This window comes from Planococcus citri, chromosome 4 (assembly GCF_950023065.1).
Source record: "Planococcus citri chromosome 4, ihPlaCitr1.1, whole genome shotgun sequence".
NCBI lineage: Eukaryota > Metazoa > Arthropoda > Insecta > Hemiptera > Pseudococcidae > Planococcus > Planococcus citri.
Genome location: NC_088680.1, coordinates 18,802,328 through 19,773,288, shown reverse-complemented (window position 1 = coordinate 19,773,288; position 970,961 = coordinate 18,802,328). Strand labels below are relative to the sequence as shown.

The 970,961-nt window shown below is 34.6% G+C and overlaps 37 protein-coding genes and 3 long non-coding RNA genes across 92 annotated transcripts; 19 read left to right on the top strand and 21 right to left on the bottom strand.

Moving 5' to 3' along the window:
- Nucleotides 1-22,763: 22,763 nt before the first annotated feature.
- On the bottom strand, nt 22,764-29,230 carry MED24 (mediator complex subunit 24). The gene is made up of 20 exons (XM_065364516.1): nt 29,010-29,230; nt 28,816-28,937; nt 27,539-27,664; nt 27,364-27,465; nt 27,082-27,295; nt 26,904-27,006; nt 26,665-26,827; nt 26,420-26,591; nt 26,163-26,334; nt 25,945-26,083; nt 25,636-25,866; nt 25,279-25,451; nt 25,024-25,204; nt 24,797-24,936; nt 24,614-24,706; nt 24,392-24,542; nt 24,120-24,256; nt 23,916-24,042; nt 23,555-23,839; nt 22,764-23,482 (listed from the first exon to the last, which is right to left on the bottom strand). The coding sequence occupies exons 2-20, from the start codon at nt 28,921-28,923 to the stop codon at nt 23,345-23,347; spliced, it is 2,955 nt and encodes a 984-aa protein (XP_065220588.1). The 5' UTR covers nt 28,924-28,937; nt 29,010-29,230; the 3' UTR covers nt 22,764-23,344.
- Nucleotides 29,231-29,346: 116 nt separating this feature from the next.
- Nucleotides 29,347-32,672, top strand: LOC135845723 (uncharacterized). 2 transcript variants are annotated; one of them, XM_065364518.1, is made up of 2 exons: nt 29,347-29,503; nt 30,190-32,672. In XM_065364518.1, exon 2 carries the CDS (start codon nt 30,328-30,330, stop codon nt 32,488-32,490), a length of 2,163 nt encoding a protein of 720 aa, XP_065220590.1. In that variant the 5' UTR covers nt 29,347-29,503; nt 30,190-30,327; the 3' UTR covers nt 32,491-32,672. The 2 variants fall into 2 exon arrangements, with proteins under 2 accessions (XP_065220590.1, XP_065220591.1); XM_065364519.1 differs by lacking the exon at nt 29,347-29,503 and adding an exon at nt 29,587-30,003.
- A 2,603-nt stretch (nt 32,673-35,275) lies between these two features.
- Nucleotides 35,276-40,063, bottom strand: LOC135845658 (non-lysosomal glucosylceramidase-like). Of its 2 annotated transcripts, XM_065364412.1 has the most exons (17): nt 39,701-40,063; nt 39,543-39,631; nt 39,294-39,474; nt 39,039-39,204; nt 38,867-38,966; nt 38,666-38,784; nt 38,475-38,586; nt 38,370-38,384; nt 38,156-38,291; nt 37,922-38,047; nt 37,452-37,571; nt 37,123-37,367; nt 36,785-37,043; nt 36,557-36,699; nt 36,364-36,470; nt 36,100-36,291; nt 35,276-36,024 (listed from the first exon to the last, which is right to left on the bottom strand). In XM_065364412.1, the coding sequence occupies exons 1-17, from the start codon at nt 39,838-39,840 to the stop codon at nt 35,839-35,841; spliced, it is 2,436 nt and encodes an 811-aa protein (XP_065220484.1). In that variant the 5' UTR covers nt 39,841-40,063; the 3' UTR covers nt 35,276-35,838. The 2 variants fall into 2 exon arrangements, with proteins under 2 accessions (XP_065220484.1, XP_065220485.1); XM_065364413.1 differs by lacking the exon at nt 38,370-38,384 and having other exon boundaries at nt 39,701-40,062.
- A 389-nt stretch (nt 40,064-40,452) lies between these two features.
- On the bottom strand, nt 40,453-177,334 carry bent (projectin protein bent). 27 transcript variants are annotated; one of them, XM_065364383.1, is made up of 143 exons: nt 176,986-177,334; nt 116,015-116,367; nt 112,479-112,500; nt 111,270-111,432; nt 110,904-111,045; nt 110,358-110,493; nt 110,059-110,265; nt 105,945-106,246; nt 105,383-105,603; nt 104,987-105,298; nt 104,820-104,910; nt 104,579-104,748; nt 104,326-104,502; nt 104,175-104,254; nt 103,935-104,101; nt 102,688-102,725; nt 102,532-102,600; nt 102,198-102,269; nt 102,001-102,069; nt 101,850-101,903; nt 101,375-101,449; nt 101,168-101,239; nt 100,960-101,025; nt 100,340-100,894; nt 100,187-100,240; nt 99,986-100,060; nt 96,814-96,882; nt 96,642-96,701; nt 92,854-92,904; nt 92,704-92,772; nt 92,413-92,481; nt 92,262-92,327; nt 91,491-91,568; nt 91,316-91,393; nt 91,168-91,239; nt 91,009-91,083; nt 90,878-90,937; nt 90,731-90,790; nt 90,574-90,645; nt 90,411-90,476; nt 90,178-90,237; nt 89,998-90,060; nt 89,835-89,903; nt 86,339-86,410; nt 86,113-86,172; nt 85,786-85,983; nt 85,352-85,396; nt 85,055-85,093; nt 83,369-83,516; nt 83,225-83,289; nt 82,984-83,155; nt 82,650-82,912; nt 82,441-82,585; nt 82,225-82,364; nt 82,008-82,152; nt 81,793-81,934; nt 81,597-81,721; nt 81,387-81,525; nt 81,099-81,313; nt 80,829-81,035; nt 80,441-80,752; nt 80,058-80,363; nt 79,831-79,978; nt 79,265-79,707; nt 78,894-79,196; nt 78,537-78,818; nt 77,916-78,248; nt 77,687-77,816; nt 77,424-77,596; nt 77,213-77,340; nt 77,088-77,108; nt 76,481-76,634; nt 76,114-76,413; nt 75,872-76,038; nt 75,665-75,800; nt 75,313-75,594; nt 74,935-75,240; nt 74,567-74,869; nt 74,211-74,492; nt 73,836-74,135; nt 73,594-73,768; nt 73,393-73,520; nt 73,039-73,320; nt 72,781-72,965; nt 72,587-72,701; nt 72,377-72,512; nt 72,115-72,281; nt 71,761-72,042; nt 71,549-71,689; nt 71,323-71,481; nt 70,948-71,250; nt 70,700-70,883; nt 70,373-70,624; nt 70,138-70,301; nt 69,569-69,850; nt 69,199-69,498; nt 68,950-69,131; nt 68,595-68,715; nt 68,236-68,514; nt 68,018-68,123; nt 67,740-67,945; nt 67,497-67,669; nt 67,297-67,426; nt 67,064-67,221; nt 66,740-66,977; nt 66,366-66,662; nt 66,036-66,230; nt 65,756-65,943; nt 65,401-65,676; nt 65,055-65,330; nt 64,832-64,979; nt 62,469-62,658; nt 62,275-62,390; nt 61,916-62,203; nt 61,687-61,829; nt 61,326-61,609; nt 60,488-61,257; nt 60,124-60,402; nt 59,745-60,047; nt 59,362-59,664; nt 59,161-59,272; nt 58,912-59,084; nt 58,640-58,809; nt 58,422-58,539; nt 54,891-55,056; nt 54,637-54,797; nt 54,469-54,534; nt 54,074-54,371; nt 53,849-53,982; nt 53,528-53,735; nt 49,084-49,236; nt 48,777-49,003; nt 48,394-48,684; nt 45,281-45,474; nt 44,964-45,198; nt 44,709-44,875; nt 44,509-44,614; nt 44,192-44,334; nt 43,946-44,102; nt 43,666-43,791; nt 41,243-41,440; nt 41,035-41,148; nt 40,453-40,929 (listed from the first exon to the last, which is right to left on the bottom strand). In XM_065364383.1, the coding sequence occupies exons 2-143, from the start codon at nt 116,325-116,327 to the stop codon at nt 40,730-40,732; spliced, it is 24,789 nt and encodes an 8,262-aa protein (XP_065220455.1). In that variant the 5' UTR covers nt 116,328-116,367; nt 176,986-177,334; the 3' UTR covers nt 40,453-40,729. The 27 variants fall into 27 exon arrangements, with proteins under 27 accessions (XP_065220455.1, XP_065220456.1, XP_065220457.1 ...); XM_065364384.1 differs by having other exon boundaries at nt 91,491-91,565; XM_065364385.1 differs by lacking the exon at nt 77,088-77,108.
- LOC135845659 (uncharacterized) lies at nt 171,599-190,198 on the top strand. 4 transcript variants are annotated; one of them, XR_010558791.1, is made up of 3 exons: nt 171,606-171,821; nt 184,354-186,338; nt 189,244-190,198. XR_010558791.1 is itself a non-coding variant. In XM_065364416.1 (3 exons), the coding sequence occupies exons 1-2, from the start codon at nt 171,726-171,728 to the stop codon at nt 186,300-186,302; spliced, it is 801 nt and encodes a 266-aa protein (XP_065220488.1). In that variant the 5' UTR covers nt 171,611-171,725; the 3' UTR covers nt 186,303-186,338; nt 189,244-190,198. The 4 variants fall into 4 exon arrangements, 3 of the variants coding, with proteins under 3 accessions (XP_065220486.1, XP_065220487.1, XP_065220488.1); XM_065364416.1 differs by having other exon boundaries at nt 171,611-171,821; nt 185,598-186,338; XM_065364414.1 differs by lacking the exons at nt 184,354-186,338; nt 189,244-190,198 and adding an exon at nt 183,214-184,347 and having other exon boundaries at nt 171,599-171,821.
- On the bottom strand, nt 182,550-292,560 carry LOC135845663 (uncharacterized). Of its 2 annotated transcripts, none has more exons than XM_065364421.1 (6): nt 292,379-292,560; nt 291,960-292,074; nt 291,649-291,857; nt 291,459-291,557; nt 291,218-291,390; nt 182,550-182,749 (listed from the first exon to the last, which is right to left on the bottom strand). In XM_065364421.1, the coding sequence occupies exons 4-6, from the start codon at nt 291,536-291,538 to the stop codon at nt 182,706-182,708; spliced, it is 297 nt and encodes a 98-aa protein (XP_065220493.1). In that variant the 5' UTR covers nt 291,539-291,557; nt 291,649-291,857; nt 291,960-292,074; nt 292,379-292,560; the 3' UTR covers nt 182,550-182,705. The 2 variants fall into 2 exon arrangements, with proteins under 2 accessions (XP_065220493.1, XP_065220492.1); XM_065364420.1 differs by lacking the exon at nt 182,550-182,749 and adding an exon at nt 290,770-291,125.
- On the bottom strand, nt 252,425-263,640 carry LOC135843767 (homeobox protein SIX3-like). The gene is made up of 2 exons (XM_065361778.1): nt 262,270-263,640; nt 252,425-253,672 (listed from the first exon to the last, which is right to left on the bottom strand). Exons 1-2 carry the CDS (start codon nt 262,983-262,985, stop codon nt 253,102-253,104), a joined length of 1,287 nt encoding a protein of 428 aa, XP_065217850.1. The 5' UTR covers nt 262,986-263,640; the 3' UTR covers nt 252,425-253,101.
- Nucleotides 276,653-277,537, bottom strand: LOC135845664 (uncharacterized). Its single transcript, XR_010558792.1, has 2 exons — nt 277,107-277,537; nt 276,653-277,024 (listed from the first exon to the last, which is right to left on the bottom strand). It is a non-coding gene; the product is annotated as an uncharacterized LOC135845664 (long non-coding RNA).
- Nucleotides 277,527-290,622, top strand: LOC135845665 (uncharacterized). Its single transcript, XR_010558793.1, has 3 exons — nt 277,527-277,590; nt 277,666-277,746; nt 290,387-290,622. It is a non-coding gene; the product is annotated as an uncharacterized LOC135845665 (long non-coding RNA).
- Nucleotides 292,561-292,696: 136 nt separating the features above from the next.
- Nucleotides 292,697-294,034, top strand: LOC135845662 (BLOC-1-related complex subunit 8 homolog). The gene is made up of 4 exons (XM_065364418.1): nt 292,697-292,879; nt 293,135-293,312; nt 293,384-293,491; nt 293,750-294,034. Exons 1-4 carry the CDS (start codon nt 292,801-292,803, stop codon nt 293,892-293,894), a joined length of 510 nt encoding a protein of 169 aa, XP_065220490.1. The 5' UTR covers nt 292,697-292,800; the 3' UTR covers nt 293,895-294,034.
- Nucleotides 293,990-295,045, bottom strand: LOC135845661 (uncharacterized). Its single transcript, XM_065364417.1, has 3 exons — nt 294,764-295,045; nt 294,554-294,687; nt 293,990-294,481 (listed from the first exon to the last, which is right to left on the bottom strand). Exons 1-3 carry the CDS (start codon nt 294,950-294,952, stop codon nt 294,097-294,099), a joined length of 708 nt encoding a protein of 235 aa, XP_065220489.1. The 5' UTR covers nt 294,953-295,045; the 3' UTR covers nt 293,990-294,096.
- Nucleotides 295,046-298,621: 3,576 nt separating this feature from the next.
- On the bottom strand, nt 298,622-299,696 carry LOC135844937 (uncharacterized). Its single transcript, XM_065363341.1, has 3 exons — nt 299,415-299,696; nt 299,142-299,275; nt 298,622-299,055 (listed from the first exon to the last, which is right to left on the bottom strand). The coding sequence occupies exons 1-3, from the start codon at nt 299,616-299,618 to the stop codon at nt 298,743-298,745; spliced, it is 651 nt and encodes a 216-aa protein (XP_065219413.1). The 5' UTR covers nt 299,619-299,696; the 3' UTR covers nt 298,622-298,742.
- Nucleotides 299,697-300,178: 482 nt separating this feature from the next.
- Nucleotides 300,179-301,204, bottom strand: LOC135844408 (uncharacterized). Its single transcript, XM_065362610.1, has 3 exons — nt 300,927-301,204; nt 300,671-300,804; nt 300,179-300,566 (listed from the first exon to the last, which is right to left on the bottom strand). The coding sequence occupies exons 1-3, from the start codon at nt 301,125-301,127 to the stop codon at nt 300,293-300,295; spliced, it is 609 nt and encodes a 202-aa protein (XP_065218682.1). The 5' UTR covers nt 301,128-301,204; the 3' UTR covers nt 300,179-300,292.
- A 1,651-nt stretch (nt 301,205-302,855) lies between these two features.
- On the bottom strand, nt 302,856-304,184 carry LOC135844678 (uncharacterized). Its single transcript, XM_065362990.1, has 3 exons — nt 303,826-304,184; nt 303,617-303,750; nt 302,856-303,526 (listed from the first exon to the last, which is right to left on the bottom strand). The coding sequence occupies exons 1-3, from the start codon at nt 304,093-304,095 to the stop codon at nt 303,067-303,069; spliced, it is 864 nt and encodes a 287-aa protein (XP_065219062.1). The 5' UTR covers nt 304,096-304,184; the 3' UTR covers nt 302,856-303,066.
- Nucleotides 304,185-306,303: 2,119 nt separating this feature from the next.
- Nucleotides 306,304-310,360, bottom strand: LOC135842597 (mucin-2-like). Its single transcript, XM_065360133.1, has 3 exons — nt 310,056-310,360; nt 309,856-309,983; nt 306,304-309,776 (listed from the first exon to the last, which is right to left on the bottom strand). Exons 1-3 carry the CDS (start codon nt 310,251-310,253, stop codon nt 306,416-306,418), a joined length of 3,687 nt encoding a protein of 1,228 aa, XP_065216205.1. The 5' UTR covers nt 310,254-310,360; the 3' UTR covers nt 306,304-306,415.
- Nucleotides 310,361-310,612: 252 nt separating this feature from the next.
- On the bottom strand, nt 310,613-313,206 carry mst (misato mitochondrial distribution and morphology regulator). Its single transcript, XM_065360134.1, has 9 exons — nt 313,045-313,206; nt 312,817-312,921; nt 312,663-312,743; nt 312,358-312,583; nt 312,047-312,288; nt 311,685-311,972; nt 311,289-311,605; nt 311,000-311,223; nt 310,613-310,918 (listed from the first exon to the last, which is right to left on the bottom strand). Exons 2-9 carry the CDS (start codon nt 312,892-312,894, stop codon nt 310,722-310,724), a joined length of 1,653 nt encoding a protein of 550 aa, XP_065216206.1. The 5' UTR covers nt 312,895-312,921; nt 313,045-313,206; the 3' UTR covers nt 310,613-310,721.
- A 106-nt stretch (nt 313,207-313,312) lies between these two features.
- LOC135844969 (uncharacterized) lies at nt 313,313-314,492 on the bottom strand. Its single transcript, XR_010558682.1, has 3 exons — nt 314,237-314,492; nt 313,749-314,153; nt 313,313-313,640 (listed from the first exon to the last, which is right to left on the bottom strand). It is a non-coding gene; the product is annotated as an uncharacterized LOC135844969 (long non-coding RNA).
- A 2,596-nt stretch (nt 314,493-317,088) lies between these two features.
- Rpt3 (26S proteasome regulatory subunit Rpt3) lies at nt 317,089-319,255 on the top strand. The gene is made up of 8 exons (XM_065359992.1): nt 317,089-317,311; nt 317,506-317,601; nt 317,669-317,855; nt 317,929-318,075; nt 318,151-318,354; nt 318,427-318,671; nt 318,748-318,972; nt 319,054-319,255. Exons 1-8 carry the CDS (start codon nt 317,282-317,284, stop codon nt 319,165-319,167), a joined length of 1,248 nt encoding a protein of 415 aa, XP_065216064.1. The 5' UTR covers nt 317,089-317,281; the 3' UTR covers nt 319,168-319,255.
- A 134-nt stretch (nt 319,256-319,389) lies between these two features.
- LOC135842501 (uncharacterized) lies at nt 319,390-320,447 on the top strand. Its single transcript, XM_065359993.1, has 4 exons — nt 319,390-319,645; nt 319,712-319,870; nt 319,937-320,101; nt 320,196-320,447. Exons 1-4 carry the CDS (start codon nt 319,469-319,471, stop codon nt 320,388-320,390), a joined length of 696 nt encoding a protein of 231 aa, XP_065216065.1. The 5' UTR covers nt 319,390-319,468; the 3' UTR covers nt 320,391-320,447.
- Nucleotides 320,448-320,691: 244 nt separating this feature from the next.
- On the top strand, nt 320,692-327,735 carry LOC135842503 (uncharacterized). The gene is made up of 4 exons (XM_065359994.1): nt 320,692-320,837; nt 320,944-321,102; nt 321,193-321,357; nt 327,375-327,735. Exons 1-4 carry the CDS (start codon nt 320,742-320,744, stop codon nt 327,576-327,578), a joined length of 624 nt encoding a protein of 207 aa, XP_065216066.1. The 5' UTR covers nt 320,692-320,741; the 3' UTR covers nt 327,579-327,735.
- Nucleotides 327,736-327,779: 44 nt separating this feature from the next.
- LOC135842505 (uncharacterized) lies at nt 327,780-329,245 on the top strand. Its single transcript, XM_065359996.1, has 4 exons — nt 327,780-328,234; nt 328,352-328,510; nt 328,600-328,764; nt 328,950-329,245. Exons 1-4 carry the CDS (start codon nt 328,157-328,159, stop codon nt 329,142-329,144), a joined length of 597 nt encoding a protein of 198 aa, XP_065216068.1. The 5' UTR covers nt 327,780-328,156; the 3' UTR covers nt 329,145-329,245.
- A 30-nt stretch (nt 329,246-329,275) lies between these two features.
- On the top strand, nt 329,276-330,859 carry LOC135842504 (uncharacterized). 4 transcript variants are annotated; one of them, XR_010558130.1, is made up of 4 exons: nt 329,276-329,461; nt 329,759-329,917; nt 330,049-330,216; nt 330,330-330,859. XR_010558130.1 is itself a non-coding variant. In XM_065359995.1 (4 exons), exons 1-4 carry the CDS (start codon nt 329,573-329,575, stop codon nt 330,531-330,533), a joined length of 606 nt encoding a protein of 201 aa, XP_065216067.1. In that variant the 5' UTR covers nt 329,476-329,572; the 3' UTR covers nt 330,534-330,859. The 4 variants fall into 4 exon arrangements, 1 of the variants encoding a protein (XP_065216067.1); XR_010558131.1 differs by having other exon boundaries at nt 330,285-330,859; XR_010558132.1 differs by having other exon boundaries at nt 330,049-330,231.
- Nucleotides 330,860-330,940: 81 nt separating this feature from the next.
- LOC135843828 (uncharacterized) lies at nt 330,941-332,477 on the top strand. Its single transcript, XM_065361851.1, has 4 exons — nt 330,941-331,529; nt 331,624-331,785; nt 331,865-332,029; nt 332,119-332,477. The coding sequence occupies exons 1-4, from the start codon at nt 331,293-331,295 to the stop codon at nt 332,314-332,316; spliced, it is 762 nt and encodes a 253-aa protein (XP_065217923.1). The 5' UTR covers nt 330,941-331,292; the 3' UTR covers nt 332,317-332,477.
- A 75-nt stretch (nt 332,478-332,552) lies between these two features.
- LOC135843827 (speckle-type POZ protein-like) lies at nt 332,553-334,147 on the bottom strand. Its single transcript, XM_065361850.1, has 2 exons — nt 333,987-334,147; nt 332,553-333,874 (listed from the first exon to the last, which is right to left on the bottom strand). The coding sequence occupies exon 2, from the start codon at nt 333,870-333,872 to the stop codon at nt 332,781-332,783; it is 1,092 nt and encodes a 363-aa protein (XP_065217922.1). The 5' UTR covers nt 333,873-333,874; nt 333,987-334,147; the 3' UTR covers nt 332,553-332,780.
- A 327-nt stretch (nt 334,148-334,474) lies between these two features.
- LOC135845710 (elongation factor Tu-like) lies at nt 334,475-336,201 on the bottom strand. Its single transcript, XM_065364496.1, has one exon. The coding sequence runs from the start codon at nt 336,077-336,079 to the stop codon at nt 334,697-334,699; it is 1,383 nt and encodes a 460-aa protein (XP_065220568.1). The 5' UTR covers nt 336,080-336,201; the 3' UTR covers nt 334,475-334,696.
- A 219-nt stretch (nt 336,202-336,420) lies between these two features.
- LOC135845709 (pyruvate dehydrogenase phosphatase regulatory subunit, mitochondrial-like) lies at nt 336,421-340,740 on the top strand. 2 transcript variants are annotated; one of them, XM_065364494.1, is made up of 18 exons: nt 336,421-336,579; nt 336,687-336,907; nt 336,981-337,108; nt 337,175-337,278; nt 337,343-337,484; nt 337,552-337,673; nt 337,749-338,019; nt 338,086-338,210; nt 338,292-338,488; nt 338,558-338,712; nt 338,789-338,925; nt 339,035-339,058; nt 339,129-339,277; nt 339,355-339,553; nt 339,620-339,742; nt 339,808-339,954; nt 340,033-340,205; nt 340,295-340,740. In XM_065364494.1, exons 2-18 carry the CDS (start codon nt 336,687-336,689, stop codon nt 340,557-340,559), a joined length of 2,682 nt encoding a protein of 893 aa, XP_065220566.1. In that variant the 5' UTR covers nt 336,421-336,579; the 3' UTR covers nt 340,560-340,740. The 2 variants fall into 2 exon arrangements, with proteins under 2 accessions (XP_065220566.1, XP_065220567.1); XM_065364495.1 differs by lacking the exon at nt 339,035-339,058.
- Nucleotides 340,741-341,046: 306 nt separating this feature from the next.
- Nucleotides 341,047-342,529, top strand: LOC135845712 (U1 small nuclear ribonucleoprotein 70 kDa-like). Its single transcript, XM_065364498.1, has one exon. The coding sequence runs from the start codon at nt 341,188-341,190 to the stop codon at nt 342,283-342,285; it is 1,098 nt and encodes a 365-aa protein (XP_065220570.1). The 5' UTR covers nt 341,047-341,187; the 3' UTR covers nt 342,286-342,529.
- Nucleotides 342,530-342,697: 168 nt separating this feature from the next.
- Nucleotides 342,698-344,537, bottom strand: LOC135845714 (uncharacterized). 3 transcript variants are annotated; one of them, XM_065364501.1, is made up of 5 exons: nt 344,264-344,537; nt 343,691-343,797; nt 343,314-343,621; nt 343,095-343,234; nt 342,698-343,026 (listed from the first exon to the last, which is right to left on the bottom strand). In XM_065364501.1, the coding sequence occupies exons 2-5, from the start codon at nt 343,782-343,784 to the stop codon at nt 342,954-342,956; spliced, it is 615 nt and encodes a 204-aa protein (XP_065220573.1). In that variant the 5' UTR covers nt 343,785-343,797; nt 344,264-344,537; the 3' UTR covers nt 342,698-342,953. The 3 variants fall into 3 exon arrangements, with proteins under 3 accessions (XP_065220573.1, XP_065220574.1, XP_065220572.1); XM_065364502.1 differs by lacking the exon at nt 344,264-344,537 and adding an exon at nt 343,889-344,201; XM_065364500.1 differs by lacking the exon at nt 344,264-344,537 and having other exon boundaries at nt 343,691-343,881.
- Nucleotides 344,538-344,672: 135 nt separating this feature from the next.
- On the bottom strand, nt 344,673-346,543 carry LOC135845711 (uncharacterized). The gene is made up of 4 exons (XM_065364497.1): nt 346,296-346,543; nt 345,978-346,169; nt 345,695-345,902; nt 344,673-345,612 (listed from the first exon to the last, which is right to left on the bottom strand). The coding sequence occupies exons 2-4, from the start codon at nt 346,146-346,148 to the stop codon at nt 344,867-344,869; spliced, it is 1,125 nt and encodes a 374-aa protein (XP_065220569.1). The 5' UTR covers nt 346,149-346,169; nt 346,296-346,543; the 3' UTR covers nt 344,673-344,866.
- Nucleotides 346,544-346,968: 425 nt separating this feature from the next.
- Nucleotides 346,969-348,047, top strand: LOC135845713 (probable U3 small nucleolar RNA-associated protein 11). The gene is made up of 2 exons (XM_065364499.1): nt 346,969-347,136; nt 347,218-348,047. Exon 2 carries the CDS (start codon nt 347,227-347,229, stop codon nt 347,986-347,988), a length of 762 nt encoding a protein of 253 aa, XP_065220571.1. The 5' UTR covers nt 346,969-347,136; nt 347,218-347,226; the 3' UTR covers nt 347,989-348,047.
- Nucleotides 348,048-352,360: 4,313 nt separating this feature from the next.
- Nucleotides 352,361-413,017, top strand: LOC135843656 (photoreceptor-specific nuclear receptor-like). 4 transcript variants are annotated; one of them, XM_065361611.1, is made up of 14 exons: nt 352,361-352,688; nt 352,778-352,874; nt 352,963-353,185; nt 353,265-353,611; nt 354,229-354,309; nt 354,665-354,820; nt 354,937-355,010; nt 377,007-377,298; nt 387,436-387,539; nt 392,436-392,550; nt 407,873-407,997; nt 408,345-408,562; nt 411,476-411,719; nt 411,812-413,016. In XM_065361611.1, exons 7-14 carry the CDS (start codon nt 354,989-354,991, stop codon nt 412,048-412,050), a joined length of 1,359 nt encoding a protein of 452 aa, XP_065217683.1. In that variant the 5' UTR covers nt 352,361-352,688; nt 352,778-352,874; nt 352,963-353,185; nt 353,265-353,611; nt 354,229-354,309; nt 354,665-354,820; nt 354,937-354,988; the 3' UTR covers nt 412,051-413,016. The 4 variants fall into 4 exon arrangements, with proteins under 4 accessions (XP_065217683.1, XP_065217681.1, XP_065217682.1 ...); XM_065361609.1 differs by having other exon boundaries at nt 352,361-352,692; XM_065361610.1 differs by having other exon boundaries at nt 352,361-352,692; nt 353,250-353,611.
- Nucleotides 413,018-416,302: 3,285 nt separating this feature from the next.
- LOC135842457 (armadillo repeat-containing protein 6 homolog) lies at nt 416,303-418,581 on the top strand. The gene is made up of 8 exons (XM_065359928.1): nt 416,303-416,569; nt 416,638-416,929; nt 417,004-417,140; nt 417,215-417,422; nt 417,488-417,633; nt 417,708-417,827; nt 417,902-418,051; nt 418,123-418,581. Exons 1-8 carry the CDS (start codon nt 416,453-416,455, stop codon nt 418,333-418,335), a joined length of 1,383 nt encoding a protein of 460 aa, XP_065216000.1. The 5' UTR covers nt 416,303-416,452; the 3' UTR covers nt 418,336-418,581.
- On the bottom strand, nt 418,447-419,420 carry RpII15 (RNA polymerase II subunit RpII15). Its single transcript, XM_065359932.1, has 5 exons — nt 419,222-419,420; nt 419,085-419,139; nt 418,938-419,011; nt 418,737-418,863; nt 418,447-418,657 (listed from the first exon to the last, which is right to left on the bottom strand). The coding sequence occupies exons 1-5, from the start codon at nt 419,296-419,298 to the stop codon at nt 418,595-418,597; spliced, it is 396 nt and encodes a 131-aa protein (XP_065216004.1). The 5' UTR covers nt 419,299-419,420; the 3' UTR covers nt 418,447-418,594.
- Nucleotides 419,421-419,536: 116 nt separating this feature from the next.
- On the top strand, nt 419,537-421,908 carry exu (exuperantia). Its single transcript, XM_065359929.1, has 7 exons — nt 419,537-419,678; nt 419,773-419,886; nt 420,022-420,317; nt 420,399-420,550; nt 420,622-420,805; nt 420,881-421,174; nt 421,253-421,908. Exons 3-7 carry the CDS (start codon nt 420,024-420,026, stop codon nt 421,574-421,576), a joined length of 1,248 nt encoding a protein of 415 aa, XP_065216001.1. The 5' UTR covers nt 419,537-419,678; nt 419,773-419,886; nt 420,022-420,023; the 3' UTR covers nt 421,577-421,908.
- A 53-nt stretch (nt 421,909-421,961) lies between these two features.
- LOC135842459 (deoxyuridine 5'-triphosphate nucleotidohydrolase-like) lies at nt 421,962-422,935 on the bottom strand. Its single transcript, XM_065359931.1, has 4 exons — nt 422,625-422,935; nt 422,420-422,556; nt 422,199-422,344; nt 421,962-422,123 (listed from the first exon to the last, which is right to left on the bottom strand). The coding sequence occupies exons 1-4, from the start codon at nt 422,735-422,737 to the stop codon at nt 422,067-422,069; spliced, it is 453 nt and encodes a 150-aa protein (XP_065216003.1). The 5' UTR covers nt 422,738-422,935; the 3' UTR covers nt 421,962-422,066.
- A 3,154-nt stretch (nt 422,936-426,089) lies between these two features.
- RpL13 (ribosomal protein L13) lies at nt 426,090-427,640 on the bottom strand. Its single transcript, XM_065359979.1, has 5 exons — nt 427,482-427,640; nt 426,963-427,227; nt 426,718-426,894; nt 426,518-426,649; nt 426,090-426,293 (listed from the first exon to the last, which is right to left on the bottom strand). The coding sequence occupies exons 2-5, from the start codon at nt 427,206-427,208 to the stop codon at nt 426,168-426,170; spliced, it is 681 nt and encodes a 226-aa protein (XP_065216051.1). The 5' UTR covers nt 427,209-427,227; nt 427,482-427,640; the 3' UTR covers nt 426,090-426,167.
- A 90-nt stretch (nt 427,641-427,730) lies between these two features.
- Nucleotides 427,731-431,526, top strand: LOC135842495 (protein starmaker-like). Of its 2 annotated transcripts, none has more exons than XM_065359978.1 (8): nt 427,731-427,946; nt 428,364-428,443; nt 428,519-428,692; nt 428,760-428,844; nt 428,917-428,979; nt 429,069-429,111; nt 429,182-429,255; nt 429,363-431,526. In XM_065359978.1, exons 2-8 carry the CDS (start codon nt 428,378-428,380, stop codon nt 431,063-431,065), a joined length of 2,208 nt encoding a protein of 735 aa, XP_065216050.1. In that variant the 5' UTR covers nt 427,731-427,946; nt 428,364-428,377; the 3' UTR covers nt 431,066-431,526. The 2 variants fall into 2 exon arrangements, with proteins under 2 accessions (XP_065216050.1, XP_065216049.1); XM_065359977.1 differs by having other exon boundaries at nt 427,731-427,950.
- A 1,229-nt stretch (nt 431,527-432,755) lies between these two features.
- Nucleotides 432,756-686,492, top strand: LOC135843936 (SLIT-ROBO Rho GTPase-activating protein 1-like). 4 transcript variants are annotated; one of them, XM_065361993.1, is made up of 12 exons: nt 432,756-433,108; nt 654,362-654,545; nt 664,649-664,814; nt 668,078-668,299; nt 668,604-668,951; nt 669,566-669,841; nt 673,564-673,948; nt 674,036-674,579; nt 674,663-674,733; nt 679,528-679,708; nt 680,254-680,461; nt 685,061-686,492. In XM_065361993.1, the coding sequence occupies exons 1-12, from the start codon at nt 433,024-433,026 to the stop codon at nt 685,757-685,759; spliced, it is 3,369 nt and encodes a 1,122-aa protein (XP_065218065.1). In that variant the 5' UTR covers nt 432,756-433,023; the 3' UTR covers nt 685,760-686,492. The 4 variants fall into 4 exon arrangements, with proteins under 4 accessions (XP_065218065.1, XP_065218068.1, XP_065218066.1 ...); XM_065361996.1 differs by lacking the exon at nt 685,061-686,492 and adding an exon at nt 684,477-685,002; XM_065361994.1 differs by lacking the exon at nt 432,756-433,108 and adding an exon at nt 498,479-499,028.
- LOC135842532 (transcription factor 12-like) lies at nt 583,179-588,290 on the top strand. Its single transcript, XM_065360031.1, has one exon. The coding sequence runs from the start codon at nt 584,087-584,089 to the stop codon at nt 586,379-586,381; it is 2,295 nt and encodes a 764-aa protein (XP_065216103.1). The 5' UTR covers nt 583,179-584,086; the 3' UTR covers nt 586,382-588,290.
- A 13,280-nt stretch (nt 686,493-699,772) lies between the features above and the next one.
- grh (grainy head) lies at nt 699,773-970,391 on the bottom strand. Of its 8 annotated transcripts, XM_065361999.1 has the most exons (19): nt 970,131-970,391; nt 969,705-969,798; nt 967,158-967,183; nt 887,542-888,265; nt 804,733-805,050; nt 781,045-781,924; nt 776,834-777,012; nt 770,266-770,428; nt 750,653-750,764; nt 734,182-734,276; nt 727,223-727,279; nt 726,841-726,939; nt 715,233-715,412; nt 714,957-715,009; nt 712,316-712,444; nt 712,030-712,222; nt 710,481-710,545; nt 705,357-707,026; nt 699,773-700,495 (listed from the first exon to the last, which is right to left on the bottom strand). In XM_065361999.1, exons 4-18 carry the CDS (start codon nt 888,003-888,005, stop codon nt 706,900-706,902), a joined length of 3,114 nt encoding a protein of 1,037 aa, XP_065218071.1. In that variant the 5' UTR covers nt 888,006-888,265; nt 967,158-967,183; nt 969,705-969,798; nt 970,131-970,391; the 3' UTR covers nt 699,773-700,495; nt 705,357-706,899. The 8 variants fall into 8 exon arrangements, with proteins under 8 accessions (XP_065218071.1, XP_065218073.1, XP_065218072.1 ...); XM_065362001.1 differs by lacking the exons at nt 710,481-710,545; nt 967,158-967,183; nt 969,705-969,798; nt 970,131-970,391 and adding exons at nt 711,397-711,537; nt 906,798-907,470; XM_065362000.1 differs by lacking the exons at nt 967,158-967,183; nt 969,705-969,798; nt 970,131-970,391 and adding an exon at nt 906,798-907,469 and having other exon boundaries at nt 705,250-707,026.
- Nucleotides 970,392-970,961: the final 570 nt, after the last annotated feature.

Genomic DNA, 970,961 nt, shown 5'->3' with positions numbered 1-970,961 from the left:
TACATTGTCATAAAAAGAAATTAGCACTTTCATTTGCAGACAACTACATCTACCTTAAAACAGTACCTAACCCAGGTTTTGGTTATCTTACTCATCAAATTACACTTTCTCGATTACTATGTAAAATTCACAAAACCTCCACTTGGATATTTTCTACATTAAAACACTCTTCATGCACATTACTTTGTACCTTATTTTCTAGGTATAGCTTATCGATAAATCGACATTATTTTAAAACAATAGATAAAGTACGAGTACATCAACGACAATTAACTTATTAACCTAGTCACTTTGATAGATGTGGATAAAACGACAGTTGAATTGGTTTGTCGTAGGTATATATCGATAGGAGTAATTAACAAAGTGGCAAAATCTATGTCAAGGGCGACATTTCTCCAGAGCTCGCAGTTAGCGGTATGTATAGATACGAGTCGAGTACCTTTATAAAACAAATTTTTAATATTTTCCAAGCAATTGTCACCACCGCTGAGAAATTTAACTGTGTCAAGCTTTTGCCGGCACGGTACGAGTACCTATGCTACAATACGTGCAATTCCCCGTAGAATATAGCCGTTATCGAGTTTTCAAATTTAGTGATAGATGGCGAAAGTGGTAATTTTTCATGCCGTTGATTTGGAAACGTGATAGGTTCGAATGGTTCGACCATATCCAATGGTCATTTGCGGTCTCGTTTATATGCAAACGTATTCGCCAACTTTGTTACCTACTTTGCGAGTCTCCTCTCCATATGCTACCTTTTGTTATTATAATGCATATAAAACGATATTATATCATGTATCTCCTGCGTGATCCTTTCCCGGCCGTTGGTGGCATGGTATTGAAGAATGATCATTTGGATGCTGGCCAGTGTAGGTAATTTCATTTTAGGATGTATTCATTCGAGTATTTTAGATATGGGATAACTTTCCCGAGGGTGTTTGGAGTGTGAAATGAATTTTGAACGAATTGAGATTTGATGTTTCGGTTGACATTTTATATGAAATAGTAAATTAAATCGCATATGTATGAATCATTGAGTCGATCTAAATTAGAGCCCTGCGCCGCCGCGCCGCGCCGCCGCCGCCACCGATTTTTCAAACATTTTTCAAGCCGCCGCCGCCGTTTCAAAAATTACTTCAGCCGCCGCAGCCGCCGCCGAGTAATCTGCTCAACTGAGCCGGCTCAACTCACTCAATCAGCAAATTTCAGGAGGATTTTTCGAATATTTTAACTTTTTCAAAAACAAAAATCAAAACTTTTCGTCATTAAAAACAGCCAATCTTTTCAGCTCGGAAAAAATTGGTATTTTCATTTGAGAAGTTGAATTTGATTTTGCTTTCCAATTTTTATTTTGGGGTAATTTTAAAATTTACAAAAAATTACCCCAAAATTTCAACTTTGTAGCCGGCTGAGCCGCCGCCGAGCAAAATTTTGGCAGCCGCCAAGACCTTCGGCTGGAATCGGCTCCGCCGCCAGCCACAGTGCTGCGCGTACTGTAGCCGCCGTCGATCATTTCGCTGTCGGCGCAGGGCTCTAATCTAAATAAATTTAGAAATAAATTAAACATTGATTTTTTGTTTACAATAAATTTCAGTTCCCATATTCTGTGAAACTGTGACATAGTGTAGGTGGCCCGCATCGTTATAAGTGGTCATTCTATTAAGGACCACTTAAAGGGATGCTTATTTTAGCTACCCCTTATACCGATAGGTATCGGAAACGTGTAGGTATCTTTTAAATAGAAAGAAATGTACAAATACCAGTGTATTTGTACATTTGACGTCACGAACGGCTGGATCCCCTTTACGAAGTAAAGACTATATCAATTACAGGGTTGACAGCCGCGATGACATTTTACACCCCGAGATAGGAAAACAAGGCGATTAATTAAACAAATTTATTAGTAAGAATGCTCGCTTATTGACAGATAGCGGCATTTCTTTGATAATTAGCGCCTTAAGCCTTTTCCACACCTCTTTTTGACCATATTATCTCGGGGGAGGGACCAAAAATACCCTGTTTCTTACATATACTGAGATTCAAAGAAGTTCAATATGAGAATAGGCATCGGATAGTGCACAATCTCGGTTCCTCGTCTCGAAAATAAGTGTTACGCGTTTTTACTTTAATATCATAGAAATTCTTATCATGGGATGAAGGAATAAAACTATGAGAACGAGTTCGCGTTCGAAGGTTTTTGCTTTTTCCCATCCCTTGATGGCTAATACTACTGTGATTTCCGCGATCTTCAGTCCGTTGATCTGCACCCCAATTAATAATGTGTACCTTTTTGGGTGGTTTGCCATTGTGCCGGTAATGAGCAAATCAAGCCAAGTCAAAGTGATACCTCGTTTAGTTAAGTGTCATCATTGCCTACAGTATTGGACAGGCCCAGACAAGCGATGACAAACGTGTACAGTTTTGGTGAGTAAGTTCGAATTAACTTACTTCAGCTGGCGACTTTAACTACAGCTACTCGCCAGTGGTGATAGAATAATTTGTAATCTTGAGGGATTTTGGGTTATTCTAATTTATCTATTTATTTCATGGCAATGGAGTGTAGACAAAATTACATCTTGTTTCTTTCGATTAATGTAAATGTATCTTTTCTAATCGTAGCTATATTTTGATATTTATGGATACGATTACAACAAGTGTTTAATTTATTGTAACATGACGTGAAAATGTATATACTCTTCCTTGAGGGGGCTCATAGGGAAATATTGATGTTTGTATGAGGATCATGTATTTTTCTATGTAAATTACCCATCAATAAAATGTTTTTAATTTGTACTGAGAGTCTGAATAAGTTCTTTCCTCACTACATAATGATTGATCATAGTTAATCTCCATACTACGTAACAGCCTCTGAATGAGCTAGTCCAGGCAACTAACAACAACCTTCACTTTCTTCCCTTAGAGAAAGTGAATAAAATTCTAAATAGGTATGCAAGGAGTTATTACCAAGTTCACCTATGTCAGTATGGCGCTTTTTAACTATGTCAACTGCCTTCTGAATTTTTCTTCTCAAAATAATTTAGATTTATATTTTTAAAAAAAATCCATAACATTAATTTTTATTATAAGCATAATGCTTACTCTCATAATACTGGAACAAATCTGCCCCTTCAAATCGAACCTCGGCATTCTCTATGCACCGGAATCATTTATTTTGCAGCAACCAGAGATTTTAGGAACAGGAACAGGGAACAACATGTTTTTTTTTGTTTTTTTAATCTGAAAAATAATTCAAAATTGAAGAAAACAAAAAATGGATGCTCACATTGCTCACGCTCGTAAAAAAATGTAAATATTTTACCAGTGACTATTTTTTTATGATTTTCCTGTACCTATTGCTTCGTTTCTTGGAAAGTTTCGAGTACATATTATGTGGCAAAAGTTTACATTCAAGCCACATTTATTAAAAAATGTTTACTTTGTATTATTTTTTTCTTTTTCAATCTTGAGAATTAGTCGCTGCTATAATTTCAGCATTAATCAATCAAATTTTTTTGAATATGATGCATGATGCTCGTATTCGTTCATCGTATCATCAGCTCAAATATTAAAGAAACCAAAATTATAAAAAAAAATCCAACAATTTTTTTTTTTTTTTTGAAATAGGTAAATCATAATTTGTGTAACACTCCGTGGAAAAATTGCTAGTTGCGCAATAAGGAAATGGGAGCATTTTTTTTTTTTTTTTTTGGAAGGGATGTAGTTGAAGCAAGCTTCAAAGCATCCCCCCTCCGAACATTGAGCACAAGATTGAGTCATGATTTTTGAAAATTTTTAAAATGTTCCTCGCGACCTTTCAGGGAATTCCTGAATAAAAATGTCATACAACCAATCAAAATGGGCCTAAAAATTCGACAAAAAATCAAAAATTTCAGTCAGCATTTTTTTGGAGCATTTTTGAAGAATTTTGAGCCCAAACATAGGTTACAATTTTTGGAATTTTCAACTGCCTTGTGACCTATCAAAATAGATTAGAATTTCTCATAAAAATCGAATATTTCCACGAAAATGTTTTTTTTTTTTTTTGAGCAATTCTGAGTCCAAAATTGGGCCATAATTTCAGAGATTTCTGAAAAAAGTGTCATACAATCAATCAAATGAGCCTAAATTTCGACAGAAAATCAAAAATTTTAGGCAGAATTTTTTTTGAGCACTTTTGAAGAATTCTGAGTCCAAACTTATAGGTTACGACAGGACATTTTTTAAGATATAAGTGCTTGGCCAAATGGCCACCCAGTGACCAAGTTTTGGCCACGAAAGTTCTTACATTTCAAAACCAATGTAAATTCGATTTTCCTTGGAAAATTTTTGATTTGCACTCAAAATCACCAATCTATCCTCAAAATCCTTATTTTTTTCAAAAGCTTTTGGCCTCGCTTCGCTCGGGCTAACTTGTTATTTTCTGTTTCTCAAATTATTCATTCCTGTGATTGGAAAGCATTTTTGTTTGAGCTTTTAAAAATGTCTGTGGTAAAAAAACTGATTTTTTACTTTAAAATTATTGCTGTTTTACTCTTGAAACTATAAATTTTGAAACGGTTTTGTCCTCGCTTTGTTCGGGCCAAAAAACGATTAATGAAATTTAGAAAAAGTTGAAATCAGAAAAATTGAATTCTTCCTTCAAAATTGATGTTGTTCTATTTATCAAACTACGAATTTTCCGAAGCTTTTGCCCTCGCTTCGCTCGGGCCAATTTGGTTCTCTTCTGCAAAATTAGAATTTGATAAAATTACTGCTCGAGTAGAGTGAGAGCGACAATTTTTTGAAAAAATGGGTCCCAACAACGAAAAAAAAGGTCATTTTTGCATGTTTTATTTCAAATTTTTACTCGCGAGTGGGGGCAATGACCCCCCCCCGCCCCTTTCCCTGGCTATGGCACTGTCTTTTGGCCACCACGTGAAAATTTCTTAAAAAATGGCCTGGGTTACGATTTTTTAAATATTTGAAAATGTACCTCGTGACGTATCAAAATAGGTTAGAATTTCACTAGAAAACCAAATATTTCCACAAACATGTTTTTGAATATTTTTTAAGAGTTTTGAGCTCAAAATTGGGTCATGATTTCCAGGATTTCTGAAAGAGATGTCACGCGACTTATCAAAATAGGTCTTTATTTGGCCAGAAAATCAAAGTCGGAATTTTTTTTGAGCACTTTTGAAGACTTTTAAGCCCAAAATTGAGTTTATCACTTTCGAAATTGTTGAAAAATATGCTTCGCAACCAATCAAAGTTAGGTTACAATTTCGCAAGAAATTCGAATATTTTCACGAAAATGTTTTTTGAGCATTTTTAAAACACTTTGATCTCAAAATGGATACTTAATTTCCTGGACTTTCTGAAGAAAGTTTCATGCAACCAAACAAAATGGATCTAAATTTCAGTAAAAAATCAAAAATTTCTCTCAGAACTATTTTGTGCAAATTGTGAAGGATTTTTGGGTCATCATTTTTGGAATTTTTGAAGCAGTGCCTTGCAAATTATTAAAATAATTACATTTTCAAAAAAAAAATCGAAGATTTCTATTAGTACCGAAAATTATTTCTTGGGCATTTTTGTGGACTGTAGAAGGAGGTACTTATTCGTAGTTTAGGGTCAATAAAATGCAAGTCGAATTCAATTTCTGTGGCGATTTTTGCAAGTTGGACTGTGTAAACTATACCTCCCCGCCATAAAAAAATATGTAAATTAAATATAATTTTATAATTGAATTTCATTTAAAAAATTTATTATTTTGTTAGCAAAAAAGCTTGACTTTATTTTATTTTTTTCATTTAATTTAAAGTAATTCTTTTTAAATAAAATATACCATCACTTAATGATCATTTTTCTTAGTTTTTTTCTGCCAGATAGGAGCCACTTGAATCACCACATACGCACATCCGACTAATTTCCCGAACCTTGAATATTCGCTTATGACTTTATACTGTCCATAAATGAACTCCTTCGGAAATACACTGTCTCGTATCATGTGATTCATGTCAAAGCCTTTCAGTTCATAAGCCCCCTGTTTAATTAAATACAAATACCGTAGGTAATAAAATAACCTATTACTACGAAGATAAAATTATATTATGTACTAGTGAAATAAACGCATCGAATATACTTCTGGAATAGGGCATTTGGGAATAATGCCCATATTTTTCAGATACTCTCTCCAACCATCTCGTAAAAGGTTCATCAAAGATGTACAGGCTTTTGGTAGCTGTAGATGATAAGCATTTGGTAACCACCTTGAATTTGAACCAAGGATATTGAAATTCAAATTGACCTGTGATCAATTTCACAAAAAAATGTGCCTTCTTCAGTAGGTAAGGAATGTATTCAGTAATGCAACTTACAGTAATGTTATCATCAAACGGTACAAGAAATATTGTTTTGCCAACAAGTTCCGTTACTCCTTGGCGTTTTTTTGTTAAATGAACATCAGGAAAAATTTCATTGGTTCCTCTATTCTCCAGCGGACAAGCGCCGTATTCTTTCCATTGTACGTAGTAATCCCCCTGTATGGTAAAAAATGCCAAAAATAATATGAAAAATTTCAATTAAGCTGTTTATGTTCACTTAAATGCGAAAATTATTTCAAATTCATACCGTAAGAGAATGATGAATATTAAGTTCGGCTGCGGTTGATGAGTAAATGAGCATTGATATTAAACTGATGACGATGAAAAACATTCTTCTGGAGTTGGTGGAACTGCAATCGAGACCTATAAGCAATTTGGCAAAAGAAAAACAAGCCATATCTACTAATCTATACGTAGAACAATTTGACTTTATGAAGGCCTACTCGACATTTCTGGCTAAATATGGGGCACAAATTGCATTTCTAATTTTCTAGCACCAAAATTGAAGAGGAATTTTAAAATTTGTTACCTACCTACATTTCAAATCTAATCTTGATGTATGATTTCCGGTAGGTAGGTACTCTCGAGGTCCAAATTAAGTACATATCTCGTTAAAACTGACACTGATTTCGAATTACCTGTGATCATTGATGACATCTAATTAATACCTATGAATTATATTTTTAATAAAAATGCGTCTATTATTCTTCAAATACGTGATCGTGTTGTAATAAAACGAATTCTGTGCAAGGATGTGGTCCTACATTTCAGCATTGCTGTTTTCACTCCAAATTCTCATATCAGCTCAACCTTATCGTCATTCTACAGCGGTACCTATAAATTTCAATTTTGAAAATAATTTTTCAATTTTTTATAAGTTTTAATTTAATGATACGATTCCACAGGGCGAATATTACGTCGAATGGAAAGAAATAGGACCTTGTCCTCCGGAAAAACGTGGAACTAATGACATTTTCATCAATATCCATCTCACTAGAAGACATCGTAGACCGGAAGCCGTCGGTAATGTTACAGTTAATGTGACTTTCGACGATACAACTCCTGTAAGTGAACATTGCTCTAAAATCACCATTACAGTAGTTTATGAGAAGTTGCGAATAGAGTAAAATTTGTTGTGAATTTTACAGCTTAGAATGAATTTTGCTATTCTGGGATCAAATTCGGCTTGGCTTCCCAACGCGTATAGTATAAAATTCGATAAAGGGTGCTCGGAAGGTTTAGTAGGTATGCTAAGGGATGGTTGGCTCGATTACATGAAGAGTTTCAACATGACCCCTGGATGCCCTATGCCTAAGGTAGATATTCTCATTTTTGTTATGCTAAAAATTATGTATTACAATTTGCATTACCTATACAGTTTATGTTTTTAATGCGGGTTTTCTCACATGCTTCTCAGGGTTATTTTGAAACAAACGGTTACTACGTAGACAACTTTCTGAAAAATTCTTTACTTCCGAAAACATTTTTCTACGGACGTTACAAAGTATCCATGGACTTCTTTAATAAACACGATGATCTTATAGGATGCGTTTATTTTATCATCGACGTATTACCAATTTGGCAGAAGAAAAAAGGCGGTGGTAGGAATACTTAAGTGGAATATACTTTTTGTGTGATTACGTTAAAAATTTAAATGACAAATAATATGTTTTGAATATATTCCTCACCTTGTTTAATTTTTATTTAAAACGATATGATGATGTCAGTATTTGTTGTAGGAATAATAGAAGTTTATGGTAGGTAAGTTTTAATCGACTTTCACAGGTGACCAGCAATGAAACGTTCAAAAAAAACAAAAAAAAATGTCAGAAAATCTACCCAATCTGTTTTGAGAAAAATGGCTTAGTCCCAAAAGATAATAATAGTCGGGGGGCGCATAAGGATCACCTGCACCCCCCTGCCGATTCTCCGGGACAACTTTTTTCTTAAAGGGGAAGTCCTAAGGAACATTTCTAGCCCTTGTCCTCAAAAAAAAAGTGGCCCTACTTACAAAATGGCGGGGCCATTTTGATTGACAGGTCAGCCGAAATCGCAGGTTTTGCGTTCCAACATAGGACTTTCTCGGAATTTTTTAAACTGTACAAAGGTAGATCGAAAGAGCAGGCAAAAATTCATCATCCTGTCAAAATTTCAAGTGCTAAAGTGCCTTTTTCGATTTTTGGTGAATTTTCAAAAATCAAATTTTGGCCAAAATGTGAGAAAAAAATCAAAATTTTACCAAATTGACCAAGAAATCTGAAATTTGGGATATATCCTATTTTCGACCTGCCAAATCGATTGAAAACTGTTTCAAACCATTTTGAGCAGTTCTGGAGCCTCTAGCAGATTTTTGAAACTCGAAATTTTCATCAAATAATGGAGTTGGAAAGCCGAAATTCATTCTGCAAACTAATTTCAATACGCTATGAAGTCGGCTGCAGGTGATTTTTAAGTTGTTTTAGAGCCTCCAGCAATTTTTTGAAAATTACTGGAGCCTCCAGCAGATTTTTGAAAGTTGAAATTCTCACAAAATTTCAACAAATGGAGTTGGAAAGCCGAAATTCATTCTGCAAACTAATTTCAATACACTATGAAGTCGACTGCAGGTGATTTTCATATCGTTTTGGAGCCTCCAGCGATTTTTTGAAAAAAACTGGAGCCTCCAGCAGATTTTTGAAACTCGAAATTCTCACAAAATTTCATCAAATGGAGTTGGAAAGCCGAAATTCATTCTGCAAACTAATTTCAATACGCTATGAAGTCGACTGCAGGTGATTTTCATATCGTTTTGGAGCCTCCAGCGATTTTTTGAAAATCACTGGAGCCTCCGGCAGATTTTTGAAACTCGAAGTTCTCACAAAATTTCATCAAATGGAGTTGGAAAGCCAAAATTCATTCTGCAAACTAATTTCAATACGCTATGAAGTCGACTGCATGTGATTTTCATATCGTTTTGGAGCCTCCAGCGATTTTTTGAAAATTACTGTAGTCTCCAGCAGATTTTTGAAACTTGAAATTTCCCCAAAATTTCATCAAATGGGGTTAGCAAGCCGAAATTTACTCTGCAAACTAATTTCAATACAATATGAAGTCGACTGCATGGTGGTTTCAAATGATTTTGAAACTTCCAGCTACTTTTTCGAAATTTCATGAAACTTGTCAAAAAGGCACTGGAGGCTCCAAAATTACTTGAACTCGCCTGAAGTCGTCTTCAGAAGGTGTTAATTGATGTGCAGAGTTAATTTCAGCTTGCTAACCCCATTTGATGAAATTTTGGGAAAATTTCAAGTTTCAAAAATCTGCTGGAGGCTACAGTAATTTTGAAAAAATCGCTGGAGGCTCCAAAACGACTTGAAAATCACCTGTAGTCGACTTCATAGCGTATTGAAATTAGTTTGCAGAATGAATTTCGGCTTTCCAACTCCATTTGATGAAATTTTGTGAGAATTTCGAGTTTAAAAAATCTGCTGGAGGCTCCAGAACTGCTCAAAATGGTTTGAAACAGTTTCCAATCGATTTGGCAGGTCGAAAATAGGATATATCCCAAATTTCAGATTTCTTGGTCAATTTGGTAAAATTTTGATTTTTTTCTCACATTTTGGCCAAAATTTGATTTTTGAAAATTCACCAAAAATCGAAAAAGGCACTTTAGCACTTGAAATTTTGACAGGATGATGAATTTTTGCCTGCTCTTTCGATCTACCTTTGTACAGCTTAAAAAATTCCGAGAAAGTCCTATGTTGGAACGCAAAACCTGCGATTTCGGCTGACCTGTCAATCAAAATGGCCCCGCCATTTTGTAAGTAGGGCCACTTTTTTTTTGAGGACAAGGGCTAGAAATGTTCCTTAGGACTTCCCCTTTAAGAAAAAAGTTGTCCCGGAGAATCGATAGGGGGTGCAGGTGATCCTTATGCGGGCCCCCCGACTATTGTTATTGCCAATTTTTTTTAAAAATCAAGAAAAATAACCAAATAGGTACTTTTACTATGCTTTTACTTTACCAAATTTTAATTTTTTTTAAACTGGCAACATCTGCTCTTTTTTTCCTTTTTTTTTTTTTTTTTTTTTTTTTTTAGGGGTAAATGGGCTCAAGAAAATTATATTGAAAAATTGAAATCAAAACACAAAATTTGTCTAAAAAAAAAGTACAGGAAGAAAAATAAAAAATCTACAAATACAGATTTAAATTCCATTTTTTTTCTACGAAAAACTGAAAAAAGCGTGTTTTTTTTAGAAAATTGAAGTTGAAAAAAAACTTGTTTAAAACGGTGTTTTTTCCCATTTGTTTTAAAATTGTTTTGAACATAAATGTAAAACATTTTTGTTTTAAACATGTAGGTACAGTACAACCCTGGTAAATGCCTTAAAATGATTCTTATTTTTGCTCAAACAGGCTACAATTTTGTGTTTTTTTATCCTTTGCGCTTTTGTGGGTGAAAAATTGGTAAAATTGCAGCAATTGGTTCTAAAAATCCAAAAATTCATAAACTTTTTGCACATTTTTGAATAAAAAGATGTTCAAAAAAAAGTATTAAAAAGCAGGGCTAAAAAAACTTGAAAAATAAAAGTTTTAGTTTTCATTTTTCAATTTTTTTCAAGTTTCAGTTTTAGTTTTTTCCATTTAAAAAAAAAAAAAATTGTCTCTTTTAAAAACATTAACCCCACAAACGGTTTGTGACAAACCAAATCTAAAACCCTCATCCTACGGGTGTAATAATCTTGTAACTTAATCATAACACCCTTTAAAAAAATCATTTTGGTCCAAGTTACGCAGGGTTGTACAAAAACATGTTTTTTAAAATAAAACAAGACAAAACAAACGTTTTTTTGTTTTAAAATAGTTTTTTCTTTGATTAAAACTAGTTACTCGTTTGTGATTGAAGAGGCGACAGATGATTTTTAATGTCAAAATATCGCGAAAATAAACGAATTTTGCTATGATCATTTTCTTTCTTACTCTAAAATTTAAAAAGTTTTTGAATTTCAACAATTTTCGATTTGCTAAAAATTTTATTAAGTTTACAATTTTCGAACTCCAAAAACTATTTAAATTTTATAGTAAGAAAATAACAAAATTCGTTTATTTTTTGACGTAGTATTCATTTCCGCATTCATTTTTTTCATTGCGATTTTTTGAAATTAAAAATCATTTGTAGCCCCTTCAATTTTCAAATTAGGCAAAAAGTCATAATACATGTAATTTTGCTTATTCTTCAAAGTACTACCGACCCCCATGGTCAAAATTGAATTTTCACTCTCAGATTTTCAGATTTTGAAAACGTATTTTGCCCCTTCAATTTTCAAAATAGGTAACTTGTTTATCTCGCGTGTTTTTTTTTACTCCTACTCTGTTATATCCGAATCTGAAGTTTGTACCGCCACTTCCCGGACACCTTGTATAGTCTTTGAAACAATAATTCGGACAGGATAGCTAATGGATGAAATGACATCAGTCATGGTCCAGCACCTTAACGTCGACACATATACAAAAAATTTAAATTTGGAAGATGAAATTAGGTATTCAGAATATCAGTTCCGCTAATGAAACTGAAAATTATGCGGATCAATATCACCGGATGAAGCCAGAACTATTATTTGATGATAGGTAAATGATAGGTATAAGCAGCATTTTATGAGATACCAAATTGGCAATGCATAGTCAGTGTCAGAGATAGCTACATCAAAACCAACACTGCAGTAAAGTTTCTTTTTTTTGGCACAATATTAAAGAATGATTTTCATCAATGGTTTAGTAAGCTTATCAATACTCATTTACTCTTCAACAACCACAACCGTAGCCGAACCTTTTCATCATTCGTCTACAGTATGAATTTAAACTTTGAAGACAGATCGTCGTACTATAATCGTGAGTACCTAGCTATGCTTAAAATTTAATTCAATTGGAATTTAATTCACAGGGTGATTATCACGTACAATGGAAAGAATTGGCACCATGTCCGCCGGAGAAAAGAGGAACTAATGAAATTTTCCCTGATATTCATTTAAGTAGAAAGCAACACGGTGTAACCGAAATTGTAGGTAAAACCGTACTTCTGGTACCATTCGATGATAATATTACTGTAAGTTGAATTTCTAATTTTTAGTACAATAATCAAGATCCTTGATAACGCACATTGAAGTTTTTTTTGTTCTGTTTTTTATGAATTTAAAACCGTATTAACCACAGATCAATGTCAATTTCAATATCCTTGGTTCAAATTCAGCATGGCTGCCAAATGCTTATCATTTACCACTGCCAAAAGCTTGTACCTCGATGATAAATCTTTTACGAGACGGTTGGGTAGGATATATAAAAAATATGGGCATGATCCCTAAATGCCCAATTGCAAAAGTAAAGTAATCCATACATTCATGTAATTTATTTTTCGAATTAATTTACCAAGGTACATATCTGCTTTTGTATTCAAATTAAACAGGGAGTTTACGAACTGAAAGGCTACGATGTAAGTGACATGATGCGCGATAGTTTACTCCCAAAAGAGTTCATTTTTGGTAAATATAAAATCATATGCGAGTATTCGAGATTTGGAAAAACAATCGGATGTGCTCATGTGGTTATCCAAGTGGTTCCTGCTTGGCATCAAAGGAAAACTAAAAAGAACGATCATTGAGGAACGAATTATTACATTTAATTATCTGAGTGGTCATTTATCAATAAAAATTGTTCTAGCTGTAATCAATAAAGGAAAAAAATCATAATCAAAATTTTTCGATGAATTTGAAGTTTTTTTTCCACGTGCTATAAAAATAGATATTTGTTCGTGATCTCGTCTGAAATTTCAGTATATTGATAGAGCGCTGAGCTGAAATCAATACTTACGAACTTAAAAAGAAAACTTGAAACACAATCCACATTATTTTGGAAGAATTAAATTGTACCGGGTACTTTGTGAGCATTTTATTACCATTTAAGAAGTATTTTGTAATAAAAACTACGAGACATCTTTTCTCAGGGCGTATAATAACATATTCGTTGACATGACAGAAAGGTAATAATACATATATTCAATACGAAACCGTTACTTTGAAAAGATACATACATAAAGCAACGTTGCCAGTTATAACAAGTACATCACAATCTAACTTTGAACTTTTACTTCTAGCTATATTGGCGTAATTATGGCGGAGGAGGTGCCGTTTCACTGCCCCAACTGTCTCGGCGCGAGGCACGAGAAGAGGGACAGTTCCACAGACACCCCCTGCCCCGACTCGACTAGTAAAAAACACTCGAATAGAAAAATAAGTAAAAAAAAAAAAAAATATCACAAATTAACTTATAAGAAGTAGTCTTGATTTCTATTCATACAACTCTTTTTATAATACGTCGAGTCGCAAAAAAAAAACAATAACAAAATACTGAACAATAATTAAGGTAGTTTGCCTCGATTATCCTAGAGGTATCACATTAGAAAAATAAAAAAAATAATAGTAAGAAACAACATATCACTTGTAGAACACAAAAACAATTTCGTTCAGTCGAACTTATGATTAATAAAGAGAAACAAAACAACGATAGTAATAGAAATAATAACTATAAAAAGATGAAAGAACACATAATAAAAGAAAACCACAGCTGAAGACTTCGATATAGCTGTGTGAATTCGTAAGTAACACAATAATAAAGATACCATATTTTGAGAGAGGAGAGTCACCGATGACCGAATTAATCGTCAAGAAGAGCCCTTGGTTCATCTATTAGCTTCAGTCGAGTTGCATTTGTATATTCATTATGGAAGAATATTTTTGTTGAATTGGGTTTTACGTAGAACTTATACCCAACGAAGTTTTGATCGATGTTTTCGATGTCTCGTATGATGATTGAGCAGGTCTCGTCTGATATATCTCGCGCTGCATTGATCAGCGTAGTATTAAAGAAGGTTAGCCGTTCGTCATTCCGTTGAACGATCGACTGAAACTCATATGGCTGTGCGTATTGGATGTTTAAGACGTTTTCGATATGCGGAAGTAAAATAAGTCGGACGATTTCGTATTTCGATTTCAGTTTTCTCAGGATCGCGTAGATTTCTTTTTTCAGGTTATCGTCGGTCATTCTACCGTCTTGAATATCAAGCCAACCGAAGCTAGTCGTACATGTCCTGTCTGTTCTGTTGTTTATTTCTAAGTATTCACGGAAGTGTTTCATATTATAGCGAATATTAACTCCTTCGACCATTTCTAGAATACATTTTTCGCCATTCTCCATAAGGGCATCACGAATTAGATACGCAACAAAACTATCACCGAGCATCCTGCTATTGTTAAAATGGGCATACAGTTTGTCGTTCATTTGTTTGATTGATAACAGCCCTGTGACGATATATTCTGAGTGGTATTTACCGGTAAGATATTTGGAGATGCGTCGTAACTGCCTCGATAACACCGTTGACTGTTGCACCGATTCATCTCTCTCGTTTTGAAGACAAGTCTGCTGCCGTATTAAATCTAGATTTCGCTTTCGGGATTCCTGTAATTGACGTCGAACTCGTTCAGTTTCTTCATTCTGACGATCTTTTTCTTCTTGCAGCATCCTTTGGTATTGCTTCCGTTCATCCCGTTCCATATCGATTATGTTGGACGACTCTATATTCTCCTCTTTGAGACATCGGATAGTGTAGTCTCGGTCACGTATTTTTATTTCTAAAAGACGAACTTGCTCCGACAGGTTGGCAATAATCTTTTCGTTTCGGTATTCAGATAGAGGAACTCTGTTGGACTGAAGGTTTTTTGTTTTCTTCTCCAGTTCGTCGATGCGTTTTTGTAGATCTTCCGCTCTCCGGTTGGCGGATTTATTTTGTTCTTTTAATTCTCCGATTATATCGGATTTTTGTCTCAGTTTGGTCTTCAGGTCGTTGATTGACCGCTCGCTGTAGGAGTTACGGTCATCGTGATACCGGTAGCTCCGAACTATTCGACCGTCTGCCACTCGAGAGATTGATGAAACGGGACGCATCGTAATGAATAAAGTAGTAATTTATTTCTAAAACACCACCGTAAAGCAACGCAGATCGACACTCATAGAACTGAATTTGCAATTATTACATCAATCAGCTTTTATCGAATAAAGAACGCACGTAATGAAATTACTAGAGAATAGCCATTAAACACATCAAACACATTAACGAGAGAATGAATTTACGACGCACTTCCTTTAGAATTCTAGAATCGGTGATTTTATCTTTTTCTTATCAGATGATTTTTGGCTTTTTGATGTTTTTGCGTTTTAGGCAGTTACTTTCGGATGAGTGACGTTTTGGTTAATTCCAACCTCTGACTACTCGATGGTAGTCTTCCTTGGACATTTCTTCGTGTAGCTTGTTTCTCAGAAGTTGGCGGATTGAATTTGAAATATTTTGCTCGTGTTTAATTTTTCTAACTTCGGTGGCCTTTTTGAATAATTCGTCTTCGCCAATTTCTTTTTCGATTCGCATTAATTCTTGAGTGTAGCTGTTTTCGATCGGTATCGGCGTATTAGAAACAATCATGTTGATAGTAAGTACATTTTTCGTTGGTTTTTCTTTCGGTGGACGACCTCTCTTTTTCTTCGTTTGGATAATATTTTTTAATTGTTTCAGTTTAGATGGATTTGTCTGCTCATCATTCCAACCGAGATAATCGCTTTCAGACTCCGCATCCTGCTGTACCAATTCGAGTTTTCTCCGATCGTCTATCCGCTGCTGAAAAGTTCTTTTATCAAATGGTGAGGTATATTTGACGTTATCTTCGAGCAGTTGAACCTGTTCTTTTTTCGCATAAATAGTCGTTTGGCGTAAGTTAACAAATTTTATATCGTCGTTTTCTTCTGTTTTGTAATTTCTAACTAGATAGCAATTGACATCAACTTGTTCTTCTACTATAAATGGTCCAATGCGTTTCGGATAGAATTTACCGGCTAAAAATCTGTCAGCGTTACTATGTAGATGAGTAGAAATCATTACTAGATCTCCTTCTTGGAGTCTCTTCTCTGGATCGTCGTTCTCGTTGAATTTTTGTTCTTGAATGATCCATAGTTCTAGCTGTTTCAATCGAATGAGTTTATGGATTTTTTCACGCTTAGTTTCCTGAGGTAAGTTCAAGATTTCTTCGCGATCATCGCCATAGACAGCTTGCTTCGCTAATTTATCCGCTACTACGTTCGTAAAGTCATATTTATGACCTTTTGTATGAATTATTTCTACATAACGCATTCTGCTTTTTAGTTCTTTTATTTGTAAAAGAAGGTCTTTATGAGCCACTAATTTCCTTGATGCATTTTTCCATTCATTTAGCTCGTACTCGAGTGTTTTATCGATAGTTTGTTTGGCGTATAACGAATCAGTCAAGATCTTTAATTTTCGGTGATCGGTTTTCCATAACACAGCTAATATGGTCTCTTTTATCGCGTAGAGTTCGGCCAAATTATTCGTGGGTTTTTGCTTATTTAATCGTTGAGAAATATTATATCGGCTGGTTGGTTTAAAACAAACGCCAATTCCAGCGATAGCATCGTCGCTTCCGTTGGCTTTACATGCCCCATCAGTAGCTGCCCATAGAAATCCACTTTTATCAATATACAACTCGCCATCGTGCATAATATCTGGTAGATTATCGAATGTAGTATATTTTTTCTCGTAGGTACTGATTTTTTCTATTGCTTTTTTTAATAGTTTATTGATGTCATGACGAAATGTTTCTATAATTTCCGGCTTCGGTGCATCCTGTGGAATGCCCCATATTTCAAATGGACTAAGACCATAATCCGAAGGAGCCATATTGAGATTTTTTTCTACTGCTGAAACGTAATAATGCCAGTTTTCGTGAGTATAGTCTTCACTGTTACTATTTTCATTTAAATAGATTCTCAATTGAGTGCCAATTTCACGCATGCTTCTTTCCACCGTAGATGACTGAGGATTATACGGCGATACGTATGTACATTCCACCTTCAATCGCTTACACTCGTCTTTCCACTGATTCGATATAAACTGTGGTCCGTTGTCAGTCGTGATTCGCTTCAATTTGTGACCATGGGCTCGCATATCATCGTTGATTCGTGTTAGAATAGGTAAGACCGATTCTGTTTTCGTATCTTTAAGCGCCATTAGATATACTTTCTTGCTAAATACATCTTTAGCGACGACGATAGCACGAGGAAGACCCAGTGGATTTGGCAATTGACCATAAAGATCCACACTAACATTTTCTCCGATATCATTTGCTGTAACTTTAGCAAACTCCGGATATTTTTTTAATCCGTAAACTTTGTTTTGTTTGCAGACAATACAGACACTCACGATAAAAGCAATATGTTTCTCAGCCGACGGATGGTAATAAGTTCTATTAAAGATGTCAATCAATTTATTTTTCCCGAGATGACCGTACCATTCGTGCAAATATTCAACAGTTTCTCTCAGCAGCGCACTTGGAAGATAAGGTAATGGATATTCTCCAGTTGTCCGATATAGTATGCCGTAATCAGTTGTATATTTCTCTTTGATATTTTCAACGTATTTTGCTACAGCTTTCTTTCCTCTAAACTTGATTTTATCTGCAATTTGACCGTTTAATGTGTTAATAATAGCTTTTAATTTTGGATCATCATTTTGCCATGTTGATAGATGAAAAAGCGCTTGTTCGAGATCCTGTTTTATTTGGACTCTTATTTCTAAAATATCCATTATTTCTTCGGTCCTGATCAATTCTAACGGAGGTGAGTTGAATAATTTATGGTCAGGTTTAGATATAGTATATTGGATGTTGAGGTGTTTCGTCCAAAGATACCAGCCGGCTGCTTTAACATGGAATTCAGATGCGTCTTTTATTTTTGATACTGCTGTTTTTAAACTGATTGGAACATGAATTTCTCTACCGATGAGCCACATTCTGTTCTTTTTTAACGCATTAACGAGCGCAAATACTCGTTTTTCGATGATGGAATAATTTTTTTCGTGTGATTTCAGCGCTGATGACACGAACATAACAACATGCTTTTCTCCTTCGAGTATTTGATACAAGACTGCATTCACAGTGGATGGTTCGACGCTAATTTCTATGTAGAATGGTTCTTCGTTATCTGGCATTTTTAACTCGAACTTTTGCTGATAAGCTTCATAAAGTTGATCGAACGCATCGGACTGTTCTTTTCCCCATACAAATGGAACATCTTTCTTGGTAAGTTTCGTGATTGGCTCTAATATTGTCTGATAATTTTCGATGAATTTTCTATATAAGTTTGTCAGACCGGTGAATTGTTTGATATTTGTGACGGTTGGTAGAATAACTCTGTTTTGGCGTTTATTGAAGAATTTATTTCTAAAACGTAGTAATTTTTCCATTTTTTGATCTTGTTTTTTCACCGAGTCTTCTCCGATAACGTGGCCAAGGAAATCGACGTTTTTCTGAAATAGTTTAGTTTTGCTCGGGTTTAGCGTCATATTCGCCTCGTTGATTCGCCGAAATACTTCTTCGAGCAGTTGGACGTGCTCTTCGAATGTCTCAGTTTCAATCAAGAATTCATCAACGAACATTTTCACTGGAAGGCCGTAAAACATTCTTCGTCTGCGATCAATGAATTCGCCCATAGCGACGACAGTACCAAATGGATCTACATTCCATTCCCAGATTTCACCGTCCATCTTAAATCCGGTGTACTTTTTCGAGTTTTCGTCGAGTGGATCTTGCCAGAATCCAGAGCTAAAATCGCCCGTTGATCGATAGACTTTCTTTTTACCATCATGAACCAAACGTTCCGAATTTGGTGGTTCATTGTAGTTTGGAATTAGATATTTGTTCAGTTCTTCTGGATCTAGACAGATACGAAGCGAGCCGTTGGATTTGGTACGTATTATAGTATTATTAACGTGAGTTGTATTCGATGGTCTGATAATATCGTTAATAATTAACCGGTGCATTTCAGCTTTCACTTTTTCGCGCATATGAACGCTTGGGATATAATTTCTACCATTAAAGTTGGGGACTTTATCAACGTTGAACTTGAATACCACTGGATCACCATTGTAACGACCAATTTCGTCACGAAATATACGAGAGTGCGGATTTAAACGTTGGAAAGCGATTTGTTGTTGTTCGTTTGATAGCTGAATATTTCTATCATTTCGTAGGAGCTTTTTACGAAGAATTTCACCGGTATCTTTCGCAGGTTCGATTGGTTTAATTATTTTATCGATTAAACGTATATGAATTTTACGGATGTTGATGTACTTATCTAGAATTACGAAATCAATGTATTCTATCACGCCACCACGTTCACATTTTGCTCTCATTGGACCAAACTCAGTATCTATATTGTTGTCTTTCATAGCATGGCGACCGATAAGAATTTTGCCTGGTAGGTTTCTCATTACATGGAATTTTACGTTGATTTTATAGTCTTTAAATTTAAACTGTACGACGCCCATAAGGTCAAGGCATTCTTCTTCGTTACCATTGGCTACTTTAACAATGGCAATTTGTTTTGCAGGTTCGAAAGCAACGTGATTTGGATGATTTCTATGCAGCATGAAAAGTGTGCCCTGATCAATGACGTTTGCGTCAGCACCGGAATCAAGTAAAACGACGCAGTCTTCAGTCTCAATTTTCAACGGAATAGCACTTGTATTTTGCGGATGTTTAGGTTGTTCATTCGCTTCGATTGTTTTTATTTTATTAATTTCTATAACTTCATCAGTAATTTCTTCGATAGTTAATGCTTGTTCTTCTGCAGGATGTTGATAGAGTACTAGCTGTTGGTTGGAGTGAACATTATATAGATCGTATGTCAACTCCATTTCATCTTCGATACTCAGATTAGCTGGTGAGTTGCAAGTGGCTACTGTTTTCATTGATGCCGAAGAGTCAAGCGATTCCTCCGATGAGATGCTATCGTCGGCATTATTATGATTTATAATGCAGTTAACGTTAATATGTTCGTGTTTTTCTATCTCAGGTTCACCGTTCGGATGCTGCTCAGTGATTGGTTCGCAGATTTCGATTTTTTCGTCGTTGTTTTCGCATGTTTGGATAATTTTTGGTTTTCTTATTGGTGAAAGTTTTTTCTTTGATGGCGAGAATACTTTTCTACGTAATATTGGCGGTGATTTTACACGAATTGGCGATTTTTTGAGAGTAATTCGCGCTACGGATTCAGGTACGATTTCTTCTTCTTCGGGTATTGACATAGTAGGTAGTTTATTTATTTCTATCGATGATTTTTCCTTTTCAGGTTCAGACTGGATCATATTGTATTTCTGCAATATTTCTTCGAACTGGCATCGTAATATTTTACTGTTATCATCTCTAGGTAAGAAATCATGTAATTTATTACTATAGAAGAATTTCCCTTTTATAACATTAATAACTCCAGATCTATTTGTTCTCATTCGATGCCCAGTTGTTACGATAAAATGCTTCGATAGTTCAGTGATTAGCCTGGTGTTTTTCATACGATAGATATTTTTCTTGTAAATAGATAGAATACGTAAATATCTCCGAATATGACCACGAGGTTTTTTATTGGTCGCCGGATGCAGAATCGGAAACAGAACCAAGGTTGATGAGGGTTTTTGATATTTTATTTGGTTACAGATTTTTTGAACCCAATATGCGATATAGTTTAACGGAATTCGATCATCGTTTAACTCTCCTTCTCCGAATGAAATTACCAGCTTTTGATTGGATAGATTAAAATTTTTCAGCGTCATAAAAATATTTGCCAAGGTTGGCATACGTATACTCCCGTTACCAAGTAATAATTGAGCGATGTTATCACCAAAATAATTTATTTTACAATTTTTTATTTCTAGTTTACATAGGTTTATTCTTGGACGGGAATACGAGTCAGGACTTAGTTTAAAGAATTCTGTTGAGCAGCTCCGGTTTGACTGCCAAATAGACCATTAGCAAACGAATTACCGGATGTTGAAGCATTTGCTTGAGGCTGTCGTTGAAATAGAGATTGGCTTGGCGGAGGATTCGAAGTAGTATTTTGTGCTTGTTGTTCCGTAGCATTTTGGCCACCATTTTGACCAGTTTGTTGTTCGGATAATGGACGTGAATCTTCGCCGTATTTGTCACCATATGGTCTGTTATCATAGTTGTCATAATTTCTATATCCGCCACGGTAGCCACCTCGATAGCCACGGCTTCTTCCACGATAACCACCTCGATATTCTCCATTATTCCATCGACCACGATAACCACCGCGATCATCACTCGTTTTGCCATTCTCGTCTTGCATAATACCGCTACTATAATCGCGAAACGTGCGATCGTCATTTCGCTGGTGAGTCGTTCGCTGAGGGATTTCCAATTGTTTAGCCCAGCTGGTCACGTTACAGATTTTTGAGGCAGCCAGCTGTTTCAGCGAGTTTAATTTGGCAATCAGTTGTTCGAAAGAGTTTACGTCTTCACTCGAGATTTTATATTGAAACTCCGGTGGTATTTTATCGTAAAGACTGCTTATTGCTTCACTAGGTGATACTTTCTTCATACTCGTCAGCGTTGGGTACCATAATTCGACTCTTTCTATTACTTTCGTAATAGAGTAGTCGGTCGGCGCAGCTTCATTACTAAACGCTTCTAGAGCTGCCTTTTGACAGGCTTCATCCCAGAATACTGAGAGAAATATTCTTCGGCTATCCTGGTAGGTTCTCGCATTTTTACTACGACTGCTCCACGAATCATTGTTTACTTTTACAGCTGTGTTAAACATAATAATTTTAGTCATTTCGTTGGTAAGCTGCACTTGCGACATGTAGTTTTCGAATTGATCAAGGAAACGATTCGGGTGGTGTTTATTTTGCTCATCGAAGACTATACCGGAGTTCGGAAATAAGGTAATGAAGTTCTGTTCATTAGGTAACGTGACTTGGATATGCTGAGGTGGAACTTCGAACTCGGCCATTTCAGCATCCATTCTGTTATTTATCGCCGTCGTCATAGCTGTAGAAATTTGTTGGAACAAATCTTTCGTCGCATCGGTAATCGTTTTAGTAACATGATTATTAATTCGAGCTTCAGCTGCGGCGATTTTATCATCGATCTTAGTATTTATTTGTTCTTCAGTCAGAGCCATTTCCGACAAGTTTTCACGTACTGACTCGGCTAGGTTTGAAAACGGGAGGTTTTCAAACAATGCTCGGATTTGATTCGTATAAAAATCTTCAAAAACTTCAACACTAGGATTGATTATTTCTATTGGAACATTCTTTGTTTTACGAACACTTTTCTTAATTATTTCTACACGTTGAACTTCGCGTTTCCGTAGCTTGAGGATTGGAGATTGATTCGGCGTGATTGGTCTTGAAAGCGACTTATCTGATACAATATTGCGCGGAATTTTGACGGGTACTTTGTGAGCATTTTATTACCATTTAAGAAGTATTTTGTAATAAAAACTACGAGACATCTTTTCTCAGGGCGTATAATAACATATTCGTTGACATGACAGAAAGGTAATAATACATATATTCAATACGAAACCGTTACTTTGAAAAGATACATACATAAAGCAACGTTGCCAGTTATAACAAGTACATCACAATCTAACTTTGAACTTTTACTTCTAGCTATATTGGCGTAATTATGGCGGAGGAGGTGCCGTTTCAAAATAACCAAAAATAATATGGTTTTATTCGATCAAATATTCGCATATAAACCGATCATAAGATTTAGATCACCAAAATATGAAATGAACAATAAATATAAATACCAACTAACTCGACTTACAGCGGTGATCCATTGCAGAGAATCGTATAAATTCTGCAACGTAAAAAATACAAATAACCTGACTAAACATATTCAACACCACCAAAAATACAAAAACACACGATGAAAGCTACTTTAGCGATATTCATAACAAAACATGATTTAATTGATAATTGAGTACTTCCAGAGTACGAAGAAAAATATTTTACACGATGAGCAAACAAATTATGTACATATAAATCATCGATTGGTAAATTTCAAAAATTACCATCTCCCTAAACCTATCTCATAGTTAGATTACGTAATAAACATAAATCTCTGATCGCTGTTCTCCGTCCGGCAGCTGTATCTAAGTAGTAAAGCTGCAGAATTAACTCCATCGTAAACAGATCCGGTACCGAACGCATTAAATTTGGTATCTGGACAAATCAAAAATACATTCGAGTTATAAAATATAATGTAATAAGTATTTTATAACGATGTTTTCTTACCAGTGAATTCGACAAATTAGCTAATATAGGTTTAGCTGTATCTTTTCCGCAGTTGACTATTTCTCTGATAACGTTGAAAACGAAATAAGTATCCGAAGTAACGACTCCGGTTCGATCGGCAATATTATCAAAAGCACGGAACAAGATGGTTAAAGCTTTTAGTAAAGGTCCATCGGCGATGGTTGGCTGTTGAGATGATGATCCGCAGCCTATGCTTTCGTATACCAGTCGAGTATTACCCGATTGTAGATCACTCATGCGCATTATTTTGCTGCCTTCTAGTTCCTGTGAAAAATTAACCCAAAGTTTGAGTAGGTAATTTAATACATGTTTATCGTGAATAAGAACGGTATTTAGTTACTTGTTCAACATCCATGGTTTTAGCGGATTCTCCTTTCTTTTGAGGGCATTTCATTTGAACAGCAGCACAGACTGAGAAAGCTGTCAGTCTAGCGATGGCTGTAGATTGAGGTTCTACTAACTCAACCCTGAAAACAAATTGAAATAAATTAATTAGATGAACGAATCATTAATATAATGATTATTTAAATCTAACAATACTCACTTATCAGTTTTGAATAGCAAATGAGGCAAATAATTCAACAACGCTACCGTCGAATCGTGCAAGTTGAAATGAAACAACGCGAATAATAAATCGGTCGCTTTATTCAACTCGTCTTCAAATCTCAGCTTGATTATTTCCTAAACCAAACCAAAAAAAAATCAAATCATTTTCTAAAAATAATTCAAAATTCGATACTGATTACTTCTGAGAATTTTTTCATCTATTTTTACACAAAAATCATGATTCAAAATCACTTTTCGTTTTCAACTCACATGTAACATGAATTTCATAAACTGGCGAGGTTCACTGACACACAAAACTCGTTTAAAAACGTAAAAAGCCTTCGTAGTGAGACATCCTTTTTTCAAAACGATTTCCCAAGTAGGTAATAATTGTTTATAAGCTGCATCTTTGGAAATAATACTGTAACACGAGCAATACAAAATTAAAAACTGGAAACTGCTTTCGCTACTAATTTAGAAACCTAAACTCACCTTCGGTAAGGAGGAAAAACTTCAGTATACGCTGAAGACGGACCGATCACTTCGTTCAACATGAGCCGCATAATACAAGCTGATATTCTGCACCTGAGGAGTGAAGAAAAAAACAGTCATCATGAACCAAATTATACAAGATAACGTTTTCAAAAACATTAATGAAACTATCTCCGATCTTACTTATCGTAATAATAATCCGGCTGTTGCTGTATGGCAATCGGTACGGTTCTAAATTCATACTGGCCATCTTCCTTGACCATTAAATTAATAAAATGTTTAACCATCTTGGTCGGTTTTGATGATTCGGTGGTTGGAAGTATCTGGAATAAACAGAGATCACGAAGAATGAATTTCCGACCAAACCAATCTCAATTTTACAAATTATAATGGGAGAAGAATGAACGAACCTGCATATAAGAGCACATCCATGAAACCGAGCAAATAGATAAACAGCACATTTGCGAAGCTATCGTATTCAACATTCGTTGAACGTCGTTATCGTCGTATTTTCCATTCGCTCGCCATTCATCTTGAATCTTCTTCATGACTCCAGGCATTGCGAAACAGATTTCGTTCAAAGGTATATTGCTAAACGAGAACCAAGATGTTATGAAAAATTGAGATCAAGGTACGTTTCGTAGAATAAATTGAACTACGCTTACGTTTTCCTGATATCGAACTCTCCCGATTCGAAGTACCCGATCAGTGTATCGATTCTACCAGTTTCTTCTGCTTTTTTCAACGCTGTGATAGCTTTATTGCAGTCCTGTTCTTCCATACAATCCCGAACCCATGTTTCGAAAAACGTGTTTCCATCGTTGTTCGGAAGTACCTTCTGCAAAACGTGATGTTGTTAAAATGAGCAAATCTCGATACTAGAATCGTAACGGTAAAGTGTTGCAGCTCTTCCTCTCTTCGGTCAAATTTTTCGAAGGTTTTAAGTGGAGATTTTATTTCCATTTCGTGGAACTGAAGAGAGAAAAAATGCAAAGCTCGTCTAAGATTATTTTAAATCTTACATCAGAACCGTATCTTTGGATAATCGAGCATAAAATCACGAACGTTAAATCGAAAAGTACTTTAACGTAAGGAGTAATGCTATCGTCTTGATTAACTTGTCTGCTCAATTCGTTGTATTTGATGAGTTTATGAACGAAAGCTCGCAAATCGCCTTTTACCGAAGCACATGTTAGGATCAATTCGTATGTTTTACCACAAAGGAACGAACTCAATACACTAATCAGATGTTCCTATAAAAAAAAAGATGATTTCAATTTTTAAGGAATCCAATTTCAAAGCTAAATTCCATAGATATTACTAAAACCAACCTGAAGCTTATCGGAATGCAAAGATTTCTTCAATTTATCCCAAGTAGGCGCTATATCCGAAATAATAGATGAGAACATCGAAGATACTTCTTCACTCACGAACATTGCGATCTTCGTTGTATCGATACTATTTTCTTTTCTGCAGGGGGAAAAACAGACACCAATAAAAAAATCTAATTAAGGAATAAAAACACCAAGAATACGAAGCAAACATTTACCTAATTTCTAAAATTTTATTTTTATCGTTTTCTGAGATGATTTGCAAAAGCACCATCTCCTTTAGTAAAGTTTCTACGTTATTATTCTGCGTATGAGTATCGATGTTGTTGAGAAGTGGGCAAAATTCCATCAATAATATAAATCCATCTACTACTTCTTTGCTAACTTGTTCTGCGAATAAAATAAAATTAATCAGCAATGTTCTTCAGTTTGAGGCTGACTCGTTAAAATATTTCATAATGGAACCTGCACCAACCTGACGATAAATCATTAACATTTTTATAATGACAGGTTAATAATTGTATAATCTGTGGTAACTTGATGAACGTAAAAGCACCCCAATACAGAGCGTTATTTTCCAAAGCGTCGTATACGTTTATAAACGAAGCTCTGACAAGTTCCATGTACAATCTGCAGTTCTTATAGCCCTGAAAAATAATCCAATTTTTAGAGACATGCAGCTTTTTTTTTACAAATTACGAATCTGCAACTGACACTCACTTTTAGCTGCTGTATGATTAATAAATTATCTACGATGGATTGCGAATCTATGGTCGGATTAAGTAAAGCTATCACTTTCATTAGAGCTTGAACCGAGTAATCTATGAAGTCTTGCTTTTTCGTTGGCGTTTTAAAAACACTCAGGTCCAGTTTCATGATATTTCTGCGTTGAAAATAAACATTACGATTAGAATCTAGCTACGAATACGAAGAAACTGAAAGCTTTCTGATTATTTTACTTTATTAACAACGCTACATCGACGCCGAAATCATTTTGAGCTGGTTTTTTGCCAATAACTGCTTCTATTTCTCGACATTTTTTCACTGTGATATCGTACATATCTGCAGGAAATTAGATATTTTAAAACATCTTTGATTCAACAACCCCTCGACGTAGGTAATCAATACGATACTTACTTTTATTCTCATGTTTGGCTAAATACAACAATGCTAAAGTGAACGGATTTTTAATGATTTTATCCAAAATAACGACTGGTTTTTTCATTAGATCCGGAAACTGGCAAGGATGAGTTAAATAATAATGGTAACAGAATAATAACCAGTTCACCAATGATATAATCGATCCAGCTAATGATCCTTCTTCCTGCTTAGTCCTACATGTGATTCCATCCTGAGGGAAAATTCCAACTTTAGGCAAACGAAGGCTAAAATTTACATCTATTTTGGTCATCAAAATACCTGTATGTTTTCTAAAAATTTCAATAATGAAATCACGCAATACGGTTTATGGAATCCATTGAATTTTGAAATACGAAGTACGACAGCTGAATACGAAACGAGCTGCGAAGTAAATCATTCCGTTAGTACGCCATCGATCAGGAAATAATTCAGTCGTTCGAATTTTCAAAATTACCTGCGAGCTTAAGGAATGCTTTAGGTAGGACAATATAAGCTCGTTGGGTCCAGGTCCGACAAGAGCTTGTTGAAAAATAATATCTGCCAGATTGTATACATCTCCGCTAACTCCTCTTGGTAAAATCTAGATGAGAAAAGAGTCATCGTTATAATCGAGTTTTTATTTTAAAAAAAATTGCTCGTCGTGTTTAATAATTCGATGGGGAAGATACGAGAATTTAGAAAAAAAGTAAATAAAAACCATTTCGTACGTAAACTAACCCATATAATTTTTCAAATTACATTGTAAAAATACATCTATAAGATACACGAATTAACATAATACAGTAATATAATTTAATAACGTTACTTTCCAGGATAAATAATATCAGTGGTTACAAATTTAACGGGCAAAAGATCGAGATACTCAGAAGGATCATTCAACACGCCAACATTCGGATGTTGTATCTCGTGAAATTTAGCTTCTCTATAAGATCTCTCTCGTAATAAATACTTCTTCTCCGCTTCGAAATAATACCTCGTATCAATTACTCGCACTATCATACCATCGACTCGTAAAAAAAATCTGTACAACAGGAAGTATCCGCTAGGCATAGCCCGAAACTTGACCACACTAATAGCGATGCCGTTATCATGTAGTTCGTCTTCAAACAAAATGAGTTCTTTGAAAAAAAGTATCTCTTCTTGTACTTTTAATTTCTCGATATCGATAGTTTCTTCGACATCGCTCAATACGCGATAACACCCGATACACGTACCGCTATACTCGGTCGTAAACGTCCAGTCGAACGGATGGACGGTGTTATTGGTATACCCGGTACCCATTCTGGATAGCTTCCAATCGTCGGAGCATGCAACTTTAATAGGCATTTCACCGACCATTACGCCTTTCAGGGCGTCCAGAGCGTTAAATTCTAACACAAAACCACCTTCGTGTTGTAATCTGAAGATGTTACGAGGAAACACCATTTCCGGGAAATGCGGTAAATCAAGAGTAGTCATGAAAATACAATAATCGCAAAGAATGCCCGACTGGCAACTCGTTTTCGAGGTACATTGAGACGGCAATATGTGACTTTTCGACACAGATATAAGCCACGGCGGGTAATTGAACGATTCGTAAGCCGTATCCATTTTACATCTGCGAATATTCAACACAACAATTTTGGGTACTTTGATCGAAATAATAACCAGTTTATAACCACTGATACTATAAATATTACGTTTAATAAGAGAAGAACGCTGATAAGCACTACGAAGCTAGATAATACTTACATTTTTTATGTGAATTCCCCACTGTAAATCACTCCAACGTTCGGACCAAGCTTTAAGTAGAAGAGCTTTTAAGCTGCTCGTTTTACTCGTCACTTTGCCAGTTTCCATTATTCGAATGTGAACTGAAAATCCAAGTTTTTTACAGATAATTTACCATTGTGCTACTTTACAAGATGAAGTTGATCTAGACTTACCATTGTTGGTGGAATTGATACGAAGTCGACTTGCGAGGAATTTTCTATTAGGATATTATATCGAGTAGTTGAATGGAATCCGAGAGTATCTGAAAACTAAAAACAACTAATCTAATTTTCCTCGATAATAATCGATTTCCAAAAAATAAAACTTTCGAAGAAAAGAAGAAAGGAAAACAACAAACCGGCCAACTTGAAAAGAAAAACGCGTATGGATGTTTGAACAAAAAACTGGATCGCGTATCAAAACTGAATGAGAAAAGAGTCTCGCTCTAGCGAACATGAACCGAAACACAAACTTGTTGAATTTTCTTATCAATCTGAAAAATTTTGATAAGAACTCTGAAATTTTTTTGAAACCGCCAGAAATTTTTGAAAAATTTGATCGTTTTTATGAAATAATTCCGTAAAATTTGTAATTTTATGAAGTTAGAAAGTTGGTAACGTTTATACTGAGTAATTGAGATAACTTGTCATGTCACGATGAGTTGAAGGTAAATTTATTCGACTGTGATTCGATTCCATTGGCATTTTCGTCCTTTTGTTTTCCTTTTCATGTCCTTTTCCTCGTATTCAATCAAAATTTCAAATATTTTATTGGTTATTTAAAAAAACGTTTATTCGTGAAAATTTTGCAGATTGCAAAGAAAGTTTAGTTTATCTAAAGATTTTACAGTCAAGTGTTGAGACTTACCTATTCCTATAGTATGATGTAATACAGTAAAATATGACATCTCATAACTAATGAATTCGAACTCCAAAGGACAAAATGCAAAAATAGGCACCGGTAAAAGTTTCTCTACAATTCTACATTAAAAGACAATCACTGAGTCAAGTTTTTTCATGTTAAAAATGACAGTTCGTCAGATGATGCTTGCTTGTTTGTTGAAATTCTAAACACGGTTTATTCAATTAGGTATATTTATATCATTCGACGGCTAAATCGTTTCATTTTCGGTTCAACTCGTTAAACTGGAAGCTAAACATTTTCGTGGTATGTAAACGCAACACCTTTAGTGAAAAGAATGAGAATTGCTTAGTCTAGCTTGTTGTATTTTAATCTCTGCAAAACAGTATGTAAACCTCTCGTCTTCCTTGTAAACAGCGTTAAATTCATCACAACACATTTTCATGATTTTTATTAGAAAAATCAACTCAAACTTCTCGTTTTTATTTGCAGGTATCTGAAGGCGGACACTCCTGCTTCCACTTCCTATTGTACTACCAACGTATTCGATCAATTGGAGGGATATGGGATTGAATTAGAGAAACAACTCTGATTTGACTGAGAATAAATTGCCATTTGAATTATTGTATAATGGAGGCGTCTGCTGTTGCAGCGAACCTATCGAGAGCATTGAACCTGGAAAACGACAAATTCGAAGCTATCACAAAACCTAATGCTTGTGAGTTTTACGAGGCTGTACCTACTCTGCAGAAAATAGCTCCTTTTAAGGTAGCAGTTGATATATGGCGATATGCAATAGGCCTCGAGAATCCCTCAGCTCCATTACCATACAATGCTGAAACAGATAGTTACGTTTTATTCTCCGAAAAAGATACATTGGAGATCGTCGATAAATTGCAACAGAATTTTCCCGAGTATCCCTTCATTCGAGAAGTCTTGGTGGATTGTCTCGACGTGGTGAAAAATGAAATGATCAGATGGGCTAATTATTACAGAAAAAATATTTTCATCGAAAAAGGCAAAAAAACTTGGGCATTGGTTAAATTATCAGATTTACTGTTTTGCGAATGGTTACCATGTGGAAAAATTGACGACAGAAAGACCGCCTTGAAGATGTTATCTAATGCCAGACTAACTGAGGTGGATACGTTCAAAATAATGTGTAAATATTGTTTGGAAGATAGTATAAAAGAATTGAAACCCGGTTCGCTTCCCAAACGTTCTCTCAAAAAAATAAGATTCGATAAAAATCCTCTAATGTACTATTGGCTTTGTCACATCAACGATGAATTGCATAAAATACCAAAAAAAGAAGACGAATCGATCGAATCTTTCTTGATTACTGCAGATGACGTAGATAACTGGCCGGCCATCGAGTTCTTCTGGGATCGTTTGAGCGCAGAAGAACAACTCACCAAAGCTGAAGAATTACTCGATCGAAGACCAGAATTTCAAAAGGAGTTATTTTTCAAAATGAACGAATTTCAAAGAGATACAATCTTGTCGAAGAAACCGTTGGAAATCATGCGTAATTTTTTCTTCCTACCTTCATGCGAACGATATGTTTTCTCAATTTGGACCAGTTTGGTGCGAACGATAACGTACGAAAAATTCGCCCAAGTTTTCTTAGATCTTTTGAACGCCAGTCTTCCAGATCACGTTGAGAGATTACGATGCCTTGTCGAAATGTGGCACAGCTCTCCTCTCAATTTGAAAACTCTCGCATTGGAATCCATAGCTGAAAATGTTGTCTTGTCGCATATCAAAGATTATTGTCCAGAAGGGCAACAAGCACGTACTCTGTTGCCTTGTTATCCTGATTTCTTACTAGCATTCCTATCTAGCGCCAGTATCGAGTTCAGAAAAAATATCTTGTTTAAGCACGGAGATAAATTAATCACTCATAATGATTCGCATATGATTGATCAACTAATGGAACTCTGTCTCGCTGACGACAACGACATCGCCGAGTTCAGAAAATACTTATCAGATTCCGAGATTGTTCAGAAGTATTGTTGCATGATGCTAGTTGAATATTCCGAATATTACGACCACGATCGATTATCAGGTTTCGTTAATTATTATCTTCCTGATCCGCAAATCAAAGCTAATTTAATGGTTAATCTCGTCCCACGTGCGGGAAGTTTGATTAATTTCTTCAATTGTGCGATCGGATTCATCAACGATCGTTTGAATATTTCATCCGAGGAAACAATAGAACTAAAGAAACGTATGATTTGGTTGTATGCAACCCATCATCATCAATTCAGATGGGTCAGTTATTACGCTCGCGAATTCGTCACCGATATAGTTACCAAAGTCCTTGACGCTGAAGAGTTGAAGAAGTATAAAAGTACAGCTCTAGAAACATTTCGATCGAGTTATAAATGGTGCAACTTCGACGAAGAAAGTATTCGAGGATTTCTTCAGTGGTGTTTTGATCAAGATACCGAGAAAATATCCAAGTTCAAAAAATCACTCTCGATGGATAGCGTGTTCGATTATTTCTTCAGTTCCGAGCGTGATCGTCGTTTTCCTAGTACTGATTCTGAAGATGAAGGCGTGGCATGGGATGGTGAGGCACATTTCGATCTTTTGCATCGAATATTACTTTGGTATTACGAAGATCCAGTAAAAGTAAAAAAGTATAAACAGGTTAAAGCAATCGAATTACATTTGAAGCGACGAAATCAAGTTCATGGGTTTCTATTATGGTGTTTGGAATATGATCAAGCGGAAATTAATAACTTCATACAGTTTGCTAGTTTTCGTCGAAGGCAGTTATACGAGTAGTTTCGATAATAGTACTTATATTACTTATACGTAGATTGTTTAATAATCGTCTTTTCTATTACTTTATTACTTATTGTTTCAATATTTTCGTAAAACAAATGTATGTGTATTTTACTTTTTTTTTAATGTTTAATTTAAAATGTAGGCGATTCTTTTGAAATATTAAAAGAAATTCAAGGTGATGTATTTTATTCTATCAAATGATCCTAGTCTGTTGAGTGTCATTGATCGGAATATACATTCGTGAATGAAAAATTATTAATTAGGTAAATGATAAGCTCTTGACTCCTACAATTCGAAATAATTTTTGAATGAAGATGGGAGATTTAGCAATATTGTAATTTCACTTATAGACGACCTGATCCCGTCTTTGAACTTGTAGATACTTGTCTATTGTTGACTTCATTCATCATTCATCACCCTTATGACTTTTAATTTATTACAGGGTGTCCAAGAATGGAATAGGTACGGGGTTTTGAGGTTTTGATAAGCCAAAATGTGAAAACAATTTCCCTCAGTCTCAGTCAAAATCGAAAAAATTCGTTTGAGTTTAGTGTTTAGTAATAAATGGTTAAGCTACTTTCGTGTTTCATCGAAGCAATTACTCAAACGCCCATTTATCTAATGATTTTAGTTTACTTTTCAATTTTCAAGAAGGAAATTTTCTCTCCTTTTTGATAAAATCAAAATTATTCATTCTTGGGCAATGGAAACCTTACAAGGGAACCTCTTGAGGTATGACACTCCGATTTGAACGGGACCACGATTTTTGGAAAGAGCATAGTCTAAAACCCCAAAACCAAATTTTCAGCTGCCCAAGTTCATTTTTCGATTTTTGGCGAATTTTTGAAAATTCATAATTGACTGTTTTTGGCGATTTAAAATGCTTTTTTTTAAAAAGTACGTACTTGATCAATAAAAATGGCCAAAATAAGTCCCAAAACTAATATTAATTACCCAAAACCAAATTTCACCATTTCCAGCCATTTTGGAGCCTCCAGCGCAATTTTTCAATTTCTCCAGAATTTTGAATTTGCTCCAGAAGGCGAGAATATGAAGTTGGGCCGCTAAAAATCGAGTTGCATATTACACTCGACCTGTTTAACGAGTTTATCCACATTTGAGCCGATTTTGAGAGTGAAACCTCAAAAGTGATTTTTTGACCAGCCTTTTCAAAATTAAAAAATCAAAAGTTTCCCGTTTGTGTGGAAATTTTTGGAATTGAACCGAATTGCTGTATTTTGTCCAAAACTAACCCCCAAATCCAAATTTCACAATTTCCAGCCATTCTGGAGCCTCCAGCGCGATTTTTCATTTCTCCAGAATTTTGAATTTGCTCCAGAAGGCGTGAATATGCAGTTGGGCAGCTAAAAATCGAGTTGTATATTACACTCGACCTGTTTAACGAGTTTATCCACATTTTAGCCGATTTTGGGAGTGAAACCTCAAAAGTGATTTTTTTACCAGCTTTTTCAGAATCAAAAAATCAAAAAAATCAGAAGTTTCCCGTTTGTGTGGAAATTTTCGGAATTGAACCGAATTGCTGTATTTTGTCCAATACTAACCCCCAAATCCAAATTTCACAATTTTTAGCCATTCTGGAGCCTCCAGCGCGACTTTTCAATTCTCCAGAATTTTTGAATTTGCTCCAGAAGGCGTGAATATGAAGTTGGGCAGATAAAAATCGAGTTGTATATTACACTCGACCTGTTTAACGAGTTTATCCACATTTTAGCCGATTTTGGGAGTGATACCTCAAGAGTGGTTTTTTGACCAGCTTTTTTCAAAGTTAAAAAATCCAAAAAATCTAAAATTTCTCGTTTGTGTGGAAATTTTTGTATTTTGTCCGTAACTAACCCCCCGAATCAAATTTTCTCAATTTCCGGCCCTTCTGGAGCCTCCAGCGCGATTTTTCAAATTTCTCCAGAATTTTGAATTCGCTCCAGAAGGCGTGAATATGAAGTTGGGCACCTAAAAATCGAGTTGTATATTATACTCGACCTGTTTAACGAGTTTATCTACATTTGAGCCGATTTTGAGAGTGAAACCTCAAAAGTGATTTTTTGACCAGCTTTTTCAAAATTAAAAAAATCCAAAAAATCAAAAGTTTCTCGTTTGTGTGGAAATTTTTGAAATTCACGCGAATCGCTGTATTTTGTCCAAAACTAACCCCCAAATCCAAATTTCACCATTTCCAGCCGTTCTGGAGCCTCCAGTGCGATTTTTCATTTTCTCCAGAATTTTGAATTTGCTCCAGAAGACGTGAATATGAAGTTGGGCAGCTAAAAATCGAGTTGTATATTATACTTGACCTGTTTAACGAGTTTATCTACATTTGAGCCGATTTTGAGAGTGAAACCTCAAAAGTGATTTTTTGACCAGCTTTTTCAAAATTGAAAAATCAAAAAAATCAAAAGTTTCTCGTTTGTGTGGAAATTTTTGAAATTCATGCGAATCACTGTATTTTGTCCAAAACTAACTTAACCCCCAAATCCAAATTTCACAATTTCCAGCCATTCAGCGCGATTTTTGAATTTCTCCAGAATTTTGAATTTGCTCCAGAAGGCGTAAATATGAAGTTGGGCAGCTAAAAATCGAGTTGTGTATTATACTCGACCTGTTTAACAAGTTTAATTTCTTCACAAACGGTTATTTTTTGATTTTTTGGATTTATTAATTTTGAAAAAAGCTGGTCAATTGTCATTTGCAGTTGGTTCTGCCCTCGAGATGATTTGGAAACTGTCGCCAGCGTTTAAAAAATATCAAGTTCAATGACTCATTCAGTATTTTTTGGTTCGTATAATCAGTATAATCATAATAAAACTACATTTTTCATCACAATTGACATTGAAAATCTCTCACTTAAATGCTTAAAATCAAGGAAAAAATAAATATAACATTCGAATAAAATAAAAAGGAATAGAAATTAACGTAGGATAATAAAATAAACGATATGCAAATTCTACGATAAAAAAACAAACAATTTAACTACTCCGATCGATATTATAGATTCAAAGTACGAGAAACGAATGGTAAATTACACTCAAACACACACGATTGCTGTGATCAATCACTTATAAACACTTGAACACCAACATTACAATATCGATTCGTAGGTATATATTCCTAATAACAAATACTGAACATACTTCAAAATTGATGACGATAACAAAACATGTAAAAATAAAAACAAAAGAAACAAAAATATCACTACGAAAGCGTAAACGTGAAATCAAAAATAAAATCGCAACAACAAAACCGATTAGGTACTTTCTCGTTAAAAAAAAAGAATCATAATTCACTATACACAATCCGAGCATTAGAAGAGATCATCCGTTGAGTAATTATCTACTCGTTTTTCTCTTTTTGTAATGCTTTCTGAATAGACCAGATACTCAAAGGTCTCATGTAGCCGACCGATCGAATGTATCTGTTTTCATATAACGCTTCCGGCGTTTCGAACGCCATTCCTATTTTATTGTACACAGTTTCATATACTCCTTTGGCTGTATGTAATCCTTCTTCTTTCATACCCTGTGCATTTAAGAATCATTGTTAGCCAACCAGTCAAAACCAGAATAATTCGTAACGAAAATTACAAAATTTTACCATGAAAATTAAATGCGAAGCTAGACCGTATGTTACTCCAGTCCATACTTCTTGACTTTGAACCGAGCTTTTATCGACGTGACCATTCGGTAGCATTCCGTTTACAGCTCCACTTTCGCCATTTTTGAATCGTTTCACGTTGTTTTCGTAGATGGTGTGGAGAGCTTTACGAACATTCTCCGTCGGTAATATCTGCAATCAGAGGAATGAGTTATTCGAAGGATGGCGATTTTATTCGAGTATTTTGGAAGCTGATTTACTTACCGGTTCCGTGATTCCACTCGCTTGTAAGTACCACATTCCGCATAATTGATCGGCCATTATTGCTTTGGCGTCTTCTGCCTGGCTCGAATCGAAATCGTAGTAATTTCCTGGTTAGATGATAAGAAAATATATATATCATAGAGACGATGATTTAGTTTTTTTTTTAAAAATAATTCATCGATTAAAAACTCACCATTCCATAATTTTTTATTGTACACAGATTTAGCTTGCGTCAATACCGGTGTGAATTTCTCCTTGGTACCTTTATCGTCAAGAGTCGCAGCCATTTCAACTGTAACACGTAACGCTGCAAGCCATAAACCTCCGCAATATGCACTGCACAATCATCAAATATACTAGATTAGATCAGGATCGAAGAAAAAAAAACTAGCGACGAATCAATCAATTCAGATTCACTCACCTAACACCACTCATTGTCCAAGCATCATACGTCTGATCTGGGAATCCGCCGTTTTCGATCATACCATCGTTATCTGCATCCCATTTGAGGCAACAGTTCATAATAAGTTTCACCTGAGGCCACATATCCTTCAGGTAAATATCGTCTTTGGTATAAACGTAGTCTCGATAACATTGCAAAACGAATTTCAAATTCAAATCTTTCCAGTCGGTGACGTCGTGCACTGGGTACGAGTTGATTCGTATGAATGGTTCTTCCTCTGCGAATGAATTTCAACAATTCGTTAATTTTTTACAGATCCATTTCAAGTTAGCATTTACGAAGACCTCGCTTCTCACCAGGATCGCCGATATCGTGAGGAATACAATTAGCTTCCTTCCTATGTCCAATGTGTCCATTGAACAAAAACCACTGCCAGGAATCATCCACAACGGTGACAGCATCGCGAAAATCGTACTGGACTCCGAGTTGTAATTTAGGCCATAAATCTGCCAAAGCGAACGAAGCGTAGAAATGTACGTCGTACGTGTTGTACATACGATATTCGTGACCTTCGAGGTAAGCAAATCTTCCAAATTCCTTTCTGTAAACAATTCGAATTAGTAATCGTTCGATCAGATGACGAAACATTGTTGGTTTAAATCTCCGGCGAGATGAGATGAATTACCTCACGTCTGTGACCTGTAATTTATTTTCGTCTGTGTCTGCGTTAACCCAAATCGTGCCACCGTCTGATATGAAATACAGTTCGTTGAATATGGCGCTTTTATACCAATCTGGTAGTGCACTGGAAGCAAACAGAAAAGAAGAATGAATTGAAATTTCCATTTTTGGAGAAATTATTATTAATCGTACGAACACTATGTATCGAAATTTCCTTCGTGTTCAGAAAAAAATCGCCCCCCCCCCCCAAAAAAAAACCATTATGAGTACCCTCAGTTTTCATCCAAGACCAAAATATTCCACTCTTCCAAAAATAACCAACTGAACCGCAGCATAAATCGATTCGTCATTAAAATATTCATTTTCAACTCGTCGACAGCAGCTTACTCGTAGCTTCGTCGTCAATCGATATCCTCAATAGTAAAATTTTAAACACTCTGCTAATTTTTTTCGTCGATACACTCGAATACGTACCTCTCGTTTAGAACAGGATTCTGCCAATTATCGATGTCTTTTTCCCATTGCGGATAATGCGTTAATGCGTAATGACACATTATTATTCCGGCCGCGTCGTCGTTGCCGAAATACTTGGTGTAATATCTGCAATCGAAAACGAACGTTCCAAACGGAAGAATTAATTTCGCACGCTACGAATGGATAATTGTAATCTACTACGTCACACCAGCTTATCAAATTTAATCGTATTACCGTTCGTAAGTGGCCAGCTTATTACGAAATTGTACAAAAGGCATGTGCCATATTAAAGCAAATTCCAAGTTTCTCTCTGTATCGACGGGGACATTTATTTGAGCACATACGGCGCCGGCAATATCACCGAAGTATTCTAGATTAAAAAACGAAATAATAGAAAGAGTTAGATTCGACGTATTTACTTCGTTTTTAGAACTGATTTATCGAATACCTTTTTGTCCTTCTTCTGAAGGCGAAAAATATCAAAAACAAATATCGAATTAATACCGATCCTACGAGTAATACGACTTGGATTAATTCTGAAATAAATACTCACGTACATGAGAAGCTAGTTTTCCAGAAAACCCGCCTTTTTCTCTCAACTTATCCCATAACGTTACACCGGATCCTTTGGGATTGAAACACGAACTGGTAACGTTGACATCAGGCTGTAAAAATAATCAAGCGTCGATATGGTAAACTGAATTTAATAATGAAAGAAAGACTTGGCCAATTTCACATTCTTACATCTTCTTTAACACCAATAACGTAGGTACATTTAGACGAGTTTATTTTATTAAAGATTTCGACTCCGGTTACTTTGCTGTCATCGCTGTCGTACGTAAAACTACCACATTCGTTGGCTCCTGTGATTTATAAACAAAGTATTTCAAAATTAGTATCTACGAATTGAAAATTTCAATCAGCTAATGTGTTTTTGTCGTTTACCTTTGTACCCTTTCATACAAAATGTTATCGATACTTTGAGATCTTCAGAATTGAAATTTCGAACCGTCCAGATCAATACTCCTCCTGGTAAGCAGCTATCCTATAAAGTGACCGATTCGAGTTTAGTTTACTTATCAAAGAATTTGTTATCATTGTAAAACAATCTGCTAACTTTATAATTATGAGGTATCACAGGTGAGACTTGTCTACAAATAAGTTCAATTTTACATTCGGGAATGTAGTATTTAGTCCAAGAACGCGGATAGAGAGCTGTGTATTCGGCATTCTCACCAGGAAAATTCCATTTCCAATAACTCAAGTTACCCGATTGAGGACCACTGTGAAATAAAATATACTCGGTGAATATTGAATATTGATAATGAATTTAAATACGAAATAATGAAACTATCTTGACGATATGAAGTACCTGCTGGTTGATAAGACGTTCTGATAGATGGTAACCTCTTTCGAATCACGTACAGTGACGATGAACTGATCGGCGTCTATAATATCGTATTCGTATATACCAGGTTTCATTTGTAGTCTACAAAATTCTCCTTTGAATCCACGTCCTATAGTGCCACCACCTATACCTCCTAACGGTACACCTGTTGAAAGAATTTACCTCGATTAAATACACGATCTGGGTGCTACAGGGAGATGAGTTTCATCTTACCGTAAATCTGCTTAGGAACGATAGTAAATATGTAATCCATGACCGGTTTCCGACGATGAAAATAACACCAGAATTGATACAGAAGATACCTGCAAATAATGGAATTTTACTCAACTGTACGTGGTGACCGGAGACGATAAGAAATCATTAAAACGTACCTGATTATTAGACGAATCAAAGAGAATACGATTCTAAACGATGGAGTGAAATTCTGATCCCTTTTTTCGGGAAAAACATGGTTCAGTTTCACTTTCCAGCCGAATGCAGGAATGGAATTTGATGATTTTGAAGTATTCATCGCTGACTAATTCGCTGATTTTATCATATTCTGTAGGGATAAAATTTGGCGAAAGAATAGAATTCTTTACCTAACGCATAACACCTCACGAACACGAATACTACAATTAGAAATTTAGAAAAGATAACTGCAAAAGTGCAAATATTTTTATCAGCTTCTACTTTTTCTTCACTACAGTGGGAACAGGTGGGAACATCAAATTCTCACGTTAAATTTTGCATTTAAAGTGGGACAGAAACAGAACAAAGTTTCCATTTTGTTCCAATAGATGGCGCGGTGTGGCCGTTTAGAATCATTATATGTATTTTAAAATCTTCAGTCGTTGTCAGAATAGTTGCCTATCGTGATTTCTGCAGGTGTTTCAATTTAATTTAATTATTTATTTTTAAACGATTTATGATGGGAATTTGACCCAACAAAAGCCCAAAATGAGGGTTTCTTAGCACGTGGAATCCAACGGTATGATTATTTTCACGATACGATGAATATTTCTTGGAGAAATCGACGTTTTAAATTCAAATTCGTTGTTTTTTTTCGATATTTTCATTTTTCATGACCTTTGAAATTAATTACTTTATGATTACCCTATTAAAACGGAAAATAACAAATAAATTATTTAAATAATTGAAATAATTTATTTACAATGTATTATAAAATGACAATGGCCAACGGCATAATGTTAAATATTATTAAATTGAACGCGGTTTCATCTTGCAAGGAACTCTATTCGTTTCGTTTTTTTTTTAAATTTATTATACACATAGCGACGAGCAAAATAAATTAGTTTATCAGTAAAATAGAAAAGAGAAAACAAACACCAATTTTTTTAAAAATTAAACAACTGAGCTTTGGCAATAGGCCGCGAGCGTAAACACATTTTTTTTTATTTTTACAAATCAGCATTTAAGAAAACATTCAGCGAAAATGCGGCGCTGGTTTCGCCAGTTTCGTGAGTCGCGCAAACGGTGTATTGAGCTGTATCGTCGTGCATAACGTTAGAAATAGTTAATTGGAACTTTTGATTCGATTGTGTGAATTGGTATCGAACATCGTCGTCTTTGATCTGCTGTAAATCTTTCATCCAAACGACTGGAAAAAGAGAAAAAATAATTAAAGACGATGATTATAGAATTGGTGGTAATAATAATAATAATAATAATAATGGGAGTATTAATATTGAAATGGAAATCTCACCTTTGTTAGGTACACTTTCGGTTTCGCATTCGAATTTTACTGTTTCGCCTTCAGAGAGTGTTGCAGAACGTGGGAATGTTTTGAACACAGGGCCACTAGGTTTTACATTCGGTTCTGTAAAAATTTTACGTATTAAATTAGATACCCTTATCCATGTATTTGATACAAATCGACGATTATTTTAGAAAAATAAATAAAACCTTCGTACCTAATACGAAAATCGTACAACTACTAAATGATTCTCCAGCGTCGTTAAATGCCTCGCAAGTATAAACACCCGAATCTTCGGGGAATATTTCAGCTATATTTAATTTATATATGTTGGCCACATTACTATATTCGAAGTCTTTGCTAGGTTTAATTTCTTTATTGTTGTGCAGCCAAATAACGTCGAACTTCTCAGCACCTGAAAAAAGACCAAAAAGGAGATTTTAGTCATAAATTCCAGCTGTGATCTTTTTGATAGAAAAGCAACAGTTGAATAACAGGGTGTTTAATAAATAGGACAACATGCTGAAGTAGGATAAAAGCTGACAAAATTATATTCAAAAGGGAACAAATTTATGAAAAATTACAATTACAAACATATACGAAGTTTTATTTAAAAAATCAAAAAAAAAACATATTTTCAATAATAATTTTGGCAAAAAAACTTGGGACTAAAAAGTGAACCCGCCAAATTCCATTTTATTTTTATCGAAGATTATGATTTAAAAAAAAATTAATAAAATATAAATTTAAATAAATAAAAAAAATAAAATTATTATTCATTTTTTTTATAGTAAAAATTTTATTCAATAATTTTAACTTTTTTCATTAACATTCAATTATGTACTTATTAAAAAAATAAAAAGTTCACTTTTTCATTTCCAACTTCCTGGATATTTTGGCAAGCAACCTGGACTTTTTTCTTGCAATTATGGCAAAAACAAAAAATTTTGGCAAAAGAAAGACTTTCACAATTTTGACCAAAAAAAAAATTCTAACAATTTTTCAGAAATTTTGACAAAAAATAAAACTGTTACATGTTTTTGACAACAAATCGAACTATTCAAAAAGAAAACTACTTAGGATAATTTTGCCCAAAATTAGAATTTCTTGGAAATATTTTTTAAAAAAATGATAAGCACTTTCTGACAATTTTGAATAAAACAGAACTTTTTTGACAGCTTTGAAAAAATTATAACCTCTAAACGATTTTGGCAAAAAACGGAACTTTTTACATTTTTTGGGTAAAAAATAAGATTCTGTTTTGTAATTTTAACGAAAAACGGTGCCAAAAATTGGACTTTACTTTTTTGCCAATTTTGAAAAGAAGCAGGACTTTCAAATGACTTGAAAAGAGTTTTGACAAAAATAAAACCTTCCATTTTCATTAAATTAGTCAAAAAATGTGCTTTTTTTTGAAATTAGAAAAAAAATAGAATCCACAGCAACAATTTTAGAGAAAAATGAGACTTTTTGACAACTTTTGGCAAAACGCAGAACTTTTTAAAAAATTTAGACAAAAAATTGGATTTCTGGCAGTTTTGATTTGAAAGGAAATATGATCATACCGGAAATTTTGGCAAAAAATAGGAACCTGGTCGTGAATTTTGAAGAAAAAAAAGAACGTTTTGGGCGATTAAGGCAGAAATAAGCACTTTTCAAATATTTAGGGAAATATGTAGCAGGAATTTTTTGAAAAGTTTTATAAAAAATTGGAGCTTTCGTTTTCTTGACAACTTTGTAAAAAAATATAATCTGAAAATTTTAGCAAAAAAGACTTACTAACAATTTTGGCAAAAAAATAACTTTTTTGGTAATTTTTTGAGTATTTTAAAAAAATGTATGCCAAAAACGAGTATGTTTTAAGCAATTTCGACAAATATTGGAACTTTTTTAACAATTTTGGCAAAAAAACAGGACTTTTTTGAAAGTTTTGAAAAAATTTGAAATTTTTAACAATTTTGGCAAGAAATGAAACTAAGATGATATAATTTATCGCAAAACAACGCTTTTTTTTTAGAAATTTAGGCAAAAAACTGCATTTTTTCGAAATTTTTTATCAAAAATAAGACTGTTTTTTAGTAATTTTGAAAAAGTTGAGGATTTTTCAACAATTGCAAAAAACTAGTATTTTTTAAGCAATTTTTAACCATTCTGGCAAAAAACAGTACACTTTTTTGGAAGTTTTAAAAAAATTAGAACTTTTCAATAAAAATGAAACTATTTGATAGTTGACAAAAATGACCCACCTTTTTAAATGTTCTGGTATCAAAGCAAAACTTTTCAACAAATTTTTCAGAAAAATATACTTTTTAGCAATTTTGTTTGACAGAACAATGGATTTTTTTGGAAATATATACCAAAAAATGGCATTATTGTTGGAAAAACAATACTTTTTTGGGGAGAAATTTAAATCAAAAACAAAACTGAATCATTCAGTCAATTTTAGCGAAAAAAACAAAACTTATTTGTCACTTTTTTTTAAATTAGACTTTTTGGTCAATTAAGGGAAAAATTAGCAATTTCTGAATGTTTCAGCAAAATAAGCTGGATTTTTCTCAGTAATTTATTTTGTCAGAAACAGGATAACACAACACACGAGCAAAAAACAGCGGACACTCTGAATACGAGTCAATTACTTACCAATGATTCGACACTGTAACGTCACAGGCTCGCCGTCTTTAACGTACATCGATGTTAAATGGCTGACTATTTTTGGTACACCGTCTCCACATGCGCTGGGTTCGTTCGTATCTGATTTCTCATTCACTGCAATTAAAATATTTCACAAAAAAAATTAAAATTAGAATTAAAAAATTAATCAATTGATTGATGACTTTAACAAAAAAAATTGTATTTCATTGGAAGTTACGAGACCCTTCTATAGACCCTCTCTTCCTCCGGTACTTTTAGATCTACTTACATTTTACAGTCAATTTACAACGAGTTTCTACAGATCCCAGAGAGCTGGTTGCTTTACAAACGTATTCTCCTTCATCTTCGGGGAATATTTCGCCTATCCTTAGTGTGGCTATACCATTTTTGTACTTCAAGTCTACAGCTTCAGATGAGGTTAAAGTCTGCAGAGAAAAAAAATAATTAAAATTGACAATTTTACCGAGAACTTGGAAGATTAGAGCCAGTCTATAATATGGATAATTATAATTACCTTTCCATTCTTGGTCCAAGTTACTCTAGGTTCTGGGTCACCTTTCACCGTGCAACTGATTTCGCAGCTTTCGCCATCTTGAACGGTCTTATCGGATAATTTACGAGTGAAATCTGGTGGGCTCATCGTGTCATCTGAAACTTCTACAAAAACATGATTTAAAATAAAACTGCCACTAGTAAGTTCCCTCATTCATTCTACAATCTCCTCATTTCAATCAAGTCTACGAGAACTCTATAAGTCTAGGTATATGCATTCTACCCAGCCCCATTTGTCTTTTTTTCATCAATCACCTGCCCATAATCCGCACCACTTACTCGCTAATTCGGTAGTATGACTTCTGGACCTCGATGGACTGCTTCCAGTATCTAATTTCATACCATATTTTTTATCGCGAGATGAACTAAAACTGGACGATGATTTCTAAATTGAAAATGAGATAAAAAATTTTGCAATTACCTATTGGATATTAAAAAATTACAAGTGCGAAAAAAAATATTGAAGTTCCTTAGCAAACCTGTTCAGAGGACGAGTATTTGGACGAGGAAATTTTAGTACCATCGGCAGATTTACTATACGAGCTGGATTCTTCTTTTGTCGACGAGTACGAATTGCTAATAATTGGCGTTCTAGTCGTAATTATAAGTGGAGGTGGTCTCAAAGGCTGTTCGATATATTTTCGGTCTGTAAAACACAATCATCGCACATGATTACCCTCATCTCATCGTCAATTGTTCAGTAAATTCATCCAGATGGCAAACTTCCAACTCACCTCCCGAATACATGAGATTATGAACCATTCGAGCCTGTTCAGCGCTTTCCTGTTCGCCTTCAACGATAACAACGCAGGATGTTTCATCGGTACCGTGCTTATTGGTGGCAATACATTTGTATTCTCCGCTATCTTCGGGTTTACAGTCGACAAGTTCAACGGTCATGACACCGTCTGTATGAGTCATCGGGTATTCGTGTTTGGATAGTTCTTTGTGTCCCTTGTACCATTTCACCTGTGCAAACAAAAATTAATTATATTTGTAGGTATATACGTAGTAATTTATGTGATTTTCAGGGAGATTTTGAGTGACTTACCGTTGGCGGAGGTTTACCACTAACGCAGCACAGCAATTTGCAAGTTTGGTGTTCTTGGATAACACGAGGACGTAATAAGAATGTGAAACTGGGAGACGATTCTTGATCTTCTTGCCAATAATTGTAGAGCAGAGGTTCTCTTCGGCGGACTTGTGGTTTTTCTGGTCGGTATTGTGGGATTTCGCGAGGTACAGCTGTGAGAGAAAAAAACAAAAAACGTAATAAGAATTCATTCATATCGTCGATCTTTGTTTTGATTCATTTAATTGTAAGGAGCTAGGACCCTAAATTCGGGAAAATGCGATCAAATTTTAATTTTGGGAACGAAAGGATTTCAAAATTAGAATCAGAACTTTCAGTTACATTTTACAAAATTGTAGAACACGAAAGAGAGGTCGAACTGGTTTCAAAATCGAGTTCAATGCCTTCTAAAACTAATTTTGTTAGATAGGTACCATGCGAAAAAAAGACCTTCCTGCTAATTCTTTTTTTCATTCAGGTACTTGAAGACCTTCTCTTTCACATGATGTGATCATTTTACATTTTTTTTAGAATTTCAATCATTATTCAGGACGGAAAGAGGGAAGGGAGAGGGTACCAGAGGAATTAAATCGAAATTAAATGGTTTTTCGAACTCAGAAAACCCTCAATAGGTATTTTAATTTTGACAATATTTGAGATAGGCAAGTGGGAGATGGGGCTTCAAAAGAATCAGATCGAAAAAATAAGCGAATATCTGAACTCAGCACATTCAAATTAAGAAAAATCGATGCGTCGTCCATAATTTAAAACTTTCCTCAGGGCCCAGAGAGAAGACTTTGACATCATTTTTCTATTCATTTTAAATTAATTTTAGTTTTACGTATTTAATTTAACTCAAATTCAATTTAATATAAGTAGACTAAGTATGTATTTTTAATTCAGCTCATTCCACTTTTATTTCATTTACTTATGTTCAATTTAATTTATTCTACGAATTTTTCAAATTGAATTATTTACAGTTGCCTAAATTTAAATCAGATTTATTCCGAGCATTTTTTTAAACGTAGGTACCTAAGTCCAGTTTCAATCTTATGCAAAAGTTGATTTTTATTCAATTCAATTCATATTTCACAATTATGTAATTTATTTTTTGTGTGATCAACTTTTGTTCATTTTTATTTAATTTAATTCAAGTTGAACATTTTAAATTCAGTTTATTTTCAATTTAATCTATTTTCAATTCAATTTCAATCCATTTTAAATTATTTACATTCATTTTGAACATTTTCTAAAAAACATTGTTCGATTATTTCACGTAAAAATGAACTTTTATTTAATTTCTTTTACTTCAATTCACATTAATTTATTTTTTGTGTCATTATTTTTATTCATACTTATTTATTTTCAATTTAATTAAATTCATTTCAACTTCAATTCGTTTCTAGCTCAACTAAAACTAATTTTAATTCAATATTAGGTACCAGCACATTATATTTTTAATTTTAACCAGATTAAAATTTATAATTTCAACTCATTTTTAGCTTTTAATTTCATCCAACTCAATTTATTCATTTATACTTAGGTATTTCATTTTATTTCATTCATTTTGATTTATTTTTACATATATTTGATTTTGTTATTTATTCAACTTGATTGTCATTCATTTTTATTTATTATAATTATTTATTTTCAATTCATTTTAATTTCAATTTTCAACTCATTTTTAGCTTATCAGCTTATCCATCTAGCATTAACTCAATTTTTGATTTATTTCTATAATTTAGTATTATTTCATTCATTTTGATTTATTTCTAGATTAATTTGATTTGACTATTTATTTTAATTTAAGTTACTTAAGTAATTTGTTTGAATTCATTTTCATTAATTTATTTTTTGTGTCATTAATTTTTATCCATAAGGAATTTATTTTCAATTCATTTTAATTTAAACTCATTTTTTGCTCATCTTATTCAATTTATTTTTTTTTTTTCATTTAAATTCTATTTCATTTTATTTCATTTCCTTCATTTTGATTTATTTTTACATTAATTTCATTTTATTATTTTGAGTTATTTTTGGTTTTTTTAATTCATTAATTCAATTTATTCAATTTTAATCCATTTTTTCAGCTTATCTTACTCAATTTATTCATTTTGATTCAAATTCTATTTCATTTTATTTCATTTCATTCGTTTTGATTTATTTTTATATTCATTTGATTTTACTATTTTGAGTTACTTTTTGTTAAATTTTTTCCATCAATTCATTGTTTGTGTCATTAGTTCAATTTCAACTCATTTTTACTTTAGTTTATCCAACTCAATTTGTTCTTTTTTTAAATAATTTCATTTCATTTATTTTGATTCATTTCTAGATAAATTTGATTTGACTATTCATTGAGTAAATTTTTTAAAATTCATTTTCATCAATTTATTTTTTTGTGCCATTAATTTTTATCCATAAAGAATTTATTTTCAATTTATTTTAATTTAAAGGAACTCATTTTCAACTTACCTATCTTATTCAATTTATTTCATTTCATTCGTTTTAATTTATTTTTACATTAATTTGATTGGAATTTTTTTGTAACAGGGTTCAAGAAGTAACGGAGGGGAGGGATCTCAAAAAATCTCTAGATCGTTTAAATGCACTTTTCTCAGTAATTTGGACTCATTCCCATCTGTTCAAACCCGATTTATTTTTGAATTTGAAGATTACGGAGATTTAAAAAACCGAAAATTTGCCAAAATGCATTTTCACCCTTCGAACCCCTTTTGAAACTCTTAGGGCTGTCCTCTGTGGATTTACAAGCGATTAAATTTCCAATCATTTTTCTCAAATAATGCAATTTATTCAATTTGCACCAAGTTTCTTCATCCCTAAGTGCAACAATGATATTGAATTCCATAAAAAGACTGACTCCTGGCGCAAAACCCGCTTGGTCATTTTGGGCACCAAAAACTTCAAAACCTCGTTCCTTTTTTTTGAAAAAGCAAACAATCCATTTCACAGCACTAGGTATCTTGAAAATTGAAACAAAAATGAAGGCTAATCCCCACCTCGCCAATAAAATCACAGGAAAATCAGACAGGGAAGCAAAAAAATACACAAGAACGTGTAAAATAACTTACGTTGGACATTCAAGAAGACTACTTCCTCTCTGAATCCGTAATGATTTTCGGCTTTAATAATATACTCTCCTCTGTCTTCTAATTTCACTCGGTTTATAATGAAAGTATAGTCATCGCCGGCGTATCTCTTCATGAATTTCACACTCTGTCTTAATTCTTCGTTATTATGATACCAGGTGACAGTCGGTTGGGCGACGGCGATCACGCGACAGTAGAACTTGACGCTTTGACCTTCGTAGGCGAACGCGCTCTGTGGTTTGATGACGAATCTTGGCGCAGCTTGGCGACGATCTAATGTATCGAAAAAAAAATGCATTAATGATATTGCTTTTTGCAACAACAACAAAAAAACGGATTATAGGAATATTAATAATTATATTTACCGAATGAGGTATCTTGAATGCGGTATTTCTCAACCATGAGTTTCCTCAAAGAGCTGTATTCGGATAGGCGACCAATAGGTAACGCGAACGAGTCCCAGTTATCGTATTTATTGCGTAATTTGTCTCTCAAATTGATATATCTCGACGAGTCGATGGTAGTTTTGTGTTTCGAGTGTTCTCCTTGTAACCACGGATGAAGTAAGCATTCGTGAGCTGTCATTCTCTTCCTACAATCAAATTGCACAGTTAATTCAAAAATATCACTTCAAAAAAAATGTTGAAAAATAAAACTAATTCAAAAACTTACTCTTTGCTCTTGATCAATAACCTCCTAATGAAGTCTTTACCTTCATCGGAAATCTTGGCGAAAGCATTCTCATCGAAATTCCAATCACAAGCTTTAACATTCTTCAACGTTTCAATATCATTTTCTCCAGCAAAAGGTGACAATCCGCTCAACCTGTAAAAAACACCAACAAACACATTATAACAACATCACTCGTCCAACACGTCCACCAAACAACTAAATTAGTAGGCCTATATAGATCTATAGCAGATACGAACGAGTCGACCTTTTGGACGCATGACACACGTGTGGCTTATGGGCTAAAGGAGACCAGGCGTTTTGAAAAAGGAAACGTGTATTCTCTGATTACATAAATATGGTGCCAAAATATTTCCCAATAGTTGTAATTACCGCGTTAAAATATTGCCAAATAATATCACCGCCGCCGGCCGATGAAATATCTAGGTATATTTTAGAAACGAGAAAAACGTGTGATTTGGGAACAAATGCACAAATACATACATAAGTACAAATGTGGCCTATTCGAGCAGAAAAAAAGACCGGTGACCGAGGTGTCCTGAAGCGAGCTCGTTAGTTGTCGGCGGATTACAATTTTTTAATTATTGGTGCCAGGTTTATCGAGATGAGAGATAAATTTGGCATAGACCGCAATGATAGTGATGTGAATGAATATTTCTTCGGATTGGGTTGAAGTAGGTAAATTATACAAAATTGTTGTATTATATGTATGAGTTGATTATGGTGACACTTTTTTTTTTTAAATTTAATTATTAAAAAAAGTGGTCGATTTTTAAAACTTGTTCACCAACAAGACAGAGACAAACATTTTTTAATCGGAGAAAAGGGCCGAAATACACCATCAGAGCATATTTCAGCAGCCAAAATTGATTTATCGATTTTTGGCGAATTTTTATAATTTCAAACTGGGCTTATTTCAAATTAGAAAAAAAAAAATCAAAAATTGAGAAAATTAATAACGAGTTGAAGAGTAAGAATTTTTCCAGAAAGTTGGAATAATTCAATTAAAACCATATTTTGTACTTTGGGATTGAAAGAAATCTTCCTCATTTTTTCCAAAATTAATTATCTACCTACTGAAGAAAAATGAGCATACGCAAATAATCTGAGTGGATTCTGAAGAATTTAGGTCAAATGGATGAAATTATGAACGAAGGGCGGGGGCGAGGCGGGAGGCGAGGGGGTAGGAATACGATTAATCCGAATTTGCAAGAGCTGAATTCCTCAAGCTCAAGGACCTTTTTAATTAATTTTTCCTAGAATTGAAAGATTTAAAAATTCAGCAAAGACTCCAGAATTATTAAAACAAACGATGCTATTCAAATTTTTTCAGCAGAGAAGGGGGAGAGTTCAGGGGCGCATTTCGATTGAATCAAATTTTTATATAATTTGTAGGAGAAATTTGAATTCTCAAAAATTAGGCACCCTATAAATTTGAAAAATTATACGCTGAATTTCATTTTTTTTTTTTGAAATTTAACATTGCTTGAGAAAAAAAGAGAAGTAAGATGACCTCAGAAAAAAAACGTAAAAATTATTTTCAATTTTTTATCAATATTACCCCCTCCCCTCTTTCCTCATCACAGCAAAACCTCAAAGTTTCAGAACATCTGAATGACCTTGAGCACCAGTTTTTCTTCAAATTCATCCACTTCCCGTTCAAAAAATGTACTTTTACGATTTGAAAATAATATAAGTATACTTTTCAGATTTCATTTCATCTCCCTCTACCTACCTCAAAAAAGCCAATACATACGTATTAAAATTTTGAAAAAGAAAAAATCCACTAAAAATGAATCTTTCAGGATTTCTAACAAGATCTCCAAATCAACGAGGAATTTTGCAAGACTTTCAAAATGCCTCATATCAGCACAGGAACTTGAGCTTAAGCAAAGTGTTTTTGAGATTTTACCCCCCTTTCCTCCTTCTCGAAAAATGCACCTTCATAATTCGAAACTTGGCTGGAAAAAATAAAAACTAAACGTTCCATTTTTTAAAAAAATGTTTCAATTTTCAGTTTTTGTTTTAGTTTTTATCCCCTTTATTCAAAAAGAAAAAATCAATTTCAGTTTTTTCTTTCTTTATTATGTGAAAAAAAAATAAACACAAAGACACATATTTTTCCATTTTTTAAAATTATTTTTCAATTTTTGTTTTAGTTTTTACCCCCTTTATTCGAAAAAAAAATTACTTCCAATTTTGCCATTCTTTGTTATGTTGAAAAAAAAAATTAAACACACAGAAACATTATTTTTCCATTTTTCATTCATTTTTTTTGTAAAAAAAAAGAAACATAGAAAGTTGTATTTCTTTGCCAATTCCGGTATTTGACAATTTGTATTTGAGCCTTGAGAGTTGAAAGATGAAATTTGAAGAATAAATCTTCAAAAAAAGAGAAAAAAATTCCCAAAAAAATAGAATGAAGATTGATAAAAAATGTCAGTTTTCAGTTTTTGCATTTCAGTTTCAGTTTTCCAGCCTCATTTTGATTTTTCCACCTCTTAATCTCCCTCCTCCGAAAAAATGTCCATCAATCGGGTTGGTAAGGAAAGTGAAGATTTTTTCATTTTCCTTCAAGTCAAAAAAAAAAGTCTCCTCCACTTCAAGTTGTACAATACTTGTATGATTTTTAAAAAATGAAAAAAATTCACTTCATCCAAAATTTTTTATTTCTACGTCAAAATTCTTTTAAATAATCCACTATCTAACGAAAAACCAAACCAACTTCGGTCCATGAAACTGTATTGGTCTCCTTGTACAAAGCCCCCTTCCCTTTTCAAGATTCATAGAGAATTCCTCGGTCCCTCAAACAATGTTGATCCAAAGTTGAAAAAAATCAGACAAAAATCAAAAATTGGAATCTATAAAAAAAAATGCAAAAACTTTCTATATCAAGTCAAATCTTTTTTGAATAACTTTCTTTTTCAAGGGAAGACCTTCCTCGGCCCCTCAAACGATGTTCATCCAAAGTTGATCCAAAGTTGGAAAAAATCAAGCAAAAATCAAAAATTGGAATCTATAAAAAATTTTTAAAAACCTTCTATTTCAAGGCAAACCTCTTTTGAATAACCTACTTTTTCAAGGAGAAGACCTCCCTCAGTCTCTCAAACAATGTTGATCCAAAGTTGATCCAAAGTTGAAAAAAATCAAACAAAAATCAAACATTGGAATCTTTAAAAAAAGTTTTAAAATTTCCATTTCAAGTCGAACCTCTTTTGAATAACGTCCCTTTTCAATAGAAGAACTTCCTCGGCCATTCAAACAATCCTAGCCCTCTAAATGGTCAAAGTTCCCAAAGTTGAGAAAAACCAATTAAATACGCGTACAATCAAATTATCCAATTTTTTTCAAAAATTTCAATCTTTGTGGCAGATACATATACTCAAAATAAACCTTTTTCCAAAACCCTTCTATGGCCTCCAATAATGTTGGTCCCCTTTTAGCAGCCCTAAAAGTTGAAAAAAATGAATAAAAATAAAACATGCAAATTAAAGTCGACAATTTTTTTTTAATATTCAATTTCTGGGTCAGAACTAAAATTAAGGTGGTACCAAAGTTCACGTTTTCATCATTGGGGGGGGGGAGGGGAAGGGAGCAAAACTATCAAATACAGTGCTTTTCTGATGAAAATGGCCCAAATCCGCCGATTAAAATGTACCTAAAAAAACGACAATTTCAACTTTTTAGATTATCTATTCTATTTTTTTAAAGATCTAAGTTTCACTTTTTCGTTCAGGTGGTGGGAGGGGGAGATCCAAACCATTAAATAGTGCTTTTTGGATAAAATTGACGAAATTCAAGGATCTCAGCGTGTAAAAAAACGCAAAAATTGCAATTTATTAAATTTTACTAATATTTGTTAAAAACTGGGGGGGGGAGTCCCAAAATGATTCAATTTAATCAAGAGCACAAAATTAATTTCAATCAGAGAGTTATCAGAAAAGATGTTCTCCTCACCCAAACTTCCTTTTCATGAAGATTTTTCCATATGTAAGCATTTTTTCACTTTTTCAAAATTAACGCGTACATAGACCGAAAAATTTCGATTAAATTCACACATCGACAAAACAACCACATACTAATAAATCAAAACGACTACTGACGACACATTTTTACCCATTTTTTTAAGTTTTGTAGTTTATTACAAGCGAGTTCGATCCGGCATAAGGCATAATCGATAAGAAAGAAGGAAGAAAAGCAATGAGTCACTGAACTGAACTTGACGAACTTGACACAATCATCCCGAAGATTCGTCTTTTGTTATCTATTTTGAATGAATTTCGCATGACGTCATCAAGGCAGACTTTTTATCTCACTCTCATTACAATAAAAATTATTCCTCCGTTTTTATCGAATGTTAACTTGACCTTTTTTAGTAAATTTTTTTACGAAAAATATGCACCAAAAACACCACCACAATACTTACAAAACATAAGCCAGTACTCCGCAAGCCCACATATCGGTGTAGAATCCAACTGGTTCTCTTTCGACAATCTCCGGAGCAGCGAATTCGGCCGTACCGGTGGAAATTTTGACAACTTCGTTAGGATCTAATTTAGTGGCTAATCCGAAATCGATTAATTTCACATCTGTGCTGTATTTCGTCTGGCACATGATATTTTCAGGTTTGATATCTATTCAGAAAAAAAGAGAAACGACCACATAAATATTAATTTATACCTTATCCCAAAACCGAAGAAATCAATAGGTAGGTATTCCATAAAGTACCAATTCATGTGCAACTCACCTAAATGTATAATATTCCTTTCGTGCATATGTTTAATAGCTTCGCAAATTTGTCTCATGTAATTGATAACTTCAGCTTCAGACATGACATATCCTTCGGTCGTAATTCTTTCAAATAATTCACCTCCGGATAAGCTGAAAAAATACACAACAAATCATTAGATAGGTATTCAATTCCCATACATTGTACGTGGACTATTTTATAATACATATTTTGTACACTTACAACTCGAAAATCAAAACCATCTCATCTTCATCTTCAAAAGCATCGTGTAAATTGATGAGTTTGGGATGATGAAGCTGGTTCATGATATCGATTTCTTTCCTAATCAAATCTCTTTCTAAATTATGCGCCACTGGGATGAATTTAGCCGCGAATATGTTGCCAGTTTTCTTCTCGCGACATCTGTGCACAACGCCAAATGCTCCTGTACCGATTTCTTCCAAAATATCGTAATAATCGTAAACCGATTCGCGTTTGATATCGACCGGCTGCGGGACGTATTTTGAATAGATGTCGAAAACTGATGGAAAATACACGAAACGATAAGTTCAATCATATAGGTATTAGGTAATAAGGATCGAAAATCAATGATCAGAGAACATCGTCTCTCAACGTACCATATTGATCGTAATCTTTAATCTTGCCTTCAGTCCTGCCACGTATTTTCTTACCACTTTCGTCAACTATGAACATATAAAACCGAGTATTAATATTTTCACCAAATTAACAAATATGTATGTAGGTAACTCGAGAGAAATAAATATTCGAAACGGTTTCATTCTTACTTTCGTATTCTTTGGTTTTAGGAACTTTTTTAATGGCGTCTTTAGTCTTATACAATCCAGATGGCTCGCTCGGATCACTTCTACCGTATACATTCTCGGCATAGACTCTGAATTCGTATTGATGTCCAGGGTTCAAATTGTTCACCGCCATTGTCGTAAATCTACAGACAAATGAAAATGCCGAGGATAAAATTAGGGTATTTCTGCGAATACCAGAAAAGCGATAGAGCGATACAACACATCCTTGATCCTACCTTGTATTTCCAACTCTTATCCAGCTGGTGAGAGGATGCTCTCTGCGTTCCACCAAGTAATTGGTGATATTTGATCCGCCATCCCAGACTGGAGAACGCCACGATACTATTAATGAGTTCGATGTGATGTCTTCTACCGTTAATAAGCATGGTGGGTCTGGTCGGTCTGCAAAAAACATAAACAAAATTGTGAAAATAGCTCGAAAAAGTCCGATGTCAAAAATTGGACATCTTCTCTTCTCTGCAATCGTGAAAATTTGAATGGTTTGGGGAAAAAAATTAAGGCAATCGATAAGGAACTTGATTGGTCAAAAAATCATAAATTCGAGAAAAAAATCGAAAATCGAATTAAAAATTACACATGAAGGTGTTTGAAAAACCTATCGTCATGTTTGAAAATTTTATATCTTTACAAATCAATCAAGAATGAATCTGAATGAAGAAAGTGCGGAGTAAGACTCGTGAGAATCTATTCAAAATAAAATCAACGAGAACAAAATCAAACATCAAAGATTTTCAAACACGAAAAATCATATTTTCGGGGCTTGTACTCAATTTTTTCCAAAAGTTTACTAACCAAAAAAGTTTGAAAAAGTACCCAAAAAATTTACAAAACGTATGGAAAACATTTTGAATACCAATAAAAAAAATAAAAAAATTTCCACTGAATTTGATGTAAAAAAATTTTCACAACTTTTCGGAAGAAAAGCGAGACTTTTTTGGCAATTTTTGAGAAACAAGTCAAATTTTTTGGAATTTTCTGCGAAAAATCAAAAGTTTATTAAGTGAATTTTCACCAAAAAAATTCTGTATGGCAATTTTGACAAACGGCACAATTTCTCGATATTCTTGGCTGAACGAAAGATGAGGAAAGACGATGACAATTTCATAGAAATTTTTGACAAAATGGCGAAACTTTTTAGCAATTTTCAACAAAAAAGTGAGACTTCAACAAATAATTGAAGAAAATAATTTTTTTTCGTAATTTTATGCTAAAAGGCAAGACTTTTCAACAATTCTGGAAAAAGCGGATTTTTTTTAAATTTTTGGGCAAAAAGCAAGTACAAAATTTTTTAAAATTGTTGACAAAAAGTGATGCTTTTTAGTGTTTAGAAAATTTTTTTCCCAGAAACGAGACTTTTCAACAACTTTCCGAGAAAAAAGCGCAATTTGTAGACATTTTTTTACAGCAAATTTGCATTTTCAATTTTTTTTTTTTTTTTGGTAATTTTTGGCAAGAAACGAAACTTTTTGGCAAAATTCAACAAACAACGATGGATTTTTCAATTTTTGGCAGAGAGCAAGCTCTCAACAATTCAAAATTTTGCAAATTTGAAAAGAAGTACTTAACCGTAACCAAAGTTTTGAAAAACTATCTTTTAAAACTCAACTTTGATAAGTACGAGCCCTGTTTTTATAAAACTTGATCAAAAAATTCTTCAATTGTTTTGTGGGGAGGAGGGAAAAGAGGAGATGGTTTCCAAAAAATAAGTGCAAAATATAAAAAATTGACGTGCGAGAAGTCATTTTTTGATTTTTTTAAAATTTGTATTATGTTTAGAAAATATGTACACAAGAGGAGGAAGAGGGGGGAGGTGCCTAAGGGACCCAATGAAAAAGTACGCAGATATTCGATTTCAGTGCCTTCAAATTCGTGAAATCAATTCACCTTTTTAGGAATTTTCGGTACTCCTGAAAAAAAATTTTTCACCATTTTTTCCGGATCAGCTCCCAAAAAGTTGTTAGTTTTTATGAAAAGAAAATCTTTGTAAAATTTTAGGTCTCCAACTTGAAATTGAATGGTTCCATCAGAAAAGGGCCTAACTTCAGTTAGGCCCTTTCATAATAAATCGCAAAAATGGATTCTACAGTGGAAATTACACCTACCACACTTCGTTACATAGCGCAACCTATAGTCAGGCCGCCACAACTGAATGCCAAAGTCGAACACCTCCGCCGATTTCTCACCAAATTGTCTCTAGGAGTCTGGTGGTTTGCGATATTACTATTTTTTGCGCTTGGTTTTCATAACTTATCAGTGATACGCCATTTTTTACAGAAAAAAGTAACTGTTTCGTAATTTTTCAGTGATGCGGAATTTCTTAAGGAAAAAATAAATTTCTACAAAATAGTTGTTGAGAACGTTTAAATGACCTATTTTAACCCAACTTCGTTATAATGTTATAAAATATTGCCTTTTACATAATAAAATTACGCGATTCAGCACATTTTTTCATCGAAAAAGTAGGTTCACAAGAAAGGGCCTAATTGTCCACTTTGTATTTTCAGTGTTTTCTTTGTATTTTATTGCAGAAAAGTAAAAGTAAAGAATGATTTTGAATCTTCAATGTATGCGGAATGGAAAAAAATAATCAGTTGCATGTTGTTCTAATATTTTCTATATGATATTCATATTCAAATGTTTAAAATGCGTTTTTCTCGAATCGCCATCTTTTCAGTTAGGCCCTTTTCTGGTGGAACCATTCAATTAAGTCGTATGTCATGTCAGACCCCCCCCCCCATCCCAATTAAAAACAAAATAATCTCATTTTCAAGAACCTCTTCATGGAGCCTTTACATGAGTAGAGACATTTTTTTTTTAATTGGATAAATCAAAGTCAGTAAACATGTTTTCAAAATTTTTCATTTCAGCGCCAGAATTCTCCTAGAAACATTTTTTCCAACAAACAACCTTTTTCCAACGCCCTTGCATAAAGCTTTCCAAAATTGCAAAGCATTTTTCAAAAAATTACAAAATTTAAGCCCAATAAATTTTTTTTGGAAAATTTTCATTTTCAGCGAAAATACATCTTTAAAAAACATCTTTCACAGTAAAAATGTCTATGGAACGGTCAACAATACTTCCCCCTCTCCCAGAACATCCTTTCGAGGCTGAGAGAGGGGTTTCCTTATAAAAAAGGTTACTTAGAAGGATTTTGATCAGAAATTTATTTTAAAAAATTTCAATAACTTTGATTTGGATATTTCATTTGAAAAAAGTTTTTTAACCAGGGGAAACTCCATACAAGGGTGCCTAAAATTTCTCAAAGGAAAGAGAATGAGGGGGGGGGGGTTCTAGAAAAAAGAATCATTTGGATTTTGGAAGAATTCTGACGCAGAAAAAAGAAATTACATTTTTTTGGATACCCAAACAGTAAGTACGAGTATGTTTTTATTTTTTCGGTTGGAGGAGGGAAGGGGGGTTTTGATACAATTTTTTTATGACTTGGAGGCAACTAAAAAATAGGAAATTATTTTCTCATAAAATTCAGCAACTTTAGAGGGTGGAGCGCAAAAAGGAAAAAATTCAAAATAAGAGCCACCATAACGATTATCAAAATTTTTTATACCTACGTCAAAAAGAATTTACAAAATTAATTTTTCTTTTCTCTATAACGAAAAATCGAATTTCAAAATATTTCTAGGCTTCATAAAAGTCTTTACACACTCGTCAGTTGTCATTATCCAATCTACCAACTCAAAATTTCCCTATCAGGGAAAAGGAAAACAGAGAGAAATCAGCTTCCTTACCGCTTATCTGTATTTTAATAATGGCCGAATCGGTTCCGAGATCATTATCAGCGACGACTCTGTATTGCGCGCTGTCATCTTTATTGACATCTCTAATGGTAAGAATAGCGTGTCTCTCCTAGAAGATAAAATATCACCGTCAATGAGAAGATAAATAATTCATTAACCGATGCTGAGTAAAACTGTTTAAAGAGCAAAGTGGATCACTATCATCTTACCGTGACTTCAACATGATAATGTCCACCGGATTCGATAACTTCGTTACCCCGGTACCATGTGATCTTCGGTTTGGGATGTCCAGTGAAAGGAATCTTGAGCACTGCGTTTTCTCCTTTGTCGAAGAATGCGGTGTCTCTGAATCTTGGCGGTACGTTGAATTTGGGAGGAGCTAGAAAAGGGGTGAGCATTTCGTTATCATAACATAGTTCTAACCTTATAATTATATGTAGATGGATTAAAAATGTCCAAAAAAAAATATGTATAATCGTACTCATTATAATAAGTTCAGCTTTGGTGGATTTAGATCCTCCTTTATTACTAGCTCTGCATGTGTATTCGTCGGCATCAACGCCATAGACATTATTTATAATCAACGTGTACGTGTCACCTTCCACGTACATGTAATGTCGAGCACTTGGGGTAATCTCTCGAGTACCTTTGTACCTGTAATTCAGTTTAAAATTAATTATTATTCATCGTAGAGTACTTTTCGATTTAAAAAAGCGATCACCCAACTAACCATGTAATATTAGGTTTCGGTACACCGGTGATTGTGCATTGGAATTGAGCATTATGATTCTGGATAACGTTAACGTTTCTGAGTTGTTTAACGATAGTCGGCGGAGTGGCAGCTGAACCATGAAAAAAAAACGTAGCATTATTTAATCTCACTTTTAGAGCAAAAATTTCGCAATTAGGATCTTATTGAAATTGAACTTACCCAACGGATCCTTAATCTTGACCGGTTTAGCAGCCTGAGCCGGTAAACTGATACCGGCCTCGTTTTGAGCAAATACTCTGAACTCGTATTGACGATCTTCGATCAAATTACCGATATTGATTTGAGTTGGAATGCATAAAGTAGGACTGACACGCTGCCATGTTTCCGAGCCAACTTCACGTTTCTCAACCCAATATCCTTGGATTCTCGATCCTCCGTCGTTTTCTGGTTTCTCCCACTGTAGATTGACGAAATCGCCTCCCACTTCGGTAACGCTAGGAATTCCAGGAGGTGATGGTTTACCTTTTAAAAAAAAGAAACAATGTAACAATACGTCTACTTGATCGAATCAATTTGAAAAAAATAATCATAGGGGTACTTACTGAAGGGTGACTTGGCCACAATAGGATTAGCGCCTTCGAGCGGCGGTCCCATTCCGTTTTCGTTCACAGCCATCACTCTGAACACATACTCGTTTCCCTCGGTTAATCCTTGTACCAAGAAATTGGTTTCTTTGCACGTAGTTGAGATACAAATCCAATGATTTGATTTCACGTCTCTTCTTTCAACTACATAATGAGTGATTTTCAGACCACCGTCGTAACGAGGAGGATGCCAGCTCAAAGAGCAGGTATGTTTGGTGATCTCTGATACTCCGAGAGGACCGATTGGTGGGCCAGGTAATCCTGAAAATTCATTATTCCACGTTTCAATTATCGAGTCCACTCAAACATGATTTTTGGCTAAGGATCGAGCTCTTACCAGTAACGTTGAGGGTAAATGTACCGGAAACAGAGCCACTGGGGTTCTTGAGCGTTAAATTATAAATACCCTCGTCGTTTTTACCAACTTCTTTCATTAATATAATGATATAGTCGTCGAAAACGGTGTAACGGACGTGGTCGCTGGCTGGAATGTCTTTTTCACCCTTCGAAAGTGATACCTCCATTGGTTGGTCACCGCCGTAGAATACCTTGATCTTCGTGTTGTCACCTTCTGGTACATAGATGGCGGCTGGCATTCGGTCGATTCTCGGTGGAGCTGAAATAATCGAGAAAAATCATTAATTCAAAAACTCGAATGAATCTTTGGAACGATACCGTCAAAAAACACTTAAAAAACTCACTTCCAATCTTAATCCTAGCCGAAGTCGTAACAAATCCGACAGGATTAATAGCCTCGCAAGTATACTCTCCCTCATCGATATCGGTAACATCGTTGAAATGTAGTCTGAAAATTCCACCATCTTGTTCACACCTGTATCTACCCCCAGGAGTGATTTCTTTACCGTTTCTGAGCCATTTAGCATTCGGCATAGGTTTGCCAACAGCCTCGCATTGTAATACGAGTCGTTTACCCAACGGCACCAGCTGATCTTTGAGCAACGATATGAATTCGGGCTTTTCACCTCCTTCAATTTCGCATATCTTGACCGGAGTCGTACAGGCGCTCGGTTCACTGCGTCCTACTGCATTCACAGCGAACACTCTGAACTCGTAGATGGCCTGATCGACCAAATTCAACGCCGTGTACGTACACTCGGGTATCTGGTAATCGCTACATTTGCTCCAGATCGCTCCACTCGTTTCTTTCTTTTCGACAACGTATCCGGTGATCTTGCTACCGCCGTCGGATACCGGAGGTTCCCATTTCAAATCGGCGTAGTATCTGCCAACCTTGGTTACGGCTGGTTTTTGAGGCGGCGAAGGTACCTTGGATTTACCCTTCAGTTTCAGCTTATTGCTGGCTGCTGATGGTTTACTCAGACCTGCGGCGTTTTGGGCTCGGACTCGGAATTCGTATTCGTGATCGTTGCATAGGTTATGGATGACGTAGTTCAGCTCACGGACGAGGTAGTCGTTGGCTACTCTCCACGATGGATCATCCGTGATATCCCTGCACAAAAAATATAATTATTCCAACTCTTAAGACTTCACAGGATCCAAAATGGCGACTAGACGTACCTGTATTCGATCTTATATCCTTGTATTTTAGATCCACCATCGTGAACTGGTCTCTCCCACGTGAGAGTGACGTTACTGGAATCCCAATCGGAGATTTGAGGTCTACCCGGAGGATCTGGTACGGTGAATGGGAATTTAGCCGTGATCAAGTTATCCAATTCGATCGGTTCGGATACTCCGTATTGATTTTCAGCTCTTACTCTAAAGTTGTATTTTCTATTCGGTTCTAAACCAAATACATCGTAATGGCAAGATCTAACAAAACTGCTAAGCTTGGTCCAGATCTGAAAACCCCAATTTTTAAATTAGTACCCGAATTTCAATCGTATGTAGATTTTTACAAAACACACGAAATACGTACTCCGCTCGAAGCTTCGAATTTCTCCACAATATAATTAGTGATCGGAGACCCACCATCGTCTAGAGGAGGTTTCCACGCCAATGAGCAAGTTTCAGGTGTCATATCGGTAATTTCCAACGGACCTTCAGGAGGCGATGGTTTATCTACAAATAAAAATGCAAAATGCAAAATAAATCATCGAGAAAACTCTCTTAATCGGTAACAGATCGCGAAAACAATGAAAACTCACCAACAACGAGCACTCTACAAGAAGCTGTATCAGATCCAACGCTATTGATCAGGTTGATCTGATAAGTACCAGTATCTGTAGCTCTGACAGCTGATTTATTAGTGAAAACAGTCTTATCGGGGAAGGTTTCGAACTTGATGCGAGAACTGGGCAGGATTTCTTCTCCATTCATGACCCATACGGGTTTAGGAGTCGGGTTACCGGTGAATGGCACAGTGATGGTGAATTCTTCGCCGGCGATCACAGTCATGTCTCGAATACTCAAATCGCTGGTTATTTTTGGTACACCTGAAATCGAAAAAATTGTGTCAAGATATCGTCCAAAACATAAAATACCATTTTAGGAACTGAATACTCACTAGGAGGAGCACAGCATCTGATCATATCCGAAGATGCACTCCATGGTCCTTGGCCAGCTGCATTTACAGCTGCTACTCTGAACTCGTAATCGTGATTATCGATTAAATTGGTAACCCTGAAAAAATATTCAAAATTTAAAATACTGGAATATCAACTGATTTATTTCCAATATTCCATAAAACGATGAACTTACTTCAATGTAATATCAGGAACATGAGCGTGAGTAGCCTTTGTCCATTTCTCTTCATGGATAAGCCTTTTCTCAACAACGTATCCGGTAATAGGTGCACCACCATCGTGTCTGGGTTTCGTCCAGGTAATAGTGATAGCTCCTTCTTCGGTTGGTTCGACTTTCTTTGGTATTCCAGGAGCTCCGGGTACATCTGAACAAAGATCAATCATCCAGTTATTTTTTAAAAAATGTACTTAGTTAGCAGTCAAGCCAAATTTTCACTGTAGAGAAGCTGCAGGCTGGTCCAAAAGTAAAAAATGCGAAAATTGGCTAAAAATAGACTTTTTCTGACTTCGGAGAAAGGTCCAATAGGGCTGAAAGGTCAAAAGCTCTGTTAGGGACATCTGTACCTCCTAGGTCAACTCAAGGGGTGCCAGAGGGCTAAAAATGAACAAAAATTAGTTTTTTTTCGCCTCAATGGGGTGGGGATGACCTAGGATGCTGATTTGCTGAAGCTGAAAATATGGACATGTTGGTCATAGTAATGCGCAATGCTCCTAAACAATTTTTTCCAAAAAAAAAGTAACCTTAGTGAGCAAAAAGCTCCAAAAAGTAACCAAAAACGTGAAAAACTTGAAAAAAAACGTTTTAGTGCAGAAAAAATTACCAAAAAAAAACAGGTTTTGAAAATTTTTGATAAAAAAAAGCTAGACTTTTGAATAATTTTTGACAACAAAATGAGAATTTTTGCAATTTCTGGTAAAAAGGCCACTTTTTGACAATTCTACAAAAAGAACGACTTTTCGGCAATTTCTGTAAAAAAGCAAAAGCAGACCTTTTGGACAATTTTTGAAAAAAATAATTTCTGTAAAAAGCAAAACATTTGGACAATTTTTGAAAAAAGTGAGTTTTTGGAATTTTTCCAAAAAAAAGAACGATTTTCAGCTACTCTGTTAAAAATGAACATTTTTTGCCAATCTTTTTGGAAAAATCAAAAATTTTTGCAAAAAACTAGGTTTTGGCAATTTTAGAATGAAGCAATACTTTGTAGGGATTTCTAGAAAAAAACAAAATTTTTGGGTAATTTTTGAAAAAGAAGTTGAATTTTTTGAGAATTTTTGCAATTTCTGGTAAAAAGGCCAATCATTGACAATTCTAAAAAAAGAATGACTTTTGGCAATTTCTGTAAAAAGCAAAACTTTTGGAAAATTTTTGAAAAAAGTGAGATTTTTTGGAATTTTTTTCAAAAAAAAAACAACAATTACTCTGCTAAAAATCAACATTTTTTGCCAAAAGCCAGATTTTGGCAATATGTAGCATGAAGCAACACTTTTTAGGAATTTCTAGAAAAAAAACGTTTTTGGGTAATTTTTGAAAAAGAAGTTGAACTTTTCAGCAATTTTATTTTTCTATAAAGCGAGAATTGTTGTCAAGTTTGTGTCAAAAAAGAGAGAATTGAAAAATTGTTGAAAAAAATGTGAGCCTTTTCTGTAAAAAAAAAAAAACACAAATTTTTTAAATCCATTTTGCAGAAATGCAAGAATTTTTATCATTTTTGAAAAAGCGAGAATTTACGACAATTTTCTGGCAAAAAGCAAGACTTTGACAATTTTAGCAAAAGGAAGAGCTTTTTGCCAATTTTTGGCATTTTGGCACACAAGCTAGTTAAGTATGAAAAAAAAGTATGCCTTTTGAGATTTTGGGAAAAAAGTGAAATTTTTAGCCTTTGGCAATTTTAGCAAAAATGGGGCTTTTCTGTAATTTTTGGCAAAAAAGGTGGACTTTTAGACAATTTTGAGGGGGAGGGAAAAAGCGGAGATTTTTGGTATTTTCTGCCAGAAAAAATGAATTTTTCCTAATAGCAAAATTTTTAAGCCAAGATTTTCAATGATCTTTTGAAAAAAGAAAGATTTCAATTTTGGGGAAAACCATAAATTTTTAGCCATGCAAACAAGACTTTTTCAGCTTTCAAGTAAAATGGCCAGACTTTTTGGCAATTTTTGACAAAAAAGCAATATCAAGTAATATTGTTGAAAAATTGAAACTTTTTGGAATTTTTCACGAAAAATTGGTAATTTACATGATTTTATTTTAGATCATTTTCATCAACTTGGGTCATTTTTACGTCCTTCCAAAAACATGCCTTTTATGCAATTTTCAACTTCGACTCTGACTCTTCCACTAGTTCCACTACAAAGGTTAAATCAAATGTGGTTACCAAAATAACCTCATTCACCAACTTTGACCTTATTTGACCCATCAGAACAAGACTAACGATGTTAAGTTTGAAAATTTCAATAGATTGATTCGAATTTCGGACCCATCAACAGCCATAATTTTCTACAGTAAATTGACTAATAAATTTCCAATAAATCCATACTGACCGAATGGATGTCTAGCCTTGATCGGATCTTCGGTCATGGCAGGATCTGAGACACCATACTTATTTTCAGCCATCACCCGGAAGTGATATGTTTTGCCAATGATCAAATTACGAATTCTATAGAAGTGTGTGGTAACATAATTGCTGACCTGTTGAAAAAAAAACATCACGTAAAATACCATTTCAATCGATTATGCACCACAAAAAGATCCAAAAAAACTCACTTTAGACCAAGTAGGAGCATTTTCTTCTTTCCTTTCTACGATATAGTTGGTGATTTCAGAACCACCGTTGTCTTTCGGAGGATTCCAATACAAAGTAAGGGAATCTCCGGCGAACTCGTCAGCGTGAAGGTTTTCGGGAGGACGAGGTTTATCCAAAACACGAACTGTCAGAGTAGCTGTGTCAAATCCAGCTTGATTCTTCAACTGCAATCTGTACTGTCCAGCGTCTGATCTCTTTGAATTCTTGATTACGATACTGGCTGACGTATCAGTCAACTAGAAATGAAAAAATCACTCGTTAAACGATAATCCAGTATATCTAGGCAGCTATTTGAATTGTACCTACTTGTTGGAATATTCTAGAGTCAGTTTCGGGCAGAGTGTTATCGTTATTGTACCACGTAGCTGTAGGTTTGGGGAATGCGGTGAATGGAACGTGGATGGAGAAATCTTCTCCGGCGCGAACGGTGATATCGCGAACAGCGCTCAAATCCATGCAAGGTTTATTGGGCTGTTCTTCGACAACAATTCCGGCGCTAGGTCTGCTCGGTGGAGATTTTCCGATATCGTTAACAGCGATGACTCGGAACGTGTATTCTTCACCTGGTTCCAGGTTATTGACCTGCGAATAAAACATACATTTTTTGGAAAACCGATCGTCGTTCAAGAAGCAGTACAAAATGGGAAGAAATTCATCTTACAGTGTGGACTGGATTATTTCCAGGACATTCTCCGGCAGGGCTCCAGTCTTTGTCGTTCTTCTTTTTCTTTTCAACGATGTACTGTTTGACTTTTTTACCTCCGTCTGATCTTGGTGGTCTCCATGATAATGTGACGCTGTCTTTGGTGATACGATCAGCCTTTGGAGGTTCGGGAGCATCGGGAGATTCTATAACAACGAAACAGATTCAAATTAAACCATGTTCTTCAATTTTTGTAGGGAGGAGTAAGGGGAGGGGGGTTACGTTTTTGATAACTTACTCAGCTGTTCCCTGGCAGTGATGGTATCAGTTGGTAAACTGGGTTTACCAGGTCCAGCATCGTTCACAGCGATGACTCTGAATTCGTATTTACCTCCTTCTCGTAAATCGTGAACTGTGTAGTTAGGATTCGATGTAGGGAAATTATTCACCTTCACCCAATCAGAACCACGTTCTTTCTTTTGCACAATGTATCCTGAAAATTGATCGAAAGATTTTTTTTCAAATAAACGTTCAAGTACAAATTGACTCTCCAGAGACAATTTGATCTTTGGTCAGATCCAATCATTTCCCCCTGGAGATTATCAGAAATGCAAAGAAATTAACCAACCAGTGATTGGTTTTCCTCCAGAGTTAAGCGGAGGAGTCCATTCCAAACTGCAACTGTTCTTGCTGTAATTGGTAATATCTGGTTTGCCCGGAGCGCTGGGTGGATCAAATGGACTCTTGGCAGTGACACTGTCTCCATTCAGAGGTTCCGATACACCGTACATGTTTTCAGCTCGAACCCGGAAGACGTATTTTTTACCTTCTGTCAAACCTTTCACTGTGAACTGAGGAGTAGCACAATATCCAGGACATGTTTTCCAGCTGTCAGTTCCATATTCAGACATTTCAACGACGTAACCTTAAAAAAATAAGTAGAATAGGTATTAACAATTATTGACTACTGGGAGATTTTTACGACCATTTAGAAAATCTTACCGATTATTTCACTACCACCATCATCTTTAGGTGGGCTCCAAAGCAACGTAATCGTTTCTGGAGTGACTTCAGCGTATCTAATTGGTCCCTCGGGAGCATTCGGGCAACTGACGACCATAACCTCAATATCAGCGCTGTCTTTGCCGTATGGATTCGATGCTGTGATCGTATAATTGCCTGTATCTTTCCTAGTTGTGTTTTCTATTCTCAGTGTAGTCTGATTATTGCCAGTGTTGGTCTGGAAAATGGAAAAAATCAAGTTACTCGAGTCGAGTGAAAAATGAAGTGAAATTTTTGAAATAAATCATTCAGAATTCAACTCACCAATACACGTTTAGTTTCTACTAATTTCTTATCGTTGACAGACCATTCGCAAGTTGGAGTTGGAGCACCGGAAATTGGAATGCTCACGTTGATTGGTTCACCAGCACGTACTTTGATCTTTTTGCCGACCAAGTCGTCCAAGTATATTTTCGGTTTTTCTACAAAACACATTGAAAATGAATTTCTCAAGAATTTTGATATTTACGACAGACAAATCATCAGATGACACCTACCTCTGGTTTGTTTAGCGGTAATAATATCGGTAACATCGCTAGGAGCTCCAGATCCGGCAGCATTAACGGCAGATACACGATATTCGTATTGTTTACCTTCATGTACATGAGTATCGTCGAATTCCAAGTCCTATCAGATTAAATTCGTATTAAAATCTGCCCAAATTACTCTCCACTCCATCAGTCAACTTGAAACTTACTCTGATCGGAGCTTTGGTCAACTTGATCCATCTGCCAGAAAGGACTTCGCGTCTTTCAACATCGTAACCAATAATAGGAGATCCTCCATTGGTAATCGGTGACATCCATTTCAATTTAATATGATCTTTGTCAACTTCAACAGCGTCCGGTTTCGATGGCTTGCCAGGAACATCTGCAAAAGACCGAAAAATTTGAATAAATCTTCTCCAGAATTTATTTTCATCTTTGTAACGTCAACTTACCAAATTGGCTCTTGGCTACGACCGGTTTAGAGGTGGCAATCGGTTCAGATAATCCCTGCAGATTCTCAGCCATCACACGGAATTCGTATTGAGTACCTTCGATCAGTCTAGGCACAGCTGCGTGAGTAAACGCTGGATTAACGTAGTTCACAGCGGGTACCCAACCTCCTCCATGGGTCAAGTCTCGTTTTTCGATGACGTAAGCTCTATGAAAAATCATTGGAGTGTTACCATGTGTTTTGAAGGAGATCCAAATCGGTTTATCAATGAGTACTTACGTCAATTCGCTGCCTCCATTGTCCTTTGGAGGTTTCCAAGATAATGTAACGCTGGAGGCGGTGATTTCTTCGTAATTAACTGGACCTTCGGGAGGTGCAGGACGATCTACAGACAAAAAATATTTCAAGATGTATTTTTACAGCTCTCGAACACCCAAATTCGGAATTTGAAACCTTCCAAAAGTGAAACCATCTTCAACCAAGCCAATAATACCAACCTAAAACGGTGACATTGAATGTTCCTTCATCAGTACCCGAAGAATTCTTCAACGTCAACGTATAAGCTCCAGAATCGAGTCTTTGAGCATCTACTCTATTCACAATAGTATGATATCCAACCGAAGTAATGGTAGATCTCTTATCAGTCTTCAATGGTTCGCCATTCACGGTCCATATAACCTCAGGAACAGGTTCGCCGACGAAATCGATCACCACGTGTAAAATAGTGCCAGCTTTTACGACAACATCCTTCAAAGGCGTCACGATTTTCGGTTTCACTACAAAAACAATACCAAAATCAACACAACAGAATACTCGGCAAGCAAACGGAATTATGTACTGGTCGGACAAAACTTACAAAATCTACTTCTAGCTATAACAGTATCAGTTGCTTCACTGGGCTCACTAGGACCAGCTTTATTTACAGCTATAACTCTGAATTCATATTCGTGATCTTTTTCTAAGTCAGGCACAGTTCCCTACATAATGTTATAGGTTTGATTACATTACAGAAGCATAATCTATTGGTAAAGAAGAAAGAGAAGAAAAAATTCGACTATATTCTAAGTACACGATAACGAACGATCGACGTGCATCTACGTTATTGGAAACTCAACACATACATTTTTTGGCCAATACGCACGTTTCCATCGGACAAGGGTTATGGTAAAATAAACTACGAGTTAATCTAAATCTAATTATATGACGCTTACTTTAGTCTGATTTCCAGGCACTGTGGCCGCATTAACCCAGTACAAATTGCCCTTTTCTTTTTTCTGTATTATATACTCTTTAATAGGAGATCCGCCATCCGATTTAGGTTTCTCCCATTCCAAATCAACGTGATCTTCGTCCCAATCAGTAACACTTGGTTTTTCAGGTGCATCTGGTTCATCTGCAATATTCTGCGTTAATCTGGGCAGCTCTATCATCACGTATTAAAACATAAACTGAGCACTTACCAAATTCATTTCTAGCAATGGTCGTTTTGGCAGTCTCTAGGTAATCGGAATCTCCTATCGTATTCACAGCTTTCACTCTGAATAGATATTCTTTATTGAAAATCAGTCTAGGAACGTCGTAATAAAGAGACGTGGTCATTCCAGCGTCACTCCAAGTACCGCGAGAAATATCCATCTTTTCGATGACGTAATGTAAAATGGGAGATCCGCCATCGTCGACTGGAGTTTTCCATACGAGACGACAGCTTTCCTTGGTAACATTGCTGACATCTAGAGGACCTTCAGGAGGTGATGGACGGTCTGAAAAAAGCACAATGATGAAAAATCTCATCCATGAAAGTTTCAACAAGGTGTAAAAAACGATAATTACCGAGAACGGTGACGTGGGCAGAATCTGAGCAGATTCCTAGATCGTTTTCCAGCGTCAATGTGTAACGACCTGTGTCTGATCGGACCGAGAAAGGTATCTCGAATAAGATCTTGTTGTTGTACACTTGTATATCAGCTCGACCGCCATTTTCAATTGGAACTCCGTTGATACTCCATTTGGCGGTTGGTTTGGGAGATGCTTCGATCGGTACTGAGTAATTGATCTTTTGTCCGGCTCGAACGATCAAGTCTTGCAAGCACGACTTGTCGATTTGAGGAGCCACTGCAATGATGGAACAATAAAATTCAGTTCATGAAAAGAATTGTTGGCGGGGAGGGGGGCAGATCAGGGAAATTATCACAGTTGAGAAGATCTGATCAGTTCTTTGCTTGTCTAAAGATTACAGCCAGAAACAGGCGATGGAATTTGATCAGAACAGTTTGATCTGATAGGATCGCATCTGCACATTCTCTGTATTCAATTTTTTAGTCAGGCCAGACCTCATATTAGATCAGGTCAGTTCAACTGCGAGTGGCAGGGGAGATGAATTCGAGAGAAAAAATACTCACAGAATCTTGGTTTAGTGATAACGATCTCAGAAGGATCACTGGGTTTGCCAGGACCTCCTTTATTGACAGCGACAACTCTGAATTCATATTCTTCGCCTTCTTTCAGGTCGGGCACAGTTGCTTTTGTGCTATTACCAGGAACAGTAGCTGCTTTCTCCCAAGGACTGTGGCCAGAAAAATTATCATAAGTAAAGAAGTCATGATCTCAGCTGAAAGCGAATTACGAATAACTTACCCAAGTTTGGTTCGTTTTTCAATGACGTATTCCGTAATCGGAGATCCGCCATCTTTTTTAGGTGCTTGCCATTCCAAATCGACATGATTTTTATCCCAATCTGTAGCTTTGGGTTGACCTGGTTGGCCAGGTTTACCGAATGGATCTTTTGCAGTGACAGGATAGTCTCCTTTCAGTGGCTGAGATTCGCCTTCCTTGTTCACAGCCTTAACTCGGAAGTTGTAATCGTGACCTTCGATGAGGTTTTCAACTCTGAAACAAACAGATTCAAATTAGTTAAAGTTAGCACAATAAAAAACTGACAGATAAAATGAACGCTAGACGAACCTAATGGTGGTATCCAGAGATTCACCAGCTGGTACCCATTTGAGTGTCTCTGTGTCCATTTTCTCAACAACGTAACTGGTGATTGGCGATCCTCCGTTGTCTTTGGGCGGTCTCCAGTTCAATACACATGATGATTTGGTAACAGAAGATGGCTCGAGTGGTCCTTGAGGAGGTCCAGGAGCATCTAAAAGAATCTCACGTTTATTTTATGCCACATACAAAATTGAAAGCAGGCCTCGTCTACTTACACTTCCTCGGTTTCGTTACAACAGACTGGCTCGCTTGACTTGGTTCACCTGGGCCACCTTCGTTCACAGCTCTGACTCTGAATTCGTATTCTACGCCTTCTTCTAAATTATCAGCTGTGCCTTTGCAGTATGGACTCTTCAATTCAGCAGCTTTGGTCCAGTTTGGTCTACCTTTCTCTCTCTTTTCAATGACGTATCCCATGATTGGCGATCCACCATCGTTCTTGGGCGGTGTCCATTTCAAATCAACGTGGTCTTTATCCCAATCGACGACTTCTGGAGTACCAGGAGCATCTGGTTGGTCTGTAAGAAACAATCATAACATGAGCCACCAATTCTTTGAAAAAGATCATTTCCAAAAAAAAATCAAATTACCAAATTCGTTCTTTGCTACTATGCTATGTTCAGCTTCTAGTGGTTCAGAAGCACCTTCAGCATTGACAGCCATAACTCTGAATTTGTATTCTTTGCCTGGTGTGAGATTCTCAACATCTAATTTTGGCTCAGTCGACGTTCCAGCAGGTATCCAGCGTCCTAATTAGATTGCCAAATTTGTACATCGTGCGCAAACCTCAAAATATGGCAGTGAATATGAACTTACCAGTATCCATATCCATTTTTTCAACTTCATAATGGTCGATGGGAACACCTCCGTCATCTTCGGGAGCTTTCCATTTCAACGAACATCCTTCTTTATGAACATTGCTAATATTCAAAGGACCTTCGGGTTTGCCTGGTTTGTCTGCAAAGAAACAAAAATCAAAAAAAGCTCCACAGAAATGCAGAATTTTAGAAAATCATTTTATTCCTTACCTAGTACAGTTACTTGGAACGTAGCTGTGTCAGATCCGTAATCATTCTCAGCCTTGATTGTGTAAGTTCCGGTATACTGTCTAGATGCGGGAACAATTAGAAGCTTAGTCTTGTAATCTTCAGACTCGATGGTCAGATTGTTCTTAGATTCGAGTCTAGTTTTATTCTGGAGCCAGGTTTTGACTGGAGGAGGCTCGCCACTGATTTTAACATCGACCTTGATCGTTTGTCCACCGTGGACTGTGATATCTTTAATTGTGCTGCGATCGATCTTTGGAGGAACTGTGGAAACAAAACAAAAGTGTAAGATATGGATTTAAAAATGGTACAGAATATTGTTGTGAGATGGGTTACCTTTCCTATCTTTGGCAATAATTGGATCGCTGGGTTCACTAGGTTTACTGAGACCTCCTTTGTTAACGGCGATCACTCGGAATGTATATTTCATTCCTTCGACTAAATCTGGCACTCTACCTTCACACTTATTACCAATAAGTTCGGCAGCTCTTTGCCATTTGGAACTGTAAATTTAATTAAAGAGCAGGTTAGACGAAAGCTATTCATGCTGAGGAAAATTGAATCTGAGCTGCGCATGAGATGTTATTTGAATATTTACCTGTATTGATCTTTCTTTTCGAGGATATACGAAGTTACTGGAGCTCCATGCTCATCAGCTGGTGGAGCCCATTTCAACAGAGCGCTATGTTTATCGAAATCTTTAACCACTGGTTTACCTGGTCTGTCAGGTTCGCCTGAAAAACAACGAAAATGTAAATAGAGGTATTCAAAATTGAAAAAATTTCTCATAAATTGAAAATATACTCACTAAATGGATTTTTAGCAACTACACCGAGCTCGGTTTCCAGAGGTTCTGATTCACCTTCACTGTTCACGGCTTTCACACGGAATAAGTATTCCTTACCTTCGTGTAAACCGGTTACCTGCTCAAAAAAATAACGTATAAGCACAAGAAATAAGCAAATTCGAAAGAATAGAAGGAGGGTAGGATAAAATAATCACATCAGTTTGTGGTGTTTTGGTAGTAGCGACTGGAATCCAGTGTCCGGATTCGACATCCATTCTTTCAACTTGATAATAATCAACTGGAGTGCCGCCGTCGTCTTCAGGAGGTTCCCATTTCAATTTGCAACCTTCAGCGTTAACATCGGATACTTGCAATGGTCCCTTTGGTTTATTTGGTACACCTGATCAGATAATAAAATCATGAAAAAAACGATCTCATGAAAAATGACACAGATCTCTTAGGGAAAAACATACTCAGAACGATGATTTCCAATTCGGCTTCATCAGTTCCAGAGGTATTTTTGGCAGTGATTTTGTAAATTCCGGTGTCGCCTCGTTTGGCTTTTTTGAGGATAAACGTGGTTTTGTATTCTTCGTTTTCGATAACAATTCTGTCTGGTTGATTGAGTGGTTTTCCATCATAAGTCCACGTTATGGTAGGTGCAGGTTCACCTTTTACATCAGCTTCTACTTTCAAGAAATGACCAACACGAACCTTCTTCTGTTTAAGGTTCTTGCGATCGATATGTGGAGCCACTGGAAATAATTCATCGATTAATTAATCAAGTTCGCAGTTTAACAACATTATTCGAGAGAAGGAAAACTTACAAAATCTAGGTTTGGCAACAATCGACCTTGAAGGATCACTGGGCTGACTAGGGCCAGCTTTGTTCTTGGCTACAACTCGGAATTCGTATTCATGACCTTCTTCTACACCAGTAACGCGACCATCAGTTCTGAAATTTGAAACAAGTTGTAAGTAAAGCACAACTCTGGTTGTGATTTTCGATCAACACGTGCACAACTTACCTATCACCAGGAACAGTCAAAGCATCGACCCAATTGCGACCTTCTTTGTCGCGCATCTGGATGACATATTTCTCAATCGGAGCACCGCCATCGTTTTCAGGTGGTGACCATTTCAAATCAATGAAATCTTTATCCCAATTAGTAGGTTCTGGTCTGCCTGGTTTACTTGGCTCATCTGCACAAAATTCCCAAATCAGTACCAGTTGAATTTAAATTAAAACCCATTAAAAATTCAAACATACCGAATGGATTTTTAGCAACAATCGATTTCTCAGTTTCAAGAGGTTCTGATTCGCCTTCTTTGTTGACAGCTTTTACTCTGAATTTGTATTTTTTGCCTTCTTGGAGACCCTGGATGTTGGCTTCTGGTTCGGTTGATTTACCACAAGGGATCCATTGGCCAGTATGTGGGTCTAATTTTTCAATTTCGTAGCATTGTATGGGAGATCCTCCATCGTCTTCTGGTTTCTTCCATTTCAATTTGCAGCCATTCTTGGTAACTTCGCTGACTTCCAAAGGACCTTCAGGAGTACCTGGTTTGCCTATTTGAAAGAAAAAGTAGGTAGAAGAGTAGGTTCAACACATGAAAGACGAGTCACACAGAAAGGTACACTTACTCAGGATAGTCAGATCTAATTCAGCTTCGTCTTCGCCTACGGAATTCTTCGCTTTGATTTTATAAATTCCGCTAACTTTTCTGGTAGCTTTGGTAACTAATAATTTGGTATTATAATCGATGGTGTCGATTTTCAAGACTAGATCACTTTCAACTGGTTGGTCCTTGAAGTACCAAGTAATGGTTGGAGGAGGTTCACCAATCACATCGATATCTATCAACGCTGTATGACCAGCTTTCACGACCCATTGATGGACATTGGTGCGATCAATTCTTGGTTTCACTGCAAGAAATACAAACGATAATAAAATCCAAGCCAAAGTAATGGTTCGTTTTATTGAGACGAATCACACTTACAGAATCTTGCTTTAGCTGTATGAGGCAGTGTGGGTTCACTGGGTTCACCAGGACCAGCTTTATTCACAGCACGAACTCTGAACTGATATTGCTGACCTTTTTCCAATTTAGGTACCTTGGCTTGGCATTGGTTACCTTTGACTTCGACAGCTTGAACGAAATTAGGATCATGTTTGGATTTCATTTCAATAATGTATCCGGTAACAGGAGCACCGCCATCTCTGATCGGAGGATCCCATTTCAAATCAACCATGTGCTCGTCATAATCGACAATTTCTGGTAATCCAGGAGCTCCGGGAGTATCTGCAATATGCCTTAATTAGCACCACTTCATTCTATTTCTCTCAAAAAGGTATAAAATTATTTACCAAATGGATTTTTAGCCAAAATAGAATGATCAGTTTCCAAAGGAGTCGATTCTCCTTCTTCATTAACAGCCTTGACCCTGAAGTGATATTTTTTATTGGGTTCCAAACCGTTAACTTTAAGATCAGTCTTGGAAGGATCGACGAAACTGACTGGTACCCAAACGCCAGTAGCAGTATCCATTTTTTCAACTACATATCCGGTCAATGGAAGATCTCCATCGTCTTTGGGCTTTTTCCAGTGCAATTTGCAGCCTTCTTTATGAACATCGGTTACTTCCAATGGTCCTTCAGGAGGTCCTGGTTTATCTGTAAAAATCCATACGTCAGCATTATCAACTCTGTACAAAAGCTATACCTTTTATAGGCATCGATACCTACCTAAGATGACAACATCAACGGTAGCTTCATCGAATCCATTGACGTTTTCAGCTCTAAGCGTATAAGTCCCCTTATTTTTACGAGTAGTGTCAGTAATCGTGAGTTTAGTGTTGTATTCTTGATTATCAAGCTTGATACGGAGACCGGGTTGTAATTCGGCTCCAGCCAAAAGCCATGTGAGAGTTGGAGCAGGTTCACCTTTGACATCGACGTCGAATTTAACGCTCTGTCCGGCACGAACTGTGACCTTCTGCATTTTATCACGATTGATCCATGGTTTCACTATAAAATACAGTCGTGTTTAGCAACAGAAGAAACTACGAGGGGAAGAGACGATGAAGAGGATACTAACGATTTCTAGCTTTGGCAGTATGTGGTTTAGTCGAGTCGCTAGGCTCAGAAGGACCAGCTTTATTGACAGCTCGTACACGGAATTGGTATTGGCTGCCTTCTTTTAGACCTGGAACTTTAGCTTCGCAAGCAGGGCCCTGAAAATAATCACGTTGAGCTTCTGATCTCATAAAATAGGTCAATTTATGATTGATTATGAATAACTTACAGTAGTAGTGAGAACTTCATTCCAAGCAGGTGAGAATTTCTCTTTCTTTTCAATAATATAACCAGTAATAGGCGCACCTCCGGTAGAATCTGGTTCTTTCCATTTCAAATCAACTCGATCAACATCCCAATCAACAATCTCAGGTGTACCAGATTTACCTGGGATGTCTACAAAGAAAAAAACATCACATCAGCCCATCCATCAGAAAAACCTCACCAATCACCTCCAAAAAAAAAACCAACCATATGGATTCTTGGCAATGATAGTGCTATCAGTTTCCAAAGGTTCTGATTCTCCTTCGTCGTTGACAGCTTTCACACGGAAATTATATTCGTGGCCTTCGACCAATCCCTTAACTTCCATTTCTGGTTTTTGAGACCGACCAACAGGTACCCAGCGTCCGGTTTTAGCGTCTAGTTTTTCAACTACGTAGGCAGTAACAGGAGTACCACCATCATCTTTTGGTTTCTCCCATTGTAATTTGGCGCTATTTTTGGTGACGTCTTTGACTTTCAGAGGTCCCTCGGGTTTAGAAGGAGCACCTATAGGAAGACATGGGTTAGTTTATTGGATACTGGAAGATTTTGGGAGTGAAAATTGATTGCTTACTTAATATTGTCACTTCTACGGTGGCTTCGTCTTTTCCAGAGGGATTTTCAGCCAAGATTTTATAGACTCCGGAATCTTTCCTGACGGCGTCGTTGATGGTGATCTTCGTATTGTATGGAACATTGATGATTTCCACGTTACCTTCGGATTTTACCTGAAAATTAATAATTTTGAATGAGTGACGATTTCTATGTAGGTATTTTTGTTTGAAAATCAAACTATTCAACTACCACAAGACTAAAATCACATTTCTACAGAACAATATACAAATTTATGACGAAATTTTGAATCAATCGTCACCAGACTACTCGAAGCGCTACTACAACTACTCAATAAGCGTGTTCAAAGCACAATTTCTAAATAAATACAATACTATGAGAAACTACAGAAACAGATACTACAAAAACTCTCAATACATCGTCAATTTCTACTCAACAACACCACAATCTACAGTGATCCTCACACTAAACAAATCTATACTACTGAAAGAAATTAGAATTGTACTAATTGTGTGTCAACTGTCTACAGAAATCTACTCTCTGTACTATGTTTAATTGTGTAACAGATACACCAAACAACTTTACACTTTCACTCATCATCGACTTACTTCCTTGATAACTTCTTCGGTCTGAAATCGAATAAATTAGGTTAAACTTGGAGGCTTAAATATCCAAAATCCGAATAGTCCTTGCATTTTGACACAGGAAATTCAACTTTAAAAATGAAACTTACCACACGGTCGACCAAGAACCAAGTCACAGTTGGAGGAGGTTCACCTCGAATGTTGACATCATATTTGACAGATTTGCCCGCTCTGATGACAATATTCTTCAAATTGGTACGATCGATTCTTGGTTTCACTGGGGGGAAAAAAATTATTTGAGCCTGATGGGATCTAATCTTTGGGAAAATGTTGCCAATTTATTGAAAAAATGGCACTTACAATTCTTGTGCTTGACAATATGGATTTTGGTTGGCTCCGAACCAGGAGATGGGCCAGCTTTGTTGACAGCAACGATACGGAATTGCAGTTCTTCTTTTTCTTTGAGATTTGGTATCTTACCAGTGGTCATGTTACCAGGTACTTCTGCTGCTGGTTCCCAGTCTTGTTTGAATCTGAGAAAATTGATTTAAAAAAAAATTGTTATTCAAAAACAAGAGTCAAGAGGATGAATTCTCCATTAGATCTTTTCAAATTTTACCAACCTATCTTTCTTTTCCAAAATATACTTCTCAATAGGTGCACCGCCATCATATTCGGGAGGAGTCCAAGCCAATGTGACGCTTTCATTATCATAATCGGTAATCTCCGGCGTACCAGGTTTAGTAGGTTCATCTACGAAATACCACATTAAATTAATCAATCACCCATAAACAATAATCCATCTCAAAACATATTCCACAAAAGGGTAACATCATACACAGGTTCACATACCATAAGGATTCTTGGCAGTTACGGATTTAAGGGTAGTTAAAGGTTCGGAATCTCCTTCATCATTGACAGCCTTAACTCTGAACTTATAATCGCTATTGGGATTAAGACCAGTGACCAGAGCTTCCGGATGATCACCGTATCCTGGAGCTCCAGGTACGTCTGCGGGGATTTTACCCACACGTACCCATTTACCAGTTTCAATGTCCATTTTTTCGATTTCGTATTCTTTAATAGGAAGACCACCATCGTCAGCTGGTTTCTTCCAGGCTAATTTGCAGGTAGTTTTGGTAACGTCTTTGACCTCGAGAGGTCCTTCAGGAGTGCCCGGTTTACCTATCGGATTTAATAGGATGAGCGATTGGTTCACGACGAGAATTTAGTCCAGAAGCTGAAGCGTTGGTTTTGATTTAGTGGCAGTTGGCGAATTTCTTCAGAGGCATTTTTAGGAAGTGGACAGTTAGTGAGAAGGTAAAAGCTACAAAAGAGTTAGTGCAAAGGATGAACAAGTTGTTAATGGCGGACGAATCGAGAGATTGGTCAAAATTTACAATTTTTGGACACATAAATCTCCCTAGATATTGACCAATCTCTCAAATATCATCTAATTTGCTAATTACTCACCTAAAACAGTAAACTCTAGAGCAGCTTCGTCTTTTCCTGAAGCATTCTTGGCTATAAGCGTATATTTTCCGGTATCCTTTCTTTGAGCATTTATCACAGTAATATTGGTTTGATAATCGATGTTTTCAATTTTGAATCTATCAGAATTGACAACTTCGTTATCTTTAAATATCCAAGTCAAAGTTGGAGGAGGTTCACCGGTGACGTCGACCGTCCATTTATGGGTTCTACCAGCTTTCAACGTGATGCTCTTCATACCATCACGATCGATACGAGGTTTCACTGTTTGAAAAAAAATTCAATATCAATTAATGTCCAAACCAAATCACACCACAAAATGACCCTTTAGACACATACAATTCTTATGTTTGCAAACATGAGTATTGGTAGGTTCACTGGGCACACTAGGACCAGCCTTGTTGACAGCAACGACTCTGAATTGATAAGTCATCTTCTCTCTCAAGTTGCCAACTTCGACTTCAGGTGTTGCATCTGATGTCTTGGCACATTCGGTCCAATCAGTGGAGAATTTATCTTTCATTTCGACGAGATAATGAGTAATAGGACGACCTCCGTCGCTATCTGGAGCCTTCCACTTCAATTTAACACTCTTATTGTCATAATCGATGATCTCAGGGGTGCCAGGTTTACCAGGTTCGTCTGTAAAAAGAACAAAAATATAAAATAAACATTTCAAAATGATCAGATTAAAATCAAAATCAACTCACCATAAGGATTTTTGGCCACAATAGGTTCTTCTGTTTCAAGAGGTTCGGATTCTCCTTCCTTGTTCTTGGCTTTGACTCTGATTTTATACTTCTTTTTAGGTATGAGCCCTTTAACGGTGAAATCAGTCTGATCAGGAGATACTTCTCCGGCAGGAATCCATTGGCCGGAATCCAAATCCATTTTTTCAACAACATATCCGGTGATTTCCGAACCACCATTGTCTTTTGGCTTTTTCCACGAGACTTTAATATGGTCAGCTCGTACTTCTTCGGCTTTCAGAGGTCCTAGAGGTTTGGTTGGTTTGTCCAATACGACGACGTCGGCTTTACCTTCGGCTTTACCGGAGGAATTTTCCAAAGTCAGGGTGTATTTGCCACTGTCAGCTCGGACAGAACGTCTTATGGTAAGCACGGTGTTACGTTCGTATTTATCGATTGTTATTCTGCAATAAAAACACAGCTAATTAGAACCAGGAAAAGATCATCTTATTTATTGATTGCTATTCTGCAATAAAACACAGCTAATTAGAACCAGGAAACTGTCATCTAGGTGTTCAAAATCTCACCTGTCGCCATCTGGTTTGATTTCTTCGCCGTTTATTTTCCATACAGCGGTTGGTTCGGGTTCACCTCCATATTTGGTATCGTACTTAACGACTTGTCCCTTTTTCACAACGAGATTGTTCAAATCGTCGCCGATAATCCAGGGTTTGACTGAAGAGGAAAACATTAAAGAAAATTAGGCATTATTTTCTAGCATTAGGCTTACGTTAAAATGATCGTGAATACTTACCAAATCTGCATTTAGCCACAATCGGTTTCGTGGCATCGCTCGGTTCACCAGGACCAGCCTTGTTGACAGCTCTGACTCTGAATTCGTACTGAGTTCCTTCTTTTAATCCTGGGATCGTGGCGGATGTGATGTCACCTCCTTCAATAATTTTACCTTTGACCCAATCTTTGCCGAATTTTTCCTTATATTCGATTATATATCCGGTGATAGGAGCACCTCCGTCCTTTTCTGGTTTGGTCCATTTCAAGTCAGCGTGATCTTTATCCCAGTCAGTTACTTCGACATTGTTGGGTTTACTCGGTTCATCTAGAAAATTAAAAATAAAATTGTGAATTTGCGCAAATCACGTACGTCGAATGCGTCGAGTCAAATGCTATACATACCCCAAGGATCTTTGGCTAAGACAACTTTAGCCAAAGGTGTAGGTTCTGAAGATCCTACTTTGTTCACAGCTCGTACTCGGAATTTATACTCTTTGTTCGGAGTTAGGCCCATGATATCGCAAGTCATATTATCATCATCTGGTTTACATTCGCTGACCAACTGCCAGCCTCCTTTCAAGCTCAAGTCTTGTTTTTCAACAACGTAATGTAAAATTGGAGCTCCTCCGGTGCTTTCAGATTTCTTCCATGAAAGTTTACAGCTCGTTTTGAAGATATCGGAGACGGTGACGTCTCTGGGAGGTGTAGGAGCGTCTGAAAAGCATCACAGGTCAGATAAAACCTCGTTTCAAATGAAATAGTGACCATATGAGAAGTGTGTTTGACATACCTTGCATATTGATGTTAATTTCTTTGGTATCTTCTCCTTGTTCGTTGGATAACTTAATTTGGTATTTGCCAGATTGAGCGTTGGTAGGCTTCTTGAACGTGAACGTGACTTTATCGTCGCTAACATTGATATCGACATCTTTCGAGGTCAATGGTTTGCCATCCTTGAATATTTTACCAATTACAGGCGATTGTCTCGTACCTTCGACTGTAACAACGAATCAAATTTAGTAATTTGAAATTTTCAAAGAAAAGTAAGCTCGTGATTTACCTTTATACGGTACGCTGAAGGATATAGGACGAGTAACTGGAGCTTCGACGTCATCGATATCACGAATAATGGGTTTTTCTTCACCCTTTTTCACGTCCAAGAAACAAGAAGAAGTCAGATCACCAGATTTGCAAGTGATTTCACCAGCATCGCCGAGTTCCAAACGGTTAAATATCAGCTGGTGCTTTCCACCTCCTATATTCTTGATAACGATTCTGCAAAATGGCGTTGGATTAGTTATTTTACATTTAGGATTGATTTCAGAATTGATATACAAAAAATACGAACCTGTCGTTGCCTTTGATAGGTTCTCCATTGAAGAACCAATCGACAGGAGCAGTCTGATCTTCGAGTTCTACATCGAGGACTAATTTCTCTCTTTCGACGGCAGTGGTATCTTTTAACTTCTTGTTGAATTTGTTGAGGTCTGAAATACACGTCTGGTTAGGATTTTCAAAAAATAAATAAATATGAGAGGAATGTGCCTATGCTGCTTACATTTAACGACGACTTCAGCTTCGGTTTCATCAGCATTGCTGGTACATTTGTAGTCACCAGCGTCAGTGATTTTCACATCGCTAATGATGACCTTTCGTTTACGTCCTTCTTTCACAATACGAGTTCTGTAAAATATCAGCAAATATTAAAGAAAATTCCAAAATCTGGCGAATTTTTCTCACAGAACCATATTCACCTCTTATCAGCTTTCAATTCATTTCCATTCTTGGTCCATTTGACGTCACCAGCGGCATCATCAAGTTCGCAGAGCAGAGTCAAAGTATCTTTTTCAATTAGCGTCTGGTGTTTGAGCACCTTGACGAATTTATACGGATATTCTGCGAAATAAAATAGAAATTTATACGAGTGGAAATGATTTTACATCCTCAAGGTGATTAGAATTCAACATACCGACAATTTTCGTAGTCGTGGTTGTCTTTTCGGTTTGTTTTTCCAATTTACAAGAGTATTCTCCGTTATCTTCCATTTCGCAATTTTTAATAGCCAATCGACAAACACCATTCATGTCTTTTGAAATGCTATATTTATCGCCATCCTGCACAAATCATACAGAATTAAAATCGTACTTGAACAAAGCTAGAAACATTTTAAAAAAATTCGTACTAACAGCCAATTTGGTGGTTCCTTTGTACCATCCAACGATAGCCAAGCTGTTGCTGACGGTACATTCGAAGATCGTCTCGTGTCTGGTGAATCCTTCCACGACATTTGGTAAAGGTTTAATGAAATAATAAGATGGAGCCGGTTCTGGAAACAAAATAGTCGCATTTAATCTCCAATTAAGTCAACCAAAAGATCTCAAAAAACAAAAAAAAAAAATTACCATCAACATTTAAGAAAGCAGTTGATTGAATTCCGGCAATTTCAATCGTGTATTTTCCGGTATCTTCGACTTTCGGTCCAACAATCATCATTTGATATAAATCATTATCGACTTTGAATTTATATTTCGATCCTTGGAAGCATTCCTGAAACCGAATCACGTTAAGAAACTCAACTCGAAGGCCACTAATCTAAATCCAAACCACTTACATCTTTCCTAAAGAACCATTTAGGTTTACAGTTCGGTTTAGAGAAGACAGCTTCGAAGACGACCTTCTTGTCTTTGCCTTCTTTGGCATATTGATCGACTAAAGGCTTCAAGAAAGACTCTTGTTTCCTTTCGACTTTTTTCAAAGCCGGCATAGGTTTCTCGGTTTCTTTCAACTCGCCCCAGTTCGGATCATTCGGATCTTTACCCCAACTAGCGTACTTTCTACGACGTAACATCGCTCTGAAGTCCATACCGCTGGAATCTGCGACGAAAAAAAAATCATTATTGATCATCTACATCTTTCCGAAGCTTTCCACGATTTTTAAAACGTACCGGAAACGTAGAGCATAGTTTCAGCCGAGTCTTCGCCATGGATATTACTAATGGTGACTTGATATTTGCCTTCATCGGTTGGTTTGATTTTACGCACACATAATGTAATGCTATTTGAGTCTTCGTCAGTAATGAATTTGAATCTGCCACCTTCGATGAGTTCGGTGATACCCTAAAAGACAAACAAAATATCTTGTAGCATTTTCTCAATACCTAGCTGATTTAAAATGAGTCAACCAACCTTGTAGAACTTGAAGGTAGGTGCAGGATTACCTTCAACTTGGATATCAATGTAACCAGTCTGATCTGTAATTCAAACCCCTCTCTTTTTAATACCATTTCACCTAATTATCATTTTATTCCACTCGCAAACTCTCAAAATTACCTTCAATGGCCGAATAATTTTCTTCAATTCTGACTATAACCGGAGGACCAGGCTCGCCAACGGGTCTCAATGGAGTCGATTCTTTCTCGATCAAAGCTTCGAGTTCAGCTACGCTCGGTCTTCTCAATTCGACACTAGGTCTTCGGCGCTGCTCCGAAAAAAAATCATAATCAGACTCGTGCCACTTTCAAACCATCAAACAGACATAAGCAACGAGGGTACGATCACAAATAAGCCGAACAATAAGCACAATAAGCAACATTCACAACACGAAACACGAACACAAACATAAAACATGGAATACTCCGATACAATCTTAATTCTAGGAATAATTACAAGAAAAATCCATCTATTTGAATCTTCTTCTAGATAAAGCCAAAAAAAACCACGATAAAAAATCGCTAACGAAGCGTTATTTCACTCTAACAACACGTAATTTGGGTGAAATTTCGTAATAATGGGATGATTAGCGAATCACGAACATATTTAGACGACTGTATGAGAAAAAACAGACAACTATCGATAATCTAAGAAGAGACTAGAAAACTAAAATAAATTTCTAATGATATTCTACGATGATCTCTACACAAGAAAAAAGTTTTACTACTAAAACTAAGCCTACTGCTACTTCATGAATCTACAGATCAATGATTCTATACTCGTCAGTAATCTAAAAATGAATTAAACCAAAGACAGATAAATTCAAATTAAAAAAATTACCACTACAATCTACTAATAAAACAAAAATCATTCTTCTTCCTGATCCTCGCCAAGTACATCACAAAAGCTATAAAAATTCCAGCCTTTAATTTTGTTTACCTTCGAACGTTCTATTTCTGGTCATCGTCCATAAAAATAAATTTTAAAAAACATCAGAGACCTTCATCGAATCGTACAACTATTTTTCAAATATCATCGCCAATCTAGTGCCTTGATTTCTCCCAAGTTTGCTCTAATCTACTACTAAGATATTTCTACGTTAATAAAATTGCATAACCGGTTCGCCGTAAATACGAAACTGTTCCTATCAACGTTACATAAACAGATTACTTGAATGTCAACGATGTTGCCTATCTGAAGAAGTATTAGGAGCTCAACGCTAATCTGATTCGTAAAAATACGATAATTTTGGCTAACTACGCGAATATTTTTCATCATTTGGTCCGATACAGAAGTCTTCCGAGTCCTTGAGCATCATTAGATCGATGGTGAAAGCTTCAGGCGAAAAACATGAATTGGAAATCCCGAAGAATGAAGTTCCCAGAGCTTGAGGATACTGAATTTGATTGAATTTCGGATCCAAATAAACTGACACATCGACGATCCTTGGAAAAGCTCCATCTTGACGAATATTTCCAAAACGACTGTCGAAAATCACGTTTTCTCAGACAGATCTTCAGTTTATTTCTCCTTTCCATGGAATTTTCAAAAAACATCCAATCCAATCGATCCACCAGCGTTGATTTTTCTTCGATATACGATACGATTATTATAAACTAATACAATCTTATTTACTACCGATAACAATCAAACATCGAAACCAGGACGAACACAACAAAATGGGAAGAACACATTTACACGCCACAATAAGAATAATGATGAAAATATGATGTCAAAAAAAAAAAAGTTTCAAAACTCAAAACACAAAAAAAATATTATTGCGGAATCTCACGTCACGAATCTCACCTTTGGATCTAAAACCTCACCAGGACGCAATCTTCCAGCCTGTACAAAATTATTTCGATGAGAACACAATTTTAAACTAGGTATTCTACGGGAATTTACGGGGGCACAAGAAGACAAGGTGTGTCAAGACGATACGACATATCAAGACGAATTTCACAATAGACAATAAGTATAAAATTAATAGTGTAAAGAAAAAAAAATCGACGAAAGACGTATTTCGAGCAGACATCACAAAACAAAGAGCGTGACAATTTTTACGTAGGTATTTATAAATTTCGTTTTGTCTCGATTTCTCACCTTCCGGTCATCCAGTACCTCTCCAGGACGTAATTTTCTATTTTCCTAGAATACGTACGTAATAAAATGTATAATTATTCGTTCAACATAATGGTAAAGATTTTCGTTCTACTATGTACTATGTGTAAGTGGGTGTGAGATGTATGTACAAAATAAAAGATTTGTCCATGATGAAGAAGAGAATAAGAAAAGAGCGAAAAACCATGATGAAGTTATACACGTGAAATTCTAAGAGAAAAAAAATTTCTACTCATGCAAACGCGCAGCAATCTACCCGCCTACGCAACTACTAGAGTTCTGAAATACTTGTATAGTAAGATAATGATTCAATATACAGAGAGAAGGTGGATGAACATATGAAGCCGGATTCTGGGTATTGCTTCTAATAAGGTACCTAGAGAAAATGATTACCTAAACCGTAAATAAAATCTTACTTCGTCGCTGATGAGTAAACTGGGACGTCTACTTCTCATGTCGTCGGGTATGATTAGCGAGCCTCGTCGACTCGATCCGGCTGATCCGGGCACCGACGTTTTACGAGGTTGTTCCGGTGTTCGTTCGCGGATTACTTCGATTTTAGGCGTATCTGGGGCTTTGATTTCGGGCTGTTTGATTTCTGGCGGTGCTCCTTTCTGTAAAGAATAAAATTTTAGTATCCTTTCGATCGTAAAAGTGAACAAAAAATTTAATACATATTTTAAATTATGCAAATGCTGAAATAAATTATCAAAAAGGTCAGGCAGGAGAAAACGTCTACTTACCTCGTAAATCGGAGTCAATTTTTCCTTAGGTTTCACTACATCGTCGCTTTTGCTATCTTCCTGTACATGCACAAAAATATTTACACAATAAACACATCATATTAAACGGGTCAATAACATGGAGATTGGAAACAGGTATATGGGTAGGTACAATGAACTTCGAAGGTATAACGCATAAAATAAATCAGGTAAAATTACAATTGTATGATCACGTTTGTATACTTACATTGGGCAAAGATCGCCTTTTATCTTTTAGTACCTCCTCGGTAGGTGCTTCAAGGGATGCTTTGCGAGTGTCCTTTGAATTAGTAAAGTGGATATTATACAAATGGTAATGAGTATTTACATTTATACTACGATATGTACAAAATCTAAGGTGATTTTATGAGTGTATAGGTGTGTGGTATGAAAGGGTGTTTTTTTGTGTGTTTTTTGGTCATTGTGGAAGGGGATGGTTCAAGGTTTTCATGCAATAATAGGTTGAGTAGGTATTGGCAATTATTTAACGAGATCATAGTAATATTTACAACATAGGTACTTGTAGGTACATATACTTTCAACATGGATAAAAATTTAAACGAGAAAAAAAAAGTTGAAAAAAAAACAAAAACAAACTAAAAGAATCCTAAATGCTAAAAAAAAAACAAAATTCAAAAAAAAGCTCAAACCTCTCACCTCCCCACAAAACTCTTATCAGCTGACCTTGATTTACAAGAAAAAATTCAGAAATTCCACTCAAAATGATCAGTAATTCATGGAATGAAAATCCGGATGGGGAAGTCTAGAAAAAAATTCAATTTCATCACAAATATTCAGGAATTTTTTTGAATACTTGCTCGCTAACTTCGTGAATTTTTCTTGAACGAGTTTGAAACTTTCATCCAAAATGTTTCAAAATCTGTGAATTTTTCGATAAATCAGAAATATAATACAGGAATTCCATAATTTAAAATTTGTATAGGTCTGTTTCTCTTGAATAAAGAATAAAGCACCCTATAAAGGTTTCAAACTTCAATAACTAGATGAGAAATAATTGAATCTAAAAATTTCACTATATTCAAAAATCCAGAAATAAAGAATTTCAGGAATTCAGTTGAGTTTAATGGATAAATCAGGAATTAAATTCCAGAATAGTGCCAAAAATGAGAAGTTTTTCAATCATTCATAATAAAATTCAAGCACTAAAACTCAGAAAAAAATTTTAAACACAAAACTTGATAATTCCTTCCAAAAGGCTCAGGAATTCCAGTATTTCTTTAGGATGAAACACAAGTAACCACTAACCAAAGTTGGATATTCTAAATAGCTGAGCGAGAATTTTGGAAATTTTTTCATAAAAAGCGAGACTTTTGGACACTGTTTGAAAAAATTGGGACTTTTTGGATTTTTTCCGTAAAAACGATAATTTTTAGCAATTTTGCTAAAGAAGGAAAATTTTTGTCACTTTCTGAAAAAACAAGAATTTTTCACAAATTTTGCAAAAGGAACTGATTTTTGATCATTTCTGGCGAAAAAGGCGAAACTTTTGGATACTGTTTGAAAAAGGTGAGATTTTTGGAATTTTTTTCCTCGAAACCTAGAATTTTTAGCAATTTTGTTTGAGATGGAGCATTTTTGTTAGTTTTTAAAAAAGAGAAAATTTTTGCCAATTTTTGTCAAGAAACAAGACTTTGAAAAATTTTACCAAAAAATAAGACTTTAGAGTTAGAATGACGAAAAAGCGAGACTTTTGGGTAATTTCTGGAGTTAACCAATAAAAGTACTTATTAACAACTACGAGTCAAAAAACTATACTTTTTCGCAATTTTTTTCAAAAAAGCAAGACTTTTTTCCACTTTGAGCTGAGAAAGTGAGAAAACGATACTTTTCGGCAATTTCTGGCAAAAAAGCGAAACCTTGAACAATTTTTCCTAAAAAAAAACTACAAAAAAAAACAATTTTGGACAAAAAGTGAAACTTTGACAATTTTTTTAAAAAAAAGAACTATCAGGCAATTTTCTGATAAAAAAGCGAGACTTCTGAAAACTGTTTGAACAAAGTGAGACTTTTTGGGATTTTTTCCATAAACATAACAATTTTTAGCAATTCTGCTAAAGAAGGAAAATTTCTGTCAGTTTTTGAAAAAGCGAGAATTTTTGACAATTTTTGCAAAAAGAACCAGTTTTTTGCCCATTTCTAGCAAAAAACGAGACACCCGGGCACTGTTTCACAAAAGTGAAATTTTTGGATTTTTTTTCACAAAACTGACAGTTTTAAGCAATTTTGCCAGAAAAGGAGAATTTTTAATAGTTTTTAAAAAAAGGGAATTTCTGACAATTTTTATCAAGAAACAACACTTTGACAATTTCACTAAGAAATAAGACTTAAAGGGAAAAAATGGGAAAAAAGCGAGACATTTGGGTAATTTTTGGAGGAAAAAAGTAAAAATCTTTAAACCAGCAAAAATCTGACAATTTTAGCAAAAAAAATAATAATTTTTACTAAAAAATAAGCCTTCAAGGAAAAAAATGGAAAAAAGCGATATTTTTGGGTAATTTACAATTCTTGGAGGAAAAAAATAAAAATCCTTAAACTGGAAAAAATCTGATAATTTTAGCAAAAAAATCAATTTTTGGGAATTATTGGCGTCGAATTTTTCGCAAATTTTCGAGTAATTTTTGGGGAAAAGTTACATTTTAACACGAGATTTTGCTCAGTGTTTAGCAAAAGCACGACTTTGACAATATTTTTGATAAATTTAACAAAAAAAAGTATATTTTGACAATTTAGAGGCAAAAAAACTATACTTTTTCGCATTTTTTTTCAAAAAAGCAAGACTTTATTCACTTTGAGCTGAGAAAGCGATACTTTTTGGAACATTTCTGGCAAAAAAGCGAAACCTTGAGCAATTTTTTAAAAAAAGAACTGCATGGAATTTTTTGCAGAAAAAAACAACTTTTAGCAATTTGGCAAAAAACAAGAATTTTTGACAATTTTTAGCAAAACAGCAAGACCAACGGTTTTTGCAAAAAGTACAAATTTTTGGAAATTATTGGGAAAAAACTGATCCTTTTTGGCAATTTTTGGCACGAAAAATAGGTACAAAAAAAAACTCTCGGCTGAAAAGTGAGGATTTTTGATAATAAATTTTTCAGCACAAATCAAGACAAGGAGTTTTTGCAAAAAGCAAAACTTTTTGAAAATTATAGGGAAAAAATGAAGCTCTCTGACTTCTGACAACTTCTGGCAAAAAAAGTAAAACTTATAATTAATTTTTGGAAAAAATACGACTCTTGGATAATTTTATCTAAAATTCGAGAATAGATTTACTTACTTAATTATTTTCTGCTTGGATTTTTCATGAATGCCATATTCAATGGATTTGATAATTCGGAATTAAATTCAAACTCCATCAAGAAAGTTCAGAAATTTAGGTGTTTGTTATTAATAAATTAAAACGAAGCAGAAATATGTTTTGAGCTCCACTTTGATAATTCTGAGATTTTCCACGAATGTATCAAAAAAGCAATAATTTTAATAAACTGGTAATTAAATTGAGAAATTCTATCACAGAAGTGTTCAGAAATTCAATAATTTTTTCGGGTACCCTACAGGTGATCAGTTTATAAAATTGAGAATTCCTGATATGTAAATACCTAATAATGTTCAAGAATTTTTGACACACGAACTACCTTTCACCATCCCCTATAAAATAAAGATATCGATCAAACTACATGGCTTACTTTAATCGAGCTCGACCTTAATTCTTTTTTCTCCTCAGTGGGGGCAGTTAATGAGGATTTTCTGCTACCCTATTTCACATACATATAAAAACAATTTATAACAATCTCTCTCATCAAAGCCTACATTTTCCTCATTTACGTAGCAAGGTAATAATTGACATACCGGTGGGCTTAAACCTTTAGGTTTCGGTTCAGTGGGTACTTCTAAGGAAGATTTGCGCTCATCCTACAAAAGCATCACAATTTCACAATTACATAAACACAAAGGGTAAAACGTTCTTCATTATACTACATAAATATGTACAATATTTACAGAATGGATTAGTCTATATACAATACTTACTTTATTGGTGACTGGTTTATTCTCATTTGGAATTTCCGTAGTAGAAGGATTTTTCTCTTCCTATATACAAAGCAACGTTTATATACAGCTTTAAACTACATACTATCTACATTTTCTATTCTACTATTCAAAAATTTAGTTAGTCCTACAAGCATTTAGGGAAATATGTGGGACTGGGATCATAGCAGACTTTGTAGGTATACTCGTAGGTAAGGTAGGGTATAAAAAATTACCTTTTTAACGGAAGGTTTCTTTTCCGTTACTTTTTCTTCGGTTGTGAGCGTAGTTTTAGATTCATCCTATGTACATGAAATAGGTATACACGTTTTAATGAATAATGAAATTCATAATGAAAATCTATGAAGTAGATCGAGGGCAATGTCTTATTGTGTTTACCTTCTTAACAGATGGTCTTTTGGGTTTGATTTCTTCGGTCGGGGCATCGAGACTATTTTTAGTAGGCTCGTCCTGAACAAGTGAAAAATATTCAGAGATATATTCAAGTTGTGGACAAAATTACGTAATGGATCGTTTAAGGAGAAAACTCCTTTACCTTCTTAACAGATGGTCTTTTGGGTTTGATTTTATCTCCATTAGGGACATCTAGTTTATCCTAAATGTGAAAAAAATAAACAAGGGAGGTTAAAAAAAAGTGCAATGAAAATGTCTGTTGGAAATTCATCAACAATTGACACTTTACCTTATCAACAGAAGGACTTCTACTCAGACACGGAGGTTCGAGGTTAATTTTAAGTTCATCCTAAGCGAGTAAAATAAGCGATAGAAATGTGCAATGAAAATTTCAGGGGCAATAGGGAAACTATCAATTACCTTTTTGACAGATAATCGTCTTTCACCTACATGTTCTAAGGCTGGGATCTCGAGATTGCTTTTGGGAGGTTCTTCCTGAGTAAATATGAAACAAGGGGGGTCGATTAGAATCAATCATACGACAGGGTTCTGATACTTAATGAATCGGGAAAAGGTTACCTTTTTAACAGAGAACCTTTTTAGTCTGGATTTTACCTCGTTAAGTAACTCAGGACTAGTAACGTCCTCATCCTAAAGCATGTAAATTCTGGGTAAGTAAAGCGTGCTAGGGGCAGAAGGGGGAACGAAGAAGAAAACATGGATTTACCTTAGTGATAGATAACCTTTTAGGTTTTAGTTTATCAACAGAAGGTACCTCGAGAGTATTCGGGGACTTGGATCTTTCCTAAGTGGTAACATTTGGATAGAAATGGTTTCCAATGAGTTAAAAAAATGGGGGCATATAGTTGATGTTAAACTAACTACGACAACAAGATACTTACTTTCGAAGTAGTTACACGATCAACAGTGTCTACACTTTGACTAGAAGAGCTATCTGTTAGAGTGCTGTCTGTGTCCTGCTACAAAACAAATCTACAAGCTACACTATTTGCACGGATTAAACTAACTACTACATACTTAAAACGATCAATAAAATTAAACTACTGTGTGTGTGTGCAGTTTCTAACTACGATGAAAGCAGTGTAGGTACGTACACAACGAAAGTGCGATTTTTTTTTTGGCTACAACACGTTAATTAACTAACTACTTTAAGCTCGATATGATGATGATTTTTCAATGAATGATAGATGGTGATACGTCTTTTCACGTGTTGGGGGGTAATTCTGGGTATTCCATGATGAATGTTGAATAATTCATCTGGTCGTAGGCAAACTCAATCTGCACAAGTGTCAATTCGTTTGCCTATTCCAGAAAATGAAGGGGAAGGAGTATCAGATTGATTATCCAAAGAAAATGGAACAGAAAAGATCCTTTTCAATTTTAATCCACCTTCAAAATTGAAGGAGCTGCAATTGATTAATACTTTTGAAATTCTCTGGTGCCTTCAATTTTGAAAACAGGCAAAAAATGAACTTTGAAAAACACCACTCAAAACCTCAACTGTGCTTGTGCCCCTTCAGCTTCTCAGATCGGCAAACTAATTTACACTCGTGCAGTTTAGGTTGCAGCATTACCAGACAAATTAATCAACACTCGTAACGGGACACCCTGTATATTTGGTCATAGATTTCTAATGATTTTATGAATCTTACTTTAATCGAGGGTTTCCTTTCGGCTGTCTTTTCCTCAGCTGTTGAATCTATCGATTTTCTTATCGTCTGATATTAAAATAAGATGAAAAAGATCAATATTTTGAACACTAAACAGAATTATGAACCTAAATGTGGCCATTTCTGATCATACCTTTTTCACCGATGGCCTCCTTTCGATATTATTCTCAACGGGGGTATCCAAAGAATTACGTTTTTCCTCCTAATACCACAAAGAGATCATTAAACAGATTTTTCACGTCCTTACCCACCTAATGAGAATGCCCTCACAACCCAACTTGAGCATTTAAATTATACAAATCCAAACCATCACCTTCTCCCTGAAGTTCAATTTTAATCCCAATTCCCAAATCATAAAACCATGCTCAAGTTATTCTCATCAACCCTTCAAATACTCAAAAAAGCTATATCCTTTCATACGAACCGGCTTAATAGAAGGACGTTTCGTCTTTGAGGTCTCTTCTGACGTGGCCACAGAAGATTTTCGTTCTTCCTAATGACACGTGAAAATAAAATGACGCGATAAGAGTCTACAATTTACAAATTTCTACCATATTTACATTCGGGTACTTACTTTCTTCACTGATCGTACCGATTCCTCTTCCGATTCTTCGGGAGAAGATTCCTATTTGTACAGTATAAGGTTAGTTACTAATCAACTCTACGAGTACTTACTAATATTCTGTACACTAAGATATTAAATTACTACTACCAAACTACATTCTCTACGTATTTACAATTTACATTTTCTAATCATTTTTACTAACAAATTTTCGCGCTTTTTACACCGGCAACACTGATTTTTCACATAGCACAAATACAAAAGCAGAAGAAATTGATCTCAAAAATAGATTTTTTAGTTAAATTACCCCAAGACATTACAGCCATAGGCGCCGCAACCAGGGGGGCCGGGTGGGCCGTGGCCCCCCCAAACTCAAAATTGGCCCCCCAAGCAGGATTCATATTTATGTAAAAAACAGCAGACTTTTTAAATAACACTACCATCATCATATGCTTGAAAAAAAATGGTCTGGCTTTTTAGGAAAATGCAAATCAGTTCAATATTTGAGTGACTTCTAAAAATGACTTTTTCAAAGAAAACATCAACAGTGATGAAATTTTGACCACACTAAAAAAACCATCGTGTACCTCTTGAAAGAAGGACTGATTTTTGAAAGTTTTGCCCTCGCTTCGCTCGGGCCGTTTGCTTTTCTATTTTTCTTCTTAGATTAAAAAAAAAATCATCATTCAAATTCCATCGTTTCATGCTTCTTGCTTCTCAAAATACTAATTTTCAAGAACGTTTGGGCTCATTTTTTTCGCTTTTCAATTTTTCAAAAAAAAATCATCATTTGAATTTTAAAAGGGTATAGGAGGATTAGGTACGGTTTTGGGCCCAGAAATGGATTTCGACGAAATTCACACCAAAGGTTACCCATGATGAGAAGATACGCTCAAAAAATTTTCAGACCCCCAGACCTTTTTTTCAGGGGGGGAGGGGCCAAAATGTGTTTTTTAAACTTTATTTTCCAGTGTTTCGCCAAAAGTAGATAAAAATTTCGCGTTTTTTTGTATCGATTCTTAAGGGTGAGGGGAAGCCCCTGAAATTTTTTCAAAATTTTTCGGACCATTTTTCACCAAACTGTGGCGTTTTGAAAATTTTGAGCGGCCATTTTGTAAAGAAGTTGCGGAGGTACAGTCACCATTTTTTTTTCCTAAAATACGTTATTTAGTCAAGATTATACCATAAAAGTTTCAACGAGTTTGAGTTGGTGCAACACTGTCAAAAAAAATAAAAACTGACCACGCGTCATATTTGCCGGGGGTTGGGCATGATAGTCCACGGCGCTATCGTGGGAAGTTACGTAGCGTTCGCGCGCGTTACTGTCGTTCGTGGTTGTCTCATAGTCCAGTCAAATAGGGGGGAAAAATGGGTGAACCACATACTCTTTATTCCGATCAAATATTTTTTGGTGAATATTGTCAAGAGTAGTGTGGTGAACAACATATTAAAATCCCCCCGACCCCTCCCACAGTGGATCACACCCCTTCAAAATCAGATTTTCGTTAAAAACTTCTAAAATATCAACTTTCGAGTAGAATGAGCTTTGTGATCATTTTATGTCCTCTCAAATACCTATCGAATGATCTATCAAACAACTCCCTAGCCCCAAGGGGGTGACGCTACGATCCCTCGAAGTGACGTAATTTTTAGAAATGGGCTCCGTGAGCTTTTGGATTGATATTTGCATGTTAGGTAGGTAGGTACTAGGTAGGTAAAGGTACTTAACGAGGAACTTCCGCATTGGAAGTTTCAGATCCCCAGACCCCCTCATCCCATTTTTGAAAAACACCCTTTTTCTGGAATGGAATAAAAATTATTTTCTCAGCCCCATGTGAACCGATTTTTCTCATTTTTAAGTACGTTGTAAACATTTGTAAGGGGTGTACCCATAAGAAATTTCAACCCCCTCCCTTCATATTTACCCCCTCATAATGACGTTATGATACTGGTGTCGTTCGAACCTCCCAAGCGCAAATGTTGCGTCAGATTTTGTTTTACACTTACCCGGCCCCTGTAGAAGCTCCGGAGGGGCTGGGTGCGAGTAAAACGAAATCTGACGTTTGTATTTCCATTCAGGTAGTTCGGTTCACTTGAAAACTACACAAATATTATAAAAGTAGTTCCGTTTAAAAAACAGTAGAAATTGAGGAGGGGACTGAGGCCCTGGAGAGGCCAGGTAGGTGCAAAACAAAATCTGACATAAAATTTGTGCTCCGTAGGTTTGAAACATATGAAAACACCAATATCATCAAAATAACTATATTTTAAAAATATTAAAAATTGAGGAGGAGGCTGAAGGAGTGAAGACACTTGGGGGGGGGGCTTGATGAGTGCAGCAGAAAATCTGACGTCATATTCGTGCTTAGTGGTATCGAATCATGCGGAAAAGACACCTCACTCATTAATAGTTAATTCTTCCAAAATACTCATTTTACCCCCTCTATGACTCGTTTTTTCAAATTTTCACCATGACGGACCTGCCAAAACAAAAATTTCGAAAAAATATATGATATTGAGGGGTCGTAAATACATCCAAAAAACATGTTTAGAAAATTGTTCCTCGCAATTTTCATTGTTAAAAAACATGAAATAAGACGAAAAAACGCCATTTCGAGGGGTATATATGAAGGGAGGGGGTTGACATTTCTGACAATATTCACCAAAAAATATTTGATTGGAATAACGAGTATGTGGTTCACCCATTTTTCCCCCCTATTTGACTGGACTATGAGACAACCACGAACGACAGTAACGCGCGCGAACGCTACGTAACTTCCCACGATAGCGCCGTGGACTATCATGCCCAACCCCCGGCAAATATGACGCGTGGTCAGTTTTTATTTTTTTTGACAGTGTTGCACCAACTCAAACTCGTTGAAACTTTTATGGTATAATCTTGACTAAATAACGTATTTTAGGAAAAAAAAATGGTGACTGTACCTCCGCAACTTCTTTACAAAATGGCCGCTCAAAATTTTCAAAACGCCACAGTTTGGTGAAAAATGGTCCGAAAAATTTTGAAAAAATTTCAGGGGCTTCCCCTCACCCTTAAGAATCGATACAAAAAAACGCGAAATTTTTATCTACTTTTGGCGAAACACTGGAAAATAAAGTTTAAAAAACACATTTTGGCCCCTCCCCCCCTGAAAAAAAGGTCTGGGGGTCTGAAAATTTTTTGAGCGTATCTTCTCATCATGGGTAACCTTTGGTGTGAATTTCGTCGAAATCCATTTCTGGGCCCAAAACCGTACCTAATCCTCCTATACCCTTTTGAAGTAAAATGTAAATGATGAACTTAGAAGTAACTCATCATTGTGCAGCTCCAAAATTTCCTTTGGATGAGCTCTGGATTCTAAAATTTTCATTTTTTTTCTTTTTTCAAGTTTTTATTTGCACCAAAAATGAATATGTATTTTGAAACACTGTTTTTAACGCAAACAAACGAATATAGGCACTCAGGTACCCTACTAAAATCATATGTTACGTTTACGTAAAAAAAATATGTATATGCTGCTGGTAATTTGCCTTCATAGCTTGGCCCCCCCAGAAATTTGACCTCAGCGGCGCCTATGATTACAGCAAGACGAAGGGGGGAGGATACTTTCCCATAAAATTCGCCCAGGGTGGTTTTAAAAATTATCTATACAGTGTTACCATTACATTGTGAACTAAAAGTGATGATAATGAAACTACCAATTTACACAGCTAAGTCATACTGTACCTTGAACTTCGCATACAATAAGAAAATTTTAAAGATTTTAATTAGGTAGGTACCTATTTTGTCGTATTATACAAACCTTTTTCAAAGGAGCTTTTTTCACTTCGATCTTCTCTAATTTTACTTCTTCCTTTTCACCCTGCAAAAGGAGTTTGAGAAAAAAAGAGGTCACCATATTATAAAACCGGTATCGAGAAGCGTTGAATTTCACATTCAGGTTCATCAGTTGATGTTGAATTACGAATACTTACGATTTTATCGAGACCCTTTTTAGCGGCAATGGAATTTTCAACGGTTTCAGCCTCTTTTTCTTTTTTCTCCTGAGAATAAACACATAAAGGAATTAGGCTCATGCGAGGATATGGATTGAAACATCAAGTAGGTGGGGTGATAAATAACAAGGGGTAATTTACAGTATGTACAAAAAAAAATGTGTAAATTGTCGATTGTGGAGAGAATGATCTCTCGAATATTTTGAAGATAAATATAATGGGTAAATGAAAAATTATGAATTATGATGAAACGATCTGATGAAATATTAGGTAATTTGAAAATGATGAAAAAAGAAAAAGATATGGATATTTTACATTGTAGATAATATAGGTAAAAGTATACATCATGTGTAAGATTTGTTGAAACGATTCTTGGACCAGAGGGGAAAATTATGATCTGTGTGTGTGTGCATATTTTGGTGGGCAAATAATGGTGAATATTGTTACACAAGAGCGAAACTGAAGACAATGGAAGGCAGGGAGAGGGGAGGGGGGAGAAGCACAGAACAGCACAATATCAACAGCACATTGTTATTTATTTACAAATCCTCTGCCAGTGTGCATGATCAATATTTCGAATGTGTGTGAACTGTGGGTAACGTGGCACAGCTTTGGCAAGAGGTAGAGATGGGGGATGTTGGGGACGGGGAGGGAGAAGGGGGTTAAAAGCGTAATACAGCACAATATTGAAAACACGTTGTCACTTGTCACGTATTCGTAAAAATGTAATAATTATTTACAACAAAGACAACACCACAATGATCAAATATGTCCATCAATATGCGAAACTGATAATCTGGCACTTGGCAGTTACTTTATTTTGAAATGTTTTCGAAAAAATTGTGAAAGAAATTAAAAGTTGAAAATTCAAAATAATTTTGAAGGGTGGAAAAATTGAAAATTGAAACACATCAAAAACTGCCTAAAAGTTAATAAAAAGTTGAGCAAAATCAAGTCATGATCACAAAAAGTTACAAAAAAATGGAAAATTGCTTAAAGTTTGAAAAAATGGGTTAAAAATTAATAATTAAAATGACGAAATTTTTGAAAAAGTTTTTCAACATGATTAGAAACTTATAAAACTTCTGCAAAGCTCATTCAAGTTATTAAAAACAATGCTTTTGTAGAAGCAAAAGAAAATTCAAAAAATTGGTTGAAAAATTATCAAAAACTTCTTAAAAACAACAAAATTACATAATATTTAAAAAATTTGCAAATATTTTCGAAAAAATCACAAAACTTGGTAATGTGTCCGCAAAACTATTCAAAAATGATAAAAATCATGAAAAATGTTGTTAAAAATTGAAAAAAAAATTATTAAAAATCATATTTTTGAAAATTGACAAAGGCTGAAAAGAATTGCAAATATCATTAAAAGTTGATAAAACTTTAGAAAACGCAGGCAAAACACCTTAAAATTGATAAAAACTAGTAGGAAATTATTGAAAGTTTGTAAAATTATTCGAAAAATTATGAAAAACAATTTTTTAAAAAAGAAAAAATTTTGCAAAGATTGTTAAAAATGCATAAAATTGTACAAAACATATGCAAAGCTTGTTAAAATTGATAAAAAATATGAAAATATTGTTGAAAGTTTCAGAAAATTGTTTAAAAAATTAAGAAAATCACCTTAAAAATAACGAAAACTATGAAAAAATGCAACTATTGTTAAAATTTGTAAAATTCTACGAATCTTGAGTGTTGCAATTGATGAAAACTATGAGAAGTTGTTAAAAGCTCGAAAAAAATTCTTAAAAAATGCTGCAAATTTCGCATTTTAAAAAATTCACAAAACTCTCTAAAATCATGCAATGTTTGTTAAATTTTGAAAAAACGTATGAAAGTCGTCATAAGTTTGTAAAATCGGTTTAAAACATCACGAAACCCCTTTAGAAAGTGATATGTCGGTATATCGTGAAAACACCTTGAAAATACATTGTTAAAAACTAATAAAGCAACATAAAAATTGCGTGTAAATCTTGTTAAATTTGTTAAAACTTGATAAAAATATTTTTCAAATTTATAAAAAAACGTATATCTTTTGCTCATGTTTTTAAACAGACAATCGAAGCAGCAAAAAAATCATTAGAGTATTCTAAAAATTCTTCAAAGCATTATAAAAAATACAAAAGATATGAAAAATTGCTTATAACTTTAAGAAAAGACATCAGATGTTACAAAACACAAAAACATTTTAAAATCTTTAAAAAAAGGTGAAAATTGGATCAAAGCATCAAGTGAAAGTTTCATATTGCAATGTTTTATGATATTTTCAAGAAGTTGTTTTGAGCATTTTTGAACAACCTGTATTCATAAAATATGATACCCCAGATACGATTCAATTCCATAATTTTCTTCGAATTTGATTCAATTCAAAATTTTTCATTGGATTGCAGCATTTTCGAAACATTTAATCAAAAATTCATACTTTTAGTGATTTTCTAAAACCTTTTGCTAAATTTACATCTGTAAGAAATTTTTATTGACTTTTAAAATACCTGTTTACATTTTTTAATTTCATTACCCATTTTCATAAAAAAATTTTAAACGTCTACACATTGAAAAAAAGGGATAATTTCTGAAAAAATGGTAAAATTAATTAGGTAATTATGACTTGAGATATTGAAACTTTTATTTAATTGCTTCAGACTTCGCATATTGACAACAGCATAGTCCATCACATGGCACTTGACAATGGTAAAATGGCACAGGGAAAAATGTGTACAAGGTCATTGACTCCATGGAAAAAATTAATCACAGAAATATACATCGGATTGAGAAAAATTCAAAACGCCACAGAACTCGAATTGGACATTCGCTTCGTATTAAAATGACAATAGACAAAATGGACGTAATTATGAAAAAATGACTATCACGTTTCTCGACACGATGAACTTAAACACAAAAAAAACACTTTTTACAACGTCAGTCAGACGACATAATAACATAGGTACGTATTTACACTTTACAAAACATGTATCAGACGTAAAAAAAACACGACCAAAAAAGCCTATACAATTGGCTCAAAAGTCAAAAAAACTTCACTTCACATACACCTTTTTACACGATCATATCACATAAGCAATATACAGTGTGGCATTTCGCCTATATACACGCTCAAGTACCTCTAGGGCACGTATATGCATGCTACCTTTTTCTTCGCAAATCCTTTCAATCTAGCCTTAGCATCTTTCAAATCATCAACAGCAGTCTCCGGTTTAATTTGCTAAATTGTTCGACGAATGAAAAAAAACAAAAATCAAAACATCAAAATGTTTTCATCGATGTGAGAAAAAAATACGTATGATGATGACTCGTAAAAAAAAAATCGTGTCTTTGTAGACATTCTCACCTTAATAAACCGTTTAGGTTTTATTTCCGGTGGAGGAGGTTCTTGTGGCTCTTCCTATAAATATTGTCAATAGAGAATATGTAGTGAAATAAGAAATCTCAGGGTAAAATAAGGTATAAAAATTTGATAGAAGATGAATGAATAAAATGCTACCTTCAGCAATGGGTTCTTTTTCAAGACTGGTTTATCTGCAGCTGGCTGAGATTTGCCATCTTGAGGTTGAGTCGATGATGCTGGAGTGATACTCTCTGATCGTTGGGTTTTCAGAGTTGATTGGGCGGGTTTGGTTTCAGAGGGTTCAGATGAAGTCTGAGTAATACTCTCTGATCTTTGGGTTTTCAAAATAGATTGGGTGGGTTCAGGAGTCTGAGTGATACTTTCTGATCGTTGGGTTTTCAAAGTTGATTGGGTAGGTTTAGTTTCAGAGGGTTGGGATGTTGTCGATTTCGAGGCAGTGGTCTCGATCGACTTTTGACTAGGTTCGTCAGGGTTGGGTTCTGTCGAATGAGCGACTCGAGATGATTTTGTCGTTGTATTTTCAACAGATTGAGTAGTGGTTTGAGTAGGGGACGGTTTCTCAGATGGTACAGATCGTTGGGCTGGTTTTGAGACACCGTTCTCAGCAGGCTGAGGCTGAGGGGTTTCTGTATTCTCAGAAATGGAAGTTTTAACCGTTTCGGTGGTTTTTTTCACGTTACGAGATTCGTCCTATTTATCAAATTATCGTTTTAATATTCACGTTTGGTTAGAAGATCGTAGTATACAACGCTTACCTTTTTCAGCGATGGTCTGCGAGTCTTTTGGGAAGTTTCTTCTTCGGTAACCGCGCTCGAAGATTCCTAAACAAATAAACGGACATGATAGGAAAAAGGTAATAGGTTTGAAATCATGCACAAGTAGGACAATTTACATGAGAAACGCTACAAATGACATAACAACCACAAAGACAAACACATTTCGTTAAGCTTTTCAAAAGCTCACTTTTTTAATCGAAGATCTACGTTTCACCGAGGGTGTCTCTTCTTCGGAAATTATCGAAGATTTTTCTTCTTGCTAAAATTTAATGACATCAATTTTTTTCTTTTCAAATTTTAACGAAAAAGTCCAAAAAATAGATTTTAAATATGGCAAGTGAGACGATTCTTTAGACGTCTCAATTTCACCTCTCGATTAAAGAGTAAAACCTACCTTGATGATTGAGGATCGTCGTGATCCTACTGGTGTCTCTTCGCTGAACGAATATTCCGATTTACTTTCTTCTTTCTACGATCAAGCGGCAAACAAAAGGGATACAAGATTATCTAACTACCAAGCTGTGTTAATGAGGAACTAATTAAGCTTATCTACATATACGCATCAACGCGAAGATGAAATATAATTCGCTAAAAAGTTCATTCTTTAGTAAAGTCTAATGCTAGGCAAATTTCTAATTTTTTTTTTTTTTTTTTTTTTTTTTTTTTTTTTTAAAATACATGAAGGTAAAAGATATGAGAGCACACAAATGGTTTTTACAATAAATAAGCCCGTTTCAAGGGTATTTCGATCATGCAATTTCTTTTGTAATGTACAAAAATTATCAAGGTTCAAAGGTTCAAATAGCAAAACTATAAACTATCAATAATTTCTACTCATTAAATAGGTAGGTATCTAAACAAATTTTTACCTTCTTTAATATAGAGGATCTTCTCTTTTCTGTGGTCTTTTCTGCATCATCCTTCTACACAAATTAAAAATCAAAAAGATAGGTATTCATGCAATAAGGATCTTGGGAAAGTATTCAAACAGGTCATTTTAACACATGAAATCATACAAACCTTTTCAACTGTAGCTTTTTTCGTTTTAACTTCAGTTTCTTCTGATACAGATTTTCTTTTTTTTTCGTCCTAGAATCGAGATTTGGGGTTATTTGGGTTGAAAAAGGGAAGTTGTTTAGTGGCAGAAAGTGCAACGTTGAATGATTCGAATGAAATAATGACAAAATGTGCGATTTATGTGAGCAATGTGAATGTACCTTGGTTAATGGTAAGTCATCAACTTCCATCAACGTATCATCTTCGTCGTCGATGTCCATCGATGTGTCGTCCTATCGTGTACATTGTTAGTGTAAAAAAAAATGGATTTAAAGGAAACGAAAACTACATAAAATCTAAATACGATGATCTAACTACAGAATAAGTACAGGGAGATGAATAAAATACTATAATGAGCCATGAGGTTCTCCTCAGGAAAATATTTCTACGAAACTACATACTACGAGAAAATGAAACAATAACTACGAGGTTTTTTTTAGGTTAAAATACAAATTCTGAGAGTTCTAAGAGGTAATTATTACCATAAATACGTACTTTTTCAGAGACCACAGATGTGGATTTTTCCTCTTCTGTTTTTTTGGTAGTTTTAATTTTCTTCTCTTCCTGATATCGAGAAAAAATAAAATAACTGATTAATATAATCGAAGTACAAACGAAATAATTTTTTTTTATTTGTGAACATTTCTATACCTTTTTCTCTTCTTCTTCTTCCTCGAGTTTGCGTTTTTCTGGAATTTCAAAAATTGTTATATTAAAGTGATTGGAAAATTTCATAAAAATTATACAAAAAAAAAAATAAAACTAACAAAAACAAAAAAAATGCCTACATAAAGAAAAAGAAACAAATTTTGGAAAAATTCGAAAATAATCATTAAAATTATTTTCTTCAAAATAAAGTAGGTACAAATTAAAAAAGAATTGAATCGAAAAATTTGAAAATCTGGGGAAAACTTTGCTGGAAAATTGTAAAAAAAAAAACAAGGATCTTGAAGCATGAAAAATAGCAACAGGGAGAGAGGAAAAAGTTCACAGAATATTGCAAAAACTCAAAAAAATTGTAAAAAATGACAAGATTGAAAATTTTTAAAAAATTTTAAAAAACAAGTCAAATCAACTATGCAGAACATAAAAAATGAAGAATAACTCAACTTGAAAAATCTGGGGAAAATCTAATAAAGGAGGGGAGAGGTTCTCGTAACACAATATTAGGGTCACTAAAATTTTACCATTGAAAAAAAAACATCTCTTACAAGTCCTGGAAAAATGCTCAAATAAAATCTGCCAGCAAATTTCTTCAGATTTTTGTATCACCCTCCCCCCTCCTACGTTCTAAATATGTACTTCAGAAATTTCTTATTTGTAGATATAAGTACCAGGTGATCAAAAAATTATGAAGTATCAAGTACTTTTCCGTTAAAATTTTTCAATTCTTTGCCACTTTAAATGAAAAGTTGAGAAAAAAAGGAACAGTTCTTTTTTTGAAAGAAAGGTTGAAAATGTATTTTTTGGCTAAAAAAAAAGTTCTGCAGTTCTGTTTATCTACTAATTTTTTCAAAATTCTGTAAAAGAATTTGAGAAAAAAAGTTCAGAAATGATTTTTTTACTCCCTTCTCTCTTCCCTCCAAAAAGTGATCGTAAAAATGAACCAGAAAAATTATTTTGAGTGTAAAATATAAAATATCCAGACTACTGACTAAATTAATTTCTTATTCTTTTATTTCAAAATTTCAGAATCAAGCATTTGTCAGAGGAGAAGGAGGAGGAGGAAATCGAGAATTGATGGAGAAAAAAAGAAAGGCTACAAGGACATGAAATACGAGAGAGGAGAAGGAAAAACGAGTTACATCGACTCGAAGAGATCACATTTTCATAAGACCAGCCACCAACTTCGAAATCTGCTAATTTCAAATTCAACTACATCATTTTTATCAACTCACCTTTCACTACCACTTCAGCGGATGATTCACTGCTGCCAGCTGAATTGGTAAATTTGACTTTATAAGTTCCAGTGTGTTTAATAGTCGCCGAGGGCACTAATAATTTGGCCGATTTGCCATCGAATGTTATTCTAGTCTCTCTCGAGTCGACAATTATCGTAGTATTTCTGCAAAAAAATTCCAAAAAATCAGAAACTATTCTCTCCTTTCGAAAAAATTACCAATTAAATCGATACTTACTTGTACCAGGTGACTTTAACAGTCTTATCTATGATCGTCAAAGTGGACTCTAATTCGATAGTGCCACCTTCGTTGACATTCTACAACAGAAAAAAGGTCAAAATCTGCGCAGAAATTCGTCGCATATTGCCTAAAATCCTCCACCACTCACCACTGATTTCAATTTTTGACCAATGGTGGGCGCTTTAGCCGCATCTTCTTCCGGTACTTCGGTAAGTTCGATATTGGTCGAGGTAACTTCGCCTTTTTCGTTTTTCACAGTCAATTTGTACGAACCTTTGTCTGCAGTCGTGCATGGTTCGAGTTCCAATTTAATTAAATATTCACCCTGAAGATATTTTTACACAATTAGAATCCATACTGCTCTATGAAAAGGCATAAAAGTCGAGATGGCGGGTACTTACATCAGAAACGCGTTCAATTTTCACTTTCTTGTTGGTGGTTTCTCTAATTACTACATTATCTTTACTAAATATACATTGTGGTTCGAAGACAGACTGAACGCGACATTCAATAACGGCGCATTTCCTTTTAATGGTAACTACTTTGGGTACTTCTTTAATCACAGGTTTAACTGTACAAAAAATATATATTGATGAGTATCATTGGCAAAGTAATTTTAATCAGACTTGAAAATTGACTCACTTTCAATATTTAGGGTCAAGTTCGCGTTCAGTTCACCATTGACGTTTTTTATATTACATTTATACAGTCCTTGGTCTTCTTTGCCAGGATTCTGCATCAAACAAACACATAATTAATCCAGACCAATTCAAATACCATCTGAATAAAATGCTACGGAAACTGCTTACTTTTAATTCTAATCTTATATAATAATGGTCTTCTTTTTCTTCCATTCTCCACGTAATTTTTGAGCTCTGCGTCAGCGTTTTGCCATTATGATACCATACAACTTCTGGTTTCGGATTAGCTTTAACTCGGCAGTCCATGATGACCAACTGGCCTCCATTTTCCGACCGAATACGTGGTTTTTCGAAGAATGTAGGCGGGTCTCCTTCTGGTTCTGGTTCAGCTTCTATGTTCAAATTAAGGTTAGCGTTGCTTTCGCCGAATTCGTTTTTTACGTGACATCTGTAAGTGCCACTGTCTGGTCCGACAGGATCCTAAACGAAGAAAAAAAAACATCAAAAATTAGAACTTTGTCTCAAGAGATGAATTGAGGAAATAAATTCGACAACTCGACGTACTTGAATTTCTAATATAATTTCGTAATTGTTTTCTTGCTCGTTGACTTTCATTTTAATTTTAGACGTTTCGTTGACTACTTTGTTGCCTTTATACCAAGTAACCACTGGTTTCGGATTGGCGGTACATTTGCATCGTAATAAAATAAGCGTACCTTCGTCATTAGGTATAATACGTGGTTTTTCGATAAACGAGGGAGCAAATCCGGCACCATCTTCGCCACCTGAAACAAGAAAACCGCAATTTCCAGACTTTAATATCATTTCCAGATCGCCAACAAAAAACCAGACGATATAAAAAATGAATAATTAAGACACCTATACCATGATGAAAAATGTACAGCACAAAAACTAACCAATGAACTATATCAAATAAATGGAGTTAGTACATGAGATGCATCAGGCAAGCGATTAAAGCGATTCGAGATATAATTCGAATAACATTCATTCGAAATAATAATATGAAAGAAGAGAATCTCTGGGTGTAGGTATATGTGTGAAATTACAAGTAGGTTTCTGCGTATAGGTAGTATTATTACACGGGTAGGAGCTATTATTGAGGTACCTTGAAAGTTCAACGCGATATTCGCGTTACTTTCGCCGTATATATTACAAGCGTTACATCGATAACTTCCGCCGTCTTCTGGTATCGGATTATTTATCTCTAATCTCAATAAATAGCTATCTTTTCCTGTCGCTTTTTTCGTCATACGTATTCGACCCGAGTCTAGTATGATTTTCGAGCCTTGATACCAGACGATCTCCGGTACAGGGTTCGCTTCGAGTTCGCATTCCATCACCAACGTATCGCCGTCTTGGTGGATGGTCGGTTTGCGCGGAAATCTGGGCTGTTTTCCGTCTGGTAATCTGCGAAAAATTGCAACAAAAAAAAATTGAGTGAAAATAGAAACATTTATAGTTTAGATAGGAAGGGAGGGGGGACGAAGTCGTCAGAAAAACTACTTAAAATTAAGCTTAAATTTTAGGGTTGGAATTAAGAATAAACATTGAGATTTATTTTTATTACATTGGGGTTAAAAACATCCTTTTTGAGCACTTTGGACTTAAATTTTGAAAAAGAATTCAAAAAATGAAAAAAGTTTCAAAATTTATGTAACAGAGGGACAAACAGAAATTTTGGTCAGAGATGGTTTTATAACAAAAACAAAGTAGTTTTTGAGGCCTGATGAGTGTCAAAAGGCCATATTTTTTTAAAGAACCTCAATCACCAAGTACCCTTTTTTGAACACAAAAGTCCATTTTCATAATTTTTTGGTGAGTTTGACACCCTCTCTCCCAATACTTTTGAAAATTTCGGACTGAATTAACTACTTCAACAGAATGAGATCAAATTCAGTATTCTGTTCTAGTGGAGTGGGGGCGAGGGAGGGAGGGAGGGAGGGAGGGAGGGAGGGTGGGAGGGAGGGAGGGAAAGGTTTTTAGTGCCAATAGCTTTAATCAAAAGTCATCCATAAACCAGCACTAGAAACACGAGTTTTCGTTTTTTCCACCTTGAAAACCTTTGTGAACGCCCTCCTCTTAATTGAACCTAGAGTGAGGAACCGAAATTTGGAATTCAAAAAGTACTCCAGATGCACCACATTTGGAAATTTCGATTTTCACAAATCTCTACTCAATGCTCATACATTTCTAGCTTCAAGAAGATGCATTTTTCCGTATTTTTTTAGTCAATTTTCAATGTTGGTTTCATTACTGAAACTCTTTTCAATTGACCTAAGGAGCTTGAACGTAAAATGAACATTTGACAAGAACCCTAGATGTGCCTTTTTTCCTAAAAATTTTGACATTCCAAACTCTCCTTACATTTTACATATAATCTTGAAAAAGCGAATTTTTACATTTGTTTCAATGGTTTTCGATTCTGTGTCATTGCTAGCCCCCCCTCTCCTTCCCTCACCCATACCTACAAAGCTAAAATTTAATTTTATAGTACATGTAAATGTGCTCTGACTGTTCTGGAAAAGTTTCGATCTCCTCTCCCCACTTTTCTTCTACGAAAATCGAAAAAATATGCCCACAGTTCTTTAAAACTTGGAAGGAAGCAAAACGTTTTCCAGCAGGCCTTATAATGTACTAATAAATGTACGAGGATTGTAAATTCTATAGTTTTGTGATGCAGTGAGAAGCACAAGAGGTTACAAATTTTAATTCCCAAAAAGGCAAATTTTGCCATTTCTAGATTCACAAGAAAAATGACCTTATCTGCAGCCAATTTGGCCAAGTTCTGACACTGAAACAACATTTGACTTAAAATAAATTTCAAAAATACCCGAAATATTATAGATTTTTTGCATCAGAAGAGGAGGGTTAGGGTGAAACATATTTTTATTGTACGTACCTAAATTAAAATCTGAAAGTTGAAGGATTTTTTTGGACAACTTCAGATGGACTGTGGCATAATACTCAATTTTGCAATGTTGAAAAAGGTCCTTTTGGTTTTGAAAAACTTTGTATTGAATATGCCACAGAATATTTCATATTTCCTATCAAGTACGTAGCTTTGGTTTCATTACTTTTTTAATGAGGTTTTAATCGACCTCCCACTCTTTTCCTCCTGGAATATTTAACCCCCAGCTCAAAAAAAATTGGTCAAACATCGTCCATTTTTTTTACATCCTTAATGCACTATCATGGAAGTAAGTGTGCACAAAGGTGGGTTGTTCAGCATTTTTTTTTCAATTTTGAAAATTTAGGGGTTTCAATGGTGGTTAAAAAGGCTCAAATGAACTTGTCGAAAATATCCAATAGATCATCTTTATACTTTTTCAATTTTTACATCATTTTTGGGTTTGAAATGAGAAAGAACAGCTACATCCTCTAGCTTCAAAAAAGCAGAAAAGGTCCAAAAACATTCAAAAAACTGATTTAGTGGTTCCAAAAATACGAGTGACATTTTTAGTGATTTTCGACTCTTTTGGTTACCGTCTCTCCCCCTCCGCTTCCAAAAAATCATCACGTTACCTATCGAAAACCAGATAAAAACATGCTCAAAAATGAACTCGTTTTAGAACTTTAAAAAGATAAGAAAAGGTTAAAAAATTCAGACAACTGAAGACAAAAATAATAAGACACAAATAAAATCTACATACCAAATCATTGACTCCTTGGCCAAATTTGAAAAAAGAAAAAATCTAAAATCACTTCTCAGGATGCACAAAGGAGACGACTTGAAGAATCACCATACTTGTCCAAAAATTCACATCAAGACTTTTTCGATTAAAATTTCTATTAAAATAATTTTTTTCTTCTGAACATTTTTCAAAAAAATTCAAAAAATTACACTCTCCATACTCCCAAAAACGGAGAGGGGTGGGGGGGAGGATGATGAAAATTTGATACAAATTGCCTTTATGAGTAAAAACATCTACAACTACCTACATCTATTTCCAAAAAAATTTCAGTCAATTTTTTTTTACTTTTTGAGCATTTTTTTATTTTTTTTTATCAAAAAGAGAGATGAAAGCCAAAAATTACCAACGATATTCATATTATTTGGATTAGAACATCCTGCTAAAACCATTTTTTTTCAATTTTTCGTGATTTTTCAATATCGAAAAAAATAAAATTTCAAATCCAATTGGAAAAGGGTAGAAGTTGAGCCAGGAGAGTAGCATTTCAACCGAAAGGTTTTGAGGTATGGACAACGATTTTGTGTTACCACTCTCCCAATCCCACTTAAAAAAAACACAACTTTACTCCCCCTCCTCCTTCTTTTCATAAATAAAAATAACCACAATAAAAATATTATAAATCTGAATACGTGAGACTTTTTGAAGCAATTTGAGCCCATCATCAAGAAGAACCTAGAGGATGAATTTCTTGTTTTTAATTAGAATTGAAAATGGTTTTGAATTTCATGAACCACCAAATATCAAGCAGCCATCACTCACCAATACAGGCATTAATTGAATCTCAAAAAAGTTGACACCCCGCTTAGGATTGGAGCAGTTCAATAGGACATTTGCACCCAATTCAAAAATTTCTTCGAACCAACACGTCTGAACAGGAAAGTCTCTTTTCTGACAACACGACACAGTGAGCTCAGAAAATGATTCTTTATTATTACGAGTAATTACAGTTCTCGGACTCCCAGCGTCCCAGCTTACGTAAACTTTTCACAGATATGTCAAAGAAGTTGCCTATTCCTCATCACAGGTGGACATCGTCCCTCTCTCACCTCCCACATATTCGAAAAGTATTTTTTCTTGTGTACCTAGTACCTACCCATTTGAAAGAAATGTGCGGCGTTTTGTAACCAGGTACGGAACATGTTAAAATTCAATGCATTCCATTCTCAGTTGCTCCTAATTGAGATCGCGATTTTTAAAAGGAACTTTAAAGGAAAATCAAAGCCATTTTTTGAAGCTTTTCACTTCATTTTTCAAAGTTCTTCTACACTAAAGCTAGTCAAAGGTTCATTTACACTGCTCCTCAAAAATTTTAAGCGCTCTCTCCTTTGATCCAAAATACAAAATAGATAAATAATCCAAAAAAGATCACCAGAGAATCAGGGGCGGTTCTATTCTTGACCAAAAATCAGAAAAATTCCCAAAAACTAAATAAAGGGCACAGTTGCACACTTTACAAAAAATTCTCAATTTTTTTTTTGGGTGTTTATAATTACTACTAGATTATTACACCCCCCAAATAAAACTCACTTTGGATGACCATGATCATCTTGTAGATTAAGCTGCACGTGTGCTTTGGCATCGCCGAGCGGATTCTTGGCTGTAATTCGGTATTCTCCGTTATCTGTTGCTTGGACGTCTTTAATTTCCAGTCTTGCCAAATAATATAATTTCTGATCGACTTCTAACGATATTAAATATTTATCGCTACTTTTCAAAGCTTTCTTATTATGTTGCCTGTCGGTGAAACGAGTAAAATTAGAGCCAATTTACTTTAAAATCTACACTTCATTGATTCTATCTACATAATTATAGAAAATGCCACTTACCATATCACAGTTGGTTTAGGATCGCCTACTAATCGGCATTCGATGACGACACTCGTACCATCGTCGGACTGCTGAGTAATAGGTCGTTCGGTGAATGTAGGTTTAATTCCATCCTCAGGAACTGGCGCTTCATCACCTGAATTTTATAAAAACCCTCAAACCCAAGCTGATCGGGAAACGGTTCCTTTGACATTGTACAATAAAATAAAGGTGTCGTTTCCATAAATCTGCTCGGTATAAACACCTATCCCTACAATTCCCTTCTCCTACCAAATAGCTTCGCAAGCATTTTGTAGCTGCATTTTTTTGTTTCTCAAAAACGTTAACACGTGTTGCCATAAGCTATAGTGCAAGAGAGTAGGAGGGGGTACAAAGAGACCTCGAAGACCTATCGAAATTCCGTTCGAGCGAAGCTTACAGAGCAAAGCTACTAGTCTACGTACGTTATTATATTGAAGATATAAAAAAAAAAGTAAGCGAATGGACGTAAGAATTTACAAAGAAGACGGATCTTTTTTCTATACATAACCATAGAGTAATACTTACTGTCGAAATTTAAACTAATTGTGGCGTTCGATTCGCCTAATTCGTTTTTCGCGGTCACCTTATATTTGCCGGCATCTTCGACGGTGACGTTGCTAATTTGTAATGTCGCAAAATAGGAATGGCCATCTTTATCGACAAATATCTGTAAACACATTGGCACCAATTAAACTATAAAATCGCCCCGCCGACTCGCCGGCTGCTAGGCTCGCCGGTCTCGTTTTTCATTTAGGTAGCCAAAAGAGAGAAATTTCAAATACGTTATAGTTCATTTACTTTATGCATATTTTTGGCATATTTTTACACGCCGCCGGTCGCGACGCGCAGAATATTTTACATACTCTCGTAGCTCGTGTAATTCTCTCTTACCTTATGTCGGTTCGAAGGAGAGACTTGGTTGCCGCCGTGAAACCACGTGATCGTTGGTTTCGGATCGGCTTGTATTCTGCATTCGAATAATAATCGTTTGCCATCGTCTTCTTGTCGTATCGATGGTTTTTTCGAAAATGTCGGAGCTAAGCCGTCGATTTGTCTGTAAAGCAGAAATCAAGTCTCAGATAATCGTAAGCCTACCTATACAAAACTAAAGCTTTATAGTTTATAGTATACAATATGTCTAAGCCGTCAACAAACGCCTAGCATTGTTTTAATTGGCAGCCATTTACCCATTAAAGCGTGATTTCCCTACTTGACCTAAAAACGTGCTACAGCAACGACCTTGACTCATCTCGAACCGGTGATTTTATACATATTTAACGGACGTAGAAAAAAATTAAGCCGGAGAGCTTTTAGAATATGTATTTTTATTTTTTTGCATTTCCTGTCAACAAAACTCCCATTATATAATTTGCTTTTTTTCATTTTTGAATCATCGATCAATTTTTTTGGCAAATGGGTGGATTTTTTTCGAGATGAATTAAAGCGAGCGTGAAATGTTAATTTGTGAATCGTCGATGTTTGGATCGATGACGAATTCTTCATTTTACACGCTACATCGAAATTATCTGCTCGTGTCGCAACAATTTTTATGCAATGTTTTGAAACATTATTTTTCTAAATGAGGATTACAAACATTCACTACAAATGGCTGTTGAAAAAATTCATTCTGGACATATTTTTCGCTATAAAAATACTAAATAGCACACCAATTCTGTCAAGATGAGTTTTTGTCCAAAAAGGGCTCACAATCAGTTCAAAAAAAAAGAATTTCAGGATATCTATTTTTTTTTTTTTTTGAAAAATCTTTGCTTTTTACTGCCTTTTTACCGAATTTTCAAAAATCATTCAATTCCCAGGTATTTAATGCAGAAAGCACTCAAAATTTTAAATTTTCGATTTCCAATAGTGCTGTAAATTCATTAAAAATCGACAGCTCTTTTTCAAAAATGAGCAAATTTTGTCATTTATATTCAAAAACATTCCACGTCTTTGGATTTTCAAAATGTTTTTCCTAAATTTTTCTGAAAATTCCGATCAAATTCACTAAATTAAAGCTAGCCTTTAGTCTGTGGATGCGAGGCAACGATACTTAAAATGACATATATGTACATAAATATAAAAATTGAAGTTTTAACTCACTTTTCGTGGGGTTCATCGACAGCTGAAAATGTAAACAGAGAGAAAAATTTGATTAAAAAATTTATAATACACGAAACAAACAAATACCTCTCAAAAATATAGTCAGCGCGGGCAAACCAACACTGAATTTCACAGCTATAACGATTCCAACTATTGTTTTAAAAAATGTGCAATCCGTAACATTAAACATAAAGTTAAAAAATTTCGACCTTCCCTATAGCTTCTCTTCAACTTCAAAAAAGAAATTATTGTACAAAAGTTGCAGAAAAATTGAAAAAAAAAAATTGTAAAATTGCATCAAATAACATTGAAAATTACCAAAAAATGGTAAAATTTCAGTAAAATTTGACGAACTCTAGCAAAAGTTGCATAAAACATCATAAAAAGTTGTAAAAGTGATCTGGTAAAATTTATACAATTACTTTAACACGGCTAAAAACTGACAAAACATCAAAAAATTTCAGTAAAACCAAGCAAATAATATCATACATTTTCAAACATTGAAAAAATTGATCATATATCGATAATTAACATAACAATGATCGAAAATTGCCAAAAATCGATGAAATTTGAGCAAAATAAGGCAAATTTGTAAAAAATTGTTTGAAAAATTATTTACATAAATTTGTTTTAAAAAGCTTTGAAAACGACTAGTATAAGTGACTCGTTCGCGAACGAATCGATTCTTATAGGTGACTCGTTCGCGAACGAATCGATTCATATAAGTGATTCGTTCACGAACGAATCGATTCTTATAGGTGACTCGTTCGCGAACGAATCGATTCATATAAGTGATTCGTTCGCGAACGAATTGATTCGCACAAGTGACTCGTTCACGAACGAATCGATTCGCACAAGTGACTCGTTCGCGAACGAATCGATTCATTTACTCAATTTTTGGTGAATCATTCACGAACGAATTGAATCATTTTTTTGTGAATCATTCGCGAACGAATTGACTTTTGTTTATGAATAATTCGCGAACGAATTGATTCGTATTAGTGACTCATTCGCGAACGAATTGGTTCATAAATTAATTAGCAAAAATTGCCTAAATCATGAGAAAATGACCGAATCATGTGAAAATTGAATGAAATGATTATTAAAATGGCATCAAATGTCTAAAAAAATTAAAAATCTTTAAAGTCATAATCTATGTAATAAAAAAAATCAGTAAAAATAAGCAAAACTTTGGAAAATTGTGCAAAAAAAGTTTGAAATAAATATAATTGATAGGTTGATGCAACGTTGAAAATTTTTTGAGCAAAATTAATCGTAGGAAAACACGTCGAAAAAAAAAAATGTAGAAAATTATGAAAAATTGATCAAAACACCATGAAAATAGAATGAAATTGATCAACAATCATAAAAGTGACATATAAAAAAAATTTTAAAAAGGAAAATTGAGATCAAAATTTGTAAAAGTTACGTAATGTTGATAAAATTTTATGCACATTGAACAAAATTAGGCAAAAACTGGTCAACATTTTTGTTAAACTTCTTCAAAATACCATGAAAACAATTCACGTGTCACAAAATGATAAAATACGTTGATATTAAAAAATTGGATAAGATTTAGTTAAAATTTCTCGAAGACTAGAAAATTTGCTGAATTCATATGAAAGGCACAAATTATTGAAAATTGCTTGAACTACCCAAAAATGTCATTAAAACAGTTCAAAATTTCTAAAAGTTGATACATCGAAAAATATCAAAAAATTATTGAAAATTACATCAACTTGATTGAAGTTTGAATATTTTCAAAATTTAATAGGTACAATTTTTTGAAAACTGTATCAATTAGTAGTACAGAAAAACTGTGAATTGATATAAAAATTGTTGAAAATTAGCTATAAGATTAAATAAATTAGAATAAAATTAGCAAAAATTTCTTAAAACAGCGTCAAAACTTATTAAAATGAGTTTGAAACGATTACAAAAAAAAAATTGATGAAATGTCTTGTGGGCAACATTTTCAAAAAATTGCATGGATCATTAAAAATGATTAAAAATTAAGCAAATGTTACATAAATTCTAAGACAATTTCGTTGAAATTGCATCAAAGTATCATAATTGTAAACTGTTGAAGTTGAAGTTGTAAGTACTAAGTACGTTAGTCACTAAAAGTCTCCATAATTTGAAAATGAATCGAAATTGGGGAAAAATTGATTTAAAAATTTTCAAAACGTCATAAAAACTGTTCTAAATCATCAAACTTTGTGTAATATCGAAATCAAAGCAAAACATTCTAAAAAAACGCTTGAAAATGACATAAAAAATATCGAAAATTACGAAAAAAAAAAGGATGAAATTTCAGTAGCTTTGAACAAAAAACTGCATAAAACAATCATGTTGAACGCTGATTAAAATGAAACAGAAACAAACAACTGAAAACGACTGAAAGTTGATAAAATATCTCAAAATTTGAGTGAAGTCTTGAAAAATTTCCCACTTTACATTATCAAAAATAACTAAAAATCGATCAAGTTATTTAAGAAAATGAAAAAAAAAGTGCAAAAAATTCATAAAATATCCTGACATTTTTTAAAATTGACACGTTTGTTGCTCAACGCATCTTCATAAATTGACAAAAAAAAAAAACCAGAAAAATTTGGTTTAAAATTTTTTCCTTATGCAATTAAAATAGTTACCTATTTGTAAATTGGGAATTGACAATATAAAAATCACGAAATTTAAGCAAAATCTCGTTTAAAAAATTCTAAAATATCAAAGAAATTATCAAAAGCTAGGAAAACTTGGGAGAAAATCTTCAGCAAAAACTGCAAAAAACATCGTAAAAACTCATAAAAAATGAAATAAAAAAATTAAAACTAAAGGTTGATTATGTTGATACCTCAAAATCTGAGATAAATCTCGCAAATCTTGCAAAAACTGCATAAATTGGTGAGAATTGACAACATTTGAGCAAACATTATTCAAACGGAAAAACAGAATGAAATCCAGCAAAAATTACAAAAAGTAATACAAAAAAGTGTAGGATATAAAATCACTGAAAATAGGCAAAAATTGATGGAATATCAGTAAAATTTAGCAAAATTTAGCAGAAACTGCATAAAATTGCATAAAATATCATTGTTTGTTAAAAAAAAATGGTAAAATAATGTAAGTAAAAATGATTAAAAATTTAAAAAAGCACAAAAAATAATATTCTGAATTCGATTTTAATAATAATAAGAGAGTAACGATTTCATTATTAGCATCTCAAAGTTGATACAGGGATCTGCCAATATTAGAATTCTGTTTTTCGAAAAAAATAAATAAAAAATCATAAATTTTTAAACAAAAAGACAACGACAAACAGAATTTTCAGGCAACAAGAAAAAATTTATGAAAAACTCTCTGAAATAGGGTAAAAGCTAAAAACGTCATCAAGTTCTTCAAGATGAACTGCAATAAACGCTGCCATCATCAACGTATATCGATTTGCTGTCATTTGCCCGCGCTAAGGTTCATTTTTTTCATTTCAACCATAGTATCAAATATTTAGTAAATTCAAAATAAAAAAATCTACTCACGACTAAAATTAAGATTAATGGATGCGGCCACCTCTCCCATTTTATTCTTGGCGACGACTTTATAAAGTCCGGCATCGGATTCGATAACATCGTCGATTTCTAAAACAGCTACGAACGAATTGGTGCCAATGCTCTGCAACTTGACCACCGTCCTGTGATCCTCGATCAGTTTGACATCGCTTCTATACCAGGTGGTTTCTGGTTTCGGGCAAGCCAACAGTTTGCACTCAAAAACCAGCCGATTGCCTTCATCTTCCTGCCTTAGTTGCGGCTTTTGAGTGAAACTAGGTGCGAAATCTTCGGCTACACCCATGCTTCGAGTTCGCCCCGAAGTGAATGTTGACCGGATTCACCTGCAGCGTGCAACAATATTACTCATTAGAGAAAACACCAACACGCAGGAAATTTAATCGATGCAGCGCGACATCGACATCGACAACGCCGCATATAAAAATCGTAAACAATAATTTACTAGATATATTAACCAACACAACAAAACAGTCTACTCTACACGAACAGCTGTTTCGTATAAAAATGTTCTAATTACTCAGCCCATAAAAATTGCCATCGAGCCAAATTCTTAAGATGCGATTTCGTGGGCGAGGCGAACGGCCGCGGCCACCGTGTGCCAAACAAATCGAGAAGGCGGATTTTCTACACAGAAATTTTCTACTCGTCCTACCATCATAAGCACCTACAGCTACATCGAAACGTGAAAAATGTTGATTTTTCGCGCCCACCGAAAAATTAGCCAGCATCGTTTTCGTCTTGGTCATCGTTGCTGTCGCGAATTTCTCGGGAAATATATATTTTTTTCGCGAAAATTAAAATGTTTACTTGTCAATTAATGTCAACTCGAGTAACCGGCACCGGTTATAATGAACTCTTTTGGTGGACAAAAATGTGTACCAATACGAGTACATACCTCGTACATCGTGTCATCGTATTCGTATTTTTATTTTGCTCGATAAAAAATAAACCTTTCGAGTGCCTCGAGAATCATTCCTCGCTGTATTTATTTAAAACTGTTATAATAATATTGATTTTCCTTTTTTTTTTCTCATCTCCTTTTCACTTCTCTTCGCTGAAGAAGTAGATTACAACAAAATAATTTACAACCTTCGTAACGTTCAAGGTTCCTTGTTTCATTCATCTAAATTCGCAATGACGCTGACGTGTTTTTGGCCTATTTGGGCGGAAATCGTGGCTTTCTATGAGTCATTTTTGGTGTTTTCGTACGCGTACGTTACACGCCCTAAACAAGTGGAACATTACGAAGAGCTTTCAAATGTGTTACAAACTGCTACATATTTTGAACGAATTTTCCCATTCATTCAGAAGAATTTGGAATACTGACCCTGAAGTAGTTTCTAAAAATTGCTAGGTAAACTTCAGAGGTCAAGAGGTCAAAAATTCACAACCTATGATTGCAAATTATCAAATTTTCTAGGTTCATTCACTTCAATTTGGTGATTCCAAATGTAGGGTTTTTTAGTTAATTTTTGGTTTTTTAAATTATATACTTTATATCAGAAGCAAAATTCAAAACCACGATTTTTGATTTTTCAAAATAATTTAAATTCGGGCAATCACGTTTCTTTTTGTCTACTTCAAAGATTACAATCTTACCAACTTTGGTAAATTAAAAAATAATAACTTCAGTCGATTTCAAAACCGTCGTTTTCCAATTTTTTAAAAAATTGAGGACACGCTGGATTTTTGTCTATGAGCTTTCTATATTCGCCATTTTCATCAATTTTTTTCAATTTTCTTTTTAGTAGCTGAAAAATTAAGTACCCATTGAAATTAATTTTAATCATCAATGAATTCTTCTATGAGCCTTAGTAAAAACTTGATTAAAAATGCTTTTTGATCATACAGATAGAGATCGTTTACGAACCATTTGATGGCAATTTCCTTCATGTGTTCTTCCAGCTCTGTACGTAAATTTAAAAGTAGAGTAGGATCATCTTTGAATTTTTTTATTGGGGGGGGGGGAGTGGAATTAAAACATGGTTTCAAAAAAATATGAGAGATGATGTCAAAAATTTTGAAAAAATAACTTTTTTTGATTTTTATAATTAATTTTAAAATAGACAAATAGAGGTAAAAAACTCAAATACAACCTAACGCATCAGCAAATCACTATTTTTTTTACTATTTTTCTTAGAGAAACAGCCTTGAAAGTGCTTCGTACACCCCCCCACCCCCCTCCCTAAAAAAAACATTCAGGTCATCTTCATTTTTTCAACTGCATTACAATCAGATAATAATATTGTCTGAGGCTTTTAAAAAGGTAAAAAATAGTGATTTTCTAATTTCAAACTTTATTACCAAACTCAAAAAAAAATCAAAATTTTTGACATAATTTATCAAATTATTTTTTCGAAACCTCATTCGAATTTCTCCCTCCACCCCTGCCCAAAAAAAAGTGAAAGATGGTCTTACTTTACTTTCAAATGAGTTTTAACCCACCATATCCTCTTCCCCTCAAAAAAATGATGGTAAAACAAAGTTGCACCATTTTCCCAGAAGTACAGTAAAATGGAAAACTAAAAATTAAAATTGAAATATTGAGAGTCCATCTTTAATTTTCAAGAGTAAATAACATGATCATTTGAAAATTTGGAAAAAATCTTTTCACATTATGTAAATTGATTTAAATATGTACTTATGTTCAGTTTTAAAGGATTTCGGCGCTTTAAGAGAGACCTCTCCACCTCAAATTTGGTCAAATCTTGAAGGAAAAAAAATGTGAAATTAAAAAGCACGTAACACGTCGTTTGTTATTGATTTCACTTTCAATCAAGGTACTTTTTTTCTGATAGAAGCCTGCAAAGCTCCCAAATAAGCTCTCAAATCTCAAAAAAAAGTTGAAAATTGAGGTAACTCTTGATTTGTTGCATTTTTTTACAATGTGAGATTTTCAACTTATAAAAAGTCATATTGGGTTTTCGATGCACCTGCATCAATTGATTCGAAATGTTGAATTTATGGCCAGACTACATTTTCAACTGCCAAGTTGATTACAACGTCTTCTTAAACGATTTTAAATAGCTGGAGAAAAATCATATTTCGCTGGAGGCTCCAGATTAGCTCTAAAATAATGACAATTGATTCAGTAGGGGGGGGGGGCTATTTTAGGCAGCAGAAGAAGTTTTGAGTAATTTTGTGAAAAAATTGAAGATTTAGGAACTTTTTAAAATTTGTAAAAAAAATACACGTTTTGATTCGTCACCTTGGATTTGCAATTAACCTGCCCTAGTCGATAACTTATGACAGAATTGAATTTTCAATTCCCAAAATTGATTACAACGCCTTTAACAACGGTCTGAAATTGCTGGAGAAAATGGAACTTTTGCTGGAGGCTCCAGATCAGCTAAAAAATGATGGCAATCAATTCGGGCAGTCAACTTTAGCGTATAAACGAACATTCAGATGTTTATTTCAGTATTTTTTACCCTTTTTCGTAAAAAATTAATTTTGAAAATTCGCCACAAATCGAAAAATCAATTTTGACAGCTCAAAATTCGGTTCTGAAGTCTGGATGTTATAACCCTCTAGTGACTCAAATTTCATTTCAATCAAATTAGACACAATTTCAAGAAAAAACGCACTTCACTATTAGCTGCATTATTTGAAGATTTTAAATATCATCCAATCTTTTTTTTAAAAATCTCTAATAAATTTCAATTTCTCACACGCCCACATTTTAGTTGTTTTTCAAAAGAAAATGGAAAATTCCGTCAATTTTAAAGTTTTTCAACTTGAGCTATCGACAGTTCAAAAAAATCAGAATTTTTAAAATGAATTTTTTCCATTTTTTTTTCAAAGTTGAATTTTTTCACACACATAGGTAATCAATTCAACTCTTAATCGATCAATCATATCAATCAATTTTCAATATACGAGTATATATTCTTTTTTCAAAATTGAACAAATCATGTCGTTCATCTAGATCAGATTCGAAATGACACCATTCCCCACGTTTTGGAACCCCTATCACCCAAACCAACTCCAACAACGTTCATTTTTGATAACCACTGCTAGTTTCATAAAATTTGGCACACTCTCACCTCGCAATGTACACATGATAAAATACTCATCACACTCTTTAAAGCATTTTCAACTCGTACACATCTACGAGTACATACATCACTCGAATAAGTTTAATATTCATAACAGTCAGTAGTCACATTCTCATCAAGTAAACCACTGAACCAACTCGCGATGAACTTTGAACTACGCTTACTTAACCATACCTTGCACACAAGACCATTTCGCCCTCAACTCCCAAGTTGTGCTTGTGCATCGCATCGTGTTGAAAAATTACGAGTACGCTCGATTTTAGCCTGCACTCGAAGCCAAGAAATTTTTATTAGAAAAACATTAGACGCCTCTGCTCCATCGTAGAGCCACACGTACTCGTATTTGCAAAAGAAAAATAATACGATTCTAATAAACATTTTACGAGTAACATTAAAAAAAATATTACTTTTAAATCGTCGGCGGCGTGTATGGAACTGTTTACTCGAAGCGCGAATCTAGAGCCGAATAACGCCACATTTAGCGACGATTAAGCGACCCCAGCGTACACGAATTAGGTAATTAAAACTCGATTTTACAATAATTATTATTTATTGTTAACTTTCGATTCTGTAAGAGGAGGTGGAGGTGGGAAGAAGGCGAAGATTTACGAGAATACAACGACCTCAATTTTCTTGATATTTTTTTAATTTTTGAATTATGTAATACATATAGAAACGAAAGGATAGAGTGAAATATCTAGTGGTTAGAGAGGGGGGTTGCGTCGTGGTCAATATGTTCTGATTAGTATATAATTGGTTGAACAAAGGAGGGGAAAGGGTGACCGAAGAATCGATTCCAAAAAAGAAACTGATAGGTGTTTGAAATCAGCGACCTCAAAATCAGTGAGAATACATAAAAATATCACACCTTATTTTCATAACTTTTCAACAAATGTTTCAACCTGGGGGAGGGGGCGAGGACAAGGAGAAAAAGGAGGAGTATTGAGAGGCCACCAACAAAAAACGAATGAATATTTGAATTCAGTCTTTGCTAAATCCAACATAATTTATGAGAAGTCAAGCGATATTTTCCATTTTTGGTGTTTTTATTATGCTTATAAGATAAAGGGAGGGGAGGGGGGAGGTTTCAGAAAGGTAGGATCCAGATCGCGATAGGAAACGGAGTATCAGTCCATACCACACCGCTTATTCGGATATTGGAAATAGAGCAATCGGACTGTACCCCTGGGGCCCATTCAAATCTAAAACGATGAATGAAAATACTTATCTTATCCATCTGTACCGCAAGGCCTGTTTGTGTTTGGATATTGGAAAGAGAGCGATTCGTCCATACCCTTTGGGCCTGTTAAAATTATAAGTCCATCTAGAATACCTATCTATCTTGGTGAGGAGGTACAGGGTGACCAACAAGTAGTTTAAGTAGAAAAATGCTTGCCAAAAATTCCCTAATTAAGTTATCCAAAAAATTCAAATTGCTATGTCACCCTTGGTCCATTACTGTTCAAACACCTACCATCTTAAAAAATTTCTGTTGTTTTAAAATTTATAGTGAGACAATAATTTACTCATTAATTTGAACATTGAAATCCGAATCATTGCCCCTTCAAATTTCAAGTTAGGCAAAAACTTTACATGCGGTTTTTGTTTCTTTTGTTAACCTCTACCAGTTCCATGGACTACTCCTGAAGTATTTTATTATTTTAAAATTCCGCGAAATTCGCTAAATTATCAAGTTTTCAAGTTGGCAGCACTGCGTTCCCAAAACAAGCCTTGCTTCGGAGAAACCAAAGACGTTGCTTGTGTAGCTCCTAAACGTACTGCATTTATGCAACCCTCCGAGCTTCTCACAGTGCTTATTACTCTCAGAAATGAAAATGCTGATTTTTACTTTAACTATTTGTTGGTCACCCTGTATTTTTGACCACTATGTTCTGGAAAATGCCCTACAACGATGTCGATGTGAATTCTTTCAAATTTTTCAGAAGGTGGGAATGCCTAGTTACTGAATCAAGTGTGTTTTGTGATTTTGGCTTTTTGGCAAAGGACGCACAGCCTCAAGCCCAGTTGTAAATTTGTTTTCTCATTCCTGGCCAAATGTATCTCTGTAGAATTAGGAGTAATGTTGCATTTGGACCAGGGTGAGATACGTTATGATTATGAAGTTGTTTGAATACATTGAATTGAAGATTTGCTGGAATACATGGGTGGGCAAAAGTCAGTCTGCAAATTTGCAAAAATTGAAAAATGAAATTTTCAAATTTCAAAAATTTTTAGTTTTTTATCAATAATTGATGAAAAACTAAGGGCTAGTAGCACAATGCAGGTTTAAACCAGAGTTGTAGGTTAACTCTGGTTTAACTAAAATACAGTGTAGCGCAATGGATGATTAAACTTTTTTTACAGCTTAAACCAGGTTTTACATTTACTCAAGTCGACAATTTTTGGAGGTTAACCTAGGATTAACAAATCGGAGTGTGTTCATTGGTTATTTCATGTTGTGTGATTACTGATTATTTTGCAAATGGAAACCAATAACTTCAAATAATATCAACTTTTGCCAAAGACAAAGTATATAATTACTTACATTGAATGACAAAAAACAAGAATATTGTTGAATGTAAAATTTTAAATCACATCACCACCACCATACTGAAAAATTTGATGACTATTGTTCAAAATTGGACATTTTACCTCAAACAAATTAATTTCCTGCAGCAAAAAATTAAATCTAGTCAACTATTCATTCAAGAATATTTATTTTTTTTAAATTCAAAAATCAGAACTTTGTTTCCAATCATAAGATATTTCTAATCATTAAATATGTAATCAAAAATCACTCCAAAACATTGATATCACAGACATAACCATTGATGTTATACCTCTTGATATGGACGGCTAATGTAAATTGCCAGATTTGAGGCAAGCTTCTCTGGAAACATGTGACAGGACGCATGCGCAGTTGTTATTTACACCACATTTATTCTCTTATCAAGGTCATTGGTACATGTAACTACAATGTTGTGATGCAAACATGCATAAAAATTACCCCTGAATACTGCACAGCGCATGAGTCCTGTCTGGTGTCTCCAGAGATTCTCGCTTCACTTTTATAAAATTTTCAACGTTGCTGCTAGCGGTCCATATCAAGAGGTATAACGTCAATGGACATAACCAACAATAATTGCGACAAAATTTGGTTAAATGACGCGTTATTGATCGATCAGTTGATCTAAACCTGAACCAATGTTGTGCAATGCTACAGAAGTTGAACCTGGTTCAAGATTTAAACTAAGTTCAGCTAAACCAAAATTTAAACCTGCATTGTGCTACTGGCTCCAAGCATCCTACAAAAAACCTATTGTGATTATGTCAATTGGAAATTTAATTCTCTACAATTTTCCTCCACCTCATTTTTTTGCAGAACGCTTCCTTCTGAGCCCAGGAGTGGTAAAGAGACGCATTCATGATTTTCGAGGATGCAAGCTGACTTTTGCCCACCCCTGTATATCATTAGCTTAAAGCTGAAACCTGGGTATGTCCATAAAAAAATTGTCTCTTTCTTGCATCACATCGCTCAATCACTAATAAGACTCCAGGATGTCTGAGATGCCCTGAAATGGGAAATTTGCGACTGGGTACAGTAAAAATGCACCATGGAAGATGCATGAAGCTAACCAATGTAATGTTCAATTGAGACTCAACGAACTCATCCAAGCATATCCAAACCTTATCAGTGATGTCTAAAATCATGCTTACTTTTTTTTAACTGACATTCTCAGTTTCAGCTTTAAGTTAATGAATGATATAGCCTTGGATCATTGTGCTCATTTTTGTCACACTGTAGATCAGAGTTGTCAGATAGCAGGTATGGAGTTAAGGTGAATGGACATTTTTCAGTGCCATCAACATCTAGCAATTTTTTCAGTTGAGAGCAATTTTTCAGCAAATTTGCAATTCCTGATTGGTTGATAGATGCAGAAATTTCATGAACTTGGCTCAACATGTCTGCCACTTGGTTACTTTTTCCAGATGTGTTTGATGTTGGAGGTGATTTGAGCAATTTCATCAAGGTGAGCTGCACGCCTTGCGTTATATTGTTTATCACTGACTGGTTTCTTGGTGAAAGCGTAAGTAAATGGTAGCTGGTAGGTGATCAGTAAAAATTGTGAAATTTGGATGACCTTCAATTAAATGATGAATTGAAGCTTATGTTTCCAAAACGCATCAAGTCCATTTTCAAAGATTCTGAGGTTGCAAGGCCATCTAGTATAAAGTTGCGGCCCAAAATGGCTGATTTTTCGATATGTTGTGCTCAAGGGTCTTGGCTACAACATATAAAAAAATCAGCCAATTTGGGCCATTTCTTCGTTTCCAAATTGTACCAAGTACCATGAATTTCTTATCAATATTTTTTTGGACTTAGTGCATTTTGGAAATATATGCTTCAATTGTTAGAAAGAAGATGAAAATGTGTTTTTTATTATAATTTTTTCCAATTTTCAGATGATAGCTTTCAACTTGCGTCTTCAACAACACAATACAATTTTCAAAATGGAAACATCATTAGTGAAAAGGGCATCCTTTCAGACTAATTATGGGGGGGGGGAGCAAATATCAAAAAAATGTCGAAGTCATGCAGTATATAGAAAAGTATGTTTTTAAAGGTGCTGAATTTGAATATGACTTTATTTTTTCGAATTGACCTTCCCCATGACCCCCTCCCCCTTTAGAAGGTTAAAAACCCAGGTTTTCAAAGATGCTGAACACGATTTTGATCTTATTTTCACAGTTCCATCCTTTTCACACCCCTAAATGAAATTGGCAAACTCATCTATTTCTATATGTACAACGTACCTACGAGTATTGTACATTTTCTCATCCGAGGGTACTAAACACAAAAATCGCCTAAAATCTAGTTGTATCCAAATCTTAAATACATTAATCACGTTTCTCCGGACACCCTGTATAAATACAGGTGCTTTTACACGTACACACGAAGGTAAAATTCACGTATCTAGTCGACCATCTGATGTACGTACAATGAGTTGACCTTTACAAAGGTATATTTTTAGCCAACTGTCCATTTCGAATCCACGAGCGCGTATGCCAAATACCGATGTAAATACTGGAAAGTACTAGAGAGAAAATTTTCGAAAAATAATTTTTCACTATGATAATTTAAACGAATGATTAAGCGTGAAACAATGCGCGACCGTGTCATAAATTCGCTCTCGTAAGTAATATTTTTAAAGTGTTACAACACATTAAAAAGTCTCTCTCTCTTCCAATTTCGCATGTGACCCAGTTAATTTCGAGCTTGTCAACCAATTTCTAAAATCTTATTAACCGTTGTCATTCTTGTCACCGACCCATCGTCTTCTAACAATGTTTCAAATTTATCACATCTACGATATAGCACCCCCTCTCTCCTCTCAGAGTGTTGTAATATTTACAAATTTCCGTTCGTATCGAAATCATCCCTTCTCTTTCTCCTCCTCACATTCGCCTTCACATTCAGATACTGTTTCCCTTTTTCTTATATACCTATACCTCCCCCTCGTCTTATACTCGCACGCATTTTATTAATTAACAATACGATCAACTCGTACAAGTACATCGAATTTTTGGCAGTGCGAAAATTTATTAGTTACAATTCCACGTTCATCACAATAACACGAACGCAAAACGCAACATCAACATCGCACTTACATTGCACAGAACACACTTACGAGCTCTTGTTTTCTCGTAATTAAACCGTTTAATTGCTGTAAAAAAATGCAGATATAAATAGCCCGTAATAAAAAATCAACTTTTCGCAAAAATTCAGCCAGAATATTAAAAATAAGTTGTTAGAAATTTTATTAATTAAATTTAACGCTTTTTATCACTCTCGTATTATAAGTATGCTTAATACACCGAGTTGATTTATATCCAAGGACGTCAAACAAATCATACAGTCTTTTTTTTCGAAATGGATTTACTCCTCCCTTCTTCTCTTAATAGTTGAGCATTCATCGAGGTGTTAAAAAATAACGTGTACTACGAACACCGATATGAATTTTCATTACTTTTTTCACCGCGATACTCTCGCGACCTGATAGAAATTTTCTCATACCGCGTGAAAGGTCGTTCAAAAGGAGAAATATTTTTAGTAAGTACTCGTATAATATCTTTTCTCAGAAAGTACGTTTGAATATGACATTTGTCAGCCATTAAAGAGCGAATAATCCATTCGAAAAATAGATAAATTATGATTACAAAGTAGAAAGGTGAGGATAGAGAAGGGGGAGGTGGATTTGATCTTCGAAAAAAATCTCGAAATGTCATTTCAAGGGTGAGATTAAGTATCTAATGTGAAAATTTTTTAATTGTTGCAGAAGAAAAATGTTTTGAACGTGAGTTTTAATTTGAAATGAACAATTTGGCTAAATGTCTTATTGAAATGTTAAATTTATAACATTTTTATTATCTGAAAAATTTATTTTAAGCATTTTATACGCTCCCTCCTCTCCTACGAGCACCAAAAATAGCTACTGAATTGTTCAAAATAAAGCTGAAATCGAATTTCCGACAGAATTGGCCAAGGTAACGCTTTTAATAAGAAACTAAAATTAAAATAAGCACTTCTGTTTAATTTTTCACAAAATTTCACAAATTCTTGTCAAAATTGAGGTCTATTTTTTTCAAAAAAATTTTTCTCACAAGAGAGCTCAACTGACAAAAAAAATTTTGGACCAGACAACGCAAAATTGAAAGAACATAAATACATCACCAACCCAAATTTCAAGAGCTGAATTGCATTTTTCGATTTTTGATGAATTTTTCAAAATCAAAGATGCAAAAATGCGAAAAAAATCAAAATTTTACCAAACTGACTTGGAAAGCTGAAATTTGGTGCGTTTGCTATTTTTGACCCTCTGAATCGAATGGAAATGGTTTTGAACCATTTGGAGCAAATTTGGAGCCTCCAGCAGATTTTTGAAGGTGGAAACTTCCACAAAATTATTCTCAATAACATTGGAGAGCTAAAATTTACTTTATACTCGTACCCTAATTTCAACGTGTCGTTTAAACGATTCTGAAGCCTCTCACCGAAAATCAAAAAATGTACTTTAGTATGTACTGAAAGGCTATAGGTGGATAAGTATGGTGAATTTGCCCCCGAGAGCTTCAGGGTTGATATTTGCATGGAAGGTTGGTACCCTTGAGCACCTTCCGTCACGAAAGTTTCAGACCCCCAGACCCCCCCCCCGTTTTTGAGAAACCCCCCCTTTTATAAAATTACAATAAAAATTTTTTTCTCAGCCCCATGTGAACCGATTTTTTTAATTTTTTGGTATGTTGTGAACATCCATAAGAGGCATCCCCACAAAAAATTTCAACCCCCTCCCCTCATATTTTCCTCTCAAAATGGCGTTTTTTAGTTTTGTTTGCCCGTTTTAGCAATGATCATGATTCGGCACAAAAATGCGAATAGCATTTTTAAATATATTTTTGACTCCTACAAAACATATATTTTTTTCAAAAAAAAATTTTTGGTGGGCCGTGGTCAAAAATTGAAAAAACCAACAGAGGGGGTTAAAAATGGATTCTGGTGTAAATCATTGTTTTTGATAAACAAGGTGTCGTTTCCATATGAATCGAACCCCCTGAACACGAATATGACGCCCAATCTTATGCTACCCTCATCCACACCCCTCCAGCGCCTCTGCCCCCTTCTCAATTTTTACTATATCAAAAGTTGAGCTATTTTCGTAATATTGGTGTCGTTTCCAAATGAATCGAACCCCCTGAACACGAATATGACGGCCAATTTTATGCTACCCTCATCCACACCCCTCCAGCGCCTCTGCCCCTTTCTCAATTTTTGCTATACGAGTATTAAAAGTTGAGCTATTATCGTAATGTTGGTATTGTTTCCATATGGATCGAACCCCCCGAACACGAATATGACGTCCAATTTTACGCTACCCTCATCCACACCCCTCCAGTGCCTTAGCCCCACCTCAATTCCTACTATATTAAATATTGAGCTATTTTCATAAGGTTGGTATCGTTTCCATATGAATCGAACCCTCCGAACACGAATATGAATTCCAATTTTTTGCTACCCTCATCCACGCCCCTCCCCAGTGCGTCTGCCCCCAACTCAATTTTCACTATATATTGAAAGTTCAGATATTTTCATAATGTTGGTGTCGGTTCTATATGAGTCGAACACCCCGAACACGAATATGAAGTTCAATTTAGCTCTACTCTCATCCATCGCCTTTCAGGCTACAGTCAGCTCGACAATTTTTATTATTTGAAATGCTAAACCTATTTTCATAACGCTGGGTATCATTTTGGCATGAATGGAAACCTCGAAACTTGAATGTTAAAGTTTGAACCTTGCGATGGTCATTGTTTTACGAGTTTTCAACCTTCGCGAAACATACTTTTAAAAGTATTAATAACAACCCGAGTAATTATTTGTAGAAGATTGATCAGAGTTGGTGAAAAGATTTATGGTTTAGGTGGTGGCGGAGGCACTGTATAGGGTTGTGGTTGAGGTTAGCATAAAATTGGACTTCATATTCGTATTCGGGGGGTTAGATTCATATGGAAACGACACCAACATTTTGAAAATATCTGAACTTTCAATATAATAGTGAAAATTGAGTTGGGGGCAGACGCACTGGGGAGGGGTGTGGATGAGGGTAGCAAAAAATTGGAATTCATATTCGTGTTCGGAGGGTTCGATCCATATGGAAAAGTAGTATACAAAACAACGGAACCAAGGACATGAATCGGAGAAAGGTACTTTTTGGGTATAACGATTGAAGCTAGCTCCGTTTCAATGTATTTTTGAGCTATGTCCGATTGAAGAGAGATTTATTTAAAATTAAAAACTGTGTCATGACGTCACGGACGCTCACTCCATCCATCCAACCAACAACCAACCAGTTCTGTTTGTACTGTTGCTACTGAGGTGCTTCATCATGATGTACCTACCAAGCAGCTTCATTACCTACAAAAATATTAGTGGGAGTACCTCCGTATTAATTACTTTCTCCCAGCCATCAATATTTCAAAACAAGACAGAAGAAACATTGTCAACTGCTGGTAGTACAGTTAGTTATAGTATTTACAAACAAGAAGCACAGTTTAACTCGCCTATATACTTATACCATAAGACACCGACGTATTTGCTCATACAACTTACTCGCTCACAACTCTTCTTCATTCCACCAACAAGTGATTTATCGAACATATTTTCTCCATCTCTTGTAACCATACTCGATTAAAAAAAAATGAAGGAACACGTCGAGCCAATTTCACTCCTTCTGCCTGGCAATATTTTCAAACGCAAAAACGCAAAAAAAAATTAACCATTATAAACGTTCGGTACCCTTTACCTGAATTCATCGAATGTTATAAATTTCCATTCGTTGGATCGCCCATTGAGAGTTCGCGTTTCGAATTCGGTATTTTTGAAAAATATTTATTATTTTTTAATTCGTGTTTTGATGTTTTTTCACGGTAGAGGATGTCATTATTATATTTTAGACTTTGACAAAATATTCACTGTCAGTTTGGACCATGTGATCAATTTTTTTTTGAAAGAGTGGAATTATTTTTTTGCGTGTGCACTGTAAAATTCCTACGTGTTTTTATAGTTTCAAATTCAAACGAAATCGACGCATAGTTCGCATTTTTTTTTTCACGTGGAATACAACGATGAGAAATCACTGTTGATATTTTTCTTCTCACGCCCCCTCCTGTTTTATGGTCAATATTGATATACTTTTCAATTGAAATGCTTCAGTGTTGCACGAGTATTTTCTGTAATGTCCGAGTTTTCTGTCAAAACATCTTCAAAGTATTGAATTACCATGATTTTTGTATGTGATGAGTAGATGAATATGAGAGAAAAAAAATACAAACCATACGTTTATGTTTTTTTTTTTCAAGCACAATTTCAATAGAATTCAAATTCAACAATCAGCTTCTTTACTTTTGTCATTTCAAAGCTTGTTGATACTTTGATTGGTGAACTTTTATCTCACCCCATGAAGATAAAGAAGCGTTGTTTCTTCATTCATTATTATTTTTTTTACTACAGCTGAGCTGAGTTTAGAATCTTACCTTGTCCAATGATTTCATATGTACTTCATTAAAAGAAAGTAAGGTAAATAAACATTAAATTCTACTAGACTCTGCAATGATAAGAAATCTCCTACAATCGAGTCGGACTAACAAAAAATATGTATTGTGTTTTGTGTGAACGGAATTTCAGCTTTTTTCCTCAATTGGCAGGGGAAATTATCGTAAGATAAAAAAGGAACAATTTTCAAACTTGAAGCTTTCCCAAACTACGTATTTGAATAAGTTTTTAAAACTTTAGATCTAAACATATCATTTTGAACCCACATTTTGGAAATTGCTCCCAAGAGAGAGAAAAAAAATCATACGTGACATGTAGATATTTCAAGTTAAAAAGTACCTACTCGTAATATCAAAGTTGAAACTGCAACTCTTATATTTTTGAATCCAATGAATGTTGAAAGATGACATTCACACTTAACTATGCAGGTGCAGGGTCAACTTTTTTATCTTGTTTTGTAACCTACAGTCATGTTGATATGTATTTCAATATCTCAAGAAACACCATAAACTCTGTTCAAATATAATTTTTTTTTTAGTAGTGGAAATCTTGAGGGGTTAGAAAGACAGACAGACAGATTGACAATTAATCTTGGGAAGCTAGATAGATATAGGCATACAAACAAGTTTGAGAGGATGGACAGGTCTTAGATCAATGACTTTAGGAAGGCTGTTTGAAAATTAAATTCTCAGCAGAATTTTCAATTCTTTACTTTTTTTTTCAATGAAGTATGAAGTTGCTGAACAAGGTTTGGGTCTAAACTAGTTGAAATGTAATGTAATGAATGATGAACATAATTATGTGAAAGAGGAGATCTTCAACCACCAAAATCACCAAAAAGAACATGAAAAAAATTATTCTTGGCAATAAACACCTTTTCCCCATATCCTTATACATGTTAACATGTACTGATTAGGCTATGTTCTCATTTGAAAATTGAGTCAAAAGTGAAAGTGTATGTACAGCAATCCCACGTTCCTGTTCAAACTTTGTCAGTAGACTTCTCCACACCTTGTAGATTCATATACCATCTCATAGCAAAGTCACATCCTAAAAAGGTTACAAGTTTATCAAAACGTTATGAGTTTGCTGGTACCTATATCAAGAAAAAAAGGTTACAAGATTGCTTCAACTTTGAAAACTGTCTTGAACAATTTGAGTTGTAGGTATTGCCTCTCAAACTTATTTGTGTACCATGTAAGATATGAAAAGTGAATGGTTGTAATCGTTCCAGTTACTCAGTACGTGAAAATAAACTGTACAGTACATCAATAAGACAGAGAAAAGTACCACAAAAAGTACTAGTGTGGTAGGATTTGTGCAACTGTGATGGTGACAGCCTGCACTGTCTGATATGTGTAATTAATTGTGTTATGCGTTTTGCATATGTAATGTAATCAGTAATGTAAGTACTTGTTCTCATAGATGTATTGCATCAACCTGTAGTCTACCAGTCGCTTTGTATTGTTAGTCGAGGGTTTTCATTACCACCATAAAAGGGCATTCAAAATACTGCTGACAGATAGGCATGGTTCTCAGTGTTAACACTGTGTAGGGTAAAAACTGATGGTTGAAATTCTCTTAATGTTTTTTCAGCTCAGGGAGAACAAAGCAAAGTTGCAGGGAGCGATGTCCAGACTACAGGGAGAATGTGGGAAACACTTTGATGCTGTATTTCTCCAGAATCGTAGAGGTAGTAGTGCTAACTCTTTTGACAAAAATGGGTATTCATTTTGAGCACACTTGTTTTCAACTTGAAATCAGTTGTTCAAAGTGTATGAACATACGGATAAATGCACTATGTTACCTGTATGCGACTATAGATAGCTACTTAGTGTTTACTTAACGCGTGTGATTTTTATCTCCGAATTTTACCATGGCTGACCAGAACGCAACAGATTTTTGCATTTGTTTGGGAAAAACTGCTCCTGAAACTAACAAAATGATGAAAGAGGTTTACAAGGAGGAGTGTACAAGTGAAAGAACAATTTTTTGTTTCCATAAAAGCTTCTCAGATGGTTGGAAATCAACTAAGCTTATTCCATATGGAGATGGATCTTCAACTGCGTGAATGGAGATTAATTTATGGGCTATAGTTCGATAAAATTTGTCTGTGATGTTAAACAACTCGCCAACATAATGCATTTATCCGTATGTTCATACACTTTTAACGACTAATTTCAAGTTGAAAACAAGTGTGTTGGAAATGAATACCCATTTTTTTGTCAAAACAGTTAGCGTTACCTCTACAATTCTGGAGAAATATGGCATCAAAGTGTTCCCATTTCTCCCTGTAGTCTGAACATCGCTCCATGCGACTTTACTTCAACCATCAGTTTTTACCCTACGCAGTGTTAACACAAGAAAAGATGCCTATCTGTCAGCAGTATTTTGAATGCCCTTTTGTGGTGGTAATGAAAACCCTCGACTAACAATACAAAGCGACTGGTAGACTACAGGTTGATGCAATACATCTATGAGAACAAGTACCTACTTACATTACTTATTACATATGCAAAACGCATAACACAATTAATTACACATATCAGACAGTGCAGGCTGTCACCATCGCAGTCGCACAAATCCTACCACACTAGTACTTTTTGTGGTACTTTTCTCTGTCTTGTTCATGTACTGTACAGTTTATTTTCACATACTGGATGACTGGAAAAGATTGCAATCATTCACTTCTACAACTTGAGCTGATTGTATAATATGCTGCTGTATTTACACTTCAAAATTGTTTGAAACAGTTTTCTTAGTTGAAGCAATCTTGAGAGGTATTTAATTTATCACTGAAATGCAAAAAAATCGCCTTGAGATCGTGAAACATGAATCATTAAATTGAGAAAGGAAAAGCAAAGGTGTAGTGTCAAGTAATCGAAAACTCTCTTTTATCAATTTTTGACTGCTTTTTCTACTAAATGTGAGAAGTGATACTTCCAGAAAGTGAAGGTTGAAATTTTTAGGAATATTTTATGTCTTTCTTAGCTAACAAAGCTATAACCAAACGTACCATGCCTGAAAAATGTATCATTGTACAGTAAAGTCAGCATATTCCACGTTTCAATTAATTGATGATTTGATTTGGTTTCATTCACAGAAAACAATATGATAAAAGACTTGAGAGAAAAGACAATATCCCATATTTCATCTCCTCTTATATATAAGGTACACGTATACACGCTCACATCTTCAATTCTTCATCTTTATCTATGTGGCAATCAGCTGTAACAGTAAAATCTGGCAGTGGTCTCACTTTTGATCACTTGACTCATGTCGTTGTCGTTCAAGTCACCCAGTATGTGGAAAGATGTACAATAAGTTGATAAGATGGAGAAAGGTAGAGAGGGATGTACCTGCTTTGATAATTGAAAACGCTTGCTTCATGCTGGTTACTGGTAAAAATAGAAATTCTCATATCACTCATACTGGGTGTTTGTTTAGCTGCGGATCCTCCTTAAATTTATTATAATTGGATTTGAATTTGCAACAAAAAAAAGATTGAAAATGTACACCCATCTGATTGTCCAAGGAGTAATTTTCATCATTTTTACTTGGGATTTTTTTAAAAAATCACCAAAAATTGAAAATCAAGTGAAGTTTTGTTCAAGGTGGATTCAGATCATACCATACTCTTTTCAAAAATCATGGTCCTAATTGAATCAGTGACAAACACCTTGGGAAGTCTCTTCATTATTACAGTTGTTCTAAACCAATAACTCGAAAATGAAGCTTGTGATGGAGTGAAGAGTTTATCTATTGAAGGAATGTTGTTGTATTGCTGCTTTTTCTAGTACAGAACACTTACATAAGGTGAATTAATGTTTTTTAGGCGCATCGCAATGAAATTTGTAGTTAAGGTATAATAATAATCACTTGTAGGTGAAACTCCTTCTCACCTACACTAAAACTTAATAATGTGATGCTTTGATACTTTGAGTTGTATGTATCTAACCTCTCAAACTTATTTGTGTACCTTAACTACTTTCCCAAGATCAACTGTAGGTATGCCTGTCTATCTTTATAACCTCTTATACAGATCTGTTTTTAATAACTATTCCGAGAGATATGTTTATTGGGCGAAATGAAAAATTAGTCGAATGTTATAAATTTCCATTCGTTGGATCGCCCATCGCGAGTTTGCGTTTCAAATTCGGTGTTTTTGAAAAATATTTATCATTTTTCAATTCCTGTTTTGATGTTTTTCACGGTAGAGGATATTCAAATTGGTTTTATAACTCCTAGTGATGTTTTTTTTTAAAAAGACATATTTTTGAGATATTGACTTTGAGAATTGGAAAATACATAAATTTTTGACCCTATGAACTTTTGACAAGAACCAGCTAATGTGAAACTAATGTTGTAAAAAAAAAAAATATGAATAAATCATTTGTATACAATTTTTGAATACTTACTTGATAAATCAAAAATAATACTTTTTTCAACACCAATGAATAACTTATCTTCTTCATGTTTGTAGAACTCTTCTAGAAAAATCCAATATCTATGTTGAATGAAGAAAAAACTACTTTTTTTAATTAATTTATTTTTTTTCTTACAAAAAACTTTCTTATACAGAGTGGGCCAAAAGTCAGTATCCCGATTTTCACATTTTAGTTTTTCTTTAAAAAATCAAAAACTAAGCATCCTAGAAAAAAACTAACGACATTATGTCGATTGGAAATTTAATTCTCTACAACTTTGTTGTCATGAAATTTTTTTTAAAAGCTTCCTTCCGCCTCCAGATTGATTTTTGTAACTTGATCGATGATTTTTATGAAAATTTTTTCAAAAGTTCATTTCTAAGAGTTTTAGTTTTTCGTAAAAATATCAAAAACTAAGCGTCCTAGAAAAAAACTAAGGACATTATGTCGATTGGAAATTTAATTCTCTGCAATTTTCCTCGACGTAATTTTTTCGTAGGACGCTTCTTTTCATCTCCAGATCAATTTTTGTGAAGCTCAGTTGGCAAATTTTTCAAAAAAATTTATTTTTTTGTAAAGAAAAATCAAAATCTAAGCGTCCTAGAAGAAAACTAACAACATCATGTCGATTGGGAATTTAATTCTCTACAATTTCCCTCGCTGTAATTTTTTCGTAGGACGCTTCTTTTCGTCTCCAGATCGATTTTAATGAAACTCAGTTTGCAAAACTTTTCAAAAATTTACAAACTGAGATTCATTAAAATTGATCTGGAGACGAAAGAAAGCGTCCTACAAAAAAATTATACTGAAGAAAATTGTAGAGAATTAAATTTCCAATCGACATAATGTCATTAGTTTTTTTTTAGGATGCTTAGTTTTTGATTTTTTTTTACAAAAAACTAAAACTCTTGGAAATAGACTTTTGAAAAATTTTTCATAAAAATCAAGTCACAAAAATCGATCTGGAGACGAAAGGAAGCGTCCAAAAAAATTTCATGATAACAAAGTTGTAGAGAACTAAATTTCCAATCGACATAATGTCGTTAGTTTTTTTCTAGGATGCTTAGTTTTTGATTTTTTAAAGAAAAACTAAAACGTGAAAATCGGGATACTGACTTTTGGCCCACTCTGTATTTAGATATGTAAATTTCTTACATTCTTAATATATAATATACATATATTTTTCCCATGTCCCCAATAAAAATAATAATGAAAATGGCATTTAAAAAATAATTACAAGATCTTTTTGATATCTAATCAGCAGAAATTTCAAAGTGACCATATGCTCGACTATTCAAATTATTGTAAAAATCACGTTTGTCACAAAAATTTGTCAATGCCCTTTTATTTAGCTCTACTGTAAAAATTTCATGTTTTTGAGATAGAAAATGTAATTGTTTTTTGTCTAGGTTTTTATTTTCAAATAAACATGCATAAAAGTCACTGAAATGCATTTCCTTTTTTACTATTTCAGATTTCACCCCCTTCACCTTTTTGATTTCTTTAGATTTGATTTCTTTAAGGTCATTTAACAAATCTAAAGCATAAACTTTCGGACACAGGGAAATATATCGTACAATTTGATTAGGGTAAACAATTTCATCTTTGAAAAATCTAGGTGTTTTTTTATTTGAATCAGAAAAACAAAAATGATCTTCAGGATAATTACTAGTATCAAAATATTTCCAATTATTTTGAATATAGGGGTGAATATCATACGTTTTCAAACTTAAAATGAATGAATCTGTATCCATATACAACAATTCTGGAAATTCCAAATCGTGAAAATTTTTTTTAAATCATCATAATAGAATTGATACATAAAATTTCGCGATAATTCTAGTACTGTAACACCAGCATAAATTGGCTTATTTAGTTTAATTACATTTTTGTAAAAATGAATACCTACCAAATTTTCCGAAAAAATTACACAATTTTTGTATGATGGTTTGGAAATGGATTTCATTAAAGATTTTTCATTGCAAACTAATTTGAAATTCATATAATTTCTTTGATTTTCTATCATTTTCCCGAATGTACTATTATTACATAATTTATAAAAGTCTGTTTCAAAATTTGATTTTGCTTTTTTCCTCATTGATGTGTTGAGATTTATAAATGATTCCATAAAATTTTCTTGGTGGAATTGGATAATCTTGTGAATTTTTTTCAAAACTAAACCGTGTCTAAGACATAATTTTAAATTTCTATAATGCAAAACGTAATTTGTTTTGTTTTCCAACGTACATAAAAGTTTCGGAGTATTTGAATTGGGTGGAATTTTCTTTTCAGGAGCAAAAGGAAACGCATTATGAAAGGTATGTAGATGTGTTGGATAATCTAGATCGACTTCAAGATAGTACCCTACATCACTATCATCATCTATATTCAAAATATAATCAGGCGTAAATTTAAATAATTCAACTTCTGGAACCCACTTGAAATTTTTTAAAGGAAGTTTATTATAACCCATACTGTGTCCATACAAATTATTGCAGTCTGTATAAAAAAGACTGCATGGAGGTTTTTTTGGGTCATATTGTGGTATATGAACATTATTTGCTTCAGCATACTTGGTTATTGTATTTGTAATCCCTCCTCTCAATGCCCTTTCAAAAAATAAATACATATTTACATCAGTAAACAGCTCAAATTCAACCCCTGTTACTTTAAGCATTGCTTGAAAAGCATATCCAGGCAATGAATAGAAGTAACATGGATCTAATTTGTATGTTTGCAGGCTAATTTTTCTAAAAGACATGAACACATCTGCTAATAATAGTGTGTCTGAAATGACATAAGTAACCAAATAATCTTCTAAATTACGACATTTAAATGTATTCCAAACCTTCTTCACAAATTCATAAGACTCATCACCCATTTTTTCCATAGTTAATGCATTATCAAAATCTGATTTTGAGGGTATTTTTGTCTGTTTCAATTTTTCTATGTTATCTAAATAATCATAACAGAAGTACCCTTTCTTGCAAATTAAATCAAATTTTTCTGGTTCATGAAAATAGGCATTTGTATGAAATAATTCACTTTTAGGTAGTGTATCTACCAATTTACTTAGACTTGAAGATAAAAATCTATAAGAATCAATAAAACGAATCCAAAAATTACTTGCAATTTTTTTTGAGAAACTTATATAAGTTTCTTCGCTATTTGCTATAACCCTAATTTCTCTAGCAGTGTCTTTTTTATATCCATGAAGAATCAAGTGTGAATCATATTTCGAAAGATTATGAACAAACACTGGTAAAAAATTAGGGACTTTTGCATATAGGTTGCATTTTGAATGGGCTCTCCCTATAACTTTATTTGTCAAATGACAGTGATGAATGACAGATTTTTCATCAGCTTTAAATTTATGAAGACAAAGACAACATTTTGGATCTTTTTTAAATTGTTCAATTTGTGCTTGGGTTTCAAATTCAAATCTATTCAGATGCTCGTATTTTTTATATTTTCTCTCACATTCATATCCAACTGCTTTAATCATTTTAAAGAAAATAGTAGCTGCATTTTTGCCCACATAACAAACCGGATCTTTTGGTTTTTTCACCTTCCCACATAACTGTGTTTCAAACACTTTGGAATTTACTAAATAGTAGCAAAATGCAATTGCTTCATGTCTTTGAACCTTCCTAGTTTTTCTATCATCATCATCAATCTTGACATCAGTCACTACAGGTACTAACATAGTTTCAAAATCGGCAAAAACAAGATAGGTAAGTGGGATCTCACACTTAAGGTTTCGAAATTTCAAAATGTTGTCTTCATTCTCACCAGTTGGTAATTCTATTTTAGAAGGAGTTTTGACACTTTTATCAGAACAATATTTTTTATGTTCAATCAATTTTTGTAATCTATTTTTTCCTCTGTAATGAACTAAACATCTTTTACAGACCTCTACTGCATGCTGTTCACTTGATAATTGAGCAGAGACTAATCTACTGAAATTTTTTATCCAAACATAATGAAAATGTTCATCATTTTTTTTCAACATCAAAAGATCATAGTGCAAGTTTTTTTCCATCTCACAAACCTTGATTGGGGAGATTTTTTTCCTTTCATAAATATATACATTAATTGAGACATTTGAATTGTTTTTTTCAAATTTTTTTAAATCAACCAAAGTTGCTGGAAAATTTATATCTGTAAAATCAAATTTTATATTTTCTTTTTTCATTTTTTGTTCAATATATTTGTATGATTTGACATTACTAGGACGAGATTTAACAAAACGAGAAAAAATACAGTAGTAGAAACATTTTTGATCATCATTTTTAATATTAATTAAAGCAGTTTTATGCTTCAAGAAATTTGGTGTAGGAATAAATGCACCCCCCTTTTTCATATCATCAATCTTACAAATTTGCACTTCCATTTCAGAAGTGGAATTATAAACCCATCCTGTTCCCCCTCGATTGAATTTATCATTCTGAATATCAAATTGAGGAAATATTTCATCTTCAATTTTTTTAAAAATATCTTCATTTTTATAAAAAGTGACACTGTTGGTATTAAGATTAAACATTTGTTCCTCCCCAGAAATTTTTTTATAATATGCAAATAAATTGCAATTCACCTTAATTGACATTACTTTTTCCAAAGAAATTATCAAATATTCTGTGAAAGGTTTTTTAATTTTATTCAAAAATTCATTAATTGTAAACTCAGAATCTCTATTCACAAAAATTATACTTGATATTCGATTTTTAAATGCCGTTTTCCCATTTAAAATATAATACCCAAAATTTTTATAGTCTTCGCAATTTTTGATGGTATTCAAAAGGTGTGATCTTTCAAGTTGATGAACTTTCAAATCCCAAAGGTTATCAATGTGTTGATTACAAGGATTGCACTGATAATAAAATAAAAAAAAAAATTGATTAGAAAAATTAAAAAAAAAAAACTGAAAATGAAAAAAAAAATCAAGTACTAACCATGAATGCACCTTCATCCGAATCACCAGCTACATCCTCATTATTACAAGTACGATGCTTGATAAGCAATTTCTTGTTTGTAGTTGAAATACCATCATCTTTGTAATCTCCATCTTTAGTAATTTTCAACATGTTTATTGGGAACTCAGCTTTTTTGTGTGTGATCATACTAGCCACTTTTTCCACATCGATCATAAAAGGAAATTCAAGAACCACAGTTTTAGCATCATGATTCTAAAAAAAAAAAATAAGAACAACATTTTGTTTTAAAGAAAAAAAAATCTGATGTTAAAGTAGCCAGTAGGTACTTGAAATCTCATACTTGAAATCTCAAATTTTATTTAAAATCAGAAATTAATTAATCTTTTTCAAAATCAAATTAATGCAAATTTGTACTTACCAATTCTTCAACTTTTACTCCAGCATATTCACAAAATATGGTAAGATCTAGTATTTCATCTAAATCTTCCATGCTCAACCGAGAATCAATAATTTTAATTTGAATAAAACCAGAAGTGAACTTTTCTGAATTACAAGAAGCCATATTAGATAATTTTAATTTTGTACTTAAACAAAAATCGAAAAATTGAAATTGTTAGTAAGTAGTTTTACAAAAGAATAAAAACTGCAACGAACACAAAAATGTGATATTAAACAAGTGAAAACTGTACAATGTATGGCGAGCAACATTATATACAGGTTTATTATACGTATATCAGAGTATATTTTCATCTCCTACCTTCTTTTTTAATTTCCACTTCCTTATTGTACATACAATAATTAGCAACCTTTAATGTCAATCTGTATGTAGGTACATCATGATAAAGCACCTCAGCAGCAGCAGTACAAACAGAACTGGTTGGTTGTTGGTTGGATGGAGTGAGCGTGACGTCATGACACAGTTTTTAATTTTAAATCTTCAATCGGACATAGCTCAAAAATACATTGAAACGGAGCTAGCTTCAATCGTTATACCCAAAAAATACCTTTCTCCGATCATTGAAAAAAAAAAGTAAAGAATTGAAAATTCTGCTGAGAATTTAATTTTCAAACAGCCTTCCTAAAGTCATTGATCTAAGACCTGTCCATCCTCTCAAACTTGTTTGTATGCCTATATCTATCTAGCTTCCCAAGATTAATTGTCAATCTGTCTGTCTGTCTTTCTAACCCCTCAAGATTTCCACTACTAAAAAAAAATTATATTTGAACAGAGTTTATGGTGTTTCTTGAGATATTGAAATACATATCAACATGACTGTAGGTTACAAAACAAGATAAAAAAGTTGACCCTGCACCTGCATAGTTAAGTGTGAATGTCATCTTTCAACATTCATTGGATTCAAAAATATAAGAGTTGCAGTTTCAACTTTGATATTACGAGTAGGTACTTTTTAACTTGAAATATCTACACGTCACGTATGATTTTTTTCTCTCTCTTGGGAGCAATTTCCAAAATGTGGGTTCAAAATGATATGTTTAGATCTAAAGTTTTAAAAACTTATTCAAATACGTAGTTTGGGAAAGCTTCAAGTTTGAAAATTGTTCCTTTTTTATCTTACGATAATTTCCCCTGCCAATTGAGGAAAAAAGCTGAAATTCCGTTCACACAAAACACAATACATATTTTTTGTTAGTCCGACTCGATTGTAGGAGATTTCTTATCATTGCAGAGTCTAGTAGAATTTAATGTTTATTTACCTTACTTTCTTTTAATGAAGTACATATGAAATCATTGGACAAGGTAAGATTCTAAACTCAGCTCAGCTGTAGTAAAAAAAATAATAATGAATGAAGAAACAACGCTTCTTTATCTTCATGGGGTGAGATAAAAGTTCACCAATCAAAGTATCAACAAGCTTTGAAATGACAAAAGTAAAGAAGCTGATTGTTGAATTTGAATTCTATTGAAATTGTGCTTGGAAAAAAAACATAAACGTATGGTTTGTATTTTTTTTCTCTCATATTCATCTACTCATCACATACAAAAATCATGGTAATTCAATACTTTGAAGATGTTTTGACAGAAAACTCGGACATTACAGAAAATACTCGTGCAACACTGAAGCATTTCAATTGAAAAGTATATCAATATTGACCATAAAACAGGAGGGGGCGTGAGAAGAAAAATATCAACAGTGATTTCTCATCGTTGTATTCCACGTGAAAAAAAAAATGCGAACTATGCGTCGATTTCGTTTGAATTTGAAACTATAAAAACACGTAGGAATTTTACAGTGCACACGCAAAAAAATAATTCCACTCTTTCAAAAAAAAATTGATCACATGGTCCAAACTGACAGTGAATATTTTGTCAAAGTCTAAAATATAATAATGACATCCTCTACCGTGAAAAAACATCAAAACACGAATTAAAAAATAATAAATATTTTTCAAAAATACCGAATTCGAAACGCGAACTCGCGATGGGCGATCCAACGAATGGCAATTTATAACATTCGACAAATTTTTTCATTTCGCCCAATAAACATATTTCTCAGAATAGTAGTTATTAAAAACAGAGCTGTATAGCAGGATTATAACTTTTTTCAGTTTTATTCGTTCGGATGAAATTGAGTGAAAATTACCGGAAAATGTTCATGGCTACATCAACCTTTTTGACATTTTTCAATAAAATCCCTATAAAGCTGCAGAAATTAATGGTTCAGGTAAAGGGTACCGAACGTTTATAATGGTTAATTTTTTTGGGTTTTTGCGTTTGAAAATATTGCCAGGCAGAAGGAGTGAAATTGGTTCGACGTGTCCTTCATTTTTTTTTTAATCGAGTATGGTTACAAGAGATGGAGAAAATATGTTCGATAAATCACTTGTTGGTGGAATGAAGAAGAGTTGTGAGCGAGTAAGTTGTATGAGCAAATACGTCGGTGTCTTATGGTATAAGTATATAGGCGAGTTAAACTGTGCTTCTTATTTTTGTAAATATAAGTAACTGTACTACCAGCAGTTGACAATGTTTCTTCTGTCTTGTTTTGAAATATTGACGGCTGGGAGAAAGTAATTAATACGGAGGTACTCCCACTAATATTTTTGTAGGTAATGAAACTGCTTGGTAGGTACATCATGATGAAGCACCTCAGTAGCAACAGTACAAACAGAACTGGTTGGTTGTTGGTTGGATGGATGGAGTGAGCGTCCGTGACGTCATGACACAGTTTTTAATTTTAAATAAATCTCTCTTCAATCGGACATAGCTCAAAAATACATTGAAACGGAGCTAGCTTCAATCGTTATACCCAAAAAGTACCTTTCTCCGATTCATGTCCTTGGTTCCGTTGTTTTGTATACTACTTGGAAACAATACCAACATTACGATAATAGCTCAACTTTTAATACTCGTATAGCAAAAATTGAGAAGGGGGCAGAGGCGCTGGAGGGGTGTGGATGAGGGTAGCATAAAATTGGCCGTCATATTCGTGTTCAGGGGGTTCGATTCATTTGGAAACGACACCAATATTACGTACGAAAATAGCTCAACTTTTGATATAGTAAAAATTGAGAAGGGGGCAGAGGCGCTGGAGGGGTGTGGATGAGGGTAGCATAAGATTGGGCGTCATATTCGTGTTCGGGGGGTTCGATTCATATGGAAACGACACCTTGTTTACCAAAAACAATGATTTACACCAGAATCCATTTTTAACCCCCTTTGTTGGTTTTTTCAATTTTTGACCACGGCCCACCAAAAATTTTTTTTTGAAAAAAATATATGTTTTGTAGGAGTCAAAAATATATTTAAAAATGCTATTCGCATTTTTGTGCCGAATCATGATCATTGCTAAAACGGGCAAACAAAACTAAAAAACGCCATTTTGAGGGGAAAATATGAGGGGAGGGGGTTGAAATTTTTTGTGGGGATGCCTCTTATGGATGTTCACAACATACCAAAAAATTAAAAAAATTGGTTCACATGGGGCTGAGAAAAAAATTTTTATTGTAATTTTATAAAAGGGGGGGTTTCTCAAAAACGGGGGGGTCTGGGGGTCTGAAACTTTCGTGACGGAAGGTGCTCAAGGGTACCAACCTTCCATGCAAATATCAACCCTGAAGCTCTCGGGGGCAAATTCACCATACTTATTCACCTATAGCCTTTTGGCTGAAGATGTAGGTATTTTTACATCCTCTTTCGATTCAATCTTGTACCTACGAATCAAAAAATTTGCTGCCAGTTAAGAACCTTCTTTGTTATGAAGAACTGCTTAAAATTATCATATAATGCAAAAGCCAAGAAAACCTCTAAAGCTTTTGCTATCCTAAAATCAATAAACATTTAAGCAATTTTCCTTCGAATTTCAATAAATTTTTCAATAATTATTTGAAACGATCTTGATGTAAGCAAGCTAATATAATTATTGTATTTTCAATCGTTTTTAGAACATTATAAGAAGTTTGAGTAGACAAAATTGTAGAAAAATCGATCGCTAAAAATGATGATTATGTGATTATGAATCATCAAATGAGCTACCAAAGAAACTTTCAAACCTACCAAGGTATTTAACGTAGCACGAAAAAATTTAAAATGTAATCCTAATTTCGATTCTCATTTGCGTTTCTTAAGACGATTCGAAAAACAAATTATAGGCACATCATAAAATTGAAAGAAAAACAGTTAAGACAACTTTTCTAATGTTGAGTTTTCAGTAAAACAGACGTGTTTTCGTTACGAAATCGTTCCGCGAATTGTGTAAAGTGCGATACAAAAACCATGCAATTTTTCTCCAAAGCTTTGGAAAAAATCAAGAAATGGATTTTCGTCGACGAATTCGACGAAATATACACAAATTCGACGACCAGGACAATCTTCGTTCTTTATTGCTGTTGCGGAGGATTCTGTTTCCATAACGATGTTCGGACAACATTCAGGAAAGTTTGGATTATTTTCAACATCTTCAATTTTCTTTTCATTTACTCATCGTGTTTATTTTACTTATTCAACGTAGTGACCAATGATTTCTACGTGTGGCTAATACCTGCACTTTCAATGTGTGCAATTTTGGGTAAAATTTCACTCTATGCGTGGATTTACTTAGGTAAAGATATGTTTTCAAAATTGATCGATTTTTTCAACAATATCGACGATGATGACGATAAAACCTTCGCTTCATTCTGTACCACATCCACATATTTGAAGAAACCTTCAGCAAAAATTATCACGGGAGTATGCTGTTCTTTGTTTCTACTTTCAATGACCAGGAATTTCGAAAATTACGTCAGTTACGAAAATTATTTTATTCCTCAATACCCTATCTATTTCCCATACGATAAAACAATCACATCACACATCGCCATTCGATTCATACAATGTGTTACTTTTATACCTGAGTTGATTGCATTTGTAACATTCCCAACATTAATTATCACGATTACGATTAACATTTACAATAGATTCGAGCTTCTAAGTTTATTTCTACGACAAACTTCGTATTCTGTTTTGTTGCAAACTGACGAAGCCATCAACTTGGAGGTGGCAATGGACGAAAAACCAACATTGCGCAGTTTAACAAAAATTCATCACGTGAAGATCAAAAAAGCCTTGGCGTTGGACGAACTGGGGAAGAAAATTATCATCGTCATTGAACGACATCAAGAATTATACTCGTAAGTATGCACTGTAAAAGCTTTCAAATAAATAGTAATGATCCAAAGTACATAGTCGTAGGTACGAATATTATTAGCCAAGCGTTAATTTAAAATAAAGTCGAATAATGTCATGAAGATAGAAGAAAATTCATAAAAATTACGACAATTAGGCCTATGATTTATAACATTATCGTCAAATGTTCATCAAAAATTTAATAAACGATTTTCAAAAAACTTTTTGATACATTAGTTTCTTCTTCAAATCAAATCAAATCAAAATCAAAAAACTTTTATTGGCACGTAATATACAGGTAAGCAATTACATATGCAAATGTTCATCTCCGATGCCAAGCCCCCTGTCGAGCAAAAGTCTCCTTCAACCGAGCCCATTCGACCCGATTATCCGCTACTCTTTCGAAAAATTTATGTTTTAGAAGATCAGTGATATCATCCGTCCACCTCGCCTTCTGCCTTCCAGGCCTTCTTATTCCAGTCTGGAACCAGTGTAGCAATTTGTACCCCCATCTCTCATCCTTTACCCTACTAATATGGCCTGCCCATTCCCACTTTTTTCTTTTACAATCAAACACTATATCAGTTAGACCCCTAATTTTATTATAAATTTCTGATGTTCTAATTCTTTCCCTTCTCGACACCCCTAGCATTGACCTGACCATGGCATTCTGTGTTGTCTTTAGTTTTGAAATTAGACTATTTGTGAGTGTCCAAGTCTGAGATCCGTAGGTTATAGTTGGTACAACACAGCTGTTAAAAATTTCTTTTTTATTTTTTGTAGAAAATTGACCCTTCAGAATATGTTTTAAGGACCAAAATTTAACCCAACCCCTTGCTATTCTATTGTTGATTTCTTTTTCCATACTGTTTTCTAATGATATGACTTGGCCAAGGTAAACAATTTCATCAACTTTTTCAATATGTTGTCCCTCAATTTTAACTTCTTCCAGGGAAGTACATTTGGACATGATTTTTGTTTTTCCCAAGTTAATCATCAACCCTGCCTCCCTACTTGTCTTTGCTAGGTCCGATAGCATTATAATCAACTCTTCAGGCTTTTCAGAAACTAAGACTATATCATCCGCAAATCGTAAATTATTTAGAAATACCCCATTAATTTTGACCCCCATACCTTCCCAAGATAAATTCCTAAAGATTTGTTCCAGAGCTGCACTGAATAGAATGGGAGATAGAGGGTCCCCCTGTTTTACTCCTTTTTTAATGTCAAATAAATCACCCATTATATCAGTCTTAATTTTTGCTTTCAATTGTGTGTACATTTCTTGAATTAATTTAACATAGATAGGATGTATACCTTGAATTTTAATGGCATTTATCAAAAACTGGTGTTCCAAGGAGTCAAAGGCTTTTCTGAAGTCAATAAAGGCGAGGTGGAGGTTTGTTTGATATTCTGCACTTTTTTCAATCAGTTGGTTGATCGTGAAAAGATGATCTGACGTTGAGAAGCCCTTCCGAAAGCCCGCTTGTTCACAGGGTTGTTGCTGTAGAAGAGCCTCTCTGATGCGATTCTCCAGTAATTTTGAGAAAACTTTGGCCAAAGTGGGGCTCAAACTTATTGGTCGATAATTGTCAATTTTGTGCTTATCCCCTTTTTTGTAAATTAAGATAATCTCTGATTCTTTCCATTTTTTTGGAATTGTTTGAGTATAAAGAATTTTATTAAAGAATTTTGTCAAAAAGTCTATCAATATGGGTCCCTTCCCAAATTTTAGATGTTCATTTGAAATATTATCAATTCCAGAGGCCTTGTTATTTTTCAAATTTTTTAGTACTTCCTCCACCTCTGAGCTGAGGAAAGGAGCTGGTGCCTCCAGATGGTCAGTTTTTAGCACTGTTATATTATTGTTTGTTGAATTGTAAATTTCTTTGTAGAATTCGGTTGCCACTTTATTTATTTCTTTCCTGGAGTATTTTCTATTACCATCCTGATCACACATATATGTGATCCACTGGGTACCAAGTGATCTCACTTTGTTTATTTTTTTTGTGCTTTTTGAAGAATCTAGAATTTTCGAAATTATATTTTGTTCTTTTTCTTTATTTTTTTCCCTCAAGAGTCTCCTAACTAGTTTGCACAGTACATTCAGCTCTACTTTGTCAATTCCCGTTTTTTCTTTTTTATACCTCAGTTTATCCCTTTTTTTAATCAAAGTTTTGAGTTCAGTTCCCATTTCCGATACCTCTCTTTCCTCCCCAATGCCTCGGAGATTTCTAACCATTAAACCAGAGTTTACTAGTTTATCCTCCACCCAGTTATCAATCTCATCGACTGAACCCTCTGCTAAGAGCCTCTCAACGTCAGTATCTTTAATCATTTTATTAAGCTCCATAAGGTACTTTTTTTGATCAGTGGTTTCTAGTTTTGTTTTAGACTCTGTTAGTTTCTTTTTGTGTCCGTGGCGCCAATTTGTAGCAATTTCACATTGTATTGGTCTATGATCAGAGAGAAAGCTAAACTTTTTGATTACATCGAAGTTTTTGATGTATTTTTCGTTCTGGGGGGTTAAAAAATAGTCAATTTGGTTTTTTGTTTTCAAGTTTGGGGAGATCCAGGTCCACTTCTTGTCTTTCCTCTTTTTAAACCAGGTGTTTGTTATTTTTAGTTGATGTTCATGGCAAAATTGGACCAACCTCTCCCCCTTTCATTTCTTATACCATAATTGTAGGGACCAACAACTTTTTCCTCCCCTATTTCCCTCTGCCCAATCTTACTATTAAAATCACCCATGACTATTGTTAGATTCTTGGTGTTATTTTTATAGCTATCTAGACAATCTGAGAGTAAATTATAGAATTCATCAACTTCTTCTACTTCCGCTGCTGTTGTAGGGGCATAGACCTGGATCAGAGCAAGAGTGGAATTCCCTTTCCCTCCTATGTCAAATTCGGCTATGGCTATTCTATCTGAAAGTGTTTTGAATTTTTTCAGTTTTTTGCTCCACTCTGGGTTAATTAAAAAGCCCACCCCCCTCTGACCTGGGATGTCCCCTCTGTAGCAAAATAAGTACCCATTTTTTGTTTTGATAATTTTTTCCCCCATTCTTCTAACCTCAGCAACCCCTAAGATTTCAATTTTATTACCAAGCTGTGTTTTAACCAATTCTTGTACTTTTTGATCATCCCTTAGTGATCTTGCATTGAAACTGGCGACACAGACACAATCAATAAACTTTTTCCTTTTCGATTTACTTTTTTGGCGGATTTTTCTTGGTCTACCCTGCCCTAGTTGACCAGACTTTCCTGGGCATTCGGAGTCTGGAGACTATCTGCCCGACCTATTACTAGAATTACCCCTCCCCTTTCTGCTTGACTTATTCTGACCCAGCTGCGACAACGTTTTTACTGCTCTTTTTGGTTGTGTCTTTGCGGAGATTGGCTGGTTGTTTTGAGATGATTCTCCTGATTTTTCTGAATGGGCATCTGGGTCTTGAATATCATATTTTAATTCCGATTCATCATTGATCCTGAGGGCTGCACCTTCCTCTTCCTCCCGGATGTACACTTTTCCCTCGACGACCCATGTCTGAGCAATAATACCTTCTTTTTTCAGGTTGAGCGTTTTACGAAACAATGACATTGTAGCCGTGGTGAGATGTTCATTGATAAATACTGGTACCGCTGGCTCAAGGTTCAATGCTGAACTATTTAATCGCATACGTTTCGAATTGCTTATCAGCAACGATTTTTTCGAACGGTTATTCAGTCTAGCTATAATCGGAGGTATTTTTCCCTGTTTGCAAGGCAGGCGATGTGCAACGCTGATATCGTATTCATGCAATGGCACGTTCAACGCCTCTGCCACCTCTTTAACTACGTTAGTGACGTTTTCTTCCTTGGTAAATGGTATCCCATTGATTATGACGTTTTCTTTGCGACTATACTGTTCCAAGTCCATAACCCGCCTTTGTAGATCCAGGTTTTCTGATTGGAGTGATTCCATCTTAGTTTTAATTGTCTTATTTTCCTCTTTAATCTCGGCTACCTGGGCCAGCACTGAATCCATTTTAGTGTCCGAATTTGACTCTGTAGATTTTATTGAATTGACCGTCTCTATCAGGTCGCTAAATTTTTGCTTGAATTCTTCATCCATGAGCATGCTTGGATTGAGTTTTAAACACGAATATATAAGAATAAGAACACGAATGAATACAGACTCGAGCGCAAAATTCACACTTGATTCAAGATTTTACCCACAGTAGATAACACACACAACACTAGTGTAGAACTGACTAGTAACTTTATCGCTAGAGAGCACAAAACACGTCCGCTTACGAGCAGATACTTCACAGAACTCAGTTTCTTCTTATACCTACTTAATTTCAAGTTCGAAAATTTTCAAAGGCTGTGTTGTTTTTTCAATTTTTACCTTTAATGGAAAATTTTTCATCATTAATACATAACTTATTACGTTATCTATAGTATTGCAACATCCTACGCTAAACACATGGAATACATGTGCACTCTAGCTCATTTAAACCTGTTTGTGCCGTCGGCAACTCTGGCATTTTTCGTCTCCTCGGTACGTCAAGTTGATAATGCTTAACTTACACCCAATTAATATTAATGTATGTACATATGTATTTAAAACAAAACTCCATTTTATTCAAACAGATCCTCGAAATGAAACTTTTTTACCAATTATGGTTTGCTGTAGCAGCCCTTGGCAGAATATCATTGATTTGGTTCGTATTCTGTTCTATTGGAGAAATGTTCCAAAAAATGGTAAAAAATTGACTTGAGTATTATAAAAATTAAAAATATCTACTTACATTATAAAAATGAAGAGTGATATTCCAAAACTCGCTTTGTCCATTTTTGGCGAAGTGCGTTTTTTTGCGCCATCTGGTGGATGACATAGTAACTCACGATCCTACATCATTTACCTACCGAAATAAGATGTGAAACACGCCGAAAACGTCATTTCACCAAAAACTCAAAAAAAAAATGTTCTTCCATAACTGGCTTTATCCAGTAAAAATTTTAAAATTTCATACTCGTGGTTTAATAGTTTCTTATGATTGGCGAGTATACGATTATAAAACGCTGGCTGAAACATCCCTGAAGTCAACAGCTCAGTTACAGATGCAACAAAATCGATACAGAACCTTACAAAGAGTTCTCCATGTTGAAACCTGCTATAACCAAACTGTTTCTTCGTAAACCGGAACTTGTAACCAACCCAAAAGGAATTTCCATGAGTAAACGAGATGATGTTCGAAAACTTATCGCTCTCATGGATTTGTCAGAAATGAAAAAGCAGTATTACGAAACCGAATTGAGCAAACCATGTTCTACGAAGAAAGATGTTTTGAAGCGTGCAAAAGAAAAGCCGGCAAAATCCAGAACTTCAAGAAAACGTAAAATCGATTCTGATGATGATAATTTGCGAGAAAATATTTTCCCAAAACCGAGGAGGGGAAGGCCGAAAAAAATGCTGTAGTTGAAAACGTAATGAGTGGACCATCAACATCAGCTGAAATTGAAAAACCAAAACGAGGAAGGCCCAAGAAAGATGCTACTGTTGAAATCGTAAACAGTGGATCGTCAAAAGAAGATTTAATTGAAAAACCTTTTTTTTCATTTTTTTTTTATTCTTATAATTTCTAATTTTCGTTGTACTATTGTAATTTTTTGCAAAATGTAGTTCAATTTTGTATGTGTTACTCTCAAATTAAAACTAGGAAGGCCAAAAATTGTTATTTTTCTTAATTTTCGTTGTACTAAGTACTTCTTTGTGAAAGTTATTTTTTCATATTTTTTTTATTCTTATAATTTCTAATTTTCGTTGTACTATTGTAATTTTTTGCAAAATGTAGTTCGATTTTGTGTGTGTTACTCGTTAATCAAAATTAGGAAAGCCAAAAAATTGTGATTTCTAAGATAATTTTTGTTTTACTTCTTGTTTGCGAAATTCATTTTTAATTTTTTTAATAATTTTCTCATAATTTCTAATTTTTATCTTACTATTGTAATTTTTTGCAAAATGCAGTTTGATTTTGTAATTTGTATGTGTTACTCGTTAATCAAAACTAGGAAAGCCAAAAAATTGTGATTTTTAAGATAAGATAATTTTTGTTTTACTTCTTGTTTGCGAAATTCATTTTTAATTTTTTTAATAATTTTCTCATAATTTTTAATTTTTATCCTACTATTGTAATTTTTTGCAAAATGCAGTTTGATTTTGTAATTTGTATGTGTTACTCGCATATTTATTAAAGTGTTCCAAAACAGACTTTGTGCAGTATTATTCATCATGATAAAGCTTGAAAACGGACTTGCGTAAATTATACATCGTGAAAATGACGTGTTCCAAAACGCGCTTTATCCAGGTACTCCTGTTTGCAGCTATGTTTCACACCGAATACGTATGGTAAAAAATTTTTTTATGAAGGGGTTCCTTCCAGAGAATGGTGTACTAGAGAAGTACACCATCGCCGATTTCTCACATTCAACACGTTAGAAGGGGAAATGTTTTTAGTCCCTCCTGAAAAGTTGCGAAAATGGACAAAGCGAGTTTTGGAATATCACTCTTCAAATAAATAAGCATCGTAATTATTGGCTTTATACAGGGTTGCGCGAAGGAACCTGACACATTTTGTTTTCCAATTGAACTGGAACCAAATGAGGGAGGGGGAAACCAAACACGGCATTGGAAAGTAGAAGAGTGGAAGTTTAGTTTTGTATAATAGTTTTCTATAATGGAGCACTGGAGTGTCGCACAGGGCGTTTTTAAAATAATGCGATTTTGAGGAAAGAGTCAGCCATATAGGTTACAATTATTCACAATTTTAAATTAAATCCGGAAATGCCGGTGCTTTTGGGTAATACCGTGAATCCGTGGGTGAAAAATTTTGTAAAGATAATCAAAATAAAACCTCTAGGCCAGGTCCGGACTGTCCATACCCCAAAAAACCATGAATGAGTTCGATTCGCTCTTATCCAACCTTGTTTTTTGCTTCCGTAAAGTTAATTCTGCGCGCTATACACGCATGTGCAAACGATTTTTGCACCCAAATTGAGACGCGGATATCGTCTCAGGCCTATTGTCCGTCTAACATAGCTTGAGCTGAATTGTGTCATTTGCATAAGCCGAATTCCAACAAATTTTTCATGAATTTTTCCAAATTTTTTTGGTTCCCAAAATTTTTTAGAGAGTAAAAATTATTGGCTATGTTTATTTTGCATGTTTATTTATGGCTGATTGGCTGGAAAAAGATTTATTGAAATAAATCAAGATAAAAGCTAATCAATTTGGGAAACCCTTCTGTTATTCCTTTTTGGCTTCCATAAAATGCAACTGACACAATTCAGCTCAAGCTATGTTGGACGGACAATACATGGTTACAGTAAGATGGCACCACATGCCATACTTCGCGAGAAAAGTTGGCATTATTGGAAAAAAAAACTTTCCCATGTGAATTGTCTCCAGAAACACTGATTTTCCTTGTTCACTGCAATTGTCTGATTTATTGAGCTGTGATTTCTGTTTATGGGACTATCTAAAAAGGTAAAGGTTACATCAACAAGCCCCCAGACCTTGGACGAGCTGCAGGCCAAAATTCTCCGCGAAATCGCCGAAATTGATACCGATACGTTGAAAAAAGTGGCCAATAATTTCTTAAAACGGCTCGAAAATTGTGTATCAAGTATGGGCATCAATTATCAAATATTGTTTGAAACAAATACATGGTTATAAACTTCCACTCTTCTACTTTTTATTGCTGGTTAGTTTTTTCGTCTAGGACTTCGGAGCTTTTGTCAATTTACATAATAAAACTGTCAGGTTCCTTTGCACAACCCTGTACCTACATATATATTTGTAATCTCGAATCGTACATTTTACTCGTATTTGGATTTTCAGAATGAAATCATAACCTTGGAACTTTACAAAAGCCCTTGGTATCTCTTGAAACCAAAAGATCGTCGACTTGTTCACACATTTTTGACCATCATCCGACGACCAATCTCCATCACTATTTACAGATTATATCCCGTGAATCTGGAATTCTTTCCTGATATATTGAATACGACTTATTCTAGAATGCAAAAACTACAAGCTCTTCAACTTAACAAGTAGAAACTTTTATAACTGTTGCATTGAGAATTGGCTCTATACTTATATCATTTCGTACACCTCTGCACCTTTTTAGAAGTTTATTTTTCGCAATCAAATCACGTGAAAGTTATTCTATTAATACCTATACCTAGTTATTAACTTAGTCTTAGAAACAAATTTTATCCTTAAGTAGATTGAAAAAAATCACTTTAGTTTGATACTACGAGTACCTAGGTAAATAATTATTCGTCGACTTTGTGTGAATTTATATTAGGTAAGTATTTTATAATTATCATAATTTAAGTAAATTTTTTTATTCTTTAAGCTTTTTAAATAAATGTATTTTTTAATTGGAATTTTTCATAGATTTAATTATTATGTTAGACGGATATGCCTTAATGGTAACACGTATGTGTAAGACAGGTAACTTAACCCTTCTAGCACCGTTCGGTGATGTGGTTGGTAACAATGAGTGGTCAAGGTGTCAAATGAGCCTTCCAGCTTCTTTGGCAACTGGACCAACTTGTAGTTCGAATCCGCGAGTATACGAGTTGCCAAGTTAATATGTCCTTAATTCTTTAGAGCTCCGGCCCTAGGTTTAAAGTGTTTTTCTATATTTAATAATTTAGTAATAATTCAGTAGTGTTAACGTAATTTGTAATTCCCCCCGAATAATCGTTGTATTGAACCCATTTAATTACTCCGAGTCGGTTTAAGTATTGTGTCATTTCTGACAATAATACATTCGTTTACACGAACTTTGCGTATGATAATTTATTGTGTTCGGTAGTGTACTGTAAAACCCATAGCCGAGGTAAGTGATAGCTTTAAACAGTTATTTCATTACAGTAGTGCATTTCCGTATCATATTACCTGCTCATCTAGTAGGTAATTCGTTAGTAGGTATCGAATATACACACGTATATTAACTCGTTACCCACGACACAATATTATTTTATTAATAACATATATACCCATTGTTTCAATTTGTTGGTATGTTGAAAGTACAAAAAGTTGCACCGTAAGCTAAAAAGAGCTCAATAAATTCACTAACATTCAAAATTGAGAATGTTTTTATGTGTACGCCTACATCGACAGGGCCCACTTTGTCAATATGAAGTTAGGGCCAGAAGGTGATGGTTGGGTAAATTTCTGTCAGAATGAAACCTTCCCAGACTTTCTAATTTTTCGAAATGGATTTTCTCTTCCCTACTTCTTAATACGAGTATGTAGTTGAGTATTCATCGAGGTGTTGAAAAAAACATGTACTACGAGTACGAATGCTGATATGAATTATTACTAACAAGGGAGGTGCCCCAGGTGACATGCACCGATTTGAATGATTCTTGCACCATTGGATAGAGGACATCGAACATAGTCTACCACGAAATTTTCAGCTGCTGAAGTTAATATTTCGATTTTTCAGAGCAATTTTTCGATTTTCACATAGCAATTTTGAAAAATTGGCCAAAAATAGTCGGCGGAGGTCGCATACCGAAACCATTAATATTATTTGGGTATCTCAATACATATGATGAGACTAGCCCAGGGTGAAAATTTCAGCTGCTGAAGTTCATATTTGAGCCCTCCAGGGCGATTTTTCTATTTTCGCATCGCAATTTTGAGAAATTGGTCAAAAATAGTCGGCGGAGGTCGCATACTGAAACCTTCAATATTATTTGGTCATTTCAATACATATGATGAGACTAGCCCACGGTGAAATTTTCAGCTGCTGAAGTTAATATTTGAGCCCTCCAGGGCGATTTTTTGATTTTCACATTGCAATTTTGACAAATTGGCCAAAAATAGTCGGCGGAGGTCGCATACCGAAACCTTCAATATTATTTGGGCATTTCAATACATATGATGAGACTAGCCCACGGTGAAAATTTCAGCTGCTGAAGTTCATATTTGAGCCCTCCAGGGCGATTTTTCTATTTTTGCATGGCAATTTTGAGAAATTGGTCAAAAATAGTCGGCGGAGGTCGCATACTGAAACCTTCAATATTATTTGGTCATTTCAATACATATGATGAGACTAGCCCACGGTGAAATTTTCAGCTGCTGAAGTTGATATTTGAGCCCTCCAGGGCGATTTTTTGATTTTCACATTGCAATTTTGACAAATTGGCCAAAAATAGTCGGCGGAGGTCGCATACTGAAACCTTCAATATTATTTGGTCATTTCAATACATATGATGAGACTAGCCCACGGTGAAATTTTCAGCTGCTGAAGTTGATATTTGAGTCCTCCAGGGCGATTTTTTGATTTTCACATTGCAATTTTGACAAATTGGCCAAAAATAGTCGGCGGAGGTCGCATACTGAAACCTTCAATATTATTTGGTCATTTCAATACATATGATGAGACTAGCCCACGGTGAAATTTTCAGCTGCTGAAGTTAATATTTGAGCCCTCCAGGGCGATTTTTTGATTTTCACATTGCAATTTTGACAAATTGGCCAAAAATAGTCGGCGGAGGTCGCATACCGAAACCTTCAATATTATTTGGGCATTTCAATACATATGATGAGACTAGCCCACGGTGAAAATTTCAGCTGCTGAAGTTCATATTTGAGCCCTCCAGGGCGATTTTTCTATTTTTGCATGGCAATTTTGAGAAATTGGTCAAAAATAGTCGGCGGAGGTCGCATACTGAAACCTTCAATATTATTTGGTCATTTCAATACATATGATGAGACTAGCCCACGGTGAAATTTTCAGCTGCTGAAGTTGATATTTGAGCCCTCCAGGGCGATTTTTTGATTTTCACATTGCAATTTTGACAAATTGGCCAAAAATAGTCGGCGGAGGTCGCATACTGAAACCTTCAATATTATTTGGTCATTTCAATACATATGATGAGACTAGCCCACGGTGAAATTTTCAGCTGCTGAAGTTAATATTTGAGCCCTCCAGGGCGATTTTTTGATTTTCACATTGCAATTTTGACAAATTGGTCAAAAATAGTCGGCGGAGGTCGCATACCGAAACCTTCAATATTATTTGGGCATTTCAATACATATGATGAGACTAGCCCACGGTGAAAATTTCAGCTGCTGAAGTTCATATTTGAGCCCTCCAGGGCGATTTTTCTATTTTTGCATGGCAATTTTGACAAATTGGCCAAAAATAGTCGGCGGAGGTCGCATACTGAAACCTTCAATATTATTTGGTCATTTCAATACATATGATGAGACTAGCCCATGGTGAAATTTTCAGCTGCTGAAGTTGATATTTGAGTCCTCCAGGGCGATTTTTTGATTTTCACATTGCAATTTTGACAAATTGGCCAAAAATAAGCGGCGGAGGTCGCATACCAAAACCTTCAATATTATTTGGGTATCTCAATACATATGATGAGACTAGCCCACGGTGAAAATTTCAGCTGCTGAAGTTGATATTTGACCCTTCCAGGGCGATTTTTATATTTTCGCAAAGCAAATTTGAGAAATTGGGTAAAAATAAGCGGCGGAGGTCGCATACCGAAACCATCAATATTATTTGGGCATTTCAATACATATGATGACACTAGCCCACGGTGAAATTTTCAGCTGCTGAAGTTGATATTTCAGCCCTCCTGGGCAATTTTTCTACTTCTCAAAATTGCCATGCGAAAATAGAAAAATGCCCTGGAAGGCTCAAATATGAACTTCAGCAGCTGAAATTTTCACCGTGGGCTAGTCTCATCATATGTATTGAAATGCCCAAATAATATTGAAGGTTTCGGTATGCGACCTCCGCCGACTATTTTTGACCAATTTGTCAAAATTGCAATGTGAAAATCAAAAAATCGCCCTGGAGGGCTCAAATATTAACTTCAGCAGCTGAAAATTTCACCGTGGGCTAGTCTCATCATATGTATTGAAATGACCAAATAATATTGAAGGTTTCGGTATGCGACCTCTGCCGCTTATTTTTGGCCAATTTGTCAAAATTGCAATGTGAAAATCAAAAAATCGCCCTGGATGGCTCAAATATCAACTTCAGCAGCTGAAAATTTCACCGTGGGCTAGTGTCATCATATGTATTGAAATGTCCAAATAATATTGAAGGTTTCGGTATGCGACCTCCGCCGCTTATTCTTGGCCAATTTGTCAAAATTGCAACGTGAAAATCAAATAATCGCCCTGGAGGGCTCAAATATTAACTTCAGCAGCTGAAAATTTCACCGTGGGCTAGTCTCATCATATGTATTGAGATACCCAAATAATATTAAAGGTTTCGGTATGCGACCTCCGCCGACTATTTTTGGCCAATTTTTCAAAATTGCTATGTGAAAATCGAAAAATTGCTCTGAAAAATCGAAATATTAACTTCAGCAGCTGAAAATTTCGTGGTAGACTATGTTCGATGTCCTCTATCCAATGGTGCAAGAATCATTCAAATCGGTGCATGTTACCTGGGGCACCTCCCTTGTAAGTACTTTTTTCACCCGAGATACATATTTACGCGACCTGATAGAAATTTTCTTACCACACGTATCTTTTCTTAGAAAGTACATATGAAGACATTTGTCAGCCATTAAGGAACGAATAATTCATTCGAAAAATAGATAAATTATGATTACAACGTAGAAATTTGAGGAGAGGGAAGGAGAGATGGATTTGATCTTTGAAAGAAATCTCGAAATGTCATTTCAAGGGTAAGATTAAATACCTAATGTGAAAATTTTTCAACTGTTCCAGAAGAAAACTTTTTTGAACGTGAGTTTTAACTTGAAATGAACAATTTGGCTAAATGTCCTATTGAAATTATTTTCTGGAAAATTTATTTCAAGTGTTTCATACACTCCCTGCTCTCCTATCGCCGCCAAAAATAGCTAATGAATTGTACAACATAAAGGTGAAATCCAATTTCCGACAGAATTAGCCAAGGTAACGCCATTAAATGAAAATTAAAATCAAAATGAGCATTTTTGTTTAATTTTTCAAACAATTCTACAAATTTATGTCAAACTGGAGGGGTTTTTAAAAAAGATTTTTTCCCATATTTTAAGAGCTGAAGTGCATTTTTCGATTTTTGATGAATTTTTCAAAATCAAAGATGCAAAAATGCGAAAAAATCAAAATTTTACCAAATTGACTTGAAAAGCTGAAATTTGGTGTGTTTGCTATTTTTGACCCTCTAGATCGATTAGAAATGGTTTTGAACCATTTAGAGCAAATTTGGAGCCTCCAGTAGATTTTTGAAGGTGGAAACTTCCACAAAATTATTCTCAATAACATTGAAGAGCTAAAATTTACATTATAGCCTAATTTCAACGTGTCGTTTAAGCCCTGGATCCTCACGCCAATAATCAAAAAATGTATTTTGGTACCTGAAATTTTGGCTGAAGATGTAGGTATTTTTACATTTTCTTACGATTCAGTTTTGTCCGAATCAAAAAATTTGCTGCCAGTTAAGAACCTTCTTCGTTGTAAAGAACTGCCTAGAATTATCAATAGTGCAAAAAACCATTAAAACCTCTGAAACTTTTATTGCTATCCCAAAATCAATAAACATTTTTTAAGCAATTTTCGTTCGAATTTCAATTTTTCAATAATTATTTGAAACGATCTTGCCGTAAGCACGCTCATTTAATTATTGTATTTTCAATCGTTTTTAGAACATTATAAGAAGTTTAACTAGACAAAATTGTGGAAAAATCGATCGCTAAAAATGATGATTTTGTGATTATGAATTATCAAATGAGCTACCAAAGAAACTTTCAAGCCTACCAAGGTATTTAACGTATTACCTATGAAAAAATTTCGACTCTCATTTGCGTTTCTTAAGACGATTCAAAAAACAATCTACAAGTACATCAGAACCTTTCTTGTCATAAAGAACTGATTCAAATTACCAATAATGCAAGAAATCGTGAAAACTTCTGAAACATTTTCTATCCCAGAATCTATACACATTATTAAGCAATTTTCGTTCAAATTTCAATAAATTTTTCAATGATGATTTGAAACGAACTTGATGTATAAGTAAGCTCACTCAGGTAATTATTGTATTTCCAGTTGTTTTTAGAGCGTTATAAGAAGTTCAACTAGACAAAATTGTGGAAAAATCGATCGCAAAAATTATGATTATTTTTCTATCCCAAAATCTATGAGCATTTTATGCAATTTTCGTTCAAATTTCAATAAATTTTTCAATGACGATTTGAAACGAACCTAATGTACCAAGTAGGCTTACTTAATTATTGTGTGGAAAAATCGATCGCAAAAATGATGATTATATGATTATGAATTATCAAATGAGCTACCAAAGAAACTTTCAAACCTACCAAGGTATTTAACGTAGCAAGAAAAACTTTAAAATTTAATCCTAATTTCGATTCTCATTTGCGTTTCTCAAGACGATTCGAAAAACAAATTATAGGCACAATTGAAAGAAAAACCAAGTAAAACAATTTTTCTAATGTTGAGTTTTCAGTAAAACAGACGTGTTTTCGTTACAAAATCGTTGCGCGAATTGTGCAAAGTGCGATACAAAAACCATGAAATTTTTCTCCAAAGCTTTGGAAAAAATCAAGAAATGGATTTTCGTCGACGAATTCGACGAAATATACACAAATTCGACGACCAGGGCAATCTTCGTTCTTTATTGCTGTTGCGGAGGATTCTGTTTCCACAACGATGTTCGGACAACATTCAGGAAAGTTTGGATTATTTTCAACGTCTTTAGTTTTCTTTTCATATTCTCATCATGTTCATTTTACTTAATCAACATACCCGCCAAAGATTACTACGTTTGGCTAATACCTGCACTTGTACTGTCGGGAATTTTGGGTAGAATTTCACTCTATGTGTGGATTTACTCGAGTAAAGACGTGTTTTCAAAATTGATCGATTTTTTCAACAATACTGACAATGGTGATGATGAAACCTTCGCTTCATTCTGTACCACATTCACATATCTGAAGAAACCTCGAGCAAAACTTATCACAGGAATATGCTGTTTTTTGTTTCTATTTTCAATGACCAGCAATTACGAAAATTACGTCAATTATGAAAATTACTTCATTCTTCTTTACCCTACCTATTTCCCATATGATAAAACTATCGCATCACACATCGCCATTCGATTCATACAAAGTGTTACTTTTATACCCGAGTGGATTTTATTTGTGACGTTCCCAACATTGATTATCACGATTACGATTAACATTTACAATAGATTCGAGCTTCTAGGTTTATTTCTACGACAAACTTCGTATTCTGTTTTATTGCAAACTGATGAAGCCTTCAACTTGGAGGTGGCAATGGACAAAAAACGTACACTGCGTAGTTTAGCAAACATTCATCACGTGAAGATCAAAAGGGCCTTGGCGTTGGACGAATTGGTCAGGAAAATTATCATCGTTATTGAACGACATCAAGAATTATACTCGTAAGTAGATCTGTAAATGCTCGTCTACTTAAATATGTAGTAATGATGATGAGACAAAGTAGGTACGAACATTCTTAGTCAAATGTTAATTTACTAAAATAAAGTTGAAAAAATGTCATCAAGAGAGAATAAAATTCACGAAAATGACGAAAATTGTGACAGTATCGTCAAATTTTCATTGAAAATTCAATAAACGATTTTTTAAAAAGTTTTTTTGAAACATTAGTAGTTCTTTCTGATATGTATGTACTTAATTTCAAGTTCGAATATTTTTATAGGCAACATTGTTTTTTCAATCTTTACCTTTAATGGAAAATTTTTCATCATTATCTAATACATATTTTATCCCGTCATCTATAGTATTGCAACATCGTATGCTGAACACATGGAATACATATGCACCACAATTCATGTGAACATGTTTGTGCCATTGGTAACTCTAGCATTTTTCACCTTCTCGGTACGTCAATGTTGACTTTACCTAGGCTAATTACCTACACCCAATTATTATAAATGTATTTGAAATCAAACTCGATATTTATTCAAATAGATCTCCGAAATAACATTTTTTCACCAATGGTTTACTGCAGCAGCCCTTGGCGGATTATCATTGATTTGGTTGGTGTTATGTTCTGTTGGAGAAATGTTTCACAAAATGGTAAAAAATTAACTTACCTACTTATAAAATTTAAAAATACCCATATTAAGAGTATAAATATAAATAAGCATCTTAATTTCGCTTTATACCTACACGTTTGTGATCTCGAATATTTATGTGGATTTTCAGAATGAAATCATAACCTTGGAAATTTACGAAAGCCCTTGGTATCTCTTGAAACCAAAAGATCGTCGACTTGTTCACACATTTTTGACCATCATTCAACGACCAATATCCATCACTATTTACGGATTATATCCCGTGAATCTGAAATTCTTTCCCAGTTTATTGAACACGATTTATTCTAAAATGCAAACACTTCGAACTCTTCAACTTGAAAGGCAGAAGCGCTAATAACTGTTGGATTGAAAATTGACTCTGTACTTATGATATAATTTTGTACACCTCAGCACTTTTTTAGACGTTTATTCTTCGTAATCAAAATCACCTGAAAGTTATTCTATTGATACCTAGTTATTAATCTAGTTATAGAAAAAAAAATTATTCGTAGGTAAACTGAAAGAAATTATTTTAGTTTGATACTACGAGTAGGTAAGTATAAATATGTACTTAATCGTGGACTTTGTGTGAATTTATAATTATTTAAGAAAATTTTTTCTTTCTTCAAGCTTTTCACGTAAATGCATTTTTTGATTGGAATTTTTCATAGATTTAATTATTATTTACTTAGGTAATGTTTTAATTTATTTTTATTGGTATCCACTTCATATATTTACTCGTATTTACTTACGATATTTTGAATTGTATGTACGTATTTTAGTTATTTTTTAAATTTATTTTGCAGTTCTTGGAAAATATCAATTTGTTTTTTCACCTATCAGGAATTTTAATTAATTTAAAACCCAAATAAATAGTGTTATGAATTAATCACATTTTGTCGGTTCTGCTCCAAAAACTGGGAGGGGCGAAGCTGATTTTCAATCAACAAGTCTATTTGAAAATACATTTTTCAAGCATATTTTTTTTTTTCAAATTAGGGGCTGAAAACACACCTGAGGAGTTATTCACTAAAAATAAGTGAATCTTTGAACTCAATAAACCACGAGTCATGCATGATTTTCAATTTTGTGGTATTTCGATCATGTTAAAACGTACCGGTGGAGCTCAACGCGATCGGAACTAGAAAATTAGTCAATATTCGAATGCAAAGCCTTCAAAATTAATATTTTGAAATTGTTTTCGATTTTGACCGAAATTGGGAGTCCGTGTGCCTCGGGAGGAGGGGGCATTGGGAATCCATTTTGAAAACTAGCTGCTGCGAAGAAGATAAAAATATATTATCACTGTAATTTTTCAAATTTTTAAATGGTAGCTTTCAACTTCTGTACTCATCATAAAAAGTTGAGCTTTCATCTGAACAGTTCGAATTCGAGCTTTTCAAACTGAATAATTCCAGATCATCTAGAGAGAAGTCAACTTTCGTTAAAAGGCTTCAGGTTGTTTAAAAAGTGGCCGCCATCGATTCGAGATTAATTTTCAGGTTTCAAATTCAATATTTAGGTACAATTTTTACAGAAAATAACAGCAAAAAACTAAAAAAGGACTTCCGTTTTTAAAAATTCACCAAAAATTAAAAAATCAATTTCGGCAGTTCAAATTTTGCTTCTTAGTTCTAAGTGACATACTCTTTCAGTGAGCTAAATTTCAGCCCAATTGACGCTTTGAGGTGAATTTCCGCTTAAGCCTGCATCATGGAGTCGCCTTCAGTAATGACATTCCCTTCCCCTTTCCCAGCAGCACCTAATTACTAAAAAAATATCTACGAATTAATAGGGGCCCCACAGACAAATGGCCTCCAAGTTCCAAAAAAATGTCAGCATTCCAGACAGAAATTAAGGTCTTTCCCACAAAGTTTAAATTTTTCAAAATTGCCTGAAAATTGCTTCGAAGTAATGGAAAATTGCACGGCCAGTTCTTATCCAGAAAAATCTCAATTCTGATCATTGCAGTTTTGAAAAATTCGTCAAAAAACAAAACAAGAGAATTTTACCTTCTCAAATTTTCGTTTTCAGGTAGATTAAGTGATATATATGTTGTAAACTAAATTTCAGTCCAATCAGAAAAGACCAGTCGTAGTAGTTCTCTAAGCTCTCGATGATGTGGCATGTGCCAGGGTAACTACAGGAATTGTTGGCCGAAAATCACTACCCTTTCAAAAAAATCATCATTTTCCAAAATATTTTCAACCCCCTCCTCCCCTTCCCCACCACCAAGATCGATTTTTCCTCCTCTTTTTTTCAGGGGTGTCTACACCAAAATTTCAGAATAAAAAAAATCAAGACTTCAGCAGGACATTTTTTAAACACTTGGAATTTTTTAAGTGGGGGAGGGGGATGGGCGAGAAAAAATTTTATATTCATTTTAGTCTGGAATTTTTTAATTATGGAAAAGAGAAACAAACTGGCCTTGGCAAAGCGAGTGCAAGAGCTCTCAAAAATTAGTACTTCAAGAGCCATAAAAATTATGTTTTTTTGTGTGATGAGTTACTTATAAGAAGTTCATTATTTTGCTTCAAAGTTTTAAAATTCGAATGATGATTTTTTTTTGTTTTGAAAAATTCGAAATTGAAAAAAAAAAACAAACGAGACTGAGTGAAGCGAGGCCAAAAGGGTTCAAAAATTCATGTTTTGAGAAGTAAAAAAAAAAGGTTTCTTAATGCAGGGAGGGGTTTACTTTTCTGATTTAACCTTTGAACATTTCTTGAATTTGAAGAATAAGTTCATCATTTGAAAAAAGAAGAGCAAGTTCTAACAAAGACCATGTAAATGAGCCCTTTTCTACAAAATATTTTTCATGTGTGGAAAATCCTTTTTTTTTTCATTTTTCACTACCTTCTAAGCAAAATTGCTGAAAATCACTACTTTCACTACCCTGTAGACACCCTGTGTCTGAATTCAGCGTCAAGAGCTCCAATTTTGAATATTTCTATACCATCTGATGATAGGCGGATTCTGCGCCAGGAGCGCCAATTCTGAGCTAAATAGTTGATTCAATTAACCTGAAAAATAAATTTTTTCCCACCAAAGTGGAAAGTGGCCCTCAAACTGCGTTGGTAGTTGGAATATGACCTGGAAAAAAGCTGACCTACTGCACATTTCAAGGTTACAGGACATTTGCCTGAAATAATGTTCACCTAAAAGGTGTTTTTTATCGACTCATGAGGTAAAAAGTAACCCTCAAAATCGATTGGTAGTTCGAATATGACCTTAACCTATAAACAGATCGTCATCCCTACTCATGTCAAAATTACAAAAAAGATTGGAATTCAAAATCTGACCCAGAAATGTGGTTTTCCAGGATGACAACGAGTCATTCAAGTAAATACACATACATTCAAATCGTCGTAGAACTCTCAATTTTTCGTTTGGGCAGCTAGATTTTTTTGGACGAGTTGCTCTAAACGTCTCCATGCTATGATAAAATTAAAACCAGAAAAATCCATTACCGAGTGGTTTAATAGTTCGCTTGTAAGCGATAAAGCATTCATTCGCACACTCCAAAAACCACAATCCACCAACATTCATTACATCTGTTTCACTATGCTCTGCTGGAACATTGCCTGGACGAAACACCAGCAATACTCATTCATCTTACTCCGAGACATTTAAAAAAAACCATAGGTGTTTGTCTACAAGTTACACATCTGAACCAGCATTTAAGAAAAAATTACATCTGCCTACTTGACCGTATAACACACGAAAACCACATGCACATAAGTACTACTACAAAATGAAACCTCATTCAAAAGAAGAGAGAAAAAAATAAATCTCGTACGAAAACGAAGAAACTAAGTAGCTGGAGCAGAGCAGAGCATAGCAGCAGACATTATGCACGGGGCTATGTAACTAGGTCACGTGTAGCCGAGTCAGAGGCAAAGGCAAAGTCAGACACATACTATGGAAAATTCACAAATCACGTACCACACGTTTCGTCGTCGGTCGCCAACAAACCGCCTCAAAATTCAAATCCACACACATCAAAGTGCTGTAGGTCTACTTCGCGGAATATTGAAATATTGTTGACAGGACGGTTTTAAATTTCAAAACATCATCGCATACATCAGGATACAAAAATTAGGGTGGGGCAAGGTGCACATGCACCTCTAGCAAAATTTATACAGGTTCAGTACTCGTACTCGTATTACGCACAATCGGCCAGAGATATTAAACGAGCAATTAAAAATCGATTAGAATCGCGATTAACAATTTGGCGAATACCGACGGTTATCTCGTTAAATTATAAATAGAGAAATAAAACTCCTCAAAAACCGAGAAAATTGTTCGCGTTTGGCGGCAATACAGAAAATTCACTTTTTCTGGCAACAGCGTTCGAAACGCACGGCGAATACGGTGGATGCGGTTTTCATCATTGTTTTCTCCCTCCCCCCACCACAACACTATACGTACATACATACACGTCGACGAGAATACATAAGAGAGTAAGTAAGTACGAATGCACACACAGCAAAGAGAACGGGGGGTAAAAATGAAGAGATAAAATTGCTATTAATGAGCTCTCATTTAAATTAATATTCGAATAATTTACCGGTATTAAAAAAATTTTTCTAGCTCGACGATTGCGCTGGCGCACACCGCCGTGAGAGCGAACGAGCAAAGGTAAAAAGCTCTAGGTAACCTATTTGACACGCAGCCAATCCGTACATCATATTTTTCAGATAAACGTAACGATAGAGAGAAACAACGAACGGTTATCTCTTTTGTGTCAAAGCCAAATGTTTTACATCCGAGACACAAATTCATTGCGCTTATAAGAGAACGCGCCATTGTTTTTGCTCACTTCTTCGCCTATTTTAAAACAAATTAGTCACTTTAACAAATTGTTTTCTGTTATTAGCGACGTTCGAGGAGTTGCTGCGACCGACGCTGGTGCCGAGAACAAAAACACACTACATTGGCTAAGGTATGTCATTAACAAAAAAAAAAAAAACACGTTGTTACGTGTTTGAAAAAATAAATTCGCGATCGAAACATAAAATTGGTAAAAATAACCTTTTATTTTTTCCAAAGCAAATAATCTCAAAAGGTAGAGCCCATTTCCTTGACGAGTCTGATGCCAAAATATTCGATATTTTCCATTAGTATAGCTCGTCCGCCTTGAAAGTCCCTTATCAGTTCACGACACGTACAGGGTGTCAAAGGTTTGATATGTTTTGATAAGCCAAGATGGAAAAAAGTTTTCCCCAATCAAAATTGAAAAATTGAATAATAATTGAAACAATCACTCAAACGTTCATTTTTCCAATTATTAATGGGTCATTCCATGCCAAATCGGCGGATTTTTGCACGAGGGGTCTTTAATTTTTTTCAAAATCAGAACATGTGTACGTGTAGGGCCATCAAACGATGGCGAATGACGCAAACCGGACATTTTTTTTTGTTTTTTTTTTTTGGCTAAGTTATGGGGCTTCAAAGTTCTCCAAAATGGTCGAAAATGGATAATTTTACTTGCAAATAGCTCCGGTTGCACGTGGTATAGAATTTTGAACTTTTTTTCAAATTGTAGTACTTTAAAAGGGTAATTGACGAATGATGTCAAAATCAGTGTTGCCTCGTTTAATAACCTAAAAAAATCGATTTAAAAACTTATAATTTAAATATAACCACGATCTCGACGAGTAAAAATTCTGAAAAATTCTCAGTTCTAGTCCTTTTTATGTAGAATAACATATCAAAAAATTGTACAGGAATTTTTTTTCATTTTCGAGAAAAAAAATTACAAGTTTTACACCGATTGCAAAAATACCATCAGAAACCTAAAAAATGAAAAATTTTGCATTTTTGAGATATTTTACCAATGTGTAGACAAACACGTGAAAAATCCCCCCCCCCCCGCAATTTGTCAACGAATTGACGAGAAACATCATTTTTATGCTATAAACAGGAACCTAAAAAATGAATATTTTTGCATTTTTGAAATATTTCACCAATATGTAAACGGACGTGTAAAAAAATCTCCCCTCCTCTCCCCCCTCCCCACTTTAGACTACAACACTTGACTTTTTCTCTATCAATTATGGGCTAAAAATTCTTCAAAAATGATCAAAAAATCAATCGAAATTTTGACCCATTTTGAAAAATTACATTACATCGTCAAAACTCCCGAAAATAATGACTCAATTTTGTGCTCAAAATTCTTGAAAAACGATCAAAAAATTGTTGATAGAAATTTTTGTATTTCTGTCGGAATTTGGACATATTTTGATACGTGGCATGACATATTTTTCAAAAATACCGAAAATTGGGTCTCAATTTTGAGCTCAAAATTTATCAAAAAAGCTGAAAAACCATTTTCGTCGAACTATTTGAATTTTTCCAAAATTTTGACACATTTTAATCGGTCGCACGACACTCTTTCAATTCAAAAATTGCAAAAATCATGACCCAAGTTTGGGCTCAAAATTCTTCAAAAAAAACGTTTCCTCTGGCCAATTTGGATTTCTCTGGAAATTTTAACCCATAGGCCATATCGATAGGTCGCATGACACCATTTCACAAACTTCGAAAATCATGATACAAGTTTGAGCTCAAAATTCTCCAAAAATATTTATCAAACAAATTTTTGATGACAATTTTTGATTTTTATCGAAATTTTGACCTACTTATTTTGAAAAACTGCACCACATCGTCAAAAATACCGAGAATATAATGACTCCATTTTATAGTCAAAATTATTCAAAAGTGATCAAAAAATTTTAGCAGAAATTTTTGATTTTTTGTCAGATTTAGACATCTTTTGATAGGTTGCATGACATATTTTTCAAAAATACCAAAAATCATATTCCAATTTTGAGCTTAAAATTTATCAAAAAAGCTCAAAACACATTTTTGTCGGACTATTTGAATTTTTTCCGAAATTTTGACCCATTTCAATCGGATGCATGACTTTCTTTTCAAAAATGGCGAAAATCATGACCCAAGTTTGGGCTCAAAATTCTACAAAAATGCTCAAAAAGAATTTCCGTCGACCTATTTGGATTTCTCGGTAAATTTTAACCCATATCTATAGGTCGCATAGTACCCTTTCACAAATCTTGAAAATCATGATACAAGTTTGAGCTCAAAATTCTTCAAAACTGATCAAAAAAATATATTGATAGAAATTTTTCTTCTTTTGTAAGAATTTTGACGTATTTTATTCAAAAATACCGAAAATCATGACCTAATTTTGGATTCAAAATTTTCCAAAAATACTCAAAACACATTTTTGTTGACCTACCTACCTTGAATTACTCGCGAAATTTCAACCCCAATCGATAGGTCGCAGGCACCCTCTCCCAAATCTCAAAAATCATGACCCAAGTTCAAACCCAAAATTCTTCAAAAGCACTCCAAAAAAGTTCAGAAAATTTTGATTTTTTGCCGAAATTTTGACTCAGGTATTTTGAAATTGCACAATATTGTCAAAAATCCCGAAAATAGTGACTCAATTATGTGCTTAAGACTCTACAAAAAACGCTCGAAAACTTTTATGTCGAACTACCTTGAATTTTTCGAAAAATTTCTACTCATTGTGACAGGTCCCTTGTTACTTTTTCAAAAATTTCAAAAATCATAACCCAAAGGGCTCAAAATTCTTCAAAAACGCTCAAAAAAGTTTTGATGGGAATTTTCGATTTTCTACCAAAATTTTGACCCATTGAACAGGTTCCATGACATCGTCAAAAATCCCGAAAATAATGACTCAATTTTGGGCTCAAAATTCAGCCAAAAGTGCTCAAAAATCATTTTCGTCGAACTAAGTATTCGAATTACTCGCGAAATTTTAACCCATTTTCATAGGTCGAAAGGTCACTCATGAATAATTTCAGGACAGTTCAAATTTACTGGAAATTGGACGGAGACACTATTTTAAAATTCGACTGCGTCGTAATGTGCAATCCGTTTGTATGAATTTTGATGAGATATTCGAAGATGAACAGAAGAAGTTGTTTTAAAAAATGGTCCATCTTCAGACTGGAATTTTCAACTGAGCTACCAGTTCAATCGCTTTAATTACTTCAGTTTCTTCAAATTATGGTAATAGGCAATATTGTTTTCATCTTCTTTCCTTCGAATGCAAGTCACCCCCCCCCCTCCACCAAAAAAACATCGAAATAAACTTTATTTAAGAAAAAATTTCAAATTCCAACAAAGCTGAAAATTCACAATTTTTCAAATTATTTCAAAAGCATTTCGTGTTTTTGGTTTTCAAAACATCAACAATTTTTTCAATCCTTTCAAAAGTACATATTTCGTGTTTTTGGCTTTTCAGACCGTTTCATCATTAGTCCAATCACAATACAAATGTTTATAGGTTAAGGTCACGTTGAAAAAAAAATTCTTCCAGTTTTTCTGAGAACCGCCCACCCCACTCAACATTCGTATGTAATTTCAGCAATCATAACTTCATCATCATCTCCCCCACACATTCGTGCGAACCGATGGCAAATCTCATCATGCAACGGACATCAGGAGCAGCAACAGCATTAGCAGAATAAAACAACTAATTATAACAACTGGCGCATTAGTAAACAACGACAGCATCGTGATAAGATCCTAGCACAGTGCAAACTGTTAAAAAATTCGAATTATGGCAGCTTCCCAAAACACGACGTTTTATAAGCCATTCCAGAGTCGATACAACAAATCACAGCACAGTTGAAACGACGAGTCGAGTTCACAAATTCAATGCTGAGGTGCTACATACTCGATCGTAGATTGAAACTTCTCCATTCTTAACCTCGAAAAGATGCGAAAAAGTTACATTCACAAAAGACACTTATACGAATGGTAGGAAAAAAATTGCTATACAGGAAGATGGTGAACAGACTCGAGCCAATAATTTTCTTCGTAGGATAGCAGGTTTATTTATTTAAAGGCAGCGGAGGCAGGGTACCTAATAATCGATGAATTGAAAGTAAACCAGGCAACAAACGATGCTGTTCATTTTCATTCGAATCGAATAGTCTGCTTGGCCATTCAAATTGTGTTAATAGGAAAGTGAATTTATAAATATGGGTAAATTAACCTTCGTAGTTCGTACGGTCAATAGTGCATGTACACGATTGATAAAATTATCAAGATCGAGGTTATATAATCGATGACATCCCGATGTAAGAAAATCAAGTATGTACATAGCTTTGATGGCTCAATTCGACTTCGAAGGTCGCCTTTTAATTCAACAACAAATTTTCAAACGATGAAAAACAAGTAGAAGGAGAGATCTGCTCGAATTTTCGGTTGCATTTTTAACGACAATTTATCGAATCGGTTCACTTGATTTATCACGCTCGAATTCGTAAATCATTTCGAACCATTTTCAAGTTCACACGTTGCGTTAAATGCGGATGAGGAATTTGGCTCGAAAAAGACGATTAATTTTGGTCCGATTCGTTACCATACCTACGTTCAAATTTTATGTTCTTAAAATTTGAAAATTTTTCACGGTTTAGTTTCGAAATTGAGATCGTTAAGATTGGATTTAATCTTAGTTTGACCTTTTGCTCGGCAGAAGTATGAGTTTTTAATTTCGAATTATGTAATTACCTACATGAAGAATTGAAGATAATCGTACAACCATTGATTTTCCTCCTTTGATAGAAAATTACTCAGAGATTGGGGAATGTTTTTCAAAAAGTACAGAATATTTTACTCTCCATTCCCCTTTTCAAACCGTCTCTAGAACTTTATGCTTACTCCAATTATTATTGAGCCAAAAAAATTGGGGGCAGAAAAGGTGGAGAAGAATGAAGAGGGGGCGGAGGAGGAGAAAAATATCATTAAAATTTGACATAATTTTCAGAAAATCTCAAAAAAAAGCTGCATGTTTTCAAAAAAATATACATACAAAATTACAAAACTGGTTTGTAATGGTGATAGAAGGAGGGAAGGTGATAGCAGAAATTCTTAAGGAATGAATCTTCATGACCTGAAAACCTAAAAATTAAAAGTAGCCAATCACTTTCAACCATAAATTGATCAGATTCAAAAAAAACTCAACGACCTCTTCTCCGCTATAAAAACATACTTCAAAACATCTACTACTGTATTAAAAAATCCAAATTCGAAATTTTCCTCAAATGTTGTATCATTACTTACAAATTCTCATAGCCCAAAAGAAATGAGCCGACGTACCCAGAGATGAGATTTCACTATAGCCTGATTAAACGCGGAAAAATGTGCTCTAATGAAAAGTCTGATATCTTCTACTCGTACATCAAAATGGACCACCGAATGAAAATTTTTTCCGGAGTAGTGATAACAAGATGAAAAGATAATCCCTTTCCTTAATACTTTTCCGAGCCTGTATTAGTCTTCACCAATGTTTCGGTAACAGTAGTTGTTGAATTCCGTTCGAAAAGCTTTTTTATAGACTTATTTTACCTCAAAAATGTATTATTTTGTAGTCAATAATCTTTTTTTATGTTTCGTTATCATAAGCACGTTGCATATTAGTGGTACAATATGTCAAGACGAAAATATTCCTGTAAGTATATTTTTACAGATTACTTTCATTGCATATCAATATTTTTTTTTCTCTCACAAATCAATACGAGAAGCAGTAACTATATAAATTAACGACGCTCATCACAAAATTATTTATCGCTTTATCGAAATTTACTCTTAATACTGAATCACCTCCTATGCCTATTTCATGTTTTTCTATTCCTCGCCAAATCCCAAATCCTAAACGAAAACCTATTCCTGCTCGATTTGAAATCTCTGTGTGTGTGATATCGACTTATATACGAACGAATACCACAAAATACAAAATACATGGCTGCCAATCAAGGATACCAGTCTATCTCCCAAGACAAGCTGGAGATCACCTACATCCTCAGTACACGTTTCACTCTCATCAAATCGAAGAAACCAAAAAGGAATTTCCACATTTACAGAGCTACTTCAGCGAATTTCAGCCCAGGCTCTTATCTAATCGTACACACGTAACCTACATGCAGATTATCTCGATCGCTGTCGAAAGCTCGCCGTCGTGAGCTTTTCTAATCTACACAGACGAAAGAACCCGGAAGAAAATCGTTGAAATACTTTCGGCAAATCAAACGGTTATTTTTGAACCACTGAACCAATTCGTCGTGTAGCAGCCGTTGAACTCGAATCACGAGGAGTTTCATGTTCCAGATTTCTCCTCTAGTTTTCTTATACTTTAACATCGAAAATATGCAATTGCATATGTGATGATTGTATTCTGGCATCCCCCCTCCCCATTCAAATTTTTCTAATTTGTTTCAAGGTCAATTTTAAAGCTCGACAGATAAAATTTAAATCTCCTTCAAATAAAAGCTAATTGATATAAATTTATGAACAATTTAAATTTTTTATTCAACTCAGTTTTCAATTATGCTTTTGGAATAAACAGAGCTTCGAGTTTAAAAAAAATAAATGAATAAGTGAATATAAAATTCCAGAGGAAAAATCGTAATGAACTTTTCTATGTAGGTACAACATTTTTTAAAAAAATTAAAATTTTACTGATATTATTATCAACACACATCATGCATCCGAGATATTATGGAGAAAGTAGTTACAGGGTGTTCTGTGTGGAAGATCTCTTCCTCTATCCCTCAAAAATTCTTGAAATAAGTTTTCAAAAATTGAAAAAAAAAAGATTTTTCAAAATGAAAAATTGTACTGAAATTGATATTTATAATGAAAAAAAATCCACCAGTGCCACCTCTCTCCTTCCCCATCCTTATCCTGCAAAAATGCCTGAAATAATTTTTGTGGGGGGGGGAGGGAGTGATTGTTTCAAACATGTTTTGAGGACTACACAGTGACAAAATACTTGAGAATTTTCATATTTTCTCTGGAAAAATTCTCCAAAAAATCAACTTAGGTTTTCGAAGGTGCTCACTTCATTTTTTGGACATTTTGGCCCCAAACTGAAAAAATAACTGCGGTTAAAAAAAAAAAAAAAAAAACATTGAAATTTTTCAAGTTTTTCATGCCGGATGTCAAAATGCATGTGATTTGACATTCCAAATACGATTCTGTGATCAATTCGTTTGAAAATTTCAAAATCCTTCACTACTTCTCTCTCCCCAAAAAACACCAAAGTCAACTTTATTGAAGAAAAATTTCAAATTCCTTCTCAAATTCTAACAGAGCTGCCAATTCATAAAAAATGTGTCTTTTTTCAAAGACAACAGTTTTCAACAGTTTTTTAAATTTTTTCAAAAGTGTTTCGTGTTTTTGGTTTTTAAAACAATCCTCTCTACTAGGTACCTACTTTTTCTTGAAATTTTTACTGAATTTACTGCTTTCAATACCTAATGGATATCCTGCAAAGGGGCTATTTTGGAGGGAATTTCCCTATTGATTTTATACTACGGAAAATAAAGCGTGTTACATAAGCCCTGAAACATGTAAGAAAAGCGAAAATGCTTTTTTGGGGTTCAATATTATTAACGTTATTTTTTACTGGATTGAAAAATAAAAACATTAAATTTGAAAAAAGCAGTCCATTAATATGAAATGAAGGGGAAATAATTTGAAAATAGTCTTCTCAAAAAGAACGACTGCACTGAAATCATACCTTACTGATTTTTTTTAAATTTTTTTTTGAAATGTAATTTGAAAAAAACAAAGTGCAATCCCCCCCCCCCCCCCCACAAACTAAACAGAAATGTAAGTGAATTGAAAATTTTTGGAGGTAAATTTGGCCATATCAAGTATTTAAGTAAATACACTATGACTAAAATTTTCCAGAAAATTATTCTTTCAAATTTTTATTATTTTTGTCATCATTTTGAACTCAAGGTTCATTAGAAGGAAAGTGAATATGAACTTTCAAAATGGAAATTCTGTCTACACCATTCTAAAATTATCTACGAGAGATTTTTGCTAAATTCCAACAAATTCTCGAGAAAAAAATAAAACAATTCTATCATACTTTTCTACCTATTTACGTTGAACTGGACACCACAGATATTAGAGAGGAAGAGGTGGGGGGGGGGGTCAATCACGAAATTTGTACTTTATCCTCGCCCTTTTTGTATTCGATGCTTGAGAGATCGTTGATCAGTCACCAATAATATCAAAAGAATTTCAAGAAACTCCAGTAATTTTCAAAAAATCGCTGGAAGCTCCAAAAACAACTTGAAATCCACCTGCAATCGACTTCGTGGCGTATTGAAATTAGTTTGCAGAATGAATTTCGACTTTCCATCTCCATTTGATGAAATTTAGGGAAATTTCAAGTATCAAAAATCTACCGGAGGCTCCAATAATTTTCAAAAAGTCGCTGGAGGCTCCAAAACTACTTGAAATCCACCTGGAGTCGACTTCGTAGCGTATTAAAATTAGTTTGCAGAATGAATTTCGCCTTTCCAACTCCATTTGATGAAATTTTGTGGGAATTTCGAGTTTCAAAAATCTGCTAGAAGCTCCAGAACGGCTAAAAACGGATTGAAACAGTTTCCAATCGATTCGGCATGTCGAAAATAGTGTATATCCCGAATTTCAGCTCTCTTGGTCAATTTGGTAAAATTTTGATTTTTCCCTCATTTTAGGGCTAAATTTGATTTTCAAAAATTCACCAAAAATCGAAAAAGCACTTTAGCACTTGAAATTTTGACAGGTGATGAATTTCTGCCTGATCTGTCGATCTACCCTTGTACGGTTTAAAATATTGTACGAGTCCTTTGTTGGAACGCAAAATCTGCGATTTCGACTGACCTGTCAATCAAAAGGACCGCCATTTTGAAAGTAGGGCCACATTTTTATGAGAACAAGGGCTAGAAATGTTCCTTAGGACTCCCCCTTTGAGAAAAAAGTTGTCCTGGAGGATCGACCGGGGGGGGGGGTGCAATAGATCGGAGATCCTTATGACTAAATTAGAACAAGTTTAGAATGTAATGGCTCCTTTTTAAAAATTCACGATTTTATAAGAATACCTCATTTGCCAATAAAATAATATTTTTTTTAATAAAATTTTTTCAATGATTTGCTCATCTGTGGGTACCTTTATTTATAAAAAATAAATAAATAGGAAATGAAGAAATAAATGCACAAAAAGATAGTTACATTTTAAATTACAAAAGAGAAAAGACCTTGCACGACTACTCTGCAATGAATAGTAGGCAAAAAGGACACCCATGACCTTTCCTCAAGTTATTGGACCAACTTTCAATTGGCACTTTCGGATATTTCATTGAAATTTCGCAAGAAAGTGCATCATAGCACGTGGCCTTTTCAATTTTTTAAGGTGACTGACTAAAAATCATTACTTAGTTGAAGAGAAGAGCTCTAGCTTCTGATTGAAAAATTAAAATTTCATATTTAAAAAAATTCAACAAATCTCTTCCCCCCTCCCCATAATTTATTTTAAAAAACATCAATACTTTAATTTACAAAATCTTCAGAATTCTCTTACAGCCATTTTCAACTATTCAACAACTGATCTTTAGTTTTCCCTTCCTTTTCTCTAATCTCTCCTCTCCTACTATTTTCCTTATCCCTCTCTTCATCCCCCTCCTTCATTTTGTACGTTAATTGAATTTATTAAATTACCAGCTCTCCTACTCACAATACGAGTATACCGAAGCAATTGAACCCAATCCTTAATCCACAGCTCTCTTACTGCACAATAAATACTTCATTCAAATTCTTATACAGCCTTCTCACTTTCACTTTCACCCTGTGAGATTTTTCACAAGAATACTCGAAACATATACAGTAAAAAAAATCACACCGTAACATAAATATTACATCATTCTAAAACTTCCCACCTGAAAGAAAAAAATCTCGTCAATCGCTCGTGAAAATTATTCATTTCACATCTCGAAACCTCGCAAAAGGAGGGGATCAGAAACGCTCGTGATTAAATCAGCGCATCATCAAAAAAAAGCTCATGTCCATATAGACGATCCGACGTGGAACATGATCCTCGTCGGCTAAAAAGAGCGAAAAAAAAAATAAAAGAAGAAAAAAATTCGCAACGAATTAGCACACATGCAAATGAACCACGCTATGCCAAGACTAATCGAGGTCATTAAAAAAAGCGTTGCTCAATTTAAAAAATATTTTTACACGAGTAAAAAAAAGACGACGACGAGGAGGAAAAAAACCTCTCATGTACAACATTGTGTAAAGAGAAGATGACCAAGACTAAGTATAAAGTTTGTAGGCGTTCAACATTTCTCACAGAGAAGACTAATTAAGGCTTGGAGCGCGCTGGTTATCTCATCTGGCATCAAATTTTCGTACCAATACGAAAAAATTTTTCGAGGAAGAAAAAAATTTACACCGGACGTTAAAATATGTACCAGTAGGAAATCTAATGTACATTTATATTATCGATCGATATTCGATATCGTAGTGATTTAATTACTCGATAAATTAACAAATCAACGTAGTAAAAAAAGAAAAATATATCAACACAAAATAATACCGCCTGCAGCGTTTTGAGAAGTACGTGTAGAGCTCCTCTTGAGTCGAGACAATTTTTATGGGCACAGAAACACGTCGCACAAAGGCAACATATGAATAAAAAAATGATCAAAAAAAAAGCACACAATTATACACAAGTTGATCGCGATCGGCGAATCGATCATCGAAAAAAATTCAATCAACGCGTCAAGATGAAAAAAACTACAGTTCGTTTTTGATTGTGAGTATTGAAAACCTACCTCAACAAAAATACTCAAAATTCGATCGCGCAAAAGGCAGAAATATTCACCATAACAAAATATTCGATATCACAACATTCGCGTCGGCAAAAAAACACCTTTGAATCGTTCGCTTCGCAACTTTAGGCGAATAGTTTACGCGGTTCAACGAATGTTTAAGGACGATAGTCGAATCTCGCGCGCGCCCAAGCTACCGAGAGTGAAAAAGGGGGTGAGATTACACACACACACACGCGCAGCCCGTATAGACACGACCAGCAGCCGCAGCGGAGAGGGAGAGGCCAAGGAGGTAACAATCATTCGTCGATGAACGAAGAAAGAAGAAGCGCGCGAGAAAAACGGTAATTTTCAAAAAACTTTTTCTCTGCCTGTGCAAACAGTTCGGGTTCGGCTTCGCCTGCGCCTTCCTCGCGGTATAAAGGGGTCCGGGTCGGTGCAACGGGCTATTTTAAAACTCTGACGACGGTGGCCCAAAGTATTAACGGTATGATCTGCGCTACGCCAAAAGCCATCGCCATTTATTTTTAGAGCGTTTCGTAAAACGAAACGCGATGCTATGCGTCACCTCATTTATAGCGATAGAAGAGAAGAAATGGAATTTAAAAATAACCACTCAAGTAGGAGGAAAGGGTGCGAGGGCGGAATCATCATCGCCTTTTCCACACTCTACCTCGACACGACGATTAACAAGTCATAATACACGCTTGCTACACCACCGTCGTCCATCCAAAGGCTCTCTCGCCTCGCAAAAATATGATACCGCAGCCTTGAAAATTTCTACATCTGTTCCCCCCTCCTCCCTGCCTACGTCCTCCCGGTAGGTTTTCTTTTCGTCGCTCTCGACTTAGGTAACGTGTCGAACTGGTTCGATTTTCTTCTCGCTACTGCATCGATCCTGCAGTACCTAGTGGCTCATTCGCGAAAATTTTCCCTCATTTAGATCGTTCTACTCTTGGTAGTTATACGAGAAAACTGACACGATACACGGCGTCGTCGTCGTCGCTCGACGCTATATTAATGAAAACACATTCGTATTTTTCAAGCTAAATTTGTCTCAGTTATTTTTCAATGTCTGTAAATAACTTTGTTATTATTACTCGTTCTCTCGTGCATTTCTTCTATCTTATAATATCTCTTCGTACATCCACGCGGCGATGTTATGACATAACTCGTATCATCATCGTCGTCGTCGTCGTCTGAGTGTATTAATTTTCATCTCGCGTTCGTTCACATTTCACTCGGTAGAGGAAAAAAACCACGAAATTCACCCAGTTGCGAAAATTACCAGCCAATCTAATACGTGATCTAAACCAAATTTTCATCACATTACAGGGAAAATTGTCCTTAGGGGGGGGGGAGTGGGGAGAGAGGGAATCAACTCATCAAATTCCCACCATCGAATACCCAACAATGTTTCGTAACTTCAATACCAAAATCACACCATTTTTTAGAGATTTCAATGAAAAAACATTTTAAAGAGCTGATGATCTTGACCGAATTTCCATCACATTGTGAGGAAAAAAATATCCCTCGAGGGAAAGTGTAAAGAGAAAGTGGGGAAGGGGGAGTCAACCCATTAAATTCTCATCACGAATGCCAAACGGTAGATATGTCGAAGCTCTTCGATGGCAAAAATCACAACACGTTTTGACTTTTCAACGAGAAAAACAATTTCAGAATTGTTCGTAGGTTTTTTCCACTTCTCGAATTTCCATCTCGAATACGAAATTCCTCCTAAAAATACCTTCTCATCGGTCGAGTAATTTTAATATTTATTTTTAAACGTGTATTATTATGTAAACAGCCGTTCAGCTAAACGCTTGCTATCGTTTTGGGCACAGATGCTGTATGAGTTGCCAGCTCGCGAGTTCTTAGGAAAAAGAAGTGATGACAGAGAGGGGTAAAGGGAGGTTAAAATTAAGAAAATAGTGCTCGAATTTTCAAATATCGTATCAACGAATGGGAAAGAGGCGAGATCAAATTAAAATCTGAGATTTCAATCAAGTCCACATTTTTTAAAAAAAGAAGTCTAAAATCTGGATATATGCGAGTAGGCGGCTACAATTCTGGGGATTTTTTCTCCAAGACATATTCTAACCATCAACAGGTTTTGGAGACCACTTTCGAAACGAGTGAGGAGAAAACAAACGTATTTTTCAGCTCAATCGAATCAATAATTTGACTCAAAATTGCCAAAATCAGAGCTCCTGGCGCAGAACTCACCCATCATCATGTGGTATGGAAATAATTGAAAAAAAATTAGCTCCTGGCGCACAACTCGCCTATATTCAAAAATACAAAAATTGATCAAAATTGAAGCTCCTGGCGCAGAATCCGCTCATCGAGGACCAGAATATTTAATATTGATGCTCCTGGCGCAGAACTCACTCATCATTAAATGACTCAAACATACATGTTTTAACCTATGATTTATAATTCTGTGGTTCTAAGAATTTAAATACATTCGTTTCAAGCTATAGCAAAGCTCAGAAACTTTCAAAGTTTGAAAAAATATAGATCTCAAAAGATTAATGGATAGTGGAAGGTGGAGGGATGTAAATTAAAATTTTTGATGCCTCATTTTTCACCTAAAAATATGGCAACCTAGTCAGTTGATCTTGTAGAATGCTTGTAAACACAATTTCGTTATTAAAAAACATTAACAGGAAGATTATTCGCAAATTTTTCCTTCGTTGAAAGGAATTAGGCAACTTGTACGCTATTTGGGAAGTAAAAGAGGAACAATACGCCCTTGAAAAAGCTACACCAACATTTTTTTTTTGCATAATTTTCTCTTCATTCACTAAAAAGATTCTTTTATCATTTCATCAGTGACTCGAGTGATGAGTCCTTACTAGTTTTTGACTCATCAGTTGAGAATTTCGAATCTCCAGAAATGATAAATTTCTACAAAATGGCATTTCTTGTGGAATTATTCAATTTGAAAATGAGCTAATTACAAAGTTATCCGTACTGAAGGGGGAGGGATTCTGGGTTAAAACAGAAATGGATCAAAGGAGCACTCAAAAATACCTCTTCAGCCAGAATTTCAAGAGTGAACGTTTATTTTTTGTATTTTTAGGAATTTTTAAAAATCCAACTTGGGCTTGAAAAGTTTGAGAAAATCAAATTAAAAGACTGCAGATGTACTCGTAGGTATCCTATTTTTGACCTCTCAAATTAACAAATTAACGAGGAAAAGTTTCAAATCGTTGTGAGCAATTTTGGAGCTACGAACAGAATTTTTAAAAATTATAATTCCCAAAAATTTTCATACTTACTTAAAACACAGATCTTTGGAGCTTTTTTTTTCGGCGAGTTGGAATTACTAAAAATGGATTGATGACGTCAGAGTGACTCAAAATATTTCAGCTTTTTAGCTTGCTGGTGTATTTAAAATTACGTTGAATGAATTGCAATTCTTAAAAATTTTCAAGAAACTTGAGAATTATCCAAAATGACTCGAAATTGCTTCGAATCAATTTGGAAGCTCAAAAATGCAGTAATAGTCGGGGAGCCCGCATAAGGATCTATTGCACCCCCCCCCGGCCGATCGTCCGGGACAACTTTTTTCTTAAAGGGGGAGTCCTAAGGAACATTTCTAGCCCTTATCCTAAAAAAAATGGCCCTTCTTACAAAATGGCCGAAATTGTGGGAGTTTCAAGTTTCAAAAATCTGATGGAGACTCCAGTAATTCTCAAAAAGTCGCTGGAGGCTCCAAAATCACCTCAAGTCGTCTTCAAAGGGTGTTAAAATTGGCTTTCTATCTCCGTTTGATGAAATTTTAAGATTCACAAATCTACTGGAGGCTCCAGTAATTTTCAAAAATTCGCTGGAGGCTCCCAAACTACTTAAAATTCACCTGCAGTTGACTTCGTAGCGTATTGAAATTAGTTTGCAGAATAAATTTCCCCTTTCCAACTCCATTTGATGAAATTTAGTGGAAATTTCGAGTTTCAAAAATCTGCTGGAGGCTCCAGAACGGCTAAAAACGGTTTGAAACAGTTTCCAATCGATTTGGCAGGCCGAAAATAGGGTATATTCTAAATTTCAGCTTTCTTGGTCAATTTAGTAACATTTTGATTTTCCTCCTCATTTTTGGCCTAGATTTGATCTTCAAACATTCACAAAAAATCGAAAAAAGCACTTTAGCACTTGAAATTTTGACAGGTGATAGATTTTTGTCTGATCTATCGATCTACCTTTGTACGGTTTAAAAAATTTCGAGCGAGTCCTACTCGTATGTTGAAACGCAAAATCTGCGATTTCGGCTGACCTGTCAATGAAAGTGGCCGCCTTTTTGTAAGTAGGGCCACCTTTTTTTTTAGGACAATGGCTATAAATGTTCCTTAGGACTCCCCCTTTAAGAAAAAAGTTGTCCCGGAGAATCTACCGGAGGGGGGGGTGCAATAGATCCTTATGCGGGCTCCCTCACTATCAATGCTAAATTCAAGCTTTTCAGCTCAATTGGGTAGAACTTCGATTTTTTTCCAACTTAAGCCTTTTGCTTTTTAAAAGATTTTTCAAATTTGAGGAAATATACTTCAGCATCAGAAATGCCCAGCAAGGTACATATTTTCGGATGCTCTTTCGATCTAGATTTGTTTAATCCCAAAATGTTTCTGCCAGCTCAAAAAAAATTCTTGAAAGTATCAAATAAATTACATTTTTTTGCACAAAAAATGCTCAGAGATGAATTTTTAGGGTTCTACATCTCAAAAATATGTCAAAATGAAATTTTCGACTACCATGATCAGTTTGCACGTTTTCGATAGAATTTTAAAAATTTACGGAGAGAATAAAATTTGCGTTGGAAGCTCCAAATAATTTGAGAGTAAGAATCGACCACTTCACTGTTTCAAGAATTTTAATGATACCAATCGATTGAAAAATTCATGAATTTCAGGCTCTTCATGAAACGTTTTAGCGGATGAAATTTTACAATATCACTTTTTTCCCTCAATTTTGTGGGCAGTGAGTTCCTCTCTAGTCTTTTGGACCAAAAAAGCATTAAGTATCAAATTTGTGAAACATTTTCAACTTTACATTGTTTTGTAACATTGACTTCACTTCAATTTGAAAGGGGAAAGGGGGAGTTTTTCAACAGAGAATGAAGGTTTTTTGCCATTTCAGCGTGGATCAACTTCAGCCTACCTCACAATCTTTCAAGCATTTTTGTACTCCACAGAAATCCTCTCCATTTTCAACAGTTTCAACATAAAAATATAACTCACTTTATAGCTAAAAATTAGCTAAATGTTGAATAAAAATTTTGGAAACGAAACCCCCCTCCCCCCAAAAACCAACAACAGTGAAACCGAAAACTCTGACGCTTTGCTGATGACCAATGGGATACTTGCTTTAACAGCTATATAGCTTAAGGGGATGAATTAATCGAATAAGCAGGGTAAAACCTCCTCGTCAACTTTGGGTTTGGCACAACGAACAACATAATTCAGATTTTATTCGAACACAGCGTTGTTTTGGGTTAGTTCATCTTCAGAATGGAAACAAAAACCATGGATCGAGCTTGTCAACAATCGAATAAATTAAAACACTCACCATTAAATTCTCAGCCTGGAACTGATCTTGAACGAGCATATTTCAACGAATTCAACATCGAGTCATCAAAGAAGCATATCTTCAACATCTTCAAGCTGCCGGGAATATTTTTTCGATGAATCAGGCAGCAACAAATGAACAATGAAGAAAAATCACTCTTATAGTAACAGTTTTCCATTCTTAACGGACATCTTTGGGAAATCTGCAACATTCAAAACCAAAATGTTAATAAATATACCATCTTGAAATAATATAGACACATGAAATATGGGATTAGTGGTCTTGAAAAAAAATAGTAGGTACCTAATTTGTTTTCTTAGGTTTTTGAAAAATACCTAATTCATTTCACAAAAAAAAATAGTTACCCTATTCTGCATAAATTTTCGTCAAAATTAAATCCGTTCAGCCATTATGATACCCATAATGCTTCCTAATCCCCCCCCCAACCAAAAAACCCATCGTAGAGAGGTAGAACAGGTCATCATCCAAAATCATCCTCTCAAGTCAAAATTATGCAACCTCTAACTCTCACTCTATTCCTCCATATTGACTTTCTCCTATTCCAACCTGCAACGAGACACTGTGAACTGGACGCTAATTTACAATAGTAATTTAACTTGTTAGTAATCAGCTGGTATGGTTTGAACGTTAATACCTTTTTTCCAGGACCAACCTGTCGAGCCTCAAGACGAACTTAAGAATTTACGCGAAGAATACAAAGCTTTAAAAACCGATAACGAATTTTTGAAACAAGAAAGTAACGATTTAATGAAACGAGCTCAAGACTTGCAACAACGTCTAGAAGCACTGGAACGCCTGAACGAAGAGACAGCTCGCGCAAATCGACGCAACAACGTCGTCATCTACGGCGTCCCGAATAATGCTCTAGCACCCGGCGAACGAGCCGCCGATCTAGTTAAGAAAATCGGCGACGCTATCAATTTCCCCATTACCGACAAGGATATCATCGATTGCTACAGACTGCAGGTGAACGAACGAGCCAGCAGACACGGAGATCCGATGCTGATCAAATTCGCCAGTCCGGATATCAAAGACTTATTCATGAAGAAGTTGAAAATGCAAGATGTAACAGCCGCCATTTTCGGAGGCGACCGTATGGTGAAAATTTTCGTCAACGAGCATCTCACCAAAACAGCTTCGATGATATTCCGCGAAGCTTTAGGATTGAAACATTACGGATACCCGTTCGTGTGGACGAAGAATGGTTACGTTTATGTTAAAAAAGGCGGCGAAGATCAGCCAGCTGTAAGAGTAGAAACACTCGAACAAGTATCTAAATTACTAGACGCGGCTAAAAAGCCCGAATCGCCAGCTGGAGTAGCAGCAGGATCTGGAACTAACGATTCTACAACCAGTCCAGCTACTGCTGAATCTGTTACCGAACCAGCAGCAGAATTTACGACGCCTCCGGCAGTAGAATCTGCCATAAATCCGGTTGCAAATTCCACAGCGCAACAAGACGTAGAATCAACAGCCCAGGAAGCTGCAGAATCAACGTCAGAAGCAGTTGCAGAACCGGAAACAGAAGCCACAGCAGCTGCGGCTTAATACCCTTGATGAAAATCGATTACATTAATGTATTATTAGTCTGTTTTAACGGCATTTTTGGGGCAATGGGCGAACGCATTTTGGGGCAAATAGGTTGCAGAGGGATCCCCGTACTCGTATATTTTCCTTCAATAATTCCTTTCCACGAATAGAGAATTTTAATAAACCTAAGTTTATAGGGATATTACATAGGTAATTGCAATCTCAGCATTTTAAAGTGGAAAAAATTTCTTTCAGGATAAAACGAGTGACGTAAAAGATGAAATAGAACGTCAACGAGACTTAAATAAACAACTCGAAGGGGAAAATTACCGCCTTGAACGAGACAACGTTATGCTCGAGAATAAAATAAAAGTACTCCAGCAACGTTTAACAGCCATGGAAGCGAACAGGGAAGAAATCGAGCGTACGAATCGTCTAAATAACGTCGTCGTGCACGGAATCCCCATCCGTGCCAAGAATGGTCCAGAACCCCCCTCTGAAATCATGCGACTCATCCAAACTGGTTTCAACGTAGACCTAGAAGGAAAAATTAACACGTGTTACAGACTCAGACCAGGTCCGCGACAAGACCAAATCGGTGTAGCGATCCTTTTGAAATTCACTCACCCTGTATTCAAAGCCGAGTTCTTGAACCACGTTATGAACAATCCTAGAACAATGATGGATTTCGGAGGTGTCTCCAGACACCCTGTAACCGCTTCTGAGCATTTGACACCTCATCGAGCTATTTTACTCAGGGAAGCTTCGGCTTTCAGCAGAAAAGGAAGATTACAAGTGTGGGTTTTGAATGGTCGCTTGTATGTTCGCAAAGGCAACGACTCGATCGGATTTGAACCTCGGACCGTTCAAGAAATTCGAGATTTGGCTAATCAAGAAGGTCCTGGCATTCCTACGACTACTCTGATACCAGATGATGGCGCTCCAATCGATCTTTACGACTAGTCTTAGTATTTTTTTTCACCTATCTTTCTTGGCTCCCCTCTTCCTTATTTTATCAACTCCACGACGGAACGATAAATCTATAGCGGACTAATTACCATAATTAATTCATTTACTGGGCATTGATCGAAGCTTCGCTGATACATTTAACAATTCGGTATATTTTTCTATACTTTGAGGATATTTTTTCATCATAACTATTTTAGCAACCATCTCTCTCAGTACTTCTCTCAAATTTCAGACTATTTACTCGGAATTTAGAATCTTATATTCATATTTTTCGGTCACTACTTTGATAAAATTTTCAATTTTTGTTCACTTCAAACATCCTCCACGAATCCTTTTCTTTTTCGATCTAACAATTTTGACAATTCAGTCATGAAAAATCATTCAATCAATTAAAACCCTTTGGAAAAGTTTTAAAATAAAATACAAGACCTCGACAACATACTCTGCTACCTCAATACCTAAATAAAACTCTATAGACGATGCGAGATATATGGTGTAATCAGCTGGCTAAAGCTTATGAATGTTTTCAGGACGACGAAATTTGGAATAACGTTGAAAAATTAAAAAAACATTGCAAACGATTCCATCACTCGAATCGTGATTTGGAAATACAAATTTCTGGCCTACGAACGAAAATCGAAAGGATGGAAAAACGAATGAATTTCGTAACATATCTACAAGACGACACGATACGAACAGAGAGACGTTGCAATGTCATTTTACGCAATGTCCCACCTCCCAGACCCGGAGAAACCGAAGACACAGCCAGTCTGGTGACAAAATTCGAGACAACTTTCGATTATCGACTACAACCCATCGTTTTCTCGTGCTACAGGATGAATAATAAGAAAAAACAATACCTCAGCACGACGGTTATCATGAGATTTATTAATTTCGAATCCAAAATGGCGTTTTACGAGCAATGTGGACAGAGGAGATTTAGTGATTCGGCTTTCGGTGGAACGGGCTGGAAAGTGATCAAAGTTAATCATCATTTGTCTCCTAGATCGGCTAATATTTTAGCATTGGCTAATAATATGAGGGAAGTTGGATTTAAACTGGTTTACGATGAAGATAATGATGTATACATCAAACGCAACGAAACAGAGAGTCCTATCCGGGTCATTTCACCTCGTCATTTGATCAACTTGTATAAATATTTTAACGGCACCAAACAATTACAAGAATTCCAATATCAGCAAACTTGGCACAGACGATTTATGTCTGATAACTAACCTAGTACCTATTCATAATCTCAATAATTTTGGCAGGTTGGTTCTTTGGTCGGTGTATGCTTTTTAAGGGACAGGAACTTGAGGGATTATTTTTACACAATATTTTATCAGAACTGTGAGGAGGTTTTGGTGGAATTTCAATTAAAGATAATTCATGTTAGGCAATAATGACCAAAAAACAGATAAATTTGCAACGTTGGTTTCAGATTATGCTTAAATTTTGAAAAAAATTCCTTGCGAACAATTTTGCATAAGCTACAGTTACATACATTCTTTGTGAATGTTCAAAGCTCAATTAATTCATCTGATTCTGAAACCGTTGTCAGTTATTGGTCTCATATGAGCCCCGACTCTCAAAAAATAGAGATACCCCATTAAGAAAACATTTTAAGCCGGACAAAGCTAAATCGAAAGAGCATGCAAAAATACATCTCCAGCCAAAATTTTGAGCATTTAACAAGAACATTTTTTGATTTTTCGTGAATTTTTAAAAATTATTGGACCCAAAATGGTAAAAAATCAAAATGTTAGATACCAAATTAATCTAGAAAACTAAAATTTGATATGTACCTATACCCTATTTTTGGTCTCCCAAAATGATTGGAAACGGTTTCGAACTATTTTGAGCAGTTCAGGAGTCTCCAGCAGATTTCTAAAAATTGAGATTTCCAAAAAAAATTTTACTAAATAAAATTAGAAAGCTGAAATTCACTTCACATTATAATTTCAACATGCTGGCATAATTGAAGGTGGTTTCAAGCCGATCTGGAGCCTTTAGCCATATTTTTGGAAATTCTAGATTTTCAAAAAATGCCTTAAAAACTGCCCAGATTCACCATTTAATGAATTACCTTACCAATTTACTAAGATTTACTTTCGTTGGTTCAGAAAAATATTTGTCAAATTTTCAATTATGAAATTTCTAAAAAAACATGGTATATTCTAACGGTTTTTTTTGTTGAAAAAATCACTACTTTTTTCACTACCCTTTTTCAACCAAATTTTCAGAAAGCTTTCCACTCGACCCCCCCCCCTTCCCATACACAAAAAAATTAACAAACTCAAATTTTTCACAAAAAAATTTTCAAAAAAAAATCAAATTGGAAGAAAAGTACACAAAATATTTTTGTCAATTTCATAAAAAATAAACTTTTTAAAAAATAACTTGAAAGTTTTTGTTGAGAGTTTGAATTTTTACATTTTTCACTACTACCTTTTTGACTAAATTCACTACTTTTTCACTACTTTCACTATCTGTTAGATACCCTGAAATGTATGCTGTCGAATCGACAGGAACCAACTTCAGAGCTCTCCCCCTTCCCTCCCCCAAAAAAGTAACTCTAGTAACCAAAAAAAAAAGGTTCAAAAAAAGTGACTAATCAATAAAACGTAAGCGAAAAAAAAATCACTTGAAAAAACAGAACATTTCGGGTTTTTAATTTTAAAAACTTTTGACTATTTTGGAACTTTTTGGCAAAAAACTGAGACTGTTGAATTTTTTGGGGGAAAAAGTCGAACATTAAGGGTAATTTTTGAAGAAAGAGTGATATTTCTCGACAGTTTCCCCAAAAAGTAAGCATTTTTGTCAATTTTGGCAAAAAAAAACAAGATTTTAGTAATTATAAGAAAAAAGTAGTTTTTTTTTGGAAATTATGAATAAAAAAATTGTATTTTTTCGCAATTCTTCTCAGAAAAAAAATATCTTTTAGTAACTTTTTCACCAAAAAAAAAAAACAAAAAAACAAAAACAAAAAAACATAAAAATTTCAAATTGAGACTTTTTGGAATTTTTTGCGTAAAAACGACAATTTTAGGCAACTTTTAGCAAAAAACGAGGTCTTTTTGAAATTTTGACAGACAAATAGCTTTTTTGCTGTTTTTAGCAAAAATCAGGATTTTTTCAACTTTTTGATCCAGTTTTTTTCTTCAAAAATTGGGACTTCCAGAACATTGCTGGAGGCTCCAGGACGGCTTGAAATCGCCTCTAATCGACTCAGCGTGTTGAAATTAAGTTTTAGAGTGAATTTTAGGTTCCCAACAGAACTTCATTGAGTAAAATTTAGTGAAAATTTCAACTTTCAAAAATCTGCTGGAATGCTGGAGGCTCCAGAACTGCTCAAAACCGTTTCAAATCGATTTTTGGTGGTTGAAAGTAAGCTACATACTCAGATTTCCAGATTAATTTGATAAAATTTTGATTCTTTTTCTCAATTATTTTTTTGGCCCAAATTTGATTTTTTAAAATTCACCAAAAATCAAAAAATGTGTTTTAGCGCCAAAAATTTTAGCAGGCGATGTATTTTTGCATGTTCTTTCGATTTAGCTTTACCCGGTTCAAAAAGGTAAAAACTTTGCGAGTGCGACTTTTGAGTCTTTTTCTCCCCCCCCCCTCCTCACTTGAGCACCCATAAATTCTCAATTATTTTCGACTACTCGGTCTAAAAATATACATCCAATTTATTGTAGGAAAAAAAATACAAATTTTAAAAATCCTGGTCTTATTGTCGCTAGAATTAAATGAGCCAGATAAGGGCTAATTCAGGGAAATCTTTTCAGAATGACTCATTTCATAGCTTTTCGTTCTGAATATTTTCTGCTGAAAGCTAAAACTTCAAAAATCCTATTTCCTATTTTTAGATAAAAACAAATTCATGATGAAAATATGATTAATTTAAAATTCTCAAGATCCAAAATTCGAGACAAACTGCCCAAAAATATTCGAAATCATCCCAAAACCTTATTACAAACTTCCACCACAACCTAACACATACAAGACATCTTCAAAAACTTCCTTCGTCACTCCTCCTTCCTTCCTGCCCACCCAATCTCCTTCCACCACCAACTCATACAGCGATAATATTCTAATAAAAATAATCTACTGCAAACTAATCTTGTCTTGATTATAACAACAAAATGAGTCATGGCTCTATATATTTTTCAGGCAACAAATTCGACAGATACAGAAATACCGTATTTACGAGAACAAATCGAGTTCTACCGCAAAGAGAACTCGAGACTAAGAAAAAATATGATCACTTATAACAATCGGATTACTCAATTAGACAAAGTCATTAACAACATTAGAGACGACCAGCAAGAAGAATCACGAGTGAAACGCGAAAACGACGTAGTCTTGCACGGTATCCCATTCAACGGTACAATCGAACCACCCACCGAATTCCTGGAAATGCTTTCGAAAGCTTTCGATTACCCTCTAACGCACAGCAATGTTTACTCCGTATCCAGGCTACGTGCAAAAGACATGAATAATATGCCGGTGTTGCTTAAATTTTACGAATACGATGAAAAAGACAAGTTCTTGAAACACGCCGAAAAGAAACCGATATTCGCGAGTAATTTCGGCGGACCTAGGTGGAAGAAGATCTTCGTTAACGAGCACTTGACCAAGAAAGCCGCCGATTTATTCCGTTTGTGTTTGAAACTTCGGGATTCAGGAATGGCCAAAGTTTGGACTTACAGAGGAAAAGTGTACTTGAAACGACGAGCTCTGGGAGCTAAATCGATGGAGATATTTGATAGAGCTCAGATCGATATGATTAAAAGAGTCACCGGAAGTATTGAACGTAGCCAAGAACTCGATCACATAAGAGAAAATTATAAAACTCATAGCCCAGATATATAATAGTCAAATCTCTCCTTAAATAAATTCTTTACCAATTACAAAAAGTATCCTCTAAAATACGAGTAGCTAAATTTTCAAAATATTTGTGATGAGAGTCGATTAAATCGTAATAATTAAGTCATCTGCCTATCTGTCTGACACATTCGTCTGTAAAGCTGCTTTCACTTTTTTTTTTTTTTTCGTTTCTGTTCGTCATGTTCACAGGACGATTACGATTTCCAAGAACCCGACGAAGCGAACCCACCTCCCGAAGACACATTCAACGTAGATAAATTTTTCTCTTTCGAAGTACCCATTTTAGACGCCGAAGATGACCAGGAAATCGTGCAAAGACGTATGAACAACGTGATTCTTTACGGTATACCGGAAGATCCCAGCCATTCCGAGAACATGCACAGTTTAGTGGCCAGATTAGAGAGAGGATTCAATGTATCGTTGGTCAACGACGTATACGCCTGTTACAGGTTACCAGTCAGAGAACCGCTACCTTCCGGTATACCCTTGTTGGTGAAATTCTTCGACAATAGCCACAAAGTGAACTTTATCCAAAGAGTGAAAAAAGTACGAGCAACAGCTGCCGATTTTGGAGGATCTGCTGAGGTCAGAGTTTACGCCAACGAGCATCTGTCTAAATACATGTCGTCTATTTATCGCGAAGCTTTACGTTTGAGGCAGCCGGCCAAAGTACGATTTGTATGGAGCAGAGATGGTTGCGTATTCGTCAGACAGGATATAGGTAGACCTCCTATTCAAATTAAAACGCTCAGACAGCTTTACGAAGTTTTCAAAGTACCTCCGTCTCAATTCATGGTTAATTTATTGAAAAATAATAAATTCCAAACGTATAGACCTCAACGAACCAACGAACCAGATTATTGATAGATTAGCTCTGTTTTTTTCAGTTCAGCTCGTCATCGTGAATTATTAAAAAAAATTCTTCTGCTTGGGTATTATCGTTCCGTCATTATTGCGATCAGCGATCCTCCCCCCCCCTCCACCAGATTAGATTTCGAGAATCCCAAAATAATGTATAAATTTTTGTCTCTTTGCCCACCCCTGAACCTGTAATTTGATTTATGAACTCCTTCATTTTTTGGTAACACAGATGTTTAAAATCTCCACCTCTCCCATTTTCCTGGCCTGCAAATTCACAGGACTGATGTTAGTTTAGAGTGTCCCCTGTCCATTCCCCTGAGCCGTTATCTATAATTTATTGTAAAAAGTTTTTGTGAAATATTTTTAAAAGTATTTTTATATAATTTACATTTCTTGTTTTTATTCTATACCAAATGCAATAGCTGTAAATATTTGTCTCAATTTTTCGTCTCATTTATTTTGAAAGCCAATCGGTTATCTTATACCTACTCACTATGCCTACTTCCATTTAGTGAATTTCCAGAAATAGTTTTATAGCTGACATGGATTTCAAGTCTGAATAGTCACACTCATTGCAAAAAAATTGAGAGGTGGAACCACCTTTCGAAAAATGGAAGCAGTTGTCTTTCTCAAAATCCAAAATTGGAAGTTGTTTTTGAAAAAATGTAATGTTTACGAATAAAGTTCGAAAGACGATCAAAATATATGACTAAAAGTACTTTCATAATAGGTACTTGAGCCAAAAAAATCTATCTGGGCTACGGTACATCAGGGTGTCAACCAAAATTTGATATTCAAAAATCGCGACTTTTCGCAACCTTTCTTCACGACTTTTTTTCAGTAACCCCTCATTTTTAAACAAAAAAAAAAAAGAGTTTCCAATAAAGTTCACACTTTTTTTGGGGAGTTTTTGGTCAACTTTTACAAAATACATGCTCTGTGTACAAAAGAAATATGAAAAAAATTGAAATTTTCATTTATAATTCAATGAAATGAATATTAGGTACATAGATAGATATTACAAGGAAGTATAGGTACTTTAATAAAAAAAAAATGAATTTAAAGTCGGGACGATTTTTAGCGACTTTTCGGTAATTTTTGGTAATACTCGTAATCGCGACTTTTTCGCCACTTTCGCGACCTATTTTCAAAATCGCGACTTTTTCGAGACTTTTACGACCTGATAGACATCCTGAAATCATTTATGTTTATTCAAAAAAGTTTCATCATTGATTTTTGAATCATGAAAAAAAAATCTGGTTAAAGATTGATAAATTAATGAGAGCTTTTTTTGATCGTAACATGTAGGAGAATTATGACGAAAAAACCGGTCCTTTTGGGATTTTGGCAAAAAAAAAACACAGACTTACCAGTGCTTTCGACAAAACAAGTTTTTTTTGGAAAATTTTGACAAAAGATAATCTTTTTTACAATTTTGGAAAAAAGTAGGATTTTTTGCAGTTTTGGCAAGATACTTGAGTACCTAAGATTTTTTTAGGTAATTTTGATTAAAAAAAAAACAGATTTTTGTTGCAATTTTTACAAATGAAAAGCAGATTCTCCTGAGGTTGAGAAAAGAAAACTTTCTAGAAATTTTCACACAAAAGGTGTGTCTTTTGCACAATTTTGGCAAGAAATAAGATTCACTTAGGTCAGTGTTACTGTTTTTTTTTTGCTATTTTAACAAGAAAGCAAATTTTCTATCTAAAAAAACAGCAACACTTTCACGAAATTTTTGATCCAAAAAAAGTTTTTTCTGTAGGTAATTTTTAGCAAAAAAACACAACTTTTTGACAGTTTTGAAAAAAATAGTTTTTTTTTGACAATTTTGACAGAAAATGAGCCTTTTGGCAATTTTGGGGAGAAAGTATTATTTTTTGCAATTCGATTTTTCATTTAAATTTTAATATAGAACAAAATTGACTTTTTTGCAATTTTGACAAAAAGTAAGACTTTTTTCAACGGCAATAAAAGCAAAAATTCCAAAAAAAATTGCCCCAAAAGAAGGGTTTCTCAGAGATTTTGGGAACAAAAAAAAATTTTAAACAATTTTTCATAAGAACAGACTATTTGACAAATAATAAATCTTTTCCACAGTTTAGAATTTTTCTCAATTTTGGCTGATCAAAATCTAACAAAACCTTTTATTCTTGAACATCCTGAATGAGCTGATGAGATCCATTCCGAACGAAAAAAAAAAATTTAAGATTTGATCCAAGCATCGATAGCCAATTCTCTCCTATTTCCTCTCCCCCCCCCTCCCCGAAGTCATCGTAATGAACCAGCTGTAGAAAATTGGGGCACATTTCATATCGGGATTTTTCGTAATTTTTCGAATTTGAAAAAAATTATCAACACCACCAAAATTCAACTGATTCTGTTTTAATCTGATCTATGATTATTTTTCTTCTGAATTTCGTATGCTAAGTTGTATCTGCTCGTAGACTAACCTATTAGATAAAGTTGAACAATTTAAATACTGCGAGACCTCCTAATAGGTAAGTAATACATATTTGACTATACTCGAATATTCAATATTCGTGTTCATCCTAATACGATACCAATTTGATGATGAAATCTGCCCTATAATGAAATTACAAATATCACCAGATAATCGCCATCAATGTTGATATGTTTGATATGTTATCTTTTTTCATTAGAAATAGATATTATGATGAAAATTCTTCTGCTGGTTAATCTCGAAACTACATTCTAACTAGGTATTCAATTGCGGCGAAATGTTCAATGAATTTAGACTTGCCCATCGTGAAAAATGTATTCGTTCTCGAGATGAAAAATCCTAAAAAATGTTGAAATAATATAGTTTTTCTTGTTTTTTCAAAATCTGCACTCGTATCAGAAATAAGGATAAAAGGTAAAGGAAATAGTTTATGATATTTTCAATAAAAATTAGTGGTATTTAAATTTTCTTTTGTGCGATTTTTAATTCATTTGTATGTACTATAGTTTCCAAATAATGTACCTGAATAAAGGTTGAAAAGTTCGAAATACCAATTCAAGAACATGATAACTTCAATTATTAACAACATGAAGATGGAATCAGATACCAAGATTTGGAGGAAAATGACCTATTTTGATGGACCTTTACCATTTTGATACTCCAGTATGTGACCGCAGAGTGTACGTAGTTTTCAAAAAAATGAACGAATTAAAATATGAAATTACAGAAGATGGTAAGATCGAATTCGAATCAGTGTTTTAAAGAAACAATATTATTATAGCTCATAAGTATTAAGTAGACTTACTTTTCTCCCGCACCTGATATCCCTCCCGTCTCAATTCCGGAAAATTTGACAATTGCATCGCTCAAAAACCAAAACCTTTTTGCAAATGAAATTGGCAGCCAATATTTAACCCTTTGAAGGTTCTCTAGGTTTTCGGGTTAGAAAATTGAAGTGCCTTAATGAGTGTGATAGAGTACCTCGCCCAATTGGCCAAACCACAAAAAAGTCGAGCTTTTGATGAAAAGTTTTATAGGAAAATGAAAGTTTCCAAAAAACACAAATGTGACATTTCCTAAAAAAAAATTGAATGTATGCAGAATTTTTTTTGAAAAAATGAACCAAAAACATGTGTCAAAAACATTGAACAAAAGCACTCTTTCAAAAAATGAAATAAAAATTGAATTGGAAAAAAATTAAAAAACAAGGTTGAAAAAAAGTCATCTGGCAGTTCACAAATTCAGCGAGAATCAAATCTTGTTGGCAAAAATGCCTTTGTTTAAAGCATGAAGAGAAGAAAAATCTATGTCGCTAAGAGAGGATTTTTTATCAAGTCATAAAATCTTTTCGGAAATCGAGCCGAAATATGGGACAAAATTTAGCGAAATTGCGAGCTTTCTGGCAGGAGGTAACTAATTATAAAAACATTTTCGCCTTTATTCACGAGATGTAGCATAGAATTTTCTTTCATTTTGGGAAAAAATGAGTATTTTATCACTTATTGGAGTATAGGAATATGAAGATGAAGATGAAGAGAAATAGTGAACAAAAACACAAATCCACAGCGTAAACGAAATGAAAGACTGAACTCGTAGATGAATTTGGATTTTTATTTACTATTTTTACTATTTCTCTTCATCTTCATCTTCATATTCCTATTCTCCAATAAGTGATAAAATACTCATTTTTTCCCAAAATGAAAGAAAATTCTATGCTACATCTCGTGAATAAAGGCGAAAATGTTTTTATAATTAGTTACCTCCTGCCAGAAAGCTCGCAATTTCGCTAAATTTTGTCCCATATTTCGGCTCGATTTCCGAAAAGATTTTATGACTTGATAAAAAATCCTCTCTTAGCGACATAGATTTTTCTTCTCTTCATGCTTTAAACAAAGGCATTTTTGCCAACAAGATTTGATTCTCGCTGAATTTGTGAACTGCCAGATGACTTTTTTTCAACCTTGTTTTTTAATTTTTTTCCAATTCAATTTTTATTTCATTTTTTGAAAGAGTGCTTTTGTTCAATGTTTTTGACACATGTTTTTGGTTCATTTTTTCAAAAAAAATTCTGCATACATTCAATTTTTTTTTTAGGAAATGTCACATTTGTGTTTTTTGGAAACTTTCATTTTCCTATAAAACTTTTCATCAAAAGCTCGACTTTTTTGTGGTTTGGCCAATTGGGCGAGGTACCCTATCACACTCATTAAGGCACTTCAATTTTCTAACCCGAAAACCTAGAGAACCTCCAAAGGGTTAACCATTTTGTTGTACGCACTGCAATCTACATAGACAACCAAATCTTGAGAGTTTTTTTTGCAATGTTTCTTCGTAAAATTTTCATTATATTACAGTAAAACACTAAAGTGACACATTTTTATTCCAATTTCTACGGATGGACGTTTCACTTTGAATCTCAAAAGTTGAAGTAGACTGTGTTGGAATACAAATCGATTTTTAAAGAAAAAAAAACAAATAAAAGAGACTCGCACAGGTTTCAGAATAAAAATGAATGATTAAGAACGTAATAATTTTTTGATTAGTCGTTCGGAAAATTAATCAACAAAGCAATTATCAGGGAAATCGCGAAAATTAGGTATATTTTAATGTACTTGAGAAAAAGTAATCGATTTTTCATATTGAAAATGATAATTCAATAGTAAGGAATTAAATTCATACAATTCGGAATTAAATCGATATGCTTACACTAAAAATTAAATCTTTTTAGAAGAGAGCAAAAATATGAATGCCTTCACGAATGGATTCTCAATGCCAATATAAGTTTTGAACATAGATATGGATATTAAACTGGATCGGACACTTGACATTTAAAATGTACAGGAAAAAGTGAAGCAAAAAAATCAACCAATCTCGAATCGCGTAGACCACGTGTTTCTCCGGGGGTGAAGGCTCTGATTGGTCAGTTGCCCGGAGGTGAAAACTCTGATTGGTCGAATTTCTCCGGAGGTGAAGAATTTTTGCTTCACGAGTTTCCGATCCTGTTTATATTCATATCTATGGTTTTGAATCTTGAATGAATGAATAAATTTTTTATTTAAAGACGCCCAGCAGCTTCTTCTTTCCAAGTTGCTGCGTTTGTTCTAACTACAGCACGCAATACGTACATTGTAGACTCTCTCCAGTGTTATTGCGGAGTGCAGACCAATTAAGCCCATTGTAATACCTTACTTCTTCTTCTTTTTTTGGTCCACTTATTCAAAAATATCAAAACACAGAGGAAAAAATTAAATTTGGTTAATAGAAATATTTTTATAAATATTAGTTTGGATAAAAAATCATTATAATAACACGCAGCAAAGCAATTCTAATTTCTAAAATGGTAACTTAAATAGGTACCTACATTACGAATAAAAGTTTTAACAAGGTCCTAGGTATAACTACATACCACACTTAATTCAAGAATTTCTTTAAGTGCATTTTTTTTCTAATAATAAAAATTTTCTACTCGCATTTATTTAAAAAATAACTAACTACTCGTACTTATAAAAAATTCGAATTGATTGAAATGTAATGAAGATTTTCATTCTTCACAAATACGATTGATGTCATGCCTCCTCTTCAATCAATTATTGGGTACTGACTAATTAGATAGTGCATGCCATCAAAATACAGGTAATAATTTTTTCTGACGATGAGATGAGATGCGATTACAGGTAATAGAAAAAAAATGAGCAAATAAAAATTGATACGAGAAAGATTTTCATGATGAGAAATGAGATGACGTCATCTGACATTTCATTTTGATTTTCGATCATTCTGTTCTGTTGAGACAAAATTTGTAATTATTCCAACACTGTAATTACTTTCAAGCTTGAAGGCATAAAAAAACCAGTTTTTCATTGTCCTATTCCAACTTTAATACATTAGGACAGTAATACAATAATTATTAATATTTCTGTGAATTCACAACGTTTTGAGTACGACATTCCGATTGGAAAAAACCAACTTATCAGGAGAATAGTAAGATAGATAATAAAATACGTATGTGGTTATGGACATTTTCGAAATCTCTCGTTTGGCATACTTGACTATTCAGATTAAACAAAGGTTTTCTTCAAAATTCTTTTAATAGGTATATAAGGAAGCCATCAACCTGAATTTGAGAATAATCTAAACTGTAGACTGTCATTCAAATTTTAATTAATCGATGTTTCCGTAAATTCACAACGTTTTGAGATTCACATTCCGTCCATAAAAACTATTAATCAAATACAGGATCGAATCGATCAAACGCTGAAATAGATATGTTTATAAATACCCTTTTGAAAAAAGAAACTTATCAAGGAAAAAATTTGAGATAAGAGTGTATATGTAATGTACATATAACAACAATTTATTTTTTCGGACATATTTTTATAAAAGAAATTAGGGCGGACAGGCGAAGTTTTTTGTACCCGGAAAAATTACTTAAATATAAGCCCACTGCTTGCTATGAATTTATGGACGTGGCAGTGTACCGGTAGGGGATGCGCCCGCAGCTTCCACCTAGAGGGAAGTTGTGGTCCTGTCGGAGTGGCAGCACTGCTTACGAGTAGTGCACTCTATCGAACTAGTTCGAGATGCGCCACTCCGAGCTTCGAGCTTTGAAAGCTCGTTAGGTATATTTTCACTGGTGCTAGCGTAAGGTAGCAAGTTCAGAGCTTCCGCTTGTAGTCGATACTACAAGTGTATTTTATTTAATAATGTGTAGTGTGTTTTATTATAATTCTTCGCGTGTGTTATACCAGAGAAGTGAATAAAACATTACGAACATTTAGCGGTCTTATGATCATTTATGAGGTGTCTCAACATCACTGCAATTTGATATCTTTCGCAAGGATATCGGGCAAGTTTTAGGTTCCCTGGGCTTACTATATGCACGCTGGTCTTGCGGAGGTCTCCCTCAAAGTAAAGACCTCCCAAACCACCACATATTTGGCGCCCAAGCGTGGTTCTCTAACCCAGGGCTTTTCAAAATTGCATTTATTGCAATATTTAGGCGCAAGCAGAGACGTTTTAGTCGAAAACGAGGCACACCGCGTGTTCTCAGGCCTAGCCTACAATTGCGCTCGTAAGACGCAAATTGCAATTTATTGCATTGGAAACTAGTTTTCCATTTGAGGTTTCACCTCACAGAGACGATTCGAAGAAATCGCGAATTTTTTTTTATCGTTTATTCGGAAAAATTTCGGTCCAATTTGGTCAACGAGGCGACCAACCAGTCAACCAGGCGACTGCAACAATCAACCAACGGTCAACTTGGCGACCGCAACGTTCATCAGAACAGGTACGTGAGTTTTTATTCTCGAAAAAATCGCGAAAAAGTGTCGAAAATCGCGTAATAAATAGAGCTTTTATACCAAGTTCGACAAGCTTTGGTTTGGAAAAACCGAGCACAGTTGAACAAGCTTGACACGAAAGCTCAAGGTCAAGCGCCGAACGTTGTAAAAGCTTGTACCACGTACCTGAAACAGAGAAGTTACAAAGTTCGATAATGGCTACGAATAATTTGGAATATTTATCGGATGAATTTCTTGAATTATTACCTGAACGGATGCGACGATTATATGAGATGACGGCTGAAAATAATTCTCCAAATCCTGGAATTGACAATTCGCGACGATCCAGTTTTCCATCGATTAATCTGGATACACGTGTGACACAATTGCGACCTGGAATCAGAGAATACGACAGTGACGGCGTAAATCAGAGATGTGTAAATGAAAATCAGAGATGTTTAAATGAAAATCAGAATAACGGTAAAAAGCAGCTGAGACGTTCGACCAGAAATGCTGCGAAAGATGCTGATTTTCGACGCCGTGAACAATTAGGAATTCAAAAAACACCCAAATCGAAGCCACCTAAAATTAGAGATCGAAAATTATTGCGCAGCTTGCACGAGAACATTTTGGATCAGAGAAGGGAATGGCGGAGTGCTGAAATTCGGATCGATTCCCAGGAATATCAGGAAGCACTCGAAGATGGTGATTTGGATTTTTTAAAAACTGACTTAGACGAAATAGATGCGAATGGTGCCGACGAAGCTATAGCTGGAAGCAGTGCACTGATGTCAGGATTCGAAAATCCTGATGCATCGATAAACCAAATTGAACTGGAGTATGAACTCGAAGATGAAATAAATCGATCAGAGAGATGTTTAAAAAATATTGCTGAATCCAAAATGGCCCAAATTTGCAGTTTCGATCCTGTGAATTTTGAGAAGAAAATTGATTTGAAAATTGAGAAAAAGCCTGATGAGCAATATCCAGCACCATTATCTCAGGACGAGTTAATTTTTCGAAAATGGGCCTATGCTGCATCTGATAATCATGATAAAAATGAAGACACTATTAGTAGTCGAGCAGTTGACTCTGAAAAGGCGATTTCAAGAACCAGAGAGGATGTAGGTCACTTATATCTAGAGCTACGTGCTCAAATGGCCAGAATGAAATCAGATCTCAAAAAAGATCATGAGAAAAAGATCAATGATCTAAGATCAGAGATGAGAACAACCTTCAGAGCCTACAGGGAAACTACTGATCGAGTACTCACCTCTCACGTGATCATTATAAACAAAATGAAAGAGAGAAATATGTACATGAGTAATTTAATGCATCAGATTCAAATGCAGTACTTAGAAGATCAAGAAAATATGCAGATCGAAAGAGCCGGGTATTTATCATGGAAAGATCACGTTGACGGTTTCATAGCAGAGCTTCATGATCCAGAAGAACCACCCTACCAGCCCCCTGTTGTGCCGACAGTTGTGCACAACGTAAACAGTAGCAATGCCGATAACACTGCCAGTCGCAGCAGTGTAAATCCAGGCAAAGGCGCAGATCTTTTCCGAGGAAGGAGAGGATCTAGAGACCGATCAAGGTCCCCCGCCCCCTACAGGGGCAACACTGATAATGACAGCCGCAGTAACGAGAGATGTGGCAATAACGGTAGCAGCAACAACGGCTATCGTACAAATGATAACAGACATAATCGCGATAGATCATCTTCAAGAGAATCACGATCAAACAGAGATGATAGAAACAACGATCGAGATTATCGAAATGATCGAGATAGCAGAGATTACCGAAACAACAATCGTAACAGCTTCGACGGCAGCAGTAATAGCAGTAACTATAATCGCGATAACAGAGATGATCGACGAAATGATCGACGCGATGATCGAGCGAATGATCGACACGGAAACGACGATGATCAAGAAGTGCAGATTGATCCTAGATGGATTCAGGCTGAAAATGAGCAACAAAACAACCCCCCAGAACGTAAACTGAATTATAGAATCAGATTTGGGAATTCAAATTTCAACATAAGACCAGACAGATTGCGTGAATTTGGGGTAAGATATTCGGAAGATAATAAGTACCAAGTTTACAACTTCTTGCACCGATTTGAAAGACGTATGCAGCCATACCAAGTATCCCAAAGCCAGTATTGCGATGCCCTAATGGTCCTGATTGATGATAAGCTGATTCATATGGCACCTTGGAAAGATTTGCAAGAAAATAATACTGATTATTACCAATTGAGAAAAGATTTCATCGATTGTGCTTGGGGTCCTCAGAGACAAAATGAGGCTAGAAATCACTTCAGAAATATGCCAGTGTGCAAAACATCTTCGACCACACAATGCTCAGAATTGATGATATGGCTGAAAGTGCTCAAAACAACGAATTCACCATTCGAGGATATCATTATGATGATATACTACAAAATGACACCCAGTCTCAGACCACGTTTTACTGAGATTGAATTGCAAGATATCAACATTTTCGAGAAAAGACTGAATGGAATGACTCGTGTTGAAGAGTTTGCTCAGAGACCACCTGAACCAGAAAGGCCTGCTACTCAGACTCGAAATGTGCAACAAAGGTCAGAGAATCGCCGATCCAGTTTTGGCGGCACTGATAGGCGTTCCAATTCACAAACAGTGCGGAATAATATCAATGAAAACAAAGGCGAGCGCACAACTGACAAGTATAAAAAGCATAGCTACGATAAAAACAAAAGTCAGACCAAATCAGAGACTGCCAAAACTTACCAAAAAGACAGAAAAGATGAGTCTAAGTATAAAAAACTGAAGGAAAAGACACATGGTGTTAATCAAATAAACAAGGAAGAAACACCATCAGAGAATGAAAGCTCAGAGGAGCAACAGTCCCCCCCTACCTCACCTGAGGGATCAATTGATTCAGCAGGATTGCCGTCGGGAAACGAGTAGCTGACGCGTGCAAATTAGCACAAGTGGAGCAATTCCATGAGCTACCACAAGAAGAGTTTGAACTCATTGGAGATTCACTCGATGTATTTTTAGCAAATATAATACCACGACGAAGGCCTGAAATCACTCAGCCTTATCTCAAAGAACAGATCAACATCAGCGATCTGAAAACAGCCATCAGAGCAGCCACCTTTACGAAGAAAAAAGCCATTCTATCACTGGCTCAATATGAACTGAACTACTCAGACATGGCTTCGAGTGTTGTGAAAAATTATGCAAAGCAAATTGTGGAGAATTTAAAGCAGAAAGGATTTGAGAAAATTGTTTTGCTGTTTCCACTGGTAAAGCCAAAAACTTCTGCAAGTAATCCAGTATCAATGGACAAGTACTTTGCATACAGAAGAGCGCTAGAGTCACTGGAAGATGATGTTGTGTCATTTTGGTGGTCTCCTGCTGCCTTATTTTTGGACTTGAAAAGAGACTCACAAGATCAGTCTAAACGTCAATTTCGAGTTGATAAAGATTACAACATGATGCCAGTGATGCATAAATTCCATTTAAGCAGAAAAAATGGTAGATATTATCCAAGATTTGCACGCAAAACAGAGTTATTCCAAGAGATGGATAAAATGTACAATTATGATTGGCATCAGAAGAAATCTCCTGAGAATGGCACTGAACAACATGGCACTCAGATTGAAGAGAGTAGAGAAGTGATAACTGAGGAAGATGGCTTGCAATATGAAGTAGTAAAGAAGAAAACCCTGATCGAAAAGAAAAACTCAGACATTCCTAAAAACATCGAAAAGGAAGTCGCTGATGCTGTAAAGAAAATAGAGAAGTTAAAAAAGTTCATGAAACCTCAAGCGCTCCAAAAGCTACTCAACAAGATAGGAATCCCCTCCCCCCATGAGGAGGAACGAAACTTATCAGAGACGTTGCAAACACCTGTTAAATCCGCTGGGGCATTAGAGAAGTTAAAAATAACAGTCAATCACGTGACTGGGGCAACGCCTAAGCCCCCCAACACAACATGTATATCTCAAAATTCAACACATGTGCCTCAAGACACAACTCAGAGTGCACAACCGACAGCAGGAACTTCAATGAATTCAATCCAGCAACCTCTTACACCTAAACCACCGCTACGCAGAGAGGAAATTGAGGCTCGAGTTAGAGAGCAAATCCTCAGAGAAAAAGATAAATTTGACACGTGTGTAGTGCCACTTACGATGGATGGCACCACCTACCCAGCGCAGCTCGATACCGGGGCAACCCCTAATGTAATATCAGAAGAAACTGCGAACATCCTGCTCAGAGATCACTATGACAGCGTTCAGTATATCATGCTGAAAAAACCTATTGTGTGCTGTTTGGCTGACGATTCAAAGGTAGAGACATACAGATATGTGATTGTGCCAAAACTCAAATTTGGAGAATGCGAGCTCAAAATTCCATTCTACATTATGAAAGGGTGTAACCAGACTTTTATAATTGGTACTAAAACCATGAAGGTACTTGGAATTAAGACTGATGTGGAAAATAAAAGAGCCACATGCTGCCCTCCAGGCCAAGAGAAGATTGAAACACTCAACTTTATGACTGAGGAGGAGTACAAAAAGAAGATTACACTCAGACGAATCAGAGTAAAGAAAAAGAGCGTTGAGCAAATTGATCACATATCCAAAAGAGCAAACACGGCTGATAAGTACCAGGAAATGGAGCCTGAAGATGTGGACGATGGTCCAGAAGTATTTTTGGAAACACTGAGATCGGATTTGGAGCAAGCTGTAAATGAAGAAACCATTACGAAGAAACAGGCTAAAAAAGCATTTGACATACTCAAAGAATTTGCCTGTGTGTTCAGCAAGTATCCGGGAAAATGGACAGGACCGCCGATGAAATTGAGATTCAAGGATCCCAAGAATATCAAAAGATTCCATGGTCCGAAGTATACTCCATCTAACAAACAGATGCCACTCGTGAGAGAAGCTCTCAGAGTGATGATAGCCAAAAAGATCGTTGAACCTTCGACCTCACCTTACATCAATGCGCTGGTAGCAAATATCAAGAAAAATGGCGAGGTGAGATTATGCTTGAATCCTATGGAATTGAACCCTATACTCGAAAATGACTACAATGAAGCTCCATTGCTTGATAGAATTATAACAACAGACGGACGTGCCAAAATGTACTGTTGCCTCGATTTTGTGGCAGGATTTTGGCAGATGGTACTACATGAAGCATATAGGAAGTATTGTGCTTTCATAGTAGATGGAGAAGTCCACCAGTTTATAAGGGTGCCATATGGATTGAAAGTGTCATCTGCGTTATTTGTGAAAATGATAAATACTATCATGAAAGCAAAAAAAGGCAGAACGAAGTACGTAGACGATGTGCTACTCAAGGCAATGACTTTCGAAGAGATGATGGAATTACTAGTTGATACACTGAAAATAATCAGAGACAATGGACTTAGGCTCAATCCAAGAAAATCAAAGTTTTTCAAGAAAAGTATCAACCATCTTGGTTTTCAACTCCAGCCTGGGGCAATTTTGAAGCAAAATAAAAAGCTCCAAAAGCTTGATGAATTCAAAAAGAAGCACACCAACAAGAAAGGCGAATTCAAACTCAAAAATGAAAAAGAAGTTATGGCATTTTTGGGAATTGTTGGATTCTACAAGCGCTTCATCGCAGATTATCAGCAGCTAGCAGTGCCACTTTATGAAGTGACTCGAAAAGAAAACTTCAAGTGGGGTGAAGAGCAGCAAAATGCATTAGAGATGTTGGAAAACGAGTATCGTAAAGAATTCAAATTAGCCACTCCCATTGATGGTGCAGATTTCTACCTAGAAACGAGTTTCACCCAAGATGCCATGAATGCGGTGGCATACCAGAAAGACAAAGATGGCGTAGATCACGTTGTGCTGTTTGTGAGCAACACATTTAAAGAGCACCAAAAGAAGTACACAATGATAGAGAAAGAGATGTACTCACTCGCGAATGCATTAAAAAAACTCGAAATGTGGCTTCATGGATATACTGTGCATGTCAGAAAGGACATAATGTCAGTTGTGCACCGATTTAACACATTGGCTCAAATACATCGCAAAGCAGCGGCGTGGATAACGCATTTTAACTGCCACGACCTTGTTTATGACCTGCCAAAAAGAGTTGGAAAATGGTGGGATAGACAAGCACCTGAATTGACCCTATACAGCACGAATTGGACTCATATGGTGCCACTTGGCGTTGTTTACAAAGATTTGGTCAAGGAGCAGTTGATTGATTGTCTTAAGAGGCTGGACTTGTACCAAAACAGAGATGAAAATTGGTCAAAAGTCATTCGGAGACTTCAAGCAGACGAGATTGACATGACTTCCAAGCAGAGAAAAGCGAAGAAACAGCTCGAGAAAAAATATGTCATTTTGGAAGAAGAAGAAGGTGTCAAAATACTGTATCGAATCAGAGAAGATGGATCTAAAGTGCCATGCATGCCTGATGAATTGTACAAAGATACCATAATGTACTTACATGAAGAATATGGTCATGTGGGAGCTGCCAAAATTGACTCGATATTTCGACGCATGTATTATTCGCCAAATGTGCCAAAATCTGCAAAATTGGCCACAAGCGAATGCCTCGATTGCAAGCATAATAAGAACTTTGGGCAGAAAAAGAAGCTAGAGTATGCTCAAATTGAGTCTTATGGCATAGCAGATGTCTTGTCAGCTGATTTAATTGGCCAAATCGCCAACAAAGCCAAGGACCCAAAATACATGCTAGTAGTAAAGTGTGTATTCACTGCCAAAGTGTGGCTCAAAACCCTGATTGTGGCTACTAAAGAAGAGGTCTCAAAAGCGATGAAAGAGATACTCGAAGAGATAAAGAAACTGGGGCACAAGGTGCGCAAAGTGATCACTGATAATGGTACTCAGTTTGTGAGTGATACCTGGAATGATTTGCTCAAATCCTATGGTGTAAAAATTGGCCACACCACCAAGTACAATCCACAATCAAGCTTAGTGGAAAGAACAATGAGAATAATTGGCGATAGGCTGAGAGTAAAAATCAACCAATCAGCAGAGGACTTCGATTATACTCATCATGGTTGGCACAAATATGCCAAGCAGGTGGAAAATGAAATAAATAATACACCTACTGAATTCGGAGTGAAGCCAAATGAAGTTTGGGGAATTCCTGATAACTTGGCTCAAGATTTGCCAGTACCTAACATTGGAATAAATGCCAAATTCGAATTGAGTAAATTACGAGAAGAGCAACGTGCCAATAATGTTCCGTCTATAACGTCAGAAGAAGCTCTAAAACTCAAAATGGATCAAAAAAAGCTCATTGTTGATAAAAAAGGATTTGTCTGGGTAGCTGTAGATGGAGCTTGTTCCCAAAATGGCACAGATGAAGCAATAGCGGGTATCGGAATCAGTTGGACACCTAGTGGAGACTTCAACGTTTCGGAAAGAGTTGTGCACCCAGAATACAAAAATTCGAATAATTTGGCAGAAATCATTGCGTTGATAAAAGCGATGGAAATTGCCCTAAAAAACCAGATAGAGAAGCTCAAAGTATTTTCGGATTCTAACTACTTGGTCACTGCAGTAAATCACAATTCAAAGAGATGGGTAGAAAATAACTGGAAAAACACCAACAAAAAACCAGTTCATCACAAAGCAGCATTCCAGCAGGTCATTGAACTCTCTAAAAAATTCAAGGAGTTCGAGTTGAGACATGTAAGGGCGAGAAAATACGATCATAATAATTTCGTAGCTGACAAATTGGCCAGAAAGGCTGTATATACCCAAGAAGTGGTTGATGAGAACATTGAAAATATGACCCAGCAGCAGGCTTTAGTGAATTTCATTCGCGAAAAAAGAATGCAGCAGAGAATAAATAATGAGGTCGCTTTCAATAAATTACATGGGCCCCCTACCATTTTTGAAAATGGTGAGTTGGTCATGTTAACTTCTCATCGTCTGTCATCATATGAAAAAGGACTTTCAAAAAAGCTATTTCAAAAACGCTATGGTCCATATACAGTCGAACAGCATGTAGGTAGCAATTGTTACATGGTCAAAAATGTAGCTGACCCTACCGACGAGCAGATTGTTAACACGCGCCAAATGACGTCATACCTCAATAAAAACCAGTTGGAAGAGCTCAAAAATGACCTAAAGCAGAGATCAAAATTCGACAACAGAGATTTGGTGGAAAAAATCAGAGATTTTTCGAAGAAAAAAACCACAAGTCAAAATGCTGAAATGGAAGAAGAAAATACTGATGAGGAGGAGGTCAATGACCCCAGAGATCCGGAATATTTACCAAGAGGTTCGCGAAAGCAGCCTGAAAAAACCCTGGAAAAAATTCGCCAAAATTGCGAAGCAGAGAGACCTAAAAGAGATGTTACAAAACACGATGCAGAGTTCCGCCAGATAAAAAAGAGATTACGAAAAAAGCTCCCCCCCCTCCTAGAGAAAAAGCTCGAAGATTGTCTCAAACAAACGTTTCCGGACGAAGAGGAGTACAAAGAGAAGAGGGAAGCGGCGCGGGAGAGATATGAAACACGTTCGAGAACGAAGCAGGTACCTACCAACGCTGAAAGTTCGAACTTACGAGATAAAAATGCACCGGATGGCCGCGATAATCCTCGTAACAAAAAGAAGCGAAAAAAGACCTTGAATTTTATTCACTTAGAGATGTTGGAAAGTTTTGAACTTGCATATTTTGTGAAAGCTTTCACGAAATATCAATCCAAGGCCAAACTAAGTGAGAAATGAGCTTTTGTTACGTTCATGGCCAACTACTTTTAGCATACACGTAGCGTTAATATACTTTCATCTCCGAGTGCAACATTTTTGATGAGATTAAAAGTAAGATAATTTTAGCTATGTGAAAGTTTATCTTTAAAATCGCCATTTTGAAAAACTCATCTATTGTTATGGAATTTCCGATACACAACTGTAGCATTAGAGCTTTCATTCGTTGATTTGATGTGCTCAGATCAAGTAGTACTGTGTATTTTTCGCGATAGTTTGGGAATTAGTGCTAATTTAGGCGTTGTTATTTATTTTGTTATTAGAATTTTTTTTCTTTTTTCAAAGTTGCACTTCGGATAAAATTTAGTCTTGTTTAATTTATGACTAGTTTTATTTTAATTTATTTTGACTAATCGTAACTATTAGTTCACATAGGTTTAGAATTTTTTGTAAATAATTGTAAATTTTTTTCTTTCCAAGAGAAGTTGAAAAATCGCGTGAGCATGTGTTGGGGAATTTTGAACGAGTAATTTTTCACAAAAAATAGAGATGTTCAAAATCCAGGTTCGATCACAGGTCGAGAAAGGCGCAAGAAGGTTTTCAATTGCGAAAAAATGAGAGAAAATCGCAATTTTTGAACTTGGAAAAATCGCAACTGGCCAGCTGTCAGTGAATAGAGCGCGATGTTCCTAGCTGTCCGTGGGAATAGCCCAATATTCCCAGCTGTGTGTGGACATAGCAATGAGCGACTAGCTGTCTGTGACGATAACGCGGCACTGAATCAACACAACACGAGAGAAAACAAACGCGACGCGATCTAAAGCTAACAAGATCACTTTGTACGCGTAAATAGAGATGTGTAAATAGGGTACTTACTGCAGCAGAGATGATAAAAAAGGATTCCGGTTCCAGCTCCGAAAACTTCCAATTTGGAAAAATGTCAGCTTGCTGATAACAGAGAGGTTGAAAAATATCGCCAACATGTTAGAGAAAATAAAATGAATCGTAACCAAGATTCAACGTACCTGTAATTTCTCTGATGCTTTTCCGGTTATCGGAGTATTTTTCCGGCATCTCTGATCAATTGGAATTACCAATGAACTTTGGATCGTTTGCCCTTGGTGAAAACAGTCATCCCCGTTTGGCTCCAGTGAGCTTATTTCGATGCTGATTGAATCCGGGAAAGTTGCTGTAGAAAGAGAAGAAAGTCCCTGTTTAGTTTAACATCAAGAAATACGATTCGGAACGCGTAATTAATTAAAAAAGTACCTGTTAATTGCTCCAGCAGAAGAGTTCATCGATCTCGTGTTGGCAAAGCTTTTGGCGCAGTTTTGGCCTTACTTCGAACCAGTTGATACTCAGCTCAGCGCGTGTTTTTTGCACAATTGTAGATTTTGATTCATTTTTTATTTATTTTGAATTTGTACATTTCTCTGCTTTTTATGTAAATATTTTGTGTTTGTGAATTTTGTAGCACTTTAGCGACTAAGATGTAACCTGTTTTAATATTTATATGACAAATTGTTTGCATCTAAGGTAATTTTAAGTCGCTAGTGCCGTGAAAAAACAGCAGAGATGTTTAAAAAAATTGAAAATTCGACTTGTTGGAAGCCATGGATGGATGCCGAAGAACCTAGCTATTCAACATCTTGGAAGCTGCGGGTTCATAGAAGCGGGGCAGAGGGGCCCTACCGTCCGTTGTCCGATTGGCCAAGTTTTGGCTTCAATGATCCAGCATCTCCGATGTCCACGCTGTTCAATGGAAGCGGGGCATATGTACCGGTAGGGGATGCGCCCGCAGCTTCCACCTAGAGGGAAGTTGTGGTCCTGTCGGAGTGGCAGCACTGCTTACGAGTAGTGCACTCTATCGAACTAGTTCGAGATGCGCCACTCCGAGCTTCGAGCTTTGAAAGCTCGTTAGGTATATTTTCACTGGTGCTAGCGTAAGGTAGCAAGTTCAGAGCTTCCGCTTGTAGTCGATACTACAAGTGTATTTTATTTAATAATGTGTAGTGTGTTTTATTATAATTCTTCGCGTGTGTTATACCAGAGAAGTGAATAAAACATTACGAACATTTAGCGGTCTTATGATCATTTATGAGGTGTCTCAACATCACTGCAATTTGATATCTTTCGCAAGGATATCGGGCAAGTTTTAGGTTCCCTGGGCTTACTATATGCACGCTGGTCTTGCGGAGGTCTCCCTCAAAGTAAAGACCTCCCAAACCACCACAGCAGTTTGAGCGATCTTCGGGGGGGGGGGGGAGGGGAGGTGATCATTGGTAATTCGCAAAAACGCCCAATAAATCAGGTTTTTCTTCTTCATATTGCATTCCCTTGTTGATTCATCCAAAAATCTGTCATTAAAAATTAGGTTCTGATAATTTTAGAATTAATTAATTTAATAATAATTATGTATTTAGTCTTTTTTAAAAAAAGAAAGTACTAGGAGCATAATTATAGATTTTTAAATTTTAAAAAAAATATGTACCAAAAAATGCAATTATTTCCAAAAAATAAAAACATTAAAAACACGTCTTCTAAAATGATCAATGAATAAACATTCTAGGAGAGTTTTAGTTATAGGTTACTATGCCCTACCTACCTTAATTCAAAACTTTTCCACGTTTTTCTTGTAATAAAATCTTCATGAACATTTTTTATTCAAAATTGACGCATTCTTGTTTCAACTTTTAAGAATGTTTTACTTTTGCATCTCAAAAGTTGAAGCACGTTGTCGTTGAAATAGTTTCACGAAGAAAAAAAACGAAAGCTATTTACTAATTTTTTATTCATTTTTTCCCCTAAATTTTCGACTGCAAAAAACGACAAACACACCTCCACCTAAATTTTTTCACAGGTACTAACATTTCACCTGCACATAATCACCACCGATCACGTCCGATGACGACGACGCAATTATAAAATAGAAATAGCCTAATTATCTCGCGTATTTTACATAGAAAATTTGACAATTGCATCGCTTAAACAAAAATCGTTTTGCAAATTAAATTGGTATGGCCAATAAATTTGACCATTTTGTTGTACGCGCTGCAATCTACAAGATGAACAACCAAATTTTGAAAGATTTCTTTTGCAATTTTTTTTCGCAAAATTTTTATTAAAATTCACTCACAGGTGTCGGTGAGTAGGTACCTATTCGCGAATTCACGCAAAGTGGCTGACATCTGGCGGATTTTCGCATAACTTCTGAAAAGGGGGAACCGTGCAAAATTGTGATAAGACATTTTTATATTGTGAATATTTTTCAACTCAAGTTTGCAACTAAATGCTTCGAATTTGAGTAATTGAAGAAATTTATGGTGCCAGAACTCATTTGCAAACGTATTTTAAACAAAAATGAGAAAATCGTGTATGAGCAAAAAGAGTCGTTTTGATGTCTCAAGTAAAGAAAAAAATTGTTGGCCAATAAATTATTAATTTTTGCGTTGTGAATTGTAATCTGATTGGTCAATGGTCTCCAGTTCCCCCTTTTCAGACAATAACAACAGCGATCCAAGCGATTCGTGAATTCGCGAATAGTAAAACATCAAAGTGATACCTCTTTATTGCAACGTCTACGGACGTTCCACATGAGTGATCGCATACGTGAATGATAAAGAACGAAATAATTTTTTTGATTAGTCGTCCAGAAAATTAATCAACAAAGCAATTATAGGCCTATCTGAGAAATTGCGATAGTTACTTAATTTATATCATACTTGGGGAAAAAAATAATCGCTTTTTCATATTGAAAATGATAATACAATAGTAAGGAATTAAATTGTCAAATTCGGGATTGAATCGATATGCTTACAGTTGGTGTGTTTAGTGCTAAATGAGATAAAATAACAGATTTTCCCACTACGTTATTTAATTTATATTCTGTTCTGCTTTGTTCACGGGTTTTTATAAATTTTCGTAATTTTGATATATTACCTCGTGACTGTTGCCATATGTTATTATTTCCACTATTTTTTAGCCAGTGAATGTTATTATTGTTGTATGAGTAGATATTACAGCACTTCATGAAGTCTTCCTTGGTATCGGCTATTACTTAATAACACGCAGCAAAGCATTTCTAACATGTTGGGGGCGGGAAATGGTAACTCAAATAGGTACCAAAATACTGAATAAAAGTTTTAAAAATGTCCTATAAAAAATAATTATACATACCACCCTAATTTAGGAACTTCTTTTAGGTACATTTCTTTTCTATTTATAAAAATGATTATTTTTAATTCAAAATTGACACATTCTTGTTTCAACTTTATTACGAATGTTTTACTTTTGCATCTCAAAAGTTTGAAATATGTAATAAAGATTTTCATGTTTAACAAAATACGATTGACGTCATTTCTCCTCTTCAATCAATTGTTGGGTACCGACTAATTAGCGCATGCCACCAAAATAGAGGCAGTAATTTTTTCTGACGATGAGATGAGATCCATGTGTACCTAATAGAAAGAAAATGATCAATTAACAATTATTAAGTAGGTATGAGAAACATTTTTATGATGAGAATGAGATGACGAAATTCCATTTTGAATTTCGAGTATTCTGTTCTGTCGACACAAAATTTGTTATTACTTTTAAACTATTACCATCAAGCTTGAAAGCATTTTTTTTTTTAAAGTACTAGTTTTTTATTGTCCTATTCCACATTTAACGCATCAGGACAAATAAAACATGTATAGTGTAAATTGTCATTCAAATTTTAATTAATTAATGTTTCTGTAAATTCACAACGTTTTGAGATTGGCATTCAGTCTACAAATTGAAAAAAATCAAGTTACATCGTTCTTTCCCTGTGCTCCTCAAATAATAATTCAATAGTAAGGAATTAAATCGTCAAATTCGGAATTGAATCGATATGCTTACACTAAAAATTAAATCTAATTGTATGATCATAGTTTTGATCTATAGCTCCTTTCGTTGTGTACGGTATTTCTCAAGAACAAATTTCTGATACAAAAAATAAGACTCTAACTTTTTATCAAGTGTTTCTTGGTCTTCTTCAGAAAGTTCTAAATTCCCAGATACATGAAATTCTTTGAATGCAACTGAGAAAATCTCAGCAACCATGTATCATTGCAAAGGTACCTACATTTACAAAATGTATCCGTAAGCCATTTGTACAAGATGAGAACTTTCATAACAGCTCGTTAATATAAACTCTGGAACATCGTTCATTCAATTTAACAGGTTTCAATTTTTCTCTCCAAAATTCCATTAAAAATCGCTTTTGCTCGTCCAGAGTGAATGATGTTAGTTGGTATTATGAAAACGTACTGAAACTGAACGTATCTTCTACTTCATCTAGAATATGAATGGGACGAGTTGTGACCCATATTTTTGCTATGTGACTTATCAAATTGTCAATCACTTTAATAACTTGATACTTATAATTTGGAACAATTTCATCAATCCATACAATGATGGATTAACTATGTTGCCTTGATTATAAAACACAGTAAACAATTCTACCTTAAATAGCGCTAATGATGACACGTCATTTTTAATTTGTTTCAATTGATTGCTTTTAAAATGAACTTCGCCATTATCTGAGGTTTCCAAAAAATTACCCAATATTTTTGTTCTTCCTCAACATTCTTGCATTCTTCAAATAATTGAAGTTTTGTGACTTTATAAAGAAACTTCACAGCTTCGTTCACACTGATCTGTTTAGAAGATTTCACCCATTATGCAAACATTGAATGAATACTCAATTAAATTACACCTCACAATCCATACAGGAAATGGAATAGTGGATGTGTTTAGTGCTAAATGAGATAAAATAACAGAAGATATTCCCATACCTTCCTCAGCAGCAATTAGGATAACATTGCCAGGTATATACAACACGTTATTTAATTATTATTCTGTTCTGCTTTATTCACTGGTTTTTATAAATTTTCGTAATTTTGATATATTACCTCGAAACGGTTGCCATATGTAATCATTTCCACTATTTTTTAGCCAGTGAATGTTATTATTGTTGTATGAGTAGATATTACAGCACTTCATGAAGTCTTCCTTGGTATCGGCTATTACTCAATAACACGCAGCAAAGCATTTCTAACATGTTGGGGGCGGGAAATGGTAACTCAAATAGGTAACAAAATACTGAATAAAAGTTTTAAAAAGGTCCTATAAAAAATAATTATACATACCACCCTAATTTAAGAACTTCTTTTAGGTACATTTCTTTTCTATTTATAAAAAGGAATATTTTTAATTCAAAATTGACCCATTCTTGTTTCAACTTTTACGAATGTTTTACTTTTGTATCTCAAAAGTTGAAGCACGTTGAAATAGTTTCATGAAAAAAAAAAGGAAAGCTACTAACTTTACTTATGGTGACAACATTAAAAAATTCGTAACTTAAATTGATATGCTTACACACTCAAAAACAATCACATTATTTTTGATTTTTGAAAATCGTTTTTTGTCGAATATAAAGTTTAGATGAACTGTTTAATACTTCCGTTCGAGTAATGAATTAAATTTTAATAAATTAATGTTTCTGGGTAATTCTCAAAAAAAAGGTCAATTTTGATGTGCATAATTTTGAAAAACAAAACTCATTTTTTTAGAAAATTTCAAGTGGGAATCATTTGTATAGGTGTCCCAGATCCCTTTTTTAGTGTTAGCCTCAATTCAATCCCCCCACTGTGGGCCCTGGCCCCCCTAAAACGGAGATAATTAGGATTCGACCCTCATCGATGTATAATATGTCAATTGATATGTTTTCGAGGTCGTAGAATTCGAATCTGGAGTTATATTTTTTTTTGTAGAGACGGGGGGGAGGCGTGGGGAGGGAGGAAATGTCAACTTTTGCTTATATTATCGTGTATATGTCGATTAATGTTTTTGAGGCCGCAGAGTTCGAATATGGACTTATTTTTTTGGTAGGGGTGGTGGTGAGGCGTGGGGAGGAGTAAAATGTCAAATTTTGTTAATACATATTATCGTGTAATATGTGGACTAGCACGATAAAAGTGCAGCTGTCTGAAATTTGGCCAAGTCGAAGGACAAATGAATGCTGCAAAACCCGAAGGACAATCTCAACGTTTTTTCGTTTCTAGCCTTACTTACTGGACATTATTTGATTTTAAACACGTAATAAATGTTTACTTATCATGTAGAATAACTTCTCTTTAATTATCGTTTTTGGCGGGTTCATTAGGGTGAATAAAAACGCAAGCCGAAGGACACAGATTTTGCGAAATATCAAAACTTCACAGATAAGTACGATCAGAACGAGCTGTAATGTAGTTTTTTAAAAAAACGGGGCGGGTAACATGAACAGTGCAGCCACTCACCAGAAAAAAATGTTGGATTGGGAAGCTACCAAAAATAATTGAAAATTACTCTAAAGCGAAAAAAGTGTGTGACAGTTTTCAAATGTGAAATGTGAGCTTCCTATGGACTTATTGCAATTGCAATTTGCGCAATAATGGACCTTCCTGTTCTATGATAATGAGAATGTGTCAATTTTTCCAAAAAAAAAAAAGAAGTTCATGACACTTTATAACATTCATTTTCAAAAACATGGCGTGTGACAGCCGAGTCGAAGGACATTTGGGGCATAAAATCGAATGTACACCAATCGAAGGAGGGGCTAAAAATCTCAATACCATATGTGAAATGTTTGGGGGATGATCCTTGAATCGACCAAAAAAAACAAAAAAAATTTCATGCTAAAACCTTAGAGAAATTTGCCATGTACACGATTTTTACCTTTTTTTGAGAATTACCCTTACTTTCTGGGTATTTTTAATTTTTAAATTTTATACTGGCACTCTTTTTTAAATGTAGGTATTAATTGAATTGAATTTTTTTTTAAATTATTAAATAAATTTTTAATTGAAAAAAAAAATAAAATAATTATACTTAGATTTTTTTAAATCTACGTATTCAAATTTATATACGTTACCTACTAATTTTTTTAAAAGAAAAATCATAATTTTTGAAGAAAAGATTTGAATTTTGATAAACTAAAAATTAAATCTTTATAGAAAGCAAAAATATTGTGCGCGGACTATTCCCAAGATAAGGCCGTAGGTACATACTCGTATGAGCTTTTGAAGCCGAAAATAAAAGCTTTTTGAGTACACTACCTTTTGGATAATGGAATTAATTAAATATTCAACGCGGCTGTCAAATTGTCAAATTTTTAAATTCAGAAAGCCTCAAGGGTATGAGTCTCCAAATTCACTTGATAGGTAAATGGATGAATCTTATCGTAAAATTCTCTAACGTTGCGATGAGTGGATTCTTCTCGCGTTTAAGAATACCAGTTACGAAGCAAAAGACGTTTCCTTGAGATCGCTTAAGTAAATATTAGCTAACTTACCTACTTCACATTTTCCGAGGTTGAAATAATTATGATTTCTATAATCGCCAGCACAATACATTGTAGACTCTTTTTAGTATTATTGCGGAGTGCAGACCAATTAAGTCCATTGTAATACCTACAAAAAATTAAAATTACAATACCTAAGTATTCATCACTTGGTTGATAAAGATATTTTTATAAATATTAGTATAAATAAGAAATCATTAATAACACGCAACAAAACATTTCTAAAATGTCGGAGGCGGGAAATTATGAATAAAAGTTTTAAAAAAGTCCTAAACATACGACCACCCCAATTTAAGAATTTGTTTTAGGTACATTTCTTTTCTAATTATAAAAATTTTTCAATCATTTATTAAAAAATAAATAACTACTTATAAAAAATTCGCGAATTGATTGAAATATGTAATAAAGATTTTCATGTTTAACAAAATACGATTGACGTCATTTCTCCTCTTCAATCAATTGTTGGGTACTGACTAATTAGCGCATGCCACCAAAATAGAGGCAGTAATTTTTTCTGACGATGAGATGAGATCCATGTGTACCTAATAGAAAGAAAATGATCAATTAAAAATTATTAAGTAGGTATGAGAAACATTTTTATGATGAGAATGAGATGACGAAATTCCATTTTGAATTTCGAGTATTCTGTTCTGTCGACACAAAATTTGTTATTACTTACTTTTAAACTATTACCATCAAGCTTGAAAGCATTTTTTTTTAAGTACTAGTTTTTTATTGTCCTATTCCACATTTAACGCATCAGGACAAATAAAACATGTATAGTGTAAATTGTCATTCAAATTTTAATTAATTAATGTTTCTGTAAATTCACAACGTTTTGAGATTGGCATTCAGTCTACAAGTGGGTCATTCCACGTCAATTGGACCAAGAAGTGGTAGGTGGGTGCGGCGATTTTTTTGAAATTTTTCCTGTGGAAAGACCTTTGGAAGGGATGACCAATGGCGCAAATCGCAGCCCTCTAGCCCATTTTTAACGGCAGCCAGGGGTTGTCAAAGTTTTCAGTGAACCTGAAATATCATCCATTTCAGCAGTGGATTGCTCGATAACCGCGATACCTACCAAAATGGAACTTTTTCCCATAGTTAGAGGTTTTGAAAGGCTTTTAGGTGATATCATAAAAATCAGTGTTGCCACTTTTTTTTGTACAAAAAATTAGCTCAAAAAGTTTCAAAACGTAGTTTTCATATCGTTCCGACTCTCAAAAATTCTAAAAAAAATTTATTATGGACAACTTTTCATGTTGAACAACATATGAAGAGTGATATTCCAAAACTCGCTTTGTCCATTTTTATCAAAGTTGGGTTTTCAGTGGTACCTGGTAGATGAAGTATTAACTCACATTCCTACATCATCAACCTACCAAAATGAGGTTTTAAACTCACCTAAATAGCCAATTCACTAAAAATTTTTAAAAAAATAATGCTCCAAAACGCGCTTTGTCCATTTTTATTGAAATTTTTTTCAGCAGTATTTAGTGGATGAAATGTATACCTACACTCCTACATCATAAATCCACCCAAATAAAGTGCTAAACTCGCCTAAAAAGCCAATTTACCCGTTTAAAGAGAAACTGTTTTTCCTCTCTCCTGAAAAGTTGTGAAAATGGACAATTACATATCTGTTGAAAAAGTTGAAAAAACCCCTTTCACTCAATAAAATGAACTCATCACAAAAAAAATCAAAATTCGAAAAAATTCAATTTTCAATTTCAAACATCAAAAAAAGTTTAAATTTATTCAGATGTCTTATTTTGACCACTTTCTGACGTATTTCATGAAAAAGTTGATAAAAATCTCACTCACAATAAAAAAAATGAAATTGGCTTTTTTTTGAATTTTTTTGAATTTTGATTTTTTTGTGATTAGAAAATTTCACCGAGTGAAGGGGTTTTTTCAACTTTTTCAACAGATACGTAAAAATAGGGGTCAAATGGGTCAACGTTACCAATCAAAACTTTTTTTCATGTTTTAAATCAAAAAATCGCATTTTTTCGCAAAGCTTAAATTTTTTTAAATCGACTTTGTTACAAGTTACTATCCCAATTTTTCAATATGTTGTTCAGCATGAAAAGTTGTCCATAATAAATTTTTTTTAGAATTTTTGAGAGTCGGAACGATATGAAAACTACGTTTTGAAACTTTTTGAGCTAATTTTTTGTACAAAAAAAAGTGGCAACACTGATTTTTATGATATCACCTAAAAGCCTTTCAAAACCTCTAACTATAAGAAAAAGTTCCATTTTGGTAGGTATCGCGGTTATCGAGCAATCCACTGCTGAAATGGATGATATTTCAGGTTCACTGAAAACTTTGACAACCCCTGGCTGCCGTTAAAAATGGGCTAGAGGGCTGCGATTTGCGCCATTGGTCATCCCTTCGAAAGGTCTTTCCACAGGAAAAATTTCAAAAAAATCGCCGCACCCACCTACCACTTCTTGGTCCAATTGACGTGGAATGACCCAAATTGAAAAAAATCAAGTTACATCGTTCTTTCCCTGTGCTCCTCAAATAATAATTCAATAGTAAGGAATTAAATCGTCAAATTCGGAATTGAATCGATATGCTTACACTAAAAATTAAATCTAATTGTATGATCGTAATTTGCATCTATCTCCCTTCGTTGTATACGGTATTTCTCATGAACAAATTTCTGATACAAAAAATAAGACTCAAACTTTTTATCAAGTGTTTCTTGGTCTTCTTCAGAAAGTTCTAAATTCCCAGATACATGAAATTCTTTGAATGCAACTGAGAAAATCTCAGCAACCATGTATAATTGCAAAGGTACATTTACAAAATGTATCCGTAAGCCATTTGTACAAGATGAGAACTTCCATAACAGCTCGTTAATATAAACTCTGGAACATCGTTCATTCAATTTAACAGGTTTCAATTTTTCTCTCCAAAATTCCATTAAAAATCGCTTTTGCTCGTCCAGAGTGAATGATGTTAGTTGGTATGAAAACGTACTGAACGTATCTTCTACTTCATCTAGAATATGAATGGGACGAGTTGTGACCCATATTTTTGCCATGTGACTTATCAAATTGTCAATCACTTTAATAACTTGATACTTATAATTTGGAACAATTTCATCAAATCCATCCAATAATAGAACTATGTTGGCTTGATTATAAAACACAGTAAACAATATTCTATACCTTAAATAGCGCTAATGATGACACGTCATTTTTAATTTGTTTCAATTGATTGTTTTTTTTAAAATGAACTTCGCCATTATCTGAGGTTTCCAAAAAATTACTTACTTATCCAATATTTGTTCTTCCTCAACATAAAGAAACTTCACAGCTTCGTTCGCACTGATCTGTTTAGAAGATTTTACCCATTCTGCAAACATTGAATGAATACTCAATTAAATTACACCTCACAATCCATACAGGAAATGGAATAGTGGGACTCAAAAACAATCACATTATTTTCGAATTAGTAAATCGTTTTTTGTCGACTATAAAGTTTAAATGAACTGGTTAATACTTCCGTTCGAGTAATGAATTAAATTTTAATAAATTAATGTTTCTATAAATTCACAACGTTTTGAGATTGACATTCTGTCACTCATAATACCAATAATTACATATAAAAACGGGATCGAATCGATCAAACGCGGAAGCAATAAATTAAACGCTGAAAGCGATATGTACCAAATTGAAAAAAAAAACAAACTTATCGGAGAAAAAATTTCTGAGATGAGGGTATCGAGAATATTATCAAACTCCTCTTTTGGCCTGTATTTTCTGAGTTGGCATACCTGACTCTCAAGATCAAATAACCGTGATCCGAATTTGATGTTATTTTTCTAACGAGGTTTCATTGTTTTACAGTTGAAACATACCTATTTTTATAGAGGAAATTATTAGGGCGGTTAGTCGATGTTTTTGGTACTCGGAAAAATTACTTCAATAGAAGCCTACTGGTTGCTATGAATTTATGGAAGCAACAATGGTCATTCGTGGAAACGCCCAATAGACCATGGTTTTGATGTTTATATTCCATTTCCTTCCTCATTCGCCTAAAAATCTTGAAAAATGGAAGTGTTTGAGTCAGAAATGTACTGATTTTCGAAAAAAAGTGTTATAGAAAATTACTTAGGTTCTGATACCTCAGTTTAGAATGAAGGTAATTATATTTTCCCTTATTCGTTTCAAAAACGTTTCAGAAATAAAATTACTCGTGCACTATAGGCAACTGCATATTTATGTTCGGATTGAAAATGGGCTTAATCGATACTTAAGACCCTAAAACAAAATACAGAGTGGGGTTTTTTAATTTGAGTTGTTTTTGTAGTCAAGAGAGATTATCAAAGTTGCAAAAATGACGGTTTTTGCCCTACTACAAGAGTTCGTAGCGACATCCGTATTTTTATGCGAAAAAAACCAAGGTCATTTTCGGATTCTATTCACTTTTTTAAGACGTAAACTACTTTCCCCGATTTTTGACTTCTGAAGTTTAAAGCGCATACGGAAGATTTTTATTTGAACAGTAAAACTCGGAGCGTGCGACGCGACGCTGGTGTTACTCCACCACATAATCGTGAGGCGGAACTGTATTCACGCAAAATTTTTCGTTTAAAAAAAAATAGTTTTATGCGCTTGAAACTTCGAAATTCAAAAATCGGGGAAATTCGTTTGCTTAAAAAAGTGCGTAGAATCTGAAAATGACCTTGGTTTTTTTCGCAAAATACGTAATACGGATGTCGCTAAGAATCAAACCAAAAAAACAACTCAAATTGAAAAACCCTACTCTGTTTTTTATTTAAAGGTCTAAACTATCGATTAAGCCCATTTTCAACCCAAACACAAAAAAAATGGTCAAAAAAATTGCCTACTTTTATCTCATTTGAAAAAAATAATTGATTTTTCATATTAGTCCAGTCATTTCAAGTTTTTTATTCGGACTAATTCCTACAAAAGGTTTTTTGCGGGATACTGTAGTGGAAGGGGTCCTATTCAACATACTAAAAGTCTCACCCCGTACTCCACGTGCGTCGCGTGCTAGAGCGTGAAAAGTGTCCCGCCGCGGCGTTTTTTGCGATTTTCTCGCGAGGAGTTGATTTTACGTCGAAAATAACTTCATTTTTGTGTTCTACGTCAAATTTCCGATCTAGTGATATATCAACTGTCTTTCTACCCCCAAGGGGGGTGGAGCTAGAATCATTCAAAAAAGGGGGTTTTCCTGAAAAATACATAAAGGCTATAGGCGCCTAAGAGGGGTGAAATGGTCCCCGAAAGCGTTCGAGTTGATATTATCATGAAAGATGGATACCATTGAGAAACTTCCGCGTGAAGTATTAGGCTCTCCACTAGAGCGCAAAGTTCACTGGTCTACCCAGAATGACTGGAAAATTATCATTTGGTCAGTTTGAATCGCTCCAAAAATTTTTCTATGGGTCACACAGAGAAACTAAGCATACCATTGTGTTCCTGAGATTTCAGGCTACAAAATGACCACAAACAAGGCTTGATTCAAGAATTAGGCTCGCCGCTAGAGCGCTCATTGCATTGCACTATGTATGTCATTTGGTTTGTCTCACTGACCAAATAAAAATCACCTGACGCTTCGGATTCGTTTAAAATTTTTTCTATTAGTCATATCAAAAAACTGAATACACCATTGTGTTCCTAGGACTGCAGGCTACAAAATGAGCACTCACTCAGTTCAATTTTTTGAATTAGGCTCTCCACCAGAGTGCCGTGTGCGTTACATATCAGCCTACCCTCGTATCTTTAGGTCTACTTTCTATAGAAATCATCACTCTGTTATTTGGAGTAGTGGGTCAAACTCAAAAGCTAAAAAAACTCTCAAAAACCCACGTTTTTTTACAAAAGCATTAGAATTTCACACTCAACACGAATATGCCACTTATTTTTCCATATTTCAACGTTGCGTCCAAATTTAAGAGGCTCAGGTGTTTAACAAATGTCACTTTTTAACATTCTGCGCAGAATTTAACAATTTTAACGTAATTTTAAATAAAAAACGACTTTATTTACGCACCTACAAAAAATAGTCCGTAGAAATTATTTATACCTTATACCTAATCAGACTTCTAGTAAAATCCCAAGGTACTTGAACGTCTAGCTCAAGCGGCCTCACTCTCAGTATGGAAAAATGTGTTTATGCGCAGAGTAGCATTAAGTTTCTCAGATAAGATATTGACATTGACTCAGCTGGAATTTGAGATCGAGGTTAATGCACAACCTGTACTGGTATCAGTGGACCGCCTAAAGCCAGTGTATTTAGCCCCTGCTTCAGATGATACCAAACCAACGAGTCAATACCAAAATAAATTATACTTGCCTATGTGAAAAAAACTTGCACTATAGTCTATTAAATATTGCAAATTTTGGTTTCTGGTGGTGAAAAAGTTGAGACATTAATTTTATCGAGATCCACCTGGAAGAGAATAAAATTTACTTCCCCGCTATTAATTTTCACACGATGAATTTCGCGCTACGAATTTTCCCGTCACCAAAAAAAAGTCAACTAAAAAAATACCAACAACTGCAACTTTTTAAAAAAATCAAAACATTAAAATTGCGTGAAAAAGTCAGTAGGTACATATAACGAACTACGAAAAATAAAAAGGAATGATCCAATCATACTTGAATATTTCAAACACATCTTCTAAAATTCTCAATGAATAAACATTGTAGGAGAGTTCTAGTGGTAGGTTACCTACTGTTAATTCAAAACTTTTTCCCATTTTTCTTGCAATAAAATCTTCGTGAATTTTTCTTATTCAAAACTGCAGACACATTCTTGTTTCAACTTTTACAAATGTTTTACTTTTGTATCTCGAAAGTTGAAGCACGTTGAAATAGTTTCACGAAGAAAAAAAAACAAAAGCTACCTACTTACTTTAGTGACATGCACTCACACATTATTAGGAAAGCGAGATTTTTTTTACTGTTTTTAGTCTTTTTTTTTTAGAAAGTAATAGGAGTCTAATTTCAGATTTTTAAATCAAAAAAAGGTCAAACTAAAAAAATAGCAATAAATGCGACTTTACAAAAAAAAATTATAACATTAAAATTGCGTGAAAAAGTAGATTATAATAAACTATGAAAAATAAAAAGGAATGAGTCATACTTGAATATTTCAAACACATCTTCTAAAAATGATGAATGAATAAACATTTTAGGAGATTTTTAGTGGTAGGTTACCTACTCTAATTTAAAACTTTTATTACATTTTTCTTGCAATAAAATCTTCATGAATATTTTTTATTCAAAATTGGGACATTCTTGTTTCAACTTTTACGAATGTTTTACTTTTGTAGCTCAAAAGTTGAAGCATGTTGAAATAGTTTCACGAAGAAAAAAAACGGAAGCTACTCACTTTATAGTGACATACACTAACACATTTACATACATGCGAATAGTAAATTAAGAAGGAAATTTTGTTATTAATCAATAATCAATAATCATTCAGAAAATTGATCAACAAAGCAATTAGGAATCTGGAAAATTGCGATAGGTAGGAAAGTGATTAATTATGTTACCTTGAAAAAAGAAATTGATTTTTCATTGTAGAAAATGATAAACACTAAGAAATTAAATTCATCAAATTCGGAATTTAAATTGATATACTTACACTAAAAAAAAAAAAAGTTCGGACACTTAGAGATCCAATTATGTGGCATTTTTTGTACTTGAAACAAGTCGGATTGATTGAAATAATAAAGATTTTCATGCTTCACAAATAAGATTGATGTCATGTCTTCTCTTCAATCAAATTGTTGGGTACTGACTAATCAGTGCATGCCATTAAAATACTGGTAATAATTTTTTTATGACGATGAGATGAAATAACATGTACATAATATAGAAAGAAAATGAGTAGATAGTTAAAAATTATTATGAGAAAGATTTTTATGATGAGAAATGAGATGACGTCATCTGAAATTTCATTTTGAATTTCGATTAAGTATTCTGTTTCATTGAGACAAATTTGTAATTATTTTAAAACTATTACCATCAAGCTTGAAAGCATTTTTTTTTAACACCAGTTTTTTATTGTTCTATTCCACCTTTAATGCATCAGGACAATTAAAACTGTAGATTTTCATTCAAATTTTTATTAATTAATGTTTCTGTAAATTCACAACGTTTTGAGATTGGCATTCCGTCTACGAAAACGAATACCTAAGTATAATCAAATACGGGATGGAATCGATCAAACGCGGAAAGAAATGAAATACTGAAATAGATACAGTCTATGTACCATTTTTAAAAAACAAACTTATCGGGAAAAATTTCTGAGATGAACGTATTTTTACACATGTGTGTATTCAGTGACTTCCAAGATTAAATGACATCAACTTGAATTCGATGTTCTTTTTTCAATGAAGGTGTCATTGTTTGGCACTTCGTATACATATATTGTATTCTTAACAAGAAATAAAGGTGAATAAGCGAGGTTTTTGGTACAAGGAAAACTGGTTGCTACGAATTTATGGACATCACAAAACGCTGAAATAGATACCTACAGTCATAATTATGTATGTTCCATTTCGAAAAAACAAACTTATCGGGAAAAAGTTTCTGAGATGAACGTATAATGGCATCCACAGGAACTACTCGGCTTTCAGGATTAAATGATATCAACCTGAATTCGATGTTTTTTTCCAATGAAGGTGTAATTGTTTGGCACTTCGTACATACATTGTATTATTAACAAGAAATAAAGGCGGATAAGCGAGCTTTTTGGTGCAAGGAAAAATTACTCCAATATGTAGAAGCCTACTGGTTGCTATGAATTTATGGAAATCACAGTTTGCGCGATGCGGGAGGAGGAAGTGGTCATGGTCATTTGTGGAAACGCCCAATAAATCAGGGTTTTCTTCTTGATATTCCATTTCCTTCCTCGCTCCTACAAAAATCTTGAAAAATGGAAATGTTTGAGTGAAAAATGTACTGCTTTTCGAAAAAATTGTAATAAAAAGTTAGGTTCTGATAATTTTACGAGGTAGTATTTTACCTCATTCGTTTCAAGAAAATGTATCAGAAATGACAAAGACGACATTTTTTACAATATTTCTTTTTTTTTCAGAGAGTAAGTACTAAGAGTTTCAATTTAGATTTTCCATTCATAAAAAAAGTTCCACCAACTGCAACTTTCCAAAAAAATTAAATTAAATTAAAATTGCGTGAAAAATAGGTTTGATTAACTAAGAAAAATGAAAAGGAATGAGTCATACTTGAATATTTCAAACACATCTTCTAAAATGATCAATGAATAAACATTTTAGGAGGGTTTTAGTGGTAGGTGACCTACCATAATTCAAAACTTTTTCCCCCATTTTTTTAGCAATAAAATTGTCATGAATATTTTTTACTCAAAATTGACACATTCTTGTTTCAACTTTTACTAATATTTTACTTTTGTATCTCGAAAGTTGAAGCACACTTCATAGTGACATTCACTGTTGGACTCACACATTTTACGAATGGTACATAATAAAATTAAAAAAGGATTTTTTTTTATTAATCGTTCAGAAAATTAATCAACAAAGCAATTACTTATCTGGAAAATTGCGATAGGTTAAGTACGTAATTAATTATGTTACTTACTTAGGAGAAAAAAATTGATTTTTCATATTAAATATGATAATTCAACACTAAGGAATTGAATCCATCAAATTCGGAATTTAAATTGATATGCTTACACTAAAAATGTACTACTTTTCGAAATAATAATAATTGTATAACGTCAGGGTAATATTTTCCTTATGGTACACTTGCGAGAGTGAAAATATCAACTCCAGATCGGATATTTTCATACATGTAATGGTGCATCTTCGGGTTGCAAAGTTTCACCGCACTCAGATGCTGAGATGCAAGACGTATTGTTTCAACAGAACTTTCCAATTTCATGAAATTGTGAACGTTACGATTGGTCTCTCTTAACTTTCGAAAAATATTTAAATCCGAGCACAGGAAGTTCTTTTCGCCATTACGGACGAATATTTTGTATAATCGAAGACATTTTTATCGGTGAACTATTGGTTTGAATAAAAAATAATCTATTATATCATTTCTAAAAGGTTGGTGGCCGGGGAGATAAGGAATCTATACACATAGGCAAAGTATTGAGGATGGACTATAGGTACTGAATTCAAAGGTAACCTTAAACCTAACCCTAGAAGTTAAACAAAGGAAACTTTTATGTTGACCTACGTTAAGTTCTGTATAAACCAGTCTTATTCTTAAGTTATGGGAATAAGTTTATGGTTAAGTTCTGAAATCTACTTATGACAAAATATCTTCTTTATTAAATAAATTTTCTTACGGAGATCCAAGTAAAATAAACATTTTAAAAAGGTTCTAAAATCACTTCAATTCATCAGGGATTTCTCAATGATTTGTGATCCGTGATTCGGACCAAATTTCCGTGATCTGCACAACCCTGAGATAGAGGGTCTCATAGAACCTCTTTCATTTCTCGGTAAATCTAATTTCTTTGATCAATGAATAAACATTTTAGGAGAGTTTTAGTGGTAGGTTACCTACCCTGATTCAAAACTTTTTTTCCATTTTTCTTGCAATAAAATTTTCGTGAATTTTTCTCATTCGAAAGTGACACATTCTTGTTTCAACTTTAAAATTAATCATCAAAGCATATCTGGAAAATTGCGAATTGAACATCAAGGAATTAAATCCATCAAATTCGGAATTTAAATTGATATACTTACACTAAAAAAAAAAAGTTCGAGACACCTAAGGATCCGACGTTAATTTTTTTGTAGTATAACAAGTAGGATTGATTGAAATAATAAAGATTTTCATGCTTCACAAATAAGATTGATGTCATGTTTTCTCTTAAATCAATTGTTGGGTATTGACTAATCAGTGCATGCCAATACAGGTAATAATTTTTTTATGACGATGAGATGAAATAACATGTACAATGTACATAATAGAAAAAAAATGAGTAGATAGTTAAAAATTATTATGAGAAAGATTTTAATGATGAGAATGAGATGACGTCATCTGAAATTTCATTTTGAATTTCGATTGTTCTGTTCCGTTGAGACAAAACTTGTAATTATTTCAAAACTATTACCATTAAGCCTGAAAGCATTTTTTAAATATTGCCCTAATTCACGATTAATGCATCAGGACAATTAAAAATGTAGAATGTCATTCAAATTTCACTTTAATTAATGTTTCTGTGAATTCACAACGTTTTGAGATTGGCATTTAGTCTACAAAAATGAATAATGAGATACGGGATCGAATCGATCAAATACGAAACGAATTAAAACGCTGAAATAGATACCTACAGTCATAATTATGTATGTTCCATTTCGAAAAAACAAACTTATCGGGAAAAAGTTTCTGAGATGAACGTATAATGGCATCCACAGGAACTACTCGGCTTTCAGGATTAAATGATATCAACCTGAATTCGATGTTTTTTTCCAATGAAGGTGTAATTGTTTGGCACTTCGTACATACATTGTATTATTAACAAGAAATAAAGGCGGATAAGCGAGCTTTTTGGTGCAAGGAAAAATTACTCCAATATGTAGAAGCCTACTGGTTGCTATGAATTTATGGAAATCACAGTTTGCGCGATGCGGGAGGAGGAAGTGGTCATGGTCATTTGTGGAAACGCCCAATAAATCAGGGTTTTCTTCTTGATATTCCATTTCCTTCCTCGCTCCTACAAAAATCTTGAAAAATGGAAATGTTTGAGTGAAAAATGTACTGCTTTTCGAAAAAATTGTAATAAAAAGTTAGGTTCTGATAATTTTACGAGGTAGTATTTTACCTCATTCGTTTCAAGAAAATGTATCAGAAATGACAAAGACGACATTTTTTACAATATTTCTTTTTTTTTCAGAGAGTAAGTACTAAGAGTTTCAATTTAGATTTTCCATTCATAAAAAAAGTTCCACTAAAAAAAATTCCAACAACTGCAACTTTCCCAAAAAAATTAAATTAAATTAAAATTGCGTGAAAAATAGGTTTAATTAACTAAGAAAAATGAAAAGGAATGCGTCATACTTGAATATTTCAAACACATCTTCTAAAATGATCAATAAATAAACGATTTAGGAGAGTTTCAGTGGTAGGTAACCTACTTTAATTCAAAACTTTCCCTCCATTTTTCTTGCAATAAAATCTTCATGAATATTATTTATTAAAAATTGACACTTTCTTGTTTAACTTTTACGAATGTTATACTTTTGTATCTTGAAAGTGAAGCACGTTGAAATAGTTTCACGAAGAAAAAAAACGAAAACTACCTACTTACTTTATAGTGACATGCACTCACACATTTACGAATAGTAAATTAAAAAAGGATTTTTTTTATTAATCGTTCAGAAAATTAATCAACAAAGCAATTACCTTACCTATCTTGAAAATTGTGATAAGTAGGTAATTGGTCATTTTAGAGTCTGAATTCAGATTGTCAATTCAAAAAAAAAAGTTGAACTAAAAAAATTCCAACCAGAGCAACTTTCCATAAAAAATTAAATTAAATTAAATTAAAATTGCGTGAAAAAATAGGTAGGTAATTAACTATGAAAAATAAAAATAAATTAGTCATACTTGAATATTTCAAACACATCTTCTAAAATGATCAATGAATATTATATAAACATTTTAGGAGTGTTTTACTGGTTGGTTACCCCAATTCAAAACTTATTTTTCCATTTTCCTTACACTAAAATCTTAATGAATATTTTTTATTCAAAATTGACACATTTTTGTTTCAATTTTTACGAATGTTTTACTTTTAAATTTGAAAAGTTGAAGCACGTTGAAATACTTTCACGAAGAAAAAAAACAAAAGCTACTCACTTATTGTGGCACGTTCACATATTAGTAGTTTTTGATGAGAGATACGAGCAGTGGCGAAGCGTCCATGGAAGCAATGGAAGCATTGCTTCCCTTTAAAGTTTCCTAGTTGTAGAAAATTAAATTAATTAAAAAATATCAGTACAAATTGACAATAAAATATGAAAAAATATTTTAAAACAATCGAGAATACTATCTTGTTCAAATGTCATCCGATGCACCTTTTCTATTACCCACAAAAATCATAAATCTGTGTGTTGGAACTTGGAAGCAAACTGTACATTGCTTCCAAAAAACCATCGAAAACTTCACACTTAATTTTTTAATTTTCGCAGATCATTCATAGTAGGTATGGCAACGCAATTTTAATAATGAAATATTAGCATGAAAATAACGAACAAATTGACTTCATAATTATTTCGAACGTTTTCGTTGGGATACAGAATAATAACTTACTTAAGAATCACACAAATTGAATAAATTCTGAATGAAATCTATATTCTTTACACGATATTATCTAATTCTTTTAAAGTTGATCGTTTACATTTTCTAACGAAATACCCATATTAATTTTTCATATCAAAATAGAACCATTTAGTCGAATTTTTTCACCACGTCTTCAAAAAAAAATCTTGATAGGATGGTAAAAAATTCACAATTTTCCAAAATGATTCTATTTTTTTATTTTTTTTCATTTTGATTCTTAAATGCGGATTGTTTTTAAGATAAAGCACTACAGATAACAGTCAAGGTCTCATGAAAGCTGTTTAAGCCCTTTACTTTTTGAATAAGTGAATCAATTTAAATATCCAACGAAGCTGTCAGTTGATAAATTTTTTAATTTTCGCATGATTATTTCCTTCGAACGGCCACCTCTCAGGAAAAAACCACACCAAAAGTTGTTGTCTACTTCGAAAAATTCTCGAACAACGTGATAAATGGATTTTTCTCATGTATAACAATATCATATTTTGTGAAGAAAAAGACGTTACGTAAAGATCGCTTAAGTAAATGTATTAACTAACTTACTTCACACTTTCCAAGGTTATTTGGTATATGTCTAGTAGATTGCGTCATTATCCTTTTTTCCTCGTGCATTAGCGGTACTAGTTGTTTTAGAGGTTTTTGTTGCGGGTTTGAATTTTTTAATTTTGTCACTACCTTTTTAATTAAATCCACTTTCTCCATTATTCTCACTACCCATTTTTACAATCACTACTTCTTCACTACTTTCACTACCTGTTAGATACCTTGTACTTTGAAAAAAAATGACGCTGAAGTTAATTTAGACGGTTTTAGACCACTTTTTAGAAAATCTAAAATTTCCAAAACATACCTACCGAAGGCTCCGAAATAGCCTGAAACCCCCTCCAATCGACTCAGCATATTAAAAATGGGGTACCTACTCAAGTACCTACTAAGTAAATTTCATTTCAACAACTCAATTGGGTAAAATGTTGTGGAAATTTCAATTTTAAAAAATTTGCTAGGAAGCTCCAGGACTACTATTCAAAATGGTTCGAAACCGTTTATAATCAATGAGGAGGGTCGAAAACAGAGCACACGCCAAATTTCAACTTTCTTGGTCTATTTGGTAAAATTTTGATTTTTCTCCACTTCTAACCCAAGTTTAATTTTTTTTTAATTCATTAAAAATCAAAATCGTTTGTGAACTCAAAAAGTTAATCTACTGTTTCCAAATTCGTATTCGGAAAATCAGATCACCTTAATTCGAACCTGATGTAGGTAGGTACTACAATATTTTTTCAGCTGATTTTCAAATTCCGTGATTTTAGAATTTTTTTTGATTTGTCATTAAAAATAAAAGGACACATGGTGTAGAAGTGACTTACGTACTTATAACTTTTCTCATAAAGATTATAAAATTACTTACTTATTCTCATATGCGACAACGCGAGTTCACTTAAAAATTCAGTATTGTTTGATGGAAAATGTGTAATTCCTGAAACAAAGAAAAACTAGACAGCTAAGCAAAGCTTAGCTGCAAAGTGTGCGTAGCTAGCTGCCTTTTCTACAGCTGCTATAACCGCTATTACATAGCTAAGTAGTGCATGCCTCTAATTTTTCAGAATTCTCATTATCTTCATATAGGTATATTACATACAATAATTGAAGAGCTCTATTCCAAAGTGGGGTGGATTTTTCAAAGTAAATTTTTCTACAAGTGATTGTTCTATGTCCAAAGAAAGGAAAGGTGCACCGACCTTTGGAAACAGAACAAATTTCAGTATCAAAAACTTTAAAACTCATTTTTTGGAGGAAAAAATGACTTAACCCACTTTGGAATAGAGCTCTTCAATTATTCATATCATTTTCAAGTTCACATTATCTACAACTCATAGAACTTTTAATCAATTTTTGGAATTCTCAGTGTCTCTAAATGACAAATTTTCATATTTTTTTTAGAATTTCCATTGTCTTCAAATTTATAAGATTTCAAACCAATTTTCAGAATTTGCCTTTGATTCTAAAATTATTAAATCATATAAAATATGTTAAGAATTCGCATTGCCTCTAAATAACACAAAAAAAATATGGGTAATTTTTACAAAAAAATGTTGACTACGTATTTAGCACAATAACCAGATCCCATACAAAAATACATAATATAAGTACATATGATAAAATTTGTTTTGAAAATCAGCAATTTTCAACTGTTCAGTTACAATAATAATTTTTACTGTAATCTTATAGTAAAAATCATCATTTTAATAAATTTTGCTATAACATTAGTAAAAATCATTTTGTTTTAATAATTTTTACTAAAGCATGATAATAAAAATTACATTAACCAAGTTGTGTAAAAATTACTCATTTTAAAGTAATTTTTATATCATAAAAAGTAAAAATTACTCATCTCAAGGTAATTTTTACTGTACTTACGGCGCTATAGGTATAGTAAAAAGTATTTGAATAAGTGAAATGAAAATTCATTTAGCAAAATGATATCATCATATTTCATAACTTTGTTTTTATAAATCAAAATGAGGGGGCTACAGGGTTCAAAATTCGTTTATTTTTGCACCAGCATCATGTACTCACTCCACAGCATTTACCTATCCAATATTTCCAACGAAAAATCCATCACCTATACCTACCTACCTGATGGGGATTCGAACCTGGGACCCTACAATTCCTATTCCTACCTACATGCCCTAACCATTCGACTACGAGTTTACATGGTGGGTTAGGGCATTAAAAGAATATATTTGTTGGGTAAACGCCCCACCAAACCACTCCCACTTGGAACATACAGCTAACAGATGAGGGGTGTAACAGGGTACAATGAGACAGCTGATTTGAAAAGCGGAGATGGAATAGACTGGGGGTATAGCAGGGTACAATGAGCGGCAGGTGTTTTGCAAGTCCCCTTTTCCCTTTTTTAGGATTTAATGCATTAAAATAATGAACTAAAATTGCAATTACTCAGTAATTACCCATCCGAATTGAATGAAAAATAATCTATTCCCTCCGCCTTAATGATTCTCAAATGGTGTCCAATAGGTACAAAAAACGGTTGGATAGTTTAAGAGAACATTCATGTATAATGAAATTTCATTTCTCAAAGCGAAACCAATAGTGTGCTACGCACACTAATTAAGGTGGATTAGTTGCGGTTATAGAATTATTGATCAATCAACCGGTACGAGTACGTGAAATAATAATGGTCGAAGGTCAAAGTAAAAATTCCGACGATTTCGACGTTTAATAAAGAGCTAGAAATGAATATTCACAGAGAAAGTATCATAAAAATTGTAAAATTGATTGTGAAAATTACTCAAAAATATCAAAAATTGATGCACCATCAGAAAACGACCAAAATTTGAGAAAATGTCTCATATACTTGGAAATGCTCAGATTATCGAAGAATACCGAGAATTAATCGGAAATTCTCAACATTGAATGATGATTTATCAAAACTGCAGAGAGTGTCATAATGTTTGTCAAATTGACCCCCCCCCCCCCTTCAATAATTGAAAATTACCATAAGTTGATGATCATAAGCTAGTAACAAATTTTTTTTTGTTGATAAAATCACTAGGTACTTTTGTTCATCACAGCTCTTTTCAACCGAATTTTGAGGAACACATGCACACTAAATTAATTAACGAAGTCAAATTTTTCACAAAAAAAATAGAAAGAAAACTTTTACATGAAGTATTTTTTAATTTCAATCAAAATTATTTTTAAAAAACAATACAAATAAGTAAACGCATTAGTGAATTTTTTCATTTTTATCACTACCTTTTTGACTATATAAATTCACTACTTTCACTGCCTGTTAGATACCATTGTATCTCAAAAGTTAAAGCACGTTGAAATAGTTTCACGAAGAAAAAAAACGAAAACGAAAGCTCACAACAATTCGACTTGAAAAAAAAATTATCAAACATAATGATATGTACCTTTACCTAATAATTGTGCCACTCTGATACCCACCACCACACCTCCTGCCATTCCGTTATTTTTAATTGTCACATTAACAGAAAATACGTATCGAAAGGGAAAACGAACAGAAATGCTTCTTGGTATACTGAAATCAAAAATTCGTACCCTTTTTCGTCATTTTTGTGATTTATTCAGCTTTTGAACTTTGAAAATTGAATCTAAGACGGGAAGAGAAGGGCGAAGATTTTAACAATTTAGAGCAGTAAAATCATTTTAAGAAGAAGTTTCAACGCTAAAATTTCGTGGTTTTTGATGTTTTTGAAAGAAATTTCCCACCTCTTTTCGCTATTTTTGTGCTGCATTTTTGCGTTTTTTGAGGTACAACCCTGAAATTTTATAACTTCCGATTTCAAAGCGAAGCGAGGGCAAAAGCTTTTGAAAATTGAAATTCAAGAAGTATAAGACTATTGTTTTATATTTAAGTGTTTTTTTTTCAATTTTCACTTGTTTAATTAAAGATTTGCCAAACAAAATGATTTAGGAAAAATAAAACAATTCAGCCCGAGCGAAGCGAGTGCGAAAACTTTCGTTAATTTATCATTCAAAAAGTAGAAAAAAACAATTTTTAATCAGAAAAATTACGAGAAAAAAAATGTAAAATGCATTATGAAATTGAAAATTCAAGAGGATTTTTTTTTGAAAAATCCTTGCTATTACACAGGAGTTGTCAAAATCCCTGCTATTTTCCTGCTTCCTTGCTACCTCGAGTCAAATCCTTGCCATTTCCTTGTTTTCCTTGCCAGTGGACACTCTGTACTAGTCCAGTAAAATTATCCGAAAAAATGGGGTCATTTGAAAAACTTTGATGGGAAGCTGAACTTTGGTATACTGGTCCAGTTTTATGTCCTATAATCAAGGATCTGAGGTGTCCGGTCGCGTCCAGCGAGTGAGCGTTCCCCTAAGTTAATGATCCTAGCCCCCCCGCGAATTTAATTTTTGGCATTTTTTTCCACAAATATTGATTCTAGCTTCAAAAAGTGAAGTTCATTGTAATCCACAGAAAATTTTCTGCAAAATGACTATCTGATGGTTGCCGTAACCCCAAGGGGGTGGAGCTATAATGTAATGAGGACTGGTATATAAGAACATTCAGACCGCCAGATGTCGAGTGGCCTTCCCCCTTAATGGACCCCCTCCCCGCAATAACTTTCGCACTACATCTCCCTCCGTACCGCTCTTTCAGAAAAAGTACATCATATCAATGTTGTCGCGCGTAAAATTTTTCCAAGATGAGCTACAAAACAGAGCATGGCTCACCTCTCCAAGTGAAGGGAGGGGGGGGGGTGAATCTGCAATTTCCATAAAGTAGTCGTTTCAGTTATGTTTCAAATTGTTCAGATATGAAATGCTAATGTGTGGGTAAAATTTTCCAAAAATCATCTACGAAGCATGGCTTAATTTACGTTTGCATTTAATATCTGAAAAATTTGAAACATAACTGAAATGACTGCGTTATGAAAATTGCAGGTCCACCACCCTCACTCGGGTAGGGGAGCCATGCTACGTTTTGCCGTGGCTTTGCAGATCATCTTTGAAAAGTTTTACGCGTGACAACATTGATATGATGTACGTACTTTTTCTGAAAGAGGGGTACTGAGGGAGATGTAGTGCGAAAGTTATTAGGGGGAGGGGGTTCACTAAGGGGGAAGGCCACTCGACATCTGGTGGTTTGAATGTTCTGAGTAAAAAATGTACTGCTGTTTGAAAAAATTGAAATAAAAAATTAGGTTCTGATAATTTTAGAATAAAGATAATAATATTTACCTCATTCGTTTTTTCAAGAATTTAGGAGAAATAAGACTATTAAATGCCCAAATGAAACAAAAACGACATTTTTTACAATATTTCTTTTTTTTTTAGAAAGTATAAGTACAAATACTAGGAGTCTAAATTCAGATTTTCAATTTAAAAAAGAGTTCAACTAAAAAAATTCCAACAACTGCAACTTTCCAAAAAAAAATAAAAAAATATTAAATTAAATTGAAATTGCGTGAAAAGGTGGGTAATTTATTTATGAAAAATAAAAAGGAATTAATCATACTTGAATACTTCAAACACATCTTCTAAAATGACCAATAAATTAAACATTTTAAAAGGGCTTTAGTGATTGTGATTAGTAACGCAAATTCAATACCTTTTTCCTCATTTTCCCTACAATAAAATCTTCATGAATATTTTTTATTCAAGATTGAGACATTTTTATTTCAACTTTCACGAATGTTTTACTTTTGAATCTCAAAAGTTGAAGGACGTTGAAATAGTTTCACGTAGAAAAAAAATAAAAGCAACTCACTTATAGTGACATACACTTTACATACTCGTATTTTTGAAGGCCTGTTGGTGGACACATGCTCATAATAGGAGACTTTACAACCAATTTTTCAATTTTCGCCAACCCTTCTGAAATCCAAAAATTCATAACCCTACTAAAAAAAAACCAACCTAATAAATCAAATCTAAACCCCTCTCTACACGGGTGTAATAATCTTGCAATTATAAACAGTTAAACACCCAAAAAAAAAATCAATAGTATGGATACTTACGCATTTTTAATAATGAAATATTAGCATGAAAATGACAAACAAATCGACTTCATAATTACTCGTATTTCAAAGGTTTTCGTTGGGATACAGAATAAAACTTAATTAAGAATCACACAAATTGAATAAATTCTGAATGAAATCTACAAGTACATAATACATATATTCTTTACACGATATATTATCTAATTCTTTAAGAGTTGATCTTTGAACGGCCGTCTCTCAAGAAACAATCACACCAAAAGTTGTCGTCTCCGTCGCAAAATTCTCGAACAACGTGATAAATGGATTTTTCTCATGTTTAAGAATACCATTTGTGAAGCAAAAAAGTCGTTGAGTAAAAATCGCCCAAGTAAATATCAACTATGTATCTCACTTCACACTTTCAAGGTCAGAGGTTTCCAAAACCGGTGTTCAAAGTCGTTCTACTATATCTAGTGTCCTGACGTCTTATTAGGGCTTCTAATTTTCCTCAGACTTCAACATTTGTACCTACATTCTATACACAGTACCAAATTATGCATATTGATTGCTTCAACAGAACGTTCAATTCCAGTGTGTCCAAAAATTGTGGAATTGTGAACGATGTGATTGTTCTTTCTTTACTGCATTATGCATTTCAAATTCCCATGAGCATTCCTATAAAGAATGTGTTCAAGTTAGGTATCGTCTTCTATGCAAATTGCTAAGTTTTTTCAGATTGCAGGAAATTTTATGTAGAGACACCTTCCAGTGTTATTATAAACAGACCAATCAGGCCTATTTTATAATGCCTATCTGAAATGAACATTGAAGATATGAAGTTTCCCGGTTTCATTCTTTTATTCAAAAATATTATTTAAATCCGAACACAGGAAGTTTTTTTTTGCTATTACGGACGACTATTTTGTATAATCGGAGATATATTGGTTTGAATAAAGAATACTTAATTTATAACATAAATAGTGTTTCTAAAACGTTGGGTGGGAGAGATAATGAATCTATAGATAGACAAAGTAAAAGTATTACCTAAAGTCTACCTATGTCAAAATATCTTCTTTATTAAATACATACATAGATTTTGTAACGGAGATCCAAGTAAAATAAACATTTCAAAAAGGTTTTAAAATCACTTTAATTCAGAAAATTCTCTTCATTATTAAAATCTCGCACTCATTTATTTAAAGAAATAAAATTACCTACTAAAATCCGAATTGACTGAAATATGTATATGATATTCCAGATGTAATTAATATCCGAATTGACTGAAATATGTGTTCCAGATGTAGAAGAGGGCAGTGCGGTTCTAGGAAAATTCTTAGAGCAAAATTCATAGCATCTACGCAATCACGCAATCATTTTACCTAATCTGGACAAGGTTGAATGGAAGAAGCGTGAAAAATACATTACTACATAGTTAAAATTTCACGAGCCGAAGTTCATTTTTCGACTTTAGATTGAATTTCAAAAAATCAAATTTGGGCCAAACATGCAAAAAATCGAAATTTTACCGAACTGACCCAGAAATCCGAAATTTAATGCCTGTGTAGGTCGTAGGTTCCCATATTTTCGATACCTCAATTCGATTATTAACGTCTTCGAACCATTTTGAGCAGTTTCATGCATAATTTAAAAACACAATCTGGCTAATCCGATATAAATTCTCACACGACGGGTGTAATACTGTAATCACAAACACTTCTCTCCCCCCAAAAAAAAAATTCATTAATTCAGAATTTTGTTTCCAAACATCAAAATACATAGAAACAATTTGTGAGAAATTGGAAAATAATCAAGTCGAAACCTTTTTACGATGAAAAGTGAAATATAATCATCTTTATTATTTTTGAGACTATAAGGTTATAGGTATTTTTAATTTACCATCAAACTTTAAAGCATTTTTTAAAAAAACACACGCAGCATGTTATATGTATGTTCCGATAGGTATCACCATTTCATTTAACTTAAATAAGGGTTTTTGAAACAAAAACCCAACACAAATCAAATCTGTCGAGTCCATGATCTTCTGAGCATTAGGAAAGGGTAAAACGATTGGTAAAAATTTACGCTCTTTAATTTTATTTACATACTTGCAAGTTAATCAAAATGCATAGTTTTCTTGAAAAATGATTGCTTACAATTAGCTGAGTTTTCAAAAATTAATTTAACATCTGTAAATCGTGTATTAAAAACATGACTTGAAAATTCTTCTAGACATTTATATTTTAAAATGACTTTAAAATAGTAATTTTAAGACAGTTTTCGACACGAAAAGCTATTTACTGCTCGTAAAAACATGTTTGAAATTTTTAATAAATTTTTAAAAAATTACAAAATATCCTCTCATAAAACAGCTGATTTAATAAAAACTAATTGACTAATGATTCTCTTTACAGTAAAGGAATTGATGACTTTTGGAAATTCAAAAGACTAATGAAGGATCAATATCACGCGACGGAAGAATTTTTTAAAATAAGCAATATTTCTTGTTCACAATAAAATTATCCCCTGTTTACAATTCACAAAGATCTTAATAAGTGAGAAAAATTACTATATTAGTATTTTTGATCTTGCGAGGCTATGATGCTAAAACCTTAAGAGCTCCCTCTACGAGGCATTTGACAGCTCCCATGGATTTCAACTAAGTATCCAAACCACTGGTTCTTCAATCAAATAAATGTTTGAATAAGTAAAGCGTAGGGAACATAAATACTAAATGTGTTTGAAAATTAATTCTTTTGTCATAAGTAATAATTCAAGAGTACCTGTACTTACATCTGCATTACCTATAATTATTTAAAATTCACGAATAACGGTGAATAATACCACATCTGTGAGGTTCTTGTTTTCATTTTTATAGCAATTTATTTTCAGGTAATATTTTTTTAGAGATAATTTTATGATTTTAATCAATGTACATTGAGCTTTTCATCGCTTCCTTAGCATTTGAGTGTAAGAAAAAATCTCATTTGTTTTTATAATCGCTAAATTACATTCCCTTGGATTTTTCTAATTCGGACTAAAGGACCTTTCGCTTCGAATTCTCAAAAGTTGGGATGGCGTTCTCTTACCTTTCTTGAAATAGCACCATACTTATTTAAAATAAGCAATATTTCTTGAGTTGTTTACAGTTACACCCTGTTTATACAATTCACAAAAACCTCAATACTCGTAAGTGAGAAAAATTACTACATTTTTGGTCTTGTGAGGCAGTGAGCTCCCTCTATGCTCTCTAAATTTGAAACAGTCAAATTTAGAGAGTGAGGCATTTCACAGCTCTTATGGATTTTAACTATCCAAGCCACAGGCTCTTCAATGAAGTAAATGTTCGAATAAGTAAAGCGTAGGGCACATAAATTCCAAATGTGTTTGAAAATTAATTCTTTTGTCATAATTAAAGAGTACATCTGCATTACCTACCTAACTATTTAAAAATGCGAACTATGAGGGAAAATACTTACCACATCTCTTGTTTTCATTTTTAAGAATTCATATTTTTCTGGTATTGTTTCTCAGAGATAATTTTATATATGATTATAATCAATGTACCTACCTACATTGAGTTTTTTTCCCTTCCTTAGCATTTGAGTGTACGTAAGAAAAAATCTCGTTTGTTTTTATAAGCGCTAAAATATACATAACTACATCCCCTTGGATTTTTCTAATTCGGACTGAAGGACCTTTCGCTTCGAATTCTCAAAAGTTAGGATGGCGTTCTCTTACCTTTCGTACAGAATTATTTTGAAATAGTAACGTATAACAGCATAGAAATGTCAGGATTAACTACCCAAAATGAGTAGTTTTATGATGCATGTTTCATTGTTTTTCACTTTCGACATGATTATTTTTATAGAAAAAATTAGGTCGGATATAGGAGATCTTTTTTGGTACCCGGGAAAATTATTACAATACAAACCTACTGGTGGCTATGAATTTATAGAAAAGACAGTTAGAGCGATGGCTGGGGAAGAGATGGTCATAGTCATTCGTAGAAACGCTCAATAAATCAGGGTTTTCTTCTCAATTTTCCATTTCCTTGCTCATTCTCGCAATATTTTACCTCATTCGTTTCAAGAAAATGTATCAGAAATAAAACTATTAAATGCCCAAACAAAACAAAGACGACATTTTTTACAATATTTCTTTTTTTTTAGAGAATAAACTGCAACTTTCCAAAAAAAAATTAAATTACCTAAATTTAATTAAAATTGCGTGGAAAAATAAATAATCAACTATGAACAAAAAACCGAATGAGTCAAATTAGAATATTTCAACACATCTTCTACCCTAATTCAAAACGTTTTTTTCCATTTTTCTTGCAATAAAATCTTCATGAATATTTTTTATTCAAAATTGACACTTTATTGTTCAACTTTTACGAATGTTTTACTTTTGTATCTCGAAAGTTGAAGCACGTTGAAATAGTTTCACGAAGAAAAAAAAACGAAAACTAACTACCTACTTACTTTTTAGTGACACGCACACACATGTACGAATCGTAAATTAGAAAGGGATTTTTTAAATTAATTGTAGAGAAACTAAATCAACAAAGCAATTACCTACATATCTGGAAAAGTGCGATAGGTTAGAATATGATAATTCAGCACTAAGGAATTAAATCCATCAAATTCGGAATTCAAATTGATATGCTTACACTAAAAATGTACTGCTTTTCGAAAAAATTGCAATGTGTAGAATATTATGTAGGTATATAGGTCATATCATGTCAACTCTTTTTTTACAGTATCTACCCACTCAATAAGTAAGAAACCCGCAATCAGTTTGGTCCCAGCCCCCTCAGGGGGCGGGCGAGGGAGGGGGCTTCCATTATTTTCACATTGTCTCGAGGTACTCAACTTCAGCAGCGAATTCCTCCAAAGCTATGAAACTTTGATCAAAACTGATTTCACAGTTCGAAAGGGCATTACATTCTGAACTTTTTAAGCATTTTTAAATTTTAAAAAGTTGAAAGTTGAACTTTCAAATCGAAAGTTCAAATTTTAAAATGGTGCTTGAATCTACACTCAATCCAATTGATAGGCAAGGTATTAACTGAAGTTTATAGACACCTTTGACAAAATACATATCTTCTTTAAGTATTAAATAGATTTTGTTATACGAGATCCAAGTAAAATAAACATTTTAATTGGGAAATTGCTCGTCATTATTGAAATCACGCATTCATTTACTTGAAAAAAATAAAATTACCTACTAAAATCCGAATTGACTGAAATACGTGTATTGAAAATTGTTTGTAGTATTGACTTTTCTGAGTAGTTCGGAAATTTCAATTCAAGTAGGTAATATATTTCGATTTTTTTATAAGGTTTTAAAAATTTACAAAATGTCCTCTCTCTCATAAAACAGCTGATATGTACAATAAAAACTAATTGACTATGATTCTCTTCATAGTAAAGTAGTCGAAGGCTTGGAAGTTCAAAAGGATCAATATCATGCGGTGGAACAATTTTTTAAAATAAGCAATACTTCTTGTTCACAATTACTTCCTTGTTTACACTTCACAAAGATCTTAATAAGTGAGAAAAATTACTACATTTTACCGACTTTGCCGTGAAACGGAAAAGTAAGGTATTGTATTTGTCATGATGGTTGAGGATTTGGGTGGGGGTGGGTTTTCTTGACGTTTTGGAGTGTGCTGATCACGATAAGACGTATGGCCCAAAACGAGAGAAGTTTATATAGATATATATATATAGGTATATATATCAATTTATGTATAAATTTGTGTCACGCTGAACTCAAAAGCTCCGAACTTCAAGTCGAAACTGATGATGGCAAAATATTGCTTTGATACTGAACTAGAGAAATTTTTAATTTGGTCGAAATCGGTTCAGCCGTTTACGAGATATGAACGTTTAAGTGTGTTTCAACGTTATGGATAAGCAGAAATTTGTGTCAACCCTTATATCTCGCAAACGGCTCACCCCCAAGAAACAGATGTGGTGGTTAGGGTGTGTAGGTTGCAGATTGGTGCGCCGGAGGTCGGGTGTTCGAATCCCGCGCGAGTCAGGAGGAGAAAATTTTTTGTTGATTTTTTTGTTAATTTTTTGTTAATTTTATCCGTCCAAAATTTTTTTGCCATAAAAAATCAAAATTTTTCAAAAATTTCTAGTGTAATTTTTGTTTTAACAAAAAACGTTAAGTTTTTGGTAAATAGCCAGTAAATGGTGATAATTTTTTTTTTTGGTGAATTAATAGTAATTTTTAGTAAATAAAATGATTAGTTATTTTTGGTGAATTACTCGTAATTAAAGTTGTTTGAAAATTTTGGTAAATTGCTTGGGTAATTTTTGGTAAATTGGTAAAAACGTTTGGCAGTAAATTACTGGGTTAATTAAAATTCGGTAAAAAATTGGTAAATTAGTGAGGAAATGTCTGGTAAATTACTGAGGCGAATGTTGGTAAATTGCTAAGGTAATTTTTGGTAAAATGGAAAAAGTCGGTAAAATTGGTAAATTAGTGGGTAATGTCTGGTAAATTACTGAGGTAAATGTTAGTACATTGCTGGGGTAATTTTCGGTAAATTCGTGAATTTTGGTAAATTGGTAAATGTTGGTAAATTGTTAAATTTTGGTAAATTTTGGTAAATTGATAAAGTTTGGTAAATCGGTAAAGTTTGGTAAATCGGTAAATTTGGGTAAATTGGTGAATTTTGGTAAATTGATAAATTTTGGTAAATTGTTTAATTTTGGTAAATTGATAAAATTTGGTAAATTGGTAAATTTTGGTAAATTGGTAAATTTTGGTAAATTGGTAAATTTTGATAAATCCGTAAATTTCGGTAAATAGCTAAATTTTGGTAAATCCATAAATTTCGGTAAATCCGTAAATTTTCGGTAAATTTGTTTATTTTCCTGTATAACAGAGCAAAGTCGGTTAATCTTGCCTACTGCGCAAGATGTTTTTTAGTTTTGCGAGGCTGTGATGCTATACGAGTATAAACCTTGAGAGCTCTCTCTTGAGGCATTTTACAGCTTCCAAGGATCTCAACTATCTAAGCTCCAAACGCTTCAATAAATATAAACGTTTGAATAAGTAAAATGTAGGACACATAAATTCTAAATGGGTGTGTTTAAAAATTAATTTTATTCCATTGTCATAATTCAAGAGTACCTACATCTGCATTACCTACCTAATTATTTAAAAATGCGAAAAACGAGAAAAAATACCACATCTGCAGTGAGGTTCTTGTTTTCATTTTTAGTAATTTATTTTCAGGTACATAATATTTTTTCAGAGATAATTTTATGATTTTAATCAATGTATATTGAGTTTTTCTTCGCTTCCTTAAGCATTCGAGTGTAAGAAAAAATCTCGTTTGTTTATAATCGTTAAAATACATTTGCTTAGATTTTTCTAATTCGGACTAAAAGACCTTTCGATTCGAATTATCAAAAGTTAGAATGGCGTTCTCTTACCTTTCGTATAGAATATTTTGAAATACTTAGTATCTTAGTATGATTGTTTCTATACTGAAATTCAGGCTCCTTTATAATTGTAATTAAAAATTGGCAAAAGTTGTAAGTAATTGAGAAGTGTAAATATTCCAACTTTCCCAAGAAAAATCACAGAAATTTCAATTACTGATTATAAACGATTTCATAGAAAAACGACAGATGAACTTTTCGATTATTTTATTTCATGTGTTTTTTCAATTACCATTATAAATGAGGCTAAAATGAGTAAGTAATTGAAAAGATAAATATTCGGCTGTAAAGTACAAGTTGGATTCTTGGCAGATAAGAAATAGGTATTCGATATCATTACTTTTTGATTTCATAATTGAGTGAACAATAATTTCGTATAATTAGACAATTACAGAAAATGATCATAATTTAATTTAATCAAGGCTACAGCAATAAATACAGCTTATACATAAAGCTGACATTTTTAAATATAAAATATACTTTGAGCATAGGAATAGGGCCTTTTGCTATTTTCAACTCCGTTTCAATTACTTGTAAATTTTACAAATTTTCAAATCAATCTCCTCCATGCTGGTTATAATTAACCTAATAAGCGGATTTTTTTTGTATAAACAAGGGTCTAAAGTATAAAACCATTTTTTAATGTTTTAGCCCGACTTTGAAAATTTTTGGGGCCCCAAAAGAGGGACTGAAAGGGTACAATTCAAAACTTTCAAAATTTCTCAACGAAATTGTCTGCGTTGGAACGAAACGAAACTATCGTACGTACATTTCAAATTTTGTCGAAATCCATTTAGTAGTTTTTCTATAAATGGCGCCAAAACAAATTTTTTAAATCATTATGCTAAAACAAAAAACAGGGATTTTGAATATTGAAATCTATTAAACATACAAATTTGGTTCTGGTCTACGTAGATAGAACTCGTCAAAAAAAAACTTCATTACTCTTGCATTTTTTCGATTAAATGCTTAGTTAACGAGGGACATGACTTAGAAGTAAAAAAAGCAAATCATCACAGAAATATAAGCAGTGCTAGGTCGGACGTTTTCGTTCATTCTCGTGGCGGGAGGGCGGGTGGCACGACCGTGCCGGTTAGATTGAACTCAATATTGTGAACAGAGAAACAATATTGACTGCGAAACCAATTACATACTCATCTTTCTTGATTAATATCGATTCTTTCACCGTGGTAAAAAATAAAATAAAAACTATGCAAATACCTTACACATAGTACATGCGGGAAACGCAAATACCTTCAATGATACTGTTTCTTGTTTTCAAAAAGAAAATCATAACATGTACATACATAATGTAGTACTTATCATAATGATGTATTGGCATGAAAATAACGAACAAATCAACTTCATATTTCGAACATTTTTGTCGGGATAAAGAATAACTTAAACACTCAAGAATCACACACATCGAACAAATTCAGATTTTAATTTATTTACATGTGTTTTTTTATTTATTTATTTTTTTCATTTTGACTCTTGAATGTCATTTATTTTTAAGATAAACCACTACATAAAAGTTATGGTATCAAGAGAACTTTTTAAACCCTATACTTTTGAATAAGTAAATCAATTGAAATATCCAACGAAGCTCGAGTTGATAAATTTTCAAATTGTCACATAATTACCTATTTCCTTTGAACGTCCAGCTAATCCTTATCAAGTTATAAGCTCCCTGCACTGGGGCATTTTACACAGACATCGTAACCAAATTTTTCTTTAAAAAAAGTACCTTAACTTTAGTGACTTTCAGCACTGCAAAAAGTGACAAAAAAGTGACCAATTTTTCTCTATTCCAGCGTTCAGGAAGGCAAAAAATCGAAAAACAAAAGTAAAAAACGTTTAATAAGAAATCGGTATTATTCGATTAAATCACGAACCGACATAATAAAATTATTTTATAACACAAAATAAACGAGCACTTCAAAAAATTGATGAATATCACATCACGTTCACTTATTTAAAATGAAATTTTAATTGGATTTTTCAATTTCAACGAGCAATTTAACTCGAACTTACAATTAAATTTTCAAACTGGGTTAATTTCACGCTGCCTTCTGAATTCTGATTAAATTTTAAAAGAAAAAAAAACAAAACTTGAACTTATTGACGATAAATTTTCAATAATAATCGATCAATTTTAAAAATTGATGAATATCACATCATGTTCGCTAAAAATCAAATTTTACTCGAATTCCTTACTTTCGATTGTAAATATTTCGTATTACTTACTAATTAAATGATGTACAATTTGCTTCAGAACTTTCAAATTCAAATTGTTATTTTTTGTTGAAAAATTGAAAATGGGGAAAAAAGGAAAATAGGGCCCGAGCAAAGCAAGGGCAAAAGCTCTCGAACATTAGTATTCCAGGAGGCATATAAAAACCATAGAATTCGAATGATTTTTTTTTGAAAAATCCAAAATTAAAAAAGAAAAGCAAAGGACCCGAGCGAAGCGATGAGGGCAAAAGCTCTCGAAAATCAGTATTCCGAGAGGTATAGAAAACGATGTTTTTTGAGTGATGACTTACTTTTTAAAAAAAATCAAACTTGAAAAAGAAAAGCAAACAAGCCCGAGAGAAGGCACCAAAAGCTTTCAAAAATTCAATAATGTTTTGAGAAGTAAAAAGAAACAGTTTCTTTACGCAGGGAGGAGTTTATTTTTCTGATTCAAACTTCGAACATTTCTTGAATTTGAACAATCAGTTTTGTATGTAGGAAAAGAAGAAGCAAATTAATAGCTCGAGCAAAGCGAGGGCAAAAGCTCTCAAAAATGAGTAATTCAAAATCTAAAAAAGTCGACAAATGAGCCCTTTTCTACAAAACAGACCCAGATGTCGAGGCATTTTAATACATAATTGCAATATTATCTTAAAAAAAAAAAAAATCAAAAATAAAGTGACTTTTTTGAAGAAAAGTAATCAATAATAGAGACCTTTTGATGAAAAAAGTAACCAAAACTGACGTTTCGTGAAAAAAGTGATAAAGTTACTTTAAAAATGACCCTCTACAATGCCTGTTTACAGTTCCCATGGATATCAACTATCCAAGCCCCAGGCTCTTCAATAAGTATACCTACCTACATGTTTCAATAAGTAAAACGTAGAACACACAAATTCTAAATGTGTTTAAAAAGTAATCTTTTGTCAGGATTCAAGAGTATCTAAAAATGCAAGCAATGAGAAAAAATACCACATCTGTGAGGTTCTTGTTTCCAGTACCTATAATTTTAATCAAACGTACATCGAGTTTTTTTTTCTTCGCTTCCTCAGCGTTTGATTGTAAGAAAAAACTCGTTTGTTTTTATTGATAAAATACATCCCATCAAATGTTTCCAATTTGGATTAAAGGACCTTACACTTCGAATTCTCAGAAATTACGATGAATGGCGTTCTCTTACCTATCGTATCGAATATTTTGGAAAAGTCTTGGTACTTTGGATACAGTACTACTTAGCTAGTAATTAAAATAACTATACAGAAATAGATTTGAAAACCAAAAAGTAACGCGATTCGTGATTCGAATCATTTTTAAAGCGATTTTAGGATCCAATGATTCGAACTGATTCGAATCGTCAAGAAGAAGTGACGATTCGGGGAAAAAAACCTCAATAAGATGATCCTCGTAAAAGAAGTGCTAAGGGACTCTACAATTTTTCAAAATGATGTTTGAAGTAGTGGGTATTAAAATTTAAAAAAAGTACATAGCAAATCACTTTAATCATTTACTATTTTAAGGTAGGTAGGTACATATTTGGTTGCGATCGTGTGTAGGGTAGGTAAGGCGAAGTATTTCACTTTGAACCCAATTGTGAATAGAGAAACAAATGCTTATTAACTGCGAAACCACTTACATATTTATCTTTTTTGACTAATGTCGATTTATTCACTGTGATGAAAAATAAAATAAAAACTACGCAAATACTTTACCAATACATTGCGAGGAAAGAAGCCATTGGCTTCCTAGGGGTACAGAGATTATCCCGGGGAAAAAAGTTCAAACTTGGCCATACATGATCATACTAAAAAATTGTCCCCCACATGCTCATGTATGGATCATTTGTATGAAATTGCATGTTTTATATCATACATTTTATTCTATAATCTAGAAAAGTGTCTATAATCTGGAAAAATGTCTGAAATTCATTTATCCACATTTGTCTTGCATTCTTAGCACATCTTATGTACTTATACCATTCAGCAAATTATCCCATATATTTTATACTGACAATATTTTTATTATAAAAATTCATACATTCTCGAATTTTAAGTATGATCATACATGTTCATGTTTTAAAAAATCCCCGCATTTACACATGATCATGGTTACACTAAATCATACTTGATCATACATGATCATATATGACATGTATGATCATGTGGGGGACAATTTTGTAACATGAGCATGTATGGAAACTTCGGTTTATGTATGATCATGTATGCTCGAGTTCATCCACCATACATGATCATGTACGGCCAAGTTTGAACTTTTTTCCCCGGGTATATTGGATTGGCAAACAGCTGAAATACAGGAGAAAACTATATTTGATGAAAGAAGCTTTTATAAAAGTTGTTTTTTCAAGAAGAAAATCGTAACAATAGGTACGTATAAGGTAGTACTGTAGGTAAATGTAACCAAGTAAAACAAACTACAGATAAAATAAAATCCACCTACAATCCCTAACGAACCCTCTGAAATACAAAAATTCATCTCCCTAACAAAAAACATCAACCTCACAAACCAAATCTACCCCCCCCCCCTTTACAGGTGTAATAATCTTGTAATTATAAACACCTAAAAAAAAAAAACGTACCTATCTATATACATACTAAAATTATAAAATGTTCATCATGCGAAAAACTTTCAGGAGTCGATGCCCCCCCCCCTCGAAAAATCTAAACTCAAATGTTATTCAAACGCTACCTCGCGTAATAAAAAAAATAAGTGTTAAAAAAAAAAAGACAAACATCACACGAAACGTAATTAATTACCTTTGCGAAAAGTTTTCCACGGCAATCCGCACGCGTCTTTGCCTTTCATACTATAAACGCGCTAAAGGATATCGTATTACCTCAAATTAGCTTCTATACTCGACGGAGTAATCCGATGCTACTTCCTCTTCGTTACCATGGTTACTTTAAGGTGGAATTTTTGGCTTTTAAAGCTTCGATTTTAAGATAAACAGAGAGGTGAGAGAATAGAGGTATAACGTACATGAGGAGTAGATGAGAGTTTTACCAAAAAAAATAAATAAAAACGAGGAGTAAGTGGACATAAATACATTATTAAAATGGTAGACACGGGATCGAAGAAATATTTAATTAAAACAAGAGGATTTTTCTCGGATTTGAGTACCTACGTATACTTCTTTTTAACTCGTGTTAAGTATTTTCCACAGTAAATATTTTAACGCCTTCGAATACAACGAGTGGGCAAATTAATCAACACGATAGAAATACGACGATGATGTTTCATCCTACACAATCAGTCCACCCTCACTAACAGGAAAATGATCTATTAGGCATATTTTCTTTTTACAAAGCAATGATTATTAGTTATTACAAATAGGAGAAAAATGATAAAATATTTTCTATAAATTTAATTTGAGTTAGGTTACCAAGTTCATTTTTAAAATTTCTGTCAGAAATTCTTCTCGAGAATGTAAATTTTATAGATAGTATTCTTCTTTTAAAAAAATAATAAAATTGACAAAAATTTCTGCGCTCGATGATGAATTAAGAATACTTCTAGACACAATAATATGATACAATTTTTCAGAATAGTATTACTGTTGGTAAAATTTTAGTAAAAAAGTTATCCAAGCATTCTTTCTGAAAACTTGAATAATACCCTACCAACCCTACCATTTGAAAAAAATCCTTGTCTTTCGTACCGTTCTTCTTGTCTCTTACTGTTCACCGCTTATAATCAGCAGAGATGTGCAAATTCTAAAACAAGAGAACCCCTTTTTTTGGAGAGAGGGGGCTAATAGGACTAGCACGTCGGCACGTCCATCAGCTCATTTTACATTAATTCTACATTATTAAAATCTTATCAAAGCTGAGAGGATTTCACACATTTCATCGAATCATTCTCTAAGCTGAAATGTTACGGAATCCTTGAGAATAAAAACACTTTTTAAAATACATATTAACGTTTAAAAAAAAACTTACCAAAAGAAATTTGAAGAAATTCCATATTCAATACTGCACTCACTCACATCATATCAAAAATTCATGAATTCTGTACTAACCTCTCGTACTAGCACAATATTATTTTATCAATTTTTTTCTCAGTTTTGAGAACAAAACTGCGGTGTACAATTGTCAAATTTTCAACGGATATGTAGGTACACCTCATTTATATAATATCTTCCCCTTTAATAATTTAAGACATTTGTAAACATGACAATAATCGTATTTATATTTTCAAATAAATATACCATATTTTTACAACTTTAGTTTTTCTAGTTCATTTCTGGTCTCCCCAGAATTTCCTGCGTTTATTTTCAAACTCAAAAATGAGGAAAATTTTCAAATTTCGTATTCAACAAGACTACATTCAAATTCAAACGTGGCAGTAAGATAAACTTCAATTTTTCAAAACTGTATAGACATTTCAAAGTCATGAAGAGTTCCGCGATTTAATTTTTTTTTAAAATTGGTTTTCGAACTATCCTATAGGAAATCTTACAAAATTTGCGAAGTTTCAGCATGGTACGCTAATCAAATAAAATCGAGCATAATTTGAAAATTTCAACATTCAGATTTGTCTTTTAAATTTGTTTCAACAATCTTAAATTATTTTGAAAAGAACTTTTTAGCTCGATTTTGGAATTTCAAGAAGTTGAACGTTTTTCCTTAAGATTTTGGTAAATCGAAAGAGCAAAAGTCGCAAAATTAAAAGAATTTACGGTAAGTTGCAGGCAATTCTTCAATTTTGAGAAAAATCTCAAATTTTTTGAACGAATGAAGAATTTATGAAATGAAAATGAAAAATGACAAAATAATTTCAATACAAGAATAAAGGTACCTAAGTAAGTAAGTAAATAAATTTATTTTTTCTCTTCTTTTTCACTTCATTTCAAATTCGCATTCACTTTTTGTTTCAAAGAAGCAGCATTTTGTCTGATAGCATAAAACGAGCGACATCTTTCAACTCAGCTCGAGGCATAAATCGGGGGATTTAGTGGTTTGTATGGTAAGATAACAAAGATGGTCAAACATTTTTCAAAATTGCCTAAAACTGAAAGAAAATCCATAATGATTTGGTTCTTTCAATTAATAGCTGTGCTTAAGTAACTTTCATCCCTCAAAGTTGTCGGTTTTTATTTATTTTTTAATCTCTGAAAATTTCTTTCGGCTTTTAAAAACACACAAACAAATGACATGAAGGAAGTTTTACAACTTTTTTTTTTTGGGAGGGCGGTATTTAATAAAGGAATCCAGATGCAGCAATTGAGCATTTGAGCAATAAAAAATAGGTACTTAAAAATGTTCGACGATTTTTTTTCTTTCATGATTTTTCATATTTTGCAAAACTCTGCTCAGAGGAACCAATTCGGACACAAAAATTGATTTTCTGATTGATTTGAGGGGAGGGGAAGGTGGCTCAGTACAAGCAGCACAAGAAGACCAACAATGCTAGGAAGGTCGGAGGAGATCCTTTCTTGAAAAAAGGTTATGTAAAAGAGTATTCTACCACGGAAATCAAAAATTGTCAGTTTAATTGATTTTACATATTACCTTTTTTTCACCTGTAGGGGAGAGAGAAGGGCTTCAGCGCCATTTTTTCGACCTTGGGAAAAAATCAAACACTCCTGGCGCAAAAAACTTGTCCATGTCAAAAATAGAGGTCTTTTCACTCATCTTTTTCAAAATGATAAAGTCGAAGGTAGATTTGACTTGAGATTATTCATTCATTTTAAATCTCTCCACATAATTATTCTGTTTTTTGTTTCGTTTTTTTTTTTTTTTTTAAATAGACCAACTAAAAATCATGAATGCGTTTGAAGGTGTGATTTTTTTTCCTAAATGGAACGAAAGAAGGTAAGTACCCAAACAATTTTATGGTAAATTAATGGCATGAATCGTTTTACGAGTAATTTCTAAATTTGATAAAAAAGATACTCGTATTTGAACTAACGTAGCTTGATTTTCGATTATCAAAAATTAAAACAAAAAATAATAATAATAATAATAATAATAATAATAATAACTTGAATGAATTTTGGTACCTGGTAAATCTTTAGTCTCTACAAACCGAGTACTGGAAACATTTTGAAATTTCAAGAAAAATTATGTAACCCAAAAAATGTCTCAACATAGGTACCAAGATACTTATTATCTAATCTAGGGTGCTCAAAAAATGAAGTAACCAGATTGCAAAATTCAAGTGCAACAAGATATGAATGTTACAAATGAGGTACCACTTACTAACCAACTGCAATTTCAACGAAAATCAAGCTTAATCAAAAGAGTAGGTATGTTTTAAAGCATCCATTACCAAAATTTTAGCCCCTGGAGTTCAGTTTTGAATGTTCAGCAGTTTTTAGTATCATTTTTAAAAAATATGTTTCCTGAAAAAATCAAAAATCTGCCTTTATAGCAGATTTTTTCAATTTTCAAAATTCAGAAAAAAAGTAGGCCAACGCTATTTTTTTTGCAAAGTTTTTAAAGATTAATTGATGTATAACAGTCCAAAATCAAAAATATGAATTTCTTTCAAGCTCTTAAAAGCCAAACAAAATACCAGGAATTCCAAGTTCTTACAAAATCAGACAAAATTCGGAAAATCTCAAATAAATCTGCCCTGACATGATATAAAAAATTCATAAGAATTTTTTCCAAGTTTTCAAGACTATGAGGATACCCAATGTTAAGAATTCATCGTGATTTTCTGAAAAATCAGACAACATTTCAGAAAATCAATCAACTTTTTTCTTGAATTTCAAAAAAAATCAATCGATTTTCTCCAAAGTTTTTAAAATCCTAATATAATGTCAGAAAGTCAACGCAATTTTTTTCCAAGTTTTTAAAGGTCAGCGTTGATAAGTTGATAACTTCCTAAATTTTAGTTCTAGGCAAAAAGTTGTAACAAAATCTAACACGTATTTCCAACCTTCAACATTTTTTAAAATTAATTTTTTTTCAAAATCTAGCAGAACTTTCTTCAATTTGCAAGTTGGGATAAATACTTCGCCCAATTATTCAATCAGACACTCATTTTTTGACGAACTACTCGCCTATTCTGCCCTTCGCCCACATAAAAATTCATTTCAACTGTTTTTTTTCTCAACAACGTTTGCTCCTTGAAATTTCGAGATAGGCAACACATCCATCTGAAGTGTTTTCCTCATCATAACTTTCTATTATGTACATCCATTTTCAGTCCGATCACTCGTTATTTGAACACCCAGTCTGCTCACCTTCAAATTTATTCAATAAAATTCAACCCTTGCAAAAAAAGATATTAAAAAAATATATTTCTGTACATTTATATACCTTAAAGTATAAAGAAGAGTTCAAAATAAGACTACTAAACACAACGAAAATATAACCTAATTTTGGTATTTATTATAAAACTACAACATTCGCTAATTATCTTAATTAAACACGGAAAAACGACGAACAAAGATGAGTATAGCAGTAGAGAATAAGAAAGGGAAAGAGAATTAATGAGTACAGGGGAGAAAAAATGCAACATAATATCACCCAACGTATACACAATTACTACTTTAAAGTGACTAGTACAATTGTAGTACGAAATGCAAAACATTTGTATATAATCGGTTAAAACAAAACAAAAAAAAAGAAAAATCTACTTACACACGATTATATTACATAGAAAAATTTTTTTTTACACAATCATGTAAATAATACGTAACACAGTAAAGTAAAATAAACAACAAATATATTTCTAAGCTAAATGCATTGGTCAAACAAAAAAATGAGTAGGTAGCCATAAAAATAGAGAACTGGAACATTTAAGACTACAAATTTTTGAAAACGGAATAAAGATCGGTGGAGGTATAGGAAACTAGATTGAAGAAAAAGCTAAAATAAACTTCGAGACTATTTAGGTTAAGTTAATATTGCACCTTGGAAGAAGAATAGCACGTCATCGTGGACTGTGGGTGAGTTCAATTATCACCGCAATTTTTCAAAAACCCGGACGGCGCGTAATACGAACCAGGAGCGACCGAAGAATTAGTATTATGCAAATAAGCCTGCTCTGGTAACTGATAAGAAGAGCTATTATTCGTATAATAATTAGGCGGTGGGTAATTCATTTCATCGTACAAGCTGTCCAATATGGCGTTATCTTCTTTCTTGATGACCTGATTATCGAGCATATTGCAATTATTGTTTAAATTATTATTATTGCAGCTGATGTTGCTGAAACTGCTACAGCTGCTGTTGGTACTGGTACTGCTGCAATTGCGATTATACGACTGAGCATCTTCGATCGAGTTCGAATTGACATTTGGGAAGAGGTAATTCGAAGCTGTAGGCGAAGCCGCGACCGGAGGCACGATTTTCATGTTCAGGTTGATGGTATTCAGATGGTGATGATGGTTGTGGTGGTAGTGGTGATGATGATGATGGTGATGGTGCGGAGGCTGGGATCCTGGGTAAAGGTACATTGACGACGTTGAAGGAGATATGCTCGGGTGTACGAATTGCGATGTGTTTTCGCACGACATTATTTCGCTGTAACACGTATCAAAGAAAAAAAAAAGACAAGATGAGAAAAAAAACGCTTATTTAATACATCAACGCCTTTTTCATCAATAGCGTATTACGAATTACGATTAGGGTAACATCCCAAAACACCCTATATATTATCCGGATCCGCCCTTTTTTTAATTCTGGGGTTGCTATTAGTGGTTTTCGACGCAGCGAGGGTAGATTGTGTTACGAATGAGGCGAGCTACTATATTGCTTATGGCATCTAGACCTATGTAGTACATAATAAGTAATATGGTGTAAGTCTGGGGTTTTTATACGCGTCGTAATATCCCTGTATATATTTAATTATCGCCTTTCGGAGCTCGAAATGGCTGCGGTAATTATTTTTAGAAAATATCAACGTGTAAAGATAAAAAATTATGTCTACTTTTTAATTTATATACGAGGTGTATGCGCCATGAATGCAGATACATGGTTTGAGATAGAGTTGGGGGACAATTCTCTTGGTACATGGGGAATGCTTGGTACCTATGAGAGGATCTGTTTCTCGAGGCAGTCGTACTCGTATGTAGGTAATTGCTCATACTTATCTTTAGCAGACAGGGATATTTTTCGTTTCGAGTCTGATTGTATCGAAAGGAAGTAGGGGAGAAGAATTTATGATTGTTATCGGTGCTCCGAATGTATACGAGTCTGGAAAATTTAAAAATAATCAGAAGAATGGTACTCTGGAGGATTCATAAAGTTATGATTTTTTTTTTCAAGTGACATGGTTATCAAAAAGTAACGCGTTTTTCGAGTTTTTCAGTAAATGATATTGAAAACTGGAAATTTGATATATAATTTTATTCAATCGGAGAGACAAAAGCGTAAAATTCACTGACTAAAAACTGCAATTTTCATGTTTAATATCCACACATTTTTCATAAATTTCCAAACTAACCCATTCATGCCCAATTTGATCGAATTCCTACTAAAAAAATTTGTAACTTGAAGATGAATTTCAAAAAAAAGAAGGAACCATCTCCTGCCTCCTCTTTCTTGAGTTACAGAAACATGGGCAAAATTTTAAATTTGAAGGCACGGAAAATATGTTTGAAAATTGCAGAAGGAATAATTTCCCAAAAAGTCCTGATAAGTCCTTACCTTTTCAAGGCGAACTAAAAAATTTCAAAAACAAAATGACACATTTTCAAAAATAAAGGATCCGTAGACCAATAAATTTAAATTTAAAAAAGCAACGATTTAGAAAAATTAACCGCAGAAAGTATTCTATTTTTTAGCAAAACAATTATTGTATAACAAGAATATGTTTAATTTTTGAACTGAAATTATACAGGTGGCTTTAAAATTCGATCACGCAGAGAAAATTTTCAACCCACTTCGAACAGGCTTGAGTGGATTGAAAAAATGGAGAAAGTATGGTGTATAAGGCCAACAAAAAATATTTCCATTTTCATAAATTGATTGTTAAAATCAATCCACAGACGAGAAGGGGGAGATGAGGACGTGGGTAAACAAAAATAGGTATTGTAATTTAAAAATATTGCTTGAAAATGTTTTAAAAATCTACGTAAAACTTGATTTAAGAATAATTTTTATTCAAACAAAGATGAAATTTGCTCATGACAATTTGAATCCAGTACTTTTTTATGCTCACAATTGTTCTTTTTTCCAATTTTTCTTCACTCTTCAGAACGCTTCCTCTGCCATCTTCTGAGAGATGTACACAAATCCACCCCCCCCCCCAAAGATGATTAGGCAGTTCCAAAATTTAAAGATCTAACAACGCATTGCATAAAACGTTAAGCCTACAAGTGAAAGAGGGAATATCTCAGCTACGCGATAGAGACATTTTCAAACCAGGAATTGGAATAGAAAATCAAAAAATTTAACAATAAAACATAACCAAACCAAATTTGAAGCGCTTAGGGCTCGTACTCAATCCCCCCCCCCCCAAAAAAACCCTTCAAAACATTCCAATCAAAATCTGAAAATGGAACTTGATCGAGACTTGGGCAATTTCAGGAAGAAGCAAGACTATCACTGCCAAAAAAGTGATATATTTTTACAATTTCTGTTAAAAAATGTAAGACCATTCATTTCGTCAAAGAAACGAGACTTTTTGGCAATTTTTGAGAAAAAGTCAAACATTATGGAATTTTTTGAAGAAAAGCAACAATTTTTAGCAGAAAACAAGGCATTTAACAATTCTGGAAACATTTGGCCAAAAAAATACTTTTTTACAACTTTTTGTGAATCATGAGATTTTTAGGCAGATTTGGCAATTTTTGTCAAGAAACGAGACTTTCAGGCAAAGAAGAAACTTTTTGAAATTTTTGGTAGAAAACAAGAATTGGGAAATTTTAATTTTGGAAATTTTTTTTCGAAAAAAGTAACTTAGTACATATTAAACCAAACTTCAGCTTTCTACGTCAATTAGATAAAATTTTCATTTTATTCGAAGAAAATAAACATAAAAAAATTGAAAAAATGTCATGAAAATTGAAAAATGAAATTCAGTGCCTAAAATGTGGCCTAGTAGTGTACTTTTTACATTTTTAGATAGAATTTTCTGTTGTTTTTTTTTTGCAAAAAGTAATACATTATAAAATTATTAAGACTTCAAAATATAGCAGACAAGAATCGGTTTAATTTCTCCACATTTCAGCATACTTATACAAAAATTGCATGAATCAATTATTTTCATTTATGAGTCAGTTTAAAGAATTTAAAAAAATCAATTTGTTTAATTTAGAATTTACTTTGCTGTAGCTATTGTTTTTCTATGTTTTCAAAGAAATTGATTTTTTGAAAGATCTCTTTCAAATCTATAATCAAATTTGTTTCTTTTCAATCCAGTTTCCAATAGATCGCCATTTTTCTCCTATTTGATCGATTTTTTGGGGCTCAGATGAAATCTGAGAGATGTTTGAAGATGAAATTTTCATCGTACTTCGAATAATATTATCCTTCTGACAAGGGAACCATCCCACATGCGATAATCTTCGATTTGAATGAAACGTAGACTGGTGGAAAGAGGACTTCAAAAAACCCCCATCCCCCAATTTTCATCTGCTGAAGTTGATTTTTTGATTTTTGAGGAACGTTTGAAGTTTTGTGTAGTGTGTACACAGGTAGAGTTGTTCTGTAAATTCGAAAAATGGCCGTTTCTCTCCACCACATCCTGATCTGGAATTATCATCAGAAATCGAATTTTTTGTCCATCTGGTGGTTTATAAATTGACATTCAAAAATTTGAAAAACTAGTAAATTAAGCTCATCTAATAAACTTCAAGGGCTCAAATTTTAATCAAACAGTCTGTGCCGAATACCAAATCGACTCATACCATCATTGACCGGATCCGGCTGTCCGTTCAGAAAACAGAGTTTTTTACTGTTTTTTCTCATGTTATGTGTGAATTTGAAAAATGACTGTTTCTCCCAACCACATGAACTTCAGCAGCTGAAATTTTGGCCAAAGGGTCTATGCTTGATACCTAATCGATAAGTTCTATCGTCGGTCAAATCTGGAATTATCATCAGAAATCGAATTTTTTCACATATGTACCTAACATGAGAAAAAGTAGGTACCTATAAAAAATACACGAAACTTCAAACGCTCGCCAAAAATCGAAAAATCAACTTCAGCAGCTGAAAATTGGGGGATGGGGGCTTTTTGATGTCCTCTTTCCACCAGTCCAAGTTTCATTCAAATCGGAGATTATCATGTGAGAGGGTTCCCTTGTGAAGTAGCTTACAGGGTGAAATTTGTTTTTTTCTTCGAAAGTTTTCACCAAATTTTCCTGCTTGAAAAAAATTGAGTTAGTTCATTTTTTTCAACCTAACCAATTTCTTTGCTATAAAATTCTGAAAAATGTTTTATTAAAACATGATAGTTTTCAATTTTGACCAGTTTTAAATCTTTGAAAATATTTACATTTCGAACCCAACCCAAAGTTACAACCTATCAATTTTCAAATTGGAATAATCAAAAGTTGGGGCTACGAGAAAATTCAGATTTTTTCACCTGTACATACTTCTCAATTAAAGATGAGTAGGTTAGGTTTCCGGGACTTCTTTCTTCAATTAATGGAAAGAATTAGGAGTTGAGTTTCTATATTACTCGAGATGAACTTGTGCACCAATTTCAATCAAATCAAGTCATCAGATTCCATCCCATCAAATCTTCCCAGATCACGTAAAGCTAAAGGGTGAACTTATTGTTAAATCCGAAATCCTAATGCAATATTTCACGGTGTTGAAAAATATAGTGATGAGGCAGACATACCTTAGCATATTTTAAAGAAAATTACCCACAAGTTTGTCATCGCTCCTTTACAAACATATCTATCGAAATTTCGTCTACTTGTCGTAAAATAGTCGTTAGGGCTCGAATGATCCTCTCGTTCAACGCATAGAAATAAAATTAATTTCAGCTCGTAAATTCTCTCCGCGACCTTTTTCGGTTCGAGTTGTTATTTTGTCAACACAACGGCACATTACATAAAGACCAGTAGTAGTAAACTATGCCAGAGAGAGAGAGAGAACCTGAGCATATACGAAGGAAAAAAGGTACCTACGCGTATAGTACTAGATAACGACTCGAACCCAAAAGGGAAAAAAATGCACAAAAATATTCCTTTGATTAAGGCGCGCAGCTTTAAAATCAGTAGCGACCGCCTGGCAAAGTAGCAATATAAACAGCAGTAGGTGTGTCGAAGTAATTTGTCAATGAGCTGAAAAGAACAGGAGTTGTACGCTATGCTAACAGGGATGATTGCTGATTATCGAAACACGTGTTCGTACTTGAGAGCGCGGCCCTATATATCTCTGCAACAGGTCTATAGCATTCGCCTTCGTTTAACTAGTAACGTCGATGTCGATGGTCAACCTTCATTAGACGTTTAATTAAAGGCCTCGAGAGATGCTGCTTGTTTTACAAAAAGGGTCTGACACCCTTCTCTTCTTCTCTCTATCATCCCTGCGCTACGAGTAGTTCCTTCTTCGTCGTTTTGTAGTATTTGGATGTACCATGATGTACTAGGTTTAAACCATTATAAATCATCGATAAGGATACGCTTCGTCGAGAAGAATTTTTTCGCTGCTTTTTGTGTAAATGCTATAAATTCCGAATATTTATGTACGAGTAAGTAGGTATGTATGTTTTTAGCTGTGTAGTGTGTACCGGTTTTTAGGATGGGCTAGTTTTTTTTTGTTTTCTTATCGTATTCTTTTTCTTGTTTTCGGAGGTTATTTTAGACTCATTTCTGGCTATTTAGGTGCGTGGATTATGTCACTTAGGCGGTCTGTTCCCTTTTTCTTTACTCTAACACGTTTATCTTCGAGATCCCGAGTCCGAGGGTTAATCTCGCGCCTTGTATTGAAATTTCATTCAGTAGCAAAGTGCTCTCTGGGTAGTGTCGGATTATTCGTCGTTGAGATGTGAAATCGAATTAGATTTGAAACGTATTATTGTACACGAGACAATGGGAACCAAGAAGCAGATGGGCAGAAAAGTGCTACCGAAAAAAAAAACAACAACCACGAATTGAATTAATTCTCGATTAGCTTTGAATCTTTTTATTAGTTTTTTCAGGCAAGAGTGAGTTTAAGGAGTTTGTTTTTTTTGGGGGGTAGAAAAGTAAGTGGAAAGATCAATTTTTATGCTTGAATGATTGTCTTAACATTAATACATTTCTGATTTGGAATAATTTTAGAAAAAAGGTCAAAGGAGCTCAAAAAAATTAGGATTTGGCATATTTTCTGAACCTGGATACCCCCCTCCACTTTGAAACTACCCTTTCAAGTCATATTCTAGAACTTTCAGCGAGTTTTCAATATTCTTTGGAAATTAGCAAAAATGAATTTCAGCACTTCGCCTAAAAAATATTAAAAATTTTTGTACATTCAAACTCCAAGTTAAACAGACACCAGTAGTCTAGGAAATGCGAGGAGGGGGGGGGGGGGTTAGTCGTCTCCGTCGGAGTGCGAATTTCAGGATGTACAATTTCAAAATACGTGCAGGCTCGTATGCAAGGTTTCGACAGGTCAATAAAATTGAGATTCTTAATTTCGACTCAAAATATCTCAAAAACGAAGCCTTTCAGAAGAAAATGATTACACTTGACTCTGCAAATGAAAAACTTGATGCTCTACACGATTTCATTTCACCTCACTTTTTTCGCAGGACCCTTCATTTTTCTTAAGAAAAAAAAAATTCGAAACATGCGAAAATTTTTTAAACTTTGAGCTCTCGTCAGGAGTTGAATGATAATTGAAATTTTTCTATGGCTTGTCGAGGTAATTTATACCTACATGATTTTTTGTTGGGCTCCATCAAATTGAAGGGGTAAAAAATATGAAAAATTTGACATCCTGCTCATGGAGGATTTTTTGCCTCACATACTAATAGAGTTAACTACAGTCAGAAGTAAAGCTATAGCAGACATTTGATGAGACACCTGACATATTTTCTTTTTTCCAAAAAATCGAAGAATTAGTTTCGATATTTTGATAAGAGTTAAAGCACTAAGTCGAAGACATAAATTATCTAAGCCTGTTGCCTGATTCACTCAGCTGTTTCAAAAAAATCAAAATCGATGCAAGCTGAGTTCAATTTTTGAGCATTAAGTAAATAAAAGCAAATTCGTGTCCAAGAAAACTCGAAAATGAATACCTTGACAATTGGGCAAAAAATGATTCCGTGATCTTTTCTTAGGCGACTTCAAATTATTTTTCGTTTGAAATCAATTTTTTCACAATCCCTTCAACTTCAAAGATATACGAAGAACTTCTTGATTTGAAAAATATCTACAATTTTACCAAATCGGGGACTAGTACTCAATTTTTTCCAAAAAAAAAAAAAAAAAAAAAAAAAAAAAACTTTAGCAACCAAAAAAGTCCGAAAAAGTACCCATCGAGCTACCAAAAATTGACCAAAAAACTTATAAAAACTGAGCAAAACATTTCAATGGAGAAAAAATGAAAAATATATTTACCTACATATATTTTGATTAAATTCATGTTTTTTCCAATTTTGGCGAAAAACTGGACTTTTTGACAATAGCAGAAAAGTGATGCTTCAGCTTCTTCACAACTTTGGTCAAGAAAGCGAGACTGTTTCACAACTTTTTGCAAACAAACGAGATTTTTAAGAAGTTTTTGACAGAAAATGAGAATTTTACGAATAAATAAGATTCCAAGAAACTTGAACTAAGATTACTAATTTTTCATTTGAATTCTCACAAACTTTGGTTTAAAAATCCAATTTCGAAATTGAACAATGAACATTTCACTTTCTTCTAATACGAAGTCACCCATTTCTAAACCTGAAGTGGCTCAAGAACGAGAGTTTTTAAAGCAGAAGTGAAAAGTACATAATTATGTATCTATTTCAGAAGGATGTACTGAATTTCCACTGCTCGAATTGATCAAATTTTTTGCTCATTATTAATTTTCTTCTGCATGAAAATGAACTTGTTCAAGTAAGAAAATAGATAATAAAATAATGAGTTATTCTTTAGAAACTGAGGAAAATGAGTAGAAAAATTACTAAAAATCAGTAGATAACTGCTGAAATGAAGTAAAAGTTGACAAATTCATTTTCCTCTTTCCCTCAATAGGCGATGACTCCATTATAATTATTCAAATCTCAAAGAAATTAAAATCGACGTTGAAAAAATCAATCAAATCAAGACTCTTCAGAAGACAGAATTTGGTTCTCTAAATTCAAATTTGCATTCATGGGAAAGAAGCTGTCAAAATCTTGTTCCAATTCATTCCTCACATGTTTTGCATCGATTTTTCAAATTGTTTATTGCAAGTTATTTCTCAAAATTCCACGTTAAAACTCAAAAAAATTCATAACTTTGAGGTGGGGAGAGGGGAAATGTCAAAAAAACCTCCAAAAATTATTTTTCAAACATTGAAAATTAGCACACTACATTGAGTAAGTTTTCAATTGAAAAAATAAAAATCCTAAACAACGTCTAGACCTCAATTTCGTTTTTCCAAAATCTCTATGTACTCTTCGAAGCAACTTTCAAACAAGACTTCAACACACACAACGTAATAAATCACAACAACCTACATCTTTATCACTTCAAGTACACGCACAATAACGAAGCCATATGCGCCATCAGACATCCCTAAGGTTTTAATATCAAGCGCAACATTGAAAATATTTCTCGATTATCCGGTCTTTTCTTCGTCGCTTTTTTTATCAATCCATCCCCAGAGTAAAATCCTTCAGATATAAGGGATTCTTCGACACTAACACCATCGAAATACAATAATAACCGTATATTCTCACTTCGAGACACGCCTTCTACACCCTGTTCCCTTCTCTTTCCTGTAATTTGCAAACACACACCGCAAACACCTCGATCGTAACACAATCGTCGTACGAATGAAAAATTTCTATTATACCAGATCCCAAAATTGTATCGAGGGACACAATAAAAATGTGTTATATTCCCTCCCTCAGCTGGCTCACCTAAAAGTACCACTAAAGCAACCCCCAGACATCTCGATATACACAGAAGTAGGTATTATTCTATAGGCTATTAAAAATACCAAACACCTATGAATTTGAAATAATAAACAAATTAACTCACCTCCTCTGCTGCGGCGTCCTATCCCTTTGTCTACGATTTTTAAACCAGTTGCTGACTTGAGTGAGCGTCAATCCGGTCTTCTTGGAGAGATTCTTTTTTTCATCCGGCGTCGGGTATCGATTCCTTTCGTACGAATCCTTGAGGGCGTTTCTGGATTTCTCTTTGAAACAATACACGGTTTCTTCTCCATCCCAAATGGTCTTCGGTAACGGGTATTTTTTTCTTAATCTGTACTTGTCGACGGCGCCCAAGCTACGTCCTCGTATTTTGGCCGCTTCGTTGTAGTGCGCTTGGAACCACATATGTTGCAGCTCGGCATGATGCTTGACGTCGAAATTATGGCTTTCTAGGATATTGTAAAGTTCACGATAGGTGCCACGATAGAAAGCTACGACTGCTTTGGCTCGCAGTACGGCCTCGTGCCCGTTCAAGACGTCGTTTTCGGGCAACGACCACAAGAATCTGCCCAACTTGTCGATGTCTCCGGATTGCTGGAGGGTTTCGCATATACACGTGATCTGCTCGGGTGAAAACGATAGCGATTTTTTGGCCAGAAAATCCGAAACGGTTGGTTCTTTGAGGGACGACAACGATTTATCTTTGTATCCGGTCGACGACGTTCGAATATCCGACGATGAGATTTTATCGATATACGTATCTAAAGGTAGTGCAGAAGGCACGTTCATATTCATGTTTGAGAAATTTTGCACGTACATTAAATACCGAATTAATGTGAAAATTCAACGCACACGTCACCGAACTCGCGATGAAAAAAAGAAAAGAAAATCGTATCACGAAATTAGGTATTCACGAAGTTATGAAAAGCGACACCAGAAAATCAATAGCCATATTCGTAGGTGTAATTGCACACAAATCGAGATATTTGCTTTTACTCAATTAATAAAGATTATGAAATATCAAATTATTACAGGGCTGCTGCGAGAAAGACGCCACCGTAATGTTTCGCTTTCGCGAGAGAACCCGCAGACCCCATAAAAACACACGCAACACCGCCCTCTTCGTATCTTCCTCGAAGAATCTCCCCTTGGCCCAAACACTTGGGTTCTCATTGGCTTTCATAGCAGCCTTTAGCTCGCTCTTATTGGTGCTTTACGTCATCGTTTGTATACAGTGACAACCCCTTCCACAAGAAGAATAGGTGCATCGAAGTTGTTTGTATCCTACCGCCAGGTGTTTCGATGACGTGAGTATTACGCCGTCGTCGTCGTCGTCGCCACCGCCGACGCAACGGTAACACCCGCGATACCCACGATCGCAGTTTTCGAATACAGTTTATTGGGCTATATTCGATGAAAGACATCAGACTTTGGTGCCATTCGTGTTCTTTATTATACATTTCATCGTTTTTCTAAGCTCACAAGAGATTGTTGGAAATTTAAAAATTTTTGGTGACCTCTCCTTTCTTCAGGTTCACCTGAAGGGATGAAATCAACTCGGTGGACCTGGCATATTTTTTTTTCAAAAAAGTGACGAGGGTACCGGATCATTTATCTTTAATGATTCAATAGAGCGATTTCTATGACTACGTAGCATGATTTTTTGGACCAGGTTCACAAGAGAATTACTCAGTCGCCGGTTTGGATCGTTTTATTACTAGAGCATAAGAACTCATGGAAGTCATGGGGTATAGTTCCTAGAAAAAAAATCAGCTGCCCAAGCCAAAAATTGATCCTACGCGGTTGTGAAATTTTCAAAACAATCAAAAAAATGTCATATTGATAGAAAAATCCAAATATAACCAGTTAATATCCCAGAAAATACAATTTTTAGACACATTTGAATACCTAATATCAATCACGTTTAGGGTACAGGGCCAACTTTAACATAGGTAAAGATCATGGCATTTTTTGAATGCCTATAATTTTTCCAATGCCATTATTTCAATTACGCGTAAGAGACGCAATCTGAGGGACACTCTTGACAGAATGAGAAAAATATGTTCTTTGGATCAAAATTTTTTCAAAAAGAAATATGTATTTCAAAATTTTCAAAACATGTGATAGAGCAGCTACAACTTTGGGAATTTTTTTTTTGCATCATACTCTAACTATACGAACGTATTTTGAAGGCCACACTTTCAAAACAAATGATGAAATGTCTGCTTTTTGGGACCAAATTTTTTCAAAAAATGCCTCACAAACCTTTTACTACTGTCCAGCTTGGAAGCCATTTTCGACATGGGCAAAAACGCACATTTTTCAACATGATGTTTTAAAAAATTTTTGATTTCCAAAAACACAATTTTTTCATCAATGTTAAAACTAGGCCTCTGAACGTAATTGGAATTTTAAATGCAACTAGTTTTTGACGATTTTGGAAAATTCAAAACCCTGCAGGGACCTCGATTTTTCATTGGGAAAGTTAGCTGCCGAATGAGCCTCAATTTTCCGGTAGAAAGGGGACAAATTCAATGACTTAACACAGCACGTACTCAATTTTTTCCAAAAAAAAGAGTAATTCTAGTACATATATGACCAAAAAGGTAAAAAAAAGTAACCAAAAAGTCGGAAGACTGTGACAAAACATTTTTACACACCTAAAAAAAAATCACAAAGAAGCCAGAAGAATTTATAAAAAATTTTAAAAAAGGGCTTTTTGGCAATTATGTATTGGTAAAAAAATAATACCTACCCAGTTTCTCGAAATTTTTGGTATTAAGGCAAGATTTTTTGACAATAGTAAGATTTTGACAATTTTAGAGAAAGGCAGATCTTTTTAGTAAAAAGCCAAACTTTGAGCAATTTTTGGAAAAAGTTGAAACTTTCAGTAATTTTAGGCAAAAATGTGAAATTTTGACAATTTTTAGCATTTTTAAGTAAAAAAAAAAGATTTGTTAGCAGTTCGCTAACTTTGAAAACTAAGAACAAAAAGTAGTACTTTTTTTTTGCAATTTTTTGCAAAAAATGAGACTTTTAGCTGATTTCCGGCATTTTTATGTAAAAAGCGAGAATTTTTGTGAATTTTCTGCAAAAAGCAAAACTTATTGTGAATTAGGTGCTCTGGCAAAAAAGTAATGGGTAGTTCTATCAATTTTACACAATTTTGCAGTATGTCTCCTCGCCAAAAAAAAATTGTTTTGAGAATTTTTTTTTGGTTGGAATGGTTAATATATACACTCGAGACTTCATTGACAGTGTTGTGCCCAATTCATATCACTCAGGGGAGGGGGGAGAGCCATTTGAAAATGTGGGACTTTTCTGCAGATTTCGAATCAAAACTGGTCTTTTTTGAGAGAACCAATCACCTACAAAATTAAGAAAAGTGTTTCAGTAATTTAAATAATTTTAAAATCGATAATATACCACGAATTTTAAGGATTTTTAGGTGAAAATTTCTCCGGCTTGGTCAAAAAAGTATAAATTCCATGGCGAAGGAAAAAACGTCATTCCCCATGACGTTGGATAAAACTTTATTAAGTAGGGATAATATAAGTGTAAAATTGTTTAAATTCGTGTTTTTTCGTGTAATTAGTATCAGTACTCACCACATAATAATTTTTCAACATTTCTCAGTTTTTCTCTGTTTGTGTACCGCGGAGCTGAGAAACCATGACGAAAGAAGTGGCAAAAGATGAATAACCATATTTTCATGAAATCACGTTTATATACTGCATTAGCGGTGTTCGGATTCTGTATTTTATCAGTGGACAAGATTTGGTGAACTGCCTAAATAGGTTTGCCATTTTCAAACACCAAATTTTGTAAATAGTGAGCCGTTGGGAATGCATTGAAAATTAACCACGCCGAAGGAACAAAAACTCGAAGACAGAGGTTTGAGGTCACTCCACAGCATATAGGTGTCACTAAAGTGAATTGTGTTCATACTGTAATTTGCGTGTAGTTTTCAGGAATAAAAAAACGAATGTCAAAATTGCAGAACATCACCACTCTTTGCTAACCAGCTATGTAATTATTTAAAAACGAGATGTGAGACAGCCATGACGATGGAACTTTTGATCATATAAGGGGGTCTGTGGCCTGGGGGGAGGGGGTTAAATTCATTGTAGTGCCTAAAAATGTTAGATGGGGACAACTTTTATTGACAAAACCATTCACCATTACTTTTCATGTGCATACTGTAAGTGAAATTTTACACGGACGCAAAAAGTGTAAAATTGGTAGAACTACCCTAATACTTGTAATATTTCTGTCCAAAAAGCAAGACTTTTTTGGAATTTTTTGGTAATAAAGTGGTTTTTTTAAAAAAAATATTGACAATAAGTTGGATTTCAACAACTTTAGCCTTTGTAATGTTTGGCAACAAAGAGAGACAATCAAGACAATTTTTTGGGAGAAAAGTGAAACATTTGAATTTCTTTTTTTTTTCTTCAAAAAGTAAATTGAAGATTTGAAAAAATAGAATTTTTGATTTCCTTTTAATGTACATAGTAACTTTAGAATCAAAAATTTTGAAAAAGTAACAAATTTAGCAACTTAGTTAGGTACTTAAAAAGTGACCGAGTACGAGCCTTGAACTGAGCAACCGAAAGGTACCCTTATGTGAGAAAAAAAGAAAGAGCATTTTGATAATATAACGCTAGATAAACTTTGGACACTAAAATACCTACTTTTCATCGATTTTTTGTGATTTTTTTTTTTTTTAAGTCATCATTATAATTCATTTTATATTTAAAAATTGATAAAATTGAAATCAAAAACTGAAATTTGGTTCAAACCTTGATTTGGACCTCCTGAATCGATAAGTGTTGGCAGTGTTGGTTTAGAAACCCTTCAGGAACTCCATAATTAATTATCAACAAAAAAATCTTAAAATAAAAAGGGTCCAAATAAAATCCAGTTCTTGCAAATTCGATTTAATCATATTCTAAAAATTTATTTAAAAAATTCCAGAGATTCTACAACAAATGAAAACTGCTGCCAAGCGATTTGGAAGGTCAAAAATACGATATATAAACTTTAATTTCAGCTTTCCATCCCAATTAGAACAAATTTGATTTTTTTGTGGGAAATACATGCCTACAAACATAATTAAACTCTTCAAAAAAGGTTTCAACAATCCAAAAATGTTACAAGCAAAAATTATTTGTATTTTAAATTTTTTGTGACGATGGGTAATGGGTATTCAAATGAATACCAGTGGCCTCATGAAATCGTCGCCATCAAGATCCAAATTTATATGAATACAGTTTTATGTGATTCCATGATCCCTTCACGTTTCAAGAGCCAGACCGTACACTACCATGCTCAAATAAACACCAATTCGAGAATCTCTAACGAGTGCACATACTAATCAAGTTATCAACCAACGAAAAAGGACAATTCAATAGCTGTTCTCTCCCACACATGCTGAAAATCGTGCCATAATTTGACGAATGAATGAATGATTAAATTTCAATACTCAAAATAATGATCAAACTTTGCATAAATCATAAAAATAATTTGACTCACTTGACATCAAATTTTCTTACATTTCAAAGACAAAAATGTAACTATTAGGAAATCAGCACTTACCTGGAACAAAAAATGAAAAATAAATGTCGATTAGTCGATGAGGAATCATTTTGATCATAGTACACATAACATAATATAATTCAAAAGGCAAAGAGCATGAAACAATTTTAAGAATAACGAAATTCTCCAGTTTAAACTCATTTCATTGATATAGAAAGCGGAATGGAGAGCTCAACACAGACTCAAAATTGTGATCATTGACGATTTGAGATTTTACCACTTTCAGTTTGTTCTCTTGTATTAAAAAATAAATAAATTCTCTGAATTTTTGTCACCCTTTGTCTCGCTACTTGACCTCCTGTCGCTTTCATTCCACTCTTACATAACGCGACACGATTGGCTCAGCTCAGAGATCTACGATAAGATAATCTCACTTATTCCACTTCATTATCTACACATCAATCAATCACTCGAACATTCCTCCTTACTCCGCAACAAACATCTACCCACAGTCCCACACCTTCGAATTCGATTCATTTCACAACAATAGGGTACAAACCATCCGAATTTCCACACCTTGCCACCTCTCTTACACACCGACACTTCTTATGTGTACCTATATTACGAATTCATCACCTAATACACATCACACACGTAAAATACCACCGCCATCCACAGGCATAAGTACACAATGTAAAATTCTCTTCTTTGATCTGCAGTCACCACCCACAAATTCGCACATCTTCGCCATGTTTTCCTCTTAACGTTCTGCTAACACCGATTGTTATATGTAGGTATAAGTACATACGTAAACGTATAAAAAGCTGATCTGTACGAGAAAAATGCACAACCACGTGTAGGCTACCTCGATCGGTCGTCGGTCTTTCAACGATCGCGATTCACACGGACAATTTTTCAACATTGCAATAAAAATCGCACATTTACGCATCGACACAATGCTATTATTGTACTATTTATCGCCACCAACGTACGCGAACGTGCATGTCAATAGGTAGCCCAAGTCTTTGGTTGTTTAATACATTGCACTTCATAATCCCAGCACCCATCATTCTTATTGTAGGTATTGTGTATATTGTTCCAAGACATTTGTATGTATAACACGACATTTTCTGCTTTCTTATCATCGCACATCATCAGATAATACTTGACAACATAGGTAAAGGTATTTGAAAAAAGGTGCGAATACATCGGAGAGAGTTGAAGAATGAATCAAAATCGATGGGAATTTACAAGGTGTCTTATAGGGAGCTATCAAAATCTAGTTTTTGTGTAACTTGAAAGCATGGTAGATACAAAAAATTGCAGAAAAAGAGCCTAAAACAATTGTATGATTGATAAAATTTGAGATCTTTTGGACGATAGTAAGTTCTTCCCCTTTGGAAGAGTTTTGAAGTCTTGAATTTTTTATAGGTACTTGAGAGGAATACTTTGGACGAACAAGTGAAATTGAAAATGAATCGGAAAATCACTATTTTAGACAAAAATATCGAGACCGACATTACATTTATTATTTAGGTACCCATTTTTTTTAAATTGCCAGTTTTCTTTTTTTCAGGTGTAGTGTAGCCAAAAGGGAAAAGGAAGTAAGTGAAAAAAGGGTTAAATAATTAAAGATTTATCAAAAATGTCCAACTTGATAGCAGGGTAAGAAAACGAATTATTGGCCTTAGGTCTTTTTTTGAAAACCTTTTACAGCACGAACTTTTAATGTAAAAATTAATTGAGACGCGTTTTGCTGTATTCATTTTTACATTGAAAGTTCGTGCAGTAAAAGGTGTTTTTTAAGACCCATCGTGACAATCATACCATTTTCAAAGAGTTAGAAAAGGGGGAGAGAAGCGACCTCAAAATACACGATTTTTAGACAAAAATAGTTTCATCTTGGACATTTTTTTGTCCAAACGGTACGAACTTCGGCATAAAATGAAGATTTCCAGTACAAATGTTGACAAATTGTAGAAAATTTTTTAAAACTTCTTTGGTATTTAAAATTTGAATTTAACATTTTGAAAATGGACAATTTTTTTGCAAATATTTCCCAATGCGTTCCTGATTTTGAAATCGAGTTTCATTACTTTTCAAGTGATGAAATCAGCGTAAATGGTCGAAAAATTTCGAAGTTTGCATGTCCTCAAAAATACAAAATTTCAATTTCATTTTTGAAGGTTGCACAATATTTGAAGTTTGAATGACTTCCAAATGACAAAATTTCTTATCAATTTTTGGAGTTGCCATGGCCTTCTAACTATGTACACAAAATCAAATCAATTTTTGTTGTTTGCACGTCCTCCAAATTAAAAAATTTCAAAACCATTTTTGGAATTTGCATGACCTCCAAACCACAAAATTTCAGCAGTTTGCGTTTTGGAGCTTTGGGAAGCCAGCAAGCGAACAGACGACCTTCAGAAGCTGAACAGACGAGTCAATGACCTTTAAAAGGTCGTATAGGAAAACGACCTTGGTAACCCATATTGACGGGTCAATGACCTTAAGAGAGATGACAGGCGGGCAGACGATCTTGGGACGCCATACTGACGGGGCAATGACCTTTGGAGTCCTGACAGACAGCCAGACATACAGACGGGTCAATCGCCTTATGAGGCTAGACAGACAGATAAACAAACAACCTTGAGAGGCTGGACGGGTAGGTCAGTGGCCTTAAGCAGCTCGACGGGCAGACAGACAACCTTGGGAAGTCAGACAGTCGGGTCAACGACCTTAGGAGGAAGACAAGCACGCAGGCAAACGACCTTGGAAAGCCAGACAGACAGACAGACGACCTTGGGACGCCATTCTGGTGGTTTAATAATTTTAAGAGACCAGACAGACAGATGAACGACCTCGGAAGCTTAGACAAGTAGGTCAAAGACCTTAAGAGGCCAGACAGAGGGTAAATGACCTTTAAAAACCAGACAGACGGTTCAGTGACTTTAAAAAGCTCGACAAACAGACAGACAAACAGTCAGTCAGTGAGTTAGTCAGTCAATCAGTCAGACAGACGACCTTGTAAAAGCCAGACAGGCACGCGATTTTTGAAAATTGAAATTTGACAACAATATACCAATGAAGCTGGGAACAGGAAAGCTAAAATTTTGAGTCGATTAGAGGTGGCTTCAACTGCTTCAAGCCATTGTAGAGCCTCCAGCTGTATTTGGGAAATTCAAGGTTTTCAAAAAGTGGTGCAAATTCTTCATCTCGTATAAATGTGAAATTGTAAGGGCAGAAATCATTTGTAATCGATAAAGCAGGTCAATAAAAATCCCAAAACATGTTCATACGTGCTACAGTTAATTTGGACCGATGTGTTTGTTTGTTTGTTTTTTTTTGTTAAATCTAAAATTCCCAAAATTACAAGATAAAGGCCCCAAAACGGCTTGATTTTTTTTAAATTTTTGTCAAAAAAATCAAAAAACTGTTTATGAGCGTCGCCTACGTCACAATATTAACTACTAAAAAACCGTCTTTGATACAAGAAAGAGAGATTAATTTTTTCTCATTGCTGGTTTCAAATGAAACTAGAATAGAAATTCAAAAACTTTTCTTGAAAGAAGTCGAGTTGCGATAAGACCATTTTTTGGTCCCACCTAGTTTTCGACTCGATCACTCTAAAAATGTTGTAATAAATGTCCGAAATACGAATCCGTGGTTAGTTAACCCAAAATCACAATTTTTTGGGCTCCAGGGATTCCCAAAGTTGCGAATAAGAGAATGATTCTAGGAACCACTGAGTATTATTTTCAAAAACTTTTTCAGCGTAAAATATCTGTTTAAAGCCGATAAACGTTATGAGAGGAGATTTTTTATTTTCGACCCTCGGAGGCAGAAATGGGGGGGGGAGTTTGATTTTTGGAAAATTTTTGAACTCCCATTTGGATCTTACCCCGTTGAACCTCGCTAAAAAGCTTTTCATAGTTTATTAGTATCTGAGAGACCTCCTTCCTACCAAATTTTGAGCTCAATAAAAATTTTTGCTGGTACTCAAAAATCCAATTTTCCAGTTTTTTGTAATTTCGATATTTTGGGAACCCCTGGAAAGCTAGAAACCTTCGATTTGCGCCAAACGTAACGTTTTAAGGTATATAATCGATTATCTAGATGAAAAAGTTGAATTAAGCTCCTCGTATATTCGTAATTTTTAACCATTTTTTTAGAGCCCCCCATTTTAGGCACCCCTAAAAAAGGCGTTTATGCATATTTTTTGAAATAAATTGAAGAATTTACATTTGAAATGCACTAGCAAGTACTCGATAATTTTTCATATGGATTTTCCTGTAACTTTCAAAATTGAGCTATTTTGGGTGAAATTCTGAGATTCAACTCTTTGAAAAGATGTTAAAATCACGTTTTCACGATTTCATCAAAGTAAAATTAATCTCCTTATCGCAACTCCTCCTTTGTAATTGAGTATATTCGTAAAATACTCAACTTTTAACGCGATGAAAATGTTCAGGGTACCATTTGAAAATCTTAAAAAATTCAACAAATACATCTATTCTATGGGTCATTATCGAGAATGTTTTTTTCTAGGGATGAAGGGGGATGGGTTGAGATTCGAATATCTTTCTAGTCCGTTCTCCAGCAACCTCATTTTGGAAATTTGGATGTTGGAAACTTCGTAATTTTCCACGTTTCGTTGTCCTAATGATTCTTCTATGAAGATATTATACCCATTAGCTACCTATCGCAAATCAGTTCTCCCTCTCCTCGCTATTCTTCTCCTTTTTTATCTTCCCACGAAAAAAAAACCTCATTCATGAGAAAACACTTATTAATCCTTCCTCTTTTTTTGCAACTGCTACAATTTGTACATCGCTTGACGATTTTCATGCACTCGAGCGACGATTCGAATCTGTACAGCAATTATTATTTCCCTTCCTCTTCGCGAAACCTGCGAAACATCGAACAATGAAATTCGCGGAAAATCTATACACCGACATTAGTACATATCATCAGTTTCAGTATTATACCTACTCGTAAGTCGTAAATCACACGATTCTAACCTAAACGACGGCACGTCGATTCACTCGTATGTTCGACCCGGGTATTTGTATAAGCGTATTTTTCAATTATTTTTTATTTTTCCACCAAATACATACGACGCGGTTGGGAAAAATGCCGAGTATCGCGTAATTTTTAATTTAATTAATTATTTAAAAAGCAAAAAAAAAACGTCTAGCCGAAATTCCTGTACATTAATTTACCCATCTTGGTGTTGTTGTTTTTTTCAAATTAATAATTTTTGCGTTCGAAGCGTCTGGATAGGTAGACATTGTATGAGCCTACCTAGGCATAGTGTATTTGGTTTCAAGTGGCGTTCGGGATATAGAAATTTGACTCGGTTTATGCCAAATGCTTCAAGATACAATTACAAATGAGAAAGTCTGGGTTTATGTCATTGCTACGGCGCGAAGACGCGACTCGACGTATCGTATTTAATATTTATTTACGCGTTTTTTTCTCTCACTCGATGCGTTATTCGTAATACGTTTATGAGTCGAGAAGACACAAAAAGAGCAAGAAGGGCGAAAAAAATACACACTAAATTACCTAGAACAACATTACGCGTATTGCGTAGGTAATTAACATCCGCCAAAGTTCAGAGTGCTGCGGTGTTTGGTGTTTACATTTGCAATATGATACTTGGACAATGTTATTATAATAAATACAGCGACAAGGACGCTCGCAATTGATGCATTGCGTGCGGTTTTTTTTTCACCCCCTTGTATACGTATATAGGCGGTGGTGCGGCGAGGCGTCAATTATAAAAGTAAATTATAGGTTTTCTTTATAATTCATTTAGTATGAAATATACGACGTGTTTGTGTCACTTTTTACGTATTAAGATAATTACACCAGAATAGGCGGAGGGTGATGAAGCTCACGCAGCATAAGTGTCGGTCCGAACAAACGAAAAAAAAAGTCAAACTAAAAGACACTTGATTGATTTACGCATCTACGTGAAGGATTTCAATTAAGAGTTTGTTTTTAGGGTAGGAGAGTGCGAGATACCGAGACGTATAATGGAAGATGTACTATATGAGGCGTGAAAGGCCCAAGTACGTACCGTATAGTTTGGTATGTTGTCGTATGAATGAGACCTTATCTGGAGAATTTTTTTCATTTTTTTTATATGTATTACCGAATTAAAGATTAACTGGATATTGTTTCAATGGCGAAAAAAATAAGAAATTATCGACGTCGCGAACCACAGGAAATAGCTTGTCGTGTGCTAAAGCGCTTATCATCGCGTTTACATAGTATTTTTTTTTACAGCGACCCGATGTAATACGATAAGTCAGCAGATTATTGAAACAATAAAATATTTCTGGTCGTCTGGCTCGATTATAATTGTTTATTTCCTGACGTGTATACGTATAGTGTATGGTAGTGTACCGAGTAATTTAATTCATGTACTCGGTGCACTCGTTGACTCGAGTTCCCCGGCCTGAAAACTGTGATCAAGTGTCAAGTGTAAACAATCCATCGTCGAAATTCTTTCATTCATGAAAATTTTCACCTTTGATAGGCTGCTCTGTGAAACGTATTTACCGTTGTGGTATTTCTAGGTTACGATAAACAGGCCAATTGCTGCATTATTTAGGCTGCTGTTTTATCAGAAAATGTATACAGGATGTTCTATTGAACGCGTGCAGTATGTACTTTGCGAACGTTCAAATGTAAACGAATTTGAAATCTCGAAAAGAGTGTTTGTGTCGTCATTTTAAGAGGATGCAACTCTAAAAATTTTAAACGAATTTAGAGCTATTGATATTGATACGTATTCCAATGCTGAATTTAAGAGGTGTATAATAATTCAACTCTGAATGCTTAAAAAAGTTTTGTGATAAAATTGCAAATCTTTGAAGTTGAACGAGCTACCAAAAATGAATTTTTAATGAAATGAGTTAAATTTCCGTCCTTCTACCCTTTGAAAGTAGTTGATTTTTCAGGGAAAAAATTTCCAGAAAATTTTAGCCCTCTGACTGAAAATTAAGTAAGTCGTTTAAGGAAAGTCTCTCAGGCTTTCAAAATCAAAGAAATGAAAAAATTCCCATTTTTGAACAAAAATTTTAAATTATCCCTTTTTTGAGAAAAAATCTTTCGGTTCTCTTGCATCAGGCTCCCAAAGGATAAAAATGAAAAAAAAATAATAAAAAATTGAGGTGCCAGGCATGAAATTCACTATTTAATCTTTTTTAGTGACTCAAGTGACTGAAAAATAGCAAAAAAGTGACCAAAATTTTGAAAGATGAAAGCAAAGTATATATTATGTTAGTCGGGGAGCCCACATAAGGATCTATTGCACCCCCCTGTCGATCCTCCGGGTCAACTTTTTTCTTAAAGGGGCAGTCTTAAGGAATATTTCTAGCCTTTGTCCTCAAAAAAAAGTGCCCCTACTCACAAAATGGCGGCCATTTTGATTGACAGGTCAGCAGAAATCGCAGATTTTGCGTTCCAACATGGGACTTGCACGAAATTTTTTAAACCGTACAAAGGTAGATCGAAAGATCAGGCAAAAATTTCACCTGTCAAAATTTCAAGTGCTAAAGTGCCTTTTTCGATTTTTGGTGAATTTTTAAAAATCAAATTTAGGCCAAAAATGAGAGAAAAATCAAAATTTTACCAAATTGACCAAGAAAGCTGAAATTTGGGATATATCCTATTTTCGACACGCTAAATCGATTGGAAGCTGTTTCAATCCGTTTTGAGCAGTTTTGGAGCCTCCAGCAGATTTTTGAAATTCGAAATTGCCACAAAATTTCATCAAATGGAAATGGTAAGCCGGAATTCATTCTGCAAACTAATTTCAATACGCTACAAAGTCGACTGCAGGTGGATTTCAAGTCGTTTTGGAGCCTACAGCGACTTTTTGAAAAGGAAAAAAACTGACTCGAGCCAAGCAGGGGTGAAAGTTTTTGAAAAACTGATTTCAAAAGACTTGAAAACGAGCCTTTAAAAAAAAAACAGGAAAGTCTCGTGCGAGGCGAGGCCGAAAACTTTGGAAAATTCGTATTTCGAGAGAATTAAAAAAAAAAACTATGTTTTTGAATGCAAGGAACTCGTTTTTTGGTTATTAAAATTTTAGAATTGAAAATATGTTTTTAGGACGTTAATAATTTTGATTTTAAAAAAACAGAACAGGCCCAAGTGAAGGCGAAAACTCTTGAAAAATTGTACTTCGAGAGGTATGCGAGAATTTTATTTTTTCAATGAAATTTTAAAAATGGAATAGTTGAGGAATATTTTTTTAAAGGAATTTCAATTTTGAAAAATAAAAGAAAAGAATCCCAAGCGAAGCGAGAGCAACAGCTTTAGAAAATTTGTAGTTCGAAAAGTAGAACAACAACAATTTTAATGTAAAAATTTGGTTTTTCTGAACTCAATTCTTTTCAATTCTATCAATGATGTTTTGAAATTGTAAGCGGAAAAAAAGAACAAAAGCTTTATTTCTAAATTTTGTAGTTTCAAGAAGCAAAACAGTAGTAATTTTGATGGGAAAAGAAAACCAATTTCTTTCTTCATACGGGAGCAGAGGTAGTTTTTTTCTTGAAAATGGAGTTTTTTTTTTAGAAAAATTCTGACACAGCAATGTCGAAATTTTTGCTACAACTTCGATTTATATCAACTAGAGGAGGGAAGCTTTACACAAGGGTATCAAAACATAATTGGAAAATGGGAGAGGGATTTTCTTTTTAAAAAAAAGAAATTATTCAGGAGAATTTTGATGCTTGAATTAAACATTTTTAGATAAATTAGATTTTTTTGCATTTTTAAAAAACTTGATGGGACTTCTAGCACTTTTTTTGGGTTTGAGGGAAAGTAATAAAATCCAACAATTTCAGAATGTTGGGAGTGCAAAAAATAAAAATCAAAGTCACCCCGTTAAATACATGCACACAATGGTAAAATTTAAAAAATAAAAAACAAAGTTTCGTATCCGCATATTGAATTAATTAATAATCAAAGACATCGTGTTTACAAATAATGAAAATACAATGAATAGAAAAATATAAAATATAACAAAGTATAAAAAATAAAAGCAATAAAATTTACACACGGAGGCAATCATTTTAAAATAAAATCTCTGAATAAATTATTCGAAATTAAACATTCGCTTCACTTCAGTAGAATCGCGGTCACAAAGCTATAAAAGGAAAATCAGGACTACCAACAATAATTGGAGGTTCAGGGCATAGGATTCCGGATTCCTTAAGAGAGTTCAGCTGGTAAGGTGGATTGCAAACCAATCCACCTATCATTGACGTAAAACAAATAAATAAAATTGTCAGCGGAAAAATCACCTGTAGGAAACATTGATACCAGTTAAAATCATATTCTACGCATTTTACGATGAAATAAGTTTTGAAAACAATCAATATTTACTTTCTGCAATAACGATTCATTCATTCTATTCAGATCGAATCAAACGACTGTCGATGTCAAACACTACAAACGTACAAACTTTACAATCAAAACTAAGCAACCGCAGAATCGAAACATAATATTACTTATTTATTATTCACCAAACACATCGAAACAACTTTTAAACCAATAATGCAGTTTTAACTTTTAAAAAATCAAAGATATTTTGCAAACACACGATTTGGTTTACACCGAGTATAGGTAAGTAAAGGTATACTTATGTACAAAAATAAGTAATTTTCAACTTTTCAAGTCGAATACGTGATTAAATTATCACTTATGTCACATGGTTGACCGTTGGAACGTACTTTTCGAAAATGATAAGAATTTCTTCTGAATGTGAAAAAAAAATGATAAACGAGTAGGTACTTTAGCTTTTATCAACAAGCAAAAACGTTTTACTTGAGTTATTTCTATTCATCATATGTACATATTATTGTAATTTGTAAGTCACTCGGTCAGTATTATACATTTTTTACATCTATGCATAAGTATACCTATGTATGTATATTTTTTTCAGGTAGATTATATTGAAAATAAAATCTATAATTTTAAATCAAGATTCAAGATATGTGAAATTGTTTTCATTGTTGAGCATTCGGTGAGTATTTCGTAATACGCCAATAAGAAGGTAGTGAACCGTAAATAGGTATTAGATAATATGCATTATCATATTCAATACGCATCTACATAGATCTGGCTATCCATTTATCGTACTTGAGAGATCACTGCAGAAATTTCAGTCCCAAAATCGTAATCGAAATTGTGATAAGTTTTATCAAAAATTACTGACATAGATGTCGTTAAAAAATCCTCTCAGAATAATGAAAAATGGCACCGAAATTATGAAAATCCAATCGTAGGTAATTGTAGGTAATTGCGAAAAAATACTTGAAAAATGCGCCAAAAATAAGGTAAAAATTCTCTCGAAATTGGAAAATTGTTCCAGAATTGTCAAAAAATCCATTAAAATTGTTAAAAAATGAAAATTTAGCAACATTCTAAAAAAAAAATGATTAAAATTTTCCATGAAATCCCAATAAGATTGTGATGAAATCGTTTGAAAATTAAGTAAGCGTAAAAAAAATTACCATACCAAAGCTAAAATACTGTATAAAAATTATTCCGATGGAAATCTGCCTCAAAATTATAAACATATTTAACAAAATCGTTTTAAAATGCTCCGAAAGCAAGAAAATTATACAGAGAAAATTCTGAAAATCATCAAGAAATCAAACTGAAATCAACTCAAAATTGAAAAATTGTTTTGGAATCATCATGAGATTAACATAAATTTAAGTTAAGTATTATGTTTTATGACTTTTTTCTAAAAAAAAAAAATTAGTTTTACAACCTTATTCAAAGGTGTTTAATTTTTTTTAGCATATTGTCATAAATTTTGATTTAGTTTTACATTATAATGTTCTTTAAAAATTTTCTAAAGTGCCAACTTTGCATTTTTTTTCTTCCTGTAAAATCTGCTTGCCTATGATTCACCTTCTCCGACCCTAAATTACCCTAAACAGTACAATGAGTATTATGAGTAAGCTAATTCCACGTATCATTCACGTCCCTGGCTGGTTTCCCTCTTCAACATCCACAACTATATGTATATAATTCATCGAAAGACTCGATCACTAATTAGGACATCATTTCATACAGTTTTTTTCCGTACCATAGAACCCAACACTGTACTTATAATTAGGTACCTTAACACTTCGTATCTACGTATGTACAATGTATCCGCATTATCTAAGAGCAAATCAATTAACCACAATGATACGGTGATATGGGTTGAAAAAACTCGCGCCATAAACAACCATATCATCAATAATCTACACCACTAGGAGCCGAAATCCCGGGACTCCAGCGAGCAACAACAATACCCCTATTTACTGTGTAGCAAATCGACGAGACATTAACTCAACCAAAGCTTACTCGTAGTTCTTCGCACTCAAACGCGAAGCTCTGTTAACGTTAAAAGTACCTACCTCTTTATAAGTGTAGTCGACAAATCTGAGGGAGAGAGGGTTAACAAGTAGTATGTTTTTGCACCCTCGGGACTATACTTTCTTCTCGCCAAAGTACGTGGAAAAAAAAGAAGGGGGTGAGGGTTCGTTCGGACGTGTAATTTAATAAGCAAAACGTGTTACTGCGTATCAAATAATTGGTCCCTTTGTGACATTTTATCCGTTCGCTGGCTTTATTATAATGCGCTAAAATATTCGTAATCCGTGTCTTATTGATGTTGCTTGCGTTCATTTGGTGGGCAGGGCTGTTTGTAATTTTTTAATTACTTGGACGGGAGGAATAAAATGTGTTTTTCTTTGAAGGGGTGGGTTTGAAGAGTTAGGAGCGTGTTTTATAGATTTATTCGAGGAATCGAATTTTTAAATAATAGTCAACAATCGAACTGGCAAAAAGGGCTCTAAAAATCGAATTTGGCTTACTTTTCGGCGACCCAAAAAATTCGGCTGGTTTTTGCAGATATGGGTCTAACAAGTTGAAAAATGTGCATTTTGGATTTTCACAATTAAGCAGTAGGAAAAGACAGTGGCGTAGCCAAGGGGGGGCGAAGGGGGCCATGCCCCCCCTCGAGAGCGAAAATTTGTAAGAAAACATGCAAATATGGACGTTTTTTCGTTGTTTGGACCCATTTTTTCCAAAAATTTTCGCTCTCGCTTCGCTCGAGCAGTAATGTTGCCTTCATTTTCATGAAATCACCACACGTTACAATAGATTTCCAGAAAATTACCCCTCATTTCGATTTTTCATGCCTAAAAATCTGGTTATGCCCCCTCCTTGAGAAAATCTTGGCTACGCCACTGGGAAAAGAACCCTAAAAATCCCACAATTTTCAAAATGGCTCAGGCTCAAAAAATTTTTTTATAGGTTAAAATACTGGGCGCTCCCCTTACTCTAAATCTACGTTTACTTTCGCTTGTGAGTTGCGCAATGGGAGGCTAGTGCTCTTTCAGGGTGTCCACTCATTTCTGGAAATGATTTTCCCTGACTTTTCCAGGTTTTCCAGACCAATTTTTCCATTTTTCCAGACCATTTTTCTCAATTTTCTAGGCAAGGCTCACCCCATACTTTAATTAAAGAAGTTTTGGGGGGGGGGGTAATTCTTTTTCAGAAGCTTCTCTTCGAACTGGATACTTCTTCGGGTATAAAAAACAGCTTAACTTTGATTATTAACTTTTCTATGTAATTAAAAATAAATAAAACATGCATCAAGTTTGGCCAATTGATAAAATACATAGGTATGTATTCATATAACTTATGGAAATTTTTCTCTTTTTTTTTTTGATTTTTGAAGGCCTCAAAATGTGAAATTTGTTCATTTTAAAATGAGAGACAAATTGGCCCGAGCGAAGCGAGGGCGAGAACTTTCGAAAATTTTCATTTCAATATGCCTGAAAACGAGTTTTTTTTTTGAATGCGAAGAGTGTTTATTTTTTTGTTTTTTAAATTTTAATATTGAAATGGATGTTTTTTTGAAGGAAGTTTACTCTTGAAAAAGAAAAGAGAACAGGCTCGAGCGAAGCGAGGGCGGAAGCTTCTGAGGATTTGAGTTTCGAGAGACATAAAAACGAGGTTCTTTTATGTGAGGACGAGTAGCTTTTTTTTGGCTTTTAAAATTTTAGAATATTTGAATTATGTTTTTTTTTTTTTGAAGGAAGTTGATTTTGAAAAAGAAAACAGAACAGGCCCAAACGAGGGCGAAAGCTCTTGTAAATTTGTATGTATTTTGAGATGCTTAAAAACGATGTTTTCTTTGTGAGGAGTTCATTTTTTGGCATAAAAACTTGATTTTTATAATCTAGAAATTTTCATGTTGCCTCTGAAAAAGAAAAGAAAACAAGCCCGAGCGAAGCGAGGGCAAAAGCTTTTGAAAATTTACGTTTCGAGAAGTAAAAAACATTGTTTTCCTCTCATCACAGGTCCTTATTCAAAATTTTCAATTGATCGTTTTTTCAAAATTCCAGGCATTTTGCGTGAAAATAACGAAATTCCCTGACTTTTCCAGACCGACCAAATTACCTGACTTTTCCATATTTTCCAGGTTTTCCAGACCTGTGGACACCCTGTAGACTTTAAGTGTGATATCTGGGCAATTTTAACACAAAAACGATTACACAGACGTCACTAAGTCGGCGGTCCAAAAAAATTCATATCCATAATTACAGCATAAAGGAGTTCGTTCCACGTCCGCTAAAGTTTGCAAAAAACGGCTGGCACAATACGACGTAGTCGAATTTTTAAAATCACGCCCACTCCTCTCCCCTATTTCGAGTGAAAATGAGCCGTCGTAGAAATTATTCTGAAGTGACCGTGCGACCTATCAAAATAAGTTGAAATTTCCCGAGAAATTCAAATATTTCTGTGAAAATGTTTTTTTGAGCGTTTTTGAACAATTCTGAGGTCAAAATTGGGTCGTAATTTTTTAGGTTTTTGAAAAAGCGTCAAGCGACCTATAAAAATGTGTAAAAATTTTGCCAGAAATTCAAATATCTCGACGAAAATGCATTTTGAGACTTCTTGAAGAATTCTGAGGCCCAAAATTGAGTCATGATTTTTGAAATTTTCGATAAAGTATCATTAAAACTATCAAAATGTGTTGAAATTTTGCCTAAAATTCAAATATATCGTCGAAAATGCATTTTGAGATTTTCTGAAGAATTTTAAGCCCCAAAGTTGGGTAATAATTTTTGGGATTTTTGAAAAAGTGTCATGCGATCTATCAAAATGCGTTGAAATTTCGCCATAAATAAAATTCAAATATGTATCTCGACGAAAATGCATTTTGAGATTTTCTGAAAAATTTTAAGCACCAAAATTGGGTTATAATTTTTGGGATTTTTTAAAAAGCGTCATGCGACCTATGAAAATGCGCCGAAATTTCGCCAGAAATTCAAATATTTCGACAAAAATGCATTTTGAAATTTTCTGAAGAATTTTGAGCCCCAAAATTGGGTCATGATTTCTGAGATTATTGAAAAAGTGTCATGCGACCAATCAAAATTCGATGAAATTTCGCCAGAAATTTAAATATCTCGACAAGAATGCATTTTGAAATTTTCTGAAGAATTTTGAGCCCCAAAATCGGATCATGATTTTTGGGATTTTTTGAAAAAGCATCATGCGACCTATCAAAATGCGATGAAATTTCGCCAGAAATTCAAATATCTCGACAAGAATGCATTTTGAAATTTTCTGAAGAATTTTGAGCCTTTAAAATGGGTCATAATTTTTGGGCCTTTAAAAAACTATCGAGAACTTTTTCCTCCTCATTCACCTGCGAATGTGGGGTGAGGAGTGAAGTGATGGTAGTCGTCAAACCTACCCAGCAGGAGGAGGAACGTCAATGGATTAAAATTCTATTGAGCAAAATGGGGAGATTATAAGGTCTTATTGTGGATGAACATGCACTCGTAACATCGAAAGATATAAACAACTAAACAAAATTTCAATTACGAGTATTTTCATATGAATTTATTTTTAAACGATTGGTGCGAACGAATTAAAGTTTTAGCATCGCAGTAGGCAAATTGAAAATTCTGATGCATTTCAGTTGAACATTTTTTTCGAGCGCGTCAATTTTAAATAGTTGGTCAACATTAAAAAACCATACGTAGAATCCATACCTACAAACACCCAAAGACGAAAGTGAAAAAATATCCCTCCCACTCCGCCATTTTACAGCTCTCGAGACTCTCGAGAGTAAATTAATTGCGACGACGACAAATGATCGCGATTGTCATTGACTCATCTTTCCAAATATCTACAACCAATATGACTAATTAACAACAGTCTAGGTCTACTTTCAACATACGACAACGTAACCTACGAAACAGACGTTTTATTCGAATCTATAATTTGACACCTTGTGCCACGAGAATCCTCTCCCTCAGCAACGACACCTACTGTGACACATTGTACACGCTTCACACAATGTATATTAAACCAATACAAAACTGTGTGTACAATATACAAGTATGTACTTAGACTAGACCTACGCGTATAAATATTTGGCAACAATTTAAAAACCACCATTTGTTCGAAATGCATCTCGAAAAGTCAAGTAAAAAAAAACTTGGAAATAAACTCGTCATCATCGAAGATGGGGGATAAGAGGGTCACGCTACAAAAAATCATATACGATAAACACTTGAAGTCTGACAAGCCAGAGCAATAAAAAATCGCTAAATGATGAGTGATAACCAAAGATCTAGCTGCCGGTAAACGAAACCTTGTATACGTTTACAAGAAATATGTCAATTTTCATTTTCGTGCCAGCTTCGGTGCCCTTTTTTTTTTTTTTTTACTCGTTCCTCACACCTTACGCCCTACAATAGAGTGAAAAAAACAATAAGGTGCACGCAGCAACGCCGGAAATGATTTATAATTACCTTTCTATCGTGTTTCAAATTCCTATGAAAAAATCTAACTGCGAAATGGCGCATGTACCTACGAGAGTAAGATTTTTTTCCCACAGTCGCGAGATGCAAACGAGGCGATTTCTGATGCTAGTCCTTGGCTTGGAGCACTAGGACAATGCATCTGGTAAAGGTAGTCCCGCAAATGAGATGTGTAGATATTGCACAAGTCTGAATACGTCTTCGAAAATTGCTGACCAAGACGGGAAAATTTTCTTATGCAAAGAAGGCAAATTTGCACATACAATGTAGCATAGGAAATAATCCAAGTACATACTCGTACATCGTATACGTACGAGTTAATGCGCTATGGACGAATAGCGCTGATTCGATGGAAACTGCGCGCACTGAGCGACAACTGCGACGACAAGACCGATGTAATTTAGATCATTTCTGCGTATTAATTCTCGGTATTAAGAATTCAGCTTAGAAAAGCTTTTAATAAATTAATGTACTGGGTCTGTAGGTGTTTGATGGCGTGAATAGTGACGTAAATCTGAATATGCATCGCATCTACGTTTGCAAAAAATTTTTGCCTTATCTTTTTAGGCTGAGAATCTACGTATCACTAAATTCACAACCGCCCGAATTACAATTGCAGAAACCGTCCGCGTCATACAGAAAGCAAGGTTTCATTTTTTTAACCGATAAAAATTACCTATAGTGTTCAGTCCAAACCGTATAAGAAGTGTCGAGTTTGCACATCAGTTGGCTTTTTATACGTAGATACTGGATATGGGTCTAACTATAGTAGAAAAGATGTTCCTTATGTTGGTGTTTAGGATTTTCGCAGTTGCACAATTGAGGATAATCCGAAAAAAAAAACTTTTTTCAAAATCAAATGGTTCGAACCCAACAATTTTGTTTACGTCAGCTCGCTAGTAGCATTAATGAGGCATTAGTGCCCCTCAAGTGTGGTTTTTGGTACAAAAATGGTTACGCAGGCGCTACGAGGTTGGGGAGGGGGGTCTACAAAAATTCATATCCATAGCGTAAAGGTGTTCGCTCCATGTCCATTAACCAAAGTTAGCGAAAAATGGCTTGCACAATAAGGCGTAGTCGAATTTTAAAGTCGCCCCCCCCCCATTTCCAGTAAAAATGAATCACCATAAAATTATTCTAAAGTGACAGTGCGACCTATCAAAATAGATTGAAATTTCGCGAGAAATTCAAATAATTGAGTAAAAATGTTTTTTGAGCAATTTTGGGCCCAAAATCGGGTCATGATTTCGAGATTTTTGAAAAAGCGTCAAGCGACCTATCAAAATGTGTTAAAATTTCGCCATAAATTCAAATATCTCGATGAAAATGCATATTTTTGAGACTGCTCGAAGAATTTTGAGTCGCAAAATTGAATCACGAATGTCATGATTTTTGAAAAAGTGCCATACAACCCATCGAAATGTGTTGAAATTTCGCCAGAAATTCAAATCTTTCAACGAAAATGCATTTTGAAATTTTCTGAAAAATTTTGAGCCCCAAAATTGGGTCATGATTTTTAGGACTTTTGAAAATGGGTAGCGTGACTTATCAAGATGGGTTGAAATTTTAGCATCAAAACTTTTTTTGAGCCGCTTTGAAGAATATACGAGACCAAAAATCATAATCTCTCATTATGGCCTTAAACTTTTTCAAAACTTCTCAAAAAAAGCACCGATAGAAGATTTTGAATTTTTTTAGAAATTTTAATCCATTTTGATAGGTTGCATTGCACTTTCAAAATTCATGACTCAATATTTTGGAGCTCGCAATTTTTCAAAAAGTCTCAAAATTCATTTTTGTCGTAAGACTTATTTGAATTCCTGGTGACATTTCAACACATTTTGATAGGTTGCATGACTGTTTTTTAAAAATCCCAAAAATTATTACCCGATTTTGTGGCTCAAAATTTTTTAGGAAATCTTAAACTGCATTTTCGTCTCAATACTTGAATTCCTGGAAAAATCTTAACGTATTTCGAGATCGCACGACATTTTTTCAAAAATTAAAAAAAATCGTGACCCAATTTTGGGGCTTAAAATTCTTCAGAAAATTTCAAAATGCATTTTCGTTGTGATATTTGAATTTATGGCGAGTTTCAACACATTTTGATAGGTCGCATGACGCTTTTTAAAAAATCCCAAAAATCATGACCCAATTTTGGGGCTTAAAATTCTTCAGAAAATCTCAAAATGCATTTTCGTCGAGATATGTGAATTTATGGCGAAATTTTAACGCATTTTGAATCATCACATGACACTTTTTCAAAAATCACAAAAATTTTGATTCAATTTTGGAGCTCAAAGTTCGTCAGAAAATCTCAAAATGCATTTTCATCGAGATATTTGAATTTCTGGAGAAATTTCTACACATTTTGATAGGTCGCATGACACTTTTTCAAAAATCCCAAAAATGATGATCCAATTTTGGGGCTCAAAATTCTTCAGAAAATTTCAAAACGCATTCTCGTCGAAATATTTGAATTTCTGGTAAAATTTCGGCACATTTTCATAGGTCGCGACGCTTTTTCAAAAAATCCCAAAGATCATGATCCAATAATGGCGCTCAAAATTCTTCAAAAAATTTCAAAATGCATTCTCGTCGGAATATTTGAATTTCTGGCGAAATTTCGGCGCATTTTCATAGGTCGCATGACGCTTTTTAAAAAATCCCAAAAATTATGACCCAATTTTGGTGCTTAAAATTTTTCAGAAAATCTCAAAAATGCATTTTTGACGAAATATTTGAATTTTAGGCAAAATTTCAACACATTTTGATAGTTTTAATGACACTTTTTCAAAAATCCTAAAAATCACGACTCAATTCTGTGCCTCAGAATTCTTCAAGAAGTCTCAAAATGCATTTTCGTTGAGATATTTGAATTTATGGCGAAACTTTTACACATTTTTATATAAGTCACTTGACGCTTTTTCAAAAATCTCAAAAATTATGACCCAATGTCAAAATTGTTCAAAAACGCTCAAAAAACATTTTCACAGAAATACATGTATGTATTGAATTTCACGGTTTCTTTAAAAATTCCAACTGTTGACATTTCTTTTTAAAAAAGAACTTTTTATTGAGATATTTTAAAATTTTTTGGTGTAAGTGGGAAACTTTTTCGATGGATTCAAAATTTCCTGATTTCGGAATGGCATTTTCAAAGATTGAAATTCCTGCAATTTTTCTGTAAACGACTCCATTTTAATAAAGAGAGTAGAGCCTCTTGTGATAAAATCACAACTTTCTTTCATCGTGACTCGTTCACAATAAAAAATTCGAAAAAATTCCTATGTTACATTGGAGTGATGGAGCACTACCACTAGAAGAGCACTGTTTTACACTCAAGATTTTTTTTTTCGTGGTCAAGGGAGAGAAGGAAGGCTATAAAATGATCATCGTCCATGAAAACTAAACTCTATATCTGTGTCCCACGAACTGAAAAAGGTAATGTGCAATCATATTCAATTTTTCTAAATTGAAGGAATCAAGTTGAAATTTTTTACTCAAAAATTGGAATTTCAAATACATATTAAACCTGGCATGATTTTCAAAAATGAAAAAAAGTAATTTTGTTCAAAAATAGTCTATCTTTGAAATTGAAGGAGTTATGAACTAAATAGTGGGAAAAAGTTGCAAGAATTCAAAATTAGATAATTTTAAATCACCCGTCTTCAAAATTAAAAAAGCTACAGACGATTCAGGCAATAAACTTTAGGAAACCCATAGGCTTGGGCTTACTTGAAAATTCGAGCTTAATACATGAGGGTTAGATAATAGGTAAATGGCCCTTCCAACTCCAGCGAATACATAAGTTACCTAAATTAAATTTACTCACAATTTTTTCCTTCACTAAATACCAACAATAAAAACCACCCTCTCCCCTTTCCAACCATTTAATCATAATAATCTAGAAACACAACACCAGCTAATTTCAATCATCCCATTCATACACTTACATCTCAATTCTAATAAATTTCACCCGAACGACAAATTTATCTCAAACAATGAATTTTATCGATTACGTACAAATACAACATAAATCGACCTACGAACACGTAATTTCGGTACTTTTCGTATACAATAATAAAAGATCACAGATCCGTTTTATACGCTCGCGTTCTTCGGATTATTAACGAGACCAAAGAACGGCAGCTAGACAGAGATGGAAAACAAATCAAAGATTTGATATGTAGTGTCGACAAAAGGCTCAGGTTACCATCCCTGTTCGCCTCGTCCCCGGCACCTGGTAACCCGGCAACAATACCGCACCGCTAAAAGACTACAACTTGTCAAGTAGAACGTCGAGTGTACCGGGAGATGACAAAAACCCCTGGTCCTGGTCCTACTCCTGCTCCTGCTCCTGGTACGAGAATAGGTTAAAATAGCGTGACAAAACAACACAATAGGATTTACTCGCATTATTACGTTGTTGACGCCTCGTAATCGCTCGTCTATTGTGTGATATGCGCCGTTTTTCGGATTCGCCTTCGTCGACGTAACCCCGATGTCGATTCACGACGAGCAAACCTTACGTTAAAATTATGAAATACCCAAAGTACAGAGTACAGACACAGCAGAGAGAGTAAGCCGCTTAAAAGACACATCTACAACATACGTGTGTTCTATGTGTACTCCATTATGCGATCGTGTTTTCTCTCCAGCCTTTCATAAGCTTGTAAACCTTTTCATTATACACTTTGCATTTGTTATTTCATCATTTTGACCGTATCAATTGTGTGGAAAATTTTCACAATGTGGTAACAGGTCTAATGCAAATATTTCGCGGGGGTGTTTTTGACCTACGAGTAGCTTGTAATATTCTTCGATTTCTTTACACAGGGTGTATAGTATGAGTGAATGTCAATCTGCCAGATTCAAACACAGGTAACACGCCGAACATCGAAAAAGGTGGATGAATATGTCGTCTATTTGTCAAAATGAAGGGGCAAGGGGCTAATTCGGGTCAAGTGTTTGAAAAACACGAATGTAAATAAATTCTAAAAACAGTGCAAATTGCGATGACAGACGAACCACATATTCACCCAACTTTCATTATCAATGGTGCTGTTGACCTATTCCTTACTAACTCGAACCAAAAACAAAACAAAGGGGGACACGAAGATTTCCAAGTAGGTCAAAATTTTGAAAAATTTAAAAGTAGAGAGGTAAGAGTATATTGATTGCTACAAATTCCAATGCAATGATTTTTTGATTCATTTTTTTCCACCCAATCCTTTTGAACCTCCTCTCCACTCTAATCATAATCAGTGTCTCTTTGCATGATCAAAATGCAAAAAAAATTGAACATGACGTGTGACTCGTTGTTTGTAATGTTTTCGAGGGCAATGAAACAGAAAACGTGCTTATTTTTGGAACACGCATTTTCAAAATCCCACCAGCCACCCCCTCCCACAAGAAAACAATCGAAAAATTACGAAAATATAGTGTGACATAGGAGTCAAAATAGCAAATCGATATGCCCCTGAATAAACCGTTGAAATGAACTGCTAAAGCGAAATCGAAAACCTCAACTTCATTTTTGGTTCGAGTCAATCGTAGAATCTTGAGACTTGATATTCACTTCTGGACACTTAATCATCATCTTCTTAATAAAATTTAATTACCGACCGACGACAGATCTAGACAACGCGATACGACGAATCGACTAAATTTTTCTTCAAGAACACAACGTCGAAGTTTCACTTACCTAAATTAACAAAAAGAAAAACATACATACGCGTTAAATCATTGTATTTTAAAATTTTTTGTATTCAAGATTAAAATATAAGTTACAACTTTATAATAATGTACACTAAATGGTAAATAAAAGCGAAAAAAATAAAAAAATTAATAAATGTCATCCCCCCCCCAAACTTGACTAGCTGGTAAAATCAAGAACATAGACTTAAATAGGGAACAGGTTTACTAAACAATATTGACTAGTTTATCATTTTGGTAAAATTCGATATTTGGTATATTTCTACGAGTACCTTAAACCTTTGATGAATTTTGTTCGATATGAAAAAAAAATATATTACCTATGTACCTATTTTGGATATTTCACGTAATCAACATTAAGGATAAAAAAATTAATAATAATAAAATAAAATAAAAATTTGATTATAGTGATTTTTAAGAATTTGTTTTAAAGTTTGTCCATATTTGGAACCAAAAATTATAGATTATTTTCTCCTTCAAAAACCAAATAACAGATAGAATAATTTGATATTACCCACAAAATCGATTAAAAAATTTATTATGCAGCACTAACGTGACTATTCATCGTAAACAATAATTATAATTATTGTGATACTAAAAACTTACATAATTTCTTTGCCAATGATACTGACAGGCTACTAATAAAAGATCAATTTTTCTCAATTTTATTCAGATCTTTTTTGTGAATCTTATTTTTCTCATTTTTCAACACAATTCAACTATTTTTTAAAGCAAAAATCATTCACCAAAAATTGTTTTCAATTTACAAAAAAAAAGCATAAATTATGCAGGTGCATATTTTGTGCATCAAAAATCCATTGAAAAACACAAGAATTATGTAATAATTAGTCAATTTTACCATCAATGCCAAAATAATCAAGACCAGTCGTGATTAGAATGAAAGTTATAAGTTGAGAAACAGGACATTTGACGTTTTGAAAAAACTAAAACTTTTTCCGAAAAAAAGACATAAATATGTATGTAATTAAAATAAATCATGTTGTAAGCTACAGGATATTTAATTTTTTTCTTCCATAAAAATAATACATAATTATTTTAGCATCATTTTGACTTATGAGATCTTGATTGATTTATTTAAAGGTTGAAGATGGGACGAACAATGTGATAACCATACGAGTCTTCTTAGAAGACCAACAAATAAACGACTCAACAACCAAACACAACCATAATAAAACCAAAGCAACACTCGAGGAAAAAAAATTGAAATAAAGAAGCAAATAAAAATACGGGCAAGTTAAATAAGCGGAATAGGTAAGGTAAAAAAAAAAAAAAAAACATCCTAAACAATAATAAACCCTCGGGATAGCGAATAGTAGAAAATGAAATGAAAATTGAAAGCAAACTGAATGAGTCAGAAGCTACCCAAATGCAAATCGTACGTAATGTCGATCAATTTAAAAACCATACGAAGCAACAAAGACTAGAAAAGCACAAGACTCATCATAATTTTTTGTTGAAACGCAAAAATAAAGCAATAAATTGGAGATCATTAAAATCAGGGGAAAAGCAAATGAAATGCTGTAACTACGGATAATTTTAAAAAAAGAAAAAAAATTGAAATGAAAACCAACGAAACGAAAAAATAATTCAACCCGTAAAAGTAGTTTTTAAAAAAATAATCCCAATCAACACATCTGAAAGTCGAACCTGCTTATTCCATCGTATCGTAAGGTTACTGAACTTTATTCATTTTCAATAACGATAGATGGAATAACCTGCGACGGCAAATAATGCAGAGACAGGCAGTAAAATTCCAAATACAAATGGTGCTGTTTCGCTGTGCGTAATGAACCAGCTCCTCCTTCAGCACAGAGGTATTCTATGCAAAGTTTTATGTAAATTAAATATATTTTGTATTGAGAACTTTGTGTGAATAAAAATCACTAATTTACGTTTTTTATGAGTACATACCTGGTACGAAATCGTTGTTCTTAAAGATGAAAGGTTCGACGATTAATTCTTTCAGGAGAAGCTTAACATTAAGATCTTGAAACGTTGGATCGAATAAATTAATGTCTATTCCACGATGGTATTTGAATGATCTACCGACTGGCGTTCGCGAGTTTGAACACTTATCACAGCGTCTAAAGGAAAGAAAAATGATTAGTACGGTGTCTATTTTGCTGACTCGAAAAGCGAACTACGTACTTACCTACTAGGATGGTTAGTCTGCTTGAATACGGATTCTTTCGTATTGAAATTCAATCGAACACGATTATAACGAACCATCATGAATGAAACCAACTTCTTCCTACAAAAATGAAAAAAAGCTCGATGAACCTGCGTGCTGGCATTCGAAAATTCGAAATACTGATTTTGACGTTGAATATAATATAACGCACCAGATACCGCATAAGGCGTTCGCGAAATGAATACGTAGCAGCTTCGACTAAATCGACTTCATTGATAGGTAATAAGTAGACGATTATTTGCGTCCCATCAGCAAATACTCCTTGACCATTGAAATGGGATTCGATAACGTAAATCCGAAAAATTTAACAACGGCGTTTGAAGTAACCAAAGCCCAACGATTGGTTGACGAAAAGAATTCCTATTAGATACAAACACAAATACGTTCTTAAAAAACCATAAAAGCAATAGGATAACATTCTTCGAAGAAATTCTATCTACTTGTGAATATTCATCTTTATACCGAATATGTAGCTCTCCCGTAATACTTTCATGGCGACGTTTTTTCGTTCTTAAACTTTCGGTAAATCTGCCTGGGAAACTGGTTACGTAGGATTCCATATTTGATTTGATTGAACCTGAAATCATGAGCGTATGAGTCGATGTCTGGTACACGATTTACATAAGTATGTCAGGATCAGGAACAGTGAACCGGACACGAAATTCAAAATCTTTGTACCGCACTCCTTTGACGTTCGCGTTCATTGAGGTAGCATTGATATTGATACATAGAGCTAAAGCTCTCGTAGAGCGAATAATTAATATCGAGCCACGGGACCGATTTTAAAATTTTTACATGTTTCTATGATCAAATTTTCGACTGATGTTTTCTGATCAGTGATCAGTGTTCCTGTTCATGAACGAATGTGTTTCAATGCTTACCCAGTTCATGGCGGCGGACAGAGCGGAAATTGAACCTTTTCATTGTTATAAAACGATAGCTAACGATGCAATAATTATCGCGAAAAACTTTTCAGCTAATCATATAAAAAAAGTACGTAAAATCATAAATCAATCACTGATGAAATGATCAAATGAAAATCAAATCACATGGCGATGCAAACCTGATCATGAAAGAATAAAACGCGTCAGAGATAAAATTAATAAGAATGGTACGGTGAATCATAAGCGACACTAACGCTACTTGTGGTGAAAACAGCAACTATCTGTAATTTTTATTTGTGGTTTTATTTTTGTTTATTTTTATTGTGATGATAAAAATGATAAGAGAAAACTTACAATTTTTAGGAAATTGAAAATTTAATTATTTCTTGCGTTAATTAATTAAATCTGTAATTATCAGAATGTCTAAAGGTGGTAAAGGTAATAAAGGACTCGATACAATCATCATTGATCCGGTGCTCGAAGAAAAAGTTCGTAAAGGTGAGCCTTTCTATCGATTTTCCCCTGCATATTTGTTTCGAATTATGAAGAATACAATTGAAGTTTATTTCATTTAAAAGATGCTTTATTTCCGAATCATCTTGGTCAGTTAACATTCTATATACAGAGACAGATAGATTGAAAAAAATTGCTGTAAGAATTGGGCGTAATTTTCACCTGATGCTGATGAAATCTTCATGCATTTATTCAACTTTCTATTCCACGAATTTATTAAAAATACGTTCATGTTTCTAGCTAAAGAACGAATATCAGAAAATATGCATATCCTCGCCAATGAGCCATCGCTAGCTTACTACAGATTGCAAGAAAACATTAGGAAATCATTACCACACATGGTTGATAAACGAATAGAAGCTGAGAAATTACAAAAAGACCTACAAGGCAACATATACGACTTGGAATACGCTATCAAGTAAGTGACATACCCTCGTACATCTTCAATAGCGACTGAAATCATCTCATAACTTCATCTTATTTTTATAGCGAGCTGACAGCTATGGGAAAAACGCAAGAAACCTTTAAAAATATTTTGGAGCTTTCGAAAACTGCATTATTCATGAAACAGCAAGTAAAATATCTGAAAACAAAAAGGTAATTTCATTAGTCGTAGGATTACGTAGATACGATGCTTTTCTTCGATTATCTGATCATTTTGTATTTCATCCAATTTAGATCGAATTTTCCCGTATAGTTGCATGATTTGTGATTGCTTTTTTTTGTTCACGTATGCTGGTAGTCGAGTAGACAGTTGTGTTCATTTGGGCATCGAGTATTTTGGATTTTAGTAAAGTTGAGTTTAGTGTTTCGTGATTGAAACCAGGAAGGCTAATTTGACTATTTTATGCGTAGGAATAAGAAAGATCCTTCGTCCGTCTATAAAAGGTTTTCAGCTCATATCACCCTTGATCTACCAGACCTGCCGGATGCTTTGAAAGAAACAGCGAATAAAGTTGAGTCGATGATGGGCAATTCGAGGCATTCGACGATGTACTGATTTTTAACGCAGTTTTGATCGTTTTATGGACGATGAAAATGCAGTATTATTTTGACTTTAATTTTTTTTTACGATTAACGAAATGACGAGAATAATTAATGTGCAATATATTTTTTTATTAAATTTTATCATGAATTGAATATCACCTTATCATTTTAACATTATGTATTAATCATTCGTAAACAGGTAAATGTTTGAATTATCAATCATCATCGTCATTTTTCGACGCATCCTTATTTTGTGCAACAACAGTAGATCCTGGAGCTACCACCAATGAATCTGGCGCCACAACAATCGGAGTATGTGGCAAAGAACCCAAATTATTGTCTGTTGTAGGAATCATGGAAATTTCCTGGATGTATTTTTTCGGTAAACCAGCATCCGTATACGCGTCAATCATCCTATCAAGTGTACCTCGCGAAGGCCTTCGTTCTTTCGGGAAAGGAAGACCGTAAATGAATTTCTCAGGTAAATCGATTTGTTGGAACGCGTTACATTTCAAATAAATAAGATTTCCGTTGCTGTAGGTTTCGATGATCTTTTGTACAAAACCGAATACTCTCTGGTTTCCAGCCATGGTGCCCTTCCTGTAGTAAAAAAATCAAAATTAAATATCTTCTAGATGTGTTTGTTTTTCCAAGAATAAAAATTATACTTACGATAATACTAATTCTAAATCGTTAATCGGTATCGTGTAAATTGCTCCCCATACTTCGTATCCGCAATCAGGAACTATCGTTGGGATACTTCCTTTGACTTCTTCGAGGTAGTAGTTAAAATCAAGTCTGTGGTACTATATTTAAATTAAATTTAGTAATTATTCAAAAATTAACAGGCTCTTACATTGATTAAATTATTATCATGCTTACTGGTAATCGAGCAACACCAACTCTTTCTGCGTTCGGATAAATTTGTTGAATGGTGGAAACTTTGGTACGTGTGCTGTATGCGAAAAAACAGAATCTGTCTTGTCCTAATTTAGCTAAATCATTTTCATTGAAACTGAAAGCCTTAATAAAAGGCAATATACTGCAAATTAGGAAAATTTTGGCAATCATTTTCGAACCGATTTTGATTACAAACCAGCAAGGTACGTATAGTCTTGACAATTACAATGATCGTGAGGGTTCGCAAATGATTTGAATTGCCATGTTTTACGTTTCTGGTGCCCTGCTGATGTATGTGAGTAAATAAATTGAGAGATTTATTAAATTTTCTATTGCAAACAAAATTTATTAATTGTTTTTCCAACGTTTGTTCGTTTAGATCAGGTAGGTATCTCGTGACCTTATAGCAATCTGTTGTTTAATGATTCAGCAACTAGGTATTTAGGTATTCAACGTCATACATCGTCTCGATTTTCTGCTTCTGTTGGTTGGTAGGTGTAATGAGATTTGCCAGAACTCAATTTAATATTTCATTGAATGAACTTTATTGAAAATTCATATTTGTTGATATATAATAGGTATAGATGAAGGAAAGAGAACAGAAGTAATTTTATGCAACAAAAAAATTCTAATTAACAAAATGAATTTACAAGAATTTTATTCGATCCATCTGCTGCAAACATTTGAATTATTCACTTGCGATTCTATTGATCATCCGATCTTGAAGGCAACTGTGACACTTCCTCAATATACTTCTGAGGTAAACCAGCGTCAGTAAATGCCTCCGCCATTTCCTCAATAACTTTCTTCGAAGGTCTTTGATTTTCGGGTAAAGGAAGTCCATAAATCAACTTCTCCGGCTGCTCTATTAGTTGAAACGAGCTACATTTTAAATTCACGAAGGTATCTGTGTTTCCATCAAGATAGGCTTCGACAGGATTCTGAACAAATTCATAGATCCGTTTGTTGTTTATTACGTCACCCTTTCTGAAAATCAAAATAAATCAATCGATTGGTTGAGTTTTTTGAAATTCTTACATATTTAGGATTAATTTTGGAACTTACGAAGAAACAAAATTGTAATCGTCAATTGGTACGTAGTAAATGGCTCCCCAAACTTCGTATCCACAATCTGGAACTATGGTTGATAAACTTCCTTTTGCTTCTTCAGTATAATGATTGAAATCGAGTCTGTGATACTGAAATCAAAATTCTACAATTAGTAGGCCATACCTACATACATATGATTTGGGAGTATCATAAGCTCGCCCCAGGGCAGTGAATTTCATCTTTTTATGAACCTGTTCAAGTTAGTAACTTACTGGTAATCGAGCTACACCGACTCTTTTAGCACTAGGGAACTTCTTGTTCAAGTACAAAGGTTTTGCTCCTCTGCTGTAGGCAAAAAGACAAAAGACATCTGCACCCCACGGTGCCTTTATTACTTCAACTGGAGGAACGTCATCATTATCAGCTTTCACAAAAAATGTTAATGTGCAGATAATAAAAAAACTAAAATGCATTTTGGAAATTTTATAAAGACAGGTTAGGAAGGCACTACCTACCTACTTTTTTTCAAAATGGTATCAGGTAGTGATGAGTTGAATATTTTTATATATAGGTAGGTAGGTAGAATTTTATTTGCATTTTCACAAAGCTCTGAAAGTGTTTTCGAAGCTAGGTATTATTAATAGATAAATATTGTGTATTTACAAAATCTGTGCCCCAGAAGAGGGCAAATAGGACATCAACCAGCTACACAAATGAAAAATTTGACTGAAAATGAGTTTTACAAGGTTTAAAATAGATATTTCTGTGTTTTTTATTGGGAAAGCAATAAATCATGATACTATACAAACAGGTACCTACCGAATCAATAAAACTGAAAAACAGGTTTTTTTGGCAATAATGGGGAAAATAATTAAGGGAAGCGGTGGATTCTGGTGAATCTGTAACCAAAAAGTCACCAAAATTCACCAAGGAGTCAAAACCCATTCAAAAAAATGTTCAAGAGTCGTTAGAACATTCAGGTGATTTTTTCATAAAAAAAATTCGCCATAAAAAAACAAATAACCCTCCTGGTGACTTCTGGTGAATCTGTAACAAAAAATCACCAAAATTCACCAGGGAGTCAAAACCCATTCAAAAATATTTTCAAGAGTCGTGAGAACATTCAGGTGATTTTTTCATAAAAAAAATTCGCCATAAAAAAACAAATAACCCTCCTGGTGACTTCTGGTGAATCTGTAACAAAAAATCACCAAAATTCACCAGGGAGTCAAAACCCATTCAAAAATATTTTCAAGAGTCGTGAGAACATTCTTGTGATTTTTTCATCAAAAATTCGTCATAAAAAAGCAAAAAACCCCTCCTGGTGACTTCTGGTGAATCTGTAACAAAAAGTCACAAGAATTCACCAGGGAGTCAAAACCCATTCAAAAAAATGGTCAAGGGTCGTGAGGACATTCTGGTGGTTTTTTCATCAAAAATTCGTCATAAAAAAACAAAAAACTCTCTTGGTGACTTCTGGTGAATCTGTTACAAAAAGTCACCAGAATTCACGAGGGAGTCAAAACCCATTCAAAAATATTTTCAAGAGTTGTGAGAACATTCTGTTGATTTTTTTTCATCAAAAATTCGCCATAAAAAAACAAAAAACCCTCCTGGTGACTTTTGATGATTCTGTAACAAAAAGCCACCAGAATTCACCAGGGAGTCAAAACCCATTCAAAACAATTTTCAGGGGTCTTGATTACATTCTTGTGATTTTTTCATCAAAAATTCGGCATAAAAAAAAACAAAAAACCCTACTGGTGACTTTTGGTGAATCTGTTACAAAAAGACACCAGAATTCACGAAGGAGTCAAACCCCATTCAAAACAATTTTCGGGGGTCTTGAGGACATTCTTGTGATTTTTTCATCAAAAATTCGCCATAAAAAAGCAAAAAACCCTCCTGGTGACTTTTGGTGAACCTGTAACAAAAAGTCACCAGAATTCACCAGGGAGTCAAAACCCATTCAAAACAATTTTCAGGGGTCTTGAGGACATTCTTGTGATTTTTTCACCAAAAATTCGCCATAAAAAAAAAACAAAAACCCTTCTGGTGATTTCTGGTGAATCTGTAACAAAAAGTCACCAGAATTCACCAGGGTGTCAAAACACATTCAAAAACATTTTCAAGGGTTGTGAAAACATTCTGGTGATTTTTTCATCGATAATTCGCCATAAAAAAACAAAGAACCCTCCTGGTGACTTCTGGTGAATCTGTAACAAAAAGTCACCAGAATTCACTGGGGGGTCGAAACACATTCAAAAATATTTTCAAGAGTCGTGAGAACATTCTGGTGATTTTTTTTATCAAAAATTCGCCATAAGAAGCAAAAAATCCTCCTGGTGACTTCTGGTGAACCTGTAACAAGAAGTCGCCAGAATTTACGAGGGAGTCAAAACACATTCAAAAAATTTTTCAAGTGTCGTGAGGACATCTGGTCACAAAAGGTCTCTTTGTCAGCAAAATCGGAAAAAAATGTTCATGTGAGCCCAAACTTGCCCCCTTCAAATCACTGGATAGGCAAACACATACTTGCACTTAGAATGAATTGTCTACTCGCCAGGTTGAAGGAGGCACACTCGTTACAGCACACTCTGTACACTTTTTTAGAAGATCCTATGTAAATAATAATTTATAAAAATCATAGGAATAGGAGACAGAATACTGATAACTGATTGGTTGCACGATTATGATCTACCTTTGGAGTAGTTGCGCTTCAATATTGATAAAATGAATGTATATTGCACCTATAACTACCTAATCTACCTACTTTTTAAAAAAATGAAATGTGCTATGCATAAGGTTTATTAATTTTTTTTGTTACTATGATACATGAATACATGATTATGAAGTGAAGTGTAGTGATTTGTGGCAATTTTTCAAGACTGTTAACAGTATTTCACCGAATTCAATTCTGTTTCGATTGATTAACGGATGAAGAGTCATCTGTGCTTCGAATAGGCAACTGCGATATTTCTTCAATATATTTTTCTGGTAAACCAGCATCAATAAATGCGTCAACCATTCTATCGAGTACCAGCTTCGAAGGTCTTCGATTTTCAGGTAATGGAAGACCATAAATCAACTTCTCCGGTAGATATAGTTGTTCGAATGAGACGCATTTCATGTTCACATAAGTTTCAGTATTTCCATCGATGTATGCTTCGATAGTTTTTGGAACTAATATGAATGCTCGTTCGTTATTCACTATGCCACCTACTCTACGATTGTAAATTCAGTATAGATAAGATGGAGCATGAAGTAGGGATCGTGATCATAATATCGAGCATTGTAGAAAGGAGCTTACTTGTCAACAAGATCATAATCTTGAATTGGTATGTGGTAAATGGCTCCCCAAACTTCATACCCACAATCTGGAAGGGGGGTTGATAAACTACCCTTCGCTTCTTTGGAATAGTAATTGAAATCCAGTCTATGATGCTGAAATAAAAATTTGATTGTTAGTATTTCACACAGACCTCAAAATACCCAGTCTCACTGAGGCAGATATGATATAAAAAGCTCCAATTTCCCACTTTTAATTCTTTAGTAAATACGTAAGGTACCCAAGTATACTTACTGGTAATCGAGCTACACCAATTCTTTTAGCATTTGGTACCAATTTGGTGAAGGTTGAACTTTTAGAAAATCGACTGAAGGAGAACAGGCAGAAAACATCGACTCCGGATGGGTCATGTATCACTTCAACTTGAGGAAGTCCACTGTCATCGGCTTGACTCACGAAAAATGTCAATGAGAAAATTACTATAAAACTCAAACACATTTTCAAGCTCAAATTCAAATAGGTGCAGTATTTTTTTCAAAATGATCTAGAATTCTCGAGTAGGTAGGTAGTGATGTGTTTAATATGTACCTATAGATATCAAATTTCATTGAAATTTTTGCGAAGCTAAACGTGTCGTATTATTGACGAATGCTTCAGCCACCTGCATAAATGAAATATTTCGCTGTAAATAAGTTTTACGACGTTTGCAACAGAAATGTTTGTTCGCATTTTATTGGAAAAACAACAATTCAACCGATTTGAAAATGCAAAACAAGTACTTATAGCAGATGAAAATTTCATTTTTTTGTGCAGATGAATGAAAATCAAAAAATTTTAGAGGTGACGATTGCACTCTCTGAAACTCATGTGCGGGCGTTCACGCTTTTTGAGTTCATTTTTCAACTCTTAAAAGTTTGGGAATTTCGTAAAATAATGTCCTTTAAATCTCAGGATGGGCAAACACGCATTCCTGTACTCAAGATGGGTTGCCTATGTCACTCGTGAAAGGAGATTATTCTCAAGTAGGACACCCTGTACAATAAACAAACAAAAAAGGGGGACAGCGCTTACAATAATTTATTAATTATCTATGGGAATTTTATATGTATAATTCTGTGAGATCTATTAAATTCAATATTCTGATTCGATTGACTGGCAAGCATAGACTCATCTCAACTTCTGATAGGCAACCACGATACCTCTTCAATATATTTTTCTGGCAATCCAGCATCGATAAATGCATCCAGCATTCCATCGAGTACCAGCTTCGAAGGTCTACGATTTTCAGGCAAAGGAAGACCATAAATCGACTTCTCTGGCAGGACTAATTGTTGGAACGAGTTACATTTCAAGTTCACAAAGGTATCAATGTTTCCATCTAGGTATGCTTCGACAGGATTTTGAACAAATTGAAATATTCGTTTGTTATTCAACCTGCCACCTTTCCTGTGACATCAAATTTAGTGGATAGGATTACTAGATAGGTAGATGGGTAGGTACCTACCTAATTTTTTTTGAAATTATTACATATTCAGGTTCAAAGAACTCACGTGGCAACTAGATCATAATCTTGAACTGGTATGTAGTAAATGGCTCCCCAAACTTCGTACCCACAATCTGGAACTGTAGTTGGTAGACTGCCTTTCACTTCTTCAGAATAGTAATTAAAATCCAATCTGTGATACTATAAAACGAATCTTATGGTTATTTCATGCAAGCTCCATTCTTACGTGTATAGATTAAAAAAAAATTGTAATCTACCCCCCCCCCCTCCTCCTCCTCTCAATCCAATTCAAATGCACTTACCGGTAATCGAGCTACACCAACTCTCTTAGCACTTGGGAACATTTGATTTATATTCGAACTCTTGGCCCATCTGCTGTAGGTAAACAGGCAGAACACGTCAGCACCCCATGGATCCTGTATTACTTCAACTGGAGGAATATCTTCGTTATCAGCTTTTACAAAAAAAGAAAATGCGCAAATTACGAAAAAACTTAAATGCATTTTCTATGTTTTACTGTTTTACGTAGTGTTTTTTTTTTCGAAATGATTTCAACTGCCTACGAGTTCAATATCATGAACTTATCGAATTTCATTGGCAATTTCACACAGTAGGTAGCTATATAAACGTTGTGTGCAGGTAAATTTGAAGGTGGAGAGGAGCTGCATAAATTACAAAATTGACTGAAAATGGTTTTTACTACGCTTGCGGCAGATATTATTGTTCACATTTTATTTGAAAAAGCAATTAAGTAATTTCAACATTCTAGGAGGAGGGAGAGGGGTCATGTACATAGGTATATGAGGCAATGTCGCACTTACCTACATAGGAACCTATTTTTTTTCAAAATTGAACCTATGAGGAGAGGAGGGGCCACAGGAGGTTTCAGAATATTTGAATCCTCTCTCATATTACACAATATGATCTTTTTTCCCATCCTTTTGCATTTTCAAAGTGGTAAGAAAAAAAGTCCAGGTTACAAGTTAACTGCAAATATGAAAGCACAAACGCCTTTCAAAAACACTTTTTAGATCAAGGCAACTCATTCGATAATTTGAATAATTTTCAATCTTGTACGAGAATTTTTTGAATTCGAAAGTTGAAAAAAAATTATTTACATGCCTAACTAGGAGAGTATCCCAAACAGCACAAAAATATTTAAAACAGAGAGGAATCGAAAGAGGGTCCCTAAATACACCACCAACAAAAACTCCAGACGCTGAAATACATTTTTTCAATTTTTGGCAAATTTTTGAAAATTTAAATTTGTCTTATGAGAAACCGAAAATTTGCTTAAGGTTCCATAAACGGTTCGAAACCATCATCAATCGACTAAGGAAGTCAAAAATGGGATATAAACCAAATTTCAGGTTTTTTGATTCGAGCACTCGCAAATTAGGAATTTATCATTTTTTAAAAAAAGTAGTCGCTGGAAAACTTTTTGATTTGAACCAGCACAAAAATTTTCTTGAAAATGGGCCTAAAACGATCGAAAAAGTCACTAAGACAGTCAATCCGAGTTCATAGGTGCTGAATTTCATATTCAACTTACTTACAGTGTTTCTTCGAAAATTTAAAAATTGGAAAATCAGCTGGAGGCTCCAAAACGGTTCGAAACCATCACCAATCGATTAGCAAGGTCGGAAATAGGATACAAACCAAATTTCAGCTTTCTATGTCAATTTGATAAAATCTTGATTTTTTTCACAATGGGCCAATTTTGAATTTTTAAATATTCGCCAAAAATCAGAATAAGAATTCCAGTTCCTGAAATATCTCCATTTCCCTTTGTCCGGTTTACAGATTTTTGTGCCGATTAGGATATCCCTCTAGTAAGCATTGGAGGCTAGAAAAACCAAAATTGCATCATGTTGTATGAGCCTCATTTTTCCTGCTAATGAGTATTGCAATTACTCAAGAACTAAATTAATATTTTTCGACAAATACATAATATGTACCTAAAAATGATCTAATTTTTGTCAACTGTGTGAAGAAACTGTTCCAGAGCTCCTTGCCAAGTGTGTTTAGTTCAGCTTGGCCTCTCTCTCTCAATATTATTATCTCATAAAAAAATTTAAAACTTTTGCCATCAAGCTGTAATTTTAAATACCCATCTACGTGCAAAGGTATGTAAGTACTTTTTCAACCATTTCAACATAAATAGATAGGTACTTCAAACACTTGTAGGTAAAGTAGGTAAGGTACCTACTTAAATGATCGATAACATAATATTACGTGCAATATTTTATTTTAATTGAAATTTTTAATTTCTCAATAAAATGTAGGTATAATCTTGTAAAATTTTTCATTGTGATAGGTATCTAAAATTTATGCTTTAATACGAAAATTATTATTTTTTTAAAAAAAATAATGACTCATTACAATCTAAAGTGAAGAACGTAATAAATTTTAAGCTTTTCGTTATAGAAAATTGCTTAGTTATTACGGCTGGTTATGTGGCATTGGTGGCACTCCATAAGGGGGGGTAACTTGAACTTGCTGATCTTGGTTTTGATCAACAACCACCGAATCAGGTGCCACGACAACGGAATCAGGAGCCACGACAACAGAATCAGGAGCCACAACGACTGTTGGGTTTTGTTGAGGCTGCTGGACCTGGTTTGTTTCAATGTAACCCTGTTCTAAGGTTGGAATTTGGGAAACTTCGTCTATGTATTTTTGAGGTAAACCGCCATCTTGGTAGGATTCGACCAACATGTCGATAATTTGCTGAGATGGTCTTCTGTCTTGAGGCAGGGGAAGTCCATAGATTACTTTATCGGGTAGGCTGGTTTGTTGGAAAGCGTTACATTTTACATTGATGACGTTTCCGTTGGAATAAGCTTCGACGACGGTTTGCACGAAATGGAATACTTTCTTGCCATCTACTATGCCTCCTTTTCTGTAAATCGATAAATTAAAAATATTAGTATGAAGATGCATTCAACAAATTTGAAATTTTTCCCAAAGGATGAAAAATGGACAGACGTACAATAAAACAGTATCTAAATCTGTAACCGGAATCAAATAAATAGATCCCCAGACTTCGTATCCGCAATCAGGAACAATAGTCGGGAAACTTCCTTGTAAATCTTGCGAGTAGTAGTTGAAATCAAGCCTGTGATACTGTAATTAAAAAAAAATTCATTAATCAACTTTTCCCAGATAATGAGGCAGATTAGATCCATGTTGAATACTTACTGGTAATCGTGCAACTCCAGAATAAATGGCATTAGGAACATCCTGCTGCATCGTGGCAGGCATTACCCAATTACCATAGGTGAACAGACAGAATACATTGTCTGTTCCAAGAGGTTCCACTTGCTCGTCAATCGATGGCACATTATCATCGTCTACTTTATCGACAAATTCGGTAGGTCCATTGTTAACAACTTGGACTTGAGGTGCACCCAAATCAGCGTTGACAAAAGCTGCGGATACGATAAACAAAAAGACAGGGGTGAAATACATCTTCACTTCTTCAGCTCAACTACCAGTTTGAAAGAGATTTTAAAATGGTTATTCTACGTGTAATTTTTTACATTTTATGTCACCTTGTAGGTCGAATTTTCAAACGCTCAAAACAAATAAGTTAACCGAGGACTTGTTGAGTATTGTGATTAATTGAATATTTCCATCGAACAGATACCACGGTTGGAGTTGATTTTATGGCTCGAACGTCTAATTGTTCAAATAATACGTAAACCATTAATGTGTTTTTCATGCAGCCTGCGATCGCAGCATCATTAAAAATCGGCGTGGAATGACTGCGGGATTGAAATTCGAATGTACCTTTTGCTATTGAAATGTTCCTATAAAATTTTAATTTCCATTAAAGGGGTAGATGAATGAGAATTAATGAGAGGTGGGGGGGAGGGGGCAAATAAATATTGCCAATAGCTGCAGCCATCAATTTTCATACAAAATATGCAATTTTTCAAACTCAGAAATTAATTTTCTTTTCTTTTAAGGCCTACGCAATTTTTGTAAACTGTCCTGGACAAAAGTTATCACTTCTGCACGTTTTTTCCAGATGGCACATATGTAAATTTTTAACGCCGAAAGTCAAGTTTGCTCATATTGATGGGGTGAAATGCCTTCTTTGCCCTTCTTCATTGACCTAAACCTGAGCTATTGATGATGTGATGAGGTTCCATGTTTTTTCGACACCCAGAAATTCGTGTTGGAATCACACTTTAACTTTTCAAGTTTTTAAACAGGCATTCCCCTTCAAAGTTCAATTTTAGGCTTTTTAAATTTTCATCAATTATTTGGAATAATTAACAAATCTTTTCTCTCCAAAAATCTGCCAAAAGTGTGAAAAACTTCTAAAATGTGATGAGACATGTCGATTCCAACCAGTTTCGAGGTGTCATGTCGTGTCATGTTCCAAGATAGGCGTCGTGTGAGAATAAACAAATATCCGAACGATAAGTAACACGTCATTTTGGATTTTAACCATATTTGAGAGGGAGAGGATGAAGGTAGGAGGGGGTTCGGAGGGGTCAGATCGAAAAAATAAGTGAATATTCGAACTCAGCGCCTTTAAATTAGCAACAATCAATATGCCACTTCACTTTCATGTTTCATTTTTTAAATTTTTTGTGAACATATGTACCTAAGTAGGTATCTACCTACTCCTGATAAGTTGTGGAGATCACATTTTGAAAATTACCACATTTTGCAGTAAATAAAATGAAGAAGAGTTTTACTGCAATTTTTCACATTTCTAATTGGCAGCCTTAAATTTTATATTCATCATCAATAACTCAATAAGTTGAGCTTTCACAATAAAAGTTCAACTTTGAGCTTTTTAAGTTTTGATTATTGAACGGAGGGAGCCTATAAAATAATCCGAGTGAAAGCAAGGGACCAGACCAGATTCATTATTTTTTTGTTTGCCTTGATGAATAAGCCACTGCCACTAACGTGAAAATGATGAAATTCACCCCTTCGCTCTTAGGAGGGCTAGGGTGGAAATTATGATGGGTATTTTGCTAGGTCATTGGAGGAAAGGAAAGGGAGGTAGTGAAAAATGTTGGAGCCCGGAAATGCTTTATCCCCCAGTAAGCTTTTAAACAATAGAAATCTGCAACTTGCACCAAGCAACTGCCATCACAGTTGACCTTCCCAAATTCAAATTCACCATTCACTATTGAAGTTCTGCGTCATTCGTGCAATGTCGATCGTCAGCAGTTGCACGATGCTTGAATTATGGTGACCTTCACAGCATAGTTTTGTAGGTTAATGGTGTCTACAATTTTATTTTCAATTTAAGCAAACAAATCATCATCAACAACACCATCATCATCATCATCATCACTCCCAAACATGGTTGCTTTCATTGTCAGGATATTGTGGGTAGATGGGAAATCCGTTCAGATATCGGAATTTATTAATCATTTATGAATGGAATTTCCACATCGTGGTAATTTTTTTGACGCTTCAAAATGAACTAATTCATAGGTACCTCCTGACTACTAATCCTACTCATCTTCTTATGGAATTCTAGTGATCATGATTTAGAACAGAATAAAATATATGGTAATGAATGTTCAAAAAAAGCACATGCTAGCTTCTTCAATCTCCACAAGATGAATAAGTACTGACTAGAAGATTCATTTCAGAAACTGGACAAAAATTTATGATAAAACTCATCGAAAAACCAAGACATTGTAATTTAAATTCATAAAATTTTATTTCGAATTAGGAATTATGCTTTGCAATACAACTTTGAAATAATTTCACTTAGGTAGCTAATAATATCTATTAATCTTAATTACATTGCGACTTAATATAATTGAATGTGACTTCCAAAAGTAAATCCAGGAATCAATTCGTCTGGTTGATAGTAGCAGTTTGGTGGTTTGTAATTGGAGTTATGAATGTATTGTGGATACCGATAAGCAAATGTGTATCCTAGAGCTGGAGAGACAGGTGTATAATTAGGTGCCATAAATGTGGATGGGGTATATGCAGGAGGAGATACTTGATGAATAGGCTGGGAAGGAACTGTAGGAGCTTGAACTGGACTAGCAATATTGGTAGGTTGAGAAGAGATATTGTGAGGTTGTTGGGAAATGAGCTGATCAGGATGATCATTTTGAGTAATAGTTGGATGGGATGCGATTGTTGGAGATGCAGTTGGTGTAATGGCTACATTGTCTGGTTTGGTGACCAATGTGGCTGGATTACCATTCGTAACAACATGATTTGGTGCTTGGAGCGTGGATGTTGGTGGAATAACAGTTGCACTTGGTCCATTCTCAACGATTTGATTGGGAACGTGAACTATATGATCATCTGGGGTGGTGGCTGTGAGCGGGGCGTTGTCTATTTGGTGAACCACTGGAGCTGGATTGCCATCATTCACAACAGTTGGTTGAGAAGTCAACAGAACTGGATGACTGTTGTCAACGATATGATTAGGGACCTGAACAGTATGTGAATCTGGGGTTGTAGGGGTAAGTGCGACATTGGGTGGTGGAGAAACCAATTGATCTGGATGGCTGGTCAAGAGTCCAGTAGAATGGGGCTGATCAACAGGTTGTACGGGAATTGTGCTAGTGGATGGAGGTATATTCAAATCATCATCAATGTGCTTAGGTGTCCATGTTGAAGGGGAACGACCTAAAGAAAACATAGGCTTATCTTGCACCACAGGGGGTTGACTAGAAATACCAAAAGTAGCTGGAATTGCACTAGGAGGATAGTTGTTATGATTGAATCCAAACATCGGCTTTTCAGGTATAACAGGGATAGGTTTTGATACATCGGGTGAAGTTGGGATTGAGTGAACTGTATGATCACCATGGGGTTGAATTTGCATATGATTAGGTGCCGTGTTGGTGTTCAATAAATCTGGGTTATTGACTTCAAGGGATTTTGGAATGATTTGAGAGTTGGGGCTAGTAGGTTGAAGTTGTAAATGATTTGGTGCTGTGTTGGTGTTCAAGACATCAGGATGGTTGACATCCAGAGTATGAGGAGTTAGTTGTTGAGAGCTGGGGGTTTGAATGATGGTATGATCAGTATCAGGGCGGAGTTGTACATGATTTGGTGCTGTGTTGGTATTCAAAAGATCAGGATTATTGTTGACCTCGAGGGTATGTGGGTTGATTTGATAATAATCAGGGGATTGATGGTCAACACAATTTGGTTGATTCAATGTAAACATTGGTTTATCAGAAACAACAGGAGATGGTTTTGGTACAGCGAATGATTCAGGGATTTGGTGAAGAGTCTGATCACCAGTGGGATGAACTTGCAGGTGATCTGGTCCAGTGTTGGTTAGCAAAACATCGGGGCTATTGCCTGGATTGACAACGTTTGCAGTGGGTTGATGAGATACAAGAAGTGGTTGGTTGTCAACAGGTGTTGTGCAAGGAGCATCATGAGTAATAACATGATTGGGTTGAGTTTGTTCAAATCCAAACATAGGGTTCTTTGGTAAGATAGGAGCTGGTTTTGATACACTAAAGGAATCTGGGAGACGATAAATGGGGTGATCAACTGCCGTATGAGGTTGTACATTATCTGGTATAGTGTTGGTTTGCAAATGATTAGGGTTGTTGTGCAGAACAACGGGATTTACAGACTTTTGATGAGGAATGACTGTTGGATTGCTGTTCTGTGGTTGGCCCACCAAGAGAGATGGATTACCAACTTGTTGAGTGGGGAAAGAATTTGTGGTTGATGGCGCATCATTTAGTGTAAGTAAAGGAGAATCATTTTGATAATTTGGGGTCAAATTGGAATCTGGTGAAAGAGTCAACAGGCCAGAATCTGAACCAGGAATGCCATTATCACATGGAATATCATATGAAGTAGGTAACGTTGGGACCGGTTCATTTCCTATTTGATAAGACGGATTATTTAGAAGACCAGGAGCTTGAACTGGAAGCCTAGGAGGAGAAACAGTATCAGGACTCAAAAGTAAGTGGTTTTGAGGTTGTTGCTGAGTGACAGTGGGCTGACCAGTGGTTGCGTAATCTGGTATAACTTGAGTTTGTTGTTTTGGTCCACCTAGCAGCATTGGAGGCACATCTTCTGGTCTTGAGAATGATGGTTGAACTTCATTTGGTTGAAGACTTGTTGGAGTTTGTACTTTGTAATCTTGTCCAACTGGAACCGAGTTAAGATTTTTATTTGGGGATATGTTTAGAGGAGTGATGACCACATATGATTGATCATCTGAAGGTGTTTGTGGTGTTCCCGATATTGTAGGAGTCAATGAAGTAGGTTGACCCACACCAGTTACTTGGGTAGGAATAGCGTTGTCAATTCCCCTGACAACATGACCATTTGGTGGAACCACTACGTTAGAATCAACATTCTTTCCAGGTACTATAACAGGTGATGAATGTTGCACATTAGTGGCTGGTTGTGCCATCACAGGTTGAGCAGTTGTACTTCCAGGTAACTTCAATGGCGTAATAAGGACAACTGGTTGACCATCAGGAGTATGAGTAACACCAGAATCAATCTCTTTAGGAACAGCTATTTGAACATCATTTGGGCCAGATTGGACGTTTGAACTTCCTGGTAATTTCATTGGTGTAATCGCAACAACTGGTTGTCCATCTGGAGTTTGCGCAACGCCGGCGTCGATATCTTTAGGTACAACTACTTGAACATCATGAGAGCCAGGTTGTACATTGGTTAGTGGGACTTGCCCTTGAACGTATCCAGGTGTATTCGATATTACCGAAGGTGGACTATTTGGATTCGGAACTCCGGGAAGCAACTTACGCGTATTCGGTTGAATGTTTACAGAAGGAACACCTGTTGTAGGTTGAACGTTGTTGTACTGATGAGCTGGAACAACGGGTAGCTGATCATAAGTGCGTTTGGGTTGTTGATTATCTTGTCTAGGATGGTAATCTTGTGGAATGATTGGATGATATTGAGGTTTTATAGAAGAATTTCTCAATCCTTTGATATATTCTTGAGGTACTCCTATTTGAGCCAGACGATTGTAGTAGGCGTCGTCTTCAATAGTGTTGGGTATTTTCATATTGAAATGTCTCCACGGAGGATGATCTCCTGGTTGGATACCGAGATCAACGACTAGACAATTCATTTCGTTGTATTTGACTACAAAAACGTCTTCGTTTGATTCAAATGGTACTGAGTATTCGCTTCGGGACTGTCTATAAAATCGTCAGGAAAATTAACAAACACGAAATGAAACAAGTTAAAGTTAAATCCCTTAATTGTTTCCCGACTTACTTGAGCACAGCGTCATATTCGGTTTTATCAATGGAATACACAGCTCCCCAAACTTTTTGGTATTGGAGAGGAGCATCATTGTTGCCTTGTGTATTACAATCGTCACTTGAAAAACCAATCTTGTGTTTCTGAAAGAAAAAATAAATAGAATCAACTCATTTCTACATTAGGAAAACGTCAAAAGACTTCATTCAACTTACGCTCAAGTATCCAGGACCCAATAAATCGGCTGAAGGTGCAAATTGCAGAACCTTTTCTTTGAAGATCCATTCGCTACATGTAAACAGACAAATCTTCCCATCGGGGAGTTGACTTTGCTGTACATTATCGTCAGCCAAAGCTCCGCTCAAGACGATTTTAAGGAATAATAAAAGTAACGGTATCATCTCTCGTAACATTTCACCAACTTAATACCGTCGGAGGTTCGATTTTTCATCGATTAAATGAGTTGTAGGATGGTGATGTTACTCGAAATCGGGTATTTACTTATCCTCTGACGCATAAGCGATTTTATTTATCACGATTTTGAAAATCGTTTGAACAAATAAAAGAGAACTGCAATTGCTTCAGCGTCCCATTATTTAAACAATTTATGGAGGTCACGCTGGTGACTTTCAAACTACCTACACGTATCCCATTGACTTTGAAAAATTCAAAATGCAAATATAAAAACACATTTTAAATGGTTGGAAAACTACAAAACCTATCAATTACGACGAGTGCATCTGCGTTGAAATTCATTGCAATAAAACACCCATAACGATGTATCTGTGTTTATTTTTTCTTTTAAAAAATATGATTTTTAAAGAAAACAAGCTCATATCTGAATGAAATTACATCTTCGACAAAAAGAACTCTCCAAAAAATTAATCCTCATAATTGTCTCTCAGAGTTAACAATTTTTCAAGCGATTCGTTGTACTCTAATTGTTCCAAACCTGCTGCAGAAAACTGATGTATTTGCTTTAGTTTGATTTTGGCAGCTTTTTCATGTAGATCAGTAAGTAGAGATGCCGAATTTGAGGTATTATGCAGTCCAGTCAGCATAGGAGCTTCGATAACAGCTATAAAAAAAATTAAAAATCAAAACTAGTACTGTCTCGAGTTCGTCAGAATTTCATCAATGATCACGAAATTCGACTTACAGAACGACATAGGAAACGTATCAGTTGAAACGTAACCAGTCCTGGTGACATATTCGTCGAATATATTGGGAAAAGATACGGGTACTTTGAGAGGTAATTCGAAGGAATTAATCACAGCTGATTTTCTTATACCCGGATCTGAACAATACTCGAAATATGAGATCAACATTTCATCGACATTTTGACATTTGTACGCCGGATTTGAGCAGTTTCTCTTCTCCAAGCTGTAAAAATATTAAATTAGATCGATTTTACACAAAGTCACGATACCAATGACGATAATACGTACTCTGGCAATAATCTAAATTTGTTCAGTCCTCTGATAGTGATATCGTGTAGATCAGACGAATCTACGGTAACATTGACATGAGGCGTCACAGGGGTCCAAATAGGATCGGATAATTTTTCAAAACACTCCAAAATACTCGTTTCTGGATAAACAGGAAAAGGTAACCGCATCGTTCCATTTAACAATTTTCTTCCAGAAGGCACCAATCTCGACAGAAAACTCGACAATCGAATCGGATTTGTTCGTTTTCGATAAATAAGGCTCATTGAATCTAGATACGAAGCTAATAAGGCGCTGCTATGGTACCATAAATTGTGCTGGAATTCAAACAGATATAAATTTCCAACATTCAAACGTCATTTTCGTTTCAAATCGATCAAATTGATGAATTCTTACTTTGTAATTTATATTATTAAATTTTCTCGGTGAAGCTGGTTCGTACCAGAATTCGGTAGCAGTACTAAGTGGCACAAATGGCACCGAAAAGTCGGATAATTCAGCGAAACTCAAAGCACCGTTGATAGTTCTGATCAAACTTTGATTAACAGTGGAATTTTCGTAGAAAGAGGCGATGTTAGGGATACCAAAAATAGACTTAGAGGAGTATTCGTCTTGAAGATATTCAATGGCAGAAATCGTTAATCCTGAAAATCCATCGACGCAGTCGAATAATACTTGGAAACCCTGTAATCGAATTTTCAATAAAATATAACTCGAAAAAAAGACAAACATAAATAATAATGTTCCGATCGACTTGCCTGCAGATAATTACACTCTTCTGCATAAATTCTACATTTATCAGCCCATTCGTCCGAAAAAAGCTCACTTTTCCAGAGCTCAGTGCCTTGAGCATATGTGTCGAATAACTGCTCCTGATTACCGTGCTGATATTCATTGATAAGGTTAATGGTCCTAGGATGGAATCTAGTTCCCAGATAATCAGACCAGACAGTAACGTCGTCATCTAAATGATACATTTTGATGGCATTTTCAACGCTACCTGAATAAACATAATCTTTTTTAAAGAAACAGTTCAGAAAGAGGTATTAGAAGTAATTTCAAAATGTACCAGGTTCACTGATTTCTTCTTCTTGTCGTTCCAAGTCTTCCAAAAACTGATTCTTCTTTCTCTTCGGTTCTTCTTTAACTTCAGTGTCGTTTTCTGACCACAGAACAACATCTTCTGATATTTCAGGTACTACAGGATCTTCGTACAAGTCACTACGTTCCGGAAAACATCCTAGACTACCTTTAACGTCCACTAATAAGAGACGTGGAGTGAAAGTGACTTCTTTCTGGAGAAAATACGAACGATAAGAGAAACGGTACCATGAATCACTAGCATAGAAATAGAAATAAATTTCAGTAGCTTACTTTGAGGTTTTCACCTTCTCGAAATAAAACATCGTAGTTTATTTCCGGTGCAACATCGGCATTATAGATGAAAGAAGCTTCCTAAAATTATAACAAGATTATCCTGGATGAGTGAATTTTTCGGTAGTATGATGAAACCGACAGAAGATATTACCTGAATGTTCCACCAATGAGAACCGATGAAATTCGAATAGTGTCCGAATTGTAGTGTAATTAATTCATTAGTTGACATTATCACGGAATCATTAATTCGACTGAGCTGAAATTTAATTCGAAAAATTACAGTGGAAGTATTGATAAGAACCAAGAACAGATGTTATGTATTCATATCTTATATGGTTAAAAAATTACTTTAGATGAGAGGAAGTTCTCATATACTGACCTGTGATACTTGAAACTGAATAAAAATTACTTTTGCTTTAAATTCTAATAATTCTTCGAACTTTTGAACAAAAAAACGTCAAAAGAAAAGAACTTTTAACTTTCAAATTTCAAAAATTCAAAATCACATGTGATTTGCTTTGTTTATTTCCGAACAATGTTACCAACTTATAAAACAAAAATTGTACAAAAATGAAAATTGAAATGTAAAACAAGTTGCATAGTTCAACAGTTTGAGGCATAGAATTAATAATAAAAATATGGGAAAATGGAACAATTTTATTGAGTAATGAAGATACATACCTATGTATGTATAATTATTAAATTAATACATCGATATAATTTTCTACACAAATTTAAATGAAATCCTACCACAAATTGAGCTACAAAAATTCAGTTTTCCTTGTTGTGTTTTTGCCAAGCTCGTGGTTTACATTCAACGATCTCCACATGACACCCAATAAGTTCTTTATTTTTTTCAAAAATCATGTTCAGTTTATATTTTCCATAAAAAAAAGATTTCGGTAATGTAGCCATAGCTCCTCCTTTCTGATCAAATAACAAATTAACATCGTATTCATTCACGAAATATGTTCCCTGGAAGAAGTAAAGAATTGACATTTATTTTTTGAAATATTTTTCCAAACAATCTTACCTACGAGTACATTAAAATTTGTAATTCAATTAGGTATCTATTCTTCTTACTCGAGGAATTGGGCAACCAATTGGCATGTTATTAATGCGCTGGAAAGTTTTCCAAAGCTCTCCCATGTAGCGATAGGTATCTGAACAAATACGATTCAAAGTGATTCGAAAATAGTTCGCTGTGAATCTGCCAGTAGATGGGGAGAATTTTTCTAACTGAAACACTCCCTAAACAAAAATACACATTAGTACATACATATTTGGTTCTATTATTTCTACAGCATATTGAAAAATGTTATCTACCTCTATGCTATCGTCAAATGGTATAAGGTAGGTGATATTTCCACTCAGGTATTTTCCACCATTGGCATTTCGAACTGATTTCAAATTATATTGAATTAAATTCTTCCCTGACTCGTTCGCAGGGCATGGACTTGCGTACTTTAACTCGGTGAAAAAGTCTCCCTAAAAAACGTTTGAAAATTGAAAATCCGTGTTTTGATTTTCATTTGAAATTAGGTAAACTGATTCAGGATAATTAATCTTACCGATGAACTTGAAGCTGAAACGTACTGCTGCCAAATTGAACATAATATAGCACTCGAAACGAAATAGACTTTATAGCGTTCCATATTCTATGTGAAATTGCTTTTTAAATCCGCACACAATTCAAAATAACACCAATACTCATTTTTAAAACAATAAACAATTGAAATCTACGAAATGGAGGAAGCTGAGATAAGCTGGAGGAATTTACTATACGCCTCATTAAGTAATTGTTCTCGAACCTTGAATTTCGATAAAATCAAACGTATGCGTAGGGTCGTAGGTGTGTGTTTTTGAGCAGAAAATTGGACAAAAGTGATTATAATTCTGCGTCCTATTTAACTTTTAAACTTGCTATGTAGCTAGGTACCTATGTCAACTAGCACAGCTACCTATTCCTAATTGTTTTTTAATAACATTCGCCTAAACGTTGTTAATATCTGGTAGAATATTGAATAAAATAAAATATACCATAAAATATGATGCGTTCATTCGCTCAGATAATCATTTGGGTAATAGTTTTTGGTACCTATGCTTTTGATTCAATTCATCCATTACAGAAATGTTACCCAATATTCTTCGGATTTATGTTGTAATCTTTCAACTACTAGTGATCTTACAAACAGGAGCCTTCCAGAAAGAAGTCTACCAACATCCCAATTCTGTAAGTTACCTAGTACGAGTACGAATCGTAATTTTGTACCTATATTTTATTGTGTATTCGACCGAATATTATTATTTTTTTCAGGGCGAATATGTCCTCGATTGGAAATACATTGGACCGTGTGAAAATGGCAGAGGGTCCAATGAAATACAAATGAACGTTAAATTGACGAAAAAAAATAAACGACCTCAAATGTTTGGAAATTACACGTTCTTAATACCATGGGATGAAAGCATACACGTAATTAATTTACGAAATTTGTTCTCTACCAGCTTCCAAAATGATTTAGATCAACGATAATCATACCTATTTATTTTTAGATGCATTTGCATTACATGAAAATGGGATTCCGTTCTGATTCTGCTTGGAGTCCAAAAGTTTATCTATGGACACTAACAGGCTGCACTCAATACAGACTTATTTTGGCTGGTTTTGGATTTTTAAGTCACATGGGCATGCCGAACAGATGCCCCATACCCAAAGTAAGATATTCTCTGCTGGAAGAATGATAGTCATTCGTATTAAAATATTGATACACGTCTGTATGTTTAGGGGGCTTATGTGATGAAGGAGTACGACGTGGATAAAATTATAGGAGACGTAGGTCCGTTGATACCGAAGACGTTTCTTTACGGAAGTTATAAAATATTTTGTGAGCTGAAGAAAACCGATAGAACGGTAGGATGTGCTAGAATCGCAATAGATGTTATACCAAAATGGCAAAGAAGAAATAAAACACGATTTGAACAAGAATAATGGAAGGTTTTTTTCTTTTGCTCGTGGTATTTTTAATTGTTAAATATGAGGAGCTTGGTGACAAAGTTAGACAAACGCCACGGAGGGCGCATACGGAAAGGGACCTAACGACCAAAAAAAAAAAAAAAAAAAAGTTCTCCGAAATTGTTGTAGGAACTCTGTAAAGGTTCCTACAACAATTTCGGAGAACTTTTTTTTTTTTGGTCGTTAGGTCCCTTTCCGTATGCGCCCTCCGTGGCGTTTGTCTAACTTTGTCACCAAGCTCCTCATATTATGGCATAATAAAGAGAAATTTTTGAACTTGAATTTATTATTATTTCTTGTTCGATGGCTCGATGCACATTTTCGAAATTAAAAAATATGATGAATGAAATGAATGCAATCATTACTTAAATCATGATGATATTCCTAAAAAAAAGTCCCAAATTGATTTGAAAAGAAATTTTGTTTTCAAATTTGAATTTCAAACAAAAAACTTGCCGGGAAAAACACAAATGATAAAACTAAAATAAATATAAAATAAAACAATAAAACATTTAAATTTTAATTTTTTATTTTTATTTAAAATAAAAAATAAAATTTAATTGTCTCAAAATTTTCTCGTAATTACCACGAATTACTAATTACTAGAGACTAAGGGTACTTTTCGGCATCGTGCACTGTCGAGTGCTTTCGGCTACGCTCGTTTGACTTCAATGATTCAAGTTCCCTGTTCCATGTTGATGAGATTTTTAATTTTAATTATAAATTTATAATATTCGAATATAATATTAACTTTTACTTATTCTTCATTGTCTTTCTTGTAGAATACAAATTTTGTTGCTTACTTAATAGGTAATATACTTTGAGTTACGAGTAAATGCCTGGTGAGCAGTTGGAAATCTGATTCGATTTTTTCGACTTTGACTTTTTGACTGATGTGATGTCATATCAATCTTCTTTTGAAAAACATAAAACATCCCAAATTCCAAATGTTTGTACAATTGTACAACAACGTCACTTCTGTTAAGAGTTTTACATTTCTTCAAATTGATTTCAAAAGACTAGTATCATCACAGCTGTTTTTCCTTTATATTTGGTAATGTTTGGATCGGAAACCAAGTTGTCTAACAAGAGTACAAGATTGTTGACGAAATTATGAAACAGATCAACATTCAAAAGAAACAGGACTAACACAAGTTTTATTGTTAAAATACGTATAATATTCGTATGAAATAATATGATTATAAAGGAAGATTTGAACGAAAAGGAAACAGGGGTTTCATCTCTGATTCTTTGATAAGGAAAATATTTCACTTTCATGGAGACAAGTCAAACGAGTGTAGCCGAAAGCACTCGACAGTGCACGATGCCGAAAAGTATCCTTAGTCTCTAGTAATTAGTCCACGAATTTACCTTACAGATACCGGATGTTATTACAATGTACAAAGTCAAAAAATAATCACAAAGTGACAAGCGAATTCCGAATTTTTTTGCAACTTGTAAAATAAAATAATTTGTTTTTTGTCACAAATTTATCTCAAATTATTGTTAATTAATTAACGGAATTATCGAATAATTGTAAAATACAGTCCGCAGCTTATAAAACAATCGGTGTGTTTTGTGTTTGTCAACTCCCTGCAGTAATATGGAAGAAATCGGTATCGTCTTAGATAAGGTAAACTCATCATACAGATTACTTCTCATTAATAAATTCTTCATCTTTCAATTAAAATACTGTCCAAAGAAATACATAAACGGAACGATCAATTTCCATGAACTCCTCCGTTGTCATTTCATTCACTGAAACACATTAGTATGTCTATCATCTCGAACTAAACCCTCCTTTGTCATGTTGTTTATTCTTCACAGGATGATGGAATCGATAAAACTCAGTCAGCTACCCGTGCTTTAAATAGTCAGCAATTCGACGAACTCGACGAAAATGATTTATACAAGGAGTACAAAGTATGTACTGGTTATTCATCGTGAATTTCTTCCATTCTTCGTTTGTAATAATTGTTGTTTTATTTAGAAACTGCAACGGCAGTTGGAATTTTTGGAAGTTCAAGAAGAATACATCAAAGACGAACAGCGTAATCTGAAAAAAGAATATCTACATGCTCAAGAAGAAGTAAAACGTATTCAAAGTGTTCCTTTGGTTATTGGCCAATTTTTAGAAGCCGTCGATCAAAACACCGGAATCGTTGGAAGCACTACTGGTAACCATTTTGATACATTTTGCGATCGATTGTTGAGATTTTGTTTGTTTAATATCTGAGTTATTGATTCTAGGCTCTAATTATTATGTTCGAATTTTATCGACGATCGATCGTGAATTATTGAAACCATCGGCCAGTGTTGCCCTACATAAACACAGTAATGCTCTAGTTGACGTTTTACCTCCTGAAGCCGATTCTTCCATTTCTATGTTACAAGCTGGTAAATATCTCGATCAAAAGTCAGTATCTTGATCTTTACGACGATTCGTTGACGTTGTACGTTTTTGAATTGCAGATGAAAAACCGGATGTGCAATATTCCGATATCGGTGGTATGGATATGCAGAAGCAAGAAATTCGAGAAGCTGTAGAATTACCTTTAACGCATTTCGAATTATATAAACAGATTGGTATCGATCCTCCGCGAGGTGTGCTTATGTTCGGACCTCCAGGCTGTGGTAAAACTATGTTAGCTAAAGCTGTAGCTCATCACACGACAGGTTAATAAAATCGAATTATATTTTCTCTATTTTTCCGACGTGTTTGTACTAAAGTTGATGATTATTTTACAGCTGCTTTTATTCGCGTCGTTGGTTCTGAATTCGTGCAAAAGTATTTGGGTGAAGGTCCACGTATGGTTCGAGACGTATTTCGTTTAGCCAAAGAGAACGCTCCCGCTATTATTTTTATCGATGAAATCGATGCCATTGCTACGAAACGATTCGATGCTCAAACCGGTGCCGATCGAGAAGTTCAAAGAATCTTGTTAGAATTGCTGAATCAAATGGACGGATTTGATCAGACCACGAATGTCAAGGTAAAATTTACCAACTTCATTTCGAATTCGGTATCGTATGAAAATTTTCCAACTAACGACATTTTGTAATGCGCAGGTTATTATGGCGACTAATCGTGCCGATACTTTGGATCCTGCTTTATTGAGACCTGGTCGTCTTGATCGTAAAATCGAATTCCCTCTGCCTGACAGAAGGCAAAAACGTCTCATATTTGCTACGATTACATCAAAAATGAATCTAAGCGAAGAAGTCGATTTAGAAGACTACGTTGCTCGACCAGATAGAATTTCCGGCGCTGATATCAACGCTATTTGCCAAGAGGTGAGTTTTTCTTCAACCAATTATGGGTTTCTTCGGTTTTCATTTTATTTACCTCTCGTCTTTCTCGATATTTTATTTTAGGCCGGAATGCACGCTGTCAGAGAAAATCGTTATATTGTTCTCGCTAAAGATTTCGAGAAAGGGTATAAAAATAATGTCAAGAAGAGTGAACTTGAACACGAATTTTATAAATAATCTTTTTTTCTTTTGTATCATAACTTAATTGTAAGCGAGCTGAATTTTGTTAATGTGTAATAATATTAGATAAACGATTTTTTATCAACTTTTTCGCTCGTTTTTTGTTGAATGTATTTGACCATGTTTTTCCCTAGTCCTCGATTCGTTAATTAGATAGGCTTTAATTTTGAAACCATTTCCGGTATTTACGATCAGTCACCTGTTCATTATATTCGTGTTGTTCGTTTCATTAGCAGGTAATTTAAACAGCAAACTAACAATACCGACTTCATAATCAACAACGAATCACCATTCATTAATGTTGGTGAGAAAATTCGCACTAATTTTCAAAACGAGTGTTAGACAGACTGAATACGAGTGTATCATGGATGGTTCAACGTTGAATAGAATCTCATATGTTGTAATATGCTACATTCTTGTCGAGTTCTTGTTCTTAATTTTTGCTGAAAAGCAAATGTATCATCATTCGAGTGCGGTAAGCGTTTAGTCAGTAGCTTATTTAAGATCTTTTAAATACGTAGTGAGTTTCTGTTTTATTCAGGGTGATTATTACGTCGAATGGAAAGCCATAGGAGCTTGCCCTGCGGATAAAAGGGGTACTAATGAAATTTGGTCAGATATTCATCTTACTAAAAAACATCGAAAAACAGAACTCGTCGGTAATCTTACATTTTTAGTGCCTTTGGATGATAATACTCCTGTAAGTTTTCAGAGTTATTCGTCGTCGGTATTAATCAGATACTCTTATCGTGGTTTTTTTCTATAGATGAAGCTTGATTTTGCCATACTCGGTTCAAATGCAGCTTGGTTGCCTAACGCTTACAGCATGACATTACCGAAAGGCTGCTCTGGTTTCATGAGTCTTTTAAGAGAAGGTCTGGTCGAATACTTGAAAAGTTTTGGAATGCCTCCGAAGTGTCCCATGCAAAAAGTAAGCAATTTGAATGAGTGGTAATCGTGGGGTTTATGTACCTATCTGTGTTCTAGCATTAATATTTATGAGTGCTGCGATTATTTAATTTCAGGGTTTCTATCAAACGAAAGGATTCGATCCTGATAAGCTCTTGTTGAATCCGTTAATTCCGAAGCAGTTCATTTATGGTCGTTACAAATTAACTGTAGAATATTTTAATAGGAAAAATAGTCTTGTAGGATGTACTTATTTTGTCCTCGATATTCTTCCACTTTGGCAGAAGAATGAGAAGACAAAATCGCGATGAAAATGAGAATAGGTGGAACCATTTTGTGATTTTCGTAAATAAAAAAAGTTTCAGAAATTTTTTTATCTTTTTAAAAATTTTATTCATCTTAAACTCAAGGTTGTTGATACGTATTTTGAACAATGCTAGTCAAGGTCAAAGGCCTTAATTCCTTTCACGGTTACGAAATTAATGGAATTGATCCTTTATCGAGTTGAGCATCATTATATCATGCTACCTATATCCCTTTACCATTAAATGTTATCCGCAATATCAGTTCATTAAGGATAATGGAAATTTTATGCTGAATAACGATTTAAAACCCGAAAACTGTGTTCATTCAGTAATCATCATTTAGGTACCTACCTACCTATGTTGAACATCAGAATGTTGTGGTTTTATATTTCAAGTTTACTTTTACATTTCGTTGTATTAATTTCAACCGAGTCTTATCATCATTCATCTGTGGTGAGTAATATACTGAATCAATTAGGTTTTAATTTACTCGTAAACTCAAGTTCAATTTAAAAAACTTGAAAATAGAATACAATTGATCACACGACACTTCTTACAGGGCGAATATTACGTTGAATGGAGAGAGGTAGGACCATGCGCACCGGAAAAAAGAGGTACAAATGAAATTTCCGCCAATGTACGTCTTACTAAACGGAATCGGAAACCTGAGATGGTTGGTAATACAACATTACTGATAGATTTCGATGAAAGTATCGGTGTAAGTATGATTTAATTGACTTAAAAAGTTGAAATGAAAACATCTTCATTAAAACTACGAAGAGTACCTACTATTGAAATGTTTCAACAGGCGAAATTAAACTTCTATATTCTCGGTTCTAATCTAGCCTGGCTACCGAACGCTTACAGCATGACGTTTCCAATAGGATGCTCTGGTATATTAAGTTTACTGGGAGAAGGTTGGATTGAATTCATGAAGAATATGAATATGCCCCCTAGATGTCCTATGAGGAAGGTAAGTTATAATGTGTAGTGCGGTATAATATGAGAGTATAGGAGTATCTGCACTGCATCCCCCTTTCCAACCGGTGGACCTCTGGGACACATTTTTTTTCTTAAAGTGAACATCCTAAGGAACATTATAAAGCAAACTCGTCCAAAAAATGGTCTTACCAACAAAATGGTGGCCATTTTGATTGACAGGTAAGCCGAAATTGCAGATTTTGATTTCCAACTCGGAACTAACACAAAAATTTTTGAACGGGACAAACCTGGATTGAAAGAGCATGCAAATGTTCGCCGAGAATAAAACTAAGAGAAAGTAAGACGAATAAAAATACATGTACGTCATACGATGAACGTTAACAGATTAAAATTTATTTGGTACAGAATTAGAATAAAATAGGAGGAGAAAAACAGTAACAACAAATCAGTGTTGCCAATTGGATAACAAACACCTCCGCAATTGGACAACAAAATAAACAGCAACAAATGCATTAATACAAAATTATCGATACATCAAAAATAAAATTCGAAAAATGTAGATGAGAACAAATCGACAATAAATGCAAAAACAATTTAGATAATTAAAATTTGAAAATCAAAATCATATCTCAAAGTACAAGTAATCAAATAGAATGCAGAAGCATACAAAACATTCTAAACTACAAAATGATTACAGAGATATACGAATAAAATAATTCCATAAAACATTTCACATAATAAGTAGAAAATATCAATTAATAATGTATCAAAATAAATAATAGAATAAACAAATTCGAAACTAGCGAATAAATACATCAGAAATAAAACAAGATCGAGAATAATAGACTAGATAGGTAAGTTAGGTAGGCGAACTCAAAATTCAAGTTTTAAAAACCTGAGAAAATCGACAAATCGAGAGCCTACTAGACTTTTCGTTAACCCATCAGCCTGCTGATCAATTGAGCTAACATGAGACAAAGAAATATGACCAGTTTCCACAAACTGATTCACGAAATGATACCTAACGTCAAGGTGCTTAATCCTTCGATTATTCTTAAAATTCTTCACCACGTGAATCGCACTTTGATTATCTATGTGAATGGGTATCGGATAATCGAGACGAAAACGAATATCATTGAACAAATTATTTAACCAAACCACTTCGCTCACAAGAGCGGACAAAGAGACATACTCTGCTTCGGTTGATGATAACGTGACAATCGGCTGTTTTCTTGAAGACCACAAAACGGGATTTCCGAACACTTTAATTAAATTACCTGATATCGACTTTCTACCCTCTTCATTCGCGAAATCCGCATCACAAAATGCTTCGATCGGAGATAAGCTATCTAAGCTGAATTTCAATCTCATCGTAGACGTGTATTTCAAATATCGAAGCACATTTAATAGGTAATTATAATGACCTTCAGTAGCTTTATCTTGAAATCTACTGAATAGAGAGATAGCATAGCACAAGTCTGGCCGACTACCGAGCATAATGTACATCAGACTACCGAGAAGCGACTTATACGAATTATCATCAATTATAGGTCCGTCAAGATTCTCCAAAACAACGTACAAACGGTTCTCAACCGGTTGCTTGATAGGATAACATTCAAGCATACCGTATTCACTCAATACTTTGTTTATCAGAACACGTTGGTCAATAAACAGTACCTTTTCAACACGATCATATTCGATGCTCAAATTCAAAAAGTTAGTCAATTGCCCAAGATCTTTTAGGCTGAATTTAGACAACAAACGAGATACAAAATTATCAATCACTTCAATAGAGCGACCCGCTATAAATAAATCATCTACAAACACAACGAGTATGATATCAAGATTAAAATACAAACAATAATCAGCACTCGAATGGGTCAAACCCAACGACTCCAAATACTCTCGTAACTCTTCGTACCATTCCCTAGAAGATTGACGCAAACCGTAAATGGTTTTCAATAAGCGTAAACATAAACCTTCCGCCTGAGGAGTACCATGTAATGGATGACCACGAGGTATATTCACATAAATTGTTTCTTTCAAATAACCGTAAAGAAAAGCAGTATCAATATCAACGTGACGAGTAAACCAGCCTAGTTTCAAGACAAGCGCTAATAAAACTCTAATCGTGATTAAACGAGCAACAGGTGAGTAGATATCGTGAAAATCAACACCTGGCCGTTGTAGAAAACCTCTAGCAACAAGACGAGCTCTATACACATCATCACTTTTCTTCTTGAATACCCACGTAGTATCAAGCATATGAGCATCGCTAGGTTTCTCAATCACTTCCCACACGTGAAGTTTTTCCATCGAATCAATCTCTTTATCAATGGCTAATTGCCACTCATTAGCATCATCCGCCTGTATAGCCTCATCATACGACAAACCTTCAGAAGACAAAGCACAGAGATTGAGTTCGTAATCATTTAAATAGGAGGGAGTTTTCACGTTGCGTTTAGGACGTTCAGACAACGTAGACGTGGTAGGTTGAGGAGGCGCGAGGGAATTGGTAGTAACACCGGAGCGAGAAGGAGCAGGTTCAACGGGCAGTTCATTCACAATAGGTGAATCTTTCATGTACATACGAGACTCATCAAAATCAACATCTTTCGTTATCTCTTCTTTATTCTCGTTGAAATCATACATGTAAAAACCGTTAGAAGTGTAACCAATGAAACAGCACTTCTTTCCCTTGTCATCTAACTTGCCATCTCTCTTCACCTCCGGAATACGAACAAAACCGACACAACCAAACGGTTTTAACTTGGAATAATTCGGAAACTTTCCATACCAAATCCTAGCAGGAATTTTACTGTCTCTAGGTATTCTATTTAAAGAATAAACAACGTAACGAATAGCGTATGGCCAAAATCTTTTATCAAGACCTGAACTTTTCAACACAGCACGAGTACGCTCGCACAAAGTACGATTGCATCTCTCACTTTTACCATTACTTTCAGGTGAATACGCAGTTGTATATTCGTGAAAAATTCCTTTTTCCTTACAAAAGTCTCGAAATTCCTGCGAAGTGTACTCACCTCCGTTATCACTCCTCAACCTCTTGAGTTTCACATTCAATGTATTCTCAGACAATGCAACAAACTCCTTAAATTTAGAGAAAGTCTCAGACTTATTCTTCATCGTATAAATACAAATAAAATTACTAAATTCGTCTATGAAAGTTACAAAATATCTCTCGGCTATTGTAGAACCTGTAATCTCACATACATCCGAATGTACCCTAAACAAAAGACTGTTAGCAGGTGCGTGCCACGACTTCGGCAATTCAGACCTATTCAAAGAGGAGCGAGGTTTGCGAGTTTGTTTTGAAATTTTACACTCGTCACACATAGATAACGACTTCAAAAGGTTCTCATCGAATACACCCTGCTTCGAAATTGACGCCATTTCATTGTCACCGGGGTGACCAAAACGTAGATGCCACAAATCCGCAGTAGGCGGCATAACAAATAACGCATTACCGGAAGGCTGAATTAATTCAAATTCGATGATATATAAGTCGTTTATCAACGAGCCAGTCGCTAAAATCTTCGAATCCTTCATAATGAAAGGTTTACCATTATTGAACGAAACATTAAAACCTGCTTTTTCAATACAATGAACAGAAAATAGCGTGTGCATTAATTTAGGTACATAAAAAACGTTCTTAATATCACATACAAAACCCTTGTCCGTTTTAACACGTAAAGACCCTACTTTTGTCGCTTTCAAAGTTCTACCGGCCTCAGCTATCTTAACTTCCATCGGTGTTCGAAGAACAATAGCATTTTGCAAAATATCACAATTTATCATATGGCGCGTAGCGCCACTGTCAAGTGCACCTACAACTTTTCCACAAGACGTACCAATATCAGAATTATGGCCTACAGACAGAAAAGCAAACTCATCAGCCCTATCATTTTCAATTTGACCAATATTTGCACTACCCTTTTTGTTTTTCAGCTTATAGCAGTCATTTTTAATATGACCGTATTTCTTACAATAATTACAACGGATATTTTTACGATAATTACCAGAAGCATTACTATTACTATTACTAGTGCCATAATTATTACCATTATGATTGTTATTCGAACTATGAGAATTACCTCTAAGATTACCTCTACCACGTCCTCGACCTCGATAATTACCTCGAGATGAACTTTGATTAGTGAAAAAGGCGGCCGAAGCAGGAGTTTCCTCTTTTGGCTTGTCAATAGGTTCGATTGGAGACTCTGTAATTGATGAGGCATGACGAATAGTGGCTTCAAAATCACTAATGGTGGATGTTGCTTTATCCCAATCATAATCCGATATACCAGTTTCAATAGTCGTGCGAATAGGTAGGAATCTTACCGGTAACGAGCGAACAAGTTGAAGAATAAATTGACTATCTGGAGTCGGATCGTTGAATTCGCGTAACTTATTCGCCATAGACCTGAATCTCATCGCATATGACCGAACATCTTCACCATTTCCAGGTTTATAGCGATAAGCATATAATTCGTCACGAACGGCGGCCATACGAACGCTAGATTTACTTTGAAAATTTTTCTCCAAAGCATCCCATAATAACTTGGCGTGATTTTTACCGTGAACGATATGAACCATAGTTTCGGCGAGGTGCGACGTGATAATATGAAGACAGGTATCGTCTCTGTCAATCCAATCCTGCGTACGATTTCGGACACCAGGCATAGGCTGAAGAACTATATCCAGTAATTTTTCTTTCTTGAGTAGGATAGTCATCCTTGTTTTCCAGGTTTCATAATTGTTACCATCGAATTGTTTTATTCCAGTAAAAACTGGATTGGCAGAATTTTCCATAATGACAAATTGGTAACACAATCGCGACACAACAAGAGGAAATTAAAATCAGATTAAAAGTTCCATAAAACAGATTGAAATTCGATGAAACGTTTAAAAAATTCGAATAGAACGAAGTTAAAATAATTGACTAGAACACACGATTAAAATTCAAAATTGGACAGGAATGAAACGTTATCCCTGGGCCCATAACCTTTGTTCGCCGAGAATAAAACTAAGAGAAAGTAAGACGAATAAAAATACATGTACGTCATACGATGAACGTTAACAGATTAAAATTTATTTGGTACAGAATAAAATAGGAGGAGAAAAACAGTAACAACAAATCAGTGTTGCCAATTGGATAACAGCAAATACCTATAACCAGCCAAAATTTCAGATGGTAAAGTAAATTTTTAAATTTTTGGTAAATTTTTGTCAAAAATGAGGGGGAAAAAATCAAAATTTTATCAAATTGAAGGAGAAAGCTGAAATTATTCAATAATTTCATTTGATAAATTTTGTTGAAATGTCATGTTTCTAAAACGTCGGCTAAGTGCGGAAGGGTGCCTCGTGCAAATCGTTACTTGATACCTGTGTAAAACTGCCTTTCCACACTGAGCGCCATCTATCAGTCCAAGTTCAAATCTAAAGGTATCTTCCGCGATGGGAAGGGTGCCTTGAGGTAACATAACTTTTGGTTTGAACATTTGGACTGATAGATGGTGCTCAGAGTGGAAAGACCGTTTTACACAGGTATCAAGTAACGAGTTGCACGAGGCACCCTTCCGCACTTAGCCGACGAAAATATCCCAAATTTCAGCTTTCCAGGCCAATTTGGTTAAATTTTGATTCCCCACCCCCTTAGTTTTGATCCAAATTTAAGTTTCAAAAATTTACCAAAAATCAAAAATAGCATTTCAGCTAATGAAATTTTGGCATTGTGATATATTTTTGCATGCTCTTTCAATCTAGGCGGTCTAGCTTTGTCCGGTTCAAAATTTTTTGTGTGAGTTGGGATACCTACTTCCTATATTAGAAATCAAGATCTGCGATTTCGACTATCCTAACAATCAAAATGGCTGCCATTTTCTGGGGGAAGGGCGCAGATGCCCCTATTGTCAACTACCAAACTATTACGCACACTCTATAAATAGAAGTAGGTACAACGGAAAATGACATTCTTTAGCAGTAATAAGTTTATTTGTTCCATTTTTTTTTTTTTTTTAATTACAGGGTGTTTATGAAGTGAGAAATTTCGATGTAAATAAATTATTGCAGAATTCAGCATTTCCGAAAACGTTTATTTATGGTCGTTACAAAATAACAGTTGAGACGATCAGAAAAAATGTGGTCGTAGGATGTTCATATTTTAGTGCCGATGTACTTCCACTTTGGCAAAAGGACAGAATGAAGAAAAAACAGTCAAAGAATGATTGAGTCAAGTCAGATGTTTCGAAAAAATAAACCTTTCGGTTCTAATAATGATTAAATTTTAATAATTTACTCGAGTTTATTATTTTTTGATATTAATTTTCAATTTTTACCTCAAAAAAGTATACCTACCTATGAATGTAAACGTGACGACTTTGAACTATTTTAGCAGATAATCTTTTTTTTTTTTTTTTTTTTTTTTGTGAAAAATTTCATAAATTATAAACTCATTAGTTGTTATTATGATTTACAGAACAGTGAACACCAATGAATGATTGAGTTACCTACCTATATAGTTAACTGTTGTCAAACATTTTATTTTTAATTTTGTAGCAGATTTCAAATCCTGAAGTAAACATTTTTGCAATTTACATTATGAGGTTTTAATGAAGCTCAATGCAGGTAAATAGGTACTTATATATTATGTATGTTCTTTTCGATTATCAATTATCTATTTGCAAAATCACATCAAGCGCAAGAGGAAATTTCCATTCACGTTGTGAAGCATCGAAATAGTTTTGTGTTTAAATTTCAACCAATCCAGTTTGTCATCTTACGTTGAACATTATTTTTGATCCTTCAAAATGATACGGTTTTATATTCTAAGTTTTCTACTGGAGTTTGTTTTGATCTCAGCTCAATCTTATCATCGTGCGACTATGGTAATATTGTAAACTATACATACATAAGCTCATAGTATAGGTATTTTTTATGGAAAGAATTTCCTATACTTAGTCGAGAGATTTCGGGTTTAATTCAATATTTTGCATTTGCATCAGGGTGAATATTTCATTGATTGGAAAGTCATTGGGGCATGCCCACAAGAAAAAAGAGGCACTGATGAGATTCTCACCGACGTTCGTGTTACTAAACGGAACCGTAAAGCTGAGGTCATTGGCAATGTCACGTATAAGATACCCTTCGACGATACCATTTCGGTAGGTACAGAAAATGCAGATAATTATTTTCAAAAAAAAGTAATTTGTTTGAATAATGAAGTAGGTACTTCGATTGATTATTTTTACAGGCGAAATTTAACTTCGCTGTTCTGGGTTCCAATTTAGCCTGGCTACCGAACGCTTACAGTTTGACATTTCCAAAAGCATGTTCTGGTTTTTCAAATATGATGGGACCGATTTGGATCGATTTGCTGAAGCATATGAAAATGTCTACAAAATGCCCTACGCCCAAAGTAGGTACTCATATGCGAACAGACGTTTCTGTTGCAATACATTTTTGCAATCATTTAATTTTTTGAGCTAGGTAATTTTTTTTTGTTTTTTTTTTTCAATTCAACGTGAAATAATTCAACAAACAGGTGTACGTTAATCAAAAACTATAGGTAATCTAATACGTATGTTTTCATTGTTATTTTAGGGTGTTTATATAATGAGTGGTTACGACGTTGACAGCTTATTGCGAAATTCAGCTTTTCCAAAACAGTTCATTTATGGTCGTTACAAAATAACAATTGAATTTTTAAACAACAAGAATGCATTGCTAGGGTGTTCTTATTTCATTGTCGATGTTCTTCCACTTTGGCAAAAGAAGAAACACTCAGGAACCGAGTAATCAAAAATATCCTCCTGCAGTCTGAAAGCATGCAACCTATAAAACTTGTTTCCACTAATTGCTGTATCAGCTGTTTCATCGTTAATCACCGGAAAACGAAAACCCCATTAGCATCGTGTAATTTTGTAAATTATAAATTTCCTCTTTAATCTATTTTCTGATGTTCAGTAATATTTGATGTTGTTTTCTTCGTTCGGAATATCTTTAATAGTCCAGATTTACAAATCATTCCGGTGATCCAGGGATTCAACAATCATAATAATTATCGAGAGTTGAAATTGATTTGACATCAACCACCAGTGATAGGTATAGTTCAGGTGAGTACCTAATACCTAATTATATTGTATCAAGTCTATCGAAATTAGATCTGTTTCAATGAACATTTAAAACAAGTAGATTTATCTTAATTACATGGAATAATCGACACAATGTGGTTCTTTATTTTCGCGTTATCACTTCGAATACTTTTCTGTTCATCACAAATGATCCGTCATTCTGCTTTGGTAATCCTTTGACATAAATTAAGTAGAATTCAGAAATTTTTATTAATATAAAAATAAATTATTATTGATGTGATCTCGCAGATTTTTACAAACCTCATCCTGTATGTGTAGGGTGAATACCATGTGGAGTGGAGGGAATTCGGCCCATGTCCTTTGGAAAGAAGAGGTACCGGTGAAGTTTTTTCCGATGTTCATCTCACCCGGAAGAATAAAAAACCTGAACTCTATGGCAATCTCACACTTGCTGTTCCTTTTGATGATACCACACCGGTAAGAAGTTTTACTTTTACTTCCATATTATTACTTAACAGAAGTAGGCCTACCTACTTAGGTATCAAAAAAATAAAATATACATGCATAAGAATGAATTTATTGGCGAATATTTTTGTTCATTTCAACAGATGAAAGTGAACTTTGCTATTCTAGGAATGAATTCCGCATGGATTCCAAATTTTTACTCGATGACTTTTCTGAGAGGATGCTCAGATGGCTACTTAGCAATGTTCAACGAAGGCTGGGTTAATTACATGTTGAGTTTCGGTATATCTCCTGCGTGTCCTGTGCCAAAGGTACATATCATTTAGGTAATGGTACCTATTAAACATTCAACATATTGGAAAATTTCTGTTACATATAGGATAGGTACGAGTTGTATTTAAATTCACATTGTCATTCATGCTAGGGATTTCATCGAACCCGAGGCTATGATCCTGATAACTTTTTGAAGAATTCAATGCTGCCGAAACAGTTCGTCTACGGTCGTTACAAAATGGAAATGGAGTACTACACTAAGCGAAATACCCTTATGGGATGTTCTTATCTCACCATTGATGTCGTGCCAATTTGGCAAAAGAAAAAAAGCAATAGAACAAATTCAACTTCATGAATAGCATATTTTAACGACTCACACCTCATTGAAAATAATCGATTACATGTGTGTACTGAAACAATAAATGAATGATTGATTGATTAGTTGATAACATTTCTCATTCCAAAAATTAAGTGGAAATTTTGAAATTATTGTTAGGCATATTTTAACCTTGACGTGTGACGATTTCCGGTGCTATCGAGGTCCATGTTTAGTAGATAGATAAGCATCTCGTTTGAAAGTGGCATCTGTTTCAAAATATGCTCATTATTGATGACACCTTATTATTAATATGCAATTACCCTTACGGAAAAAAATAGTACTTTCTGAGTAGTAGTTTTTTAACGGAGTTAAAAAACTACTACTCAGAAAGTACTATTTTTTTTCCGTGAGGGTACACTTTTTAACGGAAAATGTGTCAATTATTTTTCAAAAAATATGTATCTACACAGCTAAACAAATGTCTCAAAAGTAATGAGTAAGAATAACTTTCACTAGAAGAAGAATCAAAAATTTTTAAATGGTCTAGATTTTTGATATTTCTGAAAAAATTGTAAGCTTTAGGTTCCTAAGAAAAAAAAAAAAAAAAAAATAGTCAGACTTGAAACAAATTTGATAAAGATGAGAGAAATCATTTGGATTGAATCATCATATATATATGATGCTGACGAGACACAATTTAATGATTTCAGTCATGGTCCAGCACTTCAATGTTGACACCTGCAAAATTTGAATTCAGGAGTAAAATGATTCAGAACATTAGTTACGCATAATGAAATGCAAATTAATCTAACTAATATCACCGGAATTGATTATCTGATGGTAAGCAAGTTGTTTATTCCTACACACATATGTGCCCAAATTGTGAAGAATTACATTGAAAACAAGTTCCATCACTGTATAATCAAATCCTTTTTCTACCCGAAGTTCCAAAAAATGATTTTCATTGCTGGTTTTATATCAACGCTCATTTATTCTTTAACTGTAGCTGATAATTTTCAACATTCATCCACGGTATGAATTTGAAGATATTGATTCTTGTACAATCGTAAGTATATATGTACCTAGCCCAATTAATCGGTATACAGCCTATATATCTTATTTATAGGGTGATTATCGCGTAGAATGGAAAGAATTCGCACCTTGTCCACCTGAGAAAAGAGGAACCAATGAAGTTTTCACCGATATTCATTTGACTAAAAGGCATCAAGGTTTGACAGAAATTGTTGGAAAAACAATACTTCTTATACCTTTTGATGATAACATAACCGTACGTTGAATCAAACTTAATTTTGGTTGCTGATATATTTTATACCTACTTATCACATTTATAAGAAACTTAACTACAGGTCAATGTGAATTTCAATATCCTTGGTTCCAATTCAGCATGGTTACCAAATGCATATCATTTACCAGTGCCAAAAGCCTGTTCTTCGATGATACGTCTTCTAGGAGAAGGTTGGGTAGGATACATGAAAAATATGGGCATGGTCCCGAAATGTCCTGTTCCAAAAGTAATCGATGTTTTCATTTTATTAATTACTTACCCAATTTGATCTTCTTATTAATAGGTTTTTGCATTATTTTGTATTTTAATAAACAGGGTGTTTACGAACTCAAAGGTTACGATGTGAATAACATGATACGAGGCAATGTACTTCCAAAGGAGTTCATTTATGGCCGATATAAAATCATAATCGAGTACGTAAGGTCTGGGAAATTAGTTGGATGTGTTTATACCATCATACAAGCTGTTCCTGCTTGGCAAAGAAAAACCAAGAAAAATGATCATTCGGGATAAAATTAGAGATGATCATTTTATTGCTTGGCATAGCAAATCAGCAATCAGTTGTCATATTCGAATCATCTTCAAAAAGAAATTGTTCGAGCGAATCAATAAAGAATAAAAAGCACCATCATCTTGATTATTCAAACTATGCAACCCAAATAGCTGCTGTGTTGTTCTCCAACTTTCAAATTATTCTGTTTGAAATGTAATATATGTAACCTTTTAAATAAAATCCAGTCAGTTGTAGGTAACATGGTTTAATGATGTAATTTCTCCTCTTCCTGATTTAAAAAGAAAAAAAAAATACAATTTTTAGAGAAATACTGCGATAAAAAAAAGATTGAAATTAAAAAATATGTATGCAATACAAAAAACAAGTTTAAAAAAACGATTACTCGCATTGCACGTCAGTCAAAAACACATCACATTTAAAAAAAAAACACGACAGATAATATCGGAAACCACAGCAGCTGCATCTATTTCTTCACATTGAAAAGAGAACGAATACGTGAATTCGTCAATAAATGTGGTCTAGACATCAGTTCTTTCTTATCTTCAGTATTAGTAGCCTTTGCCACATCTTTCGAATGTAATTTAATAAACTCTGCAGTCCGAATCTTCAATTCTGTCGCATTGCACATATCCGACAATATTAATATACTCACAGCCGTTTCGTTAGAGAGCTTACCGAGTAATACATTTCCACATAAGATTTTTAGTTTCTCAAGATCGTATCTATCAGCTACAGGTAACAGTTGCGAGGCTAAATTGTTTAAATTCTGAGCTTTACCGGTATAAATGTAACGTAGAACTTGTAAAAAAACTTCTTCGTCGATATCGTTAACTTCTATACGACTTGACTGATTCTCTTTCATGCCGTGTTTAAACATTGCTTCGAATACTTTGCTTCGAGATGACAGTATAACTTTATGACCGGGGTATTCTTTACCTTTGACACATATCGTAACATCGCTAAGCTCCGGATTGAGGAATGCGTTCTCAAAACCGTCTAGAGGGTTGTGAGTTTCGATCGAATTCAAGTTGCACTGATTGACTAAACCGACTATACTATTTGCTTGGAAATAATGAACTTGGCACATAAGGGTCAGGCTTTCTTCCGGTAGTGATAAGTCATCTAAAAGTTTACCGTCGTCTGTCATGATTAAAATATCGTCGTCTTCGGTGATACAACCCAAATTCTGTCGACTAATTGTATCCTTAGTTAATAAGAAATTATGTCGGTGAACGTCTGATTTTACGCCTTCTGCGTTGATTACTGATATCGTGAATTCTCCGGCTATAGGACCATGTGTTCTGATTTCATCTTCGCTATCGTAGAAGACATTGATTAAGGGTCTGTACATATTCACGACTGCTGGACAAAACATGAGCTGCCATTTAATAGAATTGCTTTCGGCTGAGAAAGTCGGTGACCATTTGGATTCCGGATGAGAATCAAAATCTTCGTAAACGTGATCATCGTACAGTTGTACCGTCCATGATATGTTGCACGTTTTGACATTGTCAATCTTCGCGTAGAATACACCAGTATTCTGCGTGTTTGACATGGCTAGCGTAAAACAAAAGAACAATAGCATCAAAATATTGCAAGAATTGAAAATGTACGTACGTCTATCAAAAACAAAACTTATGTCTACATGAATCAATAATAACCGGCTTACTTCGTTGATTATTGTACAATTCTCCAGCGATTATTCTTCGTTATTTCAAAATAATTAGTTCAATCAAGCACTAAAATTGTAATCTGAATAAGTGAACAGTGGACAAAAATCGACGAGAATGGATTCGATTCGAAAACAGTGATAACTGATAACAAAATAAGTGTTACCATCACCATATGATCAGAAAAACCCGCAGAAGCTGAGCATCCTTTCGGCCCCTGGGGATCTCGAAATCGGCAAATCTTTCAACATTTATTTAGCATTGGTTGCAAGTTGCAAAATAATACCATGGACTTCTACTAGAACTCCGCTTGTACTTGGCTGATTGAATTTTCGACACTACAATGATCGGCTGATCAAGAATGTCCTTTGACGAATAAAGAAAGTCCTACTCTTGTTGTTCTAGCTAGGCTCACTTTTCCATAAAAAATTAGGTTTGTTTCTGTAAAATCAGGAAATCAAGTCTTTCATTTTTCGTATTAATTAAGTAACATCGTAACAACAAATTTATTCGAATTACATGATATAAAATTTAAAATACAATGATATTACATCCTGACAACGAAATTGATTATACAACGTACAACTTCTTTCAATTCTTAATAAAATGATGGTACATATCGTGTACGTTGGTGAGAATTCAAATGTACTGAGTTCACAGCTCAGCTTGTACATTTCTCAGATGACGCAACATTCCAATTATTTACGGATTAATTACTCGACTTGAACTTCGGTGCTACTTTAAATTCAGGTAAAGTCATCGTAGCCATATTTGGACCTTTCAATTTCGGCGTAGCACCGATTACTCGTGTAATAACACCGGAAGCAACAGTTTGCTTGTTATTTTCTCGTATAGTGAATTTCTGTCCTACTAGAAAAGGCATTTTAAATAAGAATAACACCGTGACGGTGGCATGTTCCCCTGGCATAAGCATATCAATTTCTTTAGGTAAATCAATTCTGCAATACGAAGTCCACGTTTCACTGTAAGCCATTTGTAGATATTTAGCTGCGATGGGTCTCGCACGACCGCCTTCATTTTCAGATAGTAAATATAGATGAGCTTCGCAGAAATTCGCTAGTTTGAAGCTTCTTTCAGCGCAAAAAACCTGCCCTCTTTGAACATCGCCGGTCTTGACACCTTTCACGAGTAATCCTACGTTATCACCTGCTACGGCTTCGTTGACAGATTGATGAAATACTTGAATATCGTTTACGGCAGTTTTCCTTTCTACGTCAAAACCCATAATCACGCCGGGCGTTTTTTTCTGAATTTTACCTTGCTTGATGGTGCCAACGATAACCGTACCTCGTCCGCTGACTGGTAAAAAGTTATCTATGGGCATATAAAATGGAGATGTAACATCTCGAACCGGTACTTCGAAATGCGTGTCTAAAGCATCCAATAACTGCTGAATAGCTGGTTCTCCGAAAGGTGAAGTATCTTCCTCTAATGCCAACAAAGCTGACCCTATTATGACAGGTGTTTCGGATTCGTTAAAACCGTAGCTCGCGATCAAGTCTCTCATCTCCATTTCGACCAGCTCGAGAACATCTTTATCTACCAAATCTGCTTTATTAATAAAAACAACTAGTTTCTTGACGCCGATTTGTTTGGCGAGTAGTAAATGCTCGCGAGTTTGTGGCATTTCACCATCTGTAGCAGCGACGACAACGATTACACCATCCATTTGCGTAGTTCCGGATATCATATTCTTGACAAAATCAGCATGACCTGGACAATCTGTATGAGAATAACGACGTTTGTCTGTTTTGTATCCGACATGGCAGATGTTTATCGTGATACCTCGAGCTTTTTCTTGAGGTGCTTGATCTATCTGGTCGTAAGAAACGTACTTGGCACCGCCTTTTTTCGCAGCGTATCTCGTAATGGCTGCAGTCAACGTTGTCTTTCCGTGATCTATGTGTCCGATTGTGCCCACATTGCAGTTTGGAAGCGAATCAACTGTGCTGTAATTGCATTTGAAGAGTTTGTAGTTGAAAACGTACCTCGCATAGGTGTTTTGGTATGCTTTGGTGGAAGCTATGGAGCATGATCTGCTGTACAGCAGTCTGAAGAACGTTCCGGTCATGATGAAGAGTTGGAAATGGATTTAAAATTCTATGTGAATGTGTGCATGATTAAAGCACCAACAATTTAAAAATTTCAATTTTTTTCGAAATCGGCGAAATTTTTTGATAATGCGATTTTGATAAAAAAAAACGATTTTTTTGGCTTTCAAAATACAATTTTCTGACAACGACTAGAAACAAATTTTTATTTTTTTTGATCAAAAAACAAGCTGTTTAGAAATTTTAGCATAATTAATTATTTATTTTTGAATATTAATTGAATATTTAATCATTAAAATCCATTTTTTCAATTAAAATAAATAAAAATTTACTTTTTCATTCACGTTGGACATACACATTCCTTGACTGACCTTTGCGTGCAAAACAACAACAACATTGATAACTGATAAGAAACCGCTGAAAATGATAAAAAAAATGATTTTTCCGAATTTTTTCTAATTTCTTATTCATTTTACTAGTCCGCTGTTTTCCCAATAATGCCTTGAATTCTAAAAGCACTGTACGTATAAATCTAGAAAGCTTCATATACATATATTGCCAACACTCAACACTGTTGCTTAAACTTGGAACGCTTCTCATTCATCCTCACCGTTAAATATTTTACAGATGCTCTCAATTAATAAATTCAAACTTCTCTCATCTTCGTTAAAGACATCTCCGGTGATAATTTCCAAAGCTAATGACAGCTGTTATTCGTTCAATAAATCAAACATTATACCCACTCAAGCTCAAGTCATCATATGCGGTGCCGGAGCAGTAGCGAATTCTGTAGCTTACCATCTAGTTGAAAATGGCTGGACTGATGTTTTACTGATTGATAAAGGACAGTTAGTATCTTCCTAAATGACGTATCTGCTTCGATGTGATGAGGAATTGTATAATTTTCAATGTTCTTTTCAGAGTATGTGGAGGAACATCACATTTTGGATCAGGAACTTTAGGATTATTTAAACCCATACCAGAAAGAAGTATTATATCCTACAGTATTAAATTGTATAGACAATTGCAAGCCAAAGGATTTAATATTGGTGAGTTATTTTGTTGCAGACTTGTAACTTTGTCACGTTAATAAAAATTTTGTTTCGTTACACAAGGTTTGAAACAATGTGGCAGCATAAATTTAGCTCAGACAAACGACCGAGTCATTGATTTGAAACGAAGAATAGCTTATAATTCTCCAACTGGTCTACACTGCGAGGTAAATTATTTTTGATAATTCTTTTACGAATTGTATCTCAAATTCTAACCTTTGCAAATTACAGTTCATCGATAAAAATCAAATTAGCAACTTACATCCGTTCCTCAACACAGATGGTATTACAGGAGGTGTTTGGATCCCTGAAGATGCAGTAGCAAATCCTCAAGTGATTTGTCAAGCTCTAGCAAAACTATCTGTCGAAGGAGGTGTGGTACGAAGACTTACAATGTTCCTCAACAATACTTTCTGCCAACTTAAATTTGTTTATTTTAGGTGCCCAATATTTGGAAAATTGTTCGGTGGATTTTGTCATTACTGAAAATGGAACTGTCAAAGGAGTTCAGACCGATAAAGGGTTCATTTCATGCGAATATTTTGTAAATTGCGCTGGAATGGTAATTTCTCAGTTATTGTAATTTTTTTTCGTGATAGGTGGAATCATGATTGTGATTTTCGTTATGGATTTTCAGTGGGCAAGGGAATTAGGCTGGTTATGTACGACCAAAGTCAGAGTACCAGTTTATCCCGCCGAGCACTTTTATGTTACCACTAGCCCACTTCCTGGGGTAGCTCACGATTTACCTTATATCAGAGACTGTGATTCTTCCTTATACATTAGAGAATATAATGGTGGTTTTATGGTTGGCGGATTTGAACCTGAAGCCAAACCAGCGTTTACTGATTACCGATTAATACCAGAAAGCTGGAAAAGCACTTTACCTGCTGATTGGGATCACTTCAGTGAGTCAAAAAGTTCATAAAATCAAACGTATTTGTATTTGGTTTGTCACTGTTGTTGTTTTATAGTGCCAGTTTGGGAGAATGCGAATTTAAGGATGCCCATTTTGAAAGAAGCTGTTTACCCTTCGCTGACCAATTCTCCGGATACTTTTACTCCGGATGGGAAATGGATTATTGGGGAAACTCCGGAAGTAAATTAATTCTTTACTGGTGTAAACCTGTTCGAATGTTCACGTGTTTTTATGATTTTGATATCAACTTTTTCTGTATAGGTAAATAATTATTTCGTTGCTGTTGGCATGAATGGAAACCCTTTACAAGGAGCTGGAGGTATTGGGAGAGCTTTAGCTGAATGGATCATTGAAGGAGAACCGACTCAAGATCTATTATCATTCAATGTACAGCGTTTTCTCGACCTTCATAACAATAGGCAATATTTACAAGAACGAATTAAAGAAGTAGTTGGAAGGTACTCGATCTGGTTTCATATTTTTCCAACATTTTTCTATCGGATAATTTTTTAATCTTTATTATTTAGACACTACGCCATCCAGTATCCTAAACAAAACGAATACAAATACTCGAGAAAATTACGGTGTTCTCCTTTGTACAGTTTATTAGAAAAACGAGGAGCCATATTCGAAACACGAATGGGATACGAAAGACCTTTATATTTCGATACTAATGAAACAGGTACATTTGATGATTCTTCAAGATTTTAGGGTACGTAATCGTATGAAATGGGTAATGAATTCAAATATTTTTACAGACTGTTTTGGTCGTCGAATGCCCGCACCTACGTTTTATAGACCGAAATTCTTGGATTTCATGATAGAAGAGTATTATGCTTGTCGCGAGGGTATTGGGATTATCGATATGTCATCACTTTCCAAAATAAGAATCACGGTAAGCTACGTAAATAAAATTACACCTTCTCCTGTTACCATATTTTTATTATTTGATCAATATTTTAAGAAGTAGTTTGATATACCTGTAATTTTAATGCATTCGGTAGAGAGGATACCATGCAACAACTCCGGTAAAAAAAACATTAAATTTTATTCATGCTTCGTTACAAAAGTACTCATCTATTCATTTCTTAAAAACAGGGTCAGAACAACGTAGTCGTAGACTGGTTACAAAAGCTCTGCTCAAATGACGTAAATACTCCAGTAGGAGGTATTGTTCACTCAGGAATGCAAAATGAACGCGGTGGTTATGAAAACGACTGCATTCTTGTACGAGAATCCGACTGCAAGTCTGTATTTTTGGTAGTATTGTATTTAATGTAGTTATGTAAAATATTATCTAATCGAGTTATTTTTTTTTTTTTAGTTATCTTCTGATCTCACCAACTAGTCAACAAACTAGAAGCTTTCACTGGATGCGACGTCATCTACCAAGCGACGGAAGCATAGATATGAAAGATGTTACCTCTATGTATAGTGTTATTAACGTAGTAGGTCCTAAAGCTAAACAAATCCTGTCCGAATTGAGTCAATCCGACGTCAATTTACAACCGTTCACTTGTAAAGTAAGATAGGTTATTGGAATTACACTAAATATTCGATGCAGATTTCAATGTATTATGGTATTTCAGGAAGTGAATGTAGGATATGCCTCAGGTGTGATGGTGATGTCATTTACTCACACAGGAGAGCAGGGCTTCACTTTGTATATACCTTCCGAGTACACTATCCACGTTTACGATCGATTAGTTACGGTAATTTTACTTTCATTGGCGATTGATCGAAATATCATTAGAAATTATCAATTGAATCGTTTCAGGTTGGTCATGATTATGGTGCCGGAGATGTTGGGTCTTTAACTCAAAGATTCATGAGGATAGAAAAGTTTATACCATTTTGGGCCGAAGATTTGACTAGCTACACGACCCCTATAGAAGCCGGAAATACGTATAGAGTGAAATTTGATGTTAGTTTTCGTTTTGAAGAATTCTCTTCTTTCAAAATACGTATCAGTTGATTTTGAACTTTTTTCCCGTGTTTGCAGAAAGAATATTTTATCGGTAAATTCGCATTACAAAAACAAAAGGATCATGGAGTTACCAAGAGACTCGTTATGTTCATATTAGAGGATTTAGATCCCGATAAAGATATCTGGGCTTGGGGAATGGAACCAATATTTCGAAATAATCAATTTGTCGGGACTGTTACTTCAACAGGGTATGCTGCATATTGTACAGGAGATGTTTCTCATCGTGTAATTCAATTATGTTGGGACAGTATTGTCTAAATCTGATGCTTATTTCCAGGTATGGATTCACTCTGGGAAAATTAGTCTGCTTAGGTTACGTGAGTAGGCCTGGCTATCACAGGAATTCAAATCAAGATAATTTGATCGTCGATAATAATTTCATAATGGATCCATCTGCCAGATATGAAATAGATGTAGCTGGCAGAAGAGTGTTAGCTTTACCTAATTTATACCCACCTGCCAAAACCTCTTCTTCCAGTGATTCGACTAATAAACAGTATAAACCTAAAGTTCTTCCAATGGTGATGCAAACCACGAAATAAATGTGAGTCATGGAACAAATCTGTTGTACGTAATTAATCACCGTTTTAGTTGTCGATCTGATGAAAAATTATCGATATAAGTTCAGCATTTTAAAATTTTTAGTCATCTACTTACCTGTGTACCTGATAAATTTGTAAGGATTGTCCAAGTTTTAAGTAAATGTTACGTTTTCCTTGTTTATGCATTTGTTGAGTTTTGTTTAGAAATGATTCAGAGCTTTCTTTTTTTACAAGTTTTCAAAAGTTTCAAAGAAGCCGGCGAGGAGCAAACATGATTTTACGTGTTGAAAAAATTGCACCACTTCATCATTTTCGGCACCTCAGAATGCAAAATAGCCTTTCACCAGGAATCACGAATATGAAAAAATCAGCAAATTTCACCTTAAATTACACGCTTTTCGGTTCACCTTAAGGTACATATATTTCGATCATTTTTTCGCGTTATCGGTCAAATTTGAAGTACGAAAAGCCAAAAAGAAAAATGCAGTCGGAAATTTTGTTTACAAAAATATTTTCGTGAAAATCGCGTTGGCTTCGGTCTACGATAAAAATAAATTATTTATTGATAAAAATGAAGTGATTAAATATTTCTCGCGGTAAATCAACACTGGGTTAGTTACATTTCACCATGACTCAGTACCTGCCTCCTAATCTATTGGCATTATTCAATCCGCGAGATCCGATCCGGTACCTTCCGCCAATCAACAAACTACCATACGAGAAGAAAAATCGAGGCTATGTTGGAGTCTTCGAATTCATCAAGTATTTTGAAGATCCAAAAGACACACCGCCACCGGTCAAAGTCGAAACACGCGAAGAACGCAAAGAACGACGCAAAAAAGAACGAGCCGAACAGGTAGCCTATAAGTTGGAACAAGAAATAGCTTTATGGAACCCGCATAACCTACGAGACGCTACAACAGACGCTTTCAAAACCCTATTCGTCGCTAGGATCAACTACGACACATCAGAATCGAAACTCCGTCGTGAATTCGAAGTTTACGGCCCGATTCGTAAAATAGTGTTAGCGCTAGATGAAAACACAGGTAAACCTAAAGGTTACGCTTTTATCGAATACGAACACGAACGCGATATGCATACCGCCTATAAACACGCGGACGGTAAAAAAATCGACGGAAAACGAGTGCTCGTTGACGTCGAACGTGGTCGCACAGTCAAAGGTTGGCTACCTCGAAGGCTCGGTGGAGGTTTAGGAGGTACCAGACGAGGCGGCGCTGATGTAAACCTCAAACACTCCGGACGCGAAGATAACGAAAGAGAACGAGAACGATATCGATTAGAACGCGAAGAATCTACACCTACAGTACGTGAAAGAAGAAGACCCGCCGGTGACGCAGACCGAGATCGTAGAAGAGCCCATCGTAGTCGAAGCAGAGAGCGAGAGAAACGTAGAAGATCTAGAAGTCGTTCTCGCGAACACAGAAGACGCGACGATAGTGAAAGAGACAGAAAACGCAGTAAAAGAAGTAGATCTCGCGAAAGAGATCGTAGAGATAAAGAAAACAGAGATCGTAAAGACAGAGATAGAGATTCGAAGAAAGGAATCATCGATTCTAAAGAGAAAATTCGCGTTAAAACAGAACCTCCGGATGATTATCCTGATTATTCTAATTATTCTTATAATTACCAAGGTACTAATGTTAAAGAGGAAAAAGATGAAAAAAAAGAAAAAGGTGGGGGTGGCAACTCAGAAAATTGGACGTAATTTTGAAACAGTGGTTGTATATAATTTACGAATACACATTGCAACAAATTTCCTCGCCCTGGGGCGATTTTTGACTGCATAATTTTTAGATTTCATATTTAATTGAACCGATTTCATGTTTTCTTTTCTTTGTCTTTTATTAATGCCATTTCATTTTAATGTCTTGCTCAAAGATTAAATGTTTATGATTATTGTGAGTAACGAATTTATCGTTACCTCTGAAAATATATAAATGTACAGATCAGATGATTAGATTCTTTGTGATTTAAAATAAGGTATATTTTTCATCTTGTTATAAATATGTCCGTGACCAAAACATGTCCTTTATTCTCATTTCAAGGTGTTTCTACGTCGTAGAATTACTCCTCTTGAGTCGATATTTCAACTGTCAATGTATGTTGAACAAAATACAATTAAATCGATAACTTTTTTTTGACTAAACAAGACTTGAACAAATTTTTATAAATTTAAAAAAATAGCATGGTTAATCTTATGATACAGAGGTAAGAAACAGGCAATATACCAACAATATTCGGCGGGAGCACAGCCGCAATAATTGTTTTTTATTCGATTGATTCTTACAACAAAAAACAATTATTGAGGCGGTGCTCCTGCCGGATGTAAACCGGCAGGGGCTGTGGCTGCTAGGGCTGAGGCTGAGGAAGAGGTTAGTGCCCCACTGGTAGATAAAAACCTCCACGAGAACCATCCGGCGACTCATTCCTGAGAGCTTTGTCAATCCTGCAAAACAACAACCACTAGAGAAATCATTTTTAAAACTAATTATTAATTCAATTTGATGTACGAACGCTTCCTGGAATCCGTGTTTCAGCGCGTGGAAAAAAATGCTAGCATAAGCGTATTGCAATTGCATATTCTCGTTGTAAAAACCATTAACCAGCGCTACGTCTAATGGATCTGAAGTAAACACGCTCCCATTTGCGATGTGCTGAAATTAACATTCTATTAATCATATGTTTATTATCTACTAAGTAAATGAAATTTGAAATTTAATCATATTAGCTAACCTGTAAATTTACATTGATCAAATCTCCAGTTCGTACCAATGAAAGCTTGAATGTTTGATCCATGAACCGCGTAAGGTATTCTGCGCATTGTATTTCAGGGAGAGGTGATAGGATTATTTTTTCACCATCCCAGCCATTTGGTAACTGGCACGTTTGGTGATGTGCGATCGTAAACAGGGTAGCGTCGATGGCTACGTGAAAATGATAGCTCATAAAAAAATGGAGTGTGCCGGCCACGGCCGTTTTAAATTCAGTATTAGCTCCAGAGTTACGTACGCCTTGCAAAATATAATCTATATTTTCGTTTCCTGCAAACGTAAATAAATCCTATTTAATATTAGATAGGTCACGAGAGTAAAATTACTCTTCTTACTTACGAGGTGTGGAATTGACAGAAAATAGGATCGCCGCTCGCAAAGTTTCAATAGTTTCGTCCTCGGATCGATCTTGGTTTAAGTGAGGACTTTCCATTTCATTCGATAATCTGTTTTGATACAAAATGAACGATGACTTTTAATACACGTCGTGAAATACGATCACTAGAACCCAAATGGCGGAAATGGCAACGAACTTACAAAACATGCCACAGTGAGAAATGTGAGAATAGGTAAGGGAAAAAAATATCCGAAATAATCACGTGATCCTTCTAAAACACTCGGTATTCGATAAAAATTCGGAACAATAACTTGATCGAGAAATAGAAGAAAAATACTGCAATAATATTGTGATTCTGATTTCTGAGAAACGATGTCAAAAAAGTGAGGAAATGAGCTAGCAGAGAGACTCAGAAGAATCACTAATCAGAGCCACTGGCAGTATAGGTACTATAATCTAATCTCGTATTGGCATTCTTTGTCACACATACATGTATGATAATTTAAAATTAAAATTAGGCAGGACCCCACAAACAATTACGAAGCAGAAATCTGTAAATTACGAGATGAACTTACCTATTCAACAATATTATACTTAAGTAAAATTATTTTTATTTAGTCGAATTACAAGTGAAATTTCAATTTTCATGTTACCACGTCGAATGCTCGTTATCGAATTGCGTACGTAGAACATAATAATAAACATAATTGAACGCTTGGGTTTCAAAGTATACTATAAGTAGGTAAGCAAATAGTGTAATTTTTCAGAAATAAAAAAAAATTGATGAAAATCTTATAAGGCTCTACGGACATGGAGGTACATATTTTCATCTTGTTATAAATACTTAATATGTCCGTGACCAAAACATGTCCTTTATTCACATTTCAGGGTGTTTCTATGACGTAGAATTACTCCTCTCGAGTCAATCATAATCATAAGCAGTTCAAATAAATAATATCGACTGTCAATGTATGTTGAACAAAATACAATCAAAACGATAATTTTTTTTTACTAAAGAACGATAATACAAAAGCTTAGAATACAACAATATTTTACGATTAGGAAAACGAGTAACTCACGTAAAAAAAAATGGAACTTAAAAACCATTACTTATTCAAAAATTTAAAATACGACTAATTTTTAAATCGATTAAGTATATCTTTGGAAGAGTAAAATAGTTATGAAATAGATTTGACGACCTTTTTACGCATTAAAATATCGAAGGCGTTCAATTTCCTTAGTAACGAATTATTTATGCCATTATTGGAAACAGCAATGTCCTTTTGTAACTTCATTATTTTGTCATCAGAGTTAGGTGGCTTGAGAATTACACAAGATTCAGCTGGTCTTTTACAGGCTTTCGAAGGCATGACATTGATTATATCATTCAATGTTGATGATCTTGCATCAGCAGCCTTTACCGGAGAGTCCGAAATTGTAACAACACCAGGTTGTATGGTTTCTTTCGGTAAAATGAAAGTGATTTTTTTCGGCTCGTGGATGACTCTAGATATAGGCGACGAGTTACATTTGGTGAGTGGAATTTGTGTAAGATTACGGATAGCGTTCGGTGTAGCTGGACTTTTGATCAGTGGAATTTGCGTAGTAAGATTACGAATACCATTAGGTGTAGTTGGTTTACTGTTTATTTTGAATGGAACGGAAATGGACGTAGATTTTGAATCGCTGCTGATACGAACTACTGTCTTGCAGTCTTGCGTCGATAGAGCAGGCAAATTACTCAAAACGTCCACTTTCATCGCTTTCAAACTAGATAAATGTTCTTCCAATTTGGTACCGTAATCGTTGCAAGAATTCATAATCTCAGTGAATAATCCTCTGAATGTGAATTTTCTCGGGAAACGAGCCATCGATATACGTAAACTATTCTTCAACATATTCAACTTGTCTAATGTAGGGAGCACTGAAATGATACAATTCTATGAAAGAACCTGAACCAACATTGAGGCAAATCTAATACTTTGAATCGAATTTTGAAATCTTACCAGAAAACGGCATCTTGTGAAACATAGCTTTCCACTCGCTCGATAATTTGACGAAAAATGATTCGTAAAATCTGTCTTTCTTTTCAGCGATAAACGTACCGTAGAAATCGGTATTGTTATAGGCACAACTGACATAATCGGTGACCATCATCAGACACAAGTAATGCTCTTTTGTAGGAGTAGATCCGAACCAGTCACGTATACGACACTATAGGACAAATTATCGGTTCATATTAGTTTCTAGGATATCAGTGAATTAAAGTATGATAAAACTGATACTAACCAAAACGTAATAACATCTTTGAGACCTGATATCTCGTAAAGCACCGCAAATAGGAATTTCTATCGAACGTACGGTGTCCAATGCTAAATTCTCTGCCTCAATACAATTTTTATCGCAGTCGTCAATAAGTTCCGAGATATCTTCGGGTATTTCGATGTCAGAATCAGCCATTTCGAACGATTTCTTCACATACTGTAACGAATACATATGAGAGAATTAGTGAATATGACAAAGAGCTCCTTGGCACATTTTCAATACACCATAAACCAATGTGAAGTACTGACTACTGAAATTGACAAAACATCTATGTATACTTACTGATTGAAACTGAAAGCCGATCCGAATAAAACTGCCAGAATATGTTATTTGTGCAGAAAACAATACTTGTGTGGAATAAATCTGTCAAATTGTCAATTTCTTTTCTCAACTAAAAATAAAGACTGACTAGTTTGCGCGAAAACTGCGAAAAGTAAGAAATTGAGATTGATTACCAGATGAGAAATGAGAAAATCCATAATGTTTTGGCGGCAAGCGGAAATCGAAAATTCATGTTTGCTTCAGTGCGAGAAAAAAATTCTTTTGAATTGTAAAAAATTGAAAAAGATGAAAATTGATTATTTGTACGATTTTCAATTTGATTTTACGAATTTCCAGTAAAAATGTGTTTAATTAAACAATTAATTTTGAAGCGGAAAACAGTAAATTTGAAGAAAAAATTTTGCCCATTAAAAAAGAGAAAGGAAAGAGATGTTTTTCATTTGTTGTTTGGTAACATTGTATCTTCTATTTTTTCTGTTTTTCTTTTTTTTTCAAAAGTTTTTCCAAAAATTGAAGAATTTACTCAGTTAAATTAATTATTTGTATAAAATTTCAACTTTCAAGTCATAATACAAAATAAAACTGTAAAATTCTAAAATTCGATAAATTTGAAAAAAAAAGATAAATTTCTGAAATACAACGTGATTTGTATAGCTTTTGCGCTTCTTCCCAAAGCCTATAAAATTAATTGAAATGAAAACATTGATAAAAAAATTTTGAATTTTTTAAAAACCTGAGAAAATGAAAATGAAAATTGATGGCGTAAATTGTACGAATTATTGAAAATTTAATCAGTTTCTCAGTGAATCGAAGATCCTAAAAGTGTTCCTCCCATCATCAGGTACGTAATCACATTAATTTCCTTCCCATTCAAAATCTCGATCGACGTTATCACTATCACACATTTTTCATTCTCAACCAGATTATCAACATGTCTACTTGGAATAAAGCATCGAAAATCAATCAAAAAACTCACCGAGAACGTCAACAACTCCATAACAGAAGTCACCTCGGCTTACTTGAAAAAAAGAAAGATTACAAAGCTCGAGCTCATCATGATAATCAAAAGAAACAAATCATCAAATCACTGAAGAAAAAAGCACTGAATCGTAACCCCGATGAGTTTTATTTTCATATGGTCAATTCCAAAGTGATCGACGATGTTCATAAAGATATTAAAGAGAAAGAAGAACACACTCCGGATCAGATAAAATTGATGCAAGGCAGAGATCTAAAGTACATCAGAACTAGGCGTATCATGGAGAAGAAAAAAATCGAAAAGCTAAAATCTCAATTACATTTCATCGATAAAACAAACGAGGCACCAAATAGTCATATATTTTTCTTAGATTCCGATAAAGAAGCTGAGACTTTTGATTTAGCCAAACGTCTCAATACGCATCCTAGTTTGGTAAACAGACGTAGTAATAGACCACGTCTCGAAGACTTGGATAAGTTAGATGTTCCCGATTTAGACGAAGAAACTGTTAGGAAATTGAACCAAAAGAAAAATAAAAACTACGCCGAGTTGGATAAACGAATCAATCGAGAGAAAGAATTGAGCATCGTCGAACGAAAATTAGAATTGAAAAGATGTTTAGTCGAAAATAAAGGAATGCCGCCGAAAAGACAGAAAAAAGGTTCTGCTACGTCAGCTCCGGTTTATAAATGGAAACAAGAAAGGAAAAAATAATACCGAACTTGTATAATTTCTGTGATTATATTTAATAAATGTTTACTTAAGAGTTGAAATTCGTGTTCACTTTTTATTGGGATACTTATGTTTCCTCTATGAGAGTTATTTACTTTTAACGAAATTGCATTAAAATATGATTTATCCATCCGGCTGAATTATTGCGGGCAAATTTTCAGAATGTAAATGAGTCTAAGCTACCTATCTAACATTTCACTTAAATTGGCTCCAACTTGACGTCAGCGTGATTTATGTCGAAGAAATTTACATTTCCTAAATCATATTCCGTTGCAAATATTTAGTCAAGAGTTTTCGGTTCGCAGTTGAAAAATTTATCAACATTGGTTCAATAATACGACCTCAGCGTAGCGTTTCATTTGAATAATGCAATAATCGTGTTTTCAAGCAGCTTAATTTGTCGTCAGTTTTTTAATACGATGATTTAGCCTAGTTTTTGATTTATAGAAGGACGTTTCATGATGCAAAATATTCGTGAAACCAACGTTGATTTACTTAATAGTTGCAGTGTGGAATTGTTCATTTTATTTAATAATCTTATCAGCGAAAAAATGCATTAAACATCAATAAAACGTCTCGAAAACAGCGAATCGTATAATTATCTCGAATATAGGTATCCTCCGTTAAGAAAACCCCAGTTTACACCAGAATTTATTTAAAATATTCTTCGCTAAAGAAAGGGTTGACATAATGAAACAAAGGGTTGATTCGATGAAGCGTTGAAGAAATGCAATTACTTCGGGAAATAACATCCTTTCAAAAACCTTTTTTGGTTCGTTTAAACCAACTGTTACTGCAGATTTCAACAGCAGGAAATTGAAAGTTTCAAGATGAAAGAAAATTTTATTTTTAATGAGTTTTGTTGTCTTCTTTCAATTATGTTGTGTATTCTTTCTCCTTGTTTATCTGTTTTGATAATTTAGCAATTCAAAAAGTTGATTGGTTTAATTTAATTTGATTTAATGATACAATTGAATAAATTTTAATAGTATGTGAATTAGCTATTGAATGATATTTTCCTGGATTATCGATTTAAAAGGATTTCTTTTTTATTAGTTCATTTATTCGATCCGAATAGGAAAAATATCATTTTGAGAATAATATTACCACAACATAGGTACCTAGGGATACCTATTACGAGTAACTACAAAATTTAAAATATCGAATTTATTAAATATGCATAATTTATTATAGGTAGGTTAGTTTTGCGAAGCTTTTGCTATATTACTTTCGCATTTATTTACGTCTGTTGTGTTTATTTAACGCTAATGACAACGAATAATTTAAAACATCTAATTACCGTTTTATTTAGGTTTTAGGTACCTATACCTATACTAATTAAACCGGTAAAAACATATTGAAAAAATTTCACACCACAGCTCCGACACGCGGCCAAGAAGCGTGTAAAGCTTAAATTGGCAATCATTACAACATTTGATCATTTCAAAACGAATTAATCAGTACATTTATATTAATCCTTTTTGCGAGTAATTATGAATATTATTTCCTTAATTAATTCCCATGTTGTGCTTTTGAAAATGCAAACATTAGTCGTACCTCGTACCTACTCGAGAAGCGGCGTCGAGGATAAAATGCTGTCCCTTTCACACGTAATAGTAACTTTAAAACGTACGTGTTATTAAAACTAATGCCAGCGATTTTAGAGGAAATCATTTAAAAACAATTAGCCTCAACGGTAAAACGACTACAGATTTCTGTATAATATGGTGCTTCGCGGATAGAAAACGCTCGACTTGCGAAAGTCCAAGGGGACGCAGAGGGATATCATTTTCAGAGGATTAAGCGACACTGGGGGAATTATATCGAGAGTCATTTAATTTAAAATTCCAGCATGGGTCGCGTTAAACGAGAGGGGAAATGTTAGCGTAAAACGTTACAAGGATTTAGATGGAAATTTTAAATAGCTAAGAGTAAAGCTCTACGCCGTGAAGATTGTCTTTCAAGATAATTCTCGAGAAATTCCGCCGGATCCGGCTCGGTTTTCTTCTTGATACTGTGACTTCGGCTGCTCTTCCGGTGGATGGAATTTAAAACGCGGGATTAGGTACGACGGATGAAAGTGGATGCTGCAAAAAATGGCCTAGTTTTTTGCTGCTGTGAGTTGTACGTAGGATGCTGGTGTGGTGTACAGTAGGAACTTAGTAAAGATTGGAGCCTGGAAATACTGAGAGCATGCAGTGAACGATGAATTTGCTTGGTTTTTTCTTTTCCTCGGTTCAATTGTAATGAAGGAGTTCAGGAGTGAAGTTTTGACCTACCACCTACCTATCTGAATAACAAGTCATTCAGAAAAAAAATCATAAAACTGCTGTGAGCCATGGAGACTAACGTTAATCAATTAAAAAAAACAGTAAAATTTTAAAAATTGAAAATTAAAAAAAATAAAAAAAAATAAAAATTTGTAAAGTAAATAAAAAATAAAATAAAAAAAAATTATAAATTTTTTGCCATGTTGCCATTCGAAAAACAAAATTTCAAACTATAGACACTGTACCTGTGCCCTCCGGGTAAGACACCGAACTGCAGGTAACGGGGAAAAGGGACGGTAGTAAAATCTTGTGTCATGCCAATTTCTCCTGCTGGGTGATTTTGGCTGCGCTGTACGTCAGTTTGCAGGCAACGGGGAAGAGGGATGGTAGTGATGCTCTTGGCTGCGCGCGCTGTACTTCGCAGTTCGCATGGTACTTCGTTCAAGAATTCGACACCAGCGCAGCCAAAAGCACCCAGCGGGATAAATTGGCATGACACACGTAATTCAGCCAAGATGGCTGCCAGTTCGTTGTCTTCCCGCAGGTACAGTGTCTATATTTCAAACTTAAAAAATTATTCAATTGAGGCTGCAACCCCTGGTGCAGCGCTAGTGTCGATATTAGTGATAACAGTTGAAATAGGGGTCTGATGTATTGGATTATATAGCAAAATTTTGAATTATTGCATTATTTTATAACTGAAAGAAGTAAAGACTTATTTAAATGTAAGCATCTTTAGTAGAATTTCACGCCCTTTCATAAAATGTCAACAGAAAAATTCTACGTGCAATATTTTCAGAGATATTGAATTTCAAAGAATGTTGAAATTCTATTTCTTCGTCATCTTTTCTATATTTTAGTAATAATATTTTAAAATAGTTGATACCCAACCTGTGAAAATGAGTTTTATATTTCAGTGTGAAACAGGAGTACATAATTTTGAATAGATATTTGATATTCGTTGTTTTGTAAGAGAGATAACAGCTCTAAAAGCATTCACTATCACTTTCACTAACATCAATTTCTTTCATCATTAAAGATTTTGTAAAGTTTAAACTGAAATTTAACTAACAATCAAATTAAAAATCATGAAAATACACGAATAATACGAATATAGAAATAAAAAAGCGCTAAATCAATTAAACTGATCATAGTGATTACTCAGTAATCACTGAATCACAAACTTTGAAATTCAATATCTCCGAAATTATTTCACGTGGAATTTTTCTGTTGACATCTTATGAAAGAGCGTGAAATTCTACTAAAGGTACTTACATTTAAAAAAGTCTTTACTTCTTTCAGTTATAAAAAAATGCAATAATTCGGCATTCTCCCATATAACCCAATGCATTAGACCCCTATTTCAGTTGTTATCACTCTTATCAGTATTTTTAGTTCCAAAAGTTGCAACCTCAATTCAATTCAAATCAAAAAACTGAAAAAACTAAAAACAAAAACCTGAAAAACCATGTAAAAAGTAAAAACAAAAACAACTCAATCAAATCAAAAATCAAAAAATGCCAACAATATGTACATTTGGCAACAATGTTTTTTCAAAATGGTGGAAAACTGGAACTACTGGAGTCTGGAAGTGGAAATCAGCGTTGCCAACTTAGCATAATCGATGCTAGATTTGGCATAATTTGATTTCATACGATGCTAAAAAATTGCATCTAGCATCTAGCATAATCTTTTGGCATAATAATTTTCCAATCTGGCATCTTAATTCATTTTAGCATTGTCATTTTTAACGTAAATTTGGGGAAAATTTTTGAAATTTTCGTAATTTTGGTTAAATTTTCATACTTTTGACCCTTTTTTTAACAATATTCCATGAAAATTCCAAAGTTGAAACTGTTGAAAGCCTTCATTTTTGGAAAATACGCCAAAAATCACCAAAAAAATTTAGCATCTTACATAGCATCCGATTTTAGCATCCTTTTTACATTTAGCATCTGCTTAACCTTGAAATTTTGATGTAGTTTTTTACCAAATTCTGAAAAAAAGGGAGGAAAAACAAAAATTTTGTCTGGCATCAAAATTTGGCATAATTTTTTCGTGATTTAGCATCCAAACGGCATAATTTTTGAGTGGTTCTAGCATCAAGTCTGGAAAAAAGTTGGCAACGCTGGTGGAAATCTGTGAACGGAATTGAGAAATTCATTAATGTTGAAGTTGATTTGATTCCAAGACTTTTGAATGAGATGAGTGTTGAACTTTTGAAATGGTTTGGCATTTCTGAAACTAAAGATAATGATTTTGAATTTTAACAGCTGAGAACCACCAAACAACAGTAGTATTTTTGCAACCGGTTATGGATGATTATCAAACCAAGAAGGTCCATGAAGTTCTAAACTAATCAGTAATCACAGAATTTGATGATCCTTCGGTTGAGTTGCTGTTGCTGAAAAAGTAGGTAAGCAATTTTATTAATTTAAAATATATGAGTATGAATTGATGATTTTTTTCATTCTTTGGTGTATTTTTCATTTTTCAAATAGAAAAGATGTGTCTTGCGCCTCTGAAGTCAACATGAACGCAAATGTTTACGCTACGTTGCATTCTTCTGTGCACTTTTCCGTTTTCGTTATGTAATAGGTAAACGTAAAATTAAATATTAAGTTACAGAATATTGAATCAGTTGTTGAAATATGTACTTAGTTACTTTCGGTGTGCTCATTTGCAGGCCTACATTGTAGTTATCTGCTTGGATAACTTATGCTGCGGATGTGTTCGTCTTCTACACCGATTCCAGTTGTCATGAGCATACCTATTGCAAATATTATACGACTGAATTGTTTTCGTGAAATGAAGCGAAAAACTTCAAACAGACGAGAATGAAGAACAAAAAACTGGTCTACGTTGACGAATCCAAAATTTTCATCACTCGTTTAAGCAATTAGGATAAGGTAAACCAACTATATACGTAACAGATTATTTGATTCATATTTTGAAAATTACCGATTTGATTAGGTATATTTCTCGTAGTGCACTTTTCGTCGGAGTAACTTCAGGCTGTAGATTCGTCGGCGCAAAAAATAACATCAAATTCCTCCGCTTCTCCGGTACCATTCGCTGAAAAGTTTTCCGAAGAAAGGACGCTGAGCGGGGAGATCGATGTTAACGAAACTCAACTGTATGCTGCGTTATACTTGCTTCTCGGATACGATGTTTAACGATCAGCTTTTATACAAAGTTAATTCCACGAAAGTGTGCACATGGGGCACACTCTGTGACCTCGCTTCTTCGTTGGTGATTTCATTTAATCGTTTCGATTTCACTCGATTACCCCAACGCGAAGATTTTATTTCATCGAATATGGATTTGTTTTACCGGTGAGTAGTCAGCCAGAATGTCAAAGCTATCACTGACAGATATACTTATTATTACAGACCTAACATGAATATAATCGACCAATAAGTCTGCGATAAAAACGAATGATTTTAAATGTTGAATATTATAACCTGTCGTTGAAAGTATTAGGCCAATTCTTTCACGATTGAATTAATTTCCATTCTGGTGATCATCGATAAGCCTACGTGGGAAATTTTCTCTCTTTTTTTCGCAATACGTTAGTCTGTTATCGTACGTTAACTTTACCTTTCACTCGATCGTACCTGTTACGTTCCAGTATAGCGATATGCCAAACGCAGAAAAGCTGCGAAAAAATTTCCGTTTTCAAGAAAGACTGTTTTGAATTAGGTATTTTTTAAATTTACTCGAGCATTCATGAAATGTGTACCCATCTAAGCCTAGTTCATTGGAATTAGATTACATAAGGTAACCGAAAAGTAGAATTAAGTGTACCTGACAGTTAGGTCCAAGCGGTGGTTACAGCCCTTGTCAAATGTAATCGACAAAAACGAACTCAACGCAGCGGGAGATATTCGTCTGCGTCAAAAACAATTGCATCAACTCCCTGTTTCTAATCTGACCGTTGTGATTTGTGTAGAAATAACTTACGTACCAGTCGTGTGCCGATGTAATAGAAAATATCCTACAGACCGATGAACGATGAAGCCCAAGAATTAAGGTAAACGTCGTTTAAGGGGCGTGGTAAGCTGTTGCATGTTTATAGTGATTTTTCTTCCACTTTTTCATATTTGTTTGAAGGGTTAAACGATGGTCGTCGTTCGTTGTTTATTTTGCGGCTTATTATTGCAGTAACGTGTGTGCTTTTCAGAGTCAATTGTTGGGATTACTCGATGCGTTTAGAATTTAAATCGAGAGTGAGGGTGGAGTGAGTGGTGAGTGGAAGGGTATAGCTTCGAGATTTTGATGTGATCAGGTTACCTGTTTTGGAGGAATGAATTTTCTTTTATGAGCCTCCGAAGAAAAATGTTTAATATTACCTAAAAAATTTTTTGTTTTGGATGCTCTATTTACAGATTTTAAGAAAAGATTCAGATACATTCTTCTGTTCTGAGGAATAAGATCGATATTTATTTTCATCGAAGTCCAAGAAAATGAAGATGAAAATATTCCTGGAAGTACCTACGAAGAGTATGAACTTTCTGACTGCTGGAATATCGAATACGAATCTGGTACCTATCTTTAATGTACCTACCTACCTACCTACCTACCTACCTACCTACCTACCTACATATTAAGCAGTGAAAAATGAAAATTTGTTATATTCTCAATGCCATTGAAATTTCAGAAGAAAAAACGACGAAGACTATATATCGAATAAAAAAGACACGCCGCGAAATATGAAACGCCTACGAGAAAAATGTAAGTATTCAAAAAGGCAATACGCTATGAAAATTTATTTTTAAAAGATTACTCGTGAGCCTAGATACGAGAAAGATAGAGGAGCCGAGAACGAAGAGCGACGTGGCGCGGCACTTCTCACGACGACGAAATATAGGTACGTACAGGCTTTAAAACGATTTAGGAATTTTAAAGGATAACGTTAACAACTGACTGTAAATAATGGATTCGTCGTTAACATAGCTAAAATTGAGTAATAGAAGGTATGATGGAGAATTCATCGTGGAAAGTACCGGAATATGCGGTATTTCGCGCCCCCAAATACCAGGGGGAGGAATCGACGAAGCGCGCTCATTAAAATTCAACTCTCGTAAAGCAAAAGCACATAAAAGAGGAAAACGTATAGAGAGAACGGTGACGGTACACAGCCGAAGCGAAAAAGGGGAACACCGCTGCGTGTTAATATGGTTCATCTTATAATTGAATCGGGAGCATCCCTGATTTGTTCCCCCGTATAACCTATTTACGTGTCAATCCTTATGAGTCTTAAAACGACCCTTCTGGTAGCAGCGTGAACTGGAAAAGGCTCTTTAGCGTAACGTACTTTGCGCCGCCGTCGTACAATTCCTTATTAAAGGTTCGAAAAGCAGTCAAGCTGCAATTTAATTTGACAGAATGTATAACTTTAACGTTAGCTTTTAACTATTTAGTTAACGAGTATGGTTTTAAACTTTCGCCCGTGTAGTTTCCTTATTCTATCGGTTTACTATTTTTTGGTTTTTATTACCTGAGATTTTTTTTTTTGCATGTACCTATCTTCAGGTGAACTTGGGCGATCGTGTTGGAAAAAATTACATTCGCACTATTGTATTTTTTTCTATATTACATATTTCATTTTTCATTTTTTTTCCTAATCGCGATATTTCGAGTATAGCTGTTTCGTATTACTTCTACTTACTGGTTGGAAATTTTTTTCCACTGGGTTAGATTCACAAATATCTTGGATTCTCATGTGATGGGATGTTTGTTTGTTTTTTTGTATAAGGAAGACAAGTTCATCCATTCGCTTGAAATTGCAACAGGACTTGGACATTTTCTGTATTACAATTGACTGGGTCGTATCTGTTTATGATTTAAAGTCTACCTTTACCGTCTACCTATTTGCGAATCTGGTTCAGTGAATGGTGTAACTCGACGCAGACTGAAATCGCTTCGATGTAATTATTTCTAATCTATTTATTCGCATATTCGAAGTCGATAAGATGGAGTGGAAATGAAATAAGTACAAACGATGAAATAGATGCCAGAACCAGAAGGCCTTGGATACAAATGACCCGAAACGCGGAACTTATGGAAAGAATCTGGCTGCAGAGCCCAAAATACTAGTGCTTTGAATCTGGTACTTGAATGAGAACGAGTCTGGCTGCAGAATTAACAACTGTGCAGAACTGGGTGAAATTCTCATACAAATCTCCACCTTTTTCGGTCCAGAAATAACCGCAGCTACCATTATTATTCATATTTGACTGTTTTTGATCGAATTCTGGACCATTTTTACATACGTATTTATTTATTTACTTATTTTCCTTTTCTTTCCTTCTATTTTTTTCCTTCTGAAGATTTTTGAGCTGGATACCTGCCTCAACTTCCAAATTTTTCTTAATCACTAAGAGAGAGTAGGTCCATTTATGGGAAATGCCAAAGAAAAGATTGTCATGAAAATTTGAAAAACCTGCTTCGAATGGTTTTTCCAAGAGGGAGTCGAAGGGATTTGAACCACTGCTGGGATCATAATTCATGTCGAAAGGAAAATGATAACTCGTAAGTTAGCCGATGCAGTCAAGAGCGAGCTCAATATCGTCCCTTATTAGGTAATAGGTAGGTCTAGGTACCTATCGAATTGATTTTTTTTGTCGAAAAACAAGATCAAAATGACAAAAATTCAAAATTTTGTCAAATTGATCGGTATGAAAGCTGAAATTTGGGACGTGGGTATACTCTTTTTTTACCCCCCCCCGCCCCACCAATTAATAATTTTTTCCCTTTACAATCCACGAATGAAATATTGCGCTGGTTCTGCGCCAGGAAGAATCTCATTCGGTCTTTTTCAATCAGTTGATGAATATTGAACGGGTTCTGCGCCAGGAAGAATTAGAAATCCTCTTTTGAGCAGTCCTGGAGCGAACAGCAGATTTTTTAAAGTTGAAATTTTCGCAAAATTTTGCTAAATGAAGTTGGAAATCCGGATCTTACTGTGTAGGTACCTTAATTTCAGCATTCTGAGTGGACTGGAGCTGATTTAAAGCTATCCTGAAGCCTTCAGCGACATTTCAAAGATTCCAGTTTTCCAAAAAAAACGCCACATTAGCATACATGTATAATGATCGATTGATCGCGATTGGTAACCAACACTGGTTGGCTCAGCTTGCTGAGATTGAGGGGTCATTCCATGTCAATTCGACCCAAAAAAGATGACAATTTTGAATTGAAAGTCATGTCTTTCGATTTCACTCAACATTTTTTTACAGTGTGTACCCACCCAATGAGTAAGAATCCCGCAATCAGTTTTGTCTCAGCCCCCTCAGAGGGCGGGTGGGGGCAGGGGGTTTCAATTATTTTCACATTGTATCGAGGTACTCAACCTTAGCAGCGCACACCTCAAAAGCTATGATACTTTGATTAAAACTGATTTCACAGTTCGAAGGTCATTGCATTTTCAACTTTTTAAGCATTTTGAAATTTTCAAAAGTTGAAAGTTGATCTTTAAAATTGAAAGTTCAAATTTCATAATGGCGCTGTAAGTGGGAGCTACCATTTAAAATTATGAAAAAATGTCCATGGATGTACTTTTGGATGCTTTTTTGAAATAATATTTAATTTTTGAAATGGGATCTTTTAATGGAGAGGGAGCACCCCCTCCCCCAAATTCGGGCAAAACTTTCAAAAAAATGTGGGGCATGTGATATATCGAATTCTATGTTTTTGGTGACGCTGAACACGAATATGACGTCAGATTTTTGATTGTACCCCATCCACGGCCCCCAGCACCTTCCCAAAGGGGGTAAAAGTCCAAAAAATGGTTTCGTTCGTGTGACACATAAAATATGGTATGTTTTCGACATCGCTGAACACGAATATAGCGTTAGTTTTTCAAAATGCCCTCACCCATGGCCTCCAGAACCTCTCCCAATGAGTAAAAGTCAAAAACATTATTTTGTTTCATTGGTGTGACACATGAAATAATATGTTTTCGATAATGCTGAATACGAATATAGCCTTATAGTTGGGAAGACCGCAAGAGGATTTATTGCACCCCCCCTCCGGTCGATCCTCCGGGACAACTTTTTTCTTAAAGGGGGAGTCCTAAAGAACATTTCTAGTCCTTGTTCTCAAAAAAAAAAGTGGCCCACTTACAAAATGGCAGCCATTTTGATTGAGAGGTCAGCCGAAATCGCAGATGTTGCATTCCAGCATAGGACTTGCACGAAATTTGTTGAACCGTACAAAAGTAGATCGAAAGAGCAGGCAAAAGTTTATCACCTGTCAAAATTTCAAGTGCTAAAGTGCCTTCTTCGATTTTTGGTGAATTTTTGAAAATCAAATTTAGGTCAAAAATGAGAGAAAAAATCAAAATTTTACCAAATTGACTAAGAAAGCTGGAATTTGCGATATATCCTATTTTCGACTTGTCAAATCGATTGGAAACGGTTTCAAACCGTTTTGAGCAGTTCTGGAGCCTCCAGCAGATTTTTGAAATTCGAAATTCCCACAAAATTTCACCAAATGGAATTGGAAAGTCGTAATTCATTCTGCAAACTAATTTCAATACGCTACGAAGTCAACTGCAGGTGGATTTCAAGTCGTTTTGGAGCCTCCAGAAACTTTTTAAAAATTACTGGAGCCTCCAGTAGATTTTTGAAACTTGAAATTTCCCAAAATTTCATCAAATCAAGATGGAAAGCCGAAATTTACTCTGCAACTAATGTCTTTTGGAGCCTCCAGCAACTTTTTGAAACTTACTGGAGCCTCCAGTAGATTTAGTAGATTTTTGAAACTATCAAACCGAAATGGAAAGCCGAAATTTACTTTGCACTCCAATTTTAACACCCTCTGAGGACGTCTTCAGATGGGTTCAAGTCATTTTGGAGCCTCCAACGACTTTTTGAAAATTACTGGAGTCTCCGCCAGATTTTTGAAACTTGAAATTCCCACAACATTGCATCAAATGGAGTTAGCAAGCTGAAATTTACTTCGCAAACTAATTTCAATACGATATGAAGTCGACTGCATGGTGGTTTCAAATGGTTTTGAAGCTTCCAGCTACTTTGTGCGTCGTGCAACCTTTCAAAAAATTGCTGGAGGCTCCAAAATGACTTGAAATCCACTTGCAATCGACTTCGTAGCGTACTGAAACTAGTTTGCAGAATGAATTTCAACTTTCCAACTCCATTTGATGAAATTTTGTGGGAATTTCAAGTTTCAAAAGTCTGCTGGAGGCTCCAAAACTGCTCAAAACGGTTTGAAACCGTTTCCAATCGATTTGGCATGTCGAAAATAGTGTATATCCAAAATTACGGCTTTCTTGGTCAATTTGGTAAAATTTTGATTTTTTCCCTCATTTTTGACCTAAATTTGATTTTTAAAAATTCACCAAAAATCGAAAAAAGCACTTTAGCACTTGAAATTTTTCAGGTGATGAATTTTTGCCTGTTCTTTTGATTTTAAATTAAATTTTAGCGTTAATTACACAACTTCATTTAGTAAAATTTTGTGAAAAATTTCAACTTTCAGAAATCTTCTGGAGACTCCAAAACTGCTTGAAACAGTTCGAAAGTTTATAGTCGATTCGAAATGGTTTGGAAAATAAGATCCACGCCAAATTCCAGGTTTTTGGGTCGATTTGGTGCTTGGTCGTATTATCAAATTTCAAATTTTGATCCAAAATGTCTTCATCAACGCTTCCTTGCTAGGCATTACAACATATCAATTGCTCACATTTACATTTTCATAGCACGCCACTGAAAAAACAACGAAACCAGACAAAAGATCCCTCTAATACCACATATAAAATTCCCCTTCAGAATATTGCATCTCACATCAGTATAAGTATACGTATAGGATTCCGTTGCGTTAGAAACAACTCAGATGCTTCACGCTTTTAAAAAAAACTACCCCAATTAAAAGCCCACCACCGCGTGTCTCGAATTAATCCGATATTTCGCGTAGAGGAAAATAAAAATTAATTCATACGTACCTTTTCCTTCTTTGCTTTTCTGTGCATAGATATACAGGATGCTCGAACGAGCCAGAAGCCAGGAGACAAGGAGAGTCGGCGGTTCGCGGCGACAACAAAACTAGCGCACCCCGGTAAAGAAAATAGGAGCGGAAGAAAAACCTTTGGAAGGGATGAACAGATTATGGAGTCATAGAATCATGCGTCCGCCTTAGCGCGAAATCATAGGATTCGAATCGAGCTGCCGTTAATCCCATTGGTTGCGACTGTTGTCGTGATCCCCAACTGTTACCGCCCAGTTCTCAGTCACAAGTACATCGTGTTCGCGACTCTTCCCTTTACTCCGGCGCCTATTCGAGCGAAAGTTCAACTTTACGTTTTGATCGTATACTACAGCCTGCCACCGCGACGTCGAATTTGTGTACTTTCGGCGTACACTTCGCGCATTCGTTTCTGTAAGTATTTTAAACGTATACGGCGATTACGTATACCTACTTACTATCTTATGTATGCTCTGGTCGTGTTGAGCAATTTTCGCAGTAAATTTCTATATAGCGGTTAGCGGCGGTACAATTCGCTGTAATCGAGTTTAGTTCAGTTGATGAACTTTCATATGCCCAAGTACCTGTACTTACCTACATACCTAGTAACCTTAATTGTTCTGTTTCAACTTTCAAGTTCTATATTGGACGAGAAAAGTATCCCAATTGCCAGAAAAGTTTTTGAATCAGGCACAGTAAATCGAAACTATACGAGTACATCAAAAACACATCACTAGCCATAATATTTCAAACGCTATAATGCATTTTTGTCGATTTCTGGTGAATTGTTGGAATTAAAATTTGGGTCAAAAATGGAGAAAAAAATCTAAATTTCATCAAATTGACATATTAAGCTGAAATTTGACGTGTTTCCAATTTTTGACTCTCTATGAACTAACTAATCGGAAATGGTTGAGTTGAAATTCTCATGAAATTTTAAGCTGCAATGAAGTAGAAAATTCGCATAAAATTTACTCTACAAAATTACCTTAATTTCAATGTGCTGAGTCGATAGAAAAATATGGTTTTAAGCCATTCTGAAGCCTCAGGGGACCTTTTTGGAAATTCAAGTTGTTAAAAAAAACGACTTGAAATCTGTCCAATTTATCCTATCAATGGTGGGGGGGGGGGGGGGTCGAAAATAGAGTTCAAACCAAATTTCAGCAGGTCAATTAGGTGAAATTTTGATTTTTTCCCCGAATCTGATTTTCCTAAATTCGTGGAAAATTGAAAAAAACGTGTACTTACCTTACATAGACTTGAAATTTTGAGTGGTGATGTATTTTTTCATGCTATTTAGATTTAGCTTTGTTCATAAAAAAAATAATAATATATCTACCTAGCTGCAATTAGAATAATTCCCTTGTGAAAAATATTCACGTACTTATTTGTTGTTTTTTTTTTTTTTAAGAAGAGTGAAAGACCTCTAATTGTGAGTATTTCGAATTTTAGCCTCGGACTCTTTGATGCTGCTACACATTACTTTTTCTTGGCTCATGGCATTTTACACTACTTGGAAAACTTTGATGATTTTTCCCTCAGCTAACTGCATAAAAGGCTTCCTTTTTTTTCTAAGTACAGTTTTCACCACATTTCAAAGTTGTGGAGAAAAGGGGAAAAATGGCGTATTTACCAAGAGCCTCAATTTTGGGATTAGAAAAATTGAGGAGTTTCTCTGTCAAGTGAATCGAAGAGGTGTTATTTCTCTTGGCCTTGGAGAGAAGGGAGGGTGCAAATCGTGCTCTTGCACTGGTTCCCGGCACTTTCTGTGGGGCCTCAACAAGCTGGCGTGCTCAGAGGAGCCTTTAAAAAGCCTACTGCGAGCGAACGTAACGTTAGAGAGGTTATAGAAAGAAATTTCAGTAAAATTTTTCGTTGATGAAACCCAAAATTTTGTTCGATATGGAACTTGGAACCCCTCAGGAATTATGGAGGTTCAGTTCAATTTTAAAATATCGGAGAAAGGGGTAAAAATGTATCGAAAACCCAACCCTTTTCAAAAATTATTGAAAATTTTCAATTTCCATGCATTGATGAAAATTTTATAATTTTTCAATAAGGTTCATTTCTTATTGAGAGAGTCGAAATGATATTCGCAGGGCTCGTGTACCTACTCGATTCTTTTTTGAGTAACCAAAGGTACCTACTTACTAAAATCATCTTTTGGTTACTTTTTCAAAGCTTTGGTTACTATAAAGTTACTTTTTTTTACTTTTCCAAACTTTCAATTTTGTTAAATCTTGGCCTCAGATCGCCTTGTTTTCAGTTTCTGCCAAAAATAGCAAAAATTCTCGGTTTTTGTCAAAATTTTAAAAAAAGTGTAGTTTTTTACCAAATACCTTACTGCTTAAAATTGTCGTTTGTTTGCTAAAAAATTCTAAGAATCTGACTTTTTTCTGAACATTGTCCAGAAAAGTCTCGTTTTGTTACGAAAAACTGCAAAAAAGCCTTGCTTTTTCGTTATAATTGTCAAAGACCTCACTTTTGTCCCCACTTTCCAACAAAAAAAATCACTTTTTCACTAAAAAAGTTGCAAAAAAAGTCTGACCTGCGCTTTTTCAAAGAAAGTTTCAAACATATCACCATTTTGCCAGTAGGTAATTTTCAAAAAGCCTTGCTTTTTTTGCAAAAAAGAAAAAAATGACAAAAAATTCTCGCTTTTCACCAAATTGCAAACGATCTCGCTGTTTTATATTTAGATAACAAAAAATGTGAAAAATTTCCAAAAAAAGCTGGGTATTTTCTATTATAAAATTATCAAAATTTTGCTGTTTTGCCTGAAATTGCCCAAAAGTCTTGATTTATTGCCAAAGGTTTGAATATAGGCTCACTTTTCCGACAAAAATTTGAAAATAAGTATCATTATTTTGCCACCAACTGTTTCCAAAAAGTCTGGCTCAGTTACCGAAAAAATTGTTTGGAAAAAATCCAGGCTCAAGACCGAAATCTAAAGCACTAGACAAAGACGAGAACCCTGAACTCTGGGACTCAAACACCTAAGATTCAGAACTTCGAGTCCCGGTTTGAAAAGGGTATTCCCGGGTAAAATAGGAGAAATGCCCCTGTCCTCGGATTTTTGAAATTTTGATGAAACATTGTTGGATGCTTTTCAAAAAAAAATGTTGGGGCGAAAATAATTCTGCAATTTGACATGAGGGCCTCCAAAAACAATAGAAAATCAAACAATTTCTGGAAAACCAAATTTTGGGGTCATAGGCACCCCCCTCCCCGCCAATTTTTGGGCATCCCCTCCCCCAATGTGACCCTTGGGAGGGTCCAACTGCAAATCTCACTTCATATTCGTGTTCAGCGAGCTCGATTCATTTGATAACGATACCCATATTATCAAGCTTCTTTCGCCTCAAAATTGGGGAGGAGGTGCTTATGACTCTAAAATTCGGTTTTTCAGAAGTCGTTTGATTTTCTATTGTTTTTGGCAGATATATTTTTGAAAGGAAAAGAATTTTGTGCACCGGAATTGGGTTCGGAGATACGGCGTTTTCAAATTTTTTTTGTCAATAGCTCTCCTCGCCCCCCCCCCCGGGTCCAAAAAATGTTGAAAAAAATTCACATTGCTAGACTCATGTCTCCTCAATATATTTTTGGTGAATTCAAAATTTTTTATTCAAAACTTGTTGAAATATGATTCCCCCCACCAAAAAAAAAGTTTCTTCACCATTGTGAGCAAGGGGGTGGGGTTGGGGGAATTTTTTCACTCTAACATTTTTTTTAAAGGCACCCAACAATGTTTCATCAAAATTTCAAAAATCCGAACACAGGGCCATTTCACCTATTTTACCCGGGAATACCATTTCAGCCGGAGGTCGCTGGAATTTAAAATGAAATTTCCAAGTGTCCACCCCTGTTTTAAAGTTATTAGTTTTTTTTTTACATTAAACTCTTCCTACTTTCACAGAGCCCTCCTGAAATTTCCAAAACTGAAAGGCTTGGAGAAGTATGGGTTGGTGAAAATAGGTTCAGTTTGAACTTGACATACGTAAGGTACCTATAATCTCAAAGCCTAAGCTATGCAGACACTTGGTTTACTTATTATTTTTTGAGAGGATTTTTGGAGGTACTGAGAGAGGAGTAGTAGGTAGCATTTGAAAAAACAAAATTTTTTGGGTTTCGGTTTTGCTTTGAGACTTGAGAAAATTTCGTTTTGTTTTCGTTTTCAGAACTTGTGATGGAGGGGGGTAGGAAAAAATTTGAAATATTCTTCCAAAAATCATACGAACGTCTTGTCATTTAAAATGTTAAGTAACTGGGTTTGAAAGAAAATTACCAAAAACAAAAAATGTTGCTTTTTGATTTTGTAAAAAAAACTATTTTGAAAATCACGATTTTCCATTTCCTTTTTTTTCTTTTCGTAGAAAATGTAGTTTTATTTGGAATGTGGCCCCAAATTTGATCACAACATTTAAAAAATACCTATGCCACACAATTTTCTTTGTTTTTTGTACATATTTTGCCTGAATCAAAATACCTGTGAAGGGTTGAAAAAGTCGTGAAAATTCTCTCTAAACGTAAAATCAATCAAGTAATTTGAGCACCTACTCATTCAATTTAAATGTTTTCTTCATTTTTTTTTTTCAAAAAATTGTCATGAAATTGGGACTTTGGTCTAAATACACTAACTTGTACATGTACACAGCCATTCAAGTTCAGGTTCAGTACTTTTCTGTTCGCTAAAATCATCGCTAAAATAAATTAAAAGTAACAAAAATTAATTACCCACCCGCTTTCGTGCATTTCACGGGATGACCTAAATGAATGAAATTGATTTATTGCCTCCGAGAAAAAAATTCCATCGAAAGAGAAGCGAATTTGAAAACGAATTAATAAACGAAGTAATTTTCTCGATACCTATTTTTTCCATCGGTGATTTACGCCTTAATGAATCTGTTTCGAGAACCTTTACCAGCAGTTTACCTACTTACAAGTGTGGAAAAAGAAAATTTATACCGGAATGAAATTCGAATTAAACTCTTAATTAAATTTGGACCGATTGCGAAATTTTTTATTAGAGCTGTACTCGTAAGTCGTAAACGTTGTAATTCGAATGTTGATTGTTTTTTCTTTCGAATTTATATTTTCCAATTATCGATTCTTTCTTTCTCAATGTGAGATTATAGTTATAGGTATACCTATTTGCGTGAGAGGGTTCTCATTAATTGATGAAGACGTGTCAATTTGGGTCAAAGTCCTCGCCATTGTGCAATTTTCGAATCTATTGGATATTTTTTCGAATTATATTTTATTGTTTTTTTTTTTCAAGTTAAGGGTAGATTTTTAAGTTATATTTTAGATGATAGAAAATAGGTAATGTGAATTGTGAAAGATTACAATGAAATTTGGTTGTAACCGTAAAAGAATTCGTAAGGGAAACCCTCCGAAAACCTCGTCGAAAAAGCGTCTATCTATAGTCGTAGTCTTCATCGTCTCGATAAACAATCTAAATTCTCTGGTTTTTACCGCGCTGCAGGTACCTGGTATACTGGTACTTTCGACGTATTACTTTTTGAAATAGCAATTTTGCCGCGATAATCTGAGTCGGGGAACAGTAAAGATGGCGGCGGATGCGTTGAAAAAAATATACGACGAGAGACGAGCGAGGGTTTGGGGTGCGAGCACGACGACGAAGGGGAAAAGCCTTTAGGTATTTTTTTTTGCCCCCTTGTGTTCGAGTTACATTTCGACGCTTACGCTTTTCTTTCATTTATAAGGTGAAATGTTGGCGGCGATGGGTGAACGGCGCATGGCGCATGCGTTTTTTTGTTTGTTGTTTCACTTCTAACAGGAGGGTTTGGCTTGGTTTCGCTTTAAAGATAACATCCTCCAGTAAGGGGTACGGTAAACGCTATCAGGTCAAAGCTTACTTCTTACCGAAGAGAAAAGGGGAAACATTTTCCATTTCTGACATTTACCAGTAGCATAATCGTTGCATGAGCCGATGATTCGTCGTCGACTAGCGTATAAGCTCGCGTTCGCTCGATGCTGAAATTTTACCACCGATTTATTCTAGTCAGAAATTTTCATTTTTTCATTCTAGTCATATGTGGTATACAATTTGAAATTGGTCTAGGTTGCCGGAGACCTACCTGTGATAAGAAACGCGTTATCTACCTACCGATACGTATTCGAAAATCCGCTGATATTTTTTTTTTAGTGATTTATTGGACGATGAGAGTGCAGGATTGTTGAATTATATGTACTGTTTTGGTGAACTCTATTGAGATGAATTTGAGTTGTGACAGTAGTGCCGATCAGCCTTCTTTTCATCATGTTTACCAACATCATTATCAAAGGCCTGAGACCGTCCCGACGTCTTCTGGACAAGCCACGTCGTCCGGAATCGCTGATATAGATAATAATCACGGTATGTCGATCATATCTGCGATACATATTCGTCTGTATGTCGATTGTTTGGAAATGCTTTGATTTTTACTTACTTGAAAAGTCGTAAATTGAAAGTTTTCTTTGAAGTAGGCTTGTTTGTTTAGTTTTATCGCATTTGCTTTTTGATTTTTTTTTCATTGCTGTTTGTTATGGATTTGCTTTTAAAATGCCTGGTTCTTTGCCTAAGTTTATTTATGCTTTCAGAACAGAATTTTTATCAAATAGCCTCAAATTGTACAGAAAAGTTGAAGAGTGAAGTTTTAGAAAGTTGAGAGAAACCTGTTTAAAGTGAAGAAAATTGAGAAATATTTCAATATCTGACTTATTTTTGCATGAATAATTGTTAAACTGACTAAATTTGTCTTTCCACGTGAAAAATGAATTTTCAAAATTTCTAGGGACTGAACAGAAAAGTGAAATGGGAAAATTTTTTGCTCATCATCTGTTTTCAGAAAGATGAGTTTTTTTGTTAGGTATTAAACCCTTTACCTTCAAGTTGAGAATTTTCTCTCACCATGTCATTTTCTGTTTGAACAAAACTTCGATACTTGAATGATAAAATCGTGTCCAAAAACCACTTTTAAAATTTCGTAAAACTTCAATTTATTACCGACGAACAAGTCTGAACCAAAAACCAAATCAAATCCTCTTTTTCTGGAAGTGCAGATGAAATTTAGGTTCGCACCTGATTTTAATCTGCTGTTGAATTCACTTTTTACTTTTTTAAGTCGTTCCGAGCACATGATTAAATTTACCTATAGATTCCAAAAGTGATTAGGGCACATTTTGAGAATATTTGAAGAGTTTCAAACTTTTTCTGGAGGGTTTGAAAATGACAAAATGTTACCTGTTAAATTTTGGTCGAACTGCTTCATTGATTTCGTGAAATTTTAAAAATTCATTTGCCTAAATTGAAACATGAAATTTGGTAGGTAGCTGAAAATTTGATTTTAGAGTCCTTCAAATCCACGATGATGAAATAATAATTATTAGTTCCTTCGTTAGTGTCTGTTTCATTTAGGTATATTTTTAACTGCAAGTGTGAATGAAATTGAAAAAATATCAAATTTACAAAATATTGCCTGTTCAACGTGGTTTTGTTTTTTTGAAAATATTGACCTTAGTCCAGTTTTGGAAATTCGAGTTCATAGTTTTTTCAAATGGGCGAAGCCTACATTTTTCAATTTTTTTAACCAATTCATACAGAGAGAAACATGATTTATTGATGTAGTCGATTCGTAAAATGTGAAATCCCATAATAATAAATGTTGAGACCGATGAAGATGGGGAGGGGGATGGTACTGGTTAAACTTGGTTTTATATAATCAAGCTCATCGTATCAAAATTTGGAGACTTAATTTATTCTCTCTCTTTTTTTTTTTTGGAAAAACTAAAGGTGTAAGTTCTTTTTGAAAGTGGGCCTATACCTATACAACTTGGTCTATTTTTCAAACATTTTTTTCCTGAAAAAAAAATACTATAACTTGTAACCTTTATTGGCCTCCTTAATTCAAGAGGAATTAAGTTTGATTAAAAATTAGACATCTTGAAAATTGGGCAACATTTTACTAAAAAATTTCAAAAATTGATGATGAAATTTTGTAAAATATTTAATAGGCTATCATTGCGTTTATCAATTATCTCGAAACAATCTCAAATGCAAATTTAAATTTATGTTCTGAATTTCATTTTTTGATTTTTGGTGAATTTTTGTGAATTTAAAATGGTTTATTTCCCCAAAAAGATCAAAAATTGAGGCCTTTCCTTTGCCTTACGTATTTTTAATTTCTCGATCGATTTGTGAGACTTTTGAGCCCCCTCTAGCTAATTGTGAGATTGTACTGCAGATTTGGAAAAAAAGTCGTAAAAAACAATTAATTTCAACTTCTCTTTAATACTTGTACAGAAAAATATTAAAATCAGTTGAAGGCTCTCAGTGGGCTCAAAACCACTTCAAATCTATTTGAAACGTGAAAAATCAGATAAAAGAGTATAAGTTGAACAAAATCGCAGCTTTCTAACTCGATTTTATCAAGTTTTGATCTTTGATAATTCTATAAAAATTTAGGCAAAAGCCACCTATAGGTGCCTATTTAAATTTTTAAAAATTCATAAAAAACTAAACAACGAAATTCAACGACTGAAATTTGGCTTGCTGATGTATTTTTGTTTCAGTTTTTTTTTTTTTTTTTTTGATTCAAAAATTGTCTGCTTTTTGGAAAAATTTTTGTGTGTGGGGGGAAAGGTTGTAAAAATGATTTAGGGACAATCTTCCGAATCCATTTTCCCTATAACTTTAATCACCATAAATGACCACTTCGCCGAATGAAATTTCCCGAACGTTTTTTCTTGACTTCTGAATTCTCGGATCTGATCTCCCGAATTGATATTTCCTGAGTGAATTTTCCCCAAAAACTTAATATGACAAATGTAAGAATTTTTCGTAAATCCAGCTACGTACAAAGTAGACGTTTTAGGCAATTTTCATAAAGAAAGGTGATTTTTTTCCAATTTTAGCAAACAAAAAATGAGACTTTTGGGCAAATTATACGAGAATAAAACAGGTGTTTTTGAGATTTTGGCAAAAAAACCTAGATTTTTTGACAATTTTGGTCAAACTTTTTTTTTGTCAATTGTAACTGGAGAGAAGCCTTTTTTACTGCTCTTACAAAAAATTAGGATTTTTCGAAATTAAAGCCCAATGAAACCAAGAGCTTTGGTAATTTGATAAAAAAATGTCAAGTGTTTTTTTGTAGTTTTCTTAAACAATTTTTTTATCAATTTTTACTGGAGAAGGATCTTTTTTACTGATGTTACAAAAAATTAGGATTTTTCAAAATTTTGGCTCAAGAAACAAGAGTTTTCGTACTTTTGATTGTGATAATTTTGATAAAAAAATGTTGTTTTTTTTGTAATTTGACCAAAAAAAAGAAACTTTTTTGTGACAAAAAAAGCAAGACTTCCGGAAATTTTTGCCAAAAAAAGTCGATTCTGCAATTTTGACAAGAAACATGACTTTTTGACAATTTTGATTTTTAAAAAGTCATTTTTGATAATTCTGAAAGCAAATCGATTTTTCTTGACAATTTTCCTTTTAAAAAATAATTTTTTTTTCAATTTCGGCATAAAGTGAAATTTTTTGGAAAGTTATGACCAAAAAAATACCGCTTTTGTAATTTTGGCAAAAATTGAACGTTTTCTCACTTTTCTGCATTCGATAGGATGGGTTTAGGAGGAAGTGGATTCGGGAAATTGGTCATTCGGAAAAACGACAATTCTAGGATTTTCCATAAAAATTTATAAAATGTAACATTTACTTGAAAAAGGGTAAAAGATGATTTAGAATAGAAAATTTGCGTAATTTAAATATGAAATTTCTTTGAGTAAAATTTTTGTATTCTCAAGAATTTTAGAAAAAAAAAAACTTTTTGAATAAAGTGATGATTGGTTCTTATCACAAAAATAAAAGCTGATCTCACTCGAATACTTAATGTATTGTTGAGTTTATTCAAATGTAGATTTCTGATCTAAAAATCTGATACCTACCCTATTTTTTTAGACCTTTATTTTCTCATTTTTCATGAGTAAAATTTCAATCAATTTTAAAAGGGCTCCATTTATTTACCTGCAGTGTAGGTCAGTGGTCCAAGGTTTTAGAATATTTTTTCTCTCATATATTTTTTGTTGATGTCTTCATTTTTTTCTAACTTTTCGTCCCAATTTATTCGTTCTTTAAGTACACTTGAAATCTTCTCCAAACTGTTTTCTATCTTTAGGCCTACCAGTTATCTTCCATTCTAATCATCTCCTGTTCTATTCTGTGGGCCTATAATAAAATATTTGAATTTGAATATGAAGCATCACCAAGCCTCGCAAGCCATTTTCTATGACTTCTGTGCTCGAATTATTCTTGTACCTATAATTTCTTTTGAATCCGACAAAATGTGGCGTTTCTACTCCACTCAAATATTGCAAAAATCATGCTTATTTCAAGTACCTCTACCTACCTATATATTTGATTTTTTACCTCTCATTTCTAAAAAATTTCAAACTACAGATCCTTTCCCAGTGGATCATTTTTATTACAAACTTATGTAAAACGTGCGGTATTCAGAAAAATCAAAGGGGTCCTCAAAGTATAAAACATTTCTCGACCAGCCTCTTTTTAATTCTCTCAACCCTCAAACATCTCACCTATTACTCCACTTTATACCTACTTTATAGGCACTACGTATACAAATAATATATCTACACTTGCCATAAATACCTACTTATCTCAAACCCTACTTCTTCCAAAATAAGCCACCTCGATTCAGGGTCTCTTCGCAGTCTTCAACCTTCACGATGACCAACAGTTAAAAACACATCGACTCGATGTATACCTACCCAGTATCCAAGATCCCGATGGAATTGCTGTTCATTTTATGCTAAAGACAAAACAAAATCGTAAACCCTCTTACACATATCGCCATCCCAAGTCGTATATGTGTATACGTAGGAAAACCGACTCGAATCACTTTTCTAAATCACATTTCGCCATTAATAAAAGATTTACGCCGACGTGCTCAGTTGCTCGGTGCTTTTACATTTGCATAAATCGTTTTAAATTCGTATATTATTATCGACGCGTCGAGCAACGAGCTTTCCTCCGTGGTTCAACTTCACGCGATGGGCTTGGGTTAAAAGTGAAAAATACGAGTACGAGACAAATGGTACTGATACAGAGCGTTGTATAAAATATCGACTGTATAATGTTGCATTTTTATCGAATGATATAAAAATTCAATTTATTATCGCCTTCGTCTATATAGTGGTACGGTTTGTTTCTGGGCTGGGGCGTGGTTTGAGTAAATCCTACGTTTTGTTGGGATAAATAACTCAGGGATCGCCGATGCTGAAATATCAAAGAGTGTACAGGGTGTCCCGGCATGTAGAGTAACTTTCTTTCACGGCAGTAACATAGGCAATTCACCTTGAGTACAAATAAGCATGTTTGCCTACATTGGAATTTAAAGGGGATGAATTTTATTTCATGAAATTTTTTTTTTTTAAGGATTGTTTGTAATCAAAAATTGGATACAATTTATAAAAGCTGTTGTAGGTAAACGTTTTACTCATATTGAGTTGTTTTACCCCGTTTGACTAATTATTTAAGGCAACAATTTTTTTTTGAATTTTTTCGAGTGTTTTTCAAAATTCAACACCTTATTTTTTTTTCAAGTAATCAAAATAGAGGAGAGGAGGTTGCGCCATTAGAAAAAGCACTTTTTTTTCTTCAAGAAACATTAATAAATAATGATAGGTAGGTAAAGAGGTCATTTTTTTGACATTTTCATTTTAAAGAAAAATAGTTTTAAAAAAAGTATATATAGTCCTTCCTAATCAGTGATCATTGATCACCTAGCATAAAAATCGACCACATGGAAAAATTCTAGACAAAACCAGCTCCTTCAAATCCTAAGATAGGCAAACATGCACATTTGTACTCAGGATGGGTTGCCTATGTTACTGATGAAAGAGCGTTATTCTATACCGGGACACCCTGTATATGGCAATAAAAATGATGCGAATTGGATGTCATTGTCATCATAAATTTATGAAGTTTCATTTACAATATAAATGTATGTATTTCAAATCAAACCTATCTAAAGAGCCCTACTACCTACTTCCAAAAATATCATTCAATCGCGAAATGGTCAAATAGTGAACCATTCACTCATAAAGTCGTAAATATGTAAGAAGCCTGCCACTTGCAGCTAACTTAATGTTTAAGGAGGATAAAATTTGAAAGAGTTGGGATAAGTACTTAAATCTGGGCTATATTTTGAAAGCCCGAGTGTAAAAACTATCTCCTTAATATGAATATAAAACACCTACGTTAATATTTTCGGTCAGTTATTCGCCTATTTTTCCATTTTATTTGAGGGTGAATGAACTTTTTCAAGGATAATTCAAGCCATGTGAAAATATAAATATTATAGGACGCAGATCCATTCAACCTATATACGAAATCAGTAGGGATGCAAAACACAATTGTTAAAATTACTTTTCACGAGATAGGTCTTAGGTACCTACCTAGCTAGACCTACTTATTTTTGATGAAAAGTTTTTCTCATCGGTGCATCAGCAGAGTCGTCACAGGTGGCTTGAAAATTTCATAGCTTCTATCTCCAAAATCCATACCATCCCCCCCACCTCCCTCTTGACTATTCTTGGGGCATTTTATACCCAATTTGATTATTTGAAGATGAGAGATGACTTTTCTCTCCATTTCTTGAATAAGTCATCGATTTTTTGGTTGACCAGTGTTTTTAAAGTTTATTTTATTTTATCCAGTTGAATTAATTTTCGTTTTTTTTTTTTTGGAGGGAAAGGTGGAGGACACCACTCTGGATTCCAGTGCTGAGTGACATGACGAGAGCTAGTCCTCAAAATTTCTGACCAAAAGTCTACAAAAATTGTTGCAAATCATTTATAAATATATGGATAATTCTTATTGTAGAGAATTTACAAAAAATGTTAGAAATTGATACCACCAAAAAAATCGTTGAAAAAGAATTCCTACCCCCCTCCCCACCCACTTCAGGAATATTCATCCATTAAGGAAATAAAAAAAATTAAATACTTAAACTTAAATATCAAAACATATTTGAAAAAAAAAAATTGATATAGAGAGAATGTGACCTCGCCATTACAAATTTATTTCATTACGAAATTACTAATAATGTAATTCAGCAAATAACAACTACATAAATGATGGATAGACTATAAAAAAAAACCAAATGAATTTTATATTTTGATTGATTGTGGGAGGGCCCCCGAGGGGGCTTTACCGCGTCGGCGTCGCCTGGTAAAAAAATGGCAGTTTTCATAAGAATTAACCGGTATTTACTTTTAAATTCAGGTTCAACTTGAATAATATGTACTTATTGTTTCCAACATACTTGTTAGGATGGATCGTGAAAAAAGAATACCCTTGGAGGGGAGATTTGAACTCTCAAAGAGGGGGCATTTCCGAAAAAATCGTGTTTTTTTTTGCGTTTGTGGCAAATATTTTGGAACGCAGTGGTGCCAATTTTTTTGATAATTAAGCCAATTTCGAAAAATTAAAAAAAATATACCTATAGCCAAAAAATTTTGATTTTTTGAAATTGGAAAAAAGTGTTTAAAAAATTGACATCACCGTGTCTCAAAATATTTCCCCAGTTTCAGAAATGATATATTTTCTGTATTTTAGCATAACTAGTGCGAAATATTTGCCAAGAAAAAATTTTCAATACCTACACGAATTTATCGAATTTGCTAATTTTCAACCTCTCAGTAGAATCCAAAATATGGTCTTGGATTTTGACGGCAATAGCATAAATCGACGCAGAATCTCAAATACGAGTACTTTTATTTGATACTGGGTCATTGTTCCCAAAACAGGTTGTGTAATGACTGGAGCGAAAAAACCACGAATTTTCGAAAATACTTACTTTTTGAGGGATCAAATCTCTCCTTCAGGCACACCTCCAGAGCTAAACATTTTTGTGGGTAAATTTCAACTCATAAACGAAGGTCTCTGCTGAATTTGGTCAAAATCCGCAGATTTTTTTTCGACAATCCGCCGTAATGATTGTGTTTTTAGGCTAATGGTGGATCTAAAATTTGAAAAATTTGAAAATGAATTACCTATGTTTATGTCTTACAATTTTTTTCACATTTTTAATTAAAATGTTCTGGCTTTTTTAGTGATTTTTTTCTGAAATGAATTGCTTTGCTTGCATCTTTTGTAGGTAATTTTTTAAGTTACTTTTTGGTCACTTTTTTGAACTTTTTTGCTTGCTAAAGTTATACTTTTTTTTGAAAAAATTGTGTTTGAGCTGTGAAAATATTAAATTTATAACAGGATTAAACTTTCATTTCTCAAAAATTATTACAATGACTTCTAGAAGTAGAACTATTTTAAATCACTGGAGAAGAGTCAACTTTTGCTGGAGGCTCTAGATCGACTCGATAATACTGTCACAATTATCGATTCATGAGGCGGACCAATTTCAGTTTATATACCAATTTTCAGATTTTTGTTTCTAGATTTACTTTTTTTGCAGAAACCCATTTTTAAAAATTCGCTAAAATCAAAAAATAAACTTCGATAGCTCAAAATTTTGTTTTGAGGTGTGGGTGAGGGTGACACGCTGTTCCAGTGAGCTTAGGTTTCTTTGTGAGCAATGGAGGACTGGCCTATGATGTTACCTGGCGATCGCCAGGGGCCCCAAGGACCCATGTTTAAATCAAACAAAATATGTTATTTTCACTTCCTCTGAACATAAATTTTTGCAAGCTTTGTTTGCTTTTCTTTTATTTAAAATCCAAATTTTTAATTAAGTAAGGTACGTTTAAATCCTAAAATTGAGTTGTTAAAAATATAAACTCATCACAAAAAATATTGTTTTTAGCCTCTCAAAATGTGCATTTAAAAAATTTTTTGCCTTCGCTTCGTTTGGGCCTCTGGTTTTTTTTTCGAATTGAGACTGAACGTTTATAAAAATCTAGTAGGTAGGTACCTATTCAAATTTTAATAAATTTTCAAACCAAAACAACACACTTTTCACCTGAAAAAAAAAATTGTTTTTCTGTTTCTCGAAAGTAGCGTTTGCTCTCACTTGGCTTGGGCCTGTTCGCTTTTCATTTTCAAAATTTGGTATTTTTAAAAGCCCAACGACGTTAAAATTCAAAAATTTTGAGCTAAAAAATTACACAAATTTTTTGAAAGCATTATTTTTTTACAACTCGAAATATGCACAAAATTTTTAAAAGCTTTTGCCCTCGCTTTGCTCGGATCAATAATTTCTATCTCTTTTCTAATCTAAAAAAAATCCATTTTTGAAACTTCCGTAAAATTCAAAACGGAAAATGAACAATTTTTTATAAGCTCCAATGCGAATTATATCAATTGATGAACTTGTCATTTTCTTCTGAAAAATGGGCATTTTCTTCTCATAGCGAATTTTCCGTCCCCTCCCCCACCATCACTCCTAAAAAAATAGACTAATTTTTGTCAAATTAAATTAGAAGACAGAAATAAAAATTAATGATTGCACAACTTGTATTCAAATATCCGAACCTGAGAAAAAACTGGCAAGCGAAAGGTTCTAAGGGAGAGGGGATGAAATTTTGAGGGCCTCATTCGGTGCATCTGCCACGAGCCCCCAACCGACCTAGTGCGCCTCTGTTTGTAAGTGTAAATTAAGTAGGTACCTCAGGAGCCTACTTTGAGTTGAAATAATTTTACAATTTGGGATTGAGGATTTCCAAAATGTTTATGTATAGGGAAGGAAGTTTAAAATCCTCACAGGGCATTTTCAAATCCAAATTTGATTTCAATGTATTTTTTCAAATGATATTAATGTATATGTACTTGTCAGACAGTTCTCTCTTATCACTCTCTCCCTCTTTTTCTTCACCCAATTCAATTCAATTCAATTCAATTCCATTCAAAAGATCGCAATTCCTCAAATTTGTCGTATAAGGGCAAAATAACTCCGAAAAAGTATAGGCCTATTTAACTCATCAAAATCCACAATCCTCACGCTCGAACGCCTCATATATGTACCTCGAGGGTTTCTCAAACCACTGACTCCTGCACCTATTCCGTCGAATACTCTTTGAACTATGAAACACTTGCCGAGCTGATAATGCACTTTACCATAATCGAATCACACACCTCGAGCCAAAAACTGCATGAATGAAGATTCGTATAGTCGGACGATTGTTGCAGGATTAATTTACAAAAATCGACTAATACGATCGACGGCGCAGATCTGACCTATAGAAAACAATGCGCAAATATGAAAATTAGACCGATAGGCTCATTATTATTCGCACTCGGCGACGGATTTGTCCCAGGAGGAGGCTTGTGTGCGGCGTATCCTCGCGTATATATCGTGTATACGAAGGGCAATCAATTTACTTGATTTCATTACAATTCGTCGTACATATTTATTCCGGTGGCCCCCGTCAATATAACAAAAGGATTTACCATAGGGATGTGTGCGCTGTGTATGTATTGTATGTAGTACACACAAGCAACAGGCCTACTACATACACTAAAAGCACTGCGACTGGTGTACTATGCGCCTTATAGTCTTTTATATTATGGTAATAGACGCGTACACATTCACATTTACTATTAGTATAATTAATGCGGTACCACGCCCGCCGACGTTAACTCGATACATTATCAAAATGGGATTTAGACTTATGCAGATTTAATATGCGTTTTCTACATTTCTACTGCGCGTATATCTGACATCGTAGATTTTCCATTTCTTATACATTTTGTTTTCGTTTTATTTTCAGATACTATCCATGGTGCCAATTCGGATAAATGTTCGCCAACTTGTAGCCCTGTCCATCCATTGGCCTTGTGCCTCGGTGGTCCTGTATGTGCGAATCAACAAACTGTTGTGCGAGCTACCAGAACACCTCCTCACAATCAGTACCACGGTACGACGAATGGTAAAAGCAAATGTTTAGGATTGACTTGTGTCGTATGCGGAGATACCAGCTCGGGCAAACATTACGGCATTTTGGCCTGCAACGGATGCAGTGGGTTTTTCAAACGCAGTGTTAGGCGTAAATTGATCTATAGGTGAGTGTTTGTTCATTTGTTGCGTATTTGTGTTGAGCTTACTCTCAATAGACCTAGAAGTGCTCATGATGAAAAAAAAAACGTTCATTGCATGAAATCTGTAGTAGGTGTGAGAAAATTTGAGGCGGTCAGAGGGAAGAAATGAAAATCAAATTAGGTACTCGTAGATGAAGAAATTATGAACTTTAGAGATAGTTGGAAAGAACATCGTCCGAAACACCCTCGATCAAAACTTCAGCTGCCCAAATTAATTTTAGGAAAATTTTTAAAAATCAAAAAAAATTCTGAACACGTTTTTTTATTTTTTTAAATGTCATGAAAATAACTGAAATACGTAATTTTTGATCCTATAAAAAATGGCAACCCTGTTTGGTTAAGTAAATAGACTACAACCTATTTACTGGGTAAAACTGTGAAAAATAGGTCATGAAAAATTGATGTTTTTTTTATCTGGGAGTTCTGTTAAACACCATAATGATGCTTAGAAGAGATTTTTATCGAGATGTCCATCCTCTGATTTGAACGGTACTGCGATTTTTGGAAAGAGCATAATGTGAAAACACTTTCAAAATGTCCATCTGGAAATCGGCTCAAATATGGATAAATATTTGAAACAGGTTGAGGATAAGCCATCACTCAATTTTTAGTTGCTCAAATTGATTTTCAGGTTTTCTTGTTTCTGGAGAAATTTTTGTGCTTATCCTGAAGAAATCGAAAATCACGCTCGCTCCATAATTGCTTGAAATTGCAAAGTTCGAATTTGGAGCCTGGAGGGTTAGTTTCAGATCTTCTTCTTCATCTTTTCATGTCCAGGACACTCCGACCTCCTTAAATTCTCCCCTTCCATCTCTGAACCAGGTCTTCCATGTGTTTGTTCATTTCACCCTACAGCTCATCTCTAGTGTATGCAGTGGCCCGTGCTACATGCAAGGAGGTGGTCGTCATTCTGTCTTTGCCCATAATCCGGATACTTCGCATCATCCTGAATGTCCCATCTAGTAAGGTTTACTGCTATCTGGGTGCATCCAGCTCAGATCAGGTTCAGTGTGAGCCACTCTACATACTGCAGTTTGTGTCCATTTGCCAAGATCTCGTTACATCTGGTACTGGATCCACTTCCATCACATGAGTCTCCCTCATAAAACTCCTCCTGGACTTCAGCCTTGGGGTGACCTCTTTCTGGTTGAACATAACATAGCGGGGATCTTGTTTTTTCTTTGTCCTCTCTACATCCACCTCTACACACTATCTTATCCCAGGAGGTGCAATGCCGCATATTCTTGGTAGGTGTTTAACACTGGTTGGTCTGAGGCAGCCAGACACAGTTCTCATGGTGTTGTTGAGAGCAACGTCAATCTTCTTAACATGTGCTGATCAGCCCCAGGTGGCACATCAATCGTACTCTGCTGTAGAGTAGCACGAGTGCAATGGCTGTTGTCCTCAGTGTCTTTAGCTTTGATCCCCATCTAGTTGATACCAGTTTCTGCAGCAAGTTGTTTCTTGCTTCCACCCAGCTGCATTCCTCCCCATACCAGCTTCAATGTGCACTTCACCTTTGTATTCTTCTGGTGGAAGCTACAGCTACACCAGGGCTGTAAGGTAATTGAAGGGCTAATTGTGAAAGTCGCCTTAGTCAGCAGTGATTTTTGTACATAATCAATGAAAACATTGTTGTCCTGCTTCAGTGATAATGTAAAAACTTCATGGTCAAGTATTAAAAAAGCATCTTCAACTATCCCAGAATGCATTACAATACTCATTTTTCCCTTTAAAATTGATGAAATATGAAAAAAAAAAATGTTTAAAGTTGTGTGAACAAAAAAATGACTAAGGCGACTTTCACAATTAGCCCTTCAATTTAATTTCATATGATCGGAAAATGAGTAGTTTCCTAGACAGTTTTGTGATTGGAAAGTATGTCTTTAACTCAGCTATCAAAACAAGTGTGGAAAGTAGTTACTTTCCTCCCTAGGGACGAAAGTAGAGAGGAAAGTAACTGTTTTCCGCATATGTTTACAAATTCAAAATTAACAATTTTTTAAGATTTCAGCATTTATTTTCCTCTCATATGAAATTAAAATAGTATACGCGACAGGATTGGACAGTAACGTGATTAACTTGTTTGATTTAAGTCGCTCGGCTTTGCCTCGCTCCTTAAACTTCATACTAGTTAATTGCATACTTTCTGCTCCTGTCACGTAATATACCATTATGTTGAAAAATTACGGCAGTACTTTACAGTATTTTACCAAAAGTTTATGGGGAATATATATTGGCATGAGGCATGACAGAAAAAGTGTTCGAACGACAGGACATTCAAACGACAAAATAAGGCATTCCAACGACAATTTTCAACAATTTTCAACGACAGTCCAGCACAACAACTTAAGTGATACAAACGACAATTCGATCTCATACAAACAACAACAGAAATGTAATCCACATCCAAATAAATTATTCCCCACCAAAAGAAGAATTGCCCGGAAAAATAAATTATTCCCCGCCAAAAAAACAAAATGCCCGGCAAAATAAATTATTTCCCACCGAAAAATTTTTTTCAGAGGAATAACTCATTTTGTGATTATGCAAGAAGTTCATTTTTGAGTTTCTTGATTTCATATGGCTGAACTAATTGCTGAGCAAGGTCAAAAAACTCATATATTTTGAGTAATAAACCTCAATTAAAAACACTATTTTCTCTTTCTTTAATCAGATACTGCAATTTTGATTTTGCTCAATTTCCTCATGTTAAACAATTTTTTAACTTCAAAATCACTCTGGAGGAAGGTGAACTGTCTCCTGCCTCTTGCTCAGTTCAGCTCAGACTTTAATTCATTTGGAGATGTTCCAATTTTTTATTTGGGTTTGCTGCCTGGTGATCCGCATAAGTCGAGCACGTCAATTTGTTCCTGCCGCTACAACACTAAATCAGCACTGTGCAAGCATACTTTAGGTAGGTACCAATGCACATTCGTCTCAAGCTCATTGAAGTTCCTGCTGAAGGGAAGTCAATTCCTTTGGGACAGAAACGGAAGAGAGGCAGATCCTCATACTAGATGAACTGTGTGTTTTTTTTTTACTGTCATGCTTTTTATAAATTTTTGGATGTGCAATTCGTATTATTTAAGTCGTTCACTATTTTATTTCTTTGCCATGCACGATTTGTCGTTAAATGTATTGTATAGACGTGCATTAAATTATTCTGTCGGGCAATACCTTATAGTGTCGTTGACATTCATTTACTGTCGTTCAAAAACTTTTTTTGTTGAAATAATTCTTTTCCCGTGCAATGCCTTTTTCTGTCGTTAAAATGCCCTTTTTTCGTTGTTAAAACGCCTTTTTCTGTCGTGCCGATAAATCACACCCAAAATTTATTACCATATTTTACCATAATTTACCAAAAAGCCAAATTAACACTTTTTTTCCATCTTTCCTTCATAAATTTCCAAATTTCCTTGGAAATTTATGATTTAAAAGTTACCAAAAATTTTCTCCATGAATTTCCAAAAAATCAAAAAAATGTCCACAAAAAATTTTCTATAATCTTTAATAACACCTAAAACAGATGAAAGTTTACTACAGAGGCAGGTCAGAAGTTCAGAACTTTGAAGTCAACTACAAAAAATAACTCTTCATATTCAAATTAGTAAAATACCATAAATACCATAAAATACAGTATTTTACCGTATTTTACCGCCGTATTTTACCAACGAATAAATTACGGTAATTTAAAAGCCCTGAGCTACACATTTGAGTTGTGGATGGATTTGGTCTGAGGGAATTATCCACGTAATAGGTCTCTAGTTTATTCAGGGTTTCCTGCAACATTTCTTGCACTTCTATGTGTGTATCCCCCTGAGCAGTTGCTGCCAGGTCATCTGCATACAGGAAGTGTCTGGTCTGGTCTCTGATTGGCTGTTCATTCGTGTATATGTTGAATAGAATTGGAGCTAGAACACTCCCCTGTGGCAGGCCATTTTTTTGCCTTCTCCATCTACTGCACTTCTCCTTGTGGGTGACATAGAACATCCTATTACTGAGCATAGATTTAATGACGGTGGTGACATTTTTCAGATAAGATACAGTCATTTGTGCGAATTTTAAAAATTAAGTGCTTGCCTGGAAATTGTCTCAAAAAGTAAAACCAATGTGGGTGAAGTACATAATAGACACTGCACTTGGGGGAAGACATCCAACTAGCCGCCCTATTGGCTAAATTACACGTGTCATGCCAAATTCATCCGCTGGGTGCTCTTGGCTGCGCTGTTGTCAAATTCTTGAACAAAATACAGTGCAACCAAGAGCACCCAGCGGGAGAAATTAGCACTACACAAAATATCACTACCTTCCCTTTTCCCCGTTGCCTGCAGATTGAAGTACAGCACAGTCAAGGTCAAGAGCACCCAGTGGGAGAAATCGGCATGACACAAAATATCATTACCGTCCCTTTTCCCCCGTAGTCTGCAGTTCGATGTCTTCCCGGAGGGCCCAGGTGCAGTGTTTATGAAGGCGAAGCTACAAATTAACAGGTCAAGGATAAGCAATAATTTGGTTTTTAGCCGCACGAATTAATTTTCATGCCTTCTGGAAAAATTTTTAAATTTTGGAGATGTCGAAAATCGTGCTGTCCAATCTTCAGAATGACCAGAATTCTAAAAAGGTCAATGATGTTCAATTCAGCATTGGGTAACATTTTGAGAAAATTTCAAATTTCAAAAATCTGCTGGAATCTCCAGAACTACTCAAACCCGTTTCAAATCGATTCGAGGGATCGAAATTAGAGTACATATCAAATTTAAACTTTCTTGGTTAATTTGGTGAAATTTCAAGTATTTTTCAGCATTTTTGGCTCAAATTTGATCTTCAAACATCTATTTTTCCAGCCTACAATAAACGTAGGTAGGCCTAGGTGTAAGTTTACAACTCTCAATTCACCTTTTCTTTTTTTCAATCTTTTTTCCATCGTTTCTATGTACATGCACCACTTTTATTTAAACCCCTACGCAGACACATCTCACCTCTTTTATCTTCCGCTTTCAGCGATCAAATTATATCCTCGTTTACAATCCGACCGCTTCATCACAATGCAGACACCCAACTGTATCAATCTACTCCAAAGGGACTATAACCTCCCCTAACCATACACCAGGAACACCAAACTGACCATTATTATTCACTTTTGAAACTCGTTTACGAATATGAAAGGGAAAAGACGATTCCGTCACAAGAGTATATTCTTCATCCTTTTGTAGCCTAAAACTTTCCACATGCAGCAAAATATCGTACTCCGCGAATATAGAGCACAAATAACATCATATACAAGAAAGAATGCCAAAGTGCACGAGTATACAGAGAGAAGCTCGTATGGTATATTGTGGTTAAAATAATTAATAACCCATTTCGAACGTATATATACTTATAGTTAGTATAGTACTCTAACAACCATATAGTAATTTCGTGCCTAGTGATTTAAAACGGTAAAAGGGCTTACAATAAACAAGTTTAAGTTGTTGCTTTTCAATATAGAGATTGTAATCCGTTTACGCATCAACCAATACAATCATAGGATATTAATTCAACCCCTCGACAGCATTAGCGTATAATGTTTCCCCTTTTAGCGGTATAATTTCCATCCCTTTTTTTCACGTTTCTCAATGAGGTTATTAGCGACAAATGTAATTTCGATAAATCGTCGTCGCTCGTCTCTCTCTCTCTCTCTCTCTCTGGTCTTCTCTACTATCCTTGCTTCCTGCGCCCTTCTTACATACTGCTACTACATACTTTAAAGGCCTCCTGGTGGCAGGAATTATTTCAACATAGGTGTTGAGATGATGCGTCGAATGATTTTGTTGCAATTTCTAAACCTTTTATTTTTCGCTTTTATTATGATTCCTCTTTTCTACACCCATTCGAGAAATTGAATCATTCTTATTTCACAGAACAAAATATTAGAATCAAATTAGGTACTTAGGTGGGGGACTGCTGAGTCAATTGGAGATGGTTACAGACCGTTCTGGAGCCTGTAGCTTGATTTTGGAAATTCCAGATTTTTAAAAAGTGCCATTAAAACGGTCAAAATTAACGTAACTTGGGGTCATTGCTATCTGTAGAAAGTGACTTTTTTCCTTCTGGGAGGCTCTATTTCGATACATTTTGAATTGAAATGCTTAGGAAAAGTTTGATTTTTTTCGTAGTTTTTTCAATCATAAAAAAAGTATTTTTGAGAACATTTGAAGGTCCTACGCAAAAAAATGAAAAAAAAACACAAAATTTTGGACCATAAAATTTCTTTGAAGTATGGGTATTTAATTTGAAGTGATTGCTTATAATGAATTTGATTTTTTTCTCCCATAGGTTTTTAACCTGCCATGGGTGACATGGCAGATTTATACGGGAGTAGTACCATTTTGTAGCTCTCGTCGAGGCGAACAAAGGGCACTACCTACAAGCCCCTCTATCTAGTCATGGGAAGAAACTACGGGCGTCTAAAGTCTAGAAAATGAGCAAAACCAAAAAATGAAAATTTATCCAAATGAAAAATTTGACCTAGGGAACTTGTAGAACATTTTTTTAGATGAAAATTGCAATTTTTGGGATTAGCCTACCTTCATTTTTGAAGGATCCATGCAATTTTGAAGTTTTGAAACAGATCAATTTGAGTGAATTTGAAATTTTTCAGAAATTGATTTGTTTCAAAACTTCAAAATTGCATGGATCCTTCAAAAATGAAGGTAGGCTAATCCCAAAAATTGCAATTTTCATCTAAAAAAATGTTCTACAAGTTCCCTAGGTCAAATTTTTCATTTTGGCAAATTTTCATTTTTTGGTTTTCTAGACTTTAGACGCCCGTAGTTTCTTCCCATGAATAGATAGGGGGGCTTGTAGGTGCGCGCTGTGTTCGCCTCGACGAGAGCTACAAAATGGTACTACTCCCGTATAAATCTGCCATGTCACCCATGGCAGGTTATATCACAAAAATTGTTCATTTTTAGAAAAATTCCCCTCTGTAGAATGTAATTTTTTCTCGGGAGGGGAGGGGAGGGGAGGGGAAGGGAAGGCTTGGGTTTCCAAATATTTTGAGCTGAAATGGAGTGTTCAGCTTGAATCGATTGCTTCTGGTGAAAAATTCTAATTTTTTTTACTTCAATTTTCTGATGAAAAAATTGATTTTTTTCAAAAAAAATTATTCATTGTAAAAAATGAATTTTTGGGAAAAATTGAAGAGAAATAAAATTTTAGGCCATTAGCTTCTCCATCATTAGAAAATTTGATCTATTTTTCTGTGTGGCTTTAAATTGAAATATTTTGAGTTGAAGCGAATTTAAATCGACAAATTTGATTTTTTCTGGATTTCCCATTACAAGAAATACTTAGTTTTTTTGAACAATTTGTTTTCAGATGGTTTTGTATTGAAATATATTTAGCTAAAGTCAATTATTGAAAGATGAAAGATTTCATTTTTTTTTGTCAGTTTTTCTATCACAAAAAATTGATTTTTTAGAAAAACTTATCTAGAAAAATGCTCATCCGTAGAATGCGATTTTTTTCTGGGAGCCATTTATTTTGAGCTGAAATTGAATGTTCAGCTTGAATCGATTGCTTTGGTGAAAAATTTTGATTTGTTTTCTTCAGTTTTCTGATTAACAAAAAAACTGATTTCTTTCAAAAAAAGTTCCATCATCATAAAAAATTAATTTTTGGGAAAAACCGAAGATGAAATATTTTTAGGCCAATTAGCTTCCCTATGATTATTTATTTTTTCTGGGTGGCTTTAAATTGCAAATATTTTAAGTTGAAATCCATTTTCATCGACAAATTTGATTTTTTTTCTGGCTTTCTCATCACTAGATTTTTTTTCAATATCTTTTTGGATGGTTTTGTATTAAAATATTTTTAGCAGAAGTCAATTCAAATCTATTATTTGTGATGAAAAATTAATTTTTTTGTCAATTTTATTCATAAAAAAATTGATTTTTGAGAAAAACTTACCCAGAAAAATGTCCATCCGTGGATCTGATTCATTTTTCTTCTGAGAGGCTTTATTCGGAGAAATTTCAAGCTAAAATTGAATGTTCAATCAAAAATCGTTGTTTGTGATGAAAAATTTGATGTTTTTTCTTCAAAAAATCAATTTTTGAAAAGAACTAAAAAACCTACCAGAAAAATGAAAAAAAAAATAATAATAAATTTCAGGCATGAAATTTTCAATTGGAAGGAATAAAAAGATATTTAAGACATTTGAAGGATTCCGTGGAAAAGGGGCCTTGGTCAATTTTTTTGGGTTTTTTGGTTTTTGCAATTCTGAGTAGGTATATTTAAAATTATTTTTTTGTTAATTATTCCACCATATTCAGTGATATTGAAGTGTTCTTCCATGAAAAAAAAAACGAATTGGAAAATGTTTGCGTATATATAGAAAAAAATTTTAAGTCCATTTGAACTTGTAAAAATCGTGAAAAAAATTGACCAAGGCCCCTTTTCCACGAAGCTCCTTATTTGAAGCCGAAGTTGGACGTTCAATTTTAATCGATTATATTTGTGATAAAAAAATCAGATTTTTTCATTAAGATTCTCTCTGAATGAGAACATGACAAGAGATTCGATGGATTTCGGGGATTCCCTTGAAAATCAGATTATCAAGTAGAGGCCTTCTCATAGAATCATACCCATTTTCGACATCTTCTATTATCAGTTTCAGCTCTCATTCCAATCTTAATGCAGGTACTCACAGCTATAGTAAAATTGCGGATGTAAACACGTGCTGAGGAATTTTCTACAAAATCGTACAGACTGTTTGTCATTATGCCTAATAAATTCGCCATTTTCGCCAACTGATATTTGAAACGAGCAGTTTTACACGTGAAAACTCATTCGGATATAAATTTCATTTCATAGTATACGAGTATAGGTACCTATAACAGAAATTACGGCCTCGAATCGAAAAACACACGATAAAAATATCAATTAAAGCCGAATTAATCCGACTCACCTCGTTAGATATTTATTCGAAAGACCCCCTATATTTGGGATAATTTTAACGCCATTATTGATTATACCTAGCGCGCGGAATTTAATCGCGAGCTTGAGCCGTATGACCGTATACTATAAAAAGGTACAATAGGAGATATAAAAAATCATATCGTAAAAAGTATAAAATCAGACAAATGAAAAAGCCATTTAACCGGGTTGAAATTTTGCATTCGACATCTGCGATACTGACGCTATTTATAACCAGGCCAGGATTACCGTCGCCGTCGGTTGTTGGCAAAGCGAGAAAGAGAGCGAAAAAAAGGATCAAGCGTATCTTTTCGGTTCGTATCGTATACTGGGTACTCGATATAGCAGGACGTAGGACGACGTAGGACGCAGGACGTAAAAACAGGATGAATTTCAAGGATTAAAAGAAAATTGAACTACGCTTCGAACGAAACGAAAGTTAAAGTAGAACTATCAATTGAAAGAAGATATACGAAAAGGGTGACGAGAGAGGTAAGAGGGGCGAATGAAAAAGGAAAAAGGGGAAGCCGAAACGGATGAACTTTTGAAATAAGGAGGATCAGTTTTTCCTTTAAAATGAAATGGAAAGATTTAAATGGTTGGAGGGACGACGCCATTGCTGCTTGTTATACTGTTTGATTTGAAAGAATCGGTCCCTTGAGTCGCGTCATGTAAGTCTTATACAACTTCCTATACTCTCGTACAACTTTTCAATACGAAAACCAACCGAATTCTAGTAATAAAAAGACCCGATTTTCCAAAGATTTTTTTCTTCCTTTCTTACCGCGCTGCGCTTCTTTTTCTTATCATTTAAGCTCTGTTTTCAGACGTATTTTTGATTGATTTGTGTTTTTATTTTGGCGAAATACCTACCTATTCGTCGCTCGTTCGCGACGAAGCTTCAAGCTTCGTCGTGTTTTGAAGTTACACGCTTTTGCTTATGGTATACTTAAATCTTTTCCTCGAATCGATTTCGATACAGCGAGTGAACGTTTTTTGAGCTTTGTATAAACCCATATATCTGCGTGTAAATAAGAGAGAAAGCCGAAAGGCGGAGGCAAATGAACGAAAACCAAGCGAAGTTTTCGCTTTTCTAAACGGTTACGTTTTATATAAAGTATTTATTTTGTATCTTTTCAGATGTCAAGCCGGTACAGGTCGGTGTGTCGTCGATAAAGCCCATAGGAATCAATGCCAAGCGTGTAGATTAAAAAAATGCCTTAGTATGGGAATGAATAAGGATGGTACGTATACTTACTATCTGAAAATTTTGTTTTACAATTTGTATTTCCGGATGGTGTGAAAATGTTTCCACCTTTTATGCCTATACTAATTATAAGATCACACTGATCTGATTGAATTTCTGTAATTATCACCCTGAATAGATCAAAGTGGTATCATACAGGGTGATTCAGTTTAATATGGTTTTGTATGCACGGTTGTTGTGTGTTCAATTAAAAAAATTCACGTTTCCTCCTAGCTCTATTTGAGGTAGAAAGATAACATTCATTTGACACCCTATTTTTGGCGTTACATATTCCGAAATGGATTTCTGGCAGTTTCAATCCATTTTGGAGCCTCATGCACCTTTTTGAAAACTTCAGTTTTTTGAAAAATGGTCCAAAATCTGTTCTAATTAACTTTTGCACGTGCTGTGCAGAGTAAATTTCGGTTTTCCAATTTCATTTCATGAAGTTTTGTAGAAATTCAAAGTTTCGAAAATCTACCGGAGGCTCCAGTACTTTCTAAAAAGTCGCTGGAAGCTCCAAAACTACGCAGTCCACTTCATAGGGTATTGAAATTAGTTTTCAGAATGAAGTTCGGCCTTCCAAAGCATTTGATAAAATTTCGTGGAAATTCAAGTTTTTAAAATCTGCCGGAGACTGCAGAAAGTTTCAAAAAGTCGCTGGAGGCTCCAGAATAACTTGAACCTATGTACCAGAAGTAGTCTTCAGAGGGTGTTAAAATTCGAGTGTAGAGTAAATTTCAGCTTTCCATCTCCATTTGATGAAATTTTGTGAAAGTTCAAAGTTTCATAAATCTGCTGGAGGCTCCAGGAATTTTCAAAAAGTCGCTGGAGGCTCCAAAACGACTTGAAATCCACCTGCAGTTGACTTCGTAGTGTATTGAAATTAGTTTTCAGAATAAATTTCGGCTTTCCTACTCCATTTGATGAAATTTTGGGAATTTCAAGTTTCAAAAATCTGCTGGAGGCTCCAGAACTACTCAAAACGGTTTGCAACAGTTTCCAATCGATTTGGCAGTTCAAAAATAGGGTATATCCAACATTTCAGCTTTCTAGGTCAATTTGGTAAAATTTTGATTTTTTCCCTCATTTTTGGCCGAAATTTGATTTTCAAAAATTCACCAAAAATTGAAAAAGGCACTTTAGTACTGTTGCCCCAGGGGATCGACGTAGGGAGAGGGGTGCAATAGATCCTTATGCGGGCCCCTCGACTATTTGCAAAGGAGGACTTCACAAACTGGCACCTTCGATCTTGCTGAAATTTAGCTCATTTAAAGAACACGTTGTTCATGCCTCAAAATCAAAATTTGAGCTACAAGAGCTGATTTTTCGATTTTTGGAGAGTTTTTGAAAACTGGCGGTGAAAGTAGACCCTCGATTTTGATGAAAATTCAAAAATGAACTTTTTTCTATTCAACTCCTACTGTACCGTTTGGTGCCCAAAATATGAAAACATGGGAAATGAAGTGTTTTTGGTTTTGGAGTAAAATAGATTTAAGAATCCGAATCAGCGCTCTTAAAAACCTACGTTTTAATTGTCTTTATCGTATGTATTTTTCAAAATTTTGGACTCAAACTTCCTCTATGTGCAGCTCTGTGGAGGGCTCAGTCATTTTCGGGGTGAAATTGATTCAAAAATTAGAATCAGTTGCTTTCAAAAACTTATAATTCGATACTCACGTTTTATTTTTCAAAATTTGGGACCCCAAACTCTCCTCTAGGAAGCTCTATCTTCATTTTGGGATCAAACTAGCTACAGAATTGGAATCCGCGCACTCAAAAACCTATGTATACATATATTCAGATACCACATTACCACATAGCATTTAAAAAAAAGTCCTTCTAACCGCTTTTGAGTTTTCAAAGCGGTGAGGGATGGACTCAATTTTCATTTTGAGGCCAAACTGATTTTAGAATTAGAATCAGCACCCTCGATAACCTTCGTTTCGATATGTTCTCATATTACATCTTTCAAAATTTAGGTCTTATGCCCCCCCCCTCCGAAGCTCTTGAGGAGGGTTCGATTTTGATTTTGGTGTTAAACTGACTTTGAAATCAGAACCAGAGCTTCCAAAAACCTTTTATTGGATATTCAAGTTGGATTTTTTCAAAATTTTAAACCCTTAAGTTCTCCTCTAGAAAGCTCAATTTTGATTTTGGAATCAAGCGGATACATAATCGGAATTAGTGCTCTCAAAAACCTATATTATTCAAAAATTTGCCCAAAAGTCCTCTTCTAAGACTGTGAGGGAGATGCTTAATTTTGATTTTGTGACCAAACTGATTTTAGAATCCAAATCAATGCTATAAAAAATCCACGTTTCGTTACCTACTCATATTGAATTTTTCAATATTTTGACCAAGAGTCCCCTTTTGTGGCTCACTTTTAGATTTTGAGCTCAAACCGATTTTAAAATCAGAATCAGTGCCTTTGAAAATTTATAATTCAACTCTCACGTTGTTGCATTTTTCAAAACTTTAGACCCCATGCTCCTCTCTAGGGGGTTCAATTTTGTTTTTATTTGTAGGATCAAACTGATCTTGAGATGAAAATCAGTGCTTTTGGAAGCCTATAGTAAGTCGATCCCACGTTGCATTTTTCGACGCTTCAAGTCCCACTTTAAAGCTCTGGGAGGCTCAGTTTTGATTTTAAAATTAAACTAATTTCAGAATCAGAAACATCGCCTTCGAAAACTTATTTTGTATTTTTCAGTACTCATAATCAGTTGTTTTGATAGTTTGAAATTTTTTTCATCCCTCTCCCTCTTCTTAGAGATTAATATTCCAAAATTAGGTACTAAAAAAACTGCGAAATTGAGAAGAACGCCCAGAAGTACACTGCATTCATGATCAGCATACATTTTTTTTCTAGCAATTATTGGCATTTTGAGTCATGAGAGCCACTTTGTCGCACTCCCCCCCCCTCGGTCCCTCATTTCAAATATTTTATTCAACAACACAAAGCTTCAATATCATTATTCATAAGTAATTTTACAGGCTTTTCAAGTGAAAAAAAAATACAAAATAGTTCATTATTTCAATATTTTTGAACTTTTCAAAATCGTGTACATCGCATTCCCCTTCGAATGGGTCAAAAAGGTTCACATTTTTTTTTGTTTTTATGTTATAAATTTTCAAATTACACAAATCTGAAAAAAATGTTCAAAAATAAGCTTTGCAGCATCAAAAGTACATCTTCGATAAAAATGTATAAAATTAATCCTAATTTACGCAAAAAAAAACTCATAACTTTCGTTCCTGATCATTGTGTAGGTGTGGAGGGGGGGGGGGGGGGTTATTTGGAAAATTGTTGGTTTTGTCCAGTCGTAACACTCCAACGAGAATAGAACATAGATATGAAAAAAACGATACAGTTCACCAAAAGTGGCACAGTTTTCATTTTCGGATTCTTCTTTCGAGTAGTCGTGTATGGGAGGGGGGGTAAGGGGAGTTATTGCTCACTGAAAAAGGATGTCTTTAGGAAATTTCATTCGTTTTTTGTACGGGACATAAAATCAATTTAATTCGAGCATTAGGTATACCAAGCATTATATGTATAGAAATTCCGGAAATTGAAAAAATGGGATACCTGAAGTAATTAGCCACTTTTTCGAAAAGGGAGAGGGAGGGAATTTCGATTACAGCTGAAAATAAGTTAACAGATACCTACATAATTTTGTTATCGTATGACGTATCGTTTGTTTGGTTTTTAGGTGTATCAAATCCAAATATCGACTTGATTTTGCGATCTGACCCTTCCGATCCCCACCACAAGCATCCCATTTGATCCTAAGATGATGAAAAAAAGTGATAAGCCGTGTAACATATCTTTTTCTAGGTTTTTTGAAACCTTAAGTCCGAATATGGACCCAGTTTTTTGATATGACCCCCGGAACCCCTCCGCATATCCTCCAACGTCCTAATTTGAATCAAAAATGAAAGAAATTTCCAAGTACATAATATGTTGTGTGCTTTATTTTTTCCATTTTGTCCTTGTCGTGTGCCGAAAGTGTGAAGACTATAAAGCAGTTCGCATCTTCATTCATTTTGGATGGATGATACCTACTCAGGAAAAATTCAGTTTCAACCCCCCTCCCCCTTCAACGCTCTTTATCTCTCAACAACCCGTATACATGATGAAAAAAGAAAAAGAAAGTGTAAAAAGCTTCGTTTGGAAACCCCACCGTGTAGGTTCATTAAACGAAAATCGTTTTGCACAATTTGCGTTTAACCACAATCAGGCGAATGACAAGTTCGAATTCGTCGTTAAAAGCGAGCTGCTCGCGGTACGATGAGGAGGCGAGACGAAAAAGTATATCGATGGGGGCAGGGGCAAAGGGCGGATGGCGCGAACGAACGCGATTTTAACAAGTGCGAGAAGATAAACGTGGTATTTCCCGAAGCGTTTTGTTTAAATGAGAGACTTGATGCAGTGGCTCGTGTTTGTTTGACACAAAATATAGCATGCATGAACGCCTTTTCAAATGTTCCCATTTAAAAAGTATACCGCGCGCTTGACGATGTGTAATGGAGATGAGAAAAAAAAAGAAAACGAAAGAAGGTATAATGAGCGAACCGGCGATGTGGCGATGTGGCGCAGCGATGACACGTGGATGAATGTCGTTTTTGCTGCTTTGCATGCTGATATAGACTTTAGCCTTTATTCCCTACCCTGTCCCCTCTTCCATGTAACCCTTGAGCCATCCGGATGGCTAATGACCGTTTAATATGCAAACAAAAACGTACGGTGCGGTACACGTATGTTTAACGAGCACCTCGCACGGTCATTATCGTCTATATGCATCGTCAATACTTGCATAAATATTGGTGTACTGTACTTACTTATCCTAAAAGCTGTTTTTTTGCTCATATGATTTTCTTTTTGGTTTTTTAGCTGTTCAAAATGAAAGACAACCCAGGAATACAGCCACAATTCGACCGGAAAGTTTGGTTGATATGGATCACGAAAGAGCCATCAGGGAAGCTGCTGTTGCTGTAGGAGTTTTTGGGTAAGTTCGATTCATCTCATTCGAAGAAAAATTAGTTCTATTCGTGCTGTAATTGGAAATTTCAGATTCTCAAGGTTGAAAACTGTCATTCTGGGAGATTCTTGGAGTTTTGATTGCAAATCTCCAGCTCCATGATCGGAATTTGGGTTTTTTGTAACTACATTATATTAAGTACAAAATGGTAGAAAATATTTATGGAATTGGATGTTACGAGTAAATTCGTATCGTACATCTCATCCTTAGAAAAATTCCTTCAAGCAGCTCTTGGAAATTTCGACGCTCAAAGGTTTTTCATGTCGAAAATTCCTTCATATTCGTTAACTCGTTCATGAGCTTGTGCCTTGTGGTAGGCACGTTGAGTACTTGTAAACCTCCTATCGCCAATAGGTTGATTTTGACGGCCTTTGGAAACGTAAAGGCGTGAAATCGCAGCAGGAGGTCTTTCATCTTTCAGTACTCGTACATTTAGATGGTGCTTTTATACTGTACGAGTAGGGTGATGCTGGTTTAATTAATGCGCTTTCGTTGAATGAAATCAAAATCTGCCTCAGGTGGTTGTTATAATTGAAAAGAGCAGATTTGCAGCAGATCTCATCACCGCAGTATTTCCTCTGTTCACCCTAATTGTTGAAGCATCTTCGGTTTTTTCAATTTGTCTTGTTTTCTTTGTATACATTTGTAATTTTTTTTTCAAAGTTTGGGTGTTTGGGTGTCCTCGAACGAAAATTTCTTTTTTTTATGGTTCTTGATTATCTTGATTAGATTATAAATTGCAGAAAATTTGGATGATTCTATCATACGAGTTCTTGCCTCAATATTGAGTCTATTACCCCGCCCCCGGCCAAAAAACCTAGAAAACGCTAAACATGAGCCCTTAAAGTTGATTAGGGAGTGTATGTACTTATGTTTATTGAAGTTGAATGATTTTGCTTTTTATTTTGAGAAATAATGTCCTCACCTGGATAAATAGCATAGCCCAAATCTTCAAAATTTTTAGATATTAAAAAAAATTGAAAAAATGTTCATGAAAATATTTATGAATTTATTGCTAACAATTTTTGATCCATTTTCATTTTTTCTTCCCTTTTTTTTGAAAGATTTCTGTCTAAGGCAACACTTTTATCATTTATGAAAAAATTGAAAGGGAGTCAAGATGAATACCCAGATATTTAGCATGGCTGGCAGCTGGAATTTTGCTCTGTTTAAGGCTATTCTCTACCCCCTGTTATCAGTAGCGATTTTTGATGAAAACTACAAACTTTGGTCAGGGATTGTGTGAAAACTATTGGATGGATTTTCGTGGGGTTTGGTTTATTTTACTCAGAAAACATTCAAAAGCGAGGGTATGTCGAGATATTTTTGATTTATGTCATTTTGTGGCCATCATTGGGAATTGAATGGAGGTATTATTGATGCTCAGATCTCCATTGGAAAAGCTAAATTAGAAAATATGGCTACATACCCTCGCTTTCAATGATAAAATATTAGCATTGGTGAAAAAAAATTGAAAGAATTTTGAAAATTCACGGAGAAATCCACATCTGAAGTTTAGATGGGAGTGGGTTGTGGGACACAAGTAGGACTAAATTCATTCACTCCATTACACGCAATCTTATGAACGAATGATGAATATAATGAACAAATCGGCTTCATATTTCGAACGTTTTCACAGAGGTAGAGAATACCCTTAGGCCTTAAGTTTAATGTAGACTGAGTATTGAACATCACATTTTCTCTTAGCAAATGTGACATGACTGAGTTGACTTCATAGATCTGCCCATCTTGAGATTCCATCAAGGGCTTTTTGTAGATGAACTGATAAAATTGCAGTGTCATCAGCAAATGTTGCAGTTTCAGTTTCTTCTGTTGTTGGTATATCAGCTGTGTAGATTAAATACAGGATTGGTCCCAGAACACTACCCGGAGGGACTCCAGCATTAATTGGATGTTGAGTTGATATGGCATCTCCGTGAAACACCCTGAACAGAGATGGAATCGATTATAATCGATGCTACATCGATGATTTTCTTCAAAATAATCGGAAATAATCGATTAATCGACGGCGATTAATATCGGTCGATTAAATCGATGGCCAAACACAGCAAAACATGACGTCATGAGGAACGATCGGTACCTTGGCCCATTGCAACTTAACCATTGACCAATGAAAAAGCCTGAAATATTAGTACAATATAGGTAGCGCCAAGATTCGATTAATCGATGCTGTCCGATTATTTTAATCGGCCGATTATAATCGACTATAATCGATTATAATCGGTAATCGTTCCATCTCTGACCCTGAATGCTCTTCCTGTGATTTTCTGCAAGTTTTGATTTGGTGTTGACATCTCATGGCGGCGCCACCATCGACTTGCTGAAAGGGGGACATTTCATTGAGAATCACATCTTGACAAGTCGAGTGTGCGCGTGTGTAAGCGTGCGTGAGTATGAAATGTCCCCCTTTTAGCATAATAACATGTATTTCATGCATTTCACCGCCAGAATGCAGCATTTGTTCGTCAACTCCAAATTGGAGACCTTGGCGCCATACTTGGTCATATGCTTGCTCTACATCAAGAAATGCTGCAGAACACTATTTCTTTTCCTGAAATGCTTTTTCAATGATGGCTGCAATCCTGTGGATCTGTATGACCTGATCTATCATTGAGTGTTGATTACAAAACCCAAACTGAGGATCTGGTATTTTAGCTAGACGTTTGAGGCGTTTCAGAAGTAACTTTTCAAATAATTATGATATTGCAGGCAATATTGAAATTGGCCTAAGTATATGATTCCACTTTTGCTCGTCTGGTTTTTTTCAGCATGATGATTTTTGCAATTTTGAAGCACTTTGGCACATACTCCAGCCAAAAGCATGCATTTTTAAAAAAAAGTAACTCTTATCAACATTTTTTTGATCAAAAAATGTCTAGATTCTAGAACGACCCTCCCATGTTTCCAAAAGACTGAAGAGCATGACTTATATCAAGAGGGGGAAAATGTACTTAGTTTGGGAAAAAGTTGGCAAGAAGCAATTTTTTCGCAGCTTTAGCAAAAATCCACTTTTTTGTTGTAAAAAAAACGAGATTTTTGCAATCCCGACTTTTTTCACCAGATTTTCTCAACTTTTTACCCTACTTTCATCACCCCCCCCCCTTCTGGTACTTTTTCATCCTACCTGATTAGGTAGATCCGTTCAAACAAAATTTGGAAGGGTAGTTGGAAATAAAAATTTTGAATGTTCAAAAACAATGCTTTTATACTTGACTAACTTGACAAAAAATTTGAATCGTTTTATTGCAAGATTGGTACCTACTGAAATCCAAAATCCAAAATTTGCAATTTCTTTGTGTTATTTTTTGTGTTTTTTTTTAGCATTTTGACCTTTGAACATCAAATTTAAAAAAAGAATAAAATATTTTCGATTTTGTCCAAACGAAGCTAAAGCTTCAGAAAGCTTACAATTTGTGAGGTACAATTTTTTTTTACAATATTAGAAGTTTCAACGCCAGAATTTCATGCTTTTTGATATTTTTGAATGAAATTTTGCACCTTCTTTCGTTGTATTAATTTGGTAATGTTCCTTAAATTTCTTAAGTTAATTTTTTATTCTTGAAAATGTTTGAAAAAATGTACAGCAGAAATAAAATTGGTCCTAGAAGCGTAGAGAGAGCAAAAGCTTTGAAGAAATTGATAATTCGAATAGTAAACCAACTGATACAAAAAGTTGATAGGAAATTATAATATTTTCAAAAGGGAAATATATAATCGCACGACAGAAAAGGGTGTTTGAACGACACCAGCAAACAACAATAAATGCTGTGGTAGCTACAAGTTAGGTCTTTACAACGACAGGTTTTCAACAACAAAATAATGAGTCAGAGGGACTATTTTTAATTATTAATCACGACAAGTCCTCCCGACAAAAAAGGATGTCTGAGCGACAGAATAAAATTTTAAACGACAGAACAATTTATCCAATTGCAAATCTGAAAATACACGAAAAAGCAATAAATAAAATGTTGGATTGGGAAGCTAGCAAAAATATACTTACTTAAAAATTGCCCTGAAATTGGTGCAAAAACTGTGCGACAATTTTCAAATGTAAAATGTGAGGTTCCTATGGACTTATTGAGATTGCAATTTGCAGAATAATACAGTACCTTTGCGTTCTATGATAATGAGAATTCGTCAATTTTTTCAACGAAAAAAATGAAGATCATTACACTTTATATAAATCATTCATTTTCAAAAACATGGCGCGGAAGTCGAAGGACATTTGGGGTATAAAACCGAATGTACACGAATGAAAGGAGGGCTAAAAATCTCAATACCAAATGTAAAATGTGATGCTTGCATAGATAAAAAAAAAATAAAATAAAAATTATGCCAAAACTGTTGAGAAATTTGCTATGTACACAAAATTTACCACTTTTTGAGAATTACCCTCCTATCATTTTAAGAAAATTTCTAATTTTTTTTTTCATTTTATTCGATTTGTAACTTTTTTGGTAAAAATAGGCGTGTTGATGGATTAAAAAAAAATTAAAAATAGACGTGTTAATGGATATTTCTGTCGTTATTTTTTTTTACCATTGTCGTTCAATTTTTTATTTGTCGTGGACATTTTTTATCTGTCGTGCAAACATATGATTGTCGTTCAACTTTTTTTTCTGTCGTTCAATGTTCAATTTCTTTTTTGGTCGGGCATATCTTTTATTTGTCGGGCCTGTCGTTTAGACCACCTTTTCTGTCGTGCGATTCACCTATTCTGTCGTAACGATAAATCATACCCTAAATTTTCTAGCCCTAGCAAAAGCTCTCGAACATTCACAATTGTTAATTTTTTTCAAGACATAATTTTTATAATTTTCAAAAACAACCAATTTGGCAAAAATTAGAAATATTGTTTCTAAATTTTTGTCGAAAAATGGGGTATTTTTTGATATTTAAGCAGAAGTTGGGACTTTCTGGCCGTTTTGACTGGAATGCATTGGTGAGAAAGGATAAAGAAAATGATCTGGCCCAAGCGTAACGAGGGCGAAAACTTGAAAATTTATACGAATAATTCAAGAAGTTAAAACCCATGGTGTTTGGTTATATTTTGATTTTCCCTCCTTACACAATTTCTTCCCTATTTTTCCAACCTTTTCCAAATCACCCAATCCCCCCCCCCAATTCCTAACTTTTCGCATAAATTTTTCTGTCTGAGGGAGGGGGAGGCATACATCCCCACATTCCCCGTCGTTCAGCACGCCTCTGATCCCATTAAAAGTACAGACACTCCCATCGCAGATCAAACCATGCCCTATTTTTTTTAAAAAATGTCACCCACATGGCTACAGCTAACAATCAAATTCGAATACGTAAGCTCATATTTGTGTATTCATAATATCGTTTACGCAGTATGTAGGTATGTATGTATGTGTATGTACATTGTACATTTCAGTATTTAAAAAAATAAATACCTCGCTTACTTAGTATTTGCACTAAAAAAAAACAACAAAAAACCCACCATGACACGATTAGCGTAGCAGTGAAGAGGAACCCTTTGCAAGGCGACAATAATACGCCGGTAATTATACATCAGACGTGGCATGGCATGGCGTAGGTACTTGGAGACTTACTCGTACGTATTTGGCAAATACCCTAGTCGATAATTACTTCATCCATGTGCGATGTGCGAGGTATTTGCGCGTATTAGGTACCGCGTATACCCATCATAGGATAATGTATAGATAGTAGATGGTCTACCCTCTTCATCGTTAAACACCTTATTACACGTTACACGTATTACATATTATGTATACATACAGAATTAACTGTTTTGGACCATACGATATAGTATATGGTATAATACAGGCGTCATATTTTAATACGGCTATGTTAATTCTCTGTGTACGATAATACACGCGTAAATGGCAGAATGGAAAACGTCAAATACTCTCGTATGTAATATGACACTGACGGGATGAGTTAGTTGTCAAAATGTTAAAATTGATACCACTATTACACTTGTGCAAAGATGAGTCTTTTCTACATATAAAGTATCGTCATTTGTATAAATAAACTCTTTGCTATTTTCCACCAACTGAAATTGCGGTTCTGCCGCCATAATACCTACCTATCTCTGGTGGTTGTTTCGTATAGCAGTAAGTTAGGTAGGTGCCTATAAGTGGATGTGCATTATTAATAATCTGTCAGAATTCGATTCGCGTATTGAGGCTGCCCTCGTCAGAACAGCTGCAGATTGGGAAAATTTTTTTAAAATATGTCTTGCTTTTCAGATTTAATACCTCACTTGACCTACCCTCGGTACCTAATCGTTACACAGATAAATCCATCTGATCATAATAATTATTGTTGCGCTTTGTGTAGGTATACACTTATCTATAGGTACATATTTTGCTCATTCAAATCATTGACCACTTGAAAAAATACCTACCTATATGCATAAGAACATTTTTCAAGCTGTTATGAAGTATAAATTAACATCCTTACATATAGGTAGGTAATCATAATGCTGATTATCTCAGAGTTGGAATACTTCATTGTGTTTCATGGAGTGATTTCCAAAATATTCGCCGAAATAGTATTCAAAAATTCAAAGTTGAGCTGTAACCTTTTCGGAAATTGAATTTTCAAAAGTTTGAAAAATTTCGGAGCTAGGATTTAAAAAAAAAAAAAAAAAAATACAACTGTGAACTTTTTGTGATGGATTTTGCACCCATTGAGGGAGGGAAACGAAGTCCCAAAATTTTGGACAGAATATCGATTCATATGTATTTTTGAGAACGTCGAATGCGAGTATCCAGAGATGTTGAGAGGGGGACAAAGGGGGCAGTTTGCCCAGGACGCGGCAAAATAAGGGTCTGTGATGAAAGAAAAACCAGTTTTTTTTACTTCTCAAAACACAAATTTTCGAAATCTTTTGCCTTATCTTTTCTCGGGCTTGTTTTCCGTATTCTTTTTACAAAAATTGAGATTTCTAAAAAAATATATCATTCAAGTTTTGAGTTTTAAAGTGAAAAAATGAACTTTTCTAATAAAAATTATCGTTTTTATGACTCTCAAAATACAAATTTTCTAGAGCTCTCGCCTTCACTTGGGCCTGTTCTCTCATCTTTTTCAAAATTATCGCCCTAAAAAAAAACTTTCAAATTCTAAAATTTTCAAAGCCCAAAAATAAACTTTTTGCATTTGAAAAAAAAAACAATTTTTTTAGTTCTCTTGAAGTACAAATTTTCAAAAGTTGTCGCCCTTATTGCTTCGCTCAGGCCTGTCCTCTTTTTTTGTTTTCCAGCACAATCAACTTCCTACCAAAACATTATTTTTATGCATTTCAAAATCAAATTTTCGAAAACTTTCGCTGTTAGTTCGCTCGGACCTACTTGTTTCTTTTGCTTTAAAATAAAAAAATACACGTTTAGGCCCTCAAAAATTCAAAACAGAAAATGAAAATTTCTATATCATATGAATACGTATGATTATCAATCGGCAAAAGTGGTAGTTTTTCCATACATCGTCAGTCTACAAATTTTCAGTCGAATCTCCTAATTCGACCACTTCAACGAGAGAACAATTTCTTCCCTTTCATTCATCTTGTACCTAGTTGTGTTTTTTTGCAGCTGTTAAGGGATGAGGAGGGGGTTAAAAAGTCGAAACCTCCATAAGGCACATCTGGATCGGCATCCCCCTGGGTGTTTAAGTCAATTTGGAGGAGTAGGAACGTAACACAAGATCTTCAAAGGTCAAAAAAACTTGAAAACCCTGACTTTCTCCCCTCCAAATTGTAATAGGAGGCTGGTCCAGTTTTAGATATGTTTTAACTTTTGATTTCCTATCAATTGGTTCCCAAGTTTGACTTTTTTTTTGGCCTTTTTCACTCCTTTCTAACTTCTCATAAAAATTTGGATGTCGGTGAATTTTGACCCAAGGTCATCCCCACTCAGACCTCTTCAATCCAATGCCAAACCAAGCCTAAATACCGAATTTGAGCGAATTTTGTTGCTCAGAAATAATTGAAAAAATAAATGAATAAATAAATAAATATTTATAATATTTGTACTTACTTAAATGAATAAATAAACAAACAGACAAACAAACAATCAAATAAATAAACACATAAATAAGGAAGTAAATAAGTAAGCAAGCAAGTAAATAAATAAATAATTAATAAATGAATGAATGAATGAATGAATGAATGAATGAATGAATGAATGAATGAATGAATGAATAAATGAATAAATGAATAAATGAATAAATAAACAAACAAACAAACAAATTTATAAATAAATAAATGAATAAATAATTAAAAATAGATAAATGAATAAACAAATCAATAAAAAGATCAGACATGCGGGAAAAAATACATAGAAATAGATTCCTGGGGGTCCCAAAACGGATTTCGTGAGTAGTCCCATCCCCCCTTTCCCGGAATCATGATTGGCTGTATAAAATAGATCCTATTTTTCTTTTGTTTTATGGAAAATCAGGCTAACAATCTCCTAACTTATTTATTTAATTATTTAAAAAAAACAATAACTAGGTTTGATACATATTATAATTAGGTTGGGCAGATCGAAATGTATCTTTTTTGAATGTAAAAAATATAGCAATAATAATTCCTTCCAGAACAAAGCCGAGTTCTAGTACTGCTAAGAATTTATTCTTAGTACGTAAGGTCTCGCTTATAACTTTCCAGTTGGTCAGGTTTTCGTTTTCAAAGTCAACTGAAAAAACTCCATGAGCGCTGATTGCTATATAAATCTGTATCACGCTGAATAAGGAAGCTAAACCACCAAGCATTATGAGAAGACGTACATGTAGAGAAAACCTGCACCATAAATCACTTTTATCTTTGCTGGCTAATTGTATATACCAAAATGCACCAAAGATTGGAATTAAACGAGCAACTCGAATAATGGACAATATTGCCCACTCATAATACTGGTTTTTTATAATATTGTGTAAAGTATCATCGTTTGAATAACAAACTCTGCATAAAGTGCAGAGTAAAGGAATGCCTATTCCTGATAGGCAATAAAAATAAAATTTTCTGTTTTGATTAACCGAGATGGGGCGTTCCAAATATAAAGCAATTTTTCGAAAACACAAGCATATATCTAAAGCTATTATTAGTTTGAAAATCACTATCGACAACTCTAGTGTTGCCTCTGAGTATTGTAAAAAATCACTTATAAAAATAGAGTATTGATATATTTTTTGCCATATATCCATTAGTTTTGGAATAATAGAAACGATGTACAATAAAAGAAGAAAGCAGTAGAAAGTAAGATTTTTTGTCGCCAAGCTTTGAGTTGATATCTTACCACTGTGAAAAAATTTGTACAAATGAATCACTAAGCAAATAATTGATGGTATGACTGCGATTCTGCTCATAAACATCATTGCATTTTCCAAATCCCATGTGTCATTCATTATTGCGCTTGGTTATAATTTTTTATACTCTGTAAGGTTCACTCCTACTGTGTCTATTTGGAATGGGAATACGTTTTTGAAATCTAAAAAATAAATAAATGAATAAATACATAAAATAAAACGACACAAAAGGTTTTGTGTGAGACTACGTAAATCATAAAAATACGATAAAAAGTCATCATTTTAGTACTTACATGCGTGGTTTTGCTGATAGATATTTATCTACATCTACAAACCTATAGGTAGTTAATTTTTCAATTTACCAATTAGGTAGGTAGGTATACTGCCTCTCGGTAGGAATTAAATTTTCATATAAAATCGACAATATCAAAATCATCTTGTGAACTACGCAACCCGATGGAATGATAAAAATGTAACATTTTCATGATTAAGTAGTTGGTGTTGTTCTACCCTTACTTCGTATTTTTAGTGTTTTAATCTCTGATTAATCATAAAGTAACCGACGACGGGAAATGCCTTCTGTACATATGAATTTGACCATCCTCCAATGTACGTGACGTAGATAAATTATTATATCAGAAAACTATTTCCTAGAATAATTCAACGATAATGTGATTTTAAAAATGTAAAATTAATTCATTCACATACTTTTTTCTGGCATCAGACTTTTACGTAAGTATGTGTCACTCAGTCACAGTAAAATTTTCAAAATGACAAATTTTCAAAATTTTCGTCACCCTTTAATTCAGCTGTTTTCTCCTCAGGGCTGTGTTCAAATACATATTTTACCATTACACAAACTTTGTTGGTGTCTTTAGAGGGGATGGTCCAAAAATGTTGTAACTTTAACTGAAAATACGTAGTCATCAAATAGGAACAAAAATAACTTAGATACGTGGTATTTTTTTCTTTCAAAAAATCAAAATTTTTGAACCCGGCAAAGGGATGTTAGTAGAGAACTTACAAATGCACCCCCAGTCAAAATTTTAAGTGCTGAAATTCATTAAAAAAATTTTACATTCATAGGGCCAAAATTTTTTAAAAAAATCAAAATTTCACCAAATTGACCAATAAAGCTGAAATTTGGTTGGTAACCTACTTTCGACCTCTGGAGTTGATTGGTGATGGTTTCCAACCGTTCTGGTGCCTCCAGAAAATGTTGGATTTTCCAGTATTTGAAAAAAGTGCTGTAATGTAGCAGGTAGAAGGAAATTTAATTCAGCACCTATTAGTTCGGTTTTACTATCTTGTGACCCATTCGACCAATTTAGGAAATATTTTCAAAATCTTTTTGTACGGGTTCAAATCTAACTTTTCTACAGTGATTAAATTTGGAAATAGGTCTAATGAAAAAAATCAAAATCCGCTGGAGGCTCCAGAATGGTTCGAAATTATCATCAACCCACTCGCCGGATCGAAAATATGGTACAACCTAAATTTCAGCTTTTTTCTTGGGCACGTTCGCGAATGATGAATTAATTATTTTTTTTTTCAAACGCGATCACTGGAGAAAATTTTGAATTTGAATTCGCACGGAAAGATTTTGAAAATAATGTGCCTTAACTGACCGAAAGGATTGCAAAAGTGATAAACCCAGGTTTATAGATGCTGGATTTCATTTTCACCCTATTTATACAGCGTTTTTTTCAAAAACTGGAGAATTGGAGAATTTGAAAATTCGCCGGAGGCCCCATCGTGAACGATTCGAAACTATAATCAATCGACTCCGGATGTCAAAAATAGAGTACTAATCAATTTTCACGTTTTTTTAGGTCAATTTGATAAAATTTTGATTTTTTCCCATTTTTGGCCAGAATTTACATTTTTTTTAAAATCGTCAAAAGCAAAAAAAATGAATTTCATCTTCTGAAATTTTGGCTTGTGGTGCGTTTTGTGGCCTTCTAGTTCTAACGATTCCTCACTGTCCAGTTCGAAAATATGCGTACCAGTTCGAATACTTTCCCAGTTGTTTTATGGTGTGGGAGGGGGGAGAGAGGTTAAAATGTGGTCCATGCTGAAACTTGAAAATGATATAATATTTTTTTTGGCTCTCATAAGTCGATGCAACATGTTTTAAAAAAAAATAAAACTTGAAAATTTTTTGAAAACATGTTGTTTTTGAAAAAGCAGTTTCATCATCATTTTTCGCCGCGATTTTTTTTCAAAAATGATGTATTACCTAATTGAAAAAAAATTGAAAACTTTGACATTATTTTTGAATTTTGGAACACCTGGAATTTCACAGTTACCACTTCCAGCGGTCGAAGGTGTGCTCGATAAATACCAAACAAAGTTATAGGCAGGTGCTAAAATTCATGTTTGCCCCTTTTCGAAGCATTTTGAAATTTCTGGAGAAAATTTAACTCGCTGGAGGCTCCAGAATAGCCTAAATCTTATCATTTTAGAAGTGGGTGGAGGAGTTGAAAGGAAGTACGAGTAATTATTAACTATAGGATGCATTGCAAAAAACATATCGATGGATTTTGACAAAATTCAGTGGGAGACATTCATTTTGAGCTGAAAGTTTCTCAAGGTCATTCCATGTCAACTCAACCAAAAAAAGGCAATTTTGAAAGTCGCATGTCTTTCGATTTCGCTCAAATTTTTTCTACAGTATGTACCCATTCAGCAAGTAAGAACCCCGCAATTAGTTTGGTCCCAGCCCCCTTGGGGGCGCGTGGGGGGCTTCCATCATTTTTACATTGTCTTGAGGTACTCAACTTCAGTTCAGCAGCCCATTCCTCCAAAAGTATGATACTTTGATCAAAACTGATTTCACAGTTCGAATGGGCATTGCATTTAGAACTTTTTAAGCATTTTGAAATTTTCAAAAGTTGAAAGTTGAACTTTCAAATTGAAAGTTCGAATTTCGAAATGGCGCTGTAAGTGGGAGTTACCATTTGAAATTTTGAAAAAATTTCCATAGATGTACCTTTTGATGCTTTTTCGAAATATTCAAGTTTCGAGATGGGGTCTCTTGATGGGGGGAAGCACCTTCACCCCCCCCCCCAATTTCGGGCGAATCTTTCGAAAGAAATTTGGGGCATGTAATATATCGAATTATATGTTTTTGGCGACGCTGAACACGAACATGACGTCAGATTTTGGATTTGACCCGTCCACGGCCCCCAGCACTTCCCCAAAGGGGATGACCCCCCCCCCCCCAAAAAAATGGTCACATTCGTGTGAAATATGAAATAGTATGTTTTCGATATCGCTAAACACGAATATAGCCATAGTTTTTTAAATTGACTTCACCCATGGCCCCCAGAACCTCCTCCAATAGGTAAAAGTCCAAAAAAATTCTTGGAAGCCGTGGATGGGGTCCAATCAAAAATCTGACGTCATATTCGTGTTCAGCGTCATCAAAAACATACTATTCCATGTGTCCCACGAACAAAACACTTTTTTAAACTTTTACCCCCTTTGGGGAGGTGCTGGGGGCCATGGATGGGGTCCTATCAAAAATCTGACGTCATATTCGTGTTCAGCGTCACCAAAAACATATAATTCGATGTATCACATGCCCCAGATTTCTTTCGAATGTTTCGCCCAAAATTGAGGATGGGGGTGCTCTCCCCTCATCAAGAGATCCCATCTCGAAACTTGAATATTTCGAAAAAGCATCAAAAGGTACATGTATGGAAATTTTTTCAAAATTTCAAATGGTAACTCCCACTTACAGCACCATTTTGAAATTTGAACTTTCATTTCAACTTTTGAAAATTTCAAAATGCTTAAAAAGTTCTAAATGCAATGCCCATTCGAACTGTGAAATCAGTTTTGATCAAAGTATCCTAGTTTTGGAGGAATGGACTGCTGAACTGAAGTTGAGTACCTCAAGACAATGTAAAAAATAATGGAAGCCCCCAACCCGCCCCCTGAGGGGGCTGGGACCAAACTAATTGCGGGGTTCTTACTTACTGGGTGACTATTGTAAAAAAAATTTGAGCAAAATCGAAAGACATGACAAAAAAACGTTGGTTGAGTTGACACAATGACATAGCATGACCCTCAAAAGAAATTGTAGCTCCGAAGGTACGTACCCCTGCCCTGGTGGGAAGAATTATGGATTTTCAAAAAGAAGAGTTGTTTGTGTGCTGTGAGCCATCTAATATTTTTAGTATGCGGTCTTTTTTTGTTTTTTTGTTTTGTTTAGTTTTTTGTTTTTTGTTATTGTTTTTTTTTTCAGTTTTTCTTTCTCCATTTATTGATGTTTCTTTTTTGTTTTTTTTGCTTCACTTTTTTCTTTTTTTTTTTGTATTTTTGTATTTTTTTTCAGCAGATTTTTAAACAAATTTTAGTTTTAATCCCTTCTTAATTATATGCGGTATCTCATTGGCTTTTAGCTGTTGGAGAGACTTAAATTGTAAAATAAAATAAAAATAAAATTTGAAAAACAAAAATTGTATTTTTTTTTTTGCTTCAGTGAAAAATTGTGTTTTTTTTTGCTTCAGTGGGAAAAATGGCCCTATTCAAAAGATAGTATGTGTGATTTTACGTTGATTTAAGGCATTGCCATCACAGTTCAAGACCACTGTCGCGGGGTTCTCCTGAGCGGTTGAAAATTTTCCAATTGCTTATTTTCAGGTGAATTCGTGTTGTGAAAATTTTTTCTTGGAAAATATTTCGCAATAATTATGCCAAAATATCGAAAGATATCATTTCTGGAGCTGGGGAAATATGTTGGAACGCTGTGGTTCAAATTTTTTGGTCATTACTGCTATGATTTCAAAAATTGAAAAAATTTGTCAAGTTTGTATAGCAATTTTCCTCAATCTAGTACAGCTGCAACTTGACCCTGGCTTGACCTCTGACTATAGGTTGTACTCATCTCAAGCTCGGTTCTAGCTTAGCTTAAGCTTGGGTTTTGATTAGTTTCCCTCTCTTTTTCCGAAACATCCCTCTCCTTTTTTACTTACCACAAATTTCACGAATTGTGTGCTTGAAAAATGAAGGAAGTCAGAATTTTCTAATGTTCTGCCATCCAAATTTTTCTCAAGTTGGATGAAGAGGATTTAAAATCACTTCCAAAATCTTGCGAAGATAAAATTAAACGTTTCAAGAAAAAGAAAAGATATTGAATTTAATTAAGCTACGTGAAACATCCTTTGAGAAAGATGGGGACACAACTCGAGATTGATTAGATATATTTTCGAATTTAAAATATTAAAATATTTATTTCAATTTTATTATAATCTTTCTAAAAATTCCATTAGCACAAGTATTACGAATTTATGAGCAGGTAAGTCTATAAAAAAAGACCATCTTCTAGGCAGATTGTACTCGTATGCGCTCCTTTTTTTTTTTATCCAGAGATAAATTCATTTCGAATACACCGTACAATGGCCGACTACGACGAGTATATGGTATATCTACGTAGACGAATTGCCGGATATTTGTCGAAAGTACACGAGTAAAAAGGGATGAGAATCGTTGAATCATTTAGTTATTCTGACTTTTGATTAATAGTCGTGGTCGGGATTTATTTTGACACGAGGTGCAGGTGGCATGTTACCGAACTATCCCCTATACGAGAGTAAAATTCAATTTGCACGCCGAGCACATACACCCCAATGAAGTGTACAATACGCACTATATAACGCCACTGACCTGTCAAATAAACATCCCTCGGGAAATATTCAAAATATAACAGATTTATCCTCTCCGCCGATCCTTCTCCCTTCTTCGCCGCCCCGTTATATATATGTAGGTTATACGTAGATTACGCGTATAATCTGCGCCTCAATGGATCAATGGTACGGTCTATTTAACCAATGATAGGTTTTTTTTGTGTCGTTTTATTATTTAACTTTTGTATTGTACTGTTTTTTTTTTTTTATAGTTATGTTCGTCTTTGTAAGTGGCGATTAATAATCTATATAATATTACTTATGATTTCTTATTTTGGATTTTGTAGGCCTCCGATTTCGGTCGCTTTGGGGTTATCTCCGTTACGGTATGCTCAGACTACCACTACAGCTTTGGGTAATCCGCCTACGCCTCCTGAAACTGATTCGAGAAATAACGACGTACCGGAAGATGGTAAGCATGGCGTACTTTTCAGTGCTGGCTATGTTTTTTTGATGAAATTAAATCGTAGAAGAGATAGTATAGGTAGTACTTGTGGAGATCAGGATCACAAGTTGTAGATGTCTAGCCATCTTATTAAATGTCCACTTGAGGTGGTTATAGGTATATGTAGTGAAGCTTAGAATTCCCCTTTGAATCTACATAAATACATATTATGTAGTAGGTATAATTTGTATTCATTAATAATGTTTTCTTGTGATTTTTAATATTCTGATTGCGAGTTCCTTATTTACAGGTACTCATTTAGGTATAGTATGTATTTGTTTTTTAATTCGTGTTTTATATTTGCCTATATATAGAGGATAGTATAGATGTGACCAACGAAGACCCACCACAGCCTTCGGAAGGTATCACGCCAACTACGACGAGTTCGCAGTCGCTGCCTTTTGAGCCTTTGCCTCCGTTTTATAATCCGGTTCACGAGAATATTTACGAAACTTCGGCTAGATTGTTATTTATGGCGGTCAAATGGGCTAAGAATTTACCCTCTTTTGCTGCTCTCCCATTTCGGGACCAGGTGAGCTCAGAGTCAACGATGTCTTAGACTAAATTTTCCTTTAAAAGGAAAAGTTTTTCATTAATTTTGTAGATTTTGTCCTATGTATTTTTGAAGTTTGAATTTTCAGTTCCATTTCATTGTTTTGTTTTGTTTTGTTTTGTTTGTTTTTTTTTTTTTTTGGTTCAAATTATTCACTCGTGTGAATTTCTGCTCAATTTTATATAGAAATAAATCCTTCAATGATTCGTTTTTGTAATAATTTCGACGCTTTTTCAAAATTTTTCTTTGACAATTTTTGTGTGTTTTCGCCCATTTTCAGAATATTTTGACAAATTTTACTCTAATGTGCATGTTTAAAATTTTGCTCTTTATTTTTCTGTTTTTAATATTTTTTTTCCGAACTTGGAATTTTTTTCGTTTCAATTTTTATGATATTTTCTACAAATTTGGGTAATTTTCAAGTAATTTTTACGACATGATGATATAATTTTTCAAAATTTTCTCGCTATGTTTGTTTCAAATTTTTACTGGCCCTGAATGAAAAATGATCAGCTTTTCGTTTTTATAATATTGGATTTTTTTTCAACGTCATCTTTTCTTGTTTTATTTCTAAAACGATTTCGTCTCCCCCTTGGCCCTTTCCCTTTTTTGACTCGAAATCCCATTTATTTCAAGACTAATTTTAAATAAAATGATGATGTCAAATCACATATTTAGAAACTTTTTTGACTGTTTGTTTGTTGTTTTTTTTTCAAATTTCATTTTATTTTGATTTTTAAAAAAAGAAAAGTTCTGCAATTTTCGACTTTCAACGTCGAAAATAAGTCATTTTTTGAATTGAAACAATTTTGATTTTGAGCATTTTTTTTGTTTTCAATTTTCCAGTGAAATATCTCTAAAATTTTAGTAATTTTTATTTCCAAAATGAGTACATATTACAGTTTTTTTTTAAAACATCTTTTTCCTGTTTTATTTCTAAAATGATCTCTACTCCCCCTTTCCCCTCTCCACTCAAAATCCCATTTATTTCATGACCAATTTTTTAGAAAAATGATGATGTAAAATCACAGATTACTATACATTTCTTTTTTGACTGTTTGTTTATTTGTTGTTTTTTTTCTTCATATTATTTCATTCTATTTTAATATTTAATTTTTTTTCAAAGGAAGAATTCTGAAATTTTTGACTTCAAAATCGAGATGAAGTTATTTTTTGAAATGAAACAATTTTGATTAAAAGCACTTTTTTGTTTTTTTCTTCTTTACAGTTTTCAATATTTCAACAAAATATTAAAGTATCGCGATGAGTTATTTTTTCTCCTCATTTTTTTCTGATTTCCGATGTCTCAATTTTCTGATTGAGACCCTTCCCCCTCCTATTCGAAAACAAAATTGCTTTCAAGACCATAACTTTCAAACAAAAGCATAAATATTTGTTTTTTGTGATTTTTTCAAAAAAATTTTGTTGAAAAAATTAACAATTTTTGACAAATTAACGAAATATTAAAATCATTTAATTCATCTACATAATTATTTGGTTTAATTCAAAGCCGATCAGCATTTCTTCAAATTTCCAATTTTTTCGTATAATTTTTTACTCAATTTGAGGAAAATGCTGTTATTTTAAAAATAATATCAAAATACGAATAAAAAATGTCAATTTTTCAATGTTTTGTTTTGAAAAAAAATTTAACTTGTAGGTATTGATCTTTGAAATAAAATGCTTGATAATTTTCTTATTATTTCAACAAAATACGAGGAATAATTTTGAAATGATGTATACATTACTTAAAATTTTCAAGTTTTAATAATTTTATTTTTCATATTCAAAAATTTAATTTGTCAATGTTTTATATTTTAAAAACATTTTTCAAACTAGTGTTGATCTTTAAGCAAAATAAAATGGAATAAATTTTTAAATCATTTTTTAATAATTTTTTTACATTTTCAAACATTTGTACAATTTTGTCGTTTGATGTTTGAATATTTAACAATTTTTGAAATTCAATCAAAGTTTCAAAAATTTTCCCAAGTTCAATTTTTTTTACTTTTTTTTTTCGTATCATCATTTTCAATTCGGTTTGTTTTGTACTTTCTCAAAAAGTTTTTAGCTAAATTTTTCAATTTGTTGGGGGGGGGGTGGGGGAATAAACTTTTTCAAAATTGAAAACATGTTTGAAGAAATTTTAAAAACTTTTCCGATAGTCATACTTTTTTTAATTTTGTGGGACTAGAAATTTTTCAAGCAGAATTTTTTCAATTTCTATCTACTTAATATATTTTTCAGTGTCATTTTTTATTTGTGTGTTTTAATTGAATTTTATCCATTTTAAAACTATTTTTGAATTTTTTTATTAGCACTTATTTTTGAGTTTTTTAAAATGTTACTTAGTCGTATCTCTAGTTTTTTTTAATTTATTTTTTTTTAAATTTTTATCGATGTTAAAATTTATATTTCACGAGATGAAACAATTTTAAGGTATGTATCTGTTACGTTTATTCTTCTGATTTTTCATCTTTGATTTTTTTTTTTTTTAAATTAATTTTATTCGGAAATATTATTTGAAGTATAAGCATATGTCCACATTTACTGCTTCTGTAGCTGTACAATATGTTCAAGCTGTCTCCGCTCCCCCTCCCCCTCCCCCTCCCCCTCCAAAAATCATTAAAAAGTCCATGAAAAATTAAGAAAAATTGTATTTTTAATTTAGGCAATCTATACTGAGCACTCGTAGATATGTTTGTCTACCTTTTGAGTTGAAGGGACCAGGACCAAGTCATTCTTATATGTACGAAAAAATTAAATAATTTTTTTCTGACTTCTCGAAAGAAATTGCTCAACTATTTTGTCTAGAATTTTTCCACGTGGATTTTTCAAATGAAATAATTTACCTAGTTGAAAATTCGCCTAAAAGTTGCTCTCTCTTTACAGGTAATCCTATTGGAAGAGTGTTGGTCAGAATTGTTCTTATTGAACGCGATACAATGGTGTATTCCACTGGAAACCAATCCATTATTCAATACCTCCGATCATTTGGCAGCCATTCCAAATGGTAAAGCTAGTCAAGTCGCAGCTGATATTAGAATTTTGAACGAAATCCTCCATAGATTTAGACTAATCGCCGTCGATCCGGCTGAATTCGCTTGTATGAAAGCTATCGTTTTATTTAGAGCTGGTAAGTGACTGAAAAAATCGTATCACGAAATACTCTACCAAAGTAATTAACATTGAAAAAAATGGTAATTTATTTTAATACGCATTTTACAGAAACTAGAGGTCTAAAAGATCCCTTACAAGTTGAAAATCTACAAGATCAGGCGCAAGTTATGCTTTGTCAGCATGCTCGAGGTCAGCATCCGGCTCAAGCTACGCGTTTCGGTAGATTACTATTGATGTTACCATTACTCAGACACGTTCCCACGGTTCGAATTGAGAATATTTTTTTCCAAAGAACAATCGGTAATATACCAATGGAGAAAGTACTTTGTGATATGTACAAAAATTGATTAATATTTTCCAATGTGACATGAACTTGAATACGTTGGCGATGTATTATGTATAAAAAAAAAATCTCAGTGTTTTTCCTCTTCTTATATTATTAAATAAGTATTTATTTTTTTTTGGCTCGTTTGTTAAAATACCTATTATTGTTTATGATTTGTTAATTTTTTTTTTTGGTTGTTGTTTTAAGCATGAATTATGTATCTACCTATTAGTATTAACCTAAGAGAAGTGAAATTCAGGGCATTAAATTATAACTTATTTCGAGTAACTTAGATAGAGATACATACCCAAATAATTACGATGGTACTCGTCGTAATTAACCTACCTTGAATGTTCAATGGATATTCTATTCAATATGGGTATTTTGTATCGAAGCTAGATCTTGACATAAAAGGCCTCTTTGAGGCCTTGTAGGTCCTTCTGTTGAAATTTCGTCTCAAATTTATGGATAATGGAAGATGAACGAGTCAAATGAAGAAACTATATCAAACTGAACCATTAACATGAGTCATTTATTTATTTAGACCTAAAATAGGTTCTAAAATTTGGGTTCTTTTTGAAAAATTTACGATTACACGTTGCGTTGGCTTTATATTGAAGCTTCAGTTTTGTAAAGCCGAAAGATATTTGTCGGCGAATTGGCAAAGCCTCAGAATAGGGATTTAAATTGGAAACACGTTCATTGAACCAGTTGTGCTACTTAGGCTATGTGAAGTGGCAAAGAGAAATCTGAATTACTGCTGAATTTCTATTATTTCAGATTTCTCAGTGTTTCCCATAGAATTTTTAGTTTCAGCATGGCTGTTTTTAGTGTACATATATTATATTTTTAAAATCATTGAAGCTGATTTTGATTTTATATTTATAGACCATTTGTTGAACTTGAAGTTCTAATTTTTCTTGTTTTCGAACTCGTCATTTACTACAAGTAGTGTAACGAAAAAATTATATGATTTGTTTTTTAATGCGTTAATTTTTCATGGAAGTTTGTATGCAATAATAAAAATGCAGATGAATTGAAATCCAAAATAAACGACTAACTTTTAGAGATGATTTTTTTCTCGAAAACTAGGCTCTACCAATTTCCAGGAATGAAAATTCTTGTAATTTACTAAAAACAACATTATTTCAGCATAAGATAGCAATATTTCGACATTATTAGCGAAAAAGTTGGTCTCGAAACCGAACAATAGCTTCAATAAATTTCGAATCTCAATTTTGAATGAGCGTGTGGCGCTATCTATCGAAATATCAACGTACTTCATTCGTTCTGTGTAAATTTGGATCTAGGCTGTCTAGGCTGTCGAGTTCGAGCTCTTTGATGTTTTATAGGTTGCATAATGAGTATTTTTGCAGGAGAATCGTATTCGATACATTTGAATTTGAAAAATGAAAAATACATATAGAAATTTGATGAGTTGAGTTGACTCCACAATAAAAAAATACAAAAAATCACAAGGAAAAGTTAGTTTTTTCTTCTAAAAACGACCGAATATTTGCTTCAAAATTTTTTCTAATCTTGTGAAATGTGGAAAAAATTCAGTAAAAAATAGAAAAAAATCTTGAGTGTGCAATTGTGCATGAGTAATTCAATTTTATTTTTTCAGGGTAAATCAGAAGCGTTGAGAAAAACAGTAAATCTCACTAATCGACTAATGAAAAAAAGACAGGTGAAGCAAGATAGAATAGAAATCATCATCTATAATACATTTTAAATTTGCATAAATACCTACATAAATGATAAAAGGTAGAAATATATAGTGAAAAGTGGAAAATTCAAAATTTAGAAAATCTGATACAAAAATGAAAATTACACGACTTGGGCTCACAAAAATATTGAGAAAAGTTTTGTCCTTATGTCCCACCTATTTTCTTATAAAAATGGAAACTGGAAAGAATCTCAATATGAAACTCGAGTAATTTTTAGGATTGTTGAAACTTGAAAGAGATGAAAATTGAATGAAAAAGTGAGAAATTGTTCACACATACATATGCAATTATTGTACTCTACTACCAACCAAGCACTAACGAAGATCTTATAACAAAGATTCATTCAACGGACCAACGCTATGTGATATAATATATTGTTTGCTTGGGATTAGTTTCATTTTTTCACGAGATTCAGAAAAAATAATACAGAGCTGAATGACGACTTGATTACAAAATAGCCCTTGTCAATTTGAAAAAACTTGGGGAGGTGCTTTTCTCCAGTCTCCACTGCATTGTTTGGATACTTGCATCTATATTTTTAATTTTTTATAGCCTACCAAAGTTTCCAAAAGTTTTTCTGAGAGCAACAGGAACTACTCTACTCAGAGTTCTGATTCTGACTACTCAATTGATGAATAATACGAATAAGTCTCAGCCTCTTAGGACTTTAGTCTTTACTAGTTTACAGTGGTTTTTTCATTTTTTGTCTTGCTTGTTTTTCATTTTCATTTTCATCGCTGCCAAGGGCTATTTTTGTAATCAAGTCATCAATTTCTACCCTTGTCCCTTACCTTACCCTTAATCAAAACTCAAAAGCTTAGTGGATATATTTTTTCAAAATAATAAAATTTGAAAATTGAAATGAAACTGGAGATGATTTTTTGATTAGTTGAAAATCAGGGATTTCCAGCCAATCATCGATTAGCTTTTGGCTATCAGCTTTTAGCTTGATTTTCATTAGCTTAAATAAAGCTGGCTATTGGCTGGCAAAATTTCATTGTCGACGCTGACGATTGGCTGGCTTTTGGCTTACGAAAACAAAAATACATGTGACCCCTCAAAATACTCGTTATGACGTGTAGACGATTATTAAAAGGACAATTTTCATTTCTGTGGTGTCAGTGAGTGTAAGACGTGAGTCACGAGTGATGGTGTCAGTGAGTGTAAGACGTGAGTCACGAGTGAAAAAAAATTAAATCAGTGTTGGCCATAACGATATTTTTTTTCGTTCCGTTATTTCGTTACGTTACAAAATTGATATTTTTTTAGTTACGTTTTTCATTATGGTATTTTGTAACAAAAAAATTGCTGTAACAGTATTTTTCGTTACACCGGTATTTACATTTTTTCGTTACGTTATTTTCGTTATTTCCGTTACACTTTTTTCGTTACAGAAATGTTTTTTCAACGTATATTTTGATGTAAAATGCATTTGTGGCGGAAAAAATGTGACAAAAATAACGAAAATAACGAAACAAGAAGGTTCAAATACCAGTGTAACGAAAAATATAACGTTACCGCACTCAAAATCAGACAAATGAAAACACTGAAAATTCATTTTTTTGACTTCACTTCAAATTTTCATAGCTACAGCTAAAATTACTCACAAATTAGAGTTTTTTTAAGGGTTTCTTTTGTAATTTGTAACTAAAAAAATAACAAAAAAGGTAACGAAATTTTTCTGTTTTTTGTTACGTTACTTTCAGAAAAATATCGTTACGTTACGTTTCAGTTACACAACATCACATGATCAAAATAACGTTTTCGTTACAGTTCCGTTACCTGTAACGGAAAAAATTTCGTTATTTTCATTTTTCGTTACAGTTACCGTTACGGGACGCCAACACTGAATTAAATCTGAGAAAAAATTTTTAAAAAATTGAAAAATTTGAAAATCACTCCCAAGTTCATTAGCTTTTGGCTATTAGCTATTGGCTGGCAATTTTTCATTAAGCCAGCTTTTGGCTATTGGCTTAAATACCATTAGCTTGCATCAGCTATTAGCTTTTGGCTTTTAGCTGTTGGCTGGCCAGAGGTGTAACGATTATAATCGATGCTGCATCGATCATTTCGTCCCAAAATAATCGGACTAATCGGAGGATAATCGATTAATCGGCGATTATTCGGCCGAAAAAATTTGCTGTTCCATGATTGGTTGGAATTGAGTGACGTCAGTCATCGCCATAAATGTTTTCTGAACCATTATCTGAACAATTTTCATTTTCATTTTTTTACTCAAAAAGTAATTGTAATGAAAGGATTAAAGAGAAAATGGAAATATGAAACATCAAATAACAAATTAAAACCAAAAGGAAGACATAAAATCAAGATTTGGATTAATTTAAAAAAATTACCCAAAGGTCCGATTAATCGGCGATTAATCGATTACGGCCGATTATAAATAATCGGCGATTATTAATCGGAGATAATCGATTATAATCGTAATCGTTACACCTCTGTGGCTGGCTGGAAATCCCTGTGAAAATCGAAATAATCAGTGTGACGTCATCTTCACATTGATAATATAATTGTAACCTTGCAATCTTTGATGTTGACATCTGAGGTTTTTGAACTCCAATTTTTTTAAATAAAAAAAAAAATCCATCACAAATTGTAATTTTTCACCATAAATTCGATCAATTGTAGCGGTTATTCGGCCAGTTCAGTGTTATAATCTGATTTTCAAATCGTAAAATGTCTAAAAAAATCTCTCAACAAACCTTCGACGATGCTGTCAAAGAAAACATCGAAGAATTTTCCATGTCCACTTCGGAGGCAGTAGAAAGTGCCATTCAGGAATTCGAATCTCAGGTAATTTCCTGCTTCCTTGTTCGTAGTACTTACAGAAGATTGTCTTATAAACGAAGTATTTTTCGTAGGGTGTCAGCTTACAGAACATAATTACGAATTCCTTGCTGACCAACGAAGTAGAGATAATCAAAGAAAAAATCAACAAATTGAAGAAAGTTATCGAAGAAAATCCCAGCGATCCTGAGTTACTTCCGTTGCTTAAAGATATCAAGGAAGAATTAGATAGCGGTATTGCAAAACGAGTCCTAGGTGGTCAGTGTGGCTTGTACGACACCCTAGTTGACCATATAATTAAACACGAGACTTTGGAGAAATCGATTAAGGTTGCTTTTTTCGAAGCTCTAGTTTCGTTGATGACTGGTAAATAAAAACTTGACTGAATTGGTAAAATTGTATACCTCGATAGTCGTCTAATTGATGAATTTTACGAACAGGATATCCAGATTTATTGGATGATAAGGGATTCAGCATAGTTGCGAATACTTTGAAAAATCCGTCTGACGATGATATACTCTATTTAGTCCTGAGATGGTCTGTCGAATGCTGCATCAAACATGAACGAAATAGAGAGGTAAATTATCCAACCATATTCTCAATTCTGTAACTAGAATTATGATTGATTCGGTTCTATTGTATCTGTTGCAGAGATTTCTGAACAACGAAACCGTTATTCTATCAATTAAAAATGTCATAGAGAAGGATACCATCTCTGCCGATGTATTACGATCGTTATGTAGATTATTCCAAACCTTCGTAGTAAACGATGATATCAGAGCGGAGATTCCTAATGCTCACAAACACGCTTGTCTAATATCGATAGAGTTTTTACAACCTTTGATAGTTCGTTTAAAAAGTACGCTTTTTGAGTTTTTTTATTCGTCTGGAAAATAGAAAGTATTCTGACTTGATGCTTTTTAGATTTCAGATCGGATAAACGTGTTTTGGTGTCTGTATTACAAGCCCTTGTTGCTATCATCGTTCGAAATGAATTTTGTCAAAGTTTTGCCGACGCTGGTGGCCTGGAATTGCTTCGAGATATCATTTTAGATTACTTAGAAGATGAAGTAACGAATTTTTCACATACTATGTTTCTACGTCGACAGACCTCTCTTTAATTTAGGTGTTTACTTTTTTGCAGAATGTTTGCAGATCGTGTTTAGGTTTGATTAAGGTAGTAGCAGGAAATGATCAAGTAAAAGCTAAAGTAATGCAGGTCATAGATCCTTCCATTTTAGTTTCCACTATTAAGAAATTCTCTGTGAGTATTCTGCGAATTTTTGCCTGAATATTTCAATGTACTTGGTGATCATATTGATCAATTTTTCCTTTCAGAATTCTCAAAAAATGTGCGGCCAAGGGTTGACTACTTTGTCAATGTTGAGTTTAAGAAACGCTAATAATTGTCAACTACTACGTGATAACAATGTTACTGAATTAGTCGTACAGTGTTTAAAAGTACACCCTCAGAATAAAAAAATAGCTGTAAGTATTAATTTAATATAGACACTCGTACTTGTGGTATTCACCTAACTCTTACTCGTTATAATTTTCAGAAAAATGCCTGTTGGTTGATCAAGAACCTATCCCAAGGTAATGAAAAATTCGGCGCAGATTTCTTAAACTTAGGCGTCGAAGATTGTCTCAGAAGTATTTTGAAAAATCACGAAGATTGTGTTTTCGAAGCAAACACAGCCCTGAGAGTATTAGGATTTGAGGTTGAATCCAAAGATATATGGACTGGCGAAGGCAAAGGAATAGAAAATTGAAAAATTAGCACAATGAAACACAGTACGGTGAGATACGACCGAAATTATCGTACTTTAATACCAACTACTTACATTTTGAGCCTTGTGATATTTTAAAATTAATTCCTAACGTTTCAACTAGCTTCAAACGTTTATTTTTTTTACAATCGTTTTTTTCACTTGATTTAATATATAATCACAATTTTTTTTATGTATGTGTTGTAATAATAATAATCTTAATCATAATTAAAAAGCTTAACAAATAAATCGAATATATTATTCACTCCGTCCAGCGATGGCAGCAGAAGCTGCTGGTGCATACATAATACAATCTCATTTCCTCCTATAAAGTGAATTAAATTGAAGTACATATTAGTGAAAATAGATCGAAGAAAACAGAGGTAAGGTGATCGATAACTTACTTCAGCTCGTCTAGTCTGGGCTTGGAAAAATACCGCTTCTCGGTGACCACATTTTGGGCAAGGATGTTGTTCAGTTCTGGGTAGAGTCGGATCGGAGATTACGTCAGCTACGATATGGGTCAATTCACTAAAGAAAAAAAGGTTGTATTAGGAGTAAATCATGTTTTCGATCAATAATATAGGAGGAATTGAGTAACTTACTCGATTTCGTGCATAATTTTGTTGACGTAAATACAGTTGCTGTCAGCGTCTTGTTTGTGGTCACAATTTCTACACTGTAATTTATAATGTGAGATGAACAACAGAGCAATAAAAAAGGAAACATTCGTGAGTAATATGGATACTTACAGCGTACAAAAGTTTCTTGTTTTCTTTGTCTTCTTTCGGATATAACATATTGTTGCTGAAAAATCAACGATAAGATGTAATTTTTATGAGAAAGTAATCGTCTCATAGCCTACATGAAAACTTGAAATGAGTCTCACCATTCTTGACAGAAACGAATTCCGACGAAAGCTGGCCCTTCACCGTGAGATTCGTAAGAGGTTACTGTAAGCACCATTTTGAATGATTAATCGCCGAAATAGGAAATAAATGTCGAAAATTAAAAATTAATCACTCATTAATTTTTTTTATCAGAAATCTGAAATCAAAAAAAAGAAAAACGAAAACAACTTTTCCCATTCCCAGCAACTTTCCAAATACGTAAGGTATGTCAAACGATATTCGTAAAAATGCGCATGCGCGAAAACAATGACGTCATGAAAATCAAGATAGGTAAAGAAAAAAACGTCGAATAGGTATTCAAAAGTAATATTTGGCAACGTAGCAAATAGAAATTCCAGAATGTTGAATTTTTTCTTGTAATCTGCGAACCTGCGATTTTTTTTATGGTTCTGGTTGTCGAAACTTGAAGTTGTTGTATTATGCTGAGTTTTTGTAGTAAGTTCAAGTTCTAGGTTATAACTGTAGTCATATTCCACATTCATGTAGCTTTTCAATCGATTACTGATTATTTATTCTGGTTTGTATTTAGGGCACGCATAGTGCAATTAACGAATCGTTACGAGGAATTCTTGACTGAATTAAATTCATACACGTGTATTTGTACTGCGTCGTTTTTAAGTTAATTACGTGAATTTAGCTACAAGTACGTATTAGTTCTGTATATTTGTACATTTAACGTTCGCAAATAGTTATCCACATATTGATCGCTATTTCACCGAAGCCGGTTTGTCCGGTCATTCGAATCGTTGTGTTTTCAAAGAGTGTGATTTTGTTGCAGAAATGGTCGAATCAAACTTGGATAATGGTGCATCGCCTCAGAAAACCGAAGAGTCGGTTAACGTTGTCGGTGACGTTCCACTTGACGAGTACTGCTTGGTCGGATGGGATTTAGACACGACAGGACGTAAATTACTCGACGAAATTTGCCATATTGCCGGATACACGCCGAATAGTGATTTCTCGCTTTATATCATGCCGCACGGTGATTTGACCAGTGTGGCTAAGAAAAGGCATATGATTCGTATCGTTACTGTTGGCTTTTATAGGATTATCAAAGATACCACTAGTAATAAGGTATTCGCTTATCGTGCAATTTCCATTGTGTGCTAATCATTTCTTAGAATTCGTATTAATCATTTCTGCTTATTTGCACAGATGTTGAAAACCAAAAGCGAAGTGTCAGCGTTAATTGAGTTCCTCGATTGGCTCGAACATGTGAACGAGGAAAGCGCCAAGAAAGGAGTACTTTTGATTTGCCACGAAAGTTATAAATTTAATCCTCATTTACTGATTAAGTCCTTACTGAAGTGAGTGCATTTAAGTATTTGAGTATTTTACATTTCGAGATAATTAACCTACGTGTTTTTCATTTTCGCAGGTATGATCTGTTAGATCGATTCTCGAAAATCGTCAAAGGTTTCGTCGATTGTCACACGTTTGCCAAGGAAAAATGTAAACAAACCATGGTTTCGTTTTCGATTAGAATTCTATCCAAAGTACTCCTAGATAAGGATAACGTTGAAATACACAGAGCTAGCGATCGCGCACATCTGGCATATGACGTATGCACCTCACCCTCTCTTACTACCGCATCCCTAACAACACATTTTTTTTTTCAACTCCGTGTGTGTTTCTAGATCGTTCAACATTTATGTGCCGGTGCTTCCGAAATAGGCAGTGGTGCTGCTTCTCCTAATTTAGAAATCGTCAAAACTGTACTGCCTTTTACCACCGGAGTCGAATCGGAATTGAAAGTTTTGCAAGAACTTCAAGTCGTGTTACGTCGCCAACATACGTTGAAACCTATTTTCGCTCAATTCCTCGGCTTTAATTCGACTACTTACCAGGAAAGACGAAATGCCTTGCAGTTGCGTAAATGTTTAGTCGACGCATACGTAGATTACGATATGTTACAGACTGCTTGGTCTAAAGTAAGATGCACTATAATACACCCTATCCATTTTATTTAAACTCGCAGTATTCCTAATTTTGTGTTTTTTTTTTGTCAGGGACGAGAAGCTTTAGAAGAACTAATCAATGATAAATTGACCGGCGACGAAATGACCGACAAAAATAAATCCGAGTTAGTCAAATTACTCGTCGACCATTTCGAAAAACCTGACGAACCTAAGAAGAAAAGCCGTTTCGGTCGCCGAAGCTCTTCCAAAGTTTCGCCCAAGAGTAACGAGAGTAACGAAAGCGAATCTAAGGTCGGGGTCGCTGAATGCGAGAATAATCCGACAGACGTTGATTCCGAGTTGTCCAAATTGACGATTAATAACGATATAATCACGCCGGTGCATAGTGAAACTAACGCTGTGAAAGTGAATTAGTAATCGCGGTATTTTTTTTTTTCATCGTATTTTACAGACTTATTGTTAATGTTTAAATTACCATTTGTTTTTTTACATTCTCTAATTTTTTTTCAACTAACGCGAAGTGTTCTTTTTATTTTCCTTTTTTTTTCCTTGTTTGTAAATTTATAGTTTTTATTTCTCGATTATTTTCCAATTGAGGTTGTTGAAATTTTCATTTTGAAATATTCTACTATTCTTCAAGAAACTTTAATTTTTTGATTCAAGTTACTCTTAATTTTTTTATATATTATAAATCTCTTTATAAAAAGTTACTTTTTTGTTGACTATATTAAAATTTGATAAATTTAGTGTTGTGTTTTTTTTACTTCATGTTCGAAGAATATAATAATTAGTAGCGAAAGATGAACGAATAGTTTTATTGAAGCAGTGGCACATGAAAAAATGAAAAGAAATCGAAAAATATACAGTAACTTATTGATAAACGCGATGATATCGTGTTTCAATCTTAATTGACACCAGTCGAGCCGAATCCTCCTGCACCTCGATCAGTTTCACTCAAATTCTGAAATCAACGTAATTTATTATAAAACCACCGAACTGGAGGTGAGAAAGTTTCGACGAAAAGTGATCAATTTACTTGTATTTCTTTCAATTTCGGATGGAATATTCTCTCGCAAATGAGCTGAGCTACTCGATCGCCTTTCTTGACTAGAAAATCACTATCTGAATGGTTGAATAACAGAACACCTACATTTCCTCTGTAATCTTCGTCGATCACGCCGGCTACGAAGAAATGTATGAATTTAGAGAAGCAGTTGAGCAAAAGAATTGTTAATTAATCGTATAGATCATCGTTACCTCCCACGTCGATGAAATTTTTCCAAGCTAATCCTGATCGAGGAGCAATCCGTCCATAGCATCCGGATGGCAGCTCGATTTGCAAATCAGTCTTGATCAATTCTTTACCTCGAGCAGGGACACAGTAATCGTAAGCACTGCGAGTGAAGATCAGAGAGAATTATGAACGATGCAATGAGGCAGAAAATTATTAACAAAGTATTACCTTTTCAAGTCGTATCCGGCAGCTTTATCGGATCCTTTGGTCGGTGTGAGAGCATTCTTACTCAAACGAGCGAATTGCAGAGTAGATTGAGAGTCTTCTTGGTTTTCCAACATCGTGAAACTATGTTTGAAAGTTTTAACAGACTTGAATCAACGGGGACACTAATGAGAAATGAAATTTTGAAGGTTCATTTAATGAAAACTGTTCTCATGCTACTTTACGCGGGAGTTTTTAGTATTTTTTTGGTAGATTTTCGTCTTTGTGGAGTGGGTAAATCAATTCCGGTGATAAAAGATTAGATGAACAGATGATTAAGCTGTGTTGGAATTTTGGAAAGCGTTAATTTAGTTTATCTTTTCAAGAGATCAATATGCAGGGGGAGAGTGATTTTTGAAAATGGTCAACTTGTGGAAAATGATTCGTAGAAATTCTTTTCTCACAAAAATAGAAGTTTTCGAAAAAATTGTATTTGAAATTGAAACGTTTCGATTTCGAAGTTCGACTTGGCAACACAGTTTGTCCTAACCACGTTCTCTTCTATGAATTTATTAGTATTTTCCTTATTTTGCTATTGCGTAGATCAAAAATTTTCAACTTTCTTCAATCTAAATTTTCAAATTCGACCTCTACTCTGATTAAATTATTAATCAATTCAATTAGGACCCATTCGCAATTTTCCTAAAACCTAATGATTCGCACAATCTATTCACTATTCCATCCGATCTCTTCAATCACGCAGTAACTTCGTTACTCATATTTTATTTCGTAATTTGGAACGAATTCAATCTACATAATATTGAAATTAAAATTCATCGATGAAAATTTTCACGATTTTCCCATCAAATTATCCTTACGATATATTCATCATGTCAACGAAATCGCATCAAATCAAATCGTATCAATCAAAATCAGAATAAAATCAAACACATTTAATCAAATCAAAAATCAAATCAAAAAACTTTTATTGGCACGTAATATACAGGTAAGCAATTACATATACAAATGTTCATCTCCGATGCCAAGCCCCCTGTCGAGCAAAAGTCTCCTTCAACCGAGCCCATTCGACCCGATTATCCGCTACTCTCTCGAAAAATTTATGTTTTAGAAGATCAGTGATATCATCCGTCCACCTCGCCTTCTGCCTTCCAGGCCTTCTTATTCCAGTCTGGAACCAGTGTAGCAATTTATACCCCCATCTCTCATCTTTTACCCTACTAATATGGCCTGCCCATTCCCACTTTTTTCTTTTACAATCAAACACTATATCAGTTAGACCCCTAATTTTATTATAAATTTCTGATGTTCTAATTCTTTCCCTTCTCGACACCCCTAGCATTGACCTGACCATGGCATTCTGTGTTGTCTTTAGTTTTGAGATTAGACTATTTGTGAGTGTCCAAGTCTGAGATCCGTAGGTTATAGTTGGTACAACACAGCTGTTAAAAATTTCTTTTTTATTTTTTGTAGAAAATTGACCCTTCAGAATATGTTTTAAGGACCAAAATTTACCCCAACCCCTTGCTATTCTATTGTTGATTTCTTTTTCCATACTGTTTTCTAGTGATATGACTTGGCCAAGGTAAACAATTTCATCAACTTTTTCAATATGTTGTCCCTCAATTTTGACTTCTTCCAGGGAAGTACATTTGGACATAATTTTTGTTTTTCCCAAGTTAATCATCAACCCTGCCTCCCTACTTGTCTTTGCTAGGTCCGATAGCATTATAATCAACTCTTCAGGCTTTTCAGAAACTAAGACTATATCATCCGCAAATCGTAAATTATTTAGAAATACCCCATTAATTTTGACCCCCATACCTTCCCAAGATAAATTCCTAAAGATTTGTTCCAGAGCTGCACTGAATAGAATGGGAGATAGAGGGTCCCCCTGTTTTACTCCTTTTTTAATGTCAAATAAATCACCCATTATATCAGTCTTAATTTTTGCTTTCAATTGTGTGTACATTTCTTGAATTAATTTAACATAGATAGGATGTATACCTTGAATTTTAATGGCATTTATCAAAAACTGGTGTTCCAAGGAGTCAAAGGCTTTTCTGAAGTCAATAAAGGCGAGGTGGAGGTTTGTTTGATATTCTGCACTTTTTTCAATCAGTTGGTTGATCGTGAAAAGATGATCTGACGTTGAGAAGCCCTTCCGAAAGCCCGCTTGTTCACAGGGTTGTTGCTGTAGAAGAGCCTCCCTGATGCGATTCTCCAGTAATTTTGAGAAAACTTTGGCCAAAGTGGGGCTCAAACTTATTGGTCGATAATTGTCAATTTTGTGCTTATCCCCTTTTTTGTAAATTAAGATAATCTCTGATTCTTTCCATTTTTTTGGAATTGTTTGAGTATAAAGAATTTTATTAAAGAATTTTGTCAAAAAGTCTATCAATATGGGTCCCTTCCCAAATTTTAGATGTTCATTTGAAATATTATCAATTCCGGAGGCCTTGTTATTTTTCAAATTTTTTAGTACTTCCTCCACCTCTGAGCTGAGGAAAGGAGCTGGTGCCTCCAGATGGTCAGTTTTTAGCACTGTTATATTATTGTTTGTTGAATTGTAAATTTCTTTGTAGAATTCGGTTGCCACTTTATTTATTTCTTTCCTGGAGTATTTTCTATTACCATCCTGATCACACATATATGTGATCCACTGGGTACCAAGTGATCTCACTTTGTTTATTTTTTTTGTGCTTTTTGAAGAATCTAGAATTTTCGAAATTATATTTTGTTCTTTTTCTTTATTTTTTTCCCTCAAGAGTCTCCTAACTAGTTTGCACAGTACATTCAGCTCTACTTTGTCAATTCCCGTTTTTTCTTTTTTATACCTCAGCTTATCCCTTTTTTTAATCAAAGTTTTGAGTTCAGTTCCCATTTCCGATACCTCTCTTTCCTCCCCAATGCCTCGGAGATTTCTAACCATTAAACCAGAGTTTACTAGTTTATCCTCCACCCAGTTATCAATCTCATCGACTGAACCCTCTGCTAAGAGCCTCTCAACGTCAGTATCTTTAATCATTTTATTAAGCTCCATAAGGTACTTTTTTTGATCAGTGGTTTCTAGTTTTGTCTTTAGACTCGGTTAGTTTCTTTTTGTGTCTGTGGCGCCAATTTGTAGCAATTTCACATTGTATTGGTCTATGATCAGAGAGAAAGCTAAACTTTTTGATTACATCGACCTGATTAAATTATTAATCAATTCAATTAGGACCCATTCGCAATTTTCCTAAAACCTAATGATTCGCACAATCTATTCACTATTCCATCCGATCTCTTCAATCACGCAGTAACTTCGTTACTCATATTTTATTTCGTAATTTGGAACGAATTCAATCTACATAATATTGAAATTAAAATTCATCGATGAAAATTTTCACGATTTTCCCATCAAATTATCCTTACGATATATTCATCATGTCAACGAAATCGCATCAAATCAAATCGTATCAATCAAAATCAGAATAAAATCAAACACATTTAATATTTTTTCTTATTAATCAGTTTAATTAAAATATAAAAAACGAAGGTTCACATCAATGTTTATTTCTTCTTTCCTTTCTTCTTGGAAGCTTTTTCAGCAGCCAGTTTCTTGGCGTATTCGGGGTTTTCAGCAGCTTCTTTCGCCTTTTTCTCTCGGATACCGAATAATTTAGCGTCATCACGAGCCTACAACGAATAACAACCATTAAAATCAAATCAAGATAATCAAAACAGAAGATAAAATGTAGAACGAAATTGCTATCGTGGTTAAATCATATAACCAAAACAACACGAATTTCGATCAGTTTATGTAGCACACCTATGACACTACGATTCGAACCACTGCCATAAGAGAATGACAATCGAAGGTAGTTTTTAAATGTGCGAAATAAAATAATTGCAAACGGTACCTGTTTCACTACAGAGAAAGCATTGAATCGTTTTTCGCCAGCAGTAATAGCTCTGGGTTTGTCAAGTTTCTTCAGTTGGATAATTGGTAATACTTCTCCCTTCAATTGAGTGGCTACTTTCCTTTCTTCTTCCTACGGACGAAAATAAACAATCAATTTCCGATCGAAAGTTAGATTAGAATGTATAGATGCACACTTACGGTAGCTTCGTCTTTCCTTAATTTCTTGTTAGCGTGTTTCGGGAAGATGATCAATTTCGATTTGTATTCCTTCAATCTTTGAACGTTAACTTGTAATGATTCGACTGACTTGTTGCGGCGACGATGGTCAACAGCGATACCGACCGAACGAGCGAATCCTGGATTTAAACCTGCGGCCTGAAAATGACCTCAATTTAGGATACTTGATCCTACAAAAGAGTGTTTTGAATTACAGGAATACTTACTTTGATTTCTTCTAATGTGAATCCACGTCCTGGTCGAATTTTAGCGTGATAACGTACAGTTGGGCAATGGACAATTGGTCTCAAAGGTCCAGCTGCGGGTTTCGGAGCGATGGATCTGGCTTTTTGTACACGAGCCTTGTGCCTACGGAATTTTCTGGCAGGTTGGTTGAACCAAGTCTTGATATATTTCTGCCAGTCTTTATGGAAATGGCCATTAGGAATCTGGTTATTCCCCTTAGGCGCCATTCTTAGATTTTAGTATGATCTGTAAAGTAACACGAAGTAATTAGTAATGCCACAGAGATGAAAAATGGATACCGAAATAAGGATAGAGAAGCTCGTAATTGATTTCAACGATAGCTACGAGCCGGTCATAGGTAATCAGCTCAATGCACGTTTTTGGTGTTTTGATGACGAAAAAACACGAAATGGAAGAATACACGACGATAATATCGCGAGGTAATTAGTTCATAGTAAAGCTTAGATGTGAAATTATGTAGATACATAAATTTTACTTACGTATTTTCCGATAAAATAATTAAACTGAGGTAAAATTTGAGAAAATTTTTACATGGCCGTGGCACTTCAAAACTCAAAGCGTGATTGTGTGTGGAATTTTATCAATCAGGCTTTATCTTTTTGGCTTTCTTACGAAAGTAGGAAACAGGCAGCATTGAAAGTAGATAAACTGGCTGAAAAATTTAGACGAAAAGCCAAAAAAATAAAATTTTTTCCACTCAAACTTTTTTGAAAAACTTTTGAGAACTTTTTGTTTCAAAAGTTCAAAACTCCAACTTTTTCTGATTTTTATCATCACATTGAAGATGTTTTAATCATGAAATTACAAAAAACTATCGAAAAATGATTCGTGAAGACTTCTATCAAAGTTTCAACTTTGGATTTCTTGCCGAAGCTTTCCCTTCACGAGCGCATTGGAGGAGTGATGATTGAATCGGTTTCATCTTCATCGTGGTGTCTTCTCCGGTGTGTAAGTCTCTTCACATGCTTTTCTTTTCATTTTTGCACATCCGTTAAAACCGTTTTCTATTGATTGAAAATGATTGAGTCAGGTGTGCTACATTAAATCTCTACAGATGAGCAAATTTGACGAATTTGGTTCTGTCAGAAGCGAGTCTGTTGGACAATGAAAAACTTATGGAACGATTTGCACACCAGTTAAAACCGTTTTCTTTTGATTGAAAATGATTGAGTCAGGTGTGCTACAGTAAATTACTACAGATGAGCAAATTTGACGAATTCGGTTCCGGGTTCTGTCCGAAGCGAGTCTGTTGGACAATAACCTATAGAACGATCAGTTTATGTGTTTATTTTAAAGCGATAGTTTATTTAAATGCTCCAATCATGCTACTTCTCCAACTAAACGTTCGTTCTTTATTTCAGATGAACCAGTAAAAATGGCAAGCAGTGATAGATTCAGGCAAAAGAAAATATCTCATCTGAAGCGATCTCTACAGAAAGAGGTGACTGTCACCTTCTATAAAATATATTGAATAAACCGAAAAATCAATTATACAATAAGTTTTCATTTTTTTTAGGAAACGGAACGTAAACTCGATGATCTCAGTGGTTCGGATAACGAAGATATTGACTTTTCCAAAGAAATCCGCCCGATTGGTTATTACATCAACGATCGAGAAAAAATGATCGAAGAAATGTTTTCTGTGATAAAAAACGAAAAATTGAGGAAAATGCTTCCTCCTACTTTAAAAGTAATTGAAAAAGTGCAGAATATGGTGCTTTAAATAGTGCTCCATTTTAATGTTTTTCTCGTTGTAGGGTTATAGCTTGGAAGAAATCAAAGCAGATTGTTTAGTTCACTTGTTGGGAATGTCAAAGAAACGGATTTACGCTACTCTACAAGGTTTTAAAAGTTTTCGCTGATCGTTGAAAAATGCATTAGACATTTCCTAATGATCTTTATGATTTGTATCAGGTCGTGATTTGAATAGTTCTTCGGATTCGGAAAGTGATACTACGAATTCAGTTCTTGGTTCAGGTACAATATTGTTTTTATCTTTAAAAACTTTCGATACTTTTCAGTGTTGCATATATCAATATTGTTTATTTGTTTGTTTTTTTCAACAGATTCATCTGAAGAACCTCAAATAACTAGTAGTACTCAAATTAAGTAAGAATTTCGTACACCTTCGATAGTTGTATCACGTTACGAAAATTATATTATGTACGTTTTATTTTAGATCCGATATCGAAGAAATCGATGACACTTTGGATATCACAATTTCTAAAAACGATCTCGATGCATTAATACCAGGTAAATCAACAATATTTCATTCTATCAATCAATAGATCAACTCACATCGACAATTTAATTTACATTTTGATTCTCTCTAATCCTGTGAATTTTTAATTCTGCTATAGATAAAAAAACTCACCCGAACACGTCGAAAAAACGCGCTGATAAATCCAAACTGCATGGAAAACCTAGCAAGAAAATCAAAGTCGAACGATCACCCAGTCTCATCGAAATTTCCGACGACGAAATAATCGTCAAAAAGAAGAAGAAAAAAGATGAAAAACGCTCGAAAAAGAAACCAGAAACGAAAGCAAAACCTAAACATAAACATTCTAAAGAGAAATCGAAAAAAGCCAAAAACGATTCGAGCAGCGAAAGCTCCGATAAAGAAGACACGACCGAAGAAGGCAGTGTTCTCGTTGACTCGAAAAAAGGCAAAAGTCTATTAGAAATTTTAGAATTAGAAATGCGAGCTCGAGCCATCCGAGCTCTTTTAGAAGCCAACACCAGTGCTCTCGAGTCAACCTCTAAAAACGCTCCCGAAGCTGCCACCGAGGTCGCCATCGAATCAACTTCCAAAGCGAAGCAGACCCTCGAATCGACCTCCGAGGTGAAACAGGATCCTGAATCGAAAGAAAACCAAAGTTCTGAAAAAGCCAACACTTCGACTGAAGATCCTGTTGACGAATCAGATTCCTTTGACGTTGAAGTAATCGACGACGATGTTGCTATTATTATTCTCGATGATGCTGATGATCAGATCGACTTGGAATCGGATAATGTTTCCAAATCGAACGAAAACGAATCTTCTAAGAAGAACTCTGCTGAAAAAGAACAACGCAAAAACAGTTCTTCTGACAAAGAATCGTCTAAGAAAAAATCTGAAAAAGAAACGTCCAAGAAGAGCCCTCCTGAGAAGGAATCATCTAAGGATACCTCTTCTGAGAAAGAACCATCGAAAAAAAATTCTCGTGAGAAAGATCCACCTAAAAATACCTCCCCTGAGAAAGAATCATCCAACAAGAGTCCTCCTTCGAAGGAACCACCTAAAAGCAACTCAACTAGTGATCTTTCCACGAAAGAACCGCCCAAGAAAAGCCCTCCTTCCACAGAATCAACTAAAAACAACTCAGTTAGTGATCTTTCTACCGAAGAAACTCCTAATAATGACTCCACCTCGAAAGAACCTGCTCAAAAAGACACCACCGAAAACGAAATCGCTCAAATTGACCTCACATCTGAACCTAGTACCTCCGAAGGTGATTTGACTTGGCCCGAACGATGGGCCGAAAGTAAAGGCGTCAAGGAGATAATTCAAAACAGTAAACTATGCGCTAATATACGTAAACGAATGAGATTCGCTAGAATGTTGAAGCAAAAACAAGAAGAACAACAGCAGCAGCAACAACAACAACAACCACAACCACCTCAACAAGATTCCCAACCAGAGAACCCTTTGATTTCCGAATTGAAACGAGTAGAAGAAGGTAGCGTTGATCAATTACAGTTGTTGAAGTTATTAGATGAAACTAAACAGAAAAGCGATCAACTTAGCAAAAAAATAGCCGAACCTGAGCCTAAGAAAGTGACACAATCTCAGCCTAAGACATTAGCACAATCCCAGCCTAAAATAACCAGTAAACCTAAAAAAACGAGCGATTCTCCAGCTAGCGATAAGGAAGAAGGTGAAATAGATGACGATGACGATGATGATGAACCCAGCGACCAAGTTCATCAGTCGAATGATCACACATCCGTATCACTTTTGGATATCGGAGTACCAGATGAAAATGTTTCGTGTCTTATCGATATAACTGACGATGATTGATGGTAATATTATTGTTGACGTAATCGAGGAAAAAATTGTCAACTTTTGCCGAACTGAACTGATCACATTTATAGAATGGTGATCTTGTTTCAAGACTGAATGTAGTCGAAGTTAATGCGGGTGATGAGGGGATAATGAAGCCAGGCTGAGGTTATCAAGTTTGTAGTTGAATTGTGAGATGCTTATTTTACTCTCACCTCCTTTTGTTACTCAAAGTTGAAGATTGAAATTGTTCTGCGTTTTGTTAAAAGTTGAAAAAAAAATTATTTGAGGATCCTAGTTGATATTTTGTAACGAACGAGACACTGTATTTATTCCATTCAACGACTATTTTGCGATACATGTGGCGACAAATTTCGTATACGTGATATTAATATTTTACCATCTGCTTTATGTGTACTCAAGTTGTAAACAGAGTTCATTTTGTTCGCTACTGTTCTCGATTAAACATCTTTATTTGATTTGTGTGCATTTTTATAACTTGATTTGTTATATTTCATCGTGCTTATGATGCGTTGTTCGAGTAACTTCTCCTTTTTGAAAACCACGAGACGGAAAATTAGTGCGATTACGAACGATCGAACATTTTCGACGAATTTTTATGTCTTTTACAACGAACTGTGTTGAAATTTCAGGATTAATGATTAGTCATCTTTCGATTCCGGTTCGGAGTGATTAACCTGTTCTGTTGTGAAAAGTGTTAATTGATATTTGTTGAAAAAAAGTGTTCGATTGAAACCAATAATATTAGTTCCATGAAGCTAATGCGGTAATGTTTGGTTATCATGAATCATGCAACGAAGCGAACGTGTTCGTTCTGAAAAGAGTTCTTCAAAGTGTTTGTAATGCATTTCTTATTATTTCGAACAAATAATAGAGACTAGAGACAGGAGAAATCCCTTCAAAGTTCAAAGACTCAAGTAGAATCCAAATAATTTCATCAAGTTCGTTGATTTTGATTTTTCGTTATCAAGTTTCAAATTGGTTAGCAGTCTGTGATTAGGGTTCGGAGTGATTAACCTGTTCTGTTCTGAAAAGTGTTAATTGATATTATTTGTTGAGAAAAAATGTTCGATTGAATTTGAAATCAATAATAAGATCAGTTCCATGAGGCTATTGTTTTGCGATGATGTTTGGTAATCATGAATCATGCAACAAAACGAACGTGTTCGTTCTGAAAAGAGTTCTTCAAAGTGTTTGTAATGCATTTCTTATCATTTCGAACAAATAAAAGAGACTAGAAACAGCCGAAACAGGAGAAATCTCTTCAAAGTTCAAAGACTCGAAGTAGAATCCAAATAATTAATAATTCCATCAAGTTCGTTGATTTTGATTTTTCGTTATCTAGTTTCAAATTGGTTTGGTTAGCAGTCTGTAATTATTGTAAAGTTGTTACTATTTGAGAATCATTGTGCATTGAAGATGTTTCTGACGATAAATGTGGTAAAAAGACCATCATTTTCGATTCCATATTCCATAAATTCATACAGCAGCTAAAAAAAATGAAAAAATTCAGCAATTCAGCATTCAATCTTTGTCTGCAAGCAGCACATTCCACATTTTCCCTCCGAATAGGTACCTACCTATTTGATTGATTCGCGAGATTCCCAACAGAGAGCGTTTCACAAGACGCATTAATCATCCCCTCTCCTCGTTGTTGTAGCGGATTTGTGAAAGCGGCAACTTGTATGTTTATGTTCGAGTATCATGTTTATGGGATGTCTGCTGGGAATAGTAGTGTGTGGCGGCAACGTAATGCGAAATTATTAATTTTTTAAATAGAACCTTTGTTTTCGTAATTGTGTATTAACTAATTCAACTTATATTTAATTACCTTTTTCGCATCAATGTGAATTCGTCGTTCGGTGCAAATCGCGTTCGTGTTCGAAAAGTTTCCGGTGAGTTGGGGTTTTTTTCATTCTCTTCGGTTGTGTTTTGTGCTTTTACACGGATTTCAAATGGATGAAGAAGAACCGATCAGTTTGGGAGTTAAATCACCTATTAAAAGATTAGGATCGACGAGGAAGCTGATTTATTTTAACAGTAAGTGTTCGCAGATCATTCTGACTCCATTTTGATTTACGATCGTAGTCGTATCGCGCCAATATGAATGAGTAATACTCAATTTGTAGAATCTAATCTCTGGTTGCGGTTTCTTCTAACATCTTATATAGTACGTAGTTATTATAGAAGAACCGAACTCGTATTATTGATGTGTAATTAATAACGAGTAAATAAAACCGAAGACAAATACTGATAAGAGTACTGTACTGTAGACGATACCGAAATGTCTTTATTTTTAACTCGACTGTCGATCGGTGTGGTTAATTTCACACCAACGAGTACCATCTTAAAAGCATTTTATTACGTGTTTTTATTCTTCCTGTCACCGTAGGTAGTGTTCTCTTTTGAAAACTATTTGCATATGAGCGTTAACACATGTGCGTATATCCATATCCGATTTGAACTAAATTTAGATTTACGAAGTACGAACATCGTCGTGAAAATTCGCATACGTGAAACTAACTCTCAACTGTTCCAAAGTTGCAGCAATTTCGTTCAGTTTGCAGATTCAACGTTGAATTTTGAACCGGTTCCGATCTAAGGGTGACCACCACTGACCGGTGAAAGTCTGAAAGTTCACAGAGGTGAACGATTACCAAAGTTTGACGTAAACTTTGATCGAATCACCGGGTAATAAATTTCATAACTGGTAGCATTGTACTGTACGAGCATTTGAACTACTGAAGGCTGAAGCTACCCTGCTGCGTGTACTACGAAAAAATGCCATATGTTTTTCGATGATGATAATAATAATAGAAAGAATGTAGTCTCCGAAAAGAGTATTCTATACACCGAGGTGGTTTCGCCTTTCTGTACACACACTCGTCGTCGTCTCGAAGAAGGGTAAATTCTGGCGCTCTTTTATACACATCCCTCTTCCTCTACTCTAATCCCTTTCACCATTCCAAGTACCCACGTGAACGTCTCGAACACCCGGACTTCGACTTGGAAGTTGGAAGTGTTGCAAGAGCTATTTTTCACCCGAAATTTTTTTTCCTCTTCTTTTTTACTTGTATTATTTTAGTTGATACGTTTTTTATAGAAAACTTCCGTTCGATGAACGAAGAACGATGATTTAACTAAATGAATTTATCCTATTATTTGCCTTTTCCTGTTTAAAGTGGTATGGTTGTACGTACGAGACATGCATGTGTTTGATTAATGTCACTTCGTGTAATAAGCTCGTAGTATGAAAGAATAATTGATGCGTTCTGATTCACATCTCTGCTCTTTTGATTGTCCATTAAACTCTCGACTTGACTGTATGAGCTGAAGTTTTGAGTTTATCTCGGAGCAGTTCACATCATTTCTGTGGTGGTGAAGGTACGGAAACTAAATTCGATTACTGTAGGTCTTTTGAAAAAGCAATCTGACTTGTGGGTATTTTTCTTTTTCTTTTTTTTTTGTGTTAGAGATCAGGTTAAAAGGATTTTCATTTTGGTTTCTTTCCTTTGAGGTTGGATTCGGAAGTTAATTTTATCGAAGGTACTCGATACCTCGTTTAAACGTAGGTAGGCTTTCTCGATATATTTAGTAATGTTTCGGTATTGATTTTTTAAAGCATTTTTCACCCTATCGTCTATCGTGATGGGTATTTTATTATTGAATAGATTATGTGCCAGTTGCGACGATTCCGACAGTTCTGGATGAGTTGAGGGGTGATAGAAGGTTAATACTTTGATGGGGAAAGTATGAAAATGAAGGTGTTTACTTTTAGTATTTGGAACTATGAATAAATTTAGTTTGAAAAGTGAGACGAAGTGAGGGAATTGAGTGGTGGAATTTGAGGAGGATTACGAATTTTGGTTTGAAAGTGTCATAGAATTGATAAGTTTTCAGTGGGCTGAGTTGTGAATTGCGATTTTGTTACTGGGTCGAATTTTCTTCTGGATTGGTTGATTGATTGATTGAGAATTTTCCAAGAATTATTCCTGATTCTGAATTGACCATCAATGATAGTAGGTTAAATTTTGCCTTGCTCGTGATCTTGCAATTTTTTCGGCTACGTTTCTTCTTACACCTCGCCTTTGAATGAATTGGCAATAAAATGTCATCAATCTGACATCAGAATTGATTTTTGAAAAAATATTCATCACTTTTTTTCCATTGAAATTTCTGGTATGCGATTCGAAAATGCAAAGGGGTCATTTTCATCATTTTTCGATGTTTATTGCCATCGATATTTTCACTGAAATGTTACGTTGCATAATTCTTTGCACGTGACTCAGCTAAAATACCTACTAGATTTTTTCATATTTTTATAATTCAAGATTACTTACGTTTTGAATCTGTATAATTTTGTTGCAAATTGATGTATTTTTCTGAATTTGAAATAGGGTTTCTACTTGAATTGTAGAAATGATATAACTTTCCTTCTTTCGAATGCCAAATTGAAAGGCTGGTTTCATTTAGTTTGATATCTGATCATTCAAGGTTGATATAAGTGGACTTGTGTCAGAAATTTTGAACTTACGACGAGGGTATCTCTCAGTCCCTCAATCTAATCATTCCATGTCAATGCGACCAAAGTTTCGAAGCACATGTGATGTTTATTGATTTTGTTACGTATTTTCCCATCTACATTGTATACAAGTTCATTTACCAATAAATAATCAAGAGAATCATCATTAGAGTGTCTCTAGTTCTTATGGGTGGAGGGGAAAGGGAGCTTTGTTTACTTTTGCAATATTCAAGGCTCGTACTCAGTTACTTTTACAAAGTTTTGGTTAATACTTAGTTGAATTTTCAAAAATTAAGTCGGGGAGCCCGCATAAGGATCTATTGTACCCCTCCCCCTCGATCCTCCAGGACAATTTCTTTCTTAAAGGAGGAGTCCCAGGGAACATCTGTAGCATTCTAGCCTTTGTCCTAAAAAAAAAGGGGCCCTACTTACAAGATGGCGGCCATTTTGATTAACAAGTCAGCCGAAATCGCAGATTTTGCGTTCCAACATAGGACTTGCACGAATTTTTTTAAACCGTACAAAGGCAGATCGAAAGATCAGGCAAAAGTTCATCACCTGTCAGAATTTCAAGTGCTAAAGTGCCTTTTCCGATTTTTGGTGAATTTTTGAAAATCAAATTTAGGCCAAAAATGAGGGGAAAAATCAAAATTTTACTTAATTGATCAAGAAAGCTGAAATTCGAGCTATATACCCTATTTTCAACATGCCAAATCGATTGGAAACTGTTTCAAACCGTTTTGAGCAGTTCTGAAGCCTCCAGCAGATTTTTAGAACTCGAAATTCCCACAAAATGTCATCAAAATGAAGTTGGAAAGCCGAAATTCATTCTGCAAAATAATTTCAATACGTTACGAAGTCAGCTTCAGGTGGATTTTGAGTCGTTTTGGAGCCTCCAGCGACTTTTTGAAAATTACTGGAGCCTCCAGCAGATTTTTGAAACTCGAAATTTCCCCAAAATTTCAACGAACGGAGATGGAAAGCCGAAGTTTACTCTGCACTTCAATTTTAAGACTCTCTAAAGACGACTTCAGTTGATTCGAATCATTTTGGAGTCTCCAGCTACTTTTTGGAAATTTTAATTTTCCAAAAAACGCCATACAACTTTTCAAAATGTCGCTGGAGGCTCCAAAACGACTTGAAATCCACTTGAAGTCGTCTTCAGATGATGTTATCTCCGTTTGATAAAATTCTGGGGAAATTTCTAGTTTTAAAAATTTGCTGGAGGTTCCAAAAAGACTTAAAATCCACCTGCAGTTCACTTCGTAGCGTATTGAAATTATTTTGCAGCACGAATTTTGGCTTTCCAACTCCATTTGATAGATTTTGTGAGGATTTCGAGTTTCAAAACTCTGCTGGAGGCTCCAAAACTACTCAAAACGATTTGAAACAGTTTCCAATCGATTTGGCATGTCGAAAATAGGGTATATCTCAAATTTCAGCTTTCTTGGTCAATTTGGTGAAATTTTGATTTTTTCAGCCTTATGCCGATGAAGCCCTGCCTTTGGCCAGAATCGTCAAAGTCTTACTTTCTGCCAAAAATAGCAAGAAATATCGTTGCTCGTTTGCAAAAAATTCCAATCATCTCTTTTTTTCCAAACATTGCCCAAAAGTTTCATTTTCACCAAATTGCTGTAAAGAAATCTTGATTTTTTACTCAATCATGACATAATTTGCTTCAATCTTTTATCCCAAAAAATTTTCAAAATTAAGTTGTGATTTCTTGCTAAAATTTGTGAAAATCTTGTTTTTTTGCCAAAAATTGTCAAAAAGCCTTGCTTTATTATCAAAAAGTGACGAATTAGTCTCACATTTTTGAAAAAAACATTCATTGAATTTTTTTTCAATTTAAAGTTGAAAGTTGAACTTTTCAAATCAAAGCTTAAATTTCATAATAGCACTGTAAGTAAGTGCGAGCTATAATTTCAGATGTTTTATATTTTTTAAATTGAAGTCTCTCAATGAAAATAGGCTTCCTCTCCTTCCCCAAATTTGTGGAAATTTCGGGGGAAAAAAGTCGAAATCGTGCTACACATTGAAGTATGGTAAGAAGGTTGAAACCTGGCACATCAATTACTCCTTCTTATTGTACGTTGCAAATTTGGACTCCTCAGGTGGATTTGGAGGGACTGTAAGCTTTGCTAAAGGTCTAAAAAAAAAAAAAAAAAAATCGAATTTTTTGATTTTAAAAGAAGGTGAGATAAGATTAGAAAATGTAGAACCTTTAATAGATACATTTGTGGGAACTTCTCATTAGTTGTGCCAAATTTTAGACCACCTGGGACAATTTTGGGTGGCTGGAGGGAGGTCTAAAATGACAAAAAAATCAAATTCTATCCACGTATAGTGAGAGGGTAGGGGAAATGACCTGGAACCCTGAAATTTTGATTTTTAACGTGTTGATCGCAGTAAAAGTACTTATCCATGGTTTCATTTTTGACCATTTTTCATTAATTTGGGTCATGATTTTGGTCCTATGAAAAAAAGAGCTTTTTTGTAATTTTCAACTTTGACTCTTCTCTCTTCAAGGATGAAATCTAGACCCCCAAAAAAAAAACATTTCCCAAGTTTGTCCTGTTTTGACTCATTAGAACAGGCATCAGATCGTGAAATTCAGTAATCTAGAGTTGATTTTCTCTTCCTTCGTTTTTTTTTTTTTTTTTTTTTTTTTACAAATTTTGGTATGTCTGAATTTGAAAAAGGCGAGGAGAGTGGTCAACATTTTTCAGAATCCTGTTTTATGGCATTTCCTCAGGACTTGGCTAGGTACAGTGTTGATTGATGAAAAAAACACAATCTGACATCTACCTTGGATTTTGACCAAATTCAAGAAGGTAAACTCATTAGACGATCATTAAATTTTCTAATTTTTTTTTAAATTATCATTTTTCAATTTACTCTTGAAAATTTAAAATTTACATTTTTTTTTTTCAAAAAAAAAGATCATTAATTCGAATTATTCACTGAAAAAATGATTAAAATCGTTCCGGCTTTGAATTGGAATTATTTCAGTCATTTTTACAAAATAATGATTTTTTTCTCGTTTTTAAAATGGTTTCTTTTTTTGAGAGGGGGGGGGGAGTATTTTAAACGTTTGTACAGCCTCGAATAAATTTTATAATTGTTTTCTAAACTTTCAAACTGCAGATATGTTTGAATGAATTTTCGTTTCGAATCGAACGATTATTTTTCCTAATTATCCGGAATAAATGTCGAGCAAGTGCTTCTCGAGTTCCTTTTGGTACATTGACACAATTATTCTTTACAGAACACCTGCTCAAATTCTTGTTGTCACGTACTAACGTTTGTTTACATGTTTCGAATTTAATTGTGACAAAAGGGGGAGTTTCTTAAAAGGCCAATATGAGGTTAATTTGATCTACGCACAAAGGTCAGCCCTTCGGTTCACTCGTGTGTGTAGCTGTGTATACATAAACAAACACCATGCTGGTGCCCACGTGTACTCTAATACCAAGCATGGTCAATATTATCTACATTACCACCAGATGTTGGCTGGCGATGACATTATAATACCATATGTTCTATATGCTGCTACGAGTACATCCAAGTTTAGTGACTTTCAACCACAGTTAAGGATACGTACCTTTTTAAGGCTGAGAAAAGTGGCCAAAATTCCTCCAATTCGGTACGTTAGACGATGAGATGCGATGGAGAAGATCTGCGTAAGATCATCTTGCTGGTTAGCGGCGGTTATATAAGTTTAATGTTGAGCTGTGTGACCAGTGGGCTCTTAGTCTGTGTCCGCACTGATCGGTTCACGAATTGGAATTTCTCACGCTACATTTACGAAGTTACTCGTACACAGCCAGGCATACCAGCTACAAGTATACCTAGATAGATTAATGGTACATTGTGTGCAGCGTCGCGAATACGTCCACCGAACCTTTCTCTACCAAGGTCGATGACTATATTTGAGAAGCAGAACGGTGGATTTGAAAAAAAAAAAAGGTCAACGAATGATTGGTTTAAAGAAAAAACTATAACGTTTCCAAAGACCGTCGAGGTTTTTTCCCTCCTATTGGTGTTGGTGTTCTTGCATCGAGATATTCTGATTCTCGGGTGCATGATTGCGACAAAGCGATGAAGATGGAATAAAATCCGCGCACCCTCGAACCACCCAAGCTCATTAACCTCGATATACACCGGTATTCTCGAACACCTGTGTATGTTTTTTTCTTTTCTGTGTAGGATAGAGAGAAAGAGAGGCCGTTTCGAGCAGTAGAATCCGACTATATCTAAACCAAACGCGGGACCTCGGCGTGATTTAATAGAAAAAAAAAAGGAAAGAAAGAAAAAAACTAGAAACAACAACGATGCTGCGTTATATAGTTAGGTACTCGTAAGAGAAACAATACTATGAATTCTTCGTGTGTTCTTTTTCATCTTCTGCTGTGTATGTAGGTACTTGGTGTTTGTGTGTGTGGATATAGTGTACGAGTTTGCTTTATCTTTCGATCGTCGGATAATTAGAATTACGGGACTGCGAAGTTGAAAGATCGATGACTGGTAAACTACCAGCAAGACGGCGCTGCCCGAGAGATCTACTATCGGACAGGTATGCGGTTACCAGTGACATAAAAAAGATATCATTTTCCTCCAATATCCGCTATATTATATTATATCTGCTCGAATGTGATTTTCTTCGTCTTTATAGATTATTGGCGAGATGGTGAGGTAATTTGGAATCTCCTGACGTTGAAACGTACTTACGTACAATGGAACTGAAATCTGTTACGAGAATTACATAAGTAGTTGTTGAAATGTTGTAAGGTGATTTTTTTCTGAGATTTGGTGATTTGGTAACGTTGCAATGTATGAATCTTATTTTGTTTAGGTCGCGATGTGTGTCTATTCTCTATTCATCAATTTTTTTTTAGAGAACTGTGATTTTTGCCTTCAAAATGTATTACTGGCAACGTTACAGTGGATCACTAGTTGTATTTGACAACGAAGTTTATTACACTATTTTACTAATTTTATTTCTCAATCTTATGTTCAGCATTGAAAATGTTCAAAAATTCTCTGCTGGGTACTTTTTCTATTGAAATTGTATATTTGGCAACATTGTAGTAAGGCAATTGCTGTAATTCGATGTATTTTCTACTGAAACCATAATGTTTGACAACGTTGTAATGTGAATGAGGATTCATTGGATCACCAAATTTTTTGTTAAAAATCTTGAGTCATTTTTATGTTGAAATTGTACATTTGGCAACACTGTTGAGGGCCATTTGTCGTAATTTCAATGTATTTCCTTAATGAAACAGGGTCAGAAGTATGAGGAAGATGATGTGGTTGGACTTTTCTGTTCAATTTCTTCAAGTTCAAAGTAGACCAATTTGAAGCAACTCATTGAGAACTGGTATTGTCCTGCTGCAAAACCATTTCACGAGTAAGGAAAATGGAAATCTCACCTTTTTTGGCGCGAATAGTCCATTTTATGTGAGATTTCAATGAAGGGATACTTTTGGGAAATTTTATTGTGTATGGGTTATTCATATTTTTCAATTGAAACTGCACATTTGGCAACGTTGCAACACTGGAAACTCGAATTATTAGACAATTTTTCATGTAAGCCACTTGTTTGGGTAATGCTGTGATGTAAAAATCCTTGGCTTTTCGGCTCTTATCGAATAATTTGTATATTCCATGGTAAATTTGGCAATCATATTATCTTTAGATTGATAATTCATATTTTATTCATTCTTTTCTTTGTACATTTGGCATCATCACTGTGTCAATATCCAAATGTTGTTATAAATTTTCTTATCAAAACATCATCTGGTAACATCAAAGCTGTTGTATATTTGGCAACGTTTTAATTGGAATATTGCATTGACTGATTGGTTTTTTCTTCCAAATTCTTTACATTTGGCAACATTGCAATGCGATTTTTGAATCTTTTGATGCTATTTCAAGACATTTTCTTTTGAAATAGTACAATTGACAACGTTGTAAAATGGATATTAAGCATTTTCTCATCAAATAATTTATAATTTTATCATAGTGCTGTGCAAGAAATTCTAACCGGGTCGTTTTTCTATTGAAAATGTAGGTACGTTTGGCAACGTCGCAATTTGGAATTTCAATTATTTGACAAATTTTTCATATAAACACTGATCATGGGCTACGTTGTTTAGTAAAATCTTCATCATTGAGTAATTTTGATCTATTCCGCTGTAAATTTGGCAACGTTTCTTGAGAGAATGGTATGATCATTTATTTGCTTATATTCTTTTAATGGTTTTTTGCATTTTGTATTGTACTTGTTAGCAATTCAATATTGTGATTATGTGCTCTGAAACTACCGATGATGTAGGCTGTTTAATAATTGGAAATATTTGGCAACGCTGCGTTTCAAACAATCAAAAATTTGCTCATTTTTTCACATAGATTATCTGTTTCTCAGCTTTTTCTTCCTACTGAAGTTGGTAGGTTTTCATCGATCGATCAGCAGGGTTATTTACTGATTCAATTTTGCTATTTCGGTAAATTCACTATCAAAATTGTATTCTTGGCATCCCTGCAAAAATTACCTTTATCGATTTTGTCGTCTATCTTTGTTCTGTTTTTGTTGTATTCCCTATTCAGTGATTAAAATGACGCGAAAAATGTCCTGTTTATAAAGAGCATAAGTTTGGCAACGTTGCAATGTAAAATGAGCATATATTTTCATGTCAACAAAATGAATAATTCAGTATTTTGTATTCTTTGGTTTGAAAGTTCGAATCTCTTTAGAATTTTAAGTGTTTAATTCGATTAAATCGAAATCAAAAATGTTTATTCTGGATTGTTTTCTTCCTTCAAGAGAGTTTGGATATTTTTTCGGTGTATGATGCAGTTGATGTTCAATTCAAGTTGAGAATTTTTTTTCAGTGAAATTCCCATCGATTGAGTTATACATATGTAATTTCTATTAGAAGTATCATCGTAACTACATTATCTGTAGGTGAATTCTTTGAAATGCATTGAAACGAAATCTTATCAGTCGAATGGCTGAATCCCTCATGTAAAAAACCAATTACTTATCAGAAATACATTTCTATTCAAAGGAAATGCGATTAGGTAATACAATTTTTTTGTTCTTCTTTAAAATTGAAACACAATGTCGATGAATCATCATCTTTATTGCTTGATTTCAGTCGATGTTACAGCTACAGGATCTGTTACTCTTGTTCATTATCAAGCTTATTGGAATTATTTTTTTTTTAATTTTGAAGTGGGGAGCACAGTAGATCAATTATATTTTCCAATCCTTATCACAAAAAGTTGATTCTACGAATGGAATGTTTTTACATGTTGTTCATCTCATAAATCGTTCGAAAAACAATCTTTCTGTGCTTACTCAAATGAAAAAGTTGAAAAAAACTGACCATTAATTCACCTACTCAGTTCGTATCCATTTCTAGAGTAAATTACCAAGGTGATTACCTCACTTTCTCCCCCTCACCTTCACCACCTCATCAAAAAATTAGACTTATGACTCGCCATTTTCATCTGTATAGAACGCCAAAAATAATCCAAAATGTTCTCATACCTATTAACAGTGAGGCGATACCTTGTTTAAAAATTACCTACCTTGTTACTCGTAAATCGACTAAATTCTACTCCAGTAGAGAAATTAGATATAAGTGTTCGCGACCTCTTCAGACGCGTATAGAGACCTTTTTACGAGTAACAACATTTGGGAAAAGTAAAATCTCATCTCGTCTAATGGACATTGCCCTTCCTAATGTAGTATACAATGGGTAACGAATGTATGTAAATTAATGGTAATTACCGAATATTCGCCGATTGAGAAGCTAGCAGCGAGAATGTACGTACAAATACAAATATCATGTATCATGGCTTAGGGTGTGAGGGTCATGACCAATTGGTTAACTACGTGTTGGTGCGTCTGCGTAATTTTGTAAGTCATACACGTAACGAATGTTGAATTATGTTTAATCGATGGCAGGTGGGTTTTGATTTAGAATACGTTTGGTTGTTGAATTCGCGTAATTGGATTTGATTTTGCGATGGGAAATGTTTAATTGAAACAAAAAATGTAAATTTTGTGTGAGAGTTGACGAGGGGAGAGTGGAAGGAAGTGGAGAAATCAAGTTGCTGGATCATGGGAAACAAGGAGGAAAATTTTGGCCTATCTTATGAACTATCTTTTTGTTGAGAATTTTTAAAGAAATGGTTATGATTTTGATTATTATTTATGTATTGCCAGTTGGTCTCTCCTCCCCCCTCTCCATCCACATTTAATCACTAAAAATGATCATCGATTTCCCTAGGTTCAATTATTTTCTCTTGATTGAAAGCTTTTGAGAGAAAGATCAGACCAAATGGGGAGAGGGAGCAAGTTTGAAGCTTCGCAGATTTTTCGAAAATTAATTTCCGAGGAAAAAGGTGAGATGTATTTTTGTAGGATTTTTTCGGAATTTTGATTCAAAATTAATTGTGGACTTGAAAAGATCAACTTGAGAAATGAATTCTTTGAAAAACTGTATAGAGAAAAGTTCAAATTTGTGAATTTTTCTGAAATTCATTTTTGAAAAAGTGAAGAAGTGAAATTTATGTGGTTTTTGAGACTCTCTTTTCCCTCCGTTACCTCTGTTTTGAATTTTATCACGCTAATTACTTTTTAAAGGAAATAAATGTCCATATCTGAAAATTAAATTCACTGAAAAATCTGATTTTCCATTTTTTTTAATCATTTCAAGTGGATTTTCTCTCAATTTTGAGGCAGTATTCAAATTTGTGACAGATACGTATCTGATTTTTGGTGGATTTTTGATGCATTTCCACTAGATTTTTGGGTAATTTTTCATTTTTTGAATTTTTGAAAAAATTATTTTCATTTTGATGGATTTTCCTCAATTATTTTGGGTACATTTCTAATCAAAATAATATGAGGATTTTTGACACTTTTTAAAAAGATATCTATGTTTTATTTTTTAGATGAATTTTTGTGTATTTTTTTTTTTACGATTTTTCAATTTTGAAGACAGGGTGTCTTGTCTACAGGTAGTGAAAGTAGTGAAAAGGTAGTGATTTTGAAAGTCTGTACTGAAAGTAGTGAAAATGTAGTGATTTTCAGCAATTTTGCTTAAAAGGTAGTGAAAAATGAAAAAAAAATGGAAAATCCACTTGATTGATAATTTAAAAAACCAAGTGCCAAAGTTCATTTGAACAAATTTTATGGAAAACTGGAATTTTCTACAAAATTTCTGGAGGCTTCAAAACGGCTTAAAACCATTTCTAGTCGACTCTTGTTCCTGAAAATTTCCCTAAATGCACTTTTCCGGATGAAAAAATCTCAAATTGCCATTTTTCCAAATGATGAATTTTACGAATGAAAAAATGCTCAAAAAATCGACGACTCTTCCCTCTCTTCCTCCCTCCGAAAAGCCTGTCTGCCAAAACGAACGAGAAAATCTTGTTTTTTTGGAGAAAATTAACGTCTACTTGTTTGTCAAAAAAAAATTTCTGTTTTGTTGGTCAAAATTTCTGAACGTTCTGATTTTCTACCAAAACTTTAAAAAATTTTGTTTTTTTTTGCCAAAATTGCCCTTAGCTTCACTTTTTTGGTCAAAATCGTCAAAAAATCTTCCCTTTTTTTTGACAATTTGTCATTTCATTTTTGAAATTGTTTCATTTTTAATTTGTTTATTTTTCGAGTTAGTTTATCTTGTATTTTTAATACGTACATATGAGAAATGGTAACAGTTTGAATGAATGTAGCGATGGTTTTATAATCATTGAATCAATTTCAATCGCAAACCATAAAAAAAATGAAAAAATTAATTTTTTTTTGGGGGGGGGCTTAAAAAAATTTGGGAAGTTGGTGATTGTTTTTGAAACGCAGTGAAAAAACAGTGATTTTCGGTCAACAAATTCCTGTAGACACTTTGAAAGAGAATACATTTTTTTTTTTTGATTTTAATTGGATTTTCAAATTAGTAAAGATTAATTACCCCCCTCTTCCCCCTCCCCCAAAATAGATTATTGTTGGTGTGAAAACGTTATTTCAAAAATTTCCAACTTTTGACTACTTTGAGAAAAACTCGTTCAACTCAAATCGATTGTTTGTGTATCAATTTTTTAATTTAAAAAAAAAAATCTTTCCAAAAAATTGAAGCACTGACGAAGAAAATGAAAAGAAATAAGAAATCGGATTTCATTTTTCCTTATTGAAACTCGATCATTTTTTTCCATGAAATTTCATTTTTGAAGCATTTTAAGCTAAAAATTTCTTGTCATCGTAGAATTCAAAGTTATCCTACCTGCGAATTGAGATTGTGTTTTTTTTTCAAGCTACTTTATTGTTTTGATATCTTGAGCAAGGACAAGATATTACATACATGGCTCAACTTCATTGATCATTTTGATTAGAGCCTTTCATATGGGTCACCTTCTATGTGCTTACTGCTCGAAAACATTCATTCGTAACAAATAGTTACCTCTAATAAATTTAGCATTTGGAGCCTCAACAGTAGGAGGAGACCGTTCGATTAAAATTGATTAAACTCGATTGATCAAAATAACAACATCTCAACTATATGTGGGTCGACTATCTACATACACTCTCGAGTATTTTTTCGCACAACTTGAAATACCCCAGCCCAGTCCAGTGCAGCTTCGTCGCCTTGAGCTTGAGCCCGCCACCCCGCACCACGAATACTTGACTGCCACCGGAAACAGGCGCTAGAGAAGAAATTGATGCGTACAATGCTTGGCGAGATTACGATTATACGAAGGAATACGGGTACGATAAGAGGGTATTTTTCCCATATAAACATATAAACCTGTTCGAGTAAAACGCTGCGTGCTACGCCTCGTAACCGTAGCCAGTCTCACTTTACGTACTCATAGTACTCTAGGCGCATAAGCAGGCGACCAAACGTAATAAATGGGAATAATTGTAACAATTGATATCAGCGTCAAGGTTACGTGCAAGTGAAATAGTCGCGGAGGAGGTGGTGGTGGCGACGTTGAACTCGATGGACGAGTTTGATCTTGCAGTACCATGGCTTATACACGACCACGACTATACGGATGGGCTCATCCAGCGACCAACCATCAACAAACGATTGCCAATGCAGCGCAGAGTCGATAACGGGATCCTGCAGAACGAGCTCGAGCTCGCGAGAGCCGACAACCGTTTCCGTACTTCCTTCTTGCGAAAAGTTGTTTTCGGTATATAACCGTGATTTTAGCAGTCTTCGAGAGGATTATGTTGCTACGTACATTGTATCTACGTTGTGTTTGCGTATTCCTATTCTCTATTCATTTCCATGCTTCTAAAAATTCTATTGGGCTTTACGTTAGATTAAGGTTTGTCCTCCTCGTAGCATACAGCGTGTTCGACGAGCTTCTCGTTGATTCACGATGGTCGTTGAATTTTCGATTTTTCTCAAACGTGAACCGGATTCGGTCCGAGCAAATATTTATAATTGGTTCGAACGGTTCGAAACACACGTGATTCGGTAAACAAGCGTAGAAGGAAAAACAGTACCGACGATAAATCGATTTACCCGAAGGATTTTTTTTTTCGCCTAATTTATCGAGTCAATGAAACCAGTTTCGACCGGTTGTTTATAAATATTGGAAATGTTACCTACTGAAATTCTGCGAGCCAACATATTTTTCTTATTTGAGATGAATATTGTTTATTTATTTATTTATTTTTTTGGTTAAAGTCTTGACATTTTCTCAGTTTAGTTTTTCTCTTCTCTCTATGCTGATGTTCGAAATCGAGTGTTGGAGTATCAGTTTTCAACTTTTAGGAAAATGAAGGGGAACTAAATTCATCTTACGTTGAGAGAGGGCCAATTCGCAATTTTGTTTGTGTGAGGTCTTTGGCCTTTTCGAAATCATATTTTGAAATCTGAGTCATGCTTTTTGCCCAAAAGTCCCTCTTTATTGTTAAAAATCGACTTTTTTGTTATAAATTACTGAGAAATTGTTCAAATCTTGCTTTTTTACAAACATTTTCAAAAAGAAGCTCTCCCTTTCGCTGAAATTGTCAAAATCTTGCTTTTTTGCTAAAATTGTCAAAGTCTCACCTTTTGCCAACATTTTCCAAAAAAGTCACATTTTTGGCAAAAAAATTTTCACTTTTTGTCCAGTAATTTCCATAGTCTTGCTTTTTGCCTAAAATCGACAAAAACTACTCATTTTTTGGTTAGAAATTGTTGAAAAATTACTTTTTTACCCATAGTAAGTATGCACTTACTGGCAAATTGTTGCTTTTTTTTACAAAAAATCACGATTTTTTTCTTAAATTGCTCAAGTCTTGTTTTTTTTGCTGAAATTCTCAGTCTCCCTTTTTGCTAACATTTCCCCCCCAAAAAAAACGAAAAAAGTCTCACTTTTTTCCAGGTATTTCCAATGTTTTGCTTTTTGCCTAAAATTGACGAAAACGACTCATTTTTGGCCAGAAATTGCTGAAAAATTTACTTTTTTGACAATGTGTAAGTACTGGAAAAATTGTCGCTTTTTTTTTTACAAAAATCACAATTTTTTCCAAAAATTGCTCAAGTCTTGCTGTTTTGCCAAAAATTTCTAAAAAAAAACGCTCTCATTTTCGCTGAAACTGTCAAAATTTTGCTTTTCAGTTGAAATTCTCAAAATCTTACTTTTTGCCAACATTTCCCAAAAAAAAGTCATTATTTTTACCAAAAATTGCTAAACAAAGTCTCAATTTGTTTCCAATAATATTTTCAAAGGATTGCTTTTTGCCTAAAATTGACAAAGAATCTCATTTTTTTGCTAGAAATTTCAAAAAAAATTTACTTTTTTTCCAGAATAAAAAATTGTCGTTTAAAAAAAAATCACGATTTTTTCCTGAAGTATGTTGCTCAGTCTTACTTTTTGCCAACATTTTCCAAAAAAAGTCATATTTGTTTTTTTCGGAAATTTTTGACAAAGAAGCAAGACTTGAGCAATTTTAGGGAAGAAATATGATTTTTTGTAAAAAAAAAAACAAAAATTTTTCAGTAATGTAAAAAATTAAACTTCTTGGCAATTTCTAGCCAAAAAATGTAATTTTTTGTCAATTTTGAGCAAAAAGCAAGGCTTGGAAATTATCGCCAAAAAAGTGAGAATAATTTTAAAAGTCTTGCTTTTTGCCTAAAATTGACAAAAAGTCTCAAATTTACTTTTTTGCCAATACAGGGTATCTTAAGTTACAGGTAGTGAAAGTAGTGACCATTGTGAAAAATTAGTGATTTTAATCATGAATAGTGAAAGTAATAAAAAATTAGAAGATGATGAAAAAATGAAAAAATCCAAACGCGCAGCAAATACCTTCAGTTCATTGAAAAAAAAAACTTTTTTTTATGAAATTAAAATCTAACCCCTCCCCCTCTACGGGTGTAATAATCTTGTAATTAATAATTATAAACACCAAAAAAAAAAAAAAAAAAATACTTTGCATGCAAATTTTTATCCAATGTTAATTTTTTGAAAATTTTCCTGTGAAAAATTTGATTTTGTTGTTTTTTGTGTGTGTATGAAAGGAGGGGGGGGGGTCGAATGAAGAGCTTTTTGAAAATTTATTTGAAAAAAAAGTGGTAAAAAAGGTAGTTATTTAAAAAAAAAAAAAAAAAAAAAAACGTTAAATACCATGCAATACTTACAATTATTAGTATTGAAAAATTGTCGTTTTTTTCACAAAATATCGCAATTTTATTTCTAAAGTCTTGCTTTTTGCCTAAAATTGACTAGAAGTCTCATTTTTTGGCTAGAAATTTCTGAAAAAAAAACTTACTTTTTTGCCAGAATTAAAAACGTCGCTTTTTTACAAAAAAAAATCACAATTTTTTCAAAAAATTTCCAAAAAAGCTCTGCATTTTGCTTAAATTGTTGAAATCTTGCTGTTGGCCAGAAATTGCCATAAAATCTTTCTTCATTAGATCATTACCAACAAGTTACAAAATAGCTTCTCTTTTATGACAAAAATTTGCAAGAAGTATCGTTTTTTGCCCCTGTAACATTTGAAAATCTTTGTATATGTAGTTAGTATAAAAAAAAGTTGGAATCCGAACTTTGTTCACTTGTAATAATATTCGACGAGTACAACAGGTGTGCTGGCTCATATATTTTCTTTGCTATATGTACACTTCGAAAGAGCGAAAGGAATGACGAGTAGGTAATTTAGGTTCGATGAGACGCCTTGTACGAAGTGAGTTTTATCGACTACCATAATAGGACGGTAATGAACGTTTATACTCATTTACTTCGTACTTTTTTTTTCAATACAAGTACACATAGTAAGTACGTATTTGTGTCCATCAGTGTTGTTCAGTCTACAGCCCAGAAGCATAATATTGTTAATAAAGAGCAGCTTAAGTTCATAGACTTTTTTTTTATCTCGATGATAAGAAAACGATCTGTGTTTGGTACTTTGTGGTTACCAATTCACTCGTTCTCGTACGTGTTGTATTAATGAATCATACAGTTTTATCTGGCGATCGGTCGAGTACCTACTTTTGAGACTTACGTATACCGAAATAATGGCGTAAGCAGGGCAACAACAGGAGCTATACAGAGTACATACATATAATGACGAAATGGCCCATTGGTGGATACCGGACCGGACGGTGGCAATACGCGAGTACGTTGGACGATGAACGATAACAATGAAAATATACGCTCGTGTTTACAAATACAAGCACGAAAATAGACCAAATTCTCACGAGCTATGGTTTAAAATAAACCAGCTAAATTGTCAAGTCGTAAAGATAAACGAACGTCAGTGCACTGGTGCCTTTACTTTTTTCGTTTTGCGAAATTGGTAATCATGGCCAAAGAGATTTCCTCGCAAGTTTTCCGTCCATCTTCGTCGTACTTATATACTCGTCGCGTGTAATCAATTAAATTAAACTGTACGGTTGTGCAAATTCAATTTTAGATATTAACGACTCCATCCATAGTACATACTCGAACATGCACGTAACATACACGAATATTTCGAGGATGATGATGGCGACGACCGACGACCTACACGTCTGCATTGCGTCGGAATCGAATCAAATAACTAGCGAAATCGAGCACATGAGAATTGGGAAAGTGATGGAAATTGAGAAAATAACCGCACGAAACCGAATCGATTATCACGATGGGAATAAAATATGTGTATGCAGATATACAGATACACACGTTCGAGTAATTACCGCATCGTATTTGGATCTGGATCTGGGAAATTGACTCATCTTGCTGTGTTCGAAAAGTTACCACATTTGGATCTCGCGATTATAGCTGTATTATAAGATCAGAGCGAGAAAATGGCTCGCAGGTGTTGGTGTCAAATGATTATCGTGATGAAAATTAGATGAATAGAAAGTGTGAAGATGAAATATTTCCTGTTCGTGAGATTTATTTTTTTTTTAGCGAGCAAACCAGATCTGTGATTGAAAAACTTGATGAGTGGCCATTTTTCATGAAAATTCATTAAATTAATCAGAAAATCAGATACATTTTAGTTTAAAATCCAAGGTTTCCTGATTTTTTAAAATTTTCCTCAAAAATCAAAACGTATGCGAGCAAAATTCGAATACCTTGGAAAAAATCAAACATAGGAAATTAAAAATTCGTGAAAAGACCAATAATAATCTCACACATCACGTTCACTGAAACGCTTCACCTCATAGAGAATAAAAACCACCCCTTCACCCTCTCAGACCGTTCTGAAAACCCAACTTTCGAATCACCTTCGGCCATAAAAGGGTTTAAAAACTTTTCTCATCCTATCAGCGTAATTCTATCGTCAACGCCGTCGTCGTCCGGCATCAAAAATCCACATTTACAACACGAAAGCTCGCCCGCCGCCTTCCACCTCTCCACCTTGACCAAAGCATTACAAGAGTCACGCAAATTTTCACCCTTGTTATTTGGCAGGCATTCTAATTCCGTATTGTCGCTTCGAGTGTCCCATTTGTACGCATATACCATCCCTCGTACGAATAGTGTATTTTAATATAGGTACCTACTCGTACAATATACATGCTGATGGTGGTATTAGATTAAAAATTTACGCTTCAGATAGGTAGATATCTATGCGAAGGCTCGATCGATTGGCCATTGTTGAAGGCGGCGATCGTTGTATAGTCAACAGCTCTAACCAGAGAGGGTTCAATGGCAGGTTAATTTAAAAGCGAGAGGTACTTATTCGTCGACGAAAAAATTACTACATTGTTTTTGTACACGAGCTACGAATAGCTACTTGTGTAAAAAAAAATACATGTTGGGAATCTGGAAATATTTCTGCGCACATTTCGCTCGTATAGATTATTTTTGTCGATTCATTTCGGACTCGAAAGGCGTGAAAATCAATTTGCGAAAAAAATAATCCAGTTTACTCGAAGTTTTTACAATTTTTTTTTAGACAACTAACAAGACAAAATCATTGGAAATGAAGAGTGATATTCCAAAACTCACTTTGTCCATTTTTGTCGAAGTTGGGTTTTCAGTGGTACCTGGTAGATGAAGTATTAACTCACATTCCTACATCATCAACCTACCAAAATGAGATGTTAAAGTCACCTAAATAGCCAATTAACTAAAAATTTAAAAACAAATAATGTTCCAAAACGCGCTTTGTCCATTTTTATTGAAATTTTTTTCAGCAGTATTTAGTGGATGAAGTGTATACCTACACTCCTGCATCATAAATCCACCCAAATAAAGTGCTTAACTCGCTTAAAAATCCAATTTACCTGTTTAAAGGGAAACTGTTTTTCCTCTCTCCTGAAAAGTTGTGAAAATGGACAAAGCGAGTTTTGGAATATCACTCTTCAAATGATATATGTAAGAAGTGAAAAGGTGAGTGGTTTAGTTGGTTTTGAAGAATGGGGGGTTTTTGATCCTAAAACTTGAAGTTTGTGATAGGTAAATGTGGGGAAATAACTTTGTTATCGTCGAAACCCATTCCCATAGGACGTCAAGTGCCCCCAAAACTTTTGAAAACAGCGAACACTTTTCTAATTAGGGAGTTTTTTTTTTGGCTAAAATTGAAGTAAATGTACGAGCATTTTGGAAGGCTGAAAAAATGCCCGGGGGAATAACCGTCCCCGTAAGTTTTGAAATTCAGTATTTTCTCCAAAAATTGATCCTATTCAAAAAAATTTTGATTGAATTGTAACAGTGCTCTGATTTGTAGCATGAATGACTTGGAATTAAGTAGCTGAGGAGGGTTTTGAATGCTCCAAAATTGTTTTCAACTCTTCTGAGACACCACACAAGCTGTTTTAAAATGAATAAAGGGCCTACTGATTTTTCAAATTTTAGAACAATGGTTTTCATTTTAGAATCTTAGCATTCGAGAATAGGATGACAGACCCCTTCCCCTCCCTCCAATGTTTGGAAAATTAATCAGAAAATTACGAGTAGACAAAAAAATGGCTAAAATGTGTGATAGCTCAAATTGAATGAAGTGAACTTTTCTGTAAAAGTAAAAGCTTGGTGAATATTTAGAAAATAATTTTCTCGATGAAATAAACTGCTACCGGTTTTGTTTTTTCAAATAAATTTTCAGTCGGGTCATTCCACCTCAATTCGACCAACGTTTTCGAGTCATGTCCTTCGATTTCGCTTAAACTTTTTTTTACAATGTCTACCCACCCAATAAGTAAGAAACCCGCAATCAGTTTGGTCCCAGCATCCTCAGGTGGCGGGTAGAGGGCTTCAATTATTTTCACATTGTCTCGAGATACTCAACTTCAGCAGCGCATACCTCCAAAGCTATGATACTTTGATCAAAAGTGATTTCACAGTTCGAAAGGGCATTGCATTTTGAACTTTTAAAGTGCATATTTTGAAATTTTCAAAAGTTGAGAGTTGAACTTTCATCATCATTGAACTTTGACCTGGTGAGCTATTCAGTCTGTGTGGGAAACTGTAGAAGAATTGCTCACCGATGTGTCATCAAGTCTTTTCTTTGGTCTTCCTCTGCCCCTCCTGCTAATAAATTGGAGTGTATTCTTTCACTTATCAAGGGGACATTCTATCAACATGTCTTTGCCATTTCTTTCTGTAATCTTTCACCTATCCAATGATTGGCTCTGCTCCTAGCTCCTTCAGGATGTCTTCATTCCTTTTCCCATCATGTCTCATATATCCTGCTGTGAGTGCTGTGGCTTGCATGAATCTCATTACTCTGCTTTTTATATCCTTTCTCATCTGAGTCCATATTTTGCTTCCATACAGCAGCATTGGTCTTGCCAGCATATTGTAGATTCTTATTCGAATTTTGGCTCTGACTTTTCTTAGAGGGATGGCTCGGTTTATTGCCTCACTTACTCTGAGGAATTTGTTGATCTTAAGTTGTGCATCAACCTCTCCTTCATAAGATAGCTCACACCCGAGATATTTAAAGCTTCTGACTTGTTCTACTGGCAGTCCATTTAGGTACAAACCAGAGCTGAAAACAGTTACGCTACCCACTAACCGGTATCTGGTGAAAATACCAGCTAAACCCGCTAGTGGCTGGTATTGAGTTGATTCGGGTATAGATAGTAGCGTATAGCAAGCACAACCAGATTGATTTTGAACTTAGTCTGGGCACGCACCCCAAAACTTGATAATGTGTAAGTGGGAGGAGTTACACTTTGACACCTGTTGTTAGTATGTGTGATTGATGTTTGACAGTGTTTGATGACAATGATGATGTCATGCCGGGACACCAGCAACGCATTCAACTCGCTACAAGTTATAATGTGAACCGGTGTGAAATTTTTACAACTCGCTACGAGCTACTAGCAAGAAGCAAGAATTTACAGTACGGGTGTCTGGTACAGTAGTTATCGGCTGTCAGCGAGTACCATTTTCAGCTATAGTACATACCTCAATTATTTTACTGCATATTGGCTCTCCTATATTGCAAAGATGCTGCATTTTGGGTTCATCTTGTCGATGGTATTTTGGAACTGTTTGTTGAAGTTGTCAGTTTCCTCCTCTTTGTCTTCCTCTGGAGCATTCACACCGATTACTGAAATATCTTGGTTCCCAAATTTCAGATATATCTCGATTTATCTTTCACTCCGTATTCTGTGTGTCTGGATGTTGTCTCTGAGTCTGTTCCATGTATAAATCATAATCCCTTCTCTGGCATATTCAGCTTTTCCTACTCTAGCATATACTCGAGTGAATTCTCCTCGTTCGTCGGTGCTGCCATTTATTCCTCGTATGTTCCAGGCAGCGATCTTCAGCCTGTTTCGTTTCTTCCATAGCGTGGGCTTTTTTGCCTGCTGCCCAACAGGGTTCCTTAATTTTCCTGTCAGTTTCTTTATTTTGTTGCTTTCTCGAGAAGTTGTTTTTTTTCCTGCTTCTATGGGTTTCTAGCCCAAGGAAGTATAGCTTAAACTTTCAAATTTTAAAATAGCGCTGTAAGTGAAAGCTACCATTTAAAATTCTGAAAAAATTTCCATAGATGTACCTGTTGATACTTTTTCGAAGTACACACATATTCAATTTTTGAGATGGGAGCACCCCCTCCCCCAAATTTGGGCAAAACTTTCAAAAAAAGTGTGAGGCATGTGATATATCGAATTGTATGTTTTAGGTGACGCTGAACACGAATATGACGTCAGATTTTTGATTGGACCCCATCCACGGTCCCCAGCACCTCCCCAAAGGTGGTAAAAGTCAAAAAAATGGTTTCATTTGTGAAACACATAGACTGCAGTATTTCATGGCTTTTTTGATCGATGTTATAGCTGCATTGACCTGAAAGACTAGCCGAGTCTCAATAGTTAATTCTCAAGGACTAGCTTCATTTCTGCCTATAGAAGAAACCCCACTCATACCATCTGCCCCTTCCTCTTCATAGAAATCCTCTCATTACGACACCCATCTCGATCAATAATCACATCCTCTCGGAGAAAATTCGCCTAAAAATCCAGCTCACATTACGATACCTACACGAGTATAGGTACAAACAAAGCCAAGTCGAGCAATCGTAGCGAGAAAATTGACGATAACTACACCATTTCCAAGTCTTTTAGAGTATAGAGGGTCATCGTTGACGCGTGAAGTTATCATCAAAAGATGCACATTTTACACTTGGGGTGCGGGGGCTGGAGCGGGCGGGTGCCACGGCATCGTCATCGCAAAACAGGGAAGATCTAGTTTCCATAATATTACGCGCATCATTCATTCAGTATACACTTGCTGAAAAGATTTCGCTCTGGTGTTTCCTGTGTCTCTCAGTCTCATCTCTCCGAGTATCATTTTATCGTCTAAATAGAGCGTAAACTTATATTCTATTAAAGCAGAGACAATACAAGCGAGAAAAATAAATGAAAAACAAGATCGCGCGATGCCGAGGATGTCGGAGTCGGTGAAAAACACAGCATTGAACGATGAATGGGCTGTGCTATCACCGCATCGTATTCATCATCGTCGATACACTTATGTGTTAAGCGGCGTATACATTTGTATAATTGCCCGAATGTAAAATTCTTATTCAATTACGAAACGTGTTAATTTATTAATAACGCCGCAGCCGCCAAAAAATCACCACCTTCTGCGTCAAGATAGCCGGCGACCGACGCCACCGCAGTACATGCTCGTAAGAATTATGAAGATGTTTACGTCTTCTTCGTCGTACGTGAACATTATTTTAAAATGTGTATGGACTACGAGAATACAGACACGAATGGCCCACCAGACGCCTTCATCCTCCGTCATTCCCAAGAGTACTTTTCCACGTCTTTCTTCTCTCGATATTGCTCTTCTTTTTTTTTCTTCCTTCATTCGAGAACACTCATTCATAAAGAGAGTTCGCATCGCGTATCGGTATACTAAATTAATTATAGCAATTATCGTCGCCTCGCGTTACCGACATCGTCCTCTCCTCGTCCCGCCAACCACCACCAACGCTACTCGAAAATTCAAAATAAACAATCCTTCGTGTTGCGGATTTCCCCTCCTTTGACTCGTCTTCTTCTTGTTGTGGTCTTTTTTTTTTTTTGTTGGAAAAATCGACAAAAAATCAAGACTATTACGATATTGCGAAACAATAGAAGAGAAATTTAAAACTCCGAAGGTATTTACACGTTTGATAAAAATAACGGCAACCTTAAGTACCGGCTCGATTATTTACTTATAATTAATTCTCTCGATATAAATTACAACGAGTGGGTAGTCGAATTTAAAAATAGTATGGATGAGAAAATGACAAATAGGTACAGAGCGTTCCATCAAATATATGTACATCTGCAATACGAAGACATTATTACGCCATTTTAGTAACGTTTTGAATTATCTAGCTGATGAAAAAGTTTAATTAAGCTCCCACTATATTCGTAATTTTGAAGCTTTTTTTTAGAGCTCCCCACCCCACTTTATGCACCCCTAAAATAGGCGTTTATGCATATTTTTTGAAATAAATTGAAGAATTTACATTTGAAACACACTACAGCAAGTGCTCGATAATTTTTTATTCAATTTTTCCCGTAACTTTCATAATTTAGCTTTTTTGGGTCAAATTCAGAGATTATACTTCGTCGTCGAAATCGTGATTTTGACGTTTTTTCGAGCACGCTGTCTCCGGATTGCTAATTTAAACCGATCGATTTTGAAACTTGGTGTGGAGGTCAAAATACTTGAGGGTAATGACCCCGAATTTTTTTCCAATTTTGTTGACTTCTACAACGACACTATAAAATCCAATTTGAAAACTTCGAATCGATGTGAAAAAGAGTCCAAAATGTGGAAAAAGCCCAAAAAAATATTTTTGCTCTTTTTTAGGGTATTTTTTATCACTGGTAATTTTTTTTGAAAATTTTTCAAGTGATAGTCGCTGCTCCATGACCATAAAACCATTTGAAAACGCGGTTTTCCCGCTTGAAGTGGTCAATTTTGGTTGAATTTTTTTTTTTGCAATATTATAAGTAGGTATTTTTGAAGATGCTGAAATGAACCATCAACCTGCATTTGGACCAAATTCGTCAATTTTTTTCTATAATTTTCATTTACAAAATTGGCAGCTGAAAATACTTGAGGGTAATGAGCCCGAATTTTCTCAATCCCCCCCCCCCCCCCCGCATGACCCTAGAATCCAATTTGAAAAGTTCGAATCGATGTGAAAAAGAGTCCAAAATGTGGAAAAATGCCCAAAAAATTATTTATGTATTTTTTAGGGTATTTTCTGTCGCAGGTGATTTTTTGAGAATTTTTAAAAGTGTAGTCTCTGTTTCATGGCCATAAAACCATTTGGAAACGCGATTTTATTATCAAATACGCCAAACTAGACCATCAACCTGAATTTGGACCAAATGTCAATTTTTTCTACGTTTTTAAATTATTTACAATATTGGGTTGCACCTTTTTGGTAACCCCTGACATTTCTTCCGGATGACCTGTATGTTTGAAATTGATGTTTAGACTAATACGTATGTATCATTTGTATCAACTCAAACTACTCGTGCATCATGGTAGGTACATATATTGCAATTAAATTTTCGATTTTTGTCTACTTATAATGAGTACATTTTTCGAAATTGGAAAATAATCACCATCTAATGAAAATAAAATGGAAAAAATCGAAGGTTTCTGATTTTTTTGAAATTGCAATCTGTATCTACACAGTCTTGGAGCATATTTTAACTAACCATTCACATGTTAGACCATTCCAGGTTTTTTAAAGTTGATTTTCTGTGAATCGTGTGCCATTTTTATTTACTTTTTTATCTCTTTAGTCTTGTATGCTATTTTGAATGGTTTTATTTCAACTTATTATACTTATTGGACGAGAAATTTAGCCAAAAAACTCCCATCTTGACTCGATGCTTTTTTTTACCCCTCATATTGTACTCGCTAATGTACATATATTTATTGTATACGAAGCTGCAACAACAATAACGATGGTTACTCATACGATGCAGTATAAATGGCCACCGCTACCGGAAGTTCTGTATGAATGAAAAAAGAACACATAGAGTAGGGGGTCCGGGCCATTGCCGCTGTGAATGAAGAAGTCGAAAATAAACTACCTATGTATAAATTATTATAACTAATGCGAAGCGTCTATTATACATTCGTATACTTATAAATAGTATTCTCACTCACTCACACATACCTTTATCATGGTACCTAATGCGTGTAAAAATGGTACCTAAAGCCTAAAGCAGTCGTGTTGGTGGTGACAACGAGGAGGGCGAACAATAGGTAGTTTATTATTTTTTTTTAGACTTGTGAAGGAGTTGAACCGAGAATATGAAATGGGGGTCTTTTTCTTTATTATTATTAGATACTACTTAACATTTGATTTGATTCTTATTCTTACGATTAATTCGTTTTTTTTTGTTTCTTGTGTTTGCAGGTGAGTTGGAAATTTTTCATGTTTTTTCTCAAGCTTATCGGATTAATTAAATTTACCTACCTATAAATGAGAAATCACATCTGTGGAAATTGAAATACGTAAGTACGTACCGTTTTACGTCATAACGAGCTACTCTGCTGTAGATATTCGAAGCGCCACCGATGTTACAAAATGCCACCGGAACTGAATCGATTAAAATTATATGTGCCCTGCTGTCTTCCGATTCTGACTAGTGAGACGTGTCGTTGTATCGAGTAATCTGCTAAGTTAAATTAAGGGATGACGACAGATCGTTACATGTTTTAAGCTCGTGTATTAACACAATATCTGCCGCCATTATTATACTCGTATTACGAATGATTAACCGCGCAGCTGCGCTGATCCGCGGTTACACATTCGTACTACCTAGCTATATGTTTCGGGGAAATATTCTCGTGTGATTGAAGCCCTTGCTTGGAATAATGGCTCAGATGGTCGAGACTCGAGAGCTCATGAGCCAGACTGGATTTTTAAATTTTCAGTATGAATGATTGGTTTTACGTATACAGGGTGTCTCGAGACGAAAGTGGTCTGTCAGATAATAGAGAACATAAAATAGGAGAGTCATCATATGGCCTCATTGAATTATTCATGCGATTGAAAAAGTCAATTTTTTATCGATCGATTTTTTATTCCATTTGTTCCTATATTAATCGATTAATTACTTGAAAAAGCACAGATGGCAGCATAACAGATTTTTGGCAACATTATAGGGTAACGAACTCACAAAATACAATATTGATTCGGGGAGTTTCGTCGTCAAACGTTTTTTGTTTGCCCATTTTCAAACTTGAAAACTATACAGAATTTTGAAACTGATGCTAATGAGAGTTTCTCACCATCAGCATGGCATGCTGGGAGACAGAAACTGAGACGGAAATCTGCCTCGTTCGTCACGAGTAATTAGCGAATTAGTTGGAAAATTTTGATATCTAATATTCGATAGCGGATTTCTCATAATATAATTAGATCTTGTTTCGTTCGTGACAAGCAACGTGAAAAGTCTTCGCCTATATTTTGAGAATTAAAGCCGTTCTACTAAAGCTTTGCCATGAGATATACCATACCATCTTTAATCAAATCGGGATTATGTACGGATTCAACGCTAGGTTAATAACCTTCTTCTGTTTGTTCCTTAATTATTGCACTGTACTGTACGACTCAAATCCATTCCTTAGGGTGTAAAAACCTTCGTTTTTCGAATTATATTACCTATTAGAGCGTTTCGTACTACTCGTGAAAGAATTTCGGTGAAATGTCGCTCTCGCTTCTAAGACCTTTGTGAGAAATTGGGTAATTGAATAAGGCGGGTCAAGGACCTCGGATTTCTTATATTTTCAACACTAGTGGGGTTTTTGAACTAATTTTTGTCAAGTTTTCGGTGTTAAAGTTGATTGGTGGAATTATTTTGTAATTATTGTGCCGTACGGAATTTGAAAAAAATGAACTTTTTCGCTCCTATAAGTGAAGAATTTTTGTTACTTTTATTCGATTGAAAATTTCACTTTTTTTTCCAAAATTTCGAATTTGAGTTGTTTCTACCTGAGGACGAACCTGGAGGAAAGAGGGGATAGGAATCTTGAATCTCTTTCATCTCCTCCCCCCAGGAACGTTGATGATAAATGTTAATCATACTCGTAGATACCCCTGTGGTTGAGAAAAAATGATGTCTTTAAAGATATCTGCACGAAATAATAATAATAATTATTTTTTTTTGGGGGGGGGGAAAGAGGGGAGGTTCAATTTACGTTTCTTCTTGATTGTTTTTTCAGGAGAAAAAGTCATGCAAAAGTTATGATTTGGATTTTGAAAATTTGTTAGACACCTTGTAAAATTTGACAAATTTTGGCAAAAATTGTTTGCAAAATTTACCTATTGAAGTGGTTCAAAAATTTGAAAAAGGTCTTGAAACCACTGTAAATTACCAAAAATTGACGACACTTCAATAAAATTTGACAAAAATTTGATGCAAAGTGTTATAAACATGGTATAATTACATAAAAATTATTTTAAAAATCAACAAAAATTGCAAGAATCATAAATTGATGAAATTTTAGTAAAATTTGGCAAAAATGATATGAAATAAAATAGTGTTTAAAACATGTTGAAATGTTGTCAAATCATATTTGTAGTCCATCTATACAATATTTTGTGCTGCTTTTGCTAAATTTTGTTCAACTTTATTATTTCAAACATGTATTTTTGTGTAATTTCAGCCAAATTTTACAGAAAATTGAACAGTTTTTGGTAATTTTCGTCGATTTCAATGTGTCTTTCCTTGTTTTTATATCATTTTAACATGTTTTCAACACTGTATTAAGTAATTTTTGTCAAATTTTATTAAACTCCAAATTTTTGCCACATTTTGTGCAATTTTACAAAAGTTTTCATCATCCTTATATATTAAAAGATGTTTGAAGGAAAACCTTGATAGAGTCCGCCAGCCTTTTCTACTGAACCGATTTCAACAAATTTTTTTTTAAAACGTTCCTTTTGACGTGTAGATATGTCATCAAGAAAAAAAAATCGAAAATTTTGAAATTAAGGGCCGAAAAAATTGAAAAAACACGTTTTCTATTGTGTTTAAACAATAGAATTTCGAGTAGAAACCTTGATAGAGTTCGCCAGCCTTTTCTATCGAACCGATTTCGACAATTTTTTTTTTCAAACGTTCCTTTCGACGTGTAGATATGTCATCAAGAAAAAAAAATCGGAATTTTTCAAATTAAGGGTCGAAAAAATTGAAAAAACACTTTCTCTATTGTGTAGAAATGCACGTATTACAATGCACACCGACAACAATACACTCTGACAACAATACACTCAGAACGTTGCTATGTGGGCGTGTTTACAGCGTAGGGGTGTTGAGGAGGGAATGATGTTGTTGTGTTGCGAGTTACATTCATTGCTATAGTATTTTATTTTTTTAAAACTGGAATATTGTGGTGTCTGTTAAAATAATAAGGAGAGGAGGTTCTACACTTGAGATCATTTTTGGGTTAGGATTTTAGTGGAACATTGTTTGTAAAAAAGTTAATGTGAAGATGGAGAAGGGTTCAGTACAGTGTAGCCAGAATTTTCTCAAAGAGAGGGCAAAACCAGATTTTTGGGTATGAAAAATCGAAATTAGAGGTAGGTAATGTAATGGAAACCCTTCGTAATGTATGATAATTTGTATGAACATGAAGGTGCAATTACTGCTCAAGTGAATTGAGAGCGAAAATTTGTTGAAAAAAATGGGTCGAAAAACGAAAAAAACGGTTCATTATTGCGTGCATTTTTTTCTAATTTTCACTCTCGGGGGGGTGGGTGGCTCAAGTCACGTCCCTCCCTTAGCTAAGCTACCACTGGTAAGGTTTCTATACTTGGGATACAAATTTGACTATCCTACTTCAGATTTTCATTTAATAGAATTGAATTACTCCAGCATACTCACTACCTACTCATTTTATGCCATCATTTTACAAAAATTTCAAACATTTTTTTTTTACCAATTTTACATATGTAGAATTTCAGAAAATTTACTCCTAAAAAATGATGATAATTATCAAGTCAGTAAGTATACCGGAGTAATTCAACACCTCAAGGTATAAATCTGAAGTGAATAGATGTAAGTTTTTTGAGAAAAAAAAATGTCCTTAATTCATTGTATAGAAATTGATAAAAATATTGTTCAAACTTGAATTTTTTAAACATTGTACTTTAGAACCAGAGTAGAATTTGCTATTGACACATTTCAACTGATTTGCATTTAGGAGCAGGGGCATGAGTTGAGTTGTCAAAAAAGCGAGCCCCGAAGGGGCGAGAGGCCTGAGCGAAGCGAGGTCCAGGGCGAGCAGCACGAGCGAAGCGAGTGCGCGAGCTGGGGGTCGAGGTCGCGGAGCGACCTAGGGGGCGAAGCCCCCTAGTTATTGGGTAATTTTCGGTAAATTTATTGTTTTTTTTTTCGGATTTTATATCATTTGGCCATGTGCACTTTTTGTCAAATTTTACTGGAATTTGATTATTTTTCTTTTTTTCTTGTTTTTGAATCATTTTTTGTATACAATGTTCAATTTGACGGAAATTTTATCAGGTTTTGGCGATTTAAAGTGGCTTTATTGTTTTTTTTTATGGCTTGATAGTTTATACGTTTTCAACACTTTTTTATGGAGTTTCAGTCAAATTTTACCAATACTTCATCTGCATTTTTTTCCAAAGGCTTTACCAAGGTAATACAGGGTGTCTAACAGTCATAAAAGTCAAGAAAAAGTCATGAATTTCAGTAGGTGGTCATAAAAAGTCATGACTTTTGCTCGGAACGTGCTTGGAAATTTTCTAAGAAGTCCATAAAATAAAATAAAAAAATAAAAAAATACTAGGGGGCTTCGCCCCCTAGGTCGCTCCGCGACCTCCGCCTCCATAGCTCGCGCACTCGCTTCGCTCGTGCTGCTCGCCCTGGCCCTCGCTTCGCTCAGGCCTCTCGCCCCTCCGGGGCTCACTTTTTTAACAACTCAACTCATGCCCCTGCTCCTAAATGCAAATCAGCTGAAATGTGTCAATAGCAAATTCTACTCTGGTTCTAAAGTACAATGTTTAAAAAATTCAAGTTTGAACAATATTTCTATCAATTTCTACAATGAATTAACGACATTTTTTTTCTCAAAAAACTTACATCTATTCACTTCAGATTTATACTTGGCGTATTGAATTACTCTGGTATACTTACTGACTTGATAATTAGCTATCATCATTTTTTAGGAGTAAAATTTCTGAAATTCTATATGTAAAATTGGGTAGAAAAATGTTTAAAATTTTTGTAAAATGATGGCATAAAATGAGTAGGTAGTGAGTATGCTGCAGTAATTCAATCCTATTAAATGAAAATCTGAGGTAGGATAGTCAAATTTGTATCCCAAGTGTAGAAACCCTACCAGTGGTGGCTTAGCTAAGAGAGGAACGTGACTTGAGCCCCCCCCCCCCGCGAGTGAAAATTAGAAATAATGCACGCAATAATGAACCGTTTTTTCGACCCATTTTTTTCAACAAATTTTTCGCTCTCACTTCACTTGAGCAGTAATTGCACCTTCATTTCCATACAAATTATCATATGTACATTACGAAGGGTTTCCATTACATTACCTCTAATTTCGATTTTTCATACCTAAATATCTGGTTTTGCCCTCTCTTTGAGAAAATTCTGGCTACACTGTACTGAACCCTTCTTCATCTTCACTTTAACTTTTTTACAAACAATGTTCCACTAAACATTTAAATTTGTGCTGTTGAAATAAAATCCTAACCCAAATGATCTCAAGTGTAGAACCTCCTCTCCTTATTATTTTAACAGACACCACATTCCAGTTTTGAAAAAAATAAAATACTATAGCAATGAATGTAACTCGCAACACAACAAACAACAACATCATTCCCTCCTCAACACCCCTACGCTGTAAACACGCCCACATAGCAACGTTCTGAGTGTATTGTTGTCGGTGTGCATTGTAATACGTGCATTTATAAACAATAGAGAAAGTGTTTTTTCAATTTTTTCGGCCTTTAATTTGAAAAATTCCGATTTTTTTTCTTGATGACATATCTACACGTCAAAAGGAACGTTTGAAAAAAAAATTGTCGAAATCGGTTCGATAGAAAAGGCTGGCGAACTCTATCAAGGTTTCTACTCGAAATTCTATTGTTTAAACACAATAGAAAACGTGTTTTTTCAATTTTTTCGGCCCTTAATTTCAAAATTTCCGATTTTTTTTTCTTGATGACATATCTACACGTTAAAAGGAACGTTTAAAAAAAAAATTTGTTGAAATCGGTTCAGTAGAAAAGGCTGGCGGACTCTATCAAGGTTTTCCTTCAAACATCTTTTAATATATAAGGATAAAATTTGTTCAAAAAATCAGAAAAAATAAAAAATTGAAATACCTACTTGCCCAGGGTATCTCACAGGTAGTAAAAGTAGTGATATAAAAAATGGAATCATTGAAAAAAAAATTATAATTTTGATTGAAATTAAAAATGTGTTCAATCTTCCAATTTCATTAAAAAAAAAATTCCTGTTAAAAATTTGACTTTTAAATTTTTTGTGTGTGTGTGAGGTGGAGGGGGGTGGAGTGGAGAGCTTTTTGAAAATTTTGTTGAAAAAAGTAGTAATTTAAAAAAAAATCCGTTAAATACCATGTTGCCTAAAAATTAAAAAAATTTCCTCACAGTTTCGAGTAACCTAGGTATTTAATTTTTTTTGGTAGGGGGGGGGGTCATTTTCTTGTGGTAAAAATGTGAAAAATCAGGGTGTGTAACGGTCATGAAAGTCATGAATTTTAGTAGGTGGTTATGAAAGTCATGAATTTTGCTCAAAACACTATTAAAAAAAATCAAAATTTGTTCAAAAAATCAGAAAAATGAAAAAATTGAAATATCTACTTGCTTACAAATTGAAAAAAAAAATTCCTCACAGGTTCAAGTCATATTTTTGTGGGCGGGGGGGGGGTATTTTCATGTGGTAAAAAAGTGGGAAAATGGGTCATGAGAAAGTCTTGATTTTTTGTCTGAGAGTTTCGTTAGACACCCTGTAAAAAGGGTAAATTCAAATTCACCTCTTTACTCTCTCCTTCCCTCCCTCCCCCTCCTCCTTTTTCTACAAATTCTTCATTTTTTTAGCTTTCAAACAATGCATTTAATAGTCTTAAACAGAAATGATTTTCCAGCCAACTTTTCCCTGTTTTCCAGACTAATTTTTCAAATTTTAATTAGATCGTTAAAAAACAAAAAAAATGGATTTTTCGAAGTCCAGGGGCACTCTTGTGTAAATGAGCGTCCAACTAATACCGATTTTTTTTCACATTTTTGGCTAGAAAATTAAAATGATGCTTCATTTTTCAACTCAAAATCTTCCTTCGTGTGTCACAGACTCGCAAGTGAGCAACTAGATCTATTCTGACTTTCCCCTTTCCACTCACACCGCCTTGAGGCCAAAAATTGAATTTTCGATCAAAAATCATATCCACAACGAGCGATTTTCATCTCACCTATAGTCTCCAACTTCCTATACTTCGTTGTAGTGGTTCTCTTTTCATCATCCCCTCCCAAAACCACTCAAATATATACAAACATTCCGCAATCCGAAAATCAAATCTTGGTTCATCTCGTAAACCACCACAAATAAATTACCCTTCTCCAAGCCCAAGGTATACATACTCGTAAAACAGGGGCAACATATCTTCATTATTTACATCATCGTCGTCGGCAGCTTATCAGCTGAAATCCGGGTACCACACGGCGTTTGAAATGCCATTTATAAGACCGAAATCCATTCTAATCGTAATTAAACCGTTCAAGGTGGCTTTATGTTCGCATTAAGATAGACTATTTATATGGCATTTGTAAACGCATCCCTGCACAAAGTGTAAATCTTCAGAGTCGACTCTGCAGCTCGCGTTTGTTGTTAATTAAGTTTCCGCTTACACGCGTCGCTATCTCGGCCACCTTTTTGCGAAGCCTATGGCGAAAAGAATGTCGCAATGAAAACGAACCTTTTTTACCTACCATAGCGAAGTAAAACCTGCATCAAAAGGACTATATACGTATACAATATACGCAAATGTACACATAGAAAGGTAGCATGAGTATATTACGAGAAGAAGGGATCAAAAGAAACTAGATAACCTTTACCTTTATACGGTAAGATGGGTATTGGTAGAGCTGTTGTGAAACACAAGCTACAATCGTCGTATGCTATATACTGAGACTGACACACACACTGCACCTGCACAAGATCCTTTACTGCATAAACCGACAGACAATATGTAAAGATTCCTAGTTCCCAAGACCCAGGGTCGTAGCTCATGGCTCATTTTTCTCCCTGTAGCTTCTTGTGTGCTGTTTTACGTATTTCGACAACACTAAAATGGTACCATATTATATGTTTAACACGTTCGCGTTATAATTTACGATACAGACAATACATTAGCACGTGTTTTTTTTCATTAATACTCAACACACCGTGTCGTGGTCGTCGTCGTCGTCGAATCTTGTAGGCGGTATATGTGTATACTGTATACTCGTCAGTTAAAACCTTGAAGCGGTCAATTACATTTTTTTCATCTTTCCTCTTATTTTATTCATTTAACGTAACGAGCGTTAATCGTTTATAAACGGCGTTTAATGATCAAAATTTCGCGTTAATACCGGACGAAGGTGGACACAGAGTCGCACGCTAAATCAGGGTCAATAAAATGCATCGCGAGTTCTCTCTCTACTTCTAGGTACTCTCACGTATCATCTTTCTAAAAACTCCCTTATGGGTACTTTTTTTTTTTTTTAAAGTAGGAGCCTAAAGCCTAACCAACGTCATAACACCATTATTAACCAATTACGAAATATGTTATAACGTCGGCCTTAATATTATACGTTTCCTTTTCTTTAATTCTTTTCTTCGACTTCTGTATGAATTGTTCACCGTTTATGTACGCTTTTCCAAACACGTCTGGACCACAGTAGGTATTTATTATATCTATGATGTAACCATCGAAAGAAAAACACCATTTGTCGATATCCGTTCTATTCTCAATACCCTGCCTGTGCCTATGGTAGTTGATGTGTTATACGTATACAATGTACAATATTTCTCTCTCTCATTCCATCTTTGTCTTACTGGTTTCTTGTATTTTGAACATATCTCTCAACTCAACGTGATTATATCGCAATATGTCATAATGTCTGACACGTGTCAACGTTTTCTGCCAACAATCTCGTACAAACAGCATGTTGAGAAAAATTCCTATAGCCGAATGAAAAATTCGTATACACTGTATTAATTCGAGTTTTATGATGTAGTAAGCATTGTGTTTTATTAACACCTCTTTTCTGATGCAGCGAACTTGTACATAGATTTTCTAAATTAAAGATAATAAATTACTAGATAACCCGTTTTTCGCGCATACTGCGCTCCTCTTCTAGACGTGAATTGTTCATTTTGAAAATTTTGAAAGTATCTTTTTTCGCCTATAATTCCCAAAAAGTCTTGCTTTTTGCTAACATTGTTATTGTTGCTTTTTGCCGGAAATTGTGAAAGTTTATGGCTGTTTTAATAATTGACAGAAAAAAAAATTGTTTCAAAGCAAAAATTCTAATAATTCTTACTTTTTCATCAAAAATAACCCAAAGCGTAAATTGTTCTCTAAAATATCCTGAAAAGCATCACTCTGTCATCGCTTTATCATTCATTAAAATAATGTCCTACTTTTCTACAAAAATTGAAAAAAAGTATCAGCTTTCTTATAACAATTGCCTGAAAAGTCATGGTTTCATTTAAAGTTGGCAAAAATTTCAAGTTTTAGGCAAAATTGCGAATTAGGCTACCTACTTATCACTTTTTTAGCAGAATTTGCTGAAAAATTCCAAAAATACTTGTTTTTTTTCTACAGTTGAAATGAAACTAACACATTGGATTGGATCTAATACCACATAACTGAAAATTTCAAAGTTTCACTTAACTTTGACCTGGAACTTTTTTAAGCTTTCTTCAAAACTGCGAATGTGTCAAAATGTATTTTATGGCAAGCTTTTTCTAAGCAGACTATGAGTACTCTAAATATTGGTTCGGTACTGGAGAATACTTCGATAAAATACTTACTTAACACAATTTTAGAAATATTCCAAGATTTCCGAGTCAAAAATGCAATTAGGAATTTCCTTAAAACGTGATTCTAATTTTGTCAAGGACTCACAAAAAAAATTCAACCCCTCAGTTGAAAAATCTAAACTCCTACATATAACAGTAGAGATTTTCCCAAATAGTCCAAAACTTGCATAAGTTGATGAAAAAGTGAGATGCTACATAGATATAACCACTCCAGAACTCAAAAAAATGAAACCATGGTTCCAGGATTAATTTTGATACCCAATGTGCTAAAAATAGCACTTTTTCATGTGTACATCAACACCGTTGTTTTTCTGTTTTGAGCTATTTAAAAACTTTTTAAAGCTCCCTTCAGAAACTTTTCAATTTTTGATAAAAACCATCACCACTAAAGTTTAAAAGCTATTTTCAAATTAAAATATTATTGAATAGTAGAGAATACTGATTGTATGAAGCTTTTTCATGTTTTTTAAGCTTTAGGATTTCATTTAAGCTTTCTTCAAAACTGCGAATGTGTCAAAATGTATTTTATGGCAAGCTTTTTCTAAGTAGACTATGAGTACTCTAAATTGGTTCGGTACTGGAGAATACTAATTTTTTATGTCATATCTGAAGCTTTCTAAAAAATTTTCAGCTTTAAGCTTTCTTCAAAATTTCACGAATATGGTCAAAAAGTATTTTTTGGCAAGCTCGATATAGGTAGACTATACATACTTTAAAATATTCATTGGGCACTGGAGTATTCTAATTTTTACATCATATCTGAAGTTTTTTGAACTTTTTTCAGCTTTAAGCTTCTTCAGAATTTTGCGAATATGGTCAAAAAGTATTTTTTGGGGAGCTCTTTTTAGGGAGACTATACATACTTAAAATATTCATTGGACACTGGAGAATTTTAATTGTTCCTTATGAAGTATGACGCTTTTTGAACTTTTTAAAGCTTTAAGCTCCTCCATGACTTACCCCACAACCTCACCAAAAAAATAACTCCAGACTACGACCTCGAAAACATATCAATCGACATATCACACAATAATATAAGAAACATTTGACATTTGAGCTTTTTTGAACTTTAAGCTTTTTTCAAAACTTTACGAATATGGTCAAAAAGTATTTTTGGCAAGCACATTCTAGGTAGGCCATACATACATACATTAAAATAGTTATTGGGTACTGAAAAATTCTAATTGTTTATGTCATGTATAACGTTTTTTGAACTTTTTCGAGCTTTGAATTTTTTCCAAAATTCTACAAATATGGTCAAAAAACATTTTTTGGCAAGCTCTTTCTAGGTACACTATACGTACTTGCGCGTATACATCGACACAGTCATTTATACTGCCTTGAACTTTTTGAGCTTTTTGAAGCTTTTCAAAGCTTTAATCAGAACATTCCAAAGTTTTGATACCACAACCCCACCAAAAAACTGACTCCAGATTCGAACTCTACGACCTCGAAAACATATCAATTGACATATTACACATTATAATATAAGGAAAATTTGACATTTGAGCTTTTTTGAGCTTTAAGCTTTTTTCAAAACTTTACGAATATGGCCAAAAAGTAGTTTTTAGCAAGCACTTTCTGGGTGGACCTCTTACGTAATTTAAAATGTTTATGGGGTATTGAAGAATTCTAATTGTTTACGTCATGTACAAAGCTTTTTCAACTTTTTCGAGCTTTAAGCTTTTTATAAAACTTAACAAATATGGTCAAAAAGTATTTTTTGGCAAGCTCTTTCTAGGTGGACCATACGTACTTTCGCGTATACATCGTCACGCTTGTTTATACTGTATCAATTTTTGAGCTTTTTGAATCTTTTGAAAGCTTTTTTCAAAACTTTTTGAACTTTTGACCAAAACCTGCACATCTACGGGTCAAAAGCTTTTTTTTGAGACATCGTTGAACAAAATCGGTTCGGCAGTTCTTTCAAACGAACGATCACAAAAAAAAACACCTTGCTATTAATATATAGATTGAGCTTTTTTTGAGTTTTAAAGCACACACTTTTTGTGAACTTTTTTCTTCAACATTTGACTTTTTTAGATGCTCTTTCAAGGTATAATATACGTACTACTGTGAATACGTGACATATGCTACATATAGGCTAAAATCAATTATTGAGCTTTTTTGAGCTTTATGGCACAACTTTTTTGTAAACTTTTTTTTTGACATTGGACTTCTTTCGATGCTCTTTCAAGGTGTAATATACATATTTCTCTATATGTCGAATGTATGTACTACGTATAGGCTAAAATCAATTATTGAGCTTTTTTGAGCTTTAAGGCACAACTTTTTTGTGAACTTTTTTCTTCAACATTTGACTTTTTTAGATGCTCTTTCAAGGTATAATATACGTACTACTGTGTATACGTCGAATGCGCTACGTATGGACAAAAATCAATTATTGAGCTTTTTTGAGCATTACGGCGCAACTTTTTGAACTTTTGATTAAAACCTGCACATCTACGGGTTAAAAGCTTTTTTTTGAGACTTCGTCGATCAAAATATAATATACATATTTCTCTATATATGTCGAATGCACTACGTATAGGCTAAAATCAATTATTGAGCTTTTTTGAGTTTTATGGCGCAACTTTTTTGTGAACTTTTTTCTTCGACATTTGACTTCTTTTGATGCTCTTTCAAGGTATAATATATGTACTTCTCTGTATACCTCAAGTTGGCTACGTATAGACAAAAATCAATTATTGAGCTTTTTTGAGCTTTAAGGCACAACTTTTTTGTGAACTTTTTTCTTCAACATTTGACTTTTTTAGATGCTCTTTCAAGGTATAATATACGTACTACTGTGTATACGTCGAATGCGCTACGTATGGACAAAAATCAATTATTGAGCTTTTTTGAGCTTCACGGCGCAACTTTTTGAACTTTTGATTAAAACCTGCACATCTACGGGTCAAAAGCTTTTTTTTGAGACTTCGTCGATCAAAATCGGTTCAGCCGTTCCTGAGATCTCGCTGTCACAAGAATCCGGTCATAATTTTAATATATAGATTTTCCATGTTACTTTGTGAAGGAATTTTTCATCTACTTTTTCTGGTTTTCTGTACCAAGTTTCTAGATCTTTTAAGTATTTTTCTCAAACGTCATCACTTTATCAGCGACAAACTTCATCAATTAGACACAAATTGTTAGGGAACACGAGGTTAAGGTGACTGTTATTTTGAAAGTTCGAATTTTATCCTTCATTAATAACTTGATCATTAATTCATCGTTATTTCTTGCCCAAAATTGCTAAAAATCGTCGCTTGGTCAAAAAATTTCCAATATCTCACTTCTTTTTCAAAAATAATTTTCTAAAAGTCTCGCTTATTTGTTTTTAAAAATTGTTCAAAAGCTTTGCTTTTTCGCTTAAATAGTCAAAGTCTTGCCCTTTGTCATTATTTTTGAAAAAAGTCAATTTTTTACCAAAAAGTTACAAAAAAAGTCCAACTTTTTTGATAAAAAAGTTCAAAAAAATCTTCTTTTGACATTAATTTTCAAAGAGGCTTAGTTTTTGCCAGAATTTCACAAAAATTCTCGCTTTTTACCGAATTGCTAAAAAAATCTTGCATTTTTTACCTCAAAAAGCCAAAAAATGACCAATTTTTTGCTAAAAATTTCTAAGAAATTTCACTTTTTACAGATCACTGATAATTATTAATTTTTGGCAAATAATTCCACAAAGTCTAAATTTTGTTCCAAAAATTGCTTAAAAGCCTCACTTTTACCCCAAAAGTTTTCTAAAAAGTTCTGTCTTTTGCTAAAATTGTCAAAATGTTGCTTTTTTCAGAAATTTCCAAAAATGCTCACGTTTATGTTAGAAATTGCCAAAAGGTCTTGCTTTTTACTATCAAAAATTTGCAAAATGGTCGGTCTCACTTTGCTAACAAAAATTTTGAAAAATTAGAATTTTTTGCCAGTAAGTAATTGCCAAAAAGTCCTTTTTTTACATTTTTTTCAAACAAAATGTGCTAACTTTTTTTTGATTTTTTTGAAACTTTTTTGTTAGCTTTTTGGTTACTTTTTTTGAATTTTATGATTACTTAAGTTACGTTTTTTTGTTGAAAAAACCAAGTTCAAACTCGGGAATTAATTCGAAATGGTTTCAAACCGTGTAGAATAATTCTGGAGCCTCCAGAAAATTTTTGAAAGTTGAAATTTTGAAGTTATTGACTTGCAAAAAATTCAAAATTTTGGAAAATTGATCTAAGACGCTAAAATTTGGTATGTTCCATTTTTTCGATCGCCCAAATGAATTGGGAATGATTTTGAGGCGTTTTGAAAAGTTATGGAGCCTCCAGCAGATTTTTAATACCCAACTATTTCCACAAAATTTTACCAAATTAAGTTGGGAAGCTAAAATTTATTTTACGCCCTAATTTAAACATACTGAGTTGACTGAAGGTGGTTTTTGCACGTTCTGGAGCCTCCAGTCATATTTTGTAAATTCCGGATTTGTCAAAAAGTGCCATAAAAACTCTACTAATTAACTCAAGTCCTTAGTGATTCTTTTGACGGATCACACATTATTTTTCCAGTAGGTATCAGTTTCTGTTGATTCAAAATCGTAATTTCTTGAGCGATTTCATTATTTTTGAAAATTTGAAAAATATACGATTCGGAATCAGCTGAAAACGGGTTTGGAAAATTCGTGTGTAATCGATCAGTTAAGTAAGTCACTAACAATAGCCATATGACTCTTTTTTTTTGAAAATCTGTAATTTCTAATAAAATACAGCTGGAGGCTTCAGATTGACTTGAAAGCGTCTCCAATCTACTCAGCATGTTGAAATTGGGGTTTAAAGTAAATTTTATAGCTTTTTTAACTTCATGCGGTAAAATTTTATAAAAATTTCAAATTCCAAAAATTTGCTGGAGGGTCCAGGACTGCTCGAAATGGTCGTGATCGTTTTTAATCGATTTGAGTTGTAGAAAATAGGGTACAAAACAAATTTCAGCTTTCTAGGTCAATTTGGTGACATTTTGATTTTTCTCTTCTGTTTCGAAGATTTTAAAATCAAAAATTTACCAAAACATCCTTGAAAAAATTAAATAAACTTCACCATACCACCAAGTAAATCTCCTCCTCCCCTCTTTCCAACAGAGATTTTCATTCTGGAAAAATAACCCGAAAACCCCCTTTTCTAACTCTTAAGTATATTGATTGGATAATGGATATTTCCGCATTTTCGTTATTCTATGTACCTGCAGCAGTTTACTCACCAGAAGAGAGTTTATTCATTGAGAGCTCTCGCATGGCATTGAATTTTCAGCGAAGTTTCCTCTCAAATGAACATCCCACTTTATTATTCTCGGTTGAAGAAATTTTCTCTATATCTGTGATAATCTCGACTTTCCATACATAGGTACACAACTACACATAAAGAACTCTCAGCAGAATAAACTTGAACGTATAGCTAAACGTTGACGGTTTTTCTCTTTTACGAGTAAAAAGGTCAGTTTTTCTATACTCATTCTGTATGGGTGTAAATCATCTCACGAATAGTTGAATTTGAAAAGAGAAGCTTTATAGCTTCGTTTCATGTAGATTGTAGTAGATATTTCGAAAGAGAATGAAAGGAGAGATTTTAATATTGATGAATGATGATTCAAGGTCAATGGAAACTTAGATATTCCAGTGGTACGTAGTCACGCATATGTTTGTATTAAGCATCTTGACTGGTCACTTTTTTGACGTTGAAAACCATTTTTAACCCTTAAGGTAACTATGAAAAGTGGTCTCTAAAGTGGGTTTTTTCAAAATTCAATCGAGTTGCTTGTATTTGGAAAATTCGTCTGATATTCCTTTGACAAAAAATTGTAGTCTTGGAGAGGGGGAAGGGTGAGAGGAAAATGGGAGCATCTTAATTTTCACCTGTTTACAATTTAACACGAAATTGCTGAACTTTTCAAAGTTCATATCTCGAGACTGGTAAGAAATTTATTCACAGGGTTTCCAAAAAACAAACAAAAAAAAATGATTAGGAAATTCAAACTTGGAAAAAAATTGATTGACTTTTAGAGACGTTGAGTTTTGAAAACTTGGAACAAAAAATATTAGTGGCTTTCTGACATTTAGGTATGCCAGACTTCAAAAAACGAAAGAAACCCGATTAATCGATGTGAGGTTGACTTTCAAAAACTTGGTGAAAAACCTGTTGACTTTCTAAATTTTGTCAGATTTTTAAAAAATTGGGGGACATTTTTGTAAATGATTTTCCAATTGTATGTCAGACTTGGTGGGGGGATCAATGAATTGCAAAAATGACACCTACCAATATATCAAACTTTCAAAAATGACTTTCTGATATTGTGTCAGACTTTATGGAATTCAGAACATAGAGCTAACTTGAACGAAAAACATATCCATGACTTGAAATATTCCTGAGACTTTACACCTATTTTTTTTAAAAATTGAAATATTCCTGAGACTTTACACCCACTTTTTAAACATTAGTTTACCCAAAAATTTCATCAAAGCAGATTTCACAATTTTCTACGTCCAACAATTTTCAAGGGAAGTAAAAGTTCAACACGGAAATCTGGACCTGATTACATCAATTCTCTCGTGAGAATTTCTGTGGGACGTGTGTTTTCCTCCTTCTAAATAATCCATTAATACCCCACAAGTAATTTCATCCGAAAGGGTCGTTGATCTTGATACACTTCTCATAGACACAAAAAAAAAATCATCCGATCACCTCCGCATTTCATTACATCGAAAAACAAAAACAAAGCCTAATAATACCACGTATGCGATCGTAGGAGTCCACTTATTTATCCTTATATATGCATCGTGTGGATTTAGGTATATGTATGTTGTAGACGACGACCGACGACGCCCATGCAACCAAAATACTCGTACTTCTCGTAAGTCGAATACCAATACAAATACAGGAAAGTAAGTCAAGAGGTAATAACATAATGCTATAGAGTTGTTGTTAGTCTGTGTCTGGTCTACCGGGCTTCTTATTTAGCATATAAGGTAGTATAGGGTTATAGATGGACCGTTTTTTTCTTTCGGGTCTTATGTACCTTGTGATAGATGTGGATAAAATTTGACTATGGCTTCTTGTAGAGTAGATTTTCAGCTACATTTTCCATTATTGACATGTGAAAAATCATCAGTCCTGTTAGTTATTACGTGCAAGGTACTGTGTACCTATCTATTCGTACCTATTCATGTACGTATTCTCGTATGTGTTATCTTTATCTTGTTGAAATATATTTTACTCGTTTGTTGGCCATGCCACGGTGTGGTTCTATTCTTCTTTCTCTCGTACGTATATATCTACGTTGGTCTCTCTCTCGCATATTCTAACATGGTAGCGAGCGTTAACTTGTTTTAAAGTGCAACTTTTTGAACTTTTCGCGGTTTTGGCGAGTATTTTGTGAATTTTTGCAGTTTTAATATGAGCTTTTTGTAAGTTTGAACTCGTTTTACGCGATTTACGTATTGGTATTACTGTGTGTCGCGATATGTCTCAGTCAAACGACAGATCACCGGTTCCTCTTTTCGATGGCATTGGATATTCTGCCTGGCGTTTTCGTTTGGAGCTGTTTCTTGAGGAAAAAGAGTTGCAAAAATGGCTCACTGAGGCTCCTACTTCGGCGGACGATAAGAAGGCGGACTTAAAGGCGAGAAATTTTATCGTAAGGTTTTTGTCAGATAATCTACTAGAGCTAATTTCGAACGAGTCAACTGCGTTTGGTATGATAACCAGATTAGATGAAGTTTATCAGCAGCAAAATGATGCTCTTCAGATCCTAGCTGTCCATGAGCTAAATATGTTACAATTTTGCCCGGAAAAAGAAACTCCCAACGATTTCGTTGCCAAGTTCAATACGGCTGTAAATAAAATCCGAGATGCTGGTAAACCTATGGACGAAAAGTCAAAGCTCCATAGCTTTATATTAAAGTTACCAGATTCGATGGGCCATATTTCGGATATCGTTGATGTTTTACCAGAGGGAAAATCGAAGTTGTCATATGTCCAATCCAAGTTTATCACGCACGGCGCAAAGTTACTTACCAATGAGCCAAAAGAAAAATCAAGTACACCAGTGTCGTCTATATCTGCGGCCAAATCAGAAGTTGAAGAAAGAGTAGAAGGTGCCGAGGTGTTTAAAGCTCAAAGAGGCAGATCTCATCAATCGAATCACTCTAGTCAATCCGGTAATCGTGTTTGTTATTATTGTCATAAACCTGGTCATTTAAAGAAAGATTGTTGGCAGAGGAGTAATTCTAATCGAGGTAACAATCGGAGGGGTAGAAGTAATAATTATCGTGGTAGAAATTTTGATAATAGTAATAATGGTAGAAATTATGATAATGGTAGAAATAATGATAATAGTAGGAATAATTACGATAATAATGGTGGAAATAATCGTAGAAGGGAACCTAGAACGTTTTTGGTTGAGGTAGGGCCTCATGATGTGTCTAATAATTCTTGTGTCGTAAATTCTAGTTCAACTGGCCAAATGAAATGGCTCTTGGATAGTGGGTGTACGGATCACCTTGTTAATGATAAAAAGTACTTTTCAAAATACATTGAATTAAAAACACCTATCAATGTAAAAATGGGTGACGAATATCCGTTGAGTGCCAAAATGATAGGCACAATTAATGTCGAATTTAGAGTAGGTTCCGAAGTAGTGCCATGCACAGTGAAAAATGTTCTGCTTGTTGAAGAAGTGCCTTATAATCTCCTTAGTTCTGGTAAACTCGATGATGCTGGGTATTTTTGTTTGACTGGTCAAGGAAAAGTGGAAATTACGGATGAGAATGGCGAGATGGTTGCTATTGGTCGGAAATCAGGGAAACTTTACGAAATCGAGTGTGATTATTTTTCTGATTTGGATAGTTGTGTAAATGTTGCGTCTGTGGAAAAAGATAGGAAATTTTGGCATAGAGCACTTGGGCATGTTAATTTCTTTGATTTACGAACTTTGTGTAGGGAGCAAGCTGGTGATGGTCTTCCTGATGAAATTCCTAGCAATTACGTAAACTGTGATATCTGTGACAGAAATAAATTGAAAAAATTGCCTTTTAAAAAAAATTGTAGGTTTCGAGCTCGTCAAGTTATGGAAATTGTTCACACAGATGTCAGTGGTCCTCACAGCACCCTCGGATACTTAGGTCAGAGATATTTCGTTACATTTATAGATGATTTCAGCAAGTATGTTGCTGTGTATACGATTAAGTCGAAAGATGAAGTTTTACAGTGTTTTCAGCATTATTATAATGCTATGTGTACTCTGACTGGAAAGAAAATCAAGTATCTGAGGTGTGATAACGGTAGGGAATATATCAACAAGCATTTCTATTATTTTGCGAAGGAGAAAGGTTTCAAAATTCAGAAGGTACCTCCATATACTCAAGCTTTGAATGGTGTAGCTGAGAGATATAATCAGATTATTATGAATCGATCTATGTGCCTGTTTGATGAGTCAAATTTGGATAGAAAATATTGGCCTGAGGTTGTCAAAACGTCTGTTTATTTGGGTAATCGAATAATGGCAAATTCTCAATTGAGTGTGACTCCTTATGAGATAATACATGGTCGGAGGCCAGATCTCAGCAATGTTGTATTGTATGGTTCGTCTTGTTTTGTCCGTGTACCTGACCAGAAAAGAGTTGATAAATTTTCGAAAAAAGGTGTACAAGGTACAGTTGTTGGGTATGGTGATACTGGGTATAGAGTTTTAATTGCTGGTGAAATTGTAATAAGTCGTCATGTGAAAATAATCGATAGTAGTAAAAGTAGGATCGTCTATCTTGATACTGATGATGAGGAGGAAGAAAGTGTACCTAAATTGTCTGTTTCTGGGGAAAAAACGCCAAAAAAAAGATCAGAGAGTGAGAATTCCGAGCTGAGAAGGTCTCAACGAGAAAAGAGAAAACCAGATTGGTATGGAGAGCCTGTTGCCTATTTCATTGAAGTAGGGGCACCTCAGACCTATTCACAGGCTGTTGGTGATGAAAATTCGGAAAAGTGGCAAGAAGCCATGGAGAGAGAGTTGGAAAATATAGAGAAAAATGAGACTTGGTCGTTGGTTGATTTACCTGAGGGAAAGAAAGCTTTAGGAGTGAAGTGGGTTTACAGTCGTAAGTGGAATGGTAAGTACAAGGCAAGGTTGGTGGTATTGGGATATCAGCAAGAGGAAAACGGAGAAGAGAGTGTGTATTCGCCTGTGGCTAGTATGACAGCAGTGAAAAGTGTACTGGTGCTTGCTCAAATAAATGGCTGGGAAATTGAGCAGTTAGATGTTGATAGTGCATTTCTCAATGGTACTGTAAAAAGTGAAGTTTACGTTGAACAGCCTAAAGGTTTCAAAAAACGAGAAGGAAAAAAAGTGTATAGGCTATGGAAGGCATTGTATGGTCTTAGAGAGAGTCCTAGGTGTTGGTTTCAACATTTAGATGAATATCTCAAGTCATTGGGCTTTCGTAATTTTGAAACGGAAAAATGCGTGTATATTTTGGTAAAGGATGGAAAGGTGGTTTTTCTTGTCATTTTCGTTGATGATTTTCTGGTAACTGGTGATAGTGACGAATTTATTGAATACGTAAAGTCAAAGTTGTGTGCTAAATTCTCGATGAAAGTAATGGGCAAAGTTAAAAATTATCTTGGTATTGAGATAACAAGAGATTCAAATAGTATGAAATTGAGCCAACGTGCATACATCGAAGAGTTGGCAGAAAAGTACAGGGTTAATGGTTCTTTATTTGGTCGTTTCAATACTCCGATGGAAACAGGTTTAAAATTGGTTGCTCAGGTTGATTCGGATTGTGATTTGCCCTATAGAAATCTAATTGGTGCATTATTGTACATCTCTGCAGCAACAAGACCTGACATCGCTTTTTGTACTGCTTATCTTAGTCGAATGCAAGCAGGTTATACCAAAGAGCACTTTGAATACGCTCTACGTGTACTTTCATATCTGTATCATACTCGAGCGTTATCTTTGAATTATTCACGTCGACAAGATGAGGTACTTGATGTCTTTGTAGACTCGGACTTCGCCGGAGATATAGGCGATCGAAAGTCCACCACAGGGTTTGTTATTCGCCTATTTGGGAATCCTATCTCTTGGAAATCGTTGAAGCAGGGAGCAGTGACACGTGCTTCAACTCATGCCGAGTATTACGCACTTGCGGATGCAGTGCAGGAGGTGGTATGGGTCAAGTGGCTGATTAGCGAATTTGGTCTTGGTGATAGGATAGGAAAAATCAAAGTCTACGAAGATAATCTAGGTGCAAGACAACTAGGTAACAATGGTAATTTTACGGGTAAAAGTAAGCATATTGATATTGCTAAGAGATTCGTTGTAGATTACGTTGAAAAAAAGGAAATTGTAATTAGCGAGGTGGCGTCTATTGATAATATCGCTGATACTTTTACGAAACCCTTAGATAAGAATAAATTTGTTAAATTTAGATCCGATTTAGGTGTATATTGAAATATCTTATCTGATGTACTGATTCGTTGATTTGTTACCAATTTATTTATCTCGTTGTAATTTTATCTTGTCGTATGTACCTATTTGTGTAAATTTTATCCCGAATTGTGTTATTATTTTATCATGTTTTAACTGGTTTTAAATTGTTTCAAATATGTTGTAATGTATTATTTTATTGAAGTATTTTAGCATAAAAGTTCATAAGCCACAAACTCGAGGTGGCGTGTTAGTTATTACGTGCAAGGTACTGTGTACCTATCTATTCGTACCTATTCATGTACGTATTCTCGTATGTGTTATCTTTATCTTGTTGAAATATATTTTACTCGTTTGTTGGCCATGCCACGGTGTGGTTCTATTCTTCTTTCTCTCGTACGTATATATCTACGTTGGTCTCTCTCTCGCATATTCTAACAAGTCCTACCACATTAAAAAAAATTGAAAAAACGTCTAAAATATCTACTTTTGAGTAGGATGAGCTCAGTGATCATTTCATCTCCTCTCCAATACCTATCAAATGAGCTATCGACTAACTCCCTAGCCCCAAGGTAGTGGTGCTATGACCATGACCCCTCAAAGTGACGTGATTTTAATAATTTTACATTTTATAACTTGGCACTTGGAACCTGTTCTAATTGATCAGATGAAGTCAAACTTGGGGAATGGGATTCTTTTAGGAGCTTAAGTTGACCTTTGGAGTGAGGAGGGTCAAAGTTGAAAATTACAGAAAGGTTATTTTTTTGGAGGGGCATAATATGGCCCCAAATGGAAGACAAGACTCCGAAATCATGCCATTGGTCAGTACCCCCATTGTGATCAACATATCCAAATTTTAGCTTCCTAGGTCATCCCAACCCCATTTAAGGCGGAATTAAGCTGGGAACCCCCTTATGTTATCCCTATATTCGGAGGTTTTCACCCTAAAAGGAGCGAGGATGACCTAGGAAGCTAAACTTTGGATATGGTGAATAGAAAAATTAAATTAAAATCAGGTTAGGTAATCAATAAATTGATGCTAAGCAATAACCGACCACGCGAGCGCAGTGTTACCACGCATAGCGACGTCACAACGCTGTTTGGTCCAGTTAACCTGTCGAACCATCTTACCCCCCTCCGACCTCACTCATCGGCTAATTCATTATACGTACATAGAAAAATGTAGAGTACCTAATACCTATTACCTAGTCTATAGTGATGATGACGATGGTGGTGGATGGCGGCACACGTGGTATAAAGAAAGAAAGCCACTGGAAGGCAAGAGTGATGAAAATAAAAAGAGTAAACAAGAATGGTTATTTTTTTTCATCCATCTTTCTTCTCGATGAAGCGTATATTACGCTTTAAAATATAATAATAAAGAACGAGTGTAGGTAAATCGATCGTAACGGCGATAGAAACCAGTTCATAAAGAGAGTTTATTACAAATACATAAACGGTGCTTGCAGATAAAAAGCCATAGATATACACGATGAAAGATGGCACTGGTATCATCGTCTTCGTCTTCGTCGTCTGCAGTGACTGTAATAAACGTCAAAAATCTTTTTGTTCAAAAGACAACTATACAACGACGACGACGACGCTACTTCGGCGGATGTACAGCTAAAGCCAGGTGGCGTCCATATCGTCATCCTATGGATATGGTAGTAAAAATTACGCCGGCTCGTTGACCACCCGGCCACCTTGGCGTCTATTTCCGCAAAACGGTGGGTACACAGAGAGCTACAAGGCGAATGAACTGTGTAGCGATGGGCGATGGTGTTTTTTTTTTCGATCTTTTCTTCGCGAACGTACAGTATACACAACAAAAGCGAGATGAAAATGGAAATGGAAAATTCGCGTACCATCTCGTACTCGTGTCAACGGCAAAGCGCCGCCAACTTTCTCCTCTTTGCTGCGGAATGAAATTTAAATAATAATTCGTAATTCGGAAATGAATCGATGCGCCGCGTCGCCTCTCGCTCCTCGCTCTCGACGACAAAGAATTCAAACAATCGATTCATTTCCGTTCACGCTTTATATTTTTAGTTGTACTACATGCGGATTGCGGATGGTGGAAAGCCGGTGGCTTGCGGCGGCGAGCAGGGCTGTCGACAAAGCATCGTGTACTATCGTCGGGATGTTAATTGGATGGTATTGGCGTGTAAAAGCTGCCGAAGCCGACGGCAGGCAAAGTCATCTCGTCATCGGTGAATTGTGTACTATACGAGTACAATTCGTAGATTGAGCCAATTTTATATGTATGTGCATAGAATGGCATCAGAGTAGATTGGTCTACATATCTGTATATCGCATCGTGTCGTTGAATTGGGAAATTGAATTGGCCGCCTAATTCGAACAATTGATGGTAATAAGCGAGCCAACGACGATGCGCATAATGGTAATTAATTTAAACGCAAGGTGGATGTTTTTTATGTCCGCGTTGTTCGCTATGGGATGAAATTTGCGTATTTCGGGAAGTCGTCGTCGTAAAAACATATGCGCGATTGAAATCATAGTGTACTTGGAGACCTGTAGTAATACGTTCGGTCGCGTCCTCTTCTATACATACGTACAAAAGACACTAATTAAAATAATTAAAAATATGCAAATCTAATAATGGAAAAATTTTCACGACCGTTGTATGGCTGGTTGAATATGGGTCGAGTCGACCAGTATTTACGAAGGCCGTGCTTTGAAATACTACATTTGTAATGTATATTACGTACATTATGAATGGTATAAATATGACGAATATTATGCGTGTACGAAAGTGACTGTGTAATGTGTGTATGGAATAAATGGATATGCCTACATAAGTCTATAGGAAATTTGTCATCAGGGGCTGCGTTATCGGCAGCAAGGTACAAAGCTTACGTTTTAAACGATAACACGAGGTGATTCAACTTATTGTTTAGCCTCCTCTCACGTTGCAAGTTTATTAACACGAACAATAATATGTACTCGTAAACGCTGAATTCGACTCATGAGCCGATTGTATTAAATTTGACGATTTGTAAAATTCGATTAGTTTTAAGAAAAAAAATTTGGCCGAAAAGTGTTTTGGTACTTTCAGGATGACGACGAAGAGCTTTTCTTTCATTGAGAAGATGATTTTCTCCTCATTTAGATCGGTAGGGGTCATAGATATAAATATAAACAGGATCGGAAACTCGTGAAGCAAAAATTCTTCACCTCCGGAGAAATTCGACCAATCAGAGTTTTCACCTCCAGGCAACTGACCAATCAGAGCCTTCACCCCCGGAGAAACACGTGGTCTACGCGATTCGGGATTGGTTGATTTTTTTGCTTCACTTTTTCCTGTACATTTTAAATGTAAGTGTCCGATCCAGTTTAATATCCATATCTATGGTAGGGCTTGAGAGGACACTTTTTCTAAGACTGTGGAATATTTGAAAAAAATCGATCAGAATTATTCTCGACCAAAAAGCTGCTCAAGGAAGAGGGGTGGAAATCCTTTTTTTTTGGGATTTTGAAACTACCCCGTGAAAATTGATTCCTATGATGAAAAACTCGGTGCTAGTGAAATCTTCATTTCAGCTCCTTACCTCACTCCTTACCCCTTTCATAAAGAATAAAATTGTAACTTTTACTAAAAATTTCAATTTTTGGCAGTTTTTAGCCAAATTTTTCCAAACTTTTGGAATGCTGGACAGCATCAATATTGATTTCGGCGAGTTTCTTTGGAGGTGCAATCATGAAAGAAATACATGATGTGTATCTCATCTTGATATTTGACGAGTAGATATGTACTTTTTCCAGAATTTACCAGAATTTACCAGAATTTTTTATATGAGTGGAAGACTTTAAAAAATCCATAATAAATTGGACTTTTTCACGATTATTCTCACTTGAAGTGGTCGGTTTTTACCGAAAAAAATTTTTTTTTCAATCATCTGAACCTGATGTGTAGATTAAAGGCTGTTTTTTCTACTGTTTGTAATTTCCTTCAAAAAAATTATGTATCACATCGTTTTAAGAACCCCTGTCTTTAGGTGATCTACTGGGTGAAAATCCACTTGTTACACAAGTTACCAATTATTTCAAAACAAATTAAATGTGATAGGTAAATTCAGTGAAATTGAAAATTTTTTATTTAAAAAAAAAAACATTTTCATCAGATGTAAGTAATATGTAAGTATTGTCATGTTTGGAAAAACGGGGAAAAAAATTTGAAAATTTTCAATTTCACTGACATTGAGATTCACGCTCTATTTTGAATTTGTACTTTAATAGTGAGGCAGAAAGTTGAGAATTTTACCTTAGAGGTTTTAGACCATGAGGATTCATTTCCAATAATAAGTAAATTTATAAAATGACCAACATTTTTACCCAATTTTTTGAAGGAAAATTTCAAGCCCTACAATTATTTTTTTCACTATTTTTTTCCAGAACACCTGCAGTGTTGTGAATTCAATTTTTTTCAATTTTTTCATCTCATAAAAGCTTATTTCTCAGGAATGTGTTGTGTCTTATGAAAAGAAAGGAATCTGACATTTTTAAGCATGAAATTTCTCTCCAGGAAAGCGTGATTTTTATTTTACTATGAAGCAGGCATTTTTGAGATATGTTAAGAAAAAACATGTAGATCCTATGTGATTATAAGTATATATGTAACATTACCTCTGTTTTACTAATCATTGCTTATTTTGTTTGTTTGTTTGTTTGTTTTAGGTGAGTACCAAATTTTCATTCTAGTTACAAGAAAATGTTGCGTTGAGTAAGTACGTTATGTATCATACCATACTTGATTCACTCAGGGTAGATTCTTTGGTTTAAATTTTGCAAGAATTTTGACCTGGGGTCATTGTCATTTTTATGGAAAAGCTCTTCAGAAATTTTCGACGGTTACAATACCTGCATTAGGCTAAAATTGTTGAAGTCTCGCCTTTAATTGACAAAAGAAAGTTGTTTCTTGCCGAACATTGGTGAAAATTGTTGCTTGTTTGTAATGTATTTGAAATTTCCAACTTTTTTTCACAAAATGTATCGAAAGACCTTGATTTTTTGCTACAATTGCCAGACTTCTGCTTTTTGCAAATAATTTTCAAAGATTTGCAAAAAAAAGTCTCACTTTTTCGTCAAAATTGCAAAAAAAAAATCATTTTTTGCTATTAATTTCCAAAAATATTGATTTTTGGAAGAAATTCACAAAAATGTTCATATTTTTCATATTGTAAAACAATCTTGATTTTTTATTTAAAAATGTCAGAATTGCCAAAAAGCTTCCTTTTTTGCTGAAAATTGTTATATGAATGAATAAATTTTTATTTAGAGATGCCCAGCAACTTAGGCTTTTTTGCGTCTGCTGTTTTTGACACAGATTACAAATATTAATTCATTGCACATACAATTACAAATACATTCAACAATATAACAACAAATATAACATGAAAAAATAAATAGGAAATATATAACATGCAAAAGAAAAATAACATTGAAAAAATTTGAGAAAAAGCACTAAGGAAAAAATAATGTGTTTAAATATCATTGAATAAGTTAGACTCTTTTAGAAAAATGAACAATTTCTGGCACAGATTTTCATCATCAGCTTTCAGATGAGCATATTTAAAGTCACTGCCTAGTATATTTTCTACTTTTGATTTGTATAGTATGCATGAGTCCAGTATATGTTGAATGGTTAGGTTTACTTTTTCGTTAAAAATTACTAAAAATTGTTGCTTTTTTTGCAAAAAATTCCAAAAAGTAAACTTTTTCAAAAAATGCTAAAATTGTCAAAATTTTGTTTTTTACCAGAAATTGTCAATAAATTTCATTTTTATGTCAGAAATTGCCAAAAAGTCTTACTTTATTACCAAGAACTCAAAGAAGTTGCGAAACAGTTTCACTTTCCTGACAAAAAATTTGAAAAAGTACCATTTTTCTGTCAGTAAGTGCCAAAAAGCCCTTTTTTTACATTTTTGAATAAAATGTTCTGGATTCTTTTGTGTTTTTTTTCTGAATTAAAGTGTTTTTCTCGTGTCTTGTTAGTTTTTTGGCCACTTTTTTGAACTACTTTTTTTTTTAAATAATTGAATTCGATCCTGGCACGATGAAATTGAACGCGTTTTATTGCATGATGAATATTTACTCTAATAATGATTAGACGACACTCGGGAATAAGTCCAAATTTTCAAATCCAGTATTTTCTTGAACTAAAACAATCAGAGAAAAAAAACTCAGAATTTCTCTTACCACAAAAAATATAAATTCTTGTAAAAATGAAAGAAAGAATGAACATTTAGATGAACGAAAATTTAATTGAGGAGCTCATTGCAAAAATAGCCCTTGTCTATAATGAAAATAAAAAACAAGCAAGCTGAAAAACCACTGTAAAGTCTTGATGAACTGGTATATTGTGTTCAAAGTGTTTTTTTTTTCAACTTGAGTAGTTCCTGTTACTCTCGGAAAAACTTTTGGAGGGCCATATGCTAATGCATCCGTGCAATGCAGTAGAGAAAAATACCTCCCCATTTTTTTTTTCAAATGGACAAGGGCTATTTTTGCAATGAGCTCCTCAATTTAAATGAAGAATTTAAAAAAATATATATTTCATTTTACACAATACTAGAGCGCGTTGTGGTTGTTTTATCGAAATAAAATTGAAAGTTGGATCGAATTCATTCTCTCTTCTCTTTGCCTCCTGTTCCCTCGTAGAAGACTCAACTTTCTGGAACAAATTGACGAAAAAATAAGGTTTTTATTGCTTGAAAAACGTATGTGGTCTATGGAAGGGAGGCAAATGAGAAATCTAAAAAATTGATATTCATGTCTCTGTACAAGATTTCCATCTACCAAAGTTGATAAAATCAAGAAAAAAATCATGATTTTTGAATGAATCGAGAAATGAGAAAATTTGAGAAATTGTGAAGATTTCCATTTCCAAGAAATACAGATATTTTTTGTTTGAGTTTTCCATCATTGCATTTGACGCTCAAATTGAAAAAATTTTCAAACGAAAATTGGTAGCTCGGAAAACTGAACTTTTTTGGTCATTAAATTTCCGATCATCGCATTGGTTACTTTCAATTTTACAAATTATATTCTGTTTTTATCAATACCTAATAAATTATTATTTTTTTCACATCATAATGATGCGAATTTCCTCGCTGAATGTCGAAGGATAATCTCTTGTGAAAAGATCAGTCGTCATCATTCAGTAAAAAATTGAGTATTGTCTTCGAATTTGAAACGAGGTCGAGGATTAAATATAAACATCGTAAAACGAGTGTGTTTAATCGTAAATTCCTTGATATTTCATTTGAAATGACCCTAATATCACATCTAATCTGTGTCCAAGTTCAATTTTGAGAAAACTTCGTGTCATTGTACCTAATGCTTTTAAAATTTCCTTTAAAGTTATCTCAAACTCGACTACCTACTTAGTTGTTTCCAATTTGTGTCAAGATTCTACTAGTCGAAGTTTGGGTTCATGTTCTGTAAACATGCCCTGTATTGCATTTTGGATCATTGATCCAAGTTTTTGACCCCCCCCCCCCCCCAAAAAAAAAAGAACAGAAACGCTTCCACGTTCGAGGGATCTTCTGAAAGAAAGTCAGCTCCTCTCCCCCCTCTCACCATTTCCACCAACCCAAAACTTTTTGTTTTATTTTATGTGCTGGCGCATATGTATAGATTTTAAGCTTATTGTTAGCCAGAGTGTTTCCAGATGTCATCGAAGATTGCTCTTCTACACCTACCTGTATTTGTACTTAATATATGTACTAGTATGACTGTACATCGTAGGTATCTATTGTACGCATTATACGACAAATTATAATAATGTTTCGATCAATCCATACGGTATAATTTACGAGCTCGATCGTATTATATTGTACTAAATTATCATATTAATAGAAATTTCCATTCGTCCGTGTACAGATGGACTGATCCCATCAACCGATTAAGTGCTCACTCACTCTTCATCGGTCTTCACTCAGCACACAGTTGCATCATGTAAACCTTACCTCGCCTGTTCCGATCCACAGTGGTGCTCTAAACTTTACCCACGCCATTAAAAAAACATTATACCTATGTAAAAAGAGATTTTAATGCGATTTTTTTTTTTTTTTTTTGCAAACACCAAACAGCATCCTTATGACCATAAATGTTTTATTCGTAACTCGTTTAACGACCAAAGGTTTTTTTCCCTCTCTGTTACCTGCAGATAAGACTCCAGTATGTACGTATATTTTCACCTAGTATGAGTATACTAGTATACTATCTTCGTCGAACTTATCGTAGATACTCGTCGTATATTATGTACGAAGTGATTTAGAAGTCTGCTATGGCTTTTAAATGAGATACGTACGATAGGTTTGCAAAACGTCCCCATTCGGAAGCCATTTAATGGATTTTTATAGATGTTTTATTCCGCCAGTTTCAAATCGAATGAATAGATTGTTGACGGGTTTCGTTCGTCGAGTTCGTCGTCGATGGAATGATTCAGTTCAAAGAGGATGCTGAGTGTTGAGTATATTGACTGTGATGAATTTTTAAAGAAAGAGATGTAAATTGTGCGAAATTGTGCTTTTGAAATAGGTTGAGAGCGATTTTTGGGATTTTCCACTCACAAAATGAGATGGGGAATAATGTTGAGTCATGTTGAAGAGTGAAGGGTAGGGGTATTTTGAATTGAGAGTAAATGAGTGATTAATTCGTTAGATTTCTCTTCGCCAAAATTTGCTGTTTGTGAGATTTTTTGGAAGTGATCGATTGTTCAAGAGTCAATGAGTCGTAATTTGCATTTTTTTTGTCTGGTGTGCCCCTCTCCTCCCCCCCTCCCCAGCTGTCCAGACTGTTCTCACATTTTTAATATTTTTTTCATTTTTTGATGCAATTTTTCAGAGAAGAATAATCGTGAGGAGGGGGTATTTCAGCATGTCTTCGTAAGTTTTCAAAATTCCATGTTTTTCTATATGTTGAATATTTTGAAATGCGAGTTCAATTTCCTCTTTCATTTTTATCGTTCTCTGTGGAGGAGGAAAAGAGGGGGTGGATTTGGTCTTTTTGAAAAAAAAACTCGCACTGCAATGAAAATCTTTTTCAATTTTTATGCAAAGAAATAATTTGTTCTAGTGTGAAATTCAACATTTTTGAAAAAAAATTCGGGTGTCTCCATATTGCATATTTAACATTTTCGACTCAAAAATGCATATTTTTGGACTCAGAAAATGCATTATTTAGTCATATCGAGTTGTTTTCAGCTATTTTGATTCCTCGTCCTCATTATCATTAGAATTATTTTTGAAAATTTAGAATTATTCCGAGTAATAAATTCAATCAGAATTTTTCGGCCATTTTTGTGCAAATTGGATTAACCTTCAATTACCAAAATGTAAAACAAGGTAATCATTTCTTATTCAAAAAAGTTTCATTTAATAAAATTATAATACCTACATGGCGAATTTTTATTTTATGCACTCCTAACTACCTATTCCTATTTACCCATAATTACCATAATTGAACCCCTCTCTCGGCGCAAAACCAACCCAACTTTTCACTCGAGCGCCATCAATTCATAATGATCGCGTCATTCAAAGCGCTGTTTTTTTTTGTTCGGTGTAATATGATACTTTTCGAGATAAATTGTAAACGATAGATGACTTTAAACATTGTATCCGAGGTCAGTCGTTGCGTTTATCTCTACTTCTCTCTTCTTGTCGCTGTGTAATCGTATATCATGTGGAGTATCGATTCTTCCCTATTCGAGATGAGGTGCTGATTTCAAATTTTTTTCTTCTTTCGACGAATTTGAAATAAAACTCGTTTCAACAATTCGGGCAAGAGACGGTTTCAATTTTTGTATAATTTTTTTATGGAAATTCGTATTTTGTGGAGTAGATAAAATACATAATATGACAGTCGTATTTTTTAATTACGTATCTGTTTGAAATAAAAAATGAAATCATCGCGATAAGCAGACGATAATGATAAATAATGTGTCATTTTGTCGGTCATTTTAGATATAATTTTGAATACATAAAAATACGTTCTGCACCTGTATAACTATAGAATGATAATTTTAGAGAAAAAACATCAGTTGTTGTGGGTTATTTGTCACATAAAATAGCTCGATTGAAAATTATTTTCGACGGAATGTTCAACATATTGAATCGTTGTGTTATCTCAAACAAGTTTTCTGCAGACGAAGAAAAATCGGGTAAATATTCTATCTGTATAGTTTTTCATTTCGGTGGTCAAAATATTTATCTCGAGGTAATGGGAATTTGGCAAAAAAGTAAACAAACCTGGGATCATGTAGATAAACTGAGATGGAGAAGAGACGCTGCATATTTGCTGATATTCGAATCACAAACCTCCTTGGCTTCATTCGATCCGGTTTTCACGATCGTCTCTAACACTGCTGAGGATATTTTCCTCTCCATCTCGAAATCTCTCCAATATCTATAGGTCAACTGTACACATTTCCCCAATGCTTTGCAAACCATGTTCAGAAAATTATTCTAGCAGAGATGGTAGAAGGTGAAATCGCGATGCGTGATTTGCCACACGTACCGGTACCTCTCTGCTCTATCCTAAAGTATGTATTTTTGCAATCTCTCTCGTCTTCTCGGCATATTCGTTCGTGTGTTTGTGAAAATTGAAGCTAATTATTCGATGTTATCGCTTTTTTAATACACGCAGATTAGATGGGTAATTTTTTTCGCTCGTTTACACGTCGACTTAGGTTAGTATATAAAAACCAGCCGAAGCATTCGTATAGTTGTATGTACATAGACTTCCTTTGGAACGACTTAATAACGGTGTAGATGAACAACGTGTATCTGCACTTGGCTAGATTAATCGACTTAGCTTGTTGTATCATTGTTGCTGGTTCATAACTTTGATAAACTAAGTAGGTAATTACCTAGACTTTCAAAGCCAAGGTATTTCTGGTGAGAAAAGTCTACGAACGGTGGCTGACCGGAGGGGAGGGGAGGGGTTTGTTATTATAACGACAAACCGCACCAAGCAGTGCTAATAAGTGAATTTTTGTCTCTACAGGGAATTCTTGTGGCGTTCGCGACGCCAAACCGGTTACTTCGACGAACGAATTATTTAAAAAAATTAAAACGAAGATTGGTTTATTTAGAGCCATTTAAGTATCTTTTTTTTCGCTTTATACTACATATATCGAGTTAAGAGAGGAAAAAAAACGTGTTCGACAAGTTATCATTATATACGTGTGTTCTGGATTCGTAATTGTCGGATTCGAAAAAAAACCTATAGAGGGGGAGGAGGTGAGGAGATAGAGAGAAAATGTTGCATAACGTGTATAGAATCACGGCTCTATGGTATAGGCCAATTGGACGCAGCTATCTGCTCGCAAACTCTGTTATGTTTCAAGGTACTTAGTACTTACTTATAGGAAAAATCGTGCTGTAGTTATTAATATCAAAATATACGCATAAATATTTATAAAACAACAACAACAGTAGGTAACCTGAGAAAGGGTCGGAAGCGAGGGGGCAATGTAAATTGATACAGCCTGGCGGGTATTTACGATATTTTACCAAGTAGCGATCGCGTCAAGGGTGTGGATATGAAATATGAATTTTTTTTCACCATTGTTTAACAAGGGCTGCGGATAATGACGCTTTACGAGTAATTACACCGCGCGGTAACGCGAAACCACCCTTTTGGCGGGTTTGTCGATATATAGAAATGCCGAGTTGAAGGTTTTTGGCAAAGGGGGAAGGCAGGTTGAGAGGATAGGAAATCGATGTACTCGTATACGTGATTTCGATGTAAATTAATATGCCGGAGAAATGGTTCGAAAAATCATCGTCGAAGATGCTGGGAAGGGAATTTTCGAAACACCCGATACCGCGAGATTAAATTAGTTTAACGAGCGAATTGAAATACCGTTAAAATCCACGCTACTAATAACGTATAACGACGTTATTAAAACGCTTCGTGATAAAGATTTTTTCCCCCTCTTGTACACCTCTCTTACTGCCTGGTTAAGTTTCTTCTTCATTTTTTTTGTGGTGTCTTGGTTGGAGATTTTCTTATAAGTTTATTTATTTATTTAATATAAAACACGAGTCGAGTCGAGCTCGCGAACCCGAAACGAAAACATACGGTATTGATTTTAAAATCTGTTTTAATTATCGTGTTCCCTTAATGAGTCCGCATAAGATTCGGCAACGAATTTTGTACACGGAAAAAAAAATTATGGATAATTTTTACTATTTCATACAGTAACCGGATCCCATTCAAAAATATTGCGATTTTTACTATGAGATTTAGTAAATTTTACTATGAGATTAGTAAATTTTACTATGAGAGTAATAAATTTTACCTAATTCTATAGTAAAATGTATTTTTTGGCTGAGTAAAAATCACTATTATTTTTGGATTGGATCCGGTTACTATACTGAAATAGTAATTTTTATTGTTTTTTTTTTTTCAGTGTAGCTACAATGTTACAAAGCGAGATTCGTCATTCGCCAGCAGTCGCAAAGGGCTCTAAATTCGCTCCATTCTCTTGAGAAATCACTGCAAATACAAGTAGCGAAGTAATGGCGACTCTAATGCAACTAGTTTCGACGATTTTTCGCCTCCTGGTTCGTATAATATAAAAGATACAGGACACAGTGTCGAATTGTAGTGGAAAAATTATACCGTAGAGTCTCTAGGGGTATTGGAAATATTACTGGTGTGATTTGAGAGTTCTTTTAATTTCAAGATGATGGATTTGATTACGGTGCGGTTTGTTTGGGGCAGTTTGTGGCTATAGAATCGTATGAGATGGTTGGATTATTTATACCCACTTTGAGAAAATAGAAAAGTACGTGTATGATTTATCACGAGAATTTTGGAGGTGAAGTTTTTTTTTGTGAGGTAGGGGGGGGGGGAGTGAATAAGCATAATTTTGCCTGCAGCCCAGGTTGCAAAATCCTCGGTTTTCTTTTAAAATTATTTCGATTTCACTTGGATTTGCGAAGCATAATAATCTCGATTTACTAGAGTTGGGTAGTTGTTGAATTGAAGGAGGAGACAGTTTGTATTGTATCGATCTCGTGATTTCATTTTGTTTCTTTCTGTTTCGTGCTCTTAAGTGTACGATCAGTCCTGATTTTTCTCGTGTTTTGATTAGCCTTTCGACATACTTTGATTAAGAGCTTATTGATAGGATAGACTTACTTATTCAGAATGTATCGGAATTACTCGTTTAATGAATTAAAAGTAATGCGAGTTTGTTTGTTTGTATTTGTAACGCCAGGTTGATGGAAAAGGAGAAAGGTGATGGGAGGGGGGAGGGAGGGAGGATGCTGCAATGTTGTCATTAAAGTATCGAAGTTTAGTTTGTAAATTTCGCACTAATAAAATTCTACACCGGGTTGAAATTTGTGAAAATCGAGCTGAATTTTTTCGCCTTATTTTGAACGGTTCTTACGTTAGTTTTACGCTATTTAAAGAATTTTTGCAATGTTTCGTGTGATTTTTACAATATTTTTCGAGATTTTAATGTATTTTTCGTTGTTTGAAATTTTTTTTATAAGTATTTGAACCGCGGAGAAAACATTTTTATATAATGCTAAAAAAATGAGTTCTGATTTTTTCGTTCCAATTTTTGACCTTTTTATTTTTTTGACTAGTTTTTAAGATTTAAAAATTGTTTTTTATGGATTTTATTTTATTTAAAACGTTTTATTCAAGTACATACTCATAATTTAATAAACATTTGGTTTTGTTTTGATTCATCAAAAATTTATGTGGATTTCTCTGCGAATTTTTCAAACCAATAGGGTAATTTATTTCCAAATTATCAGCGTTCTAGAAAACAAAATTATGCATTTTCTACGCATGAGAATTTAGGATTGAAGTAATTTCATACATTCGCGGGATAAATTACAATTTTTTTTATCGAGTCTTCATTAGGTACTTAAACTAATATCTCATTAGTGATAATTATATAACCGCTCGCATTTAAAATAAATTACCATTAAATTTCTCGGTCAATTACCACAAGTCGTATTATGCAGTATTTTGCAAGAAAAAAATTTGAATTGAAGGACTTTTGAAATTGCAATGAAATTCTTTCAGTTTTTGTCGTTCATTGAAAATTAAACTGCAATAATTTCAGTGAGAATTTCGAAATGTCATGCAGTCAGCTCAAAATTGACTTCATCATGTATGAAAATTTGTGGAAAAAATTGAGAATTCCCATAGTATGCGAATATACATTTTATGATCGGGGGAGTGAAAGAGGAGGAGGGAGTAGTTGCGTATGGGAGATGTTAATCTTAAATGTTTATTCGAGTTACAAGAAAAATGAGGAACAATGTTTTTCAAGCCTGATTTTTCTCCGGTCGTAGTTTTTTTTATTGGTGAAATTCAAAAAAAGAAAACCTCCATAATGCATTATTGTAAAAAATATCAGCCTCCTTGACCTTGACCAATCAGAATAAACTATTGAGAAAAAAATAGCAGGCATTTTATACTTGGTTACTTTTTAAATATTTTTACGTTTCTAGGGAGATAATCCGCTACATTATCTCCCGCTCGCTAATCGCTCGGTGGACAAACTAGCGATTTTCTCCCTTAAAAACGTAAAATATATTATGGAACAAGGGAAATAAGGTGATCTTCAACCATTTTGAGTTACTTCCCTCGCTTCGCTCGGGAAATAAACCTCAAAATTTGTTGAAAATCACATTATCTCCCTAGTTGCATAATCTACTATTATTTTAGTTACTACTCGTAAAAATTACTTTTTCTAAGTTTATTTTATATCGTGAATTTTTGTGAGTTTTTTTTTTGTGATGGGGTTTTCTTCAATTTTAGTGCTTTTTAAGTGCTCTAATTTTCTCGCGGGAGGAGTTTTTCTTTTCCTATAATTGAATTTTTATTCGGGAATTATCGTGATTTTTTCAACTTTTTTGTTAGCAGAATTTCTTAAATTTTTGGAGATGTTTTTTCATTATTTGAATTTCGCTTATGAGTTATATTCTTGGGGACTTATGATTTTGATTTTAAAATAACATCATGTAGGGAGATTTTTCAACGTTAATTCTTTGACTAATTTTTTTTCTTTCCGAATCTTGATCTTTCCTTTGCTTCCTGTGATGGTCATTTTCTTTCAATTTCAATAATTTTACGTTACATTTTTTCCATTTTTATTTTTTGAAATGTGTGTCAATTTTTGCCAGATTTTGATGTATTTTTCTCGTGAATTTGAGGATTTTTTTTCTTTTTGAAGCACATTTGAATTTCTAAAATGATGTTGACAAATCACTATTTTTCCAAATTTTGATTACAATTTCCCCCTCCCCCCTCTGAACAGTTTTTTTCATCAAATGCTCGTTCATGTCAAAATTTCTGCAATCATTTTGCAATTTGTATTTTTATGTTTAATTTTTCAAATTATTTTGGATAAAAAATTAAATTTTGTTTCTCCCTATTTCGATGAACCCTCCCACTCTCTGTTTTGAGCTTTCGCTATAGTTTCTTTTAAATGGTTTTTATTTCAATTTTAATGATTTTTTCTGTTTTTTTTTTTTGAAAAAACTGCTACTTATTTAGATTTTTGTCACTTACGTTTTGTTCTTTTTTGTTCATCTAAAATAAAATGTAATGTTTTGTTTGGATTGAAGTTTTTTTGTCATCTCATTTTTTTTGCAGTATAATTTTTTTGGTCACTTTTTGATTACTTTTTCCAGTTTTTTTGGTCTAAAGTTATTTTTTTTTCGATAAAAATTTGAGTACAATCCCTGAAATATGTAGTTGAAAAACGCACAGAAATACAATTTTACAAGATCACCCCCCCCCCCTAACAACAAAATAACTCCCTTGGTAACTTGAATACTTTTTTCATCATTTTTTAAATTGAACATTACTTTATTTTTATCAGAAAAGTTACTCGAAGTATCTTTTGGTCTCTTTTTTCATCATTTTGTGGAAGAATTCGGAGAGGAGGATGAGGTGTAAAACACCATTTTTTTAGTCAAAAAACGTGGGGAAAAAACACTTTTCATCCTTACTTACTAATTTATCTGTTGTACAACTTCTGCTTTCTTTTCGATCGTGACTCTTATTTGAACTTTTTGAAATGAATTCGACAGACCGACCCCTTCTCACTCCCCCTCTTTAATAAAAATTTGGACATAATTACTCGTTCTCATGCTTCCTCATCCTCAGGTATCTACGGGCAAACTAGCTGAATAAAAATATACAAATTTGAAGAAAATTTTCAACAGTGATGTTTCTAGCCAAAGGGGGGGGGGAGAACAGAAAATATTAGAGAAGCAGTGTCACAACATTGAAAATTACTGCAGAAAGGTGTCAAAATAAATTTTTTCTAAAGAACTGATCTAACATTTTGTATTTTTTTTTTTTTAGAATTTTTGAGAAAAAATTGAACTTTAAAAGGGGAGGAGGCTGAAAAAATGTCAAACTATTGAAAAAAGTGTTACATTGGGAGTTTTCGAAAAGCGCTGAATTTCGACACTGAAAGCTATTCGAGCCCTCCAATGCGAGTGAAAGGAATTGGGGCCGCGCCTGAGCCCATAACATTTTAAAAATGCAATTGGTGTCAAATTCTAAATTTTTAGGGGCGTTGATTCTCAATCTTCAGATTTCAGAATTAGGATCAATGTCTTGTACGATACAGTCATGAAAGTAATGAAAGTCATGAAAAGGTCATGAATTTTGGTAGATGGTTATGAAAGTCGTAAAAAGTCATGAACTTTTCTCGAAACACACTAAAAATTTTTTTAAAAAACCCTATAAAATGAAAAAAAATCAGAAAAATGAAAAAACTGAAATACCTATTTGCCTACAAATTTAAAAAAATTCCTAACAGTTTCAAGTTATTTAATTTTTTTGGAGAGGGGGGGGGGTTCATGCGGAAAAATGTGAAAAATAGGTCATGAAAAAGTCATGATTTTTTTTGTTTGGGGAGTTTTGTTCGACACATTGTTGTATAACTTTTTTCGATAGTTTGCCCTTTTTTTGCTCTAACTCTTCCTCCTTTGAGGGCAATTTTTCTAAAATACTTACTCCAAAAATGTAAAATTTGATGAAACTTCCCTAAAAGTAAACAATTTGGATTATTTCTTCCCTAATTTCAATTTGGTTCACCAGGTTCACTGTGCATAACCCCCTCCCATTCTCTGAATATTATATCAATAAGTTTGATAATTTTAATTTTTTCATCCCTTATCCCTTATCAAAAAAGTCAACTCCAACTGTAAGTCTAAAAGTAAGTCAGCAAAACCGCAAATTCTATCGACATTCAGTTCATTCCATTCGAATTGAACCTCCTTGGCCTTTCCTTGAAAAAAAAAAAGACCAGCTGAAAAAGATAAAAAAAACTGGGCCAAAAAATATAGGTTCGCATATTATCTATATTATCGTTGCAAACATAGTGAAACACATTGGCCATAAACCGTTCATACCGTATGTATCTCGGATCGCCCACGTTAAAATAAAAATTCAACTCCAGATGGTCGCAAGGTGTTCGACAGAAACAGAGAAAAAAGAAAAGAAAAAAAGCCAGCTTCAAGCAGGCGACCAAATAAGACGTCAGGCAGCGCACATCGCATATTACGAATTATTGGAAACGCAACAACAACAACAAGAACAACAGCAGCGGTACCAAAAAATTAAAATAAAAACACCCGTTTGATAGTACCTATACCTACAGTGAATTTTTCCCAGCTTCGATGTACTCGTACATATGATAAGGGGACCAGGAGGTGTGATGTGAGGAGACGTTACACAGTACACAATGGGGCGGAATTAGCAATCACGGTGTCTGTCTGTTGTGGTATGAGGTCTGCTGTGCGGATATGGTAAGAAAAAGGGAAATGGTCGTCGTTGGTTGAAATTTCACGGTCATTGCGAGATAAATCGCAACACGACGAGGAAAATACACGATGCGGGGGCGTTTGGGTATCTATATACTTTTTTCCTTTCGAATTTCGATGTTTATGGGGCGAAGGGCGAAGACAGCGTAGAGGGAAAGCATCAGGAGGACGCGTATACTAGACACGTTGGAATAGTGTAGACGAGTTGGCGGTGATCTTGCACCCTCTTCCTCCCTCCCACCCTCATCGTCGTGTTGCTGGCGATATCAAATGCTGCGGGGGTACAAATCGCACCCAAAAGTTGAGCTTTTTTTGCGCCGTAGCAGGCTTTTGCGATTGCGAGTGAGGGAGTGAGTGAAATTTACGACGTATATGTGCGGTTAGGAAGGCGGTGGGGGAGGCGGGTTCGGGTTCGTGTAAAAAAGCAACACGGTGCGGCGGTGCGGCGAGCGGCTTGGCCGCGACTTGGACGCGCGCGATTGCGGCGCAAATCATACGGAGAGCGAGCGAAGCAGAGATAACGTAACGTAGACGATGAGATGGGCGAGAGAGAAGAGGCGACAGCAGAAAACGAGATAGACAGATGGTGAGACGGTGTGCGACTGCGAGTCCTCTACTCGCGAGTCGACTGTGTTTTTTTCCACGTATGTGTGTGCCGGTGTGTTTCGGGCTTTCGGCGTGTCGAGGGTGAACGCCGCCGCGCCGCGCCGCGAAGCTGGCGAACAAGATCCTGCGCACTGTTTTGCTTACATACCGTCCGGACAAACACTCCCCCGCGCTCGACTCGCAACGCCAGATAAGACCCCGCGTACTATAGCTGCTGGTGAGCCCCGGTGTTTCAGCATCCCTTACATTGCTTCTCTCTTCGCTCGTACGAATGATCGTGGTTCGCGGCGCGAATTTTCTTCTCTTCTCTTATCGTATCGAAGAAGACGACGAGTGTTTATTAAAATTCATCGACTTGTTCGCGCGTTCGTAGTGTACCATTCGGTTATCGCGTTTTGTTAATAACTCGAAGTGTCCGAAGACTAATTGGTTCCTACTTTAGTGGTGTATGTGATCGACAGATGTACCAGTCATGTTTAATTGCATCGGTCAACCTAAAGCTTGGTCGAAAAGCACGTTAGATTTGAGAGACGGTGGTCCAGGTAATGTGTTTATTTTGCATACATCTCTCTCTAGCTTCTTCCTCGCCGAAAAGGCGAAATTCGCGACTCGCGACTCCCCCGCAGGCATTCTCGCTTCGAAATTCATCGTCTCGAACCGGCGGCCAAGTCGAGTATCGATTTATTATTCGCGACCATCGCGTCTGTGTTTACTTCCTTCGCGATATTCATTCCTATACGAAATTCCTACATAATTTACCCCTTAAATTGACTCCTTCCCCCCACACACTCCAACCGAGTATTTCGCCAAAGGTAAATTTTCCCATCGAGCACACATCGGGTTATTTTAGCCTTCGTCGGTGCCCATGCCCCTCACACCCTCTCCCACTCGACGCAGCCGTCTAATATGGTATTTTTGGTTAAATATCGCTGGAGCTGATGCACAAGGGCCGAGTGGTTTGTGTTTTTGACACCGGTGCAACATGAAGGATAGAGTTGTTGGTTATATACGTGTCTCTGCCATTGCCAGTGATGCCAGCCCAAGCACAGACCCGATCGTATACAGGGTGTTGGTGTTTTCAGTCTATTTTCAGATATCCCGTGTACTTTACCTACTATACCAGTATGTACAATTTATGTACTATATGGCAGCGAAAATGTAAATTATCGTTTATGTACATAATATTGTACATACGTCTGCGTGTTGTGCTGCAGTTGTGGAGAGCTGGAACACACGTTGAAGAATTTATTTCGCGTCTGTGTCATGTCGCGTCATATACACTACACCTACCTACCAGCTGAGGAGAAAAGAAAAACAAAAATAATAGTGGAATTACCCCCTCACCCCCCCAGCCCCAGCCACAGCCCTTCAAACCGATCTATGCTCGATGCTGACGATATATACTCGGTAATGTTACGATGAGAATGAACGAGGTGTTACGTGATAGCGAGAGGAATTTCCTCTCTGGGAGGTGTTTTCGGAAGTGAAAAGTGATCCTGCAACAGCGTGTAACGCATGTTTAATAAACCGTCTCGTGAAAAAAAAAACATCATTATCACGTGTACGTATATCTCTCTATCGCAAGAGGCAAGAGTGTCCGGTGGGCGCGAACCCAAAAGCAGTTATTACAAATTCAGTTCGAATTTAATTTCGGTGTTTTTTTTGGGATTGGAATTGGAATTTTTCATGTGTGAGGATGAGGTGTGGAGTGAGGGGAGGGGAGGTGTCGAATGACTCGTGTTATATTATTTTTTTGGGTTTTCACTACGTTTTGTGTGGATATTAAATATGAAGAAATGATTGCGAAAGGGAATGTGGGTGAGATAAAAAATTTGAAGACGCGTTTTGACAATGACTGCATCGGTATCATCAAGGGTAAAATTCAGTTTATTGCGCAGTGAACCCTGTTTTGACTGTAGTCGGCCAAAAATCGATTTTCTTCGCTTATTTTTTATTCAACGTTATCAAGATTTGCCAAAATTCGCCAGTTTCGATGTAATACGACGATTCGTGTGAATAATGAATGTATAAATGTACGAGACGAGAAAATGATTTTCGAAACTTCATGGAGCGGATTTGTATTTAAAAAAACATTATTTTCATCATTGATTTATTTTGGACTGAAATTAATGCTTTCTAAAATCAAGTTTTTCGAACTTTCTCAATGATGCAGCCTTGTTTTTGGCCTATTTTGACTCGAGAAGCCACAAATTCCAAGGAAAAAAAATGAAATTTAACACTTTGACAACTGTTGTGCTGAGTATTTATGTTGTAATTTAGTTTTTAAATCACTTTTGAAAGGTTTATTTTGACTCTAATCACTAAATTGGTATCAATCAGCTCTTTGAAAATCTATTCTAGAGTTTTCTAGTTGATATTTTTGAAAATTTTCAATTTCCAAGTGCCCCCCCCCCACCGTTTAAAAAGTCATTTTAGGTTAAAGTTTGCTTATAAAATGACCATCCAGAAATTCAAATTTTATCTACATTTTCATAATTCTTTTTTTTTCATTTTTGTTGCCAATTTTTAATCACGAGAGCGAAACTTTTACGAAAATTTAGATGAATTGTCGTGAAAACCAATCTTTGACACTTCTGTGATAATTTTGTGATTTTTAGAGCCAGCTAAGCTCTTTTGGAGATCAGTGTGGGTTTGATGTCACCCATGAATACCTACTCAAAGCCCACATTCTTCTATCTATGAATTCCATGCAATTTCACAAATTCAATTTTATAATGAAATTTGTAACATTTTTGAGTTTTTCCTCCCTTTTTCAATGTTTATTTGGTTGCAAATCCTCGAGTGCCTCGAAAATCAGAAAAAACTGACGCAAAGAAATGTTCTCGTTTACTCCTGTGCATTTCAAAATCTCTGAATTTTTTGAAGGCTGCACCTCTAATTTTTTTTGGCTTGTTTTGTGTTTGGAAATTGAATTTTTGGAACACTTGAAATCAATATCTTCAAAATCTGTGGATACAGATTCAATCCAAATTTTCACGAATCCAATTTTTTACTCGTATTAGCTAATAATTGAAATATTAAATATCCAATTCAATAATTAATTAGATTGAAAAAATGAGTCAAAAATCCTCAAACTGTGCGAAAATGCATTTTATAGTCATCCAGCTTGAGAGGTGGTGTTTATTGGAAGGATGGATTTTTATATTTTCTCGAAAGGAGAAGTTTGGCCAAAAATTGTTGTGAAGTGAGCTCCACAAAAGTTGTAAAAAAGTGGATATTTTATGGTCAATATACCTCTTCCTCATTTCCCCTCCTTCCCTCCCGTTTTCCTCTCCCTTCTCCTCTTCCTCAATCATGGTTTTGAAATTGTGATTTTTTTAAAATTCTAAACAAAATCGAAAAAAAAGTAGATATGAAAATGAATTTAATGAATATTTCTATCCATTTTTGATTCAATTCACTTTCTGATGCTTTGTTTGAGAATGCTTTTGAAAATTGTGTGTTTTTTAGAATTTTTTTTTCTTCAAATTTCAAAAATGGTATTCGAAAAATTGTTTTCAGAAAATATCTCAATCAACGTTGCAGTACATGCATGTCATTTTCATTCAATTTTTGGCGAATTTCCCCTCTCTCTCCTCTTCTTATCGGAGTTCTTGAAATTTAGAGAGGATTGTTTTTTTCATGATACCTTTGGAAAGACGATGAGATTTTTTACATTAGAGTTTCGAAATCGAGTTTTGAGGTGGAGAGGAGGAGTAGGAGGTCTCAATATTGATAACGATTTCATCAAATTCTGAAATCAAGTTTTTAATGGAAAGGGGGAGGGATTTTTTTAGTAAGATACTGATGAAAAAAAATCAAATTCAGCATTTCTTACTTGGTTACGTCAAATTTCGAAATAACTTGGAAATGAATCATCTTAAATTTTATGATGAATTACCAATAATAAATTTAGTTTTTTGGTGGATTATTGAATTTTATCTGTTTCCTTAATTTTTCCTGCTGATATGCAGTACATTTTAGCTTTCTTATACTCAAGATATCTGATCATCTGGGAACTGGATTTTTATTTTATTCAACTTGAAAGTCAGTTTTGTCAAAATCAGATGGACTGGCTGTTCTCTCCAACCTTCTTCCGACCACGCCTGATTTTGATGATCAATCAAAAAAATGCAGAAAATGATTTGGCAGAGTAAAATAACGTCTTGAAAATTGAAATTTATCACTTCTTTGCCTCCTCTCTTCCTACATCCCAATTCATTAGGGTAGTATTACTTTTTCCCGTAGGAAAATTCGTTTTAAAAAAACCGTCGCTACGAGTATCAGCAATTTGCATTCATTCCGGAAAATTCTATAAAAATAATTCGCCAGATATTCTCTCGATATGAAAAAAAAATCCCAACGATACGACGTCGTCGTCGTCGTCGTCAATGGTATATAGCAAAATTACATGTAGTTTTATCGACAATAATGACATACTGGTCCAAGGGATTCGAGTTCGACCGTCAGTAATTTAATAAAATATCCCATCGGAGACCGCCTGCACGCCTGACCCCGTCAATATCCGATAGGGATGGAAAAAAACCGACGTGAGTCACGTCCATGTTATTGGTCGTCGTTCGTCTTGTCGACGAAATTCTTGAAATTTTCAACCTTTATAGCAAGACGAACGAGACGGTTAATTACTACAAATGATAGGAATATTTTTCGTAGCCCTCTTTGCATTTTATTGAAGGGTACTTCATGTGCCTGAAAAGCTGCCTATACATCGAAGATCGTGGTCGAGACGACAGACGAGGAGTATCCTATCCTTAATTGGCTAGTTTTCGTATTAAAAACCAGGCATATGCCTCTGTAATCGTCGTTAACGCTCTTGTACGTATATAAGGCTAATTTCACTTATATTGCTTTTAATTTCTCTCAACACCCTATTTTCAGACGGATAACCTTTCCTGTGACATAATTTAATCAAGTAACCCTATCGGGTAAATATTGACGTCGCAGATGTACACGAAAATGTGTACCTGGTAAATATGTATTAAAGGTGATAATGGCTTTCGTAGGAGTGTTTTATGTGATATGAAATGAAATGGATGGTCAGAACAAGTGGATGGATGATGGGGGTGCCGAGGGTGAAAGGAGGAGGAGGGTTGGTTCGGAAACACTGTTGCGTGGGAAAATAAAAGAAAAAAGTTGAAAAGTGTTGGAGAAAAAAATTGAAAAACAATACTTTTGGCTGTGAGATCAAAGTAATGAGATTTAAAAATCAAGAATTTTGTAATTGATGGACACTCGTCATACTCTTTAAACTATAATTTAAACTTTTTCAATTCCTCTTTCGTTGGATTTTGAGGGAAAAAGTCTCGTGTTAATTGATTTATATTTCTTACCCTTCGTGTTCATCTTATTTCTCAAAGAATTTTTAGTGTACTTCGCTAATCCTCCTTCACTCTTTTTCAATTCACCCCAAAAAGTGATGCAAGAAGGACCTACCCTCGCTTCGTTCAAGTTTTGTAACAAAAAAACTTTACTTTCGAGTGTATTTTTTCTTCATTTCGAAACATCATTGTATTTTTTAATGAATAATTTGAAATTAAATTAATGCTTTTATCAGCCCCTCCTCTCATGGCATTATTTTGAGAACGCGTTTTGATTTCGTTTAATTTAAATGGAGCGAATAAACATTTCTCGAGTGTTTAAATAGCTTTTTTTTCGATTCATTGTTTCTTTCTTAAATCAGAAATTGAAGTCTGCTTTCCCTCGTTTTATCGACTTTTGTTAGCAAATTCAGGAGCTAAGCAAATATAGTTGAATTTGACGTAATTTTGGTTCATGGAGTTTTTCGAAAGGAAGACGAGGTATCGAATGAAAAAGGTGTTCCCAAAATAAGGCTTTGATTTTTCATCAAGACGTTCGCAGAATTTTGGCGAAGGTGAGCTTTATTGACCTATTGAGCTAAATAAAGGTGATTTTTGATTTTTTCAGGGATTCCAAAATTATTTTACTTTGAATGATTTTGATCCTTCATAAATGGAGTAATTGGTCTTCAAAAATGGCTCATTGAGATGGGCTAAAATTGTTCTTTCATTATTATTTTTTGGTTCCAATTCTTACAAAAAAAAATCATCCACACGTTTTTTAAAAAAAAATCATATTTTTTGTGCTCTTCAAATACAAATGAAAATTGAATAAATGGGAAGTAAATCTTTTCAAAATGGTCTTCTGGACAAAAAAATGCCAATTTTAGACCCATTTTTATTCAAATTTGACTATGATTTTGACAATTTTTCAACTTGAAGCCAAGATAGAAAAACAAAAGGGCTCCAAACTCAAGTTCAAACCGTGAAATTTTTACCACGATTTCGTGAAATCACCCTATTACTTTTTGGACCCCTTCCTCTCTCCATAACTCTTCGAAACTTCCAAAAAATACGCTCACACAACTTGATGCATCTGACTTGATATTGCGCCACTCATACTCGTATTCACTTCAATCTTTACTTCCACCAATGTGTACATTTAATTTCTAATGTAAGTACATGTATGTCTATGTACGTAATTTATTATTTTAGTACTGAATTTATCAGTGAATTCTATCCAAAGGTCTATAATTATCAGATTAGTTAGTCTAGCAATAGTCACTTCTCTATTCATGAACTTTCTTCGAAATTTCTAGAATCACAAGGTGTTCGAAATAGTAATTTTACTCGCACAAATACGCACAAGATGTCCCATCCACGTAAAAAAAAAGATCAACTGTGTGGGTCTGGCTAATTCCTTGTTGAAAAATACCAGAAAAAATGTGTATTAGTTTAAATAACAAACTATTTAATTTTTACAGTTGTGTTTACCAGATGTTGACGTCTGTTTCTGAACGTTGCCTGAGAAAATTTCCCATCGCAGGGTGTTCTGAAAATGACAACGTCGACTTGTTGGTGAAATTATCGCAAGAACGGTCTTTTTTTATCGGTTTTATCTGCTTTGAAAATAATGAAAGAACTCGTATATTGATTGATGAGATGGTTTTCTACAGGGTGTTTAGAAATTTTTACTTCTTTTTTTTTTTCGTTGGGTGAAAACGGGTTCTCTCGCAATATTTCAATAATTTTCGAGTTGGAAATTGAAGGCAAGGATCGAGCAGGGTGCTTTGAAATGTTGGGAAGGCTTACTACAGGGTGCTCAAAAATTCCACCTGTTTTTTCAGTTACAATTTTTCTGGAATTTTTGCTGGTAAGTGTTTTTGATGGGAAGACAAAGTGATGGTGAAAATTTGTTGATATCAAAAAATGTTTTTCTACAGGGTGTTTAGAAATTTTCACTTCTTTTTTTTGTCTGGTGAAAATTGTTTCTATCGTAATATTTCATTAATTATCGAGCTAAAAATGGCAAGGATCGAGCAGGATGCCTTGAAATGTTCGGAAGGCTTTCTACAGGGTGCTCAAAAATTCCACCTGTTTTTTCAGTCACAATTTTTGTGGAATTTTTACAGGAAAGTGTTCTTGATGGGAGGACGAAGTGATGGTGAACGTTTTCTGATGATGTGAAAAAATGTTTTTCTACAGGGTGTTCATAAAATTTCCGTTTGTTTTCAAGTTTATCAAAAATGGGCGAACTGACGGATGGTTTTTTTGGATAGATGGATGGGAAGGTTGTGTTTGAGGATGAAAAATCATCAAAAGGAAATCTATGATCAAAATCCCAAGATATCCAGTGTGAAGTCATCTGGGATTTCTTTGATGAAAAAAGTAAACAACCCTTCAAACCCATCAAATAACTCGAGATTTACGTACGATCGAGTCAAATTAGAGCAACTGCGGTAACCTGCTACGTGAATTCGATTCTAATTACTTTCTTATGGTGTCGTATCGTGTACGTTTAATTGCTTATGCGGATATGCGGCAGCTTTGGAATGGCGACATATGCACGTGGTATGTGCAATATAAGGCGAAGCAGCAAAACGCATGCACACAGATGCTCGCAAATGGGACTTGGTCGCCTGGTTGCGAACAGAGAAAAATAAGCAGAGAGAGAAAGAGTGAGTCGAATACACGGGGAGGGTTGCAAAATATTATGCACGCTGCGCGGCGGGTAGCATTTGGCCCAAGTTTAGTGAAATTTTTCCATTCTTTGGTCGTATACCGAGGAATAAATTCGCTAGTGAAAAAGGGCTGAGAGCGTTTGCGTTAATTGTGCGAACTATAGTCGCGCGAGTAAACTATTTACTATAGACAGTGGCGTGAACAGATGGTACGATATGAAATTGGCATTGGCGACCGCGAACGCCTTAAGAACGAAAGCTTCAATTCGCTAGCCCATTTTATCTCAGATGAAGCGAGTAAGTTTGTCTCTTTTCTCTTTCTGCATTACCTATGCTATATTAACGCGAGTCTCTTTTATAATATAACGGTCGCGTTATTGATTTATTATCGTTTGCTATGCTTATACGTGTATACGAAAGCGTGTTTGTTTTCACGTTACGATGATAATGGATTCGTGAAAGGGTAAAGAGCCGAGGGCCAGGGGAGGTTCGTCGATGTGAGGAGAAAATTACATGTAGAATGGCTCGAGTCTTTGAGGTGTGCACTGTGCAGATAAGTATACGAATGGAAATTCGTTAAAGAGCTTGAGCAGGATAATGAGGCAAGTGCGGAGTTTCGATCCGCGAAGAGGTTGCAGAAATTGAAAACGTCGTTCGGTTGGATGGGTCTTATTACGACGATGGTACAGTATTGGCATTGGCGCGAGCAACTCTTTGATGTATTCGTCGTCATTAATGACTATCAATGTAATGTGCACATTCTGTGGGTGTATAGAATGTTAATTTATCGATTCTTTTGAAAAAATCGAGTCGTGCGACGACATAAGCTATACGACAAGAGAGAGATATAAAGATGCTGGTAAGACTAAATATGGAAATCATTGACACACGAGCGCAGAGATTTAGTAAAAATGTAGGTATGTGTATCTGTCGCGTGTACTTATTACTCTTACATGAGTGTGTTATGCTTTGTAAGGTCGCTGAGAAGGTGTACTAGATTCCATAGAATAAAGTTTTTCATCAATTTTTTCACACATGTACTCATTATTTGTATAGATTTGCGTGTTACTGCTATTTTTATCAAACTTTACTAATATATCAATGTGTTTTTTTTGTCTGTTTTCTAGGTAAGTGTCTGACCAAATTCAATATACTACTTGTAGCCTTTTTTTGTGCGAGTGCGAGTACCTAAGTCAAGTCTGCTGTCGCATTTCCCATTCCTCACCCCGATCCCGAAAGAAACAAAACGACGATGAGCAGACTTGGAACGGATACTACGAGTACGGCGCGGATATGAGGCGCTACCAAGGCCCACGGCCACGCGTGAGTCGGTTAATTAATTAATGTGCCTGGTTGTGTTCGATCAATGGTTGAACTGAACCGAACGTATCAATGTAGCACCTTTTGGCGTGCATCGATGGAAATCTTTATTTTTAAAACAACCGCATGACGTACACTTTCACACGCGGATACTCTTCGTACTCGTGTACTCGATCATCGAATGGCAGCTGATCGAAACGCGCGTACAGCTGGTGTGAGCCGGTACACGTGTATGGCTTACATAGTGTATGTTGGATGTACTAATTGGGTATTTTTTTTTCGGTCTCGTATATTATTTTTTTACGTTACAATGTCTCATCTTGGGATGGTGATCTTGTGTTCTGGATGGCCGACCAAGGTGTAGCGAAATGTGGTACAGTTGGAGGCTGGAGGCTGTTGCGGACTGTTGGATGTGTGTGGAGTGGAGGTTGACACGTGGTATGTGGATGGTGGATACTGGATGTTGGGATTGGGAAGATGGTTGAGGGGTTTGGGAGAGTATAGGGTTGTTGTTTGAATTTCGTGAGATTTTTTTTTTAGGGAAGCTGTTCAGAAATTTTTTGAACATGGTGTGTTGATGTTTAAGCTGGGAGGAGCTGAAAAGGACGAAGAGAAAACAAATTTCTGAGACATTAATTACGAATTCCTGAAGCTTTTAGTTAATAGGTAGGTATTCTGAACGACGGTCTTTGTTGAATCATTGGACGTACTTTCGAAGAGACAAAAATGTTGATAATATCAAATAATTTACAAAGCACTTACTTTTTATTTTTTTTTTCAACTGGTTATCCTGCCTTTCCAGTATTAAAGAGTACAAACCCAGGAAAAAAAGTTTTATAAACTTGTGTAGAATTCTATAAAAATTGCATAAAATTTTATAGAATTTCATCAAAATTGAATTAGCTTTTTATAAAGGTGTATCAAATGCATATAATTGTATACAGTTTTATACATTCATATAGATTTTGATAAAAAGAAGAGTAATTGCTTTGATAAAATTGGATAACATTTTTTTCAGTAGAATGGATATTTTGCATTAATTGTATAAACGTTTATAAAATTGTTTAAAACTGTATACATTTGTATAGAATTTGATTTAGCTGTATAAAATTTGATAAAAGTGATCAAATATGGTGTTAGTTTTTAATTTTTTTTTTTTATCAAAATTTATGTAATTTTATCAAATAGACAATATTGTATACATTTTTATATAAGTTTATCAAAAATGATACAATTGTATCAAATGAAATGGTATAGTTAGTACTCTTAGATAAAGTACTGCATCATTCTCTATATATTGATTTTATTGGTCTCTTCTAATTATTCCACTCAAAGTGTCATGTGTAGTGAAGTGACAAGCGTGGGATTTAATTTTTGATAAAAAGTGGATGCTTTGGAAGCCCACAATCCACAAAATGATCTTGCATTAATTCATGAATAATTTTGAATCAATGTTAAAATTTGTCTTCATAGCAACCACATATAAAATTTTATAAAAAATACCCAATTATTTTTTATACAAAATTTGTCTCTATCAAACTGTATACAACTGCATAAAATTTTATACAATTGTATACAGTTTGATAGAGACAAATTTTGTATAGAAAATAAGTGGGTATTTTTTATAAAATTCTATAAAACTTTTTTTCCCGGGAAGCCCCTCATTTTGGAAAAAATTGTTAAATTTTCTTTTTCTACTAAAAATAGCAAAAAATTTCGCCTTTGTAAAAATCGCCTGTTGGCAAAAAAAATCTGAATGACTCACTTTTTTGTGTACTTTGCCAAGAAAAGTCACTGTTTCTCCAAAAACTTGCAAAAAAGTATCACTTTTTCGACAAAAATTGTCAAAAAAAAGTATCTCTATACGGCCAACAATTTCCAAAATTTTGTTTCTTGCTAAAAATTGACAACAAATTTTCGCTTTATGCTAGATTGCTAGAAATTTTCCAGTTATACCTAAAAATTTCAAAAATTGTCAAAAAATCACCCTTTTTTGTTTAAAAAAATGTTGAAAAGTTTCGTGTTTTTCCAAAAATTGCTAAAAAAAAGTGTTCACTTTTTTGGCAAAAATTCCATAAAGTACATATCAATTTTTTCCTAAATTTTTTTCAAAAGTCTCGATTTTTGCCAGAAATTACCAAAAATACGCTAGATTGCTAAAAATGTTTCAGGTGTACCTAAAAATTCCAAAAATTGTCAAAAAATCACCCTTTTTTATTAAAAATGGTTGTAAAGTTTTGTGTTTTTGCCAAAAGTTGCTAAAAATTGGCGATTTTTTGGCAAAAATTCTGAAAAGTACATATCAATTTTTTCCTCAATTTTTTTTCGTAAGTCTCGATTTTTTGCCAGAAATTACCAAAAAAAAGCTCACCTCCTGCTTTTTATTAAAATGGTCAGCAACCTGCTTTTTCACCGAAAATAGCCAGAAATTTTCTCTTTCATGATGGAAATTGCCCATGAATCTTGCTTTATTTGCCAGAAAGTTGCGAAATAATTTCACCATTTCAATAAAAATTTGGAAATGGCACCATTTTTCCCCCGGGCTGTAATTGTCATGAAGTCCTGCTTTTTACCAAAATTGTCAAGTCATCAATAGAATTAAATTACTCATACATAGTATTAGATTTTAATTTGGAATGCTTATGGGTTCGTAATTTTTTATTACGTAAAATGTTCTGTTTTTTTTATGATTTATTTTTATCTGCATTCAAATGCTTTGCTCACGTCTTGTAACTTTTTTGGTTACTAAAGTACATTTTTTTTTTTTTTGGAAAAAATTAAATACGAGCTCCGAGGTTGAAATATCTTTGAATTATTTTTCATTTTTGGTGAAGTTTAATTTGAAAAATGGCGAAAATAACCTATTGGAATATTAATTTTTCGTAAAAAGAGGAATTTATGAAATGAAAAAATTTGTAAATGAGTATTTAGGTCTATGTCGATCTTCTTAATCGATTTTTGAACTGATTCGAAGCCTCTGGCATTAGTCGATTTCTCACAAACGTATTAAAATTTCCGCAGATGAAGCAGTAATGAACTTGGGCTGCTGAAAATTTAATCTTGTCATGGAACAAATGTTTCAAAATTGGAGAATTCAAGAATTAAGGGTCACAATCGAAGTTTATGGTGCTACATTTGCAATTTTTTCCAAAGTGCAAATTCCAATAAATTTTTGGAGGCTTCAGAAAGGCTCGAAACCTTTAGAGAGCAAAACTGAGCTATAGATGAACTTCTAGCTTTCTACTCGTAGGTCAATATGATCAAAAATTTTTTTTTAAATTGAAAAATGAGCAAAATTTACTGAAATTTGAAAAGTGAAATTTAGCTCTTGAAATTTTGTTGCTCTGATGGATTTTTGGATACTCTTTCAATTTGGCTCTACCATTGTGAATCGATTACAGTAGGTCAATCACTGATCCGAAAAGACGGTCTGAGTCGGGTTGAAAAATGTGTTCTTTTTTTTACTGGATGAAAATCTTCTATTTCTGTAATTGAATCACTCGAAACTTCCTTCGTCTTTGAAATTTACTCCTTGAATTGATCGCGATCGCTGTTGAGCTGTTCCGAAGTCTCTAGCAAGAGTTCGTAGACGAAAAAATTGGTGTAATTTTCAAAACCTCACTAATAATCGAAAGATCCAGTTCACCAGCTCAAAATTCATCTGCGAAGTGCTACTGACATGCTCTTTCAATGTGCTAAATTTCAGCTCAATCAGAATTTTTGAATTCTTAGCTTGAAACGATCATTATTATTTATGGAAAATTCGAATTTTTGCAGCCACTTAATCGAATCCTATTTCGATGAATTCTGATAAGTGTCTATCTAATAGATCCTGCAAATATACTGGAAACAATTCTGCATTTGAGTAAGAAGTTTTTAAAATTTCTTATCAAAATTTTGTTTTGAAAATTTTTCATCGAAAATTTATCTTTCAATACTTATTACTAAGGTATTGCTCAAAATAGAAAAACTGGATGTTTTGTAAAAAAAAACAAAACAAAAAAAACTAAATAAACACTGAAAAGTTGAGTTTTTTCATCTTCAAATATTGCTAGAGAAAAAAAAGGAGGGGGTTATCAAATTCATCCCTAAATGTTGTGAGCATGTGGGGGGGGGGGGGGGTCAAGTGGAATCATGCATGGAAAGTAAATTCTCAATTCTTGAAGAGTACATTTTTGTAAGCGAATGCGGTAACAAATTTGAGAAACTTTCTGCTCAAAATCACGCTGAAATTTTGAAAAGATCCTGTGAAAGTTCCGAATTTTGATTTGGAGATTTTTGGAAATATCTTGTAGAACTGCTTATTGAAAATAATCGAAGTTCAACATTTTGACTAAGTATTGGAAAAAAACTATGTTTTTTATTATTTTTGGAGCCAAAAATAAAATTTGGTTATTTTTGTAGCGACTGTGAAATGGCTTTACTTTAGTGATTATGAATTTTGACTTTGAATTTTTTTTGACAATCAATTTTTAAATGATACACAATTCTTTGAAATTTCAGCTGAAGACGAACAGACAATTGTGCAGCCTAATAATTTTTTTAAAAAAATGACCAACGCTTACGGTTAACGAAAAATGATAAATTTTTTTGTTAGAAAAAAAAGCAAGCTTCGAAGTTTAAAAATATATTCGAATGCTTATTTTTAGACGAGGAAGTTTTCAATGAATGAAAGAAAAAAACCTAAAGAATGTTAAACGTAGTCTAAATTTATAAAATTCGCTGCATTTTTGAAATTTTGTACGTTTATGTTGCGGAAAAAGCGTCAGAAATGAGGCGTGAAAGATAGACTTGAATTTATGTAGAAGATACGAAACAGAAGCACTGAAGGTAGGGGTTCTCAAAACGTTGAAAAAAAATTGGAATTTGTGTCATTTCCAACGTTGTAATTTTTTTATCGAGCTCGTCAAATTTTAGCTTTTTTGTAAGCATTCCCAAATCAATTATTAAAATCTGACCAGTGTCCAGTGATAACTAAAATCGCTGTAATTTTTTTTTAATTTGCCAATTTTATTTGCTGAAAAATTGATCAACTTTTGAATCAATGAAGTTCGGGATGGATGGATGGGCGGAAAATTGGTCTATGGTTTTCGAAAGTTTTTGTAGTAATTGCAGCACGATTTTTTCACACTGAATCCCTCCTCCCTCCCTACCTCATCATTCCCTTCAGTTTCCTCTTCTACCTCAATATCAAAATGTACGATCACGTTTGCTGTTTCATTTCATTCGATGGCTGAACAATGCTCGTGTAAGAACTACATAGGAAGGGTCTTGTAATCTTATGTTAGCTTCAGTTTCTCTCCCTGCACGTACCAGTATGTAGCTATGTACTGTGCATAAGAATCCCCAAGAATTTCATCCCTCGTTACCCTTACGACTTCACAAGCGGGTATGAATCATCGCCATGCATTTCCCAAACGAAAGACTCTAGTTTGACTTTTCATTGGCATATTGTACCGATCAAAGTAATTGTAAATATACATAATAGAGAAACACGCAATAAGCAATCCAATTATAAACTTCGATAGAGACAATAAGAAACAATTCACTGTAACGCGTTTTATTTTATCATTATTCGGTACACATTATAGGACAGACAACATCCTATCAGCGGGTCTTTTTTTAGTACTCTAATAACAGAAAACTGATACACCATCGCATAATGCGGTTAATATGAAGCCGATAAATAAAATTTTTCTCTTTCGTATATTAAAATTAAACGGAACGACGCAATTATCTAGCATTACTCTTATCATTCGGTTTGCACGCGAAGAAAAAGGGGCCCCTAAGTAGAAAAACCTATAAATACTCGATTTGATTTGATGCGATTTTTTCTTCTTTCGAATATTTCGATTATAATAATTATATTACTCGTTTATTGCTCATATAGAAGTAGCGTAATTCGAGTTACCTCAGAGGCTGATTTTCTAACAAGAAACGCCGCTATGCGAATAAAATGGTAATCGGATTCGATGTGTGATAAAGGCAGGCGGTATCATGGTACATTTGTTACAGTGGTGCTAAAGTTTACACAGATGAGAATGGTTCTCATTTCTCATGCACAGTTTCTCATTCTCAAGGTGGACTATACCCATAGAACGGTCCTCGTTTAGCGTAGATAGATTCGTATATGGTAGATTTACATCTTGCATTTATGTAAACGATCCGGTGTGTTTTTCTTTAGATATGTATCAAATTTTAACACCGGTCGTTACTGACAGCAGGGCAGACGAAAATACGAAGGAAAAAATTTAAATTCAAGGTTCGAGTGTCTGAAGAGAGTGAAGACTGAAGAGGTCGTCGTGTGCAGAGTGGTGCTGAAGGAAGAAAAATTATGGTGCTGGTGTTTTTGGTGTTGACGAAAAAACACCGGTTAGAATACCTATTCGTTCTTTGATTGGGAAATTTCAGTAGATGGGTTCATTGATTAAATACATACATTTATACGACCGTGTATATTTACGTATACGTGAGAGTGAAATTGTCACATATATCCTTGAATGGAGTGTGTATACGAAGTAAATACTCTCGAATAGGATAAATACTCGTATACTGTTTCTATGTACGTACGATATATACACCGACTAATGTGTAATAATTTACGGCCGACGATAAGTTTTCCATTTTGGAAGCGTTTCCGTAACATATTGAAGGTAATAAATCATTATTTGTTTTATTGCCATAAATCAAGGCGCGCGCGACACGACGCTTCGGTACTTTTATTGGTCGTAACGAATGGTGCATATTTACTCCTCGACTGGCATAGATTTGAATTTTGTCTCGAGCTCGACGACGCTACTGGTGTCGATGTCGCACTCACACCCCCTCACTTTGGCAGCTTTCTCGTATCGCGATAAATTTCACCAAAGCTCGATAAAAAGCTCGACGCTTAGTTAAAGAATGAAAAATTATCCTTTTCTTATGCCTGCTCGAATTTGTTTTGTTTTGTTTTGGTAAACCCTGCATGAGTTGTATAGGTACTTTTTATGTACGTATACGAGTATGAACGATTGAACGTACCTAGTCGTGGATTTAAAACGAGTTGTTTTAACTTTGCTATCTCATGTGTATCGAAGAAATAATCACAACAATAATAATCATCATCTCATCGTAATGTTTCATATTTTAAGCTTCAATAATTCTCTCTGCTTTTATTTACCGCGAGTTTTTCAAAGCGCGTATTTCCGTTCCGCGTACAGACTTGGAATCGGTGGCTGGCTCGCCTCGCGGCAGCTACACAGTAAAATTTCTCCGATACCTGTAATTAACGTGTTTTTATTCTCTTAGGTTGCTTTTAGACGTTTGCGAAATATACCTACCTACTTGTACGTTGAAACGCGCGTATTTTTATTGAAACGGAAGTTATTTATGGATGGGATGAGTTTGGGGAGGAGAGTGATGATATCGATGAATGGATGTTATTTCTCAATGAGTTTTGATGGATTTTATCGATAGTAGATTTGCATTGTTTGAATGATGAAAAATGCATAGATTATGGATTTATTTATGTGTACAAACTGGGGAACGACTCGAGGTGTCCGTCTACGATTTGAATGGGATCCCGATTTTCGGAAGTAGCATGGTCTGAAACCCCCATAACCGAAATTTCAGCTACTCAAATTCATTTTTCGATTTTTGGTGAATTTTTGAAAATCCAAAACTGCATTTTTAGTGAATTATACTTTTTTTTGTTGAATTGAAAAATTGAGTACTTAATCGGTAAAAATGATTAAAATTAGGCTTAAATTTGATATCAGCACCCCCTCCCCCTCCAAAATCCAAATTTCGCCATTTCGTGCCATTCTGGAGTCTGCAGCGCGATTTTTGATTTCTTCAGAACATCAAAAAACGAAAAAATTTTACTAAAGTTGCAAAAAAATGCACGAAAAAGTATTGAAAACGCTTCAAAACGATTTAAATCACTTCAAATTACTTACAAAATCACGAGAATCCGGTAAAAGTTGCCAAAAATGCGTAGAAAACCTTTGAAAATGCCTTAAAACAAAGTGAAAACTGTTGAAAATGCTCATAAATTAAGTTTGAAAATTACAAAAAAGCGATGAATTTTTAGTAGGTATAATTGTCCAAAAATGCACGAAAAGTTTTAAAAACGCGTTTAAATGATGTAAAAGCACTCAAAAAAGCAGTTAAATTACTGAAAATAATTAACAAATAGTGAAGAAACTTCAGTAAGATTTGTTCGAAATTCATTAAAAGGGGAAATATATTATATTGGCACGACAGAAAAAGTGATTTGAACGACACGACAGGACATTCGAAGGACAAAATAGGATATTTTAACATGTAATCCACGTCCAAATAGAATTTTGACCGCCAAAAAAATAATTGCCCGGGAAAATAAATGATTCCCCACCAAAAAAAATTTCCAGAACAGAGTGTCTACTGGAAAGAAAATAGCAAGAAAGCAAGAGAAAGGCGAGAAATTGACGTAGGTGGCAAGAAAACAAGAAAATAGTATAGAAATTTCTTTTGAAAAGCAAGAAAATTTCCAAAAAAATTGACATAAAAAATCTCTGAAAAATTGATGTTATCCCTCCAATTTTGAAAAATGTGGAGACCTGAATAGTTGAATCCTTTCATTAAAATTAATGTCATTCTGCTTTTCGAATTACAAATTTTCCAAAGCTTTTGCCCTCGCTTCGCTCGGGCTATTTCAGATTATCTTTCTACGACTTTTAAAAATTCAAAAATTATATTAAAAAATTCCAGAAAATACTCGTAATACCCAAACCACTGAAAAATGCGAATTTTTCATTTTTTTTTTTTGAACAAAACCACTAATTTTTCAAAAATTTTCGTGAAAGTGTGAAATAACACATATTTTGTACAAAATGGTCGTTTTTTTCGTTTTCTGAACCAATTTTTTCGAAAAATTTTCGCTCTCGCTTCGCTTGAGCAGTAATTTTACATTCATTTCAATAAAATATTCATTCAAAGGGTTTTCGGAAAATTACCTAAAATGTCGATATTTTGTTTTCTTACTTCAACGAATAAATTTTTCAGAGAAACCTGAGGGGAGAAGGGTGGCAGCGACGATTATTTTTGGGTAAGTATGAGGGGAGGAGGTACAAAATTTCATGTTTGAAAGCAAGAAAACAGCACGAAGTAGGCAAGAAAAAGGCAAAAAAAGCAAGAAATTTGCTTTTTTGGTTTCAGTAGACACTCTTGTCAGAAAAATTGCTCATTTTGTAGGTAATAAAAAAATTTGTTGTAAAAATAAACATAGGTAGGTATAAATTTTAGAATGGGAAGTCCTTCATTTTGTGAAAAAATTCATTTTGTAAGTTTAATTCGAAAAAGTTTTGCTTTCCCAAACAATTTGATTTCTTGCAGAAATATTGCTAAAAATGGTGAAGAAGTTATAGTTTTTTTTAGTTGCTAAAATTGTGAAAAAGTTTTGTTTTTTTGTCAAAATTTTCAAGAACTTATCAAGAAGTCTTTCTTTTTACCAGAATTACCAAATAGGCTATGTAAATTTTGTTTTTTACAAAACTGCCAAAAATCTTGCTTTTTTTCAAAAATTGCCATAAGTTTTCTATTTTATGAAAAATTTTCCCTTCATGTTTTTTTTGAGAAATTCCAAAAAAAAAACTAGCCCAAATCGCTGAAAATTTATTATAAAGTTCTACTGTTTGTTTTTGTTTTGTTTTTTTTTTTTGCTGAAATTGAAAACAAGTTTTGCTTTTTTGGTCAAAACCACCAAAAAGATCTTGCTTTTCATCAAAACTATCAAAAAATCTTACTTTTGGTGAAACCTGCTCAAAAGTGCGTTTAAAAACTCTCTGGTGACATTTTTGATCCTCCAAACTGATGCCCAAAAAAGCAAAAAAAGCACTATATTTGTGCAGTAGGTTGATGAACTGTTTAAAATGCCTTTTTTTCGTCGTGGAAGCGCCTATTTCTGTCGTGCCGATAAATCACACCCATTAAAAAGTGTTGAAAATCGAAAATATACCAAAAAAATGTAAAAACTCCGTCAAAAGCAAATAGCCCATAGAAAATTATTTTAAAGAGTGATTCAATTTTGATAAAATTTACTTAAAATGCATGAAAAAGTGTTGAAAATATACCAAAATGTTGTAAAAACTCCTTTAAAAGCAAGCTCCAAAAAAGCAATTTTATACATTTTAAAATTATTTTCATCGTATTTTGCTCGAAAAGTCAAAAAATCTCCCCCTCCCCCTCCCCCTCCCCACCTTTTCAAGTAATAATGTACATCAATATTATGATCTTCAGCACAGTTAACGGTGATAGCAAAATTTCGTGAAATAACAGAATTTTCAGTACATTTGTGCTCGATTAAGTGGTGGGGATTCTTTTTTTGTAATTTTCCAGCAAAATACGATGAAAATATTTTTAAAATATGTGAAAATCATTTTTTTGAATTTTAATGATATTTTAGCTAAAAATAGCAATGTTTAAAAAAAATTTTCTCGAAAAAAACAAAAAACGCCATTGCAATTTTTTGATATGTTATTCCATTTTATGAGGGGCCATGACTGAGAATTTTTTCAAAATTTCAACTCGCTAGCGTCATTCATTATGTTTTTTTAATTCAATTGATTTTTATAAGACTTTAAAAGTGGTAACACTAATTTCGACATACGTGGATAGCCCTTTTATGGTTGACTTGGTTGACTAACTTGAAAAAAACAGGGATGCGATGATACCGTATCGATACGGTATCGATACTTCTGAAAATATCATGATACGTATCGATAAATATCATGATACTTTTGTTTGTTTATTTAGCTTAAAAAGTTGGCTGAAATGCCAAAACTTTCACAGATAAAAAAAAGCCAAAAACAAACAAAATTCAAAAGCTCGGTATCAAGTTTGGATCGATACGTATCGATACACTACTGATCTGATACGTATCGATAAATATCATGATATATCGGGTATCATCGCATCCCTGGAAAAAAATCATTTTTCCGCCTACAGCATGTTGGAACGAAGGCCAGCCGCATTTGAAATTTTCAAACGGTGTCATTTCGTCAAATTTCAAATGCTCGTTTCTCAATAAATTCCTTGGTCAAATAAATCAGTTCTCTGATTGTGAAATTAGCTTTTCATTTAATCTTCTGATTTTGGGGTCAAAACGGGTCAATGCCTTGACAAAATGTGCAAAAATGGCTTGAAATCAATTTAAACATTTTGAGGTCATTCAACTTCCCCTTCTAGCCCCCACCAAGACCCTCGAATACCAAATACGATCGAGTATCAGTTCAAGTTCACATAATCAAAAGATTCTTGAATCATGCAAATTTTCATACTTCGAGTACCTATTCAACATTTTTGGGCCGCATTATCTTTCCACCCACCCCCCTCGTCGTTAATCATATTAAGCAAATTTTCAATTTCTGAACTAAAAAAAAAATCAACGAGGCCCTAATTTATGCATAAATATACGGTTTTCTACTTTCGTCTCGTTTTTTTTGGAGGGGGGGGGGTCACACAGGATGTTGATGAAAAATTTACCAGAATAAATTCACGAGTTGTATACGTACCATAATAATTCAACGTTCGATTTGGAGAGGAGGGAGAGGATTGATTTGATTTTTGATGACCATTTTATTTTACCCCTAAACCCAAAATGGTACAATGAAATATTCTTCTTGTTTTTGCGATAATTTTTTGGTTCATCAATTTGTTGATTTATGGGTTAACTACTGTTGAATGTGTATTTTTTTAATTTTATGCATTGCTTTAGCTTCGATATTCGATCTTCAATAATATGATTTAAAATGTGAATTGAAACTTTAAAGATCCAAAAAACGGCTCGAATTCACCACAAAATTACCACTTTCGATGAAATTATTTCAAATTGTTTCTATCACATGCCGACAATTCTACTCACCTAGTAGAGAGCTCTCTTTATGCGACTTTAAGTGTTCTCTCCTCTTTATATGCTGGTACTTGCGATAAAGCAAACGAGAAGGGTTATTAGAACATGAAAAAGAAAAAAAGCTCGAGCTGTATAAGGGTGAAATATGAAATTACGACGTATCAACGCGCAAATGAAAACGCCCCAGAATACGAAAATGAGAAAAGTATACGCTATACAGCGTCTCGTTCTGTGTTTCGTCTCTGGTATTCGCGCATAGCGATGAGGATAGACGTCGAAATTAAGAATTCATGATGCGAATAAAGGAAAAATCTACGTCATAACGCGTTTACTTCACTCCGGCGTACTCGTAATACGCCGGAGAATATGGGGTACGTGTACATTGTCTGTATAGATCGTGTACTTTGTATAGTACGAGTATAAATACGCTGAAGAACGATTCATAATTTAAATTTCAGCCCGAAATGAACATAGAATGGTTGTTTTTTATATTCTTAGCGAGGTTTTTTTTCTTCAAGTTGTTAGATGTGCTGTTTTCACTCCCGCGAGTCGAGTATTGTATACAAAGTAGAAGCTAATTGGACGAAACGTCTACTCCTCTCGGTACGATGTTAGAGAAATGGTGCAAAATATAACGCAATATGAGTATCTTTAGACGTGGAGACTGGAAACAATGATACTTTTGAGATGACTGCGAGAGTGGGTATTATTTCACTGGTACCATAAGGACCACTTTGAAGAATGTACGTGTAAGCTTACTGGTTTTTCTTGCTTTTTATACCACTCTTCGCGTGCGTTATTCACAAGTTGAGCATGTGACCTTTGAACTGCTGCTGTAATGTAACAGATTAGCCATTACGAGGTTGTACAAAAAGGTGAAATTACAGTCTGGTAATATTTATTAGTCTTTGTTTTACGTATACTATAAGAACATTGCGCTTTGATGTGTAATTTTTTGCCATTTTAACCGGTTCCCTAGTCGATGTTATCTTTTTAATCGGTATATGAGGAATATTAAAATTTATCGCTTCGAGTATTTGTTCGCCAGCTACAATATTGGAAATTTTGGTATCCCCTGAGTCGGACGGTTGTCGTATTATTTTCAAAATGAACGGCGGACGATGCAGAAGACAGAGAAGGAAATGTTTGGCTGGAAAACGAATCAATATAGTTACCCTATTCGAAAACCTCTCTGTTGCCTTAGGAAGGATATAAGAAACGCTCCTTTCGTCTTTCCTGTCGTCTTGTACACACAATGTACATCTAAAGCAAGTGTTTCGCCCGTCTGCGTTTCTCAGACCACAGCCACAAACAAAAGAACAGCTCCGCCGAGTTTTTCCTGTTTTTCGCGAGCGAAAAAGCTCCGGTTGGCGGGGAGCAAAGTGTATAAGAATTTTCACCATCACGTCGTCGAGAATGTGTCAATTCATCGTTTTTATCGTGTCGCTATTGACATGTTGGTAGGTATTTCTTGTGTAGTTGTGCGTTCTGTGTACCCTTTCGCAGGGTCTCCCTGTCTGTCCAACTCCAATCCACAATGTTCGTGTTTTCTCTCGATTTTATTGTTGTTTCCATGTTAGAATGCGGCTCGACGGCTACGACGACGATGGTTTTGATGAATTACAAACACCAAGTGTATCGTACACATTTTATACGAGACAAGACTTACTATTGTACGAACGTACCTAAATACACTACTATTTGACCAAAACTTAACGTACGGCTGTGTGATTAATTCCAGCGGGGTTTCATCGTCATTCGAGGGTTGCTGCTTGGCTATAATATTAATGCATACGTCCGCATTTCCTTCTCGATTTGTGAACGCAGAACGAAACACGTGCGGGTGCTGCATTTTTCTCTCTTTTTCCTCTTTCGCGGCCTGGCGGCAGTGGCGGCGGCGACATCGCGTGGTTTAACGTATTGATTTTTTAGCGTAGGTTCGAAATTGTGGTATTTCCGAAACCATATGATAGGGGTAATGATGAATGCTGCGATGAGCGAAGGTTGAACTGACTCTGACTGAGAAGTACAAGAAGCAGAAGAGAAGACAGGAAGACGTATTAATTCGATTTTACGCGTTCGATGTGTGTTTTTTTTCTCCCATCGTGTTTTGCATTCGATTCGATGTACAGTCTGCGATTATTTACCAAGTTGGTGGTCTGTTTTGTTAATTTAGATGTTGAATTTTGTATTTATATTATGACGTATGAGGAAGCAGCTGCATTGAGTTATTGTATTAGAGTGATAATTAAACGATCGATGATTACGATTGACGATTTCGGACGTTTTCTGTACCTCCTAGGTATTCGTAAATCCTGATGAAGGGAATGTCATATGAATAGATTTCATATTTGGGTTGAATTTATGGTAAATTAGCTGGTAATAGTCATAAATCAAGCGTAATTACTTATTTACGCTAAATTTCAAAACAGGCATGGTAATTACCGAGCAGTTTACCGGTATTTTTCCTAATTACAGTAAATTACGATGTATTTACGGTAAATTACCATGTAATATCCGGAAATGTAAAACTCCCACTCTTTTCCTATAATAGCTCTAATGTGTCGTTTTTTCGCCAGAAATTGCTTAAAAAAACATTCTGTTTTGCGGAAATTGTCAAAGGTCTCGTATTCATTGCCAGAAATCGCCAAAATTCTCAATTTTTGATCTGAAATTACCAAAAAAAAACGCCTTTTTTCAAACAAAAAGTTGCCAAATATTTTGTAGTTCAATTTTTTCGGCAAAAATTGGAAAAGGGAACTGCCAAAATGTCCTGTTTTTTGCTGAAATTAAAAAAGTTTCTATCGGGCTTCATTTTTAGATTTTAATTAAAAACGAAAAGTTCTGTTTTTTTGCATTGAAAATGTATTGCTTATATTTTGTCACTTTTTTGGTTACTTTGTTGAGCGTTTAGGGTTACTGAAGTCACTTTTTTTGAAAAAAAAAAAAAAATGTATGAGCCTGGGAATTTCAAAAAACTACCTATTGATTAAATTTGAGTAATGTTGACATTAAAAAAATATAATAGGGTAAGGTTGCCAAGATTGTACTAAGGTGTTGGAGCCCTGATAGGATTAATCAAGTGGAAATTTTTCCAATGGATGACTTGAAACACATGTTTATACTTATTTCATCGTGCACAGATGTCAGTTAAAAGTATATTTTATGACAGTGCTGCCAATTATTCAAAAAAGGCCCAAGTTGCCCAAATCATACCACCATGAGGTTTCCTAAATCTTACCATTACATTTTGCATTACATCCAATGAGTTCCCTGAATCATACCAGGTAAAAACTACATGAAAACTGAATAAAAAGCTTTAAGACAAACATGTAGGTAGTATTTTTTTAATTTTACAAATCAAAATATGTGTTATAATGGATACTAATGAAAATTTTATGCTTTTTCTTGAATTTCTTACCTCATTTTATCTACTTCCTTCAAAATACGACTAAAATGACTGGGTAGTACAACTTGGGGAACTAGTAGTGGTACACTTTAGGAGACTAGTTTCCCAAATTGTACCGTTTGAAGCAGGGTTGCATAAAAAAAACAGACATGTTTAAAACAAAAAAAAAATTGAAGTGTTTAAAACAAGGAAAGTGTTTAAAACGTTTTAAACACTGTTTTTTTTTGAAATGGAAAAAAAACATGTTTTTTTTCATTTTTCTCATGAAATTCTCAATTTTTTACAATCACAGTCACATTTAAAAATCATTTGATAACCAATATAAAAATGATAAACAGAAATTTAAATCGTTGGCAGAAAGAACACTACATGATGAATAAAATTTAAACAACAAAAGTAAGACTTTTGAGATTTGAGTTTTGACTACCTACTCATTTTGCTTATTTATTCAAAATTTTAAACATGTTTCAAACACTGTTTTAAACAACGAATCGATGGAACTGTTTTTAACATTTGTTTAAAACAAAAACTGTTTTAAAACAAAAAAAAAAGTTTTTTTTGTTTTTTTTTTTTTCAAAAAAAAAACGTTTTTTATGCAACTCTGGTTTGAAGACCTTAGAGGGAACTGGAATATCTCCACTCGTTGAAGAATAAATTACTACTCAATTGATACATCATTTGATAGACAAGGTTTCAAACTACAAATTTTAAAAAAATCAGTCAAAAAGAATGAAAATTGGGCTCTCTAGGTCCTAATAATAACCGAGAAGTGGTTCAATTTAGGCAACCTTACCCTATTTCTTTAATAAGTCCTCCTTTCTTTGGAATTGTAAATTTTGCAGAGCTTTTGCCCTCGCTTTGCTTGGGCAATTTTCCATCAAAAAGACAAAAATACAAAATGATAAAAAGACAAAAAGACGCCAAAACGATGAAAAAAAAGACGACTCTAAACAATGAAAAGACAAAACAAGAAAAAGACAATGAAGCAAAGAAAAGATGATGAAACAAAGAAAAGACGACAAAACCATGAAAAGACAAAAAGACAAAACGACGACGAAAAGATGATGAAAAGATGATGAGACGACAAAACGACAAAAAGACAACGAATAGGTGAAAAGACGACAACATGATGAAAAGACGACAAGACAACAAAATGACAAAAAGACAAAAAGACAGACAGATGGAAAGACAGAAAGATAGAGAGACAGAAAAGACTGGATGAAAGAATGAATTAATAAAAACATAAAATAAAATAAAATTTCAGTATTCAGATCAGTATTTAGTTCAGTATTCAGTTCAGTATTCTGTCCAGTTCATCATTCGTTTCAAGTTCCAATGAAAGATGTTTGAGGGTTCAAATGAAAAATTTGAAAAGTTTTTGAAAAATGATGTTCTTTCATAGTGTCTATCGTTGCCTTAGTTGCAAAGTAGCGTATGTCCATCTGTTCACTTGATACTTCGTGTAAAAGTGCTTTCAATCTGGAGCGCCATCCATTGGGTTTTAGTGGTAGCCAATGGGTAGATATGCTGGTGGGACATGTCTCCGACATACATACCAGGGTTGGGTATCTACGCGTAGAATAACCTATTCTACATTTTGGTGTAGAATGCGTAAAATTTGATGTAGAATGTGTAAAATGCGTAGAATAGACGTAGAATGTGTAGAATGCGTAAAATACGATGTAAAATGCGTAGAATGCGACAAAATCACCCATCTAAAAGCCAAAAATATTGTTTATTTATCAAAAATGTGATTTGAAAAATGAAAGTTCAACTATTTTGTTGAGCAAATTAAATTGGAAATGTGAATCTTCTTTTTGATTATGTAACCTGATTATAAAATAAATGATGGAAAAAATGAAAAAATTAAGTTTTTTGAAAAAAATTGTCTGCACATTTACCTATTCTACACATATTCTACGCATTCTACACATTCTACGCATTTTACATGATTTCCAGGCTATTCTACATGTGCTATTCTACGCGTAGAATGTCCATGTATTCTACATGGTGTATTCTACGGCACAACCCTGATACATACCCATTGACTACCACTAAAACCCAATAGATGGCGCTCCAGATTGAAAGCACTTTTACACGAAGTATCAAGTTAACAGATGGACATACACTACTTTGCAACTAAGGCAACGCTATGCTGGAATGCAAATTATTAATACAATTTTTGTTCTTTTAACAGGATGTCTCTCTTTTTAAAAATTTTGATACCATATATAGAGCTCAGCACGTTAAATTCTTGATTTTTTCCACTAAAACCCCCCCAAAAAAATTTCCTTTCAAGCTTAAATAAAGCTTCATTTATAGTGGCCGTGGCATTTTTCTACTGAAAAGTCAAATGTGTATATGTGACCGTCCGCGATAAAACCGACCATCCGTCGCAAAAAAATCGAAAATTTTTTTTCGCGAATTTTTGTTCCCTAAACCATTTGAGGCCCAAAAATAGGCGAAAAAACGTTTTCGATTTTTTGCGACGGATGGTCGGTTTTATCGCGGACGGTCACATATTCAAATCGAAGCATTTATACTGGCTGTGGAATTTTAATCAATTTTCTGTGGAAAAATGATGAATGAGAATGAGATGAAGATTGAAAACTATTTATCAAAGTGAATAATCATCAGAATTTAGAAATGTTGTTATTTTACAAGTTTATAGGTTCAAAAGTACATAAAATTGAGTTTGAAAAAAGTCCACGATTTTCTGTGGAAATTTTCTATTTCCAGCTTGTTGCCACTATAGAATAGACGAAGCTCAAGGGCCACCCTATTGAGCACATAGTCATACTTGGAAAAAGGGTACAACTGTAGATTTATTAACAATATTTGGAGCGCATGATGTTCAAACAATTTGACACCCCCCTCCCCCGATCACATGCGTACCTAATCAATTTTTCAAGAATCTGGAAAATTGGAGAAATTGGTCTGGAAAACCTGAAAAAGTCGCGCGGGGAAAATCATTTTCATTCCAGAAATGAGTGGACACCCTGTAGTAATTATGGGAAATCATTCCGTAATTACAGTAAATTACACGGTAATTAGTAATTACGGTAAATTACATGGTAATATGTACTTGCCAATTACGTTGTAATTACTGTAAATTGCTCGGTAATAATTACAGTAAAATGTTGATTTATTTTTATTTTTTTCAAAGTACATGGTTTTTGGAAAATTTTGAAGCAAAAATTACACTCCTGGACCGGGTTGTGACTGGTTAATTTTTCATTGATGAGCTATCCTATATGCAATATGCATTTCATTCGATGTTTCTCAAATATGCTTGTTAAACTGCCGTAAGCACGTAATTTTGGCGCCATAATCTTATCTAATCTTTTGAAACGTCGAAAATCAAAGCAATGAACAAGTAATTGCAGTCTAATTACTTACATTCCCATCACAAATGTCTGTAAAAATCTTTTCAACCTAAATACAAAATTACAAATCATTATACTCGTTGTTCGACATTATCTCCATTCGATGAATGGCGTGAACTCATTAAATAAACCTTCGTCAATCTTCTGGCGATAACTCTACAATGTATTCCAGCCCCATTTCGTTTAAACTGGAAACTTTTTCTCTACTGTGCTGCATCTATGGTCTGAATTTTTCGCTCTTTTTCCCTAAATTTTTTCTCGTCTCGTCGAACGTGAAACTCACACTTTGAAGGCTGACGCGTCGATAATGTTCTCCAAAATCCGAGTAATTTTGTTATCTCGTCGAAACGAGCGACGACGACGCCAGCAGAAAGAGAACCAAAATCTAGCAAAGAGAGAGAAAAAACTAGCAAAATCTCATTACCGTTTTTCTGAACGGATACGATAGTACGTATTTTAGGTTTCTTTTTTACTTTTTTTTTTTTTTTGTTGTTTCGTGTACTTTAGAGAGTAGGGTTTTTTTTTTTTTTTATCTAGAACGGGTATCAAAACGTCATCGAGCGGACTATGAGGGTAATGTTATCAAACAAGAGAGCTTTGCGCGCTTTAATGTGTATTCTAAACAAAACCACGACCCGTTAAACTTGGTCGCTGTGTTTACACAGACTGCGAGTTCTGCGAGTCGAGCAGAATAAGATGGGGAAAAAACACGAACCGAGTACTCGATATAACAATGCGCGTACTCGTACTCCAAGTTGTGGAAAAAAATACCATCGAGCTTCGAGGGGATTCTTATAGGAAAAGTACCTATACGCGATGTTGACGAATCAAAGGCAAAGGCTACGTTTATAATGAGATACTCGACCTCCACGTACATACAACTTTACAAAAGGATGAAAATCTGCTCTCTCGTTAGCTGAACTTATCGATGAAAAATTGACGTTTCGCGGGATCAAATTCGAGTGGTTTGATGGGTTCGAGTGTTTTAGAAAGAATTTTTCTAATACGAATGACGAGTGTAGAGTGTGACTTTCTCAAAGGAAAATACTTACGATTGAAGGAAGGAAGGCGATCGAGCGAATCGTATGTGCTATATGCGAGCTGTAAGTGTAAGCTGTGTGCTGTGTGCTGACAGATAGATCAACGCGCAGATACAGTCGAATTGATAAATTTGAGCGATTAATTAGCGTAATTACGGTACACGGATTGGGTGATGGTGTGTTGTGGCTGCTTGTTTGTAAATTACGAAACGATGTGGCGTGAAAAAAATGCATTATGCACGCTTTCACGTGTTACTTCTATATATACCTGTCTGTGGTACAATGAATGCAAAATGTGTAACGTTTCGACGCCTTCGTTTTTATTCGACGACATGATAAACGTCCTGGTACTCATTCGTGTGTCTGCGTGTAGAACAGAAAATGTAGCGGAGGAGACGAGAAAACTACTTGTGTAGAGATGTGGAAAGCATATCATTAGATGAGTTAATATGTATAAAAATGATTTGGTGGGGTTTCACAATGCTTCATCGGTTAGCGTAACTGGCCGAGGGAAATAAAAAAGTTTGAGGTAGCTTCTTCTCATAGGAAGGTACCAGAGATGCTGAGAATTAACGAGGGTTGCAGGGCTCACATTTTTCCTTTTCATTGTGAAATGTATAAAAATGTATTCGAATTATTCGTGGAATATTGCCCCCTCCTTTCCCCTTTGTATGAGAAGAAATCTTCGTGTTCAAGGGGGTTGATTTGAAATGTCTCAGAAATGTGCTCCCAACCCCAAAATTGGGGTTTTATGAGTTGGTCACTCCTTCAAAGTCCAATTTGAACACGACCACGACTTTTGGAAAAAATGGCCTGAAATTCCCATAAAAAAAATTTTCAGCTGCTCAAATTGATTTTTCAATTTTTGGCGAATTTTTGATAATTCAAAATCTATTATTTTCGACGATTTGTTTTTTTTTTTTTTTTTTTTATTAAAGTGTTTATTCAGCAAAAATTAAAATTTTAAAATTTCTCCAGAAGGCGTAAAAATTAATTTGGGCAGCTGAAAATCAAATTGTGGCTTACTTTTGACCTATTTTACAGAGTTTATTAAAATACCTCGAGGGTGTTTTTTTACCAGCATTCTCCAAACATAATTGAAAATACGCTTGTCAAAAAAAACACTCCATGGGTCCGCCTAGAAACCAGGTCAAATGTGGATTAACTCGTTTAATAGGTAGATACTGAGCTAAGACTGGATTTTTAGTTGACCAAATTCATTTCATACTTTCTGGATAAATTTTGAAATTCTGGAGAAATCGAAAATCGCATTGGAGGCTTCGGAATGGTTTGAAATGGATGAATTCGGATTTGTGTTGTTGGTCCAAATTGATTGCTCATAATTAGATTAATTTTTTTATCCTTTCTTTTTGAATAAAATATTTGTAATTGGAAATTTGTGAGGTAACATGTCCAAATCTTGATGAATTTTTGAAGAAAAAAAAATGAAGTCCTAAATTGATGTTACTGATTGAAAATTCAATATTTTTAAAGGGGGGGAGGGGGTTACAAAATTTTTTGAAGAGTAAACATTTTTCAAAGTTGAATTTGAGTTTTTTTTAGTGAAAGCTCTCTTAAAATTCTTCTGAAAAGTTGAAAAAAGTAGTGAGTTTTGTTGCCATTATTTAAATTTTTTTCTCAAGTGACGTGAGAAAACATGCAAAAATGTCGTCTAGAAAATTAAAATTATTTCGAAATAGTTCAACAAGTCAAAATTTATACTTTCCTGGTAATTTGATGAAAAAGTCTCAATAAATCTAGATTGTTGACTCAAAAGCAACCTTTGGATAATTGATGCATACTGCTCATGATATTGTGTTTTGTCTCAAACAAATCCAAAGACAAAACTGAGGGGGATTCATCCTCCCTCTCTCTCTCCCCTTGTTAAATATTGAAAAAGGAGGCAATTTTGCCCAGCACGTATGTACTCAAATTATTAAATTTCGAACACTTTAGTTCTCGCTTCGCTCAGGCCTGTTGGTTTCTCTTTTTCAAAATCAAACTTTCTAAAAATCTGTTGTTCAAACTCAAAAAAATATTTGAATTCGAAAATACACTCCTCACAAAGAAAAAATGTGTTTTTTTTACTTTTCGAGATACGAAGTTTTCAGAGCTTTTGACCTCATCGGGTCTTTTTGCTTTTCTTTTTCAAAACTGAAATTTCTAAAAAAAAAAATCATTCAAACCCTGAAATTTTGAAGGCATAAAATTATTTTTTTTGCATAAAAAAACATTATTCTTTCACTTATAAGAATTTCCAAGTTTTTTTTTTTTTACAAATGAATGGTGCTATTCAAGAAGGTCCTATCGCCAAAAAACTGGTTTTGAGAAAAACACATTTTTATATTTCAGTGTTTTGCTATTTTTGTTTACAATAATATAGTGAGCTCCGGTTTTTTTTGTTGAACAGAAGCATCTTTCCACTATTTATTTCCTACGTAGTATTTTTTTTTCCATCACCAATATTTCCATGGGAGCGCTTTACAAAAGAGACCTTGATAGGACCTTCTTGAAACGACAGGACCTTCTTGCGGTTATTCCACCTAAAAATCGATTTTATTCCTTCTCAAACCCACCAAAAACATGAAATAGTTCAGACAACTTGTTAGATACGTAATTTACAAGTTTAAAACACCAACTCTTGAGGAAAAAATTAAATTCAGAATCACTCGATTTTTTTCATTTTTACAAAATTTGATTTCCATCGCACCCACTCCCCCTCCCCCAAGAGGTCGGGCAAAAAAAAGGACATCGGATTCGAATTTCTCGTTGAAAATTACTATGAAATCACTACTTCCAACTCTTGAGTTTTGTTGTAAAACCCCATGCGCCCTTTTTTTTTGCCATCCAAGTCACTATGGTGGGCCGGCCTCACCAACTTCATATGGCTGCTGTTTGTGAAAAACACCACATAGTGCGCTGCGGTTTGCACCATTGTGTGCAGAAAATGTCAGAGATTCAAATTTCATGAACTCCTCAAAAAGGTCCTATCGGTCGATGGGACCTTCTTGAATAGCACCATTCAAATGAAAAAAGTCTATGTTTGAGACTTCTAAAAATGTTAAAACGAAAACGAAAATTTTATAAGTCATAATCGGCTATGAATATATGTAAATATGTAATATCCCAATTACCTTGGCAAAATTGTCTTCTCGTCTTTTACTTATTTTACATTAAACATTAAACAACTCGCCTTTTTATTTGGCAAAATTGGTATTTTTTTCCTCGTGTCGGCAATTTTTTGGTTAACCAACCCCCCACCCCCTCCTCCCTCCAGAGAATGCTTAGTTTCTTCCCTGAACAGATCCTGCATGTGCCTAATTATTGATGTTAATTTGAAATAATTTACATTTTACTAATTTGTTGTGTTTTTCTCGTTTGTTTTTAGGTGAGTACCAAATTTTAACTTCGAAGACAAAAAATGTAGCCTTGCTTTAAGTAAGTCTTTTTGTAAATGATTCGTTTGTGTGGAAGAAAAAGTGGTCAAATGGACGAATATTGAAGCCATGATAGTTCTGTTTTTTTCGATCCTCTTCCTTCTGTTTGGGGCATGAAAGTTTCCCAAGTTAAGAACCAGTATTCTCAAAAACAGATTCTCTGCTTCGACTCAGATTTTCTATTCATGATTTTGAAATAGAATTGCATAGTCAACAGCATCGTCGTCCAGTTGAGGGACAATGAATGGATGAAAACTTTGGTCTAGGGGAGTCTCAAAACAGAGACAGGATGGAATGGACAGAGGGCACATAATATGTAGATGAAGAGACGATGTACAGTATATTATTCCTGTTCAATCAACCGATAGAATCTCGCAATATTCTATAATTATTGAATTTTTTTTGAAAATAAATACGTGCTCTGCTACCATGTTGCAAATTTTAAACCATGGATAAATTAACATTGAGTAACTAGTGATTTGCTTGGGGGGGGGGATCAACGTATGCTTTTAAGTGTGATGTTTCATCATTAGACATTTTAGATGTATTTTCTTAAAGTGCGTCTTTGGATGTTTGTCCCTGAAAAGTTGAACCACCCTTTGCAATTTTTGGCAAGCCTCATCAACCAGTAAAATAAATGTATTTTGAGAACATATCGAATCGCCAAATTTATGTATAGTAAATGACGACAAGATCGACGAGCTCGTCAGTCGAGTGCAAATGAGCCGCGAAACGTACGTGTCTAATTTTTCTTTGATGAAGCACCAACAGTACCTACCTACAACAGGCTGTGACGACAAAATGCCATCTGTGTTGAAATTCCACCGCACCGCGAGTCGAATTTGATCAATATTCATCGCAACATCGTCGTCGAATATCAAACTCGGAGCCTATACCAATGCATCATAAAAAAAAAAATTGGCGTCTTATACTCGTACATGCCAAACAGAGTAGATCTAAACGTAGGTAAAGTGACCGCCTGTGTCGAAAATTGTAATGTAATTACATTTTGCAGCATCCGCCATGTGCTACCGAGCAGACTGTGAAGGCAACAGATGAAACAATCGAGCCATAAATTTACTCCTAAAAGACGAGTATATTCCTTTACGATAAACCATTCTGCCTGACGGTTACAGGGTATGCAACTTAATTCACGTTGTACGGTAGGATATAGCGATAGGCAATATGTGATACACTGGTGTAATCTTGGTTATCGCGTCGTAAATTTAAGGCGTTAATGAATCGTAGCGTTAACGCTATTAAATAGCGAGGTTTTATCGTCGTATGAAGGAAAGACCTGCGGTGGAAATTGTAGGTAAATGTATCGAAGTTGGGATTTTTAAAACCCTGTTTAAAAAGGGTCCGGTGATTTGTTTTACCAAAAATGTTTACTGTATCATCATCATTTTTGTATGTGGTTTAGTTAATGACACGTTAGATGTTGATTTAAAAAAAAAAATAAAATCAACCCGCTGAGTACGAGAATAAGGCAGTAAAAATAATACATATTTAGTTTGGAATAGACCTCCTGGAACGAATATGGAGTTCCATGTGTGGATAAAATAGACAAAGTAGTATTTTTTTTACTTTTATTTTTTTTCTATACGAGGAGAATAAGCAGCACATACCGCATTATAGGTACATCGAGAGAGGGTTTTATTATAATTTCAAAGCTGGATTTCCACACTGTAAAGGATCAGATGCACGATTTTCTCCGAGACCGTGAGGGTAGTACTGTACGACGATGTTAAGTAGGATTTAGATAGATGTTCAATGGTACGTGCATGAAGTTCATAAATATTGAGAGAGCCAAGTGCTGGGATAGGTAACGATAGGTGGGACTATACTAGAAAGGTTCATGTGTAGTGTACTGTCGACGTTGAAAAAGAAATTTCTGCTGAGTGGAAAATGCTGTCGACAGGAGTCGAGTGTTGAGTGAAAGAGGTCGAAATGGAAATGAAAATTTGAATTTTGCCCAGAGAAATGTTGAATGAATTTCGATGTGTTGAAGCATCGAAGTGTTTTTGTTTTATTTGTTGTGAATGTAGTAAGGGCTGGATGATTGTTGAGGTGTTGTTTCATTTTGAAAGTTGATAGTTGGAAGAAGATTGATTGTACCTGTGAATTTTTAATTAAATGGATATGAGGCAATTTTTCGTTGAAAGTTTGATTTAGAAATAATTAAAAGGTATTAAAAAAACGAAAATGTTGTGAAATTTTTGTCGAAAAAGTGTTCAAAATGTTGAAAAAATTTTTTTAAACAACTTACATTAATTTCTACATACAGAATTGAAATTGTCCAACAAGGTGTTGTAATGGTTTGAAATATTGCAAAAAAAATCCTAAAAAATATTGAAATTGTTGCTATAATTATTTAAAGTGATGTTGAAGATTTTCAAAATATCATAAAAAATTGCCAACATTTTTACAAACTGAAAAAATTGTCCAAAGTTTCTTAAAAGTTGAAAATTGGTCAAAATGGTGTTGAAATTCTTCAAAATACAAATATTTCAAAAATGGTTTAAAAAGTGCAAAAAAATCAATCAATCAAGCTATATCGAAACATTGAAAGGTATAATAAATGTAAACTTTTTTATAATTATGTAAAATATTCTAGAAACTGTCTGTGAGTATTTTCGTGTAAATATCTTGTTAAATTAAACAAGAAACTTCAAAATCATGTTCTGAATTTAAAATGAATTTATGTAAAAATTGTTTGCAGTTTCTTTGTAAGCGTTTGTTGTGAAATTATAATTATGTAAGATATCGCAAAATTGATAGTAAACATTTTTTTAAATATTGAAAAATTCGATCAAGTATGAAAAAAATTCTAGAAATGTTCTAGAAAAGTGATTGCAATACTATAAAAATTGTAGAAAACTGCATAAAGTTGTTGAAATATGTTCAAAAAAGATTAAAATATTGCTCAAAATGGTTGAAAATGGAGTAAAATTGATCTAAAAATCGAAAAACTGTTTGAAACACTGAAAAATGATGGACAAATCATTGACACATTGTAAAAATTGTAGATAATTAGGTAAGTATATAAAATCAATCAAAAAATTGAAAAACTGCTTAAAACCCCGAAAAATTCTTGAAAATTTTAGAAAAATTATAAAAATGTAAAAAGTGAAGAAAATAATATTAAATTGTTTGAAATGCAGAAAAACTTTGGAAAATAGGCAAAAATACTATAAATTCGGTAAAATCATAAATTTTTTCATTTTTTGTATGGTTTTTTCATCATTTTTATTTTTTATAATTGTAACCGATTTTAACAATTTTTGTACAATTTTTTCATAGTTTTCATTTTTTATAATTCTTTAGTTGATTTTAACAATTTTTTACTTTTATAGGAATTTTTTTTGCTTTTTGTACGATTTTTTCATCATTTTCATTTTTTATAATTATTCAGTCGTTTTAACAATTTTTTAATTTTTTATGGTGTTTGTATAATTTTTTCATCATTAATATTCATTTTTTATAATTATTTAGTCGATTTTAACATTAAAAAAAAATGTTGTAGACATTCAGTGTGATTTTTAAGGAAAGCAGTACAATTGTTGACCTGATTTAAAATATTTTTCGCGAAGTTTTAGTCGATTTTTTTTTTGAATTTGATGCATGTTGGCTTTTCAAAGATTTTCGTGCTACTTCGATCATTTTTGGCCAAAATTATTTTTTTAAATGTTCGTTTCTTATATTGTGTTAACTAATGTGACAAAATGTGTAAAAACGATTGAAAATGCTGATTTTCAAAATCAAACGTAATTTCACCCTTCTCACCTCCCTCCCCTTCAAACAGTCTGCCACAACATCCGCACGTCCCAAATACAATCGAAATATTAATCTCTTTAATTTTTTTATTTAGCAAAAACTTCCTGAATCTGGCAAATTTTCACCTTTTAAAAAATTTTGGGACACACTGATCTTGCCGAGTGGGTCTCTGTGTGTTCAAAATTATTCCCCAGTGTTTTCCATCATAAACCATTTTGTGTTTGAATAAAAACATCACAAGGGATCAATCAAGTGCACGAATGTTGAGATTGTTGAGGTTTATTTTATGAATTATTTCATGCAGGTATAAAAACTATTTTTGTGTGCTCCTTTGTGTCAATTTCCATAAAGGGGAAGGGGGGTTGGGCCATCATTCATTATTCATTTTTTTGAACAATTTGAACTGAAACTTTTATAGGATCTCATTTCAGCCATAATGAACCGAAATCTCAAAATAAGGACTACTCTAAAGTATATGTACAGTCCAATGATGAAACTTGATTATGATTAACTTAGTTTTATTCGCTAAAAAACGAAAAAAATTGAATGTCTGTCATTTATTCCAATTTCGTGAATGCATTTATCAAAAATAGTCGAAAACTTGCAAAAATGAGATAAATTTTTCATTCCAGCGAAAACTTTAAAATCAGTAAATAGTGCAACTGTAAATATTGAATAATCTTCTCATTTAATATTCCATGCTTTCCATCCTACGATCACGCACGTTTCTTTACTCGTATCCAGCTGATTTTCTGCAGCAAAAAAAAACCTAGAAAAAAATATATGAAAAAAATGCAGTTCGATAATCCGATAATGATCTTCTTACGTAACATCCACGAACGTGCAATAATTCAAGGTTAAAGTAGTCGAAGATTTTTCCCTTTTTATTTTTTATTTTATTTTATTTTTTTCATAAATAAGTGAAATGTACTATAACACGAAGCTGAACGTAGCAGCAGTGAGTTAACACACCTTTATCGAGTCCATATATAAGAAATCATATTATTCCTTCATTTTTTCTCTAGATTTTTCAAATTTTTATACGTTCGAATTGAACCTTGTTAAGTTGTGACTTTATAGTACTGTAGCGAGAGAAGGAGGGAGTCAGGGACGACGATGACGACGACGACGTCGACGTGGTCGACATTTGAAAACGTACTGCTAAATAAAATAGTAAATGTGTAAAAACAGACGAGATGCTGAAGAGGGATGAGATGATGGTGGGAGGGGGTGATTTAAATACTATTGTATTTGTATATACTATTAGGTCATAAAAAAAAGTTGGATGTAAACGATGAAAGAAAAGTACAAAGAGATGGAAATAAATAGAATAGTTGCAAGACGAATGGTAAATAAAAGAAGGCGATTGATGGTATAATTGCATTTTATGTAGAAGCGGGGTGTACAAATAAATGCGTATGTCCGTGTCTTTGGTTATTTTTAAACAAACCGTAATAATAATGATTTTTTGTACACGAGACTGGCTCAATTGTCCAGCAATATGTGCGGAGGCTTGTTCGCTATTTCGTGAAAGGAAGGTTATAATTATTATAGGTACACCTTAGCTGCTGGTGGGCTTTGCTTGAGTATACTGTACTCGCGTATCTCGTATCGTATTGTGTAATTAACGAGAATTTTAATGCTTTTTTCATCGGCTATTTTACCATAAATAGATTTGTACCCGTATGTTGGATTATAATACTCGTAAAAGGCGCATGTCGATGACTCTCGAGTCTCGACTCTGGGTACCTACTCGTATGTACTTCTCTAAGTAGGTATTTTTTTCACGTGATTAATTTCATCAACCGGTTTATATTTTTGATTTTTCTTTTAGTTGCGTGTCGTGAATCCGAATGTGGGCTTAGTTCAGCTGTCATTAAAATATCGCCACTGAGAGAGAGTCCGTGTATAGACAGAGAGAGAGAGAGCCATAGAACAGAACAGAGATAGGAGATCGAGAGCGCGAGCGAGGTGGTAAAAAAAAACTAAAGGGTACTTGATCGTTATAGTAATAAATTTGTTGAGTGAACAGGAAAGAGAACATTATTTACAGCCTTCTTCCGTTTCTAAAAATACTCCTATATTATGCTGGATGAATTGAGTTTTCATTATGTGTACACGAATATTTATGTATTAGTAAGTATAGTCGAGTCGTATTCGTACGTACGTTTAATATACGTATTACGTATATAGAGTCGTTGCTAGTTCACGTATGTACTATGTACGGTGTACGGTGTAAATGTAGATGTACATATATTACGAAAGATAGTGGACTACCCGAGCTGTGGGATTAACCCCTCGTACTCGCCTGTAGCCATCATGTTACCTTATAGTTTTTATAGTCGTGGATTAGAATATTTAATGCGGTACGTTAGCGATTACCGGGGTTGTACACGAGAAAGCACTGGAATTAATGCGAGCTCAGAGGGATCTGGATTCTTTTTTTTATAAGTCCATGTTGCCCTCTTTTCCTCCTCCACCTCCTACTTTACCTTTGTCGCTCTTCTCTCTCGATAATGGTAATTTGGTAATTTGCTTTACATTTGCATCTCGTGACCTTTGAGAAGTAATTTATAAAATGCTAATTATCGAACACCTGAAATGTGTATGTGGGATGTGATTAGAATCGACTGCAGCTGGTAGTGGTGGAGGTATTTTTATGGGTTCAAGATGGGGTCAGTTGGGGTAGTTGAATGTTACTCGTAGTAAGATGTGTATGGAGTGTTTTGATGATGAAATTTGACTTTGATGTGTGAAGGTCTTTTTTTTAGGTATTTGAGCGATGTTTGGGTAAAAAAGGATGAGATTTTTGGTTTTGTATTGGAAAAACTTTTGAATTTTTGGAAAATTAATGGTGGGGTTTCAGTGATTTTTTTTTGTATTTTTTGGCAAATTTTATCGAACTTTTATCGTTTGTTTTTTTTTTTTTTTGATTTTTACTTTATTATGCATTTTTGACAATTTTTACAGAAATTCTGTCGCGTTTTATCAAACGATCCTCTTGAAACAATTTTTATGAAATTGTATGGATATTCAAAGAAGCATAAGGTTTTGGGAGATCTACTGCAAAATTTTTCATTTTATTCTGAAATAATCTGAAAGCTTGAAAAAATGTTGTTTGTGTTTGTAAATTTTTTCATCGTTTTTTCATTTCTCAAACTTTGTATCAATTGACAATTTTCATAGTAATATTATTTTTCAAAATTTATATCGATTTCATCCCCGTACTGTTCTTGTTGCTTTTGTCTGGATTTCCATTCAAAATTGCCCAAAAGTTTTACTATTTTCCATGCTTTGATTAAACTTGAAAATTTGACAGTCATGCTCCTCTATTTAAAATTTAGGTCTAAAATTTTTTTTGGTGTGATGAAGAATTGGTAGAAAAAAATCTACAAAAATATTTTCGTTTAAAAAGTTGACAATATGAGAGAATTTCATCTCGTTTTCCTTTTTTCCGGTTTGAGGGGCCGGGGGGGGGGAAGAGGGAGAGACCATAAAAATGTATATATAGATATCGAAAAATTTACTTTTAAAGATATAAAATGTACTTTTTAATTTTTTTTTCAAATTTTGAATTTTTGAGACCTGTGATTCTTACTGCTTTTTGTGTAATTGAAGTCATTTTACAACTTCTGTTGTTCATAAAAATATCATAAAAATTATAAACTTCATCTCAAGTTCCTCCCCCCCCCTCCCCACGAAAAAATTGAAGGAATTTCACGTCACATTTTTGAAAAATAAATCTCTTCAATATTCAAGTTTTTTGTGTGTATTTTTTTCAAATTTTAAAAAAGGTGGTTTGAACGTTTAGTAAGAATAGCAGCACAAAGAAAAATCAGTGTAGAAATTACCCTGAAGTTGATATTGGTGACCAAAGTCTTTGAGAAATGAGTAAAAAGTCACCGAGATATTATTAAAAATACTTTCTTTTTTGAAATTGTCAAAGTCTCGCTTTCTAGCATAAACAGTAAAAAATCTCACCTTTTGTCAAAATTGCCAAATGGCCCCGTTTCTTGCTAAAAATCAACGTTTTATCTGAAAATAACCCAAAAATCTTGTTTTTTTTTTGCCAAAAAATACCAAAAAGTCTGGTGTTTGCCAAAAATTCTCAAAATGTTTTCCTTTTCAAAAATTGACAAAAACTCCAAAAAATCTTACGTTTTTCACAACATTGCTCAAAAATTAGCAATACTTAAAAAATGTAAAAAAGTCTCACTTTTTGAAAAAAAATTGCAAAAAAATGTAATTTATTATTGCTAAAAGTTTTCAAATTTTTGTTTTTTGAAAAATTCCTGTTTCTTACAAGGGAACCTCTTAAGGTGTCACACTCCGATTTCAACGGGACCGCGATTTTTGGAAAGAGCATAGTCTAAAACCCCCAGAACCAAATTTTCAGCTGCCCAAGTTCATTTCTCGATTTTTGGCGAATTCTTGAAAATTCAAAATTGACTGGTTTTGGCGATTTATGCTTTTTTTTAAAAAAGTACGTACTTGATCAGTAAGAATGGTCAAAATAAGTCCCAAAACTAGATAATATTAATTACCCAAATCTAAATTTTACCATTTCCAGCCATTCTGGAGCCTCCAGCGCGATTTTTCAATTTCTCCAGAATTTTGATAATAATGAAGTTGGGCAGCTAAAAATCGAGTTGTGTATTATACTCGACCTGTTTAACGAGTTTATCCACATTTGAGCCGATTTTGAGAGTGACACCTCAAAAGTGGCTTTTTGACCAGCTTTTTTCAAAATTGAAAAATCCAAAAAATCTAAAGTTTTGTGGATCGAAATTCACGCGAATCGCTGTATTTGGTCCAAAACTAACCCCCTAAATCCAAATTTCACAATTTCCAGCCATTCTGGAGCCTCCAGCGCGATTTTTCAATTTCTCCAGAATTTAGAATTTGCTCCAGAAGGCGTGAATAAGCAGTTGGGAAGCTAAATATCGAGTTTTGTATTATACTGGACCTCTTTAACGAGTTTATGTACATTTGAGCCGATTTTGGGAGTGACACCTCAAGAGTGGTTTTTTGACCAGCTTTTTTCAAAATTAAAAAAAAATCAAAAAAATCAAAAGATAACCGTTTGTGAGGAAATTTTTGAAATTTGTGCGAATCGCTGTATTTCTTCAAGAACTAACCCCCCGAGCGCAAATTCTACCATTTCCAGCCGTTTTGGAGCGAGACTGACACCTCAAAAAACCACTCTTGAGTTGTCACTCTCAAAATCGGCTCAAATGTACAGGTCGAGTGTGATATTCAACTCGATTTTTAGCTGCCCAACTTCATATTCACGCCTTCTGGAGCAAATTCAAAATTCTGGAGAAATAGAAAAATCGCGCTGGAGGCTCCAGAATGTCTGGAAATTGTAAAATTCGGATTTGGGTGAATAATATGTTATTTTGACCATTTTTATTGATCAAGTACGTACATACTCGAAAAAAAAGCATAAATCGCCAAAAACAGTCAATTTTGAATTTTCAAAAATTCGCCAAAAATCTAAAAAATTGAACTTGGGCAGCTGAAAATTTGGTTTTGGGATTTTTTGGACTCTATGCTCTTTCCAAAAATCGCGGTCCCGTTCAAATCGGAGTGTGACACCTCAAGAGGTTCCCTTGTTAGTCAAATTCCTGAAATAATTTTCATGATCCAAAACTCTCGCTTTTTTGCTAACAACTGTGAAAAAGTCTCGCTTTTTAGCAAAATTGTTTAAAGTTGTCGGTTTTTGCCAAAAATTGCCATTAAGTCCTTTCTTTCGTTCAGATTGTCAAAGTCTCGCTTCAATTTGCCAAAAATTGTCAAAAAGTTTCAAAATAGTTCAACTTTTTCAAAATTAAAAACTGGAACATTTCAATTTGTAATGTTGCGTTTGTTTGTTTTTTTTTGTAATTTTTTTCTGCATTAAAATATTATTTAGCGCACATTTTGTCGTTTTTTTGGTAACTTTTTGGTTACTTTTTGAAGCTCTCTTGTTCATTTGAGTTTTTTTTTTTGAAAAAAGTATAAGCTTGTATTTGTGATTGCAAATTTCAGACTGAGAATTTTTTTGACTCGAAATACTGAAATTTGGAGCATTTCTTAAAATTGTTGATTGTTGTTATGTATTTGTGGGAGGAGGAGGAGGGGGGGGTGAAGCAATTTGATTTTTTCTACGCGATCTGAAAAATTGAGGTATTTAGATAAACAATAAAAACATACCTACGAGATGAAAAAATAATTATCAGAATTCATCAGAAATTTTATATTTTTGTATTTCTTGAAAGAAGGTTTTCTTTCGGCTTACGATGGCCCTCGAAACTTCTAGTTATTACTTATTTCCTCTATACGAATAGATTGTCAATTTTCATTAATAAGAGGGGGCGGGAGGGGCATACGTTCTGAAAACAAATCTTTCTCTTACCATAAAAAATAAAGGACAGGAAAAGGAAATAATAAAGGATCGCCAGTTTTAGAGCTCTCGAAAGTTCAGCAAAAATGAATTCAATCTCATGGGAAAGGACTAATTGTTAGCGTCTTTTCAAGCGACCAAAATAATACTCGATGTATTATCTAGTTACCCAAATTACCCTCGAGTACGGCTCGGTTCATTTTTAGATGATTTTAAATACCTAATAATCTCTTTAGGGCATCTTAAGTGTATTCAAAAAAAAAAAACCTCGTCATTGTCACAATCTGTGATACGAATTCAAAACACGTACGTTTTCGTCTATACGTACCGCCAACCAATGAAAACCCTAGTACGATACGAGATTTAAATACAGTACAATTTCGTCAACATTCGGCTCTTGTTTACATCTCGAGTTCTACGAATCGTGCACAGATAGCGCCTCACGAGGAAAACGCCGAACGGAAGGAAAATTGGTCACGTGAAACGCCTCGTGTAAACTGCGAAATTGTAATCGGTGGTGAAAAACATTCGCCTACGCTACGCCAGCCAGTAACAGATACATATCCGGAAAGTCTCTCACTGGAGGGTGGAAAATTACCCGCCGCGCGCCTCCCCCTCTCCCCCTCCCCACCGTCGTCCTAATGTATAAAATAATAGCGGAATTACGAGGGTTGAAGAATGTTAAATTAAGGATAATCGCGGTTGGAAAGAATATTTAGAGCAAATTGAATTACGAGATTCGATTCGAACTCCGACGAGGGAGTAGAATTATCGCGGTTATTTTTTTGTTTTCTTTTACGTACGCATTTGTTTACGAAATGATTTACGATCCTGGGGCGCGCGAATAACCGCCCTTATGGGACGTTTTTAATTGCTTCTTTTAGTAAAAAGTACTCTCGATGTAAGTGCACTCGGGTTAATTTAGGGTTGTTTTAATAGCTCTTTTTGCCGGTTAGGTTTACGTAAACAACGCGACGGCGACGTCGTCATCGTGTCAATGAAATACTCGTACCTACTTTTAGCTACGTGTTGGAAAAATACGATCGTATGACTGGAAAATTCTGGTTAAAAGTTGCAAAATTATAGCACGTGTTCGGAAGACTGACCTGTCATATATTCTCGGTATAACAAATACCTACTTGAGAATGCGAGACGACTCATTTGACAAATATATTATACGCTCCGGTATCGCGTTCAGCTCCACAGAGAAGAGAATTTTCCGCTCCTCTACCCCCTTCTCATCATGCTGTTTTATTATCTCGCTACATAGTTGTCAGTTTATAATTATTTATTATTGTTCGACGCGTTCGCGTTGTAATTCGCAATTACGTAAATACGCCGCATCGTCGTCGTCGTAGCAGCCATTAATATAACAATGTTAACGGAATTCCGCTGCGTTTGATGGTTTCGACGTGTGTAATGTAATGTGCATCGATACTCGAGAGCGGCGTGCGGCGGATACCGAAGGCTTCAAGTCGCAGCCTCTCTCGACATAGCCGACGACCGACGAGACTCGATGAACGCCGAACGGGTTAACTAAATTGTCTACGCGCGAGGGTGTTATCGATATTAATGAACCGGCGTGAATTTTCCTCAATCTATGGTGGAATTTTCAATGACAGCGAAGCGTAGGAGAAGAAGGGTAACGCGGAGATGATTTATTAATTTTATACCATATTCGTAGTCGCGTTGCTTGTAAGGGTGCGAGAGGGTAAATGGTGCAAGATGTCGGACCGTATGGATCAGCTCGCCTGAAATTATTTCATAAGTGTCGATTAAAATGATAGCACGGTACGCGGAAGGGCGAAATTCGTAGTTTGGCGAGAACGATAAGGGTTGAAGTTGAAAGAGGGAAGAAATCAACGCTGTTTGGCCTGGTGAATTGTTGCGGTAATTTAGTTTTCTTATTATCTTCTCGTCTATACCGAGTGAATGAGTATTTTCGTAGGAGGTTTGAAAAAATACCGTGTCACGTACGATGAACGCGTTGTTTTATGAGAGCTGATTTGCGAGTGAGTGAGTCAATTTTCGGTGTGGATGGTGTGGAATGGGGGGGAGGGGGTTGTTAATTTAGTTAGCTGATAAGAGGCTTAGAAGCTTAGCAGAGTGAGTGAATAAGTACATTAGATGAGATTGCGCTTTCGAGAGTATTTTTCGGAAGGAAATAAGGATTAAGAGGAATGCAGGGAAACAATTTTCATTTTTTCTCATCTTTGTACTAATAGGTAGCGTATGTGAAGGGGAGGGGGTGTCAGATCGAAAAATTATAAGTTATATAAGTTAATTTTTGAAGTCAATGACTCCGAAAATTCAGAGCAAATTCTAACTGTTTTCAGAAAATTAGGGCGATACTGATTTCCTCTCTCAAAATGTGCTCCATGGTGTCAAAATTATTCTCCGAAGCTCATTTTTCATTCATTTTTTTGGATCAAAAAAGCTCATGCTACAGTAACTTTGAAATTTTCTTATTTGTTCTCGCTCGAATGAATTTTGATTATTTTTTCACTTTTTCTGATTCTTATTGAAAAAATATAAATTTTACTGATTCTAGGAAATTGAAAAAATACAAAAATTTCAACTCGAATAAATTTTGCAATTTTCCTCTCCTTCGAAAATTGAAACTAAACGTATCCTTTTTCAGTCAATTATTGTCAAAAATTCCTGCTTTGTGCTAAAATTGTCTGTCTTTGTTGGCAAAATTGGAATCGTAACCGTAACGAACTATGTTCGGTAACTTTTAAGTTTTTATTTTTTATTAAAAATGAATTTCGGTTTCGCGATATATATATTGTTGGTTACGTATAAAATGGTTTTTTGTTCTTTTCGTAAAATCGCGTAAACTGTTGGCTGTTAAATTATCGTTGTTTTTTCGTTGTTTTCGTTAGTTACTAAGTTAGTTCGCGTTAATATTATTCTTGTCGTCGTAAAGTAAAGTCATCGAGCTTTTTGCTCAGTCTCATTTGTCTGGTTTATTGATCGTTAGGTCAATGACCGTTAACAATAAATATTTATTTATTTTTGTTGAAGTTTGTTTTCGTTTTGTCGAATGTTAGGCAAGTTTAATATTGTTGTGAGTCAGATTTATCGATTTTGATCGATTTATCGTTCATGGTAGTGTGAGCGTAGTTGGTGAAACGCTCTGTAGTTCGACGACGTTTTGGTATCCTGTGTGGATTTGCTCGTTCAAGTATCCGGCTTGTGTAGCTGTTGAATTTTTGGTTCGTGGTGTTCGACGAAGTAAATGTCGACAGTCCTGTCCTATTTGCGGTCAGGAAAATCGGTCAACGTAGACGACGACGATAGTAGTTCAGATAAGCGTAAATCGAGCGCCGAGTTTCGTGGTTTTTCTGAAAAAGAAAAATCAGAACAAAGTATACCGAAGTCGAAAGGTAAAAGTAAAGTAAACGTAGACGTATCTGAGTCAGCAGGTGATACCGAAGCTGGTACGAGCTCCGCGGGTTCCGGTGATATTTCCAACGATCCGTCGATCCCTGTTGATCCCGTTCCTCCTCCGTCTAATCCGTCATCCGGTCCTCCACCTCCTCCACCTCCTGGTCCATCCGACGACGAGTCCGAAGGTAGTGAAAGTAGCGACGACGAGTCCGACGACGTAGCTGTAGAATCCGATTCGAGTAGTTCGTCTGGTAGTATGTTCGGTGCCGGTGATAATTGTGCAATGGAGTCGATGGTCTTTCGCGGTACGGGCTTCGTGTCCTGGAAAAGAAAAATCAAGGTTATTCTTGCGGCCAAAGGACTTCAAACCGCGATTCTCGAAGTAAATACGTTATCGGCGCGTAAAAAAGCGAAAGCTCTCGAAATTTTAATTAGGCACGTAGCTGAGAACGTTTTCTGACTGGTCAAGGAGACAGAGGACCCGTACGTATTCTGGACGGAGCTCAACTCCTTGTACCAGGCGGAAAACCAAGCAGCAATTATCGACTGTCGAACTCGTATTTCGAAGATTGTCATCGATATGTACAAAGGTCCGAAAGAGTTCTTGGAGGCATTTTATACGTTAGTCAACGATATGGAGAGTTTGGACGTGAAATTGACTCCATCGGAAATCTATACGTATCTGATCAATGCGTTAGGAAATTCGCCGAAGTATGAATCAGTGCGTATGACTGCTCGAGGACTGGTTCACGTCACAGCTGGAGACCCAAATCCAAAGTTAATTTCATCGTTGCTTTTGAGTTTGGAAGATGCCTCGAAGAACTCCTCGACTTCGAAGAGTTCGACAAGTACCGGTTCAGCGATGGCCGCATCCAATCAATCCGGTAATAAAAATAATCGTAATCGTAATCGTAATAAGTCGCGTAATCGTAGTTCGAACTCGTCCGGTAATTCGTCGAACGGTAACGGTGATCGTAGTAGTAATAATGGCTTCGTACAAGCCAAAGATCGTACCTGCTATAAGTGTCATAAACGGGGCCACATGGCCAAGTCTTGTCGATCCGCCGGAGGGAATTATAGAAACGATACCAACCCTCGGGGAAGTATCGTTTGCTATCAATGCAATCTAACCGGGCATATAGGTCGTAATTGTCCTCAGAACGGTGATTCGTCGCGTAATAATGGTGGTAACGGTTCGTCGAGTGGTACGTCGGGTACGTCTGGTACTGCAGGTTCGTCCGGTTCGTCAGGTCCTCGTCCGGTTCGTCAGGTCCTCGTCCGGTTCGTCAGGTCCTCGTCCGTCTATCGCGTTAGGTCTTTTTCCGTCGACATCTGGAAAAAAAGAAAATTTCTCGTTAGATGAAGGTCGTAGTCGTAATATCGTAGATGAATTCGTTAAAAATAGTGTCGGTCGTAGTAGTTTCGGTGACAGTGTTGCGATTTCTAATTTCGGAAATTCGCGTAACGTAAATATCGGGTCGAACTATTTTTTAGGTGACTCGACTGCTTTGAATCTCAGTGAAGAAAATGCATACGTCGAGACAAACGACGACGACGGCGTCGATTTTATCACGTTTGTCGTCGACAGTGGTGCGACTTCGCATTTTCTGAAACATCGAGGAGTCTTACACGATGAGAGGAAAATAAATGAGAGTTTACAATCCGCTCATTGTGAGGTCTCTTTAATTAAAGAAGGAGTAGGTCGATTGAGAGTTCTAGCCGATGACGGAAACGTCTATTGGTTGAACGAGGTATATTATGTACCTAGTCTTTCGTTTAGTCTTCTGTCCGTGTCGAAAATTGTAGCGAATGGTTATCGTTTCTTCTTCGATGAAGATCCTCGTTTGGTCGATCCTGCGGGAAATTTAGTGTCAAAATTAGTACTTAATGATAATGGATTGTATACGATTCAATTTATGATAAATATACCTCCTATGTTGTACTCATGTTCCAATTATTCATCTGCGTTGGTTTCTAGTGATGTTAGCGACTCGAAAAATGTAGGTAATGGTTCGACGACGATAGGTAATACTTCTAGTAGTGTAAACTCGAACGTTTCAAGTGTAGGTATAGGAAATACCAGTACGTGCAGTGACAGTGATGTAAATCTGAAAAATAAAAAGAAAGTAAATAGGTTAAAAGGTGAAGGTGACATCTGGCATCGTAGGTTGGCTCATACGAGCAAAACGGTACTAGATAAGATTCCTGAGTTACGTGGATGTGATTGCCCACCTTTCAATCAGTGTCAAATTTGCTGTAAAGCAAAACAAAAGAAACATACCTACGATTCAAGTAGGTATAGGTATCCAAATCCGCTCGATCTCGTTCATATTGACGTAATGGGTCCTATTACAGAAGGACTAGAAGGCGAGCGATATTTGATTGGCTTCGTAGATGACTGTACGAGATGGGGAGTAACGTTCGGAATGAGAAGTAAAGCCGAAGTAGGTACCTACCTAAAAAAATTTGTAAATATTAGTGAAACGTTATGGAGTACGAAAGTGAAGCGTATCAGGTGCGATAACGCTAGTGAATTTATCGGAGGTACCTTTAAAGAGTTTGTCGACGAAAAAGGCATATCTATGCAGAACAGTGAGCCGTATGAGAAGCAGCATAATGGCACCGTCGAGCGTTTTTTCCGAACCATCCAAGAAAAAATGCGAGCTCTGTTATACGAAGGCGGTTTAACGAATAAATTCTGGCTTTACGCTGCATACACGGCGAACTACGTGTACAATCGTTTACCGCATTCTGCCTTGAACGATCTGTCACCGTACGAGCTGTGGAATCGCCGAAAGCCGGATTTATCGAGAGTGAGATTGTTTGGAAGCGTTGCACGAGTTCTAGTACCGCCTGAAAAGAGAAAGAAAACTGATGAGAAGTCGATCGATATGGTTTTACTCGGTTTTACAGAGACAGGTTATGTATTGTACGATGTTTTACGAAATAAATTTACGAATTCGAGTTGCGTAGAAGTAGACGAAACGCGTAAGATACACGATGTTATTAACGATCATTTGTTAAAAACATCGGTATCAGTGAGTGTAAGCGATGTGAATATCGTACCTACGGTTACACCAGTAAGTAACGTTGATTCAGCTCCTGGTTGCTCCAATTGGATAAACCCAGATGAGCTGACTGAAGCCGAACGTAGCGGTGATAATTTAGTAGATCGTAGTTTAATCGATACATCATCTTCGGATGAACGTAGCGACGATTTTGCTTGCTTTGCACTCGCTGGGGTCGATGACCTTACGTATGAAGAAGTGTTAAACGGTCCTGAGTCGAAATTTTGGCGTGTAGCGATAGATGAAGGGTTAAAGGCGATGGAGATCAAAGACGTTTGGTATTCAGCATCTGAAAAAAGCGTAAATAAAGAGAATTATTCGAAAGTAGATAGTAAGTGGGTTCTAAAGAAAAAAATCAACTCGAATGGTGGGGTGAAATTTAAGGCTAGATTGGTGTTGCGTGGTTTCAAAGACAACCATTTTTATGAGTTGGATGAAATATATGCTCCAACACCTAATCAACCGATAATACGCTCGATGCTCAATCTAGCTATGGTCAACAAGTGGCAGTTGAGACAGCTAGATGTGAGTACTGCATTTCTCAATGGAGATATAAACCGAGGTATTATGTTCAACCCACCGAAAGGGACTAACGAAGAAAAAGGTGTCGTATATATTCTCAAACGTTCGTTATATGGGTTAAAAACGAGTCCCAAGTCGTGGAACGCAAAATTGAATGAGTATTTACTTTCGCTCGGTTTCGTAAGGAGCAAAGTTGATCTGTGTGTCTACTTCGATGCCGAAAATCCTCTACGTTGCGTGTTTGTCGTTTACGTAGACGATTTTCTAATTACAGGTTGCGATGATTGTCTAATTGAGTGGTTGGTCAAGCGATTGAATGAGCGTTTTGGAATCAGAGACCTGGAACAATGCAAGAAGTTCATTGGAATGGAAATTAATCGTAGTAAAGAAAAGTTAGAAATACATCAAAATTCATATATCGAGCAGTTAGTTAATGATTACGGTTTATCTAATTCGAATAGTATCTCAACTCCAATCAAACCGGGCTTGAAGATTACCAATCTCAAGCTCGATAAAAGTTATGAAACCAAAGTGCGTGGTCTCTTAGGAAGTTTAAGTTACATAGCAAGGGGAACACGTCCCGATATCGCTTTTGCTGTAAACTTTCTAAGCAGATACCAGCACTTGGCAAACAAGGAGCTATTCGAATATAGTAAGCGTATTCTCAGGTATTTACGTAGTACGTTGAACGTGAAACTTACCTACGTAATACCTGAAGTCTTTGATAAATACTCTGTAAGAGTATACGTAGATTCGGACTTCGCTGGTGATTGTTTAGACAGAAAATCAACGTCTGGAATTTTTGTATTGCACTATGGCAACGTAATTGACTGGGTAGTCAAGAAACAAAATTGTGTAAGTCTTTCGTCGTGTGAAGCTGAATACGTTGCGTTAAGTACGTCTGGAAAGGAAGTCTTGGCTTGGCGAAATCTGTTTGTCGAATTAGAAGTTCGTATTGACACCGTACCGGTGTATTGCGATTCTAATGCAGCGATTGCCGTTGCGAATACGGTCGAATCGAAACGTACCAGACATATAGATGTCTGTTATCATCATATACGCGATTTAGTCACAAAACAGATCATTTACTTGCAAAAGATATCTTCGGCGGATCAACTTGCCGATATTTTAACCAAAGCCACGACACGTACCGTTTTCGATAGACTCTGTGAGTCATTGTTTAATGCTTAAATTAAGTTTTCGAGTTGTTTTTTATGTAATTTAAGTATAATTTAACTGAAATTTTGCTGTAAAAATATTTTGTTTCAAAGTGTTTACTAACACCGGTATTGATAAGAAGCAACAAGTTTTACGTTTATTTAAGTGGTACGCGTGTTAGGGAAAATATTTTTATGGTGGGGTGTTGGCAAAATTGGAATCGTAACCGTAACGAACTATGTTCGGTAACTTTTAAGTTTTTATTTTTTATTAAAAATGAATTTCGGTTTCGCGATATATATATTGTTGGTTACGTATAAAATGGTTTTTTGTTCTTTTCGTAAAATCGCGTAAACTGTTGGCTGTTAAATTATCGTTGTTTTTTCGTTGTTTTCGTTAGTTTGTTACTAAGTTAGTTCGCGTTAATATTATTCTTGTCGTCGTAAAGTAAAGTCATCGAGCTTTTTGCTCAGTCTCATTTGTCTGGTTTATTGATCGTTAGGTCAATGACCGTTAACAATAAATATTTATTTATTTTTGTTGAAGTTTGTTTTCGTTTTGTCGAATGTTAGGCAAGTTTAATATTGTTGTGAGTCAGATTTATCGATTTTGATCGATTTATCGTTCAGTCTTGCTTTTTGCTAAAAATTTCCTTTTTCAAAAAATCATCCAATTATAGTCTTGTTTTTTGCCAAAAATTGCCAAAATGTTTAGCTTTTCCTTTTTACCTAAAATTGTCAAAAAATTTTATAGAAGTGTCGTTCTGCAAAAAAAAAACGAGCCACTTTGCGAAAAAAGTTGCAAAAAATGTAATTTCTTTGCCAATAATGATATCAAGAATTTACTAATTTCTGTTAAAATTGTCAATCTGGTTTTTTGGAATTTTTTTTGCAATTGCTTAAGATTTTTCTTTTTTTCAAAAATTATCCAAAATTCTTGATTTTTGCCAAAAATTGCCAAAAATTTCAACTTTTTAGCATTCTTGAAAAAAATTGCTAAATATTGCTGAAATTATCAAAATTTTTGCTTTCAGAATAAATTCTTGCAATTACTTAAAATTTTGGTTTCTCGCAAATAGTTTTAAAAAGTCTAATTTTATTCCAAAAAAATCCCTAAAGTCTCGCTTTTTTGTCAGAAATTGTCAAAAAATATCACTTTTCCCCAATGATTCCCAAAACATCTTGTTTTCTGATAAAACTGTCAACCTCTTGCTATTTGCGGAAAATCGTAAAATTTCTCGATTTTCAGTCTCACGTTTTTTGTCTGAAATTGTAAAAAAAAAACTTTTTTGTTAAAATTGACAATTTCGCTTTATTCAACCAAAAATTCTCATTTTGTTGCTACAAATTGACGAAAAGTCTTGCTCTTTCATCAAAAAGATTCAAAATGGTTCAACTTTCTAAAATTGCAAACCAGAACATTTCAAGGATGTTTTGTATTTTTGCGGTATTTTTCTTCATTTAACTGTTTTGCTCGTGTTTTGTCACTTTTTTGGTTAATTTTTCAAGCTTTTTGTTTATTAAAACTATTTTTTTCTGGAAAAAATTTGTGGTTCTGTTTTTTTTTTTGCCAAAATTGCAAAAAAATAGAATCTTGTTGTTTTGCATTCTTGAAATAGAACATTGAAATTTTCAACCCATTTCTCTTCATTTTTCAGAATTTTGGATTTTTTTCATGGAGAAATTTTGATCTAGCTGACCCTCCCCCTTCCCCTCCAAATTGCCACATTTGGAAAAATTTCCTCATCAATTGCTACGAACTTCGGTTTCCGTTTGTTTGTTTTTTTCTTCATTTTTCTATCTAATCACACTTCACTAATCTTTTTTGGAAATTTTCCTGTGAAAAATTGGGTCTAGTAGAGAGCTTTTTGAAAATTTGATTGAAAAAAGTAGCGATTTTTTTCAAAAAAAGAAACGATCCGTTATCATGATCAACTTCTGGTAATTTTCAATTATTGTGGCGTTGGTGAGAGTGAGGGGGAGGTGGAGTCAATTTGATATATTTTATGACATTTTCTGCAATCTTGACAAATCATAATTCAATTTTGAGAATTTCTGATCAATTCTTGGTATTTTTCAATAATCTAAGCACTTAGGCAGTCTGTGCAAAATTTTACCTAAATGAGACATTTCCTCAAATTTTGGTCGTTTTCTGATGGTCCTTCAATTTTTGATATTTTTGAGTGATTTTCACAATCAATTGTACAATTTTTGTGGGTACTTACTTTCTTTGTGAATATTCAGTTCTGGCTTTTTATTAAACGTCGAGATCGTCAGAATTTTTACTCTGGCCTATACGACCATTATTATTTTGTATACCTGTTGATTGATCAATAATTTTATAAATAACTAATCCACCTTAATTTTCTTTTGTTTCAGGTGAGTACAAATTTCTTTTCAAAAATGATACATTATGTAGAATATGAACTCGCGTATAAGAATAAGTAAGTAAGTAATTTTATAATCCTTATGAGAAAAGTTATGTAAGTAACACACCTGTGTCCTTTTATTTTCAATCGCAAATCAAAAAAAAATCGAAAATCACGGAATTCGAAAATCAGCTGAAATAATTGTCCATCAGGTTTGAATTGAGGTGATCTGATTTTCCGAACACGAATTTGAAAACAGTGGATAAAATTTGTAAGTTAACAATCGATTTCGATTTTTAATGAATTTTTGAAAAATTAAACTTGGGTCAGAAATCTAAAAACGTCAAGATTTCTGTATTTGACCTTCCAAATCGATTGGAAACGGTTTCGAACCATTTTGAGCGTTAGTTTCGGTGCACCCTAGCAGATTTTTGAAATTTGAAATTTCCACAACATTTTACCCAATTGAGTTGTTAGAATGAAATTTACTCAGTACCCCATTTTTAATATGCTTAGTCGATTGAAGGTGGTTTCAGGCTTAGGCAGCTTGTTCTTTCAGTTTTTCTACTCCTCCTATATTTCACCTCCTTCCACACCCCTTCCCTTCAAAAAATCATAACTCTGGCTTTAAAAAAATTCAAGACCTACAGTAACATTGTCGCTATGTTGACTAAAAAAAAAAAATCAACATTCTCTTTTCGTAATTTCCAAAATCGATGAATCGATATATGTACTACGAACGACGAACGTACGATCATTGCTGCTTCTACACGAAAAATCGCAGCATTTAACAATACCGATTTTATTTTTAGATCGACGATTCACCGTTGCCATTCTCCCGCCGATCCCAGCGGAAGAAGGCGTGCAAAAGGGCAAGGGAAAAAAATCGTCGACTAATATAAGCAATCCATAAAGTGAACAAAAAATCGTACGTGGGTGAACTCCACATCTCGCGCATATTTACTTCGATTTTACCCGCTTATTAACTCGTTATAAAGAAGAAAAATAATAAAAAAAGAAAGAAAAAAAAAACGTAACTGTAAGTAATCGGCGATAGAAAGAGTAAGAAAAAAAAATATTACCAAATCATTGGCACATATCGCCTTAGCACGTTTATAATACACTGGTACACCAACGAGTTGGAATCGAGTGGAAGGAAATCGTACTCATACATCTTGTGGCTTTCGGAGCCAATGACGAATTATTAAAGGAGAGAAGAAGAAAAATTACGCGTTTAATATCCGAAAGGCGTTAATGTAATGCATAAATTAACGCTTCTCCCACGCGTGGGAATTATTAGTAATACGTACTCGAACTCGACAACGATTCACGATTCAGCTCAATTCCAAGACTTTCGTACCTACTTCTAGTCAGGTCTCAATTGGTCATCCGCTCGCTAATTCTGTCGAAAGCAATTTTATGATTGATTATTGTTCTATAGGTCAATACGAAAAAATTTAGCCCAGATGCCCTTTTTTTACCCTCCCCCTTTTCCGAGGGTCCACCCCCCTAACTTGAAAATCCGTCTATCTCTTCACCTATGGGTCGTACAGAAAAAAAGTTTAGATGAAAATTGTTCCTTAACATCTCCTCTACAACGTGGCCATCTTCAATTTTTGTTTGGAACAACCGTTGAGCTTAAAAGCTCAAAAAAGCTCTTTCAAAATCAGTTTTTTTTATTTTCTGCCGAAATTTACAGAGATACATTAAGAAGTATAATAACAAAAAGTGTTTAGAATTGAATTTACTTTCTAAAGACCCGTATAACAACCGATTTCCTCACCTCCCCCTCGATTCCATAGGACCCACCCCCCTTCCCAAGATTCCAATATTTGATTTCAGGGACAATTGAAAATAACCTTGATAAAAATTGTTTGTTTTCATTCAATAATGCTGAAATACGCAGTTTTTGATTAATATAAGACATAAAAATAGTCAAAACTGTAGGCTTATAATTGTTCTGTGAAAATGAAAAGTTGATTAGCAAATTACATATAATACGTATTAGGAAAGAAGTGGTCAATTGGTAAGTTTCAAAACATGGAGTAAAGTTCAAATTACAATAGGCAGATACGTATCAACAGTTCAACACCTAGGTAACTAACATTTCATTTTCAGTCATTTTTTTCATTTTACTTATATGAGTACATACGTTGCAGTGTCTAGCACATTTTCCATTCCATGATTAAAAAAATCACTGGAGAAAATTTCAGTCTGAAGATATGAATCTGCACAAATAAATTTTAAGAATTTGCATAAAAAATCGATCAAAATTTCCATCATAATATCTTTTGATTTTTACAGAATAGACCTATATGTAAGTATGTAGTTTCGACTATTTTTATGCTTGAATATACAAATCAAAAACAACTGTGCATTTCAGCATTATTGAATGAAAACATAGATAGGTGCAACTACGTATTGCAATTATAATCGATTAATAATCACCGATTATTTACAATCGTCCATAATCGATTAATCAGACCTTTGCATAATTTTTAAATCAATTCATATGTTTTGGTTTTATGTAGATTAGATACCTACTTAATTTGTTATGTGGAGTTTCATATTTTCTTTTTCACTTCAACCCTTTCATTAGAATGACTTTTTCATTAAAAATTGGAATGGAAAACTATTTAGGTACATAATGGCTCTGAGAATATTGATGGCATATTGATGGCATGATGGCGATGATTGACGTCACTCAATTCTAACCGATCACGGAACAGCAGATTTTTTGACCGATCAATCGATTATATCCTATTCTTTGGGACAAAATAATCGATGTAGCATCGATTATAATCGCTGCTTCTCTGAGTGCAGGCATGTAAATGAAAAAGGTGAAATTCGGTTTATACCCCATTTTCAACCTTTCGAGTAGTACAGATCAATTCTTTATTTTTGTAATAAAAACTTTTTGATGAACATTTTTTAATTTTTTCATGCAAATTAACACCCTGAGGCCAAAATTTTCTCCATGTGATTACTTTTGAATGAACAGAAAATGTGTTAAACACTGCCATATAAAATTAAAAAATGATTTTAAAAAGTCTTTTAAAAAAAATTGCTTTTGAAAACATGTGTCTGAATTGAATTACATTTTGTCCCTATTTATGGCATACTTACCTACTTACTTATCTTTTAGAAAACCAGAGTCTAAAAATTGCTAGAGAAAATCAAAAATGGTTCAAAATCATGACTAATCGACAGGAAAGATCTAGAGTAGAGTACAATTAAATTTAATCTTTCTCTGGTTAATCTTATGACACTTACGATATTTTTTCATAGAAAACGAGCCAAATTTGAAATTTTGAAAATCCATCAAAAATTGAGAAATGCGCAGGCATGTAAATGAGAATGGTGAGATTCAGTTTATACCCAATTTTCAACCTTTCGAGTAAAAAAATTCAAAATTGAGTAGTGGATATGGTAATAGGGAGGATTGGCCACTTCTCTCCTAATAAGTATTAGGTATATGTAATTTGCTAATCAACTAATTATAAGCCTACAGTTTTGACTATTTTTATGTCTTATATTAATCAAAAACTGCGTATTTCAGCATTATTGAATGAAAACAAACAATTTTTATCAAGGTTATTTTCAATTGTCCCTGAAATCAAATATTGGAATCTTGGGAAGGGGGGTGGGTCCTATGGAATCGAGGGGGAGGTGAGGAAATCGGTTGTTATACGGGTCTTTAGAAAGTAAATTCAATTCTAAACACTTTTTGTTATTATACTTCTTAATGTATCTCTGTAAATTTCGGCAGAAAATAAAAAAAACTGATTTTGAAAGAGCTTTTTTGAGCTTTTAAGCTCAACGGTTGTTCCAAACAAAAATTGAAGATGACCACGTTGTAGAGGAGATGTTAAGGAACAATTTTCATCGAAACTTTTTTTCTGTACGACCCATAGGTGAAGAGATAGACGGATTTTCAAGTTAGGGGGGTGGACCCTCGGAAAAGGGGGAGGGTAAAAAAAGGGCATCTGGGCTAAATTTTTTCGTATTGACCTATAGAACAATAATCAATCATAAAATTGCTTTCGACAGAATACGCGAGCGGACGTCATTTTTTGTCAAATTGAGACCTGACTATTCTCTCGTTCGCTGTGCGTGGTGATTTTTCTTTCCATTCGTTAACTTCCTCTCGTGTCGTTGTTGTAGGAATATATGAGCCTAAGCTCCGGTTATTTGTACGCCACCGCCATCGCCGGAGGGATGCTGTGTACGCTGCAGTTTGCTATTGCTGGTAACAAGGGTGTTGAAATAGTTGCATAATTGGCGTATTTACGGCGCAGCGACGGCGTCGAGTGCGGCAACTGTGACACTTTGTAGTATTTAGAGCGGCACGAGCATCTCGACGTAGGGGTAGTTTCGCAGTAATGGACTCGCTAGGGTGAAGATAAGTTTATGGTGTACTTGAATTACCCCTCCAGTCGGCTCCCTCCTGTGTGTTGGTGTGTTTGTGCTTCCCTTTGAAACGATTTTCTCGTTACCTTTAACGACGACGATGACGATGACGACGACGTATAAGATGTTTCTCTTATACACTTGAGCTACTTCGTGTAGGGTTGCGAAATTTTTTAGACCGTTAAGATGATGACGTTTGACGGTGATGGAGAGGTACTCGTAGCAGGGGAGGTTTGCTGTGCACAAGCGCGCTCTTCTGCACCAGATACCAGGTTCATTGGAAGTAGAGAGAAGGTAAAATGGGGATGCAACGAATGCTCTCTTCGTCGTCGTGGCCGCGTCGGTGTATCAATTGACTGATTGCAATTGCAGTGTGTTCGTTGGAGCAATATGGAGTTGGGTACTCTTGTAGCTTTGTTAATTTACGTTATGGCTAAAAACTATCTGGCAAGAAAACATTTCTTGAAAAAAATTTCTGGAAACTATTTTATTGCATTGAAAATGTTGAAAACGATGTCTTAAGACGTATGATGAATGAAAATTTGAACTCACCACTCTTCCACCACCGTGAGTTCATTTTAGAGATCGAAAATCGCAAATGTATTATTTTTAAATTTTGTTTTCTATTTTTGTAAAATTGAAAGAAACATCTAAAGATTGTTTTCAACTGAAGTAAACCTTAAGAAATGAAGCTTCTCTTTTCAAAACTTGAAAGAAAATCAGCGAATTGCTAAAATTATTGTGTCAAACTCTCGAAATGACTTTCTGGCATTTTGCCTCACTTATAAACTTGAAAATGTTCATTTCAGTTCATGTTTGGTAAAACTTTGGTAAATTACTGAAAAAATGCAGCAAATTACTGATAATTTGGTAATTATTTTGGTGAATTGAAGTAGTAATTTTTGGTACATCATTGAACTAGTCATTTCTGATAAATTATTGGTTCTGGGAATTTTTTATAAATTACTGAACTGATAATTTGATCATTTTTAGTAAATTTGTCCAAATTTACCTAAAATTACCAGATTTGTAATTTACTAAAATTACCAGATTTGTAATTTACCAAAAATTACCAAATTTGTAATTTACCAAAAATCACCAGATTTGTAATTTACCAAAAATTAGGATCAATTACAAGTCTGGTAATTTTTCGTAAATTGGTCCTAATTTTTGGTAAATTAAAATCTGGTAATTTTTTGGTAAATTACTGGTAATTTTTAATAAATTACAAATCTGGTAATTTTTGGTAAATTACTGGTAATTTTTGGTAAATTACTGGTAATTTTTGGTAAATTACTGGTAATTTTTGGTAAATTACTGGTAATTTTTGGTAAATTACAAATCTAGTGATTTTTGGTAAAGTCATGGTAATTTTTGGTGAATTACTGGTATTTTTTTTGGTAAATTACTGGTAAATTACTGGTTTTTTTTTTGGTAAATTACTGGTAATTTTTAATAAATTACAAATCTGGTAATTTTTGGTAAATTACTGGTAATTTTTTGGTAAGTTACTGGTAATTTTTGGTAATTTACAAACTTGGTAATTTTTATTGAATTACAAATCTGGTAATTTTTGATGAATCACTGATAATTTTTGGTAAATTACAAATCTGGTAATTTCTGGTGAACTACTGGTAATTTTTGATAATTTACAAACCTGGTAATTTTTGGCGAATTACAAATCTGGTAACTTTTGATGAATTACTGGTAATTTTTGGTAAATTACAAATCTGGTAATTTTTGGTAAATTACAAATCTGGTAATTTTTGGTAAATTACAAATCTGGTAATTTTTGGTAAATTACAAATCTGGTAATTTTTGGTAAATTACAAATCTGGTAATTTTTGGTATTACGCTCAGTAAGTTTGATCACGTGACTCCCACGTTTCGGAGCTATTCTTGTGATAATGATTGCAAGGAAACGGGAATTGCCCGTTTCCCTGCAAATGACCAAGTTTCGACTTCAATTATGAACGATCTACGGTGAATTTTTTTAGTTCGAAGTTTCAAATTGTTATTTGTGTCGTCCTGAAGAACAATGAACTGAATTGAACAAGCTAAGTACTTACGGACGGATTTTACGATCGTTTTAGTGTCTCTGAGAGGTCGAAATTCGGTAAAAACTCACCTAATAACAGCGCAAATGCTTCCATTTCTTGTGATATTGAATCCTTTCGTTTCAGAAAACATAATTTTAAAACACGAGTTCACAAAAGTCGATCAATTTCAAAAATTAAGCTCAAATTCACTCGTAAAATACGAGTTCCCGTTTGCCTGTTATCATTATCACGAGAATAGCTCCAAAACCTGGGAGTCACGTGATCAAACTTACTGAACGTATTACTGCCAATTCTTGGCAAATTACTAATAATTATGGACATTTTTGGTAAATTTTTACTAATGATTTTTGTAAGGTACTTATACAGGTAATTTTGGCTACATTCTTGGTAATTTTATTACTGATACTTTGGTTAAAAAGTTATTTATTTATTTATTTTATTTTATTTAATGAGCCATCAAAAAAAACTCCATGGTTTAAAACTTTTCTTGCAGTAGAGTCTTTACTTTCAATTTTCTCTATGAACCAAATAATTATAAACATTATAAACTTTTAACCAAATACGTATCATATGCGGTGATCAGTTTTTTTCATCTTCGTGAGCTGATTTCCATCTTCTAAAAACAATTTCCCTCCATTTTTGTCTGAAGGGGTGAAGGGGGTTGATAAAAAAATAATTGTTATGAAGGCAGTTTTTCCCTAACTTTTCATTTTCTATTAATATTCCAAAAATTCGTCATTTTTTAACGTTTCCAAGTTATTAATGTGTTAATTGCTATTTTTGTATTTTTAAAGTTTACAATTTACCTTCTTGAAATAGAAATTTGGGACAACGAAAATATCTTCCTCAATTTTTTGATTTTTTTAAAAATTAATTTTTTCGTTTTTTTATGTTTGTTATTTTTTATTTTTTCATTTTTTCAATAATATTTGTTTTTGTGTTTTTTGATTGTTTTTCACTGTTAAATTTTTTTTAATGTTTCAATTTTTGTTTTAAAAATTTTTTTTTCATTTTTAAAATTTCTTTTCTATTCATTTACTGTCCTATATTTTCAAAAATTTATTTATCCATAATAATACTTCAGCAATTTTTCAACGCATCAATGTTACATTTTTGTTAGATCTTCTTTTTTTCCTCATTTTTCTAATCTTTTTCAAACTTTTTTTGAAAATCCTCTTTCTTCCCATCAAACATAGGACTCGAGCCAAGAAAAGATTATTGAAATCACAAAAAAATTATATTTTTCTTCTCCAAGTCTACTAATTATTTCCATCGAATGTTCATTTTTCAACTTTTATCAATCTCAAAATCGAATTTTCACAATTTTTTTTATAGTCACTCCCAGAGCTGTGCAGATGGGAAGGGGAGAAAATGAGGAAATGCATCGTAACCTGATATTTTCAAGAACTTGAAATACCTATGTAAAAAACGAATTTTATTTTTCAACGAATTAATTTGTTTTTGGGGAAGGAAGAGATGGTGGGGGGGGGGGTGAAAAGACAGTTGCTCGAAGTCCATAATTTTTTTATCTTGACGACTCCAGTCCGTGGCTATTCGACTAGCTTTATAACAAATCACTTCACATGTACAATTTTTACGAGAAAAAAAATTATTACAGAGTACATTTTTATAAAATTGTGTTGTATTTTGAAAATTTTTGAAAAATATTCCAATTTTTGATGTCTTTTTGCTCAATAACTTAGCAATGGACACCTTCCTTCGATTTCAATAGAACTGAGCCTCCATGAAGACTTAAAGATCCATTTTTCTTCAAAATTGTACTCTTATGGGGCAACCATGTACCATGTGCATTATACCTCTACCTACGTATTATAGAGATACAAACAAAATACATCATACGTAATAGCTGTATTACTCTTCCCCCTTAGGGCACCTAGGGAACGTCGAAGCAAGTATATTATACTCTCGTCGACTACGACTATGACTACGACAACGACAACGGTAATTTAAAACGTACTTTTCGACGTTGTCGTCGTTAACGATGTACGCGTATGTGGCGTATATTTTTTCACGTAATAAACGAAGAGATAATGGCGGCGTTGCCAGATCTGACGTATATGCTATGGTCGGATTTTATTTTTGGTTCACTTTGACGCAATTTACCGCCGATTAATTTGCAATTAAGCGACGATGCTCATTGCTGACGAAAAATAAAACACGAATAATTACTGTTGACCTAGAAAAAATGCACCGCGAACAAAGCCTTAGCCCGGTCCAGTCGTCCGGTCCGGTCTTGGTCGTCGAGTCTTTGAAGAATTTATTTTTATAATTGAAGGAAGAAAAAAATTTCACCGCGATTAGTCATTCTGGAAGCGTGTGTTACTGTTATTATTACTCCCTGCTTCTTCGTCTAATGTAATCCCCGGATGTAGGAAAAAAATTTCCGACGTGCGCGAAATGATTCGTCGACTGGCAGAGGGCGATGAATCATTTGTTGAATGTTGCTTTGTTGATTGACCCTTTGGTCTTTTGGTGTTCTGTTGCGGACACCTCACAACCACGTCGACGACTCACCGTCGTCTCTAGGCTATTGAGTAACACACGTATATATTTTTTTTTCGCCTTATTGATTCGCATTCGCATTCACGCTTGGTGAACCAATTTGGAAAATTTTTATTCGAAATTAATTCTTTCTTCGTACCATTGTTATAATCTGTACTGTGTACGAGTACGGTGTGTAGGGCAAGTTACGCGTATAACATCAAAGGGGTAATTCGCCCCTTTTGCAAAAGTTTATACCCGGACTGATTGAATAATAACCCTTCGCTAGGGGTTTTTAATTTTAACCCGATCACGGTCTAGTTTTCTGCCTCAGCCGCCGTCGCTGGTTTAACTTGATTTTTTTTTCTATTTTATTTATTCGCCACCGCCGCTCGATTCTTTTGATAACGTGACCAGGGTTAGTGTTCGAAATGGCGAAATAATCGAGTTTTTTTCTACTCTAGTGGAGCTCTATGGTATACATATAATGTACGTTCAGACGTATGTGTAGAATGTACCTACTCGTAGATGTACAGTGCACTGCACATTTCAGTATTTACTTCGTCGATTAAGGTGAACGAATGCCAGCGTGTTGGTAAAGTGCAAGTACACAGAACGAGGCCGAGGGGGAATTATTATAGGTACACCTTCGTCAGAATTTTTTTTTATTATATCGATTGTTCCGGCACGATACGATACGATATACACAGCGTTGGTGTAAATTTTATTTTATAGGTGAGCGTTTTTCGAGTACAATATACGAGTATACGAGTACGTTGAACTTGTGGAGAAATTTTCTACCCTTCTGCCATACACCTTCCCTGTATCAGTGTATCTGTAGAGTGTAGGTTCGATTTCGACGACCGTCGTCGTTGTCGGAGGTAAATGAGCTGGGTAACTGGAAATTGGAAATGTTGCAGAAAGTTGATAAATCGTCGTTATGTACGTATTTTTATTTTAGTATATGCTCGCCTATCGTACATTTGTCCGAAATTTTTTCTACTTGGAAGCGTTCGTAAATGGGATTTAGTTTTGTTCAAATGGAAATGAATTATTACTCGATATTATATGCTTGTATGCGTACTGCCGCCGAATCGAATGAATTATTTTGCTCGGGTTTATCGAGTTATGGGAGGTGGTGATGTGGAAAAATGGTAAAGGAGAGGGAGAAGTTTTATGGAATAGGTCGAGGTAGAGGTGGAGAAGGTTGTGAATTTGAAGGCGAATTTTCAATTTTGGTAATTCGTCATTTTTTTGAACAATTTTTTTTCTGTCATTCCTTTCTTAGCAGCTTACTTTTTCAAAGGATTTAATATGCTGATTGGGAGATGGTATAGAGGGGGGGGGGGGTATAGAAATACGAGTAGTGCAGCGTAATTGTTTTTGAACTTCAGGTGATTCGGAAAAAATTTAACGAAGAAGAAAAGCTGCATGGTGATTGGGCATGTTGCATTGAAATTCGAGAGGTCTTTAAAATTTTAAATATCAACATTTTCAAATTCATCTCAAATGCATCCACCAACCCTTCCCATCCACTCCAAAACTCAATTAACCCACCCAACCCCCAACATTTTGATCATATAGAAGGACCCATTTCTAATTTCATCACAATGTTGAATGATCTTCAAATCAATCCCAAAACTCTCATCCAAAAATCAATATTATACCCCCCTTGGCTTCTAAAACCTCCTCAAGTCAACCTACAGCTTATTAACTACCCAAAAAATAGCCACTCTCCATTAGTAATAAAACAGAACTATCTTGAACTTTTATCAGAATACAAAAAATTCAATCTTTGCTTTACAGATGGATCAAAAATACCAACACTTCACACAGGATATGCATACTCTATAAATGATAGAATTTCAAATTTTAAAATCCATAACTGTTCTTCAATCTACACTGCCGAACTCACAGCTATTTTCCATTGTCTCTGTGACATACTCACTTATGAATCAGAAAACAGGTCCTTCTTAATTCAAAGTGATTCCCTCAGCTCACTAACTGCTATCCAAAATCTTTTTTCCGATCACCTTCTAATTCAAAATATTCATAAAACTCTATTTGACTTACAAAATTCAAACTTCTTCATACAGTTTATGTATGTACCCAGCCACGTTGGAATCTTAGGAAATGAAATTGTAGATATTAATGCAAAATCTGCCACCATCCTTTCTCCCCTTATATTTATCACAGCTGACGACCTCAAATCTATCTTCACCCAAAGCACACTTAAGAAATGGCAAAACTTTTGGTCCCTCCAAACCACAAACAAGCTCTTTCAACATAAAAAATTAGTCCATCCTTGGAAAAACCTCTCCCACTTAAACAGACTTGAAGAAATCATTATAACCAGACTGAGAATTGGCCACACAAAAATCACACATAATCACCTCTATGAAAAGGCCCCAAAACCCACATGTCAATTCTGCCTCTCAGAACTTATATCTGTCCAACACTTACTATTTCAATGCCCCTCCTTACATCAGCACAGACTGTCCCTACAAATAGATGAAAGATCCTTATTCATACCAGACGACCCTTCCGAAATTAAAAAATTCTTAGACCTAATTAAAAAACTTGACCTTACCAACTCGATTTAAATCTCATACGACGGGTGTAATAATCAAGTAATTACAAACACCCAAAAAAAAAAAAAAAAAAAAAAGGATAAATTGAAAGAATCAAAACTTATCATCAAAAATTTAAGAAAATTAAAAATATAATTCTCAATCATTTTCAAAAAATAAAATAAAAATGCTGAAAAAGTATTCTTCTGAGTTGAAAACGTAAGAATAAAGTAAAAAATTTTATTACAAAATGAAATTTTCAAAATTTAGAAAAAAAAATTTTTAACAAAAATAAAACGAACGCTTTCTAAAGAATGAAAGAGTGAAGATATTGAGAAAAATGAAACAATTTTCGACAAAAGAAAAATGTATAAATTTTAAAACAATGAAATCGAAATATTGGGGAATGAAAAAAAATAAAAATGAGAAAACTTAAGGTAATTGAGTACTTGATTACAACATTGACACAGCTCAGAAATCGTGCTGAAAAAATATTTTAAAAAAAAATTGAGTAGGTACCTGTAAAAATGAAATGATGGAGTGTCCCTTGTTTGTATATAATTAATGAAATTTTCTTTCTAGAATTTTTGTTGATTTTAAAATAGCTGAATTGATTTGTTTTTGGCTAAAAAAAAAATGAGGTAAGTATTATCAAAAAGTTTAGCCCAAAACATCAACTTTCAACTGTTTTTATTTTGTAAACCTTAAAAATTATATGATCTTTTTCTCAGAGTGTTTAATAGATCATCCGAGTTATACAAAAGCCATACTTGTGTCCCAAAATCAGAATTTTCTCTTTATTTCGTTATTTCTCTTTAAAAGGGCCCGCAGATCTTACAATTTTGTGTACCTACAATAAAACAAAATGCAAAATCAACAGTCATACTTGAGCTTAGGTATTTAAATGATTTGAAATTATCAATTTTTTGCAGGTCAATTCAGAATCATAGAGAAGGGGGAAGGGGATGAGAACGCTCAAAAACTGAGGTTAAATAACGTGAGGAAAAAAATTCACTCAATTTTTGCCTAAATTCTGATCTTGCATGTCGATGTTTTTACTTTAAAATTTGAAAAAGTTCGTGTGTGGTGAAAAGCAGAAAATTAATTTTTACTTCATTCAAAGAAATTCATGGGGGGAGGAGGGGGGCGAATTCTCAAAAATTTTGAGAGTCGCAAAAATTCGCTGAATTGAATACTTACATAATTTTTTTTGACTGGAAAAATTGAAAAATAGAAAATAATTGAAGAGGAGAAAGGGGAGCTAAATTCTCAAATGACTCATTTGATTTGATCTCAAAACCAGAAAATTAGTTTCAGTTTATAAGTGTAACATTTTGGATGTTTTTTTTTCATTTTGTGTTGCCAGAAGCAGATTTTTTTTGATGTGACGATCACTAATAATAAACCTTAGATCTGAAGGCATTATAGATAATGTGAAAAATCATTTTTGTATTCATACACTTTCAGGGATCGTTTTGTTACATGATGAAATTTTATAAGAGAAAGAGAAGGAAAAGTTGATTGAATTTATTTTTTTGATGAAAGAAAGGAGGAAATTTTATTGCCTCGAAATAAAGTAGAAAAAATGGAAAAATTTGCTCATAAGTATGATAAAACGTTGAAATGTGACACAAAATTGTACTATAATGCATGTAATTACCTGTAAAATAATAGGTTTTATAGAGGAAAATTGAAAATGAAAAAAATAAGTATCAAAACGCGAAGAAACGTTATACTTACATACATAAAGCATAAATAAATGACACGATCATTTTGACACATTGTCTTTGATGTATTTACAGGAGTCATTCCCCCCTCTGCCCCTCTCTCTTTGAAAAAAAAAACTCGGAACCAAGAGGAACTAGGTTAGAATGAGTGTTTTAATTTTCCAATTAAGTACTCGCTGAAAATTTAATGTAAAATATTTCCAATTCTACGTATTTATATAGTCGAAAAAAAAACGCGTAAATCGCAATCAAGCTAGAAAAATGTATTGAAATTGGCCTAATTATAAATTTAGATAAACCAATTAGACTAAATGACTGAAAAACAACGAAACTGAATCATGCAGTTGAAAAAAAAACAGCTAGAAAACCTTGACACCAATAATTCAAAATAATACTCAAAATAATCGTCGAAGTAAACGAATGATGAATTTCACTCGACGTGTAGAGGAAATGACATTTTTCAAAATTTGTCCATTTTCTTTTCACGTATGTATTTCTGAGTGAATCGTATAAGAAGGTACTTAATCTATTTCGAGAAATCGAGACTATTTTTTTTACTAGGCTGGGCTTATTTTTAAATCAATACGAATCGATTGAGAATGGTGTAGGAAAAAGAAAACAATGTGCTGAAAATAATGTTCATTACACATTCGTAGGTATTTTTATGCGTAAATATGCGAGTGAGTAGTTTATAGATACGCACATTGGCGAATACGAGTATAAGAAAACAAACATTCGTAAGAAGAATTTTTGGCGTAAAACTATCAAAAGTTGTGTATCTCAATCACACTTTGAAAATTTTTCGTCTATTAGTGATTTTTCGTGAGACATTTTTTTGTGATTTTTATTGAGGAAGAAAAGGATTATAAATAAATGTTCTTATGACGAGGTCACTGTTGAAAATAATTTTTGTATTATCGAATTTTAATTGATATCATTTCATGGAATGATTCACGGCTATTTTTATGAATGATCTAGTCATCTTACAGGAAGTTGAAATTTTCTAACTGGCTTCCTCTACTCGTTGGCCAATTCGTAGTAAAAAAATATTGGACCACGGTGCTAACGAATTCAAAATTTTATTCAGTATTTTAAAATGCATATCTCCTGATACGAGAAATTATCCAATCTGATGGGTAAAAGCAACACCTCTACGAATTTATTCATTTTGGACAAAAAAAATTGAGAAAAAAATTGGTCGGAAGTGTGGTCATCTGTGCTATTACTTTACCCAAGAGAAAGTATTTCCCATTGACTGAAAATTTTTTGGGCTGGAGAAAGAAAAATCGACATTGGAAAAACAATTTGATCAGATTTTCCGCGACGCAGGTTTTCGCAACGATGGTCACCTCGTCACGTTACTTGAGCATGAGGCAAGGGCAAGGGGTTTACCACCGTTCCAAAATCCATTTTGCAAAAAAAAATAAATAAAAGACCGAAATATCCCGACGTTATTCGGGGCCGGTTTTATATATTAGGAAAAATACTGTCGTCGGATGAGGATGGCTGCAGGGGGCGTCTAAACGTTGGGAAAATTATCGCGCTTTAAAAAACTCAACGCGTTTCGGAGTCGGAGCTGCGCCGCTCGGCGAAATGGGCGCGATCGCGATGGCAAGTAGCAGTTTATAAGCTCCGAGTCGTGTGTACAGAGGAGTTTACAAGCGCGCGTAAAAATACACCGGTGGGAGTTGTGTAAAGTTGCGAAGGGACGTGGGGCGCAAGAGCCCGAGGGGGCGGGCAGGGAAATGGATAGAGAACAACGGCAACGGCAAAAAAAATGAGAAAAAAACAACATAACGTTATATGAGCGTACTAAAACCGAAAAGAGAAAGAAGAAAAAATTATAGTACCAGAGTACCCCATAAAGTACACAGGATAGAGGGAGAGAAAAGAGTGAAAAATAGAGCGAACCCGCCGCCGTCGTCGTTATCGTTTAGTATGGCCGCGTTTTTTTTTTTCCTCTCTACATGTTTCACGTACTGTATGCTATAGTCTTTTATACTCCTGTCTCTCTCACTCATTCTGTATATATACTGTGTACGCGTATATTATACCATATTAAACCCACGTATTGGTAGGTACTTGTGAGCGAAAAGTACATAAAAAATAACGCAGCATCGCGGTTTTTCATTTTATTTCATTTTTCTACTTCGCTCGTTTGGAAAAAATTGAACCCGCGAGGAAATTTTCCACGTTGCGGCGTTGTGAGATGTTGAAGAGGGCAGAAAGGTTGCTGTAGGCGGATCAAATGGGATAGAACAATGACTGAGATACGCGGGAAGTGAGTAATTGTAAATGAATCGTATGGTCAAGACTGAAATTCTGTGAATGGAGAAAGAATGTGATAGAGTGAAGAGATCTTCAAAACTTTCTCAAAACAGTTGAACTGTTTTCAAATCGATTAATTGCTTTACTAAAAGTAATTGTCTGAGGAGCACTGAATCCCAATTTTGACATTTTTGACATGCTTTGTGTAGTAGATTATGAAAAAGCATTTGATCGTGTCAACTGTGAGAAAATGTTGAGAATCCTGAAGAAATACAATGTTAATGGCGAAGGCTTGTATTATAATCAAAAGCTTGTGCTGGAATCAAAGCCCAAATACATTTCAAGATTGGGAGTAATCTAAGAACAAGTACCTACAATATAAAGAGGAGAGTGAAGGAGGGATGTCCTCGTTGTCCTCTATCACCAAGACTATTCAAAATATATGTAGAATAGATCACCAAGGAAAGCTCAAATTGAAAACATGGAGCTGAAAATTTATGGCAAAATAATAAATGAGATAGGTAAGCTATACAGACAACAAGGTATTAATAGCCAAGACAAAAGTGCAGCAGATGCAGAAAAGATTGACTAAATTATCAGAGCAGTACTTGAATGCGGAATGAGAAATAAATGCAGACAAATCTAAAGCCATGAAGCTCACCAAGAACAATGATAAATCAGGGAGAATCAAGATCAGATCACTAGAAATTGAAAGCAAGTACAAATTTTTGTATTTAGGAGCTCTAATAAAATAATAACAATGATCTTGAAGAAATCAGGACACAAATCAGCATGACCTGGAACTGCATTCAACAGCTTATGCAGAACCTGAACCTCTGAAAAAGAATTAAGTGGGCACGGCTATGTATGAACAGTTCTAATATATTTTTGCCAGGGCTTCGAACCCAAACGTTTTTTGGGTATGGGTATTGGGCATCAGTTACCTATTGGTATATATTTTCTTCTCAGAGAATAGGGTATGGATATTAGGTACTTGGTATTCCAAAATTTTTTGAGTATGGGTACCGGTATTGGATTTTCTTTATTTTTTGCTGTTTTGGCAGAGCTGTGGGTACAAAACAATTTGGGGATTGGGTTTTGGTTTTGGAATTGAAAAAATTCGTTCAGGTTAAGGGATGATTAATTGGTTCTGGTTTCTGGATTTTCATTTCAACCAATTTTTAGCCCAAATTGACTAATGGACACTGCTAGTGGTCTAATAAATGAGAGGTTTTGACATGGGGAATCCAATGGTGTAATTGATTTAATGTTTTAAATGCATATCTGCTCAATTCATCGAGTAATTTCTATTATAATCTGAATGGATGCTGATAAATGATGTAAAATGACAATTTCAGTGTCAAATCGGGGAAAAGTCAAAAATTTGAAATCCCAAAACTGAAATGATTTTGTTCGAGTTCCAGGATTGTTTTTGGGATCAAGAAAAATAATAATTTTGGTTTTGAGATAAGTTTTGGATTGGATTTGAATCAGGATTCAATCGGTTCCAGTCCGAGTCTTGTTTTGAACCCACAACTCTGTGTTTTGGATACAGTAACAATATTGGTGGAATACCCGCATCTAGTAGCCAATCTATTGGGTATTTGGGATTGAAGTAGTTTTATATTGCACTAACTGTAGTTTTTCTTGACTAATTATAGGTTATGTTGAGATATTCCTTTATTGTGTATAGCATATCAAATAAGTTTGTTTTGAGTTGAGTAATTATTTTAGAAACCTTAGTGTAAAATATAATTACACTCTTGTGTTCCTATCAACTTGCCCCACCCACAGTACATTGGGACTGGGATCCTCTTGGAAAAAACCCAGGTATGGGTTCGGGTTCGGGTTCGGGTTCGGGTTCGGGTTCGGGTTCGGGTTCGGGTTCATTTTTAGGTAATGGTTCAAAGCCCTGATTTTTGTAAAATGTGGACCATAGGTGCAGAATGTGTGAAGAAAATCCCTGCCTTTGTAGTGTTACCAAGGGCTACAATTAATGTGCACCAATATTGAATCAATGAACCCATTTCTCATCAGCACTGAGGCTTAGCAACAGCATGCACCAAATTCCAGTGGAGTGGATGAAACATTTTGTCAGATAAACCCATAGTTTTGCATGTAAGAAAGAGAAAGCTTGTTAGGAGGGTTTTGAGAGCGTGAATTTCATTTTAATGACTATTTTGGCCTGAAATCTAAAAGTGTAAAACGGACTTCAAATGGAGGGATTTGAAAATTTTCAAACAATTCATCGTGGATACCAAAATTTGGGATTACAAGCGTGCAGAATTAATTTTTGATCATTTCACACTGATATGAGCTCAGTGTGTTGAAATTTGAATTTTCAGCGGCGGTGGGTGGGTGGAAATTGGTGGCACACACATCTACCAAAGGCTACTAAGGATCTATGGAAAGACTTAGTTGTCAAAAAAAAAGTCTTGACAAGAATAGGAGAAGAAACAGGAAATCTTAGTTGAGGAAATTCAAAGGACAATGAAATATAGATCTCACAAGATTTGAGGAAGCTGTAAATATTTTCATGCTATGGTGTAGGGAAAAATGCAATGGAAAACATCAAAAGGAAGAAAACGTTTGTGGCTGATAATAACAAACTTTCCAGCAAACTCACTTTGTAAAACCTGAAACACACCATTATACATATGCTAGGAACCAAGTAATGCATAATAGATTGAAATGTTGCGCAGAACCTCCTGTGAAGGAGAAGCAACACCGACTATGGCAACTAAGGGTTTGGAAATGAGGTAACGTTCAACTTTCTAGGCCAAGTTGGTAAAAATTTGACTAGGTCACATTTTTGACCCAACTATGATTTTTTATAAAATTGACCAAAAATTTAAGAATTCATTGTAGCACCTGAAATGCTGACTTGAGATGAAAATGAAACCATACAGTTGATTTACAGAAGTCTCAAAAACACCAAGCATGGCCAATGAAAAAGTCTGTAAAGGACTGGATAGCAAAGGTCTGGGTGGAATTCACCATAAGAAAAAACTGTAGTGATCCTGACATAAGGTCTAGTCAGAAGAAATAATAGTGAACTTTGAATTGATCTACTTATCACAAGAAAAAATCAAAATCTGAACAACTGAAAATTTCAAGTTTCCAAAACAGAATTGATCAAAATTTTTCTGGTGTTGATAATCAATTCCAGTGTAATTTAAAGAAGAACAAAGAAAGTTCTGCAACGAAATGACTGATCTGCAGAATGGAAGAAGCCAAGGTTGAAGCTCACTTGATATTTTGAATCTTTATAACTCTTCCAGCATTGAAGATGGGCTATTTTGTTGCAGAACTTTTTATAGAAGTCAATCCTGTGTACACGAGTGATGAAAAAGTTCAATTCCAATATTAATGGTCATCATTTCTGACTTTTCCTCGGAAATACATGTGCCAATGACACTGAAAAGAAATGTCAAACTTAATTGAAATAATCACCAGCTGTTATCATAAACAGTGACTGAACACTGAATCTGTGACTCTCAGTCTCTCATTGTCAGCAATCTCAACTATCGACAGTGCCTGAAATTGTCATTGAGTTAGTAGGTGTAGGTACCCAAGATCATTGACTTCAGACTTCACCCAGTGAACCTTCAGTTACATAGGTACTGACATCACAAAGGAAATCTCTGGGTTGCATCCTAGAAATTTCTTCAGCTCATGCTATCCTGAAAGTATCGAAGTCTTCGATACTACGTATTTCGCAAGCTTATTGAATACATACATGGACTTGATAACTGCAACAATAATTGCTGAAATACATTGTAGTACAGTGTGACTGATATTCTTTTCACTTGACACCCCTGCTATCACCTTTGCAAAAGTATATCCCGCGAGGGTAAGGCAGGGACTCGATGATTCATATTTTGCTCGCGTGCACCGCAGATGATGATCGTTCTTAAAGTACACTATATTCTACGCGATGATGATGCTGTAGAAGGGAAACGAAGAAAGGGGTCGGGTACGATAATCTTAAATCCATTTTGGGATCCCCTAAGCGCGAGTTAACATTGAAAAAAGACTGTTGATTTGGGTTCTATTCTATACGCGTACATGTAATGTACAAGTTGCCGGCTCTCGTTTGTGCGGCTTTCGAGCAAGAGGAAAAAAGAGCGAGGGAGACAGAGTAAAAAGAGGGATCACTGGAATAGTGGAATCCGTTTTTATTACGAAGTGGTCGCGGACAAGTTGTGGAAGAGCGGGAAAAAAAGGCTGAGTTGCCACTTCGAACTGTTATATTTCGCGTCGTTTTTACCATAGAGAAGGCAACGATGGATTAGCTTGCTTGCTTGCTCTTTTTTTCCCTCTCGGTCTCGATATGTCTGTCTTTGTCTTTCACGTTGTATAGACAATATGGTCGTATTATTTCTTTTGTTTTACGCGCGTATTCGCTTCGGGACGTCTCTCTGCTGTATTGCTCTGTTGCATGTTTATATTGTCGTCGTAGTCGTATAGTCGACGTAGTGTTCTATCTGTCTCTCTCACTCTCGTTTTTTTTTTATTTTCTTTATTACGCGTGATATTAATCACATCACTGTATATTACGTCATGAACGTAAAACTCTCTTTGTTTACATTGGTTTTATAGTCGTAATATGTACTCGATGTACAGAGAGACGCAACATCGCATTTGAATCAACTGAACTGGAGATACACGATCGATCCCAATTGTTTTTCAAAAAGATGCGGAGCAATTTTTTCGAATAAAATTTTGGTTCAAATCCTCCTGACACAGCTCTTTTCAGTATTCCCGGTGTATTTCGATTAAATTAAACGTTGCTAGCGCTGGTCGCACGCTTCGAAAGTGTTCATCCCATAGTCATAGAGAAGACACTCGCTATAGATCAAGGTTAAAGTGAAATGCCCTCGCCTCGGTGCGCGGAATTGACCGTTAGAGAGAGATGCGATGGATCGGGAAACAAGACTCGTGCTCCGGTCGTAGCGAACTCGAACCCGGTTTTTTTCCTCGACCGAAGGACATTACCGACTTTCTTGTTTTTCCCTCTGCACTTCTTATAACTACTCTTATGGGTTCAATTTGACGGTAATTAATTGACAACGACGACGTTGGTTTTTTTCTACTCTTCTTCATCGTTCGGGTCCCTTCGCCCTTCTCTCCTCTGCTTCCCAATCGTCGTGACATATAGAGTATCATTTTCACAACGTTTCATTGGGAAAAATACTGGTACTATCGTATGTTTTTTTTATTCCCCCTGCGGAGTTGATAATCTATGATGGTTGTGCGCCCGCCCGCGTTTTTATCTACACCGATGAACTGGTTCGGGCTATTTTTGGATCAGTGAAAGTGTAAGTTTCGCACATGGCGGCGGTTTATTTCATATATATCTGTTGATAGTTTGTACACTGTGGTTGTTTTTTTTTTCATTTTTTATTAAGTGACAACTGCGTCTACGATGTTGAGAAATAGAGCTTTTTATGAACGATTTATTTATTTTTTTCACATTGTGTGAGGGGCTTTGCACAAGTCGTTAGTGATGAAATTGTCAAAGGTTCTCAGAGATTTCGATCCTGGTATTGGGCAATCGAGAGGGTTTCGTGGGAATACACGAGTTTTAATGACGCAGTAGCCTATGGAAAAGGATCGTGTAGAGTAATTATAGGGTAATATACAAGTGACAGATAATCAATTTTTAGCGATGGAATGAATGTGGGTTGTGTTAGTTTACATGCTGCAGTATGGACTTATTGCCCAATTTATTCCATTCTTATCAGTAATATCGGCTGTTATGGTGAAGATGCGATGGAATTATCGCCGTTGAATGGAGTTCATCTCCATGTTGAGTAAAATTTAAAGCACATGGGATTAATTAGTGAGGGTAGTGGGGTATTTCCAGAGAATTCAACAGTTTTCCAGCGAATATTTTGGTTTAGATGATGAAAGATTGAGTTGAACTCAAATGTTGTGAGAAAGGTTTTGAGAGTTTAAATTTTGTGCATTGAAGTTGAAATTTTGGCCCAAAAAACAGGCCAACTGATTTATAAGTTGATGACCAGATTGTTCCCTTTGCCCCTTTCTCTGTGGCCCTGCAATTGAAAGTTTGGGTTTTGGAGACTTTCTGATACTTACTCTGTGTTAATGAACCTCTTAAGAGAAAATCACCTCATTCGGTAGGGGGGGGGATTCAAAAAACTGAAGAATTTTTGAACAACACTAAATCGAAAGAGCACCAGCCCACATTTCAAGAGCTAAAGTGATTTTTTTGATTTTTGGTGAATTTTTAAATAAGGGCCAAAAATTTGAAAAAATTTTAAAATCTTACCAAATTGAGCTGACTTTCTGAAATTTGATATGTTTCCTATTTACTCCCATTCGAATCGATTGTTCACCATTCTGGCCGGTTTTAAGCAGTTTTTGAGCCTCCAGTACATCTTTGAAAGTTTAAATTTCATAAAATGTCACTCGAAGGAGCTGAAAAGCTCAAATTTACATTATGTACCACAAGTTCAATAGGCTGAGTCCCTTGAAAGATGGTTTCAAGCTGTTTTGGTGCCTCCAGTTATGTTTTGCAAATCTCAGATTGTCAAAAAATGCATTGTAACCTATCTGAATTAATCATTCAGCTCGTTTAAACACGTGATTTGTGCTTGTTTGGGACCCCAAAATCGGTTCCTGTCGGTTTGAAACTGTGTACTACTTCTCTAGCGATTTCTGTTTTGAAAATTCTAAAAAATTATTGAAGGTTTAGAAACAGCTCAAAGCTGAATCGACTGGAGATGATTTTGAGCCTCAGAGTCATCTCCAGTCGATTCAGCTTGTTAAAAATGGAACGCAAACTGAATTTCAGAGTTTTTTTTTTCATCAAGCTGGAAAAATGGGGGGAGTACTAATCGTTCAAGGACAGATTTTGGAACTTTTTTAAAAACTGAAATTTCCAAAAAATTTCTGGAGTGTTCAAAACGATGTGAATCCACTTTCAATCAACTCAGCATGTTGAAATTAGGGTGTAAAATAAATTCTAGCTTCTCAACTCTTTTATGGAAATTTTAACTTTCAAAATCCTGTCGGTACTGAAGGCTTCAGAAATGCTAAACTCGTTCAAAAGTGTTTCCAATCAGTTCGAGCAGTCGAAAATTGGGCACATACCAAATTTCAATATTTGAGGTGAATTTGGTAAAATTTTGATTTTTTGCATTTTTAGCCAATAATTCACCAAAAATCGAAAGTTGCTGAGATAACGAAATTATACCCAAGTCACGGAGCACTGATCTCTCCCTCTGGTCCTATTCTAAAATCCAATATTCTGACACTAATTCTCTGAATTTGCTCAATAAAATTTAAGAATTTCCGCAATCGAAGATCTAATAAGGTAGCTGAACTGTGAACTTAAAAATTCAAACTTTTCTCGATGTTTTCATTCAGTTCATTGATCTTTGAAAAATATAGGATACAGCGGAGTACCCAGAGTAGAACAACAAAACAACCATTCTGTAATACAATAAGGTGACTGAAAAAAAAAGAGTAAAATATATTCAAAGTCACGAGTTTGAAATACGTTATACTCGTATTATGGTCGCGTATAACACGCATCAGCTAGTTCATAAATGTATTTGTAGTACTATGCGTTATTCCCTTGTATTAGTAATTTTATTTACGTTGTTTATTATTTTTTTTTTGTTCGCAGGTAAGTGAAATAATTCGATACACATATATGCGTCCGTATATTACTGTGAAAGTGAAATTACTGACCGAATATGGCTGCTCGAATACCGGTTATATATATTTTCGATGGTAGCTGCGGCATGTGTAATGGGGTGTTTGGGGACTCTGACACTGTATGGTTCGTACCTCTACCTATGTATGCAATAATAATCATAATAATAATAAAACATGAAAAACCTATCTATCAGTCGGTATGAGCTAAAGTGTTTGTATTTGCCAGGCTTCATACTTCATACTTTAGGAGAGTAGGTACTACACATTACTTAACAAATCAATTAGATAGAAAAAAAATCTAGATACGTATCACCATTACCATATTGGTTATCGATAAAAGGGAAATTACAAGCGACGGCCGCGGGTCTGACGACCGACCGACATACGTATAGAGTGCGGCAAATAGCCGCCAGATCACGGCGATTACGTTACTCGGTACATTTATCTGGTTAATGGTCCGCGAAAGATCAACTAACACAACGCCGATGCTGATCCGACCCATTGTAATGATAAAAGTGGCCACAGTATCCAATATAAGAAGACCAGCCGTTAGTTTGCCCTAATTACTTGACGATGACTGAGCCGAAATCTACAGGGTGACTTCTTTGTTCTGCTATGAGCGCGTAGGGGTAGCACCTTTGGTGAAATTGTACCAAAATTAGACAAAAGGTTCGATGATTAATTACTCTGGTTCGCTGAGCCGCGATATTTCGCTTTTCGGTATCGCGTCTGGAAACAGAAAAACTAAAAGGAGCTCTTGAGGGATTTGGTCGGAGGAAAAGATCGGTGTAGTGTGATGCTTAGTTGTACTGTTAGTTGGGTGATTCGATTATTAGATCGTTCATTTTGTGAAATGCAGAAAGTCATTAGGTGCAGAATTGCAGAAAACATCGTCAGTGTTTTGCTTTTTGCTTTACGGTTGAGTGGAGAGTAGGGACTGATTAGTGGGGATCTTTCATCTACAAAAAAAATCAATTCTTGAGAATTGCAGATAGTGAACTCCAAAAATTCATGGAAATATGTAAATGAAAAGGTGATGGTTATTTTTGTTTAGGAAGAAGTGAGAGAGGTGAAGGGAAAATTGGCTCATTTGGGTATTTTTTTATTTTACACCAATGAAGACCCGTTACTTTTTTGTATGTCAGTAAAGAAAGATTTCAAACCTTATGACTAATGTCTTGTGACTAACAATAGATATGTATTCATTATGAATGATTTTTTAATTTTTGTTTGGAATTTCCATCATAACTAGTATGCATTTTCCGCTCCTGGTGAACTTTTTTTTGACCGCCCTTCTCACCCCCCCCCCCCCACCACCACCACCACCACCACCACCACCACCACCCTTACCACCACCACCACCACCACCACCACCACCACAAAAGAGTATTCCAAACAGCAGACAATTTTTGGATCAAACAAAAAAAGATCGGAAGAGATTCTTAGTACAATAAAAAACCACCAGAGAGATGAGAGATTCCAATGGCTGAATTTCAAGTTTTAAATTTTTGGTGAATTTTCCAAATTCTCATGAGAAAATTGAAATTTGATAACATTGGAGTAGAAAGCTGGACTATGGTTCATACTTTTTTTTACCCTTCGAATAGAATGATAGAGTCCTTTTCAGAGCCTCCAGCAGATTTTTCTATTCTCTTCGGTTGAAAAGACGAAGGATTTAATTTTAGTTCTTCTTACTACAATTTTTCCAAAACTGGACGATCTAAAAGTCTGCTGGATGAGGAGGCTATAAATGGGCTTGAATCTATCTATCATCAAGTGGTTCTGAAGATTAAAAAATTGAAAACGAAACATGAATCAAATTTTATCTTTTGATCTTTACGAAGGCCATTTCAAATATCGAAAATTGAGGATTTATGTACTTATGTACTTTGATTTTTCAGTCAAAAAATCCTCGAATTCGGCAAATTTTTGTGATTAAAAAAAATTGTTGGGCACATGAACCCCCCTCCCCCTCAAGGGTCCCACAGGGTCAAAATTATTCTGACAGATGTTCCAGGTTTATGATTTTAAAAAAGTCAACTAGACCAAAATTCACTCATTTGATTTTTTCATGTTTTGGCCTCAATTTTAGAGGGCCTCAGCTCCCCCTAATAACTCTCTCGGTTCAAAATGCATAGTAATGAAAACATATTTTTTGAGATTTAAGTAAAATTTTTTTTTTTGAATTATAATTTCGTAGAACAAAAAAATAGAAAAAACGATGTTTCCCTGTATTAATTCCCATAAGAAAAAAGGGGAGACCAGTATTCAGTATATTAAATGAAAAAAAAGATCTTTACGTGTGTACTCGGATGGCGTTTACGCGTTGAAATTTCCGGCTTTTGGGATAATATTCAATTGAGCTCCGGCGAGAGCGGAGAGCGACTACGACTGCGGAGTAGTGCAGGAGCAGCGAGTGGCGGTGAGCAGGATCGACGTAGTCGACACTGGCGAAGTAGTCGTTACGCCGATTGCTAACTTTTCCCCTTCTTAACAGCCCTTTTTGCCCACCTCCTCCTCCCAGTCGGTGTATATCTCGGGTATCCGTACTTTAGCCCAACGTCTATAGACTGAAAGAGGTTATACCAAAAAGAACGTAGGTAGTTAGTTTTGAACTCGCACGTCGGTTTATGTGACGTCATCTGAAGGAAGCTAGATAGTCTGCAACATTTTTTGTATGACAGAAATTGCGTTTTTCAATATTTTTTTGGTGAAAGGAAGGGGGTTGGCTGAAATTTTAGGTATGAGAACATAATTTTAAAATATTGAATTTTACTATCGATTGGTATACATTTCATTGAATTTTATGCAATAATAACGACTTATGACCTAAGATTATTTTTATTGCCAGATTTTTACTGTACGCAAAGTTCAAATTGAAATCACTCGAAATTTTCAGTGAGCACGTAGGTATTTTGAAAAATCAAAATGTTCAGAATTTTATGCTCTTTTATTTGTTTTTTTTTATTTGAAGCCTTAGCTTTTATCGTTCAGAAGTAATGAAAGTTCAAAGTTGTGAAAACGTGCCGTATCCACGTGCTTATTAAACATTTGAGTAATTTCAATTTGAAGTTGAATTTCACTGCGCAGATAATATTTTTACAACTTTGAAAGAGCTAGCGCTTTGAATAAAAAACTATATTGAAGTGCACAAAATCTTGAACATTTTGGTATCTTGAAACACCTATCACCTATTTATTCACTGAAAATGTTTAGTAATTTCAATTTAAACTTCGTATACAGTAGATAAGAATCCGGAAATGATTATTTGAAGCCGGGATTCAGGAAGCATGCTAAGTGCCCTGAAAATGAAAATTGAGTTAAGACCGCTACGATGTTCTACATCAAAATCAGCACCTTTTTACCTACTTACGATACCCAATACCTACTTTTAGTACTTTAAAATCAGGCCGAAAGATAGCGCACTCTGTAAGTGCCATACCTGAAAACGTAAGGAAGTATGCTAAGTGCCGTTTGAGCCAGCCTATCGAATAATTGTTTTCTGTACAAGTTATGAGTTGAACCTGCTTCTATTTGTTAATACGGAAATTACTCGAAATTTTGATCGAGGACATAGGTATTTGAGGTGAGGAAAATGATCTACGTAAAAAACTCTACAAGATGGAGTTGGTTTGAAAGTTTTCCGCGCAATAGAAAAAAAAATATAAAAGCTCAAAGTAGTAAAACTTTTAAAAAAATATTATTTTTTCGAATTTTTTTGTAGTTAAATGCAATTTACTCGAAATTTTGATCGAGGACATAGGTATTTGAGGTAAGGAAAATGATCTACGTAAAAAACTCTACAAGATGGAGTTGGTTTGAAAGTTTTCCGCGCGATAGGAAACAAAATATAAAAGCTCAAAGTTGTGAAACTCTTGATAAAATATTATTTTTTCGTGTTTTTTTGTAGTTAAATGCAATTTACTCGAAATTTTGATCGAGGACATAAGTATTTGAGGTAAGGAAAATGATCTATCTTAAATTCTGAACAAGATGGAGGTTGTTTGAAAGTTTGCCGCGCCATAGAAAAAAACTTATAAAAGCTCAAAGTTGCAAAACTCTTGAAAAAATATGGTTTTTTCATGTTTTTTTTGTAGTTAATTACAATTTACATATGTACTTGAAATTTTGATCGAGGACATACTGGTTTTCATGTTTTTTTTGTATTGTCGAATTTCGAGCTTTTAAAATTAAAACCAACTCCCTCACCTCAAATACCTATGTCCTCGATCAAAATTTCGAGTAAATTGTATTTAACTACAAAACAACACGAAAAAACCACATTTTTTCAAGAGTCTTTCAACTTTGAGCTTTTATAAGTTTTTTTCTGTGGCGCGACAAACTTTCAAACCAACTCCATCTTGTAGAGTTTTTTACGTAGATCATTTTCCTTACCTCAAATACCTATGTCCTCGATCAAAATTTCGAGTAAATTGTATTTAACTACGAAAAAATACAAAAAAACCATATTTTTTCAAGAGTCTTTCAACTTTGAGCTTTTATAAGTTTTTTTCTATGGCGCGGCAAACTTTCAAACCAACTCCATCTTGTAGAGTTTTTTACGTAGATCATTTTCCTTACCTCAAATACCTATGTCCTCGATCAAAATTTCGAGTAAATTGCATTTTCCTTACCTCAAATACCTAAAAATGCAAAAAAGGGTATTTTTCTATACGTGAATTGTTCAGTTTAAAAAATCGAAAATCTGGCTAATTTTTTCATAGGTTGGCGAAAAATAGGTGATAGTATGCTATGTGCCTTGGTGTTCATAGCCACACACCAATATGACGTCACAATCACGGTTACCGCCCTTTAAACGCGAATATCTCGAAAACAGGTTTAGGGCACTTAGCATGCTTCCTGAATCCCTGCTTCATTTGTAAAATCAGGATGTCTGCCAGGTCGCGAGGGCAAATACAAATTCGGCACATTCTCACTTCTTGCATACAAACTCGGCACAATGCTAGAAATCGCTCCCTAATGACACATACAAATTCGGCACATACAAACTCGGCACACAAGAAAAAAAAGAACGAAATTAACACATACAAACTCGGCACATAGGAAAGAATGAACCTCGCATTTAAAACATGAATGTAAAAAACTTGTCGCACCTAACCTACGCATAAATACGCAAGTAGATAGGTACCTAGTTTAGGTACGTACTCAAATACGGATAATAGGGATAATTCTATGTAGGTACTAGCCTACTAGGTACCTAACAAGGGAGGTGCCCCAGGTGACTTCAACGATTCTTGCACCATTAGATAGAGGACATCGAATATAGCCTAACCACAAATTTTAAGCTGCTGAAGTTGATATTTCAGCCGTCCTGGGCGATTTTTCGATTTTCACATAAGTATCATACCTACGTAGCAATTATGAAAAATTGTCCAAAAATAGTTGGCCCAGGTCGCATACCAAATCCTCTCATATTATTTTGGCATTTTAATAGTACGTATGATGAGACTAACCCACAGTGAAATTTTCTACTGCTGAAGTTGATATTTCGGCCGTGCAGGACAATTTTTCGATTTTCACATTGCAATTTTGAAATAAAAATTGGTCAAAAATCGAAAAATCGCCCTAGACCGCTGAAATATCATCTTTGGCACCTGAAAATTTGGGGTAAGTATGTTCGGTGTCCTCTATCCAATATGGTGCAAGAATCGTTGAAATCGTTGAAATCGGTGAATGTCACCTGAGGCACCTCCCTTGCCAGTATTGTAAGTACATGAATTAACAGAGTAGGTAGTAGGTACCTACTTTTTTGATAAGTATGTATGTACGTATCTGCCTTGGATGAAATCTATTGAGAACATAATGAGTGGATACATGTTCTATCTATTTTACCTATTTTACTATTTTCTAGCGTGTCGAATTAGTATGTAGGTATGTTCTTTTTTCGGTTTCGTTCATTTTTTCCAATGTGCCGAATTTGTATGTGTTCTTTTCGATTTCGTTCGCTCATTCTAATGTGCCGAATTTGTATGTGTTACTTTCGTTCTTTTTTTCTCATGTGCCGAGTTTGTATGCGTCATTACTGACCCCCTGGTGTGCTTACTTATCTTGTGCCGAAATTGTATATGCCCGGTCGCGAAACCCCCTCGAAAAAGGTCGCAATTTTGAAAATAAGTCGCGAAAGTCGTGAAAAAATTGCGATTTTTACCAAAAATCACTAAAAAGTCGCTGTAAAATAAAAATCATCCCGACTCTGAATTCAATTTTTTTATTGAAGTACTTCCTGTTAATACTTAATATTCATTTCATTGAATTGAGGGGTTCCATGGAAAAAGAGCCTAGGTCATTTTTTTTGTTTTACAATTTTGAATGTGTTAAACAATTTTTTAAAAATAATTTCACCATATTCAGTGATATTGAAGTGATCTTCCATGAAAAAAAAAACAAATTGGAAAATGTTTGCTTGTAGAAAAATTTTTTAAACTCATTTTTGAACTTGTAAAAATCAGGGGAAAAATTGACTTAGGCCCTTTTTCCATGAAACCCCTCAATTATAATGAAGTTTTCAATTTTTTTCATATGTAATTCTTTAGTGGAGAGTATATTGTATTTCTTTCATTTCATACGTTTTCTAATGCAGCGTGTCTACTGGCAATAAAATAGCAAGAAAGCAAGAAAAAGGCGATAAATTGACTTAGGTGGCAAGAAAGTTAGAAAATTTCCAAAAAATTCACATTAAAAATCTCTAAAAAATTGAAACTATCTCACCAATTTTGAAAAATGTTGAGATTGGACAATTCTAGAAATACTTGTAATACCCAAACCATTTGAAAAGTGCGAATTTTTTATTTTTTCTGAACAGAACCAATAACTTTTCAAAATTTTTGATACTATTATGCTCCAGTTAAAATGTGAAATAAAACATACCAAATTGTCGTTTTTTCGTTTTTTGGAACAATTTTTTCGAAAAATTTTCGCTCCTGCTTCGCTCGAGCAATACCTAATTTTGCCTTCGTTTCAATAAATTAATCATAATGAAGGATTTTTGGAAAATTACCTAAAATGTCGATTTTTCATGTCTAATAAAAATTTGATTTTGCTTCCCTCCCCCCAATCACAAATAAAAATATGAATTCCCTCTACGATTTCATCCTGTAAAAATATCACTTATGTCAGCATGTTGAATTGGGGGGAGGTGGGTAACGAAGATTATCAATCCGTAAATATGAGAAGGGGTACGAAATTTCATGTTTGAAAGCAAGAAAACAGCATGAAGAAGGCAAGAAAAAGCAAGAAATTTGCATTTTTGGTTTCAGTAGAAACTCTGTTATGTCATGTCACATGGAAACAGGGCTTGCAAACCGGATAGATATCACTCTCGGTTTTGGTTTTATGTTTTTTGAAAAAGTGTAAAGGTTTTGGTTTCAGTTTTAGTTTCGGTTTTGGTTTTTCACATATACAGGGTGCCCAGAAATATCGAGTACTCCTAAAGAAGTTTTCTACTAAAATACTTTGGTTGGCCACAGTGAATGATAATAATGATTGGTTGTTGGACTGGAGAGATAACATTCCACCAATCATATGCAATATGCATCTATTTCACGTTACCAACCTATATTTTTAATGAAAAACTTTCTTTGGGGTACTTGATATTTCTGGGCACCCTGTATCGCTCTTCACTTCCGGTTTTGGTTAAGGGTTTTGATTTCAAAGGAATCGGTTTTTGGTTTCGGTTTTTTCCTTTTTTTCTTCATTTTTTTTAGAGGAAAGAAGGTCAAATTTGTCAACTTTTCCAAATGCAGTATTAATTAGGATAATTACCTGAAAAATTCCAAAACCAAAACCAATTCAGTTTTCAATCGTTCAAGGTTTCGGTTTTGGACTTTGAATTTGAGAAATAACACTCTCGGTTTTGGTTTTGTTGAGGGAAAATAACGCTCCTGGTTTTGGTTTTGGTTTCGGTTTTGAGAAATTTTAATCGGTTTTTGGGGGTTTCGATTTCAATTTTGGTTTCGGTTTGCAAGCCCTGCATGGATGTGAACTTCATTAGAAATCCGTTTTTTTTTTTTGTTGAAAAATGTGGGGGTACTGAAAAAAAAGTCGCGATTTTTGAATATCAAATTTTGATAGACATTAGTCACCCTGAGAATCGTCACTATCGCACAAAATCAGATGAAATTCACACCAATCGATAGTAAATGTTAATATCTTTAAATCATGTTCTCATAAAGTTTCACCCAAACCCCTTGGTTTCGTCAAAAAAATCGAAAAACCACAAAATATCACTTTGTTGTCATTTTACCAAGGCAAGATCTCCTTCAAGTGACGTCACATGCCTGGTTCACGTAAAACGGTTTTGGTATAAACCTCTTTCAGCGTATAAACGTTGGCTTTAGCCTAGTCTACGTCCCTCTCTCCTATTTTTATTCGCCCCCCCTCGCCCCACTATACCCTTAGTCGTCTCCTATCTATTGTAGAACGTAGCGCTCTCCGCCCCGTTCCGCTCCCTTCGGCTGATGCGTTCCCTTCTTCTATAGTAGCTCCGCGGTCTCTCCGCTCCGCTCCTCGCTCTTCGCGTCTCCGTACCTTACTCGTTGACGGTGAGATGAACATGATCCGATGAGCGAACAAAGCGATTCTACACAACGCTGTGTTCTAAACTTCTCCGAACCGAGCCGAGCCGACCAGCCACCAGTTACGATGGTGCGGATTTACCGTGAAGTTGACGCTTTATTTTCGTCGTGGTAGATATTCTCTCTAGTTTCTGTACTGTGTACGTCGTCGATTCTCTCGTTCTTTTCGGAGTGATTTTCATCAATTTTTTGTTGATTTGTTAGCGAAGAAAAATTTTTGCGCGATTTTTAATATTCAATAATTTTTAATTTTAAAAAAATTTTTACGACGAATTTTGGAAATTTTTTTGAAAATTGTTTCGGTAGCAACGAACTCCAGTGTTTGAAGTGTGTTTCGCTGGTCGCGAGTGTGATACTCTTTTTTTCCCCTCAAAATAATACTAGTGTATTCTTGTGACGCGAAGTTGTGTATTTTCTCAATAATAATTGATCACGATATCGGATAATTTTGTCGTTCTAAAAGTGTTAAATAACGCATGATGCAGGATTCGAGCTGCAGTGATAATAAAGTGAAATACGTCGGTTATGTTTCGCGAATGTGTTTGAAATCAGTGGTAGCTGCTACATCATTGGCCAGTATTGGATTTTCACTCGATAGGACGAGGACGACCATCTGTATTTGCTCGCCGAACGGCGACGACGTTTGAAAATGAACCATTTGCGAACCTCCAGAGAAATGTTGGAGCACAGACAGCGTTCTTTTGTGATCGATCCTCCTTCTGTAGGAGATGTTGCCTCTTTGCCCGAGGATGGGGAATCTGAGCAGGATACGTATAATTTGTATTTACGATACGCGGCCAATGCTTCTGCTCTGGATAGCAAACCGCGTCTGGATATAGCTGGTTCGCCTCCTATGCAGCGTATCAAGTCTGATACGCCGAATAGCATCACCAAGCTGGAAGTAAGCTCGCCGACATCGACGGCCATGGCTCTGGATAACAATAACGTGGTGGTGAAAAATGGCTCGATTATGATGAATGGTCGGCCAACATCGTCCGATATGCTGCCATCGATGGATAGCATAGGGCTAACTTACGAGACGGATCCGATCATGCGTCGGACGCCGACCACATTGTCGGAAGCCGCCGGTATCATCAGATCGACGATGCCGAGCTTGGTGGAAGCTGCGATGTTAGTCAATGATCATCACCATGGTGGTGGAGGAGGAGGCGGTGGCGACGAGAATGGGCCAAATGTAGGAGCCGCCAGCTACACTCCGATGTCCGTGCCATCGGTAATCAGTTACCCGCCGCCGCCGGCCATTACCAGCTACGTGCCGACTCCGTCGTCGCCTGCGGCCGCCGCAGACGTTACCATTAACCAGCAACCGTACAATTCAGCTATACCGTCCGAATACTCGCAGGATACCGGTAGATATCCGGTTGATATGAAACCTCCGTCGGCCTTATTCGCAGACTCGTACTATCTGGACGCCAACGGCACACCCCAAGTACCGGATCCGTGGAGTGGCAGCGCGACCGGCCCGGTGTCCAAGTTGGAGTACGGCAGCGGGGGCCAAAATTCGCCCTACGGCGCGTACACGTCTCCTAGTAAAATGCTAAACTCGCCTTCGACCCATCCGTCGTATCATTCCGGTATGGCTCACGAGTCGCTGAATTATAACGGATTACCTTTGAGCAGCTCGGCCAACGATGTGGGTCAGGGTGCCGGCGACGTTGTATCGCCTTTGCCACCGGTATCCAGTCTGCGTGTATCTTCGTCGTCCATGTCACATGCGACGGCCGTAGTCAACTCGACGATGAGCCCGTCCCCCGTATCCACCTCGCTGCTGTACCAAAACTACCACACGCAGACGACCGGCAGCGATACGCTGGTGGGTAAAGCTCTAGCTTCCATTTATCCTACCGATCAAAGCGCCAGCAGCTTTAGCTCAAGCCCGTCCACACCCATCAACTCGCCTCCTCTGGCCAACAGCAGAAACGGACCGTGGTCCACGGTCATACCTCAATCGCATCCGTCAGCTTCGCATTTCCCGATCGATCCGAAAAACCTGCAGCATCTGCGAACGGACGCCGACGCGGCCGGTATCGATGAAGCTATCGGTTACCTCAGACATCACGCCGCCGAAGGTACCCACGTCGAAGAAACCCTCGACGACGCCATCAACGTCCTGCGCAACCATGCCGAAAACCAATCTCTAGTTTTGCCACCGATGCACGGTAATTCCTCTTTGCCCATGTACCAGCATCTGCAAAATGCCACCATCGGTATTCCGCATCCCACCAATACCACATATCAACCTATGCCATTACCAGACGACGGTCTCAAAAGTGATAAACTCGGCGGTGGCCCAGGTACGGTGCCTAAAAAACGCAAAGATCTGGACCTAGATGCCAAACTATCCTCCAGCGACTTGCTCAACACCATAGGTAGCAGCGCAGCGATCACCTCCACCAAAGGAGGCTCCAAAAGGTCTCGTAAATATTGCTCCAGCGCCGACGAAGATGGCGACGAACCTCTGGGCAAAGGCAAAGATCGCAGACAACCCCTCACCGACGACGATATGGACGCCGATCCCGAAGTCAAAGCTCAAAGGGAACGCGAAAGAAGGCAGGCCAATAACGCCCGCGAACGTATACGTATCCGTGATATCAACGAGGCTCTCAAAGAACTCGGACGCATGTGTCAAACACACCTGAAAACCGATAAACCGCAGACCAAGCTGGGGATCTTGAACATGGCCGTAGAGGTAATCATGTCCCTCGAACAGCAAGTCCGCGAACGTAATCTCAACCCAAAGGCTGCCTGCTTGAAGAGAAGAGAAGAAGAAAAGGCCGAAGATAACATCGCTCATCATCTATCTTCGGTTGTTGCCCCTCAGCATGGGTTACTCGTACAGGGGCCTCCGAGCTTCAACAGTCTGACCGGTGCCGCTAATGATTTGCCTCCGCATATTAGACAGCATGCCGAAGCACCTCAATAACCCTTCGTGATGGTTGCATCTGCCCGTGCCCGTGCCCGTAGTGCCTGTACTTTCCAGTCTCTCAACTTTTGTATTGTACTATTTGTTTTTTTTTTATCTCATATGGCTTGTGTAAGTATTGGATTTCCATATTGGAATCCGAGGGGTTTATTTTACGTGGTTTTTTTTCCTTGGTCATTTTGCATTATTTTAATATTATTCGAGTACGTCGAATGAATTGATCGCAGAATTGCGATGCCAGAGGTGTTGAGGGGTTTCTTTTCTGACTGATTTATTTTTTGAAGCGATAGAAACGTGTCTGTTTTTGAAGACCACGAGCATCGAAGTCTTACCGAGGAAATCCCAAATTGAGATTAGAAAATTTGATCAATTTTTTTTGAAAATTAAAACGAACAATTTTTTATACCGTGGTTGCGCGAATGATCCATGTCAGGTGGTTAAAAATGACGCTCTCCTCTTCAATTTCTTTTTCTCAAACTACCACGCAATTTTGTTAAGTGACCTGTTTTAGCGTCGTGAAAAATTGCCATAATTTGCTTCTAGGGCAACGAAGAAATGTATTTTCGTCACCTTTCAGTTAATGTGTCCATCGAGGATGTTCGTACTCTTGTGTTGGGTTAAAATTTTAAGTGGAAATTACTTTTTTTTGTCAAGAACTGGCAAGTCAGTTGAAATAGGTCTGAATTTTTTAGCTTGACAATTTTGTCAAGTCACCCAAGTATAATGCTTTTAGGTCTTGGACGGTGACGTAGACAAGACAGGAGAGACAACCAAGGGCGATTGCATTCTTTTGCAACCAAAATTCTTTTTTCAACCAATTTTTTAAGAAATTTTTGCTCGAGCTGTAATTTTGTCTTCATTTTCTGAAAATAATCATTCATCATGAAGGACGTTCAAAAAATTACCACAAATTTCGATTTTTTTTATGCCTAAAAACGTGGTTTTCTCCCCTCCTTGGGAAAATCTTGGCGGGGTAACTGATCTGAGATGTTTCTGCTCAAAAGACCACGTTGACTGAAAAAAAGAGAGAAATTGATTCAAAATTATAAAAAGGATCCAAGCAAGTCATTTTTTTAGTTCGAGAGATTTCAAAATTGCCAAAATCTTGTTTTGAGTAGGTCTCAAAATATTTATAAATTTTCCCAGAAATTATTTTTCAGCTCGGAAGTGCAAATCATACCTCTCCCCCCCCCCACCCTTCCAATATTTCCCAAGTCGCTTTCTGGAATCGCACTGGTTGAAACTTTGAAAAATCCCCCGAAAATTTATGTTTTCCTCTCTTTGGTGTGAAAAGACTCCTTTAACAACTTTCGGAATCCCCAAATTATCCTAAATTGTGCTAAACTGTGGTTCAGAATTTTTGAAAACCGTTGATGAAAATTGTGAATCTGATACGAACTCAATTCTGCTTCATTTTTGACCAAAAGAAAATATAAATTCTTGATTTCTTTAGGAATATTCCAAATTCAAAATCTAGTTCAAAGGAGAAGATCTGTAACATTTTTATTTTAGATTTTTGATGGTTTCTGACTCCATTGATGTCTGTGAAGTCGTTTTTGTAATTGAAGCTCTGGATCAGTCTCATTATGAAAAAAATTTGAATTACTTAAAAATTGTATCGTTCGATTGGCGAAAATTTTCATTGATGATGTTTTCTTTCTCGACGAAATCGTCTCCCTTTTTGTGTACAAGATGCAATTTTCACCCTACAGACAAGATACTCAAAATCTCACTATGTCTGCTTCTGATACCCGTTCAAAGCCTCCAACTTATAAAAAAAAATACCATCGCGAAGTTCCAAAACAATGTAGTAAGATGAGAAAACAAGAAGAGGAAAACAATTAACGATGAAAAAAAAAAAAGGAAGAATCTTACTTAGATAAACTAAGAAATCAATAATGAAGTACCGTACGTAGGTTTATTTCGCCTGCTGCTTTCATGTAACAGAACACACAGCACAACACCGAGAAAATAACAGAGAGAAAGAGAGAGAGAGAGCGAGCGCAAAATAGACGTTGCCATGGTTACGGGCCCAAATTTGGATGGTCTGGGGTCTTCTTCACATTTACGGATTTCTGATCTTTAATACAGATAAAATGTAAGACAGCATTTGTACTACTTCGTTCCAATTAATCCGTTTTCTACGCAGGGAGCAGGCGAAGACGAAATTTTTATGGGTCGAACAGGCGCTGGGTGCGAGCCCGGAGCGGGGGAGGGGTGAGGGGAGGGGGGGTGAGACGCGCATATACGAGCTGAAATTGATTTTACTGTGGCGCGAAAATTTTCGCACCATTGTGTGCAATTGCGAACAAACGTGGCGAATGTTTTAAGTGTCAGTCGAATCGGCGGTGGTGGGCTTCTCTTGTGTGTGTTGTTGTGGCGGCGGCCAAAAGCGAAATATGAAATGAAAAAAACCTCGCACACAAATGTGCAAAAAAATAACAGGGATGAAAAGTCTAACGCCTATTCCGCGCCCTCCTCCCAACCCGTGTCTGTTGGTCTTTTTTTCTTTTATACCCGCCAATCTCAGGGGTTCGCAATTGTTTTTTTTTTCAACGGCGGGGGTGTTCCAAGTCTTCCAATATTTTTAAGGTTGCGAGAGTTCGCAATGTTACCACGATGCCATGAACGAATTTTCCCGAGTGCCATTTTTTTTTCATTTTCTTTTTCAAAGATGTGGAGAATTTCCCTGGCAAGATCTAATATTCGGCGTACTCGCGTGTGTCCTTTTTCCTTCAATTTTTTTGTCACCGTTATCTCATAAGAAGTGATGTAAACCAGTGGTATTATTTTATCCTGTGGGCTTAGCCGTTATTTTATATATTCATCGATACGAGCTTATATAAAATTTTATCGAATATTTTTATACATTATATAGTGGTAAATCGTATGTACGATAAGTTTTGTATTTTTGAGGATTTTCGTCTCTATATTTTTTGTGTGCATCGTTTCTTCCTTCCCAAGTGATTTCCAAGTCATGATTTTAGTATACCTATGAAACGAAGAAGAGGAATGGAATTCACATTGTCTTCCTCGTACATGTACCACGTTGAGATGTGCAGATTTGCACGATGCTCTTTTTTTTACCTTCCTCTTAAAAAATCTTCCAACGTCTTCCCGAAGGTCTCCTGTTATTGAGAGCCTTCGATTTTGTAAACTTTTGATTCGAAAATGAATCCAGATTAGCCAAAATGGAATCTGGAACAGGGTTGTAAAATCGCTGGGAATTTGAAAGTTTTTTTTCACGTGGAAAGTTTCCTTTTCAAGGTTGTTTTTTTTGTCTCATTTTTACCTCTCTCGACATATTATTATGTAGAATTTTTACGTATGTGGTCAAAATGACTTGCCCTTAGGTGTCTTTTCACTTTACGTATTTTTCGTAATATTCCTAAAATGCATTTTTTTTCTCTTACTATTTATTATTATGATAATACGTATTTTATACGTACAAAGTCTTGTGAATAAGGATAATTTTTGTTCCCATTGTGGAATTTTTTTTCTCTTTTTTTTTTCTTGTTGAATATATAATTGTTTTCTGTACCCAAGATATGTATATGTGTGCCCTCTACCCCCCTCCCCCTTCTATCTCATTATTTTATGTCTCCCTTCTTGCCATAATGTTTTATATGTACGGATGATTAGTATATCGATGTATTGTTGTGTACAGTTTGTATTTAGTATTTTTAATTTTATTGTTACAGTATTTTTTTTTATTGAAGAGTTTTTTTTTCTTTTTACTATATTTTTTTTGCCATTTGATATACGGAAATTGTGCATTTTTTTGTCGATTTAGATTATTTTTTTCCAGTTTTATACGCAATTTTTAGCATTTTAAGTTTTTTTCCCTCTTTTTATTTTTCGTTTGTTGAATTTAACGATAAATACGTTTTATCGGTTATTTATTTTATTTATTTTTTTTTCGTTATTTTTATTATTTTTTATTTGATCAAAAAACAAAAAAAACTTACGGTCGCGGTGGCGTTGAAAGTAGTAGTCGGTCTATAAGTGAAATTTTCTATGCTCTTTGGTTACTATACTTACTTTACAATGTTGATGAAATGATGAATCTCGGATGATCAACATTTGAACAATTTTTCTGTGGAAATTATCAACGAATTGAAGGGTTTTTTGATGTATGTTGCAGAGTTGTTGATTGGAGTGTTGCGTATATTGAAGGTCACTTTTGATGAAATTTTTGTGCCATAAGCGATGAATTTGGGAGTTTTTTACGTATTTTGTGAAATTGCACGTTTGTTGATTGCAATGTTGCGTGTTGACGGTCAACTTATGTGACATTTTTAGTTTTAGAATTTTTAAGGAAATTTTTTTTTAATTTTTCAATTTTGAGTTTGAAAGTGTTGAATGTTGCGTGTTTGTTGATCAACTGATTTTGTTGATTGATTGTTGATCAACAAATTCGAGAAATATTTTTTTCTTGCATTTTTTGTAAATTTGCAGTTTTTTTGGTTTATGAAATTTTCAAGTGTTGCAAAATTGTTGAATAAGATTGGATGTGTTGATCAACTGTTGAATTTTCAACATCTCACTACAAAATTCATATGGTAGTAATTTTTTTTGCCAATTTTTAGTCATTTTCTTCTACTTTAAGCATTCTAGTATGAGATATTGTTCATTTGTTGATCAACATTTTGAGCTACAGGAAATATCGTTGAATGAATTTTCTTCTAAAAGTTGTCCCGAAATTGGTTGATTCGTATCCTACGTATTTTTGTTGAAAAAAAGGGCTACTTAAAGATGCGGGCTAATGATTCAGCAGTTTGTTCTCGGTCTCATGTGGAGAATGATCATCGAACGATATTTTATCCAGTGTTTTTTTTAGGTCAGTTCCGATTGATTCTTTTCCATAGGTATACTTTTGTCGCCTTCGTACGTGTCTCAGAGACTTGTGAAAATATTTAGGTAATATACCTGCTTTGATCGTCACCGCGACCTAATCCAGTGTTGTCGATATGTTTTGTGGAATTTTATCGTTGAAAATTTGCTCGAAGACGTTATAATTAATTTAGTTAATTCATATAGATTAAAAAAAAGTCGAGTAAAGAGACGGTATATAATATGGATACTCGTCGAGTGAAATTTTTTTAGGTCTTAGAGAATTTATACGTTATAGAGATGTTTTTTTTTTTTTCGAATACCGTCTTTAATAGCCAACGAATTAGCATATCAAGCAGTCTGATTAAATTTCCTACGTGTATATACAGTGGTATGATATGCCATCTACTATACCTATGTATATGGTTAATTGTATTAATTTAAAAAAATAACGTTTGCTAGTCGATCGGCTCCCTTCGAAAGATACGTCCGCCGATGTTATAATTAGATGAAGAAAAAAACCCTAAACTAGCATATAATAGAAAATATTTTTTTTCTTTACAAGACTGCGTAAATAATAGAAAAATGTATGAAGAAAGACAATAGTACGTACGTATCTTTACGGATATTTTTAACGAGTTAATTTTTGCTGTTATAATCATTATTAATTATTATTGTTTATTCCTCGGAAGGAAAAAAAAAATTAGTCGGTTCGTTGTCGTTATTATCGTATAAGATGCAATCACCAATAACGAAGTTTCGAAGGTTCAGACCAAAGACTGTTTATATGGTTGGTTAGAAGAAAAATAAATAATACCTTAAATAAAATGAAAATTTTACCCATGTGTTAATGAAACAAAAAAAAATATTTTCACGATATGTAAACAATCATTGAAATAGTTTCCATTTTGTATCGTGTCATGGTTTTACATATGTGTTTTCTTTCTTTCTTTCTCTTTTTTTTTAAATTTTTAATTTTTAAATATTTTTTTTTGTACGTTTTAATCATTGTATAGAATTATTCGCGTTTTAATTGTATTATTTATTTGTAAGTTATTGATCTTAATTTTATTCAGACGATGTTTTGTCATTTACCAAGATCTGTGATGAATATAGAATGTATTAATTTGTATCTTTGGAAGTATTTATTTCAATTTTCAATTGGGTTCTCTGATAATACTCTTACGTATTCTTCCGAGTTGCAACATTTTGGAAAAAGTGTATCGATGGATAGATCACCCGGTGAGCTCGATAGGAGAGTCTTATCGACCTTGTATTTTTCGAGGTTCTGTGTATAAGGCGTTGGACGTTGGGTGGGACAAAAAAATATATATAGTTTAAGAAAGTGTTGCGTAATATGTTCAACGTGTATTGTTTGCGGTCAACGTGAATTAAACGACTATACGGTAACAATCGAAGTTACTCTAAGAGGTCGTTGGATAGTTGACAAGAAGTATCTACTTGAGAAACGATGTGATGTGTACGAAGAATAGACTCGGTTGAATAATGTTTAGGATATGGTGAAAGAATTTGCAGGGGGTTGCTCCAGGGATAGGAATTTTTTCCTTTACACCCTGGAGACTGGACTCTCGCTGAGGGGTTCCAGATAACGTGAAACTAGGCTGGACTTAGTTTATCGAGTCTTCGAGTTGGAAGAAGGAAATCGAGAGGATTTTTATTGGTTTGTTATCAGGGTTGGTTGTATAGTGATAAGAAAGTACCGTTTGGGCATTTTTTACGTTGTGTGTATGTGTAAATTGAAACAATGGTGTATGAATGTGACGTTTTGGAATCGCACAAGATTAGCAATACGAGCTGCAAGTGATGATTCGAGTGTTATTGTATTGTTATGGTATGGTCATTTTTATCTGAATGTATACCTAGATAAGGTAGGTACAGTTCTCCTTTTCTCGTTGAATTTCTTCAGTAGTTTTTTCTGTTCGTTGTATCGTAACTGATTCACCAAACTGATGATAACGTGAGTTTTTTCTTACCAAGAAGGTATTCCTACTGGCAGAATAGGAAATTCCAGGTACTGAAATGCATTTTTTGATTCTTGTTTTAACATTTTTTGGACTGAAAATGAGAAAGAATTATAATTTTGACAAATCGATCTACAAAACTAATATTTGGTATGTAGGTAAAGGTAAGTATCCTATTTTCGACCCCTCGAATCGATTGAGAACACTCTTGAACTATTTTGAGCAGTTTTGGAGACTTTACTAGTCGTATGAAATCAGAGTTGCATAAAAAACGTTTTTTTTGAAAAAAAACAAAAAAACGTTTTTTTTTTGTTTTAAACAGTTTTTGTTTTAAACAAATGTTAAAAACAGTTCCATCGATTCGTTGTTTAAAACAGTGTTTAAAACATGTTTAAAACACGTTTTAAACAAAATTTTGAATAAATAAGCAAAATGAGTAGGTAGTCAAAATTCAAATCTCAAAAGTCTTACTTTTGTTGTTTAAATTTTATTCATCATGTAGTGTTCTTTCTGCCAACAATTGAAATTTCTGTTTATCATTTTTATATTGGCTATCAAATGATTTTTAAATGTGACTGTGATTGTAAAAAATTGAGAATTTCATAAGAAAAATAGAAAAAAAACAGTGTTTAATTTTTTGGGCTGTTTAAAACACTGTTTTAAACACTGTTTTAAACATGCCTGTTTTTTTTATGCAACCCTGTATGAAATTCTGGAGGTCACGATCATATTTATAAAAAACACTCACGCATGCATTAAGCGTGAGAAGACCGACTTTTCTTCAAATACGAATCTTTTACAAACAAATTGAATCACTTTTTTTGAAACATTTGTATAGCAATTGATCTGTTTACAATCGAATCGAATCATTCACAACCGATTGGCGATTGGACAAGACAAATTGAATAACTTCTAGGCGAATCACTCGCGAACGAATTGATTAATAGTTGGTGAATCATTAGCGAACGAATCGAATGTTTTAGCGAATCATTCGCGAACGAATTGAATAGTTTTTGGCTGAATCATTCGCGAACGAATTGAATTTTCAATTGAATCATTCGCGAACAAATTGAATGATTTTTGGTGAATCATTCGCGAACGAATTAAATAATTTTTGTTGAATCATTCGCGAACGAATTGAATCATTTTTAGGGAATCATTCGCGAACGAATTGAATCATTTATTGAAAATTTTTCGGTAAATCATTCGCGAACAAAGTGAATAATTAGTTTTTGGCTGAATCATTCGCGAACGAATTGAATTTTTAAGTGAATCATTCGCGAACGAATTGAATAATTTTTGTTGAATCATTCGCGAACGATTTGAATAATTTTTGGTGAATCATTCGCGAACGAATTGAATCTGAAGTTGGAGAATTGATTAATTCGTTCGCGATGGTTCTTTCAAAAAAAATTAATCAATTCGTTCATGAATGATTCCCTTAAATGAATCTCACGAACAGTTCACTCAGAATTGAATCAATTTATATGTAAACAATTCGTTTGAAAACAGATCCACTTGTTAATAATTTGAAAGCTGCGAACTTTTGGACAGTGGTGATTGTGTTCCCTTGTAGGAATGGTGGAGCCCTAGTGATCGAGATTTCAAGTTTCATCGAAATCAGTTAGGTAGGTAATGATTTTTAAAAAATGTCGGAAAAGAATTCCAGTCGCTCAATGAACTTGGAAGCTTTGAGCTTTTCGAACTTGATGAAGATATCAAAAGACAAAAAATCGAATGTGAAATTGTTTAATGGTGAGGGGGGGGGTTGCAATTACGTATACTATTGAATTTTGCATTTTTTTTGAAGGTCATAAAAAGCACATAGAAGGTGAAAATTTTGGATTTTGGATTTCAGTAAGTACCACCCTTGAAATGCAAATATTTTTACTTCAATCAGTAAATCAAGAGACAAAAATGAATTTTCAAAGAAAAATGCGAATGTTTGATTCAAATGCCGGACTTTTACAGCACTTGTACGATTTTCAGTACAATTTTGCTCATTGCTCGACTTTTCTATCAATTTTTGGATATATAGCTGCAATATACTTATAATATGTATTTACTGCAGTATTGGAGTAAAATTATAGGTTTTGTTTCAAATAGATAAGTTGTGTATTATTTACCCATTTTCACGAACAAAAAAAATGAACTCTTTGACTTTTTTGTTCATTTACTCCAAATAAAATGCAGTTTTACAATTTTCTTTGGAAAATTTCATAATTTTGATGTCTTGAAATTGATTCCAGGGGATGAACAGGGGAACTTATTGTGGAATATACGGGTCTGTTTAGAATTATTTTTTTAAAGATTTTGAATTTTGGAGCTTATAATATTTTATCGTGCAAATCCTGCAGAAATGGGTTTTCGATCTGATCTGTTCTGAATAGGTCTGATCTTATGAAATAACTGATCAAAATTTTAATATAGGCAGATCCGTTAAAATCAGACTGGGTCCAGGGAATGTCCGGATCTGACCAAATCTTATCAGTATTACTTATTGATGGTTGTGGAAACCTTTCTCTTGTTATCACTCGAAGATTCTTGGAGCTAGAAGATGATTGAATTTGATCAGATCTTTTAGACATTCCATGGATTCAATTTATCCTGACTAATCGGATTAGAGACATTTCCTGGATCCAGTTGGATCTGACTAGATCAAATCAGAGTTTTGATCGGATTAGATCTGATTCAGACCTGATCCAATCACTTTCCCATGAGTGCTTTTCTGCTCCTCTCATCATCAGCCTCTGTTCTCGAAAAAGAATAGTTTTTGGAAAGTGTTTTCAACTTCATGTGAGCTGATTCAAAAAGGGATTCAAGGATCCTCCTCACGAGAGATGATACCATTGACTGAACGTTCGTATTTCACACTGTCTAATAGTCTAATAAAGCCCAAAGTTGGGTAGATCTGAAATAATGGATCGAAAGTTACGTTCCACGAAAACATATTACGGAGTTATCGTCTCTTCCCGCAGAAATCATTCAAATTTTGAATGATTTTTTGAGGTTCATTTTCCCAAAGTGGTATTAGAAGTCTGAAATTCAGAGTCTCAGAAATGGAGAATGGGTCCCTTCTCAGATTTCAATTTCCATTGGGCATTGGTCCCTGTTTCATCCAGTCCCAAATGTTCTTTCTTCTTTATCAACTGCAATGAAAACAGCAATGATCACGGTATAATTTAATCATCCCAGCATCCTCCTTGTCTCGTTTGTTTTCAAACAAATCGACTCGTAGATTTGCCATGACATAATCGCAGAAGAATAAACCAACATGAGGATACTTCTTCGTGTCAAGATTGACCCTTTAACGTATGTAGTTGTAATAATTTCAGTTAATGACGACGGCGGCGTGAAGCTGAAACGACGCGACGCGATGTTGCCGCAGCTTCGAGGAGGCAAGAAGAACTAGAGAAGGTTGGTGCACTGTATACTGAATGATGAAGAGAGTCGAGATGCGAGTTGAGAAGAAATGCAATATTGCGTTTGTATAATGCAGCAGCATTCACCATACCATTCAGCTGTCGGTTATAGGAGTATTAGGTGTTATGGGCTCTGCCTAGTAGATCTACGTATACGGGGAGTTTTTGGTGATGGTGCAGGTCTCTCTCGCTCTGTCTCTCTTTCCATTGCACCGTCGTCTCTCGTAGTCGTAGTACATATCGTCGCAGCAACCAACAACGTACCATTTATCCTCCTGGCAGACCCTTCTATTTCTTTAGATGCGAGAGCGTATAGAGTGTGTTTGCCTGCGTATTATGTCGTGGGTTCACGTACACGTATCGCCAAGATCCCCTTTAATTCTACTCGTAGCTCTCCAGCTCTCTCTCAACGTTTCCTCTCCGGTCTTCCGTCTTTTTTTCAAAACTTTATTGTGTATCCTGCCGAGCAGACACTTTTGTCAGTTATGATTCATTACTCCCTCGACTAAACGAAACGTAAGGCAGCGAACAGCCAAGTTGATTTTCCTCTCTTATTTGCCGATTATACCCGCCCACACCACCGTTCCACCCTCATCCCCAAAAACGCGAACCTGAAACGAACCGTACTTCCATACTATGAATTTACTTACTATACCTACTAACCATTCGACACGTAGAAAATTACACCATGTACGTGAAAATTGGTGAAAAAAAACCTTCGCCGGTAATTTCTCTCTCTCCTTCGTAATTATGCTGTAAATTATTTGAGTCGCGAGTTGAGCGTAGAAACAAAAGCTTTTGTTAATACGGCACACTTGTCAATTACCAAATTGCACCGTCGTCGTTGTTGCTGCGGGGTCCTCATCATCGTTACACTGGGCATACATTTTACACCATCGATATATGTATACCAACGAACGAACGAACGTGGAATATATGCGACTGTATTGCTGTGTATCTAGTCTACCTACAAAATTTTACCTAATTTTACTCATTTATGCACCGCTAGGGTACCACACAAAATCACCATTTCGCCATTTTTCTTCATTTTTTTTTTCTGATACCACAACACGTCGACGTAGCGTTATCGCGCGCTTTAGCTGTCATTTAATTTAGAATTTGTCGTCGTCGTTGTTGCTGTAATTATTGTTTCGTGGTTCGATTCTACGAACTTGTCTGTCTCATACTCATGTACCTAGCTAGTAGCTACCTATATATAAATCATAAGCTCGTATTTCCGCGCCAAACGCCAAGCATCGATCATATTCATATGCATAGGGTTCACCTAGATCTACGAATGTGTGACGTTGATGAGCTCACGTTGAAAGATGCGTACGGACGAATTATCACGTCTTTGTGATTGTTTTTATCTAGTCACGTCGCTGAAATGTTCACAATTTGTCTACCACTTTCGTCGACCTGTTCGAAAGAATGATATGGTTTTGTGGGAAGCTAGAATACTCGTAAATGCTGAAATTTGAACATTTCAACGTTCTTTTCGCATGGTGAGCCGAAAAACGAGCTCTTGTATACCTAATCAGTAATCATCTTCTATCGGAGATCAGAGGAGTTGGTGAGGGGGGGGGGCTAAAGTTACGAGAAATGAAGTTTATATATTTTTTTAACGAGAATCCTTCAAAGAGTGCATTTTTTGAATGGTGGAGGGGGGTTGGTGCCAAAATCAAGGTATCAACATTTTGAAAAACGTTTTTTCGACATCAATTTTTAACCCAAATCCAAAATTTGTATCTTTTTGGTCTTATGAGCCAAAATTTTTCTACAAGTTTTTGGGTTTTTAGTATTGACTCGTACCTCTACGACTTATCTCATGTTCCTATACCTAATTAGTAAAAATTATGAAGTACATAATCGATAAAAATATATACTAATTCACGTTGTATTTGTTTTTTGTTACAGGTGAGTTCAAATTTTTGCTGTGAGAGTTATAAAATACAGTATACCTAAGTACGAAGTTGAAAGTAAGTTATTTTATGAATAATTATGGAGTAATCTCGTCTTGAAGGATTTTTACCTGTAAAATATTGAAGAGAACGATCAGATTAGTTGTGCAAAAATCGAGGAGAGGGGCACTTTTGGGGACCATTATTAACATTCTAAAGAGTCTCAACTCTCAAGTATACATTCAAATCGATCAATGAAAAAGAAGAGCTTTCGATCGAGTAGGTAAAATATGAAAAACTGATCATGACTGAAATTCTGAAGAAGAACATATTATTTTCAGTGATTCGCCCCTAAAGTTTCAGTGATTTTTACTGATTTTTTGTATTGTTATTTAAATACTTTTTCACTCAGGTTTCACTGATTTTGCATGATTTTTCCTCGAAGAAATATTTGCGAGTTCTCGGAAATATTTCAGTGATTTTCCACTGATGCATCACTGAACATTCTTCAATGATTTTCAGTGATTTGTTCCTATGAAGTTTCTGCGATTTTCACGGATTTTTTTTTTTGTTGCCATTTTGGTGATTTTTTATTGTCACTGATCTCGCATGATTTTTCCTCAATGAAATTTTTGCGAGTTTCTCAGAAATATTTCAGTGATATTCCACTGATGCATCACTGAACATTCTTCAATGATTTTCAGTGATTTGTTCCTGAAGTTTCTGCGATTTTCACGGATTTTTTTTTTGTTGGCATTTTGGTGATTTTTTATTGTCACTGATTTTGCATGATTTTTCCTCAATGAAATTTTTGCGAGTTTCTCAGAAATATTTCAGTGATTTTCCACTGATGCATCACTGAACATTCTTCAATGATTCATCAGTGATTTGTTCCTATGGAGTTTCTGCGATTTTCACGGATTTTTTTTTGTTGCTATTTTTGTAATTTTTTATTTTCGCTGATCTTGCATGATTTTTCCTCAATGAAATTTTTGCGAGTTTTTCAGAAATATTTCAGTGATTTTCCACTGATGCATCACTGAACATTCTTCAATGATTTTCAGTGATTTGTTCCTGAAGTTTCTGCGATTTTCACGGATTTTTTTTTGTCGCCATTTTGGTGATTTTTCATTGTCACTGATTTTGCATGATTTTTCCTCAATGAAATTTTTGCGAGTTTCTCAGAAATATTTCAGTGATTTTCCACTGATGCATCACTGAACATTCTTCAATGATTTTCAGTGATTTGTTCCTGAAGTTTCTGCGATTTTCGTGGATTTTTTTTTGTTGCCATAAATGGTGATTTTTTATTGATGTATCCTGAACGTTTCTTATGTGATTTTTAGTAGGTAGTTGGATACTAAAGTTTCAGCAATTTTCGCTATTTTTTTTTTCATCAATAGTTCTGTGATTTTCCAGCGATTTTGAAAGGGATTTTTGATTCTCATTTCAGTCGTCACTGATGCATCACCGAACATGTTTCGTATGATTTTCAGTAATTTGTTCAATATTATTGTTCCTAAAGTTTTAATAATTTCCAAGTTTTTTTGTTGCTATTTTAGTGATTTTTTACTTGAAATATCTCTTAACAGAACGTTTTATTTGTGATTTTTTGAAATTTGTTACTAAAGTTTCAATAATTTTCATGGATTTTTTTTTTATTAATACATAATATGTAGGTATGTAGTTTATTGATTTTTCAACGATATGTAATTTTTTTCAGTATGGTAGGGTAGTCTCAGTTTTTTTCACTGGTGTATTACTGAAATTCTATGTTTTTTTTAGTGATTGTTAGTGAAATTTCAGTGATTTTTCTGATGCATCGCTGAACTTCCGTGATTTTAGTGATTCATCTTTGAAGTTTCAGTGATTTTTACAAGGTTTTTTCACACCAAAGACATCATTTTTCCGGTGATTTTTCACTCAAGTTTCACTGATTTTACATGATCTTTTCCGCAATAAACTTTTAGTGAGTTTCACTGATTATGACTCTATTTCAGTGATTTTCCACTGATGCTTTACCACACATTCTTGTATGATTTTCAACAATTCTCGTTGAAGTTTCAATTTTTTTTTCATCAGTATTTTAGTGATTTTCCTCCAATGTTTCGATAATTTTTTTTTCACATTTTAGTGATTTTGTACTGATGCATCACTGAACATTCTTCTAGAATTTTCAATGATTTGCTGTTACAGTTTCATCAACAATTTTCATCGATTTTTTTAAAACCAATATTTCTGTGATTTTCCACGATACTTCAATGCTCAAATAATTTTTGGCTTATGTTGCAAAGATTTTTTTCTGATTTTTTTCAATCAGGTTTCACTGGTTCCAGTGAGTTTTATTTATTCTACTTGACTAAAATTTCAGTGATTTTTCCACTGATGGTCCCTGCTCTTTTGGGATTTTCAGTGATTTCCTACTAAAGTTTGTAATAATTTTCACTGATTTTTCTTCGTAAATATTTCAGTGATTTTACTCCGACATTTGAAAATTGATTTTTTTTTCGTTGCAAGTTCAGTGATTTTTACTAATTTTCATTAATTTGCTAGTGAAATTTCAACAATTCTAACATATTTTATCTGTTATTTTTCGCTCATGTTTTTCTGATTTTCCATGTTTTTTTTTCTCAAATCAGGTTTCAGTGAACCTTCCTAAATTTTTTTTTCACTAATTGATTCTTTCATGATTTTCAGTGATTGTTATTCAGGCGATTCGTCACTGCTTTTGCCCTTTCCAAGAGTACCTAATTACATTTTGGTCTTTTTTTTTACAGGAAATCTCTCGAAAATTAAGCACTTTTCTCTTACTGACGAGTACAGAAAAATAAAAATACAAAAATACAAAAAAAAAAGAAAGAAAATTAAAGGTGTGTTACAAAATTTCAAAATGAAAAAGCTGGACTTCAGCAAAACATTTTTCAAACACTTTACGACCCCTAGGGGGAGGGGGGTCGACATTTTACACGTCAATTTTTCGCTTTTCCAATATCATTGGGCATTCCAAGATTTTTTTCTAAGGAAGTGTGTCAAAAATACCTTTTCCATTCGAATTTTTTATAGGCGAGGGTTGCTCCAAATAAAATTATGGGAACACGATTACAATTACTCCCTTTGCAGCAGAATATCAAAAAGATGCAATTATCGCAATCTGATCGGAAATCGGCACTCAGACTAGAAAAACAGTGTACGTTGCGTGGGTCTGGATAGGTAGGTACTGGAGAGCGAGAAATACTCGAGTGTCCTTTTAAAGTCGCCGCCGTCCACTGTCACCCCATCACGACCGTATCGAATTCGGCCTTATACGCGAAATACTCGCCAAGTACTTGGATAAAAAAAAACACTCGAGATAGAGAGAAAAAAAAAGGATCCTAGAATGCTTTTCTATATATTTTTTCTATCTTTTTGTCTCACTCGTTCTGTCCAACAAAGTAAAACTATCGTATAGCGGCGTGGTGCGACGAGCATTTAAGTAGCCACCATTTTCTAAAAGGTCCCCAGTCGGTTTACAAATTATAATTTGTATACGGTCGCTTTTGCTTCTTTTTCTGTGCAGTAGCACAATACCCTTCTGCAGCTACCGAGTCTCCTTTTCTGGCGTACGAGTATAACGAATCGCCACAACAGAGCGCAAATCGATTTAGGTACTTTTTTCTCCATACCCTCTTGTTCGCCGCCTGCCCTCCTACACACATACTCCTTGTAAAGGAGCAAACGGACCGATTTCACGAACAAAAGATCACCGATTTGGTACACAGGACGAGGACGATGAGGTGCACGTAAAGAGAGCATCTCACTCTTCAAAGGCTGTGAGAAAATTCACCCAGGGTTGTCGATCAGTTTTTCAACAAACGTAGCCTGTAGCACCACTTTCTTTTGATATTTGTTATCATTCGCTCGAGTGGTGCTGATTATTGAAGCCGTGTGCGCGTAAAGTACGTCCAAAGGGGGCGGACCGAATATCGTCGTAAATTATCGAGTCGATAATTGAAATGATTTGATAACACGATGCACGTCATGTCACTCTAGAGTATCCAACATTTTTTTATCGCTGTATAAATGAAAGAAATTATCGATTTTATCAAATTTTCGCGTATTTTTTTTTCTTATGGAAACGGGACGATAAGCGATATCGCAGTTGTTTTATTCATTTAGAAAAAAAATATCAACGAGGATATCGAGTATCAATAATATCAATTTTGAAGTTTGTCAAGATTAACTTCCGTTAGTCCAGTTTCCTCGTAGATTATGGAAAGATCAACTCGATTACTCTTAATTTTTCTCGCGTATTTCATTTCAACAGTGACGATAATTTGTCAAGATGCGTCAATTTGACCAATTTTCCATAATTTGGCGACTAAATTTTGATAATAAAGATCATAAGGAGATAGCAGAGAATAGAAAACCCAACACATTTTGACCCACCATTACTTATGGCCAATCAAACTTGACAAACTTTCAACACATAAGAGTATTATAGATAATAAGTATCTTAGCACAACTCAGGCTGTATACTAGCTATAGGATCCGAATCGGCGGATTAAATTAATTTCCAACGCCTACTTGTTATATTAAGAGCTTCTGGAAACCAGAATGTAGATCGCGATGATCATGGCACCGACACGAGCCACCGAGCCTACAGGCCTCGAGCTTTATCTATAAATTCGAACGACGACCTGTTTACCTGCCCACCTAACTACACCACATACTCGTAATCCGGCCATAGCCAAACTTATCTACGGGTTTATGACCGCGTCGTGATAAGAAATCCCTAAACCTGACACGGACTCGAAGTCGAAGAGTCGCCGAAGCGACCGTTCTCGGTTTAATAATACATAATGGAATCGCGCTGACATTGAGAATAAATCATGATGACGTCGAAATCGAACTACAAGCCTTAGCAATATCATGGACGATGAGGAATACGATGCGATGCATGCGTGTAAAAATAAAATAACGCTCGCTTATGCAGAAATCTAATGTAAAAGAAAGAAAGAATGGAAAAAATAACGAAGAAATGGTGCGCGCGTTCGCGTATCCCGTCGAGTTGACTGAAGTTGCGGCTATCAAGACTATAAATTAAACGAACAATGAGTAATTCGCATGCTAGTAATTGTCTATGCTCGTAATTGCATAATGTGTAGAAGACTGCTCTTCGTGTATGCGTTAAAGTGCCTTTTTGTTGAAGCTTGATCTCTCGAATGTGTTGCTTTGACAATGAGATTACTCTACTGACCAGTACAATTTGCAGCATTACGAAAAATCAATGGAAAATTCCCTACAATCGAAAACCACAGAAATGAGAACGAAAAAATATACATATTAAAATTAATGGAAAATTGAAGAAACACTATTGAAAAAAAAAATTAGTGAAGAACGCTGAAAATCACTTCACTGAAGAAAATTTAATGTAATACCTCCATAACTAAAATTCTGGTTCCTGAAGTTCATTTTGGCATTTTTTACCCCCATTCTCAAAATTCTGGTCTCTCAAGTTCATTCTGGGATTTTTGGTACATTTTTTAAAATCTTAAAAAATCAAATTGAAAACTCAGTTTTTAAGGCAATATTTTCATTTTCTCATAAGAATAATTTTTTCAAACGAAATGACGCAGCTTAAATATGTAATCACCTTATTTCAACCGTCCATTTCTGAAAATGCCAATTTTAGGTCATTCTGGAGTCTCCAGCGAATTTTCAATGTCCTGCAGAAATTTTAAAATTGCTCTGGAAGCGTCAAAAATGAACTTCGATTAGAAATTATGGAGCACTTTCTCAACTTCTTCAAGTGATTACTGTGGAATTCCAGGAACATAATTTCAAAAGTAAATTTTTGATCAATTTTTCATTGGGGGATATATATTGGCACGACAGAAAAAGTGATTTGAACGACAATTTATTGTTAACGATGATTCAGTGCGACAATTTTAGTAATGCGAACGACAATTCGATTTCATATAACGACGAAAGAAATGTAATCCACGTGCAAATAAAATTTTGACCGTCAAAAAAAAATTATTGCCTCCCAAAAGATGATTCCCCGCCAAAAATTGTTTTTTTTTTTCAAAAAAGTAGGTAACTCATTTTGTAATAAAAAAATTATTGCATAAAAATAAACAAATAAACTTTACGAATGGGAAGTCCTTTATTTTTTGAAAAGTCTGTTTTTTCAAGTTTAATTATTCGAAAAAGTTTTGCTCTCCAAAAAAATTTAATTTCATGCAGAAATTCCTAAAAATTATGAAAAAGTTTTGGCTTTTTTAGTTAGTTTGATTTTTTTTGGTTAAAATTTTCAAAAATTTTCTAACAGCTTTTCATTTTTTCAGAATATTATCAAATAAATTTTGCTTTGTACAAAACTTCCTGAAATACTTACTGGTTTTTTTTTTCAAAAACTTTCATAAGTTTTCTATTTTTTAGAAATTTTTATTTCATTTTTTTTGTGAAATTCCAAAAAAATAGTCCAAATCGCTAATTGATAGAAAGTTTTACTGTTTTTTTTTTTTTTTTTTTTTTTTGCTGAAATTGTGAAAAGAACTGTCAAAAAATCTTACTTTTCGTTAAAACTGCCCAAAAGTGTGTTTAAAATCTCTCTGGTGAAATTTTTAATTTTCCAAATTACCCCCATCTCCTCCTGTTGCCCATAAAAGCAAAAAAGCACAACTTGTGCTGTACATGAACTGTTTGTTTTTGTTTTTTTAACGATTCTTATTTTTTATGTCGTCTATTATTTTATTTCTTTGACGTGCACAATTTGCCATTAACCCTTTGGAGGTTCTCTAGGTTTTCGGGTTAGAAAATTGAAGTGCCTTAATGAGTGTGATAGGGTACCTCGCCCAATTGGCCAAACCACAAAAAAGTCGAGCTTTTGATGAAAAGTTTTATAGGAAAATGAAAGTTTCCAAAAAACACAAATGTGACATTTCCTAAAAAAAAATTGAATGTATGCAGATTTTTTTTTGAAAAAATGAATCAAAAACATGTGTTAAAAACATTGAACAAAAGCACTCTTTCAAAAAATGAAATAAAAATTGAATTGGAAAAAAATAAAAAAACAAGGTTGAAAAAAAGTCATCTGGCAGTTCACAAATTCAGCGAGAATCAAATCTTGTTGGCAAAAATGCCTTTGTTTAAAGCATGAAGAGAAGAAAACTCTATGTCGCTAAGAGAGGATTTTTTATCAAGTCATAAAATCTTTTCGGAAATCGAGCCGAAATATGGGACAAAATGTAGCAAAATTGCGAGCTTTCTGGTAGGGGGTAACTAATTATAAAAACATTTTCGCCTTTATTCACGAGATGTAGCATAGAATTTTCTTTCATTTTGGGAAAAAATTAGTATTTTATCACTTATTGGAGTATAGGAATATGAAGATGAAGATGAAGAGAAATAGTAAAAATAGTAAATAAAAATACAAATTCATCTACGAGTTCAGTCTTTCATTTCGTTTACGCTGTGGATTTGTGTTTTTGTTCACTATTTCTCTTCATCTTCATCTTCATATTCCTATACTCCAATAAGTGATAAAATACTAATTTTTTCCCAAAATGAAAGAAAATTCTATGCTACATCTCGTGAATAAAGGCGAAAATGTTTTTATAATTAGTTACCCCCTACCAGAAAGCTCGCAATTTTGCTACATTTTGTCCCATATTTCGGCTCGATTTCCGAAAAGATTTTATGACTTGATAAAAAATCCTCTCTTAGCGACATAGAGTTTTCTTCTCTTCATGCTTTAAACAAAGGCATTTTTGCCAACAAGATTTGATTCTCGCTGAATTTGTGAACTGCCAGATGACTTTTTTTCAACCTTGTTTTTTTATTTTTTTCCAATTCAATTTTTATTTCATTTTTTGAAAGAGTGCTTTTGTTCAATGTTTTTGACACATGTTTTTGGTTCATTTTTTCAAAAAAAATTCTGCATACATTCAATTTTTTTTAGGAAATGTCACATTTGTGTTTTTTGGAAACTTTCATTTTCCTATAAAACTTTTCATCAAAAGCTCGACTTTTTTGTGGTTTGGCCAATTGGGCGAGGTACCCTATCACACTCATTAAGGCACTTCAATTTTCTAACCCGAAAACCTAGAGAACCTCCAAAGGGTTAAATGTATTTTATAAACGTCGTCGTCGTCGTGGTTCCTTGTCCTTTACAGGACATTGGAAATCGCATTTTTGTGGTACCCTAACGGGGTGAGGCGAATGCCTATTGCCACTGCGATTATTCTGGGGAATCGGCGTTGTTTCGAGCTTCCACTAGTAGTTTCCCGTTGCTTTCTAGTGACATCTACACAAGCACCTTGGAGCTAGCCGGGTAGTTTAGAGACCCTGAGCTCCTCAGTGCATTAAATTATTTTGTCGGGTACTACCTTAAATCGTCGTCCAAAAACTTTTTTCGTCCAGGTATCGTAGCGGGTCACTTTTTAAGTGACTTGGTCACTTTTTTCGCGATAAGTCACTTTTTTCGCGAAAAGTCACTTTTGGTTACTTTTTTTGCAAAAAGCCACTTTTTTGATTTTTTTTTTGGAAAAAATAGTTTCTTTTATACAAATTATCTTTTTTTAAAACTCATTTCAAAGGATTTTATGCGGATTTTCTCAACTAAACAATTTCAGAATTTTAAAAACATCAATTTTCAAAAGCTTTTTCCCTCGTGAAATGAACTCCTCACAAAAAAAATCGTTTTTATGCCTCTCGAGGTACAAATTTTCAAGAGCTTTCGCCCTCGCTTAGGCCTGTCCTTTTTTCATTTTCAAAATCAACTTCCTTCAAAAAAACATCATTCAAATTCTATAACTTTAAAAGTATAAAAATGAACTACATACTCGTTCTCACATTTAAAAAAAAAAAAAAAAGGATTTTCCTTTTGTTTTTTGATTTTTTGCTCTCCTGAACGCTGGAATTGAAAAAAATTGGTCACTTTTGATCACTTTTTTCACTGCTGAAAGTCACTAAAGTCACTTCTTTCTAGAAAAATTTGGCTACGATGCCTGTTTTTGTCGTGAAAACGCCTTTTTCTGTCGTGCCAATAAATCACACCCTTTTTCATTTCCTGATAGAAAAAATCAAATTTTTAAAAAATGCCATTCCAAAAGGACAGTTTTTTTTGTCAAAATATCATCATGATGTGTGCACACGAGAGCCCCTCTCCCCTCTCCAACCACTTGAAATCAACTGTATTTTAAAACAGCTTGGAACGTCCTGCTTAATTTTAGTTTTCTGCTGACATTTCAAATTGGTGGATTTTTTTGTGGTTTCAAAAATTCGCCAAGAATCCAAAAATCAACTTCAGCTGACGAAGTTTTGATTACGAATAATTTTCAAGTTCTGATGTTTCAATCTAGCTTTGTTCCCTTCAAATTTGAGAGTACCAGCTCAAAAGGGTTCCTTTGTGAGAGTGAATTTTCATAATTTGAGAGGGTGGGGTTGATTTGAAAGGCACGTTGAGTTGCAACTTGCATGGATATGGAATGATTGGATGAGAAAAACTATAAAGGCAATGTTTCAAGTCAACAAGCAAAATAGGTTCAAAGATGATGGGTGGTGTCCGAAGGGTGAAGGGTAGGAAAAGGAGTGACAAAGGTATCGTATGAGATGACGATGAATATTTTCATGGCACCTTGAATTTTAAGCTATGAATGAAACTTCTCATTGTAAAGCCGGGGATTGTCTGATTGTGATTATTTATGTTCTTTTCTGAAGACTTTTTGCAAATTTGAAACATCAGGATTGCCCCAAATGGAATTTTTGTGATAATCAAAACCAAATATGAACTTTCAATGAACAACTTTCTTTTGGAGAATTTTCTTCGAGACGCCATGGCAGAAAAGATAGGACTATTTTGAAAAGAAAAAGAGAGAAAGAGAGAGTATAATTGGCGTGCTTCTATCGTGCTTTCCTGCTCTCTTCTCTACTTGTCACAGCAAGTACGCTATTTATTCAATTGACAAGATAACGCAGACTCGACAACGTCCTATGACACTCGTATCTCGAGGAGCTCGACTTTCGTGGGTCGACGAATTAGTGAAATTAATTTGAGGAAGTGTTTTTTAATCTAGTTCAATTGTCGCTGACGCGATCTCGTCATCGTCTGCGGAGCAATGTATCAATGCACTACTCGGCGAAAAATTAAACACAAACTTCATATTATAGCGGTGCATTCATATTATGTGTATGTACTATGTACTTATACACAGTACAATACGTCAGCTCAGCTACTACTACATATAATACAACGTTGCCAAACACCGCCATTTTTTTTTTTTTTTTGGCGAAATAATATCTACTCGTAATTTCTACGTCGATGTCGGCGAAACGAGCAATGAGCTGTTGCATTCGCGAGACCGTCTAGCCGCTGCGCTGGTTGGTATCAGATGGCTGAATTTCGCTGCTTTTTTTTTAGATTACGTTAGCTGTTGGCTTTTCCCCATCGAGACGCTGCTTAGGCGCCTTTTGAGTAACTTTATCGATAATTACAAGGTCAATGTTATCCGATATTAATTCCAGGTACGGGTCTGGAGTGAAACGGAGATAGAGTATAAAAAAAAAGAAACATGTGGCACGTGGACAGGTGTTGTGACTGTGACCTGAGCCCAGATGATATCCAGATTGCGTCTACGTGCGTGTGTAGTCGTCGTGTATAGACAATATATAACCTATTCAGTAATATAACATCTGTACATTTTGTTGATAATTAAGCATTTTTTCCCCCTCGAAAATCCAATCTCTTCGCTTACATAGGAGTCATTTTTTTCACTATGAACCGTGGTCGTTGACCGAGCAACCTTTCTCTACAGATACGTGCTGTTGGTTTTTTTCCTCTTCTTATTTTTGTGGCTTGGAAAAATACTTACTTACGTACGTACGTTGGTTGGATGCTGGAAAAACGTATAAAAATAAACGTTTTGAGGAATAGGTGTTTTTTCTACTGGAATTAATTTACTTTTTCGAAGTTTTGATCGAATGAGCTTACAAAATTATTCTATTCGTGCGAAAATCCTTCCTCTTCTCCGCTTTTCAACTCTCTTGTCACTTGTTGATATTGGAACTGTGTGGTGTGTTTGACAAGACAATAGGTTTTTTTTTAAAACATCGATGTAGGCGTACTGTTGATGAAATTGGCCGTAAAATTAAATCAACAAATGCTTCGATAAGTTCTAAATTGCGATAAGTAACTAGTTGACAGCCCCATGTTTCATTGTGAAAAATAAGAAGAGTGGAAAAAACAATCTTGACCAATTGAAGCTTGAATTGATACTCGAATTATTCTAATACAGGTATTTTCCATAGCTTTGCACGTGCTCTAACACGTCAGATTTTCAATCGTATTGTCCAAAATTTTCCACGATTACTTGGATGGATTTTGTATTGCTGTAGTTTTATTTTGAGTTTTGTTTTTTCAGAGTTGAGCTAATTGTTGAAAAGGGCACGAGTGAGTGGAAAAAACAATCTTGACCAATTGAAGCTTTTCAATCGTATTGTCCAAAATTTTCCACGATTACTTGGATGGATTTTGTATTGCTGTAGTTTTATTTTGAGTTTTGTTTTTTCAGAGTTGAGCTAATTGTTGAAAATGGCACGAGTGTGAGTGTGTAATGCGACAAGTGAGTCGACTAATGACTCGATGAGGGTACATTTTTCACCCAGAATTGATTCCATTTCAACAGACAACGATACCGGTGTGTTCGATTCTCCTAATCTAGGTCACAAGGTGTCTTGAAATTGCATCGATATTTAAATTCAACAGGTTATGTGGTCTTTAGTGGCGAACAGCCGACTCCATAGCCTCCCTATTAAATGGCCTTAAGTACGTGTTGTTGGTGTTAATTTAGGAAATCTGCGAGACATGTGCAGTTTCCTGGTGTTTTTTTTTTGCCAATACGAGCACGTTTTTTTTATATGTTCGTCTATTTCGTATATGGATGCTCGAAATTAGGTTTTGAAATTGATTTGGTTGTTGCGAAGAAGAAGAAAGGAGGACTGTGGATTTGTTGTGTAATATTACTCTGCCTGCTGTTGGATCCTTTGTGTTGATTTTGATCTATTTTTTGAAATATTTCGTTGATCTTGTATTTCGAATTTCGCGTTGAAAGGTCTCTCATTTCTGGCTAATAAGTGTCCTGCTTATTCCTTCTGATGGATTTATTGGCTTCGAATCTCGATTCCGAACAATACCCTAATCGATCGATTATCTTTTTGAAGGTCTATGCCCTGTCCACCTTTCTATATCTTTCTCTCTCACTCTCAGCACCCACCATCTCTTGTAGTTCGCTGCGGTAGCTCTATAGCTCGTTAATTAAAAACCACAATGCTGAAATTCTACTTCCTATATTAATATGTCTTGTAACCATCGAGAGTGGTATTTCTATTTACAAACACGTGTCCGTGTCACTACATCTTATTCACATTCACAGACTCCCGCAGACCTAAACAGGAGCCGGTATACGAAGACCGTATAACGTTATCTTGATCTCTAGATCAATCGATATCTATTTCCAAGATCAGTCTTCTCAATTAGAGAGTAAAGACGTGACATCGGTCAACAGATATCACCCATTTAATGTCATTAGATTTTTAGGTTTACGTGGGACTGGGTTTTGTCTGTTCACTCTGGTCAAGTGGTCAGGTCTGGTGTTTGTAAATGTACTGGACGAGGAAATAATTTACAACAGATTTTTGAAATACAGTGATACACGTACTACGAGTGTGAGACGATTGTATTTGTTCTAGCTTTAGATACGCGATTATAGAGACTAGAAAGAGTAATCAGTTCGGTGACGTCATTGTGCATTTATGTATGTATTATATACCTTGGTGGAACGTGTTAGATTAGGAATATGGTTTAAAATACGAATTTTTTCGCTATCGATTTTAAAATGGGTGTTCATTCTACGTCCCCCAACCATGGAACCAACGCATTGTGTGATCTATTATTGTTGAATGACGTATAACGTACTTGCTGCGCGTACTATTTTTTGTGGTGGCCGGATTTAATAATATTTGTTCAGTTCAACGCGTGATTTTTGATGCGATTGGGTGAATCGAAGGGACAAAGACCCACCATCCATCATCGTGTATCGTAGACTATCGAAAAAACTTAACGATTAGAGTAAGTTGTGCATAAATTTGTCGTGATGTAGTTTGATTCATTATCGATTAAGTACGAGCTAATTTTAAAATTTTGTCAAGAGTCCTGTTTTTTGTCAAAATTGTTGAAAAGTCTTGCTTTTTTTTTACCACCAAATTTGCAAAAAAGTTCTATTTTATTGCTATAATTCCAAAATGGTTCAATTTTATTGATAATTTAGCGACAAAATTCTTGTTTTTTTACATTTGCCAGAATTGCAAAAATTACTGTTTTATTTATTTTTTTGGTGAGCTATACCAAACAAAGCATTTTGTTTGGCATAATTGTTAAAAAATCGTGCTTTTTTGCCAAATTTGCCCAAAAAGTGTGACTAAATTGTCAAACTAGTAAAAAATGATGGTTTTTTTTTTGCTAAAAAAAAATAAACTAAAAATGATGTTTTTTTTTCAAAATTGCTGAAAACAGACTTGAAAAAATCCTGCATTAATACTGAAATTGCAAAAAAATTCTCTTTCATTGACAATTTAGCAGAAAAGTCACATTTCTTGAAATTTTGACACAATTTACTTACTGTTTATTCATTAATGTGCCCTTACTGCAACGTTCAATTTTTCTACTTATGTTGGGTAAATATTGAAATTTTCACTTGGATTAATTCTAATCCGCTTCCTTTTACCCTTCATTGAAATATTTGAGGGAATTTTCTTATTAAAAAGTCCAGTTTTTTTTCTGAAAGATGCCTGAAGATTCCACATTTTTTTGTTGTTTTCAATCAAATTTTGAAAATTCTTCATGCACTGTATTCCCTTTTTTATTCAGAATTTTATATTTTTCATTTTTTTTTGTTTTATGAAAAATTTGACTGAGGTAAATTTTGGTAAATTTTGAAAAACTATCAGATGGATTCCTCGTGACATTTTATCATACTTGTACAAGTTTGGAAAAAAAAATCAAAAATTTTGAAAAAAGATGCAGTAGGCACCATAGTAAATTTTTGTCCAGACTATCCCATGGTAATTGAAAACAACAACAACAACAACTAAAATGAAAACAATAAACTCAAAAGGGTCTTTGAAATAGGTAAGTAGTTTAATGTATTTTTTGACCTTTTGATTTTTTTTAAACAAAAAAAAAAAAAAAAAAAAAATAGAAAATTAAAGAATTGGGCTATAATAAACTAAAACAAAGAAGACTAATCTTAAAGCAAAGAAACTAAAACAGAAGGTCTCGCAAAAAAAAATGAACATATTCCTGTTGTGTTTTTTTTTTGTGTGGGTGGGGTTGGGATGAAAACAACCAACTGTACTTAAACTGAAGAAGACTAATACCCAAATGACCAAGTAATCAATTAAAATAAATACTCAAGTCTAAAAGGAAGAAAGATAATGATTATGAAACGATTGCAGATGACTAAAATAATCAAAGGTGTCATCTAAAATGAACAACAGCCTTTGATTTTCCGTGGAAGAAATCAGAGATCTCAATCCCACAATTTTTCTAAAAATGAACCATCACAAAATAAAGCAAAAACATTTTTTCAGGGCATCTAAGCGTCAAGAAATAGTCACAAATTTTGGTAGGTGGTCATAAAAATCATAAAAAGTCATGAAAAAATGAAAAAGTCATGAATTTTACTTGAAACACCCTTGAACATTTTTTAAAAAGCTCATAAAATTGAAAAAAAAAATGAATGAAAAAGCTGAAATATTTACTTACCTACAAATTAAAAAAATCTCCTCACAGTTTCAAGTTATTTTATTTTTTCTATTTTTTTTTTGGGGGGGGGGGATATTTTTACGCAGGAAAAATAGGTCATGAAAAGGTCATGGTTTTTTGTCTGGGAGTTTTGTCTTCTTCTTATCGTATCCAGGACAGTCACACTTCATCATATTCTTCCCTTCCATCTGTGCACCAGACCTTTGGTGTGGTTGTTCATTTTTCCCCACAGCTCCTCTCTAGTGTATGCAGTGCTAGTGCCACATAGTAGGAAGTGGTTGTCATTTTGTGTATGCCTGCAATCTGGACACTTCACATTGTTGTCCTGGACCAGGGATGTTGCGGATGCTATTGATTGCTAATCGAATAATTTTCCCCTATTATCACGATACCAACAACTTGCGATCTTTCCTGTAAGGATCGCGAGTGTGCAACAAGAAATTTATGCTAAAAACTGGAGGGAGGTGTTCACTTTTAGAAGTAAACTCCACCCACAGTTTTGACATGCGCAGTGTCTGATTTTTCACATTCACTTTAGCGATTCTAGCGGAAAAGATCGCAAGTTGTTAGTACGTATTGTGATATCTCAATAATTACGATAGCTCATTTATTCAATCAATCAAATTTAATTATTGTGATATTTAATGTCGGTGGCATCCCTGTCCTGGACGCCCCATCTGGTAACGTTTACTGCAGTTGGGGCGCATCCAGCTTCCAGCTCAGATCCAGTTTAGTGTGAGCCACTCTACATTTATGGCAATTTGTGTCCATTCGCCAAGTTCTCACTACAGTGGCCCCCTGAAGGTCTGACCATCTTGTCTCTCTCCCCTCCACAGGGTCTACATCCATTATGTGCATCTCCCTCATGAAATTCTTCCTGGACTTCAGTCTTGGGGTCACCTCTTTTTGGCTGAACATGACATGACAGGCATTGACTTTTTAGAAGTGGATTGCTAGAGGTCCATAAGCCTTATGCACAGCCATTGTCTTGAACATAATAAGCTGTGGTTTGCAATCTGCGCATGTGTCAGCTCTGTTATGACATACCTCCATGGTATGGTTCCGCAGAGGTATAACGTCATCTGGTACGACATCTTATTTGGACTGGGCATTCATGAAGAGGGCGCTATTGTGCCCATTGTTCCAGCTTCTTCAGACGGGGCTTTTCTTATCAATCGTATTTTACCAAAACGTTGGTTTTACAATGTGATTCGGTTATGATTAATATGCAATAATAATCGTAAAAATAATGTTCATGGAATTATTTTTTCAGTTTTAACCCTTGAAATTAATGCTTTTGTAAACGCTGATAAGAAAAGCCCCATCTGCGCACTAGCGCTCTCTATATGAGAGACCAGTCCGAATCCTATAAACATTTTTCAGATTTGGGCATGCGCAGAAGCCAAACCTCGACCAATTCATGAACTATGTTCAATTGACCGTTGGCTTATGGACTACTAGCAGTCCATATCTAAATAGTCAATGGACGGGGTCTCATTCTTTCTTTGCCCTCTCTACATGAGCTGCTACACTCCACCTTATCCCAGGAGGTGCGATGCCACATATTCTTGCAGGTAGCTTGTTAAACACCCTCTTTTTCAATCCACTATGATTTCTGAAAAAGAGCCAAAAATTGAAAATTACATTTTGGAAAATGTTGATAACTGGTGCCAAGCATACTTTATCATCTGATGTGTCACTGCAGAGAATCTATCTTGAATTTCCAATGCCTCATACCAGGGAAGATGTCTGATTTGTCCACACTATCCATACCACCTGTCCAGACTATGCATCCACCCTTTTCCCTACATAATTAATTGTGAAAAAATTGATCAATTCTCGACATTTTGAGTATGCTTGATTGTAAACTTTTGGTCATATAAAGTCTGATTTTCAAAAGACTGGAAATATTTGTACTCCACTTTTAAACCAAAAACTTAATTCATGGCTTGAAATTTTATTTTCAAAGGAGACTTGACGCTAATTTTTTTTATGGGATCTAAAAAAAGAATTGACCCATGCCCATATACTTAAATGTATAATTGTATAGGGTTGATTTAGGGGAACATTACACGAGAAAAAAGTTGCCCAAAAATCACGTTTTCCCTTATGCACTCAGTCGGTGTATGTACATATTTCCCATTAAACGAATTGTGCTGTTCTCAGAGATCTCTTGATTTTACTTGGATAGGTAATGATAAAAATACATTACACATTGTCTCGTGTTATCGAAACCGTTTGGTTCACGCTTTGTGCTTGCAAATTTTACGACTTTTTCACGATTTTCATGACTTCGACGACCGCGTAGAGTTGGACTTTATACGCTTATATGGGCAGTATGGAATAGAATAGCGTAATGACCTTTTGATTCAAGCGCACCTATTGCACGACTGACGACATTTACGTAGGTACTGCTGGAGTTCTCATTACCTGTTGGATACCCCTGTGCACTCGGTACCCTGCATTTCTACCCTACTCTGTGTCTATGCAACAACAAAACAATGCATGTACATGGTATCACGTCAGCATAACCCCTATGTATGTAGATGTACCTATAACCCTCTATTCGTGCCTGATTGCCACACTGTGTTACTTTGCAACACTATTTTGTAAGACGTCTGCGAGTGCGACTTGTTGCTTGCTTATTCCATATTCCATAGAGACGTTTGTGGTACGAGATTCTTCGCAGCATAGAGTATAAACCTTAATTTTCTCGTTCTAGTTGTACACACATCGTGCGGTATAAAGTATTCGATATTTATAAGGAGTAAATATTTGTGGATAGATTTGGATTAGGTATACTATATGGTGATGGTGGCGATGGTTCAAAAGCAGACTTGCGATGAGAGAGGGTCAAAAGAGGAAGGTAGACGGTATGATACGGTACGGTACGGTAAAGTTGCCTGGAATTGGAACCTTACTTACACATAGTGCATAGTACACCGTGAGCTGGTGGACTTAGGTAGAGGTACGCGAACCGGAAACGAATATAGCGAGGGTTGCGTGCTCTCTTATGCATGTATCTTTATCTACCCTTCGTCCTTCTAGTAGAGGGTGTAGGTAGTACAGGGTGTAACGTATCATATTTTCGAGGGAGAAGGTTGTTGCAGTGTATCTAAAGCAACAACTGTGTGTACACTATACAGTGCAGAATATTTATACCTGCGATCTGCGAATCATCGAATGTAGTATGGTGAATTTTTTATTTCGGTAACGTCGTCTTGGGAGGTGAAGGGGGGTTTGAAAATATAGGTATGTAGAAAAGCGACTCGACTCGACTCAACTCGAGCTGTGGATGTGTAGTTTAGTGGTTTTTATTCAAGTATTTAAAAAAATTATTAACATATTTATACAACATTTAGAAGAAGAAGAACCGGACAAAATGATAATTTTACGTGTTGTTTTTTTTTTCTTATTCCGGCGGCAATAAACGAGCTGATGAGGAACGTGGTTGGTTGGTTGATGGTATAACCGGTATAAAAACACTCTTATTCCTCTCTCGGTTTATGTATGCGTTGTTAATGGCGGCATCGTTGCAACTTGTAAAAATGGATGTATTTATACGACGTAAGGCATAGATACGATATATGTAGAGGATAGGACAGCACAGGACAGCAGAACTTGATTACTCATACACGCGAACGCGCGCCATATTAAATAGGAGTTTGTGGCCTGACAGAGAGAGGTTGTAGGTTGGAGGGGCTATTGTACCATTTCGAAATGGCAACTACGCCCGAGAGGATGAGGTCGCTCGCCGGGGCCGGGTTCGCTTCGGTTTTTGTGTATTGTAGCCGAGCTGAGCTGAGGCAGGGCGCACAACGACAGCTGCGTTTGTTGGGTTTCTTTTGAACAAGAAGCACATAGTACAAGAAGAAGCAGAATGATGAAGAAGTAGAGAGGCAGAGGCTAGACAGAGAAAGAGAATGGTTGTGTTTGGTGTTGCTACGTATAGTAGGGTCTCTCAGCTCACAGTGTGGATCTGCTGCTTTGCTCGCGTCTCTTTACTTACCTATACGAGTACCTACGAGGAGGATAGTGGTACCTCTCTGTACAGCAACGCTAGGTATATATGATGCACTGGATCAAGTTTTCGTGCTGGGGATAGAAATGGAAAGTGGCTTTAGCCTGCAGGACCAGTTGCCACATGTTTAATAACCGCCCGTTACCTTTTCCCCCGCGCCAGTCTATCTTTCTCGGGCTGTGCGAGTGAGTCCCGGGTCTTTATCCGTTTATAAGCACCCTCTTCTGTGTAGTAAAGGTAAAGGTACACTATTATAACGTCTCGCCGCCGACTTCTCCGGCACAACTTGATGGTTTAACCCATTTCACCCAAAACCAAACCTTCTCGGATGAGGTGAGGGACGAGTGACGACCGAAACGAATGGAAAATTCGCCTTCATCGCCATTTCAATTGCTCTCTCGCTCGTCGTCTTCGTACCGCGAACCTCGAGACTCGACAGTCGACAGCACGACCAACAGATGTTTTGCATTTCTCGCAGCAGCCAATTTACTCGTATACTCGACCTTTTCCGCATCTTTCTCGCATATATATAAAGGTGGTTCTTCTCAATTCTCTTATCTATCCTATACACCTATCTTAATTGCGAGATAGGGTTTATAGCCTGTACACCCGACTCCAGACAAGGCACAGATTCACCTCATCATCATCATCGTCGTCGTCGTCGTAGTCGTAGTCCAGGTGCAAATGTATATGTGGCCCTATTATGTATGGTAGAAAGTTGCAACTTGTATGTGCATATAATTTCGCCAGAGAGTCTTGTGCCAGCCGTCACCCTGCTCACCCTCTCTTCGCCCACCCTTTTTTCGAATACCTGCATGTATCGCCTGTTTACCTCATCCTGCGACCATATCTGGATCCTTGACACCGTCGTCGAATTGAATTCAATATGCAAGCCTGATTCTTATACACATGCAAATTTCAACTCGATTTACCCCGAAAAAGGTTTAGTTAGAGCACCGTGTGTACCTTTTGCTATCCCGCAGTTTCGATGAAAAACGACCCAAAAGGGTTGCGCGAAAGGTGGCGTTGTTTTGTAATGTTGATGATGAAGACTTTTTTCTGCGACTAGAGATGGCATATTTTTGGCAGAATTAATTAACAACGCGATGTGCTCGTATGCAGGTAAAGGTATTAAAGGTTTGATTTATCTTTCAATTATGCTAGGTACCTTCTTTTTGGTGCTGGAGTTCGGAGACGCATTTCTTTTCTCACTCAAAGGGTTTTTATAAGAGGTTTGCGGTGTTTGAATAGGTTACACAAGAGCAAGACTATACATACTTATATTCTTGATTCCTTTGGTTTGACATTATGTATGAGAGACGACGACGACGTGGAAACGAGGCCAAATTTTTCTTTATGTGCCCAGTACCTAACCTACGTGAGAAAGCCAAGAAATACGATGCATTTGAGAAGAGATGGATATGAGCACACACAGGGGTTCGCTATGATGTACTCGTACGAGTATAGGCTTTAATGTACGAGAGTATAAGTTCGTGAGAGTATACTGTGAAGTGTACAGTACAGTGGATAGATATATGTGCCTTATCGGACTATTTTAAAGAAGGCTATACAGGATACAGTGTACAGGCCACCGGAGAGTATCGTGATGCCGGCATTACACGATATATCTGTATATACGATGAGGAGGGCGATGTACTGTATACGAGAGAGTACTCAAATGTGTAGTATTTGTATGTACGATACTTGTAGATGCGTATCTACTATAGAAAGAGGTGTCGAATTTCATGCCGTTGATTATATTACGAGATCGAGTTGTCTAATGTGTTTTATGACGAAGAAGAAGAGCAGAAGAATGCTTTGAAGCATGAAAGTGGAAGCAGAAGTGGCTGAAAGGAGGAATTTCGGTACGATATGGGCTCTGCAGTGAAGGTAAAGGGGTGTAGTGGAGATGGTTGGGAAGTTTTGGAGAGTTTTCTAGGACAGAAGTGAAGAAAAAAGTGTTTTGAAGAAGGTGAGGGGAATTAGGAGTGTTTTTGGAGTTGGAGGAGGCTAAACGTGGTACAAATTAATCGATGGGAAGACCCTTGAAAATCATTTGGTTTCCTTGATATTATTTGTATTTTAGTACAATGGAAAAACAATGGTTTAATTTTTTTTAGAAAAGGGAGCAAAATAATTTTCCTTTGGGAAAAAGTGAATCTCATGTTTGGACATGTTTAATTAAAACATGAGTCGCAAGCTCACCTATTGTCAAAAAATACCGAATAGTCTTCTCGCATTTAACCAAAAAATGGAAAAAAGCTCCTCTTTTTGACAAGGATTGTGAAAAGTATAATTTTTTGCCAATTCTCACTTTCTTAAAGATTGAAAAAAATTCCAAAAAGACATAGCCTACTTTTTTCCAAAGTTGTATAGAAGCCTTGCTTTTTGTCAACAAGTGTCAATAGTTCTAGATTTTTGATTCAAAAATCTCGCTTTTCAACTTAATGACGAAAGAAATTGCGAAAAAATGTCAAAAAGTATCGCGTTAAACCAAAAAATTTAAAAAAGCTCCTCTTTTTACGTATTAAAAATTTCGAAAAACATCATTTTTTTGTCCATATAATTGCCAAAAAATCGATTTGATTTTTGCTAAAACTGTCAATTTTACTTTCTGCCAAAAGTTGTCAAAAATTCTCACTTTCTTAAAGATTGACAAAAATTTAAAAAGACTTATCTACCATTTCCCAAAATTGTACAGAAGCCTTGTGTATTGTCAACAATTGTCCATAGTGCTAGATTTTTGATTTAAAAATCTCGCTTTTCAACCTAAAACCTAATGAAAAAAATTGCGAAAAAATGTACCCAATTTCTGTGCCAAAAACTCTCAAAAATCGCTGCTTTTTGCTAAAATTGTCAAATTTTGGTTTTTTGATAAAAATTTTTGCTTTTTACTAAAATTGTAAAAAAACTTTTTTTTTCAAAAATTATCCAAAACTCTCAATTTTTTGTCAATAATTCCCAAAAAGTCTTGAATAATAAAAAAGTCTCGATTTTTTCCCTAAAATTGTCAAAAAAATTATGAAGAAGTGTCTTTCCCCCCTCCCCAAAAAGAGAAATAAAGCAGTCTCTCTTTACAAAAAAAAAAAAATGAAAAAATTGAAAAATGCGAAGAAATGTATTTTTTTTGCTTATCATTTCCAAAAATTGCTACTTTTTGCTAAGATTGTCAAATTTCTGCTTTTTGAAAAAAATTCTCGCTTTTTACTAAAATTGTAAAAAAACTTTTTTTTTTCAAAAATCATCCAAAAATTCTCAATTTTTTGCCAGTACTCAATTCCGAAAAAGTTTTGCTTTGCTGAAATTGTCAGTCTTACTCTTTTCCAAAAATTTCCAAGAATGCTAGCTTTTTAACGGAAAAATCTCGCTTCTGTTCCTAAAATTTTTCACCCCCCACCCTGCATGAAAAGTAAAGCACTCTCTCTACAAAAAAAAAATTAAAAATTAAAAATTCGAAGAAATATATTTTGTTGCCAATAATTTTCAAAAATTGCTACTTATTGCTGAGATTGTCAAATTTCCACTTCTTGAAAAAAATTCTCTTGTCTTGACGTATTCAGTTGCTGAAGATTTTTACTACGTTTTCCAAAAATCCAAAACCTTCAATTTTTCTCCAGAAATTGTCAGAAAGTAAATTTGCAAATAGGTAATTCCAAGAAGTTCTGCGTTTTGCTAAAATTATCAAAGCCTCGCTCTCTGCCAAAAACAACTGAAGAGCTCGACTTTTGCTAATACATAATAATTGCCAAAAAGTCCTGCTTTTTGCTAATATTGTCAAATTTTTCTTTTCGTTCAAAATTGAGGAAAATTTTTACTGTTTTTTACCAAAAATTGTCGTTCTTGCCTAAGAATGCCAAAAATGGCCAAAAAGTCCTGCTTTTCGCTAAAATTGTCAATGTTTTGCTTTTTGTTTGAAATTGACAAAAATTTTCACTTTTTTACCAAAAATTCTCGATTTTTTCTTAAGAATACCTAAAGTTGTCAAAAAGTTGCCAAAAAGTCTCATTTTTTGCTAATAATTGCTAAAAAGTTTCTCTTTATATTCAAAGAAGTAGTTAAAAGTCTCGCTTTTTTTTGGCAAGAATTGCAAAAGAAAAAACTCTGACTTGTGCTAAAACTGTCAAAATCTCATTTTTTTGTTAGAAAATTGTCAAAATTTGTCTGTCTAGGTGTGTCAAAAATTCCTATCAAAACTAGCTACATACTACCAAAAAGTTGCGACATTGAAATTGTCAAAGTCTCAGTCGAGTTTCATTATTAGATTTCAATTGGCATGTTCACTGTTTCTTAAGTTTTTTTTTTACATTTTTATTAAAGCTCTCTCACTTTTTTTGTGATTTTTTTCTGCATTAAAATGTATTGTTCTCGTCTTGTAACTTTTTTGATTGTTTTTTAGAACTTTTTTGGTTATTTAAATTATTGTTTTTTTTTTTTTTTTTGGAAAAATTGAGCACGAGTTCTATATTTAATTGTTTCTATGCCTCTTGATCGAATTTTTCAAATTTCGAACCATTTGTGTTTTCATTTTTCTCGTATACCTTCGTTTCAAAATTTTTAAAATTTTTTAGTTAGTTTTTTGGAAAAAAATTGATGATGGTATCATCTAGAAATACAGGCCTAAGTAATCATTCCTTGCTTTTAGAATGATTGAAATTTTAGTAGAACTAGTATTCTGAGAATTCTTTACTTGTTTTCTATACCTTTGGAGTATTACTAACAATATTTTGAAAGTCACCTTGTATGTCTGTTGAAAACCTATGCAAGTTTTTATTCTTTATTTTTAATAATGTATAATTTCGATCTTCCATTCATCTTGCGTTGAAAAAATTCATCACAGTCGTATCTAGTAAATGAATCACGCCATCCTCAGGTATACTTAATCCAAAACCCAACCATGAGCACGATCGCGTTCAGAAATATAATCTTCGACTTATTCGCACCATTTTCTATAGGAAATCGACGATAGAAAAGCTGTAGTATACATCATGGCATAGAATAGATGTACTTACAAAAATGATTACTTTTCCGTATTGTTTTATTTTTATACCTGCTCCATATAATATTGGGATGGATACGTTTGTATACATAAAAGTTTATAGTTTCTACTACATAGTACCTATACGAGGGGTAAAAATATAATACACATTATAAATAAATACAACAAACACTACGTATATATAAAATTTACCTCACGTATATAGAAATTTCTTGCGGCGGATGAGGATGAGGATGCATCAGCTTCAGCAGATGTCTATAAATCGTCTCGAATCGAGATTCGGTGCTCGTAGAGAGACTGGGCGAGAGCGCCCTGGTTTATTTGTTGTATAGATTTTAGGATAAGGTGTTTGTGTTGTTAACACTGTATGGAAAAAAACCTATCTCGTATTACAATAGGAAAATCGATCGTTTAATTTCGTTTAAATGTATATCAGATCTTACGGGGATGAGGAGAGATGACCTGCAGAAGGGGCAGAGGGAGGAGGCGTGATACAGAGATTATAAAAAAAGGATCAGATACCGCTCGCCTCGCATCCTTTTACAAATAATCAGCCATTTTTTTAAGCTGGTCGAACTGGAGAGTTGACGACGACGACGACGACGAGTACTTCGAGGTTTGATTTACGGTGAAAATGAACCGATAAGAAAATTCTTCTTCTTTGGTAAACAGCTGTTAAAATAAATGAAAAATAATTTATCTTTTGGTTTTATTTTTTCGAAAAAAAAAACAATAAAGGGGCAGGAGAGGAAGTGTGTAGTGTGTACCGTATTATGGTGTATAGATAATGTAACAGCAACAGGTAATGTGGCTATGTAAGGAGGAGAAAGAGGAGGCAGGGCAGCATCGTGTATTATATACGATGTTTTACGAGAATAGAAGAGTGAACGAGATGATGAGATGGAGTGAGATGGAGAATATACCTATGCTTAGATTAGACACCACTAATTCGAACAATCCCGTTAACTATTCCTGCTCCAGGATACGGATCAGTCGTTTAACATCTGGCTACTGGGGAATGGTTCGTCTTATAGAATACTATACTCTTTAGAGTATCTAAGAGAAAGAGGCGTGCGGTATAATTTAATGAGACTAACACACGCAGCGAGACGTCGTCGTCGTCGAAAGACAACACAACAAACACATACGTCATACTCATAATTCATCGTCGAATGTACTACAAAAACCTTACCATTGAATCCGAACGAACGCGAACGTATCATTATAAAATCTCGATCTATAGCGTTGAAAAAAAAAAACTATAGCATCGAGAAAGCTCATTGATCGATCCATCGATCTCGTCAGCTCCAAGTTCTCGAGCAGGAAATAAACTCGACTATTAAATAATCATCCCTCTGTCTGGGTGGAAGTGCTCGTGGATGCGAATTATCGGCGGTAGTCCCTGCGGAGACTTTAAAAACAATAATGAAGTCTGTGGAGTTTGAACTGCCCCGAAAGAATCACCGCTGCGCCATCGAGCCTAGCCGCCGAAAAAAGGTGAATTTAAATCTCAACAGAGCAGTTAAATTTCATCGCGAAGCCATCTGGCAAACGAAGATGCATAACTTGCTGGATATACTCGTATAAGATGAAGAGGAAAAAAGGGATCTTAAACGAGTATATCTATTTAGCTGCATCCCATTGCACTTGTTGCACGTCTCGCCTGCCTATAGACATTATTTAAGCTCTCCTCCTCGTCCGCGTCTCTAGTTTTAATTTTTATATCGTGTATACTCCAGTTCTCTCGATACGATGGATGATGGTTTTTATGGCTATGGAGGGTTTTTCATCTCCACGACCGAGGTTATTATCGCCTCTTTTTCTCTATATATCGTGTAGATATACTCGTATACTCTTACGTGTATAGAAAATAAGTATTTGGAAACATCGCGACGAGCATAATGGATAGAGGCGTCCTCGTCTGTTCGCCCTAGCCCTAGACTCAGCCTTTTACGTAGCTCAGTCATCTCTTTAAGGTCTAGAATCTTTTGTACGAGAGCTCCTTTAATTACTTTTTTTTTCTTGTCGAATTTGATGATGCTGTGCTACACACGCAGAAACAGGAGGAGGATTGATTGAACGGTTGATGTGAAGATAAGGGTGTGTGTGAAGTTGGGCTAGGGATTGGTGTTGGAGTAATTTTGGACGAGAAGTGATCGGTTTTGTGTTATGGAGTTTTGACGTCGTCGTATTTAATTGTTTTTGGTGTAACTGTAAAGGGTGTCTCTTAAGCGATATTTGGTGACTTTGTATGAGCCAGGAGTCTTTCCCAACCCTCCGATGAAAAAATAAGCAGAATATAAATGTGAAATTTCCTTTCATGAATACCCCATTCTTGGACTAGTTTCTTGGTCGAGTTTGGGAGGAGGGAATGGAAAAGAATTGTAAAGGATTCACAAAAACTGCTAAATTTTGATTTTTTTTCAGTCGAAAAAATTCAAGAATTGGAAAAAATTGTCTCGAGGTTGTTCAGTGCCTTTTTTTTTTCATTTGAAAAGCATAAATCCATTTTTCTGGCCTGTAAATCGATTGTTCTCCAACCACAGTCCAAATTTTGGCCAAAATTTAAAAAAGTTGTGTGACGTATTGTTCCTAATACTATTTTGGATTATGTTGTAGGTTTTTTCAATTCCCCCCCCCCACTTCTTAAGAAATTTTGGATTTTTTTGTTGAAATTTATCCTCAGCGCAATTTTATATTTTTTCTTCTCCCCATAAGGATAAGCCAAGAAATCGAAACAATATTATCATATTTTGTAATTCCAAAAGTTTCTTCAGAAGGTTGTTGAATTATGATAACTTGATTTCCTCGACTCCTTTTCGCCCCTCTGTGTTGAAAGATGATACGAATTAAAATAGAATGATTTTTAAAAGTTGACAAAACTTTATAATTGGTAAATTCCCAAGATGTTTAAAAATTCTTACGAAATATTTTGTATGCACTTTTGTTCGTATAATTCGCTATTAAAATAAAATTGCATTACGTATCTAATTATTATTTTTTTTTGTGTGTGTTTCAGGTGAGTTTCCGTACTCGTTAATGCAGCTTATGTCAAACAGTACCCTACTTACTCGATTTGTACAAATTTGTTGATTTTTGGTGTTGGTAAAGTACCTAATTTATAATTACATACTATACCTTTCAATCACTCTGGAGCTAGGAGCAAAAAAACCTCACGAAATGACGAGAATAAGGGAACAAAAATTTCAAAATCAGAAATTAATCAATTTTTTAAGAAAATATTTTTGATTTTTTTTAGGCGGGGTGGCGAAGGGTCAATTTTACAGTACGTTGATTAATCTGAATCGTATTGCTTCTCAATGAGAATCCTACTTCTTCATACTTAATTTCAAACGTAATCCGTTCAAACCATTAGAATTTTGAAACAATTATTCAAAATTTTACAAAATTATTTTTAAAAGTCCAAAAAATGTATTTAATTTTAATATGTATATTGAATGTTTTCAAATTAAAAAATCGAGATTTCTGCGTTTTAGGTAAAATAATGTCCATAAGGTGTCGTAAATTCCTCTAATCTGGATTTGAAAATTTTGAAAATGTAAAATTCAGCTTGAAAATTCAGAAAATCTTCGGTTCTTTTTATATTTTCTAGGTTTTTTAGCCAATTTTTTTAAATGTTTACCTACTTTTGGGGGGGGGGGGTCTAAACTAAATTTAACAAAATTTTGTAAATGTTTGATTTCCTTAAAATCAAGTTTTACAAGATTTTTACGATACATTTTGTTCGTTCAGGTAATTTTTTCATTTTTGAAATAATTTTGACTGTAGATGAATTACCAGGGCTCGTGCTAATTTTTTTTAAAAGTCATTTTAGTAACCAAAGAAGCTTGAAAAAGTTACCAAAAAGTGACCAAAAAAATCAACCAAAAAAGTGCCAAACACGAGCAATAACATTTTAATGCAGAAAAAAATCATTAAAAAAACCACAACTTTTCGTTTTTAGGTGATTGAAATTTTAAAAAGGTGAATTTTTTTGGCAATTCAAGTGAGAATTCTTCCGATTTCCGGCAAAAAGCGAGACTTTTGACAATTTCAGTAGAAGAAAGAGCTTTCCACCAATTTCTGGCAGAAAAAACGGCTCAAAAAGTCACAATTTTTAGCAATTTTTTGCCAAAAACAATACTTTTTGGCAATTTAGACAAGATGTAAGATTTTTTGCCATTTTTGGCAGGAAACGAGGCTTTTAACAATTATTTTAGCATAAGGCAAGATTTAGCAATTTTGGCAATTTTTGACAATTTTTCTTGCAAATCAACGATATTTTGGGAGAAAATGAGACTTTTTGGAATTTTATGCGAGAAAGCACAGTTTTGGCAACTTTGAGGAAGACAGGATTTATTATACTATTTTTGGCAAAAAACGAAATTCTTGATTTTCTGACGTTATGCCTAACTTGAAAAAAAAATCATGAATTAGTTAGTACTACAAAAAATTATACCTTCCAAACTTTCGAAAATGACTTTCTGATATTTTATCACACTTTTTTTAAATTTGGGATATTCTGAATATTGAATTAACTCGAGCAAAAAACGTATCCATAGTTGAAAAGTTTCCTTGGAAAGGAGACTTCGCACCCATTTTTTCTTTGAGAGGGGGTTGTTTAAAAGGATTCTGACAGAAATAGGAAATTTTGTTGATTTTCAGAGTATCTAACCGGCAGTGAAAAGAGTGAAAAAGTGATAAATTTAGTCAAAAAGTAGTGAAAAAAATAAAAAAATTCGGTAATACGTTCATTTGTATTGTTTTTTTTGTTTTTTTGAATAATTTTGTTTGAAATTAAAAAGTACTTTGTATACAAATTTTCTTCCAATTTCCAATTTTTTGAAAATTTTCCTGTAAAAAACACTTCGTTAATTGTTTTGTGTGTTAGTGAGAGGGGGGGGGAGGTCGAGGGAGAGTTTTCTGGAAATTTGGTTGAAAAAAGTAGTGAAAAAGTAGGTAGTGATTTTTCCAAAAAAAAAATCTGTTGGGTACCATGATTTTTTACAACTTTTGTTTCTTAAAAAAGGGGTAACTTGAAAAAATTTCGACTTGAAGGTTTTAACGGGAGGGGTAGATTTTGACAGGACTTTTTTTGGACTTGATGAAAAAAATCAAAAAAAATCTGAAATTATTTTCTTGTATAATTCAACAATTTTAGTGAGTATGAAGTTTAAAAAAAAACGAATCTCCAAATAAGAACCACGAGAAATCGAATCACATTGGCAAAAGTCAAAATTTATGGCAATCATTTTTTGAGATTCAAAAAAATCATACATAAGATGCCCTTTTTCCAAAATTGAAGAATTCATAAGAAAAGCTATGTAGATATTAGTTGGGGGCCCGCATAAGGATCACCTGTAACCCCCTGCCGATCCTCCGGGGCAACTTTTTTCTTAAAGGGGGAGTCCTAATTGTAAGGAACATTTTTAGCCCTTGTCCTAAAAAAAAACGGCCTTTATGATTGACAGGTCAGCTGAAATCGCAGATTTTGCGTTCCAACATAGGACTTGCATGAAATTTTTTGAACCGTACAAACGTAGATCGAAAGATCAGGCAAAAATTCATCACCTGTCCAAATTTCAAGTGCTAAAGTGCCTTTTTCGATTTTTGGTGAATTTTTGAAAATCAAATTTAGGCCAAAAATAAGGGGAAAAATCAAAATTTTACCAAATTGATCTACAAAGCTGAAATTTGAGATATACCCTATTTTCGACATGCCAAATCGATTGGAAATTGTTTCAACCCGCTTTGAGCAGTTTTGGAGCCTCCAGCAGATTTTTGTAACTCGAAATTCCCATCAAAATTTCATCAAACGGAGATGGAAAGCCGAAATTTACTCTGCAAACTAATTTCAATATGCTACGAAGTCAACTGCAGGTGGATTTCAAGTCGTTTTGGAGCCTCCAGCAACTTTTTGAAAATTACTGGAGCTTCCAGTAAATTTTTGAAACTTGAAATTTCTCCAAAATTTCATCAAACGGAGATGGAAAACCGAAATTTACTCCGCACTCCAAGTTTGACACCCTCTGAAGACGACTTCACGTGGGTTCAAGTCATTTTGGAGCTTCCAGCGACTTTTTGAAAATTACTAGAGTCTCCATCAGATTTTTGAAACTTGAAATTCCCACAACATTTTATGAAAAGAATTTGGGAAGCCGAAATTTAATCTGCAAAGTTACGAAGCCAACTGCAGACGAATTTCAAGTCGTTTTGGACTAGGGCTAGAAATGTTCATTAGGACTCCCCCTTTAAGAAAAAAGTTACCCCGGCGGATTGGCGGGGGATGCAGGCGGTCCTTATGTGGGCCCACTGACTATATATGTACTTTGAAAAAAAAGTTGAATTTTTATGACCTTTTTGTGGCAAGTGAGGAAGTACTATTTAATCAAAGATTTAGATACGAAGCAATCGAGTTAAGAAATTTAATACGTATACTTCCTCACAAAAGGTATCACTTTAAGGGCGGTGGCATTGGGGTGGAAAAAATTCCCAATTTTTTACATTTTCCCAGCACCAATCGAGCAAGCCTCCGATACACGTAAATATGAGGAACTCGATGTATTCGAATTTCGAAACCAGGCCTTAATCAGTCATACGAATCTTGACCAAGCAGGCGTATAATTTAATAATCTCCCAAGACGTAATGATACACAAATTCACACACGTGTTTCACACCTCGAAAATCTACAAACAGACAAACAAAACATAGTAATTTGAGCACGTCTCGAAGCAAGACCACTTCATCAACCTCTACGCACCGCAGAGCTTTCTCGTTCATCGTTGTCCACGTCCTATAACATAACTAAACGGACAATTAAACGGATTGTTGGACACGTCTTTGAAAGACCATCGAACCAGTGCACTGTACACTACTAACTGCATTACACATAACACACTCTAAGTACGTACATATCGTCGTCATGCGTCAGTACGAGAACAATATGCGGAAAATCACGATGCGGTGGTTATCCTCGGCGCAGGCGATACGGTCGCAGCCGCAGTGTTTTACGTAGGAAAAAAAATTATTTTAAATGAAACACACATTGAGATAGGTTATGAAAATGATACCGATACATTTTTCATCGTTGTTTGCTGTATGCTGTATGCTATTGTAACCGGTTTTCTTTTTCTCTTCATCTCTCGTCGACGTTATTCAATTACAATATTCGTCGTTCGTTTATACCCCCCTTATACGGTAAATCCTCGATTACAATCTCGCGTATAAACGTTATAAAAAGGTAAACATACAGCATTACGTAAAAATTACTCGTTATGCGCGATGAATGTTAAAATTAATAACATATAAATTAGTACTCGTACTTCGACTTAAACTGACGTCAAATTCGAGTCGAGCTCGAGCAGCAAAAATAAACTAAAAGGTTATATGTGGTATTATGAGACATAGGCAGTATACTCTAAGCTATGTTTAAATTCAATTCGCGAGCTGTTTCATAAGATGACGCACCGTTCAAAAACTTAGCAACTTTTCAAGTTTTCCGTACCATAAGACTGTATAGTCGTAACGAAACTCTTATAACCGTCAAGATGCCCGTTAAAAAATACCAATCCTTACGGTTACGCTAAATTCAAACTTATATACCCCCAGCAAAAAGAGAGATAGAAACAGAGCAACTTTGTACCTCACAACCTAAACTATAGAGCTAGGGAAAAAAACCTCACAGAGAAAGAGATAGCTACTATCAAGGTAAAACATCTCGCACACCACACAACACCGATCTCTGTATAGGTACACACAAAATAGTCGAGGGATAATCTTCTAATTAGATGCAAGATAACGGCTCCGCCTTTGATATAGGCGGCAATTCGCGCCATGTTTTTTTCACGCGCCCAAGTCAGAAAGAGGTATAAGTTTTACCCGTTTCGAGTAATTAATAAAGTAATTTAAACCGCGTCGCGCCCGCCCCCTCACCTACCGCTCCCTCGCCGCATCCCGCCGCGCCTGTTCCTTCGTGATAAATGCAAAAACTCTCCGATACTCCGCCAACCTGACTTCGCTACCATTCTGGTACACACAGTACACAATCAAAATGTAAATTTTATTTCACCCCCCGATACCCCACCATCCCCTTATGATTTGCGTATCTCGCTATTACGATACTATAGGTAGGTACATAAGACTATATACTACAACTATAACTCCAACTCGACTCGAACTAACTAAACGTTGTAGTTGTTCAGCAGGAAAAAAGAAACCCTTGCCAACGGTAATGTTAACTGCTGAAATATTAGAAACACACGTTTTCTCGCCTTCTTCGCTTCGTCTTCCACCATTCTCACCCTCGCCCTCGAACCGGCGAAATTTTTCAACACTTTGTGTCGTTCGCAATCGCAATATCGTTTATCGTAATGCTACGTAAGCGTAAGGCTTGTCGGACTTGATGATGTACTGTTGATGAACGATATGATGAGCTGTCTAGAGAACATAACCACGACGACGATATTAAAATATACATTTTTTTTGTCTGATTTTTAATGCGTCACGAACTTGGTATACAGCAAGAAAACAGCCAATGCAAAAATTTTCTGAACGAAGTGGTCAAAATGAAATTGCGAAACAAAGGATGTTCAAAAACTACTGTTGGAGTCCAGTTTTTCGGAAAATGATTTTTTCAATCCCATTGAAAAAGTCAAAAAGAAGGAATTTTTTCATAAAAAATTTTCAGGGTCATGCATACGAAAATCAAACGACAAAGAGAGGGTGAAAAAATTTACGACTCACTGGCACTGATCTCGTCCCTTGAAAAAAAGGGTGGGTCAGGAGGGATGGGGAGAGTAACATGAATGTTATTTTCAATCTTCAAAACTTCGAGTTAAGACTTCATTCCTCAGATTTCGTTTTCAGAGTACTCAAATGGGGAAGCAGAGGGGGAAGGTAAAATGTGCATAACGTTCGATTTTTCTGAAAAGAACCCGAGGTTACTGAATTTTCAAAGACCAAATTTCTAATCAGAGTATCAAGTGGGTACAACTTTTCAAGATGAACAGAAACGAGTGTCTAACAAAATAGCCCATTTTTGAGATTGAAGCCATTGACCATAAAATTTCAAAAACGTTTGCTCCTGGCTCTTCCAATTTCAAAGATAGTAATTTCACAGCACATTCCTCGCTTGCTTCAAAAAGATCACAAAAAGAATTTTTTTGAATCTCCATAAAATTATTGCCATAAATTTTGACTTTTACCAACACGCATTCAACTCTTCATGGTTCTTACTTGGAGCTTCGTTTTTTTGCAACTCTACTCCCTGAAGTTGTGAATTATACGAGGAAATGATAGCTTATTTTTTTGATTTTTTATCAAGTCCGAAAAAAGTCGGGTCAAAATCTCCCACCACCCTTAAAAACCTCAAAAATTCAAACATTTTCAATCGGTGCGTCAGTCGGAATTTTTTCAAGTTGACTTTTTTTCAAGATTTCAAGAAATTAAAATTGTGAAAAATCATAGAATGTATCTAAGAGATTTTTTTTTGAACAAATCGAAACTTTTTCACTATTTTTTTCACTGGCTTTTTTGAACCAAATTTCCAGAAAGCTCTCCTTTGATTCCCCCCTCCCCCTCCAGATACAAAAAAAAAGTTAACAAAGTCTTTTTTACAGGAAAATTTTCAAAAAAATTGAAATTGGAAGAATATTTGTATAAAGTACTATTTTTAAATTTCAAACAAAATTATTGGAAAAAAAAACAATAAATGATCGCAAAACTAAATTTTTTCATTTTTTCACTATCTACCTTTTTGATTAAATTCACTACTTTTTCAATACTTTCACAACCTATTTTTAAAATCACAACTTTCACTACCTGTTAAATATCCTGAAAATCAAAAAATACATAAATCCTTTTTTAAGTTTTGTAGGATGCAGAGATCGATTTTTTTCCGAAAAATCAATAGATTTAGGTGGAAAAGTAGGATACAAACCAAAATTTAGCTTTTTTTTCGTTTAAACATTCGTGAACGATGAATGTTTCATTTTTTTTTTCAAAAATCAATTCTTGATGGAGAAAAGTTTGGACTCCAATTGGCTCAAACGGATTTATAAAATGTGCGAAAATCAATCGAAAATGTCACGAAGACGATGAACACGAGTTTTTGTGCTCGTTGTCAGAATTTAATTTTTACCCCATCTATATGGTATTTTTTCGAAAATCTGCCGGAGGATCGGAAACGATTTGAAACGATCGCCAATCGATGTGGTATGTGAGGCTTAAATCAGACTTTGACCTTAATTTGATAAAATGTTGATTTTTCGTGAACCAAAAAATTCAAATTAAAAAAAAATTTGCCTAAATCGAAAAATTAATTTCAGTCTCTGACATTTGCACTGATGGTTGATTTCGTGGTTCTCTTTCGATTCTCGTTTATCTGGCCCGAATTCTTTTCCCGATTTCTAGGAGAGGTGGAATGAGGGGTTGGCATGAACATTTTCCAGCGGTGGTGTTGATGGATAAATTTTCCTGGAAAAATGGCGAAAAAATTCGACTGGTCGATTTCAATTTGAAGAGTCATCAAACCACTATTGAAGATTTCTATTTACTTGGTGAAAATACTGAAGGGGATGGAAAATGTCTAAAATTGTACCCCTAAATATTTTTTTATTCAATTCAGACATTTTTTCGGTATTATTGATAAAAAATTACCAATGCTCGACATTATCGTTTCAACTCGTATGTTTTTTCCTTCTTTGCTTCTTGAGTGAGCTGGAAACCTCTGTACAAATACTATAACTTGAATTCGCCGACAAATTTTCGACTAAAAAAATGTTACCTGGTGAAAAAAATAAATAAAATAAATTCGCCATATGACGCCGCAAAACGAACGCGAATTAATGAATAAAAAATTAGACGGCATAATATGCAAATTAAATAGATTAAAATATTCTTCTTCGTTTCCACTCGGCACGGTACATAGCGCGATCAGTATATTTGGCTATAAATATTCGAGCAAAGCCTTCTTCTAATTTTGTAATTTTATATCGTTTGCCAATTGACTCTTCAGAATGCAGATCGACTCAAATGATCTGTATCGGGTTCTCGGGTCTCTCGTTGTCCAATTTTCTAGTCTGCGTACGACTGTACGACTCTTAGAGTACGATCGAATCGAGTTCACTGATACGTATCCAATTCGTTGAATATCCTCTTTCTATAAAGTATAGGTATACCTATTTGACAGAGTTCATCTTGATGGCTGTGGTGTGTGCTGTGCTATGCATTAAAATATGCACCTGTTATCATTTCATCGTGATTTAATCTAGGTAACCCAAACAAGATGTGATGCTCGAGTACTTTGAGATGTTTATTCGTAAATGAACCTACAGATCTTTTCGTATTCGTATTTTGAATTATTGAACTTCTCATGTGCGAAATTGTTCTTTATTTTTCCGAGAAGAGTGATGGTTTTTCAGTTGTAATTAGGGACAGAGTAATCGAGTAACAGCGAAACAGTGTAGCATCTCAGTAATGACCAGACAGGTGGAGTTTTATTCAAAGTAGGTATAGGTAGATAGGTATACATAAAACATCAGAATATTATTGACGAAGACCCAAACCATTAAAAAAAAAAAAAAAAGTCGTTAAGTAAAGTTAATAGTCTGCAGTCCAACTGGCAAAAAGTGTTGTAATAATTGAATTTTGTTTGCATTTTTGTGAACCAAAAAATTCAGTTGGTTTTTTATAGATTGTGTCTAAAATGTCAGAAAAGATGTATGTATTTTGGGTTTTTGCAGTCGCACGATGAATCTCCCCAATTTTAAAAATTGCTCGGGTCCAAAATCTTTTTCACAGGCTACTACTGGATACTCTGCTCACTCCGAATATAAAGATGATTTTTGGGCAAATCCAAAACAAGAATAGTTTCGCGGATGTCTTTGAATCAGACACCAAAAAAATTCAGATCAATGGCATCGAAAATTTTGTTCCATGCCTTTTGAACCAGAAAACGATTCGCAGTCTAATTTTGAAGTCGTGTCCCCTCCAACGAGGAAAAAGGAACTATTGTAGAATTACTAAAAAAAGTACCTTGCAACCTATCGAAATGAGTTAAAATTTCACGAAAAATTCAAATATGTTGACAAAAATCTTGTTTGAGCCTTTTTGAAGAATTTTGAGACCAAAATTGAAATATCATGATTTTTTGGATTTTTGAAGGAGTGTCATGCGACCTATCAAAATGGGTTAAAATTTCGTAGTAAATACAAAAATTTCATCAAAAATAGTTTTTGAACATTTTTGAAAATTTTTGACCCCAAAATTGGGTGATGATTTTTGGAATTTTCGAAAAAGTATCATGCTATTGCTACCTATCAAAATGGGGTAAAATTTCGCAAATAATACAAAAATTTCAAAGAAAATAGTTTTTGAGCATTTAAAAAAATTTTTGAGCCTAAAATTGGGTAATGATTTTTGGAATTTTCGAAAAAATATCATGCAACCTATCAAAAAAATGGAGTAAAATTTCGCGGAAAATTCAAAAATTTCAAAAAAAATAGTTTTTGAGCATTTTTGAAGATTTTTTAGCCCAAAATTTGGTCATAAACTCATAATTTTTGGGATTTTTCGTTAAAATTTTGAAAAAATTACAAAAATGTCAAAAAAATAGTTTTTGAGAATTTTTGATGAATTTCTATTCCAAAATTTGGCCATGAACTCATGATTTTTGGGATTTTTGAAAAAGTCTCACACAACGTATCAAAATGGGTTCAAATTTTGATAAAAATCAAAAATATCGACAAAAACAGTTTTTGAACATTTTTGACGATTATTGAGTCCAAAATTGGGTCATGTTTTTTGGAATTTTCGAAAAAGTATCATAAGACCTATCAAAATGAGTTAAAATTTCGCAAAAAATATAAAAATGTCAGAAAAAATAGTTTTTGAGAATTTTTGAAGAATTTCTAGCCCAAAATTTGGTCATGAACTCATGATTTTCGGGATTTTTGAAAAAGTCTCATGCAACCTATCAAAATGGAGTAAGATTTCGCGAAAAATACAAAAATATTGGCAAAAATACTTTTGGAACATTTTTGACCCCAAAATTGGGTCATGATTTTTGGAATTTTTGAAACAGTCTCCGGCAACCTTAACCTATCAAAATGGGTTCAAATTTTGCAAAAAATACAAAAATGTCAAAAAAAATAGTTTTTGAGAATTTTTGAAGAATTTCTAGTCCAAAATTTGGTCATGAACTCATGATTTTTGGGATTTTTGAAAAAGTCTGTAACCTATCAAAATGGGTTGAAATTTTGCAAAAAATACAAAAATGTCAAAAAAAATAGTTTTTGAGAATTTTTGAAGAATTTCTAGTCCAAAATTTGGTCATGAACTCATGATTTTTGGGATTTTTGAAAAAGTCTGTAACCTATCAAAATGGGTTAAAATTTCGCAAAAAATAGTTTTTAAACATTTTTGAAGATTTTTGAGCCCAAAATTGGGTCATGATTTTTGAAATTTTTGAAATAGCCTCAAAATGTTGAAAAAAATACAAAAATGTTAAAAAAAATATTTTTTGAGAATTTTTGAAGAATTTCTAGTCCAAAATTTGGTCATGATTTTCGTAATTTTTGTATGTAAAAATGTCGTGCAACCAATCAGAATGTGTTAAAATTTTGCGAAAAATTCGAACATTATTGGATGAAAATATTTTTTGGTCATTTTTGAAGGATTTTGATCTCAAAATTTGTTCATGAACTCATGATTTTTGATTTTTTTGAAAAAGGTGTCGGGTGACCCATCAAAGTGGGTTAGAATTGCGGCAGAAAACCGAAAATTTCTGCCAAGAATTTTATTCAATGCTTCTGAAGAATTTCGAGGTTCAAAATTTGGGTATAATTTTCGAAGATTGGGTTGAATTTTTTGTAAACAATTCAAATTATTTCAACGGAAACGTTTTTTGAGCATTTGTGAGCAATTTTCCTGTCCGAAAACTGATTATTTATGCAGGTATGCTGGTATAAGGTACGCTCTTTTGCTACTTTATGAGATTGGACGATTTTCATTATTACGGTATCGATTCCTCTTATACAGATCATCTTTTCAATCGATATTTTATCATTATAATTCAGCTTCGTGCCCAATAGAAGACGACTTTATCATACAACCTGTAACTTATCTGTAGATACTTCTCAGTTTTCACCTACGATCAGTTCAACTTGACTCGTCATTATACTTCCACTCCATCGCACTGATTCATCAGCAGTCAGCATATCTGGATTTTGTTTACGATCTAAATTACGATTACGACGACAGTGGCGACTTCTGCGGCGCCAAACTTACGATTAGATTATCTCGTGATATATTTTCTCCATATCCGGCAAATGTCTCATATCCAAAAATTCTCTACTCCCCTTTCCACAATATTATCCATAGACACTTCATTTTATATTAAAGATACAGAAGGTAGAACGAGGTATACATAACGTACGCTCATATATACGTAGGTAGGTAAGGTATCAGGTATATACGATGAAGACATCGACATCAACAATGACTTACCAAGTGACTAAGACTGGTACGATGACTCGAATCTCGATTGAAAGTATACGATTTCGAAGTCGAAGCAGTATAAAAATAATTAAAACGAATAATATAGCGTATAGCGGATTTTTCCTTCGTTTTATTAGTGTGTACCTATTTCCATCCTACGTGTTTGTATTTCTTTGTTTTTCCTTTTTTTGTCTTCTGTGTCGTTTTGTAGGTCGATAGATTACGTATTGAATATATAGGTAGGTATGAGTATTTATTACGTACGTACGAGTCGTTGCCATTAATGGCACACGCGGAGCCAGGAGCATGAAGGAAGGGTTAAAATACGCGATAAGCTTCTTTGTTGCGTCGTTTTCTGCATGGAAATTTTCCATAAAAAATGAGCTATGCGTTTTGGAGTGGAGTCTTCTTCATTGGACGTTATAAAGCCAGCTAGCAGGACCAACCAGTACATTCTGACTTCTGAGGGCAAACCAAATCGAACCGAAACCGAAAAAAAATAGTAACCGAATTCATCTCGGTATAAGAGAGAGAAAGACGACTATGGTGAGGTGAAGGTGGAGGTGGATGGACACGCGTGGCGCGTCGTCGTACACACGCATATATCGGTGGTGGTAATAAATGGTTGAGAATATGGAACCGGTTGGATGGTTGGTGTCTCGTGGATGATATGTAGAATAAGTGCGAGGGAGCGACAGAGAGAAAGATATACGTGAGCCTGTGCCTATGCCTGTGCCGCTGCCTACCTCACCCCCGTCGTCCGCCCTCCGGCAAGCCGCGCAATATAATGGTTTTGGTAATACGGTGAAGTTAGCAAACACCTGGCGTTTGTTGGCGCCCCAGTTGCCCTGCCTGTCCTGTAGCCTATCCTATCCTATATACGTCGTCTAGCTACCTTAAAATTGCGCCTATACCCAGCACATACATAAATACGAGTATTTGAAAATTTCTGGTGTTCCAATCATCTATCTATACACACGTACACACGACCACAGAGAGAACACATCACTAAGAGAAAGAGAAGGACAGAGACACCAGAAAATAAAACACCTGCTTTTTTTCCATTCAACTCTCTAAATCACCGAGAGAGCGGCCCCCGGTCCTCGGCCCCGACCCGTGAGTCGCGCGCCAGTATCCTAGGAGGTTTTTTTTTCCTACCATTTCCAAACAACTCTCCCCTTGTATTACACATACATATGTGTTTGTGCGGATCGCGGGGCAACAGTCAAAAGAGTATACGAATCGGGCTTTTATAGTGTTACTCGAGCGAGTCTCCTGTGTATAAACAATAGCAACAGGAGAGTGAGACAGAGTGAGAATGCACATAGCTGGTCCGTTGCGTTGGGTTTTAGGAAGAATGCCTCCTCGCTCGCGCCGCTACTCTGCACCAAAACCGGGCTCGGGCTCGGGCTATGGCTATAGCCGGCGTGGTTTTAATTATCATCGTTTGTGGCGTGCGTCGGTCGCGCGCCGCAAGTTCTGGAATGCAGACTAGAATAAACGCGCACCCGGCACGAGTCTGGCTCATCAAATTGCCGATAGGTTAACGGTTTTCGTAGTGAAATTCATCGTTGTTGTTGCTGGTGTCCGCTTTGGTCAAGTTATCGCGAAAAAAAACAACAACTGAACTAGAAGCGAACACGAGCGAGAGAATTCTGTTTTTGTTCAAATATTGCATGGTAATGATAATGAGACTGATGGATGAGAACTTCGTGAAGTGATTCAAACTCAGATGACTGACTGTAGATTGATGCGAGGAAAGGAAGCGACTCTGTTTCCCTGTAGTTCAAAAGTAAGAGAAATGGGTGAAAATTGGGGGGGGGGAAATAGCGAGCTGGAATGAAGAGAATGAGAATTTTGGGGCATCTGAACCTTTTCTAAGGAGTAAATGACCTGAAGACGTGATTAGATACCCCTTAAGCGATGACTTGATTTTATGCTGACATCGCTGAGGAAACCTCCGGGTTATGTTGAGTTAACAAGTAAAATTAAAATACTGACTTCACTGAGGAAACCTCCGGGTGCTGACATGGACCCGGAGGTTTCCTCAGTGATGTTAGTTCTCAAGGGATACATGCAGGGTGGTCCATAGCATGTACTTACTTGTAATTTTTCAACGAAAAATTATCATAGGATTGGAATTGGGATTCGAAATATTTCAAAACCAAAGCCTTGAGCTCCATTTCAAATTTTCGGAGTAATCTATATCAAAAACCTACTCTGAGAGTTGAAAAACATAATTTGGGAATTGGTATGAAAAATTGAGAACATTGAGCCCTCCCTCTCCATTTGGGTTAAGATGAACGCAGAGATTCGATCCAGTATCCTTGAACATTTTCTGATGATGAGTTTCAGATTTTTTGTCTCTTGCATTTTTTAGGAACGACTAGGTAGCTACATTTTGATACATTTTTTCCAAAATTCGATGATTTAGGTACAAAAATTTTTGATTTTTTTTATGTCTCAAAAAATTGGGGTTTACGGAAAATTGGGCGGGGAGGGCCTTTTATGAAAAAAAAGGGAAGAGATCGTTATTTCGAACAAAAGTGGAAGCTCAACTTTATTGAACGGTCTAATTTTTGAGAACCGTGTTCTTTTTTGTGTATTACACTATAAATTTTGATTTTTGGGACTGCTTAGTGAGAAAATCAGTAAAAATTGGGCAGGGAGCATGTTGACCTCCCCCTCCCTTTCCCATCTCATTAGTTTTGAAACACACAAAGCTGCTTGAACTTTTAAACATAGTGCATGTAAACAAATACCTACCTTGAAACAAAATTTTCGCTTGCCTGAGTTGGTTTTTGAGAAGGGTTGGTAATTTTGAAATTCAAATAGTTTTGCTCCACGGCTAAAGTTTATTTTGAAATACCTCTACCTACCCAATTTTGAGACATCGTGAAAGTCATAAAAGCCATGAAAAAGTCATGAATTTTGCTCTAAACACACTTGTAAGTGGGTCATTCCATGTCAACTCAACCAATGTTTTTGAGTCATGTCTTTCGAGCCCCCTCGGGGGGGGGGAGCTTCCATTATTTTCACATTGTCTCGAGGTACTCAACTTCAGCAGCCCATTCCTCCAAAACTATGATACTTTGATCAAAACTGATTTCACAGTTCAAAAGGGCACTGCATTTAGAAGTTTTTAAGCATTTTGAAATTTTCAAAAGTTGAAAGTTGAACTTTCAAATTGAAAAATGGCGCTGTAAGTGGGAGCTACCATTTAAAATTTTGAAAAAATTTCCATAGATGCACTTATTGATGCTTTTTTGAAATATTCAAGTTTCGAGATGGGATCTCTTAATGGAAGGGGAGCACCCCCACCCCCAATTTTGGGCGAAACTTTCGAAAGAAAATCTGGGGCATGTGATATATCAAATTGTATGTTTTTGGTGACGCTGAACACGAATATGACGTCAGATTTTTGATAGGACCTGTCCACGGCCCCCAGCACCTCCCCAAAGGTGGTAACCCCCCAAAAATGGTTACATTCATGTGACACATGAAATAGTATGTTTTCGATATCGCTAAACACGAATATGACGTCAGATTTTTGATTGGACCCGTCCACGGTCCCCAGCACCTCTCCAAAGGGGGTAACCCCCAAAAAAATGGTTACATTCATGTGACACATGAAATACTTAGTATGTTTTCGATATCGCTGAACACGAATAGCCATAGTTTTTTAAATCGACCTCACCCATGGCCCCCAGAACCTCTCCCAATAGGTAAAGTCCAAAAAAATTGTTGGGGGCCATGAAAAAAAAAATAAGGAATTTGTTCAAAAAATTGGAAACATGAAATATAACTAAAATACCTACTTACCTACAAATTTAAAAAATGTCCTCGCAGTTTTTGTTTTTGGGGGGGGGGGGTATTTTCATGCGGTAAAAAAAATGTGAAAAATGAGTCATGAAAAATGTCATGATTTTTTTGTCTGGGAGTTTTGTTAGACACCCTAGTATTTTTGAAATTACTTACTTGGTAATAAAATTTTAGTTTCGAAAATTCACTAAAATCCAAAAAAAAATTTTAAATGGGATTATTTGAAGCCCATTTTTCTTTACGCTTTAAAAAAAGATCTGAAAAGCTGTCTAGTGAGGAGAATAAAAAAAAAGTCCTGAAGAAAATAGCCATTTAATTTTGCAGAGTTTCATGTTTCCTCCATCTCCTCTCCATCTATACGGAAGTATCGACTTTTTTATTATTTTCCAATTAATTACACTGCCTTTTCAGCGTTACAGTTACAAAGCCTCGCCTTTGCCTAAAATTGTCAAAGTCTCGCTCTTTTGCCAAAATATTAAAAAGGTATCAACTTTTGTAAAAATTGCTCAAAAAAAGTTGTTTCTGTCTGAGAATTTTCCGAAAATTGTCCCCAGTTTGCAAAAAATTGCAAATGTCTCACTCTCCCCCCCCCCCCCAAAATGATAAATTTAATTGCCCAAAGTTGCCAAAAGGTCAAAGTTTTGGCTTTTTGCCAACATTTTTCTTAAAAAGGTCACCATTTACCAAAAAAGTATCCATCACTTTTTTCCCATTAAAAATAATTAATTTCCAAAAAGTTGTTCATTTTGCCAAAAATTGGCAGAAATGCATCACTTTTTATCAAATTGCTAAAAAATCTTGTTTCCCCTCTCCCTCCGTAAAAATACCACAAATTGTCAATAAGTTTCATTAATTAATCAAAAATTACAAAAAAAATTCCAAGAAAGGTCTCAATTTTTTCCAAAAAAAATTGCAAAAAAGTATCCATAATTTTTTCCCATTCATTTTCAAAAAGTTGTATGTTTTGCCAAAAATTGCCAAAAATTCTCGCTTTTTATCAAATTGCTAAAAATCTTGGTTCCCTCTCCCCCCTCTAAAAAATACCACAAATTGTCAATAAGTTTCATTTTTTTATCAAAACTTACAAAAAGGTATTCCAAGAAAGGTCTCCATTTTTCCAAAAAAATTGCTAAAAAGGTCTTCATTTTTTCGACAAAATTGCAAAAAAGTATCCATCACTTTTTTCCTATTAATTTCCAAAAAGTTGTTCGTTTTGCCAAAAATTGACAAAAATTCTCACTTTTTATCAAAGTGCTAAATAAATCATGTTTCCCCTCCTCCCCCCACCCCCTCAAAAAATACCACAAATTGTCGATAAGTTTTATTTTTCAAATCAAAAATTGCAAAAAAAAATTCCAAGAAAGATCTCAATTTTTTCAAAAAAAAAAAAAAAAAAAAAAAAAAAATGAAAAAAAGTCTCTCTAAAAAGTTGTCTAGACTAATAGTCTCTTTTCTGACGAAAATTAGGAAAGGTATCGTTTTTTTTTTCAGTGATTGCCTTGAAGTCCTACTTTCAAGCTGCATGAAAATTGAAGGGAGGGAGCCACCAGACCTTGAGAAGGAGTTTGGAAAGGTTTAAGGTTTACTCTCCTTCGTCATATTTTTCTAGCATTTGATTTGGGGGTTACACTACCAAAGTTTCAAATTTTTGAACCGAGGTGTAAACTCCATTCTTCCGTCCCGCGAGTAATTCCACTGAATTACAACATAATTGTAGAGATCTCGACCGAGAAGATGTTTATAAATATACACGAATGGTGATCGAGCAATATAGCATACAATACGAGGTAGGTACTGTAGTAGGTACTCTAAAAGGGTATTTTCTTTCCAGCTCTTGGGATCGTTGAATGTATGTACTATACCTACCTAACGAAAAAAACAAAAAAGCTTGTTTATTGTGTAACCAACGATGAAAGCACGCATAACGACCCGTATCGATCAACAATTCGAATTAATTAGAAAATAACTCGACTTAACGATTTCCTTTCTTCCTCTGTGTGACTGTAACTGGTGTACACGGCACGCTGGCTCGGCGGCGACAGCCTCGTGGCGATGGGATCGCTGTGTAGGACGTAGGTTGATGGTTGACTTTACTTTAGAGTGTGAATGTATATGTACGAGGAGAGTAGGTACCTTTAGACTTGGAGTGCGGTGTGTCGATTACTCGATTTCAATAATGCTACGAGACGGTATAAACGAGAATACAGCGACGAGACCAGGTAATCGTATTTATACCGTCGAACTGCGACATACCAAATTACACTTACAGCTCTCAGTACAGACACCACACCGTGAAGTGTTCGCGTAAAAGGGTAATTATGGTAACTCGTCCAGTCGGCCGTGACAATCGTCGCGGAGCAGCGCGCTGACGACGCGGACGGCGCGATTATCGGTAATAATTCAGATGTGGACGAGTGATTCGTAATTGTCGAATAAATCACGATAAAAACGACCAAACGATGAGTACCTATTTTCCATCGTGACCTTGCCGACGAGTAACCGATTACGATGACCTGGGCTAGGGTAAGGTTCGTGTCGACGAGGAAATTGTCGGATGAGCTGGAAATTTGAGAGTTGAGGAGGATTTATCGAGAGCTGGAATGAGGAAGTCGAGAAAATATGAAATCTCGAGTTTATTCGCGATATTGGTTGTTTTTTCCATGAGGGAAATGTTTGATGATGGAAGGGAAAATGATGAGAAAGGGGTCAGATCGGAAAAATAAGGTCATATTCGTGTTCTACACCTTCGAAACATGTCAATCGATATATCGCATGACTTCGTTATTTTTTTTAAATTTTGACCTAAAATGGGAGGGGGGGTGCCTTTTTACTCGAAAGTGCCCAAATGCCCATTTTGATGTGGCCATATTTTGAATTGTTGAGAAGTTTCCAGTGAACAATTTACCTATTCAGAATTTTAAAATGTGAACTCCAGTTTGAGCAAACTTTCAGAAAAGAATTCAGCTTTCAGAGACAACTGAAATTTTTTCAAAATTAGGTAAATTTATTTCGTTTGGTGGTTTTTTGGCGTTTTTGGCAAAATTTCAAAAAGTTCTTCTTTATTTTTTTCACCTACGTAATTTCACATTTTCTTGTTTCAAAATTTTCATTTTTTAAGATTTTTTTGAAAATTGAAAAATTTTAACGTGAATACATTTTGATTTCCTCAGTCCTCAGCCTCGAAGAATTTCTACGATTGCCAGAAAGCCATGTTTTCTTGTCAAAACTTTGAAGAAGTCTTACTTTTTTGCCCAAAATTTGAAAAAAGTTCTGTTTTTTTATCATTTTTGTAACCAAATTATGAAATTTGTCATTTTGTTTTTTCCATTTTTTTTCATTTTTTTGATATTTTTTAAACAACAAAATTTTGACTTGAACAAATCATAATTTTTCCCTCTTCTCCTCCCCCTCCCTTTCCCTTCCCTTCCCTTCTCATCGAAACATTAGTCATTTCAAAAAAGGCAGGGATGAAACCAAAGGGGTCAGGGTGCAACTCACTCCCCTGTGCGTCTAGAAAGTTGGAAAAGTTGGCAAATTCGTATTTTTTTCGATGGAAGTTGGCAAAGTTGACATTTTACCAACTTCTGGACAGCAAATAAAAATCATAAATTAAGTTATTAAAAGTTGATGAGAATCTCTCCAACACTGTTGAGAACTGCCTGAAAACGCCAACTGACGACCTCAGTGAAATTTTTTAAATTTTGTTGTTCAAAAAAAAATTTGAAAAACAGACTAAAAGTTGGCAAATTTTATGATTATGATGTTGACAAAAATATGAAAATATTGTACAAACTAAACAGGACTTCGTTAGGCAAACATTAAAACAAAAAGACTCCTTTTTAAACGCGAAAATAAATTCGGTTAGGATGTTTGGGGTATGGAGGGGGGGCAAAAAATAATGGACTTACAAGAATTAGTGTACCCTCGGGAGGGGCTATTATATATAAGAAGCCAAAAAGTGATCAAAAAAACGAAAAAAGGAGTGATTTTTCATTTTTGATTTCAGCACCAAACCCTGTGAAATTTTAGCAAAAACGCGAGACTTTTTAGCAATTGTTCGCAAAAAAGTGATATTTTCTTCAATGATTTGGTAAAAAGCTGGAAGGCTTGGTAATTTTTAGCAAAAAAGCTCAATTTTCAGATACCTACCTAATTGTTTTGGGGGAGGGGGATGTGTAATTTTTCAGCAATATTGCTAAAAAGCGAGGTATTTTGCCAATATTTCTAGAAAATGAATGATATTTCGGTTTATTCCTTTTCTCGAAACATTATTGGAGATTAAGATAGTCACAACGATGGTTTCCAGAAACTGACGAATTGGCGGGAAAAATTGAATTAATGTAGCAGGTTTCAACCTTTCAACTCTTCGTAACACCCTATGCAACGAGTACTACTAATATACACATGAAAACCATGATGGTGAATTTTCAATTTGCCAATTTTTAATGTTTTTCAACCAATATTTACGAGCGTTCTCATAATTTATTTAATAATTTTCACAACACAGCCAATTTAATTTCCACGATACGAGGTAACAATTTGACTCACCTCGTCAACACGTGCAACTCGTATCTACACTTCATCACTTTTATTGCTTGACAATTTTCCATTTCATAGAAAGTAATCCAGGAATTTCCTCGCTATATAAATACATTCTCAATGAAACCAAGACTCATTCACATTCTTTCACAAAACCTCATCAGCGTTAAAATCTTCCATCTTGTCACCACTCAAAGGCTGTGCAAAACACACCAAAAATAATAAGTAAATAAATTCGCCGACGTAATTATCGTTTCTGTTCGTCTCGATCTTATAAATAATTTATCAGCGTGAAAGAAGGTCGCCCAATTCACGGCCAACACTTTTCTTCTTGTTCTTCTTCAATCGTGCTGTAATTTTCCGCCAATTTCGGTGATTTTTTTCAACAGGATAACGAACCTCTCGCACCATACACGAGTCGCATTCGCAGCTCCCGCCGATTGAAATATACGTACTCGGTATACTCAATTCTCATCGATTGAAAAGTTGTATTGGCATCGTACCCGAAATCTTCGAAGGACGTACGCGATTCTTAAACTAAATGACAACTGGAATTCGCAGAAATGACGGAGAGGTTCGTCGATCGAGCATACCGTGCATGTGGTCTACCCCGGAGATGTTCCGGGGCCGGAGAGGGTAGGTTTACGCGACAAGATTTATTGTAATTCGTTCGCCGCACATCGAATGCTTCGCCTTCGCGTACTCGTGTGCCAAAATCGTAAAATATTGTAAATCAAGTGAAAAACCGAGCGTGTAAAAATTCCTACACCATTTTTCGATTTCAAGCAAGGTGCAGAATAAGATGGGTTTGGGGCTCACATTGGTGGTTCAGTTCAGTTCTCTATAAACATAGGCACATACGTCGAATAGGTAGCGTTGTATTAATTTTCTCTTTTTATTCTTCTTTCTTTTCCTAAATATACGTTTTCAAACAGGAGATTCTCTTCAATAAATCATAATAAATGGAACAGACAATGTGTAACAAACGCGTTATGTTGGTTGAATGCGAGTCCAAAAGGAAGTTTCTAGTCATTCGACACCTTTTTAGAAGTCATATTATTTAGGTTATTTTTTTTATTATTTCATTTCAACTCGTGAAATAATAATATTGCTTTCAGTACTTCTACAGGGTGTTTCAATAAAGAATCATTTTGTTGACGAATAATTATTTGGTCTTGGTTTTTCTTCCTCAATTGAAACCAAGTAAAAAAATTTAATTTTCAAAAATCTAGAGAAAATAAAAAATGTAAATAAAATAAAATTAGAAAAAAATACATGAAAACTCTTTTTTAAAATTTCGACAAAAAACAGCATATCTATATAAATAGTCCGGCATATGACAATAGGAGTAATTGCACACCCCCCCCCCCGCCAATCCTCCGGGACAACTTTTTTCTTAAAGGGGACATCCTAAGGATCATTTTAAAGCAAACTTCCCCCCAAAAAAGTTGGCCTTACTTACAAAATGGCGGCCATTTTGATTAACAGGTCAGCCGAAATCGCAGATTTTGCGTTTTAACATAGGACTTGCACGAACTTTTTCAAACTTTACAAAGGTGGATCGAAAGATCATGCAAAAATTTATCACCTGTCAAAATTTCAAGTGCTAAAGTGCGTTTTTCGATTTTTGGTTAATTTTTGAAAATCGAATTTAGGCCAAAAATGAGGGAAAAATCAAAATTTTACCAAATTGACCAAGAAAGCTGAAATTTGAGATATGCCCTATTTTCGACATGCCAAATCGATTGGAAACGGTTTCAACCCGTTTTGAGCAGTTCTGGAGCCTCCAGCAGATTTTTGAAACTCGAAATTTCCACAAAATTCCATCAAATTGGAGTTGTAAAGCCAAAATGTACTCTAAAAACTAATTTCAATACGCTACGAAGTACTGCAGGTGAATTTCAAGTCGTTTTGGATCCTCCAGCGACTTTTTTTGAAAATTACTGGAGCCTCCAGCAGATTTTTGAAACTTTAAATTTTCACAAAATTTCATCAATTATAATGGAGATGGAAATCTGAAATTTACTCTACACTCCAATTTTAACACCCACTGAAGACGAGTTCAGGTGGGTTCAAGTCATTTTAGGACCTCCAGCGACTTTTTTGAAAATTACTGGAGCCTCTAGTAGATTTTTGAAACTTGAAATTTCTCCAACATTAATTTATCAAATGGAGTTGGCAAGCTGAAATTTACTTCGCAGACTACATGGTGGTTTCAAATGGTTTTGAAGCTTCCAGGTACTTTTAGGAAATTTCAATTTTCCAAAAAAACGTCATACAACCTTTCAAAAAGTTGCTGGAGGCTCCAAAACGACTTGAAATTCACCTGCAGTACTTCGTAGCGTATTGAAATCACTAATCAGTTTTTAGAGTAAATTTTAGCTTTACAACTCCAATTTGATGGAATTTTGTGGGAATTTCGAGTTTCAAAAATCTGCTGGAGGCTCCAGAACTGCTCAAAACGGGTTAAACCCGTTTCCAATCGATTTGGCATGTCGAAAGTAGGGTATATCCCAAATTTCAGATTTCTTGGTCAATTTGGTAAAATTTTGATTTTTTCCGCTCATTTTTGGCCTAAATTCGATTTTCAAAAATTCACCAAAAATCGAAAAACGCACTTTAGCACTTGAAATTTTGACATGTGATAAATTTTTCGTGCAAGTCCTATGTTAAAACGCAAAATCTGCGATTTTGGCTGACCTGTCAATCAAAATGGCCGCCATTTTGTAAGTAAGGCCAACTTTTTTTTGGCAAGTTTGCTTTAAAATGTTCCTTAGGATGTACCCTTTAAGAAAAAAGTTGTCCCGGAGGATCGGGGGGGGGGGTGTGCAATTACTCCTATTGTCATATGCCGGACTAAAAATGTTGAAAAAAAATCAGGACTTTCTGGCGATCTTGTGAAAAAATTGAAAAATTTACCTTCTCTTGCTCAGGAAATTTTTCGCTGGTCACTTTTCTCAAAAATTGTCAAATTTCCAAAAAGTCTTGCTTTTTTGCAAAAATTGTTGAAGTCTTCCATTTTATCATTAAGAAATTTCGCTTTTTCGCAAGTTTGCAGAAATGTTTCGCTTTTTTGCTAAAAATGGATAAGAATTCCTTGCCTTTTGTACTAAAATTATTGTCGAAGTCTCGTTTTCTGTCAAACATAGCAAAAAGTTTCGCTGTTAGACTAAATTGTCTTTCTTTTTTTTTCGCCAGAAATTGCTGAAGAAACCTTTTCTTTTGCGGAAATTGTCAAAAGTCTCGTATTTATTGCCAGAAATCGCGAAAGTTCTCAATTTTTGGCCTAAAATTGCCCAAAAAAAGACTTTTTTTTCAATCAAAAAGTTGAAAAAAATTTGTAGTTTTGGCAAAAATTGGAAAAAGGACTGTTTTGGCAATAATTGTCAAAATATTCTGCTTTTTGCTGAAATTAAACAAGTTTCTATCGAGTTTCATTTTTAGATTTTGATTAAAAACGAAAAAGTTCTGGTTTTTTTGGTGATTTTTTTTCCTGCATTAAAATGTGTTGCCCATGTTTTGAAAATTATTGATTAAATTTGAAAAATGTTGACATTGAAGAAATCTATTTCTCTATGAAGTCGTTCTACTTTTCGAATTGTTAATTTTCCAAAGCTTTTGCCTTCGCTTTGCTCGGGCCTTTTAACGTGCTCTTTCAAACCTTTAAAAAATAAAATAATTGAACCAAAAAAACACAAAAATAATGCTAAAACCAGGATTGCAATTGTAATTCATTTTTCAAGGGTCTGAAAAATTGAAGAAATTGATCTGGAAAACCTGGAAAAGACAGGGAAAATCATTTCCGAACAAAGGTGGACATCCTGTGTACTTACATCATGGAAATCGCATAATTAGTAGAACGCTAAAATTTTGTATGACAAAATAGATTGTCATTCAATTTTGAGAATATTCGAATTTTTTTGGAAATTGCGTTCAATTTTTGCCCAAAAGGATAACTTTTTAAAGACTTTGATGTCCTACAGTCCAAAAGGATGACCTTTTGATGACTTTTATGGCCTGGTAGACACCCTGGTATACTCATAAAATTGGATTAGATGGAAATTGAGATTCGGTTGGAATTTGGCCCTATAATGTACATCACTTTCGGACTGATTTCCATTTTTAAAAATTTTCTGTCAATAGGAACCCTCCCTAGTCGTTCGTCACCAAAGAAAATATTTCTTTTTCGTCCTTCATCTTCGCTGCTTTCATACATACGTGCTTAAATTACGAGTATAAACACCACCTCGTCCACTCAAGATGGTCAGCACAGCACCATCTCGTTATTTATCTAACTCGTACCCATGTCAAAAAATATACAGATAGGTTCACAGTTCGGCAAGGGTAACTGCAAGGGGTCTTGGAACCTTTTTCGACGATTGACAATCGTACATAATAACATAGAATAGGCGTTGCTGGACTGCATTCCAAAACGATATGTATTGGAAAAAATCATCACATCGTTGCACAGTGATATGACGTCCAGGATATCCAGCGATACATTTACGAGTATAGAAATCACACAAATCAATCGTCTGCATGACGATCCCGAGTTATCCAATACGCAGTTTGGTCATTTTTCCAACACCTCTACACACATAAGTTGGTGTTTTATAAATAGTGCAAATGACAACGACCAATGTGTACTACAGATACAGACACACACACGTATCACTTTCAGGTTCCTCTCCACCTACCTACCTATTGGTAAAATGAATAGGTACCTAGTACCTAAACCTAATGTACATTACAGCGTCCTATTTCGGATGTATTCTACGTCGTACTAATTTATGTGCGATGCGGCCGATAATTTGGCTTTACCATCGTCAGTACGTATTAACGTTACCAATGCAAATAATACATACGATACGAGTACTACATACAACTATAGGAGAGTACACACGCGACGACATAAAATTATGGACTTTTACGCTACCGCTGCTGCCTCCGGTAGTACCGAGCACTATATAGCACTATGGCGAAAAAAAAATCCAACCAGAGTAAATATTTAACTTCGGTATCATGGAACTTGTTTACCCGGCATAATTGTCGCCTCCGAAAAATTTAATTGTCATCGAATGCAACAATACTTGGTATTGTTTATTTTATGGTATACGCTGCGGATCCGCGGCCAGTACTTATCCATTGAAAGAACCAGGCACATAGGCAGGTCACGAAGGGGCGCTAATACTCCCTTTTGCCATATGTCAGTTCGTTATGCTCAGCTCAATGCTGTACAAAATGAGAATGAGATGCGTGCTGTACACTTCGGGTTGCTTAATTACGTTGGCCTTTTTTCTCTTCTTCTTTCTACGAATGTCTGTATACTATGCAATATCTCTTTCTCTCTTTCTATCTGTCTCTCGTAGTCAGTGGCGAGTAGCACGCAGGGATCAACGAGTCTGCTATGTACTCGTACTATAGAGACCATAGAGAGACTACCAGTTACAGTCTTTGGTAATGGACCAAGTGTCATATGCGTTTCTTTGTATGGTAATTATAAGATATCTACGTGTCATCTTCCATACAACTCCAACTCGCGTTTCCTTCTGCTCTCTGGCTTCTTCTTTTCATAATTAATAACAAACACGATATAATTATAAATGTCGCCTTACTATACTCCATCGCTGCTTCCAGTTTCAAAGCGAATGAAAAGAAAATTCTATGGTCTTCAGACGGTAGCTTCTTCTTTTTTTTTTTTTTGTTGAGCTACGCTATCATAACGTACTATACGTCTGTATTGTATAGTGAAGTGTAATCTAGAGCTTTCCCCCTCCCCCCTCCCCCAATCAGTGATTATTACCGCTATTGCGCGAATTGTGAGTATATTTGTATGTGCTTCCATAACCAAAAATAAATCACGCGTGAAAAAGTAATAAAAATACGATGTTTGTAAACGTTCGCGTTGGTCGGATTGCGAAATTTAGATCATCAAGAACATTCGATGAAGGTTGTTCTCGAATGTTATATTCGAGCTTTTGTAACTAATTACATAATAATGGAAGTTTGGCGAAAAAATAGAAAATAAAAGTAATGTAAACACTGGCATAGCGCGGTGCTGTTTGATTACGGAGGGAAATTTGTGTCGATACGGAGAATTTCGATTTCTTCTTATTTATGTGGTAGATTTCATGGTAAATTTGAGTTTACTAATTCATCGAAAATCAGAACTAGTCATTGGAATTACCGAGGGAAAGAGGAGGGGAGTGAGGGGGTGTTCAGGATGAAAAGTTGTGTATTTTTCATTCGTTTTTTTTTTCAATTTACCTACCAAGGATGTAGAAAAATTTCAAAACTCGTGGAATTCTATTTCATAAAAATTTCATCCATGGTTTATTCTTGTAGAATTCAAGCATTTTGGGCTTATGTAAAAATTGATAAATTTGTTTTGAAAATTGATTTTATTTAACCAAAAGAGAGGATTTCTAGTTCTTTTTTTCCCTCATTTGTCTTGTTTTCGAATCTTTTTTAGCGAATTCTAAGTGGGAAATAGTTTTTGGTGATGCGAAGAAACGTTTGCAAAAAATTCGTACCAAGTACATATTAACAAAATTCATCAATTTTTCCTAAATCAGAAGAAGATGAATGAATGGTACTTTTTTCAATTTTTTGTCCTTAGAAAAATTGTTCCAACAAAGTGTAATTGATGTAATTTTTCAATTTTTGCAGAACTTTGGTACCATTTTATTGTTTGTTGTTTAATAATTTGCATCAAAACGAAATTCGCTCAACTTTGAAGTTTTGAACGATGGGTAATTTTTTATTTGATTGAAACATGAATCAGGATTTTAGATTGAGCGCAGACTTTTCAATTTCGAGAGCACTGGGAGGGAAGTACAAGGCTCGTACTCGTCTCCTCCCCCCCCCCCCCTCCAAAAAAAAGGTAACTTTAGTAACCGAAAATGCTTGAAAAAGTAACCAAAAACGATGGCAAAACATTTTAATGCAGAAAAAAATCACCGAAAAAACCAGAACTTCTCGTTTTTAATTAAAATCTAAAAATGGAACTAGGTACTTGCCTGCATTGAAACTTGTAATATTTCAACAAAAAGCAGAACTTTTTGGCAATTAAAGCCAAAAAAGTGATTATTCTATCGCAATTTTTTCCAAAAAAGTCGATTTTGCAACTTTTTGATTGAAAAAAGCTAGTTTGTTTGGCAATTTCTGGCAAAAATCGAGACTTTTGTTTGGCAATTTTAGCAAATGAAAGGGCTTTTCAGCAATTTTGGTACAAAAAGGGACACATCAGGATGAATTTTTGGAAAAGAGAGAGACCTTTTCAGGCTGTCTAACGGTTATGATTATGAAAGTCATGAAAAAGTCATGAATTTTGGTGGGTGGTCATAAAAGTCATGAATTTTGCTCGAAACTACTTGAAATTTTTTTAAACAGCTCATAAAATGAAAAAAAAAACGTGAAAAATTGATTCAAAAATCAGAAAAATGAAAAAACTAAAATTCCTAATTTTTGATCCTGATGTAAAAAATGGCAACCCTGGTCGTTTTCCTCGCAGTTTAAAGTTATTTAATTTTTTTGGGGGGAGGGGGTATTTTCATGTGGTAGAAATGTGGGAAATAGGTCAAAGTCATGATTTTTTTGGTCTGAGAGTTTTGTTAGACACCCTGAACAAAAAGCCAAAAAGGAATTTTGTCACGAGAATAAAAATATCTACTCATTCCCAGTATAGCAAAAAGTCTCAAACTTTTGTAAAAATTTTCAAAAAGTGTTGTTTTTTGCCAAAAATTGCTGAAAATTGTCCCTTGGTTAGCAAAAAATTCCAAATTTCTGACTTTTCCCTCCAAAATTGGCCAAAAATCTTGCTTTGTTGCCAAATGGTCAAAGCTTTACTTTTTGCTATAAGAATTTCCTGAAAAAAAGGTCACTTTTTACCAAAAAATTGCAAAAAATTATTCCTTTTTCGGTAAAAATGTAAAAAATAGGAGGTCATGAAAAAGTCATGATTTTTTTGTCTGGAAGTTTTGTTAGACACCCTGTTTTTGAAATTTTCTGCAAAAAAAATAATCACAACTTTTGACGTTTTTTGGCAAAAAAAAATGAGAGCTTGTCATTTTAGATAAAAGGCTAGACTATTTTCTATTTTTGGCAGAAAACTACACTTCAACAATAATTTCAGATTAAGGCAGGGCTTCTCAGCATTTGATGGCAAAAAAGTGAAACTTTTTGGGCAATTTTACTAAACAGCGAGGATTTTAGCAAAAAGCAGGACGTTTTGGGAATTATATTGGCAGAAAAGTGATGCTTACTTTTCGGAAACTTTTGACAAAAAAGATAAAAAAAGAGGCTTTTGGGTAATTTTTTGGGAAAAAGTAATGTTTGTCGAAAATTTTTGTTGAAAAGAAAGGCCTTTGAAGAATTCAGCAAAAGTTATCAAAATTGCCATTCTGGAGCCTCGAGCTCGATTTCCTGTCTCTCCAGAATTTTTGAATATCTCCAGAATGCTCAGATGCGGAAGTTAATTTGGGCTGCCCAAAATCTTTCTCCTCTTGTAAAACGAGTTTATCTACATTTGGGCCGAATTTTCAGCCGGACACTCTGAGAATGTTTACTTGGCCAAACTAATTTCCCGTATTTTTTGAACAAATTGAAAATTGTGGTGCTAGAGGCTGAAGATTGATTGGAATTGGCGAAATTAAGGTCGCTTCAGTTGATATTGTATTAGTTTCAGGACCAATTTCCATTCATTTTTCCTGGATCAACATATTGTTTTTAATAGGAAGCATAAATCGCTGAAAATAATTGATTTTGGATTTTTTAAAACTCTGCAAAAATCTAAAAATCAATTCGGGTTGTTGAAATTTTGGTAATTGGAGTTTCAGAACATGCTCTTTCCAAAAATCTCGATCTCATTCAAATCTTAAGAGGATTCTCGAGTCCTTTATCAGTCAAGCTTGACCATTTTTTGCCCAATACTTACCTACTGATAAATTTGCTGACCAAGAGATAATTTTCAGTCTATTTTTAGAACTGATTTTATTGTGGCCAAAATCTATATTGCTCGTTGAAAATTTATGCATTTTTCTGAGCAACGTTGGAAATTTCGGCTATTAACTTGATTAATACTCTACTGTTATATACGTTTTAAATTTTGGGTTATTTTTTCTGTTCCTTTAAATCTAATCAAAACATCCTATTTCGTTTTACAGATATCAGAATCCAACTCGGCGAACAGCTAAGATGCCTGGACACGCGTATGGAAACGCAAGTAACCATCGTCTCCGAATTGCAAGACTTCTTCAGGAGACGAGCCGAAGTAGAATTGGACTACAGCAAGAATTTGGATAAATTATCCAAAACATTGCAACTTCGCCACAAAGAACAAAAACAAAAGTAAGTCTACAATGTCACCATTATCATTTTAATGTTATCTACTTATGACTTTTATGACTTTATGAGTCTTGTGTAGGTGAACAATCCTTCTATTTTATACATACTACACTGCATTGTATCGATAATGTTGAAAAGTGGCATCCTGCTACTTTCGTGTATATTTGAATTTGAACGATATTCTTATCATCGAAAGTAAGTCTGAGTACTTCTACCAACCTGTGTGTGTGTGTGTGTACATTTTCATGTATTGCCTTTACATTACAATGTTGACTTCGAAGAACACAGAAAAATGAAGTGCACGGAGAAATGAAAATATTGGCTGGAGGGGTAGAGGAGGTCGTCAATATCGATTTTTCTTTTACACCGCGCTATATTGTATGTACCTACTTGTACTTGTATGTAGTTTTGTTGCGTTGGCGAAGAAGGTATTTATTATATAAATGGTCGTTTATCAGTTACTTTTTAGTTTATCAGTTTTTCCACTAGGTATGTAAGAAGAGAGCTCGTTAATGTTTAACGATGTAGAAAATATGGTTATATGTAAACGTAGCGGAAAATTGAGTTTCTTCTAGCGAGCTAAAGCTAATATTGTAACATGGCGGACCTTTTTTGTTGTTCTTACCTATACGGTTTAGTTAGGTATTTGGAACACATAAACACGTTTTTACTTCGATTGAATCGAATTCGAAAAACGTTTCACCAAATAGTATCGGTTCGATTAAAACATTCGGTCGGAAAATCCATTCTAGATTGCGGTGTAGGTATCTTTTTGGTAGGTTGGTAAGGGAAAGGGAAAAAAATAAGTAATCGGTACGAGTGAGTTTTATACTCTTATAAATGCTGTGTAAGTAGAAAGTTAAATATAGGGTACGATGATCTAAGTGTAGGGAGAAGGACTGAGGTTTTTGAATATGTTATCCGTAGACGTGCGTCGTTTTTCACGCAGAGATACGACTACGACGACTACATATACGACATGTCGCGAGGTAAATATTTGCATTTGTTTAATTCGTCGCCGTCGTACTATATGCTTAGGTACCCTGTGTCGTTGTTATTTGTAGCCTCATCCGACGGCGTTGCAACGATTAGCAGCCCATTCACCGATTCTGTTGTGGTAAGAAAGAGTATTTCGACTTGGTGTACTCTTATTTGCTCTATGATTGTGAGCTCTTCTAGCCTACTATACTTTTATTCGAGTAATATGGGGCAATAGCGATATTTCAGCGTTTGATTGTCGTCAGCGTTGTGCGGATTAATTGAATGTAAACACGAAGCGACAGACCTCGAATGTACCACGGTATTATTGTTATAAGGAAGGATATTTTTGTTATGATTTGGATTTTTGAATGGAATATTCGAGAGTTGGGGATAACTGTTGAGAAATCGTTCAAGTTCTGAGAGAATAAGGACTGAAATGTTGTAAAAAATTGGTCTACGAGGTTGTCAACAATGATGGAAAATGTTGCAGAGATTGTCTAGAGAGTGTTCGCTAGGAACGTTGCTCGAATATGGTTTCAAAATCTACCATCAATGGTGAGACGTGATGGTGTAAAAATCAGAGCTATGGGACTGAAACAATATCGAGATTGGATTCGTTTTGGGATTCGCTCTTCTAAATTTTTATTTCGGTTTCGGGATTCTTTTTGGGATTGAAAAAATTGTTTTGGTTCCGGGTTGAATTGGTTTTGGTTTCGGGATTTTCATTTCAACCGATTTCAAGCCCAAATTGACTAATGCGCCCTGCAAGGATCTAAAAAATGGAAGGTTTTGACGTGAAAAATCCAATGGTGTAATTAGTTTGACATTTTAAATGCATATTTTGCTTAATTTGTTGAGTAATTATTTATTATAATCTGAGTGATTGAGGATAAATGATGTAAAATGACCATTTATCAAAAGAAAATTGTGGAAAAAGGCAAAAATTGAAATCCCAAAACCAAAACAAAATCGTTTCGGTTTTGGGTTCATAATTATATCGGTTCCGGGATTTTTTTGGGTTTGGGATCAAGAAAAATAATGGTTTTGATTTCGTGATTGATTTGAATCAGGATTTAATCAGTTCCAGTTTCAGTATTGTTTTGGTTCCCCAGCTCTGGTAAAAATTGTCTAAAATATTCCATGAAAATGAAATACATATTTTTCAAGTTTAAAACAATCAAGTTTCAATCAAGTCTACTGGTATGAGATCTTTCCCCACTGCTTTGTGGTTTCTGGCTCTCTACACCACGTTCCTCAGCTCCCACATTTCAATTCATGGTGCCTCCTCCGTGGATGAAACTTCCATTTAAGCCGGACATTTGTGTCATCTCCATACAGTTCTTGTATGTATAGCTGATCCAGACCTCTTCTGTTTCTTGATTGGTAACACAATACTTTCTGTCTTTTCTTCGCATATGCTATTCCACTTCTCCTTTTTTTGTGGGCAGCCATCATCTGCTTCACTTTGGTATGCATTTCTCTAGAGTTGTGCCTTTTCTCCAGTTCTTCTATTTTTTAGCACTTCTCCTCATACCATTCATTTTTGGCCATTCTGCGCATTCCCATGATCTTGGTATTTAGTGCTGTGTATTCACTACTTGGTCTGTTTGCTTTTCTTCATTCTTCCATCAGATCCAGTATCTCTTGAGTCATCCATGGTTTGAGTCAAGGTAAATAAATACTATCGTAATAGGTAGTCTGGATTACTGTATAACACACCGGGTGCTGCGGTAGGGAGTGGAATTGTGACGTCAGTGGTTCTGGTTTCTCATCACTTCACGTCGCATTTCAAATTTCACGGTAAAAAACAACTTCAAATTAAAATTACACAAAATTTTCAATCAACACATAGGTATTTTAATAGGTCAAAATGTTCAGAATTTAATGCTCTTTCAAATGGTTGTTTATTGAAAGCGCTAGCATTTACCGTTCAAAAGTTTTTAAAGCTAAAAAGTTGCAAAAAGAAGCCCTTGCAGTAAAACTAAAAATCCAACTTTAAAATTGAAATTACGCGAAATTTTCACTGGACACATAGGTATTTTAATACATCAAAATGTTCAGATTTTTATCCTCTTTCAAATGGGTTCTTACCGAAAATGCTAGCGTTTACTGTTCAAAAGTTTTTAAAGCTCAAAGTTGTAAAAAGTGGCCACTCGCGATAAAAATCCCACTGTAAATTAAAATTACACGAAATTTTCAGTGGACACATAGGTATTTTATTTAACCAAAATGTTCAGCATTTTATCCTCTTTTGAATAGTTTTCAACCCAAAGCGCTAGCACTTGCTGTTCAAAAGTTAATAAAGCTCAAAGTAGTAAAAAGTAGCTACACTGTACAATATAAGAGTTGTGGATTTTCTAGAACCACTGACGTCACAATTCAACACAAACGCAACGCGCACTAACACAAGCACCAATCCAGACTACCTATTACGATGGTATTTATTTACCTTGGTTTGAGTTTTCTTTTTTCTTTGAGTGGAATAGACTTTTCTGTTGCTGTTTTAACCTTTTGCTTCCATTCTTGCCACTTTTCTTCGATACCTTGTTCTTCTTCCTCTTTTTGGAATTTCTTTTGCACGTGCTTTGATTTGATTTTTGCAATGTCAAGTTGTTGGTGTTATTCTTTGCTCTTCTCCTGGCTCTTTATGACTATCTGACATTTTGCAGCCAATAGCTTAGGGTCAGAGTTACAGTTAGCACCAGGATATGTATGACAAGATTCTTCACTGTGCTCTTGAATCTTTCTTTTACAAGTATGTAGTGTATCTGGTTTCTGACTCGATCTCCAGGACTAACCCATGTGTATTATCTTCTTGCATGCTGTGTTTGAACCAGGTATTGCATATTACTAGATCGTGTCTTTCTGCAAACTCTACAAGCATTTTGACTCTTTTGTTCTGCTCTCCAAGTGCGTACCTCCCCTCAACTTAGCTGTCATGATCGTTCCCAACTTTGGCATTGAAGTCTCCCATCAAAAACACAACATCGTTGTTTTTTGAGCAGCTCGTCGCTTCTTCTATAGGTCGTTGTAGAAGTTGTTGATTTCTGCTGTACTGCTTTCTGCTGTTGGGTGCATAAACTTGAATCATCACAATTGGTTTCAGCTTGACCTCCCATCTCACAAATATCATCCTCTCTGATTTTGGAATTGTGGCACTGATTTTATCGCTAATTCTGGTATGTATTAATGTGTGTCTTTTCCGGTGTAAATCATTTCATAATCTTTATCTGCCCAGTTTCTACTGTTCCAGTCCATTAGGTCTCGCTTGTTCCTAATACGTCGATTTGTAATCTCCTGGCTTCTGTACTCATATTAGTGAGTTTTCCAATTTTGTACAAAGTTCTCACATACTGTAAATCGTAATGGTTTCCACAATATTGGAAAAATGAAAAGAAATGATGATATCGTTGAATTGTAGTGTAGATTTGATAACAAAGAATGACTACAGAAAATAATAACAAAGATTTCTGGTAACTTTAGAATGAGGGGCCATGTATTTCTTATATGTAGAGAGCCACTACAGAACTCCCACTCCAGTAGAGGAGCCGTGATTTTGAAAAACAGTGTCTGACTCAACCACTGGTGTTTTAACTTCTGATTGTTTGATTTTGGAAAAGAATGAATGGAAGGAAGAAAGAAAGAAAGACAAAAAGATGGAAAGACTGGGTGAATAAATGAATGAATGAATGAATTAATAAAAAAAAAAATAAAAGAAATAGAAATAAAATAAAATTTCAGTATTGAAATTAAAATTAAAATATGTATACTTTAGCATGAAGAACTATCTGTTTACTGGAGTCAAAATGTCTAGGAAAGAGAACCATGGGATATCCCAACTCCCAAGGGTGTGAAAAAGATGTATTACGATTGAGTTGATATTTTTATCACCATGCAGCGTGATATTCAAGCGTTGGGCTGCAAGTTTTTACGATATAATACATATTTTCTCGTTCGTTAATATTATTCGCGGTTATACGACCGTGGCAGCGGCGGCAGCGACGTTGTTTTTTTTTAATGACGTGTTAATAACTGCTGCGCGACAGCGTGACACGGTCGCCGATATTTATTTATTGATAACGGTCATCGATGCTGAAAGAAAGAGCGAGAGAGAGATGCGAGCCATGCCATCGAGGTACTTTACAAATCAGACTCGAGTCGATAAGATTCACGTACCTACTTTCGATACCATTTCAATATTGCTACCTTACTAATTACCAAGCTCACGCGAATTGGTTTGCTTTTTTTTTGGTCTCAATTCAAATCACCTACTCTTACTCGTATATAGTATTATTATTCACGAGGTAACGATGAGCGACTGACGTAGGAGGGAGGACGGTGGCAGTCTTGAGTCTGGAGACTCGAGACGCGACGCGACGCCCCAGTAGTAAGATTTAATTACCCGTTTAGTAATTGATAAACTCGGTTTAATCTGCATGTTAATTAATTTGGCGAAATTAAAGGTACCATAACTTACAATAACATTAACCCGATCGAAGGTTGACACTGTGGTGTTTTTCGTATGTTTTGCTTCGCCAAAAAAGCAGATGTCTCTTCGAGATTAGACCAACTTAATGGGTTCTTATTTATTTTTTATTTTTTTTGCAAATATTTTGTACTTACTTTGAGACGATTACGTGCCATCTAAATGAGACCCGGACCAGCATATTTGGTATGTTTTTGGTTACAAAATTATTTAAGAAGCAATTTTTTTAATCGATCGGTTGCGGAAATAATTTATGAATATTCATTAATTATTAGATGTTTCGTAATTTTAGGTTTTCATTTTTTTTTTTCGTCGAATAAATAAAAAAGTCTTAATTGAGGTGAAATCTTCCAGAAGAAGATAAAATACCTGCGTAGCAAGCTGTCTATAAGAATCTAGTCAGACTTTTTAGATTTTGTATGTCATTCTCAAGGAGGATGCAGTTTAAATTAAAGGATAATAAATCAAACGTAAATGTAAATTGCTCAGTCGAAGCAAAAAACTTACTGAAGGAGAGGAAAGGATTAGAAAGTTGAAATCACTAAATAACGTATTCAAAACACCCACGTTTCTCAAGCTGTATAGATTATACTCTGTTGAAGGAAGGGCAAGGGTTAGAAGGGGGGATTTTGATCAAACCATTGAAAAGAGACCTTCAATTCTTAGTTCTTTTTTATTTAAAAAAAAAATTGTATGTGAGGGATGGAGAGGGGGGAGGGGGTTATGAGCATATTTCTAGCTTCTTTGATATTTAGAACATAGTCTTTGAACATTTTCTCCGAAAGCTCAGAATTGCAAATTGTTGGAGAGAGGAACGTTCATTTTTCATCCTAAATTTTAACCAAAAAAAAAACAATTTTTGTTTAGCTTTTTAGAGAAAAATTGCCAAAACTAGGTATGTGCCAATTGTTTTGTGATTTTTTTTTGTTGAAAATTCACATTTCTCCCTGTTTTTCACTATTTGAGGAACTTTTTCCAAGTTGAATTTTGGGAGCTCCTCTTTGGAGGTTATTAATATTTTCCATTTCCAGCTCTTCTATGTATTTTCCATGTACCTACTGTATTTGAAGAGGAAGGATGGGCAAAAATTATCACTTTTGATTTTTTTTTGAAATTTCAAAATCTTTGGTCAATTGCGGAAATGAATTTGAATGTTAAATTCAATGTCAATGTTGAAAAAATTTCTTTTTGAGAATATATTTCAACAGAGTGCTTAGAACACTAAAAAACAAAACAGTTCTGAATCCAGCTCAATACCATAGTTCCGCAATTTTCATCGAAAATTCATTATCAGTTCATTGTTTTGATTTATTTTCTTGTGAGGTCTGTGGAAGCCGATTGCATGAGTGGCCGGGGGGGGGGGACGTTTACTTTGAAAGCAAAATTGTGAAGGAAGAGAATAGAAAATTTTTTGATTTTTTTCAAAATTTGATTCACTTAATTCAAGTAAAAAGTACATACTTAATAATTATTGTGAAATTATTTCAAGAGAAATTTTTTTTGAAGGGATTCGAATGTGAATACTTCTATTAAAGAATATTTTAAATCATTTTTTAACTTTTATTTCTTTTATTTCATCAGACAAAGTACGTTAATTTCTGGGATTTTTTTTTCAACATTTTTTCAAAATCATCAAGAAATAATTTTTTTTGAGAAATTTTTGATTTAAAAAAAAATAATTACCTACAACAGAATGAGCTTATTTTAATCCAAAAAGCCAATTTCGGTAAATTTTTATTCTTTTGGATTTTTTTGAAGGTATATTTTTCGATTTGATTTTCAGAATTTTGAATTTTGTTTGTTTCATTTTAAATTTCATTTTCAGAATTTTCGGTTTGATTTTCAGTTTTGTAGTTTAATTTTGCAAAGCTTTCAAGATTTTTTCATGTTTTTGAGTTGATGTTTAGAATTATCAGTTTTGTTTTCAGTTTCTAATGTACCTACCTAATATAATTAATTTCCTATCAAGTTTTGATTTTCTTTACAATTTTCAAAGTTTTCAATTCAATTTTCATTTTTTGATTTCATTTTCTGAATTTTCAATTTTAAATTTTCACTTTCAGTTTTTGATTTAATGCTTAAAAATTCATTTTTAGTTTTATCAATTTTAATTATCAATTTTTGATGCAGTTTTCAGTTCTTCATGTTATTTTCAAAATTTGTATGCTTCATTTTCAGTTCGTTTTAGCCTTTTTTTATTTTCAATTTTATTTTCAGTTTTTGATTTCATTTTTGAAGTTTTAAATTTCATTTTCATGTTTTTAATTAAATCAATGTTCAAATTTTTAAACCAAATTTTATTTTCTATAGATATTTTCAATTTTTTTCATTTTCATTTCTAATTTTCAGATTTTGGTTTTTTTTTCAAGGTTTTTAATTTGACTTCATTTTTCTGATTAAATACTCAGAATTTTCGACTTCATAGTTTCAATTTTTCAATTTTAATGATCAGTTTTTGATTCTATTCCCAAATTTTTATTTTCTAAATTTTCAATTTGATTCATTTTCAATTTTTATTTTCAGTTTTTGATTTTATTTCAAAGTTTTCAACTTGACTTCATGTTTCTGATTAAGTATTCAAAATTTCATTTTTAGTTTCAGTTTTTTAATTTTAATGATCAATTTTTGATTTTTTTTACAGTTTTCAGAGTTTTTAATTCAATTTTAATTTTTTGATTTTATTCCTAGATTTTATTTTGTAGTGTTCTTTTTTAGTTTTTGATTTCAAAGTTTTCTATTTTACTTTATGTTTCTGATGAATTATTTGATTTTAATTTTTCAAGTCTATTACCAGGTTTGAATTTTTAAATTTCCCATTTGTAATTTATATTTCCAGTTTTTGATTTCATTTTCAAAGTTTTCAATCTAATTCATGTTTCGGATTCAATTTTTGAAATTTTCAATTTCAATTTCAGTTTTTCAATTTGAATGATAAGTTTTTGATTCTATTTTCGGATCTTGATGTAATTTTCAAAATTTTTCAGTTTTTTATTCCACTCACAGGGTTTTTTAATTTTTTGTCATTTTTTCGGCGTCATTTTCAGAATTCCCAATTTCGTTTCAAGTTTTTAATCCCCTCCTTGATTCAATTCGCCACTTCAACTATACCTCAGGTACCTATTGAAAAAGCATAAAAAATGATGAGCATCAAATGTAGCGAATCTCAATTTTATGCTTCAAAATATTTTTTTTTTCTCAATTTGACTTTAACTTTTTCATTTTAAACACGTTTTTGTCAAAAAGTGGGCATTTGAATTCATTTTCAATTTATCGTTGAAAAAATGTCTATTCAGTGATTCGTATTTGTGGCATTGTAATTTTATTTGTTCAAGACAGAAATTAAATTTCATCTCGATGTGAAATGCTGGAAATCAGGATTTGAGCGTTTGCCTGATCATTTTTCTTTCCCTTTTCCTAGCTGTTCGTCTCATAGTTCAGAACCTCCTAAAAATATTCAAATTTCCTCTCATTACCTAAAAGTTAGACGTCATTCAGAGGTACTGGTGGAAAACGAACTACCAACCACGATGACGTGATTTAAAAAAATCTCGATTTCATAGGAGCAGATGTATCGGTGTCAGTATGTTAGTCCGTCTTGTTGGTGTTCTTCTTGTTCATCTACTTGACGGTGATTTGTATTTATGGTAAGACCCAAGCTAGACCGGTCTTCTCGATAAGATGAGTTCGTTGTCGCATGTACATACATACAAGATACACAACCATATCATAGAGGCAAAACAACCCTCTCATCTGCAATGAGTATTAAAAATCCTTGAATCGGTTCGGCCAACTTTTGAAGTCGTTTTATGCTGGCATTTGGTACATTCACATTAATCTGTTGCTACGAAGATGAGTAGTTTTTTTTTCTCTTTTCTGAATGACATTGACCTTTTTTCAAGTATTTTATTTTCGCAGCGTGCGCCTCACGTAGTAGGTACAGGAATTATGCGGGTATTGCTGCGGCCAGATAGATATACTATACTTAAGGTGTCACGTGTGGTGGTTGCTGAGCTAATAGCTTCTAAGGTAATTTTCTCCGTAGGTGTAGGTAAGGTAGGCAGGTAGAGGGAGCGATTCTTCGAACCTCGAGATCGGTGTAAACGATTTCGAGCGCAATAATTGGTATAATAAAATGTCGATAGAGTGTAATTGCGCGATGTGGTATGAAGAGAATACGAGTATATAAGAGAGTAAAAAGAGTGTTAAAAAAAAAGAAGCGAACTCGGGCTCGGGCGCAAACGGAGGCGTCTTCTTCGGGGCGGCGATGGCGATGAATTTTACGAGTTCACGTCGACGATTAAGCGATAAAACGACGCGCTCGTTCTGTCAAGGACACCAAATAAGCAGATGCCTCTGTACAGGACAGTTTACCGAGCCGAAGCACGCGACCGACTGGTATATTTGACTTGTGTATGTGGAATAATGTAGGTATTTGTACGAGTATATACCTTCATCCTACGTATATGTGTACTCGAATGTACATACGAGTACGACGATATATTGAATAATATTTATGCGATATGTACATACGTTAACGACGATACTATACCTAGCCTAACCCTTTCCCTTAGTTTATACTCGACTTGCCTGACTTACACCTATATCTTCTACATGGTATCTATCTATTTGTTGCTTTCAGGCGTGAATCGTGGCCGTTGTTTTCTAGCTATTCGTGCTGGCAACAATTGGTTAGCCAGACCAAAACACTCAGCAAAGATCACGCAGCCCTCAGCGAGGTGTATTCCACTCATTTAGTGAGCAGATTGCAGCAAGTAGTCGAAGATGTGCAGAGAATTTATAAAAGAGTAAGTAATTCACCTCCTTATCTGCTTTGATCACGATGAAATGGAGAAAATAGGTATTTAAGCATTAATAATGTTGAGGTATAGTTGGAAGTTCATGTTGCGAAGCATCAGAACAGCAACAGCCTAAAATTGAGAGAAGAGGATGAGATTCCATCTACCCAAAGAACTCGTATTGAATTGGGCATATTTTGCTTTTTTGCTGTTTGGTCAGTTTGATCGAGCGTAAAAGGTGCCCATTTGCGAATATTTTGAACCAAATTGAATTCAGATTGTGCATTTGCTTTTCGATTTGTTATTTTTTGATTCATCCCAACCCTTCCTATTTTCCAAAGTTGTTCATGAAAAAAAAAAAAACTCCTTGTCTCTACTTGAAATTGACTCCCGTTAGAGCCCCCCCCCCCCCAACAGATCTAAAAAAGAAACACAAAAAATTGAATATTATTGTTTTTCGAGTTGTTATTTTTTTGTGGTAGGTACGTACAATCTTTCAAGTTTGTCCATTTTCATGAGAAAATTTAGTTCTTGAAAAAAGAGTCCAGGGCTCGAATTCGGTCAGTTTTACGTTTACAGAGCCTGGTTTTTTGCTGGAAAATCATTATTTTGTTCCAAAAATTACCCATAAGTCTCATTTTTTTGCCAAAAATCTCCTCAAAATCTCGGTTTTTCGGCAAAAATTGTGAAAAAGTATCATTCTTTTTACCAATGCTAGGAATATGTCAAAAAGTCTAGTTTTTTGCTAAAGTTTGCAATATCTTCCTTTTTGCCAAAAATTGACAAAAAATGCATGTTTAAAAAAAAATACCAAATAATCTCACGTTCTTTCAAACAATAACACTCAAAAATCTCATTTTTCTTGCCAGAAATAATTTCCAAAAATTAGCATAAAAAGTTGTGTTTTCAGTTTTTTGGCAAAAATTGTTTGCCAGAGAGTCCTGCTTTCAATAAAATTGTCAATCTGCCTTTGCTAAAAAGTCTTGATTTTGTTCCCAAAATGATCTAAAAGTTTCATTTTTTGGCCAAAAATTACCTAAAAATCTCGTGTCAAAGAATCCACTTTTTGCTAAAATTTCCAAATCTTAATACTTTTTGCGAAAAATTGACAAAAAATCTTGTTTAAAAAAAATTACTAAAATAATCTCACGTTTTTTAAAACAAGAACACTCAAAAATCTCGTTTTTTGGCCAGAAATAATTTCCAAAAATTAGCATAAAAAGTTGTTTTTTTTGAGACTTGTTTTTTTTTGTCAAAAATTGTTTGCCAAAGAGTCCTGCTTGCGTTTTGCCAAAAATTGTAAAAATTCTTGTTAACTTATGATCAGCAAAATCGGGAAAATTGTTCTTTTTTGAAAAGAATTCCAAAAAGTCTGCATTTCGCCAGAAATTACTAAAAAGCTCTTCTTTTCGTTAAAGTTGTCAGAGTTTCGCTTTTTGTCAAAAAAAGAAAAAAAATTCTCTCTTCGATGTAAAAAATTGTGCAGAAGTCTTGGTTGTTTTTTTTACTAAAAATTATCGTTTGATTAAAGTCTGATTTTTTCTCCATCAAAACTCTCGATTTTTGCTAAGCATTGTAAAAAATATTTAACCAATTTTAACTTTATCTTCAATAATTGACAGAAAATTTTGTCGTTTTTTTTTACAAAAAATTCCAAAAGCCGTAATTTTTTCCCCCCGAGAATTATTCAAGTGTCGTTTTTTAACAAAAAAAAAATGTCAAAAAGTTTCAGTTGCGAAAAAGTCCTGCATCTTGCTAAAATTGTAAAACTCTTGTTTTTTGGACCAAAATTGACCAAAAATCTCGCTTTTTAGAAAAATTGCAAAATCATACTTTTTTTAGCAAATGTTACCCAACATTCCTATAAAGTTCGAAAAAATGTATATTTTTTACTAATATTTCTAAAAAATTGTTACTTTTTGCTAAAATTGTCAAATTATTCTTACTTTTTGACAAAAATTCTCGTTTTTTAGTAAAATTTCTGAAGATTTTCATTTAAGTATTTTTAAAAATTACCCAAAACGTATCATTTTTTCCGTCAAAAATTACTTACCCAAAAATCTGGCTTGTTGCCAAAAATTGTAAAAGATTCTCAATTTTTAAAAAATTGACAATTTGTTGTTTTTTGATACCAAAGCATTCGGCTTTTTAACCAAAAAAATGCAAAAAAGTTTCAGTTGCAAATAAATCCTGTTTTTTTCCAAAATCTTCAAGGTATTGCTATTTCTGCAAAATTTCGCAAAAATTACCAAAAAGTGCGAAAAAATATAAATTTTTCCCAAAAATTGCTACTTTTGGCTAAAATTGTCAATATTTTTTCTTTTTCAAAAGAATTCTCGTTTTTTATCAAAATCGCTGAATATTTTTACTTGAAAAAAAAAAGAATTCAAAAAGAAGCACTTTTTTGCCAATTAATTTTCAAAAAGTCCTTCCCTTTGCCAAAATTGTTGAATTCCTGTTTTTGACCAAAAATGTTTTGTTTTTTTTTTGTACTTACAGGTTGTCTAAACAATCCTTCTAATCCAGAAAGTCAGTCAGAAAAAGTGTCTTTTTGCCCAAATGTGCTTCTTTTCTTTGAATTTTCAAATGAGCGAAAAATGAATAAAAATCAATTTTTCGGAATTTTTCATTTTTTTAAACGTCAAAATAATCAAATTTATATTAGCAAAAAATTAAATATTTTGCCAATGAAAATCAATTGATCATTTCCATTGCTTGATGTGTTTTCTTGATTATTTTTTTGTTTCTTTTAAAAATTATAAATTTTTGAAGCTCTTTTTTTGACAATTTTGTAAAAATTAATTTGGTGGGGGGGGGGGGGGTCTTCCAAGGTGCTTCTTTTTACCCTGTTTTACAAAAAAGTTTGTTTTTTAACAAAACTGCTTGAAATTGTCTTTGCCCCTCCTTCGTCCCTTTCGCCCCGAACCCATGCTGTAAAAGTTCGTGGATTAATTACATTATAAAATTTTTTGCTACGATGGTTGAAAAAATTTGACCACTCCTCCTTTGTACTCTTGCTGTTTTATGAGTAGGTAGTTGGATCTGGAAAATTGGCCTCGAAAACCAGGGAAAGTCAATGAGAGAATCAGTTCTCGAAAAAATAGTCAATTTTTCTCCTTTTATTTTTTTTTCTTTGTTGATTATTTGTCTTGAATCTAGATTAATTGTGTCAATTTTTCTCCTTTTATTTTTTTTTCTTTGTTGATTATTTGTCTTGAATCTAGATTAATTGTATCAATTTTTAAATTACGCTGTGTTTCGCTCTTTTTTAGTGTCGAGAAATCGGATTAGAAATGCAAGAGGAAATTCTGCGAACGTTGCACGAACTACATACGACGATGAAAACACATCACGCTTATCAGACTGAATGCAGACAGGCCGAATCTAAATTAAGATTGGCTGAAAATCAAAGACTCAAGATGGAACAGGGTGCTCCGAAAGAGAAACTGGAACGATCCAAGAAATACAAGTTGATCGGCAAAGAAGTTCAGAAAGTGAGTAGATTTGTACATGGTACTTTCGACCCTTTCTCCCTCAATGGGAATGTTCTAAAAGGTTGAAAAAATCTATGAATCCAAGAGGACCATTTTCGTAATTTTTTCTGATCTTTTTTTCTCCTTCGTCGAAACATGTTAATCCAAATTTGTAGGTGTTGAATTTGAATTTTGGTTTTTGACATCTTTTTTTGATCAGAATGATCATTTGTGAGGAGGGTTGTTGGAATTGAAAATTTAAACTGTTATATTTTTCGTAAAATGAATTTTCTAATCATTTATTTTTTGATTTTTTTTCTTGCAGAGAAAAAACAAATACTTCGACGCGAAGCTGAAAGCGTTGAAATCGAAAAACGAATACATCCTGTGTTTAGAATCGGCGAACGCGACCATACATAAATACTTCGTCGACGACATTTCCGACCTGATCGACTGCATGGATTTCGGATTTCACCAGTGCATAAAACGTAGCCTATACATGCATACGACGGCCGAAGAAGGACGTATAAAATCGCTGCAAACTGGTACCGATGCTCTGAGTAGTATTATAAATAGCATGGACTCCAGACACGATAAGCAGCGTTTCTTGGAGTTCAACCATTCGGCGTTTATGGTACCGAAGAAATTCGAATTTCAAGGACAAAAAGATGAGGTTGGTTTGGCTCGGCGGAGCTGAGCGGCGCAATTACTCGTATATATTATGCCAGTACACGTATTAACCGTATAGATTATACGAGTATAAATTGTAGAGTATACGTACTTATACTTACTAGGTACCTACTCGTGTATGTTGAAAAAAAGGGGGAGCGGAGGAGGGGTGAGTGAGAAAGACGAATATTAATAAAGCGAGCAAAAGCTCGTATTATTTTCGAGTAAATGCTCATAAATGTTAAGAGTTGTATGCGCGAATTTATTATTGTTAGAAGTTATAAATGTTCGAATGTTTATTACTATTTGTAACGACTATTCTCGCGAGTATGACTTTAAAGTCAGTTTCTTTCTTTCTTTCGTTCTTTCTTTCATTCTTTCATTCTTGCATTTTTTTTTTCTGATTCTTTATTATTTCCTGTTTTTATATTTACCCGAGTCTATATTATTATTGTAATTGTGTATCAGTATTACGTACACAGTATGAGTTTTTGAATAGAAACGAAATGTGATGAGAAAAGAAAAAAACGATAAATATTTTTAATTACTCGAGGTTTTTTTTTTGTGTGTATTTTGTTTTATTTACTTACGTATTTTTTTCTTTCTTTTTCATTTCAGACAGCGGAACCGGAGTTACAAAAATTACTCTGCGCTGATCTAGAAAATCGTTTGTATCAATTGAAACTACGATTGACTACCCTGAGGACCGAATCGGATGAAGTGTGGAAGACTTTGGAGACTGCTGAGTCGACGTTATTGGAAATGCTGACGGCTAAGGATTACGATTGTAGCACGTACTTCGGAGATAACGCTGTGCCGGCGAGTAAACCACCGGAGACGGTTAGTCTCAAGAAGAGAGCTGATCGACACGAGACCGAAGAATTTTATTTAGGGGTGAGTTGGTGTTTTTGAAATGAGAATTGGACTAGGGACCAGGAAGTGGGTGAATTTTTAGCTGCGAGGTGAAATTGAAAATTTCAGGTAGTTGAGGATTTTTAGGAAATTTTTTCAGCTGATCTGGAGTTTTTGGAAAGATTTCTGTTATTTTTTTCATGGTTAGAGAAGATGTTTGAATTGATATTGAAGTTTTGAGACTCTTTATCCCCAAATCTGATGAATATTTGTCCCTGATTCAGTATTGACTTCCTAGAACGGAATTTCATCAATTTTCAGTCAACCTGGACTCTCCAGCAGGGTTTTGGATTTTCGTACAATTCTTCAAAATGCTGTAGAGAACGATGAAATTGATTTTAATTGCTTAAACTTTGATTTTCTCTCTTTTTTGAAGTTTTTAACGTCAAATTCATCACCTCCAGCCAATCTGGAATCTCCAGCAAAATTTCGATTTTTTTTCTGCAATTTTTTTAAAAATATGTACTTTTGAGAATTGATGGGTCGCTAAAAATTAAATTTGATCGTATTAAATGAGATTTCTGAACGAAAAATCTGATGAAATTTTCCCCTCGACCCAATACCAACCTCTCGAGATCAAATTTCATTTTTTTTTCAACTGATCTGAAGCCTCCAGTAAAATTTTTACTTCTTCTATAAATTTTCAAAACTTCTGCTCGACTTGTGGTAATTAAGATGAGCCTCTTGAAATTTGTTTTTCATCTGCCTCTGAGAGATCCAATCCAAAAATCTTCCGTTCCAGTAAATTTCAGCCGTCACTGATGCGATTTTTAACCAGATGCCAAATTGCCAAAGTTCCAAAAATGGCTAAAATTCAAAAAATCTCATGAAAATTTATTTCTTGATCCAACATGCATCAACCGTTTCAAAATCAAATTTCATCATTTCCAGTCGATCTGGAGTCTCTAGCAGAATTTCGATTTTCTCCAGAAATTTTTAAAATGTTATCGAAAACTTTGAAATTAATTCGCGTTGCTGAAAATTAAACTTCATCATGTCTTTGAAATTCTCGATCCAAAAATCTATTGAAAATTGACCCTTGACCTCTCATTTCCTATATCAAATTTCAATTTTTCCAGCAAACCTGTGTGGTCTTCAAAATTTCCATAATTTTACCAAAGATATAAAAATTGATTCGGGCTGCTCAAAATTTTATTCTCATTTAAAGGTTTGATTCGAAAATCCGTCCCTCCAGCGAATTCCAGCTGCCTCCAAGGTGATTTTTTTAAACGAAATTTCAAGTTACAAAAATAGCTGGAATCTAAAAAAATTTATGCTAATTTGTCTATTAATCCAACATTGACTTTCTAAGATCAAAATCACCAGTTTCATCACTTTTGAGCCTCCAGCAAATTTTCAATTTTCTTCTTGAATTTACAGGAAAAAAATGCTCAGTTTTTCACCACCCCCTCCCCCCCCCCCCAACCAAAAGAAGTTACCTCGTTGCCACCAAAAAATATCAGATAGAATAACGAATTCTTAAATTATTTCAGTGACTTCGGTGAACCCTGTTTAGTGAAAAAAGTTACCAGATTATCTAGAGATTACTCCAGAAGCTGAAAGTCTATTCACCAAAATTAGTCTATTCACCAAAAATGAAAGCTCCTAGCAAAACAATTTTTCAAAATGCAGAAAAAAAAATGAAAACGAATTTTTTCATTTTTTTTTGTTAGACCAATTGAATTGTGTTTGGATTTTTTCCGAATTCAACTCGTGAAAAATTTTTCGGTGGATCTCAAATTTTCCATCTTATTTTTTCCTTTTTTCCACTCTGAGGAACTTTTTCCGAATCCAACAAGGCAGAATTTTTAAGGGACCAGTTCTGAATCCGAATGAACAGAAATCCAAAATCGGGGGAGGGGGGGAAATCCAATCATTAGAATGATTTTTTCAGACATTTTTTCCAACGAAATCCAGCAGAAAAATTTATTGTTGAATTTTAAAATGGATTCTTTATTAGATTTGACCCCTTCAACCTCCCACCCTGCCAAATTTTGAAAAAAAAAGTAGAAAAATTACAGTAACATGGTGAAACTTTTGCAAGTGATCTTTAAAAAAAATCGAAAAAAATGAAATGACCTTTGAAGTATAAATGGACTTGCTACTGCATATTTTTACACTTTTTGCAATTTTTTCTCAAAATTGGAGAGCTGAAGGATCTATTTGAAGAGTGATATTCCAAAACTCGCTTTGTCCATTTTCACAACTTTTCAGGAGAGAGGAAAAACAGTTTCCCTTTAAACGGGTAAATTGGCTTTTTAGGCGAGTTTAGCACTTTATTTGGGTGGATTTATGATGTAGGAGTGTAGGTATACATTTCATCCACTAAATACTGCTGAAAAAAATTTCAATAAAAATGGACTAAGCCCGTTTTGGAACATTATTTTTTTTTTAATTTTTAGTGAATTGGCTATTTAGGTGAGTTTAACACCTCATTTTGGTAGGTTGATGATGTAGGAATGTGAGTTACTACTTCATCTACCAGGTACCGCTGAAAAACCCAACTTTGATAAAAATGGACAAAGCGAGTTTTGGAATATCACTCTTCATTTCTGATATTTTTCAGTATTTTCTAAAGAACTGGCAGTGGTGAGAGGGAATTTCTGGATGCAAGAAACATGGATTTAGAGGGGAAAAACGAGCCAATTTTCGAACATAGCACCCTCAAGATCCTAAAATTCTAAAAAATGATGCCCAAAATTGTATTCTTTATTTTCAAGAATTTTGACCATCCCTCAGTCACTCAAATTTTTCCAAAATGGAGATCTAGGGAGGTATTGGGAGGGAAAGAAGAACGTAGTTAGACAGGGCACTAAACAGATCGTATCCAAAACATCGACTGGATATTCGAACTCAGCCCCTCTGAAAACCTGAAGGCTGAAAACCTATAACAAGCTACATATTACGTTTCATTTTCAATTTTTCGCCATTTTGATCACTTTCAAAGTCTCTAGGGAGGAAGGGGGGGGGGTACTTCAAAGATCCAAAACAGAAAAATAATCCAACATTCGAACAATAAGCATTTTCAAATTGATAAAAATTCATTCAACACTTTACTTCACCTTTTTAAATTTTGGTTCCGATTTCCAACTTTTCACCGACCCTTCCCCTCCCTATCTGTTGTTCTGATTTAGACATTTGAATTCTTAAAAACAAAAAGTGCTGAAGACATCCTCGTTTTTTTTGTTTTTGAATAAATTTTTAATGGTAATTTTGAATTTTTATATTTTTTGTCATGAAAAATTGAACTTTTACCAAAATTCAAATTTGATTTTTTCAAATTCTAGTAAGACCGGAACTTCGAAATGTCGATAATTTCCCAATATTCGCCCCCCTCCCTTGACTTACTGAAAGATACGTTTGATAATCACGATTGGAGATCGCAGGATGAATAAAATTTCGGAATTAAAACTCAACTCTTTAGCAGCTCGAATCAACTTTCAATTGAAAATTGTTTGTCAATAGAGGCTTCAGAACTCCTCAAAATCGTCATCAGTCGATTAGAGTGATCGAGAAAGAATTGTAACCAAACTTTGGCTTTCTCCTCTTCTTTCCTTTTCCGTCTGTTGAGATACCTCCTTTGTAAGATTTCATTAGTGATGTATTAGAAACATAAATTATTGCATCTATAGACTCATTTTATATGTTCCATTCTGTATTCCTCAAAGTCGCTGCTTGTTTAATTAAACAATTTTTTTTTACAGAAATTACGCGAATATTTGCTGGGAACTAGTCGTATCGCTAGATTAGACGCTAAACGCGAACATATCAGACAAACGCTCGTCGACAGCGCGATGTCCCTTTCGTCATCGTCTACGAACACCTCGAACGCTTCGCCATCGTTGGCCCCGTCCACGATCCTCGAATCGCGTTCGGTTATCCGAGAACTTTCACAGCTGCAAGCGACCGGAGGTGTGGGTCTTCTGCAGCCTCCAGCTTCGAAGCCTCCGCGTCGAAAACGTATCGGCCGATTGCAGACCAATGGCCAGCCCAAGCTGTTCGGCGGATCTTTGGAAGAATATTTAGAAGCCACCAATCAAGAAATACCGCTGATTATTAAGAGTTGTATTAGGGTTATTAATTTATACGGTGAGTTAATCGACGATTTAATCCTAATCGTAATCGTTGATTCGATATTAGATATGAATTTTGATTTTGATTGTTTTTTTCGCGCAGGTTTACATCACCAAGGCATATTTAGAGTATCTGGATCTCAACTGGAAATAAATAATTTTAAGGAAGCCTTCGAACGAGGCGAAGATCCGCTGGCCGACGTCACCGACGCTTCCGACATCAACTCGGTAGCCGGCGTTTTGAAATTATACCTTCGCGAACTACGCGAACCTCTGTTTCCAATAATCTACTTCGAACAGTTCATGCAACTAGCTCAGCTCGATTCTAAACACGAGTTTATATCTAGAATGCGCGAATTAGTACAGAGTTTCCCTCGACCGGTGATCATCTTCTTGAGATACATATTCGCTTTCTTGAATCATTTATCCGAGTACAGCGACGAGAACATGATGGATCCGTATAATTTAGCCATTTGTTTCGGGCCGACTTTGGTCCCGGTTCCGGAAGATAAAGATCAAGTCCAGTATCAAAACCAAGTCAACGAGCTGATCAAAAACATCATCTTGTTCAACGATGAGATCTTCCCGTCGCACGAAATTGGCGGCATTGTTTACGAAAAATACATATCGAGAGAGCCGGATGATAAGTTAGTATATCCTATAGTCGTACGTGTTGAAATGAGCGAGTAATTCGATATATTAATGGTGGTGTTGTTTTGTTTTTACGCAGCGATGTGGGAGATTCGCCTTCTGATCATGCTCAAGAAGATGCCGACTCTGAAGTGTATCCCTCGGAAGATGGTAATTATTATGGATTTCATCTGGGATTTTTTTTTATCGAATGAAATTCTCTCTCGGAATCATTTTGTCTGAAATTTGACAAATTCGATGCATATTTTTGTCTTTTTTGTTCCATTATTTTTAAAATATCGAAACTCCCATACTTTAGTGTAAAGTCTATAGGTAGTATGAGAAATGAAGGGTCGTCAATAATTCAAATCGTACAAGTTCTATTTAAAAAAATCCCCGAATTTAGAACCCATTTTCGAAGTAATTTACCGACACAGTGTAATCTATAAAATTATGTTTTGAAGTTTACGATGCGATATACGAACAACGATTCGAAATTCTATTTTTGCTCACGTTAAACGTCACATCAATCGATATATTTTTACATAATCTATCGAGATGTTCTTTATGTAACGTGGTGTTTCGTAATTTTTCATTTTTCGTATACAAAATTCTATCGAAATGAATTTTAATCAAACGATCTCGATGGTCTCAGAAATAATAGAGACGCTTCCTCGTTCGATTTTCCGGTCTGAAATTCACGCTTCGTAATTAAAAAACCGTAATGAGCTTATCGAAGGTTTAGATTGCCGGTGCATCTTACTTAGTACTGAACTATGTATCATTTTTAGTTCTGACTTCGAAGCTCGACTTAGGAAATTCCTTCGTCACAACTCCCTTCTTCTTATACCTTTCGTTATGGTGACGTGATTTGGTTTCATTCCACCTTATTTGATCAGTTGGTAGAGCTGATCGATAGAAACAATAAAAATTATGTACACATGTGACTAGACGATTCGTCGAAGGAAGGCAGTAATGTACTGAAAATTCAGATGGATTTTCTCTCAATTGGAATTTTTTTCGAAAAACGATAGAATTTTGAGGAAGGATTCAGATGTAAATGTGGGAAAAAGAATTCGATGGAAAGGATTCCTTCGACAATATTCATTTTTTTTCTTCTTGTAAAAAAATATTCGCTTGCAAAGATCACCGCCACTTTCAGTACATTACTTTCCTTCTGCGAGTCGTTCGATCAAAATTAGGTTTTCATAATCTATGGCGAGGGTGACCTTCATTTTCAAAAATTTATGTGTTCTACAAAAATGCTCATTTTTTGACAAAAAAAAAAAAAGAAAAAAAAGAGGTAAATTCTGAAAGTTTTGACTGAAGAGGGACTTCTACCCTAGAATCCACTTCCCTCCCCTTCCCATTTCCTTCTATGATAAACTGGGAGGAACATTTCGAACTAAATAGGTACTTGAATTTTTATTGTTCCTGCTTCAAACCTCAGATTTTCCAATCTGCGTGGATTGCGAGGAAGAGACGAAGAGAGGAATTGGAAAGAGGAGCATCACTTCTTCAATATGAAGAAATGATTTTTCACTGATGTATCAATGATGTTTTTTTTCCTAATGATTGGAGAATTATTACTGATTTTTCATCAATGTCTCATTGAGGTTTCATTATCATTTCGGGCGATTTTTCACTTATATTTCACTGATTTTTTTTTGTTTTTTGTTTGTAATTTTTCATTGTAGTTTCAGTGTTTTTTTTTCTTTATTCATTTTGCATCAATGATCTAGCGATGATCTGATGGTTCACTGATGTTTCATTCGATGTTTAATTGAAGTTTTCACTAATTATCTCCAATATTTCAGTGATTTTTTATTTACGTATGTTTCACCGATTTTCTCCCCTGATGTTTCTTTCACTGATTTTTTTCCAGATGTTTCAATGAAATTTTCCCTGATTTATCAGTGATTTTTTTTGCTGACGTCTTGAAAGGTTTTCGCTGATTTTTGATCCATGCTTTGGCAGATGTTTCATTATTATTTTTGGTGAATAATCACTGGCGTTTCATTGATTTTTGGGGAGTTCGCTAGATTTCACTGATTTTTCATAATCATTGAGATAGTTTTTTTTTCACTTTTGCTCCAATATTTCAGCACTGGCGATTCACTGATTTTTTTCTCTTCTGATGTTTCACTGAAATATTCACCAATTATTCACTACTTAGTATTTCAGTGATTTTGAAAAAAATCATCATTAGGTACTTTTAGTTATTTCTCATTCATGTTTCATTGATGTTTCATCACTGATTTTTTTTTCTGTCATGATGTTTTGATCAATGTAGTTTTCACTGACTGTTGCCTCTGATGTTTCTTTCCCTGATCTTTTTTCACCGATGTTACAGTGCAATTTTCACTGATCTTTCATCAAAATCTCTATGATTTTTAGATTAAATTTTCAGTGAGATTTTTACTGATTTTCACTGATTTTTCAGTGATTTTTTTTCGCCGATATTTGAATGTAATTTTCACTGTTTTTTAATCATTCGGTATCTCAGTGATTTTTGGTAATATAGATTTTTACTTATTATTTTCAGTGATGTTTCTTGATTTTTCTCTGATTTTTTTTTTTAAAAAGTGATTTAGTGATCATCATTTGGTCATTTTTTGATTTTTAGTGATTCTTCATGTGCTTCTCAAATAGGTTCTTTTATATTTTTCTTTAATGCCATTTTCACTGATTTTCATCAGGATTTTGATGATTTTTTTTCTTTTGTATTTTCAGTGACTTTTCAATGATATTTCTCCAATTTTCTAAGTTTTATTGATTTTTTGTTGAAATTTCACTGACTTTTGTTGATATTTCAGTGTGACTTTCACTGATTTTTCACTTGAGAATTTCAGTAAATCATTCTCATTTTCAGTGATTTAAGAAAAAGTTTCCTTAAATTTTCACTTTTTAGTGATTCTTTTGACGTTTTACTTTCACTGATTTTTTGTAAATATTTCAGTGATTTTTTTCTGGTTTTCATTTTCAGAGATTTTTCTTCCATGATTCCCTGAGTTTTCTCAGTGATTATATTGGTTGGTGTTTCCCTGATTTTCGGTGTATTTTTCATGGGCTTTTTGGACGAGTTTTTACATGTTTCTCCTCAGTGTTTTAGTGATTTTCTGCTGATGTTTCACTGATTTGCTCCGCCAATGTTTCAGTGTCATTTTGACTGATTTTTCATCAGAATTTCAATTATTTCTTGTTTGTATATTTTCAGAGACTTTTCACTTTCACACTGATTTTTTAATAATTTTTCACTCATGTTTTCATCATCGATTCTCTTCATTTATTGAATATTCTTCTTTGATGTCTTATCAATGTTTCAGTAATTTTTTATTTTTTTGTTTTTGTTGATAAGTACATTATTTCACTGATCTTTTCTGCTTATGTTTCAGTGTGATTTTCACTTATTTTTCGCCAATATTTAAGCAATTTCTGTCGTCATTTTTTCAGTGATTTCTGTTGGATGTTTTCCTGATTTTCAGTGATTTTTCACTTGATTGTTCGCTAATATTTCAGTGTTTTTTATGTTTACCTGATTTTCAGTGATTTTTCTTTCTTTAAGATTTTCATCGATATTTCAGTGATTTTTCACTGAATTGTTCGCTAATATTTCAGTGGGTTTTTTTTCATGTTTACCTGATTTTCAGTGATTTTTCTTACATTAGGATTTTCATCAATATTTCAGTGATTTTTCACTGAATTGTTCCCTAATATTTCAGTGTTTTTTTATGTTTACCTGATTTTTAGTGATTGTTCTTATCTTACATTAAGATTTTCATCGTTATTTCAGTGTTTTTTTTAAACTGATGTTTCACTCAATGATTTTTCATGGGTATAGGCTGATGTTTTAGTGCGATTTTCAAAGATTTTCTTGCCATAATTTTCAGTGACTTTTCCAGTTCTGAGTTCACTCAAGTTTCATTAATTCATCATCATCATCATCATCACATCAGTAATTTTTTTCATATTTTTAAAAATCTTCCAATGATTTTTTTTCACTGAAACACTTATGTTTTGCTGATTTTTCTCTGCTGATATTTCAGTATGATTTTCTCTGATTCGTTATCGGTCCTTCAATGATTTTTCATGAATGCATCAGGTGTTCTTTTTCATATTTTCCCCCAATGTTCCAGTGATTTTCCATCGGTGTTTCACTTATTTTTTCCAATGATGTTTCAGTGTGAATTTCACTGATTTTCAGTAACATCTCAGCTTTTTTCATTGTTATCATATTCAGTGATGTTTTTGGCGTGCCACTTTTTGGGTGAATTTTTATTGGCGTTTCAGTGATAATTTTTACTGATTTATTATCACCATCATTTTTGGTATTTTTTGTCTTCTCGGGATTTCTTTCAAAGTAGGTATTCTTCGGTGTTTTAGTGATGCTTCACTGATTTTTTCTGCTGTTGTGTGATTTCTCGTGATTTGTGACCAATATTTCTGTGATCTTCCTTTGTTATTATTTTTAATTGATTTCTGACTGATGTTTAATCTAATTTTCAGTGATTAAAAGTAATTGAAGAAATTTTCCACAGATGTTTCAGCGGTTTTTTTTTCAGTTCTCATGATCATTTTTTTTCATTACAGATTCAGTGTTTTTCTTCAATTTTTTCACTGATATTTAGTGTTTTGTTTGTTGATTTTTCGCCGTTTTTAAAATTACTTTTTTGTGCGTTTTAAAATGAATTAGTATTTTTGCATGAGAGATTTTTTGCTGATTTTCTACGATGCTTCGACTCTAATTTTTCAATAATGTAGCATCAGTGATTTTTCTCATATTTTCCGGTATCCAGAAATTATTGCTATTCTAACCACACCCCCCCCCCCCCCCGAAAAACCGAAATTTACTCAATTGCAGATTGAAAGTTCAAATCCTATGTTTTGAAAAATGAAAAATAGAGAATAATAACCGAACGATCGATACTTTAATATTACTAATTTACTCGTATCTTTTTGTTACAGAAACCGAAGCTCTAGAAGCAACAGCTCAGTTCGACTTTAGCGCCCGATCGGAACGTGAATTAAGCTTTAAAAAAGGAGACCACATAATACTCTACTCGCAAGTATCCAACGACTGGTGGAAAGGAAGTGTTAATGGAAAAGAGGGTCTCATACCAGATAAATACATCCTCGTCAAGATCAAGTAAGATACCTACATCCACATCCCCCCGCATTCGTAGATATTTTTTTGAATCGACTCGAAATCAATGTCGTAGATGATTATTCATCATCAGTAGTATTACATCGTCATGCTACGAGATACCTATCTGTATATGTATTTACCTATCTACCTACCTATCTAGTGCTGGTTTATGCATATATCGGAGATACACATTATATTACATACGTTCGAGCCTCGAATGAGCACACTACATAAATTTTTCAATCGTGTATCGGGCGGTAGCGCCCTTCAAGCGTTACGCCGCTGCAAATATTTACCTAAACGTAATAAATTTCAACTCGTCGGGCACGTTTCACACGTAAGCGCGAAAAAAAAACCGTAATCGAACGTACGTCGCTTAATCGATTTTTAATTCATTTTTTCGTTGTTATTATTTTTCTTTTCTGTTTCCTGTTTCTGCTTTATCTTTCGTTTTCTATGTCAATAGCACATTTAAACTAAATTACACTTACACGTACCCCAGGTATGGTTTTTTGACTCATGTTTGTATTTTTTTTTTTGCGCAGAGACGACGATCGAGATAAAGTCGAAATGTACAAGTCCAGTTCGTCGGAGGATTCGATAAAAAGGAGGACTTCCAGCTCGAACGATTCCGTGCTATCGGAAACGAGCAGTTCGCATTCGCCTCTACTGTCAGCATCGGGCAATAATGGCCCTTGGCCTCCGGTCATCATGGATAATACGTCGGATAGTTTACCTTCGACGCTGAGCGAGGTATTGGAAACGACTGTTTAAATGTGTCTGTTTGTTGCGTCTGCGCGTTTGTGTGTGTGAATTTTCTCATTTTTTTTTAATCTCTCGCTCTTACTAGATACCTATCTATTTTTAATTAGAGTTTTTCTTTTTTTTTGCGTTTTATCGTTACTCATCGTATTTTGTATGTTGTTGTTGTTGATGTTGTTGTTATTTTCCTTTTTTGAGTAGAATCTTCTTCGTTGACCAGACTGAAGAGCATGCGTAGTAAATCACACAATTTGTAGTAGTTGTCGTAGTTTTACTCTTTACTGCCTTTTTTTTAATCTCTTATTTTCAATCTAATTTCAATTTCAATCTCATTCTCGAACGATTCAGAGTCGATTTGTTCTCCATCTGGCCAAATTATCCTTGAATACCGGTGAATTAGGATACCACGAGTGGCAGGATGGAAAAATTATTCATGTTTCGAGTGCCAAGTTGATCCCTCTCGTACCTTTTCTTTTCTCTTATGCTTATTTCTATTCTGTTGGTTCTTTTTTGAGATCAATGCTGGCTCAAATTCTATTCCTTGGTAAGATGGAATCGTAATGAACTGCTCCAAATGCTCGCTGTACACCTGTATTGCGAATCCCCCCCTCTTCTCCCTCCCATTATTCAAATTTTCACACATCTGTCACTCGTCTCGTTACTTTTGCGGCGGATTTTGGCTTTCTGATTGTTCCTGGTGATCAAAAAAATCCCCTCTTGTTTCCTCCTGTAATCAACAGCTCCGCCTTTCCCATCACCCTCCCCGTGGCCCAGCGTGGCCCATTTAATCGTAGCATTGAAGCTAGACTTGTTGTGTTGCCACTGCCAAGTGGCCAGTGGTGGCCCCTACCTGTTTTTTTATGGGACTAAACCGAGTGTTTTATTAATATGCTTGCATTTGCTTGTGTTTTTTGCCTACTTTTTTACCGTTTGTTTATTTGCTATTTATTTTTTCCTTCTTTTTTCTATTTAAAAATTGTTTTTAAATGAAATCTTTTCAATTGTTTTTTTTACTATTTTCAATTACTCTGCCTCCCCTTCTCTCCCAACGTCCATATCATATAAATACTTATTTTTACTCCAATTTTCAATTTTTGACCCCCCTCCCTTTTTATCTTGAACTTACGCATCACAACTCATTATTTATGATTTTCTTATCTGTATCATTTAACGTAGTAATTTAGCGTTTGTTTTATTTGTTAATTTTTTTAATGTACGACTATCTCTTTTTCTCTTTTTTTTCTTCTATTTTTATTTTATTTTTTTCAATTTTCTTTTTATTTCTCTTATTTTTTTTGTTGTTTTTTTTTTATAGAATGAAATATATTCGTTTGTACAAAGATCCCTTATTTTTTGTGTTTGTTTGTTTGTTTTTTTATCGGGGTTTTTTGTATTTTTGTTGTTGTTTTTTTTTTGTTTTCTGTGTTTGTGTTTTTGTGCTTTTGTGTGCGTTTGTTTTGTGTAGGTGGTGGGGATATGGTGTGATCTTTGTTTGGGTTAGTAAATGTGATGATAGGGCAAGAGATGGGGAGTTTGGAGGTGATGGACGTTTTAGGGATTCTTTTTTTTTCAGCGTGATAAAATTTTTCATGTAATTTTGATTTGTTTTTTTTTTTGTAGTTATTTCGTCATTTTTCGTTTTTATTTTTTTTAATGTGGAATTTTCAACTTTGATTTTTTAATTTTTCAAGAAAATAAATTGAAAAAAATCGTTCATCTTATTTGAAGATTTTTTTTCAATTTTTGTCTTCATTTTTAATTTTTTAATTTTCAGTTTTTATTTCTATTTTTTTTTTTCTTAAGACCTTACAAAAACATTACTTTTTTACTGTTTTTCTTTCAGAAATTTTAAAATCCAATTTTATTTCATTTTCACGACCTATTTTTTCTTGATTTTTTTTCAATTCTAGATTTTTTCAATTACCTAACGAATACAATTTTTTTTTTCGAAGAAAGAGTAGGCTAAGAAAAATATTTAAAATCGACATTTTAATTTTTTTACAGAATCGAATAAGAATTTTTCTCAAATTTGATCTTTAAAATTACTTCAAACTTGCATTTTTTGTTAAACTTTTTAGTAACATTTTTTCATTTTTTAACATTTTTCTCGAAAATATGTTTTTTTTTCAATTTTTTCATAATTTCAATTAAGTTTTTACAGTTATTTACTCTCTATGTTTTTCAATAATTGAAAAAAATTTAGATTTTCCGGTTATAAAATTTTCAATTTTTATTTCGAGACGTTTCAATTACTCAATTGACGAGTTTTTCTGTTTTCTTCTATGATTTTAAAGAACCTAATATTTGCTGAAAAAAAAAAAAAAAAAAATACGAGGAGGAAAGGGAAAGATATTGTTTGATTTATTTTTTAGAAACAGAATAAAGGTTGTGCTTGAATTTTTTTCTATGCAGTGGGTAGAATTTTTAGTAAACTTTTTCATTTCTAATTTCAAAAAAATGAATTTTTTAAAAACATTTTGATTTTTTTTAAATTATTTTTTTTTATAATTTCTGTGTACTTTTTGCAATTACTTGGTGATTATTTTCTTCGGTTGGTTGACTTTTTGACTTTTTTTTTCTTCTTTTTATGAACAATACTCATGCTTTCACTTTTTTTCTTAAAAAGTTTTTGAATCGAGTTTTCAATCTTTATGCATTCTTATAATTGTTTTAACATTCGTTTTTGATTTTTTTTTTCATTTCGAGAGTTTTCCAAGGTTTTTTTTGGGGGGGGGGGGGTGTATGAAGGAGAAAGGTAGGAAAACAATTTTGAATCAATCACGGTTTTTTTGTTTTTTTTTCATCATCAGAATTCAAATTTACCTGAGAACTCTTCTTTGGAAAAAATTAATAATTTCAGGTTGGACTCCTCATTTCATTATCTTTATTATTGAATTCAAAATTGACCAGTTTTGTGTGGGAGGAGGAAGGGGGAGGCTCCAAACGTTTTTCAAATACAAGAATTTTCAAGTTTTTAAAAATTTATTTGATATTTTCATGGATAATTTTTGTTCAACTTGAAAATTCTTGTATTTAAAAAACATTTGGAGGAAAAAAAACAAAAAAAAAAAACAAAACTTGTCAATTTAAAATTTAAATGAAAAAAATGAAATGGAGAGCCTAATTTGAAAATACTAATTTTTTTCAAATACCCGTCTAAGAATAGGTCACTCTAAAATCACACACAATCATCTCTATCAAAAAATTCCGAAACCCCCCTGTCAATTCTGTGAAAATGAACCTATATCTATCCAACATTTACTATTCACCTGTCCTAAACTACAGCAAACAAGACTATCTCTCCAAATAGACCCAAATTCAATGACCATTCCAGATAACCCTTCTGAAATCCAAAAATTCATTACCCTACTTAAAAGCACCAACCTAATAAACCAAATCTAAACCCCTCTAGCCACGGGTGTAATAATCGTGTAATTATAAACACCCAAAAAAAAAAAGAATTTTCAGAGAAATATAAATTCTGATGATTGAAAAAAAACAAAAAAAACTGATCCATTCGACTCTCTTTCCTACCCAAAAAAAATCAAAAATCATTGTCGATTTATAACTCGATTTTGATTTCAAAAAATGTGTCAGTATTTTACATTTTTTTATTGATTATTTTTTTTTTATTCAAATTGTCAGGTAGAGGATGAGCAAAGGAGGAGGGGAAAGTAAATTTATCAATGTTTAAAACCAAGTCAATAATTTACAATTTTTTTTTTTACAAAAAAAAATTATTCTACAATGCTGCATTTTGAAGAGAGAGGGGAAGGGAGGATGATTGAACATTGAATTTTATGAATTAAGATCACATTTGAAATTAACCCGTTCAGTAGTTTGAGGTTTTAAATATTAACGTGTTTGCGTTTTTCTTTCGTGTTTTTTCTCCCTTTTGTAATCTTTGCTACCCTCTAACCTGTTTCTCCTCTATTTTTTTCTAACTAATTGACATCTTGACGGTGAAAAATTAATATCGTCTACATTGAGATATTTTTTTGCTTAGGAATTACATCAAGTAATCCTGGAGACTCCCTGAAACGCGCGTGTGTTTTGCCAAATCTAGAAGATAGAAATCGCGACGACATGTTTTTTTTTCTCTTTTTTCTTTTTTCTAAAATACTTATTTTTATACTACCTTAAAAGTACTCGTAGTTGAGCTTTTGTAGAGCGAAGCCATTTTAGAGAACAGAACAGTGTAATAGCATTTAGAGATGATAATTTTTAAGAATTTTAGATAATATTTTTACATCTTTTATTTACCTATTTTGATTATTTTTTATTTATTTATTTCTCCATTTTCTTTGGATTTTTTTATTTTGTCTTAATTAATATTGTAATCACGATAGAGCGATGAATTGCGGCGCCAGAGCTTTAGAGCTACCGTATTATTTTGCATACATATAAGTGAGTACGATGTGATTTGCATGTGCCAATTTTGACGCTTTAGTAGAGAACCAAAAAAAAACCATCATATGTGGTGTGGTGCATGTAGCTTATCGCGCCCTCTAATACGAGATACTAAAGCGTGTGTACTCGTCTCACACAGCATCTGGTTATAATGAAGATATTTTTGAAATTTTTATGTAGATCGAGTCGTCCAAGTCGAATCTGGATAAAGAACACGAAGATCAGCTGCTGAGAGTGGAGGTTGAAGAGAATATTAAAATCACGTTGATCGATCCTCCGTCGTCGAAGAACAACATGGTAACTGCTAAAGATCTACGAGAGGAACGTCAAGCCAAGTATAGCCCTCTATTGAGACGTACTCACGTGAAAGCTCTCAGCGTAGGAGACCCGACAGACGACGATGATTTCCCGAAATCATTCAACCAGAACCGAGAGCTTTGGCAGCAACGTGCTTCTTCTCATACCAGCGTTAATAGCATAGGACTGCCTAAAGACTCGCCAGCCCAGAGGGATTTTCGACCCAAACATACTCCAGATCTAGTCATGGATTTACCGGTCCAAGAGACGGTTAAATCGCCCGAAGAGACCGAAACCGAAGCTCAAAACGAGCCCGAAAGTCCAGACATGGCTCTGGCTGCCGAAAGATTCGCCAAACAGAACCAATGCACGTTGAAGAAAAATAACAGAGAGTTGAGAAGAGATAAGACTGACAGTAAGAATAGTAACGGCGCCAAGAGCACCGATGACGAAACATCACCCAGGATGTCACCCGTTGTGAAACCTCAAATTAAAGCCAAACCTCCTATTTTAAGGAAACCGATGCTAAGTCCCTCCGTTCCTATACATTTAATGAGGAAAGATCGACTCGAACCGGAATAAAAACCGAGGTTGTGACCAGATTGTGAACTCTGGATTATTTTTTTTTTCTAATCCGTTTTTTTCTCTTATTTTCTTTAATGGTCTCACGTTATTTCCCTTCTTTTTTTTTTTTATTTTATACAACCCTACCCCCTTTTTTCTCTTTACCCTTTTGTTTTTTTTTCTTTCGTGTAAGTGACTTACAACTTAAATACCTACTTAATTTTTTTTTATACTATTGATTTTTTTCGGTGAGAAATTGAAATCTTAAATGTGACTTATTCGTCGAATTCGAATTCGGATCAAAATACGCGAATTTTATTGCTAGTCCAGCGTTTAAAAAAGTATTTTTTATACTCGTAGTATTTAAGCTATATTTTTATCATCTTGGTCGTCCGAAGCGTGTTGTAATAACGATCGAATAATGTTTTTTAAAATATTTTACCCCTCCCCTTTTTTTCTCTATCTTTTTGCGAAGACAAGACGTATGAATAGGTGAACATTTATTTAATGCTTTCGAGTGACCCTTTTTTTCTCTGCAAATTATACCTAAATTATTTATTCATTATGAAATTTTAATGATTTTTAATATACCTACCTACTTGTAATATTTTCCTATTCTCCTTCGAATAATTTGTGTGTTCTTTGGAAAAGAAGCTGTTGATAAAACGCTTACGTACTTAATTTTTTTTTTCTAATTTTTATATTATTTGAAAGACTTATTTGAAAAATAATTAAAAGCAATTTATTACGATGTTGGATTTATTTTATTTTTATTTTGATGGTTGTATGATTTTTTTAAAAATGGTGTTTGAATTGCGAGTAGTTGATGCAATTTTAGAACAGGTAAGTTGATTTCACCATTACCAATAAATATAATGATCAGATTTGAGAAATATTTGGCAAAAAGTACATCCTTCCTAAGCCAAGTTTGATTTTATGGACATAACGATATCAAATTTGGGTTTGAGAGGTTAAAAAATGTATAATTTTGATTCGCCATGTGATGATTGAACTCGTTTTTGAATTTGGCCTCTCTCTCCTGAAGCCCCCTTTGGGTTAGATCTGAAATTATATGGAATTCTGCGAAGGAAAGTTCTTAAACATCTTCAAATTTGTAATCAATGACATCAAATTTACATTAAACTCCATCAAAACGTACACTTATAGCATCAAAATATTGATCTGCGGCCTGAAATTAGTTCAAAATACATTCATAAAATTAATTAAATTTCAAACTGATCAAAATCAGCGAATTTTTGGTGTAAAAATTAAAATGTGCCTTCAAAAACCAAGATAGACTACATATCAACCATTCCCTTATTGTAGGTACCTATCTTTCACTTTTTTGAAATTACGAGTAAATTACCGTAACACCTACTTACATCATCGATCAAAAAAAATTAGATAGGTAGTACGGTAATTTACCTGTAAAAATGATTGACCAACATCGGCTCATTTCGGAAGTAATCGTTTCCAAAGTCACCTCCCACTTCCCAGGTCATGTGCCCGGTGTAATGGGCATATCATCCTCAGTTGTTGTTTGGCGCTGAAGTTGTGCACACCTTTCGTTTGATTAATATTTTGAAAAATTTGTTGTTCCGCGTTTTCGCCTTTTCGGTTTTATTTTATTTATTTATTTATTCATTTATTTTATTCGAGTTTACTGGTAAATTACTGTAATGCCTACTTTTTTTATTTTTAAATTTTACCTTTTTACTTTACCTATAAAAAATTTGATAGGTATTTTATTTTTTCACCTGTGAAAAAGTTTAGATAGGTATGACGGTAACTTACCAGTAAAAATGATCGACCAACGTCGGCTCATTTCGGAAGCTCTCGTTTTAAAAGTCACAGCCCACAGGTCAGGTGTTCTGGGCTGTGGTAGCCTCAGTTCAGTCAGTTGTTGGCTGGAGCTGATTATGTGCACACGTTTTGGTTGAGTTGTGAATTCAAATTTCGATTTGATGCGCGTTTTATTCATTTTTGATTTGTTTCTGAATTTAGAACTTATAAAATTTTTTGATAAACCAATTACTTTTTATTTTCGTGAATTAATTTTGTGCGTTGGTCGCGAGTGATTTTTTGAACATTAACTAATTAACTATTGCATTGTTTTGATTGGATGGAAATGGAATTAACTAATTAACTATTGCATTGTTTTGATTGGATATTGGATGGAAATGGAATGGAGATTCAATTGAAGAAACAACTGTTGGTAAGTGTTTTATTTGTTTTACCTTACTCAATTAGCTTAGCTGGTGTTTTTTTAAATGTTGCATGGGATGTGAGGCAAGTGCACAAGTGTTTGCTACTTGTCCTCAGTTGGTATTTAGGCATTTCGGACATTCCAGTGTTTCTAGATTGGCGTTATTTTTTTCATTTTTATTGTGGTAATAGAAAGTTTTTTAAAAGTTCCTAAATCAATACTTATTAGGTTTTTTTCAGTGGGAATAGAAATTTTATTGAGTGAATAGATTTTTTTTGTGGGAATGGAAAAATTTAGTTTCCTGGGTTCTATTTTTTGAGTATTTGGATAACATTTTTTTGAATGAAAGGTTGAATGAAATTTTCTAGGTGATCTCATTTTCAGTTTTTTACTAGTGGGGATGGAAAAATTGGCCTTTTTTTCAGAATTCTTAATAAAAATTTAAATAAATTTTTAGATTTCTTATTTCAATGAAATTTTTTAGGTTATCTCATTTTCAGTTTTTTACTGGTGGGGATGGAAAAATTGACATTTTTTTAGGATTCTTCATAAAATTATATTTCTAGGTTTCTTATGTCCTAATTTTTTAGTTTTGTGATGTAAATGGAGAAAGTTTCTTAATGTACTTACATTTTCTGGAGTTTTTTTTAGTGTTGCTAAAATTTTTTCTGGTGGGAATGGTGTTGATAAGATTGTCAAGTTTACATATTATCATTTCATTTTTTTAGCATCTGAAAAAAGAATTATTGCGGTATTAAAAAAAATAATACTTAGGTTCTTATTTTTGTTTTTTTCTTTGTTGAAAATGCAAAAAAATTTCTTGGGTGTTGGGAGTTGGAAAAATTAATTTTTTTTGGTCGTCGTCGTCGTCGTCGTCATCGTCATCGTCGTCGTCGTCATCGTTTCCTTATAAGCGGTAGGCCTGTTGGCCTGTCTGCTGCGGTGTGGAACCTGTTGAGGATGAGCCTGAGGTATCCGTGAGTTTCCTCCTTGGTCTCCCTCTGCTTCTCTTCCCCGTTGGTGTATATTGAAGGACCTGTTTTGGTGATCTTGTTTCCTCCATCCTTTTGACATGATTTCTCCAATCTTTCCTATACTGTTTTATCTTCTTCATGACTGGCTTCACTCCGAGATCTGCTGTTATTTTCTCAGATGGGACTCTGTCTCTGAGAGTCACCCCTGCCGTTCTCCTCATGAACTTAATCTCTGCTGCCGTTATTCTTCTTTTATCAGATTTCTTCAGTGCCCATACCTCGCTTCCATAAGTCATCATTGGTATTGCTAGGGTATTGTACACCTTCAATCTTGTTTCTTTTCGCACCTTACTGCTTCTCAGGGTCCTATTTATCAGTCCTGTGACTCTCAGGAACTTTGCAATCTTTCCACCAACATCTACTTCTCCCTGGTATGATATCATGTTTCCCAGGTATTTGAAATTATTGACCTGTTCAATGATTTTTCCATTTATAACAATCTTGCTTCTTACTGGCTCATTTCCTTTGAAGGCCATTGTTTTTGTTTTCTCTGATGATATTCTCATATCATACTTTTCTGATGTCTTTGTTAAATTATACATTGATCTCTGTAGGTCATCTTCTGTTTCGGCTAGTACTGCTTGATCATCTGCGAATAATACTGTTGATATTTCTTGCCTTCTGTCTGTCTTGATTCCTTTTGGCTTCATTTTCTGCCATTCTTTTACCATGTGATCCATATACATGTTGAATAAAACACAAGACAGTGGACATCCCTGGCGAACTCTTCTGTTTATTTCTGCTTGTTCTGAGAGTTTATTTCCAATTCGTACTCTTATTCTAGTGTTCTTATATATGCTGTTTATCACCTTTCGCATTTTATATGTTATCTCTTCATCTTTTAGGACTTCAAACAGTTTTTTTCTATTAACCCTATCATATGCTTTTTCCAGGTCTATAAAGCACATGTGTGTTTCTAGGTTGTATTCGATCCTTTTTTCCATCAGTAGTTTTACTGTATAACTTGCATCAGTGCATGATCTTCCTTTTCTAAATCCGTTTTGACTTTCTGACAGCTTTTCTTCTGCATGCTCTGCCAGTCGTTTTGCCAGTATTTTCGCATATATCTTGTAGCCGGTGTTGAGTAGACTTATTCCTCGGTAGTTTTTCAGGTTTGACATATCGCCTTTCTTGAACAGTAATAAAATTGTTGTGGGGATGCAGAAATTAAATTTTTCAAGTTCATTTTCTATTAAGAAAAATTTCTGTTTTTTTTTTTTAATAAAAAATTTTTTCCAGGGATTTCTTTTAGAAAATTTTTTGAAGGGAATAGTAATGTAAATTTTTTAGATTTCGTTTTCTACATATTTAGTTCATTTTCTATTTTTTTTACGATGGTAATGAGAAAAATGTCCGTATTTTTTTTTAATAAAAAATTATTTCCAGGGATTTCTTTTAGAAATTTTTTTGAAAGGAATGGTAATGTAAATTTTTTCAGATTTCGTTTTCTGTTTATTTGTGATGTACTGATGTGGGAATGCAGAAATGAGATTTTTTGTTACCTATTTAGGGAGAAAAGGTGTTACTTTTGCTCCCGCTTCTGATTTTTGGAAGTAACACTGGCGTTTTTCTCCCTCATCACGAAAAATATATTATTCAACCAGGGAGTGAGAGTGATTTTCGACGATTTTGAATTATTTCCCTTGCTTCGCTTGGGCAATAAACCTCAAAATTCGCCGAAAATCACTTTTACTCCCTAGTTGAATAAGCTACTATTTCGAGTTTGTTCATTTTCTATTTTTTTTTGTGATAGTTTTATAAATAATGATTTTCCCAAGTTTTTCAAATTTTTTCAGGCTTTTCCATTCGTTTATTTTTTATATTCATTAATGAAAATTTTTTCATGTATTTCTTTTAATGACAATGGGGGAAAAAATGTCAGTTATTGCATTTTTCAACGATCCTTTGAAGTATTTTTTCTAAATTGAGGATGTCACTGGAAGAAAGGTGCATGGAAAAAAGTGCGTGAAAAAAAATTGTTCATGAAGTTATTTATATTTTCTTCACCCTCAATTATTTTGAAATGATTTGACTATTGTTTCGAAGTACCAACTTATTGCATGAAGTTATCATTTTTTTTTAGGTCCGGTTGTGTAGTTTTAACTAAATGTTTTGTAAATTTATTTAGAAATTATGCTCAGCCAATAAACATTAAAAAATTGGAAAATTGTTTTGTGATTTTTTGGCCGTGTTTATCGCTGAAATTTCACTTGAATGAATTAAATTTATGCATGCGTATTTTGTCAGAATTTAAATTTTGTAGTTAAAAGTTTCAAAAGCATGCTATGGTATCATGTAGGTACCTCTACCTAGTACGTATTTACGGCGTCCTGGTTATGCAATTATATCAACATGTGTGACGCACCATTTTCAGCGTTGCCTCCTCCTTCCTGTTGTCGTAGGTGCTGACGGCTTTTGTGCATGATTCAATAAGCTGGAACGTGTTTTTTCAAATCCAAATTTTCCATTTTTTTTGAAAATTAAATATCCAGTCATTTTTTCAAAGCAATTAGGTATTCACTGTTCAAACAACATTTTTTCCTTTAGTAAGAATTTTGTTTTTTCAACACAATTTTTCAGACAGAAAATTCGGGTTTCTTTAAAAGCAATTTTCAGTTACAAAAGTAGTCTGGGTTTTTAGGTTTATTCTTATTCTTATTCTTTCGCGTAATGCAATTGGGAGTCTTGGTGATTGGAATGTGTATTGGCTTGCATTTGTCCTAATCGAATTCAATTCTGACCATTTTTTTAATGTTCTAACTTGTAGTTTTTCCGTTTTTAACCAATTTTTAATTTTGTTTTACTCGCCTACAATTTTATTTACTATAAAAATCTCAAAATAATAGTTGCGTTATTTTAAATGAATTTTACTAATGTCGGTGTTATTTTTGCAGGCTTTCGCATTTTTCCAAATCGAATTCAATTCTGACCATTTTTTAATGTTCTAGTAGTTTTTTCCTGAAAATGTAGTAAATATTACTTAGTACCCATCTTTTTGAAGTGTTTGAAAAAAATGAGTTTAATATTACCAACTTACTTGTACTTACCTTTTTTTGAATTTTTTGAGTAAACATTGAACCTTAGTTTTGTAAGGAATTCTCGAGCATTACTTTTAATTAGGTATTTTGCTTCTCAAGTTGGGAACTTGGCATTATTTTTTTGTGCTTGTTTTTTTCTAAACTCTCCATTCATTTGTTACTGTTGCATATCAACTTGCTTTTTCAAAATTCAATCACTCTCGATGCAAGTCTTTTTAAAATGAAAGTTATCCACAATTCTTACTTCTCAACTTTGGAACTTTTTTATAGCTTATCTGTTTTTATATTTCCAAATTCATATTTTCTACTCGTTTTTTTTTATTTCTGTTTTAGGTTTAACAATTTTCCGAGATTTGTGTTTTCTTTATTTCAATTTTTAATTTTTTTGGCGATTTTTTGAGATTTCTCTTCTTTGGAATTTTTATGGAATTTTTGAAACACCTGCCTCTGTTTTACATTTTTTTTTCATTTTTCAAAATGTTTTCTTGGAATTTTCTACTTTTTTCCTTTGTTTGCAATTTTTTTTTGAATCATTTCAATGAAATTCTTGAAATAATATTCACCACATTTTAAAACGTTATCTACTTTTTTTGGCAATTTTTTGAGATAAAGTATCAAAATTACTTACATTAGGTACCTATGGGATTTTATTTTTGAATTTAATAAATCAGTTCTTCTGACTTCAAATTGAAGTAGGGTAGGATCAGGTGTCTCAATGAGATGTCATCATGTCATCTCATAAAAACTGTCTACAATTTAATTTGTGTTACGTTAGTGATACTTTTTGGATTGTAGACACAAGGTGTCTTTCTATTATTTAGGCTCTCTCGACGAGATTTCATTTTCACTCTGATGGTCATCCGCCATTTGTTTGGAAATACTTCTCGTGAAAGGTCTGTTTTGCGAACTAGACTCTACTTTCTGAGGATGTCGGTCACCATACCTGCCTCAGATGGTCAGTTTCTCGCTTTGCAAAGCTACCAGGCACCCGTGCTAAAGTCTCTCAGTGAGACTGCGCGGTACATCTTTATCACCCCCGCTTCTGCGGAAACCTTGGCTTCCGAAAGCTCGTGCGCAGCGAGGGTGTTGGCCACAAACTGGACGCTCCGTCACTCGTTAATTCAGGTGCCCTACGTAGCTCGCTTGCGAGAATTAAGTAAATCGGATCGGGAGGAGAAGAAGGTCTTGTGACCCTCACCCAGGCGCACGCCGGGTCGGTAGGGGCCAAGGAGGATTAGCCCCTGCTACGACCTCGCGTACAGACTTACCTTTACGCTGATCATCGTCACGATCTGTTGATCGCTCAGGCCAGTAAGTCCGAAGCGCAGTTGGAGTTCTGAGTAGGTGATCAGTCGCATTGTGTCGGTCTGTATGAGTTGTCAAGCACTTTGTGGCGACATCCACCCATCACTCTGAGCTTGACTAGTGCCTAGTGTATTCGATTACACATAAGGCTAAGTCGCTCGGCCAATATTATAAAGCTTGAGGAATTGTCCTTCAACTTTCATTATTGCATATGTTGTAATGGAACTTGGGTAATTGCCAAGTACATTGTACCTTTAACATGGTACTTGTGTACTTGGTAATTCACCAAGTATTTACTTAAATATGTACCATAATGAACTTGATAAATTGCCAAGTATATGTGTACCTCAAACATGGTATGTAAGTACCTATGTACTTGGTAATTAATCATGTGAATGTGGCAGCTGTGGCTAAATTAGTAGCTGGACAAAGTCCTAGCTTTGATGTGACGTAAGTCAAGATTGAATGATCATTGGTTCAAGAATCATTCATGAATCTTTCGTGAATTTGTGAACTTGAGAAGTCGTTCACGAATCATATCGAATTATTGAAAATCAAATTATCGAGAAAATCGAATTATTGAGAAAATCTAATTATCAAATAATCGAAAATCGAAATCATATCGAATTATTGAAAATCGAATCATCAAATAATCGAAAATCGAATTATTAATTATCAAATAATCGAAAATCGAAATCATATCGAATTATTGAAAATCGAATCATCAAATAATCGAAAATCGAATCATCGAATTATCAAATAATCGAAAATCGAATCGAAAAAATCCGAAAAATGTTTGGTAAGTAAATATTTGAATTTGCACAGGGTTTTCTCCATTTTTTTCCGGTACTAAAAAGAGCGTCCGGTAGGAACCATTTTTCAGTCCTCCGCCATCTCCAGAGCCAGGTACTCAGACCGCTTGTGCAGTCCTGCCTGGCTCCAAAGACAGCAGCACACAGGTAAGAAAACAAAGCAGACTTTTGTGCAAACGTGCCTGATAACCTTGCAGTTCAAAACACTTCAACCTGAGGCAGGTATGGGGACCGACATCCTCAGTGTGCAGCATCAAGTCCACAAAGTTACCGTTCACAAGAAGTATCTCGATGCAGATGGTAAATCATCTACATCAAATAACTTCCTATGAAAGAAAACCTAACTAACCGAGACTTTTTTCCTCATCGAACAATGTGAAATGAGCTACAAAACATCAAGATTCAACACCTGTTGCTTCATAGATCGATTCACAATGCCGACGCTCGCAATACGTTGCCATCTCACATACAGAATTGTGTAAGATGACAACGTGCCAAAAGACATCCTAATTCGCGATGATTTTTTGAAACCCAGAAGTTTAAATTTTGTATCAACCAAGATCAAAAGAGAAATTTATCGTTTTAATGGCCAAAGAAAGCGTGCCAACCACGCCCCCCTGTCACGTTTGCACGCCGAACTTGGAGAAGACCGGCGAGGTCCCAGCCCCCACGACGTGGACGTGCGACTAGGAGTTGGAGCAGGACACGGATCCTGCTCCCGTTTAGGGGCCACTTATTTTAAATACTAATACTTACTATGACGTCGTTGTTCTTCACATGGTCCAGCTGTTGTTGGGTTGTGTAATGGTCTGAGAAAATGTGTGACGAATAAAAAATAAAACATGATTACAATGCGTTCTTTTATTTCTTATACAAGCGATATCAGCATCCTCTGAAGACTGAAGCCGAAGTGAACCTGCAACACATATAAGCAAACATGAAAACACTACATAACATCAACAAAATGTAAGTAAATAAATTTGGATAAGTACATACCTATACACATTTGTAAAATCAAAAATCCTCTGAAGACTGAAGCCGAAGTGAACCTGCAACACATATAAGCAAACATGAAAACACTACATAACATCAACAAAATGTAAGTAAATAAATTTGGATAAGTACATACCTATACACATTTGTAAAATCAAAATAAGTATACTAGTAGAAATACGAAACAGCAATTGAAAATTTCCAAGAAGTCTTGTAAAAAAAATTTCTAAATTTCAACATAGAATCTAATTTGCAAGACTTACATATTTTAAACGATCTAGAAAATTTAGTGCAAACAGTTTTAATTTTGAAGGATACAGGTGAGAAACAAGGTTTAATAAAACATTTCTTCGAAATAGCATACCTAAAAAGTTTCTAGGACTAAAGAATTTAGAACAAATAACTAATATGTACTATAAATTGAGTTTACTCACCTCTGCTGAATTATTCACATAGACACTCATGTTTACAACACAATCAGTCTAAGCTGATGTAAGGTGTTTTTTAAAAAAATGGTTCAGTAAACATCTATTAAAAACGAATTTGAAAAAAAGTAAGTACATGAATACAAATTTGAAAAAAAGTAAGTACATGGATACAAATTTGAAAAAAAGTAACTACATAAGTACATGAATAAAATTCATCTATTAAAATATTTGACTTACCCACATCTGACATCATATTCATTTCAAAGAAAGGTCCACAGAAAAAATTTCCATCATTGGTTACCTACATGAAAAAATATTACAATTCCCACTGAAGAAACAGAAAAAATCCAGGAAAAATGAAAAAAAAAATCATTTCTACCACCAAAAGCAAAAGGAAACAACCCTAAAGAATTTCACTTTTCAAAACATTTCGAAATGGAAAATTAAAAAAAATTACACCTCAAGTTGTGGTTTTTCAATTTTTTCATCTCACAAAAAACTCAAAAACAAAAAACCTAAAAAATGTTAAATTAGGAAGTACAGACATTTTTTTCATTGTCACTACAAAAAAATAGAAAATAAACTTGAAAAATTTCAAAAATTCTGCCAAAAAAATCAACAATAAAAACAATCAATTTCATTCCCACTAAAGTTTTTAAAAAACATCAATTTTCACAATCCCACTAAAAAAAATTCCAGAAAAATCACTCAATAAATACTTTCTAAACAGGTGAAAAAAAATAGAAGAAAATAGAAAATAAACTTGAAAAATTTCATAAATTCTGCCAAAAAAATCAACAATAAAAAAAATCAATTTTATTCCCACAAAAGTTTTTAAAAAATATCAATTTTCACAATCCCACTAAAAAAATTCCAGAAAAATCACTCAATAAATACTTTCTCAACACGTAGGAAAAAAATAGAAAAAGAGACAACTTGATTTAATTTTTTCATCACTGCAGAAACTTTTTTTTCAAATGCTGCTAAAAAAAATAAAAAATAGTGATTTTCATTTCCACAAGAATTTTTTTTGAAGTATTCCTGCCAGAAAAAAGTTTGATCAGCACTAATAAAAATCCAGACCAAAAAAAAATAACGTTCAAGAAACTTTTCATTTCCACCATGAAAATGAAACATCAGAGAATGAGAAAACCTAAAAAATATCCATTTTATCATTCCCATAATATAATTGTTCTTTCAAAACTACTACAAAAAAAATCCAGAATGTTCATTTTAACCACTCATTATTTTTCTAAATATGTACTTGAAAAATATGGCCTTTGTTGCAGTAAAGGCACATTAATGGAAAAAAGTAAACGTAAAAGTAAGAACCCAAGAAACTTAATTTTTCCATTCTTACAAAAAAATTTCTATTCACATAAGAAAAAATCCAAAAAAATTACGCCCACCACTAAAAAATGAACACTAAAAACAAATTAAGCAAATTACTTTTGAAAAAATCAAGCATGAAAAAAACATTTTATTCCCATAAGAATTTTTTTTCAATTTTCACCAAAAATCAAATTCATAAAAATTTTTCAATACAGAGTAGAAAAAATTAAGGAAAAAACACACTCCAAAAATATTTTTCCATGGTGAAAATTTTTTCCAAAACTCCCAAAAAATGAATCAATAAATTAAGCAAATTACTTTTGAAAAAATCAAGCATGAAAAAAACATTTTATTCCCATAAAAATTTTTTTTTTTTAATTTTCACCAAAAAACAAATTCATAAAAATTTTTCAATACAGAGTAGAAAAAAATTGAGGAAAAAACACTCCAAAAATATTTTTCCATGATGAAAATTTTTTCCAAAACTCCCAAAAAATGAATCAATTTTTCTATTCCTACTAAAAAAATTTGAGAACATAAAAAACACCCAAAAAAATTTTCCATTTCAAATAAAAAAAAAAAATGAGAAAACCTAAAAAATTTCATTCACAATCAATTCTTAATCCTATGACTAGAAAAAAATTAAGAAAAAAAACCACTGCAAAAATATTTTGAATACCTATTTCCAACACAAAAAATAGAAGAGAAAACTTGAAAATTTTCATTTTTTATTCTCACAATTTTTTTCAATCCTATCTACTAAAAAAATCAGAAATGAAAAAAAAAACAATTTTCTCAATTCCTAGATTCCTATTAAAAACTTATATCAATTTTTGCATTCCTACCAGAAAAAATCAATTTTTCCATTCCCACAAGAAAAAAATTGAAAATGAGATGTAGAAAATTTCATTTAACCATTTACACAATTTTGTTTAAAACAAAGAAAAAATAGACGGGCAAAAAACTTGGAATTTTTCCATTCTCACCAAAAAATGATTTTTTTCAATTCCTACAGGGTGCCCAGAAATATCGAGTACCTCTAAAAAAGTTTTCTACTAAATACTTTGGTTGGTCACTGTGAATGATAATAATGATAGCATATGATTGATTGTTGGACTGGAGAGATAACTTACCACCAATCATTTATGCATCTATTTCACGTTGCCAACCTATATTTTTAATGAAAAACTTTTTTAGGGGTACTTGATATTTCTGGGCACCCTGTAATAAAACAAATAGGTACCTACCAATTTTTCCATTCAGACTAGAAACAATATTGAAAATGAGATGACCTAGAAAATTTCATGTAACCATTCACCTAAAATTTTTCCAAATTTTGTTAGAACCCCCCAAGAAACTTCCTTCTCAAAAAAATTTGAAATTTAAAAAATAGAAATTAAAAAATTTAGCTTGTCCATTCACACAAAAAAATTCAATTTGCACTGAAAAAACGACAGACCTGTGTACATGCCTGATGTCTCATGCAACAATTTAAAAAACAAAAAAACACCAGGTGATTGAACAAATAAAAAGAATAAAACACTTACCAACTGCTTCAATAGAACTTCTGTTCCATCCAATCACTGTTCACTAGAAAGAAATGATGCTCGAAAAATCTCCTGAGATCCAACTCACAAAACTATTTCGCGAAAACGACACAAACTACATTTTTCAAAAACTTTATAGATTCATGCATAATGTTTAAAAATTCTCCCACGACCAATGCACAAAATTAATTCACGAAAATAAAACAAATAAGTTTTTAAAAACATTTCAAAAATCAAATTCACAATTCAACCGAAACGTGCGCACTACTTCAGCTCCAGACAACAACTGAGGCATCCACTGCCCAGAATACCTGACCCCTGGGCGGTGCCCTTTAAAACGAGAGCTTCCGAAGTGAGCCGACGTTGGTCGATCATTTTTACTGGTAAATTACCGTCATACCTATTTAAATTTTTTCACAGGTGAAAAAATACCTATCAAAATTTTTTATAGGTGGAGAAAGTAGGCATTACAGTTATTTTCCAGTAATTTTAATTTCGAATAAAATGAATAAATAAAACAAAACTGAAAACGCGGAACAAATTTTGCAATTTAAATCAAAACGAGTGCACAACTTCAGCGCCAAACAACAACTGAGGAGGCTATGCCCATAACATCTGACATGAGCATCTGGTGTGGGAAGTGGGAGGTGACTTTGAAAACGACTAAGGAGAACTTCCGATGTTGGTCAAGTGAAGAATGCACAGAGATGCTTGATATGTGGTCTATCTTGGTTTTTGCAGGCATATTTTAATTTCTACACCAAGAATTGCTAATTTCAATTATTTTGAGATGTAATTTATTTTATGAATCTGTATTTAAACTAATTTCAGGTCACAGATCAAGATTTTGATGCTATAAGTGTAAGTTTTGATGGAGTTTTATGCTGATTTGAGAGCTTCAAACACTTTAAACATGCAAACACAGTTTCCAATTTCCATCACCGACATCACGAAACAAAATAAATTATAAAACTGCTTTAAATTACCATTATACATTAATGTTCGCAAAGAATATAAAAATTCACACATAATTATCAACATGAACAAGAAAAATATGAGAGGAGATGTTAACTCCACGAGCACCAAACACATACTGATTGAGAGGGATGGTGCACTCTCATTAAGTTGATTTCTTAAGGCTCGAATTTCTCAAAAAAAAAATCATCAAAACAGGGTCAACTTACACGTTTTTTCAACCAATTTACTGGTAATTTTGATTAAAATGTTTGCGTTGTTTTTCCAATCGTTGTCGATGAATTCGCTCACGCGTCATGTACGGACGCATGTCCCATAGTAGATTTTGGATCTGTTGAATCCATTAAATTAGTTCAAAAAATATTGATCAAGATATTTAATTTATTATTCAACAGTTCAAAACACGTAGGTATATTTTTTAATCAAAATATTATTCTAAAATATTCAGTCAAATTTAATTACAAATAAATATCTCCCGAAAAATATTTTTCCCAACCAAGAGAGCAATCAAAATCCACATTTTTTTCATCGCACACTAAATTAAAAAAAGTAATCAACTATTCGTTTTTTGTAACTCTTTCATTATCAGCTCCTCAGTCACTTTACTAATCTCACCCGGATAATCTTCCAATAAAAATGGTATCACGAAATTCGTTCTGCTATACTTCGATATAGGATTATCTGAAGATTTCGCTAATTCTTTCGTCTCCAAATCGAGATCATCTTTCATCCGCTGGTAAAGTATTGCCACAGATTGGCAAAATTCCTCCAAGGTAAACTGATTATTCGCATTTTCAACGCGAGACTTAAGCCTAGCAATCCTTTCCGATGGTGGATTTTCTAAAAAATACTTCCATTTTTCTTTACGCTCCCGTATTTGTTTCCGGCAAGCGTCTTCGTCGACTGCTGTATTATTGGCCATATCTACGGTGATCTTTTTTACCTCTTTCTTGGCTTTACCGTCTGCAATTTCGCTCATCTGTTCGACTTTCGCAGCTGGGTTGAACTCGACCTCGTAGTCGCCTATGGCGCACACGACGACTACTTTCGATTGGAAATGATCTTTATTATTCGATATGGAATCCTGTAATGTGATTCAGGGTTAGGTACTCGTCACTATTCGCCAGTAAGGTGTAAAAATTTAAAACAAGGAGATATTTCAACAAATTACCTGTAATTACCTCAGATTTACTGTAAATTACGGAAATTACCAAGTGGTAAATTACTCATAAATAATTAATTTATGATGATTTTGATAATCTACTGGTATACTGGTAAGAGTGGTAAGTTAAATTACACAAAATTTTGATGATTTACTGGTAAATTACTCGTAATTTGAGTAGGTAATTTTGTACGGTAATTTACAGAAAATTTACGTGTTATTTTGATAAGTTAATAATTTTTTGGTAATTTGTCAATAACTCTACAAATTTTGGTAATTTCAGGTAATATGGGTAAATTTGGGTAATTTTGGTAATTAATGGATAATTTTGGTAATTAATGGATAATTTTGGAAATTTCGGGTAATATTGGTAATTGATGGGTAATTTTGGTAATTGATCAATAATTTTGGAATTGGATGGTAATTTTGGTAATTGACTAGAAATTTAGGTAACTTATAATTATAATTAAATTACTTGTATTTTAGTAACATACAGGTATAATATTTCGATCGTAATTTACCAGTGGTTATTACCGTAGTAATATACCTACCAGTATTTGTGCAAAATTACCCAGAATCACATCAAAATATGGGGAAAAAATTGAAGAAAGTCATGAATAATGATTATTGACTCACTCCATCTTTTTTCCTCTTCTGTTGCCTCTTGTTTTGAGATAACGATTGCCTTGCTGCAACTCTGATCGCTTCGACGTACAAGTCGACGAGAAAAATAACACATAAGCTCGTGAAAATGGTGACTTTATAAACTCGAAGAAAATTCATAAATTCAAAGTACGTAATTACCACACGTTGTCAATAAAAAAAAAATCATCAAATACCAGCAAATGAGAAAAAACTGATTTCTCTTCAACTGTGAGACTGAGAAATGACTTGATAAGATATACAAATGTTTCAAAATCTGCTTATCTTGACCCATACCCATAATATTGATAAAGCAGGAATGCTCCTATTCCAAAGTTTCCACTCATTGAATACCTACCAACTGATAAATTACTCCAAAATATGGCAATTTTGATTTTGATAATTTACTGGTAAATTACACAACATTTTGATAATTTACCGGTAAATTACACAACATTTTGATAATTTACCGGTAAATTACTCGTAATTTTAGTTGATAATTTACCGGTAAATTACTCGTAATTTTAGTTGATAATTTTGTTTGATAATTTACAGGTAAATTACTCGTAATTTTGACCACATTAATAATCTTTTTGGTAATTTACTGACAATTTTGGCAATTTGATAGTAATTCTGTTAATTTGGGTAATTTTGGGCAATTTTGGTCATTGACCGGTAATTTTGATAATGCATTAGTAATTCTGACTATCTGGTAATTTTTTAGTAATTTGCTAGTAACTCCGTTAATTTTGGTAATTTTTTGGTAATTTTGGAAATTGGCCAGTAATTTTGGTAATTTATTAGTAATTTTGACTATTCATTAACTTTTTGGTGATTTGCTAGTAACTCTGATATTTTTGGTAATTTTGGGTAATTTTGGTGACCGACCAGTAATTTTGGTAATTGATCAGTAATAACTTCTTGGTAATTTACCTACTGGAAATTTTGGTAATTTGGTAGTAACTTAGTTGATTTTAATAATTTTGGGTAATTTTGGTAATTTATTAGTAATTTTGACTATTTGATAATTTTTTCTAGCATCCAACGCATGATCCTGGAAAAGAACAGACTTTGTCGCTGCTGGCAATGTACTAAAGATCCAAGTATAAAACCTCAACTCAACCATCTAATGCACCAAGTTCAGTAGAATCTTAACCAATTTTGCTATACATCATACCAGAACTACTGTGCTAACCTAGAACCCGGTAGTAAAGATGTTTGGAATGCAACCAAACAAATTCTAAATCCGCAAACACCTGTAACCTTCCAAATTGTCTATAACAATCACACAGCCACCTCCCACAGTGATAAATGCTGCTGACTATTTTGAAAACTGCTTTAAACCTCATACTCGAGACATCAACCATCACTACTATGTGAACCAATCAGCAACATTACAGCGTTTATGTTACAAATTCACCAACATCTCTGAACTCATGTTTCAAATTAAAAAACTAAAAAATTACCTGGCCTGGATAACATAAAAATCAACTTCTCAAGAACATGCCAATCTATTGTATTCGAATAATCTGGGATATCTTCACGCTTGCCTAAAACAAGGATATTTCCCACAAGAATGGAAAAAATCAATCATCGTTTCAATCCCAAAGAAAACTCATGATCCAACTTCTCCTGCTAGCTATAGACCAATCAGCCTATACTGACTTCACTTTCCAAATTACATACTAGAACGTATCATCTTGAAGCACTTAACTGATCACACCAACAGACACAAAATATTGCCACAGTTTTAGTTTGGCTTTTGAAAACATACAGCAACAACACATCAACTCCATCCTCTTACCAAAATTATCCACTAAGGTTTTGAAAATAAGCAGTTCACCACCACAGCGTTTCTTGACATTAAACAAGCTTATGACTCTATATGGCATTCCAGTCTCCTACAAAAATTCCAAATTAAAAACGATATTCCAAATTACAAAATACAAAAATATCCCCCCGCCTCCATGGTAACAATGTTCGACAGTAAATATGTATTGAAATAAAATTTTACAAATTGGAGGAGGGGAAAAACAGAAACTCGAGTACCTCCGTCCTCCTTACTTATTTGATATTATCAAATCGTTCTTATATCAGACCATTACTTCCAGATTTGCATCATTTACTTTCGGACCCTAAACCTATCTTCAGAGGTGTACCTCAAGGAGCTGTTTTAAGCCCCATGCTTTTCAACATCTACTGCAACGACTTTGCTAATTTGCTAGTAACTCTGATATTTTTGGTAATTTTGGTAATTTATTAGTAATTTTGACTATTTAATATCTAATTTTTGTAGTAATTTGCTGTTACTGTTAACTCAGTTAATTGTGGGTAATTTTGGTTAATTTTGGTAATTGGTTGGTAATTTTGGTAAAGCGATAGGAAATTTTGGTAATTTAAAAGTAAATTACTCGTACTTTGATAACATACAGGTAAGGTTTCAGTATTTGGGCAAAGATTACCCAGAATGACATCAAAATATGGGAAAAAATTGAAGAAAGTCATGAATAATATTTACTCACTCCATCTTTTTTTCTCTTCAGTAGCCTCTTGTTTTGAGATAATGATTGCCTTTCTTCATAAAGCTTGCCCTTGTCACGCCTGGCTGCTTCGACGTACAAGTCGATGAGAAAAAGAACACACAAGCTCGTAAAAATGATAACTTTATAAGCTCGAAGAGAATTCATAAATTCAAAGTAGTAATTACCACATATTCTCAACAAAAAAATCATTAAACACCAGCAAATGAGAAAAAAACTGATTTCTTTTCAACTGTGAGACTCAGAAATGATTTGATAAGATAATATACTTATGAATGTTTTGAAATCAGCTCATCTCGACCCATACCGATAATATTGATAAAGTAGGAATGCACCTACCTACCAACTGGTATATTACAGGGTGGACAGAAATATCGGGTACCCCTAAAAAAGTTTTCTGCTAAATACTTCGGTTGGTCACAGTGAATGATAATAATGGTAGCCCATGATTGGTTGTTAGACTGGAGAGATAACATTTCACCAATCATATGCATCTATTTCACGTTGCCAACCTATATTTTTAGTGAAAAACTTTCTTAGGGGTACCCGATATTTCTGTCCACCCTCTCTTAGTCTCTTAAATATGGTCATTTTGATAATTTACTGGTAAATTACACAACATTTTGATGATTCACTAGTAAATTGCTAGTAATTTTGTTCAGTAATTTACAGGTAAACTACTCATAATTTTGAAAATTTATTAGTAATTTTGACAATTTAATAATTTTTTGGTAATTTACTGCCAATTTTGGTAATTTGCTAGAAACTGTTAACTTTGGTAATTTTGGGTAATTGTGGTAATTGATCAGTATTTTGGTAATTTATCAGTAATTTTGGCTATTTAATAATTTTTTGGAAAATTTACTGGCAATTTTGGTAATATGCTAGTAACTTTGTCAATTTTGGTAATTTTGGGTAATTTTTGTAATTGACCAGTAATTTTGGTAATTCCTCGTAATTTTAGTAATTACTCATCATAATTTTGAAAATTTATTAGTAATTTTGACTATTTAATAATTTTTTGTTAATTTACTGGCAATTTTGGTAATTTGCTGGTAACTCTGTTAATTTTGGTAATTTTGGGTAATTGTGGTAATTGATCAGTATTTTGGTAATATATTAGTAATTTTGACTATTTATAATTTTTTGGTAATTTAATGGCAATTTTGGTAATATGCTAGTAACTCTGTTAATTTTGGTAATTCTTGGTAATTTTTTTAATTGATTAGTAATTTTGGTAATTGATAGGTAATTTTGGTAATTTATTGGTAATTTTGACTATTTAATAACTTTTTGGTAATTCACCGGCAATTTTGGTAATGATGTGCTAGTAACTCTGCCAATTCTGGTAATTGACCGGTAATTTTGGTAATTGGCTGGTAATTTTGGTAATTGGCTAGTAATTTTGGTAATTGATTGAAAATTTTCGTAATTTATAAGAAATTACTCTTACTTTGATAACATACAGGTAAATTATATGTTTTTGTGATTTACCTGTGATTATTACCGTAATAATTCATCAGTATTTGTGCAAAATTGCCCAGGATAACATCAAAATACTGGAAAAAAATTGAAGAAAGTCACGAATAAGATTTACTCACTCCATCTTTTTTCCTCTTCGGTTGCCTCCTGTTTTGAGATAACGATTGCTTTGCAGTATAACGGATGTTCTCGACAAGTCTGTCCGCTTCGACGCACAAGTCGACGAGAAAAGTAACACATAAGCTCGTGAAAATGATAACTTTATAAACTCGAAGAGAATTCATAAATTCAAAGTACGTAATTACCGCGCATTCTCAAAAAAAAAATCATCAAATACCAGCAAATGAGAAAAAAAATTGATTTCTTTCCAACTATGAAACTCCCAAATGACTTTATAAGGTACATGAATGTTTTGAAATCTGTTTATCTCGACCCAAACCGATAACATTGATAAAGCAGGAATGCTCCTATCCTATACTTACTTTTCCACACATTGAAATACAAAAAAAATAATGAAAAAAAAAATCAAAAACACTGCCCTATTTTTTATCCATCAAATTCCTTTATTAACTTTTCACTTGTAGATTTATAATACTATTAAGTTTAGCATCATTATACAAACAGAATAGCATAACTTACAACGTTAATTATAATGATATTACTTTAACAATTATAACTTGAAATGGCAAGTAACGTATTAAATAAAAACAAAAGAGAAGAATTTACATAATCACTGATATATACAGGACTCGCCTCATCTTAGATGCTATGCCGCGAAAAAAAACTCTATCAATACCTTACGCTCTAAAAGAGAATTGAGATATAAAACTAAAATTTAAAAGAGAGAGAGAGAGAAAGATAGATAGAGAGAGAGAGATAGAAAACGATCTTAGTCAATAATTTTGATTCGACAAAATAAAACAATAAAACATGATAACAAACTGGAGTATTACGCATTTGTTCGTCAAATTCCATTTAAAATAGTATAATAACCAGTCCACAAAATAAAAAAGCAAAAGAAACCGCGCACTGGGCTCTACATAGACAACTCTATACAAATATTTAAAAAAACAGATAGAGATAGAGAGGGAGGATAGAGAGAGGGGAAAAAAGAAATAGAGAGGCTAAAAAATACAATAAAAACAAACAAACAATAAAAAAATAAAACCTTCAAAACTCTTATAAATTACACAATTGAGCATTTTAAAAATTAACATAATTTTGATTTCACTTTCCCATCATTATGCCACTTACAATGAACACAACGTCGATGCAGTATTCTTTCCAATAATTTAATATTTTCTAACCCCCAATATTATAAATTTTGCCACGAGAGAAAAAAAAAACCTTGATATCTTCTAATAACCGAGCTAACAATATGAAAGTTGATTGAACACTGATAACTTATCTGTCGTTGATTTCCAAAAAAAAAATAATATTAAAACAAAAGAAAAAAAATTAAAAATGCACCCTTACGAGCATCTCGCGGAACGATTCCAGCGTTCCATAAAACAATAATACACTTACATAGATGACCAGATATTACAAAAGAGAAAAAAAAATAGAAATTTACATAAATATATATAAAAAAAATAATAATAAAAGCAACAGGTTGGCCTTTATAAATTAAAATGTCATGGTAAAACTTAACCTTTACATTACTTAATTATCCATTAACTCGATCAAAAATATATCCAGCATGTCATCTTTCGATTGTCGCACCTCTAGTAGGAAGATATCTTCGTTACAGTAATATTTTAGCATTTCGTCGTCAATTTTGGCCGTAATCCTGTCGAATAAATCAAATAATTTAATACTAGTACCGACTTTGTATTTTAACTTACATATTTACAAGCAACCAAAAAAAAACAACCAAAAATTACAACTACTCGAACCGAGCTTGGTTTTAATTTAATTATTATTACTGCGGATTAATAAATTAGCTTAAGTAGCGTAGGTAAATGCGAATAAAAAGCCAACAAGGTTTTACTTTCGTTTGCGAGAAAAATTCGTATGTACGTAATTTTATTATTATTACGAGTACACAAGTTTTATGAGCGATCGTAAATTTTAGGCGCTTTGATCTTGTATTTTTTTACTTTTTTTTTTAAACAGTGGAATGCGCAGTCGTGGTTCGGTGGATTTATTTGTTTTTACTTTTTTCGGTAATAGGTGGGTAATTTAATGGCGGTTTTTTTCTATGTACTTGTCGAATAAAGAAGACACCAGAAGTTTCGGAAAATTATTCGTGTAATTTTGTGTTCATTTCTGGTTTACAGACATGAATTTTCGAACATGAAAAAAATAGTCTATCTACCCATTTTTTTTTTAATTTCTATTTTTCCCCAAAACTTTTCCTTCTTTTTTTTTGAAATAATCTAATATGAAATCGAAAGCTGCACTGTCACAAAAAAAATCAAGTTCAAAAAATAATTGTAAATGAAAAACGAAAAAAATTTCAACATGAAAGTGAATTTTTCATTAAAAAGAAAATATGATGATTTTTCAAAACAGAGTCAGCTTTTGAAACCAGTTTTACATCCCTCCTTCCTCTTTCCCTCCCCCAGCAACGTTCGACCAACCGAAAAAAATAAAAAAATCCCTGCATAACGAAAACCTTTTTAGAATAATGCACAAGAAATGAAAATTGAAAATGAATATGAAATTACTGAAATGAATAAATGAAATGTTCGATGGAGAGGAAGGGGTAGTTTTTGATTATTTTTTTTTTAACCAGCTTCGAAAAAAAGTTCCAAGTGTCTGGAATTTAAGAGGGAGGGGGCAGGTTTCTACAATTCCAATATTTCGAAAAATGGCAGAAACAGAAATATTTTTTACCTAGTTCTGATTTTTTGAGCTTTCAAATTGTATCGAAAATTAGAAGGGGAGAAATTAAAAAATTCATGTTACCTGGGATTTTTTGTTAAGATCGAAAAAAATCACAAAATTGAGTTGAAATCGGAATTCCTTCGACCCCCTTCCTCACTCACCCCTCAACAAAAATTTCCATGTATAAAAACTTTATTTCAATGTCAAAAAAGTCCACAAAATTTTTACAAAAAAATCAAAATTATGCAAAGTGTCAAAATTTTTAATATTTTGCAAAATTTAAAAAAAAGGTGCCTAATTAAAAAAATTGTACCTAATTTTGATAATTTTCAAAAATTCAAATCTTGACAATTTTTCACAAATTTTAAATCTTAATAATTTTTCACAGATGTCAAATCTTGACAATTTTCCAAAAATTCTAATCTTGACAATTTTTCACAGATTTTAAATCTTGATAATTTTTTACAGATTTTAAATCTTGATAATTTTTTACAGATTTTAAATCTTGATAATTTTTCAAAAATTTCAAATCTTGACAATTTTTCACAAATTTTAAATCTTGACAATTTTTTAAACATGTCAAATCTTGACAATTTTTCAAAAATTCAAATCTTGACAATTTTTCAAAAATTCAAATCTTGACTATTTTTAACAGATTTTAAATCTTGATAATTTTTCAAAAAATTCAAATCTTGACTACTTTTCAAAAATTTCAAATCTTGACAATTTATCAAAAATTTCAAATCTTGACAACTTTTCAAAAATTTCAAATTTTGACAATTTTTCAAAAATGTTAAATCTTGATAGTTTCTTAAAAATTTTAAATCTTGACAACTTTTCAAAGATGTCAAATCTTGACAATTTTTCAAGAATTCAAATCTTGACAATTTTTCACAGATTTTAAACCTTGATAATTTTTCAAAAATTTCAAATCTTGACAATTTCTTAAAAATTCTTAATTTTGATAATTTTTTAAAAATAATCTTGACAGTTTTTTAAGAACTTGATAAGTATTTCGAATTATTTCTTAAAAATTACAAGTTTTAAAAATTATAAGAAAATTTTTAATTTTTGACAATTTAGAGAAGTGTGCATTTCAACAAATTTAAAAAAAAAATAATTTTGGACATTTTAAAAAAATTGTTGATTTTTTAAAACATTTAAATTTTAAACATTTTTGAGCGTTCAAATTTTTAAAAAATTTCAATTTATTAAAAAAAGTAGGGGGCATTGAAATTTTAAATTTTTTCAAAAATTCTCTACCACCTTTCAAAAATCATTTCATTTCTTTACCCACCTATCTCCCCCCTCCTCTTCTCTCCTCTCCTCATCACCAAATCACCAAAAATATTACTTCAAAGGCACTTAAATACTTCAATTTTTCATTAAAATAATTCGAAAAAATTTTGAATTTTTTCAGTCTCCCTTCAGTTTTTCTATTTAATCAGGTTGCCCAACAAACCGATTTGAAAAATCGAAGAAAAAAATCATTAAGAAAATAACAGGCTATTCAAATTTGATATTTTTCCATCCCCCTTTTCCCTTCCCTAAAAGTCGTCTCATTCCTTGACCTACAAAAAAAAAATTAAGCAAGAAGATCCCCCTATCTCCTACTTCTTAAAATCGGGGGAAAATCCCTTTAAAATATTTAAAAGATACTTTTGAAACAAGAAACCAAATTTTAATTCATTAAAAAATGAGTTAACATTACAATTTGACCCCCCCCCCCAAAAGGAAAATACATTGATTGAAAATCCTATTGAATTATTTTGTTTAATCAAGTTCTTCACTCGTATTTTGCTAATAAAATTGAAATGGATTTTTGTTTTTCAATTTTATTTGAACCTAAAAACTTTAGAAAAAAAACAAAACCAAATTGTTCAAACTCCCCTCTAGTTTGTCAAATCGATGAATCTCCCCTCCCCTCCCTAAAAAAAAAAAACAAAAAAAACTGAAACAAAATGAAAAAACCACAACTGGCTCTTGTTTTTTTCGATCGATCCACCTTGTTTGGCATTTATACAGATTAGTTCATCGTTATTGAGAATTACAAAACAAAAAAATCCACCTTGTAGTAAAATTTTTTAGAACAAAAACAACCACACAAAACCACGAGAGTTAGTACCAAGCAACAGAATAAGCTTTCGTTATCAATTAGGTTGCACTTTTACACTCTACACAATGAATTAAGAAAATATTCTACATTCTTTAAAATTGCTCATTTTTCTCGTTTACGAAACAGAACTAAATTTTTCTCGCATTTTTCCAGCTTATTACTTCGTTTAAATATTAAAAAAAAAAAAAAAATTATAAAAATAAAAAAAATAAAAGCTCGTCTTAATCATCGGAAACAACCGAACTATAAGTATAAATTTCTAGAAAAAATTCGTTTTAAAAAAAACGAGACAACTTACCCCTGTTTGTTTTTTCGAAACAAGTTACTAATACTTGAGGAGGTTATTTTGTACTTAGATTGAATCTGGAAAAAAAAATAAGTAAAACAAAAAATTATTAACATTTATCAAAAAATTGTTAATTACACCGATACAGTGTTTTTTGTTTTACTTTAAAATTTTTTTCTCGTATTTAACGTTTATTTTTGACGAAAATTTTTAACGTAGGTGAATTTTGAAAGGGACTCGTTATATTTATTATTTATTCGATTTTTAAAAAAATGAAATTTCTAATCAATTTCGTGACATTTTTTTCATCTAATTATGCGCAACACTTTGGACACGAAAGTATTAAACAGCGAGTGAGAAACAAGAAATAGAGAGAGAAACAGTGTGAGAGATTCATGCATCGAGAGACCACTTACCACAGAGTTATCTATAATACTCCACCTATTATCGAAAAAAATTCACATTTTAGATCGAATTAGCATTTGATTAAAAAAAAAAAAGAAAAAAAATTACACAGCGAAAAAAAATTTGAGGTGTTAACAAAGAGAGAAAAAATTACACTTATAAAATAGATATTAATAAAATGAGAAAAAATGTATAAAAAATTATTATTGTTTACAGCGACTAATAAAATTGAGAAAAGTCAAAGGCTGCGACCTCTAAAGCATTATTAGCCCATAAAGCTTTGCACTCTACGTTCACCGTGGTTTGCGGCTTCCCATGTGTAAGACAGGATGTAAATCGAAGCAATGTTAATAAAGCTGCGTACATGTATAAGTATACAATATTAAAGTAACCAATAAGCTTGTGCTGTTGCTGAGGCGATTCGCACTTCCAATAAAATGATTAGAGTATTAATATATCTCAAATAAGCTCAAATAAAAAACAAAACAAAAAAAAATTACACTGAGATCAAACAAATGAATACCTCGAAATCCTGTTTGTTGTTTTCAGTTTAGGTACAATAGGTTTAAGGTAGAGGAGGTAATCTTCATATAATAGTATTTTGAAAATCAGACGTGTACATTGGTTCTTTATTATTCGTAAATTGACTAAATCTTTGATCGTCCTAATTGTACATTTATCGTTAAAAGAACAATAATTATTTTCAAAAAATATGTAGATACGTATCGTAAAAATACTACGTAGGTAATTCAGAATTAAAGTTAGAAAAACAAACATATAAACAAACAACCACAAAAATGTTAATAAATACAACTTAGAAACTATAAATAGTAAAGTGCTGTTGAGTTGGGGGGGACCTATCAATCTAAGAGAGGGGGAGACAAACACGTACAAATATAGCGCCGCGAACCACCGTGATTAGTAAAGCTTCATAGTAATAAAAAAAAATAGTGTTACAGGGATACCCGAGAGTAAGACGACAATTCAAAACAAAAAAAAAATTGGACGTGTTAAAGAAATTGGACGATATAAGAGCATCCCTGCTCTTCAATTTGTATTTTAGGGTCTGTGTGTGTGTGAGAGTGAGAGAGAAATATATAAGATAGGGTATAGAGAAAAAAGTACGTAGATATTACGAAAGGAAATAGATACTTACAGCATTGAGTAATCCTTGAGTGGTTGGAGGTGCAACATGCAGAGGAGTGTATACGTCCTCGTTGTCTTGCCTTACGTATAACATGACTCTTTCGTTGGTAGGTGGTATCATTTTGGCTCTTTTCATCGGCGGCGGACTCGAGAACACGGTACCGTCTGTGGTTAGACCGCTGTCCATGTGATCTTTCTTATCACTAAAGAGAGGAGAAACAAACGCAAACAAAACCGAGAATTAAAGAAATGATCAGAGTTTTTAAGTGTGAAGCTTGAGAATCTAGTATACGTACTTGTGAGTATCTGGAGGAAAGTGATTATGAAACTTTAACGTTTGAGGTCCGGGAGTCGAACTTTTAGCGCCCGAATGGATGAGAAATGGTGAAGCGTGTTTTAGCGAGCCAGTTTCGCCGTTTGATAAACTGTAAAATAAAAATAAACGATGACATTAAAACGTGAAAATTGATGAAAATCACAACGATGAAGTCTCAGAATGGCAAAAATTTATACTAGAGAATTGACGATTCAAAATCATATACGGTTTTGATGAAATGGTTGAAATATTCTAATTTTTTGTCAAATTTTCCAACTAGGTAGGCATGTCCTATTTTTATTTTTTTTTAAAACCAAAATTGTCAAAAAATAAAGGTTTTTTTTCGCAAAATGTCTTTCTTAATTTCTTGCAAAAATTGTCAAAAAAGTCCTCATTTTTATTCAAAATTGTCAAGTTTTTTTTTTGTTTGATCAAATGTGCCAAAAAATCCACTTTTTTCACCAAAATTGTCAAAAAATCCAACTCTTGTAAAAATATATTCATTTTTGGCAAAATAGCCAAAATTGTCAAGTTTTTTTTTTTGATCAAATATGCCAAAAAATCCACTTTTTTCACCAAAATTGTCAAAAAATTCAACTCTTTGTAAAAACGTAGGTATTGATTTTTAGCAAAAAATAGTCAAAAAATTCTCTTTTTTTGCCAAATTTTTCAATAGGTATAAGTCCTACTTTTTTTTTTTTACCAAAATTTTCAAAAAATAATGTTTTTTTGGTCAAATGTTAAAATTGTACAAGTCATGTTTTTTATTCCTCGTCAAAATTGTCAGAAAATCTGGATTAAAAAGTAATTTTGATAAGTAACCAAAAAAAGCTAATGTAGCTAAGAAAAAATTACCCTAAAACCAGGTTTATTCCATTTTACAGCTTTTTGGCCAAAAAAACGACTTTTCGGCAATTTTTCACAAACAAAAAGTGAAACATTGACAACTTTAGCCAAAGGATAGTTTTTTGGGTAATTTTTGCAAAAAAATACCTAGTTTTCTGGACAAAATTTGAAAAAACGTAAGAATTTTTGAACTTTTTGAAAAAAAAGAATTTTTTTCATTAAAAAACTAGACATTTTGCTAATTTTATGAAAAAAAACATGACTTTGATAAATTTTGCAAAAAACAGGTTTTTTGGCAAAATGCTGCCAAAGACTGCCAATTTTTCGTAATTTTTGTCAAAAAAGCGAGAATTTTGAAAAAAATGTCAAAACTATGGAAATTTGAGCAAAAAAAAACATTTTTAGCCATTTTGTTAAGATGAAAAATTTTTTGTAGATTTTTGAAAATGTGAAAATTTTAAATTTTTTTTTTCAATTTTAGCAAAGGAAGGTTTTTTTTGTCAATTTCTGGAAAATAAACTAGACTTATGAACAAAATTTGAAAGAAAGTTTCATTTTTTAAAATTTTTGAAAAAATATTAAATTTGTTACTTGAAAACTTTTTTGAAAAGCTACATTTTTGAAAATTTTGTGGGAAATAGCATAATTTTAACCATATTTTGCACAAAGCAGAATTTTTGACAAATTGTTGCCAAAAAATGACACTTGCAATTTTTTGTTTAAAAAGTTGAACTTTTGGACGATTTTTGAAAATAGTAAAACTTTTTGGATTTTTTTTGCAAACAAATGGTAATTTTTAACTATTTTGGAAAAACGCAAAAATTGTTGTCAAATTTTGAAATTGCGATAATTTTTGACAATTTTTCACAAAGGCAAGCATGGACAATTTCAACCAAATGTAAAGCTTTTTTTTGACAAAAGTTGTCCAAAAACGAGACTGGGACACTATTTCAAAAAAAGTTAAGATATCTTGGAATTTCTAAAAAAAGAATTCTTCAGGAATTTTCTAAAAAAGTAATTTTAGAAAAAAAATGGGAGATTTTTTTGAAATTTTTTGCAAATAGCAACTTTCAATCATTTTGATAAAATGCAAACATTTTTTGTCAATTTTGGAAAATGCAAGAATTTTTGATAATTTTTTGACTCAATTTCTGACAAAAACAGAAATTTTTGGGAAATATTTGAAGAAAAAGTGAAACGGTTCTGGAGTTTTGCCAAAAACCCGGAATTTTTTCAAAAAACAATACTCAGGCCATCGTTGGCCAAAAAAATCTATTTTTTTTTTCGTAATTTTTGTCAAAAAAGGGAGACTTTTTGCAACTTTTTTTTTTGGTAAAAAAACTTAACTCATGGATGCACTTTTCGAAAAAAATAGATTTTTTTCAGAAATTTGCTATGGCCTCGGAAAATTATGTTTTCGCCTCAATTTGCATCTAAGTAACAATACAAATTTTGAATTCTAAGACATTCGTCCCAAACTAAGATCTCCCCAAATGACAATTTCGCCTCATCTTGTCAATTTTTAACAACAATACCGTACGTATTCTACTGCCCTAGAACAAATTAGAGACCTTCCATACCGTTTTGTAACCTTATACATCATAAACGATAGCGCGAGAGAATCCGCGAAAGGCTGCAAATTCCAACCGCAAAACCTTCTCAAGCTCGTCATATCGTACGATGTGATTTTTTCGACAATCTCGAGTATTTTTATAAGAGAGAAAAATTTACTGTTTAGCGGGCAAATAGGTATTTCATATGTTTACGGTATTTACCTTGATGCGTCCGTTTCGTGACCGTAGAATCCTTGAAGTTCCATCGACGTTAGCTGTAACACATTACACACGCGTTTAGATACTACATACAAGAGTACCCAATGCAGAAAACATAATATACCTTACACACAACGTTTATCTCGTGCCGACTTTTTTTTTTATATAATAATTTAATTTTTTCCAACACCGAGTACTCATAGTCAGTGCAATCAGCATAGATCATTGCTGACAAGAGCGCGATGCGATGATTGAATAAAAGAAGAATATAGCACATACCTTATCGATATCTTCAGCTGGGGTAAATAATACTGGTGGTTTAGCGAGATCAGCCATGCAGTAGAATTCGGATCTTTCGCAAGGCTGGTGATACAATTCGTCCATTTTTTTACGTCCTGTAGCGGTCATCTTGCGTTTGGCTGCTCTTCTTTCTTCATCTCTGGTTTTTCTTTCGGCTCCCTGCGCAAAAGTGAAAATGATAATTGGCTTAGATTATTACGGTGTACCGAGAAATTGGGGTCATCAGGTGCATACTTAATACTTAAAACGCATGTATGAGCGATAATATAATACGATAGCACTAGCAGCAGCGAGACAGACATACGTGTATATGTAGACGTCCGCGGAGAAAAATTGGATCTTTTTTTTTTGCCTTTCATCTTTAACATACACGTAGGTCTCTCGTATAGTATATAAGTACTTGTACCTAGAAGCCTAAGTGGTAATTCGTATCAACCAACGAATCATGTACAGTAAGAAAAAATATTCATTCTAATATGTTATATGACCCGCCTAAGGGTAAATTTTATAGCTTTATCGTTGCTGGCTGATTATCGCCTCGACTTTTTTTCTCATTTTTTATTATCGCTGCAGCCTGCTCGACGGAGGCTAATAGCAATAATTTGCGCGTGTAAAACGAACATATAGGTATATACAAAACGTGATATCATCTTTAGAAAGTTATATACTTGTACAAGTCTACCAAAAATTACCAACTTTACTCTTAGCTGGGCCTGGGCCAATAACAAAATGGCACGCAAACTGTACTAAGAAAATTTGACCTCTTTGGCAGTCGAAAAAACACTGTAGGCGCTTTTAAAACGACCAAATTTCAGAGTATCTCGGTTCATATGGCTCTAAATTCAAATTCACCCAAAGATTCGAGTTCAGCGACCTCAAAACACTAACAAACGATATGTAACTCGATATGCTTTCATTTCGTTCTCTAAATCCTTATTTTAGGGGATGTAAGGGGTGAAAATGGCTCAAAATCATCCCTTTTGATCAAAAATTGTAATTTTTAGAAAAACCTCAACTTTGAAAACATTATTCAATAAAAATCATGTATTTTTCACCTCGTGGCAATTTTCACCCTTACGGCTCAATTTCCACCCCTTTTACCCCCTCCTAGGGGATGAAATGACTTCAAAACAAGTATATCGAGTGACATATCGTTTTCTACGTTTTCAAGGTCACTGATTTCGAATTCTCACTTGATTTTTCATTTTTTTGAGTTTTTGTTGAATTACTGATTTTCGAATAACGTATTTCCCATCATTTTTTCTCAAAAAGCTTATTTTTGATATGTTTTTCCCACAGAAGATAAAAAATGTAATTTTTTAGATTTAGAGCAAAAATATCTCAAAAACTACTTCATGAAAAAATATAGAATTGGACTCTACTGAAAGGAAATTTCACACCTTTTAATTTATCTCTCATTCATTTTTTTCGTAAGACACTTAGTTGACCCAGGAAATCAATACAAGCAACTCTGTACTCGAGGTTCGTTGCTGCGTCAGCTCTAACCAACGCCATCTTAGAAAATTTCCATCATAAGGCTGCCCAAGCTGCCGACTGTATCTGCGCCGTGATGTTACGGTAGCTTACGAAAAGCTAATCGAATTTAACGATTGGATCGCGCCAGGCCAACCCGTATAGCTCCTTCTACTCGACACCATATACTCCGCCTTCAACTGGGACGTGACACGACTCGACGCATGTCACCAGGGCACACCGCCGTCGTCGTCGTGCTTCGCCATACACCACAGCCGAGCCGCAGAGATTTACGTACGTACAGCTTCATGGCGCATATATAATTGCCTAATTCGGCTCAAAGCGTCCCAAAAAAAAGCTATAATGGTGTAATAAGAAGATAATTGGTCGCGGTAATCGAATAAAGGCGGCGAAATATATCTTCGGAGTCGATAAATAATATGGCCAAGCCTCTCTCTCTCACTCTAATAAACGAACGAGGTCGCGGAAATCGTAAATCATCGTAGAAAGGATTCTTCGACTCGCAGTTAAGATATGGCTCTCGAGCAAAGTACAGAGAGAAGAAAAAAACTCAACTATGGATCGATTTATGAGGGGAGACAAGGGTATACAGGGATGCACAGACAGCGATGGAAACGCGATCGGTATCCGGTGTGCTTAGGAACTTGCACTTTAATTGATACCACTTGCGACGACGTATAGTACATACTGCAGAGAGCTTATAGGTACATAAATTGACGACGACGACAACTGCAGCAGCAGCGACGACTCGACTATCGCAGCATCCAAAGCCATCGATCGTCTGGTCGTCGCATCGCGTTTCTCTCGTGTATTATTCTTAATTTCCCCACAAACGACTCGGTTAATTGCTTAAATGTCACGTTTACTTGATAAACGCGTCCTCTCGCGAACAGAATTTTTTATTTCTTCTCTATACGTTCTAAATCATCTCGTGTACCATAATATATTTTATACAAAGCTCATCATATTCTATCTACGCGTAGAATAGAGGCTGCCGTTTATATTAAAACACCTGTTTCGTTTTGTATTAGAATTTTTATCATATTATACCGCGCATTCAAAGAGAAAGTATCTATCCTCGTGTATTGATCAACAGTAGATTATCCGAACGGTGGAAAAAAAATCTTTAATAACAATTTATTTGTCTGTTTTGCATATATAGCCAGCTTCTTCTAATGGCCGATGGATGGCGGATTAACTCCAAACACCAGTACATATACTGGAAGGCGAAAAAATTAAGATATAAAATTAAACGGTAGCCCGATATAACTTTCATTTTTTATATGCCATCGATACGTAAACATATATAAAAATCTAAATATGCTAATTCCATATGTTTGCGCGTCCAAGTCGTATGTAGTCTTAATTAGTCCTGTACGATATTTTCTTCCCTCGGAGCGCTAAATATTCCGTTATCTGTGCGCATATCTCCAATATATATCTACACAACGCAACCGACCAATTATAATTTCTACACACAAACATATCAAACGTCCGATAAATAAAAAGCCAGCCGTCACCTTTTTCATATAAATATCTCCAGATCCGCTTCTCACATACATAAGAAGCACTTATGGCTACCTACCTATCTACTCGTACTAAATAGATACACACTTTGAAAATCAAAAATTGGTTCGCGTAATTACTCATCGAATGTAATGTAATTCTGCCTCGGGCTATATACCCGAATAAAAATCCAATAAGTTATGTACGAAGCTACGAACATGGAGCCCGATAGCTAGATCGAAAATCACTACTTGATTCGATCGATACCCCTTCTCATGTGTTCCTCATCGTGTTACGTACTCGAAGATTGTTTAAAATTACATAATGGGTAGCTAAGAAGCGATAAACTGCGTAGCTTCCAGAAATTAGTAATTTTATACCGAGTTAATATATAGTAAATCGATTTATAAGTCTTCTATAAATCCGAGGCCTTCGCGATGATGATTTTCACCCAGTGCACGAGCCGTATCCGCGGTTAGGGTCGATAAACGGCCGAATTAACAGGAAATTCGGATTCGGCAGCCTTGAAAACATTGGAAACGATATACTACTCGATATACTTGTCTAGAGATTGGTTTCACCCAGGGTAGGGGGTGAAAGGGGGGTGTAGATTGAGTTATGAGGGTGGAAATCGTCGTGAGACGGAAAAATTCAATTTTGTACAGAATTATGTGGCGAAATTTGAGATTTTCCAAAAAAATTATGATTTTTGATCGAAAATGGGTAGTTTTCCATTTTCACCCCTTGCATTCCCTAAAATGGGGTTCAGAGGGTGAAATAAAAGTATATCGAGTTGTATATGGTTTTCTAGGTTATTGAGGTCGCTGAACTCGAATCTTTACGCAGATTTAAAATTTAGACCATAGGAGACTGGATATGTCGAATTTTGATACCTTTAAGAGCATCTGTCGGGTTAGTTTGGGTTGAAAAATCTGAATTTTTAATGACGGTTTTGATATTCAAATAGATCTGGCAAAAAACTCCAGTTAAAGCCACATCCAGGTAATAACTCCACAAAACCCCCAATAAAATAAAAACTGACTGAAAATTCGGAATCAGCGACCTCGAAAACCAAGCAAACGATATACGACTCGATATATCTACCATTAGATCAGTATCATGCCTTTTTAGGGGATGAAAGGGGTGAAAATTGCGCTACGGGGGTGAAAATCGTCAAGAGACTGAAAACCCAAAAACTATACATATTGATCTTTCAAAATTCCAGATTTTTTGAAAAGTTGTGCTTTGGAATCGAAAGGGGTGGTTTCCAGGCCATTTTCACCCCTTTCATCCCTTAAAATGAGGATTGAGAAGGTGAAATAAAAGTATATTGAGTAGTATATCGATTGTTAGGTTTTAGAGGTCGCTGAACTCGAATCTTCACACAAATTTGGGATTCAGACAATAAGAGACCAGATACGTCGAAGTTTCATCTATTTTGGAGTCATTATCAGCATTAGTTGGACTTCCAGGAGTCTATTTTCTCGAATACAGTCTTTAGACAACTAAATATGTCAGATTTAATGCAAAAGAAAACAAATTTTCAAAATTATTCATCGCCAGGTAATATGAATGAAGTTTCGTTGGTGTACTTTCTCAAAGCTCAAATCAACTATAACCAAATCCAAAGCTCCCATACAATGGGTGCTTTAGTTTAGCAATACTATAATACCCTGCCCTACCACCCCCCCCCAGGGGCGGACTGGCCATAAGAGCTACCGGGAAAATCCCGGTAGGCCCCGGGAAAAAAGTGGACCCTTGAGTGGAGAATGGGCCCTTTTGATGAAAAATGGGCCCCTATAGTTATAAATTTTTTATAAAATTCGAAAGTATGCAACTTTTTTTGGTAATGAGTGAGAAAAGACTATGGAAAATGGTCCCTTCATTTACAAATAGGCCCCAATTTCTTTCATTTCCCGGTAGATTCTTTTGGGCCAGTCCACGCCTGACCCCCCCCCTAATTTTTCATAGCAACATGAGCAAATTTAAACCAAAATCCAGGCAATACCTCGTCAAAATCTTCACAAAACGAAAAATCAACGGAAGATTTGAAATCAGCGACCTCAAAAACCATGAAGTTGATATACGACACGATGTATGAAAATTTGGTACAATTTTCCACCCCTAATACGAAGGGTTGATTTGATAGAGAAAACCCACCCCAATCTTCTCTTACAAAACCACAGGTATCGACATCTTCCAAACCACTAATAAATCACAACTTTCACTCCAAATCTAAATACACCTCAATTACAAGCGTTTCACAAGTTTCACCCCCTACACAACCCCCACTCAAGGGGTAGTTTTTCCCAACTCGCCTAAACTATACCGTGTCGCATATCGAAATCTACATTTTTGAGGTCGTAGATTCCAAATCTGATGCCAATTTCGCGATTAAACGACTCCGAAACCGTACTTCGTCCACGACACTATACAAACTCCTCAAAAAATCCACTTAAATGCACCCGAGATAATTATTTCTTCAAAGTTTTTCCTCAATTTGGCCCTCGGCCATATTATGACACATCCTATACGCCCGTCTCATTCCATCGTATCGCCACCTAATTAAAATCACCGCCGCGCGTCGAGCCGAAATATGCGGCCGCATTGACCTCACAGCTCATCTGCGAGACGCGTTTACGACGTTCTAATCATATCCACGTCAGTATCGTCAAAAAGAAATAGATTCGTCTGGTCGAATGAAAATTTCATTTATTGTTTAAGCATGCGTACGCGTAATCTCGACTCGTGTGGGTGCTTGAAGAGATAGAAGGGGGTTAAAAAAAAATGAACCGCTGCCTTGTGTTTTTTTCTTCATGTATTACGAGTATTATTATGAATACATTTTGAAAAATGATTGAAGGCAAAAAAATGCTGATAACGCCCATCTTTTAATGTACCTACCAACGAACGTTTGAAAGACACTAATTGATTAGAACGCTCGGTCTCGCGGGGTAATATAGAGAGTACTGAGCAGCAGAGAGGAGACTGAGTTCTTAAAACTTTCAAAAATCACTTATAAAACCAATATCTGTAGTAGGTGTGTTGTATATCGAGCATATCCCTAATTAAAACATATCTCGAGGGGGTACCATAGCACAGGAAAGGATTTCCTCTTTGAATGAACCTCGCAGGTTCTTCGATTGAAGATTGAGCTTCGTCCTTTATAGTTCAGTTTACGGATACACTCAGGCAAAGGGAGCGAGAAGAGGGAGAAATTTATGGAAAAATTAATTTTTTCATTTTTAATTATTATATCAGGTACATGTACGGTTAAGACTGGTTGTTCGTATTAGGCATCTCTTAGATGTATATTCGAGAGCCTCTCGATGTAATTCCGTTACAATAACGTTTCTGTAACCAATGCATCGATTCTATGGAGTGCAAAATGGAAAAAATCCGCAAGATATGGAATCCCAGCTATACACAATATGTGTCTCACAGTATCTACGATGCATCTACTCGATACATGAAGAACGAATCTATCTATACACATATACAGGTACGGGATTAAATGTCTCGAAATGGATATAATCATCTTGTAATTCGAAACGGAATGCAACAACAACGTAGCTCTAATCAACTTTAATCATGATGTAGATTGACGTACGTGATTTTTTTACAAATTGTATCGCGGCCGCAACTTCATACGCGCGGAATATTAATCATTTATAATGGTTCGCGTAAACGCCGCCTTTATAATTGTTTCGCCGTCGTACACACACCACGTAGTAGGTATACGTATCTGGAATAGGTACACTACCTTCGGGCAACGGCCGCAACCTCTCGCTCAAATTTGACTCGACAATGTAGTCCACGCTGCCGATGCCGATGCCCGCGCGACCAGCATCAGCGATCAGCGAGAGAGTCTGTATTAAAGAAACGCGGTAGTCCGCGGGGTCAATAGGATAATCTTTTCTCGTGCTGAACAAATGAAGAGCAACGAGCCAAGCTGAGGCAGCCGCGGACTCCTCTATATCTCTGCTGCTCGGCATAATATATATCCCGTAGCCAAACTAGCATCCGTTTTTTAATTATAATCATTATTCTCGGCTGCGAATAACGTATCCCTTAGCTAACTCATAAATAATTCCGCCGCAACGGACGCGCGGACAAAATTACCACCATCGAACGGCGCACTAACGCCGCAATATACATAAATAATGACCGGCTAACTTTTCGGCATCCAAGAGCTCTCTCGCTCTTTCCATCTGAGATCTCTAATACTTGTAGGTACTTCTCTGCTGCACACTGTGAATTATTATTTTAAATACGAGCACGGCGCGATCCACTCGGAGCGTTTTGCCTCATACACCCCCTCCCCCCAGCCACCTCTCTGCTGCACTTTGTCGTTGATGTCGTCGTAGGTGTAATTGACCTGCCGAATTATCGAAGATGGATGCCTGGCGCTGGACCCACCATGCCAACAGACCACGTCTCTAAAGTATAGTCATTAGAGTCGAAGAAAAACTGCATCGAGAAGCCCCAAAGGATTACACGGCCATATGTAAGTATAAATAGCGTGGAAATTTGGTAACTCGAAATCCTATACTCAATCTTAGTGAGGTAAGAGTATGTCTAACTAACATAGGTCCTCGGGTAATGTTCCACGAGACGATGGAAATTTTCCAAGAAGTCATATGGGAGAAGGTGCTGTCACGAAATCACACCGATGGAGACGTGGAATATTGATGAGATACTCGTATGTGAGAAGGTGCTGTGATGAGAGGATCCTTGAGGGAAAATTTCAAAAACCTTTGTAAATCAGCCATATTTTTGAACTCAAAATTCCATGGAATCATATCACCAAAATTTAAAGGACCAGAGCCCCCAGAAAGTCCCCCCTCTGGAAACCATATCCTCACAAAACCCCCATCAACTAATCCCAAACCACCTTATCTATCATCCACCGACCAAATTCTATTTCCTGAAATTAATTTCCGCCCATTTACGTACGAACATACACGAATAGTCGATCAAGCAGCTCCCTCGTTTCGAAAAGATCTCGGCGAAATGATTTTTTTTTTCAATTTCAGATAATAAATTACTTTTGGGTCCCTCTCCGCCCCGTTCCGCCCCGCCCTCTTCTCTATAGCTAGAAAAACGTTTCTCGCTAAATATTAAAGATCATAATCGCGTTCTAACTGCTAATGAATCTTTTAGCTTTGGATCACGACCACGGAATCTAATTTTAAGAAGATGCATCGTCAACGCGCGATGAGTCAATTAATTAATTACACTAGTTCGAGAATCGTCGTACCAATATGAGGAAGAGAGAAACAGCGATGGTATAGAAAGAGAAGTAAAATAAACTGTTCGTGATTGCCGTCGGCTCGAGCTGGAGCTGAAAAATAATATTAAAGAGAGAAAGAGAGACAGACGTCTGTAGTACAAATCACATTCACAAGAAGGCAGACGCGTTAACGTGTTTTCGTTTTCGCCATTTTGTTTCCAAGTATACCTACAATCCTACATATATTGAAATTTGTACATAGAAACCTTGGAAAATGCACCTCGCAGGAGGCAGAGGAGGAATTCGCCCATTTTTTATCCAAAAAGATAGGTATCAATGAAACAGAAGAGCAAAAAAATTGCCAAGCAATTTGTAAGCGCCACAGGTAAAAATTCAAAAGGTCAAGAGAGTCTCGAGTCGAATCAGCTCGCAGGAAAAAATTGACGAAAGGAGGGGTAAGGAGGGACAGGGGAGGGAAACATTATCTCGCATCGTGTCACCTTTGACCTCCCTATTCAAATTATCGTGTTTTTTCCTGATTTTTCGAAGAAAAAAAAATGGTAAGTAATTAAAGTTTGATATCGTTTCAAAGAATGTCATAAAAAGCTACGTGTAGACTGTAGGTACGCTGTTGGTGAATTCGGAATCGTAAATGAAACTACTTCCAAAAGCAATAAATTAATCGCCAAATTTATTTTATTCGATGTTGAATAATTTCTTCAATTTTCCGCGAAATCGTTTAAGGTAACTATACTCGCGTAATTCGTTGCCAGAATTTTCCATTTAGGTATCATTATTAATTAATGGTGTATGGTGAAATTTAAGCGAAATTGGAGAAATATTATGATGAATCAATTTTGAGAACAATTTTTCCTAAAATCCTAAAGAAACAAATTGATTTTATAACCGATTCGATCGATTCGATATTGATGGATTTTGATTACTAAGCCAACTCGTTCCAATTTTCAATTTTTAAAATTACAGAAGAAATCAAATCACTTCTATTTCATGGAAAACCAGATTAATATTTTTCATTCAATTTCGAAATCTAACATCGAAAAATAATCGATAACAAGCCTACCAAAATTTTGTACATCGAATCACGGTCGAAATCATGAAAAAATTGACGTCAATTTTCATAAAAATGTTAAGCTCAAGTTCAATCAATTCATCATCCCTAACAAAATCGATTGTACTGTCAAGAAATCGATGTACATATTGAACATCGAATCCTTTCGAAAATATCAAATACCTATTTTTGAATAATTTTTCCCGCCTTTTTTCCCCAAAATAGATCGGTAGTGAAATTGAAAAAACATTTTTTTGATTAATCGATTTCATCGAAAAGTCGATGCAAACATCGAAATCATCATTCTCATCGATTTCCTCGAAATTTTTTCCATATAACTTGAAACAGTTTAGCACCGATACGAAAGTTCGCATAGAAATCGAACAGCACACTTATTTTTGAAAAATCGATAGGTGTTGATAAATCGAACATTAAGTGATTTCGAAGTTATTTACGCCGAATGAGGAAGAACGATAATTCCCATAAAATCGAACAAAAGTCGATTTAAATCGATTTTTGCAATCGATAAATCGAATTATTTAGAGGTTATCACAAATTAGTCACAAATTCGAATTCTAATCAATTTTTTTCCATTTATAATCAGAATCGATATTTCAATCAAAAATATTCGATAAATCGATTATTTGTAACTCGATTTATCGAATAGAAAATCGATAATCGAATTTTTGGGAATTTTCAAAATTGGTCACACATTCGAATTCTAACCAATTTTTTTCATTTACAATCAGAATCGTTATATTTTCAAAAATATTCGATAAATCGATTTACAAATAATCGATTTATCGAATAGGAAATTAATACTTACTTAATTGAATTTTTTAGAAATTTCCAAAATTGGTTACAGATTCTAATTTTAACCATTTTTTTTTTCATTTTTCATCAAAATCGATATTTCAAAAATGATCAATAAATCGATTTATCGAATGGAAAATCGATAATCGAATTTCTCGGAAATTATAGGGAAATGATTTTATAGCTTTCGAAAATTTAATCAGAATCGATATCTGAAAAATAATTGATGGACTGTCTGCATCGAAATCGAACATCACATCGGAAAAAATCGATAGTTATTCAATACATTGAATGTCACGTCGTTTTGAAATTATTTGCAACTACGTATGTAAATGTAATCAAAAAACTAATTTCAATCAATCCCAGAAAAATTTCAAGTCGGTTCAAATTGATTTGTGAAGTCGATAAATCGAACTATTTCGATAATCCCAGACTGGTCTGACTCTCGATTTACATTTTAACCAATTTTTTAAAACCACTTTCAATAAGAATCAAAATTTTGAAAATATTCGATTAGCTAATCGATAATTTTTGAATCAATCTATCGAATGGAAAATTGACGATCAGTTCGCTTTGGAATCAAGTCGAATTGTTTTTTAAAAAATACAGAAATTTTGGTCAATTTTTGACTGATTTTTCACATTTTTTTATTTTTTGGGTTCCAAAATCAAAAATTACCCAATTCCAATATTTTTGCACCAGAAATGAGCATTTTCTACTTTAAAAATGCCAAAATTCACCAGAAAAAATTTTTAAATACGAAAAAATTGAGAAAATTCCTAGGAAGAATGAAAAATTAAACACCCATAGGTACTTTTTACCGGGGTTGGGGGGGGGGGAGGATTTCCAATTTTCACGTTCATCTTTTCACTGTAAGAGTTGTCAATCACCAAAAGTCCACTTACACTTCCCTTCACTTCAACTCTGAACCATCTCCAAATCCATATTCCTCTTCCTTCCCTGCCTCCCTCCCCCCTCAAATTCATAATATCAACGCTCAACATCCTCCCAATGAAATACATGATACGTTCTTGTAATTTAAAACCCATCCACGGATTCGATTCCCATTTGGTAAAGTCTATTCTATCCTACGCCACCAAATACTAGGTCACACTGACCAACACGCTGTTGTGACCCGATTTGGAGTACACGAATCCATATCCAACGCATTAGATCCCGTCATAATATAATGCAAATTATTAAAAAATAAAAAATAACTCGCATTTTTACGTTGGCGCCAAAACTCAAACTGCGCATGTATCATCATCGTCATTCGCTTAATACACGACGAATAGGTACAATCAATGCGAAAAATTCTCTTCGGCGAGTTGGAGTAAAGAGTAAAAAAAATGTCAAGGTAAGTACATAATAATCTAAGGTTTCCGAATGTCCTTTATAATATTATAGTAAATATATCTACCTATAACATCTATAATTCCGCACCAGTAAAAAAATATAACAGAAAAACTCACCTTATCGCAGAATACTTTAATTTGACAATATCCTCTATGGTAAACCGGACCCTCTCTTGGATCTTCATACGTATCTATTTGCAAATGTAGCGGTAACCCCTGCGAACATGTGAAAAATCATCCAATTACACCTCGAGTTTCAAATCGAATCGCCCGGCAACCTTCGCACGAGGCGTTAATTAATGTAATTAATCGGAATTTTTCTCTCCACAATAAGCTTTCATTAATAATACAGGCGAATACTGGGTAGGTAATTCGCCAATACCACCTCGTTTTTTTTTTCAAACAATCAGTTCGTTCCAACTTTCCAAGGCTGTACGTCGTCGGCAAAGAGGAGAAAAAAATTCCAACTTTGATACCGAAAGTTCACCGAGCTACTTACTTTCACTCCTTTTTGACTGCTGAAATCCGTGCTTAGGCATTGGACCGCGATATTAATCTGTAACACAAATAGATAAATTCCATCGTTAATAAAAATAAAAAAAAATCCTAAGATATTTTAAAAGCGACCTACAAATCAACAAACATCCCGATTCGCAGTCGCGCAGATACGAATACGAATACATTAACGCATCCGAGCAGCTTCCACGCATCGAGATTGAGATAAGGATGATGATAAAAAAAATACATATACATCGCGTAAAAATTATCATAAAAGTCGTCCTCTCGTATACACTTAGGTATCTCTATCTATAAGGTATCTCTAAAATGTTTGTAGAACCTCAAAAATTATACTATACGATTAATGGCTACCATTTTCGTGCTGAAAATTAGGTCGACCTAGAGCCTACGGCGAGACCGTACATTCGAGCTCATCTGACTCCATTATTCGCCACATAACGCCTAATTATCGAGGTTTAGAGATGAGATGTGCTACCCTCGCGCCTCCTGGATTCTTCGCTGCCGATGCTACCGTTACACAGCTTCTGACGCTGACACATCTCCTGTCTTACGACGACGATGTCTTGTCGTTTTCAAACCGAACGACAACGACAACGCTAAAACCGAAGCTTATTCATCTTGATGCGATGGGTATTATAATAAAGGTATATACAGTATAAATCCTGCTATCTATGGTTTAATTGGCTCGCACCTTCGGAGTCCATTACCGCGTTACCACCTGCTGTTATAATATGAATCTTCCAGGTATAGCTATATATGCCCACCCCCGCATCGCCCATAGCGTCCTCGTGTGTAAACTGAGATCTCCCATAACTACATATAACCCTGACAATAGGATTAGTATTATGGATTTTACTCGCCCGTATACGTTTTTGGAGTAATTCCTACGATTTTTTTGGGGTCTTCGATATGTGTGTCTCTGTGTCTTCTCTCCCCTCCCACCCAGGTTACCTCCTCATTCGTGCAGTCGTCAAATAAACGTGTAATCTTCTAGCATAGGTACCTATTTGGAATATATCTCGTTCAGGTCTACCTCTTATATACTTACACGAAAGAAATACTTCCGGGGCATTGAGACAAGGGTGAAGATAATTTCATGTTTTGATTCATAATCTAGACTATGTAATGAAGACCCCCCCCCTCTACTCATCCCCATGTTTTCCTTTCAGAATATAACACTCTCAACCTCTCTATAACGAGCTGGTTAATAATTTGTTGGGCAGTACGTAAATTCAGAACTCAATTATTCATGAAAGACTCCCTGAACACGAACCAGTGAATTTCAATAATTTTTCACTGATGACAGAGACAAAATTGCCCAAAAAAATCACTTCGAGTCAACCATGCATTGAATCGGTAATTTTCAAAAAAATATTGGGGGGGGGGATTCAAATTTTTCCAAGAGAAGCATGTCTGACAAATTTTTCAAAATCAAAATATATGTTCCAATTTTTGAAGAAAGAGAAGAAGAAGGGGAGGGGGAAGCCGGCCAAAAGATTTTCGGAATTTAATCTCAAAAAAATAACATTTAAAAAAAAAAGTTTTGATTTAATAAGTAAATGAAAAGAAAACAGAATTTTTGCAATTTTTGAAAAAACAGGACTTCTTTTTTATTTTGAAAAAAGTACGACTTTTTCAAAAATTTGGGAGAAAATCAAGGCTTTTGATCAATTTTAGCGGTAAACAAAACTTTTTTGCAATTTTAGCAAAAAAACAGCACCTTTTCGCAACTTTAACAAAAAAGGAGTTTTTTTTTCAATCATCATCAAATTCTGAACCATTTTGAAATTTTCTCGAAAAGCAGGAATTTTTTTTCAATTTTAAACGAAGGTAAAATTTTATTATATTTTGGCAAAAAATGATTTTTCCGTAATTTTGGAGAAAACTCTGCTCTTTAATTTTAGCAAGTTTCGCAAAAAAGGACTTTTTTGCAATTTTTCATAAAAACCAAAACTTTTTGGCAACATTGTCAAAAAAACTAGGATTTTTTCCAATTTTTTCAAAAAGCAGGACTTTTTTAATTTTTATAAAAATAAGAACTTTTTAAAATTTTTACCATGATTTTTTTTAAATTTTGACAAAAAACAGATCTTTTTGGCAAGTTTGGCAAAGAGCAAGACTTTTTTGCAATTTTAACAAAAAAACAGAACACTTTTTGGATTTCTGGTCAAAACTAGGACTTTTTCGCAATTTTCGTAAACACCAACATTTTCTTGCATTTTAGTAAAAATTAGGACTTTTTGCCATATTTGAGACTTTTTTTACAACTCTGGAAAAAATTGGAACTTTTTTCTGCATTTTTGCCAACATTAGGAATTTTTTTTAATTCTTGCAAAAAAACGGAACTTTTTCAATTTTTGCAAAACAAACACACGATTTCTTTGCAATTTTGAAAAAATTAGGGCTTTTTTGGAATTTTGACAAAAAACAGGACTTTTTCTTTCAAATTTTGATCACATATAGGAGCACATTAGATAACAGCGATGAATAGCACAAGAGTAAATAACTGAGCTGAAAATGTCAATATCAGAAGATACCGTAGGGATTGGGGGTGGGGGGTTGGTGAGGAGCAGAGATTAATTAGGTACCTAATGACAACGATAGTCTGAAAAATAGGTACAAATAAATGAAGCCAAAATAACATTCGAGGAAATATCCCTCGATATTTAAATTCTTTCCACAACATCGAAACTAATTTACTTATTTTCGTTTCGTAAACATCGCCACAAAAAAAAAACACCGCAAAAAATTCGCGAAAATTCGTAAACAAACTAAATTAAGTATAAGATTAATATCATTTTCGTTTTTTTCCCTGCGGCGAGGAAAAAAAATGCAATACATAGTAAGCAAGCATTCGCGAGTTAATTATAAAATTAGCGAGCGACCTTAATGACGGAAAATTCATTGAAAATTTTTTTCGCCACGAATCAGTCCATTCAATTAGCCTCGATAATCGGCGCGGTGAAATGTCAAAGTCAAGTCAACGCGCTTGCCGGAAAATTCCCCACAATGAAACCGGTTTCTGAAAATTCGCCTAACGATCAATTTCGGATCGAAAAATCGTAACGTTCGATTTTTGTAATCTATAAATTGATTTTTCGTGGAAAAGAGTAGTAGAAAAAAATTTAGATCTCGCAAAAGCAAAACAATAGGTACGTTTCAGAATTCAGATCGATATAATTTTTTTCGTCCAATTAAACGCAAAAAATTCTCCTCGATATTCGATTTACTAGTAGCTTATAAAAAAGCATAAGTGCGCGAATTAATCGTCTCACGAAAAACTGGTTGTACAATGTACAGTACACGCAAATCCCATTTAAAACGTTATTTTTAAATTGCGACATTGCCAAAAAAAAAAAAGGTTATTTTTCGGACTGGTTTACAGTTTTACACATATCGTCGTCATCATCGTCGAAATGATAACTCATTTTTCTATTCATATATCGCCATCCTTCATGCGACACTTTCTGTAATATGCTGGAACGGAACTCTCATTATAGGTACTATAGAGAAATTTAATCTTATTTACGAGTTGAAAAAAAATTCTATTATAGAAAGTAGTTTATTATTATTTTATTCGCGGTCAAAAAAAAAATATATGCGAATAAATTTACGAGTAAATCATCGAGAAACCTGTTCATCGAGTAGTTTACAATTACCGGCTATTTTTCTCGGGGATTTAATTTAACGATCCATAAAACGACCCTATAACGTTTTCGTGGTTTTATTTGTACCTATTTTTTTTTTTTTCAAGAACATAGAGGGAGACTTTGATATTGATAGATGTTAATTTTGGATCAAAACTGTCGTATTTTCTCGACTGAAACGAGGATCAATTGGCTAGAAATGGATTTGGAACATTTTGAAAAATATTTCAAGAATCAGTTTCAGAAAAGGATTGCAAAATTTCTCCAACAAAACTGAAAAAAATTTCATTGATTTATTTCTACAAGGCATTCATCAAATAATGACAACATGCAAAAGTAGTAGACAATTTTTTCAAAGTTTCAATTTGTGTATTTTCAGTAAATCTAAAGGAAAAAAAGAATAAATGGATTCAAAAATGAAAAAAGCAAGACCTTTTGCAATTTTGGCAAAAAATAGAACTTTTGGCAATCGTAGAGAAAAAGTAAGATTCTTTAATAATAATTTTGGCAAGAAATTGACAATTGTGGCAAACAGTATGATTTTTTGAATGGATAATTTTAGAAAGAAATACCTAAAGGCTTTGACAATTTAAGCCAAAAAAGTATTAATTTTTCAACAAATCATGACAGAAAAGTAGCATAATTTGGATAATTTTGACCACACAGTAAAATATTTTGAAAATTTTGGCAAAAAAAAAGTTTAATTTTTAGACAATTTTAGACACTATTAGAGGCATTTCGCACAATTTTGAGAGAAAAATGATTTCTTTTTACAATAGTACCAGAAAATAATATTTTGGACACTTTTGACAAGAGTAAAACTTTCTGACAATTTTGGAAAAAGAAATTATTTTTAGACAATTTAGACCAAAAGAAAAAAGGAATTATCAAATGCTTTTGGCGGCTTCCGAATTATTTTGACACTGCAAGGAGCATTTTTGGAAAATGCTGGGAGAAAATGATTTCTTCACGCGGTGTAAATTTTTTTGACAACTTTGGCAAAAAAAGTACAATTTTCTGGCCATTCTGGCAAAAATGTAGTTTTCAGCAATTTCGACAAAAATGATGTTTTAAGACAACTTTTACCAAAAAAGTAGGATTTTCAAACAGTTTTGATAATAAAGTGCAATTTTTGGAAAATTACGACAAAACTAAAATTTCAGCTTTGACAACATGTGGAAATTTTTGGACAATTTTTACCAAAAAAGGCAATAGAAGAGCATTTTTAGACAATTTTGGCGAAGTGAAAATCTTATGGACAATTAGTAGTTTTTAGACAACTTTGACAAAACAATCGGGGTTTTTATACAATTTTGACAAAAAAAGGCATTTTTAGACAATTTTAGCAACAAATGACATTTTTAAACAATTTTGACAACAAATGACATTTTTAGACAATTTTGACAACAAATGACATTTTTAAACAATTTTGACAACAAATGACATTTTTAGACAATTTTGACAACAAATGACATTTTTAAACAATTTTGACAACAAATGACATTTTTAGACAATTTTGACAACAAATGACATTTTCAGACAATTTTGACAACAAATAACGTTTTTAGACAACTTTGACAAAAAAAATATTTTTTAGACAATTTTGGCAAAGTGAAAATCTTATGGACAATCAGTAGTTTTTAGACAACTTTGACAAAACAATCGGGGCTTTTATACAATTTTGACAAAAAAGGCATTTTTAGACAATTTTGACAACAAATGACATTTTTAAACAATTTTGACAACAAATGACATTTTTAGACAATTTTGACAACAAATGACATTTTCAGACAATTTTGACAACAAATGACATTTTCAGACAATTTTGACAACAAATAACATTTTTAGACAACTTTGACAAAAATAATATTTTTTAGACAATTTTGACAAAAATGAAGTTTATAGACAACTTTAATTAGCGAGTGCAATTTTAGACAATTTTTGCAAAGAAAAAGTTGAATTTTCGGACTATTTTGGCAAAAAATTATTGTTGGCCAATTTTGAGGAAAGTGAAATTTTTAGACAATTTTAACAAGAAAGTAAGATTTCTAGACTATTGTCGCGATAAAAGAGGCATTTTGAGACAATTTTGACCAAAACAAAGATTTTTTGAAATTTTGATAAAAAAGCAGGATTTTTTGACCATTCTGGCAAAAATCAGGATAGCAGAAGACACACAAGCAAAAGCCAGAAGGAGTATAGTTGGTTAGGATCGCTGAAAATCACCACCGAAACGTAATTTTTGAATCTCATACAAAACTATAATTTTTTACGCTCGCCCACTTTATGGGCACTTAAGCATTAATAACACTTCCCTTACTACAAGAGATAAACATCTAAACATTTCAGAATTACATTCAATTATAATTACACAGAAGAATTTGACCAAGACCAACGTATAGACCTTGCTTGTTCATACATTACGTCGTATTGATCAACGCGAGCACATTTCGTTCTGAAAATTTCGCCTCGAGACCCGCCTAATTCGACTTAAAAATCATAATTGCTCTTAACAAGTACTTGTAATAAACGACGATACACCGCGGGAGGGGCCCTAAAATTTATCCCGTTTTCTTTCTCTCTCTCTCTCTTCACCTCTTGTTCAATTCCCAAGTTCGCATTCACAAATAACAGCACAAGCACAGTTGAAAAAATTATAACTTCCTTATAGACTGCTAGACAGGTATGTGTAGCATAAGCATTGCGTACACCGTACCACCGTATAGCGTACGTCTACCTACAACAGCCATCATCAAAATAAAGCAGGGTTATAAAACGTTCTAATTTATGGAAAATAGCTCTCACAGTTCTATCATCGTGTACAATCACCTGTAAAATTTTCTTCTTTTTTTTTCATAGCATGCATAATGTTTATTCATTTATTTAGGTATTTATTTTTCAATTTTAATAAATCAGCGTTTTATCGTCGAAAAAAAAAAGGCATCAAACGTATCTAGCAGAAAAAAAAGGGGACATACTACAATCACGTCGTAAAGACTCATATAGGCAGCAGGAAACCAGCGTCGAAAAAATTTACGACTTTTATGGTTTTTTCGCACCATAGTAGATAAAAGATACCATAGACGTTAGACGAAAGACGATGCGGATATTCCGTTTATAATTTGATTGAGGCAACTGGGCAGATTCGAAATCCACAATAAGGATTTCCTTTTCGACCATAGTCTCATCGGGAGGTGGTGGGTTGGTGATAAATGTGTGGTCGTCGATGAAAAAAAAAAATAAAAATAGAGAAAAAAAAGTAGGTAAAAAACATCTCCGAATGAGTTATTACCTTGGCAGGACTTTCCAACGGATTCCAATAGACGGCGATCGCGTTGTGGGCTACTTCCTCTATGCATCCCACTAGGCCGCAACTGTTTTTCGTATCTGTAACAAGAGAAACCACACAACGAAGGGCTGTCGTTAGTAAAAGTAAATACAACAATAGTACAAGAAGCTGATCATCATTATAGTACAATACACCACCACGACGGGTGAGATGAAATGAAAGTGAACCATTTCATGGTGCAAAAAAAGGGCAAGCAGGCATGAGGCAGGTTCAGGGAATTGTGTCCATCAGGATCAGGGACCTGCGAGTGAGGGGTATAACGGTGCCAGTGCGGTTTATTTACACGCTAGACAGAGAAATACCGTCGATTACCGACACACAGAGAGTCAGTCGGTTGTCGGTTCAATCGCCTATGAACGACCTCTGGACACGTTTATTGTTTGTTAGACAGCAACAATCAACTTCGAATGCAGAACATGTTTGTTGAGTTTTTCGAAGGTGAACTTGTGTCTGTGGCGAGTGTGCCGATGCCGGTGTACATCATCGAGTGTGCCACCTACAACACGAACGCAACAACGTGAAAAACTGGCCGCACCGCGCCCGCGCCGGCCCGGCCGCGTGTATACGAGTAATCTCGACTTGGACTTCTTCTCTTTGGCACTCTGTACAAGTGCACCGGTACCGCAGCTAGTGCTACCGCTTCCTTGTTGCACATAGTATACGATACGTTGCCGTCGATCGTCGACCGTGGTCTTGGTCGTCGCAGCAGCAGTCGTCGTCGTCGTTATGAATGAGCAAATTTATACACCACGAGGTACACGCAGAGCAGACAGAGTCCACTTTTTTTTTTTCTTCATCAACTGGCTCGGCTTAGCCGATCCAATACCGAGCCCTTCAGCAGCGCACGTTCCTTTCCTTTCGTTGGTACCGCAGTTGCAGCCGAGCCATGAGCCAATCGTAAAACCAGTGTAAGGAAATTGTCATTACCGGAGCGCGTTGCCCTATTAGACCAGTTTTTTTCTCTCTTCATTTACGTATATTTACCTGCTGCTACCTATCCCTATCCTATCAACCAACCAGCTACTCTGTTTGGCTACTGCAGTTATGTATTATTGCAGTCTCGACGTTGTTGGTTTTGTTGTTGTTTACGCACGTTACCGTATTTCCCGGCGATCCGAGCATTCCCACCCGCGCTAAACGACCGCAAGGCGGCGGCGTGGCGCGGGCGTCCATCTCGATATGGGTTAGTAAGGTGTAAACGTCGTCGTCGTCGTCTGGGTATCGCTCGAGATGTCGAAAATGATAGAACACCCTGTACTGACCATTGGGCGATTATGCCAACATCAGTTTTATTTGGTACTATGTACCTACAATCAATTGTATTTAAAATCAAAAGTACTTAGGTACCACATTTTTGCTGATTTAGAAGATTTTCCACAAAAATCTGGCATTAAAAAATATAGAAGCTGGTAACACTGCGAAGAGCATCATGTGGAATTCAAACCTGTGGGAATATTTGAGAATTTGGGGGGGGGGAGGAGAAGAGGGGGCGGAAATTGATCGATATATTTCGTTGATTTGGCTGATTCAGCAGATTCCAAAAAATGGTGTGATTTTTTTTCTCTCTCACAATACACAAAACTCGAAAATACAGCAAAAGCAGACTTTTCAGATGAAAAAAAAAACTGAAAAAAGCTGTCTGGAAGGAAAAGAAGTTACAAGTAGGTATGAATTTCAATTTTCCCACAATTCTTTAAATTTTGCCCAATACAAGTGAGTCAAAAAAGCTCGTATTTTGGTTCTTCAGCGATATCTTTCCAAATTACGCACACACAAAAAAAATTTCCAAACAAAAGTTGTAGGTACTTGAAGCATACAAAATAGAAGAATTTTCATCATTAAGTAAAATTTTTATCACTAAGGTTCATAAAAAGGAGGTAATGGAGCTTCAAAAGGTCATTTTTGGAAATTTTCATATCACAGAAAAATGTATAAAATTAGTTCAAGAGATTTTTGGGAGCAGTTCTTTTAGATATGTAGAAAGAGAAAACCCGCAACCTCCCCCTCTCCCTCCGAGCACAAATCGAGAAAGAGATTTTTTACAAAAAAAAACTTGATGCTATCTGGTTGTAAAAAAAAAACCAAACAATTCTAAACAAATCGCTGTAAAGCATCATAAGAGTAATTTTTCATCCCTGAATTTGTCCAAAGTGGTTATTGTGGGGGGGGAGTAGGGTTTACAGCGAGCTGAAGAAACAATCACTGAAAAATACTTCCATCAGTCATCACCTTGATAATGTAAAATGAACTCTGTAAAATCGAAGTATCAAGCAAAATTTTGAAAAAAAAAAGTAATTAACAACTTGTTTCAGGAAGGGGCAGGGGCCGGGGGAGTGGATTTCGACGAGAGCTGAAGTTAATAGATAATGCCATGTGACATATCGTTTGTTTGAGTTTCAAGATCGTTGAGATCGAATATCAACTTAGTTTTTTGATTTGAGTCTCCCAATCCCCACCTAAAGCACTCCAATTTGCTGCAAAGATGAGAAAATGATTTCAATGTCATGTGACATATTGTTTGTTTGGGTTTTGAGGGTGCTGAGATCGAATATCAACTTGGTTTTTTGATCTGAGTCCCCAATCCCTACCTTAAGCGCCTCACTTTGATCCAAAAATGGGAAAAATCATGTCATGTGACATATCGTTTGTTTTAGTTTTGGGGGTGCTAATATCGAATTATTGACTCAGTTTTTTGATTTGGCTCTCCCAACCCCCGCCTCAAGCGCCTCAATTTCACCCAGAAACGGAAGAAAATCATAATATCATGTGACATATCGTTTGTTTGAGTTTTAGGGGTGCTGATATCGAATATCGACTCGGTTTTCTGATTTGACCCCCTCCTCCCACTTCAGACATCCTAATCAGATCCAAAGATTTGAAAAAAATCATAATTCCAAGTGACATATCGTTTGTTGGAGATTTAGGGTCGCTGAGTTCGAATATCGGCTTAATTTTTTGATATAACCCTCCCAAACTTCACCACAGACAACTCATTTTTTTCATCTGGATTTTTCAACTCTTGCAAGGGGCAACCACTTTTATTTGGTCAAAAATAACGGGAAAAAACATGTTCGATGAGTCGTAGGTGGGTATATACTTCAAAATTTAATAATTTTTCAACCCTTCTCCATTACTAACAAGTCACAATAAACCTTTCATGATTGAAAATCTTGGAAGGAATTTTCCAATGAAAAATGCGATTAAAAATCAAGTTGAAATTCGATCCGAACGAAAGCTAAAACTCCGGCTAACAACAGTCTACCTGTTCTTAAATACTCGAGTATTATAATATCACGCCAATTTGTAAGTTCTACGTAGCAACACTGCCAACAGAATTCCAGCTTTTTATGCTAATACAATGTGCCAGCCATCGCACCTTATGTTTACAATTTATCGATAAAACAATGTTAACACGTACAAGTGCTATTAAGACTATGTCATGTCGCACGTACGGATAACAATCACAGGGGTCTCTATAAACGCCTCGCTGGGTCATCCTATTAAGTGAAAGTTACCGTACATACATATAGCCCTCGGAATATTGCAAATAATTGGAATTCCCACCATATCGCCAACAACACTGCTAAAATCTTTACACATGTAATCGAACATACAATATCGATAATATTCACCATATATAGGCGAATATATTCGTAACCAGCAATCTTCTCTCTTTCGATAATTCCACGTACTCCAATGACTATTTACCCTTTCTGAGATTTTGTCACTTTCACTGGAATGGTAATTGAAATTGTTGAGTGATGAAGAGGGCAATTATAACATTTTGTAAGTTCAACGACTCTTTAGTACCATACGTAAAAGATTATGGGGCGTGAATTTACCTATGGTTACGAAAAACAGTTTTGAGATTAAACTTTCTCTATATGGTACATACAAATTGAACTGATACTTTAATTGAGCACTGATCAGATCGATTGGATTTTCTGAACCTTCAGGCTCCTTCTTTTGATTTTTTGGAGATATTTTTGTCAAACTTTGTCCATTTTTTTTGGCAACACAGAATCGACTAATGATCCAAGAAAGAAGAAAGATTTATGGATCACATTTCAAACATATCCAGCAACAAGAAAAAAATCTGATCGAATACCAAATTACACACAATTTCACCCCTTTCGCACTTCGATCGAAACCAACTTACGCTTCTGGCACAACCATCACCAATCACCATCCATCAAAATAACGACTCCTCAAAAACGCCTTTTAGCTGCATATTTTAGGACACCTTGCTTCAGCGCATGAAAATTATCGCTCATTGCTCGCTCAAGAGGCGTCGTCGTCGGCATCAGCACCGTACTCGTTAATAACAAAACACTTGAACCACCAAACGGTACATCGATATATAGCATTTAAAGTGACCACGTCCCGAAGCAATGGTCAATACGTATTATTAGCTCGGACGAAAACAGCACATTTTGACGCGAAATTGCATACCTACGTATGTCGATGTCGTCTCTTACACATTCGGTGAAATTTTTTCCAGCGGTTTACCCGAAGCGAAGGACCATATAATAACGATGTTGATGGTTTCAGCCTCAGCCAAGCCATCGAATTGGAGATCAGCCAATTGCACATTGTTCGGTATAATTTTCGCGTACAAATACATCCTCCGCCATGATCAGTACACCCGAAGGCACCTACGCAACCTATGTGTAGAAATTTGTGCACCGTGCACGCAAACGCAAAGACATAACTGCGTAATTAGAAGAGGGGGGGGGCAGAATACAAACAGAGTGAATGGATAAAATGGCCAAATTATACGCAATTTACATCGACCTCTTTCTTATAGGTACTCGTAGCATATTACGTGGAAGCTATCGCCGATAATCACGCCAATTGTCTTGTCTCATCAGCGACATTAAGTGGTGAATTATTGAAATTTTTTGCCATCCGATTGTGCATGGGTTTGAGTACCATATAGTACCAGTACCTATACATGAGAATAATTTACACACGTAAACATTCTGTAGGAAGTTAGACCAGTGGGTAGGTATTATAATGAATGATGGGTACGATATACTATTTGTATTTCTTTTGACGTCATTAAGCATTTATGAAAGCTATACAGAAGGTGACACTTGTGATTGGCTTTCGTGAATAGAGATTGCTTAATACGCGAGATGATTTATTTAGGTAGTTTATTGATTTTATTGGACAGCACGAATGCGAAAAGATACTAATGCAAATGATACTGATTTCTTTTTTTATTATCGTTTCTTCACGTACCAGTATTTTTATTGGGTTTTGTTGATTTGATTTTGAAATCGTCGAAGGTCAATGTAATCAAAAATTTTATAAAATAAATTAATATTGTTTTTATCAAGGTAGGCTGCTTGCAATGTCGAAATCGTTTGTAAGTTATCAAAAACCAATTTCCATGAACGAAAAAAAAAAAATAATATTTGGATAATCGAAAAGTTGAAAAAATTACCTCGAATTTCCTCCTCACAGAAAAAAGCTACTAAAACCTAGATTGAAAATGAATGAATATGGTCTCAGGAGATTGCCCAAATAAACATTTTACAAAAATAATTTTTGAGATTTTGAGGCACGTTTTTTTCTAAAAATCCAAGTTCTTTTGAAATTGAAGCTAAATAGCTCCAGGGGTTCTCAAGTTACCAAAACAATTTTCAAATAGAAAAAAATCAAAAATTAATTTTGGATGGCTGAAAGTTTGATTACAGGGGCTTCTGAATCTTATTCTTTTCGAAAATCTGAAAGTTGAAATCAATGCTAAATACCAACAGTGGTTCCCAAGGTGTTTAAATGTTCAAAAATTCACAAAAAATTGAAAACTCAAATTCGACACCTCAAATTCTGATTACTGAGATTTTTGATACCATTTCCAAAAATTCAAGGATTGAAATCAGAGTCTGATATCAACTATCAGTGGTTCTCAAAATTCTTGTAAATTTTTAAAAATTAAGTATAAAAGAATTGAAAACTTAATTTGGACTGGAATTTTGGTTAGTTCTGTTTCTTTCAAAAATCCAAAACTTGAAATTAAAGCCAAAAACCACCAGTGATTCCCAAAATTTTCATTTTTCAAAAAAAAATCAGAAACTTTATTTAAACAGCAAAACATTTTAATATCTAGAATTTTTTATCGTTGTTTTTTTTTGTATTTTTTTAAAACTTAAAGGTTTAAATCAGGGTCTAAAACCACACTAGGGGTTCTCAGTATTTAAAATTTTTTTTAAATTTTCAAAAATCCAAATTTCAAATTTTAACAGCCAAAATTATTCACGAAGGCTGGAATTTTTCATCAATTTGAAAAATATCCAAGGATTTAAATTAGAATCTCATACCATCAGGGGTTCTCAAAATTTTCTAAATTAAAAAAAATTCACCACAAAAATCAAAAACTCAATTTAAACAGCAAAAAAATTGATAATTTGAATTTCTGAACATCTAGTACCCTACCTAGTACCTACTTTGTTTTTTTTTCAATTCAAGGGTTTCAAATCAGAGTCTAGTGCCACTGGGGGTTCTCAAGATTTCAAAATTTGAAAAAAAATAAAACTTTTAATTTAAACAGCAGAAATTTTGATTGCTGAAATTTTCATCAATTTTTTCCCCTAAAAATCCTAGAGTTCAAATCAAACTCCCGTACTTAGCATCATATGCATCAGGGGTTCTCAAAATTTTTCAATTTTTCAAATTTAAAAAAAATCATTAACTCAATTTGAACCGAAAACGTTCCGATAAGTAATTGGAGTTTCAAACATGTATTCTTCAAAATTTTAAAGGTCGGAAATCAGAGCTAAACAATATCAGTGATTCTTAAAATTTTCAATTTCCAAAAATTCACCCAAAATTAGAAACTGAACTGGAGACATTCAGAAATTTGATTATTAAGATTTCAAACCATCATTCATCTTCCTTCCAAGAATCTGAAATTGAAGCCAAATACCACCAATGGTTTCCAAAATTTGAAAAATTGACCAAAAATCGAGAGTTTAAGTTGATGTTTTTTTCCTCAAAAATCCAAGCACTGCATAGTTAGCTAATCTTTAAAATATTTTTAGAAATAAAATAAATTTTGGTCAAAAAAACTGAAAAAATCGATTCTAAAAAAAAAAAAACTAGTAAAAAAATACCAACATTTTAGGTAACAATTTCAAACAATAAAATCATTCATATCTAAAATATGCAAATCCAGTAGGTCAAGAAAACCTAGACGCATAATTTGCAACAACTATTTGTAGATCAACAGAGGTCACGTAATAAAACCCGAACCTGATAACAGTAATTGACACTTAAAAAAAAAATCATAATCCCTAAAAAAATTACACATTCCAATATAATTTTAAATTAAAACTGTTAAAATATTAATAATTTATACGCCTATAATAACTAAATCCAGCGCAAAAGCAAGGTACTTGAAACAACTCTACAAATGGAATATTCCACGGTAGGCAGGTAGCAGCTTTATATAAATCCGTACAAATACACCAATTAATATAATAACCCGATCTATACCACGATCTCGTCTGGACAAAAATACCGTCACCTAATATTAATATAACAGATGCTCGCTGAGGGGGGCACGAGAGGTGACGGGTAGGGAGGAAATGCTACTAAAACCTTTGGGCTTCGCGTGTGAATCAAATTATGAGAAAAAATTTCACTCAACTAGTCTGCTCATATGCGACGACGAAAAAAAAACCATCAAATCAATTAAACGACGACCGACTCATTGAATAATTTCTATTCCAGGCACAGCGAGTGAGCCAGAGCGAAATGAATAAAAAAAGAAGAAAAAAAACCTGCATTGTAAATGATCCAGCAATCCAGAATCCAGCCTGTTCTACTCTATATCTCATAAACGGAATTCATTAAGAAAAAACCTCGCTCGATCGACTTTTACGATTAATAAATTGAAATTTTTAACCGGCATTTGATGGCTAGGTTCATTCGCGAGAGTCACAGGTGCGGCGACAAGGTGCAAAAAAATAAAAAAAATGATAAAATAAAAGAGAAAACTAGCTCGATTTTTTGCCCTCTCTTTCTTCATTATGATTTCGTCTCCGTAGCGCCATTAAATTGCCATACCGGTTTCGAATTATTTTTCTCACTGTTTACATAATTCGATATACATAATGATTCATCGATAATCGAGGCTTATGACGATGTCGAGAAGTCAACCAAAAAAAAAAAAAAATACCTGTTTATTAAGAAGAAAAAAAAACGCTCAGCAGCATACACAGAAACAAAGTGCTGATGATGAGGCGTGGGAAATTAATGAAAATTATCGAACATAGGTAAAAAACGAAAAAAAATATGTTATGATGTGGGAACTTGAAATATAAGTCGAAGTATAAGAAGAAGAAGAAAACCTCTACGATCATTAGTAATAATCGCGGCTCGTTGCATCCGTTTTTTAACTCTTTCAAGTGTGTGTATTTCTTACTCCTATATATACGTTTACGTACAACCATAAATCCTCTAACAACCCGCATTTTCGTCGTTTAAACGAACGCGAGGCGAGGTATTTAAATATATGGCAACTGTAACCTCTTCACTATCGACATCATAAATAAACCTCGAACAATAGAGAGACCTGTTCGTACATTTAAAGATTTTCCTTTCGTATTCTCCGTCAATTACCCAAAACTTATACGATTACGTTTGGATTACCTATAGATTTATTGGAGAAGCCAAAAAAAAAAAAAAAAAAAAAACCAGGAGGGAGGTAAAATATGGGATTTTTCCATTCTCTACAGAGAGAAAAAAGATAACAAAAAAATAATAATTTATTCAGAGAGTCGAAAATGAAGATTTTTCGCTGCATTTAAGTGATTTTACGAGATTTTCATTTTGAAAAAAAGTACTTTCGGTAATTTTCAGTACATTTAAATGATGTTAACGTCAATATGAAAGATGATCTTAACACTTTGAACAATTTTTGGTATTTTTCAACCATTTTCTAAACATATTTCAACATTTCTAAATTTTTTTTTTTTCAATTTTTGTAAGCTCAATTCTCTTTTTTTGCCATATTCGACGATTTCCATTAATTTTGAATTGAATAGGATTTCAAGACAAACAAGACAAATCAAGAAAGTAAGCCATAATTTCGAAATAAGCACCTTTGAAACTCTGATAAATCAAGTCACACCAATTTTACATTTTTTTTTTGAAGTTTGAGAGCTCATTGGGGCTTCTAGAGAGCTTCTATCAAAAACCTGACCTCAAATTTGAAACCAGCACCTCTGAAAAACAAGCAAACCATAGGTCACACGAATTTTTCAATTTTTTGAAATTCGGAAGCTCTTAGCGGTTCCCAAGGAGCTCGAATCAAAAAAATAAGTTGAAATTCAGAACCAGCATCTCTAAAACCCAAGCAAACCATAGGTCACACGAATTTTTCAATTTTCTTAAAATTTGAGGGCTCATGGTGGGGGGGGGGGGGGCTCAAGGGGTTCAAATCGAAAAGTAGGTTGAAATTTGAAACCAAAATCTCTAAAACCCAAATAGACTATAGGTCATATCAATTTTATTTTCTAGATGGGCAGGTAAGAGAACCAGAGTAAGGAAGGGAAGGGGATCTACGGGTCCCCCTCTCACCCCTCCCCCCAAATTGAGGGTGAATTTTTTTGGGGGGATGAAAATCAAGTGACATATCGTTTATTATGTTTTCAATATCGCTGATTTCGAATTTCAACTCAATTTTTTGATATAAACCCCCTAAACTCCACAATGAGCCCCCCACCCCTCAAATTTCAAAAAAATCATGTGACCTATGGTTTGCTAGTGTTTCAGAAGTGCTGATTTCGAATTTCTACTCACTTTCTCGATCTGAGCTCAACTAAAGGCCCTCAACTTCGTTTTCATAACACTTTCCTCAACTTGTCTGACATTTTATCAATTTTCATATCATTTTCAACTGCTTTTAAACTGTTTTGAATTTGTTGACATTTTTCCGAAATTTTGTGTTATTTTTCAGTAGTTTTTGTAAAAATTTGACCAATCGTGTAGATAAAATATGAATTCAATGAATGTTCCCCAAGTTTTAAAAAATGTAATATTTGACTCAATTTGACCCAATTGAACACCATCCCAATATTATGTACACCTCAATGAACATTCCATCACTAATTCTCTATGCTAATGAATTCTCCTTTACCCTTCCAAAAAATTCCATTTAAATTCGTATTAAATTCACCATCAATTTATCCCATTTTACAAGTCAATAATCGATTTAACAATTATTAAATTAATGCGAACTGAACACGACCGACTTCTGCTTTAGTGAACTGGCTCATCTACAGGATTACAAATACATCTCTCTCTCTATCTCAACTGTGGGGTCTACAGCACTGATCGTAGTTATAGCGAATATTAACGAATTATAATATACCAGTTCCGCATCTTTTCCGCCTCATTACCTACGTTTTTCCTTCGGTCGGGTTTAATATGTGTATAGGTATTCTTTTGATATCGCGTTTGATTATTCGTTCATATTTATAAGATATATACTCGTACACTATACATAGGCAAATATACGTTATGTACTATTATAGGAGTATAGTATAGTAGCAGCGGCGAGGATTTTTCTTATTATTTCATCGTGTGTGTGTAGTAAAATAGTGTGAGGGTTTAACCCTTTAGCCTTGAATGAAAACAATACATCTACATGGTATCATTAAATTACGGCACATAGAAAGAAGAAAGAACGCGCACAGATACAGAAAGAGTGGAAGAAAGAAAGAAGTTTTTTTTTTTTTTGTTTATTATTTACACAAGTTTATTTCCATGAATAACGCTTTTATCTTCGTTAATTACACATTATTTCGCATTTAAGCTATAGCTGCACAGAATGCGAATAGACTTGCCTATATATACCAAATGCAGATTATACGAGTATGGGAATACTAGTACTACCAATAGAGGATCTGCCGAAATGTTTGGTAGCTCGGGCTTTTATTTTTCTATTTTTTTTTTTCGGTGTGCGAGTATGCATGAGCACAATTGGGTGGATACTGTACGTGTCTGAGACTTTATCTCGAACTATAATTGCCCGCCGGCTCGAACAGCTCGAAGCTATCACGAGGTATTGCTTATATTCGGGCTCGCAGAGGAGAGAAAAAAAAATTAAAAACACGCCCAAAACGCATCGTAATTTTTTCTACCACGATTCTGTGCTATGCATCTATGTATATAATATAGACTTAAATGTGATGCGGTAAAACAATGAAATTGGTTAGTTTATCGCGTAACCGAGTATATCTTCTGGGTACCCACTAACAAAGCATGCTAACGGGGAAATTTTCTAATTTACGACGATGAAAATTTTTAATTAGATTTCGTCCAGAGGAACTACCGTCTGTGTGCGGAGGAGAGATACCTACTGAAGGAATAGGGTTGCGAGCTGTCTAAGGTGATTTTTTTTGGGTCGAATTTTGGGAACCCTGAAATATTGATTTTTGAAACGAGATCTCATTAAAAATGTTTAAAAAAATTAGACAGTGATTTTTGAAAAAAAAGCTGCCATTCTAGTTTCATTCCTGCCCCTTGCCCCTCCTCTGTCTTGCACATTGAAACTACCAGTGTCCCAAAAAATGAAAAAATGATACCAGAAGTATGCACATTTGCATTGTCTCGTCTCATATCACCTGATAAAAGTGCACAGACACGATGAATACAACGTGCCAAACAAAATAAAACCTTATATCAGAAAAGTAGACGCGATTACGATACGTATATTAACGCAATTCACCGTCCATTACGAAAACAAGCATCTTAAAAAAGGCATACCTCGGCTTACAACAACGCAGCCTGATCTCTCTAACACGAACGTCCACCATTTTCGTCTAATTGGATCCGAAGTTTGAGAAAAAACAAAAAGGATTTTGCACCAATGTACATTAAAGGCACCATAAAGATGTGCTGTGGCATTCGATTACAACGACAACGGTCGCCGATGCTGACTCGCTATAAATAATTCGACGACCCAGGGCAGACGAAATACAAACAATGGGTATACATAAGGAGAAGGAAGAAAAAAAAACAACAGCGACATGACCCAAGTCGAGCCGAAACTCTTCTCAACGACACGATAAACCAAAACCTCTCTCTCGCAGGTTCGTTTTTACAGATTCGAATCGAAGATTCTGTCAATTAAAATGCGCCTTTGTTTTCTATACATATAGTATTTGTTTTCGGCTATATATGTAGTATGTAACGTGTGGTCCTTCTACATATAGCAATAGAGCATGGTTTATTCGACGTGACGCATGAGGCGATTGTCACGAATTACGATGGCATTTTTGCTGCTCCGAAGAGTCGGGCTGTTTTGTCGCAGACTCCCTTTCTCACCCCCTCCCCCCTCTACTTCACTCGATATATTGAATAACGAAGCTCTTGGGCAAGTTCATTTTGTTAAATTGGTGATGCGAAAAATGCTCCTTCTTTGGAAATTGGCCCGAAAATATGGGCAAAGAATTTCGCAGACTGGGTCAATTTATTTTCTAGTGAAAAAAAGGAATTAAAAATGCACCAGAATTGAACGAGAACATTTTAAAAATTCAACAATTATTTCAGACTTCCAAAAACTGAAGTCAATTTTTAAAATTTCCCAATAATTTTTGAAAATGTCCCCCTCCCTCCCCCTCCTCCAAACAAAATTGAAAGAATTTTATCGCAGAAGCAAAAAAAAATCATTTGAAAAAATAAATAAATAAAATTGCTGAAAATACATCAAAAATTTGCTGAAGCCTCCAAACACCTCCTTCTTCTCACAAACACACATCATTAAAAAAAAACTGAAAATTCATTTTTATTTTATTTTTTGAAAACGTATCTAAATTCAAATCATGTCTACCCCCCCCCCCCCCCCACCAACTGAAAATCTTGAAAAAACATTTTAAAAAGTTTCAGTCTTCTTGGAGCTTTCCAGATGAATCGTGAATGTTCTCCAGTCCTTTCAAAAATTCCTAAACCAATTTCTTTTTTTTTGGTGCTATGGGAGTGGGGCAAGGGGGCGAGGGGGTTGAGAGCCTTCATAAAATTTTTGATATTTTTCAGCAAACTTAGTACCGAAATTATTGGAAAATGCCTTCATCAAATTCAAAATGTAATTTTATCTGCCCCAAAAACTTGAACTTGAGCTACTGAAGCTGATACCTCGAAAGTAGTATAGATAATCCTCGACATTCATCAAAAATTCTTCAATAACCGGAATAAAATAAATCAAACCATGAAATTTTAAATTCGTCCATTTTTGGGTAACTGAAAATCCTAAAAAAATTATAAAATTTTTTATGAGATTTAGAATAACTTGGAAATATTTTGAATCAATTTAGGTATTTGAGAGTTAACCTGAAGGTTTTGAATCAAATTTTTATCCATCAGAGAAAATACTGTAAAAACACTACAGGGATACGAAAAATGTTCCCAACGTTTCAGAATAACTGAAAAACATTTTGAATTCAATAATACTGCAACTTCATCTTCCTACAATTCAAATTAAAGTTTTCAAAAAGAATTTCCATTTATTATGTAAAGTTTAAAAATGCAGAATGCAGAAGAAATATCAAAGGTTCAATTAGAATGAGCTTGAATAACCAAAAAAATTCATAATTTTATGAAGATAACAACAGGACGACAAGAAAATATTTTGAATAGATAATCTAGCACACGATGACTTTTTTGCCTAAGATTCAAAGTTTTAGATCCTGATTTCTAGACAGTAAATCGCTTGGTAGGAGGGAGGGAGGGAGGGAGGGAGGCAAAGAGGGTCATTTGTTTCACGCACCGACTTTCAAAAAAAAATTCAAAAAAATGAAGGTGCTCAGGCTCAAAAAAATCTCAATAGGCAAGCTCTTTACAGAAAAAAAAGGAAAAATGAAAATGTATGGAGGCCAAAAAGACATTTGCAACGAGCAATTTCTTGGTCTGTTTTGACTCTCGAATGTCCTGCTGAGCGATTTCAACTACGCATAAATAATTATTCTGCAAACATTTTGAAATTGGTTGTCTTGAAAAATTTTCAAATCAAAGACGAGATTTTTCCAAAACATTAGGCCTAAACATGATATTTTTACCTCCTAATACGATAAAAAATTAACAAGATCGAGAAAAAAAATTATGCATTTCAATTGATGAAAAAAAAACGAACGGAAAATTGAGGGTTCCAAAACGATTTTTGAGTTTTTCGACGATAAAAAAAATCAAAATGTCACTGATTATCTCAGAAAACCACTTTTTGAGCCACATTTAAATTGAAATTACATTTAGAGAGCCAATTTTTCATCAATCTTTATATAATTAGACTACAGAAGATAATACATGATATTTCTGAGGGCCAAATCTTCCAAAAAAAGCCTGAAAATCTCGAAAAAAGGCATGGGACAGCTACAACACTACCTAAGAATCTTCCTTCAAGAACATATTTAAGCAACTACCACGTTTTGAGAGCACTTTTGACATGAGCGAAGAAATGTGTAGGTATAGGTATTTTTGGAGCCCAAAATTTTTTCAAAAAAAAAATTTCAAGATCTCAAAATGTGTATTAGGGCGGCTATAAAACTCTGGAAATCTTTTTGGTAGGTCATATTTCAACCATTATGACGTTTTGAGGATAATTTTTTTGACATGAGTACTAAAAGGTGTATTTTTTTAATCTAACTTTTTTCTTCAAAAAAATGCTCTACCATCTCAAAATGTTTAATTGGATAGCTATAACTATAACTCTAGAAATCCTCTTTTTGGGTCATTCTTCGTGTTTTGAAGAGCCACTTTCATCATAAGTCGTGTAAAACTGTATTTTTTTAACCAATTTTTTTTTCAAATTCCCCAATATTTTCAAATGTGCAATTGGGCTGCTGAAACTTTGGGAATCTCCTTTCTGGACCTCGAAATGTGTGATTAGGCAGCCTGCTACAACTTTCAATGAATCTTAATGCTCTGGTGAGCAAATGAGAAATATTTATGATTGAATGACCAAGAGATTCTTTTGTAACTAGTTCATTTTTTCACCCCTTCAAATGATATTAAAATTCTGGACTTATGAACCCGAATTTTTTCTGTTTTCAGCACCACTTGGAATTTTTATCACATCGTTGCAAGGTCCTGCCCTGATCAGACGATTCAAATCGAGTTCTTTTTGACAAACCCTTCATCCACCAAGAAACCACCAGCTACAAAAAGCAAGCAATCGACACCATCTCAAGTCTGACCCCCTTCTCCCATTAAAAATGATCCAAAATAGGGCTAAATTTATCCAATTTCCATTCAACCCTCCGCCTTATCACCCACACACTCACACTCGATCCACCTGCACTACACCCCAATACCCCTCTCTCTTCCTATATCTCTCATCACGCCTCGGATGGGTCTCGTCGTTCACCTAAACACGATATTTCGATAAGCACGCTCATGATGTATTATTTCTATTAAAAAAATACACACAGGTATACTGTATAGCCTATAAAAAAATTCGGTAATATTATAAGAGACTAGAGTGAGACAGAACATATCTAGCATAGACTGCGGCCGACGGCGGAATTAAAGTCGTCCGATATCAACGACGATGAGAGAAGACTGTGAGTGGAAAATCGTGTAATTATAATGCGCCTGCCTCTCTACCCACCTCCGGCCTTCATCGCATCTTCTGCAGCTATAAGGCTCTAGAGGCAGCGTTACGTTGGTTGGTTGGTTCGCTTTTGACATTAAATACTCATGCGAGAGTATGTATACTATATAGACACATATTACGCAGCTTCTATCAGAAATGTCAGCTCGGATTTTTTTTCCTCTATGTATTTTTTTTTTTGTCGGAAGATGGGCTCTCGTATAGTAATCCCATCACTTTTGGCCGCCATCTTGGTAATTCGAGACAATCTGTTCGGTTCGCTTAACGCGTGGTTTTCTTAATTTTTATCTCTCTTTCTCGTGTATTACTATGGCACATACTATACGTTTACGTACACTATAACGCCGAACACTTTTATATATATTATTTCTTCGACGAATAAATTATTCAAAATGGCGACCGAAATGGATTTAGTTACAACGAATCGTCGATGGGCAGCGGGATGCGTGTGTAAGATATATACAAATGTATACCATACACACATGATGAAGCAACACCAAGTCTTTTCCTGCTGCTTCTGCTTCTGCTGCTGCATCATCATCATCATCATCATCGTTGATGTCACATATAAGCAAAGCTGCTTCGAAAAACATTTCTTATACGAAAACGATTTTTTCGTCTGTAGAATTTAATCGGTTTAAAAGCGTAGTCTTTTAATATTATTTACACTCGAACGATTCCCTATAAACTAAACATACCATCTTTTTCTGCTGCCCATGCCCATATAATGGCCCGTCTTCTATTGCCCCATAGACTACACTATGTATATTCGCAGCATCGCCACATCAAAAAACTTACCGGCATCTAATATCCTTTGTTTTACGCTGTGCTGTCTGCCGTGCCAAAATTGCCACGCTTTGATCTCATCTTCGGGACTTTTTTCTTCTCTGAACATCAACATAACAATACTCTGCGCAGAAAATGAAAAAAAAAAAACAATACGTTAGAATAAACAATCACACATTAGGTATGGAAAGTTATTACAGTACATAGAGATACATATAAGCAGTAAGCACAGGCGTATGAAAAAAAAGGAGCCCCTATCGCGACTTCTCTCATAGTTTACGATGCTGCTCTATCAAGTGCAGACAATCTTCCAAGTCGCGCGGACACGATTTACATTTATTATTCCACGCCGACCTGCGCATGAGTATATTGAGTATTCGTAATACTGAACCAATATACTCGCGATAACCTTATCCTACGTATAGCAATAAGCCTTTGCCTTGCTTCGCTGATCACATCGAATCGAATCGTTATATTATATGCGAAAATTTCTGCCCCCCAAAGAACCCCCCCCCCTTTTAGCAAGTGAAATTGCAAAACATAGGCTACGTGTAGTCGTGATTAGGCGCGTAAAACGCGACACTTTGTAGGTCTCTGGTTCGAACTCGCGAACCGGTGTAACCTTTTTCTCTGCATTTCTGCAGTATTTAATGGCTATAATATTTTTCTCGTATATTAGACGAGAAAAAAAAACAAGAAAAATGATTATTTTTGCAGCATAATCGAGAATTTATTCTTTCCAACGATAGATCACGAGGTGTAATTGCATATTGTTTAAATGTCTGATAACTTGATAAGTAAACGTTTGTCGTGTTATGGGTGCCATTATTTGATATTTTTTCCCTCCAATTAATGGCTGAATAAATTGATATCTATGGGTGAATATGGGAAACGTTTAAGGATGAAATATCTAATTTTTCCATCTCGAGACTGAGATTAAGTATGATTATTATGTATTTCTTGTATTAGAGAAAGCTTTCAACAGATTTGTATTTTTCCATTCTTTTACACTTTGACACTAATCAAATCCAATTTTTGAAATTTTTTCGCAAAAAAATACACTACATCAGTTCATAAAATTAATCTGACAAATTTTCAGCTCATTATTCTCAAAAAAAAATATTCAAAATTATGGAGCAAAAATCTCAAAATCTTACAGCTTTTTCAGTAGGTTTCTTTAAAAAAAAAAAAAATAGTCATTTTCGTTGGTGCCACATAATGCATTCTTGTGAACGAAGAAAGGGGAGGGAAGTGAAGGGAAGCATAAATAGAAAGATAGATTTTGGTGATTTCTCACTGCAACAATTTTTCGGTGGGTGGAGGGGGGAGGGGGATTGGGAAGGGATACTAATTCTAGTTGGTTAAAACAAGTTGGGCTCTCGAACTCGAAGAGAAAAATTTTTCGAAGAAATCGTAATTTTTTTTGCTCAAGCATCTAGCAACTTGTTTTAGGAAGAATGGTCTGAGATTCGGTGTCGACCAAAGCCATTGTCATCAAAATCCAAGACCACTTTTAAGGTTCTACTGAACGATTGAAAATTTGCAAATTGCTTATTTTAGGGTAAATTAGTGTTTTGAAAATGTTTACTTCGCGAATTTTTCACATTAATCGTGTTGAAATATTTAAAGATATAATTTCTGAAACTGGAAAAATATATTTTGGAACTTGGTGGTGTCAACCATTTGGTCAGTATTGCCAATTTCAAAAAAAAAAAAATCAAAAAAATTAGTGAGTTCTCAATTTTTTGTAATTAGCGATTCAACTTAATAACGAACGAAAAGTTGGCTCCAATGCATTTCAAAGTCCAGGTTTTTGTAGCCTTTTTTGATCAAAAAACTTGAAAAATATCACACCAAAGCATCATTTGACAAATTTCAAAACGGCGTTGAAATATGTAGTTGCGAAGCATGAATTATAAAAGTTATTTAAAGCGTTGATGAAAATGACTACAAAATGCTCTAAAATCCACAGGAAACTTGTTTAATGGGGTAAAAATAGCTGAAAAGTTGATAAAATGTGATAAAAATTCGATAAAATGTGGAAAAAAGACCGTTCAAAATACAAAAAAAAAAAAATCAACAATAATGTCATAGATTTTTTTTAAAAAATAGTAAATTCTTGAACAAATTTCAACTTCCAGCATCGATTTTTCTTTTATTTTGATTCTAGCAAGAAGCCTTTCTACCCACTCCTTCTTATTCACCCCCTCCCCCTCTGACTTCCAAAAAAGAACCCAAATTCCTGAACACTCACGCATTTAGCGTGAGAAGACCGACATGACCGACTTTTCTTCAAATAAAAATCTTTTACGAACGAATTGATTCACTTTTTTTGAAACATAATACAGCAATTGATCTGTTTATAATCTAATCGAATCATTTACGAACGATTGGCAATTAAATAAATTGATTGATTTATTGGCGAATCATTCGCAAACGGATCAATTAATTTACGATTGATTCGGTTTTTGTGAAATTATTGTAAAGAAATTGATCTCTTTTCAAGCAAAGTGAATCAAATCGAATCGAATCATTCACAACCGATTGGCGATCGAGCAAACTGATTGATTTCTAGGTGAATCATTCGCGAACGAGTTGATCAATAGTTACTGAATCATTCGCGAACGAATTGATTCGTATGAGTGACTCGTTCACGAACGAATCGATTCACTTACTCAATTTTTGATGAATCATTCGCGAACGAATCGATTCGTATAAGTGACTCGTTCGCGAACGAATCGATTCATTTACTCAATTTTTGATGAATCATTCGCGAACGAATTGAATAATTTTTAGTGAATCATTCGCGAACGAATCGATTCATTTACTCAATTCTTGATGAATCGTTCGCGAACGAATCGATTTATTTATTTAATTTTTGGTGGATCATTCACGAACGAATTGAATTATTTTATGTGAATCATTCGCGACTGAATTGATTTGTATTTCAGGTCAAAAATTTTCCAATTTTCAATCCATCAGATTTTTTTTCGGAAAACCCAATTTCATCATAATTATGAAAAAAATGTGATTTTAATTTGAAAATTTCAATAATCGATAGCAAAATGGATGAAAAATCTGGAGAAAAAAAATAGCCCTGAACAATACCGGTTTTTTAAACAATCATGCAAAAAGACTTGGGATGATTTTCACTTTATTTTGAACATTTTTCATTGATCTGTGGTCTTCAATAATTTAACCACTCTCTCCCTCCTCCCTCAAATCATTAAAAAGTAGCCATTATTTTTTGGTATCAAATTTCATCGTTCCTTTTCCTTTACTCCTTCCACAACTGAATTGAACCAATATGATCCTGACTCCGGAAATTTCACATGAATAGATCACGTTCACTCCCCCCCCCCCATCCCTGTCAGACTTTTGAAGATTTTTGGGCATATTTTCTAACAGTCATCAGATAGCTCGTCACACAATCGAATAATTCCACCCCCTTCCCCCTTCCTCTTCAGTATAATAATTCACTTCCTGTTTTTTTTTGTGCATGAACTCTGCACTACATGCAAACCATAGATTCCTCAATTTTATCCGGTCATCAAAAATCCCAGTCAGCGAAAAAATCTTTCGACGTAATTTCTCGTCGAAAAAATAATCAATCAAACATCTCCCCTGAGGGAACTGCAATCACACTTGGAAGGGTGGAAGGTAGACGTACGAATACGGAATATATAGATCATATTAGACGCAGACATCCCGATAAATATAATTATCGACGTAGTACTTAACGTTACTCTCGATTCGATAGGTACTCGTACATGGAGTAATTTCTCATCAGCATCACACACTATACGAGTGGATGTTGGTCGGTGATTATGAATTTCGTTCATTTCACATGCTTTTAATTCTATAATCTCGCCAGTTTAATGAAACGTTGCACGTTGTGTGCAGCTAACGTAAGGAGAGGTAGTCAGGATCGGGGGACAGGGCCGTCGAGAGGGCGAGAGAGGAAGAGAGAAAAAAGGCGAAGTACATACGCTACATGCATCATCGTCGACGTCGAGTCCAGCATACCAATAAATGAAAATTTTCGACTCGATTCCACTGTATATATATAATTATGGTAAATTAAACGCGGTTTAATCGTCGTCGAAAATCGTTTTACGTCTTTGCTTCTTGAGATCCAGCGAGCTGAGCGCGTGTAATTAACTGAGATTCGATATGCAGCATGCATTATGAAAACATTAAAAAAATTTCCTCGTATGTAGGCTAGGTAGGTAGGTAGAGAGGCAGTAGGTACCTTGTATTATAGGAGCTGGGTATAACATAGGCCGAGCCTAATAACAGTTATAGACCGACAGACCAGCTACTACTATTAATTATTCTCGATTGAGCCGACTGATAACTCTCTCGCCAATCAACAGTACACACACTCACACTCGCACACACATACGACGAGTCCAATATATACCAGAGATAGCCATTTGATAAGCGTTAAATCGCTCTAGCTCGTTGCCGGATTAAAATTCTTAATATTATTCCTCCTTTGCGCCGCACCTAACCTAATGTATAAGCTTATAACCACCGTACGCGGATTATTATTAAATTATACGACTTGTTCGAGTAATTAGAAATACACATAGAGCAAAAAGCAAAAAAAAACACCAACCGCATCAATTTTCATGCGTATAAGGTTATACAAAGATGTCGTTTCCATGTTCTTCGTGTATAAGTAACTACAATTTACGACAAGCTCGTAAAAAATTTAACGCTACCGTATATCGGTGAATTTTTACGATCGCGATGCCTCTCTGCTTTAGTTATATAATATAATATACGAATATCCTCGCAAGTTTCTCCTCTACCTAGTATCTCGTCTTCATCCGTTTCAAAAGCATCGAAGCGTATTGACAAACGAGAAGGGAGGGGAGGAGGGGGAATTTCACTAAAATCCTCTAATCCTCCTAAAAATCGGTTACGAACAACACCGTTCAACGACCATAAATTCGTACCTACATCGTAATGTATTATAAATTTACGACACCTGAGCTGGCAAATCAAACAGGAATCCGACGTCACAAAATTTTAACCAGTTTTGTGCCATTTTTTTTTCGGTGATTTTTCGAATGAAAAATTCAAAGATAAAAAGACACAGAAGGGAGGAGGGGGGAGGAACAAAAATCAAAGAATACGAATAAATTTTCCAACTCTATAATGACAAAGTAATTAATTTCATTTCAAAAACTCATTATTCGCCGCCATAAGGTTAATGAATGTTCAATTTAATCGCTGATTTAGTCATAAATTAAATTTATTTCTATTTTTTTTTATTATATCTTCGGGTACCTCTAAGTACTCGTACAATTCGGCAATAATAATAATAATACGCCGACTTGGCGTAAATAAATTGCTTTTAATTAATTCGCCAGCACCGCCGAAAAAAGTCACACCCCTCCCCCTTCATCCTAATTTCTGAAAAGGCGAGAGAGAATATCTCGCGTGTGTATAGTTTTCAATGTCATATCTCCTCCAGAGAGCCAGAGAGATCTTACACACGAGATACCACATCTCGTCGTCGTCGTATTGATTTATATGTGAATTCTTCATCGTTTTAACCCTTCTCCTCCCCTTTGGCCTCGGGCCCAGGTCGCCGTTGGATACGACGAACAGAAGCATCGCCAATTCGCCATTTCTAATTAACATTTGGCCGTATATCAAATCGAAGAAGAAGGAGTGAAAAAAAAAATGCAAGTACGTTCGAAGAAACCAAGCAGCAGCTGTTCCTGCTTATATGTAGTATGTAAAATCCGCATATGCGGTCAAGCTGATTGGCTCATACCAGCGTTCAAGTCACCGAAAAAATTCAATTACTGGATTCACGGCGGGAGCTCCCGGCTCGGTTGGCGCGTTTTTTTCTTCTCTCGATAATTAGTACAAATGTAGCTTTTTACGTAGCTTGGTCCTCGAGTAACTATAATGTAATTTGAAAATTCTCATTTCGTCGAAATAACATGTCAACATCCGGCGAAAGAAACGATCTTTCGACGATGCGATCATGTTATGATGATGGTACCGAGAAACGATCATCGAAAGATGCTGACGCCTAAGCCACGAATTTCGTGTAATCGGAAATGAAGAACATGGGAGAGACAGTCGAGGATATTTCGTTAATTTGCTTCTTCTATACGATAGATCTTTTCAACGGTGAATTTTCCCTAAGCTGTTCTGACATATCCGATGTAATACTTCTATACGATCGAAATAATAAATTAAAACTGGAATTTAAACGCTTTTTACTCGGATTGGACATTGTCGTGATGATGGAGCGATGTAAATCGAAAAACGAACATGGATTTGGTTGGATTCGGTGTATGGGAAACTTGTCAAATTCACGTTGGATTCGATTTTTTCGTCATCCCTCCTCTTCGTGTCCACTATCGGGGTCAGGGGTGAGAGGAGGGTAAAAGGGCCCAACAGGTTGTCTATCAACATTTGATATTCAAAAATTGCGACTTTTCGCGATCTTTTTCCGCGACTGTTCGCGATATTTTTTCGCGATCTTTCTTCACGACTGTTCGCGATTTTTCTCCGCGACTTTTTTTGCGATCTTTCTTCCCGATTTTTTTCGCGATCTTTTTCACGACTGTTTGCGATCTTTCTTCACGACTGTTCGCGATTTTTCTCCACGACTTTTTTTGCGATCTTTCTTCCCAACTTTTTTCGCGATTTTTTTCACAATATTTCTTCACCACTGTTCGCGATTTTTCTTTGCGACTTTTTTTCCAACCTTTCTTCTCAACTTTTTTTGCGATCTTTTTTGCGACTTTTTTGCGATCTTTCTTTTCAACTTTTTTTGCGATCTTTTTTGCAATCTTTCTTCACGACTGTTTGCGATTTTTCTCCGCCACTCTTTTTGCAATCTTTCCTCCCAACTTTTTTTGCGATCTTTTTCACGACTGTTCACGATCTTTCTTCCCAACTTTTTTTGCGATCTTTTTCACGACATTTCTTCACAACTGCTCGCGATTTTTCTTCGCTACTTTTTTCGCAATCTATCTTCTCAACTTTTTTTGCGATCTTTTTCGCGATATTTCTTCACCACTGTTTGCGATTTTTCTTCGCGACTTTTTTTGTGATCTTTTTCGCGATTTTTCTTCGCGACTTTTTTTGTGATCTTTTTTGCGATATTTCTTCACCACTGTTTGCGATTTTTCTTCGCGACTTTTTTCGAGATCTTTCTTCTCAACTTTTTTTGCAATCTTTTTTGCGACTTTTTTTGCGATCTTTCTTCACAACTGTTCGAGATTTTTCTCCGCGACTTTATTTGCAACCTTTCCTCCCAACTTTTTTCGCGACCTTTCTCACGACTATTCAAGATCTTTCTTCATGACTTTTTTCGCGATCTTTCTTCCCAACTTTTTTGCGATCTTTCTTCACGACTGTTTGCGATTTTTCTCCGCCACTTTTTTTGCAATCTTTCCTCCCAACTTTTTTTGCGATCTTTTTCACAACTGATCACGATCTTTCTTCCCAACTTTTTTTTGCGATCTTTTTCACAACATTTCTTCACGACTGCTCGCGATTTTTCTTCGCGACTTTTTTCGCAATCTTTCTTTTCAACTTTTTTTGCGGTCTTTTTCGCGATTTTTCTTCACACTTTTTTCGAGATCTTTCTTCTCAACTTTTTTTGCAATCTTTTTTGCGACTTTTTTTGCGATCTTTCTTCACGACTGTTCGCGATTTTTCTCCACGACTTTTTTTGCGACCTTTTCTCACGACTATTCAAGATCTTTCTTCATGACTTTTTTCGCGATCTTTCTTCCCAACTTTTTTCGCGATGTTTGCGACTTTTTTTACAATACCCCCTCATTTTTTACCAACAAAAAAATTGGGTTTCCAATAAAGTTAGCACTTTTTTTAGGAAGTTTTTGGCTAACTTTCAATAGTTTCCACATGATGTGAAAAATTTATAATTCATTGAAATGAATATTAGGTATATTGATAAGAAGTAGATACTTAATAAAAAAAATTGAATTCAAAGTTGGGGGCCCAATTTACACCAAGTTTTTATTTTTTGGACCAACGAGTGTTGAATTTTCAAAATCAATTGAGAAACGCCAGTTTGTCAACTAGTTAATTTTTTATAGAAATGGGACAGGAGGGGGGGTTGTCTTTTAACGTTCTCTGTCAGATGATTTTTTGGGCACCATATACCCATCCCTCGTAATCAAACCATTCTTCAACGAAATCCTAAATCGTGAAAAGGGGGACGGGGAGGGGGATATAATCAAAACTCAATCAATGAATTTAATCGTATACCTGTCAAAATACAAGTATACCCGAACACTTCGTACCCATCGAGTTAGCTAGAGCGAGACGGAAATAGGAAGATTTAATAACGAAACATGCACCCATCTATATATTTCAGACCAACATGAAGGTAAAGCATGAAGAGAGGAGCAAAAAAAGAGTAAAATAATAATTTAAGAGCCTCGCGTAAGTATAATGAAATACATCTCGCTGTCTCTCTATTCAAGAGGTAAGCACAGGTGGTGGAAAGTAGTAGTTATGTAGATTACACCGTGGCCGGGCGGTAATAAAAAAAAAGCACGCGGACCCTGCTCGGCAGCGACTGGGCGAATTTTTCCTATCTATCTATCGAATTACCGACGACGATGCAATCATTCACATCGATCAAGCGACCGACGACGACGACCGACGCCGTGATATAAATCGTAGATAGCGTATATTATATATTTTGCGGATGTGGGCCGATATATAGGAACATTACACACGAAGAGAGACGTGTACACTGTACTCGAGCCAAACATAATAAATGGACGTCATCCACGCCACTATGCCAAGCTAAGCCGGTAACTATACGTATACGTATTTATCGCGCGCGAAGTCTAATTACGTATACGATGCGATGGCTGCAGTGCAGAAGATGGCCGTAGGATACCAAAGCCCCTTGGCTGTTTGACCCATTTGATACTCTGTATATTGGCTGACGTCCAAGATGGACGCGTGTAACGTGTAGTCGTGTAGTATGCTATGTGCAAAATTCTCGAGTTCCAAGTGCTCTCTGTGTGCTCAGAGAGAGAGATGCATATCGAAGGCGTTCGATTGATTGACGCATAATATGGTGCAATGTAAATACATACCAATCAGAAGGGTGCAGCCGTTTGCAGAAATATTATGCGTATTTTTTATCGATTGGTAGAGACTAGAGAGTGTTGTTGCGGATGTTGTAGATTGGTTTTTAAATGATTAGATTATTATCTAAAGAGGGATTCCTTTCCTGTTGTATTGCAGTTCTCATATGTAAAAAGGAAAATCTTTTTTTAAAAAGACGAACGATTGAAAGATTACTGAAAATTTGTGGGGTAAAAAAAGCTAGAAACACATCAATATTGAGTTGAAATTATTTTTAACAATTTGCATATTTTCTGCAAAAACGGGTAGGTACATATTTTTTGAACACAGAAGCTATAAGGTACACATCTTCGCAATTTCAAGTGTAACTGTCAAATAAGAAAATTTTCCTCACCGTCGATCATCCAGTCCCACTCCAAATAATCCAAAATTTCGCCATTTGGAAAACATCACACTTCAAATTATTCCAAACCCAAACCATAATGTCACACATCACCATAAAGTGTACATTGACGCTGGCATGTTCAACTTGAAAGACCTTCGCTACGTCCTCCAGAGATCACTCACACAGATGATTCAAAAAGGTAAATCCACGTACGACCCCCCCCCCTCTTCACCACACCGCATCGTGTATAATTACGCTGTTTACAATTTATCGTAATATATTAAGAGGTAGGTATACATAATGGAACGCGTGTATGCAATTGGCGGCGTTCTCAGTTCGACGGCGCGATCGTAATTAATCCGGCGCGTTAACAATTAAATGAAAAGAGAAAAAAACTTCATACTATCGTCATTTAGACAGGGGGCGAGGATTTTCCCATGGCTTCGTCGCCATCGCCATCAACATGCGTTGACTCACCTCATATATGTATAAAATCTCTTCATCAAACAGAGATGGAGAGCGAAAAGAAAAAAAAATACAAATTATGTTTTTTTTCTATACTATTTTTTATTTTACGTCTCTCGAAATGATTTTAAAAACGGCGTCATTAATCGCCGGAAATTTTCGACGTAAATACTCTACGTTTGTGGCTGCGCGCGTCTGCGTCTTAACCGCATGGCACAAACATAAGAATATACGAATGTACAAGGCGCAGTTATATGTACGACAAAACGTCGCGATCCTCGCTATACGCTCGTTTATTATTATTAAAAAAAAGTTAAATTCTGATGTCATTCCGAACAGAAAATTCCACAGCATGGGGTAAAAAAAACTTATACGTGGAGAGCTCAGCACTCGTCGTCGTCGACGGAAATAATGCATAATTCGTTTCGTTTCCTTTAACCGTAGGTACGAGTACGAGTACAAATACCTGAGTGTGATCTGCAGCACAGAGCACAGCAACCATAAGATCGCAATAAAATTTAATCTTCTTCTTTTTTTCTTCTCTTTTTTAATCATTAAAATACATAAATACGAGTACGTATACGATACGAACGTGTGTTTGTATTCGTATAGGTAAAGTACTATATAAGATTCGAACATTTTAATGATGATGTCTCTCGATATTAAATAAGAAAAAAACACCTTGTACCCTTCTCTACGCTGCTCTGTCTTCTTCATCGAGACACCTTCATCATATACTATAGTACATCCAGCCTGCTTTTAAAATAGCGCCAATCATACGCTGCAGTGTTTCGTATAAACCCATTTAATTCGCGTACGAATTCGAATTGTCGTATACTAGCGTTCAAGTCTCTCCTAATCGTACTCTCCTCATCGTCGTCTCTCGAATCGCTATCAATTCGTGTATTTATTTCTCTCAATACTCCATCATCTCACGTATCTCTTTTTTTTCTGTTAAGAGCTCTTATTCTCCATCTTGTTGTTGTTGTTGTTAATTTAACGCGTAAAATTGATATATTAAATAATGTCAACGTTTTTAACGTTTCACTGATCATAATTGATCATCAATTAAAATAAAAAATTTTTATATTCGCTCTTTAAAGGTTTAATGTCATTACCCAACGACCTTGAAGCCGGTTTTTACGATTTGTGTTGCATTTTCAACAGCCAGCCGACCGACTGCGGCTATACGTAAGTATATTATTAGTGGGAAACGAGTGAAAATGGTAGCGACGACGACGACGACCAAGTCCGAGAGCAATGATACTGAAATTCTTCGTCTTTTTTTTGATTATTGATCTACGTATACACGACATGTCGACGTACTCGAATATATTTTTTTTATTTTTTTCAAAACGATTACGAGGCACACCTGCCGAGAAGTTGAATTGATCGAATGAGCTGAATCATACGTGAGCTGGGTGCTGAACCGGTCGATCGAATCGGAATTGAATTTTGACTGTCTAAATTATCATCTCGTCGCCTGGTTCGAGTGATAGACGCTTTATATGAGTCATAAATGCTAAAAAAAATAGCTCTGTATTGTCCTCCAAGTAGAATGAAATTTCCCTTGAAAGTTCTCGATGAAATGACCACCTTCATTTCCATCCTGGCCCTCCTAGGAAGGGGTAAAGAGGTACAATTTTCTCCAATTTGCAACTTTTTGTGAAACTGCAAAAATTTGGAACCAGACTTTCAAATTTTATATTAATCATGATCGAAAATCGTTCAATCGAACCCCCAAAATCGATTTATTTGCGATTATCGATTCCATACGATTGATCATGTTCAAATGAAAAAATCAATTCTAGTCTCAAAAATGAATTTTCTGATCAAAAATGTCTCATGATTGAGAATCGATTATCGATTAATCTACCCTCGAAAATCGATTTATTTTCGATTTTCGATTCAATATGATCCATCGATCACGTTCAAAAAAAAATTCAATTTTAACCTCAAAAATCAACTTCTCGATCAAAAGTTGATCCTGATTGACAATCGATTAATCGAATTCCAAAAGTCGATTTATTTGCACTTTTCGACCACAAAATGATCGATCATGTTTAAAATGAAAAATCAATTCCAGCCTCAAAAATCAATTTCCCGGTCAAAAATTGATCACGATATGATCGAAATTCGATTAATCGAACTTCGAAAATCGATCGATTAGCGATTATCGATTCAATATGATCGATCATGTTCAAAAAGAAAAATCGATTTCAACTTCAAAAATCAACTTCTCGAGTTGATCTTGATTGAAAATCGATCAATCGAATCCCAAAAGTCGATTCATTTGCGCTTTTTTACTCCACATAATCTATTATGTTCGAAATGAAAAATCAATCATTTCAGCATCAAAATCAACTTCTGGGTCAAAAATTGATCATGATATGATCGAAATTCGATTAATCAAACATCAAAAAAACGATTTATTAGCGATTATCGATTCAACTTGGTCGATTACGTTTGAAATGAAAAATTAATTTTCGGCTCAAAAATGAACTTCCAAATCAAAAATTGATCGTGATGGAAAATCGATCAATCGAACCTTGAAATCGAATTAAATATTGGCGATTTTCGATCTTACATTATCGATGTTTAAAATTGAAACTGAATTTTAGCATCAAAAATAGGCCTAAAGTTTCCGATCAAAAATTGATCATGATTGAAAATCGATCAATCGAATCCAAAAGTCGATCAATTTTTGATTTTCGATGTCATAAGATCGATTTTTTTCGAAATGAAAAATCCATTTCACCCTAAAATATCAATTTTCCGATCAATAGAATCAAATCGTAGTCCTAGATTTAGATTTCCTGATCAAAAATCAATCATGATCGATCATGCTCAAAATTATTACCCATTTGTTTTGAGTTGTTTGATTTAGTCCTTAAATTTGTTGGACAAAAATTTACCAAAATTATTATTTTTTTCTCAAACAAAAGAAAAATTGTGATTTTTTTCATTTTTGATTTAAATCAGCATCAGGAATGATCAATTTTTCAAAGGTAATCTAGAGGTCTAATTCGGAGGTACGTGATCTGAAGATCATCTGAACTTTGAGCAAATCTGTTTTCAAGGTTCTAAAGAAAATGCATAAAAAATTCAATATAAATAACTGAAATCTAATTTCAACAATGACTCGATTTGCAGCCATCGGCCATCAAATCAAGAGCTTCAAATTCCAAATATCATCAAATCGAAAAGAATTTTCAAACGAACCTCAATTTTTTACCCAAAAATGATCTTTTGACCATACAAATATCATAAAATGGACTCATCTTCTCCATTTCCTCTTAGCATCGCCTAAAACTTTGGAAAAATGAGAGGAAACTGGCGAATGGTTAAAAAATTTATTTTATCCTACTAGTAGAATAAAACACTACTTTATTCACTCTCGCTAGTCGCTCGAGTGGTCAAATGCGCGTTTTCTTCACACGTTTGGATAAAATATGTTATTCAACTAGTGAAATAAAATGATTTTCGATGATTTTTAATTACTTCAATAAACCTCAAAAATCGTCAAAAATCACTTTATTTTACTAGTAGGATAAAATTCCCATTGTGGTCGGCTCAAAAATTCAAATTCTCGACTTTTTCAAGCCTTTCTCGACCTTACCATAATTTCAAGATAAAATCGAAATTTTTTTTAGAACGGTGGCATAATTGAAACAGTTAAACATAAAAAATCAATCACTCAATTCCATTTCATTTTAATCCAATTACTAGATCAACATTCACAAAGGTACCAGAATATCTCAAAACATCAATTCAACACTCAACTCGGGGTAACCCCCTCCTCACCGAAATTCCACCTTCGCAAAAGCACATTTTGATCAATTACCTTACACCCGAATAAACACTCGACAAATTTCTAAACTTTCTACAAATCGGTACCTACATAATGCAAGTTGACCAAATACCAGCTGCATAACATACAGTCATTTCGCATCAATTCCACGCAAATGCTCATTCAATACCAACCTATACAATATCGAGGAACATACCATAGCGATAAAGTTGCATGCGGACATGTTGCATAATGACTAACTCACCCAAAGAACTCTCTCGCTCTGCTCAGCTGCCTGCCCCCATCGATCTATTTAAATCTGCCATACAGTAAAAATTTAATACGATAATGCGGTAGGTTGAATATAAGGCAGGCGGTGGTAATCGATCTTAAATCATACACGGAACGATACCCGTTTAACAAAATCGTCTGGTACTTGTTTATGGCACAGTCTCATTAATGTCAATACGATAGACACGACGTAGAATGGACGAGGAACAGGGGTGCAGTGAAAAATCACAACACGTAAATGTTCAAACGGTGTAAATAATTTAATACACGATGGTTGGTTTGTTCGTTGAACTACCATAGGTACGAAAAAGGTACTGCACATAATAGAGATCGAGCTATCTGTAGAGAAACAACAGAGACAGAATAAGAATGAGAATATAATCGATAATCGAAATAAACATCTCGACCAGGTAGGTACCCCCGTAGGGTGAAAAAAAAAGTTCCGAGAATATTTTACACGTCGATTATACCGCGAAATTATGATTTAACCAAGAAATGTGTGTAAAAAAAAGAAAACAACCGCTGCATAAGTTATGCTTATGGTATAAAATCGACCATATTATTTACACGTCGTTAAACCGGCGTCGTAATTTTGTCGCATTAATCAAACGACACCGGTGCAAAGTTCCTATTAAACGTACACCATACAACATACAGCATAGAAGAAGCGAACGAGCCAAGAAGACAAATCGTACCATGGGAGCTTTTGGCTTTTGACATTCGTATATACGTATAATAGAGAAACTGCATCGAGCCATTTGACATTGTCGACCAAGATGTACTCGCCATTAGCAACTAATTGGATCATAAATCAGCCTACACGCCGAGAAGAGAAAGATACCACCATAGACATGGGGGACAGGACAGGGGAACGTCGAAAGAGGGAGGTGAAAAAAAAAAGTAAAAATCTTTCGTCGTTGTCGATAAAAGCTTACGTAATTGCCATGCACACGTATATAGCGAGCAATGGATAATTTTAATTAATTAATTAATAATCGTTAAATTCTCTGTTTGATTGCGTTTTTTCGATCTGGTTTACCTCAAAATTAATTAACAACGTCGCCGAGACCATTATTACGTGTGTATTATTGTGCCAAACACCACGTAAGCTTACACGAGACGAAAGCGCACACTAAAGACAATTTTATTTACTGTCATCGATTCGCCGAAAAAAAAAGCGAAAAAGTCACCACCGATTTTCCCTTACGTAATTTCACCGATTCGATCGTAAAAAGAAAACCGGTCGTGTTTGCGAAAAACTCTAATCGACGTATAGTCAGCAGGACAGACATTTGACCCACAAAAAAAAATCACATACGTAGAGTCCAGCCAAAGCCAGAGAGGTGAACCTCCAACGCAGCAGACTACCATGTAGAGTTAAATTTCGTCTATGAAATTCGCATCGAGTCATTCGACTAACACGATCAACGACCAATGGGCCATATCGTGTTACAATTTTTACGCAGCAATGATCTCCGGTCTGGAGGTAATTTTAGCCGATGCACATCCTGCGTCGTCGTTATGTATACCGACGCACTTCATCTCTGTCTTTCTTCCATGCCCAGACATATTGATATAATATCAGCCAGCCTCGTAGACATTCTAAATTTTCGACGAAATTACTCATTCGAGATAGAAACAAACCACCAAAAGGTACAAGATGGCAGGGCAGAGTAGAGCAGGGCGGTGTTCTCTCGTAATTCGAGTTGAACCCACAAACGTCGACCTTTCACAGTGCATCAAATATTGGGATCGATTTGTGGTATCTCGTTGCACCACAGATACCAAAGTGCATCGAGATGTGAACCAATGCGCAGGGGTGTATATTTTCAGTTTTGAGAATTACTCATTCGAGGTGGTAGAATCGATCTCGAAGGTAAACTGCCTGTCTCAGATGTTGAGGGATTTTTTTTCAAATCTTTCATCAAATACTGAGCCTATACATATATCTCGTATGCAGATATTATTAATATAGGTAGGTACCTGTTTATCTACCCAGATATACATACTTATATTTCCGCCATAATTAACTCGGCGAGCATACGAGATAATACGTCGCCTGTATCTTTTTAGAATCGTATTCTCCTGCCTCTCTCGCGATCGTATCCACTTCCATATGTGTGTGCACCTCTACCTCCTATACATACCTTCGTTTCCCAATAATTTCCTTCTCATTAATTTCGAAGAAAATATTAACAACGGTTAATGGTATTGTGAGATTTGAAGGTCGAAATATTTTTTTAAAATGTACTTAATGAGAAACAACCTTAATTAACTCGGTTCAGCGGCGTTGTAATTAAAACGAAAAAAAAAATCCGACGACCAAAAATTGTATTTGGCTGAAATTGTGAAGCATGACCCAAGGTGTGTACTTTTATAGGAATATCCACATATTTTGATTTTAGACTATGCTTTTGAAGATAATGAACAGAATATATAATGAAGGAACATTGCCTGAAGGCTTCAAAGCTGTAAACTTTGTACCAATACCCAAGAAAAATAACTCACATAAATACTCTTGAGTACACAGGACCATCATACTAGATAATGACCCAGTCATGCACTCAAACTGCTACTATCCATCATCAATGTCAAAATAAAGAAGAAACTAGATGAAAATCTGAATGAAACCCAGTATGATTTGTGCCAAAAAAGGGAACTAGAGATGCAATAGCCCTACTAAAAGAAATAGTATAAAGGGTGCAGAATGGCAATAGAGAAATTCTGTCATGCTTTTGTAGATTATGAAAAAGCATTCAATCATGTCAAAATCACTAGTAAATGTTGAGAATCCTAAACAAATACAATATTGATGACAAACAGAGACCAAAAGTAGCTGAAAGCTGAAAGCCAAAAGCTAAAAGCCGTAAAAACCCGGTATTTTCAAAATTTTTGGAAGCTAAAAAACAGCTAAGCTTTATAAATCTGAAAGTCAAAACCAGCTGAAAGCTTCATTTTTCTAGCTTTTTTGAAATTCTAATGGCTTTTTAGGTTTTTACTGTATTTTAATGTATTTATTGCATTTTGCTCAGTTCTTGTTTCGGTGTTCAAAATTTCAAATTTAGCTGCAATATTGCGAAATCATAATTGTTTGATTTAAAAATACGAGTATTAAATATTATATTAAATTGTTAAAAATCTATTGAAATGAATATAAAAATCAAAAATTCAAAGTCAGAGACCAGAAGCAGCTGAAAGTGAAAAGCTAAAAGCCGTAAAAAGTCGATATTTTCAATATTTTTTGAAGCTACATACTAAAAATCTAAGCTTGCCAAAAGCTATGTAATTTTTATCAGAAGCTAAAAGTGAAATGCTTAAGCTTTATTTTTCAGCTTCTAGTCTCTGGTGACAAACACCTGCGAATAATCAAGAACTTGTGCTGGAATCAAAGCGTAAACATAAAGATTGGATGTGGGTAGATATTCTAAAAATCAGTGCATATATAGAGAGGAGAAAGGCAGAGATGTCTTCTCTCAACAAAACTCTTTGAAACTTCAATACATACATAACATACAATAAAAGCTTGTTATAACACTCTACAAGGGACCGAAAAAAGAAGTGTTATAAGCCGAAACACGTTATAAACAAAAGTCTTGTTTTAACACCGATGAGTGTAATACCATGAATCCTCGTTTTAAAGCAAAAAGAGTGTAATAAAAGAAGTGGAAATGTGAACTTTATTTTGAATTTGAGCAACTGCTCTGGTTGGAAATGAAAAAATCTGAAATTTTACTTTAATTTTGAGGTCTGCTATAATAATATGAATATGTCAGTCTTACAAAACTGTTTTCTGTAGTCAAAATTTTCAGAAAGCCTTAATTTCCCAAAAAGTAATCAGTTGCTTACCAAAATTTTGAAAAATTTTACTTTTCAGTTTTCTTCTCAAGATTATGACAAAAAATCTAGAACTCTACTCTTTTGTAAAAACTTTAGATACCTTACCTGTATTTTTTGTAAGAATTGTAATCAAGCTTCTATTCAAGTTTGATAAGGTTATCAAAAAATCTTACTTTTTTTGGCCAAAATCGAAAAAAGTTTTACTTGTAATATGTACATTCATTTGGGACTAGGCCATTTTGTCACCTTAAAGGCAACGGCGAGTATGTCCATTTAAAAAAGTACGATTTTACACATCACTGATAAGGTTTGGATATGCTTGGTAGGGTTTGTTGAGTCCTGATTGAACATTGGTTAGCTTTGTGGATCTTCTGCAGTTCACTTTTACTGCACACAGATGCAAATTTTCCATTTCAGGGCGTCCCAGAGTCTTATCAGTAACGCACAAAGACAATTTTTTTTAAGTGGACATACACGCCGTTGCCTTTAAGGTGACAATTTCCCCAAAAACTCATTAGGTGGTGACAGGATTGAAAAAAAAACAAATTTTTTCAAAAAAAGGCCCCACTTTCAGGGTTTATTTCTCTCCTTTAGGAACTCCTCTGAAGCTAAAAATTTTTTCTGGGTAACTTTCAACTCAAAATGAAGGTTTCTGTTAAATTTGGTTAAAATCCGTCATTTTTTGAGGGGAGGGGGAGGGGGGATCCACCCTAATGGACAGTTCTAATATATTTTGGCAAAACATGACTCAGGATTTCAAAATGTGAGAAGAAAATCGCGGCCTTTGAAAGATGGTGATACTGAAAGCTACTAAGGATCTCATGGAATACAAGCTCTTTTTACACAGAGTCACATTTGAGGTGAAAATCAGTGTTGCCACTATTGTAAGCGGACCAAACTTCAGCTAGATGAGTTGAAAAATGATATTTCAGCATCTCATTCATGCATCATGCTCAAAAATTCCAAAAAAAAATTACTCCAGCAATTTTTTACACAGACCAAAATAATTAGGTATCAAAAATTCTGAGTCACTATGCTTAAAATTCCACAAAAATAACCAAGACCCCCATAAATACCCCAACGCAAACACCCATACCTATTCCTATGCAAATGTAAATCACTCGGAAGAATAAAAAAAAAATCACCAATTTATAAAATGGCATCCAACTTTGGCAATTTTATCGGCACTATTTCGTAAACACGGGTCATTAGCCCGAGGTAAATTTACCCACATCAAAATGAACGGCGGCATTCGGTCAGCAGTAATTTTTAGTACACCGAAAAAGTTGAAGAGTTGAAGCGAAAAAAAAAAAGGTAAGGTAATTGGAATAATCCTCGTGTAGAAAGAATATAAATGAAGATGTTATATGACGAATAAAAATTAACAACGACCACCGCATGCAGTGTTAATTTTAAGCCATCTTGACAGCTGGCCTTCGTTGGCACTTTAGTTTATGTACCTATAATATATCTACGGTTTTAATCTATAGTGTATACTATATGTGTGTACTCCTCGACCCACCGCCACTCTAGATGCCCATTGCCCATGATCCAAAGGTATACATATAGGAGAATTAAGATGACAACGAGAAAGTACCGCATAGTTCATTACGAGAGAGATGATGAAGAAGTGCACGGGGGGCGGGGAATATTATTGGAGGGTATTTTTGCATTCGCGTGTGCTTGATTAATCGTAAATTACTCGTATATCTATCGAGCCAACAACGATGGGTGTTTCTTTTTTCTTACCTTAACAGTTTGTGCTTTGAGCGGTTTATCCGGATCTGGTACGTATTCCATGGTAATGCCGTAGAATTGGCCTTTGTTAATATACGTTACTCTGTCGTCTTCTCTTCTTTGATTGGTAGAGATCGCGGTTTCTAAATGATAACGAAAACCGTATTGCGAAAATCTGAAACGGTAATGAAAAAGAGATAATCCGGTTAGTTCAATTGTACGTGAATATCTATACTAAAATGTAGGTATTGTGGGGTTGGTGTTTGGGGTGTTGGGGTAGAGGGGTCCCAATTCTATTCAAAGTTCTATGAAATTCACAGAAAACTAATTGGATCGTCAAAAAAAGGTCCCAAATTTAGCAGAGTCCTTCATTTTCAGTTGAAAGTTATCCATAAAAAATTTCAGCTCCAGAGGTGCCCCTGGAGGAGAAATTTGGGCCTCAAATGAGAGCATTTTCGAAAAAATAATCATCTTTGCCAAAATCCCACAAACCATTGTTAAAATGTGACCCAGTAACACCATCTTCAATTCGAATATCTTCACGAGATAAAAACCCAACCAGTCTACTAAGGGCCAAAGTAAAAAAAAGGGGGTAAGAGGAGACGATAATTAAAAAGAAATCCGCATCGCTCGTGACCAGTCTGTGTGAAAATTAGCTACCAAGTTTCCGAGGAAGGAAGAGAGAGAGAGAGCCAAAGGGGTTCCATGGAAATTCGCACCGACTTCGGCACTCAGCTTCTTTAGACCATCTCTTGAGCAGACAAGTAAAGCAGTCGGCGAATACAGGGAGAAGGCGCGAGTCTCGGGTCAAAATGGGTCAAACGTTAACGTTCTTCATCATGGGTGGGTATGAGTATGTGGTGTGTGAGTACAAAATAGCCCAAAGGTGACCCACTATAGTATACTTGCGCAGACGAATCCGGAACCAGACATAGACGAACAACTTTTCAACTTCTCGTTGTAGTACCTACGAAAAAAAAAAAAAAAAAAAACGGCAGGGACTTGCGATAGATAGGTTTAAGGTATACTGTACTCGTATTATCGTGTGTAAAAATCTCGTTTAGCGCTTTTTTTTTCGTCTATGATGGTGTCCGACGACGACGAAAGGAATAAGAAGAAAAAAAGAGAAATTTAGGTAAAGAACGGTATCGCATTACCGGGTATTTGATATATTTTATTTTTTTTTTCTTTCTTTCTTCATTCTTCATTCTGATACGATATTTAATTACGTAAAGTTTTGCGCGCTTTCGCTCCACAGCAACAGATTAATCGAAATACTAATAGGAAAAAATCTGCACGAAATATCGTCGTTTATTTCCACTCTTCTGGCTTCATCGATACATCTCTGTGTGTGTCTTTCTCTCTCTCCCTTTTCTAGCTTTAGTGCACATAGCAGAGGATGTGAAATTCATCAAAACGATAGGCAGGCAAGGAAAAAAAACGTACACTGGGTAATCGTGATTTATAAACGTCGTCGCAAGGGACTTAATGTCCATTTAACACGAAAAGCCAACATTTTCGTTCTTCAATCTATACTCGACGTGATATTAAAATATACTCGTCTTGATCTTACGGGTATTCGAGACATCCAACCTGGTCAGTTGAAATATTCCTCATAGTATAAATCACGTACACCTTTGAAATTTCGCCAAAATTATCATCTCGTAGTCGTGTACCTATTTTTCCCAATAATCAGTGAAAAAAATACCCATTTGGAATGATTGTGTATTATACACACCTATATGTGACTGTATATGTCGTGTATTTATAATAAACACGTAACCAGTGCTCGGCCAATATAAGAGAAATGATGTAACCGATGTTAGAATTATAGAAAAAGTAGTCGTCGTTGCTATTTTCACAAATCACAATAATTACTATACGCCGACTAATTGATATTTGATACGATAATAATCACACGCGATATACTAATACACATCCAGCACTGAGCACACACAGATGAAATGAGACGATTTCTCTATACTGCAATATTTCGTAACGCGAATATCGCGTACGTAGAAGCGAACGAAACACAGATGTCGATTAAAAATTTTTTAAATTGTTTATTCCAACTATTTCACGTATATATTCGATTTTTACCTTCGTTCTCTTACATGTATATCCAATCCATCCATACTCGCGAGAGAGATCTTACATAACAACGAAATATCTATATCGCTTCCAATCAAATCCAATCCAATTCCAAGTACGTACATTTCTACTAAATCCACGAACGAGCTGATGGGAAGACGAAGAAGAAGTGAAAAAAATACACATACATTTGGAATACCACTTAAGGATAAAATATGCTTGTAGATTGATATCACCGTCGTCGCTCGCTCTGTGTAAATTGTTATGAAAATCTAGTCCTACCTATATAGTCGCCGACGAACGGGTGTAATATTCTCGAGTGTTGAAAAAATCACCACATATTTCGTATACCTACTTTAGGCGTATCTGTTTTCTTTTTTTTACGTTATATTTGTATTATAATATGTTACCTATATCCCATACATTATACAAATGTGTAGATTCCTTATCAAAGATAACACACAGGTGATTTTTTTTTTCGTCGACTACACAGATTCGAACAAGTGGAAAATAGAAAAATTTTATTCGGCCTTTCACACGATCAGGTGTGGGAATAATACGAGCATCGGGGGTTCGAGGTGATAACTTTGACAACGATAGAGAATTCCTATACTGTAAGAGAGTACGAGTCGAGCAGGCTGTGTTTTTGTCTTTTTTTTTTATTCCAGTGATTTTTCAAGTGTTTTATACACGTTCGAGTGATACGTTGTTTCACATATGGATGACTTTTTTCAAATGAAATTAGTCTCGGTTAAAGCGGCCTTTGAAAGTAGGTACCAGGGATATGAAAAAAAAGACTTTTGTGAAAAGTAAGACAAGTAGGTAGAAAGGGTTTAGTTATCGCTAGGTTTTTTGATTTACTCGACGAAGTGAAGTTGAGTATCTATAAAATACCATTTAATTTTCAAATGGAACGTTTGAAAGCCCCCCCCCCCCAAAAAAAAACTCATTTCTCTAAGGTATGAAGTAAAAAAAAAATAATATCAATTATCATGAATGGCACAAGTAAATTTTTGAAAAATGCGATAAACTTATTATCTGAAAATTTAAAAACTGAGAGAATGCCCAAGAAAAAAAATTTACAAAAATTATATTTGAAAAAGGTGTAATTCAGAAAATTCCGCTCTTTTCCCTTCTTTTTTCCATTAAGTAAATCCTGTTTGTTTGACACTTTCTACTCACTTTTCTCCATTTTTAATCATGGAACTAAAATTTTGACACTCCCACTTTTGAAAAATATTGAGATATTTTTGGTGAAATGCCTTGGTTTTCCATATTTTAAATCAGAAACTTTTAAATTTTCCATTTATTCTTTCCTTAGACATTTATTTAGGAAATTTGAGTTTCTAAAAATTGTTTCTCAAGTGACGATCAGTTTGAAAGGGGAGGAGCAGACGAGTTTAAGGATTGTCCGTTTATCATTCCTGATCTTCCTCCTTTTCCTACCAAACAAGTCTCAAAATTTATTCCTTTCACTTATGTTGGTGTCGATTACTTTGGTCCTTTGTATGCCAAATGTTGAGGAAATGTAAAGAAATTCTTTGTCGTTATTTTCACCTGTTTAACTGTCCGAGCTATTCATTTGGAACTTGTCAAAAGTTATGAAAGCTACAGATTTCCTAATCGTTTTTTGTTGTTTTATTGTGGAGAGAAACATGCTGAAAAAGATCATTTCTGATAACCCTGCACAATTTAAGAAATTCAAATCTTTCATTGATCACGTTTGGAGAGAAAATTTAAGAAAGAACAACAAATTTGTTTCCTTCCTACTCGAAAATAATATTGAATGGAAGTTTATTCCTGAAAATGCTCCCTCAATGGGAGGTGTCTATGAGAGTTTGATTCTGTCAGTGAAGAAATGTATAAAAAAATCAGTTTCTGGCATGATTAATTTTGAAAACTTGAGAACAACGTTAAAAAAAATCAAAAATGTATTAAACTCAAGGTCACTCAGCGCTCACTTATGTTACTGGTGATCTCAAAGATGTCATCACTCAGGCTCATTTTATTCGTAATCAAAGTCACATTTCAGTCGACAACAAATTGGGTGTTGTTAATATGAGATCCGAATTAGCCAATCTTTGGAATTCATCTGAAAGGGTTTTAAAATCATTTTGGTCTATTTGGTATAAAGATTACTTATCCAATTTACGCAAAAAGGGCAATTCTATACAAAGAAACGCTGTTTGTCGAGTACCAAGTGTCAGATAGAATACACCATGTAGAATACATGGACATTCTATGTGTAGAATAACCTGAAAAAAAATGTAAAATACGTAGAATGTGTAGAATGCATAGAATATGTGTAAAATGAATGTGTAGATAATATTTTTTTCGAAAAACTTCTTTTTTTTTCATTTTTTCCATCATATAATTTATAATCAGGTTACATCAATCAAAAAGAAGAAAATCCAAATTCACATTTCACATTTCATTTGCTAAACAAAAAAGTTGAACTTTCATTTTTCAAGACACATTTTTGCTAAATAAACAATTTTTTGGCTTTCAGATGGGTGATTTTGCTGCATTCCACTCATTTTATATTATATTTTACACATCAGTTTGCTTTTAAATGCCGAGCCGTCAACAACTACTCTGATTTTTAATTATGCCTAGTAAAGATGAAATTCAAGAAATTGCCAAAAAGAAGAAGGATGAAATGATGACCGAGTTCAAGAATGTCCTAGCTGGAGGTTTTTGTAAACCCAAGAAAGCCATTAGAATTTCTAGTTCCATCAAGGAAGACAAGCCAATCGTTATCAAAAATAAATTTAGCTCAATACAAGTTGCTGATGTTCCATACAATAACCCTAATCCAGTTGTAATTGAAGAAGTTAAAGAGAAAATTCCGCCAATATTTCTTACTGAATACTCTGATTATATTCATGAGTTAACTGTGATTAAGCGTATTGTTGTTAATGACTATTCGTTCAGTAAATGTTGAAGTCAAAACTGGTATATTAACTACCCACTTAACAATAGATTTGCCGATAAAAAAAGCCAGTGAAAAAGCCGGCTCAAATATAACAGTAAATTTGCCATTAAAAAAACGCCAGGAAAAAATCAGCATCTGTTTAAATACCTAATGCATTAAATCGCTGAATAAAAACCTGAAATCGATAAAAAATTTCCAGCCCAAGTGGGGATCGAAACCAGGACTCCCGCTTGACGATCCAATGCTCTAATGCAGCTATCATTGCAACGTGGATATTTCGGTTTTCAAGCAGTATACAATATACATGTACCGCTTTTTGTACTTTTATTCTATTTTTTAAAAAGAAGTTGTGAATACCCATTGCACATGTGCACTATAATTGGTGAATAAAAAACAGCTGATTTGTGAGAACCGGCAGTTCGGCAAATAAAAAATTCTGCCATTCGCTGGTCAAAAACGGCTGTTTAAATGGCTGTTATTATAAAAAGTATTTTCTAACTGGCGTTTTTTCTACAGCAAATTTACTGTCATTTTTGCGCGCCTATTAAACGGCAAATTTACAAAAATCAACTAGCATTTCGGCTTAACCGGCAAATCTCTTGTCAACTGGGTAGACCCATTAAAAAATTGTACCCTTTAGAATTTAATTTTAATTAAAGTAAAATACATATTTTGTTTCTTGTTGGGAATGTTGCAAGTCTGATAATTGCTGATCTCAGTTGTGATTTTTTGGAAGATGATTCCTTTTTGAAATTAAGCTTCTATTTAAAAATGTACAAATAACACAAAGAGCGAACTGCACCCGAGCTTTTCAGGATGGGATAATGAAACCGGCACTTCCTCCAATTTTGACAAAATTCTTTCTTGCTGATATATGGACACATTTTATCAATTAGCCTTAACTTCCTCCGTAGGATCAACTAGTACATTATTGGTAAAGTCGATCGGACGAGGAGCTTTTCCATGGAGAACCATGCGTAACGTCTTTCATCAGTCGTAATACATGTGCGGCTTCCAAAATTGCGGGCTCGATTTGATAAAGGCTCGCGATGAGTTATTATAATAACGAGGGCTGTACTCAAATTAATTCCTAAATAATTTTTTCTAAAAAAAAAAAAAAAAAAATTACTGAGAAGAGACTCATTTTCACATTACATTTATTTTTTTGTATGTAAATGGTTTTTTTTTTCAATTTGAAGAAAAACTCACACATGACATTTTATGGAGTGATGGGCCAGAGAAATAGGCTATTGGACCCCATGTAACGGTAAGAGAAAAAAGGAAAAACAAAAGAGGAGATAGAGGGACCCAATAACAAATTTTATTAAAATCAAACGATTGGCAAATACTTTTAAAATTAATAATACAGTTTCATTTTGTGGTTCCCAATTTCCACCAAACAACACTTGAAATAGTGCGATTCGCCCCCTCCTCCCATCAGCAGTTTTCAAGCAACATCTCTGCCAGAAGGATGGTAAAAAACACCCCAAGCACAAAAGAGTCCAATAATGACAACATTTAGGTAAATAAATAAACATCAAACGAGGTACTTACAATTTAGGTATCTGAATTTTATCGGCGTCGTTTTGTCTACCAAAATCGTGCCACGGTCGAGATCTACTAGGGGGCCCGGTCGCCGAAGCTGGAGAATGTCCTGCCGACCCGACTGATGTCCGGCCACCAGCAGGATCGCCCAGTAACGGTGTTTGACACATTTCTGCATAATCAAATGACTGAAACAGACCACGAAAAAACAAACACATTGATTACATTATTACGTATACTCGTACACATGTGGATCTAGGTAACTCCACATTCTACCTACATAATTATTATTATATACCGCTCGTCAGTACACACCCCAAGTATTTAAATAATTACGTACGAATAAGCATACGAAATTCGACCACAAGAACAACAAACACACACACGTCAAACGTTATACGACTTTGTTTTTTCATCCATCCTAAGTATATAAAATATCCTCGGAATGTGTAAATAAAATATAACAAAATCCAAGCCGATGACATAGTATTCGAGATGTTTGGCCAGATAATGAAAATGGACGTGGTCGCGCTCGTTCTTATGGGCAGTGGGCACACACGCTCATTCGACTGTGCACGACAATCTCATCGCCATGATCTCGACTTTTTTTTTAAAAAAAAACTTTTTGGTACTAAAGCTTAACCGACATCTCGTAATACCATTTTTTCGGTGAAACGAATTCTTTACTGTTGTTTTCCTTCTCTGTCTCTCTCTTCTTCTTCGTTTTCTGTTCTTTTAACGTGAATATGAACCGAAGCCCGCCATACCTATACCGGTGAATTATTTAATTATCAGAATGTAACGATCTGCTCAAAGATATGCGGGACCAGCACCACGTCGTTAAACAGTAAGTACGTAAGAATAAAAATAAAAATATTTTTTTTTTAAAAAAAAAGAGAGGAAAAAAACCAACTTGGTGCTATATTTTTTTTTTTTGTCTCACAGTACACTCAGATTCGTTCGTATGGTTGCATATATGTACTCGTACCAAACTAATGTACATATACCAATACTGAGAGGCCAAATTAATGCCTTACATCGTTATTCTGCTCAATCTCTTGTTATCTTTCACGCCAAATTGATGACTTCTTTCTGTCTCCCTCACATTCACTCCATGGCTCGACTTGAATAAGTAAATCGCTGCTTGCAATTTTTTCTTTTTTTGTCACAAGTCACAGCGATTGGAATCATTATGTATGTAGAATCAGATACACACGAGGAGTGAGTAAATATACGAGCATATATTATAAGCATATGGACATAAGTGGGTGTAATTTCCATTGCCTCCGCCGCACCGCCACCGCAGCCATCGCCACCGTTGCTCCGCCAAACGCGGGTATTCATTTTACTAATAAAGATTCGCCGACATGATAATAATCGGAGATGTTATGAGCACTGTAGAATGGTATTTCAAATCCAAATACGATGAAGAACCTCTAACGTAGGTATAATCAACATAAAAAGATGCTTAATCGTGCGTAGTAAATCCCCAAGAATCATACAAATACGACGTGTTATAGGCAAGAGAGGAGGGGAAGGGAGGTGATTCGAGTATAGTCTACCATATGCGAAAGTATAGGAAAAGACCACTCTTATATTTTTTAGGACAAATTTGAAGAATCAGAAAAAATCTTTGCAATTATGAATTTCGAATTTTTTTAAAAATCGTCTAGCTAAATATTAATTTACCGGAATTTCAAAACATTGAAGTGTTGTTTTGATATTGAAAAACAAGTAAAAAAATGATACATAGAAAAAATAGATCACAATAGTAGAAACCATGAATATTTTCAAAAAACTAAAATCAAAAAATAATGAGGTAAAGCCGTTCAGTTCAGGGGTCCCAAAAATAATGTCGATTGTCCTTTTTTTGACGTCACAAGGAACAGAATTGATGACGTAAAAAATGTTTGGCATCCAGGATTTGGTATTTCTAATCAAAATTTGAAGTTGGGGACTTTGAAACACAAATTTTACTTTTCAAAAATTAAACACACATGTTTTTTCGGTGGAAGGGAGGATAATTCATTAAAAAAATTCTGACTACGACCCAGCAATATTCTGCTAAAATGTCAAGAAATTGAGATTACACTCTTTCCGATATTTTAATTGCAATTATTTTTTAAATGGTCGAAAAAAATTATTTTCAAGACAATTGTCCTCTGAAAGATCAGTTTTAAATCATGGATAGGTACGATTTTCGCTCGAAAAAAATAATAATAAAAATTTTGAAAATCAGGCAAAATTTGAAAAATCCATCGTATTTTTTCAAGTCCTCAAAAAATTTAGACAAAATAACATTACAAAATCAAATGTAGGTACTTACTCAAAATTTTGAGAAAGTTTTCCCAAGTTTTTGAAAGTCTGACAAATGATATCAAGAACTCGACAGGATTTTTTCCAAGTTTTCAAAAGTGAGTTTGACCAGGACTAATGCCTTAAAAATCAGGTTATTAAAAATTTTGAACAGCCCCCCCCCCCTTTTCACACAAAAACATACTTATCGAAGTCGAAATATGACAAAATATTTTCATACTGAGATGATGAGAAATTCAGATTTCTGAATTATTACAAAATTTCAATTTGTAATACGAGTATTTTGATTGACAGCGGAGTCATATTATTGACTGTCCTTCTCCTGCATCATTCGACCCCCCCCCCACCAATAAAAACAGGAACATTTTCTCAATTATCAAGACTTTCAGGAAAATTATGACACTGATTCTTTTTTTCTATTCTTACACACAGAAAAGACGTTCTAAAAATGTTGATTTGAAAAAAATTTTTATCAGTCAAAGTTTCTTCAAATGCTTGCTTTTTTTGTCGCAATAAAATCTGCTTAATTCGTCGAAATTACAGAAAAATTATTTTTTACCAGAATTATCAAAAAAGTCTTACTCTTGCTTTTATTGTCGCTCAATATCTGTATGTTTTTTTTGTCATAAATTCAAATAGAGAATCACTTTTTTATCAAAATTATCAGAAAAAATGTTGCTTATTTAAGGTAAAAATTGCAAAAAATCTCATACTTGTGTAAAAACTGTATAAAAGATCAATTTTTCGCACTGATTTCCAGATTTTTTTTCATCAAAATTATCAAAAAGTGTTGGTACATTTTTTTCCAAAATTGAAAAAAAAGGGGGTTTTCTGCAATAGAGGCATTAATAACTTAATAAGTACCTATCTACCTGCACATGGTGTCTAACAAAACTCCCAAACAAAAAATCAGAACTTATTCATGACTTTTTCATGACCCATTTTTCACATTTTTACCGCATAAAAATACCCCCCCCCCCAAATTGAATTACTTGAAACTGCGAGAAAATTTTTTTCAACTTGTAGGCAAGTAGGTGTTTCAGTTTTTTCATTTTTCTGATTTGTGGAATAAATTTTTCATTTTTTCATTTTTTTTTCATTTCATGGGCTTTTTAAAATTTTTAAAAATGTGTTTCGAGAAAATTCATTACTTTTTCATGACTGTTATGACCACCTACCAAAATTCATTGTTTTCTCATGACTTTCATGAGTCAAGATCATTAGACACCCTGCTACACGATTTTACGACAATTTTGACAAAACGAGGGTTTCATTTGCAGTGTTCACAAAAAAAAAATTCTCGTAATCTGGGCAAAAAATTTGTAATTTTGAAGAACTGATCTTTTTTGCAATTTTGAAGAATTATGATGAACCAGTCATTTCCACAAATTCTGACAACAAAAATCAGATTTTTTCTAAAAAAAGTGGAATTTTTTGCAATTTTTGGCGAAAAAACAAGAATTTCTGGGAAGTTTGACCGACAGAAATCTAAATCTTTTTTGTAATGTTGGTAAAATGAACTTTGGGAAAATTGGTCATTTGGAAAAATAGCAACTTGGAAGTTTTCAATTCAGAAAAATGTACGAAGGGGAATGTCCGGGAACCATTTTTGTATACTTTTGGAATTTACATTCCGAATTATGAAATTTGTCGTACTCGAAAGTCAAAAATTGACCATCAAGTTCCACAAACAAAAAAGTATTATTTTCCAAGTCGATCAAACCAACCGACAACTCGTATCCCATACAATAAGAACATAAACAACAACAACAACAATAGCTATAGCAAAACGCATACCACCTCTCTGCACTGCATGTACAAATACATATCGTAAGGTGTTTCGATCTCCACACTACACCGGTATTACCTACAATCAACAATGTAAACATAGAAGCAGAACATACCTGTTGAATAGCGGTTTGATCTCTAGGCGTAATAGTATCAGCTCCAATTCCGCTATCGGGCGAAGGGAGATCTACGGTGAGGCCGGCGGCGGAAATGACACCTTTATTGTTATGATAAGCGGAAGACTGTCTAACATATCGTTCGACGAACGAGGCGGTCGCCACGGCGCTGGTATTATTCTCGGTATTATCGGCGTATGCGACTTGTTGCCTAACCTGCGTCGTATAAGGGCCTTGATCCGATCCGAAGTACTCTCTGTAGTAAGGATCTACGAAAGCTGAGGTTCGGCCGGCAGGCGTCGTGATGTATCCGGTAGCGGTGGCCAGGGCTGTCGAAGACGTGTACTGGTTGTGATCGGCGTAGGTGTTGGGCGAGGGTGAACCGCTCCCCGAATGGGGTTGGTTGGGCATCGTGGCGAATATATGGCCGCTGTACATGGTGGCCGGTTTCAAACCGTCTGTAGTGATGAGTTCGATGGGCGCTGAAGGGTTGATGTCGCTGGTGATTATGGAAGAAGTCGACGACGGCGTGCCGTTTATCGATCTGCTGCCGTGCTGCGGCGATTGTATGAATTCTTCTTTGATCGAAGCGTTATTATTCACGACGTCGACGACTAATTCGGACGAACTGCTGCCCGGAGCAACGAGCACGACTTTTGGCCGACCTTTGGACGCATCGACCGCGTTCTTATTCCTATGATGACTGAGATCTTCGGGTTCGCGTTTGATTTGAGGTTGATGGTGCAAGAACAGGCCCAAATCGCTCAACTGGTTCGGGTTGATTTCCAAGCCGCTGCTGCTTATCACACCATTTGGACCTTTTAGCTGGCCCGAAAGTAAGGTCGCCGGACTAACAGCTCCACCGTTTGCTGACGTCGTCCTGCGCAAACAAACAGAAAAAAATACGCTATCGTTAGTGATCGACATCGATTCGGAGCATTTTTCCGTAATATTGGAAAAATTTTGTCATAATATACCTATATTAAGTCATCGATTGTAAGACATAAAGCTATACACTATATAATAAGAGAGCGACGAGTTATTTTGCGTACTGTTGCATAATACAACTTATATATGTGTATGGATATAAAAGTATTTGTGCGATACCTCTTAATTATATCGATATTATTATTTAATCAGCGCCCGATAAATAAAAAAATATATACGCAATGGACGTTTAATTGGGTCGCGCGACGTCGTCACATATTTACGCAATACTGTCGCATATATGCACACAAACGGTAAGATAATAATCCCTCATATCGGTTAATTATAACATTGTCGCGTTTTTTAATTATCGCTTGTTACAGGTGATAATGTCGCTGCTGCCTGACTAAGTCATGTACCTATACAAAATCATTCACTCTCGTATATACATATCTACCACAACATAATATTGTTTAATTAGTCGTCTGGTGAACTCCGAAATTAACAGACCAGTGCAGAAGTTGAGTCAAGTGGTGATAATTATAAGTTCTGGGAAAAAATTTCAAAAGCAATCGATTTGGAAATGCATATTTAACCAAGGAGCCGTAATAAATTATGGTGAAGAGGAGAACTTGCCTCAGATCGGTTGAAAAAATATGCAAGACCATCCACAATATATTTCCATCTGTCTTGGAGCGAAAAATTTCAAATTTGTTCATTTTCCAAAATTTTTGAAGCATTATATTATTACGGTGTCATCAAAATGCCTCTGTGATATAAAAATGCCTAAATTTTTTAGGGAAAATTTGCATTGAAAAAATTTTTGAGGTGAAAATTGACATTTGGAGGGTTGTTAACAGAGCTGTGGGTCTGAAACAATCCTGAAACCAGAACCAATTGTATTCCAATTCAAATCCAATCCTAAAACCAATCCCAAAACCGAAATCTTTATTTTTCTTGATCTCAAAACCGATAAAATCCTGGGAATTGATATAATTTTGAACCCAAAACAAACCCAGAACCAAAATAAAATCGTTTCGGTTTTGGGATTACAATTTTTGCCTTTTTTTCTGCGATTTTATTTTGATAAATTGTCATTTTACATCATTTATCATCATTCATTCAGATTATAATAAAAATTACTCGACAAACTAAAACTAATTACACTATGAGGCTGGCTTGTCGGACCAGACCAAAAAACTGGACTGATGACTGCAACCAGAACCAGACCCAAAAATGCACACAAGACTGAGTGGACCAGACTGGACCTTGGGCCTCTAAAACAATTTTATGTAAATATTAACCAAACGGATGACCCTCTTCAGAAAAAATAACAGGGACAGACCGAGACCAAAGTCCTTTCTAAAAAATCGGACCAATGACTGTGGTTTGGACCTTGGTTATGTCCAATTTTTCAAATTTATAATGCCATTTTAGATGCTTATTTCGAATAAATTTCTATTGTGATTTAATTTCTTTCGAAGTTTCAATGTTTTGAAAATAAAAATCCCATTTTTCAACTCATTTAATGTGTTAACTGTTAGGAAGCTTTTTTCTTTCTGAAAAATGAAGACCATTTTTTATATCTGGGCTGACCCATGACCACAAAGAAAATTTCTGGTCACGACTGGACTGGACCAACCGACCAACCTACAAAGACAAAAAATGCAGAACCACATGACCAGACCGGACCATTTGAAATCTCCAAACAAAGACCTTGATTTTGGAGCAACTGCAAAACCTGAGCAGTCCTACAAGTGTGCCATTAGGTTCCCCATGTCAAAACATCTCATTTTTTAGACCCCTTGCAAGGTCTATTGGTCAATTTGGGCTTAATGATTGAAATGAAACTCCCAAAACTGGAACCGATTCATTCTGGAACTGAAACAATTTTATGAATCCCAAAACCATAATGAAAATTTAGAAGAACAAATCCCGAAACAAATCCAATACTAAAATGAATAAATTTCAGTTCTGAAACCAAAATCCAATCCAAAAATCGTTTTGGTCCCACATCTCTGGCTGTTAAGCATTAAACCAAAACAGGGCTTCAAACCTGTACTTTTTGCAATAGGAGTATTTTGTATGGGTACAGATTTTTTCCCACCAAAAATCCAGTATACAGGTATCAGGTATGGGGTATGGGTAAGTATTCAATCCATTTTGAATTTTCTTTATTTTTATTTTTTTGTCATTCTGGATAAAATATTGGTGGAATACCTGTATCAAATCAATCTATTGGGTGGGTAGATATTCCTAGTTTCATTTTTCAGGTATGGGTACACAGAAATTGATAGATTTTTATACGGGTATTTGGGTATTCAAGGCACCGGTATGGCCCTAGGTATGGGTTCAAAGGCCTGACCCAAAATGATTTTGGTTTCAGTTTCGGTTTCAGGTCTGGATTTCAAAACTGGTTGAATTCAATTCTGCTATTTCATACTGGATTTTGATTCCGGGTTCATGAAAAATGAAATAACTTTGGTTTTGGCCAAGTTCCGACAGATTGAAGTAGCATGTCCAAATAAATTCTGAAAAACTTTCATCAATACAATAAAAAAATGAGAGACCAAGAATCAAGAAAAATTGGACACCTGAAAGATTATTGGTCAATTTCTTCACCTTTTTCTGATTTCAGGAAGTAGGTAAATTGGAAAATAAAATGAATTTTTGGTGAAAAATACAAGCCACAGGACTTCCAAAGTCCAAACATGTTCAATTTTCAGTAGGCACCACTTTGTCAATATTAAGCCTTTTTGAGCACTTCTGTCACTTGTAATAACCTATCAAGACAGCTCGAATCTTGACCGAGCGACAAAAAATTTTTCAACTGTCCATCTTGGGATGAATGTGAATATTGACAAATTTCAGAACCATACCTAATTACACATCACAAAATTTCTCCCTCCTCTCAAAGCTGAAAAAAATGAACTCAAAAAACCCAACATTGAATTCTACTTCCATTCTCTAGAATCCTTTCAATTTCACCAGTCCATAATTAATTAATCTTCCTTCAGGTACTACCTTTCAGCTAACGTAAATTCATTAACGGGCAAAAGCCAACTAACCAAAGATTCTGTATGGGAAAAGATGAACGAAAATTCCAAATGCTCGAGAAGAGCACGACCCTGGAAGTAATCCATTATACGATTTTAATAATAGAAAAGTCGATTTGTTTACAGTGCGTGTTTTTCCTTGACATATAATCCGGCAGGTAAAGTCGAGTATTACGCGTATGGTATAAACGTAGGTTATACATATAGGATCCGATATATAGGTACATGAAAAACACTCCAAACGTATCCATCCTTGTTGTATGGAATCTTTTTACATATTTATAATTACAATTATAAATGCATATTCGGAACTCGCGTGATTACCGCCAGTTAAGACAAATTTTTTCAGTGTAGAAATCTAATTAATAAGACTCCTACCTATACGTAGGTATTCCAACAGCGTATTATGATTTTATATACCTAAATTTTTAAGCTAATGTTCCGCTTTGCGAACAAAGCCCTATTATTTCCAACACACCAAGTTACACATACACAGTGGTCATCAACGTCCACGTTGGTTCAACGCCTATGTATCTTTAAGACATATGAATTGACCATAGAGGTACCCCTGTTCTGGAAGGACTATTTACTTATTAATTAGAAATATTAATACACGTGAGAATCATTCTGCGAGTTTGTTAAATAATGTTAACAAAGCGAAAAATCTGAGTAGGCATTCGTTTCATATACGTATTCGTATTACATAAAAATACTCGAGATGCACTCATCACGTTCAGGTATTTCTATAAATATATAGTGCCCCAGTTTAAATTTTTTCCTCGAAAAAGATACCACTGATTAGATCCTCTCGAACATGAAAACTAATTCAAGTTGACACATTAGTCCAATACCTACATTAAGGTGTTAAAAGATTAATTTAAAAATTCGTAATAAAGATTAAAAAACGTGTCATCGCCATCCCATCTCCTTTAGCACATCGGTGTGGTCGGATCCTTTGTAATATAAATTACCCCTGTCATCGTCATACCCGACGTTAATATTTTATCGTTGTTTCGACTCGATGATCGTATCGATACATCAGAATGGAATTTCATACCACCTTTAAAAAAAAAAAATGATAATAACCAGTTTTCAATAATTGCGAAATATTTTTTCGGTCGTGTTTTAGGTAAACAATTTATGGGAAGTTGTTAATGCGAAAATTAACCCAACATGGTATTCCTCTATCTATAAGTATCTATACATTACATATGCTAGTTCCAGAATGCATTTCATTATTTATACAGCATCATCTGACGAATTAATTTTAATACTTGGTCCAGAAAGTAGGACGGTATAAGGTGTGTTGCCCGGAACGCAGATTGTGCTCAAGAAATAACGCTACCGCCACGCTGCTGATGCCTGATGCCATTTTATCGCCTCGTATTGTCGATAAATATAACGAATAGACTTTTCACCGCATACAAATCAGCCTTAATGTGCTTTTAACTGGCAATCTGACAATGCTTCGGGGTATGGCTGATTCGGAATTATGTACTTACAAGCAATTTGTCCCGACAAGATGCAGATTTCTTTCACGAGGTTTTTGCAATAATGCTAATTTTTATCTCGAAAATTCAGGCATTTGTGAATAACGTGGGTGTTAACGCTATCGTAATGAAATATTGCGTCGAAAATCTTGGAAAATCGATAAATTTCTGCAATTGAATAATTAGAGAAATTTTATTTTTATGAAAGCATTTAAATATTTGAATTATTCTGAAGAGAAATGAAGAAACAAATCTGAAAATCGTGTATCATCACAATGTGCATACTTCTCAAAATTTCCAATAGAAAATTTTGAAAATGAAAAAAATTGGTCAAAAAATCGTCATCACTGATTTTTAAGAATATTTTAGTGCATTCAAATAAATTTTTGAGATCATCACCAATTTTCATCTAAATTTCCACATTTTTTCATCAATTTGGGCGTCACTTGCAAAATCAAAAAATAACTTTTAATTTCAAGGTGGCTCATTTTTTTAAAAAAATTTCCAAGACTTGGCAACACTTCTTTAAAAATCCATCTTTAATCTCTTATCTCATCTACGCAACAAAGATCTTGATAAATCAAACTTTAACGCACGTATCTGTCGAGAATACCTTAAAATCTCCGCATACAAAATCATTCACGATATTTCGAATGTTTACCATATTCTGCGCTGGTAAACAATGCCTATACATGATTAGGCGATTTTTTTTCCCTCGCTCGTCTAAAAATACGTATCGTTATGACCGTCGGCAATCAATTGATCTCTCATTACACCTCACTATATATCGTGGTAATTTTGGTCGACCATACGAGAGAAAAAATAGCATAGCACTTCCCAGACCCCGGTGAATCTATTCGACGATAATTATCTCATACACGCCGTCGTGTTTACCTATAATTGCGTGCCAACCGCAAAGCTTTATCAATTTCGTAAAACGTCATTATCGTGGGCTCTGTTCTCTGATACGTACGATAGATACATTCTCAGCGTATTAAGGAACCTCAGCAGTTAGTCAGACACACACGAATCATAATATATAATATGGAACCTTGTTATGGAAAAAGGCCCAAGTACCTAATTCTGACCTCTAATGCCTTTTTCTCTCTGTCTTCGCGTTCACGAATACCAGCTACACCATGTAAACCTATGATTTTCTCTGATCGTCTAATTTACAACCAAGAGCTATACGAGAGAGTCGATAATCGGTATTACCCAAACAACCTGAACCCTTTTCGGAGCCTCCTACATTCACCCTTTAACGCACCCCTGTTAACATGTATCTATTTCCAAACTCTCAAACCACAACTATACAACTGAGCATACATGGAGAAAAAAAAATACTCGTTAATTTTATTCATGTTTACTTATCACTCATTGTTATACATTTGGCAGAATACGTTACTTATTAAAAATGATACGATTCGGATGCTAAGATAAGAGAGTATTGAATACATAGTCAAAGAGGGATTGGATATATGTGCTGAAATGTATGTTGGAACAATTAACTACAATAGTACAACCATTATCGAAAGATGTTACTGTGCTATAAGTAAGAGAGGAAGACCTTTTGCAAATGTTCTAATACAACCAAGGGGGGAATAGCTAAACTAAAGCGTAGAAAATGTTCGCATAATTACGTATTCCAAAAACCGGTTTCCGCTTTTTACAGTTAAAAATGAATTTAACTAGATTACTGTTCTCTTGAAGAGAGCAATGAGCAAAAAAAAAGCACACGCGAGACAGTTGGTACTCAGTCTCTCGGTACACACACGATATGGTGGCGTCAAATTCGAAAATTTGTTCGCAGCCTCGGGTGCTGCCTATGGTACTAGGTTTTTTGCAGCTTAGTGTACTTCGTATACTTATAAACTGCAACGCGAGCGATTAATATGAAATATTGCCTTTGTAAATGAGCGCGAAGAAAACTTAAAAAGCAAAAACGCATTACTTCAACTTTCTAATGTTAATTTAGGACCATTACAAATCGCGTTACCTGCATCGTCACGTTACAGTATCATTTAACGGAAATGTTAATTTCGCCACGAGCAAGTGTATATGTATATCGCATGCTCGAGACGTTTAAAATAGCCGAGAGCATTTTGAAAATTAAATATCAACCAGAGAGCAGGGTAAAGGGGAGGCGAAAAAAATACCCAACCACACATCGGTATACATAAATATCGTAGTATACCTCCATCTCTGCTTAACTCGCCGAGATGTAATTATAATAGAAAAATAATCGATAAATAAGTTGGCATTATCGCATGTACGGCGATATTTTCTTCTTAACTTGTAAAACGGTTGGTTCAAGGTACTAAAATTACATTAATTAAAAAATTTCTCGGTAAAATCGATTTACTATAATATAGCGGTGCGACCTACATGTCGACCTGGAAATTTTTTACAATTTAACATCTCTCCAGCATCACTCATGTCGCCCATCCGCAAATTCAGAACTGCGAAACCCATCCTCCCAACTGACGATGGTGGGCTTCCATGGCCGGAAAAAAAATAGCCGTTACAAGCTCATCGTCAGAGTTCTTACGTAGATACTACAGAAGAAAAACGCCGGCTTGGCCGGGACGCATCTTACAATGTTTATACACGTTGAAATCATTCGACATCCGGTCGCTCGTCGTAATTTCAAACTACATGAAAACAACATTAGCGAAACCATTTAAAAAATGAAAACTAATTGGGCAATAAGTGACGCCATTTTTTTAAAAACGTGATTATTTTTTTTCCTATTTCGTTTATCGTATGTGTAGAACACCTATGTGTATGTTATGTAGGATGTCTGACTATATAGATATGATTTTTTATAGTAAGTGTAGATCTGCGTTTGTGTACCCGCACTTTGCCGCCTTTTCACCCTTTTTATTTTTCCATCTTCTCTTCTTTTTTAATCGATATAATAATTTGACTCGATGGGTCGTCGTGAATCATGGGCCATTACAAGTGTTCTTGTTCATTCGATGTAAAAGTAAACTAGGTTTCATTATGTGGATTATTGGACAGGGTGTGAAATTATTTAGCCGAGTGCACGAATTTAAAGCTGCAATACAAGGAGAAAATTTCAACTCAGAAAAGGTGAAAAGAAAAAAAGTGAAATTTGTAACCTGAACAAGGCAGAAATAATGAAAAAAATGGTCCAAGGAATCGCAAATGTCTCTGAAATAAACAATCGAGTGTAAGATAAACAATGCAAATCTGTTCGAAAAAAGAAGGAAATAATTATTTGCCTGCATTCATCAAACCAAAATTCAAAAAAAAATTTCATCTGACAGGACGAATCTCAAGACAGGAAAAAAATCAATTTTCTTTCAAATCAAGAAAAATGATTCTAATCTTGCTCAAAAGTCAGAGGAAGATAACGTCATAACTTACCAAACAAGGTAAAATTCCTCAGGTAACATAAAAAAAGGCAACTCATCCAAATTGGCCCCAAAAAAATAACAAAAGCAGACGCAAAATAAAACAAAACAGGTCAATTCCAAAAAAATTGAAAATGAGCCAAAACACTGAAAATTCTCACTTCTGAACCCCCTTCCTCCCTCCGAACTCTCTCATGAAATAGTTATTTCAGAATCCTTCCATAATTAGGAAGTCTTTAATTATTCGATCAAGTCCACATTTTTTTTCTGAAATGAGAAAATCGGTGAAAAGAAAGTAGGCAATGAAACCAAAAAAAATTCCTGATTTTTCAAAATGATCTGAATTCTAAAATTTGGTCCCTGCAAAAAGTACCTAAGTACTCAAAATATATCTACAAGTAAGAAAAATTTTAGTCAAGCTTGAAAAGAAACTAAACATTATTTAGAAATTATTTGAAATAAATTTTTTGAAAATCAAATTCAACACATCATAAACATTGATGATGTAACTCAAAACCAAAGCTAGGCAATTTAAAACAATCTGATAAAGTGATAACATAAATAAGGCAGATAAATATTTGAAAATTTTAGTAAAAAAGTGAAGCCAATGAAAATATAATTTTAGTCAGGTACTCAAGATAACCGTCCCAAAGTTTGGCAACCACTTCTTTATAGTCACAGGTCTAAAAGAAAGTTCTGTGAAGGATTTCAGAATCATAAACAAGGCAGAAAAATAATCAGCAAACTTGAAAGTTCACAAATAGTCAAACACTCAGGTCAAAACCTTTAAGAAAAAGCCAACCATTAATGCAAAAAACATGTTGTTTTTTTTTTCAACTAAAAACCTACGAGTAATAACCTAACCACAAGATTATTTCCAACAATTTAGTAACATGAATAAGTAAGGCAAACAAATTTCCAATGAAAGTATTCAAAAAAATTCACACAATTCAATTGCAATAAAATTAAGTAGGTATTTTTGTTTTATTTTGTAGTTGGTTTTTTCTTGGGGGGGGGTCAACGTAGTTCTCTCATTCCCCCCCCCCCCCCCCACACACACACACACACAACAAATAATTATACCAAAAAATTTCAATTGAAACAAAATTCTTCTGACTTCATTTTTTAGATTTCATCATGCTTCATAAGAGTGTCTCTGCTACTTTTTCCAAGTTTTGAAAATTAGAGATAATGGTGAGATTGGTAACCAAATGACCATGAAAATTTTAGACCTTTAGCCCTAAAAAAGGCATAAATCTGCAGCTTCAAAATTGAAAAAAAAAACTAGAGAAAATCATTTGCTAATTCAATATTTTTTTTTTACAATTATTTTGAAAGGTGATAAAAAATTATTCAAATCAGTTTTGGGTGAAATCTGAATAAAAATCCTCCATCGAGCCCCCAAAAAGTCGATCAAAAATCAAAACATTGGTAAAAATTGCAATCAATGAAAATCTGCTGCATCTGACTAAATCATACACACTTATTTTTGGAGCCACTGAATGAAGTTTTTCAAAATTTCCCAGCTCTTTTCATTTTCTGAAACCTGGAAGGTGATTGTAATTCATTTAGAATCCAAACATGATTTTTACCATCATTTTTTTTCAAATTAAAAAGTATTAAAAGCGATATATTTTTCTGTTTGGCCATGATTTAGCTCCCTGATTTTGAGTAAGAGAGGGGTAAAAATCTTTAACACATTCGAACAATGAAAATAACCAAATCTGGAACTGTGAAGTTCTACAGAACTTTTTTTGGAAATCAAAAATTCAACATCAAAATATACAAACAGATCAGTAACACAAACAAGGCAAAATCAATCAAGATTATCATGATCAAAAAATCCCCCCCCCCCCCAAAAAAAGCTCCATACAAACAACGGTGTAAGTAACATACACAAGGCAAACCTAATCAGTAACATAAGAAAAAAGAATGTAAACAAATCAGTAACACAAACAAGAGCGAAACCAATCAAAATTATTATGATCAAAAACCTAATCAGTGACGTCAAATACAAACAAACCAGTAACATAAACAGGGCAAATCCAATCAAAAACCCAAACAAGTCAAAACTCAAAAGCACACAAATCATAGTACATAACATAACACAATCAAAGCAAAATCAGTCATTGTGATTACCATGTTCAAAAACCTAAACAATGTCGAATGCAAACAAATCACTGAACATAACTATAACATAAACAAGGCAACCCCAATCAAAAACCTAGATACACTGAAAATAAACAACCCAGTAACACAAACAAGGTAAACCCAATCAAATTATAAAAATCAAGCAAACATACCCCAATCAAAAATCCCATCTTCACTCTGCTTTCTCTTCGCCACAAAACACATAAAAGGTAATCTAAACAACAAATCCGCACAAACTTACACTAAAAAACAGTCAAACACTCGGATCAAAACCTTTACAAAAACGCCAACCATACCGCAAAATAAATCGACACGATGGCAAAGTTCGCCATTGACTTTGACAGCACAACACACCGCTCCAGATATCCGCAGCCACAAGAGTCTCTAACTACACGAAAGAAAGGTGATTTATGAACAGCCTCGTACATCGACTTGTACACCAGCCACTGAGCCACCAACACAACAAATCATCCCTAACACTTGTCAAACGTCTTAAAAACACCTACCACGTGCTCGAGAATATAAACACGACTCGACCGTTCGCTCGACGGTATCGATACCTGGGGCGGGGCGGTACCGTGCGGGGTAAATCAACTAGTAGCAACCTCGCGTCGGGTGCACAACCGACAATGTATGTCACTTTGCACCGAGAGTGGTTTCCGCAGCACCCGTTGCTGGTTGTATGTACGATTTGTATATGTACTAATACCTGTACATAAGGCAGAGGTAGAGAGAGGGGCAGGTTACCTGTATAGTATTTATTAGCAAAACATTACGACGACTCGTACCTAGTACAACTATACATACACGAGTACGAATGACCGGTAGACTAGATAAATAAGTATAGTAATTAGTCAACGAGAGGCAACAACATCCAGGCGATTTCCTTGATATCTTTATTGGCGCGCGGTTAAGTCTATGCAACAATAATAAATCGCCGACTAATCGACAATTGGCGACAGTGTATTTCAATATCGTGATACGATCGTGATGGGTAGGTAAATTTGCATAAAAAACCTGCAAAATGGCAATACACGATGCACATCGTCGTCATTTCTATTGCACCCCGAAGGCTTGCACATACTCGTAAATTGGAATGCGCAATGTTTAAGCTGCTGCAGAGAGTGCAGATGTGTGAGCCGAAAAAAAAACAGGTTGGGTTATTGGCCCGTTTCGTTTGCTAACAACAAAAAACACGCTAATTCCATCCGGACTGTCTTTTTTTTTTAATCTAATAAAAACTGGTTTACAATTCCAGCGTAGGTATATTTATGGAGGAAATCGTCCGTATAAGTTTTTTCCTTCCCTGCCTTCCTTGCTTTCGGTGTCCTCGTCGTCTTCGTTGTTTTTCACTCTCTCGAATCGATGATTCTTTATAGTACACATTATATACAGGGTGTTGGAATTATCTGTTTTATCTTATCTCTATACCTCTATACGAGTATACCTGTAGTACCAATGCTCGAGATGATTCTTTTTAAATGTCATTAGTTTAGAAAGTTGATTCCATCCTTTTTGTGATATGTAACGATACAAGATGAGAAGTTTCCAAGAGAGTTGGAGAATATCTACCTACTTATGTATATATCGCAGAGATACAGGCTATACACAATATCCAATGTACATATTATAGTAGATGCCCTCTAAGAACACACGTGTATGTATTAACACAATCTGAATCTAGTTTATTCTCATTAAGCTCTAAGAGCGCGTCTATGTCTCTGCCAACGATGGCCAATTTATATTTTTGAGCCAATTAATTCAAACTTGGGAGTTATTTTTCTGTCTCTTTTACAGGATATGGAGTATGCTGCGCGGTATGTTTCTTTTTCTTAAACGCTGATAATTATTTAACCCGCATGGGAGAATACATAGGCGCGAGGAGCGCCTCACACACACACACACACATAATATGTACATTTATCTCTTATTTTTTTTTTTCAAACTTACAGCTTCGTTCTCTTCTTCTATGTATATAGGTGTACTTATAAGAGCAAGAGTATTTCTTATACATATTCTTCTTAATGATATGTAAATTCCACCAGCAGGCGTAGGTACCTGCGACCTGCGTAGTGTCATTTACCAACATATACATGAGAACAATATCTACATATAATGGATTTAGCCACACCAGCTTAACACTAATTCAACACTTGACAAATCCTTCGACGTGCACAGAACAGAAGCTAAAACCGACGCCACTATTCCGGGGCTCAACCTATATAAACGCCTTCGACTCCATTACATCGACAACAAACATCGTATGTACCATAACCTTGACGTATACGAAATAATTTTCACAAAATTGCTCCACACACACAAATCGATACACATATATATCAATCCGAATATCTACATGGGTATAATTACCATCGAGAGTTCCAAGTCCGCGCCTATATATTCCAAAATACCATCGTAATTACCCTCTCTAATCGAACTCGTAATCTACAAAGATCGCCTTAAGGTGTCACCATTGTTTTATAGTAAAACGACGCTGGCATCGTTTCATCGTCTTTGATTTTCAGAATAATTTTCACGCAATCACGCAGCTCTGTGTAGCTCTTGATGTTGGGCGATTTACGACCCATGTAAAAGAGCAACATTGTTGGCGGCGTGTACACGGTAGTAGTTTTTTTTCCAACTTTGATTTATGATAAAGATAACACACATACTATATACAACATTGTACATAACACCTGGGTTGTATGTAGTAGTCATCATCGTACGACGACGACGACGACGACCATGCTACAGTGTTTTGCATTCTTGTACAAAAGTATCGTTTACCATTTGCATGAAAAATACCGAAACGAATTTCATAGCACAATGCTGTACAAATTATGTGCAAATGTATGGTGCCTAGTCTAACATGAAAAAAAATAATGAATGCGATAATACATACCTACAGAAAGAACTGCAGTTATCTCTCTAAAGCACTATATCAAAAGTTTTTCTTCCCTTTTTGTCGTATATTTTTAAGAAGGTGAGACTTCATATTTTTTTTCTCGCTTTTTAGAATTAGAAAGGATGGGAAATGATGGGATAGTTTGGAGATGTAAAATGGTACTGTGTTGTATAAGTCAATGTCATCGCCTAGACGAATATCGCGAATAGATTTTTGTACGTATAATGCATTGTAAACTAAAGGGCACGTAGCCTATGTATGTTAACAGGATGAAAAATTATCCAAAAAATACCCCGAATGCGTGCAAAATTTAGTATATTAATTCAAACGAGCGAGGGGACCCAGGACCGAGAGTTTCGATCAGTGAAACAAAATGCTAAACAAGGTGGAAGCAAAATGCACTAAAAATTGAAATCCCAAGGAATATTATTTTGTAAAATCACCAAGAAATGTTCAAGTTGAGAATTCTGTCAGGTGACTCGAACAAAAAAACCATTGATCTTGGACACATTATGCACAATAAAACAATACCTAACATAAACAAAGACTATCTCAAACATGAACAGACAGTAAGAGAGAAGGCACCACAAAGGTGAGCATGACGAGCAAGAAAACCAAAATAAATAAACAAGGAAAAAATCACACAAAACAGAGACAAGAAAAAATAATATAAACAAGGAACATTTTGAATGTAAACAATCAAAATTGGTAACCTAAACGAAGACAAAATAATACAAACAAGGAAAAAGAATATAAACACAAACATTTCTCATATAAACGCTCAACATTTGTAACATAAACAAATATAAACAACGAAAAATGATAATAAGCAGAAAAAGACAATACAAAAAAGCGTAATTTTAACACTAATCATCAGCATTTGTAACCTAAACAATGATGAACCAAGTGGAAAGGAATATAAGTAAATCAGAAGGAAACATTGAGAATGTTCAGAGTGAAAACTAGTAACATAGACAAAATATTTAGACTAGCATAAACAAGAAAACAATAACACAAACTAGGAAACATAACATAAACAAGGAAAAAATAACATAAACAAGGAGAAATATCATAAACACAGAAAAAATAAATTAAGCTGGGAGAAAATAACAAACAATCTAGGTTTCAAAAGTAAGCCATCAAAATTTGTAGTATAAACAAATATTTTGACAAAAGGTAAGCAAGGAATCATAAGTATTTTTTGTTGTAAGGAACTTTGGCAATCAAAAAAGTTTGAAAAATCAACCAAAAAGTAGCCATAAAACAGCCAAAAAACTTGAAAACGCCTGCAAAAAATTTTAATGCAAAAAAAAAACAATTATTATTGACCAAACAGTGATACATTTTTACAACTTTTGTCAAAAAGTGAAACTTTTTCATAACTTTTTGGCGATTGGGGGGGGGGGGGATTGAACTTTTTTGATGGATATTTTGACAAATGGCGAGACTTTTTGCTAATTTTGACTCAACGTAAGACTATGACAATTTTAGCCAAAAGCTCGGCTTTTTAGTAATTTTTGGCAAAATAGCGAAACTTTTCAATAAATCTCAGCAAAAAAGCGTGACCTTGGCAATTTATGAAAGACAATAAAATTTCAAGACTTTTTAGGGATTTTGGTAAACATTGAGAATTTTTCAAATTTTTGGCAGAAAGCATGATTTTTTGACATTTACTTATTGACAAAAAGTGATGATTTTTCAGAATTTTTGTCAAATTCCGAGACTTTTTCACAACTTTTTGTAGCTGAAAAGAGATTTTTAAGCAGTTTTTGTAAAATAATGATAATATCAAATTTTTGCAAAAAACAACAATAATTTTTTAAGCAATTTTGGCAAGATATTCAACTTTTTTGCCAAATTTTCAGATTTTCACAACAGGTTGGACTTTTTGCTACTTTTGGCCAAAATTTCAAAAAAATTGTAGTGTTTGCAAATATTTGTCTAAAATAAAAATTCCCTATAAAAAAATGAATTGATGACACGAAGATGACTAGAAATTCACTTCTCTGCCACTACCCCCCCCCCCCACAATCATAAAAAATTCGTCGATTGAAAGTTCAATTTTTCACTATTCTGGTCTACTCATGTTTCAAAACCCACTTTTCATCCTCCAAGACACCACAACTTTTGACCCTTTCATTTCCTGGACAGATCCAGAATCAAAATGGGCGTTTTTTTTTTGCCAAAAAATATGGTAAATTGATGAAATAAGTTTATAGAGCTGGATTCTACAATGTTTCTTGTGCAAAAGGCAATTCTACTTTTGCACTTGGAAATACTTCAATTCACCCGAAAATACCAAATATGGTAATTGGTAGTGAAAAATTACTGTTGAGATCCTCTTTACAAGATTTCATGAATTTTATAGAACATCTATTGAATTTTCTGTCAGGGTTGACACCAAACGAAAACTAAGTATTAAAAAGCTAAATGAAAACCACCATCGAACTTCCAAGATAGAAATCCATTCAAGACAATAATTTGGAACTCGCAACAACAATAAAAAATCGTTGAAATAGCATTTTTGGAAATAAACGATTCATTTGTCAAACAATTAGCAGGCATCAAAAATGTATACCTACTAAAGAATAGTATGACGTCTTGAACACAAGAAAGGTTTAAAGTAGGTATGTACTCGTGCAATTAAATGGCAAAGGTTTAAGAAATGAACAATTAGTTTTCATAGAATTGCAACAACACAATTGAAGAGGATTCCTGGACTGCGTTAAACAGTTATTCCAAGTTATTGAAACAAAAAAAAGGCACCAAAACTTCCAGCCATTCTAATCTTTCACCTCAGAAAGATCACATTACAACCAGCAACCACAAACCACTGTGTAGGTATTCAAAAGTCTATCTCATTCGAATACACTTACAATTGCCTCATTCTCCGAACTCAAATTTGAAAAATTACTCATTCAAAACAAAAAAAATATGATATACTACGCAACGATTATCCTTGAGAACACCAAGCCTCTCATATAGCAGATGAAAATTCTCATATTCAAAATAAGTACAAGAAAAAAATACACAAGTGAAGAGTACACACAACTAAAAAGAAAAGAAAGAAGGAAAAAAAAACTAAAACGAATTATACCGAGCCATTAGTCATGTATATAATCAACTAAATACTCACGTAAGGCGAGCAATAAAAAAGGTTTCAGTTTTGAATATTGCATTATTCACGCCTATATGTACCAATAAATAAGGGCAAAGCGGTCCGTACACCTCACCCTATAATACTTGGGTGGTTAAAAACACGAATCAAATGGGCCGGAAGGAATATTTATTATGAAAACTCAACCGAGGGAATACACTCTTTTGGATTCCGCGCATACAAAAGGATTAGCGATTATGTACCATGTACCTACCTATACGATTGCGTATTACACTTGAGCTGGCAATGGCATATTTCGCAACTTGACGAATGACGATGGACCAAGTCCTGCACACAGTGTAGTAGGAGTACACCTCCTATAATACATAGATGAGTAAGCATCGATGGTACTCTACACATTACAGTTATTGTGTGAGTGTGAGGAGGTACACACGATGATGAAGATGAGGATGAGGAAGACTATTTATTAGCATTTTATCTCTCATATATACCTTTAGCACCACGCTACCCCCGAACCATACCGCAATAATAGTTTAAAGTTACACAGACAGGCGAAATTTATGACCATCTCTGAAAAACGCTGCTCTGCTCATGCTCTATCGTGTAAGTAAAAAAAAAAAATCCTAAATCTTTTGTTGAAGACCTCCTGGTGTGTATCAACGAAGAGAGGTTTCTTATAATATGGTACACGAGGGGTAAATGCTTCAGCTTCCCGTCGCGTCGAACAGAATAAAGAAATTGGATCTAAGCCTAAACCAGTCTGCTAATTGTTGAGAGATTTTTAGCTCGTATATGAGTATTCGCGCATATATATTCCACCCTATCTTTCTCTCTCTTCCACCACACCGTGTAAAATATTCTATATTGTTTTGCGCAATACTCTCTGGATGCTAAAATCGACTATGACGCAACCGTCTTCTCTCAGTAAGTATAAATCTCGGTAGCGTAAAATCAGACAAGCGTTAAATAAATTTAACCTATCACATGTCCACATATATCTGCTCTCTATGCTTGACCTACACACCTGAGATGAAATCCTGCTCATGAAGCAAAAAAAAAAAAAGACAAACCGGTACACATCGTATCGAAGAAGACGCGAAACCATCACCTAAATTTCAATGACTGTTTTTATTATATTAGCTTATATAGTGAGAATCACACGCCGAAAAATCATCGCATGTAAATTCACCATCATCAAATATCTCCACTTCAACGAGTCTACATTATGCATTAGATCGTTTGGTAAGTTCGCTCATCTGTGTACATAATGTATAGCCTCTTTCTCTGTCATCTTCCATCTTCACAACACTAAACACCTCGGAATTTAATCAGATTCCCGGAATACTCGGCAATGTATAAATTAAAGCGAATAAAATCACAATTAATATCATGGTCAATCATGAAACATAAACAGATATCAGCATATATTTAAATACGCTTTTACACAATTTTATGTACGAGGACAGGTTCTCATCTTCTACATTCGCTAAAAAGTTTTCAGATTAAATTTATTTTTCGAGAATATATTAGCATTTTAACGGTACCCGTAAGAAGAAGATGCGAACACAACCGATTCCCAATCACCGACTACATTAAAAATGTATTTTAATGAAGTTCGTTGCATTTAATCTATTTCGACGAGTTTACGAATAAGAAAAAAAAAAAAAAGAAAACTACCAATATTTAGGATGGAGTTGAAAAGACAGCAGAAAAAAAAAACCAAACACGTCCATCTCGCTTCATTGCTCGTTAAAATGAGTTGAGAAAAAAAAAAAGTAGAAGAAATTATACAAACCTACGCAGGGTTTCTCAAAAAAAAAAAAAAAAATCATAAAAACCAGTAGCTTGGAAAATTTCAACTTTGGCTATCCGGATTTTGGAAGTTTCCAACGAGAGAAATCGATTTACAAACGGTTGTCTATAAAAATGAAAGTTCATTACGGAATATTGCTTCGGTATACGCGGCGGCAAAGCGAGCAAAATTAGCATTTTAAATGCTCAGCTCAGCTCAGCTCAGGTGATACCTAGAAGGGCGTTGATTCAGTCCTACGTTCGCGTTTATGGTCCGACATGTCGCTTTATCATAAATAACCAGCCTCAATACAATTATCAGACCGCTGCGATTTTTATTACATAGAAGCTCGATAAACTTTTCTCTATGCTCTTTCATTTAGGTATATATACGTTGACTAAAAAGACCATCGCTTAGGATACTTTGCTTTTACGACCTAATTCAATTCAGTATGTGTATGTGTAATGTCACCCGAAGTCATCATCTTTTGCTCATAGTACCATCCTTATTACACCTATGAGTCGAAAAAAAATCTAATTTACGAGCCAGTTTCGCGCGGAATTTAAAAAATTCGCGGTTATGAAATACGCGTCATTTTACCAAACATGGTACAGTACGATGATCGCGTATTCTCTTTTTTATTCATCTTCGAAACGAAATCACCAACTGATGACCACCGGATATTGTTCGGGAATTCTACTGCTTTTTCAGCTTTTTAATCTAGATAGGAATGTCGGTACGATCATTCGCTGTAAGAGGACGCAAATTCCGTTGAAATTTTATAAAATATTTTCACCGTATTGTTTTCGAGTCGAAGGAAATCAAATCCCAAATGCTTGGATGAATTTCATTTGGCGAAACGTTTTAGATATTTTTAACAATATTACCCACATATAGATGGAGAGCGATTGTGATTGATGATGAAAAATATTTCAAGATTGTTGCACAGAGTTAGAGCGAGCAGCACCAGGAAGCAAATACCCCGAAGATATATACTCGTACTTTTTTTTAGCCGTTTTGTAAAGTCTACATATGTATAATAACAGTTGAAAGAGTTTGAAAAGTTTTCAGCTCCAAGTTCATGATGAAATACTGCTGGAATTAGCACATCAAAGGGTTCCCTAATTCTTTCCCCTCTCATATGTTGTCTCGATGTTTAGAATGGAATGATAGGTAGCTAACTATAGGTATACCTACGTTTAAACAAACATGCTGATCGATTGAGCTGACTATACGAGTGGTCTTTCGCGATAGCTCGAGGCGTGTTTGAATTTTTCATTAGTCGCTCTGAGAGGTCTATTATTTTTCAGGATTCGACGAATGCAGAATGTATTAAGAGACGAGAGTGTCTATTTCGAATGGCAGTAGTAAGAGGACCTGAATTGTTTGCTTGTTTTGAATTATTTTTTATTGGAGTACTTTAAGATCAAAATGATCAAAATTTTCAGTTCGTGAAGTTGAATCAGTTTCAACTTCAATTGTTCGTGCTTACGATAGTAAAATTTTAGAAAAGTTTTTCACTAGAGTAAATATTTCGATATTTGAAATTTAGACTCACATTTCGCCCTGTTTATGTTATTCTCAGCTTGTTTATCATTTATGATTTTCAGATAGTTCTCAAAACAATTTTTATTAAAGCTTGCTCTCAACCAAAATGTATAATTCAACTGGAATTTAATTTGTTTATATTTCTGATTTTTATGTCTTGTTTAGGCAACTTGCACTTATCGTGATGTGAAAATTGAAAATTAAAATTTATTTGTTTAGATTACTAATATTAGTTTGTTTAGGTAACCCAAACGTCAAAATTGAGGTGTTTAGGTAACCTAAACACAAAAGTTGTTTAGGTGCCCTAAATACAATTTTTTAGGTAACCCAAAAACCAAAATTGTTCAGATGACCTAAACACAAAAGTTGTTAAGGTAATCCAAACATGAAATTTGTTTAGGTAACCCAAACGTGAAATTTGTTTAGGTAACCCAAACATGCAATTTGTTTAGGTAACCCAAGCATGAAATTTGTTTAGGTAACCCAAACATGAAATTTGTTTAGGTAACCCAAACATAAAATTTGTTTAGGTGACCCGAAAATGAAATTTGTTTAGGCAACCTAAACAGAATTTCGATGTAACCCAAACATGAAATTTGTTTAGGTAACCTACTAAATTTGTTTAGGTAACCCAAACATAAAATTTGTTTAGGTAGCACTTAGGAGCCCAAACACAAAAATTGTTTAGGTAACCCAAAAACAAAATTTGTCTAGGTTACCAAACATGAAATTTGTTTAGGTAAACCAAACATAAAATGTATAAAGGTAACCCAAACATAAAATTTGTCTAGGTTACCAAACATGAAATTTGTTTAGGTAAACTATAGGTACATAAAAATTTTAAAAATAACCCAAACATAATATTTGTTTAGGTAACTTGAACATGAAATTTGTTTAGGTAGCACTTAGGTAGCCCAAACACAAAAATTGTTCAGGCACCCCAAAAAAATTTGTCCAGGTTAACAAACATGACATTTGTTTAGGTAACCTAAACATGAAAATTTGTTTAGGTAGCATTAAGGTGGCCCAAACACAAAAATTGTTTGGGTAACCCAAAAACATAATTTGTCTACAGTACCTAAACACAAAAATTCTTTTAACCTGCTCAACACCAAAATTGTTTAGGACATCAAAACATCAAAATTGTTTACGTGACCCAAACATGAAATTGTTTAGGTGACCAAAACATCAAATGTGTTCAGGTTACGGATTTTTGACCATATTGAAGATGCGAATTTGAATTTTGATCAACTCAAGTTATTAACATTTTCCTTGATCTATCAGGCTTTTAACTTGATCTGCATAATTATGCTATAGATTTTTGGTGTTACTGATTTTGCCTTGTTTAGGTGATCTAAAAATCAAATTCAATTTGTTTAGATGACTTGAATCAAAATTTTGAACTGTTTAGGTTAATAGCATAGATTTGACTACTTGTTTGGATTATCAATTTTGTCTTTATTTAGGTGACTTGAATTTTAGTCGATTTAGACGACAATTTTTTTTTGTTCGCATCACACCTGGTTTGCTTTAAGCAGTGTTTTCAGTAAAAAAAAAACTCCAAAATTCAGGTTTTTTTCAGTCTAGTAATTTTTTTTTAATTATTAGGTTAGGTAGTTGATTATGATTTTTTTTGGCTAAAATTCAATGGATTATTTCTGTCTAGATTACACTTTGCTTCATTTCTACAATTTGACTCGAACAAAGTTCGTGTTTTCAACATTCAAATTCTTTAAATGCCCTTTTCACTGAATTTTCTAGACTTGAGATGAGTTTTGAAATTTTTGATTTCATTATTTTTTAAGTTCAAATCATCAGTGTATCATCAAATGACCAAAATTTGATTTTTTCAATTTTTCTCTAAATCTTTTACAAGTGCCCCTGTCTAGCTCAAAAAATATTTCATTACTCAAGACTGGAATTTTTTTAAAAAAATAAACCACTTCTCTCACAGCTCAATATTAGAGTTCATAACCACGAAAAAGAAGTATTCTCTTGAAGAATATTATTTTGAAAAGCACGTCTGATTGTATTTGAACATTGGGCTATTCTAAATTTTTTGTTATGAAAAATGTTTACTTGTTTATATTACACTTTTTTTTGGTTTAGACCAATTACAATTTGTTTATGTTTTTAATCATAAAATTTGATGAAATTTTTCGACTTTTTTCAACGAATCATTAGCTACACTTTTTTATTGTCATGTTCGAAAAAATTTTTTTGTTTGTAGTACGATTCTCATATTGTTTAGGTTACATTTCACTCGTTTATATTACTCGTTACTTGTTTATATGATCAACAGGAAATTTAATCTTTAAATTTGCAAGAATTTTTCAAATCTTTATAATAAAATGTTGGTTTTTTTTTTGTTTACATTATGATTTTGTCACCTGTTTTACATTCACTTCAACTTGTTTATGTTATTGTTATTGTCAATCATTAAAATATATAATTTAATTTTCAAGTGGAAAAATTTCTCCAATAATTTTTCAATATTCAGAACTTTGTTTTCTGTTTACATGACGTTTGAGTTGTTCATACTCTTAATTGTCAAATGTGGATTTCTTTTGTAAAATTTTTAAAATCATGTTTTCTGTAAAATCTATTTTGTTTATTCAGGTTGATAATTCAACGTAAAGTAAATCAGACTGAAATTTCATCACTCAAATAACATTTCGAAATTGAAAATTTGTTCCATATTAATCATTGACCAAAGAGGTGCCAATTTTCTCGCTAACTCGCATCATGATAATCATCACGAATCTATACCCAACTTCAACGCTTGCAAATCATGCGAACTCATGCAGTTATATTCACGTTTCGTAACAGAAGTCCCTAGAGAGAGATCACCTGCTGAGACTTCGACAACCCTTCAGAATGACCTGAAATATATCACTATGGATGTTTTCGAGAGTCCAGCGTACTACGGTACTTTGAAGATGGCGCTAAAGGGAACACGTGCAAAACAATCAAACAATACCTACATAGGCAATAATTCAAGACGAAATTCCCAGACTCTAGAGAAATGAAAACTTCAGTGACTAAGAAAAATACTCGTATCGCAAACAGTAACACAAAATAAATAATCAATAATTATAGTATAGGTAATATGATTCAATATATGTAGGTACACAACCAGCTCAACACGATGAAGCAATAAATATGATGTTAGATTGTAGTTAGTATAGGCAAGCGATATGTTAGTTTTTTGTTTTATATGAAAAAGAAGTTTTTTTTTACATGAAGGGAGAGCTCGCGCTTCGCGGAGATATCCAAAAACAGAGAGAGACAGCGAGAGAGTATTTAGGTATAAAACACACTTACGGCCACGGTAAATCAGAAAGTTTATCTTTTTCGGTTGAAAGTTGTGTTGGCACTTTGTACGTGTATTCGTATAAATTAAAGTTCATAGAATTAGGCGGCGGGGGTTGTTCTTCGGCATTGGCACCGCTAATATTCAGCATGGCGCTGGTAGCTGCAGTCAGAGGGTGCTCATAATACGCTCTCCAATTCTGGCTATCTTCCACGCTACTCGTACCGCCGTTGCTACCCCCTGGTTGACTACTCGGCAATTCAGCCATACGCCCGTCCCTAGCCGGGCTGGATTTCGGATTTTGTTCTCCAGAATTTCCTTCCCGTTTCCTAAATCAATGCAAAACGCAAAATGCTCCATGTAATAAAATTATTGTCGTTACACAAACACACATCATCAAATTCCAGAGGTGCCAATTCTCTGACGTGAGGGCGATTTTCATTTCGCAAAAATTTTCGTGTTTTTCAATGTCCAGTGCGTTCTCAGCTGGCACGAGTCGAGATGCGATAGCGAAATTGTCATTTAGGAAAAAGGGACAAACCCCGGCTGTATGTTTGTTAATTATTAATCCAGCCCGACTTACACAATACATAGGTAATCAAACAATGTACCGCGACGTAATTTTTCTTTAATTAATTTAAATATTAATTACAGGAAAAGAGTAAAAAAAGAAAGAGAGAGAGAAAGAAAAATCTCGCAGATAATCCATCCAACTCCCTTTTTTTTTAATTACACGCGTATGTCGATTGTCGAATCACCGTCATGTAGTTATTCGTATTTTTCGCCAATTTCAATCCGATTGAAAATTGCATAACATGCATTAGCCTACATACGTAATTTTCGTCTCGAGCCACCCGCGTCGTACGTGTGTCTTTTTAATTAAAAAAGCAAGAGAAAAACGCCATCCAAGTCGAGCCACGATATCGTAATCGCTACCTTTTACAACGTTAATTTACTTTTTATTTGCCATTTCGACGACAACGACAACGACACGTCGTCGTCGACGACGAGGTCTCCAAAGAGCTCGCGACACGACGAGAAGATTATGTTCATCGACGACGACAGAAAAAAAACTGTTATATTTTAGTCTCTGACATTTATTCGTATACGCGCGTATGTCGACATTTACGTAATCGAGTAAGTGGCCTTATAGGTAACAAACTCGAAAATATTTACGATGAAAAATTCGAATACCGAATAAAATAACCAAATCGCGTACGAATATTTATGCACTTTCACAATACTTATACTTATCATGGCGCGAGCCTCCTATTAACCTCTCTGATAAGGCAGGCAATACACGTGCAGAAGCATTATGGAAAAAACACTTCCGTAAGATTATTTCGGATTAACGTTCGATTTTACGACTAATTTATAAAAAGAAGTGAAAAGAAATTCGATTTAGGGTTTTATTTGACTGAAATAGGACTCTCTCATAACCCCCAAAAAACAATACTTTCAGCAATTGAAATCCATTTCTCAATTTTTGCTAAATTTTCAAAATTATGGAGAAGTTTGAGCACTAGAGTGGTTCAAATGAAGACGAGATGAATTTTTCAAATTTCTACTTCAAACATCTCAAAAACGAAGCTTGAAAAAACTAATCACACTCCAGATTTTTTCACAGGGCCTTGAATTTTAAAAAAAACTCAATTTTCTGAAATGAAAAAATCAATTTTTATCTCAAATCGAGCTGAGTTTTCTGGTTTCTGCTCAAAATATCTCAAAAAACACACTCTCCTCCAAAAATTTCATGTCCTACAAATTTGATTTTTTCTTCTTTTTTGGCAGGATCCTGCATTTTTTCAGAAATTTAATTTTTTTGTAGTGAAAAATTGGGGAAAATAAATTTTCCTAAAAATTCAGTTTTTCGGAATAAAAGACAAAAAAAATGATTTCTATATCAAAATATTTCCAAAACACATCCTCCTGGACAAAAAAAACACATTCTGCTGAAAGAAAATCTCAGACTCGACAATTTTATTACTCCTAGTTTCTTTTTGCAGGAGCCTTGATTTTCTCGAAAATTCAATTTTTTGAATTCAAAAATTGAGAAAAGTGAATTACATCACAACCGAGTTCAGTTTTTTGATTCTCCCTCAAAATATCTTCAGAACATCACCTTCCTGCAAAAAGTAAATCAGCTTCTGATGAAAGAAAATTCCAAACTGGAGAATTTTCTTTCCATGCATTTTTTTGGCAGGACTTTTGATTTTTCTAGAAACTCAATTTTTCAAAATGAAACATTTTTAAAAAATAAATTCCAATTACAATCTATTTCAGTTTTCTGATTTTTGCTCAAAATTATCTGAAAAACACACCCGCATGCAAAAATGACAGAATTGAAAGGAAAGTAGAGGGGGGGGTCTCAAAGTAGCCTCAAATCCTCTTAATGTGTCAGTTCACTTCATATAAACCATGTCAAACCAAACTACAAGTTTTGGAATTGAATTTGGAAGCTTCTAGGAGAGATAAGTTGTGCACCCTGAATTTGGAAGCTTCTAGAAGAGGTAAGTTGTGCACCTCCCTTACTTGAATTCAAGAAAAAACTTCAGATAAAACCTGCGGATGGCTAAAAATTCTCATATATGCTATTTCTTTTCATTTTTTTTGTAGGAATCTCAAATTTTCTCAAAATGGACTTTTTTGAAATAAAAAACTGATTTTTTCCAATTTTTTCTTTTCACAAAAATCAATTATTTTTGGCTAAAACGAAGAATTTTGCGAATCTCACGACAAAAATGAAGAGATGCAAAATTGAAGTGCACAAAATGTTTCACCAGAAAAGTAAGACACAATTTTCTCCTGTTTTGAGACGAAATCAAAAACTCGATTTCATTGAACAAAAAATTCAACTAAAAAAAATGAAATCTCGTCTTATTCGAATAAAAATGAGAATTTGATTCGAACCAGACACCATCTTGACTCTCTTGAACTCATTTTCAAAACCCTGAAATTGTATCATAGAGCCACTAACAAAATTTTAAACATTCTCACAATTTCAAAATTTCTCTGAAAGAAACTTCGATGCATTTGGGGGTGGGGGGGGTGAAGGGGGGGAGTTTCACATCACTTTTTTCATCTGTCAAATTTCTATTCAAATCTGAGATCTGATTGAGAAAGTGAAAAAAGACCTTCCCTTCCACATTTTCACCATCTCTGCAGAGCAAGCATTTCAATGGTACAAATTTTCCTCAATTTTCAAAATGAAAAAAATTCAAAGCAATCAGCACCCAAACTCATGTTACAATAGTTCGATTTCCGAAGGAGAATGGGGGTGTTGAAGGTTTGAAAATAAGAAAAAAGACCATCCCTTTCACATTTTCAACACTCTTGTGTCAAACAAGCACCTAATTACGCAATTATGTTCACAAATTTCCAAAACGAAAAAAATTCAAAGCAATCAGCACTCAAATTCAAGGCAGGAAAATTATATTTCCGAAGGGGCAAGGGGTTGGAAAAATATGTTCCAAAATTTCAGATTTGAGGTCGAATGTAAACATCGGGGGGGGGGGGGGGGGAATTGGAGCAGATAAAAGAGGAATAGAAAAAATTAAAAATATTTCCTTCAAATTCATAGATATTTTTACATTTATTCCAAAAGAAAAAGCATTCGAAGTAAAATCTAACTCCAAAGACCTTTCCTTTCTCGAACATCTTGAATTTTGAAATCAACAACAGATCTATTCGCGAGGCGATAATTGAACATATACCCTTACTTATTGCGATCATACCGAAGGATACTATTTACAAGGGGGACACTTCTGCCACACGATACAATACACGATACGATGGCTCACAACTCGTATACTCGAGCGTATATAGAAAAAAATAATTTATAATGAAGATAAAAACATCGAGATTAACACCGCCTTCTCTCTTATAAGGCTCTTCGAGCTTGGGGTATTATCAGATATTTCGTTCTCGTATAACAAGAGAGCTAGTCGCTAGACCAACGAAGATGGAGAGAAACACAGTACACTGCATATACTCGTAGGTAATCCAAGTTAAAAGTTATCGTATGCGCGAGATTGTAACACTTTAAAACAATGATGGTCTTGGCCGGTGCATAAGTCGCGTTCTCTTGATCTTTATCCTGCAGGCTAATGTCTAACATTGTGCTTTTATCCTATCCATTGTGTGTACGCGACGCTGACCATTAACCAAAGTCTCACTAAAGAGATGACTTTACAGCCAGAGGCCGAAGCAAAAAAACTATGCTCGTGTTCGTATATCGTATATCGTACGTATGTACCGAGATATTACAAAAAAAAAATACCGCGCATTCTGTCCATCGCGTCCGTCGACGTCCGCGTCGTCTTCCTCATATTTCTACGTTCGCTTTCTAATTTCAAATCATACTTAGCGGTGACGCGAGTTCAAAAGGTTGAAATTTCCATTTTACGTATTTCCACACAAAAAAAATTTTTACTTTCGACTGGTTCAAAAGGTGATAACGCGCGAGTGTAAAGAAAAGAAGAAAAAAATACGCCAAAAAGTCAAGGTCCAGTCCACGGAGGATTTCCTAGTCGGCGATGCGATGTGCGATGGTGATGATCTGCGGTGCGCCGCCGAGCTGAGCCGTAATTACCTCGTTATGTAGCCGGTTATGGTGCACAATGCGACCGCGGGCACATACTACACACAGAGACATGGATGGAGAACAGGTTTACATTGTCTACAACCTGCAATGATAAGCTCTTTTTGCCGGACTGTACAGACCGCATGTGTGTGTACTGTGTATGTTGTATGTACCTACTATCTAAGTTGCGCGCACGTCCTAGGCAACAAAATCAAATCTTCTTTAACTCGCCGACCGACGACCGACGCCGCTCCTCGAACGTGACACCACCGCCGCAGCTTGCTAGACGCGTGTGTAGGAGCAGCCTGTTAGCGCGATCACGTATCACCGACAAGACACACACGTTTTGAAGCCGACAACAGCGAATGGTACAGTACAGTACAGTACGCTAATATGTCAAGAGTCTTCGTCAGCAGGCAGCAGACTCGATAATTAGATCGATAAATCGTGGTAGATCAGTGATCAATCACAGTCTTTCGTCGAGGAATCAAATTCGCAGTGAGTTGAGATATGATTCGAGTCGTGAGGAATGATCTTTCAGCAGCAGATTCCCCGATTAGACGACTGGAGAGCAGGAAATCAGTGATCAGTGGCTATTTGCTGAGGAATCAAGCTACTGATGCCTCACATTGCTGTTGGCGATGATTTCTTCACTTAAAATCCCTGGAAATCAGTGATCAATCACTATCCTAGATCGAGGAATGAGATTCGAAGAGAGCTGATCATCCCTTAAGCAACGTCGCAAATTTGGAAGGATCTGATCAGGATTCATCATGATCTTTCTACAAAAAATCAAGTGCTCAACATCACATGATGGAAACATTGCCCTTGAGGCTCTTGAGGAGCAACAAATTCAAAACTGGTCCAAGAAATACCTGAATTCAAATATGATGACTTCGACAAATAATCTTATCAAGTGCAGGGAAGGAGAGGTGGTCTCAAAGTAGCCTCAAATCCTTTTAATGTGTCACTTCACTTCATATAAACCATGTTGAACTACACTACAAGTTTTGAAATTGGATTTGGAAACTTCTAGGAGAGGTAAGTTGTGCACCCTGAATTTGGAAGTTTCTAGAACAGGTAAGTTGTGCACCCTCCTCACTTGAAATCGATGAAAAACTTCAAGTAAAAGCTGTGGAGCACTAAAAATCCTCATATTTTTCATCCTAAAAACTACATCCAGAATTGTACAAAAAACCACAGCTTGACAAATTGAAAAAATCTTTTAAGAATCAGCACCTCTCAAGCTGTAGCTCTTCTACATTACTTAATACAGTAAAAAATGGCCAATATAAACCATGTTGAAGCACACTACAAGTTTTGAAATTGAATTTGGAATCTTCTAGAAAAAGTAAGTTGCGCACACAGAATTTGGAAGCTTCTAGAAGAGGTAAGTTGTGCACTCTCCTCTTTCGAAATCGGATCAAAACTTCAAAAAAAAAAAGGTATGGAACATTGAAAATTTTCATTTTTCATCCTAAAAACTGCCTCCAGAATTGTACAAAAACCACAGCTCAACAAATTGAAGAAATCTTCCAAGAATCAGCACCTCTCGAGCTGTAGCTCTTCTTCAGTACTCAATACAGTAAAAAATGGTCAAATTTGAAGAGCTTTTAACAAAACAGCTCAGTAAACAGAGAAATACTCCCCCCCAAACTTCAAGAAAAAGGCCACCATCTGCACTTTGAAACCAAATCCAAACACTTATTATTACCTTTCACTCGATCTATCTCCACACACCTAGCCGATTCATCTACTCCACGAGAAACAATCGTTATCTGACACGGCACATATTACTCTTAAGCAACGACAAAATTAAAAATACAGCACGAAACAAACGTTCCAAGCGGCTCGAACACGATAAAAAATCCGACAAAATTGTAACGTGAGACGTACTGTAAAAAAAAAATCGTGTACTGGTAAAATACTCTCATTTGTCAACGTCTACTTTTACGCTAAAGATTTAAAATAAATAATTCGGTCGCGCAGTGCGGTCCAAAAAGACAGTACAAGAGCGGTGCAAAAAACCTCTCCAGGGCTCTACCTCTTCGCCTCTCCACTTCCTAGCTAAGATACTTGTTAATATATACGCGTCATACAGAGAGTACATGCGAAAACAGAATACCTTATAAAAAAATAAATTACATTTGAAAGTTATAAATGATTTTTAAAAAGGGTTATGTAAACAACCTTCATTGAAAATACTTTAAAAGGGCGCTTGTCACGTATTATCCGTCAGATGATATGCATCTCGGATATGTACAAGGTACAGACACAGAGGAGGGTGCAACTACCCCGAGCTCGATTGATTAGAAAATCTCCTCGCGAAAGGGGGGACGACCTTATATACGGTATGTATACAGTAGCGAGTATATTATATGCAGATGAATTCAGTTGAGTGAAAAATTGAAATATTGCTTCAACGCGTTACTCTTATAATCCAAAGATAACATCACCCAAATGCACCAGCTCTACCTAACTACAGGTAACACGACCCGAGATGAAAAAAAACAAATCTGAATAGGGCACGCTAATAAAAATCGCTTCGAGTTAGTACATTGCAGAGAAAGACGTTACAAAATCGAATGAATTTCAATTTTCACTTTCGATATTGGATTGGTACGTCGTCGTTGCTGTCAAGTTAGTAAACGGTAAAACAAAAACCTCGCATTCGCAGCCGTAATAATTAAACGTCCTCCACAGTAATTACGCCAGCGTCAATTTTCAGCATTTTTAATTGTCAAACACAATAAGTAAGCGATACATTTTCTGCCTATTACGGAAACGTCTCTCTTTCTCTATAACTGGCGCATGTCGAGAATACATAATGAATATGTATAAACGTTGCGACGACATATGTAAATCGAGTCTCGTCTTTCGCGTAATCGTCCATGTCGTCGCCGTCACAACTTCACAAGTACCTTACAACTCTTTTTTCAAACTCGTATGCCTTCTTCATGTACGAGAGATTTGTTGCGGGTGATGACAGCTCGCCAGTACGTGCGATGGTAATGGAAGTGCTCTAAGTGGGTGGCATGTTTCGTGCTTTTGGCTCAATTGATGCTAAATAGGTGAATTACTTGAGCTAAGGACGTGGTGAGTTGTATGGATCTTCATCAGAAGCTAAAAATTTGAAAAAGTGTTTGAATCTTTGATTAGAAGCTAAGAATTTCATCGAGTTTCTAAATCTTTCATCAGAAGCAAGGAATCCGAATGACTGTTTAAATCTTTGATCAGAAGTTACAAATTTGACCTAATGTCCGAAGTATGCATCAGAAGCCTCTAAATTATTCATCAGAAGCTTGAAATATGGGCTACCATTCAAATCATTCATCAGAAGATACAAATTTGATCAGCTTTTTGAATCGTGCATCAGAAGCTAAACATTTGATTAACTATGAAAATTATCCATCAGAAGCTAAGAATTTGAAAAACTGTTTGAATCTTTGATCAGAAGCTAAAATTTGATTGACTGTCTGAATTATGCATCAAAAGCCAAAATTTTGATTTATCATCAGAATTATCCATCAGAAGCTAAGAATCTGTTTGAATCTTTGTTGATCAGAAGCTAAAATTTGATTAATTGCCTGAATTATGCATCAAAAGTGAAAAATTTGGTCAATTATCAGAATTATCCATCAGAAGCTCAGAATTTGAAAAACTGTTTGAATCTTTGATCAGAAGCTAAAATTTTATTGATTGCCTGAATTATGCATCAAAAGTGAAAAATTTGGTCAATTATCAGAATTATCCATCAGAAGCTCAGAATTTGAAAAACTGTTTGAATCTTTGATCAGAAGCTAAAATTTTATTGATTGCCTGGATTATGCATCAAAAGTGAAAAATTTGGTCAATTATCAGAATTATCCATCAGAAGCTAAGAATTAGGGAAACTGAATCTTCAATCAAAAGCTAGGAATTTGGGAAACTGTTGGAAGCATGTATCAGAAACTAACTAAGAATTTGGCCAACTATCTGATTCAGTCATCAGAAGCTAAAAATTCGAGTGAATGTACAAATTTTTGTTGATCAGAAGCTATGGATTTGATCAACCTTCTGAATCATGCATCAGAATCTGAGAATTTGAACAAATATCAGAATCATTCATCAGAAGCTAAGAATATGAAAAACTGACGGAATATTAATTCATCAGAAGCTGAAATCTGATTGACTTAGCTGGGAATTTGACCAACTATCAGAATCCTTCATAAGAAGCTAAAAATTTGGGCCAATGGACAAATTGGGAAACGGTATGAATCTTTGATCTGAACCTAACAGTGTGAGGCACCAATCATTGATCAGAAGCTGAAAATTTGATCAACTGAATCATTTGTGTCAGAAGCAAAGCACTTGATTGATCAACTATCCCAATTCCAGATTCCAGATTACTCATTAGAAACAGAAAATAATTTAACTGAATAGTCCGATGAGATCAGAATCAAAATTTGATCAAAATGCAATTGTCTAAATTATTTAGCAGAAGTCATGAATTTTATCAATGGTCTAAAGTACTTCATCAGAAGCTGAAAGTTGTGACAACTTTTTACAATTTTCATCAGCATCAGAGGCAAAAGTTTGGAGGACTGTTCAGATATTCCATCAAACATTTTTTTAAATCTAAGCTTGAGATTCCAAAAATACCCAACTGCAGATATTCAAAACCGTTATGATAAATATCAGTATTTCATATGTACTAATGAATCTCATCTGATGTCTGCAACTTGCAGCAACCAACAACCCAGGCATCGCGATCAGCTACCTCAACAGCTTAGATACACACCATCCACAAACAAACGTGATCCGAGCCTTTTGAAACAACACACCTCTGACACATAAATCAGCCTCAATCACCATGACCAAGACCAAGACCACGCTAAATTCCAGTCGCTTCCAACATATACACTGCAGTCACGCAACATCAGCAATATACCTATACCGATTAGCAAACTATGCTATAAAAATACCCGCGCCAAACTGTTCACTTTGGTTCAGTTCGGTTCCGTTCACGTGAACTCGCTTAATGTCCATACATTCCTTTAAAAGCACCAATTGCCATTCTAGCACCAAACGCAAACGCATCCCAATTCTACCGCATGCATAGATTACCCGCAGGGGGCACCTTAAATCGTTCGAATAAAAAATGAACCCCAAACCAAGATCAACGTTGGCTATTGATCGCTTCCTGGTACCGCTATACACGGCCACCATGTACTTCGGTTTGTTAAAAAATGACTCGTAATTTATCTCGCTCTATGATACGCACGTTATTTGCATTTTTTCACTATACCTACTACTATAACTGAACTACTATACTATTGCTCACTTACACGTATATCTATATATTGCACAAATTTAACTTAGAACATCTGGTAATAATGATTCATATACGCTGTTTCATTTCAATCATTCGATGCCGAAAAATATTTCCAATGATGAGGCATGTTTTTGCTCCGTTGCGAATCGCCGAAAAATTCGTGCTATTTAATCCTGCATTATAGACATTTAGGATACTCAGACTCTCTGAGACGTGGACAAGTTACTAATACGTTGTCATTACATATGTCCAATGTACCCCTTTCGTCACCCCTCCACCCACTCGCCATTCGACGCGCGTCGCTTCTCACCCCTCCTTTCCACACCCCAACTGACACATTACTAACGTAGGCTAGATTTTTATAACATGTCCGCGTCGATATTTGACTTATGTGTGACGAACTCGTGCAGGAGACGACCTACATGTAATTGTTTTTCATCAGGATCATTGTTTAGCATTTTTTTTCCTTCGCTTGCAATCCGATAGCATGTTTTTTTGTGCACGCGTTCGCCCATACTAATTCACTGCATTCACGGGTAAACGCCTCTACATAATAATTCTCACAGTTTAGTCTATAAAGGAGATAATATTAGCATTAGAACGGCTTTCAGCTTCTCTACCTAAGTATTTCGCTCTGTGGAACAGCATCCTGTTAAAAAATACAAACCCTCTTTTTTTATTATACACATACTCGTATATGTAATGTACATCGAACCAACATAGAAAAATTTAAATTTTAAATCGATTCGAATTCGGGCTCTGGTAGCACGACCAGTGAAGATCAAATTACAATGAAAATTCGTTAAAATGCTACCGTGTATTTTAATTAGCCTCAGAAACGAGCAGATTTCACTGTGTAAATAAAAACAGAACACGCACGTTTGAAAAAATTTCCTACATGGATTTGATTCCAAAGAAGAAGAAAAAAAATAGCTAAGACGATAAAAATAAATAGAATTCCACCTGGGAAAAAAACCTTATAGGATGACAAAATTGCGTAATAAATCCGATACGAACACGTATCTGGTGTCTTGGCGACTCGGACATTTGAATATTAATGAAACGAAGATGTCCTCGTGAAAGTAAAACAACTTATTCGGCGATTTAATTACACCGTAAAAATTCTCAACAAGGCAATGGCAACATCCGATAGCACAGATTGGTGATCGTATCGTTTTATATCGTTTCAGACTACTGCCATATGTAAAAAAAAAAAATCCTATTAGAACACGATCACGTATCCTTGTCTTAAACATGGTATGATACTTAGTATCAGATAAGCCAAATCATTTATACCTCTCCTATTCCTATAGTTCTAATTGCACCATATATTTCGTTTAATCACTAACGACAATGATGGTTTTTTTTTCCTTTTACCTTCTTTTATGTTATTAAATCTTCAACCCTTTTTTTTTTCTACGAGTAGGTAAGGTTCACATTGCCCGCAGCTCACCCTAATTTTCACCTTATGCAAATGGTAATACACATCGGTGTAGGTATAACCTTTTCAGGTACACACGATTCCAGAAATACGTTGAAATCGTCTGAAATACGTATCCAGGGGATTATTATATTTTTTTTTGCTAAAAAAAAAAGGCAGGCATTTTCATCTGGTATCGATGACATCTTGGCAAGGTTGGCTAGTAAAAAACTTGACGTTTTAATCCAACGGTGAAAAGAATTTAATTATAAGGTCGCCCTGTTAAACAGTGGAGACTCGAACGTGCTTCGATGCAATTATTATGCCAAAGCTGCAGCTTCCCTTTTTCTCCTATTCCACAGTAGCGCGAAATAATCGGTTGCCAAAACCAGACATAGAGTGACGAGATGTTTATATACAGTGGACTTGGAGCATGTTGAAGAACACTCTCTATAGTTCGACATGAAGCAATGGGGGACGTACCGGGTAATTTATACGCTATTTTCTCTTCACTTGATCGTACGATGAAGCTTAGTAAAGAAGTGTCTTCTGGGCGCAATAACGGAATGAAAATTGATGGTTTCAACGATACAATTATCTCCGCGTCTCTTTTCCCTCTCTTTGTTCATCTGCATGGCGTACCAAGGTACTAGAAAAATTTAAGACGCTGGTGCTGCGGCGACCACGTAAGGTAATTTCTATGTACGACGCACAAGCAGCCGAAGGTAGAATGGATGATTTTTACCATCATGATTTGTGGTTCTATCGTTCGTTTTTTTCCTTCTTAACTATAAGGCTGCAGCCTCGGAGCCATTTTGTGGTTCATCCATCAGAGAGGTGCTTTGGAAATGGAATTTTTCTAATGTGTTGCCATCGTGGTTGAGATTTTCTTCGATTTGTCGAGTGAACTGCAGAATAGGATGCTGGTCTCAATAGTTCATCCTCATCTCACCAGAGGTCTTGGAGATCTCTTCTTCATTTGAGCTTTTGGAGCATCTCTTTCAATCTATTGAGTGAACTGCAAAATATAGAACACTGCAGGTCTCAAAAATCTATCCCCATCTCACCAGATCTCTTGATGATCATCTTTCCATCAACAATGAGGCTGTAGAAAAGGGCAGTGGTCTCAAACACTTCATCCTCATCTCATCAGAGCTCTTGATGACCACCTTTCCATCAAGAATGAGGCTGCAGAAAAGGCCAGTGGTCTCAGCACTTCATCCTCATCTCACCAGAACCCTTGGTGATCTCCTTCCATCAGCAATAAGGCTGCAGATAACGACACCAGTCTCCCAACAGTCCATCTCATCTCATCTCACCCCCAGCTCCCAATACTCTTCAAAGAGAGTAAACTGCAGAACAAGTCTCGACCAATGGGGCGAACAGAATCGCATCATTTTCTTCAGATTCCATCACCAAGCCGCCTCGCTGCCGAAGAATGGTCGCGTGTTAGAATTACCTATAGGAACGCGTACTACATGTATATTTACTATAAAGACGTCTATAATATACCACTTTGAATGGGAATTATTGAATGAATACCAGGTATTGAGTCATGAATGACAGTTGAAAAAGAAGCAACGCGTTTGTAAATAGACCGTCTGGATAGCCGGAACATAGAACTGGATTGGACCGGTTCTTTCACCGATTCCGTTGCGATTATTATTAAAAGGAGAATATTAACCGGTTTTTCAGCCAACTAACACCCTATTAAAATGTTATTAATCATTTTGCGTAAGATGGTCTATTGTTAAATTATCATGTGGCGCCTCCGGCAGCCTAGCCGAGTGTACTTGTCGATGTTTATCAGCTTATAATACATACACACCGCGTACCTATCTATACCTACACTACATACTCTCCAGCATATTGACTCTATACACCAAAATCACCTTCTCGACCGCTGCTGCACAGTTTATTGTTTATAAACGCACCACCTCGACTATTTTTTTTTTATTTTATAAATAACCCTCCAGTCACATAATACGAGTACATCTCGATATACACCAATCCGGACAATACGCTCTCTATGATCAGCTCCCTAGCTCTTAAAGCTGATGCCGCAGCATGGATGGTGAATTGATATAATCGAAAATTCCTTCTCTAGTATACTCGGTGTATTCTATAAATTCTAATTAATTTACACGTTAATATATAAGTACCAAGAGGCTACGAATTCTCTCTCCTCGTCCTCTTCACTCTCTACATACGTATAAGGTAGTGATCGATATATCACGACTAGATCACGATTGTATCGCCGTTTGTGGCTACGATTTTATTGGTGCTATTTTACAAGTAGGTATATATGTACACTAGCATGTACTTAGAACATTATAGAATAGATACGAGTATATCTTTCCTAAACAATAACAACATCATTGACCAGAAACCGTTTCACCTTTAATTCTTCGCAGACGCTTTCTAAAAAGGAAAAAATTATTTTACCAATTGAGATTCTCGATATACGGATGGTTTATCGATAATCAGCTTGCATTATTTTCTCGTTGGACGCGTGATCGAGCTGTAATGAATTTTTTTTTCTGATATTGGCGAGGTTGGGATGGGGATTATCACTATACATCGTGATGTAATTTAATTAAGTTGACTTTTCTTCAATCTCCAGCGGACTGAAATGGCTCCAGAAGGTGCTGTAATTAACCTCGAGAGCTGAAAATGCAATCTGGATTGAATGAATCAAAGCAGGTGGTCGACAGGTTGAAATTTTCTGCAGAAATGGACGATTCTGGAATTTTTTCAAAATTTCAGATCTTCAAAATGAGGAAAAATTTGTACCTTGGTCGATTCATTAATGTTGAACTTGTGAAAAAACTTCAATTTCTAGCTGCCAAAATTGATCAGGAAGTCTTCTGGAGCCATCCCAGAATACTGAAAAAAAGTCAACTCTTGCTGGACGTTCCAGATTGGCTCGAAAACGCTGGAAATTGATTTGAGAGGGGGAGGGGGGTCAAATTCAGGGTACAGATGATGTTCTGAGTAATTTTTGGCAGAAATCCTCGATTCTGGAATTTTTTCAAAACCCTTCGCCTAAAATTTACCGCACAATCCAGAAAAAAGACATTCACTCGACCTTGCCAAACCTCTGGAAAAAAGTCAACTTGGCTTGAAAATGCTGGAAATCGATTGGGAGGGGGAGGGTCAATTTCAGGATATAGACGACGTTCTGAGTAATTTTTGACAGAAATCCTCGATTCATTCTGGAATTTTTTCAAAATTTATATCACAATCCAAAAAAAGAAATTCACCTGACCTCACAAAACCTCTGGAAAAAAGTCAACTTGGCTTGAAAATGGTGGAAATTGATTGGGAGGGGGGAGGAGGGTCAATTTCAGGATATAGACGACGTTATGAGTAATTTTTGACAGAAATCCTCGATTCTGGATTTTTTCAAAATTCATATCACAATCTAGAGAAATTCACCTGAACTCACCAAACCTCTGGAAAAAAGTCAACTTGACTTGAAAATGCTGGAAATCGATTGGGAGGGGGGAGGGGGGTCAATTTCAGGATATAGACGACGTTCTGAGTGATTTTTGACTGAAATCCTCGAATCTGAAATTTTTCAAAATTTATATCACAATCCAGAAAAAAGAAATTCACCTGACCTCACCAAGACTCTGTAAAAAAAGTTGACTCTCGCTGGACGTTCCAGATCGGCTTGAAAACGCTGGAAATCAATTTGAGAGGGGGAGGGGGGTCAAATTCAGGGTATAGACAATGTTCTGAGTAATTTTTGACAGAAATCCTCGATTCTGGAATTTTTTCAACCCCCTTCCACTAAATTTGACCTCACATTCTAGCCAAAAAAAATTCACCTGACCTCACCAAGCCTCTGGAAAAAAGTCAACTCTTGCTGGACGTTCCAGATCAGCTTGAAAACGCTGGAAATCAATTTCAGAGGGGGAGGGGGGGGGTCAAATTCAGAGTATAGACAATGTTCTGAGTAATTTTTGACAGAAATCCCCAATTCTGGAATTTTTTCAAACCCCTCCTCCTAAAATTAACCTCACAATCCATCAAAAAATTCACCTGGCCCTACCAAGCCTCTCAAAATACCAAAAAACTGCTATGCACTTAATACCGAAAAAAATCTCATCCATATGCACTTCAGCCATATGCACTTCAGCCCTCATACGACTGGAATAATTTCCACCAGTCGAATCAACATCATCTTCGTTTCCAAATATAGCCATGTGGGTACTCCAAATACTGGGAATTTCACCTGGAATTCGATACAGTAGATGGTTAATCGATTACCCATGTCGATTACGCGGAGCTATAGCTCGCAGACTGTCCTTGGACTTGTCTACCTTTCCAGTCACATGTGCCAAGAAAATCGCCAGAAAGGTCCTCGTGTTCACTTGTTGTTTGATCTGCCAAGAAATGCGATGAAGCGGACCTCGCCTTTAAAAAATACACACGACTCGTATCGTATCCGACACGTTACATAGATTTCGTTTAAAAATGACGAGATTTTTCCAACGTTACGAGTATATAACTACATATCCAGAGTCGTAAATCTTACGGTAACACGAGTAATTATATTTGGACGAATAATAAGTACTTTGGAAATTACACCACACCACGTACCAAAAAGTCGACTTATTCGCAACATAAATTAAGATTTTTACGACACCGCGGCCAAATTTGAATAAATTCTAGCAAGCTGTTGGTTAGAAGGAAAAAAAACGGTAAGAATTTACTCTCTCGAGAGAGGCTCTGATCTTCGATATGTAAATTAAACACGCCATCGCCACCGTCATCATCGTCATCATTCGTTGGTCAAAAAATTTGTATCGTTTTGTAATTTTTTTTCCTCCAAACGAATACGTCGAATTCCACGCCTTCGTTTATTTTGTTTTTTTAATTATGGTAAATGAGAATTAGTCGTTAAAAAGATACCTATTAATACATATTTTAATACGAAATGCGTGTGATTCGTATATGTACTTGAGAGCTCATGTGCAATGGCTCAAGGCAACCTATCGAGCAAAATGTGCGAAAATCCGTCATCTATAATACATAAAGAGGTATTGTGTTCAGGCATCTGGCTTTGGAAATCGTGCTGCTTGCCTATTCTACGGTTGTATAGGTAAAGAGCCCGGTTAACTCGTCGTGTAATTTACGTCGACCATTTAATTGTGGCCCATTCGAACGTTGTAATTAGTCGAGCAAGTGATCTTCGAGTTCTTTTGTTTGGTAGCCAGGCCGCTCGCACAACGAAGGGGAGAATTCCGAAAGACTCGCAGAGAGTCGCAGGTCGAGGAGTATACATAGGCCTGCAATCGATAAAGAATCAATTTCTGTATTCGCGAACCTTTGGTTGTTGGTGTTTTTTTCATTTTGGTATTGTTGAATATATCGGCGCGGCGTGACTAATTTAATCGTATTTATCGAGCCATTATCGCCAGCAATATCTTTAATAAACGTTTTTTTCACCTCGCATCGCGTCCCATCGCATCGAAATGCACATGATAAATTACAACCGCAGCAAAGAGAGGCAAAATACACATTAACGATTTTTCTATTAGATAACGTCTACAACGTCCGCCATGTACCATCTCTTGGTGTAGTTCCCTTGACCTTACGAGAGGCCACCGGTGACCTTTGAAGAATGGACCATACTCTTATAAAAGACGGTCATCTCGCCCCTCGTAAGCCCTCCGAAAAAAAAAAGTTCGCCGGTTGCGCACGCATATATATGTAGGTATCGTTTATTAATGAGTCTACGTCGTCTGAAATTTAACTCATAAATTTACCACGCGATGGTCATATTGCTCGCTTATCGAATCCCACTCAATTCATATTACACGTTTTCAATTTTAAATTATATTGCGAAAAGTTTAACTACCTTTCATATATCACCGGTCGGTCGCGAGAGAGTCGCTGGTCGCTGCAGCCATAAGCCTATGAGCGTTCCCCTGCTTACGGCCTCGACAGTCGACTCGAGCTATAGGTTCGATTTCTCAGCTCGGACGACGACGAGCTCCTACGGATACGGGATAAGCTACGAAAATAAATTATTTAGCATTCGGCTCGATGTCATATACGTATAGATGTTGGTACACGCCACAGATATAATAAAACAAACGCGAGCCAGTTTATTACTGTTAAAACATTCATTGCTGAGGAGTACGACGACGCTACATCTATGGTATGTGTGTACTAAAACGCGCTTATCCAGATCCCTTATCTAATGACATTTATTTCGCGCAGCACAGGCCATACTGACCGGTCTACAGGCTGTGTGCTATAAGCGGATATCATAGGTACTTTTTAACTAACAGAGTAAGACACCGGTACACCTATACGTGTATGTGTAGATTGTAGATGGCCAGCAGGATGAGATGGTGTAAAGGTCTGGGCAATTGTAGGCCAAAGTTCCGCTGATAAAACTGAGACTTCGAATGTTGGGTTTGTTAGAATTAGAAATTCTGGGAGTTTTCCATAGGAGTAATTTGTTTCATTAATCAACCATCAGTCAGCGACTTTCAATGCAACATTGATAAAATGACGATCACTGCCATTTAAGTGATTTTTTTACAATTTTTTTGGTGACTTTGATCAACCTTTTTTTAGAGGCATTTTCCAATGAAAAAATCAATAAAATCGAGTGAAAAACAAGATAAAAATAACCCAGATTGATAAATTACATTGATTTTTTTTCGAGTAAACATCGGTGGTTTTCATGAATGAAATTTTAGAGATTTTTTTACAGTTTTTTTTTTTTTTTTTTCAATGATTACAGATTTTTAACGACATTTTTCACTATAAAAAAATCAATAAATTGGGCTAAAAACAAGGCAAATTCACCAAAACATCAGAAAGCCTCATTGCTCCATTCATGAATTTTCTTTATTTTTAATAAAAATGAACATCAATTTAGTGATTTTTTACAGTTTTTTTTTCAATGATCACGGATTTCTAACGATATTTTTCATCAAGAAAAATTGATAAAATTGGGCCAAAAACAAACCCAATTCACCAAAACATCAGAAAGCCTCATCGCTCCATTGATGAATTTTCTTGATTTTCTAAAAAATGAACGTCACTATTTTTCAATGAAATTTAGTGATTTTTTACAGTTTTTTTTTCCAATGATAACGAATTTCTAACGATATTTTTCACTAAGAAAAATTGATAAAATTGAGCCAAAAACAAGCCCAATTCACCAAAACAACAGAGAGCCTCATCACCTGATTGATGGATTTTCTTGATTCAAAAAAAAATGAACATTGAACAATGAGCTGTTTTTCATTGAAATTTTAGTGATTTTTAGCAGATTTTTTCCCAATAGTATTAATTTCATCTTAATGACATTTTTCACTAAAAAAAAATTGATAAAATTGAGCAAAAAACAAGGAAAATTGACTGAAGCATCAGGAAGCTTCATAGCAAGATTGAAGAATTTCATTTTTTTTTCGAGTGAACAGAAAAGTTTTCTACTGAAATTTTAGTGATTTTCCACGCATTTTTTTACAATAATTTTTGATTAGGTATTAGTTTTACTCTTATCACATCTTTCACTGAGAAAAATCAATGAAATTGATCAAAAAACAAGATGAATTCAGTGAAACAACAAAAAGCTTCATAGTAAGATTGAAGACATTCACTTTTTTTCGTTTTTTCCTTTTCACTGAAATTTTAGTCATTTTCCATCGATTTTTTTTTCACTGACTTTCATCATTGATTTCATCCGAACGACATTTTTCACAAAAAAAAAATTAATAAAATTGACGGAAAAACAAAGTGAAAATTCACTAGAACATTAAAGAGCTTTTAGGTATGATTGATAAATTAAATTTTTTCTAGTGAATATCACTGATTTCCATCAATTTTAGTAATTTTTCACCGGTTTTTCTCAATGACTTTGATCATTGATTTCATTCTAGTGACAATTCAGAACAAAGTCATTTATTATTATTTAAATCACTAAAACATTAATCGGCCTCATAGTAAGATTCATAAATTTCACTCTTTTTTTTGACGAATGTCACTGCTTTTCACTAAATTTTAGTGATTTTTCACAGAGGATTCCAGTGAGTATGATCACTGATTTTATTCAAATCAAATTTTAGAAAATTCACTGAGAAATGAGACATAAATATTCCTTAGAATTTTAGTGATTTTTCACAAATTTTTCAACAGAAAGTGATCACTGATTTTATTTTTATGACATTTTTCACAGAAAACTCAGTAAAATCAAGACCTGAAAAGTAGGAAAATTTACTGAAAGTATAACTGTTTTTCACCAATTTTTTTTTTTGACTTTCTACTGATTTATCAATGACTTTGGCCACATGGGCATCATATTTGTAAATTTTTTTGATAATTCTGAGTCTATAAGGCTTTTTAGGGAGAGGGAGGGGATTGTAGAAAATTGACAAAATTACGAAAAAAAGTGTTTTATGGGGAGGAGGGAGGGGACCCAGGTTTATTAGGTAAATGTCTTAAAAATTGAATTACCTATTTTTTTTCACATTTTTACCGCATAAAAATACCCCCTCCCCCCAAAAAATTAATCAACTTGAAACTGCGAGAAAATCGAACAGGGTAGTCATTTTTTACAGGATCAAAAATTAGGTAAGTACATATTTCAGTTTTTTCAGTTTCCTGATTTTTTGAAAAAATTTTCACATTTTTTTTCATTTTATGGGCTTTTAAAAAAAATTTCAAGTGAGTTTCGAACGAAATTCATGACTTTTCATGATTTTCATGACCTTTAGACATAGACACTCTGCGAATTCATGAAGATCTTGAGACGTTCTCCTAAAAATATTTCAAAATGTCGAAATGACAAATGAGCAGGATCGAATCCGAGCACTCAATATCAAGTAAGAGGTCACCAAAAAAATAGTCCAATTGGAGATGAGAATTTTTATCTTCGAGTAACCACTTAATACAACTTAGAAATTCTGTGCTCAGGATGCTCGATTTCTCCCTAAAAATTACTTTTTTATGATGAAAAATTGGAATCTTTTCCTCACCAAAAATCATACATTCAAATCAAACTTCTCAATTTTGCTCAAAATATTCCAAAAATGTCTCCTGGGAAAGTCAAATTCCTCTCAGTGGAAAGAGAATTATGTGTTCAACAATTTCGTCTCTGCTCCTTTTTTTTTAAAAATAGAGCTCTGGAGTTTTTTTTTCAAAAATCATGTTTTTTAAAATGAAATATTGAAAATTTTTCCGACATCTTTTCCGCACAAAAATTCATTTTTATAACAAACAAATCTAAACAGAAACAGCAGTATTGTAAAGCATAAAATTTTTCATCGCTAAAATGTGATCAGTTTTCCCTCGAAGGCTTTTTTGAGATATTCGAGCCATTTGTGATTTTCAAAATGGCCATCTCGTGTTGAGAGGCACTATCATCTCGCCTGGGGTGGGGGGGGGTATGAACTCCAGCTCAGTAATCGTCTTGATTTTTGCAGTATCAAGTTGCTGACCAAAATTTCAATTCCAAGAGGATCAAATCAATACCCTAATCATAGATTTTTCCAAAATCTCACCTCATAAAGCTCACTTCAACATAACAACCAATACTTACACCTCTGCAGCTCCATCCTCATCTCACCATTCATTTCATTCCCTCCCAATCTCATTTCCAGTCCATTCACCATCATGAATCCAATCTCAACTCGAACCGCCCGCATATTGTTGGCAAATCGAGTAAATCTAATCGAATAAGTATACCCAATCCAATTGAATTACAAAACTTGATCAGATTTCACAGCGCGGATCTGCAGGATGAGAGACGTTGCTTCGAATAATCAAAGTTGAAAAAAAAAATTATATAAAGAATTCTTCCACTATACGCGCGTTTAATTTACAATTTTAAATCGACTCCGACTCCAAGTCGGAGATACTTTCGTAATTTACGACATCGTTTCATCGACGAGTTATCCGACTGCATAGGTATATTCTCATAACAGGCGAATACGCATTTAAACATAATATAATATGATTTATAGCATACACTACGCACGTCTGCACAAAAACACTCGTACACACACAGCAGATCTAAAAACTCATCTGTACGAATACCTGGCTATAAGTATACCTATACATTTTGTAATTAAAAAGCAAAGCAAAAAAAAGAAGAGTGAATTCGAAAAAATGGCGCTATACATCTTTTTAAATACGATGTAATTTCATCGCGGTCGATATTATTATTTTAAAACAGGTTTGTCGTCGTCGTCGTATTGATCATTTGGTCCAAATTGCGTATACCAATACATAATATACAATATATATTTTAAACTCATATAATATACGCCAGTATCATCGAATCGAAGTATACGTATACCTATATGTAATACACGTTCGAGTACAGGTAATTTATAATCCGTATGATATCTCGAGCATCGGTATCGGCGACAATAATGTACCAGGTTGGTCATAAAATATGGCTGTTAAAAACATTACTACACATATTACATGGTATAGTCTGTGTCGCAATTGATACATTGAAATAGCATCTGCGGCAACTTGGGGCAATTACCCGCGATACCTCAGCCTCAGCTTTGCACCAGTCACATCCTTATGGCAATCAAGAGAGACCGACTTGGAAAAAATCTTCTTCGGATACGGTAAAGATAAAAGAAGAGACTCTGCAGTTGGATGGCACTGTATTGAAAAAAAAGCCCTGTCTCGAGCATCGAGCATCGAAAAAAAAAATGGCTAGTCGGCTTGTAAACGGCGAAATTAAACAATAACTCGGCCGGTGAACAACATTCGAGCACGAATTAAAATTCCGGGAAAGTTCCGAGAACAAAACGGAATCCGCGTAGAAAGAAGGAATTTCAACGAGAAAAATCTAATAAATAAAAACGCCATTAAATCGCCATCGCCAGACGACCAACACACTGGTATGGTAAAAAGAGTCTCTCTCTCTCTATAGGCATACACATAGGTATAGATACAAGAGACACAGAGAGTGAGAGGGGCAGATGCAGCAGCAGAAAAAAAAACAACACAGAATCCAAATCGGAGAGAAAAAAAAATATCCGAGATGCGTGCATGCAGAAGCTAAGAAGAAATCATTGGCAGAATGAGAGATAGCTTAGAAAACTTCCAGATGAATGGAAATGACAGCAATTCCACGGATGTTGTAGCGTATAATAACTTCGATCGAGGATTGGTTGGCTTATATCCAAACAAGGAGGCCATGCCTTCTATACCTATGGCTATGGACCGTACTGGCTTAAATTATGTACGTCACGTCTCTCATAGTATATACCAAAGAAACCAGTGGACAGACGGACAACGTCCATCAGAATGCGCTGTCTCCGCGTTTATGGAAATTCTCTCTTCTCTTCTTCTGCAGCAGCAGCATAGATGCAGGCTGTGTGTGTATTTCTTATAATGTAGAAAAACCATAAAAGTGCACCATACGTGCTGTATTATCTTCTCTATGTATGTATGACCAACCAATACCTATAGGTAGGATAGACTTCGGATACGTGTACCGAATATATAAAACCTGCGAACCCTTCCCAGCATCTCTTGCCCTGGTCAGTCTCTTATGCTCGCGAGCCATATCTAAAGCATAAATTTATACACTTTTATATGCGCTACGAGAGGTCTAGATGAGCTTTGTGAAATGCATTCTGCAACACCTTCCTCCCTGCCTTGACTATATTCGTGTCGTTAACATTATTTTCTGTCAATTAAAAACGAATAAATCAGTTCCAACCATCATATTCATTACACCAGTGTCCAGTATATCCATCTCATCAATGATCAAATCCACTCTCGAGCACAATTTTCCATCCTCTACCGACCCTATCTATCCATTTCACCTAATGTTTTATTTCACCGCAACAACACTATTCAGCCATCTCACCAAACCCTGCCGAAAAGAACATATCCTCTTGAAACCATCACCCATCCTTCAACGTGAATATCTCACTTACAAGGGATTTCGGATCCTATAAAGACCCTAGAGGAAAAAAACATAAACTAGTTCGTATAAACAAATCAAACCTCGCAAACGTCCCCTTTCCGATGACAATTATCACTTTTTTTTTCTCTCCTAAATTTATATTAGGTAAAAAAAAGATCTAGATATCGTGTACCATAATAACTCGACAACAAGGGTCGTTATTTCCAGTTCGACTTGTGGGAAGTAAAAATTAACAGTCGATTCCCTACTTTTACACTTTTTTTCTTCAGTCTACAACTGCAGTTTGATTTGGTCGCGAACCCTCACACGCCTATATATTTTATCGTTTAATTGGAGACCCAAGATGGTATACGTAGAAAAGGAAATCTTGATTTAAATCTGACATTTTATCCAACGAAAGGGGTGAAATTTACTATATTTTTAATACCCAAGTAAACGATACCTAAAATCGATGTAAAAAGATATATATTCTGGAATAAATCTGCACCATCGATTCCTTCCAAAATTCCAACCAGAAGGGTTACGTTTACCCTAGAATCGATAGAATTAACCAACGAATCGAATTATTTGGGTTAAAAAGGTTAAAAACGTTTTTTAAAATTCGATATGTGTCGTTATTGTTGTTGTTTTCTTCTTTATTGAATTAGTTAAGCCTACGGTTTAATTGACTGAAAAAAATGTCGAATCAAACATGGGAATATTATTTTATTCATACCAGAAAATACAGTTTGCAGTGTCTTTTTGAGTTTCAAATTCAAATTCAATTTCAACCCCTCCTCCCCCTTCTCCTCCTCATTCCCTCAATGAATTTATTTCAATTTTTTTTCATTCTGAACTAATTAATTCGATTTCAACTCATTTATTTGGATTTTTTGCAGCTAAAAAAATTCATTAAAAATTACTCCTTGGTCGAATCTACTAAAATTCAATTCAAAATGTAAGGTTAATTAATGTATTGTTCGCGAGCGAGAAAAAAAATCCATTTATAAAATTAAGTTTCGTAAACAGGTCGAGATCATGTTTTATAATTAATGTTCGTAATGAAACGAACATTATTACAGAAAATCGATTAATCGAATTATCGCATAACGAAACTTAAATACTTGGCCAATGATTTTCCTCGATACGAGAACGAATTTCAATGCTTCAATTTTTTATGGCTCACGGATTTCGAAATTTTTTCTTCGAAGAGAAGGTAATTTTTTATGGAATAGGTAAAGTTCGAGATTCCATTAAAGTGAAAAAAATTCTAAAACTGACCATTTTTCGAAAAAAATGCTAAAACTGATCATTTTTTGAGAAAAATTCTAAATCTGATTATTTTTGGAGAAAAATAATAAATCTGATCATTTTTTGGAGAAAAATAATAAAAACTGATGATTCTTGGGAAAAAATGCTAAAACTGATCATTTTGGAAAAAAATGCTAAAAATTATAATTTTTGGAAAAAAAATTCTAAAACTGATCATTTTTGGAGAAAAATTCTCAAACTGATTATTTTTGGAGAAAAATGCTAAAAATTATAATTTTTAGAAAATCTTATCATTTTTGGAAAAAAATGCTAAAAATTATAATTTTTGGAAAAAAATTCTAAAACTGATTATTTTTGAAGAAAAATGCTGAATCTGATAATTTTTGGAAAAAAATTCTAAAACTGATAATTTTTGGATAAAAATTCTAAATCTGATCATTTTTGGGAAAAAATGCTAAAACTGATCATTTATGGAGAAAAATGCTAAAACGATCATTTATGGAGAAAAATGCTAAAAATTATAATTTTTGGAAAATCTGATCATTTTTGGAAAAAAAATGCTAAAAATTATAATTTTTGGAAAAAAGAATTCTAAAATTGATCATTTTTGGAGAAAAATGCTAAATCTGATCATTTATGGAGGAAAATGTTAAACCTGGTCATTTTTTAAAGAAAAAAAACAAATACAAAAACTTGATCATTTTTCAAAAAAAAAAATCACAAAAAAGGCAGAAAAAGAACTAAAAAACTTGCTGTGAATTTTTTTGCACATGTGAAAAGTAAGAATTCAATTGGCAAACATTTAAGCTAATGGAATATTCTCAAAAAATTGCTCTATATGAATCGGTGAAATTTTAAAGCAGGTGAAATCGATCTTCGATGTCAAACTATGACTCTTTTTATCCGTTATCATGAAATTCGCTGATCCTACAGTTTTGCTTTTAAATCGAAAAATTCATGAATTTGACTAAAAAAATTGACTAAAATGACGAATTATCGATGAGAAGCCATTCTAATGGCTCAATTAGATAGATCTTCCCTCAATTGCATTGATTCAAATTTGGAAAAAAAACAGACAGAAATTCATTACTCAGAAGCTTTTGACCAATAATTCAACAATATAGAATTTTCGAACGATTTTTCAGTGGTTTGAGGGGGGAGGGGAGGGGGGATCGTCTGTCAACCCATTAGCTCGATTGGTCCATTCCACTGAGAGAGAGTGATTAATAAAATCCCGTCTCACCGCACCCCTTCTCCCCTCAAAATCTGAATATTAAAAAAATTAACCTCATTTTATTATCTACTTTTTTCTTTTTTTAGCTGATTCATCGAAACTCATCTCTTCAAGCTCTCAGCAAACTAAACCTCAAATGCTGGAAAAACAACATCGACAACAAAACAAACAAAAAAAAATCACTCAACTATAGAAAAATCCTGTGAAAAAACACTCTCCTTCCACGTTAACCACAAACAAAAACATTAACGAGACAATAATTACCCACACTGAGAAAATTAATTCTTTACAAGTCGTCTTGATGGCCAATAAAATCTCGCATCAATAACACTCGTAGGTACGTACGAGCAGATGTCGCCAAACCCTAGAAAAATTCCCACCAAGACGGAAATTTTCCTCGAAATTACCCCAACAACGGGAACTGACCAAAGTTCATTTATAGAATCGGTTCGCTTAGGTTCACCACATCCGAGAATCCATTAAGCTCGCTGGCGGAATTTAAATACTACATAATATTAATACCTCGATAAATAATGGTACCTACGACGTAAATGATTCACAGGAATTTTTTCTCGACAACGCCATCGCTGGCGGCGATGACTCATTAAATTTTTTTTTTCAATTAAAGTCAACATAAACGATGGAAATTTACATAGTGGGAATTTCGCTTAAGAAAATTTATCGTGCTAAAAAATATGTACAAAAATTTGTATCCTGAACTTTCCCATCTCCCTATACGTAAGGAAAAAGTATTATATTACCGATGGGGTATATAGAGAAACCTGCGATCATTGCCCATCGGACCGAGTTGTGCTATGCAAAATCATACATATAGGTATGTACCTAAGTCGTCCTAAATAAACGGGGGGATAGTTCGGAATGATCTAACAGTTATGAAATGCCCTTAAGGGTCAAAGCGTATGGACAATAGCCACCGTTGGTTTAACGACCAAGTGAAAAAAAAGGGCGCGTTTACAAAAGAATAGCAGGGTCCAGGCGTCAGTTGTGGAACTTCGTTCCCATAGTTTTAAATAGTGTCTCTGTATTCATAATAGCGAGCTTATGTCCCTGTCTGAGGTGACTGGACAATGGTTTTTATTCCTTCGGCGAGATTAATAAGGGCACCTTCGGCTATTCTTTCGACTACGTACGTATGTACAGTACTACGGACGCATAATTTACCTGTATTTTTAATTTCCACGCACTCGCAAACGGTGTGGTGCGGTGGTACATGTACAAGGTACCTTGTGTGTGAGATGGTGATACCGAGATGTGCATGGGTATATTACGATCGGTTCGTATAAACGCGTTAAAGGTTACCTTTGCTCGCTTTTGAATGTGATTTGAGTGAGGTGTTGTTGAATTGTACGAATTTTTACAGCGAGATATCGAAATGTAGGTACACAAAAATTTGGAGAAATCTGTCAAAGGTGTGGAAGAATTGAGACGAATAATTGGATTCGAAAAAATACACATTTCAATGGACATTTTGCCCAACTTGAGAATGCCAAATTCTACCAAAAATATTTTGAGCCAGCAAAACACTCAAAATGTGTCCAAAAAATTCAGAAAAAAATGCACCACGAGATCTTCAAAGTTATGAAGAAATTGACGAAAAATTGAAGAAAAAAATACACTTTTTCGATATCTAGGAATTTATTAAGCCAAATTTGAAGGAAGCAAATTTTTTAAAAATTATTCGATATCTAGGAATTTATTATGCCAAATTTGAAGGAAGCAAATTTTTCAAAAATTATTCTTCCAAGTCAGTAAAATACTTACTCAAAATTGGGCAAATTTGAAGGAAGAAAATTTTCCAAAAATTATTCTGAACCAGTGAAATACTCAAAATGGGCTCGAAAAAAAACCCTAAGAAAAATGCATAAAAAGATCCAACAGGATTAATACGAAATATCAGTACAAAAAAAATACCAATGATAATGTTTCATAAAAATTCTCTTGAAATAGTTTTAGATTACCATCAAAATACCCAAAAATACCTCAAACAGGTCTAAAATGCACCAAAAAATCCAAAAATCGTTCCGCAAACGTTTCAAATTCATTCAAATCCTTCTGAAAATTCCTAAAAAAAAATTGAAAAATATCTCGAAATATTCGTACATTTAAATCAGACGGAGACTTGAGCCTTCAAGAAAGTCATTGAAGACAAAATGTCAAAATATTCATTTAAATTGGGTTACTAAAGACTTCATAAATGACTCAATAATGTTGATAAATTGTTCAGGACATTTTTCTCCTGCCAAAAAAATAAAAGCACTTTCGATATAGACCCTCAAAATGAAGCTTTATCAAAATTCAAAGTGAAAAATCCAAAATTGGCACACAAAAATGTCCTTCAAAGGCATTTGAATTTTTATTGAGTATTTTGGGAATATTTAATATCAAAGAAAATGTCAAAGTGAACCTAAAATCAGGCCAAAATATTTCCAGACATGAAATTAGACCACCATAAGATAAAAACATCGAAAAATATCCAACCACGTTCGACTAAAAATTTGCGAAAAATACGAAGATCTCCAAAATATTTTGGATCAATAGCGAAGCATGAAAACACGAAATTCAACAGATCCAAAAAATGACACCAATACATCAAGTTATTTCTCATCAAACTCACCACACATCACACAAAAGCTTTAGAAATTTTGAAGAAAGAAAATGCACCAACACGATAAATTAGTCTACTTTCAAACTTCTGTGCAAAAAATCCTTTGAAAAAAATAGATTCATTTTACCTAAAAATATACCTAAAATTGAAAATTCAATCGAGGATTCAAAAATCTGAAATTTCTTGCAAGTCAAGAACTCAAATTCAAAAATACTTTCGCAGAAAAAAAATTCGAAGCACCAAAAACTGCGAAACTCACTTTCATATGCAAGCAAAAAATCTCAACTGCTGTTTTCAAAAGCAATTATTCGAGCTAACATTAATTCACTGCACAAAAAAATAGTAAAAATTGTACAACAAAACACTAAAATCTCAAAAACTAACAAAAATATTATCAAAATCTCTGATGATGTTTTCAAAAGTAATTTTACAATCAGATATTGCACCAAAAATTCACCCAAAGATCAGGCGAGGAAAATTACAATTTGCACCAAGACCTTTGAAACTACCAAAACCCACCAATATAATATCTATAGATCCAAAAAATCATCGATGACATTTTCAAAATTCACTGCACTAAGAATCATTCGAAGATAGAAGAAAAAAATATTCAAAATTATACAGAGCATTTTCAAAACCTCCAAAATGACCAAAAAAAATCACAGGTGACATTTTCAAGCCAATTTTTCAACCAGAAATCGATTCACTGAACTCTTAAAAATCGTAAAAATGACACAGAGACGTTTCAAAGCTTCAAAAATTGTCAAAAATATCATCGATGCATCCAAAAAATCTCATATGAGGGTTTTGAAGACAATTTTTCTAGCAAAAATCAATTCACTGCAGTAAAAAACACGATAAAAATTGTTCAAAGAGACTTTGAAGCCACAAAAAACTACCAAAATGACATCGATACCACCAAAAGATCTCCGAAGATTTCTTAAAAACAATTTTTTTCAGCAGAAATCAATTCACTGCACCAAAAGTCATTTAAAGATGAAGAAAACAGTCGAAATCGTACAAAAAAAAACTTTGAAGCACCAAAAACTATCAAAATAACATCAATTCATCTACAAACTCTCTGAAGCCTTTATCAAAGTCAAATTCACAAAAAACTCACTCGAAACCTTTTCAAATTCGATTTCACACACAAAAAATTCACACGCTGCATCAAAAAGTCATCTAATCCTGAAGAAAATCAACCAAAACTATACACAACCTTATCAAAAATACCCATCAAAATCCTACCGAAACATTTCAAAATGCTTTCAAAATTTGCACCCAATGCCTTTGGTAACCTTTACCCTACAAAAATACATATTTACAAAGCCACTAATCACTTCAGATGACAAATCATTACACAGTCGAAGGCACTGGACATCGAATCGTGATAATTCTCTACTACATTAATAAAAATCTCCAAAAAAAAATCTCAATATACCTGTAATCTCCTTCGCTGTTTTAACACATCCCAATAATTAAATCCATAGATATAAAATCCAGTAATAGCACAACTTTCGTGAACAAAAAAAAATCACAATGTCAGAAAAAAAACACGATTCACATACCGAATTCACAAAAAAGAAATCGCGAATCGAAGTCGAACTTTTCAAAATAAAAGAATCCGAATAGAAACACAAGCTCGCAAAAGAAGAAAAAAATTATCTAAAACCACCGAAAAAATAAACTCGAAAAAACTCGAAAAATAGGCGAAAAAAAAATATATAAGGTAAACGTTCTAACCAAGGTTACTGGGTTCAGTTCAACATATAACGCGAACTACACACTGATAAGGAATATTTTTAATTTCGCGGTATTTCTTCAGGTAGCTGCGACACCTGTACTGGAAGAAGCCGGTTCTAGATGTGAGAAGAGGTACAGGTCCGCCTTATTTCCTTACTTTGGCTTATCGTTCAAGAGTTCGCTTTTCGTATTTGCTGCCTCTTATTCCTCGAATCTCAGGTGAGACCTACCACTTCCCCTACTGTATTTTTTCCTTTGCCTTCTTCCACTTTCTGTCTCTTTTTAATCCCTTCGCCCCTTCTGCTCGCCTCACCTGGGTATTCGGTTCGCGGCAGAAACGTGCGCGCGGTACTTCTCTCTATTCTTATATGTACGTAGGTACTTTTTTCTCTTTTCTTTTTCTTTTTTTTTTTTACTTTACGATCCCCTCGCACTTCTGTTTGTGTGCTGTTGTAGTTGTTGGACCCAGCAGTACTTTTTAAAACGCGCATGTACCGAGCTCGCTCTCGAGTCTCGAAATATTTTTTAACAAGAGCGATACATACTTAAGGCGCTGCAGCGTCTGGTCGTGTTTCTTTTTCGGTACTTTTTTTCACTTTTCACTCTTTCTTCGTCGTTTATGGGTTAATATTTTTTTTTCTGCCCACGGGTATGGGAAAGGTGTGGAAGAGGGGTTGGCGAGTTTCGTGAGTTTTTCTCTTCGTCTGTCTGTGATCGTCTTTGAAAGGTCGGTATCGTTGATGGATTTTTTTTTTCATTGGTCATTCGTTAAGTATTTTTCGTAGGCTAAAAAATGTTCGGATTGGGAGGTTTTTTTAGGTATCATTTTTCGAGATGCTGAATCGAAGACGACGTGGTGTGTTTTGTAGGTTAAAATTCGAGACGAATTGATTTTTTGTTTCAATTTTTTTTCATCGCGATGTAGTTTGTTTTACTTTAGATTGGGAAAGGAGGGGAAGGGAACGGAAAGAGTCGAGACACAGGCTGAATATTTTTTCAAAGCGAAGCATTTTCTGGACTTTTTTCAACTTAGATTTCTTTAATCAACACCTTCCTCTCCCCTTACTCAACACCTAGGTATTTTTTGAAAGAAATTAATACCTAACCATTTTTTTCAACAATTAAATACTCGAGGCAATTTTTTTTTATTACCTACGCATTTTTTCAATTTTTTTATAACTTATTAATGAACTTCTTCAAATTGAATTGCGTCATTTATTCTCAAACAGAACAACGAAACATCTACTTTTTGAAGTAGCCACATCAGGAAATTACATTGAATTTTTTTTTTTTTAAATAGCCAATTATTTCACAGCATGTCCACAGTCCACTCGATTTTTGCATGAAAGAAAAATGCCTATGCTTTAAAAAATTGCATATGCCTACAAATAATATGACTTAGATAAAATTCACACGAAAAACATTTTTTTTCGAGAGGCAGTAACAGTTAAAATATTTGGACAAACTGAAATAATTGTGCATAAAAAAATTTCATTCAAGATCGTTGATCAAAAAAATAACGATTTGAAATTATTCGTGGATTCGCAAACAAAATGGACGAGCATATCACCCACAAACATCTAAATAGCGACACTATAAATGCGAAAAATTGCGTAATATTATACAACAAAGTATAAAAATTAAATATGTAGGTACTCAAATCGTTGAAATTCTTCACTCGGTTAATTATTTTTTATATTGTTTGTAAATAACATAACAATACCTTGAATTAAAAGTGATCATTCGGCGAAAGTTTGGAAGAAAAAAACTGCAATTGCAAAATTACACGGTTAATAATAAAAAGTACCAGTGTAGGTATGTACTTAACTACTTAACTGCTCTATTGTAGGTAATCAACTTTATTAAATTCAATTACTCGTAGGTACATAGTTATTCAAAAAACAAAAAAATTGTAAGGAAATCTTGGTGTAATGTAAAATTATGCAGTTTTTTTTCGACGGTGAGTAATAATTCTCTAGTTGCCAATAAAATCGTACGACTTCCCTAATTTTAGAATTTTCAACAAAAAATGACGAATTTACATTCTTTACCTCGATTTTACTATCCCAAGGGCGCTAGGAAACCTTTTTTGAATCACTTGTAATGCTTAAATACAACTCAACTGAAGGAGAATTTTTTGCTCGAGGAGATAATTTTGTTTCTCTTCAGTTTTATTGCAAAACCGCCGATCATTCTAAAAAAATTGTTTTTGCCACGAATAAATATCACCAAAATATCTGATTTTTGTGATCAGGTAAATCAATATTGTACTGTTTCTGTTCCACCATTTGCATTAATATTGTAACATGTTGGATATTTCTAAACAAATTTTTTAGTTCGTATTATGCTCATTTTTGGTCCAAAAATATGCTCACTTCGAGTACAAAATGCTCATTTTGTGTCAAAAATGTACATTTTTCGCCAAAATGATTGTTTTGAGCCAAAAATGCTCATTTCCCGCCAAAATGATTGTTTTGTGCCAAAAATGCTTTTTTGTGCCAAAAATGCTCATTTCCCGCCAAAATGATTGTTTTGTGCCAAAAATGCTTATTTTGTGCCAAAATGCTCATTTTCCGCCAAAATGTTTGTTTTGTGCCAAAAATGATTATTTTGTGACAAAAATGCTCATTTTGTCAAAATGATCGTTTTGTGCCAAAAATGCTCTTTTCATGATTATAAATTATACTTACTGATCATTTTATGTCAAAAATGCTTTCTTCAGATCACAATTAACATTTTGGCACCAGAAATTCTCAAAAGCCTATATTTTAAACCAAAAATGCTTATTCTGTGCCAAAAATCTCTTTAAAGGCTGAAAAATGATCCTTTGAGCCAAGAACATTCCTTATAGTCCGAAATCATAATTTGGAGAGCCGAAAATGTCCCTTTCATGATGAAATGATTGTTCTCTGTCAAAATATGCTCAATCTGTACCAAATTTTTTCATTTTTTACCCCTAAAATTCACAATGAGCCTCCAAATTTCAGGGGGAAAAAATCAAAATGGGTTTTTAAAAGTCACTTTTAAAATACCTGCATCATCATAGTAAAAATTTCACGAGCTTCGAGTGCATTTTTTGATTTTTCGCGAATGAAAAAAAAAATCAAATTCGGGCAAAAAATGGAAAAAAATTAAAATTTGAACAAATTGTTATGGTTGTGCTAAAAATTTATTTGTGGCACAAAATGAGTTTATGAAAAAACAATGAAGAATTTCAGGGATACAAAATTAACATTTCTGGCATAAATGGGAAATTTTTTGGACCCAAAATGTGCATTTTTGACTCAATATCTTGACACAAACTCTGCGTATTTTGGACACAAAATGTTTACTCAAAAGTATGCATTTTTTAAAAATGCAAATAAAATACACATTTTGGAATATCAATAGAAAATGGGCAATTTTTGCATTAGGGTGTTTTTGGCACAAAATGAACATTTTTGGCTTTAAATAATTCTTTACATAAAATTCGTATTTTTGAATTTCGGAGGAAAATGAGCAATTTTGGCGCGGAATGATCATTTTTGGCACTGAATGTGCACCTTTTGACACAAAATGAGCATTTTTGGCTCAAATTACACAATTTTTTTTTCACATGAAATCACATTTTTGAATTTTTATACAAAATGGACATTTTTGGCACAGAATGAGCGTTTTGACAAGAATGTGCCCTTTTTGATTTGAAAAGCTTTTTGCAAACATTTTTTGGGACAAAATGAGCATCTTTCATAAAGATTTCCTCTTTTTGGTTTGCAATAAGTATTTGGCGAAAATTAACAATTTTTTGCTTGAAATGAGCATTTTAGTAGGAATTTGCAATTTTTGGTTTGAAGTTAGAATATTTCAAATGAAAATGAACATTTTTGACACAAAATAAACTTTTTAACAAGAATTAACATTTTTTGGTTTGAAATGAGCATTTTTGCCAATTTTGGTTCAAAATGAGCTTTTTTGGCACAAAATAGATAAGCATTGACAGAAATGATCAGTTTTGGCATAAAAAGCTCATTTTGGTAAAACGTGCTCTTTTCGTCACAAATTGAGCATTTTTACTCTAAATGAACATTTTTGGCACAAAATGAGAATTGTAATGCTTTAAATGAGCCTTTTTTTCTCAAAAATTTACACTTTTCAGGTTGAAATGAGCATTTTGCAGAAACTGAGGTATTCAAATTTAGTCATTTTTGGCAAACTAAGGAATGTGAAGGTTACCATACTTAAACACGAATTAGTAAATTTACAAAATGAACTCATTCCCTCTCTCCTCAAGTCAATCCTTTTTTCTAACTACAAACCCAAGAAGAAAAAAAAATTCGCAATTAATTCTACTCATACCAGATGGAAATTCAAATCAAACACAGGTATCGAATATTAGAGAAAATTTCATCTCGTACACAGCAATTCAATTAACCTATCAATTACCATAGTACGTCTACGTAGTACACCTTAACTTATACCATATATACGACGCACAACACGCCCACAGACCCATTTGCGAAAAATACATTACATTACCATTTACCTATCATCCAACCCATGCAGTACAAATTGCAACTCGTATCAAATCCATCCATCATCATCATCTCTCTCTCACTCTGTGTACCTACTTATTCCACGAATACACCTCTCACATCTCGCATGGAGGCATTTTCGCACAGCTCGTTCAAAATGGGTATTCGATTAGCGAAAAAAAAAGGGAGAAAAATCTCATAAACATCGTGAAACCTTCAACACCTTGTAAAATCTGTGCACTTTCGAGTTGACCTTAGGCTGGCTCGTTGCTCGTTGCGTTGTTTGAAATTAATATCTGCTATACCAATAAGCTACGATTGATGGTTACGAGTACAAAAGAAATAACCATACTCGGGTACTCCTACATTTCGTATTTATTTATGAGAAACAGAATATCCTACCGTTAGCTAGTTAATTAAAACCCGAGTCTTATGGTTTCCAATCGTCTACCAAAAATATATGCTAGGTACCTTATTGATTCGCACAGACCAAGAAATTAGTAAATAAGAGAAAATCGTGACGAAATCGTTGCAGACGTACCAAAAAGAGAAAAAAATGCACAAAAAGAACCGAAGGAACGTGTAAAATGAAAATTTTACGTAAATCATTGATCGATGAAAAGACTGGTCTTCGCATCTTCATTCTTCATTCTTCGGTTCCGGAGGAAAAAAACCGTTACGATTACCCTGTCGTGTATAGGTAAATTTTGCGGTGAGATTTTTAAATGTTGGACAATTGGCAAATTACCCACTGTACAGAGATAATCGATGCGATAAAGATAATCGGATTATTGGGACTAATCGAATTTTACGGGTTCGCCAGGCTTGTTAAAGTACCTAAACCTATGCTGTGCATTATAGGAATCTGCGAGACGAAGGAGAGCTACTATGGCGGGGTACCTTTGCTTTGCTCTCTATAAGCATGTGATTTTTTTCATCGACCAGTTTTTTTTATGCGGAACACGGTTGACCACCCACTTGTTGGTTTTTAACCGTATTGGCTGCGGTGTTATCACGTCCGGAGCACATCACCCTATAAAAAAACGCGCACCACAAACCGCAGAGACGCAGATTGCCGAATGGTCGTGCGCTACACTGGCCCGAGCGAATTACCTCTGTTTGGCTGCGAGTACATGGCACGGTAATGGTTCATAACTACGCTTTAATGACGCGTATCTAAAACACAGACGAAGCGTGTAATATACCGAAAATCAGTCTGCGGCTAAGTTGGCGCGAGCTAAGCGTACAAGACGCCATCACCATCCATCTCGTATACGCTTGGAAATTCTTACACGTCTAATTGGTTGGGTTGTACTTAGGACTTGGAGCTAAAGAAACGAATCACAGACCGACAGATTTACTAATAAGTTTTGGAGGTCTTTGAAAAACTTGGTTATAACGAACACTTTAGGCTAGGACGCGAAATATCCCTTGTGGCGTCTTCATCATCTTCATCATCATCAAAGTTCTGTAGGTACAATCCTAACGCCACCACACAACTTATTCGTTTTGTCTTTGCTCCTTGTGTATACTCAACCGGTTTCGGTTTATAATTCTATTACCATCTCATTCAAGTACATATATTATATGTACCTGTTTATTTCACTAGCTCATATACCGTGTAAGTTATTATTGGTACGTATATGTTACTACAATACACTTCCTTACAAGCTCGTTAAATTTTCTACCTTCCGTCTCTCCTGTCTCTCTAGTGGGGGTCTTGATTCGATTAAACAATAAGTCTGATATGAAACGATCACCCTAAACAGATTCGTAAGGGGTTGGTGGCACCTTTGTCGTATTGATTTGTCGCCCTCCATTTCCCAATTTCCACTGCTTGTGTCTTGAAAAGTCATTAATGATGAATTGAAGGACTGCTCTGAGATGAGTCAAAAGGGTAATTTCGTATATTTTTAGCAAAAAAAGTACGTTTTTAGTCATTAAATTATTATTATTTCGGCTTGAAACATAACTGAGACAAAATTAATTTTTAGCCTTAAAAGAGGTTTTATAATGAACATTTTTTACACAAAATGAACATTTTTTTTTTACCCAAAATGAACATTTTTTTGACACAAAATGTTAATTTTTTTGACACAAAACAAAACATTTTTTTTGACAGAAAATGAACATTTTTCTGACCAAAAATACACTTTTTTGACACAAAATAAACTTTTTTTGGACACAAAATGTAAACTTTGACACAAGTCGATCGACATTTTTGCACAAAATGAATATTTTTGACATAAAATGAACATTTTGACATAAAATGAACATTTTGACACAAAATGAACAATTTTTGACACAAAAACGAACAATTTTTGACACAAAAACGAACAGTTTTTGACACAAAAATGAACAGTTTTTGACACAAAAATAAACAGTTTTTGACACAAAAATAAACAGTTTTTGACACAAAAATAAACAGGTTTTGACACAAAAATAAACAGTTTTTGACACAAAAATAAACAGTTTTTGACACAAAATTAACTTTTTTGACACAAAATGTAAACTTTTTTAACACAAGTTGATGAACATATTTTTGACACAAAATGTAAACTTTTTAGACACAAAATGATCAATTTCTGACACAAAGATGAGCAGTTTTCGACACAAAATGGAAACTTTTTGGCACGAAATGAACATTTTTTCGACACAAAATGAACATTTTTGCACAAAATACTTGACCTTTTTTTTTTATAAAATAAAAATTTCTGGCACAAAATGGTCCTTTCGGCACATGTTAAATTTTGGCAAAAATCAGCATAAAAAGAAGGTTTTGACTCAAAATGATTTATGAAAAAAGCTCAATTCTGAAATTTTTGGCAACATTTTTGATACTAGTCTTAGTTAACACTGCTAACAGATACTGAGCATTTTGATTTTTGACTAAATAAATGTTTTAAATGATGGAAAAACAGACCCCGCCCATTTGTTCTCCTGGGTAGGGCTGGAGGCTGCAGAATGGCTTGAAACTGCCTCCATTCGACTAGGCATGTTGAAATTACGATATGGAGCAAATTTCAACTCTCCAACTTGATGGAGTTGAATTTTGTGGAAATTTATCAACATTCAAAAATCTTGCTAGAAGAGTCTCCAACACTGCTAAAAATGGTTCGAAACCATTTCTAATCGACTCAGCGTATCGAAAAAATAGGGTATGGGCTAAATTTCAGTTCTCAGTATCAATTTAGTTGAATTTTGGGTTTTAGAATTTTTGGCCCTACCAACTTTGATTTTTAAAAATTCGGTAAGGTACCGAAGTTCCTGTCTTCTAACCCGAAATAGGGCATCGCTGGGATTTAATTTCTTGAAAAAAAATCAATAATTATTAAAAAATTGATTATTCTAATATAATTGGAATATGAAAACAAATTGCTCACTGTTGGTAAATTTCAAGTCAACACTACTCCATGCTCATCCCTCTATCAAATCAGTGCTTCAATTTCGCCATTCCAAAGCCAAATACTCAACCCACAAAACTGTAGGACACCTAATCCATCACATTTTATCAACTCGAATCGGCGTCAAGTCAATCCCAACACACATCTCTTTAATCCCATCTAAGACACCGATTTAATCCACTTAATCTCCGCTGCAATTTACTCGTGCACTGCATCTATACTCGTACTCGTATTTCGATCCAGCAAAGTCGACTCGACTCGATCACTATATTATACACACACATTGAAAAACGAACGCGTGGGATGACATAGCACGAGCACGAGTACGACGAGCTGCAGGATTGAATCTACACGTGAATTATTAATCAGTCTGCTAACGGTATAAAAACTTCCAATTATTGGATGAGGTGAAAAATAACCATAAAGTAGCTTGAGTTTCCGTCCCGGAGCAGAGCTTTATCCGCGATCACCATTTTTTACGACTTGGCGCGATGCAGTTCGCGTATCGTGAAAGATGAAATTGATTAACGTTCGAATATACGAATACGAGTAGGTATATTAGGTATACAATGATGGCGAGCAAGCCTACAATATCTGCATGAAAAAAAAATAGACATATGAGCCTAAGAAGCTGATTAAGATTGCCTAAATACGTCGGTTTGGTCATTTTTATGGTTTACTCGATAATTGGACCTGGACGAGCTGAAGATACGTATACGTTTTCGTGTAATCTCTTCTATTTTATCTTCGGTAATTATCGGGAATTATTCGATTTACATTTTTTAAAACCCCGGCTGCTCTTTTAACGTTCGAGCTAAAACTATAATTCAAAATATATAATGTAGTACATACATATACGATCCAGCGTCCGTACGTCCATCGTCGTGGCTACACAGTGTTATATTAAACGTGGACGGAATTTTAAAAAACCCTCCAGGCTAGTTAAATCTCTATATACGAGTAAATGCTGTAAGTATATGCTCGTTTACTCTGTTTTTTCCTCTCCTCCTGGTACTCTGACAGCCCTTTGTAAGTTCGCCATGTTTAATGCAGTAGCCATCGTCTTCTTTGATAAACATATAAGAAGATGGTAATTAGGGATGTTTCGAGGTTCTTTTTGGTCTTATTATTCGGTTAGGTATATCTGAAGATAGACATATAGGCGAGCTTAATTATTATCTTGATTGAGTACGTGTAGTGAGGGCTTTGGGAGGTTGTTATCGGAGATTCTGATTTATCTACGTGAGTCGGTAGCGTTGACTGCTGAGGTGGAAAATTTTTTAAAGATTGTCTGATTTGAATTAGAACAGCACTGGGAGAGTGATCATTTTGATGGAAAGCTTGACCGAGGTTTCGAAATTGATCTGAATTGTTCGGAAATGGAAATATTTTTCTACGACACTTCAGTTCTCCAAAATCTTCAAAAATGTGTAAAAAAAATGACTCAAAATTTTCAGTATTCTCGAAATTCAATGTGGTTTATCTCAGAATGAAGGCTCATCTCAAAGACCTTCCTACAACTGAAGAAACTTTTCCATAAACCTAATTTTCAATGCCCTTCTTTCCAACCCATCTCCATTCATTCTTCATTAACAAACCTAAATACCAAACAGACACTTTAATAGGGTTCAAAACCATCGACTGTACGTATAGATACCTAATCCAGATATATAAATTTTTTCTCTTCAACTCCAAATCTAGGCCATTTAATTTATAGGCCCTGAAACCAGTATACTGCTGGTATAAGTAGGCGTGTCTTTTTATACACCTAAACCATTATTACCGTTCGCTAATTCTTCGCCGATTTTAAATTATTCTATACGTGATTTCCCATTCGACGTTATTCATTTATTTATTTACCCATTTGGGCGATTTTTCACCAAATCATATTTCTATACATCGATAGGTATACCTACTCTAACGAGTAATTACAGAATGACTGATGTGTGGCATTAACTCGAAGGGAAATTCGTTAATAGATTTAGAAGATATGGAAAAGCACGAGCACCTAGAGATTATTTCAATTACGCTGACATTAGGCTGACCGCATCGTAGATCAGATGCACGACCAGAGGAGGCAATAAATTGAAAAAAAAAAGGTCGAATATAGATAGTTGCTGTAGTGATGTATGTATTTTTGCATTGTTGATGTTGATGTAAAATTGATATTTTATGATATACCTATTTTAAGTTTGAGGCAGGAGGAAGAAGCTTGGCTTGTACATAAATTTTCATAAGTTCACCTCATTTTTTATTTATTCCCACACAAATGGGCCATGTTTTTCGAAAGCTCAAAGAGAAATTCAATAAGTTGAAACAAGGGGCAACTAATAAATCTGAAAAATCACCTAAGCTATGTATAATTTGACACGACAGGTCCCAATTAATGTTATCGAATTCCTGTAGAAAAAAAATTCTCGCCTGAATTAAAATGAATCCTCATTTGCTGACCCTGATCCATCAAACGATTTCTCCTCTTCTCTTTTAAAAATAAAGTGACCTATACAATTTTTGGCAGCCATATCATAAAGTTCAGGGTTCAATGGAATATCAAAACATCAAATTATAAAATTGTAAATTCCAGTTTCATTTTCTAATTTTTGTAACTTGGGTAAGCCTTTACACAAGGCACTTGAAAAATTACTTCAAACATGGCTTTGAAGCCTCGATTTTCGAGTCGAAATTCAATATCATGAAGTCACCCCCCCCCCTTCCTTTGAATCAAAATCAGCTCAATTCAAAGTCTCGAGGGAGGCAAAACTTGAAAATTTTCAATCGTCAAAAAAAAATGAGAACCCTTTTCTCTTACCCCAAAAATTCCCATTATCTTCAAATTTCAGCTCAGTGTTTCTCAAAATTCAATTTTTATGAATAGATTGTGATAGAAAATATATCAAATGAATTTTTAAAAAAAATAGAAAGAGTCAAAAAAATTAATTTCAAAAAATTAACTCCCCAAATAAGAGTCTTCAGAATGGCAATCAATTTTTTGAGAGAAAAAGATTTCTTCCCTCGAAAAATTGATCGTCATATCTCAATTTCCTGTTCAAAAAGTCGAATTTCAAAAATTGATTTTTTTTACTCTGTTTTTTTCTATTCATTTTCCCTAATAAGCGGTTGGAAAATGCACAAGTTGAAAAATAAACGAATGAAAATGAAGATGAGCTCCCTTCAATGCTTTTCCTTTCCTAAAAAAATCACTCGTGTTTAGAAAATAAAATTTTAAAAATTGATTTTTTTTACTCTTTTTAATTTTTTATCAATTAAATTACTCGTTCGTTCACTGCAGAAATTACTCAACCTCGAGTGCCCACAATTTATTAAGGTGGTTCACTCACGAACCTTCGAAAACCTCAAAATTCCAATTTCGATCCTTTCTTCTGCCTCGTATCTCTCCTCTACAGTACACTGTAACATTCCCTTCGCTCTTTCTTCATCCATCGACTCGATTCAATTTCAGATTCGTTCTGCAATTAGTTAAACAATCTCGGTACAAACGCCATCTGTGACCAATTGCACGAAGTTACTTTCACATGCAGATGTCTCTATAAGTAGCGTTTGTTAGCGACGAGTACCCGGTAAAGTAAACCTGTTCGTATCATCGAAGCACCTGAGAATGGCTATAATGTACTTAAATGCAAGATCGATCGATTAAATCGCCGCAGCATTTTAAATGGCAAAATTATTAAACTACACGTTCGCCTATCTTTTCCAACTTCTACAGACGAATAAATTTATTATTGGAGAATTGAGGGGAAAAAATACGTATATTCTTAGATAATCGAATCCATTCGCCGATGTACCAAGACGGATACGTAGGTATTCTTCGACTACATACGTGCTTGGGAAACTGCGCATGCGCTCACCTGTGCCTAACGATGGCCAAAGTCAAAGAAACGCTCGGTAATTAAAATAGTTTTCGCGATGAGCTGCGAAAAGTTATCGTAAATCAAGCATCTCTAATCTCGGTTTAATGGCGAAAAATATTATTTTACCTGGGATTAACTTTAAGGCTATATGCTAGGTGCATGTGTAATATGTATAATGTGTACATGTATAAATGACGTAGAGAGAGACGTACGTGTAATGTACCTATTCCTCTCTATACCGTACCTATAATACGTACACCAAAGAACAAATAGCAACATGAGGGTAGGTCAAAGGTCAGGGTCAATGCTGTTAAGCTTAGTGATGTGTAATGTAGTGTCTTGTAACTATTCTTCCTTAAAATACCGCCCGCTGCTTCTCAAAATATTACTGCTCCTTGGTTCTCTCGACTCTCTGGCCTATCGTTGCATCGCGTTCTCCGCAGTGATTCTCAACATATATCGTCATCTAATTGCCGCCTAGTCACGATTTAAATATTCATCTTCACAAATTACTATCTACTTCCTGTAGATGTCTGTTCATCGTAGTCGTCGTCAGGCCAACTCTGTGGCGCGCAAATTATCAACATTCTGCTATAATTACTCGGCCACAGCTCGAGCCTCCTTCAATCCTCACATACCACGGAGTCTTTCAAGCAGCTCACCATTGCTCTGCAGCCCCCAATGTACTCTTACTCTACTCATTTAACAATCAATCAAATCGTACCATCAGCTTCACATCACGTGTAATGGACAATAAACCTTAAAAGCATGCGTCCATCTAATCACTACGTGCGTCTAAATATTGATCGATACGATGAAAAATTATCTACTCTGGTTCGAATTAGCTCAGCTCGTCATATCTAGCTTACCAAAAATCCAACTCTCACCCTTCTCATCCCCTCTCCATCGAAATCCACAAGAATGATGTCCCCAACTTTTTGAATTGTATGGATGACGTTTTTTCTCTTCTTTTCACATTTCTTTCTTTTGCGAAGACTCATTAAGTAATGACATTTCCATCTGTTCCAGAAATCCAGAATTCTTCTAAAATAGCATTAAACTTTTTCCATAAATCAACCAATTTTGTTTGAGTGATATTTTTACAATTATTTAAATCAGGGGTAGTAATCGAATTTTAAATTTAATAAGTCATTCGCTGATAAAACATCTCAATCATATTCTAATAGAAGATTTTTTTGATATTTTTGTCTATGAAGGTACATATGATCAGGCTTGTAGGACCAGACCAATGACTGTGACCAAATCCAAAAATGCTCACAAGACCGAGTGGACCAGACTGGACCAGGCATTGCATAAAATTTTCATATGAAAGACCCATATTAACTTCTGACCAAAAAAATGTTCCTTATTTTCACTAGACAGAAACCACAACCCTCTGATGAACATTTCTCACAAAATGAACCTAATAGATGACCCAATTCATGAAAACTACTACACACAGACTACGGCTTGGACCGCTCAAAAAGTAAAAACCCTGTTGGTCCAGGGTCTTTCTCCCCCCAGCTTATAGCTCATGCAATAAACTGCCCCCCACTCACCACAGCACCAGGACCACTGGGTGGCTGAACTATCTCCTCCCCCTTCTAGTTTCAAGCAAAATTGAAACTCTCTCAATCTCGGCTTAGCAGAAGTTGTACATAGTTTTTATAGCTAAATTTTAGTATCAAGTTTGTCATTTAGTATTAGAATTTACATCACCCTCTCCCTTAAACTCAAGATTGTACTGGTATTATTCCTATTGACTTTTCAGATATGGACTGCTAGCGGTGCATAAGCCGATGGTCTTGAGCAATGAACATAGTTTACCAGTTGGTCGAGGTTCGGTTTCAGCAATGCCCCAATCTGAAAAATGTGCACAGGATTGATGTTGTACCAGATGATGTTATCCCACTGTGGAACCGTATCACAGATGTATAACATCATAACAGAGCTGGCGCATGCGCAGATTGAAACCCACAACAACGTACTATGTTCAAGACAATGGATGTGCATTAGGCTTATGGACCACTAGCAGTCCATATATGAAAAGTCAATGATTTGACCAGACTGGATCATTTGAAAGCTCCAAACAAAAACCTCGATTTTGGATCGACCACAGACCTGAGCAGTCCTACAAGCCTGTATTCAATTTTTTGGACTTTTGATTTGGTAAAACTGATTTATTGGACCATTTTTTGGGCCTGGACCGACCAATGATTGGTATAAAAATATTAGGTCATGACCAGACTGGACCGGCTCGCTAAGACAAAAAAAAACTGAGGCCAAAAACCCAAACAAACAAGATATGTATATGAATGAGAAATTGTTTAAAAAATAACCGAGCTAATAACCTCTATCAACATTGAGCATGATCAACTGACCAGACTGGACCGTTTGAAAGCTCCAAACAAAAACCTTGATTTTGGATCGACTGCAAGATACCCGAGCAGTCCTACAAGCCTGCATAAGATTAAAATTTAACAAAACCAGGGGGGGATTCGCAATTTTGGATGAATTGTGCATCTTTTCTACAACTTTAGCAACCAACTCTTGAATTTGCCAAAAAATTTTGAGTTTCAAACTTCTTTGCTAAAATATGTAGTAAAAATATGCACAATTCATTCAAAATCGCAAATTTTCCAAAAATTTCCTAATGTGATCTCAAATGTTTGGAACTGCGCATGCTTTTTTTTGGAACTTTGTAAAATGTACCAAGCTGCGCCTTATGTAGAATAAGCCCCGCAGCACCGGACCTTACAACTTCAACGTATTAAAATTCGGTCAATAAATTAAGCTTCGCGCGGTTATCTATCTTTATTAGCGTTAACGCATAAATCTCGCCAGCAGCTTTCCATTATAAAGTCACCAGTAGAGAGACGAAAGCGTACCTACGCTGAGCACTGTGTGATTGTGAGCATATATAGCCAAAGCACAGACAGAGACAGCTAGATGGAGAAAAAAAGGTAGCATAATATAGGAAAAGTACAACATACTACCTATACCGATGGATATATATTCGAGAAAAAGAAGAAGATAACATTTATTTATTGTATTAGAATGAATGGTCGTTCACAATTATCATGATTTATCGGCCTCGTAACGCAGAAGAGACTGCGACGTATCGCATGCCTATTATCCATTGTACATATACGATAGTATACGAGATGCGAATAAGCAGCGCATTTTTTTCCCTCCTTCTGCTCCTCCAAGTTCTGGAACTAATCTTTAAGTATTTCGTATCTTTACTTGTCGCTGGTCTCATTATTTCTATTTATTATTTATTGAACTTCTTTTTTTAGTCCAGCCATATCTATCCAGTGTAGCCAATTCCAACTCTAAACAAGTGATTTGAGTAGGTACATACGTAAGTTTCGCACACGTTGCAATGCTCCAAGGTACGCAGCTACACACGTTGAATAAATTTCGCCAACTTGTACGATTCTCCACCTCGAGATCAATTTTCTCTCCTCACACACCTATATTAGATACATTTTCGCCTACCTTAGCTATATAGGTAGGTATAGATATCTCTACCTATCTAATTAGTTCAACGCCTACGGAGACACAGAGACGAAAGAAGGAGGCAAGGGTGCTGCTGTAATGAAATCTAGATATAATAAAACTTCGTGTCATCCGTACAAATTAGTTATTTGTAGGTACAATTGCGATTGCGGTTCTGTTCCTATAGGTTTGCCCATTATTGGGCGCCTCAACAGCCTCTCTACACAGAGCTGCGCGGCGATAACGAATTACCGTATACTCGTGACCTGGTCTGCGTACTATAGTACGCTATATTGTATTTCCGATGTTTTTATGTATCTCTATGCTCGTGTCGCCTCACACTACCGAACAAGCTAGCCAGATGTACGTAGTATAGGAAGAATATAGGTACATGAAGGTGTCTGCGATATGTGCACACACAGCTTTGAAAGCGTGGAATAATCGCCGAGCACGATTTTTCCTATACCTATACCTTTTGTATATATGTACCTCGTGTCGCGATATTATTCGCGTTTTTTCGTGATAAAATCGACGAGAATCGTTAAAATAACACCAAATTCGAATTCTACGACCTCGAAAACCATACAATCGATATGCATGAAGGCATAGTATCGATGATGCGTTATACTGTCTCCCCTTTCTCCACAGCTCCCTCATAGTCATGCTCAGCTTGAACCCCTCTACTATGCACATAGCGTGATTGTGCATGATCGCAGTTTACATCACAGCCGTGCGTTGCATGGCACAGAAGTTGCTTCTGGAAAAGATCGAGTTGATATTTAACGAGTCATAAACCTGAGCGAGTGAATTTATGGCAGCATCAATCATTTAAGGGTGGGGGTGATTTACTTTCGAAACATTTTCTGCAGAATTATGAGTGTTTTTCATATTTTCAATTCTTTTGTAAACGCCAAAGCTGGAATTAAAATTGATTAGAAATTTCTTCGAGATAAAATATTTAATTGAACAAAATCACTAGAAAGTAAAGTTTGATTTTTAAAAAAACCTGGTCCAGAAAAAACTTAGAAAATTTCTCGAATGATGTTTTTATAGTGACTTTTAATGTTTTTTTAGTAGATTTTTTTGATACGTCTCGTGCAACAATTCTCATCAATTTTGATTATTTACTTTAAGGGTGATATTTTATGTATTTGTTATCTAATTTTTGAACTTTCAGACTAATACATACAAAAGATTAGTCTAATCACCATGTTGTCTTTATATACCCATTCACAATTCACTACAATAAATTTCTGACGATTTTTTTCACTAAAATAAAGTTCTGACGATTTTTACTAGAAAAATTTTTGATGATTTGTCACTAAAAAATGTTTTGATGATTTTTTTTTATCAGAAAATATTTTGATCATTTTTTCACTAAGAAAATTCTGATCATTTTTTCACTAAAAATTTCTGATCATTTTTTCACTAAGAAAATTCTGATCATTTTTTCACTAAGAAAATTCTGATTATTTTTTCACTAAAAAAAATTCTGATCACTTTTTCACTAAAAAAAATGCTGATCATTTTTTTCACTAAAAAATTCCTATCACTTTTTCGTAATTTTTAATAATTTCTTTTATTAAAAAAAATCTGATCATTTTTTCACTAAAAAAATTTTTGATCATTTTTCCACAAGAAATTTTAATAATTTCTTTCACTAAAAAACTTCTGACCATTTTTTTACTGATGATTTATAGTGAGTTTTCACTAAATTTTTTTAGGAAAGTTTCACTAAAAATCCTACACACTTTTCACTAAAAATTCTTGAATTTTTTTCACTCTAAACTCCACACATTTTATACTGTAAAGTGTAGAAATTTGTTATAAATTACAAATTTTACATAGAAATAAAGAATTTGTAATGTTTTGTTTTCACTAAAAAATTTTAGTGATTTTTCACTAAAATTTTCAGAAATTTTTCACTAAAATTTTCAGAAATTTTTCACTAAAATTTTCAGAAATTTTTCACTAAAATTTTCAGAAAATTTTCACTAAAAATTCTAGACATTTCTCATTGAGATTTCTAAAACATTTTCCACTGAAAATTCTGGAAGTTATTAAATATTTCAAGTTTAACAACCTAGAAATGAAAAATTTCTGATGATGTTTTCACTAGAAATTTAAAGTGATTTTTCTTTGAAATTTTTAGAAAAGTTTCACTGAAAATTCTAGACATTTTTCAATAGATGGATTCCAAAAATTTTCCAATAAGAAAATTCAGCGATTCGTCTTTAAGTGATAATATTTTCTATGGATTGATTTAAATTTTTTTTTTAATTCCAAAAATTTTTCAATAAGCAAAAAAATATTCTAGAAATTTTTACAAAAATTTTCCGTAATTCGTCACCAAAAATGCATAATATCGATTTTCAATTTTTTAAATTCCAAAAATTTTTCATAAAAGTTCCAAACACTTTTCAACAAGAATTCCAGAAATTTTTTATTGAAAATTTCAGTGATTTGTCACTAACAATTTCTATCCAGATTTTCTCAACGAAAGTGATACTAATTAGTTAATTTTCACCAAAAATTCTTCATTGGAAATTTGAGTGATTTTCAATAAGAATTTAAGAGTTTTGCCAACACGATCTACTTAAAAATTGTTGTCATTTTTACGAAAATTTTAGTGATTTGTAACATAAAAGTGCTAACGATTTTTGCTTGAAAACTTTCACTTAACATTTTTTCAAAGATTTCTTTGCGTTTTGAATTATTTTTACAATATTTGTAAAATATTCTAGAGTTGGTGTCACTTTTTTGGATTTATTCATAATTTTTTATGTTACATTTTGAGTTCTTTTTGCAACATTTGAGAGTGAATTTATCGACTATTCTGGCCATCTTCCATTTTTTTAAATGATTTTCAATTATTTTAATTTACTTTAGAAATATTTTTTGCAGTATTATGAGTGTTTTTCATGTGCTCTAATTCTCACTAATGTCGACTATCTGCTTTTAAGAACGATATTTTGTGTATTTTTGCTCTATATAATTTTTGAATCTTTAGACTAGGTAATACAAAGAATTGGCCTAATCACCATTTTGTCTTTACCCATTCACAATGCGAGGCTTTAATAGGGTGTAGAAAAATTAATCACTCTATTTATTTCTCAGATTTTTGTCCCGAACAAAAAATCCACCTCTTGTAATGAAAGCTATAATTCCAGAAACCTATTCAACGTATTTTTCGTGGAGCCTTGGAAGAGCTAATTGGCTCCGAGATGATGCTATTATAAAAACGCAGGTTGAAAATTCGATTTCAATAGGTCAATTTCCACTAACCGCAGACACGTTAGAAAACAAACAAAAATAATAATCGATCAAACGTACAAATCCCATTGAACGTAGTGGTGGTTGAACTATTATATGCGTTCAAAAGAAAAAACAAAACAAAAACAAATATTAGAACGTTTCGAGAAAAAAATCACACATAGGGTACTGACGCGTAAAAGGGTTGTTGATGCTTTAGTGGGCGTTAAAAACATTCTACGAAAACAAAACACCCAGCAGACGATCCGGAAGAGTTGATAGATTTTGTACTTTATAGCCTTTGAAATAACAATGCAAAAAACCCCCTCTCATGCGAGGGTAATAATTCATCGAAATAATCTCGTCGAAGGAAGAAACACTGCAACGAGAGGTACGAAAAAAATACCTCTGTTTTCAGTTCCAGGAGTCTATTAGTCTGGTGACTTGAACACTGGTATAGGATAAAAGTCGAATAGGGAGAGAACACTGAACGTGCGGTACGCACCTTGCCTTCGCTTTCGCTGGCTAGTTTAGCCTATAGCTCGACTCGATGCACGTTAAAATGACTAAACAAAAGGTAATAAAATTGACTATTGGATGGCCGATTGGCCGACAATACAGTCGCGGTAATTTTTCGCAGTATTGCAAAGCAGCCCGGTAGTCATTATTTGCATTAGATAATGGAAAACCGCGCCGCATTGCAGCGTATAGTATAGTTGAAAGATGCGAAGTACCTACACAGTACACATACGCAGTGTATATTGTATTATTCTTCCACGAGGCTAGAATTTAATCATACTGCTTGAATGGATACATTTAACACTCAATAAAGTGCACCTATGTATGTAATGTATGCACCCATTTGTATGACGACGCGACGATGGTGGACTGGAGAGTGTATAAAGCCTATTGTTATGGCCTAAATGAAAGATTCCAGACGCTGAAAATGTCACAATCGATTTTATTAGCTCCCATTTTAATCCTATATGTGGCTAGGCTGGGTATAAAATTACACAATATTTGATGGAATTGACGACGAGCAAAGTGAAGGTGGCGATGATAAATAAAACGTCGATTGAAAAAGCAATTAACGCGGTGGCTTTTTTTCCTTCTCCGGTCGACTAATTTACTCCTCGCCTACTCGAACCAACGACTTCGTGAACAGATAAAGTTCTATTAACAGTCCATAAGGAAGTAATTAAAAAGGCTATCTACACCTCGTATACGCGGATTCTGCTCTTCAACTGACCAAGTCTTCGAGTATAGACGACGACGACGTGAAATTAATTATCATTTTTGTAAAGCTTGTATATCCTACGTTCTCGGATGTGATTATAAATACTTTGTAGTAGTGTATTTCTACGGTACCATATATTAGCGAGATTTGATTAATCTATTCTAAAACGTTGTTGTACATACGAAAACGTATCTCTTCAGTTCGGTGCAGATGAACCACATGAAATGGGTTAACATTCTATAAGTACTCGCATCGATCAGAATAGTTATTAATTTCGCGCCATCGTGGTCGTTGCCGCTGCCACCATTGCACCGAGCGAAGCACTGATCGGGTCAAATGGAGAATTTTTGATTGATTAGGTTGGTATCGTCTTCGAGGGTTCGGGTATTTACCTATAACTTACGTTAGGATATGCCAATAGGTTGGATTTTAATTTGTCGGCAATTAGTGAAATATTGTGATGTCAGAAATCGCAGCTGGTCCATGACCGGCCATTTTAGTTTCGTCTTGTTCACCATCGACGTGCATGATCGTATACCGAAGACTTGGTTGAAAATTAATAAGAGGTATTTGTTCTTCGGAGTCAGAGATGGAAAACATCTTCCAACTTGACCAAGTTTGTTGACTTGTATGGTCGGTTGTGCTGTATTGACTGATGTGACGTCAAATTGAATATCATATGGTATCGCAGAGTCGGAAGTACTGGGTATAGAGTTAGGTTAGGTTTGCCACTGGATGGTTTTCTGTCGATCGTGGTGTTGTATGGAGAATATTTCTCTTGGTTTTGGTGCTGCAATGAGTTGTTTCTTTCCTGAACTGTCCTTTCTTTCCATAAGCTTCGATGATTGTGAAAAATTCAGAAAATAATTAGTTACACATAAAATATTTTCAGAGACGAATCACTGAAATTTTTAGTGAACTAGAATTTTCATCTATTGGAAAAAATTTTGGGATCTATCTATTGAAAAATGACTAGAATTTTCAGTGAAAAATGACTAGAATTTTCAGTGAAAAATGACTAGAATTTTTAGTGAAAAATGACTAGAATTTTTAGTGAAAAATTCCTAGAATATTTAGTAGAAAATTCCTAGAATTTGTAGTGAACACCAACAAGAGTTTTTAGTGAAAAATGACAAGAATTCTAAGGGAAAAATTACTGGCATTTCAAGTGAAAAATGACTACAACTAGATTTCTTGGTGAAAAATAACTAGAATTTTTTGTAAAAAATTCCTAGAATTTTGGTGAAAAATTCCTAGGATTTTAAGTGAAAAAATTTCTAGGATTTTTAGTGTAAACAATTCCTAGGATTTGTAGTGTAAACAATTCCTAGGATTTATAGAAAAAAATTCCTAAAATTTGTAGTGAAAAATAACTAGAATTTTAAGGAAACCCGACAAGAATTTCTAATGAAAAATGACTAGAATTCTAAGTGAAACATGACTGGAATTTCAAGTGAAACATGACTAGAATTTCAAGTGAAAAATTACTAGAAATTCAACTTTCAAGTGAAAGATGACTAGAATTTTTAGTGAAAAATAACTATAACACTATAACTAGGATTTCTAGTGGAAAATGTCTAGAATTTTTAGTGAAAAATAACTATAACAAGAATTTCTAGTGGAAAATGTCCAGAATTTTCAGTGAAAAATTCTTAGGACTTTAAGTGAAAATTCCTAGGATTTTTAGTGAAAAATTTCTAGGATTTTTAGTGTAAACAATTTCTAGGATTTATAGTAAAAAAATTCTAGGATTTACAATGGAAAAAATTCTTAGGATTTTCAGTGAAAAAAAGGCTAGGATTTTTTTAGTGAAAACAATAGCTAGGATTTTTAGTGAAAAAATCCCAGAAGTGAAAAATAACTAGAATTTTAGTGAAACCCGACAACAACTTTTAGTGAAAAATGACTAGAATTCCAAGTGGAACATGACTAGAATTTCAAGTGAAAAATGACTAGAAATTCAACTTTTAAGTGAAACATGACTAGAATTTTTAGTGGAAAATGTCTAGAATTTCTAGTGAAAAATGTCTAAAATTTTCGATGAAAAAGTATAGAATTTTCAGTGAAAATTTTCTAGAATTTTTCAATGAAAAAGTCCAGAATTTTCGGTGAAAAATGACTAGAATTTTCAGTGAAAAATAATTTGTAGAAGTATCAATGAAAAATTCCATCTATTAGAAATTTCTGAGTGAAAAAACCACTATACCTACATTTTCTAGTGGAAAGTCCTATCACTAGAAATTTTTGTGAGAAAAAAATCACTAGAAATTTTATAGTGAAAAATTCACTAGAACTTTTCTAATAAAAAAATTGTCAGAAATGTTTGTTGAAAAAAATCACTAAGTAGGTATGTGCATTAAAAACACTGAAAAGTAGCATTGAAATCCACTAGTAATGTTTTCAGTAAAAACTTTATTCGTGTAATATGCTCGGATCAAAACTATGATGAATTTTTACCCAATTACCAAGCAAATTCTCAGTCCAGCGATTCCAAATTTTCCAAAACACATTTATATGTATGTACTTCGAACACGAATACAAAAATGGTAAAATGATTAGCATACAAAACACCTCGTTCGATCGGAGAGACGCAAGGGGACTGTTTGGTGGGCTTTATAATACGCTTGGTACCTCTACCTCTACTTGTACAAAATGATTCATCAATTATATTCTTCATAATAGCTAACGCTGTCATTACTAATCATTTGTTATTCATGTCGTAAGTACCCTTGATACTGAGCAACGTTAACGGTCTCACGATAGAGATTACGCGACGTAAGCAAAATCTTCCGTTCACTCTGAATCTGGGATCATTGAGATGGAAAAAATCAGCTCGTTTAAGAAAACTCCTATCCTGGATTCACATTCACGTCACGATAATTATAAAACTTCGTCGCTCATTTGGTCCATTCAGGCAGTGGGTTTTACTTTTCAAATCGTACAATATATTCTAGCAATCTCCAGCTGATTTAAACCAATTACCACTTTGTCGCCAGGTCGTAGGTAATCAATTCGAAACTTGAAAATGAACGAAAAACCCCTTTAGATGGACCATACGTGGTATCTATTTTCATTAATGCGCCGCTGATGCTTATGCTTATAAATATAATACATAACCTCGGGACGATCGAAGCATATACGTATGCAGATGGACCATAAATACCTGTACGTCTACGTACATATAAGACGCTCAACTCCTCTTTGGTACCTTTAAATATACACGAAATCGTAAAGCCTTCTCTTTTTATAGCCGTAATGGTCGCGCGTAAAAAAAAGGTAGGTAGGCAGGTAGTGCCTCTCCAAGCGTCTCTGGCATAGACATCGCGTCGATATACCATTTAGTAACCTTATTGCCACCATTTTACTAACCACTGTTTAAATAACGCGTTGGTCAGAGAGATACACTAAAGTACTTTAAGACGCCTTCGCTTTTTAATACGACCGAAGATAAATTTTCAGCTGATATAAGCCATATAAAAAAAGAAAAAAGCGAGGAGTGTTCGGTGGTGGTGATTGGTAAAGAAGAAGTGTTCGCTTCGTCTTGCCTTCGCTTGCCTTATTGTGGTACCGCGTGCACTGCAGCCTCACTCCATCAGAATATGTACATTGGTCCAATGACGTCATCATTTTATACACACGCGAAACCGCCGAGAGTCCAGCGACTGCAACTTATACGACATATTTTCGACATAATTTATTCATTTATAATGGTATTCTTTTTCTTGGTGCTGTTGGGGCCCCTCTCCTCGTGCCACAGAGTGATGCTGTTTCGATATCAGCTCTTCTTGGATGCTGCGGCTACTTTGAATAATTTTCGGATAGTCTCTCGGACGGGGACGACCGAGCGATGTATCGTGGCTGTGCCATCATTTGCATAATACAACCAAAATACCCATTTTATTAACCGGATAAATTTCTACTCTTGTTGCCATCTAGAGCTGGTGCTGGATTATAATATGCTTCTACGAGTATCCATATATCTGACTATAACTATAGCCATACATTCAAAGGTATACACGGTGCATGGTATATTAGATAAGTGCTCAATTCAAAATGCATCTATTGGATATTTAGAGTAATGTAGCGTTGAAGTGGTGTTGGTTTTAGATGCATTTTCTCGAATTTTATACGACTGAAGAGATTATGTACTTACAGGGAGGTAAGGGGAAGCATACAACTTCAATTTATTATTTCACAAACCAATCAAGATCAAATTCAGCGCAGAAAGTAATTGAATAGACACCTCAAAGATCAAAATCCAGCTTCATTGGTCTTTATGAAAACGATGTATACTGGATGGAAAAAGTTGAAATCTGAGAAACGTTACGTATTTCAGATCAGTGGGCAGCCCTATGAAAGAAATAGTAACGAACTGCCCAAAAAATTGGCAAAATTTGCTGAAATAAGGTTGATTACCTGATAAATTTTATCCACTTTTGGCATTATTTAAAATTTAATTCAAAAAGAGAACGTTTTCCTGAAAAAGTTTTCAGTGATCTTCGCCAATACTTCTTTGGTACCTCAACTGCATTTTAAAAAGTGATTTTCACAAAAAGTTTTGTATTTTTTTTCACTAAAAGTTCCTTGAAAACGTTCACTAGAAATTAAAAAAAAAATTACTAAAAATTTCACTGATTCATCAGTTCATCACTGAAAAAATCGTATTGGTTTCCTAGACACTCAGAGAATCTCTAAAAATTCCACTGATTCATTGCTAAAAAAAATCATAGTGATATCACATTTTAGAAACCTAGAATATTTCACTAAAATTCTAAAAAACTCACTACAAATTCCATTGATTCATTACTAAGAACATCATATCATAGTGATAGATATCCAATGTTAAAAACCCAGAATTTTTCACTTCTAAAAAAAAAAAAATCACTAAAAAATCATAGTGCTATCCAAATTTAGAAACCCAGAATTTTTCACTAAAAATTCCACTGATTCATCACTAAAAAAATCATAGTGATATCAAATTTTAGAAACTCTAAAAAAATCACTAAAAATTCCACTGATTCATCACTAAAAAAATTATAGCGATATCCAATTTTAGAAACCCAGAATTTTTCACTAAAATTCTTTTTTTTTTAAAAATTCCACTGGTTCATCACTAGAAAAATTATAGTGATATCAAGTTTTAGAAACGCAGAATTTTTCACTAAAATTCTAAAAAAATGACTTAAAATGCTACTAATTCATCACTAAAAAATCATAGTGACATCCAATTTAAAAATCCAGCATGTTTCACTAAAAATGTTGGTGGTTTTCGCTGAAAATTCTGGTGGCTTTTGCAAAAATTCTAGTGATTTTCGATAAGAATTCAACAAAGGATTTTCACTTTTAAAAAATTCCAATGATTCTTAATTTATTTAGTGATTTTTGCTTAGAACTCTAGTTATTTTTCAGTGTTTACTAAAACATTTCCATCACTTTCAAGTTTCAACAAACATTTCACTGATTATTACTAGGGGTAACGGCCCTATTCTTTTACCCCCCTAAGGACATATCTTGAAATTTCTTCTGACCTAATGAAGCTAGAGAAAAACTGAAAAGCGCATTGAAATCAGCAAACATTCGTTGACAAGATTCAGTGTTTGCCAAAAGTTTAATTTCATTAGGTTCGCCAGAAAATTTTTTTTTTTGCAAAAAAACGAGTTCGCAATTTTTTTTACCCCCATTCGCTATTTCGTTTACCCCCGTTCGCTATTTTTTTTACCCCCCAATTTTTTCTGTGTTTTCAATAGTAACAATATAGATTCAACGTTTTCTGACAAATTATTAATTAATCATGCCAAAAAGTGCCCTTTCTGTTATCATTAGTGTATTCATTGCTTGAAAACCTAATTGAGAATAAAATTGAGAATTTATAAAGATTATTTGTGCAAATTTTCAACAAAAAAATTTAATATACGTATTTTTGGACTCTAAAATTCCTGGACCACCAGATGAACGCATTTTTTCACAAGAAACTATTTTTTAGACATTTTTTGCGGATATAGATGGTGAAAGTTCCTGCTACAATTTTCTGTTTCCATGTTATTGCTATTCTTAAGGTCTTCAATTTTGTACCCGTTTTTGTTTTGTTTGCTTTCACAGACAACCTGTATTAGAGGGGTATCAATCATATTTTATTCATTTTTTTTGGTTGATTATTTACATTGATGTAATCAACTGTAGAAAGTGTTTTTTAGACAATATTATTTACAAAAGTTCAGAGCCATACATTCAAAACTTCCCCAAAAATGAATAAAATTTATATCACGCCTTTAAACGGTCTTCAGCGAGCAAAAATTCTGAAAATAGTGGGGGGTAAAAAAATTAGAGAACAAAAATTAATATGGATTTTCTATTTTTTTACCCGGTAAAAAAAATAGAAAACTGGGCTTGAATCGTTCCCTATTTTTTTACTCCCTCTAAAAATTTTTAGAAAACAATTTTGATGAAAACTAACCAGCTCATCTAATAGACCAGGGCGTGTAGAATTCAGCGATGTACTCATGAACTCATTTTGATGGAAATTGGTGCGTCCAATCCTTAAAATCAAAACACACTTTTTTAAAATTTTGTTAAGAAAATCGACTAAAATTCACATCACATTTTTCAAAGTCCCCTGAACCATGAAGATTAAATGGAAAATGCAGTTTTTCAAGGGAATTGTGTTCCAAAAGAACCACAAAACATGTTGATATGGTTTTTAATTCGATTCATGACTTTGGTGGCTTATTTTTCAGAAAATTCTTGGGGGGTAAAAAAAACTAGAGAGGGTAAAAAAAACTGGGCCGTTACCCCTAAGTAAGAAATCTTGAGATTTTCACTATTAAAAAAAAACTAGTGATTATTACTGAAAATTCTGGTAATTCTGGCAAAAAAATTATAGTGTTACTCTACTAGAAAATCCCAATGATTTTTGCAAATATTCTGACCATTCATTTCTAAAAAATGCTAGTGATTCGTCCCTTAAAATAATTCCTCTGATATTCAGTGATTCTTTGCTAAAAAAAAAATTCCCATAATTTTCAACAAAAACTCAAGTGACTTTCACTGGGAATTCTAGAAATTTTTGGAACAAGTTCTAGTGATCTGTACTAAAAATTCCGGTTCTTTTCACTAAAAAATCCTGGTGATTCCCATTCTAAGAAATCTGTCATTTTTCAACTAGAACTCTTGCAATTTCTACCAGGAATCCAAGCGATTTTCGCACAAAAAATTCTTGTGGGGTTCACTTATAATTCTAGTGAATAAACATCATTTTATTGAAGATGAAAATTCTAGTGATTTTCAGTGATTCCTCAGTAAAAATTCTAGTTTTTACAAAAAGTTGCAGCTGTTCACTAAAAAAAAAAAAAACATTTTCACTGAAAATTCCAGTGATTTTTGCCAAGAATTTCAGTGAAAATCATCAGAACTTTGGCGATTCGCACCAAAAATTTTAGTGATTCTTGACTTGAAAAAATCCTAGTGATTTTCACCAAAATTTCGGCTGATTTTTTCGAAATTTTTGTTGGTGATTTTCACTCTAAAAAATTCTTGGGATTTTCATTCAAATTCGATTAAAATTCAAGTGTTTCACTAAGAATTTCTGGAAATTTTCACCAACCAATTCTCTCCCAAATTTTCTTAGTGGGTCTCTCTGAAAATTTTGAAGAATTTTTCACAATTTTTTTAAGATGCTAACACAAATTTGTTCAATGTTTTCTTATTTTCGGTAATATTTTCATCGCTTTTAATGATTTTCCACCCATTTTAAAGCAATTTTTTCAAAAGATGATTTTTTAATATAGAGAGATTGTTTAAAGACCTTTCAGTAACTTTTCATTGATCTGCCAACAACTGGTTATCAATTTTAATTCGATTAGAATTTTTTATGGATTTTTCCCGAGCTGCTATTTGCAAACAAATTCCATATCAACTGATACCTCGCATCCACTCCACTCCCCTCTACTCGTTGCTCTGAAATCCAATTCACGAATTTCGACCCTCGAAACGTCGCCTAATTGAAATTTTCCACACCTAGCACACGAAACTCATCGGCATCTCCTTTTCATCGGATAAAAAAATAATTAATTAACCCATCCGACTGTCTGGCCATCCGGTTTGTTTAATTTCGTACAAGCGTGCGCCTTTATTAACCACGTCACACGACACCATCATCGTGCCACCGAGTCAATACATATTAATGAGGCTGCTTAACGCGACGACGGAAAAAATTACATAAAATTCCTCGCAAGGGTTCGGATGTTGGAAGTTGGAAGCGGCAACGATCATTGCAGAAAGCACCCATTCTGCATTCGGAAGATATCGCTTGTAGTAAGTATATGTATCGATCGTATACGAAATTTTCAAATATCAATTATCGACGGTTTCGCTATCACGTATATGGAATCGGAGCAGCACAAACGATTCGTGTCCGTTAATATGCTGCCTTCAAAAGTAACGGTTCCCGGGTACAGATAATGTATTAAGATAAATGTACCACAAATGGATTTTTGCATCCGTATAATGAATAATATTAATCACTTATACAGTAGTAGTACACAGTACCTATGTGTATAGAGAGTATGAGGTATAGAAGAGAGGCAGCCAGCATCCAATGTACGAGTACGTCCATCTCTGCTGGCCAAGAGTCCGAGCAATGGAGAGATAAGACTGCGAGTAGCCTGCGAGTACTCTAATTAAGGCGTACACGTACCATCTAAAAAGCCTCGCAGCTTTCGATTGTTAAAATTACATCTAGGTTTACCCTCTGCCCCCTTTTTTAGCTTTAGATATACTCCACGCGTACCCGTACGTCGTCCAGAGGACGAGCAGAGCGTTAGCGTTGCTCGTATCTCTTAAAAACCATACCAAGAGCTCCAAGATTGCGCCTATTAAAGGCATCATTCTGTGTTATGACGTTTACGTCGTGACTTCTAGCTAAAGAAATTATTTGGGCGTGACGTTACGAGTATATGCATCCTTTTTCTCATCTATACGCACCTATCTGTACATGGTACATGGTACACACATCCACATACACAGCAGATAGACGAGCCTTACACACCGTAAGACCAAGATAGCCGCACCGAATGGATTTTTAATTTACTTTGGCGTTGTTTTTTCTTCCATCAACCCCTCGTCTTCCTCATCGCAGCTTCACTAACGGCCACCCTTCGGCGTTACGATGGATTTTATCGCACTGCTATCGAATTTATACCTACGTATATTAAATATGTACATATGTAAGTTTCCAGCGCCGATAAATGAATTACTTACTAATTTTTTCTCTTTGCCTTCTACTATAGTTTATAATATGTTACGTGTCTCAGTGATTTACTTTACACGTACAAACGACACGCTAAATACGTGTTTTCCATAAACCAATCGTGAAATGCCCATCGGTCTTATGCATTGTAGAATACAATCACGTGCGTATTTTCAAAGGCTTCTCGTATTAAAGTGCCCAGGATTTTTCTATCACTGAACAAAAAACTATACCAGAATGCGATAATCATGAAACTTGGCCAAAGACTTCACAGAGTCAGACATCCTTGATACGAAATTCTGTAGCATTTGAAATTTCCCATTACCTCCTAAAATTGCACTCAACAATCTACGAGAGTAATAAGTTGTAAGACTAGTTGCCTGTATAGTCTGTATTACTGCTGCTGTGTGAAACCATTTGTCATTTTTGGCCGCCCGATGGTGTGACTTTTATTACCAACGAAGGTGAAGTTTGACAACCACGATGGCGTATTATTTTCTCTCTTTTCCCATACGTACGCGTGTAAATTTATACGGTAGCGTGAGGTCAATCCATTGTAGCGTAATATTTATGACGATATATTGAGATATATTGGCGAAGGAATGCTTTAAGTGGATATTAGAAGCAGGGCTGGGTGAGGGGGGAAGCAGCAGGGGAAGCAATATATAACGTTTTAAATGATCACACGGAGATGCGCAGCTAGAGAAGACTTGTCAAATTTCTAAATGAAAGTTTAAACATGTTGTCGTGTTAGATGCGCAAAAAAATTGGTTTTTTAAAAATCGAAAAATGTCATGAATCAAAAAATTGAGGAAAGAAAGGAGCCATTTAGCATAAAAAACATTAATTTCTCATATTCGTCACACACCTTACAAAAATAGTCCAAATTAGAAACGTTTTGGCTTAAATTTCAAAATATCACCAGTGATACCACTACTTCTAAAAATTCAAAATTAGCTAGATATAGTATGAAAATTCAATTGTGATAAAATGAGCACAATTCTCGCCCACACTAAACCATAAAAATAGCAATTATCACAGAGATGCACAGAGAGAAGACATGCCAAGTTTCTAAATGAAAGTTTAAAAGACATCATGCTGGATGCCAAAAAAAAAAAAATAGTTTTTAAAAATCGAAAAAAGTCACGAATCAAAAAATTGAGGAAAAAAAGAGCCATTTAGCATAAAAAAAACATTAATTTCTCAACTTCGTCACACACATCACCAACATAGTTCAAATTAGAAACGTTTTGGCTAAAATTTCAAAATATCACCAGTGCTACCACTTTTAAAAATTCAAAATTTGCTAGATATTGTGTAAAAATTCAATTTTGATAAGATCAGCACAATTCTCGTTTACACTGAACCATAAAAACAGCCTTAATTGATTTCAATCAGGTAAAAATTTCAGAATAACATCAGTGCTGCCACTTACACATTTCAAAAAATAGCAACTATACAAAAAATACAATCCCAAAACTGAAAAATACCTTTGAGAAAAAAAAATGAAATGATAGAAACCAAATTACAAATGAAAAATTGGAAAAATCTGCACTTCAACTGAAATATTGGCTTGAGATATATTTTTTCATGCTCTTTCAATCTGGCTTTGTTCGGTTCAAAAAATTTTCTGCCAATTGAGATATCTGCCTCACAGCATATTCAAAATTAAGGATGAATAAAATCTTTGAATGATTTTTTTTTAATTCCCAGCTCACGTTTCCATCAATAAAGGGATGGTATTTGAAAATATTCTTAAATTATTTCGAAATATATTCTACAAGTAAATTCATCCCCCTCCCCTCAAAATACTGCATATTTTCAAATGCTAATAATTCCCAATTGAAGATCAGTTCAATATGACTGATTTTGGGCAGGCTAAATTTTCAAAATGTCGTCAGTGTTGCCATTCACATGGTTCCAAAAATTGCTAGAAAAATGAAGAAAATTCCCATCAAACACAAAAATTTAAAAAAAAAACATCAATTACATGTGTTTTCAAAAAGTATAAAAGAAAAATTGTGTTATTTAACCCATTTTAAATTTTAATGACTTTTAGTCTCCATATTCGCACTTCTAATTCCGCTTTATCTACTCTAACATCATATTTAGGACAAAAATCACCAAAAATTTCACCACGCACCTACTCAGCGTCGCTGCTGTCAAAATACCACCTTCGAATCGGTTAAAATCTGATGAATATACCAAAAATAATGACAACAGCGTGTAAATTACGACTAGAAATTACTCATCAGTGCGGTTAGCAAAACAAACCGTATGTAAATTTTACCCACCTCTGAAATTAAAGGGCATCTTGAAAAACTTTCAAATATCTATCCAAACCTCCTACCTACGTATTTAAATTTATAGGTAATTTTTTTTTTTAGTACGCAACACGGCAATTACTTCTCGAGCTCCCATCATTAAACATCCGAAAACTGCCCAATTTCAATTTTTCACCGGCAAATTCGCCCGCATATCGACCTTCGCAGTTCGCATCGGTGGCGGCGGCTGCGGCGGCGATGTTGTTAGCTTAGTTAGAGGTCAAGTATACGTTTTTATTACTCGTACACTAAATAATTTTTCATTTTCGGTCCATTTGATTGTAGGTACCTAATACGTTAAAAAGAGCGCGGCGTCTGGCGTCCGATTAAATTATCGTATTATTCTCTGGTCACTTATAAAAATGAACCTTATGTTATGTTGAGAGAATTGTCGACGACGACGGCGGCGTCGCTGGCAACGACATTGAAATTTTACATACTACAGTCACGACTCCAGCGACTCCCAAGCTTCCATAAGTATCGCGGCGTTAGAGACCGCAGCAGAGACTGGAAAGAGAGAGAATAATCTGATCCGTTGGGCACACATTTCGATACGCTTAATAAAGCCGTGTCTCGTCTCTCTGCATTTTTTTCAGTCATCTCGAGTAGATTTTGGAAGATTACCTATATACCTACACACGCCTGTGCCTGTATATTGACACTTGAACCGATCGAGGCGAACGGTTTAAAATAATACAATAACAATCGATGATTTTGACAGATGATCATTGCTTAATCACACGATCCGCGGGCGGGTTCGGGTCCAGGTTCGGGTTTGACTTGGCATCGACTCTCGGGTTTTTTACTTCTCTCTTTCTCTGTTTCGCGTGCACTAAGCTGATAATCGTAGGTACTTCGTGTACGTATAATCATTCGAAAAGAGCCTTAGCGCGAAGCTAATTGCTACGTGATTGGACCATCGATCACTGATTCCAACGTCACGTATTTATGACGAACATACAATTCGCTGGTAATCCGCGTGGATACGGTTTGCATAAAATTATGTATTAAATATTTACCAAAGCGTATCTATGGCGCTTCATTCATGTACCACGCCGCCGTCACAGTTCGGAGCCAAAGCCGAAGAAGAAAAAAAAATCCTTCGTAGATTCATCAACGTATAAGTAGAAGTACACATTACCTCACCTACTTCCTATATTATTGAAAACATGACCACGTTGCGTTTTAAAATTTATACTTAACGTCGAAAATTAGCCAAAAAAATTTACGATGATAATGGCTTGCTTATATGTAATTTACTCGTACGTGTAAATTTATAGCATACACTTTAACCGATCGAGTCATTATTAATATGTACCTAGATTCTTGGAAAAAGACTCCATCAGCTTAATGTTTATGCATAGAAACTAAAATGTGCTAAAATTCAACGGATTCGAAACCTTTTAGCTAATGCCTGATTTTCATAAAATTTTACGCCAATGGGGGTCAAAATTCAAATCGATTTTATTTGTCACGGTGCCATAGAAGATACTGAAAAAGTGAAATATTGATGACTCAATCAAATTATGTGTTTTTCCTAATGGACTTGGCTTTTTGGATTCGCCTGTTTGAGCCTGATTTAACAATATTTGTATTTGGGGGACAGAACTGCCATGGAAAATTTAAATCACATCCCAAACAACTTGATAAAAACTATAAATTTCAATAATAGTGAAATCGTCAGATAACCATTGAAGATCTCATCGAAGAATCAGGGGAAAAACGATTTGAAAATCAGTAAAATTGTAAACAAAAAATAGTGAAAATCGATTTGAAAACAATGAACTAGTAGATCTTAAAAAGTCGATGAAAAAGATCACGAGATCACGACCATAAATTAAAAACAAAATCACTAAAATTAGTAAAAAAAAATTGCCAAGATGAGTAAAAAATGTCACTAAAAATCAGAGTCAAAATCACTGAAAAAAATAAGTAAAATAATTCGAAAAAAAAATTAATGAAAAAAATAAATCAATTTGAAATGATGCTGAAATGTAGAAAATAGGTGAAAATCACATGAAAATGTATGAAAATCATTTCAAAAAATAGTAAAAAAATCGCATTTCAAAAAATCAATGAAAAAAATCACAACAAGAATCAAGCAAGATCACCAAAGTCAGTAGACCTAATAAAAGACACGTCTGTGAATTTTCATCACAAAAAATTGAAATTTGAAATGAGTGAAAATTATCACTAAAAATACGCGAAAAAAAAATCCCAAAAAATGAGCGAGAAATCACTTTGAAATGGAGCTAAAATACACGAGTGAAAAAATGAGAGAAAATCACTTCTAAAAATGATGAAAAATTATTACTTTCTGAAAAGTCAGTTAGAAAATCACCACAGGAGTCAAGCAAGATCACTAGTCATTAAAATTGTTTTAAAAAAACACAAAATATAGAATATTCCTAAAAATAAGTGAAAAATTACCAAAAAAAATTGGCGAAAAAAATCGCTATAAATACAAGATAATCACTTCAGAAAAAAAAATCACTTGAAAATTGACAGAATCGCTTCAAAAAATGATGGATTAAAAAATTGTAAAAACAATCACTAAAAATAAGTGATAATAACTTTTGAAAAATCAGAGAAAATCACTTGAAAATTGCGAGAATCACTTTTAAAAAAACAGTGGAAAACACAAAATAATTAATCACTAAAAAAAGTTTGGAAAATTTTTTGGAATAAGTAAGTGAACGTTATCATATCACAGAAAAATTCTTAAAACTCTTGAAAGATTGACAAAAAAAATTGTGAAAAAAATCACTGAAAATAAGTGAAAAAAATGAAAATACATAACTTGAAAATTGTGAGGATCACTTCAAAAAACAGTGAAAAAAAATTGAAAATCTCTAGAATAGGTATAGGTAAAAGTTATCACCGGAAATCACAGATAAATCTTTAAAACACTTGAAAAATCGACAGAAAAAAATAGTGAAAAAAAATCACAGAAAATAAGTGAAAAATGAAAATCACTTGAAAACTATGAGAATCACTTCAAAAAACAGTGAAAAAAAAATTGAAAATCTCTAGAATAGGTATAGGTAAAAGTTATCACTTGAAATCACAGATAAATCCTTAAAACACTTGAAAAATTGACAAAAAAAAGTTGTGAAAAAATCACTGAAAATAGGTGAAAAATGAAAATCACTTGAAAACTGTGAGAATCACTTCAAAAAAACAGTGAAAAAAAACAAAACTAAAAAAACTTGAAAAACTCTGGAATAGGTAAGTGAAAGTTATCACTGGAAATCACAGAAAAATCCTCAAAAACACTTGAAAAATTGACAAAAAAAATCGTGAAAAAATCCCTGAAAATAAATGAAAATCACTTCAAAAAAAATCAGAGAAAATCACTTGAAAAATGAAAAGTGAGAAAATCGCTTCGAAAAATAGTGAAAAATTGATTTTCAATCACAACAAAAATCAAGCAAGATCACAAAATTAGAAAAAAAAACAAATAAAAAATCACTACAAAGTAAAAACCACTAAAAAATCCTTATAATTAAAAATAATTGGTGAAATAATCACTAAAAATAGGTGAAAAGTTGAGTAAAAAATTAAAAAATGAAAATTACTTTTTAAAAAAAACGTGAGAAAATCGCTTGAAAACTGTGAAAATCACTTCAAAAAATGATGTAAAAAATTCGTTCAAAAAAAGTAAGCAATAAATCACCATAAAAAATCAACCACAAAAATTTTAAAAAGTTTCAGAATACAAGAAAATGATCACTGAAAATGGAATAGTGAAAATACTGTAAATTTGAAGGTTTTGTGTACTTCAAGACCACTAAACTTGAAACAAATCTGCTTCGTGAGATTTTAAACAGAATAAATCCAAAATTCAAGATCAAAAATTGAAATTCGAAAAACTCAAATCAGAACTTTCAAGGCGAAAGTTCAACTTTTCACGACAGAAATAAATAGCAAAATCAATCTTTGATAAATTCTAAAGTATTACAATGAAGGCACATTCTCGACAAAAAATTTGATTTCAAGAGCTTTTGGCCTAGGGGGCACTTGAGCCCTACATTCTGGTCAAAATTCAAAAAAATTATAAAAATCATGTGACATATCGATTGCTGGTGATTTGAAGGCGATGAGTTCGAATATCGAATAATTTTTTCGATTTAACCCCTCAGGACCCCTGTTTGGTGCCTTCAAACGGGGTTAAAATGTCAAAAAAATTCAAAATGACGTGCGACACGTCGTTTGTCAAGTTTTCAGAGGTTCTGAGCTCAAATATTCGCTCATTTTTTGTATACAACTCTCCAATATCCCTCTAGCTCCAATTTTGGGAGAAAAAAAGTCCAAAAAATTGTAAAAATTTGGCGTGATTTATGGATTTACACCATTTTGAGATTTTTGAAATCAAAAATTCATCAATTTTTTTAGGTTTGACCCTTTGATGCTTTTCGAGTGCCCCGTTTTTTCAAAAAGGGGCGACCTTTCAAGATATCCGGTGAATCAAATCCAAAAAATAAGTAGATATTCGACCTATATTATAGTGAAACTGAACAGTGAAAAAAACTTTTAATAACATTTGTTTGATTCAATTTCGTCACTCCACCACCATTCTAACCTTGGATCACTTCTCTGTTAAATCCTATAAATGCCAATCTTCGTAATATATAATTTTAAAAATCTCCTCGACCCAGCCATTCGCCATCATCGGTCATTCCCTAGGCTGAGATCTTTGTTTTAGCTCCATCGAGCATCAATATTTAATTACTCTGTATAAGATGTAATAATTAAACAGGAGGGGAAAACCGAGCTTATTAAGACGTCTGTATGTTTAAATGACGGTTTCCTCCCTCTCTTCAATCGCACATACTTCTATACCTACAGGTATATTAGGTCTCTAAGTATACATACACGATGTGCATACCTACCTATGGTACATAAGTATAAATTGTACATATTTTCTTGATAAATTGTATTTTCGTTTTACAATAGAAATTAGTATTATTACGGTAAAAATAATACCGCGCGTCTATTCTAATTACCTCCGACAAACCTCAATTAGTGCCACATCTTCTATTTCCCATGACCATATCCGCAGAATGACATTAATATTTTCGAAGCATTGTTCGTTTTTCACATTCCAAATGGCGGCTTGCCGAACCATACAGGTACCACATTCTCCCTTGAGGTAAGTTTTACACTACGGTATGATATTTTTTTTTTTGGACTCGTGTATATCGTATGTGTGCATATGGTACCTTCTCCTCTATCTGGTACCTATTTATGCCAGATAAGTTGACTCCGATAGATCTAACTATAAGAATATAATACATATACCAAATAATGACTACGTGATTAATCATTTTTTTTCTCTTACTGACATCCTTTAATTTATGCATCGAGAACGAGATCCGTTGAACGGAGTTAGCCGAGCTCTTTTCACTGATAAACAATTCCTAGCCAAGTCATAGTACTATTAGGTACCTCGATTTATCCCTCTTGAGAAGACTGTGTTGCGGTTCTTTCGAGCGCCAAAAAAATTCAGGTATACGATACAAATATACATATAATCAATTAAACGATTAGACAGTTTACTAACCGAGATTTCCCAACAACGACGTGTGTATCTTCCTCACAACATCGGATACCAGTGCATATGTTTGGTAAACATCAGTGACATCTTATCTATAACAATTTTGACGTATCGTTGGCTCGTCTGACGATGCCATCTTACAATAATTTACCCTCCTCTCTGCTCCCCTTCACCTATCTCTATCAGATTCTGCGATCACTGCGGACTCGAACACGACGAATACGACCAAAATTTCGTAACACGAAACACCACAAAGGGGGATGGGAGGGGGCATGCGAGGGAAACAATGCCTGCCTACGAGTACCTAGTACCTACAATATTCGTGAGTAGAGATTTTACGATACTTTTTTTCATCTGGTCGTTTAACCAGACCGTCATCGTCAGCGTCAGCGTCATTGGGCTTCCAGTTTCTAATTTTGGCCTACGCGAGGAGGAGATTTTTTTTTCAAAGCGTAGATTTTTTTCACAACTGTGTACTTTCTCGCGTGTTATAGCAAATTTACGACTATATTTTTTTAAAATATACCGTTAAATCTCCAAAGTGGAACATTAGAATACCGAACACCGAACACCGAACGCAGCAACGAATATATACTCGTACTTAATGCGTGTAATATTTCCAAGTCCAGACGGATATAGAGAAAAGTAATAAAATTTTTTTGCGGCGTTTGCGTGCCATTAGGTTTGGAGATGACAAGTAGAAAAAAAAGAATTGTTTGGCCATTAAAAGATATGAAATTCGCCGTGCCGTTTTATAAATCGCTATTGCACGAGGCAATAAACAATTAAACGTTCAGATACAGTTTGACAGGGTGTGATTTATGCGAATGCTTTTATCTATATAGTGTTGGTGCTGTGTTTTTTTTTCTTTTTCAGCTATACATACATAGGCCATAGCCTTCCACATATGCATATATGTAGGTATTAAAATCTATGGATGGTGATACGTTTCTCTCCTTATTTTTCGCAAATGGCCATATTATATACAAGAACGTTTTGTAATGTAGCGAAAATGGACCTACTACTAACAGGACTCGATGTGATGGTATTCCATTATAGGCCAGCATATCGATAAGCCAGCTATATAGCAGTAGTACCTATAGGATATGGGTGAATGTATCTATACGAGTATCTATCGTCGAATGCCATCTAAAATAGCAGATATTATAAAGCTTCGCTTCCAGCGGTATAATATACTCGAAATTCCAGGCATCGATAATCGTAAAACTAAAAACCAGGCGAATGGAACGAGAGATCAGAGATGGGCATGGGCAGGGAAGAGGAAGAAAACAGCGACGTTGCTGATCGAAAAATATGAGACATTTATACTCTCACAAGGAGTCAAGATACCTTTAAAGGAGACGAAAAAAGAAGTCAAGACTCGTAAAAAATTGATAGGTCAATTTTTTGTGGCTTTTTTACACGTGAAAGCACAACTTTGGTGAACTATTCCTCGCAAAAACAAAAATTAGGAAGCATTCGGGGCATAAAACCACAGCTATCTAATTCTAAAGACTCAGTTTGGTTGAAAAATCACAGCTAAATTGATCAACATTCAAGATTATTCGCAATAATTTCTGTTATTTCTCTTGACGAGGGGGAGGGGGAGAAGGAAAGCAAGTTCGCAATATTTATTCAAAGAGCCTCATCAAAATATCAACGAAATTTGCAAAAGCAGAACCAAAGAAAGATTTTTGGCAGGACATTTTTTTTCAAAAGTTCCAATTTTGGAAGAGGAAAAAGTTGAATAGAAATTTATCCAAGAGATGACATTTTTTCAGCGCAAAATTTTTCTATTTTTTAAAGGACCAAGAAAAATGAAACAAAAAAATTCAAAATGAACATTTTAAAGTTTGAATCGATTGCAAATTGGAAAAAAAGCAGGACTTTTTGCAAAAAATTTTCAAGTTTTTAAATTTAGGGAGGAGAAGAGGAGCAGGGTCAAATTTCATTAACTCTATTTTTCTAAAAAAAAATCAAAATTTCAAATTTTCGAAAAAAATGAGAAAAAATGAAAAAAAAAACGTTTTGTTGAGAAAAAAAGCAAAAGTTACAACTTTGGCAAAAAAGCGCAACTTTTTGGAATTTTGGTCAAAATAGGATCATTCTTGCAACTTCTACAAAAAAAAGATGTTTTAGAATTTTGCCAAAAAAAAAAAAAAACTTGAAAATTCTGAATCGATATAATTTTTGGAAAACGTATAAATTTTATCAATTTTGGAAAAGAAAGCAGTACTAAGCAGGGTCAAAATTTGTTCAATTCACATATTTTTCTGAAAAAATCAGAATTCTAAATTTCCAAAAACAAAAAAAATTGGGGGAGGGAGGGGAAACGTTTGATTGAAAAAAAAAAGAAAAAGCAAGCATTTTTTACAACTTTTGCAAAAAAAGTTTATCGTTATGCAATTTTGGCAAAAATTAGATCACTCTAGCAACTCCACCAAAAAAATTTTTTTTTACAATTTTGGCAAAAAAAAACTTGAAAATTTTTACCAAAAAATATACTTTTTTAAAATTTAAATCGATATCATTTTTGGAAAAAGTATACATTTTCTCAATTTTGGAAAAGAAAGCAGGGCTAAGCAGGGTCTAACTTTATTCAATTCAAATATTTTTCTGGAAAAAAAATTAGAATTCTAAATCTCCCCCCCCCCAAAACAGAAAAATTTTTAAATGAACGTTTGATTGAAAAAAAAGCAGACATTTTTTACAATTTTGACAAAAAAGTTTAACTTTAAGTATACAATTTTGGCAACAAGTTCCAAAAAATTTTTTTTACAATTTTAAAAAAAAGGACTTGAAAATTTTGACCAAAAAATATGCATTTTTTCCTGTAGGTACTGACAAAAAGTGGGTCTTTATAGCAACTTTGACAAAAAAAATACTCGTAAGATTTCGCTTCAATTTCAGCAAAACAAACAGAATTTTAGAGAATTTTAACAAAAGAAAGGCCTCTTCTGGAATTCTGACAAACAAAACAAGATTTTTTGACAATTTTGACCAAAATAAAAAATGGTTGTTTTTGCAACGTTGACCAAGAGGAAGGATTTTGCGATTTTCGTAAACAGAAAGCAAGATTTACCAGTCACATTTGTCCAAAAAAAGTATTTTCTGTAGTTTTGATAAAAACCACACATGATTTTTAGAATAAGATCGAGTATTGCTTGAAATTTTAGCAAGAAAGCAAGACTTTCTGGTAGTTTTGAGGTAAAAAGGGTCTTTTTGCTATTTTGGAAACATAATAGGGCTCTTTAAAAAGCAAATTTAAGTCTTACTATATTTCCAAAATTGCAAGAAGGCCTTTCAATCTATAAACTGCCTAAGCCTTGTTTTTTTTTGCCAAAATTTCTAACAAAACTCACTTTTATGTTGAAATTTTTAGAAAAATTTTGCTTTTTTGTTGCAAAGATTATTAAAGAGTCTCGTTTGTTTTCCCAAAATATCAAAACAGACCTTTTTTTGATCAAAATTGACATAACGTTTTGTTTTGTTTTCATCAAAATTACAAAAAAAAATCCAGATTTTTGGTCATGTGGCAAATATGATCCATTTATCCATTTTTTTGTCAAAATATTCAAAAAAATCATTTTTTTCATTGGGTGGGGGGGCGAGGGGTGTAAAAATTTCAAGAGAATGCTCAGAAAAGCTGAACAAAAAAAATCTTGAAACTCTTGTTCAAATTGAAAAAAAGCTCTGTTTTCTCTCAGTCAAAATGATCAGAAAACCTTTTTTTTAAAATCAATTATGCAACAAAATCCTTCCTGGAATCGTATCATACAAAAGCAACACAGTTTTCAATTTTTTTTTCAAATTTACTGATAATTTTTCAGCTAATTTCTCGACTATTCTCACCATTTTTCGACTTATAATTCAATTTCTCAAATTTTCCTGAAATTCTCAACCACTTCAAGGCGACGAGAAGTTCAAATTCTTCAAATTTTCAACTCACCCTCTCAAAATTCCCAATCAAAGCAGCACTAATTGACAGATTTCCCGTTCAAATGGATTCATCAAGATCTATCGAATGTCAAGGTTGATTCCTAAAATATTAAGGTAGCATACAAAGCGTCAGACTCTCAACACACATTCCCGACCACTGGCTGTTCCAAACATCCACCTCATTTGCCAATTGTAGTCGCGAGCTCGACGAGACAACCTGTACTTAGGTAATAGGTACATAAGGTATATTATATCTTACGTATGCGTGCATACGTTCGTACAATTCACTACATTGATCTTGATTATAGACACGACGACGACGACGACGAGAAGAGTAACACATTACGTGGGCGCCCATCGCGATCGTCGTCATCACTGCCACTCTGCCAGATCGCTGCGTTCGCTGCTGTCGCTCATGATTTTACTCTCATGACTCATTTCATATGCCCATCGCGTTTTATCGCATAAATCAACAATATCGTACATTTAGAATTTACAATTAAACACGCATTATTATAATATACTCTGAAATATAGAATCATACACGTTGACAATCCAATCTGCTGTACTGTTCGCGCCAGAACGAAAAAATCATAACCTTCGAATGAGAAAAAAGAAAAACCATACACTACTCCAGTGCTATAGTACTACGTACATGTACAGGTATCACTCATAAGATGCGAAACAATGGGCGCTGCGAGATGACTCGAGGGTTTATAACCGCGCGAGTCGAGCTTCCATGCGATGCCGCCACAAGAGAATTAAAACCTTATAGCTTTACAGCACCATCCTCGTATACGAAGGGGAGAGTTAAATGGAGAAAGAACGCTATATATGTGGTAGAGAGCCAGGTGTAGCAGGTAGCAATACACGAGAGGGTGCTAATGGAATTTCAAAGTATATAAGGATCTTGATTCAGGTGCACAGAATGCACTTTCTGTCTCTCTCGCTCTTTCTCTATATACGATGTCTCGTATATTCTTCGCTTTACGCCCGAACCCTCCACCCCCGCCTATTCCAGTCAGCCGCCCGTCAAGGAGTCAATATACCGTATGTCAGGTACGTATTCAAACACACCGCACCGACTCGTACTCTCGGAAACCGTTCAGCGTAGTGTATGGTTTAAATGGTCAAGCAAGTGTAACGCCTACCTAAATGTACCCTCGCTTTTCGTTCGACCAAAAAGAAAAAAAATCGAGTTATTTTTAAAATCACATTTCCTCAACACGAAGCTCACATATCGTCAGTCGAGCCAGCCGAAAGTTTTTAATTATCTAATTGCATCGTCAGCTCGACGATGGTTATTATTCCAAAAAAAAAATCTACCTTGTATACCTAGTAGGTACGTCACGACCATTACACGCTTCTTGTTAATTTTCAACCAACCGAATGATATTTGCATAAGTGAGTATCCGTCTCGGTCTTCCTCTTCTTCCATTCCATAACAAATCCAAGAATAAACCAGCTATTTGGATTTGAAAATTAATACACAGCGAAAACATAATTTTTTCAACCAAGTTTAAGGTACCTGTTACTTATTTACTCCATTTCACAGGACGTGTGACGCTGAAATGACGTAGCAGGTACGAATCATGAACTCTGCAGTATGCAGAAGCGGGTTTCTCGAGTCTATAGCAAGAGCATCGCGCGATAACGTGTCAATTAGTACAATTAACATCTCGCTTCTTCGGTGTGAAATTCGCCACGAATAGTCGAGAAATGTACGTTACATTTCTATTAGCAAATAACAAAATTGTATGGTACGTTGAAGAACGTTGGAACTTGCGAAAAACCATACTGAATCATCGGTTTAAAAATAATCGGAATCGAGTCTCGTTTGGTGGACAGTGGTCCTTAATGTGAAGTTTTTGATTGATTTTAATTCGTACACAAATCTCTAGTTCTGGGTCATTCTAGAGCCTCTGGAAATTTTTCAGTTTCCTCCAAAAATTTCAAATTGTTCTGCAGAGGCCAAAAATGAATCTATAACATTGGTAGACCCTTATTGGACACTCTTTTGACTGTTTTTTTGGTTCTAAAGGTCACTTTTGGCCCCCTCAGAGCGATTCGAAATTTTTGGAGGACACTGAAAAATTGCTGAAGCCTCTAGAATATCTCAAAAACTAGTGGCTGTAGATGTGGGGAAGTTAAATTCGAGAAATCATTTACATTGATTCACTTGGCTCAAAAAAACGTGTATTTCAAGAAAAAATTTAAAAATCACTTTCCAAACAGCTTTTTAAAATTTTTAAATTTTCAACAGTTCTCTCCAAAAACCCAAAAATGAACTTTAGACCCTCAAATTCAAGTTACAGGGGTTTAAGGACACGCTCTGTCAGTTCAACTCTGTCTCGTTCAAATCGAAGAGGACCGGTTCCAAAGCTTCCTTTGTCAGCCATCATTCTGCTCTGAAAACTGACATTCAAAATCTTTTATTTTTTTAACCCCTGGAACTTCTCGAGAAGGCTCAAATTACTCCTCGAGTATCCACCAGAGCGCAGTTCTGCTGATGAAATCCAGTCTTGGGTACTTGATCATCATAATTGAATTTTTCGTTCGGATTGGTTGCAATTTAGATGAGACACCCTGTACATTCGTATCATACCTAGCCTACGTATAGCTAATGTGATAGGTGCTGTTGAGAGATAGACATGGCTTTGGCTTCAGGACTACATAGTACATATAAGAAACGCGTGAAAAAAAATTTACTCGCATACATAATGTAATATTTGGCAACACTGCTGGCGCGCTCTCTGCTTGCATTAAATGCGCAACATTTTTATGTTAATATTCTTTTAATTGCGGTTCTTGGTAACAAGGCCGTTTTTATGTTTATTTTACGATTATACCCAATCTCGAATATCTATCTCTGCTGGCTTGCGTTTGCGTATGCGGCGTTATTTTGCTACTATAATGAAATGAATTTTAAAACGCGCGGTTTCAATGCTAATTACGAATCGGTCGGAGATTCGAAATGCCTGGTTTTTGCGTTCGAATAACAAAAATTTTCGTCGAGGAATTTTTTTTTAACCATCGACACGACGACGCGATTACGAAATTCAAACCGATCGTTGGTTCATTTCATCTCGTTACCAATGTCGTCATTTGGGTCTCACACGTATAGCTACTCGTTAAATGTGTAGCCTGCGATGAATGATGCTGATCGATAGATTTGCAAGATCCATCATACCTAAGTTTTGTCGAGAAGAGGATCTTTTTCAGCCACTGCCAAAATAGTCGACCCATAGAGCTATTTTTCATCTTACGTCGTGGTTTAAAATTTACTCGAGTTGAAAATTAAAATGTGTAGGTTTATCAGCGTTATTGTTCTTGTTTAAAATATGCATTGTGTACCTCTGCACTCGTCGTCGATGGTCGATGGTGGTTTTTTTTGTCGCATATAAATATCGAATATATATTATGGTACTTTCACTCTTCAATATCATGATTGTCGTCGTCGTTGCGTTGACGCAAACCACTCTTATTTATTATATATTGGTGTATATTCCCCTGTCTTCTTCTTGTATAGGTACTTTGAACACAGAAGCCTCGGTTTTATTTACTACCTGTCCGCCTGTTGTATGTGTGAAGTATAAGGTGAAATTTACGCTTGGATTGGAAGGTTCAAGTATGCGGTGATTTTTTTTCTCCATCTTGCTAGATTTATTATCGTGTTAATATGGCCGGATTTTGTGAAAATGACCTTTGTAATACGCGCAGACAACTGATTCGCGTGCTCATGTCGTGTAATTGAGCTTACTCACCGGGATATGTAATGAAAATTACATGATATTTTGCAACGTGGGTAATTTTACTAGGACTGGATGATCTAATGGTTGAATTTGATAAGTTCCGTTGGATAAGAGCTGTTTTTGTTGAATTAAAGTCAGAAAAGGGTGCAATATTTGGCACCCATTTTTGCAGAATTCAAATTCCTGGTGTAAGAAAAAATGGCTTTAGCACTCTGGGGGCCCTTTTTCGTGGATATCTTCCAATTTCAGAGATTTTTTAATCAGGAATTTGGCAATTCAAAGGATGAAGAGATGCATGGATTGAAAATTGGAAAAATGTAAACTTCTCGTCTTTTTGAAAAGATCAAAATTTAGGAAAAATTGAGAAATTTGAATTTTAGGTCAAGAAGTGGTGTAAACAGTGGTGAAATTTTCAAAAAAAAAGACCAATATTTGAGGAGTTGTCCCTAAATTTGCGTTGGTATTGAGTGATATTATCACCATAATTTTTTGAACATGGAAATAAATTCAAATGACTTTTGGAGCGAGGTGGAAGAGTTGTCCTCACTTTATTGGAATGGTCCAAAGTGGTTGGTAATGGATGAAAAGGAGTGGCCCAAGGTGGAAAATTTTCCAAAATTTGGTGCACCTGATTTTGGAATCTGCATTACTAGTGACAACTCCCATCTTAAAGTCACCTTTTAGTATTGATTGTAATTCTTTTGGATCGCTTGATAATTTTTTAGATGCTATGCTGAGTTATGTCAAAAATGTCATTCCTACCAATATAACTTAGCAAACTTCTGAAGTCCTTTTTAATTGGATTTGATATCTGATGAAGTTCAAAATACAAAACCAAAATTTTTACAGAATCAACTAGAAGTATTTCTAGACAAAAACAATTTTAAGCTGCTCTGGTCGTTCAACCAATCCTGATTTTGATGATGGTCAAAAATATCCAATACTGCTTCCTGAAAAAAAATATTTCACTTGTTTGGTCATTGAAAAAGTTCACCAAGAAAATGATTACCACATCAATGTTCAGCATACCTTGAATGAAATTTGAAAACAATATTGGATACCAAAAGGCAGAGGCACTGTTTACAAAGTTTTAAAAAGGTGTAAAAATTGTAAATTTTATGATGGTGGCAGTTTCAAATACCCTTTGATACCGTCATCACCAAAATGTCGAGTTACCAAAGGTTCACAATTTTCCTGCTATGACATTGATGCTTATGGTCATTTATATGTTTTTGATGGAAATATTCAAAAAAAAAGTTATCTGTTTGTATTTTCACTTGCATGGTTACTCGTGTGATACACGAGGGGTGCCTGGAAAGTCAGGTACCTACTAGAGCTGAAAACGGTTACGATACCCGCTTACCGGTATCTGGTTAAAATACTGGCTAAACCCGCTTAGTGGTTGTATCGGGTTGATTCGGATATAGATAGTAGCATATAGCGAGTACTGAACGAGTACAACCGGAATGTTTTTGCATTTGGTCTGCGCACGCACCCCAAAATTTGATAATGCGTAAGTGGGAGGAGTTACGCTTTAACACCTGTCGTTCGTATGTGTGATTGACGTTTGACATGATTGATGACAATGATGATGTCATGCCGGTACACCGGCTAGGCATTCAATGCGCTACCAGTTATATCGTGAACCGGCGCGACATTTTTTGAACTCGCTACCCGCTACTAACAAGTAGCGAGAATTTACGATACGGATATGATAGTTACCCGCTGTCAGCGAGTACCGTTTTCAGCTCTAGTACCTACCTACACAAAATTCCAAACAATCAACGAATATTTCGAGAAATTTGAATCAAAAATCTATAAATAGGTGTGAACATTTCCTACAAATCAATTTAAATAAAATGGATTATCTAACTCTGAGAAAAGTTGAACAATTGAGATTAATTCCTAAACCTATCACAGGTAAAAGTATTCTCAATACAATGATTAACAAATCTCTGTTTGAACTTCACATACCTGGATATAATTATCTGGGGCCAGGCACAAACTTTGAGCTTAGAAAAGAAAAAGGTATAAAACCAACAAACAAACTAGATGAACTTGCCTTGAAACATGATATCGCATATTCTCAATCAAACGATTTTGAGCCTTCAGCGCTTATGTTCAGCCATTAGCCATTTAGGCACAATTTTGCGCAAATTTTTCAAAATTTCAAGTCATCTTGCTCAATTTTATGAACTACAGACTTCAAAAGTTCAAAATAGGTACCTACTTCATTGCCAATTTCTCAAATTTTGATTTAGCAATCGGCATAAATGAGTTGTTCAATGTGGGTGCTTCATCTCTTCTGTATGGGCAGTCATGGGTCAACTTCATCCTCAAGTTCTGCCTCTCCATGGTCAAATTTTGAAAACCAGATTGATATTTTTGTTTACTGGACATCACATTATCACCAAACACCGCGCAAATTTTCTTTGAAATTTTGTAGGATATCGTTTTTTGAGCGGTGACATACTCAAAATGGGATAGAAAAAGCACTACCTACTGCATGTATCAACAAACTGTTTGCTGCAGCTGGAAGTAGACCCCTCCCCCCCTAACCAGAGCTGTGGGTCTGAAACGATCCTGAAACCAGAGCCAATTAAATCCTGATTCAAATCCAATCCCAAAACCTATCCCAAAACCAAAATCGTTATTTTTCTTGATCCCAAAACTGAAAAAAATCCTAAAACCTCTAGAATTTTGAACCCAAAACAATCCTGGAACTGAAACAAAATCGTTTTGGTTTCTGGATTTCAATTTTTGTCGGTTTTCCGCAATTTAATTTGATAAATTGCCACTTAACATCATTTATCATCATTCATTCAGATTATAATGAAAATTATTCGACGAATAAGCAAAATAAATATGCATTTAAAACATTAAACTAATTACACCATTGGATTCCCCATGTCAAAACGTTCCATTTTTTAGACCACTTGTAGCGGTTGAAATTATTAAAACCCCCAGAGCTGAAACAATTTTTTCAATCCCAAAACAAACCCGAAAACTGAAATGAAAATTTAGAAGAACGAATCCCTAAAAAAATCCAATCCCAAAATGAATAAATTTCAATCCCAAAATCGTTTCGGCCCCACATCTCTGCTCCTAACACCATACAAAGTTTCAAGTCGCTAGTGCAATTCCTTCTCAGTAAAAAAAAATGTGTACCTAACTTTCCTGACTCCCCTTGTAGGATGATGACAGAATTTTTACTCGCTTTTAGAAGTTTTATCGCCATTTGTACTAAGTATACTGAATCTGATTGTTAGTGATAATGCAACTCAATTTAAATTGACAACAACATTTGAAAATTTGTGGCAAAATAACATTTTGGATCAGAATACACTACTTGGCAGGGCAGTTTTTATGAGAGATTGTTTTGTCACCAAAACACTGATTAAATTTTGAGTTGTTTTTCTGGATATACCTAATCTTTTTGATGGGTTTATGGAAACGGGAACATGAATTATTGCTGAACTCAAGTGCACCATTTCCCTCTGACAAATCTTCATCAGCTTACACTGAATCTACTCTTCATGACAACCTAATACAAAAACTACTTCCGGAAAAATCACCTTCATCTCACTTCTTAATTTTCCATTTCATTAGTTCTCATCTCTTCATGCTCTTACCCTCCTGAGTCCAGAGAACGAAGAGAAAATCAGTACAAGGAGTGCATGAACAACTCGACGAAGTAATTAACCGAAAATAGTTTACAATATGAAATTCCATCAACCTTTCACGTTCCACAGGTATCACAGGTCCGCTACGTCAAGTATCAGCCATACAAGCCAAGCCTGCAGTACGTGAACTCCAGGGGTGACTTTAAAACTCACCCTCCTTCATTCAGTCGAGGATCCTATTTTTTTTTTAAACGTCAAGTAACCCAAGGTGTACAGATTTAGAAACAATAGAATCCCGCCTGCCTCTTTATATACTGAAAACGACTTATGAAAGAGAGATCTAACTGTACGAAGAGAAGAGAAGAGCACTTGTCGAGTACTCTCGACATGCACCACGGTGGATTATCGGTTCGATGCACACACAGCGTCAGCATCTGCACTCTGCAGTGCACCACAATCGACGCATTATGCGTAAACCAAACTTACATCTACGTACAATCATTTGACGAAATAAAGAAAGGAATACGACGACGAGGAAGAGACTCTGGCGCGAATAATTTTCGGCGACCAAATCTATATAGCCAAACTAGCCAATCGAGCAAACGAAAATAACTCGACGCGCATTGATAATACATAAACCACTACCGTAATGCTTTCTGGTAAATGACCACAACACTATTATGTGAACGGTAATTCATTTACATCAATATTTACTTAGCGTTTAGTGGACGTGCTTTGTGAACTTATAAGTTGGTGGATTTTTTCCTTCTCTTTGCTCTGCAGGAAGGGAGGGTGATAAACTGTTTGCCTTCGTAGACAACGAAACACTATACAGCCAGAAGAACCACGACAGAGACGGAACGAAGAAAAATAACACTTAGGTATAGTGTTAATGTACTGTACATTATGTAAAATACACATTGTATGAGGTAAATTCCTCATCATCGGTAATTGGAAGACGCGGCTACGACCAGTCAGTAAGTACGAGTAAGGGAATCACGAGTATTTTTTCGTCGCCAAGTCGAGTCGAGTCGTCACTCCCGAGATCCTTGTCATGTCCGGTGTCCGTTACACTCGGATGCTCCCAAGTCATTACCATTGTCGCGATTTAACGAAATTCACGTACGTATAGCAAATTACACTCGGTCGTAAAACGTAGGCATTTTTTTATTAGCCGCGTGTAGTTCTCGTAGTACATACCTAGCTTCGAGTAGGTATTATTCGCTTCATTAAATTCGCCATAGTTTAATACCCATGAGTTAAAAAATAAATAGAGGAATAGTTATAAATGCTCGACAACGAGACAAGTCGTCCTTAAACGAAGCTGTAAAATATATAGAGTACTAGGTATTTTTGGCAAGGTGCATAAACGCCGTGATGCGTACAAGCACGTGCATAAGTGAACACAAACAAACATGTAGAAATATAAAAAAAAAAAAAAACTATAGCGACTGAATCCTTCAGACTAATCTCGTTTCTGATCATTTTGCGACTGCAGGCAGGGTCTGGATTGAACGAACACTTCGATCGAATTGATTGAAATGTTGAAAGCGAGTTCGTGATTGATCATTGATCTACTTCTACACACTATACAAGAGCATTCCCTGTGCTGGCACCAAAATTCCAAAAAACATTTTTTACAAAATTTAATTTTGAAATTTTTAATGGACTACGTATTTCAATGACAGTAAGCATTGTGGTACTTACAAGTGTTCAGACTCACTCTCAGACCAGAATTTCTTGTGGAACATCATGATCAATTTCAACCCCCCCCCCCTTCCTCACCCAAATTGTTTGAAAAAAATGGTTCAATAGATTTCTGGCGAGTGGTAATTCAAAATCTGCTGAATATAAAAAAACTTCGTCTGCAAACCTCTCTCCTCTCTTCGAAAAATGATTTTCAACTTTAGGTCGATGAAAAATGCGACCAATTTAGAATTTCAATGGAAAAATTCTTCAGTACCTCAAAAATGCATTACCCTGAAAAAAACCAGACACACTTCACAAATGGAAAATTTTATACTCTGTAATTTGGATTATTGCAATTTTTCTCATCTGGCAGTCAGTTTTTCCCAAAATTAAATTTTAAAAAATAAAAGTTGAAATTTCCCAAGTTTTTTGTCACAAAAAATCAATTTTTGGAAAAAACCAAGAGTCCTACAAAAAAATATGCAGAAAAAATTACACAGCATAAAATTTCTCATCTGCAGATTTTTCAAAATTTGAAGGCTCACATCAAGAAATCGGCTGGATTTTGAGAATATTCATTTGTGGGGTTTCAAAAAAGATGATTGGAAGTTTCAAAGTCAATAAAAATTTTTGAAAAGCTCGAAGCTCAACTCACACTACAAAAGTTCAAGTTTTCACGATAAGTATCTACAAAAGTTTACAGCAGCTATACTTTTTGGATATTTGAAAAAAATTATATTCAAGATCAATTTTTACACTCTCTTCATCGAAGAAATTTTCGAAATAAAGACCTCACAAACCTCCAATTTTCACCAAAATTTCAAAAAAAATTAAAAATTGAAAGGGCAGAAGTATTATATTTAGTACTTAATTCGAAAGTGCTTCTAGTTTTTCGAATATAACCCTTCAGGACTCAATGATCACCGAAGCTCTCCTCCCACCACTTAGAATTTAATTAATATTGGCTCATTTTTTCGATTCATCTTCTCTGATTCCCCCCACTCCCCACTCCCCTCTAAAGCTCAAAATTTCCAAAATTTGAAAATACATAATACATGGTGCATTGTTTAATGAGTTTTCGAGAAAAATACCAGTTCGAATAAGTACCAACATTTTTTTTTGTAGATGTGACTCCTCAGTGGCTCAGAATTTGAATATCAGCTTATTTTTTTCGTTTCAACGAATCTTGACCTCCCTGTATTCCTCACTAATTCTCAAAATATGGAAAAATTCCCCCTCCCTCCCCACAAAAAAAATTGAAAATGAATGTGAGGCAACAGGATGGATTACGAAAAAACAAGCTCTGGATAATTTTGATCAAATTCAATGAATACTTTCATTTTGAGTTGAAAGTAAACCCAGAAATTATTTTAGCTCAGGAGATGCTCTTGGAGAAAAGATATAGATCCTCAAACATGGCGAATTTTCGAGAAAAAAATCGCTCATTTTTCGCTCTAGTCTCTAACTAACCTGTTTTGGAAAAAAAATGATATTGTTCCAAATGATGATGTTTGAAATTTTACGTCAACCTTGAACCTATATAAGCCATTTCCATCAAAATCGAAGACCACTTTAAGGGTTCTATTGAGGAATTACAAATTTCCAAATCGCTCATTTTTTGGGTAAAGTATTTTGAGAATATTTTCTTCTCGAATACCTTATTACGCATCAAGTAAGGCCAAAATACTAAAAAATATTATTTTTGAAACTGGGGGAATAATTTTGAAAACAGTGATGCCAATTTCTCAATCACTAATGCAAATCTCAAAAATTCGAGAAAAATTGTCAAAAGCTTATGAAATTTTTTCCAGTTTTTGGAACTGGCAATAATGACCAAAAAATTGGCACCACTGTATTGCAAAATATTCCCCCAGTTTCAGAAATGAAATCACTCGATGTTATGGGCATATTATAATTAATGCGAAACATTTGAGAAGAAAATGTTTTTAAAACACAAAACTTACCTAAAAATAATCAATCAACGAATTTTCAACCGCTCAGTAGAACCCTAAAAATGGTCTTGGATTTCAATGGAAATGGCTTAGGTCGACGCAGAACCTCAAAATGCCATCTTCTGGAACTGGACATTCTTTCCAAAACTAGTTGGGTAGGGACCTGGCCGAAAAATCCAAGATTTTTTCGAAAATGCCCCCTATTTGACTCCCCTTCAAGGGCACCTCCAGAGTTGAAATTTTTTCTGAGTGACTTTCAACTCAAAATGAAGGTTTTCACTTTTCATCGAGTTTGATTAAAATCCTCTGACTTTATTTTGAGAGTGCTGAGTCCATCCCTAATGTGGGTGGAGGGGGGAGGGTTGAAAAATTTAGAATTTATGATGTGACATATCGATTTCGACTAATTTTAGGGCACCGAGTTCAAATTTTCATGTATTTTTTGAACAAAACTTTTTAGTGCCTCCATAGCCTTCACTTTTTTTAAAAATTTGGTGACTTCCACTTCAGAATTTTGTCTGCGAGACTCGTATATGATGCAATGGAGGTGTTTTGACGATTGAAGAGGGGGAGGAGAGGGGAAAATAATCATCTAGTCTACATTTACCCTTTATAAACTGCAAAATAACAATCAATCACGATTTCGCTTCAAATAATCCAATCAAGATGATCATCAATCGCACCCTTACCCTACAGCAGAAATATCTCTGCACACTCAACTCAGATCCAACTCGTTCACCCTCAAATCTCACTCTCACCCACTCAAATCCCTTTCAGCCAATTTACAAAGCAACAACAATACAACACAACATATAAGTATCCCAATTACGTATCTAATTCTACCGATTAATAACGTGATCTCAAACTCACTTTAACGGTATCGCTGAGGATGGCACGTCTTGAACAAATTCCTGCACAACGAGCACCGTGTGTCCGCCGGGTGCCTGATACGAGGTGTTATTGCTGAGCTGAGAAGGCTGCTGTACGACCACCGAGACGGGTCCATTCGATGTGGAGATCGTTTCCTGGATTATCTGTTGTCCGAGAGAGTCTGGATTCTGCGGATCGTACAGTATGGTTTGATGGCCTCCGTGGCCGGACACGTATATCACTTGTTTATTACCCAGTCCATTCTCGTCCTGGCCGTCTTGCTGGTACTCGGCGGGAAAATCGTCCACTGATACCGGGGTCATGGTGGCCAAGACGGGCGAATTCGAATTTGGTAATTCTTCCGAAGGCAACGAGTTGGTCGGCGAGACGGCGGCCGGAGGTAGAGGCGAGATTCGGATATTGTGAGAGTCTTGTTTAACCTGAGATTGATCGTCTACGGACATATTATGGCACGAATTTTAACACGAAAACACACGGTAAAAAACGAATTACAAAACAAAAAAACAAAAATAAAATTTAAACTACAACGACGAAAAACTGTGTTTTTTGATTACAAAAATTGAACCGAAAAAATACGAATAAATAACGACGAAAGATCGAGGTAGGTATTCCGTTTCAAGCACTATTAACTACTAAAATACACGACGAAATACGCGGAAGGATTGGCCTCTGAAGTAGCCACATTTTTTGCCACATTTTCCATCTGAAACAAACGAAAAAAATTCCAAAACCATCAACGATCGTTTCTAGCTTAACGACATAGTACAGTTTAGATGTACGCCAAAGCTATGTCTTGGCAAACACGTCATCGTCATTGTAAGTGCACATTCACTACGAAGAATTCTGAAACGTCCTCTTCTACAATCCAACACATACATACAGACGGACAAAGTTACATCCATTTAGTTAAACGATCACGTCTATACGAAAATATAATATGCAATTGTATTTCTGTATTGTATTATAGGTATATAGAGGTACACAGATACACTTCCACGATGCACATGAGTAGATAACAAGTCACAGGGTTAATCCAACGATGAGATCATACAAATCACACAATTAAAAACACGCAGAACCGTTTATCGAGCTTGCCAAAAAAAAAAAAAACTTCACTATCACTATAGCACCGTAACACGACTTTTATCACAACGATAAGACACACTACATACAATGTGTGAAATGTGAATGGTTTTAGCTTAACAGAATCTATCTGGTTCCGAAAAGATCTGTAGAGTAAAGTATCGGTTCCGAGGGTGGACAAAAGATCCTATTTCCCCGCTTCACCGCTCATATTTCGACAGCTCATCCTTCGTACATCTTTCACCGTAGCACAATGCATGGTGCATGGTGCACCGTGCACAGGTAGTTTATCTGCCGACTACACGGTGCTCGTGTAAACACTTTCTGAGCACAGGGTTGCCAAATTTACCCTTTTCAACCCACGTACTTGGACATACACAGCAAGGTAGAAGGTACCAAAGAGTACATAACGAATACATAGCTTTACCAATTATCATATACACAGACACTTGGGCTGTACTTACAGGTACATACAATATTATGTATATGAGAATACTCTACATAATATTATATGTATTACCTACACGTAGACCTACACAAATCTACTCTACCAATAATAATAAATTCGAAAAATTCTCTACTTGTGTTCTCTAATGAGAGTATGCAGACTTATTTATGCCATATCTGACCACATCGATTTAGAAAGTAATTAACGTTTCTACCAGAATAGTTGTCGTTTTATTGTCAATATTTACCCATTAACTACTTATATCCCTACGTATGTCGTATTGGGCTAATTCAACCACGTTTCTCTTACGTTAGGCCAAAGATCAACTTCATGATGAAACCATAAAAATCATTTACCGACGTATAACACGTATGTATGTAGATGTACATTACATACGAGTAGTATAGGAATCGTTGATTAAACGTTTACCTGCAATTCCTTTTTCGCCCACAAAAAAATAACCTTTTGAAAGCACAAAGCAGCATGTGTGTATGGTGATTGGTGATACGTGCATATGAGCAATAATTGTGTTAGGTAATAGGGTCATTTAGTGATGGATCGAGGAGGAAATTGTTAAATTGCTTTGACACGAGCGCAGGTAAATGCAGAAATAAACGGAATTCCGACGTTTCTGTTTAATTTTATAGGATAAAAATTACGAAAGGATGGAAATACGGAATCAAGTACAGATAAATACCTACTCGACTATTTTCCATATAAATCGTAGAATCAGATGGGAGGGAGAGAGTTGTAAAAAATAGAGGGAGAGGGAGGAGGATATTACACCAAATATCTGAAAATTTTGTTTTGAAGTCTCATCAGAGTCGTAAGGACTGATTGGGACTTCTGAACTTATGATAGGATTGACAACGTTTCAGAATGACGAACAAAACTTCAAGATATGACTTCAGTAGGATCTCTTGGAATAAAATTTTCAAAGTTGACACTGGCCAGTGGCCACTTTTTAGTAGGTACCTTCTACCTACTCATCTTAAATCCTTTGATACTCAAAAAATTTCCAGTCACTCAATTTTGACTCACAATCAGATGAAGGTTTTTTTGAAAAGAAAAAAAAGTCTAAAAATTGAAAAGCATAGACTGTTTCAAAAACCACCATTTAACGAAATGTACTTAATACAGAATTTTTGCAGGACCATCAAACAAGAGTCTTCGAGAGTTCAAAATGAGCTCAGAGTAAACTTTATTTTTGTAAAAAAAACACCCCCCCCCCCTACACCAAGGATAAGTCAATGTGTGAAGAATTGAGGATATTAGGGAGGAAAAAAAACACAAAAATTTGAATTTTTTTCATCAAGTAAATATTTGAAATGAATCAATGGAAAATCTAAAAAGTAAAATTTGTAAGGAATTCGTAGCTATCTTCTCATCTCAAGCCCTCTTTCAAAAATTAAAAAAAAAACATACCTAAAGAGCATTTTTTTCAAATCTCCACGAAGGGTCCTCAGATTTTGAAAATCATCAGAAGTAATTTTTTGGAATCTCGAAAGCAAATTTCAATACAAGGTCCGATAGCCTCCCCCCTGGTTGTTGAATAGTTGCAGAATATCAAAAATTCAATTCTGTAAATGCTTACACCGATGGAAGGGGGAAAGGAGTGGATTTTTCGTCAAATTTTCTCGAAATACCAAACTACAAGTACCTGTATACTATACAAAAAATCCCAAGTTTTTAGTGTTTTTCTCCAAAAATATGAATTACATGAAAAATATGATTAGAAACAAAACTGTTCAGCATAAAATTTGCAACAAAAATTGTCCTCATCATTTTTCATGTAGGACGACCCATTAAGCAGATAGATAGGCAAACATCCTGCATATTGGAGAAACATTCATTGAGAATTTGACCAAAATGACCGAGAAAAGTGTAGTAATCGGAGAATTTCGACACCTGGAGCACGAATCCAGCGTTCTTTTTTTTTTCAAATTTGATTTTTGGTGGTTAAAAAGAGCAAAAAAATTATAATACCAAGTTACTCGTAAGGTTTTCTCAATTTTTGTCTCCTCTGACCAGGAAATACATACATTTTCGACGTTCAATGCTTATTTCTAGAATGGAAGAACGTCATATGTGTAGAAAATTTGTCAACCCCTCTTCGTTCCCCTGCTCAAATGAAATATTAATCAAGCGAAATGTTCAAATGCAGTGAAAGTGGGCTTTCGTTTGAAAAAATTTGTAATTAGCAGGCATCGTAGCCAAATTGTTCTAAAAAAAGTAACAACCTTAGTGAGGACTTTCAACAGTGAAAAAAGTGACCAAAAAAATGACCATTTCTTTTATTCCAGTGTTCAGAAGGGCAAAAAATCTGATTTTTTTTACTTTAAAAATTTTAGAATTTGAATGATATTTTTTTGAAGGAAGTTGATTTTGAAAATGAAAACAGAACAGGCCAAAGCGAGAGCGAAAGCTTTTAAAGATTTGTATTTCGATAGTCATAAAAACGATGTTTTCTTGTGAGTTAATTTTTTTGGCTTTATAACTTGATTTTTTTAAAAAGAAATTTCCATCTTGATTTTGAAAAAGAAAAAAAAACAAGTCCGAGCGAAGCGAAGGCAAAAGCTTTCGAAAATTGGTGTTTCGAAAAGTAAAAATTTGTGTTTTCAAAATTCGGAAATTGTTTAATGAAAAAAATTCGAAAAAAATCCTTCAAAAATGAGTAAAAAAAATATAATTTGGATAAAAAATGATTTTTTTTATTTAGAAAAAAAAATTCAAAAAAGTGACTTTTTGGAAGAAAAGTAACCAAAAGTGACTTTTCGCGAAAAAAAATGGCAAAGTTACTGTGATTACCTGCTACGATGCCTGAATTAGGAATCAAAAGAACCAAAATTCTCATCAAAAAATCCCTGGTTTCTAGACAATTTTGGACAAAATTCACATAAAAGTAAGTTGCCCTCCAAAAGGCACATCTCAGTCCTAAAATATCTATCAAACCTACACTCCAAACTTCAACCTCCTGTGCCCATTTTGGGAGACACTAGTGATGTCAAAATCAAAAACTGTTTTAAAAAAAGGCGCGAAAAATCCACTTTTTTGCAACTACAAAGGTATGGCGAGGGAGTGAAAAATCGAAACTCTCAAAAAAGTAAATCTAGAGCATCTTTTGGACGTATAAGCCAAATTTCAGTCCCATATGTCAATTTAGAGGGATATAGAGAGTATGACACAAAGTTTTTCAAAGTCATGGAATACAAAAATCCTAATTTTCTCGCCTCCAAATTATTCCAAGAGGATTATTTTCGGATATGTTATGTAACTTTTGATTTCCTATCGATTGATGTCTAGTTGAATTTATTCAATCTTTTCCCCCTTTCTCCACTCCTTCCTAAAAATTTGGACATTCGCGAATTTTTAGTCAAGGTTCCAACTTTGAATCAAGTCTTAATACATAGGTACTCCCATTCGAGAGAATTAAGCCATAATTTTCTTATATTCTAAGGAAAATCATTAAAAATTAATCTCAAACTCCTTCAGTTGGCAGAAAAAAAATTGCGGAAAATGGAAAAATATTTTAGGTATCAAAGTCAAAAACAAGGAAGTTTTTTGATAACATTTCAATTCAAAAAATCTCAATTTTGGAAATTGTTTGGAATTTAAATTTTTTTTGAACTTTCCAATTGATGTTTTCGACCTTTTATTCTTCCTAAAAACTGAGATGAATTTGAATTAAAGAACAAAGAAACCAAGTAGAGTTAAAAAATGAAGCTTTCAAAATACTTCATCTGTGACGTCTGAAAACATGAAATCATCATAAGCTGCTCAATAACATTCAAAAAACATGAAATTATGTAAAATAGTACAATACGTTCGAAAAACGATCAAAAATACAGCTCTTTTGGTGTACTGAAAACTGACCAATTGGAATCAGAAAATTCAAATAGGTATCTATCTATTCAAATTTTGATATCTGCAGTTTTCAGTATTTTCAAGTTGCAAAACTTTAGGGTGGCGAGAAGGGGGGAGGACATATTTTTCATCAACAAATTTTTTCGATGATACCCATTCAAAAAAATCTTCAAATTTCAAAAAATTGTACAAAATAATTGAACCATTTCAAAAGAAATTGATTGGAGAATCCTCGTATGGGATACAAAATAGAGACCCTGAGCCTTATAACTTTTATTCGGAGATTTTTCAAATATTGAAGAAAACCTGAGAACCTGAACTCGTTTCTCGACCAATTGTTCTCTATACCAATCAGATGAAGAAGGAAAGGAAAAGTAGAAGAAAAAACACATTCGACAGACCTGAAACATATCTTCTTCAGCTCAAATCTTGAAGATGGCTTTTGAAAAACAAAACACCGAAGTCCAACACCACCGACTAAAATCACCTCTAAACAAAGAATTCTCCAAATAAAGAAATTTTCAACGTCACACACAACTCACTGACCAACTCATTGTCTTCAAACATCATCACCTAAGCTCTAAGTACCTACGTAATTCCATCGTACACGAAGAACATCGACTTCACTCTACACTCGTACATTAAGTATGTAGGTACGTAGGTACGTGGAAAACAACGATAATAAATTCCCACAAGGGACCTCCGGCTCGAGTCGAGCGTCAAGTCAAGCCACATCAAATGAAAATTTGTCTACGCCAGCGGCAGCGACGGCGACCGCAGAGGCCACAACCGCAACCGTATAGGTACAGCAAGCAGAGGTAGCTAGGTACTTATGTACATTTTCGTGGAAATGCAACAACAACAACAACAACGCAACCATTAAACGATGTAAGAATGTAAATTACCCGTGTACATGTGTAGTGTGTACGTATAGCATATAGAGGTATCTTGCTCAAGCAGCACGAAACTCTAAATGTCAGGAACAGAAGAAGTGTTTCACCTAATTTTTCGGAGTCGCATTTTTATATTTTATAATCGTAAACGTATAATTTTCTGTAATATTACTTGATATCTATATAATAAGAATTTACGTCATATCCTTCGAGCGACATAAAAACATGTTTATGTCCATCGTTCATCCGATGTTTAAATGACTCATTTATTAGTATTATATAAGTGAAAGCTAAATGCGTTTTTGCTGCCCCTCTTAGCCTCTCTGCTCTTCATCGCAATACAGTAGGTAAGTACTGTATATATTCGAGGTTTTATTAAAATCATTTTTACATTTTTTTTTTTTTTTTCAGAAAAATCTCCGCATTAGAATTCTTATACCTAACCGTTGAATGAAAAATTTCGAAAAGCTTTTAATGTAGTTATTTTACTTATATTACAGTCGAAGGTCAAGTCATCGAAAAACATGCAGGTAGGAGCACCGAGAGCACGCGTCTCTTTATAATATTTCGAAAACGGTGGTGCCTGCGATGTCGTTGTAAATCACCGGATCGGCTCGAGTATTACCTGCGATCGCCAAGCGAGATGGAATCATTGTAAATTGTGTATTACAGGCTCCTCTGGTACGCACCATGGCGACTGTGCAAGTCTTGGTATTTACGATAAAATTCGTTCCGCGTCTAGAACGCGACCGTACACTGTTTTATGAAGCGGCATACTCTGCTGGTAGATTCAATGTTAGACTTTTCAGCGACCCGTGCAGAATACTCAAGGACAACGTGATAATGAGACTTGAATGCTGGTACCGCGTATAAGTCGAAAAACGCGGATTTTGAAAAAACTCTTGTTCAAGGATGGGGTTTTATTAATCCTTTGGCCCGAAATTGCTGGAATAACGGGGGTTTTATAGAACAGGGGTACGAAGGTCAGAACCCAAATTTTTAGTGGCTTTAGTTAATTTTTGAATCATTTTTGAGACAGGATAATTCGAATCGAGATGCTTTTTAGACCAACTTTTGATATTTTTCTATCGGTTTCAAAGCCTGCAGCAAGATTTCGAATTCTGCAGAATGATGAAAAATCACCTCAGACACAATCAAAAATTTCCTCTACCAGGTTGAAACTGAAGGAATAGTGCATTTTTCGATGGAACGTGAGAAAAAGGAAAAGCTAAAATTCACTCCTCCTCAAGTCGAGAAATTTGTTCAAAAATCATCCAAAGTGAAGAAACCATCTCAAAATTGTAAAAAAAAAATCACTCGAAAATATCTCAAGGGGCAAATATTCCCTCCAGCCGCACCTTTGATGCGAGGTCTTAATCCAAAAAAATAAAAATTCAAATATCATTGTTGACTTCATCTGAGGACCATAAGTACCCGTAATTTCGAATACTTCTACACGCAGACCTGCATGTAACGATCTCACAATAGACGTCTAATAATTCATTCCTCGATATCTATTCAATCACTCGATTATGTACCTGTTAAAATTAAATCTAATGAAAGAGAAATATGTTCGAGACACATGTGTCTGACATTTATGCTAAATAATGTCATCGTCTGCTATGTACGAGTCGTATATAAGCATCATAATTGTCGATAATGACAACCATTTGGGATATTTATCTATGCAACGAACCGTATCATGCCTACAGTATAGTAAATTTACGATGCATTTATCAGAATAGCACACCTCAATGTTTTCGTACTGTCCTGTACTGAGTACTTATTTGTTATTCTATTTATTTATTTTTTCGTCCAGCTCCAAACCAGCAGCAGGTTACAGGTATAGCAAAAAAATATCTACCTATATCTACAGTTGTTGTGGTAATTGGAACAATGAGAAAGAGGAAGATGAGTGACCCTCGAGTTGATAGGTTGACAAAAGTGCTGCATAAAAAAAAATTCATTTACCACAATGACAATTATTGTAGTGGTCGTTTTCTATGAAAGCTATAATTTTTGAGTCTTCGCTACTGCCTGATTCCCCATTCTTGCTGCCTTTCTTTCTTCCAACCACATAGCGTGCTAATGACATCTGGCGACTATTACGAAGCGAAAAATACTTATCTATAAGGGGAAAGGTTTCAAAGACAATACTCGGAATCGTATACCTGCGTGGAGTATTATCTATGTTCGAAAACATTGAAATTTTTACTCGCAATTGTGTTATTTTTGTGGAAAAAGTCATTGACTGAGTGGAGTGTTTGGTTGGCCTTTTTTTTAAAAAGAAATTATCCCGGATGTGCAGCTGGAGATAGAGGAAATGTTGGATTTTCGGAAAGATAGTATCTTTTAGAAACAATCACAATAGGAAGCGTTGTGTATTTTGTGTTAGTTTCAATTGAATATGTGGCCCAGAAAATTGAGTAATATCAGAGCTGGGTTCAATCAATTCGAGAGAAATAAAAAATTTCCTGCTCATTCTGGAATAGCTGAATTTCTGACGAGGGAGGTTCCCCAACTGAGAGAAAAATTTTTCAGGTGGACATAGCCAAATTAATAGAACATGCAAAAATACAACGCCTGCCAAAATTTCAGGAACTAAAATGCATTTTTCCATTTTTGATGGATTTTGGGAAATCTAGGTAATTTGGGTCAAATGTGTGGGAAAAAAATCAACATTTCACTTAATTGATCTAGAAAGCTGAAATTTAGTATGCACCCTATTTTCGACCTCCCGAATCGATTGGTAACAGTTTCGAACCATTTCGAGCAGTTCTAGAACTTCCAGCAGATTTTTGAATGTTGACATTTCCACAAAATTTTACTCAATGGATTCGGAAAAGCCAAAGTTTACTTCATACCGTAATTTCTAAATGCGAAGTCGGTTGGAGGTGGTTTCAAAACTGTTCAGCACCCTCGTGTCATGTTTGGGAGATTCCACATTTTCAAAAAGTGCCATATAAACTATCCAAATCAACTTCAGTACGTACCTATGTATGCTATTGGTGCTTTTTAGTGAAACAGTTGACCATGCAATTTCACACCAATTTTCCAAAATCTGTTTCCACTTTTTCAGAACCATGTTATTTTTAAAATTTTTGATCATGAAATCGCTGGAGAATGATAAGGTTCCAAACTCGCAAGAATCGATTTTGGAAAAATGGTGTGTAATCAGTTGAGTAGGTTAGTATTAAGCACCAATCGCATTAATACATGTGCTCAAGTTGAGTTGGACGGATTTTAGTTTTTTTTTTTTTTTTCAAAAACTGGTATTTTGAAAAAATTACTGTAGGCTCCAGAACGGTTTGAAAACCGTCTCCAATCGATTCTTCTTCTTCCTTGCTTGCCAGTATCCGGACATTGCAACTATAAAATCCCAGCAACCAGTTTCCTCCAGCTATCTCTGTCCTCGGCCTTTCTTGTGCATTCTCCCACTGACATTTTGGCAGTTTTCTTGATCAAGTCCATGTATGAGGTGGGTGATCTTCCCCTTCCTCTCTTGCCTTCTATGTGGCCTTGAACTGTCAATTTTTCCAAGTTGTCCTGTCTCATGATGTGTCTGAAGTAGCGTAGTATTTGTCTCCTGATGACTGTGCTTAGCCTTTCCTTTACACCCAGTTGTTGAAGTATTGACGCATTTGTTCTTTTCTGGACCCATGATATCCTTAGCATGTATCTGTAGCAGTACATTTCAAATGCGTCAATTTTATCTTGATATGCCTGGCGTACTGTCCAGCACTCTGAAGCATAGTTACAGGAAGATGGAGAAAACTAGTGTTTTTACGATTCTCATCTTTGTGGCCTTTGTAATGTTGTGGCTTTTCCATATCCAGTTGAGCTTTCCCATTGCTGTCTTTGCTATAGCCAACCTTCTCCTGATTTCTCCAGCTGAGCTTCCCTGATTCGTTATTAATGAACCAAGGTACACGAAGTCCTGTACAACCTCTATACCATCAATCTCCAATATTTCAGGTCTAATCTTTTGCTCCCTATCGATTATCATTATTTTCGTTTTTCCTCTGTTGACCCTCAGGCCTACCTCATTGCTGGCTTCTTCGATTTTCCTGAGCATTTCCTTCATCTCATCTAGTGTCTCTGCGAGCAGGGTTGTGTCATCCGCATATTGTAAGTTTGACAATGTCTTTCCTCCAATTCTGGCTCCCTTTTCCCAATCCTCTAGGGCAGTTCTCATTACCCATTCTCTGTATGCATTGAAGAGAATTGGGCTGAGTATGCATCCCTGTCTTACTTCTCTTGCTGTATGGAAATGATTGGCGAGCTCTCTTTCAACTCTCACCTGTGCCACGTTGCCCTCATACAGACTCTCCATGAGACTGACAAGGTGCTCTCTTACTCCAAGCTTTTTGAGGTTTTGCCAAAGGATCTTCCATTTCACATTCAGCATGTTGAAATTATGGGTATAATGTGAATTTTGGCTTTCTAATTTCATTGTTTGAAATATGGAAATTTTAACTTTCAAAAATCTGTTGAATGCTCCAGAACTGCTCAAAATGGTTCAAAATCGTTTTCTATCAATTCCAGTGGTCAAAAACAGCTGAGTTAATATCTTTCAGCTTTCTATGCCAATTTAGTAAAATGTGGATCTTCTCCCATATTTAAGTAAAATTTGAATTTCCCCCATTTTTGGTCCAAATTTGACTTTCAAAAATTCACTTAACATCAAGAAGAATATTGAAAATGAGGCCAGGTGAAGAACCATATTTGAATATTTACTCATAAGAATTTGATGATCATCGAAAAATAACCTTGAATAGCCAAACTTGGATTCTGATCCTTTCTCACATACTGGCTCAATTTAAAAATCCAAAAGGAAAAATTTTTGTGTCAGGGGTAATTTTCAATCATTTTGGAGATGAATAAAATTTTCCCACCAGCTCTGGAATTTTTGGAAATTGTAGGGAATGATTCCAGGTGGTCTTTCTTGGTGAGGACGTCACTCAATATCAAAAAAATATTATTTCAGAGCCTCTGCTCCTCAATTTTAACCTTAAAGTGTCCATTTCCAAAAATAAAAAGCTCTCTGGCTTCTACGTTGGGACTACACACTCTCGATTTTTTAATCATAAACTCTAATTGAGCTGAATCGAGCAAAAATTTAGCTCACTGAAAGATCAGGTCACTCACATCTCAAAAAATGGAACCAAATTTTGAGCTGTTGAGGCCATTTTTTGAGATGTTGAGGTCAACCTTTTGATTGATTTTGGCGAATTTTTGAAAATGGCAGAAATAGTTCATACAATATTTCAGAAAACAAGTGGGCCTCTGGATAAAAATCTCAAACATGATTATAAACACTGAAGTTACACTTTCAAATTTCAATTCCAACCTCTTTTCAATTTTGATCCGAGAGTTGCCAAAAAAAGTTCACATTGGAATAGCTCCAGAAGGTGCTGTAATCAACATCAGCAGCCAAAATTTGAAAAAATTGATAAATCAACATTGCCAGACCAAAATTAGGATTTGAGGAACAGCTGATCAGCTCTTTCAGCGGCCCAAATTCGAGCTTGATATTGTAATGATCTAGTTTTGAAATCGAAAAAATCGTACCACTTGAAGCAACACAACCAAAACCAGATATAATGGTCATTTTCTGACCTCATATCCTGGACCATGTTACTCTCAGATCCCGAGATTATTTTCCTTTCAACATTTCAAAGTAATTGGCTGAGACCATTCAATCACAGATCCAAACAAAGGCTTTAATTTCGAAGTGCTAATCCACAATAACACCTCGATTTCCTTCTTTCATCGAATCCAGGCGATAAAACTCACACACTTCGATTACCTTTCGAGCCTGTAAACCAGTTTTAATACTCCAGACTGCACATCACCGAGATAGCCTATCCATTTCTTATCTAGTACAATAACGTAAACAAGCCTGGGTCACTCCTGAACCCAAATACTTCTGCCATTTTGCATGCAGTCAAGGTTATTACTCTCAGTCTCAACCGAGCCTTATAATTCTATCTCTCTCTTTCGAATGCAATTTTTTAATTAACGCCGCTACCACTGCGGTTATTTACGATTTTTTCGTATAGGCTCGTAGTCGTCGTAGACAGATCAAGGAATTATTCGGAGCAATATTTCTCGTCAAGGTTCCAGCTTCAGATAGCACACCAGTGCGGTCAAAACTCCGGCGTATATGAGCATAATTTCACCGAAATGAAAAAAAAAACAACTTGACCAAAAAAATATTACTCGGTGATACGTTTCGAATCGCTTCTCCTCTCGTAACCAAATAGCATAAGAGTATAACCTTACATAACGTCGAAGATGACTAGCACCAGCTGCTATCGCTTCGATGAAGCGTAACCGCTAAAACATATCGGATTTTACCTGAATTCGAGAAACAAACATCTCCACTCTTCGCCAGCGAAACCATAAAAATCGAAGAAAAAATCCGTACGTATCGTCTCATCATCATCGAAGAGGAGAGTACAAGTGAGTACAGTACCTACACATTTTCACTATGAAAGAAAAATATACACGTAGCCGGTCGAGTATGGTGCATATAAACGATACAGTTAAACTCTCGTAAACAGGTGGTAAACAGGGCACCTGATTATGTCAACCAAGCATAACCCTATCGTTTCTTCCGTGCCTATATTCGACGCTCGAGTTCATCTCTAATAACCGACTGAGGAGGAGATGCAGAGAAGAAGCGAGAGAGAGAGGTTAAGGCTCTTCTTCAACAATGTACGAAACATAATAACGGGTTAGGGTTTTTTTTCTATACTCTTCTCCTTTTTCTTCGTAGAACTCATACATATTATAGTCTTCATTCGACCAACATAGTATAAAATCAAAGAAGGATTATAACAGAGCGTGTGACGGTGTGAGTGTATATGAGGAATTAACAAATCGCTATACGTATTGAGAAACAATATTTCATCTTTGTGCAATTGTATGTGGCGTCATTTTTTTTTAGCACGCTATCGTTCGTATGTCGTATTATATGGTTATTTTTCGCCCGTTTGGTAAATAAGAAAGCAAAATTAATTATACGAAAATACACCATCATCGCGCCTGGGTTATGATTCATTCGTCAATAATCCCGAAAGCCGAAGTCGAAGCGCCGAAACAGCAAAGAGCAAAGACGAAATATCCGAAACAGCCACACGAGTCCGCGTCGTCGATATAACTGTAAATTTACCGGCGTGTACCATCGACTCTTCCAAGCACTCATACGATATGCAATGCATAGAAGTTGATAACTTTCCAATGTCAGATTTATTAAAAATTATTCTCGAAAAAATCGTATGGTACTGGTGGACGCGAAGATAATTTTCATATTTCACTGAGCGAGCATCATCGCCATCGGTTGCTAATTTATGCCGAGAGTTCAACAACAAATGGCGTATAGCTTTATACCAAACCAATCCAATCCAATCCGCCATGTTCGAGCGTGAAATCTGACAGCTACGTAATTATGGAAATAGGTTGTGTTATGTGTGCGATTTGACTTGAGATTCCAAATACGTAAGCGAAATGGTTAATATTGTGGATAAAAATGCGAATCGAGCCGGGTAGTTTGCCAAGTTTGCGGCGAGTTTTACGCTGCCGAGAAGCATTTCCATAGCTATGAAACGTCGAATTAAAAATAAATGTGATTTAAATATGTACACGTGAAAAGATGTAAAATTATCCTATCAGGTGTGAAATTAATATGATCTTTAGGTGCGTTTAGATCCGCAATCACTGTCTTATGTGTGAAAACAAAGCTTCGAGTTGAAAAATTATGTTTTTCAACCAGTGGAGTAGCCGAGGAAGGGGCTGCCTCAAATTTTTTTGGACCTGATCAAACCCCGAGCATCCTTCGAACTATTTTCAATTTTTTCACTGCAGAAAAATAATAATAATATACCTAAGTATCTCAATTCTATAATAAAAGTATACCAATTGCATAAAGGAAAAATCGATTGACTCTTACTCTGAATGCTGGCATCCCCCTAAATTACCATTTCAACCCCCCCCCCATCACCAACTGTTCATTCATAAATTGAAAAAATTACAAGTCTTCACCTAATCAACTTGATCCACCACCATAAGCTCGTTGGGCTTTTTGAGCCTACCTAATAAAAAAAGCATCTGGCCACCCATGCCACCAATAATTTCAACAGGTTAAAAAAATAATAAAAATGTTGCAAAATTGTTCAAAAAAATCAAAAAAAAAATTGTACAGTTTTTTCCTCATTTGAATCAAACTAAAATTTGAAAAATCAATGGAACACTTTTTTTTTTCTTCAAAACTCAGAAAAAATGTTAACACCAAACAAATATCAAAACTCATGATGAAATTTCTCAAAAATTCAAGGATCAAAAATTCAAAAATAGAAATGGATTGAAAGTTTTCCAAAATGTTCTTAAAATTCAAAAAAGAAGAAAAATTCTTGAATAAAAATTTCAAAATTTCAAAAATTGCTAAACAAATTGCAACAAAACGCTGAAAATTACTTGTTTTAGTGAAGCTTATTTTTTTCTCACAAATGTTGAGCTTATTATGCACTTAAAGTTATCCTGTCATGATTAATAAGTTTGACCTAAACCCTCCCCCCAAAATGCAAAAATGTAAAAAATTCAGAAAAATTTGAAAATGACAGAACATCTTTCCAAAATGTTCAAAAAATCTAGAAAAGCATTCCAAAAATGAGATAATAATTCGTTAAAATTGAAAGAATGGCCAGATTTTCCTACCAAATGATCGACAAATTCAAAAAAATGTATTGAAAAAAATGATGAAAATCCACAAAACGATGCTAAATTTTTCCATATGTATTTATAAAAAATACAAACATATCGAATTCTTTTCAAGCTTTATAAACAGAAAAGAGTTCACTAACTTGAGAAAAAAACAGAATTGTGCATAAAAGAAATTATCTACATGACATCAGAAAATCACTACACATTTAGCACCTATCGACTTTGGCACAGCAGAGTAAATTGTATCAAGTTTTGAATAACAAAATTAAAATGAATTTATCAACTGTTTGAAAGTTTCTAAGGAATTGTCGAATTTCAAATATTTTCTAAATGTAACAAAATCGGCAAAATTCGTTCCTCGTAATACATAAAAATTGAAAATTTTGAAGAAAAAAAAATGGAGGCTACATCAACTTAAACTTGATCAAACATTTCATTAAATAATACCTCGACATTATTCAAACACAAACGAAAAAAATTTCCCAAACATTTAAATCTGATCAAGCTTCAAGTCCAATGCTACAAAAATCCGAAGACTTAGGATCACTCATAAATGTTGAATATTTCTGGAAAATCCTAAGAGTAAACATTTATTCAAAATAGGAACCAAAAATAATTTTCCAAATGTTTCAGAAATCGACAGATTGATGGCTCAAAAATCACAGAAATCCACAACTCCACATTCAATCAATCTTCTTTCCAAATTTTCCAAACATCTAACTCCAGTTTTTCGTTTCACAAAATGATGAAAACATCTTAAACAATCTAAACAACAAACCAAACATTTTCAAAATTTCATGGACTTATCTCTAAAAATTGCTGAAAAATCTTCAAAAATCTAACTTTTATCATCCGAAGTTATTTTTGGGATAATTCAATTCGTTTTTTTAACACTCCACTAATTACAAAAACTCCGCATTGATCGAGCTTCATCATTTCAAAAATACAGAGAAGTTTTCAGAAATCCAAATTTAACCAATTAGCAAAACGAGTCTCTTCAAATCCCACTCACCATTCATTTAAACAAATGCATAAAAAAACATCAAAAATCTAGCTTCAACGATCCGAAATTTGTTTGAAATGGGCAATTTTTCAAACTGTTTTCCTAACAACTCACAAATCACAAAAAATGCTATATTATTTGATGGAAATTCTCCCTTCTAAATATCTCAAGCTTTATCGCCTTTCCAAATTATGAAAATTTTTCAGAAAATCAAGTTTAATTAACCTTCAAGAAATCTCTCCCTAAAATCTCATATCCACAAATCATAAAAATGCTACATAAAATCGAACTTTGTTTAATCCAAGTATCTCAAGCACTATCACTTTGCTGATTATGAAACGTTTTCAGAAATCCAAGTCCAAGCAACCTTCAAGACCAATCTCTTCAATTAAAAAGCTGAGAAATTTCTAAAAATTCAACTTTAATGATCCTATATTTGTCTAGAATAAATTCAAATCGTTCATGAAACAGCATACAAATCATAAAAATCCCACATTCGATCGAACTTCTCTCTATTCAAACATCAAGTTTCATCATTTCACAAAATTATAAAAAGTTTTCAACAAAAATTTAAGATTAATCAACCTTTGAAAACCTCTCCAAAATCCTGTCTACAGATCTTTAAAAAAAAATATTGAAAATTCTCCAAAAATCCAACCTTAATCATCAAACATTTGTACGTTGTATAGAATAACCAGAATCGTTTTCTGAACGTTTCAGAAATCACAAATGATCCAAAAATTCAAGTTTAACCAACCTTCAAAATGAATTTTTCCAAAGTCCAAAATGCTAAAATTAAAAAAAAAATCCAACTAGAATAATTCAAATTTGTCTTCCGAATAGCTCAAAAATCACAAAGAAATCACATTTGATTGAATTCCTCTTCATCTAAGCACCTCGAGCTCAATTACTTCACAAATGATGAAAGTTTTCAGAAATCCAAGTTTAACCAGCCTTCAAGACAACCCTCTTCTCAAAATTCCACCTACTAACTATAATCAATAATCGTTAAAAAATGCTGAAAAATCTCTAAAAATCCAACCTCAATGATCAAACACTTGTACAGAATAACCAGAATCGTTTTCTGAACGTTTCAAAAATCACAAATGATCCAAAAATCCAAGTTTAACCAACCTCCAAGATGAATTTTTCCAAAGTCCAAAAAGCTGAAAATTTTTTAAAAATCCAACTGAAATAATTCAAATTTGCCTTCCAAACAGCTAAAAAAAATCACAAAAATTCATGTTTCATTGAACTCCCTTCAACTAAGCACTTCAAGCTCAATTACTTCACAAATGATGAAAGTTTCCAGAAATCCAAGTTTAACCAGCCCTCAAGACGAACCTCTCCAAAATTCTACCTACTATCTAATCATTACAAAATGCTGAAAAATCTCCAAAAATCCAACCTCAATAATCAAACACTTCTCCAGAATAACCAGAATCGTTTTCTGAACGTTTCAAAAATCCAAATTTAACCAACCTCCCTGATGAATTTTTCCAAGTCCAAAATATTGAACTCCTCTTCAACTAAGCAGCTCAAGCTCAATCACTTCACAAATGATGAAAGTTTCCAGAAATCCAAGTTCAACCAGCCAGCAGCCCTCAAGACGAACCTCTCCAAAATTCCATCTAATATCTAATCTCATTTAAAAAAATGCTGAAAAATCTTCAAAAATCCAACCTCAAATGATCCAAAAATTGACTGGAATACAAATCGTAGGTATTCTGAACAGCTCATAAATCACAAAAAACCCACATTTGATGGAACTCATTTCCATTCAACAACCAAACATTTATCAAAAGTCCAAACTTAATAAAGAAGACAAATCTTTGTTTTTCCCCAGTTCTATGCACTGAATACTCAAAAGTCAAAAATATTGAAAATTTTCAAAAAAAATCTGTTTAAAATCATTAAAATTGTTCCAGAAATTTTTCACAATTCTGAAGTACCTTCAATCTAATGAAATTTTTTTCCAAATATTTTGAAAATCTCAAACACAATCACTCCAGAATGAAAAAATCTTCTAACTCAAATCTCATCAATCTCCACTCAATTCAGCTTCTCTCAAATCACCCAACTCCAATGTTGGAAAACTCGCATCAAATTCCAAAATCTTTCAAGCTCCACCAGAAAATAGACCCAAATCAGAGCACAAATCACCAAGATGAAACATCAGCCTATAGCAGACAATCGCCACAAGTACACCCAAACAAAGAACTCATCAACTCTCCAACGTCGGTGGTTAAGTTCACAGTACATCTGTTGCACTTCTGTACACTATGATGATGTTATGGTCGTTGAGCGCGATACCGAAACACTATTTGATAATTATTTTTCAAGTTGACGTTTGAAAAACAACTGGAATTATTGACCTAGTGCCAGACACAAGAGGAAAAACCTGCTAGGGCGGCGTCGCCGGCGCTAGCACTAGCACCATCATCCAGATCCAGAAGTGCACTCGAAAAAATGCATCGTTTCCGGGCCCCTGCACCGAGCCACCGAGCGTGCTTGCGGAAGGGTTAAGTTTTGTTGTGGTACATGAAAAACTGGTCCAACGAAAACGACATTTTCAGCTTAGGTTCGCGAGGTCGGGTATGCGTATGCCGGGGTCGCGGACTCGGCTGCCGCGAGGAGATGCAACTTTACCGCTTTTCAAAAGGCGAAAAACCGGCTACGATTTGTAAACAACACAAAAGAGTGAAGACATTGTGGGCGGCGGTGTGCATGTGTGTACTGAGTATTCCTGTTTTGTTTGATACAATTATTACAATGACGAACCTGTTTTGAGCAGACTTACGTTGTTTTGCTTTGGTAGGTAGCCCTAGTCAGTCAAGTTAACATGTTTGGTCCGGTTACGTGAATTAGCCGCGTATACTCTCGCCGGAGTGTGGAGCAAAACGCGCTTATGGATAGCCAACTTTTTAGCAACTGGTTCTCTTTTACTTTCGATGTAAAACTTTTTCCCAAACACTTTTACTCGGCTCAGCTGAGCAGTCGAACAATAAACTTTTAGTGGTGATGGTGCACTGACAACTGTGATATGTTAGTAACAAAATCCAACTTGGACATTCAACCGCGATAGTGATAAAACCGGCATTTTTTCGAGCACAATCCGGCGCGATATTGTGATCTGAACCGCGGCGAACTTGCGAACAAGAGTGACCATCAAAAAAAAGTAAAATTGATAAAATATAATATAGTTTACTGGAGTACGTACCTTTTGTTACACAACGGCGGAGGAATCGAACGCCGGACAATATAATATACAGATTCGTCTCGGTATAAAATCTTCGCTTCTGTGAGAACGTGGCAAACCGAATTATCGCGCGCAATATATTCGCATTTGAAAACAAAAAACCAGGGGTTTTTCACGACAAACGCGCGTGTTTTTTTTCGACAACGAAACGCCGACCACAGTCACTGATAAAAATGCTTATTTAGCCGCAAATTTCGTCCAAAATACGCGAAATAAACTGTTTACAAAGCGAAAAAAAAGCGATGCGCAGTTGAAGAATACAAAACCGATCTTCCAGCGGTGTTCACTGTCTGCTGATTATTGTAGGCAACAGGTTACTTGTTCTTCGTCTTGCGTTACCTTTTTACCTTCGTCGTAGATACCACACGATCCATACGAAGACGGCGGCGGCATCCACGTTCACCCGCTCCGCAAAGAAGCTTTCTTTCCAATATGGCGGACGGCCAAACGAACCAAAGCGAACCAACAACGCCAACCGACTCTATCTTCGTCTCGCTCACTCCCACTAGTGTTGTACACCGTCTTGGCTAGTGTTTCTCAACCCTCGTCCACGCTCGATTCTTTTATATTATTTTTTATTCTGTTTTTCTATCTTCTCTTCTTCTCTACACACATATGTAGGTATCAGCGTCCATTCTCTATCCTCTCTTTTTATTACATCTCGTATATATATATTTTTATTTCACAGCTAAATCATCGAGAGAGAAGAGAGGGAATTTGCAACTCGAAGAAGGCTCGCAGTGTTCACCTTTTTCCCTCGTTTTGTTGTTTTTCGTATTTCTCGTGCGTTTCGTCGTTTGGTTTTTCTGTTTTGTTTTTTTCTTCTTTTTTTTTTTACAATTTTCTTACATGTATATGTAATATTTTTTAATACACGTGCGTGCGTACATAAACGTATACATATACGTAATACCTACGTAAGTACACGTTGACGAGTTGAAGAAAAAAAAGGATTGCATTGGTCGATTTGGCAACGTTTCTGAATCGCGCGGCGTCGCGCCGCCTGTCGCCGAATTAACGTTAATGAATGGTTGTTGTTTTTTGATTTCATATACGCGATTTTCTGGCTGGTGTTGTTGGTTTCATTGTATTGTCCAGAGAGGATTTCATGTTACTCGAGAGATGTGATTTATTTTGATCTTGATCTTCCAGACTCCAGAGCCAGAGCAAAGTGCAAACAAGAGTGCAAGTGTAGCGTTGATTGTTCTGTAGCATCACCATCATCATCAGTGCAGGGGAAAATCCAGTCTCACTAGTCTGCCAACATTGAGTTGTGTGTAGGTATTTTTCGCGAAGGGATGTTAATTATGAATTTTTAACCAGGAACACTTCGCATTTGCAGCGTGACAACTAGTTCTTTGCATAACATTAGGACTCCCTATGTTTGATTAGAGTTGTTCCTGGACAAAGGGGAATGAGAACCTGTTGAAAGGTTCGATCAAGTGCTCAAATAATGTCGACTGTTTACATGTATTTTAACAATGCGGATCTTTTGTCTGTTTGAAGAGGATAGTAGGATGACTTTGGCCAGTCATTCTTTTCTTTTTTTTCAAAGAAAAGGCTTGACTGTAAAGGTGGTATAGGTAAAATTAATAACGCAGAGATTCTGAACATTTGCATGACGGAAATCCTCTATTTACTTTTATTTGGCTGATGAAGATTTCAACCCATCTAATGTTTACTTTTTTGATTAAATTCTTGGAAAATTTCGACTGCAGAAATTAACATTTCAGTTCTCATTCAGCTCCTGCATATGCATAATAACAGAAGTGGTTTTATTGTTATCTGTTCATCACCTTATCATAGGGTTCAATTATTTTGAATACCCATGGAAGACTAAATGGAACAATTTTGATCGATGGGATTTTTCACATATACTCATCAACAGGTACCTTGATTGAGATTTCAGCAAATGTGTTTCAGCTTCCCATAAATATTCCATTCGAGTAACTTGATCAAAATCAGAATTGCATGCTGAGCCAAATTCTACCACATCATAGCTAACTTCTTTCTTATTCAATTTTTTTTTGCAATCCATTGTTAGAGTCACATTCATCATAAGAGTCGATTTGGTACATCTTTGGACTCTGGAGTGATGGACAACGATCTTACTGAAATAGGTATAGTTTCAATGCTTCTTCATATCTTCAATAATAGACCATGTGTTTTTCCAGCGTTCTTCTTTTGGGAACATAAAATCACATAGGTTTCATTTTGGTACTTCTGAGAACACTCACTGGTGACCTCACAAAATTGCATTATCCATCCTGCTCCAGTTTTGTATCAATTGATCATTCAGCAGAATCACAAGTACTGATGCCAGATGATCTCATCATACTCTCATTTTAGAATCTTCAAGAGCCAGTAATGATCATCATGAGGGTAGATATACCATTCAATTCCACAGGAAAAAATGATTGATTCTAATCAGGTCTAAACAGATTTAATCCGATCAAAACTATGATCAGGTGTAATACTGAGTTTCAGAAATGTGCTGATCTGATCAGAACTATTAGGATCTGGTTGGATCCAATCAGGTCACCCACATTGAATCTGATCAGGTCTGAACAGAGCTACATACAAATAATCCTATCAAAATTTCAGTCAGGCGCTCAGGCCTAATTGATTCTGGGAAATGTCCTGATCTGATCAGAAGATCTGAACAGATGCAATTTGATCAAAAGTGTAATCACTAATCAGGTGTAGGTAGGTATTTTGAAGTTCAGGAATGTGCTTATCTGGTCCTGGTCGGGTCTCTCCTACTGCATCTGATCAGATCGGGTTTGAACAGTAAATGTATCTAATCTGATCACAACACATTGGTCAAACGGTCTTTTCAATTGGATTACAAATAGATCAAGCTTGAACAGATTTAATCTGATCAAAGCTGTGTTCAAATAATTGGATTTAAGAAATGCTTTAATCTGATCTGATCTGATCTTATTTGATATATTCAGATTTGGTTGCATCCAATTAGGTCCAAACAGATCTGATCTGATCAAAACTCCAGTCGTGTTTAAATTGGTTCTAGGGAATAATGGTACCTCATTAGATCTCGTTTGATCAAAATTCCAGTCAAATCAAATTGACTTTGGGGTATGTTTTTTTCTGCTCTGCTCAGTTCAGATGTATCTAATTCAAATCTGGTTAAATCTAATCAGGTCCTCTCTACTGAATCTGATCAAGTCTGAATAGATCTAATCCGATCAAAATTCTGCAGATTGAATCGGGGAAACTTCCTGATCTGAATTTTGATTAGATTTATTAAAATGTACATACAGTAAAAGCTCATTATAACACTTTTCAATGGACTGAAAAAAGAGCGTTATAAGCAAAAGTCTCATTTTAGCGCTGATGAGGGTGATACCGTGAATCCTCATTTTACATTTACAGCAAAAAGAGCATAATAAAAGAAGTGGAGTTATACAAAACTATTTTCTTTGGTCAAAATTTCCAGAAAGCCTTGCTTTTTGTTCCAAATTTTCTAAAAAGTAATCAGTTGCTTACCAAAATTATGAAAAATTTTACTTTTCAGTTTTCTTCTCAAGATTATGGTGGAAAATCTATGTAGAACTGTACTCTCTTATTGTACAAGTAAAACTGTAGACACCTGCCTGTTTTGTAGTCAAGCTTCTATTAGAGTTTGATATCAAAAAATCTTAATTTTTTTTGGTCAAAATCAAAAATAATTTTACTTGTTTGTATGAACTAAAACTGTTGAAAGTTGAAAAACAGATTTTTTGGCAAATTAAAACTGCAAAAATTGCGAGATAAAAACTGTTGCTGAGGCCAAACTTTTCAGAAAGTCTTGCTTTCTTGTCACAAAAAACCGGTTTTTTGTTGTCAAAATTATTTTTAAAAATGTGATTTTTTTCTGAACTTTAGAGCATTAGCATGTGATTTATAATCGCTTATGAGCTTTACATCGCAATTAATTTTACATTGGTCCAGAGGAAATCAGCGTTATAACCAAAAGTAGTATAACAAGCTTTTACTGTATTTGAATTCTATTTTGGTCTTTCTAACTGATCTGAACTGATTTAGTTTGTGCAAAACTCTGGTCACTTGATTAGAAATGGGAAGTGTCCTGCTCTGATCAGATGCAACCAGGCTTTTTCCCCTATTAGATCAGATCACTTCTGAACAGATCTAATGCGATCAAAACTACATATGATCGGATCTAATTGAATCTAAGGAATGTCATCCTGATCTGATCAGATCTACTCAGAGTCAGATCTTGTGGGATCCAGTCCTGTCTCTTTTATCGAATCTGATCTAATCTGAATAGATCTTATCTGATCAAAACTTTGATTCCACCAGATTATATCTAGTGAAATGAAGTTGGATCCACGGTTTTACGCCCACATCTAATCAAATCCTGTCTCCATCTGCTGGGTCTTCAAGCCAAAAATCCTTCCGCAAAGATGGTGAGCTGAGCTGAAATTGTGAAACAAAATTTTAATATATGTATGTAAGGACTAGTTTTCACACTTACTTACCTATCACCTTTTTCTTCCTATACATGTCTGTCCAGTGTCCATAGATCATTTTCTTTGGGTTAAAGAATACAAAACCAGCAATGATAACTTGAGCAGGAAATTCCTTCACTTTGAATCAAATTTTTGTATTGATTTTAATCTTGGGGAATGCAGCCTCACATTCTGTTTCTTGTCTGGAATTTCACATTCCCAAATATCAAAAAGTATCAGTTGATTAGATCCAAAATAAATTCAAATTCTTCAAGTTTGGGAAAAACGAAATCACAATTTCTGACAATTTGATGATAATTGATAACCCTGAAGCGCTGACTTATTCTGTACTGACTATTGACATATACCTACTGAAGAAACCTTCAGTTACTGATATCACTGAGGGAACCTCCGGGGCCATATCCAATGCTTCTCTCAAGGATGTTAGTAATATTGGAGCTTTCCTCAGTGAAATCACAGCGCTCCTGAGATCCTTGATCAAGCCAACATAAAAAAGAGTGAAGCAATGCTCATCCTGAGTCTCAGAAATGGCCTATTCTGCAACCAAAACCAATCAAATAGTTGATGGTACCCAAAACCCAATAAAAAATGATTTCATAATTTCACTCAAGCAGGAAGCTCCAAGGAACAAATCACTGTCCAAAGTCCTCATCAAGTTACCATCTGTTCCACACATCTTGAAACCTTTCCGCATCTACATACAACCAGACCACCAAGCCAAATACCCATAACCATTTCTGTAAATCTTCTGCATATTTCATCGCGGCTATTTCGCTATTTCATTTCCTCAATATCACCATATTATCTATAGAGTTAATTTACAAGCTGAACATGCACCGTGCTGCAAGAGCCATCCAAGTTATCCCATTTCTCCACAACTTATGGATTACTCTCCGCCTCAGCGAACCAGGAATGGACATGGTTCGCTAATGAATAATCAAACAACCTTTGGCTCATAGGGTCAGTGTACACGATGAATGGAAATAATTTAACGTGTACTCGTTAAATTATGAATTTACACCGAACACAGATGAAAATTTGTTTATCCGCGTGTTTTCCATTAATTTATACAATAATTTACATGCCATGGCTCGGCTGTGGCACTGTGTGGCGGTGGTGTACTCGTCAACACAGCTAATGTTGAGCGTCGGATGAATTCTGGTGTAAATATTAGCAATCGAGATATTCGCGATCGCTTACACCTATAACAACCGCCAATATATAGGGACTGATTCGGCATCGATTGGTGACCATTCTGAGAACCACTTGTTGTGTGGCTTCAGACTGAACATCTTATATACCCTGAGGCTTACCATCGTCGTAACGAGAAGTACAGACGTCTAATGCTTTTTCTTCTTATTTTATCGAAGATATTCTAAAATCTTTTTTCCTCTGCCTCACCCCATAAAAGAAGATTAGCGTTCGTGCGTGCGTGTATAGGTATCTTCTACGCTGTATGTGTATATAGGTAGAGGTACATATATTATTTACTCTCCAACTTTTATTTTCGTCCGAGTTCATTACGGCTACCTTGGTAATATTAACAATCCACTCGGTTGAATAAAAATCTCGCGCGTTGGGGTACGGTACACCAAAGTGGCAGAGGGGATCGGGGACGGGGGAAGACACGACACGATAGCAATAATTAAAGACAATGGATCTCTCGCAGCAAAGGTGGGATCTCCAGACGTACACAATCTATACGCTTCTCATTATAAATTTTATTCAATGAGTACTGAATTCGGCTCGCCGCGCCGATTACGATAATCTGCGCGCGTCATCGTAAGCGAACAGGTGTTCCGGTATTTTCTCATTCTTTTTTGGCAAATTCGAATCCGTCTCTTCCATTATTACAACAATCACATATCAACGTATAGAGGTACAATGTATCCAATCATTCATTTATCTATTTTCCACATCGTATAAAGGCACATAACTGTTCTAGACAAAAATCACCTTGTATGTCACCCACATGGTATACCAGCTACATACAATGTACACGACAAGCTCGATACTTCGTATAATATGCTTCATCAATACGAGATTTATATATACCCGTGAAAGGGGCCACGAAGTCTGTAAATCTCCACTGATTTTCATCTACAACAGGTAGAGGTACTGGGTATGCTTCTTTGACGTCGTCTCGAAAGGGCTTTCGTCACCTTGGAATTCTTTTTTTATTTTCATCGTTCCCTTCCTCTTCGCCATCAGTTAATCTATTCAGCTACCCTTTTTTTTCTATTGTGGTACCTTTTTATTGTGTAGTAATATCTTCGATCCGGAACAGATTTCTTCATCATTAACCTTTTTTTTTCGTTTTAATTAAGTAAAAGGTTTATTTTATCCTGCGAGATGAGAATTTGGTAAGCATGTTTCGTATATATTGATGAAGGTCGTGTAGTCCCAAAGGGAAAAGAAGTCTCTTTAGATTATGACTTCTTCGATGTGGATTTTTCCCCTTGCTTTTTGACAGCCATAATGGTAATATCGGATGAAGAGATCTGCAGAAGTCATTTTTTAGCTCGTGTAAATGTCATCGGAAATATGAAAAATGGTAGAACGCGGATTTTCATACTGTGTTCTCAGCAGTTATTATTGCTCTGGTCAGCTCAGTTGGCTGGTCTTTTTATGCGAGAACTGTCATTATAGTAATTGATTATGTCGAGGTGAATATGGGTAATAAAGATTAAACATCGATCGCACATTAATTATTCCATGATTCTGCTAAATCATTGGATACGAGTATTTTCATCATTCGAAATGTTCGATGTTCTCCAATCGGATAAAAAATAAATTACAAATTTTAAAGATTGTTTAAATTTTTACGTGTTAAGTACCTACATCCTACATAATCTAACGTGGAAATTACAAATAATCAGTGAAGTCTGCCACTTAAACACCTCATTTTGTACAATGTATTCGCCATTATCACTTTAATGACTAGAAGACGCCTAGGACTTTAAACATAAGTACTTACTTTAAACAATTTTTCGAAATACATAAATACGAGTAGTATTAGAAAACACATTAAAACAACTTTTATACTACAAACAATCAAAAGTACAGGTAGTCTAACTATTGCTAAAACATTTTGAACAACTTTGACGGCGCAGCGTTCCAATGATAGGTTCTAAATATTTTAGTTTTAATAAAATTTAGTAGTACCCATTTTACAAAGCACAAAGATAACGATTATGTGCAGTTCTTCAATCTTTATGACCCAAAGAAATAGTTACTCCAACACTAAGTCAGTAGTCTTACGTTTTCTTAAACAAAAATAGGTATTCATTTTTTTGATGACCCAGGAGAAAATGATTGGATTTGATCAGATCCAAGCAGGTCTTTCCTATTGAGTTTGATTAGGTTTGAACAATATAGCCAGGTCTGATCAGATCAAATTGGATCCAATCATTTTCCGCTGAGTGCCCTCGTAATTCTGTACTCCAATGCAAAAAGGATGGAAGTCCTATGACCTGGCATAAGGAAAGGAGGTTAGTGTGTTCAGTGCAGTTTTGAGAAACAGGGATTTTAAACTTTTCAGTTCAAAATTTGAAATTCCTGTTTCTCAAAACTGCACTGAACACACTAACCTCCTTTCCTTATGCCAGGTCATGGGACTTCCATCCTTTTTGCATTGGAGTACAGAATTTGTAATTCATAACAATTATGAGCTGATCACACATTCACGAATCATTCTTTTGCTCCTCGTTCTCCTCACATTAGACGACATTACTTTTGATTTTTGCATTATTTTACTCAAATTTTCAGATACTTTACCTCAATTTTGCCAAAAATTTCATCAATTTATAGTCGTTTTCATGCAATTTTAAAGTTTTTACGATACTTTATGCAATTTTTGTCAACTTTGATGACATTTGATCAATTTTATTAGTAATGATTGATAATTTATGCAATTTTTACACAAAATTTTACTCACATTCTAAAATACAAAATTTTATAAATTTTCAGTCATTTTAACAAGCTTTGAAATTGTTTTGTGCAATTATTGCCAAATTTTACTCATTTTTACTAAAATTTCTCAACTTTTTGATAATTTTTAAACAAGCACAAAAAACACAATATAAGAATATTTTAATGCAATTTACAATTTTAACTCAATTTCATGAAATTTTACAAGGATTTTGCCAGTTTATTGTAATTTTTAACAATTTCAATGTTTTTTCAGCATTTTAAATTCATTATTAGATTATTTTAAAAACATTTTATGCAATTTTGGCTGTTTTTTTTTTGTTGAAAATTTTGATGAGATTTCATCGTTTTTTGGTGTTTTTTGACAGTAGCGTAACTTAACACTCCTTCTAGGGGGAAGGGGGTTAGAAATTCAGATACAAACGCAACTGATTCTTGATACATGATTTTTACTACGTTTTATGCAATTTTTGTTGAATTTTGACAATTTTTTCCCCTAATTTCTCTATAAGTCAATGCTTTTAATTTTTTTTGCCATTTTAAGGTACATAATTATATTTTAATAATATTTTATGCAATTATCGCTGAATTTGGACACGTTTCATCAGTTTTTGATAATTTTATTCACTTTGACGCTCATTTCAATTTTTTTTTTTGACATTTTAAACATGTTTTCAAAATATTTTACGCAAATTTTGCTGAAATTCCATAAGTTTTTGACAATTTTGGATGATTTTGATGCTTTATAAATATTCTAATATCATTTTCACCAAAGTTGACTGAAATTTTAGGAGTTTTAACTGGGTATTTTAACGCTTTTCAAATTTTTTGATGTCGTGTTTAAAGTACATATTTCAATTATATTTTAGGCAATTATTTTTGGTGAATTTTTCCCATTTTTTTTTTTTTTTTGAAATTTCACCGAGTTTTGGTAACTTATATTGCTTTTTATGCATTTTCAATTTGTTTTGACAATTTTGACCAAAATTTCAACAGTTTTTGATGAATTTTGAAAATTTAAATACTTGCAGGTATAATAAGTTTTAATTATTTTTAAAGTAGGTTTCCAACTATTTTTTATCCAATTTTTAATCACTGTTTTCAAGTATGTAATTACAGGCATTTCATCATTTTTTTTGTAATTTGAAAGTGTTTAATGCCTTTAAAAGTATTTTAATATCATTTTCAACATGTTTTGATAATGTTTTATGCAGACCTTTTTTGGTTATTTTTTTTTGAGGGCGCGCTGATTCTCAAAAGTTGTTTTTTTTTCAATTTTTGCCAAATTCTTTCGTTTTTATGGGAATTTTTCGATATTTGGCCAATAATATTATGGAATTTTCATCATCTTTCGTGGTTCAAATTGGACATATGTAATGTATACAACAATTAGGTATCCTTAAAAATATTCTGTAGGTACCTCTTAAGAAATCGTGGTCGAAGCTATGCACAAATTGCAGCTGCTGCGCTCTGATTAGCTGAATGGCTTAAATTTGACTTTTTTGCAATCCGAATAATGCCATTAGCAAAAAATATTTAAAAAGAAGCAAGAAATGAGTATAGACTACTTGAAGATAATACTTAATTTACAAACACAAAAATGAAGCAGTGATGTTTCCGGGTGAAATCACTGCCTTCCAAAATATTATTAACCCCCCCCCCCTCCCACAGGTACGTTTTTCACTTTTTTTTGGTTTGAACTTTGTAATTTTTTACATTGGAGTAAGTACACGTTTTCATCAATTTGAAATCAATTCAATGATTTTATAACCATTGCTACATCTAGATATTCAAGTTGTTCAATTTCTCATGCGTACATGTCAAAAATACAAAATGAACGAACTCGAAAAATTTCGAGAGTACAATTCTTTCAAATATGAAAGATGAAGGATTTTTCAGCAGTGATTTTTCAGGGTGTCTAGTCCAACAAAATTTCAAAATAAAAAAACAGGACTTTAGCAGGACATTTTTCAAACATTTGGGATTTTTAAAAAGACAATTTTTTGCTTTTCCAATCTCTTCAAACGTCCCAAGATTTTTTTCAAGCAAGCGTATGTTGAGAATATAATTTTGTCATTTCAATTTTTGATTTCATTTTCACCTTTAAGGTTCTTGTTATTGTAATGAAATTGGGCGAATAAAGAACTTTTTTCAAAATAAAAAATTATAAAAAATTAATGGAAAATTTGAACAACATTTGGAAAAAAATATAGGTACCAATTTTTCGAAAAAGCTATCGAAAATTAGTATTTCGAGGGGTATAAAAACGTTGTTTTCTTGGATGATGAATGAAGAAGTTTATTATTTTTGCTTCAACATTTTATTTTCATTTTTCACTACCTACCTTTTAAGCAAAATTGCTGAAAATCGCTACCTTTTCACTACTTTCACTACCTGGTAGACACCCTGGTAACCCAAAACTCATTCAAGGGTTCACCAAGGACTACATCCGAAGGAAACTGAGTTATTTTACATAAATTATGTTTCTGTTAGACACTGACATTGACACCCCCCCCCCTCACTCAAGGGTCCAGACTTCATGACCACCAGTCAACAGAATGATAGCTTTCAGCACCACAATTTCTTTCAAATCCATCTCAACACTGATTTATCAACTGCACAAGGATCTACAAACCCTCAAAATTTCCATCTGCAAAGAATCTGCCTTACAAAACCAACATTCAAGATATTTTCAAATTGAAAATTGCCCTGAACAAGAAAACATATCTACATATGGCCAAAAGCATAAAAATCAATTAATAGGTTTTTGATTCTGTAAGAGTTTTTCTGAAGATGATAAGTCCTGATCTGCAAAGTTCAACGCATTATACCAAAACTAACACATTTCAGCAATCAGCATCATATGAATCACCAACAACACCGTCTCAAACCAGAACCATCCCGATTCAATATCCAGTTTACCATCGACCATCTTACCAGCCTAATAATCTCAGCTGATCCATATAAATCCATACTGGATGTTGATGGCGCTTCACTTTCATTGCGTGTGTCGTCACACGCACTGGTACGAGTAGGTAAAGTAAAAAAAAAACCGAACGAATACGCGGTTACGATATATTTACTCTCATCGTTGCGTCTGATATGCAGTCATCGAAGAATAACATTATAGTTATTCCAGTAGGTAATATAGGTAATAGGTATTACGTGGAAAGCAACGACAATGACGACGTGGTTACTAGGACACTACCAATTACACAGTCTATCTCTGTACATATTTCTACTAACCGTAATTATTGCGCGAATGTGGAAAAAAATTAATTATTTAACATACACTCTTCTTTCTCCATCCATCCTTCTCTCTTTCTTATTCACTGCCACAACAAAAAAGATTTTTATCTCACTTGGGTAAACCTATGATGAGTATGAGTATAAAAGTCAGTGCATTACATCGTTATACTTATTGTTACGGAAGGTTCTCTCTCACATAATAATACTTCTTCGAGTCAAGTTGCTGCTCGATGACGTTATAATAGGTGAATACTCGACGTTCGTCGGTTGTCTTGCAAGTTGTTGAGAACCTACTAAAACCCGAAACTATATTCGTGGTTTTAACTCTCTCAATACCAAGGTCGTCAAATGACCGTCATAATTAGTCTATACTTTCATTTTTCTATAGGCATGATTTTTATGCAATTTCAGGCATCATTAAATATCGTGACAGTTATGACGACGCCGACGCGACGATGAGATTACCGCACGTTCTGTTATTGTTGCTGTTGTTGCTCAGTTCGGAAAACTTCTAACATCGGATTTCGTCCAACGGAGCTTGGTGGAAATCATACGATAAGTGTGCCATCTTGCAATATTATGTAAAAAAAAAAAAAAAAACACTGACAACGAAGCTCTGTGCAAACTTTAATACATGTGTAAAAACTTATATTATAGACTATACACGTATATATTATTAATAATATGATATGTAGAATTTTATTAGAAAGTTACCACGGTAACGTATTTGACAGTTAGTTTTAATGTTGTAAACATGTCCGTTGAGGATGGCCTAAAGACATTTACTACTGCTGTATAGCGTGTTAAGTTACATTTCTTACCTATATGTAAGTAAGTAAATGCACATTCGGATACTCTCATAAAGTCACAGTAGATAACACAAGCACACCATCACTATATACAATCGTATGTACATCCATGTTCGAAGGTTAATGTATGCGCAATAATGGTCATTCCACGTCAACGGCGGCTTACGTAGCTTTTCCTTTACCATACGAGTAAAATATACGCGAGGAAAATCCTGCTGAACGTGTAGCCAGAAGTCTAGTCTTCAGTGTAAACCTCTCCTATTACGTACTCGGAACAAGTTCAACGTATTGGAAATTTCTTCACTAGGACATCAACACGCTGACGTTGCGCTGTAAAAGCTGCACCGACAGGTTTTCCATTTCCTCCGCCAGCGCACCTCTGTTTACACTATTTTTTTGCAGACTGGATGTAACAATTTGCCACTTATATGCAAAAAGTATAACGTGTTTTTGGTTAATATGCAAGGTTACGGTTACGGCTATTGTACGCAAGTGCGTCTTGCACCTAGGACCGGTAGGATGACTTTTTTTTCCTTCTTCCTCTCTGTAGGTATTATCAGACGGTCGTCTCTCGGTATCGTACCTAGTCTACATATGTACACTATTATACACACATAGTCATCATAACGTGGTATAATGTTGTAGACGAGCAACAACCCACATAACAAAAGACACACCGGAGTCTACCTGTGTATACATTGTGCCTCTGCGTACGGTACTGTTTCCGCAACAAGGGGTTATCTTTCTCTACATATACCTTGTAGTTCACTTCATGAAATGCGGAACTGAATAGATCTGCTATAGAATTCCCTTCAGCATATACGAGTAACTTTGCATCGCGCCACACATCTTGGTGGCGCACAAAAGATTTACTATTTTTAACCCTTGAGAAAGTCGTCGAGGTGGTCGTTATAAATAGGCTTGAACACGGATAAAAATCTTCTGTTGATGGAAAAGAGGAAAAAAATTGGGAAGGTATATTCAGATCAGGTTTGCTGCATTTTCACCCTCTATTTTTTCCCCTTTGTGGAATGAGTATTTTTTGTGATTTCCATGCTAACACTGTTGATGGAAAAATTTTCCCATCGGAGGGGCGAAGAAAAGGAATCGAGAAAACCAGAAACATTTTTTAAATTTTGATACTGATACTGACAATGGAAAGGATAGAATTTTTTTCGAACAATATTCGAATAAATGAACCTTAATGCTAATCCTGCCACAAGCTTCATTTCACTCAAAATTCGTTGAAAAAAACTGGTTTTTTGAGTTAACCTAACCCTCTTACTCCAAACTGACTGAATCCAAAAAAGATTAAGAGCCACCATTGTCAGGGTGTCTACCAGAGCCAATTTAGCTAAAAGAATGACTTTTTCAGGCTAAAAAAAAATCAAATTTGACTATTTTTATTATAAAAACAAAATTTTTAAAAATTTACATCATCAAGATTCAACCTAAACGTAAAATTTCGGTACAGGGGCGAAGCAAACCAATTTCACTAAGGGGGGGCATCAAATATCTTGAAAATGTCAACTACAAAATCGCCAATTTTCTAACAACTTGGATAAACCTTGCATTTTTTTCATGCTCTCCCAACATGATTGAATTCAACTTATTTCATAATGGGAAGTTCAAATTTTTTTGAGGTAGGTATTTTACTTGAAAAATAGTAGATTTTAGCAACATTTTAAACACAATTTTTGCTTTAAATTAAAATTTTTCCCAAGTGTGAAGTGATTTTTGGCCAAAAGTATGACTTTTATTATATGACTTGTATGACTGCAAATCTCAAAGTATGACTTTTGTATGACTTTTATGACCTGGTAGACACCCTGATTGCCCCCTCTTCCCCTCATAAGAAAACTACTCATAGAAAAATGAAAATTGATGAGTTTGAATAAGCTAATTTTAATCAATGGTCCATTGAAAAAAAAACATAAAAATTTTAAACTGCAATGTCTCTTATTAGTCAGGTCTCAATTTGACAAAAAAAAGCTCCCGCTCGCGATTCATGCTAAAAGCAATTTTATGATTGATTCTTGTTCTACACACTAAAGCGAATAAATTTAGCTTGTATGCCTATTTTTCCCCCTCCCCCTTTTCCGAGGGTCCACCCCCCAACATTTGAAATTCGTGTATCTCCTAATCTATGGGTTGCACAAAAAAAATTATAAAACAAAAATTGTTCCTTGACATCAGATCTTTAATTTGAGTTCATCAAAATTTGTTTTGGAGCAACCCTTCCCCTTCAAATTTTGTAAATACCCCTCAAGAAAACATCAATATTACATTTTTCACATTTTTAATGAAAAGTTTCAAAGTTGAAGAAAAATCTGTAATTGCTAACAAAAAGTGTTCAGAATTGAATTTCTTTTCCAACGAATTATATTACGACCATTTTCCACCCCCCTCCCCGCCACCACGGTGATCCCACCTCCCCCGGTTACAAATACCAGACAACAAGGGAAAAAATCCAACGCAAGTTGTTTCGGGTTGAAATTTGCATGGTACATAGGTGGGTACCATCAAGAGACTTACGCGTGGAAAGTTTTGGACCTACAGACCCAGGGCCTTTTTGAAAAACCTCCCCTTTTCTAAAATTACAGTAAAAATAATAAAATAAGAATTTTAAGAAAATCAACCATTAAGGAGTAGGGTGTCGTTTTCGCATGATTCGATACCGCTGAGTATGAATATGACGTCAGATTTTCTGCTACATTCATCTAACCCCCTCCAGAGCCCCCAGACCCCCACCACAAATTTTACCATTTTTGAAAAGAATTACCTACTTTGGTTATTGGTGATATTGGTATCGTTTTCATATGATTCGAACCCCCTGAGCACAAATATTGCGTCAGATTTTGTTTTACACTCATACAGCCCCTCCAGAGCCTCAGCCCCCCCTCAATTTTCACTTTTCTTGAACTACGGCTACTTTTATAATAGGGGTCAAAAATACATCTGTGCCTAACAGTTGAAAATTTTCAGCGTGGAAAGTTTTGGACCCCCAGACACCCCCCCCCCCTTCGAGAAACCTCCCCTTTTCTGAAATTACAATAAAAATAATTTTCTCAAACCCATGTGAACTCATGAAAATTTCCAACCCCCTCCCCTCAAATTTACCCCCCAAATGACGTTTTTTATGCATTTTAATAATGAAAATTGAGGGGGGGCTGAGGCTCTGGAGGGGCTGTAACTTGATGGTACCCACCTACCATGCAAATTTCAACCCGAAACAACTTGTGTTGGATTTTTTCCCTTGTTGTCTGGTATTTGTAACCGGGGGGGTGGGATCACCCTGGTGGCGGGGAGGGGGGGTGGAAAATGGTCGTAATATAATTCGTTGGAAAAGAAATTCAATTCTGAACACTTTTTGTTAGCAATTACAGATTTTTCTTCAACTTTGAAACTTTTCATTAAAAATGTGAAAAATGTAATATTGATGTTTTCTTGAGGGGTATTTACAAAATTTGAAGGGGAAGGGTTGCTCCAAAACAAATTTTGATGAACTCAAATTAAAGATCTGATGTCAAGGAACAATTTTTGTTGTATAATTTTTTTTGTACAACCCATAGATTAGGAGATACACGAATTTCAAATGTTGGGGGGTGGACCCTCGGAAAAGGGGGAGGGGGAAAAATAGGCATACAAGCTAAATTTATTCGCTTTAGTGTGTAGAACAAGAATCAATCATAAAATTGCTTTTAGCACGAATAGCAAGCGGATATGCAATTGAGACCTGACTATATTTCTTGCTCCAAACGTAAAATTAAGTGTCAGAGACAAACTGCCCTATTTGCCCTACATTTCTCTACAATCCTGAAAACTTGCTCAAGTCATTCTAAAAATTTCACATCTTTCTTTGATCAATCAATCAATCAATCAATCAATTTTTTCAAATAATAGAAATTAAAAATTTTATGCATCAGTATTTTTCTCCTTTCTTTCTCTTAAACCCCAAAAATCTGCTCAAATTATTCTGAAAATGTCACATCTTGTACGTTGCTTGCAGGTAGGGGTCAAGGATGTATAGGACTAAGGGAAATAGAGGAATTCTCCTGCAAAAGCCCTGAAACGGTTAAGGCAGAGCCCGAACCCCATCTTTTCATCAAAAAAAAAATCAGTGACCAAAGAAGCTCAAAGAAGTAACCCCCCCCCCCAGACGAACGCGAGCAAAAATTTTAATAATGAAAAAACTGACACAAAAAATTAAACACCTAAAATTGAAATTTTCACGTTTTCAATTTCAAAATAGATGGTTTATTTGCTATTTTGCAACTTTGTGGTAAAAAAGCAAGACTTTTTGATAATTTTTGGCAACAAAATGAAAATTTTTGAAATTTCTGGCAAAAAAGCAAATTTTTAACAAAAGCGAGACTTTTGGGTAATTTTTAGGAAAAAATTAAATTTTTCAGCACTTTAGACAAAAAGTTAGCATTTTGCACAATTTTATCAAAAGGGAGTGCTTTATTGCAATTTCTGGCAAAAAAACAAGATTTTCAAATAACTTTGAAAAATGTAAAGTATTTTTAAATTTATAAGAAAAATATGAAATTTTTCAGCAATTTTGCTAAAAAGCAAGCATTTTTTACAGCTTTAGGCAAAAAGCAAAACTTTGGCAATTTCAACAAGAAGCAGGACATTTTGGAAATTACTGGCAAAAAATGATATTTTTTCGCAACTTTTGATGAAAAAGCAATCCTTGGACTTTTTTACAACTTTCAGTTTTGATTTTTTTTTAAAAAACGAAATTTTGGAGTAGTTTTAAAAATAAAAGTAAAATTTTTTAGAAAATTTACGAAAAATCAAAATTTTTTGTCTATTTTATGTAAAAAGCAAGACTTTGACAAACTTTTTCAATTTTACAGGGTGTCTAACAAAACTCACAGATAAAAATTCATGACTTTTTCATGACCTATATTTCACATTTTTACCGCATAAAATTACCCCCCCCCCCCCCGCCAACAAACAAATTAATGACCTGACATTTTTTTGTTTGTGAGCAGGTATGTATTTCAGTTTTTTCATTTTTCGAGTAAAATTCATGACTTTCATGGCCGTTAGACACCCTGTTTTAGCAAAAAGCAAAACTTTTTGACAAATTATTCGTAAAAAATGATTATTTTTTCTAATTTTTATTGAAAAAGTGATTCCAAATACAGTATATGGTGCATAGGCAAGACCTTTCGGTAATTTTTGGGGGAAAAATCGATCGTTTTTGGCAATTTTGATAAAAGGCGACATTTTTTCAATTTTTGGCAGAAAGTAAGTTTGGGGCTTTTTGGAATTTTCTGCAAAAAGCGACAATCATCAGCAATTTTGTTTTAAAAAAAAACCGTTAATTTTTATAAATTTTTGAAAAATTGAGAATTTTTAGAACTTTTGATTGGATAGGTAATTAGGGGCCAAAAATGAATAAGTATTTTTTTGCAGTTCCTGTCACAAAAACAAAACCTTGGGACAATTTTTGGAAAACTGTGATGTTCATTTCTGTCCAATTTTGAAGGAAAATACACCCTTAATTTTTGGAGAAAAAAATTGGACTTGTAAATTGCCCTTCTCAAGGATAAAAAAACCCAACATTTTAGTTCATCATGTTACATAATTACAGGTACTTCAAAACGAACATAAAAACCAAGATATTTTCGGTAATAAAACCAGCTTCTAAAATTTCTCACAAAAAAAAAACTACACATTACACATCAGAATACCAAATAGGTAGGTAGAAATACGTACTTACAAGAAAAAAAATTAACGAGTATTTTTCATAGTTTTAATCATCAAGGTACACACTGTCACATTCACTTCCATCATACTCTCATATCACATTTTTACCTTTTTTTCATCTCATTTTACCCATTTGGTATTTCGCTTCCATGAAAAAAAAATCTTTTTAAACTCTCAGTAGCCGCCATACTTCTCGAGGCATATTAAACATTAGTTTTTATTAGCGATCGAAATCTAAGTTAGATAGATATAGAGAAAAAAAAACCTCCTCAGGAATAAATTTCATCGAACACATAACCTATAGCGACTGTGGCTGTTAACGCTGGTAAAACTGTCAACTAAGAGTATAGCTATAGGTACGTAAATCTAGTATATATATTAGAAACCGATGTAGTCAAACTAATGGTCTAAAATCGACCAGCCATCAATTAGATTTTAAATTACCTCCGGTCGCGATATTCGTACAACTCGGAACATAAATAGACACGAGACGTTGCATTTGCTCTTGTAAAATGTACTCTTAATGAAAAACTTGCTCATCACCTAGTGCCTTGTGTGTGAGTAGGTATTGGTATTGGTATATCTATTCAAATCAAAATAATGCATTATCATACCACTCGGCTACAAATTTACTCACTAGCTCACATACATATATTAATAGAGCGGCGAAGAGTTAAATGATTTTTCATGTCCGTTTATTCCAATCCTACTAACGTTCAAGATATCGAGAAAAAAAAATTCCCTATATCTTATGCGTAATAATTTAGAAACAATAATGAAGGAAAAAAAAACCACAGGTATCCGAAGATAAACCTAGTATTGGCATAATATTTATCAATCTAACGTAATCCAATGTTGATACATTTCGCTCTCGAGAGTCAAATACCAGTGTAAAATACCAATCAGCAATATCTGTCCACATTCCTCAACCAAACTGTATCCGAAGATCGTTGCAAATATTTATAAAATTCTCAATCTCACCTCGTTTGATATAATGTATAAGTAAGTGTAGTACTTGGAATCAGAAACAGAAACTCAGAAACCATATCGATTGCATCTTTTGCGAGCACATCCGAGAAATGAGAATTGCAAATAGTTAATAAGAATTTATGAAGCCGTTTAAATAAAACCACTCTACACAACAATGTTGTAGTAAAAAATTTCCATTTTAAATATATGGTGCAAACCATTACGGTGATTTCCACTTGCGCTTTTCCTTCAATTTATTTTGACCAGTTGCGCTTTTCCAAGCCTGCTTCTTTCAATACCACTTGCGCTTCTTAAAAACCAATTTCAGGGGTTCTCAAAGTTTGGAAATTTTGATAGTACGAGTATGTTTGTGCAAAGTCGTTCTTTTATGGCGTTGATATTGGATTACTGTGCGGTAGAGGAACATTCTCGTGATGTTACGAATGCCAAAACAACGAATCAAGGCTTTTTTTTTTTGAAAAATAATGAAAAAAATCTGTAGGTAATGTGTTGCATGAATTCATGTTTTATTCCTTTTTTTTTTTTTGTTTTCTTGAGCAAGGAGCAAGAATATGCCATAAAATACAAAGTATAACATTCTACAGCTGCAGTTACCAATGCTTTTTAAAAGCAAACTTGAAGTAGTTAGATACTGTTCCAAATGCCATGGGGTGACCATCATAGAATCTAACTACCTCATTTTTTGCTATAAACAAAGCTTAATACATATGTGTGTGTAGGGATGGTGCAGATGCAAGGCGATGGTCCCGGCGCGCCCGCAGCCCCCCCGCGACCGGCGCCCCACGAAATTCCCCCTCGCTTTGCTCGGGGGAATTTCGGGGGGCGCCGGTCGCGGGGGGGCTGCGGGCGCGCGCCGCGCAAGCGCGGCGCATCTCTTCTACCCGTTTAGTCACGTTGTCTCAAATTCCTGAATTTTTTTTGGTCATGAATACTTGAACAGAGTTCATATGGGTCTGTCTAGATGTAAGGAGATAGCACCGGTTCACCTGCGCGCCCCCAGCCTTCCCGTGCCCGGCGCCCCCCGTAATTCCCCCTCGCTTCGCTCGGGGGAATTACGGGGGGCGCCGGGCACGGGAAGGCTGGGGGCGCGCGCCGCGCAAGCGCGGCGCACCTCTTTAAGGTCGCTTTTCTCAAATTTTAGCAGGGCTTGAAAACCGGATAGATATCACTCTCGGTTTTGGTTTCGGTTTTCTGTTTTTTGAAAAAGTAAAGGTTTTGGTTTCGGTTTTGGTTTAGGTTTTTTAAAATCTTATCTCTCTTGTTCCGGTTTTGCTTAAAGGGTTTGATTTCAAAGGAATCGGTTTCGGTTTCGGTTTTGGTTTCGGTTTTTTCCTTTTTTCTCCATTTTTTAGAGGGAAGAAGGCCAAGAAAGTGATCACTTTATCAAATACTTTGTGTATGTGACTAGAAAGTGGCACTTTGGCAGTGCCAAATTTGTCAACTTTTCTAGTTTTCAGGCCTTTTCACCTTTAGAATCAGTTTTTACTTTATTTTTACCAAAAATGCAGTATTAATTAGGCTAATTACCTGAAAAATTGCAAAACCAAAACCAATTCAGTTTTCAATCGGTTACGCTCTTGGTTTCGGTTTTGAATTTGAGAAAATAACGCTCCCGATTTCGGTTTTGGTTTTAGTTGTGGGAAAATAACGCTCCTGGTTTCGGTTTTGAGCAATTTTAATCGGTTTATGGGGGTTTCGGTTTCGGTTTTGGTTTCGGTTTGCAAGCCCTGAATTTTAGCCTCATTATTCAAAATTTCTGATATTTTTGGTTATGAACAGAGTTCATATATGTCAGTCCTCTCCGTGTGGAATGTAAGGAGATGGTCTCAGCGCCTCCGCAGCCTCCCCGTGACTGATACCCCTCGAAATTCTCACGAGCAAACGTGAACTTGACATCAATTCATAGTTTTACTCAGTATTTCTTCAAAAAAAAATGAATAAAAGTATAATTAATCACGTAATGCTGAAATACAGCGTAATTAGATTCATTTTTCCAGTACATATATTGAATATTCACATATGAATCAAGGTAGTTAGATATTATGATAGATACCCATGGTGCATAGAACAGTATGTAACTACCTCAATTTTTTCTTTGATTGATCACAGGTAACAGCTATTCACATTATATTCGTCTCTGTTCCTCATTTTCTACTAGTTTACGTCAAAAAACACGTAAGAAATGCAATAAATTGCTTCAAATCTAGTGTTGACACTCTGCTCGAATATTTCCCAAAATTATAATAGGTATGTAAAAAGCCTCGACTCGTTGTTTTGGCATTCGTAACATCACGAGAATGTTCCTCGTCATTAAGGAGAATCACCATACACATCCTCCCGCGATTTAAAGCAAAAAAAGTAAGGTAGTTAGATATTGTGACGCGTACCAATGGTTAGCATCACAGTATCTAACTACCTGAGTATTTTCCTCAAAATTGAGGGAACCGCAAAAATTGTGTTCCCTCACCACATTTCTGGCAATTTTACATTTTCAAAAAAAAAATTGCAAAAATTGCGGGTAGTTAGATTCTGTTATATTACCCCATTACCGTGTATGTAGGTAGACAGTACCTACGAGAGTATAATAAAAAAAAATGCTCCCCTTGGTGAGATCAGACGGATTAGGTATGTTAGGTATGTAATAGAAATAATTCGTTCGTTCGTTCATCAGTTTGTATCTTTCAATTTTTTCAATTTTGGGAACACATTCGGAATTTTAAACAACCGAAAAGCGCAAGTGGGTAAAAATTATTGCTTCTACTAAAAAGCGCAACTGACCAAAAAAAAATCGAAAAAATAGGGGGAAAAGCGCAACTGGTATAGAGCCAACCATTAAACCATAAGTAGCCTATTCCGATGCCTGTTGTTATTTCGGGGTAATTGTGACTCACTTTTTAAACGGTGTTAGTCATTCGGGCACCGACCAACGATGTAAAAAATTTAATAAAATAAATTTCAGAAGATAATATTTTAGATTGTAGCACATCGACCGCTTTCACTAATCCGTATTAATGAATACCATATTACGGAATCGTTAACGTTATTGCTTTTTCTCCATTATTATTATTATTACCTACTACTTATTCAAACATATGTAATCCTTTTGGAATTCCACGTCAACGACATCTCACAGCATAAAAAAAGAAGATACCTATTAATTCATCTAACGCATCTAATATTATTCCGCGTGACATGAAAGGTCGTTTAACGCGAAAAATAATCGGAACGGAGGAGAGGAGACGGCAATAATAGTTAATAATAGGATCACAGGTACAGACTAGGCAGAGAGGGGTGCATAGATAGGCGCACATTATTATATTAGGATAATAAATGCGTGTAGTACGCAGATTGATTTGGGTAGGGAGGGGTGTTGTCGCTAGCAACAAGCAGGGTGGAAGGGGTGAGTTGAAACGAACATAACAGGACAATCAACGCGTCCAGTCCGAATTATTATCAAAGAGAGGAGCGTTGCGGAACAATAATAGTACACAAGGTAGGAGCTTCTGAAAATAGATTCTTTGTAACAATAATAGATTCCACGAGGAAGGAACATAACGCGAAACGCCGAATTAAAAATTATTATTTATCTGCGTGCTCGCTGCAAGTACGTTTGTGTATCAAATATACATATTATACTCATTAGACGATTGTAATTATCAGCGCATACCGTATGCGCGTAAATTATACACGTAAAATTTTCATAATTGAGCAGCCAAAAAGAACCGACTGAAAAAAAAATACACTACGAGGAACTCGAGAGACTCGACTCGAATTCGCCAGCAAATATGTTTACATATAAGCTGGCAAAATGGGTGTACAAATTAAGCGCTGTTCAATGTCTTATAAAATACCTTCTACGCTGTTTGCGAATATAGTAATTTAGAATAACTCAGCGTAACTAATTTAAAATACCACCTACCAGTTGTACCCAAAGAAGCCTAATCTGTCAGGTACAATATCCCATCTTCGGACTATTACATGCTCTTCGAGCACGTATCAAAACAACAAATAAAATCGTAAACGAAAATTTACATAAATAATCGTTTTTATATTTATATAACTGCGCTACCAATCTGTCAATTAGCGCTTCTCGTTTCCATCTGGTTAAACTTTCACAAAAACGCGTCGAATTGCTGAAAAAAATTTCGTACATTGATTTACGACTCTCTATCCTGCGGCTCTCCTCTCTTACTACATTGTAATTTCAAAAGATGCTCGTTCGATTTAGCCGTTGATTAATGCTATATTGATACTTCTAGACGTATAGTTTATTTTAATTTATTTTTATAGAATATTTTTAACGCAAACGTTGATAATATATAACACTGGGCAAGCCCATTTTTCGCTCTTTTTTAATCATTAATTCCCTCCTCTGCGCCTTCGACATTGTGCCATTAAGAAATACCTACTACGTGTATATTCAAATACCTACACTAACACACACACACACACACATCGTAATATGGCATGGCGAAAAAAACCCATTACATGTTCGCATATATATAACCCTCTGAGTAAAGTGAACTTTTTTTTTCAGATGATAATTATTAATTAAGAAATAAATTATAAATACGCGATTGCGGCGATTTGACGTCAACTTAAAAATACCTATTTGAGCAGTGATGCTCAAAATATTTATACTACATGCTATTTATTCTCAATTTAATTTAGATTGTCAGTTTGACATCATGTGTAGGCACATGAAACGTGTGCATTTGCTGTGTGAGATTACCAAAATACCTGTGTAAAAAAATCAACAAAAAAAAAACAAAACGTGACGTTAATGATAAAAATTTACATAAACAGTTCCGTGTGTATCGACCATAATCTTATTTATACGAGTACTTTTATATGTTTGAACATTAATTCGAATCTATTCGCTGAAAAATTCTAACCGGAAGAAGACACGGAGACGAAGAGAATCATTTTACTGAGAAGACACATTAAACGTTCGAGTAATCAGTTGAATTATTAATTTCTGATTGGAAAAAAATAATAAAATAATAAACACAAAATCGGAAGTGATTTAGAAATATAGGTATTTCACCTATGTTGAGGCTGTTCCAGTCCTGTAGGTATGCCATGGCACTATTTTATGGAGAATACTTACTCATTTTAAACAGTTGAGAGGTATCAAAATGTTGGAAAACAAATTCATTTCCTGATTTTAAATAAAGCTCACAATTTTTGAAAAATTATACCCATAGATGATAGATGTAATTTTTTGAGGATTGAATGTGAATTTTAGCTTCCAAAGTTATTTCCCACTAATTCGTATTTTCTAAGACATTTCATCCAAGGAAAAAAAGACAGTCAAAAGCTAATTCATAACAATTATGAGCAACGAATCACATTCATGATTCATTTTTTTTGCTCCTCGTTTAGTTCTTTTCATTGGACATTTTTTTTTATTTTTGTAACATTACCCTGTATTTGTGAAATCAGAGCTCGTACTCAATTTTTTCCAAAAAAAAAGTTACTTCAGTAGGTATTTTAAAAATCTCAAAAAAGTAACCAAAAAAGTTACAAAACGTGAGCAAAACATTCTAATGTAGAAAAAATCACAAAAAACATTAAAGAATATAAAAAAGGGACTTTTTAAAAATCACTTACTGGTAAAAAATGATACTTTTTCTAAATTTTTATTAGAAAAATTCGTTATCAAAGCAAGACTTTTAGAGAATCTTTGACTCAAACTCAAAAATGAACATTTTGGCTATTTCTTGCAAAAAACAAAAAAAAAAGATTTTGATAATTTTAGCAAATGGCACAGCTTTCTTAAGCAGTTTATGGTAAAAAAAAACTTTCAGGGGATTTTTGGAATCTATTTTTAGGTAAAAAAAAACAGGATTTTCAAGAAATTGATTTTTTGGCAATTTTTTGATAAAATGTGACTTCTTCTTCGAAAATGTTTACAAAAAGCGAGACGTTGATAATTTTGAGAAAAAAGTCAAGGCTTTTTGACCAGACTTTTGAAATTTTTGCAAAGCAACAATTTCTGGCAATTTTTGGTAAGAAACATCCCTTCTTTGGCAATTTTAACAAAAACCAAAACTTTTTACAATATTGACAAAAGCCAAGACTATCCATTTGTTGGTATTATTAACATTTTTTTCCCCCTCAAAAAAGTAGGACCAAGATTTGGGAATACGGAATTCCGGAAAATTAAAGAAAAGTAACTTTAGTGAGCAAAATTTTGAAAATTGTAGCCAAATTTACCTTGACTTTTGGCAATTTTCAATTATTTTCATGGTCTCTTCAGAGCTTTCATGATATTTTGTATACCTAGACCTACCAACCTAATTTTTTTCTCAAATACTTATACACGTACTTATCCGACTACAATCAGGGCTTTTTGAAGGGGGGGGGGGGAGGGGACATAGTCCATCCAAAGGAAGGTTCGAAAATATCGAAAAATTGCCATAAAAGCTAAAAAATAAAAGATTTGAAAAAAATATAAAAAATTGTGAATTTTTTTCAGGTCAAAATTATTTAAATACCTACTCCTACACAATCCATCAAGGTTGCCACATTCAATTTTTCAAATTATGGAATATTATTACTCAAAAAGAGCAAAAAAAAGTGATCAAAATTTAAATTTGATGAAAATTTGGAAATTGATCGAAAAATTTGACATTTTAAATTTGTATCTTGAATTAAGGCGAAAGTTACTTTTTTATATCATTCTAAAAATATATTTTTCAACAATACAAAAATAATTTAAGTATGTACTTCGATTTTTGTCTCATTAATTGATTTTTTTCTCAAAACACATGGGGAGGGGGGTACGAAAATTAGGGTAGGGACTTGCAACTTCAATTTAGTACCCCCCCCCCCCAGGAAGGAAATTTAAAAAAAACGGACTACAGTGATGACAAAACTTTGGCATTTCAGTCTCGACTTCCAGTTTTTAGTTTCAGCTTTTTGAGTTTTTTAGGATAAGTTTCAGTTTCTTTTACATTTCAGTTTCAGTTTTAGTTCCACTTATTTTTCCGCAAAATTCGTAATTATTTTGGAAATTTTTTTGATAAAAAAATGGACTACCTACTTAAATTTCAGTTTACTCATTTCAGTTTCAGTTTCAGTTTTATTTTAAATTTCTTCATTCCAGTTTCAGTTTTAGTTCCAGTTTCAGTTTCCCATCAGCGGCTACCTATTTGATCAATCACTTTCGTTCAAATTCTGAGTAATTTTATTTTTGCAAAGTTATAGTCATTTTTATTCATTTTCATGTTATGCTTTTTCATGCAACTTTTGCTAAATTTCTCAAAATTTCAGCAATTTTTACGCCAGTTTCACAGTGTTTTTCTGAGATAATTATTCATGTTTGAAAATTTTATTCAATTCAGATAATATTTGATCCAAAGCGATATTTCTGAAAATTTCAACAAAAGAAAGTTTTTTTTCAACAATTGGCAAAAAAGCAACTGAGTGACACTTTGGAAAAATTTGTGGAGAAAAGTGAGACCTTTTGGAATTTTTTACAAATAAACACAATTTTTGGCAAAAAAACGACTCTGTGGCAATTCAGACAAAAACCGAGACTTCCTGACATTTTTGCCAGAAAACGAGACTTCGACAATAATTTCAGCAAAAGGCAGGACTTTTTAGCAATTTTTGGCAATTTTACTATAAAGTGACAATTTTTGACAATAAATTGACAAAATACAATGTTTCGACAATTGACGGGCTTCATGGAAAAGGGGCATTCGTCAATTTTTTTCACTGATTTTTACAATTTCAAATAGACTTGAAAATTTTTTCTATTAGTAAACATTTTCCAATTCGTTTTTTTTTTTCATGGAAGAACACTTCAATATCACTGAATAAGGTGTATTTAATAAAAATAAAAAAATTTTAATACATTCAGAAATTAATAATTTAAAAAAAAAACAAAAAATATTGACCAAGGCCCCTTTTCCATGAAGCCCCTTAATTGTTGCAAACAGAAGGGCTTTTTGGCAATTACGAGTACAAGTTTATGCCAGAAAAAGAATGTTTCCATTTTTGATATACCGAAGAATCATTTTCATGTCACTCTAATTGGTAGCATATCTGGTTAATTAATGTCACAGCTGTTGAATCAGTTTTATTTTCTTCTCTTCGGACCAAAAAAAACTCACCCCTACTCTTTTTATTTTTTTCATCCCACTTGTGCTCTATTAAGGATAGTACACTGTTTCGCAACTCGCCAGTTGTTCATTTTTCAGTCGGTCTGGTACGACACGAGACACCTCTATTTCTCTCTCGCATATAGTGAGACTATCATTAATTTTTTGTCAATTCGCCCAGGACCACATGTTGACCGCGAATTAATCTTCTCGTGCGGTTTACCCACAATGCTCCGACGAGTAGGTAACCCAAAAAAGAAAGAAGGGAGATGCACAGAGCACCACACACACAATCTTATTAAAAAATAAAGTCATCTCTACGGTACCTTACCTCTACATACTCGTACATAACCTCCGTTAACCATGGGTATAAGGTAAAGTGAGAGACGTGCAATTACGTGATATTTATACTCGGCCAGGTACCATACACTATACATAAACGTATATGTACGAGTATAGGTACGACGACCAGAAAGGATATTTATGTTAAACGTTTAATAAGCATCACCATTCGCCACACATACATGGATAAATTGATCGCCGAAGTAGCTATACAAGCTCGTACATCAACGATTATACGTTATTATATATGGCTATAGAGATACATACGGAGAGATGCCTACACTCTATGCACACTTTTTACACAACCACTTATAACATCGTCGTCTTCGTCGTAGTATAAAAACCAATGACCGTTAAATTAAAACGCGCCTGACTCGCAGTGACTTCTTGTTACTTACGCACCTATAGCCTGCTACCAGAAGAGAACCTATGACACCTGAGCACAGGGAAGCGAGCGAACATTTCTAAAAATCTCGCGCTGCACCGAGCACCGAACTTGAATTATATACTAGTTTTCGAGTAGATACCTCACTACCAGACCTCTGTAATACATATGGTACTCGTCTCGGTCTTGTGTACGTATAGTTAACGTTATCACATGGTAATTACAACCTGTCATGTATAAAAGGCGCCTATAAGAAAACAGCTATTTGGCGAATTGACCTCGTAGTGCGCAACTTGCTGGGTTGGCGCGCGCGAAACACATAGCGAGAGAGATGAAGAGAGAGAGAGAGAGAGAGAGACCAGATGACATTAGAACTCTCTACGTGCGTATTGTCGATGCATCTCGAATAGCATAACCCTCCCCCTGCCCGGACCCCGAAGCCCCAGCGACCCGACGCGATCTCCGTGTAACTTTTACGAGCTGCGGATTCGTGGTAAATGCGCTTCTGCACATTAACGCCCGTTAAAATAGGCTACTTAATTAGTGTACTCTAATGACGAGTTAAATAGCTAACGTGTTCTTCTCGCAATGTACGTCTAGGTACGCGTTTATCGCCCGACAGATACGCTATTAAAAAAATCTCTTTCGACATTGTTGTCCGACCATACGCAGCTCTGAGTAATGAGTACGTTTTATTAGTACCAGTGCTCTTTATTGTGTACAGATTGTACCAAGTACACGACGACGTATTGCCTTTTTCTCAGCTCATGTTCTTCTATTTTGTACAAGACTTATTAAGTGAATTTTTTTTCATTTTCCATCCGCATATGGGGATTTTCCTCCTTTTTTTCTCGAGCTCGAAGTTGTTTTTCATGAAAAGTTCCTCACCTATGCATAACTACGTACTTGCCTACTCACAATAACGTAGGCATGGCCAAGTACGTAATACCTAGAGCTGATAAAAATCAGAGTTTCTATAACCGAGATTAATACGTTTTTAAGTAATTAGGTATTTATAATTTTTCAGCAATTATCGACTCGCCCGTTATGTGTATTAAGTTATAAATTAAACTTATTTTTTGTACGCTAAACGCGGTGTTAATTACACGTTTGCTGTCCTATAATGATCGGTGTGATGTAGTTTTTTTTTCAATTTTTTTTTTTTTGAAGTTAGGTGTATCGTTAGGTATTTTTTTTTTTCTTTTGAATTGCAGAAACCTATAGTTGAGAATTTCTGGAATACGTAACGCAGTACCAAATTAAGAAAATTCTTTTAGGGCATGATTGATTTCAGTAGGGAGTAAATTTTGTCCATGGTTATTTATAGATATGAGTACACGAATGTTATGGGGATTTTTCGAGAAAATGATGAGTAATAATTGCGATTTGGCGATGATGTAGATTGATGTCATAGTTTTTATGCGAAGGGGGTTTCCTATAAGTTGAACGTAGATTAGGGAAAATTTCCCTCTAATGATCTAGAGTTATGTTTTCTCAGTACTTCTTATGGTGCAGAAACATGAAGCCTCAGTATAGATAAATAATGGGCAATTGGGCACCCTGTTGTCAAGCGATATCTCAACGAAATAACTAGAGCACCACTCCTCTCCTCTTTTTTTCTCCACAAACAGATGAATTCCAAAAAGTAATTGATGAGTCTATTTTATCTCTCAATTGATACCTATCATGAACAGTTGACTCACCTACTTATCTTAACGTTCTCATCGTATTTCTTATGGCAAAAATCAGTACTCACCTGTAACATAAAAACAAAGTTCAAAAATTTAAAACATAGTGCGTAAGTAACTTCATTTCATTTACATTCTATAAAATATTTCTAAACCAATTCGGATTAGATTATGAAAGAACCAGTCTGAAATGCAACAAATTTTACATTTTCTTCAACAATGTTCTCGACTCTTTAACGACCCTGAGTTACTCAGCATTCAGCGAACAGATAACAAAAAGTTTCAAGGAATAATTTGCACTGAAAAAATAGGCAATGATACGAATTTTGAAAAAAAAAAAAAAATGAATTCAAGCCATCATTCACCCTGGAAATTGAGAATTTCAAGTTTTTAAAAATTCAGACAAAAATGAAAAGAAAAAGGCCAAATTTGAGGAAAGTTGCTTCCTTCTTATTGACAACTTTGACAGCTCACGAGAAAAAATTCACAGGAATGAAACGGTGTCAGATGTCAAAAAATGGGGGGTTTTCGATTTTGAAAAAACTTCATTTAAATTTTGGAAATTTTTGACAACAGGCCCCTATTCATACCAGACAACTCTTCTGAAATTGAAAAATTCATAGATCTAACAATTTGATATAAACTCACACGACGACGGGTGCAATAATTATGCAATTACAAACACCCCCCCCCCCCAAATAAATCAATGTTTTAAAGTTTATGAATTTGAAAAAAAATCCATTTTCAGTAAAATAAAAGTGTAGAAAGGAAAAGTGAAATTTGTTACAATTTCTTTTGAAATTTGAAGGAGGAGGAATTATAAGCATCTCATTTCAATGTAAAACTCAAGAAATTACCAAATTTTCAAAATCAAATTCCAAAATAAATTGTAAAAACGATGAAAAATTTAAATTTACATAATACTTTTTTTTTTTTTAAATCTTGGGAGAAATTTTGATGCTACATAAAAATAACTGGTACCTACATACCTACACATTTTTACATTTCAACCCTAAAATACTTTTTAAAAATTGAGCGAACGAGTTGAAAAAAAAGTCGCACTCTTTAAAAACAGTCATCAATATTTAAAGTCTGACTCTCTTATAAACCGAGTTTTAAAAGGGTTTAGTTAGCAATGTTAGCATACTTAACAACTCTTTTCAAAATGAGTTACATCGTCTGAAGAGTTGATTGATTTTCGAAAAGGGTTTGCCCAACTTTGATTAAAAATGACAATATTTTTTTTTTACTTCACTTTTTCTCCTTGACTAAATTACTTATTCATTATGCTGCAATTAAAAAAAAAAAAAAAACATAAGTAAGTATGATCAAAATTAAGTAAAATTTTTCAATTCTTCATTATTTTGTCATGTTAGACTTTTAAAAAACAAAAATGAGCAATTTCTGATATTTTGATATCATGTCATATTCTCTGATACATACTGCAAGGTATTTTATACATAAATTATTACATTCATCAGATCAGACTTTCGGGGGAATAAAAATCAAAATGTTCGAAGCATTTATCTGATTATACAATATTTGATTCAACTTTTAAGAACATGGAAAATTTTTTTTTAGTTCCAGACATTATGTTAGACTTTTGAAAACCTAAAAAAAATTACTAATCTCAGACATTTTTACTTGTATTAAAGTGGACTTTTTCATACAAAGTCTGACTTACATAATAAGAACTTGAAACAAAATTAAGTACTTGATTGCTGAGAGGCCTGACAAGTAGACAGACAACCTTGAGAGGCTAGATAGACGGGTCAATTACTTTAAGAGGTCATACAGGTAGACATACGACCTTGAGAAGCTATACTGACGGGTCAATGACCCAAGAAGGCCGATAGACGACTTTGGAAAGCTACACAGACGGGTTATTGACCTTGAAAAGCCAGACAGCCGACCTTGAGAAGCCACACTGATAGTTCAGTGACCTAAAGAAAACAGGCAGGCAGCCACATGACCCTGAGAGACCAGACAGTCGGGTCAATGACCTCGAGAAGGCAGCCAGACGACCTTGAGAGGACAGATAGACGGGTCAATGACCTTAACAGGCTAGACTGGCAGACATACGACCTTAATTGAGAGGCCAAACAGACGGGTGATTGACCTCAAGAAGCCAGACAGGCACACAGATAACCTTGGGACTCCATACTGATGGGTCAATGACCTTAGGACGCCAGACAGCTGGGTCAATGACTTCAAGAAGGCAGCCAGACGACCTTGAGAGGACAGACAGACAGACGGGTCAATGACCTTAGCAGGCTGGACATGCAGATATCAGACCTTAATTGGGAGGCCAGACAGACGGGTGATTGACCTCAAGAAGCCAGACAGGCCCATAGATAACCTTGGGAATCCATACTGACGGGTGAATGACCTTAGGATGACCTACAGACGGGTCAATGACCACAAGAAGGCAGATAGATGACTTTGGGAAGCCATACTGACGGGTCAATGACCTTAGCAAGCCAGACTGACAAGCAGACAGACTACCTTAATTGAGAGGCCAGACAGACGGGTGATTGACTTCAAGAAGCCAGACAGGCACACAGATAACCTTGGGACTCCATACTGATGGGTCAATGACCTTAGGACGCCAGACAGATAGACAGACAGACAGATTGATGATCATGCCTGATCGAGCATCAAGTCAACTTGACCAAAAAACATATCCTTGGTTTAAAACTTTCTGTGGAGAGTAGACTTTACATCCATTTTGTTCAAGATTTTTGCCCTGTTTTCCAAAGTGATTTATTCAGGTTTTGAACTGTATTTCAAAGGTAGAACATGTCCCTTCCCTACTCTTTCTTCCATGAAAAAGTCATACTTCATGAATAACTTTTTCGAATCTTATAAAATTATTTAAAAAATTACAAATCTTATTATGTAGATATACATAAATTAAGGCAGCACTAATTTACGCTAATAAGAAAGCATGTTTTCTGAACAAGTTGCCTATCAGGAAAACTGAAGGGAACAATAATGACAGGATTGTATACAGTGGATAGAATTATTGTTCGAAAACGAAATAAATTCCAAAATCAACATTTTTAGTGTAAAAAATAATAATATTTTGTACTTGAATTCTTAAACCAAATTTTACTTTTATTTTCTCCTACCTCAAACATATTTTTTTCTCAAATTTTATTCAATCGAGGATTCAATATTCATCAACTATCTATTCTATTCAGGAAAGGGGCTACCATTTGGAAAAAATGTTCCACTCTGAACCAATTTTTCAAATTTGGGAAGCCATTTATGTCACACTGTTGAGAGGATGAAGAGCTGTTTCCTCAATTAATCCAGCTCCTCTGATTCTAACAATTTGACTGCGTACATTAATACTAGATAACAAAAAAAAAAAAAAAAATGACATGCATTCTTTTGGCCAGACACATTATTTTCAACGTGATGTAATCAGAAAATAAAATTGCAAGCCATAAATTATTCGAATTAGACCACTACTATACGAATCTATGGTAAACGGGATCCCATTTCGTCACGAATCCACCCCAACTCGAATCAGAAATAAACGATCCTACCTAGCACAACACATAAGGAAGAGGGTGAATTCATTGTAATGGAAAGAATATCTACATAAAAATTACAAATAAATTCCCTCCAAGTTTTTACGACTTTTCAAGTAACCTTTTACAACAGATAAGCCTATAGATTCACTCTCAAGCAAAAGCAGCTCTAAAATGCCCATACCCTACTAACTACTCTATTCGCATCGCATACGCATATGTACAAAATCAGAATAAGATAAAAATACGCTGTTATATCCATATCCAAAGGCTATCGCAAATCACACGCAGGTGTTTAAGGGTGAAAAAAAAGAAGACCAAGGGAATCGTTATACGCAATACACGCGGTCACTACATAGGTCCACTTTACGAGTATAGCCACAACAGCCAAAGGGTTCGGTTCCGACAATGGAATATCGACGTACTCGAGAACTCAACCATAGTGACCCAACATCTTATATAGGTATACCTATACCGTATATTTCGGCAACAAAACAACACTTTTTAGCATGTAAATAAGCCGATGGTATTCCGATTCATGTCCACTACAAAGCGTTTTACTTTCCAAGGGGTGTATTTATCGAGAAAAAAGGGGTAAATTGTGTGAGAACGCGAAGGCCGAGCGCGAGGTATGGTAGCTCGCAACTATATAACGTTTTTAATGATGACCATTATGGTATGGCCAACTTCCTAAAATGTTGGAAGTCTCTTTAGGCGAAATTTTCTTTTCTTATTTTTTATTTTTCGAGAATTGTCTATTGTATGATTAAAAGATCAGCGTTTCGAATAAATTACCGAGCTGTAGGCATGGCTAGGATGGGCCAGGCCGCGATCCGATAGTTGAGTATAAGATTACCCGCGCGTCTTCTTGGCTTGTTTCCTTTGTACGAATACAAAATGTAAGAGGTTTTTCTCGAGCTTGATGATTAACTGCGTGAAACTAACGTTTACTATTAAACTAACTATATATCTTGGTAGTAAATTAGGCACAGATAACGTGTCATGATGAAGATAGCCGGGCACTATGTATGTATACCTTTACCTATATAGTCTATACGTAGGTACCGAGTGAAGATTCGGATACCATTCATCAAAGCCCACGATGGGGTGGAATCTGAGGAAGAGAATATCTCGGAAATTGATTTCAAAATACGACAAAAACGAAGGTATTGATGAAATGGAAAGCACTATGATTAGCCCTAAAGATAATCATTTCGGTGATGTCATCGCGTATCAACAGCAATGCAACAACCCGGATTACCTCTCAGATGAGTTAATAATGACACCCTTCCGAGATAATTCCAGTTCAAATAGAAATCTCACGTAGTAGGCGTAATTCTGTGAAAATTACTTCAATGGAGATAGTATGGTGTAGGTAAATGTGTAATTGGGTAATGCAGCATCGAGGAATTTGACGAGCCGAAAATATCCTCGCTGCTGGTTCCCGAGGCGTTTTTTAAGCTTTTTAGAATTTTATTTTAAAAATAATTGGGTTTATTTTCGAAGATTTGATCAAATTTGTTGAAAAACTAAGGAATTGAGTCAATTCACAATTTTTCCATTCCAAAAAATGAAAAAAAATTGAAATCATTACAATAATTATGGTATCTACTCACTTTTGCACTTTTCTTCGATATTTTCAATAAATTGGCCCCCAAACTAGAGGGAGGGGTAAGTAAAAGTTTCAAACCATCGAAAAAAGTAATGATTCATACGTTTTCAAAGACACTCATCAAGTCATCACGATTCAAAAATTGTTAGACTTTGAACCCAAAATCGCATTTAGGCTCTCCAGAACAGCTGGATTTTGCAACTCTCATATGTGAGGGCGCATACGGAAAGGGTCCTTATGACCAAAAAAAAAAAAAAAAAAGTTCTCTAAAATTGTTGTAGGAACCCTTTACAGAGTTCCTACAACAATTTCAGAGAACTTTTTTTTTTTTTTTTTGGTCGAATTGTCCCTTTCCGTATGCGCCCTCACATATTGCGCTAGGAATCAGTTTCGATTTTGAACATGGACAATTATTAAAAAAATCGAAAATCAATGCCTCTGAAAGCCTTTGAATTTTTCAACATTTTGGACATCAACGCCGAACCCCCCCCCCTCTCCACCTTATTGGGTCACTATAGGAAATTTACTTCTGGTTTCAGGGTCAAACAATTTTCAATATCAGAATCAGCTCTTTCAAAAGCATACTTAATATAGTTTGATACCCATATCTCCGTTTTTTGATGGTTTGGTACATATAAATGTTTTTCATTTGTGCGCCCCCCCCCAACCAACTTTTCGTAGCTGGACAAATCTTTTTCTACATGAAAATTTGAAATTTCGGTAACAAAGGTTTCTAAAGGCACCCTATTTGATGACCATTTTACCCCAGAACCCAAAACAAACCCCAACAGAAGGGCGCAAAACTCAAACTTTTTAAACAAAAATATAAATATCAAAATCTGGGTTTCTAAGGATGTAGAATTCATTTTTGAAGACTATTTTACCCCAAAATACAAAATTAACCCCAAAATAAGGGAGGTGTAAAATTCAAAATTTTCAAAAAATACAACATAGGTATTAAAATTTGGGGTTTTGAGGTTGCATAATTCATTTTCGAAAACTATTTAAACTTCAACCCTCAAAATAGGCTTCAGAGGAGAAACGAAAAGAAACATTTTTTAAAAAAATGTAGTCTATAGGTATTGATATCAAATTAATGGATACAAAGTCAAACAGAAATATATTTAAAAACGTCATTAAGTGTTGGTTCAAAAATACACATTCCTAAAGTAGGAGTCGTTATCTTCGCCATTTTCATCGATTTTTGAACTTTATACCTCCCCTCTTACACTGTAGTGTGGTTATTTTTAAACATTCGTATTGCATTTTTCAAGATTCCTGAATTATGTATCTTCCTCTCCACACTCTAAAAATGTTATTATTGGTCTATGGGGCAATTTAATGAAATTGAAATCGATCCTCCCCCTCTCAAATTAAAAAAAACTGGACTGTCACCCTGTTTTACCATAGAGCCTCCAAAATCTGAAAAAAAAATGAAAAATTTGTGTAACCTCCGGTTTGTAGGATTGATATGTATTGATTTCCAATTTTCAAATGGTTTTTTGATACTGATCCTCCTCCCCTCTTGTTTCATCATGAGCCTGTCAAATTTCAAAAAAAAAAATCAAAACATTTCAGGTGATTAAAAAAAAATTGAAAAAATGTGTGATTGCTCGTTTGTTGGATTTAGATGAGTTGATTTCGAATTTCAATTTGCTTTATTGATGTTACTTCCTCCTCCCCTTGTTTTACCATAGAGCCTCCCGAACTTCAAAAAAAAAGAAAAGAAAATATTCTAGTGATTTGAAAAAATTGAAAAAATTTGTGACCACTGGTTTTCTGGATTTCGATGGGCTGATTTCGAATTTCCATATGCTTTTTTTAATACTAACTTCCTCTTCGCCCTTGCTACATCACAGGCCTTTTGGTTCTCGAATGTTCCGGCAGCTCAGGCAATCGTTTATTTTCAAGTTTTTTTAGTGTATGATTTCCTCCCTTTCCCCACCTGTGGAAGTGATCCTCTTTCTTGAATTTAGAAATGAGAAGACTTTTCGAAATTCTTATTATTTTATAATTTTTTAGGTCAGCTTTTCAGTGTCACCAACTTTGGCAGGCCTGTTTAAAAAAAAAGTTCAGCATTTCTCATCAAGTTGAAGTTTCTCTTTCATCAGAAATGGCAACATTTTTAGCTTCATTGAAAAATAAGTCTGACCAAAGTGAAATTTTTTAAAGAATAATTCGCATCTTAAAAATGTGTAAAAAAAACTGTATTCTCGATCTAAATTAAAAACGTTTATAAGCGTACGAATATTTCTTTGAATAAAATCAAGATAGAAGTAAGTATCGCAAAAATTGACCTGGAATCTAGAAAAAAACATTTCAAAATTTCTAGAAAAAATTCATGAGTTAGGTAAGGTTTTGATAATGTATGATTCAAATGAGACGCCTATAGTGCTGTTTTTGGGATAAGCAGTCAGATAGACATCAACTTTTCAACTTTTCACCAATTTTTCGACATTGTAACATGTAAATAAATAGTTATCACGTAAATATTATAATCTCACCGCTCACGAAATACCACCACATCCCCATCAGCGATGCCTAAGGCTACGAAATGAAAAAAATTCGCGATTCAAAGTCGAATTTGCGCCAATTACCTTCATCACGGCAGTCCTCTAATCTAACTGTAAATAGCTAGAAACTACGTACATACAAAGATGTATACGAAATTACCATCATTACGGTCTATAATACCAGAGTAAGCACATCGAAGACTTCCAAATTTATGTACAAATCTGCGACTTGAGTACATCCGTTACGCATAAATTACCCATTTACCATGTATAAATATGGCCAAAACGTAGGGAAAAAAGGTAAACTAATTTTATATTTCCTTCGAACGTACAAACGTATCGTCCTTGAATTGATTTGAGTTAAAAAGAGTATTCGTATCTTGAAAAGAGCCGGGTGTTGGACTTGATGATTTTAGAGCACATAAAAACTCAAGTCGAGTGTATTGGTACCTATTTTTAAGGTGCTATAGGTACATAGAAGAGCTGGCATGTTATTCGAAGTATATCGCTAATAATCATACTAAATTATCTCTATATACGGTTCAAATGAGAGCAAGAGGGAGACAGGGGGAGGGTAAAAGACTGAGAAATTCGAACTCTGCGTGATTTTTTTTAATGGTTAAGAATTTTTACTAGTTGAAGCGTTTTTTTTTCTCTCTCTCTCGTCTCTCATCTCAACATGTAGGTACATCATATACAAAGGATGGGGTATTCGCTAAGTTAACAAATAACGCTATCAATTCGAATTATTTATGAATTTCAAGAAAATAAGAGAGGGGAACAATTTTCCGAATGACAAATAGGAGTGAAACTTTACAGCGTGTGTTTTTTTTTTTTAGACATTTGACGTGTAGTTGGGTAAATACGCGCTGGCGCGTTGGCTTGGCTCATAAAATATGCTCATAATGGACGGTACATGGACGAAGGCGAACGTATATGGCGTGTATTTTAATAATTCTTAAAAGATAAAAATCACTCGGTGCGATCCGTTGCTTGTTGCATGTTCAAACCGAAAACTTTTTTTTTTTTTTAAATATCCTTGTTTCATTTCTTTCTCTTCTTCCTCGCCATATTACCCAACGACTACTTTATTCACGCGATATTTTTTTCCTCCTTACCTTATTTCATTTATCTTCGTCTTTATTTTGTGTTTTCGTTTGATTACATTCTTTCAAATATTAGATATCGCAGTGGGAAGTTTAATTTTAACGAGTTTTGTTTTTTTTTACTCGGTATTATCCGGGGAAAAAGATTGTATAGAGAAATGTTTAGTACTCGGGTGTTTTTTTTTTCTAACTCATGTACCAAGATCGTGTTCGAATTTAATTAGAATGAATCGAGCGAGCATTGGAAATTGTCTATGGAATAATTCCATTCCTAGCCTAAAATTATTTTCAGTCTTAAAGGGGAGGTAGGGGGGGGGGTTCTTGGGAGATATTCGGAGGACCTTTCTCGACAATGTACCACTTTAAAAGTTTTGATACTACCTATGTGTATCAAGTATGTGGTAAAGTTTCAATTTGCCAAAAACTGCAAGAAAAACTGTTGGAATTGTGTTGAAAAAGACTCAAAAAAGCATTAAAAATTGAAGAAAATTGATGAGATTTCCGCGACAGGGTATTCCCAGGTAAAATAGGCGAAATGGCCTTGTTCCCAGTTTTGGAAAATTATGCTGGATTATTGTTGGGTACTTCCAAAAAAAAGTTTTTGAGCAAGTCAAACTTGCAAAAAGTTACCATGAATGGGCAAAATACCCAAAAAATTTTTAGAAGTCCAACTCAAAAATAGTAATTGCAGAAAATACAAATTTCGATTTCAATTTCAATTTTCATAAACCCATACCTACTAAATATTTCTGAAAAAAATATAACTACCCTACGTGCGTTGTTTATTTTATCTGTAGATGTGATAAACATAGGTATCATTTTTTTTAAAAGTATAATTGCACATTTTTTTCGGGTTAGAATTTTTATATTTTTAAAGAGAACCTGAAAAAAATAAATAGAAAAGGAAATTGAGAAGAAAAATATAAAATTTCGAAGATTGATTTTAAAAATGGAAAAAACAGCATTTTTTAGACAAATTCTGACAAACGTTAGGACTTTTTGACAATTATTGCAAAAGCTCTACTTTCAGACTATTTCGGCTAACAACATGATTTTATTGACCATTTTGACATAAAACATAATTTTAAGGAAAACTTGTCAAAAGAGGTCTTTGCCTACAGTATTTTGTCAAAAAAGTAAAACTTACTAGCCCTAACAATTTTGAAAAAAAGCAGGATTTGGGCTAAAAGCAGAATTTTTTTTACAATAGGTAATTTATTTATTTTGGTAAAAAAAAAACTGTTTTGATAATTTTGACAATGATTTGGCAAAAAATAGGATTTTTTAGGATAATTTTGGCAAAAGCAAGAATTTTTGCCAATTTTGAAAACAGGATTTTTTGAACTTTTTTGCAAAAACCAAGAGTTTTTTTTGACAATTTTAACAAAATTTGGGAATTTTTTTTAATTTTGACAAAAAAATATAAACTTCTTTACAATTGAGGAGCTCATTGCAAAAGTAGCCCTTGTCACATGAACCTATGCAATCTCCAAAGCTCTCCCTTGAGCGTACCCAGTATTATGAATGTAAACTCTATAAAGCAATTCCTCTCAGGGCTACTCAGGGTAGACCAACTTGACGGTCATTTCATCATTACAACATGATCTCTGCAGTTGGCAATAGGTGCAATGGAGTAAAAAGGGTCTAAAAGTTCATGTGACAAGGGCTACTTTTGCAATGAGCTCCTCAATTTTGACATAAACGAGATTTTTTTTGACAATTTCGACATAAGCAAGATTTTTTTGACAATTTTGGCAAAAAAAGAATTTTGCTGACAATTCTGGCAAAAAACAGAACACGGATTTCTCAAGATAATTTTGGCAAAAGAAAGAATTTTTACCAATTTTGACAACAGGATTTTTTGAACATTTTGGCAAAAAGCTGGAGTTTTTTTTGACAATTTTTACAAAAGTTGGGAATTTTTTATAATTTTGACAAAAAATAAACTTCTTTACAATTTTGACATAAATGAGATTTTTTTGACAATTTTGGCGAAAACAGAATTTTGCTGACAATTCTGGCAAAAAACAGAACAAGAACTTCTTAGGAATGAATGAATGAATGAATATATTCATTTTAGAATGCTTCAGCATCTGGGCTTTTTTGTGTACACAATACATTTACATTATAAACAAAATGAACCAAGTACACAGTACAGACAGCATAACAAGTAAAAAATAATTCACAAAATAACATGTCAAAAAAATAAAGATTCACTAAATGAGGTCGTAGATCCAAATGCATTTTAAAAAGGTGAAAAACATCTGACATGAATATATCTTCATCGTCTGTTTGAACATCTTCGTAAGTAAGCTCCCTCAGAATTTGCTCTCTGTCTTTCTTATACTTGGGTCAGTGGTTAATCAGGTGTATGATGGTAAATGGCACTCCACAAGAGTCACATTGTTCCAGTTGCTTGTCTTTGAAAAGTTGAGAATGAGTAAAGGCAGTATGCCCAATTCGTAATCTGGACTTCTTAGGATACTTTTGGCAAACGTGGGTATTTTCAAAATTTTGGTTACTAACAACGTTTTTAGGTCATCTGTACAAAATATTAGGACTTTTTTAATAACGTCAAAAAAAGGGATTTTTTGACAATTTTGGCAAAAAAAAACAGGACTTTTTTGACAATTTTGACAAAAGTTGTGATTTTTTGATAATTTTTTTTAAAAAAGGAACTTCTATACAGTTTTGACAAAAATGAGACTTTTTTGACAATTATTCTGGTGATCAGATTTTTTAAAAAACCGTTTCTTTTTTGGAAATTTTTACAAAAAGTTGAGATTTTTTGATAATTTTGAAAAATGAATTTTTGAAATTTTGGCCAACAACAGAGTCTTTTGTTCTTTTTACAAAAACAATTTTGGCAAAAAACAGAACATTTTTGACAAGTTTGAAAAAAGTTGTGATTTTTTGATAATTTTTTCAAAAAAGAAACTTTTACACAATTTTGACAAAAATGAGACTTTTTTGATAATTAAGTATTCTGGCGATCGGATTTTTTCAAAAAACCGGTGCTTTTTTGGGAATTTTTACAAAAAGTTGCGATTTTTTGATAATTTTGAAGAAGGAATTTTTGAAATTTTGGCCAACAACATACAGGGTGTTTTGCTCTTTTTTACAAAAAATATTAGGACTTTTTTGATTAGGTCAAAAATAGGGACTTTTCGACAATTTTGCCAAAAAACAGGATTTTTTGAGATAATTTTGGCAAAAGTTGTGTTTTTTTAAATAATTTTTTCAAAAAAGAAACTTCTAAGCATACAGTTTTTGCAAAAATGAGAGTTTCTAGACTATATTATTCTGGCGATAAGATTTTTTGAACATTTTGGCAAATAAATGGGCTTTTTTGAAAATTTTTACAAAAAGTTGACATTTTTTAATAATTTTGGAAAAGGAATTTTTAAAATTTTAGCCAACAACAAGGTGTTCTGTTCATTACTTATTACAAAAAATATTAGGACTTTTTCGATAACGTCAGAAGAAAATGTATTTTTCGACAATCATGGCCAAAAACAGTGCTTTTTTGACAATTTCGACAAAAGTTACGTTTCTTTAAAAAAAATTTTCACAAAAACGAAACTTTTTTTGATGATTTTGGCAAAAGCAGGAATTTTTGGCAAGTTCGCAGTAGCGATTTTTCGCCCCATACTATGTAACGACATTACGAAATGGCCAAAAAAACGTTTTGTTTGGCTATACTGTTCAAGGGGGGTGGGTTGAGGGGCGGAAATTCCCCTCAAACATTTTGGAGATACCAAAAAATAATCCATCATAATTTACCAAATCGGGGAACAGGGCCATTTCGCTTATTTTACCTGGAAATACCTGTTGACAAAAATTCATGATGTACTGTGATAGAATGATGTAAAAACACTCCCAAAAAAGCATTTAAAGTACTAAAAATTACCAAGAAGCAATGAAATTTCAGCGAAATCCCATTGCAACTTCTCCTAAACTCAATGAAAAGCGTTTAAGATACTGAAAAGCAATGAAAATTGGCGAAAAACAACGATATTTTGACAAAATTTTCCCAGAGCGCACGAAAAAGCTAGTGTTGAAAACTAATTAAAATAATACAAACACACGAGAAAGAACATCAAATGACAATTTTCGCCAAGTTTTACAAAAATTGCATAGATTTTGTTGCTTTTTTCCAATTTTTATTTTTTTTATTTTTCCATAATTCCACAAAGCATAATTTCTTTGCTTTACTGTAATGTTCGTCGATTTCGATGGTTTTTTTTTGTGTTCATGAGAAATTCCAACAATAAATTCATGTTTTCAAGTTATTTTAACATAACAATCAACTCAAATTCGTGGATTTTCAGCAGCCAGATTCCAAAATTGAGTTACTCACCCCAGATACCTCCAAATCGCTCCCTCCTCTGCCGAAAAAAGTACCTAAACAAAATTACCCGTTTCGAGTATATCAAACACTGGACGATTCAATGAAACGAATTTCAATTCAAAAAGTATAGGGTGCGTATAAAACCCATTGATAGTATTCCCCTCATACTCCACACTCCACAGCAACGCCTCCAAAAACCTAATAAAAATACCGATTTCAATTTAATTTTTTTTTCCTTTTTAAAACCTCGACATCCACTATGATTACGACGAAAAAATCACGCGTTAATTATATTCAACATTGAATCGATCTCGCGTCCAAGTATGTTCACAGCTGGATATTTTGGAACCTTGAGATTTTCCATTAATCTGTATTTTTCTCATCTCTTTAATCGTTGAGTTTTAATGTAACAAACGCCCAAGTTTTTCATCTCAGCACGACGACGACGACGAAGGAAGCCTTGTTTCGAGTTACCAAATACCAAAATAGGCTACACTAACAGAGTCGAGTTCCATTTTGACGTTTTCGTTTGGTTTCAAAATAAAATTTCGTCTCGTAAAAACACCATAAATAAACTTCTAATGACGAATGAGAAAATTCGTTTCGATAAATAAACTCAAATTATACACTCATCTCTTTCTACACTTCAATACCAATCTTGAAAAAATGTAATTCAATTTCACGTGTCGAGAAAACATCAAAATTTCACTTTACAAAAAATTGCACCACATTGCATTTTACTAAAATTACACAAATTGCACTCGGATTTAGGAAATAATTTACTTTAATTTGGCGATAAATTTATCGTTTTTATTTCCTTTCTCGATCGAGTCGTGATTTTCCATAATAATTATTCGAACGATATTCGCGTTCGATAAGAGGTCCTGCCTGTGACGTACGACATTGTATATTTTTACACTCTGAGTACATATTATAAGAGTAAGAGCGGTGAAATAAAAAAATATAAAAAGAAAAACCCCGATACCATAACATCATATTATTGCTCTTTCCATTAATACGTATTACGTAATTCGAATACATATACGAATACGATTAATTGACGAGTTACGATTTCGTCTCCTTAATCTGATCCGATCAACTCGGGAAAGAGGATGTATTCGAACAATCGTAGAAAAAAATCTTAAATCTTCATTCTGTATCGGAAGCTGAATTCCACAACACAAATCGTTCTAATTAAAACATTCGAATAGAAGTAGGTACTTTTGAAAATTCAACTCTCTTGTCAACATGGTCGTAATTAAAACTATTTTTTTTTTCGAAAGAGAAAAAAACCTCACGTAGGCGCTTTTTTCTCAGCGTTTTGTGAAAATACCACATAATTACCTATTAAATAACACGTCTCACTCTCAAGTCAGCTCAACAACACGGCGTTTAAATTACTTCTCGGAGCTCTAAACAACGGTTTTTAATTAAAGGGTTATATACGCGCGTCGGTCGTCGACTAGATTTATAAAATTTTGTAGGTGTTAATAACCATTTGTCAGCTACCCAATCAGTTCGAGAAAATTTTCACCTGAGATTTTTTGCTCCCTTATTTAGCATAATATGTACGACGCTCGTGTCAGTGTCACCTCGTGTGTGCTGTAGAAGCTGATTCAATGATGACGTCACCACGGCCAATTAAATTCTACATCGAGGTATTTTATAATTAATTCAAAATAGAAGAAAAATATCTGCCAGAGTTCGATCTATCTATACACACATTGCAGAATACGTGTGCGTATCTCTCTATAGCTGTACAACACAACAAACCTTCACTTCTTTATTACATTCGTAAGCTTCGAACAGCGTGTTCAAAACCCACACATACCATTTTGAACAATATCAAACACCATTAAATAGAGAGAAAAAAATAATTCCGAACGTTTAAATGACTTTTTTTTTTGCTCGCTCGCTGACTAAAGTATTCGTTGTTTGGCTCGATTGTCCTACTTTATCGCGACCTACCTGCCGAATTAATCCCGATAAAATTTAAATCTACATTTTGGCCATGAAACAGGACCTCGAGAAATTATACTTCGATATGATCAATGATCATAGTTCACTGCGTAAGCTCTCGTGTATTGGATTGGACCAATCAGGCACGTTGCAGAGTGTGTATAATTTCGTGAGTGAGATAAGGTGGCTGGTGTGCCTTTTTGGGGCACAAAAAGTTATCCAAAGTACACCATAAAAACTGAAAAAATGTCAAAATTTCCCAAATTGATCCCAAAATTTACAGAAATATTATCAAAGTTTCATAAAATTTGTAGAAAAAATTAATCACGAAAAAACCAACAAAGCAGTGGAAAGCAAAGAGGAAATTCGATCTACTCTTCGATTTCCTGAGAGATCCAAGAAACTGTCCCAAAATCATCACATAAATTTCATCCAAGATTTTTGACACTGTTGATTCTAAATTCCAAATTCCAAAATGACCAATTATTCCAATTCGAAAAGTAATTGTGAGGCACATCCTTCTTCGCGAATCCGCCCGAAGAAAGGATTAGGTACATCGCGTTAGGCAACACAAACTAGAATCATTCTTCACGGTTATCCAGCATCTCACACGTCACATCGACTTATCATTTGAATCGAATTGTTAATGGAAATATCCACGATCGCGCTCGGCAGCTGATTTCAGATTAACAGAACTGAGCACTGAGCAGTGAGCACAGCAATACGACGAAAGAGACGAATACGCATACTTAAGTGTCGAATGAATCAAACGCAGCGCACCATCTACTATTCATCCAACTATAAGTAAGGTGATTACATCAAGTTCATCGCATACGAGACCAAGAGTAAGTAGGTATTTCGGCTTATAAGTTATCGCAAAGGGATAATCAAAGTCACCAAATGAACGAATAAGCAGGTAAAATACCTACAAGACGAAAGATACAACATAGAACGACCACAACAAACGAATACATTAGAGACCCGATAACGAGAGGTTTTTCATTTTAGAGAGAAAAAAAACCAACGATGAACCAATTATAAGCTGGATCATTTTGATGAAATTCTCAATTTAATCGCGTTGACATTTTTTTTATTTCTCGCAAATACATAACTACATATTTCGTGTGTACGTTTCTAATTGTACGAACGATAGAATTTTAATAGAAAGGAGAAGAGAGGGGGGACTCGGGTGAGTCGTGTATACATACAAGGTGAGCCATCATTTATTCTTAGAAATGAATGACCCTCGATACTTTTAGGTTTGTAACATTTCACATTCTTTGGAAAATAGTAATCAAAAACATCATCTGAAGAAAGTTTAGGAAACAAATTGATTAGCAAATCAACATTCAACATCGAAAAAAAAAATCAGGAAAATAAAATTCAAAGTTCTGAATTATGCAGAGTTTATTTTTCAGAATATTTCGACTCGAAAGCCACGAATCTTGGAAATTATCTTAGTTCGAAGAGAGGAGCAGAGGGAAGAATTGAATTTCTTCTGATATACGAATTAATCATCAGAATGAGTATCTATCAAAATTTACATAGGCTATCTTAGTCACTTGAGTTCGTGTTTGAAATCGATTTGAAAAAAAAATTAAGAGAAGCTCTAGAAAGTGAAACTGAACTCGAAATTTACAAAATTATCGATTAATGTATTTTTTGGACTTGTCTGAATTCGTTTCACAAATTGTAAAAACCAAATTTTTCAGCCATAAAAATTCGTTTCTGGAATTAAAATTACCAAAAAATTGAAAAGAGCTCCACTAGGGCGAATCCTGCTACAAAATTCATCAAAATTATCAAGTTAGGAGAGGAAAAAAGCACATTTTTGAAATTCGCGAGATCTGAGATGTTCATTAAGTTAAGTTTACTGATGCGATGAAAAAACTCAATAATAATTGCATGGGACAGGAAAAGGGGGACGTTGTCGAATTTAAAATTAGCTGAAATCATCGAGAAAAGGAGATAAAAATCCATAATTGAGAAACGCTTGAGATCTTTCTTGTTCATGAAATTTACACGACCAAAAAATCAAAGAAGCTCAAAAAAGGAGTGGGGGGGTTGAGGAAACCTAACTAAAAATTTGCCATGTGAAGAAAGACACTTACACATTTTTGAATTGTCTGATTGTTTCGACCTCAAATCAATAAAATATCCTAGTACTGGAAAGGGTGGGCAGTGGGGAAATCAGGTTCAATTTTTCATATACCAAAACATGGTGTCAAACAAAACACCTAGACAAAAAAACAAAAAAATCATGACTTTTTCATGATCTATTTTTCACATTTTTATCGCAGGAAAATACCACCCCCCCCCCCAAAAAAAAAAAGAAAATTAAGTATATAAATAACTTGAAACTGCGAGGAATTTTTTTTCATTTTATGGGCTTTTTTAAAAAAAGTTTCAAGTGTGTTTCGAGCAAAATTCATTACTTTTTCATGACTTTCATGACCCTTCCTTAGACATTTGGACACCCTGAAAATCTGTCGAGTTGAGCACCAAAATATAATATTTTTTGGTCATTCAATTTCGTTTTATGGAAGCTGATGAGAGACTAGAAAACGAATCAAGAGGAGCTACATAGGATATCAATCAAACTCAAAATTGACAAAAATCTCAATTTTTCGGAATTTTTTGGAACTTCTGCAGAATTTGTTTCTGAAAATGAAGCACAATATAATCAAAACATTCAGAAAAGCTCCTGTGGGTGAGACTAAAATCAAAATTGATTGAAATTGTTGAGCTGATGAAGATAGAAACTTTCAGTTTTGAACCTCCTGGATCCGTTAGTGGGGTTGAAATGTTCAAAATCGAATAAGAGTTTCATTATAGGGCGAAGCCTGTCACAAAATTTGGAAAAATTATCGACTTGGAATAAAAAACACAAATTTTTGAACTTCCTGCAATCGTCCATGAAATTTATGAGATCAAGAAAAGCAAAAAGAGCTCCATGAAGAAGAGGGAGAGAGAGCAAAACTCAAAATTCGCCAAAATTGTATAGAGAAGGAAACAGAAAACTACATTTTTGAGCCGAATAGATCTTTAAAAAGTTGATTAAATCAAAAAAATCAATTATAAGACTCATGAAGAAAGACGAAGCGAAAGCAAAATTCAAAATTTGCCAAAATCATAGAGATTTCATTTTTGAAACGCTCGATTACAAAAATTGATATGACCAAAAAAAGCATAAGGAGTCCCACGAAAAAGGTATGTAGTAATAAAAAGTCGAACTCAAAATTCGACCGAGAAAAAAGTAGACATTTACATTTTTGAACTGCCTAAAAATCATTACGTGCTGCATGAGGTAAGGAGGTGAGTTTGCCAAAATTATCGAGAAAATGGAAATTTACACTTTCAAAATTTTTAAGATCGTTTAAGAAGTCGATGCGACCAATAAAATCAAAATATAAGCTCCAAGGGGAAGGAGGAGAAGGAGACCAAACTCAAAATTCGGCCAAATTATTCCTGGGATAAAATAAATTTACACCTTTGAATTGTCTGAGATTGTTGATGAAGTTGCAATACTACCTACATATAACTAAATAAATAAAAATAATCTCCATTAGAGAGGAAGAAAATTAAACTCGCCATATAAATCCATCGAGAGAATGCCCAATGAGAACCGAAACAAAGTTATTATGCTGGAGTTTATTTTTGGCTCTCTATAGAGCAATTCAACACTTCCGGAAAAACTTGAAAACTCGCTGGAAGCTCTAGAATGATCTAATGTAAAACTCGCAATTGTTGAAGTGTGGAATTTGAATTGAAGCAGCTAGGTAGGTATTCACATTTGTGATTTGTCAGGGACGTCAAAAAAAACTTCCAGACAAAAAATCGTTACTTTTTCATGACCTATTTTTCACATTTTTACCGCCTGAAAATACCCCCTCCTCCCTCCTCCAAAAATAAAAAAATTAAATAATTTGAAACTGCGAGCATTTTTTTTCAACTTTATAGACAAGTAAGTAATTTATTTTTTTCATTTTTCTGATTTTTTTGAACAAATTTTTCAATTTTTTTTCATTTTATGGGCGTACTAAAAAATTTTCGAGGGTATTTCGAGCAAAATTTATGACTTTTTCATGACTTTCATGACCATTAGACACTCTTGTTTGTTCATGTTGCTCAAAAATTTTTCACTTCATGGATGTGTTAAAAAAACGTCCTAGGAATAGTTTTTTTTTGATTTTCAAAAATTTACCAAAAATAAATTTTAGGACTTGAAATTTTTGTTTATTCTGATACGTAGGTACATACGAGTATATCTACTTACTTAATGCGTTTCGAAGAACCGAATCAAATCAAATTTTGAAGACAGAAGTAATACATATTTATTTCTCTATCAATAATACAAAGGTAGATAGGTAGGTACGTAAATTTGTGTGTACCCAAGAACATCTTTAGAAGTAAAACAAGGCGACATATTAAAACATTTTTCACTCTTCCCAGAATGAACTTTTTTAAAAATTCCTTATACGAGTATGTATGAACATTGGTACTTATAATGAAAATTTGAAAGTTTTAAACAATGGTAACATGTAAAATATTTTAAAGGGTTAATCAACACAGTTTTTAAATAACGAAGCTTCAAAATAATCAGTGTAATGTACATTCACACCATCACCATTACGTATGCGAAGACCACCGTAGTAACGCGTTTAGCAGTTTTTTATCTGAATTTTGTATCGACTCAATTTCCAAATCAAAACGCCGAGTATTCAATTCATCCAATATGAAATCTTGTATTTTATCGTCGTCCTCAAGTAACCGACGAAAGAGATATTTCAACATCTTCAAAGACTCACTGCGAAACACACCACCGTCTTCATTTGGATTCCATTCTTTGAATTCCAACAAACATTCATCCATCCACAGATGGAGAATGGTATCAACGTTTAACGTTTCCTTGAATTTGTTCAATAAATGGATATCTTCGTTTACACACCACTTTACAATCTTCTCCAAATCATCAGTAAATGAAATTGATACAGCGTCAATCAGCGCATGATGAATCAATTTCAATAATGCATTTTTGGCTTGGTTTAATAAATGTGGCGTTGAAGAGAGAACATGATCGTAGAAGCCTGTGATTTCCGCATACGAGTAAAAACCTCCTTTCTCCGTTATCCATTCGAGAAAATAATTCGACGCATGAGTCCCACTGATCATTAGATATAATTTGAAATCCTCCAATTGGCTTGCATCAGGAAACGTTTCATCAATAAGTTTGTCAAATGGTTCTGTTTTTTCAGGAGACCTATGTACCCAAGCCTCAAAGTAACTCGAGAGAAAATAATCAGATTTCATAACACGGATTCTCAAGTTATAAATGATCTCAGTATCATTTGTAAGGAACGATAAAACCGTGTAGAATTCTTGAAAGCGTTTTCGCTCTATCATACTTTTCAGGTAAACTTTAATTTCCGAATATTCACACATATACATCTTCTTAAACGAGGCAATCTTATCATCACAGCCCAGACATAGTTTCATTACTATTTGCAACTGCTCAGGTGATGTACCAACGATGATATCTTTCCATTGTTCGTTCCAAATTTCCTCTCGTTTTTCAGAGGGATATACAGATAATAACTCCATCACCAATTCGATTTCCTCTTCACGTCGATGGTAATCAACGAAAGGTATTAAACGTTCAAGTAAACTATCCACGTTCTGACTAATGAGTGGTCCTTTCTTCAACTCATCAGATGCACTCATCCAAATTTGAAAAGCTGTATACGCGGAACTTGTCACAAAATGACGCATAATTTCATAGAAGCTACTTACAGTGATCATATTTCTAGTTTTAACATGATTCCATAAGGGCATAAAAAAGGTTTCAGATACGTAAAATAACATAATCAAAATTTGTGCTGCGTCTGATTCTACTACACCTTGTAGTTGCCTCTCCTCGATGTTACACAAGGCGTAGAATAAAAAATTCTTGAGATAATATCTTCTTTCATATATTATTCTCATTCGTTCATCATCAGGTAGATACTCCCAAAAGAACTGAAAGGCTGATAAAGTCATCCAGGTATCGTCAGATTCGTACTTCCATAATAAAGCCGCTTCGGGAGAACTGTACTCATTACTTTCTGCAATCGAACTACTTGCTTTGTTTTCCATCCTACAATTCCAATACTCCACCAAAGGATGTGCATATTCATGCTTTTCTGTGATTAAAGCCTCGATCTCCTCGGGGAAACAATAGATGCATGCCACTCTGTACTTTTGCTTGCCGTTCAATTGATCACTTCGAACCAGTTTTTGAGCAGTTTGACGGTAATTGATGGTACCATCCGCGCTCCACGAAATTAGATCATTCAATTCAAAATCACATCGGTTTGGATTCTCAGACTTCGTAAAAAGGTAGCTATTCAATGTACACCAATCATCCACATTTCCAGCTATTGCATCAATACACTTATAGATCATATTCCGAATTGATGTTGGCAGCTGACTGAACTGAATCGCGGTTTTTGCTTCATCATATACGTTTTTCATTTCACAATACCACAGATACGATGCTATGCTGAGACAGGCCAAATCTTGCAATAGGCCACGTTCCGAATAGAAAACCAAACGATTGCTGTGGTCAGTAGCCATCCCAGATAGTCAAAACGAGCAACCAGAGAAATCTGCAATCAAAGCAATTATCTGTATTCTATCAATTGCTCTATTTTCAAAATTTGGCATTGTTTTTTAATAACTTTTGAACACCTTAAGATACTGAGTTGAGAATTCTAGTGTGTTTATTTGAGGGAACGGAGATGAGGGAAGCTCTTAAATCGCTAAGTTTTTTTATGAATTTCTGTAAAAAGCAAATTTTTTAGCCATACAAGTTCGTTTCTGAAAATTAAAATTACCAAACAATCGAAAGGAACTCCATATTGAGGCGAAGCCTGCCACAAAACTTGCCAAAATAATCGAGTTGGAAGAAAAAACACAAATTTTTGAACTTCCTGCGATCGTCTTATGAAATTTATGAAATCAAAAAAAAGGAAAAAGGGCTCCATGAGGGAGAGGGGGGGGGGAGAGAAAACTCAAAATTCGCCAAAATTGCAGAAATAGAGACAGAAATCTACATTTTTGAGCCGAATAGACTTTTAAAAAGTTGATGAAATCAAAAAAATCAATTATTATAAGACTCATGAAGAAAGACGAAACGAAAGCAAAATTCAAAATTCGCCAAAATCCTCGAGATTTCATTTTTGAAACGCTTCAAAAAAAAGCATAAGAAGTTCCACGAGAAATGGAGGAATAAAGAGTCAAACTCGAAATTCGCTAAAATTACTGAGAAAAAGGTATTTATACATTTTTGAACTGCTTATAAAAATCAATACGAGTTGCATGAGGAAAGGAGAAGAGGAATAAAATATAAACTTAGCCAAAATCATCGAAAAAGTAGAAATCTACACTAATACTCAAGATCGTTTAAGAAGTCGAAGCGACCAATAATCAAAAGAACCTTCAAGGGAAAGGGGCAGAAGATATCAAACTCAAAATTTGGCAAAACTATTTCGTGGATAAAATAAATTTACTCCTTTGAATTGTCTGAGATTGTTGATGAAGTTGCAACTGAGATAACTATGATGAATTCAAAGACGTGGGGAGGGGGAGGGAGTAGTCAAAATCAAATTTGATCCAAGTATGGAGAAGAATTTCTGAAATGCTAAAGAAGATACTTGGGTAGATACTTGATGGAACTTTATGTGAGCAAAGCAATCAGAGGAAGTTGAATTGGAAGGGTGAAAACTTGAAATTCTTCGACATGATTAGGCATACCTGATTGAGGACGAGGGGCTTACTAAACCAACATCATTAAGTTTTGAACGAAAATGTACATTTTTAAAGCCATGTGCATCTGTTTTTGGAATTGATGATTCCAATAAATCACAACTTCATACCCGAATTATTCAGTTGAGTGTAGAAATTGCAATTTTGAACCGTTTACAACCATTTTTATGAAGCTGCCGTGAACAAACAGAACAAAAAGTGCTCAATTGTAAAGAGGGATCGAAGCTTATTACAAAATTTTTGATATTCAAATCAGATTTCTTGCACTCTTAAATGCCTTTCCACAGTTAGTACCTATTTCCAAAAAAAAAAAAAAAAAAATTGGTTTCATTTCTCGAATTGATGTATTAAACAAATTAAGAAACTCGTGAGGAGGAGAGGGGGTGTCACCAAACTCAAAATTCATCAAAAACATTATTTTCCTGCCAGTCCAAGTTTTCTCATGATTTTTATAACATTTTATTCAAGAAAAAGTTTTAAAAAGTCAAAATTCCCCAAAATGAAAATTGCCATTTTGTAACCAGATTTTTTTTCAATTTCATGATTAGAACGCCAAAGGTATCAGAAACACACTCAGGCTGTCAGAATATAGCAATTTTTAATGCCTCATTCAATTATTTAAAAAACGTTTTCAATGTAACCTCACAAGCATGAAACTTTTTTGATTTTTTGGAAAAAATTCCTCAAATAGATTCGAAAAATAAATTTAGGAGGTTGAATATTGGATAATTTTGAAAGCCCTCGAGTTTGAAGTTCTTATATGTACTTTCAGTCTAAATGAGTTTCCACAATGTTTTGAGCTAAAAAAAAAAAGAAAAAAATGTAGGTATTCAAAAGCTTCCTCACTCCCCTCCTTCACATTAAAAATCAAATCCTCAAGAGGCCAGACTGAGAGGCAGACAAGCGACCTTGAGAGGTCAGACAGATGGATCAACAGCCTTTAAAAACCAGAAAGAAAGAAAAACTACCTTGGGAAGCCAGACAGACGATCATTGAGAGGCTATTTATAAGTAGGTCAGTGAACTTGAGATGCCAGCCAGGCTGATCAATGACCTTAAGAGGTCAGAAAGGTGACCAGACGACCTTTAGAAGCCACATTGACGGGTCAATGACCTAACAAAATTTCAAAATGAAAAAGTAGGACTTAACTACATAGGTAAGACTTTTAGCAGGACTTTCAGCAGTCCATTTTCAAGCACTTATGAAATTTTATAGGGGAGGGGGGGGGCAATTTACATTCAAGTTTTTAGCCAAATTTTTGTAAAAATTGTTTGCTTTTATGATGTCCTCAAAAACCTTATGATTTCACTTAAACGAGTAAACACCAAAAATATGTACAACGTTTCATTTCAATTTTTCGTATCAAATTTAACTCAAATTCTTCGATTTTGATTGTAACTACTCGTATTTCATATTATATGCTTCAAAATTTTGAAATTCGAATAGTTATTTTTTGTTGAAAAATTGAAAATGTAAGAAGAAAATCAAATGGGCTCGAGCAAAGCGAGGGTAAAAGCTCTCGAAAATCAGGATTTCGAGAGGTATACAAAACGATGATTTTTGAGTAATAAGTCACTTATACAAAGTTTATCATTTTGTTTCAAAATTTCGAAATTCGAATAACTTGATGATTTTTTTTGTTGGAAAAAATCCAAAATTGAAAAAGTTAAACAAACGAGCTTGAGCGAAACGAGGGCAAAATCGCTTAGAAATTAGTATTTTGAGGCCTTGAGGGGTATATGAAAACGATGTTTTCAAGTGTAATATGTATATGAAGAAATTTATAATTTTTATTTCAAAATTTAAAAAAAAAATTCAAACTTGAAAAGCAAACAAGCCCGAGTGAAGCAGGCCAAAAGCTTTCAAAAATTCAATCATGTTTTGAGAAGTGAAAACAAAAAGTTTCTTTATGGAGAGAGAAGTTTATTTTTCAGATTCAAACTTTGAACATTTCTTGAATTTGAATAACAAGATTTCTACGTGGGAAAAGAACAGCAAATAGCCCCAGCGAAGCGAGGGCGAAAGCTCTCAAAAATGTGTAATTCAAAATCTAAAAAAGTCGATAAATGAGCCCTTTTTCACAAAATTTGTTCAAAATTCCGGAAAAAGAGGGAAAAATTGAAAGTTTGTAAAAGTCTAATTGAAAAGAAAGTAGGATTTTTGGATAAAATTGCAGAAAAGTAGGACTTTAGTAGGACTAAAAGGACTTTTGAGAAAAAGTAGGACTTTGGAAGATTAGTAGGACCTGTTAGACACCTTGTCATACACCTCATACATCGTTCGTCGGGCAAACCCCCCCCCCTTTCGTCAAAATATCAAAAAGAGTATCCACAAACGACGGTCAATTATCAAGAAAAGCTCTATGCTTCCCTTTCGAACACTCCAAGGAACGATTAGCATTTCAATGTAGCAACATCAAAGTTGCTTTAACACTCCATGACCCACCCTGTATACCTAAGCCCAATGAAACAAGAGACTTAAACATATTCATAGAACCAGAGAAGGTAGAAAAAAAACATTGTCGGAATGTGCTCGGCGCCAATTACTTATTCCTGCCATCTCCAACGACGTCGTCTTGGCCGTCGTCGTTCAAAAAATTAAAATATCCGCGCATCGGCACCGCGAGAACCCGCATACCGCGACCCGAGAATATGTACAATCATTATCTAAACGGCCAGTGCCGGTATAATACCCATGCCACCATAGGGACAATGCGAATAACATGTACATTGCTGCTTTTTAACCCCCTTCTTCGTCTCACCATAGGTATATTTTTTTACTTCGTCTTATATTTTACTTAAAATACAAATGCGTCTACGCGTATGGTAAAATCAGATAAAAAATATTCATTTCTTCGTGTTATTTTTATTTTTTTTACGTATTTTATTTTATCTGATGCTAATTTCCACATTAATTATACCATACACGCGGATAGAGGTATGAAATAACGTCATGAAAGAAAAAGAAAAAAAATTGCCGTAATCTTGGAGAAGTATGAAGAAAAAAAAACACGACGACGTGATAAAGTTATGGAAAGGAAACTGTACCCGTTACAAACGCTCGGTATACTATTTACGAAATTCTTCTTTGACCAGCATCGCTGCTGAGAGTACTAGAAAAAAGTGAAAAATGTGTCACAAATGTACGCCACTGCGAAGTATCATCCTAGCAGAGATAATATTTCAAACTTTAACGAATGTTCTATTGTACATATGTAAAGGTAAGGTACTCTTATGGTCTAGGTAACGTGTGTGTAATGTACTCTTATATATCTATTCAACAAACCATGGCCTTCGATCTACCTCTTGCTTTATCCCTATCTCTATCTCTTTCTGCATTTCCTTTCCTGTGTGAATCATATACATTTACGTACATAGTGTAATTAAAATTACAAATTAATAGCCCTGGTGTTAAATAGTCGGATGAAGGAATGAAGGAAAATTCCTCACGATGAGAAAGGGTTAGGAACTAACTAATGACTAATGCTCACTATAGGATGTAGTTTAAGACAAAAGACAAGACAAGCTACGGTGGCGTCTTGTTTTTCACGAAAGTTCTGTACACTGGGTTTTCTCTCAAACTTGAACGTAGCTCTAATTAGTCTAATTTTATCAGAAAATGGAAAACCATTTCAAAGGAAAATATATGTAATATTGGAGACGTATCGAGGGTACCCAAAAACAACAAATTTTGATACCAACCACAAAATTTTTGGGATTTTTGAGTTTTGTCTCGCCTTATTCCTCATTTTTGGTAAGTATCTTTCTTCAATTTGGAGAAAATGAATATCAGATACGTTCTTAATCTGCTCCAAAGTATATCTAGCTACTCGTATTTCGATATCCAACAAGAAATTTTCAAAAATTTTGAATTTTGCCCCTCCTCCTTCGAAACCTTTTTTTATTTGGGGGGGGGGGAGTAGTATCAGAAAATATGCATTCTGGGTTCCAGAAGTCACACCAAAGACATTTTTCAGATTCTTGAGTTGTGGGTCTCTCCTTCTTCAGGAACTTTTTTCATTTGGGGTAGGGGGGGGGAGGAATATCAGGAACTTATTTACGATGCTCAATACTAAATTTTTGGGATTTTTGAGTAGGCATTATATCTCCACCTTTTTCATTTTGTAAGAAAATGTCAGAAATGTGTTTTAGGTGCCTAAAAACATTATAATTATGTAGGTGTGTAGGATTTTGAAACAGACAACTTAATTTTTGGGATCTTGTTTTGTTCTTCCTCCCCCCCCCCTCTTTGACTATCAGGATACATTTTCTTCGAGAAAAAAGTGACACTTTTTCAACTTCTTTCAATTTTTAAAAAAAAATTCTAATATTTTTATTTCATTGTTTCAGTTTCCTCACACTTCGAAACAAAATACACAATATCATAAATTTTGTGATCTTAAAAAAAAGAAATTTTAATTTATTTCAAATTTAAAAAAAAATATACCAATACTCAAACTGAATAAAATTCAAATAAACACTATCAAATATTTGGGTGAACTTCGTCCTGATATGCCCAAACTTTCAGTTTGTTAAAAATACCAGGTCAAATGAATTTTTGAAATAGAAATCACCAAATTTTGTGGTTTTGGAATCCGATGTTGATTTAAGCAAAATTTGGTTCAATCTGCAATGTTTTCGCTTTTCAGTACTTCAACAATTTTTTCACTATTTCGAATGAGTTTTGTGTATTTTTTTAGACAATTTATCAGAAATTGTTGGAAATTTTCACATTGGACAATTAATGTAATTTTCATGACATTGTACAAATGTCAAGTTTTCTTTCATGTTTAAATATTTTTCAGGTTAATTGATTACTGATTTTTTGATAATTTCGAGCACGTTTTGTTCATATTTTATGTAATTTTTAAATTTTTTCCTCCTGATTTTCAATCATTTTTGAGTTGATTTCGTCATTGCTGCCAATTTTAGAGAATTTTGTCAATTTTTACAATGTTTTTAATGCTTTAAAAGATGTTTACTTTTTTATCTAAAAAAATTGCTGTACATTTTAGGGAATTTATTCTGATTTTACGTAGCACTTTTTGAACACATTTTTATGGATTTTCAATTATTTTTGTCTATTTCACATAATTTTTCATGAATTTCCAAAACATTGTTTTGTTCATATTTTATGTAATTTTTGCATTATTTTTTCTTTCAGATTTTCAATCATTTTTGAATTGATTTCGTCATTGCTACTACTTTCAGAGAATTTTGTCAATTTTTACAGAGTTTTTAATGCTTTAAAAAAGGTTTAAGCTTACTTTTTAATCAAAAAAAAATTCTGTAAATTAAGGGAATTCATTCTGATTTTACATTGCACTTTTTGAACACATTTTTATGGATTTTCAACCATTTTTGTTCTATTTTTTCAGATAATTTTTGATGAATTTCAAAAAAATTGTTTTGTTCATATTTTGTGTAATTTTTGCATTTTTTTTTCAGATTTTCAGTCATTTTTGAGTTGATTTCGTCATTTCTACCAATTTTGGAGAATCTTGTCAATTTTTACAATGTTTTCAATGCTTTAAAAAAGGTTTACTTTTTCATCAAAAAAAAAAAATTCTGTGAGTTTAGGGAATTTATTCTGACTTTACGTTGCACTTTTTCAACACAATTTTATGGATTTTCGATCATTTTTGTCTTATTTTCGGATAATATTTCATCGATTTCGCAAAAATTGTAAATATTTGCAGTTTTGGCAATGATTTTAAAAAAATGTTACATTATATAAATTTTCATATTTCGAAAAATTTTTTGCATGTATTGCTCAATCTTTTTTCGATTTTAAATTAATTTTGTCTGAATTTTCGTTATTTTGGCTTGAATTCTATACATTTTTGCTTAAATTTTGGCCATTTTCCCAGGATTTTGGTGACTTTTTTTTTTATACTTTGTACCTACCTACCTACTTAATTTTCAATTACTCGGACGCCAATTTTCACAACTTGCAATCAATTTAAAAAAATACTGTCAGCTTTTACAATTTTTACAACGTTAGGAAATAATTAGGTAGGTAGGTAGGTAGCATGGTCCATGGTAGGTAGGTAGGTAGGTAGAGGTACATCAAGAATCAACAACTTTTGAGTCAAGGATAATTATATTTTTGAGCCAATTTTAGCAATTTTCTATCCATAATATTAGAGAACATGGTAAATTTTTGCAATTTTTCCAATGTTTAAAAAATATTGTTTTGAATTTTCGAGTTATGCCAATTTTTGCTACATTTGAGAAAAATTCGCATTTTTGCACAAGTTTTTTATGATTTTCAATTGATTTATGTTTATTTAGCGTCAATTTCAGAAAATTCCATCAAATCAATACCCAAAGGATTGGTACCGGATGCAAAAAAGTGCAAAATGACGAAAAAATCTGCAAGATTTCATTCAACAATACTAAAAAGAACAAAATTTTGGCTTAAAACTTCTCATAATTACTGAAAACTCTTTTTTTTGTACCTCACAAATGGTAAATTTTCTGAAGCTTTCGCATTCGTATTCTCTTTTTAAATTTCAAAGACCAAAAAGCTGAAAAAAATTGTTGAAAAAACGAAAAAATGACGAATTTTTCATTTTGGATTTCAGTATACGAACCTTACAGAATTATTCAAATTTTTTGTCAAGCATAAAAAATAAAAGCATAATCGTAGTTTTTGAAACATTCAAAAAATTATTTAAAATTTTCATTTCTAACTCTTCCTTCCAGAATTTATAACAAAACTGCCAAGAAAAAAATCATGACTTTTTCATCGCCTATTTTTCACATTTTATTTTTTACCACATGAAAATAGCCCCCTTCCAAAATGACTAGCAACTGCGAGGAATTTTCATAATTTGTAGGCAAGCAAGTAATTTTTTTATTTTTGTAATTTTTTGAACAAATTCTTCATTTTTAAATTTTTTTTTCATTTTGTGGGCTTTCAAGCGTGTTTTGAGCAAAATTCATGGCTTTTTCATGACATATTTTTACACATTTTCACCAAATAAAAATAGCCTCCCCCCCCCTAAAAAAATAACTTGCAACTGCGAGGATTTTTTTAAAAATTTGTAGGCACGTAAGTGTTTCAATTTTTTCATTTTTGCAATTTTTTTGAACAAATTTTCTATTTTTTAATTTTTTTTATTTTATGGGCTTTTAAAAAAAATTTCAAGCGCGTGTTTCGAGCAAAATTCCCGGCCTTTTCGTGACTTTCCACGAATTCCATGACACCCTGTCAAATCACATCTGGCTAATTAGCATCAAAATTACTTCGGTGGGGGGGGAGAGATCTGGGGTAGAAAGTTGCAAAAATCCGACGAAAAAAGTAGGGGAAATTTCAGTCTCACCCCTCCCCTTCTCCCTCCAACGAAACATCACTTCGTCACGCCTCAAGTAGGTTTCAACATGGACAAACCTTGTCATTCGACTCGAGTACACGAGTCTATAATATCTCAATATTATTCAAGATGCGAGTTTAGAAGCTCGAATAATACCTCATCAGTAGATGAACACATAAGAATTATTGACAACAAAAAATTCGCACAAAATTGAATCTGAACTTTATAAAATGTAACCAGCAGATTCATACGAGTAATTCGTTTCTTGGATCATCTCAAATTACACAAAATCCAACGAATCCGACCAACATCCATTCCATCTTACCCACATGTAAGTACTATAAAGTACTAAGCAGCGTACCCAATTCGCATCTACAATTACCAAACGGATTCACAACTCACCGCAAACTGCAGCACCAGCGGATCTCCTGGAATCAAAACATAAAAAAATCTGATTAGACCTAGACCGCAAAAATAGCACACATGCTAGCAATATATTCGGCATACATATACGTATGTACTCTAAATATAGCTCATAATGAGATAACACGCAACACAATATACAAGTAGTTAAATAATCGTGCGAAAATAAAAACCAAAAAAAAGAAAGAAAAAAAACACAACAATTACAATAATACTGGTACCTACGATATGATATCAGACTGGAGCAGCCACCGTCGCCGCCGCGCCATCCAATCATAAGTCAGGCAAGGTCGCCGCTTTTCGCTCATCACAATCTAAAGCAATTAACTTTTGACCACGATTCAACGTGTTAAAACAATTTAGTCACGTATAATTTACCGGTTTTGTTTTCATTCATATTTGGCGGCTGCAGCGGCGGCGCGGCGCGAGCTAGTTCAATAAACGTGAAAAAGCGAAGTTGATGTTTGAGAAACAAGCGCAAGCCTGCGCCAGCGAGGTGTTATGTCATCGGGTAAACGCTGGTATTGTTCTAACAGAACACAGAGAATAGAATCGGAAGAGAAGGTACTACAACAAGAAGAAGAGCAAGCCATAGCACGTGGGTTAAACGTTGTTTTGTTATCGTTAAATAAATTAATACACAGCACAGAGCGATGAGAGAGGAGAGCAGAAGAGGACGCGGTGGCTCTTCACTTAAACTGGTTTTTAATAACAAATATGAGCTTCCACGCGACCATAAGTCGGACAGTAATTAGAACTGGGAGAAAAAGGGAATAGGTAAATAAAACGGGTTCGAAAATTGATTAAGAGTAAAAAACTTATTTCCGGTTTGAATATATGGGGAAAAACTCGTTTGAATCGGGCACGTTCCCGAGCACGATTGTCCGAAACCGAGTATTTGACTCTTTTTCGCCCTACACTGCGACGTTGGAACCGGATTTTTGGCGTATTGTTTTAAAAATTTTTAATAGTGAACAGGTAGATGAGATTTTTTTAACCGGTTATTTGCATCTATGACATATTGCCGATTTGTCGAGTGAAGGGTGCCCGCATTGTACGCCAATAATTGTGTAATACGATGAACCGGAGGCTCTGATACGAGTAAGTTCCTCAAAATCGATATACCACCGCTGGAAGCCTTTAATTTCCATTTTATCGTCATGGTGCAGCAACAGGTAGAAGTAGGAAGATGGTAGTATATGAATTTTATTCACAATTGGCTTCGATAATCGGCATTTTAAAATTGCCACTCGTTACATGAATCATAATTTAGGCTTCGCTGGCGGCATTTTCCGTTACAGTATTCGGCGTTTGCAGAGCTAAAGAGAAAGAGAGCTGAGCTAAAAAACAAAACCATATAGTTAAAAAGTCGTGTCTCGTGGTAAAGCTGTAAATCATCGGAAGCATTAAACCGTCGTTGATTTTAAATTACATGGGCTGTTTTTAATTAAAAATTAAAATTACACGGGGGTGTTGCATCCGAGTATCTGGTACGAAAAAGCAATAACCAACGTGAAACGAGGTTATTTTCGAAGCTGATGGTGTTGATAAGTAAAAAAAAGAGACCCGAAAAAAACACCTCGACGAGAACAAAAACCGTGTGGTAAATTAATTCGTGGAAAGTTTCATTTAGCAGCGTAGTAGGTAATATAGCCGATAATTACACAGATATTGGTCTACTCGAGTAAGTATAGTTAACTGAAAACATAAAAAATACGCGATAATGCGAAACCCTGGAGCTGGACGAATCTTACACCTTGATTTCATCACCATACATCCATCTATGTACGTAGACATCCGAGCAATTTAACCGTTGAAGAATGAAATGAAAGAGAAAAAAAGATCCGTCGTCCAACAATCTCATCTCTTATATTTTGACACGAACGGACACGCTAAACCAGTCTCTGCGATCTATGAGCGTACAAATTTCAAAACGGTTAAAGCGAAAAAATCGCTGCTGAAACTAGTCGTTAGAATTTTCAATTCCGTTATTATGAGAACGAAGAAGAAGTGAACGGATCTAATCTAAATGTCATTTTCAATCGTCGCAATTTAAAGTCGACTTTTCGAGAACTAGTTTAAAAATTTATGCGTAATGGTAGATGAAAAAAGGGTTCGGTTATTTGATCCCTCGTAAATGCAAAGAATCGGCGAAGGCGAGCGATGGTGAACACGAAATCCCGTTCTAGAACAAACTGACCATGCAAAGGAGGATTGAAAATCCCTCCTTAACAACTGGACTGTCCACTTTGTACCGTGAGAATGAGTATACTTTTTAATGTAAATTTTCTTCGTACGTATTCTTCCAGCTCCCTGTTTTCTTTTTTTATTAATTCTAAAACATATTGAAGATTATAAATTGCTGTTAGATCGCCGATTTATCTGTTTAGTATTCACAAATCAAGGTGTATTTTCAACAGATGTTTTTCGTGTGCTGTGCAAGTTTTTCTTCTTCATTATGTACCACCTCGAACGTATATAGAAATTCGTTTGTCGACTTAAATATAAGTATATTTCTTTATGTACCGTTAAAATTCGTATACTCTTCTCCACCGGCGATTAGATTTTTCCGTTACGAAGCTCGACTGAATGTTACAGGTACGAGTAGCTTATGGCAGATCTGAAAAAGAAAGAAAAAGTTGCTCACTTACCGGATATTGATCATGAAACTTAGCATATTATTACGTTGTTGGTTAGAACGTAGTTAATGTATAACGATCAAACTCAGTAGGTGTATGAATCACACACTGTAAGCTTTTAATTAATCTTGACGAAATTTCGAGGAAATTTCGCTCGATTAATTACGAACCGGGGTCGTAAATTTTCATTGTTACGTGTACCTAAGTGATTAGGGTAAAGGGTAAATATATCGACAATGGTGATAGTGAATAACTAATTTCCAAAGGTTTATGTTTCAGAAACTGAAAGCACAATGATTAATGAGAAATTAACCTGTTGCATTCGAAGGCGATGAGATTTCAGCCCAGTGTTTGGACTTAGCAGGAACACTTTTTTGGTAACTTGGATAACTATGACGAATATAACACCGAACCGAACACAGAAAACTTTGGTAATTAGCATAAAATAGTATCTAATATCACAATTTGAGTATTGAAAGACACGAACGATCACATTTTACGCGAAATAATTAACTTTTCGAACGTACATTCGACGAAATGTACGCTTTATCGAGCCAAATCCGCCGAAGTTTTGAGGAAACTGATGGAAAAACGCGTGCTTTTGTTGTGATTTTTGAAGATTTTGAGCTTTTTGATGGTTTTTTGGCTTTGTTTACGTGACGTTACGCCTACGCATCGATTGGTAATTACTGGAAAAATCGAATTTGATAAGGTGCGTGGCGTTACCATCATTCTGAATTCTGATTGATAACGCGATTATTTTTAATTAATTATGGCGTTAGATTAAATTATTAATGACTGAGAATTGAGATTGAGTCTTCGTTGAAAAAATTAGGAATATTGTATTCTTGAAAGGTTTCCGAAGAACTCATGAACACCATTTTCACCGGATTCAAATTATTCAAAATAATAAATATTATTGTACCTATTATGCAATAATATTAATTAAAAACGATAAACTAATTTTTTTATTAGAATGACCATTGACATTGACCATGTTTCTTCTTTTTCAGGATCATATAGGGTTCAGAGAATCTATACTAACTGATGAACTGGATGCTATGCTGAAGCTGACCTAGTCCTAGCCTCCTAGAATAAACGTTGCAGACTACAGTGGAATAGAAAGCTTTTCAGTTTTCATAGC

What these genes read in the sequence shown, in the direction of transcription:
- LOC135845711 (XM_065364497.1), bottom strand. Translation starts at nt 346,148, where the DNA reads ATGGCTGATTCTGACATCGAAATACCCGAAGATATCTCGGAACTTATT. An exon ending in AAAGATGTTATTACGTTTTG is followed by an intron (nt 345,903 to 345,977) that starts GTTAGTATCAGT and finishes TTTGTCCTATAG; the next exon opens with TGTCGTATACGTGACTGGTT. An exon ending in TCACAAGATGCCGTTTTCTG is followed by an intron (nt 345,613 to 345,694) that starts GTAAGATTTCAA and finishes GTATCATTTCAG; the next exon opens with TGCTCCCTACATTAGACAAG.
- LOC135844678 (XM_065362990.1), bottom strand. Translation starts at nt 304,095, where the DNA reads ATGTATTTCACCCCTGTCTTTTTGTTTATCGTATCCGCAGCTTTTGTC. An exon ending in CTGGAGTTGCACGATTACCA is followed by an intron (nt 303,751 to 303,825) that starts GTAAGTATTCAA and finishes TTTTAATTACAG; the next exon opens with TATCACAGGCTTGATTTCAA. An exon ending in GATTTAGATACTGTTTTATT is followed by an intron (nt 303,527 to 303,616) that starts GTACGTCTGTCC and finishes ATCGATTTACAG; the next exon opens with AAAAGGAGGCATAGTAGATG.
- grh (XM_065361999.1), bottom strand. Translation starts at nt 888,005, where the DNA reads ATGTCCGTAGACGATCAATCTCAGGTTAAACAAGACTCTCACAATATC. An exon ending in ACAAAGGATATTAGATGCCG is followed by an intron (nt 734,277 to 750,652) that starts GTAAGTTTTTTG and finishes CTCTTGTTACAG; the next exon opens with ATACGAAAAACAGTTGCGGC. An exon ending in TTTCCTCCAGATACTCACAA is followed by an intron (nt 712,223 to 712,315) that starts GTACGTATACTA and finishes TCCTCTCTTTAG; the next exon opens with TGATAAGAAAGATCACATGG.
- LOC135842457 (XM_065359928.1), top strand. Translation starts at nt 416,453, where the DNA reads ATGTCTAAAAAAATCTCTCAACAAACCTTCGACGATGCTGTCAAAGAA. An exon ending in TTTGATAGTTCGTTTAAAAA is followed by an intron (nt 417,423 to 417,487) that starts GTACGCTTTTTG and finishes GATGCTTTTTAG; the next exon opens with ATTTCAGATCGGATAAACGT. An exon ending in CCACTATTAAGAAATTCTCT is followed by an intron (nt 417,828 to 417,901) that starts GTGAGTATTCTG and finishes TTTTCCTTTCAG; the next exon opens with AATTCTCAAAAAATGTGCGG.
- LOC135842501 (XM_065359993.1), top strand. Translation starts at nt 319,469, where the DNA reads ATGTTGGTGAGAAAATTCGCACTAATTTTCAAAACGAGTGTTAGACAG. An exon ending in CTTTGGATGATAATACTCCT is followed by an intron (nt 319,871 to 319,936) that starts GTAAGTTTTCAG and finishes TTTTTTCTATAG; the next exon opens with ATGAAGCTTGATTTTGCCAT. An exon ending in CGAAGTGTCCCATGCAAAAA is followed by an intron (nt 320,102 to 320,195) that starts GTAAGCAATTTG and finishes ATTTAATTTCAG; the next exon opens with GGTTTCTATCAAACGAAAGG.
- LOC135845710 (XM_065364496.1), bottom strand. Translation starts at nt 336,079, where the DNA reads ATGACCGGAACGTTCTTCAGACTGCTGTACAGCAGATCATGCTCCATA.
- RpII15 (XM_065359932.1), bottom strand. Translation starts at nt 419,298, where the DNA reads ATGGTGCTTACAGTAACCTCTTACGAATCTCACGGTGAAGGGCCAGCT. An exon ending in AAAATTATGCACGAAATCGA is followed by an intron (nt 418,864 to 418,937) that starts GTAAGTTACTCA and finishes TTTTTTCTTTAG; the next exon opens with TGAATTGACCCATATCGTAG. An exon ending in CCCAGACTAGACGAGCTGAA is followed by an intron (nt 418,658 to 418,736) that starts GTAAGTTATCGA and finishes TTCACTTTATAG; the next exon opens with GAGGAAATGAGATTGTATTA.
- LOC135843828 (XM_065361851.1), top strand. Translation starts at nt 331,293, where the DNA reads ATGCAAATTAATCTAACTAATATCACCGGAATTGATTATCTGATGGTA. An exon ending in CTTTTGATGATAACATAACC is followed by an intron (nt 331,786 to 331,864) that starts GTACGTTGAATC and finishes ACTTAACTACAG; the next exon opens with GTCAATGTGAATTTCAATAT. An exon ending in CGAAATGTCCTGTTCCAAAA is followed by an intron (nt 332,030 to 332,118) that starts GTAATCGATGTT and finishes TTTAATAAACAG; the next exon opens with GGTGTTTACGAACTCAAAGG.
- LOC135844408 (XM_065362610.1), bottom strand. Translation starts at nt 301,127, where the DNA reads ATGCATTTAAGTTTTTTCGTAATTTGCGCATTTTCTTTTTTTGTAAAA. An exon ending in TTGGTGTAGCTCGATTACCG is followed by an intron (nt 300,805 to 300,926) that starts GTAAGTGCATTT and finishes TTCGTTTTATAG; the next exon opens with TATCACAGATTGGATTTTAA. An exon ending in GATTATGATCTAGTTGCCAC is followed by an intron (nt 300,567 to 300,670) that starts GTGAGTTCTTTG and finishes TTGATGTCACAG; the next exon opens with GAAAGGTGGCAGGTTGAATA.
- LOC135845663 (XM_065364420.1), bottom strand. Translation starts at nt 291,538, where the DNA reads ATGATGGTTCGTTATAATCGTGTTCGATTGAATTTCAATACGAAAGAA. An exon ending in CAGACTAACCATCCTAGTAG is followed by an intron (nt 291,391 to 291,458) that starts GTAAGTACGTAG and finishes TCTTTCCTTTAG; the next exon opens with ACGCTGTGATAAGTGTTCAA. An exon ending in GAACAACGATTTCGTACCAG is followed by an intron (nt 291,126 to 291,217) that starts GTATGTACTCAT and finishes AACTTTGCATAG; the next exon opens with AATACCTCTGTGCTGAAGGA.
- LOC135845723 (XM_065364518.1), top strand. Translation starts at nt 30,328, where the DNA reads ATGGAGGCGTCTGCTGTTGCAGCGAACCTATCGAGAGCATTGAACCTG.
- LOC135844937 (XM_065363341.1), bottom strand. Translation starts at nt 299,618, where the DNA reads ATGTGTTTGAGTTTTATAGTAATTTTCTCATTGACATTTTTCGTGAGT. An exon ending in TTGGTGTAGCTCGATTACCA is followed by an intron (nt 299,276 to 299,414) that starts GTAAGTATACTT and finishes TTTTTATTTCAG; the next exon opens with CATCATAGACTGGATTTCAA. An exon ending in GATTATGATCTTGTTGACAA is followed by an intron (nt 299,056 to 299,141) that starts GTAAGCTCCTTT and finishes TTACAATCGTAG; the next exon opens with AGTAGGTGGCATAGTGAATA.
- LOC135842597 (XM_065360133.1), bottom strand. Translation starts at nt 310,253, where the DNA reads ATGTTACGAGAGATGATACCGTTACTTTTATTATTCCTTAAAATCGTC. An exon ending in TGGGTCCTGGATACTTGAGC is followed by an intron (nt 309,984 to 310,055) that starts GTAAGTTGAATG and finishes TTTTTCTTTCAG; the next exon opens with AAACACAAGATTGGTTTTTC. An exon ending in GAATATGACGCTGTGCTCAA is followed by an intron (nt 309,777 to 309,855) that starts GTAAGTCGGGAA and finishes ACGATTTTATAG; the next exon opens with ACAGTCCCGAAGCGAATACT.
- LOC135842495 (XM_065359978.1), top strand. Translation starts at nt 428,378, where the DNA reads ATGGCAAGCAGTGATAGATTCAGGCAAAAGAAAATATCTCATCTGAAG. An exon ending in TGCTTCCTCCTACTTTAAAA is followed by an intron (nt 428,693 to 428,759) that starts GTAATTGAAAAA and finishes TTCTCGTTGTAG; the next exon opens with GGTTATAGCTTGGAAGAAAT. An exon ending in TCTCGATGCATTAATACCAG is followed by an intron (nt 429,256 to 429,362) that starts GTAAATCAACAA and finishes ATTCTGCTATAG; the next exon opens with ATAAAAAAACTCACCCGAAC.
- LOC135842532 (XM_065360031.1), top strand. Translation starts at nt 584,087, where the DNA reads ATGAACCATTTGCGAACCTCCAGAGAAATGTTGGAGCACAGACAGCGT.
- LOC135845658 (XM_065364412.1), bottom strand. Translation starts at nt 39,840, where the DNA reads ATGAATACTTCAAAATCATCAAATTCCATTCCTGCATTCGGCTGGAAA. An exon ending in TTGATTCGTCTAATAATCAG is followed by an intron (nt 39,632 to 39,700) that starts GTACGTTTTAAT and finishes CATTATTTGCAG; the next exon opens with GTATCTTCTGTATCAATTCT. An exon ending in AATCCTGTTCTAAACGAGAG is followed by an intron (nt 37,572 to 37,921) that starts GTACGTATTCGA and finishes GTTTGCTTCCAG; the next exon opens with TGCACTACCAGATTGGTATA.
- exu (XM_065359929.1), top strand. Translation starts at nt 420,024, where the DNA reads ATGGTCGAATCAAACTTGGATAATGGTGCATCGCCTCAGAAAACCGAA. An exon ending in CTGATTAAGTCCTTACTGAA is followed by an intron (nt 420,551 to 420,621) that starts GTGAGTGCATTT and finishes TCATTTTCGCAG; the next exon opens with GTATGATCTGTTAGATCGAT. An exon ending in TACAGACTGCTTGGTCTAAA is followed by an intron (nt 421,175 to 421,252) that starts GTAAGATGCACT and finishes TTTTTTTGTCAG; the next exon opens with GGACGAGAAGCTTTAGAAGA.
- LOC135842459 (XM_065359931.1), bottom strand. Translation starts at nt 422,737, where the DNA reads ATGTTGGAAAACCAAGAAGACTCTCAATCTACTCTGCAATTCGCTCGT. An exon ending in GCCGGATACGACTTGAAAAG is followed by an intron (nt 422,557 to 422,624) that starts GTAATACTTTGT and finishes CTTCACTCGCAG; the next exon opens with TGCTTACGATTACTGTGTCC. An exon ending in CGAAATTGAAAGAAATACAA is followed by an intron (nt 422,124 to 422,198) that starts GTAAATTGATCA and finishes CGTTGATTTCAG; the next exon opens with AATTTGAGTGAAACTGATCG.
- LOC135842504 (XM_065359995.1), top strand. Translation starts at nt 329,573, where the DNA reads ATGTGGTTCTTTATTTTCGCGTTATCACTTCGAATACTTTTCTGTTCA. An exon ending in TGATCCGTCATTCTGCTTTG is followed by an intron (nt 329,648 to 329,758) that starts GTAATCCTTTGA and finishes CTGTATGTGTAG; the next exon opens with GGTGAATACCATGTGGAGTG. An exon ending in CTTTTGATGATACCACACCG is followed by an intron (nt 329,918 to 330,048) that starts GTAAGAAGTTTT and finishes TCATTTCAACAG; the next exon opens with ATGAAAGTGAACTTTGCTAT.
- LOC135845661 (XM_065364417.1), bottom strand. Translation starts at nt 294,952, where the DNA reads ATGATTGCCAAAATTTTCCTAATTTGCAGTATATTGCCTTTTATTAAG. An exon ending in TTGGTGTTGCTCGATTACCA is followed by an intron (nt 294,688 to 294,763) that starts GTAAGCATGATA and finishes ATTTAAATATAG; the next exon opens with TACCACAGACTTGATTTTAA. An exon ending in GATTTAGAATTAGTATTATC is followed by an intron (nt 294,482 to 294,553) that starts GTAAGTATAATT and finishes TTTTTACTACAG; the next exon opens with GAAGGGCACCATGGCTGGAA.
- LOC135845662 (XM_065364418.1), top strand. Translation starts at nt 292,801, where the DNA reads ATGTCTAAAGGTGGTAAAGGTAATAAAGGACTCGATACAATCATCATT. An exon ending in GACTTGGAATACGCTATCAA is followed by an intron (nt 293,313 to 293,383) that starts GTAAGTGACATA and finishes TTATTTTTATAG; the next exon opens with CGAGCTGACAGCTATGGGAA. An exon ending in AAATATCTGAAAACAAAAAG is followed by an intron (nt 293,492 to 293,749) that starts GTAATTTCATTA and finishes TTTTATGCGTAG; the next exon opens with GAATAAGAAAGATCCTTCGT.
- LOC135843656 (XM_065361608.1), top strand. Translation starts at nt 366,501, where the DNA reads ATGAATTTGAGTTGTGACAGTAGTGCCGATCAGCCTTCTTTTCATCAT. An exon ending in AGGCGTAAATTGATCTATAG is followed by an intron (nt 377,299 to 387,435) that starts GTGAGTGTTTGT and finishes GTATCTTTTCAG; the next exon opens with ATGTCAAGCCGGTACAGGTC. An exon ending in CTCTCCCATTTCGGGACCAG is followed by an intron (nt 408,563 to 411,475) that starts GTGAGCTCAGAG and finishes CTCTCTTTACAG; the next exon opens with GTAATCCTATTGGAAGAGTG.
- Rpt3 (XM_065359992.1), top strand. Translation starts at nt 317,282, where the DNA reads ATGGAAGAAATCGGTATCGTCTTAGATAAG. An exon ending in ATTTATACAAGGAGTACAAA is followed by an intron (nt 317,602 to 317,668) that starts GTATGTACTGGT and finishes TGTTTTATTTAG; the next exon opens with AAACTGCAACGGCAGTTGGA. An exon ending in CATTTCTATGTTACAAGCTG is followed by an intron (nt 318,076 to 318,150) that starts GTAAATATCTCG and finishes TTTGAATTGCAG; the next exon opens with ATGAAAAACCGGATGTGCAA.
- LOC135843767 (XM_065361778.1), bottom strand. Translation starts at nt 262,985, where the DNA reads ATGTACGTGCAAAATTTCTCAAACATGAATATGAACGTGCCTTCTGCA. An exon ending in AGGACGCCGCAGCAGAGGAG is followed by an intron (nt 253,673 to 262,269) that starts GTGAGTTAATTT and finishes TACGTGTTACAG; the next exon opens with CGAAATAATGTCGTGCGAAA.
- mst (XM_065360134.1), bottom strand. Translation starts at nt 312,894, where the DNA reads ATGTCAACTAATGAATTAATTACACTACAATTCGGACACTATTCGAAT. An exon ending in AAGAGTGTAATTATCTGCAG is followed by an intron (nt 311,973 to 312,046) that starts GCAAGTCGATCG and finishes ATTCGATTACAG; the next exon opens with GGTTTCCAAGTATTATTCGA. An exon ending in TTAATAATATAAATTACAAA is followed by an intron (nt 311,606 to 311,684) that starts GTAAGAATTCAT and finishes TTTGAATTCCAG; the next exon opens with CACAATTTATGGTACCATAG.
- LOC135845712 (XM_065364498.1), top strand. Translation starts at nt 341,188, where the DNA reads ATGACTCAGTACCTGCCTCCTAATCTATTGGCATTATTCAATCCGCGA.
- LOC135845713 (XM_065364499.1), top strand. Translation starts at nt 347,227, where the DNA reads ATGTCTACTTGGAATAAAGCATCGAAAATCAATCAAAAAACTCACCGA.
- LOC135845659 (XM_065364414.1), top strand. Translation starts at nt 171,726, where the DNA reads ATGTATTATTTTGTAGTCAATAATCTTTTTTTATGTTTCGTTATCATA. An exon ending in GTCAAGACGAAAATATTCCT is followed by an intron (nt 171,822 to 183,213) that starts GTAAGTATATTT and finishes CCTTTTTTCCAG; the next exon opens with GACCAACCTGTCGAGCCTCA.
- LOC135843827 (XM_065361850.1), bottom strand. Translation starts at nt 333,872, where the DNA reads ATGTCAAACACGCAGAATACTGGTGTATTCTACGCGAAGATTGACAAT.
- LOC135842505 (XM_065359996.1), top strand. Translation starts at nt 328,157, where the DNA reads ATGATACGGTTTTATATTCTAAGTTTTCTACTGGAGTTTGTTTTGATC. An exon ending in CTTATCATCGTGCGACTATG is followed by an intron (nt 328,235 to 328,351) that starts GTAATATTGTAA and finishes CATTTGCATCAG; the next exon opens with GGTGAATATTTCATTGATTG. An exon ending in CCTTCGACGATACCATTTCG is followed by an intron (nt 328,511 to 328,599) that starts GTAGGTACAGAA and finishes TTATTTTTACAG; the next exon opens with GCGAAATTTAACTTCGCTGT.
- MED24 (XM_065364516.1), bottom strand. Translation starts at nt 28,923, where the DNA reads ATGGAAACTGGCAAAGTGACGAGTAAAACGAGCAGCTTAAAAGCTCTT. An exon ending in GATGTAGCGTTGTTAATAAA is followed by an intron (nt 26,828 to 26,903) that starts GTAAAATAATCA and finishes TTTTCAACGCAG; the next exon opens with AAATATCATGAAACTGGACC. An exon ending in TTGCTATTCAAAACTGATAA is followed by an intron (nt 24,043 to 24,119) that starts GTGAGTATTGTT and finishes ATTTGTTTTCAG; the next exon opens with GGTTGAGTTAGTAGAACCTC.
- LOC135842503 (XM_065359994.1), top strand. Translation starts at nt 320,742, where the DNA reads ATGTTGAACATCAGAATGTTGTGGTTTTATATTTCAAGTTTACTTTTA. An exon ending in CTTATCATCATTCATCTGTG is followed by an intron (nt 320,838 to 320,943) that starts GTGAGTAATATA and finishes CACTTCTTACAG; the next exon opens with GGCGAATATTACGTTGAATG. An exon ending in CTAGATGTCCTATGAGGAAG is followed by an intron (nt 321,358 to 327,374) that starts GTAAGTTATAAT and finishes TTTTAATTACAG; the next exon opens with GGTGTTTATGAAGTGAGAAA.
- LOC135845714 (XM_065364501.1), bottom strand. Translation starts at nt 343,784, where the DNA reads ATGGAAAGTCCTCACTTAAACCAAGATCGATCCGAGGACGAAACTATT. An exon ending in TTCTGTCAATTCCACACCTC is followed by an intron (nt 343,622 to 343,690) that starts GTAAGTAAGAAG and finishes TTACGTTTGCAG; the next exon opens with GAAACGAAAATATAGATTAT. An exon ending in TGATCAATGTAAATTTACAG is followed by an intron (nt 343,235 to 343,313) that starts GTTAGCTAATAT and finishes TGTTAATTTCAG; the next exon opens with CACATCGCAAATGGGAGCGT.
- RpL13 (XM_065359979.1), bottom strand. Translation starts at nt 427,208, where the DNA reads ATGGCGCCTAAGGGGAATAACCAGATTCCTAATGGCCATTTCCATAAA. An exon ending in TCACATTAGAAGAAATCAAA is followed by an intron (nt 426,895 to 426,962) that starts GTAAGTATTCCT and finishes GGTCATTTTCAG; the next exon opens with GCCGCAGGTTTAAATCCAGG. An exon ending in TAAGGAAAGACGAAGCTACC is followed by an intron (nt 426,650 to 426,717) that starts GTAAGTGTGCAT and finishes TTTCGTCCGTAG; the next exon opens with GAAGAAGAAAGGAAAGTAGC.
- LOC135843936 (XM_065361993.1), top strand. Translation starts at nt 433,024, where the DNA reads ATGGATGAAGAAGAACCGATCAGTTTGGGAGTTAAATCACCTATTAAA. An exon ending in CACAAAGAACAAAAACAAAA is followed by an intron (nt 654,546 to 664,648) that starts GTAAGTCTACAA and finishes TGTTGCTTTCAG; the next exon opens with GCGTGAATCGTGGCCGTTGT. An exon ending in TCGGCAAAGAAGTTCAGAAA is followed by an intron (nt 668,300 to 668,603) that starts GTGAGTAGATTT and finishes TTTTTCTTGCAG; the next exon opens with AGAAAAAACAAATACTTCGA.
- bent (XM_065364383.1), bottom strand. Translation starts at nt 116,327, where the DNA reads ATGGGTGTAGCCGAAGATTTCGCACCTAGTTTCACTCAAAAGCCGCAA. An exon ending in AAGGAACCACCAAATTGGCT is followed by an intron (nt 82,153 to 82,224) that starts GTTAGTACGAAT and finishes TGATTTGTGCAG; the next exon opens with GATGGCGATAAATATAGCAT. An exon ending in AGTTGCTAAAAATCCATTTA is followed by an intron (nt 72,513 to 72,586) that starts GTGAGTATATTT and finishes GTTGTTTTTCAG; the next exon opens with GCGAACCTGACAGACCAGGT.
- LOC135845709 (XM_065364494.1), top strand. Translation starts at nt 336,687, where the DNA reads ATGCTCTCAATTAATAAATTCAAACTTCTCTCATCTTCGTTAAAGACA. An exon ending in TTACTGATTGATAAAGGACA is followed by an intron (nt 336,908 to 336,980) that starts GTTAGTATCTTC and finishes TGTTCTTTTCAG; the next exon opens with AGTATGTGGAGGAACATCAC. An exon ending in GTACGAGAATCCGACTGCAA is followed by an intron (nt 339,278 to 339,354) that starts GTCTGTATTTTT and finishes TTTTTTTTTTAG; the next exon opens with TTATCTTCTGATCTCACCAA.